This window comes from Carcharodon carcharias, chromosome 8 (genome assembly GCF_017639515.1).
Source record: "Carcharodon carcharias isolate sCarCar2 chromosome 8, sCarCar2.pri, whole genome shotgun sequence".
Lineage (NCBI taxonomy): Eukaryota > Metazoa > Chordata > Chondrichthyes > Lamniformes > Lamnidae > Carcharodon > Carcharodon carcharias.
In genome coordinates, this window is record NC_054474.1 from 89,093,258 (window position 1) to 90,229,723 (window position 1,136,466).

Genomic DNA, 1,136,466 nt, shown 5'->3' on the forward strand with positions numbered 1-1,136,466 from the left:
TATCCCTAATTTCCCAGGTTACTGACTCCATTCCTCTCCACGGCAACTGGCTGAGAGTGAACCAGTCTGTCAGCAATCTTGGTCTGGAGTTGAGCTTCTGAGCACATATCCACACCATCACTAAGTCCGCCAATGTCCAGCTCTGCAACATTGCCCAATTTCACCTCTACCTCAGCTCACCTGCTGTTAAACTATGATCCATACCTTTCACAGAATCACAGAATCACACAGTGCAGAAGAGGCCCTTCGGCCCATCGAGTCTGCACCAACACGTGAGAAACACCTGACCTACCTACCTAATCCCATTTACCAGCACTTGGCCCATAGCCTTGAATGTTATGATGTGCCAAGTGCTCATCCAGGTACTTTTTAAAGGATGTGAGGCAACCTGCCTCCATTACCCTCCCAGGCAGTGCATTCCAGACCGTCACAACCCTCTGGGCAAAATTTTTTCCTCACATCCCCCTTAAACCTCCTGTCCCTCACCTTGAACTTATGTCCCCTTGTGACTGACCCTTCAACTAAGGGGAACAGCTGCTCCCTATCCACCCTGTCCATGCCCCTCATAATCTTGTACACCTCAATCAGGTCGCCCCTCAGTCTTCTCTGCTCCAATGAAAACAACCCAAGTCTGTCCAACCTCTCTTCATAACTTAAATGTTTCATCTCAGGCAACATCCTGGTGAATCTCCTCTGCACCCCCTCCAGTGCAATCACATCCTTCCTATAATGTGGTGACCAGAACTGCACACAGTACTCCAGCTGTGGCTTCACCAAGATCTATACAACTCCAACATGACCTCCCTACTTTCGTAATCTATGCCTCGATTGACAAAGGCAAGTGTCCCATATGCCTTTTTCACCACCCCACTAACATGCCCCTCTGCCTTCAGAGATCTAAGGACACACACACCAAGGTCCCCTTGCTCCTCAAAACTTCCTAGTGTCATGCCATTCATTGAATACTTCCTTGTCAAATTATTTCTTCCAAATGGTACCTTTGCTATCTCTAAACTTCATTGTTCCAAGGCACTCCTGGCTGGTATCCCACATTTTACCCGCAATAAACTTGAGGTCATCCCAAATGCTCAGTATGGGTTCTGCCAGGGGCACTCAACTCCTGACCTCATTACAGCCTTGGTTCAAACATGGACAAAAGAGCTGAACTGCTGAGATGAGGTAAGAGTGACGGGTCTTGACATCAAGGCCACATTTGACCGAGTGTAGCATCAGAGAGACCTAGCAAAACTGGAGTCAATGGGAATTAGGGGGAAAACTCTCCAATGGCTGGAGTCATACCTAGCACAAAGGAAGATGGTTGTGGTTGTTGGAGGTCAGTCATCTCAGCTCCAGGACATCACTGCAAGAGTTACTCAGGGTTGTGTCCTAGGCCCAACCATCTTCAGCTGCTTCATCAATGACCTTCCCTCCGTCATAAGGTCAGAAGTGGGGATGTTTGCAGATGTTTGCACAATGTTCAGCACCATTTTCAATTCCTCAGATACTGAAGCAGTCTGTGTCCATATACAGCAAGATCTGGACAACATTCAGGCTTGGGGTGATGAGTGGCAAGTAACATTTGCACAACAATAGTGCCAAAAGTGCCAGGCAATGACCATCTCCAACAAGATAGAATCTAACCAACTCCCCTTGACATTCAATGGCATTACCATTGCTGAATCAGAAACGGAACTGGACCAGCTGTATAAATACTGTGGCTACAGGTCAGAGGCTGGGAATTCTGCAGGTGAGTAACTCACCTCCTGACTCCCCAAAGCTTGTCCACTATCTACAAGGCACAAGTCAAGATGCAATACTCCCCACTTACCTGGATGAATGCAGCTCCAAAAATACGCAAGAAGCTCGACACCATCCAGGACAAAGCAGCCTGCTTGATTGCACCCCATCCATCACCTTCAACATCCACTCCCTCCACCACCGATGCACAGTAGCAGCAGTGTGTACCATTTACAAAATGCACTGCAGGAACTCACAAGGGCTCCCTCGACAGCATCTTCCAAACCCACGACTGCTACCATTTAGAAAGACAAGGGCAGCAGCTGCATGAGAACACACCACTGCAAATTCCTATCCAACTCATTCACCATCCTGACTTGGAAATTTTTTGGCTGTTCGTTCCCTGTTGCTGGGTCAAAATCCTGGAACTCCCTACGTAACAGCACAGTGGGTGTACCTACACCACATAGACTGCAGTGGCTCAAGAAGGCAGCTCACCACCAACTCCTCAAGGGCAATTAGGGATGGACAATAAATGCTGGCCCAGCCAGCGATGCCCACATCCCATGAATGAATAAAAGGATATGTTGATGGGGTTAGATGAAGAGGGATGGAATGAGGTGTGTGTTGACCATAAAGACCAGCATAGGTCAGTAGGGCTGAATGGCTTGATCCTGTCCTGTAAGTATTCTTAAGCATATTTTAAAACCCTACCTTGTTGTTTACAGGCCCTAAATTTCACCTGCACGTTGGCTTGGCTTTCTTGGGTGCAACATGGTAAAGCAATTGAGAGGCTCAGGATTAAGGCTCCTTATTTGCAAATGTGTACTGCCTGCCAATGTTGTTGGCTACTCTGAGATGGCAGGCAGCACTCTTATGACTTGTACTGAGAATGTTCTTTCTCCCACCACCTTGCAGAGTTAAAACTCAAGGTGCTAAAGTTGCCAAACGAATGAATTTCTGGGCCATGTCTTGTGATGGAACATAATTCTGTCATTGCAGAGGAAGGCCACTAGAGGGCGGCATATTACACAGAATTTGGTTGGACTCTGGTTCACTATTTTGAAAAAGATTTTCGGCCGAGACATTCAACCAAGGCCTGATGTGTCCTCTCAGGTGGACATAACATATTCCATGCCACTATTTCGAAGTTCACCTCAGTATCCTGATGAATACTTAATCAACATCAATCAACATCACTAAAGCATTATTATCTGCTCATTATCACACCACTGTTTGTGGGAGCCTGCTGTGCATAAATTTGCTGCCATTTTCCAACATTGCAACACTTCAGAAAAGCACTTAATTTGCTATCAGGTGCTTTTGGTGGCTTGAGGTTGTGAAAGACGCTCTAGAAATGCAAGTCTTTTCTTTGGTTATGCTGACAGGCTGTGGACAGTAACAGGACTGACCACAAAAGCCTTCAGTGATTGAATGGTCTGTGGATATGGAACAATGGCCGCGTGGGGCAAGAGTGTGTGGACATGTAGGGAGAGACAGAGTCTTGAGAGAACAAAGCTAAGTGAAACGGAGGGACGTCAGGGAATTGAGAAAGACTTCAGCAATGTCTTAACCGTTCCGGCAGGAGTGGGGCGAAACTTTCACCTTTTGGCAAGTCTTCCCTTTAATTCTAATTATCTATTTTACTGCCAGGAGCAGAGTTAATGAGGCTAAACATTGTCTTCAACAGCTCCCATACTGTGATGGGGGCAGGCAGCTGTCTGAATGTTGAGGTAAAATTGTCAATGAAAATTAATTATGTCAATCCAGACATTAATAATCTTCAACTGCCATCTGGTCATGTGACACTCATCACCTATGGGTTGGGGGGATGGGGATGATGTATGACAAAAAATCCTATTCCTAATAATTTTATTTCCTTACCATTACAAACAGTGTTTGAATTTCTGCCTATTTTTTGAAGTGAAAGACATTTCCTGAGCCAGGGAGGTGAATAATCAGATATTAATTCCAAATACTAATCACTGCTTAGGGATCCCAACTGTGTCTGTATGGGAAGGGACCAAGCTAAGACGTGATGACTATGCCATTCCCCCCCATCCCCAGGGTCAAATAAGCCATCAATTGCTGCCTGGGCTCACCAGTGTCAAACAGCTGCTTGGGCAAAGATAGCAGGAAAGTAGATGAGCTAGTGCCACTGAGGTCAAGCAAGAATCAGTGCCCATGGGAGAGGGGTAGGGAGAACAGGTAAATGAAAAGCAACATGAGTCAAAGGAAAGGTTTGGGGTAGGATTAGCATTATAAAGTCTGTAGTGGGTGCTAATAAATTGCGATAACTATCATTAGTATCAGGATTATTGTGAGGGTTATAAAGTCTGTAATGAGTGTTAATGTGCTGCTTTAACTAACGTTAGGGTTATAAAGTCTGTAGTGAGGGCTAATCTGTTGCATTAACTAGTGTTAGGGTTGGGGTTATATAGCCTGCAATAATTACTGGTACCTTCTTTTGTTAGGGTTAGAGTTATTTCGTCTGTTGCGGGTGCTTGCTTTATTTCTCCCTCATTCCCCCTGTTAAAGTCCTGTCCTATATTACACTGCGCTATCTATTGTCATTTAGCCCAGGGTAAAACACTTTGCTAATCATGGAGAAAAAAATGAAGAGAAAATTTGTTCAGGTAAACAATTTGAATTCCATCCTAAGGCTACGGGGAGAGAATTTTATCCAATCTTGAGTTTGCTGAGTCGCACTGAGATATTTCTATATAATATATAATATATAATATATAGTATATAATATATAATATATAATATAAGTACAATCAGGTAAAGCAAATTCATTTCAAGCGGAGCTCTTTTCTCTCCTTTTTGATTTTTGTTTGGAATGGGTTCAACTGGGTCTTGCGCAATAGTTTGCTGAGCAATTCTTGATTATAGAATGCTTCAGGCACTGTGTCCATGTTGACAGTGTAAATAAATCACTATGCTTTTCTTTCCCCACTCCCACTCTAAGTAACATATCAGCTTGGTTACTGACCAAACGCAGAGAGAAACTAAACCGTCAACATTTTGACTAGGTGATGTCAGCACCAATCAGTATGGGCCAGGGGCGGAGCTTGTAATAGAACCCTGAGAACCCAGGCGTATAAGTATGAGGTGCAAGGTGTAAGTGCTTTGACAGTTGCTTTGTCAGAGAGTCTACAGGTGATTCAGCCCCTGGTTGACCTGAGCAGATTATGAGTTCGTTTGATCTCCAGACACAATCGCCCCCTCGATGCAGTCCTCAGTTCCCCAGCATCGGTCAAGAACCGCCTGAGATGAACATCTTCTGTGAGAACTTCTTCCACCAGCAGAACGTACAGAGGCCGTCCAACTATGACATTGAGGACTACAGTGCATCCGGCAACCCTTACCTCTGGTTAAACGGGCCTTCCATGAACTCTTCGTCATACCTGTCAGGATCCAATGGCAGCCCCTTTATCCCGCAGTCCTACGGGATGCCGAGACAGTTCCTCCCCAACAGCAGCAGTTTGGGAGGCTCAGACTTAGGCTGGCTTTCCATTCCAAACCAGGAAGAACTGCTGAAACTAGTGAGGCCGCCCTACTCCTACTCTGCTCTGATTGCAATGGCGATCCACGGGGCACCAGACAAGAGACTGACCCTCAGTCAAATCTATCAGTACGTGGCTGACAACTTCCCCTTTTACAACAAGAGCAAAGCTGGGTGGCAGAATTCCATCAGGCACAACCTTTCCCTCAATGACTGTTTTAAGAAAGTCCCCAGAGATGAGGATGATCCAGGTAAATTGATTTTAAAATTGCCTTGTGTCTCTGTCTCTAAGCTACAATTGAAACACACATTCTTCATAGATTTATTAATGCAACATTGATCACACATTCTGAGTTCATGATTTAGAATATCTGACCGCCAGGCGTTGAAATGTTAATTTAACTTCTAGGGATAAAGCAACAACTGGGAGAGTGTAGGAGACGGAGTTTATTGAACCCATATGACTGAAATAGTCATCAGTAATTTAAAAAAGCCCCACGCCCATCAATGTCACACCAAATCCGGCGCTCTCAACTTAACTAGATTTCACCTCGTATTAATCAAGTGACCGAGGTGAAGGGCCAAGACCCACAGTGCAGAGCAAAGCCAAGGTTGGAGAGGGAGCAGGAGTAGCAGACCAGGTTAAATCAGGAGGTTAGGTAACATCAAGCTTTGAGTTTAGTAGATTGTTGGCTGTAAGAGGAAAGGAAAAGCTGAAGGAAGCAAAGAACTCTTCAGGTTTAAGGCCCTGGCAAAAACATGTCGAGAACTTTAGACAATCTGATGAACCTAGCGTGGTGAAGCCATGGGCAGAAAGAAGTTAAGAGAAGACATTTCTGAGGAACACTAGCCATAGTTGAATGGTTAAAATAGTGTGGAGCCACTCAATGAGGACAATGTTCAGGGATGTTCAAGTCTAGGAGACTTCTCCAAATTGTAAATAGATTACCACACTTCTTGATGAGCAGACTCAGCTCACTGCCTTGTGCTTTCTCACAAGTGTTTTTCTTTTTACCCTCCCGCCTCCAACTTATATATTCCAGGGAAAGGAAACTACTGGACGCTGGATCCCAATTGCGAAAAAATGTTCGACAATGGAAACTTCCGGCGCAAGAGGAAGAGGAAGTCAGATCCCAATTCCACCACTGGCAATATTGGCACTGAGAAGTCTGATGATGGCAACCACAAGGCACCCCAAAGTCCAGGAATCCTGGATAACTCCTCCATTAGGACAGGAACCTCTCCAGAAAAGAAATCTCCTCCCTCCATCTCAGCTCCTTGTCTCAGCAACTTCATTTCCAGTATGTCCACTTACAACAATCCAACAGGAGGGAGGCAAGCTTCTCTCGGACTGGTCAATGACACCCCCCAGAGAATGGGACAGAATATGATGGGGTTTAGCTCATACTCACCTTCCAGTAACATCTTGGGCCAGACTGGGTCGGAGTGGTCTGATCCAGGAGCATCAAATCGTTACGGATATTCTTCAGTGCTGAACCAGTTCAACAACCACTTCTACAACAGCATCAATGCAAACAGTCTGTTGTACTCCAGGGAAGGGACAGAGGTATGAAGGGAAGATTCACTGAATGAAGGATCAATGTAAAAATTAAATAATTACAACAAAAAAAATTCATTTGATGCAATGTAGTTTATTTATGAGAAAACTTTTCATGAGCAATCATATTCCAGTATTTTAACTCTGTAACTGGGATAAAAAGAGAATAGCACAACAAGGTCCTTGAAGTTTGGGAAAATATAAGTGTATATCGTGGAATCTCAGGACCCTGTATAAAGTTTGAACCCATTCATTTCCATTAATCCTAAATTTCTAACACTAATGAATCTTGACATTCTGATTCAATGAAGCAACAGACCCTTTTCCAAACCTTCAGGTCCCACAACATTCGAACAGAAAAAATCAGTATCAGAGAAATATGAGCACAGATTGAGTTTGAGTGCTAAATTGCTCAGGACTGAATTAAGGGCCTCCCATGGTCATTTGGATGGAGTTCAGATACCAATTTAATTAAATATTTGCTGAGCCAATCCCCACGAGGCTGTATCACATTGGGCCTCGAACAAGCAGGAGCTCTTGGAGATGTTGGGTTACTCTGCGATCAAACACATGCTACTACTGAGGGACAGCCAGGTAGAGTGCAAACTAGCAAAAAATAGACTCTTTCAAAAATCCTGTTCAACTGACCTCCGTCTCCAGAGCTAGGAAAGGGTAAAACTCAGCCTTCTACCTCCGATCGCTATCCAGTAACTACTGCATCTGTTGGAAAGTGTGTGGGTTTTGGCCGGGGACTAAGAACAGGCTTCACTGTGATGATCTTCACGGTTGATAGGCCCAACAATATTCACTCCCCATGTTTGCAATGAATGAGCAGGGTGGCAAACACCTGTTGTAATATAATACAGGTGCTCAGAGGAGGGGAGACGAAAATTGGTAAAGATCCAAAAACATGAATAATTTTATGTATACATTTCAATCCTGATGTTGTTAGTCTCAGTATAGTTACTTAGATGAGAGGGTTATGTACAGTGTAATATTGAATGTTTTAGGCTTTTTGGACTATGTTAAATATGCGTGACTGTTAAATGGCATCTGGTTGTTACAAATTTCAATTAACTGTCCACTATTTTCACTATTTTCAGCAAACTTGTTATTGCATCTGATTGTGGTTTATAATTTGTACATTTTTCTAACATTCATTTTTATGCTTTGTAAAATATTACCTCAAGGAGAAAGGGAAATCATTTACAATAAAATGTTTTATAAAGGGCTTGGTTTCTTCCCTCAGTCTTGTTACTTTAATTGAAGGAATGTATTTTATGAAATTTTAAAAAAGATTTTTCTCACTGTTTTTGTGCACATTGGACTATGGGGCGTTGGTGCTGTGAATGGAGCATCTTTTGTTTCAGGCACCCAGTGTCAGTACTTTCAAATCAGTTACTGTATGGTGAGATACAGGGTTCCACTCCATCTACACTACTCCATCAAACACTCCGAGGGAAAGTACAACATGGGTTAGATACAGAATAAAGCACCGTTTGAACTGGACTATCAAACACTCCCAGAGCAGGCACAGTGCATGTTAGTTACTGAGTAAGGCTGTCTCTGCAGTGTCATGGTAAACACTGCCAAGGCAGGTACAGCACTGGCTAGATACTGAGTCTGGCTACACTGTCCACACTGTCCCATTGATGAAAGAAAGCAGCACTTGCATTCCTATAGTGCCATCATGACAACTGGATGCCCGAAAGTGCTTGACAGCCTTTGAAGCACTTCTGTTGCTAGGCAGAAAATGTGGCAGCCACACAAGCTCCCACAAGCAGCAATGTGATGATAATGACCAGGTAATCTGATTCTGTGATTTTGATCGAGGCCACAACGCCGGGCATTGCTTCCCTGCTCTTTCTTGAAATAGTATCATGGGATCTCGAATGTATATGTGAGAGGGCAGACAGGGCCTCGGTTTAACATCTCATCTCAAAGACTGAACACTCCCAAATAGCCGTGCAATATAAAGCTCACTGGAATCTGCTCCCACATTCCTCAGCCCAGCATAAATTATTCCATTCCCCAGATCTTGTTTGTTATTTAAGTACTGCTGGGTTGAATTTTAGGCACTTCCGTGTTCTGAGACTATCTTCATGAGGAGCTCAACGGGACTCATTTAATATAAAATACTAAAAGCCAGATGAAAATCAATACTTTAATCTCATATATCAGGGGTATATTTAACCACAGGTCCTGGATATAAAAGAATGGCCTTTCCCTCACCTCATCACTGTGAAAACAAAAGCTAACGGTTGGAAATTTCAGTGGAAAATAAGTAGAGAGAACTGTTTTAAGTCAGAGCATTAAACTCAATTTTAATAATGGCTTGTATGAATCAACACTCTTTAAATTGCACCTTTACTATTACCCCCATCACAAGCACCAGCCCACACCTCCTCCACTCCCAGTGGCTCTGCTGAAGCCATCCTCCATTTCCAGCTCTTGTCATCTGAAGGAAAATGAGTACAATGATTAAGGTATAAAATTATTAAAGTCAACGATAAATCAGGATGCTGTGAAGTGCCGAGTAGAAAGATGAGCTGTTGTTCTTTGAGCTCCTTTGAAACAGTGCAGGTGGGCCATGGGCAGAGATCTCAGGCTGGGGTTGGGGTTGGGAATTAAAAAGGCAGCTCTAGTCATTAGGAAGAACCCGATTTGAGTTTCTCTTCCCGGGCACTGAGACAAAATAGACTGAACTAACATAAAAACAAAATACCAAGGATGCTCTATTTGCTGCCCAGGCTATGGCCTCCTCTGCCTCAGAGAGTCCAAATCCAGATTAGGCCATCATTTTGGTGAAAATCTCCATTCAATCCGCAAGTGTAAACCTGAGCTTCCGGGTGCTGTGATTTTAATTCTCCTCCCAACTCGAACTCTGACCCCTTAGTCCTTCGACTCCTGCACTGTTGCAGGTGAAGCTGAAGGGTAAGCTGGAGGAACAGCAAACCTCTCTTCCTGCGAGACACATTATAGACTTCTGGACTCCAGGTTGAGTTTAATGACTTTAGACCTTAACCATTGCTTTCATTTTGTCTGAGACAGCAGGTGCTAAGAGTGGAGGATGGCTGCACATGCGCTATTGAAAGTGAAGGTGGTATAGGGCTGATGTTTGTGCTGGGCATCCTCTATCAGGACACAGGTTTGCCTGCTCCACTGGGCTTTGCCATTCTTCAGCCACACCCCCATGCCACTTTAAGTTCTGTAATTGTTTAAAAGGTGTTCACCTCTAATGTCTTCCAACTCTGATCAAAGGTTACCGACCTCAAATGTTGGGCATAATTTTCCCACGGGCTTCAGGACCCTGACATCAGGATCAAATAGGAGTCCTGAGTTTGCACTTGCCAAGAGTGAGATCAGGAAAGGTTAAGATCATGGCAGGATTTGAAAACAAGGTGAGAATTTTAGAATGGAAGCCAGGAATCAATGTGCCTCAGCAAGCACAGGGGTAATGGCTGAACAGGACTTGGTGTGAGTAAGGACATGGGCAGCAGAATTTTGGATGAGCTCAAGCTTAAGGAGAGTAAAATGTGGAATGCCGGCCAGGAGCGCAAAGAATAGTCAAAACTGGAGGTAACAGAGAGATGATGAGGGTTTCTTTCAGAGCAGATGAGCTGAGGTGGAGTCGAGTGATGTTACGGTGATGGAAGCAGTTGGTTTTGCTGATGGCGCCATTATTTGATTGGAAGTTCATCTCAAGGTCAAATATGACACCATGGTTGGGAACAGTCTGGTTTAGCTTCAGACAGTTGCCAGGGAAAGGGATAGATTCAGTAGCTAGGGATTGGGATTTATGGCAGGAGCTGAAGACAATGGCTTTGAGTCTTCCCAATATTTAATAGGAGGAAATTTCTGCTGATTTAGCAGTCTGATAAGCAGTCCGATAATTTAATGACAGTAGAGGAGTCGAGAGAGGTTCTGGTGAAGTCGAACTGTGTGTCATCAGCATGTATGTGAAAGACTAACACTGTGCCTTCGGATGATGTTGCTGAGGGGTAGCTTGTAGGTGAGAAATAGGAGGGGCCAAGGATTGATCCATGGGGTCACCAGAGGGAACAGGAAAAGAAACCATTGCAAGTGATTCTCTGGCTCCGTTTAGATAGGTAAAGTATGGAACCAGGTGAGAGCAGTCCCACCCAGCTGAATGGCAGTGGAGAGGGGTTGGAGGAGGATGGTGGATTCATTCGTGTCAAAGGCTGCAGACAGGTCAGGAAGGATGAAGATAGTAAGTTTACCTTTGTCACAGTCACATAGGATGTCATTTGTGGCTTTAATAAGAACAGATTTGGTCCTGTTGCAGAGATGAAACCTAACTTGGGGATTCAAAAATGGAATTCCAGGAAGCATGCTCAAAGACTTTGGAGAAAAAAGGAAGGTTGGAGAGGGATGGTGCTTGCAGGGATGGTGATATCACCTGCTGAAAGGGATGATAATGGCAGATTTAAAGGAGGGAGGGACAGCACTTGAAGAGAGAGAACCATTAACAATATCAGCTAACATGGGAGCTAGGAGGGGAAGTTGAGTGATAAAGTGGGAATCAGACTGAGGGAACAGGAAGCGAGTGTTATGGACGAGTTAAGCTCAGAGAAGGCATGAGGGGAGGTAGGAGAGAAAATACTTCATTAGCTATGATCCTACTTCTACTCCCTTCCCCACATTAAAAAAACCTGCTGCAAAAGTGAAAGGGAAAAAATGCATCATTGAGTTAATGGTAGGTGCACCGTGCTGTCTGGGTGCGTGTACTTTAAAGCTATGTTAGGACTTTTTAACCATAAATATGTTCTGGTGTTACCGTAGCTCTGAGCTAAGTAAACAGAATAAATCTGCACGATACGAGCAGGTTCACGACTGCTTTTCCTGCTCCTCCTATTATATAAATCTCATTATGTTCCTTGCTATTCTTAAGAGTTTTCTCTTCCACTACAAAGTTGTCGATATGCCATCTCACACCTCCACTGCACCCTTACTTTTGTTGAAGTCAAGATTCATGGCACAGTCTCCCACTCCAGCTCATTTAACCCAGAAAGAAATAAAACAGTTATAATTCATAACCTTAAGGTGCTTCTCAGCCAATCATGTGCTTGAGAAGTGCAGTCACTGTTGTAATGTAGGAAACACAGCAACCTAAGTACAGATGGTGGTGTGGTGGTAACATCACTAGACTAGTAATCCCAATTAAGCTAATGCTCTGGGGTGAGGGGTTCAAATCCCACCACAAGCAGCTGGTAGGATTTCTATTAATAAGTCTGCAATTGAAAGCTAGTCTGAGTAGTTATGACCATGACAGCTATTATTGAATTATGACTGGGGGATAAATATTACTAGAACACTGTGAAGAACTCCTATGTCTCTCTTCAAATTAGTGCTCTGAGACCTTTTACTTCCACCTGAGAGGGCAGGCGGGGCTGTTGTAATATGCCTTTAAGGGATATCAGCATGACATCACTAGAAGAGGAACATGTCATGTGATCCAGCCTTAGTTTCAGTTTTGCTTTGAGCAGAACACACACACAGCTCTAATGTCTTTACATTTGCAGAAGAATGCAAGTCCGTCAATTGATCCACCACATAAGTGCTGCATCCACTTATAAGAGAAGCTGAATGTTGAACTAGACAAAATGGGCAAAAACAAAATCATTAGAAGAGTACAAGAGCACACAAATTGGTGCAGCTCAATCACATGTATCATAAAGAAGGTTGGATCATTGAGAGTATGCCTCAATCCATGATGTTTAAACGCAGCTTTTAAATGTTGTCCTTACAAAATGCCCCCATTAGAACAGTTAAATCCATGATTTGCAGGTGCAAAATTCTTCTCAAAGCTTGATGCCAAGTATGTTAATTGATCAGTACTACTCACGGGGAAGTACCAAAAGCTTACTACATTTCATACCCCATTTGGACATTCAATGACTTTGTTTTGGGTTATCTGTTAGTCAGGAGCTCATTCAAGCTCACATGGACCACATTACATTCACTGTACAGGATGCATCTGTATGATAGATGAAATAGCTATTGTGGGAAGAATGAAGCAAGAACATGGCCATAATCTGCATTTATTGATGCAAGCAGCATACAATGAAGGATACGTGTTCAACAGCCTGAAATGTGACATCAACGTGTAGCAGATCAAGATCTTCAGTTCTATTTATTCCAGTGCTGGTATCTGTCCCAATCCATGTAAAATATAGGATATCAAAGCCATGTCAACTCCGCAAGACGAGGACAATCTTCAAAGATGTCTAGGCCTCTTTAATCTCTTGTCTCCATACATTCCCAATTTCGCTCAAACTAAAAATTCATCGTTAAGGGAAATATTGAGAAAGGATGTGCATTTCCTATGCTACGAAGGCTGCCAATGCCTTTTCGAAGCACTGAAACTGTAATTATCAGAAGCACCAACATTGTAATTTAACAATCCTAGGGAGACAACTACCCTGGAGGTAGATGCCTCACGGAAAGGTCTGGCAACATGCATACTACAAAAAGTCAAACCGATTGCATTTGCTTCAAAATCTATTTCTGTAACACAATCCAAATACTCCAACATCGAGCGGGAAACATTAGCTTTAGTGATTTCATACCTATCTAATTGGCAATATTTTTGTAGTACAGACTGACCACAAGCCACAGGAGATGATTGGGTGAAAACCATTGACTAGTAAACCACCAAGATTGGAACGTCTCTTGATAAAGATTCACGGTTATAACTGTGAGATTAGGTACAAGCTAGGTAACTTGATGATCACATCAGATACACTAAGCAGATTGCCTAACCCAATGAAAAATGAAGATATACCCTTGAATCTACAGGTTGATTTCACTGACATCGAACTTGAAGATGTTCTCCAAATTGATCTGATTCATTCTGCGCAATTCAAGTGCCAACAGCTATGAGAAGAAACAACGAATGAGTCTACATTACAAAAACTGTGGAAACCATCATCAAAGGATGGCCTGATTCAATTCAGCATATCCACAAACACGAGACCATTTTGGCCGAGGATTCGAGTACAGGAGCAGGGATGTCTTGCTGCAATTATGCAGGGCCTTGGTGAGAGCACACATAGAATATTGTATACAGTTTTGGTCTCTTTATCTGAGGAAGGATGGTCTTGCTATAGAGAGATTGCAGCAAAAGTTTACCAGACTGATTCCTGGCATGGCGGGACTGACATATGAGGAGAGATTGAGTCGGTTAGGATTATATTCACTGGAGTTCAGAAGAATGAGGGGGGGATCTTATAGAAACCTATAAAATTCAAACAGGACTAGTTAGGGTAGATGCAGGAAGGGTGTTCCTGATGGTGGGGGAGTCCAGAACCAGGGGTCACAGTCTGAGAATATGGGGTGGACCATTTAGGACTGAGATGAGACATTTCTTCACCCAGAGAGTGGTGAACCTGTGGAATTCGCTACCACAGAAAGTAGTTGAGGCCAAAACATTGTATGTTTTCAAGATGGAATTAGATAGAGCTCTTGGGGCAAAAGGGACCAATGGATATGGGGAGAAAGTGGGAGAAGGCTATTGAGTTGGATGATCCGCCATGATCATGATGAATAGCAGAGCAGGCTCGAAGGGCCGAATGGCCTACTCCTGCTCCTATTTTCTGTTTCTATGTTACCTGGATGAGCTAGGCATCATTCAGGGAGTGATTTTAAAGACAGGCAGGTCATCATACCAGAATCTTTGTGGCCTGATATTCTTCAACAACCTCATCACACCCATGGGCATAGATCAGATGAGAAGGCTCACAAAACAGACTGTCTATTGGCCGGGTATGAACAATGACATTGAAGTCATCATCAAGAAGTGCAAGGCATGTCAGCCGCATATGCCAAGTCAGCACAAAGCACCATTGATTCCACATGAAGTTCCCAATTCACCTACGCTTACTCATTCTACTTTCTCAGAAACTAGACAGCAACTTTTAAACTACAAGGAAGGTGACCAACATGCATGATAAAAATTTGGGTACAGAATTACCAAGTTTACAGTTGGGACAACAAGTGCGCATCCAGGATCCCACAGAACGTACGTGGCAACCAGCCAAAGTGACAACAGTTTGTTCAGGACCAAGGTCCTATGAAGTTATTACACACATAGGCACAACAGTGATGCATAAATGATGACAAATCAGATCTTCCCAGCTCCTCAACCACTGTACATTCCTATTGCATTGAGGACAAGATCCGAAATGCAACCAGGAACAACATCCGAGAATGACAATTCTACAGGTCACTGTGAGTAATTAAAGAAACCTCCAGACATTGCAAGATCTGGACATACCAGCAAATTACCGTCATGCTTTACAGAGTCATGAATTCATCAGTTCTCTGCACTTGTGTAATGGTGATTAAACACAAACATGTATTGTAAATAACTATGCTTCTTTGTAAGGGGGACAGTATCTCTAAAATGAAATGTTGTTAAATGCCTTTAAGGGGTATCAGTCTGACATCACTAGAAGGGAAACATATCATGTGATCCATCCTCAGTTTCACTTTTTTTTGAGCAGAATGTACACATACAGCTCTGATGCTTTCAAGATTTATGTCTATGTATAATTGTTCTTATGTGCCTAGTCTAAATAAAGGAACCCACAACATGTTTACCTAATCCCTTAAGAGCGATTGGTGCCTTGTGTCTTGCACAGTAATTGAGCCCAAGGTATTATATCATTATAATACATGACAGGGGCCTCAGTTTAACTTCACATCCAAACAACAACACTTCCTTGGTATTACAGTGAAGTATCAGGATAGATTCTGTGCTCAAATCTCTGGAGCAGGGCTTGAGCACAAAAACCTTCTGAATCAGATGCAAGAGAGCTGTCAAAATTGTAGAGCTCCTCAATTCCTTCATTTAACACTCAAAGCCTGCTCTCACCAAACTGCTACTTTCCACCTTTGTCTTGGTTTCTCAATAAATGAATAAAATGTACAATGTATTGATGAAAATTGCTGCATCATTTAACAACAAAGCAATGTTCTTTTGCATCAAAGTTGCTCAATCATTGAAATCCTGAAGATATAGGGCAATGTTGCATTATCTAAGGGGAGATGGTGGCGTAGCAATACTATCAGTGGCAGCCCAGGTTTGAATCCCAGTATGGCAGCTGGTGGAGTTGAATTCAATTGTTTTTAGAAATCTGGTCTGTAAAGCTGGGCCTAGTAATTGTGACCATGAAGCTATCATCAATTGATCTGTTTTGTTAATATCCTTTAGGGAAGGAAATCTGCCATCCTTACCTGGTCTGGCCCACATGCAACTCCAGACCTACAGCAATGTGGCTGACTCTTAACTGCCCTCTGAAATGGTCAAGCAAGCCACTCAGTTCAAGGAGGAAATTAGGGATGGGCAACAAATGCTGGCCTTTCCAGTGATGTACACATCCTATGAAAGAATAAAAGAAAGTTAAAGGACAACAGTCTGTGGTTTCCTTTAAAGCAATGTTATTAGCAGCTGTGTGCAGTGATTACAATACAAACAATAGCAGGAGATGCTATAGAATGACAGAGGTGAGGGCAACAGTTTTGACTCCTTAAGCTAATTACATTTTTTGCAAACAAAGACTTATTATATTCACCCTTGTATTTTTTTTAAATCACATAAAATGGTACTGGACATAGCTTTTAGCAAAAGTGTCACTGAAAGTTCTCTCAATACAGGTGGTGAGGGTTTGGGTGTCATTAGGTTACAGCAGAACCAACGTCTACACAAAGCATGATGCAGAATATTTTAAATCAGTCTGACTGATAACGTTACAAAGAAGGTAAAGGATCATTAGAAATGACTGACAAAGTGGGTGATAATGCCCAGGGTCCAACGATCTATATTGTGTGCTCAACTTTATTTGTGGTAATTGGGAATGCAACACTCAGTGAGGATCCCCCAATTTTAACTTAGAACAGTAAAGAACTGAGGCAGATGTCAAACTGCTCTGAGCTCAACAGTGTGAAGCCTGGGAGATTTGCAATGTCAGACCTCATCTGCACAGCCACAGTCAACCTCCTGCCCAGAACTGGCAGGTACAGTGGCAGCTGGCAGAATGGTGAGTGGAAAGGCGAAATTGTGGGCAGGAGCTCACCTCCCAAGCACTCAGTTAAGTCAAGAGCAGTGACTGGAAAGGCCGTGTGACCAGGGGAGAGGAGAAGCCATCACTGGGCGGGGATCATTGATGGTCAGGAGGCAGAAGCAGCCTATACTTGCTTTGTTGGACCCAGGGCAGCAGTCCTACATATCTTGGCACCACAAAGAAATTCCAAAAATATAAAAGGACACTCTTTGTATTGGCCTTTTCTGAACAGGTCTTTTTCCTGTTAAGTTGACCTGAGAGGCAACTGCACCGCCCTTCCCATGAAGGCTTCAGGTTAGCATAACAGTCAGGGTCCCCAGTGATGCCATCAGAGCCTGACCCGTTGCTATAAAGAAAGATCCTGTCAGTTTCTGGTGGGTGACCCTCTTACCTGCTCAGACAGTGGGCTAAAATGGGAACTCATAGGATAAGTCTGGGATGTTGGCAGGTGAAGCCTGAAGAGTGACTAATTTATCTGCTCGCCCTGGCGAGTTTATAACACCTGCAGTGTCAGCATCAGGCACACAGCCTTACTATGACTTGCCATCTGTAAAAAAGAAACCTGCAACAACGTAAGCAGAGCATCCCCATTGAACCAGTGTGACAGAGGAGCTTATGACTTGCTGGAAAATATTATCAAGTAGGGAAAGATATTAAAATGGTGAGGGCGTCAAAGGTTAACAATGCACATTGATCTTTCCAGTGGCTCAGCATGTTTACTCAGCAAGTAATCAAGCCATACTCATCAGTTTGGTTAAAATAAACTAAGTCAGCACTGGGATATTGATCCCGACATCATCCAAATCTTTCCTTTTTTATTTGTTTTTGAGAAATGGACATTACTAACAAGGCCAGGATTTATTTTCAATCCTCAGTTTCCCATGAAAGGTGAGTCTTTTTTCTTGAGCCATTGCAGTTCATGTGGTGAAGGTGCTCCCATTGTGTTATTTGGTCAGGAGTGACAGGATTTTGACCCAGGGATGATGAGGGAGGGGTGATATGTCTAATTCAGGGTTGCGTGCATCTTGGAAGGGGAACTTGCGGCCGGTGGTTTTCCCACACACCTGCTGCCCATGTCCTAGTTAGAGGTTGCAGGTTTGTGAGGTGCTGTCAAAGAAGCCTTGGCGCGTTATGTTTGCAAGGTTCAGTGCTGGGCAAGGCATGAACTTTACAAACAGAGTGAATTTTGGAAAAGGGGTGAGGATTGTTCTGTCCAGTGTGAAATTGTTTGAATGATTTTCAATTGATCAGTGAGCTAGCTTGGAGAAGTGTATTTTTTTTTGAGTCGAATTAATACCTCCACTCACATAAGCTCCACTCACATTTGTTTCCAGGAGTTGGTCAACATTTGTTTGATAGTTAATGAAGGGCATCATTTCAAAACAATGTGGAATTGGCATACTTGATTTTCTAAACAGAAATATCTCCTCAGCATCTTCAAATTCTGTCAACTATCCACATATTATATTGCCTTCCTTGAATAAACCACCACTGATATTTCTTTGGCATGTTATTTAACCTTTATTTCAAAACAGAACATTGAGTAAATGCATAACGCATTCAGGTGGAGCAGCAGCAACAATAACCTGTATTTATATAGCACCTTTAATGTAGAAATACATTCCAAGACACTTCACAGGAACACAATCAGGAAAAAAATGGGCATCCAGCCAAATAAGCCACCATTAAGAGAGTTAGCCAAAAGCTTAGTCAAGGAAATTAGTTTTATGGTGGCAAAGAGGAGAAATGGAAAGGTGGGAACGTTCCGGGAGGTAAATCCAGAGTATGGGGGCATTTGCACTGATTGGGAAGAATTTAATGAAGGCGGTGGTGGGGGTCAGGGAAGGGGGGCCAACATCCACCATCAAATCTGGCAACATCCCCGTCAAGCTGATTTTCAGGAGTGCTGAGGGAATTGGTAGCGGGAATCCTGACACCAGGACTCCTGGCTCCACAGGAACACTTAGTCACTGCACTTTTCTCGCAGTAGCGGGTAAATCCTGCCCCTGAGAGCTGCCTGATAATTAGAGGCTGGCAGCTCTCCACTCCCAGCAATGTCAAAGGGAGCAGTGGCTGCTTCAGAGGAAAGGGTTAAGGGTGGCTCTCTGCAGGCCTCCTCTTTCTGATGTTGGGCTCCTCAATCAGTGTGTGCCTTTGAATGAGGGATCACTCCACCCCAAAAGGCAGAAAAAAACTGGGCTTGATTTTTTGTCTTCCCACATGACGAGTCCTCCCGCATGGTGAATACCAGCAGCAGCTGGATGAGGCCGATAAGTGGGCATTCATTTCTTTCCCACTTAAGGTCTCCAGTTGGCATCTGCGCAGTAAAGCAGCCCACTTCCTGCTCTGGACTTAATTGGGGTGGGGCTAGCAAGTTCTCCACATTGCAACCGCTTGTCTGATCGAACAGCCTCCCCCTGCCTCAGAACTTGCCTCCAGGTTGTGGGAGGAGGGGTATCCATTCAAGTCTGCCCTTTATGACCTCAAAAACATGTGTTACTTGTGTTTGAGGGAAATGGTGACATAGTGCTAATGTCACTGCAATAGTAATCCAGAGGCCCAGGCTAATGTTCTGCAGGCCATGGGTTCAAATGGCAGCTGATGGGATTTGAATTCAATTAATAAATTTAGAATATAAAGCTGGTCTCAGTGATGGTGACTGTGAAGCTATCATCGATTGTTGTTTAAAAAATAATACCCATCTGGTTCACTAATGTCCTTTAGGGAAGGAAATCTTCCCCCCTTACCCGATCTGGCCTACGTGTCTGGTCCACAGCAATGTGGTTGACTCTTAGCAAGCCACTCATTTCAAGGACAATCAGGGATGGACAACAAATGCTGGCCTTGTCAGGCCAAACCCCACCAAAGAATAAAGAAAAAAAAATACTACTTCTAATGATTTATGTAGCTGTATTCCCAGAACTCTTTGCTCCTTCATCTCATTTTAATGTCTTAACCTCCAAGAAATACGTGATCTCCTTATTCCTCTTACCAAAGTGAACCATCTCACATTTTTTTATATTGAATTTAATTTGCCATTTATCTGTCTCGTCTTCAAGCTGTGCGAAAGTACCTCAGGTGAAACGAGTTAATTTGAAGTGCACTGGCTATTGTTATGTAGATAAATTAATACAGCAGCTGTTTTGCGAACACCATGATGCCACAAACAACAATTAAATAAATAATGAATGAATGGCCAGTCAAGGATTTATTTTCAAGTTCTTACCCAATCTAACCAAGACGTTTAAATGATAAAGGGATTCGATGGGCTGGACACTGAAATAATTATTTACTCTGGTGGGTGTATCAAGAACAAGGAGACGCTAGGCCATTTAGAAGTGAAATCAGAGAGATCTTTTTCACACAAAGGGTAGTGGAAATCTGGAATTTGTTTCCCCAGAAGCCTGTGGATGCTCGGATAATTGGATCTTTCAAGATAGATGTTGTATAAGGGTATGAAGGGAAATGGAGGTGAGATGGATAAATGAGGTTGAGATGCAGATTAACCATGCTCTAATTGAACAGTAGGCTAGACTCGAGACATTGAATGGCCTACTTCTCTTCCTATGTTCTTTTGTAGCTGCAAAGTGCTGCTTCAGCAGTTGCTGTGCTACTGATCTTCCACTGTAGATGGCGCTGATGATGCCTTGCTGTTCTATTAGGTGATCACAAATTGGGAAAAGGGATTTGGGGGAATGGTGGTGAGGGTTGGAACAGAATATTTTGCAGTCAATTTTCAAATGTAACTGATTTACCGGAGTCTGTATTTCCAACTTATTAGAGCAAAACAAGAGCACTTTTTTTAGCTATGCTTGGAAGGCTGCTGAATCCTCCTCAGTTCGGTGGGAATTCTGTGACTGGGATTCTCTAATAGAGGTCGATTACATCCGTCCATGATTGGCAGCATCGAGCACCTCTTTCATCATGCTGGAAAAGAATGTGCCCCAAGTCCTGAGAAGGGCAAGTGACAATGGTAGGGAGGTGAACGGGAGGAAGTAGCAAAACAGGTGTTGGGAACTCACTCAGTTCCTGCTGCAAGGGATGGAGACCTAAGAAGGATTGGCCCTGCTGCAATTCTAAACAGAATCACAGAATTGTTACAGAGCAAAAGGAGGCCATGCGGCCCATCATGTCTGCACCAACCCTCTGAATGAGAAATTCACATAGTGCCATTCTCCTGCCTGCTCCTCATAACCCTGTATGTTGTTCCTTTTTGGAAAACAGTCTAATTCCTGTTTGAATGCCTCAATTGAATCTGCCTCCAACACAGTCTCAGGCAGAGCTTTCCAGATCTTAACCACTCACTGCACGAACATTTTTTTCTCATATGTCTTATGCTTTTTTTTGCAAAATACTTTAAATCTGTGCCCTCTTGTTCTGGATACTTTCACTAGTTGGAAAGTTTCGCCTTTTCTACTGTCTCCAGACTCTTCATGATTTTGAATACCTCTATCAAATCTCTTCTCAGTCTTCTTTTCTCCAAAGAAAACAGTTCAAACTTCTCCAACCTATCTTCATACCTGAAGTTCCTCATTGCTGGAACCATTTCTTATCTGCATTCTCTCCAATGCCTTAATCCTTGCTAAAGTGCAGCATCCAGAACTGGACGCAATTCTCCAGCTGAGGCTGAACCAGTGTTCTATATAAGTTCAACATAACCTCCTTGCTCTTGTACTTGGTGCCCCTATTCATAAAGCCTAGGATACTGTATGCTTTTTTAACCATCCTCTCAACTTGTCCTGTCACCTTCAATGAATTATGCACATATATACCCAGGTCTCCTGCATCCCATTTAGAGTTGTACCCTTCATTTTATATTGTAACTCTATTTTCTTTGTACCAGAATGGATCACTTCACATTTCTCTGCATTGCACTTCACCTGCCATCTGTCGACCCCTTCCACCAATTTGTCTATGTCATTTGAAGTTCTCTACTATACTCACAGTTCACAATGCTTCCAAGTTTTGTATCATCTGCAAATTTTGAAACTGAAGGTCTAAATCATGTATGTGAGGAAAAGCAAAGTTCTTAGCACCAACCCCTGGGAAACTCCACTACCAATCTTCCCCTAGCCTGATAAAAATTCATCAACCACTACTGCTTTACTACAGTTTGTTTTCAGTTATGAAAGCTTGAAAACTGCTGAAATGAGGATACAATAGAAGTTTGTCTAAATATAGGGGGAAATAGGCTACAGTGTCATTGATTGGCTGAGGATCGATGATGTTATGGTCATTCTAACATGAGGCATTAAACCTAGGCCCTGTTTGCCCTCTCAGGTGGATGTAAAAGATCCTTTGGCACATCTTTGAAGGAGAGCAGAGGAGCTCTTCCCATTTTCTTGGCCAATGTTTAATCCTCAACCAACAGCACTAAAACAGAATATCGCTATTTGTGAGAGCTTCCTGTGCATAAATTGACTATCACATTTGCTATAACAACACTTCAAAAGTAATTTAGTGGCTGTAAAATGCTTTGAACTCTTGTGTTCACCAATTTGTGTATTTTATATTTCAGAGCAATGCAGAGATGACACACCAGATTCTATGTCTGCAACAGGAATTTATTTACAGGGATTTTAAAATGCCTGCATTCACCCTGCAGATCTAGCTTCTAGTAACATCTACAGTTGTCTGAGTCACCAGGCTTAACTAATCATGGTGAATACTGATCAGTCAACAGATTCGCCTGATCAAGCATAGGTCTGAGGTTAAGAAAGCCAATATCAGAATGGAAGTCTTTTTGAATGTCTCTTCCTCTGGTTCCCTTTAGTAAGTGTATCACCTTATATCAACTCCTTGTGACCCTGACTGCACCTGTCTGGGCCGGTGATGGCGTTGTTCAGGGAGTTGGCGCAATGTCAGATGTTGAATGTTCTGGTTTCTCCTCCTGCCTGCAACGTTTTTCCAGCTTCTGTGGAGAACAGAAGAGTGAGCAATGATTTCCCTGCTGTCCATGTTCCCTTCCTGTTTTGTTCATATAAAAGGACCCCTCATGCTAACATGCTGTGGATACTTCCATCTCTTTGGTCCTGTTGTGAAACGCCCCATTAGAGTAGATCTTCACCCACCCTCTAATCCATATGGTGCTAGCATTCAGGAGGAGGGAGATGAGCAGAAGGAGGCTGCATTGTCTCAGTGAGAAGGCTGCTCTGAAGGAGCAGCCTTCTCTTAGTGCTGCACTGGGTTTTTTTTAGAAGTGGAGATATCAGTCTCCTATTTTCGAGTCTTTAGCCAATGACCTTGGAGTCTTGCCATGGAAAGGCAAATTATATCAGAACCACATATAATAGGAGTGACGTCTTCTGGCCTCACAAGTAAAGTCATGGCCTCCTCTGCCTCGGCCTCCAACTCCACTCCCCATCCCGTAAGGCCCTGCCGAAACAGCCCCCCTTGCCAATTAGCTGCATCCAGCAGTCAGACAAGGGATGCTCATTCTTCTCCTTCCCAGCAGCCTCTCTGTTCCCTCTTCCACACAATCTCACTGTGCAGACGAGTGGGCATCTCTAAATAAGGCTTGGGAGTTTTTTAATTCATTCTGTCATGGGATGTGGGTGTCGCTGGCAGGCCAGCATTTGTTGCCTATCCCTAATGCCCTTGAATTGAGTGGCTTGCTAGGCCATTTCAGAGGGCAGTTAAAAGTCAACCACATTGGAGTCACGTGTAGGCCAGACCAGGTAAGGATGGCAGATTTCCTTCCCTAAAGGACATTAGTGAACCAAATGGGTTTTCATAACAATCAATGATAGTTTTATGATCACCATTACTGAGGCTAGCTTTATGTTCCAGATTTATTAATTGAAATTAAATCCATTAGCTACTATAGTGGGATTTGAACCTGTGCCCCCACAGCATTACTAGCTTAACGATATTACCACTATGCCACAATTACCATTTAAGTTCATCAGGACCTGAAAGAACTGAGTTTTGTACTCGTCCCCTCCACACCCCCTCCAGCTCACCCTCAACTCACTCAAGTTAAAATCACTAATATTCCTTACCCTCCACCCCGATGTATCTGCTTTAATGGTAGATTTGAGCAACTGTTGGATTGGTGATATCTGTCGACACAGGAACTCACAGAGCCGCTCCCCATTATCAACTCTGGAGCTAATTATGTACCATTCATGTTGTTTTGATTTGATTCCCACAGGGTTTACAATGTAAACAGTGTTTAAGTGTTGAGCAATTTCCAGAAACATATCATGCTGTAAGATCGAGACAGGGTTCCCGCTTCTGATCACTATCTGATGAGCCCCAATGAAGGTATTAAAAGCTGTGGGTCCTTTGGGAGAAATGGGGCAAAAATGAATAAAAGCAATGGGCTTTCCAAATGTGGGGCAATATTGTCCTGCAGGCTTTGAGGACCCCAGCGTCAGGTTGGCATGTAGGCCAAAAGCCTGCCTCTGTGGAGAACAGTTAGCTGGCTGTGGTTTTCCCTGAATTGGCCAATTAGTGGGCAGAAGGCCGGCTAGGTCGCCAACCATTTAAGGATGATGGGCAGGCTCCTGAAGCCGGAGATGCTTCAGCATAGGAGAAGCAGCAAGTTGAATTTTACGTTAGTAAGAGAGAGGGAAGGCGTCATGATTTTGAGACGTCCTTTTGCTAACTTTTGAACGTTTTAAATAAAACAGAGAATCAGCAGCCAGGCCGCCATAATGAGGTGAACAGCTTGTGGCTGCAGCTGAACCCAATGAAGGTCTCAAATCCTGCCTGGATCGATAGCATCCCAGTCTTCTGCCGGGTCACTGCCCCAGGGGGATAGACTGTTTCCTGTCGTCTCTGGAGACCTGGGGGCAGGCTGAAAAATTCCAGTCGGCCTCTAAGAATAAGCCTCAACAGTCCTTTAAATAGGCTTAATTGGCTACTTGCTGCTTGGGGCCAGATAGCCCTGCAAGTCCCCCATACTGTCTCCAGGAAAATGGCTGAAAATGCATCTAATTGGCATGCTAGCCACTGGTACAAAATCACATATGGCCGCTTATGTACTCATCTCTACCAGGGCCTACGAATTCAGCCCATAGAATATTCCAGCACAAAAGGAGGCCACTCTGCCCATCGTGTCAGTGATGGCTTTTTGGAGGAGCTATTCAAGTAGCCCCGCTTTCCTGCTCTTTCCCTGCAAGTTTCCCCTCTTCACATATATGTCCAATTCCCTTTTGAAAGTTATTTCTGAATCAGCTTCCCCTATCCTTTTTCAGGCAGTGCATTCCAGGTCAGAACATCTCGCTGTGTAAAAAAAAAAGCCCTTCTCACCTGCTTTTGCAATTTGCACTAACAAATCTTCAATACTATTAGCACCAATAACAAATTTATGTTTGGAATGTGTTTGAGAGTGCTGGCTATTTTGGCCAGGAACAGGCATTAAGTGAGTAGTCCAGACTTTGATAAGATATGTCTTAATGTCAAATCAGAGCCTTGAGCACATAAACCAGGTTGACCTTCTTAAGGTGTGCCTCTGACAAAATTACATGACCGTAACCCAACCAAGTAGGTCAGGTACTTTTTGTAATAGATAATTTTTATCATTGATATTTGTTTGCACCTGCTGTCCCCGCCAAGCTTCAGTGCAATTCCAGCTTCACTGCTGCAGCCATTCTCTGCTCTTCTTATGCAGGCAATCATTGTGAAAGAAGCAAGGTTACAGCCAGCATGTAAGCAATATAGATTAAATCAGGGTGCACGTACTTTTCATACAAAGTACCAATAGCACCTTACACAGGCTTTCTTGGAAAGATTTTTTCAGCATCCGTTTCAAGGTTTAATTGGTTTCTCTTTGATTGGGTGCAGGACTATGGAGAAAGAGCAGGTGAATGCCTCTAATCGGATAGCTGGCACAGGTTAGGGGCTACCACTGAGGCACAATCACACTCTGTACAAATACATATAGAGGTAGGACTGTGATGCAATGCCCACAGTATAATCCTGCGACAGCAGCTCACATCACTGTGAGTGGAATTTAATTTCCACCCCACCGCCCCACCAGGGGTGAGTTCAGAGGCGGAGAGGGAGGATGCAGGGTGGAGATTCTGCTGCCTGCCTGCCTGGATTAAGTCCAGGGTGGGAAGACTTCCAGGCAGCCTTCCTGCCTGGAGACCAAATGCGTCCCTTAAGTGGACCCATTAGTGGGGCACCTAGGGGCCACTTAAGGGCCACATCCTGTCACCACTGGCATTCAATCTGCAGCTGGCAGACTTATCGGCAGGTGGGGGGGCATCTGTGCCTGATCAATGGACCCAGCATCAGGAAGTGGGAGAAAGGGGAGGTCCTGCAGGAAGCCAATGCCACCCCACACCCCCCCCCACATGACTTTTGCTGATGAACTCCGCCTGCCCCAGTTGATGACCACCCACCTCAGCCCTCCACATCCCCTCACCACCCTAACCCCCCCGGCCTCCATCCCCATCTCCAGGAATCCCATCCTGCCCCATGCCCCACTTAACTGACTCTGAAGGATCCACCACATGGGCCCTAGTGCAAGACCAGCAGAGGACACTGCTCCCACTGGCGCTGCCAGTACTGGAGCTGCCGACCTTTGATTGGCTGGCAGTTCTCGGGCACAGGATTTCTGCCCTAATGGGACCTTAATTCAGTGGGAGGTCCCACACTGTCCAGGTAAGTGCCTGATTGCATTGAAATACTGTTGTACCTCACGTGAATAAAGTGGCACGGGGCTCCGAGCTGTTCTCCAACTAGTGGGCGGGACCCACTTTGCTGCCCCTAAATGCATCTCAATGAGCCAGGTATTAGAGTCAAACTGTGACTAAAAAATAATTAATGTTCCAGCAAAAAATAGGCCATTCCCACCTTCTAACCTGTGCTGGTGTTTCCAATCATATGAACCACCCAGTTGAACTTGACTCCCTTACTTGCTCCTCATACCCTTTAATCTTTCATTCTTTAGGTAACTGTATCTCATATCCTTTGTGGATCAGTCAAATAACTGCATTATTCATCTACCAGGGATTGGCAGAGACAGTCATCTTGGATTTTTAAGAGTTTATTTTCACTTATGTTTGTGAGCCTAGCACCTGTTTAATGAGGCAGTATAAATTGCATGGCTAATGACAATCAGCCAGGCTCCCAATTTGTTACGGTTATTCCAATGTTTCCTGCAAAAGTCCATGTTGAGCAAGAGCAATATTGGGTATGACTGTTTTGCCTCCTACAGTTCGATACTCAGTTAATGGCTACAGTCCAGGCTGAGTTGTGAAAGATGTCAGTTGATTGAGGTGCAAGAAAGCACCCAGCCCTCATGAAAATGCACAGAGGAAGAAAGAAGAAAGAACAACCTCAAGACTTCCCAAATTGTTTCACAGCTGATTAAACGTTATTGAAGTGTACTTATTATTGTAATGTGGCGGTCAGTTTTCACATGGTAAAATGCAGCAGATGTAATAATGACCACATAATCTGATTTAGTGAAGTTGGTTGAAGGACATATATTGGCCAGGACACCAGGGAGAACTCCCCTGCTTATCTTTGAACAGTGCCATGTGATCATATATGATATATGTCCACCTAAGATGGCGGATGGCCATTAGTTTATTGTCTCATCTAAAAGATGGCACCTCTGACAGTGCCATGCTCCCTCAGTGTTGCACTGGAGTGTCAGTCACATGTGGTCAAGTCTTTGGAATGAGAATTAAACCTGTGACTCCAGATTCAGAGGGGAAAGTGCTACCCACTAAGCCACAGCAGACCCTCAAAAATCAACCATAACAGGAGAAATTATTTTTATAATGACACAAACCATGTGGAAATAATGACAAGCAGTGACTCAGAGGAGCAGTCAAACAAATGAACCTGTCAAACAGCAAATGCTGGTTCCCCACAGGTTCATGTAGATCCACAGTCAGTCTCATACTAGTTAACTATTCAGCCTCAGGAAGGGCTGTTGGCTTCAAGTTGTTACAACTTGGGAAGGGCAAAGGCGGGAATGCTGATGTGACCTAGGGAAACTTTGAGCTGAAAGCAAGGGACATAATATGCATATACAGGGAGAAAGCAACTAGAGCAGGTTAATTTACCTTCAAATGTTGCTGGTTAGAATTTAGTTATTTATTCAACTGCTTTCAGGCTGATGGGCTTGAATTCTAGGAGTCAAGGGGGAAATGCACCAAACAGAGCTCTCAGTTCTCAATCCCCATTCCACACAACAGACCTGGAATTATTAATATGAGGGCCAAGTGCCTATAAGGGTGCCTCAACCTGCCTGTTCCACTCTGTTGCAAGAACAATTGATGCTACTGCTACTTCAGGGATAGGAAGCAGATATGTGACTACTAAACTATTTCATTTGCAGAAAGATTGGAAATAAAATGTGACCATGAAAATGTCAGATCGCTGTGAAAGTGTAACTGGTTCAATAATAGAATATTAAGAACCCAGTTTTTATCTTCAGAGTGCTACCTCCCAGGTGAGTTAATGGGCTGAGTGTGGGGAGTGTAACCAAGCCAATCGGTACCTCCACTGTGCCAGGATTTGTGCTCTGATTTCTGGGGCTGTCTGAAATGGAGATCAAACGTAATCTTTTTGACTCAGAGATGGGGAAACCACCACTGAGCCAGTGGTTGCTGTGTCCAGTTGTAAATCCCTGCTGGATGTCAGCCTAGTTCTTCAGGACCATATGTTAGTTCCCACTTGCCGTGTATGTTCAAACCCTTCACCTTCTGTTCCAAGAGACAGCGTACCTATCACTAAACTTAAGGCCCAGTCTTTCAGGGTTACTGAAGCAGGATTTAAACAGACAAGATCAATCAAAGGATCTCTGTGTTATTTGGATCACCAGAAGAGATCCTAGTTTCCACAAGACTTCTTTCTCACTCTTCTCATCTTGTTGCCCTCAGTAAACACAAGAATACAAGAATAGGAGCAAGAGTAGGCCATTCAGCCCTTCCAGCCTGCTCAGCCATTCAATAAGATCATGATTGATCTGACTGTGGCCTCAACTTCACTTTCCCGTCTTCTTGTAATAACCCTGACTCCCTTGTAGATCAAAAGTCTTTCTAAGTCAGCCTTGTATGTAGTCAGTGTCCCAGACTCCAATGTTCTCTGGAGAAGAGAATTCCATAGACTAATGCCCTCTGAAAGAAAAAAAGGTTCTCATCTCATTCTTAAATGAAAGACCCCTACTTTTTAACATGTGTCCCATGGATCTATGCTACTAAACCTAAGGCTCACACCAATATCTTTTTTATTCATTTTGAAGAACTGAAAATCGCAGGAAGGCCAACATGTATTGCCCATTCCTAATTGGCCTTGAGACTTTCTTCCTGAACTGCTGCAGTCCATGTGATAAAGGCATACCCATATTTCTGTTGGGTAGGAAATTCTAGGCAACATATACCCAATGAAGAATGGCATGTGACTTAGGGAGGAACATGGAGATGAATGGTGTTCCTATGCACCTGTTGACCTTATTCTTCGAGGTGGTGGAGGTCGCAGGTTATGGGAGGTGCTTCCAAAGCAACCTCGATGAGTTGCTAAAGTGCATCCTGTGGATAATACACACGACAGCCAAGGTGTACTGATGCTGATAGTGGGAGAAGCCAGAGTAACAATTCAAAATCATGACCTTTCAATCAGGAAATCCTACTTTCAGGTTTGAGCAAGTGGCATACAGTTATATATCATGTCATGTCCCTGTGGCCAATGAGGTTGTGTTGGTATTTCTGAATGAAGTGTTTCAGGCATCTCTTCAAAGGTAAGATCACTCTGAAACTGAACTGCAAATCCTGGATCTCGTCAACTTTACCTGCAGGGTAATTCTTCCGCTGTATTCTGTTCATTATTTGGCTGTCAAAAGTCACAGATAATGAGCCCAACCCTTTCACTGGTATGAGAAACAACTCCTGAGCCCCCATTTTAACTCTTACTGCTCGAATGGGAAGGGACCATGTGAGTGGTTAAGATAGTGACTGACTATTTAGCGCAGCATTCCCACCGTGCTCCAGCTGGCCACCATTTTAACTATTAGAGCCAACCACGGCTCCCACCACAGACAGCTGGGGATCTTGTAAATATATTATAATCAGAGCACTCTTAGGGGAAGGCAATTAGGATCCTAACACTATCATAAATTGACTGACTAGTGCCCAAATCCGCCAGTGAAACTGAATGAAACTAGTCTTTCAGGGTTACTGAAGCAGAGTTTAAAGGACTGGATCACTCACAGGATCTCTGTGTTATTTGAACCACCAGAAGAGATCCTAGATTCCACATAATTTCTTTCTCATTCTTCATCTCGTCACCTTCAGTAAACACAAGAACACAAGAATACGAGCAAGAGTAGGCCATTCAGTCCTTCCAGCCTGCTCAGCCATTTGATAACATCATAGCTGATCTGATTGTTGTCTCAACTCCACTTTCCTGTTTGCTCCCCCCATAACGCTTGACTTCCTTGTCAATCAAGAATCCATCTAACTTGGTCTTGAATATATTCAATGATCCAGCCTCCGCTGTTCTCTGGAGAGGAGAATTCCACAGACTAATTGACGCACTGAGAGAATGAAGTTCTCCTCATCTTAAATGGAAAACCCCTCATTTTTAACATGTTATCCCCTAGTTCTAGACTCCCTTACCTAGGGGAAATATCTTTCCAGCATCCACCCTGTCAAACTCCCTCAGGATCCTATATGTTTCAGTAATGTCACCCTTCATTATTCTAAAGTCCAATGGGTATAGGCTTAACCAGTTCAATCTTTCTTCATAAGATTAGCCCGTCATCCCAGGATTCAGTTGAGTGACTTCCCTGAACTGCTTCTAAAGCAATTATATCCCTTCTAAAGTAAGGAGACCTAAACTATACACAGTATTCAGATGTGGTCTAACTAAGCCCTGTACAGCTGTAGCAACACTTTCCTACTATTGTATTTGATTCCCCTTGCAATAAACAACAACATCCCATTTGCCTTATTAATCACATGCTGTACTGCATACTAACTTTTCTGTTTTTTGTGTGCCCTGACACTCAGACACCTCAGCATTGCAGAGTTCTTCAATCTCTCTCCACTTAAATAAAATACTGCTTTTCTATTCTTCCTGCCAAAGTGAACAAGTTCATTACTTTCTTCTCGTGGTTGTAATTATTGCTTCTTTCATTTGGATGGATGAACACTTAAAGCAGAGCAGTAGCTTCAGCAAGAAGCACCAGGGACACCTGGATCCATTGGGAGACAACAGGTGAGAAAGCTGTTTGTAAGTGCGTGTACACATCACACAGGCTCTACAGGCCAAGAGTCACCAATGAGGAGCAATGTGAAAAGAGGTTGTGCAATTCCAGGCAGACTGTCCCAGACCGCTGCACCCTCTTGAAGTAGGACCTACTACCTTCTGGATCGGGGAGGGTTGGAGAGTGAGGGGGTCATGCTTTGCTTGTAGTTCTCAAAGTCGGAGGAGTCCTTAACTTCTTTGCCACCAGGCTACTGAGAATGACCAGCACATCTCTCAATCTGAACATTAAACAGGACACCAATGTCTTGTTTGCCAGGACTGAGCAATACATCATCTTTCTTGTTGATCTCAATAGTCAACAATTTGGGATTTTCAGCAGTGCTTGGCTCACCCCACATCATCATTGATCATACACATGCTGCATTCAGGGCACCCCAGCCAGCAGCATTTTGTTGATAGCCAGCTAGTGTCTAATCATCGGAACAAGGTTACACATGGAATGTCCCCAGGTGTATCACAGAATAGTTGCTGGGAGCCAATATTAACCCCCTCAAGACATAGCTCATGATAACCCTTCATGTAAATTCACGCACCTCCCACCATCTATTTAAGATAATTTTGAGAATTAAAGAGAAGATGAAAATATGGAATTGCTGCCAGAAACCATTGTACAGGCACAATTCAGCTGCTGGACAAAGGGGAATATTAGAAGGAGTGGGAAAGGATCAGGAGGTTGGAATTAGAATTAATGAGTTTTTTATATTCATTTATGGGATGTGGGCATCGCTGGCTAGGGCAGCATTTATTGCCCATTCCTAAAAGCCCTTGAGAATGTTGTAGTGAATGGGATAACCGCCAAAAACGAGCATGAGGATCTCTACTGTTTTCAACAGTTTACCATTTAGCTCTTGTTAACTATTTTGTCACCCTTTGCTGTTCTTTGTGTCTTTCTAATTCACTAAGAGCTGCTTTTTTTTTGTTTTTGTATGTTTTTTCTTTGTTATATGTTGTCTCTTAACTGGCACTTAGCACTCCATGGCAACAAGCAGTCAATAAAATCAACCGCAAAGACTTCCTCTCACTGGATGTTCAGCTGGTCTGCCATCACCACAAATGTATCCGACAGGTCTGCGTATGATTCCCAAGGTGCTTCCATGACTCCTACATCCTTAGCAGGTTTCAGATGATTGACATCTTTCATGGTCCACTGAGTCTGCAGGGTTGGCTACACAGGGACAAGGGCTACCCACAGAGGATGTGACTGATGATGCCCATATGGCAACCTCAGACTGCAGCAGAGAGACGGTATAACAAGGCTCATGCCACGACCCGGACTTTGGTGGAGCAAATGATAGACATTTTGAAAATGAGGTTCCAGTGCCTTGGCAGGTCCGGTGGAGAAATACATTTCTGCAGGTGACCGAGAACCAGCGTTACCGAAGACTGCACATGGCTAGGGAACTGGTTGGTTACATATGACACCTGCTGCAGGATTTGGCACCACAGTGACAAGGAGGGCATCCACTGCCAGTGGCCATGAAAGTGACTGTCCTCAGAGGGTGTTAGGCATCATCGTAGCTTGTTCGGGGCCCACAACCTGACACTGCAATGAGGGCAGGACTTGACTGAGGAGATGGAAGAGCTGCACGTATTCTTCGATTAGCAAGATGTGATGATGAGGTTGTCGACGATGAGGATGCTGGTGATGAGGCCCTCGCACTAGCCAGATCAGGCAAGCGTGCTCAGGAGCCCGTTGTAGCCGCAAGATTCGTGGAGGATGATGATGTGATGCAATGAGGACAGTCCTGACATCCTCAGCTTGCGCCTGTGAATATTTGACTCCTGTGTGGCTGATGGCAGCACACATACCCTCAGTGGAAGGCTTAAATCATGGAGATGCAGTGGAGGCCCTAATAGTCCCTAGACTGCAGGAGGATGATGACGATACACAGTGAGGACACTCCATAGATCTTCACATTGCGTCTGAGAATGTCTGACTCCTGTCTGCCTGAGGGCAGCTCGCTTGCGCTCCATGATCAGGATCATATCATAGATACCCAGCCGTGAAACATTAAATGAACCTGATCTTTTGTCAGCTTTCAGCACCTGTCCTCTTCAGGAGCACAGCGTCACCTGTCAAAAATGTTGACGAGTTCGGGCAGCCAGTCCCACCTTAAAGGTATGGAGAGAATGATGGAACTCTGTGGCACCTGCCCACTACATCCTGACAGCAATGACAAGCACCATTGAGGTGCAGGCATCACTAATGTGTCCAGTGAGCGTGAAGCTGGACCCTCACTTTGCTCTGAAGGTTACACACTGCACAGGAAAGAGGCCTGGACTGAGACACCTGACTTTATCTTGTGCAGGAATCAAGGTTTCACATCTGAGTGACATGAACACTGCTTATCAGAACAAGGAACTATCGGCAAGGAGATTATTTGCATTAGTGAAACCAAGCACAAGTGATTAACACCCATGCCCAGGCTGTGCAACTGCATCATCTTAAGGCTTGGTCTAAATAGCCAAGTGGTTATGGTACTGGGTTTGTAACCCCAAGATCAAGAGTGCAAATCTCACAATGGCAAACTATGAAACAATGTAATTTCATCTGAAACAGATGGAAATGGGTTTGTACTTGAAAGAGTTACATCTTCTTAAGGCTTGGCCTAAATAGCCAAGTGGTTATGGTACTGGGTTTGTAACCCAAAGATCAAGAGTTCAAATTTCACAATGGCAAACTATGAAACAATGTAATTTCATCTGAAAACAGATGGGAATGTGCTTGTAGTTGATAAGAGTTACACAGACATGAGAAACTGCAGTCATTGTTACCTGAATTACACTTGGCCTAAATAGCCAAGTGGTTATGGTGCTGGGTTTGTAACCCCAAGATCGAGTTCAAATCTCACAATGGCAAAACAATGTAACTTCATCTGAATAAACAGATGGAATCATGTTTGTACTCAAAAGAGTTACTTTTAGCTTGGCCTAAATAGCCAAGTGGTTATGGTACTGGGTTTGTAACCCAAAGATCAAGAGTTCAAGTCTCACAATGGCAAGCTATAAAACAATATAACTTCATCTGAAACAGATGGAAACTTGTTTGTACTCGAAAGAGTTACATCTTCTTAACCTTCCTACCCCTGCTGCTACATCTTGGTGCTCCCCCGGCATCCTCAGCGGAGGCGGAGGCAGCCTGCTGACTGCGATGTCCTGTCTGTGATGACCTTGACAGGTTTCCTCTGGAGGGCCGAGACCTGGGATCCTGCTATGTGTCAATGGCTGGATTTGCTGGGTTCACAAAAAGACGGGACTCGGATAGGCTGGAAACTCCCGGAGTCACCTGGGTGGATGGTCCCAGTGTGTGTACCTGCTGATCCACTTCCCTATGGGTGCCCGAGGGCCCCAGGCTGACTCCTTGAGGAGAACGGGAAGCTGGAGCGAGTTTGAGCTGTCCTGCACGCCTCTTACATTGACACTGTTGGAGGCCAACTACGGTGTCAGCGATGGAGTTCAGCCACACAGCAGTGCAGGACTGATGTCCTGGAACAAAGCCTCCATGGCAGCCACCATCCTACCAGTGTTGACCTCGGTGTGTTGGCATGCTGGCACTATCTCCTCAGCCTGAAGGCGGGTGGACTCCTCCATCATGTCCAGATATGCCTGTGAAAGCAAGGAGAGATAATTAGTGCATGGCAGGGGACTGTGGAACAGGGGATGTGACTCACAGCATGGTGTCTGATGGATGCTGCACTGCTGGATCCTCACTTGGTTGAGCACCGCTGACTTCACTGTCAGCACAGGAACATTCTAGATCACTGCTGGCCTGCTGGATGACTCTATTTTCAAAGTGTATGACGACCTTGATGTCAGGCATTCCTCCACCATTCTGCAACCTCCCTCTTTTGTTGTGTGCCAGCTTGTCCTGCATGAAGACAGAAGGAGAGAATGTAAGCAGGACCCCTGCCAGGCCAGGTGAAAGGATGCCTGGCATGTGTGGGTGGTGAATGGTGCCATGGACAGTATGAGGGCACAATCTGCAGGGCAGATGAAGGTGTATGTGAGAAAGTGAATGGTAATCTCTCTTGAACTGGTAGTGAGTGAGATCTCTGTGGATGTGTGATGGGTTTGTGAGTGTGTGAGTTGAAAAAGATGAGAAGAGTGACTTACCCTGGTGGAACGGAGGAAACCATTCATCCTCTTTCGGCACTGGGCTGCTGTCCTCTTTTACAGGGCATTGGTGCTGACCACTTCCACCACCGCCTCCCATGCTGGATTGGTGACCTTGCTTGCTGGCCTTTACCCGGAGCGGAGGCAGAGGACTTCATGGCTGGCCTCCACTGAGTCCATTAGGTGCCTGAGGAAGGTGTCACTAAATCTGGGGGCTCCATGTTTCCTCCTTTTGGCAGCCATGACTTTGTAGCAGCTTCCAATGTCTTAGAGGGAGCTAACTCTGTGCACAGGACCCCTTAACATATGGTGCCTGGATTACTGAATGCCTGAGAGGATAGTAGGGTGGGAGAATCTAAGGCTGCCCTGCCAGCAATCCAACGTGTTTCCTCGGAATGCATTATCAATGAGGTGTGACGTGCCAGGAATGGGAAGTTAGGGCATGAAAAGCCCCCATTGCAGCCGGAGGGTAAAACGTTCTTTAACCTGCCTGCTACCATGCTTTGTGCAAATCTGGGATGATCCCACACAATGTTTCTTTAACAACTCAGTATAGACCTGTCATTTCATGTCTCCTTGGAAACCGGACATTATGGTGCTGTCACTACCAGGGAAGAGGCCATTCATTTTGAGAGAGGGCATTAATTGAGCTAGACGACATACACACATATACACACATACACACCCACACACATACACATACACACACACACACCAACTGTTATAACGGGGCAAATTATATGTGTCAGGCAAATTAAATCCACGAGGGAAACTTTATCATGCAGTCACAACAATTCTGCAATTTGTATTTTATTTCGAGATGCATGCTTTAAATTCAGAAGTAATAAGACTACCACAGCTTCAAAGGTTTTTAGAAAATTAAATTAAACATTTATTAACAAAAGAAAAGATTTCAAGCACATACATAGGTCTACAAATTACTACTATAATAATTCCTAAAACCCCTAATTAATCTGGCTTCAGGTTACACCCCCGTTAAGGCAGCACTAAAAACAAATTTATTTAAACAGACCCAGGAAAAGCAACATTCACATTCAAACTTAATTTTCTCAGCTTCGGTTCCCATGGAAAGCAACTTGACAGAGGCTGGGGGCTTTTCATGCTTGTTTTATGTTTTAGAACTTAGAATGGCTTCTCCTTATGACACACAGCCTCATCTCCTTTATACATATTTTCCCCATTTTTAATGCAAATTCCATTGTTCCCATATGTCTTTGCAACTTTACTTTTCTCATAACATAAATCTTTCATAGCACTAATTTTTATCAGTAACCTTTGGGAAAAATAATCACACTGTTTGGCTTAGCTTCTTCTGGCTAGGTGTAACATCTTGCTTTTTCTTTGAAATTCAAACTAACCTAATTTATCTATAAATGCAAATTTTCTTTACACCTCACGTTCTAAAACTTCAGCCATGTTTACATATTTAGCATTTCAAACCTAGCTTCTTGGAGATAACTCAAAGTCTCCAGACGAGCTGTCTTCAATTCAATTAAATCCCACACGTATACACACAAACTATCCAAACTCCACTATTAGCCTACTTTTACAATAAATCACAATAGTATCATGAAAATTATTATATTTTCAACACAGGCCTACAGACCCCCCTCTCCACCCCCGCTCCTCCAATCCCACAACAGAAACACACTGTCTCCCCCTCCCAGGATCAAAAACACACACAGAGTACATTTTCATCGATAAGTCCTTATGTCATGACAGAGTGCTTTTTTTTGTTGCTGACCATTTAAATGGAAATGAAGATATTAAGTAATGACTTAAATGAGATATTAAAAGAAGCGTGAAAATGGCCAGCAATGCTGGAAAAGTGATACTTTTAAACAGATGCTAACTCAAGGAGCATGTGTTAGATTGGAATAAATGTTCCACTGCACCTACACATGGGTATTTAACTGCTGGTAGTACAGAATTATTACTACCCTGCTCTTCATGTTTTAAGTGTAGGTACCTGGTTGAACAAGTGTGGGCTGTTTTACATCATTCCCTGGTTTTAACCCATTGTGTGCCTGAAAACTTCAGTCTCAAAATAATACAAAGGTAGAGATTAGAATACTTAGGGTGCTATATAAATGCTAAATGTGCTTGTGGGTAAATAGTTCAATACTTCTGTTAAATAGAACATTTGTTCTTGAGATGAGGGCAGCAGTGTTGAGGCAGTACCTTTTGCCCATCCCTAGTTGCCCTGAGGGTTTTAGAAGCTGAGAACATTGTGTGGGGTCGAAGTTATGCGGAGGCCTAGGCCGGAGGCTCCCTTATCAAGAGACACCAGTGAACCACTTTTTAAAAAATTTCACAGTTTTATGACCAGGTTTATTGAATTCAATCTGATAACTTGCCATTGTGAATGCACAACCATGTGGATTATTGGCCCATTTCTCCCATGACTAGATTGCTGTTCTCATCTCTGAAGTATACAATTTGCCCAAGTCTATATACAGGCTAATGCATCTTGTGCCAAAACACGTTAGAACAGTATTCAGAGCGAGTGCATTTTGTTTACCTACACTGTTAGTCTGACCTCCCTGTACTATAAGGATCTTTGTAAACTGAAGCTATTCATGTGAAATTCTTTGATCCAGCAACATTCTGGCAGAGACATTAACCTATTTGTGCAAGACAGGGTTAACATCTTCTCACTGATTTCCCAGTTGGGTGCTCTAAGTGAGGAGTGGCACCACAGTGGGCTCAGGTCAGGAAATAATGGGTCAACTGTCCATTTGATTCTGTTCTGCTTCTAAATACTATAGCGTCTGGTCATTTTGTTCCTGCTTAAGGAAGACTTAATGATTAATTATTGTCAATTTTGGTTCAATAGCACCACTCTTACCTGAGATGGTTGTAGATTCAAGTCTCATGCCAGCGACTTGAGTACAAAATCTCAGCTGATGTTTGCCAAGCTGAGGGAAGGTTGCACTGTTTTATTGCATTGCTGATTGAGGGATCTTGCTGTGCACAAACTGGCTTCCCTGTATTGCAACAGTGACTGAACTTAAAACTTTGCCTGTGAAATGTTTTGGACATCTTGAGGTAGTGAATGGTGATATATAAATGCCATTTCTCTCTTCTATATACTCCTGACCCCCAGAGAGGTTTCCTTGCTTTAGAAAGTCATCTTTGCAGTTCAAAAAGGCTAAAATATCTTCTTTTCCAAAATACAGAACAAATTCAATCCTTCTAATTACCCAAGCCACCCATCAGTCTTCCCTCAATCTTTAGCAAAGTGACAAAAGATGTTGTCAACAGTACCATCAAGCAACATTTGCTCACTGATGCTCAGTTTGGGTTCAGCCAGGACCACTCAAAGCTAACCCTCATTACAGCCTTTGTCTGAATCGGGATAAAAGAGCTAAATTCCAGAGGTGAGGTGAGAGTAACATCCGACCTCAAGGCAACATTTGCCTGGATGAGTGCAGCTCCAACGCCACTCAAGAAGCTTGATGCCATCCAGGACAAAGCAGCTTACTTGATTGACACCCCATCTACAAACACTCACGCCCTGCACCAATGACGCACAGTAGCAGCAGTGAGTACCATCTACAAGGGGCACTGCAGAAACTCACCAAGGCTCCTTCGACAACACCTTCCAAACCCATGACTACTACCATCTAGAAAAACAAGGGCAGCAGATACATGGGGCAGAATTTTTCACTCGGCATGCAAGCGCGCACCAGACATGCTCGAGCGAGAAATAACACGTGATGACGTCAGGCGAACATCCCGAAATCATTGCGTATTCACGTGATATTTCAGTCCGCGGGCGCACTGCCAACTCTCATACACACCCACTGACAATTAGAGGTCTTTTAAGGCCATTAAAGTAGTAATTACTTTTTTTGTAGTCCGTCCAATGTTGCGGTTGGCAGGCTGGTGAATCAGCCAGGTGGCATTTGCATTTTTCAGAAAACCTCATCCATGGGCAGGATGCGCTCTCTGATATTAATTTTTTAAAAATAAAAATGTTTGGATAAAATTTTCATCATCCATATGTTCCGGTGGCTGATTATGATGTGTGGACATTTTTTCCGGTTTTTAAAATCTTTATTTTTGCATTTAAGTTCTTCGGCTCTCTGAGGCAGCTTTCTGCCTTTGGGAAGCTTTCATTCCGCGGTCTCCCGTGCCCACGCTCACTTCAGCACTTGCTCTCCTCCTGCCTCTTCCCTGGCAGCGCTGAGCCTTTCACGCTGGCTGGCTGTTAATTGGCCAACCTAAAAATCCTGCCCTAGGGAACACCACTACCTGGAAGTTCCAAGTTACTCACCATCCTAACTTGGAAATACATCGCTGTTCCTTTAGTGTCTCGCAGGCAAAATCCTGGGATTCCCTCACTAACAGCAATGTGGATGTACCTTCACCACATGGACTACAGTGGTTCAAGAAGGCTGCTCATCACTGCCTTCTCAATTCGGGATGGGCAATAAATGCTGGCCCAGCCAGCAATGCCCACATCCCGTAAATGAATATATTAAAAAATAAAAATTTGGCTGAGTGTGGAATCCATGAGCCCTAGTAAAATTGAAGTCAATGGGAAGTCAAATGCTAATTTGTTGGATCCTGTTCGCATGTTTGTTGTAAGGAGTGGCCGATTTGGTATTAATGATAAAATTGAGTAGCAGACACTTCATAGGTAGAAACTCTGTTTATTTACAAAGGTAATCAGCAACAACTAAACATGTGCTTACACTTCAGACTCTAACTCTATACTCTACCCGACTACTAACTACTGACTACAGACTACTAACTATTGAGATAGCCTGCGCTACTCTGCTATTGGATACAAAGATCATGTGATCTTCCGAAGTAACATTCTTCGTAAAGGTATATTACATATCAGATTACCAATCCCTACCTCTTTACTCAGAAATACATTTTATATTCACAATTACAATTTTCTCAAAATAGCAAAATATTTACTATTAAGTAATTTACAAATTCCGTCTTTCTAGGAGTTTCCCCATGCGTGTAGAGGGTCTCAGCTCTACAGCTTCAGATACCTTGTCAGGAACCTCCTTGCCCGAAGTTTCCTGAACATCATGTGCTTTGGTGAGCTCCTGCAGCTCTGTATCTTTCATTCTTGAAAGAACAACAGATGTGTCTGTGCTGGGTTGAGTTCTCTCAACAGGAAACATTGACCCAGTCATGAACACTGTTGGAATCATTTCTTAGATGATCCTTTCTTCATTAGATGATCCACATGTCTTCATATGATTCAGCCTTCCACCCCCACTTGTTATGTTAGAGGTCCAGTCACTGTACTTATTTCACCCGGTAACTATTTTGATCCTCCTCCAAAGTTCTTCATGTACACCATCTCTCCCAAGGTAAATTTCCTGTCACGACTATACCAGTTGTGTCTAGTTTCCTTACCTCCCTGACCCCTTTCCACTGCCCCCTTAAATTTGACAGTGTTAAGCTCAATCTTGGCCTGAGGCGGCATTTCATCAATAATTCCGCAGGTGTAACACCTGTTGTTGTGTGAGGGGTGGTCCTATACTGGAAAAGAAAGTGTGCTAGCTTGGTTGTTAAGGAATCTCTGGTCAACTTCTTCATGACAGCCTTGAGTGCTTGTCCTGCATGAATACAGATGGAGATAATGTAGGCAGGATGTCTGCCAAGCCAGATGATAATTATGCCTCTGTGCGTGATGAGTGGTCCCATGGACTGAATGAGGACAATGAAGGTGTGAGAGAATAAATGGTGATGTTCCTTGAACTGGCAGTGAGTGAGATCCTTATGGATGTGTGATGGGTTTGTGTGTGTGTGAGTTGAGAGTTTTGAGAAGAGTGATTTACCTTGGCGGAATGGAGGAGATCATTCATCCTCTTTCAGCACTGGGTGGCTCTCCTCTTTCGCAGGACGTTGGCACTGACCACCACTGCCACCACCTCTCAAGCTGGATTGGTGATGTTGTTGCCCTTCCTGTGGCCAGTGCGGGAGTAGAGGACATCACAGTGGGCTTCCAATGAGTCCAAAAGGTGCTCGAGGGACACGTCACTAAACCTGGGGATTGCAGTCTTCTTGCCTTTTGGGGCCATATCTTCTGTGCAGCAGTCCTGGGGTGGGAGCACAGAGAGGTGTGCGCGTGGCTGCACTTTACATATGGCGCTGGGTGTCAAGAAGCGGTGAGGTGATGGTATGGCAGGTGAATCGGAGGCTACCTGCCAGCAAAGCGGCGTGCTTTCCGGGAATGCGGTTAATGAGGCAGGATTGGGGCAATACGGCGTAAGAAGCCACCATTGTGGCCGGTGGGTTAAACGTTCTTTTTCCTGCCCGCTACCGCACTTAGTGCAAATCTAGAATGATTCTGCCCACAGATTCTACTGAAGTCTTCAGATTGACTGAGTGCATTTGCTGAGGTCCATTCTAAACTTTACTCTAGATTAACCTGAACAAAGAAAGAGATGTAGTTTAGCCAGCCAGCCCTCTTAAAGTAGGAGTGTGTTCAGTGTTTATTCATAAACAGAGACCTAATCCCACCTGAGGTGATACAATGCGACAGTAAACACAAATGAAGTGTGCTTTTACTTAGTGGGGAAACCAGTCATTAGCCTTTTGGGGCTTTAACCAATAGCAGCAGATGTGAGTTTTTTGATAGCAGATCAGCATATTGATAACAAGGGTGAGTTTACAAGGGCAAGCCTGCATTGTTATGAAATTCCTCAGGCTCATAGAAAAACTAGTAAGATTTTTGTTTTGACAAGGCAAATGCAGAGCAATCATACTTTGGAAATAGGAGGTAGAGGCCCAAGAAAACAATATGCCATTTATACAGCAGCTTTCACAACCCCTGAAAGTCTCAACACAGTTTATAATTGATTAGGTATTGTTTAAGTGTTGTCATTTCTGTATTATTGGAGCTGTCGGTCCGTGACTCAGCTTGTGTCTCTGAGTCAGAAACTTGGGGGTTCCAATCCAGAATCTTTAGCACGTAAGCCAGGCTAACACTCCAGAGCAGAACGAGAGAGTCCTACATTGTCAGAGGTACTGTCTTTCAGATGAGATGTTAAATCGAGGTCCTGCCAAGAGGGCATAAAAGATGTGATGGCACAATTTGGAGAAGGCAAGGTGGTACTCCTCAGTGCCCTGATGAACGTTTCTCCCTCAAACAACATTACTAAATAACAGCTTATCTGGACTGACCCACCTCCTGCTTCATTACACCCTACTTACAATGAAATACTGACCATCCAACTTTCCTCTGTGGCTCTCAGCTTAGCAGCTATTAGCGGTTCTCTCTCCCCCACAGGTGTCCCCTTCTCCTTCAAATCTTCTGTTTTCACCTCCCTCCTCAAGAAAACAACAATTGAGCCCCTCCATTCTTGCAACTAACCTCCTGATCTTCAAAGTCCTTGAACATGTCGTCACTTTCCAAGCCATGTGCTTTTTCCTGGCCCTACATGTTTGAATCCCTCCAACCACCACCCCTACCACGGTATTGAAATGGCTGGAATCAAAGTCACAAATGAAATCCTGTGTGACAGTGACTATGGTAAACTATCCCTTCTTGCCCTTCTTGATATGTTTTCAGCCTTGGCCATGGTTGGTAGGTCCTGAGATGAGCTTCTGACCATTCATTTGTGCCATCACTAAGGTCTATTTCCACCTCCATACTATCGCCCAACTCCACGACTGCCTCAGCTCACCTGCTGCGGAAGCCCCCATCATGCCTTTGTTAGTTCTAGGCTTGACTATTTTGACATACTCCCGCCCAGCCTCCCATGACTTACTTTAGGTCTTACAAAATGCTGCTGCCTGTGAGCTAACTAGAACCAAGTCCCTTTCTCACGTACCCCTGTTCTTGCTGACTTGCATTGGCTCCCGGTTTAGCAGTGCCCAATTTCAAAATCCTCTTTCTTTCTTTCAACTCCTTTCACGGCCTGGCTCCTCCCTCTGTAACCTACTCCAGCCCCACCACGTCTGCATTATCAGTGTTTATCTCATTCTGGCTTTGAGTATTCCTAATTTTAATTGACTCACAACTAAGGCGTTAAACCTCTCTGTCTATCTTTTCTCCTTAAAAATGCTCCTTAAAATCTATCTCCATGACCAGGCTTTTGGCCACTTGTCCCAATATCTCCTTTTATGGCTTGGTACCAAATCTTAATCTCAAATTTTCCTCAAGTATCTTGTGGTATTTTACTATGTTAAAGGCACTATATTGAAGCAAGTTGTTGGTATTTTTGTGATTATTGCATTGCTGTTTATGGGAGCTTGCTGTGAACAAATTGGCTGCCATGTTTCCTATATTACAAAAGTTAAAAAACTATTTCATTAGCGAAAGCACTTTGGGATGTTGTGAAATATGTGATGGAAAAGTTTTTCTTTCCCAATCTTTCTAGGAAGAGAGTTACATGGTGCATTTCATGACTTCGGGACATCCCAAAGTGTTTAACAACCAATAAAGTACTTTTGAAGTCCAATTGTAGAAATGAGGCAGCCAATTAGCAAACAGCAAGGCTTCACAAATAGCAATGTGATGAATGACCAGGTAACTTGGTTTTTGGTGATGTTGACTGAGTAAGAAATATTGACCGGAACACCGGGAGAATCCCCAATCTTCTTCAAAGAATGCCTAGGTCTCTTTAACAAATTCTCAAGAGGGTAAATGTTGCCTTGGCTTAATCCCTCATAGGAACACCGGAGCAGCAGCAGGCCACTCGGCCCTTTGAGCCTGCTTCGCCATTCAATAAAATCATTGTTGGCTTGGTTGTGGTCTCAACTCCACTTTCCTGTCTGTGCCACCAACCTCCCCTGTCCCCACCCCCCCACCCCCCCACACCACCAGCACCACCACCACCAACCCCCCACATAACCCTTGACTCTCTTGTCTACCAAAACTCTCTCTAACTCTGCCTTGGATAAATTTAGTGACCAGCCTCCACTACTTTCTGGGGAGAAGAATTCCACAGACTAAAGAGCTTCTGAGAGAAGGAAAATTCTCCTTATCTCCATCTTGAAAGGAAGACTTCATATTCTTAAGCTGTGTTCCCAAGATCTAGACTCCCCCACAAGTTGAAACATCCCCATGGTGTCCACCCTGTCAAGTCCTCTCAGGGTATGTTTCAATAAGATCACCTCTCATTCTTCTCAACTCCAATGGGTACAGGCCCAACCTGTTCAACCTTTCTTCATTAGATAAGCGTTGAAAAATGTTCATGTGCAAAACAGAGCCTCCAACAACATAGCCCTCTCTCAGTACAACACTGAAGGCTTCCATCATGCTGCTCAGCAGTGCTACTTTTCTATTTATGAAAGGCCAATATGATTTCAGAGAAAGCTGAGGTCTTCACACATCAACTGACCTGAAGAAGCAGATCCTACAACCTGTGTTTCTTGCTGCACCAGCGGAAAACAGAGCAGGAAGCTTCCATGATATCATTTTCACACTGCTTAAACCATTCCAGTTTCATCAGGCAAAGACTTCCCGCAGCTGCTCGCTAAAGCTCAAGTGACACAATATGGGTCACTCTGCTTCTCTCCCCTCCTGAGCAACCCACGAACTATTTCCTAGGGGATGCAAGTGGAAGCTTGCCTGTGCCAGCTAGGTATTATGTAACCGTGTAGGTTTGACACTTATAGGCTGGAATTTTGCGGCCCTGTCACGGTGGGAACAGGATGGTAAAATGTGGCGAGCCATTCCAAACTCCATTGACTTTGGCGGGACTGTAAAACCCCGCTGCCTTAAAATTCCACCTATAGGGTGCCAAGCTTGCAGCATGGCCGATAACTAAAGACCTGCCAACTGTGGTGAGAGGGCCGATAGCAGTCCAAGATGCAGGGCAAAGATCCTAAGGTCGGTCTCATTTCTTATTTATATTTAGGATCTCCTGATTGATTTTGGACCATGATCCAATGGGGATCACAACCAGGAGGGTCCGAGCACTGCTGGTGCAGACCACAGAGATAAGGAGGCCATGGAGAGAATGGAAATCAAGGAAGCAATTTTTTTCAATTGGAACATTGCTTAGCTGGGAGCCAATGTAGGTCAGTCAGCACAGAGGTGTCGGGTGAATGGGACTTGGTGTGAGAAAGGGCACAGACAGCAGAATTTTGGATATCCTCAATTTTACGGGTAGTAAATAGGAAGCCAGTTAGGAATGCAGTTGAATAGTCAAGTCTAGAGGTAACAAAGGCATAGAACAATAGTGAGGCATGTCATTGGCAGCAAGGCTCTGCAAAAATGTATCCTTTATGGCTAGGAGTTTCTTCTTATCCCACCAATTTTGAACAGCTTACCTAAATTTGACCCACTACCCTCATTGTGAGGGCCTTCAGTCAAAAAGATCGATGATAGGCTGGGAGCTCAATGATTGGTGCTCAGGAGTCAGCAGATTTTATATAAAAGTATATAAAAGCAGAACCACAGCTTAGCCTCCTTATTGTTTAATAATTTGCCCACTTGACAATCAGATGTACTCCTGGGATAAGGAACATTAAGTGTTTACAGGGCAGAAAGCATGCCAATTCTGCAAGCTGGCATGGGTCAGGTTAAACAAACAAACACTGTGCTAACTCACCCGTATTTGAACCAAGCCAAACTCGATTCCTTGATTGCTGTGCTTCATGTGCTTCAGACCCGTGTGAACAGTTTGTTGTTAAACTTCCGTGAGATCACAGTCAAAAGAGAAAGAATGACAATCCCCTTGCATTTGCAAAATGATTCAAAGGTGTCATCTTCTGTGTCAAAGGCAGGTTGTGGGGGGGGTGGTGGCAGTGAGGGGGCAGAGGGGAACAGGCAGGTGTCATGCTTGTCACAGTGGCGTCACATGCCAGCGACATGATGACAGTTTTGCATGCAGTGACGTGATTTGATGTCAACTTTGTCATGGTGTTATAGATGCTAGGCAAAATAAGCCTTGCAAACATAATTTTCAAAGAAAGCACTATCCTTTTAAGAGGCGCATCAAGTTCTTGGATGTAGGTGTGGCTGGAAAGGTGGCATTTATTTGTAGGTGGTGGACCTTCTTCTTTGTTGGTGTTTTGATACAACCGACTGAGTTGCTTGGCCAATGCAGAGGGTAGCTAAAAGTCAACTGCAGTGAAGTGGGACTGGAGTCACATGTCGGTCAGGCCAGTAAAAACAAAAGGTTTCTTTCATTTAAGGACATGAATGAACTAATTGGTATTTTACAGCAATACAAAAGCTCTATAGCTATTTTTTCTGATGTAAGGGTTTCTTTTTTAATTTTATTTTTTTTTTAAACTGAAATCAAGTTTTCAAACTGCTAACAGCATAATTCCAAATTAAATTAGCTAAATTATTTCCCAGGCCTCAGAATGGATCAGGGGGCTGGCTAATATTGTAATCATAGTATCATGGGTGAAACAGCACAGATGGAGGATACTTGGCCCATCAGAGTGAGTTTGGCACCTCAGTGAAAGAGGGCATTTGAATCAAATTAACCTGGAGGTGACCAAGAAATGTTTGTGGGTTTTGGGGTGCATGGGAATGAGGTTGGGATGGAAGTAACTGATGCTCTAGATGGGGCTAGTAGGACACTCCCTGCCCACTCAACCAAGTTCATTCCAGTCATGCCTGCTGTTGCACCATGTGTAGATCCACCTCTAACGTATCCTCTAGGTTATGTGCAAAGTGAGTGATGGTGGCAGGAGAGAGAGCAAGGAGGTGGGATCAATCGAGCTACTCTTTCAGAGAGCTGGCACAGGTGAATCCTGTGCAGTATCAATGCTATGAGTGTAGACGAGCAACTCTTTGTGACATACTATCTTCGGCCATTTAGACCATCTGGTACAAAACACTATCAGTCTTACTTTGCTGGATTCTTTAAATCTGGTACATCTATTCCTGGGTCCTGGAGAAGCATTGACCTTGGTCACATCCTATTGCCATGAATGGGACACTGATATTCTCAGGGGAGAATTCCCTGTAACACCAAATAAGGCAAATATCCCTTGAAGTGTATGGTCAGATGCTGCTCTGCTCATTCCCTTGCCCTCAGAATTTATCTCAGGCCTCCATTTTGGGTCCTATTTTACCTTACATTTCTTCTATCAGTGTTGACAAAGGCCAATTACATTCCCTAACATTTCATGCTTCCTAAAGGTGGAAATGATATACATTTTTATTGCCTTTTTGTTCCTTCATTTTTTCATATGTTCTCCGCCTAGTCCTTCCTCTAATTCCCTTCTAACGTTTAAACATCTATAATATACTTCCAATGGGGTAGCAGCTCCTTTCTTATTTCTTAATTCTAACCAAATAGATTCAACTTTTACATTGCTCCACTACCCACCATCCACTCCTCCCCAACCTCATCCCTCCCATCCATATCTTCCTAATGTCCTAGTGTTGTTATGGAATATTTGATTAACAGTGCTGTCATTCTCCCTTTTTGTTGTCCTCTACCTCTGTCAGGTCAGATGTGAAAATCTGTTAACATGACGACAGTAGGTTGTGCCACCCATGATTGGTCAATGCCACATTCCAAGTGGTGGTTAAGTGACCAGAACGAACCAATCAGGTGGATGCGTATGTGAAGTAATGGGACCTTAGATGGAGGAAACACCATTAAAAGGCCAATAAGCCACTACCTGAATTAGCCAAGGGCCTCCACAACCTGCAAATCATGATCCAGTCAGTGACTGAAGCCAGTTCCCAGTCCCTCTCTCTAAATAATGACAGCGACAGGACAATGCTTGACTGATAATGATGACTTCTAAGTATCTTAAAACCAGAAGTATTCAGCTCCTAAATCCTACCTCAGTCTACTCCTTGTGAGGTAATATATTAACTGCTCCTCAAATCAATTTGCATGTCTAACTGGCCATTATTATTCACAATACTGCATGCATTTGTGTACACACAAATCAGATCTACTGTTTGTTTGGTAATCTTAATCATTTTATTCTTCCATTCTCCGATCTGTTGTTCTCTTTCATCTTCTTGACAGGCCTGGTCCCTTTTGCTGTCCTTTCTGTTAGCTTATCTTGTTTGTTTCTATTCCCAGTGCCATATTAGTTTAAAAGTCAGGAATTGCATTTCTTCTTAGGTTCAAGGTATTGTGAAGTCTTTCATGACCTTACCTTCACTATCTCAATGGCCATTTATGATATACATCTCTCCAAGAACATTGCCTTGCTTCAACCCTGGCTTCTTGTGCATCCCTAGCATTTCATGCCACTATTGGTAGATGCACCTTCAGCTGCCTAGGTCCTAAACTCAGGAGTTCCCTTCCTCAGCCTCTCTGCCTCTCCTTAAGATTTTTCCTAAAACCTACCTCTTTGACCAAGGCCTTAGTCACCATCTGTAGCTCGGTGCCAATTTTTGCTGATTACACTCTTAGAGATGCTTTATTATGTTACAAGTGCTATTTAAATGCAAGTTGTTGTTGTTTGAATGGGGATTGATTCCTGTCATGAAATAAACATTCTCTAGTATCCTGTCCCTGACAGTTGGTTTATAGTCGTCTTCTGAACCATAACGTTAGATTGCGGCCTTGTTGTGGCTGAACCCTACCAAAGCAGTGGAGAGTATTCCCTCACAATTCTGACTTGTGCCTTATAGATGGCAGAAAGATTTTGGGGAGTCAGGAGATGAGTCACTCACTGCAGACCCACTCCAGTAGTTATGACATTTATGTGGCTAATAGAATATTTTATGAATTATATTATAGATGATTTCAATTTCATAATAGTGGATTAATTCTTGATCCTGGTTCATATTTATGCTTCCGCCAGCTGTCAGTTCAGACATTCACGGCCTGACTATTGGTTTATTATATATCCTCAAGGCATAAGAACATACATGTAAGAGGATTAAAGATTGTGAAATGATAACTGGAAGTTTATTAAGCATTATTGACAATTGAACATCAAGAAATTATGTATGTGCGCTTGATACTGTTAATCTTATACTAATGAGGAAAATGCCCAATTGAAGTCAGTAACAATTCTCCACTCAATGGTATGTTAATCAGAAAGAAATGTATCCCATTCTCAAAGTTTGTGTCAGCTTTTTGCACCCCATGATTAGATTGCTGCCGTTGTGACTTGTTCCCTGATTCATTCCCTAATTTAGCTCTAAGATGCTGCATTCCCTAGCTTGGAGCATACTGTCGATTAATGGTAGTATTAGAAATCCTGTCACAATGCTCTAAGGCAGAAATAGTAGCCAACAAAATCGGTCAAATGGATTAGATTGTAGCAACATAGAAAGAGGAGTAATCCATTTAAGCTTCAAATCTGCCATTCAATTAGATCTCCACCTCCACACAGTTTTCCCACTTTGGCTTCATGTCTATTGATGTCCTGAACCAACAAATACCTGTTGCTCTCAGACTTGAAAGCTTGAATTATCCCCCGCATCTATAGCCTTTTCGGGAACGGTGTTTCAGATTCTCACACACCTTTGTGTGAAAAATTGCTTCCTGATTGTACCCTTGAATGCCCTAACTCTATTTGTAAGATTATCCCTCCTTGCTCTTGACTCCATTACCTTTGGAAATAGCTCTGTTGATTCCTTTGGATATTTTAAAAACCGCAATTAGATCACCCCTCAATTCTTCATAGACAAGGAAATAGAAGCTATGTTCCACTTCTCATAATTTGCCCATCTACACTCCAGCAACATTGGAGTCTACCAAAAGCAATCAAGTAGACATCACAGCGGGAATTATATGTAAAGGCAGTGGCCGATAATTGGCTCTAGGCAAGACTTCAGTCCCCATCTGGGAAGACATTCTGAATCCGAGAGCTGCTAGCCAATCAGATGGCCGGCAGCTCTCCAAGCCCAACAGTGCCAATGGCTTTTGTGGCAACTGTTAAGACTACAGCCAGTGCCCAATGAAGAGCATCGCTGGAGCAGATAAAAAATGAGTGTGAGGGATTCACCAGGGCCAGTTTGGCAAGGGGGGAAGGGTTAAGGTCCGCCATCAAGAGGGCTGGAGATGGGGAACAAATGGGTTTGGATGTTACCATGGAGGGGGGCCTTTGTTAGGCCACAGGGTGCAGCGGTAGAAGGAAGCCCTGAAGTGGCCATTAATTGGCCCCAAAAAGGCCTCAATTGGGCCAAGGGCCGGCAGGCAGCCTGTCAACTCCACTGCCACTGGTAAAATACCAGCAGATGCTGGTAAGCAATGGGCACAGTGCCCCCTACAATGCCATTCAATTTTATATCCCTCCACCTGCTTGCCGTCTCGCTCCCAGGTGGGGAGATTGTAAAGTTCCAGCCTAACCTTCGGCAGACCTGATTTTGAGGTAGAGAAATTTTAAAATGGGTCGATGGCTTCTCCATGAGGGAGTCAGTGAAACATCGTCCTTAATTTATTTAGTTGTTGACTTCAAATTTATTCACTAAAGTATAAGTTGCTAGACTTTAGTTTTGAAACCCAAACCTAAAATTTTCTTCAAAGGAACTTTATGGGGCACTGTACTACTCTGATGTCAGAATAAAAACCATTGGGTCCATCTGTGGATGAACTGTAGCTCTCACTTATGTTATGTGACTTTATTTATGTGCTTTTACTGGAGGTCTTTGTACTACTTTGCAGTAAGAAAAGAAAGACTTACATTTAAATAGTGCCACTCTCTATCTCAGGGGGTCTCAAGTATTTAACAGCAAATTAAGTACTTTTGTGAAGTGTAGCCACTGTTGTAACAGTGGAAATGTGGCAGCCAATTTGTGCACAGCAAGATTTTACAAACAGCGATGTGATAATGACCAGACAACCCGTTTTCGTGGTGTAGATTGAAGGTAAGGACACCAGGGAGAACTCCCCATATCTTCCGGAAAACAGTACCATGGGATCTTTTGTACCTATTAGACAGTTTTAATGTCTCATCTGAAGGACAGCACCTCTAACAGTTCAGCGTTCCCTCATGTGCACTGTTAACCTGTTCCTTGTGCTCATACCACTTGAGTGAAATATGAATCCACAATCCTCTTACTATGAGACAAGGGGGCTGCTAACTGAACACTGACTGGCATCAGTAACTGGAGGAAGTGCATGGGGATCCCACCAGCCTTATTGGAGTGGCCAACACATGCTGAAAAATATGAGGTGTGTGTTTAATTAATATCATGCTATAGCTTGCAAAATTCAATATGAGGGAGTCAGTCAAACACTGTCCTTAATTTTTCCCCCATGTGTTTCTGCAAACACACTTTGTTCACTTTTGTTTTCCAATGCAAGAAAAATAAAACTTAATGAAAAATTCAGAAAAGCACCATGGGTTAGAGTTGGTGGTTAAAGTGGATAAATGCTTAACATTGACATGTAACATTCCTCTGTGGGCTGTTTGAACTGACAGAACTATCCATCTATCTTAAACAGAATAACAGCTTCATTAAAATGGCAGCCATGGGGGCCTCACACAAATATGCTACAGCATTCATCCAGCATTATCTCCAACAACAATTATATTTTTTGATTCCTTGACAGGATGTGGGAAAATTGTAGGGCCCCTATTTACTGCCCTTCCCTATTTTGCCCTTGATAAGGTGATGGTGACCTGCCATCTTGAACCGCTGCAGTCCATGGGGTGTAGGTATGCCCATAGGGCTGTTAGGGAGGGAGTTCCAGGATTTTAACCCAGCGACAGTGAAGGAACGGCGATATATTTCCAAGTCAGGATGGTGCAGTGGTTTAGAGGGGAACCTCCAGGTGGTGGTGTTCCCATCTAGCTGCTGTTAGAGGTCACGGGTTTGGAAGGTACTGGCAGTGGAACCTTGACAAATTTGCTGCATTGTATCTTGTAGATGGTAATACTGCTGCCACTGTGAACTGGTGGTGGAGGGGATGAATGCTTAAGGTGGTGGATGGGGTGTGAACCAAGCGGGCTGCTTTGCCCTAGATGGTGTCGAGCTTCTTGAGTGTTGTGGGAGCTGCACTCTTCCAGGCAAGTGGAGAGTATTTCATCACAATCCTAACTTGTGCCTTGTAGATGGTGGACAGGCATTAGGAGGTGAGTTACTCACTGCAGAATTCCCAGCCTCTGACATGACCTTGCAGTTATTTTGTCCACCACGGAGCAGACTGGCAGGTGGGGGGAAGGGTGTAAAATCAGGTGCTGGCACTGTGCCTGTCGCCTACCTTACTCTGCTGATATTTTACCAGTGGTGGAGGAGGTGTTGGGCAGCCCACCCCAATGTGGGCCACTTGAGGCCCTTAGGTTGCCAATTAATGGCCACTTAAGCCACTCCTACTGCTGCCACTGCTATTTTACCAGCATAGTGCCAATGCCACTTGTTGAGGGTTCATTTTGTGGGGTGGCGGGTGATTCCTGTTTGGGCATACTTACACAACAAAGACCAGAGAACCCTCTCCACTCCCCTCATTGCATAGGCACACACATCATGTTCCCCTCCTGCTTTCTCAAAACTTTTCAATGCCTGTGCCAAGGCTTGCCAGACAGGCCTCATCTTCTAATCTGGCTCCATTAATGACCATCATTGATCATTGAGGACACACTGCAGTTTCTTCCAATGGCGCTGCTGAGACTAGAGAGCTACCAGCCATCTGATTGGGACCTCCTCACAGATGGGGGTGGAAGTCTCGTCCTGAATCCATTAACAACCATAAAGCTTGCTTGGGGTGATCCAGCCAAGTGAAGGCGGGCTCGCCCTTGACTTGTAAGCCAGGAGTCGTGGCCAGTGCCGCTGCCTGAAATCCAGCCCAGTATTTATATGGGTTCGTCCTGTAAGGTTTCTGGTCAATAGTAATTTCCAGGGTGTTGATGGTGGAGAATTTAGTAATGGTGATGCAGGACAAAGCAGTTCCCTTGATTGGCATCTCTTCCACAAACATTCACACCCTCTGCCACCGACAAACAGTGACTGCAGTGTGTACCATCTACAAGATGCAGTGCATGAACTCACCAAGGCTCCTTAGGCAGCACCTTTCAAACCCACAACCGCTACCATCTAGAAGGACAAGGGCAGCAGACACCTGGGAAAACCACTACCTGCAAGTTCCCCTCCAAGCCACACACCATCCTGATTTGGAAATATATTGCCTTTCCTTCACTGTCATTGGGTCAAAATCCTAGAACTCCCTTCCTAACAGCACTGTGGGTGTACTTATACCACAGGGACGGCAGCAGTTCAAGAAGGCAACTCACCACCACCTTCTCAATGGCAATTAGGGATGGGCAATAAATTCTGGCCCAGCCAGCGAAGCCCACATTGCGTAAATGAATAAAAGAAGTTGAATGTCAGGCCCGCTCTGTTGAAGATGGTCATTACCTGGAACTTGTTCTTTGAAGTTCTTGTTTTTGTTTGACAATTCACACCTCATGTTTTAAGGTAGTAATAATGGAAAGGCTTATTAGTTCGGGTGTGCCATTTCTGGGTTGATGGCGATGGGGAGGCACAGGGAAACCTGTGCCTATATGGTGAGAGTGCAGGTTCCATTAATATTTGATCTGAGGTCTTATCGTAGTGAGACAGTGCATGAGGAGAGTCTGAAGTGAAGTAAAGTGTAAGATCACAGCAGCTAAACAACCCTCAGGTAAGTGGATCTAGGGGATCAGGGCCAGGGATTGGGGTCTGGACCAAGAAACCATGTGGCTGGACATCATGGGCTAGAGATAAAGGGAACTGGAGGAACACGATAAGCTCCACATTCAGGTAACTTACTTGGTTTGGCCTAGCAGTAATTCTCATTCACGGTTTCCCAGAGTGAACTCTAACACGAGTTAGGCTCGTGGTCTAACCCTTCTCCAGAACAATGCTCCTAAGGTATTTTCTCAATGAAATTGGCTTGTCCTCATCCATCTTCGACTCTTAAAAAATAAAATATGTTTATTTAAAATAAACGCAGCTTGCCATCATTCTGGACAGCTCCTCACCTGCTGTTCTTTAGCCAGGGGGCTCTGGGAAAGAGGCAGGTGCAAAACTGAGCCAGTTTTGTCTCGCGAAGATAAAATGCACAGCTGGTCGAGATACTGTTGGCATGTATTGTAAAGCTTGTTAGCTTGCAACTTAAGATGACATATCTAAGGTTAGATTCCTGATGATGGAGCTGAACACTATACAATTGTATTGAACACCAACAACAATCACATTTTCATATTTTTAAAATATCTGCATCCTTTCCAGGAGAATCTTTTTAAAAATTTGAACAGCAGAATTACATGGAAAAAGTACCGAAGACAGATTTTAAAATAGAACTTTTAGCAACAAAGGTAGAGGAGTAGGCCATTCAGCCCCTTGAGCCATTTCCATAATTCAATTGGTTAGTTAAATTAGGCTGGTCCACATCTTAACTCAATCTGAAATAAAAACAGAAAATGCTGGAAAAACTCAGCAGGTCTGACAGCATCTGTGGAGAGAGAGACAGAGTTAACGTTTCGAGTCCGTATGACTGCTTCAGCGCTGAAGAGTAGAAATGTGATGGATTTTATACTGTTTAAGTGGAGTGGAGCAGATGAAGATTGAAAGAAGGTCAGCAAGAGGTGGGGGCTAAGGAGAGACTGACAAAGATGTCATGGACACAAGGCAAAGGGAGTGTTTTTATTTTAATTTATTTTTTCATTCATTCATGGGCATGGCTTGGCTAGCAATTATTGCCCATCGCTAATTGCCCTTAAATCGAGTGGCTTGCTAAGCCATTTCAGAAGGCATTTAAGAGTCAACCACATTGCTGTGTGTCTGGCGTCACACATAGGCCAGACCAGCTACCGACAGCAGCTTTCCTTCCCTAAAGGACATTAGTGGTAAGGGCTTAAGAAGGTGCTGACAGTGGCATAAAGGTAAGAAAGCAGAATGTGATAATAGCTGGACCAGGGTCAGCACTCTGTGAAAGAACAACCCGGAACAAGTAACAGATGACCCTATAGGGGGTGGGGTGGGGGAAGGGGGCAGTGGTAAGGGAAAAGGATAGGAAAAGGGAAAGAAAGGGATAAAAAAAGTGCTAAAAAAAAGTATCCAGCTTCACCTGCACCACCCTACTTAAACAGTACAAATTTGATCACATTTCTACTCTTTAGCTCTGAAGAAGTCATACGAACTTGAAACGTTAACTCTGGTTCTCTCTCCACACGTACTGTCAGACCTGCTGAGTTTTTCCAGCATTTTCTGTTTTTATTTCAGATTTCCAGCATCTGCAGTATTTTGCTTTTATCTTAACTCAATTTGTCTGTTTTGGTTCTGTCACCCTCAGTGGGCTTACTGCTCAAAAACCTCTCAGTTTCAGTTTGGACATTCTTTTACATCTACGCTCAAGAAAAAAATTAATGTCTTCACCAATCACCTCTCCCTTCAGTAATTTCCCAAAATCCACCAGCCATGAACGGCTGAACTTCAGTGGGCTTCCCAGGATTCCTGCCACACTGCAGGACCTGAACCCATTGACAACCTGAGGTGTAAGGCTTCTTGCCCACCCTGAGTTACTCTGAGAAACTGGTAGTCGGCTTTATCCCTGATTTTTTTCACACAAAGTGTTATTAGAACATGAAATGCTCTAAGGTCAGAATATCACACTCTTCAGGCAAGTGGGTGCCTGACCCGAATGAGTGTAAAATGGCGCACAATGATGTCGGACGAGCGTACCGACGTCATTGCACACTCGAGCGATATTTTGGTTGGCGGGTGGGGTGACCGATGCTGTTCCCAGAAGGAAATTTTAAATAACTCATAACCTATAATTTGAAGTGTTAAGTTTGAGGTGCGACTCTAAATTCAGGAATCAGACCACCAGTTCTCGAGGTTTTACCTTAAACTAATTGAAACATTTTATTGATTTACACAGGTTAAAATATGTACACATGGCTACAAATTACTGCTTATACAACTTTTAACAAATTCGCAAACTAATCTCCATTAAGGCAACAGCAACCCATGGACTTGGCCAAACACCAGGCAAAACATTTTCACCTTACAAATTCAGAATGAAGTCCTTTTCACTGTGGACCCAGTTGGAGGCTTGCAGCTGCCTTTTGATCTCACATTGCCTCTTCTCTGCATACCCAAAAACTACTGAAGTTATACCCACCACTACTGCAGGTATGATTGAATTCAAATTCTCATTTTCTCACCAGCCTCTTTGAACTTCACTTTTTAATAATGAAACATAAGGACATAAGAACTAGGAACAGGAATAGGCAATTCAGCCCCTTGAGCCTGCCCCGCCTTTCATTACGATCATGGCTGATCTCATTTTGGCCTCAACTCCAATTTCCCGCCCTCTCCCCATAATCTTTCAACCCATTACTAATTATAAATCTCTCTATCTCCTCCTTAAATTTATTCAGCGTCCTGACATCTACTGCACTCTGAGATAGTGAATTCCATAGATTCACGACCCTTTGAGAAAAGTAATTCCTCCTCATCTCTGATTTAAATCTACCACTCCTTAGCCTAAAACTAAGTCCTCTTGTTCTAGAATGGCCCAGAAGGGGAAATATCCTCTCCACATCTACTTTGTCTATCTCCTTTAGCATTTTATATACCTCAAATAGATCTCCTCTCATCTAGCTCTGTTGAAGGGTCATGAGGACTTGAAACGTCAACTCTTTTCTTCTCCGTCGATGCTGCCAGACCTGTTGAGTTTTTTCAGGTAATTCTGTTTTTGTTTTGGATTTCCAGCATCCGCAGTTTTTTGTTTTTATCTCCTCTCATCCTTCTAAACTCGAGCAAGTATAGGCCTAAACTGCTCAATCTCTCCTCATAAGACAAGCCCCACATCTCTGGAATCAATCTAGTGAATCTCCTCTGAACTGCCTCCAGTGAAATTATATCCTTCCTCAAGTAAGGGGATCAGAACTGTGTACAGTACTCCAGGTGTAGTCTCACCAATGCCTTGTACAGTTGGAACAACATTTCCCTATTTTTATACCCTATTCCTTTAGTAATAAATGACAAAATTCCATTTGACTTCCTTATTACCTGCTGTACCTGTATACTAGCTTTCAGCGATTCATGCACGAGGACACCCAGATCCCTCTGCACTGAAGCATTCTGAAGTTTCTCTCCATTTAAATAATAAGTCACCTTTTTATTCTTCCAACCAAAATGGATAACCTCACACTTGTCCACGTTAAACTCCATCTGCCAAATTTTGGCCCATTCGACTAATCCCTTTCATAGTACCAATTTTATTAGTAATTTAAACATATGGCTTGGTATCTGCTAGGTGGGCATCAAGTTTTCACCCCACTTCTTGAATGTTCTAGTCAAAAAATGCAAATGCACGCTATCTCTCTTATATCTCAAAACTAGTACATCAAAGCACTCAGAGTGGCTGACTTTAATCCAATTAAGACATACCTGCAGACTAAATCTCTATGCTATAAGAAAAATATTTTCCAAAATATGTTAATAGCTTCATGAATTAACAGGCCTATTAAGTCCATTAAATTACCAAATAAGTGAAATTTTTCACTGCTCGTCCAGCCTTACGTTAGGTAGGCAAAAAGGCCAAGTGGCCTTTGCATTTTTTAGGAAACCTCATCCATGGGCAGGATAAGGTTTCCAACAGCAATTAAAAGTAAAATAAAAATGTTAAAATTTCATTAATAACATGTCCCTGTTCATGGGACATAGTCATGTGCCATTTGTGAAGAGCGCCTGATACCTGGGGCTGGATCACACAAACAAAAAGATGACTCAAGTTGCTGGATTGCTGTTAAAAGCCCAATGTTCTAATTAATTAATGCCACCCTTATCTGACCTGGCTTACATTTGAGTCCAGTTCATATTATTTTGTTCACCCTTAATACCCTCCCCAGTTATTGGTTGTAATATAATTCCTGCATGAAGAAGGCCCACCACCACTATCTATGGATGGTCAATAAATATTGGCCTTGGCAGTGATGCCCATATCCTGAGATTACATTAGAAGTAAATAAATTAAAAACAAATTCCCCCCCCCGGAGCCAAAGTTAAGGGGTTCTGTTGTATGCTAGGGATGCATGTGAATGCAATAGGTTACTTCTTTGGATCTATAATACCAAAAGAGTTAATATCTCTTGGGGTGAGGAAATTAGACAATGTAAGCATATTGTTTTTGCACAAACCTTGCTCCAGGCTTTAACTGATTTGTGTTAATGGACTCCACGTCTTGCTCTGGTAACTGTAAAAGTACTCCTTTTCCTTCAATCATATCTGGCCACAAAAGATTTCAAACTTTAATATCCATATTTGTTGCTATGTACATATTTAATACACAAAGGAAAGACTTTACCACAGACTGTCTGGTTAATCATTTAAAAGCCAAAAATAACCACTTATTGTCACCAACTCAATTTCAGAAGGCAATTAGGTGTTGGCATTATGAAACATGTTGACAACATGGCCTGAAGGGTGAACTGCAGAAAGGAGGTTGCAGGAGCCTGCAATCAAATTGCTCCTGCATGGGCTCATCTTAACTAGAAGGAAAGAAAGAATTGCATTTATGTACTACCGTTCATGACATCAGGACATTCCAAAGTGCTTTACAGACAATTAAGTACTTTTTGAAGTTTAGCCACTGCTGTAATTTAGGAAATGCAGCTGTACATTTGTGTAGAGCAAGGTCCCACACACTGCAATGCGATAATGACCAGCTAATTGGATTTTAATTAGTGAAGGGATAAAAATTGGCCAGGATACCAGCGAGAACTCTCAGCCTTTTCTCCAAAACAGGGATGTGGAATCTTTTACGTCCCCCTGACAGGGCAGACAGGGCCTCGGTTTAACATTATATCCAAAAGACAGCTCTTCTGACAGTTCAGCATCTTCTCAGTACAGCATTGGAGCGCCAGTATTGTCAGGCATTTATTTTCACATCACTAGCCATGGACTCAGGCTGGCAATGAAGGGAGAGAGCAATTGAATTTGCTCCTGAACCACAAGTTGGTCTTCGTATTTTTGGACCCTAATCTGTTAATGAATGGGCCCCATCATCCAGTTTCTGATTCCTGTGATTCAGCTGGCTATCCTGATGTGTCAAAATAGATGATGAAGGGTGGCTGCCTATTCTACTGCAAGAGGCTTTGTGACTGAGCCTGATCCTATTTTTGCCCATATACTTCCCAACAGAGATTGTTGGATAGTGAACACAGCAGATATTTGCCTCATGGGCAGGATCAAAAACTCTCAGACAAGAGAGCCTCCAGTTCCTAAATTCAAATGTAACCTAACATGCACAATATTTAACCAAAGAGTGTGTCTTCATGGGTCAGATAGAACATGTTACTGTAATTTTTCCACAAGAAAATGTTGCAAGTCAGCCTGTGTTCTTCTAGTTCTCTGGGTATCAGAAGAAAGACACTGTAACTTAAGCTGAGAGCTATGAATTATGATTATGTGAAAGTCAAATTTAAGCAATAACCAAAGATCAACACAGCAGATTCCACTTAGATTACAATATTTAAATTTACATCTCCTTGCTTCAGGTGGTAAGGAAAGTTCCAAATAACACAGAATTTGAGTCAGGTTCTATTTGAGCCTTCCCATGTTTAATTCAGTCAAACTGTAGGACAGTAGAACAGGAAAAGGTGATGACCAGAATACAATTGATCTCAGAAGACAATGATGTGCTTGGCAGACAGATATCAACGATAAAATGCTGCTATCCAATGAGAGCCATTATTTTCCAGCTCTCAACCTAGGATAGGTATAAATCAATACATATCTTTGTGTGTTTGACAGAAGAAGCAGTCTGCCTTCAAAGTGCTACAAAAAGGCTTCTCATTAATCTCCTTGGAACCCCAAACCAGACAACAGATCAAAAATGTTTTGTTCCTCCAAAAGGTTACTTGACTACATTCCAACCAGGGATGTGTGTATATTTGCTTTGCAGGGAACACATCAACATAATTCAAACACATTATTCATCTATAAGGCATTTATATAAAATGTATACAGTTCTATAACACTAAATAAGGCACAGTCCTAATTTCTCACAGCTCACTTTAATTTAATGCCCCATTACATCCCTTACAAATGACTCATAAGTACTTCATGGATTGCTTCTGAGTGTAGTGACTGTAGGTGGCAGCTGTGGCTCAGTGATAGCTGAGATGTGGATTCAAACCCAATTGAAGAACATTGAAACAACATCCAGGAGGTTTTACTGTGTTGCTGAGAGATTGCTGTACTGGCTTCAGGTAAGATTGAGGCCCTATCTGCCCTCTTATGTGGATGTAAAAGACTCATAGCACTATTCAAGAAAGAGCAGGCAAGTTCTCCCTGGTGTTCTGGGCAAAATCTATCCCTCAATGCACAGAACCAAAAGCAGATTATCCGTTTAACAAGACACCACATAAAAGCATGGTTAACAAGATTGAGGTTCATCAAATAGAAATTACCTGGGATTAAAAAAAATGGCTTAAGGTCAGAAAACAGATTTGTGGAAGATGGTTGATTTTCAGGCTGGAGGATAGTAGACAATGGTTTTCCCCAAGGGTCGATGCAAGGACCTAGTGCTTTTTGATATATATAAATGACTTGGATATTGGAATACAGAGTAAAATTTTTACATTTGCTGATGATATCCAATTCAGAATGTGGTGGACAGTAAGGAAGACACAAATTGACTGCAACAAGGCATGGATGGTCTAGCCAAATGAGCAGACAAGTGGCATATGGAATTGAACACAGAGGAGTGTGAAGTAATGCATTTTAGCAGAGAGATAGGGAGAGGCAATATGGAATTAATAGCACAATTGCAAAGAGTGTGCAGAAGCAGAGGGACCTTGGGACCTATGTGCACAGTGGGGGGAAGCAGTGGCGTAGTGGCATTATCACGGGACTAGTATTCCAGAGACCATTGTTGATAATTCTCTGGGCCACTTAAGGGCCTCCTCCTGTTGTTGCGCCTTACCAGCAGTGGCATGGGTGGAGGGAGGTGGTTGTTGCCCATGCCAAGTGCTGAGGCTGTCAGATGAATATTGGCAGCCTTGTTGGGGACTGGAAAGGGATCCCTCCTGTTCAGGTACCCTACGTCTAATGGAGGCCCAGCCCAACAATACTCATCATCCCTGCTTGTTTCCCTTCCTTGCATCTTGCCTTCCCGAAGGTGGCCCACTCAGGCCCCTCACCAGAGCCTGATAAGCTGCCCCTGACAAAGCCCTCCCACTCACCTTGTCTGGCTCCAGCTTCTAGTGCCAATGCTGGGACAGGAGAGCTGTTTACCATTTGATTGGAGGCAGGACATTGTTTCAGATTGGGACAGAAGTCTCACCCAGAGCCATATGAATGACCCAACAGCTGTAAAATCAAGTCAGGTCTTCATAGCCAAGCAGAGGTAGCCTCAGTCTGACTTATATGGTGCTGGGGGAGGCAAGGTTGGTGGGGGGCGGCTTGGGCCAGATCTCCACCTCCATGTAAAATTGCAGCCTATAACTCTATGACTAGCCATTATAACATTGCAGTTTCTGGTTACTGTATTTCCTACGTCACATCATTTAATGCACTTCAAAAGTAATCAACTGGCTTTAAAGTGAATTGAAACACGAAAATCCTTCATAGATGCAAGTTCTTTCTAACAGAATAGCTCCTGTGTTTCGAACCAATGCTGGGATTTGAATATCATGCCATTCAGGATTAGAAAGGAAATGCCAATCATATACAGACTAAACTGAACTGTCTCTGAGAAGGCTATGTTGTATAAAAATTGCAACGTTGCTTCAAAATAAGTGTGAAATGTTCTGCTATATAGGGTTGATTATTGCCGTTGGTGTGACATGGCCACAGGCCCGACATGCTGACGTGCGATGACGTCAGGGGTGTGTCCCAATACCATCACGCGTCATTTCAATATTTCGTTTGGCGGGCGTGGGCCGGAGGCGGCTATGCACCCATCGAGCTGTCAATGGCCTATAAAGATCATTGAAAAAGTCATTAAACTTGTTAACAATGCTGCTCGTCCAACCTTAAGGTTGGTGGGCTGGCGAAGAGCCCAAGTGGCCTTCACATTGTTCAGGAAATCGGGATGTGTTTTCCTGAAGCTTTCATAAAATAAATAAATGCATTTTCCTAACTTCACAAACATGCCCAAGTTCATGTGACACTGTCACATGAGGGGACTTGTTTAAATAAACTTTTACTTCATTTTATTAAAAAGCTTTGTATACCCATTCAACCTCCCTGAGGCAGCTCCGTGTGCAAAAGAGCACAGCCCGACTCTCCCTCCTCCCCCTGCCCGCACGGGTAGCGCTGAGCACTATTGGCCACGCGTTACGCTGGGTTGGCCTTAATTGGCCCACCTGCATAAAATGGCAGCGCACAGCCGATCGCGGGTGGTGATCAGCTCCGCACCCTTCCCAGCCCACTCCCACCCAGCCTGCCCGCCATAGGAAAAATTCTCCCCATAAGCTGCTTGTAAAATGTGATCAAATTTAACTGAACAGATACTAACTAAATCCAGACAAAAACACTTCATTTTTGTCATATTCAGATAATGTGGCCTGCATTTCAATTAGGGAAAATGAATATACGTAGATGATATCATGCTTCTTGAGTGTGGCTAAGGCTGCATCCATCCTGGTACATATTGAATATTCCATTACAATCAATGTTAGAGACTCTTTGAGGGATCATGAGATGAGCCATTTGTCACAGCCCACTCATCCTCTGCTACAGACTATATATATGTAACAGCGATACTGAGTCAGAAAAATCATCTAATGGAGTTATAGATATAAATTCCATGTCAGTCCGTTTCATTTTTTATGGCTTTGCATGTTTTACTTAAATGCAGTCAGCTGGGTGATTGAGCACAAAAAGAGATGAGAATGGGAATGATCTTGACTTATTTTGCAATACTGAAATAGAGGGGAGAGTGAATTGGCAGCCCATTTTACATCTCTGCTGGCGTGTCAAGTAAATGGGAATGAGAATTCAATTTTCACCTTTACGTACTGTTTGAAATGAGCAGTTAAGTTTCGGAGATTGGGGCATGATTATACCTGTGGGCTTCAGAATCCCGCCATCGGAGTCAAATAGGGGTCAGGCCTCCAAAAGAACGCCTGCGATTGCAGCTGAAACCAGGCAGGCACAGAGGGCCTCAAAGCCAGCCTTGAGTACTTGCTGCCCCCAGGTCTGCCTTTGGGCCTCCATCAGGCAGTTACACTGTCCCCCACTGACCCCCCGGACCAACAATAAACCTTAATAGGCCTTTAACATGCTAAATTGACTACCCGCTGCTTTCAGTTGGGTACCCTTTCTGTTCCCCATTCTACGTTTGGGGAAGTGCCTCAAGGGAAACTGGCACATCAGCCAATGGTGCAAGTTTATGCCCCCACTTGCCTCTGTTTTCACAGAAAATCCAGACCCATAACTTCAGTCCATGGTCCATTATGACTGCCTCTGAACTCCATTTTGTGCCTTTTTCCAAGATATCCACAGGGTGTAACGTTCATTACTGTACATTATGTCATGATCATAAGACCATAAGACCATAGGACGTAGGAGCAGAAGTAGGCCATTTGGCCAGTCGAGTCTGCTCTGCTATTCAATGAGATCATGGTGGATCTGATAATCCTCAACTCCACTTTCCTGCCTTTTCCCCATACCCCTTGATTCCCTGACTGATTAAAAATCTGTCTATCTCAGTCTTGAATATACTTAACGATCCAGCCTCTTCAGCCCTCTGCAGTAAAGAATTCCACAGATTGACTACCCCCTGAGAGAAGAAATTCCTCCTCATCTCTGTCATAAATGGGTGACTCCTTGCCCTGAGATTATGCTCTCTGGTCCTAGAATCTCCCACAAAGGGAAACAACCTCTCAGCATCTACCCTGTCAAGCCCCCTAAGAATCTTATGTTTCAATAAGGTCACCTCTCATTCTCCTAAACTCCAGTGAGTACAGTCATAACCTACTGAACCTCTCCTCATAAGAAAATCCCTCCATACCCGGGATCACCCTAGTGAACCTACTCTGGACTGCTTCCATTGCCAGTATATCTTTCCTTAGAAGAGGGGACCAAAATTGTTCACAGAATTCGAGCTGTGGTCTAAGTAGTACCTTGTATAGTTTTAGCAAGACTTTCCTATTTTTATACCATTATTATTTTATTTCCATTAGTAGGAGAGACTAAGACCTGAGGGCACAGCCTCAGAGTAAAGGGAAGACCTTTTAGAACACTGATGAGGTAAAACTTCTTTACCCAGAGAGTGGTGAAGCTATGGAATTCATTGCCACAGAAGGCTGTGGAGGCCAGGTCATTGAGTGTATTTAAGACTGAGATAGATAGGTTCTTGATTGGTAAGGGGTTCAAAGGTAACAGGGAGAAGGTGTGAGAATGGGGTTGAGAAACTTATTAGCCATGATTGAATGGTGGAGCAGACTCGATGGGCTGAATGGCCTAATTTCTGCTCCTATGTCTTATGGTCTATATTTCATTACCTTTGAAATAAAAGTCAACATTCCATTTGCCTTCCCTATTGCCTGCTGAACTTGTATGTTAGCTTTTTGTGATTCATGCACGAGGACCCCCAAATCCCTCTGTGCTGCAGCTTTCTGCAGTCATTCTCCATTTAAATAATATTCAGCTCATCTATTCATCCTGCCAAAGTGCAAAACCTCACATTTCCCACAATATATTCTATCTGCCAAGCTTTTGCTCACTCACTTAACTACATCCTTCTGTGGACACCTTGTGTCATCCTCACCATTTGACTTCCCACCTATTTTTGCGTCATCCACAAACTTAGTGATAGTACATTCACTTCCCTCATCCAAGCCGTTAATACATATTGTAAATAATTGTAGCCCCAGCACTGATCCCTGTGGCACTCCACCAGTTACAGGTTGCCATCCTGAAAATGCCCCCCATATCCCAACTCACTGGCCTGGATTTTGCCATCGGTGAGCAGGGGGCAGGACCCGCTCACCAACAGCAAAATGACATGGGATGACGTTGGGGGAATCCCCGACGCCATCCTGTCCCATTTAAATTTTCAGGAAGGCGGGGGCACAGTGAGATCAGCTGTCCGCCCACCAACCTGTCAATGGTCAATTGAGGCCATTGACAGGATAATTAAAACAATTAAAGGCCCTGCCCATCCAACCTTAAGGTTGGGCAGGCCAGGAACCCGGGCGGACTTCTGAAAATACATGAAAGCACATTCATTGGCAGGATGATGTTTCATGTAGGGTTTAAAAAAGTTTATTAAAGTTTCAGTGAAATTTATTAACATGTCCCATTTCGTGTGACATTGTCACATGAGGGGGACATATTAAGGCTTTTATTATTTTTCTATTTTTAAAATTTATACAGCTGTCAGCGATCTTCCTGAGGCAGCACTTAGCCTCAAGGAGATGTGCGCTCTTTCTTGCGCATGCGTGAAAGAGCACACTCTCGCATTTGGGGAATCCCCCCACCCGCACAGGAATCGCATAGCACTTCCCGGTGGACGTCACGCTGGGCGGGCCTTAATTGGCCTGCCCACTTAAAATGGCAGCTGGGCCCGCTTCTCTGGCAGGGATTGGCTTACTTCACCGCCAGAGATTGGGTCAGGCCCGCCCGCCTGTAAGGCAGAAAATTCTGTCCACTGTCATCTATTAGTTAGCCAATCCTCTATCCGTGCTAATATACTATCCCTAACACCATGGGCTCTTGTCTTATTAAGTAGCCGCATGTGTGGTACCTTGTCAAACACATTTTGGAAATCCAAATATATTACATCTACTGGTTCCCCTTTATCTATCCTGCTTGTTACCTCCTCAAAGAATTCTAATAAATTTGTCAGGCATGATTTTCCCTTCATGAAGCCACGCAGACTTTGCTTGCTTAGGTTATGTATTTCTAAATGCTCTGCTATTACATTCTTTATATTAGACCCTAACATTTTCCCAATGACATATGTTAAACTAACTGGCCTATAGTTACCTGTTTCTTTGTCTCGCTTCCTTTTTGAATAAGGGTGTTACATTGGCAGATTTCCAATTCTCTAGAACACTATCCGAACCCAAGTATTCTTGGAAGATTACTACCAATGCATCCATTATCTCAGTATTTACTTCCTTTAATATCCTAGGATGCAACTCATCAGGCCAAGGGGACATATTGGCCTTTAGCCCCATTAGTTTACCTTGTAATTTTTCTTTAGTATTTTCTCCCTCCCCCGCTTTTGCCCTTTGATTATTTAGTATTTTTAGAATGTTATTAGTGTCTTCTATTGTGAAGACTGATGCAAAGTATTTATTCAACTCCTCTGCTATTTCCTAGTTCCCCATTATTATTTCCCCAGCCTCATTCTGTAAGGGACCTATGTTCACTTTGGCCCATCTCTTCCTTTTTATGTATTTAACGAAGCTCTTACTTTCCGTTTTTATATTACTTGCTAGTTTACCCTCAAAGTTTATTTTCTCCCCCTTTTTTTTTTTTTGGTCATCTTTTGTTGGTTTTTAAAGCTATCCCAATCCTATGGCTTACCACTATTAGTTGCTTTTTTGTATGTTTTTTTTTTCCTTCAATTTGATACAATCCATAACTTCCTTGGTTAACCATAGTTGGTTTACCCCCTTCCTAGAGTGCTTCTTCCCCACTGGGATATACCTTTGTTGTGAGTCATGAACTATTTTCTTAAACATCTGACATTGTTTGTTAACCGTCTTCTGTGCTAAACTCCTTTCCCAATCCACTCCAGACAACTCTGCCCTCATTCCTTTGTAATTACCCTTATTTAAGTTTAGCACAGTTGTTTCTGACCCAAGTTTCTCACTCCCAAACTGAATGCTAAATTCTACCACATTATGGTCACTGTTTCCCAGGGGATCTTTTACTCTGAGATCATTTATTAAACCTGCCTCATGACACATTACCAGATCCAAAATAGCCTGATTCCTGGTTGGACCCACAATATATTGTTTTAGAAAACTGTCCTGGATACACTCTATGAATTTTTGCTCATGGCTACCTCTGCCAGTTTGATGTTCCCAATCTACATGAAGATTAAAGTCACTCATGATTAATGTATTGCCTTTTTAACATGCCCTCATTATCTCCTGATTTATTCTCTGTCCAACAGTATAGCTACTGTTAGGGGGCCTATGGACTACTCCCACCAGTGTCTTCTTCTCCTTGTTATTTCTTACCTCCACCCATATGGATTCTACATCTTCCGATCCAAGATCATTCCTTGCTATTGTATTCCAGCTCATACTAACAAAGCTACCCCACCACACTTTCTTTCCTGCCTGCCCCTTTGAAAAGTCACATACTCCCGAATATTTAGTTCCCAGCTTTGATCTCCTTGTAACCATGGACAAAATTTTTGGGTCGGCGAGCGGAGGCAGTGCCCGATCACCAACACGTAAAATGACATGCGGTGACGTCAGATTTCCAGTTTGGCTGGCGCGCAGATGACTTAAAATAGCTAAACCCTTAAGGTTGGCGGGCAGGTGAAGAGCCCAGGTGGCCTTTGCATTTTTCATGGAATCTTGTCTACGGGCGGGTTGAAGTTTCATGAAGTTTTTATAAATTAAATAAAGCTTTGCATTAATGTTCCTTGACATGTCCCAGCTCATGTGACAGTTTCACATGAGGGGGCATGTCTTAAAATATTTTCTTTTCTTTATTTAGCTTTTAAAATTTTTAACTAATCTCCATGCCTCAGGGAGATTTCTGTGCTCTTTCACACGCATACGTGAAAGAGCGTGGGGCCCGTGGGACTCAGGGAATACACTCCGCCCACACAGGAAGTTCTCAGCACTTCCAGGTGTGCATCACACTGGGAGGGCCTTAATTGGCCACCTACATAAAATGGTGGTGCGGACCTGATCGAGGGCACTGATTGGGTTCGTGCCCACTCCCATCCGTCCCAGCACAACCCCCCCAACTGAGGGAAAATTCTGCCCCATGTTCAAATAAAGGCTATAAGATAATACCCATTAATCTCTATTTGTGCCGTTAATTCATTTATTTTGTTCCAAATACTACATGCATTTAAGTAAAGAGCCATTAATTTTGCCTTTTTACCAATTTTTCCCCCTATTGATCCTATTTGCTGTTGTTTTTTTATGCTTGTGCACTCTGTCCCTTCCTGTCACACCCTGGCTATCATTACCTAAATGGCTGCCCTGCAATGCTGACATATCCTTTTGCTTTGTAGGCCTATGTATCCCCTCTCCAGAACCCTCCCCCCCACCCCCCAACTCTGTTTAGCTTAAAGCCGTCTACAGCACTAGTTATTCGATTCATCAGGACACTAGCCCCAGCATGGTTCAAGTGAAGCCCATCCCACTGAAACAGCTCCCTTCTACCCCAGTACTGGTGCCAGTGACCGATGAACTGAAATCCATTCCTCCCACACCAATCTCTGAGCCACGCATTTAACTCCTTGACTTTATTTACCGTACGCCAGTTAGCCCATGGTTCGTGTAGTAATCCCGAGATTATTACCTTCGAGGTTCTGCTTTTTAATTTAGCTCCTAACTGCTCATATTCTTTCAGCAGAACCTCCTTTCTAGTCCTATCAACATCGTTGGTACCAACGTGGATGAGACAACTAGATCCCTCCCCTCACACTCCAATTTCCTCTCCAGCCATAAGGAGGTGTCCTTAACCCTGGCACTGGGCAGAACACAGCCTCTGAGACTCACGCTCACGGATGCAGAGAACAGTATATCTATCTCCCTAATTATACCGTCCCCTCCCACTACTACATTCCTATTTCCTCCCCCGACTTGAATGGCTCCTTGTACCTCAGTGCTGCGGTCAGTTCACTCATCCTCTCTGCAGTCCCAGCTCTTGTTCACACAGCTTGCAAGAGCCTCGTACCTGTTGGATAATTGCAGAGGCCAAGAATCCTTGAACCCTATCCCCTGGGTCCCCATACCTGTCTCACCTGCAGTCACGCCCTCCTGTCCCTGATCACAGACCAAATTTGAATGACCTAATCTGAGGAGTGTGGCTGCCTCCTGGATCAAAGGTGTCCAGGTAACCTTCCACCTCCCTGATGTGGCACAATGTCTGCAGCTTGGACTCAAGCTCTTCAACTCAGATCTGAAGTTCCTCAAGCTGCAAATACTTAGTACAGATGTATTTGCTCTGGATCACCCTGGTATCCAGCAGACCTCACATGCTGCAGCAGCAACACATCACCCATCCTGCCATCACTATTGTATTTCATTTAAGTTATTAATTGATTACTCTACTATCCCTGCTCTTTACACTTGAAGAATCTTTCGCTCCTTACACTTTATTGCAATTAATTTTCTTATACTTAACAAGCTATTTTTAAAAAAAAGAGAGAAAAAAAGGCTAGAGACATAAACACATACTAAAGACCTTATTTTTACTTTAAAGACTAGAAATACTCACCAATCAACTGCTTTCCTTGCACTCATGTCACGTTATGGTTCGTGACATCACTCCACTGCTGGTCTTTGATAATAGTTGATTGTGGTGGTGGACTCTAGTATTAGATACTATACAGTACTCTGTACTAAATACAGGGTCACCTGACATGGGAGTTGAAGGTCAGATAGCACATGTTGAAGCCTGTCTTGATAGAATTCAGTTACTGCAGGTATATGTTCATCTTAGGAAAATGTGTTATTAATAAAGTTAGCTCAGCTACAATGTTGACGGCCTGTATACATCATTAAAACAAAAAGCAAGACGTCAGAAATAAACTGAATGCAACCATGGAGGTTCTGAAACACTGACAGAGCTCAGTTTGGAGGGCAACCTTGCCGAAAACTGGAGGAGGTACCAGGAGCAATTCAAGCTGTACCCCACAGTGACAAGCAATGATAAAGTAGCCCCTCAGATACAGTCTTCCATCTTTCTTCATGTAGCGGGGAAGAAGCCCTCAAAATCTATAACAAATTCACGTTTGTAAGTGAGGAGAAACGAAATGACTTGAAAGAAATAATGGAAAAATTCAAAGCCTACTGCAATCCTAAGAAAAAGATCACATATGAAAGATACCAATTTTTTACATGCACACAAGGCTGTGAAAACATTAATCAGTATGTAACTGAGCTGAGAAAATGAGCAAAATCATGTGAATTTGGAGAGCATGAAGAATCACACATCCAAATTGGAATAATTTGCAGGATGGCAAATGACATCTGAGAGAACGGCTTTTCAGAGAAGTTGATCTCATGAAAACAATAAGTATCTGCAGTGTGGCGGAGACAATGAAATACCAGATTAAACAGGCTGCAGAAGATGATAAGCCACACACAGTCAAGCAGTTAGAATCAGTTAAACAGAAACAGCCCCGGGAATGAACGAATAGACAGTCTGAACGCAAAAAGAACAAAACTGCTATTAAAACATATAAATGCAGCTGGATAAAAGCACTTACCACGTAGTTGTCCATCCTACAGAAAGCAGTGTAAGAACTGTGATAAACTAAATCACTTCACCAAGATGTGTAAATCAAAGAAATTGCACATGATTAAAACAGACACTGAAACTGAACTTTTCATTGGTGCAGTAACAACAAATTCCAAAGAAGATGAATAGAAGGTTGATTTAAAAATTTTCAACATGATGGTGAATTTCAAGCTTGACACAGGTGCACAAGCAAATGTCATTCTCATAAGCCTGTATCGTAAGATAAGCAAAGAAAAATGGTTAACTAGAACCAAAGTGAAGCTGTCTACTTATACAGGTGAAAAAATTGTAGTAGAAGTCAAGTGCACATTTAAAGTGAACTACAAAAATCAGTCTCAAGCACTTCCATTCATAGTGGTGAAAACTGGTGCAAAATCCACAATTGGAATCAAAGCTTGTGAAAATCTGAAACTAATCAATAAAACAATAACTGTCAACATTGATGACATCCTGAGCGGGTATAAAGATGTGTTCCAGAGGATTGGTTGCCTAACGGAGAACACACCATCAAGATTGACGAAACTGTGACACCCAAAATACACCCGCCCAGGAAAATATCAGTAATGCTGAGGGATTGACTGAAAGCAGATTGGACAGAATGGAGAAACTTCACATCATCAAGAAAACAAAGTGGCTTAATCCAAGTGTAATTGTAGAAAAATCAGATGGGGATCTGCGAGTCTGTCTGGACCCCAGAGACCTAAACTAAGTAGCACAAAGAGAACGTTATCAGCTGCCCACAGTAGAAGAGATCACGTGCAAGCTGTCTTGGATGTGAGTTCAGGTTTCTGGTAGGTCAAGCTGGACGAATGCAGCTCCTATCTCTGTACCTACAACACGCCATGCAGGCAATACAGGTTTTTATGCTCACCTTTTGGTATTAATTCAGCTCCAGAGGTGTTCCACAGAACAGTGAAGCAGCTGTTTGAAGTGTTAGAGGGCGTGAAAACCTATATCGGCCATGTGCTGGTCTGGGGAGCCTCACGAGAAGAACATGACCACAGACTGAAGCAGATGCTGGCCAGAGCTAGAGAAAGAAACCTCAAGTTGAAGAAGGAAAACTGCAAAATAGGTCTTCATGAAATCAAATATTGGGACATGTGCTAACAAGTGAGGGATTGAAGCCGGACCCAAGTAAAATCGAATCAGTCGTGTACATGCCACCCCTAGTGTGTAAGAAAGATTTGGAGATTTGGGAATGGTGACCTATCTTGGAAAATTCATTCCGAACATGTCAGACCTGACAGCACCTCTCAGAGAACTTCTACAAAATGATGTCGATGGCATTGGGAACAAAGTCACCAGGGAGCTTTGACCAGTATGAAGAGAACACTGACCCAGGCAGTAGTGTTAAAGTATTACGATGTCAGTCACTGGCCAAGATCTCAGTGGATGCTTCATAGACTGGCCTGGGAGCTGTCCTCATGCAAAATGAGACACCAGTGGTATATGTTTCAAAGGCGATGACTGAAACACAGCAGCGGTATGCCCAAATAGAGAAAGAAATGCTAGCAATTGCATTTGGCCTAGAACACTTCCACCAGTTTGTCTATGGCAAAGACGTGGACGTGGAGTTTGATTATAAGCCTTTGGAAGCTACATTTCAAAAGCCCCTGAGCTGTGCACCACCAAGAACATAAAGATTACTAATACGTCTGCAGAAATACCAGGTCAGAGTTAAATACAAACCGGACAAGGAAATGTACATTGCAGACACTCTGTCATGAGGAAGAGGATAAAGAAACAGAAGCGCAGGATCACATGCTGACAAAGAACTTACCTGTGGCTGTAACCAAACTGGATGAGATCAGGGAAACGACCAAGAGCGACGCAACCCTGAGAAAACTGTAGCAAATTGTGCAAACTGTCTGGCCCACACATCGGAGCAGAGCCCCTTCTGCGGTACAAGAATACAGGAACTTTTGTGAGGAACTTCAGGTAGCAGAAGGAATACTTTTCAGGGAGAAAAGGTCATAATTCCTGCAATACTGAGGAAAGAAATGCTGCAGCGCATACATGAAAGCCACCTCGGCATAGAAACATGCAGGAGAAGAGCTTGAGATTGTGCTTGAGCTTGTATTGTCCAGGATTGGGAGCACAAATCAGGGAAATGGTGAATGCGTGTGCAATGTGCCAAAAGTACAGTAAATCACAACAAAAAGAACCATTTCAACCACACAATGTTCCAGAGAGGCCCTGGCAGAAAATTGGAGAGGGCTTGTTCATATTTGACAACAGTGAGTATCTACTCGCAGTAGATTATTACTCAAAGTTTTTTGAGTTTATGCTGCTGAGAAATGATAGTAAGAGCATCTCTGTAATAAATTATTTAAAATCAATTTTTGCTCACCACGGTATACCTGAAGTGCTCATCTCAGATAACAGTCCACAATTCTCAAGCACTGAATTTCACAAATTTGCGCAGGACTGGGAGTTTTGCCACATTATGTCAAGTCCCAAATATCCATAATCCAATGGAATGGTGGAACGTACCTTGCAGATCTTAAAACACCTGTTGAAGAAGGCAAAGGAGAGACCCCTACCTGGCCCTGCTGGATCTCAGGAATACTCCATTAGAGGGCATTGGATCATCTCCAGCACAGTTCCTGATGGGGAGAAGACTAAGAGCTAAGCTTCCAACTGTGCCCCAACTGTTATTTCCACAGCCAGTGAGCTACAGCGTACAGGATATGCACAAATTGAGACAGCAGGAGGAGAAACAGTACTTTGATCGAGGCGCCCAACCTCTGCCTGACATGAACATGGGAAGGCCAGTGAGGATTCAGCATGAAGGGATCTGGAATTCTGCTGTTGTCACAGGAATCATAGGAGAACCAAGGTCTTACGTGTTGCAGACTCCAAATGGACAACAATACAGGAGAAACTGGAAATCCTATGGAAAACAAATGAAACACAACCCTGCTCTGAAGCAGAAAGTGTAGCTGAAGATCAAAAACCAGAATGCACCAGTGAAGCAACAGATAACCTGACTAAGCCTGAGAGTCCAGAAAACTATCCAAGGGGTGATAGTGACACAGAGCTGGAGAAGGCCCCTTGACCTGCAAAATCATTTTGAACATCCAGTGGAAGAATTGTGAAAAAAAAACAGAGATACCGAGATGAGAAAGACAAAACAGACTGATCAAAACAGAGAAAGAATAGGTGAGAGACTTCGGGCAGGATTTTTTACCTTGTTGGGTGGGCACGGGGGCAGTTACGAAGCCGACCGTCACCCGCAATCGGGCCCCGACCTCGAATTAATGTCCGGCCAGCCTGAATCACGTGCTGCAATGCTGAGTGCTGCCTGGGTGGGGGTGGGAGGTGGGCAAACAGAGCTGCCTCAGGGAGCTGAAGATTTTTACAAACACAAATAAAGAACTTAAAAATGTTAAAAACATGTCCCCTCATGTGACCCTGAAACATGAGCAGTGATATGTTATAAATGAGATTCGATCAATTTTATTGTATTTTTAGTTCCTGTTGGAAACTTTATCCCATCCGTGGATGCGGTTTATAAAAAATCCAAAGGCCATCTGGCTGATTCGCCTGCCCACCAACCATAAAGTTGGACAGGGAACAAAAATTTCCACTTAATTATTAATTTGATGGCCTTAATAGGCCTGCTAATTGTCGTTGGGCGCACTGCCAACTCTTGTGCGTGCCTGCTGACCGAAATATCACTCATCATTTTACATTCAAAAGGGTCGGGCACGTGCCCGCCCACTCATCTAAAATTTCTGCCCTTTGTGTACTTGAGTTGTATAAAAGTTTTTAAAAAGAAAGGGAAATGTCATGATAATAGTTGATTGTGGTGGTAGACTCCAGTATTATATACTATTCGGTACCCTTACTCAATATGGGGTCACCTGACCTGGGGGTTGAATGTCAGATTGCACATGCTGGAACCTGTCTTGATAGAATTCAGTTCCTGCAGATTTATGTTCATGTTAGGAAAATGCATTATTAATAAAGTTAGCTCAGCTGCAATGTCGACAGCCTGTGTGCATCATTGAAACAAAAAGCACGACACATTAGGATGTCTACAGTGCTCAGTTGGAGACAGTGTTTGTGTAGAATTATTATTGATTGGCGACCAAACTTCCTGCTAGTAATAAAAGCAAAGCTGCAATTTTTCAAGGTTTGTAGTTCCCAATTGTGAGAAATGAGAGCCGTATTAACATTTAGAAAGTCACCTCCATCGGGTAAAATTATTGGATTGAGGCCAACTGGTTAAGTGATAACTGATTAAGGTGTTTAATGGTGATGAGATCATTATCTTTCCTAGCATGGCATTAGCCTTCATGCAACATACCAATTTCCTCATTGAGCAAAGTCATGTTGAACAGTAGTTCTTTTCCCTTTGAACTTTATTTGAACTCTGCACTGAAACAGTCATGTCTTTCAGCTTCTGTATGCTGAGAGAATGTTTCTCGACAATGTCATCTAATACCAGTTAGCTAGTTGTTGGTTTATTCAAACACAAACCGCCAGGAACTCCAACAAACTGAAACTCTGCGGGTTTGAAGCAATCATATCTGTCTTTGCATTGTACTCACTCAGTTGACCTTGTCCTACAAAGGATAGGCTTTCTTTCAGAGTTGAGCCTGCTGCCTATAGAACTTGGATATCAATATACTGCACAAGCAGGGGCTGCGAAATTAGGCTCAGTCGGAAGGTCAACAAATGATGTGTGCAGCATTTTCTGCCACTACTGGAATGGCTTGCACAGCATCGGGTGCTGGGGAAGGTGCCAACGTGTGCATGCCATGCATGCAATTAAAGTGCCAGGGGCACTCAGTTCCATCAACGGTTGAGGCTGATTTGGCATAAACTTTTGAAACTTGGACCATGCAGGTCCACTGATCTTGTGTTCAGCTGCATGAGGGATACCCCCTCCACTCACCTCCACTAGTACTATTTAAAGGGCAAGTGTACAGGGAGGGCAGAGGAGCTGGTCACCTGTATAAACCAACTCTACAATGGGGGCTATAGTAGCAGTGATGCTGGATCTGCAACGTGACAAACAAATTGAGCAGGGGCTGCGAAGATGGGGAGCTCTGCGAAGAGGGAGAAGAGGAGGAGGGCTGTCCACAGAATGCCCTACCCAGCAGACGTTTTCAGGGAGTGTTTCTCTTGACTCCATCTCCCCCAGCAGCAAAGCCTGAGGTGCCTCAGATTCAACAAGGGTCAGAACTGCACCATTTCTTTCAATAGGACCTGCAGCCTCACACCAGGGCGAGGATGGCACTGCCTTTGGAGTCAAGGTCACTATTGCTATAAACTTCAATTGAATCATTCTGGAGCGATTAGGCACCACAGCGAATATCTCCTAGTATGCTATCCATCACTACGCTCAGGAGGTGGCAAGGCCATGTGTGTGAGGAAAGGCAATTTCATTGCATTCTTGCTATACAGAGAAGAGCAGGATAAGTTGGCACATGGCTTTGCCAGGATAGCGGGATTCTCGATGGTATAGGGGACCATTGGCTGCAGGCATGGGGCACTGTGGAGCCCCATGTAAATGGGGAGAGATACAGAAACTGAACATACCTCAGAAATATGTGACCACGCATTGGTCATTATGCCAGTGAATGCCTGCTATCCTTTCAGCAACCATGATGCCTTCATCTTGAGACAGTCTGCTGTTCCCGCTGTCTGTGGATCATCAAGAAGAACCAGATAGTCCCTGCTTAGGGACAAGGGCTATGCCCTCCACACACACGGCTGATGACCGACCACCCTTTGCCGTTCGCTCGCACGAGAATGGGCTCTCAGTTCTGCACAATGCCGACTATTACGTTAGAGTCGGACTCCTCCATGTTCCTTCACAGACAGGAGGCTATATAACAGGCCAGTCATTGCACCAAGCATCTCAGTGTGCATCCTCACCTGTATGCTACCCTAACAATGTCCTTACCTGAGTTCCTCTGAGCAGATTCTGTGCGTGACCTCACCCTTTGGTGAACTGACACTGGAACTGGCTGCAGCTCTCTGGCCTGGCTACGACCCACTCACTCCTAATGACTCACCACATATAGACCCTTATTATACACTACCCACTAAAGTCCGCACAGTGCCAGTATCTGAGCTGGTGGCTGTGAATGTCACATCAAGTGTTCCTGATGCTTCATTGGTTGCTCTCTTTCTTCATCCTGGGTGTGCTTTGGCTGGACAGATGGTAGTTCTGGATCTGAATTCAGAAAATCAGGAGAGGAGGGTGGCGGTGAGTGCTAGGGGTGGGGTCAGAAGCAGGAGATCTCACCTTCAGCAGCCTGCACTTCATGCCAGAAAGCATAACGAGGGGGAGATGGAAGTTGATAAGGGACCTAAGTCAGGAGCATATGTCATGCACAATGTTCTCAGCTGTTCCAGATGCAGCAGGCTCTGTTGTGGCTGACTCCATGATACAGAGCACCATCTCAGTGGGGCTTAGGCTGTGCAGGCAGCTTTGTCCTTCATCGGTTCTGCTTTCTTCCTTCTTGTTATGTATCACCGTGACCTGCAAAAGAGAGAGAAGTTGTGTTTGTGTCGCACTGTGTTTGTTTGGGTGATGTGCCTGCCACAGCTGAATAGTTGGAAGCTTGTGGAAGCAGTGAGAGGTGGATGTGAGGTTGGTGTCATGTGTGAGGGTGAGGTGGAATATCTAAATCTTAGTTATGAGTCCTGATTTCACAGGGTGAGTGATGGGGGAATGGTACATTGGGGAGATTGGTGATGTGGTGGGTATGGACATGCATTCAATGAACTTACTCACCCATATAACAATATTGAATTCTTTGCAACACTGCTGCCAAGTCATTGTAGCCAGACTCCGGGAATTGACCTCCCTTGCTCCAGTTCCCTTTGAAGGCTGTCCCTTGAGGGCCTCCTGATCCCTGTGGATACATGGCCTCCATGCTGTCAATTTCCATCATTAAGGCCTCCAGCGCCACCTGTGTGAATGGGGGAGACCTCTCTCTTCCCTGGTGCTCCATTTTTTTTGCCTTCACTTGGGACAAATCCACTTCAAACAGCCAACAGCAGCGTCCATGTAATGAGTGCAGCTCTCTTTGAAGAGGAGCAGGCTGCTTTAAAAGTTGTTAGCTAGCTGCAACACATGCTAGTCAAGCACACCGTTAAGTCTCTTGTTGAGATTCAGCTAACCAGCAGTACAGGCTTAGCTGAACGCTGCAGTCAGGCAAGTGAGGAGGCAGCGCAGCACAAAGCTTGATTGCTGCATGCTTCAGTGTGACCAGGAAGACTGAGAATCACAACTCCTGTACCCAGAAAATGGGCCCAGTCAAATTATTAACCAAGTGCCTCCAAACCTGTGAGCCAAGGGCATGTTTGCCCTCTGTCTACCCCTCGCCTCCACACCCCTCCAGATCTCCAGGTCTTCAAAGTAATGATAGCCCAATCCTATTTGCATTTTTATCTCTTATTGGTTGATTTGTTATTTTGCATTTTGTGGGCCTTGAGACTGATGGAAGGGCTACTTTTAGCAATCCATGGGCTAGATTTTCAACTTGTTGCCCAATCTAAAACAACCTATGCGGTTTGACTGTCCATTATAAAAACCGTCCAATGCTCTTCTTGAAATGAAATAATCTTGTCGCATATGACAATATGAATAAATCTGAAACAGGACAACCAGATCAGTTAGAATCAGCAGCTTGAGATATATGGGAATTAAAGAGAATAGCAATAATTTTAAATACTCGCCCTGGATGTTCTATGTTACATGCCTAGAAACAAGGAACCAAGAAACCAAAAGTCGATGCTGCATTGTTCTTTTCTTCTCAATCATCTGACTGCAGAGCGATTTCATAAAACCTGGAGCCTTCGGTCGCTCATCAATATAAGCTTTGTCACTATTGCTAAACTGCTGACCACCTGACTTCCATTCCTGCTTCCATGTTAGCTGAAATAAAAACAGAAAATGCTGGAAAAACTCAGCAGGTCTGGCAGCACCTGTGAAGAGAGAAATGGGGTAACGTTTCAAGTCCGTATGACTCTCCTTCAGAGCTAAAGATAATTAGGAATGTGATGGAATTTATACTGTTTAAGGGGGGCGGTGATGGTGGTGGTGGTTGGAGCAGGTAAAGCAGGAAAGAAGATCAATGATAGGTGGGAGCTAAGGTGAGATTGACAAAGATGCCATGGACACAAGGCGAAGGGAGTGTTAATTATAGTGGTAAGGGCTAAAGAAGGTGCTGATCGTGACGTAAAAGTAAGAAAATAGAATGTGTGAATAGCAAAACAAGGGTCAGCTCTCTGTGAAAGAACAATATTGAACAAGTGAGAGGTGGCCCTTTTGGGGGGGCCATGGTGGAAGGGAATGGTGGTTGGGGAAAAAGGATTTAAAAAAGGGATAAAAAAGTGGAGGATAAAAAAGGGATAAAACAATGGATAAATGAAGAAAAATGAAAATAAGTAAATAAAAGATAAAAATAAATTTCCAAAAAGAAATTCAAAAAGGGGTGAGGATGGAAGAGAGAGTTCATGGTCTGAAGTTGCTGAACTCAATGTTAAGTCCGGAAGGCTGTACAGTGCCTAATCGGAAGATGAGTTGCTGTTCCTCCAGTTTGCACTGGGCTTCACTGGAACATTGCAGCAGACCAAGGGTGAACATGTGGGCATGAGAGCATGGTGGGGTGTTAAGATGGCAAGCGACAGGAAGGTCTGGGTCATGCTTGTGGACACACGAAATGTGTTCCGCAAAGCAGTCGCCCAGTCTGCGTTTGGTCTTTCCAATGTAAAGGAGGCCACATTGGGAGCAGCAAATGCAGTAGACTAAATTGAAGGAGGTGCAAGTGGAGCGCTGCTTCACCTGAAAGGAGTATTTGGGCCCTTGGATGGTGAGGAGGGAGGAAGTAAAGGGATAGGTGTTGTGCCTTCTGCGATTGCATAGGAAGGTGTTGTGGGAAAGGGATGAGATGTTGGGGCTGATGGAGGAGTGGACCAGGGTGTCCAGGAGGGAATGGTCCCTATGGAATGCCGATGGAGGGGGGTGAAGGAAAGATGTGTTTGGTGGTGGCATCATGCTGGAGTTTGCGGAAATGGCGGAGGATGATCCTTTGAATGCAGAGGCTGGTGGGGTGATAAGTGAGGACAAGGTGGGCCCTATCATGGTTCTGGGAGTTAGAAGCAGGTGTAAGGTCAGAGGCGTGGGAAATGGTTCAGACACGGTTGAGGGCCCTGTAAACCACCGTGGGTGGGAAACCTCGGAAAGGAAGAAGGAAGACATGTCAGAAGTGCCCTATTGGAAAGTAGCATCATCAGAACAGATGTGACGGAGGTGAAGGAGCTGACAGAATGGGATGGAGTCCTTACAGGAAGTACAGTATGAGGAACTGCAGTCAAGGTAGCTGTGGGAGTCGGTAGGCTTGTAATGAATATTGGTGGATAGTCTATCACTAGAAATTGAGACAGAGAGGTTAAGGAAGGGAAGGGAAGTATCAGAGATGGACCATGTGAAGTTGTTGGAGGGGTGGAAATTGGAAGCAAAATTGATAAACTTTTCCAGGTCCAGACGAGAGCATGAAGCGGCGCTGAAACAGTCATCGCTGTACTGAAAAAAGAGTTGTGGGAGGGGGCCTGAATGTTCCACATACCCGATAAAGAGACTGGCATAACTGGGGCCCATGTGGGTACCCATAGCTACGCCTTTTATTTGGAGGAATTGAGACAAGTTAAAGGAGAAATTGTTCAGTGAGAGAACTAGTTCAGACAGACTGATGAGTGTGGTCGTGGATGGGGTTTATTTGGTCCTCTGTTCAAGGAAGAAGGGGAGAGCCCTCAAGCCATCCTGGTGAGGAATGGAGGTGTAGAAGAATTGGACATCCATGGTAAAGAGGAGACAGTTGGGGCCAGGGAACTGGAACTTGTTGATATGACATAGGGCATCAGAGGAATCATGGATGTAGGTGGGAAGAGACTGCACACTGGGAGAGAGAACAGAGTCAAGATAGGCAGAAATGCGTTCCATGGGGCAGGAACAGACTGACACAATCGATTTACTGGGACAGTCCTGTTTGTGGATTTTGGGGAGGAGGTAGAAGTGAGCTGTCCGGGGTCGGGAGACTATGAGGTTGGAAACTGTGGAGGGAAGATCTCCAGAGGAGACGAGGTCAGTGACAGTCCTGGAAACAATGACTTGATGTTCAATGGTGGGTTCATGGTCCAGGAGGAGGTAGGAAGAAGTATCTGAGAGTTGGTGCTCAGCCTCTGCGAGGTAGATGTCAGAACACCAGACAACAGCAGCACCACCCTTGTCAGCAAGCTTGATAACAAAGTCAGTATTGGATCTAAGAGAGCGGAGTGAGGCAAGTTCAGAAGGAGACAGGTTAGAGTGGGTGCGAGGAGCAGAGAAATTGAGACGGCTGATGTCACGCCGACAGTTCTCAATGAAAAGATCAAGAGCAGATATGAGGCCAGAGGGAGGGGTCCAGGTTGGGGGAGAATGCTGGAGGCGGGTGAAAGGATCTGTAGAACGGCGGGAGGACTCCTGCCTTTTATCTTGTGCAGAAAGGTTTCACAACTGAGTGACAAGAACACTGCTCATCAGGACAAGGAGCCACAGGCAGGGTGACATTCTTAGGAATTTATTAACAATAGTAAACAGCATGCACAAGTGATCAACATCCATGCCCAGGCTGTGCAACTACTTTTATCTAACTTCCCTAATCCTGCCGCTTTGTCTTGGTGCTCCCCGGACTTCCACAGCGGAGGTGGAGGCAGCCTGCTGACTGTTACGCCCTGTCTCTGATGATCTGGGCGGGTGTCCTCTGGAGGGCCGAGACTTGGAGGGCCATGGCCTGCTTTCGGGGTCCTGCTGTGTGTCAGTGCACCCTCCTTGGCCTGTGAAGCTGGATCTGTGGAGGTCACAGGAAGAGGGGTTTCAGATGGGCTGATCACTCCCAGAGGTGGTTTGCCCCGGAGCGTGCACCTGCTGATCCTCCTCCCTATGGGTGCCCAAGGGCCCCTGGCTGTCTACGTGAGCAGAAGGGGTAGCTGGAGTGAGATTGAGCTGCCCCACATCCCTCTCACATACACACTGCTGGAGGCCAACAATGGCATCAGTGATGGAGTTGATCCTGTGCAGCAGTGACATCCTGGACCAAGGCCTCCATAGCAGCCGCTTCCTACCAGTGTTGACCTCTGCGCATTGCAATACCGGCACTGTCACCTCAGCATAAAGACAGATGGACTTCTCCATCATGCCTTGCAATTTGAAGAGAGCAGCGCACATCCCTTCCTATTGTTCCCTAGCTTGCCTTTGCAGCTTCAACAAGTATGACATGACTGAATCCAGATTCTCGTCATCTGACTCAGACTCAGCAATGTCTGGCCTCCAGCAGTCCTCCAAGTCCCTGCTGCCGCCTGCTATGGATCAGACAGTGCAATGTGCTCGCCAGATTGTGGTCCCGAGGCTGCTCTAAAGCTAGGTCCCACCGAAATGTGTGTCTCTGCGCTGGTGGAGGATGTGGGTGGGTGCTGTGACGGTACTTCAGGGAGGTTACCTCCAGATTCCTCTCCAGAGGTTTCTCCAGAGCTTGATGTCGACTGTTTGACTGATGTGCCTGTGAAAGCAAGGGGAGATAATTAATGCATGACAATGGCCTGTGAAACAGGACACATCACTCACAGCATGGTTGTCTGATGGATGTTGCACTGCTGGATCCTCACTTGGTAGAGCAGCGCCGACCTCACCGTCAGCACTGGAATGGTCCTGGTCATCACCGGCCAGCTGGATGGCTCTGTTTTCGAATTCTGTCAGAACTTTGATCTCTGGCATCCTTCCACCTTTTTGCGACCTTTCCCTCCTGTTGTGAGCCAGTTTACCCTGCATGAGTAGAGATGGGGAGAGTGTATCAGGATGCCTGCCAGGCCAGATGATAAGTATGCCTGGCCTGTGTGGGTGGTGCTTGGTCCCAGGGATGGGATGAGGACAATGACGGTGTGTGTGAAAGAATGAATGGTGATGACCCTTGCACTGGCAGTGAGTGAGGGCCCTGTGGATGTGTGATGGGTTTATGAGTTTGTGAGTTGGGAGTGATGAAAAGGATGACTTACCCTGGCGGATCTTTCATTCTTTTGTGGCTCTGGGTGGCTGTTTGTGCTGACCACCACTGCCACCACTTCCCAAGCTGGGTTGGTGACATTGCTACCCATCCTGCAGCCATAGCAGGGGTAGGTCAAATCCCTTCAGGCCTCCATGGCATCCAACAGTTGCTCGAGGAGGGATTGCGGTCTTTTTTTCTTTGCTGGCCATGTCTCCCGGGCGGCGGTGGTGAGTTGGTGGCGATGAGCGATTTGCTGGCGGCTGCCTTTTAAAGATGGCGGCCAGCGTGATGCAACAGTGGTGTGATGGCAAGAAGGCGAATGAGAGCCCGCCTGCCACGGAAACAGCGTGTTTCCCGGGAATGCATAAGTAATAAGGCAGGCTTGGGAAGATACGGTGTGAAAACCCACTATTTTCATTGGCGGGCAGGACTCCATTTTACCCGCCTTCTACAGCACTCAGTGCACTTCTAGTTGAAAATTCCACCCCAAGTGTGATGTCGGCTGGGTGAGGACTGAAAATCTCCATGGTCACAATGCAGTGGCTCTCTTGGAGAATGGACACTAGAATAATACACTTCAGGGCAAAGGAGGTAAAGGAATCACTGACTTTGCCTTTATGAAAAAATATTGGACAAATCTATATTTGTTTTTATTTGAAAGGAACATTTGAAAGAACTATATATCACCACTGTCAATAAATGTATCTCAAGTAATAGTTCACTTCAGTCTGATTTATATAACTCTATTCGCCATTTGGTTGCCAGATGTTATTTTATGAAAACAGCATTTTTTAAAAAAGAAGTGTGAATATGAAAAATAGTAGTGTGAGGGATTTCTCTCAGTTCAATATCTAGCCTAATCAAATCAGAATTTGAAGTTATATCACCTAGTTTTATATGGGACATGGACGTCACTGGCTAGGCTAGCATTTTTATTGCCCATGTGAGAGTAACCACGCTACAGGACATTCAAAATCTGGTGCGAACAATCCTTGCAGTCACTGAACCAATTTCTCTCTGTATCCACACAGGTAATGTGACTGATGCAGTCCTAGGCCCATGGAATTTCAATACCATGTTCATGAGAAGGGTCAAGCAAATGTCTGAATAGATGTTTAAAAGACCGGTCAAATCAGACAACAACTCCACCAATGGCAGCCATGTCTTCAGCGGCCTGGGCCCTAAACTCTGGAATTCCCACTGTAAACCTTTCCTTACCTCTCACCCCTCCTTTAAAATGTTCCTTACAACCTTTCCTACTTGACCAAGCTTTTGGTCACCATTGCTATAAGCTTCTTTATGTGGCTCCATCTAAATGTTTCTCTAATGACACTCTTGTGCAGTGCCTTGGGATGTTTTCCAACATAAAGGCTCTATATAAATGCAAGTTGTTGATGGTGCTCAAATGCTGTAGCGCACTAGGCCTGCTCCTAAGAGAGCTTCATCCTAACAGTTGGCCATTGTCCTCACGCTCTTCTTCCTCATGAATTCAAGTGCTTCCTGCATGAGCAGGAAGAAGTGAGCTTTTGCTCACCTAAGGTTTTGGCATGAAATGAAGCACTCCCCTGACTCCACATGCAGATTAGTGCACTGAGACTAATCCTGGAATAAAGCAGTATCGAGCAGTGGAATAGCACTGAGGAGAACATCAAGCAGGATTTGATTAACAAGTGGAACAGGCTTGGGGTAGGAGGGTGGGATACTATGTGTGGGCTATGGGAAGGGACTCCTATGTGAATGGGTGATGCGTTAATGTAGCTTTTGAAGATGTAATGGCCTGACCAATGATTAAATATACCAATATATATAGTTTTTTCATTTGTTCATGGGATGTGAGTGTCACTGGCTAGGTCAGAATTTATTGCCCATCCCTAATTGCCCTTGAGAAGGTGGTGCTGAGCTGCCTTCTTTAACTGCTGCAGTCCATGTGGCGTGGGTACACCCACAGTGCTGTTAGGGAGGGAGTTCCAGGATTTTAACTCAACAACAGAAGGAACGGTGATATATTTCCAAGTCAGGATTTTTAAAACTGCTTTCATGGGACTTGGGCATTGCTGGCTAAGCCAGCATTTTTTATTCTCATCCATATCTGCCCTTGAGAAGGTAGTGATGAGCTGCCTTCTTCAACCGCTGCAGTCCATGGTGTGGCAGGAAACTTGCAGGTACTCGTGTTCCCATGCATTTGCTGCACTTGTCCTTCTAGGTGGTAGAGGTTATGAGTTTGGAAGATGCTATCGAAGGAGTTTTGGTGAGTTGTTGCAGTGCATCTTGTAAATGGTACACACTGCTGCTACTGTATGTCGGTGGTGGAGGGGTGGGTGTTGAAAGTAATGCATGGGGTGCCAAATGAGCAGGCTGCTTTGACTGGGATGGTGTCAAGTTTCTTGAATGTTGGTGGAGCCGAACTCATCCAGGCAAGTAGGGGATATTCCATCACACTCCTGACTTGTGCCTTGTAGATGGTGGACAGGCTTTGGGGAGTCAGGAGGTGAGTTACTCACCACAGGATTCCTAGCCTCTAACCTGCTTCTGTAGCCACAGTATTAATATGGCTAGTCCAGTTCAGTTTCTGTTCAATGGTAACACCCAGGATGTTGATAGTGGGGGATTCAGTGATGGTAATGTCAAGGGGCAATGGTTAGATTCTCTCTTCAGAAGATGGTCATTACCTGGCACTTGTGTGGCACAAATGTTACTTTCCACTTATCAGCCTAAGCCTGAATGTTGTCCAGGTCTTGCTGCATTTGCACATGGATTGTTTCAGTATCTGAGCAGTCACGAATGGTGCTGAACATTGTGCAATGATCTGTGAATATCCCCACTTCTGACCTTACGATGGATGGAAGGTCATTGATGAAGCAGCTGAACATGGTTGGGCCTAGGACACTACCCTGAGGAACTCCTGCAGTGATGTCCTGGAGCTGAGATGACTGACCTCCAAAAACCACAACCATCTTCCTTTGTGCCAGGTATGATTCCAACCAATGGAGACTTTTCCCCCGATTCCCATTGACTCCAGTTTTGCTAGGGCTCCTTGATGCCACACTCGGTGAAATGCTGCCTTAAAGTCAAGGACAATCACTCTCACCTCACCTCTGGAGTTCAGCTCTTTTATCCATGTTTGGACCAAGGATATAATGAAGTCAGGAGCTGAGTGGCCATGGCAGAACACAAATTGAGCGTCAGTGAGCTGTTTATTGCTGAGTAAGTGCCCTTGATAGCACTGTCAATGGCACTTTCCATCACTTTGCTGATGATCAAGGGTAGATTGATAAGACAGTAATAGGACAGATTGGATTTGTCCTGCTTTTTTTGTACAGGACATACCTTTGCAGTTTTCCACATAGCAGGGTAGATGCCAGTGTTGTAGCTGCACTGGAACAACTTGGCTAGGGGCACGCAAGTTTTGGAGCACAAGTCTTCACTACTATTGCCAGAATATTGTCAAGGCTCACAGCCTTTGCAGTGTCCAGTGCCTTCAGCCGTTTCTGGTATCATGTGGGGTGTAGCGAATTGGCTGAAGGCTAAATATGGTGATAAGATTTCTATATGTATGGATGCCAATTGCCTTCCCTCTCATATGTTTGATTAAAAATCTGCTCCTTATACCATTCTTTTGAGCTGACAGATGGAGTCAGGCAATCTGTTCCTCAACCTCTGTCATATTGTGACCAAATACAACAAGGTACACACGTGTGACCATCTTGGCTTGTTACCTGATTTCAATTGCCCTGTATGGGAGCATTAATTGTCCCCATGCTGTTTCCTTTTGGTGACAGAACTTCACCGGGAGCTAGTCAAGAAGGAATTGTGGAATTGAACTTGCATCCTAGAGCACAATGACATAACGTGAATAAGAGAGGAGAACACTAGATAAATGCACAAGCGAGAAAGGAATTGAAAGGTATGTTGATAGGGCTAGATAAAGTAACATGGGAGAATAGTAACTTGGAACAAAGGCACTGGTCTGACTCGTCCCAGATTCACAATAAGTGCGGTACCGGGCGGGTAAAATTATGTTTTACCTGTCGGTCATGATGGCGGGTTTTCACGCCAAATCATTCCAAGTCCGCCTCATTAGTTATGCATTCCCGGGAAACACATTGTTTCCATGGTGGGCCAGCTCTCATTTGCCAACCAGCCATCACCTTGCCGGTTCATCACATCGGGCGTCATATTTAAAGCCAGCCACGCGTACACATCCCAGTGCTTCCAGCCCATGACTGCTGCAGGGAAGATCCACAAAAGGCAAAAAGACTGCAGCCCTCAAGTTCAGCAACACATCATTGGAATGCCTTTTGGGTGTTGTGAGGCCTGCTGTGATGTCCTCCACCCCTACTCTGGTGGCAGGGTGGGCAGCGGTGTGACCAACCAGGCTTGGGAGGTGATGGTAGCAGTGGTCAGCGCCAATACTCTTCAAAAAGAAGACAAAGACCCGGTGCTGAAAGAGGATGAATGATCTCTTCTGTTCTTCCAGGGTAAGTCATTGTTCTTATCACCCTCAACTCACACACTCACAAATCCATTATACATCCACAAGGCCCTCATTCACTACCAGTTAAAGGGACATCACCATTCACTGTCTCACACACACCTTCATTGTCCTCATTCCATCCAAGCAACAATCACTGCCCACACAGGACAGGCATACTTATCATTTGGCCCAGCTGTTGTCCTGCTTACACTTTCTCCATCTCTATTCAAGCAAGACAAGCTGACACACAACAAGAAAGAGAGGTCGCAGGCCGGTGGAGGAATGCCTGAAATCAAGGTCTTCACGGACTTTGAAAACAGAGCCCCCCAGCTGGTTGGCGTGATCTGGACCGGTCCTGGGCTGATGGTGAAGTTGGTACAGCTCTAAAATTGAGGATCCAGCAGTGCAACATCCATCAAACAACCATACTGTGAGTGATGTGTCCTCTTTCACAGGCCACTGCCATGCACTAATTGTCTCCCCTTGCTTCCGCAGGTGGATCTGGGAAACAGCCAACGGAGTCCACGACCCAGGGCTTCCCAGGCCCCGAAGAAACCTCTGAAGAGGAATCTGGAGGCACCCTCCTTGAAGTCCCATCACAGCGTTCACCCACACTCTCCACCAGCGCAGAGACACACACCTCATTGGGACATAGCTTTAGAATAGACACAGGATCACAATCTGATGAGCACATCGCAACTGTCTGATCCACAGCAGGCCGTGGCAGGGACTTGCCAGGTGTCCAGCACTTGGAGGACTGCTGGAGGCCAGATTGTTGCTGAGTCTGAGTCAGGTGATGAACCTCTGGACTCGGTAATGGCACAGTTGCTGGAGCTGCAAAGGCAAGCTTGGGGACATCAGAAACAGAAGCCTGTTGCACTCCTCAGATTGCAAGGCATGTTGGAGGATTTTGTCAACCCTCACTCTGAGGTGATAGCGCCAATATGCCAACACACCGAGGTCAACACTCCACATGGAGACCTTGGTCCAGGGCATTGGTCCTGCACTGCTGCACGGACCCAACTTCATTGCTGATGCCATAGCTGGCCTCCAAAAATGCGTATGCGAGAGGGATGCAGGGCAGCTCAATCTCATTCCAGCTTCACCTTCTCCTCAAGGAGTCAGCCAGGGATCCTCAGGCACCCATAAGGAGGAGGATCAGCAGGTGCACACCCCAGAGCCATCCACCCAGGTGACTCCAGGAGCATCCGACCCATGCAAATTCCCTCTTCCTGTGACCCCAGCAGCCCCAGCTCCATAGGCTGAGGAGGGTGCCACTGTCACACAGCAGGACCCTGAAACAGGTGGGTCCCTCCAAGTCTCGGCCCTGCAGAGGACACCCACCAAGGTCATCGCAGACAGTGTGTAGCAGTCAGCAGGCTGCCTCCACCTTCACTGTGGATGTCAGGGGAGCAACAAGCTGTAGCGGCAGGGTTAGGAAGGGTAAGAAGAATTAGTTTCACAGCCTGGGCACAGATATTAATCATTTGTATATAATGTTCATTCTTGTCAATAAACTCCCAAGAATGTCTCCCTGCCTATGGCTCCTTGTTCTGATGAGCAGTGTTTGTGTCACTCAGGGGTGAAATCTTTCTGCACAAGATAAAGGCAGGTGTCTCCATCCAGGACCTCTTCCCTGTGCAGTGTGTAACCTTCAGACCAAAGTGATGATCCGGTCTCACAATACCTGGAAACATTACCGATGCCTGCACCTCCATGGTGCTTGTCATTGCTGCCAGAATGTAGTGGGCAGGCATCACAGAGTCCCGTCATTCTCTCTATGTGCTCTCAGCATCTTTAAGGTGGGGTTGGCCCCCATCTCTTCAGCATCTGTGACTGGTGACTCTGTGCTTCTGAAGGGGTCAGGTGCTGAAGGCTGACAAAGAATCAGATGCTTTTAAAGTTTCATGGCTGCATCTCCATGATATGACCCTGATCACGGAGTGCTAGCGAGCTGCCCTCAGCCAGACAGGAGTCATCATACTGAGAGGCTATGTGAAGATCTTTGGAGTGTCTCACTGCATGTCGTCATCAGACCCCTGAAATCGAGCAACTATTAGGGCCTCTGCTGCATCTCCATGACAGAAGCCTTAACACAAAGCGTATGTGCGCTGCCATCAGCCAGACTGGAGTCAAACATTCATAAATGCAATGTGAGGATCTATGGTGTCTCCTCACTGCATGTCATCATCATCCTCCACAAATTTAGCAGCTATGAGGGCCTCCTGAGTACTCCTGCCTTGTCTGGCCAGTGCGATGGCCTCATAACTGGCATAGTCACCTCCGAGAACCTCCTCACCCTCATCCCCATTGGCATCCTTCTGATTGGAGGAGACCTCCAGCTCCTTCATCTCCTGCTCAGCCAGCTCCTCTCCCCATTGCAGCACCAGGTTGTAAAAAGTGCAGCAGATGGTGATGATGCATGATAGCCTCTCCGAACTGCATTGCAGGGCTCCACCAGACTGGTCCAGGCACCGGAACCTCATTTTCAGCATCCAGATGTTTGCTCCACCAAGTTGCAAGTTGCAGCATGAGCCTCATTACACTGTTACTCTGCTGCAGTCTGAGGCCGCTGCCCAGGTGTCGTCAGCTGCATCCTGAGGAGCCAACCCTGCAGCTTCTGTGGACCCTGGAAGCCTTTAGGGATCTGTGACTGACTGAGGATGTAGGAGCCGTGGACACTCCCTGGAAACTGTGTGCACATCTGCAGGAAGCGTTTGTGGTGGTCACACACGAGCTGCACATTCAGCGAGTGGAAACCCTTGTGGTTGATGTAATTCATCAATTGTTGCGATGGAGATCTGAGCACCACATGAGTATAATCAATGGCACCCTGCACCTGGGGGAAACCCGAGGTCTGGGCGAATCCAATCGGTTTTGCACCCTGGCTCTCCTGATCCCAGGCGAAATGCACAAAGTTGCGTGCCCTTGCAAAGATGCATTTGTGACTCCATGGATACTCTTGTGGGTGGAGGCTTGTGATATCCCACAGAGGTCACCTGTGGAGCCCTGAAAGGAGCCACTGGTGTAGAAATTGAGTGCCACTGTAAGTTTCATAGCCACTGGCAGTGGATGCCCTCCATGTCCCCGTGGATACAAATCCTGCAGCAGCTGGCAGGTGTGAGTGACCAGTTCCCTAGATATGCGCAGTCTTTGGCGACACTGATTCTCGGTTAACTGCAGGAATGAAAGGCCTTTAGACCCTGGGTGTCGCTAGGCTCCGATCAGCGACGGCTCACTGTGGCTTTCAGCAGCATGTGCGGCAGCCCCAGCCGCCCCTTCTTCCGGAGGGTGCTGCTCCTCCCTCTGCACAGCCGGGAGTCTCAATCACTCTCTCCTCCGTTGTCTTCATTCTCTGTAGGCCATCAGGCATACAGCTAGTTCACCAGGCTCCATGATCCTGATGTACTCTTCCAGAAGGATGAAAGGGAGAGAGACGCATGGTTTACCATGGGTGTACTAATAACCTCTTTTGGTTAAGTCTGAAGGCCACTTAATGCATCCCAGAGAGTGCTGGCCACCACTTGGATGGCCAGAGTTTAATGCGCTGCACGGCTGCCCGAAACCCCACCCACCTCCACCCCACTCCACCTGACTGATTGGCAGCAGCAGCTTTGCCCATTGGAATGCATGCTGTGCTCTCAGCTCAAGCGCAGGCATTCTCCTAACCCACAGTGCAAAGCTGCACTATTAGCTTGAACCATGGGGGAGACCGGTACAAACCGGGATGATGACATTACAAGGGGCTGTGAGCACCTCCACCAGTGACTGATCCATGACCAGCTTTAGCAAGGAGATTATGCAACATGTGCAGTCACCCAGGTGTTCAGCAGTCCACTAAAATGCACATGACTTTGCAGTCTGTGCCAGGGGGTGAAAAGTTTTGAAGCCTTTGGTGGCACTTTGATGCCCCTGCATTGCTGGAGTGGGCAGATAAGATGGAACCCCAACTCAATCATATCTATGGCTATGCCTGAACTGCTCCAGCTGCAGAAAAATGGTCACTTTATACGGCGTTCCCTAATGCGTGGCCGCTTGCCTTGCCCTCCCTACCCCTCAACCCGAATGCTTGGGTGTTATATTCAATCACAAGGCAGCCCTTGTCCCCCCACCCACCCCAACAAGTCACCTCAATGGCATGGTTGCCCCTGACCACACCCCCAACAAATCACCTCAACTGCAAGGCAGCCCTTGTCCTCCCACCACCCCCCCCACAAGTCACCACAACAGCAGGGCTGCCCTTGACCGCACCCCCCCCCCCCCCACCCCCCACCCCAAACAACGCTCCTCAAGCTTGAAGTTTAACATGCAGCCCTGTTCAGTGCTGCACAGTGTTACTGTGTACTCACCTCCGAGTTTCCCTCAAAGCCTTGCCCGCCAAGTGCACGCCTTTTATGTGCTGTTTTGAAACACGTCAACGTGCTTTCCCGCCGATGTGGATGAACGATCCAGCAGGAAGGGACAATTCCAGCAGGCTGACCTGATAATGATATGCAGACACATTACAATGACAATCCCAACATTTAATGGCAGGAAACATGGCCTGCCATCGGCGGGCTGAGTGGACGATCACGAACTGGTTTCATACCATCATGAAACCGATTGTGCCGTATTATCCGTTCACGCCAGCAGGCAAGGGAACAGGTGGGCCTGTTAGTGAAACATTTATGATTCTGAGGGGCCTCAATGGGGTAGATGCTGAGAGGATGTTTCTCTTCATGGGGGAATCTAGGACTAGGGGGCACAGTTTCAAAGTATCCCATTTAAGATGGAGATGAAGAGGTATTTCTTCTCTGAGAGAGTCGTTAGTGCTTGGAAATTTCTCCCCTAGCAAGACGTGGGGACTGGGTCATTGAATATATTCAAGGCTGAGTTAGACACATTTTTGACTGACAAAGGGGTCAAAGGTTATGGTGGGCAGACTGAAAAGTGGAGTTAAGGCCACATCAGACCATGAACTTATTGACTGGTGAAACAGGCCAAATGGCCTACTCCTGCTCCTATTTCTTATGTTCTTAAGATCTTATGTTCTTATGTTCTGTTGGGCCAAATGATTTGTTGTTGTGCTGTAAATTCCATGAATTCTACCTTCATTATATCTTCTATCTTCCCGATACTTTACATTATACAACAACCACTTCTACCATTAGGAGTGAATAATTCCATGATTAAAATAACTTGTTCAACTTGCATATTTTCTTCAAGGTATGGTGAATCCTACTCTGCTATACTTTCACACACAAAAATTAGTTGTCACCTTGGATCTGTGTTTTGACAATACCTTGGTCGATTAATCCATGACCAATGATGAAAGTTGAAGGAAGTTCAAGGAAGTGGATAAGCCTGGATGGAGAATGATTGGGATAAATGATTTGTTGCATCAACCATGATATCACTCAGAATTAGGATTAATTCCGGATTATTTCTCATTCTCTAATTCTCAGGATTATTTATGCAAAATAGTGGTCCTCAGGCTAACAAATCAAGATCTATGTGGAAACTGTAGACATTCCACATATTGAGTGCTATATGAGAAAAAACTTTTCCATACAGTGAGTGGTTAGGGTCTGGAATGCACTGCCTGAGGCTGTCGCAGAGGTATGTTCAATCGAGGCTTTCAAGTGGGAATTAGATGATTAATTGAAAATAGACAATGCGCAGGGTTACGGGGAGAAGACAGGAGATTGGCACTAGATGAATTGCTCATTTAGAGTGTGAGTGGAGACACGATGGGCCAGATGGCCTCCTTCTGCACGGTAACAATTCTGTGATCCTGTGTTTCTATGATTCCAAATCAAAATGTCAGCCCTAAAGAGCAGCTTCTGGGAAAGATGGTTCACCTGTGGGGAGTTCAGCTAGAGCCAAGTCCATGACACCAAGGGCATTTCATCTGTGTAGGGAGGTATAAGGAAGGCTGGAAGAGCAATAGTGATAGGTGATTCGATAGTTAGGGGAATAATCAAGTGTTTCTGTGGCTGCAGTTGTTCTCTCTATATTGAACTTGTATAAGATACTAGTTTGGCATCAGTGGGAGTACTGCATCCAGTCCTGGGTGTCGCACTTTAGGAAAGATGTGAAGGCTTTGGAGAGGATGCAGAAAAGATTCATAAGAATGGTTCCAAGGATGAGGAACTTCAGTTATGAAGACAGGTTGGAGAAGCTGGGACTGTTCTCCTTGGAGAAGAGAAGGTTGAATGGAGATTCGCTAGAAGTATTCAGAATCATGAGAGGTCAGGGCAGAGTAGATAGGGAGAGAATGTTCCCACAAATGAAACGATCAAGAACGAGAGATTTAAAGTAATTGGTAAAAGAAGCAAAAGTGACATGAGGAAAAACTCTTTCATGCTGGGAGAGGCTAAGGTCTGGAAAACACTGCTGGAGAGTGTGGTGGAGGCAAATTGAATCAACGCATTCAAAAGGGAATTAAAGGAAAAGTAAGTGTGTGCAGGATTACGGGAAGAAGGCAGGGGAATGGCCCTAGGCGTATTGCTCATTCGGAGAGCTGGTGCAGAAATGATGGGCCGAATCACCTCCTTCTGTGCTGTGACGATTCTGTGATTCTGATTACTTGCTCATTTGAAAACACTAATGGAATGTTGGCCTTTATCCCACTGGACTAAGAATACAAAGGGATAGAAGTTTTGTCATAGTTGTATTAAACTCTGGTTAAACCCCATCTGGAGATCTGGAGTATTATGTTCAGTACTGCAGGGCACTGCACCTTAGGAAGGACATATTGGCCTTGGAGACAGCACAGTACAGGGTCAACAGATGGATATTGGGCTACAAGGTTAGATTATAAAAAAGGTTTCTTACACTGGGCTTTTATTTCCTTAAGTACATAAGATTCATGGATGATCTAATTGCGGTGTTCAAGATTATTAAAGGATTTAGTGGTGTATATAGGAAGAAATTAGTTCTCCTGATGGGTACAAAAGCAAAATACTGCAGGTGCTGGAAATCTGAAATAAAAACAAAAAGTGCTGTAAATACACAGTAGGTCAGGCAGCCTCTCTGAAGAGTAATGTTTCGAGTTGATGACCTTTCATCAGTTTTGGTTAGTGCCCAGTGAATCCAATTGGAATATATACATATGATGGAATCAAATGAGGACAGGCTCAAACTCGATTGTGATAACCCCCTAATAGCCCCATGACACACACACTCTAGGACAACATATGAAGGTAGCCAGTCGGCTGATGCACTGGAAAGCTGGTGGGACTTTACTTCAGTAAAAAGTCAACATCTTCTGGAGAGGAGGGGGAGTGAAAAATGACTGTTTGACCCTTGGAGCTTTCAATGTGTCTCCAAGGTGATCATGTACTGATCCATTTATAAACCTCTTTCATTAAGAACTTAGAATCAAAGCTTTAAAATCTGTAACTGCGGAAGGATTATGCAATTCGAAATATTTGCTTGCTTATAGATTCGTATTATGGTCAGAGGGGAGCTAAGAAACTCAAAATCACTTTGATATATTGTGGGGAAACAATATCAAGATCAGTTTTAAATAGACTTTAAATGCATTTGCCTGTCCTGAACCTGCCAGTAGCTTCAATGTGTGGAAAGAGACCTGAAATTGACAGTGTTCATTGAGAAGAGGGTGTGTTGTGTTAATTATTTCCTTTGAAAAAGATAATCTTCTTTTCCTGTGGTAACTGTATAAATATCTATTTGCATTTATTTGACTGTTGATTCTCTTTTTGTGTCTCAGAGTTCAGCGGGAATAGTCTGCTGTTTAACACATTGCAGCACTATGTGAGACCTTAATTATAGTCATAATGGTCAGTGGCGGCAGTCCCTCGGAATCGACGATGACGTCCGTCAGGCTTGGTGAGACTTCAGATGACTGAGGAGCCCAGTTCTGGATCCATATGTTCTTCTGCAGTTTGGGGCATATTGTTGCATAGGGGAGTGGAAATTGCAACCCCAGATTGGCTTCCTTCTCCTTCCTCTGGTTCTGTCGTTCTGCCTCGCTGTCGAGTTGCTGAGCCTCGAAGTGGCTTGTGTCTTGAAGGACCAGATGTTGCCATGCCAAGCGATTGGCAGCATTCTCCTCCCAGTCAGTGGTGTTAATGCCTCTGTGCTTTGGGGTGACCTTGAGTGTATCCTCATACCTTTTCCTTTCGCTGCCCTTTGAGTGTTGGCCAACAGGAGAGCTGTAAGAAGAGAAACTGCTGAGGAAGGCGGTTTTTGGGCATCCGGACGCAATGGCCTGTCCATCGGAGTTGGTTCTGCAGAAGCAGGGCTTCAATGCTGGTAGATGCAGCTTTATGGAGGACGCTTGCATTAGTCCGGCGGTCCTCCCATTTGACCTCCAGGATTCGATCCAAGCACCGCTGATGGAAGCTCTCAAGGATCTTCATGTGGCATCAGCGGACAGTCCATCTTTCGCTGCAGTAAAGGAGGATGGTCAATACAATGGCCTTATAAACCAGAACCTTTGTTGACTTCCAAAGGTCCCAGTTGTCTCAGACACGTTGGCACAGCTTGAAGAAGTCAGCGCTGGCACAGTTGACTTGGTGTTGGACTTTCTCATTGATCATATCCCTTGGGAGAGGTGGCTGCTGAGATCAGGAAAGTGCTGCACATATTCCAGTGCCACCCCATCTACGTGGATGGTGCGGGGGATCTCAACTGGCCCGGGGAAGGTTGATGAAGGACCTTCATCTTGGCAATGTTTAAGGACAGGCCAATCCTCTTATACAAGATGTTGTAGAGGTCAAGCGTCCTTTGCACGTCCCGTACTGAATGAGCCATCACGCAGCAATCATTCGCAAACTGAAGGTCGTGGATGTCCATAGTGGCGAATTTTGATTTTTCCTGGAAGCGACGAAGGTTGAAGAGCTTCCCATCCAGATGATACTGAATGCTGATACTAGGTGGTAGCTCATCTCAGATGAGGTGAATGACGACAGTCAGGTAAATGGTAAACAAAGTGGGGGTGGTCACATAACCTTGTTTGATCCCGGTCTGGATGTGAAAGGTGCCAGTTTCAGATCCCCCCCTCAGGATGATGGCCGGCATGTTGTAATGCAGGAGTCTCAGGACGATGACAAACTTCAACAGGCATAGTGCAAACCAATGGTACAAACATTGCACAAGATATGCTGTGAATACCACAGTCCAAAGAATGTTCCAGGATCAGCTTGCTCCATGTCCGAATGTTAGATCAACATTCTATGTGAGTTGTTCATAAAAACAGAGAATACAGGTCAAAACAGGAAATGTAGGAAAATAGTGAATCAGACACCTGACTCCATCATGTTTTGCAACTCCATATGTTTTGTTTGGGTGTAAGGGACATGTGCACACACATACAGCGATGTTACATTTGGCAATTTCAGCTGGATATTGGGAACATGTCTCCTGCCGTAAGCATCTCTCAGTATTTTAAAACTTCTCCAAATTTGGATACCTTTTCTTTTTCTCTCTCCTTTTTATATTTATCATCCTTGGTGTCCTTTCCTTTGTTCTCTTTCTCTCCCTTTCCACTCCTATCTTGTCTTTGCCTTTTTTTCCCCTCATGAGTCATGACAGGGTAAATGAGGTTAGATTCATGATCAAGTGTAATAAATTTGGAGAGCACAGGGAAGGTTTCTTGTAAGAAATGGTGGACTTTATTAACAGGCTCCAGGTGAGGCTACATGCTTGTTCCAAGACCAAGGCTAAAAAATCCGGTCCGGTTGCAAAATTTCATACAAAAACTATCTCTCCCACAGTAAATCCTTGACCTTTACTGTGAACATCATGATTCACTTTCTGACTACTCTGGTTTCTCTCCACCTTCCCCTCTAAGTTAGAGAATACTAGCCTCAATTTCATACAAATTCATTAACAATTCTGAAGGTGTTAAGTCATTGGTCGCGTGAGGAGTTGTGCGAGAGCTGAACAGGAATCTTGAAATTGGTGTTTCCAACATTCCCTCTGTTAGTTTCTTCATGCCGGTTTAAAGTTTTGTATTGCTCTTTTTGCTAACCCATTGGATGAGGTTTGATACAGTGCTGTTCTGACGTGTTTAATCTCATTTAAGTTCACAAATTTGGAATTCAGTGCGAGTGAAAGCAGCGCCATTGTCTGACACAATAACTTCAGGTAAACCATAAACACTGAAACTCTGGCGCAGTTTTTCAATGGTTGCTGATGAAGTAGGTGATCTCACTTCAAACACGTCCATCCATTTTGAATGTGTCTCAATAATCATGAGAAACATGGTACCTAAAAATGGACCTACATAGTCTATATATGTTTTAACCCAGGGTCAACCAGGCCGCTCCCACGGATGCAGTGGAGCTGAAACGGGCAATTTCAGCTGTTGCTGACACCAGAGACAGTGTTTAACCATGCTTTCTATATCACTGTCTATTCCTGGCCACCAGATACAATATCGTGTGAGCATCTTCATTTTTCAAATTCCAGGATGCGCAATATGAAGTTCTTCCAAAAATGATTCTCTTCCTTGCAAAGGGATAATGATTCTTGCTCTCCATAATTAGATGCTATCTTGACAAATCAGTTCTGATCTACACACAAAGAATAGTTTTAATTCTTCAGGGACTTGTGCATTTGATCACCCTTATAATACTTGTTCGCAAACTCTTGCTAAAATTGGACCGCGATTCGTCCAATTCTTTATCTGCCTTGCACAGACTGGTGAGGAGTCTAGGAAATTCAATGCAAGTACCACCTGGGGTATTGAATTGTGTGTAATACTGCTGTAAGGGGTCCGAGTTGTACTATGAATGATAGAGTTGATCTGCAGACAATTCTTGGGTGGAAGCATTAAGTTTATTTACGTTATACTCAGCAGCAACTACACGTGTGCTTTCAACTCCAACTCTATCTCTGCACTGACTCTGTGGTAGCCCACGCTACTCTCCTATAGGTTACTACAGATTATGTGATCTTCCTTAATAAGTATTATTCTTAAAGACACACTACACATTAAATGAAACCATAGTTACTGCATTCCTCCCCCTTTAACTTGACTATACATATTATATTTACAAGTACAAATTTTTCAAGACAGAGTAATATTTACACTGGGTAATGGATTTACCTGGTTTCCTGGTATGTGTGGAACGTTGCAGCTCCACAACTTCAGATTCTTTGTCAGGAACCTCCTTTTCTGTAGTTGCCTGAACATCAGGTGCTTCGGTGGGCACTTGCAGTTCTGTATCCTAGACTCTTACAAGAACATCAGACATGTCTGTCCTGGGTTGAGTATCCTAAATAGGAAATGCAGATCTGGTCATGGTTGTTGGTGGAACCATATCTTGGTGATTTGTCTCTCTCTTCCTTAAATGGTCCACATGTTTATGGATGATCCAGCCTTCCACCTCCACGTAGTAAGATAGAGGTCTATTCACTGCACTTATTTCACTCGGTAACCACTTTGGTCATTCCCCAAAGTTTTTCATGTATACTGGCTCTCCCATGGTAAATTTCCTCTCGCGACTATACCTTGTGACTCTCATGACCATGTGTTTAGTTTTCTGGCTTCTCTGACTTCTTTCCACCTTCCCCTCTAACTTCGGTATTATTAAGCTCAAAATTGTCCTGAGATGGCATTTTAGCAATAACTCTGCAGGTGTGGCACCTGCTGCTGTGTGAGGGGTGGTCCTGTAATGAAAAAGAAATCGTACTAGCTTGGTTGCCAAGGAATCCCCAGTTAGCTTTCTCATGCCTACCTTGAACGTTTGAACCACCCTTTTGGCCAATCCATTTGAGGACAGGTCCTAAATGCTGCAAATGGTGAATCTTGCAGAAGACTCTAGATCTATCCAAACCTGGGGAAGCAACCGCTGCGTCCTCTCCTTTAATTCTGCAGTGTCATAGATGCTGTTTAAATGAAAGTCTGCAATGACAGATTGGAATGGCTATCATCAACATTGGACTGAAAATGTTGCAGTTTTCACATGAGTGATACCGTTGAGGCTGATAAATCGTTGAAACTTAGCACTCGTAAATGCCATGCTGTTATCGAAAATGGCTACTTCAGTTAGTCCGTGAATGGCAAAACTCTGACGTAGTTTCCCAATTGTAGCGGCTGAGATTGGTGACTTCACCTCACATATATCCAACCATTTTGAATGGGCATCAACCATGAGCAGAAACATTGTTCCCAGGAAAGGTCCAACATAGTCAATATGTAACCGCACCCAGGGTCTACCTGGCCACTCCCATGGGTGTAACGGAGCTGTCGCTGGTAACTTTTGCAATTGCTGACATTGCACACAGAGCTTTATAAAATTCTCCATTTTGCCATCTATCCCAGGCCACCATAGATAGCTGCAGGCTATGGTGTTCATTCAGGAAATTCCTGTGCAGTTCAATTAAAAGTGGCTTCCTTCCCTTTGGAGGAACTATCACTCGTGTACCCCACAATTTATGATGCAATCCTGGCTGGTTATTTCATGTCTTCTGTTGAAGTTTGGTTTCATTTTGTCAGATACGGGCTCCTGAGACCAACCATGTAGCACTTGTTCTCGTACCTGAGATAGGACTGGTTCTCAACTTGTCTAGTCTTTGATCTGTTGAGCATATTCTGGCGAGGAATCTAAGAAATTTAACAGTAAGACAAGTTCCTGTGGAATTAGAACGTGCTCATCATTTTCTCATAAAAGCAAATGACAAAGGGCATCGGTGTTTGCAATTTGATTGTCAGGCCTATGTACAAAAGTATATTCAGATGGTGCCAGAATTAAAGCCCTATTAGTATTTCTGTAACTTCTTTCTATGTGCCTTCTTCTTTCTAGCACAGACTTTAATCTCGGCCTTCTTTTTGACTTTGCTATTGGCCAGACATCTCTCAGATGCACGTTCAACTTGTCTGAGCTCAGTGGCTGAATCTCCAAACTTTCGTTATCTGTCTGCTGCTTGGAAAATTCTGTGACTTTTGCTTCCAAAGCCTCTTTGGCTCCATTTAGCTGATTCTTCATCTCTTCCGGTTTTTTTTTGTATTTGTTTTCTGCCTCCTGGAAAATTGAACATTGTTGTGTCTTCTCTGCCAACTCATTCTTCAGTTTGCTCAGAGAAGCGCTGAATTCTTTCTGTTTCTCTTCATACCTTTCCAGTTGTACAAACTTTGGCTTGAGGGAATCTTGCCGTATGTGAAGGTCTTTTAACAAGGTTTCTTTTTCCCTGCGAAGGGTGCTCACCTCATCTTGAATTCTGTCATCAAGCAGGGTCTCTGCGAGTTTCTTTTGCTGTTGTTCCAGTTTTTGGATTAGGACAGCCCGCATTTCTTCAGGTTGTTGAGTCCTTACTCACTCCTTTTTCAGAACAGGAACACTTCCAGTTTCTATTTGAAATCTCACTGGCCAATCAAGGTTGATTTCCCTTAGTCAATTTTGCCCTAGGTCCTCTGCCTCTTAATAGCAACATTGGTAGCTTTGTCAACTGGCTTCCATAATGGACAGTTAGTCTCTTTATACATTTTACTTGAATGTCTTCCCCTGTATACGTTTTGAGCGTGGCAGCTGTTTCTTCTAAACTTAATTGATGTTCATCATTATTCTGATATTGGAAGGTATGGTCCCCATTTACTGTAGTGGAAGCTCCCGTGTCCACTTCCATTCTAACAGGTTGGCCATTTACTTTCATTGTTACAAATATTGGTTCTGTCTTTCCAACTCTCAGATCAAACAATGAATAAATGATTGAATTTGTTGCTGCAGGGTCTTCTATATTGTAGATTTCATTGGGCCTCTTCTTTTGTCCACAAGTCTGTTTGAAGCTTTCCTTGCACTGCCTCATCATGGGCAGGATTTTCTGCTTGACGTGCTGGGGTGGGTCCCGCACACCTGCGTGTAAAATGACACACGGTGACGTCAGGCGAGTGTCCCGAAGTCACCGCGCGCCATTGCGATATTTCGCTGGGCGGTTGAGTGATGAAGTTCATTATCAGGCCATTAATTAATGGGCTAGTTAAGGCTATTACATTGGCAATCGGCAGCAATATTCAGGCGCTCATGCGCAAGGGCAGGCGGGTAAGAGACTTTTCTATGAACCTCATCCACGGGCGGGATAAGAGGGCTCAGTGGGGTCATCAGTCTGCTTTGTGGAGTTTTTATTGGAGAAAGTTTTTTAAACTTGCCTGTGTGATCTGTAGCAGTTCAGAATGCATTCCAGCACCTTTCTGTGTACTTTGAACCTTCAGTTCGGCACTCTGCAGTCAAGAATCTTTAGCTGCAGGGTCTGCAGCTTTCTAGAGGCCTCCCTTTGTCCTGGGTATGGGATCTGACATGTCCACTGGAGACAGCTCCTCTGAGGAGGAAGGGAGGGCTAGAAGGAGGAGGAGACCAGGAGTGCACATTCAGCCTCCAGGGGAGCCACCATTGGGAGGTCAGGCGAAGGTACAAGGGTCGCAGAGCCAAGAGGTAGTCCAAGGTGGAAGGGGCCACAGAAGACGCCACTGCTGCCAAGGTATACAGGCAGCGAAACAGTTACCTCAATATGACTCAGGTGCAGTGCCGAAGGAGGCTCCGACTCTCAAAGGAGACAGTCAACTACATCTGTCAGATGATTGGCCATGAGATCTCTGCTAACTGTGTGGGCAGATACCCTATGCCAGTGGCTCTGAAGGTCACAGTTGCCCTCAACTTCTATGCCACTGTCTCCTTCCAGGGCTCGGTGGGTGATCTTTGCGGTGTCTCCCAATCAGCTGTCCACACTTGTGTTGAGCAAGTCACAGACGCTCTGTTCAGACGTGCATTGACCTTCATCCACTTCCGCTGTGACGAGGCCAGCCAGATACAGTGAACAAGAGGATTTGCGGCCATTGCTGACTTCCCCTGTGTCTAGGATGCAATAGACTGCACACATGTGGCCATCAAGGCACCAGCAGGTGAGCCCGGTGCCTTCTTCAAAAGGAAGGGCTTCCACTCCATGAACGTGCAGATAGTGTGTGATCACAGGATGCTGATTCTACAAGTCTGTCTGATTGCTCACAGTCCCCTCAGCACTGTCTGTGCAAGGTACCTAGGCAGCTCCCACGACACCTATATCCTCAGACACTCCCGGGTGCCTGGTCTCTTCAGTGTTCCAGCTTGGATTGATAGATGGCTGTTGGGTGAAAAGTGCTATCCCCTCAGGAGGTGGCTCATGACGCCTCTCCACCATTCAATATCAGAAGCTCAGCAATCGCCCAATAGGAGCCACGCCTCCACATGGGCTGTGGTGGAGAGAACCATCGGCCTTCTCAAGATGCTCCTCTGATGCCTGGACCGCTCAGGAGGAGCATTCCAGTATCCCCCAGATCATGTCTCGGTGACAAAAACAGAGATTGTATGCTACGTTCTAAACAATCTTGCACTGGAAAGGCGGGGGGATGCAATGGATGATTAAGATGTTGACGCAGTGTCTATGGCTGCACACGATGAGTCCAGAACTGATTCTGAGGATGAGGAAGCACAAGGGAACGCTGAGGGGGTAGACGCTGACCCAGGACTACACCAAAGAGACAGGGACACCCAAGAGCCTTTAATCCAAAGAACTTTCAGCTAACACAACACAAATGGATCAGCAGGACCATCCTTGCCTGGCGCATCCATACTCGGCACCTAAATGCAAAGTCTGCCAGGTCATCACCAGGAACTAAGGGCTTTGGACATAAATTTGAATGTCCAAACAAACACTCATGACATTTCCCTTAAACATACACATGCAGAACAAACGAGCCACCCTTAGCCACGGTCACATATCTGATTTTTATTTTAAACATCAGATGTTCTCTCATTCCAAAACAATGCTGTAAGCAAGCAAATATAAATTATAAGGACCTAATCGGGGGCCAACACAAAAGCACCAGTGAGAAACCTGTGGTATGCCTAAGGTGCCTTATGTTTTCATTTACGGGCACTATGTCTTGGTGCTGCCCCATCGCTCGGAGTGGCATTTGAGACAGCCTGCTGAATCTGCTGTCCTGTTGACCTCGATGACCTTGCCAGTTGCTCTCTGGCACTTGGAGCCTGTGCTGGCCCCACCTGTGAGGGATCTGCCAGTTCCACAGATAGCATCTCCCCAGTCATCGCAGCCTCATCCGATGAAGCGGTCACTGGGAGAGGGGCAGAGCAGCTGGTGCCCTCATTTGGAGCGCCGTGAGAGGAGCCCACAGATATGACAGGCAGCTGCTCCGCCGACGTGAGGTCGCCCCGGACCTCCTTGCTCACCGGCAATGGATGGGCAATGAGCTGGAGAGCTTGAAGCCCACACCATCTCCCACATTGGCACTGACCAGCTGTGGCCAATGGCAGTGTGAGGACTTGCAGGTCTGAGCATAAGCCCAGGAGGACCTGATTGTTCTCCTGGAGGTGCCTCTCCACGAGAGTCACCACTCTCTCCATGGAGGAAGCATGACGCTCTGACATGAGGCTCACGGACTCCATCACGGACACCAAGCGAAGCATTGTCTCATGTTTCACTCCCAGATTCTCCCGTACATCCGGCCGCATTTCCTGCAGCTGCTGCATTGCGGACAACTCCAAAGGCACATCATCAGGCACTGACTGAGCATGTGCCCGGTCCCCTGCAGTCCTCCGACTGCTGGCGCAATCGGCACTCTGTCTCTGCCAGCTCCTCCAGCAATTGTGAAGTGCCCTCTCCACTGTGGCCCGGGACATAGCTGATGTTCCAATGCCCACCAAAGTGCTAGTATCCGCGCTGGTGCCTGCCTCACAGAAATGGTGTGACGCAGCTGGCACTTGAGGGCCCTCAGGTATGAGAGGGGCATCTGCAGCTCCTCCTGCTGACCATGGTCTGATGATGCTGAAATGAACAACAAGGACAGTGGATCAGTTAGTGTGCACATAGTGACAAAATTCATCCCTTTCTCCCGATTCATTATGCGCTCAACCTTCCAGAACCTATGGACACGGACATTGGAGGGATGGTAAATAGTGAGGAGGATAGCCTTACATTGCAGGCAGATATAGACAGGCTGGTCAGATGGGCTGATGAATGCCAAATTGAATTTAATGCGGATGAGTGTGAGGTGATGCACTTGGGCAGGACAAACAGGGCATGGAAATACACAATGAATGGTAGGACCAAGCGAATTAACGAGGTTCAGAGGGACCTTGCTGTGCGTGTTGACTGGTCCCTTAAGCTAGCGGGACACATACATAATATGTTTAAGGAAGCATATGCCATACTTGCCTTTATTAGCCAAGGCATAGAATATAGGAGCAGGAAGGTAATGTTCCAAGTGTAGAAAACGTTGCTTAGGCCACAGCTATAGTTCTGCATGCAGTTCTGAAATGTGCTTTATGGGAGGGATATGATTAGAGTGCAGAGGACGTTTACCAGGATGTTGCCTGGCCTGGAGAGTTTGATTTATGAGGAGACATAGTATAGATTGGGGTTATTTCCCCCAGAACAGAGGAGATTGAATGGTGACATGGCTGATGTGTATAAACTTATGAGGGGCATAGATAGGATTGACAGAAAGGAACTTTCCCCCTTGGCTGAGGGATCAGTAACCAGGTGGAATAGATTTAAGGTAAGGGGCATGAGGTTGACAGGGGATGTGATGAGCAACTTTTGCACATAGCAGGTGTTGGGAATATGGAACGCACTGCCTGAAAGGGTGGTGGACGCAGAAACCCTCCTAACACATAATGATTATTTGGATGCGCACTTGCGATGCCATGGCATACAAGGCCATGGGCATAGTGCTGGGAAATGGGATTAGAATATTTAGGAACGTGTTTGATTTGCACATCTTCGAAGGGCCAGAGGACCTTTTTCTATGATCCACACTTCTGACTCTATCACTCTGGACCAAGCAATGTTGCTACAATAACAAATTAAACAATCACCAATGCTATGGATAGTGGGAGAACATTGCGGATTTGACTGTTGGCCTCAATTACCTGGCCGTTCTACCCCAGCCTCATTGACACCAGTTGACCTGGGTGCATGGCACCTCTCAAGCTCAAGGGCCTCCTGCTTGAAGCGGTTTAACATGAGGAAGTGAGCCTGGCTGCCTCCAGTCCTCGCACGTGCTGACGCATTATGAGCATTCTTCTTCTGAGAAAGAGAGAACACCATTCAATGCGACAATTTGCACATGGACTCTGCATGCGCACACCGCACCCTAACCACAGTGGCCCATATCAGACCCCCAGTGCCTCCTCTCCCCACCACTGTGATTAGTCATACAAAGATAGTCCGTCTGCTCCCAACACCCCAACGACCACCTTGGACACATTGTGCATCCATCACTTTAGGAAACACACAGTCTCTGTTCCCATAGCAAGGAGGTGCAACTAGGTGTGGTGTCGAGGGCAGCAGATGGCTCTTGGCCATGAGACCTTGAGCCTCCCCTTCCACAATCTCATCACCATGAATAGGACATGTGTTGGAGTCCTGAGTATGTGCCTAGCTGCATCTCCTGCAGGTTGCCCCCAGACTAGTCATGTGCAACTAAGTGCAACACATGGTGCAGGGGAGAACTCATCTCCTGATGAACCATTCAGGCTGATGTAAGCATGGGCACTAGCTGTTTGCCCAGCCAGCATACAAGAAATGGCCAACATGATTCAAGGCAATCACGACAGTAAGACTTGCGGTGGGGCCTCAAAGGCTAAGGCTAACTGCTGGGTTAAATGCCCAATGCCAAGATGGTACTCACCCTTCCAGAGCACAACAAATCGTTGAAGTGCTTACAGCAATGGAACCTCTGTGCCTCTGCCCTTCCCTCTAGCTTGGCCAGCTCAGCTGACCCCCTGTGGTGCACCCTTGAATTGGCCATTGTCACCAGCCTCCAGGAGGCTGCCAGGCCTTCCTTTAAACAGACTGCTGGGTCACCATTGGACCAAGTGGTCTGTGCACACCCACCACCACCCGCACACTCCCGCTATCCATGGGAGTCGGCAAATACGCTGAGCGGGCCTTATTTGGCCCGCCCGCGTAAAATGGTGGCACAGATGCCGATTGGGTATGCACCTGCCCGTGCCCACAATTGCAGTCCACACCCACCCCCGCCAAAAATGGAAATTTCTGCCCTATATGTCCATTTCTGTGACAATAGTAGCATTTGATTTTTTTAAATTGCCAATCACTAAAAGTTTGTCTTTTTCCACCTCTATTAATATTATTGTTTGATTTTGCTGCTAAGTTATTATTCTTTATTCTTCAGTTAGCGGGGGCTGTTCCCCCCTTCTCGGCAGAGTCTTGCATTTTCACCTCCTTTTCGGCTGGGGTTTCCCACCCGATATAGAGGACGGTACCATTTTGCACACCCTGTATACCTTTTGAATCTCTCACTGCTCCTTCCATGGCTGGTCTAGTGCCTTCTTGAAATCCGGATTCACTTCGGACAAAAGTCTTTTCTGAATAGTGTCCTCTTTCACCCGACACAGTAAATGATCTCTGAGTGTGTCGTTGAATCATACCGAACTGACAATGTTCCATTAGTTCCTTCAGGTTTGCCTGAATATGCAATTATCTCACCTGGAGCTCTATCTCGCAAATTAAACTGAACCTCTGCACCATGACTTAATTGAAGATGACCCTTCACGAGCTCCACTAATTAATCAAAATTTTTCAAATCTGGGGCACTGGGTGCCATCAAACTTCAAATCAAATCACAGGTTTTGCTCCTACAAGTGCTCAAGGGGATCACTTACCCCTTCTCTTCCCTGTAATCTAATTTGCTTGAAAAAAGAAAGTGAGGCATTCTATGGGGACAATTTTATGTGGGTGGGCAATTAAGGCCCGCCCAGCATGACACGCACCCAGAAATGCTCAGCGCTCCCTGTGAAGATGGGGGGATTAGGCTGAGTCGGGGTCTGCGCTCTTTTGCACTTGCGCGAAAGAGCGCTGAAATTTCCCTGAGGCACAGAGATGCCTCAGGGAGATTAGTTGAGTATCAAAAATTTTAATAAAAAAAAAATTAGGATATGAGCCCTCATGTGAAAGTGTCTCATGAGCTGGGACATGCCTATGAATTTTAATGAAAATCTTTATTTCACTTATAAATCATTCATGAAAACTCATGGATGAGGCTTCATGAAAAATGCAAAGGCCGCCTGGGCTCTTCGCCCATCTGCTAACCTTAAGGTTGGACAGGCAGCTATGTTAAGTGGTTTAATTAGTTTTTAAATGGCCTTAATAGGCCTTTGACAGATCGGCAGGCGCACAGCTGACTCCAGTGTGCGCCCGCTGAACTGAAAATCAAAATGACGCACAGTGATGTCGGGACGCACACCTGATATCACCGCGCATCATTTTACATGTCGGCGAGCTGGCCCAGCCCCCGCTCACCGAGCCAAAAGTTCTGGCCTATGTATTGAGACCAATCGTCTGTGGTTGGAAAAAGGAAGAATTCTCCCAAACTGCGGCATTTTGAGAGGGGTTACTCCTTTGATTCTAATGGAGCTTGCTACTTACAATTGCTGGGCAAGGTACAGTGCTGATTTCTTTTTAACATGATTTTTTCTGTTCAACCCTGTTTTATCCTCATCGCCAGTTTGTTGTAAGGATGGCTGAGTTGCTGCTATTAGTGATAGAGTTGCTCTGCAAGCATTACTTTGGTGGAAACATTGGGGAGAACATTCCCCCTGTTGGGGGGATCGTGCAGGGGGCGGGTGGGCGGGGGGGGGGTGGGGGGGGGGGGGGGGGGATTCCCTGAGTTAGGTCCTGTGCTCTTTCGCGCATGCATGTGAGAGAGCACAGAACTCTCCCGAAGGCACCTCTGTGCACAGGGAGATTAGTTTAAGATTTAAAAATTTAAATAAGGAAAAGAAAACATTTTAAGACATGTCCCCTCATGTGACCTCTAATGGAAGCAACCCTTGGGCATCCACTTGATGACCCAGATATGCAACTTCCTTTACTTGGAAGATGCACTTTTCTTTTTTAAAATGAATGCCAGCCTCTAAAAATCTCTTCAGTACCTCTACCAGGTTTGCCATGTGTTCTGCTTCTGTGGATCCTGTGATCAGGACATCATCCAAGTACACTAGAAATCGGGGGAGTCCTTGTAGTAAGCCTTCCATGGTTCTTAGGAAAACCGCACAGGCAGAGGACACACCGAGGGGTAGGCGTGTATATTGGTACAGGCCCTTGTGTGTGTTTATGGTGATATAACTTCTTGATGTGTTGTCCAGCTCGAGCTGTTGATACACATGACTCATGCCCAGTTTAGTGTAGGAGCTTCCTCCTGTGAGCTTAGCATACAGATCTTCAATCGTTGGGACTGGGTATTTGTTTAATTTCACTGCCTTGTTTACCATTAATTTATAATCCCTGCAGGTGTGAATGGTTTGGTCTGGTTTTATCACAGGGGGTAAGGGTGTTTCCCATTCTGAAAAGTGGACTGGCTGCATTGTTTCTAATTTCTAATGACATAATTCCACATCTACCTTTTCATTTGGAGCGTAAGGCACAGGTCTTACCTTAAAAACTGGGGTATTGCTTCAGGGTCTACATCTATTTTAGCTTGTAGACCTTTAATTTTCCCCAACACATCTTGGAACACTCTGCCATATTTTTTCAGCAACTCTGGAATACCTCCACTCCTGAGCTGAAAATTTTCTGACCAATTTAGTTTGATTTCGTTCAACCAATCATGGCCCAAAAAGCTAGGTCCTCCTTCTGATACAACAATTACTGGCAGCTGGGCTGTCTGTTGTCTATAGGATACAGGTACAGAGGTGATGCCTTTCACCTGTATTGCTTCTCCTGCATATGTTTTTAATTGAGCAGTGGTTTTCTCCAAATTCAATGGCTGGGTAACGTCTCTGAGGTATTTAAAGAAGTATTCTCCCACCACTGCGGCTAATGCTCCTGTGTCCACCTCCATGAGCAAAGGCTTCCCATTTACTTGAATAGTAACAGTGATTGGTTCAGTTTTCCTGCCCTTCATTTGTGTGGGGAATAAACGTCAGCCTCTGTAATGTCTGGCTCATCTATATTGTGCATTTCATTTAACTTGACCTGCTGTCTGAATGGCTGCTTTGATCTAGTCCTGCACTGTTTAACAACATGCCCATTTTTGTGGCAGTAGTGGCATTCTGCCTGTTTAAATCTACAGACTTCGGGTGCATGATTTCTCCAACAATGGTAACACTAACTTCTGGGTTACTGGTGATGCTTTGAGTGACTCTTTTTGTTTTTCTAGCTATAGGGACCATGTCAGGCTTCATGGTAGTCTCCCTGATCTATGCACCACGCCTGGCAACAGGTTCCCGCCCTAGCTGTGAAATGGCACCATGTTGCACACCCTGCGAATCCCTCTCAGCACTCTCCATTGCCAACGCCATCTCCATGGCGCGCTTCAGACCTATCTCAGCTTCTGCAAGCAAACTGCGCTGAATGGTGTCATTTATGCCGCAAGCTAAACTGTCTTGCAACACATGGTGTTTGGGGTAGTATATTAGCTTGGAAAGAGGATTGGCTAACCAATAAAAGACAGAGAGTTGGGAAAAGAGATGCATATTTAGGATGGCAACCTGTAACTAGTGGAGTGCTGTGGCCACAATTATTTACAATATATAAATGACTTGGATGGAGGAAGTGAATGTACTATTGCCAAGTTTGCAGATGACACAAAAATAGGTGGGAAGGTAAATGGTGAGGCTGACACAAAGAGTCTACAGAGGGATAAAGACAGGCTAGGTGAGTGGGCAAAAAGTTAGCAGATAGCATATAATGTGGGAAAATGTGAGGTTATGCACTTTGGCAGGAAGAATAGAGAAGCTGAATATTATTTAAATGGAGAAAGATTGCAGAAAGCTGCAGCACAGAGGGAATTGGGGATCCTCGTGCATGAATCATAAAAAGCTAACATACAAGTTCAGCAGGTTATGGGGAAGGCAAGTGAAATGTTCACCTTTATTTCAAAGTGAATGGAACATAAAAATAGGGAAGCCTTGCTAAAACTATACAAGGCACTGGTAAGACCACACCTAGAATACTGTGAACAGTTTTGGTCCCCGTATCTAAGGAAAGATATACTGGCATTGGAGGCAGTCCAGAGAAGGTTCACTAGGTTAATCCTAGGTATGGACGGATTTTCTAATGAAGAGAGGTTGAGTAGGTTGGGCCTGCACTTATTGAAGTTTAGAAGAATGAGAGGTGACCTTATTAAAACATATAAGATTCTTAGGGGGCTTGACCGGGTAGATGCTGAGAGGTTGCTACTCTTGTGGGAGAGTCTATGACCAGAGGGCATAATCTCAGAGTAAGGGGACGCCCATTTAAAACAGAGATGAGGAGGAATTTCTTCTTTCAGCGGGTGGTGAATCTGTGGAATTCTTTACTGCAGAGGGCTGTAAAGGCTGGATCATTAAGTATATTCAAGGCTGAGATAGACAGATTTTTAATTGGTGAGGGAATCAAGGATTATGGGGAAAAGGCAGGAAAGTGGAGTTGAGGATTATCAAATCAGCCACAAATCTCATTGAATGGCGGAGCAGACTCAGTGAGCCAATTGGCCTACTTGTGCTCCTACATCTTAAGGTCTTATGTCATTTAAAGTATCACTGGAGTTACAGTGCTCTGTTAACTGTTTTAACTTTGCGATGTACATCGTGATTGACTCGCTGGGGGCCCTTATTCAAGAATTAAACTTGAATCTTTGCATGATCACTGAGGGTTTCAGCTGAAAATGTCCTTTCACGAAGTCTACTAGCTTGGTGAAGTTTATAGAATTTGCCACATTTGGAGCCATCAAGCAATGGAATAGGTTATAGGTTTTCTTCCCATAGACACTTAGGAGAATTGCCTTCTTTCCCTCCTCCACTGCTATTTCATTAGCTACAAAGTAGAAACCTAATTGCTCAATGTAATGATTCCAGGCCTCAATGGATGAGCTGTATGGGTCAATCCTACCGAAGCATTGCTGGTGAGTATACTTCTTTTCTTCGCTTAAAATATCGGAATATTCACAGTCGCGAGCCAAGCTGCTGCATCGGCGCTATTTATCCTCGTCGCCAATTGTAATAAACTTGGAGAGTGTAGGACAAGTTTCTTGTAAGAAATAGTAAACTTTATTAACAGGGCTCTTGATGAGACTACATGCTTGTTCTAAGACCAAGGCCAAAAAATCCACCTCTAAGATTCCCTACACATAGGGCTGATTGGTTCATACAGTCATGTGATCCCCATAGCAGTAAGAAATGGTTTAACTTACAATCATTACAACAAGGTTCCAGTAAACTATTTCCATATTGTATTGTTTAATTTGCATGATTTTCAGCCAAGATGTCATTAGATTACCCCAAGAAACCTGAAACATGTATTGTTTATATTATGGGAACAAGCCAATGGAATTAATTGCTTGCCAAAAAAAACATTTTTAATAGCTGCTAGGTAGGAAACCTAATATCTTGTCACTTACTCTAGGTTGTTAGATTCAACTATAGTTATTAATTCAGCAATTTCAAACTCATAGCAGAGAGACAAGCCTGATTTGAACTGAAAGCATGAATTAGGTGATGGGTTGGGGTAAGCGGACAGCCCCATGATGATTCAGGCTTCCATACTGATTGCATGACAGATCAGCCTAGTCATCCACATAAATCACACAATTTCGAACCTGAGTATGGAGGCCTGCTTTAGGTAAAGGTTTTCTTTCTGTCCTTGATTAATGGCGTACCTATAAGTTGCCAACTGTGGCTCAGTGAGTAACTGTTATCTCTGAGTTAGGAAGCTCAGGGTTAAAGTTCCACTTTTTGAGAGCCAAGCATATAATCTAGGTCAACACTTCAGTGCAATGTCTTTTGAATGAGTCATCAAATTAACTTATTGAATAAAAAGGGGTAGAAGTGAAACTTCAGTTGCACAGTCATGGCCAGATCGCACCTGGAGTACTGGTGTAATTTTAGGCACTGCACCTCAGGAAGGATACTGGCCTCATTTGGGGTGCAGTGCAAATTTACCAGAATTATGCTGGCAATTAGAGAGTTAAATTTTGAGGACAGTTTGCATAAACTTGGATTATATTCTCATGGGCAGAGCCTGGATAACATGTTGAAGTCTCTGGAGTGGGATTTGAACCCATAACCATCTACCTGAAAAGTGAGAATGCTACCACTGAGCCAAGACCAACACTTACAGTGCTTTGCTACATGTTCAAGGCAAATGAGATTTGCTGTTGTAGAAAACCAGGTATTAACCTTGCACTCATTCATTCTGTGATCAGATTTCAGTTCCAACATGATGGCAGAAAGTAGTTGTAAATTTGTTAATTGAAAGTTCCCAAGTGATATCCGTTTCTTTTTTCTGATACATTTCCATATCTTTTATTTCACAAGAAAATGAATAAACGATTAAACAGAAAGGAAGATTGTTTTTTGTCATCATTCTTTGGCGGTTGGAATTCATTGTAAATATTAATTGTAACAGTTTCAAGAACTTTTGCTTTTGGGCTGAGCCTTGACATTACCTGATATGTGGAAACATAAACAGACAAGACATTAGCATCAAGTTCCAAATGACATGATCTTGCTGATACAGCCACCATCACCCACCCTTCCCCACCTCAGTCAATTTGCTTCTTGCTTCACAAAGGGATTACACCTGGAGACAAGATTAGTGAAAGTGCTTCAGCCAACTGGAAACTGCTTAAAGAAAACGGTGGGAAAGGGGAACAAGAAACCCTGCAGATAAAAGCAAAAAACTGCGGATGCTAGAAATCCAAAACAAAAACAAAAATACCTGGAAAAACTCAACAGGTCTGACAGCATCTGCGGAGAGGAATACAGTTAACGTTTTGAGTCCGAATGACTCTTCATCAGAACTGTTCTGTTGAAGAGTCATACGGACTCAAAACATTAACTGTGTTCCTCTCAGCAGATGCTGTCAGACCTGCTGAGTTTTTCCAAGTATTTTTGTTTTTGTTTAAGAAACCCTGCAGACTCATTCACTCAATCACGCACTCAGACACTCACACAGTTTACAGCAGAACATTCACAATGATTGAGCTCATCACTCCTGTGCTCTTTGTTCAGTTTGCAAGGGATTGTTCATGCTGCATAGTTTTTACATGATGCATAAACCACAGGATTTTACTAATGTATATTTGAAGTGAGTGCTGACAAACTTAAGTGCCAAGAAGGAGCAAATGCCGGTGTTATTTTTTGAGGGTGGATATCTGGGGGAACTCTACTGAGAAATCCAATGGATAGATTGTTCACTATTACAGGATGTTATTGAAGAGTTTCAAGCTCACGAATGCTTTTGTTATGCATAGGCTTGAATATTCTCATGCTTGCCTGGCTGGTCTGCCATCTTCCATCATCCAATCTGAGCTACCCCAAAACTCTGCTGCCTGAATCCAAGCTCTCACCATGTCCTGATCGTCCATCACCCATGTGTTCACTGACCTCCTGTAATGTCCGATCTGGCAATGCCTCAGATTTAAAATTCTCACCCTTGTATTCAATTCCCTTCATAATCTCACCCCTCCCCTTATCTTCAGTTCTACAACCCCCAACAAACTCTGTGTTCCACAACTCTGGCCTCTTGTACATACCTCACTGACTTTGCCCCAACATTAGTGGCTGTGCCTTCAATTGTCTAGATTCTAAGCTCTAGAATTACCTCCTTACTCGTTCCTCCTTTAAGATTCTCCTAAAAAAACAACCTCCTTGATGAAGATGCCCTGTCCTTATCTCTCCCTTCACTTGCGTCACTTTTTGGCCGATTGTGCTATGAAATGCCTTAGGGCATTTAGGTGCTATGTAAATCTGAAACATTGACAGTATAATTCATTTATAAAAGTGAATGACAAAGGTAATTGGACTTTTTCATTGCCATTCTCCAGCCATTACCCCCAGTGAGAATATTATTAAAATCATTTAGGGAGCTCACCACAATGTCAATGAAGTCTGGATATGGTAGTCAAGTATCTATAGAACCTGGCCATCAACCTGAAGATTATGAGGTCAAATCTCATCATGGTAAGCTGTGAAATTTAAATCAATAGCTTTCGTAACTCAGACGGAGATCATGCAGTGTCTGTGGTACTCTTGAAAGCCCCCTGCGGTTGATGGGCATCACTGGTTACAGGTTGTATCATTGCCTCTAACAGTCAGTTTCTAACCAAGCATCACAACTGCAAGTTTTTTCTGCTTGCTCAAATCGTAACCCCCCTTCCAGTGGTTGCTTGTTAGGTGCTTTTAGCTGTGGGTACTTAATCCTTTCAAAGTACAGGTTGACTATCCTTTATCCATAAATCTGGAAAAGGAACACATCCAAAAACCGCACTTTTTTTCAACCTCATAGACCTTTAGAACAGGAAGTCTAGTTGTTTGTCTGCACTGTTTACCTTGCGATTTTTGTGGTGAACATGTCAAAAAGCAACTTTTTCAGGTGCCCTGTATTTATTATTCAGTGACACATCTTACTTTTCTAGCCATCTTATTTGCTTTAGGCTATAGCTAGCCAAGGCTATTGTAAGTTTACATGTGGTATCCGAAAACCAAAATTATCTGAAATCCAAAATGCAATTGGCCCTGAGGGTTTTGAATAATGGATACTCGACCTGCATTCCCAAATCAGTGCCTCAACTCAATGGGATCCTGGGGCTTCGGTAACTGAGCCATTCAATGTGGCTGTACAGAACGAAAGGATTGATGTTACGGTAAATAGGTGACATAAAAAAGTGATAGATTTGTTTGACCTAAACGACATTTCTTGTCCTTTAAGTTCTGTATTCTCAACAAATCTAGTAACAGTTTTTTTATATTCATTCCTGGGTGTGTGCCTTGGAGGGGTACTTGTAGATGGTGGTATTCCCACGTGCCTGTTGCTCTTGTCCTCCTAGACCGTGGAGGCCATGGTCAAAATTCTATGCCCCACAGTCAGACGCATACCCGACCCAGTCAGACGTGAAATAGCACAAGATGATGTTGGGTGAGAGTCCTGACATCATCCCGTAGGCTAGCAATCTTCAGGTCGGTGGGCACATGAGGGTGTCAGCCCCAGCCCGCCAACAATTAAAGTGCCACTTAAGGCCATTAAAGAGCCAACTGTACTCAATTTTACGATGCCTGTGAGATTTTGTGCTTGTCAGGCACAGGCAAAACGGATAGGCGGGCAGCCCACTTTTAACGAAACCTCATCCAAGAGTGGGATAAAATGGGTCAGTAGCATTGCCATAGTGAGTAGTGAAGAGTTTAGGAGATAGTTAGCTGCTGTTTGCTTATTTGAACTTGATAGCTTCATCTCTGTTCTGAGCATCAGTCTTAGCATTTCTAGGCTTCATTTCAGGACTCATTGGTGTCTCCAAGGCCCCCGGAGAATTCAGATCATGTGGACCTTTCCAGGTATCAGGCAGCCTTCTGTTCCCCTGGTAATGGGGATTGTGGTCTCCGCTGGTGGCACCTCATCTGAGGAGGAAGAGAGGGGCAGAAGGGAGAGGAGAGGAGGCCAGGTGTCCCAAAGCAACTTCCAGTGGAGTGACCTGCGGGAGGAGAGGAATAGATGCAAGGGGTACAGGGCCAGCAGGTAATCCAAGATTGAAGGGGTTGCAGAAGTCGCCACTATCCTGCTGCCAGGGTATACAGGTGGCAATGCAACTACCTCAGTATGTCCAAGGTGCAATGCCGAAGGATGCTCAACTTCTCCAGGGAGACCATGACCTCCATTTGTCAGATGATTGAGCCTGAGATCACCTCCGACTGTGTGGGTGGACACCCCATGCCAGTGGCCCTGAAGGTCACAGTAGCCTTCAACTTCTAAGTCTCTGGCTTATTCCGGGAGTCAGTGTTGGGTATTTGTGGAGTCTCCCAGTCAGCCGTCCACAGTTGCGTCAAGCTGGTAACTGATGCTCTGTTCAGGTGGGTAATGACATTTATTCATTTCCATATGGACAAGGCCAGCCAGACTGAGCGAGCCAAAGGGTTTGTAGTGATTGCTGGGCTCCCCTGCATCCAGGGTGCAATAGACTGTACACATGTGGCCATGAAGGTGCCAGCGGGTCAGCCGGGTGCCTTTGTCAACAGGAAGGGATTCCACTTGATTGACGTCCAGATAGTGTGTGACCACAGGATGCAGATTCTGCAAATCTGTGCAAGGTACCCTGGGAGCTCCCATGATGCTTACATCCTCCAACACTCACCAGGTGCCAAAGCTGTTCACTGCTCCAACTTGAATGGATGGATGGTTATTGGGTGACAAGAGCTATCCCTTGAAAATGTGGCTTCTGATGCCTCTCCGCTACCCAAGAACAGAGGCAGAGCAGCATTATAATAGGAGTCATGCCTTCACAAGGGCAGTGATAGAGAGGACCATAGGTCTTCTGAAAATGTGCTTCTGATGCCTGGACCATTCAAGGGGAGCACTACAATATTTTCCAGAGCGGGTGTCACTGATAGTGGCTGCATGCTGCGCTCTCCATGATCTGGCAAGGGGAACCCACTGGAGGAAGGGGATCTTGAGGTAGCTCCACAGGCCACAGAGGATGAATCCAATGGTGAGTTAGAAGAGGAGCATGGTGAGTAGCACACTGAGGGCGTGGAGGCAGATCTCTTTCTCCTTCATTGATGGAGGGACACCAGGGATGCCTTGATCTAATGCTCCTTCAGCTAGGCTGCCAAAGTTCTGCTTCCACTTCATGCCAGGTCTGCCGCCTCCATCCTGGATATTTGAAATGACCCTTTCCTTTCAACCCGAAGTCCACTCAGTGCCTGTGCAACAAAGTTTAGAGTCACTCACATCCAGCATTAAATACTGGTGTGCCCTGCACCCACAAAATGAGTAAAGCATAATCAGGCCATTAAGACAAAAGCAAAATTTCTATCATGTTGGCACTCACATCAACTGAACCTAACAATATCTGGTGTTAATGGTCACACCAGTAAAGAGATTAACAAAACATGGCAGAACAGAAGCCTCCATACCTAACAAACAGATGGAACCAACCTCAACATTTAATTCATCCTTAAGCTTCATGGGAAAAATTATCTTGAGAGTAAAGGCATTTTCATTAGCTTTGCTTCATTAACCAATGGTTGAATGATTAGACCAAAGATTTAATTTCACCAGAGTTTAACATACTACAATAAGTCAACTGAGAAATTATTCAAATTTTCTGTTCTAACAAATAGAAGCTAGTCTGTACAAAAATGACTTGTAATGTTTTGGTAGTAAAATGGAGAATATGACAGAAAGAATATGAAAGAAAATGCATGATGGAGGAATTATTCAAAGAGAAGAAATAGAATTTCTGCCACACTTCAGCAAGAGGCATGGCAGCAGAGTGAGAGCCACACCGAGAAAATCCTTCATCTTTGCAATTCACCAAGGCATTTTAGGAAGTTACTGGAGTAGTTATCCAGAGAAGATGTTTCCAGCCACCGGTAAGGCTATTGTTCCAGTCTCCTGGACAGACTCTGAAGATTTTCCCTTGGCAGTCTTCAGGGAGCTGCCTCTGCCAGTTTTAAAGTGCCCACCAGATCTCCATTGAACCCGGTGCCCAACAGGCTCCAGGCCCTGCCCGGCCCTTCCATACCATTGAGAGGGCATGTTTCACGCTGGGTGGACCTTAATTAGCCATCCACCGTGAAATCATGTTTACAACACGACCTCAGCTGGGAGTGGATTCCACATCTCCACAAGACCATAAGACCATAAGACATAGGAGCAGAAATTAGGCCATTTGGCCCATCGGGTCTGCTCTGCCATGCAATCATGGCTGATAGGTTTCTCAACCCCATTCTTCCACCTTCTCTCCATAACCTTTGATCCCCTTACCAATCAAGAACCTATCTATCTCGGTCTTAAGTACACTCAATGACCTGGCCTCCACAGCCTTTTGTTGCAATGAATTCCATTGATTCACCACTCTCTGGCTAAAGAAGTTTCTCCTCATCTCTGTTCTAAAAGGTCTTCACTTTACTCTGAGGCTGTGCCCTCAGGTCCTAGTCTCTCCTACTAATGGAAACATCTTCCCCATGTCCACTCTACCCAGGCCTTTCAGTATTCTGTAAGTTTCAATCAGATCCCTCCTCATTCTTCTAAACTTCATCGAGTATAGACCCGGAGTCCTCATACGTTCCTCATATGTTAAGCCTTTCATTCCTGGGATAATTCTCGTGAATCTCCTCTGGACCATCTCCAGGGCCAGAGCATCCTTCCTGAGATACAGGGCCCAAAATTGCTCACAATATTCTAAATGTGATCTGACCAAAGCCTTATAAAGCCTCAGCAGCACATCCCTGCTTTTATGTTCTAGTCTTGAAGTAAATGCCCCCTTCTGCTCCCACCGACTTGGTGCGCACGCCAATCATGAAGTTCAGGCCCATGAGTTTGGAAGGTATCGCTGAAGGAGCCTTATGAGTTTCTGCAGTGCACCTTCTAGATGGTACACACTGTTGCCACTGTGCAGTGGTGGTGGTGGAGGGAGTTAACGTTTAAGGTGGTGGATGGAATACCGATTAAATTTGGATAGTGTCAAGCTTCTTGAGTGTTGTTGGAACTTTACCTACCCAGGCAAGTGGACAGTATTCCATAACACTCCTGATTTGATCCTGTGGATGATGGACAGGGTTTTGGCTGTCAGGGGGTGAGTTACTTGCCCTGGAATACCCAGCTTCTGACCTGCTCTTCCAACTATAGTATTTATGTGGCTGGTCCAGGCCAGTTTCTGGTCAATTGTGATCAACCCCCACTCCACCCTCCCACCCCTACCACCAGGATATTGATGGTGGAGGATTAAAGAAAGGTAATCCCATTGAATATCAAGAGACAGTGGTTAGACTCTCTCTTGTTGAAGATGGTCATTGTCTGGTACTTCTGTGGTGTGAAAGTTACATGCTGCTTATCAGCCCAAGCCTGAATGTTGACCAAGTCTTGTTGCATTTGAATATGGACTGCTTCATTATCTGAGGAATTGCAAATGGAACTCGACACTGCGTAGTCATCAGCAACAATCCCAACCTCTGACTTTATAGTAAAGCAAAGGCCATTGAGAAAACAGTTGAATAATATTGGGCCTAAGATACTGGAACTCCTTCAGAAATGCCCAGGGACTGAGATGATTGGCCTCCAACAACCACAGCTATCTTCCTTGTGCTAGGTCTGACTCCAGCCTGTGAAAAAATTTTCTCCCTGGTTCCCATTGACTTCAATTTTGCTCGGGCTCTTTGATACCACACTTTGATACCACACAGCACATCAAATGCTGCTTTGATGTTAAGGGCAGTCACTCTCACCTTACCTCTGGAGTTCAGCTTTTTCGTCTATGTTTAGACGAAGGCTCAGTTGAGGTAGGGAGCTGAGTGGTCCTGACAGAACCTATACAAAGCAACAGTTAGCAGGTTATTGGTCAGTTAATGCACCTTAATAGCACAGTTGATGGTCCCTTCTATCATTTTGCTTATGAGTAAATCTGATCTGAATGGGCAGGACATTGAACTCATTAAAAAAGACATTGGTTTCGAAGGTATAGTAAAGTTCGTGTTCTATAAGGATAAGAGCATAAGGCTATTCTCCCTGTTGAACCCTCCCTTTGAGCTGCAATAATCAGAGGGAAAAGTGGATAGGAAATAATGGGCTGCAGTCCTTGATTTTTCCACGCATTCAAATCAATGGACAGAAAAATCAGACAATGTCAGATGAGTCTTCTTCATCCAGATATATCCTATGACTACAACTGATTAATTTACCACTGTATTGTGGTGGCAACAAGCAAAGTACAAGTTACGTAGCTAATTATTTGGAGTATGTGTCTGGATCATGCAGACACAACTAAGTTTTGTTTATAGAGATCGAACAATCCATTAAAAAAAGATCAAGTGCTGGGAACATCAGTTCATTTTCTAAAATTTACAAAATACAGCTCCTAACAATACCACAAGATGCAAATCAGATACATTTCTTTCAGAATATATTTGGACACAGTATGTAAGTAATTTTGATCAGGCATAGGATGAGTATTGCTTGCTTGGGAATGGCATGTGACTTTTGACCTATAGGCATGAATTTTCAGCTCAGCGGGCAGGCCTGAGGGCGGTCAGGAAATGGACCACCGACCGTGATCAGCCCCCGACCTCAATTTCACGCTGTCTGGCCAATTAACAGCCAGCCAACATCAAGCGCACGCTGATATGATCAGCACTGCCTGGGTTGGGGGCGGGAGGAGGGTGAGCACTGAAGTCGGCATGGGTATGGGAGAGCGCGGAATGAAAGCTCCCTGAAGACAGAGAGTTGCCTCAGGGAGCTGAAAATTTTAAATACACAAAATAAAGATTTTTTAAAAACAGGCCAAAATGCCCACCCATCGAAAAGTCACCTGAACATATACAACATGAAAATCCCGTCTAAACATTTTTTCTTCCATTTATCACAGAAACCTCATCCCACCTTGGATGAGGTTTCCTGAAAAATTCAAAGGCTGCCTTGCCAATTCACCCACCCGCCAATCATAAGGTTCGATGGGCAGCTAAAAATCCCATGTAATTGCATGTCAATGGGCTTAGTAACCCTCTTAATTGTTAGCAGGCGGGCTTCCAAATTTAGTGTGTGCCCGCCGACCGAAATTTCTCGCGAGTGCGTTTTGACGTTGGAAGGCCCACACGCCAAATGAAAAATTCTGCCATAGTTTCCAATCCTATCCACACTGATTATCTTGGCAGGACATTTAACATGCACCCTTAATTCTCTTAGTGCATTGCAAGCCCATTTTGTAGGCTTGGTATGTGTATAAGCCAGGATGAAATGCATTAACAACCCAGTTGGGTTATTAGGGCAAACCAGCAGTTGTCATGGTTGTTTTTCTGGTTCTAACACACAGATTATCAAATTTAGTGAGTATCTATCATACAATTACCACAACTTCAAATTGGGCACCCTGCCAGGGTTGGGTTAAAAGGTGGATGTAGGAGTGTAAAATTGGGTGTGATGGCATGGGCGCCTTTCGCGGTGCCTACCTACCCACCCTGACCCCACCATGATTTTACACATGGCAGGAGAGGTGCTTGCCCACCCATTCTTGGGTCAATTGAGGCCCTTGAGTGGAGGGTGGAGGGAGGGATAGAGCCCAATTTGAAGCCCTCCAGGTTCCACTCCTCGGGCTATTGGTGAGAAAGAGGAGGGAGTTTCTCCTTTAGAGGCCCTAGCATCTATCAGAGGACCTCCCTCCAAGTTCTGCCCCATCCCATGTTTCCCCTCCCTTCTGTGCACCCCAGCCCCCAACCCTCTCAACAAGGCCTCCTAGCCTTGCCAAGAATGCCCCAACTTACCTTCCCATCCGGTTCCAGCTATGATCTTCATTGCAGTACCTCCCTCTCCTTCTTTAAGACCTCCCTTAAAACCCAAATTTTAGACCAAGCTTTTTTTTAACTGTTTCTGTGAAGCACGTTGGGATGTTTTTGGTAATGTTAAAGGCGCTATACAAATGAAATGTTTGATTTTATGAAATTGATTGAGTTACACTGAAATATATAAACTGTTCGTATTTTGGGCAAGATAAACTAGTTTTTTTGGTTTGTCGTTGGCCTACTCTCATGACTATGTTTACAAGCCCACCTTCTAGAGGATAGAATAAACAAATGTGTGAGATTACAATAGCTAATACCCACAACAAATGGCTTCATTGTTATAGCTGCTGTGTTATATTATTATAACATAAAAATTGGGCAGTAGAGGTCAGTTTCAGCCATGGAGCACTTAGAGTCTACTTAGAGGAGAGACCAGTGATGTTGAACCAGACATAAAGGTGGCAGCTGAACTGGAATTTGCAAAAACCTCCTTTGACATTTAACTTTAGAATCTTCTACAGTATGATTAAGTAATAAATTGGTCAATTCTCCCCAAAGCTTGTTGCCACTAAGTTTAGTTACTGTTTTGAGCTGGTGACCCACTCGGTAAGTATACGAGTAGTATGCAGAGAATGAAAGACGCTGGTTCAGTCCATCAGTCCATGACTTGTTGGTAAAGACCTCAGTGTCTTTGTCCAGAGAAATCAGCCATGATCCCTACTCATGATTGTTTTGCAATGATTATATTGTAAGGAATTTATAAGTATGGGTGAAGGGGCTTCATCAGTTCTCCTCTTCCTTTCCCTGACCCCGCCCATCAGAATCAATTACCCCATTGGCACTTTCTCACTAATCTTAGATGTGAAGCTTGGTCACTTAGCAAGGTGCTTTGCAGTCACTTAAATGCTTTTGAAGAGTACTCACTGCTGTAATGTAAGAAACTCAGCAGCCAATTTGCAGACCAATAATGATCAGACAACCTGTCTTATTGAAGGATAAATGTTGGCCAGGACACAATAAAGAACTCCCACAAAGTTCACAATAACACCACGGGATCTTTCACATCCACCCAAGATGGGACCTCAGTTTAACATCTCATCCAAAAGATGCTGACACAGCAGCTGTCCTTCAGTTCTGGCATAATTCCCCAAGATTATGGTGCTAAAGAATCTGCGATGTGACATGAACACACAATCTTCTGACTCAGGCAAGAATGCTGGTACTGAAAGACATACCTTCCTTTTTTGGTGGGCTTGGGGTGGGTGAAGAGGGTGGCAACCTCTAATTAGCTAATATTCTGCGACATTGAAACGATAATTGTATTTGTTTCAAATGAAAGTTTTGCAACTTTTAATGTTCTTTAATTTCCTTCAGGGTTGTTGATATGTTCTATGTATAATTTTAAGATCCACAAGGAACACAGAGCTTTCATTAAAGCCAGCAGGTTATTGCTAGCATTTCACCCCATGACACTTGTTTGCTGTAAACAGGCAAAGCATGCCAGCCTGATGTACCCTGATTAACACTTCACAAAGCAACAAATTTCTGGCCTCTTATCTCAGTCTTGTGCGGTTCTGTTTGTTTTTTCTCTTACAAAGATGGTGTAACAGCCATGGAAGCTACATGCAATATGAGACTGCCTGAGGTTTTAGTCGCATGATGTTCCCACAACGCCTTCAAGTAGTAATTATAGTTTTGGGAAAAGTAGGACTGTAGCTTTAAGAATAACCCTCTGTTGTAAAATCACATTATCTGTGTAAACCAATTTGTTAATAGTGTGGGGAACCTCATAGACTCATAGACATTTACAGCACAGAAGGAGCTATTCGGCCCATCGCATCCGCGCTGATCAACAAAGATCTGATTGCACTAGTCCCATTTTCCAGCGATTAGCCCATAGCCCTGGAGACTATGGCAATGCAATGAATATCTAAACACTTCTTAAATGTTACAAGAATTCCTGATTCAACAACCCTTTCAGGCAGTGAGTTCCAGACTCCCACCACCCTCTGGGTGAAAACATTTCTCCTCAACTCTCCTCTTAACCTTCTACCTCTTACGTTAAATCTATGCCCCTGGTTATTGACCCCTCTTCTAATGGAAAAAGTGCCTTTCTATCCACCCTATCTATGTCCCTTATAATCTTAAACACCTCTATCAGGTCCCCTCTTAATCTTCGCTGGTCTAAGAAAACAACCCAGCCCATCCAATATTTCCTCATAGCTCAGACCCTGCAACCGAGGCAGCATCTTGGTAAATCTCCTCTGCACCCTCTCCAGTGCAATCACATCCTTCCTATAATGTGGTGACCAGAACTGCACACGGTACTCCAGTTGTAGCCTAATCAGAGCCTTATACAGTTCCAGCATAACCTCCCTGCTCCTGTATTCTATGCCTCACCTTATAAAGGCAAGAATCCTATATGCCTTTTTAACCATCTTATCTACCTGCCCTGCTACCTTCAGGGATCTGTGGAAATGCACACTAAGGTCCCTCTGATCTTCAGTACTTTCCAGGGTCCTACCATTCATAGTATAATCCCTTGCCTTGTTAGCCCTCCCCCAGTGCATTACGTCACACTTTTCTGTGTTGAATTCCATTTGCCACTGCTCTGCCCACCTGACCAGCCCATTGATATGTGGATATATATGATATTCAGATAAATCTATAGCGGAGTTATTTTTAGTTATGGAGTTTGATTTTCAAGTGTAGTTGCTGATGCTTTCTTATAAATAAAGCTCAATGTTTCCACTAAGAAAATTTGTCTGAAGATGAACTCTATAACAAACTGGCGATGATGATAAAACAGATTTGGTGCTGTACCTCTCCCAGTGATTGTTAGTATCTAAGTTTGTTAAAAATAAAAGAAGATAAACTCATCCAAAATGCCATTGTTTGGCAGAACCAATCCCTTTGAGCTAGTCACAGATGATTGGTCTCAATATATAGAATACCTTGCGTTCTTCTTTCAAGCAAACAAAATCACAGGGGAGGGAAAGAGGAGAGCAATTCTCCTGAGTATTTGTAGGAGTAAGACCTATTGTTTAATTCAAAGCTTGATGGCCCCCAGTACCCCAGATTCAAAAACTTTCAGTGAATCAGTGGACCTCATTTAGGGACATGTTCAACCCAAGCCCTCAGTCACAGTGCAGAGGTTTCGGTTCAATTCATGGAATAGAGCCCCAGAGGAGATAATTACTACCTAGATGGCAAAATTAAAACAACTAATGGAATATTGTGATTTTGGTGAAACCCTGAATGACATGCTCAGAGATTGTTTAGTTTGTGGAATGCAGGAAGACACTATTCAGCAAAGATTGCTGGCTGAAGTGAACCTTGATTTTAAGAAAGTATTAGAAATAGCGCTGGTGATGGAAAGCACTGTAAGAGATTCACAAGCAATTTAAGGGGTGCAAAGTGGCACCGTTCTCCTAGTTGGGTGGGAACAGTCTGCTGAAAGTGACGTGAAAAGCTGGGACTCTGCCAAGAAGCGGGAAACAGTCCCTGCTAACCAAAAAATGAGGGGAAACAGCTTAGCAACTAAATCAAAAAATAATTTTTATCAACATGGAAACAATCAGTCTTCTCGTAATTGGCAATTTAAAAATGTAGAGTGTTATTTTTGTCACAGAAGTGGACACATAATGAGACAGTGCAAAATGAGATTTAAACAGGCCTCCAAACCAAGTCCAATGACGTCTATAGTGCCAAAGAGCCAAAAACAATCAATTCTGACATTTATTCATTTTCAACATGAAAGTTGGGAAAACGGAGCCAATATTTGTTGCTCTGCAAGTAAATGGTAAGCCATTAAAAATTGAAGTAGGCATGGGTGCTTCTACCACTGAAAAGGGAGAAAATACTTTCAGATATTTAAATAAAGGTGATCAACAATTAAATTTGGAACAAACAACTGCCAGGTTAGAAACGTACACAGGCAAAGAAATCCAAGTAAAAGGCATCACCAGAGCAACTGTTCTTCATAGACACCAATCGGCACAGCTACCAGTGATGGTGGTGGAAGGTGAAGGGACAAGTCTTCTATGGCAAGATTGGTTGAAGGAGATTAAATTAAACTGGTCTGAAATCTTCCAGTTGTGACCTGGTGAGCTGCTAAAAAAAAAATGACACCGTCTTCAAGGATTAACATGGAAACATCCAAGGCCAACAAGGCAAGATTTACATTGACCTAGAAGCAACCCCTCGCTTCTTGAAAGCAAGACCGGTGCCATATGCCCTGAGGGAGAAGGTCGACACTGAGCTGAAATGGTTAGAGATGCTGGGTGTCATAAAAGCAGTTCAGTTCTCAGAGTGTGCAGCAACCATAGACCCTGTCCCAAAACCAGATCAGACTGCCCAGATCAGTGGGGACTATAAACTAACGGTCAATTGAGCAGCCAAACTGGACAAGCACCCTGTTCCTAAGATTGAAGACCGAAATGCCAAACTAGCAGGAGGAACAATGTATACAAATCTTGACATGAGTCACACATATCAGCAACTGGAGCTAAATGATGTCTCGCAGGAATTCATAACTATAAATACCCACAAAGGGTTATGCCAATAGCCACGCCTGCCCTTCAGTGTTTCTTTTTTTTTGCTATTTTTTAGAGGACAATGGGGAGCTTACTACAGAGGCTACCTAAGGTTGTGGTCTACCTGGACGATGTACTGATAACTGGGTTTACAGAAAAGGAACACTTGGCTAACCTAGAGGAAGTCTGAAATGATTTTTGGAAGCAGGAGCGCACCTGAAGAAGTCAAAAATGCACTTTTCAAGCAATTGAAGTCACTTATTTGGGCCACCAGGTAGATGCCCAAGGGTTACACCCGATTGAAGAGAAGGTTAAAGCAATAAGAGAAGCACCTGCACCCAAGAACACCTCTGAACTTAAAATATTTTTAATGATGATAAATTATTATAAGCGATTTCTACCAGATTTATCCATAGTTCTAGCCCCTCTACATTCACTGCTAAGATAAAACCAGCGCTGGTTTTGAGAAGCACCCCAAGAAGAAGCCTTCATGAAAGTAAAACAGCTCTTACACTCTTCAAATTTGTTAGTGCATGATGATCAGATGAAGGAATGGGTGCTAACCTGTGATGCATCCCCCTATGGAGTGGGTGCGGTACTATCTCACAAAACGGAAAATGGTACAGAGATGTCGATAGGCTACGTATCCAGGACACTTACCATAGCTCAAAAAAGATACTCAGATCAAAAAGGAAGATCTGTCGATTATTTTTGGTGTAAAAAAATTCCACCAATATATGCACGGGTGACATTTCAAGATAGTATCATACTGCAAACAACTTTTGGGTCTGTTTAGTGAGGGAAAGGTTATACCTCCCATAGTCTCTGCAAGAATACAAAGATGGGTCCTATTTTTGGCAGCATGTGCATATGCCTTTGTACATAGACCAGGGATTCATATAGCAAATGCCGATGCACTAAGTCACCTTCCTTTGCAAGAGAATGATGAACATGTCCCAATCCCAAAGGAGCTCATGTTAGTGATGAATTTTCTAGATTCCTCACCAGTCTGTACCAGGCAGATAAGAAACTGGATGAATCATGATCCAGTCCTGTCTCGAGTGAGAGATCAAGTGTTACATGATTGGTCCAAGGAACCAGTCTCTGATGAATTGAAGGCCTTTTTCAACTGAGGGCACGAGATGAGCAGTCAAGATAGTATTATGGGGTGCATGGGTAGTAGTGTCTGAACAAGGAAAGGAGGCACTTTTAGTAGACCTACACAGAGCTCATCTGGGGATCTCCCAAATGAAGACAATAGCACAGACTTATCTTTGGTAGCCGGTGATGTGCAACAATATTGAAAATGTGGTAAAACACTGTGTGCAATGCCAACAGTTGCAAAAGTCATCAGTGGCAGCCCCATTACAACTATGGGAGTGGCCTGGTAGGCCCTGGGTGAGATTGCACATAGGTTACATCAGTCCTTTCCTTGGAACCATGTTTCTACTGATTATAGATGCTCATTCCAACTGGTTAGACATATATGAGGTAAAGTTACCAGCATCTGGCACTACTATAGAAAAACTACACTAGAGCTTTGCCACCCACAGATTGCCAGATGTATTCATCTCAAATAATGGCACTGCATTTAGAGCCCTGAGTTCCAAAGGTTTGTCAGCCTCAACGGTATCAACCACAGTAAGACTGCATCATACCATCTGTCATCTAATGGATTGGTGGAAAGAGCAGTACAAACTTTTAAGGCAGGAATGAAAAAGTTAACAGGTGATTCATTGGAGAACAAACTTGCTCATTTTCTATTTCTACGACAGGAGCAACACCTGCAGAATTACTGATGAGGCACTGTCCTCAGACAAGACTAAGCCTAATACTTCCCAGTTTGGAGGGGAAGGTGGAGAAAAATCAAGGGAACCAAAAAGCGACTCACGATTTGCATAGCCATGAGTGACAATTTACTGTTGTAAGGAATTCCGGTGGAGGACTGAAGTGGTTACTTGATAAATTGAGTTCTGTGACCAGTCCATTGTCATACCAAATAGAAGTGGAGGGCTGAGTCATCCGTAAGCATGTGGATCATTTAAGAAAAAAGGAGATACCCCAGCAAAATGGTGTTCCACCTGTAACCATTACTGAACTAGTGGTTCTTGTTGAAGTTGCTCAGCCAAGGGCAGACATGCCCGATGTCTCTGACACCGTTGAAGACACCGAACTGCCTAATGAAGTCCCTGATCTTAATGCGATTTCAGGGCATGTGTTTTCTGTAAAAGAATCTGAAGCCATGGAGCAGCGACATTCCACATGGATCAGGAAACCACTCGAAAGACTGAATTTGTAATTTCATGACCTGTGTAAATATTGTAATGTCATGAAATAAATATCCTTGTAAATACAAAATGTACAGAAAAGTTAAAAGAGGACGAATGTAGTAATTATAATTTTGGGAAATGTAGGTCTGTAGCTTTAAGAATAATCCTGTGTTGTAAGATCACATGATCTGTGTAAACCTATGTGTTAGTAGCGCGGGGAACTTCTACAGGGGAGTTGTTCTTTAGTTATGGAGTTTGCTGCACACGTATAGTTGCTGCTGCTGTCTTGTAATTAAAGTTAAATGTCTCCACTCAGAAAAGTTGTCTGAAGATCAACTCTATGATGCTTCACAACAGCAAAAACCCCACAAAATTTAGATGGGCTTTAGTTGCTGCTGTCCCTCTTGTGACTCTTGTTGAATGTGACTGGTTCAGGCATATCGCATGAAGGAGTGGCGTAGGATGTGATGGAAGGGAGGAGAATGTAATTCAAAGAGGATAAGGAAGGGAGGTATTTATTTTGTGATAAACATTCAAAAGCTAAATTTAAATTGGCTGGACAGTAAAAGATTTTTTATCATATTATATATCACACATGGGTGGCCCCAAGCACAGAAAATTCTGTGAATCAAACCTGTTACCGTAAATAGTCATTCTGCTAAGTGATTTCCAGGTCCTATGTTTCTCCGCATGGGCCTAAGCAGAAAGCATCATGTTTGCGAGCCTTATGTTTGTTTCAGGAGAAAATTGAGCTGAGGTCTCCACCTGTCCAATAAATATCAAGTTTAAAAGGTTTGCCTCCACCTGTGCTCCGCAGACCTGCCATCAATATATCTTCAGAATCACTTGATTGAGCATGATCTCCTTTGTCAATTTCATCCGTCTCTTGTCAGTTTGCAAGTCTTAGCTAACTCTGTGAACTTGCCTGAACTGCAATAAATTCTGTAGCCTGTGTGCTGCTTTATTTCTCTTTTCAGGAATAAGCACCTACAACACCTTCAGTGAACAAATTTGCATGATGTATTGTCTGTGTGTCTTTCTCCCTTTTTGTTTATATCATTCCCCTTTTTCTTCTGTTTCGCTGTTGTTCTCTCTCCCTGTGTGTTTTTGATTCTTTGTTTAAATGTTTGGGCAGGATATTATGGTCCCGTCATGGCAGGGACGGGGCTGTAAAATGTGGCGAGCCATTCAAAACTCCATTGACTTCGGCGGGAATGGGAGATCCCGCCGACGGGTGGGGCTGTAAAATTCTGCCCTTTGTCTTTCTTCGCTCCATCTCTATTTCCTTCTTGCACTCTAAACCTGTGTCTCTCTATGCCTACCTCTCTTTTTTTGTCTTTTTTTTCCCTGTCTTACTTTCTGTTTTCCTCTATGTTTCGATTTCTCCTCTGCCTTACTTTCTGTTTCTCTCATGCTCTGCATGGCTGTGTCTCTTTTTCTTGGTCTCTGTCCATGTTTCTCTTTTCTCTCTTCTCTCTTCACGTGTGTCTGCCCTTCCATTTGTCTGTTCCTCTCTCTTTTCTCCTCCATCTCTGTTTCTTTCTTTTCCTCTGTGGCTGTCTCCCTGCCGCTGGTTGTAGTGACAACAGAAGTCCATCTTCCCATCTGTTACTGCCTTCATTTTCACTTCAAGAGGGTCTTGCACTCCTCACCTCCAACATTACAAGTTACAGAATTGACACAATATCATCTTGTTTCCTTGTCACAGAAGACAAGAGAAATCAAGGGCCAGGATTTCCCGGTCGGCGAGTGGGGAGGGGGGTGTGTGTTTAGGGGCGGGGGGGGCGGGGGGGGGGGGGGCGGTGGTGGGGGGGGGGGGCCCGTTCACTGACACGTAAAATGACGCGGATGACGTGGGGAACTCCTGACGTCACCGCACACCATATAAATTTTCAGAGAGGCAGGGCTCAGCAGAATCAGCCAATTGAGGCCATTGACAGAATCGTTAAAGTAATTGATGGACCTGCTCGTCCAATCTGGTGGGCATTAGCAAAAGTGTGAAACCTCATCCACAGGCGGGATGAGGTTTCATGCAGGTTTAAAAAATGTAAATAAACTGTATTTAAAAGTGATGGACATGTCCCAACTCATGTGACAGTGTCACATGAGGGGACATGTCAGGGAATATTTTTCTTTCTATGTTTCACATTTTTAAATTTGGCGCCGATCCTCCCTGAGGCAGCACTTAGCCTCTAGGAGATAAGTAAGCAAAGCGCAATCTCAGCTCAGGGAATCCCCCCCCACCCCCCTCCCCATCCGCACAGGGACCGCATAGTGTGTTTTTGCAGACGTCACGCTGGGCAGGCCTTAATTGGCCCGCCCACGTAAAATGGCGGCCCTCCCCCAATCAGGGGTACCAATCGGAGGTGCGCCTTCGCACGCCCGCTCCTAAACTTCCCCCACAATGGGGGGAAAATTCTGCCCAGGGAGTTTCTAGCTCCCCCCAGTGTGAATGAGTTCCAGAGATTCTTGGGTATGGGAAACCAAGATGGATAGTTCTTGCCCAACCCAGCTGTTGTCAATGATCCAGTATGTTAGCTGTTATGACAAGATGTTACATGGTGCTGGGAGGAAGCACAACAGAGGTTTTTTCAAGAAAATCAAAGAGATGTTGATATCACCTGATATTTTAGCTCACAATGACCCAGAGCTACCACCATCATTTTTGCAGATGCATCTTTTACAGGATTGGAAGCTGCACACTTTCAGATATAGATGGATGGAAGGGAAGACCAGTTTACTCCACATCCCATTCACTGACTGATACTGAACAGAGATATGCAGTGATAGGGAAGGAAGCATTAGCTTGGACATGGGTTTGATCATAGTAGAGTACAACTCAAATGGGCAGAAGTCAAGCAATTGTGAGGTCACACTTCTGAAGCAGTGGTTACATCCTTGAAGGCAATTTTTGAAACACCTGGGCCAAAATTTTCCATTTGGTGGGTGGGTGGAGCAGGAGCGGACATGGGCGCGGGTGGACACGATCGGCACCAGCAATCGGCGCTGCACAGCCATTTTGCATGGGTGGGCCAATTAAGGCCCGCTCAGCGCATTTCCGACTCCCGTGGATAGAGGGAGTGTGTGGGCTGCGGCGGGCGTGCACAGACCTCTGAGTCCAATGGCGACCCGGCAGTCTGTTTAAAAGAAGGCCTGGCAACCTCCTGTAGGCTGCTCACAATGGCCACCTAGAGATGCAACCGCAGGGGTCTGCTCAGCAGGGCAATCCAGAGGGAAGGGCAGAGGAGCAGGGCCGGCTGCATGGTCTGCCACAGGAGCAGGGCAGGCCAGTGGGGGGCCAATGTGCCCCTCGCTTTTCTGATGATTGCCCTGCTGCCCTCCTCAAGGATGTGGCAGCACGACAGGAAGTGCTGGTTCCCTAGGATGGGAGGAGGAGGAGGTCCCTTCACATGAGGAAGCATGCCTGGGAGGAGGTGGCGGAGGTGATGAGCTCCTGTGATATTGTGCGGCGCAACTGAATCCAGTGCCGTAAATGCTTCAATGATTTGTTGTGTTCTGGAGTGGTGAGTAGCATGTCGGCATTGGGTGTTTAACCCAACAGGTTCCTTAGCCTTTGAGGGCTTCCCCACCAAGTCTTACTGTCGTGACTGCATTGAATCATGTTGGCCATTTCTCGTACGCTGGGTGGGGAAGCAGATAGTGCCCATGCTTACATCAGCCTCAGTGGTTCATGAGGAGATGGGTTCTCCCCAGTACCATGGGCAGGATTTTACCCCTGTCAGGCGGGGGGGAGGGATGTTGAAATGCGGGCGTGCTGCCAATTAAGGCCCGCCCAGCATGACGTCCGCAGGGTAGCGCTATGCACTCCCTGTGCAGGGTGGGGGTGCATCCCTCAACTCGAGAGTGTGCTCTTTCACGCATGCGCACAAAAGAGCGCACTCATCTCCCTGATACTAAGTGCAACCTCAAGGAGATCGGCTCTGCAATAAAAAATATTAAAAATAGGGGAAAAAAAATCCCTGACCTGTCCCCTCATGTGACATTGCCACATGAGTTGGGACATGTCCATAACTTTTTAAAAAACTTTTATTAAATTTTTAAAAACCCCCATGAAACCTCATCCGGCCCGTGGATGAGGTTTCATGTTTTTTTTGAAACCCGCCAGGGCTCCTGGCCTGCCCACCAACCTTAAGGTTGGACAGGCAGGTCCATTAATTAGCTCAATGACTCTGTCAATGGCCTCAATTGCCATTGACAGGTCAGTGGGCGCACAGCTGATTTTGCTGCCCCTCCGCCTACCGCAAAATTTAAATGGGGCGCAGTGATGTCAGGAGCTCCACCCAATGTCACCGTGTGTCATTTTACATGTCAGCGAGTGGGGTCGTGGCCCGCTCGCCGACAGGAAAATCCTGCCCCATGTATTGCTCTTAGTTGTACATGACTATTCTGGGGACAACCTGCAGGAGATGCAGCTAGACACATACTCAGGACTCCAACACATGTCCTATTCATGGTGATGAGATTGTGGAAGGGGAGGCTTAAGGTCTCGTGGCCCAGAGCCACCTGCTGCCCTCGGCGCCGCACCTAGTTGCGCCTCCTTGCTATGGGACCTAAGACCGTGGGCAGGAATTTTGCCCTTGATGGGCGGGCAGGCCCGACTGACTCGGTGGCAGGCGGGCAGCCGATGGCCGCTGCTGAATCGGGCTGCACCGCCATTTTGCGTGGGCGGGCCAATTAAGGCCAATTAGTGACTACCGTGTAGAACGGAAAAATCGTTGCAGAGGCGGGCGCACTCAGACTGCCGGTTCCAACGGGGAACTGGCAGTCTACATAAAGAGTGGCCAGGCAGCCTTGTTGAGGCAGTGCACCATGGCCACTTGCAGAGAGAGAAAGGCTGCTCTTAGAGGGCAGGAGCAGGAGCAGGAGCAGGAACAGGAGCAGGAACAGGAGGAGGGGAGCAGGGGGAGGGGGGCAGGCTGCAGGATAGGCCAATGGGGGGCCAGTGTGCCCCTTGCTTCTCAGATGCATGCCAACATCCAAGAGGTGTCCGGCCATCAGGATATTTTGTATCCAGAGGTTGGGAGGAGGAGGGCCCCCCATGTCACCAGGCAAGCATGGGAGGAGGTGGGTGACGCAGTGAGCACCCATGATGATGTGCGGCGCACAGGAACGCAGTGTCGCAAATGATTCAATGATTTGCTGCGTTCTGGAAGGGTGAGTACTATGTCAGCCTTGGCCATTTGACCCAACAGGTAGCCCTAGCCTTTGAGACCCCACCCTCCCCACCCCCCCAACTTTTTAGTGCTGTTACTTCATTGGACATTTGGTGCACGGTGAGTGGGCAAACAGATAGTGACCATGCTTACATCAGCCTTGGTGGTTGAGGAGAAGATGGGTTCACCCCGCAGCACATGTTGGTGTTTGTTGCATTTGAGTAGTCTGAGGGCAACCTGCAGGGGAGGCAGCTAGACACGTACTCAGAACTCCAACACATGTCTTATTGATGGTCATGAGATGGTGGAAGGGGAGCCTCAAGGTGTCATGGCCAAGAGCCACCTGCTGGCCCCAGCACCGTACTTAGTTGCTTCTGCTTTCCATGGGCGCTAATACTCCTGTGTTATTCAAATTGATGGACGCCGAATGTGTCCAACATGGTCATTGGAAGAGGGGATTGGGACCAGCCATATCTTCTGGGGACTGATCACCAGTAGTGTGGACAGGAGCTGCTGGAGGCCTCAGATGGGCCACTGTGGTTGGGGTGTGGTGTGCGCATGCAGAGTACATGAGCGATCAGCCCCAATAAGTCCTCTTCTCTGTTCTGCAGGCAAAAACTGAGCACAATCTCAGGGAGCGCCAGAGGACTGGTGGTGGGCACGCCCTCCTCCGGCGCCTCACCACCTTCGCGAAGCAGGCCATGGAGCTGGGGAGGAGGCAGGCGACCAGGGTGGCAGGTGGCAGCGAGGCTGGGGTCCGGCGGGCAGGTATTTGAGATCCACAGTCCCATCCACTCTGTCTGCCCACCATCCAAAGCACTGATGGTTGCTGCAATCATTAATGCTGAAACAATGCTCATTCACAGACTGAGACACTCTGACGTGTGGGTCATACATAAAGGTCCCTCGTCCCCTTGAAGATGCACATCTCCAGCACCTTCCAAAGTCACCTTATCCCATTTGTAACCATTATCCCCATGGCCTAACATGCCATGGTATCACAACTGCACAGCCAAAGACGTTTTGCACCTTAGGGGGTTTGGAACCTCCACCACCCTTTCAGCCAGTGCGTCCCACATTACTCTGTCCAAAAGGTCCTCAGTACCTCACCTGTCAACCTCATGGCACTCAAGTTAAATAAATGCCACCACGTTACTCATCCCTGCGCCAAAGGGAAATGTTGCCTTCTGTCCACCCTTTCTATGCCTCTCATAATGGTATGAAGGTCAATAATGTGACCTGTCAATCTCCTGTGCTCCACGGCAAATGTCGCAAGTGTTTGCAATGTTTCCTCATCACTTCAACTTTCCAACCCACATTCATCCAGGTCAGTAACCTCTGCACTCTCCCCACTCCAATGGCACATAACATTCCATGTGGCATTCCTTAGGCCATCTGACCAGCCTGTCGGTATGCGTGTCTAACGTTTGGGCCTCCTCTTGACTTGTTTCCACTCCACCAATGTTCGTCTCCTAAGGGTCTTAAAGGGTGAACGACTTATGAGACTGAGGGGGAAAGGGATGAAAGGTTTAACTGACTGTACGCTAACTGATGCACTGTCTTGTTAATTTCAGCATCACCACCACATGGCGGTGCCCAACGACACCGCAGCACCCCCTCCACAGCTGAGGCCCAAGACGTGCAACTTGCGGCACATCATTTCAGCCAGTCAGGCACCAGCACAGACACAAGCACCTCGGTGGGGAATTTACCATCGGCTAGTGTCCTGGGTCACAGTGGAGAGGGCACTTCACAATCGCAGGAGGAGATGGCAGGGACAGAGAGTGCCGATGGCGCCAGCAGCTGGAGGTTTGCAGGGGACCAGGCACATGCTGAGTCCGGCACTGGAGTGCCTCTGGAGTTGTCACTAATCCAGCAGCTGCAGGACAAGCGGCAGGAAGTGTGTTTGCATCTGGCAGGGTTGCATGAGGGTATGCCTCAGTTGGTATCTGTGATAGTGGAGTCCAAGCAGAGTGTAAGTGAAGCCTCAATGAACCTTAGGACAGATCTTCACACTTCTTCCACTGAGAGATTGGCGACTCTCAAAGAGAGGGGCTTCGATCGAATGGAAGCTGTTCTGATTGAGTTATGCTCTGACCTACAAGCCCTCACGGCGGTAATGACCACACGTGGTCATTCCCAATGTGGGAGACGTTCTGGGCACCAAGTGTCGGCACTCGGTGCCCATGCATCTGCGGTGAGCAGGGAGGTCGAATGGGACCTCATGTCGGCGCAGCAGCTGCCTGTCATCGCTGCGAGCTCCTCTCAGGGCGCTCTGGATGAGGGCAGCAGCCCCTCTGCTCCTCTGCCAATCACTGTTGCACCCATTGAGGCTGCAACAACTGGGGAGGTGCCAGTTCTGGAACTGGCCACTCCCTCCCAGGTGGGGCCATCACAGGCTCCACGGGCCAGAGAACACCCGCTAAGGTCATCAACGCCAACAGGACAGCAGGGTCAGCAGGCTGTCTCACAAGCCACTCCGAGCGATGGGGCTGCACCTAGACGTATCACCTGCAAACGTAAGCATAAGGCACGTTAGGCACTCCATGGGTTTGTCACTGGTGATTTTGTGTTGGCCTTAGATTCGGGAACAAATAGTTATGTTTGTCATAGAGATGTTTCTGTTTGATGTTGGACGGAATAAAGTCCTCTTTTCTGACCATGGCTGAGGGCGTTTCCTTTGTGCTGCATTTGTATGTTTCACAGATTTATCATGAGTGTTTGTGTGGACATTGATGCTAATGTACTAAGCCCTTAGTTGTAACTGATGAGGTGGAAGATGTAGCACCTAAGTGCCACGTGTGGGAGCAGCAGGCAATGCTGGTCCTGCTGATCGATGTGCGTGCAGCTAGCTGATGGTTCGCTGGATTAAATTGTCTCGGGTGTCCCTGCCTCCTTGGTGTAGTAGTGGGTCGGCGCGCTGCCCCTCATTATCGCCCAGTGCTTCTTCATCCTCTGAGCCACTGCTGGATTCATCATGTGCAGCCTCTTCCACTGTGTCAACATCATCGTCAACAGCATCCCACCTTTCCAGCGCAAGATTGTGCAGGGCGAAGCAGACTACCACTATCACAGTGATGCGGTTTGGGGGGTACTGGAGTGCGCCCCCTGAGCGGTCCAGGCAACGGAAGTGCATCTTGAGAAGACCGATGGCTTTCTCCACCACAGCCCCTGTGGTGCCCTGGCTCCTATTGTAGCGCTCCTCAGTTTCTGTTCTTGGATGGTGGAGAGGCTTCATGAGCCACCTTCAGAGGGGATAGCCCTTGTCACCCACCAGCCATCCATCCAGCTGGGCTGGAGCACTTTAGAGCCCTGGCACCTGGGAGTGTCTGAGGGTGTAAACGTCTTGGGAACTGCCTGGGTACCTTGCACAGACTTGTAGAATCAGCATCCTGTGATCACACACTATCTGCACGTTCATGGAGCGGAAGCCCTTCCTGTTGACGAAGGCACCGGGCTCATCTGTTGGCGCCTTGATGGCCACTTGTGTGCAATCTATTGCACCCTGGACACGGGGAAACCAGCAATGGCTGCGAAGCCTCTGGCTCGCTGTGCCTGACTTGCCTAGTCGCAGCAGAAGTAGATGAAGGTCAATGCCTGCCTGAACAGAGCTTCTGTAATCTGCTTGACACAAGTGTTGACAGCTGATTGGGAGACACCACAAAGATCACCCACCGACCCCTGGAAGGAGCCAGATGCATAGAAGTGGAGGGCAACTGTGAGCTTCAGTGCCGCTGGTATGCGGTGTCCACCCACACATTTAGGAGATATCTCAGGGCCAATCATCTGACAGATATAGTTGATTGTCTCCCTTGAGAGACGGAGCCTCTTTCGGCACTGCACCTCAGTCATATTGAGGTAGCTGCTTCATCGCCTGTGTACCCTGGCAGCAGGAGAGTGGCGTCTTCTGCGGCCCTTTCCACTTGGGCAACCTCTTGGCCCTGCGCCCTTTGGGCCTGCACCTGGCCTCCCAAAGGTGACTCTCCTGGAGGCTGTCTTTCCCATCCTGGCCTCCTCCTTATTCTATCCCTCCCCTCCTCCTCAGACGAGCTGCCTCCATTGGAGATGTCAGAACCCATACCCCCAGACTAAAGGGAAGCCTCTGGAAAGCTGCAGGCCCGATAAAGATAACTGTCTGCAGACTGGTTTTAAAGTACACAAAAAGCTCTTGGAAATCAATGTGAACTGCTAACAATCACACAGAAAGGCTTTAAACATTTTCTGCATTAAATACTTCATGAAAAACATGAACAATGCCTCTGAGTCCACATATCCTGCCAGTGCATGAGTTTTAATAAAAAATCACCTACCTGTCTGCCTGTTGGGCACATGCACCGAGCCAAAGCTCGCACGGGCCCCTCAAAATTGTCAACGATTGGCAAGTTATGGGCCTTAACAAGGCCATTAATTAATGGTGAGCCCGTGTCCCGCTGCATAGCGCGCCCGCCAACCTAAATATAGTGATGCTGCGCGCAGACATCGGGATGCTCGCGCGATATCAGCACGCAACATTTTAAGCATTGACCTGTGGGCTCTGCCACCCACACATCAGCCAGAATATTCTGTCCCAAGTGTTTCCTAAAGTGATGGATGCAGAATGTGTCCAAGGTGGCTGTTGGGGGGTGTTGGGAGCTGGTGTACTATCTTTGTGTGACAGATCAGCATAGTGTGGACAGGAGGCACTGGAGGCCTAATATGGGCCACTGTGGTTGAGATGCGTTGTGTGCGTGCAGAGTCCATGTGCGATTAGCCGGAATAAATGGTTCTCTGTTTCTCAGGAGAAGAATGCTCACAAAGCCTGTGAGTGTTCATGGACTGGAGGCGGCCAGGCCCAGCTGATGATTTTGAGACATTTCGATCAGGAGGCCCTGGAGCTTGAGAGACGCCACAAGGCCAGGTCCACAGGTGTCACTGAAGCTGGGGTGGAATGGCCAGGTATTTGAGGTTAACAGTGACATCTGCCCTGTCTTCCCACCATCCATAGCACTGATGATTGTTTGAATCGTTATTGTTGCAATATTGCTCACTCACAGACTGATAGAGTCAGAGGTGTGGGTCACAGACAAAGGTCCCTCGGCCCTTCAATGATGCACCTTCCAAAGTCACCTTATCCCATTTCCGACCACTATCCCCATTGCTTTGTATGCCATGGCATCGCAACTGCACGTTCAAATACTGATTACATGTTAGGAGGGTTTCTGAGTCCACCGCCCTTTCAGGCAGTATGTCCCACTTTACTGTGTGCAAAAGTTGCTCGTCACCTCACCTGTCAACCTCATGCCCCTTACCTTAAATCAATGCCACCAGGTTACTCATCCCTCCGCCAAGGGGAATAGTTCCTTTCTGTCGACCCTATCCAGGCCCCTCATAATGTTATAAAGCTCAAACATGTCACCCCTCAATCTCCTCTGCTCCAGGGGAAATAACCTCAGTCTATGCTATGTCTCCTCAACTCCAACTCTCCAGCCCAGCCAGCATTCTGGCCAATGACCTCTGCACTCTCTCCACTCCAATCACACCGCTCCCGTGAAGCGGATATCACAACTGCACCCAGGATATAGCTGTGGCCTAGGTAGCGTTTTCTGCACTTGCAACATAACCTCCCTGTTCTATTATTCAGCTAATAAAGACAAGTATGGCATTTACCTTCTTAAACAGCTTATGTACCTGCCCCACTACCTTAACAGGCCTGTCGACATGCACAGCAAGGTCCCTCTGATCCTCCTTACTTTCCATGGTCCTACCATTCCTTGTGTATTCCCGTATCTTGTTTCTCCTGTCCAGGTGCATCACCTCACACTTATCCACATAAACATTCCATGTGGCATTCCTTAGGCCATCTGACCAGCCAGTCTGTATCCACCTGTAATGTTTGGGGCTCCTCCTGACTATTTACCACCCCACTAATATTCATCTCCATAGGTTCTGGAAGGTTGAGTGCATAATGAGCCGGGGGAAAGGGATGAAGTGTGTCACTGTGTGCACGCTAACTGATCCACTGTCCCTGTTGTTCCTTTCAGCATCATCAGAGCCTATCAAGCAGGACCAATTCCAGATGCCCCCTTTCACACCTGAGGGCCCTCAACTGTCACCCGCGTCACACCATCTCTGCCAGGCAGGCACCAGCGGAGATACTAACACCTCAGTGGGAATTGCAACATCGGCTAATGTCCCAGGGCACAGTGGAGAGGGCAATTCACAATCGTTGCAGGAGCTGGCAGAGGCAGAAAGTGCTCATTGTGCCAGCAGTCGAAGGACTGCAGGGGACCCGGCACATGTTCAGTCGGTGCCTGATGATGTGCCTCTGGAGTCGTCCGCGATGCAGCAGCTGCAGGAAATGCAGCCGGGTGTGTGGGAGCATCTGGGAGTGTTGCATGAGATGATGCTTCGTTTGGTGTCCATGGTAGAGAGTCCACACGGAGCATCAGTGATGCAATGATTCTCATGGCAGAACATCATGCTTCCTCCATGGTGAGAGCAGCTTCTCCTGGGGTTACGCTTGGACCTGCAAGCCCTCACTGCACCAGTGTCCACAACTGGCCCTTGCCAATGTGAGAGATGGCGTGGGCTTCCCAGTTTGTTGCCCATCCATCGATGGTGAGCATGGAGGTCCGGGGCAACCTCACGTCGGTGGAGTAGCTGCCTGTCGTATTTGCGGGCTCCTCTCACGGTGCTCCGGATGAGCTCCTCTGCCCCTCTCCCAGTGACCGCTTCATCATTGAGGATGCAACGACTGGGGAAATGCCAGCTGTGGACCTGGCAGATCCCTCCCAGGCAGGCCTAGCACAGGCTCCACAGGCCAGAGGACGGTTGCCAAGGTCTTTGAGGCCAACAGGACAGCAGAGTCAGCAGGCTGGCTCAGATGCCACTCCGAGAGATGGGACAGCACCAAGACGTAGCATCAGGAAATGTAAGCATAAGGCACCTTAGGCACACTATGGGTTTCTCACTGGTGCTTTTGTGTTGGCCCTAGATTAGGGAATTATTATTTGTTTACGGTTGAAAAACATTTTGCTTTCATTTGGTGTGACCTTATGATGGAGAAAATTAAAACCAGATGTGTTACCATGGTTGAGGGTGGCTATTTTGTTCTGCAATTGTATGCTTTACAGACATGTCATGAGTTTTTGAGAGGACATTGAGGTTTATGTCCAAAGCCCCTAATTGTAGCTGATGAAGTAGCGGATTTAACACTTAAGTGCCGAATATTGAAGCGCCAGGCAAGGCTGGTCCTCCTGATCCATTTGTGTGGAACTAGCTGATGGTTCATTGAATTAAAGTGTCCCAGGTGTCCCTGTCTCCTTGGTGTAGTCCTGGGTCAGTGTTTAGCCCCTCATCATTCCCCTGTGCTTCCTCATCCTCAGAATCAATCCTGGACTCATCGTGTGCAGCCGCATCCATTGCATCAACATCTTCATCATCCACAGCATCCCCCCCTTTCCAGCACAAGATTGTGGGCTCTGCAGCATGCAACCACTATCTTCGAGGCACGACCTGCGAGGTACTGGAGTGCACCCCCGAGCGGTCTAGGCAACGGAAGCACATCTTGAAAAGACCGATGGTTCACTCCACCACAGCCCTTGTGGCGCCGTGACTCCTATTGTACCGCTGCTCTGCTTCTGTTCTTGGATGATGGAGAGGTGTCATGAGCCATCTTCGGAGGGGAAAATCCTTGTCACCCAGCAGCCAACCATCTAGCCAAGCTGGAGCGCTTTAGAGCCCCGGCACCTGGAAGTGTCTGAGGGTGTAGGTGTCTTGGGAGCTGCCTGGGTACCTTGCATAGACTTGTAGAATCTGCATCCTGTGATCACACACTATCTGCACGTTCATGGAGTGGAAGCCCTTCCTGTTGACGAAGCTACCGGGTTCACCTGCTGGCGCCTTGATAGCCACATATGTACAGTCTATTGCACCCTGGACGCGGGGAAGCCAGCAATGGCCATGAAGCCTCTGGCTTACTGTATCTGACTTGCCTGGTCCCAGCGGAAGTGGATGAAGGTCAATGCACGTCTCAACAGAGCGTCTGTAACCTGCTTAACACAAGTGTGGACAGCTGATTGGGAGACACCGCAAAGATCATCCACCGAGCCCTGGAAGGAGTCAGAGGCATAGGAGTTGAGGGCAACTGTGACCTTCAGAGCCACTGGCATGGGGTGTCTGCCCACACAGTTAGGAGGGATCTCAGGGCCAATCACCTGACAGATGTTGACAATCGGAGCCTCCTTCGGCACTGCACCTCAGTCACATTGAGGTAGCTGCTTCGCCACCTATATACCTTGGCATCTTCCACAGCCCCTTCCACCTTGGACAACTTCTTGGCCCTGCATCCCTTGTGCCTGCGCCTGGCCTCCAAAGGTGTTTCCCCTGGAGGCTGAATGTGCACTCCTGACCTCCTCCTTATTCTATCCCTCCCTTCCTCCTCAGAGGGGTTGCCTCCAGTGGACATGTCAAAACCCATACCTAGGCTAAAGGGAGGCCTCTAGAAAGCTGCAGGCCCGATAAAGATTCCTGACCGCAGAGTGCTGACATGTAGGTTCAAAGTACACAGAAAGCTGCTGGAATTCATTCTGAACTGCTACAGATCACACAGGCAAGTTTAAAAAACTTTCTGCAATAAATACTCACAGACCAGATTGACAAACCTAATGAGCCCTCTTATCCCTCCCGTGGATGATTTTTATTAAAAAGTTACTTACCTGCCTGCCTGTTGTGCCCGTGTGTTGAGCCGAAGATTGCATGGGCGCCTCAAAATTGGTGTCGATTGCCGAGTTAAGGGCCTTAACTAGCCCATTACTTAATGACAGGCGTGCATCCAACTTCATCGCGCGCCGGCCCAATGAAATATCGAGTTGGCGCACGGTGATGTCTGGACACTCGCCTGACATCACCGCGTGTCATTTTACATGCTGAAGTGTGGAGCCCGCCCCCCCTCACGTCAAGCAGAAAATTCTGCCCATGGAATCCCAGACCTTGTAAAATTGAACAATGAACTGCAGTTCACCAATGAATACTTTAAAGAGTTCACGAATTGATATGAGCTTGACCATACTACCAGCTCACCAAGATCCCTCAAGCCAGTGGTAAAGCTGAAAGAGAGGTGAAGAGTGAAAGCATTGCTGAAGAAGAACGATGACATCCAACCAGCATTTCTGAGCTATTGTTCTACTCCACTCCAAAATGGTCTAGCACCATGTGAACTCCTCATGGGAAGAAGACTGAGAACTCAACTCCCTGCTCTCCACACACACTCATGCCATGTACACAAAATGTTGACTCAAAGTGAGGGAGAATGAGGATGAGTATCTGTCCAGTGATTTTTTTAAAAAGCCAGATGTGGAACTATGACAAATGACCCAAAGCACACAACCTCTCAGGTCTCCAGCTAGGAGAGCCTGTTTGGATTGAGGCCAAGCTCGTTATGGACAAGTGGTTGAACAGACACCACATCCACAGTCCTACCTCATCCAAATAGAAGATGGTAAGGTGAGATGGAGCAGATGTGTACTGGTTGCCACACAGAAGCAACCTCCTTCATAGTCAAAGACGTCATCTACCCAAGAACAGAACAGAGATGCTGCATTCATCACAAGTTCCAAATGGCAACCAGACTGGTGGACCTGAGTCACTGACAAATTCTCCAACTGCCCAGCAGAGTCTAAGGTCATGATTTTTACCTTGTCTGGCAGGCACAGTGGGTGGGCCGGGGAGCGGTTGTGAAGCCTACCACCACCCGCCATCAGGCCCCAACATTCATTTCACCCTGGCTTGGCAGTTAACGGCCAGCACTGCAACGCTCAGTGTTGCCAAGATGGGGATGGGAGGAGGGCGAGCATGGAAATTCACGCATGTGCGCGAGTGTGTGTAATGAAAGCTCATTGAGGCACAGAGCTGCCTCAGGGAGTTCAAGATTTTAAAAAATCAGAAATAAAAAACTTAACAATGTTAAAAATATGTCCCCTCATGTGATGACCCGGGACATGTTATAAATGAAATTTAAAAATTTTATTCAATTTTTAATTGCGCTTGGAAATCTCATCCTGCCGGCTGATGAAGTTTCCTAAAAAATCCAAAAGACGGTTGGCCTTTTTGCCTGCCATCCAACGTTGTTTTGCAAGAAAGAAGAATCAGAACAGGCCATTCAGCCCATCATATCTATTCTCTCCTCACAATCCGTTCAATCTACAGAAGAAGACAACTGAGTCCAAAGTAAAAGCTTAAAGGGACTGAAATTGTGTCAAATTCCTTCTTGACCGTGAATGTTAATAGTGTGAAACTGTAGGACAACAATCTGAGAGTGTAGCCCACATTATCCAAGTGTTCAGATGCAGTTATACTAATTACATTTCTTTGTGCTGAGCAGTACAGGAGGTCATTAATACTGGGCCAATGTGCATCTCACCAGCATAACTTAAATATTATTGCACTACTGTTTGTTGGACCTTGCTGTGCACAATGCCATGTCTCCCTACAGTACAATAGTGGCTATGCTTCATAAGTACTTCAGCGGCTATATAGTGCCTGAGGTTGTGAAAAGCACAAATTGTTTCATCCTTCTTCCTTTTGCTTATCCTTACAAATTTCAGTCTCACTTTTACACACACGCTTCCCCAGGACCTTATTCTAATTGTAGTTATTCAGTGCTTTGGTTGGAGATCTAATCCACACATTTATTACTTTGTCCAATATCTAATTTCACTGGTAGCTTTTTGACTTTGTCCTCTGGCTCTGTGATCACAGTTCAAGGACACTTAAAACACCCTTATGTTTATTAAAATGTGAAGCAATCCATTTCAAAAGGGACCTTTCCTTAAACCATTTGAAAAGGTAAGGTAAGGATTTTTAAAAAAGTTTTACATGAACAGTTTGTTTTTTTTAAATAAATTGTGAGGAGTTGAAAATCATCAATCACATTGTCAGCTCGCAAAGGTCACTTGCTTTCTCGCCTATGAGGAGATTACTCGTTCCTCCCATTATCTCTTGTACAAGGTTGATGACAAATATAGATAACATGCCAGGTGCTTTCATTTTTATTTTTGTTTCTTAAACTATTTGGCATTCATAGTTAATGGAAGGATTGCTGTAAAGTAAGGGAGATGGGTGATTGATGCCAGTGACCATTGGTATTGCTGTCTTATCACTGACACGGGATGCTTGGCATCAGGGGCTGTTGGCATTGTGGAATTGGTTGGCCATGGGTGGGCTGCACTCCTGTGAGTGAATAGCAAGAGGGGGAAGGGAAAAAAGAGGATCAAGGGAGGAGAGGAGAGGAACAAGAATGAGGCACTAGGTGGACGAGAGAGATTGAGGGAAGCTAATAGGGGAGAAGGAAAAGGACATGGGAATTGGGATGGAGAATACTCTCAGTTGGCTGGGGCTGGGAGTGGTATTTGATTCAGACTCTCACACTGGAGTAAATACTTATCTTGGTTGATCAGGAGAAAGATATTCTTTGTTTTCTTGCCATTTCTCAACTGTAATCTCCCCCTCCACCATTCAGATCTTCCCACGTTTCTCTGCTGTAACCCCCAGGTGTTCTCACATTCAGTCTAATGTCCTATGGCCTTCATTGAGAGAGGACTTGAGTACAGGAGCAAGGATGTCTTACTGCAGCTGTACAGGGCCTTGGTGAGACCACACCTGGAGTATTGTGAGCAGTTTTGGTCTCCTTACCTAAGAAAGGATACACTTGCCATAGAGGGAATGCAGCGAAGACTGACTCCTAGGATAGCAGGATTGCCATATGAGGAGAGATTGAGTCAACTAGGCCTGTATTGACTGGAGTTTAGAAGAATGAGAGGGGATCTCATTGAAACATATAAAATTCTGACAGGAATGGACAGACTGGATGCAGGGATGATGTTTCCTCTGGCTGGGGGGGACTAGAACAAAGGGTTACAGACTCAGGATATGGAGTAGACCATTTAGGATTGAGATGAGGAGAAGCTTCTTCACTCAGAGGGTGGTGAACCTGTGGAATTCTCTACCTCAGAAGGCTGTAGAGGCCAAGTCACTGAATATATTTAAGAAGGAATTAGATTTCTGGACTCTAAAGGTGTCAAGGATTATGGGGAGAGAGCAGGACTATGGTGTTGAGATAGAGGATCAACCATCATCATATTGAATGGTGGAGCAGGCTCGAAGGGGCAAGTGACCTACTCCTGCACCTATTTTTTCTATATTTCTATAGGAAATACCTGGGCCAGGATTTTGCCCTCGTTGGGTGGGCTCGGCGGGGGTGAGCGGGAGTGGTCGGAAACCAACCGCCGCCTGCACCCGGGCAGTGGCCACAATTTCACACTGGCGGGCCAATGAAGGCCCACCCAATGTGAAATGCGTGCTTTAGCGATCAGCACTGCCTGTGTGTGGGGTGGGGGGGGGGGTGTGGGGTTGGAGGTCGAGTGCGGAGGTTCATGCACGCGCACAGGTGCATGCAGAGAACACTCCCTGAGGCACAGAGCTGCCTCAAGGAGATGAAAATTCTTCATCAATAAAAAGGAAAGAATCTAAAAATATTAAAAACATGTCCCCTCATGTGACTCTGTCACACAAGCAGAGGCATGTTATGAATGAAATGTAAACATTTTTATTGAATTTTTATTTGCTGTTGAAAACCTCATCCTACCCATGGATGAGGTTTCCTAAAACGTCCAAAGGCCACTTGGCCTTTTCGCCTGCCTGCCAACCAAACAGTTGGATGGGAAGTGAAAAATTGAACTTAATTATTACTTTAATGGCCTTAATAAGCCTTTTAATTGTCGGCGGGCAAACTGCTGACTCCCGCGCGTGCTCACTGACTGAAATAGTGCGCTGGGACACGCATCATTTTACGTTCATTCAGGTCGTGCACGTGCCCGCACAACAAGCAGAAAATTCTGCCCCTGGGGTTAATTTTCCTTTGTTAAATCCAGTTCTTTTTTAAAGTGGTTGGGCCTTATTTCTTGGTCATGGCTCATAGAAGTCTCTCAGTGTATAAAATATAACTTTATTTCCAGCTGTCTTGGGGTCTTATAGTTATAAATCCAGTGTGATGACCCAGTTGCTGGGAAAAGCCTGTATTTACTTTTATGCAATGTTCCATTAAGGCCAAAGTGGGCTGTGGATTATTCTGAAAGAGGGTTAATTGGTTTTCTGATTATGACAACATTAGGGTCCAAGAAATATCCTTGTGGCCTTTATAGAGATGGACAGCTAAGAAGGAATGGATAAATAGAAAGCAATGGGGTTGGATCAGCCTGTGATTTTTGGAAGTTCGGAAAACACAGAATTTGTGTGAGAGAAAAACAAGCAAAGTTCTCTCCGAATGGAAAAGTTTTCTGTTTGGCAGGCTTCAAACAGATCCTGGTGTTGAAGCAGGTCTCTAAGAATTTTACTGTGTGTGTTTTACTGTTGAAAAGAGCAGAGAGCTGAAGATGGGAAGGGCATATCTTCAGCACTGCTAGCTGTTTGTCAACCCAGATTATGTGTTCAAGTTTCTGTGGGACTTAGGTCCACAATCTTCTAATTTAAAGGTGAGAACATAACTATTGAGGGACAGCTTGCACCAACAAGTGTACTGTCAGAAAAAATTAAAATTGTACAATAGTGCTCATGTAAAAGCCTCTTAGTGGCTGATTCTGAGGAACAATGTTTTGACAGGGTAGAGAGAGATTCACTCTGCAGTCTAATTTTGTTTTTATCATGCCTGGCTGTCCTGAAATGCAATACTTGATGTGGAAAATGATTCACTTCTCCAGCGTTAACACTAAAGAACACAAACATTAATTAAGGCATAATAAAACAGTCTTTACAGAGATAACCGAATCCAATTAAACAGCAGATACTTCCCAAACTGACATATAATTAACTACCAGTTCTGTTTGTGTATTGAAGTATAAGGTAGTGGAGCATGAATTAACTGAATAGTAGGAATGTGTCACATATAGGTTTTTAAATCAATTTTTCTTGAAAAATATTTCAAAAAGATCTACATTAAAAATAGGTTTTTAAAGCAATATGTGTTCATACAACTTGTTTTTAAAAAAGGACTGAGACAAATGGTGAGTAAAATTATGAACAGTTAGGCATTGAAGTTATTGCCCCAAACAATAAGCAACTTATTAGCCTGCCTTGGTCATCACGAAAAACCATTGTGTTGGGAAGTTCCAGATCCCAAGTGCATGGCACAGGTTGTCTAGCTTAGGCCCTCTTCTACAGTTGTGACCCCAGAAAGATAAAATAAAAACAACAACACCAACCATCAGTTTTTGAAGCAAAAATCTGCTTGAATCAGAAGTGGAAAATGCAAGAGGAAAGGTACAAATTATTAAGTCAAGTAAGAAAACCCAGTGACATAGGAAAGCATAGTGCATTTATTATTTTCTAGTATTACAGGAATACAAGTTGTATCACTAAAGTGTATTGAGCCAGTCCTAATAGTTGCTCAGTTCACTTGTTGTCTGAGAAGTAAAGCAGTTTAACAATTTGTATTGGACTTTGTCTTCGCAAGTTTCCCTGCACATCCAAAACTATTGGAGAGGAGTATGTATGAGCAGATGTGTATGCATGAATATGCTGTTCAGAGCATAATGGAGCCCTTTGGTTACATCCTTTGGTTACACAATCACATAGTTAGACAATGGACAGCAGAGGCACAGTCCTATGTGCAAGACACTCAACAGCAACAACTTGTATTCCGATAGCGCCTTCAACATAGTAAAAATGAAACTTCACAGTTTGTTTTTAAAGAAAGTTTGATACCTAGCCACATAAGGTGATGTTAGGGCTGTTAGGAAATAGAGTTAGTTTAAGTAAGTTATATTTGTATTTGTCAGTGTTAGGAATGAGTTTTAGCTTTAATGTTTAAGTATTTCTGTATTTGTGTGTTAAGAAAAGGTCAAGATGAGTTTTTGTTTCACTTTAAAAAGTGCCTGCATTTCTAATGAGTTTTACAACTCTAAGAGAAGTTAAGCAAACACAAGAGAAGAAAAACTGTGCTGTTGCCAAGCAACAGGGGCCCAGAGAGGCAGGCCCCTCCCACACACAGAGGAAAGTTTTGAGTTCAGTTTGAAGACAGCTGCCAGGCATAAGCAACCTAGAAGGGGCAGATAGCCCAGTCCAAACCAAAGTTGGTTGAAAGTAGCTGCCAGAGACAGACTGGAGCAAAGGGACAAAAAGCCAGTGCCAAGTTAAAGAAGAAAGTCCCCAAATCCAGTGGAGTGGAACAGGAGAAAGCCTGAAGCAGACCTTCTAGTCATAGGAAGGACAGGAACCTGGAAAAGGGCCTGTTAAGTGAAGTTAAGAGTGAGGAGCAGAGAAAAGCTCCAAGCTTCAAGCTTAAAGAGATGAACGCTGTAGGAAGCAGATTTAAAGAAGCCGGAAGGTCTAAAGAGACAACTCAAGGTCTGTGAAGCAGTGGTGTACTGTTGATGGCTAAGTCGATGAGAGAGAGTGTGTGGAAGAAAGCTTGAATGCATGTGGTGACCCAGTGGAAAGGAACATCAGAAGGAGAGTTCAAAACCCTGGAGATGGACCCTTGAGGAAGGTGTCTGAGAGAAAGCATCAGTTTGGGAGAAGATTCCAAAGCAAGTTCTTGGAGAGTGGAGGTTGGAAACCCTCATGTGAAAGACGGAGTTCAGTGAGACTGGTTAACTCATGGTGTAACAAGAGTCTTGGGCAGGGTGTGGGATTGAGGAGAAACCCATAGCATCTCTTTGAAGTGGCAGCTGTCACTGGGTTTCAGAGTGTAGTGTGTCTGACCACAGGCTGCCTATTGGTTTGCATGGACTGTGTACTTACTGTGGACATTAGAATATAAGATAGCTTTTGTAACTTGTGTTACCCTTACAAATCTGTATATCTCTGTAAAGGCATAGTTTTGTGTGAAGGAGTATTGTAATATAGTTATTTTTTTCTTGTTTAATAAATGTTTTATTCTTTTGTTAGAAGTTCATCAGCAGACTTCTGTGATTCAGTTCAATAGCCACTCTCCATGTATCGAAACAAAAAATAAAAGTTAGGATCTATCAAGCCGGGTTCCACCTTGGGATCAGACTTGCCCAGTTGCAACATCTGCTGGGATCGTAACAAAGCAGATGAAAAAGCTTGATCAGACAGGTAGATTTTAAGGAATATCTTAAAAGAGAAACAGAGTTAGAGAGGTGGAGAAGTTTAGGTTGAGAATTCCACAGCTTAGGCCTCAAGCAGCTGAAGTCATGGCTACCTTCAGGGAGGGTAACAACCGGGGATGTTCAGGAAGCCAGAGTTAGATGAGTGCAGATACCTTGGAGGGTTGTTGGGCTGGAGGAGATTACAGAGCTAGGGAGGGTTGAAGAATTTGAAAACAAAGGTATGAATTTGAAAATAGAGGATTTGCTCAGCCAGGAGGCAATATAGGTTAGAGAGCATAGGGATGATATATCAAAGGGACTTGATGCGAGTTAGGATGTGGGTAACAGAGTGTTGGATGGACTTAAGTTTATGGAAGCCATGCAGACTAAATTACACTGGAATACTCCATTCTGGAGGTAACAAACTAATGAATAAGGCTTTTGGCAGCAGATGAGCTAAGGTAGGCAGAGGCAAGCAACGTTATAGATGTGGAAATAGGCCGTCGAATATGTGATCGGAATCTCAGTTAGGCACAACCTCATATGACAGCAAGGCTCCAAACAGTCTGGTTCAGCCTCAGACAGTTGCCAGGGAGGCCGAGCTGATGGCTAAGGAACAAAGCTGTGTCGGGGACTGGAACGTTTTGGTTTCCCCAATATCTAATCTGGGGGAAATTTTTCCTTGTTCAATAGAGGGCTTTGGAGGAGCAGTGTGACTCAGACCACTTTTTGAAGTGGCTGCATCAATCTACCCAAGGAGCTACCTAAGGCAAGAGCTAAATTGGTAACAAAAATAACCAACAACGATATTTCCTGTTCAGTAAGTCTATTCAATAAGCAGTTTATCTTATTATTATAATGATATGATAACTTGGGCTTATTTACTGCGCAAGATGCAAGGCACCAATCACTCATAAGGGATTAGGTAGACATGTTGTGGGTTCATTTATTCAGACAAGGCACATGAGAACAATTATACATAGATATAAAGCTTGAAGACATCAGAGCTGCGTGTGTGTGCTCTGCTCAATGCTAAAGTGAAACTGAGACTGGATCACATGGCACATTTCCCTTCCAGTGATGTCATGCTGAAATCCCTTAAAGGTATTTTACAACACAATTGAACCAAACAAACCCAGCAAGTTTGAAACTTTGTCTATGTTGAATTAACTGATCTTAGCTGGAGGAGCAGTAGGGTAGTTATAGTAAGACCTTCTAGACTAGGAAGAGGGAAAATTAACCAGGGTTCTTAGTTCTAATTAGTATCTAGCAGAATGATAGAAAAATGGATAAAGGATGAGGGCCCCTGGATAATGTTTAAGCTGGTTTGCAAGGCTGTCAGAACTTAATTCAGCAAGGAATTAATGTCTTAAAGAGAAGAAAATCACATGGGGTTGGGGAGGGGGGTGTGGTAGTAATCCAAGGAAGAGGATTGGTGGTGCTGAGGGTGGTAGGGAAAATAGCCAAGAATGTCTTTTATGCAGCCCCACCCCACTTGCCTTAAGCTGCAAGGTGTACACATCCACATTCACTACCCAAGTTCACACCGGAGAATTGCCAAGTGGGAGATGGCCATGATTCTGAAATTAATCAGATCTCCAGGAGAGGACAGGGAATGAAGGGATGAACAATGCATGAGCAAGAAGAATTCCGTCTTCCCCTCCCCCCAAAAAGTAAACATTAAGGGCGGGATTTTCCACACCCGCCTGCTGCCGGGATCTTCCCGTCCCACCGCAAGTCAACAGACTTCTTGCTGGGGCGCAGCCTCGCCCACGGCGGGTCCCACCCACGATGGGCCCAGAAAATCCTGACCTAAACGTTGTGAGTTGAAAAATAATTTGCAGTGTAAATACTGGTAAATTGGAATAGGAACTTTGCCAGGTATAGTTTGTTTAGCCACTCAAGGCTGTTCAGCTATTCAATTAGGCCATGGATAGATCTCAACTTCATTTTCCCACCTTTATTCCATATGCTCTGATTGTCTTACCCAACTAACTTACCCAATCTATCAATCTCAGTTTTTAAGGCTCCAACTATTCCAGCATCAACAACCTTCTGGGGATTGGTGGTGGGACAGGGAACAGTGGAGAAGGCTTCTACCCTTTGTGGGAATGACCTTTTGATTCTGACCCCCTCTCCCTGCATCCCCCCACCTCTGCGTCCCCTCTGCTATCCACCAATAGCCCAACCATCTACACCTTCATTGCTGGCGTTACAGCCTATCAGGAGGGTTCATTGTTGAATCCGCAAACAAGTAGCTGAACATGAAAGGGCTGCTTTCTGCTTTAAACAAAAACAGTTCCCATGTGACACTGAGGATGTGGAAGCAGGTTTGTATTGTCCTCTGTTTGATTTGTCAACCTGAGCTGTGGAAGCTGAAGATGTGGGGTAATCCACTGCTCAGTGGGAAAAATGCCAAAGGGAATGTCACACCTGGGCAGTCTATGTACCTCCGGCTGGTTACAGGGAATGTGGGCAGCAGCTTGGAATATATCACCAACAGGGCAGAAAGTAAGACAGGAAATGGCAAGAGAAAAAGGAACTTGCTTGACTAGATCCTATAAGTAAATTTTAAGGCCAGCTTCTTATGGGATTCCTCAGACATTTTCTTCTATTGGCTTCTCCCATTTTACTCGGAGTCGTCACAATGCTGGTTGATCATCCTTTTCCATCTCTTCCTGTAAGCCATCCACTCCTCTTCCAGTCCCGCCATGTTTAAGTCTCTCATCACTGCATCATTCCATCTGGTCTTAGGTCTTCCGCTTCTCCTTCCTCCTGACAGTCCCATTTCCTCTCTCTCTCTCTCCACAATATGTGACCACACCATTTCAGTCTCTTCTTGGCTACTCTCTTTGATGCTCCCACAATCTTCACTAGCCTCCTGATGTGCTGGTTCCTAATTTTGTCCTTTCTCATTACTCCACACAACCATTTCAGCACCCATATCTCATCAGTGTCTAGTCATTATTCCTATCTTCTTGATATTGCCCAAGTTTCTGCATTATATAACAAGGCCGGTCTCACAACTGTTTTATAGATTCTTCCTTTCAGTTTCAATGACACTATTCTATCACATAACACTCCACTGCACTTCTTCCATTTACTCCAACCAGAGGTAATCAGTTGCTTGATTTTCATCCCCATACTTCTACCTCTACTAATCACTGACTCCAGGTATTGAAACTAATCACTTCCTCCAAATCTTCACCCATGATCTTTACATATTCACTCTGATCCTCTTCCCTAGGCTTAATTGACAACCCTTAAATTAGGTCTTTGGTCTACTGATCTTCATAACCCTGTCTTCCAGTGCTTATCTCCTGTTCTTCAGATACTCAGTCATGTTCTTATCATCCCACCACATGGCTTAATGTCATCTGTAAACATCATTGACCATGGCACTTCCTGTCCCACTTGCCCAATTAGAATATCCAGGACAACCAGGAAAAGGAAGGGTCCAAAGCCAATCCTTGATGCAATCCAACTTTGGTTTTGAAACTCTCACTCTCCCCAACACCGCTCCTTAATCATGTCTGGCACTTCTTGTCCATGTCCTGTAATAGTTGGATGTACTTCTCAGGGACTTCACAAGTTGTAGCACATCTCCAGATTTTTTGTCTTGGCACCTGATCATAAGGCGGTTTCTGCATTTCTGGTACCAGTGTTTAGTATCAGTTGGTAGTGAGACGGCAAACTCGAGGATCTTGGCTCCTTCTTCATTTTGCCTGCTTGATTTGCACCCTATCCACCACCTTAAACATTCACTCCTTCCACCACGGATGCATAGCAACAATTCGCCAAGGAACTTCAACATCACCTTCCAGCACCTCTACCACCTAGGAGGACAAGAGCAGTAGATGCATGAAAACACCATGAACTGCAAGCTCCCATCACACACTATCCTGACATGGGACTAGACTGCCATTCCTTCAATGTTGCTGGGTCAAAATCCTGGAACACCCTTCTTAATGGCACTGTGGGTGTACCTGCAGCTGTTCAAGAAGGTTGCACACCATTCCCTTTTCAAGGGCAATTAGGATAAGGCAATAAATGCTGGCATAGCCAGCGATGCTTACAAAAATAAATTTGCTTCCCCTAAACCTTGTCCACTATTGATAACCTCTTTCTCTCCCCACATGCCCATTTAGGTCACCTGCCACCAGTAGCCTGTCACTGTTTGGCATTTTTTGAATTGCATTTCGGGCTACCTGAATAAATTGGAACAATATAGTACCAGAAGAATTGTTTAGAATGGGCCTAGTTCCTGTTCTAAGGTGATCCTCCTTATCTGTTGATGCTAGACATGGGGCTTGGTTACTGGACAGACTGTAGTCATACACTGGTGCTTGCTTAACACTTGTTTTTTTTAGTACTACAACTAAACAGGTTACAGAGTAGACATAGTTCTGTTACTTAGTTCTGTTGAAAAGTCATACGGACTCGAAACGTTAACTGTGTTCCTCTCCGCAGAAGCTGCCAGACCTTCTGAGTTTTTCCAGGTATTTTTATTTTTGTTTTACAGAGTAGACATGTTGCTCCTGAGCATGGTCTTCCAACTTTTCTCTCAAGAATCTAACACATGACTGACTCATGTCAGTGATACATCCTTGTCTACATCACACATTAGCATATCCCTTCTGTTAACCCTTTATGTTACAGTTTCAATTGGGGAAACTCTGTCATTAGCTATCTGTTATGTGTTAAAGACAAAGGCCAAGATTTTCTGGTCCCATTCGCGAGGATGCCTGCTGTTGGCAGGACTGGAAAATCCCACCCAAGGCGTCTGTGCATGGCTCCTGCTGTGTAACACTAACTTCTTGTAATTGTTCTGTCACAGTCATGTATCACATTATCTGTTACACCATGTCCATCATGCTTTTCTGTCAGATTATTCTATTGTTTTTTTACTTACCACTGGTTGAATCTGACATTCCTTGGTCTCTAAGGTAGGTGGTGCTGTTGTGAAGTTCCTTTTGAGGCTTCTGCCTCCCTCAGTTGCCATGGCAAACAACTTCAGGCCACACCAGCCTTCTGGTGTCTTTTTTGTTAAAATAAATGCTAATTAAGTATGTTTTTCACAGAGTAACTGCGTTGTCTCAGCACCATCAGTTCCTGACTTCCCAATTAGTCTTACAACCTTTTCTCTCGGCTGCTGTTAGGTGAACCCCTGGTTTTGCCATTTCCAGCTTGTTAGGGGACTGGCCTGTCCTGCACCATTTGCTAATTTACCCCCGCCATATGCTGGATTTTGAGATTGGGTAATCGAATCTGCCTTAAAACACAACAAACACTTATCAATGCAAAATACCAGTTTACCTCACAGATTTACCTCACAAAATTATTCAATTTTAAAGCACTCAGAACAGGTAACAAACTAGAGTTACCAATATTCCAGGATTGTCCGACAGTCACCAGGGATTGAAGGCTAATTCCAAGGACACTCTTGTAAGCAATGAGGGAGAAAGTCACAGGGATATTCCTTTTTTAAAAAAGTATTTTTATAACTTACTTTAAATGCTTTAATGTATCAGTTGTAAAAGACTTGGCAGTGGGAATAAAAGGTTGTTTGGCCAACAGTCACATTTAATCGAATTGGTTAAAACAGAATCTGTTCACTTTCTCATTGGAAGGATAGTGCCTGGATGATGAACCAATGGTGGAATGTTGCAAATGTGCAAGTGGGGTGGTTCAAGGGTAGAAGGTCACGTGACAGTATCTCCAGGATTACACACCCTTTACATCAAACATAAAACCATTTCTACTCATAGCAAGAACCAAGGCTTCGTATTGTGGAATAACGTTCAGGAAACTCCTTCATAACACAAGAATTTTGAACTGATGGAATTGAAAGTGGCAAGGAAGGTAAACAATAGGAGGTACAACCAAGTGGGGGTTAAGTGGGGTGGAGGAGAGCACTGTAGCCAGTTGCGGCTCTTGATTGGCTGAGAGCCCTGGCTGGGCCCCTCACCTGACTGGCTCTCAAAATCTCTCAGTGTAAAATGTGGCCTTTTACCCTTGGACGTTTCCTTCTCTATTGCTCAGCCAGTCATCTCCCAGGTGAAAGGTGAACAAAAGCATGGAAAAAGCGAGAGAGCAAGAGAGTGAGAGAGAGAGAGAGTTCGAATCCCACCATGCCAGATGAATTTGAATTCAACATTAATCTGGAATTAAAAGTCTAATGATGACCATTGTCAATTGTACCATGAAACCATTGTCGATTGTATAAAAACCCATCTGGTTCACAAATGTCCTTTAGGGAAGGAAATCTGCTGTCCTTACCTGCTCTGGTCTACATGTGACTCTGAAATGGCCTAGCAAGCCATTCAATTGTATTAAACTGCTACAAAGCCTCAAATAGGAATCTCCCAGCCTCTTAGGTCCAGGACATCACTGCAGGAGTTCCTCAGGGTAGTGTTCCTGACCCTACCATCTTCAGCTGCTTCATCAATGACCTTCCTCCCAACATAGGATGATTGTATAGTGCTCAGCACCATGTGCAACTCCTCAGATACTGAAGCAGTCCATGTCCAAATGTAGAAAGAGCTGGACAATATCCAGGTTTGGGCTGACCAGTGACAAGTAACATTCATGCCACACATGCACCAAGCAATGACTATCTCCAATAAGAGAGAATCTAACCATTGTCCCTTGACATTCAATGGCATTACCACCACTGAATCATCCAAAATCAACATCCTGGGGGTTAGAATTGATCAGAAACTGAACTGGACTAGCCATATAAAGATTGTGGCTACAAGAGCAGGTCAGAAGCTAGGGATCCTGTGACTAGTAACTCACCTCCTGACTCCCCAAAGCCTGTCCATCATCTACAAGGCACAAGTCAGGAGTGTGATGGAACACTCCCCACTTGCCTGGATGAGTGCAGCTCACACAACACTCAAGGAGCTTGACAGCATCCAAGACAAAGCAGCCGCTTGATTGGCACTGCATCCAAAAACATTCACTCCGCCTATCACCGACATACAGTGGCAGCAGTGTGTACCATCTACAAGATGCATTGCAGAAACTCACCAAGACTCCTTAGGCAGCACCTTCCAAACCCACGGCCACTACCATCTAGGACAAGGGCAGCAGATAGATGGGAACATCACCACCTGGAAGTTCCCCTCCAAGTCACTCACCATCCTGACTTGGAAATATATCGCCGTTCCTTCACCGTCGCTGGGTCAAAATCCTGGAACTCTCTCCCTAACAACACTGTGGATGTACCTACGCCACATGGATTGCAATGCTTCAAGAAGGCAGCTCTCCACCACCTTCTCAAGGGTAATTAGGGATGGCAAATAAATGCTGGCCCAACCAGTGAAACCCACATCCCGTGAATAAATTTTTAAAAAATGAGCGACACGCAGACAAGGGAAACGGAAAAGAGGGAAGTCATATGTTCCAACTGGCCATAAACAAAGGCACTTTAGATTGACTAGTCAGATTTTTAACATGAATGAACTGTTCCTGATGGTCTGATAGATCAAAGTACTGCACAGGATATTACCGAACCAAAAAAAACCCAAAAGCATGATTTTCTGGCACCGCCACTGGTGGGATCTTCCGTCCCACTGAAGTCAATGGACCTTTAGCTGGCTCGCCTCATCCGTCGCTGCGGGACAGTGTGATTCACAGTCTGGGCTAAGGTCGGTGATCTGAACGAGAATGTTAAATTGAAGGTGTTGGAGATCGGGGGGCCGGGGGGTGGTGTGGGGTAAAGTAACACAGCAAATCCAGCAGTGACAAAAGAGCTGGACATGCTGCAACAGAAGCAGTGGGCAGCAGTGTTTTGGAGGAGCTGATGTTTATTGAGGATGGGCATGCTAGCTAATGAAGTACTTTTTGAAGTGTAGTCGCAGTTGTAATGTAGGAAGTGTGCCAACCAGTTTGCTCTCGGCAAGGCCCCACAAACAGCAATGTGATAATGACCACATAATGATGGTTGAGAGATAAATATTGGCCAGGATCCCTAAAGAGCCTCCCCTGATCTTCAAATGGTGCCATGTGATATTTTCCATCCACCTGATAGAGGAGGTGGAGTCTTGGTTTAACGCCTCATACATAAAACGGGACAGCCGATAGTGAAACACTCCTTTGGAGTTACACTGGAGTTTAGCCCAGATTGTGTGCTTAAGGGGACAAAATGTATACGCATAGACAAGTCATGGTGACATAGAGCAGAGTGTCATCAACATGCATGTGAAAGTTGGTCACGTGCCTCTGGGTGACGTCACCAAAGTTAACACATGGATCAAAGCTGTTCAACAGAAATCATTGAGGAGCCACGGGTGTTGCCATGCAAACACTGTTTTACTAACATGCACTAAATTTAATAGAAACACCTTTCGTACACTCACATAACACTGGTAAATATATTTTACATTTGCATGTTTATTTAGGGTGGTCTTGTGGTACAGTGGGTAGTGTCTCTACCTCTGAGCCAGAAGCTCTGGGTTCAAGTTCCACTCCAGGTCTTGATGGCTGAGGAAGGTGTGTTCATAGCCAAACAAGTTGAGTATTAACCTGAAAATCTTCCCAACACGTGCCAATGGCAGGTGATAAGAGTGGGAGAGATTGCTTGTCAGCCATGTGATGGAAAGAATGTTGGAGCCTTTACCAGAGCTCCAGACTACAACATGCATGTACAAAGTGCATGTTGCCACAGCAACTCAGCCTCTCTGAGATCTGCAACACACTGCCACCATAATTACTTAACAAATGTTTACTGCCATTCAATCACCAAGGAATTAAGACACTCACACACCCTTTCTGTTCAATGAAAAGGTTAACTTTCACATGCCCATGGCAGTGTCTGTACTCATTTTTTATTTATTAATTATCTGGATTCCTAATTAGACCCTTGTGGCTACGGTGAATGTATTGAATATATCTGATGCAGGTGGAGAAGTGGAGGGGTTAACAGATGGGGGTAATGGTACTGGGGTGAGAATGGAAATCATTACTGTCCTTTTTAAGATCGGATAAATAAGTGGAACCAAGCGAGGTTAGTCGCATCAAGCTAGATAATGGAGTTGGGGCATTGGAGGACGCAGTGTGGTTGACGGTATGAAGGGCTTCAGAGGCTGAGATGGTATAATGTTTGTTTAATGGGGTGAGTGGTGGTAAATACTACAGTGAAGGAAGTGCCTCTGTTACATGCTCTTTTGAAAGCAACAGATTATGGCAGTACAAGATACAGCAGAAAACACTGCTGAAGGTGGATTCTTTGTATGCTGCAAATTACTCAGTCATATGCTGTTTGAAAACACTGTAACTATTTTGACATGAGTTCCTCACAAATGCCCTGAGCTACCAAACACAAAACAGATTCACTGAATGTGTCAAGAAATAAGCAGAGGAGAGGAAGGTTTCTTAGTCACTGATTGCATCCACCTCTCTGGACACTGTCACACATTGAACCGGACAATTCGCAACTTTGGCATCTTATTTAACCTTGAGTAAAGCTCCTGCCCCCATACCTTTTCCATCATCTAGACTGCTTGTTTCCATGTCAGGACTATCATCCATCACTGTCCCAGCCCCTGCACCTACCCACTGACTGCTGAAACCCTCCTTCATGCTTTTGTTACCTCCAGACTTGATTATCCCAATGCTCCCCTGACCATTCTCCCATCGTCCATTTTGCATGGGCTCATCCAGATCTCTGCTGCCTGTATCTTAAATTGCACAAACTCGCATTTTTCCACAACCCCCATGCTCACTGATCTACAAACACTCCTGATCTGCCAGCGCCTTGAATTTAACATTCTCATCCTCTGCTCAATCACTCCATGACCTTGCAACTTCCAAGCTATGTAACCTCCTCCTGCCCTTACAAGCCCCTGAGAAATCTGCGCTCCTCTAATTCTGGCCCCTTGCCCACCCTTCCGTTCCTTCATTCCATCATTGGTGATATGCATAACACTGTCTAGGCCCTCACCTCTGGAATCCCTTCCTTAAGCCTCTCCATCTCCCCTCCTTTAAAATGCTGCTTAAAACCAACCTGTTTGACTGATCTTTGGTCACCTGCCCAAGTGTCTGTTCCTTTGGTTCAATGTCAATTATTTCCTGACTATCTTATGGTGAACTTCCTTGAGATTATTTAAATATATAAGGGCTTATATCCTACCTGTTAATAATGAAATCTTTATGTGCTGACTTCTTTATTCATGATTACCAATGACTGGAGGCATTTTACTCCTCGAAAGGAAATTTAACATCATTGAGACCAGCCTTAAATTGAATTCTTCAGCTCATGTGTTCCCAACCAGCTCCATCTGCCTCTTACCACCACCCCTCCAGCTGGCTCTACTTGTTGCTCCCCACCACACTGCACCCCACAGCCACCTCCACCTGTCCCCTTCCACTCCTCCAGCCAGCAACACCTGTTTCCCACCCCACTCCACCACATGCCCCCCTCCATCCCCCAGTCAGCAAAACCTGTTCCCCCCCTCCCACTCCCATCATAGCCAGCTCGATGTAGTTGGCCTATAAAACTGCCTCTTCCCCTCCTCTTTAAGCTTGAGCTGTGCTTAACTGTGGGCAGACATAGAGAAACTTGGGTTGGGAAGTTACCTTGGGAACCCTTCCCGTGAATGCTGCCACATCTGGAATTTCTACTGGAGCTGACAGTGACCATTGAATACATTGATTCACAAAAGGCTTAGCATGTTCAAAATCGCAGGGTAGTAACAGTGATGTTCGACTATATATCCTTCACCATAGCAAGGAATACTTGCAGCTTCATGAGGTAATTGTTACTATGGTTTGAGTGAGGGAATTCAAAGGTTAAAAAGTCTGAGTTAATGGGTGCAATAAAGCTGTACACAGCCAGCTATGGTTGGACTGGAATTGGTGCCACTTCCCATCACTCTCCCAACAAAAGCTGGGATGGGGGAGGCAACCCCAATCTGCACTGCACAAGTGAAATGGGGGGTACTATCACTAGACTAGTAATCCAGAGGTCCTGGCTAATGCTCTGGGGACATGGGTTCAAACCCCCACCACAGCTGCTGGTGGGCTTTAAATTCAATTAATAAAATCTGGAATTGAGAGCTAATCTCAGTAATGGTCACCATGAAACAATTGTTGATTTTTATAAAAAGGTTCATTAATGCCCTCAAGGGAAGGAAATCTGCTATTCTTATCTGGTCTGGCCTACATGTGACTCCAGACCAACAGCAATGTGGTTGGCTCTTAACTGCCCTCTTTAATGGCCTAAAAGCCAATCAGTTTAAGGGAAATTAAGGAAGGGTAACAAATGCTGGCCTTACCAGCTATGCCCACATCCCAAGAAAGAATTAAAAAAAAACACATTCTCATTTTGCTTACTAATCTGATTGCTAAAAAAATATGAGACATATCAGATATCAACCCAGCTGATCATGCTTTGAAGACCTGTGGCAGATCCAACCTCTAGAAAGCACTACAAAGGGAGGTCTCAACAACAGGCCTTCTCCAAATAACTGCACCACCAGTATAAAATGCCAAACATTACAGCGAACTGAAAACAACCTCTTCCTGCAATCAGAGCTGAGGCAAGAAGAAAAGCATAGTGGTTGTAGGTATAATCTTTCCTACTGCCTTTAGGGGGTCGGTCACGTGATTGGACTGACAAATGAGCCCTAAGCACAGGTAGCCTTAGGGGCGGAGCTTTCTAGTTGGGGATCTGGTTGAGTATGTAGCTTCTAAACGAGCTCTATAATAAAGTTATCTGTTTCAAGTAAGAAATGTGTCCGGTACATCAAGTTCATTACATTTGGTGATGTAAAATAGCTCCAATACCGCACCTCACCTCACGAATGTGAATCCATCAGTTCTTAAGGGAAAAGAAAAAGTATACTCACCAGTCATGCTGCTGTTCGGCAGAATCAACCCCTATGATGTCTTCATGGAACACTGGAGCCAGTACATCGAGCGCCTAGATTTTTATTTTGTGGCAAATGAAATAACAGCGGAGGGGAAGCAGGAAGCAATTCTTTTGAGTGTCTGTGATAGCAAGACTTATAACCTCATCGCCATGAATGTGCTAAATTCGAAATATTTTAATGAGCTGGTAGACCTCTTGAAGACAAATTTTTAGCCAAAGCCATCGGTAATAATGCAGAGATTTAAGTTTAACACCAGTTTAAGGGCCCCGGGAAAGTCTATCACAACATATATAGCAAAGTTAAAGCAATTGATTGAGCACTTCGGAGATACACTGAATGCCATGTTGCGGAGCTGGTTGGTTTGTGGCGATCACGACAATGCCATTCAGCATCGTTCACTCAGAGAGAGAAATTAACATTGATTTGAAACTTGCCAGGAAATAGTGCTAGCAATGGAGAGTGCTGAGAGGGACTCACAGGCTTTACAGAGTGTGCAACATGGAGCCATTCTTCAGCTGGGATGGGAACCTATGGCCAGGTCTGGTGCAAAAACCAGAGAGATATCCACAAAGGAGGGTACAGTCTTTCCTGCTCGAAAAACAAAAAGGCATAGTGGAAGCATCTCAGCAGCGATTCAGATGTTAAGCTGTTATCGATGTGGAGAGTAACTACATACCAGAAACCTGCAGACTTAAAGAGCCAGGTTGCCACTACTGATACAAAAAAACTGCATGTAATAAAGCAATGCAGGGTGAAATTGAGACAAGCCCTCAGACAGCAGACCAAGGTGACTGAAGTGCACAACATAACAGAACCAGAAGCTGCTGATATTGAAATTTGTTCCCTATACAACGTCAAAGCAGTAAAAGCTGAACCAATAACTGTCACCCTTCAAGTGAATGGGAAGCCTCGGGTCATGGAGGTAGAGACAGGAGCCTTGACCACAGTGGTGGGACAACACACATTTAAATACCTAAATGAAGGTATCCACCCACTGATCTGGAGCAAACTAAGGCTCAACTGAAGACATACTGGAGAGTGAAAACAGGTAAAGGGCATTGCCACATTACCTGTGTCCTATAGACAACAGGCAGCCCAGCTTCCAGTGATCAAAGTGAGAGATGAAGGACCGAGTCTTCTGGGCTGCAATTGGTTATAAAATGTTAAGCTCAACTGGTCAGAAATATTTCAAGTAAGAACAGGAGGAATTCCTGAGCTGTTCAGGAAATACGACAAATATTTTGTGATGAATTGGGAAAGATAAAAGGCTTACAAGCAAAAATATATGTAGATTCAAAGGTGACACCCCAGCCCTTTAAGGCCAGACCTGTGCCTTATGCCCTAAAGGAGAAGGTGGATGTAGAATTGTGCCACTTAGAGAAGCTAGGTATCATCCAGCTAGTCCAATTTTCAGAATGGGCAGCACCCATAGTCCGTGTGATGAAACCAAATCAAACTATTCATATTTGCAGAGATTACAATTTAACTGTGAATAAGGCTGCTAAATTAGATAAATATCCTATTCAGAGGATTGAAGATCTGTACACTAAGCTATCTGGAGAAAAATCCTACACTAAATTGGACATGAGCCATGTTTTCCAACAGCTCGAGCTGGACAGCACATCTAGAGGGTATATAACATCAACATGCACAAGGGCCTGTACCAATATACTCGCCTATGCTTTGGTGTGGCATCTTCATGTGCAGTCTTCCAAAGGACCATGAGAAGCCTATTGCAAGGACTTCCCCGAAAGTAGTATAGCTGGGTGATGAAGAAGGGTCATACGGACTCGAAATCTTAACTCTGTTTCTCTCTCCACAGATGCTGCTAGACTTTCTGAATTTCTCCACCATTTTCTATTTTTGTTTCAGATTTCCAGCATTCGCTGTATTTTGCTTTTTGCTTTTTCCTGGATGATGTCCTGATCACAGGATCAATGGAAGCCAAACATTTAGCCAACAGTGAAATTGAAAGCATGATCAAGCACTGTCTCCATTGTCAGCAAGAACAGAAGTTGCTTGTTTCAGCTCCACTGCATCCATGGGTACGGCCTGGTCGATCCTGGGCTAGACTACATATAGACTATGTATCCATTTTTAGGTACCATGTTTTTATTCATCATCGATGTGCATTCTAAGTGGATGGATGTGTATGAAGTTAGATCACCGGCATCGTGTGCAACTATTGAAAAGCTGCACCAGTGTCTTATTATAAATGGCCCACCAGAAGCCATTGTTTTGGATAATAGTACTGTCTTCACTAGTACGGAATATCAGAGATTCATGTGTTTAAATGTAATTAAACATATTAAAACACCATATCATCCCTCATCCAATGGGTTAGCAGAGAGAGCAGTGCAAATTTTCAAATCAGGAATGAAAAAGTTATCCAAAGGCACTTTAGTAACTCAACTTTCACGTTTTCTTCTCAAATATTGTGTGACTCCTCATGCAACTACAGGCTCAACACTGTCTGAATTACTGATGAAACATTGCCTTCATACAAAGTTAAGTCTGGTGTTTCCAAACTTAGAGGGGAAGGCAGAGAAGACCCAAAGTTGTCAGATATTGAATCATGGTATTCATAGCCAAGCTCAAATATTTACTGTGGGAGATACAGTTTTCATGAGGAATCTTAGAAATGGACCTAGTTCCTGGTATAATTGTCTCTGAAACTGGACCCTTGTCATTCCAAGTGGAAGTGGAAGACCAGATTGTTCGAAAACATATGGATCATCCAAGGAGTAGAGAGACATCCTAACAACCAGCTGTTCCACCTGTAATTGATATTGAACCTTTAATCCCTGAGGTGACGGATCAACCTAGAATAGATATACCTGATGTCTCTGTTGAATTACCTAATTCTGAATGGCCACTGTCTCAGGATGATCCTGATGCTGCAGTTCCTGATCATGTCGATCCAGTGGGAGAATCCCAAGTGGTGGCACTACGCCGCTCTAACCGAATTAGGAAGCCACCTCAGAGATGTAATCTTTAATCACATGACCTGTGCATATCTGTACATGTTGTGGATTAAAATATTCTCTATAAATAGGAAATGTAAAAAAAAAACTAGGGGAGAAGGAAATGTAGTGATTGTAGGTATAGCCTTTCTTACTGCCTTTAGGGGTCATGTGATTGTACTGATGAATGAGCCCTAAGTGTGATTAATCTTAGGGGCGGAGTTTTCTAGCCGTGAACCTAGTTCAAGCATATAGCTTCTAAAAGAACTCTGTAATAAAGTTATCTGTTTCAAGTAAGAAATTTGTCCAAACATCAAGTTCGTTACAAAAAGCATCACTTGATTTCAATCCAGATGATCATGCTTGAAGGACTGTGCAGCATGTAGGCCTGCTGGCAGCCAAAATGTTTAAGAGCTAGGAGTTAATTCATTGGGAGGAATTTTGACATCAAAAGCAATAGTGTTGAGTCATAAATTAAGCTGAGAAAAACGAAAGGGCACCGGTAACACCTCCTAGACCCTCAGGGCCTCTCAGCACTTTACAGCCAATTAAATACTTTTGAGATGTAGTCACTCATATGCTGTAGGGACACAAAGCTGAAGTGTGCTCAGCAAGTTCCCACAAATAGGAGCAAGTGAAATATCTTTTATAAAAGCTCACAGGATCATTGAGGGTGATTTTATTCTTTCTGGGCAGGCAGGACACCCACAGGATTGGGTTGAACTCTGATTTTATATCCTGCTCAAAATTACTCCCATGGGGACTAAATTAGTTTCTCTGAAGTCAGGTTAAGTTATACAAAAGCAAAATACTGAGGATGCTGGAAATCTCAGATAAAAACTAATAACGCTGGAAATACTCAGTAGTTATAGCAAAGTGAAACAGACTTAATGTTTCAGGTCAATCACCTTTCATCCCAGTTTCTCACAGAAGTGATTGCGTCAAAGACACATCGATGGCGAGCATCAGTCACCCCCAACCCCACCCACTGCAGACCCTCACATCCCACCATATCCCACACTCCTAAATCCCACACCTAACCCCAACTTGCTCATTTGCACCCAGATCCCTCACCTCCCCTCCAAACCCTTCACCTCTCCCCAAATTTCTCACCTCCTCCAAACCCCTCACCTCCCTCCAAATCATTTAACTCCCCCAAACCCCTCATCACCTCCTCCAAATCCCTCACTTTCCCCTCCAAATCCCCCACCTCTCCCTCCAAATCCCTCATGTCCTCCTCCAAATTCCTCAACACCCTCCAAATTCCTCAGCTCCCCCTTCAAATCTCTCACATCCCTCCAAACCCCTCATCTCTCCCAAATCCCTCACCTCACCTGTGAGTCCATCATCTCCACCTCCAAAATCCTCAATTTCCCCTCCAAATCCTGCACCTCTGTTCCAAATCCCTCACCAAATAAGGAAAAGGAATACACAAAGAATGCGAAGATACTGAGAGGTGCAGAGGAAGAGTGGGAATTGGGAGTGAATGTCCACAGGTCCCTGAAGGTAGCAGGAGAGGACGATAACATGGTTAAGAAGGCATACAGAATCCTTTCATTTATTAGCCAAGGCATAGAGTATAAGAGCACAGAGGTTATGCTGGAACTAAATAATACATTAGTTAGGCCACAGCTTGAATACTAGGTGCATTTCTGGTCACCACCTTACAGAAAGCGTGTAATTGCAGTAGAGGGAGTACAGAGGAGACTTACAAGGATGTTCCAGGATTGGGAAATTGCAGCTATGAGGAAAGATTGGAAAGGCTGGGATTGTTCTTCTTGGAATGGAGGAGGCTGAGGGGAGATTTGATTGAGATGCACAAAATTGTGAGGGGCCTGGATAGAGTGGATGGAAGTTGGGCTGTTTACTTTAGCAGGGAAGTTAATGACCCGGGGGGCATAGAGTTAAGGTGATTCCAGAAGGATTAAAGGGAAGATGATGAAATTTTCTTTCACCCAGAGGGTTGTAGGGATCTGCAGCTCACTGAAAGGGTAATAGAGGCAGAAACCCTCAACTCATTTAAAAGGTGTCTGGATATGTACCTGAAATGCTGTAACCTGTAGGTCTACGGGCCAAGTACTGGAAAGTGGGATTAGACTGGGCATCACAACACAGACTCGATGGGCCAAATTCCCCCTTTCTGTGCCATAAACTTTCTATGATTCGATGAAATTCCTCCCTCCACAGCTCTCCCCGCCCTTCAAATCCTTCATCTCCTTCCCAAATCACTCATCTCCCTCAAAATCCCCCACTTACCCTTCCAATCCACAAATGTAAAGGAAACTAACATCACACAAAATACATGTGCTTTGGAGAAGTTACTGTATTGGTTTTGAGAGAGTTGAATCAGAAAGACAGTTGTAAGCACAATATGGCCCCTGCTAATTAACACAGACAGGGAAGGCTCTGCAGAAGAAGTCATTAGCAACAGAGCCTGGAAGATTTCAGCGTATGAAGTTTCTCCGGTCAGTGTTGGCTTTTAAAATAAATATGTGGTAATGACAGTTATACAATTACTTTGGATGCCCTTTCTTTTGGCTCACAACCAACTGAATGTTCCTGAGATTTTATCAATGCTGGTGTAGGACGCTCGAAGTGAACTGACAGTAATTCATGTTTACCTGTTTATTGCCTCAGGTATCTTCCAACGGCTGGTTGTTAAGGTTTAAATGCACACATTTTGGATATGTGACACCATTAAAGGATGAAGGTATCCAGTCACTTTCTCTGTAACATAATCCATCTGTTTTTAAATCAATACGACAGTGCTCATTGCCCTTTCGAAGTTTTTTTTTATATATCTCTTGTTTCTCTTGCTAAAATCTGGAATTCCGTCGCAAAACCTCTCTATCTCACTCTCTCTTTTTCCCTTTGTCCTTCTTTAAGCCACTCCATAAAACCGGCCTCCCTCTGCCCATAAATGCTATTATGTGGCTCAGTGGCAAATGTTCTTTGACAGTGCTCCGGTGAAGTGTCTCGAGATGTTTGACTATGATAAAAGTGCCACACAGATGCACATTTTGTTTTGCTGTTAATCTCTAAACATGGAGTTCTCCCCACTCTTCCTGCTTCCTGTCTCATCACTGTATTTAACCCCTTGTCCTTCCTAGTTTCTATGATCCCCTCTGATACAAACCCCTTTTGCCCGACTCTATTCCTCTGTCTCCAGACTTCTTGCATGCCCTTCTCCTTCCCCCATGCATTCACTAGCCTTGTCTTCAACTGCCTACAGCCCACTGCTGAAATTCCCTCCCTAAATCCTTCCTTCTCTCCATCTCCCCATGCTAAATATAATAAGCTGATTAAAGGGATTCAGTGTGGATTTGTGCAAGGTAGCTGAAATTTAGGTAAAGGAAATGAGTGATTTGGAGAAAAGGTGGATTAATGGAGTTGAGGTATAGATCAGCTGTGATCTAATAGATTGATAGAGTGGGTTCAAGAAGCTGAATGACTTACCCTTATTTCTTTATTCATTCTTAGCTGGCTACGCCAGCATTTACTGCCCATCATTAATTACCTGAACTGGAATAGCTATATAAATACTGTGGCTGCAAGGGCAGATCAGAGCTAAGAATCATGCAACGAGTAACATGCCTCCTGACTCCCCAAAGTCTGTCCACCAACTACAAGACACAAGTCAGGAGTGTGATGGAATACTCCCCACTTGCCTGGATGAGTGCAGCTCCAACAATACTCAAGAAGCTTGACACTGTCCAGGACAAAGCAGCCTGCTTGATTGGCACCACATCCACAAACTTTCACTCCCTCCATCACCGATGCACAGTAGCAGCAGTGTGTACCATCTACAATACGCACTGCAGGAATTCACCAAGGCTCCTTAGGCAGCACCTTTCAACCCCACGATCACCACCATCTAGAAGGCCAAAGGCAGCAGATAGATGGGAACACAACCACCCGGAAGTTCCCCTCCAAGTCACTCACCATCCTGACTTGGAAATATATCCCCGTTCCTTAACTATCGTTGGGTCAAAATGCTGGAACTCCCTTCCTAACAGCATTGTGGGTGTACCTACACAACATGGGCTGCAGCAGTTCAAGAAGGCTGTTCACCACCTTCTCAAGGGCAACTGGGGATGGGCAATAAATGCTGGCCCAGCCAGCGAAGCCCACATCCCATAAATGTATAAAAAAAAGGTGGCAGTGAGCTGCCTTCTTAAGTGCTGCAGGCCCCTTGGTGAAGGTAATCAAACAGGGCTGTTCGAGAGGCAGTTCCAGAATTTATGACCACTTCCAAAACTATGCTTAAAGCTGTTGGGATACACCTTTTATTATCTCCTCTTTGGTCCTATTTTCCTTGCACTCCCGTGAAGTGCCTTCCTATGTTTTGTTTAAGATTAGCACTCCTCTTCATATCTTCACTTCGGTCCTCAAAAATGTGACATCATAGTAAAATACAGTTGGGTGGAAGTGACCTTATGAGTCCTCAACACTGATTCCAGACTCATGGCTTCAGGTCAAACCATGTTAAATTAACCACCCACTGATTGCCACTTAACCATTTTGCTCTCCTTTTAGTTAATGAATCAGTACTCTTCCATGAACACCCCTTGAATGAAATTTGGAAGGAATATAGGGTACAGAATATACTCTAATATGAGCACTTAAATGTTCCACCATCAGGAGTGGCTTTGTAGAAATAGGCTGAAAAGTTTCAGAAAAAAGGTGCCACTCATTTAAGAAGGAGATGAGAAGGAATCTCTTCTCTCTGACAGCCTTGAGCCTTTTGAATTCTCATCCCCGGAGAGCTGTGGAGACTTAGTCATTGAATATACTAAAAGCTGAGATAGAAAGATCCTTGAAATATAGGAGTCAAGGGTCTGGGAACAGGCAGGAAAGTGGACTTAACCCAAGATCAAGTCAATTGTGACCTTATTGAATGGCGGAGCAGGCTGGAAGGATCATATGACTTACTCCTGCTCCTGTTTCTTGTGTTTTTATGTACCACTGACCTGGCTGGCCAAGTTTTGGAAATGGCTGCCAGACTAGGTCTACGTCAGGTGGCAAGAGATCCAAAAGTAACCTATTTGACATTGCTCTCACCAACATGCCTGTTCCATACATGAATGTCCACAAAAGCATTGGCAGGAGTGATGAAGTTATATCTTCTCCCCCACAGTGTGTATTGTGGTGTTACTGTTATGCAAAGTAGGAGAGATCTAGCAATCAAAAACTGGGCATTTGTGAGGCACTGTGGCCCAGCAGTAGCAGCAACAGAATTGTATAGCACCACAATACATAACCACATGGCTCAAGGCATCAATCACTTTTCTATCACCTGCAAGCTTGGAGGCCAATCTTGGTTTAATGCAGGGTTGGAAAGGATGTAACAGGAGCAGTACCATAGGCATACTTAGAATAAGGCATCCCTTGTTTAATCTACAATACAAGACATGCTAAAGGCCAAAGCCAACAGGCTATATGGATCTAACTGATCTGAGCAAAGCCCTATAGCTCTGCAATAAAGGGTTTTGGTGGACAGAAGCAACTAAGACCAGGGGGAAACTCCAGGGGGATAGTCCTATCTTCAACTATGGCAGAGCCCAGTACATGGGTCCAAGAGTGGTGTTTTCAAACACCTTCAGCAAAAGGTACTAAGCGGGTCACTTTCATCAACTTCCTTCCAAAGACCCTGCCAGGGTGCCAGTATCCAGTAAATTCAGTTCAATCTAAATGACATTAAGAAACAATTTAGTGCCCTAGACACAACAAGGTCTATGGGTATTGACAATATTCTGTCTGTAGTGCTTTTGATCTACACGCCAAAAACTAGCAGTCCCCGAGCCAAATTAATCAGCTCTCTGAGTGTGTCCAAACTTCCTCAGGTATGCCCTACCCATGAAAAGCAAGACATATCTAAACTGTAAATTTTCTGCCTCAGCAGTCTCTTCACAGTTATCAGCAAAATGATGAAAGTAGTCATTGAATGACACCTATACTTACCAGTAACCTGTTTATTGATACTCAGTTTGCCTCAATCGCTCATCTCCATTTCTCATCATAGCCTTGATCCAGACCTACATTCCAGAGCTGAAAGTTGGAGGAAGAGTGGCTTCCCGTAACATCTGAGCATGGCAGCAAAGTTTCTGAGCAAAGCAGAGGAGAGTGAGGAGTCTAGGGGAAAACCCTTCGGTGTCTGAACTATACTGTGCATACATGGTTCCTAGAGACCGGTGACCACTGCTGCAGAGATTGCTCAAGTAGTTTCTGTGGGTAATGTCCTCAGCCCAAACATCCTCAACTACATCGACAGTGACCATCCCTCTATCATAAGGGCAGGAGTGGAGCTGTTTAGCTAACCATTCACACTGTCCTCATTCATGCATAACCCCACCAATAATAGAACTGGCCAGACACATGGAATGCAGCGGTTCAAGAAAAACAGTTTACCACCACCTTCTCAGGGGAAATTAGATGTCGGCAATAAATGCTGGCCTTGAAGGAATAAAAAATCTACAGCAGATCCCAAACTGGATCCCTTCAGGGTTTGGAAAGTGATAAATAATATTAGTATTGCAGATTAGACAATGACCAGCACCAGCAAGAAAATGGCCAAACACCTCTCCCTGACCTTCAATAGCATCACCATTGCCAATTCTGGAGTATTGCATTCAGGTCTGGAAGTCATACCTCCGAAAGGATATATTGACCTTGGAGTGGGTACAGTGTAGATTAATCACGGTTATACCAGGGTTAAAAGGGTTAAGTTATGAGGTTACATAGACTAGGTCTTGAGTATGAAGGGTTGAAGGGATTGATGTACTGAAAAATGATGAAGAGGATTGACAGGGTAGATCCTGGCATAAATAAGAAGTTGTTGAAGGAGTTACATTTATATAGTACCTTTCAGAACCTCAGGATGTCCTAAAGCTCTCACAGCTAATGAATTGTGGTCACTATGTTGCAACATTGGAAAATCGGTAGCTAATGGCCAGCTCCCACAAGCAGCATCGAGTCTGAGAGCATCGTGGATAGCACATTTAGAGAGGTGGTCACACTGCAGCTGAAGGGACTTGAGGAAGGAAGGGAATGGGTGACAACCAGGCAGTCCAAGAGAAACAGGCAGGTAGTTCAGGAGTCCCCTGGGGTCCCGCTCGCAAATTGGTATTCCATTTTGGAGGCTGATGTGGGCACTGGTTCCTCCAGGGATTGCAGACAGAGCCAAGATTCTGGCACCACAAGCAGCCTGTCTGTACAGGAAAGGAGGAAGAGAGGAAGATCAATAGTAATAGGGGATTCTTTAGTCAGGGGAACAGATAGGCACTACTGTGGCTGTCAACATGACTCCAGGATGGTGTGTTGCCTCCCTGGTGCCAGGGTCCGAGATGTCACTGAACAGCTGCAGGGCATCTTGAAGGGGGAGAGTGATAAAGCAGATGTCATGGTACATGTTGGTAAGAATGACATAGGTAGAAAGAGGGGTAAGGTCTTGCATCAAGAATTCAGGGAATTAGGCAGTAGACTAAAAAGCAAGACCACTCGGGTCGTAATCTCTGGATTACTCACAGTGCCACCTGCTAGCGAGCTCAGAAATAGGAGAAGAGCACAGATGAATACATGGCTTAAGAGTTGGTGCAGGAGGGAGGGTTTTAGATTCCTGGATGACTGGGACTGCTTCTGGGGAAGGTGGGACCTGTACAAGCAGGACGGTCTACGTCTGAACCAGAGCAGGACTAACATCCTTGTGGGTGGGTTTGCTGTTGGGAGGAGTTTAAACTAATTCAGCAGGGGGAGGGGAGACAGAATGTTAGCAGAATAGGGACACATCATAATACAGTAAAACAATCAAGTCAGCGGGAGTACAGCTACATTAAGTTTCAAGGGAGAAAGGCAAGGCTGGATGGCCTCTACTTTAATGCCAGGAGTATTACAGGTAAAACAGATGAGTTAAGGGCGAGGATTGACACTGGAATTGTGATATAGTAGTCATCACTGAGATGTGGATGAGGGAGCGGCAGGATTGGCAGCTCAACATTCCGGGATATAGAATCTTCAGGCGAGACAGGGGAGGGGGTAAAAGAGGAGGTGGCATTGCATTATTAGTTAAGAAGTCAGTTACTGCAGTAAGGAGAGATGATGTCTTGGAGGGGGCATTGAATGAAGTGGGTAGAGCTTAGGAATAAAAAAGGGACAGCCACATCATTAGGTGTTTATTATAGAGCCCCAGATAGTCAGTGGGAAATTGAGGACTAAATATGTGCACCATTTGTGGAGGTGTGTAAAAACAATAACAATAGGGTAATTATATTAGGTGATTTCAACTTTCCCAACATTAATTGGTATAGACATAGGGCTTGGATGGAGTGGATTTCTTGAAATGTGTACAGGAGAACTTCTTAGGTCAATATGTAAGGGTCCAACAAGGGACGGAACAGTGCTGGACCTTATTTCTGGGGAATGAAGCCGGAGAGGTGGCTGAGGTGGTGGTGGGGGAGCATTTTAGTGATAGCGACCACAACATGGTACAATTTAAGCTTGTTATGGACAAAGAAATAGACAAGTTGCAAAAAAATGTTTTGGATTGGGGGAGAGCGGATTTTAGTAAAATAAGGCAGGATCTGGCCAAGGTAGACTGGGAACAACTACTTGTGGTGAAATCTATAGAGGAGCAGTGGGGGGGGGGCGATCAAAAATGAAATGGGGAGGGTACAGGCTCAACTTGTTCCCTCTAGGGTGATAGGAAGGAGTAACAAGCCCGGAGAACCATGGATGACCAGAGACATTCAGGATACGATGAGAAGGAAAAGAGAGGCTTTTAATAGGTACAAGGGAGGCAAATCAGCGGAGGCATTGGTGGAGCACAGAAAGTGCAGGGTGGAACTTAAGAATACAATTAGGAGAGCAAAGAGGGGATATGAGAAAGCTCTGGCTTGTAAAAGTAGTGAAAATCCCAAGATATCCAAAAGTATATCAATGGGAAGAGGATAGCCAGGGAAAGAGTAGGGCCCATTAGGGACCAAGTGGGCAATCTATGGGTGGAGCCAGAGGACATCGGTAGAGTGTTGAACGAATACTTCACATCCATCTTCACCTAAGAGAATGAGGATGAAGGTATGGAACTCGGGGAGAGAGACTGAGAGATTCTTGAGCAAATTGATATAGGAAGTGACAAGGTATTGGAGGTGTTGGCAGGCATGAAAGTGGACAAATCTCCAGGTCTGGACGATTTGTGTCCCAGATTGCTGAGAGAGGCAAGAGAGGAGATTGCACGGGTTCTGACCCAAATTTTCAATTCCTCTCTGGCCATGAGGGAGGTGCCAGAGGACTGGAGAACAGCTAATGTGGCTCTGCTATTTAAGAAGGGTTGTAGAGATAAGCCAAGGAACATCAGACCAGTGAGTCTCACATCAGTGGTAGGGAAACTATCGGATAAAATTCTGAAGGAGAGAATCTATCTCTACTTGGAGAGGCAAGGTTTGATCAGGGATAGTCAGCATAGCTTTATCAAAGGGAGGTCATGCCTAACAAATTTGATTGAATTTTTGAGGATGTGACCAGGTGTGTGGATGAGGATAGTGCAGTTGATGTAGTTTATATAGATTCCAGCAAAGCGTTTGACTTATAAAGAAGGCAAATACACATAGGATACAGGGTAATTTGATATGTTGGATTCAAAATTGTCTTAGTTGTAGGAGATAGAGGGTGATGACAGAAGGATGCTTTAGTGACTGAAAGCCAGTGTCCAGTGGTGTACCACAGGGATCTGTACTGGGTCCCCTATTATTTGTAATTTATATAAATGACATAGATGACTAGATGGGAGGTAAGATTAGTAAGTTTGCGAATGACACAAAAATTGCCGGGTGGTTAACAGTGAGGTTGAGTGTCTTGGGCTACAGGAAGATATAGACGGGATGGTCAAATGGACAGATAAGTGGCAGATGGAATTTAACCCTGAAAAGTGTGAGATGATACACTTTGGAAGGAGTAATTTGTCAAGGAAGTATTCAATGAACGGCATGGCACCAGTAAGTTCTGAGCAACAAAGGGACCTTGGCACGTGTGCCCATTGGTCTCTGAAGGCAGAGGGGCATGTTAGTCGGGTGGTGAAAAAGGCATATGGGACACTTGCCTTTGTCAATCGAGGCATAGATTACAAAAATAGGGAGGTCATGTTGGAGTTGTATAGAACCTTGGTGAGGCCACAGCTGGAGTACCGTGTGCAGTTCTGGTCACCACTTTATAGGAAGGATGTGATTGCACTGGAAGGGGGGCAGAGGAGATTCACCAGGATGTTGCATGGGATGAAACATTTAAGTTATGAAGAGACGTTGGATAGACTTGGGTTGTTTTCGTTGGAGCAGAGAAATCTGAGGAGCGACATGATCGAAGTGTACAAGATTATGAGGGGCATGGACAGGGTGGATGGGGAGCAGTTGTTCCCCTTATTTGAAGGGTCAGTCATGAGGGGACATAAGTTCAAGGTGAGGGGCAGGGGGTTTAGGGGGGATGTGAGGAAAAACTTTTTTACCCAGAGGGTGGTGACGGTCTGGAATGCACTGCCTGGGAGGGTGGTGGAGGTGGGTTGCCTCACATCCTTTAAAAAATACCTGGATGAGCACTTGGCATGTCATAACATTCAAAGCTATGGGCCAAGTGCTGGTAAATGGGATTAGGTAGGTAGGTCAGGTGTTTCTCACGTGTCGGTACAGACTTGATGGGCTGAAGGGCCTCTTCTGCACTGTGATTCTGTGATTCTGTGAAAATGACCAGATCAGGGATAAATATTGGCCAAGATATGGAGAGAATGCCGTTGCACTTCACCAAAACAGTGCTGTAGGTTATGTTATGCCCGCCTGAGGCAGCAGGTGAAACTTTGGTTTTACATCTCATTTGAAAGACAGCACCTTCAACAGTGCAGCATTGCCTCAGTTATCCAGTGAAATGCCCAAGCATTTGGAGTGGGACTTGAAGTTTCTGACCCTGAGTTGACCCACAGATACTGACGCACAGATACTATTCACTTCTTTCCGAGGAATTCTATCCTGGGCCAAAAATCCTGATGAAGTGTTGGAATCTGACTTGAAGAATTTAATTTACAACATGAAAGGGAAACACATAATTTACATTATTTGCATAATTCATTTGTTGATATAAGTTCTTTGAACATATAATTCACTCTCCCCGGGGGCAATTAGGGATGGGCAATAAATACTGGCCTTGTCAGCGATACCACCATCCCATGAACGACTAAGAACAGATTCACTCAGATCTAGCCTGCTGTCAGCTTTACAAAAAATAACCGCTTGTTGATTTCAAAGAAGTCAAAACAGTTGAGAAATACAAAGCTGAAGAGAGCAATTGGGAAGACCGATGGCATTTAACAGTCAGAAACAAATTTAAAAGGATTTTGAAGTGTTTAAGAGGAACAGGACAAGGTGTAGAGGATGGAGGTGAAAAACAAATAAATTATTGGAAATAATTATCCTGACAAATTAGAATGTTTTACATCAATCTTAGGGGTGAAAGACCAGGGATAGGTCATTCGCTCCTTCCTACTCTCTTCATCCCTATAGCCAACAAAAAGCTATCAATTTTAGTGTTTAAAATTCCAATTAACCCCTTGCATAATCTCCTTGCTTTTATGCTCTATAAAACTCAGGATCCTATGTGAATTGTTTTAACAGTCTTATCAACTTGTCCTGCCAATCCCTGCTCTTGATCCCTATTGGAAAGTGTGCACCTGCAGATGCGGATTGGTTGTGATGCTCCTACAGTTGAATAGCACCCTAACATCCCCTGGGTTGACACATGACATGTGAAATATGACAGTTCTTTTGATTATGGAGGGACTGTCCACTGATGGGAATGGGAATAGGCGTTTCAAGCTGTTGAGTTCTGGATATGATACAAGACGACTTGTGCTGCAGTCAGAGAATGGACTAATGCTAATATCATCCAAGCGCATCCAAGGTTTAGATCGTAGGTGGATGGAAAGATAGAAAGAGAAATCAAGATAAGTGTGAATGAGAGGCAGATAGAGATATACCCTCTCTCAATTCTACAAACCTCCAATTCTGCCCACTTGTGCAATGTTGATATCCTTTGTACCACGTTGGCAGCCATTCCTTAAGCTGTCTATGACCTACACCCTGAAATAGTCTCTCTAAATCTCTCCGCCTCTCCACTTCCTTTAAGGCACACATTAAAACCTACCTGTCACCCATCCAAATGCCTCTTCCTTTGGCTTGTTGTCAATTTTTTTTCCTCGTCTGATAGCGCTTCTGTGAAGCGTCTTGGTGTGTTTTACTTCATTTGCAGCACTATTTCAGTACGAGTGATCGCTATGGATGAGAGCGAACGCAAGCTCTGGAAAAGATCATCAAAAGACAAGAATCAATAATCATGGAACAGCATGATGAAAAAGTAAGTAAACTGGGGGAGGGGAGTAGGGATGGAGCGAGGGCCAGAACAGAGAGAGAGAGTTAAAGGGACGATATGCAGAGACTGGTAGAAATTTCTAACATGAGACGTAGGTTAAAACATGAGGCAAGAAGGGGCACAATGAGATGGGAAAACAAATGTATTGGAAAAGGAAAATCTAAGTGGATTACAGCATTATAACTTCAGATATGACAGCTTTTCAAACTCTCCTGTACCAACATCAGCCATTTCTGCCCCCTCCTTTCCTCTAAGAAAGTATTAACCTTAAAAGTGTCCCAGCCCCCACTCCACCCCCAACACCGCTGCCCAAACCAGTGAAAGAGCTTGTGAAGGAGTTCGGACAAATACAGGTGAGCGTGCCTGTGACATACTTTGAAACTAAGTGGTTCCCCTTTTAATGTTTCAGGTCTGTTACTTGGTACTAGCCTTAGCTTGTGATTGCCTGGCATCACTCTTTTTTGCATAACAGAACTGATTTCGTTACCTATTGACAGCAGCAGCTGGTGGCATTCATTAATCCTTTTTTGCATACTGTTAAATTGCTAACTATCTGTTTCTGCTACTATGCCACAGGCTGCCAACAATTAATCTTTCTTTTGCATGAAGACAATGGGATTGCTTCAGGCCCGGCTGTGGTTTCCAAGTCTGTCTGAGTACAGAAACCTATCCAGCACACGCTGCCTTGGAATCTCTCTCCTTTAATTAGTTGTCTGAGGTGGCTTTATGGGATAAAACTTATCTCAAAGGCAATCGAGCAAAGCTCAACAATATTCCTCTAACATTACAATTTGCATCACTTAACCTGGTGAATTGTACACCTGAAAGGATGTGGAATGTAAGCTGAAGAAAATTAACAGCCACATTGGAGAAAACTGCATGTGAAGCAATTATTGCACTACATATGGCCAGTCCCTCTGTGAGTCTTCTTAGGCAGAGGCAAAACACCATCAAACAGCTCACTGCTATTTTTAATCTGCTTTTTAAAAAATGGATTAACACCTAGGCCAGGATTTTACATTCGTTGAGTGGGCTCAGCGGGAGCGGGCGGGGTTTCGACTGCCATTTTACGCAGACAGGCCAATTAAGGCGCGCCTAGCGTAATGCGCAACAGCGGCATCAGTGAGAAGGGGTGGGTGGGGGCGGGAGCTCAATGTCCGTCGGGCCCAATGGTGACCCGGCGGCCAATTCAAAAGTGGCTGCGGCAGCCATGCGAAGGCTGTGAGTGACTCGGAGGAACCTCGTTATGGAGCACCTCAGGGCTGAACACAGCAGGCGGGTCGGCAGGTCAGTCGGCCCTGTGTTTTTCTGATGAATGTCTCACTGCTCTCCTGGAGGAGGTGGCAGCACACCGGGATATACTTGTCCCCAGGGACGGGAGGAGGAGACCCCCCCAACTTCACCAAAAATACCTGGGGGGAGGTGGCATCAGGGTCAGAAGCCACGACGTGGTGAGGCGCACATGGGTGCAGTGCCGTAAGCGCTTCAATGATCTCCTGCGATCGGGAAGGGTTAGTACCGTGTTGGCATGGATCACTTAGCACAGCAGTTAGGAGCACCACCGCCCCCCCATCCCCACGCAGACCTCAGAGCTCTTAGGGTGTGAGTGGTAAATGTCAATGAGGCAGCACTTGGGCAAGGGGGTGAGCCATGGCTGATTGCAATGGGTATCTTGTGGCTCCAGGATCACGAATCGGCTGAGCCCTGCAAGGTTTTCCTCAGGTGGGGTTGGCCAGGATGCAATGGCGCTGCAGGTAGAGAGTGGGCTAATCAATGCTCCTCTATCCTTTCAGGAGAAGACATCCTACAAAATACCAAGAGGTTGTGGACTGGTGGAGGACCGCCCCACCTTCTAACCTTGACCAGATATGAGCAGGAAGCTGCAAAGGTGCCATGTGTCTAGGTCAACCGGCAGCGGTGAGATTGGGGTACCACAGGGAGGTAAGAGTGCAGTGCACTGAGGTCAGAATGTCTGTAATACCAACTATTCTACTATAGTCTCTATATTGATGTGAGCCTCGAATGTGGAATCCCCATTGATAATAGAGAGACGAGGGCACCCTGATCTGGGGGCCAGGCATGCACAGTAACCGTGTAACAACTTCAACTGATGACATGTCTTTTTCCTTCCTTTCAGGCTCACCAGAAGCCCGTTGAGGTCAGGAGCCTGAAGGGCCACGCTCACCCCAGAGGACAGCGACCATAGAAACGCACCATCGTCACATCCTCTCAGCCAGGCAGGCACCAGCACAGATACCAGCACATTGATGGGCATTAGATCATCAGATAGTATCTCGGTGCACAATGGTGAGGGCACTTCATACTTGCTTGAGGTGCGGGTGGAGGCAGAGTGTGCCCAGGATGCTAGCAGCCAAAGGACTGCTGGGGACCAGGAACATGCTCAGTTGGTGATGGGCCTCTGGAGTCGTCCCTGAGGCAGCAGATGCTAGAAGTCCAGCAGGGTGTGCAGGAGGATCTGGCAGAGATACATGAGGGAATGCATGCCATGGTCTCCATTGTGGAGCAATCCATGTGGAGCATGAGCAATGCAATGATCCTCATGGCCAAGCACACTGCCTCCCCCATGGAAGGAGTGGGGACTTTCATGGAGAGGATCCTCCAGGAGATCAACTGGGGGATCCTGGGGATGCGCTTGGACCTGCAAGCCCTCACACCGGCAATGACCTCAGGTGTTCGCTGTCAGTGTGAGAGATGGATTGGGCACCTGGTATCCCAGCTAGATGCCCATCCATCAACAGTGAGCAGGGAGGTCCATAGCAACCTGATGTTGGTGTACGAGCTGCCTGTCATCTCTGCGGGCAACAGTTCCTCCATCCCTCAGCTAGTGACCATGGCACCTGATGAGGCTGCAGTGACTGGCGTGACGCCAGCTGTGGCACTGGCCACTCCCTCCCAGATGGGGCCAGCACAAGCTCCACGGGCCAGAGGATGCCCGCCAAGGTCATCAAGGCCAACAGGACAGCAGGGTGAGCAGGCTGCTTCCAATGCCAGTGCCAGCGATGGGCAGCATCTAGATGCAGCACCCGCAAACAAAAACTTAAAGCACCTTAAGCACAACATGGGCTTATTACTGGCGATAATTTTCCCCCCACTTTTACGTTAAATGTTCATTGTTGTGATGGATAACACCTTTCCATTTAATTTGTTTTATGTATGCCAGGCACCACAGCATTAAATGTGTTTGCGTTCAACAAGCCTCTGGGTGCTTCATTAGCTCTGCAGGTGCAGGGTAACCCATGATGTTATGAGTGAGTTGCTTGTCATTGAACTTTATTGAAATGGCACATAGTGCATGTTGTTCACTAAGCAAATGTTCCTGTCAGGTATCGAGTATGGAGCCTGCAGCCCTGGCATGTGGTGGTGGCTCATCTTTGGTAGGCTAGCTGAAGGAGCATTGGATCGAAGCCTCCCGGGTGTCCCTGCTTCCCTGGAGGTTACCCAGGTCAGTGTCTATCCCCTCAGTGTTCCCCTGACCATGCTCATCCTCGGACTCACTACTGGACTCATTTTCTGCTGCCAGAGCAGTTGTGTCAACATTTTGTTCCTCCACTTCGTTGTCACTTTCCAGTGCCAGATTGTGAAGAGCGCAGCATACGACCGCTATCAGTGATACACGGTCTGGGGTTATTGCAATGCACCCCCTGAATGGCCCAGGCATCGGAAGTGCATCTTGAGAAGACCGATGGTTCTCTTTACCACAGCCCTTGTGGTGCCCTGCCTCCTATTGTACTGCTGCTCGGCCTCTGTTCTTGGATGGCGGAGAAGTGTCATGAGCCACCTTCTGAGGGGATAGCCTTTGTCGTCCAGCATCTGGGCTTGAACATTGAAGAGCCTCAGCACTTGGGAGTGTCTCAGGATGTAAGCGTCATGGGAGCTGCCTGGGTACCTTACACTGACTAGCTGACTCTGCATCCTGTGAGCACACACTATCTGCACGTTCATGGAGTGGAATCCCTTGCTGTTGTCGAAGGCACCGGGCTCACTCGATGGTGCCTTGATGGCTACATGTGTGCAGTCTATTGCAACCTTAATGCGGGGGGAGACCAGCAATCATGGCAAAGCCTCTGTCTCGCTCTGCCTGGCTGGCCTTGTCCATGCAGTAGTGAATGAAAGTCAATGCATGTCTGAACAGAGTGTCTGTCACCAGCTTGACACAACTGTGGACAGCTGACTGGGAGACTCCACAAAGATCACCCACTGACCCCTGGAAAATCTGGAGACATAGAAGTTGAGGGCCACTGTGACCTTCAGTGCCACTGGCATGGGGTGTCCGCCCACACTGTTGGAGCTGATCATCTGACAGATGGAGGTCACTGTCTCCCTTGAGAGGCGGAGCCTCCTTGGGCACTGTACATCAGACATATTGAGGTAGCTGCATTGCCACCTGTAAACTCTGGCAGCAGGATAGTGGCATCTCCTGTGGCCCCTTCCACCTTGCATTTCCTGTTGGCCCTGTGCCCCTTGTGCCTGCGCCTGTCCTCCCACAGGTCGGTCCCCTGGAGGCTGAATAGGGACACCTGCCCTCTCCCCCTTCTGGCCCTCTCTCCCTCCTCAGAGGAGGTGCTTCCAGCGGAGACCACAATCCCCATTCCCAGTGTAAGCTGTCAGGCTGTCTGATACCTGAAAGGCCCCAAGTGATATGACTCCACTGGAGTCTTGAACTGAAGCCTGTTATTTCTATCAAAGCAGCTCTGAAGCAAAATGAAGTTGTCCTGTTCACACAAGCAAGTAGCAGCAACTTATAAGCTAAAGTACTAACAACTCGCATGAGCTCACTCACTCACCCCTCTCATCCTGCCCGTGGATTAGCTTTTTGAAAATGTGGTCTACCCACCTGCCTGTTGTGCCCATACAATGCCCTAAAATTCGCACGGGCTGTATAAAATCACAGAGAATTGGTACCTCAAGTGCCTTAACTGGCCCATTAATTAATGGCAGGTGCACCTCCTTCCTCATCACGTGCCCGCCCAGTGAAACATCATGACAGTGTGCAGTGACATCGGGTCACACGCCCGATGTCACCGTGCATCAATTTATGTTCCGGCGTGTCGGATGTACGCTCACACGCCGAATATAAAATCCTGCCTCTGGAAACATAGGAAGAGGAACAGGCTATTCAGCCACAACAAAGTGGAGGGAAGTTTAGGGTCAGATGTCCCCGTCCCCTCATGGCCTTGGACCTTCTTATCCCTAAAGCTCCACAACATCTAAGGTGTTTATGTTCCTCAATTCTGACCCCTTGTGCACCCCAATTTCTTTCACTCCATTTTTGATGTCCCTGCCTTCAGCTGTCTATGCCCTAGTCTCTTGAATTCCCTCAATAAATCTCTTTGCCTCACTCTCCTACCATACAATATTCCTTAAAACCTATATCTTTGGCCAAACCTTTGGTCACCTTGTCCTAATATCTCCTTTTGTGGCTCAGTATCAAATGTCGTCTGGTAACATTGCTGTTAAATACATTGGGACATTTCATTATGTTAAAGGCACTGTATAAATGTGAGTTGTTCTTGTTGACTGCAGGGCCCACAGATTTGTATTCAATGAAGCTATTCATTAAGAATAGGTGGGCATCTTGAACTCCTTTAGAAATCTTCAGATTTCTGCATTGCAAATATTAGGCTGGTTTTAATGAGGCTATGGTGTGCTCGTCATAAGGCCCTCAAAAAACTGACCATTTTGGTATGATAGTCTTTAGCATCCCACAGAATCAGGCATTTGTCTCCTTCATCTAATTTATCGAGATGCGTGTTGCACGTGGGCACCTTCTCCAAGTGTGTCCTTATGGGTTCAGGGGTTTCCATTGAGTCCTGAGTCTCTGTTGTTTCATGGGTTGATTCAAATATTCTATTCACTATGCAAATAATTATTATGTTGCAACCCTAAAGGTTATCTTGCAGATCAGTCACTGCAATTCTATATATCCAGTCATGCAGACCTTTCTCATTCTCTTGCCATCTACTAGCACTTCACATGCACAGACAGGATCATCGTTCAGATCTGCTAAACAGCTCTTTTTGTAAAGGAGATTTGCAAACCAAAGGCAGAACTCTGCCTACCAAAAGAACAGCAGTCATTTCAAACCTAGCCCCTGTGGCAGATACCTGAGGGAGAAAACAGTTACAGTTAATGTTTTGTCAAAAAGAGTTTGCTGTTATTAACTACAAAATGAATTGCTGCAGCAACAGAACATTGGAAACTGCAGGCAAGGAGTGGTAAATGAGACGGACAGTGAGAGAGTGAGAGAGAGAGAGAAATAAAGTGGGAGAGAGAGAGATACACAAAGTGGGGAGAAGGAGAGAGAGAAGGTCTAGGTGGGGGAGAGAGACAAGTGGACAAACTGAGGGAGAGAGAAGGAGAAAGCAAAGAGCAGAAGAGAATGAGAAAGGGACAAAGTCAAAAGGAGAGAGAGAAGGGATGGCTGTGGAAGAATGTGTGAGAGAGAACAATGGCCAGAGAGGACAAGGTGGGCAGGAGAGAGAGAAGGGCAAGACAGGGCGAGAGAGAGAGAGAGAAAAAGATAGTGATATAGAAAGGGGATAGAGAGAGGGAGGGGAGAGAGAGAGAGACAGAGAACAAAATACTACCTGACCTGCTGAGAATCTCCAGAATTTTCAGCTTTTATATTGCAGCATTACGTTGTGCCATGAATTCCTTTGATAGCCCAACATCCTGCTGCCTGGACTGTTGAGCTTCCAATAGGGTAGGGGGTGAAACAGTAGCTTTACTGTGAGCTGAGAAATAATGAGAGCCAGTGTAATAAGAATCACTGGAAATCTGCATCTCATATAAACAGAGTATGGGCTGTCTGAGCCAGCAACCCTACTGATGTTATGTTTATGCTATTTGAGTAAATTAAATTAAAATCGCTTTTATTCGGATTTACAGTTTTGAGTGTGTCATCTTTTACAGCAATTAGGGAGTGACTCATAGTAGGCACACAGGGAATGCAAAAGCCTTGCAGAAAGGGGGACTTTAAGGGATGAAATGCAGGAAACTTAGGGAACCATGCATTAGAGTATTTTCCTCATGAATTCCTGGGATGAGAACATTGCTGGCAAGGATGGCTTTTATTCCCAGCCCTACTGGTGCTTGAGAAGCTAATGGTAGGTCTTCAATCCTGAACGGCTCTAGCCTGTGTGGTGTAGGTGTTGCCACTATGATATTAGGGAGTTCCAGGCTTTTGACTCAGTACAATGGAGGAACAGTGATATATATTTCCATTTCAGAATGGCTTTTCAGATTTAGACTGTCGCTGGCCAGAAAATCATGATCAGCCTGGGCTGAAGAATAAACCTCTGCTGCTGCTGGATTTGTCCTCCAACATCACTATCATCTTCCTTATCTTTGCAACTGACTCTCTACACCTCCTGCATCCTCATTCCCATGAAAGTATCTCAAGTATCTCCAACAGTGTACCCTCCAATACTGTAGCCTCGAATAGCTTCCGGACTTCATTCATTACATCTGTCTCCAAACACAGACAACAGCTTATCAGTCCTCCATGCCAATTGTACCCTGCCTACTCTGTCATTATTATCCCACCAAGGCGATCAACTTTTCCCTTTCCTTATTTAACTTCTTTTCTTCTCGTCGAGTACTCTCTCCAGTCATCATGCCTCCTTTCAACTTCCCCCTCTCAGATACTCTACCCTCCTGATTCATAGGGCGGAGCAAATCCTTGTCGCCTCGACTGGTTGCCACGTACCTTCTGTGGGATCCTGGATGTGAACTTGTTGAGTGGAATTTTCAGTCCCTGTTGGCATCGGACATCATCGCGGGCGACAGCGGACAATATGGCGGGAAGGCCAAAAATCAGTTTCACGACGTCGTGAAACCAGTTTTGCTTCATTTTAATGTCATTTTAATATATCTGAATATCATTACAAGCCCTGCTTGCCGGAATCATCTCCTGCACTGGATCATCTGTGCACATCGGAACAATCTCACGCTGACGTGTTTCACAGCTGTACATAAGCAACTTGTACAAAGTGAGCTGCACTTCGCTCGGTTTGTTTGTCTACTTTGCTTCAAGCAGCACTTGCAGTCATCAGCACCAGGCTTTGCAGGCAGCACCATATCACCTTTAGGGGCCTCACAGACCCGTTGTAAGGAGGCGGTGGCTTTCCAATGGTTGCAGCACCAGGGCTTGCTTGGGGGAGGGGGAGAAGTGGCCTCAGGCAAGGAAAGAGGCTGCAGGGTGAGGGCTGCACTGGGGAAGGAGGGTATCCCAGGGTGTATGTGGGGGGCGCATGTTGATCTATGCAAGTGGCCTCAAAATGGTGAGGGCTGAGGAGGCAGTTCCAGAGGAGATGAGGCCAGATGGTGATGTGAGGGTGTGTGTGAGAGAGTGAGTGGTGATGTCCCTTGAGCTGGCAGTGAGTGAGATGGCTGTGAATGTGTGATGTCCTTGTGAGTGTGTGAGTTTAGAGTGATGAGATGGTTGCCTTATCCTGGTGGCATGGATGCGATCATTCATTCTCTTTCTGAACTGGATGACCGACCTCTTGTGTGCAGCATTGGCTCCGACCACTTCTGCCATCACTTCCCAAGCCGGAGTGGTGAGACTGATGTGCCTCCTGCAGCCAGCACGGCGGGGTTGGGGGGGGGGCGGGGGGGAGGTGGTGGTGTAGAGGACATTGCGGTGGGCTCCACGGTATCCAGAAGGCATCCCAGGAATGTTCCACTGAATTGGGGAGCTGCACTCTTCTTGGCTTTTGGGGCCATGGCTTTATGTACTTTTCTGAAGTTCTGCCCAATATAATCACAACCTTCTCCCTGGCCTGTTTTGATAACATTTGAATTTGTTTTTTTTTGTTTGACTCTCCCTCACTTCCTATCGATCTGACTCATGCCCTGGTCACTTGAATTTCCCGTCCAAGCTAATCCAGTGCTGGTCATCGCAACGCACTGTCCCACTCACTGACCGACAGGTTATGTGCTGCAATCTCACCACAAGAGATCCATCTGCTTACCAGCTCATTACTTAGGCACTGTCCCTGCACTGTGTCTTCAAAGTTTTTCTGTGCAGTCCCAATGCTGCAGTCACAACACTGTCCAATGCTGCAAGTCCATTGCTGTCTGACCAGAATGTCAAGGGTCATCTTGCGTCATGTAGGATGATCTAAGGCTGTTTGCCATATTGTACCTGTACTTAATCTTGCTGCCAGGCTGTTTGGCCACTGCTGGGCACCATTTTGTGTTGTTATGATGATATAAAGGCACCAATCACTCATAAGGGATTGGATAAACATGTTGTGGGTTCAGTTATTTAGACTAGGCACAAAAGAACATATACATCAGTAGAAAGCTTGAAGACATCAGTAGCAGAGCTGTGTGTGTGCTCTGCTGAAAATCAAAAGTAAAACTAAGACTGGACCACATGACACACTTCCCTTCCAATGCTGTCATGCTGATGACACTTAAAAGTATATTACAGCAGTTCAGCCTCTTACTGTTCTGCAGTCATGTCCTCCAGATGACCCCAATGTTGCCAGCTCCTCTGCCACCTAGCTGGTTTGGAATGTCAGGGAGGTGTCCTTTTTTTGCCCTGCAGCATTAGAACATCCCACTGCTCTGTGACAGCCTAGAAGAGGGCATACTGGGAGTCATCCTCGAACCATCATGCCATCTAGCTTAGGGTCTCCTCCATTGTCCCTGGGAGCCTTTACAGTGAGTGGCCCCGTTTGCTTGGCATTTTCTCTTGCACTGCTTTCATGTCTCTTTGGATTGCCAAATATTCCCAGGCGTTGGACATACCCTGGACAAGCTGTATTTTTCCCAATGCTATTTTCTGCTGGCAGCAAATGTAGCTTCCACAGGTAAGTGACCCTGATGCTTGATGCTATTCCCTTATCTGTCAGTCACCTCCTCATCTCATGAGCTTCAGTTTTTTTCTCCACAGTGTACTGATGGCCAGATAATTGCAACTCTTTGTCCACGAGAAGCATCTTTTCAATGCTGCCACTCTTTGAAATATAAGGTCAGGCGCTCCTTCTGGGCCATGGCTTGACCCCACAGCTGCAGGAATACCTTGGAATACAATTCATTGCATTTGTTGCTTCTCCTTCAGTAATTGGCCAGCAGTTCCATTGGGCAGCCTTTAATTGGCCAGTTGGTGCTTAATCTGGCCGGAAATAGAGCAGTGAGCAGAAAGGTGGGGGCTACACACTTCAACTTGCACAATCAAGATCCCACCACCCACTGCTAAATCCAGGCCTAAACTGCACTCATCTAATTATTGCCTCTTAAGTATCTCTGATTTTGATTGCTAAGTGTCTCCAACTGCCCAGGCCCTAAGCTCTGAAATTCCCTCTCTGAACTTCTCTGACATCCACTTCTCTTTCTTCTTTGAACACATTCCTTAAAACCTATTCCCTTGTCCAAGCTTTTGGCAATCTACCCTAATATCATCTAATGTTATTCAGCGTCTACTTTTACCTTATAATGCTTCTGTGAAGCACCTTGGGATATTTTATAATGTTAAGGTTACTATGTTGTTGTTCATGTTTGGACCTTTAGCGGTTTGGCCTAATTTCTGGAAATCTTATTGTTGACATGATTTGGCACCTCTCATATTTTGAACTCTATTCCTCCACTGTACATGATACAGAGGACAGAATCAAGACGATGATGTCTTATGACTGGTAAATGGCTATGTTGAGGGCTGCTCACTTTGTAATGTTCCTTCTCCCTGCTACAACTACCTGATACTGAGAGGTCAAAGTCTATTGATTTTTTTTGTTTTTTTCTAAATTACTTTTGTTTATTTATATATGGAGGGTGTTGGCAAATTAATGGTCTGGTTTGACATATGCCCCTTTGCTTTGGCACCAATCCCGCTTGCTGATACCACTGAACATCCCTTCGGATTATTGCATAGCCCTTTTGATTAATGTGTGCTCCTCCACATTGATACCCACCCCCCTGGTTTGCATAAACCCCATTTGCTTGGCATTTTCTCTTACACTGCTTTCATGTCTCTTTGGATTGCCAAATGCTTCCTTGGAATGGCACTTGACCAGTCATGGTGGCATATCCATTCTGATAGGTTTGGTTTGGGTTTGGATTCCTCAACTTTCATTTCATTGAAAATCACTTTCATTTTTTCATTCCCTTATTTTACATTTAGTGCTGCACTGCAATTCATATCAATTCTGGTTAACATAATGCAGGAGAAAAGTTTATAACAAACCCATTTATATATTAACACATATTATGTGAGAGCCAGATTGTCTAGTTGAATGTTGATTTATTAGATGGGTGGTTTAGATATTTAAATTCCACAGAAATATGATAGGAACCTGCAGGTAGTTGTCAACAAGCTGTCATTGTGATGGAAAACCTACTCAAGTGGCTCTGCTGTGTTATTAACCCAACAATATCAGTGCACAAATCCAAAACACAAGCATCAGGAGGAACATCATTGCAACAATAAGGACCTGGGTAATGAAACACAACTAGAATTAACACAACTTCTGTTCTCAACTTTAACATAGCATTTTAATCCCAATGCACAGTTACACATAATTACCACAAATAAGCAAAATATTTATCATAAACACACAAATGAATCATAAACACACACACACATTCATCACAAAAACATACAGAGACATTTACCACAATCTCACACACACATGTTTACCACAATCACAAAACACATTCATCACACACACATACATTCATCACAAACATATACACACACACATTCATCAGAAACACACACACTAATCACAAATACATTCGCAGATATTCATCACAAACATACACACATTCATCACAAATACACAGACACATTCATCAAACACACACACACACAATCATCATAAATATACACACCCATTCTGTTGTAATATGGGTTCTTTAGATGCCTCAATGATGAGATGTTGAGACTTGTATATTTAAACATGAATCCTTTATCATTAATAGTTAACTATTTACAGGTCACAGTTTACTGTCATGCATGTTGCTGCTTTTCCCATGCAGGTAGGCTGCTTCTAAAATGTTCTCTCTAGACTGTTCTCTCAGTCTATTACCATGTAACTTTACACATTATACCGTGGGCAGTGCTATTCTCCAGTCCCACATTAACTCTTGCTTTCCGGAGTACCTTTGCATTATAATGGCATGCAGGCACATACAACAACATAGAACATCTATTTTGTTCACCAATTAAAACTTTCCTCCCTTCTAATGGAGTGTCACAATGCAATCTTTACTTGCTATCCCTTCTCCCCCCACCTCAAGTCTCTACCTTTACAAATTCAGATGGTCTTGAGGCTTGACAGTTCTTCCACATCTTGGTCTGTCATATTTGGAGGAATGATAGTAGCACTCTATGTTTCTGGTACTTGGCTCTCTCCATTTAAATTGCTTTTTGTGCCCTTTTGAGTTGTGTTTCTCTTTATTAACAACTCGTCTGTTTTTTTTGGACTCTGGGGGTATGTCTCATTTCTTCCAAAGGGAGTCTGCACTCCATTCATTCCTAGAGTGGATTCGAATTTTCTTTTTCCATGGTGCCTGCCAAGTTCTTGCTGGACATATACATTTCATGAATGGAGCCTTCATTTCCATTTGCTCTGCGATCTCAGCTAAACATTTATTTGCTGTTTTATTTTCAAACCCTAGTTTATGAATCTTGTCTTTCAGCTCAGTGTTTCTCAGTATGAGACATCCAGTGCTCTTTCTTCTTCTAGTTCATTGCACTTCAGTGTCGGATTTACATTTTCCAAGCTTATTTCTGTCTTATCATTCTTTGGCTGCAGCATAGCTTTGCCCCTGTGCTTCATTTTGCTTTCACTATTGGCTAGGTCTGTCTCCAGCAAAGTCTTAATTTGTTTCTGTTCTGTAATTGTGCAATTCATAGCTTCATTATCCTCTCGCAGTTTGGAAAGTTCTATGGCTTATCCCTTCAACGTCTCCTCTTTTTCATTCCACTGCCTCGTCAGCTCGTCAGTCTGTTTCTTGTAACTTTCAGCTTCCCCATGGAATATGGAACATTGCTGAGTCTTCTCTGCCAACTGGTCCTTCAGTTTGTTCAGATTGATGTTAAATTCAGTTTGCTTCTCTTTGTAATTTTCCAGAAGCATAAACTTTGACCTAAGGGACTCTTATAGCATGTGCAGGTCTTTAATAGATTTTCCTTTGCTCTGCGAAGCTCACTTACATATCTTGAGTTTCCCTGTAATTCAGTGGTGCCTGTTTGAGTTTTATCTGCTCTGCTTCCATTCTGGTGTTGAAGACAGTCTTCTTTTCTTCATGTTGCTGAATGATTAGACATTACTTTTGAACTTGATCTTGAAGGACAATCAGGTGCCAGAGACAGTGGCACCTGATGAAGCTGCGGCAGATGGGGAGATGCCAGCTGTGGCATTAGCTGCTGCCTCCCAGGCAGGGCCAGCACAGGCTCCATGAGCCAGAGGACACCCGCCAAGGTCACCAAGGCTAACATGAGAACAGAGTGAGCAGGCTGTCTCCAATGCTGGTGCCAGTGATGGGGGAGCTCCTAGATGTAGCACCCGCAAGTGAAAACTTAAAGCACCTTAATCACAACATGGTCTGATTACGGGTGATATTTCTTTCCCCCATTTTTCCGTTCAGTGTTTATTGGTGTGATGGAAAACACCTGTCAATGTCAATTTGTAGAACTTTTGCCAAGCACCAGTTAAATAAATGGGTTTTTTTACAACTGGCCTCTGGATGCTTCATTTATTCTGTAGGTGCAGGGTGGGCCATGATGTAATAATTGATGTATTTCTCCTTAGACTTTATTGCAATGGCACATAGTGTATGTTGTTGATCAAGGGTCTGGTCCTGTCAAGGATAGAGTATGGAGCCTGCAGCCCTGGCATGTGGCGGTGGTTCTTATTTGGTAGGCTAGCTGAGGGAGTGTTTGATCAAAGCATCCTGTGTGTCCCTGCCTCCCTGGAGGTTACCCATGTCAGTGTCTATCCCATCAGTGTTGTCCTGACCATGCTCATCCTCGGACTCACTGCTGGACTCACCATCTGTTGCCTATGCAGATGCGACAAGACCTTCTTCCTCCACTGCATCCCCCCTTTCCAGCAACAGATTGTGCAACCACTATCAGTGACACACAATCTGGGGGCTACTGGAGTGCGGTCCTGAGTGGTCCAGGCATTGGAATTGCATCCTGAGAAGACCTATGGTTCTCTCTACCACCGCCCTTGTGGAGGCGTGACTCCTGTTGTACCACTGCTCGGCCTCTGTTACTGGGTGGTGGAGAGGTCTCATGAGCCACCTTTTAAGGGAATAGCCCTTGTCACCCAGCAGCCAGCCATCCATTTGGCCTGGAGCTTTGAAGAGTCCCGGTACCTGGGAGGTCTCAGGATGTAAGCGTCATGGGAGCTGCCTGGGTACCTTGCACAGACTTGCAGAATCAGCATCCTGTGGTCACACACTATCTGAACGTTCATGGAGTGGAAACCCTTCCTGTTGACGAAGGCTCCCGGCTCACCCACTGGTGCCTTGATGGCCACATGTGTGCAGTCGATTGCACCCTGGATGCTGGGGAACCCAGAAATCACTGCAAAGCCTCTGGCTTACTCAGCCTGACTGGCCTCATCCAAACGGTAGTGAATGAAAGTCAATGCATGTCTGAACAGAGTGTCTGTCACCAGTTTGATGCAACTGTGGACAGCTGACTGGGAGACTCCACTAAGATCCCCCACCGAGCCCTGGAAAGAGCCGGAGTCAGAGAAGTTGGGGGCCACTGTGACCTTCAGAGCCACTGGCATGGGGTGTCCATCCACAGTTCGAGCTAATCTCAGGGCCAATCCTCTGAGAAATGGAGGTCACTGTCTCCCTTGAGAGGCAGAGCCTCATTTGGCATTGCACCTCAGACATATTGAGGCAGCTTCATTACCACCTGTAAACTCTGGCAGCAGGATAGTGGCATCTTCTGCGACCCCTTCTGCCTTGCACTTCCTGTTGGCCCTGTGCCCCTTGTGCCTGCGCCTCTCCTCCCATAGGTCACTCCAATGGAGGTTGAATGGGGATACTTGGCCTCCTGCCCCTTCTGGCTCTCTCTTCCTCCTCAGGGGAGGTGCCTCCAGCGGAGGCTAGAATCCCCATTCCCAGGGTAAGAGAAGGCTGTCTGATACCTGGAAGGTCCCATGTGGTATGAATTCTCCAGGGGCCTGGAAGACAACACTGAGTCCTGAACTGAAGCCTCTTATATGTAGCTCTGAAGTGAAATGAAGATGTCCTGTTCACACAAGCGACCAACAGCAAGTTATATCCTAAAAAAACAAACTACTCACATTTACAAGCTCACTGACCCATCTTACCCCACCAGTGGATGTGGTTTTTGTAATTGTGGTCTGCTCACTTGCCTGTTTTGCTCATGCGACGGCCTGAAAATCACACGGACTACATAAAGTCTGAGACAATTGGTTCCTCAAGGGCTTTATCTGCCCACTTAATTAATGGTAGGCACACATCCATCTTCATCACGTGCCTGCCTCCCGAGATATCGCGAGAGTTCGCATTGACGTCAGCACGCTTGGCTGATGTCTACGCGCTTTACTTCATGCTCGGGCATGTCGGGCGTGCGCCCACACACCGAGCTAAAAATTCTGGCCCTCATGTTTTTCCACGGCTACACATTTATTCCTCAAGGAATCCTTTAGGATCAGAACTTCTTTGCCTCCCTTTTCTGCCTGATGTTTTGCCTGGCTACACATCTGGTTGAGGTTTCACAACTCCTGCTTTGATTTTTCAACTGTGGAATTCAGGGATGTTATCTCCTCCTGGTAACTTTGTGTCACCTCTGAAATTTGTTTGTTCAGATCTCGAATAGCTTGGTTTGTTGAAGACTTCTGTTTATTAAACATTTTCAGTGGTATATACTCAGCTTGACACTTGTGCTTCAAATCTTCTAGTTCAGCTCTGATGTGAGCATTTTCTTGTAGAACAGCTTCATTTACTTTTTGAATTTTTTGTGTCTTTTGATTTAGCTCAAATAGCTTTCTTTCATTCACAGCCACCTGCTCACTCTGCACTGCCATCTGTCTCCCTGGCTCTAGGGTCTTTTGGCTCCCTCTGGGGTTTTCTGTCACCCTCTTTCAGGGTCCATTTGTTGTATTCTCCATGGGGTCTCTTGTTGTTGCTCTCAGTGTTTTATTAGCGGTTTCCCTCTCTCTGGGGCCTCTTGTTGCTGTTGCCCTCTCTCTGGGCCTCTTGTTCATGTTGCCGTCTGTATGCCTTCTGTTGCCTTCGGTGCTTCAATGAGAGTGTGCTAGACCTTTTTTTATGGTCTGCATTCTCCACAACTTGGGAGTTTAAAATATCTGTCAAAGCCTTTTGATATGTTACCAGTATTATCGAATATTGATCTATACATTGCCTGTGGTGTACATCACCAGCAAATAAACCAAAGGCAAGTAAAAACTTATCAATTGTAATTCTTCTGATTCCTTATTTAACCTTGAATTTCTCCTGTACAGTAAAAATTGTCTTCTTCAAGAATCACTCTCTTGGGTTTGGTTTAGCCCTTTACATAGCAAACATGCACCTGGCTCTTCTGATTTGCAGTCCATGGCCTTGTTTTATATTGTAGTTACCACCTTAAATGTTGTTATCTCTTTAGACTGTCAGTGAGGAAACATTTTTCATTTGGGCTGTCTGTAGCTGTTGGCTTTCTTAGCTGTGAACTTACTGCGCTTTTTTGGATTTTGGCATGCTCTCCGGCAATTGTGGCTGCTTTTGTTTTTGAATTTCTAAACTTTCAAGGTAGGAGCACTGCTTTTCTCTGCAATTCTTTCCTCTTTTGCTGCAGGTCCTCTTCTTTGGAGTTTTGGCAGGCTCGTGATCCGATCAGGGGCCCCTTTTTTTTAACTTAAAGCAATAGCATTGCCTGCCTTTTGTTTTTACTTTCAGGTAACTTTCTTTTTTTCTCTCAGCAGCTTCTTCTTTACTCTGCAGTTTTTCTTATTAAATTTTTGACTCTTCCAGCTGATTTTTATTGAACTTCTTTTGTTTTTAACTTCAGTGCAGCATGGCCATCACTGCTGCAATTTCCTGAGCCTCGCAACCATCACCTATTCTAGAATGTAAGTACAGTTCCTTTTTTGCATCTTTGCTTACCATCTTGTAAACTGTCCAGGTTCTTTGACTCTGCATTGCTCAGCATCTTGCAAGTTGTGTATTTTTGCTCACCCATCTTTGTGACATGATAGTTTTCTTTTCTTTTATTCTATATCACTTGGGGTTCTTGCAATAAACTTCTACTCACTTTATTGGATTTCTCAACTTCTAAGACTATAGCAAAGCTTCTTCAATTTTACTTCTTAGGTGTACATCTCTCCAGTTTGGCTTCAGCTGTTTATGGTTTTTCATATCTTGGGATACTGTTCTCAGTTCATCGATTAAAATGCTGCCACCTTTCATTTCACCTCTCTTTGAGAAGCTCCCACCACTGCCAACCATGTTGTATTAGGGGTTCTGTAGATGTATCAATGGTAAGATCTTAAGTCTTGTATATTTAAACATGAACACTTTATTGTTAACCTTTAACTATTAACTATCCTAGGTTACTGTCAGGCATGGTGTTTCTTCTCCTATGCAGGTAGGTTGCTTCTAGAATGTTCTCTTTAGACTGTTATCTCAGGCGCATACAGCGTTGCAGGCACATACTTCATCATACAACACATTCATCACTAACACACACACATACAGACATTCATCACAAACACACACATTCATTGCAAATACATGCACACATTCATTACAAACACAGATACGTTCACCACAAATACATACATACATTCATCATTAACACACACACATACACACACACTCACCATAAATACACAACATTATGATCCCAGCTGATGGTATTACTTGTCAAGTCAGATCCCAGAATGGAACCTGGATAATAAATTTTTAAAAACTTTTTAAACCATGGATGGTACTTACTGAAATAGATTCAAAGGATAAAACATTTATTAAACAATAAGCATCAACTATATTGCACTAGACAACAAAATAGTTGGAAAGATTTCAATGCACACACCAAGGAGAAAGGATTCAGACTCATTCTATGACTTTTATCCTGGCTATTCCCTTACAGACCCAACACCCCAGTGAAGAGGAACACTATTTCTGCACCAAGGCAAGAGCTGGTTCAGTTGCAAAGGGTTCCTTTTCTGGTAGATTTCTGAACATTCACTAGAAATCCTTCCTCAATTGTTAGCTCCCTTGAGATATCCAGAAAACTTACTTTAAATTCACTATTACCTTAACTTTAGAGCAATACATATGAGCTCCCTAAACTCATTTCCTCAGCAATCTGGCATCATTTCCAGCTAGAGAGAGTCATAGACCTTTTCTGTCTTCACTCTGTGACATACTCATACCAACTGAAACTAAAAGCTACTTTTCTTGTCTTTCTTGTATCTCTGTGGATCTCTCAACTGATCCCTTGTTTGCTAGGCAACAGCACAGTTTTTCAACTTTTTTTTGTTTTAACTTACGTAAACTACTAACTTTCCCTAAACATCTAACCCCTTGGTAAAACATCTCTTCACTTTAATAGTCATAAAACCTCATTAAAAATGCATATATGCAAACAGGCTCTCAGACTTGCCAGCTCTATCTCACAAAAACTCCAAACTGAAACCAAACCCAAGGTTCACCTTTCTTAACACGCAAATAAAAAAGAATGTAAATTAAACCTAAAGCTATATCTTGTTCCTAACACCCAGAAATATAACTTACTTAAAGCTGTCTCTGGTTTCTAACGCCTCCCCACAGAGAAAAAAAATGAAAAGATATCTTTAAGGGGTATTTTCATTTTCTATTGCCATCTCCTCTTATCACTATCTATTTTTTACTAAAACAGGTTTTACTCTGGCAGTAACAATTTATTTATATCAAATATACAAAGATTTTTTCCATAACAATCATTTTACACAAGTCCATTTTGATTATGACATTCCTCTTCCCCCTTATTTGCTCTTGATAAAGCATCTGCTATTATATTGTTCCTTCCCGCTATATGAATGATTTTCAAATTGTAAGGTTGCAGCATTAAACTCCGCCAAAATAGTCTCAGATTCTTGTTACGAAATTTTGCTAAAAATGTTAAAGGATTATGCTTGCTATAAATAACAGCCTGCAGAGTTGTTGGATATGTAGACTTCAAAACGTTGTAAGGCCAACACTAAACTCAAAGGGCAGAATTTTACGGCAACGGGACTTTACGTTCCCGCTGAAGTCAATGGGGTTTATAATGGCTCGCCGCATTTTATGGCCACGCCCCCGCCGAAATGGGACCATAAAGTTCTGCCCAAAGTCTCCTTTTCCACAGTTGGGTATTTCTTCTGACACAAATTTAACTTTTGAGAGAAGTAACCAACCGGCGATTTGGTCCTGATCTCGTCCTCCTGTAGCAAAACTGCACCAACACCCACAGCCAGTTTAAGTGGCTAAGCAAAATTCGGTGCTGCTACAACCGGTACAGGAGTCAGTACAACTTCCAAGCTGTCAAAGGCACTCTGACACTCCTATGCCCATTCAAATCTTTTGCCTTTCTTTAAGAAGCTTGTTGGGGAGCCACTGCAGTGCTGAAATTTGGAAGGAGCTTCCAATAAATTCCACACGTGCCCATATATAGGCACTGGAAATTTCAAGATAGCCCTTATTTTTGCTTCTCTAAGTGCTACTTGGCCTTGTCCTGCAGTGTAGCGCAAATAAGTCACTTTTGCCTTGGAAAATTCACCCTTTGCCAAGTTTATGGCCAAATTGGCTCTCTGTAATCGATCAATTAATTCAAGTTTTGTAAATATTCTTCCCACGTTTGGCTGAACACAACCAAATCACCCACATATAGAACACAGTTGTATAATCCTTCAATTACCTTTTTGGTTAATCTTTGAAAAGTTGCTGGTGCATTCTTCATTCCGAAAGGCATAACTTTACATTGATAAAGTCCATCCACGGTTACAAAAGCTGATATTTCTTTGGCCATATCAATTAATGGAACTTGCCAATATCCCTTCAGTAAATCAATTTTTGTAATGAACCTTGTTTGTCCAGTCTTTTCAATACAGTCTTCTAATCATGCACTGGGATATGAATATGCCTTTGTGACCATATTAACTTTACTATAGTCTATACACAATCATTGAGATCTATCTGGTTTTTGGTACCATTACAATAGGTGATCTCCAGCTGCTGTGACTCGGTTCAATAATTTCATTCCCCATCATGAACTTGATCACTTCCCTCACTTGGGCTAACTTCTTTGAGTTGAGTCTGTGAAGATGTTGCTTTATGGTTGACACATCTCCCACATTACCAACTTGTATGACCAAATATGTTTTCCCTGGCCTATTTACATAAATTAATTTATGAGTTTGTAATAGCTTTCATAAGTCACCTCGACAGTTTTCTGGAAGACAGCACAATATTGCATCTAAATTTTTAAATACGTCTGTATTGTCCAATCTAATTACTGGAGGGTTGACTTTAAGATTTCGATTCCTGATTCATTCTTGAATCACTCTGATATTTTAAGTTCACTCCCTACTTCTTTTACCACCAAAAACACGCTCCTCTCCTGTCTTACCTTTCCAGTCATAATATTGTTTTCACATATTAATGTGACACACTTGCTGGCTTTTCCTTCTGTCTGGTGTACTCACTATATAATTTACATCATTCAGCTTCTTTTTGATTTGGTAAGGTCCACTGAACCTTGCTTTTGATGGTTCACAACAGACAGGTCACAACACTCACACCTTGTCTCCAGCAACAAAATTTTGAGCTTTGGCATTTTTATCTGCTTTAACTTTCATTGTTTGTTGAGTGAGTTTCAAATGCTCTTTGGCCAACTAACACTCTTTGGTTAATCTTTCCCAGAAATTTGACGCATAAGTCAAAAGCCTCATCTCTGAACTTTGGTTTATAAATTTTTCTTTAACTAATTTAAGTGGTCCTCTCACCTCGTGCCCATATATCAGTTTAAGGGGCTGAATCCAGTGGACACATCAGGGGCATCCCTAATAGCAAGAAATAAAACTGAAATCCTTTTATCCCAATCATTAGGACATTCCTGACAATAAGCTTTAACCATGGTCTTTAGATGTCGATGCCATCTTTCTAATGCTTCTTGCAATTCTGAATGATTGTTTTATTAAACTATTCATTGGCCCGTAACTTTCCTAGCATTGGATTTGGGCGGGTACTCCAAAGATGCTCTGCGGAATCCCTCAGGGAAGTTCCCAGGTAGGGGTTTGCATGACAATTGCTCAGGAGTGCACACTTCCTCTGGACAATTACTGTGAACCATCTGAAAATGTGGTTTAAATTGCAAACTTCGGATGGTTCCGCAAGGGTTATACCAATAGAAAAGTTAGAAAAATTAATACCTAATTTCTGAGTAACTAATGTAAAAACCCAGGCCGATCTCATGCGACTCCCCCCACACCATGACAACCCAACCCCAACACCCCCACCACCCGGCAGACAACCCAACCCCCGACCTCCAACACCACCAACCCTCGACCTTTGACACCCGCAACCTCTGACCTCTGTCACCCCCCAACCCCCCCACCCTCCAACACTCCCCAACTCCCACTTGACCTCAGACACATCCCCTCTCAATGGACTTCCGATGCCCCCGTCACCCCACCCCTCCAGCATCTTCAACTGACCTCTGACCCGACCTCGGAACATCCTCCCACTCTCAATGGACTTCTGACCCCACCCCCACTGACCCCAGACCACCCCCCACGAACCTCCTCGGATCTCAGAGCCCCCACGACCTCACCTTCCTTGGACCCCACCACAAACCTCCTGGACCTTGGATCCCCCCCATAAACCCACTGGAGGTTGGACCCCAGCTCCCGACTCCGCCAAACCTTAGACCCCTCCCCAAAATCTCTCCCCAGACCTTAGAACCCTCCCATAGACATCTGACACCACCCCACCACCCCCCACCAGACTTCTGACCGACCCCCCACCCCCATTCCCAGACCACCCCCAGACATCCACAAATCCTATCCACTTACCTTAGACCCTTACATTGCCCCGGCCTGTCAATTTTCCTAGCCTTTTAAATGTAGCAATTGCCATAAAAAGAGGCATGGCCTCTTTGAATATGCTGGAGCTGGACTTTGCTGGGGTCTGCGAGGAGTCGTTCAATGCAGCCCCTAAGCAGCTCTGGTGAACGTAAATGTCAACGTAATTTTCAAGATCGGTTAAGTGGGTATTTATTTCTTCTAATTCCTGCAGGCCAGCAGTTTCCGATGCTAGGCAGAAGTTACAACCCATAATTTCTTTGAATATTTGTGACATAAAACTTGTGCCTTGATCTGATTGTATCTTCTAGGGCAATCCATACATTGTAAACAATTTACTCAACTTTTCCTCTACCATTTTTGCTGTAATCTTCCCCAAAGGCACTGCTGCAGGAAATGTTGTTGAAATATTCATAATTGTTAAAAAGATACTGATTCCCACTTCTGGTTTTAGGTAGGGGTCCTGCACAATCTATTAAGACCTTGCAGAATGGTTATTTTTTTTTTTTTATTCATTCATTCACGGGATGTGGGCTTCACTGACTGGGTCAGCATTAATTGCTTAACCCTAGTTGCCCTTGGGGAGGTGGTGGTGAGCTGCCTTTTTGAACCGCTGTGTTCCATGTGGTGTAGGTACACCCACACTGTTGTTAGGAAGGGAGTTCCTGCATTTTGACACAGCGACAGTGAAGGAATGCTGATATAGTTCCAAGTCAGGATGGTTAGTGACTTGGAGGGGAACTTCCAGGTGGTGTTGTTCCCATTTTTCTGCTACCCTAGTCCTTTTAGATGGTAGCGGTCGTGGGTTTGGAAGGTGCTGTTGAAGGAGCCTTAGTGAATTCCTACAGTGCATCTTGTAGATGGCACACACTGCTGGCACCATGAGTCACTGGTGGAGGGAGTGAATGTTTGTAAATGTGGTGCCAATCAAGTGGGCTGCTTTGTCCTGGATGGTGTCAAGCTTCTTGAGTGTTACGGGAGCTGCACTCATCCAGGCAAGTGGGGAGTGTTCCATCACACTCCTGACTTGTGCCTTGTAGATGGTGGACAGGCTTTGGGGAGTCAGGAGGTGAGTTACTCATTGCAGAATTCCTAGCCTCTGACCTGATCTTATAGCCACAGTATTTATATGGCTAATCCAGTTCAGTTTTTGGTCAATGGTAACCATTATGTTGATAGTGGGGGAGTCAGTGATGATAATACCATTGAACATCAAGGGACGATGGTTGGATTCTCTCTTGTTGGAAATGGTCATTGTCTGACACTTGTGTGATGCAAATGTTACTTCCCATTTCTCAGCCCAAGCCTGGATATTGTTCAGGTCTTTCTGCATTAGGACATGGGCTGCTTCAGTATCTGCAAAGTCATGAATGGTACTGAACATTGTGCAATCATCAGGGAACATCCCCACTTCTGACCTTATGATGGAAGGAAGTTCATTGATGAAGCAGCTGAAGATAGTTGGGCCAAGTACACTACCCTGAGGAACTCAAAGCAGGTATTGTATTTAGTTGTGCAGGTTTAATCGACAATTGGTTTTTCCCCATGACCTGACATGTCTGACAGAACTTAACCATATCTTTATGCAATCCTGGACAAAAGAAATGTGTCAGCATTTTGGCCTGTGTTTTCCTAATATCTAATAACCTGCCATTGGAATTTCATGAGCCACTCGTAAAGTTTCATCACGATACCCAGATGAACCTACCACCTGATGAACTACTGCCCATTCCTCATTGGCTGGTATTTGAGGCAGTCTCCATTTCCTCATAAGCACATTGTCTTTTAAATAATAACACTCAAGTATGTGTTCTGATTCAGTCTCTGAGTAAGCTGCTTGATTCAGCTCTCTCAACTCAGGATCAGTCTGTTGCATTTCTATTAAAGAAGTTGGGCTAAACATGTCAGCCTCATTCTCTTTGTATTTCCTCCTTTTAGCTTACATTTTTCAAAAAATAGTGTCAGATAACTTAATTTCTATGCTGTCTCCCTTTTGTAAAGCTTCTTTTACTTCCTGTCTAATTTTATGGGCCTGAGACTTTGCCACAACACAGTCAGGAAATGACCCAGGATGTTTCTTCTGTACCATCTCAGTTTCTTTCACTTCCATCAGTTGTTCCAACACCTTCATGAGGCTAATATTTTTGAACCAGCCAAGTAAATTCCCAAGCTAAAGTCAATTCCTTTTATCGGGATTTGATTCACTACTCCAACTGCAACTTCTCCACTTATTAAGTGTAATGATTTGACGTGCCATACAGGTTTCAACAAGAAACAGGTAAACCTTATCATGGAGAGCCTTTCAGATATACATACTTGAACAGGATTCTTGACAGGAAACCCCACCCTTCACCCCCCACTCCTGGATTACCCATGTTTAGGGCTCATTGGTCGGAGCTTCCAAAAACATCACGTGACACCTGATAGACAGTTACATTTCCTCCCCTTTTAGTTTTGTGCAGGTTCTATTCACAGAGAATATTTGAATATTCAACAACATATGCATATATGCAACTTAGGTGATTAAAGATTAAATGTCTGAGGTGTTTTCCTTATTCGGCTAGAGGGGCGTAGCTTTACCACATCAGGTTCTTCCACAGGATAGACATGATCAGGAGCTGCAGCACCAGATACATCATTGGAATGTGACAGCTCAGGGTTTGGCAACTCTACAGGGATATCGGGCATATCTCTTCTAGGTCGATCTGTCACCTCAGGGATTAATGGTTTGACATTAATCACAGGCCGAATAGTAGGTTGTTAGAATGCCTCTCTATCCCAAAGATGATCCACACGTTTTTGAACAATTATGTATTCCACTTCCACCTGGAAGGATAAGGGACCAGTCTCTGGGCAAATGGTTCCAGGAACCCAATAAGGTCCACTTAGGAAAAATGCCGCATGAAAACTTTGTCTCCTACAGTGACTCTGTGAGCTTTGCTATGAATATCATGGTTCAATTTTTGATTATTCCGATTCTTCCCAACTTTTCCTTCTAAGTTTGGAAACACCAGATTTAACCTTGTAAGTAGCTGGTGTTTCATCAGTATTGAACCCATAGTCGAATAAAGCATTGTACGATAATTGATAAGAGAATGGAAAAGTCGAGTTTCTAGAGTGCCTTCTGATAACATCTTCATTCCAGATTTGAAAGTTTGCACAACTTCCTCAGCTAAACCATTTGAGAGGGTTGGCATGGGGCTGTTTTAACATGTCTGATTCCATTTAAATTCACGAATCTCTGAAATTCTATACTAGTAAAGACTGTACCTTTATCAGAAATTATGATTTCAGGTAGGCCATATATGCTAAAGCAGTGACGCAGCTTCATAATGGTTGTGCTCGATGTCAGTGATTTGACTTCATACACATCCATCCATTTAGAATGTGCATCTACAATCAATAAAAACATGGTGCCTAAGAATGGTCCTACATAATCAATATGTAGTCTAACCCAGGGTCGACCAGGCCACTCCCACGGATGCAGCGGAGCTGAAGCAGGCAACTTCTGTTGTTGCTGACAATGGAGACAGTGCTTGACCATGCTTTCAATGTCACTGTCTATGACTGGCCACCAAACATAGCTTTGCGCAAGCATTTACATCTTTGATATGCCTGGATGCGCATTGTGAAGCTCTGTCAAGGATGGCTCTCTTCCTGTGAAAGGACAATGACTCTTGATCCCCACAACAAGATTCCTTCTTGACAACTTAGCTCTGTTTTTTGGGCATGGATTGGTCTCACCTCATCAGATACAGGTGAATTTGAAAACCCTTGCAATACAAGGTCTCTGACTTTCAACAAAATTGGATCTCTGTTCATCTAATTTCTAATTTGCTTTGCACACACAGGCAAAGAATCCAAAAAATTCAGCACAAGCATAACTTCTTGTGGCACTGGACCATGTTCAATGCTGTCTGGTAATGGGAGACAACTGAGTGTGTCCGCATCTGCGATATGTAAGCCAGGACAGTGCAAAAAGATATACTCATACACATACAATATCAAAGCCCAACATTGTATTCTTGCTGATGCTATTGGTGGAATGACCTTATCCTCACTGAATAAACCCATTAATGGTACATAGTCCGACACAATGGTGAAATGTCGTCCATGTAGGTACTGGTGGAATTTCTTCACTCCGAATAACACCGATAAACGCTTTTCTAGCCGGGAATAGCCCTTCTCAGCTGTGGAGAGGGTTCTCGAGACATAGCCTTTCTGATCCATCTTCCATTCTATGTGATAACACAGCTCCTACACCATAAGAAGAATCATCACATGATAGTTCCAACTCTTTCAATGGGTCGTAGTGTACCAATAAACAAAAAGTATGCAACAGTTTTTTTACTTTCACAACGACTTCTTCCTGTTGTGGTTTCCACGACCAATGGTGATTCTTTTTTAACAAGTGTAATGGTGCTAACACAGTTGATAAGTTTGGCAAGAAGTGGATTTAGTAGTGGATCATACCCAAGAAAGATCTAAGTTCAGTTGCACTGGACAGAGAGGGTGCATCTTTTATTGCTCTTATTTTCTCTTCTACCGGATGCAAGCCCATGGTATCCACCCTATGACTCAGGTAAGTAATTCTGGCATTTGGAATGTATATTTTTCTTTCTTTAACTGTACACCAGCTCCATGAATCTTCTTAGCATCTCTTCCAGGTTGGCCAAGTGTTCGGTCTCGGTTGATCCTGTGATCAGAACATCATCTAGGTATACTACCACTCGGGGAAGCCCTTGCCAAAGACGTTCCATTGTCCTTTGGAAGATTGCACATGCAGACGATACTCCAAAGGGTAGGCGAGTATACTGATAAAGACCCTTGTGTGTGTTGATAGTCACGTATCCACTAGGCGAGTTATCCAGCTCTAATTGTTGGTGGGCGTGGCTCATATCCAATTTTGTATAGGATTTGCCACCATTTAGCTTTGCATATAAGTTGTCTATACTTAAAATGGGGTAATTATCTAGTTTGGCTGCCTTGTTTACAGTCAATTTATAGTCCCCACAAATGTGTATGGTTTGGTCAGGCTTAACCACTGGAACTATGGGTGTTGCCCATTCTGAGAATTGGACAGGTTGGATGATGCCCAGCTTTTCTCACCAGCATAACTCTGCATCCACCTTCTCCTTCATCGCATATGGCACAGGCCTGGCCTTAAAGAAATGTCATGTCACCTGAGGATCCACATATATTTTTGCTTTACACTGTCGTATTTCCTTAGTAGTTCAGGAACTCCTACTGTTTTCAGGTGAAATATTTCAGACCAGTTAAGCTTGATTTTCTGTAATCAGTCTCGGCCCAGAAGACTGGGTCCTTCCCCTGTCACTATTATCACTGGAAGCTGAGCTGTCTGTTGCCTATAAGACACTGGTACTGTGATGATTCCCTTTACCTCTATAGATTCTTCAATTTAGCAGTTGTCTACTCCAGATTCAGTAGCTGGGTACCTAAGTTTAGGTATTTAAATGTGTGCTATGCCACCACTGTAGCTGAGAGTCCCATATCCATCTCCATCATTAATGGCTTCCCATTTACTTGGATTGTAACAGTGATAGGTTCGGTTTTGACTCAGGAATTAAACTTAAATCTCTGCATGAGTTGGCATAGAGGGGCCATGGAAAATGGTGTGTGGGAGCATGGATTGGCATGAGTTGGAGCTAAGTTGGCCTAGGGGTATGGGGCAATGGGGCATGGGTAGAGAGGCACAAACTTGGCATAGAGGTATAAGGGGACATGATGGTTGGATAGGGGGCTTGAGTTGGTAAAAGTTGGCATGGGTAGGGAATAGGGAGTTTGTGTGGGTGTGAGGGGCGAGGGTTGGAAGGATGTTTTTTGTTTTATTATTAGTGTTTATTTATTTAACCATAGCACTGGAGCACAGAGGCAGGTCTTGCACCAAGTCCCCACTGCACCCAGCAGCTTGTGCTTTCATTCCAAGGTTGCCCGCCCTGACTCAGTTTTTAACCTGCCTCCACCAGACAAAAATTTGACCTGCAGGCGGATATTTTTAAAGGGTGTGGTTGCCAAGCAGGGAAATCTCTGGACTCGGCAAACCCAACTTGGGGGTGAAAATCTGGGCCACAGATTCATCACCAATACACACACACACACACACACACACACACACACAATCACACACATTCTTCACAAACACATACACATTCTTCACAAACACATGCACCTTCATCACAAAAACACACATACACATTCATCACAAACACACAGACACATCCATCATAAACACACACACACACATTCTTCACAAACACATACACATTCTTCACAAACACACACACATTCTTCACAAACACACAGACACATCCATCATAAACACACACACAGACACACACATTCTTCACAAACACACACACATTCTTCACAAACACACACACATTCATCACAAGCACACACACACATCCATCATAAACACACACACACACACACGCATTCTTCACAAACACACACACATTCATCACAAACACACAGACACATCCATCATAAACACACACACACATCCATCACAAACACACGCACACATTCACCACAGAGACACAAATTCATCACAAACATACACACACATCCATCACAAACACACACACATTCATCACAAACAGAGACACATATTTATCACAAATACACACACATATTCTTCACAAACAGAGACACATATTCATCACAAATACACACACACATTCATCACAAACAGAGACACATATTTATCACAAATACACACACATATTCTTCACAAACAGAGACACATATTCATCACAAATACACACACACATTCATCACAAACAGAGACACACATTCATCACAAAAACACACACAATCACCACAAACACACACACAGATTCACTACAAGTACACATATGCACACATATTCATTTTAATTACCAGCACACAGGCATTTATTGCAAATCCACACAGACACATTCATTGCAAATACACAGCATTCATCAACAGTACAAGCACAATGACCACAAATATTCAAACATGATAACAAATGTATGAACTTCAGTCCAACTGTGCATTAATTTTCACTGTTACTCTCCACAAACACACACATATTCATGACAAATACATACACATTCACCACAATGCACACCCAAAAATTCATCACAAATACACATACCTTTAATACAAATACATACACATTAAAAGGGGTAAGGTCTTGCATCAAGAATTCAGGGAGTTAGTCAGTAGACTAAAAAGCAAGACCTCTCGGGTTGTAATCTCTGGATTACTCTCAGTGCCACGTGCTAGCGAGATCAGAAATAGGAGAATAGCGCAGGTGAATAGGTGGCTTAAGAGTTGATGCAGGAGATAGGGTATTAAATTTCTGGATCACTGGGACCATTTCTGGGAAGGGTGGGGCCTCTACAAGGGGGATGGTCTACATCTGAACCAGAGCAGGACTAACATCCTTGCGGGGGTGGGGTTTGCTAGTGCTGTTGGGGGGGAGTCTAAACTAACTGGGCAGGGGGAGGGGAGACAGAATGTTAGCAGAATAGGGACACGTCATAATACAGTAAAACATCAAGTCAGAGTGGGTATAGCTACATTAAGCTTCAAGGGAGTAAAGCAAGGCTGGAAGGCCTCTACTTCAATGCCAGGAGTATTACAGGTAAAATGGATGAGTTAAGGGTGAGGATTGACACCCGGAATTGTGATATGGTAGCCATCACTGAGACATGGTTGAGGGAGGGGCAGGATTGGCTGCTCAACATTCCGGGATATAGAATCTTCAGGCGAGACAGGGGAGGGGGTGAAAGAGGAGAAGGCATTGCATTATTAGTTAAGTAGCCATTTACTGCAGTAAGGAGAGATGATATCTTGGAGGGGGCATCAAATGAAGCTTTGTGGTAGAGCTTAAGAATAAAAAAGGGGCAGCCATATTGTTAGGTGTTTATTATAGAGCCCCAGATAGTCAGCGGAAAATTCAGGAGTAAATATGTGCTCAATTTGCAGAGGCATGTAAAAACAATAACAACAGGGCAATTATATTAGGTGATTTCAACTTTCCCAACATTAATTGGTATAGACATTGTGCTAAGGGCTTGGATGGAGTGGATTTCTTGAAATGTGTACAGGAGAACTTTTTAGATCAATATGTAGAGGGTCCAAAAAGGGACGGCACAGTGCTGGACCTAATTCTGGGGAATAAAGCTGGAGAGGTGGCTGAGGTGGTGGTGGGGAAGCATTTTAGTGATAGCGACTACAACATGGTACAGTTTAAGTTTGTTATGGACAAAGTAATAGACAAGTTGCAAAAAAATATTTTGGATTGAGGGAGAGCAGATTTTAGTAAAATAAGGTAGGATCTGGCCAAGGTAGACTGGGAACAGCTACTTGTGGGGAAATCCACAGAGGAGCAGTGGGGGGCATTCAAAAAGGAAATGGGGAGTGTACAGGCTCAACAAGTTCCCTCTAGGATGATAGAAAGGAATAACAAGCCCAGAGAACCATGGACGACCAGAGATATTCAGGTTACAATGAGAAGGAAAAGAGAGGCTTTTAGCAGGTACAAGGGAAGCAAATCAGCGGAGGCATTAGTGGAGTACAGACAGTGCAGGGTGGAGCTTAAGAAAGCAATTAGGGGAGCAAAGATGAGATATGAGAAAGGTCTGGCTGATAAGAGTAGGGAAAACCCCAAGATATTCTATAAGTATATCAATGGGAAGAGGATAACAAAGGAAAGAGTAGGGCCCATTTGGGACCAAGTGGGTCATCCAAGGGTGGAGCCAGAGGACATCACTAGAGTGTTTAACAAATACTTCACACCTGCCTTCACCCAAGAGAATGAGGATGAAGGTATTGAACTCGGGCAGAGAGACTGTGTGGTTCTTGAGCAAATTGATATAGGGAGTGATAAGGTATTGGAGATGTTGGCAGGCTTAAAAGTGGGAAAATCTCCAGGTAATTTGTGTCCCAGACTGCTGAGGGAGGCAAGGAAGGAGATCGCAGAGGCTCTGACCCAAATTTTTAATTCCTCTCTGGCCATGGGGGAGGTGCCAGAGGACTGGAGAACAGCTAATGTGGTTCCGCTATTTAAGAAGGGTTGTAGAGATAAGCCAGGGAACTACAGGCCTGTGAGTCTCACGTCAGTGGTAGGGAAACTATTGGATAAAATTCTGAAGGAGAGAATCTACCTCCACTTGGAGAGGCAAGGTTTGATCGGGGATAGTCAGCATGGCTTTGTCAGAGGGAAGTCATGCCTAACAAATTTGATTGAAATTTTTGAGGAGGTGACCAGATGTGTAGATGAGGGTAGTGTAGTTGATGTAGTTTATATGGATTTCAGCAAAGCCTTTGACAAGGTCCCACATGGGAGACTTATAAAGAAGGCAAATGCACATGGGATACAGGGTAATTTGAAAATGTGGATTCAAAATTGGCTTAGCTGTAGGAGACAGAGTGTGGTGATAGAAGGATGCTTTAGTGACTGGAAGCCAGTATCCAGTGGCGTACCACAGGGATCAGTACTGGGTCCCCTATTATTTGTAATTTATATAAATGACATAGATGACAATGTGGGGGGTAGGATTAGTAAGTTTGCAGATGACACAAAGATTGGCCGGGTGGTTAATAGTGAGGTTGAGTGTCTTGGGCTAGAGGAAGATGTAGACGGGATGGTCAAAATGGCAGATAGGTGGCAGATGGAGTTTAACCCTGAAAAGTGTGAGGTGATACACTTTGAAAGGAGTAATTTGACGAGCAAGTATTCAATGAATGCATTGGCATTAGGAAGTTCTGAGGAACAAAGGGACCTTGGCGTGTGTGTCCATAGACCTCTGAAGGCAGAGGGGCATTTCAGTGGAGTGGTGAAAAAGGCATATGGGACATTTGCCTTCATAAATTGAGGCATAGATTACAAAAGTAGTAAGGTCATGTTGGAGTTGTATAGAACCTTGGTGAGGCCACAGCTGGAGTACTGTGTGCAGTTCTGGTCTTCACGTTATAGGAAAGATGTGATTGCAGTGGAGGGGGTGCAGAGGAGATTCACCATGATGTTGGCTGGGATGAAACATTTAACTTATGAAGAGACGTTGGATAGACTTGTTTTTTTTTTGTCGGAGCAGAGAAGACTGAGGGGCGACCTGATCAAGGTGTACAAGATTATGAGGGGCATGGACAGGGTGGATAGGGAGCAGCTGTTCCCCTTAGTTGAAGGGTCAGCCACAAGGGGACATAAGTTCAAGGTGAGGGGCAGGAGGTTTGGGGGGGATGTGAGGAAAAATCTTTTTACCCAGATGGTGGTGACGGTCTGGAATGTGCTGCCTGGGAGGTTGGTGCATGCGGGTTGCCTCACATCCTTTAAATAGTATCTAGATGAGCACTTGGCACATTATAACATTCAAGGCTATGGGCCAAGTGCTGGTAAATGGGATTAGGTAGGTAGGTCAGGTGTTTCTCACGTGTCAGTGCAGACTCGATGGGCTGAAGGGCCTCTTCTGCATTGTGTGATTCTGTGATTCTGTGAAGACCAAAAGACTGTTCACAGATTGGGATATTAGCTTGGACACATGGGTTTCATAAATTTGCCAGCTTCATTTAGACTGGTGTCACTGAAGTGGAAATACCTAAATCTGGGCTTAAACTCCTGGCTCACTGGGTAACTTCCCTGACCAGGAAATCCCAATTCAAATCCCTGGTCTGTGTTGCATTGGGTTATTCACTGCAACAGCACTAGAACAGCTGCTAGCTAGGCATGCATGGGACTGGGAGGATGGGAAAAAATTATCCAGGGCTCCCAATCCTAACCATGCATCGCAAGTACTGGGTGCAATGATGTCATCTCTTTGGGGAATCAACCTGAAATCCCGACTGTAACCTTGTTTGGCCAGCTGGAGCAGTGTAAGCAGGGAAAGAACAGAGTTAAAATGACAGCCAGTCAGGACCCACTCATTTCAACCCCTACAATTTTAATCCCTCAATTTTGCAGAGACCACAGGGTATCTCAAAGCACTTTACTGTCAAAAAAGTACCTTTTTTGGAACGTAGTCCCTGTTATAATGTAGGGATACATGGCAGTCAATGTGCAGATGGCAAGCCCCCACAAACTGTAGTGTAATAATGACCAGATAATCTCTTTCTCATGATGTCGGGTGAGGGATAAATATTGTCAATACACAGGACCTCTGACCTTCTTAGAATAATGCCATTGGATCTTTAAGGTTCATCTGAGAGGGCAGATAATGCCTCTCATCAAACATCTAAACTGAAGGGTGAAGAAGGTGACTTTTGACATGGACCTGTGCAAGGAATTCGCTTCAGTTAGGGGGAATAAAGTGGACAAAAATGCGTTTACATCCAGGAGCCAGCTTCATCAACTCAATTACCGAGTTTACCTCAGGCACCTTCAACAGTTTGCCTCCAGCGAGGCGGATTACCAACTCAAATACGTTAATCATTCAACTGTTGCAATCATTTGAGTTTAGCAGCACTTCCCTGGGTTTCCGAGACTTCCTGAAAAAGGCCTTTGAAACCAAGGCGATAACACAGCAGCAATTCATGGGGTTTATTAAAATTCAGACAGATACGGCAATAAATAGGCAGTGCTTATGGCTGCTTTGGTAGCGACCAGTGGAAAAGCTTGTTTAAAGTACAGTACTGGTGGTGAGAGGTTAGTCTGTATACTTCGGAGGTTTTGAGATTTATATCAGGAGGGATGGTAACTTGGCTCCTGCAGTGTACTCTGCACCGTGAGAAAAATGGTGATCACCATCACCATCACCATCATCATCACCATCACCATCACCATCATCACGTCTGGGAGCAGGTCATGAATGGTTGATCAGGCGGATCTAAATCCGAGGAGATGAAGCCCTATTTTGATCACAAGTATGAAATGTCCTGCCAGGACAGCATATTATTCAGTGGAGCAAAGGTTATTGTGCGAAGGCCATTATTAGCTGAGCTACATATTGCTGACCCGGTGATGCTTGCACGCAGCTATTTATGGTGGCTAGGCATGGTCACCCTGGTCAAAAGCTGCCCTCAATGCCAGCAGGTACAAAAACTTCCCCCCTTAGCTCCATTGCACCCCTGGGAATGGCCGGGGTGGCCATGGGTGCCCCCCCACGTCGATTACGTCAGGCCCTTCTTGGGCACAATGTTCATTTTACTGATTGACCCCCCACTCCAAATGGATGGATGTCTATGAAGTCCGGTCGCCCATATCGGCTGCCACCATTGGCTGTTTGCAGCAGAGTTTTGCAATGCATGCGTTGCCGGAGGTCCTCGTGTCTGACAACAGGACCACTTTTAACAGTGGGGAGTTCCACATGTTCACAACCCTTAACGGCATTACCCATATCACAACTTCACCCTATCACCCAGCATCGAATGGCAAGGCTGAGTGGGTAGTCCAAACCTTTAAATCCAGGATGAAAAAGATAGAAGGGGATTCCATCAGCACAAGATTGTCCCGGTTCTTGTTGGCATACCGGACCACGCCACACATGACGACTGGTATTGCCCCTGCGGAACTACTAATGAAGAGGCGTCTCCGCACATGCCTGACCCTTATCTGGCCGAATTTAGAGGGGAGGGTGGAGAAAAACCAAGAGGCCCAGAAGACCAGGCACCATGGTCATGGTCGCGAAAGAACTTTCACGGTGGGAGATGCGGCCCTCGCGAAGAATTTTGGAGATGGGCCCAATTGGCTGTTAGGTGAGGTGAGTGCAGTAACTGGACCCCTCTCCTATAACGTATCTATAAACAGCCAAATAATTAGATGACACGTGGATCATCTCCGCAAAAGAGCATCAGTCCCACAAGAAGAAAAGCAATCTTCATCTACCCTTGAGTTTGTGCTGCATGTAAAGGACAGGTCACGTGATTTGGAAGCATCAATGGGGCCTGTGGGACCCGGGGATGGTGGGGTGGTCAGGGAGACAAACCTACCAATTTCCACTGAGGAACCCGGTGGACAACTGTCCCCTGATAAGGAGGCCCCGGAAAAATCAGCTGAGGTTGTTGAACTGAGACACTCAACATGTCCCAAAAAGCCTCCTGAAGACTTGACATGTAAATAGCTATTGTGTAATAGTTAATATGTTTTAAGTTGTTAGCCGTAATTTTAAGTAAAGAAGGAGGGCTGTGCTAAAGTGAGGTACCCTGTCCCTTTAAGAGGATGCAAGTGTACTGATCATGTGACAGTACTGATGACTCACTGTACAGGCAACTGGGAATTGTAAGGTTAGTTCTGGAGGTTTCTGAGTGAGCACTAATGATCTTGTGCTCTGCCCTTTGCCTCAATAAACCATCACTGTTTATTCTTATACTATTCTCTCCCTTTTATTAATTGTGAGCAGCAACTGAAGAGAACATAGGAAGGTGTGCAGTTAGAGTTCGATTGGCCAATTAACTCATTTACCCAAGACATAAAAGTGGGGCAGAAAGGGGCAGGGCACAGAGGGGAGTGCAGAGAAGGATGGGGCAGAGAGTGAGGGGCAGAGAGAAAAGAGGCAGGGTGGGGAGGGGCAGAGAGGGGAGTGTCAGTGAGGGGACTGGCAATGAGAGGAGGGGCAGCATGTAGGATGGCAGAGATGGGAGGGGCAAAGAGGTGAGGGGCAGAGAGTGGGCGGCAGAAAGGGGAGTGGCAGGAGGGGTGGGAAAAAGAAGAGTGAGGCAGAGTGGGCTGGGCAATAGTGGCCAGCAGAGAGGGAAGGGGAAGAGAGGGGAAGGGCAGAGAGTGCCCAGCAGAGAGAGAGGAGGGGCAGGAAGGGAAGTGGCAAAGACAAGAGAGGCATAGGTGATGGGGCAGTGTGGTGAGGGACAAAGAGGGGAGTCGCAAAGAAGGGTGGAGCAGAGAGAGGAGGGTTAGCTTGGGATTGGCAGAGAGAGGAGTGGCAGAGGGGGCGGAGCAGAGAGGGGTTGGGCAGAGAGTGGAGGGACGGAGGGGCAGATAGAGGAGAGGCAGGGAGGGAAGGGGCAGAGAGGGTGTGTTCGGAGTGGAGAGCGGCAGGGAGGGGAGTGGCAGAGGGTGTGGTACAGAGAGGGAATGGTTTTGTTTTTGGTTATCAGGTTCACTTTGTCCAGCGAACACTAGCTGCGCCCTTGATATTAACACATTACTTGGTGTTTGAAACAATACAGGCAGAGAGACTGATTAACTAAACAAACACTGGTAGTTTATTGGAACTAAGAACAGAGCACTAACACCATTTGTGCTTCTTCAATCACCTCCAGCTCTGGACTTCCAGTTACCAAACAAGCCCCTGCTATGTGTCGATTGGTCAATACAGTCACATGGTCAACTAACTACATTCTCTTAAAGGTACATAGCACTCCACTTTACCACAGAGAGGCAGGGAGGGGAGGGGCAGAGATGGGAGAAGCAAAGACGTGAGGGGCAGAGAGTGGGCAGCAGAGAAGGGAGCGGCAGAAGGGGTGGGACAGAAAGGGAAGTGGCAGAGTGGGTGTGGCAGACAGAGGAGGGACAGACAGAGGAGGGGCAGAAATTGGAATGACAGAGATGGGAGGGGCCATTAGGGGAGAGGCAGTGAGGGGAGTAGCAGAAATGTGAGGGGCAAAGGGGGGAGGGACAGAGAGGAGAGGAGCATAAAAGGGAGGGGCAGAGAGTGCCCAGCAGAGAGGGGAGGGGTAGCGAGGAGGGCAGAGGGTTGGCAGTAGAGCAGGGAGGGGCAGAGAGGGAAGTGGCAGAGATGGGATGGACAAAGAGGGGAGGGACAGCAAGTGGAGGGCAGAGAGGGGAAGGGTAGATAGGGGAGTAGAAGAGAGGAGATGGGCAGAGAGAGGAGAGTGCAAGAGAGGGGTGGGGCAGAGGGGAGAGTTGCAGAGTGGGTTGGGGCAAAGAGTGGCCAGCAGAGAGACAAGGGGAAGAGAAGGGAGTGACAGAGGTGGCATAGAGGGATGGGGCAGTTAGATCCGGGGCAGAGGGGATTGGCAGAGAGGATGGGGCAGAAAGAGCTGGATCAGAGAGGGGTGGGGCAGAGAGGGGAAGGGCAGAGAGGGATGGGGCAGATAGTGGAGGGGCAGAGAGGGGAGGGGCAGAGAGAGAAGAGGCAGAGGGGTGGGGCAGAGAAGGATGGGACAGAGAGTGGAGGGGCAAATAGGGAGGGCCAGAGCAGGGAGTGGCAGGGTGGGGAGGGGCAGAGAGAGGTGTGGCGGGGAGGTGAGTAGCAGAGAGGGAGCGACAGCATGGAGAGGAGCAGAAGAGGCATTACCTTGTTCCGGCAGAGATTCAGTTTCCCAGACACTGCTTCTAGAGTCGCAGCTTGTTGTGTCATTTGGTGACAGACATCTGCAGTCTCCTAGAGGAAGACTGCTCACTGCTGGACCTTGTGGCCACTGGCCTCAACTTTTTTTGTCCAAAGTCTGTCAGAGATATATTTAGGGTCCCCCATTCAGCTGTTGGCAAAGCTAATGGGTTGTATGTCAGGGTTGGTAATTAAATCAATGTCACATGTGATGATGCCGGTTGTAATGAGTGGGCACTCAGCCCTACCTCACTGGCTGGCTTGCCACTGTTGCCGGGTTTTATTGGTTGTGCACATATTATAACCTGGATAGTCCAGACCAACTTGGGGTATTTGTAAACCACAAAGTGTTCCATTTCATCAGTGTTCAGCTGGTGTACAACCACAGGGTAAGGTTTATGTAATATGCATCAGATTCCTGGGGAGCAGCTATGATGCTTACATCCTGCAGCAGGGGTGACTGAATATAGTCAAAGCTGAGCTAGAGAGATTTTTGATCAACAAGGATGTCAAAGATTAAGGGGGACATGCAGGAAAGTGGAGTTAAGGCCACAATGAGATGGACCGTGATCTTATTGAATGGAGGAGCAGGCTAGCTAGGCCAAATGATCTACTCCTGCTCCTATTTCTTATGATATTATGAGGTGAGAGTATTAGCCATTGAGCCAAAATGAATGAGCTCCATGGTGAGTGTGAAGAACATCTGCAGCAGGCAAGCATGGCCCTCATCAGTTTTGGATTATGAGGGCTCTGGTGTTCTGTGCAATCTCCAAACTGACAGTGGTAGCAGAACTGAGCCAAGTCATGATTTCTTACAATAATGTACAGTTCATTGTTGGTCCATGATTATCAGGAGCGTCAGGGCCTCCCCTGACCTAGAGTTATTCCCTGCGTCCAGTCCCGGCTTCCAATGACTGCGATCAGTTGCCGTACCCCACAATCACACCCCAGCCCCACCAGCTTGAATTCCCAGGCCCTGTGGAACACTTGCCGTCGCAATTCCCATTCCCGCATGCCCGGCCAGCCTGGACGTCACTCATGGCTGGAGACAGACCTGAATGATTTAAATAGGGCCTCTCCTTCTGGTTCTTTTCTCAATGATCTTATGTCTGTGTCCTCTGCATGGTTACTGACCCTGCCTAGGTGTTAGAATGACCTGGGTTTCACTCTGAGGGGTGTGTAGGCCTTTTGTTCACAATCACCAGGCATCATTGAAGCCAATGCTTTAAACAGAATCTTCCTCCCTGCATGTGTCCTGCTCAAAAGAGCAGCTTAATATGGGGACACAGCGAGAACGAACCATTGACAGGGTATCTTGCCCATTGTTTTAAGTCCCACCAACCCCCACATCCAGTATCCTCCGGGAGGAGCAGTTAAAATTGGACCCAGGACTGCCGGCTCTTAAGTCAATTGTTGAGCTAAATTGCAATAAAGAGCAGAGAGTTTATTTTCACTTGCCAGAAATCCCTATCTCCCCTTTAGGGTCAGTAGGCAATACATCAAAATTGAAGATCTCCCCAATCCATCTCTCCTGGTTTTTCGTGAGGTTTCTCACAACAAAAGAACAGGTGTGCTGTGACTGTATGGATACATATACAGCAGGTGCTCCCTAACCAGTTTGGCTGGGTTGGAAACTTTATGTCATACACTCCGCTTGCAAGAACTGAATAAACTAAATAATCAAAAGTCTCCTTCAAGAATCCGACCCACTTGGAATGTGCAAATGTGACTGGTGTGGCTTGTTTGTCTGCAGTTCGAAGCAGGGTCACTGACCCTCCAGGATTGCCCTTGAATTTCCAAGAATAAAATTCATCATGCTGCTGCAAGAAACCCAGGAGAAAAATCACTGGCTGATAAAATAGTGAAATAATTGTGCCCGTTCTTAACCTAAATCTTTAAACACTTTGGCTATTGGTAATAAAAATATCTGAGATGGTAAGAAAAGATTCATATTAAAAAAGCTTTTCACAACCATTGGACATCTCAAACCTCTCTACAGCCAATGATATACTTTTTCTAAGTGTAAGTCACTGTGGTATTGTAGGAAAGGCAGCAGTGAATTTTTGCACAGCAAGATCCCACAAACAACAATATGATAATGACTAGATGACCTGATTTCTGTGATTTTGATTGATTGAGGGATAAACATTGACCAGGACATCAGGGCTTACTACCTCCAATACCACTCCCACACCCAAAACCCCACCCTGGCCTTCCTCAAAATAATGCCAAGGGATCTATCCCCTCTTGGAAGTTACTATTGAATCAGTTTCCAACATCCTTTCAGACCGTGCCTTCTGGGTCATAACCTACTGCATAAAACAATTCTCCTCATGTCTCCCTTTGGTTCTTTTGTCAATGATTTTGCATCTGTGTCCTCTGCATGGTTACTGACCCTCTGCCATTGATTGGAAAGTTAGCCTGACATCTGGAGTAGGGAAAATGAAACAATCTAATTTTAGGGATATAGTAACAGGGCACTTAGAAAAATCATAAAAGTAGAGCCAAAGCGGTTTTATGAAAAAGCAATCATTTTTGACAAACCTATTAAGAGTTTTTGATGGTATAACCAAGAAGGTGATAATGGGGAATCAGGGAATCTAGTACAGTTAGGTGTTCAGATAAGCTGCCATTACACAAGATTAGGGTGCATTGAATTGGGGGTAACATATTATTGAGAATTTATTAATGGACTGGGAACAGTGAGTCAGAATAAATTAGACATTTTTCAGTTCTACATAGTGAGGTGCTGCAGGGATCAGGCCTTGGGCCTCAGCTGTTTACCAACTGTATTAATGGTTCAATGATGGACAAAATGTAAGGTATCAAAGTTATTGATGAAACAAAGGTGGATGAGAAAGTAAGCTGCAAGGAGGACACAAAGAGGCTGTAATGGGTTGTAGAAAGGTTGAGTGGGTTGTCAAAAACATGGCAGTTGAAAAAGAGGCCGGAATTTTCCGTGCCCACTGGCGTGAGGTATGTTCGGCGGTGTGACCAAATAATATGTCAAGAAGGCCAAAAGTCAGTTTCACGACATCATGAAACTGCTTTGCAATCATCCGCTCCACTCATCAAATGTGGGCCACGATTCTTGACATCGGGAACCTAATTGTAATACATCTGCATACCATATAAGGCCAACCTGCCATTTTCATCCCACCCACTCTGGATCGTCTGAGAACACTCCGACATGTTGCACAACAGCATATAAAAGGCGTGAGCATGGTGAGCTGCACTTTGAGGGGAACTCGGAGGTGGGTGCATCGTAATATTGCACAGCATTCGCAAAAGTCACCTGTTGGACTTCAAGATTGAGGCGGGTTGTTGGGGGGTGGGGGGAAGAAGGCCCTGCAGTTGAGGCGAGTTGTGGGGGTGCAAGTGTTGCACTGCGGTGGAGGCAAGTTCATTGGGGAAAGGGCTGTCCTGCAGTTGAGGAGAGGTGGAGGGGGCAAGGGCTGTCCTGTGGTTGATGGTGGTGCAGATGCATGTGCGGGGTGGGAGGAGGGAAGTGGCCACGCATTAGAGAAACCTTGTATAAAGTGACCATTCCTCTGCAGCTGAGACAGTTCAGGCACAGCCACATTGACATGTTTGGAGTCAGGCCTCTAGCTTATTTGCCCACTCAAGCAATGCAGAGGCATGAAAGTGCCACCAAGTGCTCCAGTGCTTTTCACCCCTCAAGCACAGACTGCAATGGAGGATAAAAATAGGGAAGTCTTGCAAAAACTATACAAGGCATTAGTTAGATCACACTTAGAATACTGTGAATAGTTTTGGTCCCCTTATCTAAGGAAATATATACTGGCATTGGAGGCAGTCCAGAGAAGATTCTTGGAGAGGTTGAGTAGGTTGGGCCTGTACTCATTGGAGTTTAGAAGAATGAGAGGTGACCTTATTGAAACATATAAGATTCTTAGGGGGCTTAACATGGTTGATGCTACGTTGTTTCCCCTTGCGGGAGAGTCTAGGGCCAGAGGGCATAATTTCAGAGTAAAGGGCCACCCATTGAAAACAGAGATGAAGAGAAATTTCTTCTCTCAGAGGGTAATGAATCTGTGGAATTCTTTACTGCAGAGGGCTGTAGAGGCTGGGTTGTTAAATATATTCAAGGCTGAGATAGACAGATTTTCTATCAGTAAGAAAATCAAGGGTTATGGGAAAAAGGCAGGAAAGTGGAGTCGAGGATTATCAGATCAGCCATGATCTCATTGAATGGCAGAGCAGACTCGATGGGCCGAGTGGCCTACTTCTGCTCCTACTTCTTATGGTCTTTATGCAAATTAATGAGCGTTATAGTGGACTGCAGAACAGTTGGATGACTGGGCACTGGGCTAAAGTTGGCTGTGGTGCAGTCACTGGTGGAGGCACTCACAGCCCCTTGCAATGTCTTTATTAAGGTTTGGACCAGCCTCCCCCATGGTTCAAGCTAACAGTGCTTGCAGTGTGAGTTAGGTGAATGCCTGTGCCTGAGCTGAGAGCACAGCATGCAGTCCACTGGGCAACGCTGATGCCCATCAGTCAGGTGGAGTGGGACAGAGTTTGGTGGGGTTTCGGACAGCCACGCAATGCACTAAACTCTGGCCATCCAAGTGGTGGCCAGCACTCTATGGGACGCACTAAGGGGCATTCAGACTTAACCAAGAGAGTTTCTTAGTACACCCATCCTAAACCACGCATCTCTTTCTTTCATCTTGCAAGAGGGGTATATCAGGAGAATGGAGCCTGGTGACCTAGCTGTATGCCTCATGGCACACAGACGGCGGAGATGAAGGAGAAGAGAGCGATTCAGACACCTGGCTGTGCAGAGGGAGAAGCAGCACCTTTCAGAAGAAGGGGTGGTTGAGTCTCCAGCACATGCTGCCAAAGAGCCATAGCATGCTGTTGCTGGTCAGCGCCTAGCTAAACCCAGGGTCTATAGATGTCGCCTTTCATTCCTGCAGATGACCAAGAACCAGTGCCGCCGAAGATTGTGCATGTCTAGGGAACTGGTTGGTCACATCTGCCACCTGCTGCAGGATAGGGTGCCACAGGGACATGGAGGGCATCCACTGCCAATGGTCATGAAAGTGACAGTGGCACTCAATTTCTATGCCAGTGGCTCCTTTCAGGGCTCCACAGGTGGACTCAGTGTGATATCACAAACCTCCACCCACAAATGCATCCCTGAGATCATGGATGCTATCTTTGCGAAGGCACACAACTTTGATGCCTGGGACCAGGACAGCCAAGATGGAAGGGCCATTGGATTTGCCCAGGTCTTGGGTTTCCCACAGGTTCAGGGTGCCATCGGCTGCACTCATGTGCTACTCAGGTCTCTGTCACAACAAGCGGTCAACTATGTCAACTGCAAGGGCTTCCATTCGCTGAATGTGCAGCTGGTGTGTGGCCATCACAAACATATTCTGCAGGCTGTGCACAGCTTCCAGGGAGTGTCTACAATTCTGACATTCTCATTGGTCATGGATCCCTGTCATCTTCCAGGGTCCACAGAGGCTGCAGGGATGGCTCCTCGGGGGCAAGGGCCACCTGCAGAGGATGTGGCCGATGACACCTGTGCCATAGCCTCAGACTGCAGCAGAGCGACGCTATAATGAAGCTCATGCTGCAATTTGTACCTTGGTGGAGCAAACCATCAGGATGCTGAAAATGAGGTTCCGGTGCCTGGACCGGTCTGGTGGAGCCCTGCAATATAGTCCACAGAGGGTGTCACACGTCGTCGTCTGCTGCGCTCTTTACAACCTGGTGCTGCAACAGGGAGAGGAGCCGGCTGAGGAGGAGAGCTGCAGGAGCTAGCTGTCTGCTCCAATGAGGAGGACATCAATGGGGATGAGGGTGAATAGATCCTCAAAGGCGGTGATGACGGCAATGAGGCCATCGCACTGAGCGAATGAGGCAGGCGCACTCGGGAGGCCCTCTTAGCTGCTAGATTTGTGGAAGATGATGACATGCAGTGAGGAGATACCATTGATCCTCACATTGCATTTATGAACATTTGACTCCAGTTTGGCTTATGGCAGCGCACATACCCTCTGTGATAATGCTTCTGTCATGGAGATGCGGAGGGGGTCCTAATAGTCGTACTTCCAGGAGGATGATGACGACACACAGTGAGGACACTCCAAAGATCTTCACATAGCCTCTGAGAATGTCTGACTCCTGTCTGGCTGAGGGCAGATCGCTTGCACCCTGTGATCAGGGTCATATCATGGAGATGCATCCGTGAAACTTTAAATGCACCTGATCCTTTATCAGCCTTCACCACCGGAGCCCTTCAGCAGCACAGTGTCACTGGTCACAGATGCTGATGAGATGGGCTCCAGCCCCACCTTAAGTGCTGAGAGCACACAGAGAGAACGATGGAACTCTGTGACTCATGCCCACACATTCTGGCAGCAATGACAAGCACCATCAAGGTGCAGGCATCAGTAATGTGTCCAGTGAGTTTGGGGCCAGATCATCACTTTGGTCTGAAGGCTGCGCAAAGCACAGGGAAGAGGCCCTGGATTGAGACACCTGCCTTTATCTTGTGCAGAAACCATGGTTTCACATCTGAGTGACACGAATGCTGCTCATCAAATCTAGAAGCCATAGGCAGGGAGGCATTCTTGGGAGTTTATTGACGATAGTGCACATATGTACAAGTGACTAACACTCATGCGCAAGCTGTGTAACTAATTCTTCTTAACTCTCCTAACCGTGCCGCTAAGTCTTGGTGCTCCCCAGACATCCAGTGGAGTTGGAGGCAGCCTGCTGACTGCTATGCTCTGTCTGTGAGTACCTTAACAGGCATCCTCTGGAGGTCCAAGACTTGGAGGGACCTGACCTGCTGTGTGGCAGCTGTCACCCTCCACAGCCTGTGGAACCGGAGCTGCTGGGGCCATAGGAAGAGAGGATTCGGATGGGCCGGACACTCCCAGAGTGACATGGCTCTGGGATGTGCACCTGTTGATCCTCCTCCCTATGAGTGCCTGAGGGCCCCTGACTGACTCCATGTGGAGAAAGGGTAGCTGGAGTGAGAGCGAGCTGCCTTACACCCCTCTCGTGTACACACAGCTGGAGGCTAACCATGGCGTTAGCAATGGAGTTCAGCCCACGCAGCAGTGCAAGACCGATGTCCTGGACCAAGGTCTCCATGGCAGTCATCATCCTACCAGAGTTGACTACAGTATGTTGGCATGCTGACGCTATCACCTCAGCCTGAAGGTGGACGGACTCCTCCATCGTGCTTTGCAATCTGAGGAGTGCAGTGGACATCCTTTCCTTATGTTCCCGAGCTTGCCTTTGCAGCTCCAACAACTGAGGTGTGACCGAGTCCAGAGGCTCATCATCTGACTCGAATTCAGCAGACTTATGGCTTCCAGCAGTCCTCCGGTTGCTGGAGATCTGGGAAGTCCCTGCTGTGGCTATGCAAGTGCAGTATGGGCACCAGATTGTGATCCCAAGGCTACTCTAAAGCTAGGTTGCACTGAGATGTGTGTCTCTGCACTGGTGGAGAGTGTGGGTGAGCGCTATGGCAGGTCTTCAATGAGGGTGTCATCAGATTCCTCTTCAGAGGTTTCTTCAGGGCTTTATTGGAGGCCCTGGGTCATAGTCTCTCTCGGCTGATTCCCAGACTTGCCTGCGGAAGCAATGAGAGATAATTAGTGAATGGCAGTGGCCTGTGAAAAAGGACACATCACTCACAGCATGGTTGCCTGATGGATGTTGCACTTCTGGATCCTCACTTGGTTGGGGACCACTGACCTCACTGTCAGCACAGGAACGGTCCAGACCCTCGCTGGCCAGCTGGGTGGCTCTGTTTTCAAACTTCATGAGGACCTTGATTTCAGGCATTCTTCCACCAGTCTATGACCTCTCCCTCTTGTTGTGTGCCAACTTGTCATGCATGAATAGAGGAGAGAGTGTAAGCAGGATGCCTGCCAGGCCAGGTAATAAGTATGCCTGACATGTGTGGGTGGTGAGTGGGCCCATGGATGTGATGAGGATAATGTAGGTGTGTGTGAGAGAGTGAATGGTGATGTCCCTTGAACTGGCAGTGAATGAAGGCCCTGTAGATGTGTGATGGGTTTGTGAGTGTGTGAGTTGAGAGTGATGAGAACAGTGACTTACCCTGGCAGAATGGAAGAGATTATTGATCCTCTTTCAGCACTGGGTCGCTGTCCTCTTTTGCAGGATGTTGGCACTGACCGCTGCTGCCACAGCCTCCCAAGTCTGGTTGGTGATGTTGTTGTCCATCGTGCAGCCAGAACGGGAGTAGAGGACATCATGGCAGGTGTCCACTACGCCCAAAAGGCACTCAATGACCTGTCATTAAACCTGGGGGCTGCAGTCTTCTTGCCTTTCAGGTCCATGTCTTCTGTGCAGCAGTCCTGGGCTGGAAGCACTGAGAGGTGTGCATATGGCTGCCATCAAAGTGGCGTGCTTCTGCGAATGCGTAATTAATGTGGGGGCACTGTGACGATATGGCGTAAGAAGCTGCCATTGCGACCGGCAGGTAAAACGTCCTTTCTCCCGCCCGCTACCACACTTAGCACAAAACCGGGCTGATTCTGCCCATAATACGGAGAAGCATGAGGCTTTCCACTTTGATTGGAAAAATAGAAAAGCAGAATATTTCATAAAGGCAAGGGACTAGTAAATGTTGGCATTCACAGGGATTTGTGGGCTCTTGTACACAAAACACAATAAGTTAACTTCCAAATGTAGCAAGCAGTTAATAAAGGGAAATGGATTTTTGCCTTCATAACAAAGGGTTTAGAGTATAAAGTCTTGCTGGAATTATATAGGACTTCAGGAAGATCACATCTGGAGTGGTGAGTAGAGCCGTGGAGTTGAATTTTGTCAGGGCAGCTGTGGCCCCAACAGTGGGCTAGAAAGCTGGGGGCAAACCCCCCTCGGCAATTTTGGAGAGTCCCAAATAGATTCTATGGTAATCAAACTGGCATCTGGACTGCTGTCCCTTTAAGGCACAACATCCCTCCTTGAAGGGTTGGCAGTCAGTCGGAAGACATGCAGTCCCTTCACTGCCACCGGGAGCAGTGGCCACTTCTGGGACAGCACCTAACTATGAAAGGCAGCATGGAATCATTTAAGGGCTCCAATTGGTGGGAGATTCATTCTCCCTATTCCCCACAGCTGATAGAATCCCATAGCATTAGGAAGGCAATGGGCACTCCACTCCCTGCTTCTCAACCCAGTCCAAAAGGCCCCATTAAATTTGTCCCTTGGTTCCCCTTACCTATGGAAGGATATACTTGCCTTCGAGCTGGTACAATGAAAATCTACTAGATTGATTCCTGGGATGAGAGTTTTCTTATGAGTTTGAGTAGAATGGGTCTATGTTCTCTGGATTTGAAGAGAAAGAGGTGATCTCATTGAAATCGATACATTCTTAGAAGACTTGTTGACAGGATAGATGATGAGAGACTGTTTTCCTCCTCACTGTAGAGCCTAGAACTAGGGGGATTTCGGACTGAGATTAGAAGAAATTTCTTCACTCTACGTGTTGTAAATCTTTGGAATTCTACACCCAAAGGGCTGTGTTGGGTATCTTCAGAGCTGAGATCAATAGGTTTTTAGACACTGAAGGAATAAAGGGATTTTAGGATTGAACAGAAAAGTGGAGTTGAGGCAGAAGATCAGCTGTGACCTTATAGGATGGCAGAGCAGGCTTGAGGACTGTATGGCCCATTCCTTCTCTAACCATTTGTGTTGAAGGTCTTGTGGTGCTGTGCTAGCTTCCCCACCTCTGGGTTAAAAACTCAAGGTTCAAGTCTGACATCAAGATTTGCTGACCATAGAATGAATGATCATGATGTGCTTCAATGGCCACTAATTAACCTGGTAATCTTCCCACTATTCCTCAAAGGGGAAACAAAGTGTTTATGCAGATAGGCTTAAAAGTAAAGTTACTTAAGTCTTTAACGTTGAATCCTTGCTTATATTTCTTATTCACTGCTTTTGTTGCTAAATTTTTTTTAATTCATTCATGGGATGTGGGCTTCGTTGGCTGGGTCAGCATTTATTGCCCATCCCTAATCGCCCTTGAGAAGGTGGTGGTGAGTTGCCTTCTTGAACTACTGCAGGCCATGTGGTGTAGGTGCACCCACAGTGCTGTTAGGGAGGGAGTTCCAGGATTTTGACCCAACGACAGTGAAGGAACGACGATATATTTCCAAGTCAGGATGGTGAGTGACTTGGAGGGGAACTTCCAGGTGGTGGTTTTTCCATCTATCTGCTATTCTTGTTGTTCTAGATTGTAGTGGGTTTCAAAGGTGCTGTCTACGGAGGCTTGGTGAATTCCTGCAGTGCATCTTGTAGATGGTACACACAAGTGCCACTGTGTGTCGGTGGTGGAGGGAGTGAATGTTTGTGGATATGATGCCAATCAAGCAAGCTGCTTTGTCCTAGATGGCATCAAGCTTCTTGAGTGTTGTGGGGGCTGCACTCATCCAGGCAAGTGGGGAGTATTCCATCACACTCCTGACTTGTGCCTTGTAGATGGTGGGCAGGGGGTGAGTTACTTGTCGCATGATTCCCAGCCTCTGACCTGCTCTTGAAGCCACAGAATTCATATGGCTAGTCCAATTCAGTTTCTGGTCAATGGTAATGCCCAGGATGTTGATAATGGTGGATTCAGTGATGGCAATGCCATTGAAGGTCAAGGGGTGATTGTTCGATTCTCACTTGTTGGAGGTGGTCACTGCCTGGCACTTGTGTGACGCAAATGTAACTTGCCACTTGTCAGCCCGAGCCTGGATGTTGTGCAGGTCTTGCTGCATTTGGACATGGACTGCTTCAGTATCTGCAAAGTCATGAATGGTGCTGGACATCCCCACTTCTGATCTTATGATGGGCGGAAGGTCATTGATGAAGCAGCTAAAGATGGCTGGGCTGAGGACACTACCCTGAGGAACTCCTGCAGTGATGTCCTGGAGCAGAGATGATTGACCTCCAACAACCACAACCATCTTCTTTGTGCTAGATATGATTCCAACCAGTGGAGAGTTTTCCCCTGATTCCCATTGACTCCAGTTTTGCTAGGGCTCCTTGATGCCACACTCAGTCAAATGTAGCCTCGATGTCAAGGACAGTCACTCACAGCTCTCCTCGGGAGTTCAGCTATTTTGTCCATGTTTGAACCAAGGTTTTAATGAGGTTAGAAGCTGAGTGAACCTGGCAGAACCCAAACTGAGTGTCAGTGAGCAGGTTATTGCTAAGCAAGTGCTGCTTGATAGCACTGTTGATGACGCCTTCCTTTGCTTTACTGATGATGGAGAGTACACTAATGGGGTGGTGATTGGCTGGGTTGGATATGTCCTGCTTTTTGTGTACCGGGCATACCTGGGCAATTTCCCACATAGCCAGGTAGATGTCAGTGTTGTAGCTGCACTGGAACAGCTTGGCTAGGGACGCAGCAAGTCCTGAAGCAAGTTCTAGAGCAACTACTGAAATCTTTAGTACAATTGCCAGAATATTATCAGGGCTCATAGCCTTTGCAGTAGCCAGTGCTTTCAGCTGTTTCTTGCTATCATGTGGAGTGAATCGAATTGGCTGAAGTCTGGCATCTGTGATGCTGGGGACCTCCGGAGGAGGCTGAGATGGGTCATCCACTCGACACTTCTGGCTGAAGATTGTAGCAAATACTGCATCCTTATCTTTTGCGCTGATGTGCTGAGCTCCTCCACCATTGAGGATGGGGATATTTGTGGAACAAAAACAGAATTACCTGGAAAAACTCAGCAGGTCTGGCAGCATCGGCGGAGAAGAAAAGAGTTGACGTTTCGAGTCCTCATGACCCTTCGACAGAACTTGAGTTCGAGTCCAAGAAAGAGTTGAAATATAAGCTGGTTTAAAGTGTGTGTGTGGGGGCGGAGAGATAGAGAGAGAGAGAGGTGGAGGGGGGTGGTGTGGTTGTAGGGACAAACAAGCAGTGATAGAAGCAGATCATCAAAAGATGTCAACGACAATAGTACAATAGAACACATAGGTGTTAAAGTTAAAAGTTGGTGATATTATCTAAACGAATGTGCTAATTAAGAATGGATGGTAGGGCACTCAAGGTATGGCTCTAGTGGGGGTTTTTCTTTTAATTTTTTTAAAAATGTTTTTAAATTTTTTTTTTAAATAATGGAAATAGGTGGGAAAAGGAAAATCTTTATAATTTATTGGAAAAAAAAGGAAGGGGGAAACAGAAAGGGGGTGGGGATGGGGTCGGAGCTCAAGACCTAAAGTTGTTGAATTCAATATTCAGTCCAGAAGGTTGTAAAGTGCCTAGTCGGAAGATGAGGTGTTGTTCCTCCAGTTTGCGTTGGGCTTCACTGGAACAATGCAGCAATCCAAGGACAGACATGTGGGCAAGAGAGCAGGGTGGAGCGTTAAAATGGCAAGCGACAGGGAGGTTTGGGTCATTCTTGCGGACAGACCGCAGGTGTTCTGCAAAGCGGTCGCCCAGTTTACGTTTGGTCTCTCCAATGTAGAGGAGACCACATTGGGAGCAATGAATGTAGTAGACTAAGTTGGGGGAAATGCAAGTGAAATGCTGCTTCACTTGAAAGGAATGTTTGGGTCCTTGGACGGTGAGGAGAGAGGAAGTGAAGGGGCAGGCGTTGCATCTTTTGCATGGGCATGGGGTGGTGCCACAAGAGGGGGTTGAGGAGTAGGGGGTGATGGAGGAGTGGACCAGGGTGTCCCGGAGGTAGCGATCCCTATGGAATGCCGATAGGGGGGGTGAAGGGAAGATGTGTTTGGTGGTGGCATCATGCTGGAGTTGGCGGAAATGGCGGAGGATGATCCTTTGAATGCGGAGGCTGGTGGGGTGATAAGTGAGGACAAGGGGGACCCTATCATGTTTCTGGGAGGGAGGAGAAGGCATGAGGGCGGATGCGCAGGAGATGGGCCGGACATGGTTGAGGGCCCTGTCAACAACCGTGGGTGGAAAACCTCGGTTAAGGAAGAAGGAGGACACGTCAGAGGAACTGTTTTTGAAGGTAGCATCATCGGAACAGATGCGACGGAGGCGAAGGAACTGAGAGAATGGGATGGAGTCCTTACAGGAAGCGGGGTGTGAGGAGCTGTAGTCGAGATAGCTGTGGGAGTCGGTGGGTTTGTAATGGATATTGGTGGACAGTCTATCACCAGAGATTGAGACAGAGAGGTCAAGGAAGGGAAGGGAAGTGTCAGAGATGGACCATGTGAAAATGATGGAGGGGTGGAGATTGGAAGCAAAATTAATAAATTTTTCCAAGTCCCGACGAGAGCATGAAGCGGCACCGAAGTAATCATTGATGTATCGGAGAAAGAGTGGTGGAAGGGGGCCGGAATAGGACTGGAACAAGGAATGTTCCACATACCCCATAAAGAGACAGGCATAGCTGGGGCCCATGCAGGTACCCATAGCCACACCTTTTATTTGGAGGAAGTGAGAGGAGTTGAAGGAGAAATTGTTCAGCGTGAGAACAAGTTCAGCCAGACGGAGGAGAGTAGTGGTGGATGGGGATTGTTTGGGCCTCTGTTCAAGGAAGAAGCTAAGGGCCCTCAGACCATCCTGGTGGGGGATGGAGGTATAGAGGGATTGGACGTCCATGGTGAAGAGGAAGTGGTTGGGGCCAGGGAAGTGGAAATTGTTGATTTGACGTAAGGTGTCAGAGGAATCATGGATGTAGGTGGGAAGGGACTGGACAAGGGGAGAGAGAAGAGAGTCAAGATAACGAGAAATGAGTTCTGTGGGGCAGGAGCAAGCTGAGACGATCGGTCTACCGGGGCAGTTCTGTTTGTGGATTTTGGGTAGGAGATAGAAGCGGGCCGTCCGAGGTTGGGCGACTATCAGGTTGGAAGCTGTGGGAGGGAGATCTCCAGAGGAGATGAGGTCAGTGACAGTCCTGGAAACAATGGCTTGATGTTCAGTGGTGGGGTCATGGTCCAGGGAGAGGTAGGAGGAAGTGTCTGCGAGTTGACGCTCAGCCTCCGCAAGGTAGAGGTCAGTGCGCCAGACAACAACAGCACCACCCTTGTCAGCGGGTTTGATGACAATGTCAGGGTTGGACCTGAGAGAATGGAGTGCAGTAAGTTCAGAGAGAGACAGGTTAGAATGGGTGAGAGGAGCAGAGAAATTGAGACGACTAATGTCGCGCCGACAGTTCTCAATGAAAAGATCGAGAGTAGGTAAGAATCCAGAGGGAGGGGTCCAGGTGGAGGGACAATATTGGAGATGGGTAAAAGGATCTGTTGAACTGGGAGAGGACTCCTGCCCAAAGAAGTGAGCCCGGAGACGAAGACGGCGGAAGAAGAGTTCAGCATCATGCCGAGCCCGAAATTCATTGAGGTGAGGGCGTAAGGGTATGAAACTAAGTCCTTTGCTGAGCACTGAACATTCAGCATCGGAGAGGGGAAGGTCAGGGGGTATAGTGAATACACGGCTGAGGTTGGGATTGGAAGAAAGGGTGGGGACGGAGGGACAGGCAGGGGTGGAGGATCCTAGATGGGTGTTGGTGTCGATGAGTTGTTGGAGCTTGCGTTCCTTAGCACTTGAGAGAAAGAGAAAAAGTTTCTTGTTGAGGCGTCGGATGAGCCGAAGGATAAAATGAAACTGGGGGCACGTGCAGCTTTGAAAAAGGGTACGGCGGTGCTGCTGGAGGGAGAGGTCGAGTGTGTTCATATGGCGGCGCATGGCACTGAGTGTCGATTTCAGAACACCTGCGGTCTGTCCGCAAGAATGACCCAAACCTCCCTGTCGCTTGCCATTTTAAAACTCCACCCTGCTCTCTTGCCCACATGTCTGTCCTTGGATTGCTGCATTGTTCCAGTGAAGCCCAACGCAAACTGGAGGAACAACACCTCATCTTCCGACGAGGCACTTTACAGCCTTCCGGACTGAATATTGAATTCAACAACTTTAGGTCGTGAGCTCCCTCCCCCATCCCCACCCCCTTTCTGTTTCCCCCTTCCTTTTTTTTCCAATAAATTATAAAGATTTTCTTTTTCCCACCTATTTCCATTATTTAAAAAAAAATTTTAAAAAAAATTTAAAAAAACCCCCACTAGAGCTATACCTTGAGTGCCCTACCATCCATTCTTAATTAGCACATTCGTTTAGATAATATCACCAACTTTTAACTTTAACACCTATGTGTTCTATTGTACTATTGTCGTTGACATCTTTTGATGATCTGCTTCTATCACTGCTTGTTTGTCCCTACAACAACACCACCCCCCCGACCTCTCTCTCTCTCTATCTCTCCGCCCCCCACACACACACTTTAAACCAGCTTATATTTCAACTCTTTCTTGGACTCGAACTCAAGTTCTGTCGAAGAGTCATGAGGACTCGAAACGTCAACTCTTTTCTTCTCCGCCGATGCTGCCAGACCTGCTGAGTTTTTCCAGGTAATTCTGCTTTTGTTTTGGATTTCCAGCATCCGCAGTTTTTTTGTTTTTATTTCTGGGATATTTGTGGAGCCTCCTCCTACAGTGAGTTGTTTAATTGTCCACCGCCTTCATGGCTGGCAGGACTGCAGAGCTTAGATCTGATCTGTTGGCTGTGGGATTGCTTAGCTCTTCTTAACACTTGCTGCTTATGCTATTTGGTACACAAGTAGTCCTGTGTTATAGCTTCACCAGGTTGACACCTCATTTTTAGGTATGCCTGGTCCTGCTCCTGGCATGGCCTCCTGCACTCTTCATTGATCCAGTGTTGATTCCCTGGCTTGATGGTAATGGAGAGTGAGGGATATGAGGCTACAGATTGTGTTTGAGTACAATTCTGCTGCTGCTGATGTCTCACAGCGCCTCATGGCTGCCCAGTCTTAAGCTGCTAGACCTATTTGAAATCTATCCCATTTAGCACGGTGGTAGTGCCACACAACACTGTGATATTATTGACTTTTGGAAATGGGTTCTTGGCAATGTTGCCTCAATTGTTCACAAGCACAGCACCATGTACGAACTGCAGCTGAGCTTTTGACCACTTGGCCCAACTATCTTCAGCTGATAAAAACAAAAAAACTGCGGATGCTGGAAATCCAAAACAAAAACAGAATTACCTGGGAAAACTCAGCAGGTCTGGCAGCATCGGCGGAGAAGAAAAGAGTTGACGTTTCGAGTCCTCATGACCCTTCGACAGAACTTGAGTTAGAGTCCAAGAAAGAGTTGAAATATAAGCTGGTTTAAGGTGTGTGGGGGGGGGGGGGGGCGCAGAGGGAGAGAGAGAGAGAGAGAGAGAAGTGGTGGAGGGGGGGGGTGTGGTTGTAGGGAAAAACAAGCATTGATAGAAGCAGATCATCAAAATATGTCAACAACAATAGAACAAAAGTACACATAGGTGTTAAAGTTGGTGATATTATCTAAACGAATGTGCTAATTAAGAATGGATGGTAGGGCACTCAAGGTATAGCTCTAGTGGGGGTTGAGGGAGCATAAAAGATTTTAAAATATTTAAAAATAATGGAAATAGATGGGAAAAGAAAAATCTATATAATTTATTGGAAAAAAAAGGAAGGGGGAAACAGAAAGGGGGTGGGGATGGAGGAGGGAGCTCAAGACCTAAAGTTGTTGAATTCAATATTCAGTCCGGAAGGTTGTAAAGTGCCTAGTCGGAAGATGAGGTGTTGTTCTTCCAGTTTGCGTTGGGCTTCACTGGAACAATGCAGCAATCCAAGGACAGACATGTGGGCAAGAGAGCAGGGTGGAGTGTTAAAATGGCAAGTGACAGGGAGGTTTGGGTCATTCTTGCGGACAGACCGCAGGTGTTCTGCAAAGCGGTCGCCCAGTTTACGTTTGGTCTCTCCAATGTAGAGGAGACCACATTGGGAGCAACGAATGCAGTAGACTAAGTTGGGGGAAATGCAAGTGAAATGCTGCTTCACTTGAAAGGAGTGTTTGGGCCCTTGGACGGTGAGGAGAGAGGAAGTGAAGGGGCAGGTGTTGCATCTTTTGCATGGGCATGGGGTGGTGCCACAAGAGGGGGTTGAGGAGTAGGGGGTGATGGAGGAATGGACCGGGGTGTCCGGGAGGGAGCGATCCCTACGGAATGCCGATAGGGGGGGTGAAGGGAAGATGTGTTTGGTGGTGGCATCTTGCTGGAGTTGGCGGAAATGGCGGAGGATGATCCTTTGAATGCGGAGGCTGGTGGGGTGATAAGTGAGGACAAGGGCTTCATCAATGACCTTCCTTCCATCATAAGGTCAGAAATGGGGATGTTCACTGATGTAAAAAACAAAAAAACTGCGGATGCTGGAAATCCAAAACAAAAACAGAATTACCTGGAAAAACTCAGCAGGTCTGGCAGCATCTGCCAGACCTGCTGAGTTTTTCCATGTTCACTGATGATTGCTCAATGTTCATCACCATTCATGACTCCTCAGATACTGAAGCAGTCCATGTCCAAATTCAGCAAGACCTGGACAACATCCAAGATTGGGCTGACAAGTGGCAGTAACATTCAAGCCACAAAAGTGCCAGGCAATGACCATCTCCAACAAGAGAGAGTCTAACCATTAGTCTTTGACATTCCATGGCATTACCATCACTGAATCCCCCACTGTAACATCCTGGGGGTTACCATTGAACTAGACTAACCACATAAATACTGTGGCTACAAGAGCAGGTCAGAGGCTAGGAATACTGTGGCAAGTAACTCATCCCTTGACTTCCCATATCCTGCCCACCATCTACAAGGCACAAGTCAGGAGTGTGATGGAATACCGTCCACTTGCCTGAATGAGTGCAGCTCTAACAACACTCAAGAAGCTTGACACCATCCAGGACAAAGCAGCCCACTTGATTCGCACTCCATCCACAAACATTCTCTCCCTCCACCGCCGACACACAGTGGCAGCACTGTGTATCATCTACAAGATAACACTGCAGGAACTCACCAAGGCTCACCTAATGCAGAGTCAATTGACGTTTGGCCGCTCTCCAAATGTTTCTGTCCCGCCCACAACGATGCCCGCTGCTGGCAGTGTGGGAAATCCCAGCCAATATAACTGAAGTCACTTTCGTTGATGAACAATAAGAACAAATGAAGAGGAATTAGTAAAAGGAAATGCATTTCACTGTGAGAAAGTTGAGTGCAGCACAGGTGACTTTTAACAATCACAATGACTAGAGATGATTGATGTGACATTGAGAGCCCACACTCCAAGGGAGCAGCCTTGTTATCTTACCAAACAAATCTTGGACTTCAGAGATGGGATTTTTATTCTGTCATGTGCAGCCGTGACTGGTTTTCATCTGGTTACAGCAGCCTCCGGAGAGCTAAATAGAAAACTGCTCTTGTGCTGTGCCTGCTGTCAGACGCTGGTTCAGGAAAATGTATTCCACCTGCCGACTCCAAGCTTAGTGCTGGCACTGAGCAGCAACTTCCTTTTCCGCACCCAAAACAAATATAACCAAGACACCTGTTAACTACAGCAGGAATGCCCGATGGCTAATATACACAGAGGGAAAGCCTGAACAAAGCACTGCCACAAGCTCCCAAGAGACACTGGTCTCTTTGTGCACATGCAGTAGTATTTAATAACTGTTTTGTCTTTGTAATGGTTTCAACAAGATGTGGGCGAAACAATTTGACTTCTTTTAGAACACTCCATTTTCAATGGGATATAGGTGCACTGTTGACACATTTACTGCTAGCATAGCAAAAATATCCCAAAGTGCTTCACAAATGCACAATTGGGCAAAAATATTGACATGCAGCCAGAGAGTGAGGTATCAGGGCAGGTGAACTTGGTCAAAAAGACAGGTTTTAGATAGCATCTTAAGAGAGGAGAGGGGCAGCGAAGATGTCCAGGGAGGGATTTCCACAGCGGCTTGAGGCATGGTGACGAATTGTAGGATAAAAAAGAGGAGGATTCCCAGAGTTCTCAGAGGGTGGTAGGGCTGGAGGAGGTGATAGAGGTAAGGAGGGGTGAGACCATATAGGGATTTGAACACAAGAATAAGTTTAAAAATCAAGCGGTTGGTTATCAGAACCGACGAGTATAGGGCTGATGGGTGAATAAAGCTTGGTTCAAATTAAAATACGGGCAGCAGAGACAACTGAGGTTTTCAGGTTGGTGTGGAGAAACCATAGGATGCGTGTTTCATGGAAGGCTGCCTCAGAGCCAGAACGAATGCAGCAGATAGTCTGAACTGTCTGGGACAGGCTGATTCTTTGAACACTGTCCTTTGACAGAACTGGTTCTGTCCAGCTGAGCCTGTCTGGCATTTTGATTGTGTAGATAGAGAGGAACTAATTCCACAAGCAGGAGGGTCAGTAACCAGGGGACATAGGTTTAACATAATTGATCAAAGCAGATGAGGGACAGGGAGAATATATCTTTTTTTCTGAAGCAATTAGTCATGACCTGGAATTTATGACCTGAAGGGATGGTGAAAAAAAAAATCAATAGTAACTTTCAAAATGGAATTGGTTAAACATTTGAAAAGAGAAAAACAATGCATAGCTACTCAGAAAGAGCAAGAGTCTACTGAGATTTTCTTTCACAGGATGTGGGTGTTCCTGGCTAGGCCAGCATTTATTGCCCATTCCTAATTACCCTTGGGAAGGTGGTGGTGAGCTGCCTTCTTGAGCCACTGCAATCCATGTAGTGTAGATGCACCCACAGGGTTGTTAGGAAGGGGGTTCCAGAATATTAACCTAGTGACAGCAAAAGAACGGTAATATAGTTTCAAATCAGGATGGTGTGTGGCTTGGAGTGGGACTTGCAGGCGGTGGTGCTCCCATGCATCTGCTGCCCTTGACCTTCTAGGTGATAGATGTCATGGGTTTAGAAGTTGCTTCTGATGCAGCCTTGACAGTGCACCTTGTAGATGGTACACACTGCTGCCACTGTGCATCGGCGGTGGAGGGAGTGAACCTTGAAGGTTGTGAATGTGGTGCCAATTAAGTAGGCTGCTTTGTCCTGGATAGTGTCGATCTTCTTGAGTGTTGTTGGAGCTGCACTCATCCAGGCAAGTGGGGAGTATTGCATCACACTCCTGATTTGAGCCTTGTAGTTGGTAGACAGGCTTTGGGGAGTCAGGTGTGTTACTCTCTGCAGAATTCCCAACCTTTGACCTACCCTTGTAGCCACAGTATTTTTATGGCTAGTCCAGTTCAGTTTCTGATCAATGGTAACCCCCAGGATATTAGTAGTGAGGTATTCAGTGATGGTAATGCAATTGGATATCAAGGGGCAATGGTTAGATTCTTGCTTGTTGGAGATGGTCATCGCCTGGCATCTGTGTGGTGCAAATATTACTTACCACTTGCCAGCCTGTAGTGATTGTGAGTATAAGCTTTCCTATTGCTATTAAAAGTCATGAGATGGTTCTGATGAATGACCCCTAAGCGTGGGTAATCTTAGGAGCAGAGCTTTCTAGTTGTGGACCTGATCCAGGCAGGTAGCTTCTAAATGACCTCGGTAATAAAGTTATCAATAAGAAACGTGTCTGGTACATCAAGTTCATTACATTTGGTGATGAGGGTAAGTAGCTCCACCACTGCACCTCACCTCGTGAATGTGAGTACATCAGTTCATAAGGAAAGAAAGAAAAGTATACTCACCAGTCATGTGACTTTTTGCAGCATCGACCCTTATGACTCGTCCATGGAAGACTGGAACCAGTACATAGAGTGCCAAAATAACAGCGGAGAGGCAGAAATTCTTTTAAATGTCTGGGGTAGCAAGACTCACCTGCAGTCTGATGGCCCCGAACGTGCCCAATTCTAAATCTTTTAACAAGCTGGTAGAACTCATGAAGATATAGTTTCAGCTGAAGTCATCAGTAATTATGCAGAGATTTAATTTTAACTCCAGAGTAAAGGCCCCCGGAAGAATCCATCGCAACTTACATAGTGAAATTAAAGCAGTTGACTGAGCACTGCCACTTCAGTGATACACTCAGTGCCATGTTGTGGGACCGGTTGGTTTGTGGCGTTCACGACAACCCCATTCAGCGCTGGTCACATGCTGAAGTTAACATTGATTTGAAGAGCGCCATGGAAATAGAGCTAACAATGGAGAGTGCTGAGAGGGACTTGCAGGCTTTACAGAGTGTGCAACATGGAACCGTTCCTCAGCTGGGATGGGGACTACCGGGCGTGGCGCAAAAACCAGAGAGACAGCCACAAAGCAAGACACAGTCTCTGCTGCTCGAAAAACAAAAAGGCATAGTGGAAGCATCATAGCAGAGATTCAGAAATCAATCTGTTACTGATGGGGAGGTAACCATGTACCCGAAACCTACAAATTTAGGAGGCAGAATGCCACAAAAAAGGACATGTAATAAAGCAATGTAGGGCGAAATTGAGACAGCCAATTAGACAGCAGACCAAGATGATTGAAGTGCACAGTATAACAGAACCAGAAGTTGCTAATATTGAAATCCCTATACAATGTCAAAGCAGTAAAAACTGAACCAATATCCATCACCCTTCTAGTGGATAGGAAGCCTCTAGTCATGGAGATAGACATGGGGGCCTTGGCCACAGTGGTGGGAGAACATACATTTAAATACCTAAATGAAGATACCCAGCCACTGAATCTGGAGCAAACCACAGCTCAACTGAAGACATATACTGGAGAATCAATACAGGTAAAGGGCATCGCCACAGTACCTGTGACTTATAGGCCACAGACAACCCAGCTTCCAGTGATCATAGTGACAGGTGAAAGACCTAGTTTTCTGGGCTGTGATTGGCTGCAGAAAATTAAGCTCAACTGGTCAAAAATATTTCAAGTGAGAACAGGAGGAATTCCGGAGCTGTTAAGGAAGTGCAACAACTATTGTGTAACAAATTTGGAAAGATAAAAGGCTTACAAGCAAAAATATATGTGGATTTGGAGACGACGCCCAGTTTCTTCAAGGCCAGATCTGTGCCTTATGCCCTAAAGGAGAAGGTGGTTGCAGAATTGTGCCGCCTAGAGAAGCTAGGCATCATCCAGCCAGTCCAATTTCCAGAATGGGCAGCGCCCAAAGTCCCTGTGATGAAAACAGATCAAAATATTCGCTTTTGCAGAGACTACAAATTAACTGTGAACAAGGTTGCTAAATTAGATAAATACCCTCCCCCTAGGATTGAAGATCCGTATGCTAAGCTCGCTGGAGGGAAATCCTACACCAAACTGAACATGAGCCATATATACCAACAGCTTGAGCTGGACAGTACATCTAGAGGGTATGTAACCATCAACACTCATAGGGCCTGCACCAATATACATGCCTTTGAGGACCATGGAAAGCCTATTGCAAGGACTCCCTTGAGATATAGTATACCTGGATGAAGTCCTGATCACAGAGTCAACAGAAGCCAAACATCTGGTCAAACTAAAAAAGGTTTGAAGAAGATTTTTGGAAGCTGGTGTATGATTGAAAACAGAGAATTCCAAGTGCCAGTATTCACTTATTTGGGTCACCGAATGGAAACCAAAGGGTTGCATCCAGCAGAGATAAACATCAGAGCAATCAAAGAGGTGCTCTCTCCTGCCAGTGTCACTGAACTCAATTCTTTTTTGGGCATGATAAATTATTATAGTCGCTTCTTGCCAAACTTGTCAACAGTGTTAGTATCTTTACACTCATTGAAAAAGAACCATTGTCGGTCATGGAAGTTGCAACAAGAAGAAGTCTTTGTAAAAATCAAGAAGCTATTACAGTCATCATGTCTACTACTACATTATGACCCAACAAAAGAATTAATATTAACCTGTGATGCATCTCCTTATGTTCTGCGAACTGTGTTATCACACAGGATGGAAGATAGTTCCGAAAGGACAATCGACTGTCTCCAGAACCCTCTCTGCAGCTGAGAAGGGTTATTCATAACTTGACGAGGAAGGTTTATCAGTTATATTTGGAATGAAGAAATTCCATCAGTATCTGCATGGATGAAATTTCACCATAGTGTCAGACCATAAACCGTTAATGGGTTTATTAAGTGAGGATAAAGCCATTCCACCAATAGCCTGAGCAAGAATTCAACATTGGGCTTTGATTTTATTGGCGTATGAGCATACCTTTATGCACCGTCCTGGTGTGCCTATTGCAAATGCAGACACACTCCGTCATCTCTGTTACCAGATAGCAATGTACATGTTCCAGTGCCATAAGGTGTTGTGCTTGTGCTGAATTTCTTGGATCCTGCACCAGCCTCTGTGAAGCAAATAAGGAATTGGACAAACTGAGATCCACTTTTGTTTAAAGCCCGAGAATTGGTATTACAAGGATGGTCGAGTTCACCAGTGTCTGAAGAGATAAGACAATTCCATACCCGCAAAACTGAATTAAGTTGTCAAGATGGGATCTTGTTGTGGGGATCGAGAGTCATCATCCCTTCGCAAAAAAGAGAACCACTCTTGACAGAGTTTCATAGCGCGCATCCAGGCATATCAAAGATGAAGTCACTTGCGCAAAGATATGCCTGGTGGCCAGGCATATACTGTAACATTGAAAGCATGGTCAAGCACTGTCTCCATTGTCAGCAACTACAGAAGTTGCCTGTTTCAACTCCACTGCACCTGTGGGAGTGGCCTGATCGACCATGGATTAGACTGCATACAGACTATGCAGGGTCCATTTTAGGTACCACGTTTTTATTGATCATCGATGTGCATTCTAAGTGGATGAATGTGTATGAGATGAGATCACCTACATCATGTGCAACTACTGAAAAGCTGCGCCAATGTTTTAGCGTACATGCCCAACCGGAAGTCATTGTTTCAGATAATGGTACTGTCTTCACCAGTATGAAATTTCAGAGATTCATGAGTTTAAACGGAATTAAACATATTAAAACAGTACCATATCATCCCTCATCCAATGGGCTGGCAGAGAGAGCAGTGCAAACTTTCAAATCAGGAATGAAGGAGTTATACGAAGGTACTTTAGAAACTCGACTTTCATGTTTTCTTCTCAATTATTGTATGATTCCTCAGGCACCTATGGGTTCAACACCGTCTGAATTACTGATGAAACTACCTTTGTACAAGGTTAAGTCTGGTGTTTCCAAACTTAGAGGGGAAGGTAGAGAAGAATCAGAATAGTCAGAAATTGAATCACGATAATCATAACAAAGCTCGAATATTTACTGTGGGCGATACAGTTTTTGTGCAGAATTTTGGAAATGAACCTAGTTGGGTTCCTGGTATAATTATCTCAGAAGCTTGACCTTTGTCATACCAAGTGGAAGTGGAACACCAGATTGTTCGAAAATATATGGATCATCAAAGGAGTAGAGAGACATTCCAAGAAGCAGTTATTCCACGTGAAATTGATGTTGAACCTTTAATCTCTGTTGTGACAGATCGACCAAGAAAATATCTGATGTTTCTGTTGAATTGCTTAATTCTGAACTGCCACTGTCTAAGGATGTACCTGATGCTGCAGTTCCTGATCATGTCGATCCAGTAGGAGTATCTCAAGTGGTAGAGCTACACCACTCTAACCAAATTAGAAAGCCACCTCAGAGACTTAATCTTTAATCACTTGACCTATGTATACATGTGTATGTTGTGGATTAAAATATTCTTTGTAAATAGGAATTATAAAAAAAAACTACAGGAGAGGAAATGTAGTGATTGTAGGAATAGCCTTTCCTACTGCCTTTAGGGGTCACATGATTGTTCTGATGAATGAGCCCGAAGTGTGCATAACCTTATGGATGGGGCTTTCTAGTTGTGGATTTTGTTCAAGCGTGTAGCATCTAAATGAGCTCTGCAATAAAGTTATCTGTTTCAAGTAAGAAACCTGTCTGGTACATCAAGTTCATTACACAACTCAAGCCTGAAAGTTGTCCAAGTCTTGCTGCATATGCTTCAGTATCTGCAACTAGTACTGAACGTTGTGCAATCATCAGTGAACATCCCCATTTCTGACCTTATGATAGAAGGAAGGTCATTGATGAAGCAGGTGAAGATGGATGGGCCTAGGACACTATCCTGAGGAACTCCTGCAGTGATATCCTGGAACTGAGATGATTGACCTCCAACAACAACAACCGCCTTCCTATGTGCTAGTTCTGACTCCAACCAGCGGAGAGTTTCCTCCTGATTCCCATTGACTTCAGTTTTGCTAGGGGTCATTGATGCCACACTCGGTCAAATGCTGCCTTGATGTCTCTTACCTCACGTCTTGAGTTCAGCTCTTTTGTCTATGTTTGAACCAAGGCTGTAATGAGGTCAGTAGCTGAGTGGCCCTGGTAAAATCCAAACTGAGTGTCAGTGAGCAGGTTATATTTGAGTAAACGCCATTTGATAGCACTGTCGATGGCACTTTCCATCGCTTTGCTGATGATCAAGAGTAGACAGATGGGGCGGTAATTGGCTGGGTTGGGCTTGTCCTGCTTTTGTGTATAGGACATACCTGGGCAGTTTTCTGCTTTGCCGTGTAGATTTCAGTGTTATAACTGCACTGGAACAGCTTGACTAAGGGCACAGCTAGCTCTTGAGCACAAGTCTTCAGTACTATTGCCAGAATGTTGTCAGCGTCCAAAGCCTTTGCAGTATCCAGTGCCTTCAGCTGTTTCTTGATATCACATCAAGTGAATCAAATTGGCTGAAGACTAGCATCTGTGATGCTGGGGGCCTCCAGAGGAGACCAAGATGAATCATCCACTTAGCAGCTCTAGCTGAAGATTGTAGAAAATGCTGAGGCCTTATCTTTTGCACTGATGTGCTGGGTTCCCCCATCTTTGAGGATGGGATATTTGTGGAGCCTCGTCCTCCTCCAGTTAATCGTTTAATTATTCACCACCATTCACGACTGGATGTGGCAGGACTGCAGAGCTTAGATCTGATCAGTTGGATATGGGGTCACATAGGTCTGTCTGTTAGCATGCTGCTTGGCACTCAAGTAGTCTTATGTTGTAATTTCACCAGGGCTGACACCCTATTTTAAGGTATGCCTGGTGCTACTGCTGGCATGTCCTCCTGCATTCTTCATTGAACCATGGCTGATCCCACAGCTTGATAGTAATGGTAGAGTGGGGGATATGCTGGACCATGAGGTTGTAGTTTGTGGTTGAGTACAATTCTGCTGCTGTCCAATAGCACTTCATGTATGCTCAGGCTTGAGATTGATCTGTTTGAAATCTATCCCATCTAGCATGGTGGGAGTGCCACACAACATGATGGACAGTATCCTCAGTGTGTAGATGGGATATCATCTCCACAAAGGACTGTGTGGTGGTCACTCCTACCAACCCTGTCATGGCCAAATTCACCTACGGCAGGCTTTTGGTGAAGATAAGTATGTTTTTCCCTCACCACCTGCCACAGACCTAGCCTAGTAGCTTTGTCCTATATGACTCAGCCAGCAGTGATGCTAGTGACCCACTCTTGGTGATGGACATTGAAATCACCCATCAGTGTACATCCTGTGCCCTCACCACCCATAGTGCTTCTTCCAAGTGGTGTTAATATGGTGGAGCACTGATTCATCAGTTGAAAGGAAGGGCAGTGTGGTGGTGGCAGCAGGAAGTTTCCTTGCCCATGCTTGGTCTGATGCCATGTGAATTCATGGGCTTCAGAATCAATTTTAAGAACTCCCAGGGCTGCTCCCTCACAACTGTAAACCACTATGCTGTCAACTCTAGTGGGTCTGTCCTGTTGTTGGGGCAGGACCCAGAGATGGTGACGTGGTGTCTGGGGCATTGCCTGTAAGTTGTGATTCCATGAGCATGGCTATGTCAGGCTGTTGCTTGACTCAACTGTGGGACAGCTCTCCCACTTTTGGCACAAGTCCCTAGGTGCCCATTGTCACTTCCAGTGCTTAGATTGATGGCAGGTGTTTTGTTGAGTTTCATTCCCTTTTTTAAGGCTTTGTAGCAGTTTGATACAACTAAGTGGCTTGCTAGGCCATTTAGAGCCAAAGGCCTATAGCTGTGGGTCTGAAATCACATGTCAGCTAGACAAGGTAAGGACAACAGATTTCCTTTCCTTAAGGTCATTAGTGAACCAGATGGGTGTTCACAACTATCAACAATTACTGAGACTTAGCTTTCAATTCCAGATTCCACTAGCTGCCATGATGGGATTTGAACCCATGCCCCCAGAGCTTCTGGATTATTACTAGCTCAGTGACATTACCACTACACTGAGCCTTCCCCTCAGCACCACACTGGGTTAAATGGCCTCCTTCTGAGGCTGTGCTTTTGGACAACATTTCCATTTTTACTTCAAGGTTTCAGCATTCGTAGTTTATCAATTTTGTATCATTCCTGGGTAATTTACTTCAAGGAGAAAAAAATTTTGCTACAGTGATTTATTGAAACAATGGTTTGGGGTTTCCTTTTACCCTGAGAGTTTAACATTAGGAAAGTGGTGTTGATGGTGTAGTCGATATGTTACCAAGTAACATGAGTTCCAAATCCAATCAGTGACAGCTCAGGGATTTGAAAAAGCTGAAGATTAACAGTGAAAGTAACCTGAGGGGATGCAGTAGCATAGTGGCATAGTCACTGGACCAGTGCTCCAGAGACCCGGGATACTGCTCTGGGCTCCTGGATTTCAATACCACCACAGCAGATGGTGGAACCTGGAATTACCACAAAACTATTACTGATTGTCATAAACACCTCTGGACAAGGGTAATTAGAGATGGCCTAGCCAGCAGCGCCCACATCCCATGAGCAAATACATTTTTAAAAATCCTTGAAGCTGTTGGGTTGCTGTAAAGCTGATCTGGTTCACTAGTGCATAACTCTAAACCCACATCACCAAGTTTGACTCAAGCCCTCCTCCGTTGCATCAAACTCAGGATAACAAGGACATGGGAAAGAAATAGTCTGTGATGCCCACACCCCAAAAACTGTGGAACACATCCTAGGAAATGTGCCAGAACAGTGGCACAGGGTGGAACTGGGCAGAGAGCCATTGGAAGAGAATGTAATGATCGACCATGCAGACTGACCTAGAGGAGGTTTAATGCCCCACATTCATGGACATGGACTTGTGAAACTCCATTTTGGTGCTGTGAATGGCCATGAACTGGACGAGATGGGGTTGACCAGGAGCATTCGGGAAACATGGGCATGGAAATGGGTGCTGCCAAAATGGCCAGATCACTGGGTCTTGACAACAGGCCAAAAGTACAGCTCAGTGCTAGTTTCTTATTACTGAAATATGCAAAGGCATGATAGAATCATTTGATAGCCCCAGGAGGCAGCAGAGCTGCCTGACAACATGTCACTTTAAAAATCCAGTCAAGCAGCATTTTGTAAACCTACCATTTTTTTTCTAATCAGGATTATAATGAATGAAATAAATTACCTAACTGTAAAGACTGCTCAAAGAAATGGAAGGAAGTGTTGAGTTTGGTGATTAACAGTTATGTAGGATGTGTGTAGTGAGCAGAATTTTTAGGTCGGCGGTCAGGTGCGATCGGTGGGTCTGGGATCGACCAGGGAACTGACCGCCGATCACAATCAGCCCCCAACCGTGATTGCACACTGGCTGGCCAATTAACGGAAGCGTGTACTGAAATGCTCAGCGCTGCCTAGGTGAGGGTGGGGGGAGGGCGGGCATTGACAAAAGCGCGGACAGGGGCAAGTGCTGAATGAAAGCCCCCTGAAGGCAGAGAGCTATCTCAGGGAGCTGAAGAGTTTAAAACCAATAACTAAGGTTTTTAAAATCAGGAGAAAAATGTCCAAGCATCACAATCAGTCACCTGAAGATATACATGATAAAAATACTGTCCATAGATTTTTTAAAAATTTAATAACGGAAACCTCACCCCCACCTTGGATGAGGTTTCATGAAAAATGCAAAGTCCGCCTGGTCAATTTGCTCATCTGCCAACTGTGAGGTTGGACAGACCATGAAAATCGGAGACAATTGCAACTTTATTTACATTAATTGGCTTCTTAATTGTCGGCGGGCACGTTTCTGACTATTGCACACGCCCATCGGCCGAAATATCACGTGAGCATGGAATGGCATCGGGATGCTCGCCCGACGTCATCTCGCGCGATTTTGCGTCCCATCGAGTTGGGTGCTTGCCCGCCTGCCAACCTAAAAATTCTGCCCATTATCTTTATACATATTTCGAAGAAATTTTCAGCTAAACAAGGTAAAGGGCTCTGATGCTGCAGATTGGGAAATTTTTTTACACATTTATCACTGAGCATCAACATCAAGTCCTCCCAGATCAAGTTCAAAGAGCAAATCTCCCTCTACACTGCGCCATCAGTCAGGTACAACATAGCTGGTTACAGAGTGAAGCTTCCTTTACTGCATCATCACAGTCCCTGGATAGGCACAGCATGAGTTAGACACAGCATGAGTTAGACACTGTCCCATCAAACATTCCCAGTCAGGGGCAACACAACACTTACATTTATATAGCATCTTTAACTTAAAAAGCTAAAAGTTGATTATGGCCTGTTTTCAGGAATGGGGATCACAGGGTTGCTGTTGAGGCAGGCAGCATGCAAAATTAGTAACTGCATGATTGTAGTATTGGTAAGTCCCATTCCTCTGTCTGCTTGAGTGTTCAGCAGGAGATTGAATAGTATGAACTGACAGCATGTGGTGCACATAGACTGCTCCTCTTAAAGGCAATCTGTCCCTCTTGAAGGGAAATGTACTCAATGGAAGGGATTTGTCGTTGGCTGCCTGTATTAACACTGGTTGGATGTAAGACCTGCACCAATGGAGCACTAGGGAAGAGAGACAGCTCATAGATTTATGGGCATGATGCTGGAGCCGTAGTCATAGAGATGGACAGGAGGAGAGAGGTCATGTTTCTGCCAGGGGCAGGAGGATCTCAAAAGCAAATGGGAGCAGGTGGCCAAGGAGGTCAATTCACAGAATCTGGCCCCTGGCAACAGGGCCACAAGAAATTTAACATTCTCACTTGGGTGGTCAAGGTCAGTGAATACATCTTCACATGACATCGCCTACCCACCGCCTCACCCACCTCTCACACTGCTCAATAAAACCACGACCCATCACTCACCCATCAACACTGCCTGGCAATCAGGACTTAAGCATAATGGACAGATACTCCACCTCACCCTTAAACACGTTCTAATAATGCCAGTCTCGCACCCAGCTCCCATTGCCTCAACATACCTGCAACTGTTCAGCTATATGCCACATGCATCACCAAAACATAGTGAAACACAATCACTGACATTCTGCCCTTTCTCTCACAGGACAAGGTGGCACACAAAGGAGAGCAGAGCAGAACTTCTCTCTCTCTTTTTCTCTCTGTTCTTTCTTATTGCCTTTCTTTGCTTTCAGACAGCTATTCAGGATTCTGCCATCCAAACCTCCTTTAGACACATCTTTTACTTCTTCACTGGTCCCATTACCACACCCTTGGAATTGCAACATGAGGCCTTTTGCCATTTAATCACTCCTGTCTTCCAGCCTATTACAGACCTTCCCTTTTGTTCTTTCTGCTCTTTCCCCATTTCGCTTGCTCAAAACCGATTACATTTCAGACCTGCTGAGTATTTCTAGCATTTTCTGTTTTTATTTCAGATTTTCAGCTTCCACAGTATTTTGTTTTTATATTGGTACAGAACCAGTGGGAGACAAGGATGGCCCCATGTCCTAAGCCCTATGTAGCAGATGGTTCTCTAACCATGGGCTGGCTGACAGAGCTCCCATGCCATCAGATGTCACTGAGAACATGGAGGATAACGACATAATACTGCCTTATCCTCATTCTCAACTCTCACAGAATCACAATGCAGAAGAGGCCCTTTGGCTCATCGAATCTGCACCGACACATGAGAAACACATGACCTACCTATCTAATCCTATTTACCAGCACTTGGCCCATAGCCTTGAATGTTATGATGTGCCAAGTGCTCATCTGTACTTTTTAAAGGATGTGAGGCAACCCGCCTCCACCACCCTCCCAGGCAGTGCATTCCAGACCGTCACCACCCTCTGGGTAAAAAAAAGTTTTTCCTCACATCCCCCCTAAATCTCCTGCCCCTCAACTTGAACTTATGTCCCCTCATGACTGACCCTTCAACTAAGGGGAACAGCTGCTCCCTATCCACCCTGTCCATGCCCCTCATAATCTTGTACACCTCGATCAGGTCACCCCTCAGTCTTCTCTGCTCTAACATAAACAACCCAAGTCTATCCAACCTCTCTTCATAACTTAAATGTTTCACCCCAGGCAACATCCTGGTGAATCTCCTCTGCACCTCCTCCAGTGCAATCACATCCTTCCTATAATGTGGCAACTAGAACTGCACACGGTACTCCAGCTGTGGCCTCGCCAAGGTTCTATACAGCTCCAACATGACCTCACCTCACCCTTATCCTGTGATATGGAATGATGTGCAAGATGCAAATTGTGAACTTGTACCCTACACCTATCACTCAGCACAAGCTTCTCTTTTCTGATCGACTGCTTTCAGCCATCCAAGAACTGCTGCCTGCCCAGTTACAGGCGGAAGGGAGAGCAACATCAAGCACTGATGAACGTCACTTTATCTGATACTCATAGCTGCCAGATGCTGGGATTGCAGGCACGAGGATGATTGTCCTCCATGATTCCGAAGGTGGCTAATGAGGCCGATTCAGGATCTGCAGACTTAATGGTGGAGTATTTTTTTGTCATGCGGGAAGCCCGGTTGTGTATTATCAGTTTGGGTCATGGCTATTGGGATAATCAGGGGTTGAGTCACCAGGCATGAGCGGGCTGCAGCCAAGTGTAATGGTGTCCGGCAGGCTGACTGCACCATTTCGTGCAGGATCGGTAGTTGCGGCTGTTGGAGTGGGGACGGTGCGTAAGTTTCTCTCCTTCTGTTGCGATGGCATTGTGGGCCGACGTGGGGCTCTGCAATGCCCTTGGGTTGGCTCTGGAGTCATGGACTACATGCTCGAGAGGGCAGGTTGGATTGGAATATCATCCAGATGGAGGTCCAAACACTGGAGACAAGTTTAGAGAGATAAGCTTTACATATGAGGTTTTGACAAATTCAGAAAATGGTATGAAATGGGCCCATGTGGTACATAGTGCAGCACTAAAACTGGCCCATGTGACCAGGCTTGGCTGAAGGGAGAAGAGGCTGTGGTGCAGTTAAAAAAATGCAAACATGAAGGCTAGACCTGGGAGTGGAATAAGAAAAAAATAAGATTACTGCCACTGCTTCAGTTATTTTTAAAGGAACTGATTGACCAGAACCAGCCATACAGGCACAGGCTTGTTGTTGAGGGTTCAGATAAGAGTGATTCTGGTGAATCCACACCATCAAGACTGTTGTGAGCAGAACTGAGGAAGTTCTGCAGAAGTGAGTCATTTTGATGAAGACTGGGTCTGTGGAACTCAAGTTGTTTGGGAGCTGCAGTCGCGTAAGAATCAGTGACGAGATCCTCAAAGAAAAGGAGCTAGAATTCACCTGAGGAAGTTCAGAACTTTGAAGCATTTTGTGATGGAATTAGAAGTTATACACATGTAATTGGGTCTGGAGGGCAGTGGAAACATAGGCTAGATAAGAAAGAAGTGAGTTTAGCAAGGCTAAATTGGAATATATTTTAGTTCAAAGAGCCTGAGGAATAAGACAGATGAGCTGAGGGCACAGAAAGGCACGGGGGAGTATGATAGCATAGCTATGACCGAGACTTGGCTAAGGGAAGGATTGGCAGCTCAATATTCCTGGTTGCAGGGTATTCAGGCGAGATAGAGGGATAGAAAATGGGTGGGGGGGGGGAGGGGGGTCACAATATAGATCAAGGAATCAATTATAGCAGTGAGGAGCAATGATATCTTGGAAGGATCATCAAATGAGGCCACATGGGTAGAAGTAAAAATCACAAAAGGGGCAAACACACTGTTGGATGTGTACTATAGGCCTCAAAACAGTCAGGGAGAGTTAGAGGATCAAATATGTAATCAAATTTCAGAGAAGTATAAGAATAATAAGGCAGTAAAAGTAGAGGATTTTAACCACCCAAATATTAACTGAGATAGTGTGCAAGGTAGGGAGGGAGCGAAATTCTTAAGTTTCATTCAGGGGAACTTTTAAGTCAGTACATAGAAAGCCTAACAAGGGAGGGAGCAGTTCTGCACCTAATATTCAGAAATGAGCCCGGGCAGGTGGACGGAGTATCAGTGGGGGAGCATTTTGACCATAACTCAGTTAGATTTAGGATAGTTATGGAAAAGGATAAAGTTGAGCTGGGGATAAAAGGTCTAAACTGAGGGAAGGCTAAGCTGAGATACGATTTGGTCCAAGTGGGACTGGGAACTTGTAGATAAAACTGTGTCAGAGTAGTGGAAGGCACTCAAGGAGATAATAGCGTGGGTACAGGGCCCATAAAGACAAAGAGGGGGACCAATTCCAGAGAACCCTGGATGTCAAGGGACATAAAAACTAAGGAAAAAAGAGAAGCTATTGGCAGATACCGAGGGCTCAATACGGCAGAGTCCCTAAAGGAGTTTTAAAAGGGCACAGGGGAACTTATAAAGGAAATTAGGAAAGCTAAGGGAATGTGTGAGAAAGAATTGTTGGGTAGAATAAAGGAAAACCCAAAGGATATTTTTTTTTTAGATATATAAAGAACAAGAGGATTACTAGGGAAAGAATAGGGCACATTAGGGACTATAGAGGTAATGTGTGTGTGGACCCGGAAGAAAGTCCTCAATGAATACTTTATGTCAGTCTTCACAATGGAAAGGGACGACACACGTATAGACATCAGGGTGGAGGACTGTGAAATATTAAAGGAAATTAACATAGTGAGAGAGGAGGTACTAGCGGGTTTAGTGGCCTTAAAAGTCAATAAATCTGCAGGCCCAGATGAAATGTATCCCAGGCTGTTGAGGGAGGCAAGAGAAGAGATATCAGGGGCCCTGGCAGTAATTTTCAAACCCTCTCTGGTCACAGGCGAGGTTCCAGAGGACTGGAGGACTGCTAACATTGTCTCATTATTGAAAAAGGGAGGAAGGGGTAGACCAGGAAATTACAGGCCAGTCAGTCTAATCTCAGTGGTGGGGAAGTTAATAGAAAGAATTCTGAGGGATAGAATATATCTGTACTTGTAGAGATTAACCAAGGATAGTCAGCATGGATTTGTTAAGGGAAGATTTGACATATCTGATCAAATTTTTTTGAGGAGATAACCAGGGATGTTGATGAGGATAATGCATTTGATGTGGTCCACTTGGACTTTAGCAAGGCTTTTGATAAGGTCCCTCATGGCAGACTTGTCAAGAAAGTAACAGCCCATGGGATCCAAGGCAAAGTGGCACATTGGATCCAAAATTAGCTGAGAGGCAGAAAGCGGAGTATGATGGTAGAGGGATGTTTCTCTGACTGGAAGTCTGTTTCCAGTGGGGTTTTGCAGGGCTCAGTGCTGGGACTCTTGCTGTTTGTGGTGTACATAAATGATTTGGACTTGAGTGTAGGGGATATGATCAAGAGGTTCGCGGATGACAAGGAAATTGGTAGGGCGGTAAATAATGAGGAGGATAGCCGTAAACTGCTGGAGTATATCAATGGACTGGTCAGGTGGGCAGAGCAGTGGCAAATGGAATTCAACACGGAAAAGTATGAGGTTAATGCACTTGGGGAGGGCTAACAAGGCAAGGGATTACACTATGAAGGGTAGGACCCTGGAAAGTATTGAAGATCAGAAGGACCTCAGTGTGAATATCCAAAGATCTCTGAAAGTAGCGGGGCAGGTAGATAAGGTGGGTAAGAAAGCATATGGGAAATTTGGCCTTTATTAGCTGAGGCAAAGAATATATGAGCAGGGAGGTTATGCTGGAACAGTATAAAATGCTGGTTTGGCCACAACTAGAGTACTGCATGCAGTTCTGGACATCGCATTATGGGAAGGATGTGATTGCACTGGAGAGGGTGCACAGGAGATTTACCAGAGTGCTGCCTGGGCTGAAGTGTCTGAGCTATGAGGAAAAATTGGATAGGTTGGGGTCATTTTCCTTAAAGCAGCGAAGGTTAAGAGGGGACCTGATAGATGTGCATAAGATTATGAGGGGCATAGATAGAGTGGATAGGAAGGCATGTTTTCCATTAGTAGAGGGGTCAATAACCAAGGGGCATAGATTTAAAGTAAGAGCTAGAAAGCTAAAGTGGGAGTTGAGGAGCAATTTTTTCACCCAGGGGCTGATGGGAGTCTGGAACTCACTGCCTGAAAGGATGGCTGAATCAGAAACTCTTGTAACATTTAAGAAGTATTAAGATATTCACTTGCATTGCCAAAGCTTCCAAGGTTATGGGCCAAGCGATGGGAAGTGGGATTAGTGTTGTCAGACCTTTGTTGACTGTTGCAGACACTATGGGCTGAATGGCCTCCTTCTGTGCTGTAGACATCTATGAGTCTATGAGGTCACCACATCCTCTGCCCACCCTGTGAGAGTGCACCAATATTCCCTGCCAAATCCTGGCATTCACCACAACACCATCAATAATACTCCAAAGCACTTTCAGAGACTTTATAGCATAATTATCTTGTAAGTTCGGTGCCGGGCCCTTTAAATAGTGCTAGTGGTGGGTTCCCCTTGCAGCTGAACACATGTTCCTTTGGACAAGTGAATATGTTGAATGGATCTGTGTAGTCCAAGTTTGTAAACCGCATCCAACTTTTTATTTTTGTTTTGGATTTCCAGCATTCACAGTTTTTTGCTTTTATCTTAGTGTTTAATTGACTACCACTTCTCTTCAAGGAAAGCCTACCTTGAAGAAGTATTGCTCTTCTCTCCGACAGGATTTTCATATCTCCCTTTTGCCTTGTTCACCTTCCATGCTTCCCATTTTTCTCCTGGTGTTTGACAAGGTGTTTACTAAAACCCGCTTTCAAAGCCATATTTCCTTCCTCATTGACAGTCTCCATCTCCGACTTACCCCACGTGGATTTCAACTGAAGTTCTATCCCTCATGTTTTGAACTCACCCAGGATTATAGGTATCTCCGGGACATACACCGCTCCTTGGACTGCTGTTCTCGTTGCATCCTGAGATCCACGCTCAGTGCCATGTGCCGCCAAAAGAACACACTCGACCTCTCCCTCCAGCAGCTCTGCCGCACCCCTTTTCTAAGCTGTGCATGCCCCCAGTTTCACTTTATCCTTCACCTCATCCGACGCCTCAACAAGAAATATTGTCTCTTTCTTTCAGGTGCAAAGGAACGCAAGCTCCAACAACTCATCGACACCAACACCCATTCAGGGCACTCCACTCCTACCTGTCTCTCTGTCCCCATCCCGTCTTCCAATCCCAGCCCCAGCCGTGTATTCACCATACCCCCTGACCTTCCCCTCTCTGATGCTGAACGTTCAGTGCTCATCAAAGGACTCAGTTTCATACCCTTATGCCCTCACCTCAATGAAATTCGGGCTTGGCACGATGCTGAACTCTTCTTCCGCCGTCTTCGTCTCCGGGCTCACTTCTTTGGGCAGGGGTCTTCTCCCAGTTCAACAGATCCTTTTACCCGCCTGCAATATTCTCCCTCCACCTGGACCCCTCCCTCTGGATTCTTATCTTCTCTTGATCTTTTCATTGAGAACTGTTGGCGTGACATTCGTCATCTCAATTTCTCTGCTCCTCTCACCCACTCTAACCTGTCTCTCTCTGAACTTGCTGCACTCCGTTCTCTCAGGTCCAACCCTGACATTGACATCAAACCTGCTGACAAGTGTGGTGCTGTTGTTGTCTGGCGCACTGACCTCTACCTCGCAGAGGCTGAGCGTCAACTCGCAGACACTTCCTCCTACCTCTCCCTGGACCATGACCCCACCACTGAACATCAGTGTTTCCAGGACTGTTACTGACCTCATCTCCTCTGGAGATCTTCCTTCCACAGCTTCCAACCTCATAGTCTCCCAACCTCCAAATGCCCGCTTCTACCTCCTACCCAAAATCCACAAACAGAACTGTCCCGGCAGACCGATCATGTCAGCCTCCTTCTGCCCCACGGAATCATTTCTTGCTATCTTAACTCCATTCTGTCTCCCCTTGTCCAGTCCCTTCCCACCTACATCCGTGATTCCTCTGACTCCCTACATCATATCAACAATTTCCAGTTCCCTGGCCCTAACCGCCTCCTCTTCATCATGGACATCCAATCCCTCTACACCTCCATCCCCCACCGGGACGGTCTAATGGCTCTCCACTTCTTCCTCAAACAGAGGCCCAAACAATCCCCATCCACTACTACTCTCCTCCCTCCAGCTGAACTTGTTCTCACACTGAACATTTTCTCCTTAAACTCCTCTCACTTCCTCCAAATAAAAGGTGTGGCTATGGGTACCTGCATGGGCCCCAGTTATGCCTGTATCTTTACGGGGTATGTGGAACATTCCTTGTTCCAGTCCTACTCCAGCTCCCTCCCACAACTCTTTCTCCAGTACATTGATGATTGCTTCGGTGCTGCCTCATCTGGACCTGGATAAATTTATTAATGTTGCTTCCAATTTCCACACCTCCATCATTTTCACATGGTCCATCACAGACACTTCCCTTCCCTTCCTTGACCTCTCTGTCTCAATTCTTGGTGCTAGACTGTCCACCAATATCCATCACAAGCCTACCGACTCCCACAGCTACCTCGACTACAGCTCCACACACCCCGCCTCCTGTAAGGACTTCATCCCATTCTCTCAGTTCTTTTGCCTCCATCGCATCTGTTCTGATGATGCCACTTTCAAAAACAGTTCCTCTGACATGTCTTCCTTCTTCCTTAACCAAGGTTTTCCATCCATGGTGGTTGACAGGGGCCTCAATCATGTCTGGTCCATCTCCTGCGCATCCGCCCTCACATCTTCCTCTCCCTCCCAGAAACATGATAGGGTCCCCCTTGTCCTCACTTATCACCCCACCAGCCTCCGCATTAAAAGGATCATCCTCTGCCATTTCCACCAACTCCAGCATGATGCCACCACCAAACACATCTTCCCTTCACCCTCCCTGGTGGCATTCCACAGAGATCCTTCCCTCCGGGACACCCTGGTCCACTCCTCCATCACCCCCTATACCTCAACCCCCTCCCACAACACCTTCCCTTGCAACCACAGAAGGTGCAACACCTGCCCCTTTACTTCCCCTCTCCTCACCGTCCAAGGGCCCAAACACTCCTTTCAAGTGAAGCAGCATTTCACTTGCACTTCCCTCAATTTAGTCTATTGCATTCGCTGCTCCCAATGTGGTCTCCTCTACATTGGAGAGACCAAACGCAGACTGGGTGACCGATTTGCAGAACACCTTCAGTCTGTCCGCAAGCATGACCCAGACCTCCCTGTCGCTTGCCATTTCAACATATCACCCTGCTGTCAAGCCCACATTCTGCCCTTGGCCTGCTGCATTGTTCCAGTGAAGCTCAATGCAAACTGGAGGAACAGCACCTCATCTTCCGACAAGGCACTTTACAGCCTTCTGGACTGAATATCGAGTTCAACAATTTTAGATCATGAACTCACTCCTCTATTCCCACCCCCTTTCCGATCCCCCCTTTCTTTCTCCAATAATTTATATAGATTTTTCTTTTCCCAGCTATTTCCATTATTTTTAAAATTATTTCCATCCATTGTTTTATCTCTACCTTTTAGCCTATTTCAATCCTTTCCCTTCACCCCACCCCCCCTAGGGCTAGCTGTACCTTGCTTGTCCTGCTTTCTACCCTTAATTAGCACATTCCTTAGATAATATCACCACCTTCAACACCTCTTTGTCCTTTTGTCTATGACATCTTTTAGCTATCTCCACCTATCACTGGCCCTCTATCCAGCTCTACACCCCCCTCCACCCCCTTAAACCAGCTTATATTTCACCTCTTTTCTATTTTTACTTAGTTCTGTTGAAGAGTCATAGTGGACTCGAAATGTTAACTGTGTTCCTCTCCGTAGATGCTGCCAGACCTGCTGAGTTTTTCCAGGTATTTTTATTTTTGTTTTGGATTTCCAGCATCTGCAGTTTTTTGCATTTATCAGCCATTAAGTCTGTTTGACATTATGATCTAGCCTGTTAGGAAGCTTCCAGCACACACATGACATGCTCTCCTGCACACGAGTGCTCTTCCCTGCACAGGATCCCACACGGGGTCTGTGGGAAATGACCAGAGATCTTGTGCAGCCCACTTAGAGGTCATTCGGCTTCTGTGGCACTGCCTCCAGTGTAATTGGTCAAAAATGGACCTGCTCTAAAGTGGAAGACAATAGTTGGAGTGAACAGAATCTTGTTCAGGTAGTTGGGTATCAAGGAGGGTCTTAAAGGAGGTCAGAGATGGATAGATGAAAGGATTTATGAAGGGATTTCCAGAGCGTGAGAGTAATGACTTGACAGAGCAGACAGATTTCAACAAGAAACAGCTAAACTTTATGACAGAGAGTTTTCAGGTGCTACATGCTCAATAAGGACTCTCGTCAGGAAGCCCCAGCCCCAGCCCCAGATTGCCTATGCTTAGGGCCCACTGGTCAATGTTTTAACGGAACATCACGTGACCCCTCCTGATAGGCATCAGGAGGGGCTATACCCTCAGTTACCACACTTTCTCCCCCTTAGAATTTTACAATTGCTATTTAGAAGGAAACATTTGAACATCCAGCAACATATACATAGATACAATTTCAGGTGATTACAGATCAAATCTCTAAGGTGCTATCCTTTTACAGCTAGAGTGTCGTAGCTCTACAACTTGAGGTTCCTCAACAGGATCAACAGGATCTGGAACTACAATCTGAGACACGTCATCAGAATGTGGCAGTTTGTGGTTTGGCAACTCTCCAGAGACATTGGACACGTCTATTCTAGACCAATCAGTCACCTCATGAATTGGCTGTTTGACGTTATCAGAGGCAGAATAGTTGGTTGTTGGAATGTCTCTCTAGCATGATTATGGTCTCCTTGCTAACAGACAGTTCTATCTCCCACTTGTACTTGGAAAGATAATGGACCATTCTCTGAGACAATGGTTCCAGGAGCCCAACAGGGTCCACTGCCGAAATTTTGCATGAATGCTGTGTCACCTATAGTGAATGTGTGAGCTTTGCTGTGTATGTCATGAATCAATTTTTGATTACTCTGATTATGCTCTACCTTCCTCTCCAAATTTGGAAACACCAGGTGTAACCATGTCGAACCTGTAGTCAAATGTTGTGTGGTATGATAACTGAAAAGAAGGCAGGAAAGTCAAGGTTCCAGTTTACCTTCCGATAGCTTTTCATACCAGACTTAAAAGTGTGTACTGCCCTCTCGGCTAGGCCATTCAATAAGGGATGCCAAGGGGCTCTTTTAATATATCGGATTCCATTCAGACCCATAAACTTCTGAAATTCTGTGTTGGTAAAAATGGTGCCATTATTTGTAATGATAATTTCAGGTAGGCCATGTATACTGAAGCAGTGACATAGCTTATCTATAGTTGCATTTCACGTTGGTGACTTGACTTCATATACATCCATCTGTTTGGAATGTTCATCTACAATTAACAATAAGATGGAATCCAAGAATGGTCCTAAGTATTCGATATGTGATTGAACCCAGGGTCAACCAGGCCATGGATGCAGGGAGCCGAAACAGGAAACTTCTGTTGTTGCTGACAGCGGAGACAGTGCTTGACCAAGTTTTCAATATCTCCATCAATGCCTGGCCACCATAAATAGCTCTGCGCAAGCATTTTCATTTGTGACATGCCTGGATAGTCACTATAGAGTTCTGTCAAGAGCGGATCTCGGCCATGTGGTGGGACCCCACTCTTGACCCCCACAACAAAATCCCACATTGGCAGCTCAATTCTGTTTGTCTGGCATGAAAAAGTTTCAGTTCTTCAAACAAAGATAGGTTTGGGCACCCTTATGATGAAGTCTCTGACTTTTGATAATATTGGATCTCTGTTTGTCCAATAACTAATTTGCTTTGCACACACAGGTGAAGAACCTAAGAAGTTCAATAATATCATTAATTCCTGTGGAACAGGAGTGTGCACAACATTGTCTGGCAACGGGAGACAATTGAGTGCATCTGCATTTGCAATGTGTAGACCAGGGTGGCACATAAAAGTATACTCGTGTGCAGATAATGTCAGAGCCCAGCGTTGGTGGGATGGTCTTGTCCTCGCTGAATAAACCCATTAATGGTTTATGGTCTGACACAATGGTGAAATGGTGGCCATGCAGGTACTGGTGGAAGTTTGTCACCCTGAATACCACCAATAAACCTTCCTTTTCTAGTTGAGAGTAGCCCTACTCGGCTGTGGAGAGGGTCCTTGAGATAACTAGTGGGACTTTCAGACCCATTTTCCATTTTATGGGATAACACAACTCCCACTCCGTAGGGAGAGGTATCACGTGTTAATACCAGCCCTTTCAATGGGTCATTGTGTACCAATAGACACGGCGAATGCAACAATTCCTTTGCTTTCATGAAGGCTCATTCTTGTTGTGGCCCCAAAGCCAACAGTGGTTCTTTTTCTAGTAACGAGTGTAACGGTGCCAAAACAGTTGATAGACTTCATGAGAAGCGGCTATAGTGATTGATCATGCCCAGGAAGGAGTTCTGTGTAATTGGATGGTGATGGCACATCTTTTATTGCCTGAACTTTGTTTTCTACCGGGTGCAGTCCCATGGCATCTACCCTGTGACCTAGATAAAGCACATCTGATGCCTGAAATGTGCACTTTTCCTTCTTTAACCATATGCTGGCTTCCATGAACCCCCTTAGCACCTCCTACAGGTTGGCCAAGTGTTCTGTTTTGGTTATCCCCATGATGACGATATCATCTAGTTATACAATTACTCATGGGAGTCCTTACTAAAGGCTCTCCATTGTTCTCTGGAAGATAGTACGCGCTGATGAGACCCCAAGGGGTAGATGAGTGCACTGATGGAGACCCTTGTGTGTGTTAATGGTTATGTATTCCTTTGATGTGCTGTCGAGCTTCAGTTACTGGTAAGCTTGGCTCATACCCAAGTGACTCCAGCTAGTTTCGCATATAAGTCATCTATCCTTGGAATCGGGCATTTGTCTAATTTGGCTGTCTTATTGATGGTCAATTTATAGTCTCCACAGATACGTATGTTGTGGTTGGGCTTAACCACTAGAACTATGAGCGCAGTTCACTCCGAGAATTGAACGGGTTAGATAATGCCCAGCTTTTCTAACTGGCACAGCTCCTCATCAACCTTTTCTTTTAATGTATAAGGCACAGGTCATGCCTTGAAGAAGTGAGATGTTATCTGTGGCTCCACATGTATCTTGGCCTAGCATGCCTCTTAACTTAGCACATTAGCATATTTCTTAGCTAATATCACCACCATCAACACCTCTTTGTCCTTTTGTCTATGACATCTTTTGGCAATCTCCACCTATCACTGGCCCTCTATCCAGCTCTACTTGTCCCACAGAAACCCCCACCCCCCCGCCCCCACAAACCAGCTTATATTTCACCTCTCACCTCTCTTCTATTTTTCCTTAGTTCTGTTGAAGAGTCATACGGACTCGAAATGTTATCTGTGTTCCTCTCCGCAAATGCTGTCAGACCTGCTGAGATTTTCCAGGTATTTTTATTTTTGCTTTTGTTTTGGATTTCCAGCATCCACAGTTTTTTGCTTTTATGCCTTTTAACTTCCCTCATTCATCCCGAAAAGCCATGTCTTTTCTTAGAAATCCTGGAACTCCATCAGATTTGAGGTGAAGTATCTCAGACCAGTTGCATTTGATCTTCTGTAGCTAGTCTTGCCCTAATAGAATAGGTCCTTCTCCTTTCACAACAATTACAGACAGCTGGGCTGTCTGTTGCTTATAAGAAACTGGTGCTTTGATACTCTTTTTGATACTCTTTTTGACTGGTGCTTTGATGATGCCCTTTACCTGAATGGATTCTCCCGTGTATGTCTTTAATTTAGCAGCTGTCTGCTCCAGGTTTATTGGCTGTCTACCCTCATTAAGGTGCCCGACAGTGTGCTCTCCCACCACTATAGTTGAGGCACCCGTAGCCACCTCCATTATTAGTGGCTTCTCATTAACTTGGATTGTGACAGTGAGAAGCTCAGTTTTCATAGCAGTTATGTTATACAAGGAATAAATGTTGGTGTTGGCAGCTGCTGTTTCTGCCGTATTTTTTAATTCGATCCTGTTGGTTTGCTGTTTTGCGGCTGCTTCAGCTTTGCCTGGCACTGTCTTACTACATGACCTTTCTTATGGCAGTAATGACATTTTGCCTCCTTGAATTTATAGCTGTTTGCTCTGTGGTCACCTCCACATCTACAACTTAATCTTGGGGTTGCTGCTGAAGTGTTTCTACTTGGCTTTTTCATGTTTCTAACAATGGACATTGCATCTCGCTTCGATGCTGTGGGTCTGGTTTTCGCGCCACGCCTGGCGGTAGTTTCCCGCTCAACATGAAGTATGGCACCATGTTGTATGCGTTGCAAAGCCTGTGAGTCTCTCATAGTACTTTCCAAGGCGAGGGAGATTTCCAGGGCACACTTAAGGTCGATGTCGATCTCAGCAACTTAACAGCGCTGTCTGGTGTTGTCCTTAACGCACAAACTAATCAGTCCTGCAGCATTTTATTTAATGTGTCCCTGAAGTTGCATTGTTCTGTTAACTGCTTGAGGTTCGCTACATAGGTTGCGATGGACTCTCCCGGGACCCTAACTCTGGAATTAAACTTAAACCGCTGCATTATTAGGGATGGCTGTGGCTGGAAGTGTGTTTATTACAAGGTCCACTAATTCATTATAGGACGCAAAATTGGGCGTGCTCGGGGCCGTCAGGTTGCAAATATGTTTTACTGCCATATATACTCAAAAGGATAGCTTTCTGCTTTTCCTCTGCAGTAATTTTGTTGGCTATGAAATAAAATCCGGGGCGTTCTACATACTGGTTCCAGTTTTCCATAGTCGCATCATAAAGATTCTACCGAAAAGTGATATGACTGGTGAGTAGTCTTTTTTTAAATTCACTGTACTCACAGTGACAGGTTGAGACACAGTGTTGGAGCTAATTTTACCCTGGTTGCCAAATGTAATGACTCGATGGAGCAGACAGGTTTCAACTAAAAATAGCAAAACTTCATTACAGAGAGCTTTTCAGGCACTACACGCTCAATCAGCACTCTTGTCAGGAAGCCCCACACACTAGATTGCCCGCGCTTAGGGCTCGCTTGTCAGAGCCTTAACAGAACATCACATGACCCCTGATAGGCATCAGGACGAGCTATACCCTCAGTTACTACAGTGAGACTTTGGTGTCTGAAGCCATGGTTGCCAACGGTAGGCAAAGGAAGTGCAGTAAGTTAGAGTTCCAGGAATGGAGAATGGTAGTGCTACCGCAAAATAAAAAATTAGGGAATGGTGAGGGATTTATACATAAGGATGCCAATTTTAGATTGGAGATATTCCACGCCGCTGTAGGCCAGCAAGGACCAGGGTCATGACTGAGTTGAACTTGGTGCTAAATAGGATACAGACAGCAGAGTTTAATGATTTGATGTTTCCAGAGGGTGAAGAACAGAACACTTTTCAGCAGAACACTACAATGCTTGAGTCTGGAGGTAACAAAGGCAAGGATGAGGGTTTCAGCAGCAGATGAGCTGAGACGGCACAGTGCTAAAGTGGTGGAAATAGGCATTTTTTTGATGAATTGGATGAGGAGTTGGGAGCTCAATTAATAAATAAGCACTTAGGTTGTAATTCAACCCAAGGCAGTGACTGGGGAGGGGAATAGAATCAGTGTCAAGGGTGTGGCGAGAGCTGAAGGCAATGGCTTCGGTCTTCCCAATGTTTAGTGGAGGTAATTGCTGCTCATTCAGGACTGTGCGTCAGAGCAATAGCCTGGTGGCACAGAGGAAGTGAAAGGGTAATAGAGATATAGCAGAGGGGTAGATTTGGGTGTCACCAATATATATGTGAAGGATGACCCGGTGTTTGTTGATAATGTTGGAAAGAAATTATGAGGAAGCAGACTAAGTAAACAATAGATCTTTCAGGGGTCCTGAAATAGCAGTGTGGTGCAGTAAGGTACAGGGCTGGGAAAGGAAACTTGATAGAATAGGAATGAATGGAAACAACTGTGGGATGTAGGGGGTGAGGGGGGGTTGGGTGGGGTGCTGCAACTGAGCTGAAAGGAGAGGCATTAGAGGTGGATGATGTGATCAAGTGTAGCAAACACTGCAGAGAAGTCAAGAAGGATGAAAAGGGATGGTGCACCACAGTCCCACTCATTGATGATGCTATTTTGATGAGCACTTTGGAAAGGATTGAAGATATTGAAAAATGGAATTGATAGAAGGATGGCCACAACTTTGGAAGCTTATTACATGTTCAAGACAGGAAAGGAGAGGAAATGTAGAAAACTGGAATTGGCAAAAACAGTCGGGTTCTGGGTAGTTCTTTGGAAGGTGGGATTGGTGATGGCAGTTTCTAAGGGATGGGGAAATAATATCCGAGGAGAGAGAAGTAGAGACCATGCCAGCTAGTATGAAGATCAGGAAAAGAAGCTGAGTGGTTAACAGTTTAGTGGGAATTGGGTGGAGAGTGCAAGAGTTGTGTCTCAGGACAAGAGAAACTCAGAGCAAAATAAGGAAGAAACTAGAGAAAGGACTGTAATGAACTTTATGTATAGGTTTCTTACTTGAAACAAATAACTTTATTAAAGAGCTCTTTTAGAAGCTACACACTTGAACCAGGTCCATGACTATAATCTCTGTCCTGGATTATCCCTGCTTAGGACTGATTTGTCAGTAAAATTGCATGACACCTAAAGGCAATAGGGAAGGTTACGCCTACAATCACTACATTTCCTCCTCCTTTAGTTTATTTACATTTCCTATTTACAAAGAATATTCCAATCCAAATATAGACATATACACAGAGGTTAGGTGATTAAAAATTAAGTCTCTGAGGTGGTTTTCTAATTCAGTTAGAGCGGTGTAGCTCTACCACTTGAGATTCCCCCACTGGACTGACATGATCAGGAACTGCAGCATCAGGTACATCATTAGAAAGTGGCAGCTCAAGATTAGGCAAGTCAACAGAAACATCAGGTATGTCAATTCTAGGTCAGTCTGTCACCTCAGGGATTAAAGGTTCGTCATTAATTACATGTGGAATAACTGGTTATTGGGATGTCTCTCTACTCCTTAGATGGTCCACATGTTTCCAAACAATCCGGTCTTCCACTTCTACTTGGAATGACAGGGGTCCAGTTTCAGAGACAATTGTGCCAATTAGGTCCATTTCCAAAATTCTGCATGAGAACTGTATCTCCTACAGTAAATCTTCAAGCTTTGCTATGAATATTGTGATTCAATTTTTGATTATTCTTATTCTTCTCTAACTTCCCCTCTAAGTTTGGAAACACCAGACTTAATTTTGTACGAAGGCGGCTTTTCATCAGTAATTCAGATGGTGTTGAACCCATAGTTGCATGAGGAGTCGTATTCAGAAGAAAACATGAAAATTGAGTTTCTAGAGTACTTGGATAATTTCCTCTTTCCTGATTTGAAAGTTTGCTGCTCTTTCAGCCATTCCATTTGGAAGATTGCACATGCAGATAATACACCAAACGGTAGGCATGCCTTTTCAGGACCTTGTGCGTGTTGATGGTTATAGACCCTCTAGCTATGCTGTCCAGCTCTAGCTGTTGGTATGCATGGCTCCTGTCCAGTTTGGTGTAGGTCCAGCTACAAACATTCAATCTTCAGGATAGGATATTTATTTAGTTTAGCAACCTTGTTCACAGTTAATTTGTAGCCTCCACAAATGCAGGGAGGTGATGATGTGGTAGTATTGTCACTGGACTAGTAATCCAGAGGCCCAGGATAATGCTCTGGGGACCCAGGTTCGAATACTGCTATGGCAAATGGTTGAATTTAAATTCAATAAAAATCTGGAATTAAAAGTCTGATGATGACCACAAAACCATTGCTGATTGTTGTAAAGACCCATCTGGTTCACTGATCTCCTTTAGAGATGGAAATCTGCTGTCTTTACCTGATCTGGCCTACATGTGACTCCAGACACACAACAATGTGGTTGATTCTTAAATGCCTTATGAACAAGGGCAATTAGCAATGTGCAATAAATGCTGGCCTAGCCAGCAAACCCCGCGCCCAATAAATAAATAAAAAGTTTGATCTGTTTCATCACAGGGACTATGGGTGCTGCCCATTCTGAAAATTGGACTGGCTGGATGATGCCTAGCTTCTCTAAGCGGCACAATTCTACATCCACCTTTTTTAGGGCATACGGCAGAGGTCTGGCCTTAAAGGAGCAGGGTGTTGCCTCCAAATCTACATATATTTTTGCTTGTAAGCCTTTTATCTTTCCCAATTCATCACAAAGTATTTGTTGTATTTCCTTAGCAGCTCAGGAATTCCTCCTGTTCTCACTTGAAATATTTCTGACCAGTTGAGCTTAACTTTTTGTAACCAATCGTGGCCCAGAAGACTCGGTCCTTCACCTGTCACTATGATCACTGGAAGCTGGGCTGCCTGTTGCCTTTAGGACACAGATACTGTGGCGATGCACTTTACCTGTATGGACCAGTGTGTGTCTTCAGTTGAGCTGTGGTTTGCTCCAGATTCAGTGGCTGGGTACCTTCATTTAGGTATTTAAATGTATGTCGTCCCATCACTGTGGCCAAGGCCCCCATGTCTACCTGCATGATTAGAGGCTTTCCAATCACTTGAAGGGTGACAATTATTGGTTCAGTTTTTACTGCTTTGAATAGATATCAGTATCGTCTGCTTCTGGCTCTGTTATATTGTGCACTTCAATCACCTTGGTCTGCTGTCTGATTGGCTGTCTCGATTTCACCCTGCATTGCTTTATTACATGCCCTTTCCTGTGGCAGTAATGGAATCTGTCTCCTCAAATCTGCAGGTTTCCAATACATGGTTACCCCCACATCACGAACAGATTAACTTTGGATTCGCTGCTGAGATGCTTCCACTGTGCCTTTTTGTTTTTCGAGCAGCAGAGACTGTGTCCTGCTTCACAGCTGTCTCCCTGGTTATCGCACCACGCCCAGTAATCCCTATCCCAGCTGAGGAACGACTCCATGTTGCACACTCTGTAAAACCTGCGAGACCCTCTCAGCACTCTCCATTGCTATCACTATTTCCTGGCAATGTTCAAATCAATGTTAACTTCTCTCTGTGAGTGAATGGTGCATCATCATGATCGCCACAAACCAACTAGTCCCTCAACATTTCAGTGTGTTTATCTCCAAAGTTGCAGTGCTCAGTTAACTGCTTCAACTTCACTACATAAGTTGCAATGGACTATCCCAGGGCCCTTTGGAGTTAAACTTAAATCTCTGCACAATTACCATTGCTTCGGCTGAAAATGCATCTTCACGATTTAGAATTGGGTGTGTTTGGGGCTGTCAGGCTGCGGATGAGGTTATATGTCTCGTTATCACATACACTCAAAAGAATCGCTTTCTGTTTCCCCTCCGCTGTTATTTCATTTGCTACGAAATAAAAACCAAGGCACTCTATGTACAGGCTCTAGTCTTCCACGGACAAGTCATAAGGGTCGATTCTGCTGAAGAGCAGCATGATTGGTGAGTATACTTTTCTTTTTTCCTAAGAACTGATGTACTCACATTCACGAGGTGAGGTGCAATGTCGAAGCTATTTTAGCCTCGTCACCAAATGTAATGAACTCGTTGTACTGGACACATTTGTTACTTGAAATAGCTAACTCTATTACGGAGCTTGTTTAGAAGCTACATACTCAAACCAGGTCCACAACTAGAAAGCTCCACCCCTAAGGTTACCCATGCTTAGGGCTCAGTCGTCAGTACAATCACGTGACCCCTATTAGGCAGTAGGAATGTTTATACCTACAATTACTGAGGACAAATTAGATGCAGGGCAAAGCACTCGCTGAAAAAAGCCATGTTACATTTTTAACTGCCTCCATTAGGCCTTGTAACATTAAATACCTGCAAAATGCTATTGCCTGGTATTGTTGAGGCCATAATCATAGTAAATGTAATATAGAACATGACTCCCTCATTGCAGCCTTATTTGAGGACCCCGTCCACACTTGGGTTGGCACTTCTGATGTCATGATGACTGAAAATCGACACAGGAGCAGAGAAAGTTAGAAAACAACAAGGAAGTCCTCCCTCTAGTGTGGCCCAGTAAACCACTCAGCTATAACAAATTGCTCAAAAAGAAACCAAGGATAAACCAGATGGTTATTCAGCTGCAATGAATTAGGATATAACAAAGTTATATCCAGTTCACTGGGCCCTATAAATTCCAGCTCATGAACAGCTGGGGACTGATGCCACTATTGGGAGAGCTGCCAGGCAGGCTAGTCAAGGAGCAATCTGACATAGTTATGGAACCATATCTTTCAAGCAATATTTCAGACTCCTCCTGATTATGACCTGTTCCACTGGAAGGACACGCCCACCAGAGGTAACTGCACTCTGATATATGGTCAGGAGAGAGTGACTCTGGGAGTCTGCAACAATGACACTGGGCCCCCATGAAGTCTCATGGTATCAATTCAAACATGACAAGGAAACCTCCTGCTGATTACCACCTAGTTCCCTTTGCAGCTGTTGAATCAGTACTCTGCCATTTTGAGTACTATGGGCGAGATTTTCCAGCCCCAACACCAGCGGGCATTGTCACAGATGGGATGGGAAAATTTGGAGGGCCATTGACTTCTAATGGCTCTCCAAATTTTCCCACCCCGCCCTCAATGATGCCTACTGGTATCAAGGCCAGAGAATTCCACACTATGTGGAGGCAGTGGTGAGAGTATCAAACACCCAGAATCTACTCTGATTCTGGCACTTGGATGCCTATCGCCAAGAGTAGCTTGATAGTACCATTAGTGCCCAAACTGGCGAAGGCCTGTAGGGCATAGCTGACAAAATGGGCTTTAGGCGGGTGGTAAATTCAAGAAAATTGCAAGGAGCAGCACTTAGCATTGTACTTGGCTTTTTTCAACCTTTTTCAACCAGTTGATTCTTGTCAACTGTGAAGGCTTATGGTGTATCCTCCTCAAAATTGGCTGCCCTCTGAAATTTGTCACCATCTAGCACCTACTCCACGATAACATGTAAGCTGTGATCCTCACCAATGGAGCCACCAGTAACCCGATCTCAGTGAAAACTGGGGTCAAACAAGGTTGTGTCATTGCACCAACTCTCTTCTCCATTTCCCTCGCTGCAATATCACACCTCCCCTAAATTACCACCAGGCGTGGTGATAAACTACAGGGCAGATGGAAACTGCTTAACCTATGCTGTCTTCAATCCAAAGTCAAAACCACTCCAGCCTCATTGATCTTCAGTATGCAGATGGTACTTGTGTGTGTGCTCACTCAGAAACTGATCTCTCGGTCATTGTCGACTCCTACTCCAAAGTGTAAGAGAAAATGGACCTTTCATTAGACGTCCAGAAGCCTAAAGTTCTCTTCCAGCCAGCTGCCACAGAAAAATCCCCCATTGATTAAAATCAATGGTGAAATCCTAGAAAATGTAGACCATTTTCCTCAACTTGGGAGCCTCTTCTTGACGAAGACAGGTATAAATGACAAATGTAATCGCCTCCAATGTGCCAGCTCAGCCTTTGAGCAACTGAGGAAAAGGGTATTCGAGGGCCAGCATCTCAAACCCCAAACAAAGGTCATGATTTACAGAGCTGCAGTGATCCCTCTGCTCCTATATAAGAACATAAGAAACAGGGCTTCAGCAGCAAGGACAACCTCCAGAAAGCACCTCAAAACATTGGAGAAGTACCATCAGCGAGGTCCCGCAAATCAGGTCAAGAAAGGTGGTCCAATGGCAATGTCCTCTCCCAAACCAACTTGCCCAGCATCGAAGTGCTATTCACTCAAAACCAGCCCCGCTGGATAAGATATGTAGATTGTATGCCTGACACTAAGCTTCCAAAGCAGCTACTCTATTTGGAATTTGGTTGCAGCAGGAAACTCCCGGGGGACAGCAGAAACAACTTAGAGATGTCCTCAAAGCATCTATGAAGAGATCAAACATTCCCACTGTTGTAGAGTGGCTGAGTTGTACTATTAATGATAGGTTTGATCTGCAGACACTTCTTGAGTGGAAACATTAATTTTATTTACAATATACTCAGCTTTCAACTCCAACTCTATCTCTACACTGACTGCTGAGGTAGCCCGTGATACTCTCCTAATGTTTACTACAGATCATGTGATCTTTCCTAACATGTATTATTCTTAAATAAATAAAGCCATAATTACTACATTCTTCCCCCTTTAACTCGGCTAAACGTTTTATATTTACAAGTACACATTTTTCAAGACAACATAATATTTATACTGGGTAAGGAATTTACAAGTTCAGTCTTTCAGGTGGTTTCCTGGTACGTGTGGAACGTCGCAGCTCCACAGCTTCAGATTCTTTGTCAGGAACCCCTTTTTCCGGAGTTGTCTAAACATCAGGTGCCTCATTGGGCACTTGCAGTTTGTATCCTCAACTCATACAGGAAAATCAGACATGTCCAGCCTGGGCTGAGTATCCTCAAAAGGTAATACAGACACGGTCATGATCCCTGGTGGAAGCAAATCTTGGTGACTTGTCTCTCTCTTCCTTAAATGGTCCACATGTTTATGGATGATCCAGCCTTCCACCTTCACATGGTAAGATAGAGGTTCAGTCGCTGCACTTATTTCACCCGGTAACCACTTTGGTCCTTCCCCAAAGTTTTTCACACATACCGGTTCTCCCACAGTAAATTTCCTCTCGTGACTATGCCAGTTGTGTCTAGTTTTCTGGCTTCCCTGACTCATTTCCACCTCCCCCTCTAAATTCGGCATTATCAAGCTCAATCTTGTCCTGAAATAGTGTTTCAACAATAACTCCGCAGGTGTGACACCTGTTGTTGTGTGAGGGGTAATCCTGTAATGAAAAAGAAAATGTGTTAGCTTGGTTGCCAAGGAATCACCAGTTAGCTTTCTCATACCTGTCTTCAATGTTTGAACTGCCCTTTTGGCCAGTCCATTTGAGGAAGGGTTGTATGATGCAGTTTTCACATGAGTGATGCTGTTGAGGCTGATGAACCATTGAAACTCAGCAAGCATAAATGCTGTGCCGTTATCAGAACCAACTACTTCTGGTAGTCCATGAATGGCAAAACTCTGATGTAGTTTCTTGATCGTAGCACCCAATATTGGTGACTTCACCTCATATACGTCCAAGCATTTTGAATGGGTACTGACAATGAGCAGAAACATTATTCCCAGGAAAGGTCCAACATTGTCAATGTTTAACCACACCCAGGGCCTATCTTGCCACTCCCATGGATGTAACAGAGCTGTCACTGGCAACTTTTGAAGTTGCTGACATTACACACCGTGCTTTACTAAACTCTCTATTTTGCCATGCTATGGTCTTCATTCAGGGAATTCCTGGTTGGGCACTGTGTAGTTCAATTAAAAGTGGCTCACTTCCCTTTGGAGGAACTATCACTCGTGCCCCCCATAATATGATGCCATCCTGGCTGGTTATTTCATGTCTTCTGTTGAAGTATGGTTTCATTTCATCGATATGGGCTCCTGTGACCAACCTTGTAGCATTTGTTCTTGTACTTGAGATAGGACTGGATCCCAACTTGTCCAGTCTCTGGTCTGTCAAGCACATACCAGTGAGGAGTCTAAGAAATTTAACGGTAAAACAAGTTCCTGTGGAACTGGAACATGCACACCATTTTCTTGTAAAGGCAAATGGCTAAGGGCATCGGCATTTGCAATTTGATAGCCAGGCCTATGTACAAAAGTGTATTCGTAAAGTGCATGAAGGATCTGATGGGGAGTGCCCTTCTCACCATCAGTCAAGCTATGTCTTGGTGTTTGTTTGAAAGTTCTGGTAATGAGGCATTCTGCCAAATGACTTTACCAGTCTGCACAGGGAAGTACCCGACTGGATTCCCGCAGACCCTTGAGGAAATTTTGTGCAGAGCACTGATGGACATGTACAAACTTTTCCATGAGGGACAGATGATACAGCACTGTCCAGCTACTAGGACAGCAGATGATCCAGGAGGCATTTGGAAGAAATAGAGGCAGAGTTTTTTTTTAATGGGATGTTGGTGCCAGCATTTATTGCCCACCCTTAATTGCCCTTGAGAAGGGGGTGGTGAGGTGCCTTCTTGAACCGCTGTAGTCCATGTGGTGTAGGTAGACCCACAGTGCTGTTAGGGAGGGAGTTCCAGGATTTTGACCTTGCAACAGTGAAGGAACGGCGATATATTTTCAAGTTAGGGTGAAGTGCGTGCTTGGAGGGGTACCTGAAGGTGATGGTGTCCCTATGCAGCTGCTGACCTTGTCCTTCTATGTGGTAGAGGTCATGGATTGGGAAGGTGCTGTTGAAGGAACTTGGGTGAGCTACTGCAGTGCATTTTGTAGATGTTACGCATTGCTGCCATTATGCATTGGTGCTGGAGGGATTCAATGGTTATGTTGGTAGATGAGGTGCCAATCAAGTGGGCTGCTTTGTCCTGGGCGGTGTTGAGCTTCATGAATATTGTGAGAGCTGCACTAGTCCAGGCAAGTGGAGAGTATTCCATCACACTCTTGTGCCTTGTAGATGGTGAACAGGCTTTTGGGAGTTTGGAAGTGAGTTACTCAATGTAGAATTCGCACTCACAACAAAAACAGAATTACCTGGAAAAACTCAGCAGGTGTGGCAGCATCGGCGTAGAAGAAAAGAGTTGACGTTTCAAGTCCTCATGACCCTTCAACAGAACTGAGTGAATATTAGGAGAGGGGTGAAATATAAGCTGGTTTAAGGTGGGGGGGCGGTGGTGGGGGCAAGAAGTGGGGGCGGGATGGTGTAGTTGTAGGGACAAATAAACAGTGATAGGAGCAGATAATCAAAAGATGTCAGAGACAAAAGAACAAAAGAACAAAGAGGTGTTGAAGGTGGTGATATTATCTAAGTGAATGTGTTAATTTAGAATGGATGGTAGGACACTCAAGGTACAGCTCTAGTGGGGGTGGGGTGGAAAGACTAGCAGGGCATAAAAGATTTAAAAATAACGGAAATAGGTAGGAAGAGAAAAATCTATATAAATTATTGGAAAAAACAAAAGGAAGGGGGAAGAAACAGAAAGGGGGTGGGGAAGGAGGAGGGAGTACAAGATCTAAAGTTGTTGAATTCAATATTCAGTCCGGAAGGCTGTAAAGTGCCTAGTCGGAAGATGAGGTGCTGTTTCTCCAGTTTGCGTTGGGCTTCACTGGAACAATGCAGCAAGCCAAGGACAGACATGTGGGCAAAAGAGCAGGGTGGAGTGTTAAAACGGCAAGCGATAGGAAGGTTTGGGTCATTCTTGCGGAGAGACCGCAGATGTTCTGCAAAGCGGTCGCCCAGTTTATGTTTGGTCTCTCCAATGTAGAGCAGACCGCATTGGGAGCAACGAATGCAGTAGACTAAGTTGGGGGAAATGCAAGTGAAATGCTGCTTCACTTGAAAGGAGTGTTTGGGCCCTTGGATGGTGAGGAGAGAGGAAGTGAAGGGGCAGGTGTTGCATCTTTTGCGTGGGCATGGGGCGGTGCCATAGGTGAGGGTTGAGGAGTAGGGGGTGATGGAGGAGTGGACCAGGGTGTCCCGGAGGGAACGATCCCTACGGAATGCCGCCAGGGGGGTGAAGGGAAGACATGTTTGGTGATGGCATCATGCTGGAGTTGGCGGAAATGGCAGAGGATGATCCTTTGAATCCGGAGGCTGGTGAGGTGATAAGTGAGGACAAGGGAGACCCTATCATGTTTCTGGGAGGGAGGAGAAGGCGTGAGGGCGGATGCGCGGGAGATGGGCCAGACACGGTTGAGGGCCCTGTCAACGACCGTGGGTAGAAAACCTCGGTTAAGGAAGAAGGAGGACATGTCAGAGGAACTATTTTTGAAGGTAGCATCATCAGAAAAGATGCAACGGAGGCGAAGGAACTGAGAGAATGGGATGGAGTCCTTACAGGAAGCGGGGTGTGAGGAGCTGTATTCGAGGTAACTGTGAGAGTCGGTAGGCTTGTAATGGATATTGGTGGACAGTCTATCACCAGAGATTGAGACAGAGAGGTCAAGGAAGGGAAGGGAAGTGTCAGAGATGCACCATGTGAAAATGATGGAGGGGTGGAGATTGGAAGCAAAATTAATAAATTTTTCCAAGTCCCGACGAGAGCATGAAGCGACACCGAAGTAATCATTGATGTACCGGAGAAAGAGTTGTGGAAGGGGGTCAGAGTAGGACTGGAACAAGGAATGTTCCACATACCCCATAAAGAGACAGGCATAGCTGGGGCCCATGCAGGTACCCATAGCCACACCTTTTATTTGGAGGAAGTGAGACGAGTTAAAGGAGAAATTGTTCAGTGTGAGAACAAGTTCAGCCAGACGGAGGAGAGTAGTGGTGGATGGGGATTGTTCAGGCCTCTATTCAAGGAAGAAGCTAAGGGCCCTCAGACCTTCCTGGTGGGGGATGGAGGTGTAGAGGGATTGGACGTCCATGGTGAAGAGGAGGCGTTTGGGGCCAGGGAACTGGAAATTGTTGATGTGACGTAAGGTGTCAGAGGAATCACAGATGTAGGTGGGAAGGGACTGGACAAGGGGAGAGAGAAGGGAGTCAAGATAACGAGAAATGAGTTCTGTGGGGCAAGAACAGGCTGACACGATCGGTCTACCAGGACACTTCTGTTTGTGGATTTTGGGTAGGTGGTTGAAGCAGGCCGTCCGAGGTTGGGTGACTATCAGGTTGGAAGCTGTGGGAGGAAGATCTCCAGAGGAGATGAGGTCAGTGACAGTCCTGGAAACAATGGCTTGATGTTCAGTGGTGGGGTCATAGTCCAGGGAGAGTTAGGAGGAAGTGTCTGAGAGTTGACGCTCAGCCTCCGCAAGGTAGACGTCAGTGCGCCAGACAACAACAGCACCACCCTTGTCAGTGGGTTTGATGACAATGTCAGGGTTGGACCTGAGAGAATGGAGTGCAGTAAGTTCAGAGAGAGACAGATTAGAATGGGTGACCTGCTCTTGTAGCTACATTAATTATATGTCTGGTCAAGTTCAGTTTCTGTTGAAGAGTAACCCCCAGGACCTTGATAGTGGGGGATTCAGCGATGGTAATGTTATTAAATGAGAAGGGAAGATGCAGGAAGAAGGTAAATTATGTCAAATGAGTTGTTAGGGTGAGTTTAACTTCAAATGGAATGTCCTGCCAACTGTACGACAAGCTTCATCCACTGCTCAATTCATTACACCTTATTACACCTACCAATAATCTCTAACAATCAGCGCTTAAACTTTCAATTCCGTTTCTTTGCCTCAGTCGCATGCACATAGATGCCTCACATGTACAACCCACAATTCACACACACTGGCAACTAGTCGTGCATGACAGCCACAGCAGTCAAACACTTGCTGACATACTTCCTTCTCTGATATTGCTGAAACAAAGAGGCATGCTTTCATTTTACACTCATCAGGACAGGTTCATAAAAATACCAATTGTAAAGAGAACAACATTTTATACTACATGAAAATACACTGCTGATTGGTTGGCAAGTGGACTCTGATAGGTAGAGGCATTGCCATGGAGATTGACCACTCAGAGTCAACCTGGCTGATTTGAATTGAAACAGAATATTGGCAGTTTACTATTCCCTGGTGCATGTTCCATGGCAACACCTCTGCCAATCATAGTCTACTTACCAACCAATCAGAACTCTCTTCTCATGTGGTATAAATTGTTGTTCCCTTTGCAGTTAGTATTCTTGCAAATTTGTCTGATGAATGCAAGATGAAAAGCTTTGACAGCAGTCTCTTTTTCCAACAATACTCAAGTTCTGTACAACCTAAATGACTATTTGTATATTTCCTTCTCTCTTGTTACAGAAGGTGGCACTTAAGGGATGAGATAAGGAGAGATATCTTCACTCAGTGGGTATTGTGAATCTTTGAAATTCTCTACCCAAAGGGTTGTGGGTGCTCCATCATTGAAGGCTGAGATTGTTAGAGTTTTAGTCTCTCAGAGAATTATGGGACGTGGGGAGCAGTGGAAATGTGAAGTGGAAAGTCATTCACGATGGTATTGAGTGATGGAGCATGCTTGAGGGGCCTTATGGTCCACTCTTGCTCTTATTTCTTATGTTCTTATGTAACAGCAGGCAGCAGCAAAGAACTGGAGAAGGACAAGACCACTTGTATGTTTTGACTCCATGGAAGAAACAGTACTGGGCATCATGGGAAGGGGCATCACTGGGGCTGTGGCCTCTGGTGGGGCTGAAGCAATTAATGGTGAGAGTATACCTAATCCTTCTCTCTTCCCATGTCTCCATCACCCCATAATCTCCTCCAATTTAAAAGCTACAGATGGTGTAAGTACCCTCTTCTTACTTTCTGCTCTCCCCTCACCACAACCCAACACTTGTCCCTTTTTCATTCAGATACCCAAGAACTGGACCCTTCCCAAGCACTGGAGGAGGAAGGAGAAGACAGTGAAGTTGTAGAGACACTGTTAAACAATCTTGCAGCCACCAGCTCAGGCAATGACACTACATGTATTTTAGATGATAACACAGAAGCAACAGTTGCACCTGGTGAGATACTGAACATTTTGGGACATCCTGCAAGTGTTGATAATTTAAGTTTACCAAATGCAAGTTCCCTTTTTCTTTCCTTGTGTTCATTTGAGGGGCCACTCTGATCTTCTTTGAATAATGTCAAACATCCACCTGAGACAGACAGGATTTTATTTTAATGCCTTCTCCAAAGAGAGTGGGGATTTTTTTGGTGACAGGGTGTAAACAGGCATGAAATGGGTGCTGTGTTAATAAGAAAGTCTGAGATTTAGCATGCAATTTGTTCTAATTGCTGATTATCAAAATAAGATCTTGCCTGGAGATGCTGAAACAGACCAATGCAGATTTAGCACTCAAATGCTGCTTGGACCCAATTTCTGGGTAGCAGTATCTGGCCACCCACTCCCAGTGAAGTTAGCCCTCTTCCAATTTAGAAGCTCTACTTGTGATAGATGCAAAGATAGACTAACCACACTTGTACATGTTTGTTGTACAGCAAATGAAGCACATTTTGAAATATAGAGCATCCCAGGTTTGCACTGAGTGCGGTAGCAGGCGGGATAAAGAATGTTTTACCTGCCGGCCGCACTGGCGGTATCATCCCAATTCCACCTCATTAATCATACGTTCCCGGGAAACACACCGTTTTGATGGCAGGCAGGCTCTGATCACCTATCATGCTGTCACCTCACCACTTCCTCACACCAGGCGCCATATTTAAATTGCAGCCACATGCACACCTCTCAGTGCTTCCAGCCCAGGACTGCTGCAAAGGAGACATGGCCCTGAAAGATAAGAAGACTGCAGCCCACAGCTTTAGTGACACATCCCTTGCACGTCTTTCAAGGCCTGTCGTGATGTCCTCTGCTCTCACCACAGGAGGAACAGCAACATCACCAATCCATCTTGGGAGGCAATGGCAGCGGCGGTCAGTGCCAACACCCTACAAAAGAGGACAGCCACCCAGTGCTGAAAGACGATGAATGATCTCCTCCATTCTGCCAGGGTAAGTCTCTCTTCAAATCACTCTCATCTCATATGCTCACAAACCCATCACACACCCACAGGGATCTCACTCACTGCCAGTTCAAGGGACATCACCATTCATTCACTCACACACGCCTTCACTGTCCTCATCCCGGCCATGAGACCACTCACCACTAACACATGCCAGGCATACCTAACATCTGGGCTGGCAGGCGTCCTGCTTACACTTTCTCCATCTCTATTAATGCAGGATAAGCTGGCACACAACAAGAGGGAGAGGTCACAGACTGGTGGAGGAATGCCTGAAATCAAGGTGTTCACGGACTTTGAAAATTGAGTCATACAGTTGGTCGGCGAGGATCTGAACCGGTCCTCTGCTGATGGTGGTGCCCTACCAACTGAGGATCCAGCAGTGCAACACCCATCAGACAAACAAGCTGTGCATGAGTTCCCCTGTTCCACAGGCCACTGCCATGCACTAATTATCTCTCCTTGCTTTCGCAGGCACATCTGGGAAACAGCAAAGGGTGTCCATGACTCAGGGGCCTCCAATCAAGCCCCGAAGACACATCGGAAGAAGAATCTGATGACACCCTCATTGAAGTCCCATCACAGCGTTCCCTCACACCCTTCACCAGCGCAGCAACACACACCTCAGTGGGGCCTAGCTTTAGAGTAGCCTCGGGATCACAATCTGGTGAGCACATCACTGCATCTGATCTATAGCAGACAGCAGCAGGGACTTCCATGGTTTCTGGCACTCGGAGGACTGCTGGAGACCAGACTTCTGCTGAGTCTGAGCCAGATGATGAGCTTCTGGACTCTGTCATGGCAAGCTCGGGAACGTCAGGAATCAATGTCCGTTGCACACCTCAGATTTCAAGGCATGATGCAGAAGTTCATCCGCCTTCAGGCTGAGATGATAGGGTAATGCATTGAGGTCAACACTGGTAGGATGGCAGTTGCCCGAGAGACGTTGGCCGAGGACATCGCTCCTGCACTGTTGTGTGGGCTGAACTCCATCACTAACACCATAGTTGGCCTCCAGTAGTGTGTACATGAGAGGGGTGCAAGACAGTTTGACCTCACTCCAGCTTCCCTTTCTCCTCAAGGATTCAGCCAGGGGTCATTGGGCACCCATAGGGAGAAGGATCAGCAGGTGCACACCCCAGGCTATCCACCCATGTGACTCAGAAATTGCCCAGCCCTTCTGAATCCCCTCTTCCTGTGACCCCAGCAACACCAGCTCCACAGACCTAGGAGGGAGCCATTGCCACACTGTAGCACCCCAAAAGCAGGTCGGGGCCCTCCAGGTGTCAGCCCCCAAGAGGGCACCCATCAAGGTCATCACAGACAGGACCTGTCTCCAGCAGTCACCAAGCTGCCTCCACCTCCATTGTGGATGTCAGGGGAGCAGCAAAATGTAGCGGCAGGGTTAGGAAAGTTAAAAAGATGTAATTACACAGCCTGGGCATGGGTGTTAATAACTTGTACATAATGTCCACTCTTGTAAATAAAATCCCAAGAATGTCTCCCTGCCTATAGCTCCTTGTTATGGTAAGCAGTTTTTGTGTCACTCAGATGTGAAACCTCGGTTTCTGCACAAGATAAAGGCAGGTATCTCAGTCCAGGGCCTCTTCCCTGTGCAGTGTGTAACCTTCAGACAATTGTGATGGCCTGGCTTCACACTCACAGGATACCTGCACTTCAATGGTGCTTGTCATTGCTGCCAGAATGTAGTGGGCAGATGACACAGAGTTCCATCATTCTCTCTGTGTGCTCTCAGCACCTTTAAAGTGGGGCTGGACTTCATCTCTTCAGCATCTGTGACTGGTGACGTTGTGCTGCTGAAGGGCTCAGGTGCTGAAGGTTGACAAAGGATCAGGTGCTTTTATAGTTTCACGGCTGCATCTCCATGATATGGCCCTGATCATAGAGCGCAAGTGAGCTGCCCTTGGCCAGGCAGGAGTCAGATATCCTCAGAGGCTATGTGAAGATCTATGGAGTGTCCTCACTGCGTGTCGTCATCATCCTCCTGCAATCGAGTGATTATTAGGGCCTCCACTGTGTCTCCATGACTGGAGCACTATCACAGAGGGTATGTGCGCCTCTATCAGCCAGACTGCAGTTAAATGTTCATAGATGCAATGTGAGGGACCGTGGTATTTCCTCACTGCATGTCATCGTCATCATCCTCCACAAATCTAGCAGCTATGAGGATCTCCCAAGCATACCTGTCTTGTCCGGCCTCTGCGATAGCCTCAGCGCCATCATCCTCGACTTCGAGGACCTCTTCATGCTCATTCCACTTGACATTCTTCTCATCTGAGGAGAAATCCAACTCCTCTATTTCCTCCTCAGGCAGCTCCTCTCCCATGTTGCAGCGCCAGGTTGTAAAGGGCACAGCAGATGATGACGATGCGTGACCCCCTCTGTGGACTGTATTGCAGGATTCCACCAGACCGCCCCAGGCACCGGGACCTCATTTTTAACATCCTGATGGTTTGCTCCACCAAGTTGCGAGCTGCAGCATGAGCCTTATTTTACCGTCGTTCTGCTGCAGTCTGAGGCTGCCGCACATGTGTCATCAGCCACATCCTCTGCAGGTAGTCCTTGTCCCCGAGGAGCCAACCCTACAGCTTCTGTGGACCCTGGAAGATTTCAGGGATCTGAGACTGACTGAGAGTGCAGGAACCTCCCTGAGAACCGTGTACAGACCTGTAGGATGTGTTTCTGGTGGTCGCACACCAGCTGCACATTCAGCAAGCGGTATCCCTTGCAGTTGACATAGTTGATGGCTTGTTGCCACAGAGATCTGAACGCCATGTGAGTGCAGTCGATGGCACCCTGCTCCTGGGATCTGGGTGAATCCAATTTTTCTTGTACCCTGGCTTTCCTGGTCTCGGGCGAAATGCACAAAATTGTGTGCCCTCACAAAGATGGCATCCGTGACCTCATGGATGCATTTGTGTGTGGAGGCTCATGATTTCCCACAGAGATCACCTGTGGAGGCTTGAAAGGAGCCACTGTCATAAGAATTGAGCGCCGCTGTCACTTTCACGGCCACGGGCAGTGGATGCTCTTCATGTCCCCATGGCGCCAAATCCTGCAGCAACTGGCAGATGTGAGCAAACAGTTCCCTAGACATCTGCAGTCTTCAGCAACACTGGTTCTTGGTCATCTGCAGGAATGAAAGGCGGTGCCCATATATCCTGTGTCTAGTTTGGCACCAAACAGCGATGGCTCACTGTGACTGTTCAGCAGCTTTTGTGGGAGTCCCAGCTGCTACTTCTTCCTGAAGGTGCTGCTGCTCCCTCTGCCCAACCAGGGGCCTCAGTCGCTCTCTTCTCCGTCGTCTTTGCTCTCTGTAGGCCATGGGGCACACAGCTAGGTCACTAGGCTCCATGCTCCTGATGTACTCCTCCTGCAGGATGAAAGAGAGAGATGCATGGTTTAGCTTAGGTGTTCTAAGAACCTCTCTTGATTAATTCTGAAGGCCCCTTAATGCATATTGGAGAGTGCTGGCCACCACTTGGATGGCCAGAGTTTAATGCGCTGTATGGCTGCCCGAGACCCCACCCACCTCCACCCCACTCCACCTGACCGATTGACAGCAGCTTTGCCCATTGGACTGCATGCTGTGCTCTCAGCTCAAGCGCAGGCATTCTCCTAAACTGCACTGCAAGGCTGAACCGTTAGCTTGAACCATGGGGGAGACTGGTCCAAACCGGGATGATGACATTGCAAGGGGCTGTGAGCGACTCCACCAGTGACTGCTCCAGGCCAGCTTTAGCAAGGAGGTTGTACAATGTACCCAGTCGTCCAACTGTTCTGCAGTCCACTAAAACATTCATTAATTTGCAGTCTGTGCCCAAGGCATGAAAAACTTTGGAGCTTGGTGGCCCTTTCATGCCTCTGCGTTGCTTGAGTGGGCACATAAACTAGAGGCCTAACTCCAAACATATCAATGTGGCTGTGCCTGAACTGTCTCAGCTGCGGAGGAATGGTCACTTTATATAAGGTTTCCCTAATGTGTGGCCGCTTCCCTACCCCCACAACCCGCACATTCTTGTGCACTACCATCAACCGCAGTGTAGTCCTTGCCAACCTCCCCACTCACTCACTCAATCACTCACTCGCTCACTCGCTCACTCACTCACCTCAACTGCAGTACAGCCCTTGTCCCAGTAACGCACTGTCAGCCAGCCAGGAAAAAGCGACTTGCCTGTGCCCTCGACTGAATGCACAGTGCCTCAACCTTGTGGTTCAAGGGGCAATGCTTGTGAGTGCTGTGCAACGTTGCTGTGCACTCACCTCCGAGTTCCCCTTGAAGTGCAGCCCACCAGGTGCATGCCTTATACAAGCTGTTGTGAAACATGTTGGCATGCGATCACGCCCAAGTCCTCGGATGATCCAGAGTGGGGGAATGATTCTGGTGAGCTGGGCTTATAATGAAATACAGATGCATTGAAATGAAGTTCCCAGTGTCCGATGGAAGGAAATGCAGCCCGCCATTGATGGGTGGAGTGGGCAATTGCAAACTGGTTCCATAAAGCCGTGAAACCATTTTTGGCCTTCTCGCCATATGTTCCGTTCACACCACCAAACACGTCCACCACCGACATTCCACCCATTGTTTTAATTTAAGAGACACAGTAGCCAATTTTTGCAAGCAAGGTCCCACAAACAGTAATGTGATAGCTGACCAAATAATCTGTTATTTTAGTTATGCTAGTTGAAGCTGGACACCAGAAGAATGCTTCCCTGAGCAGAACTGTGGGATTTGTTACATTGATCTGAGAGGCCAGTTGTGGCCTCAACTGAAACAAATTATCTGGGCATTTATTTGGTTGGTACTTCAAAGACCATAACAACAATGACTACACTTCAGAAGAAGTAATCCATTAGTTATAAACTGTTTTATAACACATTCAGTGATGTGTAAGTGCTATATAAATGAGAATTCTTTCTCATATTCTTAAAGTTTACTAAACATTTTTGTTTAATTCATTGGCAGCTTGTTCTTACGTTTTCTTATTTCTACCTCATGGCCATTTTGGACTTGCTCTTTCCAGTTAGGGGCAGACTACTCGTACTTAATGAATAATTTTAGAACTTGCTCAGGTTTCCAGTGTTTTATATAAACATGCATTAGTAAACAGTACTATGGATATAATGTAAAGGACATAGCAAGGTGATTCAATCAGATGACTATTCAAAGCAGAGGGAACCCAGTTCAGAACAGTCTCACATATTACCGATGTTTCTCATGTGACACTGTTCAATAGGTTACAGTTTCTAATGTTTTCTGCAGTCCTGTTAAACTTAAATATGACAACATTAGGGCAACTAGGGATGAGTAATAAATGCTGGCCTGGCCAGCAATGCCCACACCCCATGAACAAATATTTTTTTTAACAAGTTGCTGCAATACAACAAGCTTACATGAATAAATCTTCAAAATATTCTTCACTGGTTATGAATTGTTCAGTGATATTCTGAGGTCATGAAAGGAACTACATAAATATCAGTCCTCTCTTTTACTTGCTCTACATTGATGTGTGGGGGTGTGAGAGCTCTGAGGTGTGACATCTGAGGCCAGGGTGTCAGGCTTGGCACCTTCGAAAGGTGTAAACATCAGCTGCGTATTGAGTGCCACCTTTTAATTACACAGTTAACACTGGAGAATTAATCTATTCACAGCGACAGAAGCAGGAAGCTCCTGGTTCCCTTCTGTGGCCTTTGTCGGGCTTGATAATCTCAGTTGGGAGAGTAGTGGAGGCACTGAGGGGGCAATTTTTTCTGAATACTTTAGGTGCTATGGAGCTTCTGAGCTGGACAGGATGGGGCCTTAAGCTGACAGCCTGGCCGGAGTTTTCCATTTTTGAAACTAAGTGCAGCAGCAGGCAGGCTCTGTGGCACGTGTCCTGCTGGCCACAACAACTGGAAATTGTGCCCAATTCCGCGTTTGGAAGCTCACTAATTGTGCACAGGTGAATAGCTCTCTGAATCACCTGGCAGGTCAGGAACAGATTTGTCTGCCCTACCATTACCTGACAGGGTCAATGGTCCGGGTGCCATATTTAAATGCCACCCGGAAGAGAATGAATGATCTCATCTGCTCTGTTAGGGTAAGTCACCCTTCAACTCCCTCTAATATCAAACTCTCATCGTGGCATCATGCACTCAAAGGGCTCCTCTCTTCAGGGATCTCACACAACCATTAGCCGAAGGACACATATCACCACTCATTCTCTCACGGAAACTTTCATATCGCTGCCTATTTATCATGTTGTTCAAATTCCATCCTCAGTTCCTTCTGGACTGGGCTCACCACACACAGGGGACATGCATGTTTCCCAACCTCAGCTCCATCCCTTCTCATCCCATTCCTTCCATTTGTCTTCATCCAGGGCCATCTAGTCCACAACAGACAGGAAAGATCCCAGGCCAGGGGAAAGGATGGCCAACGTTGTTCCTCTCAACTAGTTCAAGAAGGATGCCACTGAGCTGTCTGGAGAGCGCAGGGATCGCTCCTGTGGGGAAGGGGAGGTCAGCCTCTCTCAGCAACCTAGTATGGATAGTACCTCCATGAATTCACCATATCCTGATATTCACAGTGAGTGAAATGAAATCGTGTGTTCTGCCTGCCCATGAACCAAACTCTATTCTTTCTAGCACAGGCACCAGCAGATCTAGGGAGACAAGGATGGTCAACATAAGCCCCTAGCTCCAGCCCACCTCGGATGTGGAAGCTGAAGAAATGACTGAAGAAGAACCATCACAGCACTCAGTTGCACCCTCCACCAGCCCAGAGACACATGGCTCAGTGGGGCACAGCTCTAGATTAGGCTCAGGCTCTCCTATTGGGAAACGTCTCACAGACCTGCCATCAGCCCATCATTGAGAGAATTGCAAACTGTTTTTATGTTGGCAGGATTCCGATTTTTTGGCTCCCACTAGATGGGGAGACAGTGGCGTAGTGGTATTGCCACTGGATTAATACTCCAGATACCCAGGGTAATGCTCTGGGGCCCTGGATTTGAATCCCACTATGGAGGTTGGTAGAATTTGAATTCAATAAAAAATCTGGAATTAAAAGTCTAATGATGACCGTGAAACCATAGTTGATGGTTGTTAAAACCCACCTGGTTCACTAATGTCCTTTAGAAAAGAAACCTGCCATTCTTACCTGGCCTGGCCTATATGTGACTCCAGACCCACTGCTACATGGCCTAGCAAACCATTCAGTTCTCAAGGGCAATTAGGGATGGGCAATAAATGCTGGCTCAGCCAGTGACACCCACATCCCATGAACGAATAAAAAACAAATTCTCCGCAACCACCCACCATGAATCTCACTGCGGGCAGGATGGGAGAATTCTGCCTGCTGTTTTCGCTCATGTTTAGTACAAGACACTTGTTTCAGTAAAGGCATTGAAGCTTGTGGTGGAAATGGCTGCCAGAAGATCGTAAAGCAGCTGACTGCCACTTAAACTGCCTGCTGGCACTCAATAAGGAGAGTGCATATCATTTTGATAGCTAACATGTGACCAATTTCACTCTAGGACCAGCTGATTGGGAGTAAACTGTATAAATGTATAACACTTTTTGCTGTTCACTTGCTGCTCAAGGTTTGAAGAGGACTTTTGAAACACATTGGGAAACTTTCTTGGACAGTTTGTCAGCTCTTTGCCAATACTCTAACAACTTTTATTCCAGAAATTATCTGAGGCCTTTGCCTAAAATGTCTAAATGCTATACATCCCTGCCTTATCGGACACCTACAGGAGTTACCAGGAGATAAAGAGTTCTTGGCCATGGGCATCTTGTCAGGGGATTGTTTTAGTTTGGAGGGTGTGGTAAAGTAGAGTGTTATGTACCTTAAAGAGAATGTAATTAGTTGACCATGTGACTGTATTGCCCATTCGCTACACAGCGGGGGCATCTTGGGTAACTGTGAGTCTAGAGCTAGAGGTGATTGAAGAAGCACATGTAGTGTTAGTGCTCTGCTCTTAGTTCCAATAAACTACCATTGTTTGTTCAGTTAGTCGGTCTCTCTGCCTGTATTGTTTCAAGCACCAACTAATGTGTTAATATCAAGGGCGCAGCTAGTGTTCACAGACAAAGCGAACCTGATAACCAAAAACATAAAACTGGCGACGAGGATAAACCAGATCAATTGAGGACAATCAAGAAAGACACGGTAAGCTATGCTACTTTGCCACTACCTTGAAAGCTGTTTGAAGGCGCAGAATCCTTAGACATCTAGTATGCTGTGGTTTGGGCATCTTGAACCATTCGACCCTGTTTCCAATGACTGGTCTCATTACGTCAAACGTCTAACGTGCTTCTTTGTTGCTAACAGCATCACAGGAGAGGACAAGAAGAGGATGATTTTTTTGTCCTCATGCAGGAGAAAAATGTATGGGCTGATCCGCAGCATCATATCACTTAACAACCCTGATACGGAGGCTTTTGAGGAGTTAGTAAATATTGTAAAAAAAGCCAAAGCCATCAGTCACCATGCAACATTTTAAATTCAATTCGAGGAATAGGCTTCCAGGAGAGACAGTCACTGGCTATGTAGCTGCTTTAAAGGAATTAACAGAATATTGTAAGTTTGGAACTTCAATTAATGACATGTTGAGAGACCAACTGATATACGGAATCAGGTACGATGCTATTCAAAAGCAATTGCTATCTGAAACTAGACTTCAGTTAGGCATTAAAATTGGCAGCGGCCACGGAGAGCGCTGTTAGAGACTCGGGGGCAATAAAAGGTACACAAAATGGGGCCGCCCATCTTGTAGGGTGGGAAGAGACAGTAATAAAAGGCATGAAAACGTCAGACTCCGCAGAAAGGCCCACTATGTACAGAACATTGAAGAACAACAGCACTACAGTGAAAACCCAAGACATTAATGAGAGAAATGCAACCAGGCAACCTGCAGGTGATTGACAGTTCAGAAATATCGAATGATTTTTCTGCCACCACAATGGTCACACAACACGGCACTGTTAAGATAGGCTGAGTCAGCATTTTAAAAACACAGTAGAAATCATGAAACCTTGCTGAAGAACCAGAGGAAGCAGAATTTGACATCTATTCATTATACAACCTGAAAGTGGGTAGAGCTGAGCCAATCCAGGTAGTCATTAGAGTCAATGAACAACCCATCAAGATGGAGGTCGCTACTGGGGCATCAACGTCTGTCATAGGAGAATATATATTCAGACACTTGAATAAAGGAGTCCATCCTTTAAGTTTGGATCAATCAGACACTAAATTGAAAACATATACAGGTGAAGAAATAACAGTGAAAAGGATGTGTCAAATCCTGGTGCAGTACGGGGATCAATCTGCAAATTTACCCCTTACATAGTAGTTGGGGCAGGCCCAGGCTTAATTGGTCGCAACTGGTTTAAAAAGATTAAATTGTAATGGGCCAAGATTTTTCAAATCAGAACGAGAAACTTACAGGAATTGTTATAAAAGTATGTTTCCATTTTCAGTGATGAGCTAGAAAGGATTCATGGGCTACAAGACAAAATCCACATAGACCCTAACGCAACCCCCAGATTTACCAGAGCCAAACCAGTCCATTATTCTCTACAGGAGAAGGTCAAAACCAAGATAAACAGGCTGGAAATGTTGGGTATCTTACAACCAGTGCAATTTTCCAAGTGGACGGTACCCATAGTACCCGTGCTGAAGCCGGACCAAAGTGCTCACTTATGCGGTGACTATAAGTTAACTGTAAACAGAGTGTCCAAACTTGATAGACAATTGATACTGAAGATTGACGAATTATATTTGAAATTAGCAGGGGGCACCACATATTCAAAACTCAACATGAGCCACACCTACCAGCAGGTAGAGTTGGAAGAAAGCTGTAGGAAATTCGTGACCATCGATACACATCGAGAACTGTATCAGTATACTCGACTACTCTTTAGGGTCTCATGGACGTGTGCTATTTTCCAGCACACCGTGGAAAATCTGCTTCAGGGATTGTCCCATGTCATTGTTTATCTGGATGATGTCTTAGTCACTGGACGAACTGACAAGGAACACTTAGCTAATTTGGAGGAGGTGCTGAAATGCTTCTCAAAAGCGGGGCTGCACTTGGAGTGAGAAAAATTTATTTTTCAAGCCAAAGAGGTTGTTTACTTGGGCCATAAGGTCAATACGCAGGGCCTGCATCCCATGAAAGAAAGGATCAAGGCTATTCACGAGGCAGCTGCACCGAGAAACACTACAGAACTAAAGGCCTTCTTAGGCATGATAAACTACTTTGGGCGATTTCTCCCAAATCTATCAACTGTACTGACTCCATTATACGCATTGCTTAAGAAAAACCACAAATGGGTTTGGTAAGCTTCACACCAGGATGTGTTTCTGAAGGTGAAGCAGTTGTTAAGTTCATCGGCCCTACTAGTCCACTTTCACCTAAAAAAAAAATTGATTTTAACTTGTGAAGCAACCCCTTATGGAGTAGGGGCTGTACTTTCACATCGGTGGTGGATGGCTCTGAATGACCCATTGGTTATACATCTTGCACACTCAGTTCTGCAGAGGGATGGTGTTCTCAAATTGAAAAGGAGGGCTTGTGTCTTGTGTTTGGTGTTCGGAAATTCCACCAATATCTCCACGGTCACCATTTTCACGTTATATCCAACCACAAGCCTCTGCTGGGATTATTTGGAGAGGATAACACGATACCCTCATCACATATACTCGCATCCAGAGGTGGGCACTGATATTGACTGCTTATGAACACACTTTTATTCACTGATCGGGAAGCCAAATCGCACATGCTGACAAGCTGAGCCGCCTCCCCCTGCCAGATAACAACGTGAAGGTTGCAATTCTCCAGAAACTTGTCTTATAACTAAAGTTTTTGGATTCCTTCCCTGTCCAGGCCAAACAAATCTGTGAGTGCACAAGCTGAGATCCACTTTTATCTCACGTCCGGGAGCAGGTCTTGAATGGATGGTCAGGCAGGCCAAAGTCTGATGACCTGAGGCCCTATTTCAATCACAGATATGGGTTCTGGGGAGCAAAGGTTATTGTGCCCTCGAGAGGGCGAAGGCCATTACTGGTCAAATTACATAGCGCTCACCCTGGTATTAGTAGGATGGAGATGCTCATGCGCAGCTACTTGTGGTGGTCAGGGATGGATGCAGACATTGAAACCCTGATCAAAAGTTATCTTCAATGCCAGCAGGTACAAAAGCTACGCACCACCCCCCCCATCTCCATTGCACTCCTGGGAATGACCGGAGCGGCCATGGGTGCGCCTCCATATCAACTACGTGGAGCCCTTCTTGGGCTTGTTCTTTGTACTAGTAGATGCCCACTCCAAGTGGATGGATATCTATGAAGTCCGGTCACTCACATCTGCAGCCACCATAGACCGTTTACGACAGAGTTTTGCAGTGCACAGATTACCAGAAGTGCTCGTGTCAGACAACAGGTCTGCATTTACCAGCAGGGAGTTCACAGGTTTACAACCCTCAACGGAATAACTCACATCAAAACTTTGCCTTACCACCCTGCCTCTAATGGTTTGACTGAGCAGGCAGTCCAAACTTTTAAGTCCGGGATGAAAAAGCTGGACTGGGATTCCGTTCCAGTTCCTATTCGCGTAACGGATGATGCCACACTCGATCACCGGTATTGCCCCTGCTGAATTACTACTGAAGAGACGTCTCTGCATCCGTCTATTATGATAACCGAATTTAGGGGGAAGGGTGGAGAGAAGCCAAGAGGCCCAGAAGACCAGACGTGATGGCCATAATCATGAAAGAAGTTTAACGGTGGGAAACACAGTTCTTGTGAAGAACTTTGGTGATGGGCCCAATTGTCTTGGGGGATTTCCTCCCCCAAGACTTTGAGTGCCGCGTCCAAGACCCTGTGAACACTCCCACTCAGCCCCTGAGCCAGTACGAAACACGTCACAGCCTGCCAGTCAGATCGCTGCACACCTTCAGTAACAGTGGGTGAATGGAATCCACTTGCGATATGATAGGACCTCTCTCCTATAGTGTGTCAGTAAGTGACCGAATAATTAGACAACATGTGGATCATCTCCAAGGAATAGAGACAGTCCCACAAGATCATCATTTGCGTTTGAGCCTGCACTGCACATGGAATAAATGTCACATGACTTGGAAGTACCAGTGGGGCCTGTTGGACCTGAGATGGCTGAAGACACAAACTTGCCCACTTCCACTGAAGAACCTGGTGGACCGTTGATCCCTGAGTAGGGGTGTCTCAGAAAAACCAGCCAAGGCAGTTGAGTTATGATGCTTCACACGTCCGAGGAAGCCTCCTGAGGGACTTGACTTGTAAATAGTTATTCATGTAAATAATTGGGGTGTTGTGAAACTTGTCAATTGTACTTTCAAGTGGGGGAGGGATGTGGTAAAGTGGAGTGCTATGTACTTTTAAAAGAATGTAGTTAGTTGACCATGTGACTGGATTGACCAATCGTTATACAGCGTGGGCTATTTTGGCAACTGTAAGTCTCGAGCTGGAGGCGATTAAAGAAGCGCACATGGTGTTAGTGCTCTGTTCTTAGTTCTAATAAACTAGCAGTATTTGTTCAGTTAATCGGTCTCTCTGCCTGTATTGTTTCAAACACCAACTAATATGTTAATATCAAGGACACAGCTAGCATTCGGCGGACAAAGTGAACCTGATAACCAAAAATATAAAAGGGGAGGACATGAGGGTAGGCAGAGCAGTGCCAGCTACTGCAGGAGAGGGGGACAGGAGGGTGAGTGGGCTCCTTCCCTTCAGCAGGTACAGGCCACCTGTCCTCTTTTGGATTTCCTCCCCCAAGACTTGGAGTGCTGCATCCAAGACCCTGTGAACACTCCCACTCAGCCCCTGAGCCAGTATGAAACACGTCACAGCCTGCCAGTCAGATCGCTGCACACCTTCAGTAACAGTGGGTGAATGGAATCCACATATGATATTCCAAGAAAGCATCCAACCCGGGTTTGGGTGTTAAATCTGTAGGTCTCTGTTTGAGCACCTCTGGGCAGATTCAATATGATAATCAGCAATAAGGATCAAAATTGTGTACGAAAGCCAGAATTTCAAACAGACCAGTCTTAATAGCACAGCGCCCATTTAATGCCAGTTTTGGTCTTTTCACCAAAATAACTCCATAATATTTGTGTGTGAACATGTTATACATCGCAATAAAAGGGAAAATAGGGGAAAAGAGAGAAGGTGCTAGTCCGCTATAAAATTTGAGCCTGCTGCTGTCATGTCAGGTCTCACCCATGAAAGGTTCCCAGGGCTGGCACCTTTTTCCCATGACAACAGGGTAAGGGGTTATGTGGAAGACCTGTCAATGCATGCTCATGCCACACAACACTCAAACAAAACTGAACTAATGAGAATCTGCGTAGAAGGGCCATCATATTACATATTTTTGGTTTTTGACCATCTCTCCACTTACAGTGTCTTGTTTTTATAGCAAAAAGTATCCATGCATATTCAAAAATAAAACAATGGAAATGAAAAGCGCTTGAAATGCCCAACAACTACCTCAAGCAAATGGGAAGGTGAAAAACACCTATGAGAATTAAAAAAATGCTGCAAAAGTTCTATTTCAAAGGTCAATAAGGTGTCTTTGAGTGTGTTTTCTTTGTTATGGTAACAAACATGCCGTATTATTTTCCAATTCAAAGGCAGACATGTTCCCAACATTACATCAGATGTTTCCTGGGTGCAGCCTGTTTACTAAACTTTGCAGCTGTGTTGACCATTAACTCAGCCCCTTGTGATTGCTCAACTCTGCCATTCTCACTAGGATTGCACATTGATGTATTTCATAAGGAGTTACTGCAGTGGTGAAAAATCTCTTGTCCTGTAAATATCAGCTGACTCTACTTTCCATTTGGATAGCATGTTATTTTGCAGGCCCCTGACAAAGGCAAGGTCATTTGTTTTCCATTCCTTCCTGTGGCTAAAGAGCAAATTTACATCTTGAACTTTATCAATATCTCTCTTCACCCGACTGCACTGAAGCCAACAATTCCTCCACCCCTCAGAAGTGGTCTGATCCCACAGCATAACTTCACCCATCCTCCTCCCGCCCCACTGAATAGTTACAATGCCAAGACTTAAATTGGAGGCTTGAATGTAAAGACTGAATTTAATTTGCTAATACTAGAGCAGGACCAGCAAAATCCTTGATTGACATATTAGGAGATTCGGACCCCACATCTTAGACCAAGACCGCCTACTTCTACTTTGTAAGATCATCTGCTTCCACCCGTACCTCAACTACCACTGCAGTCAAGACCCCTATCTTGGCTTTTGTCATCCCCACTCTCAAATTCTCCAATGTCCTCTTTTCTGGTCTGACATCCTCCACTCTCCACAAACTATAATTTACACAAAACCTAGATGCCATCAACATGTCCCACACTGTCCCACTGCCTACGCTGACCTACACAGGCTCTTTGCCTCTTTGTCCTTGTTAATCAATTCCAGCCACAGCCTTGTTCTATCCTGTCTCTGTAACTTTCTCCCACCTCACACTCCATCTCTGACTTTTTGTGTAACCGCCTCTCTTTGCCCATCACTGATGTTACATCCATCAGCTGCCTTGGCCCTACACTCTACACCTCCTTTCCTAAGCCCCTCCACTTCTCAAAGCTTCTCAAAACCCACCTTTTCAACCAATTATTTTGAGCACCTCGCACAGAATGCTTCATTTATCCATTCATTTATTCCTTTCTTCTGCCAGAATGTTTTCAACATTGAACAGTCTATATCGATGTATGTTGTCCTTGCTGCTGTTATTGTTCATGTTGTACCCCTTAAACATGTTCCTTAGTGTCGTGCACTTGAGAAAGTGGAAAAAAGAGTGCAAGAGCAAGGAGGTATGATGTACCTTTCTAAGACACAGAATCAGCCTCAGCTGGAGTAATTGTCCAATTGTGGGTACCACACTAAGGAAGGATGTGAAGGAAAAGGTTTACATGAATGGTTCCAGGAATGAGGGACATCAGTTACCTGGATTGATTAAATAAGTTCAAATTGTTCTCCTAATAGAGCAGAAAGTTGAGAAGAGATTGTTCGAGGTGTTCAAAGTTATGAGAGCTCTGGACAGAGTAGATAGGGAGAAATTTTTTCTATTGGCAAAAGTGTCAAGAGCTAGTGAACACCGATGAAGGTGATTGGTAAAAGTGCAAAGTTTACATGAGGGAAAAGCTTTTTTTGGTTAGTGGTTAGATTCTGGAATGCATTAGGTGCGTGTCTGGTGGGGCAGATTCAATTAAGGGTTTCAAAAGAGAATTTGATAATATCTGAGGAGAAAAAAAATACAGGGCTACAGGGAAGAGGCAGCAGAGTGGAACCAGCTGAGCTGCTCTTGCAAAGACCTGGCACAGACACAATGAACCAAATTTTTAAAAAATTCCTTTATGGGATATGGGCTTTGCTGGCCAGACCAGTGTTTATTGTCCATCTCTGGTTGCCCTTTAGAAGTTAGTGATGAACTACCTTCTTGAACTGCTCCAGTCCCTGTGGTGTAGGTACACCCACAGTGCTGTTAGGAAGGGATTCCAGGATTTTGACCCAGCAACAGTGAAGGAACGGTGATATATTTCAAAGTCAGGATGGTGAGTAACTTGGAGGGAAACTTCCAGGTGGTGCTGTTCCCATCTATATGTTGCCCTTGTCCTTCTAGATGCTAGTGAACGTGGGTTTGGAAGTTGCTATCTAAGGAACCTTAGTGAAATCCTGCATTGCATCTTGTAGATGGTACGTAATGCTGCTACTGTGGTAGAGAGAGTGAATGTTTGTGGATGGGGTACCAATCAAGCGGGCTGCTTTATCTTGGATGGTGTCAAGCTTCTTGAGTGTTTTTGGAACCACACTCATCCAGGCAAGCAAAGAGTATTCCATCACACTCCTGAATTGTGCCTTGTAGGTGGTGGACAGGAGTCAAGAGGTGAGTTATTCGCTGCAGGATTCCTAGCCTCTCACCTGCTCTTGTAGCCACAGTATTTCTATGGCTAGCCCAGTTCAGTTTCTGGTCAATGGTAAACTCCAGGATATTGATAGTGGGGGATTCAGTGATGGTAATGCCATTGAATGTCAAGGGGCAATGGTTAGATTCTCTCTTGCTGGAGATGGTCATTGCCTAGCACTTGTATGGTATGAATGTTGCTGACACTTGTCAGCCCACTCCTGGATATTGTACATGTCTTGCTGCAATTGAACTGCTTCAGTATCTGAGGAGTCACAAGTGGTACTGAACTTTGTGCAATCATCAGTGAACATTCCCACTTTTGACCTTATGTTGGAAGGAAGGTCATTGATGAAGCAGCTGAAGATGGTTGGGCCTAGGACACTAGCCTGAGGAACTCCTACAGTGATGTCCTGGAACTGAGATGATTGACCTCCAACAACCACAACCATCTACCTTTGTGCCAAGTATGCCTCCAACCAACGGAGAGTTTTCCCCCTGATTCCCATTGACTCTAGTTTTTCTAGGACTCATTGGTGCTTCATTGATGGTCTCCTTCTGTGCTGTAACCATTCTAGGACTCTGTACATGTTCTATTCCCAAACACAGGCTTCTCTCACCTTGATTAGCATAGATAAGCTTTAGAGTAGAACAGTGAAATGATTGTGGGTGACTGGTGCTTGACTTCTTATTTTGACAATTCATTCAATGAAAGCCTCAATTTATCACTGCACTTTCAATGTAACTCATGTAATGAAGGGACTTGACTAAGTGTTACTTGTGTGATAAAGTCACAATGATGAACTAGAGAGGTTTCATGTTGCATAGCTCTATATTGCTGATACTTTAAAAGTGCAGCAATAAATAAAGACTTTCATTGTCTGAATTGTCAAAATAACAATCTCATCCCAGAATTAAACAGGACACTGGTAGTCTCATTTAAATCACACCATGGCTGTCTAAGAATTTAAAGCTGGGAACCTGAGTGGCCAGCTGCTCCACAGGACGTGACATTGGAGCACAATACACATGTCCAGGAGATGCATTATGCTTGCTGGGAGATTGAGGGAGATACACTAACCAATATATATCTGATCACCTGAGCACTAATGAAAACTTTGTACCTGGTGTCCAGCTTTGTTATGTCCTACAGGGGTGGTTTAAACTTTAAATGTCCAGTCTTGGCAATGCAATCAGTCTCAGAAATGGCAAAACTGGAAACCAACAGGAAGGAAAACCAAATCTTTTCTTCTAACCCTCGTGCAAACTTTTCCCATCTGTTGGGTGCAGATTCCCAAATCTAGCTGAGGACAGTTATCCATAGGGACCTGCACTGGGAACAGTTTCACAAATCCTACAATCCCCGGTTCTGACTCTTGCTGAGGTCCAGTTCCATAGGTTCTGGCACTGAGCTCACAGCGCGGCCTTTCTCTATGGCAAAGTTCACTACTTGCTAATCTCAGCACTGAACCTTGGTGACATTCAGATCCAGGGATGCTGACCTCTCAGTGCAGACTCTACCTGGTGTACAGTTCCATGCTGACCTTTCATTGCAGACTCTACATGGGGCACAGTTTTACGCTGACCCCTCAGTACAGATTCTAGCTGGGGTACAGTTCCACACTGACTCTCATTGCAGAGTCTATCTGGGGTACAGTTCCATGCTGTCCTCCCTGTACAGACTCTACCTGGGGTACAGTTCTGTGCTGACCAAGGTACAGTGTCTGGATTGTCTGTACAATTCTCCCATTTCTCCTGCTACCTGTACCAGATCCACTATCTGTTAATCTGTGAGCCTAAACCAGCAAGTTTGACAGGGACTTTTGGCCGGCAGAGGGTTTTACAGCCATGTCCAATCCTCACCCAACATCCACTTGCCTATGTTGTTCAACGGAGCCGACAGAATAGCGAATAAAAGAGGGGCTCGAGGCTGACCGTGCTCCTAGTGTATTCAGGCTGCCGTCAACTGATGGTCCAAGATTGTGAGCTTGGCCGTGATGAGTGGCAGGAACGGAGCAGAGATCGATTAGGTTTGGGACGGTGTGTAACAACACTGACCGATGTATTTAACAGCAGAGCTATTAGCTGATCAGGCTCAATTTAATCTTTAGGCAGCAGCTTAAACAAAGGCCGTTGAGGGGTGAAGATTCTGTTTCTGAGATTGTCAGTGAAGATTCACGATTCATCTCCACATTTACACAGCGGCAGCTGAATCTGTCAATTGGACTCTGGGATATTACATTACTTTATAACCACCGATGTGTGCTAGTCATTAATTTATTTAAGAAATACTGAGAAATAACGCATTTTATATCATTTGAGGGTCTTATATATTGCAATAAAATACAGGGAAAAGTGTATTTTGGAATAAAATATTATCATTGTCAACAGTGGTGGCTTATTATTTACCTGCTTATAGAGATATTACTGATAGTAATGGTGACTGTTACAGGAAGAGCTGAACCTTATGTTCAGGCAACAAGCAAATGTTTTCCCACCATGGACTATAACCAGCTGCTAAAATGTGGAATTGTCTGTGCCCATTCCGTTCACCCAGAAAGCTGGCAGAGCTGCTGGGAGCTGAGCTGAAAGTGCCAGTGGATCAGGGCACTTCGCCCCCTGTGTTTGCCTAGTCTCGCGGAAATCCACGGCAAGGCGTGTTTGCCTTTCAGTCGAGGTGGGTAGAAAAGCCGAAATAGACGGAAAGCCATGCTCGCGATTTCAAAGGGGGAATGTGAACAGTTTAGGCAAAACTGCAGATATACAGAGGGCGATGAATTTGTGGAGCAGTTTTGTGGAGTTTTAACCTTCCACCATCTCAGGGTGTCCAAGACAGCATGACAATGTTGTACTGCTGAAGTGTAGGCGCTGTTATGTAGCAAACACAGCTGCCAATTTGCGCACGGCAAGATCCACTAAAAATGTCATAATAACTAGATAATCTGTTTTAGTAATGTTGGCTGCAGGATAAAAAACAGGTGCCCGTGAGGCTGGGGATAGATCCCCTGCTCTTCTTCGAAATAGTTGCCACGGGATCTTTAACGTCCACTTGAACCGAAGGATGGGCCTTGGTTTAATGTTTCATCCAAAGGATAGCGCCTCCGACAATGCAACACTCTCCTAGTACTACACTGGGGCTGCCAACCTAGATTATGTGCTCAAGTCCTTGGCACTTAGGGCTTGAGCCCACAACCTTCTGCCTCAGAGGTGAAAGTGAAAAAAAAGGCTTACATTACTACATTGCCTTTCAAGATCGTTGCAACTAATGACGTACTTTGGAAGTGCCGCCATGTAATGCTATGCACCAAGCCAGGACATTGTCAGTATATTGAAGAGGAGACTGGACAGATGTCTGTAAGGAAAAGCAATTAAAGCTTTATGAGAAATTGCTATTGGTTTCTTAAAATGTTGGGATCCAGATATGGACCCTGCTGATCTCTTCTGTCCATCCACATGCCTGTGCACTTGTGTCCCGGCAGAATTGCTTGTTTTCATGATACTGCTTGAAATTCAAGGCTGACAGATCATTTGGCCATGACCTCTTATGGATGCTCATAATAATCCCAGAACAGATACTTTAAGCAGCAGGACTGTAAAAGGAACATAGTTCGGGTTTGACATCAAGAAGGAACTGGTCAGTAGGTTGCAGAAGGGAGGTGGCAAATAGTGGCATTCGGCAAAGAGAAACAACAGCAGAAAAATAAAACATCCAAACACGCAGAGAGGTTTAAAATAATTGGCAAAAGGAGTAAAAGCTATGTGAGGAAATTTTTTTTCACCCAGAGGGTGGTTTGAGTCTGGCATGAACTTCCTGAGAGACTGCTGGAGGCAGGTTCGATGGAGGTATTCAAAAAGGATTTGGATAGCTGTCTAAAAAGAGAGAATGTGCAAGGTTATGGGGATAGGACAGGGAGTGAGATAGGTAAAAGGCTCTTCTAGAGAGCCAGTGCAGACTCGATGGGCTGAATGGCCTCTTCTGCATTGTAAAGATTTTGTGGTCCCGTAACTCAGATGGAGAGGTAAACACTGAGATAATAAACTGGTTGCCATATTTTTGATGATGCTTTTTCTTCCCTTTCTTCTAAATGGGCTGCAGCTGGTTGTCCTCTTTCTTTCTGCGTGAAACTGGATAGTATTAAAAAGGCTATTTTATCTTGGGAGGTATGTCGCAATCAAACAGTCCTGATCTGCCATCCACCAATGACCTGCCTTAGTGGAGGATCTTTGACTGATGATCAGAAAGAGGAACCATAATTGAGTTTCCACTTCTCCACTTGAAGACATGAAGGGATTCAAGGGCAGGATTTTCCCCCCGTCGGGGGCGAAGTTGAAGTGCGGGTGCATTGAAACACGCCTCCGATCGGCACCCCCGACTGGGGGCACGCTGCCATTTTACGTGGGCAGGCCAATTAAGGCACGGAAGTGCTGTGCGCTCCCTGTGCGGGCGGGGGGAATCCCTAAACCTGAGAGTGCGCTCTTTCGCGCATGCGCATGAAAAAGCGCACTCATCTCCAGCTAAGTGCTGCCTCAGGGAGATTGATTCTACTGTAAAAAATATTAAAAATAGAGAAAAAATAAACCCTGACATGTCCCCTCATGTGACACTGTCACATGAGTTGGGACATGTCCATAATTTTTTTTAAAAACTTTAATTAAATTTTTTGAAGCCTACATGAAACCTCATCCCACCCATGGATGAAGTTTCATGCTTTTTCTCATTCCTGCCGGGGCTCCTGGCCTGAACGCCAACCTTAAGGTTGGACAGGCAGGTCCATTAATTAGTTTAATGACTCTGTCAATGACCTCAATTGGCCATTGACAGGTCGGCAGGTGCGCAGCTGATTTTGCTGCGCCCCCACCTATCTGAAAATTTAAATGGACGGGGTGACATCAGGAGTTCCGTCCAACGTCATCACACGCCATTTTACATGTCGGCGAGCAGGGAATCCTGCCCCAAAAGTTTTGCTGTGACGTTGGTTGATGGATAAGTATTGAACAAGATACCAAGCAGAAATCACCTATACCCCTACAAAATAGTGCCATGGAATCATTTACTTCCACCTGAGAGGGTAGACAGGGTCTCAGTTTAATGTCTCATCCAAAAGATGGTACCTCACACGACTGCTGCAGATCTTCCACTGGAGTGAATATGCTCTTGAGTGCAGTGAATTGGGGAAGAATGTTTAGTCGAAGCCGATCCATCATGCCCCTGCCCTTCCCTACCCCACTTCCTCATGACCCACCTCCTGAAACCTGAAAGTACACTGGCCAACACTAGCTTGGAAAGATAGGCCGACACTTCAGGTGGAGCCGTTTTCCAAAACTGAAGGATAAGGGTATGGTAGTGTAATGGTTTTATTACTGGATTAGCAGTCCAGAGAATGTGAACTTAAATCCCACCTTGGTGGCTTCTGAAATTGAATTCTATTCCAAAAAAAAAACTGAAATATAAAAAGCTAGAATCAGTAAAAGTGATGATGAAGCTATCAGATTGTCATAAAATCCATTTAATCAATGCTCTTTATGGAAGGAAACCTGTTGTTGGGCAGAATTTAGTTGTGAAGACTTCCATGACTGAGTACTCCGCATGGTATGTGCCCAGCAGTGAACCTGTTAAAATGGCTGCCATGATCAGATAATGGAAGTCAACAAGTATCCACGGAACACACTGAGCAGTGGAGGAGGGTTGCAGAGGTTCTCATATTAGAAGACACAATTGGCCCTTGGTCACTTCCTTCAAACTCTCCCCCCTCGATAATCTCTGTAAAGCAGCTTGGAACACATTTTTAGGTGACAGACATTGTACATGCTCTTGCTATTCGTGTTGAACTTAGTTACTCATTGTAGTGATTGAAGGTATAGCCTTTGCTACTGCCTATCAGGGATCACGTTATTGTTCTTGGAGACTCTGACCAATGAGCCCTAAGCTCATTGTGGGTAATCTGGGGAGTGTGGCATCCTAGTCGAGGACCTGGATCAATCATGTAACTTTTGAAAAGCTCTCTGTAATAAAGTTACCTGTTTCAAGTAGAAACCTGTCTGGTACGCCAAGTCATTACTTTTGGCGACGAGGATAAATAGCTCCAACACTGCACCTCGCCTTGTGAATGTGAGTACATCAGATCTTAAGAAAAAAAGGGAAATATATTCACCAGTCATGCCAGCGTTTGGCAGAATCAATCCTTATGATGCGACTATGGAAGACTGGAGCCAGTATATAGAGCACCTTGGTTTTTATTTTGTGGTAAACAAAATCACTGCAGAGAAAAATCAAAAGGCAATCCTTTTGAGTGTATGTGGTAGCAAGACATTCAATCTCATTCACAGCCTGATGGCCCCGAACACACTCAATTCTAAATCTTTTCATGAATTAATAGACCTGGTGAGGATGCATTTTCAGCCAAAGCCATCTGTAATAATGCAGAGGTTTAAGTTTAACTCAAGAGTAAGGGCTCCAGGAGAGCCCATGCAACCTATATAGCGCAGTTGAAGCAGTTGCCTGAGCACTGTGACTTTGGAGACACACTCAGTGAAATGCTGTTGAACTGATTAGTTTGCGGAGTTCACAATGACGCCATCCAGTGCCGTTTATTCACAGAACTCAACATCAAATTGAAGCGCATCATGGAAATATCGAATATCGCTAGCCATGGAAAGTGCTGTGAGAGATTCAGAGGCTTTACAGAATGTGCAACATGGTGCTGGTCTTCATGTGGGGCAGGAACCTACCACTGGGCATGGCGTGAATACTAGAGATACAGCAGCGAAGCGAGAGACAATCTCTGCTGCTAGAAAAATGAAAAGGCCTAGTGGAAGCATTTCAGCAGCAACTTTGAAGTTAATCTGTTAAAGATGTGGGGGTGACCGCATACTGGGCACCTGCAGATTCAAGGAGGCAGAATGTTATTACTTTCTTATTACATAAGAAAGGTCACGTAATAAAGCAAGGCAGGGGGAAAATATAACAGCCCATAAGGCAGCAGACCAAAATGAGTAAAGTGATCATGTTATGATCCCCAGCTGAGGCTACCCCTGGACAAGCCTGATCCCAGGGTAGAACCCAGCTTGATATGTCATAACTTTGATTTGTTTGTCTAGATGCGTGGAGAGTAGCTACTGAACAGAGTCATTGGAGTCAGCTGAGGAACTTTTAACAAAAGCGTAAAACATTTATTAAACAAGAAATGGTGAACTATATTACAATATTCCTTCAACCACAACTATGCCTTTACATATATATACTGATTTGTAAGGATAACACAAGTTACAAAAGCTATCTTATACTCTAATGTTCACAGTAAGTACACAGTCCATGTAAACCAATAGGCACCCTGTGGTCAGGCACACTACACTCTGAAATCAAGTGACAGACGCCATCTCAACCAGATGCAATGGAACTTTCCTCAACTCCCCCCAGACGTTTGTCACACTGTGAGCCAATTAGTCTCAATGAATTTCGTCTTTCACACAAGGGTTTCCGATCTCCACTCTCCAAGACCTCACCTTGGAATCTTCTCCCAAACTAACAGTTTCTCTCAGACATGTTCCACAAGCGTTCATCTCCAGGGTTTCAGGCTCTCCTTCCAATGTTCCTCTCCCCTGGGTCACCACAAACATCCAAGCTTTCTTCCACACACTCTCTCTCACCAACGCAGCCATCCACAGTAAACCACTGCTTCATATGCCCATAGCAAAGAGTTACAGACATTCAGTTGTCTCTTTGGACCCTCTGGCCTCTTGCAAGCGGTTCTCACTTTAAATCTGAGTTCTGCAGCTTTTATCACTTTAAATTTGAAGCTTGGAGCCATTCTCTCTGTCCCTCATTCTTAACTTCGCTTAACAGGATCTTTGCCAGGTTCCTGTCTTTCCTTTGACTAGAAGACCTTTTTTGGGACTTTCTCCTTTACCACTCCCCTAGATTTAGGAGCTTGCTTGTTTGGCTTAGGACTTGCTATCTGCCCCTTTTGCTCCAGTCTCTGGCAGCTACTTTCAACCAATTTTAGCTTGGGACTGGCTATCTGTCTCTTCTAGGTGGCTTCTGTTTGGCAGCTGTCATCAAAGTGAACTCAAAATTGCTGTTTCTTTAATTTTTCTGTTGTGTCTGTGGGAGGGTCCTGCCTCTTTGGACCCCTGTTGCTAGGCAACAGCCCAGTTTCTCTACCGTTGTTTGTTTAATTTAGCTGCAAAGTGGTAAACCTTACATTAGAAATGCAGGTCCCTTTTAAAGTGAAACAAAAACTCAATTTGACCTTTCTTAACACACAAAGACAAATCACACTTGAATGTTAAAGCTAAAACTCATTCCTAATACCCACAAATACAAATATAACTTACTTAAACTATTTTATTTCCCAACAAATAATGGCCCGTAACTTCCATGCATGCCAGCAATGGATTTGGGGGGTACTCGAAAGATGTTCTGGGGTATCCCTTTGGCAGGTTTCCAGGCAAGGGTCTGCATGACAATTGCCCAAAGTTGTTCACTTCCTCTGGACAATTGCACTGTGCTGGGAATCATACGAAAATGCGGTTTAAATCGCAAACTTCAGATGGATCTGCCAGGGTTGTACCAATATTTGCCCAGAAAATGATAGTAGAATTAAAGCCTCTTCTAACTTCTGGGTAACTATTGTAAAGGCCCAGACTGACCCCACGGGACTCCCCCCATTCCCCCTGACCTCCGACAACTCCACCTCACCCCCACACCAACCTCACCCTCCTCGACATCGGATCCCCGTCCCTGACCACGGATCTCCCCCTCGACCTTGGACCCCTGCCCAACCCCACTCCTCCGGGTCCCCCCACCACATCCCTGACCTCCAGAGCCCCCCTACCTCCTGAAATCCTCCCACCCCGAACCCTGGACGCCTCAACCTCCATTCCCCTCCACCCTCCCCACCAACCCCCCCTGACTTCCGGACTGACCCCACCCTCACCCTGCACACCCAACCCCAACCAACCGCTGGCCCCCCCGCTCACCCCACCCCTCCCCAGAACTCCAGACCCCCACCTCCCACCAACCCCCCCGACCTCCGGACAGCCCCTGGACCCCCAGTGACCACTGTACCCCCGGCCCCTCCCATTTCCATCTTCCCCCCAACCTCCGGACTTCCCCCATGAATTCCCCAACCCCCACAACCACCGGAGCCCCACCTCTCCCGACCCCCACCCCCCCCACCTCCAGACAACCCCGACCCCTACCCCGATCTCCAGACACCCCTGACCCCCAAGGCCCTCGACCTCCTGACACCCCCAATACCCTCCCTCCAGACCTCCCCAGCCCCCCAACTTCCAGACACCCCCCGACCCCCATCCACTTGACCTCTGGACACTCCCAACCCCACACCGACCTCTGGACACCCCGAACTCAACCCCCTGCGGACACCCCCAACCTCCCTCTCTCCTCCGGACAACCCCAACCTCCCTCAACAAAAACAGAATTACCTGGAAAAACTCAGCAGGTCTGGCAGCATCGGCGGAGAAGAAAAGAGTTGACGTTTCGAGTCCTCATGACCCTTCGACAGAACTTGAGTTCGAGTCCAGGAAAGAGCTGAAATATAAGCTGGTTTAAGGTGTGTGTGTGGGGGGCGGAGAGATAGAGAGACAGAGAGGTGGAGGGGGTTGGTGTGGTTGTAGGGACAAACAAGCAGTGATAGAAGCAGATCATCAAAAGATGTCAACGACAATAGTACAATAGAACACATAGGTGTTAAAGTTAAAGTTGGTGATATTATCTAAACGAATGTGCTAATTAAGAATGGATGGTAGGGCACTCAAGGTATAGCTCTAGTGGGTTTTGTTTTTATTTTTTTATTTATTTATTGTTTTTATATAATGGAAATAGGTGGGAAAAGGAAAATCTTTATAATTTATTGGGAAAAAAAAAGAAGGGGGAAACAGAAAGGGGGTGGGGATGGGGGAGGGAGCTCACGACCTAAAGTTGTTGAATTCAATATTCAGTCCGGAAGGCTGTAAAGTCCCTAGTCGGAAGATGAGGTGTTGTTCCTCCAGTTTGCGTTGGGCTTCACTGGAACAATGCAGCAAGCCAAGGACAGACATGTGGGCAAGAGAGCAGGGTGGAGTGTTAAAATGGCAAGCGACAGGGAGGTTTGGGTCATTCTTGCGGACAGACCGCAGGTGTTCTGCAAAGCGGTCGCCCAGTTTACGTTTGGTCTCTCCAATGTAGAGGAGACCACATTGGGAGCAACGAATGCAGTAGACTAAGTTGGGGGAAATGCAAGTGAAATGCTGCTTCACTTGAAAGGAGTGTTTGGGTCCTTGGACGGTGAGGAGAGAGGAAGTGAAGGGGCAGGTGTTGCATCTTTTGCGTGGGCATGGGGTTGTGCCATAGGAGGGGGTTGAGGAGTAGGGGGTGATGGAGGAGTGGACCAGGGTGTCCCGGAGGGAGCGATCCCTACGGAATGCCGATAAGGGGGGTGAAGGGAAGATGTGTTTGGTAGTGGCATCATGCTGGAGTTGGCGGAAATGGCGGAGGATGATCCTTTGAATGCGGAGGCTGGTGGGGTGATAAGTGAGGACAAGGGGGACCCTATCATGTTTCTGGGAGGGAGGAGAAGGAGTGAGGGCGGATGCGCGGGAGATGGGCCGGACACGGTTGAGGGCCCTGTCAACGACCGTGGGTGGAAAACCTCGGTTAAGGAAGAAGGAGGACATGTCAGAGGAACTGTTTTCGAATGTAGCATCATCGGAACAGATGCAACGGAGGCGAAGGAACTGAGAGAATGGGATGGAGTCCTTACAGGAAGTGGGGTGTGAGGAGCTGTAGTCGAGATAGCTGTGGGAGTCGGTGGGTTTGTAATGGATATTGGTGGACAGTCTATCACCAGAGATTGAGACAGAGAGGTCAAGGAAGGGAAGGGAAGTGTCAGAGATGGACCACGTGAAAATGATGGAGGGGTGGAGATTGGAAGCAAAATTAATAAATTTTTCCAAGTCCTGACGAGAGCATGAAGCAGCACCAAAGTAATCATCGATGTACCGGAGAAAGAGTTGTGGAAGGGGGCCGGAGTAGGACTGCAACAAGGAATGTTCCACATACCCCATAAAGAGACAGGCATAGCTGGGGCCCATGCGGGTACCCATAGCCACACCTTTTATTTGGAGGAAGTGAGAGGAGTTGAAGGAGAAATTGTTCAGCGTGAGAACAAGTTCAGCCAGACGGAGGAGAGTAGTGGTGGATGGGGATTGTTCGGGCCTCTGTTCGAGGAAGAAGCTAAGGGCCCTCAGACCATCCTGGTGGGGGATGGAGGTGTAGAGGGATTGGACGTCCATGGTGAAGAGGAAGCGGTAGGGGCCAGGGAACTGGAAATTGTTGATGTGACGTAAGGTGTCAGAGGAATCACGGATGTAGGTGGGAAGGGAGTCCCTCCCCCATCTGAATGGCCTCAACCCCCAACCGCTCCCGCACCCAAACTCCAAACACCCCCAACTCCGCCCCTCCACAAATGCTCCAACCCCACCCCCCCCAGGTCACCCCCAACCCCAAAGCCTATCTACTTACCTTCCCCTGGCCGGTCAATTTCCCTGGCCCTTTACGCTTACCTGCTTTATGGCAGCTATCGCTGTAAAAAAGAGGGCATGGCCTCTTGAATTCATTGGATTTAGACTGCGCTGGGGCTGGCCAGGAATCTTTTGATGCAGACCCCAGGCAGCTTCAGTGAATGGAAATGGCCCTGCAATTTTCAAGACCAGGTCAATGTGCATTTATTTCCTCTAATTTCTGTCAGCCAGCTCTTTCCAATGGTCTTCGGGAGTTATGGCTCAATATAACAGAACCAGAAGCTGCTGATACCGACATCTATTGGCTGTACAATGTCACAGCAAATATACCGTCACAATCCAAGTGAATGGGAATCCACTAGTAATGGAGGTAGATATGGGAGCCTCAACCACAGTGGTGGGAGAGAACACATTTAAATACCTAAATGAAGGTACCCAGCCACTGAATCTGGAGTGAATAATGGCCCAACAGAAGACATAGACTGGAGAGTCCACACAGGTAAAGGGCATCACCACAGTCCCAGTGTCCTATAGGCAACAGACAACCCAGCTTCCAGTGACAATAGTGACAGGAGAAGGACCTAGTCTTCTGGGCCGAGACTAGTTACAAAAGATTAAGCTCAACTGGACTGAAATATTTCACTTGAGAACAGGAGAAGTTCCTGAACTGCTAAGGAAATACAACAGTATATTTTGGGATGAGTTAGGGAAGTTAAAAGACTTGCGAGCAAAAATATATGTGGATTTTCAGGTGACACAACATTTCTTTAAGGCCAGACCTGTGTCTTATGCCCTAAAGGAGAAGGTGGTTATAAATTGTGCCGCTTAGAGAAGCCAGGCATTATCCAGCCAGTCTGATTTTCAGAACGGGCAATGCCCATAGTCTCAGTGGTGAAACCTGACCAAACTTGTGTGGAATATAAATTGACCATGAACAAGACAGCTAAATTAGGTAAGTATCCTATCCCAAGGATAGATGACTTGTACGCAAAGCTAGCTGAAGGCAAATTCTATACCAAACTGAGCATGAGCCATGCTTATCAACAGTTAGAGCTGGATAGCATGTCTAGAGGGTATGTAACCATCAACGCACACAAGGCTCTTTATCTGTATACTCACCTACCCTTTGGAATATCATCTGCATGTACAATCTTACAAAGGACAATGGAGCGTCTTTTGCAAGGACTTCCTGAGTGGTAGTATACCTAGATGATGTTCTGATCACAGGATCAATTGAAGCCAAACATTTGGCCAACATGGAAGTGGTGCTAAGAAGATTCTTGGTAGCCAGTGTACAATTAAAGAAAGAGAAATGTACATTCCAAGTGCCTGAAGTTACTTACCTGGGTCACAGAGTGGATACAATGGGTTTGCATCCGGTAGAAGAGAAAGTTAGGGCAATAAAAGATGCACCCTCACCGTCTAATGTAACCGAACTTAAGTCTTTCCTGGGTATGATCCACTACTAAATCCACTTCTTGCCAAACTTATCAACTATGTTAGCACCATTACACTTGTTAAAAAAGAATCATCGCTTGTAATGAAATTCACAACAAGAAGAGGCCTTTGTGAAAGTTAAGAAGCTATTATAGTCATTATGTCTACTGGTACATTATGACCCATCAAAATAATTAATATTATCATGTGATGAGTCACCTTATGGTGTGGCAGCTGTGAGCTGTGTTTTCACGTAGAATGGAAGATGGATCAGGCAGGCCCATTGCCTATGTATCCAGAACCCTCTCTGCTGCTGAGAAAGATTATTCCAAACTAGAAAAGGAAGGTTTATCGTAATATTTGGAGAGTAGAAATTCCACCAGTACCTGCAAGGATGACATTTCACCATAGTGTCGGACCATAAACCATGAATGGGTTTAATCATTGAGGGTAAGGCCATTCCGCCAATAGCATCAGCAAGACTACAAAGTTTGGCTTTGATATTATCTGCGCATGAATATATTTTTATGCATATCCTGGCTTGCATAGTGCAAATGCAGACCCACTCGGTCATCTTCCATTACCAGGTAGCATTTTACATGCTCCAGTGCCACAAGATGTTGGGCTGTTGCTGAATTTCTTGGATTCCTGTGTGTGCAAAACAAATTAGGAATTGGATGAACAGAGATCCAATTTTGTCAAAATTCCAAGACCTTGTATTTCAGAGATGATCGAATTCACCAGCATCTGTGAGACCATTCCATGCTCGAGAAACAGAATTAAGTTGTCAAGATGGAATCTTGTTGCAAGGATCAAGAGTCATCATCCCTTCACAAGAAAGAGAACAACTCTTGACAGAGCTTCACAGTGCGCATCCAGGCATATCAAAGATGTAAATGCTTGCGCGAAGCTATGTCTGGTAGCCAGGCATAGACAGTGACATTGAAAGCATGGTCAAGCACTGTCTCCATTGCCAGCAACAACAGAAGTTGCCTGTTTCAGCTCCACTGCATCCGTGGGAGTGGCCTGGTCGACCCTGGGTTAGACTACATATCGATTATGTAGGACCATCCTTAGGTACCATGATTTTAGTGATCGTGGATACACATTCTAAGTGGATGGACGTGTATGAAGCCAGATCACCGACATCGAGCACAACTATTGAAAAACTGAGTCATTGTTTTAGCATACATGGCCTACCAGAAGTCATTGTTTCTGATAACAGTACAGTCTTTACCAGTACAGAGTTTCAGATATTCATGAATGTAGATGAAATCAGACATATTAAAACAGCACCATATCATCCCTCATCAAATGGAAAGAGCTGTGCAAACTTTCAAACCTGGAATGAAGATGTTATCAGAAGGTACTCTAGAAACTCGACTTTCCCGCTTTCTTATCAATTATTTTATGATGCCTCATTCGACTATGGGTTCAACACCATCTGAATTATTGATAAAACGCCACCTATGCGCACGGTTAAGTCTGATGTTTCCAAACTTAGAAGGGAAGATAGAGAATAATCACAGTAATCAAAAGTTGAATCACGATATTCATAGCAAAGTTCAAAGATCTACTGTTGGAGACACAGTTTTCATGCAGAATTTTTGAAGTGGACCTTTTGTGTTCCTGCTACAATTGTCTCAGAAATTTGTCCCTTGTCCTTCCAGGTGGAAGTGGAAGACAGAAATGTTCGAAAACATGTGGATCATCTTAGGAGTAGAGGGACATGCCAACAATCAGCTATTCCGCCTGTGATTAACCTCAAACCATTAATCCCTAGAATAGACATACCCGATGTCTCTGTAGAGTTGCCCTGAAATGCCACTCTCTAATGATTTACTGATGCTGCAATTCCTGATCATGATCCAGTGGAAGAACCTCAAGTGGTATAGCTACGCCGCTCTAACTGAATAAGGAAACACCTCAGAGACTTAGGCCAGAATCTTTGCGTCGGCATGTAGGGGTGGTCCCTGCTTGCTGACGCGTAAAATGACACATGGTGACATTGGGCGTGTAGTCCCAATGTCACAGCGCGCCATTCAGATCATCAGTTTGGCAGGCACGCACTGGAGTTGGCTGCGTGCCCGTCGAACTGTCAAAGGCCTATTAAGGCCATTTAAATCTCAGTTTAAATAATTAACATAGCTGCATGTCCAAACTTAAGGTTAGCGGGCAGGTGAAGAGCCCAGGCGGCCCTTGCATTAATCATGAAACCTCATCCACAGGTGGGATGAGTTTTCATGAAGGTTTTTAAACTTCAATAAAAATTTTAAATTAAATTCATAGACATGCCCCAGCTCATGTGACACTGTCACATGAGGGGACATGGCTTAACATTTTTTTCTTTCTTTATTCAAATTTTAAAACATCAAACTAATCTCCCTGACACATCTCTGTGCCTCAGGGAGATTTCTGCGCTCTTTCGTATGCATGCGCAAAAGAGCGCAAGTCCCAACTCAGCCTACTCCCCCCGCCCGCACAGGGAGCACTCATCGCTTCTGGGTGCACATCATGCTGGGCAGGCCTTAATGGCCCGCCCATGTAAAATGGCAGTACACAGCCGATCACGGGTGGCAATCAGCTATGTGCATGCCCGCGCCCACTCCCGCCCAGCACCTCCAACGGAGAGAAAATTCTCCCCTTAATCTTTAATCACCTGACTTGTATATATGTCTATGTTGTGGGTTATTCTATTTTCTGTAATTAGGAAGAGTAAAAAAAACTAAAGCAGGAGGAAATGTAGTGATTGACGGTATAGCCTTTCTTACTGCTTATCAGGGGTCACAATATTGTTCTTGGAGACTCCAACCAATGAACCCTAAGTGAGTGTAATCCAGGGAGTGTAGCTTCCTCGTCAAGGGCCTGGTTCAAGTATGTAGCTTCCAGAAAGCTTTCTGTAATAAAGTTATCTGATCAAGTCAACACCTGTCTGGTACATCAAGTCATTACACTCACCCCTCCTTACTGTACAACAAATATGGAATTCAAATGCTAGATTTTTATCAACGGGAGGAGATGTGGCCTGTTCTCCAGAGAATCGGGCTGACTTTCATTCCATTGATCTTAGCAGGACTCTGTGGACAATCTGTTTCATCGTGTTATATCCCTCCCAAGTGCTGAAAATGCAAATCCTGCCTGCAAGACACATCACATTATTTGGGGATAGTTTTGACTCTGTGAGATAGCCAATACTGGATCAGCCTCCATTTCCCCATTTCTATTGAAGATGGAAAATGATCTGACAAGTCACTATCACCCAATTCACACTGTTGCATAAAGTCAAAATTACCCCCATTCATTCCTAGGACTTCAAAAGAGTTAATCTCAATTGCATCTTCTTCCATCAACCTGTTTATTAAACACAATCTTGGCATCATCAAATCACCTCTTCTTGAACTATCTCATCTGACATGCCAATCCCGCCCCGATACCCTGCTGAGGTGTCTCAATTGAAAAAAAGAGTACAAGCCTGCACATTTCTGTCAAAGATATTATATCTCATCTAAGATCAATTCTCTAATGACAAAAAGTGACTCAAGTTATTGGATAAAATGTTTTTCCAGACTATCTACAAAGTGACTAGCAATTAGAAAGAGTTACTGTGAGCTGTTTTCATCACAGATACTGTTACAGCACTAAAAAGAGCTAATGTACTTGAGATTTCAAAGACATAATGTATTGGGGTAGAATTAAGGAATAATAGAGCAGTAGTTATGCTGATGGGTGTCTATTATAAGCCATCGAATAATGGGAAGGGGGTAGAGGATAAGTGATAATGGAAAACCTCAATTATCCTATTGTAGACTGTGAAAATAAATAAATGTAACAGGCAAACAGAAGAAATTCTAGAAATGTGTACCAGAATCTTCTTGACAGGAATGTTTCCATCCGAAAGAGAAAGGATACAGCACGGAATCTAGTTCAGGGTAAAGGTGTAGAGCATGTTTCACAGGGGGGAGTATTTGGGAAACAGTGATCATAATATTGATAGTTTCAGAGTATTTGTGAAAAAAAGTAAGAAAATATTCAACTGGAGGACGGCTAAATTCAATAAGTTGAAAAAGGATTTGGTTCTGATAGAATGGAATCAAGGATTAACAGAATGAATTAAAAGAACAATAGGAGAACTTCAAAAAAAGATAGTTGGGGTGCAGAGTAGGCACATTCCCATGAGGGGGAATGGTAGGGCATCCAAAAATAGAGCTCTTCGGATGACTAAAGAAATAACAATTAAAATTAAATAGTAGAAGGAGATTAATGTTAAATATGAAGTTATAACTCAGTAGAGAACCAAGGTGACTACTAAAGTAAACTGAAAGGAAAAGCAAAGAGGGTGTTTAAGAATAGATTAATGAGTAACTTAGAGGGGAACCCAAATGTCTTTTATCAAGATGTATATAGTAAAAAGATGAGGCCAATTAAGGACCAAAAAGATCTTCTTATGGAAACAGTGGAGATGGCTGAGATACTAAATAAGTATTTGTATCAGTCTTCACTAGAGAAGTGGATACTGCCAGTATCACAGTAAATGATGAAGTAGTAGAATAATTACATAGGTTAACATATATAAAAAGGAGGTGCTTAAAAACTTGGCAGTGCCCAAAATAGAAAAGTTGCCCAGTCATAGATTTCTGAGGGTAGAGTAATAATTGTGGAAGTCCTGACCATAATCTTCCAATTCCCCTCAGATAGGGTGTCAGAGGACTGGAGGATTGCAAATTTTACACCTCTGTTCACAGAGGGATGGACATGACATTGGCAGGCAAGTCAGCCTAATGCTCGTCCTGGGGAAACTTTTAGTGACTAATCCAAAGCAAAGTTTATTGGGACTTGGAAAAATATGGCTCAACAAATGAAAGCCCACACAGATTTGTCAAACACAGATCATGTTGACTAACTTGATTGAATTCTTTGATAAAGTATCACAGAGGGTTGATAAGGACAGTGTGGTTGGTGTTGAGTTTACTGATTTTCAAAAGGCATTCGGCAAAGTACCATATGATATGCCTGCTATTGAAGCCCAGAGGGTTAAGGGGTAAATGGAAATAAAATTGGCTTAGGGTCCAAAAGCAGAGAGTAGTGTTGCAATGAAATAGAAACAGAAAATTTTGGAAATATTCAGCAGGTCTGGCAACATCTGCATAGAGAGCGAAACAGAGTTAATGTTTCAGACCCTTTGTCAGTTCTGAGAGGCAATATAAGCAAATAGGTACAGTTTTAAAGGGGGGCCCAAGAGGAGCGAGAGACCTGAGCGTGTATGTTCACAAGTCTTTGAATGTGGCAGGGCAAATTAAGAAGAATGATTGAAAGACACACAAGATCGTTGGCTTTATCAATAAAGATATACAAGTTTCCAATTGGAATATAATGGCCAATTCTGGCCATCACACTTTAGGAAGGATGTCAAGGGCTTATGGATGAAGCAGAATGTTAACAGGCTGGAAGACCTCGGTTAAATGGAGAGACGAGAAGAACTGGGGTTATTCTCCGCAGAGTAGAGAATTTTAACAAGAGGTTTGATATAAATGTTCAAAATTATAAAGCGCTTTGGTAGAGTTAATAAGGAGAAGCTGTTTCCTGTGGCACTAAGGTTGTCAACCAGATTACTCACATTTAAGGAAATTGTCAAAAGACTCAAAAGTGATATGAGGAAAAAGGAATTTATGCGATGAGTTGTTGTGATCTTGAATGCACTACAGAAACGAGTATCTGAAGTAAACTTAATAGTGACTTTCGAAAGGAAATTGCATAAATAGTTCAGCCTAGAGTTTCTGCTAAGTTGCACAGGTTTGTTACAGCTCAGCCAAAATTGCCTAAACGATCAAGGAATTTCAAGCACAATTTATGTCCAGCACAGATTGAGTTTTCATGGTCTTTTGCACTGGTTTGAGTTTGAAGCAAGCCTTGCCTACAAAACTAGCCACGTCTAGCCACGTAGAATTAATCATGTTTGGGAGATTGCATTAATTGGGCTTATTTGCAGGCCTTTGACGAAAGATCCAAAAATTAAGCTTTCTTGTAGGTGCAAGGACACTAATAGGCATGCTATAAAAGCTCTTGAATATTTGTTAAGATACTGGCTACTGCCCAGCAGTGTAACTAACAAATGCTTTCATGCAGCTTTTTAAAAATTATTTTGAGTTATTTAAAATCAGGTTACTCACAGGTGATGAATTAGGGACTCGGATTAAAATTCCTATTTTTTTATAATGAATCCGTTTTCAGCTACAATAAAAACCAGGTTAGCACATATAACTATATCAAGTAACAGCTTTTAATGCAACTTTTGAAGTCGTAAGTTAGATGCTGCTGGTTCGGGGCAATTTTGCATTTGGCAAAACACAAATGCATTTGACAAAATATTGACTTTCTCAAAACAAGCGCAATTCTGAGTACAGTTTGCACCCAGGTCGCAAACTGCACCCAAAGCAGAAACTTTGGGCCTTGAAGTGGAAAGATTTGCAAGGCAATGGGGAAAGAGCAGGGGCAGTGGGACAATTTTCAAGGAAATAGTATAGGGGCAATGGGCCGAATGGGTGCCTTCTGTTCTAACCATTCTGTGATTCTCTGATACATTGAATGCAGAGGGCAGGAACAGGTCAGTTGGGTCAACGGATTCAATGACAGTGATTTGGCTCAACTGTTTTAACTTTCTGTTAATTTTATTTATTATGCAGTACAGGAAGGAGATCCCTGATGGTCACATTGCTAGAATTAGGATTTAACTGCAGGCATGGGAGTCAGGAGATACCAGGACAAGATATTCCCCTCATCAAGCAGGCACGTCAGGTAGGCCCGGGAACAGCCGTGAAACCAACCGCAGCCTGCGATTGGGCCCCGAATGTGATTTCATGCTGGCAAGCCAATTAAGGTCTGCCCAGTGTGAAATACTGCTCAGCACTGGCCAGGAAGGACCGAGCAAGGGCCTGTCGGCTGCCAGGTCCAATGGTGACCCAGCAGCCAGGTTAAAAGCAGTCCAGGCAGTCACTGGAAGGGGGGACATTTCCTGAGTCAGCACAATGGACCCTTGTCCCCAGGGATGGAAGGAGGAGACCACCACACCTCACAAAGAGGACATGGAGGGAGGTGGCAGCGCTGGTCAGCAGCCATAGCATGGTGCAGCACTCCTGGGTGCAGTGCCAGAAATGCTTCAATGCCCTACTGCGTTCAGGAAGGGTGAGCACCATGTTGGCATGGGTCAGTGTGCAGATGTGTTGAGATCTGGCCATCCCCCCAATGGATCTCAGAGGTGCTAGAGTCTGTGAATGACACCAGAGCTGGCCAAGGGGGTGAGCCCTGGCTGCTTTGACTGAGTGCCTTGCAGCAAGGTGTTCCTCAGGCGGGGTTGGCCAGGCTAATCAGTGCTTCTCTGTTGTTTCAGGAAAAGACGGCTCACAACAATATGGAAAGGTCACAGACTAGCAGAGGCCCTGCTTGCCTCCTAACTCTCTCGCGGTATGAACAAGACACCCTAGAGCTCGAGAGCCAGCATGCCCCTTGTGCAGCTGGGCATGGAGAGGCAGGGGTGTCAGACACAGGTAAGCATTCAGTGCACAGAGGTGAGAATTTTGGCTTGTGCAACCATTCTAGTGTTGTCTCTTCATTGATGTGAACCTCGAACCCGGAGTCCCCATTGATCATTGGAGGATGAGGGCACCATGATGCAGATCTCCATTGTCTCACCAGGATGCCTGGCGTGCACAAAAACAGTGTGATGACTTTAACTAATGACATGTCCTCCTTCTCCCTTTTAGATTCGCCAGCAGATTTTTGCTCTCCAGACTCCAAAGCCACCCCTAATACCAGAGGAACACCAGTGTCATTTGCACATGTCACACCCGCTCTCTGAAGCAGGCATCAGCACAGATACCAGCACCTTGGTGGGCATTAGAGTGGCAGCTAGTATCTTGGTGCACATTGGTGAGGGCACTTCACAATTTCTTGAGGTGCAGGCAGAGGTAGACAGTGCCTAGGGTACTGGCAGTCAAAGTTTGCTGGAGATCAGGCCAATGCTCAGTCGAAGAAAGACAATGAGCCTTTGGAGTCGTCCATTAGGTGGCAGATGTTGGATGTCCAGAGATATGTGCAGGAGGATCTGGCAGAGATATATGAGGGAATACGTGCCATGGTCTCAGTGATGGAGGAATCCATGCGGAGCGTAAGCATTGCATTGACCTTCATGGCCGAGCGTACTGCCTCGTCCATGGAGAGAGTGGCGACTCTCATGCAGAGGCAGCTCCAGGGACTCAATGAGGTGTTCCTGGGGATGCACTTGGACCTGCAAGCCCTCATACAGGCAATGACCTCAGGTGGTCAGTGCCAATGTGGGAGATGGATGAGGCACCCAGTATCGCAGCTAGGTGCCCGTCCATCAATGGTGTTCAGGGAGGTCCACAGCGACCCCACATTGGTGCAAGAGCTGCCTGTCACCTCTGTGGGCTCCTCTCGGTTGCTCTGGATGACAGCAGCAGTTCCTTCACCCCTCCACCAGTGACTGTGACATCTGATGAGGTTGCGGCGACTGGAGGGATGCACTGGCCGCTCTCTCCCGGGGGTTGGTGGGGGGGCAGCACAGTCTCTCTGGCTAGAGGACAACCACCAAGGTCATCAAGGCCTACAGGACAGCAGAGTGAGCAGGCTGTCTCCAATGCCGATGCCAGCGAGGGGGGAGCACCTAGACGTAGCACTCACAAGCATAGTTAAAGGCACCATGAGCACAAGAAGGACAGGTCACTGGTGATTTGATGTTCATTATCTTTATTTTATCTATACTGGTCTGGGAATGAAGACCAGAGAAGTTTAGTAAATAGTTTTGATTTATCAAAATGAGATAAGTTTTGTTTTTGTAGTCATGGCCTGAGTATGCTTCACCTTTTTGCTTTATTGGTGCAGGAAATGTCAGTATGTATTGCACAGGCACTGAGCATTCTTTGTGTTCAAAGGGTCATTTCAGACATCGGAGATGGAGGCGGCAGCCCTGGCATACGGTTGAAGCTGATCTTTGGTAGTTTAACTGTTAGGTCAAATCGTCCCTGGTGTCCCTGCCTCCCTGGCGATTACTGAGGTCTGGCTCCATGCCCTCAGTGCTCTCCTCACCGTGCTCCTTTTCTGACTCATTACTGGATTCATCCTATGTGGCCTGTGCAGCTTCGTCAAGATCCTCTTCCTCCAGTGGGGCCCTCCCTGCCAGTGCCAGATAGTGGAGAGTGCAGCATGCAACCACAATTAGCAACACCCTACTGGGGGATATTGCAGTGCTTCCCCTGAACGGCCCAGGCTTCGGAAGCACATCTTCAGAAGACCAATGATCCTCTCTATCACTGCCCTTGGGGAGGCATGACTCGTATTGTAATGCTTCTCTACCTCTGTTCCTGGATTGTGGAGAGGTGTCATGAGCCACCTCTTCAATGGATAGCCCTTGTCAGCCAGCAGCCATCTATCCAGTCGGGCTGGAGAACTGAAGAGCCTCAGCACTTGGGAGTGTCTCAGGATGTAAGCATCATGGGAGCTGCTGGGTACCTTGCACAGACTTGCAGAAGCTGCATCCTGTGGTCACACACTATCTGCATGTTCATGGATTGGAATCCCTTCCTTCAGCATTGGACCTCAAACATGTTGAAGTAGCTGCATCGCCGCCTATAAACCCTGGCAGCAGGATAGCGTGTCACCTTGGACTACCTACAGGCCCTGCACCCCTTGTGCCTGCACCTCTTCTCCCACAGGTCGCTACCCTGGAAACTGCGCAGGGACACATGGCCTCCTCTCCCTTCTGCCGCTCTCTTCCTCATTAGAGGAGGTGCCTCCAGAGGAGACCACAATCCCCATTATCAGAATATGTCTGATATCTGGAAGGGCCCAAACGGTCAAAATCCTCCGTGGGCTTTGGAGTCATGAATAAGTTCTGAAATGAAGCCGAGAAATGCTAAGAATGAAGCTCAGAGCTGAGATGAAGCTGTCAAGTTCAAATAAGCAACCAGCAGCAAATTATCTCCTAAATTCCTCACTACTCACACTGGCAATGCTGCTGACTCATTTTATCTCACTCTTGGATGAGGTTTGTGCCCGTTTTGCCCCTGCGATGAGCAGAAAATTGCACGGGCAAGGTAAAATCACAGTCAATTGGACTGTTAAGGGCCTTAGGTTCCCTGTCAATTAATGGCAGACGCCGCTCTGGCACTCACGCGCACCCACTGGGCAAAATATTGCGCGAATGCACGATGATGTTGGGGCGCTCACCTGACATCATCATGCTACTCCCATTTAGATCAGGCCCGTGCCTGACCACAGGATGAAAAATTCTACCTTGGTTTTATCTCTGCTTTGAAGCAACACTAGCTATGTTAGCAGGTGAGGGACTATAATTGGCTTCTGTAGCTCTGAGGCTTTATGTCTTTCATTGGCATTGGGTCTCTCCTGCTAGAAAGTACATGGAATGATTGTCGCTTTGCAGGACAGAACAGGTAAACATGTGATGCACCACAGTGTCAAATAGCCGACGTGTGCATTTAGTAAGCAGCAGGATGTCTGCCATAACAAGTAAACATGTTACATAGTAAGGGTCAAAGCTCAGGAGAAAGAAAGAGAAGCTGCCTCTTTTATATTACCATAACCTTGCAAAAAAAAAATTATAGCTCACAGTACATATAAATAGTACTGGTTAGTGACAATTTTCTGATATCACTGGTGGGTAAATCCCTTCAACTAGGGAGGTATAATTGAAAAAACTTACTCCTTTCCTTTCTGAATGTGGTTTCTCTCAATGCAAATATTTTGAGAATTCAAGTTTCTTGGCCCTTGTTTTGTGATTTTTTTTTTGCTCTCTGTGTTTGAAGTAACTGAAACCTCAAAACATCTAAAATTACAGCGGAAAGTTTTTTGCAGGTGAGACAATCGCTGACCCCTGAGCTTTTCAAGGCACGCTGGGGTATTTTGGGAAGTGAGGTGTTATGGGGCCATGTTTGGCAAACTGTGCCCAACCCGAGCTGTGGAGTGAGCCAGTTGTCTAATGTTTAAAGTAATAACATATCCTTTGTTGGCTGTGCCTTGGACACCCAAGAAAAAGAACAGACAAGGCATTACTTTCCTTTTAAGTGCTAAGTTTATGTGTTGAATTCACATTCTGTCTCAGCATTAACCGGTGTCTGTCTAGTCAAAAACTGAGCAGTGGGCAGTGCCAGCAATGAAGTAGGCCCAAGCCTTGTGTTACAACCTTTGCTTGGCTGTTCCTGAAAACTCCTCAAGAGCTTTAAGAAGTGATTCCTCATCATCAGGAGGTGCAGAAGAATTAGGAAAATAGGCTCCTGCTTTTGCACTCTTAGCATATGAAACACTCTACTGCGAGTGGCACTTGAAGAAAATATTAAAAAGTATGGGGAAAAAGTGGGGAACTAGGCTTTGAGGAGACATCTCAGGTAGTTCAGCTTCCTCCTTTGTACAGAAATTTCTGCCAAAAAGAGAAAGGAAAGAAGGAAATTGAATTGAAATTGATTTGAATTCACGGGCCAGGATTTCCTGGTTGGTGAGCGGGAGGGCGGGGCCCGCTTGCTGACACATAAAATGACACGGGATGACGTTGGGCTGAATTCCCGGTGTCACCCCGCATCATTTAAATCTTCAGGTCGGCGGGGGCTCAGCCGAATCAGCCGTGCGCCCACCAGCCTGTCAACAGCCTATTGAGGCCATTGACAAAGCCATTAAAGTAATTAGTGGACCTGCCGTCCAACCTTAAGGCGGGCATTGGAAAAAGCATAAAACCTCATCCACAAGCGGGATGAGGTTTCATGTAGATTTATAAAAATGTAATAAAAGTCTATTTAAAAGTGATGGACATGTCCCAACTCACGTGACAGTGTCACATGAGGGGACATGCCAGGGAAATTTTTTTTTCTATTTTTAAGATTTTTTTATTGTGGAGCCAATCTCCCTGAGGCAGCACTTAGCCCACACATGGAGCACATAGTGCTTCCTGGCGGCCTGCCCACGTAAAATGGCGGTGCGCTCCCAAACAGGGGCGCTGATTGGAAGCACGCCTCCATGCACCCGCTCTTCAACTTCCCCCCCGACGGTGCCCCAACTCTGTTTCTTTAACTCAGAATATAGACTAGTCACACAGGCCTCTTATTGACTTTTCAGCAATGCTGGCCCCCATTTAGCATCTAGATAGATTAGGCCACATTTTAGATCAGTTACCTCATTGAAGGAGATTATTCATAAAGAGACATTTTGCTGAGCAAAGAAATTTGAAGCAGGTGCTCTGTCCTTGAAAACTCAAGGCCTAGACGCTAGCTGCACGTTACTCCAAGGCTGGGGTTTCAGAGCAGTTGGTAGTTCCCCACATGGTGAGTTGTGAACTTACTAAAGACAGAAAGATACCAAATTATTGACTTTGCTGTCTGGTAACCATGTCAGTCAATACCTCCAATGATGTCAATGGTAAGAAAACAAAGGATATTAAAGTTAATAGAGTCTTTATGGTACAGATGCATTACAGTTCACTTAGGAAGTCCAAGTGCTATGGCAACATGCACTTTTTCCATGCATGTTGTAGCCTGGAGCCAGGGATAGTGATGGTAGAAGCTCCAACTTTCTTTCCATCACATGGCTGACCAGGAATTTCTCCCACTCTTACCACCTGTTTGGCCAAATTATGAATGCATCTTCTTTGGTCATCATGTCCTGGGATGGGACTTGAACCCAAAGGCAGGGACAGCACCCCCTGCACCACAAGACCTCCCTTATAGTAGTGCAATTTTAAAAGAGGTGCTCGTTGAAGCTATATTATGCTTTGGTTAAAGTGCCGGTCAAGTAAACATATTAACCATTCTGTGGACTTCGTCACTAAGAAGCTAAGGTGCATGCAGGACCAATGCTTAAATAGAGGAGGAGAGAATAAGGCCCATCAAGAGGTAGTGGTTAGTTGGTGCTAGGCTTCAATTTGGAAAGCTGCTAGAGGAAAGGAAGGATCAAGTGAGATGAAGAGTTCTACAGTTTTGAGGTGCTGGGTCAGAATGAGTTTGATAAGAAAACAGTGAGATGTGAGCTTTGATTTTAATAATCCCATGAATGAATAAAAAAAAAATCAGGATTGTGCAAGAGACCAGAACTGAGTAATGAAGACATCTTGGGGGAGGGTTTTTAGAAGTGGACGATGTTACAGAAATATGGAAAGGGAGGTTGTGGAGAGATTTGAAAACAAGGATGAGAAATTTAAAATTGAGACATTGCTGGACTGGTAGCAATGTTAGTCAGCGAGCACAGAGGTGATACCAAGTACCACTAGGACCTGTATGTAAATGTGTTGAGGTTATGAACACATGATTGGGCTTAGCAATGATATCATTCCCAGCCTACACTCGGGCAGGAGGACTAATCCTTTGGGTGAATTATCCAACTTCAGTGAAGCAGTAATTCAGCACAAATTACTGTCTTTATGAGTGGAGAGGAGAAAAGAAGATTCTGCAATGGAAGTGGGGGCTTGGGGGGCTGGGGGGTGGGTGTGGGGTGTGTGAAAAATGAAAAAAACAATGCAATTGGAAAATGGACTGGTAAATTGAAGTGAATTGATTAGTGTTTCAAGGGCAAACACTACATCTGCTGTTTAGTTTTGATTTCTGAGAGGCTGATGTGTTGAGAAAGACGGTAAACATTAGCTCATGTTATTATTCTAAACACCACCAGAACTTGCATTCTCCACCAGTTCCAAGCTACTTAAAGACTTTTTTTTTGTGCCCATTTAGTTCTTGTTCTGGTTCAGCTCTGAATACGACTAGACTGTAGGGACTTGGACTCCAGTGAATATGGACAAAGGTTAAGTAAATGGACAAAACTATGGCAGGTGAAGTTTAATGTGGGGAAGTGTGATGTCTTCCATGTTGGACGTTAGAAAGATAGATCAGAGTATTTTCTGAATGTGAGAATTAAGCTAGGAACCATAGATGACCAAAAGAATTTGGGGGTATATTAGCAGAGGGCTGGATTTCATGGGACTGGGAGGTTGTATTGCTCACCCCACCCCACCCGACCCCCATTGCAACCCAACAGGAAAAAAGCAGCTCGGACCAATACTCTTATTTCCCAGTTTTTACTGGTGTTACATTTTAAGGTAGACAAGACCAGTTCAGACCAGTATTCTTATTTCCCAGCTTTTACTGTTTTATCGCTCTGGGAAGAGTCAGCCGGTAGCCGAAGCACCTAAAAGAAGCCCACCACACAGCCATAATACACCTATGGTATTCTAAACAGGCCGAGAGTGGGGCTTCCATCCTTCACTGCTCTTTGTATGAAGAAATGCTTCCTGACATCATCCCTGAATAGCCCAGCTCTAATTTTAAAGCAATGACCTCGATGTTCTAAGCTCCACCAAGGGGAATAGTTTCTATCTGCCCTAATGTTGGCCTTTATCCTAAAGGGGTTGCAACACAAAGTGGTAGAAGTTATGTTACAGTTATGTAAAGCTCTGGTTTGACCTTATCTGAGTTTCTGTGTTCAGTTCTGGGCACAATGCCTTAGGAACAATATATTGGCCCCACCAATTCTGCAGAATTACACTGGAGCTACATGAGGTAAATTATGAAGACACAGAATTGAAATTCTTTGTCCTTATTTGCAAACACCTCAATGTTCTCATCCTTTACTTGATTGTCAGACACAGTGCAGCCAAAGAAATGGAACTGTAAACATTGAAAGAGAGGTGGAGAGGTTGTCCTTAAAAACAACACACTGGCAAGAAGATAGTAATTAAATTTCTTTTTTACTGTTGAAATTACCTTGTTGGGTACCCTGAGCTTGTTTGCTTCTCCCTCCTCCCACTGATCAGTTAATTTTTGTAGCACATCTTTTTTTTTCTGTCACTCCATGGAAGAGGCAGTGAGACTTCATCATGAGGCCCTGTTAAGAAGGGCCTTGTACCTATTCAGAATTACCAGGAAGCATCTTCTTCAGACCTCAGTGTGAAGCACTATTTTATCCTATGTTCATATGTTCCTAGAAATAGATTTTAATTTTCTTTTATTTTTAGCTATCTTTTCCCAAATTTCTAATTTCCTCTCCTGAAAGTATTAATATTTTACACCAAGTTGACAGCACAAGGACAGATCATCCTGTCAAACGTTTATGCTCTGCATAAACCTCCTCCCTCCCATCTTCATGAACTATCTGCATATCCTTCTAAAATTTATACTCATGCTTTAACTCGACTGCATTCCACACCCAGTGCCTATTTCTGACCAAACCAAATGACATAGACCCTTAGGCCAGAATTTTCCAGCCCCTTCCGCTGGTGGATCTTCTGGTCCCGCCAAAGTCAACTGACTTTTGAATGGCTCGCCACATTTTCCAGTGGGGTGGAAAATTCCATTCCTAGTATCCTGTTTATCCATGAACTGTGTTCAAATTTTCATATCCATAAGATCATTATCTCTCCATCGTTAACTAATTCCCAGTGTTGATTCAACTTTCCTAATTTATTCCTTGCTGGACTCTTGCCAATACCCTACATAAGCTCCAATTCAAACGAAGTTCTGCTGTCTGCATCCTATTCTGCACAAAGTCCAGCTGGCCTGTCAGCCCAGTCCTGGCTGGCCTTCACTGGCTCCCCAAAACATTGAATTGAAAGCATCTGTCTTATTTTCAAATTCGCCAATGGCTTTGCCTTACCCTAGCTTTGTCAGTCTTGAATCCCAACTCATGCCCCCTTTCATCCAAATCTGAGATTCTGCATGCCCCTCGGTCGCCTTGGAGAACATCAATGGTGTAAGCTGTGACTCAGTGGTAGTATTCCTACCTCTGGGCCAAAAAAGTTGCGGATTCAATTAAGTCAAGACTTGAGCTCAAAATTCAGGCTGACATTCCAAGTTGTGCCATTTTTTAAAAATGAGATGCTAAACTGAAGTGTGGTTCCCCCTCTCAGGAACATAAAAGAACCCACAGCACTATTTTGAATATGAGCAGGGATTTCTCTCAGGTGTCCCTGCCGATGTTTATCCCTCTACCAATCATTAAAGCAGATTATCTGCTCATTATCACATTGATTGAGGAACCTTGCTGTGTTCAAATTGCCTGTCTCATTTGCTTATTCTACATTACAACAGTAATTGCACTTTACCACTACCTTACTGGTTATGAAGCATTTCAAGAAATCTCAAAGCCATGGTAGGCATAACAAGTCTTAATGCAAGTACTTTCTGTCCAATTCCATAACCATTTTGGCCCTGTGCTTCCATCCCTTTCCTTAAACCTCTCTGTCTTGCTACCTCTCTTCCCAGCTTCAAAGCCTTCTTGAAAGCTCTGTGCAATCACATCTGCAGTTATCTTCATTAAAACTTCTCCTTTATTGCTAATCGGTATCTATTTCTCCTCTGTGAAGCTGCTTGAATATGTTAAAGGTGCTATATAAATGCATGTTGTTGTTATATGGATTGCACATGGCCAGGAACCTCTCAAAACCTCATCAAGGTGACCATTATTTGAGTGTCAACTTCAATAGTGAGTGTCAGCAGGCCAGTCATCTGTGGAGGGCCTGATGACCAAGCTGGATTTTGATTCTGTCCACTGTGGGTCAATCTCTAATTATTTGCACAAGAAAATGTGTGAAAGTAACTATTTTGCAAAGAAATCACACCATGCAGTGAAAGTAAGCATCATTTGTGATCGAGGTATTTTTTAGTTCATGAAAAGCAGGAAACTCAGACCCTTACGCTTAGGGGGTTAAACCTATCCTGTGCTCAGCTTTAACTAGACACATCTTTACAATGCAGTGCTAAAAAGCCTTAATCCCACTAAAGATCCTTAGTAGCAAGGACTACTGAACAACCTTGATGGTCTTGGTCTGTCCTTTCATTTCAGAGACCTTAATTCAAATGCCAGCCACATAGAGGAAATGAGAATGTTCTCTCTCTCTCTTTCTTGCTCTCTGCTGGCTGTGAGAAACCTACTGAAATCATTATGTGGACAGTCTCAGCCCACTAGTATCCAATTGGAAATCTCACTTCGAGAAGCTATAAGGGAGACCAGTGCAGAAAATGCCAATGGTGATGGCAGCAGGTTTCCCCGCAAAGGACATTAGTGAACCAGTTGAGTTCCTAAGACAGTTTGGCAGCTTCACAGTCATTTTTAGCTTTTATTCTGAATTTATAGTGAATTAAAATTCTCAGACTGCTGTAGTGAGATTTGAACACTCATTCTCTAAATTACTACTATGTAACCACCATACTATCCTACCCACTAATCAAAACTTGATCCTGTATCTAATCTATAGTATAACTGACCCAGGACTTGATGCATGGGCTTTGAAGAATGCTCCATTTCTTCAAGATTGGCAGTCTTTGTTTTGATGAGGTCAGAAAGTTCTCAAGATAAACTAACAAATAAAGCCTTGAAATGACTGGTGGATAACTGCAATGCTAGAAGATGCAAAGGGGCAGGACTTATATGACCAGCCTGTGGGGATGCAGGTCCCAACCCCAATTCCAGCAATGTGCACCTCCTTTCTGCCACCAGAATGTCACCCTGGCAAGCAAGTGCACCACATGGCATCATACAGCCAAATCTGCAAGGGGCTGGGAGGGAAAGGAAGTCACACTGTCCAGCTTTCTGACAATCAATCTGCCACCCTAATCTCCTTTTTTCATGTGAGCATGGGAGAGAGGCTGATGCAAGAACATATGAACAGGAGTAGGCCATTTAGTCCTGTGAGCCTGATCCACCATTCAATGGCTGATCTTTAACCTCCATATGCCTGCTATTGCCCTCAGTACCTATGGATAACAAAATCTATCAGTCTGAGTTTTAAAATTAACAATTGTTTGAATATCACTTGTCCTTCGCTGCCATTGGAATTTCATTGACAGACAGGAGGCGCAGAATTTGTGTGTGAAAAAATCTCATCTCACATTGCTCCAATTTGCCTGCCAGGTAATAGCAATCAATGTTACATCCCTGAAATTGAAGTCAATTTTTAAAAAAATATTCATTCATGGGATGTGGGCTTCGCTGGCTGGGCCAGCATTTATTGCCCATCCTTAGTTGCTCTTGAGAAGGTGGTGGTGAGCTGCCTTCTTGAACCGCTGCAATCCATGTGGTGTAGATTGTCCCACAGTGCTGCTAGGGAGGGAGTTCCAGGATTTTGACCCAGCGACAGTGAAGGAACGGTGATATACTTCCAAGTCAGGATGGTGAGTGACTTGGAGGGGAACTGCCAGGTGGTGATGCTCCCATCTATCTGCTTAGGTGGTAATGGTCATGGGATTGGAAAGTGCTGTCGAAGGAGCCTTGATGAATTCCTGCAATGCATCTTGTAGATGATACACACTGCTGCTACTGTGCATCAGTGGTGGAGGGAGTGAATGTTTGTGGATGTGGTACCAATCAAGTGGACTGCTTTGTCCTGGACAGTGTCCAGTTTCTTGAGTGTTGCGGGAGCTGCACTCATCCAGGTAAGTGGGGACTAGTCCATCACACTCCTGACTTGTGCCTTGTAAATGGTGGACAGGATTTGGGGAGTCAGGAGGAGAATTACTCATTGCACAATTCCTAGCCTTTGCCCTGCTCTTGTAGCCACAGTAGTTATATAGCTAGTCCAGTTCAGTTTCTGATCAATGGTAACCTTCAGGATGTTGATAGTGGAGGATTCAGTGATGATAATGCCATTGAATGTCAAGGAGGCGATGGTTAGATTCTCTGTGTTGGAGATGGTCATTGCCTGACACTTGTGTGTTGTGAATGTTACTTACCACTTGTCAGCCCAAGCCTGGTTATTGCCCACGGGCTGAATTTTCTGGTTGGCGGAGAGGAGCGGAGTGGGAGTGGGAGCGGGAGTGGGTGTGGGCAGGCCTGCTCCCGATTGCTGCCCGCCATCGGGTCTGCGCCACCATTTTACACGGGCGGGCCAATTAAGGCCTGCCCAACATAATGCGCGACTCCTGAGGATAGTGGAAGTGGGCGAGCGGAGGCGGGAGTGCATTGTCCGCAGGGTCCAATGGTGACCCTGCTGCCTGGTTACCTGAAGCACTGGCAGCATTTGCAAGGCAGCTCACAATGGCAAGTGGAAGGGCTCACCAGAGGGAATCTGGTGAGCAGGCCAGTCTGGAGGGTAGGTCAGCAGAGCAGGCCAGCCTGGAGGGTAGGGCGGGGGACCAGCGTGCCCCTCGATTTTTGGATGAGTGCCTTGCTGCCCTGCTTGAGGAGGTGGCAGCACGGTGGGAGGTGCTGGTCCCCAGAATGGGAGGAGGAGGCCCCCCTCACATGATGAAATGTGCCTAGGGTGAGGTGGCGGAGGTGGTGAGCTCCCGTGATGTGATGCAGCGCACCTGGATCCAGTGTCTTCAATGACCTGTTGTACTCTGGCAGGGTGAGTACCATGTCAGCATTGGGCATTTAACCCAACAGGTCATGTTAGCCCCTGCTGCCCCCCTGGCCCCCCAAGTCTGAGTGTAATGACTGCATTGAATCATTGATGACATTTGTCCTTTGCTGGGAGGGCCAGCAGATACTGCCCATGCTGAGGTCAGCCTGAGAGGGTGATGAATAGATGTGTTTTGTCCCAGCAGCATGTGTCACACTAAGCCCCACATGATTGGTTTGGGGACAACCTGGAGGGGCCGCATCTAGGCGCTATGTTTGAACTCCAGGACAGTGTGATTTGGACACGCTGAGCGTGCAGGCTAATGCATGGCAGATGCAGTATAATGTGGATAAATGTGAGGTTATCCACTTTGGTAGCAAAAACAGGAAGGTAGATTATTTTCTGAATGACTATAAATTGAGAGAGGGGAATGTGCAACGAGACCTGGGTGTCCTTGTACACCAGTCGCTGAAGGTAAGCACGCAGGTGCAGCAGGCGATAAAGAATTCAAATGATATTTTGGCCTTCATAGCCAGAGAATTCGAGTACAGGAGCAGGGGTGTCTTGCTGCAATTATACAGGGCCATGGTGAGACCACAGCTGGAATACTGTGTGCGGTTTTGGTCTCCTTATCTGAGGAAAGATGTACTTGCTATAGAGGGAGTGCAGTGAAGGTTTACCAGACTGATTCCTGCAATGGCAGGACTGACATATACGGAGAGATTGAGTTGGTTGAGTTGGTTAGGATTATATTCGCTGGAGTTCAGAACAATGAGGAGGGATCTCATAGAAACCAATAAAATTCTAACAGGACTAGACAGGGTAGATGCAGGAAGGATGTTCCCAATGGTGGGGGAGTCCAGAGCCAAGGGTCACAGTTGGAGGATACGGGGTAGACCATTTAGGACTGAAATGAGGAGAAATTTCTTCACCCAGAGAGTGGTGAGCCTGTGAAATTTGCTACCACAGAAAGTAGTTGAGGCCAAAACATTGTATGTTTTTCAAGAAGGAGTTAGATGGGGTGAAAGGGATCAAAGGATATGGGGAGAAAGTAGGAGCAGGCTATTAAGTTGGACGATCAGCCATGATGAATGGCGGAGCAGGCTCAAAGGGCCAAATGGCCTATTCCTGCTCCTATTGTCTATGTTTCTATCTTTCTATGACATGTCCAAGTTAAGGTGATGACATGCTGGGAGGGGAGCTTCAAGGTGGCGTGGAAATGGACTATCTGCTGCCCTCTGCTTTTCATATGCTTGCGCCGCCTTGCTATGGAAGGATAAACCGTGTGGTGCTTAATGTGATGTAGGCAGCATTTGTCCAAAAGAGGGGTGGGGGGGTTGGGGAGCAGGCCTAGCATCTTTGTGTGAGTGTTCGGCAGCAGCTGGGTGAGGAGGCCCTGGAGCCCTGATATGTTGTACTTTGGTTGGGGTGGGCCATGCATGAAGAGAGTCCATGTGCAATTTGCACTAATCAATGCTCGTCTCTCATTTTCAGGAGAAGAATGCTCATAATGTGGCAGAGCGTGTGAGGACTGGCGGCAGCCAGGCACAGATTGACATTCTTAGCCATTTCGAGCAGGAGGTCCTGGATCTGGAGGGACGCCATGCGCCCAGGTCCACTGGTGTCGGTGAGGCTGGGGTGTCATTGCCAGGTATTTATGCCCAACAGCGAGGTCAGCATTGTTCTCCCAACAGCCATGGCAGTGCTGAATGGTAATTGATTTAATTTTGCAACATGGCTTGACTATTGGGTTTGGAAGGATGAGTACATAATGATCCAGGGGACAGGGATACACTTTGACATTGTCTCCACGTTAACTGATCCACAGTCCTTGTTCTTCCTTTCAGCATCATCAGAGCAGTGCCGGGAGGAGGAGCAGCAGAGGTCCTGATGTCTCACCAGTGCCACACCATCTCTGCCAGGCAGGCACCAGTGCAGATACTAGCACCTTGGTGAGAGTTTGAACATTGGCTAGTGTCCCGGGGCACAGCGGTGAGGGCATTTCACAGTTGCTGGAGGAGCTGGCAGAGACAGAGTGCCCATGGTGCCAACAGTTGGAGGACTGCAAATGACCAGGCACATGCTCAGTTGGTGCCTGATGATGTGCCTCTGGAGTTGTCTGCGATGCAGCAGGTGCAAGAAATGCGGCCAGGTGTGCGGGAGCATCTGGTGGTTATACATGAGGCTATGCTCGGCTTGGTCTCCGTGGTGGGGGAGTCTACGTGGATGATCACCGAAGCAACGAGCCACATGTCCGAGCGCCATTAGACCTCCATGGAGAGAGTGGCAACTCTCGTGGAGAGGCTACTCCAGGAGACCAATCAAGGCTTCCTGGGGATGTGCTTTGACCAGCAAGCCCTCACCTCAGCATTGACGTCAGCTGCTCAGTGCCATTGTGGGAGATGGCTTGGGCATCAACTTTCCCAGCTCAATGCCCATCCATCCACGGTGAGCAGGGAGGTCCGAAGCAACCTCACGTCGGTGCAACAGCTGCCTGTCATCTCTGCGGGCACCTCTCAGGGCGCTCCAGATGAGGGTGGCAGCTTCTCCACCCCTCTCTAAGTGACCGTAGTATCCGCTGAGGCAGCGACGACTGGGGAGATGCCAGCTGTGGAACTGGCAGCTCCCTCCCAGGCGAGGCCAGCACAGGCTCCACGGGCCAGAGGACAACTGCCAAGGCCATCGAGGCCAACAGGACAGCAGAGTCAGCAGGCTGGTTCAGATGCCACTCCGAGCGATGGGGCAACATCAAGTCGTAACATGCGGAAACAAAAACATAAGGCACCTTAGGCACACCACAGGTTTTTCACGGTGCTTTTGTGTTGGCCCGAGATGATGTCCTTATGATTTGTTTTGATTTGTAACACTATTCTCTTTTTTTTTTAAGTGGGTTTGCTTGACATGTTAAATTCAGCTCTGTCACCATGGCTGAGGGTGCCTCTATTCTTCTGCATGTGCATGATTTCCAAAAATGTTAGGAGTGCTTTGTGGGACGTTCAGCTTTATTAACAAGGCCCTTAGTGACTGTTCCTAACATGGCAGATTTTGCACTTAGGTATTGAGTATGGAGCCTGCAGCCCAGGCTTGTCCTGGAGGTCCATCTATGGTGTGCTAGCTGAAGGTTCGCTCGATTAAAGCCTCCTGGGTGTCCCTGCCTCCCTGCAGTATGCCTGGGTCAGCATTTCCCTGTGCGTGCTCATCCTCAGACTCACTGCTGGACTCATCGTGTGCAGCTGCAGCCACAGCCTCGACATCTTCATTGTCCACTGCGTCCCCCCTTTCCAGCACACAATTGTGCAGAGAGCAGCATGCAACCACCATCACCAAGACACAATCTGGGAGGTACTGGAGTGCGCCCCCTGAGCGGCCCAGGCAGTGGAAGCACATGTTGAGAAAACCGATGGTTCTCTCCACCACAGCCCTTGTGGAGGGGTGGCTCCTATTGCACCGCAGCTCAGCTTCTATTCTTGGATGGTGGAGAGGCATTATGAGCCACCTTCTGAGGGGATAGCCCTTGTCACTCAGCAGCCATCCATCCAGCCGAGCCAGAGCGCTGAAGAGCCCCGGCACCTGGGAGTGCCTGAGGATGTACTCGTCGTGGGAACTGCCTGGATACCTTGCACAGACTTGTGGAATCAGCATCCTGTGATCACACACTATCTGCACGTTCATGGAGTGGAAGTCTTTCCTGTTGACAAAGGCACCGGGCTCATCTGTTGGTGCCTTGGTGGCCACATGTGTGCAGTCTATTGCACCCTGGACTCGTGGAAAGCCAGTAATGGCCGCGAAGCCTCTGGCTCACTGTGTCTGGCTTGCCTGATCCCAACAGTAGTGGATGAAGGTCAATGCCCGCCTGAACAGAGCGTCTGTAACCTGCTTGACACAAGTGTGGACAGCTGATTGGGAGACACAGCAAAGATCACCCACCGACCCCTGGAAGGAGCCAGTAGCATAGAAGTTGAGAGCAGCTGTGGCCTGCAGAGCCACTGGCATGGGGTGTGCACCCACACAGTTAGGGGAGACCTCAGGCCCTATCATCTGACAGATATAGTTGACTGTCTCCCTTGAGAGACAGAGCCTCCTTCGGCACTGCACCTCAGACATATTGAGGTAGCTGCTTCACAGCCTGTAAACCCTGGCAGCAGGATAATGGCGTTGTCTGTAGCCCCTTCCACCTTGGTCTACCTCTTGGCCCTGCGCCCCTTGTGTCTGCGCCTGTCCTCCCAAAGGTGACTCCCCTGGAGGCTGAATGTGCACTCCTGACCTCCTCCCCCTTCTCGCCCTCCCTTCCTCCTCAGAGGAGCTGCCTCCATTTCCAGGCTAAAGGAAGGCTTCCAGAAACCTGCAGGCCTGGAAAAGATTACTCAGTGCAGGGTGCTGACCTGAAGGTTAAGAGTCCAGAAAAAGCAGCTGGAATGTGTTTTGAAGTATTGCAGATCACACAGGCAAGTTTCAAAAACTGTCAAAAATAAATACTTAACTGCCCACATTTGTGGCTCCAGTGAGCCCTCTTATCCCACCTGCGGACGAGGTTAATAAAAATGTGTTATATCCGCCTGCCCGTTGTGCCTGAAGGTTGTACGGGCGCCGAAAAATCAGTTGATTGGTGCCTCAAGAGCCTTAACTGGCCCATTAATTAATGGCGGGTGCGCGTTGGACATCATCGTGCACCCGCCCAGTGAAATATCGCGATGGCGCGCGGTGTCATCGGGATGCTCGCCTGATGTCACCGCACGTCATTTTACACACAGACGTGCGGGGCCCACCCCCACACGCCAACAGGAAAACTCTGCCCCAGATGTTACTGCATTTGGATATGGGCTGTTTCAGTATCTGAGGAGTCGTGAATGGTGCTGAACATTGTGCAATCATCAGCGAACATCCTCACTTCTGACCTTATTATGGAAGGAAGGTCATTGATGAAGCAGCTGAACATGGTTGGGCCGAGGACACTACCCTGAGGAACTCCTGCACTGATGTCCTGGAGCTGAGGTGACTGACCTCCAACAACCACAGCCACCTTCCTTTGTGCTAGGTATGACTCCAGCCAGTGGAGAGTTTCCCCCCTGATTTCCATTGACTCCAGTTTTGCTAGGGCTCCTTGATGCCACACTCGATCAAATACGGCCTTGCTATCAAGGGCAGTCACTCTCACCTCACCTCTGAAGTTCAGCTCTTTTGTCTATGTTTGATCCAAGACTGTAATGAGGTCAGGAGCCCTGGCAGAACCCAAATTGTGCATTAGTGAGCAGGTTATTGCTGAGCAAGTGTCGCTTGATAGCACTGTTGATGATCCCTTCCGCTACTTTACTAATGATCGAGAGTAGACTGATGGGGTGGTAATTGTTTGGGTTGCATTTGTCTTGTGTTTTGTGTACAGGACATACCTGGGCAATTTTCTACATAGCTGGGTAGATGCCAGTGCTGTAGCTGCACTGGAACAGCTTGGCTAGGGATGTGGCAAGTGCTGGAGCACAAGTCTCCAGTATTATTGCTGGAATATTGTCAGGGCCATAGCCTTTGCAGTATCCAGTGCCTTCAGACATTTCTTGATATCATGTGGAGTGAATCAAATTGGATTAAGACTAGCATCTGTGATGCTGGGGACCTCCAGAGGAAGCCAAGGTAGATCATTCACTTCTGGCTGAAGATCGTCACAAATGCTTCAGCCTTATCTTTTGCACTGATGTGCTGGGCTCCCCCATCATTGAGGATGGGGATATTTGTGGAGCCTTCTCCTTCAATGAGTTTTTAAATTGTTCACCAGCATTCACGACTGGATGTGGCAGGACTGCAAAGCTTAGATCTGATCCATTGGTTGTGGAGTCACTTAGCTCTGTCTATCACTTGCTGCTTGACACGCAAGTAGTCCTGTGTTATAGCTTCACCAGGTTTACACCTCATTTTTAGGTATGCCTGGTGCTGCTCCTGGCATGTCCTCCTGCACTCTTCATTGAACCAGGGTTGATCCCCTGCCATGATGGTATGGCAGAGTGGGGGACATGCTGGGCCATGAGGTTACAGATTGTGTTTGAGTACAATTCTGCTGCTGCTGATGGCCCACTGCACCTTATGGATGCCCAGTCTTGATTTGCTAGATCTGTTCAAAATCTATCCCATTTAGTACGGTGGTAGTGTCACAAAACACGATGGAGGGTAGCCTCAATGTGAAGGCAGGACTTTGTCTCCACAACGACTGTGCGGTGGTCACTCTTACCGATACAGTCATGGATAGATGCATGGACTGAGGCTGACAGTTTGGTGAGGATGAGGTCAAGTATGTCTTTCCCTCTTATTGGTTCCCTCACCACCTGCCGTAGACCCAGTCTAGCAGCTATGTTATTTAGGACTCAGCCAGCTCGGTCAGTAATGGTGCTACTGAGCCACTCTTGGTGATGGACATTTAAGCTCCCCGTCCAGAGTTCATTCTTTGCTCTTGCCACCCTCAGTGCTTCCTCCAAGTGATGTTCAGTATGGAGGAGCACTGATTCATTAGCTGAAGGAGGGCGGTACTTGGTAATCAGCAGGAGGTTTCCTTGCCCATGTTTGACCTGATGCCATGAGACTTCATGGGGTCTGGAGTTGCTGTTGAGGACTCCCAGGGCAACTCCCTCCCAACTGTATACCACTGTGCCGCCACCTCTGCTGGGACAGGACATACCCAAGGATGATGATGGTGGTGGCTGGGATTTCATCTGTAAGATATGATTCCGTGAGGATGACTATGTCAGGCTGTTGCTTGACTAGTCTGTGAGACAGCACTAGCCCCCAGATGTTGGGAAGAAGACTTTGCAGGGTCAACAGGGCTGAAATTGCCGTTATTGTTTCTGGTGCCTAGGTCACTTTTGGTGGTCTGTCTGGTTTCATTCTTTTTTTGTGAACTTGTAGCAGTTTGATACAACCGAGTGGCTTGCTGGGATATATCAGAGGGCATTTAAGAGGCAACCACATTGCTGTGGTTTTGATTAAAGATCATGAAGTTGCTCTATAAATTGAATTTAACTTATTTAAGACCAAGTGAAGATGACAGATTTTTATTGAATTCAAATTCGGGATTCAAACCCAGGTCCCCAGAGCATTACTAGTCCAGTGACAATATCACCACACCATCACCTCCCCACTGCATTTCCTGAGACCAGCACCATTGTATTGAAACATTAACAAATAAGGATCCTTGAAGAAAGAAGAAGTTCTGGATTAAATGAATTACACCTTAGTCCGTGCTATAATTCCCTAGGATTTCTGCACTCCTCCAATGTCTCCCTCACTGTTAGAAGGTGATAATCACAGCTCTACCCCCATTTAAAAAAAAAATTGCTCACAATTTTCCTGGATTAATGCCAATTTTCACTCTGCTGCTATTTCACTTCAGTATGATTTATTGCCTTTAAACACATTCCCTGAAAATATTTAAATTAGGTGCTAATGTGATTCCTGTTTGGAGCTTGCTGAAAGACGAGTTCTAAACTACTGGACAATAAAAATGTGTTATTCTTTATTCTTTTAAGTATGTTTATCTGCTTTTTAAGTATGGGTTGTTGCTATAAAGCATATAGTTGTTTTGAAACAGTGGCAGCAACACTTGAGCAAATAAATTGTGATGGAGTGCGCAGCGAAAGTCTGTTCCATTAGTTCCTAAAGTCAGAAAGTTGAAGGATTCTGATGACAATGCTGGTCAGCCCCAACTTTTGCCTCTTTTAAATAAAGTAACTTCAATTTATATGGCGCCTTTTATGATCTCTGGACATGCATATGAACAAATGAATTAGGAGGAGTAGGCCACTCAGCCCCTCAAGCCTGCTTCGCCATTCAATAAGATTGTGGCTGATCTGATTGTAACCTCAACCCCACATTCCTGCCTACTCCCAATAATCTTCCACCCCCTTGTTAATAAAGAATCTATCTAGCTCTGCCTGAAAAATATTCAAAGAGTCTGCTTCCACCGCCTTTTGAGGAAGAGAGTTCCAAAGGCTCTCAGGACTCTGAGAGAAAAAAATTCTCCTCATCTCTGCCTTAAATAAGTGACCCCTTATTTTTGAACGGTGACAACTAGTTCAAGATTCTCCAACAAGAGAAAACATCTTCTCCACATCCACCCTGTCAAGATCCCTCAAGATCTTAAAGGTTTCAATTAATTCGCCTCTTACTCTTCTAAATTCCAGTGGATACAAGCCTAGCCTGTTCAACATTTCCTCGTAAGACAAACTGCCCATTCCTGGTATTAATCTAGTAAACTTTCTCTGAGCTGTTTCTAATGCATTTACATCTTTCTTTAAATAAGGAGACCAATACTGTACACAGTACTCAAGATGTGGTCTCACCAGTGCCTTGTACAACTGAAACATAACGTCCCTACTTTTGTATTCAATTGCCCTCACAATAAACAATGATATTCTATTAGCTTTCCTAATTACTCGCTGCACCTGCAAATTAACCTTTTGTCATTCATGCACTAGGACATCCAGATCCCTCTGAATCTCAGAGTTCTGCAATCTCTCAGCATTTAGATAAAAAGCTTCTTTTTTATTCTTCCTGCCAAAATGAATGATTTCACATTTGCCCACATTATACTCCATTTGTCAGATCTTTGCCTAATCACTTAACCTATCTATGTCACTTTGTAGCCTCCTTACGTCCTCTTCACAATTTACTTTCCTACCTATCTTTGTGACATCAGCAAATTTAGCAACCATTCTTTTGGTCCTTCCAACCAAGTCATTTATATTATTTGTAAAATGTTGGCCCCAGTACTAATCTCTGTGGCACACCACTCGTCACATCCTGCCAATCAGAAAAGACCCATTTATGCCAACCCTCTGCTTCCTGTTAGCTAGCCAATCTTTTATCCATCCTAATATGTTACCCTTTACACCATGAGCTTTCATCTTCTTCAATAACCTTTGATGTGACACTTTATCAAATGCCTTCTGGAAATCTAAGTACAGTACATCTATCATTTCCCTTTTATTCACAGCAGATGTGACTCATTTAAAGAACTCCAATAAGTTGGTTAAACAATGATTTCCCTCTCACAAAACCATGTTGACTCTGTCTGATTGTCTTGAATTTTTCTAAGTGCCTGCTATAACATCTTTAAAAATAGCTTCTAACATTTTCCCTATGACAGATACTAGACTAACTGGCCTATAGTTCCCTGCTTTCTGTCTCCCTCCCTTTTTGAATAAAGGAGTTATATTTGCTATTTTCCAATCTAATGGAACCTTCCCCGAATCTAGGGAATTTTGGAAAATTAAAACCAGTGCATCAACTATCTTACTAGCCACTTCTTTCAAGACCTTAGGGTGAAGTCCATCCGAACCTGGGGATTTGTCAGCCCGTAGCCCCAACAATTTACTCTGTACCACTTCCCTGGTGAATGTAATTTTCCCGAGTTCCTCCCTCCTTTCCATCTCCTGATTTACATCTTCCCTGACATCTCAAATCGCTTTACAGCCAATGAAGTGTGTTTAAAGTATCGTCACTGCTGCAACTTAGAAAACATAAGAGGCAATATGCACTCAAATACTATCTGTAAAACTGTCGTGATTTAATGTTAATGAAACCAATGGTTCAGAAAGATTTTCAGCCTCAGTTGTTCCTTACCTCTTGGTATCCGAAACCGGTAAAGAAAAAGATATTAGAAAAAACTACACTGGATAGAGTTGGTTTGAACCTTGGGTAGGATATCTGGTCAGATTCTAGGTTCCAGTAGGCTGAAAATGAGACTGACCTCTACACCAAACTATACTTAAAAGTCCTTAACTTTTCTGCTGTTTAGAACTTGAGTGCAGCCTTGTGTTTATCAACACTTTAGCGATGTTCTGTAGGTATCAAATATTGGCCAGTTACAGATTCATTGGAATACAGCCTACAGCACAGGTCACAGAGGCATGAGATGGTAGCTGATCGCAGTGAAGTACAAGTCAGTAATTCAATATATTGGTTTTCTGAATCAACCATAAACTGCAGCATGAACAGGTGAGTTTGGAATGGCAGTACTGAGGCTGTTGCCACATGACAGTCAGCCTGCCTGGTATATAACTGGGCCAACAGACTAGGAGGCTCAAAGATTGGTCTGTCCTTTTGGCCTCACCATATTGTTAGCCCTTAGCTAAGGAGGTGGAAAATCAACCAGGATTTCCAGCTCCTGATTGTTCTCCAGTGACCCCTGCTGGAGAGTGAGTGTGGTGTTTTCCTCAGGAGAATGGCTGGTGACTCTTGGCTTCTTGGTTTGTACGTAGGGCAGGTGTAAGGTGTAAGGTGTATGTAGGGCCTTGGTGTAAGATTGAGGTACAACTTTCAAGGCAGCAGGAGAGGGAATAAGTATTCAGATTTCTTGCTTTTAAATCATACTGTGATAAAGGTACAGAGATAATAGATAATCATAAGAACCCAAAGGCTTACACTGTTGTCCCACTCCACTTTCCAAACCTTACATCTCCAGGAATTGAACATGAATCTACAGGGTACTGGAGGAATTCACAGGGATATTGAAAGAAAATATTCATTAAAAATATTTGTGAAGGGAACAAGAGGTCTCTTCACTTTCTGATTGCTGCCATGAGAATGGACAGGGTGGGCAACTAATATGGGGGGAGTGTTGGATGAGGTAGTTGGAAAGGGGAGGTCAAGTGGTGTAACCCCCAGGAATATGCCCAGCCAGTGTTGGCAACACTATCCAGCCAGAAACCTTGTCTGCTTTACTATTAGTAAATGGCTGGCATACAGGATTTCTCATTCGTTACAAACACAATTTTTAAAGAAGAGTCAAATGGACTCGACATGTTAACTCTGTCTCTCTCTCCATAGATGTTGCCTTATGTTCTCCACCATTTTCTGTTTGTATTTCAGATATCCAGCATCTGCGGTATTTTGCTTTCATCTTACAACTATACACTCTTAGTATACCACAAAGGACGTTCACCTGGAACATATACCCTTCGAATATTCTGCAGGGTTTAAAAATATTATTGAAGCAGGTTAATTTTGTTGATAGTCTCTGCTACAATGCTTTGTGCCTTATTGATGGGACAGTTGCTCTGTCTCTCTCCATTCATAAGTTCTTTCTTTATTTCCCTCGTGACATGAGAGCAATGAGGCTGCCAGCACTGGTGTTCCTGAATGATGATAAGTTGTTAGGGACTAACAAGCTGAATTACCAATACAAAAATAGAAAATGCGTGTGTAGAGTGGGAATGGGTGAGGGAGGGGGTCAGGTGCAGCAAGGAGATAGAGGGTAAATGATCATTCCCTTTGAAAGCATGGATCATTTTCTGTAGCATTGGTCCAGCAGGCTATTCTATCAATACTTTACCACAATGCTATACACCTAGCAGGATATTGTGGAATCTAAAGACAGATAGTAAATGAGGAGAAACTAGAAGGAGGGTTGGTAACCAGGAGACAAAAATGTTCAACTGATTAAAGAGGATGAGATAAGGAGAATTATTTTTAGGCAACAAGTTATGTTCTAGAATAAAAGAAAAATACAGATGCTGGACATTGGAAATGAAAACAAAAAATGCTGGAAATGCTCAGCAGGTTTGGCAGCATCCGTGGAGAGAGAAACAGAGTTAGCGTTTGAATCCAAAGTAACATTTCCAGATCAGAAGAAGTCATATTGGACTCAAAATATTAACTCTGCTGCCAGACCTGCTGAGTTTTTCCAGCACTTTCTGTTTTTATATTAATTATTTCTAGAATACACCAGCTGAAACAGCAGAATAGTAACTTTCAAAGTAGGAATTGGATAAATATTTGAAAGGGAGAAAACTGCAGCATTATGGGAAAAGCAGGGGAGTGGGATTAATTGAATGGCTCTTTCAAAGAGCCAGCACAGGCACGATGAGCTTCTTTTTGTAAGATTCAATGATTCCATGAATTGAAGGGATAACAGAGAATTCCTATTAGAAGGTTAATGCTGCAGGATGAACTGTGATACCACCAAACCACAGTAACAAGTGATTCATGTTGTGACCTTGTTTGATGTGGTAAATAAACAGGCCTCACCTTAGCTAGCCAGTGGACCACACAACTTGCCTTTAAAATGGCGACGCAATATTGGTTTCCAACTTTCAGAAAGGGGGAGGAATTGGTCATTTAGTGTGAAGGAAGACACAGGCAGCTTTAGTGTCTGATATTTGATCCCAGTCTTTATCCCCCGATTGAAACAAACACTAAGCACAGCTATGTTTAGGCTGACAGAGGATGACTTCCTGCTACATTACCAACTAATGTTTCATATCACTGATGTCATGAGATAGCTACTGTGTTGGAAAAGACTTTTGGCTTCCTGACAATTAGACGTTAGTCTCCATAGGTGTATCATCTGGGATTCTAACACCCCCAAGTTATATGTGCTCTTCCCTCAACCCTTTGCAGTGCGTCATACACACATCGACAGTTCAGCTCCACTCGGACCATGAGTATTACTTCTACAGTGCACATCAGCGGCAACAACTTTCTTCTAAGTAGCATGATTAATGTAGGAAAACATTTCCAAACATTTCACTGAAGTGTTATCTCAAAATGGATGCCAAGTTGAAAGAGAGGCAGTTATAGAACAGGGGACTGGTTCAAATAAGCGGGGTTTAAAGAAGGTTTGAAAGGAGGAGAGGAAGATGGAGAAGCAGAGAGGTTTTATGGGAGGCAATTCCAGAGAGTGGGCAATTGAAGGCAGGGCCAGCAAAGGCAAGACAGAGAAATGCAGCAGATGAGCTGAGGCAGGGGCATTGTTAGGCAATGTTAAGCAGATGGGCACAGGCAGTCTTAGTGATGACACACATGTGTGGCTGTAAGATTAACTCAGGTTCAAATATGACAACAATGTTGTGAACAATCTGCTTCAGCCTCAGACACCTGCCAAGGTAGCGGGATGGAGACGGGAGCTGTGGTGCAGACTGAAGATTTCGGTTTTCCTGATCTTTAGTTGGAGAAAATTTCTGCTCATCCAATCCTGGATGTCAAGCAAACAGCCTGACAATTCAGAGACTTTGGAAGTGTTGAGGGAGCTGGTGCTGAGGTGGTGGAAACTCAAGCAGTGTTTTCAGATGATATCCAGAGGTGGTGCATGTAGATGAGAATTAGATGGGTACATCAGAGATAATGGTGCAGGAATGGGAAGATAAGTTATCCTGGGTGGTACTCTGGCTATGACTGGAGAATTAAGAATGGAACCAGCCAAGTACTCCCACCCAGTTGGACAATGGCGGAGAGGCATTGAGGGAGGATAGTGTGGTTAGAAGTGTCAATGACTGAAAACAGATCAAAAAGGATGAGAAGAGATAGTTTACCTTCGTCACAGTTACATTGGGTGTCATATGTGACTTTGATAAGAGCCACTTTGATACTGAGGCAAAAATCTGTTTGGAGGGATTCAAGTACAGAGTCAGGGGAAAGATGGGAATGTGTATAAGAGGTGATAACATGTTCAAGGACTTTGGAGAGGAAAGGGAGGTTGAACATGGGGTGGTAGTTTGCAAGGATGGAGGGATCAAGGGTTGCTTTTCTGAGGTGAGAGATGATGATGGCAGGTTGGAAGGAGAGGGGAACAGAACCTGAGGAAAGCGAGCTGTTAATGATATTGGCTAACATGGGAGCCAGGAAGGGAAGTTGGATGGTCATCAGTTTAGTGAGAATAGGGTCAAGGAAGCAGGAAGTGGATCTTTTGACAAGGTGAACTCAGAGAGGACATGAGGGGAGATAGGAGAGAGACTAGAGAAAAATGCAAGTTTACAGCTAGGGCATGGGGCAGCTTTAGAGGAAGTTTGGCCCAGTGTGCTAGAGGGAGAGATGGGAGTGGCAGAAGCAGGTTATTGGATAGTCTCAATCTTAGTCCATGAGCAACTTGCACATGTTCTTGAACATGAGGGCAGAGGGGACAGAGGTTTAAGAATGCTATTTGAAGTAGAGAAAAGAGGTCAGATGTGATCTTTGCATTCCAGGATGATTCTGGAATAGTAAGCAGCATTGCCAGTTGAAAGGTCCAATAGGGCTTTATGTGGTCCAGCCAGTTTTGGCAATGAATGGCCAAACTAGTTGTCCTCTATATCCGCTCAAGTCTGGGTCCTTTGGACTTAAGAAAATGGAGATGGAGGCTCCACCATACCAGAAGGACAACCAGGGTGAGATTGAGTAATAGTTTTAATGGGGACTATGACAGATAGACAACACATTCAAGGAATTTGGAGAGAAAATGGAAGTTGGACATGAGGTGGTAGTTTGCAAGGATGGAGGGGGTCAAGGGTTGGTTTGTTGAAGACAGACAGAAAGGAGAGAGGAACAGAACCTGAGGAGAGGGAACTGTTAACAATATCAGCTGACACGGAAGTTAGAAGGGGAAGTTAAGTGTCATCAGTTTAGCAAGAATAGGATTGACAAAACAGCAAGTGAATCTTATTGACAAGATGATGCAGATGAGGGTGGGATTGAGCTGCAGAAATATCATGGTGAATGGAGGAATGGAGGGCAAAAGAGAGTTGAGATTTTGAAAGTGTGAGTGTAAATAACTTAGAATAGAATTTTTTTTACCGGGGCAGATATATAAAGAAGTAGGGTTAGAAGGGAGAAGGAGCTGTGGGTGGAGAATGCTAGCAGGAAGTGATCAGAGATGGCCTTATTTCTGATGAAACAATGTGAGGAGCAAGACCACATGAGATGGCAAGGTGTCCGTGAATATTATGGGTTGGGGGGTTTACATGGAAGGAGAGATTAAGGTGTGTAGATGAGGGTAGTGTAGTTGATGTAGTTTATATGGATTTCAGCAAAGCGTTTGACAAGGTCCCACATGGGAGACTTATAAAGAAGGCAAAAGCACATGGGATACAGCGTAATTTGAAAAGGTGGATTCAAAATTGGCTTAGTTGTAGGAGGCAGAGGGTGATGACAGAAGGATGCTTTAGTGACTGGAAGCTTGTGTCCAGTGGCATACCACAGGGATCTGTGCTCGGTCCCCTGTTATTTGTCATTTATATAAATGGCACAGATGACTATGTAGGGGGTAGGATTAGTAAGTTTGTGGATGACACAGAGATTGGCCGGGTGATTAACAGTGAGGTTGAGTGTCCTGGGCTACAGGAAGATATAGACGGATGGTCAAATGGGCAGATAAGTGGCAGATGGAATTTAACCCTGAAAAGTGTGAGGTGATACACTTTGGAAGGAGCAATTTGACAAGGAAGTATTCAATGAACGGCATGACACTAGGAAGTTCTGAGGAACAAAGGGACCTTGGCATGTGTGTCCATAGATCTCTGAAGGCAGAGGGCAATGTTAGTGGGGTTGTGAAAAAGCTATATGGGATACTTGCCTTTGTCAATCGAGGCATAGATTGCAAAAGTAGGGAGGTCATGTTGGAGTTGTATAGAACCTTGGTGAGGCCACTGCTGGAGTACTGTGTGCAGTTCTAGTCGCCACATTATAGGAGAGATGTGATTGCGCTGGAGGGGGTGCAGAGGAGATTCACCAGGATGTTGCCTGTGATGAAACATTTAAGTTATGAAAAGAGGTTGGATAGAATTGGGTTTTTTCATTGGAACAGAGAAGACTGAGGGGCTACCTGATCGAGGTGTACAAGATTATGAGGGACATGGATAGGGTGGATAGGGAGCAGCTGTTCCCCTTAGTTGAAGGGTCAGTCATGAAGGGACATAAGTTCAAGATGAGGGGCAGGAGGTTTAGGGGGATGTGAAGAAAAACTTATTTACCCAGAGGGTGGTGATGGTCTGAAATGCACTGCCTGGGAGGGTGGTGGAGGCGGGTTGCCTCACATCCTTTAAAAAGTACCTGGATGAGCACTTGGCACGTCATAACATTCAAGGCCATGGGCCAAGTGCTGGTAAATTTGATTCTGTAGGTAGGTCAGGTGTTTCTCATGTGTTGGTGCAGACTCGATGGGCCGAAGGGCCTCTGTGTGAAGGGAGGCATAAGAGGGTAGTGAACTCAGAGGAGAGAGGGTAGTGAACTCAGAGGAGAGAGAACATAATAAGTCAAGGTGGAGGTTGACATCACCGAGGATGAGAAGTTGCTTGGCGCAGAGGCTGAGGGAGGAAAGCAATAAAGATATCTCAGTGCAAAAATTTTTATGGTCCTTGAGTGGCTGGTAGAGAACCAGGATTTTAAATGAGAGGCAAGATGGGTGGAACAATGTGAGATGTTCAAAAGAAGAGAAAGTGCCTGGAGAACAAGGGGATAAACAGGTCAAGGTGAGATTGGGTGATAAAAACCACACCACACGAAGATCTGGACAGGCCATGTGGTGGAAGGTATAGCCAGGTGGGGAGGCTTCAGTTAGGGGGAAGGTGTCATCACCCCTCAACCAGGTTTCCATCAAGACCATTATGTCAAAGTACTTATCCACAATAATCTCATGGATGGCATGGGTCCAAGTGAATGGACATTCTAGATGGTAATGAGGAGAGAGGCAGGGAGAGCTGACCCACTGACAGAGTCCACCAGATCAGCGCTGGGAGCTGTGAGTTGGACAGGATGGTCATCAAAAGAATAGGATAGGGCGGTTGAGGCTACTGCTCAACCAACATCAATAAAACAGTTCATCCCATCATTATCCTGTTTGTGGGAGCTTGCTGTGCACATTCCTTGCATTATTATAGTGACAATGCTTCAAAACTACTTCATTGGCTGTGAAGTGCTTTGAGAATTCCTAAACTCATGAAAAGCTCTGTATAAAACCAAGCCTTTATCATTTCATTCCAATTTAAGCCCACAGTAATACCTTCAAGAAACCTACTTAACCTATTCCACTAGCTGCTTTCAATTGGCCACAAACAGCTTACAAGGTGCTGCAGCTCTGTCCAGGTGCTTCAACACTTTAGCAGATGCTGTGTTTAGATTTCCCCACATTGACTACATTCCCCTGTACAAACAGCCCTAGGTTCAGGAGCCAACAACAACACAGATCTGTCAAAATGTGTGTGCGTCTGTGATTCTACCATCTGGATAAGGGAACCAGTCTTACTTCCTGCTACTTGCTACCTGTGGTTGGTGTCCATCTTAAAGTGGTATTGCCAGGATAATACCAGTGTTTGGAGGGGTAAATTATGAAGCCAGGTTGCATAAACTAGGTTTGCATTCTGTTGAATATAGAAAATTGAGGGGTGATCTGATCAAGGTGTTTGATTTGAAAAAGTAGATATGGAGAGAGTATTTATTCTGCTGGGGCATCAAGAACATGGGTACATCCTCATAAATGTAGAGCTAAGGCCATTCAGGATGTTAAAGCACTGTTCCTGACAAAGGCTACTGGAAATCTAAACTCTCCTCCCCTAAAGGTTGTGGACGCTAGGCGACATTTACAGCTTGAAGACTGATACTGATCAAATTTTTGTTGGTAAGGGGATTTAGAAATATGCAAAGATGAACAAATTGAGATTAGGTATAGACCAGCCAAGACTTAACTGAATAGTGAAGCATGCCCAAGAAGCTAAATGGCCTAATCCTTTAAACATATACCAGTGTTCAGAAAGTGTCCAGCCACCTTGTCTGATTATTAAGTCAGCCAAATGGGGCACAGATATTGCTTTCCCAAAATCAGATGCAGTGTCGAATGTAAGTTTTAAAACCTCCCATCCATCTCCCCAAATTGTGGTCGGTGACCTCAAATAAACACTCTGAGGCCGGGATTTTATGGTTCCTCCCACCCGGCGGGATGTTATGGTCCTGCTGAACTAAATGGGGATTTAAATGGCTCACCGCACCAGTTGGGGGAGACACCCCACGGCAGGGCAGTAAAATCCTGGCCTGAGAGCTAGAGACTACAAAAAATGTCACCTTTCCCTCATTCTGATAGTATCACTTTAATTAGTGCATTGCAACAAATGAACATTAGCAATTTTTGGACTCAGCTTAGAAATGAAGGTTATGAAAAAGCACTGAGACTTCACGTTAGCTTCAAAGCCCAGGACCTGGAGGGTCATTCCTTGCAAGTGTGTAAATGAGCAGTTCCTTTTGCTCGGTTGCTACAGCAACACTTGCCACCTTTGAGGGATGAACGCTGTTTGAGAGGTCAAAGTGTGCCAGAACTGTTCATGATTTATTCTTTGAAGTTCCATTAGAGCAGGACCATTGTACTGAAAACAAGGGCTTTTAAAAACAAAAAAAGGATTCCATGAGTCACACGAATTGCGCACCAACAAGTTTTCAAAATGGTTACTGTTTGCAGTGCCGTGACCAAGGTGGATCTCCCACCACATCTTCAGCCCCTGGAGCTGTGCTCTCCGCCCCGACGAACCTCCATTCAGATTCACGAAGGAGAGCTTATCCCCAGCTTACTTGCTGTCTTCTGTGCTCTTTGAAGTCAGCTTAATGAGAGGGGAGAAAAAAATGTCTGCTGTCAGATTTCTGATGTGAAGATTAAGATGAAGTGAAGCATACAACAGTTTCGATTCTAGATTCTGTGATTTATACCATCTCCTCCACATTATGAGAGATCAAATAGAGCAGCCAAGGCTGTGGGTCAAGCAGTTATGTAGAATTTGCCACGCAGAAACAGGCTTGTACTCTACATGAGTATCCTCCCATTCTAAATATTTCTGGCTAACCTGCTTCCCGTACTCCTCAATTCTCTTTCCCTTCACATATCCATCACACCACTCCTTAAATGCGTCAACGCTATCTGCTTCAACTATCTTATTGTCAAGGCCTCTTCTGCATGGGTCTGGTCAGACTCCCGCCTGAACACAGTGGGAAGTGGCACTGATTTCAGGTGACAGGAAGCTGCCACTTTTAATGGGATGGCGGGGGGACCCAGGGACCTAACAGTATAACCCCCACGTCAATCAGGTAGTTAGCCGGAAGAGGAATTTGAAGGGCATCGGGGAGGGTGAGGGAAGCCCACAGCAAGGAGTACCAAGATTCCTTGTGGAGCACACTTGCTCCTACAAGCCCACAAGGAAATCAAAAAAAAGATAAATAAATGTATATACTTTTCTGGGTCTCTTCTGGCCATGTTCCAGTTTGCCGCCAGGTTGGCCTGTGAAGGAAACCATGATTTCCTGACACAAGTCTGGGGTTAAATTTGCAGTCAGACCTTGATGGTGCCTTTGGAGTTTGCTCTGCTTGCTTAAACCAGACCCCTGCTGCCTTTTAGGGAATCCCCACTACCCTGTTCAGGGCACCAGGTTAAAATTCCAACCCTCAGGAAGGTAATGGGTAAGTTGTGGTGGCCATTTTAACTGCCTGTTTCTGTCAGGGAGGCAGGGTTAGCATCAACCAGTGGGAAGACAAAGCCAGATTCCTGAAGTGCACAGGGTTTTGTGCCAGTTCACCTTGAGCTGGCCATGAAACGCCTGAGAGGCCACAATAGATGGTTCCTTCTGACATCCAGTCAGAGCAATTCCTGGAAGAGTGAGTTTAGAGCTGGGTGTGTGAGACCTCAGCTTTGGGTCCAGCCATGGCTGTGGGCCAGATGTGGTGTAAAAGCAGCACAAAAACAACAGGTAAAATGCATCAACTGACTTCAGTGCTGAGATCAAGGACTAAAAAAAGATATTGATTTTGCTGTTCAGACATGTTAAATTCTGCTTTGGAAATCATCAATTTTATTTTTAATCTTCTCATTTACTTATCTTTTGAATTGTGCTTGAAGTTACCTTCCTTACCTTGTTCTTGTTATCTATGCGGGGCCTTCGTTAGGGGCTCGGTGGAAGTGGGGACATCACACCTGAGCCCATTCTGACCCCTGTCTTTACACATTGGATAGGAACCAGGAGCTATAAAAACCAGGTCAGTTTTCTCAGTTCTCTGCTAGCTTAAAGGAGCTGAGGTCAATGATAACATCTCTGCCACCTCAGCTGGAATTAGCTAACTGAGTATAGACTAGTTTCAATTTTGGGTATCATACCTCAGGAAAGATATATTAACCTGGGAGGACTGCAGCACAGATTTATCACAATCTTAAAGGACAGAATCAACTGAACAAAGAAATTAATCAAGGCTTGGGACCATTTCTGGCTGCTGGCGTCACTAGTGTCTGAAACGTGTCCCAGGGTCACGACCTTATGGGTGGTGGGCAATTAACAAGCTATGTCTGCATTCATGGAGGATGGCAGGAGGCCCACGAAACAGCTGATAGTACTGGCTGGCTGAAGGCTCCACTGGGAGAGGTGGATGCTGCTGAGGCAGTGGGAGGTCATCTCAAAATGGAGACCCTCTTAAAACGCTGCAGTAGATTCCACAATACAGAAGCCCCGGTCACGTTTGAGATGTCAGGGTGGAGGGTCAGCCCCACCATGAAAAATATTTTGGCTGTTTCAGCCTTGCGACTCTGCTATGGGCAAATTGTTGCTGGGCTCTGGGCTCAGTGGTCCCGCCCGACACCACTGAAATTCCACTAGCGTGGAAAAATGGCTTTAACTGCCTGTAATGGGTGCCTGCCTTCGTGCATTCAAGTTGCTGAATCTCGTGGCAGACCCCACTCCTTCGCGCCCCCGCCCCTCACCATCGCCCCAGGATACTTACCTGGAGGTGGGATAGCATCAGGAATTGATCATGACGGGATTTTCTGCTACTTACTTGGCCAATGCCATCAAAGTTGCCTCCAGGGGTCTGGGGAGCTTTCAGCCAGAGAGTGAAATTATAAAGACAGGCTGCATAAAGTTGCTTTGTATTCCCTTGAGTGTAGAAGACTGATGGGTTATCTCATTGAGGGGTTTGGAATGAAAGAGGAATTCAGTAAGGTAGGTGGGGGAAACTATTTCCCCTGGTGAGGGAATCCACATTAAACAAGCACAGTCTTAAAGTCAGAGCTAAGTGATCAGGAATCTCTTCACACAAAGGGTAGTGGAAATCTGGAACTCTCTCCCAAAACGTTGTCAATGTTGGAGACAATTGCAATTGAAATCTACTGAGAGTTGTAGATTTTTGTTGGGCAAAGGTATCAAAGATTATGTATTAAAGACGGGAAAGTGGTACAGATCAGCCATAATTTAACTGAATGTTGGAACGGTCTCATTGTCCTGGCCTATTCCTATACAAGCTAGCGCCCTCTTGGTTGCCATGACTCAATACCACAGCATAGCATAACATTTAGCCACTAGAGAGACCCCCTTCTGCCACGATAATGAAGCCTGGCACTGCTTAACTTTGAGATTGTTCATATTCAGTGTGACATAGCAGCCGAAATCCTCAATTGCATGTAGTTTATAAAAGATTGAGAGTTCTACTGGCAGGATTTTTTGGTCCGCGTGTGGGTGTGATTGACAGGCCTGGGAGCAGCCAGGGTATGGACTGCTGCCCATGATCGGCCTCTGACCTCGATTTCATGCTGGCTGGCCATGAAACAGGCGCTGAAATGCTCAGCACTACCGGGGATAAGCACGGGCGAGGGGGAGCGCAGAATGAAAGCTCCCTGAAGGCAGAGAGCAGTCTCATGGGGCTAAAGAACTTAAAAGCAATAAATAAAGATTTTAAAATCCAAAAAAAATGCCCACGCATCAGAATCAGTCACCTGAACATATACATGATGAAAATTCTGTTCGTACACTTTTAATTTTTTAAATTTAATAACGGAAACCTCACCCCACCCTTGGATGAGGTTTCATCAAAAATGTCAAGTCCGCCTGGCAGATTCGCCCACCCGCCAACTGTAAGGTTGGGCGGACCTTGAAAAATCGGGGACAATTAGAAGTTTAATGGGCTTAATTGCCCTAATTGTTGGCGGGCACGCTTCCGACTTTTGCGCACGCCTGCCAGCTGAAATATCGTGCGAGCGTGGGATGGTGTCGGGACGCTTGCCCGGCTTCAGTCACGCACTATTTTATGTTCAGGTGGGTCTGGCGAGTGTCCACATGCTGAGCTAAAAATTCTGTCCCATGAATCTGTTCCAAAAGAACAAAAACTCACCCGGTTCTTAAAGAATGAAGGTTTTTTACTCTTGGGAGTGCTCTTCTTCTCTCCCTCATTCTCATCGGGGGGGAGAACAAACATCGGCTGACTCATCCTTTTCATCGCATTCTGGTCAAGGGTTTGTTCTTCACCCCCATTTGCCACAGCAAAGATCAGAGCTGGAAAAGATTTGAAAAATATTGAATCAGTCCTGATAAAGGGCAAGAACTCAGAGAAATGTCCTTGGTTCTAAGTAACTCAGCAATGTCTGGGGCAATTTAAAAACAGTGTTGTACTGGAATAAAAACAAAAAAGCTGCCAGGAATATTCAGCAGGTCAGGCAGCATCTTTGGCAAGAAACAGAGTTAATGTTTCAGGTCAAAATGACCTTTCATCAGAACAGAAACCTTTTTTTTTGTTTTTTATTTCAGGTTTCCAGTATCTGTAGTATTTTGCTTTTGTATTGGTGTGCGACAGGATTGAGTACTGGTTACTTGGAGTATGCAGTTGGATGCCAAATTAGATCTGGTGTCAGCTTTGGCTCAGTGGGCTGCATTCGTGCCTGAGTCAGAAAGCTGTGGGTTCAAAGAGCTGACACTCCAGCCCAGTATTTGAGGGTGTAGAGGTGATGTTGTTTGGATGAGATATGAAACTAAGACCAGGATTTTCTGCCCGGCCTTGGCAGGACCCGCCTAGGGGGGCGGATGTGGTGGGCCAGCCACGGTGGGGGGGGGATGTGGTGGGCCAGCCACGGTGGGGGGTGGGGGATGTGGCCGGCCAGCCACGGTGGGGGGGATGTGGCGGGCCAGCCAAGGTGGGGGATGTGGTGGGCCAGCCACAGGGGGGATGTGACGGGCCAGCCACAGGGGGGGATGTGGCCGGCCAGCCACGGTTGTTTGGGGGGGGTGGGGGGGTGCGGGGAGGAGGATATGACGGGCCAGCCACAGGGGTGGGGATGTGGTGGGCCAGCCACGGGGGGATGTGACGGGCCAGCCAAAAGTCCATTGGCTTTTTGCGGGACTGGAAGCTCCCAGTGGAGAGTGGGGCCAGAAAATCCTGGCCCCTCTCTAGGCGGATGTGAAAGAGCGAAGGTACTATTTTGAAGAAGACCAGGGGCAGTGACCTAGCCAATATTGATCCCTCAACCCTAGTATTAAACAGCAGATTGTTTGAGGGAATTTAAATCTGAACAAAGATAGGTGGAGAAGATAAGTGACTTAATCAACTCACTGCTTAAAACACAATTGGTGTGAGATCAGCTAGTGGAACTAACCGCACAGCACGTGAATAATTTGATAATGACAGTTAAGTGTAGCACACTTTAGGAGGAAAGTGGCGACTTTGGACCTACAGTTGCCAAAGCTCTCCAGCACTGGTGTTTTCCTCATCCTATATCTGGCTAATTAGCTGATATGATATAATGATAATGACTAATCTCCACCAATCAGTCTGCAGCAAAGCCATGGGAGAAGGCAAACTAGATGTAATTGAGGAGATGAGATGTTTTTGCAGTAATCTTGCGTGGATCCCACAGTTTGTCGCACAGTACCTGGGATTGTTGGCACTGATCTACTGGCAAAGCTCATCTGCTTCAGCACAGAAGCTGGGCGTTTCTCAGCTTGGTCCGACAGGTTGGTGTCACTCCTAAACTCCTGCTTTCTTGACAGCTAAAAAAGACAAAAAATAATCTCATGAACCAGTATTGGATCACAGAGTGGGGGCAGCATATATTTTTTTTTATTCATTCAAGGGATGTGGGCTTCATTGGCTAGGCCAGCATTTGTTGCCCATCCCTAATTGCCCTTGAGAGAGTGCTGGTGAACTGCCTTACTGAACAGCTGCATCCACATATATGGTCAACAGGCAAGGAATTTGGTCATAGTGAATGAAATTCTTTTTATTCAGGCAATCAGTATCAATATTAAATGCTCCATAATTCTAACAGTGGGGTTAGATACGGAGTGAAGCTCCATCCACACAGTCCTTTCAAATACTCCCAAGCTAGGGACAGCAGAGGTTAGATGGGGTAAAGCTCTTCTTACACTATCCTAACCATTCTTCACAGAGCAGGTAGAGCACGGGTTGGGTACAGAGTAAAGTTCCCTCTACATTCTCCTATGATATACCCCCAGGGCAGGTACATCACGGGTTGGATACAGAGTAAAGCTCAATCCCTCTACATTGCACTGATGTGTCCAAACTCCAATCTCAGAAAACTATCTCCTACACAGCAGTGCAAAATTTCTCCATTTCCCACAGCAACCAAACTGTGGCCTCAGAGCGAGATTTTTTTTCTGAACTGTGGTCAAACCAATTCCAAGGGGAACTGGCTGAGACCAAGCCAGACCCAGCTATGTTTTTGAGTATTACTAGTATTTTTCCTTTTATTTGGATGTCTGTACACACATTGTTAAAAGGGAAACCTGAAGATATCAAAAAGATCATGAGGCTGGGCAATTCGGTTCACAATGAGCTGAAGTCACATGGCCTTCAGTTGTAATCACTGTTCAATTCAATTAGTGATTAGATATAACACAGTCTCTTCAAGCCAACACTTCAAACTCAGGTGAGGAGAGATAATTCATCACTGAAACTTTAATTCATAAATTAAATGAGATATTGGAGTTGACTTGCCATATTTCTGTTATGGTGGCTGAGGAGTGAAGACTCTATGATATGGTTAGCACAGCCTTCCTTCATGGTGCTCTGTTACACTGTTTCTGCATCTGTTTTGACCTGTAGATATGTGGGATGTACGTGTTCTGATCCAGCATGTGGATGTGGGCTTTTGAAGGGGGAGGAGGAGTTGGGCTTGGGGGAAAAGAGGCTAGAGATAATCAACAGCCATTGTAGCGCGACATCCACTGGAGCTTGGTCTGTATGGCCAGTACTGCACATCCAACAAAGTCAGTTGGATACCATTTTTTTAAACAAGTTGGGAGATATTTCTGTATCTCCAAAAAGCGTAGAAATGTCAGTTATCAAGGATTTCAATAAATCCTATTCATTGCCTCTGGGGAGTGAGGTTAAAAATCACCAGTTGAACGATTACCACAAAGAGAGAGGAGACATTAAGAAAAACATTTTTACATGAAGAGTTGTGGAATAGGGAATGCTTTGCCATTGGGAATGTTTGAAGCAGAGAATCATTGCACCTTTCACGGGAAAAGTGTTGGATAACCATTTGAAGCATGCAGTGGGAGATACAAGGCTACAGGGAGAGTGTAGGGCACTGAGATTAGTCACTTCAATTTTTCTATATGATGCCAACAACCAGCTCAGAACCAGCTGCATGTCTGTTTATGGGTGAACTATTCTTTGCTGCACTGTGCTTCTTCAGTAACATTGGGCGCTGTTTAATGGAGACCATGTGGGTCTTGACCTCTGGCCGGAGAATCAGTGAGAGTCCTACATTGTCTCTTTTAGGGAAAGTCTGCTGAATTAAGTGCCAATTAGGCATTTGACAGGCCAGCAGTGGACCTTCCTCCAAAGACCCTGGGGGTGAAAGACCCTCCTGCCGAGAGCTGCTGGCAAATCAGAGTCAGCTGAACAGCAGCACCACAGGGATGGTGGTGGTAGCTGCTGGTATGACACCCACCCAAGGCTTAAGATGATGGTTGGACACGTGAGTGACGGTGGGAGAGGGTTCAGGAGTGGGGTTGCGAGGGAGGGGGTATTAAGGGGTCAACAGCAAGGGCAGGATGGTGGCTTTCAGTGGGCAGCCCTATCTGATGCGGGGTCCCCCAATCAGGCAGAGTGCTTTTGAATGTGGGAACCCTGGGAGTCAGCAAGCAACCTCATGCGGGTTTGTTTGTTGTGCTTCCTGTATGGTGAGCCTTCGTCTGCTGCTGAATTAAGCAGCACTGGGATGAGGGCCTTAACTGGGCATTAATTTGCCACTTATGGGCCTCAGTTGGTGATGGGGCAGGAAGACATTCACGGGCCTTATCACCATGGACTTAATCGGGATGGAGGCAGAAAGGTGGCAGAGTCCCTAACTGCCACCCTTGTGCCTGACTAAATGCCCCCTGCCCAACAAACTTGCCATAGGGCTGGGCATTAAATTCAGCTTATTAGCTTCACATGCTGCTTACCCTTTTGGTGTCTGAAGGCTCTGTCTTGCTATCTGCAAACACCACACTGCTCCTCTTTTGCCTCTTTTTCTCCTTCCTTAGTTTGACCTCCACTTCCTCTTTGATGGCCCGATCTGGAGCCTTTTCTTCAGGCCTGGCAATTGGTGTCCTTGGCCTAGGGCTGTCTGGAACCACATTGCTAGAAGCCACAGAGGGAACATTCATGTGAGGTAAATTATTCAAAAGATCTTAAAAGCTGTAAAATAATTTGATCAGTATCCTGGTGAACCAATTGGATTAAGTGTTCATGACCCATAATATAGTTGGACAAAGGGCAAAATCATCCTAGATTTGCACTAAGTGTGGCAGTAGACGTGAAAAAATACATTTTACCCGGCAGTCACAGTGGCGGGTTTTCACGCTATATCATCTGCTTCCTGCCTTATTAATTATGCAGCCACAGGAAACACGCCTCTCACTGGCTGGCAGCCTCCGAATCACCCACACACTGTTACCTCACCATTTCCTCACTCCGGTGCCATATCTAAACTGCAGCTGTGCACATAGTTCTCAATGCTGCTAGCCCAGGACTGCTCCAGTGAAGACATGGCCCTGAAGTCCAAGAAGAGTTCAGTGACCTGTCACTATAATGCCTTTTGGAGGCCCGCTGTGATGCCCTCCATCCCAGCTCTGGCTGCAGGAGGTCCAGCAATCTGAACACTCTGGCTTGGGAGGCAGTGGCGGTGGTGGTCAGTGCCAATGCTGCACAGAGGTTGGCCATCCAGTGCAGAAAGAGAATGAATGATCTCACCTATGCTGCCAGGGTAAGGCAACCATCTCATCACTCTAAGCTCACACACTCACAAGGCCATCACACATTCACTTTCATCTCACTCACTACCAACTCAAGGGACATCACCACTCATTCTCTCACACACACCCTCACATCTCCATCTGGCCTCATCCCCTCTGGAGACTGCCTCCTCAGCTCTCACCACCTTAAAACCACTTGCACAGATCAACATGCACCCCCACACACAAACCCTGGAATACCAATCCCCCACCCCACCCAGTACAGCCCTCGCTCTGCAGCTTCTTCTCCTGCCTGAAGCTGTTTCTCCCCTTTCCCCAAGCAAGCCCTAGCCCTACAGCCATTGAAAAGCCACCCCTGCCTCATGGCTGGTCTGATAGGTAGAGACCTAAAAGTGATGTGGTGCTCTCTGTGAAGCCTGGCGCTGATGGCTGTGAGTCTTGCCCGAAGCAAGGAAGGCAAACGAACCCTGAAGCCCTGAGTGCAGTGCAGCTCACCAGGCATACATCGCTTAGGTACAATTGTGAAACATATTGGCACAATCCCAGATGATCCAGCATAATCCCAGATGATCCATCATAATCCCAGATGATTCCAGTTAGCAGGACTTATAATGGGGTGCTAAAGTATTGAAATTAGGTTCCTGATGTGTGGTGGTGGGAAACGCGGCCCGCCATTGACAGGTGGAGCGGCGATTGCAAACTGGTTTCAAGATGACATAAAACCAGTTGTTGGCCTTCTCACCGTATTATCTGCTCGTGCCAACCATGACACCCAAAGCCAATGGGAGCGGAAAATTCGGGCCAAAGTCTTTTCCAGCCATACTTGAGGTGAACCCAAGCTGGTGAAGATGACTTGGAAGAATGTTTTTGCAGAAAGAGCAATTGAGGCCTGCAATAATTTTCTTCTCAGGGTAGTGGAGACACAAACATGTGTTATTTAAGTGGTGATGGGGGTGGGGGAGGAGGGATATCTAAATCTTTTGTTCAAAGTGTGTGGGCCAGGAAGCCTCTCACACCTGGTTCTGCCTTGTGAACAATAGATGGGCCTGTAACTTTACAACCAACCTTAACTTGTGCTCATTCGGAGTCTATTAAGCTATGGTTATTTCTGCACACCATTAATCCTCTGGAAGTTTAAAAACACTGTGATGTGAAATATCTGTCAGGCTTCTGCAGCACTTCACTGAGCAATTGTTGAGGGCAGTCCTGGGAAAAATGATATCCCTCAATTTTTTTTTGCCCTGTGGCCATTTGTGTGGCTGGATGATGAATATGTGCAGGCTATTTAACTTTGAGGGGCATCACCACAGGCTTGAATCCATCTTTAACCCAATAAATCCAACAGAGGAAGATACAAGGCTGTGGGAAATGCAGGGAAAAGGGGGAGAGGTGGGAGTGAAGGATTGGCAGGGTGGGGTAGGAGTGAGGGATAGAGTGAAAAAGGTGGGAGTGAGGGATAGGGTGAATAGGGTGCGAGTGAGGGATAGGGTGGTGTGAGAGTGAGAAATAGAGTGGATGGGGTGAGAGTGAGGGATAGAGTGGATGGGGTGAGAGTCAGGAATAGAGTGGGTAGGATGAGAGTAATGGATCGAATGATGGGGTGAAAGAAAGAGATAGAGTGGATGGGGTGAGAGCGAGGGATATGGTGGGTGAGAGCGAAGGATAGGGTGAATGGAGTGAGAGTGAGGGATAGGGTGGAAGTGAGAGATAGGGTGGGTGAGAGTGAGGGATATGGTGGGTGAGAGTGACGGATAGTGTAGATAGGGTGAGAGTGAGCATTAGCGTGCATGGGGTGAATGAGGGATAGGGTGGAGGTGATGGATAGGGTGGGTGAGAGTGAGGGATAGTGAGGATCGGGTGGGAGTGAGGGATAGAGTGGATGGGGTGAATGATGGTTAGCGTGGAGGTGAGGGATAGGGTGGGTGAGAGTGAGGGATAGGGTGGGTGAGAGTGAGGGATATACAGGCCTCCGAACAGTAGTCAGGATGTGGGGCACAAGATACACCAGGAGCTAGAAAAGGTGTGTAAGAAAGGAAAGGTTACAGTGATCATGGGGGATTTCAATATGCAGGTAGACTGGGAAAATCAGGTTGGTAGTGGATCCCAAGAAAAGGAATTTGTAGAATGTCTACGAGATGGCTTTTTGGAGCAGCTTGTGGTGGAGCCCACTAGGGAACAGGCAATTCTAGATTTAGTGATATGTAATGAGGCAGATTTGATAAGGGAGCTTAAGGTGAAGGAACCCTTAGGAGGAAGTACCATAATATGATAGAATATACCCTGCAATTTGAGAGAAAAAAGCTGGAATCAGATGTAACGGTATTACAGTTGAATAAAGGCAACTACAGAGGCATGAGGGAGGAGCTGGCCAGAATTGACTGGGAGATGAGCCTAGCAGGAAAGACAGTGGAACAGCAATGGCAGGAGTTCCTGGGAGTAATTTGGGAGACATACCAAAAATTCATTCCTAGGAAGAAGAAGCATATTAAAGGGAGAACGAGGCAACCATGGCTGACAAGGGAAGTCAGGGACAGCATAAAAGCTAAAGAGAAAGCATACAATGTGGCGAAGAGCAGTGAGAAACCAGGGGATTGGGAAGCCTACAAAGACCAACAGAGGACAACTAAAAAAGAAATAAGGAGGGAGAAGATTAAATATGAGGGTAAACTAGCCAGTAATAAAAAAGAAGATTGCAAGAGTTTTTTTTAGATATATAAAGGGTAAGAGAGAGGCAAGAGTGGACATTGGGCTGCTGGAAAATGACGCTGGAGAAGTAGTAGTGGGGAATAAAGAAATGGCGGAGGAACTGAATAGGTACTTTGCGTCAGTCTTCATGGTGGAAGACACGAATAACATCCCCAAAGTTCAAGAGAGTCGGGAAGCAGAGTATGGTGGCCATTACCAAGGAGAAGGTGCTAGGAAAACTGAAAGGTCTGAAGGTGGATAAATCCCCTGGACCAGATGGATTACACCACAAAGTTCTGAAGGAGATAGCTGAAGAGATATGGAGGTACTCGTGGTGATCTTTCAGGAATCACTCGACTCAGGGAGGGTCCCAGAGGACTGGAAAATCGCTAATGTAACCCCTCTGTTTAAGATGGGAGTGAGGCAAAAGACGGGAAATTACAGGCCGATTAGCCTGACCTTGGTTGTTGGTAAGATTTTAGAGTCCATTATTAAGGATGAGATTTCAGAATACTTGGAAGTGCATGGTAAAATAGGGCAAAGTCAGCATGGCTTCATCAAAGGGAGGTCAGGCCTGACATAGGTTAGAATTCTTTGAGGAGGTAACGAGTAGGTTAGACAAAGGAGAGCCAATGGATATTATCTACTTGGACTTCCAGAAGGCCTTTGACAAGGTGCCGCAAGGAGGCTGCTCAGTAAGATAAGAGCCCATGGTGTTAGAGGCAAGGTACTAGCATGGATAGAAGATTGGCTGGCTGGCAGGAGGCAGAGAGTGGGGATAAGGGGGTCCTTCTCAGGGTGGCAGCCGGTGACTAGTGGAGTTCCAGAGGGCTCAGTGTTGGGACCACAACTTTTCACTTTATACATTAATGATCTAGATGAAGGAACTGAGGGCATCCTGGCTACATTTGCAGATGATACAAAGATAGGTGGAGGGACAGGTAATATTGTGGAGACGGGGCGGCTGCAGAAGGATTTGGACAGGTTAGAAGAATGGGCAAAGAAGTGGCAGATGGAATACAACGTGGGGAAATGTGAGGTCATGCACTTGGTAGGAAGAATAGAGGCATAGACTATTTTCTAAATGGGGAGAGAATTCAAAAATCTGGAGTGCAAAGGGACTTGGGAGTCCTAGTCCAGGATTCTCTTAAGTTAACTTGCAGGTTGAGTCGGTAGTTAGGAAGGCAAATGCAATGTTGACATTTATTTCGAGAGGACTAGAATATAAAAACAGGGATGTGCTGCTGAGGCTTTGTAAGGCCCTGGTCAGACTACATTTAGAATATTGTGAGCAATTTTGGGCCCCATATCTCAGGAAGGATGTTCTGGCCCTGGAGAGGGTCTAGAGGAGGTTCACGAGAACGATCCCAGGAATGAAAGGCTTAACATATAAGGAACATTTGAGGACTCTGGGTCTATACTTGATGGAGTTGAGAAGGATGAGGGGGGATCTGATTGAAACTTATAGAATACTGAAAGGCCTGGGTAGAGTGGACATGGGGAAGACGTTTCCATTAGTAGGAGAGACTAGGACTCGAGGGCACAGCCTCAGAGTAAAGGGAAGCCTTTTAGAACAGAGATGAGAAACTTCTTCAGACAGGGAGTGATGAATCTATGGAATTCATTGCCACAGAAGGTTGTGGAGGCCAGGTTATTGAGGGTATTTAAGACCGAGATAGATAGGTTCTTGATTGGTAAGGGGATCAAAGGTTAAGGGGAGAAGGCGGGAGAATGGGGTTGAGAAACCTATCAGCCATGATTGAATGGTGGAGCAGATTCGATGGGCCGAATGGCCTAATTTCTGCTCCTATGTCTTATGGTCTTATGGGTGAGAGTGAGGGATGGGGTGAATGGGTTGAGAGTGAGGGATAGTGTAGATAGGGTGGGAGTGAGGGATAGAGTGGATGGGGTTAATGAGGGATAGAGTGGAGGTGAGGGATAGGATGGGTGAGAGTGAGTGATAGAGTGGGTGGGATGCAGGTGAGGGTTAGGGTGGGAGCGAGGGACTGGTTGGGTTGGTTGAGAGGGATGGGGTAAGGTAAACAGATATATAGATGGGGTTAATTACAAAAGAGATAATTTTTTCGATCACTGCCTCTTCTATACGTTTTTGTGTTCCTATTTCTCTGATCTTGTCAATATTTACATTAAACCCTCATTCCCAGAATTTGAGCACTTTAAACTGTATAGGCCCATTCAGTTAGGTCAATCTTTATACATTTGGTTCCCAGAATGTACGTTCCACACATGTTACAAAGGTTTTAAAGATGTTTGTGCCTCCAGTGATGATCAATAATGAGTATTGAACTGTCCACAGTGAAATCGGTGCTTATGCCTCACCTGTCAGCAGTCACTTTGGTTGGTGTGTTGCATTCAGCGTTCATGGAGGAGAGGGAGATCATGGACACTTGCCGGTAGGATCTCAGCATAGATCTTGGCCGGCTTGCCCGTTTTTCATCAACATCTGGCTGCAAGACAAATTCAGGAAAGAATGCAGGATTGAGAAGTCAAGGGATATGTTATAGGTCAGCCTTGGCTCAGTGGTAGCACTGTCACACCTGACGCAGAAGTTTACGGGTTAAAGCTCTAATCCAGGCTCACTCCCCTGGTACAGTAATGAGGGAGTGCTGCACTGCTGGAGTCGCTGTCTTTCAGACAAGACTTTAAAGCAATGACCCGTATGCCCTGTCAGATGGATGGAAAAGATCCCACAGCACTGTCCAAGGAAGAGGAGGGGATTTCCTCCAGTGTCCTGGCCAATTTTCATCTCTCAGCTAACACCTCTTCAAAACAGATTATCTGGTTATTTATCTCATTGTTGTTTATGGGGCTTTGCTGTGTGAAAACTGGCTGTTGCATTTATTAACAACACTTATTGTCAGGATTTTTATTGAGAGACAATCGTCAATCTCCTCAATGCTGTATTGATGATTGTGCTAACTTTTCAATGAGACTTAAAACAAGTCCCTATTGAGATGGATGATAAAAATCATACCATTTCAATGAAGAGCAGGAAGTTATGGTGTCTGACCAACATTCATCCCTTGACTAAAATCACAAAGGAAACATTAACTATTTATCCATCCTATGCTGATTTGTGCCAATTTATATGAATAGGCAATTGCTTTCCCTACTGTACTAATAAAGTCGGTAACACACTTGCCTCTGAGTAACAAGCTTCCATGTTCAAGCCCTAATCCAGGGATAGAATGCAAAATCAAAGCTGACACTCCAGTACAGTACAGAGGTAGTGCTGCACTGTTGGAGGTGCCATCTTTCAGATGAGATCTAAAACCAAGGCCCCATCTGCCTAGTCGGCTGGATGTAAAAAAATTCCATGTCGCTATTTTGAAGAGGAGCAGGGAGTTATCCCAATGTCCTGGCTAATATCCATTGATCAACATCACAAGGACAGATGATCATATTACTCTTTGTGGGAGTTTGCCATGGCTACTGTGTTATTACAATAGTAACTATTCTACAAAAAGGACTTCATTGGCTGTAAAGAGCTTTGAGACGTCTGGTGGTCGTGAGAAGTGCTATCTAAATGCAAGCCTTTTTTTTCTCTAAAATCTTTAGCCCATTAAAAGCTTGCTGAGTGATAAATGGGTCAAGGTTTTTGTCAAAATAATAGACAGAGATATTTCAGACAAATATTTTGACACACACATAGCTTAGGTCTAGAAATCTCTAAATAAACCTTCAAAAGCAGCAAAACCAAATAAGATGGTGGCAGCCTTGAGGCCTATCAACTTGTTGAACTGTTTCCTCATTTGAGCAATAACTGGACAGAATTTGAAGCTTGTTACTATGAATCTGCGGCCCAGTAATAGGTCACCCTTTTCAGAAGAGGGAGGTAGTAAACTTCCAGGTCAGAGAGGGGGTACAGCTCTCTCCTTGCCCAACCCACCTGCAGTGTGTGTTAAGAAACAGGAAGAGGAAAGGGTTATGGATTCCCTTCAGCAAAGGGAACCCAAGTACCTTGATCCCAGTCCACTTACCAGCTCCCTTAAGCCATACTCTTTCTGTACTTTAATTTTTAACTGTTTGAAACATTCTTCCATTCGGTCATGGAAAGGCCGTAGGTCATCCAACACTCTTTTTCTGTGAAGCTTTATTCCTTTTTCAAGCAGTGGGACCTTGTTAAGAGAAAGAGAAGAAAATTATTAGCACATTGCTGCTCAAAATACAGCAGAAGAAACAAGTGTAGTGCCGGCCCTCCTGCCCTGCCCTGCCCTGTTCCCTGGTGGTGGGGGGTTGAATGAGCTGGCTGTCTCTTCTATGAAAGATGAATGAAAGGCCAACTGAGGCAAATCTAACTGTGGGGTGTACGTGACACATGCAAGGCCATATTTATTGGCCATCCCTACCTGCCCTGGGCCAGTGGCTTTCATCATAGTGATCACTGGGTCAAAATCCTGGAACTTACTTTCTAACAGCACTGTGGATGTACCTACACCAGATGGACTGCAGTGGTTCAAGAAGACGGCTCTTAAAGGCAATTAAGGATGGGCAACAACTGCCACATCCCGTGAAAGAATTTAAAAATGCGATAGTTTGACATCCTGAGATGGTGGCCTTCATCGTAGAATGGGCCCATGGTGGGAAAGGGTGTTTACCATTAACATAAATGATTTGGACTCAGGAATCGGGAGTACAGTTTCAAAATGTGTGGGCAATGCCAAACTGGAAGTTAAAACAGGTGAAACTAGCATCAAAATATAGGAGGATATTAATAAACACACAGAATGACCACGTAATTGGCAAATGAACTTCAATAACTGAAAAGCAGGAAACTGCAGCTGCTGGAAATCTGATATAAAAACAGTAAATGCTGGGAATACTCAGCAGGTCAGGCAGCATCTGTGGAGAGAGAAGTGGAGTTGATGTTTCAGGTCAATGTCCCTTTGACAGAATACTTCATTCAATAATAGGTAACTGTCGGGTAGTATATTTTGGTGAAGAATATTGATGTATTTATGGGGAAGCCAAATAATTGCATGTGGGAGGAAGGAGTAGAAGGATTTGTGGGTTAGGTGAGATGAGGAAGGGTAGGAAACTCCTGTGGAGCATGAACTCCAGCATGGGCCTGTTGACATGACTGGCCTGTTTCTGTGTTGTATATTCTATGTAATACTCTGTTGCACTAATGGTTTTTAAAATTGGTTAGTTTGCAAGGCCACTTCAGAGGCCAATAAGTTAATCACATTGTGAGCAATTGGAATGAAGTGTTGGTCAGGCCAGGTAGGGCATTTGTGAACCAGATGGGTTTTTATTGTCAAATCTTGACAGTTTTGCTGGACATTTTATTTTTTCTGGTCTCAACCCACAAATCACCACAATTTCACAACGTTCCTCGGTGGGGGTTGAACTCAGCACCTCGGTGAGCCAGCCCAGCACCGGAACTACAGGTGCACGCTGCAGAAAAGCCTGGAAATGATTCTCAGTGCTGAAATTTGTGGCCTCATCACACTGTGTAAGGTGGGTCCCATGATTCCTTAATGCAGAATGTTGCCTTAGCACTGTAAACTTTGAGCAAGAAATCAGTTAGGGTTGTGACTGAATGGTACTGAATAACTTCTTTAAACCAATCAACAGATCTGCAAAAGCTGCTTTTTAATCCTGAAGCATGGAAGAGCAAACTACAGTCACTGACTGCCACCTACTGGCGTGTAGCTGTCCTGCAGCATATTGGAGGTTGGGGCGGGCGTGGGGGGGGGCGTGGGTGGGGAGGGAGATGGCAAAGTGATGAGCACAACACATTGGCAGAGAAATCTTTGTTCCCTTTTTTCTTGGAACATTTTTGTTTATTCATTATAAAAATACTGAAGATGAGGACAAAAGGCTATTTGAAGGGTTGGGCTGTTGGAGGCAGGCGGCTCTTTGATGTAATTTCCAAGAAGACATCCAAACAGTTGGCAAACCTTAGTTGCCCATTTATGCCCTGCTCATATCAGGTTGGTTGAGGATTCAATTCTTAATCTCTTCATTTCAGTTGGACACCAGATTTACACAATGATATTTGGAAGTAATCTAACCAGAAAATGTTTGTGGGTTTGGGGATTTGGGATTCTATACAAAGCGTGTGAAGTGATTTGGGGATTGTATACGGAGAGTGTAAATGGGTTTGGTGATTCTATATGAAGAGTATGAATGGGCTTGGGTGTTGAGATTCTGTATGGAGTTTGTGAATTACTTTGGGGATTCTATATTAAAAGTCTGATCGGTTTGTGGATTCCATTCGGAGTGTGAATGGGTTTGGGGATTCTATATGGAGACCTTGAGTGGGTTTGAGATTTTTGATTCTATACGTTGAGTGTGAGGGCTGTTATCAATGTTTCATTCTTACCTGCCAAGCTATGAGATCCTTGAGATGAGACAGTTTCTCCCAATCTTCTGGGTGCTCTTGTGAATAAGCATCCGTGAAGAAAGCCTGAAAACATGGAACAATTAAACACAGAGTCAACACCAAACATCCCTTTCCACTTAAATAATCACCAGCTCTCCCTGACTGACAGGCAGTGATACTGTGTCTGTATTTTTTTTATTCAGACATAGTGTATTTAAACTGCCAATTAACGTGTCAGCATTTAGGGAAAGTAAATTCGATCACCGTGACTGAGAGGAAAAAAATATTAAAAAGTAAAGAAGGAAAATTCATTCTCAAACTGCACAATAGAGGGTAGTGTTCAACTAAATTCACCAAATGCCCCTGAAGATTAGAAAGAAAGTCAAATCTATGGCCATTGTAGATTCCAACATATGCATAAAAGAATGCCAAGGAACAATGTTTTGGGTTTTTAAAATATGCTTCTTACTTCAAAACACTCTTGTGCCTTCAGCATTTGTATCTCTCATTCAAGCTTTCTGATATTTATGGATTATTTCTTCCAAAATTTGTGAATCAATTTTGGATATTATGATAGCTTAAGCTAAGCTGTGCTTGTCGCTTATTTTCTCATAACCTAAGTTTATAATCAGGGCTATTGATACATTGTGAGTTCATTTTTGGCTGTAAATGTGTTGACCTGCTTTCATTGGTCTCCTTGGTTAGTGTGTCTGATAGTTGTGTAGAGGGAACTGTCTAGTTTTAATTAGCTAGGTGACTCAGACTAGATGCATTGTGCCAGGTGCAGTATCCCCCTAATCCTACCTTCACGCCTAACTTCCTAAGCAATCCATGTCATATTCTTTCAGTCCCATTATAGTACGTGATCCCTGAACATTAATGGAACATTTGATGCACCCTATTGATTGTTTACATTCCTGCTAATTTATCAGCTACAACAGGATCTTATTCTCTGTTTAATATGAAAGAAATCATTACTGCACTGTCCTCATCTGTCACTTTCCGTGAATACCTGCCCAGTGTTATGCGCAACCTATGAAGCCCACATCAAGAAAAAGAACATGTGATCCCAGACTGTTAACATTATGCCTGTGTGTGCACTTTCAGATACATTCTGTGATAAAATAAAATTCTTGAAATGTTGGCAGGACCTTCGACATTTTACCAAGAATTTATTATTTCCACTTTTGCATGTGTTCACAAAATATTGTAAAGAATCACAAATTAAGGTAAATAAGCAAAATATCCATAAGAAATTTTGATTTTTCATCACTAGTTCAGCACTGATGTATAACTTAATTGTTGAGTCAGTACAGGTATATGATCTTATACTGCCATGGGAAGTGTATATACTCTTAATAAAGTCCAAGTATATAAATTCACACTAACACAGTACCGGTGTATGATCCCACACTAATACAGTTGAGATGTGGAGGTAGGCTAGGCTAATGTGAGTGTATATTGCCGAAAAGCCCTAATTATGTTCTCAGCCTGTCCTGATTTTCAATCCCCTCCAGTCAGCTTCCTTATCTGGAGTGAACCCTGTCAGAATTATCTCCCAATCTCCTGTTCTTGTTTTGTCCCTTAGTTGTTGAATGCATGAATAATAAATCATTGTCCTCTTTACCTTCTCATATTTAGCAAATCCACCCATAACCGCGGGATCCACAATACCATTCAGCAACATCGAGAGAGGATTGATGGGAAGATGGTCATCGCCCTTGTATTGGCTGATCAAGGTAAGGATCTTCTCATTGGTTTTCTGCATTGTCTCAATCGCATTTTCCAGGGGGCTGATGATGTTCTGTAATAACAAAAATAAATGATTGATGAGGTTTCACACTTTACATTAGGGAACCTGGACTCTATGGGATTAAGGTTGTTAGGGATCAGGTGGGAAAATGGAGCTGAGGTCTAAGATCAGCCAAGTGTCTTATTGAACAGCAGAACAGGCTTGAGGGGCCATATGCCTACTCCTGCTCTCATATCTAAAGTTCTTATGAATCAATAGGAAATAATTTTTATACCCTTTAGTTCTGGGAAACCATGCTGCAGTCGGTATAGCTTTCAAAGGGGCTATCACACTCCCTGACATCTCAACCTGTCAATGCACTGTGTAGAGTGGAGATCAGAGATAGAGATCAGGAAGGACTCCCTTTTTGAAGCTAAATTGAACTTTACTGCCCATCGCCAAGATGGTAGCCCCATTGCAGGCCACGCTAGTCAAATCCTGAAGGACATCTTTGCCAGAATGAACCTACGGCAGATGGTGAGGCAACCAATGAGAGATAAAACCTACTTGACCTTGCCCTCACCAATCTACCTATTGCAGAAGTATCCATGCATGATGGTATTGGTAGGAGTGACCACCACACAGTTCTTGTAGAGACAGAATCCTGTCTTTACACTAAGTCTGCCTTCCATTGTGTTGTGTGGCACTACCACTGTGCCAAGTGGGATAGATTCAAAACAGATCTAGCAACTCAAAACTGGGCATCCATGAGATGCTGTGGGCCATCAGCAGCAGCAGAATTGCATTCAACCACAATGTGCAACCTCATGGCCTGACATATTCCTCATGCCACCATCATTATCAAACCAGGGTAACAAACCTGGTTCAATGAGGAGAGCGGGCGAGCATGCCTAGAGCAGCAGCAGGCATATCTAAAAGTGAGGTGCCAACCAGGTGAAACTATAATACAGGACTACTTGCGTGACAAACAGTGGAAGCAGCATGCAGTAGACAGAGCTAAGCGATCCCGCAAGCAACGAATCAAATCTAAGCTCTGAAGTCCTGCCATGAATGTTGGTGGACAATTAAACAACTATCCAGAGGAGGAGGATCCACAAATATCCCCACCCTCAATGATGGGGAAGCCCAGCACATCAACGCAAAAGGTAAGGCTGAAGTATTTGGAACCATCTTCAGCCAGAAATGCCAAGTGGATGATGTACCTCAGCCTTCTCCCAAGGTCCCCAATGTCATAGGGGCCAGTCTTCAGCCAAATCGATTCACTCCACGAGTAACCCACGTGAACCCACCTCCTGACTCCCGAAAGCCTGTCCACCATCTACAAGGCACAAGTCAGGAGCTTGATGGAATACTCTCCATTTGCCTGGATGAGTGCAGCTCCCACAACACTCAAGAAGCTTGACACCATCCAGGACAAAGCACCTGCTTGATTGGCACCCCATCCATAAACATTCACTCCCTCTACCACCATAGCAGCAGTGTGTACCATCTACAAGATGCACTGCAAGAATTGACCAAGGCTCCTTCAACCGCACCTTCCAAACCCACGACCACTACCATCTAGAAGGACAAGTGCAGCAGATAGATGGAAGCATCACCACCTGGAGGTTCCCCTCCAAGTCACTCATCATGCTGACTTGGAAATATATCGCTGTTCCTTCACTGTCACTGGGTCAAAATTCTGGAATTCTCTTCCTAACAGCACTATGAGCGTACCTACACCACATAGACTGCAGCAGTTCAAGAAGGCAGCTCACCACCACCTTCTCAAGGGCAATTAGGAATGGGCAATAAATGCTGGCCCAGCCAGCGAAACCCACATCCTGTGAATGAATAAAACAAAATCAAGAACGAACTGAAGGCATTAGTTGCAGCAAAAAAAGGCTATGACAACATTATGGCAATATACTGAAGACTTGTGTTCCAGAACTAGTCATGACCCTAGCCAAGCTGTTCCAGTACAGCTACAACACAGACACCTATCTGACAATGGCACTGCAGGTACAGAGTGGACTAACCAATGCTCCTCTGTCTTTTCAGGAGAACAAGGCCCATAACAACACCAAAAGGTTGCAGACCAGCAGAGGCCCCCAAAACCTCCTAATCCTCATGAGGTACGAGCAGGATGCCTTGGAGATGGAGAGCCAGCATGCACCTCGGTCAATTAGTGTGGAGACTGGGGTGTCAATCGAAGCTAAGAGTGCAGTGCACAGAGGTGAGAGTTTTGGATGGTGCAAACATTCTCGTGTAGTCTCATCATTGGTGGGAGCCTCAAAACTCGATTTCCCATTGATCATTGGAAGACGATGGCACCATGATGCAGTTCTCTATGGTTGCACCAGGATGCCTGGCACGCATAGCGACAGTGTGATGACTTAAACTTAAACATGGAGTGGAATCCCTTCCTGTTGACGAAGGCACCTGGCTGACCCGCTGGCACCTTGATGGTCACATATGTGCTGTCTGTTGCATCCTGGATGTGGGGGAAACCCAGCAATTGCTGCAAACCCTCTGGCTCGCTCAGTCTGGCTGGCCTCATCCGTATGGAAATGAATTAAAGTCAATACCCGCCTGATCTCAGGCCTGATCCTCTGACAAATGGAAGCCACTGTCTCCCTTGAGAGACAAAGCCTCCTTCAGCATTGCACCACAGACATATTGAGGTAGCTGCATTGCCACCTGTAAACCATGGCAGCAGGTTAGTGGCGTCTTCTACAGCCCCTGATGCATAGGGTTACCTGCTGGCCGTGCACCCCTCATGCCTGCGCCTCTCCTCCCACAGGTCACTCCCCTGCAAGCTGCACTGGGCCACCTGGCCTCCTCACCCTTCTACCCCTCTCTTCCTCCTCAGAGGAGGTGCCTCCAGTGGACACCACAATCCCCATTACCAGGGTTACAGAAGGCTGTCTGATCTGGAAGGGTCCACATGGTCTGAATCCCCCAGAGCCCTTGAAGATACAAAGGAGACCTGAAATGAGGCCTGGAAATGCTAAGAATGAAGCCCTGAACAGAGATGAAGCTGCCAAGTACCAGTAAGTCACCAGCAGCAAACTATCTACCAAACTCTTCACTACTCACACTGGCAATGCTGCTGACCCTTTTTATGCCACTCGTGGATGAGGTTATGCAAGTTGTGGGCTTTCCGCCTGCCCATTTTGCCTCTGCGACGAGTGCAGAATCGCACAGGCAATGTTAAATTGGCGTCAATTGCCTTTTTAATGGCCTTAACTGGCCCCTTAATTAAGGATGGGCGCGGCTCTAACTCTAGCTCGCGCCCGCTGGCCGAAATATCGCGCAAGTGCACAATGACATTGGGATGCTCACCCAATGACATCAGGCGCTATTTTACGCTCGAGCAGGTTGGGCGCCCGCGCTCCCGCTCAGCAAAAAATTCGGCCCCAAGTGAAATGTTATCCATGTCTACATTGATGTTTTGGGAATCTTAGAGCACAAAGGAGGCCATTCAGCCCATCATATCAGTGCCGGACCTTTGACTGAGCAGCTGTGCTTTGTCACACATCGCCACTTTTTTCTGTACCCCTCTAAGCTCCTGATCCGCAAGTGGCCGTCCAACTCCCTTTTAAAATTATTTATGGAATTGGTTTCTGCCGCTTTTTCAGTTAGAATATTCCAGATTCTGACAACTCTCTGACTGAAAAATGTTCTCTTCATCTTTCTTCTAGATATTTTATCAATAATTTTAAATATATGGCCTCTGGTTATTGACCCACTCGCCACAGGGAATAGTTTTAATCTGTCTTTCTCACCAACTTGAAAATCTCTATTAGGTCACCAGTTAACTCTCTCTGTTCCAAGAAGAACAGTCCTAACATCTCCAATCTCGCCTCATAATTCAAGTCCCTCAGCCCAGGTAACATCATGGTAAACCTCCTCTGCACCCTTTCTAAGGCCTGGCATCTTTCCTAAAGTGTTGTGTTCAGAAATGTCCACAATACTCCAGCTGAGGCTTAACCAGTGACTTATAAAGTTCTGGCATGATCTATTTACTTTTATATCTATACATTTATTCATAAACCCAAGTTAGCCATATGATTTTTAACCCACCTTATTAACTTGCAGAGAGATGGTGGTATAGTGGTTATGTCACTGGGCTGGTAATCCAGAGACCCAGGCTAATGCTCTGTGGACATGAGTTTAAATCGCACCATGGCAGCTGGTAGAATTTAAATTCAATTAATAAATCTGTAATTATGAAGCTATTCTCAGCAATGGTTGGTTTTTGGTTTGGTTTTCACTTCAAATAGTATTTGATCTCTCTTTGGGCAACTTGTGGTCTGTGGATCAGGAAGATTTCCCTCTATTTAGGTCTAACTCCATAAGGTTTCTTCACAAACTCCTTTATTTACACGATAGTACATTCTAAGCTTCTAGGTAAGTACAACTCTTTCTTGTACAGACTATTCCATCTTCTCTTAGTCTCTTGCGTATGACAGCTGATGTCACTGCTGCATCATGATGCACATCACTGTCTCATTATCATAACTATTAACTCATTATTCTACAATGGTGACCATAACATCTATCATCAATTCCTATAAAAACCCAGCTAGTTCAGTAATGTCCTTTAGGGGAGGAAATTTTCCATCCACTTGGCCTACGTGTGACTCCAGATCCACAGCACTGTAGATGATTCTTAACTGCCCTCTGAAATGGCCCAGCAAACCAGTCAGTTTAAGGGCAATTAGAGAGGGGCAATAAATGCTGGACTTGCCAGTGACACTCACATCCCAAAAACAATTTTTTTTAAAACTTGCCCAGTCATCTTTAAGGATTTGTTCACATGCACACAAAGGTCTCTCTGATCATCTATACTTTTCAAAACCATGCCAATTATAGTAAACTGTCTTTCCATATTTGTCCTCCCAAAGTGCATCACTTCTCACTTCTCCATATTGAACCCCATCAGCCATGGTCCTGCCCATTTCACCATCCCATCTATGTCAATGTGAAGGCTACAACTATCCTCATCATTGTCAGGTTTCACAGCATTTCATTCCTCTTAGGTAGAGGTGCACAGTACTTCAGGTGAGTTAGATAACTGCAGCAAAGCTTCCCAACTCTAACACTCCAATCTCCTTCCAATGAAGGCAAACATACCATTTACCTTCATAATTTCTTGCTGTATCTGCATATTCACACACTAATACAATACTGTGTGTATGCTCATATTATTACAGTACTGGTGTGTGTTCTTTCAGAGGCATGGTAACAGTGTACATATTTGGATTCAAATGGGAGCTGATCTTGAATAATTTCTGCTTGATTTTGGGGGCTTCTGCAGTTACCAGTTGAGTGGGACTTCCTATCAAAGGACAAAGGGTTGAGTCCCAACAGCACACATTGGGAACAAGTTAGTGTCGCACTGGGGGATATTGTACTCACAGTGGAACTGGAACTGACTTCAAACCAACGCAGAATTCCAGGTAATTTATAAGCTGTGATAAATGTTGTCCTCTCAATCCACATTGACTGTAAGACATAAATAAATGGGTTTAACAGGATAAATTAATGCTATGTTCTCAAACTATGATATACGATTGTTGTGTGTGCATCATGCTGTTGAGACATGTTGTTTGTACCAGTGGTGGTCTAACAAAGGAGGATAAACAAAGCTTCTTTCACTGCAGGCCATGATATAGTAACATATAGAGAGGGCCAGTGATATAATTGAGGAGGGACATGGTACATTTAGGAGTGAGGCAGCTTTCCTTCCAATGCATATATAAACATTCTATTTTTATTGCACCCGATGACAGTATAACAGCCACAAAAATATTTTTGAAAAATTATAAATGACCTGCTGCCCCCAAAAGCGTGGAGGAGAGAATTTTTCTCTTTCCTCCTCCCTTTACAATGTTTTGTGCTCAGTATTTAGAAATCCCACTCATGCTGCAAATAAAGGCTTCTCTTCAGTCTGAATAGTTACACCAATCTTGCTGTTCCTAGTTCTGTCCACACTAGATTAGTAAAATAAGTATATGTCTTACAGCAAATTCATTGTCTGGGTCCACTGTTCCCTTTCGGACCGGTCGTGAGTACTGAAACTTCTGCACGTAATTTGTCTTGTAGAAGCTGGAAAAATCAAAGATATAAAGTGACTCGCACAATGACATACAGATCATGGAATGACATACAGCTAACCTTGTAATCCCCTGTCTCTTAACTGGACAGTTTATGTGGGCTATCAAGTCAATTTAACCACAACTGGACCCCTAATACAAGGATAAGTACAGTGAATTTTGGCTATTCATCCCGTTATCCCTTTCGCGTAGGGGTGGGTATCGTCAATGGTGGTATTTAACCAGTAGGGGTAACTACAGTGAATATAGGTAATTGTTCATTAGCTCATTAGTGTGGGGGTAAGTACAGTGAATGGGATATTCCTCTTTTACCTATTTAGTGTAGGTTAAGCACAGTAAATTAGGATATTTATTCATTTGCCCTTTATTGTGGGGTTAAATACAGTGAATGCGGGTATTTGCTGATTACTCCTTTAGTCTACAGGTAAATATAGTGAATACTGGAGATTCACCTATTAACCCTTCGAAGAGGAGTTGGTATTTTTATATTGAGCAGAAGGACTTGATTGGTGGGGGATGGATGAACATTGTGGAATCCTCTTTGAGAGGGGGGGGTGCTGTATTCGTGCAGAACTTTAACTGAGGAAATTAAACAGGAAGGGTAGAGTTCATAACAGGGTAGCTTTTTAAAGAGACTAAGTCAGGACTAGGTTTCACAGAGTGAGTAGCATCTCTTATTCATTGATGCCTTATCTTTTCACCCAATGGACTGGAGTATAAGGAGAGTCAGAGTACAGGGAGCAAGTGGCTTTGAATTCTATCAACAGGATTGGGTTAATTTTTCAACTTATCAGTTTCAAAGTCAGAAACCATGGCCTGTGTTGTTCCAGATTTGTACGAAGTGTGGTAGTGGACAGGATAAAAATTGTTTTACCCACCGGCTGCAATAGTGGGTTTTCGCATCATGTCGTCCCGTTCCCAGCGCGTCCCACCTCATTAATAATGTATTCATTAGAAAGACTCCAGATCACTGGCGGGCAGGCTCCGATTTCCCCGCCACGCTGTGACCTCAGTGCTTCCTCACTCCCAGTGCGATATTTAAAGCGTACCAGAGCTCAGACTACTTAATTCCTACAGAACAGGACTGCTCCAGGCAACAGAATGGCCCCGAAAGCAAAGAAGATGCAGCCCCAAAATTTAATGACGCCTCTCTGGGGCGCTTTCTGGACGCAGTGGAAGGTGGCTGTGATATACTCTACCCACGGTCTGGCCACAGGAGGTCCACCAGAGTCACCTAATCTGGTCTGGGCGGTGGTGGAAGCGGCAGTGGAAGCAGCGGTCAGGACCACCAGACCATAGAGTAGGTCAGCCAACCAGTGCAGGAAGAAGATGAATGGTCTCATCCGTTTTGCCAGAGTAAGTCAACCACCTCATCACCCTCAGCTCACATACAAACCCATCCCACATCCACAGGGATCTCACACCTCAAAGGACAACACCACTAACTCTCACACACACCCTCACATCTCCCTCAGGCTCATATCCTCTGGAGCTTGTGTCCTCATCCTGTCCATGGCTCCGCTCACCACACAAACATTCCACGCAGTGCAATGCGTCCTGCTCATGCTCTCTCCATCTGTTTTCATGCAGGAGAAGCTGGCTCACAGCAGGCCTCTAACTGACTTTGAGGAGTGTGCCTTTGCACTGACTGGTGAGGATGTGGACCGTGTCTGTGGCGATGGTGAGATAGGAGGCAAACACTCACATGAGGATCCTGCACCCCATCCTCCCTCTCTCAATGCAATGTGAGTGATCTCTCTCCTGCTTTTGACTCTGCTGCCATGCACTAATTATCTATACTTTGGTTCACAGGGAGCTCTGCCAAGTGACCAACGCCCTCAGCCAGCCAGCCCCTCAGCCCCATCCAGTTCTTCACCTCCAGCCAACAGGACAGCTCCTCCATTGAAGAGCTGGAAATAAGCAGCACGGAAGATCCATCACTGCACTTACCCACACCCTCCACCAGCGCACAGACACACACCTCGGTGGGACCTAGGTCTAGAGCAGCCTTAGATTCGCAATCTGGTGGTCACTGCATGGACACATGTCCGCAGCAGGATGAGGCAGGTTCAACAGAGCTCCCCAGCACTCGGAGGACTGCTGAGGAAGAGGCATTTGTGAGGTCCGAGTTAGATGACGAGCCTCTGGATTTGGCCTTCCAACTCGTCCTGGAGAGTCAGAAGGTGGGGGAAAATCACGCAGAGCTGTTGGAAGCCCACGACAGAGTGGCACTCGCATCAGAGGAGTGCGTCCGCCTGCTCTCTGATGAAGTGGTGCCCACATGTGCGCACATGAAGGTCTCCATAGAAAGATGGTGGACTCCAAGGAGACCCTGGTCCAGCAGAATGCAGAGATGTGTGCAGACCTGTACTCCATCTCGGTAGCCATAGATGAGTTTCTGTAGTGACAACACATGAGGGAAATGGGGCACCACGATGTCCCTCCAGGTTCTCCTTCCCCTCAAGGAATCAGGCTGGGGCCCTTGGGTACCCGAAGGGAGGAGGAGCAGCAGCTGGACACCCCTGGGTCATCCACTCAGGAAACTCAGAGGCTGTCTGCTGCCTCCAAGTCCCCTTTGCCTGTGACCCCCTCAACCTCATCCTCTGTCACTGCAGAAGGAGCAACTGGACCACAGGAGGACAGCCAAAGCAAGCCAGGCCCTCAAGGCCTCAGCTCTCCAGAGGACACACACCAAAATCAACAGAGGCAACAGGGCCAACCATTGCACAGGCTGTCTCCACCCCTGCTGCGGATGTCAGAGCAGCACCTGGAAGAAGTGGTAGGGCTAGAAAAGTTAAGAAATTCTGATCACAAGTGATTGCACAGGTGAACACATTTTGTCACTTTATAATCTGAAAATATATTCACTTTCACTGAGTAATGGGTAATGTTGTCTTTCAGCTTCATTTACAGTTCTCCCCCTGGATCACCCCCACCCCCACTATCAGTTCAGCTGCATGCAGCTGGCCCATGAGTGATTTTGGGGGGAGAAATGTATGTGTGGCAGGGCCTTTCAGAGTCTTGTACAAGCCCTCTCCCACTCACGCGGAGCCTTCATCCATCACATTCATGTCATTGTCCTGAGCATTTTCAATGCTGCCTGCTGGATTCTCTTCCAGTTGTCCATCTGAGCTGACCTGTATCTCCACCCACCCACTGACCACACTTCCATGCAGCACCTGAGCCCATCCAACATGAGGCTCTGCTCACTTGTGAATTCAACAACGATGGCCGTAGTCAAAGTTTATGGTCAGCTTCCCCATTTTCTCCCTCCTCCAGTCACCCATACCCTTTCCCCCATCACTTTTGAACCCCCAGCATCATCTTCCACCTCCCCACTGTTACCTACCAACCTGAACTCTTGTCTTTTCAGGATGTCTGGGTGAACATGCACATTCCCTACCTTCCTGAGAATCCTACCACATCCACCGACCTCCTCCTTCCCACCCCAGGGTCCGTGTCTGCCTCAGAGTCCCCAACAACTACATTCACCATCTCTTCTACTGCTACCAATGCACCCTCACCCTCCCACTCTTCCAGCTCCCTCTGGCCCCTTTCATACTCACCATTCCCTCCCACTGTGTCCACCCTCTGTTCGTTCCCCAGGAGGCAATCATTGACTCCACAGACCCTCCCTTGCACTTTCATCTGGACAGCCCCCACCCCTTACACCCTCTTCTACCCTTACTCTCTCCTCCACCCTTATTCCCTCCTCCCCCAGGACAGCTTCCTCCCAGGGACTCTTCCCCCCCTCCAAGCTCCTTCCCCCTTAGAACTTCCTCCCTGACACCTTCGTCCCTTCTTACGCCTACCTCTCTACTTGGCACATTCTCCCCCCATTACACCCTCCTCCACCTACCAATCTCACGCCTTCGACACCTTCATCCCCCCTCCTAACCTCATCCCCTCCGATACCTTTGTCTCCCCATTCCCAGCCTCATGTTCTGCCCCCCTCAGACACCTTTGTTTACCCCACTCTCAGCCTCACCCTTCCCCCTCACCACCCTCATATCCTTTCCTCTTCCAGTCACACCTAGACTTTCCTCACCCACCCCATCTGGTATACCTTCCTCTCCCACTCGCAGCTGGACCTTTCTTCCCACTCCCACCCCCACGCTGATCATTCGTAGTGGCCCATTGCCTAGACTGTGATGTTCCAAAGCAGACCCAAGACATCAACAGACACCCCTCACCTTCCGTAAGCTGCCTCACAGTGGAGCCATGTCAATGAGAATCCAGCCAGCATGTGATGCATGTGTTCCTCCAGGGTCCGGTAGGTGTAGGGCTTCAGCATCTTTTGCTGCTCAGATTCCGCGATCTGAGCAAGGGACTAACGGTAAGTCTCGACTTCTGCACGTTACACTTGGCGAGACATGTGGCTGGTGTGTTTTCCCGCCACGGTAAATTGGGCATGTAGGAACGATTCCGGCTGGGCCTTACTTTCCATCCCTTCACCAGGATGCAAATCGGGCTCATGCCTGCCTCCAGCGGGATTTGCATTCCGCCATGACGGACACGATCAGATGATCCTGTTGTGCTTTCACGCTAGGGTGAAAACAATATTTGGCCTTCTCGCCATATTGTTCCCCGCCTGCCATGACATCCAAGCAATTCCAGCCCATGACAAAATGCGATAGCAAGGGGAAATCATCATGATGAAAATCAATGAAAAATCATGATAGGTGCAAGTTTCTATTCCTCCTTGAATTTTAATCATTATTTAATACACTGCTCTAATTCTATATTCATACTGCAGCTGTGGAATTATTGTCTCCAATTCAGATGGTTTGTTGATGGTGTTGTTCAGCAACATCCAAACTAGCTCATTGCTGTGATAAATACAAGATTTAAATAACAAAGCATACACATCACCTATTTATCTGGAATCTCCACAACGTCTTTAACCTGATAACAGTGACTTCTACACAACAGCCTGTACAATTAATAAGACATCATCTTCTGGTGATTTTACCCGAAGTCAAACACCTACAATTCTGAAATATATTTTATAGCGTGGGCACAAGGTGGCAGTGCAGGTTTAGAAGTTCAAATGATTCCTGTTGCAAGTGTCTGAAAACTGTGATCAAACTTTCTGCACACAGTGCTCAGCTGGCCTTCGAGTATCTGGCACAGGCCCCACATGCAGAGAGTTGGAGATGTATGCAAAAGTATGCATTTAGCAAAGGTATTTTGACCCACCAACCCAATCCTCCTGACCCCAAAGCATCAATCCTCAGGAAAGACCTCAGCTTTATCCTAGGATTGCTGACTCTGGTTGCATATATTCTAGGAGAGTTCATCGCATGACCTCCCGCCTCCTACTGACCCGACTCCAACCTTGCCTACCCATACAAATTGGAAATCTGCCTTATCCAATTGGATGCTTGTTGGCTGTCAATAAAAATACAGCCTTCTTCCTGAGCATCAAAATCAAATTAAATGAAAAAAATGCACATTTCTTTTTTAATTCCTGGTTCTTCTCCTGGATTCCTTACTGCAGTGACCTGGAGATTATTGATCTTCATGGACTCTAGTACAATCCTGGAGGGTTCACAACCCTACTTCATGCTTCTCAAATTCCACATCAATGAGTTCTCAACTGTATCAATTCAAGATACAGGTTTCTTCTGCCGCCATGCCCGCTTCTTTGACTAGGAGGCCTTCCCCCCCACCCCATCTCCTATCCAGAATTCACGTTACACCTGAACCCCTCCTCCTGTTCTATTGCTCACCACACACCTGTCCCACACCCCCCACCTCAATCTGCTCATTGAGAATCGCTGGCATGATTGTCTCATTATCTCTATTTCCCCTCAGTTCTAATGAAAAGCCATTGACCTGAACTGTTAATGCTAGCTTACGTTGGCTCAAAATTTCACATCTTCCTGACTTAGGGAACCCGAGATTTTGACCGGTGTCTAAGGATCACATTCTCTGATTCTGGGGAACAAGAAAGGCACCAGCACGAGCCATGTGCAATTCAACCTATCAAATGCTCCATCCAACCCGTTTAAACTAAAGGAATTGTCTGCAAAAACTACTCCCAAAGGTCATCAGAACATTCACCCAGCCTCACATCATCAAGATTCAATCCTAACCTGCTGTTCTCAATAGGTCATTTCCCTAGAATCCAGAGAGTTTTGCTGTAATGTGGATAGTATTAGGTCATCTCAGTTTGTGTTGTGCTCGCCACAAGTTAAATCATTTGGGAACAGTTAATGATTAAACTAATTTGCTTGGTTCTTGTTGTTGTGGATCAACCATTTGAAGGTTTAATCAGCTAATGTAACAGCTTTAAGATTACTTGATTTTAAAGATAACATGAACAGATTTGACCCTGTAATCCAGTAACTCAGCTTTAACCAGAGTCATGAGAGATTTGTGTATTTCCCCTGTGCAGCATAACTTCAAATAATGGACAAAGCTAGAGTTGAGTACCTAAAGCACTACCGTTTTTGATCAATTTTCAAGGTGATTTTAGATTGTCAAGTGAAGAGTGCATTAAAAGGAAGAAAGACGTTCCCGTAAAACATTTCATGACCTCAGGTTGCCCCAAAACCCTTTACAGCCAATGAAGTACTTTGCAAGTGTAGTCACCATAGTAACACAGGAAACATGGCAGCCAATCTGCACACAGCAAGCTCCCATAAACAGTAAAGAAATAAATGACTAAATCATCTGATTTAAATGCTTTTTGAAAGATAATGGTTGGCCAGGACACTGGAGATAACTCCTCTGGTCTTCTTCCAAATGGTGCATGTGATCTTTTACATCCATATGAGAGGCCAGAGAGGGCCTTGCTTTAGAGTTTCATTTCCAACAATGCAGTACTCCCTCAGCTCTGTACTGGAGTGTCAACCTAGGTTATAGACCAAATGTCTGCAGTAGTGTTGTTATTCCTCTGCCCAAGAGCCCACAGAAATGCATTGATACTCCAGACCCCAATTCAAAGCTAGCTTATAAATTTTGAGCTTTTTCACCCACAAAGGTAAGGGATGATTATTGGAGAATTGAACATTTCAGGCAGTCTCTTCATCAGCAATTGGCTCAGATAAGAAAGAAAATAGGTCCATGCAGAACAGTTTCCTCTACATGGCAACAACAATGTTGTTTGGGATCTCAACCCAGTAACCAGCTGCCTCTATTAAATGAGTGGGGCCTTCAGTCGTTACCCCCCACTGCTAATGGATAACTACTGCCTCCTAATCACACTCCCTCAGTTCTTCTCTCAGTAAAAAGAGGTGAGTGTTCATCCCGTAATTAGAAAAGTCATTGGAGCTTCAGAGAGGTAAAGATTAGTGAGCCTGTCTAGACTGCGTCATAAGCATTGGGGCAATGGTCAGGACAGGTCAGGTGGTCAAAAATAATGAATCAATGTCACAAACCCATGAAAATAGCTGGATCCTTCGAGGACTGGCATTAACCAAAATGAGTGCTTCTCAATCCAATGAATGGCAGCTGAGAAGACTAACACTAGATAAAGGAGATACAGGTCAAATGCAACCCATGCACCATATTCGGAGTGCCACAGCACTGCTGTCATACTTACTTTATGACTTGGTCAGGCACTGGCTTGTCCTTGAAGCGGGATGGTTCCTCTAGGACTGGCTGAACAGTGAAACATTGAATGACTGTTTGAAAGTCAGGTTAAGGATATAGTGAGTAGTATAACTGTTGTAATTACAAGAGCAGGGTGGAGGCTGGGAATTTTGTGGCGTGTAACTCACCTCCTGACACCCCAAAGCCTGTCCACCATCTACAAGGCACAAATCAGGAGTGTGATTAAATACTCTCCACTTACTTGGATGAGAGCAGCTCCAACAACACTGAAGCAGATTGACAACCAGGGCAAGGCAGCCGCTTGATTGGCACCATCTTAAATATTTACTCCCTTCACTACCACCGCACAGTGGCAGTAGCATGTTCCAAATACAAGATGCATTGCAGCAACTCAGCAAGGCTCCTTCTACAGCATCTTCCAAACCCACAAGCTCTAGAAGGACAAGGGCAGCAGATACATGGGAACATCATCACCTGGAAGTTCCCCTGCAAACTACATACCATCCTGATGTGGAACTACATCGCTGTTTCTTCACTGTTGTTGGGTCAAAATCTTAGAACTCCCTTCCTAGCAGCACTTATGGGTATACCTACACGAGATGGAGTGTAACAGTTCAAGAAGGTGGCTCATCACCACCTTCTGAAGGGCAATTAAGGATGAACAACATCAATGCCAGCAACGCCCACATCCCATGAAAGAAATGTTTTTAAATGTTCCTCATCATTCCTGCCCTGGAGATTGGGGGCATCATTAGTGCACATGTAACTGTGTGTGTGATAGAACTGATCTCCAGCTGTAATTAAGGCTTCAATAGAAGGGACAGCCCTAATTTCAGAGCCTGATTACAGGTAATGAATTTGAAGCTTAAAAAATCTTCTGAAAAAGAGTCATATGGACTCAAAAAGTTAACTCTGCTTCTCTCTCCACAGATGCTGCCAGACCTGCTGAGTTTTTCCAGCATTTTCTGTTTTCATTACTTAAAAAGTCCTTTCAGATTAAATGCGTGTAACTGGAGGTTACTGTCTGCAATATTTTGATTTGCCAAGTGGTTTAAATCAGGAGACATTATTACAGCTGTAGAGTACAGTTAAGAAATTCACTTTTAAAATATTTAACATTCAAATTAATTTATTAAATAGAATAGAGATGGCTGGGCAGGAGATGTATTGCAGCTGTAGTATGTGGGAGCTGCTGGACACTGGTGTGATCCACTGTGACCAGCAAGTGTTGGCTGCTCGAGGAACTTTGGCTCAGAGTTGATGAGCTGGATTCCAAGCTGCGGACACTGCGACACATCAGGGAGGGGGAGGGTCACCTCCACACAGTGTTTCAGGAGGCAGTCACACCCCTTAGATTAATTACATCAAGGTTAGACCATGGTCAGGGACAGGAGGGTGTGGCTGCAGTTGAGGCAGGTATGGGGATCCAGAATTTAGCTTTGGAGGAGCCTCAGTGCACTTGTCCAATAGGTATGAGGTTCTTTCTCCCGGTGTGGGCAAGGGCACAGACTGTAGGGAGGATAAGCGAACAGACAACAGCACCATGGGGAGAGAAAAGAGAAATTTAGTAGCAATAGGGGATAGCATAGTTAGGGGTGTAGATACTGTTCTCTGCAGCAAAGGCAGAGAGTCCCGAAGGGTGTGTTGCCTACCTGATGCCAAAGTTAAGGACATCTCTTCTGGGCTGGAGAGGAAGTTGGAGTGGGAGGGGAAGGATCCCGTTGTCGTGATTCATGTAGGTACCAACAACATAGGCAGGAGTAGGAAAGAGGTTCTTTTGAGGGACTACGAGCAGCTTGGGCCTAAATTAAAAAGCAGAACCACAAAGCTAATAATCTCCAGGTTACTACCTGAGCCACATGCAAATTGGCCTAGGTCAATAAGATTAGAGGGGTAAATGTGTGGCTCAAAGATTGGTGTGGGTGAAATGCGTTCCGATTCAAGGGGCACTGGCGCCAGTACTGAGGAAGGAGAGAGCTGTTCCTTTAGGACAGGTTTCATTTGAACCATGCTGGGGCCAGTGTTCTGGCGAATTGTATAACTAGAGTTGTGGATAGGGCTTTAAACCAATTAATGGGGGAAGGGTTCAATTGAAGGGAAGTTTAGAAAATCAAAAATAAACAAAAGAGCAGAGGTGCAGGGTAGTGAAGAGGTGAATGATAATCAAAGTGTGACAGGAAAGGGCTGAAAATATAAGCAGAAGAGTGTAGCAGAAATTAGAAACAGAATGAGTAATAATGGTGAAAAATCAAAGATTAAGGCTCTTTATCTGAATGCACACAGCATGTGTAACAAGATACATGAGTTGACGGCACAAATAGAAATAAATGGATATGACTTGATGGCTATTACAGAGACATGGTTGCAGGATGATCAGGACTAGGAACTCAATATTCAAGGGTATTCAACATCCAGGAAAAATAGAGAAAAAGGAAAAGGAGTTGGGGTAGCTTTGTTAATAAAGGAAGATATCAGTACAGTGGTGAGTTGTGATATAGATGCAATAGATTGTGATGTGGAATCAGTCTGGGTGGAAATAAGGACTAGCAAGGGGAAGAAGTCACAGGTGGGAGTCGTCTATAGGTCCCCGAAGAGTTGCCTCACTGTAGGACAAAGTATAAATCGGGAAATAATGGAGGCGTGTAAGAAGGGTGCTACAATTGTCATGGGTGATTTTAATCGGCACATTGACTGGACAAATCAGATTGGCAGGGGTAACATGGAAGATGAATTTGTAGAGTGCATCAGGGATTGTTTCATAGAGCAATACATTGCAGAACCTACCCGGGAACAGGCTATTTTAAATCTAGTAATGTGTAATGAGGTAGGATTAATAAGAGATATCATGGTTAAGGATGCTCTAGGGGGTAGCAATCACAACATGGTAGAATTTAAAATTCAGTTTGAGTGCGAGCAACTGGGATCTTAAACCAGTGTTCTCAACTTAAATAAGGGCAATTATACAGAGGTATGAAGAAAGAGTTGTCTAAAGTGGGCTGGGAAAATAGACTAAGGGTAAGGTCAGTGGATGAGCAGTGGTAGGCATTTAAGCAGATATTTCATAGCACTCATAGCAAAAATCTATCCTGGTCAAGAAGAAGGACTCAATGAGAAGGATGAACCTCCTGTGGTTAACAAGGGTGGTCAGGGAGAGTATCCAATCAAAAACTAAGGCATACAAAGTGGCAAAAACTAATGGTAGGCCAGAGGATTGAGAATTTTTTTTAGGAACCAGTAGCGGATGACTAAAAAGTTAAGAAAGAAGGACAATATTGATTATGAAAGTGAGTTGGCAAGAAATATAAAAGCAAACAGCAAGAGCTTCTATGGGTATGTAAAAAGAGAGTGGCTAAAGTGAGCATGGACCCCTTGGAGGATGAGACTGGAGAATTGATAACGGGGAACAGGGAAATAGCAGATAATTTAATCCAATATTTTACATTGGTCTTCACAGTGGAGGGCACTATAAACATTCCAAAGATATCAGATAGGGAAGGAACTAACCGGAGGAAAGATCATGTACCAGTCTCTATCACGAGGGACAGTATTTTACAAACTGATGGGACTAAAGGCAGATAAGTCACCAGGACCTGATGGCCTGCATCCAAGAGTTTAAAAGGAAGTGGCTGCAGAGATAGTGGAGGCATTGGTCGAAATATTCCAGAACTCATTGGATTCTAGGAGGGTCCCAATGGATTGACGCCCCTGTTCAAGAAGGGAGGGAGATAAAAAGCAAGAAACTATAGGCCAGTCAGCCTAAAATCTGTCATTGGGAAAATGCTAGAGCCCATCATTAAGGAAGAAATAGCAGGGCATTTAGAAAATCTTAACACAATCAAACAGAGTCAACATGGTTTTGTGAAAGGGAAATCATTTTTGACAAATTTGCTAAAGTTCTTTGGGGATATAACAAGCAGAGTTGATAAAGGGGAACTGGTAGATGTAGTGTATTTGGATTTCCAGAAAGCATTTGATAAGGTGCTACATAAAAGGTTATTGCACAAGATAGGAGCTCACGGTATTGGGGGTAACGTATTAGCATGGATTGAGGATTGGTTAACACAGAAGACAGAGATTCGGGATTAATGGGTCTTTCAGGTTGGAAAGACATAACTAGTGGAGTGCCACAAGGATCAGTCCTAGGGCCTCTATTATTTACTATCTATATTAATGATTTAGAGGAAGGGGCAAAGTGTAGTGTATCCAACTATGCTGACGATACAAAAATAGGTGGAAGGGCATGTTGTGATGAGGACATAAAGAATCTGCAAGGGGATATAGATAGGTTGAGTGAGTGAGCAATAACTTGGCAGATGGAGTTTAATGTAAGAAAGTGTGAGGTCATGCAGTTTGGTAGGAAGAATCTAAAGGCAGACTATTATTTAAATGGAGAGAGACTCCAAAAAAGTGCAACACAGAGGGATCAGGGTGTTCTTGTACATGAAACACAAAAAGTTAGCATGCAGGTGCAGCAAGTAATTAAGAAGGTAAATGGAATTTTGGCCTGTATTGCTAGGGGGTTGGAGTTGAAAAATAGGGAAGTCTTGTTACAACTGGACAGGCTGTTGGTGAGGGTACACCTGGAGTACTGTGTACAGTTCTGGTCCCTGTATTTAAGAAAGGATATACTGGCATTGGAGACAGTTCAAAAGAGATTCATGAAGCTGATTCCTGGGATGAAGGGGTTGACTTATCAAGAACGGCTAAACAGGTTAGGCCTTTATTGATTAGAGTCTAGAAGAATGAGGGATGTTCTTATTGAAAGATACAAGATTCTGAGGGGCCTTGACGGGTTAGATGTTGAGAAGATGTTTTCACTGGTGGGGGAATCTCGAACTAGGGGACGTAGTTACAGAATAAGGGGGACACTCATTTAAAACTGAGATGCGAAGGAATTTCTTCTCTCAGAGGGTAGTGAATGTTTGGAATTCTCTACGTCAGAGAGTTGTGGAGGATAGATCATGAGAGTATTTAAAGAGGAGGTAGATAGGTTTTTGAAATATCGGGGAGTTGAGGGCTATGAGGAGCTGGCACAAAAGAGGACTTGAGGCCTGGGGCAGATCAGCTATGATCTTATTGAATAGCGGGGCAGGTTTATGGGGCCGAATAGTCTCCTTATGCTTCTATTTCTTATTATGTTCTTATTGTATTACAAAGCGCATTACACTCGAATGTTAAATATTTTCCCTACAAAATTGTACAAATTGTGTACAAGATTATGAGGGGCATGGACAGGGTGGATAGGGAGCAGCTGTTCCCCTTAGTTGAAGGGTCAGTCACAAGGGAGCATAAGTTCAAGGTGAGGGGCAGGGGGTTTAGGGGGGCATGTGAGGAAAAGCTTTTTTACCCAGAGGGAGGTGACGGTCTGGAATGCGCTGCCTGGGAGGGAGGTGGAGGCAGGTTGCCTCACATCCTTTAAAAAGTACCTGGGTGAGCACTTGGCACGTCATAACATTCAAAGCTATGGGCCAAGTGCTGGTAAATGGGATTAGGTAGGTAGGTCAGGTGTTTCTCATGTGTCAGTGCAGACTCGATGGGCCAAAGGGCCTCTTCTGCACTGTGATTCTGTGAAATGGTCTTGTAAGCGAATGACTAGTTGTTAAACCTTCTCAGGAGATAAAATGAGTGCATAAAGGATCAAATTGGCTGATGATAAAATATTGGAACTGAATCAACCCACTATATGCATACATGGTAGTGGCATACCTGTCCCAGGTGGTAGTGTTCAGGCCATCGTTGACAATTGGTCAGCCATTTGGGCTCACTTCTGGAATCCGGTGGAGTAGAGTTGTCACTAGGGGCTAGGAGCTTTCCACTCACAACTGCAATACCATAAACCAATGCCCTAAGGAGTAATTTGATCCTGGTTGCACAGGCAGCGAGATGCTTTTTCAAGCAATGGGCTATTAAACTGCAGCCTTCCGGACTGAATATTGAATTCAACAACTTTAGGTCGTAAGCTCCCTCCCCCATCCCCACCCCCTTTCTGTTTCCCCCTTCCCTTTTTTTTTTCCAATAAATTATAAAGATTTTCCTTTTCCCACCTATTTCCATTATATAAAAATAAAACCCCACTAGAGCTATACCTTGAGTGCCCTACCATCCATTCTTAATTAGCACATTCGTTTAGATAATATCACCAACTTTAATTTTAACACCTATGTGTTCTATTGTACTATTGTCGTTGACATCTTTTGATGATCTGCTTCTATCACTGCTTGTTTGTCCCTACAACCACACTGCCCCCCCTCCACCTCTTTGTCTCTCTATCTCTCCGCCCCCCACACACACACCTTAAACCAGCTTATATTTCAACTCTTTCTTGGACTCGAACGCAAGTTCTGTCGAAGGGTCATGAGGACTCGAAACGTCAACTCTTTTCTTCTCCGCCGATGCTGCCAGACCTGCTGAGTTTTTCCAGGTAATTCTGTTTTTGTTTTGTACTTAAGTGGGTTATGCTTAGGCAGAATCCCTGCATTCTGTTTGACCAGAGGGAGTTCCTTCATTTCAGCTCTGCTAACCCATTTCTGATCCCTTTGGACTTTGGTAAATGAGCTATGTCTCTTTGGTGGTGTGAGTGCACTCCATATTTTCCAGTCACTCTTTCTCTCTGGATTTCCCTGTTGTTTGGTTTAGAGTTGTGTACGTGTTGTAGAGGTGATCTTTTGGAGGTATGTATAAGCTTCTTCCATTCCAGGCTGGAAAACCTATTAACCTTTCCTTGTAACTCAGACATCTGAATTGCAGATCAGCCTTGTGGTTCTTCTCTGCTCTGCCTCCAGTACTCAAAGATCTCTCTTTTTTTGATCAGAAGTGGATGCGGTGGCCTGAATTGAACACTATAAAGTTGGATTTTTACCCCCTTTGATTTGTATTCCACTGTTTTGACCATGTAGTTCTATATCTTATTAGTTTTATTGATTGTTGCTCTTCATTGAGTCTAATAAGACTCTTCAACATCTTTCAGCACCACCCACAAATATTTAAACACAATGTATGGACTGTTAAGCTGTCCCTTTTTTCTTTAGAAACTTTACATTTATTTGCATTAAATTTTATCTTCTATTGTTTTGCCTGTTATCCTTTTCCAGCTCATTCTGTAACATTGGGCCTGTATCTTTCCATTCTATTCCTCCTCTTTGTTTGATATCATTTGCAAATCTGTACCTACTGCATTGAATTTCTGAATTCAGTTTGCTACTATTAGAAATAGTAGTGATTCCAACACCGAGGCCTGAGGTACTCTGATCATGCCCTACCCTTTGATTAGTTTCTAGTCCATTCTCAGACTTTACCCTGAATCTCCACAGCTTCAGGATTAGCTAATAGCTTAAATAAAAGTAAAATACTACGGATGCTGGAAATCTGAAAGAAAAACAGAAAGTGTGGGAAAAGATCAGCAGGTCTGGCAGTATCTGTGGAGAGAGAAACAGAGTTAATGTTTCAAGTCCAGTATAACTGTTCCTCAGATTAGGCCTTTGTTGGAACTTTGTGAAAAGACTTAGAAATTGTAAAACTTTCTAAGGTGTCCCACAGTCCACTTGGGTTGCACTTCCTCAAAGAAGTCGAGGAGGTGGATGAGTCAGGGCTTTCCTTTTCTGAATCAATGTTGACCACTGGGCAATTGTTGTACAGGTTACCTTGAGATAATCACCTGTTCTGAAATATAGACACATCAAACTCTGAAATCTTGTGGTACCTCCTCAGCATCCAATCACTCCCTAATGTTTGTCAATATTGTATAAATCTCCTCACAAGTGTATCTCAACACTATGGAATAAACATCATCTATCCTTGGTGATTTGTTTATTTTAAGTCCATTTAGCCTGTCCAGAACTTGTGTTTCATTGATTGTACTTAGGATGACTATGTTTGATGAGAGAATGCAGCTCATGTGTTTCCTTGAGTAAAGCTCACGGTCATCCTCTCCAATAGTACATTTCAGTCTCACAAAAGGACCATTCAACTGCAGAAGGATGAAATTTCCAGTTCCCACTCCCATGGCCTTTACAAATATGAGTCCAAATGAAGATGGTGGGATGACATTTAGAATTTCTTTGGATGGGAATAGCCTGCTTTGGACCTCTGACACTGCTCTTCGGTTAGTCATTAGCAAACTTTAAGCATGGGGTTCATTTTTGAGAGAGACAGAAATGAAAAGCAGAGAAGTTATGTTAAACTTACATAGAATCTTGGTTAGATCACACTTGGGAGTGCTGTGTACAGCACTGGTCTCCATATTATAAAAAGAATGTAGAGGCGCTGAAGAAGATGCAAAAAAGATTTACAATGATGATACCAGAACTGAGAATACCGATCAGGAAACATTACACAGGCCAGGGCTCTTTTTTTAAAAAAGAGAAAAGAAGGCTGAGGGGTGGCCTGGTAAATGTCTTTAAGGTGATAAAAGGATTCAACAGGTAGACATAAAGAAAATGGAGAATTCAGTAGAAACATATTTTTCCAGAGAGTGATTGAATGTGGAACTCACTACCACAAGGAATAGTTGAGGCGACTAGCTTGGATGTATTTAAGAAGAAGCTAGATAAACATGTGATGGAGAGAGGAATAGAAGATTATGTTGCTAAGGTTAGGTAAGGACTGATGGGAAGAGACTCAAGTGGAGCATAAACATGGACTTGGACCAGTTGGACCAAATGACCTGATTCCGTTAATATACTTCTTATGTAAATGGGAGGGAGGCAATCCTGGTAAAAGGTTACCACTGCTTGTATTCTCCATCTTATTGTTGCCTTGCCCTTGCCCATGCAGAGGGGAACCACAGCCTTTACTTGATGTCAAGCTACACAGGGTAGCTCCACTGGGGAGCTGAGCTAAATAGCAAACTGGACCTGCCACGTCAAACTGCACAGTCAATGCCAGCAAACCACTCACCACAGTCATTATTATTGCAGAATTCCCAAAATAGCACAGCTCTTCCGATTCATTAAGCAGCCTGGTTACTGCTCAGCTAGTTACAACTAACTGGAATTTAACAGGCACTAAATGGAAACCTTTGACCACCCTTTACACATAAATAGCACTCCGACAAGTCATTGAACAAATAATAAAAGCTAATACCAATTTTCTTCTGTCCAAATTGTTACTACCTCTCTCTGATTTTACCTCATGATGACCTGCTTCTCTTTAATTCTGTCAGGCCCACAATCTCAAACAATGCCTTGGAGCCTGACTACTTGCTGTAATACTGCGTGGAGTGATGACACACCGTTTTGTACCTGCAGTCCTCTTCATGGTTGAGGGGATCACTTCAATCATCCCCACTGTTGGGAAATGCCCAGTGGAAGGACAGGCACCTCCCCACTGCAAGTGAAAATAGATGGAGCGCCAAGAGGTCTATCTTAATAGGCTCTGAGTCTCTTCCCTTACTGTACAGCAACCGGAACATTCCTGTATCCCTTGTCATTCCCTTCCCCAACTTATCTTGAGTAGAAAGATTTTGAATCTTGCTTTGGTCACCACCTCAAAGTGACCAGGTGACAGACTACCACGAGTTACAACTAAAGGAGCAGGATGCTGGGAAAAGGCTTCACTTTTGATTTGGTCAGTTGCGTAGTCCTTCATTATTTCCTGTTCACAAGGTGGGAGAAGAGTCTTTGGCATCATGCTGGCACAGTTCAGTGGTATATCCATATGAACAATAGCTGCCACAATAAAGGTTATACAAAACCTGGAGCATAGAAACAGGCCATTCAGCACAACCAATCTATGGCAGTGAATATATTTCTCCTAAGCCTTCTCCCTACTCTAATTATCTCTTCCCACCTTGCAAAAACACCCCAGTCCCCTACCACCACCACCCCCCCCACCGTATTGCTCTACTACCTTCTTTCTCATGTATACATCAAACCTCCCCTTAAATGCATGAAAGGTATCTGTTTCAACCACTCCAAATTCTCTGTGTAAAATCTTTTTTGATCTGTTAGCAGTTATCTTACATTTATACTCCTTTGTTCCAGACATACAAGTGGAAATAATTTATTCATACCCACAATAAACTGCTGTTTATTGTGTGTACCAATAGTAGCCCTCCTACTCATGCACTAGCAGTAATCGGTTGAGTCAATATTACCCCAGGGATTGAATTGAGAGATTAAACCATTTGCGGTTGTTGTTACATACAGTAATGCATGTACCTGCAGCATTCCTGAATTTATTTGTTTAATGAGTACTTTGTAGGGCTGCACTCCCGCTAACAGGAGGGGAATTATATGGAGAAGGCCTAATTTGGCCTTCTCTGGAGTTCTGGATTTTCTATTTGTTAAAAGGGAATCACCAGATAACCATCAGTGTTGCATATCTAGCTAGCTGTCCTGCTCATCAGACTGCCTTTATCAGGTGCCCCCTTTGGGGGAGGCCCTTTCACCGTGTGCTTCAGTTCACAAAATCAACCACAACATGTCTGAGCAATTACATCACTAGCGTTGAGCCAACAGGTACAAAAATACCAGCCATAGAGTAAGTAGCAGATTGTAATCCACCTACTGATGCCACTTATGTTATCGTCAACACCAAAGGATACACTGCCCCGGTGAGTCTTTGATGTTCCTTGCAGGGGGTGACGTTGTGTTCATTCTCTCTGCATTTGGAAATTCAGTCATCAACTCTCCTTGAAAATCTTCTCTCCGCTCATACTCCTTCCCCCGGTAGATGAACACCTTGTTCTGTTATTAAAGACAAAAAGAGACAATTCCTTATCCTGTCTTTTTGCCGGTTAGTTGTGTGAAATGAGTTTGGTCAGTCTCCTAGTGAACAGCAATCCACAGCCACGAACAACTCCTAATTCAGCATTTACTATCAGTACATCGCAATCGCACCAGGATCGCTGAAGTGGAAAAATGTCCCATTAGCACAGCAAAATAAATCAACTTACATTTATATAACATCTTTCATAACCTCAGGATGTATCAAAGTGCTTCACAACCAGTGAAATGTAGCCACTGCAGAATTCAAACAAACGCAGAGGATGATGGTGGTGTGATGGAAATGTCACTGGACTAATATTCAGAGGCCCAGGTTCATGTTCTGGGTACATGGGTTCAAATGGCAGCTGGTGGAATTTAAATTCAACTAATAAAGGGAAACTGGAATTGAAAGGTATTTTCAATAATGGTGACCATGAAACTGTAATCAATTTTTGTGAAAAACCCATCTAGTTCACGAATGTCCTTCAGGGAAGGTAATCTGCCATCCTTCCCCAATCTGGTTTACATGTGACTCCAGATGCACAGCAATGTGGCTGACTCTAAGCTGCCCTCTGAAGTGGCCCAGCTAGCCACTCAGTTCAAGGGCAATTAGGGATGGACAACAAATGCTGGCAGTGCTCACATCCTATGAATAAAGAAAGAAAAAAATGCAGCATTCCATTTGCACCTGGCAAGGTCCCACAAAGAGTAATGAGACAAATGACCAATTAAACTATTTTTTAAACAAGGTTTTTAAAAGTGATAAGTTGGACAGTGAAAGTCTGTTTTCTTTGGCTGAGGAATCCTCTACTAAATCGCTTCTTAGCCGTTTCTGTTCCATGAAAACAGTTTTAGCATCTTAAGTCTACTCTGAATGAAAGTATTCTGTCTCTGGCACTGTTCTGGTGAATCCATGCTGTCTGCGCTCTATGGCTTTAATGGCATTTTACAAATGAGATACTAAAAACTACGTACTTATTCTAACTGCAGTTTAACCATTGCCTTGCACAAATGCATTCTTTCTCTGCTCCTGTGCTGCACGGAGACAATTAAATAAGTGGAGGAAACTAACAGTAAACATCCAATTTACATTAAGTAAGTACCTGCTGTGTGTAAATAATAAAACACAGTAATTCACTATTAATTTCAAATCAAACTCACTCATCAGCTAATTAATACTAGACCTCAAGTGATTTGATTAGTTCTAAATATAAATTACAGCTAATTTTGCATAAACAATTTGGACTCAGGAATTGGAAGCACAATTTCAAAATTTGTGGATGACACCAAACTGGCAGAATGTAGTTAATACAGAGGAGGACTGTAATAAAATACATGAAGATATTGACGGACTTGCAAACTAGACGTGTGTTTAGCAAATAGACTTCAGTAATGATAAGTGGAGATAAATACAGTTTTGGTAGGAAGAATAAGAAGTTCACATACTTCTTGAAAAATAAATGTCTGATTGGGATAGATGAACAGAAGAATCTCGGGTTACAGCTTCACAAATCATTAAATGTAGAGGTGCAGGTTAGTAATGTTGGAAGAGAAGCCAGCAAAGTACAGGTGTTTCTATCTCGATGGACAAAACAGGGTTAAACTTTTATAGAACCCTGGCTAGACAACACTTGGAGCACTGTGATCTGTTCTGATATTCACAAAATTTTAAAAAAAGAGAGGCACTGGGGAAGGTGCAAAAACGTTTTGCTGACTGATTCAAGAACTGAGAAGTCACACCTAGCAGGAAAGAACGAACAGGCTGGAGTTCAGAAGAATAAATGATGGGGTAATCTGATAGTGATCTTCAAGATTCTGGAAGGTTATAAAAAGGTAGATCTGGCAACATGGGCAGAATTTAATGTTTGCAACGGGAGTCTCATTCTCACCCTGGAGAACGTCCACTGTGGAAGGCTCGCTGTATTAAGTGCCCAGTCACTTAACTAGCCACTGTTGTGCCTTCCCCAAGATTAAGGAGCCAGGGGGTGAAAGTCCTAGCCCCCAAGAAGTGCCAGCAGCTCACCGGGAGTGTTGGCTGCTGCCGGTATTCCTCCCACCAGAGGCACAGGATCAATGAGGAACACCAGGTCACAGGTGAATGAAGGCGTGATGGCGGTCACAGGGTGGGGGTCATGAGAAGTTGAGGGGTTGGAGGTAAGGGCACGAGGGTGGCTTTCTGTGGCCCCTGCTCCCTTCCTGATGCTGGGTCAGTTGGTCAGGCACTGTGCCTTTGAACGAGATATTCTACTGGAAATCCCACCATTGATTGACTACAAGCATCAGTGGGATGAGGCCCTTAATCGAACATCAATTGCCCACTTAATGACATCAACTGGCCTCTTGGTGGGAAGGACGTCCTCGAGCCTGCCGCCCCTACATAATGGGGCAGAGACAGGAAGGTGGCAGGGTCTCCACACTGCACCCTCTCACCCCATTAACTGCCCCACTGCCTCAAAACTCACCCCCGGGGAGGGTTGGGGTGGGGGGAAATTAAATTCTACCCCACATTGCAGATGAGCCCAGAGGGGCAGGGGACATATATATAAGATAGTTCCTAATTGGGAATTCAGGGGAAACTTCATAACCTGGGGAGCGATTAGAAGAGAGGTCAGCAACCTGTGGCAAAGGTGGCATGTGAGATAAATGTGAGCAGCCAGTCACCGGCCTGACAGACTGGCTTAAAGAAATTGGAACCAGAGAATTCCGATCTCGGCCGAGGCGGCCTTGTCAGTGTCACTGTCAATTTCACTGAGTTGCTGTGCTGCTGCTTCCGAACTTCAGGAAGCAGTGTGGCTCCGATTTTTTGTTTGAAAAGCCTGCCAGAAAGTTGAAGCTGCAGCAGCAACAGTGTAGCAACTGTCAGGAGAGAGCTCTTAGCTGAAAAATGGTAGTCGGAATGCCTGCAAATTTAGAACCAACTGGATGCTGTGTTCACATGTGTGTGTGTGTTTGCGCGTGTGTGTGCTTGCGTAGGTAGGGCGGTTGAGGGGGAAGGTTGGAGGTAGGAGGGTTGGAGGTGGGGTGGTGGGGGATGGGGAGGGAGGTGGTGAGTGGGTGGGGTAAGGTGGGGAGGGGTCGGGGGAGTTTTGGGGAAGGTTGGAGGTAAGGTTAGACAGGGTTTGGGAGTTAATTATATCTACTTCATAAATGTTAAAATATAGCACTGGCATATGAAACCTTAGAGTGAATAAATGAAGACTCGGCACGCCACCTCCAGAAGGTTGCTGACCCCTGGATTAGAATGTGGAACTCACTACCACAGAGTCTTTGAGGTGAACAGCAGCAATGCTTTCAAGGGGAATCTGGATAAGCACATGAGAGAAAATGGAATAGAAGGATATGTTTACGGGTTAACTGAAGAGGTGTGGAGCAGCACAAATCTCATGAATCTACTGGGCTGAATGACCTGTTACTGTGCTGAAAATACTTTGTAATGTATGGTAATACTTTGTGTGCCCCGATAATAAAATCCAAAGTGCTGCTGTGAGTCATTCATCTCAAACTGGCAGCTGCATTTACCTACATAACAGTGACTGCTCTTCAAAAGCGACTTAAAATGTCACAAAGAGAGTAAGGAGTGAGATTAGGAAAAATGCCCTTACAAATGCATCTTTTGGCGCATGGAACATTTTACAATGGGAGAGATTGAGGCACAGCAATCCCTGCTTTGCATTGAAATGGCAGCTCTGGTTATGTGTTCAACGCTGTAGTGTTTCTTGATTTCATAGCTTCCTGACATAGAGGCAATGGAGCCAAGCTAACAGATAGTTTGAGCATATTTGGTGTGCGCAAAAAGGATAGAGGCATTGATGAAGGTAAAATTTACAATGACAATATCAGAATTAAGAAGTTAGGCAAAAGACTATGGTCTGAATTTTCATCCTTGAGGCGGGTAGCGGGAGTTGGGAAAATTCCAGTGGATGTGGGCTGGAGTCGGGCCAGTTGACCCAGCAGAAAGTTCAGCTACAGGGGCCATATGATGCTGAGATGAGTTGTTTAAAAGGCCCACCTTGGTGCTGTGGGATTTTGTTCCAGTTAAGAAAAAAGCAGAAAATCCCTCCAGCCCTCACCCATCACACTTCCTCACCCTCTACTCATTCTCTATGCCACCTCATGCCCCCACCCACCCTGATGGTCCCTCACGCTGCCATGCCAAGGTATGCCCCCCAAACAATCCCTTTGGCCGCCATGCCTCCATGCCAGACTATTTGCTTCCACCCACCCTCTCATGGCCCCTCATGCCATGTTATGCCCCTCCATCCTATTCTCCATGGCCCTTCATACCTCCAATGCCAAGCTGTGGCACTTGTGTGTCCATTGACTCACTATGTAGATCATGAAATCAATGAATCCTATAGTGACAATTAGATAGATAAAAAAAGCCTTTAAAAATTAAAAACTTTCCACTATGTTAAACAAAGTCCTTTTACTACAGGGCAATAAACATCCAGACCCTTTAAAGTTTCAATAGCTGAAACTGCAAGCACGTGAAACCTCTTAACCTCGTGTAAATAAACATTGTGAAATTGACAGCAGTGATCTGCTAGCCAGAGGTGTCAATCAAGTAATGTTTTCTCTGGGGCTCAGGTGTTTCAGTATTCTAATGGATGTCTGAGCTCTAAGGCAAGAATATATAACGAGGCTTGGCTAAGAGTCCAGAAATCCATTAGCCTGTTCAAACATCTGCCTACTACCACTCTATCTGAAATTCACCGATTTGTCACGGAACAGCAGTCAAGCTTACATTACTCAGTTCTATTCCTGGCATTGCCAATGCTAAATGATACATTTGGGAGCCCCCATCACTTGGGCTCTTGAGAGTTTCATTGTAAAAAATAAATTGTACCTGACACACAGAATGATGTGCAGTCTTGTTATACAAATAGACATCACCTCGACCCACTGTTGGAATGAACTCTCTCTGTTGAGCTAATTTTATGAAAGTATTGCAATTATATATTTACTTTTTCTGTTGAAGCTTGAATTATGTTTACATGTAATGCTTGATTCGGAGGCCAAAACTAATTAGTTTGAAGTTTTTACACAGGAAAGCCATTTAACATCATAATAAAATGGGATGTGTGTTAAAAGCAGGTTCTATTGCATTTCTTCTGTACTGTCAAATGTCAGCTCTCTGTCATGGATCCTTGGTGACATGGTGAAGCAAAAGATTCACCTTCAGTGCTTATGCTTTGCACCTATTTCTCAGCCACCTTGACAACAATGATGCTTTATTAGTGCTCTTATCCTGAAGGGGTTATTTTAAGTGTGAGCATCCAATTCTACCAACCTTCTGTCCAGCCTCTGGGGAACCAATGTTGATGCAAAGCCAGCATGATGTCTTTCGCTGTTGAATTAATCTTCTCTTATTTCTGGACTTCCCAATGGGCTGAGCTTGTATGTCAGTATGATAAGGTCATAATGCATATGACATGTATTTGTTGTCAGCCATGGCACACTGCACCCACCCCCTCCATGTCTGAATGTTGTCTGTTCAAGCCCTACTTCAGAAACTGGAGCACATAAACCTAAAGCCCCAGTGCAGTACTAGGGGGAATGCTACAGCATCCAGGCTGAGACATTAAACCAAGGTCCTGGCTACCCTCAGGCGAATGGAATATATCCCAAGGCATTATTTTGAATAAGAGGAGGGGAGTTCTCACTCATGTCCTGGCCAATACTCATCCCTCCAACAATAAAACACATCGGGCTGAATTTCTCGCTGAGCGGGTGGGTGCGCACCTGACCTGCTCAAGTGTAAAGTGATGCATGATGACGTTGGGTGAGCGTCCCGATGTCATCGCACACTCGTGCAATATTTCAGTCGGTGGGCGCATGCGGGAATCTGCAGCACAACTGCTGACAATTAACAGGCCTGTTAAGGCCATCAAAGGGTTAAACTAATGCAACTTTTCGCTGCCTGACAAACCTTACAGTTGCTTGGCAGGTAAAAAGGCCAAGTGGCCTTTGGATTTTTTATGAAATCTCACCCACCGGCGGGATGAGGTTTCTAACAGGAATTAAAAATAAAATGAAAAATTTGAAATATCATTTATGTCACATGAGGGTACATGTTTTTAACATTTGTAAATTCTTTACTTTTGATTTTAAAAATTTTCAGCTCCCTGAGGCAGCTCTGTGCCTCAGGGGGCTTTCGACACGTGCATCTGCGTACATGTACAAGCTTCCGCACCCGCCCTCATCCTGCCCTCACCCCAGCAGCGCTCAGTTTTTTTCAGGCTGGCTGGCCGGTAATTGGCCAGCCAGACTGAAACCGAGGTCGGGCCCCGAATGCAGGCAGCAGTCGGCTTCGTGGTTGCTCCCAGGCTCATCTCCCATGCCCGCCTAGCAAGGTAAAACTCCTGCCCATTATCTGTTCAGCATTACTTTGCTGTTTGTGGGAGCTTGCTGTGTGCAAATTGGCTGCCATGTTTCCTATATTACAAAAACTACAACTCATGTGCACTTCATTGGCTTGTGAAGTACTTTGTGATATCCTGAAGTCATAAAAGGTGCTATATAAACACAACTCTTTCTTTTTCATGTGGCCAATGTACCGACACACTGTGTAGAATTATATGGAACAAAAGTGGACTACTCCCCCGAATTGAGTCTGCACCTGTTTTCTTATCCACAAGAGGGCTGGTGTTCCCTACCTGGGCCTCAGTTGAGATGACACACGAAGGACTGTTCCAGAAATCATAGGCCTGCAGGCTCTGATATACCATAAATCCATTTAAATAAAGAAGTAAGGTATTTTCATATCATGGCTTTCACAATGTCTCAAAGAGCCTAATAATTACAGGCTTTGGAAGTGCAGTCGCTGTGGTAATGTAGGCAAAGTGGCAGCCAGAATTGCTCTAAGCAAGATCCCACAAGCAGCAATGAGATGTAATTGACAAGAGAATCTAGTTTTGGTGATGTTGTTTGAGAGATAAGTGTTTGGCTATGAAATCGGGAAGAATTTTGTTCATTTCTAAATGTTGGCATAGGATCTTTTATATCCACAAGAGGGCAGATAGATCTCAGTTCAATATCTCATCCAAAATACAGTGCCTCTGATGGTGCAGCACTCCTTTAGTACTGCACCAGAGTGTCAGCTTAGATCATGCTCAAGATTCTTGCATCAGTGCTTGAACCCATAGCCTTCTGATTTATGCAAGTGTGTTGCCAACTGAACCAAGGCTGTAGCCTAAGTCAATGTAAAGTCTAGGTGTGAGGACGAGTTTCCAAGGAGTGCCCTTACAAGTGTCACTTTTTAACCAGGAAAGTCCAGTTGGTGAATCAGCCATAAGATATCTCTTTTTTGCCTCAGCCAAGTTCTCCAATCCTGTCTAGAAAAGACTAACTGTAGCTGGCCATCTCCATGGCATGTCTGAAGGTTGGACTGTACATCTAATTGGAGCAATGAACATGCCTCACTGTAGAAAGTGCCATACTGAGGCAATGCTCCCCAAAGGCAGCACCTTCTGATGAGATCTTAAAACTAAAGCTCAGTTGCTCATTAAACAGCGAGGTGTCCTAGCCAATGTTCAGGCCTCAGCCAACATGGCACAAAATTGGAGATTCATTTCACTCACTGCTTTTGGGATCTTGTTGTGCTCTGATTGGCTGTCATTTTTTTTACAAAGCAACAACAACTACGCTTCAGAAGTAACCCTTTGCAATGAAATGTTTTGAAACACTCTGATGATGTAGTAAGGAGTTACAGAAATATAAGTTCTCTCTTTTGTTACCAATGTCATTCATGAGAGGAGTGACTGGGCCAGAATCTGTTGTAAAAATAATGGTGAAGCTAACGGGGTTCATTGCAATTTATTCAAAAATTGGACATCAAGTGCAAATGTACAGGTAAATCCAAAAATCTGGAAGTTGCATCCGTGCTGTGCCATTCTGTCTGCAACAAACTGAACAAACCTCGGACTATTGGTGCTCTTAGCTGAGTGTCTTGGGGATCCCAAGGTGGGACTAACTGAGTTGTTGTTGCAGAAAGCTGGCACAAACACGATGGGCCGAATGACCTCCTTCAGCAACGTAGCCATCCTATGATTCTATGAACATAAGATACAGCAGAAGGAGTAGACCATATGATCCATCGAGCCTGCTTCGCCATTCAATATGATCATGGCCATCTTGGGTTTCAACTGCACATTCCTGCCTGCTCCCGATACCCTTGATTCCCTGAGAGATCAAAAATCTGTCTATCCCAGCTTTAAAGGTATTCAACAATGGAGAATCCACAACCTTCTGGCGTATAGAATGCCAAAAGATTCACAATCCTCTGAGTGAAGTATCAGTACCACATCTCAGTCCTAAATGATCGGCCCCTTATCCTGAGACAGTGGAACAACTCTCAGCATCCACCCTATCAAGCCCCTTCAGAATCTTGTAGGTTTCAATGAGATTACTCTCATTCTTCTAAACTCCAGAGAATATACGCCCAGTTTACTCAGCCTCCCATTATAGGACAATCCCCTCATCCCAGGGACCAATTTAGTGAACCTTCACTGTGCCGTCTCCAATGAATATCCTTAAATGTGCAGACCAAAACTGCACTCTATATTCCAGGTGTGGTCTCGCTAAAACCCTGTACAATAGCAGCATTTTATTTATTTTATTTTATTTACTTTATTTTACTTTATTCCTGTACTCCAATCCCCTTACAATAAAGGCCAATGGACCATTTGCCTTCCTAATTGCTTGCAAGCTAACTTTGTGTTCCTTGTATGAGCACACGCAAGTCGTTTTGAACATTAACACTTACAAGTTTTGCACCTTTTAAAAAAAACAGTATGCTTTGCTATTCTTACAACCAAAGGGAATAACTTCACACTTCCCTGCATTAAATTCCATATGCCATTTTGTTGCCCACTCACTTAATCTGTCTCCATCTCTTTGCAGCCTTTCCATGTCCGCCTCACAACTTATCTTTCCATCTAGCTTTGTATTGTCAGAAAACTTAGCTCTGAGTCTTCATCTGAATCATGAATATAGATTGTAAATAGTGAAGTTCCAGAAAAGCAGCTTCTTGCTATCTGCCTCCCCATTCAAATGTACAGAACAATGTGATGTTCCTATACTGTTGAACACCATTTTGGAAGATGTGCTGAGGATAGCAAAGAAAACAGAACATACACAAGTGGGTAACTTCAATGACTGAGCTGGGCCCTGTAGCTATATCTTGACCTTGTCTTGTGATCTCCAACATAATAGAAGCAACCATCTCACTGTAAAATTAATCAAATTAAAATTAGGCCTTTAAAAATTATGAAGCAGTTGGATAGGATATAGGGCAGATATAAAGAAGATGTTTCCATTTGTGGGGGTGATCAATAGGGAATTCAGGAAAAATGTCTTTTACAAAAAAGGTGTAAGAATGTTAAACTCTCTCCCACAGGGAGTAGTGAGGTGAATAGCATAGATGCATTTAAGAGGAATACAGATATAGATGTGAAGGAGAAACAAATAGAAGAATATACTGACATGGTGAGATGAAAAGTGCTTATGTTTCACTCATGTGGAACATAAAGACTGGCATAAACTAGTTGGGTAGAATAGTCTGTTCCTGTGCTGGAGATTCCAGGCAATTCTCTGTACCACCATCCAAAAAGTTTCTGAAACACTTTCCTGGTCTTTCTCTGCTACTTGAGGAAATCAATCATCTGACTTCATAAAACAAAGCTGCTGATTGGTCACTTTCTTTCTCTTTCCACAAACCATACACAATAATCAGCTGGAAGCAGTATCAGATGAAAAGCTCCCAATCTTGCGCCAGTACTGCTCTCCTTTACAGAAAGGAGGGACTCCATGGTGAATTTACAATAGTGGTGATTGTATGCCAAAGATTATGTTACAAACTTCTATAAATTATGCTTCTTGGTGATATGGAGGTCAGTAAAAATCAAGCTGGCTAAACAAGGGGTCATGGACTGTACTTGTGATTTTGTAACATGACATCAACTAGAACTGAGGCAAGCATTCACACTTCCATTGTCATATGCAGGGATTGGCTCTTAATAGGGAAACAGACTATGGACTTTGTTCACGGGAGATTGACTCAAAAGAAAATGCGGAGACACTGTTCTTTGCCTCATGCCTTATATAAGTGTCACCCTGCTTCTCAATCTCTGAAACAGAAGACTGTGGGTTCAAGCCCTATCCAGAGGCCTCAGCTGATGATGCAGACCGACCTATCAGTGCAGCACTGAGAGAGCACTGCACCATCACAGGTGTGTCTTTTGTGGAAAAGGCAGCTGCGCTCTCAGGTGGATGTAAAAGCTCCCATGGCACTTTTCAAAGAAATACAGGGAAATTCTCCCAGTGTACCAACCAACACTGATCCCTCAACACTAAAAATAATTTTCTGGTCATTATTGAATTGCTGTTTGTGGGAGTTTGCTGTGTATAAATTGGCTGCCACATTTATTACATCACTATAGTGACTACATCGCAATGTTACCTTACTGGAGGTAAAACACTTAGAGACATCCCTAGGTCTTGAAAGGTACTATGGAAATGCAAGCTCTTTCTTAAATGAAAGAGAAAGGAAACATTGACCAGAATTTTCCAGCCCCCCTTCACCACCCACTGTGGGTTCCCCCATGACAGGGCCAGCAAGTTCACATCGGAGGGACTGGAAATTCCTGCTGCTGTGAGCAGCTGGAAAATTCCAGCCATTGGTTCCTGCTATTAGGAGCTACTGTCCCCTTTTCTCTCCTTAAAACTAGTTTGGCAATCCAAGCTGGAACTGATAAAAGCTGAGGAAAGAACATTTCAACAGTCGGATTAGGTACAATGAAGCAAATCCTCAATCAACACAGGGATTCAGTTTAGAAAAACAGCAAGGAATTAAACTCTGCAACCATTCACAGCATAAACAAAAAGCTTCTATTAGATGCAGCAGTAGCAAAGTACAGCTAACAAAGGATTAAGATTCAGGACAAATGAAATGTGACTGAGAGCTGTTTAGGATACTTGTCTCTTTGAATAATGTATTTCTACCAGAATTCTCAATTCCAAGTAAAGCCCATGTAAAGTACAATTTTCTTCCCACTCCAGTTATCTCTCTTTCTCTGTTCTCCTGTTCTCTGATGATAAGTGATGCTTGTGATGGTGAACGAAACTGCTTTCTGCATCTTTTTTTCCATTCATTCACCACCACATGTACAACTAGATTGGGTACAGCATAGGATAAATTTAGAGTACTAAACTCTCCCTATGGCCTGAACCTTATATTCATTTGGCGCACATGGTCGGCAGGTCGGGAAACGGATGTGAAATGCGCTTCCGCCTGCGATCAGCCCCTACGGTCACTTTTTAACGCTGGCTGGCCAATTAACAGCCAGTGTGAAATGTGCCTGGAGAAAGGCTGAGCACTGCTGGTGGTGCAGGAGGAGGGCAGACGCCGACATCACCGCGGGTGCTGGTGACCACTTCCACTGAGCTCCCTGAAGGTAGACTTGCTCCCTCAGGGAGCTGCAGACCTCCCAATAATAAAAGAAAGCCCAAAGATTCCATGCAGCACAATCAAGCACCTGAAAGCATACTTCATTAAAAAAAGTCCCAAGATATTTAATTTTATTTAAAATCCTAACAGAGATTTTATCCCGCCCTTGGATGGGGTTTCATCAAAAACGTAAAGTCCGCCTGGCTGATTGGCCAGTCCACCAACCTTAAGGTTGGACGGGCCACAAGAAAAATCACTGACAATTAGGCCGTTAATGGGCTTAATTGTCAGCGGGGGGGCTCTTCTGACTTTTGTGCGGCCCTGCCGAGTGAAATATCACATAAGTGCGCAATGACATCGAGACGCTCACCCGATGTCATCTCGTGCGATTTTACGCCCACTCACATAAAATTCTGGCCTATGTTACTGAAGGAAAATCACTTCCATTTTCCCATTCAGTCCTCTTCTCAGACTGTGCCAAATTTGTAGAATCTTACAGCACAGAAGGCGGCCATTCATGGTTGTGCTGGCTTTTAAAGAGCTCTTCCATTAGTCTCACTCCTCCTGCTCTTTCCTCACAGCCCTGCAATTTTTTTCCTTTTGAAGTTTATAACTAATTCCCTTTTGAAAATTACTCTTGAATCTGTGTAGTAACTGTAGCTTTAAGGCTTTTTGTACTGTGTAGTGTCATGTGACAGCGTGGACGACTCAGCTCTAAATGTGGGGAAACTTAGGGGTGGAGTGTGTACCTGGTTGTGGATCTTGATGGAAGCATGTAACTGCTGCTGAAGCCCTGTAAATTAAGTTCATTGTTTTTTTATGAGAAACCTGTCTGGAAAATCAAGTCCACAACAACTGGTGACAAGGATGGGATTGGTTCCGGTGCTGTCCCTCGCCTAGTGAATGAGAGAATCTTGTTTTAAACAGAGGAAAGGGAAAATATACTCATCAGGTATGCCGCTTTTTGGCAGGATCAACCCCTTCGACTCATCCGCAAAGGATTGGAGTCAATATATAGAACATCTCAGTTTCTTTTTCCAAGCAAAGAAAATAACAATGGAGGAATAAAAGAAAACAATTCTACTGAGCGTCTGTGGGAGTAAAACTTATAATTTAATCCATAACTTCCCCGAACACCCCCGATTTGAAGACCTTCAGCAAATTGGTAGACCTCATAAAGGGTAATTTTCAACCCAGACCTTCCATAATCATGCAGAGGTTCAAATTTAATTCGAGAGCAAGAGCCCTGAGGGAGACCATAACAACATACATAGCAAAGCTGAAACAGCTAACTGAACATTGTGACTTCGGGGAGACCCTAAACGACATGTTAAGGGATCGTTTGGTCTGTGGTGTGCACGATGATGCCAATCGACTGTTATTAGCTGAAGTAAATATAGACTTTAAAAGCGCCTTGGAAATAGTGCTTGTGATGGAAAGTTCCAAATGGGATTCGCAGGCCTTACAGGGTGTACAAAATGACGCAATTTTCCAGTTGAGGAGGGAACAGTCCGCCGGGCGTGTTGCGAAAACTAGGAAGTCAGCCGCGAAGCAGGACAATCCCTGCTATCCGAAAATTTAAAATATATACAGGAGACCGCTCAGCAGCAAATGTGAAAATGAACTATTGCCAATGTAGAAGTAACCATATCGCTGAAACTTGACTTTTTAAAAAGGTGGAGTGTCATTATTGTCATAAAAGAGGACACATACTGAAGCAATGTAAAGCAAGATGGAGACAGACTCCCAGGCAGCAAACTAAACTGATTGAAGTACATAATGTGGAAGAACCAGAAACCACTAATTCCCCTGTTTATTCGCTATTTGATGTGTAAGTAAGGAAAACAGAGCCAATCACTGTTACTCTACAGGTCAATGGAAAACCTTTGATTATGGAAGTGGATACTGGTGCATCAACCACACATTCAAATATTTAAACAAGAACACTCAACAACTGAATATGAAGCAAACTTCTGCCCAGTTGAAAACGTATACTGGTGAAGTCATACAAGTGAAAGGTATTTCCACTGTACCTGTTTATTACAGGCACCTGATAGCACAGCTCCCTGTAACTGTATTGGAAGGTGAAGGACTAAGCCTTCTAGGTCATAATTGGTTGAGGGAAATTAACCTTGATTGGCAAGTGAGATTTCAAAAGGAAGCCAGAAGAGTTCCTGAGTTGGAAAAGGAACACGACAAGGTACTTCAGAATGAGCCTGAAGAGTTGAAGGACCTTAACAGGATGCCAAAGTAACACCCTTATTCAAAATGGGATGGAGACAAAAAATAGGTAACTATAGGCCTGTTAGCTTAACATCTGTCATGGGAAAATGTTAGTCTATTATAAAGGATGTCATAGCAGAGCACTTAGAAATGCATAATCTACTCAAGCAGAGTCAGCATGGCTTCATGAAGGGGAAATGATGCCTGACAAATTTATTAGAATTCTTTGAGGAGGTAACAAGCAGGATAGATAAAGGGGAACCAGTAGACGTAATATATCTGGATTTCCAAAAGGTGTTCGATAAGGTACAACACATAAAGCTACTTCATAAGGTAAGAGCCCATGGCATTGGGGGTAGTATATTAGCATGGATAGAAGACTGGCTAACCAATAGAAGACAGAGTGTTGGGATGTGGAGGGCATTTTCAGGATGGCAGCCTGTAATTAGTGGGGTGCCACAGGGATCAGTGCTGGGGTCTCAATTATTTTCAATATATATTAATGACTTGGATGAAGGAAATGAATGTACTATCGCCAAGTTTGCAGATGACACACAAATAGGCGGGAAGGCAAGTAGTGATGATGACCCAAAGAGTCTACAGAGGGATATAGACAGGTTAAGTGAGTGTGCAGATAGAATATAGTGTGGGAAAGTGTGATAACATGGCAGATAGAATATAGTGTGGGAAAGTGTGAGGTTATGCACTTTGGCAAGAAGAGTAGAGGAGCTGAATATTATTTAAATGGAGAAAGACTGAAGAAAACTGCAGCATGGAGGGATTTGGGAGTCCTTGTGCATGAATCCCAAAAAGCTAACATACAAGTTCAACAGGTAATAGGGAAGACAAATAGAATGTTGGCCATTATTTTAAAGGGAATGAAGTATAAAAATAGGGAAGTCTTGCTAAAACTATACAAGGCACTAACTAGACCACACCTAGAATACTGTGAACAGTTTTGGTCCCCTTAATGAAGGAAAGATATACTGGCATTGGAGATAGTCCAGAGAAGGTTCACTAGGTTGATCCCGGGGCTGGAGGGATTTTCTTATGCGGAGAGGTTGAGTAGGTTGGGCCTGTACTCATTGGAGTTTAAAAGAATGAGAGGCAACCTTATTGAAACACTTAAGATTCTTAGGAGGCTTGACAGGGTAGATGCTGAGTGGTTATTTCCCCTTGTAGGAGAGTCTAGGACCAGAGGGCAAAATCTCAGAGTAAGGAATCCCCATTTAAGACAGGATGAGAAGGTATTTCTTCTCTCAGAGGATAGTCAATCTGTGGAATTCTTTACTGCAGAGGGCTGTAGAGGCTGGGCCATTAAGTATATTCAAGGCTGGGATAGACACATTTTTAATCAGTAAGGAAATCAAGGGATATGGGGAAAAGGCAGGAAAGTGGAGTTGAGGATTATCAGATCAGCCATGATCTCACTGAATGGCGGAGCAGACTCAAAGGGCCGAAAGGCCTACTTCTGCTCCTTATCCTTATTAACATCTTATGATAAAATGAGTGTGTAGCTATTCAGCAACTAGAGGAAATGAAGACTGTCTTAAGCAATGACACAGTGGAACAGCAGAAAAAACTCAAGGAGACTCTGCTGAATGACAGAATCCAAGATGAAGCAAAGAAAAGGAAAACCCATTGAAGACCTTCACACGCTACAAAGATCCCTCAGGTCAAAGTTTGTACCTCTAGAAAATTATGAAGAGAAGCAGAATGAATTTAATGTCACCAGTTAACAGAGAACATGCAGCAGTTCAAGGTTCCAGGAGGAAACCAAAAGATACAAGAAGGAGACAGAGTAGCTGAAAAATCAGTAGAGTGAAACGATATAGACATTAGAAGGAAATATTGTGGAACTCTCCAAAATGCAAGAGGGTGCTGAAGACATGGGTAGCTCAACCTCTGAACTGAACCAATTTGAGATTTCATCTGAGAGAAGTCTGGCCAACTGTGAAGTTAAAATGAATGATGAGACTAAACTCTATGGCAGACAGAAGACGACAAGATGGAAGATGGTTTAGAAAAGGCAATAAGCAACCCCCCCATGCTACTATAGGATCAACACCTTCAGAATTACTTATGAAGCGCCACGTTCATACGAGATTAAGCCTGGTACTTCCTAATTTGGAGGGGAAGGTGGAGAACAGTCAAGGGAATCAAAAAGTGACTCATGATTTATATAGTTGAGAGTGAAAATTTACTGTCAGTGAAACAGCATTTGTACGAAACTTGGGTGATCGATCGGGTTGGTTACCTGATGTAATAGTTTGTGACAGGATCATTGCCCTACACAAGCGGAAAAAATGTCCAGCAAGGGGAGCTAAGTGAGAGATTTGTGGACAGTTGGGATACTTTAAAATAGTCTGCAGATCCAAAGTTCCTATAGCTCATAGGAAAAAAGATAACAATGAAACCACATAAAATTCAAGTTGTGGAAGTGCCACATAAAAAAACAAATAACCTTCATAGGAGAATTTAATGAAACACAAAATAATTATTAAAGCATCAAATTAGAAGTTGATGGTCGCCCCACAGAATTCAAGCTAGATACTTGTGCAAGTGTTTTAGTATTATCTGATTAAGTAAAATGGCTTAAAACATCACGTTACTGCCATCTTCCATCCAGTTGCAAGGACCAAGAGAAACTATACAAAAAGTAATAGGCCAACACTTGGCAAGATTAAGATACAAGGATAAAGAAACTATTGAATCCCTGTACGTTATACAGAACCAGGAGTCATCATTATTGAACAAAAAAACATGCTTGCATTTCAGGCTGATTTCCAAGGTTGATGAAATTGCTAATGAGCAGTCCAGTAATATATTCAGAAACAATTTCCCATCCCTATTTTCAGGCTTAGGGAAGCTGAAAACAGAATATCACATAGCCCTAAGGGCAGATAGTAAGCCGATATGTCTCTTCACAGTGAGGTAGGTCCCTCACCCACGCTTGGACAAAGTCAAGAGTGAGACTGAACACATGGTATAACAAAGGATCATCTCTCCAGTAACCACAGCGGCAAAGTGATGTTTTGGAATGGTCACAACACCAAAGCCTAATGGTTCAATGAGAAGCTGCATGGACTTGACTCAATTAAATAAGTCAGTAGAGTGCGTGATCCATCAGCGGACGAAAGTTTCACCAAATTAGCAAAAAGCAGCCTCTTCACAAAATTGGATGCTAACAGCTGCTTTTAGCAATTGCCTCTGAACAAAGAATCCAGACTGTTAACTACTTTTATCACCCATTTGGTAGTCATTGTTTTAACAGGTTACCATTCAGAATTGCTCCTGCTGCTGAGATATTCCAAAGAATGATGTCTGAGGCCCTGGAAAGCATGGAAGGAGTAAATGCCATAGGGACAACAATCTGATGCATGGTTCATTGAGGGAAGAACATGACCGTGGAGTGAGAACACTCCTTAAAATCCAATAAGACAGGTTGACATTAAATGACAAACGAGAATTTGCAAAACCTATGATAACATTTTTAAAGCACATTGTGCAAGCTTCAGGAGTTATGGCCGACCTGAAAAAAACAAGGTCATTAGAAAGTTCCCAAAACCTAATAACGTCGCAGAATTACAAAGATTCCTTGTGACGGTCAATCAAATAGGCAAGTTCCTTCCAAGCTTGGCGGAAATCAATGAGCCATTATGACAGCTATTGAGACAAGGTCAACAGTGGTGCTGAAATGTGGGCCAGCAAAATGCTTTTGACAAGATCAAAAATCTCCTAATTTCACCAGAAATCCCAGCACACTATGATCCAGACTGACCAACAACTGTAGCAGCAGATGATCATGTACAGGCTTGGGTGTTTCAAGTTAAAAAAGATGGACAAAGGAGACCAGTTTATTACGTCTCAATATCTCTCACAGACACAGAGAAGAGGCATGCAACCATTGAGAAAGAAGCATTTGCAGCCACATGGGCCTGCAAGAAGTTCTCTGAATATGTAATGTGATTAAGGTTTAAAATTGATACCAATCACAAACATTTATTTACTCTTTTTAACCTAAAAGAAATTTGCAAAAATGCCACCTAGAATTTAATGTTTTGGTTGGAGATTCATGAGTACGTTCAAGAAGTACCTGATGACAGCAGATGCATTATCAAGAATTCCAGTGGAAGGAGTCAAACTGGAAGATTTAAATTTTATTGAAGAAGAGGAAGCATATACTTTGATCATTACTTACTAGCCGCTGAGAAGCGATTACAAGAAATTAAGCAAACACAACAACAGGATGACAAATGCATGCAAGTAAAAGAATATTGCCAGAATAAATGGCCAGATCATACTCCTAACAACTGAGTACTTTACCAATACTCCAAATAGAGAAAACACCTCACAATGATTGATGACTTCTTAGTTTTTAATGACAGATAGTCATCCCTAAAATACTTTGACTCAACGTTCAACTCAAGAACACAAGAGTCAACCTGGTAATCAAGCATCAGTCACTCCATTGAAGAGTTAATCACAAATTGCCTGACATGTACAGTAAATAGCCAACAGCAGAGCAAACCACTGGCATCCTCCGCTTTTCCTTCGAGACCATGGCAGTGCCTGGGAATGGATTTATTTGAGTTCAAATGCAAAGTTTACACCATCGTCCTTGATTACTACTCCAGATGGTTTGAAGTGAGTAGACTGCACAGCACCACAGTGGAGGCAGTCAGTACGTCACTGAGAAGAATCTTTATGACACATGGCATCCCAAAAATTGTGGTGTCAGACAGCAGGCCCTCAGTTTGCTCATGAGCTGTTCTATAACTTTGCGCAGGAATATGGTTTCATGCATGTGATTGTTCACCTAGATCTCTTCAGTCAAATGGAGAATCAGAAAGAGGAGTTCAAACAATCATGGGATTAATGAAAAGAATGAACATATTAATTTAGCCCTTCTTAACTCCAGGACCTCACTGCTAAAAAGACAGCTTCTCACCATCAGAACTACTGATGTGAACACAGCTGTGAACACAACTTCCAGCTCTACAACAAACACTACAACCTAACATTACCTCACATGATCATGAGAAAGTTAGGAATTGTGAGGAAAACAAAGAAGCAATCAAGCTTGTAATTTCAACTTCAGGCACAGAGCACGAGACTTGAAAGCGTTATTGCTGAGGGAGAGGGTGTGGATTTGAGATCAACAGACAGAAGGTATTGTAATAGAAAGAGGTCCACAACAGAGATCTTACAAAATTGAGATGGACTAGGGAAATATCAGAAGGAATCGAAGAGCCTTGATATCGTTGGGAAGGAAACCAATGGAACCTTGGACATACTATTTAGATCCAGATGGAGACAAGGAACCAAAAACAAGTAGAAACTCTACAACCACCCAGGTGGAAGACACTCCTGTTCAATGAAGAGAGAGTGCAGTTCGTCCTTAACCTTGAAACTAAATCAGGGCCAGATCAGGGAGATTGGTCAAGGCTCCAAAGAGGCTAACCCTGTGAAGTCTAAGGCTTTGGGAGCAGATGTAGGTGTATATATATAGTTGGGATAAAGACTTAGGGGAGATGTAGAGTAGTGGTTAATATCAGGAGCACCTGGGACTGATGTAACTACTGATGTAACTATGATGCAATGTTACATGCCTAAGATCTGGGCAGAAGCAGAAGTACAATCACATGTAGAGTACTGAGATATATGTGGATCTGTAAATAAACAAGAATAGCTGTTATGAATAACAGTCTAGAGCATTCTTAGGATAACAGGTAAACCTGAAAGGAACCTCACCTAGACCCCAAACTGTCGGTGGATCATAATTCTGGAACTCCCTCCCTAAAAGCATTGCAGGTGTACCTACACCACACAGACTGCAATGGCTCAGGAAGGTAGCTCATCACCACCTTTTCAAGGGAAATTAGTGATGGACAACAAATGCTGACCTTGCCAATAATGCCCACATCCCAAGAATGAATAATTAAAAAAAGATTCTGTAACCCTTGATACCCTTGCCTTCCCAGTTGAACTCACCTCCTGCATCCACATGTACCAGCCCAGTTTGTCTTTTTTTAAATTCATTCTTGGCATATGGGCAAGACTGGCATTTTTGGACCATCCCTAGTTGCCTTTGACAAGATGGTGGTGACAGGCCTCATTCTTGTACCACTGTAATACCCTGTGGCAAAGATGCTTCCCCAATACCATGAGGTTAGGGAAAGTTTGGTAAACAACTGGAATGGACTTCTAGGTAGAGTCAGAATTATTGAAGACGCAGTTGGGTGTTGTGTTGAAAAGATCAATTTGGGTGTTTCTGGATGGTTGAGTGAAAACGAATTGAATGGCCTTCCTCATCTGTATGCATGTAATGTTATGCGATGCGATGATTCATCATTCAACAGAAAATTGATTCAGTAAGTGAAGAGTGAATATTCATGTGGCACAAAGCACTGTTTGTGTGGGATGCACTCACTGGTCTGTCAACATTCCACAATCAAGAACTTCCCACTTTGTATTTTATTTTCAATTTAAAGTGATGTCAAATCATCTTTCGCTTTCATTATTAAACTAATTATGTTCTACTTAGGACTTATAAATTCAGAAGGTGGTTTAAAATCTTCTACAATATTTTGTTGCCAACTTTCTCCCTGTTTGTTTTAAAAGTGAAGTTCCTTGAATAGTAACAGATCATGGTGAAAAGAGGGGGTGGTGTTGGGGGGGTGGGGGGGGGAAGAGTGAGAATCATGAACGACCATGGTTCTGTTTTTTCTCAAGCTCCAGGCACAATTTTCAGTGCTGGACAGTAAGCAGGAACAGGAGCCATAAATGATCGACCCTTTTAATGAGGCCAATCAGAGAACCGCCATTATTGCCTGAGCTGAAATCAGCTAATTCATGGCAGAATGGGGACTGACCCTAGGATGATATAATTTACATTGCTCAACTAAGTACTGGAGCAGGGCTTCCCTCATCACATCTTGGGGTAGCTGTTGTTTGTGGGGTGGGGGGTGGTGGTGTGGAGGTGGGGTTGGAAATTGAGATCTTGGATGATCATCACCTTAAGTGGAAGATTTTTATCTGCCATTTTGAAAGCTTTATTGGAGGAAATTCAGTATAGAGAAACTGCAAGGCATCTCAGTGACACCAAGGAGAGAGTGATTGTGCATTTGAATAATTGTGTGCTGATCACGGGAGTCAACATTGGTTTGTAAGGGTAGATCATGTCCAACTAATCTTTCAGGAAGTCACTAACAAGGTGGATAAGTGAGTGAGACTGTGGATGTTGTCTATATGGACCAAAATAATCCATTTGGTAAGGTTCCACGCTAGAGATTATTGAAACAATGAATGGTGTTCCCAAATATCTGTACTGGGTCTCAACTTTTCACCATATATGGCAATGACTTGGATGAAGGAAGAGAGAGCTGGAAGTCTACTTTTTCAAATGACTCTAACTTCAGAGGCACAGTAAGTTCTGCAGAAAGGGGCAAGCTGTTACAAAGGGGAATTGGCAAATTAAGCGAGTGTGTAAAACTGTAGCAGACGGAGTTCAATTTGGGGGAAATATGAAGCCATCTACTTTGGGTCCAAGAACAACAATTCAAAATATTTTCTTAATGGTGAGAGGGGAGAAACTGTGAAGGGACAAAGGGAAGTAGAAGTTCAAGTGTGCCTATCACTCAAAGCTGACACAGAGATATCGTAAGGAAGAAGGGTGAAGAGTAGAACTTCATCTTAGAAATCAGCTAGGAGGGGATAATAAATTTCATAGGCAGAAATTAGTCCTTGTTGGGTGGGCTTGGCTGGGGCAGTCGGAAAGCCAACTGCCACTCGTGATTGGGTCCGGAAGGTGATTTCACACTGGCGGGCTAATTAAGGCCCGCCCAGCGTGAAATGCGAGCGGCAGCGCTGCCTGTGCAAGCGGGGAGGGAGTGCGAGAGCGAACTTCGCGTACGCGCACAAGTGTACGCTTGATAATCTCCCTGATGCACAGAGCTGCCTCAGGGAGATGAAGAGTTTTTAAAAAAAATAAAGAAATGAAAAATGTAATGAAACATGTCCCCTCATGTGACTCTGTCGCATGAGCAGGGACATATTATTAATTAAATTTTAAAATTATTTTATTTTTATGTGCTTTAGGTTTCCTAAAAGTGCAAAGATTGCTTAGCCTTTTTGCCTGCCCACCAACCATAAGGTTTGACTGGCAGAGAAAAATTTCTTTCAATAACCTGGTTAACAGCCCTAATTGGCATTTTAATTGTTGGCAGGCCTGCTGCTGTCTCTGGCATCATGTACGCTGATCGAAATATCGCGCGACTGCGCGTTGACCTCTGGACGTTCACCCAACGTCAACACGCGTTATTTTACACTCGAGCGGGTCAGGCGTGTGCCTGCCCACCGAGATAAAAATATTGCATCATATGATACAACATTATGTTAAAATAAGTTTCAGGTAATGCAAGAGGAAACTGAAATCTATTTGATCATGCAAAAGAACAAGATGCTGGAAACACTCAGCAGGTCAAGCAGCACCTGTGAAGACAGAAACAGATATTTCAGGCTGATGGCCTAAAAGGTTGTCGATCTGAAATATTAACCCTCTTTGTGTATATTGTGTAATGTAATGATGATTTGATCCCATTATTTGGGCTGTTGACCATTTAATCATGGCATAAGGATTATTAATCAAGGTAAGTAACAGCAGGTAGTGAGATTATGATTTTTACACAGTCCAAAGGTGAGTTTGCATATTATTTAAATGGATGTGCATGCAAAGTAATGTGGAATCAGGAAAGGCATTACTGTGGAGTTGTTAAACCTGGGCTACTGGCTGAACAAAGGACTGAGCAGGAAGATCAATATGATAGAATGCAGAGAAAGATGGAATTTATTGTAGAGAATAGAACACCAGGGAGAACCAGAGATTGAAATTCCACCTAGAGAGTGGACAATGCCTTTTTCTTTGGAAATAAAAACAGAAAATGCTGGAAATACTCAGCAGCTCAAAGCATTTTTGGAGAGAGAAACAGTGTTGATGTTCCTATGGTAATATGCCTTTAAGGGATTGCAGTATGACATCCTTAGAAGGAAGGATGACTGTCCTGAGTTCTGATCTCATTCCGTCAGCGCTAGCCTTGCAAAAGTCAATGTAATAATACCTGAAGGTCCTTTCAGTAAGATTACTGGCACTAGGATTTTAGTTTCACTTTTGCTTTCAGCAAAGTACACGCACAGCTATGTAGCTCAGATGTCTTTGAGATTTATGCCTCTGTATAAATGTTCCCATGTGCCTAGACTCAATAAGTGAACTCACAACATGCTTGCACAATCCTTTCTGAGCAATTGGTGCCTTTCTATCATTATAACACACCTAACAGTTCCAAGTCAATGATTTTTCATCAGAACAGGGAAAAGTTAGAAATGTGATGGATTTTGAGAAAGTAAAAGTGGTGGGATGATGGGGAAAAGAACAAAAGGGAAGGACTTTATGATATTGTCCCCTTTTATCATTTAAGCAGTGTCTCTCTTTTAAAATTCTCATCCTTGTTTTCAAAACCTTCCATAGTCTCACCTCTTCCTATCTCCATAATCTTCTTCTGCCCCACAACCCTAGATATCTATGCTCCTCAAACACTGGTCCCTTGAACATCTCCAATTTTAATCACTCCACCATTGGTAGCTGTACCTTTAGTTGGCTAGGCCCTAACATCTGTATTCCCTCCTGACACCTCTCTGCCTCTCTACCTCCCTTCCCTCTGGTAAGATACTCCTTAAAACCTGCCGTTTTGAGCAAGCTTTTGGTCATCTGTCTTAATGTCTCGATATCAAATGTTGCTTCATTAATGTGCTTGTAAAAAGCCTTTGGATGTTTTGTAATTATATAGCACCTTTAACATAATAAGTTGGTTTTATTTTCTTTAAAAGGCTGCAGATGCTGGGTAAATTAGAATTTCCAAGATTGAGATTGCTAGAATTTTGTTGGGCAAAGATAGCAAAGGATATGGAGCTAAGGTGACTAAATGGGGTTGAGTTCCAGATTATATATGATCTAATTAAATAGTAGAATAGATGCTCAGGGTCAAAAATCACCTCCTCCTGTTTCTCTGTTCCTATTCATCCCTATATATTTTAATAAGTTGTCATGGAGATAGTTTAAATTTGCTGTTACTTGACTATTTACCTCTTTCCCCATTAAAAAGATATAAATAAATATATTTCCTCACCAGCATCATTGCCCTGACACCAACAGCCAACTCATTGTAATTCAGTTCACACCCTGCACTATTAATTTGAAGATATCCATATTTGCACTGTTAAAATGTGGAAGAAATATAAATCTAAAACAGGCCTGAAAACAAATTATTATGCTTTTTTTCCTATGGAACATTTACTGGTGGATGAGAAGAATTGGGAATTAACTTCTTCTTCAGTGAAAACACAAATTCACACCTCAGTTCTTCCTACAGTTCCCATTGGTCTATACCCCAAGTAGAGTCAGTGATGATTGGGTAGCCCTCAGAAACAGCTTTGGAGATTGCAATTGGTGATTAACCTGCACCCTTTCAATGTCATGCAGGCAGCATGCCAACTTCTACTCATTTGATGTTTGCTGTGTGCAGCCAGTACTAATTGTGCTGTTTCTTGTCTGCACAAATCAGCATTGGGCCCAAAATCGTAACTTGCTAACACCAGTGCGTAAGGTAGCCTGCATCTCTTAAAGGGAACTGTGGCTGGATGCTGGCAAACTTTTAGGAAACAAGTCTGACCTGGGAAACCTTGGAGAACATGCGAGATTGCAGGCTCCAAGGCTTTCAGATGTGCACTGGAGGCCTTGGCAGAGATGGAAAGGAGGAGAGACATCCAGTATCTGCGGGGACCAGAGGCCTCCAGAAATATGGTGCTAAGGCAAGATAGCCATGGAGATCAATGCCAGGAATGTAACACAAAAGACCTGGTTGCAATGCTGTTAGAGGTTCAAGAGAGAAAATGAATAAGATTGGATCAGAAATGTACAAAATTAGCAGTGGCACTCTCACAAATACTGCAATGGCATACTCATACAAATACTGCAGTCAAGGTCAGTGAATGCATCTTCAAATGCTGCATCCTACCAAGTGCACCACAAACCTCAGACACTACTCAATTCAAAACAGCCAGCCACTCACTTGCCAACTATCTCTCTCAATAAGGACCCTTACCTGACATTCATGTCACTGGGGATAGTGCGCTGTAATACCAAGCCCCACTGTTCTCCGAGCCACAACAAATGTGAAAAGTCTGACCAACCCACCAGATTGCCCAATTCTACCTTTTAATTTAAGTGAACAGAGCACCAGGTTTGTAAACTTAATAAGTAAATAACTGTTATTGAACAAACTGTCTTTAACTAGTGGCAAAAGAAAGAAATATGAACTGCTAACTTCTAACTCAATAACTTAAATTCTACCCCTTCTTAAACTCCTGTACCAAGCACGCACACACACACACAAAATATGGATTTTAAGGGTAAGATAAAACAGCTCAATAGCACCAATCCGGTGTACAGGATTAGATGGGTTGATTTTGATTGACATCTTCATAATTCCTTGCAGTTTGTTTTTGATGACATGAGGTGGTCTCCCAGCACTTTCAGTTTGTGGTCCACTGGTTAAAAATTTTCCTTTTCAATGTTTCTACTGGTGATTGTTCCCCTTTTCCTCTTGACAGGGGTTTTCAGAGAAAGCAGATAACAGAGATGTGAGGAATAGCCAGCTAGCTATAATGGCAGAATTGCTGGAATCTTATAAACACAGGAGAGAGAGGTTTTAGGTTTGCAGGCTAGGAGCTCTACTGCCTGCACTGTTATCACACAAAACCCTGGTCACCTGGTCAGGAGCCAATTAAAATGTTGTCGTCAGGCAGTTCCCCTTAGTCCAGGGCTCCTTTCTGGTGCCATCCTGTTCTTTTATGGCACACTCTGTTTCAGGATAGTAGCACTCCTCATCCTGCTCCAGTGAACATGCCTTTCAACTGCAATCATAGGAGTTTTTAAAGCCACAGTCAAATTTTAAAGCCACAGTCCAAGAAAAATAAAAATAGGTTATTTACAATATGCTTCACCTCACCCTCACACATGTAGCACTCCTGCAAGCTTCCCACTCAATCTCACACTCGTTGCCAGGTATTCAACCATGACAGCCACATTACCAAAATATACTGCACCACACTCACTGACACACCTCCCTCTTTCTTGCAGGACATGGTGGCACATAACCAGAGGCAGCAGGAGCTAATTGGGGGCAGGCATATTCTAACTCCCAAGGAGGAGACAATGCTGGGAAGCTCATTGGGAAGCTCATTGCTCAGGCTGTGAACAGCAGGGCTGAAACTATGAAGATGAAAGTATCCTCGGGCAAGATCCTTATTCTGACATCCTACCTCACCCTCTTCCCATGCTCTCTTTTGATCTTAAGCTGCAGATGAAGTAAGCTTGCACTCCTTGCTTTCTGCCTGATGTCCGTACTACAATCCTACCCTTGTGCCCTTTTTTATTTCAGATACCTAAGAACTGAAGCATGGTCAGTCAGTGGAGTAAGACCAAGAGGGGAGTAATGATGAACATACAGCACTGGCATGTGATTTCACACTCTCAGTCAACAGTTTACATAACTGACACTACATGTAGCTTAGGGAATAGATTACAGATGCAATCTGCAGATGGTAAGACACCAGGCATGAGTGGGCTTCAGTCAGAGCAGGGGAAAAAGGTAGCACAGGTGTCAGCTTGCCAGAGGATGAGGTGGCACATGGGTTCTGATGCAGAAGACCCAGTTGAGCTTCTCAATGGAATGGCCCACAGAAGAAGTTTGATCAACATGCAGACAGAAGTGTTTGGCATATTCACAGGATCACAGAATTATTACGGTGCAGAAGGAGGCCATTCAGCCCATCATGTCTGCACTGGCCATCCGAATGAGCATTATGACTTAGTGCCATTCTCCTACCTTTTCCCTGTACCTTTGCACATTGTTTCTGTTCAAATAATCATCTAATACCCTCTTGAATGCCTCAATTGAACCCGCCTCCACTACATTTCCAGGCAGTGCGTTCCAGACCTGAACCACTCGCTGTGTGAAAAAGTTTTTACTCACAGCACATTTGCTTCTCGTGCAAATCATTAAATTTGTGCCCTCTCACTTTTGATCCTTCTGCGAGCAGGCACAGTTTCTCCCTATCCACTCTAGCCAGCCCCCTCATTATTTTGAACACATCTACCAAATCTCCTCTTAGCCTTCTCCTCTCCAAGGAGAGCAGTTCCAACTTCTCCTTGGAAAGTCTGCCAGAAAGTCTACGGTCAACGTCAAGGAGTATGGAAGAGTCTAGCACGAACCTAGCAGAGGGTTTTGCACAGACTTTGGAGCCCATCTTTCCAGCATGGGGATGGTGGCAAACTCCGTTCTCACACTGTGGACTCTTAAGTGTGGCCTTGCAAGCTCAGGCTGCAGCCATCATGACTGTCAATTACGGTGTTCAATGGGGCTTGTACGGTGTCACAGTAGTTGAGCAATCTGTCCTGCAGATTTCTAGGATTGCTCCCAGGGGAATGTCAATGGCTCCAAGGTTCCAAGCCTACTGTCCTCTATCAAGAAAAGACCGTTTGTCTTTCTTCCACAGCAATGCTGCCAATGTCATTGCTGTTGCCTGTCAAATTGCCAGCCCAGACTGCTGGTGCCCAGGCACAGATAGTTCTGTCTGCAGCCTGGTCTTCTAGGTCCTGAACTGCTCAAAGTCACCGTCCAAGGCCATCTGCTGCTTCTCCCCATTGAAAGTCAGCAGCCTTCCACCAGCCACATTGCAGCCATCAGGGTAGTGTATAGCACCAGGCAGGCAAAGGTGCACAAAAGACAAGCACTAAGTGAGTGGACACAGGAGATTGGTTGATTTTTGTATGTAATGTGACACAATAGCATTTATAAATGCAGTTTGGCATGTTTATTTTCTGATTACTTTTATTTTTCCTTTATGGCCAAGCAGACGCATTGACAGAAGGAAAATAAGGTGTTGGATTATTGATGGATGAAGAGTTGGGTTATGGTTACTAGTACCGCACAGGGATAACTTCCTCAGTCATAAATTAGGCAGGTATGTACTGTCTAGGTTGCCTCCTTTTGTCCTCTTTCTCCTCATCCTCCTGCTCCTGTGCTGTTTTCCATATACCAGGTGCAAGAGCTGTGCTGTTATTATGGCAAGGTTGTGCAGCATGCAACAAATCATGCAACAAACAGCAGTCTAGGCAATGTTGTTTCAGCATGCTAATGGCCTGCTCTATCACATTTTGTGTGACAGCATGACTTCTATTGTATATATACAGTGCACGTAAACATGTGATGCACTCCAGATTCATCAGCCTTGATGTCAGCAGACAGCTCTTGTGGTCCAGTAGTTACTCTTTGCTTTGCCTTGTGCCTCAGATGAAGTTGGCACAGCAGATCGCCATGGAATGAAGGTATCATGTTTGCTCCAGGATAGTGGGCATATGCTGCCTATGGTCACATGCCATCTGGGCTGTGAGGGAGTTGACTCTCTTCCGGTTCTGGTATTGGGCAGAGTTGACATGCAGTGCCCGCTAAGTGATGTGCCTGGAATCAACCCTAGTGGAGCCACAGACACACATACTGCTTCTCTGTGACAAAGGAGAATGAAGTGTATTTAGCTCTTTTTAAATAGAGAACATCAAAGACTTCCCTTAAACAGCAGTGGACAACAAACTGCAATGGTTACCAACATTCCCAGTTTCACCCTGGATGGAGCCAGTTACTTAAAAGTTCATCACCATGGTCACGTTAACACCCATGGGCAATGTGGTCTTTGCCCTACTCTGAGAATGTAGCTGTGGCTGCAGCAGATAGCAGATTTTCAGCAAGGGCCTACTTAGTAAAGCAAAGCTGTCAGATACACTGTTCCTTACTGAGGATTCTGATGATAACTTTTCACCCCCTTTTTAATCAAGGGTCTATCTAGCTCCTCCTTAAAAATATTCAAAGACTCTGCTCCCACAAGAGGAAATATCCTTTCAAGATCCATCCTGTCAAGACCCCTCAGGATCTTCCAATAGCTTGTCCTGCTTTGCGTGACCTCTGTTCGCTTTCCAAGTCATGCTCTATTCCAAGAGAAACGCCTACAAATGACACATCTAGGTGTAGTAGGTTTGAGCAGAACCATTAAAGTCAGTAATAAGACCTTTAGCCTCTGTCATATCACTTCCCGGAGACTTTCTACAAACACTTGTAGAATGGTAGCAGCAACCAACCTGCAAATAGTTGATAATCCATTTAAATAGAGCTGGTAAATGGGTGGAGTCCTTCTTACTTCTGAACATGTGCTCAGCTACAGGTGGCTAAGAGAGGGCACTGGCTGCCATGTTGGCATCATATCAGGGTCGCATGCTGATTCATGTCATGATCTGCCTGCTCTGCAGGATTCTGATGGGAATTCACTGTTTGCCCTGTATCACCCTCACCAAATGCCATCAGCATGAATCACCCCACAAATGTACACGAGCATCATGGGTGTTTTTGTGGAGCTCTAAGGGCACTTGTGGCACCAAAGAACCGATGCTAGTGAGCCCAGTTTTTCGCCCAATGCGTTCAAGAGAGAAAAAGAATAAGATTAGATCAGAAATGTACAAAATTAGCAGTGGCACACTGCCAAATTGGCAAAACAAAAGTTAATCTTGCAGTGAAATATTTACCCCAGTGAGTTTGATCACAAATTTGATGGATCACCTCATTGAGGTGCAATTAACTCTTAAAGCTGTTGTATTCATGGTACATAAATTGCACAACTTAATTAACCAAGGGTGTAAGTGATACTTTCTGCTGAACAAGGTTGAAAAATACATTATATTCAGAATAGTAGAATGGTTACAGCACAGGAAGAGGTCTTTCAGCCCATCATGTCTGTGTCGGCTTTCTATGAGCAACTCAATTGTCCCACTCACCCGCTCTTTCCCCATAGACCTGCAAATTTCTCTCTGTTCAGGTGCTTATCCAATTCTCTTTTGAAAGCCCCAATTACGTCTGCCAAGAGGATGTGCATCGTCTTGGTGACAAAACTCGATCCGCTGTTTCTGCATTTTTTCTTGTCTGTTTAATTTTGATTCACCAGTATATTTCATGAGCACAAAGCGACATCAGGTGCACATGGCCATTCTGTAACATGGGAGGCAGCTCAGCAGTTTAGCTGTGGACTGTACCGAAACCAAGAGATGGGAGACAGCATCAAGGAATTTGCCTCACACTGCTTGTGTATAACATCAGAAGTATTATAACAGCAATCTAGTGCAAATTCAAGGTTAGATTTTTAACATTAGGAGAGATTAGATTTTTCTGCTCGAGTTAGGCTGCCACAATTAGTCAGCTCAATTAGAGCTATTAACAAATAGAACTACAGGTGAATAGTGGGGGTGTTCAAAGTTGTACCTGGTAGAATACAACACATTGACAAATCACTAAGGGACAAGAGTTCTCCTTGCATTATTAAAACACTCGGGTCAGTAAGAGAAGTGAGAGAGATGTTGTACAACTAAAAGAAAGGGTTTATGCAAATGCAAAAAAACAAAGAATCCAGATGTGGAAAAACACTAAAAATAAATAAATAAAGCTCTAGAGTGGATACGCCTGATGACAGCAGAAGACGTGATGATGTAACCCGAATATCCTAGAACTTATTTGCACTTCACTCATTCCCTTATGGTGTTATAGCTGATCTCTGATAGTTAACTGTCTTTCACAAGCTTCAAACTCTTTCATAGTGTGCACTCAGGGTTGTGATTTGTATTGTGAACATGGAGCGTTTATATAAATAATGCAATATTCTGTGGTCTCTGTCTGTCTGAAGAAAACTGCTCAGGGCTAATGTACTGCTGTGTATTTACTTAGTAACATTGTTGAGTTTGATCTTGACCTGTCCTGTACTACAAGCCTCAAACACACCAGTGATTCAGGTGGACAAGCAGGCAGCATCTGAAATGTAGTTCAGAAATAATTTCAAATAAAATTGAGGACAGCGTCATGGAAAAATCTTTTGTCTAAAAGGTAGTTGCAATTAATGTCAACATCCTTTCTCTTATTTTGATTTTTTGATTCATGGGGCTAGATTTTATGCCCTTCAATCACCAGCAGTGAGTGTGTTTTAGCATGGAAGCACTTCAAATATGTCAGGTAGCTAGCCCGCCGGCTTCCTGCTCGCTCTTGACCTGGTTCTCTAATACAGAAGGGTGGGGTGGGTAAAGCACCCACTAGCCCACCCACCCACCCATAGGCATATTGAGAGCTTAAAATGGCCAATTATTGCCTGATTGAGGTCCTTCATGAGCCCCCACTGCAATAATCCCCGCTGGGCAGCGGCAGGTGAGTGAGACTGGGAAGGTCGTTTCTTTTTAACAACTTTGGTGAAAAGGCGGAAAGTAAGGGGTGCCCTGTGCATATCGGGTGCACCCTCCCCCTAAGATTTAACCTGCACCCCCCCGCCTCCCCCACCCCCCCACCCATCATGCCTCTCCGGCTGGTCTCCAAAACCCACCACCACCCCCCCCCCCCACCCTTGGATGCCCGATCCCTCCCCATCCTAAATGCCCGAGAGTTACCTGAGTCCGGTGTCCATCTTTGACCTCCATGGGCCTCCTTGCAGTCCCAGCAGCACCCACTGATGAGTTGAGTTCTGGTGTTGCTGGGATGAGTTAGTTTACAGCAGCTCTCAAGGATGGGACTTCCTCTCACTGAGGGGTGGAAGTTGGACCCCCAGTTTGTTTAGGAAGTCCAGAGTGTATTATTGCTGTGGAGCAGCCTTTTTTAAAGTGGGTCAGTTTGGAACCGACTTTTCTTACAATGGGCTGAGCAGCACACCACTTTGTTAAACCAGCCCTTGAATATTTTTGTTGCTGAAGGTGATGTCTGGAATCTAATGGGCTACTGATCTTGGTGGTGATAGGCTTCCATCCTCTTTCCATCCATCCTTCTATTCCTCTTCCTCCCCTTCCAATAAATTGGATAATCCATCAATACTGCAGCTGAGATTTCTAACCCTTTGGTGCAGTCCAAGACTTTCCAGTTTTCTATTGCTCAGTGCATCAGCACAAGGTGTATTTATTTATTAAGCTACTGGCAGAAAGGAGGGGAAAAATGGATTGTGGAGAAAGGGAGACGAGAAGTATCATATTTAGCACTGCATAATACATATATGCAATAGGCTGTGCACACAGTAACCGCACTCTTTAAAATGATCTGTTCATTGTATACCCATGGAGTTTCTAAACTTGAGTCAAATATGCTGTTTCACACCAACAGAGTTGTCAATAAAAAGGTGGACAGGACATAAGTGTTAATGTTGCAAGTGATGTGTGCAAAGCTTCAAGGCTTGACTTTTTCTGAAGCAGAGTGGGACAGGATTTCTGCCCATCTACCCTGTTGTCACCCATCTTCTGGATCGAGGTCTGCCACAGAAGTAGGATAGGCTCCTGTCAGTGTCTCAGCTCTCCATAGAGAGTGTAGCAGCAGAAAGGAGTGAGGTTGATGATAAAGGGGCAGAAGTCCCCCTAGATAATGCTGCATGAAATACAGAAGGGTCTTTGGATACAAATTCAGTACCAGTGCTTGAGCTCATTGAATGGTTCAGGAAAGAGAGAGATGGCCATTTCTTATCTGTTGGTTAGTCTTCCAGTTGCCACAGTTTCCCACCCCAATACTCGTCTCCCCCAACCCCCACCATCACCACTTCCCCTGCCCCAAACAACCCAATTGTTTCTTTCCTTCTGTTCTTGTGGGTTAGCAGCAGAGAAGCAGAAAGAATGGAAAATCAGCTGAAGATGCTAAGTTGCATTTCCCCCGCCACCACCCACTCCCCCTGCAACCTTCCTCTCACTGCTACAGGCAGGCAGTGGGTAAGTGACTGACATCTGTGCCAACAGGGGCAGGGGGAGTTAGTTTAGAGGCCAGATTTGGTGGTGAAAATTCTGCTGTAGGCCTAGCCATCCAAGTTACCTTGGATTATCACTCATGGATCGTGTCAAAATGAGAGGTTGCCGACAGGAAATTCTAGGACTCTTGGGGCTACATTTCCCCCCCGTTGGGGGTTTGTGCGGGGGCGGGGGCAGACGCGGACCAGATCGGCGCCCCTGATCGGGTGCACGCCACCATTTTACGTGGGTGGACCGATTAAGGCCCGCCCAGTGTGACGCACACCCGGAAGCGCTGAGTGTTCTTGTGCGGGTGAGGGGGGGGACATTCCCTGAGTCAGGGCCTGCGCTCTTTCATGTTGAGGCACGGAGGTTTAAATTCTGGAAAATTTAATAAAGGTGAAAAAAAATTTTAAGGACATGTCCCCTCATGTGAAACTGTCACATGAGTTGCAACATGTCCATTAATGTTTTCAAAAATGTTTATTTAATTAATTAACCCTTCATGAAACCTCATCCCGCCTGTGGATGAGGTTCCATGAAAAATGCAAAGGCCACCTGGGCTCTTCATCTGCCCACCAACATTAAGGTTGGACAGGCAGCTTTCTTAACAACTTTAATTACTTTCTTAATGGCCTTAATAGGCCTTTGACAGATCGGTGGGTGCTTAGCCGACTTGGCTGCGCACCCGCCAAACTGGAAATCTAAATGACACGCGGTGACGTCAGGACGCACACCTGACATCACTGCATGTCATTTTATGCCTCGGCGAGGGGGCCCCGCCCCTGCTCACCCACGGGAAAATTCTATCAAAAAAAAGTCTTGCCTGGTTTTTATCCTTCTAATTGCAGATAAAGCACTTCTAAATGCTGCACTTTGTTACAGATGCCAAAACAATACAAAATGCGAGAAAAAGAGATATTCATTGATCCCGACCCTGATTTTTACACATAGTTAAAAAATGCATTTTGAATGGCCTCAAGTTTAGAATGATTTATGATGCACTGCATTTACCCGTTTAGATCAGGTTGCTCTGAGGAATGAAGGACATGGAACAGTTAACCTCAACACAGAAACGGAATGAGCTAACAGATTCATGATTGATTTAGAGAGCAATAGAAACTGGACAATCACACAGGTTAACTGTAATTATGAATTGTAAGCATTTCCTGCTGAGAATGAAAGCAGCATTTCCACCTGAGCTGTAAGCTAAGCGCCCCTCACCACGGGAGGGAAATCATATTATCCTTCTGTTGTGTAAACAGTCAGAAAATTGTCTATGCCCTTGCAGTCCTGCGTAGCTCTGGACATTGAGAAAAGGATGCAAAGAGCCAGACAAACCAACGGAATGTTAACAGGATCTATGCCTGAGGCCCAGGTGAGTGATAGTGTGACTTGAATACTATAAAAAAAGAACAACATTAATGCACAGTTACTGCAGTCAGGAGAAGAAAGATGGGGACCGCTCATCTCTAGATCCAGGCTTACAATCAACACCAGTGACAAACAGCTGCACGGGTGATTGTAAGTTTCGGTCAAATTGTAAAGAGATTTGTGCTGTGGTTTTGTGGGTTCAATAAATGAACAAATCTAAGGTTGAGTCGAACCCTGTTTGCTGCGTGCATTTTGTTCTCATAATTCCGGGGTCCAAGAATCACTGGAAGGAGGAAGAGAACAGAATCTTGAAAAGGAGTATGGAAGTGCTGACCTTTTGGCAAGAGGCCATGTTAGCAGTTAAATCTTGAAACCCCAATGCTCCTGATTGTGCACAAAATGCACCAAAGTTGGGAACAGCTTAAAATGGATTGAGACCAGTTACCAGGAGACTGACATACCTATTTTAAGATAAAGAGCAGGGAGAGACTTAGCCATTTCTCAGCTTGTTGGTGAAATACCAAGGAAGGAGGTCGAAGGTGAAGCCATAACTACCAGTGAGGAACAACTAATTCACATTGACTGCCAATTTTATAGGTGAATATTGAAGCTGTGAGAATAATTGGTAGCAAATGCAAAGAAAAGCCTTGGTAATTGGCATTCTCAGCAGTCAGTTGCTTTGTTAAATATTTTGTTGTACAGGCTGCATCTGCTGCTAATCTGTGCAGCAGATGAACCGAGGGCATGGATGAATTCAAGGGCATTGCATTAAAGCATATCTATTTCATAACACCACAGCAAACATAACGGCTTTGGCAATGTGCCCAAGCATCTATTTTAAAATTTGGGTCTTTGTTTTCACATCCCTCCATGACCTCTGCCCTCTTCTTCTTGTAGCCACCTCTTCCTCTGAGAATTCTGCACTCCTCCAATTCTGGACTCTGGTGTGATCCTGATTTCCTATGCCCCACCATTAGTGGTCATGACTTCAGCTGTTGGGTTCCACAGCTCTGGATTTCCCTCCATAAAGCTCTCTGATCCTCTACCTTTCTCCTACTTTAAGATGCTCCTTAAAACCTCTTTGACCAAGCTTTTGGCTTTCTGTATCTCTTTATGTGGCTCAGTGGCAAATTACATTGGATGACACTCCTTTGAAGCATTTTGGAACATTTTACTCTGTTAAGGGTGCTATATAAAACAAGTTGTTGGTTGACAGCTCTTTCCTTCACTGGAACAAATGGATGGTATAGTCAGCATTGTCAGAAACAGGCATTCTCCATCAAGGTTCTCTTGGCCTTCTCTCTCCCAGGCAAAACTAATTTGCAGTTAACTTGGAAGATAAAAAATCTGTCACCTTATAGCAGGATTGTTGCCCATCTGGTTCTACAATGATTAGTAGCCCAATTCTGTGGCTGTGGCCTTTTGGATATATCAAACCTATATAATGGATGCCAACAATTAGATTTTGCCCAAGAAAGAAGCTTGCATTGGCCATGACTGATTGGGGTTCAGCTAAACTGGATCTCCAATCATTTAGCAAACCGCTTGACTCACCAGTCATGTAGGAGAAAAAAAGGAATTGCTATTTACATTGTGCCTTTCGCATCCTCAGGATGTGCCAAAGCATTCTACAGCCAATGAAGTACTGAAGTGTACTTACTGTTGTAATGCAGGAGACATGGCAACCAATTTAAAAAACTCCCACAAATAACAACCTGATAAACTGTTTTAGTGATGCTGATTGAGGGATAAATATTAGCCAGGATGCCAGGAAGAATTTCCCTGCTCTTCTTTGAATAGTACCAGGGGACCTTTAACATCCACCTGAGCGGCAGACAGTGCCTTGGTTTAGCGTCTCATCTGAAAGATGGCACCACTAAAGCACAGAGCTTCATCAGTAATGCACCAATTTCTGATTCTATAGATTATGGGAAACCTTTGAATAAATTCTTTCTAACTTTTCCAATTTATATTTATGGGACAATTCCTGAATTGTTGAATTGGTATTTTGCCTCTCAAAAATTTCCACAGTTTTTCAGTACTTGTATTAGACCTTCAACTTCTCTGCTCCAAAAAAAAATCAGTCTTAGTTTTCATGTTGGGTTATGCAGCATAAATTCTCAACTGGCTTAACTAGCCTTAGGACAAAAAATAAAAACAGAATTACCTGTAAAAACTCAGCAGGTCTGGCAGCATCGGCGGAGAAGAAAAGAGTTGACGTTTCGAGTCCTCATGACCCTTGAACAGAACTGTTGAAGGGTCATGAGGACTCGAAACGTGAACTCTTTTCTTCTCCGCCGATGCTGCCAGACCTGCTGAGTTTTTACAGGTAATTCTGTTTTTGTTTTGGATTTCCAGCATCTGCAGTTTTTTTGTTTTTAGGACAAAAAATGTCTGATTAAATGTTTTGAGTGTAGTAGAGTTTATGTAGGTGACAACAGAGGAAACTTGGTACTTCCTGTAAAGTCTTTAACCCCTTAATTGCTGTTTCCACAGCCCATGGGTTTAATAGTTTGGGTTCTGGGATATTGGCAATTCTAATTCCCAGGGTGACAGTGGGTAAAAAACTGTTTGTAAGCCCCTGTGAGGCGGTTCTCCTCCTGCAGTTTGACTTTCATGGGTGCATTTCTAGACATCCACCTCTGGAAATGTTTGCCCTTTTACACTTTTGATTCATTGAAACACTTCCATGCTTCAGAATTGGAGAAATGGCCAGGATTTTTTATATGCGGCAAGTTGGGTGGGAGTGGGCACGGAACCCATTACCACCTGCGATCGGCTCCACGCCGCCATTTTACGTGGCCGGGCCAATTAAGGCCCGCCCAAGGTAATACGCGGCCGGTGGCGCTCAGCGCTACCTGTGCAGGTGGGGGCGGGGGGGCGGCGGGTGGCGAGGGACAGTCGGGGCCAGCGCTCTTTCACACACAGCAATCTCCCTGAGGCACGGATCTCCTCAGGGAGATTGAATGAATATGAAAATAATTAAAGAATTGAGTTAAAAATTTACTTAAAGATGCCCCCTTTGGAGCATGTTTTTATATGTATGAAGATTAATTAATTAATTCAATAAAAGCTTCAGGAAACCTCATCCCACACTTGGATAAGGTTTCCTGAAAAACATGAAGGCCGCTTGGGCTCACTGCCTGCCTACCAACCTGCCCGCTCGCCGAATGAGATATCATGATGGTGCGCGATGATGTCAGGACACGCATCCAATGCCATCGCGCATCATTTTATGCGTTGGTGTGTTGGGCCCGCCCCCCATGCCGAAGGAAAAATCATGTCCTTGTTTTTTTTTAATTCGGCTAACCAAACCCAGGATCTCTGTTGTTGCTCCCTGTTTTCTTAGCCCTGAAGTGGGAAGTTCTTCTCTATCAAGTCAATAAGGAATAAAATTGGACAGACCACCCAGCATTAACCTAGGCACCAGAAACAACTTTTGCAAACTCAGCCCTGTCGATCCTGCAAAGTCTTCCTTACTAACATCTGGGGGCTTGTGGCAAACTTGGGAGAACTGCCTCGCAGACCAGACAAGCAACAGCCTGACATAGTCATACTCACGGAATCATATCTTACAGATACTGTCCCAGACACTACCATCACCATAAGATAAAAGCAAAATACTACGGATGCTGGAAATCTGAAACAAAAACAAGAATAGCTGGAAAAACTCAGCAGGTCTGACAGCATCTGTGGAGAGGGATACAGTTAACGTTTTGAGTCTGTATGACTCTTCATCAGATCTCGTTCTGATGAACAGTCATATGGACTGGAAATGTTAACCGTATTGCTCTCTGCAGATGCTGTCAGACCTGCTGAGTTTTTCCAGCTATTTTTGTTTTTGTACCACCATTACCATCCCTGGGCACATCCTGTCCCATCAGTGAGATAGATCCAGCAGAGGCAGGGGCACAGTGGTATGGAGTCAGGAGGGAATTGCCATGGGAGTCCTCAACATTGACTTTGGACCCATGAAGTCTCATGGTATCAGGTCAAACGTGGGCAAGGAAATCTCCTTCAGATTACCACATACCGCACCCCCTCAGCTGATGAATCAGTGCTCTTCCATGTTGAACACCAATTTGAGGAAGCACTGAGAGTGGCAAGGGCACAGAATGTACTCTGGGTTGAGACTTCAATGCCCATCACCAAGAGTGGCTCAGTAGCACTGCCACTGACCAAGCAGTTGAGTCCTATAGGAAATAACTGCTGGACTGGGTCTGCGGCTGGTGTGAGGGAAGCAACAAGACGGAAAACATACCTGACCTCATCCTCACCAACCTACCAGCTGCAGATACACCTCTCCGTGACAGTATCGGTAGGAATGACCACTGCACAGTCCTTGTGGAGGCCAAGTCCTGTCTTCACATTGAGGATATCCTCCATTGTGTCATGTGGACTACCACCATGCTAAATGGGATAGATTTCGAACAGATCTAACAGCTCAAGTTGGGCAACCATGAGGCGCTGTGGGTTATCAGCAGCAGCACTGTACTCAACCACAATCTGTAACCTCATGGCCCAGCATATCCTCCACTCTAGCATTACCACCAAGCCAGGGGATCAACCCTGATTCAATGAAGAGAGCAGGAGGGCTTGCCAGGAGCAGCACCAGGCTATCTAAAAATAAGGTGTCAACCTGGTGAGGCTACAACACAGGACTACATGTGTGCCAAACAGCACAAACAGCAAGTGATAGTCAGAGCTAAGCAATTCCACAACCAACGCTTCAAATCTAAGCTCTGCAGCTCTGCCATATCCAGTCGTGAATGGTGGTGGACAATTAAATAACTCACTGGAGCAGGAGGCTCCACAAACACACCCATCCTCAATGATGGGGGAGCCCAGCACATCAGTGCAAAAGATAAGGCTGAAACATTTCCAACAATCTTCAGGCAGAAGTGCCAAGTGGATGATCCATCTCAGCCTCCTCCAGAGGTCCACAGCATCACAGATGCAAGTCTTCAGCCAATTTTATTCACTCCACGTGATATCAAGAAATGGCTGAAGTCGCTGGGCACTGCAAAGGCTATGAGCCCTGACAATATTCGGCAATAGTACTGAGGAATTATGCTCCAGAACTTGCCACACACCTAACCAAGCTGTTCCAATACAGCTACAACACTGGCATCTACCCGGCTATGTGGAAAATTGCTCTAGTTATGTCCCAGACATAAAAAAAAACAGGACAAATCCAAACTGGCTAATTACCCCTCCATCAGTCTACAATCCATCATCAGTAAAGTGATGGAAGGGGTCATCAACAGTGTTATCAAGCAGCACTTGCTTAGCAATAAACTGCTCACTGATGCGCAGTTTGGGTTCCACCAGGGTCACCTTGGTTCAAACATGGAAAAAAAGAACTGAACTCCTGATGTGAGGTGAGAGTGACTGTCCTCAGCATCATGGCAGCATTTAACCGAGTGTGACATCAAGGAGCCCTAGCAAAACATGAGTCAAAGGGAATCGGTGGAAAACACTCCGCTGGTTGGAGTCATACCTAGCACAAAGGAAGATGGTTGAGGTCAGTCATCTCAGTTCCAGGACATTACAGCAGGAATTCCTCAGGATAGTGTCCTAGGCCCAACCATCCTCAGCTGCTTCATAAATGACCTTCTTTCCATCATAAGGTCAGAAGTGGGATTTTCGCTGACAATTGCATAATGTTCAGCACCATTCGCAAATCCTCAGATATGAAGCAGTCCATGTCTAAATACAGCAGGACCTGGACAATAACCAGGCTTGGGCTGACAAGTGGCAAGTAACATTCGTGCCACACAAGTACCAAGCAATGACTATCTCCAACAAGAGAAAACCTAACCATCACCCCTTGACATTCAATGGTATTAACATCATTGAATCCCCCACTGTCAACATCCTGGGGGTTACCATTGACAAGAAACTGAACTGGACTAGCCATATAAATATTGTGGCTACCAGAGCAGGTAGGAGGCTAGGATTCGTGTGACGAGTAACTCACATCCTGACTCCCCAAATCCTGTCCACCATCTACAAGGCACAGGTCAGGAGTGTGATGGATTACTCTCCACTTGCCTGGATGAGTGTAGGTCCAATAACACTCAAGAAGCTTGACATCATCCAGAACAATGCAGCCTGCTTGATTGGCACCACACTCACAAACATTCACTCCCTCCGCCATCAACGAACAGGAACTCACCAAGGCTCCTTAGGCAGCACCTTCCAAACCTACAACTGCTACATCTAAAAAGGGCTGCAGTCACATGAGAACACCACCACCCACAAGTTCCCCGCCTAGCCATTCACCAACCTAACTTGGAAATATCTCGCTGTTCCTTCACTGTTGCTGGGTCAAAATCCTACAACTCCTTCCCTAACAGCAGCGTGGGTGTACCTACACTACATGAGCTGCAGGAGTTCAAGATGGCAGCTCATCACAACCTTCTCAAGGGCAATTTTTGATGGGCAGTAAATGCTGGCCCAGCCCTCATCCCATGAATGAATCAAAAAAAATCCAACTGGATGATTCTTAGTCATGCAGCCTTTCTCCTATCTCAATTTCTTTTACAACTTATGGACAGGATGAGGGAGAACAAAATTCTGTTCTCATCCCTTACTGAACATAATCAAGGTGTTTTAAAAAAAAGTTATGGATAGGACATGCCTCTACTGGGCATGGCACACCTCATCCGCACGGGGAAAAGAAAATCTTGATTATATTTTTTTTATATTGCTTTCATGGTAAAACAAGAGGAAACATTCTGGACACACTCATTACACCAGCAGCACCATAATCTTACATATGTTAAGGCTTGCTTCTTTTGCCATGGCCATTTTCCTGCCTCAAGCTTATGTTTCTCATCATCCGTGTTGGATGAGGAACAACTATGATTGAATTTCTTCTTCTGTGGGAGAGTCTGGTCTTCGGAAGACTTTTATTCAGGAACTTAATACCTCCTATCTCTTTCCCACATTTAAATCCCAGTGAAATGTGTTGTCCAGTGGGTTAGAATTTTCATTAACATTCACTCATAGGGCTTTGGGAATATTAACACCAACAGACATATGATTTTTGGGAAGCTTTGGGTTTCGTGGAGATTCAAGTTCGACTCAGGAGTCCTGAAGTGAATCAAATTTCACAGGCTGCTGAAGGGATGTCAATTCTCCCAATGCTTATACTATGCAGATTTTGGTTGCTGCGTTGTTGCACTGCCTGTAAAGTCTTTAATCTCTTAACTGCTGTTTCCAAAACCCATGGGTCTAATGGTTTGTGTCTTGGCACATTGGTAATTCTTATTCCTGGGGTGACAATTTGTGATAAACTGTTTTTAAGTTCCTGGGTTCTCCCCATGCACTTTGTCTTTCGTAGGTTCTGAAACTAAATTGCTGGGTTTATTTAGATTTGAGTTTAGATCCTAAGCAGTCGACTCGCTAGTGGCTAATTCCACACTGCCTTCGCTTGTATCTCCCTTGTAGTTTTCACAAGTCGGTTCGACTTAGGGTGTATTAACTTCCCCTCTTCCTTTACCTCGGGGATGGGTTTTCCCCCAATCTGTCCCATGTCCTCTGGGACACCACTGCCCACAGGTGGTTGTCCACCTTCTGCTGTACTCCCATGGTGCTTCAACTAGGTGAGGCATCTCCCTCACTTTCTGTTTGCCTCTTGACAACTTTCCCGCTCCCTATTTAAAGCCTCGAGGGAGGTTTCTGCCAACATTACCTCTGCATTTCCTTCAACTGCTGAGGCTCTTCTCTGAGCTCGTTTGCTTTTCTCTGGCTCTATCCTTTCTCCTTAAATGCTACTGGCTTTATCTTGGCCTCTTTAGATTCCGTTAGCTTTCCTTTAGCCTCAGTAATCCTTACTAGCTTTTCCGCCACCTGTTGGGTTCTTGGGACTTCTTCAGCCCTCAACAGCTGTATAGAATTTTGCTGGTTCCCTTCAGTTTCCCCTCTGCTCTGGATCCTCTGGACACAAGACCTGACATGCTCTTAAGTCACTGCCCAGCAATAGGTCGAGCCCTGTACTGGTAAGCTTGGAATGACCCTGACCGTCACTACACCGGTGACCAACTTACTCTGCAGATACATTTTAACAAAGGAAACCTTCAAAGCATTTTTCAGTAAGCCCTTTTATCAATGCTATTGTATTTGTTCTGCTTTTGGATAGCATCCCTGCAACTTTCACTCCTCGTTGGATGTGGAGGCAACCAGTGTCCCTGAGGAGGCTTCTCTCTTTTATTGGTGCCTGGGATACAAAAGGAGTCTTCTTCCCTTTGTGCAAAAAGTTCTGGTAGGGATCCTAATCCTCCCTTGCTGCATTTGAGCACAGGTTCACAACCCTCATGGCTAAGGCACTGTCTTGACTGCAGCTCCCGCAGTTGGTCTTTTGGGATGCCAACAATTCTCCCTTATGCGTCCTGGCTTTCCAGACTGAAAACACACTGGACATGCCCCTGCTGGTTCACCAACCAGGTTTCTTCTTTTAAAAGTTGGGGACTGAAGAGGGTATTTCCTCCTATCCAGCAACTACCACATAGGCCAGTTGGAGAGGTGAAACTACAATCCCCGATCACACAACGACCACAGAGACTCAGGCTTCTTTTACCGGTTTTATTCAAGCATATGCAAGGGAGCTGCAATCATTCCTGAGCAGGAAGACCCAGCAACTCGCTGACTGATTACATTTCACTACTTTTGTACTTTTTCTTATCACAATACATTTGAGTACATTTGAATATATCTAATTGGTATCCGACACACAGGTACCATGTTAAAACTATACTATTGAGTACATAAACATGTAATTCTGCTAACCAGTTATTCTAAAGGGTGTATACATAATTATATTATCCAATCAAAATTAAAACACGTACGCAAAGACCTTGATTCTCATAACTCAGAACTGTTTGTGTTTCATCAAAGCCCTCTCTTGTCTTTGTATGTCTTCCCATATTTAAGCTAAACCATCTGCCCCATCCCTATCTCAGAGAGGAGTATACCTAGTCTAACTTTGTTATGTTTTATCTCCAGTCCAGCTCTCAAGGCTTCATCACATCGTTGCACCATTTGCCTGAGCCTGGACATTAGCTCATCTCTTGAAACTGTGTAAATCACACAAAACTCAAAGCTCCTTTTTGTGCAATGTCCATATGCTTACTCTCAGCTGTCAATAGGTTTAGCATCCATGGCTGCTTGGAGATTTTAAGTGTTCTTCAGTGAATTCTTATTGTTTTCTTTTAGCATTTATAATTTTCCCTTAACAGGGACTGATCTGCTTTTTCTTCCCTACTCCCCTTTTCTCACAAACCCACCTCCGTTCATCTACGCCCCTCTTACCTCTTCCTTTGTAAGAATTACCAGATCCCAGTTTACTTTGAGTTAGGGTCCATGTGTTAATTCATAGTTGTTTGTTATGATGGCTGCTCCTCTGGCTTTTGAAAGTCTTTGTTCCTCTACATGAGTTTTAAGGCTGTAGAGGAGGCAATTTTTGAACTCCTGCAACAGGGTTCCTTCTCTTAAACCTTCGTAAGCATAGTCAATGCTGAGTGCCCGCATCCACCGGTTGAATGCAAATTGTTAATTCTCTCAAATTTGAGGAAAGGTTTGAGTGGGCTTTTTGCGAGAGTTCCCAAATCTCTGGCAGTGTGCTTCTGGCACTATCTCTTAAGTACTCGGGATAGAATTTTCATTCGTTCATGGTTTGAAGGCTACACGGAATAAACCTCACAGGCTTTACCTGTTTTCTGACCCTGCATCAGGAGAGTCCAGGTCATTTTAATTGATTTGCAGGCTTCTCAAAGGATATCAAGATGGTTTTAATATATCTTCAAATCACAGTACTAACTGGAAATACTTTTTAAAAAATTCAATGCTTGTCTATGAACTAGGGTCACTTGAGTTACCCAACGGCTTCTCCACTATGTAAAGACAATTTTTCCCTCGCCAATTCAATCTGTCTCATTTCATTGTACTTTCATACTTAAAATGCCTTCTCAAGTTTTCCCCTTTGAGAGGCTCTCTCACTTTTTCTCTGTGGAGTTCTCTCGTCTTCCATCTTTCCTGCCTTTCTTGTTCCTCCTTTTCCTTTCTCTTCTGCCTTTCCTGTACTTGTTCCTTTCTACTTGCCTGAAATTCTAACTTTAGCCTCTGCTCTTCCAGATGAATTTTTGCTAAGGTAACCTGGTCTGTTTCAGGTTTTATATCTTCTGCCTGTTCCAGCAGTTCGAGGGCAAGGGAAAATTGCTCAGCCAGCATTTTTAGCACCTCCAGCCTTTTTGCCCTTATTCTCATAATAAGTTCCACATGCTCAGCTACGGCTTTAAGCTGCTCAAATCTTCAGATTGTTAACTTATGCTATGAATGATTTTACATTAAAGTCAGCAATTCTATTTTCTAGTGTTAATATATGCAAAGCCTGCTGCTGTCATCCCCTTTTTTGAAAGGAACAATTTCAGCTATTGAACTTTTCCCTTTTGCTTCCAATATGTTATTTTAATGTCAGATTTAGTGTGTTTACTCCAAATTATTGAGATCCTGGAGGCAGCTCCCAATTCTGTTATGGAGAGGAATGAGAGAGAATTGAAACTCCTGTTCCCTTCCCTTACTGTCTATAATCAGTGTGGTTTTTAAAAGTTATGGATAGGACATGCTTCTACTGGACATGACAATAAATAATCAGTGAACGTGTTTAAAGGAATAAAACACAATTGTTATTTAATGCTTCAATGATTTCTCTCCTGGGTTTCTCGTACCAACGTCTGGAGATTAATCTTCTATTCCTGGAGATACTAGGTCAATTCTGGAGGTTTAGCAACCCTTCCTCTCTCCACCCACTTACCACCCCCCATGCCCCCTCCCCAAAGAACTATTTTAAACCCTTCTCGTTGTCAGTCATTTCCAACTTTTCCCCAACACATTTCACCTCCATCCCCCTGCTTCTGGCAAGGTGAGTCACCATGTTCATTATTCTTGTAACATGAGACTAGGGGGATGGTAGAAGGTGACCTAAATGGACCTTGGTCCTTATCAGACCAGCAATTTCTCTGTTCCTAAGAGCTTACTTGTTTTTCTTGGAATAGTGCCAAGAGCACAACCTATCATGTCTACCTGAAAAGGGAAATATTGGTTTAACGTTTCATCTGAAAGCTGCATTAGATGTTAAACCAACATAAGAAAGAGTTGGGTGCTGTGGATGGGCCAAATAACCTTCCACATTCATGTCTCTTTCTTGTCTTGTCTGCTGTGGTAGCACTCTTGCCTCAGAAGATGGAGGCTTCAAGTTCAGGGGCTTGAGTACAAAGATCTAGGCTGATATTGCACTTGAGTACTCAGGAGCACTGTACTATCAGAGGTGCTGTCAGGAAACATTAAATTGAGGCCTTTTCTGCTCCCTTAAGTGTCAACTTTGAATTTTTTTTTGTGCTCAAGTCCTGGAGTGGAACTTGAACCCGGAACCTTCTGACTCAGCTACCAATTGAGTCATGGCTGAACACATTTAACCAAAGGATTTGCATGATATTTCACAAATCATTCATTTTGCTCCTTCTATTCCATGCCAAAAATGAAGTGTTTTTCCTAATACGGTGCATCCACAAAATCTGAATTTTCAGAATTTGTAGTCACTGCTGAAGAGTTGTCAAATCTCTCAATGTTTCAGTGGATAAAAGCACTACTCAAAGTAGCTCTTAGCTACATACACCAGGAAGAAGTCCAGGTCAGTCCGTGCTCTATGTTGAGTTTCTCAACTGGGCATTGTTGCTACAATTTGCCTCAGCATCCTTGAAGAAAGAACTCTGATTTATATAGCACCTTTCATAACCTCAAGATAACCCAAAATTCTAAGCAGACAATAGAACACTGTTATAATGTAGGAAGTGTGGCAGTCAATTCTGCACAGCAAGATCCATATATAGCAATTAGGGAATATTCAGAATCTGATTTAATGATGTTGCTTGAAGGATAAAAATAGACCAGGAAACTGGGGATAAAACCCCTGCTCTGCTTTAAAATAGTGTGATGGAATCTTTTATGTCCATCTGAAAGGAAAGACAAGGCCTTGATTTAACCACTCATTTGAAAGATGGCATTTTCTGCCAGTGCAGCACTCCCACAGCCTTTTAACTCAAAGAGTGCTACCACTGAGACACAGCTGACACTTCATTAAAAGGTGTGGGGGAGTGGGTGGTGGGAAGAAAATAAATCAGAATTCTCATTGCTGACCCAGATTTTACTTCAGGAGGTTGAAGACCATTCAGTGGAGATAGGGTCACGCATGGCTATGTGGTTCCTTACACAGTTCAACAGCCTGTTGCCATATGCTGTATTGGCTCGCACATGAAGAATGGTCAAGAGGGTTCACCAACACTTGTGGAACCATAACTTGGCAAATTGGTGCTTTTAGAAGAGATGGAGAGGGGTACAGGGTTGATCATGAGGAGAGAATGAGGGGGAAAAAAATAATAAAAAGGCACTTTAAAAATTAAAGTGAGTGAATAAGTAGTTGAGATTTAAATGTGGATTCCACTGGGCTCTGCATCCTCCGACTGGTTAAGCAGTTATCTGGGTTCTACTCACGTGTATTAAAGAACAGATATTGAAATTTAGGCTATTTTGTTGGCGGTGCGGGTGACTTTAATTATTGTTAGGCACCTTCATAATTACAAACTCAATGGAGTCTCAATGCTGGCACCGTGTGGTATTTACTTTTTTTCACAATTATTTCCTCTCTCCTTCAGAAGGTGCTGTCTCATGCTAGGCCTCAGACAATGTTGACCCTGCACAGTTGATTACAAACTAAAATGTTGTGACTTTTTTTACTGTCTCCTATTGGTAGAGAGGCGCTTTTGGACTTGTTAGCAAAAGAAAAATAAAATACTAACTAACATGGGTAAGGTTGGGTGCCTCAGCCAGGAAACATGGCTGCCTGGGATAATATCTCTGGGGGTTTGGAAACAAAGGCAGAAGCTGCAATATTTGGCAGTTCAGTGAGTCTACAGTTCCACCCTCTTTAATGATAATTCTTTTTCCTACCCCATTTGTCAATATGTACCTTCTAATAGACCAGAATAAAGGGACCAAGCAGACCACAGTTCATTACAGCAGTAAATAACCCATGATAGATAGTCACAGGAGGTTAGAGTGGTGGTTTTAATGACAACATCCATCATGTACGATGTTTATTGGGACAAATGTCAGTTTACATTGGAACAAAATTGGTAATCTCCAAAACACTTTACCGGTTGCAAGTAATTAGAAAAAGTAAGTGGCCTGCAGGAACAAGAGGTAAGGGCACTGTCTAGTATAGTACTGAGCTGAAAAGGAGGAGGAAAGCCCCAGGTGCAATCCTCATGCTTGCCCTAAGCTCCTGCATCCTGGGCTAGCAAAAGGAGAAAAGAGTGAAACCTTGGCTCCTGGTTTCCCTGTGCTGCAACTTGTGTATTTAGACATCAGATGAAGATAGCATTGGCTTGCCATGTTATGCCCCAAGCAGTCAAGCAGCCGACCATTGCTGACTGCCGGGGCTAGGATTAGCAGTCTAACAGTCAGAGACTCTGGAGATCTGTGCCCTCCAGCTCAGCAAAGCAGCAGGTTTAGAAGGGAGAGTATTAAAAGAACATTTGATAATTTTTCTTCTTCCCACAACAGATTCCTCTTTGTTTCTATCATGTTCAACAATATCCTTCAATTTAACTTTAACTACATGGAGGCCTCTTGAGTTTATATGTATTGGCATTAAAGTCAGGGGGTGTGTAAGAACTGGAGCACAATGCCAAGCAGTAATACTAGCATCACTAAATTATCAGCATCAGGGAACCTTGGAACACTGGGAAGGTTCACTGGGTGGAGTTCTCAGCATCTAACAGTACTTTGCAGAGCAGAAAAGGAACGATGGGCATTAAGATCTGTGAATATTAAGGGAGAGTTCTGAGAAGATTACAGAGCCTGAGATCATTAGAGTTGTTCCTTGGATTAGGGATTGGTTGGAATGCAGTTAAGGTGTTTGTGAGCATTGGGAAAGAGTCCAGGATCTGAGAGTAGGCGTGAAAATTCCTGCCCCTGGGCTATGGGTATAATGGGGTGGGCAGGTGCAGGGAGCCAAGTCTGACAGTGCATCATGGTGCTGTTAGAATCTTGCTATAATTTGACCAAGGTCTAACAGTCTTGTGGGAAAGGGAGCTCAGATGAATGAGATCCAAAGTGCCTATGACCTCTTATGCAACTTTGCCTTTCATGGGCCTACATGTTTGTGCCTGTTAAACTCCTCCCATGAACTGGTACACTGGGCACTTATTGCAAGGGGAATGGAATATAAAAGAAGGGAAGCTTTACTTCAGCTGTACAGGGCCTTGGTGAGACTACATCTGGAATATTATGTACAATTTTAGTCTCCTTATTTGTAAAAGGTTATAATGGTATTAGAAGCAGTTCAGAGAAGGTTCACCTAACTAATTCTTGGGATAAAGGCTTATCTTAAAAAGAAACATTGAGCAAGTTGGGCTTATACCCATTGGAGTTTAGAAGAATGACAGGTGATCTTATTGAAACAGGTAAGATCCTGAAGAGACTTGACAGGGTGGCTGCCAGGTAGGTTGTTTCCCCTTGTGGGGGAGACTAGAACTGGGGGACACAGTTTTACAAATGTGGGGATTCCCATTTAAAGTGGAGATGAGGAGAATGTTTTTCTCTCAGAGGGTCATTGGAATATGGAATTCTCTTCTGCAGAAAGCCCTGGAGGCTGGGCCATTGAACTTATTCAAGGCTGAGTTAGATAGGTTCTTGATATACAAGGAAGCCAGAGGTTAGGTTATGGGGGCAGGCAGGAAGGTGGAGCTGAGGCCACAATCAGATCAGCCATGACCTTATCGAATGATGGGCCAGGCCAGAACGGCTGAATAGCCTACTTCTGCTCCAAAGTCTTATGTTCATATATTGTCCTGGAACTCACTTCCTAACAGCACTGTGGGTGCACAGGCACCAGATGGATGTGCAAACATACAAATTAGGAGGAGGCATACGCCATTCGACCACTTGAGCCTGATCTGCCATTTGATAGGATCATGGCTGATCTGACTTTAACCTTAATTCCTGTCTACCTCCTATACCCTTGACTCCCTTGTAAATCAAGAATCTGCTCTTTGGGGAAGAGAATTCCAAAGAATAATGATGCTCTGAGAGAAAAAAAAATCTCGTCACCCTATCTTAAATAGGAGACCCCTTATTTTTAAACTGTAACCATAGATCTAGTCACCCATAAGTGCAAACATCCTTTCAGCATCCACCTGTCAGTCCCCTCAGGATCTGATATGTTTCAATCTGTGATCTCTGTGAGTGCAGTGGTTCAAGATGGAAGCTGGCCACCACCTTCTCAAGTACAATTAGGGATGGGCAACAGTTGCTGGCCTTGCCAGTCATGCCCACATCCAACAAAAGAAATGAAAAATCAATAATGGTTGACCACGGGAGAGTGGATGCAACAGGCTTTTCAGAAGCTGCATTGGAAGCCTTGGTGAGGGAGGTGAAAGAGAGGAGGGATGTCCTATATTCTCAGTGTGTTAGGACACCCTCCAAACACACAATGAGAGGGCAATGAGAACATAGTCACAGAGGTAAATGCCATGAGTTTAGCTCCAAGGACCTGGATACAACGTTGCAAAAAGTTCAATGAGCTTACATGAGTGCTTAAGGTAAGTGAATGTATCTTCAAATGTGAGACCATGGCCTGTAGCAAAAATCCATTGAAGATGATGATTATATACGTAACCAATCCTCATTCACATTCCACTTTTGACTTATTCCACAATCTTTTCCAACATACAAGCATGCACTTCTTACTTTCCCTTCTCTCTTCACCACAACCTTACACTGCTGCCTTTCTCCTTTCAAGAACTGCAACCTGGCAGGATGGTGGAGGAAGACCAAATGACAGTGCTGCTGAAGACACTGTGTCACTTGGTTTCACATTTACAGTCACTAGCTCAGATTTTGAGAATAGCTGAGGGGCACAGGTCCTGCATGTGGTAAGTTACTGCACACAATTGGGATGCAGTCAGGGCAGGGGGCAAGGATAATGCAAGTGCGAGTTCACTGGAAGGCGAGATGGCACACGAGCTCTGCTGCTGAGGACTCAGGTGAAGACTTTGATGGACCTGAATACTGAAGACTAATGGGTGTACCCTGAAAAAACCTGGTGCACTGGGAAGCCTGTCAGAAAGCCTGTGTTCAATGTCAAGCAACACTAGCTTGGAAAAGGGCTTTGTACAGAGCTTGGAGCCCATCATTTCCAGCATGCAACTGGTGGTCATCTACAGCAACACACTTGTAGGCCTAGCCAGGATGTCATGTCTGAAGGCCAGTTTCACAGTTTCCACTGTGGCACAAGCACCTTCCACCAAAGTCTGAGTACTACAGTGAAAGCTCAGACTGAAATCATGCAAAGTCATCTTACCATTATGCTAACACAGACTACTGTAATCCTGACTATGAATACAGTGTTCAAGGGGATTTGCAGGGATTCACAAGGTTGTCTCATTCCAACAGACCACTAGGATTGCTAAGGCACTATCCTCAGGCTGTCCCAGTGCCTTTGGTGTTGCCTGTCAACCAGCCAGACTGCTGGGATGGTGTAGTTCGAAGCTCAGCCTTCTAGGCCCAAAACTGCTCATTGTGTCGTCCAATACCACCTGCATCACTGAAAGTCAGCAGCTTTTTGTCAGCCATACTACAAATACTAAGGTAACATTACCTAGGAGCATTAGGACAGGCAAAGGCACACGGAAGACAAGCACGAATAGAATACAGAAGGGTGATTAGTTGAAGTTTGTATGCAACAAGGCATAAGTTAGTTCATAAATTTGCTTTGGAATGTGCATTTTTGTTGGCCTCAACTCAAAAGTAAAAGCTAAGAGAATGATGTGATGGTCAGTGATGGAGGGAACTTAAGGAATGTGGATCTGTTGATGAATGGGGAATTGGGTTGATGCTACTGGTATTGCACTTGAATTAGTTCTTCATGTACATCCTGGGCAGAAAGCAGCTGTCTAGGCCTCCCTTCCTCTTCTTCGTCGCCCATCTCCTTCTCTTCCTTCCTCTAGCAATCTGTTCTGTTTTCCGAGCAGCATCTGCTCTTTCTCCCAATCATGTATGACTCTAAGAGTAAGGCCCAATAATGTGCCCATGTCTGGGTTCAACTGGTTTGTGCAGAAACCTTAATGAAGCCAGTAAAATCTACTTCAGTACGTGACACCATTCCCTGCTGACTTATGAATTAACTATGGAAAGCACTGTAAACGTGATTGATGTCACTATTTGCCTGCTCTGCGTCCTTCTGAGGGACGTTAAATGTGTGCACACTGACCTCTATACCAACATAGCATCCAGTGAGTTTTGCATCAAGAATATGCATGCGCATGCCACTTTTGAATTTTAATGGCACTCATAACACCCAAAAAACAGGCGGTACTGAGCCTACTTTCATCCCTGCCCTGGGTTTATGCATACTGATGTTATAATGCTCGTAATTTTCTCATCTATTTGCCCCAAGTGGCTTATGTAATTGGGGTGCAAATCAAATAACTGACTTAAATGACCAAGGAAACCAAAGTCTGTAAAGTGATTTATGAATGTGAGGATGTAAATCTGTACATTCCTCAATTAATTATGCCTGCCTATCGATCCATGAGTCTGAACAGCTCTGCTTCCAAGTTCAAGAAAGGTGCACATAACTATCCTGCGATTGAGCTAGTTCAAAACAGATGTAAAATTTTGCCCAGACTTTCAAGCACAGCTTAGATAGGAACAGTCCATTCGAGTCCTCTAGCCTCTTACACCATTCAACAAGATCATGTCTGATCTGTTTCCCAACTCCATCCACCTGCCTTGGCTCTATCCTTCAATGCCCTTGGTTAGCAAAAGTCTATCAATCTCTGATCTAAAATTGTTAAGTGATTTAGTACCTATTGATTTAAGTGGGAGAGATTTCCACACACCATTTTGCATGATGAAGCATTCCTCAACTTCTATGCTGAATGGTTTGGCTTTAATTTTAAAGTTCGAGTCCTATACCTGAGTCAAATCACTCCTTAACTTTTTACGTCCTGGAGAATATGCGTCTGATGAATTTACACTGCTCACCTTTCAAGGCCAATATACCTTTTGTAAGGTGCAGTGTCCAGATGTGTGTGCAGTGCTGCAGATCTGGTCTAACCAGAGATTTGTGTAGCTATAGCCAATTGTTCCCTTTATACTCTAGCCTTCTTGATAAGGCTAACAATTGGTTAGCCTTTTTGATTTTTTTTTATTTCATCACTACATTTTAATAATCTGTGTACATGAATATCTAAATCATGATGAAACTCCACTGTTCCTAGCTTCTCACCATTTATAAATGCTTGGATCTGCTCTATTTTGGTCCAAAATGTATGGGCTCACACTTGCCTGTGTTGAAATCCACCTGTTGGCAATTTCATCCATTCACTTCATCCATTAATATCTCTGTAATTTTATGCTCTCAGCCACACCACTTCCTCTACCACCTATTTTTGTATCAATGGCAAACTTGGATATATGGCTCTCTATTGTGTTATCCAAGTCATTACTAAATATAGCGAATATTTGAGACCCCAGCATAGTTTCTTACAAGACACCACTTGTAACTTCTTACCAATTTGAGTATGTAAACCCATACTCTGTCTTCTACCATCTAACCAATCTCTTAACCAATTTGATCATTTCCTTTCAATTCCCAGAGCTTTAATATTAGTTAACAATCTCTTACATGGATCCTTCCCAAGTGACTGGAAGTCCATATAAACTACATCCATGCACATTTCCCTGTCTACCATTTTAATTACTTACTCAAAAGATTTCAGTTAGGTTTATTATATACAGCCTACATCTTATAAGTCCATGCTTGACTGGCTCTAATTAGCACAAATTTCTCTAAGTGCTCAGTCACTCTGTTCTTACTTATGTATGCCAATAATTTCCCCACAACAGCTGTTAGACTAATAGGGCTATAATTCCCTGGTTTCCCTCTCTCACACATCTTTTTAAATAATGGATTTACATTTGTAATTTCCCAACTGAAAGTGACAATTCCTATGTGGAGCAAGCTTTAGAAGATATTGCCTAAAGCATCTGCAGTTTCCTCACCTGCTTGCTTTAAAACCCCAGGGTACTGGAAACTATTAGGCCCTCCAAATTGTCAGTTTTTATACCATTATTTTTTTCAAACCATGTTTCTTCCTTACGTTAACTTTAGTGAGTTCTAGGCCTTTATTCGTTATTAGTGTCCCTGGAATAGCAGGTAAATTATCTTACTCCTTTACTGTGATGACTGACGCAAAGTAATTATTCAACAATAAGATTTAGGAGCAGAAGTAGGCCATTCGACAAATCGAGTCTGCTCCACCATTCAATGAGATCATGGCTGATCTGATAATCCTCAGCTCCACTTTCCTGCCTTTTCCCCATAACCCTTGATTCCCTTATTGATTAAAAATCTGTCTATCTCAGCCTTGAATATACTTAATGACCCAGCCTCTACAGCCCTCTGCGGTAAAGAATTTCACAGATTCACTACCCTCAGAGAAGAAACTCCTCCTCATCTCTGTTTTAAATGGGTGACCCCTTACTCTGAGATTATGCCCTCTGGTTCTAGATTCTCCCACAAGGGGAAACAACCTCTCAGCATCTACCCTGTCGAGCCCCCTAAGAACCTTATGTTTCAATAAGGGCGCCTCTCATTCTTCTAAACTCCAATGAGTACAGGCCAAACCTACGCAAGCTCTCCTCATCAGAAAATCCCTCCATACCTGGAATCAACCTTGTGAACATTAGTACTTTTTCTCTAGTGATAGATATTGTATTTATTTCCTTCCCCACCCCCTCTTTTGCCCCCTTGATTATTTAGTATTGGAATGCTATTAGTGTCTTCTACCGTGAAGACTGAAGCAAAATATTTGTTCAGCTCCTCTGCCATTTTCTGGTTCCCCATTATTATTTCCCAGCCTCGTTCTGTAAGGGGCCGAGGTTCACTTGCCTCTCTCTTCCTTTTTATATATTTAAAGAAGCTCTTACTGTCTTACTTGCTAGTTTACCTTCAAAGTTTATTTTGTCCCTCTATTATTCAAGTCAGCAATTTCTTTAATTTCATTTCAATGTCATTAGCTTGTATTTAAAAGGTGACATTACCCTTCACAACATTTCTTTTTCCAATATAATGGTAAAATCCCTTTCAAGTTTCTTCTCATATTCCTTTTTGCAGCATTTACTATCTCCTTTGTGGTCTTCATTTGCTCTTCTTTATACCTTTCCCATTCCCTAAGATCTACACTATTCTTTGTACTTCTTTATGCTTTTTTCTGTGGTTTAATCTTGTCTCTTACTTTTGCCAATGATAGCTGTTACATTTGTTAAATAAAGCTCTTGCTCAATAGAAGTATATAACAATCCCATATTAAGTTTTTTGAACACCTCCTACTGTTCATCTGTTTTTTTTTATTCATTCTTGGGACATGGGCGTTGCTGGCTAGGCCAGCATTTATTGCCCATCCCTAACTGCCCTTACTTAGAGGGCACTTAAGAGTCAACCACATTGCTGTGGGTCTGGAGGCACATGTAGGCCAGACCAGGTAAGGACAGCAGATTTCCTTCCCTAAATGGGATTAGTGAACCAGATGGGGTTTTATGACAATTGGCAATGGTTTCATGGTCATCATGGGACTTTTAATTCCAGAATTTACCTGGTAACTATTCTGACCAGAGATTGTTGTCAGTCTTTGCCTCATCCCTTTAAAGTTAACTGTACCAATATCTCGAATCTCAGCAACTGTGTTAAACTTCTCCTTTCTAAACCAATACTAAAATTGATCATATTGTAATAATTTTTTGATAAATGTTCCCTTACTATTAAATTATTAACTAGGTCTACCTCTCTTATTAGGGTTGGGGTTATTGCCCCAGAAAACTATCTTGAATGGATTCAAGAAATTCACTACTGTACCTTTCCAACTGGAGCTTTCTAATTTACATGAAAATTAAAGTTTCTCATTACAACAACTTTGCTATAAACCACTCTAATCTCTGAATTAGTACATTCTGCCATTACATTGCTGCTATCAGGAGGCCTGTAGATGACTCCAATTATAGTGTTAAATTCTCTATTTCTTAATTCTAACCAGAGAGTCCTTGTTGATTGCTTTCCTTTACCTATATCCTCCCTTACTAATGTCATACTAGTGTCTTTAATCACTAAATCTACTTCTCTTCTAGTTCCTCCATCCTCTCTAAAGATCTGATAACCTGGAATATTTAACTCCCAATCAGGAAGCAAAGTCATTTTTATGGTTGTGGTAATCTGAGGTGTAAAATACCTTTGAGCAGACTGACCATGTGACTGCAAGACCCAATAGCTATGTAGCACAGGCTACCATGTACATGTTAGTCTAGAGTAGGGTCTGGCTGGAGAAGTACATATCTTGTTAATGCTCTATTGTTTGTGTAAATAAATAGTATGTGCTTCATTTTATATTGGTTTCTGCATCTACAGTATATTGTAATCAACTCACCTGCTGACAGATAAGCCTGCAACCGGTTCGCGAGCAAAGTGACCCATAGTCAAAACACAACAATGGTATTTCATTGCAATGTTTTAAGTGATTTTTTTTTTAAATCCTCACTGAGAACTGGTCTGTATTTTCTGTTTATTGATGCATTTTTACAGCGGTTCGAATGACTCCTATTAAAAAGTGAAAAGCTTCTCCAGTTTCAGAGTTCTTAAAAGTGAAGTATCTGATGTGCATGAATGAGTTAGTAATTTTCACACTTAAGTAAAGATGATACAGCGAGAGGCTGCTGCTTTCCTTGGATCCTGATTACTTATTCTAATTTTTACTTTCTGTGCTAGTGAGATTGGCAGGAAATTTAGGCCACAAATTGACATTGGTGAAATGGGCTCAATTTCAAGTATAACTTGCTGATACGCCTTGACATGGAATTCCAGCCTCTCCCAATGGGTAATGACCAGATCCAGCAGGCTTTTAAACTAGCATGCCATGTGAAAAATGCTGGAGGGCATGTTTTCTTCAGTGATTATTTGATCCTCTTTAGTCTAAATGAATACTATTCTCGCGTTCTCACAGTGCAGCGAATGAATCAGACATTGTACAAGAAACTCATGGCCTTCTTTGTGTGGAATCAGACCTGCCGTAGCTTCTGCCATTTCCCTCTCTTCCCCCACTGGACTAACCTTCACCTAATGTTCCTTGAACCTCCACTTTTTCTAGCCTCTCCCCAAATCTCACTCACACGCAGTCCAAACAGATCTCATCAATGAGACTCACCTGAATTCTTGTACCTTAACCCTATTCTCACCAAACTGCTCCTGTCCAACTTTCCTTCCTGGTCCCAGTGTTGGCTTATTTTGTTAACAGTTCACTCTCCTCAAATACTGTCACTCTTTCCTTCAAATTTGCCATGATCACACTTCTCGTAAAAAAAAACACCCTTGACCCCTGTCTTTGCAAACTAACCCCCTCGATCTCCACCTTCCCTTTCCACCTCCCAATCCTTGAACATGTTGCTGTCTCCTAAATCAGTGCCCATCTTTTCTGTAACTCCATGTTTGAATCCCTCCAATCATGTATCCCATCCTCGTCACAATGGCAAAATAACTCTTTATCAAAGTGACAAGTGACATTTGTCACAAGTGTGACTATGGTAAATGATTCTTCCTCATCTTTCTCGACCTTTTTGAAGCCGTTGAGTCCATCATTCAGTTGAGTAGGACCATATGTGCCTGGTTCCATTCTTATCTATTTAATCATAGCCAGTGAATCACCTTCAATGGCTTCCCTTCCCATTCCTACACCATTGCCTCTGGAATCTCCCAGGATTTATCCTTGGCCCCTCCTATTTCTTACTGATGCTGCTCTCAGGTATCATTTTTTAAAAAATATCAGGGCCCACATGTGTGCTGACAACAACCAGCTCTACCTCTTTTGACTGTCTCTAAATTGTCACGCTGCTTTAAGTGCTGGATGAGCAGAAATTTGCTCACTAAGTATTTGGAAGACTGTAGCCACTGGTTTTGGTCCTTGCCACATAAACTCTACTCCCTACAGTCATTGATTCCATTCCTCTCCCTGGCAACTGTCTGAGACTGAACCATACCATTCACAAACTTGTCATTTTGAATCCGAGACATGTTTCCGAACCACATATCTGACCACATTATCAAGACTGCCTTATTATCATCAACCGACACCAATCCTGCTTCAGGTTATCTGCTGCTAAAACTCGCATTTTGTGTCTTTTTTTACCTCAATACTTGACTGTTCCAAAACACACTCGACCGCCTCCCACATTCTACCCTCCATAAACTTGAGGTCGACCAAAGCTCTGCAGCTGTGTGTCCCAAATTGCATCGAACCCCGTTCACCAGTCACCCACACTTGGTGACTTAAATTGACTCTCAGTTGAGCAATGCCACAATTTTAAAATTCTCATTCGTATTTTCAAATCCATCCATGGCCTTGCCCCTCCCCAGCTCTGTAACCGCCTGCGGCCTTACAATCCTCCAACATCTCTGCACTCTTCCAATTCTGGCCTCTTGCACATCCCCAATTTTAGTCGCTTCACCAATTGCCAGCCATGCCTGCAGCTGCCTAGGCTGTAAACTCTGGAAATCACTGCCTACATTCGTGCTCTCCTATCTCTGTTCTTTTTAGATGCTTCTTAAAACCTATCTTTCTGATCAAACTTTTGGTCATCTGTTCCAACATCTATTCTTTATGTGGCTCAGTGTATCAAATTTTGTTTGATAATCACTCCTGTGAAGGACCTTGGGATGTTTCATTATGTTAAAGACGCTATATAAATGAAAGTTTTTGTTGTACCTATAAAATTTCTTTATGGGCTGAATTTTCACCTCGGTATACTGGCACTCCCTGGACCATTGTGCGGGCCCACCCGCCGCGCCCGGCAGACAAAGGGAAAATCCTCCCCTACCAGTTTAAACATCTTGGATCAGATTATCCCTGAATCTCTTAATTTCCAGAGATTACAAAGTCAGGTTTATGCAACCTGTTGTCTTAACTTAACTCCCTAAGACTTGGTACCACTCTGATCAATCTGTGCCATACTCCTTCTGAGCCAAAGTTTCGGATACCAAACACTCACCCTGAGAAACAGTGGAAAGCCACGGCCATAATAACCGACAGCGAAATAATCTGGAGTCGGCCGCAGGATTTTCATGATGTTCTCGTAGAATGTGGCTTGCTGCTTCTGCAAATACACAAACAGGGTTGACACCCAATTCCAAACTCATTATACCATAAACAGAAGAAAACAAATGCTACAGAACTGCAATCAACTTTCTCGAATATTGTTAGAATGGTTAAGATGATTTAATGTTAGAATGCTTCAAGATGATTCACTAGTCATACCATTCCAGCATCCTTTTGCTCAGGTTTTCATTATTATGCATTAATATGAGAGAAAGAGCCAACAGAGTCTTGTTGCTGTTCCAAGACAACTCATATCAGCAAGAGACAAGCAATGCACTTACTGTACTATGTAAAAAATAGCTTGTAGCATAGAGACAAAAGTTGAATAGATTATAGAATGGGTAAATGCCTAACAATGCAGGATAAGTGCTTTTCTAAGCCAAGAGTAGATGTAGTTTAACATAGCACAATAGTATAAGGATAACACATATCCCTTCTATTAGTCAGGTTAAAATCTCATGGGCAGATAGACGCCCACAACCACACTGGCAGCCAAGAGAGCAAGTACTTCAGGTTCAGAAAACCAGGTTATATTATTTGCATGTCATCTTGTGATTTAATATAAAATCGGAGAACAGTTATATAAATTTTAATACTGTTATTAATCAATGCAATAAACCATGTCATGAGAGAAACTACTCGTGTGTAGAATCATAAGCGGAGTTATTGTGACCGAACTAACAAACATTTGTTGCAATGATAATCATTAAAAAATCTGCTCCATTTATACCATTCAACATGAAAACCTGCAGTCCTGGAGTTTCCCCTTGGGCACAACTCACACACCTCAAATCATCATTTTGCCAATGTCAATTTACACCCAAGGATCATCCCAGCTTCATGAGAACATGCTCAAACTTAGAATGGGCTTGAATTAGCATCAATCAGCAGATCTTATTTCTTTTTAATTTAGTTTCGGGATGTGGGCATCACCGGCAAGGCCTGTATTAATTGCTCTCGAGAAGGTGCTGGGTCATCTAATTCATCCTGAACTGCTGTAGACCCTGGAGTTAATATATTCCCAAATACCCATTGGGTAACAAGTTCCAGTGACCTAGTGACAATGAAGCAACAGCACTGTATATGTCCAAGTGGGGATTGTGCGCACAACTTGGAAGGGCATTTGAAGTTGAGGGTGTTCTCATATACCTGTAGCCCCTATCGTCCTCCTTGACGGTGGAGCTCATGAGTGTGGGAGGTGGACAATGCTGCTATAGAAACCTGGGCAAGTTGCTACACTGCAGTTCCTTGTGATTCACTTGAGAAATGACCAAGAACAAGAGCATCACCCATCAGAAAACTATTGGCCAGTTAGCTTGACATCTGTCGTGAGGAAGGTGTTCAAATCAGTTTTTAAGGAAATTATAGCTGGGAACATAGAGAAACTAAGGGGAATTGGGAAGAGTCAGCGTGGTTTTGTGAAGAGGAAATCATGTTTAACCAACTTACTGGGTTTACTCAAGGAGTAACATACGCTGTGGATAAAGGGGAGCAAAATAAAAGCTAATGGTGTAGTGGGTAACATATTAGCATGAATAGGATATTGGCTGGCTCGCAGAAAACAGAGTATACATAAATGGTCTTTTTCTGATTGGCAGCATGTGACGAATGGAGGCCCCACAGGGGTCTGTGCTGGGGCCCCAACTTCTTACAAATTTATGTCAATGACTTAGATGAGGGGAGTGAAGGCACGGTGGCTAAATTTGCTGACGACACAAAGAAAGGTAGGAGAGTACATTGTGAAGAGGACATAAGGAGGTTGCAGACGGATATAGATACGTTGAGTGAGTGGGCAAAAATCTGGCAGATGGAGTATAATGTAGGGATATGTGAAGTTGTCCATTTTGGCAGGAAGAACTTTTTGTACAGTATTACTTAAATGGAGAATGGCTGCAGTATTCCGAGGTGCAAGGGGATCTAGATGCATGAGTCACATAAAGTTAATATGCAGGTACAAGCAAGTAATTAAGGCGGCTAATGCAATGCTGTCCTTTATTACGAGAGCAATTGAACATAAAAGTAAGGATGTTATGCTTCAGTTATATAGGGCATTGGTGAAACCTCATCTCCAAAACTATGCGCTTTGGTTTCCTTATTTAAGAAAGGATGTAAATGCGTTGGAGGTGGTTCAGAGGAGGTTTACTAGATTAATACCTGGAATGAGTGGGTTGTCTTAGGAGGAAAGGTTAGACAGACTGGGCTTGTTTCCACTGGAGTTTAGAAGAGTGAGGAGTGACTTGATTGAGGTATATAAGATCCTGAATGGCATTGACAAGGTGGATGTGGAAAGGATATTTCCTCTTGCAAGTGAGTCCAGATCTAGGGGGCACTGTTTTAAAATTAGGGGTTGCCCTTTTAGGACAGAGATGAAGAGAAATTTTTTCTTTCAGAGGGTTGTGCGACTTTGGAACTCACTATCTCAGAAGACAGTGGAGGCGGGGTCACTGAATATTTTTAAGGTAGAGGTGGATTGATTCTTGTTAGGCAAGGGAATCAATGGTTATCGGAGGTTGATAGGAATGTGGAATTTGAAACATAAACAGATCAGCCACGATCTTATTGAGTGGTGGAGCAGACATGAGGGGCCGAATAGCCTACTTCTGTTCCTAATTCGTATGTTCGTATAAGGAACCAGTGAGGGTTAGCAGACAAGGTGAGAAAATATACGTTTCCCAATGTATAAATGGCATTGGGACTTCTGCAAACTAGTGATGAAGTTTTTAATTTTATTTACAAACCCGCTCCCCAACCCCAGGTTAAGGTGAAGCACTTGGGGAAAGGGTTCCATCTGGTAGTTGCTCTCTGGGTCAGCCAGCCTTGGATCAAACATTGGATCTTTTAAAGCTGTTTTCGGAACAGAGCGCTCAACCAGTGGCCCTTTGGAACACCTCGCCATGCCAGGCTGACAATGAATACTTACCAAGTTCTGGCTGAGAAGCTCGTAGTCAAAGATTTCCTTTTCGAACTGATCTGCCAGCTCTTTGCAGAGGTTCAGGGCTTCCTCCCACATCTAGAAGAGAAGCAGCATCCATCAGTAACAGCCACTGTACTATGCTAGCTGGAAGTACGGTTGTTTAGCGGGGTGGGAGGGTTGGAGGTGGTTGGTTGTAAAAGTGAATCTTTCTGTGTTCTCTTTGTGTTTGTGCTCAGTGAACCCCGCCAACACCCCGCCAACCGTCCCACCCCGCTTTCTGATTACGGATAGTCATCAGGGGTAGTATTTAACCCTGAACCTCATGATACATTTGACGTGCAGCATCCAGCTCTTCGCTTTGGGAAGGCTGGTTGCTGTTTTATCGGGAACTGTCCTTGGCAGTCAGTGCGGGGAGGGAGTGTGGGGCTCCAGGCCACTCTTGGGAGGTATGTGAAGCCCAGGAGGTTGAGGCTGCGATTGGGTGGAGCAGTGGGGAGCATTGAGAGTTCAGGGAATGGGGTTTTGGGATGGACCGAGTTCCTCCTGCAGCTCAAAAGGAAACCTTCTGCCCCAATCTCTCAGGCTCCCCAACCCTCCCACCTGCTGGTTCAATCATGAAAACTTGAGCCCATAACTTAGGTTAACACTCCAGCCCAGTGATAAGGGATAGATACACTGATGAACATACCATTGTTCAGATAAGATGTTAAAACAAGGTCTTGCCTGCTCCCTCAGGTAAATGTAAAAGGTTCCATGACACTATTCAGAGGTCGTCAAGAGAGCTCTACTCAGTGTCCTGCCCAATATCTATCACAACCAATATCAGGAACAACACTGTTTGGTCATTATCTTATTGTAGTTTATGAGACCTTTCTGTGTGCAATTTGGCTGCTGCGTTTGCTATATCCTAATAGTGATTACTCTAAGTGTAATAAATAGTTTTTAGAGTTACGGGATGGCAGGTCAGCTTGGCCAAGTGGAGTGTACATCCTGCGGTCTGTGTGAAGTCGTGGACTCACCATGTGTTCCTGACAAACACTCTGTAGGAAGCGTCACCAGCTGCACGAGCTCGAGTTCCAGGTTTCGGAGCTTGAGCGGCAGCTGGAGTCATTGTTGTGCATCTGCGAGGCAGAGGACTACGTGGATAGCACATTTAAGGAGGTGGTCACACCACAGGTCAGATGTGTCCAGCCAGAGAGGGAATGGGTGACCGCCAGGCAGTCCAAGAGAGCCAGGCAGGTAGTGCAGGATTTCCCTGACTCTATCCTGCTTGTTAATTGGTTTTCCATTTTGGATGGTGATGAAGGCGATGGTTCCTCAGGGGAGTGCAGCCACAGTCAAGCCTGTGGCACCACAGACGGCTCAGCTGTACAGGCAGGAGGGAGAAGAATGGAAGGGCAATAGTGATAGGGGATTCCATAGTCAGGTGATCAGACAGCGTTTCTGCGATAGTAAAGGTGACTCCAGGATGGTGTGCTGCCTCCCTCGTGCCAGGGTCAGGATGTCACGGGGTGGCTGCAGGAAGCCCTTTGGCAGGGGAGGGGGATCAGCCTGAAATTGTGGTCTGCATTGGTACCAACGAAGTAGGTAGGAGAAGGGGTGAGGTCCTGAAAGCAGATTTCAAGGAGTCAGGAAGGAAATTAAAAAGCAGGACCTCAAGAGCAGTAATCTCAGGATTACTCCCAGTGCCATGTGCTAGTGAGCAGAGGAATGGGAGGATTGATCGATTTAAATACATGGCTGGAGAACTGGTGTAGGAGGGAGGGCATCAGATTTCTGAGGCATTGGGACTGGCTCTGGGGCAGGTGGGACCTACACAAACTGGATGGGTTACATCTTAACAGGACTGGGATTGGTATACTCGCAGGGAGATTTGCTAGTGCTGTTGGGGTGGGTTTGAACTAGCTTGGCAGGGGGGTGGGAACCTGAGGGATGGCCCAAATTGGAAGGAAGTAAAGCTGGTTACAGGAAGTATTAGTGAGACTAGAAGGCAGCAGAAACAAAGCAGAGCATTGAGCATGCTTCAAATGCGGAATGATGTCAAAAAGACAAAGCTAACGACACTCTACCTGAATGCGTGCAGCTTTCACAATAAGGCACAAATGGAGGTGAAAGGGTGTGCTATAATTGCCATTATGGAAACATGGCATGGTGACCAAGACTGGGAACTGAATATTCAAGGATATTTGACGTTTGGGAAGGACAGACAAGAAGGGAAAGGAGGTGGAGTTGCGCTGAATATAGGGGATGGGATCAATGCATTAGTAAGGGATGATCTCAGGTCAGAAGAACAATGACCAGAATTGTACATTTGGCATGCGGAGGTGAAGCTGACATGCTGGAACGTAAAACGACCCGCGATAATGTCGGATGTACGTCCCGACGTCATCATGCGGTCTCACGATGTTTCGTTCAGCGGGCACGCTAAATTAAAAGGCCTATTAAGGCCATTAGCAACCTCATTAATCTGAAATTTATGCTGCCTGTCAACCTAAAGGTGGGCGGGCAGGCAAAAAGGCCAAGCAGCCTTTGCATTTTTTAGGAAAGCCCATCCACAAGCGAGATGAGGTTTCCTAAAACTTTTACAAAATGGATTAAAACATTTTCTGAAAAATAAAAACATGTCACATCTCATGTGGCACAGTCACATGAGGGGACATGTTTCATTAAGTGTTTATTGTTTTTATTTTTTTTTTTAAAAAAGCGCTTTAATCTCTGAGGCAGCTCCATGCAGAAGACCCGACTCTCCCTCCTTCCCCCGCCCGCACAGGTAGCGCTCAGCGGTACCACTCGTGTATTACACTGGGCGGTTTTTAATTGGCCTGCCCAAGTAAAATGGCAGTGTGGAGTCAATCGCAGGCACGGTTAGGCTCCTGACCACCCCTGCCCGTTCCCACCGAGTCTCCCTGACCAATGAAAAATCCAAACCAATGTGTGGAATCTGTTTGGGTGGAGCTAAGAAACAGCAAAGAGCAGCTGACATCGGTTGGAGTTATTTATAGGCCACCAAACAGTAGTGGGAATATGGGACATGGTATTAATCAAGAGATGAGAGAAGCATGTAACATGGGCAATACAGAAATCATGGGTGACTTCAATCTGCATATGGATTGGGTAAACCAATTGAGCATTAATGCTGTGGAAGACAAGTTTCTGGAGCGTGTTAGGGATGGTTTTCTAGAGCAGTATGTTGAGGAGCCAACTAGAGGACAGGCTATTTTAGACCGAGTATTATGTAATGAGAAAGGGCTAACTAATAAACTTGTTGTGAAAGAACCTTTAGGGATGAGTGACTACAATATGATAGAATTTTACATTATGTTTGAAAGTGAGGTATTTGACTCTGAAGCAAAGGTGTTAAAGTTGAAAAAAGGAAATTATGAAGGCATGAGGGACAAATTGGCTGAGGTGGATTAAAAGGCATGACTGTACATAGGCAAATGGATAGTCTTCAAAGAATTATTACATAGCTTATAGCACCTGTACATTCCTTCAAGGTGCAAAAACCCCCAAAAAAGTCAGTCAACCCTGGCTGACAAAAGAAGTTAAGGATTGTATAAGGATAAAAGAAAAGGCTTATAAAGTTGCCAGAAGTAATAGTAAACCCAAGGATTGAGAGGTTTTTAGTATTGCAAAGGAAGACAAAGGGCAGCAGATATTGGTTGAAGTTATTTATAGGCCACCAAACAGTAGTGGTAATGTGGGTAAAGAAACTAGTAAAGAAAGGGAGAATAGAATATGAATGCAAAACAAAACCACAAAGATGGACAGTAAGAGCTTGTATAGGTATGTAAAAAGGAGGTGTTTGGCTAAGACAAATGTGGGTCCATTACAGGCAGAGTCAGGAGAATTCATAATGAGGAATAGAGAAATGGCAGAGAAGCTAAATTATTACTTTGTGTCTGTTCTCACTGAAGAAGATACGGGAAATCTCCCAGATTTAGAGATCCAAGGGGGCTAGGGAGAATGAGAAGTTGAAGGAAGTTAGTATAAGTAAGAAGATTGAATTGGAGAAATTAAGGGGGCTGAGAGTTGATAAATTCCTGGGACCTGATATTCTACATCCCAGGGTGTTGAAAGAGGTTGCTACAGAAATAGTGGATGCATTGATGATCATTTTCTGAAATTCTATAGATTCTGGAATGGTTCCCGAAAATTGGAAAGTATCAAATGTCCAACCACTATGTAAGAAGGGAGGGAGAGAGAAAATAGGGAATTAGAGATCTGTTAGCCTTACATCAGTAGTAGGGAAAATGCTAGAATCTATTATAAAGGATGTGATAATTGGATACTTGGATAATCATGATCTGATTGGGCATAGTCAGCATGGATTTGTGAATGGGAAATCATGTTTGACAAACATGTTGAAGTTTTTGAGGATGTTACTAACAAAATTGATAAAGGAGACTCGATGGACATAATGTGCTTGAGTTTTCAGAAGGCTTTTGATAAAGTCCACAGGAGGTTGATTAGCAAAATACAAGCACATGGGAGAGGAGGCAATATCCTGGCATGGATTAAGGATTGGTTAACAGACAGAAAACAGAACATAGGAATAAACAGTTCATTCTCACGTTGGCAGGCTGTGACTAGTGGGGTACCATAAGGATCAATACTTGGGCCCCAGCTGTTCACAATATATATCAATGATCTGTATGTGGGGATCAAATGTAATATTTCCAAGTTTGTGGGTGATACAAAGCTAGGCAGGAATGTGTATTGTGAGGAAGATGTAAAGTGGCTACAGTGAAATTTGGACAGACTTAGTGAGTGGGCAGGAACATGGCAGATGGAAATAATGTGGAAAAATGTGAGGTTATCTACTTTGGTAGCAGGAACAGATGTGCAGAGTATTTCTTAAATGCTAAGAGATTGGAAAGTGTAGATGTACAAAGGGACCTGGGTGTCCTTGTCCATAAGTCACTGAAGGCTAACATGCAGGTGCAGCAAGCAATTAGGAAGGCTAATAGAATGTTAGCCTTTATCGCAAAAGGATTTGAGTACAGGAATAGTGAATTCTTGCTTCAATTGTATAGAAGCTTGGTTAGATCACACCTGGAGTAGTGTGTGCAGTTTTGGTCCCCTTACCTCATAAAGGATATCACTGCCAGTGAGAGAGTGCAATTAAGGTTCACCAGACTTGTTCTGGGGATGGCAGGGCTGTTATGAAAAGAGATTGGACAAATTGGGCCTGTATTCTCTAGAGTTTTGAAGAATGAGAAGTGATCTCATTGAAACCTACAAAATACTTAGAAGCAAGTAAGGTTGGGGATCAGGGGACACAATTTCAAAATAAGGGGGATGCCACTTAGAACCAAGATGAGGAGAAATTTCTCTACTCAGAGGGTTGTGAATCTTTGGAATTCTCCTGTGGAAGCTCAGTCATCGAGTTTGTTTAAGGTAGGGGTTGATAGATTTCTGAATAATAATAACGCAAAGGGTTATGGGGATAGTGTGGGTAAAAGGCACTAAGGTGTTCTATCAGCCATGGTCTTACTGAATGGAGGAGCAGGCTCAACGGGCTGAATAGGCTTCTCCTGTTCCTTTGTTCCTATTACACTTCAAAAACATTTCATTAACTGTATGGAATGTTGTGAGATTGTGAACAGTGCTGTGCAAATACAGATTCGCTCTCTATTTATTGTTTTCAATAAAACCTGATTTATACATTGTAACATCTAATATTTGGTCTGTTATTTGTCTAACCAATACAGCATAAGGCACCTCTTGCTTTTTTCAGTGGGTTTATCACCTGCAAGAAAGGATTTATTGCTCACCTGTGCGTGTTAGATTATCACATGCTTTACACTCAAGGTCATGCTTACTGGGGACAGAATTCCTTTGTACTTAGCACAAAGAAGAAATATCTGGTGGTAATTGGAACACCCTTGCTGGCTGGCACATTTTGGGTCCAAAATTATATCATCCATGCTGGAAGTTCAATCTCATCTATTTGGCACTTACCTTTCCCTTGTCAAAGTAATTAATAATGGTTTTGTACAGGTATTCTTTCAGCTGCCGCTGTGTTTGAGAATCGTGAAAGTCTCTTGGCATAACATGCGAGGTGCATTGCTCATCAGACCACTAAAGTAGAAAAAGAAAACTGTGTCAGTTCATACATGTATAATGGTTCCATAACCTGTAAAATGTTTCTTTTTTTTTGAGGGCGACATTACTTTTACCTTTCTCTCTTTTTTTCCATGTTCTTGAATTCCCCACGGCAGCACCAAGAAATGCGAGAGAGACCCAAAAATTCTCGAACCATTTTTCTCCCCCATTCCTTGCACTACACCTCCCTACTGCTGCCACATATAATGATTATAGTGAACCAGTGCTCCGGATGATTGGAGTGTTAAGCAATTGGCAGTGATAGCTGCCTTTGCCCTCACAGATCGCTTGTTAGGAAGGATTAGTTATGACTGCACAGGCAGGATGTTCCGGCCCTGCCCGCCACCGGGATCGTCCAGCCCCGCCGAAAGTCAATGACTTTTTGTCAGGGCCGCTGAAACTCCAGAGGCGAGTCCCTCCATGACGGGGCCAGAAAATCGCAACCACAAGTCTTTAGTCCTCTGTTCATACCCTGTCTGACTGTAGGTTGCTGACCGGGCTGGGATCACTGGATGTACTTTCTCTAGAAACAAGGCAAGTGAGAAGACCCTGCTATTTAACAAAACAATCGGGTTTTTTTGGGGCAGGGTTGGAGGGTGGTTATCGTCCCAAGGGACGGTCCACTTCCTCCACTTAGCAACTGATGACTGAAATTGGGAGGCTTCATTGGTAGAGAATCACAGTCACCTGCCAAAACTCTTCAGGCACGCTATGGTGGAGCTCGTCTGCAGAATGATCCCAAATGAAACATCATTGTTGATGATACATGAGATAGCTCAGTCAAGGATGGAGGTCAAATATTGATGAAGCTCACTGATTCTATGAGGCTGATCAAGATCAGGGAGTGGATTTTACAGGCGGGGAGAATGGATTAACACCCCTCCCCCCAAGCTAAGAGCGATAATACGCCATATTCACCTTAATTACTTAGGAGTGGGACGACTGCCCTGAGGGACAGGGAGTCCCACCCTTGAGAGCTGCTGGCCAATCTGACTGGCTGACAGCCCGGCAGTCCAGTACAAGGAAGGCAGGTTCTATCTTGGGGAGTTGCTTCCTATGGGCACAGGGGACACCCCCTCCCCCGCCAAAGGAGGCACCACTTCCCGCCCACCTTTAGTACAAGCTGCCAAAGCTGCATTCCTTTCACTTTTCCCAGTCCAACATAATATCGCAGCAGAGGCAGATTTAGGCCCTTAAGTGGCTGTTAATTGTCCACTTGAGAGCCTCAATTGGCCTAAGGGTGCATGGGCTGCCTGATGCCTTACCAGCCCCCTCCACTACCCGTAATATGGGGGCATGTCGCAGGAGTGGACAGGAAGGAAGTGAGCTGCCACCCACTTTATTTTGTGCTGCCCCATCTTCAGATACACCAGTGGGAGGGTTGTAAAATTCATCCCCAGGGCACTGGTTTCATTTAAGAATAGGTCAGTACTGAGATGGAAAGACAGCAGGGTTGGTATGTTGGAAGAATGAAACCAAATAAGCTGAATAGCCTCATTTAACTGGTCCTATCTTATAAGTGAGCTAGTAAATCAGTGGTGGTGTCTTGAAGCACATCAGTGATCTTCAGTAGTCTTTGATTCCTAGAACAGCCAGGAACAAGATATTCCAGAGACAAGTAAAATTTCCACAGGCCATTTGGTCTTTCTTTGCTCCTTCCATTATCCCGTTCTGCTTTCTCATTAATTTATGTTTGATATGGTCCTTTTCCCCAACAGACAAGATCATCACATCAATTCAAAGCTGCTGAAAATGGGGAAAATTCCCACACAAACAGTAAAGTGAAGCACCGAGAATAACTGATGGGTTAGGATCACAGGGGTGAAGCTTTCACACAGAATCCCTCCATTTGATACTCATTGAAAAAGCCAACCTATTTATTTTATAAATTTGTTCTTGACACTTGGGCAATTTAGGCCTGGATGTGGCCCACCCCTTGTTGCTTTGAGAAAGGGGTATTGTGCTATCTTCTTGAGGGTCAGATTGGGAAAGGTGGCTCCTTTGCCTGAAGGGCATCAGTGAGCCAGTACAGGTTTTCTTTCGGACAATCTGTCAGTTCTCCATAACATTACTGTACCTAGATAACACTTTCAGTGAACCACCACAACTATTTCACACAGGTGAATCGATGCACTTTTTAACCAATACCACAATATGTTTTCCAACTCAAAGTCATTTTTGATGCATGGATTTTACCTCCACCATCCATATAGATTCATGTGAACCCCAGAAACCCCACTTTCCCCCCAAAGTTAAGCTTTATCTAGAGAGTGGTTAGAACGTGGAACTCACTATCACATGGAGTAGTTAAGAAGAGCATAGACACATTATAGGTGAAGCTATGTATCTACATTAAAGAAAAAGGAATAGAAGGATATGTTCATATAGTGCAATGAAGTTGGGTGGGAGGAGGCTTGCATGGAGTATAAACACCAGAATGGAGCTGATGGGCTGAATGGCCAGTTTCTATGCTGTAAGATTCTAAGTAATTCTTTGACTTGGGTGTGTGAAATGTAAAGAACATTGAGACACAAATCTTTGAAAGCAAGTTAAAGGAAACAAAAGTATTTATCTTGGGGAAAATTCAAGGTTATAGAAAGGATATTATTATAGAGGTACTAGAGACGGAACAAAAAAGATTCACTAGAATAATATTAGGACTGAGATTTTACAAGTATCTGGAAAGATTGAGCAGGCTGGGGTTCTTTTCTGCAGAAAAGAAAATTCTGAGGGATATCCTATCAGGAGACTTTAAGTTTATGAGAAGGTTTGATAGGGTTGATGTGGGGAAGGTGTTTCTGCTTGTGGGAGAGACCGGAACTGGAGACACAAGTATTATAATAGATAGTCACTAATAAAATGAACAAGGAATTATTAAATAGTAAAAAATTTTAAAAAACTAATAAAATGACCAAAGAACAAGGAATTCTTCATTACCAGGGGATGGTTAGAATGTGGAACTTGCAACTAAAATAAGTAGTTTAGACAGGTCGCACAGATGCATTTAAGCGAAAGCTAGTTAAGCAGTTGAGGAAGAAAGGAATAGAAGAAGGTTATATTGATAGGGTTAAATGAAGAAGAGTGGGAGGAGGGTTATGTGGAGCATAAACACTGGCCTAGGCCTGTTGGGCCTAATGGCCTATCTCTGTGGCTGTAAATACTTTGTAAAATGGGAGGTTGTGAATGATTAGAATTAAATTGAGATTCAGGATAGATTCCCACTATATTTTAGAAAGAGTGACTTCAACCAGCAGGAAACTGGGAGGCAGAGTGGGTGGACAGTATGCAGGCCAACTTTACACCACTTATGTTGAAACATAAGTTTGGATTAAACTGTGGCAGCATTAGTCACAATTGGAAGGTAAATTCAAAACAATTATTGGGAAGGTCTACACAAAAAGAGTCTCCAAGGAGAACTTCTGGACTTGCTTAAAATTAGTGTAAGGGTGATATCAGGAAGGTCGTTTTCATAAACATGGTGGCAGAAATATGCAACTCAGCTCCCCAAAAGGCTGTGGATGTTGGATCAATTGGGGTTTTCAATACTGAGACTGATAGAATTTTCTTAGGCAAGATTATCAAAGCTTATGGGCACCAGTTTTCATATGGCGGATGGGCTGAGCGGGTGGGAGCGGGCGTGGAGCCAATCGCCTCCCACGATTGGCTCCACGCCGCCATTTTACGCAGTCGGGCCAATTAAGGCCCACCCAGCGTAATACGCTACCTGTGCGGGCAGAGGGAGGAGGGAGAGTCGGGACCAGAGCTCTTTCACGCATGCACATGAAAAAGCGCAACAATCTCCCGGGGGAACGGAGCTGCCTCAGGGAGATTGAATGGATATTTAAATGATTAAATAAATTATTTAAAAATGTATTTAAACATGTCCCCCCATGTGACTGTCACATGAGATGGGACATGTTATTATTTTTTATCAAAATTGTGTTATTTATTTAATAAAAGCTTTAGGAAACCTCATCCCGCTCGCGATTGAGGTTTCCTGAAAAAACGCTTTTCACCTGCCCGCCAACCTTAAGGTTGGACGGGCAGCGTTACTAATTATATGAATTGCTTTCTTAATGGCCTTAATAGGGGCCCTTCACGCTGACTGAAAAATTCTGCCCTATAGAACAAAGCCAGTTAACAAAATGGGGTTCTGTAGTTAGTTTTGCTTCCTGTTTTCCTTCTAGAAAAACTACTACCCAGCTGTTGCTGCTTGAAATGGGTGACAACTGGAATTGGATTTGATCTTCATGTCCACTTACGACCATGTGGCCTTCTAGCACTCACTGTCCATGAATTAATTCTCAGCACATAGGCACTGCTGACAAGGCAGGTATTCACTGTCCATCCCCATTGGCCCTTGAGCTTTCTGCTTGAACCATTGCAGTCCAAGTGGTGAAGATGCTCCCACAGTGCTGTTAGAGTGTTATAGGAGACTGACCCAGCTAAGATGAAGGGATGACAATACATGTCCAAATCTGGTGAATTGTAGGGGGCACTTGGAGGTGATGATGTTCCCATCCACATGCTGCCCTTGTCCTTCTAGGTGACAGAGTTCATGGGCTTGGAGGACTGCTACTTAAAAAGTCTTGGTAAGTTGTTGCATTACATCCTGTGTAGACTCCCAGGAGGAATGGCCAATCATTGGAGCACTAGTCAGTATTTAGGATGCCAGAAGAGTTAGCAGAGAAAGCAAGAAAAACATGTTATCTGAACTGGAAGTGGTTAATCTGTATAGGAATGAATGTAAGAGTAGGCCATACAGCCTAATTCACCATTCAATTAGATCATAGCTGATCTGTATTTTAACTCTTGTCTATCTGCCCTGGTTCCGTAACCCTTAATATCCTTGCCAAATAAAAATCTTACCAATCTCAGTTTTGAAATTTTCATTCAGCCCCCAGCCTCAACATTTTCTTGGGGGAGAGAGTTCCAGATTTCCACTACCCTAGCGTGAAGAAGAGCTTTCTGACGTGACCCCTGAATGGCCTCATTTTAAGGGGATGCCCATTTTGTTCAGGACCCCCCAGCAAGGAAACAGCAATTCCCTACCGATCCTATCAACTGCTCTGACCATCTTAAATAGCTGGTCCAGATCACCTCTTACTCCTCTTTATTCCAGGGAATACAGGCCTTAGTCTATGCCATCTCTTCTCTTAATTTAACCCTTTTTAGCCCTGATACTATTTTGAATAATTCACGCTGCGTCTATTCCGAGGGTATTATATCCTTCCTGAGATGCGCTGTCCAGAAATGAATGCAGTTACTCCATGTACATTCTAACCAGTGCTCTGTACAGCTGTAACATATCTTCCACCCCAAGTTATTCCATATACCCCTTGACATAAAAGCCAATGTTCCATTAGCCTTTTACTTGTCCATTGACTTTTAGTGATTTCTTTAACTGAACCCCAAATCTCTCTGCTCATTTGCAGTTTCCACCTTCTTACCATTTAGAAAATACTCCACTCTTATTTGGCTCCAAAGTGGATGGCCTCACACTTTCGCCACACCGACATCCATCTGCCACAGTTTTGCATGATAATTCATTAAATGGAGCATATGGATGTGAATAGTTAAAACATTGGCTCCTTTCCCACCTCTACACTCAGTGCTGTGCATTTTTATATTAAAAGGAAAGTTGCTAACCTTCAGCAGCTTAGCATGCAGGAGGAGTGTGTAGGCAGCCTCAGTATAGTTTTCACAGTCCAGGTGCAGATCTCGAAGCTTATATAGATATCTGCAGAGCACAAACAAAACAGTGAGAAACACTGAAGATTATTGTTATTGCCCTGTAATTACTGAGCTGTAATTAACTCGAGAAAAAAATTATTAAATTATATGATTTTGGATAGTTGCAGTGATAGCAATTGTCAAAATAACATCCATTAGTGCACACAATTGTTTTCAAGGGGTGCAATATGAGTATAAGACCAGAAGACATAGGAGCAAAAGTAGGCCATTCGGCCCATTGAGTCTGCTCCACTATTCATTGAGATCATGGCTGATCTGATAATCTTCAACTCCACTTTCCTGCCGTTCCCCCCATAATCCTTGATTCCCTTACTGATTAAAAACTCATCTATCTCAGCATTGAATATATTTAATGACCCAGCCTCTACAGCCCTCTGCAATAAAGAATTCCATGGATTCACTACCCTCAGAGAAGAAACTCCTCCTCATCTCTGTTTTAAATGGGTGACCCCTTACTCTGAGATTATGCCCTCCAGTCCTAGACTCTACCACAAGGGGAATCAACCTCTCAGCATCTACTCTGTCAAGCCCCCTAAGAACCTTATGTTTCAATAAGGACGCCTCTCATTCTTCTAAACTCCAATGACTGCAGGCCCAATCTACTCAACCTCTCCTCATAAGAAAATTCCTCCGTACCTGGGATCAACCTACTGAACCTTTTCTGGACTGCTTCCAATTCCAGTATATCTTTCCTTGGACAAGGACACCAAAACTGTTCACAGTATTCTAGGTGTGGTCTAACGAGTACTTATATAGTTTTAGCAAGACTTCCCTGTTTTTATACTCCATTCCCTTGAAATAAAGTCCAGCATTCCATTTGCCTTCCCTATTACCTGCTAAACTTGTATATTAGCTTTTTGGAATTCATGCACGAAGACTCCCAAATCCATCTGTGCTGCAGATTTCTGCAGTGTTTCTCCATTTAAACAATATTCAGCTCCTCTATTCTTCCTACCAATTTCACATTTTTCCACATTGTATTCCATCTGTCAAGTTTTTGCCCACTCACCTAACCTGTCTATACCCCTCTGTAAACTCTTTGTGTCATCCTCACCACTTGCCTTCCCACCTATTTTTGGGTCATCCACAAACTTGGCAATAGTACTTCCACTTCCCTCATCTAAGTCATTAATATATATAGTAAATAATTGAGGCCCCAGCACTGATCCCTGTGTAACTCCACTAGTTACAGGCTGCCATCCTGAAAATCCCCCCTTATCCCAACTCTCTGTCTTCTATTAGTTAGCCAATCCTCTATCCATGCTAATATACTACCCCCAACACCATGGGCTCTTATCTTATTAAGTAGATTGATAACAAGGAGCAAGCTGCTAAAGACTGAAAATTACTGTCAGTGGTTTTCTTGTGTGAAGGCATTACATGCTCACATCAAGGCCCCCCTCTCTTCATTTACTTTAAATGGGTTATTGCCTCTATTAAAATGACAGTGAGGGGAGTTTACTCTGAATGTACTCAGTGCTTCTCTGATAACATCAGTCAATGTAATTTTTATTAAATATCTTTGCTTAGTTCCTGAGGGGACTTGGGACAGGGTGGGTGTGGAGAGGATGGTTCCGCCTGTGGGATAATCTAGAACTCAGGCTCACTGTTTAAAAATAAAGGTTCCCCCATTTAAAGAGAGTAGAATAGGGTTGAGACACTTTGGAATTCTCTTCCTCAAAAGGTGGTTTAGGCAGTTTTTGAATATCTTTAAGGCAGAGATAGATAGATTGTTGATAAGCAAGGGGGTGAAAGGTTACCGGGTGTAGGCAGGAATGTGGATTTAAGGTTAAAATTAGATCAGTCATGATCTTATTGAATGGCGGAGCAGGCTCGAGTGGCTGAGTGGCTTGCTCCTGCTCTTACTTTGTATGTTTGTATGTATATATTCTGGCACCCTGGTGTGCTCTTACACACCGTGTAGCATATATTTCTGCAGCAAGTTCCTTTTCCCTTATATCTCCCTTCCTGGATCTCCTTATAAACTTATGTCAACATCTGCTCCTTTTAATTTCCCCCTCCTATCTCATCCTCTCCTTTATATTTCCTCTCAGTGCCCCTCCTTACATTTAGGCCCCCTTTACTTTAGCTCATTTAATTTCTTGGTTGGAAGGTAGCAGACAGAGAGTAGGGTTAAAGGGTTTGCTCTCTGATTAACAGGATGTGACAACTGGTGTTCACCAAGGACATGTGCTGGAGCAAAAGCAAAATATTGTGGAAGTCTGAAATGAAAACTGAAAATGCCAGAAATACTCAGAAGGGCAGGCCACATTGGTGGAGAGAGAAACAAGAGTTTACATTTCAAGTATTCCTGACATTCTGATAAAAGGTCATTGGCCTGAAATGTTAACTCTGTTTCACTCTCCACCAATGTTGCCTGATCTGATTGACTACTTCCAGCATTTTCTGTTTCACCGTAAATATCAATGACTTGGATGAAGGAATAGAGATTTGTATATCTAAGTTTGCAGATAACATTAAGTTAGGTGGCATAGTAAATTTATCTTTCCTCACCTAGCTCCTCTCTCTTTTTCCCCTTTCTGATTCCTCTTCTCTTTCATGCCCTTTAGCTGCCCTCCATTCTATTCCCTGTCCCTCCTCCCCTTCTCTTTTATAACCTCAAAGCCTTATATCCTCTCTTCTTGTTCTCCCTTCTTTTATGTTCCTCTCTTAGCTCCCCTCCTTTACATCACCTTTCCCAGCTCCCCAATCACCTCAATTCTCTCAGCTCCACTTCTCCTTGCTGTGCTCCAGGCCGAGCATCCATCTCCTCATTATTCTCACCATTAAGGTCCCTTGCTTAATTCACCCCCTTCCCCTAAATCCATTTACCCACTTTTCTATATTCCTTCATATCATTATTCACAAAAATCCATCAATCTCTGTCTTGAAAGCACCAATCATCCTTTGGAAGTGGTGGGGCAGAGAATTACACATTTCCACTACCCTTTGTGTGAGGAGGTGCTCCCTGATTTCACTCCCAAGTGGCTTGACCATTTAGGCTTGTGGGTCCTTATACTGGCTTCCCCACCAGAGGAAATAACTTCTCTGTATCTATCCTGCCAGTTGGATCACCCCCTCAACCATCTAAACTCAAGACAGTACAAACCAAGTATACAGCCTGTACTCAGAAATTAACTCCTTAAACCTTGGTAAAATTCTGGTTGCGATGTGGCCTCCCAAGGTCAACATATCTTTCCTGAGGTTGTGTGCCCAAAATGATGGTAAAAAGAAAAAATAAGCTGCAAAACTTGGGAATAAACAGTTTTTGGAAATCTACAGGTCAGTCAGAAACTGTGAAGAGAAGGAAAAATCAGTTCCTTCTCTTCGAAAAACTGGAAACCAGTGTATATCCAGCATTTTTGGATTATTAGTCAAACTTTGAGGTTCCTACCTATTTCCAATGACTTTTTATCAATTTTGTGAAGAATTGGGGATTCCAATTAATCATCAATCCTATTGGATGTTTAATTGTATGCATTATTGAACTCCTCCCATGGAGATTTCCATGCAAATTTGATATTCTCTGGAACACCATGACCTGTATTTCTATCGCATCTTTCCAAACCAACACACTTAACAGCCAATGAAGTGGAGCCCCTGTTGCAATGTAAGATATGTTGTAGCGCACAGCAAGTTTACACGATCAGCAATGTGATAATAACTGGAAAATCTATTTTTTGAGACATTGGTCGAGGGATAAATATTGCCCAGGACATCGGGGAGTTAGAACTCCCCTATTTTTCTTCAAATAGCATCACTGGATCTTTTATGTCCATTTGAAAATGTCCATCGGTTTAGTATCTCACCTGAAAAGGGGCACCATTGAATTAAATATTGCACTGCAGCATTGTCCTAGACTATGTGCTGAAATATCTGGAGTAGGACTAGAGCTCACAACCTTCTGATTTAGGCCAGAGTGCTATGGCTGCCATGCCAGAATCCTCTGATTCACACCGTTGTGATTGTCAGCTGAGGGTTCATAGTACAGAGTTAACTATTGAGCTGGGATTCTTAATACAGCTCAGTTGAGCTCAGCATGGGTCTCAACCTTATTACACATAATGTTGATGGAAGGCAAGGGAGGTGGTTGACAGGGCTGACAGAATTAATCTGCATTTTTTAAAAATGATTTTCTCATGGTTCCTTCCTCCCTTACGGAAGTTGTGGACTCTTACTGTGGTACTCTGTCTACTGCCCTCTGGCATTTCACCCAATTAACCTTCTTTGTGTGTATACCTGGACAAGGCTGTTAAGCCATGGAGTGCATAACAGTGCTTCCAGATCCAACACTCCTCTGCCGCATCATAGAAGAGATCATTGTGATCAAGATCAGAGACCATCCTAGACAGTTTTTCACCTCTGGAAACTTTCCTCCTGGCTTAACCAGATGCAGGCTGATAGGAGGGGTAGGATGGGGGCTTGAGCCTGGGGCCACCCGTGATTTACAGGCTTCGAGACCACTGCGGACACACAAGCAGTTGAGGTGACTGCAAGAGCTTTATGAAGCAAAATAAATGGAAGGAAACATGTCCAATAAAGCACACGGACCGACAGGAAGAGATGATGAATTAATGAGAGTTCACTTGCTCATATTTAATACCTAAGCATGATTACAAGACAGTAATCTAATTGAGAGGCTCCAATTACATTAAAAAGCATGGCAGCTGAACTCCAATATGTTTCACATGAGCACTGGGATTAGATTACTGTCTACACACAGCAATCTTTTGTTATATAATATACATGATTTCAGTTTTACGTTTGGAGTTTAAATTTAGTTTGGGACAGATCAGACTATGATTGTCGGTTTACCCCACCCCCACCCCCCCCCCCACCCCCCCCCGCCCCCATCCACCCCCGTCCCACTATAAGGTACAATCTTGGAGATAGGGGCACAAATACTGTAGGTCTGATCAAGAAATCATATACATATGAACACTGGTGAATAGGAAAAGACCCTCTGTTCCATCCAGCCTCTCCCTTTGGTAGCAAAATATGTACACCCTCTATGTTACTCCGAGTCCCAATGTAATCAAAACTAGGCCAGGATTGATGTCAGTTTACAGCACAGAGAAGGTTAACAACAGAGATTGCCAATTTTTCTCCCCCTCCTCATCGGGATATGTCATTGACACTCTCACCTCAGAATCTGAAGGTCATATGTTTGAACCCCACTCCGGAGAATTGAGTCCTTCATTCAGGCTGACAGTTCAGGGCGGTGCTGAGGAAGCATTGCTCTTTCAGAGGTGCTGTCTTTCACATGAGATTTTAAATCAAGACCCCGTCTGCCCTCTCAGGTAGATGGTAAATATCTCATGGCATATTTGGAGAAGAGCGGGGAGTCCTCCTTATGTATATCCTTTATCTAACATTATTAAAAGACTGAGGTTGTGAAAGGCGCTATATAAAAATGACTCCTTCCCCCTGCCCCCCACCCCCCCCCCCCATCCCCACAAGATGAATCTTGCAGGGTTTTGTGCTCACAGGAATGTCTGAGGCACATCTAAATTACCATTGTCCATATGGGCCTGGCATTAAAAGGGTTAATGTGGGACTGGGTACAGTACCACAAGCACAGTGATGTAAGTGACCTGCACATAAAGGTCAGTATAATGTTGGACAGAGCTGTGTGTAGAAACAAGCATGGAGACAGCTCCTAGCTTTGACCCTTTACTGTACCTATGTATACAGTTTCTAGTAGTTAATACTTACTGATGAATCAGCTAAGACTATGATTACCTTATTAAGGCTGACTGAACAACACCCAACACCTTACAACAGTGGCTCTAGAGAGTGTCAATAGATTGTTACTTCATGGTCCAACATCTGACATACATTGGTGTACAGTAAGGGTCCTTGGGTTACAGGAACATTGGATCAGTTTGAAAAATGTACATATGTTGTGCTGATTCAGGTGAATGAAACTTTCTCATTTTATAGTAACTAGGCCAAAACAAGCTCAGGTCACTCACAGCCAGATTATAGTAAAGCTGCCTCAGCTCTGCACCACCAGAGTGCCTCCACCATCCACCCTCAACCCAAAACTTATCCCAAACACTTCTCTGTACAGCACTAATGGGAATATCCCCCTATTTCTTACACCAGCCTCTCTCTAAATCCCCTGGGTGAGATTGCTAATGGCATTGGACGGTTTGATGCTGTAGTCCAGGAACCACTAGAAAAGGATCAAAAGTGACCAACCCATTTCATACAGGACCATTCCAGCCAGCAAACAAAGGACTATTTCATCCCAATCGACCAACTAGATTTCAACTCAGGCTCCAGAGGTCAATGAGCAGTGTCAAAGTGGTTATTCTCCTCCTCTATCCCTAAATAAAAGAGTTGAAAAGAAATCTTGATTCTTCGGTCTGTAAACTAAATATTAGACCAGGCAGTATAAGACTATACTCAAGTCTTTGAAGGGCTACTTATGTTGCAGTTGTCTGCATTACAGCAACACATACTGACGTTCAACTAGGGAGGAAACAAACAACTAACCCATGCATCAAACTAGTAACAGTGTCAAAACCCCTCAGAGAAGGCTGCAAAAGAACTTTATTCATTCTCGCTGTTGCTAGTCAGGCCAGAAGTAATTGTTCATTTCTAGTTGCCCTGGGAAGATGGCGATGGGCCATGTTATTGAACGACTGCTATTCTAGTGGAAGCCTCATTGCCATTTGATAGGCCTGAGTGGCTGGTTACCTTCAGAGGGCAGCTAAGAGTCAAACATGTTGGTGTGGGACTGGAGTCACATATAAGACCAGGCAAGTTAAGGACAGTAGGTTATCCTCTTTAATGGACTTTATTGAATCAGTTGGAGTTGTTACAACAATCAACAGCTTCATGGTCACTTCTACTGACCCAAGCTTTGTATGTCCAGCACTTTCTTTAAGTCAAATTCAAATTCTCAAACAGCCTAGGGATTTGAATTCACCTTCACTGGACTGTTAGTTCAAATTTCTGATTAGTAATCTCGTAACATCACTGTGACACAACTGTACCCATACTTGCACAAATTGTTGAGTGCTTGTTCGTCATCTTCCTTTTCATCATGGGCATTCCTTACCTTAGAGTGTATCTCCCACGTATGTCATGTCCCCTCATCAAACCCTAAATAAAACTAACATTCTGCTAAGCTGTTACAAGGGTTCTGTGTTGAGTTGGAATTACATAAACCTTCTCATGGTATCACGAGGGAGTTTGAGTTCGATTCCAATGCTATATTGCTACCCGATTGATCTTGGTCGTAGGGCACAGTGACTACACACTGACAGGTGAGCCAGAGCTTGGAATTATTTTTAATGCTCTCCTTATTGACCTCAATCCCATGAACTGAGAACACTGGACCCCACCAGCCTCTAGATGCTGTCTTCAGATGCTGAAGCTTGGTGGCTTCAGGGGAAGGCTAGAGATGAAAATGGACACTAATGAGCAAACCTATGTTCAGTCAAGATTCATCTTTGCCTTAGCTCCTGTGTGATCCCTTTTGATTGCTGTATTATTTATTGCATTCCAAATTTGAAATTCAAAACAACTCGCAGACTCCACAGGCAGAACTTTCCACTTGGCACATGGGCGTGCGCCCGACACACTCGAGCGTAAAATAGCACGTGATGATGTCGGGTGAGCGTCCTGATGTTCTTGCGCACTTGCGTGATATTTCGGTCAGCAAGCACGCACTAACTCGGAAGCGCGCCTGCCGACAATTAAGAGGGCTATTAAGCCCATTAATATCGCTGTTAACTGGGATTTTTCACTGCCTGTCCAGCGTTACAGTTGGCGAACGGGCAAAAGGGCCAGGGGGCCTTTGCATTTTTCAGGAAACCTCATCCAAGGGTGGGATGAGCTTTCCACCATTAAATTTAAAAAATAAAAAGTTTGGACAGAATTTTCATGTTACATATGTTCAGGTAACTGTTTCTGATCCGTGGGCATTTTTTCCGGATTTTAAAATCTTTATTTTTTGTATTTAAATTCCTCAGCTCTCTGAAGCAGCTCCCTGATTGCAGAGAGCTTTCATTCCACGCTCCCCCATGCCTGCGCTGACTTCAGTGCTCCCCCTCCTCCCGCCCCCAACCCAGGCAGCACTGACCATACCTTTAATTGGCCAGCTAGCGTGAAACCATGCTCAGGGGCCAATTATGGTCGGTGGTCCATTTCCGGACCGCTCCCGGAGCCATCGATCGCAGTTACCCGCCAAGCTGAAAACTCTGATCCATATTGCTGCTTATCAGCAAATGTAAACTCTCTCCTTTTTACTTCAGAAAACACCAATGAAGAGATTATGGGAGTCAAGTGTCATCACATTGCATCAAGTGAAATATGATTCTGCAATGCTGAGCTTGTAGAGAAGACAGATTGTATAGTCATGACTTAACATTGTTATTTACATACCTTATATACATCTCTTCCCGGTTTATATCCTTGTAGAAATTCTGTGACAGAAACAATAGCCTCTGGTTACTTAAACAATACACACAACTTTAAATAGCTTTAGAATATTGTGGGAGAGTTCAGTCACAAAACTGAAGCAGACAATAACACCCAAGACTAGAAATAGATCTGGAAGAGAGAAAGCAGGTTAATGGTTTGCATAAGGTCCTTCCCTCAGACAGTCACTTCTGGTTGTTCCTCACACATGGGAAAGATGTCTAAGCACTTTAGTGGAAAAGTTACAACACAGGAAGAGGCCATTCAGTCCATCATGTTAGCACTGGCCAAAAAAAGAGAAAAAAAACTAGCCAACCATTCTATTCTCACCTTTCAGCATGTGGTCCGTAGCATTGCAGGTTACAGCACTTTAGTTGTAGATCCAGGTCCCATTTAAAAGAGTTGAGGGTTTCTGCCTCCACCACCAAACCAGGCAGCAAATCCCAGACACCCATCGCCTTCTGGGTGAAGAAGTTCTTACTCGTGTCCCCTCAATCCTTCCGCCAATCATCTTAAATGCTAACTGAAAACTGCCTCCTCAGCTAGGGGAAACAAATCTTTCTAGGCCCCTCATAATCTTGTACACCTCAATTAGGTCACCCCTCAGCCTCCTCTGTTCTAAGGAAAAAAACCCCAGCCTATCCAATCTTTCCTCATAAATAGGAATAGAGGAACCTGAGCAGTGAGGGCTGAAGGGAAAATGGAAAGACTTTTAGAAGGAGGGATAAAGTCATGCATTAGAAAAAGGGTTTTTAAGGAGAATTGTGGAACGTGAAGACTTGTGTCAATGTAACTGAAAAACTGGAAGAATTTCCAAGGATCTGGGGTATAATCACTGAAATCACAAGTAGCCAGAGGAGAAAAGGCTGGATATGGAGCTGTGAGTTTGGTTTAGGTCACAGTGTTAGGGTGAGGTGAAGCCAAGTGGACATCCAAAAGCAAAGTCAAGGATTTTAAAATCTATTGGAAGAGCTGCTGAAATTTGGAAGGGAATGGGCTGGTGGGGAATATGTGAGTCAGTTGTAGTGAAGGCATGATACTTGACATTCTGACTGAGTTGTAATTTGTGGAGCCAAGAGAGCATTGGAGTTGCCAAGGGTGAAGGCAGCCAAGGTGTAAACTAGGATTTTGGCAGCACTGGGGAGGCAGAGATACAAGAGCAAACCAAATGAAGGGAAGGGAACAACAACAGGGAAAAGTTAGGAGTCAACTGTGTTGGCTCCATCACAAACAGGCAGCGAATGAGTTCAATGTTTCAGAGTCTGTAGAAAAATAGGTTTAATAAGTTAGAAAGAAGTGAGAGAGTCCTAGAATGGGATCAAAATTCTACCATGAATTCATTGCTCTATTTAGACTTTTTATGGGTTAAGAAATGTTCTGTTTTTGCACCACTTGGACGTGGAAGCAGAGATTACCTGGGAAATATGGAACTGCACCTTAAACTCCCTCAGATGTACACAGTCCCATTTCACCATTTGTAAAAGGGTAGGGGAGTTCTCCCCAATGTCCTGGCCAATATTTATCCCTTATCCGGCATCACTAAAAAACTGACTATCTGGTCATTATCTCATGCTGTTCATAGGAACTTGCAAATTAGGCTGCCAAATTACAATGCTTTATAATTTCACATGCTAATTTTGCTAAGAATCAAATCAAAGCAATAAAAAGTAATTGAAGTGCAGTGGAGCTGCAAGATATTTCTCCATGGGCTATCTGTGCGTGTTGAAACTACATCCATGGCAAGCGTGTTCAAACACAATCCACAAGATTATTCCTTACTTCTAAGTAAGGGGCTCTGAACTAATATTGATGAACTGAAGCATTGGGACCATCAGTGGGACATGGGAAATTGTTGGATAGAGGCAGGGAGAGAAGAAATAATACAGGATGTCAAGGCAGGATAGTGTCAAGCATGGGCCTTAAATTTGACAACTGCGGGAAGAAAGATTAAATTAAATGCTGGATGAGAACAGGAGCTGGGATGTGAAATAGATTCTGATTATAACATGCCCATTATGACAAAAGATTCAAGGAGAGTGATTTCACCTGCTGTTTTGCTATCAAAGGACAATAAAGGCAATTTTTATGCTTCAGATATTTTGTTGTCCTTCTGAACTAGGGTGGTAAGATTACACCTTTAACTCTAACATAGTGACTTTTCATCATGATTTAGGGGGCAGGCATGAGGGGGGGCAGAGTGAGATTTCCACATAGTGAAAGAGGGAGTCAACTCCTTTCGTGCTCCTTGTGCGGCAGTGTCACAACAGCTTTGGAGGAGGCCAGTGCCAGGAATATCTTGGGGCGGAGTGCAGGAGCCTCAGAGAAAATTTACCCCCTTAGGGAAGGATACGCATCTGCCAGCTGGGGTATGGGTAGTGAGGAAAAATAACTTGCATTTATACACTGCCTCTCAATTTCAGAGTGCCCAAAGCTCTTTGACAGCCAATTAATTAGTTACTGATGTAATGTAGGAAAAAACAAAAGTTCATTTGGCAAAGCAAGATCCCACAAACGGCAATAAGATAATGACCAGAAAATCAAGTTTGATGAACAAAGGCATAGGATATTTTATGTCCACTTAAGAGGGATGACTGTTTACTGTCTCATCCAAAAGACAAAACCTCCAAACGTGCAGTACTCTCTTGATGCTGCTCTGAAGTGCCTGCAATTGTGTGCTCAAGAGTCCCTGGAGTGGAGCTTGAGTCCATGGGGCAGGATTTTCCCTTCGTTGGGCGGGTGCGGCGGTGGGGTCCGGGAGCGGCTGCGCAACGATCCACTGCCCACGATCAGACCCCATCTGCGATTTCACGCTGGCTGGCCAATTAACGGTCAGTCAGCGTGAAACACTCACTGAAAGCCTCAGTGCTGCCGGGGTGTGGGTGGGAGGAGGGCGAGCGCTGAAGTTTGCGCATGCACGGGGGTGCGCTCAATGAAAGCTCCCTGAAGGCACAAAGCTGCCTCAGGGAGCTGAATATTTGTAAAATGAAAAAAGAATCTATAAATAATATAAACATGTCCCCACATACGACTATCACATGAAGAGGGACATGTTAAAAATTAATTTAAAATTTTTTAATATTTTTATTCACTATTGGAAACCTCATCCTGCCCATGGATGAGGTTTCACAAAAAATGCAAAGGCTGCCTGGCCTATTCGCCCACCCGTCAACTGTAAGGTTGGATGGACAGCAAAACGTTCTACTTAATTACCTGCTTAAGGGCTTTAATAGGCCTCTTAACTGTCGACGGGCATGCTGCTGACTCTCGCGCGTGCCTACTGATCGAAATATCGCGCAAGTGCACGATGGTGTCGGGACGCTCGCCCGACATCATCACGCACTATTTCATGCTCGGGCATGTCAGGCGTGCACCCGCCCGCTGAGCTGAAAATCCAGGCCATCACATTCTGCCTCCAGCGAGCATGTTGCAAACAGAACCAAGACAGAGAAAACCCAAGAAGAAAAGGGGGTTTCAGAGAGCGGTAAATAAATTCCCTTTACATGAAACATCTTATAATAATTCATATTTAAACACTGGCTAAACTGATTGAGCTAGCAATCCAGGAAAAGTGCCAGATTTGGCCCCAGATCTTGGCTAACCGAACTGATTTCACCCAGGGTGTCAGCAGGGGCAGAACAATTAGGTCTCAGCATGGCTGGGTTAAGTACAAGCTAATTAGTTAGGGATTCTGCTCCTAATTTCCACCTAGCAACTGCTGTTCGAAAGTATGAGAGTTTTCAGTGATGCTCCAACAGTTGAATAGTCTTCCACTCATTATGTAGGCTCACATGCATGGAGGCGAGGCCTCCAACTGGAAGGTGGCATGGGAACAGTGCATGGGGAACTGGTCCATGGCCAGAGTGAACAGCATCAGGAGAAAAGACAAGGGCAGGGGGAAATTGGTTTTTAAAACCTGTGCCAATCCTTCAGTGAGGCACTTGGCAGCTTTCCTGAATCAATTTTGAGTTTAAAAATTTCAGACTATAATCTTGCCTCCCATTTTGTTTCCTTTTCTTTGCAGTTTCCAATCTTATGCTTCTTGTTTTTGCCTTTGGACGACAGCTGTTCACCATTCTGCAATTCGCACCTCCTCTCGACACACCTTTTGTTTCTTTGGCCGGGATTTTCTGGCCCTGTTGCGGGTGAGGCGGTGCCCCAGCTAGAAGTCCATTGACTTGCAGTGGGACTGGAAGATCGAGGAAGCGGGTGGGTGTGGAAAATCCTGCTATTTGTTTCTTTTCTTTGGCCCGGCAAGCCTAGCTCTTTTATCATTTAATCTCTCCTGTCTTCCACCCTGTCACAAACCTTCCCTTTTGTTCTTTCTCCCACCCTCCCCATTTCACCTGCTAAAAACCCATTAAATTTCTAACTTCTTCCCCAGTTCTGATGAAAGGCATCATTGACCAGAAATGTTTCTCTCTCCACAGATGTTTTCTGGCCTGTTGAGCATTTCCAGCATTTTCTGTTTTAATTTCAGATTTCCAGCATCTGCAGTACTTTGCTCTTGTAACAAAGCTAGTTTAACTTTATTCAATAATGCAATTTCATAAAATATGGGGTCTCAGTGTCCATTCACCTCTGACAGGGGAGCTCTGGCTCAGGCCTGGATTTTCACTGAGTTGGGATGACTCTGTAACCCTTTAAAAACAGGGACCGGTACCTGGTTCCGGGATTCTGGACCCCATTCCCAGGATTTCCGATTTTCAGGAGTGCCCTTTAAGGGTGCGGGCTGGTTCACACCAAAGCTCTGCACCCCACACTCCTTACCTGGCCGGCTCCAGTGCGGGGATGGGCATGTTTTAGTCATCTGCAGTTTTCATGGAGTCGGACCAGGTTATCAATGAGTCGTGGTTCATGGTCCCTCCAAGGTGTTGTAAGCCATAGTCTACCTGAGGGAACCTTTTAAAAGGCAACTACAAGATATCCTCCCCATGCCAAAATATGCCCCCTCAAATAACCTCTATGGCCCATCATGCCCCCTCTGTCAAGCTACTCCAACCCCCCCCTCCCCACCAAAAAACCTCCATAGCTCCTCATGGCCCCTACACAAGGGGATGTCCCTCCACCCACCCATGCCGCTTATGCCCCCATGTCAAGCTGTGCCACTTCCATGCCCAGCATGGATCAGAGAACCAGAGCTGTCAATCAAGCAATATTTTCTCTGAGGTTTGGATGTTTTAGCACTCTAATGGATATCTGGGCTCTCAGCCAAAAATATATAATGAAGCTTGGCTGAGAGCCCAGATATCCATTATGCTTGTTGAAACACCTGAGCCCCAGGGAAAACTATGCTTGATTGACAGCTCTGGCTCTCTGATCTCTGTTGCCAACTGCAGAATGCTTATTTACCCAAGGTTAATAAGTTTCAATTGCTTTCAGTTTCAGCTACTGAAATTTTAAAGAATCCAGATGATTAACATTTTAATTGCTCTGTAGTCAAAAGGACATTTTTTTTAACATAGTGAAAGGCAATGAATAAATGATTGTTTATTAAAGCTTTTTTTTAACACAATCTACTGTCATTATAGGATCCATTGGTTCTATCTAGTATATTGTGGGTCAATGGACATGAAAGTGTCACATCGTGGCACATGGGTCATGAGGGGCCATAGGGTTGTTTGGGGGGCATAATCTGACATGGAGGGCATGAGGGGTCATAGAGGGTGGGTAGGAGGCATGAATGGGTAAGTGTGGTGAGGGGCTGGAGGGCCTTTCTGTTTTTCTTTCAACTGAGATGAAGTCCCACAGCACCTAGGCTGGTCTTTTAAACAGCTTGCCTCTGCACCAAGCAGCCCCTGTGGCTGTCTCCAAACATTTTCCCAGGTCGGCCCGCCTGACTCCAGCCTGCACCCTCCGCTCCTTATTGAAAGTGCCGTCCTTGCGGACACTTTCTCCCGAGGCAGGTGGGCTGAGCCAGGAATTTTCCTGAATCCTGCTACCTGCCTCAAGGCTGAAAATCCAGATGCCAGTGTCAGTTTAGCTTGCTCAGGTTGCTGGAGTGGTATCTGGAGTGAGTGATAACTTGGAACTGGTTTTTAATCATCTTACATGGTCAGGGAGGGATTTTTCAGGCTATTATCCCCCACTGAATTGGCCTTGGATCTTCTGTTTTAAATCAGTATTTTTCTGCCTCTCCCAGTGTTTCGCACGACAATGATGGGGAGGGTATGCTCGGCTGTCACAGTGATTCATTGTTTTGGGACTGGGACAGACTTGCTGGACCAGTTAGCCTTTTCTACCTGTCTTTTAACATGCCACTTCGACCTTCTGGCTCAAAGCTGACAATGCAAGGGCCAAAGATTAAATTCTCCTTTCTTGTTTTGTGAGCCTGGCGTTGGCAGTTAACTTGTCAGTAGGAATTCTTGGATAGCAATGGACACCAGGAAACTGGCCTGATTTTTCCCTTCCATAGCCCCTGATCTTTGAATCCAATTGTAGCTCCCCTTTAGAAGGATGTCAAGACTTTGGAGAGGTGAGACCTGGTAGGGGGAGCTGTGCTGGTGAGGCCTGAGAAGCAGGATGGGGAGGTGGTTGGTGTGATTCTGGTAAAATGAGGCGCGAGGGAGAAGTGGGGGGGTCTTGTTTCAAGACCAGTGAGGCAGTCTGCTTGGTTCACCCCCAACCCCATTCCCCTGGAGCCCAGAACCCCCAGCAACCTTCAGGTCTGCACGGAGCCCTCTCCTCCCTAGCGGTCCAGCTTGAAACCTCCCTGGGCCTGTGCCGGGCCTGACTCCCCAGATTCGGGTCTGAGAGGGCTGCCGTCGAACCTGGCTTCAGAGTGAACTCCCACCCATCCCACGTCAGGCCCGAGTGACTCTACCGACCTGGACACCAGCCCCATCCACCTCCTCCTCCCCAAGCCCCAACTGGACAGGGTCAGACTCTCCTAACCCAAAACATGCACCTGTCAAAGCCCGGGACCTTTGCCATGCTATGCTAGGCTGTGCCGGCCAGTGCTGCTTCCTCATGACTGTGTCTGCCCATGCTCATTGTGCCAGCTCTGAACTCCGCATGGGCAGCAGCATATTGCACATGGACAGACACCAACCTTAACCAGCAACAAGAGGAAAGAAATCCAAGGCAAATGACATCCTGGGAAGCCCACATGAGGGCAAATTCTGGGACGGTTGGACACCCTGACTCTATGGTGGTTTAATAGAGGCAACCAAAATGGTTTTATGCACCCCTTGTTTCCTCCCCCTCCCCTCACCACAACTTTTTATCTTTGTCCTTTCAGATACACAACATCATTAACCTGATCAGGCAGTGGTGGAAGAGAAAGAGTGGAAGAGCAAGAAGACAGTGATGAAGAAGGTATGGAATTCCTCGTTCTGACACTTGCAGCTACCAGCTCAGATACTAACACTGTGTCTACTTAAGAGGATAGCTCAGTGGAAGGATTTGTATGTGGTGAGACACCAGGCACAAGTAGGCCAAGGAGACAAACCCAGGTGCCAGCTCGCTGAAGACTGAGACTGCACATGAGTTCTGCTGCACAGGATTCAGATGAGGGCTTTAATAAGGTGAGCTACAGCAGAGGGCTAACTGGTGTGCAACTAACCTGAAAGTAATAAATAATCCTTTTAAATAGTGCTGGTCAGGCGGGTGGGGCTCCTTCCTGCTGTTCAGCATCTGCGTGTTTCAGACATGGCATTAGCTGGTGTGTTTTGCTTCAAAATGGCAGCGCTGGTGTCAGATCAGCAAACACAGTGATTGGCATTACAATCTTTCAACACTGCCCTCTTCCAGAAACTCAGTGTGCATGCTTACATCCTCATCAAAATGGCATCTCATGCTGCCCCACCAGAACTGTGTATGCGCTTTGTGAATGCCATTTTGGAGCCAAAACAGCACATTAAGGAGCCAAATTATTTATTGAATGACCAATTCTCAAGTTGTGCTGCAGCAGCAAACAGTGAGATGGAAAAATTAACTTCAGCAATCCAGAACTTTGCTCTGATCCATCCTAACTCGCACCAAATCCCATTCACCCATCACCCCTGTGCTTGCTGACCTACTTTACCTATTGGTTCAGCAATACCTTAATCTTAAAATTCTTCCATAGCCTCATCCCCTTATCTTAGTAATTTCTTCCAGTCCCATTATCCAGCAAGGTATTTGTGCTCCTCTCATACTGGCCTCCTGAGGCTCTCCAATTTGACTCACCCCTATTGGTGGTCATATCTTCAGCTGCCTAGCCCTAAGCCCTCCTTCCTAAAGCTCTCCACCTCGCATTCCTCCTTCAAGACATTTCTTAAAAGCTACCTCTTTGCAACAAGCTTTTGGTCATCTGTCCTCATATCTCCTTATATGGTTCGATATCAAATTTTGCTTTGTAATACCTGGTTATGTTGCTACATTAAAGGTGCTCCACAAGCACAAATTGAAACTGCTGTTAAATTGAAATTCTTAAACCGTGGGATCAATCAGGCCTTCAACTTGAGGGGTAGTAAAGGTCATGGAGAAAATTAAAGGCAAGGAAAGGCCTTTTAGCATTCCAGTCTTTTTTCAAGTCCTCGCTTTCAGCTCAAAGCACAATGTATTTTCTCTCCTCTGCCTGCATTCTTTCAGTAATTAAAGGCAGAGCAGAGGTGAAGGTAGAAAACATTATACTGTGACACATCTGCATTTATTACCTCCCAAGCTATTCCAAACTATCTGTCTATGATTTATTCAGCTTGTTGCCTCTTGAGATTAAATTAAGCAAAGCAGCTCCCTGATGTCAGGGTGTTATGTACAAACTCTCTAACATGCATCATTATTAAAATACGCAGCCAGCTAATTAAGATCAGGTAGTTCGTTGTGTTAATTCACTGATTGCCAGTTGGAATTTCAGCAAACCAATGAGATGTTAAGTTATGCAAATAGCTAGAATAAATACACTGTGCAATTTTGACTGGCTAAAGCTCCTGGAACATTATGTCAATTCACATGAAGTTTAGTTTGAGATGATTTGTCTCCAGTTAAACGCTGGTGACGTCTGTCATCCTCTGATTGGCTATTACAACAGGGAGCTGTACTTTGTCTCTAACATTTCTGATTCTCACTTGAGTAGACTTCCACAGGCACCAGCCACTTTCAAATGCCTCAACCAACCTACCCTTGAGCATGGCACCAGGTCACCAGGCAGGGAACTGCAGAGAGGCATCACTTCAAAGTCCCAGGCACTTGTACTCTGCACTAAGACCAAACATGAGTTGGCTAGTGATTAATCCCCTCTCGCATTCCACCCCAGTTTACTCAGTACAAGCTGTGGATAAAATCTGGCATCTTCCTTGTCTGTCTAGGTCAGCCCAACTCATATTCCTAATGGCGCTTACTGCTCAAACTCTGATCTCCGCCAGCGGTGGGTCAGGCTATTAATAAGAGGTCACTGCAAAACTCTGCTGACCTGTTCACAACAAGCCTGTGATCTTACCCCAAAACGGAAGCCTTCAGAAAACACTGTGAGGCGCAAGTGGGTGATCGCCGAACACTTTTGTTTCAGATTCCTCTCCCTGCTATAATAGAGAAAGTGATAACCTATTTATTTATAGCCCATTAGTGCCTCATCTGAAATAGCTGAGAGAGGGGAATTTCAGAGCATGGCATTATGCTGTTCATGTGTGGTGATTACAGTTGCCAACTCTGTTTGGGCATATTCCTGGAGGTTTTAAATGACCTCTTGCCTCCAACTGCCCCATCCCCACATTCTGCCCCATCTCCATTTTGGTTTTTTTTTGCTGGCTTAATTGGTCTCTCTTGTTTATCTGTTGTATTACTTATTTATGCTTTCAGGCAGCAGCTGTTCACCATTACAAGACTTTGTCTCTAGAGGGGATGTCCGGTAGAGGCTATGATGGTTAAGGTCCTGGTAAAGGTGGTGCTAAGCTGCACCGGAAAGTCCTCCAAGATAATATCAAGGGAATCACTAAACCCACCATTTGCCACCTCACTCGATGTAGAGGTATTAAATGCATCTCCGGCCTCATTTACGAGGATACCCGTGGGGTTCTGAAGGTCTTCTTGGAAAATATCACCCTGCCATTCACACCTCCACTGGAAAACTCTTTTGTTTCTTTACTTGTCCCATTATTACTCACTTTGGTCTTGCACAATGATTGCTTTTATCATTTAATCTCTCTTGTTGTCCCCCTAACACAGACCTTCCCTTTGTTCTTTTACCCAACCTCCCAACCTCCCCCCTTCCACTTGCTCAAAATCTATTACATTTCTAATTCTTCCTGGTTCTGGTGAAAGGTCAGTGACCTAAAATTTTAACTGTTTCTCTTCACAGATGCTGCCTGACTTGCTGAGCATGACCAGCATTTTCTGTTTTTATTTCAGGTTTCCAGCAACTGCAATATTTTGCTTTTGTGTTATTGTAGTTTGGACAGCGCTGAATTAGAGATGGTCCCTTAAGTCAACAGCTGCCAATGCTTCAGTTAGATAAAACCAGACTCGGTCAGTATGCAAGCTGGAGTTTGGAAGCTGCTGATGAGTTGCTTTGCACCTTGGTCATTCAGTCTGAGACTTAAATGAATGCAAAGATGAGCTTAACACAACACATTTGCCTGGATGGGTGCAGCTCCACAACACTCAAGAGGCTCGACACCATCTAGGACAACGCGGCTCACTTGGTCAGCACCCCTTCCCTCACCTTAAACATTCTCTTCCTCCACCACTGATGCACGGTGGCAACAGCATGTACCATCTACAAGATGCACTGCATCAACTCACCAAGGCTCCTTTGACACCACCTTCCAAACCCGTGACCTCTATCACCTAGAAGGACAAGGGCAGACAGTGCATGGAAGAGCACCACCTGCAAATTCTCCTTCAAGACACACACCAGCCTGACTTGGAACCATATCATTTTTCCTTCTCTGAGGCTGGGTCAAAATCACGGAACTCCCTTCCTGATAGCACAATGGGTGTACTTACACCAGATGGACTGCAGTGGTTCAAGAAGATGGCTCGCCACTACCTTCTCAATGGCAATGAAGGATAGGCCGAGCCAGCAGCACTCCCATCCAATGGAAGAGTTGAAGAAGTATCTTTTTTCTCTGTTGGGGATGGTACTTCAGCAATACCCTTGTCACTTTTTAGTGTCAAAAAATGTTGGCAAAATGTTATTTTTAAACAAGACACTGCTCCATTAAATACAAAAAGCACTGAGTTCATACCCTGTGCTAACATTTGTTGAGATAATTGCAATGGACATTTCTGCATTCCAGTAAACCTAGACTTCATCAATTCTTCCATTCGCTGCCCAAACAGGAATGTCAGGGAGTCTCTGTTTGGTCAAGGCATACACAGGGACCTGTCCACTGCAGGCAGAAGGAACATGTTCGGGCATTGCACCTCTTTTGAATCAAACAAAGGTGTGGTGGACCATAGTTCTCCAGTGCATTCTCCATGGCAACGCCTCGATCAGAGTTGACTTGCCAACCAATCAGCACCCTTTTCTCATGCCATATCAAGTGACATAAAAACATGAAATGTTGGAAAAACTCAACAGGTCTGGCAGCATCTATGGAGAGAAAAACAGAGTTAACGTTTCGAGTCTGTATGACTTTTCTTCAATCATACAGACTCAAAGTTAACTCTGTTTCTCTCTCCACAGATGCTGCCAGACCGGCTGAGTTTTTCCAGAATTTCCTGTTTTTATTTCAGATTTCCAGCATCCACATATTTTCTTTTATTACAGTATAACTTGTTGCTCCCTTTGAAATTTGACATTCTTAGATCTGTCCCGATGACTGCAAGATGAAAATCTTCGAGAACATGTCTCTTTTTTCATCAAAACTCAAGCTCTGTACAACTAAGCAACTATGGGTATCAGATATCCTCTACGGCTGAGCGCGAAGTATTACTCACCCTATAGAATAATTTACACTTCAATGTTGCATAACGGGACAAATGTTATGCATTGGCCTTTTGTTCCAATCTGAAGCAGAACAATCACCTCATTTATATAGCACCTTTAAAGTAAAATGCCCCAGCTGCTTCACAGGGGCGTAATTAGAAAAAAATGACACCACTCCAAAGGAGGAGATATCAAGACAGGTGGCCAAAAGATTGGTCAGAGAGGTAAGTTTTAGGGGACATCCTAAAAAGGAGGGGGAGAGGGAAGAGGCAGAGTATCTTGGGGAGAGAATTTCAGAGGTTAGAGGCCTAGACAGGATGGCATGGCAGCCAATGATGGCAAAGAGTATGGGGATTGGGGAAGGATTGACAAGAGTGAAGGTGTTAAGCGGAGTAGCTGAAAGAAAACTCTTTGTACATACCAGCAGGTTCACTGTGCAACTCATACGGTTCCCTTTGCTTTCATCACTCATCACCGACCTATAATCCAGCAGTTTCTCCAGGAGACCCTTGACCAGTTTGACGAAATGTTCCACTGACTTAGCAATGCTCGGGTGTTCCATAGCACATTCCAGGAGGCTGAAGGAAAGAGTTGCAAGATGTCACATGTAAAATGATGAACCGGTGACCAAGGGGGTAATTTTAAACTTGTCTCTCTGCCTCTCAGTTTTGTTGCAATATTCATTCTCTGGTTTTGGGCATCACTGGTTTTGGGCAGTGATGGGACTGACTCAAACTCATTCCAACTCATGAAACACCTCTGCATGTGATCCATGTGTGGTCAAAGCTGGCAGTGTGAGGAAATGGGCAAGAAGGGGAAGAATATAAGGGGCCTGCAGTCACTTTAGAGTTGTGCTTTTGAAGTACTAAGCCCTTGGAAGATGTTTACATTTTTATTCAAGTTATGCAAAGCGTCAAATTCAAAACACACAAGAGTGGAGAAGAGGCAAGGTGCTCTGGTAGCTCCCCTCCATTCCTCCTCCAGCAAGCGCTGTAGCCTAATTATGTTAACTACTCTAGCCCCAGGAATCAGGCAGAGTCAGGATGTAGACAAGGAACTGCCATAATTCCATTCTACCAAAGATCCACACTGCTGTAAGGAGGAGGGGAAAATTCAACCCCAAGTGTAATGTGTACAGACATCAGTTGAGAACCATGGATTTGGGGAGCCATGAGTACATCCAACCACAATCTGAAGGAGAGAAGCCATGTTAATGGTTGAGGGGAGGCTCCTCATTAGAACTCACGTGACCATAAAACATTGACATTTGTCTACATCTTGTTTTAAGATTTTGTTGAGCACCCACAACATTTTCCATCTCTAGTTATGGATTCCCAATGTTCATAGCTCTTCCTTTTATCAGTACTCTACTGCACTTGAACCTGTGAAAGGGTTTGCAGGTGGGGCAAGTAAAACCAAAACAATGGAATAAAATCCCTCGAGCGAACGATTCTTGTCATTACCCATAATGTTACACTTACTTTGAGAACCAGTGCTGTAACATGGCATTAGCTGGGTAACTTTTACGGTTCTGTGGAGCTTTGCTCAGTGGGAATGCATATAAGAGGATCTGGAGCCACAGAGTGAGATAGACTGTGAAACAGGTGGAGAGGGCAATATTCACTGCTTTGAGCAACTTCAGGAATCAAACCAGGGAATATTAAAGAAAATGCAGACATAGGGCTGGATTTAACACTCCCCCACTGGTGGATTTGAAAGTACTGCCTGCCTATCTCCTACCCACCGGACCCTGCTCCCAATGCAATTTTATCAGTGGCAGGAGTGGTACTGGGTGGCTGGCCCACCAATGGGCCAAATGAGGCTTATAAGTGGGAAATTACTTCCCACTTAAGGGCCTCATGCCATCACTGTCAGGGTTAAACCAGCGATGAGAGGGGTTCACTCAAAGTGACTAGCCCGACAGGTACCCCTCTGCAGGTTGGTGGTGGGCAGGGAGATGGGGGAGATTCCTCCTGGGCTCATCAGAAGGCCCCCACCCTCAAAGTGTAATCGCTCCCCAGATTCCCCTTCCCAATGGCCTCTCAAACCGCAGCCCCCACGTCCCTCACCAATTCCCAAACAATTAAAATGTTCTGACCAATTGCAGCTCACCTCCTCATTGCCCCAGTGCAGTAAAGGCAGTGTCCACTGCTCCAATTGGCGCTGTTGGGATTGGAGTGAGCTGCTGGCCTCTGATTGGCTGGCAGTTCTGAGGCAGGATTTCCTGTCCCTAAGGGATGGATATCCTATCTTCAGCCCATTAACAGCCAATTGGCATTGAGTGACTGCAGGGCAGTTGTTCTTCCCCTGGGGGGACTCACCCCTGACTTTTTAAACAGGGGCAGTGGGACCATGGTGCAACATATAATTTAGCCCGTAGAGCTATTTATGGTACAGAAGGAGGCCATTTTGCACATCAAGTCCATGCTGGCTCTCTGTGGAGCATTCCAGTCAGTCTCACTCCCTAGCTCAATCACTGTAACCCCCTGCATGTTTATTTCCTTCAAGCACTCAACCAATTTCCTTTTGAAATCATTTGATTGCTTTCACTTCCACCACCCTCGTGGGTAGTGAGTTCCAGGTCATTGCCACTCGCCGCATAATAAAGTTCTTTCACTACATTCCACAACCTCTCTTGCCCAAAATCTTAGATCTGTGTCTCCTAGACCTTGCACTACCAACTAATGGGAACAGTTTTTTTCCTTGTCTACCTTATCTAAGCCTATCATAACCTTGTACACCCTCCCCTCAACCTCCTTTGCTCCAATCTCAGCTTTTGGGATTAGGGAGGGGTATTGAGGGGCAAGGATCAGATGACAAGCTGTTTTCAAATTACAATGAATTTGCTCCAGTTTTGTCTTGTGGTCTGTAGTTCTGAATCCAATTCCATGGCCACCTCTGCAACCTCCTCCACTTGTCTAAACTCTGTCCATCCTCTCTTATTTCCACTCCACTCTAAACCCTTGCTACCTATCTCCAACCCTTTGAAAATCCTTTCCAAACTTAGTTTGTTGCCTACCCCTTCAGTTCCTCTACCCCGTTTCTTCTGCTACTGATTGCTGCCTGTTGAAGCAACTTTCTAGCAAGGATCTAAATAAATACATGTTGAGTTCTCTTCTACTTCCTTCTGGGCTTTCTCTGTGGTTCACTTTGACCTATGATTCTGATTCTATATTCACCTCCTCATTGTGATTTCTATTTTGTGTTTGTGTGTATCAGTTGAAAGTTGTAACCAAACGGAATCTTACATCTTCTGGAAGAGCTCCATATACTGCTCATCACCACATCCTCCCTCCACTGCATGATCCAACTTCAGGATTATTTCATCTTCGAACTGTTAAAAAGATCATTAGTTACTTGAGACAACCAAAATCACATTGAGTAAAAGTAGAGGAAGAACAAAATTTGCCAAACTATTATATGAAAGATATGAAATACTCCAAATAGTTAGATACATTTAGTTGGTGGAAATATTTGTTATCAATCAGTAATGTATTCAGTTGTTATGTTTCCAAATACCACTCCTTTATTTCACAGCTGTTCCTTTTAGATTGGTTTCTAGTGTTTGTACTTTCAAGGCCCTTACTATCATTCCCACAGTGCCTCATCAAGATATCCATATGCATCTAGCATGTTGATTGGCATGTAATGAAAACATGAGGTGGACAAAAAAGACCATTTTGTCCATCCTGACTTACTCAATAAGCACAAATCTACAGCTTCCCTGCTCCTTTTCCTGATCCCATCAAATGTTTTAGCTGTTTTCCAACAGGTTCCAGTATTCTTCACCTTGCCCTGACAACCACCACCCCGCACCGGCCCCTCCCCACCACCATATCCAGATATCCATACTGCGCAGATCACTCTTAGCATGAAGAACTTTGGGACATCAATCCTACCTTTATTTGTCATTGGTTTAACCTTGTGCACCCTTGTCCTACTATTTGAGCTTAATCTAACAGTCGTAGAAATTATAGGAAGGTATTCAGCCCATTATGCTGTGCCATCGTTCGTCAACTGGAGCTATCCACTTAAATGGCATTTTTCTGCTCATAACATTTTCTTTTCAAATTCTAAAGCTAATGTAGTTTCTACCTTAGTAGCCACTTATGATAGAGCATTCCTGTTGTAATAACCCTCTGTGAGCATTAAGTTTCTTCTAAGTCCCACTTTTGTCCTTTGAAACTTAACTCTTTGCCCCTTTGTTCCTGATTCAAGAATATATTTATTAGATCCCCTTAAGCTTCTCTCTTCCAGAAATTTAATAAAGGATTCTAGACCTTTCTCAATATGCTTATTGTTTGTATATACCTCCATCAGATTCCTTCTCAGTCACCTCCTTCAAGTTTCGCTAATCATTCCTCCTAATCTATGTTTTCTGATGCTTGTATCAGGGTATGTCCAAGGTCCATAATCTGACAAGGTGCAGTGTTAAAATAGCATCCTGCTGCGTGGTCTGGTGGGCAGGACTCCCAAAGGTAGGGCAGGAATTTTAATCGACCCTTGGCTCACCACTTGCTCGTCACTGAGCGACTATTGACCATCTTGGGAAGGAACATCTTGGGTAGGCCTTCTGCACCTCATTCAAGTCACTTCAAGCACCAAAAGTACTTTGCTCACACTACGTAGTTAGTGTCTATGTGCTGCTGTTTGTTATGCTCGGCTGTAGAAACGCTGGGTTCTAATTTGCATTATGAAGCAATCAAAAGTGTGGCTATTTGCATTAAATTGGATTAACCTGAATTTCTGAACCAGATAGCTAGACAGGCAATGGATAAATAGCAGCACACAGCTTGGGTTTGGGGAGAGGAGGTGGGAAGGGGGTTAGTGGACAAGGTTATTCCATTAGGATATATTCAACTGTTTGATACAAACTTCTGTATAGTGGCCTCAAACATTGGGAAGATGCCAAAAGCAGGATTTTCATGACTAGACTGACCTTTGTCTCTCAAATGCATTGGTTGAAAGGGAGGCAGAAGTGCTGATTCAACGGTAAATTTTAAAGGGGGATTGGATATATAGTTCAAATGGAAATAGTTACAAGATTATGAGGAAAAGACAGTGGGAATGGAACTATCTAGATATCTCTTTCAAAGAGCTGGCAGTGGCATGATGGGCCCAATGGCCTCTTTGTGCTGTAAGGTTCCATGCCTCTATGTTTTCCTGTGTTCCAACAATACAAATTTGATGTGTGTTCAGACAGATGTAGTCTCATCCATCGTTAAAAACTCACATCCACAAGCACAGCTATTTAATGCAAGAGATCTTGCTGAGCCAGCTGAAATTACTGATACTATCCTCATTATAAACTTCCAGTGGATAGGCATCACTCCATCCACCCCACTGCCTTCTTTGGTTCCATTTACGAAAGAAAGATTCTTGGAACCCATGCCCCTTTAACTATCTTATGACCTTTAAATATCTCCCAACATACGGCTTCCTACAGAATAGGAAATGGTGATTCATCTTCCTTCATACCTTCCTAAACTTATTGAACATAGCATACTCGCACAACATCATGTCAAAGAAGATTGGAATTGTGGCTTTGCGGAGCTCAATCTCTGGAATCAGGGTCATTTCAAGGATTGGGCCAACCATCTCTGGGATGAAGTGGATCTTGTTTTGCGCTGTCATTCAAAATATAAATAAAATCTGATTAGAAAACTACATGCCTGGAAATATTCCTCACTACAAGCTGATCTCAATCTTTAATGCTGGCTATATTGTTTATTAGAACTAACTTCCATGAGTTTTTGTTCCTGATTCTCTTCTATCCGCTTCTGAAACTGCTTACTCAGTCCCATGGGTGCTGGTCACCATTCCCTGATTAACCTGAGTAACTGTTCCCAATGTGTGTTCTTAGACAAAGGATCATGGTTATTGTGGAAGCATTACAGCCACATCCTGTTCCCCTGCCACCTTACTGGAGCGTGCTTTTCTGAAGGATAAACGGCTATTGAGGCAGAGAGTTTGTTCCCACTGGGAGATGATCAGGGGTGAGACCCTTAGTCCCAGTGGGCGATGATCAGGGATGAGACCCTTAGACCCAGTGGGTGATGATCAAGAATGGGACCCTTACTTCCAATGGGTGATGATCAGGAATGAGACTCTTACTTCCACTGGGTGATGACCAGGAGTGAGACCCTTACTTCCACTGGGTGATGACCAGGATTGAGACCCTTACTTCCACTGGGTGATGACCAGGGGTGAGACCCTTAGTCCCAGTGGGAGATGATCAGGAGTAAGACCTTTAGTCCCAATGGGAGTTCATCAGGCGTGAGACCCTTAGTCCCAGTGGGAGATGATTAGGGGCGAGACCTTTAGTCCCAGTGGGTGATGATCAGGGGTGAGAACCTTGGTCCCATTCAGTCATAACCCGAGCTTGGAACTCTGGCTGATTTTTTTTACCCTTCCCTAACCTAAAGATAGTCAGGCCCTTGTAATGTTGCCATCACTGTCCTAGCTGAGAGCAATGGCCACTCCACACAGACAGGGGAGCTGGATGGGGTCTTTGTAGCTCAATACCACAATGGGTGGAGCATGCAGTGACTAAGTCAGTGAGTTAATGTGCAGTAACTGTCAAAACAGTTGAAAAGTAACTTCATTCAAAACAATTATGAAACAACATTTCACTCACCAAGCTTGTACCACATGTCACGGATGTTGAATCCAATTAGGCGCCTCATATCTCCGTATCTGAAAGAAACAGTGTTTTCATTTACTTTATTGTACAACTACGAAAAACTATAATTAAACATTTTTCTGACAATTTAACCCATTGTAACCACCACTCCCTCTCCATGGTATCTGCCATCCTTTAGGATAGCAGGTTGTCTTGTGGTACTGATTTATTCACTGGTCATTATTTTTTACCAATAGGTCTCAGGATAAGGGTTATTCATTTAAGACTGAGATGAGAAAAAATTCCTTCACTCAGAACGTTATGAATTCTTGGAATTCTTTATCCTAGAGGACAGTAGATGCTCAGTTGTTGAGTAGATTTAAAACTGAGAACAATGGATTTTTTGGATACCAAGAGATGTGAGGATAGAATGAGAAAGTAGAGTTGATGTAGGAGTTTGCCCATAATCTTATTGAATGGCAGATTAGGTGCTGGTGGCCATATTACCTACTTCTGCTCCTATTCTGTATATTATCAACACCATGCTTATCTTCTCCTCAGCTGCAAGAGGCGTTCCAGCCAGAAGCCCAGTGAAAAAGCAGCAAAGGTAAGACAAGAGACCATCTATACAAGGACAATTGCAGAGATTTATTTCTCAGCCATTCACCCAAGAGATTCTGCAGTTTTAATTCTGAATCTCCAAGGGGGAATGGTTCTTTTTAAACTGAGAGGCAGATTTAAGAAGGCTGCTTAAGCAGGACTGTGAATATGCAATCGGGACTGGTATCAGCCTTTGCTACAGCTGTCAGCCTCTTGGCTATGGCAGCACCTTGCCTCAGATTCAGAAAGTCATGAGTTCAAGTCCCACTCCAGAGATTTCAGCCCACAGTCTGTTGCACTCTCAGAGGTACTGTCCTTCAGATGAGATGTCAAACTGAGGCCTCATCTGCTCTCTCAAGTGGCGGATGGCAGAAGATTCCATAGTACTATTTCAAAGTGGAACTCTTGCCAATATTATCCCTCAAACAGCATTACTGAAACAGATTATCTACTCATTATCACATCGCTGTGTATGGGACCTTGCTGCTTGCAAATTAGCTGCTGCATTTCCTGCACTATAACAGTGACAATAACTTTTTAAAAAAATTGCTGTAAGTCACATTAGGACAATCTGAGGTTGTGACAGATGCACTTTAGTGCAAATCTTTCTTTTTTTTTCTTTGGTTCAGTCATGAATAAACTATGAGATAGATTAGGGGTTGCAGCAGTCTATGTGATTTTCTGTCCATCCAATAAATGGGAGAAAAACCACACAGAACAGTCTGTCACCTGTTCTATGTATGCACTCCTATCATGTGAAACCCTGAGCTAGGAGCATTAATTCATTGCATCCATCCCGACTGACAATTGTCAATGTGCAGCAAGGAGATTGAACAGTAAATTGCTCCCTTTCTAGGCCAGAGAGGTTGATCGATAATTGCATTAATAGCTATCCCATTGTTAGAAAGGTACTTCTGCTGTTAAGTTCCAGCCTTAACTCGCTGCAGTGAATTTAATGGGCAATTAATGTGCAAATCCTATAGGTTTTTTAAAAATACCAAGACGGATAAGGGCAAAATATTAATTGTGTGAAATGAATGGTGGAACAATGTAAACTGACCAGAAAATTCACAACTCACAGTTTATCTTTTAACTCCCAAATTTGCTGGGAGTTTCCAGCAAGATCCAGCCTATGGCATTAATTAATGAAAATTGCTGTAGTCCCAGGGGACCATAAGCTGCTCCCTCATTAGAGAGAGGCAACTGGCTGTGAGTTTACCCTGAGGGTCACCACACCTCAGGCAAGAAGTGAGGTTGAGAATGTGGGGCCTTCATGGATGACCTCACAGGAATTGAACCTACATTTTGGCATCACTCTGCATCACAAACCAGCAATCCAGCCAACTGAGCTAACCAACCCTGCAGCATTAATTAATGGATTCCATCATTAGCCAGGTAATTACTATCTCAGTGACAGGATTGAGGATCATGGCAAAATTTCAACTAAGATTTTAAATACTCCATAGCCAAGATAGCTCATGCACTGACAAGGCCCAGCAGGAGTGTCAGGATAGAATAGTGTTAATGCAGGAATGGATGAATATTCTGCAGTTTGGTTTGATTAATTATTCAGGGAATATATATGCAAAACTATCCCAGTTGAAAATAAGTAGATGGAGTAGAGTCCATTGCTGAATAGAGCAGGTGGCCAAGTTTCTTGTTTATCAATATAATAGCATGATGGTTCATGGGCATGTACAAGGTATGGGCTAAAATCTTATGGGGCAGGGCGCAAGGGTGGATGCCTTGCCCCCTCAAAGGAAAGTCAACGAGAAGCTGACTCATTCTGTGCAAGCCATAACTTGCTGTGGGCAGGTTTACTTGGCTAACTATGAGGCTTCCACCACTCATTGGGGAGGAAGTCCCACCTTGGGAGCTGCTGACCAATCCAATTAGCCAGCAGCTCCATTACTCCTGGCAGTACCAAGAGCTCAGTAGTAGGCAACAAGCTCCGAGAAGAAGGGACAATGAATCCCAGAGTGAGATATGCCCAGGGTATTGGGCAGGGAGGGTTTGCCCAACTTAGGGAGGAGGGTGAGGGACTTGGGGGTGAGTTTTAGAGAACAAGCAGGTAGGAAGGAAAGAAGTACTATCTTGGAGGGGTTGACCCCGATGCGTAAAGGACACCCCTCAATGACAGTACCACCCCACCCTTGAAAAAACTTTTTTTTTTAAAAACAGGTTGCCCACTCCTGTCCACCTGCCCATGTCGACCACATTATGGCATGGGCAGCATATTATTAGGGTCAATTAACTTGTTAAAAAACTCAAATGACCCTTAATTTTTTAAACAGGCTGCTGATTTTGGTGCCTGCCCACCTACTGTGTTATGGGGGTGAGCTAGGTATCCACCCTATTTTAATGCCTTTCTGCTAAAAACACACTGGCAGGGGCACCTAAAATTCAGCTCCAATAAATCTATGTCCCACTAATTTGCCAACATGAAATTTCCATTCATTTATAACTAACCAATCTTGACATTCTGGTTTTGCATTTAACATCAAAAACTGGTGTTTTACCATATCATTAATACATTAAAAAAAACAAGCTATGTCAAAGAGGCGTAATCAGGCAAAACAATCCTATGCCGAGCCAAAATAAATTTAGTGAAGATTAGGTGACCAAAAGCTTGGTCCGAGTGGTGAGTTTTAAAGAGAATCTTTAAAGAAGAAGTAGAAGGTGAAGGAATGGCAGGGCTAAAGAGGGAATTCCATGGTGTGGGGCTGAGATGACCTTGGTCACAAATGGTGAGACAAAGAAAGGGAATAGGGAATAAGAGATATGGAGAATTTTTGGAGATGCTGGAGGGTTGAAGGTGATATGGAGAGATGAGACCATGAAAACATTTAAATGCAAGCATAAAAATGTTAAATGGGAGATTTCGAAGGACGAGAAACCAATATAGATCAAAAGTGAAGGAGTGCTGGGTGAAAGGAAAATAGGATACAGAGGTTGGAGGATAGGAGGCCAATTATGAGAACATTAAAATAATCCATTCCAGAGGTGACAAAAGTAATCAATCCACCAATGAGTCAACAAGTATAAGAAGATATAAAAACAAAAAACTGCGGATGCTGGAAATCCAAAACAAAAACAGAATTACCTGGAAAAATTCAGCAGGTCTGGCAGCATCGGCGGAGAAGAAAAGAGTTGATGTTCGAGTCCTCATGACCCTTCAACAGAACTGAGTGAATCTTAGGAAAGGGGTGCAATATAAGCTGGTTTAAGGTTGGGGGGAGTGGTGGGGGAGAGAAGTGGAGGGGGTGTGGTTATAGGGACAAGCAAGCAGTGATACGAGCAGATCATCAAAAGATGTCACAGACAAAAGAACAAAAGAACACAGAGGCGTTGATGGTGGTGATATTATCTAAATGAATGTGCTAATTAAGAATGGATGGTAGGACACTCAAAGTGCAGCTCTAGTGGGGGTGGGGTGGAAAGGCTAACAGGGCATAAAAGATTTAAAAATAATGGAAATAGGTGGGAAAAGAAAAATCTATTTACATTATTGGAAAAAACAAAAGGAAGGGGGAAGAAACAGATAGGGGGTAGGGATAAAGGAGGGAGTTGAATTCAATATTCAGTCCGGAAGGCTGTAAAGTGCCTAGTTGGGAGATGAGGTGCTGTTCCTCCAGTTTGCGTTGGGCTTCACTGGAACAATGCAGCAAGCCAAGGACAGACATGTGGGCAAGAGAGCAGGGTGGGGTGTTAAAATGGCAAGCGACAGGGAGGTTTGGGTCATTCTTGCGGACAGACCGCAGGTGTTCTGCAAAGCGGTCGCCCAGTTTCCGTTTGGTCTCTCCAATGTAGAGGAGACCACATTGGGAGCAACAAATGCAGTAGACTAAGTTGGGGGAAATGCAAGTGAAATACTGCTTCACTTGAAAGGAGTGTTTGGGCCCTTGAACGGTGAGGAGAGAGGAAGTGAAGGGGCAGGTGTTGCATCTTTTGTGTGGGCATGGGGAGGTGCCATAGGTGGGGGTTGAGGAGTAGCGGGTGATGGAGGAGTGGACCACAGTGTCCCGGAGGGAACGATCCCTATGGAATGCCACCAGAGGGGGTGCAGGGAAGATGTGTTTGGTGGTGGCATCATGCTGGAGTTGGCGGAAATGGCGGAGGATGATCCTTTGAATGTGGAGGCTGGTAGGGTGATAAGTGAGGACAAGGGGGACCCTATCATGTTTTTGGGAGGGAGGAGAAGGCATGAGGGTGGATGCGCGGGAGATGGGCCGGACACGGTTGAGGGCCCTGTCAACGACCGTGGGTGGAAAACCTTGGTTAACGAAGAAGGAGGACATGTCAGAGAAACTGTTTTTGAAGGTACCATCATCAGAACAGATGCGACAGAGGCGAAGGAACTGAGAGAATGGGATGGAGTCCTTACAGGAAGCGGGCTGTGAGGAGCTATAGTCAAGGTAACTGTGGGAGTCGGTAGGCTTGTAATAGATATTGTTGGACAGTCTATCACCAGAGATTGAGACAGAGAGGTCAAGGAAGGGAAGCCAAATGTCAGAGATGGACCATGTGAAAATGATGGAGGGGTGGAGATTGGAAGCAAAATTAATAAATTTTTACAAGTCCCGATGAGAGCATGAAGCAGCACCGAAGTAATCATCGATGTACCAGAGAAAGAGTTGTGGAGGGGGGCCGGAGTAGGACTGGAACAAGGAATGTTCCACATACCCCATAAAGAGACAGGCATAGCTGGGGCCCATGCGGGTACCCATAGCCACACCTTTTATTTGGAGGAAGTGAGAGGAGTTGAAAGAAAAATTGTTCAGTGTGAGAACAAGTTCAGCCAGACGGAGGAGAGTAGTGGTGGATGTGGATTGTTTGGGCCTCTGTTCGAAAAAGAAGCTAAGGGCCCTCAGACCATCCTGGTGGGGGATGGAGGTGTAGAGGGATTGGACGTCCATGGTGAAGAGGAAGCGGTTGGGGCCAGGTAACTGGAAATTGTTGATGTGACGTAAGGTGTCAGAGGAATCACGGATGTAGTGGGAAGGGACTGGACAAGGGGAGAGAGAAGGGAGTCAAGATAATGAGAAATGAGTTCCGTGGGGCAGGAGCAAGCTGACATGATCAGTCTACCAGGACAGTTCTGTTTGTGGATTTTGGTTAGGAGGTAGAAGTGGGCCATCCGAGGTTGGGCAACTATCAGGTTGGAAGCTGTGGGAGGAAGATCTCCAGAGGAGATGAGGTCAGTGACAGTCCTGGAAGCAATGGCTTGATGTTCAGTGGTGGGGTCATGGTCCAGGAAGAGGTAGGAGGAAGTGTCTGCGAGTTGACGCTCAGCCTCCGCGAGGTAGAGGTCAGTGCGCCAGACAACAACAGCACCACCCTTGTCAGCGGGTTTGATGACAATGTCAGGGTTGGACCTGAGGGAATGGAGTGCAGTAAGTTCAGAGAGAGAGAGATTAGAATGGGTGAGAGGAGCAGAGAAATTGAGACGACTAATGTCGCGCCGACAGTTCTCAATGAAAAGATCGAGAGAAGGTAAGAATCCAGAGGGAGGGGTCCAGGTGGAGGGAGAATATTGGAGGTGGGTAAAAGGATCCGTTGAACGGGGAGAGGACTCCTGCCCAAAGAAGTGAGCCCGGAGACGAAGACGGCGGAAGAAGAGTTCAGCATCATGCCGAGCCCGAAATTCATTGAGATGAGGGCGTAAGGGTATGAAACTAAGTCCTTTGCTGAGCACTGAACGTTCAGCGTCGGAGAGGGGAAAGTCAGGGGGTATAGTGAATACACGGCCGGGGTTGGGATTGGAAGATGGGGTGGGGACAGAGGGACAGGCTGGGGTGGAGGGTCCTAGATGGGTGTTGGTGTCAATGAGTTGTTGGAGCTTGCGTTCCTTAGCACTTGAGAGAAAGAGCAAAAGTTTCTTGTTGAGGCGTCGGATGAGACGAAGAATAAAATGAAACTGGGAGCACGCGCAGCTTTGAAAAAGGGTGCGCCGGTGCTGCTGGAGGGAGAGGTCGAGTATGTTCATATGGCGGTGCATGGCACTGAGTGTGGATCTCAGAATGTGAAGGGAACAGCAGTCTGAGAAACGTTTTATGTCCCGGAGATACCTGTAATTCTGGGTGGGTTCGAAACAAGAGGGATGGAATTTCAGTTGAAATCCACGTGGGGTAAGTCGGAGACGGAGACAGTCACTGAGAAAGGAGATATGGCTGTGAAAGCGGGTTTTAGTAAACACCTTGTCAAAAACTAGGAGAGAAATGGAAAGCAATAAAGGTGAACAAGGCAAAAGAGAGATACGGAAATCTTGTCGCAGAGAGGAACAGAACTTCTTCAAGGTAGGCATTCCTTGAAGAGGAGTGGCAGTCAATTAAACAAAGAGATAAAAACAAAAAACTGTGGATGCTGGAAATCCAAAACAAAAACAGAATTACCTGGAAATCCTCAGCAGGTCTGGCAGCATCGGCGGAGAAGAAAAGAGTTGATGTTTCGATTCCTCATGACCCTTCAACAGAACTGAGGAATCCTCCATCACCCCCTACTCCTCAACCCCCACCTATGGCACCTCCCCATGCCCACGCAAAAGATGCAACACCTGCCCCTTCACTTCCTCTCTCCTCACCATCCAAGGGCCCAAACACTCCTTTCAAGTGAAGCAGCATTTCATTTGCATTTCCCCCAACTTATTCTACTGCATTCGTTGCTCCCAATGTGGTCTCCTCTACATTGGAGAGACCAAACGGAAACTGGGCGACCGCTTTGCAGGACACCTGCGGTCTGTCCGCAAGAATGACCCAAACCTCCCTGTTGCTTGCCATTTTAACACTCCACCCTGCTCTCTTGCCCACATGTCTGTCCTTGGCTTGCTGCATTGTTCCAGTGAAGCCCAACGCAAACTGGAGGAACAGCACCTCATCTTCCAACTAGACACTTTACAGCCTTCCGGACTGAATATTGAATTCAACAACTTTGTTTCTTGAACTCCCTCCTCCATCCCCACCCCCTTTCTGTTTCTTCCCCCTTCCTTTTGTTTTTTCCAATTATGTAAATAGATTTTTCTTTTCCCACCTATTTCCATTATTTTTAAATCTTTTATGCCCTGTCAGCCTTTCCACCCCACCCCCACTACAGCTGTACCTTGAGTGCACTACCATCCATTCTTAATTAGCACATTCGTTTAGATAATATCACCACCATCAACGCCTCTGTGTTCTTTTGTTCTTTTGTCTGTGACATCTTTTGATGATCTGCTCATATCACTGCTTGCTTGTCCCTACAACCACACCACCACCTCCCCACTTCTCTCCCCCACCCCCCCCCCAACCTTAAACCAGCTTATATTGCACCCCTTTCCTAAGATTCACTCAGTTCTGTTGAAGGGTCATGAGGACTCAAAACCTCAACTCTAAGAAGAGCTTTTCAAACATCCAGACCCACAGCATAAATGTAGACAAACTAGCAAGTAAGAAGTGTGAGTGCAAATAGGGCTAGGCTATTAAGGCTTTAAGCCTGAATTGTCCAGGCCCTCTTGTATCCATTTTGGACTGCTGGCCTGGTCTGTCAGAAGAGCTGGAACTGAATATATTTTTCCTGTTTCATTGTTGCTTCTCCTCAGTGTAAGAGAGTCATAGCTGGGACTAAATAACAAAACATTAATGAACACAACTCACTTGTTCAAGATTTTGGTGCATTTTGCCTGAGAAAAATGTTCCAGCTGCAGTGAATCTTGGGTAATGAAGCTTACGGCCAGATGGAAGTAATTATTCCACAACTGCAGACAAACACACAGTTAAAATTACACAGAAACGTAATTAAATTTTATTGCATATCAAAACCATCACTATTTAAGTAACATCTCAATGTAATGTCCTAGCTTAGTATTTTGAATTATTCAGAAAAGTTGGCATTTTTTAAAACAATATAATAAAAATACGCTCCCATCAGCCTAATTGTCATAATATTTCAATTTCACATTTGTTATAGAAGATTGTTATATTTTAGTGTGTTCCCAGGTTAATTATTTTATAATGAGTTGGCATTAAACAGGGAACAACAGATGTCCGAAGAAATATAGTCATGGGTTTGCTGGAAACATGGGGATACAAGTAAGCCAGTCAACCCCTTGAGCTTTCTCTACAATTCAGTTAGATCCTGGCTGGTCTGTAACTTAACTTCATTTAGTTATCTTGGATCCATATCCTTTAATGCCTTTATCTAACAAAAGTCTACTAACGTTGGCTTTGAAATTATCAATTCATCTAACCCCAATAGCTTGCAGGGGGAGAACATTCTAGATTTCCACTATCCTTTATGTGAAGATAGTCTCCCTGACAACACCATTGGGCGGCCCAGCTCTAATTTTTAGGATAATCCCCCTTGTAATGAAGTCCCCCACTAGAGGAAAACATTTCCCTGTATCTATCCTATTGTATCATTCAATCACCATAAACCATACAATTGGATCACCCTTTAAATCTTCTATGGGAAAACGAGTCTAGTCTATGGAACCAGTATTCAGATTGAATCTTTTAAACCCATGTGTCATTCTGGTTTTTCTTTGTTGCATTTCCCAAGGAATCTTTCCTGAGGTGCAGTGCTAGAGCCGGACACAGTACTCTAAGAGGTGTGTAACCAGAATTCAAGACAACTGCAGCATAACCTCTATCCATTTGTATTCTGCCTCTCTTGAGATGAAGACTAACATCCATTGAACTTTTTAATAATTTTGTGCACCAGCCCACAAACTTTTAGTGATTTCTATATATGAACCCAGAAATCTCTCTGCTGCTCCACAATGACTAACTGTTCACCATTGAGAGGGGACCCTGATTCTTGGGTCCAAAGTAGATGGCCTCAAACTTCCCTATATTGGACTTCATCTGCCATAGTTTTACTAATCACTTAATCTATTAATACCCTATGCAACTTTCCACTGCCATCTACATTATTTACTGTGCAATCTAACTTGGTGTCATCAGCAAATCTTCATGCAATCATAGAATGGTTACAGCACAGGAGGTGGCCCTTTCCTCTTGGTCCTGCAAATATTTTCTCTTCGGATAATCATCCAATTCTCTTTTGAAAGAGTTGACTAAACCTGCCTCCTCTAAACACTCAGGCAGTGTATTCCAGGTCTTAACAACCCACTGCATAAAAATGTATTTCCTCGTACTGCTTTTTTTTTGCAATTCACCTTAAATCGGTGTCTTCTAGTATTCAACCCTTCCGCCAACAAGAAAAGTTTCTCCCTATCTACGCTGTTCAGACTCCTCATGATTCTGAATATCTCTATCAAGTTTCCTTTCAACCTGCTTCTCTCTAAGGAAAATATGCCCAACTTCTCAAATCTATCCATGCAACTAAATCCCTCATCAGTGGAACTGTTCTAAGATTGGGTACTTCTATCTTGGACTCTAGGTGTGGGACTTGGTTCTTAGACAAACTGTAGATGTACTCTGGTATCTGCTTAACACTTACTTATTAGTACTACATCTAAAAAGGATACAGAGTAGCACATAGCTCCTAGGCATGATTCCAATCACTCTCGAGTGTCTAACACATTGCTAACCGGTGTCACTGGTACATCATCATCTACGTCATAAATGACCATATCCCATCTCTTAACCCTTTATACTCTCTACACTCTCCTACCTTTTAACAATAACATGAAACTACAGGCAGAATCATCCCAGATTTGCACAAAGTGCGGTAGCAGATGGGAAAAAGGATGTTTTGCCCGCCGGCCGCAATGCTGGATATTCACACCTTACCGACCCATTCCCACCTCATTAATAATGCATTTCTGGGAAACAAGCCTTCGATCATTGACAGGGCAGCCTCTAATTCGCTCGCCCCGCCATCACCTCAGGCCTTCAGTAATCTGGGAACTATATTTAAAGGACACCCCTGCACAGAGCTAGCTCTCACTAAGGGATTGAAAGCTGCTACAAAGTCATGGTTGCCAAAGGGTTGCCATGCTGCCCCTAAATTTAGAGATGCCTCCCTCTGGAGCCTACTGGCCTGCCATGAAGTCCTCTACCCCCTCTCTGGGCAAAGACCAACAAGCAAGGTGACAAATCCAGTATGGGAGGCAGTGGCAGCGGTAGTCAGCACCAATGCCCTGCAAAAGAGGACAGCCACCCAGTGCCAAAAGAGGATAAGTCACTCTTTTCATCATTCTCAACTCACACATTCATAAATCCATCACACATCCAGAGATCTCACTTACTAACAATTCAAGGGACATCACTTTTCACTCTCTCTCACACTCACCTTCATTTGCACTGCAGACTGTGTCCTCATCCCATTGATGACATCACTCACCACCCATACAAGCCAGCCAGCCATCCTTCGCAACTGGCCTAGCAGGCGTCCTGCTTTCACTCTCTCCATCTGTCTTCATGCAGAACAAGCTGGCGCACAACAAAAGGGAGAGGTCGCAGGAGGAGCGCCTGACATCAAGGTCCTCACAGACTTTGAACATAGAGTCATCCAGCTGGCCGGCAAAGATCTGGATCATTCCTGTGTTGACAATGAGGCCAGTGGTGCTCAACAAAGTAAAGATCCAGCAGTGCAATATCCATCAGACAAAAATTCCGTGAGTCAGTTCCCCTGTTCCGCAGTCCCCTGCCATGCACTAATTATCTCTCCTTGCTTTTGCAGGCACATCCGGGAAGCAGCCAAGGGGGTCCACGACTCAGTCCCTCAACTCAAGCCCCAAAGAGACATCTGAAGAGGAATCTGATGACACTCTCATTGAAGACCAGTCACAGCACTGATGCACACCCTCAGTGGGACCTAGCTCTAGAGTAGGTTTGGAGTCACATTCTGGTGAGCACATCGCACTCCCTGATCTACAGCAGGCGGCGGCAGAGACTCCTCAGGTTTCTGGCACGAGGAGAACTGCTGGAGGCCAGAAATCTGCAGAGTCCGAGTCAGATGATGAGCCTCTGGACTCGGTCATACCTCAGTTGTGGGAGCTGCAAAGGCAAGCTCGGTAACATCACTCCTTAGGTTGCAAGGCAGGAGAGAGGAGTCCGTCATCTTCAAGCTGAGGTGATAGCACCAGTATCCCAATGCACCGAGATCAGTACTGGTAGGATGGCAGCCGCCATGAAGACCTTGGTCCAGGACATCGGCTAAACTCCGTTGCTGATGCTATAGTTGGCCTCCAGCAGTGTGAATGCAAGAGGGCGGTGCACTCGATCTCACTCCAGCTTCCCCTTCTCCTCAAGGAGTCAGCCAGGGGCCTTCGGGCACCCATAGGGAGGAGGATCAGCAGGTGCACAGCCCGGGATCATCCACCCAGGTGACTCCAGGCATGTCCGGCCCATCCAAATCCCCTCTTTTTGTGAACCCAGCAGCTCCAGCTCCGCAGGACGAGGCGGGTGTCACTGTCACACAGTAGGACCCCAAAAGCAGGCCGGGGCCCTCCAGGTCTCAGCTCTCCAGAGGACACCCACCAAGGTCATCACAGACAGGGTGTAGTAGTCAGCAGGCTGCCTTCTCCTCCACTGTGGATGCCCAAGGCGCACCAAGATGTAGTGGCAGTATTAGGAAGGTTAAGATGATGTAGTTTCACCATGTGGGCACCGGCATTAATCAGTTGTACATAATATTTGTTATTGTAAATAAACTCCCAAGAGTGTCTCCCTGCCTATGGCTCCTTGGTATGATTAGTAGTGTTCATGTCGCTCAGATGTGAAACCTTGGTTCCTGCACAAGATAAAGGCAGGTGTCTCAGTCCAGGGCCTCTTCCCTGTGTGGTGTGTAACCTTCAGACCAAAGTGATGGTCCGGCTTCACACTCACTGAACACATTAGTCATGCCTGCACCTCGATGGTGCTTGTCATTGCTGCCAGAATGTCGTGGGCAGGCATCACAGAATTCTGTCATTCTCTCTCTGTGCTCTCAGCACTTTTAAGGTGGGGCTGACCGCCCCCCCCCCCCCACCTCTTCAGCATCTGTGACTGGTGACGCTATGCTCCTGAAGGGGTCAGGTGCTGAAGGCTGACAAAGGACGATTGGCATTTCAAGTTTCATTGTTGCATCTCCATGATATGATGCTAATCACAGAGCGCAAGCGAGCTGCCCTCAGCCAGACAAGAGTCAGACATTCACAGAGTTTACGTGATGATTGATGGAGTTTCCTCACTTCATGTTGTCATCATCCTCCACTGTGTCTCCATGACACGAGCCTGAGTAATAAGGTTATGGGCGCTGCCATCAGCCAGACAGGAGTCAAGCATGTACAGGTGCAAGGTGAGGGTGTCAGGACTGTCCTCATTGCATCTCATCATCATTCTTCACGAATCTTGCAGCTATAAGGGACTCCTGAGCATACTGACCTCATCTGGCCAGCGCAATCGCCTCATTGCCTGCATTCTCACCTTCGAGGACCTCATGATTGCCAACCCCTTCAATGCTCCTCATCAGAGGATATGTGAAGCTCTTCCACCTTCTCCTCAGCTGGGTCCTCTCCCTGTTGCAGTGCCAGGTTGTGGAGCACGCAGCGAGCGACATGCGTGATACCATCCGGAGACTGTATTGCAGAGCTCCACTGGACCTGTCGAGGCACCGGAACCTCATTTTCAAAATGTCTATCATTTGCTCCACCAAAGTCCAGGTTATGGCATGAGCCTTGTTACACCTTCACTCCACTGCAGTCTGAGATCGACGCAAGGGTAACATCAGCCGTGTCCTCTGTTAGTAGTTTCACGACTCACTGGGGATAGTGCGCTGTAATATCAGCCCCACCGGTCCCTGAGCCATGACAAATGTGAAAAGTTTGACCAAACCACCAGATTGCCCCAATTCTACCTAACTGTTTAATTTAGATTAACAGAATACGAGCACCAGGTTTGAAAACTTAACAAGTAAATAACTGTTTATTGAACAAATTATCTTTAACTAATGGCAAAAGAAAGAAAGATGAATTGCTAAGTTCTAACTCAATAACTTAAACTCTACCCCTTCTTAAACCCCTATAAACAAACAAACACACACATACAAGACACACAAAATATGGATTTTAAGGGTGAGATAAAACAGCTCAATAGCACCAATCCGGAGTACAGGATCAGATGGGTTGATTTTGATCGATGTTTTCCAAATTCCTTGCAGATTGTTTTTGATGACACGAGGTGGTCTCCCAACACTTTCAGTCTGTGGTTCGCTGGTTGAAAAACTTGATTTTCAATGTCTCTACTGGTGATTTTTCTCCTTTTCCTCTTGACAGGGTTTTTCAGAGAAAGCAGATTACAGAGATGTGAGGGATAGCCAGCTAGCTATTATGGCAGAATTGCTGGAATCTTATAAACACAGGAGAGAGGGAGTTTAGGTCTTCCCTCTTTGCAGGCTAGGAGCTCTACTGCCTACACTGTTACCGCACAAAACCCTGGTCACCTGGTCAGGAGCCAATTAAAATGCTGTTGTGAGGCAGTTCCCCTTAGTACAGAACTCATTTCCGGCACCATCCTGTTCTCTTATGGCACCCTATGTTCCAGGATAGCAAACATGTCTTTCAACTGCAGCCATGGTAGTTTTTTATAGCCACGGTGCAGGAAAAATAAAAAATAGGTTACTTACAGTAGCCCTTGGCCCCGAGGACCTAACCCTGTAGCCTCTTTCGATCCTGGAAGATGTTAGGGATCTGCTAATGATGTAGGGATCTTTGACACTCCCTGGGAATGGTGCGCAGACCCATAGAATGTGGATGTGGTGGTCGCACATCAGCTGAACACTCAGCAAGTAGAAGCTCTTAGTGGTTGATATAGTTGATTGTTTGTTGCCATGGAGATTTAAATGCCACATCAGTGCAGTCGATGGCATCCTGCACCTGTGGAAAACCTGAGTTCTGAGCAAATCCCAGTTCTCTTGCTTCCTGGTTTTCCTGATCTCGGGCAAAATGCACAAGTTCTGTGCCTTCGCTACCATTGCATCCGTGACCTCCTGGATACACTTGTGTGTTGAGGCTTGCAAGATCTGCATAGGTCACTTGTGTAGCCCTGGAAGGAGCCAATAGCATAAAAATTGAGCACCATGGTCACTTTCATGGTCACTGGCAGTGGATGCCCTCAATATCCCCATAGTGCCAAATACTGCAGCAGGTGGCACACATGACCGACCAGTTCCTCGCATCTTCAGCAACACTGGTTCTCGGTCATCTGCAGGAGTGACAGGCGCCATCTATAGACCTTGGGTCTATGAGGCGCCTACGAGTGACGGCTCTCTGCAGATCTTCAGCTGTGTGCTCAGCAAGCCCTGCTACCCCTTCATTTTGAGGGAGGTGCTCTTCCCTTTGCCAAGCCAAATACCTCTGCCATTCTCTTCTTCTTCTCTGCTCTCTGTAAGCCATGAGGCATACCGCTAAATCACCAGGCTTCATGATCCTGATGTTCTCCTCCTGCAGTATCCAGGAGAGACACACGTGGGTTTGAATGGGTGTCCTAAAAACCTCTCTAGGTTAAGCCTGAAGGCCCCTTCAGGCATGCAGGAGATGCTGGCCTGCACTTGGATGGCCTGTGTGTAATACACCCATTGGCTGCCCAAAACCCCACCCACCTCCATCCCACTCCAATTGACAGCAGCTTTAGCCATTGGACTACATGCTGTGCGCTCAGCTCAAGTGCAGGCATTCTCCTAACCCGCACTGCAAGGCTGCACTGTTAGCTTGAACCACAATGAAGACTGGCCCACATCTTAATGAAGACATTGCAAGGGGCTCTGAGCACCTCCACCAGTGACTGTGGCATGGCTACCTTTCACAAGGGGATTGTACAACTTGCTCAGTCAAGCAATTGCTCTGCTGCCTCCTAAAATGCACAATAATTTGCAGTCTGCACCCGAGGGGTGAAATTTTCTGCGGCATTTGGTGGCTCTTTCATGTTTTTGTGTTGTTTGAAAGCGCAGAAAAGCTTCAGAGGCCCAACTCCAAGGATATCAATGGAGCTGCAACTGGATAGTCTCACTTTTGACAAGCTTTTCCAAGTGCGTGGCTGCTTCCCTCACCCCACCTCCCACCTCCTCAACCCCACCCCCGAACCCACCATGAGCTTGAGCATTTCCTTTAGTCTGTGCTGCCTTGACCCCACATTACCGTCCCACCACCGCTCTCACCCCCCAGTGGTGCCCTTGTCCTGGCACTGCATTGAAAGCCAGCTGGGAATATGCGACTTTTTTAAGCCTCCCTGTGAATGCATGGTGCCTCTTCCTTAAAGCCCGACAGGCGATGCTCGCGAGTGCTGCACAAGGTCACGTGCACTCACCTCCAAATTCCCCTCGAAGTTCAGGTCGTCAGGTGCACGCCTCTTAAAGGCAGTCATGAAGCATGCTGTTCTGTCACCCCAACGTGGGCAGTAAATATGATGTGGGGGGATGATTCTGGTGATTAGGTCTTATAATTAGGTGCAAATGTATTAAAATGATGTTCCTGACATCTGGTGGCGGGAAATGCAGCCCACCAATGACGGGTCAGGCAAACTGGTTTCACGATGGCGTAAAACTGATTTTTGGCCTTCTCACCATATTGTTCTCCCCTCGCCCAGGCCACCACGGCCTGACACCAATGGGGCCGGAAAATTCCAGCCTATGTTTTTATCTACTTACATTAAAATTTCTGTGACTCCCTATTTTACAACTACAGATTCTAGCCAACTCCAACTCCTACTCTTCCCCTCTCCAAATCACAGTGCAGGGGGAGATCAATCTCCCTCAGTGTTCTCTGCTCTTAGGGAAGAGGTCTTGGAAACATGAGAGCTTTCTTCTGCATCTGGGAGGACAACATTTTAGCATCATTGCTGTCAGCATAGCTGGAAAGCAGAGTATAGATTTCCAGATGTCTGAACTGCACAGACAATGAAGATCTTGAAATGAAAGATTGATCCAGAAGGAAAGACTGAAGATAATCAATCTTTGTACCTTCAGGGACTAGAAGAGAAGAACGCAGGACACTCAGAGGAACCTGTTGCTCCAAAGGACTCTGTAAAAAAACTTCAGGAGAGAAATGATCTTTATCTCCAAGGAACACTGTCACAGCTGTATCATCCACTACTATATCAAAGACTAAGAATGCATTGAAAATCTGAGATTTCAATGCAATTAGATTACAAAGGAAAAATGACCAACTTCCTGTAAGACTATCAGGACAAGAGGAGGAGGTGATTCCCCAATGATATTTCACCTACTTTCTGTAGGCAGTGGTAAGAAGCCACACTTCTTTCTGTGTGAGCTTGCTCCGCTTTGGGTATGGGAAGAATTGCTGAGAATATGGAGACAAGGCATCCTCATCTTCTGTAATGAGAGAAATTTCCTGTAGCCAATCAACTTGAGCTCAAGGCTACTGTGCAGGATTCTGTAGCTTCAGAAGTGCTGAAGATTCTGCCGTAGCTTCAGTGCTGACCTCCAGCTGTGAAGAGAAGACGACTTTCAACTGAGACTGAAGTATTGCTGACAATTGACTTTCACCCTGGAAAGATACCAGCTCTCTAGCAGTGTGATCCTTTATGGACTTTGACCTGGATTCAGACAAAGCATTCTCTGTGGAAGACTCTTCATGAACAACCAGAGGTAAAGCAGGCAATATATCAGTAGAATCAGTCAGATCTGAATGCTGCTCAGCCATTAAAAGCACAATTGATTCTCTTAAAAAGACAATAGGGGCTTCATATGGTGCATCTATCAACTAGAGAGATGAATCATTCTCTAGGATCTCAACCTCCGACAGACCATTCACTGCTGCAAGTGTTTCATCCTCATCACTTTCTAGGAAGAGCCAATTTAATTCGAGCAGGTCCTCATGGGGATGGCCATCATCTGCTGCAGTGTCTTCTGTATCTCCCACCTCTGGCCTTACTTCATGAAGAACTGAATGATTTGTAACTTCCATGTCTGCCCTGGGCCTAGTGGATGGGGTCTCTGTGAAAGAAAGGAACTTACTGCTGAGTGTATAAACTTCCTCAGCTCCTGGAGGCTGAATTTTCACTGCTTCTAAATAGAAGATTGAAGACCGTTGCATGTAAGACAGTGAGTCATTCAAATGATGAGCATCATCTGGTTTTTCTAAGATTCCTAGAAGGATGCCAACATCACCATTCAATAGAGATATACTTTGATTGTGAAGAACATTGAGGGAATCAACGATTTGTCACCCCTTGTAGCTAAGAGGAGCAATAATCCTGCCTTTAATGTCTGATGGATGAAGGGTCATTGGCTGAAGCCAGTCAAGGTTATTTGCTAACATGTTAACAGAAACTCCAGTGCCCATTTTAAAAGTAGTATCAAAGCCTTGAACTTGGACTGTTACTGAGCAGTAACCTGGGAAGACTATTTACTTTCCCTAGGAACTCTGTAGCGTTGTCGTTTTCTGGACTTTCCATTTCTTGAAAGGAATGTGTTTGGTAAATATTTGCTGGTTTGCGACTTTGTTTAAAATTACTGGATTTGCAGAAATTCTTGAAATGTCCAGTTTTGCCACACTGGAAGCATTCTGCACCCCCTGCTGGGCAGTCTTGCCATATATGATGAGTCTTCGTGTCACAACACAAGCATCTCAAAACAGCTGCAGGTGTGGAGTTTCCCGTCCTTGCGGTTTGTTTGGTGAGCTTTCATATGGGTGAGGCTGCTGCCCATGGGCCTACCCAATCTACATGTCATATGAGGCCTCAGAGTCACCACAAATTATAGCCTGATTAAATGCTCTAAGTTTGGTCTGCCTTGCATACTGGACCACTTGATCCAATGTCAGATAATCTTTAATCTGCAGAAAGTCAGAGAGTTTCTCATCCCGAACACCCATGACTGTAACCACAGATTAGTTTGTCCTTCAGTGCCCTGTATCCTCAGGAACTAGCGAGGCGATATAGGTTGGTTAGGAATTAATTCTCCAGGCATTATGAGCATTTGCTAAAACATGCTCATTTCATCACTAAGGTTTGCCTCTAGCTAAATTAGGTGTCAAAGGCTTTAATAATGGAATCAAAGTCCGCAATGGATTCCTGCACACCCTGCCTTTGGAGAACACCGTCTGCTACTGGACTGATTGCACAAAGAAAGGAACTATTGCTTGGTATCTACTAGGTAGGTAATAGTTTTCACCCCACTTCTTGAATGCTCTATTCAAAAAATACAAATGTACACTATCTCTCTTATATGTCAAAACTAGTACATGTCAAGGCACCCAGATTAGCTGTCTTTAATCCAATTAAGACACACCCCAGACTAAACCTCTATTTTAAAAGAAATATATTTTCCAATAATATTATATACATTAATAGCTTCATGACGGGAATTTTAAATAACTCAGCTTTACAAACTGCTGTCTCATAACAGTTACAGAGGAAGCATTTAGCTCCAAAGCATGACTCCAATCTCTCTCTTGAGAGTCTAACACATGACTGACTGGTGTCAGTGGTACATCATCATCTACGCCCCATCAGTTAATCCTTTATATTACAAGAACTATTCTTGTAAATCTTTTGTGCACCCTCTCTAATGACTTTAATGATTTTTAAAGTGAGGTACCCAGAAATGGACACGATATTTCAGTTGAGGCTGAGTCAGTCTTTCAGAAAGGTTCATCATAACTTCCTTGTTTTTGCTCTCTCTGCCTCTTTACATAAAATTCATGATCCCTTATATTTTTTTAACCGCTTTCTCAACTTGACCGGCCACCTTCAACAACTTTTGAACATATATCCTCAGGCGCCTCTGCTCTTGTGCCCTTTTAGAATTTTATCCATTATTTTATATTGCTTCTCCTTATTCTTCCTCCCAAAACTTCACACTGCTCTGCATTAAATTCCATCTGCCGCATGTCTGCTCATTCCACCGGCCTACCTTTGTCATCTTGAAGTCTATAACAATCGTCCTCACAGTGCCCAATGCTTCCAAGTTGTGTGTCATTTGCAAATTTTTAAAGTACACCCTGTACACTTACGTCAAGGTCATTAGTATAGATGAAGCAAAGATCAAAATAAATAGATAGAGTAATAAATAGATAAGTCAAGTAAAGCAGGGGTCCTAAAACTGACCCCTAAGGAACCTCTCTGTATACTTTCCTCAAGTCCAAAAAGCAACAATTTACCACTTATCTTTTTATACTCAGCCAACTTTGTATCCATGCAGCCACTATCCCATTTATTCCATGGGTTTTAACTTTCCTGACAAGATTCTCCCAGTCTGTGGGATCTCCACTATTCTTTGCATTTGTATAAGCTCTTTCTTTTGGTTTTATACCATCTCTCTCACTTCCCCTATTGACCAATAGTGTTTAATTGCACATGTAATGCTCTTGTCCTTCAGGTCTTCATTCTACCAAATATAACTTCAAACATCTCCCTCTGTGATTTTATCAGTTAACAACTCAGACCAGTCTACTGTGGCCAATTACAGCTTTGTCCATTCAGCTCCTTCCATTAAAGTCAACAGGAAATAAAATCAGGCGAAAAACAGGATTCAATTTGTTATCATCCACATGACAAATAAAACAAATGTCAAAAATCACCTCTTTACCTTATCTGTTGCAATCTATCTTGTCCTCATTCTATTACCATCAATGACATTTAATCTCATTTAATCTCCCATTGTGGGCAGGAGAGGGGATGTAAGTGTTGTAATATGCAGTATGACATCACTAGAAGGGAAGGGTGTCATGTGATCCAGTCTTTGTTTCACTTTAGCTTTGAGCAGAGCTCTGATGTTTTATACTTAGGTGTAACTGTTCTCACGTGTCTTAATAAATGAACCCAGAATATGTTTACCCAATCTCTTATGAGAGATTGGTGCCTTGTGTCTTGTACAATAAATAAGCCTAAGGCATTATATCATTACAATGACATGACAGATTTGGGGATTAAAAATTCCAAATGTGAAAACCAACACCAACCCATTTCCAATGCACCTATGTCCAGTTTAGGAAGGTTAGTGGGTGGCCAACTAACCTGCTGTCCAGAAGTAGGTTCGTTAATTAAGTATTTTCATGAGTCTGTATGCCTCAAATTTTAGCTGTGCTTTAAATTTAATGCCAGGCTTTCTGTGGTTTGGAAAACCAGACAAGTGAAAGAAGGTGAGATTTGCCAGATCCAAATGACGAAAGCTCTTTTCCCACACGGCATTTCCCAACCAATCCTCATCTCCTCCTGCCAATGTACCCAGATGCCGACCATCTTTCCCCTCCCTCCTCTCTGCTCTGCCACCCAGCTGAAAAGCCTTCTGCCCAACAGCTTCTTAATCCAGCTGGCTGCTGGCCCTGAAATGGAATGTAAAATTTAGATTCGGCAAAGCCTCCAGGAAACCCATACCTCTGGGTTTTCTAGCCAGTAACCCTCCGGCCTGCTCCCTTCCCATAAATATAGGGTTTTTGTGCTGTTTGCATTTTGTTCCAGAGGTGAAGTGTTAAAACAATTTTCTCCCTCTATAGATTCAACCTGATTTGCAATCAAGGTTTATCACAGCATTCCTTATTCAAACTCACTCTTTCCCAAGATTTCAAAACTGTGGAGCTCCTCACTTCCTTCAGTCATCTCCTGCTACAATCCAGAGATTGTGAAAAGTAAAACAAGTGCAGCATCACTAAAATCACTCCTCCTGATTTATGTATTTGACACTGTCGCTGTCTATTAACTTGGACGTCTAGCTATTTTTCATGTCAAGCAATCTTCTCACGATTTGCTCTGATCCAATTATATGCTGTGGCACGCTTAATTATTTAGAGTGGTTGAATTAAAAGATGTTGGGAGTTCCACAAGGAAATTCCCCAATGACTTAGTGCACTAAACTTGGCAAGGGCTCTGCCCCTCTTCTAGACTCTCGATGGCTGTCATACTCAATTCCTTTTTGTTAAGCAGAACTGGAAGGACTGAACATCCCTCAACCCCCTCCACCTCAAACAGGCAGAAAATGACTGTTTACATCAGGAGATTCATTATACTTTTAAAGCATTTTTATATATTTGTGAATAAATTATCTTTGAAGTCAAATAAATTTGTTTTTTTTTACTTTCTTCAAACACAGCTCTTTGTTGGTCCTATTTCATTCCGAGTGCTTTAAGCATAGGTGTAAGCGTCAGCGGTAACACAGAGTCAGATTGCAGATTCAAGGCCTGCTAGAGTCTTGAGCACATAATCTAGGTAGACTGTTCAGTTCAGCAATAAGAGAGGACCTCACTGTTCGAGGGGCCATCCTTCAGGCAAGATCCCCTCATATAGTTCAAAGGTGAGCAGAGTTCACAGAATCACAGAAAATTACAGTGCAGAAGAGGCCCTTTGGCCCATCAAATCTGCACCGACACATGGGAAACACCTGACCTACCTACCTAATCCCATTTACCAGCACTTGACCCATAGCCTTGAATGTTATGACGTGCCAAGTGCTCATCCAGGTGCTTTTTAAAGGACGTGAGGCAACCCGCCTCCACCACCCTCCCAGGCAGTGCATTCCAGACCGTCACCATCCTCTGGGTAAAAAAGTTTTTCCTCACATCCCCCCTAAACCTCCTGCCCCTCACCTTGAACTTATGTCCCCTTGTGACTGACCCTTCAACTAAGGGGAACAGCTGCTCCCTATCCACCCTGTCCATGCCCCTCGTAATCTTATACACCTCGATCAGGTCACCCCTCAATCTTCTCTGCTCCAACGAAAACAACCCAAGTCTATCCGACCTCTCTTCATAACTTAAATGTTTCATCCCAGGCAACATCCTGGTGAATTTCCTCTGCACCCCCTCCAGTGCAATCACATCCTTCCAATAATGTTGTGACCAGAACTGCACACAGTACTCCAGCTGTGGCCTCACCAAGGTTCTATACAATTCCAACATGACCTCCCTACTTTTGTAATCTATGCCTCCATTGATAAAAGCAAGTGTCCCATATGCCTTTTTCACCACCCCACTAACATGCCCCTCCGCCTTCTGAGATCTATGGACACACATGCCAAGGTCCCTTTGTTCCTCAGAACTTCCTAGTGTCATGCTGTTCATTGAACACTTCCTTGTCAAATTACTCCTTCCAAAGTGTATCACCTCACACTTTTCAGGGTTAAATTCCATCTGCCACTTATCTGCCCATTTGACCATCCTGTCTATACCTTACTGTAGCCCAAGACATGCAACCTCACTGTTAACTACCCGGCCAATCTTTGTGTCATCCGCAAACTTACTAATCCTACCCCCCACATAGTCATCTGTATCGTTTATATAAATGACAAATAATAGGGGACCCAGCACAGATCCCTGTGGTACGCCATTGGACACTGGCTTCCCCTTCCCTTCTTTTCTAATATTTATCCAATTCCCCTAACATTTGTGACAATAAAATCAATCAAAATCATTGTAAACAGATGATCTTGTCATTAGCTCATTGCTGTTTGTGGTTACTTGCTGAGAGCAAATTGGCTCCTGTGTTTCCTACATCGCAATAATGACTAAACTTGAAAAAAGTAGATCTTTGACTGTAAAGCACTTTGTGATGTCCTGAGATTGTAAAAGATGTTCTATAAATGCAACTTCTTTCTTTAACTGTGAACACATGGGACATTTTCACTTTGGATATTGCTTTGTTCCCATTACATCTCTGAGAAATGCAATGGCTCTACACTGAATTATAATAGAATCTTACAGCACAGAAGAAGGTCATTCAGACCATTGTGACTGTGCCAGCTCTATTAGTCTGCCTAATTCAATTAGGCACACTTCACTGCTCTTTCCCCATTGTCCTGTAATTTTTCTTTTCTTTTCTAGTATTTATCCAATTCCCTTTTGAAAGTTAAAGGCAAAATACCGCGGTTGTAGAAATCTGAAATGAAAACAAAAAATGCTGGAAAAACTCAGCAGGCTTGACAGCATCTGTGGAAAGAAAGACAGAGTTAACGTTTCGAGTCCATATGACTTTTCATCAGAGTTATCATTGGATCCATTTCTACAATTCTTTCAGACAGTACATTCAGATCATAACAAATGACTGTGTAATAAAGAAATTCTTATTTCCCTTCTGTGTCTTTCGCCAATTATCTTAAATTTGTAATGTCAGATCATTGAACATCCCATAGTTGGAAACAGTTTTGCTTTATTTATTGTAACAAAACCCCTCATAATTTTGAAGACTCATATTAAATCTTCCTCTTTCCTCGAAGGAGAATAATCCCAGATTCTCTAGTCATTCTACATTAGTGAACTTCAGATGTAGAAACAGTCCATGTCCATATGCCTCAAGACTTGGCTAATGTTTTTGCTTAGGCTGATAAATAACTAGTAATATTTGCACTGCACAAATGCCAGGCAATGACCCTCTCCAGCAAAATAGCATCAAAGAATCTCCCCTTGATGTTCAATTGCATTACTATTATTGAATTTCCCACCATCAACGTCTTAGGCGTTACCATTGACCAGAAACTTAACCAAACCAATCAGCTAAACAATGTGGCTACAAGAGCAGGTCAGAAGCCGGGACTGCTGTGGCAAGTAACTCATTTCCTGACTCCCTAAAGCCTATTCACCATCAACAAGGCGCATGTCAAGAGTGTGATGGAATACTTTCCACTAGCCTGGATGAGTGCAGCCTCAACAGCACTCAAGAAGCTCAACATCATCTAGGACAATGCGGCCCACTCGATTGGCAACCCATCCACCACCTCCAACATTCGCTCTCTCCTCCACTGACACACAGTGACAGCAGTGTGTACCATCTACAGAATGCGCTGCAGCAACTCACCAAGCTTCCTTCAACAGCACCTTCCAACTCCACGTTCTTTAGAAGGACAAGGGCAGCAGAGACATGGGAAAACCACCACCTGCAAGTTTTCCTCAAAGCCACACACCACCCAGACTTGGAACTACATAGCCATTCCTTCACTGTTGTTAGGGGCAAAATTTTATGACCCTGTCATAGTAGGGGGAAGGGGGCTCATAAAATGCAGTGAGCCATTCAAAAATCTATTGACTTCAGTGGGACTGGAAAATCCTGCTGGTGGGAGGGGCCATAAAGTTACACATCCCAGGTCAAAACCCTGGAACTCCCTTCCTATCAAGCGCTGTGGGTGTATCCACATCACATGGACTTGCAGCAGTTCAAGAAGGTGGCTCATCAGCATATTCTTAAGGGCAGTTAGTGTTGGAAATAAATGCTGGACTAGCCAGTGACTTCCACGAAAGAATGAAAAGTAAAATACCTTCATCTCTCAAAACGGCCTACAGACAAATGAACTTCATCCCATATCCTCTACCATCCTTAAAGCTCACCTCTCAGACTAAGCTTATAGACATCCCAATGAATCTTCTCCTTTACCTGAACCTTCAATTTCCACAAACCACTGTTCATGTTTTAGTTAGGCCCGAACTTACTAAGGCACCAGACTGATACTAATACTGATGCATCTGATGTTGGCTGCCACAGTCTCCTCCTACCTGTTGCTCGAAGTTCATGTTCTCCAGGAATTTTTGGTTCATGGTTTCCGCAAACTTGTTAATCGCTCGGAGAAAGACTCTTTAAAAAAAAATCAGAACGATCAATTAATACACATTTATTAAAATGCCTGTTTGCAAAGGATGGGTGAGGAGGCACACTGGAGCAAAGCCCTCTTTAAACTTTGGGAGCTGGGATAAAACTTGGCCCAGACACATAGAATGAAGGTCTTCTTTCTCTGCAGAATTTAAACGCCTAGATGAAAGGAGTATGGGTGGTCTCAATCTAATGGGAGGGGGTGATTTCTATTTTGCATTTCCAATACACATCGGGAGCATATATACAACATGGCTAAAACATTATCTGCCCATTATTACATTTTTTTTAGGATCTCAGTGGGCATAAATTGGCTGCTACTTTTCCCTGTAGTAAGCTTCAGAAGTACTTTAATGGCTGTGAAGTACTTTAGAACTCTCTGAGGGTGTGAAAGGTGCTGTAGAATTGCAAGTCTGTTTACACCATCTGTAAATTTGTTGACAGTTCTTGGGTTATAGTGCTCTGACATGTGACTGGTTAAGATGGCTGTCAGCTGTGTTGGGCCAATTTTAAATAATTACTTCAGCACTTAAGTAAACAAAGAAAAAGGAAAATGTTGCAAGAATCGCCTTCTCAGAGTGACGAGACATGTCTGGTACTGAACCCCCCTGCTCTCGACATTCATATAAATTTATAAGGGAGTTTGTTAATAATCGTTTTACTTTATCAGCATTTACAAAAAAGGCCCAAGAGAGAATAGGAGGTGAAGTTAAGCAGGTCCTTTTAGTGATTTACGATTTATAGAAGTCTAGCTTCCAGCACTAAGAACATGTTTGAGCAGGCCAAAAAGAATTTTTCATCCATTAAAATTAATGTGGAGGCTCAAAGTCAATAGCATTGTTTTAATTCATTTACAGGCCAACATCTATTGCCCATCCTGAATAGCCATTGAAAAGGTGGTGATGAGCTGCCTTCTTGAACCACTGCAGGTATACCCACAGTGCTGTTCGGAAGGGAATTCCAGGATTTTGACCCAGCGACAGTGAAGGAACAGTGATATATTTCCAAGTCAGGATGGTATGTGGCTTGGAGGGGAACTCCCAGGTGGTGGTGTTCCCATCTATCTGCTGCCCTTGTCCTTCTTGATGGTAGTGGGCCTGAGTTTGGAAGATGCTGTCTAAGGAGCCTTGGTGAGTTACTGCAGTACATTTTAAAGATGGTACACACTACTGCCACTGTTCATCGGTAGTGGACCAAGTGAATGTTTGTGGATGGGGTGCCAATCAAGCGGGTTGCTTTGTCCTGGACGGTGTCAGGCTTCTTGACTGTTGTTGGAGCTGCACTCATCCAGGCAAAGCGAGAGTATTCCTTCTCACTCCTGACTGTGCCTTGTAGATGGTGGGCAGACTTTGGGGAGACAGGAGGTGAATTACTTGCTGCAGGATTCCCAGCCTCTGACCTGCTCTTGTAGCCACAGTATTTATATGGCTAGTCCAATTCAGTTTCTTTTTTTAGCTGATCATGGGAGGTGGGTGTCGCTGGCTAGGCCAGCATTTATTGCCCATCCCTAATTGCCCTTGTTCAGAGGGAATTTTAAATGTCAACCACATTGCTGTGGGTCTGGAGTCACATATAAGGAGAGATTACTTCCCTAAAGGATATTAGTGAATCAGATGGGTGTTTACAATAATTGACAATCCCAGAAACTTGATCCCCCGAGCTCTACCCTGGGTCTCTAGATTAACAGTCCAATGACAACACCACTACGCCATCACCTCCCCATGGGCAATGGTAATCCCCAGGATTGATAATGGGGATCTCAGCAATGGTTATGCCATTGAACATCAAGGGGCGATAGTTAGATTCTCTCTTGTTGGAGATCGTTATTGCCTGACACTAGGAGTGTGTGTTGCGAATGTTACTTGCCACAATCAGCCCCAACCCTGGATACTGTCCAGGTCTTGCTGCATTTGGACATGAACTGTTTCAGCATCTGAGGAGCTGCAAATGGTGCTGAACATTGTGCAACATCAGCGAACATCCCCATTTCTAACCTCATGATGGAAGGAAGGTCATTGATGAAGCAGCTGAACATGGTTGGGCCTAGGACACTGCCCTGAGGAACTCCTAGTATTGTAACACTAAAGGCCAATTTATACTGCAATTTGCAGATCCCTCATACTACCTGCTACTAACTCACAGACCTTAAGCAGCTGTGGGCAAAACCAAGCTCCTTGCTGGATTCACAAAGGACAGAGACCAAGAAGACCAAATATCAATCCGGTTCGCTGCTTCCATTGAATCTGCAGAACCTCTTTGATGTTGCCAGCAAATTATGTGAAATATATGCCTTGGGGAACCAGTGACACTGGTGAAGCGGAACAGCATTACCAGAGCAATTTTAGCCTATAAGTATATGGTTGGAGATGGATAACCAAGTCCCTTCCTTCATTGGGTGCGCCCCACAACATCAACAGCTATGGCTCTATGGAGGAAGCTGCATCAAGGACCCAAGAAATTTTGGGTCTTATAAGGGGATTCATTCCTGGTAACTGTCTGATTTTCATGAGGGCATTCAGCTCACTCTCTCCACCCTGAAAAGGAGCTGATGTTGGGTTTCAAAGCACAAAGTGTCAGTGAGTTCCCAGAAAAGGTGACCCAGGATGTGTTAAGGGGTGACTTCAAGCAGCCTCGGATTAGTTGCTTTCCAGCTGCCAATGCAAGCAATATGACTAAATGCCAAAATCACAGTACACTAGAGGTAATGCTCTTGGACTAACAATTTAGAGGCTATGGCCTGGATATTTGCTCCCAAAGCGGGCGTGCAGAGTTGGGAAACTTTCTGGCTCACACAGCCGCGTTGGGAAAAATGCCTTGAATTGTGGGGTCTTCGTTCCGATGGAGGAGTGCGGGGGGGATTGGTGCGTGCTGGACTCAGGCCCGCTGCCCCTGGAGACAGTTCAGAGGGAGCTAGAAGAGCTGCCAAGAGCCAAGGTGGGCTTGTTAAAAGGCTTCATCCCAGTTGTTTTATTCAATGCTAGGCCCTCTAGCCCTCATCCCCTCACCCTCACTCCCACGCACTCCCCATGACCAATCTATGCCAACTTAAGGCAAACACATGACCCCACATACTTCCAATGGCCCTTCATTCTCTCCAAGCCAACCCATGCCTTTCCACTCATCCTCATGGCCCCTTATGTCCCCTATTTTTTTTATTCATTCAGGGGACGTGGGCTTCGCCATCTGGGCCAGCATTTATTGCCCATCCCTAACTGCCCTTGAGAAAGTGGTGGTGAGGTGCCTTCTTTAACTGCTGCAGTCTATGTGGTGTAGGTAAACCCACGGTGCTGTTAGGTAGGGAGTTCCAGGGTTTTGACACAGTGACAGTGAAAGAACGGCGATATATTTCCAAGTCAGGGTGGTGTGTGACTTGGGGGGCGGGGGGGGGGGGGAACTTCCAGGTGGTGGTGTTCCCATCTATCTGCTGCCCTTGTCCTTCTAAGTGGTAGTGGTCGGAGGTTTGGAAGGTGCTGTCTAAGGAGCCTTGGTGAAATCCTGCAGTACATTTTGTAGATGGTGCACACTACTGCTTTTTACATCGGGTAGTGGAGGAAATGAATGTTTCTGAATGGTGTGCCAATCAAGCGGGCTGCTTTGTTCTGGATGGTGTCCAGCTTCTTCAGTGTTGTAGGAGCTGCACTCATTCAGGCAAGTGGAGTGTATTGCATCACACTCCTGACTTGTGCCTTGTAGATGGTGGACAGGCTTTGGGGAGTCAGGAGGTGAGTTACTTGCCACAGGAGTCCCAGCCTCTGACCAGCTCTTATAGCCACAATATTTATATGGTTGCTCCAGTTCAGTTTCTTGTCAATGGTAACCTCCAGGATGTTGGTAGTGGAGGATTCGGTGATGGTAATGCCATTGAACATCAAAGGGCGATGGTTGGATTCTCTTTTGTTGGAGCTGGTTCCTGCCTGACACTTGTGTGGCGTGAATGTTACTTGTTACTTGTCAGCCCAAGCCTGGATATTGTCCAGGTCTTGCTGCATTTGGACCTGGACGGCTTCAGTATCTGCGGAGTCAAAAATGGTGCTGAACATTGTGCAATCATCAGAAAACATCCCCACTTCTGACCTTATGATAGAAGGTAGGTCATTGATGAAGCAGCTGAAAATGGTTGGGCCTAGGACACAACTCTGAGGAACTCCTTCAGTGATGTCCTGGAGCTGAGATGACTGACCTCCAACAACCACAACCATCTTCCTTTGTGCTAGGTATGACTCCAACCAGTGGAGAGTTTTCCCCCTGATTCCCAATGACACAAGTTTTGTTAGGGCTCCTTGTTGCCATATTCAGTCAAATAATGCCTTGATGCCAAGGGCAGTCACTCACACCTCACCGTGGGAGCTCAGATCTTTTGTCCATGTTTGAACCAAGGCTGTAATGAGGTCAGGAGCTGAGTGGTCCTGGCGGAACCCAAACTGGGCATCAGTGAGCAGGTTATTGCTAAGCAAGTGCCACTTGATTGCACTGTTGATGATCCCTTCCATTACTTTACTGATGATTGAGAGTAGACTGATGGGGCGGTAATTGGCCGGGTTGGACTTGTCCTGCTTTTTGTGTACAGGACATACCTGGGCAATTTTCCACATAGCCGGGTAGATGCTAGTGTTGTAGCTGCACTGGAATAGCTTGGCTAGGGGAACAGCAAGTTCTGGAGCACAAGTCTTCACTACTATTGTCAGAATATTGTCAGGGCCCATAGTCTTTGCAGTATCCAGTGCCTTCAGCCATTTCTTGATATCACGTGTAGTGAATCGAGTTGGCTGAAGGCTGGCATCTGTGATGCTGGGGACCTCCGAAGGAGGCTGAGATGGACCATTTGGCACTTCAGGCTGAAGATTGTTGTTAATGCTGCAGCCTTATCTTTTGCACTGCTGTGCTGGGCTCTTCCACCATTGAGGATGGGGATATTTGTAGAGCCTCCTCCTCCACTGAGTTGTTTAATTGTCCACCACCATTCACGACTGGATGTGGCAGGACTGCAGAGCATAGGTCTGATCCATTGGTTGTTGGATCGCTTAGCTCTCTCTATCACTTGCTGATTATGCTGTTTGGCACGCATGTAGTCCTGTTTTATAGCTTCACCAGGTTGACACCTCATTATTAGGAATGCCTGGTGCTGCTCCTAGCATGCCATCCTGCACTCTTCATTGAACCAAGGTTGAACTCCTGGCTTGATGGTAATGGTGGGGGAGATGCCAGGGCATGAGGTTACAGTTGTGTTCGAGTACAATTCTGCTGCTGCTGATAGCCCACAGCACCTCATGGATACCCAATCTTGAGTTGCTAGATCTGTTCGAAATCTATCCCATTTAGCACAGTGGTAATGCCACACAACATGATGGAGGGTATCCTCAATGTAAAGGCAGGACTTTGTCTACGCAATGACTGTGCAGTGGTCATTCCTACTGATACTGTCATGGGATGTGGCGTAACTGGGAAGGCCAGCATTTATTGCCCATCCCTAATTGCCCTTGAACTGAGTGGGTTGCTATTTCAGAGGGCAGTTAAGACTCAACCACATTGCTGTGGGTCTGGAGTCACATGTAGACCATACCAGATAAGGACAACAGATTTCCTTCCCTAAAGGACATTAGTGAACCAGATGGTTTTTACAACAATTGACAATGGTTTCATTAGATTTTTATTACACTTTTAATTCCAGATTTTTATTGAATTCAAATTCCACCATGTGCCGTGGCAGGATGCGAACCCTGGTCTCCAGACCGTTACCCTGGGTCTCTGGATTACTAGTCCAGCGACAATACCACTACACCATTGCTTCCCCTAATGCCAACTTAGTGCCAACATGTGCCAACCCATGCCTCACCTACCACTCTTGGCCCTCACATCCTGTACACCAAGTCACCCAGTGTCCACCGATGGGCAGACCTCAGGAGCCATGCTAAGATTAAACAAAATAATGTTCTATATATCTATTACAGAGCCGCCACATAAAAAAACTCATTACTAAAAGCCCATTCCATAATTTTAAATCCCCCTCAAGTACTTAATCCCCATACAAACAAACATTTGTATTAATTTGTGTTCATATCCCCAAATCAAAGACAGCCAATCCCTTAATAATTTCTTGGAGCTTTCAATCAAATTGTTAATTTAATGCACCCTCCCCACTGTGATAATGACAGGTTCTGGAAACAGACAAACAGTAATAAGGCTATTATAATGGCCCTTAGGGTTATGTCAACGGACGACCATTGAAACTGAAAGCATCTATTTTTTTCAACTCAGAGGCAAATAAGGCTGCTTCTTCAGAATTAGAAGGACAGGGGATTTAAATAAATTTGCAGCTTGACAATTCTACAAATCTTATCTGCCTATTACACGTGTTTACATCTATTATAAAAAAAAATAAGTCACACACTGGAGTATAAGGCCCTCGCTCCAGCAGAAATGGAGTCTTTTTGAATTCAGGACCGAGTTCAATGGCCATGCTAGGTTCAGGTTTCCCCATTTGCGAATCACATCCAGCCCCCTTTCCACTACCGGTGAAATTAGGATCTATCGGAAATGAGGGCGGGAATTCCAGATCTGGGGTCCCAGAGCTAATTTGGATCATTGTGGAGTCTCCACGACACTGTGAAACTCTCGGCCTGAGAGTTCAAATTCAGACCTGGCAAGAAAGGAAAATTAAATTGATTTAAACCTGATGATGTGTGGTTTGGTGCTAAATAAAATAACATTCACAGGATTGTTGTAAAAACCCAACTGGTTCATCCTTCAGGCAAAAGAACCAATCATCACTACCTGGGCTAAATGTGACTCCAGTACCACTCAACATGATTGGCTCACAATGCCCTCAGGGCAACTTAGGTTGGGCAATAAATGCAGTCCTTATCAGCAACGTGCACAAACCATGATGTAAAAAAAAGTCTCACTCTTTTCTAAAGCTGAATTAGAGGTTGCTTTCTACTGAGAATTGGTTGACATTGCCCTAAAATCAGTTCCAATGGGATGGCTAAAGCCAATGGAGAGAGGACATTTTTAGCCATGAACCAAAGGAGGAAAGGCCAGACAGCCAATCAACTTCAACCAGACAGTGGACTCCAGGGTCTTTTAAGTGTGACAAAGTAACTGAAAATGTGGTTTCGAAACTGAGCCTTCCAAACATCCGCTTTGAACCCTGTGGTTCACGTAATGACTAAAATTAGTTACTCTTTTATGAAAATTTACATAAACTTATTTTCATATAACAAAATGCTGCAGCAAGCAGAATTATGCTAATATGTTCCACATACATAATTTGATCTTCCCACGACAGTAATGGGGGGGATGGAAGCTTAAATTTTGTAATTATGTTGCAAATAAGTGGCAGTGCCTGTCAAATTGATAGCTCATTGAATGCAGGTAGCTGGGTTTACACTTAATTAGATAAATTCAGGTAGTTTTTTTAATAAGGCCTACATGCCATGCCCTTAGGCAAAAAGCAAACAACCTCACTCCCAGCTAATTCTTCCAAGTCAACAAGCTAGAGAACTTACATCACAGCTTCACTGACAATTCAAAATTTATACACTGATTTTATCACCAAGGTGAAGCTTATTTTAAAAAGGAGTAAAAGGGATGAAGCAAAGTCACTACAGGCCAATGAGTTTAGTGTCAGATGTGGCGAAAATTGCTAGAATCCATCATTGGGGCAGAGCAAGTGAGCACTTAGGGAAGTATAAGCTGATTAGCAAGAGTCAGCAGGGATTGCCGAATGGTTGATCATGACTAACTGAACTAATAAGAGTTTTTTTTGATGGAGTCACTGAGTTGTACTTAGTGGAGGATCGATGGGTGTGTTTTAATGGATCTTGCGAAGACATTTGTTAAAGTTCCGCATGATGAATATAGAGAAAACCCCGTTGCGTGAAAAGCAAATGGACGAGGAGGAGCTGTTTAAAAAGCGACATTCTCAGATTGGTAGTCAGTCGTAGTGTGATTGTCCTCAGGCATTGGTACTGGGATCCCAGCTTTTCACTCAATATATAAATGAGTTGGATTTGGGGCTATTGAAGCTATTTGAGTTTGCATGTGGCATGAAGCTAGGAGGTACAGTGAATTGTGAAAAAAAGAGAGCGGTAAATTGCAAATGGACAGATGTTAGGTGAGCAGAACAATAGCAGATGTAGTTTAACATAAAACGTAAGGTCATACACATTAGATGTTAGAGTGGCAAGTGGGAGAGGAAAACACGATGACAGGTGAGCAAAGAAATTAAGGATTCAGTGATCTAATTCATTAAACTTCAACTTACAGATGGAATAGGTTAATTGAATGCTGGGCTTCATCACAAGAGGCATGCAGAAATAAATGCAGGGAAGTGTTATTGTGATTTTGCAGCAGATTGGTCAGATCCCAATGGATGTATAGTGTTCAACTTTGGCTCACCCAACAAAGAACGGAGACACTGATCTTAGAATAGAGCCAGCCACAATTCACCAGGAATTTACCTAGGATAAAGGATCTGTTTGATGATAAGACACTGACCAATTTGGGTTGTGGTTTCTGGAGACGAGATTGAGGATGATCTAACTGAGGTGTTCAAAACAATTAGGCAACCCAAGGCCTTAATAAGGATTAATTCTTTCCTCTAATAGTCGAATCTGGAACAAATGGGCAGCATAGTTACCAGGCAGAAGGGTGGTCCAGCTGGCTACACATATCAGCAAGTAATGAGCTCACTATCCAAGATTTTCAGTCCATTATGGATGGCTGTCTCCCTAGTTATTGCACATTGTAAAATTGGAATCCAAGCTAATTCGCTTAAAAGTTAGTCCAAGGAAAACCTTCCTGACATGAGTCGCTGAAGGAAATGCAAAACCTATTTCACTGGAATACCATGTATGGAAGAACCTCCAGGCCTGTTAAAAGGGAGAGAAAGGCTTTGGAATTAAGAATATTCAGGGATATGGTGAAAGAGAAAGGGACTAGAGAAGCAGAAATAAAATAACTGCTTTGCGATAACAAAATGGTGGGCCAGGCTTAATGGCCTCTTCCTGTTTCAAGTCATGAAGGAAGTCAGGGCTGAGAAAAGGAACCCTTTTTCCTTCTACACCTAACAACAGCCTCAAACATTCCCACATCAGGTAAATCACTGCGAAATGTAGCATATAACTTATTCCATTCTGTCTCAAAAATGTTCCTCAGTTTCAATCTCAGAAAAGCATACCTTATGCATTAGTGTGATGTTTCTCCATTTCCTACATCAATCATTCTGAGTTACATCATCTGTGGAGATTCTTTGAGTAGGTTTGTGTTATGAATTAGGACTGGACTCATACTTCCCAATATCATTTCACGTTTGCCTTTTAAAACCAGGATGTGAACCCAGGGTCCAGTGATGCATAACAGTTGGCAATTTATCTTGGCTTTTGCACCTTTACAATTCTGAACTGTCACCTGTGTCAAACTTGTTGTGAGGTAGGCTGCAGGAGGAAAATGAGGTCCAGAGTCATAGCTCAAGACAACTCAAATCTCTTTCGTAGATTATGGCCGGGATTTTCCGGACCCGCTGTGGGCGAGGTGGCGCGCCAGCCAAAAGTCCATTGCTTTGTGGTGGGACCGGAAGATCGCAGCAGCGGGTGGGTGTGGAAAATCCAGCCGTAATTTTTTCTTTACTCTTTCATGGCATGTGGGCATTGCTAAGCCAACACTTGTTCCTCATCCCTAATTGTCCTTGAACTGAACATTTCAGAGGACAGATAAGAGTCAACTACATTGCTGTAATTATTGAATGTAATGATAGAGTATTTACATTTGCAGATGTCCCCTTACTTCAGTAACTGTCAGTTTCATACTTTCAAGGATGTAATTTAGAGATGTACCCTTAATAATCAATATCTGGCAATATTGCAGTTGGGCAACTAGTTTGATCCAGACCGGGCCAGCTAGCAACCTCTGTTGACTGAGTGTTATAGAGACATTTGTAAGGTCACAAATGCTGACCAAATGGCTGAGAGACATCTTGTTTAATTCATTCATATAACCCATTGATGTGGGGAAGCCTGACACGTTCTTTATTTTATATCATTATTTGCAGCTGAGTTGTACTGATTGAATTGAGTTAGATCAAACTGTTTGTCTCTATGTTCACCATACAATAAAGTGAATCATTTTGTCAATTCATATCAGGCCTCACCTCTTCAAATCTTTGCTCGGTCTACATTTGGAGAGATTGAAGAAGCACTCATGTGGAAGACACAAATCTCCAGCCCAGATCACAAAGTGAGATGAATACCACATCCCTGGTTTATGCTACCATGCAAGTAGACAGCACCAGTCCACTCCCATAAAATAAAAAAATACTCACACCAGTAATGGAACTGACTGATGCCACTGAAGCTGATACAGAAGAGAAAATCCAATCTTGTACTGGGGACTTATACCCTACCTCAAAACTTTCAGTTAACAAAGGAGTGTTAGAGGAATAGCCTGGGTCCAACTCACACCAGTTCTCCAATAGGAAGTGCTGAGTAGGAATTTACTCCAATGATAATGCCTTGTTTCCAAGGTCAGATGGCCCATTCAACCAGGTCTGCTATTGCAGTGCCTGATGGCACAAAATGTTGGCCTCCATAAAAACATAAAGGCAGTGCAAATTATTACATATAATTGTGTATAATTTTTTAACAGTGAACTGGGGAGGAAAGTGTTTTAAACTTAATGTTCTCCATCCAACTTTCCTTCAACTTTTTCTTTAGATTATTATTGAGAAAAGTTACTGAAGGACCAAGACAAACTGAGATCAAGAGGAGTAATGGATAAGGTGAGGAAAATCAAAGCCCACAATGAGATGGAAAATGGCGATTGAACGATGTAGGAAGTAAATCAAGGAGTAGTATTAGGATGTTCAGGGCTGAAAGGGTTAATGTAAAGGGACTGGAGAAACAGTACCACTCACATGTTGATATGAGAGTGTCACATGACTAAGAGCCGAGATGGAGAAAGCTTATGGCTTAGAGTAACACCTGTAGTCTTGTATATCTGTAAATAGTTTTGTTCATCCAATAAACCTGTTATTACTCAGGCATATCTATGTCTCTGCAACCATTCCTTAGCTAGTCACAACCAACATACAACAATTGGAGAGGAGTTTCACTGATATTTCCCCAAATTGGCTTGGGATTTTCACCTCTCCCAAGAGATTACAGGGTTTCGGGTGTTTTGGGAACATACATATTGTGATGCACATGGAATTGCAGTTGTGCAAGACAAACTGGATGGAACAGAGGTTCTGTTCTGGTCCTTCAATGGTCATATGTTTGTAAATATGTAGGAGAAAGGGAAGACAGGGGCAGGTGAGATGTTCTGCAGTCATAAGAACTTGGAAAGAGTACATGAAGAGGAGGATAATGTGTGGTGTATCTTGATTGTAGCTTAATGATGGTTCAGGGAAGAGGAAGAGCATTCAAAAAGAAAGCAGTTGAAATAAGGCTGTAGAAAAACTACATATCTAATACTAAGATGTATGGTGTTGTCTAGATTATTAGACTTGTGACTGCTCTTCAGGCACTTCTTCAATAACACTAAACACTCCAGGCCAGCAATAATGATTAAGAGAATGTAACCGCCCTATATATCTGACAGGCATGCATGTTATTAAGACTTTAATCATCACATACAACAACAGGAAGAGATAACTCTCCCTCTAGGCTGTGCCTTAGAGTAAGTAAATATAGCTTCTCTATGTGCCTCCATGTCATTGTAAACCAGAATAAATTAAATCTCCCGTGTGGGTTTTGTATGTGAAATAGCTATTAGATGATATTGCACAATGTATTTCATATGTATATATGGGATGATTGCCTTGTGGCCAGGCCTTTAGATAGTTACCATATTTTAATACTGAGAGATCATCGAACGGATGTCAATAAAATAGTGTCATGACAAAAAAAAATTTCACTTAATTGGCTCCTTCATATTTATTATAGCGATGGAAATTTCACAGTAAAAAAGTGATATGAAGTTATTCTAGCAGTTGAATCATGTATTCCACAGTACGCTGTAGGGACTTGCTAATTAAGTCACAGCAACTGTTTGAGCTTTGGACGGATCCTACTTGTCAGTCTGCACTGTTGTTAAAACAACATCATCATCATCTCATATTTCCTCACATTTCACTCGCAAAGCCACACCGGCCATCATATTTGAGCAAGGTCCACACTCTGGGCACAAAAATCATGAGGTTCGGCCAGATTTAAATAACAGTTCCACGCAAATGATGCTTGTGCATGTGCCATTTTCACAATGATATACAAGCAAAATACTGTAGATGCTGGAAATCGGAAATAAAAGCCGAAAATGCTGGGAAAGCTCAGATCTGGCAGCATCTGTAGAGAGAAAAACAGAGTTAATGTTCCGAATCCATATAACTCTTCTTCAGCTCTGAAGAAACGTCATAGGAACTTGAAACATTAATTCCGTTTCCCTGCCCATAGATGCTGCCAGACCTGCTGAGTATTTTAATCATTTTCTGTTTTTATAGCATTTTCACAACCCGCTGTTCCCTGCCACAAGACCCAGAATGGCACGAATCAGGCCTGTCATTGCCCTGCGCAAGCTTGTAAATCAGATCTGTGGGCTCCTCATCGTCAACTTGTTTTGAAAAAAAAAATTATTTCCAGATAAAAGTATTCTTGGTGATATAAGGGGCTGGATTTTCATGAAGGTGGTGGGAACTGAGAGGTTGGTTTGTGGCAAGGTAGCAAATACGTCCCAGCACAAATTGGGAACCAATCAGCATTTTCATTGAAGCGGGAGCCGAATTGGAGGGAGATGGGTGTGTCTGCCGATCAATTAGTGACTGGGGGAAGGCAAGAATGGAGTCAGGACAGCACCAGTAGCTACTGCTGTGACTGCCATCTGTGTATGATGAAAAAAAAAGGACCTGCATCCTCAAACTGGCCAGGGCAGATGGGGAGCTGGAACTGGGGTAAGATAGGGGCACAATGGTCTTAAAATTTAATTGATTTTCATCAAAACTTCCACTTTTTAAAATCACATAAAACTGTTTTCAATGCTGCCAACAATATTTTCCTTTTCATTAATTACATAGCCTCAGGGAACATGTCATCTCACTGGTGGCAGCCTCCGATTTGCCTGCCATGCCATTGCCTCGCCACTTCTTCATGCCAGGCGCCATATTTAAACCGCAATCACGTGCACACTTTTCAATGCTTGCAGCCCGGGACTGCTCCGGTGGAGACATGGTGCCAAAAGCCAAGAAGAGTGCAGCCCTTCCCCTCAACCCGATTCAGTGATGCATCCGTGGGATGCCTTCTGGACGGCATGGAGGCCTGTCGCAATGTCCTCTACCCCTGCTCTGGCCACAGGAGGCCCATGAGCCTCAATATTCCGGCTTAGGAGGTAGTGGCAGAGGTGGTCAGTGCCAATGTTGCACCCAAGAGGTTGGCCACCCAATGCAGAAATCGGATGAATGATCATCCATGCTGCCAGAGTAAGACAACCATCTCATTGCTGTAAACTCACACATTCAAGCCCATCACACATTCACTGGCATCTCACTATCTGCTGACTAGAGGGACATCGCACTCATTATCTCACACACACATCCTCACATCCCCATCTGGCCTCATTTCCTCTAGAGACTGCCTCCTTAGACCTCACCATCTTGAGGCCATACACAGATCAACATGTGCCCCCACACACACCCTGGGATACTCCCCTTCCCTAGTGCAGCCTTCACCCTGCAACCTCTTCCCTTGCCTGAGGCCACTTCTCCCCATTCCCTAAGCAAGCCCCTAGCCCTGCAGCCATTGAAAAGCCACCTTAGACCTGCCAGTGAGTCCCCACAAAAGTGCTGTGGTGCTGCCTGTGAAGCCTGGCACTGATGACTGCGAGTGCTGTCCGAAGCAAGGTAGGCAAACAAACCTCGAAGTGCCAAGCGGAGTGCAGCTCGCCACTGAATGTTGCTTATGTACAGTTGTGAAACACGTTGGCGTGATCCCAGGTGATCCAACATGGGGGGATGATTCCGGGAAGCAGGGCTTATAATGAGATGCTGAAGCATTGAAATTACGTTCCTGATATACGGCAGCGGGAAATGCTGCCCACCACTGATGGTGGAGTGGACGATTGCAAACTGGTTTCATGATGGCATAAAACCAATTTTTGACACCTTCTTGCCATGTTGTCTGCACCACCCACCCCCTCGCCACCCGTGATGCCCAACACTAGTGGAAGCGCAAAATTCTGGCCTTTATCTTCATGCTTGGCCTCTAATGGAGTAATTATATCTTTAGGTGTCTCTTTCCTTCGATGTGAGATGCTGCTTGCTTTAATTGATACTGTTCAACTTGGAACTTGGAGAAGCAGCTGGATGAAAGAATTTAATCAGGTGCTGTGGCAGTGTAATGGCTGCCCTGATAGAAACAAACTCCATTCTTGCAGCTGACTGTTGACTGAATTACACTTCAGTGATCAAATCATCCATAAATTCAAATTGTTGCTTTAACTTCACAATACAATCACTGTTAAATCAGAAGATAGTCCTATTTGATCCTATCCATCTAGAATACTAACTCCACAGTCTTCTCAATATAGATCAAGCTCCTTCTTAAATGAATCTTGTGTTCTTGATATCAACTCCACTTGTCATGTTTTGCCACCTCTGGAAAGGAATTCTTTCTGTTCTAAGCTCTTGTCTCAAGATCAATAATGACAACTACAGCTTACGTTTAAAGTGTTGCAAAACCCCAAGGTGATTGACAGTGGTATTATCAAACAAGTTGACACCAAGCCATGTGGAGGTATTCGGGGAGGTGGCAGAAAGCTTGATCAAAAAGATTTAAGGAGCATAGAGATGTTTTTGGAGGAAATTAGAGGTTAGGGCAGCTGAACCCCAGTGATGGAGCAATTACATTCACGTCATGTGGAGCCTCCTTCATTACCCTCAAGTCCTGCTTCCCAAGTATGTTTAACAAATTGTTAGATCCCACGGACGAACCTCAGTAACCATGAAAGAGATCTTAAGAGTATTGACCATGGAGAAGACTGCCCCAGCTACTAACTTGGAGGTTGATAGAACATCTGAGGCCGGATTTTCCTTTCTGGAAGCAGGGAAACAGAGGTCCGGACTGTCTCTGGGTCCGGCAGTGAAACAGTCATTCATTGGAATTTCCACAGGAGCGTGAGACAGGTTCCCTGTCCAACTGAAGACAGGGAAGGTGGGTTCTCAAAGTTAGAGCACCAACCAGAGGCTTTCCAACAGCAGGCTGCAGTGAAAGGCAAGTAAGAGAAAGGGTGCCACAAAACTGAGCTGAGATGGGGGTAGCCCCTCTATAAGGTGGCCTGTGGCTGCTCTTGCACCCAGGCAGTCAAAAAGGGCCTCGAGGTCTGCCTGGAATGCTGTCTCCTGGTTGGTCAGTTAGCCTCCTTTCATTGGCCTCAATTAGGCTCATAATGAATCTGATGCCTACCTGTTGCTTGCAGGCAGTTAGCCCTGCTGTCCCTAATCCACATGCACAAAAAATGGTAATGATGTGGGACGGAGCCAGGAAACCAGCACACCTGCTAGTGGGGCTAATCTTCAGCCCCACCCACCTTCGATCTTTGTCCCAATGGGGGAGAAAACCCAGCCCCTGGCCTCTATTTGTCATGAATAACTAATTAAAGACAGCTGAGGTGGGTCCTAGCCTGTGTTGTTTAGATTTAGGGCTGGAATTTCATGTCATTTGTGCAAAACATGAGACTGGCCCTTTCCTGACTTCTCAAACCCATACCTGATACGGCTGACTTTGCCCAGGGTTTTCATGTTTTCATGCATTGTTCAAGTTTGCAGTGAGCCACGATGGAGTGTAGATACAGAGGCAGGCTAGTTAGAAGGCCCTCATCAGTTCTTGGAGACAGCAGATTAGCTCCCAACATCTGTTAAAGGTGCTCTAGTCTTCATCTAGCACACCCCTCACCACCCCCACCCCCAGCCACTCCATGCCTCCTCATACCCCCATGCCCTTTCCATGCACCTTATGTAATAGCAATGGGAATTATTTTAAATGTAGGTGTAAAAAATTAATCCTGTGACCATCTAAATAACACTTCCATTCAGAAATCTGTCATTGATACTGCAAAAAAAAACTACGTTATAGAAAAATGTTTAATCCCTTAAATGGCCATTAAGTTGTGTAAGCAAACAACCATGTACTCAGAAACAACATCAAAGGTAGAACATATTTTTGCAACTTCTTTAAACTGGCAATTATTTCCTTGATTAGCTGTGTTAATCTGCTGAGCTCAGGCCATTCAAAGATTTTGGAATTCAACCAAGCATTCATAACAGCCACAGCTGTCAAAACAAACCATTACGTATATAAGACTCTGAAACTGAAAGAACAAATAGAGTTACATATTTCTATTTCAAAGCAGATTGCCTGTCAATCAATGGAGAGGGGTGGGTGCTTAAAATATTTTTTAAATGTTCAACAGCATCCCTCAACTCCCTCTCCACCACTTTGGGTGTTACCTACACCACATGGGCTATAGTGGTTCAAGAAGGCAGCCCACCACCACTTTCTCAAGGGTAATTAGAGTCCAGCAGTGAAATAAAATGCTGGCCTAGCCAGTGATACCCACAGTGATTACCTGAATAAAATTAAGGTGATTTTTTTTTCAACGTCAGAGCTGCCTGTGCATTTAAACCACAGAACCAAGCAAGACAGGAGATTTTACCAACACATTTTTCTACATTTTTGAATGCATTATAGCACTTTATCCAAAAGTATTGTAATGCATGTCAACACCTACACAATGCTGGTCGATGTAATGGTCAACTTAGCTTTGCTGGATGGAGACCTGTGATGATTCACTGCATTAAAAATACATCTACATTACTGCTGGTAGAATGTTCCTGATTCCTGGGCAGCAACATCTGAAGGTGTCAAAACATTTTACATTTAGCTGGCAGAATGTTCCTGATTCCTGGGCAGGCTTCCCCACTGATCACAAACTCTCCAAGGAGGGATGTTATTTCAGGGCTTCCAAAGCCTGCACCAGCACACACAAAAATAGTCCTCACAATGGGGACCCAGGCCTCGGAAGAGGGGTGTGTACATTTTTCCGACCCATGAGAAGGTCAGAGGAAAATGGCGGGTGGTTGGGAAGACACGGGAAAATTGTTTCTCTTGTAAAAAAAACTGCGCTCTGTGTTCTGCAAAATTCCCACCTCCACGAGAAGACAAAAATCCAACCTTTGATGTTCTGGTCATAAGACTGGCCTGATACATCTTGGACCAGTCCACCTTGTTGAGTGCTTGTTTCTTCATATGTTCGTGATGCAGAATCTTGCTGGTTTTCTGCCTTTCAATCAGGTTGCAGATCTTGTGTTGATTTTAATAGCTTTGGATTGGGAATTGCAGCTGTCACCACTACTCAGGGGCTGCTAATGTGCCTGTTTATGGTTCTGGTTTTCAAGGCCCCACAGCTAAATATCCCGATTTTCACCATTTTGTGGGCTGCATTAGTGAGGCACTGGAGCGATGTGGGCCATGGAAGCTGCCAGCGGTCTTGGAACACTACCATTAAAACATCATATCTTGAATTGTGTGCTAGTGGACAATGGTTTACAGTGAATCAGCAACCATTTTACGCCATTTCCCTTTTTTTATTTCTACTTAAGTCATGAGGGAAGATGTAAGAAATAGACTATCAGCTCACAACAACTCATGTTATACCATTGTACAAAGTGTCACATCTAACAGCCCACCCACCACCAAAACCCCCAGGAATCAGCAACTTCAAGAGAGGGAGGAATTTAGAAGGAAAAGTCCTAATCCCATTTTGGAAGTGAAATCCAGAAGTAAGCCCCCGCCAACTAAATATGAACAAAGCTGAGGTCATAGCGCTGATAGTATATTGGTCATCTCTGTCACTTCCCAAAAGGTTAGCATCAAATCATCTGCTCCTGGGTGGAGAAAGATGGAAAAAATATGCAATCTGAAAGTTCACACTACTGCTTATACATTTCCAAAGTGTTGAACCTCTAACCAATAGGGGATGTAATTTTTACATGGGACAATGAAAGTACCATTTAACTAAAATTTATTTTAATCTATATACTAAACGAAGCTATTAATTATAACACTGGGTTAAAAGGACCATGGTGTGCTGTTTCCTTTTCACCTTTAGGTCCTTCACTCACCAACTCCGACTCATCAAGTGGAATTCTGTGTTTTCTCATACTTTACAAACCCAAATGCTACATGGTCAGACATTCTTAATATATGGGTGCACAGCAATGAAATGGACAAGTATCAAAATTAAATTGACTGTGATAACTCTCTGAGATATTGCTGATTAGTGATAAATTAGGGGCAGGTTTCTGCTCTGTAACTAGGCCCAGTAGGAATCTAAGTCTTCTAAACTTACAGCCAGCAGTCTGAACTTGACTTGCAACAGGGACGAACGTGTACTCAATTCAACCTCAGATTTTAAAATAAAATCTAACTTTGCTCTCACGGAATTGCTTGGCAGTAGCAAGTAGTTAGCTGTGAGCCAAGTGTGATCCTTTAAGGACTTCACTTATGCATTCCTTGTTGGAATCTAGTTCTCCCTAAATTGGTGAGGTCAGTAAATTGTTTGAAAACATCAGGCTGCAACTCAGAAAATTCAGGATGAAATGGCTGCTTTTCTTCCACCTCTTTTTAATATTGCTTTGCACACAAAAAGTAGCATGATCTCTGGTGAGTAGTGAAAACAGAGTTTTTGATTTGGCAGGCAGATCTCTCCTAAATTTTACTGTTTTATAAGGCCCATTTCATATTATATAACACAGCATACGTTATTCCGATCCCTTTTTAGCTACAGAGTCTCATTACTATGAAGTAAGCACTATTTCCAAACGTTTTCATTATCGATCTGCACACTGTGAAGAAAGGAGAGGGAACATAGGGGAACATTTCTGAGCTTCGATTCTCTGGCACATCTTATTGATTTTTGCAGACAATCTTTCTTGATATTCATATTTTACCAACAAATTCAACAGCGCCATCAAGGTTAGTCAATTTGGCTCTGCCTGCTCATGCTCATTAGGAACATAATGGGGGCTGCCCAAACTCAGCTCACGTAAGATCCATCCAGACAGCAAACCACTACATGGGTCTGGACTGAATTTCAACCTGGCTCCCAAAGCTGAAAGATCAGTGGCCTACCCAACAGTGAAACAAAGGATAATTAAGACATTGGACAGAAGCTGCAAGGCAATGGAGTTATTCTCTAAGGTAGGCAATCGTTTTAGTTATAGATGCTCAAATCTTTTTGTTTGGAGTGTTCGGGTGTTACCAAGTTTCTCAGACGGTGTAATTAGAAATTGGCGCAGGTGGTCTCAGGTCGGACATGGCAAAGCAAGAGAAGCCGCAATTTGACAAGAGCAGATCAGCCACTTCCCAGTAGGATTAGCAACACACCTGCTACCCAACATTGAAAGATAAACGTCTGCCTAGGGATTGATCGTAATCTGAAATGCTCCCCACACAAATCATAAAAATTCAGTGATGGAGAGGGAAGAAGTGCTCATGATCTCAGAACTGAAAACAAAATGTGGTAAAGGGGGAAAAAAAAAATCTTCTCTAACTGCATTGTCTCTTGCACAAGAAAATGTCTCTTATGGTCACTGCAACAGTCATTAGTGGTTCAGTGACAGGGGAGTGGTGGGGACGTGGATTGGGATGGAGAAATAGAAATTTTAAAAATCTTAAACCAGAACCCAATCCCCACCCATTTCCTGTTTTGATGGAAGCAGGTCAGGGAAGTGACCAACATGATCCCAGAAGAGTAAAATCTTTGAAGGATGTTGTGTGTCACCATTTTATTTTTATTTTGTACCCATTTCAGCCAAGTTTCCCAGGATAACACAAAACCAGTGATAGGAGATGAGATGGGCCACGCTGCCTGTCAGGTGGGAAACTTGGTGCAAACATTTAAAATATTTCCTGCTCTTAAGTTTACTTCCCATTTCCTGTCCAGGCCTCCTCTACTCCACTCGCTCACCTCAGCATAGGGACCAAAGCCTCAATTTTAAAAAAGAATCAAGGTTCTATGAAAAGTGAGTTATTATGATCTGGAATGCACAATCTGAAAGGGGAATGGATCCATTAGTAGCTTTGAAAAATGGATTGGATATATACTTGAAAAGGAAAGTATTAGCAGGCTATGGAAGAAATGTAAGGGAGTGGGACTAATTGAATAGCACTTTCTGAGGGCCAGCACATGCATGATGGGCCAAGGAACCACTTTCCTTACTGCATGAATCTATGAATTAGATTGTTCTGGGCGTTAATGTCTTGTCAATTACATTGTTAAGGTTTGTTAATGTCAATGACTTTAAAGTTAAGAGAAACAGGTGATGCGTCTGAATTGTCTTTGAGCAGAGTGACACTGTGGAGGCATGCCGGGCCCATAACTCAGAGGTCGATGGATTGAAACCATCCTCTGCTATTTATATTCTTATAACCCCCAGAAAGAAATATTTGGCTGCTACCCAAAAGTACATCTGAATTTTGGGGTCGAGTGTTGGTCATAAACCAGCTGACTGCTGCCATGCTGTGGTGCCAGCTGCTCACCTTAAACCCTCCCCTGGACTTTGTCACAAAAATACAGAAGAGACTCAACGACTTCTCCTGGGACAAAAGGACACACTGCATCACCACTGAGGTTCTGTAACTCCTGCTTAGAGGGCGGTAAGGTGCTGTTGTGCCTTCGCACCCAAGCAGCAAATTTCTGTCTCCAGACCCTGCAACGATACCTCTGCACTGAGCCCCCTCCCCGAGGGTGTGCCCTGGCAATGTTTCTTCCACCAGGTGCATAGCCTCAACTATTAGCTGCAGCTGCTGTTTATAGACCTGGGGCACTCCATGCCTCCCTGCAGGAGTTGCCTGTCTCCTATAGGGAACTGATCAAAGTCTGGAACATGGTTGCCTCATGTCGGAGTGCTCTCCTGTCAGGAGTAGCGGCTCTCATCAGAGAGCCGCTGCTCAGGAATCCGCTCCTCCATCATTATGGGTTCTGATGGCTTGCGCAAAAGAGGGCTCGGTCCACTGGGTTGACCAGAATTGGGGACACGTTGGATGGCAGAGGAGCGGGCTGGATGATGCCACAAGTACTCACAAGGCGTGCATCTATTAGTGTCCAGCTCGTGGCCAAAGCCACCCGTAGCCTTAAAATGATGGTGCTTGGAACCAAAAGGCAGTTCAGCATGCGGTGGACTTCTATCCAAGTCTGAACTGACCCCCATTTGGACAGAACTTCACATTGGTCCTGCATGCTGACACCTCCCTTGGGTACGGTAACCCCACAAATTGAACCGTCATGCGGAAATTCCCTCCATACCTTCCCACTCAGCCCAGAGGGGTTTCCTGTATGGCCTGCTGCACACACTCCACCTCCTTACCTTCCTCCACCACCAGGACTTGCCATGGCATTCTGTCCTGTGTCTGGCTGTGGGGGAGGTCCCCAGTGGAGGGCTCTATATGTGGGAGTCCTCCCTTTTTCCTTTGGGAACCTGGCTTGGAGGATGCTGCATGCAGCAAAGCCATGCAACTGTAGGTTAAGGTGGTTCACGGACTCCTAGGCTGCACGTGTTTTCTGCAGCCAAGGGGAGTCCATGTTCCACGTTTATGTTGAGTGCGCAAGGTTGCAGCCCCTTTTTAGTTATTTGCAGGGGCTACTCCTCACTTTTTGGTTGCACTTCAGCTCCATACTCCTGATCTTTGGTCATCCGGTGCGGAGAGGGGCAAGGAGGGAGGAGGACCTCCTTGTAAACCTGCTCCTGGGCCTAGCCAAAGTGGCCATCAACAGGTACACTTTGGTTGGGTTTAATAGTGTAATTTTGCTTCTCACCTGTTTTCATACACACATGCTCTTGCATGTTAGCTGTGGCTCAGTTGGTAGCATTCTTACCTCTGAGTTACAAGGTTCTGGGTTCAAATCCCACCCCAGGGCTTGAGCACAAAAATCTTGGCTCTCACTGCAGTGGTGTGCTGCCAGAGGTGCTGTCTTTTGGATGAAATATTAAACCAAGTTCCTGTAAAAGATCCCATGGCACTATTTTGAAGAAGAGCCGAGGAGTTCTCCTGTGTCCTGGATAATATTTATCCCTCAATCAACATCACTGAACAGATTATCTGGTTATTATCACATTGCTGTTCGTGGGAGCTTTCTGTGCACAAATTAGCAGCTGTGTTTCCTATGTTACAACAGTTATTACATTTCAAACATACTTTATTGGTTGTAAATTGTCTTGTGGTTTGAAAAGCACTATAATTGCAAGCCTTTTTGCTTCTCTCTCTCTACTTCCATTTATTAACAGGAAACCAGAACCTGAGGCTTATAACAATGTCAAACACTTGTTTATTTTCTTAGCTGTCTCAGCCAAATGCACTTTCTGTAGAAAAGTAGTACAGGTATGTATAAAAAAGAAATCCCATCATGGCAGCTGATGAATTTAAATTCAATTAATAAAATCTGGAATATAAAGCTACATTGGTTCAATGGTGACCATGAAACTACCATTGATTGTCATAAAAACATATCTGGTTCACTAATGTCCTCTAGGGAAGGAAATCTGCTGTCCTTAACTGGTCTGGCCTACATGTGACTCCACGCCCACAGCAATGTGGTTGAATCTTAATTGCCCTCTGTTCAAGGGCACTCAGTTCAAGGGCAATTTGGGATGGGCAACAATTGCTGGCCTTTCCAGCTACGCCACATCCCATGAAAAAATAAACAAAATAAATAATAATAATTTGATTCCAATTGTTTAACATTGTGCAAGCTACCAAAGTCTGCAGAGATCTGACTGTGATCTGCTGTTTGAGGTAACTGGAGTGATGCACGTATTAAATGTGGCCTGGGCTAAACCAGGGCAAGTGACTACTGTGCAGACCATGATCATTACTGTGAATGGGCAGGGTTCAGCAGTACAGAGTGGAGACTCTGTGGACTGTCCTCAATCTAACATTGAGCAGTGTGGGAAAACTGAATCATGGATGAGAGAGCTGTTCTTCCAGGCAAGAACAAATGAGCCAGGGCCACAGTCTCTCGCAGGAAGTGACCCATTTAACTGACTGCTTATTCAAGGACATGGGGGAGGCAAAGGATGGGCAAGAAGAGACAGACCAGAATAAAGTTGAACACTGTTTATTGATTAAACAAACTAAATTGCATTTACTTGTTATCATATTTTCTTATAGTCTCAAACATGGAAGGAACATGAGACAAATATGTTGGTTAAAAATAAACTCAAATATATTGCAGCAGAAGCTTTAATTTGCAGTCTAATAAAATCAGTAGATGCAGTAGGATGACTATTGGAACCCGTACCATAAAGACCATAAGATGTAGGAGCAGAAGTAGGCCATTCGGCCCATCGAGTCTGCTCCGCCATTCAGTGAGGTAATGGCTGATCTGATAATCCTCAGCTCCACTTTCCTGCCTTTTCCCCATGGCCCTTGATTCCCTAAATTTTGAATTGGTTAAAAGGCAGAAATACTGGAAACGCTCAGCAGGTCATTCAGCACCTGGGGAGAGAAACACAGTTAACAGGGTGGATTTTTGAGGAGTCGTGGGCACTCCATTAAAAAGAGCGGACGAGACTGAATTCCAGGATTCCCATCCCCGTTTGCGGTGCCCCCAATTTTTGCTGGTGCAGGCAGCGAGCTAGCACCCTGTGCTCCCAACCTAGCTGATTCCTAGCCCACACAATTTTTGTGGAGTCAGGCCAGCTTCTCAAGGACTCACAGTCCACATCCCCACAGGAGAGTCATGAGCCATAGTCTGGATGTGGGAACCTTTTGAAAGGTAACTTTGAAAGGTCTTATCCATGCCACCATCCCCCACCATGCCCCCATGCCAACCATGCACCCCACCCACCTCCAATGGCCCCTAATACACTCCACGCCAACTCACTACATTTCCGTGTCCATGTACCCAGTATACGATCTATATAAAACCAATGAACCCGATCTGCATTCAGGAGCAGCAGGCCCTGTTCCATCCTGCACCCCCTAATTCCTCAAAGTGAAAATCAACCATTCAAGGCACTTTTCCTTGACCTGAGTGTGCCAAGCCCAGAAATTTCCCAACTCGAGCTACCTGCTCTGATGGTTAAGTTCTGGCCCATTCTCTCAGGTAGATGACCTACTGTGTAACCATCTGTTTCTCTCCACAGATGCGGTCTGGCCTGCTGAGTTTCTCCAGCATTTTCTGCTTTTATTTCAGATTTCCAGCATCTGCAGTATTTTACTTTTTGCAATCAAATTAGTTTGGCTGGATTATCCTGGTAGAATGAAGAAACGACTTGAGTGAGAAGATGATTTTTGCTCATCAGTCTTGCTATCCATGTAACCCCTACAGCGCTGAGATTATTAATACTTTGAAGTAACTTTAATCATGAGCCATTCATTTGTGGAACCTTGCTTCAAATGCAGTCCAGATTGAGGGATAAAGTTTTCACTGCTTGTTGATGTTAAGGGTTCCATACGTTATGAGTTTGGGGCAGGCTGAACCCAATCCCAAATGAAAACTGGCCCACAGCAAAAATGTTACAACTTTAATTGGCAATCTCATGCTGATTGGACAAGGCTGGAGTGGAAAATGGAAAACCTCTGGTGGAGTTGGAGTTGGCAAATTCCCATATTGAAGTTGAGCTCTTGAGAGTGTTAAACAATCAGTCGGTGTCTGATGGCCTCAAATCTCCCCTAATCTAGGCTGTTGGTGCTGTATTGGCAAGTGCTACATTTTCAGAGGTGCCCTGTTTTGACTGAGGTATGTGGACATTAAAGAACCCATGGTATTATTTGAAGAATGGTAAAGGAATTCTCCTCAAGCCCTGACTAACAGATATCCCTCAACAAAACCATCACAACAGTTTAACTCTTATTTAACATGTTGTTTGTGAGACCTTGCTGTGCACCAATTAGCTGCCTAGAAGACAACAGGGACTACGTTTGGGGGTGGGGGGATGAGGAGGCATGGAGAGGGGGGTGGGAATTGAGTATTTGCTCCTGAAGCACTTGGGCAAATGCTGAAGTGTGAGATAGCTGAAAGAGTTTTCATTTGTGGCACATTTCTGGGACAAAATCCTCAAAACTTTCCTCTGTGTCAAACATTATGCTCAGATTTTGCTAGAGTGGGGCACCTCACCTTCTGGCCAATGAGTTTTTTCACACCCTCCAGCTCAATATTTTTATGTTACAAGTTGTTAGAAGTGGGAGCAATTCACAATGCAGCGAGGTCAATGGTACATCTGGGACCTTGGTGAATGAATGGTCTATCTCCTTAACCAATGTGACTTAAGGATTGGAAAAGAAACAGAGGAATGTTAGAAAAGGAAATATTCTAAATTAGAGTAAAACCAAGTACGAGAGAAATAAAGAGAGGAAGAAAAAGAGAGACACAGGAGGGTGGATGATGGATTGATAAGTGAGAGGGACTAAGGTTGTACTTGTTCCCATGTTTGTCTTTGTTATAGATGATAATGACTTAAAGATGATAAAGTTTGACATCTTGCAGTTATTACACTCACAATATGTGGCCACTCATATAATCTGCCAAATGAGGGAGAAGAAACCTGTCAGTGACAAGAAGTTTGAAGAGCTAAGTTTTCAGTTCTTTGTCTCCTTTGGTCTTCCTAGTCACTCAGAGTTCCTGTGTCAATGCTGCTCACTCCTCACAGCCACAAAGGATGCAGTGTACACTCATCCTCCAAGTTTTTTTCTCTCTCTCTTGTCTTGATTGAGGGCTGGTTCAATGGTCAACTCTGGAGGAATTGGTAACTGGATCATGTGAACCAAAAATGATCCTGTATGCCTTTTATTCAACCACATTGAGATTGCAGTGAGGTACACTGTCTAATAATTGTAAACTCAACAGCTTACAGCTCTGTTACTCTGGGGTATTTGTGATAGTTCTTGGTTTCCACTCTGCAATCAGCTGCTAAATAGGACAAGGCGCTGAAGATGGGAGCATATTTAACTTTTGGCGATGGTGTAAACTTTTTTTTAAATAAACAAAATGTTAACTTGTGCAATATTGTATGTGAATATATATTAACCTTATTCACCCCAAAAGAGGCCTTAGAAAGTCATAAAAGCATGGGATTAGCATACTGCATCTGACCAGGAGGGCGCTGACTTCGATCCTCAGTCCACACTTTCACGTATCCTGGCTAGTAGGGTGCAGTCAAATTAGGCTCAGGGCTGTCAAAAGTTCACATCTGATGTTCTCTATCCAGCTGCCAACTGAACAGACTCAGCTTTGAAGCTTCTCCATGACTGATTGGTTTGCTGGAACTGTCCAGGCAGGCACTTGAAGAATGGGCACTTGGGTGCCAGAGGGCACCCTGCATCCATGTAAATTTAGAAAAAGATGCAAACACAGGGTGGGGAGGGTGCTGGGGAAATGGGAAGAGGGGAATAGAAGAACTGTAAGATTCTGATGAAGGAGTTACACTTACATTTACATAGTCTAAAAGAGCATTGATTCTGAAGTGAAGGGTATTGAATTTCACTGATTACATGTTACTTTGTCCTGCAATGATTGAGATGGATTGGATATCACTTGTTTGGTAATTACTTAATATTAGAAAGTTGTTGCTCTCCCCAGTTGCATTTTTGATTCATTTGGTTTCAGATGTGCAGCCTTAATAATATCCATGGGGCCAATGCCATCTGTCTTGACGATCTTGGGGTTACAAGCCCAGTACCATAACCACTTGGCTATCATACCAGGACTCCTGTTTCTATATGCATTGTTTCATAGTTTGCCATGGTGAGATTTGAACTCTTGATCTTGGGGTTACAAGCCCAGTACCATAACCACTTGGCTATCATACCAGGACTGCCATCTGTCTTGATAGACAGCTCAGCGGTCACCTCAAAAAGGATTGGTAATTGGATTAATTGATGTAAAATTTGTTCAATCAAATCAGAACTGCAGTGTGCTCATTTGGGACATTGTGCTTTGTCTGACGTCTGATAATTGTATACTCCCAGTTTACGGCCCTGCTGCACTGTGCTATCTGTGCCAAGGCGTGTGTAATTGCAGTATAACTAAGCTATGACACTCCCAAGTTGGTGGTGCATCACATTTTGGCAATGGTTTGGAATGCATACTTCACTTCTAACTGTGTCAAGTTTAATTTCCCCAGATGCTATGTTGATTGTCACGTTTATATAGAATCCCTTCAGTGTATCATTACAATGCAGTCAGCCTGCTTATTTGTTTTAATAACTATTAATGCAACACATCTAGGAAATAGATATAAACAAAGTAATCAGCATACTACCAGAAGAGATTCACCTCTGACCTTGCTGAGCACCTTTGTCCCATCATCAAGTGCAATCTTGAGTTTTTAGTCACCTGCAATTTTAATTCTCTATCCAGTTCTGACCAATTGGCCTCCTACACCATTCCAAAGAAGCTTAATGCCAGCTTGAGGAACATCACCTATACTGTCTAATTTGACTTTAGCAACTTCACAACTTGACCACATTGTACAATGGAATGTGTTATACAAGTCCCACAAAGGGTTAATTGTAATCGTCTGTGATGTCATAGAAGTGACATATACTCATGTGACCTGATTGTCTGGGAGAAAGGAGCATGGGAAGAAGCTAGTATAATGGAGTGTTCTCATAACTGATAATGTGTACAATGAAGTTAGAGTATTTGCGGCCAACAGTCTTTGGGAGTTATTGAAATTACTCCAATGCAACAGCACAATAATGTAGACCACAGCTCTCGTTTTCTGTTGAACAGCAAGCTTGAGTAATGGATAGGATAAGTGTACATGGATGATAGGGTGATTTACAGCCCAGATATCACCTGCCTTTTCCTTCCATCACACTGCCAGAACATTGGAGCCTCACATTTTCCATATTCCTCTCTCCTCCCTCTACTATGTTGCTGCACCATTCACACATCCTCTGGGCCTGGGTTACACCATTTATTTAACTAGTTTCTATCATTATTGCATCCTTTTTCAGACACTGTTATTACTTCTGTTATTTAATCATTAACCCTCTACCCAATTACAGACCACTCCTTTCTTTCTTTTCCCCTCATTGCTGCTTAGAAGTTGCGATTCATCTGTAACATCTCCCAGTCCAGGCACAAGGTCATCAACTTGAAACATTAATCTCATCCTCTATTCTCCATGGATGCTGGCTCAACTGCTGAGTGTTTCTGGCACTTTCTGTTTTTAGTTGAGATTACGCCACTGAAGATTTGACTGTGAATGAAGTGTTCGCCGAACAATCAACATCTAAGTGGCATTTGGATATCAGTGAGCACAGCTTGGGCTTCTGTTTAAATGTACAAACACTCAGCTCTGCTTGCTTGACCAGAGAACCATGTGGAGATAACACTGCAGCTCAACGCTACTGTTTCCACTTTGTTGCCAGAGTCTAGTGTCACGCTCCTTCATTAGACAATGAATCATTTTACATACAAGGCAAGACAGTTCATCAATAATGAATGAAACACTCATTTGTGATACATAATACATAACAAGATTACCATGAGTTTATAGTTTTAAGGAAGCATTGAACTAAAGTTCGAACATTACTGTGCAGAATTTGTCATATATAGATTTAAGCAGGGTCTTTCCATGACTAAACCAAGATTAAAACTCAGCATGAGGATTTCCTCTTAGGGTCAGTTAATATATATACTACTCATTATTAAAGTGAAGCATAGTACCTAGCTAACGTTCTTCCCCCAAGACATACCCACAAAAACTGTTTTTTGTTTCAACCATTCATTTATTTGATGTTTGTATGTAGAGCCTCGCTGTGTGAAAATTGCTGGTTGGGTTTGTTCATGTAACAATGAGGAAGAACTTAAAAAATACTTCATTGGTTATAAAGGAATTTGAAATATCATAAGGACATGAGGCAGCACTATTTAAATGCAATACAATGCGATTTGGAACATCAGAAGGACTTGAAGGGGTGCTATTCAAATGCAGATTATTTTTTTCAACACTATTCAAACTACTTCTTCAATATAGAGGCTAAGAAGATCCTCAGTTTGATGTATGCAGATTTAAATTAGAGCTGTTGTAGGGGGAGACCTCATATACAAATTCTCCCCACTTCTCCTCCTCCCCCAACCCCAAGTCAAACAATATCACCCAGGAGGGTGGCCAGCACCCAATATGAGTCAAGGAATATGGGGAAAATTGTTTATTTAAAAAAAAACAGAAATCAATGTTAGATATATTATAATTTTATGAAATTATATCTAGCATTAAGCTATTGAAGATGTAAAGATTTTAATAGATTTTATATAAAAACTCCTAAACCTGTACAAACTATGACACTTAAACTGAGGAAAAGATATAGGGTTTTATTTTAGAGCTGGACCAGTTAAAGGTTAATGTGTGAGGGTGGGGAGGTGGTTTGGCAGGGGGGGGGGGGGAGGGGTGCAGGGTGGGGGGGTGGGGGGTGGGATATTGTTGGTACGCCATTGTATCTTTCATGATGATTTGGGGGCATTTGCCAAACTGGAATGAAACTAGCAGCTTCATCTCTATCACATGTCCTCCCTAACTTTACTTGATCAATTTTCGCTTTTGCAGGTTGGGTCTCTCCCTTGCCTCACTTTCTTCATTTGCCTTTTCAAATTTGTCATAATTGTGTATTTCTGATGGCGTTAATGTTGTCCCTCAGAAGTAGAGCTGACCTGTTTGGTCTGGGGCATTTTCTCACTGTATGGATAAACATTTTGTTTCGAGCCAGATGTTTAACAGTTTAAGATAGCTGCCATGACAACCTGGTTCTCTAAGTTTCCACTGTTAGGGCTCACATTAGCACCAATGTAGGAATTGAAGGTAAAGCCTTCTATCTGTCTATCAAGGAGTCATGTGGTGTTCTTGGAGGCTCTGACCAATGAGTCCTAAGCACAGGCAATCCGGGGGGGGGGGGGGTGGAGCTTCCTGACGAGGGTCCTAATCATGCATGTAGCACCAGAAAAGCTTTTTGTAATAGACTCAATACACTTCCAGCATTTTCTGTTTTTGTTTCAGATTTCCCAGCATTTGCAGTATTTTGCTTTTATCTTTCTGTAATAAAGTTCATCAGTTTCTTGTTGAAACCTATCTGGTTCATCAAATCAGTATATTTGGTGACCAGGGTAAAATAGCTCCAGCTGCACCTTGCCTTGTTACCATGAGTACGTCGAAGCTTAAGAAAAAGAAAAGACTACTCACCAGTCATGCCACTCTTTGGCAGAATCGATCCTTAAGATGCAACTATGGAAGACTGGAGCCAGTATGTAGAGCGCCTCGGCTTTTATTTCATAGCGAGCAAAATTACCGTGCAGGAAAAGCAGAAAGAATCCTTTTGACTGTGTGTGGCAGTAAGATATACAATCTCATCTGCAGCCTAACGGCCCCGAACACGCCCAATTCTAAGTCCTCCAATGAATTAGTGGACCTCATGAAAATGCATTTCCAGCTGATTCCAAAGTAGGGCCCTGGGAGAGTCTATTGCAACCGATGTAGCGAACTTTAAGCAGTTGACAGAACACTGTGACTTCGGGGATACGTTAAATCTGGAGTTCACAATGACACCATTCAGCGCCGTTTACTCGCAGAGGTCGGCATCGATTTGAAACACGTCCTAGAAATCGCCCTTGTCGTGGGAAGTGCTGCCAGAGACTCGCAGGCTTTACAACACATACAACATGGTGCCATTCTTCATGTGGGGCAGGAACCTATTGCCAGGGGTGGTGCGAAAATTAGGCCCACAGCATCAAAGCAAGATGCAATGTCCACTGTTAGAAACATGAAAAGGCCTAATAGAAACACTTCATCAGCAACTCCAAAATTAAGTGGTTATAGATGACCACTATAGGAGGTGACCACGGACTGGGCACCTATAAATTCGAGGAGGCAGAATGCCATAACTGCCATAAGAAAGATCACATAGTAAGGCAATGCAGGGCGAAGTCAAAACAGTCCCTAAAGCTGCAAACCAACAGCATTGAATTAAAGAATACAGCAGAACCTGAAGCTGCTGACATCAACATCTATTCCCTGTATAATGTCAGTGCTGTAACAACCAAACCTATCACTGTCACAATCCAAGTTCATGAGAAGCCACTAATAATGGAGGTGGATACAGAACCTCAGCCACTTTGGTGGGAGACCACACATTTAAATACCTAAATGAAGGTACCTAGCCACTGAATCTGGAGCAGACAACCGCTAGATTGAAGACATTTATTGGAGAATCCATACAGGTCAAGGGCATCATCACAGTACCAATGTCTTATAGGTAACAGATAGCTCAGCTTCCAGTGATAATAATGACAGGGGAAGGGCCCAGTCTTCTTGGCCAAGACTGGTTGCCGAAAATCAAGCTCGACCAGTCTGAAATATTTCACCTGAAAACACAAGGAGTTCCTGAACTATTAAGGAAATATAGCACGGTTTTTCCGAGATTAATTAGAAGAGTTAAAAGGCATACAGGCCAAGATATATGTGGATCCTCAGGCAACACCACATTTCTTTCAGGCCAGACCTGTGCCTTGTGCGATGAAGGAGAAGGTGGATACAGTGAGTGTTAGAAAAGTTGGGCATCATCCAACCTGTTCAATTCTCAGAGTGGCCAACACCCATAGTTCCAGTGGTTAAGCCTGACTAAACCATACATTTTTGTGGGGACTATAAATTGATCGTAAATAAAGCAGCAAAACTAGACAAGTACCCCATTCCAAGGATAGACGGCTTATATGCAAAGCTGGCTGGAGGCAAGTCCTATACAAAATTGAATATGAGCCACTCCCACCAACAATTAGAGCTGGATAGCACATCTAGAGGGTACATGACTATCAACACACACAAGGGTCTTTATCAGTACACTCGCCTACCCTTTGGAGTATCGTCTGCAGGCGCTATCTTCCAAAGGACAATGGAGCATCTTTTGCAAGGACTTCCCCGAGTGATAGCATACATAATCAAGTGAGACCAAACACTTGGCCAAGCTGGTGGAGGTGCTAAGAAGGTTCATGGAAGCCGGTGTATGGTTAAAGGGGGAAAGATGCACATTTCAAGCACCAGAAGTTACTTACCTGGGTCACAGGTGGATGCCATGGATTTGCATCCATTAGAAGAGAAAGTTCAGGCAATAAAAGATGCACCCTCACCATCCAATGTAACCGAATTTAAGTCCTTCCTGGGTATGATCAACTAATATAGCTGCTTAACAAAAACAAAAACAGAATTACCTGGAAAAACTCAGCAGGTCTGGCAGCATCGGCGGAGAAGAAAAGAGTTGACGTTTCGAGTCCTCATGACCCTTCGACAGAACTGTCGAAGGGTCATGAGGACTCGAAATGTCAACTCTTTTCTTCTCCGCCGATGCTGCCAGACCTGCTGAGTTTTTCCAGGTAATTCTGTTTTTGTTTTTGTTTTGGATTTCCAGCATCCGCAGTTTTTTTGTTTTTATCTCTAATATAGCTGCTTCTTGCCTAACTTATCAACTGTGTTAGCACCATTATATTTGTTGACAAAAAGAATTGTCATTGGCCATGGAATTCAAAACAGGGAGAAACCTTTGTGAAAGTAACGAAACTGTTGCACTCGTGTTTATTGGTCCACCACCACCCTGAGAAAGAGTTGGTATTAAAAGTGATGCCTCTGCTTCGGTGTAGGAGTTGCGTTATCACATGGAATGAAAAATGGATCAGAAAGGCCCATTGGCTTTGTCTCGAGGACCCTCTCCACAGCCGAGAAGAGTTATTCCCAGCTAGAAAAGGAAGATTTATCGGTGGTATTCGGAATGAAGAAATTCCACCAGTACCTGCATGGACAACATTTCACCATTGTGTTGGGCCATAAACCATTATGGGTTTATTCAGGGAGGATAAGGCTATTCCGCGAATATTCTGCATATGAGTATACTTTTATGTACCGTCCTGGCCCACACATTGCAAATGTAGATGCACTAGGTCATTTCCCGTTACCAGATAGCATTGTACATGCTCCTGTGCCACAAGAAGTTGTGCTATTACTGAGTTTCTTGGATTCTTCACCTGTGTATGCAAAGCAAATTAGAAATTGGACGAACAGAGATCCAATCCTGTTGAAAGTCAGAGACTTTGTTTTGCAAGGATGGTCAAATTCACAATTCACCTGTATCTGAAGATTTGAGACATTCCATGTCTGAAAAAGAGCTAAGCTGTCAAGATGGAATTTTGTTGTGGGGATCACGAGTTGTCATCCCTTCACAAGGAAGAGAACCACTCTTGACAGAGCTTCACAGTGCGTATCTAGGTATACCAAAGATGAAAATGCTTGCACGAAGATATGTCTGGTGGCCAGGCATAGACAGTGACATTGAAAGCATGGTCAAGCACTGTCTCCATTGTCAGCAACAACAGAAGTTGCCTGTTTCAGCTCCACTGCATCCATGGGTGTGGCCTGGTTGACCCTGGTTTAGGCTACATATTGATTATGTGGGTACAATGTTTTTATGAGTATAGACGCATATTCTAAATGGATGGATATGCACAAAGTCAAATTGCCAACATCGAGTGTAACTATCGAGAAGCTGCTGTTTTATCATACATGGCGTACCTGAAATCATCGTTTCTGACAATGGTACAGCGATTTACCAGCATAGAGGGTTTCAGAAATTCATAAATCTAAATGGAATCAGACATATTAAAACAACCCCTTACCAGCCCTCATTGAATGGTTTAGGCGAGAGAGCTGTACTAACTTCCAAATCTGGAATGAAGAGGCTATCAGGAGGTACTCTAGAAACTCGACTTTCCCACTTTCTTCTCAGTATCGGACAACACCACGTTCAACTACGGGTTCAACACTGTCTGAATTATTGATGAAACGCCGCTCAGGTACATGGGGTTAAGCCTGGTGTTTACAAATTGAGGGGAACGTAGAGCAGAATCAGAGTAATTAAAAATTCAGTCACGATATACACAGCAAAGCTCAGACATTAGGTGACGAGGTGTTGGTGCAAAATTTTGGAAGTGGTCTGTATTGGGTTCCTGGAATCTTTCCAAGTACAAGCGTAAGATAGAATTGTTCATAAGCATGTAGGTCATATTTGTGCTAGAGAGACATTCCAATGACCAGCTATTCTGCCTGTGATTAATGTTGAACCGTCGATCTCTTAAGTGACTGATCAACCTAGAACAGACATGCCTGATGTCTCTGTAGAGTTGCCAAACCCTGAACTGCCACTTTCTAATAATGTGTCTCATGTTGTAGTTCCAGATCCTGCTGATCCTGTTGAGGAACCTCAAGTGGTAGAGCTACACTGCTCTAGCTGTATAAAGAAAGCGCCTCAGAGGCTTGATCTTTAATCACCTGAAGTTGTATATATGTATATGCTGTTGAATATTCAAATGTTCTCTGTAAATAGGAACTGTAAAAATTAAAGGGGGAGGAAATGTAGTGCCTGAAGGTATAGCCTCTCCTGCTGTCTAACAGGGGTCACATGATGTTCTAGGAGGCTCTGACCAATGAGCCCTAAGTACAGGCAATCCAGGGGGTGGTGGGGGCTTCCTGACAAGAATCCTGATCAAGCATGCAGCACCTAAAAAGCTCTGTAATAAAGTTCATCTGTTTCTTAGTGAAACCTGTCTGGTCCGGCAAGTCATTACAACCAGATAACGACATCTTCAATATCTTTTCAGGCAAAAACTGCAAACATAATTATAGGCTGTGTCTTATATACCCCACTTCTCCCCTTCAGATGGGAGAAGAGTCACAATTCCAGTTTCCCAGACCCAGACCTTCAAGATTGTTGAACCAGAACCAAACCAGCAGGAATCATCGGACAGTTGTCTGAAAGAAAGCCTGAAACTTTCTCGACCATATGATAAAAAAGTTGGGTCAAAGTAGCACACACAAACAAAGGAAAAACTTGGATTTATCTAGCACCTTCCTGGATCAGAACTTACCATAACAATTTACGGTCAGGCCGCAGGGAGTAACTCACTTGTTCTTCTTTGAATAATGTCATGTGACATTTTACATCTCTGGGAGGGCAGATGCAGCCTTGGTTTAACGTCTCTTCCACACAGTACTGAACTGGCATGTGAGCCTGGATTATGTGCTTCAGTACCTGAAGTGGGGTTTGAATCTGTGACCTTCTGGCTCAAAGGCAAAGTTGCTGCCAGCTGTGCCAAAGCTGACATAAAGGGGGTACGGGGTATGACAATGATCTGTAGCTCCTACCTGTTTTGCACCATACTCATTGCCATCCAGTCAGGAGGGTAGACATTCTTCCCAATCAGATCTTTGAATAAGATGAAGGTTTCCATAAAGAAATCCTGAGGGAAAAAGCATCGGTCAGGAAAGAGTGAGAAATCAATAAACAAGCAACAGAAAATTTAATCTAATATTCAGTGATTTACAATCAGCAAGTTTTGATTCTTAACCAATTTTTCATAGTTAAAAACCACAAAATGATTGCTACCCCACAATAAATAAAGGGACGTTACTATTCGTACCCGCTCTTTTAACCATGGGTTCAAAGTTTTAACCTTAAAAGCACAGCTGTAATCTCATGCTCTGTGGGACACCATTGAAGATGTTAGAATATGCATTTTGACAAGTATTACATTCATTCTAAATTAATGTGCAACATCTCCAAGGCACAAGTCATGAGTGTGATGGAATACTCTCCACTTACCTGGATAAGTGCAGCTCCAACAAAATTCAAAAAACTTGACACTATCCAGGACAAAGCAGTCCACTTGATTGGCACCCCATCCACCACTACAAACATTCACTCCCTCCAGCACCACTGCACAGTGGCAGCAGTATATACCATCTGCAAGATGCACTGCAGCAACTCACCAAGGCTCCTTCAACAATACCTTCCAAACCTGCGACCTCTACCATCTAGAAGGACAAGGGTGGTAGATGCATGGGAACACCACCAACTGGAAGATCCTCTCCAAGTCACACATCACCCTGACTTGGAACTATATCACCGTTCCTTCACTGTTGCTGGGTCAAAATCCTGGAAATCCCTCCCTAACAGCACTGTGGGTGTACCTGCACCACATAGACTGTAGCAACTCAAGAAGGCAGCTCACCACCACTTTCTCAAGGGCAATTAGGGAAGGGTAATAAATGCTGCTCTAGCCAGTCAAGCCCACCTCCTATGAAAGAATATAAAAAAGGGAGGGGGGCAACAGGTCCTGGTATAAATGAAGAGAGTCATTCAGCCCATCTTGTTCATACATCTAAAACTAATTTGAACACCAGCCTTGGCTCAGTAGCTGCACCTGCCCCTTTCCATTCGCAAGACCACACACACTCCCTTTTGCCTATTTTGATGAATTAAAACACCAACATCTGAAAAGGACATCATTATCATCTTTATGCTGCATTTTTTTACTGCAGCACCATCCTCTTGGATCATCTCCAAATACACGAACCCCCATATGACAAGCAGCCATCCTATTCCTCATTGTTCGCGAGATATCTTCCACCTCAGCCGCACTATTAGAACGCTGAGGGGGAAAATGGTGTAAATATATGAAAATTATGGACTGCCTGCTCCATCCAGATTGTTCCACACAAATATGATCCTTTATGCATCGTACCTACCCAATTCGTGATCTCCTGGAAGAGACGAAACCTCAGATAAAAACACACAGGATTGGTTAAGGAAAAAAATTCCAGAAAATTCCCCTCTGACCCTCTTGGGCAATCAAAACTAGAGGACCACCCTGACCCTGATTTGCAGGGTACCCACTAGGGATAATCTCTGCCCAAATTGGAAACAGGTACTCTCACTTGATGGACTAGGAGCAATGTTCCCTTTTTTCTTTTGGAGTGCATGAATGAATTAGGAGTGTGGCCTTTTAAATTCTTTTGCATGGCTGTGCATGTGCAGTAACTTAAAGATGGCACTTGTGTGGCCTGTGCAGGGAACTTTTTGGGGTTGCTGCACAATTGTGCTTGAGAGAAACATTGGCCAGAAGCATGTGGCTTTGTCAATTATATGCAGTTGGCTTGCACCCAAAGCACTGGAATAGGAAATCACACCCCCCCTCCAGTAACAGCCATACTATTCAACTGTGGAGGGCAACAAAGTAGCCTTTCAAGCACCAATCCTGTCATCCTCAGCATCCACTCAAGCAGGAATTTCCAGCAGGAATTATTGGATCACAACGTGGATTGGAAATCCATTTGGCTTTTCTGCTTCTCTCTCTGAATGCGCCTTAAGCCCCTAACCCAATTACATCATCCACACTGTCAGTCCATCTGAGGGAATCGTATTCCATTATATTTTGAATAGTGCACTCCTCAGCTGAGTAAAGCAGATTCATTTTGTTGATCACAGCCCCTACTGAAACCTTTTCCTTTCCCCTGGCTCACTGGATTCCTTCCAAAGTATTCTCAAGTCACAGAGGCAATGAGGCAAAGAACCAATAAACATGGGTTTTGGAAATTAAGAGGTCAGTTAGGATTAGCAGGGTGGACTCCCTCATTAACAGGAATGTATGAGGCTGCTCAGTCAGAATTTCACCGGTTAAACAGTTGGGAAATCAGGACAACTTAGGCTTGTACGTCACATTATCTAAAACAAAAACAGAATTACCTGGAAAAACTCAGCAGGTCTGGCAGCATCGGCGGAGAAGAAAAGAGTTGACGTTTCGAGTCCTCATGACCCTTCGACAGAACTTGAGTTCGAGTCCAGGAAAGAGCTGAAATATAAGCTGGTTTAAGGTGTGTGTGTGGGGGGCGGAGAGATAGAGAGACAGAGAGGTGGAGGGGGTTGGTGTGGTTGTAGCGACAAACAAGCAGTGATAGAAGCAGATCATCAAAAGATGTCAACAACAATAGTACAATAGAACACATAGGTGTTAAAGTTAAAGTTGGTGATATTATCTAAACGAATGTGCTAATTAAGAATGGATGGTAGGGCACTCAAGGTATAGCTCTAGTGGGTTTTTTTTTATTTTATATAATGGAAATAGGTGGGAAAAGGAAAATCTTTATAATTTATTGGGAAAAAAAAAGAAGGGGGAAACAGAAAGGGGGTGGGGATGGGGGAGGGGACTCACGACCTAAAGTTGTTGAATTCAATATTCAGTCCGGAAGGCTGTAAAGTCCCTAGTCGGAAGATGAGGTGTTGTTCCTCCAGTTTGCGTTGGGCTTCACTGGAACAATGCAGCAAGCCAAGGACAGACATGTGGGCAAGAGAGCAGGGTGGAGTGTTAAAATGGCAAACGACAGGGAGGTTTGGGTCATTCTTGCGGACAGACCGCAGGTGTTCTGCAAAGCGGTCGCCCAGTTTACGTTTGGTCTCTCCAATGTAGAGGAGACCACATTGGGAGCAACGAATGCAGTAGACTAAGTTGGGGGAAATGCAAGTGAAATGCTGCTTCACTTGAAAGGAGTGTTTGGGTCCTTGGACGGTGAGGAGAGAGGAAGTGAAGGGGCAGGTGTTGCATCTTTTGCGTGGGCAAGGGGTTGTGCCATAGGAGGGGGTTGAGGAGTAGGGGGTGATGGAGGAGTGGACCAGGGTGTCCCGGAGGGAGCGATCCCTACGGAATGCCGATAAGGGGGGTGAAGGGAAGATGTGTTTGGTAGTGGCATCATGCTGGAGTTGGCGGAAATGGCGGAGGATGATCCTTTGAATGCGGAGGCTGGTGGGGTGATAAGTGAGGACAAGGGGGACCCTATCATGTTTCTGGGAGGGAGGAGAAGGAGTGAGGGCGGATGCGCGGGAGATGGGCCGGACACGGTTGAGGGCCCTGTCAACGACCGTGGGTGGAAAACCTCGGTTAAGGAAGAAGGAGGACATGTCAGAGGAACTGTTTTTGAATGTAGCATCATCGGAACAGATGCGACGGAGGCGAAGGAACTGAGAGAATGGGATGGAGTCCTTACAGGAAGTGGGGTGTGAGGAGCTGTAGTCGAGATAGCTGTGGGTATCGGTGGGTTTGTAATGGATATTGGTGGACAGTCTATCACCAGAGATTGAGACAGAGAGGTCAAGGAAGGGAAGGGAAGTGTCAGAGATGGACCACGTGAAAATGATGGAGGGGTGGAGATTGGAAGCAAAATTAATAAATTTTTCCAAGTCCTGACGAGAGCATGAAGCCCCCCACACACACACCTTAAACCAGCTTATATTTCAGCTCTTTCCTGGACTCGAACTCAAGTTCTGTCGAAGGGTCATGAGGACTCGAAACGTCAACTCTTTTCTTCTCCGCCGATGCTGCCAGACCTGCTGAGTTTTTCCAGGTAATTCTGTTTTTGTTTTGGATTTCCAGCATCCGCAGTTTTTTTGTTTTTGTCACATTATCTATCTCTTTGACCAAATCTTACTATGCGACCCAGTGCCTTGAGGTGTTTCAGTGTGTACAAAGCACTTTATAAAGGCAAGTCATTGTTATTTCTGCCATTTCTGGGTCTTTTTTAAACTCCAATCGCCTGCTTTCTCTGCAGAGGGTAAATTTAGTGCTCTCACATTCCCATAGGGAGCCCTGCTCACAGGAAGTGCAGTCAGACATGGGGCTATACTGTAGTTCTGATTCTCCCTTCAAGCTTAGGTTCTCACTGGGGAACGTGGACGCACTGAATTTGCCCTGTTATTCCTTAATGGGCACACTCAGGTGCCTATCTCCCCTTTTAAAACTCTCAATTGACTTTGTATCTGTAACGTTGTTGAGGCCTGACATGCTGATCATTTTGCCTTGCTCCAATGTTTTATTTGTTCAAAGTAGCCTTTCATGCGCCAAAGGACTTTTGAAGAAATTAATCTTTTTTATTAAATATTCAGGGAAATATAAAAATATTGATGCGTACAAGCTGTAACAGTAAAACGTTTCCCCAAGGACTTCAAATGGAATTAGCTGCCAGAAGTCAAAGCTCAGTGAAGTTATTACATACTCTCTTTGCAAACAGGCAGAATAGAAAGAAAGAATGTGCATTTATATAGCACTTTCCTCGTCTCCAGGCTGTCTTACAACTAAATAAGTAATTTTGAAGTGTAGTCACTTAAACTTGGAAACCATGGGTGGGCTTTTCCAGCCCCAACACTAGTGGGCATTGTCGCGGGTGGGGCAGAAAAATGTGGAGAGCCATTGACTTTTAACGTTTCTCCATATTTTTCTGTCCTTCCCACAACAATGCCCACTGGTGTTGGTGCCAGAAAATCCCGCCCTGTATAGTGCATACATGATATTGATTGGGGATAAATGTTGGCTGGGCATCATGACAACTTCCTCCTCTTTTGAATAATATCACAAGATTTTTACATCCAGCTGATGAGACAAGCAGAGACTCATATTTAACACCGTATTAGCAGCTCTGGCAGCGCAACACTTGCTCAACAATTCCTCAGGTACTGAAGTGTCACCATCGTCAGGTCCAATTGGGTTCAAGTACAGGCATCTGAACCAAGTTGATGTGTTAAGGTATGCACATTTAAACATTCACACATCACAAGGTGGATGGCTCCCCTCACTAACAGACAATCAACATTAAGTGCTCTCTTACACAACTTGATCCTAAGATTAGATGGTTCAGGTGCTTCTATACACTGCATTACCTCTCTGCAGTGTTTTTGTCCTCTAGTCTCAAAGATTCCCTTGCTGACACACAATTCTAGGCACACTTAAGAACAGTTAAGTGCCTGTCCTTCAAGTGAAAGCCTTGATCAAATGTTGGGAAGGTATTTGAGCGGAGCCTGATCTCACCTTCACATAATTTACACACGGGAAATGAAAGAGACCTGGTGACCCTCCTGCTTGCCAATAAAGTGAAGCTATTGCGGCAATGCTTGGTGGCTGTGAGTAATGTAAATCAGATATTGGAATTTATTTAACTAGTCAATATTGAGCAGAGATAGTGAGGTAATTCTTCCACTTTATGAATCATTGGTGTGACACAATTAGCATACTGTGCACAGTTCTGGCTGCCTCAGTACACAATAGACATTGCAGCCACTGAGGAAAATAATCAGAATGATAGAGGGATTGGATTGTGAAGAGTGATTATGTAAATTGGACATGTTCTCAATGGAAAAGAGAGGTGAGAGGTGACATGATTGTTGTTTGTAGGATTCTAAAAGGATGAGATAATGAGGAGCATGACAAGCTATTTCATCTTGTTCAGAATAGTACAACCAGAAGACACAACCTGCATTTGAAGGAAGGGTAAATTCAAAACTAATTTGCAGAAACAATGGGCAGGATTTTCCCTGTGGGCTCCTTAAGCCTGCCATCAGGCTCAAGTAGAGGTGTCAGAACCTTGCAATGTGTTGGAATCAGTCACTCTTTGTGAATTTCCCCAGAACAGCCAATGACCTAAAGACTGGCTCAATATCCAATTAAGGATGGTGAGTGGGCTCTCAAAGCTGGTGGTGCAATCAGAGTCTTTCCAGCTTGAAAGCAGCTATAGCAGGTAAATAAAAGAGAGGACGCTTCAAAATGGAAGCACCCTCTCTCCAACTTTTATACATTTAAAATAAAAAAATGCCCTTTGCAACCAGGCCACTACAATGGATGGGAACTTACAGCTGATGCTTAACCTAGGCAAGCCAGGAGTGGCTGTAAGTCAACAAAGAGCACTGTCCTTACACCCTCCGCCCAGTTAACTGCCAGGAGGCTGTCTCCAGGCATCTAAAGTGGCCCCTGTTTCCTATGGGAACCTGTAAACTGGCTGGAAAATCCCTGTTGGCCTCCTTAAATGGCCGTTAATTATTTTAAGCAACTACCTGCCAGGTGCAGGCTGGTAGTTCTGCTGCATCCTGCATGCAACCCTCCACCCACTCGCCCACTCGCCCACTCACCCCCCACAACCCCCACCCCCCTCACACGGGATCAGGATGGAGCAACAGAGCTGACATGCTAGCCAGTGGCGCTATTTTTAGCACCCTCGCTTACCTCTGTTCCTAGTCGCAGTGAGGTTAAAAATTTGGCTCAATATTTTAGTGAATGAGTGACCAGTCTTTAAACAGGAAGCCCAGGTAGATGGTGGATTAAGTCATTCAAATGCAAATTGGACAGATTTCTCTCATACGTGACATGACATATGTCATACTGTTGGAAAGAACAGGTGACTTTTGACCAGTGGTTGTTAAAATTGACAGCTTTCCTTTTTCTCACATCCAGGTCTGTGGTAAACTAATTGATGGAAACTGATTCCCATGATTAGTCAACAACTCCATTATCAGTGCTTCATATGACCACCAGGATGGGAGAAGGTCACCTAGGTGAAACTTATTATTTTTACATCTCACAATTCCTTTCACACTTTCAGGCCATTACTGACAAAGGGCTGCAATGTCAGAGGCTCTGCCTTTCAACTGAGATGCAATGTTGATTCCTGAAGTGGAGGCTTTTCCCAGTGCCCTGGCCAAAATTCCCCATTCAGCCAAAAGCCCCTGAAAACAGATTGATTATGTGTAGATGCAGAATGGCTGATCTATTTGCTTACATACTGCAATTTTCAAGAAGTAAGTCATTAAGCGAATCGCTTTCAGACCTTTTGACAAGGTGCTATACATAAATAGAAATGTTATTATAGATTGTCAATAGATGAAGCCAGCTCATGTTAAGTAACATTCCAGGTCCAAGTAAACTAAGATTGCATCATTTGCTGCAAATATGGACCAGTTGAATGACGTTTACAGAGCTTGTTGTAGAGATTATTTTGGCATTAATTTTTAAGGCTTTCTATATTGTTAGTTCTGATTTTCTAGAGGGAAGAAATCTATATTCCTGGCAGCTTGGAAATGAACTCAATAAATTTTTTGCAAGAAATATTGAACAGTGTCTTATAAAAAAAATCCTGCAATTTCAACCATTTATCTCTTATCATCAGCTTAAGATTTCTCAGTATCTCTGTTTGTAGGAACTTGTCCCCTAGCTAATGGAAGTGACCTTCTGAACATTCCTAGCACAAGTGACGGTTCTGTACTGTATCATTTAAGTGAAGTGGTCAATGCGATTTGGGAAGTTCCAGGAGTTTAAGCTGATTGAAAAGTACAGCAATTGGGGGGGGGGGGGCGGGGGGGTAGAAATGTCAAAAGAGGGAATTTGTTGGGGTTCAGCTCTATTCGCTGCTCTCCTGAAGGTAAAGTGCAGTTCCAAAAGTAGCATTGGACGTTACCCAAGAGGCCATTCATCATATGAAAGCTGCAAAGATGTGGTTCGGAAACTCTCAGAAATATTTCCTTTTACATTCAGGGAAACTTCGGATCATTCAAATAGCTTTTTGCTTTTTCTTTTCCTTCTGAAAAGTGTTAGTAATTAATCATTTCATTTATTTTCTATTTTGTTTCATCTTTGCATCTTTTTTGTCAGTATCTTTTTTCTGGCTTTCCTTCTGTGTGACTCTTTCTCTCTTTCCCATTGGGCAGAATTTTGTCAGTAGCACACCATTCCTGATGGCAGAACCAAAGGTGTGCATCACTTCCGTTGCTTTGCTTTTTCCTAGTTGGCATGCTACTATAGTTAAAATTTAAAGTGTTGGTGGCGTGTCTGGGAGACAAGGGCGATTCAACGACAGGGGAAGCTTTTCACTGGTGAAATCCCTCATCAGGCAACAATGCAGGAGGCATGGGTGGGCTTAGCCTCTTGGTCAAACAAGGAGGCCCTGCTTCATAACCAAAGGTTTCCTGCCCAGCTCCATTGCCATCAACATAACACTTGAGAACAGAAAGTTGACACCTGTGTTTTTCAAATTTAAATTTCACTTGGTAACTATTTCACATTAGATTGGTTTCACTTTATTGATGTGTGCACCATCATTGTTTGTTAAGACTAGCTTAGTCAGAGGGCTAAATGTACTGGTATGCCTCACAGTTAGTATGCATTGATGGTTACAAAGGAGTCAGGGGCATTTCCTTTATTGCAAAAGAAACAATGTTGTGTTTTTTTGTTTGCTCTTTATTGAAGGTTAATGTGCTGTATTCGTCACTTTGTGGTACATGGCTGAACTTGCAGGCTCAGCTGGCTCTCCCTGCATTGCAAAGGACATTGTCCAAGGATGTTCTCAGCAGGGATAATTGAAGTGTTGTATGTGAACTCAAATTCCTGTAAGGACTCTCCCAACTAATACCCTAAGATGGACCCACATGTGGGCAATACTGACCAAACCCTTTAGGCTCCTCATTTTCTTACCTTGACTGAATGACCCCACCACCACAACCAGAATGCCAGGTCCTTCCCACTTCACTTCTCCAAGCCCTTAACCCAATCTTCTGTCCTCCCTTGGATACCTCTTCCACTCTTCCATGCACCCAAACCCCAAAGTTTTAACACTCACACCCACCATCACCTCACTCCTGACTTGCCCTTTCTGGTCATGAGTTTCCATGTAAGCTGCCATCCTCCTGCTCCCCTTTTTTGTGCTGCAGAGTTCAAGAAGGAAAACTGCTGGCCTCAGACACAACTGCACAAAGCCGGCTTGTGCATGTCACCTTTAAATGAACATGAACTAGTGCCACGGGATTCTCGCACACTTAATCTTGAAGATAGTAAATAATTTTTAAAAGTTTCAATAAAATGAGTATTCATGGCATGGAAACATATTACAGGTATGAACTTGCTAGAGGACGGAGGCACGACACACCAAAAACACACTTCTGACTGAATCTCTGCATTTCAACCAGCCATCAGAAAACCAAAATTTTGGCCCTTGCCCAATTGTCACCTCACGTGCCACATTTCCTCTTCTTGCAGGCTCCATTAAATTCCTCCCATTATGTCTCTCCCTCTCTATCTCTTTTTCATGATTCTGTGTAAGTGTCTCTATCCTGCTATCTCCCTTTCATGCTTTCTCAATACTCTTTTACTTCCATTTTGACTTTTCCATATTTCTCTCACTGTCTCTCATACTCATGCTCTCCCTTCACTGCTGTTTCTCAGTATGAGTTCAGTTTTTTGTGGGAGAGCTGCTAGCCGCTTTTTGTGCTCTCTCCTTGTTTTCCTTATTAGTTTCTTCACTTGCCCTCTGGTCCTTCTATGTTCAGCCTGATTCTCCATTGCATTTTCTACCTGACATCTGTCATACACGTACTTGTTCCTTTTCACCTTTACCTCTATCTCTCTTGTCATCCAGAGTACTCTGGATTTATTGGCCCTAACTTTCTTTTTCAAGGGAATATACCTTGACATTGTCTGCAATACTTCTTCTTTGAAGGTGGCCCATTGTTCAGCCACCATCTTTTCTGTCAAGGTTTGATTCCAACTCACTCAACTCAGCTGCATGCTCATCCCATTGAAGTTGGCTTTCCCCCAATTAATTATCCCTGCTCTGGATTGTTCCTTGTCCTTTTTCATGGCCAACCTAAACCTTATGATACAATGGTCACTGTCCCCGAAATGTTCTCCCACTGATATTTGATCCACTTAGGCCAACTCATTCCCCCGAACCAGGTCCAGCAGTGCCTGCCCTCTCCTTTACAGGAAATATACTGTGGTAGAAGAGAATTCAGGAATTCTCACCCCTCTTGTCCCTTTGCACTATTTCTATCCCAATCTATATTTGGATAATTGAAGTTCCCCAATATGATTACTCCATAATTATTGCACCTCTCTGTAATTTCTTTTAAATATGTTTCTCCACAACCCTTCCACTGATTGGTGGTCTATATACCACACCAATCAACGTTACTGCACCTTATCCATTCCTTACCTCTAGCCAGAGAGATTCCATCCTTGACCTCTCTGGAACATCCTCTCTCTCCAGTACTGTAATAGCAACTTTAACTAATACTGCCACCATCACCCCACCTCATGCTGCCTACCCACACCACCCCCCCACCCCGCCCCCCGCCGACCCTTTTCCTCCTTTCCTATCTCTCCTAAACACCTTGTACCCAGGAATATTTAATGCCCAGTTCTGTCCTACTTCGAGCCAGGTCTCTGTTATAGCAATAATACCATAGTTTAATTTGTCAATCTGTGCCTGTCGTGCACAAATCTTATTAACTACACTCCATGCATTCACATAGATACACATTAGCCCTGATTTACTTTCCTCTTTATTCTGACCCCATCTAATGACTTACTATTGCCTATTCTAATTCTATCAAATGCTCCCAGTATTTTATCTTGAGACTACTCTCTGATATATACTTGTTATCAGTTGATATTTCACTACTTCCCACTACCAGTTTTTTTCCTCTGCTCTCTGAATTTCCCCTCAGGTTCCCATCTCCCTGCCAATCCAGTTTAAACCCTCCCCAACAGTACTAGCAAACCTCCCAGTGACAACAGTCCTGTTAAGGTGTAACCCATCCTTCTTGTACAGCTCCCACCTGATCCAGAATCAGTCCCAATGCCACAGAAATCTAAAACCCTTCCTCTTAGTCCATTTCTCCAGCCATGTATTGGACTGCTCAACCTTCCTATTCTTATCCTCACTAGCATGTGACACCAGGAATAATCCTGAGATTACTGATCTTGAGGTCCTGCTTTTTAATTTCCTTCCTAACTCCCTAAAATCTGCTCTCAGGACTCGTCCCTTTTCCTACCTATGTCATTGGTCCCAATGTGGACCACAACCTCTGGCTGCTCACCCTCCCCCAAAAGAATGTCCTGCAGCCGCTCTGTGACATCCTTGACCCTGGCACCAGGGAGACAACATACCATCCTGGAGTCACATCTATGACCGCAGAAATGCCTGTCTGCTCCCCTAACTATGGAATCCCATACCTCTTTAGCACTTCCACTCTTCCTCCTCCCCTCCTGTGCAGCTGAGCCACCTGTGGTGCCACGACCTTGGCTCTTGCTACAGCCCTCCGAGGAACCATCTCACTCGCTAGTACCCAAAATGGAAAAGCAGTTAGAGAGCATGATAGCCTCAGTGAATTCCTGCACTACCTACCTGCTTCTCTTCAATACTCCAGTGGTCATCCATTCCCTCTCTGCCTGTGTACTTCTTAGCAGCGGTGTGACCACCTCTCTAAACATGCTACCCATGTAATCCTCAGCCTTAAGGATGCATCACAGTGGTGACTCCAGCCACCGCTCAAGTTTCTGCAGCTGGTGACACTTCCTGCAGATGTAGTCATTGAAGGCACTTTGTGCCTGCACTAGTTCCCACATCCCGCAAGATGCTCATTTCACATGGCTGAGCTACACTGACGTACCTTAAGCTTTATATAAAGCGTTTACTCACCTGTCACTAGTTAATTGTCTCCTCCTCTCTCTGTCGCACCTCTTTATGAAGCCCCGTTGCTCTCTTCCTCTTGTGTTCTTTTATCTCCTTGGCTCCTCTCTAGTTCCCTATGATTACACACTTGATTTTCTCCAAATCTGGTCAGTCCACTGAGACCCACCACCATTACTACAACTAGCTCCTTTTGAACTCCCAGCTCCTCTCACGCTCTTTTATTTTGTGTTAATTAATTTAATTATTTTTCTTAATTTACTTTATAATTAACAAATCCTACTACTCAGGATAAGCTCACTACTACTTATAAATCATGCTGATGCTAATAAAACCTTATAAATAATTGACCAATTTGAAAGTCAATCAAGCAAAGCCAATGAATACTCGCCAGGCAATCACCTCCCTGCTCCCCTGTTATGTTACATCTTAATTTTTGTTTTAGAATGCAGAAACTGGTTAGAGGCCAGCCCCGCTGTTCTTGGCAACTCTTGAAGTGAACTCCCGTTCTCTCTCTCTCTCCGCACTTTCAGCTCCCATTGTTCTCGCTGACTGGTATCAGATGACATCTCCTAGGCCTTCTCTGACCTGTATAACCGCTTGCCAGCATTGTTCAATTACACTTTGCATCTAGCAATTTCCATTTTAGTGAAAATTTCACCTGTACTATCTCTTAGAAAACTGTGTTAGAACCTGTTTCTCCTGCACAGAAAACTAGTTGAATCAGTTCACTCTCTTGTGTCAACCTTGACGTCCAAATACATTGCGCTAGACATTGCCGGTATGCTTCTCTCCTTCTTCCACTCTGAGCCGCTCCTCCACATTGCCTACACAGTAAGGCAAGTTGCCTTCATTTTGATTTACAAACACTGAGTGTAATGCCACAGAATACCAGGTGTTGGGCATAATGGGCAGCAGATCCGATACTGCCTGTTTTGTGCCATCGCCTGTGAGGAATTTCTACCCTGTAAAGCCTTGTGACTTTCCCATTGTAGTCTCACAGCTATCCTTGTTAATCTTACCTAACCGGTTGCACATGAGTATCTATTTGAGAGCAAGGATGCCCAACATAGCAAACAATACTGTACATTTAAACCTTACCAATGCAACACAATTAAAGACCACCTAGAGATACATAAATGCTGTAGTTTCAGGCCCATGTCCTAACCACCCCAAGATCTTGGATGCTGAACAAAACTGTGACTAGCTAGTTTTTAGATAGGAGGCTGCCTGCAGTTACAAGCTACAAGGAAAACAGTGCCTACTAATTCTGTACACATTTCAAAATTCCTGTTCCAACATGCTTTTTCTTATTTATATCCACTCCAGTAACCATCTGTTGTTCTCTTTGTCTTGTAATCCAGAAATTCATGATTAAAACATCATGAAGTTGCTGAGGAAACAAGTACACATACAGGCTCATGGATGGAGGGGTGTTTGGCACTGAGAATGGAACTATGCCCATTTCAGGCCCCCAGTGTTAGGAAGAGTTGGCAACCTATCCAGAGACTTCAGGAATTAAGAAAGTATCTCCCAGACACCAATATAAATAACCTGGGAGAAAAATCATTGGGGGTCTAAAAATATTGGAAATAAGAAAAAAGGTTGTTCATCTAATTGGGTAAGGAATTGGGTCTGTTTGCTTTCCAATTGACATAGGAAAGTGATGCACCAGGGTGACGGATGTGTGCCAAACAATGGAGGGAATGTGGGTGTGGGGTAGCTGGAAGCAGGAGGTCATCTAGTGAAATCTTCTCGAAAATGTTCAACCAGAGTTGGGAACACTAATTCCAACAGAACCATTTATCCTCCACAGGTCCAAACTCCATCAATGTGAATTTGGTCCCCTTTATCCCCACTTCCCACACCAGTCACAATACCATCATTTCTAAGCTATTAGTGCCACTTACTATACTGTAGGCCTAGCCTTCCCACTGCTCACCCCTAAAAAAACTGAGTGCTTCACATAGGAGCCTTGCATCTACCTGAGGGAGAAGACCTCCATGGGAACATAGGAATAAGGCTATTCAGCCCTTGAGCCTGTTCCACCACTCAAAAAGGTCATTGCTGATTTGTTTCTTAAGTATAAATCTACCTGTTTGGATCCATAAACTTTACACTTGGCTAAATAAAATCTACCAATCTCAGCTTTGAAATCTTCAGTTAAGCTTTTTGAGGGAGACACTCCCAGGTCTGCACTATCCTTAATTTATGTGAAATGCTTCCAAATGTCATGTCTGAATTGCCTAGCTCAAATTTTAATGTTATGTTCCCTTGCTCTCCGCTCCCATAGGAGTCCAGAGCAAGGGGGTGGAGAGGAAATAGATTAGGTAAAGAGAAACTATCAAATCCTTTAATCATCTTATAAACATCTCAATTATACCATGTCTTTTCTCATAAATCTTTTAGCCCAACTAATTTCTGATGAATCCACAATGCACCTTCTCCAGGGCCAAAATATCCTTCCTGAGGTGGGAAGGATGTCCGGAACTAAATGGATTCCTGCAGATGAGGGTCTAAACAGAGCTTTATCTAACTGCATCATACATTCTACCCAGTTGTACTGTTTATAAACATTGCAGTACCACACCCTTTCTCTGACCTACTCCTAAAAGGTACTGACTTGGGACAGTCCAAATGGTTTCACAGCTATCAGAGGAAGAAAGTTTTGATGTGAGGCTTTCATGATTAAAAACATTATGAAGTTGCTGTGGAAACAAATGTACCTTTTGGAATCATTCCCATTTCAGATAGAGTTGTCAAATTTTCTGCTTTGCCTATACAACCAAACATTTAGCTGTCCTTAGCTCTGGAATTCCCTCCCTGAACTTCTCCACCTCTCTTTCCTTCTTTAAGACGCTCCCTAAATCCTACCTCTTTGAATGTTTTTGGTTCCTTGTTCCCTAAAAGTTCCCTATCTAACTCAATGTCAAATTTTGTTTCAGAATGGTGCTGCGAAGTACATTGGGATGTTTTACTACATTGAAGGTACTATATAAATACAAGTTGTTGTTTGGTATTCCAGCCTCTTAAGATAAAAGCTAACATTAATTTCTTTAGTTACCTTTTGTATTCATCCACTGACATTTTAGTGATTTCTCTACCTGAACCTCTAAATCGCTTTGTTCCTCCACAGTTTCAAGCTGATCACCATTTAGAAAAGACTCTGATATATCTTTCTTAGTTCCAAGATGGTTGGACTCTCACTTCCCCACATTCAACTCCATCTTGCTGCAACTTTGTCCACTGACTTAATCTATCAACTTTGCCACTTTCATGAATTTAGGGGTTGACAGGGACTGAGGCCTGCATCATCCAAGCTTGTGCATCGTGAAAAGGTTAGAGCAGGCTTGATGGGCTAGGTTTTCAGGGAGTCGGGGAGACTCTGCAGACCTTTAAAAATGATGGCGGGATAGACAATAGTCCCCCGCAATTTTCATGGAGTTGGGCCAGCTTTTCAAGGTGCTGTGAACCATAGGCTGGATGAGGGGACTTTTTGAAATATAAGTTCAAAAGATCATACCCTGACCCTTGTGAACCTATGCCCTTCCACCACCCCCCACCACCACAACCCTGGCCCCTCGTATCCTCCATGCCAACCTATGGCACTTCTAGGCCTATTCACTCAGTATACACTTTGTACAGAATCAGTAAACCCTATAGCAATAATGGCATGTTTGGAGAAACTTTAAAAAACTAATCATTCATTCATAACTTTCAACTTTCTTTAAAAAACCTTATTTTATTACTGCCCTATAACAGTATCAATCATCCAGACCTTTAAAGTTTCAATAGCAGAAACTACAATCACTTGACCTATCCTTATCTTGTGTAAATGAACATTGTGCAAATGACATAACAGATCCAAGAGAAAGAGTAGTCAATCAAGCCTTGTTTTCCCATAAGCGTAGCTGTTTCAACAGACCAATGGATGCCTAGCTTAATATGAGGCTTATAATGAGGTTTGGCTGTGCCTAAGGGAAAATACTGCGCCTCCTCTGTAATTTATTCAGCCAATTAAACAATGTTTATTTACACAAGATAAAGAATATTAAGTGCTTGTAGTTTCTGCTATTGATACTTTAAAAGTCTAGATTACACTTTTATATGGCTGTAGTCAAAACTATTTTTTTAAATAAAGTAGAACGTTATGAATGAATTACTAGTCTTATAAAGCTTTTCCACACATGCTACTGTTACAATTATGTTCATTGATTCTGTAGAGTGCATGCTGAGTGAACGGGCATGAAGTGCCATAGCTTGGCATGGTGAGTATGAGCGGCCATGGGGGTGGATGGGTAGCATTAGGTGGCATGAGTTGGCCTGGATGTGTTAAGGGGAATGTGAGGGGAATGAGGGATGTAAGGGGTGAGAATTACAGCGCTTTTTAAAATACTACTATTACTATTACAATTTGGATAAAGTCCTAGGGCACCAAGGCGGGCCTTTTAAACAGGCCACCTCAGACCCGGCAGCCCCTGTGGCTGCCTCCGAGCTCTTTCCAGGGTCCCTGTTCCAGTTATCACCTGCCACCTCACCTCCCACCCACCACCCACCGCCACCCCCACCGCCCCCCCCCCACCCCCACCCCCCCCAACCACCCCACAACCCCCAGAATGAAAATCCCGCCTTTGCAGGCACTTTCTCCCGAAGTGGGCAGGCTGGGCCAGGAAATTTCCAAACCTCCGCTACCTGCCTTCAGGATGAAAATGCAGCCTGGCATGTCTGATCCCAGCCTTTAATGTTGGCAACTACTTGTACTAACAAATTCTCTCTGTGTGAAGTCCAACATTGGCTAACATGCCTGGGTTTTCAAAGGATTCATCTTGTGAGCCCATGCTTGCGTCAAGGTTACACGGATGTTGTACACAACTGGATCAAAGACCACACAGAATGCACACTTCATCAAAAAACCTGCACTAAACTCAATGGCTCCTTAGCAGCAACCCTGCCACACAATGACTTTAAAAAAAAATAGGCAACAAATACTGGCAGCTTCTGATAACAGAGGACCTTGAAAAGCCACATCCTTTGTTATGATGCCAGTGTTCAGTATGGAGCTAACACTGACTCCATGGTACTTTTTCTGTTTTCACCTCAGAGTGTCGTGAGTGAAAATGAGAAATCTAATAAAGATCCCCTTTCTTCTATTCCCCCTAAATAAACCACTGTTTTAAAACTAATACTTTAAAGCTGGGATGAATTTCCTTAATTTAAAGAAAAAATTATTTGAGTAGCACGGAATTTATGCACAAAGGGCACACGATAGTTCAAGTGCTGATTTCAGTAATAGAAAAGTATTACTCACCACCAAGTCTTGGTTTGTGCGGAAGGATTCCAGATAATGGGAGTAATGCTTGTTATCCATCTGCTTGAGTATTGCAGTCATGCATGCCACAAAGTTACTCTGCAATGGAGAAACACCAAGAGAATTAACCATAAAGGATGCTATATAAATGTAAGTTCTCTTTCTATCTCTTTTTTTTCATTTTGACAAATGCACCAGCAGCTCCAGAAGCCAACTCCTTTGATGTAACAATCATGATCACAGCCAGTACTGATTCCATGGTACTTTTTAAAATCTGTCTTCAATGCAGGATTACACAACTCCAAGTGAGAAAATGATAATGTTAGATAATGCTCTATACCCTCTCCCCTCCCCACATTCAGATGGGTTCAATAACTGTTCAGTGATCTGCTTTAAGGTTATGGTCCATTCACATCCCATCCCCAACTCAACCTGTGCCTCCTAGTCCTTGAACTTCTCCCTTTGAAAAAAACAGAATTGAGATGCAGACCTTTTTGAGTTGAGTTTAAAATTACTTTAGAAACATGGCTATGAAAAAAGAGGGGCATGGGGTAATGACCAAGATCAGGATCCCAGATAATTTTTTTCAATTCCTAGAGAAAATTTCCTTCGATTTTTACCAGCTGTTTTTGGACAGGTCGGGGGCATGGGATTAAGGAAAATAGGAAGGGGAAATATCCAGCTGTCTGTGTTTTCTCTGAACATTGCCCACTCTGCCACTTGCATAAAGGAGGTGGGGATTTGTCCACTGCATAATTTACTCTTCCCAGTCCGCCTCACAGCAACTGCACCAGAGCAGCAGAGCAGTGGGAGGGGCCATTCGAAGGCTCTTTGTAAAGGACATTCAAAATGGTCAGCAGTACAAGGCTAGAGTTGACCTAACCCATTCCCCAGATCTGAACACCCATTTGGCATTGAGGAAATCGAGCTGCCACCAGGTACCTTGAGGTTGAGGTTGTTGTTCACAAAGAAATTGCAGTCCCAATCGTTTCAGCTATTGCAGCAGTTTAGCATTGTCCCCCTCCAAAGTGGCACATTAGATGCAATGTGGTGCTGTGGAGCCATGCCTATTAACTGGGATGAGATCAGCAAACTCATTTCGCTCTGGAATCAGACCATTCTAGTCCAATCTATAGACCAGAGCACATAATCTAGGCTGACTGATACTCCAAATCAGTATTGATGGAGTTGGTACACTGCTCGAGGTGCCATCTTTCAGTTCAACTGTTAGACTGAGACCCTGTCTGCCCTCTCAGATGGACATAAGAGATCTCAAGGCACTATTTGAAGAAGGGCCGTGGAGCTCTCTTGACCATACTGAGCCTTCATCGAGCATTACTGCAACAAATTGTCAGGAAATTTATCTCAAGGAAATAAAAAAACAGGCTGTTTCTACAATGCACAGCTAATTTCACAATGTCAATTTACATTTGGGGCAAGTTGAAAAACTAGCCTTGTCCCTTTCACCACCACCTGCACCATCTCCAACCCAAGGGTGCTGAGTCCAACTGGGGGCACCCCACCCAATGTCCAAGCTGAGATCAGCTGAATCAATGCAGACAAGTGCACTAGTGCAGTTACGTGCCACACCGAATAGGGCACTTGCCCACTAAATCCATTTGGGAAGCTGAAAATTAATCCTTAACATGAATAGCAATTAATGTGAAAGACAATCAGCACCCATGTAAGTCGCACTTCTAAAGTTATAAATATTCTGGGAACACTGCATAAACTCATCAAGCTTTAAGCAACTGGTGCTGAAATATTCTCATCGTGTCTGAAATTCACATCCAAATGTTACATAGTTGGACAGCACTGTGCGTCAACCATGAGCATCTTTAGTTTTATTAAGTTGAAAGTTGCAGCTAGCATCACGATGTGTCGTGCAATGTCCCAGCCCCACAATTACCAAGTGAATCCCAGTGGGTGATTGAGAAACCATGCTGTCACATCCAGTTAGAAACTGAGAGGAACGTCTTGAGGTCAATGTTGTGCAGTTTAATCAGAAGGTACAAGACAGTTGATGCCAGGCTGGGAGACATGGAAGAGATTGCATTCAGAAGGGAAGTTGGGACAATAGAACAGAAATTTGAGGCATTAAAACAAAGATTAAGGATGGCACCGGGAATGCCAAGCAGTTTTTTTTCATTACAATTCATTTCTATTATTCAGAACAGGTGGGTATTCTAAATTGGTGACTGTGTTTACTCAGAGGTGCCTTGGGAGAGTGGGAGGTGTGAAACATCTTTCAATAAAGCTTCAAAGCCAAGAGAGAACTGAGCTGATGAATATGGCCAGTCCCTTAACTAGCAGCTGTCATTACTGCACCTGTTGTACACTTCACAGTTCTACATCTGTCCTATGGTACAAAGGACCCAGTCCTAGTGAACTTACTAATCGACATTTCACCAGTTCCTTCTTAAATACACGGTTGCTTCTGAGGATTTTTGCTCTCATAAGGTGTCAGTGCTATAGAATGGAACATCCTACATTTCAGGACACCTGGTACCTGCATCAATGTCTCAGGGTTAAGTGCAGAGCCAAGCCTCATCTCCGCTGCCCCAGTATTGTGCCCTAGCTCCAATCTGTTTTAGCTTACCAATTCATTTTAGTTCTGACCATTGGGACAACCCTGACCTCTCAGAAGGTTCACTCAGTCCAGCAATGGACTGCTACCTTGTATGGGCATTTCCAAGTTATCAGGGAAGATGTGGGACCAGTTTATTTCTGATGTGTTATTTCTGTTTTTGTGCCCAATGCTATAATGAATTACAGAATTTCTTATGATGAAGAAGGTCCAACCTTCAGCCCTGGATTTTCTTTTGTCAAGTGAATTATAATTGCATTATATTATTTTTGATCTCGATATCCCAGTTCACAGGTTAATCCTTGCTCCTGCTTCTGGTCTGCTAAGCAGGAACCTCGGCTGGAAAATGGCAGTGGTCTGGACAGACATCACATAAGCAGAAGATTGTGCTTGGCTGCGTTGCTTGTGCTGCTGAATAGACTGCTGAATAGACTGCTGGCATTCTGCTCAGATTGAATGTAAGAACTACCAACCAACAGCTTGACCCTTATTAGGTACCACAGCCAGCGAACATCAGCATCTTCTGGAGACAAAGGGTTAACACTGGTGGAGGATGCAGAAATTTGCAAACTAATTGATTTTTTAAAAATATTCATTCTTGGGATGTTAGCATTGCTGGCAATGCTGGCATCTACTGGCCATTTCTAAATGCCCTTGTGAAGTTGTTGATGAGCCTTCTTGTAACCTGTGTGGTGAGGGTGCTCCTACAATGCCATTAAGTAGGACATTTCAGGATTTTAACCCAGTGATGAAGAACTGGTTATTAAGCTTTAAATCTGGATGACGTATGACTTGGAGGCGATGGTGTTCCCATGAATCTGCTACCTTGTCCTACTATTTGGTGGAAAACAAGTGCTGCCGAAGAAGGCTGCAATGCGTTGCTGTAGATGGTACACAGTGATAGCCAATAGCATTGTCATGACAAGGAAGGAAAAATACTGAATTACAACTGGAAATATTGGCCTTTAAAAAATAAGACCTGAGTTTTTTTAAAAAGCACATAAGCCACTGGCTGGAATGCTGCAGGTGACTCCCTCAGAGGTAATGGAACCCCACCCTGTCACCAGACAAGGCACTTCTAAAGACATCCAGAAACTAATTGCTCCCTCCGCCAGAGACAATGGGACATAATGGGAATGAATATCATCTCATCAAGAAATCCTGTGAGCAATGCCCAGACAGATTTGTGAATTTGCTTCCCACTTGGAATATACAAAGAAGGGAATAAAAGTGAGCTGAAAAGCTGCCCCGGTGTCTGTCTGTTGGTAGGTATTCTAAGAAAGAGCAAGTGCTGGAAGTTTGACTCAGAAGTAACAGCCACACACAGTACCCCTGCAAATCACCATTTTGCAGGTATTCCGGTTTTTATATATATATTATATATAATATATATGTATATTCACTTACTTCAAGCTAAGTTCTTACTTTTAACCTATATGACCGTATATGTATGTGCTTTATCCTTTCTCACTTTTCGTAGTTAATAAACTTACTCTTACTTTTAACTCAAGAAAGTCTGATTAAATTGGCTCCTTCAAAACCAGTCAATTGGTTTGGGAGAAAGGTATCTGAGAAAGGGATCCTTTTTAGATGAAATCTTGTTTGTTGGGGGGCGGAGTTGGTGGGGTGGGGTGGGGTGGGTTGGGGGGTAGGGGGAGTGGGCGGGGTGGGGTGGGTGGTAGGGGGGGAGGGTGGGGTGGAGTGGAGTGGAGTTGAAAAAAGACAGGGGGAAAAGTTCATTCCTCCCACCTGGGGCATAACAATTTGGGGGTGTCCCAGCCAGATAGTGACAAATTGAGGGGTCTCACCTGGATCAACAACTTTGGGGAACCTCACCTGGGTCATAGCAGCATTAATTTATTAAACTACCCCAACTACATCATCATCATTAAATAGAAATGAAGTTATGGAGAATAAAATATATTCTTATCCTTCCTGTACCTTCTCGTAGAAGTCCTGTCAGTGTTGGTTCTGTGATTTACATGAAGGCCATCCAGCATAAAGACTGAAAATGTGCATTACTACATATATCTGATGTGACTCCTTTCAATAACTTCACTACTTTCTAAGCAGAGACAACGAGGCTGAGTCAGCCTCAGCAGAGAGCAGAATGGGAAAATAAATCGATCTTCTGAAGCTGCCTTCTTACTGAAGTCACAGCAGGAGAAATAAAGTGGGAAGCAGCAGGAAAGCTGAGGCTAAGTAAGGACATGGCTTGGGTCTGCAGTGAGAAAGCAAAAGCAAGATTTTACTAATGAGCCACAGCAAGTGAAGGCACAATAGATTAGCAGGTAGCAAGTGATGTAGTGATGTCCAAGGGGAGAAGATTGATGTGCAGTGATTAACCCAGTCAAAGGTCACTTAAATATTAATGGTGTACTTTTCAGTCATTGCAGTTGGCATGTTAGTATATTTCATGCAATTTGAGAGCAGCCATTGAAAGCTGGGAGACCTCTATGGTCTGGGAGGTCTTTGCCCTCCCACAAGGACTCCAAGAGCACATAAAGGGAAGTCACAATCTGAGCAGCAAGTCACCAGGATGGTTTCCTTTCTCTGGCCTAACAAGCTAATGCGAGAATTTGGACTCCAAACCCAGGGCCCGGGAGAATGATGATGGTGCTTGGAAGTCTGCAATGTGCAACCATTTACATTTGCCGGTACAGTAAAAGCTACCTGTGGACAAGGTCTAAGTGCTGAGTACTGGATCATCCATCAGTAGCACCATTACATAAAGACATAAAGCAGATCTGGTAAAGAGATACTGCCTAAACAAAAGACCACCAACAATAGTTAGCTTAATATAGGGACACAGCAAATATTCTTCAGTACAGTACAGAGGGGGTGCTGCACTGTCAGTGGTGTCACCCTTCTGCTGCTGAGGTAGTAAACTGAGGCTACAGTAACTTTCATGAGTGGACATAAAATGTCTCATCACTATTTCTCAAAAAACAGGAGAGTTCACCCTTGTGTCCTGGTCAATATTTATCCCTCAACCGATCACTAAAATAGATGCTGTGGTCATTATCTCATTGTTGGGAGGACCTTGATGTGAGTAAATTAGCTGCTGTGTTTCTTACATTACACAACTTTAGGCCTTACTGACCTTCCCTGATATCCAGGAAGGTCTTGACCAGCTGGCTATGCTTTTTTTACTGACTGTACACACACTTATTTTACACGTGAGTAATATAGATAAAGATGATCTATAGATATAGATAATATAGATAAATAAACATGCCCTCTGCAGAGTGTTGGAGACAAGAATGCTGGCAAGAGCCAAAATGACGTTGTGACTGAAGGCCACAGGGCCTGAAATGCTTCTAACCACAGTAGAGGAGACAAAGTGGGAAGCCTTAGAGACCACAGGTGATGTGGATAAAAGTCGAGCATCTAGCTGAAACGTTGACTGCACTCGGACAAGTACAAAACTGTCAAAACTCCAGCAAGATTAGAAATTGAAAGAAACGTTTGTCATGGAACTGTAGAATGATAGAATATTCCAACACAGAAGCAGTTCTTTCAGCCCACCAAACCTGTGCATGTGTTTTTTCTCCATTAACTCACTGATTCCACTCTCCTGTTTGCTCGCCAGTAGTTGCTTCAATAGTTCCCTTTTTTCAAGCTACTATTTAATTTGCTTTTCTAAGAGTTGGTGACCTCTGTTTCACTGGCAGCCAGTGGCAGAGAATTTCATACTGCACGTTCTGTATAAAGGAGTATTTTCCTGCCTGCCCTTAATACTTTTTGAGATAATCTTAAATTTGTACTGTCATTATCACCTCCCTAAGTTAAAGCAACAATCTATCACCATTCAGCTTATCATAATACTTGATAATGTTGAAGATCACTATCAGCTGGCTCTAAAGATTGATTCTTTCAACTTTTCGACTCCAGTGAGAAAAGGCTCAACTCCTTACATATTGCTTCGGATGTGTAATCCTTTTATTCCTATTTACGTCCTGGAGAATGTACACTGCATTGTTACCGTATTTATAGCCCACCTTGCTTTGTGGAATAAAATCCCATCAAAAGCAATCAATATGATGCTGATTATCTACTTTAAGAAGCTAGCAAATGAATATCTCATTATGACAGACACTGAATGAGGAATATAATAAGCCAGAAATGTTGCTAGATGATAATAGACCGAGGTCCTCTACCACCTTGATCATAACATGGTTGGATGTTGAAGTTGTCAACTAGCCATAGCAAACACTATCTGTGAGTCAGTCTGCAACAGACCCAGCCATGTTTTGAGGAAAATCCATTGGTGGAAAGCCTTAGGATCCACAGGTCCAAAGTCACCTGTTCCTCCCAAGCATGCTGACTTACTCCATCTCATTCCATAAATGCTCATTTACTGTACCTCAGAGAGTTATTTTCTGACTGAACGAAATGTACCTACTCTCCATTCGCAGCAACACTTTTCTGCTGTCTGCTGAGCCTGTTCCATAGATTAACCTCTTGTTCACTTCCACAGATTAGTTGGGAATTGATCCCATTTTTCCACCATTACTCAGCTTCCATTACAGTGAGGAATTTACAATAGTTCCTGCATAGAAGGCACTGCAGTTCACAACAGGCATCCCAAGAGTTTATCTCATTTAAAACGACTGAATATCTTTTCTACATCTTTGTTAGAGAAGCGATACGTCAAAGCCCCAAACTGTCTCATTTGTGCTGTTTGATAATATTCTCCACTTCCAATAGCTGGGTCTCCTGGGACTGTCCTGCTCAGAGGTAAAATAATGGTCTGTATTCAATTAACTAGGATTCTCTTAATTTTAAATAGTGTTTCTGTCAGGCTCTGATCCATCCTCTCCCCCCTCCCACCCTCCTCCACCGTGTCAATTTGACTCCTTTTTCTCATCATTCTCTCTGAACTATTAACTGAGTGGGTGGAGAGGGTAATTCTCAAGCTCCATCAAATCTCTCTTATCTTTTTTCACAGGTATAATTGCACTAACATTTTGTGCGAGTCCCCTTAATTACTGATCCGTGTTGTGGGTGGACAGGGTCTATATCTGATGGAGGAAAATGGAAATCATTTCAGAGACGGTTACCTTGGTCTGCTGAGTCAATGGATAAATTGCACTATTTGTAAATATGAAGAAGATTCCAAGGTCAATTATTGGTCTCTCTTCAGTTGTCTAGTCCCTAAGGTCTGGAATTTCCTCCCTAAACCCTTCTGCCTCACAATCTCGCTCTCCTCCTTTAAAATACTCCTTCAATCTCACCTCATTAATCCAGTTTTTTGGTCCCCTATTCTAATGTCTCCTCCTTTGGCTTATCTGATAATGTGCCTGCTATGCAGCTTGAAATATTGGACTGTGGTCGAGGTGCAACATATTTGCATGTAGCTGCTGTTCTGTGCTGAATTGGTTATTCTCACAGGGGTCTGTGTCATTTTCCAATGCAAGATGTGGACTTGGGAGAGGAAACATCAGCCAGGGTTCATTCAGAGACCCCTGCTGGAAAGTGCACACATGAAGACTATTAGGTGAGGGCAGAATCAGATACTCTGAATCAGGTACCCTGATTAAACAACATGCTGATAGTGGTATTGGAGTGCTACTAGCTCCAAGATGCAAGCTGTCAAGCTGGAGTCAGCAAGCTCCTTCTAGAGATTGGGAGAAAGTGAAAAAGCACCAAATCTATCTATAGAGAAAAACTCAGTTCAGAGAAAATCCCAAGAAGAGCAGCCTCTTGGTACAAAGGCCTTCACTCTTGAGCCTATTAGTATGCTGAAAATTTACTACATTTCCTTTCAGAGATACCACGATGACAAGAGGTCATGTGAGGGCTTCACAGGATTATAAAGACACAAAGTCACTACAAAGACTCACTGCTCATTAGAAAGCATCAAATGTCAGAGTAACTCCGTGAAGTGTCAATTGATAGAAGTACCAATTTTAATGTCACTCCTGAGAGGGATGAGTCGCAAACTCATTGAAATCAATGATGCATATAAATTTAGAGCTAGAGGTGTAAAATGGATGCCAAAACAAACCTGCTCCACTCCCAACAGTGGGTTTAGTTAAAATTGGGGCTTCAGTGTCCCAGAATCTAATACACTCATGATACATGATGTCTCTCTGCCCTGGCAAGTGTCAAATCCAATCTATGTTTACATTGCAGAAAAATCTCAAGTTGACAAATTGATTTAATGCAGGAGTGAAATAGACAACTTTCCAATGCATAGAATTCGTGATGCCCTTTTCTCACTCTGACCAAGATTGTCATTTCTAATACTTGTATACCAAATATTTCAGAATGAATGTTGCATGCGGTCCCAATGTGTTAATGGAGATATATTAGAAGTCCATCTGATATTGATGTATGTCAATTACTCTTAATTGGTCATATTCTCACAACTAGCTCAGGGGTTTGTGGTTACAAGCTCCTGATATTGGATGACAGTACTGAGAGAGTGCTGCACCATAGGTGGTGCTGTCATTCAGATGAGATGTTAAGCTGACACCAGTTTCATTGACTCAGCTAACAGTTAAGATTTCTCCTGGTATCCTGACAAACATTTCCCCTCTCAACCATCAGAAAAATCTAACTGGCCATTTATTTCGGCTGGGTAAAATGTGTGTGAAGTGACTATCATAGTGATCTAATCATTGCACTTCGGAAGTGACTTACAGTGTATGAAGTATTTTGAGATGTTTTGATAAGATAAGATGCAATATAAATATGTTTCTTACTTATTATTCCTCAGTAATGAAAAAAATTATGTCTTCCATCTACAAGCTGAACATTTGCATTGTTGAAATGATTTTTTTTCATATTTCTAGATTTTAAAATCTATTATTTCATATTTCATCTTATGTTCCTTTTTTAAAAAAATGCTATCCCTTTGTTTAAGTGGATCTTTATTCTTGACAATGTATTCTGAAGCGTGGGGTTTGGTTCCATGGTTACCAGGCTTCACCATGATATGTAATGTTTGTGACGGTGGTCTGGGGACAGAGGACAGAAAGGTGAAGTGAGTGTAGGAAGGGGAGGAATTTGTGAGACAAGCTTGACAACTGCGTGGAGCAAGAAGATGTAAAGAGAAGCCTCGTGGTAATGGCCAGTTGTGCAACGGACTCAAAATAAGCCAGAAAAGGTTAGTACATATTCCATCATTACATTGTGGAGAAATATACATGCTGGGTTACAAATTACTTATGCTTCAAGATGCATGATGTGCCTCAGGCAGTTGGGGCTCTGTTGAGTTTGTAATGATCCTAGTCATGAATTTCTATTCAGGACAATAGGTGCTAATTATTGCGATGGCGTGTTACAAAAGATGATCACTCTCTTTGAGAACACAAACAGTGCGTTTACAAGACTGCTGCAGGGATTGTTGTAGTTCACAACCTCATATTTACATGTTCCCATTACTTCATGAAACATTCTGATATATAAAAAACACACTGAACAGGGGGCTAATGTGACGCTGGCATCTTGCTTACTGCAATCGCCTGGAGGAACCAAAGATTTGTCTTTGAGAGGATAGTTGCAGAAGACAATATATCTTTTTTAAATTACTATTCTATATTTGCCATTTCCTACCGCTTCTCCCAACACAAGCTACATTTGGTCCCACTGTGCAGCATCTATTTATCTAGCTTTGAGGTGTCAATTGACCACGAGTCACTGGCATTAATGCCTTTGTGATGAATAATAAAAGCATAAGAACATAAGAGCAGGGGTAGGCCATTTGGTCCCTCAAACCTACTCTGCCATCCAACTAATTCATGGCTGATCATCTACCTCAACACCATTTTCCTGCACTATTCCAATATCCCTCGATATCTTCAATATCTAGAAATCTATCGGTCTCTGTCTTGAACATACTCAATGACTGAGCCTCCACAGACCTCTTGGGTAGAGAATTCCAAAGATTCACCACCCTTTGAGTGAAGAAATTCCTCCTCCTTTATGTCTTAAATGGGCTACCCTGTGTTCTGACACTATGCCCCCTGGATCTAGACCACCCTAGCCAGGGGAAATATCTTTCCTGCATTTATCCTCTTAAGCCCTGTTAAGAATTTTGCATATTTTAATGAGATCACCTCTCATGTTTCTATACCCTAGAGTTTACAGGCCCAATCTCCTCAATCTCTCCTCATAGGACAATCCCACCATCCCAGGAATCATTCTGGTGAACATTCATTGCACTCCCTCCAAGGCAAATATATCCTTCCTTAAATAAGGAGATTAAAACGATACACAAGACTCCAGGTGCAGTCTCAACAAGGGTCTATACAACTCCAGCATGATATTGGATTCAATGCTCTGCTTCAAGTCCGAGTCATAACAACTGCAGATGAGGGCCATTCAGCCCATTTAACAAGAAGAACTTACAGCAACTCCACACTGACCACTGCCTCCCACCCACCAACCCCACCTCCACTCCTTGCATCATGCTATCCAATTCTTTCTTAACTGATTCCAAAGTTTTCACCTCTATTACCCTACTGTTAATCAATCCCTGTGTTAAAGTTGTAGAATCTTAGGGCACAGGAAAAGGACATGTGGCCCATCGTGCCTGTGCTGGCTCTTGCAATAGCTATCCAATATGTTCCATACCCATCCAATATGTTCCATACCCTTGCTCTTTCTTCACTGCCCTGAAAAATGATATTTTTTCAAGTATATATCCAATTACTTTTTTGAAGTTACTCTTGAATCTCCTTCCACCAACTTTTCAGGCAACACATTTCAGGTCAGAGCAACTCACTGCACAATGAAATCTCTCATTTCCCTTCTGGTTCTTTTGTCAATTATCTTAAATCTGTGTCATCTAGTTACCAACCCTCATGGCCTTTGAGAACAGGTGCTCGCCACCTATTCTGGCAAAACCCCTCACAATTTTGAACACCTCCACTGAACCTCCCCTGAACTTTCTCAAAGGAGAACAATGATTAGGAATTCCAGAGCTGAGGGCTTAGACCATAAAACCATAAGACAAATAGCAGAAATTACACCATTCGGACCATCGAGTCTGCTGTACCATTCAATCATGGCTGATAAGTTTCTCCACCCCATTCTCCCACCTTCTCCCCATAGCCTTGGATCCCCTTACCAATCAAGAACCTATCTTAAATACTCTCAATGACTTGGCCTCCACAGCCTTTTGTGGCAATGAATTCCATAGATTCACCACTCTCTGGCTAAAGAAATTTCTCCTCATCTCTGTTCTAAAAGGTCTTCCCTTTACTCTGAGGCTGTGCCCTTGGGTCCTAGTCTCTCCTACTAATGGAAACATCTTCCCCACGTCCACTCTATCCAAGCCTTTCATTATTCTGTAAGTTTCAGTCAGATCCCCCTCATCCATCTAAACTCCATCGAGTATAGATCCAGAGTCCTCAAACGTTCCTCATATGTTAAGCCTTTCATTCTTGGGATCATTCTCATGAACCTCTTCTGGACCCTCTCCAGGGCCAGCACATCCTTCCTGAGATATGGGGCCCAAAATTGCTCACAATATTCTAAATATTGGTCTGACCAGAGCCTTATAAAACCTCAGCAGCACATCCCTGCTTTTATGTTCTAGTCCCCTTGAAACAAATGCCAACATTGCATTTGCCTTCCTAACTACGGACTCAACCTGCAAGTTAACCTTAAGAGAATCCTGGACTAGGACTCCCAAGTCCCTTTGCACTCCAGATTTCTGAATTCTCTCCCCATTTAGAAAATAGTTTATGCCTCTATTCTTCCTACCAAAGTGCATGATCTCACACTTCCCCACGTTGTATTCCATCTGCCATTTCTTTGCCCATTCTCCTAACCTATCTAAATCCTTCTGCAGCTTCCCCGCTTCCTCAATACTACCTGTATTAATGAAGGCTTAAGGCCTTCAATGCCGTTTTTCTAAAGAAAAGGCTGAAGGCAAAGAAAGACAAAATCAGTAGTACACAAGAGGCCAGAATTGGAGGACCTTAGAGATCTCGAAGGGTTGTTGGGCTGAAGGTAGTTACAGAGATGGGGAGGAGAGAGAACATGAAGGAAGTTGAAAACCAGGATAAGGAGTTTAAGTTCTAAACATAGTTGGATCAGGAGCCAATGTTGGTCAGCGAGCACAGGGGTGATGCACAAATGGGGCTAATAAGCCCACTAAGGAGAGAAACAGCTTGTGTTTTTTTCCATATGTGCTGTTGCGAATTAAAGATATCTCATGCTTAAGCAACAAAAAATGCCATTAAAAAGTAAAATCTATAAGAAACCCCTGTAAATTGTTCTCTTACTGTCCAAACCTTCAGATTCTACTTTCCAACTCATTAATCTTGCTGTTTAAGTGAAGCACCAATATTATTTATGGAGCACAAGTGCTCAGGGTTTATTGCTTCCATGTACCTGGAAATTCTTAGGTCATTAATTAATTTTCTAATTTATTTTTCTTCCGCATGTTTACTCCACCTTCTCTCCTACCCACTTTGCCTCCTTGCTAGGCTCTAAATGGGGTGTGGTTTCACAGATCATGATGTCTCTGTGCTGGGCAGCCCAGTGATATCACAGATTACTCGTCCATGGGTGGGTTCATTGCTGTGCCTCACACAATGCCTACCTTCCAGCAGGAGCATTGATTGGATACTGATTAAGGAGCAGGAATCCCTAAGGCTCTCTTTCGCCCTCCTTAGGAGTAGGGTCAATTGGAGTATTCAACAGCTCATCTGGATAGGGTCAGCTAAAGGGATGAGCCTTTAGTAACTGAGGTCCAATGAGCCAATTTAGCTCCCATTTGTTCACTGTAAACAAATTACATTTGGTGCATGGACGCAATGATACTAGTACTAAACTTTGAGGAACATCACCATATACCTCCCTCCAGGCTAAACAGACACTCACCACAACGCTATTTCTATCCCTTAGCCAGTTTTGTATCCAAGCTGCTACTTACCTTTTCATCCCTTGGTCTTCAATTCTACTAATTTTACAAGCCATGTGTTACTTTATCAACTGTCTTTTGCAAATCCATATACACAACAGCACTGCCCTTGTCCCTGCTCCATGTTACCATATAAAACTCAATCAAGTTAGTCATTGGATTGTGGTAAAAACCCATCTGGTTCACTAGTGTCCTTTAGAAAAAGAAATCTGTCATCCTTGCCTGGCCTGTGACTCGAGGCCCATACAAAGTGGTTGACTCTTAACTGCCTTCTGAAATGGCCTAAGAAGCCACTCAATTAAATTGCTACAGAAAAGTTGAAAAGGAATAAAACCAAATGGATTAACTGGCATTAACCTAGGCACCAGGAGGGACAATGGCACATCCTTTGTCTTAGGCCAAGTTCTCCTCCTTGCTAGACACTGATGCAATGCGCTCACTTAATACATCAGCCATGCCTTCTGCCTCCATCAATAAACCTCCAAATTGATGAACATCGACTTAACACTCCTCTGGTAATCATTTTATTGTTAAAATGCCCATAGAAAACCTTTGTATTTTATTTCATATTAGCTATCAATCTGTATCATACTTCTTCTTTGCACCTCTCATTTCCTTTTTCTTCCCTCTGTGTCTTTTATACTCAGCCTGATTTTCCCTTCATGTATTAATCTGGCTTCATACACGTCGCCTCCACTAACTCCTAACCAGGGAGCTCTGGTTTTGGTTACTCTCCCTTTCACCCTTGTGGGAATATACATGAACATTTGCTTCTTTAAAGGATGCCCATTGCTCTGTTACATTTCCACCTGACAGTCTTTGACTCCAAAATACATGGGCCAAATCTCTCCTCAATTTGCTGAAATTAGCCCTTCTCCAATTAAATATTTTTATTCTGGATTGTTCTTTCTCCCTCCCCATAACTAATCTAAACCTTATGATACTATGATCACTATTTCTGAAGTGCTCCCCCACTGTGACATTCTCCACTTGAGCCATTTTATTGCCCAGGACTAGATCCAGAAATACCCGCTTCCGCAATAGTCAGGAAACACATTAATGAAAAAAAAGTTCTCCTGAACACATTTCAGAATTCTCTCTCCTTCACTGCCGTTAACACAATCACTACCCTTTTCAATATTGGAGTATTTAAAGTCTCCCATTATCATTTCTTTATAGTTCTTGCAACTTATAGTAATTTCCAAGCAAATTTGCTCCTCAATCTCCTTCTCTCTATTTGACGGCCAATGAAATGCAGCAAGTAGCGTAGGTTCTCTATTGTTTCATAACACCAAGCAAAAAGATTCTGTCTTTAATCCCTCAAGGACATTGGCCCAGATTTTCTGAGGAGTGGTGATCACTGTTGGATTGCCAAACTGCTCCTACTGTTCTGCTGATACCGAAGGTCTGCATTTCTGGCTGAAACATCTGGTTTCAGCTTCTCCAGAAATGAGGAGCATCCCTGAAATGGAACTGGTATTCCGCAGGGATTGTTCCCTCCAGGACACCCTGGTCCACTCCTCCACCACCCCCTACACCTCAACCCCCTCCATGCAATTGCAGAAGGTGCAACCCCTTTACTTCCCCTCTCCTCACCATCCAAGGGCCCAAACATTCCTTTCAAGTGAAGCAGCATTTCACTTGCACTTCCCTCAATTTAGTCTACAGCATTCGCTGCTCCCAATGCGGTTTCCTCTACATTGGAGAGACCAAACGCAGACTGGGTGACCACTTTGCGGAACACCTTCGGTCTGTCTGCAAGCATGACCCAGACCTCCCTGTCGCTTGCCATTTCAACACTCCACCTTGCTCTCATGCCCACATGTCCGTCCTTGGCCTGCTGCAATGTTCCAGTGAAGCTCAACGCCTACTGGAGGAACAGCACCTCATCTTCCGACTAGGCACTTTACAGCCATCCGGACTCAACATTGAGTTCAACAATCTTAGATCATGAACTCTCTCCTCCACCCCCACCCTCTTTCCGACCCCCTTTTTTCCAATAATTTATATAGATTTTTCTTTTCCCACCTATTTCCATTATTTTTAAATTTATTTCCATCCATTGTTTTATCTCTACCTTTTAACCTATTTCGATCGCTTCACCCCACCCCATCCCCACTAGGACTATCTGTACCTTGCTCGTCCTGTTTTCTACCCTTAATGTCACCTATCAGCATATTCCTTAGATAATATCACCACCTTCAAGACCTCTCTGTCCTTTTGGCTATGACATCTTTTGGCTATCTCCACCTATAACTGGCCCCCTATCCAGCTCTACTTGTCCCACCCCCCCACCCCCCTTAAACCAGTTTATATTTCACCTCTTTTCTATTTTTCCTTAGTTCTGATGAAGAGTCATACGGACTCGAAATGTTAACTGTGTTCCTCTCCACAGATGCTGTCAGACCTGCTGAGTTTTTCCAGGTATTTTTATTTTTGTTTTCGCTTATTTGTAGTGCTGGATCATCAAGGGAAGACAAGTCACGGCCCTTTTTTACACTGGGTAAAGTAAATGGGTAAGGGGTAGGGTGGCAGGTGAGTAGGATGGCAAAGTGGGAGTTGGGTAGGGTGCAAGGAGGCAGCTGGGTAGGGTGCTAGGTGGGTAGGTGGCAGCTGCATAGGGTGGCAGAGAGCAGGTGGTTGGTGGGATATGCAGATAAGGTGGCAGGTGGGTAGTGTGGTAGGTGGGTAGGGTGGTAGGTGGATAGGATGGCATGATGGCAGGTGGGTCAGATGGTAGGATGGCAGGTGGGTTGAGTGGCAGGTGGATGGGGTTCAGGGTGGTGGGTTGATTAGGGGCCAGGTGGGTAAGGTGGGTAGGTGGATGAGATGGATAGAGTGGCTGGTGGGTGAGTGGGTCGGTGGTTAGTCAGGTATGGTTGGCGGGGGCGGGGGGAGAGTCAGGGCAGGGCGTCAGTGGGGAGGAGTCAGGTAGTGGGGTCAGGTCAGGTCAAATCAGGGGAGGGAATTGCATGGTGGAGGCTAGTCAGGTCATGTCGGGGGTGGGAGTGGCGGGGTTAGGGAGGGATAGTCAGGTCATGTTGGGGACTAGTCAGGTTGGGCCGGGAGAGTCGAGGGGCTAGGGTGAGTCAGATGGTGGGGTTGGGCCAGGTCAGTTGTACAGTTACCCAGGAATTACACTAGAATTTTTCTGTCTAACATTTCCTGGGTACTATCCAGGTAAGTAAGTCAAAACTTACCAAAATCTCCAACCTAACTCAGAATTGGAGACTTTTTTGGAGGGTACCAGGCAGCAGGGCAATTGTACACTGGGAGTTCAAACTTCCCAGGCAATTCCCACGGAGTCAGTATGTTGGGACTTCCGAGGGGTCCCATAATGCATTTTCCACCAGGTCACTCTGTCTTTCAAGCACTGTAATATTTTCCTTAACCCTTCTCCTTTTACTCATTCCCTGTCTCTCCTGAAAACTTTGTACCCAAGAATATTAAGAATCCAATTCTCTCTCATCTGGTTCTCTGTTATCACTAGTACATCGCATTTTTATGTGCCTATTTGCACTTGCAGTTAATCAACTTCATTAACCAACAATTTGTGCATTTGCACACAGGAACTCCAAACCTTACTGAGATGTCTTTGTATTTTCTATGACCCTACCTTATTCTGTTTTGTTCTTAACTTTCCAACTATTTCTCTAAGTCCTCAGTTCACCCTTTCTACTTTTTAAATTTTGGCATTCAATTCCACCTGCCAAATTACCACCCCCCCCACCCCCCACCCCATCCCACCCCCATTATTTTATGCAATTTAAATTAATCCCTAACACTAATTTGACACATTACTCATCATTATCGTCCATTTTTGGGTTCATGGCCTTTCTTTTGTCTTCCTTCTGTGCTTCTCTCGGATTTGGTTGAAAGACTGAGGCACAAAAGTGCATTGTTTCAAAATGAACTAATGCAGGCTCCATGGTCAATAACTGATTACTATGATCCTCACCACTCCCACCCTCCCCAATGCACCCCCTCCCCACTCATCCTCCAGAGATCAGTACACGGAAAATCACAAACCATGGAACCAAGGTTCACCGTCATCATTATCCCATTGGTTTAATTGGAATGAAAACTGGGCAGCTTCTATACTCGATTGGAAATCAGCTCTGGCAGATTACTGTTTGGGTGACAATTGACCCCCAGGAATTTTGGTTATAAAGAATAGAATCAGTTCTTTGATTCTCATTTACTTTTCACTCCCACATTCACTCGTAGAATTACATAGAAATTACAGCATGGAAGCAAGCCTGTCGGCCCAACCAGTCAACGTTGATGTTTACCCTCCTTTTGATCAATCATCCTCGCCCCATGTGCCTGCCCCATTCCCATATCCTTTTATCTCTCTTTTCTTTCAACTACCTATCTAAGCTATTCTTAAATGTTGATATGGGGCTGGATTTTACGTGCCCTGGCCAAGTGTGCTTTTGGTGCAAGGGAGGGGAGGGTGGGAATGTAAAATAGAGCAGATACCCACCCCACCTCTTTCCTGCCCACCACCAAGCCCACCCTCACAAAATAGCAGGTAGACAGGTGCCGAAAGCCCGTACATATTTAAATAAATAATCAAGGATCAATTGAGCTTGTTAATAAGCCAATTGACCCCAATAATATGCTCCTCATGCCATAGTACATTTGGTGTGAGCAGTTGGATGAGAGTGGGCACTTTTTAAAAGGTGGGAAGGAAGTGGGTGGTGGGGGGAGCTCTCTTCAGTGTGGTGTATGCCCATTGTGCACAGTGGGGCCAGCCCATCTAAGAGAGTACCCCTTTCTTCCCACCCACCTGTTTGCCAATACCCATCACCCGCAACCCCACCCCCTCCCTAAACCAGCGGAATCCTCCCCACCCAATGCCCCAGACTTACCTTGCTCCAGGATCCATTCGACCTTCTTAAGACTGGTTGCAATCCCGGCAGTGCCCACTAATACGCTCTTGGCACTGTTGGGACTGCTCCAATCGGGTTAGCCGGCAGCTTGCCTTCCTCACCAGTGAGGGGCTGAATTCCCACTGGCAGGCAATTCAGCCCATCCAAAACATGTTATGGCATGGCTTCCCACCCTGTAATATGCAGCCCATGGTCTGTGCTGTAATCAGTAGCTCTTGTAGTACATGCAACAGCCACATAACCCCAAGGTTATGAGGCTGTTTGATGTACTAACTGAGCTCGTGATCAGTGTTTGTCCCGTTTGATATATAATTTTATTTCATTTATCTTCTATCTATATCTCATTGTCTTATCCTCTACAAGTGGTTGATGGGTCTATGTTCAGAAGAGCTTTGAACAAGTGATGTTTACGGAGGGTTGAGGATGGAAGATTGACAATGAGAGCTTTGGACAGAGCTTAGATTTGCATAGCAACTTCTCGCATTCTCAAGACATCCCAAGGAATCTCACAATCAATAAATGCTTTTAAACTATAGTTCTTGGTGCTTTGTACGCTATTTTAGCTGTCATTTTGCAAAGTTCCATAAATCAACTAAGATGGACAACTACTTATTTTGTTTCCTGTAATGTTGGTTGAGATATGAATGGGGATCAGGACACTAGGAGAACTCTCCAATAGCAACAGAAAATGTTGGAAAAGCTCTGCAGGTCAGGCAGCTTCTGTGGGCAGCAAAACCATGTTTAAGATTCAGGTCTATGAGCTCGCGTGAGAACTCTCCTGCTGTTCTTCAAATGTAGGCATGGAATGCCACATGTTCACCTGAATAAGGAAATATTGGCTTGGTTTAATTTCTCCTTCTAAATACAGCATTTTCCTCAAAACAGGAAAGGCTGGATAGGATGAAGCAATGAAAAAGGAAGACTGAGAGATAAACTTGACTGAAGTCTTTACAATTATGAAGGGTTTGTTCTGGCAGCCATAAAGAAGATGGGCTTAATATTGTGGAAGAGGGGGAATGGTTGACTCGGGAAACTTCCTAACTTGGCAGACTCTTCTCCTTTCAAATGGCACCTGCCTGGTATATTTTCACCCCAAGGAGGATGGAGTCAGACCTGCCATTTCCAGAGGCAGGCCTGAAGTGGAAATGAAGGCCAGCAGGTTGGATCACCCATGTCCATTTACTGGGACATTGGTCCAGTTGTAATGGTGAATGTTAGACCTCAAATCCACACCATCACCCCATACCCATCCCACATACACCCTCATAGCTCCATGCCCCTCCATGATCCTTCATGTCCCCATATCCCCCCTCATAGTCCGCATTCTCCCGCCCTTCATACTCCGAAGTCCTGCTCATAACCCCACAGTCCCTCTATGCCCCATCATACCACCATGGCCCCTTATACCTCCATGCCCCCTTATACCCCATGCCTTCTCATACACATCCTCCCCACATGCCCCCATGTATCCTCAGTTACCGCTGACACAATATCCACTATGGGCAGGCCTCAGGAGCCATGTCTTTGAAATGGACATGACAAAATAATTAAACATCTGACAATCTAATAGATCTGTCAATCAAGCACACTTCATACTGAAAAAACTGTCCTTCAGAAAAGCCGTTCAAAAAGTTAAATTCCTTCAAGTAGTCAATTTGTTGTACAAAAACAAACACCTATTCAGTAACCACATCAAAGTCAGATAATCCTTTAGAATTGTCTTAAAACTGTCAATCAATTACCCCCACTGAGATAGATGATTCTGTAGCTTTTGAAACTCAGCCAATCTTTCATAATCACCCCAGTGATCAAAACAAACCCTTCTAAATGGAAACAATGAACCTATTGAAATGACAAAAACAGATGGCTATGTCTTTTCTAAGCTAAACCAGATGGCCTGCTAATCAATGGTTTCCATTTTTCTTCCCTAAGTGAAAGATATGGACTCTCCTTTTCAAACGTAAAGTACAGTGGACATTTAAATCACTTCAGATCATGACATTTTGCATTTGATGCAATGTTTTTTTCAACTTTGAATGCATAACCGCGCTCTTCCAAAGGGGAAAGGTACTCTAAAACATCTCAACACTTACACAATGTTGATCAATGTAATCATCAACTTACCTTTTCAGCACAGAGCCCTGTGATCAACCACTGCAGTAAAAACATGTCTACGTTATAAGACAGTACCTAAATATTGAAATCAAGAACAGATTTTTTTTGTTTACTTCAAAGCCTGTCAATGAAAGAATTCCAGGAGCAGGTGACTTTGTTTGTTTTCTCACTTGGCATTGGGAATGTGTTTCACAAGTCCCCTGAGAGGCCATGAACCATGTCTACTGAAAGTAGGGACTCTGACTCCAACAAACCTATAGGGGACTTTAAATTACCCACCCCTATAATGGAGTTGACAAGGGTGGGAATGCTACGTGTGGGCAGGCTATCTACACTCTTATCCCACACTGGCAAAAATTGGCAGAAACAGGAATGGGGGTGGGAATCCTGGAATCGGATCCCACCTGCCGTTTTTAGAGGGCTTCTAAGTCGGCCCAGCTTGGTGAAAAATTCTGACCAATGTTTCCACTTGTGGGGAGTCTGAAAGCTAGGGCCATAAACATAAGATAATAACCAATAAATCCATGAAGGAATTCAGGGGAACTCCTTCACCCAGAAAGTGGTTAGAATGTGGAACATGTTACTACCTTGAGTGACTGTGAAGAATAGCATTGGTGCACTTAAGGGGTAGCTACTTAAGTAAATGAAGGAGAAAGGAACAGAAGGTTATGCAGATAGAGTTAGCTGAAAGTGGGCAGGTGGAGGCTTCTACAGAGCATAGATACCAATGTCAACCAGTTAAGCTTTTCCTTTATTGTACATTTAATGCAATGCTATCCAATGGCCCCATTAGCTCAGAGCCTGCCAATTTCCCAGGCTTTCCAGGGCAGCTGACCAGGTTTTGGGCCAATCACAGCAGGTGGACTCCCAAATTCCTGGCTCCCTATCCCATACCATCCCATTGACCCTTGCAGTTATGCATAATCAGGTATAACTACTGGGATTGCAGCCTGTGAAATGCCAGGGCTGTACTCCGATATTCTGTTGTCACCTTAACTTTCATTGTCAATGATTAATTCAGATGGTAGTTCATAGAATCATAAAGCAGAAAAGAAAGCTATTAGGTCCATTTTGCCTATTGTACCTGTCAGTTCTTTGAAAAAAGCTGTCTAATTTCTCCCACACTCCTCCCTCCTTCTCTGTAGCTCTTTCAAGTGTATATTTTTATGCTACATCTCCCTCTTCCATCCACCTTCTTCCATCCCTTCTCTTCATCTTCCCTCATCTACATGCTCTCTTCCTCCTTCCATCCCTTCTTCCCCTCATCCACCCACCCTCTACCCTCTTCCACCCTCCCCTTCCTTCTTTCACCCTCCTCCTTCCTAGTCCACTCCTCCTCTTCCCTGTCCTTCATATGCTCCCCCTTCTGCGTTGAAGTTTTTTGCTTCTGGTGTATTTCCCAGCCAACATGCTCACTGTTAAGGCGACTGAACTCCTCCCATTGCGCAAACTTCTCTACTTTATGGAAAAGTTCAACAAAGCAGTGAGGATCAGTGATAATAAACTGGATAGAAAATAGAATGACACTAAAAAAAAGTGATAAAAATTCACCGTCTCAACCAGCCTTTGTTTATACTCCAGCTGGGATATTGGAATTAATTTTCTAACTTGTACAAAAACAAGTGGATTTGTGGCAAGGTGCCTAGCTGAGGGTGGTGAAGGGGGCTGTTTGAGTATGGCTTTGTTCTAGTGACAGCAGTCTGCTTACAGTGAGATCTTACACAGTGGCAACCAATCAATGGGCCGGATTAATATAATTCACTTCCAGACTAAATTCTGGTGATAGAATCTAAACCATGAAGGTAACTGTAACCTTGTTCAGGTGGCCACCTGAAGGATACAAAATAGGGCTGGTACACTTCCAAGTAGTGGCAGATATTGAGAAAGACTTGGATACTCATATTGTACCTTTCACAAGCTCAAGACACCCCAATGCGCTTTATAGCCAATGAAGTACTTTTGAACTGCAGTTACTGTAATAATGAGTAAATGCAGAAACGAATTTGTGCACAGTCAGCTTCCATGAACAGCAATGTGATCTGCTACAGGTCTCCCTCTGTGCCTGTTATAAGAGACACAGAAGAGGAACGAGAGAATTTCTGAGGCAAGGATACAAAGACAAGTGTTTAAAGTCTACAGAGGCCAGCCTTGCTTTGGGATTGGCCTGACCTCATGGGTTAAATTCATTATTGCATACACGCAAGCCGAGGCAGTCAGCTCATTGGGGGTAAGATTGCTTCAACATGCTCCCACAGCAAAAAGAGAAGCCTGTTCTTTTTAAATGAGCTTTCCTTTCATTCTCACCTTGATTGCTCCACAGGAGCACGTTGCTCCACAGGTTTTCAAACTTTATCATCCGCAAACCACTTAGGGGCGCATAAGACCCTGAGGACCACCTACCAGTCCTACCTTACCTGCTTTCACTTGCCACTACAAAGAAAAACTCATCGGAATGAATGATGAGAATTGCTACTGCTTTTCAGTTGATGGCTGGTTCCAAGCTGGAAAGCTTTAGTTCTATGTCAGGTTCTACATTAAGCTGATTTTTCTTCTTCATTTCCAGCCCCACTGGTGTTGAAATCCAATCTCGTACTTGTATTTTGTTAGGAGTGACTGCTTATGCTTCAGAACAGAGCTGCGTTGGTGAGTGCAGAATATTCACATTTTTCTGGAATAAAAGTGTTTCAAACTTTTCTCATCAAAGACCAGATTCAGTGGCTTAGATTTTGGATGGCACACTGAATGCACTTTGAGAACCACTGCTTTACAGAGAGCCAGCATGGACTTGATGAGCTGAATGGCCTCCTTCTGCTGATTCTATGATCTCCAACCCATCTCTACCACCCACAACTATCCAAGGAAGAGGACGATTGTCCCATTAGATTGAAGTGCAAGAGTGAGTAGTCTTTTTGTGTTATAGATTGTTTCATAAACTCGATGGAAGAAACAAGAGCTGAACAAAGATCAAAAGGGGGCCATTTCAAAGTATTGGGGTCAAACAAAAATTTGGTAGAACATACAGGATATTTGAAACTTTAAAATGACCTCCAGTCTTCGAGAGAATAATTTTTTCCAGTATAAAACATATCAGTTGCATTAATTTTCCAGATTGCCCAAGTTGCTTCAACCGAAAGGTTGGGGCACTGCCAAATGACAGAGAAAACCACAGCTTGGCATCTTAACTAAAACTCTTACAGCACTTACACTGCTGTCAAGAAATATTGAATGTAATTTCACTGTATTCTGACACCCTTGGCTCCTACTCAGTTTTGTCATTTTTTTTAAAGACAGACAAGTGCAAATAGGCCCAATTTTCTCTCTCCCTTAAAGATGTTTGTCAGTCAATGTGTTGACTGGGATGAGCTGGCCGAATGCAAAGCGTTTCTATTTAGAGGACATCTGTCTACTGATTATTGTGCTGGCTTCCGCACATACAGCACTACTTGGTGAAGTGAGTTAAAAAGCAAATCTGACACAGCGATAACAGCATATATGTACATATGTCACTTAAATTCCAATAAGGTGCTGACAAGCTGTAACCTTGAGCTATTCAGTATTTCTCCTAGGCATTAAAGCCTTCAACAAATTTAGAACTGAAGGCAATTGTAATTAACTTTACATTTTCTTTTGATGATTTTGGCGGGTGGATAATATAATCTTTCATGCCCAAAGCACTCCAGCGCTAACCAATGAAGCCCCATTTTACCGAGTTTTAAGGGCTGAGGCCTACTCAATTCAGGCTGCAGCCTTTGATTGCAACTATATATAAGACATATTAAAGCTCTGGAATTTATTCAAATTAGAGTAAAGCCCCCCGCTCTATGTGACAAGTGACCCTATTGCTCATCACCCATCTTAAAACAGAGATTCATGGGAGGTTATCAGGGTTTGTGAATGAGCTATGGTTGAACAATTTGCTCTTCGTGAACTTGAGCATGTTTGAAAATCTAATGACTGCAGCCAATGAGACCAGCGAATGGGCAGGATTTGAGATGATAATACACCAGATATCAAGGAAGTTTCCACAATTTTCAAGGATATTAACCATAGATAAAGGCAAAATACTGCGGATGCTGGAAATCTGAAACAAAAACAAAAAATGCTGGAAAAACTCAGCAGGTCTGACAGCATCTGTGGAGAGAAAGACATAGTTAACGTTTCGAGTCCATATAACTCTTCTTCAGATGACTACATGTGATTTCAGCTCTGAAAAAGAGTCATACGGACTCGAAATGTCTTTCTCACCACAGATGCTGTCAGACCTCCTGAGTTTTTCCAGGGATGCTAACCAATTCATTATTTCATCTCAGATGCACTAGCAACATTATTGTGGGAATGTTTCAATTCATGTTTTCAATGTGAGGCATCTACTGAAAATATACTCTTGGGAAAAGGAATTATTGATTTAATTCATATGAATGCAACTTTTATGTAAATGCCGGGAGAGAAAAAAAAATACATTTGAGTAAGAGGATTAGCTTGCTAAGCATGCGAAGAGAGTTTGGCCTAGAAGAGAGACTCACTCATCTCAAGGCAATCAATACTTTCTGCTAGTCAAGAAAAGATATGTAAGCCCACAAATAAGGGTAGTGTGGCGTATTTATTAATTTTCTTCTCAAGGGATATGTAGTTAGTCAAGTTAATATGAAATTTCATTCTAATAACAGGGGAGGTGGTGGCATAGAGGCATTGTCACCAGACTAGTAATCCAGGGACCCAGGGTAATGCTCTGGGGTCCTGTTTGAATCCCACCACAGCAGATGGTGGAATTTGAAATAAATTAAAAACAAATCTGGAATTAAATCTTCTAATGATGACCAAGAAACTATTATCAATTGTTTTAAAAACCCATCTGGTTCACTAATGTCCTTTAGTGAAGGAAATTTGCTGCCCTTAGCTAGTCTGGCCTACATGTGACTCCAGACCCAAAACAATGTGCTTGACTCTTGAATGCCCTCTGAAATGGCCATTAAAGCCGCTCTCTTCTCAAGAACAATTAGGGATGGGCAATAAATGGTGACCTAGCCAGCAACATCCCAATCCCATGAATGAATAAAAAAAAATATTCCCAGCATTCATTTGTCAGTGAAGTAAAGCAGGTTAAGAATTCACATCAGAGCTTATCTCACTAAAATGTGTGCAGACCACATTTAGAAAGAAAGAATGGGCAGAGGAGCATGTAAAAAAAAAAAAGTATCTAGTTCAGACAACAAAGAGGACCTATTGTCACACACCTCTTGTTCACAGTATTGTTTACTTTGATATTGGGGAGTGTAGGCTACTCATAAGAGCAACCAGCAGCAGTCTACCTCAGAATATCTAAGACAAAACTGAAACTTACAATGAAACCTATGAGTAAAGGGTAGCTTTGTCTCCTTGGTCACTCTTTGCTCTGAACAGAACCATTCATTCATGGGCCATTCATGTTCTCTGGTTCACTGTCACTGGTTTCTCCAGCAAGTGGACACTGCATTTCTTACGAGTAGGAGTTTACCTTGACTACCCAATATTTAGATACATGATAGCATGACTTGAGGATTAGTAGCAAATAAACCCTTATTAGGTAAACTGAATATTGTAATCTCATACGTGTCCCCATGTGCATTTCTATCTTCCAAAAGATGGACCGATGAATACTTCATGGACACATGGCCAATTATAAGTCAACTTAACTGACTTATTTTTTATATAGTATGTCAGTGAATAGAGTTCTGATTACAGTGAAATTTAATCTGTTTCTTAAAAATCTTCATATCACATAAAACAAAAAGTCTGCCACAGTATCCTTGTGAGCAGGCTAATTTAGGCATGCATTCTCCCAGAATGCAGTCAGCATTAGGATTAAAGCAGAGCAGGTTCTCTCCATCTCATGGTTTGGATTCCTTCCCAGCTCCCTGGTTTCACCAACTGTTTCTTAGCTGGACAGGAAGGCAAAGGTTTGATCTCTGACCCATCTCTATCTCTTCTTGTGAGGGATGACTACCCAGAGCTAGAAACCCCCTGAATATAGACATGACTTGTTGAGCAGTCCCTGCTCTATTGAATGAAGGAAAGCCTTTTTAAAAAGCTTAGCATCTGTCAGTACTGTTGGCCACATCATAGTCTCAAAATGATGTGGAAAACAATTCAGATGGTTGGGTATTTTCAGGAAGCTCACTAAGACCCCTTTCAACAACAACTTGTGTTTACATAGTGCCTTTATGTAGTAAAACATGCCCAGGCGATCCAAAAGGGTGCAATCGGACAAAAATTAACACCAAGCCAAAAAAGACAGGTGACCAAAAGCTTAGTCAAAGAGATAGTTTTGAGGATCTTAAAGAAGAAAAGGTGATGAGGCAGAAGTTTAGGGAGGGAATTCCAGCGCATAGGTATGTGGCTGAAGGTACAGCTCCCAATGGTGGGGTGAAGGAAGTGGGGATGGACAAAAGGCCAGAGTTAGAGGAACGCAGTGATCTTGAAGGGTTGTGGGCCTGAAGATAGGGAAGGGTGGGCCTTGGAGGGCTTTTAACACGAGCATGGGAATTATAAAGTGGAGACATTCGCAAACTGATAAGCCAAGGTAGGTTTGTGAGCCTGCAGGTGATAGGGACTTAGGCGGAATTTTACGGCGTCATTGCGGTGGGGGTAGGGCTGTAAAATGCAGCGAGCCATTCAAAAGTCCATTGACTTCAGTGGGACCTTAAAACCCTGCTGGTGTAAAAACCAGCCCTTAATGTGAGTTAACATACAGGCATTTTGGAAAATCTGCAGTTTATGGAGGTTGGAAAATGAGAGGCTCATCTCAAGAGCCCTGGATTAGTTGCATCTGAACATACCAAAAAATGGGCCCATTGTCCTAACAGCTACAGCCTTTGCGTTCTGTCAAGTAAAACAAGATTATTGGACATTTGAGAATTAGCTCATAGAATTGGATTTTACATCAAAGACATACTACAGTTTGAAATCAAACCTCCTTTCTGACCAATTCTCTCAAGTCACCACTGACCAAGGAAAACCTTCCTTTTTTTCTCTAGCCTAATTATAACATCATTACATCAGCTAACCACAGCTTCGAGGAAAACAAATTATCCCACAGTTCAGCAGGAATGTTCCTGCAGATCCTTAGATCAGTTGTCACATAGTATGTACTTGTCAAACACACTTCTATGTAATGAGTCGTGCTTGTCTCCAGCTAAAAGAACATCACAGTCTCCGGAATAACTGTGGCTCCAAACCTTGATATAAAAAGGTTCAATTCTGTAGCTGTGGACTATGAGGACACCACACGCTGTACAAACAGAAACCTCCCTATCTAATAACTGTGGCAGAATAGTAAATACGTTTTTCTTATAACATATGAAGGAGTTGTATTTACCTCAGCACGTCTTAGAGAAGCTTCACCACATCCATTGCATAACATTGCAGAGCAGAGGCATTCAATATCTGGACTAAGGTGGCAACCACTTTGTACACAGCTAGATTCCAGAGGTATGGGTAGGGCTTGGCTCTAACATCTCACCAGCATGGTTAGCACTCCCTCAGTACTGCACTGAGGAAAGTGTCAGCTCACTTTCTGCAATAGTGCTGTAATCTTCAGAATGAGGTTTGAACCCACAACCTTCTGACTCAGAGGCGACAGTGCTACCCACTGAGTCACAGTTCATGCATAGTATTACATTATTAACAGCCTTTAAGAATTTAAGGGATCCATATTTTGAATGCATTTGATGATTCATGAATCCCTCACTACAATTAGTAATGACATTACCCGCTGTATTTGCTCATTGAACACTTTTTTAACTATGTTACTATAAGTCTGTCATTAGCAAAACCACTGAAGATCAACTGATTAATCAATGCAATTAGCAAGGTGCTCACTGGATTTTATTTTTCCTGACTTTAAAATTTTAGGAAATTGTAATTTGCTTTTCATAAGGCATCTTAATCCTCTCTCAGAAATGACTTGAACTACTGCTACAGGTTGGATGTCCAAAATCCAGATGTCTACAAACCGGAATTGTCCAAAAAAAACAGACATGTTTGAAACGGCAGCTTAAAGAGAAATAAAATCCTTGGGCTGCATAGGCATAGGAAATGGAAATGTGGCAAATGTCTTGCTCCTGATCTCCATCCACTGAGCCCTGCTGGAGTCCCCGTGGGTTCAGCCGTGATGCTCACCAAAGTCAAACTGCCTGTCGACATTCGGTTCCTGAGGCTGAGCATGAGTGAGGTATAAGAGGGCTGCTAAAATGCCTCTGGAGACATAGCCCTGTGAATGTCAGAGCACTTAGGACAGGAGGGGACAGAACAATTAGCAAATGAAAGGAGTAAATTGAGTGGTGGGGGGCGGGGGGTGAAATCAATGTCTGCTTGTCCCGAGCACTAATGAAGCGTGAGCAGATACATTTAGTGTAAGAAAGGGAGATGTTAGTTAAAAGCAAAATACTGCAGATGCTGGAAATCTGAAACAAAAACAAAAATACCTGGAAAAAGTCAGCAGGTCTGACAGCATCTACGGAGAGGAATACAGTTGACGTTTCAAGTCCGAATGACTCTTCATCAGACTCTTCATGTTAGTTAAGTTTAATTGAAGTGTTTGTAATGAAACAGCGAAGATGTTTAAAGAAGTTGATTAAACAGGGGATTATGGCTATTTTCAAGTGATCACCAAGCAATTACTGAATCCCCGCACTTCAACAAAACACAAAAATGGTCTGCAATCCAAGATCACAGATCTAATTCTAGGAAATAACTTTATTTAGGGCTACACGTTTCCATGTCTGTGATCTGTGTGAGTTTGTGCATGTGTGTTTTTGTGCGTGCCTGTGTAGGGTGTGTACCTGTCTAAGTTTTGTATCTGTGTGTGGGAGTGTTTGTCCATCTGAATGTGTGGAGGTGCATGTGTGTGTGTCTGTGGGTGAGGGTGTTTAACTGTGTGGTGGGTATTTATATGCTTGTGTTTCTGTGCAGTGTGGGCATGTGTGTATCTGGGAGATTGTGCGCGTACATATGTGCCTGTGTGTGTGGTTGTGTATTCTGTGAAATTGTCTGTGTGCCTGTGTCTGTGCATGTGTGTGTTTGTGCGTCCCTGAGATTGTGTGGGTGTGCACATGCCTGTGAGATTGTGTTGATGTTTGTGTGTGTCTGTGAGATTGTATGTGTATGTGTGTGTCTGTCTGTGAGATTATGTGGGTATGTGTTCCTATGAGATTGAATGTGTGTGTGTGTGCCTGTGAGATTGTGTGGGTATGCATGTTCTTGTGAGATTGCATGTGTGTACGTATGGGGGGGTGTGTGTGTGTGTGTCTGTGAGATTGTGTGGGTATGCGTGTTCCTGTGAGGTTGCGCGTGTGTGTGTGTCTGTGAGATTGTGTGGGCATTTGTGTGTGTCAGTGAGATTGTTTCAGTATCTATTTGTGTCAATGCATGCGTATGTGTGCGCGCATGTGCGTCTATGTGATCGTGTGGGTATTTATGTGTTGCTATGCTGTATGTGTGTCTGTGAGATTGTGTGGGTGTCTTTGTGTCTGTGAGGTTGTGTGGGTGTAGATGAGTGTCTGTGTGCGCATGTATCTGTGTGCTTGAGAGATTTTGTAGGCGTGTGTCTTTGCGGATGTCAGCATGTATGTTTGGAGTGGGATAAATCATTTCCTGTGAATTTTATGCTCATTATGATAGTGCAGAGAACTGAAGCCCAGTTTAACAAAAGACCTCTCTGAAGTAAGGCCAAAGACAGATACCTTCTAATGCACCAGCGTGACATTTCTTCATCCCTCCTTAGCTATTCTGTTGCCTATCTGAATGAGATAGTCAATTTAATATCAATTAGTGCTGAAGAGATTTAGAACATGGAGCAGGAGAAAGTTCACAGAACCACAAATCTTAATGGCACAGAAAGAGGCCATTTAGCTCATCGTATCTGCACCGGCTCTCCAAATGAGCATTATGACCTGGTGCCATTGCCCTGCCTTTTCCCCATACTCTTGCACATTGTTTCTATTCAAATAATCATCTAATGCCCTCTTGAATGCCTCAATTGAACCTGCCTCCACCACACTTCCAGGCAGTGCATTCCAGACCCGAACCACTTGTGTGAAGAGGTTTTTTCTCACGTCACAGTTGCTTCTTTTGCAAATCACTTTAAATCTGTGTCCTCTCATTCTTGATCTTTTTACGAGCAGGAACAGCTCCTCCCTATCTACTCTGTCCAGCCCCTTCATGATTTTGAACATCTCTATCAAATCTCCACTTAGCTTTCTTCTCTCCAAGGAGAACAGTCCCAACCTCTCCAATCTATCTTTGTAACTGAAGTTTCTCATCCCTGGAACCATTCTTGTGAACCTCTTCTGCACTCTCTCCAATGTGTTCACATCCTTCCTATAATATGGCACCCAGAATTGTACACAATACAGTTCTTGCCAGTTTTCCAAACTGGAAAGGACATTGGATGACAGGTGTACTGGGCTTGGTTATTTTGCCTTCAGATTGGAAAGCTTGGCAACATTCACCCATGGTGAATCAGCTGGTGTCTATGGAACTCTACCCCAGTTACCTCAGCCATGAGCAAATTAAGTAGGAAGAAGGGAGGAGAGGTAAGGGGAGGTCTCCTTACTCAAGTTTCACGCAGCCTCGTTCACGATGTCAAATACCTCCACTGGTACCCCCAGAGCAATATGCTGATCTCCTCTCAGGTGTTGAGGGTGATCTGGGTTGGGACCAGAACTCAACCTGTCGGGCTCCGTGGTGGAAATACTAATACTGAGCGAGTGGTCACTCCGTCCAGACCTGAGCACACCACGGGATGTCAGCCCAGTTCTGAGAGGGCAGATTCTAGTCTCCACTTACCGGGATGTCTGAAGTGGTGTTCAAACCCTTCACTTTCCTGACTGCAAGAGGCAGGAATGCCAATACACCCTGGGTTCATTCTTATATAATTCTTATATTATAATGCAACATATTTCATGATAAATTATCCAAGGTGATTCATTTTAGAAAAATGAATGACATGACAGGTAAACCAGGATCTAGGAAATACTAATTGAATTAACAGAATCAAAAGCATAGTTCCATTGCCCTTTTAATGATGCACAAGAGAGAACAGATTGCACTGACAGGCAGACTATGGAGCAGCTCGAGACTTGTGGATGGAGGAACAGCAATTGCCAAAGCCTGGGTAATTTAGAGCCTTGCTCGGACGTGGGGAGCCTGAACTGATTGACACACTGATAATTATTTACCCAAATTCCACCTCTACTGCTAACTCAGAACACCTCTGATCCGAGTGTGGTATATAGCCAGTTCTCACATGGAATGTGCAGGAAACAGAGAGAGAGAGAGAGAGAGAGAAAGACAGCGGCAGCACTATCAGCTTTGCTTCTGCATTATTTGCTAGCAGTGCTGCAGCTCAGATTGTAAATATACTAAAGCTGATCCTTGGTTTGCATGGTACAGTATCTTTGAACAAAGCTCCACCAAGATTTCTCCTCCCAACACTTCACCAGGACGAGGAGTTATGAATTGACTGGATTATCTTGTGCGCAGAGAAAACAAGAGATGGAGAGGGGAGGAGGGGTGACTGAGGGATTAGTCTTGCTAAAGCTTTTAGCTGGTTTCATCGGGGTATTAACTTCAGGGGTCTCCTCATGAGAAGAGCTGAAAATGGAACACCGTGCTCACTTTCAGCGTATGTCACAGATATCGTACGGCACGGGGGAACTGGCAGGTAAGAAATCTTCCACTAACAATATTAACCCGCAGAACGTGCATCATAATCATAAAACATGTGGCTTTTAAAAGTGGGCAACTTGTTAAATGCTATTGAGCAGACCTGCAATGTACTTTAACCTCCATATCTATATGCTAAATCAGCATCCTAAATCAGTGTTAAGCCCATGCCTTTAACGATCTATGAAGTGGCAGGTATATTTTCAGAGAGGGTCTCCATAAAAATCACTTGATCTTTACATCTGTTTCCTACTCTGTATCTAGTGAGTTAGTCTATGGTGTTTGATGTAATGTTCCATATAAACATTGGCCTGTTCAAGGTTGTTCAAAGCTGTCTCCTTTGCCTAGCCCTCTCCCTCAGTTTCCCCAGCACCAATAATGGAATTAGATAGCCTCAAGGTACTGGCATCTCCCAGTCATGCACCCAGCTTCAGGAAGCTGGAAGAACGTGGTAGGGGAAAGAGAGAGAGAGAGAGAGGGTGAGGGTTGACGGGGGAGAAAGGGTTCGAAATTTTAATTAGCGATACAGTCACTGGAGAATTGGTCAATAGTGATCTGCAGCCACATTTGGACTAGAAGGACTGGTGTTAATAGTGAACAACAGATGAAGTATTCCTGCACCAACTTAACATAATGTACAACTTTTACATTTTATCTATTTTCTTCCTCTAAAAGGGGTTTGAAGTTAGAGAGTAGAGGCGTATTGACTGTAGCGATGTAAAATTTGCCCCAAGACTTCACTTGACCCATTCAGCTTCACTCCAAATTATTAGGGATTATTGGAGGTAGGGGAAAAACATCCTACATTTAGAAGAAGTGAAGCGGGTTTACATGCAAGCTTGACTTTTCCCTCTTGACTCTCAAATTCTTTTTCCAAAGGGAGGTAGGAGAGCGGGGATTGGAGGAGTGGTGATGTCCGAGACTGTAACCCTTAAGTCGTAAACTAAGACCGATCAGCACATGTAGCTGAACCCCCTCTTTCTCCACACCCACCCCCTCCACCCCCTGCACACCCCCAGGTAGAATTGTGGAGTTGAAAAGCCTGGAATTCTTTAAGAAACAATAGGATGTTATGAGGATGAATGGGGCTACGAGGTGGAGAGTACAGATGAGCTGAATCTCCTTATCCATGTATATCTGGTAATGTTCCTGCTCGGAGCTGACCCACTTCTAGCTGATCTCTGACTATGGGTTTTATTACTAGTTAACATTTTTTTTTGCTGAGAAAGATTTAGGATATGTTGCACCAGTTTACTTTAAACTGGCAATTTTCAGAGATTTTATAAAGATGGATTATGTTGGTTTTGTAAAGATACTGATAGGTTTTCATAGATTCCAAGCAACCTTGCTACTTCCTTTCTAACAATCTCGTCACTATTAAGGCTTTCTTCTCCTTTCTTATTCTTTCAACTCACTTCTCCTCTCTTCCTCTCGGTGTGCCAACCTTTGCTGGGACAGGGTTCTTGTGAGACCAGGTGTCTTCATTCACTATCCTTTCTTCACATCTAAGCCGAGACTATAAGCAGTAGTGACAGCCCAGTCCCACCCTGTTTTCCTGATGCACACACTCCAGCATGGATCACTGGACAGTGACCAGGAGCAGGAGTCCAAGTTAATATTCCCTTCCCTCCTCAATCTGAGGACAGTAAGGGGCAAGTTGTAGGAAGTCTCCTGACCTGAATGTTTGATCGGGAATTGTACATACAATCTAGGTTTTTAAATTCATGCTTGTGTGGAAAATATATTTTATAAATTAAGTGTACAACGTCTTTCGCAATGACCCAGTGATACACTGTGTAAATTCAGTACATTGTCATCAGCATTTTTTATAAATCCCCTTACAGCTGCTCCTTCTGCTAACCTAATTAGACAAAATGCTACAGCACTCTTTCAGTAAAAACAGCTCACTGGTTAACAGTATGTTCACAGCTGCATATCTTCTTCTGTAGAAAGTGTCTGTTGTACACTTGCTACAGCAGGACCACAAGCTTAGTGTTAGTGCTGGGTCATTTGTCAAGAGTTGTAGCCTTGGAAATAGGTGTACAGCTCCAATCCAAAATAGCATCACGTGAATAAATGCAAGTATGGAACGTGTACTCATGTCAGTTATTGCTTATTGTGTGTCAGGGTTGCCAACTCTGGCTGGATTTATTCCTGGATGTTTTTATCACATTGCCACCCACCTTCAACTGCCCAACCTGGTTGATAGCCCAGTTAGAATCAATAAATGAAGATGTTCTAAGAAAAGGAGATCGAAATGCAATTATATTTAACAGCCATTTGATTTTCCACTGGGTTGCCTGCATGATTCCAGAGCACCTCTGGAGGTTTGGCAATGCTACAGGTGCTGCACCTCCAGTGATTTGTGTAATACAACTCATTCTTAGAGCTTAGAAAACAGGCAATGATTTCTCTGCATTACAAGCATGACTCAACAAAAGTACTTCACTGAAGCGTTTTAGGATGTGCCCCAAAGTTGTAAAAGCTTCTGCGTTCATAGTTCATTCTTTACATTTCCATTCCAATTTATTGGTTAAATAAAAGTTAGTGATGGGTGAGACTTCAATTCTTTTCCATTTACTCTCCTTTAGTTCTTAAGCGAACTTTATCATTTTAAAGTTTTTCATCTTTTATTCTTCTCCCTTCACCTGGGAGGCCTGAAGTTAAACTCTTGCTGGAGTACACTCACACCAGCCCCACTCTTCCCTTCAGTATGGCCTCCAAATTGTCTCTCTTCGTGGACTGCCTGAGAGAGAGTGAGCATCCAGTAGCTTTTGCACCTTGGGAGGTGTCACAGCTGAACTCAATGCCATCCAGTGTCCATGCACACAGACACACCTGCACTATTTTTTTAAGCAGGTATCGCCAGATAATGATGAAGGAAAGGAACCCCTGGTAGATTGACCCACCTGAGAATCTTGGGCTCTCAGCTGAGACAGCCTAATTCAGCAAAGATCAGGAATCGAACCTAGAAGGTCATGGACTGTAAAACAAAACCTTTATCAATTGGGCCTTTAGAGGGTGCTGTGAACAAAAATTTATATCGTTGCCAAGGTTAACCCATTGCCAGCAGTTAAGTCTATTCAAGGTCCTTAAAGGAGCAGAGTTAGGAAGATCTAACTGACAGACTATAGGATCTGGAAATGCAGGTACGACTTTAGAAGCAGATAGGTCCACAGGCAGTTCAGATTTAGTGAGTTTACACAGAGGGCACGGAAGGGCAGTGGAGGCAGTGTACAGGAACATTTCACATTGTATCCGATGGATGTTCATGGGACTAGACAACTGAGAGGGATTCATTTCTCCAGGGGGTTTGACAGATAACCTATTCATGTTCTCTTTGTGACCTTGTTTCCATGTAAAATGAGGCATCAAATCAGATCACAGAGCTACCAGCACAGAAGCAGCTTCGAATTTTTTAAAAATCACATTATTTGCCTGAATTGAAATGTTCAGCCTAAGCAAGCCACTAAATCATTTTCTTTTTATATTCCTTCCACCAGAAGCAAGTGTGATTTTCCACTGCCAACTGTCCAATGCGTTCTCAAGTGTCCTGGTGGGTTTTTTTAGGGCACACATCCAAATTTGAGTCACTGAGAATTGTATCTGCAACCTCCTCCCGGTATACAACTGAAATCAAATATATTCCAATAAACGTCGCTTGACAACCAGGCTTCACTTTAATCGGACGGCAGTGATCTCTCTCTCCCTGATTTACAGCTGTTTGGGCTCTGCTCGCTGAATGAGAAAAGATTCTCCGTGATGGAAGCTGATCTCAGAGGAGCCAGTTCGAACTCATCACCACAGGAAAGGGGGTCCATCCAAGGCAGTTGTCACACGAGCTGTTGTGGCTTCTCTCATTGCGCTGACCAACCGCCTCCAGAATCCTAAGAAAGTCCCACTCTCATTTGCGGTTGAACATACAGAAGCCCCTTTGGCTGCTATATTTTCCCACTGTAGGTATGTGACGACATGCTGATAACCCTCTAAGTAGCTTCAGCATCATTTTACAATGGGGGGACGTCTGGAATCACAAAGCAAAAGCTTGTACTGTATGAAATGATTCCCAGATGTTAACGTCTTTGCACCTGCTTTCTGATGTGTACTTTCAATTTTGACCAAAAGCTTTTTCTCACCCCTCTTTCTGTCTGTCAATTCACTCAACTTCAACGTGAGCAGAACTAATGGTGTTGATAAAGCTAAAATCTGCATTCTGCAGTTGTCGTTCCTTCAGACTAATAAGTGTAATAGACAACTATATCAAGGGAAAAAGTAGTTGCCCATTGACCTTACGGTCCTGGATCAGTCTGAGTTACACTGACATTATCAGATTCGGCAGGGGAAATATTTCCACTCATCATTTTTTTCCCACATGTATGGTCACAACCTTTTGCCTTTTTGCTGAGCACTGCAATGGGTCGTAAGGAAAGCAATTATCTGGAGCCTTTGAGATGTAACAGTGCTCCACTGCAGAACCCAAAGGCACGTTCCCTTGCACTCAAGCAAGAAGGTCAAGATCCTGCTGATTTCATTGGGCAGGTCCAGCAACGCAAGAGTAAAGTTCAACAGGTGCACTTCAAAGAGGAATGCATGTCTAACATGAGAGAAAGGACTGAAGGGAAACCTGCACTTAAAGGGAAAGCACAAACCTCCAGGCCTCGAGGACTAGCCAACTGCTCATTGGCGATTACGAAGCCACAGGGGGTCCTCAAAAGCATTGCGATTCAGACATCACCGAGTCTGAGAAAGCATCTTCCAAATTTCAAGGGGAAACTGAAGACCACCACGAGATTGACCAAGGGGTCAGTGTCAATGGATTCAGTGAAAGCTACTGGGGTTAATCTCACAAGCAATGGCCTGGCTTTGGAAGCCAAGGACACTGCAACACAGTCTAAACTGACAGAGTCAGGCCAAGCCCAAGAGAAAGGAACTGAAAGATCCACAAGAGCATCACCCCAGTCGAGTGCATATAGTTCAGTCAAGAGGAAATCTTTGTCACAAGCATCAAATCGTGACCTACAAGACACACTGCAGGAAGTAGCAGCCTCATGCTACTGTCTGGATACATCCACGGGTGCGCACAATTCTGAGAACTCAATGGTCTCGGGAACCCCATCAGATCTCAGTCATCCCTGTTCCAAAGTTGGTGCCTCCCCACCTGAAAATATCCATAGCGGGAGTCGTGCACACCCAAACTGTTCTACTGTGCACACGTTTGAGCTGACATCCACACCATCTACTGCAACTGAGACCAGAGGCTCATGTCATTGCAAAAAGGAAGTTTGGCTAGACTGCTCAGAGCTTCCTCCCATCTGTGTTGGCAAAAATGATCAAGTGGGCACGGATGTTTCCAAATCCCTGTTGTGTTCACTAAGTGATGTCAAGGCAGGCCTCATGGGCACCGAAAGCTCTTCAAAACCCATTCGCAATCATACAGCTTCCTGTAACATGGAAATAAAACCTCAAACTAGCAAAAGGATTAAGGAAATTAATCAAATCCATCTGACACAGAGGGACCTATGTGATCTCCAAGGCAGAATGCAGTTTATAGAGGATACCTTACAGTCAAACGAACACAAGATTAAAGTCCTTTTGAATGTAATTCAGGACATGGAGAAAACCAAAGCACTCAATGAAGGGTACGATAGTTTTTTATTACATTTTTACTGCTTTGTCTCACACTCTCGTTTTCCAAGAATTCTGACATTTAGCAGATCAGTGGAATCCCAATACAAGTTAATTCCCCAACCTCCAATTTGATGAGATTTGGATCTCTGCCAGGGACCCAGCTGAGCCGCATCACCCTGTAAGAGAGAGCAGAACAAGGAGGAGGCCATTTAGCCCCTTATTCCACCATTCAGTTAGTACTGCACTCCCAATTACACAATTTTATTCCGCATCCCTAAATAATCCCACCTTGCCCTTAACAAAAAATCTACTAACAAAAATATTCAAATGGGGCCCACATCCACAGACTTTTAGGGTAGAAATTCCATATTTCTATTGCACTTTGTGTGAAAAAAAATATTTCCTGATTTTCTTCCTGAATACTCATACTCTAACCTTAATATTTTATGCTTCTACTCTTCATTTCCCGACCAGAGCAAACAGTTTATTGTATCAACCCTTTCAAATCTTTGTAACAGTTGAAAACGCTTTATCAGATTTCCCCTTAACCTTCTATAGTAAGGGAATACAAGCCAAGTTTATGCAATTGGCCATCATAATTTAACACTCTAAGCCTGGTTCTGATGAAGCTGTGCTGCAACCCCTCCAAAACCAATGTGTTCTTCCTGAGGTGCAGTGCCCAGAACTGATGCACAGTGCTCAAGATGGCGGGGGGTTGGAATTAATATTCCCCACGATGGTCCCACGCTGTGGTTAGCGAACCGGTGGGAAACACACCTCGCTTCTGTGGGGGAGGCCCAATCAAATTGGCACTTAACCTTTTTTTAAATTCATTTACGAGATGTGGACTTCGCTGGCTGGGCTAGCATTTATTTCCCATCCCTAGCTGCCCTTGAGAAGGTGTTGCTTAGCTGTCTTCTTGCATCACTGCAGTCCATATGGTGTAGGTACATCCACAGCGCTGTTACGAAGGGAGTTCCAGGATTTTGACCCAGCGACAGTGAAGGAACGGCGATATATTTCCAAGTCAGGATGGTGAATGACTTGGAGAGGAACTTCCAGGTGGTGGTGTTCCCATCTATCTGCTGCCCTTGTCCTTCTAGATGGTAGTAGTCGTGGGTTTGGAAGGTGCTGTCTAAGGAGCCTTGATGAATTCCTGCAGTGCATCTTGTAGATGGTACACACTGCTGCTACTGTGCATCGGTGGTAGAGGGAATGAATGTTCATGGATGTGGTGCCAATCATGCAGGCTGCTTTGTCCTGGATGGTGTCAAGCTTCTTGAATGTTGTGGAGGTGCACCTATCCAGGCAAGTGGGGAGTATTCCATCACACTCCTGAAGCGTGTCTTGTAGATGGTGGACAGGCTTTGGGGAGTCAGGAGGTGAGTTATTCGCTGCAGGGTTCCTACCATCTGACCTGCTCTTGTAGCCTGGATATTGTCCAGGTGTTGCTGTATTTGGACATGGACTGCTTCAGTATCTGAGGAGTCACGAATGGTAATGAATACTGTGCAATCATCAACAAACATCCCTACTTCTGACCTTATGATGGAAGGAAGGTCATTGATGAAGCAGCTGAAGATGGTTGGGCCTAGGACACTACCCTGAGGAACTCCTGCAGTGATTTCCTGGAGCTGAGATGATTGACCTCCAACAACCACAACCATCTTCCTTTATGCTAGGTAGGACTCCAACCAGTGGAGAGTTTTCTCCCCGGTTCCCATTGACTCCAGCTTTGCTAGGGCTCTGTGATGTTTTACTCGGTCAAATGCAGCCTTGATGTCCAGGACAGTCACTCTCACTTCACAGGTCAGCATTGGGCCTTCCCCAGATTTAGGATTCTGGTGGCAGAAATCTTGCCAGCTCAGAGCTGCTGGCTAATCAGAGGACAGCAGCTCTCCATCGCTGGCAGTGCCATTGGAAGTGGTGGCTGCTGCCGGTAGTGTCCCAGGGACTTCACCAGGGGATGTCGTTGGACCCTGGCCTCAGTGAGTGAGGGCAGGATTTGGCTCACAGGGAGAGAGCTGAAAAAGGGGGTCGTGGAGTTATTGGCAAGGATAGTGAGTGGCTTCCAGAAGCCCTGCCTCCTGATGTCCAGTCCGTTGATCAGATACTGCGTGTCTGACAATGAGGAACCCCCTTAGTAAGCTGCTGGGCAGCCTTTGGAAAGGGTAGAAAAATAGAGTGATTCGCAATTAAACTCTGAGCCACCATTAAATGCCAGTAGGTTCAGGGATAATGGGTGTCATTAGGCTCATTGATGAGACCAATTGACAACCCACTGCAGGCAGGCAACTTGCTCATATTGGCAAATACCCATGTCCGACTTAATCACAGAAGGTTTTCCCACCTCTTCTCTCCTATTAAGTAAGCCAGCTTGCCATGTTTCCCACTGCAACAGTCTGGATTAAATTCCACCCAAGGTCTTACCAAGGCTTCATGCGACTGAAGCATAACTTCCTCCCTTTGAGATAAAGTGAACCACCAAATGGCCAGGAAGAGAGATGTTGGTGGTCGATTTGAAATAGGTGCCTGTCCCAGCTATTGAACAAAGCTAAGTTGGAAATAGCAAGGAGTTGGATGGGTGTGTACCCTTAAAAGTTAAATGACATCAAAGTAAATTTCTACTTTAAATGAATGAGAAATCACCAATGTTGTTTTGGGATTTGCTACATCAGGTAAAACTCAGATTTTCAGAATTACACAAAATGTATAGAACAAAAACAGAACAAATAGCTCAACTGATTTAAGCCAGTGTTTCTGTTCCACACGAGCATTCTCCCACCTTACTTCATCTTATTTTCTCAATCTATTCTTCTATTCCTTTCTCTCTCATGTACTTATCTAGCTGTGCCTTTATCCTATTCACCTCAACCACTCTATGCAGTAAGGAGTTTTGCATTCTAAACACTCTAAAGACTTTTTTTCCTGAGTTCCTCATTGAATTTATTAGTGATTATCCTTATGTTCCTTAGTTTTGGATTCACAACAACTGCCTTCTCTACATCAACCCTGTCAAATACATTCCCAATTTTAAAGACCACCACAAGGTTTTCGAAGGAAAGCAGCTTCAACCTGTTCCTGATACTGTTATAACTTTTCATCTTTGGTATCTTCTTTGTAAATCTTCTTTTCACTTTTCCCAGTGCCTCTACATACTTTATTCTAATATGGAGCCTGGGTAAACAGAAGGGAAAGGGACAAAAAGAAATTCAGAAATGGCTTTAATTATGTGTAAGTCAGATGTAGTGAACACTTCCTCATATGTTCATCCGGGTATACTGACTGTGCCCAGTAACATTCCTCCATCATCTAAAAGTCTGGGCCCATTGCTGATATCCAGGCAGTAAATGAATTATTTGTGTAAATGTGCAGTGCAGGAATTTGTAAGTGAATTTCCAGATTTGCTTATGCAGCCAGCAGCAGGAATCCAGAGCTCCCCTTTGGGTGAAAGACAGAGTCAGAACTGACAGATGAATCCTTCTTGTTTGCTCACACGTGCATTATGCTGGCAGTTGATTGCAAGACCTTCAGTCAGCTAGAGAATGCCGTAGTACACTGGGGAAAATAGTGTACAGCTTGACTGAGTGTGAAGGTGCAAGATGAGCGATAGTGAGTCAACAACCCATTCGATGACTCCATAACTCATTTAATAAATCAGCCAAGATGTAAAACGAGCTGCTGACCCACTATTGCCCATTTGCCCTATTGCATAAAGTCAAGATCTACTTTATTGTCTATAGAGAAGCATTTGACAAAACCTGATCATATGCATAAAGACACAGTGCCAGAAATCATAGGGAGCAGTGTAATAATTGCATAGTAATTATGCAAATTAGACCTTTTTCTGTCTGCAAGCCAATTAGTCTCCCCACCAGGACTGTGTCTGTTCTATTGTTCCTGCTTCTTTTTAAATGTTCTAGAGATGTGTGTAACGCTGGTAAGACTGAAATTATTGCCCATCTCTTTATAATAATGAGTCTTCAAGAACCACTGCAATCTGTAGGGTGAAGGTGCTCCCACTTGCTGTTAGATAGGAAGTTCCTGGATTTTCACCCAGCCACAATGAAGAAATGGCGATCCGAGATGATGTGTGACCTGGAAATGATGGTATTCCCATGATATTGCTGCTCTTGTCCTTCTCAGCAAAAGAGATTGATGGGGTTGGGAGGGGTAGCTGAAGATTCCTTCACCCCATGTATTTCAGCGTTTGATACCTCATTCACCACAATCTTCAAGTCTAGCTCTTACATTAGTAGCAAACAGGATGATTTACCTTTGAGGTGGGAAAATAACCATACCAGATCTTGCTCTCACCCAATGTGCATTATGCAAATTTTCTGATAGGAGAGTTGAGCAAGATCTCTAACTTGATTGCTTTCTTTTTTCCCTTCCCTGGAGCAGGAGCACTGAAACTAATTGTACAGCCCCCTGTCTTAGCCCCTACTAAGATCAACAAAGAAGGAGGCTGTTCAGTCCATTGTATTCGTGCCAGCTCTTTGGATGATCCATCCAAATAGCTTCACTACCCAGCTCTTTCTCAATAGCTCTGCACATTAGCACAGATTGGGGCTTGATAGATCTCTATGTCTCAGTTCCATTCTGGGTAATGCATTGGTCAACTAAGATGTCTAGGCAGCACGCCCACTATTCATTCTTAATCTCTCACTGTCGCACACTGAACATGGGAATAGAAGATAAAGCACAACTGGTGTATTTTAAGCTGATGAACTACACCCCCAGGCTTGGCAGAGATAACACCTAAGCAAGAGTGAGAAAAATAAAAGACAAGAACCAAACAGCACAGGAAACCATTCGACCCATGATGTCTTTGCCAGGTCTTTACTGAAGCAATCCAAAACCATTGCCTGTTCTCTCCCCTTAGGCCCAGAGTTTTTGCTTGACTTGTTTATTGATTTTTTTTCTTGTGCTCACCTCCAAGTCATTTATATCCATGGAAAACACAAGCAACCCCAACAATTGCAACTACTTGCGTCCCCACAAATGTGAAAAACATCAAGTGATGCCCCTAGGCTTCATGATCTTAGCCACCCTCCTATCTAGGCAACTATAACAATAACAATTTGTATTTATATAAGCAGCCGTTAAAGTAGCAAAACATCCTAAAGAGCTTCCACAGAAGTTTTATCAAACAAAATTGGTCACAAGCCACATAAGGAAGTATTATTAGGTCAGGTAACCAAAACTTGGTTAATGAGGTTGATTTAAAATAGCATCTTAAAGGAGAAGGGCTAGGAAGAAAAGTGGAGAAATTTAGCGGGGGAATTCCTGAGCCTGCTTAGACAGCTGAAGTCACAGCCCCCAATGGTGCAGCGCTAAAAATCCACAATGCGCAAGAGGCCAGAATCAGAGGAGTGTAGATATCTCAGAGGGTTGTAGGGCTAAAAAAGCTTACAGAAATAAAGAGAGGCCAAGCCATGGAGGTATCTGAAAACAAGGACGAGAATATTAAATCCCAGTAAATTTTTGTACTACAAACTCTGATTTTAACCTAACATATCCAGAAGGACTGGAATGGGTTTGGGTCAGATGCGCCATTTTGCATTCAATCTCCCATTTCATGACAATAGGCTTCCAACCTGAAGTTACGGCACACCTGCTTGAGTGGGTTATATTAAAATGAAGGTTGTAGGATTGAGTGTAGGGCGTTGGTGTGGTTCATTGATTTCATGGCATTTATCAAACACCTTCTGACAAATCCACGTACACCACAGTTAACACAGTCCCTTTATCTGTGATATTCCACAAAAACTCATAATTCCACGTTGAGTACCCTCCCCCACCTTCATTAGTCCATACCATTCACTGATATCATCCTGTGGTTTACACTCTGGTTGATGAATTTTCAACTTTATGCCCTGGTGTGGGCCCGCCGTTTTGGATCAACCTCCTATTGTACAAAATATCCAATTTTCATTCATTTCAAATGAGTGGAGTCTACATCCAGCGGTTGATCCACAACAACTAGTGAATCGTCCACGACAAGGTTCCGCACAGCTGAGGAAAGGCAAACAGAGGTCCATATGTTCCTGTGGTTTCATTTGCCTTTTCTTTTGATCAAGGAAGTAACATTTGTGACTGCCATTATCTCCGCACCCGCACCCACGCCCCTGCCCCTACCCCCACAGACACACCTTGTTTAATATCACAATGATGTAAGTGTCTCTGCAATTTCCTCACTGCTCTGGGGTGAATAACATCTAAGACCTATTTTTACGCCAAGGTTTTAATCAGGCTGCCACTTCCCCAAGGTTTCTCAAACTCCAGCCAAAATGGCCAATTGACAGTAAAAGAGCTGCAGGCAGCCAGTGTTCCCCTCAGATGGCCTCCCTCATCCCAACACCACCCCCAGCTTCCTAGCAGCAGGGACAGGGAAATTCGGTACCACGTATAATTCAACCCCTGATGTGTGATTTACCTGGACTTCTTTTTATTTGTACTTGCGATGTGAACATCACCGGCTCAGCCAGCATTTAATATCCAGCTCTAATTACCCTTAAGAAGGAGGTGATGAGCTGCCTTCTTGAACTGCAGCAGTCCATATGATGTATGTACACTCTCGTGCTAGATGCAAGACACAGCAATTCTCCTGTGGTGTTGCTCATGGCAAGTAAGAAAGATTTGACAGAGAGAACTTCAGGAAGTAAATGGCTATTACAGAGAGTTCATGCTATATACAAGACTTTTAAAATATTGGCTGTGGATCTCCATATGTTTATAGTGAGTCACAGGATGTAATGTTTAACGAAATTGCCACTGTCGACAAATGCGACAGAAAAATTATTACAGGTAGTAAGTGCAACAAATAAAGGAGGTGTATATAACTTGTAGATTTCCTGTGACATGTAACATACAAAGTATTATCAAAGGTACTCTATACAGGAACTGAATAATTTAAGTACTTTTTTTATTATTTGCTATTTTGGTATTTTCATCATTGCTTTTGGGATCAAATTCTCTGATTTTGTCCTTTTCTTCCCTCAAGACTAACTTTCTCCAAGATTATTATGTCTCCTGCTCAGATTTTATTTCTCACCTTTTATTAAGACCCAGGAGGAATACAATAAAATTAAATAATGATGTGCCTGCTCCAATAAACACCGCAATATGAACAATCCCCCGTAAACACTCAAAACCCATTCACTTGCATAAAGTTAAAATCAGACCCATTATTTTTCATGTTTCATAAGACATACAAAGGTTTATGTTTTATCTTAGCTTGGTGTGAACACCATAGCTTGGAAGTGGAGGAGTCGTTCAAATCATCGGTAAAGGAATTTGAACATAAGTGACTTGACACTAGTTGATTGATTCTAGAAAAATGAATAGCTATTGTTTCCTTCACGCATTGTAACTCTATAAACTGAATTTCTATAAACGACAATTGTTTTGGAATTATCAATATAAATGAGAAGAATCATCAACTATCTCTATGTGTCTTATCCCTATCTGAACTATTTGCTTTCCAATTTTAAGAGCTGAAACAAAAGTTTAACTCAAACAAATTCCTAAATTCATCTTGCAGCTTTTTTTCAAAAGCAAAATAGTGGATAATACCAGTGGTCACCATCACTGTTACAAAGGCAATATTCCCCGTGCCTATCATTAGGCAGCCAGAGAGATCTCTGGAGTCAGGCAGTCGGATCATTTCAAATTCAAATCAGGAGCTTAGGACATATGTGGGAGCCTGGTTACCATTTCTGGACTGAACTGCCCAAAGAGGATCTTGAAGCATAGGCTCCTCATTGTTTTTGTGGGATTGGGAGGAGCAGCAGTGCCCTCATAAATCAACTAAAGCAACCAGGAATATTGCTGCACCTTTTTCACCCTGTCCCCACACCCCAGTTCCCCTTTCAGGTATCAGACCTTTCCATGGGTCTACATTCGCCCGGCATTTGCTCAGTTGGTGGGGAGACCCAGGGTGCTAAACCTCTGGCCATAGCCCACTGTCTCTATAATAATTTGGCCCGGCCATTGGTCCAATGCATTCTGCCAATCAGCTGCCCCAATCTGCTCAGGAGGAAGATCTACCCCATTGTGTGCAATATTGCCCATTATAAATCCCTGTGACCACATTCTCAAATTGGACCAGCACCTGCAGGCATAATGTAGAGCCCCTGGATATAGTCCCATCCTTATTTTATATATTTCCATTCTAATTTCTATTTATAAGGCAGACTGCCTGTCCAAAGCTGTCACACTGCATTTCTATCCAATCACCAATGAAGCAGTGACACCGCTGGCATGAAGGTGTGATTGCAGTGTGACAAGTTTACATAAGCAGTCGCCATTATAAATGTAATTTTATGATGCCGACATCAAGCTAAGGTCAAAAGGTATGTATTAAAACCAATGACTGAATTGCATCTGTGTGCCTTCGTTCAACCATGCCTGCCCACTACCCAACTTGACTTGAAGATCTGATTCCCCCTGTGCAGATGCAAGGTTTTGGTGGAAATGAATTATAATAACGATGGCAATGAGCATTGCATTTCTTGGAAGTAACAGATGGTTTTAGGATAGAGTTTACAGTCTGTACTGCTGCAAGGTGCAGTTGAGCTCCATCAGATACCTTAAACTGTATCATCAGTTACATGCTTGAAAATTCACTGAGACAGTTTCACATTACAGACCATTATGCCCAATAGTGCAAATAAGAAACCATTACCAAATCCTTTTAAAAATTCCAGTTCCTACTGTGAATTGAATATACCCTGATGAATTTATCATGGCATCGTACACAAAGCTAAGATTGTGGTTGTCAGTTAATATTGATAAGCTCACTGAACTAGGAGGTCAGATGTACACACAGACAGAATCAGAACTCAGAGCTGCAGTCATCTTCAGGCCCCTTTTCAAAACAAGGGGGCAGTGCTATACAAGGAGGGGTGGGTAAAAGAACGAAAGAACTAGCATTTTTATGGTGCCTTTCAACATTTCAGGAGGTCCCAAAGCACTTCATAGCCAGCGAGGTACTTTTGAAGTGCAGTCAGTATTGTAAAGTAGAGTCATAGTGTCACAGAGGCCTACAGCACAGAAAATGGCTCTTCAGCCCATTGAGTCTGCACCAGTCAAACAAGTACCTAACTATTCTAATCATATTTTCCACCACTAGGCCCATAGCCTTGTATGCCATGGCATCGCAAGTGCACATCCAAATACTTTTTAATTGTTATGAGGGTTTCTGCCTCTACCACCCTTTCAGGCAGTGAGTTCCAGATTCCCACCACCCTCTGGGTGAAATTTTTTTTTGTCACATCCCCTCTGATCCCCCTGCTCCTTACCTCAATCCTATGCCCCCTGGTTGTTGATCCCTCCACCAAGGGGAAAAGTTCCTTCCTGTCTATCCTATCTATGCGCCTCATAATTTTATACACCTCAATCATGTCCCCCCTCAATCTCCTCTGCTCCAGAGAAAATAACCCCAGTCTATCCAATCTCTCCTCATAACTATAATTCTCCAGCCCAGGTAATATCCTGGTAAATCTCCTCTGCACTCTCTAGTGCAATCACATCCTTTATATAATGCAGATTCCAGAACTGCAGGCAATGCTCTAGCTGTGGCCTAACCAGCGTTTTATACAGTTCCAGCATAACCTTCCAGCTCTTATACTCTGTGCCTCAGCTAATAAAAGCAAATATCCCATATCCCTTCTTAGCCACCTTATCTACCTGTCCCGCTACCTTAAGGGACTGATGGACGTGTACACCAAGGTCCCTCTGATCCTCGGTATTTCCCAGGGTCCTACCATTTGCTGTGTATTCCCGTGCCTTGTTTGTCCTGTTCAAGTGCATCACCTCACACTTATCTGGATTTAGTTCCATTTGCCACTAATCAGCCCATCTGATCAGCCCATCTATATCCTCCTGTAATCTAAGGCTATCCTCTTCACTATTTACCACCCCACCAATTTTCGTGTCATTCACAAACTTACTGATCAACCTTCCTATATTCAAGTCCAAATCATTTATATATACCACAAACAGCAAGGGTCCCAACACTGATCCCTGTGGAACCCAACTGGACACAGGCATCCAGTCACAAAAACACCCTTTGACCATCACCCTCTGCTTCTTGCCACTCAGCCAATTCTGGATCCAATTTGCCAAATTGCCTTGGATCCCATGGGCTCTTAACTTCATTATCCGTCTCCCATCCAGGACCTTATCAAAATCTTGATGAAGTCCAAGTAGACTACCTCAAATGCATTGACCTCATCTATACACCTGGTCACCTCTTCGAAAAATTCAATCAAATTGGTCAGACATGACCTCCTCTTAACAAAACTATGCTGACTCTCCTTGATTAATCCCTGCCTCTCCAAGTGTAGGTTAATTCTGTCTCTCAGAATTGCTTCCAATCATTTCCCCATGACTGAGGTTAGACTGACTGGCCTGTAGTACCCTGCTTTATCCCTTCCTCCCTTCTTGAATAATGGTACCACATTGGCTGTCCTCCAGTCCTCCCTTTTTCTCTTTATCGAATCCTGTATATCCCTCGACATCCAGGGTTCCCTGGATTTGTTGGTCCCACCCATTGTCTTTACTCGGATATGTTGGCCCTGTTCTCTCCCTATTTCCTTCTTGAATAAGTCGCACTGCTCTGACACAGATTTACCTACAAGTAGCTGTTCCCCGTCCACTCTGGCCAAATCATATCTAATCTTATTAAAATAAGTCTTCCCCCAATTTAGAACTCGATTTTTGGCCCATCCTTGTCCTTTTCCATAACAACCTTGAATCTAACAGAGTTATGATCACTATCTGCAAAATGCTCCATCATTGATACCTCTACCACTTCATTCCCTAAAATTAAGTCCTCTCTTGTAGGATCTTCTACGTATTGGCTTAAAAAGCTCTCCTGGATGCATTTTAAGAATTCTGCTCCCTCTAAACCTTTCACACTATGACTAACCCACTATTGCTACCCTATTATTTTTACACTTCTATGAAATTTGCCTGCATATCTGCTCTTCTATTTCTCTCTGACTGTTTGGGGGGCTATAGTACACTCCCAGCAATGTGCTTGTTTCTTTTTTGTTTTTCAGTTCTACCCATATGGCTTCATTTGAGGAGCCTTCTAAGATGTCATCCCTCCTTACTGCTGTAATTGTTTCCTTGGTCAAAATTGCAATACCCCCTCCTCTTTTACCTCCTTCCCTGTCTTGCCTAAAGACCCTATATCCTGGAATACTGAGCTGCCAATCCTGCCCCTCTCTCAACCATGTCTCTGTGACAGCAATCACATCATACTTCCATGTGTTAATTTGTGCCCTCATCTCATCTGCCTTATTTGGCAGGCTCCTTGCATTAAAATAGATACCATCCAACCTTGTCAAACTCCCTTGTGCCTTAACTGGCCCATAATTTCTATGTCTTCCTGACTCACTTGCCCTCTCTTCTAAATTTAGCTGTGCATCTCCCCCTGCTGAACCTCCTCTCAGGATCCCAGCCCCCTGCCAAGTTAGTTTAAACGCTCCCCAACAGCACTAGCAAACCTCCCAACAAGGATGTTGGTCCCATTCCGGTTCAGGTGCAACTCATCCGCCTTTCACAGGTCCCACCGCCCCCAGAAATGGTCCCAATGTCCCAGAAATCTAAAACTCTCCCTCCGGAGTCATCTCTCCAGCCATGCATTCATCTGGATTAACCTCCTATTTTTATACTCACTAGCGCTTGGCACCGGAAGTCATCCTGGGATTACTACCTTTGAGGTCCTGTTTTTTAATCTGTTTCCTAGCTCCCTAAATTCTGCTTGCAATACCTCATCCCTCTTTCTAACTATATCGTTGGTGCCAGTATGTACCACAATGTCTGTTTGCCCTCCCCCTTTAGAATGCCCTGCAACAGTTCAGTGACATCCTTGACCCTGACACCAGGGAGGCAACATACCATCCTGGAGTCACATCTACAGCTGCTGAAAGCCTGTCTGTTCTCCTTACTATAAAGTCTCAAACCACTATTGCTCTTACCCTCTTTTTCCTATAAAGCAACCAGTGAATTTGCACACAGTAAGATCTCAGAAACAACAATGTTAAAGGGCCAGATGATTTTTGTTGGGCTTCGGATGAGGGATTCAGGAAAATTTCCCCTGTTCTTCCTTGAATAGTGCCATGGGATCTTCCATAACCACCTGTGTGTGCAGACAGGGGATGAAGAGGTAAATGGAATGCTCGGAAGTGAGGTTTCATGGGGCTTCCTCCCCTTGGCCCACCGTGATTTTGCTCATATTGTTATTCCAGGGTTACCATGGCCCTACCACCATCGTCATTGTGGATGGGAGGAAGAGTCATCCCTTACCCAATTCCATAAATGGAAAAGATTGTAGATTGTAGAAGGAAGGCAGGGAAGATGGAGTAGCATGAGGGAGTTGGAATTTTTTAAATATTCATTCTTGGAGGCTTGGGCATCGGTGACAAGGGCAGCATGATGCCCACTGTGTATTGCCCTTGAGGAGGTGTTGGTGAGCCTTCTTCTTAAGCTGGGGCTTTTTTATCTTGAAAGGAGATTGCTGAGGGGTGACCTTATCAAGGTCTTCAAGATTATGAAGGGGTTCTATATGGTAAGCTTGGAGAATATGTTTCCACTGGTGAGGACTGAAAAACTAAGGTCTATAAATATAAGGCAGTCACCAATAAATCCAATAGGGCACTCAGAAAAAGTTAAGATAAGAGCAAAATACTGCAGGTGCTGGAAATCTGAAATAAGAACAGAAGATGCTGGAAAAACTTATATGGTCTGGCAGCATCAGTAGAAAGAAAAATAGAGTTAATGTTTTTAGTCCATTTGACTCTTCTCCAGAAAAAGTTAATCTACCCAGAGAGTGTTTAGTATGCGAGACCCACTACCACAGGGAGTAGATGTTAAGGTGAATAGCATGGATGCATTTAAGTGAATTGTAGATAATTATGTGAGGGGGAAAGGAATGGAGGGAAATGCTGACAGGGTTATAAATGAGAAAGCGTGGGAGGAAATGTCTGCAGAGCATAAACACAGGCATGGACTAGCTGGGTTGAATAGCCTGTTTCTGGGTAGTGTATTCAATGGAATTCTTGAAACACGGAAATCTGTGAAGGGGTTCACACAGTGCTGCCAGATAGGGACTTTCTAGATTTGCACTCAGTGATGACTGAAGCGTTCAATAGAGGGGAGGCAGAGTAAGAGCGGGAGATTTGTCAACACAGATTGAGTACAAACCGCCACTGACAAGAGATCTAATCAATTGTAAAACAGTTTCATCCAGTGAAGTTGCATGAATCCAGTGCAGCATGACAAAGGAGCAAAGAACTGGCATCATAGTCCTAATCTTATGATTCTTGCATGTTAAAGATAGTCACTCATTATTAACTAGTTCACCAAAAGGAGTGGGTAGTGGGTGATGGTCAGACATTATTAATTCAGTAAGTGCTAGATTGCTGTGATATTATACAGTTAATTATCTACAGCTCTGACCCTCCAATAACCCAAGTATGTGGAGATGGCTCCAGTGAAGTCTGACCAGATATTCAGGTATTAATGTAAGATGGGCCTTGAATATCATGTCAATCAGATTGGTAAGGTCTTCTGGACTGGAGAGACAATTAAAGATGTTGATTCACTAACGTAATATTGTCAACACATTGCAAATTTTACAACTGTCCCTTCTCACCCATCCCACTCTCATATTTTTTTCTTTTGTATAATGTTTCTGCACAAAGAGCTTCAATAATTTACTGACTCACATCAAAGTATCTAGGTCAGAACACAGTCGCAGTTCTTGAATTTGAAACAGCCTCGGCTCCCATTAGTTTCTGCCAGATCATTGACTCCATCGTTCTGCCTTAATACCATCTTGGCATGTCTCATGAAAAATACCATTTAATTGGCAGATGGAAAGGACTGGCCACACAAAAAAAAAAACAATCTTCATCCAAACTGATTGTGACACAAGCTCTTAATTCAGGACAATTCATTGGGTCAACCCTGCTTCATGCTAACATCACAAAACAGATGATTGAAATGGCATTGTGCAAGCTATGCAGCATACACACCCACCACCTGCCCAAACAGTGAACATGGAAGTGTCACACAAAATGGGTTAAATGTTCTCCACTAATGTTCTTCACTGGCAGTCACTTCCAGCTCAGGAGTTGCAGACATGAAGCCGACTTACAAACCCTTGGGGAAAGTTTCCGGAAACAGGCAGATTTTTTTTAAACCAAGGTTTCTTTTTATATTTTCTCCAAATAGTTGCCGGTGCAACGTCACAATTACCTGCTTAAAGAGGTAAATTGTGGGGCTAGGTTGCATAGACATGGCTTGTTTCCCACTGAATTATAGAAATTTAAGGGGTGATTTGATTGAGATGTTCAAAATGTTAACAGGACTCGATAAGAGACAGCTGATTATTCTTGCCAGTTGAGGGGGGTGGTGGGGATTAAGCATGAGGGAACATAATCTTAAAATTAGAGCTAGACAGTTCAGGAATGAAATCAGGGAGCAGTATTTCACACAAAGGAGAGTGGCAACCTGGAGCTCTCTCCCCCAAAATACTGGGAAAAACTGGAGATTTTAAGACTGAGATTAATAGATTTTTCTTACGTAAAGGTATCGAGGGATATGAACCAAAGTCACCTCTCTCTCCGTGCTCTTTAATGGTCTCTTGTCTCTCTCCCCGTGCTCTTTAATGAACTCTCGTCTCTCTCTCTCTCTGCATTCATTAAAGAGCACGGAAAGAGAGGCGAGAAACCATTAACGAGCGCAATGAGAGGTGAGAGACCATTATAGGGCATGAGAGAAAAAAGAGCATGGAGAGCAGTTGATTGGTGAGTGGGATTGGTGAGTATTTCTAGTCTTTAAAGTAAGAGTAAGGTCTTTAGTTTGTGTCTAGATCTCATCTTTTTTTTCTCTTTCTTAAAAATAGCTTGTTAAGTATAAGATTGATACTGGTGTGTAAAAAAAAATTACAATAAAGTGTAAAGAGCGGGGGATTCTTCAAGTGTAAACAGCAGGGATACTAGAGTAATTCATTAATAAATTAAATAAAATCCGATAGCAATGGCAGGGCAGGTGATGTGTTGCTGCTGTCGCATGTGGGAACTGCTGGACACCAAGGTGATCAACAGCGAACACATCTTTACTAAGTGTTTGCAGCTCGAGGAACTACTGATCCAAGTTAGAAGGCCGAGTCTGAGCTGCAGACATTGCGCCACATCGGGGAGGGGGAAAGTTACCTGGACACTTTGCTCCAGGAGATGGTCACATCCCTCAGATTAGGTAATTCCAATTTGGTCTGTGATCATGGACAGGAGGGTGTGACTGCAAATGATGCAGGAATGGGGACCCAGGAGGTAGCATTTGAGGGGCCTCAAATGAAGGGGTCCTGCAATTCTCCAAATTTACAAGGTTCTTGCAAGCAGTGTGGATGAGAGTAGGAACTGCAGAGGGGATGGGTGAACTGACCACAGCACTGTGGTAAGGGAGCCATTCAAGTGGGGGAAGGAAATAGGAATGTGGTAGCGGTAGGGGACAGTATAATTAGGGGGATAGATAATGTTCTCTGTAGCCATGAGTGGGAGTCCCGAAGGCTGTGTTGTCTGCCCGGTGCCAGGGCAGAGGACATCTCCTCAGGACTGGAGAGGAACTTGGAGTTGGAGAGGAGGGGGCCAGATGTCGTCCATTTTGGTGACAACGACATTTGATAGGACTCGAATGGAGGTTCTGCTGAAAGAATTTGAGTAGTTACGAGTTAAATTAAAAAAAGCAGAACCTCCAAGGTAATAATTTTGGGATTACTACCTGAGTCACGGACAAACTGGTATAGGGTAAATAAAGTCAAGGAGTTAATTGCGTAACTCAAAGATTGGTACGGGAGGAATGGTTTTCAGTTCATCGGGCATTGGCATCAGTACTGGGGTAGAAGGGAGCTGTTTCGGTGGGACGAGCTTCACTTGAACCAGGTTGGGACCAGTGTCCTTGTGAATCGAATAACTAGGGTTGTAGAGAGGGCTTTAAACTAAATGGGCAGGGGCTGGGTGGGGGTGAAGGGGGGGGGATGTGGGCATGGTTCTGGAGAGGGGATACATAAGCTTACAAAGCAAAAGGATATGGCAGCATTGCAGGGCAGCTATTTATGTAACAAAACCCATAGTGTGACAGGAAGGGACAAAAGTGTACAAACATTAAAAAAAATGCAGCAAATAGGGTCAAAGGGGGAACAAAATGGTAAAAAATGCAAAATCAATGGCTCTTTACTTAGATGCATGTAGTATTTGGAATGAAATAAATGAATTAATGGCACAACTAGAGGTTAATAGGTATGATCTTATTGCCATTACGGAGACATAGTTACAAGGAGATCAAAGCTGGGAACTAAATATTCAGGCATATGTGACATTTCGAAAAGACAGGCAGGAAGAAAAGGGTAGTGGGATAGCTTTGTTAGTATGCGATCAAATAATTATGATAGCAAGAAATGATCTTGGATCGGAAGATGTAGAATCCATATGGATGGAGGTTAAGAAATAACAAGGGGAAAACGACACTGGTGGAAGTAGACTATAGGCCCTCGACCAGTAGCTATAGCGTAGGACAAAGAATAAGTCAGGGGATAATGAGGGCATGTAAAAAAAAGGAGTATATTAATCATGGATGACTTTAATCTTCATGTAGATTGGGAAAATCAAATTAGTAGATTTAGCCACAAGCAAGAATTCCTGGAGTGTATTCAGGACAGTTTCCTAAAACAATATGTTGTGGATCCAATCAGGGATCAGGCTATTTTGGGTCTGGTAATGTGTAATATGACAGGTTTAATAAATGATCTCAGAGTAAAAGATCTCCTAGGAAATAGTGACCATAACATGGTAGAATTTAGCATTCAGTTTCAGAGAGTTGAAACTTGGGTCGGAAACAACTGTGCTAAATTTAAATAAGGGTAATTACAAAGGATTGAGGGCAGAGCTGGCTGGAGTGGACTTGGAAAGGAATTTAGCAGAAAAGGTGGTTGATGAACAATGGCAGATGTTTAAGAAGATAGTTCATGACTCACGACAAAGATATATCCCAGTGGGGAAGAAGGATTCTAGGAAGTGGATAAGCCAACCGTGGTTAACCAAAGAAGTTAAGGATAATATCAAATTGAAAGAAAAAAAGCATATAATATGGCAAAGATTAATGGTAAGCCAGAGGATTGGGAAGGTTTTAAAAACCAACAAAAGATGATCAAAAAAAAGGAGAAAATAAACTTTGAGGGTAAACTAGCAAGTAATATAAAAACAGGCAGTAAGAGCTTCTTTAAATATATAAAAAGGAAGAGAGAGGCCAAAGTGAACATAGGTCCCTTACAGAATGAGGCTGGGGAAATAATGGGGAACCAGGAAATGACAGAAGAGCTGAATTTGCATCAGTCTTCCCAGTAGAATACACTAATAGCATTCCAAAAGTACTAAATAATCAAGGGGCAAAAGAGGGTGGGGGGGGGCAATATATAAAATAACTATCACTAGAGAAAAAAATTATCAGAATTCCTTGAAGAGGTAACAAGCAAGTTAGATAAAGGGGAACCAGTAGATATAGTATATTTGGATTTCCAAAAGCATTTGATAAAATACCGCACATAAGGCTACTTAATAAGATAAGAGCCCATGGTGTTGGGGCTAGTATATTAGCATGGATAGAAGATTGGCTAACTAATAGAAGACAGAGATTTGGGATAAGGGGGGCATTTTCAGAATGTCAACCTGTAAATAGTGGAGTGCCACAGGGATCAGTGCTGAGGCCACAATTATTTACAATATATATGAATGACTTAGATGAGGGAAGTGAATGTACTATCACCAAGTTTGCAGATGACACAAAAATAGGTGGGAAGGCAAGTGGTGAGGGTGACACAAAGAATCTACAGAGGGATATAGACAGGTTAAGTGAGTGGACAAAAACTTGGCAGATGGAATATGAGGTGGGAAAGTATGAGGTTTTGCACTTTGGCAGGAATAGAGGAGCTGAATATTATTTAAATGGAGAAAGACTGCAGAAAGCTACAGCATAGGAGGATTTGGGAGCTGTCGTGCATGAATCCCAAAAAGTTAACATACAAGTTCAGCAGGAAACAGGGAAAGCAAATGGAATGTTGGCCTTTATTTCAAAGGGAATGGAGCACAAAAATAGGGAAGTCTTGCTAAAGCTATACAAGGTACTCGTTAGACCACACCTAGAATACTGTGAATAGTTTTGGTCCCTTTATCGAAGGAAAGATATCCTGGCACTGGAGGTAGTCCAGAGAAGGTTCACTAGGTTAATCCTGGGTATGGAAGGATTTTCTAATGAGGAGAGGTTAAGGAGGCTGTGCCTGTACTCATTGGAGTTTGGAAAAAAGAGGTGACCTTATTGAAACATATAAGATTCTTAGGGGGCTTGACAGGGTAGATGCTCTGAGTTTGTTTCCCCTTGTGGGACAGTCTAGGACCAGGGAACATAATCTCAGAGTAAGGGGGTTGCCCATTTAAGACTGAGATGAGGAGGAATTTTTTCTCTCAGAGGGTAGTGAATCCATGGAATTCTTTATTGCAGAGGACTATGGTCGTTAAGTATATTCAAGGCTGAGATAGACAGGTTTTTAATCAGTAAGAGAATCAAGGGTTATGGGGAAAAGGCAGGAAAGTGGAGTGGAGGATCTTCAGATCAGCCATGATCCCATTGAATGCTGGAACTGATTTGAAGGGCCGAACAGCATATTCTTGCTCCTATACTCCTCCCAGCTTTAATATTGAAGGTTCCTTATTCAATTGATAGCGCTATTTTACCTGGATGACAAACAACACCACTCTACCATCCTTCAGTTTTATTTTCCCTCACTGGTCCATTTCTTTTAATATCCTTAAATAAATTTCTGTGGGTGGTGTACATTGAAGGCACCAAGCAGAGTCTGGCTGGTAGCAGCATGAGGTGGTTGAATTAATGGATGAAGAGATGCAATCTTTAACCAAGGATCCCTTCAGCGAGTTAGTCAGTTCAGTGTTGCATGTGAATTAATTGTCAGTCACAATAGCTCTTCAAAGTTACTTCAACCAGTGATTTTTCAGAAGCTGTAAATTATGGGAGAAAGAAAGTACTTGCATATACATGTAGCGTCATTTACCAAGTCCCACAGCACTTCACAATCAATAAAATAATTTTGAAGTATAGTCACCGCTGTAATGTTAGAAACATAACAGCCAATATGTGCACAGCAAAATCCCACAAACAACGTGATACTGACCAGGCAATCTCTTTTAAGGATGAACTTTGGTCAGAACTTGAGGGCAAACGCCTCTGCTCTCCTTTAGGTTGTGTCATGGTTAGGAAGCATCCCCAACTGACCAGTTATTGACAACTCCAATGAGCAAGTGGCCCATATGACCACCAAAACCCCAGATTGTGCTGAGTTAGTTCAAGTCAGACACAGTTGGCAGGAGAAGGAGCATAATTTACCTCACCTCCAGTTAATCAGAGAATCTTGCAGCACAGTTTGTAGCATCTTGTCTGTGCCAGCTCTTTGAAAGAGCTGTCCAGTTACTCCCACTCTCCTGCTCTTTTCCCCAAAGCATACAAATGCTTTTCTTACAATTGAATCAGCTTCCATCACCCTTTCAGGCAGTGTGTTCCTGTTTAGAACAACTTGCTGCTTAAGAGAAACATCTTTACCTTCCCTCTGTTCTTTTGCCAATTATCTTAAATCCTTATCTTTTGCTTACCAAACCTCCTGGCAGCAGAAACAGTTTCTCCTTATTTACTCTATAATAAACCATAATAATCCACAATACTTTCAAGTAAATCTTCTCTTAATCTTCTCTGCTCTAAAGAAAACAATCCCAGCTTCCCTAATCTCTCCATGTAATTGAAGTCCCTCCTCATCTTTGATATCATTCTGGCAAATCTTATCAGCACCAAGCTCTTCACATCTTATTAAAGTGGGTTAAGTGTTTGAGGGGTAGCTCAGGTTATGCTCTGATCGTTTTCCAGTGACTACTGCTGCAAGACATCTTGGTGGATTTTCATCAGAGGCAGGAATAGTGAATCAGGCCATTTTCCAAGTTGCAATCCCGCTTCCTGCCCCTGACAGTGCCCATCCACTCCTTTTTCATCGCATGGTGGTGGTGCAGGCTGGAGTCGGGGCACCTGCCTCCCAAAGAAGGACAGGTGTGGAAATGGAGATGAGCGGATGCCAAGGCAGACAGGTTAGAAGGCCCACCTCAAGCAGTTCCCTGTGACATCAACCCAGTTCTATACGTGAATGCGAGGCACCCTAGGTCTCACCCCTCACCTGGTCACAGCCCACTCATTCCCCATGCCCCCTCCTTATCCCCTGCCCCTTCATACCCAGCATGTTCACTCACCCAATATCCACTATGGACAGAACTATGAGACCTATAATAACATTGAGGAATCTTTGAGATTCCCATGAAACTGTCAAAATAAAAAAAAAACAAAGCCACATTCCACTTGAAAAAGCCGTTATCCTCTTAGGAGCTCATAAAACTGCCAATTAAAAACACAGCCATTCAAACTCCACTTAAAAAGCTCAATAGGATTGTGGTCAAAAACTGTCAAAACAAACAAACAAAATAACGGCCATTCAAAAACCTCTTCAAAAACTTAATCCTCTTTGAAGCTCAAATGGAACTGTCAGTCAAAATAAATCTCAGTCCCTGTGACTGATCTAACAATCTGCTGTTGACCTGATCAATTTGGAGTTCAGCCAAGCATCCATAAAGAGATTCCAGTTGCACAAATGTGTCAACAAAGCTTCATGGTGGAATGTATTAAAGCCTTTGAAGTAATAGAACAAGTGGCCATCTGTTGCACTCATTCTAAGGCTGAACATCTGTTTGACTTGTCAATTAGTGAAAAAAATCAAAGCATAGTGTGCAATTGACACAGTAAAATCTAAATCTCAACACTGCTCAATGCAATAGAGCACTTTATCCAGTGAATAATGTGATCTAATGCATGTGAAGACTTCTCTACTTTCACAGTGCTAGTCAATCTAATGGTCTAAACAATCAAAAAAGCCACTGTATTAAGAATGTATATAACTTATCATACACCATTACCTTATGACATGTGAAGTTGGCAACACCTTTTGAACTTAACTGTTCTCCAGACTTAGGAATCCACCATGGTTCACAACTTCTCTGAGATGTTGCAAACAATGTTGGCTACCAAAACAAGTCCAACTCCATGAAAATGTGGGGGTCTGAAATGTCAAACCCCACAGTGCACCCAGCAAGGCAGGGAACGCTGCATGCAGGCTCGCTGCCCTTATCTCGTGCTGCTAAAAATAGCTCGTGACATAAATGGGGGAAGGGATCCTGGAATCACACGGAAAAATGTGGATTGATTTGGAAGAGTCAGCATGAATTTGTTAAAGTAAACTCGTGTCTAACTAACTTGCTGGAGATTTTTGAAGAGTTAACAGAAATGGTTGATGAGTACAAGGCCGTTGATGTGGTGTACATGGACTTCCAAAGGCATTCGGTATGGTGCCATACAACAGACTTGTGAAGCAAGTCATGGAATAAAAGGGACAGTAGCAACGTGGATACCAAATTGGCTGAGGGATAGGAAACAGAGAATAATGGTTAATGGGCATTTTTCGGGCTGGAAGAAAATTTGCTGTGGAGTTCCCCAGGGATTGGTATTGGGGCCTTTGCTTTTCCTAATATATGTAAATGATCTAGATCTTGGTGTGCAGGGGACAATTTCAAAGTTTGCGGATGACACTAAACTTGGGAGAATTGTAAACTGTGAGGAGGACAGTGTAGAACTTCAAAAGGATATTGACACATTGGTGGAGTGGGCAGATAGGTGGCAAATGAAGTTCAATGCAGAGAAGTGTGAGGTACAAAGAACATGGAGAGACAGCATACAATAAAGGAAACTATTCTAAAGGGTGTGCAGGAGCAGAGAGACATGGGTGTATATGTACATAAGTCATTAAAGGTGTCTAGACAGGTAGAGAGAGAGCTGTTTCTAAAGCATGCAGTATTTTATGCTTCATTAATAGGGGCATAGAATACATGAGCAGAGAGGTTATGGTGAACTTATATATGACACTGGTTAGACCTCAGCTGGAGTATTGTGTACAATTCTGGGCACCACATTATAGGAAGGATGTGAATGCATTGGAGAGGGTGCAGAAGAGGTTTACGAGAATGGTCCTAGGGATGAGACACTTCAGTTATGAGGAAAGATTGGAGAAGCTGGGACTGTTTTCCTTAGAGAGGAGAAGGCTAAGAGGAGACTTGATAGAAGTTTTCAAAATCATGAGGGTCTGGACAGAGTCGATAAGGAGAAACTGTTCCCGTACATAAACAGATCGAGAACCAGAGGGCACAGTTTTAAAGTGTTTTGCAAACGAAGCATATGCAAGATGAGAAAAAAAAGTTTTCACACAGTGAGTAGGGTTTGGAATGCACTGCCTGGAAGTGTGGTGGAGGCAGGTTCAATTGAGGCATTCAAGAGGGCATTGGATGATTATCTAAATAGAAACAATGTGCAGGGTTATGGGGAAAAGGCAGGAGGTTGGCGCTAAGTTAAAATGCTCAGAGAGCCGGTGCAGGCACCTTCTACACCATAACAATTCTATGATTTTGCGAATCAGTACCCGTCTGCCATTTTTAAACCCAGCCAGCCTCCATTCCAACACAGGTGGAGGCACATGGACATCAATGAGCCTCAGCAGTGGTATCCAATCAGTTAAGTCGCAGACACAATGTATTGAGGATAGCACACGAGCAGTGACTTCTTGGATGAGGTACGAGAGGACACTCACCACCTGTGGGACCCTTTCACCTAACTGCTCAGGTCTTCAGGAGAGAAAGGAGCCAGAAAGTAAGCCAACACATTATCTTGATTTACAGATTGGTCAACAAAAAAACAAGACAAGGTTATTCATGAATGTGATGGAGCTGAATTAATACACAGTTACAATGTCAGGGTCATTGAATGTTGTCTGGGTAATTACTGTATCTACTGTTGTCAGTTCAAATGTTTTCCACATGTTACATGGTAAAGTTTTACCTGATGTCTTACTGTCTCAGTGCCAGCTGTGGCTGACATTCCAGAGTGTGTCAATATTTTCAGGGGCTTCAGGTATGTGTCAGTATTTACAGGCAATCTCAGGAAGCGTCATTATTTTACATTGAGTCTCTGGGATGTGTCGGTATTTACCGGGGGGGGTGGGGTGGTGCTTAGAATGTGTCAGCATTTGCAGGAAACTCTGAAATGCTCTGGTATTTGCAAGGGATATATCAGCTTTTTTGGATGTGTTAATATTTGCAGGGGATCACCAAGATGTGGGAGAAGCAGGCTGAATTTAGGAAGTTTGGAGGAGAAGTGAAAAAATAACCAAGAGATGCAAAGAGAAAGTATGGGAAGAGACCGACAGCTAACATGAAGGGGATTCCAAAAGTCTTCTAGGCTTATAAAAGTCAAATTCGGGGTACTTCACTTGAGGAAGGATGCAAAAAATTTTGAGTTAATGAGGAAAGGATGTACAGCAATGGTTCTAGAATCGAGGAACTTCAGAAAGGTAGATAAATTGGAGAAATTGGGATTATTCTTCTTAGAGAACAGAAGGTTGAGAGAAGATTTGATAGATATGTTCAAAATCATGAGGAGTCTATACAAAGTAGATACGGACAAATCATTCCTATTTTCAAGAAACAAAAGACACTCATTTAAGATGAATGGCAAAAGAACCAAAGGTGATGTGAGAAAATAATTTTTTAAGCAGCAAATGGTTAGAATCGGCAAATGCATTGTGTGAGTGTGTGGTGGAGGTGGATTCAATTGTGGCTTTGAAAGAGTATTGGATGATTATCTGAAGATAAAAAATATGCAGGGTATTGGGAAAAGAGAGGGTAACGGGACTAGCTGAGTTGCTCTTACAGTGAGCCGGCACATACAAAATGGGCCAATTGGCTTCCTTCTGTGCTGTAACCATTTGTCTAATTGCAGTGGGTCCTTAGAGTGTGTCAATACTTGCTCAACCTCCATCAGGGAGAAACTTTGGAAACAACCACTGAAAGTAACAAATATACAGTGTACTCATTCCATCTTACCCAGCATTGGAGCAAGGTATATTTGTACTCAAGTACAACTGTGCATGCACAACTTAAAGTGATGATTGCCAGTTGTTACAAATGTATGTAATCTTGTACATGCATCAGCCTTGGCTCAATGGTAACACTGTTGTCTCAAAGCCAAATGAACATGGGTTTAAAACCCGGTCCAGAAACTTGGGCGCAAAATGCAGGCTGACCCCTCACTGCTGAGGGAGTGCTGCTCTGTTAGTAGTGCCATTTTCAGATGAGATGTTAAACTGAGGTCATATCTGCTTCTGGGTAGTTTAAGCAACAAGGTGGAGAGAAAGCTGTAGTGAACATCAAAATCATAAGGATTAAGGCAAGGGAGCAGGGGTATGATGAAAGACAGAGAAAATACCAAAACAAAATCTGTAGGCTTGTTGAGTCTTACTCATTGTGATTTAATAATTCAATGACTCTTTTCTGAAAGCACATGGAGATTCCTTTGTGTAAATAGATTTGCAGCTTGGATTGGCAGCCTATCTTGTTTCTTCTGATCATAGTACATATTCTAACCTTTCCCTCATATTGAGTGTTTTGATCCTTCATAGTTCTTGGATGTTGATTGGAGAACGGAAGAAAAGTGTAAATAAAATACACTTTTTTTCATTCTCAGAAAGGGACCCAGGGAGGGTCATTAAACAGACACCTGCAATCCCTCTCAGTTTATGGCTGCTGCACCCTCACTTAATCCCCTCATCCTGTACTCTATAATTGCCTTGATGTCTATTTGCATACACATATTGGCCAGTTATCAGCAATTCACAACCTGGTCATTCCAGTCCTTTCCTACTGCCTCCTTCACCTTGGAGCAGCTATTCTACACCATGACCCTCACCGCTCTCTTAGAACCCTTGTTTCCAACTGTCCCTCCACAGCCCACCCCCAGGGCTAGATTTTATGCTCCCCCATCAACAGGTTTGAAGGCAGGCGGCAAGTAAAATCCAGAAGATGCCCTTCAAGCTGCCTACCCACCTGCCCTGGCCTGCCTGAAATTTTACAGGCGTTGAGGCATCCCACCCACCCTGGAGCCTATCAGGGCTCTTAAGTGGCCAATTAATGGCCACTTAAGAGCCTCATCACACTCCTGTCAGTATTTTACCCCTAGCAGCTTTAGCTGCATGGGCTGGTGTCGGGCATGAGTGGAACACCTCATTTGGGCCCATCAGAGGCAAGACATCCTACCTGGAAAAGGGCAAAAGTCTCACTTTAAAGCAATTAACGCTGCTCCCAGCATTAAATGGTTGCAGGGCAGCCACTGGGATCATGGGTGGGCTCCCCCCTGATCTTTTAACTGTGGGTGAGCAGTTCATGGTACCCAATAAAATCCAGCCCCAAGTTTCTTGGAATTGTCCTCCCTCTTTCTTTCCCTCACCCTGTGCATTCAGAAGCTCCTCATCCTTGGCAACTTCAATCTCAGCTTCCTTGCTCCCTTCCCTAGGAACTTATTCCCCTCCTGTCCTGTCTAAAACTCTCCTTCCACACAAGCAAACAGTCTTACCGATATTTCAAGGCCACACCCTCAGCATCACCATCTCCTGTGGTTCCTCTCCTTCCTATTACTAAATAAAGGCACCTCAGGCTAGTTCCTTGTAATCCTCATCACCATTCTTCAGTCCTACGTCTTTCTGTATCCAACCCTGGAACAAAACTCTCCCACAAGTTGCACTGTCTGTCATTGATCAATTCATTATGATAATTGTGCTGTTATTGATATCCTCAAATCATTCCCTTACTGCCACCTTTATCCCGAGAAGTACTTGTACTCTCTGCCATTCTGGCCATTGCCCCAATACGAGTTGACTACACAAAATTCTAAAACCACCTGCTATGGTAGGATCATTCTAAAGAGCAAAGATAACCTCTAATCCAGAACCGACTGCCTTATTAACCTAGCATCATGCAACTTCCACTCTCACCTCTAACAACAAGTAAGAGGAACTTATAGATTCCTTCATCATCAAGGTAAAATCCATCCATTCAGCTGCTTCTCTGCTTTCCATCACCCACTAAGCTAGATCTTCCCACTCATCCTGCTCTCACTCTGGTCCTGAACTCCAATCTCTCTTGACTATCTCCTACATCTTGCCACCTTAGCCAAGGAAACTCACCTCCTCAATGAGACCCAACCTTTTTCCCATTAAGCTCCTGATAAATTATTGTAAATGGTTCCATCTCCTCAGGACTCACCTTCCTATTCAAAATCATTTTGAATATATATTTTTGAATATATATAACCTTATATATTAAGGTATATATTTATACCTTAATATAAATTAGGTATATTTAATATACCTAATAATGTAAGTATATTAAAACCTATAAACCTCTAACTACTATCCCACATCCAGTTTCCCTTTCCCCTTGGTCTTTGAATGTGTTATTACCTTGTAGACCATGCCCTTCTCTCCCTTGACTCCTTGTTTGAACATCTCCAACCTCCCACAACATCGAGGTAGCCCTAATCAAAATCTTGAGTGACATTCTCTGGACTTGTGCCATACTATACTATCCTTCTTGACCTCTTTGCAACATTTGACACAATCACCAAAGTGTCTATTCACCACAATGTGTCAGCCAATGAGTTGGTGGCAGGGCAGGACTACAAAAAATGGTCTATGGACTCAACCCATTTAAACTGAGGCACTACAAACTACAGCAAACAGAACTCATTGCCAAAACTGCAGCAATGTCTCCCAATAATGGCAGGGTGATTTCTCCAGCAAAATAGAGAGAGTGTAGGATGTATATGGGTAAATTCCAGTCATTTACGCCAGGAGTGGTTGATGGAGGAATTATTGAATCATCTCCATTCTCTCGTTTAATCCCAAGGAAAGATCGGGGGCCTTTTCTCTTGAAAAAAGGAGACTGAAGGGTCACCTGATGGAAGTCTTTAAGGTTGTGAAAGGATTTAATAATCCAATAGGGATTTAAAGAGAAATCTCTAGCAAGTGGTGAGAATGTGGAACTCACTGCCACAGGGAGTGGTTGAGGTGAACAGCACAAATACATTTAAGAGGAAGCTAGATACTTACATGAGGAAGAAAGCAATAAGAGGGGTGAAGGCTCATGTGGAAGCATAAATACTGGCACTATATGCAGTTGTCAATCACACCATCCTGCTCCAGTGCCTCCTCCTGCTCCTTCCTTGCCAGGGAAGGGTGGCAGTCATTCCAAACACTGCCATGATTCTAGTTCCTGAGAAACGCACACAAAGAGAATGGGAGACAGATTCTTCACTCTGATATAAAAACAAAAAACTGCGGATGCTGGAAATCCAAAACAAAAACAGAATTACCTGGAAAAACTCAGCAGGTCTGGCAGCATCTGTGGAAGGGTCATGAGGACTCGAAACGTCAACTCTTTTCTTCTCCGCCGATGCTGCCAGACCTGCTGAGTTTTTCCAGGTAATTCTTCTCTCTGATACTTTTTTAGCCCACTATCGAACTGCATCTATTCAGCTCAGTCCCTAAATTTTTAGATCACAGTGAATCTATGAAGTTTAAAAAAAACACAAGGCAATTGGGGAGCTATAAAATACTAACAATTCCTCAGATGATGACTCATTCAGACAGATGTTTCTGAGCAGTGTGTATTGCCTGAAGAACACACCTGTCTCCACACTACGTTACTGTCTAGTGCTAATACATTGGTGCTGTTGAATTTTACCTTGTTTTTCTTATATACAGTGTTAATTTTACATTGCAGGAGGAACTTCTATCGGACTGGCCAGGACCTCAGTAACTGCAGCATGTGTCAGAACACTGCCTGTATCATCTACAGGTACAGCAGTTTAGTCATATATTACTGTCTTTTCTTGTTTATTTACAACAGATTGCATTTATATTGCACCTTTAACCTCCCAATATGCTTCACAGGGGTGTCATCAAACAAAATTTGACACAAGCCACATAAGCAAGTGTTAGGACAGGTGACCAAAAGCTTGGTCAAAGAGGTAAGTTTTAAGGAACGTTTTAAAGGAAAGGATAGAAAGAGATAGAGTGGCAGAGGGAATTAGAGAGGGAACTCCAGAAGCTAAGCAAAAGATGATAGTACAACTCTGTACAATACAGGATGGATGCAACATTGTAGAATGCACATTACATGGCCAATACTTACCACAAAACGTGTTGTACTTAGCCTGTGCATTTGATTGATATTTGGAAAGATTTAGGTTTAAGGCCCACTCCAGAGACTTGAGCAGATAATCCAAGCTTACATTCCAACGCAGTGCTGAGGGAGTGCTGCACTGCTGGGAGTGCTGTCTTTCAAATGAGAGGTTAAACTGAGGTCCTAGTCTGCCGTCTTAGGCTGACAAAATAGATTCCATACCACTATTCAAAGAACAGGGGAGTTCTCATGGTACCCTGGCCAATACTTATCCAACAACCAACATCAATAAAGAGAGGAGATTATCTGATCATTATCATCTTGTTCTTTGTGGGATCTTGCCTTGAGAAAATTGGCTGCCATGTTTCCTACATTGCAGCAGTGGCAATTTTTCAAAAATATTTCATTGGCTTTAAACCACTTTGAAATATTCTGAGGTTATGAAAGCTGCTATATAAATGCAAGTTCCTTCTTTCTTTACATGTGTCAATGAGTAACAAAGTGTTAAAATGGGAACTGGAAGGATTCATCAGTGTGGCAAGTTTTAGATATATCTCCCAAGCTAAAACATGACTGAGACACACACACAACATTGAGGATGGAAACTTACATCACTCAGAACACCTCAATTCTGGATGGCTGCTCCTAATAGTTTTACACTGAGAAATTGAGATGCAACGTATTTACAGTATATGGTTTCTGATTCTGATAAAGGACTGTATTCAAGGCTTTATAATTAAGGCATGTTAAAGCATGAGTATTATTTTTCACTCCAGTTCTCTTTGTTTAAAATTCCTCGAAGGCCGTGAATATTCCAGGGCTTCTCCCGCATTCAGTAACTTAGTACCAGCTTGACCAAGTTTTTCTTTATTTATTCATGGGGTGTAGGAATCATTGGCAAGATCAGCATTTATTGCCCACCTCTAATTGTAAAGGTGGTGGTGAGCCACCATCTTGATTCACTGCAGTCCATGCAGTGTAGATACATCCACAGTGCTGTTCAGAAGGGAGTTTCAAGGGGTTAGTCTTCATCCAGGCTAGTGCCAGAAGGGGAAAGTGTTGTCTTTCAGAGGAGATGTTAAATTGTGGTCCCATCTGCCCTCTCAGGTGAATACAATAGATCACATGGACACTATTCAGAGAAAATCAGGGTAATTCTCCCTGGTGTCCTGCACAACATTTATCTTTCAATATCATGAAAACAGATTAGCTGGTCATTATCTTAGTGCGGACAATGAGATCTTGTAACACTGGCTGTTTCCTTTCTTTCTCACTCTCTGGTGACCCTGTACCAAGTCTTATCCATGGAGGTTTTGTCAGAGCTGTAGCTATACAGCTGACCTTTTAATGCCTCCTCACTGCTCTTTGGATGACCTGCCTGCTGACCCTCATGCTATTGGATCCCACCTGGAGAATTGCCAGTTGACCCACTGACCCAACAGGATAGAAAGGATGGGAAATTAGCATTAAAAATTAAACTGCATGGCACAGAATATTTAAATAACTTGTGCTACTTTTGTGCAAAGAAATGTGGATTAAGATACAATCTGTTGAAATGGGAGGACCTCAGTTTTTCTTCCAAGAGTTATTAGAGACCCATCATGAAAGGAGTTCAAACCATCTCAGTCTAGTTCCCAAAGGGTCTTGTACTACAGCACAAAAATGGCCTTCAGCTTCAATACTTATCTGATGGCAACAAATTCAATATCGTTTGCCACAGAAGAGGCACAAATAGGGAGACTGAGGGAAATGGTAATGTCAGGCTGGAGAAGTAGGCCAATGTTTTTGAGTTTCAGATTCACCTCCAAAAGGGCGCCTCCAATTAATTTATAGCAGAACAACAGGTCTTTAGCAGAAAATAAAGATTCTTCAGTTGTTCAGCACTCAGTTAATTTCTTGCTATAACTAAAAATAGCCAGTGTTGAGGTTACAGCAGTTTTGACAAGATGGATGAACCTAGATGTTGTGTCTGGTTTGCTGTTCTTTGGCAAGAAATTAGGTAAACAAAGCAATGAAAGTTATGGTGCCTCAGCTCATTGATTGCTGAATATGATACATTCCACGCTCTCAGATTAGTATTTCTGAAATTGTTTACAGAACTATTCAGCTGATTTTTTTTTCTTCCCTGTTTTGATCACTTTGTTCCATATAGGACATTGTTATATTCTGACCTTCGCCCTGCAGTTAAATTGTGATTCAGTGGAGAAACTTTCAGTTTAGGTTATGTGGCTAACAGAGATTCTGCGCTTTGAGCACTTGAAATGTCTTTGAAAAGGATATAAGATGCTCGAGTGGCTTAATACCATCCTCTGCCTCTGTTCCTTGTATTCAAATCCAGCCCAGCCGAATGGGGTGAGCGTTCCTTCTATCTGTTCGAATTAATGAGTTTGGGATCGAATTCCAAGTGGCCACAAGGCTTAATTCAGGCCTAACTGGCACTAAGATGGGAACCTCACTCAGCATAATGGAGTTGCACTTCTCTGGGGTTAGAGCTGAGTCATTTTTTTGGGGGGGTAGAATTTAGTTATTGCTGGGCCTTTCCCTTTTGTTCACAAGGTAGTGAAGAAGCAGGACTTCTACCTTCCACTTTGACACCACAGTAACTCGCAACACACTGTTGTTTCTGGACTCAACAACACAAAGATAGGGAAGATCTTAAAGGGGGTTAAAGATCTGAGTGTTTGGATACTTTAGTACTGAAAGCTTCTCGCTGGATTGATCTTCTGCAGGTAAAGTTCTGGCACCATTATTGGGGGAATGGAGGTCACTAGTGAACTACACTCACTCCATCCCAGGGGATTTTTCACATCTACCTCAGGACCCAACACCACCCCTTTCCCTGGGGAGATGAGGGTTCCTGGGAGATGTCAATGATAACAATTGAACTGAGGTGAAAGCCTGAACCTGGGCACCACTCCTCTCACCACCCCAGCATCTACATGCAGCAGGCAACCTTCTTAGATGAGTCATCAGGAGGGAACTTCAGCCAATGTGGAAAAACAACGGGTGGTCTTGCTGTCTAATTTTTGCCCCCATATTCTTCAGCAACTAAATCCAATTTAGGGTGGGACTGCAGAGCACAATCCAACACTTTTACTCTGAAGGTGCCCAGGAGAGCTGAAGATTTACACCGAATGCCCAGAGTGAAAACTGTCCCATTTACCAGAGCTAAGCCCTCACCCCAGATTAGTTCAAAATTCAAAGAGAAACAGCATGCGAAGATTGTAAACTAGCTGTGCACTATTAGACTGCCAATCCTTTGATCCTCCTAGTGTCACTTACAGATAAACATCAAGACTGCACACAGCATATCACACATTGTAACCAAAGTCTCCTAGGTACATTGGAAACCTTTGGAACAGAATAATCTCATTTAGTCCAACATGTTTTCTGGTTGCCCTCATGATATCTCTATTTCCTCTTCCTGATATCTTGTGGCCTCCTCATCCAATTCTATGATTTGCTTCAGCACCCCTAACCATTTATTCCATAACACTTTACCCTTTGTGTGAAATCATTGTGCCTGAATTCCTTATGAGTTCCTAAACTGGGAATGGGGTCCCTGAAATTTGAGCCCTTTGTCCAAGTCAGATCAACTCACTTCATTCACTGTGTGCATGGTCAATATTTTCACATAACAAACTCTAAATATGCAAAATAAGATATATTGAGTGCCTGAGAACAGACAAGAGTATAACTGCAAAACACTGCATGTGCATATGTAACGCCTTCTAAATTATTCAGTGGAAAGTGTCAGCACTTCATCCTCACTTACTAGGTTTAAGAGCAGTATTTTGTACTCTAAATGCAGTTGCCCCGAAACCCCCCGAGATTCTTCCTCGTCTCTGCCATCCACCTCTTAAAAAGCAAGTCGTCACAAAGAGATGGGGCTAGAAAGAGGTCTTCATATGCCAGAAGTTCCAGCTCAAGCAGCAAGTTAAGTCATAACTCAAATGGAAGAGTGCCGTCAAATAAGTACACTGGGCACCCTTAGGAGTACCTCAGGATTCAGGGAGAAATGTCAGTGTTTCTCTTTCTTTGGAGCATTTACAGGCATAGAGTTCAAAGACAAACATGTCATGCAAACCCTTTTCAAATCACTGGTCATGCTACAGCTAGAGCATTACATAAAATTGTGGGCACCACATCTTAGAAAGAATATCAAGAGGGCACAGAGGAGATTAGCCAGAATAATGCAAGGAATGAGAGACTTCAGTTATGCAGAAACACAAAGGACCTATCCTTACAGCTGAAAACATTAAGAGGAGTTTTGACAGAGTGATTCAAAACTAGGAATGGCTTTGATAGAACAGATAGGGAGAAATTGTGTCCATTGGCAGGTGAAACAGTAACCAGAGGGCACAGTTTTAAGGTAATTGGCAAACCGACCAGATGATGAGTATTTTAATGCAGCAAGCTGTTATGATCTGGAATGCATGGTCTGAAAAGAGCATGTTCAATACACATTTAAAAGGAAAATGGATATATATCTTGAAAAAGAAAAAAACTTGCAGTGCTGTAATGAAAAAATTGGAGAATGGGACTAATTAAATAGCTCTTCCTAATTGAATGGCCTCCTTCTGTGCTGTTTCATTCTACAACTGGTCCCAAAAAGGATTCAACCCTCATCACAGGTACTGCTGTCGTTTTCATTCCTGTTTACAAAGTAACTGGCTGTGTTCCAGTGATTGAGTACTGTAAACACTAACAACTGACTTGACTGTGACCTAATCAGTTGCTGGCGTGAACAGACTGTTCACAGTGAAAGTTGGGGTTTTTTTGAGAAAGAACAGATGGCTTGCTTGCGCATTATTGCACACTGCTGGTAAACCAAATGTGCTCACCACTGGAATAGTTTCCAATCCGATCTGGAATGCAGTTCATGCCAGTGGAAGTACTTGTTGCAGATAGCAAGCATCGTGACAGTGGTTCAACTCGCAGGGCTAACTGTGAGAGCGAGAGAAAGCATTCACATTTCTATAGCATCTTTCATTTCTGCAGGGCGTCCTAAAATGCTTCACAGCGAATTAATTACTTTTAAAGTGTGGACAATGTTGTACTTAGGCTGTTTGTGCACAGCAAGATCCCACAAATGTCAGTGAGATAAGCGACAAGTTATTTAATATCAAGGAGAATCCCCCTGCTCTTCCTTGTACGCTGCAATATAATGTTTTACAGGCACCTGCAAAAGCAGACTCATCTGAAAGCAACTTAGTACTGATCTGGACTGTCAGCCTAGACTTTATGCTCAAGCCTCTGGGATGGGATTTGAACCCATGACCTTCTGACTCAGAAGGTGAGCATGCTACCAACTTATCCACAACTGCCACATTATGTTGGACCTCACGCAATATAGATCCACTTCTGTTAGCCAGGTGCCTGTGTCTCAAATTGTCATTCGCCTGTCCCTAGACAAAGCACACCAATCTTCCCCAAATGCACGGGTGTCTTGAGGAATAGGGCTCGGATCTCCCGGAGCATTGCCATTTGCTACCAGGGAGAGCTCATGATTATTATTTCCCAACTCTGGCTTGGTGATGACACCCCCACCACAGTAGAGTGTCAAGACCGACTGGTGTGACAGGAGGAATTGAGGGAGGCTGCGGAGAATGGGTTGGATGTAGCATGGTGAGTGGGAATGCTGCCAAGAAACGGGCACCTACTAAAGGGGTGAGTGAAGCCTGGGAACATTACTATAGAGATTACTAATAGAGATGGGAAATGAGGATTCTGACTGGAAGAGTCAAAAGGGAAGGAAGAAGGAGGTTTCTTAGACCTGGGCTATCAGACCATGGGATGCCTCACTACAGTGGTTATTGAGGCAGATGAGATTGTAGTTTCAAAGGGAATAGGATAAGCATTCAATAAGGAGGGGTATGAAAAAAATCCACAGGAAAATGTCCTTTGCAATCTCTCAGTTTATTTCAGCTTGACCTTTAATTCCCTCCTTAAAATCCCACCTGTCATCCCACTTCTAACTCCTCCTTTAAGATGCTCTTTAAAACCTATCTGGCCAAACGTTTGGTCATCTCTCCGAATACCTCCACCTGTCTTGGTGTCGAATTTCATTCAGTGATATTCCTGTGATGCACCTCATGATGTTTTACCACATTAAAGGCAATATTAAAATGCAAGTGGTTGTTGTTGTACCTGCCGGTTTTGCTGTATGAAGTCCAAGCCTTCGACTGAGGCTCCCAGTTCCGAGCTGTTACCTTCATGCTGAACTCAAGTGCAGAGTCCGAGGGGATAGGTAGGGAGAGAGAGAGATGAGACCCAGTAAAAGTGGCATCAGCTGAGAAGCGTGACTCCACCTTGTGCAGTGCAAAGGTATTGTGGCTATAGTTTCACTGTAAATATCAGTAGGTTATACTTATTATTACCATTTGCACATAGACTATCAGCGAGTTTATGGATTACCTTTAGTTAGGACAGAAATTTGAGTGTTATCGGCATCGCTACAGTAAAATGTCTGTTATCCAGCACTCTGCCAACCGGAATTCTGGGGTTGGGTTTGTTTTTTGACTGGAAATTACTGGTAGTTGCTATCGGTGAGCTGTCTGCAGCACCATCTCCCCTCACTCGATTCACACAATCCCACATCTCTTGTGGGAACCTCAATATCCATGTGATCATTCTGGAGTTTTCTCACTGGATGAAATCGCAGAACTCACTCACCTCTCAGTTAACCAGCATATTTGATGAAGCGGCATCTCCCATTTGCGGAGTGCGCCGGATAACATGAAAATTTTCCTGCATTAGCTATTGGTGAAATTTCAATGAGCCACCAATAGTTACTGATAAATGAAAGTTTCTCCTATCAATGGTTTCCCCTCCAGCTTTTCCCCTTTACTTGCTCACGACAGGCTGCCTAGATCACGCACAACAACTGCTGGCACAAAACCGTGAATAAAGATACTCAACTTAGGGCCCAACTTCTGTAAGGTCACATTTGCAGAAGGTATGCGATGAAAGGTCATGTGATTGGGCATCACACAATGGTCAGATATCAGAACACCAGGTGATCAAGCCTCGAGGTACATCTCTGACGAGGGTTGGCGCCCAATTCTCTAGGTTAAACCTAAGGTCAGAGCCTCTTCTCATCCCAACATCCACACACCTTTCACTTTATAACAGGAGTCATTCAGATGCAAATGGCTGATTTTCCCTGCCCAGGCTCCAAAAGCCCAAAGATACTGAGGCCAATTAAAGCCCAACAACAGCTACCCTGGTAGGCTGTGGACAAGTATAAACATTTATAGATATATGTTCACTTGTGGAGCAGTTGATCTATTAACAGCAGGGTGATGCGTTACAGCAGAAAATTATATTGATGTAGATTCAAGAAAAGTTACCCATTTTTATTTAGTGATATATTAATATATATTCCATTCAGATTAATGCCAGTGCTAATATGTTCCAGCAGATCCCCAAGGCTAGGCATTTTGTTTTAATACGATACACTGTGTAGATAAGCAGAAAACACACAGGAATAACTGAACATTTACACATATAAAAAAATCAATCCTTTGAGGAGTCATTAAACTAAGACTAGAGCTAATTTTACTAATGAGGCCTTAGAGGATCTAGGCAAGCCCCCGCAGTCCTAAAGCTATAAATCCAGTAGCTTAGTCCTCTGATACCAGGGATCAGTCACATGGCTCTTCTCTGAAGTGTCTCTAGACCTTAATGATTCTCTTGTGCCCAGAAACGGCACAGTATTCAGCAGCTGTGTACACTTCAAGAGCAACTCACATTCTACTTGCCCCTGTTATTTGATCTCCCTCACTGGTCGCTGCAGTGTGGCACTTGTGCACATCAAGTGCCATGTCTATTGCAACCTCCAGATCAAAGGAGGTGAAAAGGGGCTCAACCACAATAGTTTGGTTCAGAGGTTGTTGGGAATGGTGATGAATATCTGACCATTGAGAAATCCACATTTGAGACTGCCTTGTCCAGTTGATGAAGGCAGTTGGCAAAAGTCTTGTGTAAAACACAAAACAGACCAACCACTTTAGATAAAAACAAAAACCTGCGGATGCTGGAAATCCAAAACAAAAACAGAATTACCTGGAAAAATTCAGCAGGTCTGGCAGCATCGGCGGAGAAGAAGAGTTGACGTTTCGAGTCCTCATGTTGAAGAGTCATGAGGACTCGAAATGTCAACTCTTTTCTTCTCTGCCGATGCTGCCAGACCTGCTGAGTTTTTCCAAGTAATTCTGTTTTTGTTTTCAACCACTTCAGCTTTGCTCTGCTCGAATTCATTAGGAAATTGGTGGAAAATTATTACGTCTTTGGCATGAGAATGCCAAGAGACAAACCTTGATGTTCACGACTTTGCACAATCATTCATCGTGAGATGCATTCCAACTGTTCAAAGATAATGCCTTTTTTATGGTACATGTACTGTGTAATAAAATAAGTACTGCAAGGTGGATAGTTTGAGATATTAAAGGGCTCAGTGCTGCAGTAAAACCCATTTGAGTTGGTAGGGTGGAGCCAGCATTTCATACAGAGTTCATCATGACTCCATCAGCCCAAATGGGAATGAGACAAGTCAGAAAGATGCTCTCTGTTAAAACTTGCTGCCTCATTAAAAATAATACATAGTCACTACGAAGGAGGATTCATTGAATGATACAGCACATAATGAGGCCATTCAGCCCATTGTGCCTGTTCTACACCCTCTCCCCTACTCTTTCACCATTTCCCTGAATTGTTTTCCTTTTTATGTATATGTCCAATTCCCTTTCGAGAATTATTATTGAATCTGTTTCGATCAATCGATCAACCTTCCAGAGCAATACATTCCAGATCAGAACAACTCACTGCCTAAACAAACAGTTAATCTCTCCTTTAGTTCTTTTGTTAATTATTTTAAATCTGTTAGCTCTGATTATCAAACATCCCGTGTAAATGATTTCTCCCTAGGTACTCTATCAAAACTCCTCAAAATTGTAAACACCTCGAATAAATCTCCATTTAACCTCTCTACCCTAAAGAGAACAATCCCAGCTTCTCTATGTCATGTTACTATACAAGACACAAGGCACTAATCACTCATAAAGAATTGGGTAAGCACGTTGTGAGTTCATTTATTAAGACTAGGCACATGAGAACAGTTATACATAGGTATAAAGCTTGAAGACATCTGCTTAAAACTAAAGTGAAACTAAGACTGGATCACATGACATTTTCCTTCTAGTGATCTCATGCTCCCTTGAAGGCATATTACAACATCCCCCTTCTTTTTAAAGGTACTTTCCCCCTTCCTAAGAAGTGTAACTATTAACATGTTCATGCTTAGTTAGAACTAAATCTATGAGTCTCTAAAGCGTAACGGTAATCTGCTGGTACGCCCATATCTTGCAGTGGTAATCTTGCCTGGAGATTTCTTTAATTGCTCACAGTGATCTGTGGAATTGTCATTCTTGGCTGTTGTTCCTGGTGCATTTGGAATTTTGTCCTAGATGCAACAGGACTGTACAGTGTTTGAGGAGCTGGAATGGATCTAATTTGTCCTCAGTTATACCTCACCATTGTGTCTCTGTGTGTTATGACTTCATAGGACCTTTGTTCCAGAAGCAAATCCTTGTCAACTCGGCTGGTTGCCATGTACCTTCTGTGGGATCTTGGACGCAAACTTGTTGTCCCAACTGTAAACTTGGTAATTCTGTACCTGCCTTATTATCGTACACATTGGTCATCTTCTCTTGTAGTTTAAAAGTTGCTCTCTAGTTTATGAGACAGTAGAATAGGTAAGAGTAGGTAATTTGATGCACACTGGGCTGCCAAACATGAGCTCTGGTGATGGAATGGCTGCACTTAAAGCTGTTGCTCTCAGGTGTAACATTGCAATGTGTAGATCTTGCTTGGTCTGTCTACATTTGAGAATTAGGGATTTCACCATTCAAATCATTCATTCAGCTAAGCCATTAAATCTAAGGGAATGAGGAGAAGAAATAGTGTGATCAATATTCCACTTCTCGCAATATACTGGAATGGCTTACCAATAAATTGTGTACTGTTCTCCATAATGATCTCTCTAGGCATACCAAATAAACTGAAAATAGCATTTAAAGTGTGTGTGACAGTTGTGCTTGACTTATTGTGCAATTGTTGAATAATGGGGTACTTAGTAAAATAGTTGACGATGATAATGAAGTCATTGCCATAGGCATGAAGGACATTGGATGCGATTGGACCAAAGATAGGTCGGAACTTCATATGGAATCAATGGTACTTTGTGCTGACTTGGCATATGCTCTTATCATGCCTCGCACTTCTTGACGACAACTTCAATGTCACTGTTCATACCTGGCCTATAGACAGTCTCTCTTGTGAGTCTTCTTGTCTTCTTGATCTATGCCCATGTGAGAGTGATAAAGTTGTTGAAGAATATCTGGTCACAAAGATTCCCCATATGATGACCGCCTGCCTTTAAAAATAACTCTCTGGGAGATGCCTAGCTCCACGATAAGGTCAAAATTGCCTCACATACTCATGGACATGCTGAATTGAATCAGGCTGTCCTTCAATGATGGCTTTCCACAGTTTCTATAATGGAGAATCTTTCCTGATTTCTTCTTGTAGCTGCTGGCATTTGCATTGTGTAAAATGAACCAGATCAATTGATAGACTTGCATTCTCCTACAAGTATAATGTTGCAGCTCTCTTGAAATTGCTAATTTTGTCGAAACATTCTGGATGTTATCAAACCTGCTGTTGGGTGGTGCTGTTGTTGACTGGTGTGCTGACCTCTACCTCACAGAAGCTGAGTGCCAACTCTCAGACATTTCTTCCTATCTCCTCCTGGATCATGACCCCACCACCGAACATCAAGCCATTGTTTCCAGGACTGTCACTGATGCCATTAGCTCTGGAGATCTTCCATCTACAGCTTCCAATCTCAGTCCCCCAACCACACCCAGCCCACTTCTACTTCCTTCCCAAAATTCACAAACAGGACAGTCTTGGTAGACCCATCATTTCAGCCTGTTCCTGCCCCACGGAACTTATTTCTTCCTATCTTGACTCTATTCTCTCTCTCCTGATCCAGTTTCTTCCCACCTACATATGTGATTCCTCTGACACCCTGTGTCTTATCAACAATTTCCAGTTTCCTGGCCCTAACCACCAACTCTTCACTAATCCCTCTACACCGCCGTCCTCCACCAGGACAGCCTGAGGACTCTCCGCTTCTTCCTTGAACAGAGGCCCAAACAATCCCCGTCCACCAGCACTCTCACCCACCTTGGCTGAACTTGTTCTCTCATTGAACAATTTCTCCTTTAACCACGAACCTTGCAGAAGTGATGGAAAGCTGGGCATTTCCTTGATGCATGCAGAATGCCACACCTTCCCCATGTCTCGCTAGGTTTGGATGTTCTAGTGAGTGCGTTAACAACTGGGGTTCTACTTATGACCTGTAAGCTTGTCAACCTGTGAGGATCACTTCGTACTTAAGTCCATTCTTGAGTAGCTCTTCGATGCTATACATTTTTGGCTTGTCTTGCAGATCTTGCTGGAATTCTTCCATGGGTGTGGAGGCAATCACCAATTCAACAATTCTGTCTGGTAGCTCTATATTTGAAAAATAACAGTACGTACTCTTTTCTCTGCATCTGCTGGCAACGTGGTCTACAAATTCCATAGGCTGTTGTCAAAATGATATGAACTCTAGTCGATGAATACAAAAGTTTACTGGATTCTGAACCGGTCTTCCAATGTAGTCCATACCTTTAGCTCTTCTTTTGTTAATCCTGATGTGTTCAGCCTGTGTGCACCTTCCTTCCCATTTGTTAGGTGAATTTTTTTGGTTTACTTCTCTGGTTCAGACACATCTCAATCAAGAAACCGTAGCTCTGTACACTGTTTAAACATCTTGGGATAGTAGGTCAGCTGCATCCCAATTCAAACTGGGGAATTTTGTGGACATTCTGACAATGTTCCTTTGCCCTTTCTTCTCCTGTAGTACCTGGAATGTGTTGCTGTAGCCGCTTTCATGTGCTTTTCCGAAGGTCCATTCAAAGACTAGTTGTGGTGGCAACACAACACAAAGTAATGGCATCTTTGTTTTTTACTCAATTTATTGTTCAGCAGCTCACAAAGCCACCTGTTGAAATCCCAACCTTCTCTGGCACAATTTTGATGCCTTTTTTTGTTTTTTTTTTGTTTGACTGTCCCTTGCCCACTACCAACCTGACCCACACCCTGGTCACTCACCTGTCTTGACTGAGCTAACCTGGTGCTGGTCCTCTCAATATGCTTCACCACTCATGGAACTGACAGGCTCTGCACTGCAGTTTCATCATGAAGGATCCCTCTGCTTACCAGTTCTTTATCTGAGCGCTAGCTCAACACTATCTTCAAAGCTTTTCTTTGCAGTCAGCACACTGCATTTTCAACACTTTCTGATGCTGTGACTTTGTTGCTGTCTGACCAAAACATTGAGGGTCTTCTCATGGCATGTGGTATGATCTAAGGCAGTTCACCACGTCGTAGCTATATTTAATCTTGCTGCCACCTGTCTTACCACCACTGATTAACATGTTGTTTTATTCTAATGATATAATACCTTAAGCTTATTTACTGTACAATACACAAGACACCAATCACTCAGAAGGGATTGGGTAACACATTGTGGGCTGCTTTATTAAGACCAGGCACATGAGAAAGTTATTTATAGAATAAAGCATGAAGACATCAGAGCTGTGTGTGTGCTCTGCTCAAAGCAAAAATGAAACTAAGATTGGATCAAATGATACATTTCCCTTTGAATAATATCATGCTGATATCCCTTAAAGGCATATGATAACACTCTAGTCTCTCCACATAACTGAAACCTTGCAGTCGTTGTAATGTTTCGAGTAACATAGTAAATTTTCTCTGAGTATTTTTTTTCTGGATGCCTTCTGCTATTCTGATCAAAAGTTGACTAAAAGGAATATTCCAGAAATATTCAGCATCATAGTGGAATCTACTAATTCTCACCCCAACACCACCACGCCCCCACCCCACTTCTGGAGTTGATTTTCATACTAGGTTCTAAAATGGACTGTTTATACAATTAGCACTAGTTGTTCTGCTGTGTGGATCTTCCCCAGAGGCTTTGGCCCTTCTCTCCTGTAGCCCCTACCCAAGGCCAAGTGCATTAATTGAGGTTCGAACTGGGCGTCTCATCCTCTGACCAAATTCTCATTCTTCATGTGTGAGCAACGACCTGAAGTTCCTGCTTTAGTGCTGCTGGTGTAGCTGTATGTAAATACCAGGGAATTCCACGCCCAACCATGGAAAATTATTGACCAGGACTGAGGGATTCCCCCGTATGTGCTCCCAGCATGCACCGTAATTGCTGAGCTGAATATTCCTGACCTGAGTGTTGGCGGATTGTTCCTCATGAGCGTTGGGCGTTGTTGGGGGGGGTGGGGCAGGGGGGTTAATGTAGGGGAAGAAACATACATCGCATCTGAGCACAATAATTTCCTTGTCTGATATGCAGTTTCCAGCAGGATAAGAATTTAGTATCCCACCCCACCGGCAGGGAGTTTGGAGGCATTTAATCAGGCTGGAGGGTGTGGAGTAAGGATCCTGCCACCTTCCCATCTCTGCTCGGTTAAGTCCAGGATGGGAAAGCTCATGGATGGCCTTCCCATCCAGATGCTAATGTGGCCCGTAAGTGGCTAGTGACCTAGGGTATTTTGCCACTGTTTCCAAAGCCCCCTGATTGGCATGTATGCCCATCCAGCATCCAATATGGACTGAAAGGGCCGAATTTTACTGCCAGCATTGGGAAGCTGATGTCAGAATCGTTTCTGGATCCTGACCTTGCTTGACCTTGTAGCCTGCCAGCTGAATTTTACAGGAGGCGGCCAAATAGCAAGCTGCACTGTTCAATTCTGGATGGAGGGTGGGGTCCAGAGGCAGGAGCTCAGAATGGCATGGACTTACTGTGTGACCAGCAGGAGAGCTGCTGAGTCCCAAGTAGCAGGAGCAGCAGGGAAGAACAGCAGTAATCATCAGCATCAGGGTAGCGACTAAGACCCCATGAAGTTCATGGTGATTGGAGACATCCATCTCCAGGAATCCTACACAGAATGGCAAGGGTGTGAGATGGCAAGACAGCAGCTTTGCCATTTTCCACTGATATCAGTTAAATCTCATTCATCTGTAGCACATCCTCCACTTCCCAGTGTGTAGCCGTCTCTTTTATTTGCTGGGGTGCAGATAAAGCAGGGGCCCCTTGTGATGCTGGCAAAATGGTGGTGCAGGGAGGGAAATCATCTTCTTCATTCACCTCTGTAAACCTCATGAGGAGGTGGCAACACATTGGGCATCGCGCCTCTGTCTTCTAGTCTGAATTTGCCAGCCCACCAGCCTCTAAAGCTGCCAATGGTTCTCCAGGAAAATTCCCTGCCAAAGAACCCACAAAGAAGGCTCTGGGTTCAAGCTCTGCTCAAGGGACATGAGCATATAATCTAGGCTGTCACTTCAGAGCAATCCTGAGGGATTTGCCTATTGTTGAAGTTTTGCTCTTCAGAAGAAACATTAAACAAGGTGGATTTGAAAGACTCCATGGCACTACTGGAAGGAGAGCAGGGGAGTTTTTCCAGTGTCCTGATCAGCACTTATCCTTCAACCAACATCGTAAAGAAATATTATCTGGCCATTATCAAAGTGCTGTATGAAATTGGCTGTTCCCTTTTCTATATTACAACAGTGACAGCACTTCAAAAGTTCTGCATTGGTTATAAAACAGGTTGCTATATAAATGCAAGTTCTATCACTCAACAAGTAGTGTTTTAAATTTTTCCTCCCCCTGGTGTTTACATGTCCTACATGGACTGGACTTTGCAAGAGGATTCTTCACGAAGCAGCAAGTTTACCTTTCTTCCCAGAGTAATGCTATACATTACTTCACAATTCCTTTATTAATATTGATTCATAGATTTTTACAGAAGATGTAACTTGTTCTTTAGCCATTTTCTTTCAGCACTGTAAAACACAAAGTAGTGTGTGCACACTTGAGAAATAAGAGGAAGGGTCATTTGTAAGCATTTAGTTCCTTACAGTGAACAATTGTCTTGTCAACCTCTCTGCTGAAATGAGCCTTTGGCTCAATGGTAATATTCGCTCCAGAGTTGGGAAGGTGCAGGGTTCGAATCCTGCTGAGAACAGTTCTGATGACTGAATTTAACATTTCATTCAGTGGGACACTTAGGTCTGGTGGATGTGGGTGGCCTCTCCCTTCATTTGCTGGGTTGATCCCAGCTGTATTTGATCAACCATCCTAATGGCCGGTATAAAGATGGAAAGTGCCATAGAAGGAGTGTTCATATTGCAGCCAGTCAGCCTGCAAATCCTGCTTTACTTCATACATCAAGGGAAGAGTGTGGAGAAACAAGAAATACTACAGCATTCATCTCAGATCAATTGCTGTAATACAGTTCAAATAAAATAAAATTAACATCTTTCTGACAGGGAAAAACAACTTGTTCTCTGCAGGAATTTACTGCCTCAGAAATAATAACAGTGATGAGGAACAATGCTGGCCGAGATTTGTGGAGCTACTTCAGGCTTTAGTCAACCAAAATACCTGAACGCAAAGATGATTGATGAGGATATTATCAATAACTGACATCCTGCCAGTTGAATCATTTGCATTGAGGACCATTTCCACTGCTGCAGGAAGGCAAAAAAGATAATTTGATAAAGTTTTTTTTTAAATTGTGAAGGGTTTTAATAGAAAGAGTAAGAAAAAACTGACTGGGGAGTAAATGATGAGAGTTATAGTCAGAAGATGGAAGGATAACCAAACCTTCTCAGCCAACAAAGCATATTTGAAGTACTTTAATGGCTGCTGTTACATAAGAAACACAACAACTGATTTATACACAGCAAGACCCCACAAATAACAATGTGATAACGGCCAGCTAATGAGTTTTCATTTGGTTGGTTGAGGGATACGTATTGACCAGGACACTGGGTAGGATTCTCCTGCTCTTCTTCGGTTAGTGCCAAGGGATCTTTACATTGACATGAGGAGGACAGGTGGAGGCTCAGTTTAATGTCTCATCGAAATGACGGCACCTCTAACAGTGCAACACTCCCTCAGTTCTGCACTGGATTGTCAGAAGGAGTTTTTAATGCCAAGATAAGTGCATCTTTTAAGGGCAGTTTGTAAAAAACATTTAAAGCTGGAGAAGAAAGAAGGCCATGGGAGAGAAAGCGTGGCACTGAGATTATTTATAGATTAGCATAGCAAAGGGCCAGCACAATCATCATGGGCTGAATGACCACTTTGTGTTTTATAAACTTAGATCTTTCAAAATATGAAACCTTTTGAATCTCAGCTTTGTTAACCATGATCAGATGCTATATAATTTACTGACCATTACCTACCCTACACAGAGTAGAAGCTAACACTAAGAATTAGAATGTCAAATTTACTACGTAGCCTTAAAGGTATGGTACAGTATAACACTATACTATGTAGGTCAGAAAGTATTAGACCCAATCCTTAGGCCTTGCTGAGTGCTACAGGTCTCTGTGCTCCTAAATTAACATCACATTATGTTCACCAATGAAGCCATCAGTGATCAAACAGCTGACTCCCCCTCATCACCTCACCTCGCACATGCACACACAAGCTACAAAAATGCAACAGGAGCACAGTTTCAGCAGAACATAAAGAGGAGAAAACTGAGAATAAAAAAAAAACATTGACCACAAACAAAATGAATTCTAACATTGCATAGTTTCACAAAACAACACTAATACATGCCAGGAAATTACTGTAAACTGAGACGTTAAACAGTGCCATGGTTTCCTGTTGACTTTGATCATGGATTGTGAATTTGCCCCTAGGGGATGAATGTGACGTTTGAGTTTGGCTGGTCATTATAGAAACTATCAGATATTCATTTTTATTGATTTAAGTTCTAATGAAAATTGAGTGCTTTCTATAGTGGTCAAACGATCCATAATGCCAGATTCATATCTGGATGACAAGTGCAGAAAACGTCCCTGTAACATGAGAGTTGTCACTCTTCGATAGCCTGATGCTTGGATGGTGTACATTACCTATTAAAACTATCCCTGTCACATAATAATTGAAGTCCTTACAATGATCTCTAATGTTAGGTGTTGCGTCTGTACCAAATTGACCATTTCACGAACAGAAGCCTTAAGAATCCAGAGCCTAAGTACATTGGGGTGAAGAGGGGAGGGGCAATGCTGAAAGTGTGTAGAAATATATATTGCCTTAATATCACACAAAGGCAACTGTTGGCTTTCCCTTGAGATTCTCACAAATCTCACTGGACAATGCAAGCCCCACCCCTAGTTTGCTTTGGAGCATCTCACTTAGTGACATACACCATAGTCGCACATTTGGAAAGTGAGACAGGAGTCTCAGAATGCCCCCTCCAGCCTCATTACTCTAGAGCAATACCAACCCCAGACACAGGTCGAGTCATGATAAATCAGCAGGGAAGGTGCAAAAATTCCAGGCAAACCTTTGGCAGAGCCCTGCAATAACAGGATTTCAACCCCTTTTTCTCTTCACTGCATCTGGGACTGAGCATTCCCTCGAGGCAACAAGGAGGAAAATGGATCATGCTATGTTATCAGCACTTTTCCACGTGTTACAGTTAAACAATGATTCAGCAGGTTATGCTCCCATCATTTGACATCAAAGTGCTGATCACAAAACTTTGTGGACTACAATGGTGGCAATCAGTCACAAATCAGCTGACTGGGCCCTGCATTTTACAGAAGTATTTGAAGCACAGCATTGCCATGAATTAATACATTTCCCATAACAAAGCCCAACTGTATGATACAGTTTCAATCTATCTTCTTCTTCTTCCTTCTAAGAACCCTCTGCCACATTAACCTGTAACATGAGAGTTGTCACTCTTCGATAGCCTGATGCTTGGATGGTGTATGTTACCTATTAAAACTATCCCTTTCACATAATAATGGAAGTCCTTACAATGATCTCTAATGTTAGGTGTTGCGTCTGTACCAAATTGACCATTTCACGAACAGAAGCCTGAAGAATCCAATCTTTCTCGGACTTAAAAACTGTGAAGTTCCTTACTGACCTCATTCAAACCTTCCTTATCCAACCTACACTCTTTTAAGCATCAAGTTTTGACAGCATCTAACCTATCCAGAACTCTCACCCCAGATGTTAGGACAATGGAGCTTTTGAGACTGAAATGGGTAGATCTTTGTAAGTAATACTACTAAAGGATATTGAGATAAGGTGGGTATATGGAGTCGAGGCACAGATCATCGATAATCTAATTGAATAACAGAGCAGGGGCTGAATGGCTGACTCCCGCACTTACTTCCCAGTTTACCTTCTCAAACTGGCTAATGACTTGCATGGCGGCCTATATTAATATCTTGCCAATTACATTGTTAAGGCTTGTCAATGTCAATTATGTCATTAAGGTTATGAGAAACTGGTGATGAGTATGAACTGTCTATGAACACATATAAACTGTGGTGTCCACAGGGGCTGGGGTGCATCGTCGCCCCCGGAAATTACATTTTGATTTGATTTTGTACATTTCCTTTCACGGTTTTGTTTTAGTTACAGTGCGCCATAAGGGGCTGTCACCCCCTCAGATTTATCGACTTTGTTTTATAATAGAGTCTATAAATAGCCGCATTGGTCAATGGGGGTCACCTGAACTGTCTGTCTGCCCCTCTACCGCAGCTATGTTTGCAGCCAGGTGGCCCTAGAGAGGGAGCAAGCGGCCTCCATCGGTACAATAGAGGCCTTCCACAGGCCAGTGGGTACCTCGGGGGCTGAGGTATATCATCACCGCCCGCACCCCCCCCAGGAATTATATTTTGGTTTAATTAGTCAAGTTTCCTTTCACGTTTTCGTTTTAGTTACAGTGCCCCACTAGGCTGTCACCCCTCACTGATTTTGAGTTTAATTTATTTATTTGTTTTCAAGAAGAGTCTATAAATAGTGGCGTCCACAGGGGCTGGGGTGCATCATCAACCCCGGAAATGATATCTTGATTTGATTTTATAAGTTTCCTTTCGAAAATGTTGATCTTTTGTTACGGTGCCCCACAAAGGACCGTCAGCCCCTCATTTCTTGATTTTTATTTAATTTATTGAGTTTTGTTTTTTTCTAAGAAAATTCTATAAATAGTGGTGTTCTACTGGTACGCTTGAGGTCTCCCGTGACCAGTAGACACCTTGGGGGCTGGAGTTCATTTTCAGTCCCAGGAACATTTTGATTTGATTTTGTTAAGTTTCCTTTGAAAGTTATATTTGTGTTACTGTGCCCCATCAGGGGCTGTCACCACCCTTTACTTAGTTTATTTTAATGATTTGTCCTTTATGAAAAGAGCACATAATTAGTGGCATTCCACTGGTACGCTTGAGGCCTTCCGTGACCCGATGGCACCATGGGTGTTGGAGTGCATCATCAGCCTCAGGAACACCATTTTGATTTGATTAGCTGAGTTTCCTTTTGAAGTTTGATTTTTGTTACAGTGCCCCAGCAGGGGCTCTCACCCCTTTTTATTAGTTTATTTCTATTGATTTACTTGTTTGCTAAAACAGAAGGGCATATAAATAGTGGCATTCTGTTCTGCCATCCGGCTGTGATGGGGGTCCCCATCGGAGGGTTCTCTACATGGGAGTCCTCCCCTTTACCATCGGGGATTTGGCTTGGAGGGTTTTGCATGCAGCAGTCCCATGCAATCGTAAGTTGGAATGGTTCACGGACTCCCAGGCCACCGGTGTTTTCTGCAGCCTTAAGGAGCCTGCATTCCATGTTTACATAGGCTGTCAGAGGCTGCAGCCCCTTTTTGATTACTAAAGGGGCCGCTCTTGCAATTTTGGTTGCATTTAGCCCCACACTCCTGATTTTTGGTCATCTGGTGCGGAGAGAGGCAGGGAGGGAGGAGGATCTCCTAGTAAGCCTGCTCCTGGGCCTGGCCAAAGTAACCATTTACAAGTCCAGGCAGGGGGCTGTTGAGAGGGTTGGCTGGTCCAACCGTCTGCCCATCTTTCGCGGCTGTGTTCATGGTAGAGTGGCCCTGGAGAGGGAGCATGTGGTGTCTACTTGTACACTTTAGGCTTTCTGTGACTAGTGGGCACCACGGGGGCTGGATTTTGATTTAATTTTTTCAGTTTCCTTTGAGTTTTATTTTTTTGTTACAGTGCCCAAAAAGGGGCTGTCACCCTTTTTATTTGTTTGGTTTTTTTTATATGTTTCTTCAAAAGATCATCTAACCAATGGCGCTTTGTCCTGCCATCCGACTGTGATGGGGGTCCCCATTGGAGGGTTCTCTACATGGGAGTCCTCCCCTTTACCACTGGGGATTTGGCATGGAAGTTGTTGTATGCAGCAGTCCCACACAATCGTAGGTTGACATGGTTCACGGACCCCCAAGCCGCCTGTGTTTTCTGCGGCCTTGGGGAGTCCGTGTTCCATGTTTACATAGGTTGCAGCCCCTTTACGATTACTGGAAGGCGCTGCTCCTAACACTTTGGTTGCATTTCAGCATCATCGCTCCTAATCTTTGGCCACCCAGTGTGGAGTCAGGCAGGGATAGAGGACCTCCTAGTAAGCCTGCTCCTGGCCATAGTCACCATTAACAAGTCCAGTTAGTGGGCAACTGAGGCATTAGGGGGAGGTGTCATCCAGCCTGAATGCCTGCCCTTCTTCTGTGTCTATGCCCACTGCTGGGTGTCCCTGGAGAGGGAGCACACAGTGTCCACTGGTATGCTTAAGGCCATCCATGACCGGTGGGCATTATAGGGACTGGAGTGCATCATCAGCCCCAAAAATGACAATTTGCTTTGATTAGCTAAGCTATCTTTTGTAAGTTTTACTTTTGTTATAGTGCCCTTTGGGGGGCTCTCACCCCCAATCATTTGTTATTTTATTGATTTATGGGTTTTTTTCAAAAGAGCATAAAAATAGGGGAGAGCTGGGGCACTAGGTGTATGGGAGGAGAGCTGTGAGACTGAACAAGTTAATCAACTCTCTCAATAGAGAAAAGCTGTGTTTTGGCTTCAGCTTCACCAATCAGCTTGGATCCTATTAACAGCCTATAGTCCTTCATTTGCTTTTCTCAGTACAAAACAAAAGACAGAAAATACTCCCAAGAGAGGCTGCTTTTCTACAATGTGCCCAGCAGAATCCTGTGACAGGTCATTGATTAAGAGGTGCTGGTCCAGCTACAATCAGTGCTGGATCTCAGTGATGAGTCACAGGGGAAATCTTGAGCCCACTTCTGACTGTTCATGAAAAGGTCATGGAGACAGTGACTTAGTGCATCATACTGATCACAGCAATAACCCTTCTTGATTAATGACCAATGTTACATTTTCAAGGAGAATGATTTAATACAGTTCCATGCTGTCACATAGCAACAATACAGCTGTAGCAGCAGATATAATCAGTTAGTGAATGCAGAAACCAAACCTCCCATTCTGAAGGTGATAGCCTCATTTCTGAATCCTCACATGAACCTCATAGCAGGAAATAACAACTATTTGCATTTACATAGCCCCTTGATCTCAGAAACATTTGCCCCCAGGGGCTTTGGAGAAGCATAATCTGAGCAAATTTGAAACAGAGCCAAAGAAGGAGATATGGGGAGGTTTGAACAAAATATCTGTCAAAGTGCTTGAGTTTTAATGAGGTCCTCATAAGGATGAGTGGTAGAGGAGATAAGGAATGAAATTCCAGAACACAGAGTAACTCACAATGAACCCAGAAAGTCACACACTTTCTATTCATTGGGCAGAATTTTACAGTCCCCTGAGGGCAGGTTTGCCTGTGGGTACCTTTCTTGCCACCTAATGACCCGCCCCTGACTGGTGGCAATTAAATAGATGGTCACTGAGGCCTCAGGTGGCTTACCTGCCCTCATACCAATTGATGCCCATAAATAACCAATTAATGGCCACATAAGGGCCACTTCCTGCCCAACCGTAATTGTTCAACCAACAGGAGAAGGTTGGCAATGGGTAGGAAGATCAGCAGGTGAACCTGTTTGGACTTTGGGCAGGAAAAGGGGAGGTGCCTCTTTCATGGGTTCTTTTTTCTGGTCATAACTCCCCCCCCCCCCCCCCCACACCACCCCCCCCCCCCCCCCCCCCCCCCCCGCCCCCACCCTAGGTGTTGCACCCCCTCCTTGCCTCTGAATCCCAGCCCCCATCCTTTCATCTGCCCTCCCCCCATCCTCCTTCCCGGTGCCTCCTATCCTGACCCCATTGGGAACTCCCCAATTTACTGCTCATTTGGCTCCTGTTCTTCTTCCCCAGGAACAGACGCAGTCCCGGAAGTGGCCACAGCTCCCAATTGTGCTCCTAGGATCGGAGAGCTGCCGGTCGAACAGATTGGCCAGCAGCACACAGAGGCAGGACTTTCTCCCTGGATGGGGGCTGATGGCCCATCTTATGCCATTGAACTCTCTTCAGGATGTTAAATGGCTAAGGGGCAGGCCATCGGAATGGGGCCGAATCTTACGGCGACTTTTTCAGCGGCGGAGAGGAAAACTCCGCCATCCATAAAATACTGCCCATTGAGTCCCATAGAGTAACTCACTCTATATCTATTGAATCTAGTAGAGTACATCTCTCCGTATTATGTGAGCGTTGTAAAATATGCCACTTTGTACTCATTGCGCCCCATTCTGTAACTCACATTTTACCGACCGAATCCTAGAGACCACTCATTGAGTCCCACAAAGTATCTCACTCTAAATCCATGAAGTTCCATTCAGCAAACATTTTTTTCACCAATAGAACCCATTGAGTATCTTACTCTATATCTAGTAACTCCTGTGGAATACCTCACTGAGTTCCTTTTGCTATAACCAGCAATTTACATCCTGGTTAGGGTTTCAGTGACAACGCTGGAAATGGCAAGGGTTCAGGGATCAAAGGGTAGGTGGGAATCAGAGGAGTGCCCCTTGCCACTTGGTCCTCCATATGCCATGCCCATGTGATGCCCTCTCAGAGTCCCTGCAAACACAGGTGGTGCAAGCAGTGGAGGGCATCAGCTGGTACCTGGCAGGATCGCAGCCCATGAAATTTATGAGACTTTTTTTTTAAGCTGAATATGCTTTTGATGCTTTGAATTTTGTGTGTTTTCTGATGCTTTTAAATTCCAAAATCACAGCAGGTCAGAGGCTGGGAATCCTGTGGCAAGTAACTTATCTCCTGACTCCCCAAAGCCTTTCCGTCATCTACAAGGCACAAGTCAGGAGTGAATGGAATACTCTCCGTTTGCCTGGATGAGTGTGGCTCCAACAGCACTAAAGAAGCTTGACACCATCCAGGACAAAGCAGCCCACTTGATTGGCACCACATCCACAAGCATTCACGCCCCTCCACCACTGTCGCACAGTGGCAGCAGTGAGTACCATCTACAAGATGCACTGCAGAAACTTACCAAGGCTCCTTTTGCAGCACCTTCCAAACCCATGACCACTACCGTCTAGAAGGGCAAGGGCAGCAGACAGGTGGGAACACCACCACTTGGAAGTTCCCCTCCCAAGCCATTCACAATCCTGGCTTGGAAATATATCACTGTTCCTTCATTGTCGCTGGGTCAAAATCCTGGAACTCCCTCCCATTACAGAACTGTGGGTGCACATACACCACATGGACTGCAATAGTTCAAGAAGGCAGATCACTACCAGCTTCTCAAGGCCATTTAGGCATTGGCAATAAATGCTGGCCCAGCCAGCGACACCTATATCCTGTAAATAAATAAAGAAACGCTAACTGTGCTGGTTTTACTGCGATTCCCTTTATCTTGTGATAAAAACAAAAAACTGCGGATGCTGGAAATCCAAAACAAAAACAAAAATACCTGGAAAAACTCAGCAGGTCTGGCAGCATCTGCGGAGAGGAGCACAGTTAACGTTTCGAGTCCGCATGACTCCTCAACAGATCTAAGGAAAAATATCCACAAGTGTGACCCAGACCTCCCTGTTGCTTGCCATTTTAACACACCAACCTGCTCTCTTGCCCACATGTCCATCCTTGGCCTGCTGCATTGTTCTAGTGAAGCTCAATGCAAACTGGAGGAACAGCACCTCATCTTCCAACTTGGCACTTTATAGCCTTCTGGACTGAATATCGAGTTCACCAATTTTAGATCATGAACTCTCTCCTCCATCCCTAACCCCTTTCCGATTTTGCCCCTCCTTTTTGTTTTTTCCAATCATTTATATAGATTTTTCTTTTCCCACTTATTTCCATTATTTTTTAAATGTATTTCCATCCATTGTTTTATCTCTGCCTTTTAGCCTTTTTCGATTTCTTCACCCCACCCCCAATAGAGCTATCTGTACCTTGCTCGTCCTGCTTTCTACCTTTAATTAGCACATTCCTTTAGATAATATCGCCACCTTCAACATCACTTTGTCCTTTTGTCTGTGACATCTTTTGGTTATCTCCACCTATCACTGGCCCTCTATCTAGCTCTTCTTGTCCCAAATCCCCACTCCCTTAAACCAGTTTATATTTCACCCCTTTTCTATTTTTTCTTAGTTCTGTTGAAGAGTCATGCGGACTTGAAACGTTAACTGTGTTCCTCTCCACAGATGCTGTCAGACCTGCTGAGTTTTTCCAGGTATTTTTGTTTTTGTTTCTCTTTATCTTGATCTCAACCTTTTTTAATCTTTCATGGGATTTTTTCTGTTTTATTGCCAAGAATGTACTTTCCTCACAGCACTTGAAACAGGTAAATGAGTGTGGTACAGCAAAGTAATCCCAGCCTTCACATTCAAATGAGAGACTGTTGAACCTCAGTCATATTCAATGGTCTGAAATCAGTGATGCATCGCAGGAATCGAGAAAAAAAGATATATTTTACAAGGATAGCTAGGAGGAATGTTTCACTTAAATCAGAGCCCTGGAAAATGGTTTTAACTATGGCAGATATTAATGGAGCAAAGTTACATAATCTAACTGCATTCACCTACTTTTCTTTTCTTGAAGTTTTCTCTCATCAAGTTGAGGGCTTTCAGTACTGCAGAAAGGAAAGTTTACCATTTGAATCTCAGCAATGAGTATTTCCAGCAGATTGGTGGCTAAGCTTAAGTGCAGAATAGTGGCTTCCAACAACCTGCCTCACACCCAGCATCAGAAGTACACTCCTGATTGCAGCACACATTTACCGCACCATCTTCCACCAACACCCCCCAACAACACACACATCAACCCACCCCCCCCCCACACACACACACACACAAACCCCCCACAACACACAACCAAACTCCCACACTCCTCCCCAAACACACCCACACACCCCCAACTCCCAACCCCCCCCTAACTCCCAACCCCCCCAACTCCCAACCCCCCCAACACATACACCCCAAACCCCCACATACACCCACACACAAACACCCCACACTCCCCCCCAAACACCCCCACACACCTCCAACCCCTCCCCACACACACCCAACCAAACCACCCCCACACTCCCCCCAAATCCCCCCACACACCCCCAACTCCTAAACCCCCCACACACACCCCAAACCCCTCCACACACACACACCCCAAAACTCCCCCCACACACCCCAAAACTCCCCGACACACACACACCCCAAAACCACCACCCCACACACATACATACACCAACCCCCCCGGCACGTACACCCCAAACCCCCCCACACACATATCCCAAACCCCACCACACACACACATCAACCCACCCCCACACACACACCAAACCCCCCCACAAACACACACACCAAATCCCCCCAACACACACACCCCAACACTCCCCCGCACGCACACCCCAAAACCCCCCAACACGCATATGCCCAAACCCCCCCCCCCACACACACCCAAACCCCCATACTCCCTCCCAACCACACCCTCAAACACCCCACACACACCCCCCCAAACCCCTCCACAAACACACACACCCAAACCCAGACCCCCACACACACCCAAACACCCCCAACACACCCACATCCCCAAAGCCCCAACCTCACACACACACCCTAAACCCCCCCACACACACCCAACTCCCCCCCACATGCACACCCTTAACACCACCCCACACACAACCCCAATCCCCCTCCACACACACACACCTCAACCCCCCCACACACACCCAACCCACCTCGCACATACCCCCAACCCCCCACATACAGCCCCCAAATCCTCCACAAAAACAGATCCACAACCCACTCCCATACACAGCCCCCCAACCCACCCCCCACACACAGCCCCCCAATCCCCTCCCCACACACAACCCCAAACCCCCACACTCCCCCCCAACCACACCCCCAAACGCCCTCCCACACACACACCCCAAACCCCCCCCGACACACACCCCAAACACCCTCACACACACACCCCAAACCCCCCACACACACACACCCCAAACCACCCCCCACACACACCCCAAACCCCACCCCACACACACACACCCCAAACCCCCCACATACACAACCCAAATGCCCCCCCACACACACACACCCCAAACACCCCCACACACATCCCCAAACCCCCCCCACACACACACCCCAATCCCCCCCACACACACCCCAAACCCCCCCACACACACCCCAAACCCCAAACCCCCCACATACACAACCTAAATGCCCACCCCCCAAACACACAACCCAAATGCCCACCCAACACATACACACCCCAAAACTTCCCCACAACACATACATCCCAAACCCACCCCCACACAAACCCCCAACCCCCCCTTCAGCCCCTAAATCCCCCCACATACACAGCTCACAAACCCACACCCACACACAGCCCCCAAACCCCCCCCAACACACAGCCCCCCAAACCCCCACACAAACACCCAACTACACCCTCAAACCACCCCCCACACATACACCCAAACTCTCCCCACACACACACACATCCCCAAACCACCCACACACACTCCCAAACCCCCCTACACACCCCAATGCCCCCAAATACCCCAACCCCCCCCCCAAAACACACACACACCCCCACACACACACACACCCAAAACTCCCACCCACCCCAACCATAACACCCAGCCCCCCAGCCACCTCCACAGCCACCCCCGCCACAACCCCCATCCCTCCCACACAACCCCAAACCCCTCCTACACAGACCCTCAACACCCACACATACACCCCCATCCCCCCCACCACAACCCCCACCCCATCACAATATCCCCACCACAACCCCCCACCACAACATCCACCCTCCCACAACCTCCACCCCGACCCACCACAACCCCCCACCACCACAACCCGCACGCCCCCAAACACAACCCTCCACCTCCCACACCGCAACCCTCCCTCTTCCCCCAAAACAACCTTCACCCTCCCCCCACCACAAACCTCACCCTCCTCGTACCACAACCCCTCCCTCTCCGCACCAACACCCCTCCCTCTCCGCACCACAACCCATCCCTCTCCCCCTACCACAACCCCTCCCCTCCCCCAACCACAACCCTCCCTTTCCCCTCCCCCACCACAACCCTTCCCCTTCCCCTCCCCCACCATAACCCTCACCCATCCCCCACCACAACACTCCCCTTCCCCCTCCCCCCACTACAACCCCTCCCTCTCCCCACCACAACCCCACCCTCTCACCCCACCACAAACCTTCCCCACCCTCCGCCACCCCCTCCCCCAACCACAACCCCTTCCTCTCCCCCCAGCACAAACCCGCCCCCTCCCCTTTCCCTCCCCCTTCCCCTCCCCCACCACAACCCTCCCCCTTCCCATCCCCCACCACAACCCTAACCCTTCCCCATCCCCTCCCCCATCACAACCATTACCCCACCCCCCAACACAACCCTCACCCCACTCCCCACCACAACTCTCACCCCACTCGCCCCCCCACCACCACAACCCTCACACCCCCAATCGCACACCCCACCAAACCCTCACCCTGCCCCCACCATAACAACCCTCACCACCCCCCAGTCGCTCCCCATAACCTCCACCCCCCGCAAAACCCCACAACCTCCACTCCAAGCACCTCCCCACTCCGTCCACCCCCCCCGCAGCCCCCCCACTCCCTCCAACCCCCCGCACCCCCCCACTCCCTCCACCCCACCCCCCCACTCCCTCCACCCCACCCCCCCCCACTCACCCCCACCCCCTCACCCCCCTCATCCCCTACTCCCCACTCAGCCTCTCACCCTTCCAATCATCCCCCACACCCCTCACCTCCTCACCCCCTCACTCTTCTACCCTTCCACATCCTCACCCCCCCTCGTCTCCCCCCACTTGCCCCCACACCCTCTCCTCACCACAACCCTCACCCCCCAACCCTCCCCCACCACAGCCCCGCTCCCCACACTCTCCCCACACCCGCCCCCCACACCCTCCCCAACCTGTCCCCCTACCCTCCCCCTACTCACGCCCCACAGCACAACCCTCACCCCCCACACCCCCAACTCCCCCACCCCACCCCTGCCCCACACCCCACCCTGCCCCACACCCCACCCACCACACCCCCAAAATCTCCACACACACACCCCCCCAACCCCCCCCCCCCACACACACACACACCCAACCCCCCCGCCACACACACACCCAAACCCCCCTACACACACACCCCCAACACCCCACACACAGACACACTCCCCCAACCCCCCAAACTCCCCCCAACCCCCCCCCCCCTACATAATCAGCCCCAACCCGCAATCACCCCTCCCGGCCTCCCGCCCCCAATCTCCTCCCCACACAACCCCCCCCCCCCCCCCCAACGTGCCCCTGCTCCGACACATGCCATGCCCCCCTGCCCAACCCCCCCCCACACACACACACACCCACACCCAACTCCCCCCCACACCCCCAACCCCCCCCACTGTACCCTCCCCCTACCCGCGCCCCACACCGCAACCCTCACCCCCCTGCCCCACCACTTGCTCCCCTGCACCCCCCATCACCTCATCAACGCCCACCCCCCACCCTGCACAAGTTTGTGCCGGCTTTTTGAAACAACCAATTAGTCCTATTTTCCCCACTCTTATCCCATTGCTGTGCTTTTTTCCCCTTTTCCAGTACATATCCTATTCCCTTTTGAGAGTTATAATTGAATCTGCTTCCACCACTATGTCAGGCAGTGCATTGCAAATCATGACCAACTCGCTGTGTAAACAAAAACTCTCCTCATCTCCCTTGTGGTTCTTATCTTAATTATCATATCAATGATCTTAATAGCCAATTATATAAATCTGTATCCTCTGGCTACTGACCTTCCTACCGATGGAAACAGCTTCTCCTCATTTACTCTAACCAAACCCTTCATAATTTTGAATACTTCTATTAAAGCTAATATCATTGAAGCATTGGAACCATTATTTGATCTAATTGCAACAGGAAACAAAATTTTTCCAAAAAATAGAGAAAACTTCTTACTTCTCTTTGTTATAACCCTACTCTGACAAAACAACCTAGAGTATCATAAATTGCAGAGAATGACAGGCATCTAAGCTGTTATTTTGTTAACTTCAGCCTATTCGCCTGCCCTAAAATTTATATTCAGATGTTTTGTGTCCTTGGCTAAATCTGATTACATTGATGGAAAGCAACCCCAACAGTAACCCTCTAGCTTGACCCACTGAAATGCCATCAGTTTATGAGCGAAAGGCATTGGCAAGAGGAATTTATTTTCTGTAACATAATTGGATAGTAAGTTTTCAGAATGGTGAAATAAATAATAATGTGTCATGTGTGGATTGTCTCCTGCTTTAAAGATTATCCATGCTTCCAATCACCCCCAAAATCTGAATATACTGTTTGTCAAATAACATGTGATGCAATGGATAATGGCTGGAGCATGGTATAAAGCAGTCGCATCTCCAAGATTCAGATACCTTAAAATATAAGAATGATCTTTCAGTGGCATATGTAGGTCATTGGAATTCCCTAATGTGTGTGTCTTTTTGTAAATTTCCTACCCATTGACCTAATGTTTCAAACTGGACAATTTAGCAGGTAAGGCACATAGCATGAACATCAAAGATTTTCAGCTCAGTAATATTATGGGTTATGAGAGTAAAGCTTCCTCTGTGCTGTCCCTTTAAACACTCCTCAGGCAGGTACAATCGGTTTCACATACAATACCCATCAAACATTCCCAGGTTAGGTATAGCATGGGTTAGTTGCAAAGTAAAGCTCTCTCCACAGTGTCCCCATCAAATATTCTCAGGTTAAGTACAGCATGGGTTAGTTATAGAATAACACTCCCTCTACAATCGCAGGTAAACCACTTCCTGGATTCCCTCTGCACAGTTTCATGAAACATTCCCAGGGCAGGTACAGCATGGGATGGATGTAGAATATATCTCCCTCTACACTGTCTCATTAAACAAGCCCAGGACAGGTGCAGCGCGGGTTAGATGTAGAGTCCTTTTGCACTGTCTCATCAAATAACCCCAGAGCAGGTACAGTACTTTTTTTAAAAAAAATTGTTCTTGGTAAATAAAAAGATTTATTAACAATGTCTAAGTGCCCTTGAGAAGGTGGAGGAGAGCTGCCTTTTTGAATTGCTGCAGTCCATAGTAAAATAAAAAGATTTATTGATAATGTCTAAGTGCCCCTGAGAAAACGGTGGTGAGCTGCTTCCTTGAACTGCTGCAGTCCATGTGCTGTAGGTACTTCCACAGTGCTGGTAGGGAAGGAGTTCCAGGATTTTGATCCAGCAATGATGAAGGAATGACAATATATTTCAAATCCAGGATGATGTTTGATTTAAACAGAAGCTTGGCAGCTTCTAGTCCTTTTAGGTGATAGAGGTCATGGTTTGGGAGGTGCTGTAGATGAAGCCTTGGCAGGTTGTTGCAGTGCATCTTGTAGATGGTAAACACTGCTGCCACTGTGCACTGGTGGTTGAGGGAGTGAATGTTTAAGGTCATGGATGGGGTGCCGATCAAACGGACTGCTTTGTCCTGGATGGTGTCGAATTCCTTGAGTGTTTTTGGAGCTGCACTCATCAGGAAAGTAGAGAATATTCCATCATGCTCCTGAATTGTGCCTTGTAGATGATGAACAGGCTTTGGAGAATCAGGAAGTGAGTTACTCGTTGCAGAATTCCCAGCCTCTAACCTACTGTTATAGCATATCACTGGTCCAATTAAGTTTCTGGACAATGGTGCATGACCACAGGATGTTGAAGGTGGGAGATTGAGCAATGGTAATGCCAGTGAATATCACGAGAAGATGGTTAGACTTTCTCTGGCTGGAGATGGTCATTACCTGTTACATGGTTATCATCCCAAGCCTGAATGTTGTCCAGCTTTTACAGCATGTAGGCAAGAACTGCTTCATTAACTGAAGAATTGCAAATGGTGCTGAACATTGCGCAATCATCAGCAAACATTCCCATTTCTGACTTTATGTTGAAAAGAAAGTAATTGATGATAAAAATAGTTGGGCCTACGACACTACCATGTGAGGAATTCCTGCACCAATGTTCTTGGACAGAGATGATTGGACTCCAACAACCACAGCCATCATCCTTTATGCTAGATATTACTCGGGCCAGTTGATGGATTTTCCTCTGACTCACATTGACCTCAATATTTAGGGTTGATGCTCCACTTGGCCAAATGCAGCCTTGATGTCAACGTGAGTTACTCTACCTCACCTCTGGAACTCACCTATTTTGCCAGTGTTTGGATTGAAGCTATAATGAGGTCTGGAGCTGAGTGTTCAAAATCATAAGAGGCCTGGAGAGAAGAGAGAGAAACAGTTCCCATTGGCCAAAGGATTGAGAACCAGAGGGCACTCATTTAAGGCTAATGGCAAAAGAAGCATCAACAACACAAGGAAAATCCTTTTTACACAATTAATGGATAGGATCTGATATGCTCTGTCTGAGAGCTTGGTGGAGGCAGATTTGATCAAGGCCTTCAAAAGACAATTGGACAATTATATGAGGAACAAAAAAATTGCAGGGCTGTAGGAAAAGGAAAAGTGCTAGAGGTGCCGGGGGGGTTGGGGGGTGGGTTGTGGTCAGTGGGGCTAGGTGAGTTGCCCTTGTAGGAAGCCAGCACAGACACAACTGGCCGAATGGCCTCCTTCTGTGCTCTGACCATTCTATAATTCTATACATGGCCAACTGAAGAGGTCACTAGTTATAAATCTCTATTTCTTGAACTATGACAATCTTCTGTTAATTGTACATAGTTTTAGTTCCTAGGCCCAACTTTATTTCTGAAAGCTTAACTATCAATACAGCACTCACCACAGCAATGCAAGAATTACTTTGTGTAAACTTGCATGAGGATTCCATACTTATTGCCATTAACAAATGGAACATTAATATTTGACGACTACTGTCCTTGATAATTGAAAATATTTCAGTCATAAATAATTGAAGTACTTTGATTACAAAGACTAAAAATCAGCTTTGTGTGATTTGTAAAGCTAGCACACAGCTTCAAAAGAACTCTCTCATTAAAACAACTTGTACTATGCCTTAAAACTCAGCATTCGTATGTATATATTTTCAGGGCAGTTATAAGAATCTTCCTTCTCTATTCACTCAGGGAACTAAATTTACTTGCTTTTTCTTTGTGCTGTGAATCCCATCAGCTTTTGGTGGATAGTTCTGTAACCATTAAGAAATCAATTGATGAAGAAAGGAAAGGTGGATGCAATTCCACCAGTGTTCTCATTCAGCCTTGCACTAATCTTCTTGACCATGGCACTTAGAAAAAAATTAATTTCATCCAATTTAATATGCATGAGCAGACCTAAGCAGTAGTTATGCACAGTCAGATAACTAGATTGAAGTACAAATAGTTTGAGTCACAAAAAGGCTCAGTGCTGTTGGCAATGTCATCGATATGGTACTGTCTCCAAAATTGGATTATAAGTAAGCGGCTAGTTTAAATATATGTTTCTGTGAGGCAAAAATAACCTACATAGGAAGATGGGACTTATGTGCAGGAGTAGGCCATTCGGCCTTCAAGCCTGCTCCGCCATTAAATAAGATCATGGTTGATCTGGTTGTGGTCTCAACATCACTTTCCTGTCTGCCCCCCATAACCCTTGGCTCCCTTGTCTATCAAAAATGTATCCAACTCTGCTTTGAATAAATTCAACGAACCAGCCTCTACTGCCTTGTGAGGAAGAGAATTCCATATACTAATGGCCCTCTAAGAGAAAAAAATGCTCCTCAACTTCATCTTAAAAGGGAGACATCTTATTTTGAACTGTGTCCCGTGGTTCTCTCTCAAGAGGAAACATTCCCCCGGTATCCACCTGTCAAGATCCCCCAGGACATTATATGTTTCAATGAGATCATCTCTCATTCTTCGGAACTCCAATAGGTATAGGTCCAACCTGTTCAATCTTTCTTCATAAGATAAGCCCTTCATCCCAAGAATGAGTCGATTGAACCTCCTCTGAATTGTTTCTGACATAATTTTATCTTATTCAAATAAGGAGACCAAAACTGTGCACAGCATTCCAGATGTGCTCTTCCCAAGGTCTTGTACAGCTGCAATAAAACTTCCCTATTTCGATATTCCAAAAATGTCACATTCAATTTGTCTTCCTAATCACTTGCTGTACTTGCATACTAACTTGTTGTGATTCATGTACCAATACATCCCTGACAGGATTGTCTGTAAAAGGGCTGCGGGGCATAACTCAGTGCAGTCTCATATCAGAATCTTATCCAGTGTGCAATAAGAAGAAGCCAAAATGGAGACCGGTCACTCATGGGCAAAGTACAATGTTCCAAATTGTGTTTCACTGAGATGTGCAGGAGAGAATCTCCTCTTTAAGTATCAAATACATTTTGTAAAAAAAAGTAAACCTAAAAAGTTAATTTACTCCAAGTTCTAGTTTTGTTTTCTTGTTCCTATTGACCTTAACTCCACTGAAACCAGTGGCCTGTGTTGGGATGGGTGGTGCAGTGGCTAGTTTTCCAGGCAGGCCTAGAGGCCAGGGTGATGGAGGGTGGGAGATGGGGATGCACAGGTGGGGGGGCTTCTTTTCCACCTGTGTGCTGCAACAGCAGCAGACCACCCTACAGAGGCTCCTCCCTTCCTCAACAGTGGTGGCCCAGGTGCAGAACCCATTTTTTCTTTAGTTAGTTAAAAGGAGAGAAGGCACCTTCATTTTGAAGCACCCTGGCCCTCATTTATCTGCCATGGCATCTTGCTGCTCCTTTCAGCCAGCTTCAGGAACCCACACACCTTGCTTAATTGGACAGCAAGCCTGCCCCTCAGGCTATTAATTGGCCAGTCTGGAGAAAATCACAACAAATTTCTGTTTCCCACGTGGTGCAAGCATTTGACCCACATTTCAGCCTGATGATAGGATTCAGAAGCCCACAGAGAGATCCTACCCCTGATGTTTGAAAGATTCAGCTCACAGTTCAGTTTTTGTATGACATCGGGATGGGGAGGGGAGGGTGGGGTTGGGGGGGGGGCTGTGGTGGTGGGGGGTGTTGGTGTGGGTGGGCAGGAGGCACTTACAGGAAAATTGAGTTGAGCCCACAATCAGATCAGCCATGAGCATATCAAATGGCAGTGCGGGCTTAAAGGGTTATGTTGACCTACTCCTGCTCCTAAATCCTATGTTCCTATAGTCTGGTGTAGGACTGAGGAATACAGCCCATCTAAGGTCCCCTTTGGCTTGAGCACTGGTATGCGTAGAAGCCACAGTTAGGTTCAGCATTCCAAAGCTGGAGTCGGGATGAGGGGGTGGGGTGCTGGGGGTGGATAGGTGGAAATTATCCTGGCTCCCTGCTCCTTCTTGCTATCCATTAACCCTAGCTGGAAAGTACATGTGTAAATGTTGAGTGGGAACCGGGTTAGTTCAGGTATCAGGATGCCCCCCCACAATCGAATCTAGACATCAATAAATGCTAACGTACAGGCATTAAAAGCACTCAAAAAGGAAAATAGGATGTTGAGCCTTATCTCAAATGATGTGGAATATAATAAGGAGGAAGTGTGCTTCTGTTGTATAGACCCTTGGTCAGACCCAATCTGGAGTATTGCATTCAGTTCTGGGGACCTCAGGAAGACTGCCAGTGTCAGCTGAGTTCCAGTGCAAATTCATCAGAATGATACTGGAGCTTCGAAGGTTATATTTGAGGACCAGCCATGTAAACTTGGTTCGTGTTCCTTTGAGTTTAGAAGATTGAAGGGTGATCTGGCTAAAGTGTTTAAATGATAAAAGGGATTCAGTATGATAGATACAGGAAAGTTACTTCTTCTGGTGGGGAGTCCAGAACTAGGGGGCAAAATCTTAAAATAAGAGCCAGGCCTTTTGAAGCCAATGGAATTGAAAGTTGGGAGAGGTATTTAAACAAGTGACTGAGTTGATAGTGTACACTTTATACTATGCTAAAAGTCTAAATGACCCAAAGTGTATTTTTCCAGTAATCAATCTCAAAATATTGAATTCAATGTTTGCAGTAACTTTTGGAAATTTACAAGTGGTGCTGCTAATCTTGGGACCCTCAATTCCCAATCATCATCTCCCTAGCAATTCTTGATCTAATCCCCTCACTTACTGTTTACCGACCTCAGGAACCCATCAATGAGACAGTTACAGCCTGACTCTTGCAATGAGCAGAACTTTCCTCCATGATAATCTGTGTGCCAGGGCAAGTCTGCCTGAAGCAAGGCAAATCAGTCATTAAGACTGCTCAAAGCTGCTCTTATGAATAAGATTCAATGCTGCTTTAAAAATTGAAACAAAACTAGCAATTAGCCGTCAAAAGCATGATTTAGATAAATCTTCACTTACAGAATCTCTGACTTGATGAAATTTGCCTGGTGAAATGATTTAATTGACAAGTCTAATTTATAATCCAGAGATACACTTGACTTTGCAATCACAGTGAACATAATCATGATTTAATGGCATAAAGAGAGGAAACAAAGATTGGAGGCGTAAGGAAAATGAAACCCATCCATAATTTAATCTGCAACATCATTGAACACTAGTTCTGCTGTTCTTGGCTTTTATCATATAAATGGCATTAAGGACAGCACTTCAGTGTTCCTGATAACATTTCTTCATGCTAAAATGAAAAGGACTTCACCACAGCATAATGAAGCTGATCCAGAATCCAAGAGAACTATTAAACTGAATCAGGTTACTAATTACCAAAATCAACAGCAAGTTTGGCCGCTTAAGGCCAAGCAAGGGAACCACATGGTTGAATCATTTGATGAGTTCTTCACATTAGCTTTCACAAGGCAGCCAAGGAGAGTGTGGAGGCCAGGCTGTGCTGGCTGAGACATCAGCGTAAACATTACTGAATATAGACAGCAACAACAACAAAAAGTATTGATAAAAAGTAATGCTGGGCCCTGACAGAGCTGATGGATTGGACTTCGATACAAATTATTTGTACTTCCACGTAAACTGCAGGGAACCCAAAAACTGGAAGGCTTCCAATTTTCCACCGGTTTTCAAGAAGAAATAGGGGTGAAACAGGAGAGACTGTCACTTAGAAAGGCACAAGTTGATCAGGGATAGTCAGCATGGTTTAGTTAGGGGAAGATCATGTCTTACTAACTTAATATAATTTTTTGAGGAAGTAACAAGGAGGATTGATGAGGCATCCATTGCAGTGGATGTTAGCTACATGGATTTCAGTAAGGCATTTGAAAAGGTCCCACATGGCAGACTGAGCAAGAAACTGAGATCCCATGGGATACAGTAAAAGGTGGCAAGTTGGACCCAAAATTGACTCAGTGACAGGAAACAAAGGTTAATGTCAATGGATGGTTTTGCAAATGGAAAAAGTTTTCCAGTGGTGTTCCACAGGGCTCAGAAGGTGGCAGGACAGGTGAATAAGGTGGTAGAGAAAGCATGTGGAATGTTTTCCTTTATTGAACGAGATATTGAATACAAAAGCAGGGACATAATGATGGAACTGTATAAAATGCTGGTTAACCCACAGCTTGAATTTTGTGTATAATTCTGGTCACCACATTACAGGAAGGACATAATCGCTCTGGAGAGAGTGCAGAGGAGATTTACAAGAATGCTGCCGGGGCTTGAAAATTGCAGCTATGAGGAAAATTTGGATAGGCTAGGACTGTTTTCCTTAAAACAGAGGAGACTATGGGGCGACTTAATTGAGGCGTACGAAATTATGAGAGGCCTAGAAAGGGTAGACAGTAAAGACTTGTTTCCCCTAGCTGAGGGCTCAGTTACCAGGGGACATAAATTTAAGATGATTGGTAGAAGGATTAGAGGGGACATGAGGAAAAACTTTTTCACCCAGAGGGTGGTGGGCATCTGAAATTCACTGTCTAAATCAGTGGTTGAGGCTGAATTGTTCAACTCATTTAAAAGGTAAAAACAAAAAAACTGCGAATGCTGGAAATCCAAAACAAAAACAGAATTACCTGGAAAAACTCAGCAGGTCTGGCAGCATTGGCGGAGAAGAAAAGAGTTGACGTTTCGAGTCCTCATGACCCTTCGACAGAACTTGAGTTCGAGTCCAAGAAAGAGTTGAAATATAAGCTGGTTTAAGGTGTGTGTGTGGGGGGCGGAGAGATAGAGAGAGCGAGAGAGGTGGGGGGGGCGGGGTGTGGTTGTAGGGACAAACAAGCAGTGATAGAAGCAGATCATCAAAAGATGTCAACGACAATAGTACAATAGAACACATAGGTGTTAAAGTTAAAGTTGGTGATATTATCTAAACGAATGTGCTAATTAAGAATGGATGGTAGGGCACTCAAGGTATAGCTCTAGTGGGTGTTTTTTTTTATATATAATGGAAGTAGGTGGGAAAAGGAAAATCTTTATAATTTATTGGAAAAAAAAGGAAGGGGGAAACAGAAAGGGGGTGGGGATGGGGGAGGGAGCTCACGACCTAAAGTTGTTGAATTCAATATTCAGTCCAGAAGGCTGTAAAGTCCCTAGTCGGAAGATGAGGTGTTGTTCCTCCAGTTTACGTTGGGCTTCACTGGAACAATGCAGCAAGCCAAGGACAGACATGTGGACAAGAGAGCAGGGTGGAGTGTTAAAATGGCAAGCGACAGGGAGGTTTGGGTCATTCTTGCGGACAGACCGCAGGTGTTCTGCAAAACGGTCGCCCAGTTTACGTTTGGTCTCTCCAATGTAGAGGAGACCACATTGGGAGCAACGAATGCAGCAGACTAAGTTGGGGGAAATGCAAGTGAAATGCTGCTTCACTTGAAAGGAGTGTTTGGGTCCTTGGACGGTGAGGAGAGAGGAAGTGAAGGGGCAGGTGTTGCATCTTTTGCGTGGGCATGGGCTGGTGCCATAGGAGGGGGTTGAGGAGTAGGGGGTGAAGGAGGAGTGGACCAGGGTGTCCCAGAGGGAGCGATCCCTACGGAATGCCGATAAGGGGGGGGTGAAGGGAAAATGTGTTTGGTGGTGGCATCATGCTGGAGTTGGCGGAAATGGCGGAGGATGATCCTTTGAATGCGGAGGCTGGTGGGGTGATAAGTGAGGACAAGGGGGACCCTATCATGTTTCTGGGAGGGAGGAGAAGGCGTGAGGGCGGATGCGCGGGAGATGGGCCGGACACGGTTGAGGACCCTGTCAACGACCGTGGGTGGAAAACCTCGGTTAAGGTACCATTTAAAAGGTACCTGGATCTGTATCTGAAGTGCTGTAATCTGCAAGTCTACAGACCAGGTGCTGGAAAGTGGGATTAAAATGAGTGGCTAGTTTCTTTTTCATCTTTTTCTGGCCAGCACATGCATGATGGGCTGAATGGGTTCTTCCTGTGTCATATCATTTCTATGGTTCTTTGGCTCTATGGGTGATATATTGACAGTTCAAGGCCTGGAAACCTGGCTTCATCCATTGTCAAGGCAGAAAGCTACCCAGTGATGATTATAGGTATTATGGCTCATAACTTTACTCAGCTTTCCAGAAAATGCTGGCTGAAGTTCTCATAATGGTGGCTACCTTTGGAGATTCTAAATGGGTAGAGTTTTTGCTTTGGCGGCAATGGATAATCTAGACACAAATTGCTCCCAAAATTATGTTAGTTTTGAAAAGTCGTTCTTTCTGTCAAGTTTCCACATAAACTTATTTGCACATTGCAAAGTCTGTCATGAGCCAGTGCAATCAACCAGCATCTTACAGCGTAACCCTTTTTTAAATTTTACTTTAAAAAATGTGCTGATGTATTTAAATTTGGTAATTTGGTTAGTACATTTGAAAATGAATTTATCACAAAAAATAAGCATTTTGTCAAACCAGATCTGAGAGTAACTGGATTTCAAATGACTGAAAATTACCTTTAAAAAATTTAGAGAGCCATTTGCTAGTTATAGTGGGGTACAGTAGCCTACTTCTCAGTGAATTAATAAAAACATTCAAAAGCTTTTAAATCATGCTTATTTGTGTTCTTACATCAAAACAACAGGCCTATGTTTTTTTAGAACCTTCTGGAAGGCCTGTAAATGAGGCCAAATAGTAGATGCTTCCAATGGTGATGAACTCTTTCCTGGGAATATGGCCAATTTTGTGAATTGGATCCTGCTTCTCACACAATGATTCTTAAACTAGTGCAAAGGATTTTGGAAACTCAAGTTGTTGAACGTAATTCAGACTAGAAAGTTCTGCAATCATGATGCCAATTTCAGGCAAATTGTACCAATAAACCAGCATGACCAAGTGAAAACGCTATCTGAGTATTTAACATTTGATACGGCCATTTTAAATGAAGTTAAGAATTCATGAAGGGGTAAGTTAGCTAGCTAATTGGTTGAGTAAATGGGTAGATATAACAACAGATGGTGATGAATGTACAGGAGTTATGGTGGAGAGCAATATCAAGTGGAACATAGAGGGATCTGAATTTGGACCTTTATCATTCATTACCTTGAGAAGAGGGAGGTATGGAACTAATGGGGTCAATTCTAATCCTATCTCAAATGGGCAGTAATCTAGTGCAGCGGACCATGTGCCTTCTGTAGTATTTGCCCAGTTTTCATTCCATGAAATAATAATCAGGTTGACTCAGTGATGGACAGGTGTTTCCCTCTGCCAGATTCCCACCTATGTGGTGGAGACGAGAACTTACCCTGACATCAATAGACTAACTGATGATAGTCAACTATATGAAGAGGCAACATGTGCAACTGAGACTGTTAATAGTCAAAAGGGTACAAGGAGGCTTGAGTCAAAGGCTGACAAACTAAACTTAATGCAAGGAAATCCTATGTAACTGATTTGATTGTCAAAAACATTAATGATAACAATATTGGAAATGGTCATAGGTTTCAAACTAAAATATTTGCTGGTGTTTACTAAGCACTGTGAAAATACCAATGTAACAAGTTGGCTGACAACAGTGTGAATTATTTGACACATTAGAACAGATGGTCATCTGAGACCTCATGAGATGTGCAGGGCTTTGCACTCTGCAGGCCTGGGTTGCAAATTCTGGTGCCTAGTTGACTTCAGGTGCCCCAATTTGCAGGGTGTCTGATTTCACCAATAAAGCTGCACTACAGACATGCATGGGCTCATTCCACAATTTAAATCTCATGGCTGGGTTGTGAGCCCTGTGCCTTCAAAGCAAGGCCCTAGGGCACCAGTAAATAGAAATTGGGCATTCACAGCAGCTTGGGAACTATTCCACAGCCTCTTAAAGGACAGTAATGATTTTAAGCCAGGTATCCTGGGCTGAATTTTGCTCCATGCATTGTTTTGTTTTCTTGCACAAATCTCGCCATTTTAAAAAGTTCTTTGGAACTTCGTGCTATTCATTACTTTTGGTTGTTACTCTCTCTTTACAAAGATGAAAGGATAAGTATTCTGTTAGCAATGCTGATATAAAGAGGGAAGGAAAATTGGGAATTCACTGTACTGATACCTGGGATGGAGGGGCTTATTTTACGAGGAAAGGTTGGACAGGGTGGGCCTGTGTTCGTTGGAGTTTAGAAGAATGAGAGGTGATCTTATAGAAACATATAAGATCCTGAGGGGACTTGATAGGGTGGATGCTGAGAGGATGTTTCCCCTTGTGGGAGAGACTTGAACTAATGGATACAGTTTAAAAACAAGGAGCCTTCCATTTAAGATGGAAATGAGAAGAATTTTTTTTTCTCTCAGAGAGTTATGAGTCTTTGGAACTCTCTTCCCCAGTGAGTGCTGGAAGTAGGGTCAATGGATAGTTTTAAGCCAGAGGAAGATAGATTCACGACTAACAAGAGAATCAAAAGTTATCAGGGGTAGGCAGAATGTGGAGTTGAGGCCACAATTAGATCAGCCTTGATCTTATCAAAAGGTGGTGTGGGCCTGAAGGGCCGAATGGCCTACTTATATAAACTCGGCCCCTCAAGCCAGCTCTGCTGTTCAGTAGAATCCTGGCTGATCTGAATGTAACCTCAACTTCACACTCTTCCTCCTGCTCCTAATCCGTATGTTTGTATTATTTGAATTCCAAGCAAGGTGCATGATTGAAAATCAGGAAGTCGAGGTTGTGAAGGGCGAATAACCCCTCAGACATTCTGTCTATAAACATCAGCTTCTCTTGGCTCCTGAACCTGAACATGTTAGAGGAGTCTTGACTGCACCCCTCCACTTCACTAGATAGGTTGCCTCCAAGCTGAGCCATTTACAGGTCAGCAATCTGCACCTGACATCTAGAGCAGGAATAGAGGTGAAGGTCACCACAACACGAGGCTTTCATGCTGGCTCATGCTTCCAAGCACCCTGAGAAGAGGCCTATTTCATCAAATAGCATGCAGTGCACTCTTGGCAAGGAAGTGACACGCACAATGCTTACAAAGTTAACACCTTCCTCAGCCTCCTGTGATGGGAAGCATCAGCTAGAAACACAGGTTTCTCTCCCCAAGTGCAAATAATTGGTACTGGTACCTTTGGCAATAAGAATCTTTAAATTAGTAGCATTGCTTTTGTGAGGAGAAATGCAATTGTGAGATTTCTAGCAGTGCCTGACTATAGAAACCATGCACCTCTGTGGACATTACCCAGGATACTGAAATGAGGTAGTCTTTATTTTTTCCAGCATTTACCACAATGTTAATAGTTTGCCATTGTGAGATTTGAACTCTTGTTAATCTTTTAATTGAAAACCAAATCAACAAAATTGGGATAAATCAGGCACAGCCCCTAATTCAGGTCAGCTGTAAAACCAAGAAAAAAGTTTAAAGGAAACTTACAAACTTTAAAACAAAATGTGATTAAAGGGGTCAACAAAACACCCCAGTCCCCGCGGTGCCCACCGAGCACGGAAGGCCTCGAGAGTGCCAGCAGACAACGCGTGCTCTCTCTCCAGGGACATCCGGCAGCGAACGTAGCCGCGGAAGAGGGACAAACAATCGGGCGGGACTCCCCCGTCGATCGTCCGCTGCCTGGACCTGTTAATGGCCAACTTGGCCAGGCCCAGGAGCAGGTTCACGAGGAGGTCCTCCTCCTTCCCGACCCCTTTCCGCACCGGGTGCCCATAGATCAGGAGCGTGGGGCTGAAGTGCAAACTAAACATCAATAAAAGGTTTTTCAAATAACTAAAAAGGGAGTGCAGCCTACAACACCCTATGTATACATGGTCCACGGACTCCACAAGACCGCAAAAAGGGCACGTGTCCTGAGAGTCCGTGAAGCTATGCATCCTCTTATTATAGGGGACTGCTGCATGCAACACCCTCCAACCCAGGTCCCCGATAGAAAGGGGAAGGACACCTCCGTAGAGGGCCTCCCATCGGGGGCCTCCACCGCCGGACGGCAACAAGGCACGCCAGGGCGTGTCCGGTCGACGGACAAGGGTGAGAAAATGGAAGGTGTGCAGCAGCAGTCCGTACAAAAAGCCCCTCTTTGCCGTGCCAAAAGGCACGGAGGGCATGTCCCCGAGGCGGCTCATATTGTGGGGCACCAGCATCCGAGGGAGGGTTCGGGGCTTGGGGCCAATGTGGAATTCTGTCCGAACAGGGGAACGTTCAGACGGAAGACCACCGCGCACTTGGGCCACCTCAAGACCCAAAATAACGTCGGGTCCGAGCACGACCGTTCTCAGGTCTTGGATGGCATCGGCTGCGACCTGGACACTCACAGACGTGCGTCGCGCCAACTCCTGTGGGAGCATCCAGCCCAGTCCTCCGCCACCCAGCACGTCCCCGATTCTGGTCACCCCTGCGGTCACAGCCCTCCTCTCCGCCAACCACTGAAAAGGACGGAGGGGCGGATTCCTGAGCAGCGGCTCTCTGATGATAGCCGCTACTCCTGACGGGGGAGAGCTGCGTCACGAGGCGACCACTTTCCAGACTTTGATCAGGTCCTGGTAAAAGACGGGCAACGCCTGCAAGGAGCCACCGAGGCCCAGCTGTTCTATAAACAGGAGCTGCACGTCATAATTCAGGCCGTGCACCTGACGGAAGAAATAAGTCGTCAGGGCACACCATCTAGGAGGAGGCTCGACGTAGAGGTATCGCTGCAGGGTCTGAAGGCGGAAAGTCGCCACCTGTGTGCGTAGGCACACTAGCGCCTGACCGCCCTCCCTAAGCGGGAGACTCAGAACCTCGGCAGTGACCCAGTGCAATCTTTTGTCCCAGAAGAAGTCGACTAACAATCTCTGGATTCTTGTGACAAAGTCCGGGGGAGGGGTCAAAGTGACCAGTCGATACCACAACATGGCGGCGATCAGCTGGTTTATGACCAGAACTCGACCTCGGTAAGATAGCACTCGGAGCAGTCCTGTCCAGCGCCATAGGCAAGCGGTGACTTTCGTCTCCAGTTCCTGCCAGTTTGCCGGCCAGGATTCCTCAGCGGGGCAGAGATGGACCCCCAGGTAGAGGAGGCTGGTCCTGCTCCAGGTGAAAGGCCTGAGCTCCTCGGGTAGGGGATCCATCTGCCACTGACCGACCAGGAGTCCAGAACATTTACCCCAGTTGATCCTGGCAGAAGAAGCAGCAGAGTAGACCTCCTGGCACTCGCGCATCCTCCACAGGTCAGCCGGGTCACTAAACATAAGGAGCATGTCATCGGCGTAAGCCGAAAGGACCACCCCGATGACGGCCAAAATTTGTTCAAGCAATTGCTGCAGCTGAAGACAAGACCAATCTGTAGTTTCAGTTGGCTACAGGTCACAGGTCTTATGTACCAAAGGCAGACAAATTGACTGAAGGCTATGTGTTCAACATTGTGAGATTTGAACTCTTGATCTTGGGGTTACAAACCCAGTACCATAACCACTTGGCTATTTAGGCCAAGCTGAGGCAGTCTTTATTTTTCTTCTTTTTTTTTTTAAACAGGCTGCTTGTCTGTAACTCTTTCGAGTACAAACCCGTTTCCATCTGTTTCAGATGAAGTTACATTGTTTCATAGTTTGCCATTGTGAGATTTGAACTCTTGATCTTGGGGTTACAAAACCAGTACCATAACCACGTGGCTATTTAGGCCAAGCTCAACACATTTCCAGCTGTTCCTATTCAGATGAAGTTACATTGTTTCATAGTTTGCCATTGTGAGATTTGAACTCTTGATAATCTTTTAAATGAAAACCAAATCAACAAAATTGGGATAAATCAGGCACAGCCCATAATTCAGGTCAGCTGTAAAACCAAGGACAAAGTTTAAAGGAACCTTACAAACTTTAAATCAAAATGTGATCAAAGGGGTCAACAAAACACCCCAGTCCCCGCTGTGCCCACCGAGCACGGAAGGCCTCGAAAGCGTCAGCAGACACCGCGTGCTCCCTCTCCAGGGACATCTGGCAGTGAACGTAGCCGCGGAAGAGGGACAAACAATCGGGCGGGACTCCCCCGTCGATCGCCCGCTGCCTGGACCTGTTAATGGCCAACTTGGCCAGGCCCAGGAGCAGGTTCACGAGGAGGTCCTCCTCCTTCCCGACCCCCTTCCGCACCGGGTGCCCATAGATCAGGAGCGTGGGGCTGAAGTGCAAACAAAACATCAATAAAAGGTTTTTCAAATAACTAAAAAGGGAGTGCAGCCTACAACACCCTATGTATACATGGTCCACGGACTCCACAAGACCGCAAAAAGGGCATGTGTCCTGAGAGTCCGTGAAGCTATGCATCCTCTTATTATAGGGGACTGTTGCATGCAACACCCTCCAACCCAGGTCCCCGATAGAAAGGGGGAGGACACCTCCGTAGAGGGCCTCCCATCGGGGGCCTCCGCCGCCGGACGGCAACAAGGCACGCCAGGGCTTGTCCGGGCGATGGACAAGGGCGAGAAAATGGAAGGTGTGCAGCAGCAGTCCGTACAAAAAGCCCCTCTTTGCCGTGCCAAAAGGCACGGAGGGCATGTCCCCGAGGCGGCTCATATTGCGGGGCACCAGCACCCGAGGGAGGGTTCGGGGCTTGGGGCCAATGTGGAATTCCGTCCGAACAGGGGAACGTTCAGACGGAAGACCACCGCGCACTTGGGCCACCTCAAGACCCAAAATAACGTCGGGTCCGAGCACGACTGTTCTCAGGTCTTGGATGGCATCGGCTGCGACCTGGACACTCACAGACGCGCGTCGCGCCAACTCCTGCGGGAGCATCCAGCCCAGTGCTCCGCCACCCAGCACGTCCCCGATCCTGGTCACCCCTGCGGCCACAGCCCTCCTCTCCGCCAACCACTGAAATGGACGGAGGGGCGGATTCCTGAGCAGCGGCTCTCTGACGATAGCCGCTACTCCTGACGGGGGAGCGCTGCGTCGCGAGGTGACCACTTTCCAGACTTTGATCAGGTCCTGGTAAAAGACGGGCAACGCCTGCAAGGAGCCACCGAGGCCCAGCTGTTCTATAAACAGGAGCTGCACGTCATAATTCAGGCCGTGCACCTGACGGAAGAAATACGTCATCAGGGCACACCATCTAGGAGGAGGCTCGACTTAGAGGTATCGCTGCAGGGTCTGAAGGTGGAAAGTCGCCACCTGTGTGCGTAGGCACACTAGCGCCTGACCACCCTCCCTAAGCGGGAGACTCAGAACCTTGGCAGCGACCCAGTGCAATCTTTTGTCCCAGAAGGAGTCGACTAACAATCTCTGGATTCTTGTGACAAAGTCCGGGGGTGGGGTCAAAGTGACCAGCCGATACCACAACATGGCGGCGATCAGCTGGTTTATGACCAGAACTCGACCTCGGTAAGGTAGCACTCGGAGCAGTCCTGTCCAGCGCCGCAGGCGAGCGGTGACTTTCGTCTCCAGTTCCTGCCAGTTTGCCGGCCAGGATTCCTCAGCGGGGCAGAGATGGACCCCCAGGTAGAGGAGGCTGGTCCTGCTCCAGGTGAAAGGCCTGAGCTCCTCGGGTAGGGGATCCATCTGCCACTGACCGACCAGGAGTCCAGAACATTTACCCCAGTTGATCCTGGCAGAAGAAGCGGCAGAGTAGACCTCCTGGCACTCGCGCATCCTCCGCAGGTCAGCCGGGTCACTAAACATAAGGAGCACGTCATCGGCGTAAGCCGAAAGGACCACCCCGATGACGGCCAAAATTTGTTCAAGCAATTGCTGCAGCTGAAGACAAGACCAATCTGTAGTTTCAGTTGGCTGCAGGTCACAGGTCTTATGTACCAAAGGCAGACAAATTGACTGAAGGTTATGTGTTCAACATTGTGAGATTTGAACTCTTGAGTAAAAACCTGTTTCCATCTGTTTCAGATGAAGTTACATTGTTTCATAGTTTTGCCATTGTGAGATTTGAACTCTTGATCTTGGGGTTACAAACCCAGTACCATAACCACTTGGCTATTTAGGCCAAGCAAAGGAGAAATTGGCACAGGCAGTAACTCTTTCCAGTACAAACCTGTTTCCATCTGTTTATACAGATGAAGTTACATGGTTTCATAGTTTGCCATTGTGAGATTTGAACTCTTGATCTTGGGGTTACAAACCCAGTACCATAACCACTTGGCTATTTAGGCCTAAACCTACTGCCCGCCAGTTGTGACTGAGCCGGGATCAGGCAGGGCAGACAACACTCTCCCAGTAACTCTTTTGAGTACCAACCCGTTTCCATCTGTTTCAGATGAAGTTACATTGTTTCATAGTTTACCATTGTGAGATTTGAACTCTTGATAATCTTTTAAATGAAAACCAAATCAACAAAATTGGGATAAATCAGGCACAGCCCCTAATTCAGGTCAGCTATAAAACCAAGAAAAAAGTTTAAAGGAAACTTACAAACTTTAAATCAAAATGTGATTAAAGGGGTCAACAAAACACCCCAGTCCCCGCGGTGCCCACCGAGCACGGAAGGCCTCGAGAGTGCCAGCAGACACCGCGTGCTCCTTCTCCAGGGACATCCGGCAGCGAACGTAGCCGCGGAAGAGGGACAAACAATCGGGCGGGACTCCCCCGTCGATCGCCCGCTGCCTGGACCTGTTAATGGCCAACTTGGCCAGGCCCAGGAGCAGGTTCACGAGGAGGTCCTCCTCCTTCCCGACCCCCTTCCGCACCGGGTGCCCATAGATCAGGAGCGTGGGGCTGAAGTGCAAACAAAACATCAATAAAAGGTTTTTCAAATAACTAAAAAGGGAGTGCGGCCTACAACACCCTATGTATACATGGTCCACGGACTCCACAAGACCGCAAAAAGGGCATGTGTCCTGAGAGTCCGTGAACCTATGCATCCTCTTATTATAAGGGACTGCTGCATGCAACACCCTCCAACCCAGGTCCCCGATAGAAAGGGGGAGGACACCTCCGTAGAGGGCCTCCCATCGGGGGCCTCCGCCGCCGGACGGCAAAAAGGCACGCCAGGGCGTGTCCGGTCGACGGACAAGGGCGAGAAAATGGAAGGTGTGCAGCAGCAGTCCATACAAAAAGCCCCTCTTTGCCGTGCCAAAAGGCACGGAGGGCATGTCCCCGAGGCGGCTCATATTGCGGGGCACCAGCACCCGAGGGAGGGTTCGGGGCTTGGGGCCAATGTGGAATTCCGTCCGAACAGGGGAACGCTCAGACGGAAGACCACCGCGCACCTGGGCCGCCTCAAGACCCAAAATAACGTCGGGTCCGAGCACGACCGTTCTCAGGTCTTGGATGGCATCGGCTGTGACCTGGACACTCACAGACGCGCGTCGTGCCAACTCCTGCGGGAGCATCCAGCCCAGTCCTCCGCCACCCAGCACGTCCCCGATCCTGGTCACCCCTGCGGCAAAATTATAGTTGTAACTCTTTCGAGTACAAACCCGTTTCCATCTGTTTCAGATGAAGTTACATTGTTTCATAGTTTTGCCACTGTGAGATTTGAACTCTTGATCTTGGGGTTACAAACCCAGTACCATAACCACTTGGCTATTTCGGCCAAGCTGAGGCAGTTTTTATGACTGTTGGCACTGCACGCTTGACCACTTGCAGTAACTCTTTCGAGTACAAACACGTTTCCATCTGTTTCAGATGAAGTTACATTATTTCATAGTTTGCCATTGTGAGATTTGAACTCTTGATCTTGGGGTTACAAACCCAGTACCATAACCACTTGGCTATTTAGGCCAAGCTGAGGCAGTTTTTATGATTTTACCATTGTGAGATTTGAACTCTTGATCTTAGGGTTACAAACCCTGTACCATAACCACTTGGCTATTTAGGCCAAGCTTGAATCATACCGCTAGACCAACGAGCCAGCTGCCTTTACCACTTTGTAACTCTTTCGAGTACAAACACATTTCCATCTGTTTCAGATGAAGTTACATTGTTTCACAGTTTACCATTGTGAGATTTGAACTCTTGATTGATATTTTGATGATGTAACAGATGTTGTGTAACTCTTTCGAGTACAAACACATTTCCATCTGTTTTTTAGATGAAGTTACATTGTTTCATAGTTTACCAGTGTGAGATTTGAACTCTTGATCTTAGGATTACAAACCCAGTACCATAACCACTTGGCTATTTAGGCCAAGCAAAACCCATTTCCATCTGTTTCAGATGAAGTTACATTGTTTCATAGTTTATGATTGTGAGATTTGAACTCTTGATACTCTTTTGAGTAAACCTGTTTCCATCTGTTTCAGATGAAGTTACATTGTTTCATAGTTTGCCATTGTGAGATTTGAACTCTTGATCTGCGGGTTACAAACCCAGTACCATAACCACTTGGCTATTTGGGCCAAGCTGAGGCAGTTTTTATAGTGCAGTCTGCAATGCATACATTAATTGAAGGCAGAACTGAGGCTTAATTGGGAAGGTGATATTATAACAACTCCAGTGTGCTCAGTTTTTATAAGCAAGATTCAGTAGAGCAAAATTCATGAAATTCAGCAAGGGACAAGACATTACTAATTTGCATATGCAATGAATGCCTATGATCACTTGTTTTGTGGTCTCCTTGAACGCTCTCTCAACCATGCCTCGTAAAATCGATGTGAGACCTCACAAAATTTACTCTCATGGGTAATGAGGCCTCAACAAGGTTCATCCAAAGTTTCTTGAAGGCATCTGATCAACAATTAGAACAAGTAATTTCAACCAATGCAGTTCCTTGGTAAGACCACATTTAGCATATATGTCTGCCATTTTGGGCACTGTAACATCAAAATTGTTATGCAACAGATTTCAGAGATCAGTGACAAGGCTAAATTCAAGATATAAACCCTTAAGAAGATCAAACTGAGCTTGTTCACGACAGCTAATTTGAAATGCAACCAACTTATTAAAGTTAACTCAATGTTGGTTGCACTGTTTAATTAATCCAATAAGTTAATTGCATTCAAATTATAGCTCATGAGGGCAATTGCCAAACCTCTTGCAATATTCAAGATTGTAGAATTTGTTAATGCTCACAGCTTAATAGTTAATTGAAGGGATTCCCACCAAAATTAATTGATGCTGCATTGCTTAACTTTTCATTTTAAAGAAGGAAAACTGGCGATATATCTTTTTAAGAGCCAAAGACAAGCTTACAAGTTGAGTGGCAATTAGACCATGGCTTATTTGTGTAGCAGCTCCATTTACCTGACTCCTTGCTCAGTTTTGAAATGTTCAATTGTACTCAGGTGGGATTTTCTGCCCCCATCCACCAATGGGATTGCCCAATGGACTTTCGGATGCACTGCAGGATCTCCCGTGCAGGTCCCATCACGATGGGATTGGTAGATCCTGGCCTACTCGTCTCAACAGCTTTTTGAGGGAAAGAGTTCCAGATTCCACTACCTAGTGCTTCCTGATAACACCCCCAATTTCAAATCACTTAATCATCTTAAACACCACAATTGGAACAACCTTATTCATCTTTATTCAAGGGAATACAAGCATAGTCTGTGCAACCTGTCCCTTTATTTCAAACTTTTTGCTCCGGTATCAATATAGTGATTCTACACTGCACCCCTTCCAAGGTTATTATATCCTTCCTGAGGTGCAGTGCTTAGAACTGAATGCAGTATTGTACTCTCTAACCAGAGCTTTATACAAAGATAGCATAAAACCCCTCCCCTTTTTATTCTAGCTCCCTTAAAGGCTAAAATTCATTAACCTATTTATTTTTCGTACTTGTTGACTCTTACTAATCCTTCCAAAATGCCCATGACAGGCAATGAGAGTGGGAGAGATTCCTGATCAGCCATATTGTTGCAGAGTGGTGTCCAAGCTATAGCCACTTGTCGCTTTCTGAAACAGAGACAGATTCCTATGGATCCTTGCAGGCAATGGTTAATTATGGATGGACTGACCTGTTCTCTAAATTTTAGTGGTTTCTATACATAGATTTTGAAACCTATCTCCTCCTCTATTATTGGGAGTTCAGACAAATGTTTCCATGAATATTTTGCCCATTATTTGGCTACAGATTATGAGAGCTTATTCCATGAATATTGCTACACTATTATCACAGGACCAGACTTAGCTAGAATAATTGCTTTCCCGCCCTTAATATTGGGAAAGCAATCATCTGGAAATAGTTTGTTCTCCATCATTTCGCTAAAGAATGGTCTTTTGCGCTTAACATTTTTAAACCCTTGCCAGATCAATGAATCTGTAGCAAAGAAGGAGGCTGTTTGACCAATCGTGCTTGTGCCAGCTCTTTGAAAGACTGATTCAATTAGTCCCATTCACCAGTTTTTCCACATAGCCCTATAAGTCAATCCATTTTAAGTATATGTCCCATTACCTTTAGAAGATTATAAGTACATGGGCCTCGGGGTTGATATCTTTTTGCATTATTTGGAATGATCAAACCAAATTTGAATTTTGGGCTCCATTTGGATTTCAGCAAGTGCAATATCTGACCAGCAGTCAGTATCGACAGCCATCGATCAATTATCTTATAACTCTGGCTCAATAACCTTTGATTAATATGAGAAAGTGTCAGAAATTTTTATTGGAAATTTGCTGGAGTTAGCAGATTTAAAGAAACAGCAACCTTTCACTCAATTTCTATGCATCAATATGGAGACAAAAATAAAACAACAAGGGCAATTCGAAGTAATTTGCAATTGAACTCCCACTGTGTACTATTTATAGTGTGGTTAAATTCCTGTTTAAGATTATTTAAGGGTAATCATCAACTCCTTTATTTCAAGTTAATGATTCTGTTAAAATAGTGCAGACAGAGCCTTAGTCCAAAAACAGCAACCATTAAGCTAAAACTAATGCACAGAAGGAATATTATTATTAAGATACTATTTATTCTTAAGATAGTCTTTTGGAGCTTAGCTTATGCATCCAGGAAGGAGATTGAGCAGTAAGGTGATTTGAATCTTCAAAACACTGAAGAAAGCTGATGAAGTCAAATTTAAGCCCTACAAACTGGACAAGGTCTGAAATCGCTTTGTGTATTGTCAAGATTACAAGATCAAATATAAAGGTAATGGAAAATTATCCAAGATGATTTATGAGATACACAGTGGGGTCAAGAAAGGAAACAATGGAATGATGCTTTGAAGAGATACGTGAAGAGAACAGGTCAAAAGGGCATGGTTCATGGCTGCAAATAGGACCAGTGTTGAACAGACATAGGAAAACATTTCTTGATGTAGAACATGTTCAACGCCTGGAATTAGATGCTTAAGGAAAGGTGGTTGAGACAACATTTGACTCATTCAAGAAAATGTTCCCTTTAATGAGGAATTGAGGAGAAATCTTTTTATGTGTTGTTCTGATCTGGCGTGCCTTGCCTGGTATGGTAATGGAAGTAGATTCAGTAATGATTTTCAGTAGGTGAACCAGATATATACTTGAAAGGGAAAAATTTGTGGGGCTATGGCGAAGCGAAGGGGAAGCACTTTCAAAGAGACAACACATACCCTATGGGCCAAGTAGCCTCCTTCTGTGAGGTATCATTCTATAACAGTAATCTGGAAAAATGAAATGAGATGAGAAATGAGAAAAAGCTTTATTGTGAGCACAGTGTTGATTGTTTAAGGGGCCATCCACTATTTGTGGTGAAAGGTATTTAGGTTTAGCTTTAGACTTTGGTCACAAACACATTCATAGTAATTTCCAAGTCCTCACTCACTCACTTTTCCAGAACCACTTCATCCAATTTCGGGACATGGGGAGTCGGAGCCTATCCCAACAGGCAATAAACACTAGGTGGGGTACACCCAGGACGGGATGCCAGTCCATCATAGATTTCCAAGTCCTATTAGTTGGTATTTCAATATGATCATAATGAATGGCGGAGCATGCTCGAAGGGCCAAATGGTCTACTCCTGCTCCTAGTTTCTACGTTTCTATAACTTTTATTATGTAGAGCCTTTAAAATAATAAAAATTCCCAAGGCACTTCACGGGAAACATTATAAATGTGAATATGACAGTAAGCCACACAAGGAGATATTAAGGTCAGATGACTAAAAGCTTAGTCAAAGAGGTAGGTTTTAAGGTGTGTCTTAAAAGAGGAAAGCGAGGTAGTGAGGCAGAGAGGTAGTGAATTCCAGAGCTTAGGGTCCAAATTACTGAAGGTGCAGTTACTAATGGGAGCAATTAAAATTGGGGGTGATCAAGAGGCCAGAATTAGTTGAGTGCAGATATCTCAGAGGGTTGTAGGGTTGGAGGAGATAACGGGGGAGTGACAAAGCCATGTAGGAATTTGAAAACAAAGATGAGAAGTTTACAATCAAGATGTTGCTTAATTGGGAGCCAATGTAGGTCAGCAAGTACAGAGGTGCTCGAAGGACAAGATTTTCTGTGAGTTAAGGCATGGAGCAGCTGTGTTTTGGGTGACTTTAAGTATACAGAGGATAAAATGTGGGAGGCCAGCCAAGTGTGCATTGTCAAAGTGAGAGGTAACAAAGGTATGAATCAAAGCTTCAGTAGCATATGAGCTGAGACAAGGTTGAAGCTGGGTAATGTTACAGAGGTGGAAATAGACAATCTTTAATGGCGCAAATATGTGGCTGGACTTTCACCTCAAATATGACACCAAGGTTGTAAACAAACTGGTTTAATCTCAAACTGCTGCCAGGGTGAGGAATGGAGTCCATAGCTATGGAAGGGAATTTGGAGCAGGAACCCAAAAATAAACAAAAATATTACAGCCCTAAAGTACAATCATCATTTGTATATAACTGTATCGATTGTAGAAATTCTGCGTGAGTCTTTATCGACCAAATTTTTGCCATGGAGATGGGAAGCTCCAGTTGGGAAATCTCCTGACTCAACATACCTGTCTCCATGGAAACTAGGCCTGCACACATGATGTTCGCTCTGGGGTGGGAGATGTAGGAACATGATTGGGTTGGATCTGCTGCCTCCAGCGGTCGTTTTGAGGTGGCAGATGAAACAGGCAAGTGTTCAAGGCGAGCTCGTTAGAAGGCCCACCTCAGTTCTCTGAGACTTTGGTCCTGTTTCATAAAAGGCTGCTAGGTATCTAGCCCTCACCTGCCTACACAGCCCCCGTGCCACCTCATACCCCCCCATGAACACCCATGCCACCTCCATGCCATGTCATATCTACATGCCACCTCCATAGCCACTATGGTCAGACCTCAGGAGCCATGTGGAGAGGAAAAAAAATAAAGTAACAATCTGAGAGTACCCTCACTCATACATACTTAATACAGAAAGAAAAACTCTCATTCATCAAACCCATTGAAATATTTTAAATTCCTCAAGTGGTTAATCTGTTATAAAAACAAACAAACTTCTATTTACTAACCATTCCAAAGACAGCTAATCCCTTAATATGCCCTTAAAACTGCCAATCAAAATGTGAACTCAGCACCCACCACCTCTTCCCCCCACCCCACCCCCCCCCCACCCCCCCCCCACCCCCACTGCGCCCCCCCCCCCCCCCCCAATGAAATTAGTAGCTTTGGAGATTTTGAAATGCAGCAAAGTATTCATAATGGGCTCAGCTATATTTAGGAAATGGCAACAATTAAGTCTATTGAAACTGCAGGAACAGAGGCTAATGTTTTTTTCTTAGCTACACTAGATGGGCCATCAATAAATGTACTCCAGCACCGTGTGTGTTTTTTTTTAACTCTAACTGACAGCTGCAGCATGGTTTTTATCATGTTATAAAGGGCTGAGGATTTTAATAACTTCAGATCATTACATTTTAACAGACCTTATCTCCCCTTCAAGAACATTTACATCTCCTTCATCAACTTGTGACTCCCACACTGTTGGTAAAGGCCATTGGAACAGTCCTAATTTCAAATGGCACGCTGAGTTTATGTTTCCTGCCCATGTGATTCACACTCTGCCCCATTCTCCCTGCTGTCAAAAAATGGATCTGCTGTATATGGGGGCAAGACGTCAGCATCTGGGTCCTGCCCACCATTCTTAAAGGTCTTGAGAATGATCAAGACTCCATGGACAATCCAAACCTATGTCTTTGATGGCTAATGGTCAAGAATCCTCTATGGGGAAAGTGCTCTAATTAGGAAAATCCAGGTAATTTGTTAAACTGATGAAGCCATTTGTAAGTGATTGTAAATTTCATGCTCTCCAGGTCGGGGTTTGGATTTCCTGTGGCTGCAATAAAGTCTACATAAAAGATTGTAATAGGGATCTATTGCAATAAGCCATGGGGTAGACAGTTAGCTAACATTCTGGACATTGGCCTATTCTTAGTATCAATGGAAAGGTAATTGCTTGGAGATACTTCTGCTCTTCAGCATTACTTCACTGGAATTGTAATGGAAAGACCTTTTACATTAGGAATGATGGAAGAAAAGGAGCAGGCCCAGCCAATGTATCTCATCCAATTCAGGAAGAAAGAGTTTGAATTTTTGTATGCCAGAAATCATGTTGTTTTGGATTCTTTTGATTTGCAAGATCATTCTGACAAAAACAAATGTAATGAGTAATATTACAGGCAAGTAAATGTTATCCCCCTGGGGGCAGGCTACAAAGATACTTTCAAGCATTCAGTAGCAGCATCAAGTTCTTTTGAACCAAATCTAACAATGTTAAATACAAAATAGGGTTCCCTCTGCAAAGCCCCAATCTCAGAAGGTCACCTTTACTGCAACAGTGTGACATTCTCCAATTCCCTACAGCCCTGCCTTTAAGTATTCTCTGCAAGTTTGTTTTTATTCTTTCATAGGGTGCCAGCATTGCTGGTAAGGCCAGCATTTGTTGCCAATCCCTAATTGCCCTTGAACTGAGTGGCTAGCTATGGGGCAGTTAAGAGTCAACCACATTGCTGTGGGTCAGGAATCATGTGTAGGCCAGACCAGGTAAGGATGTCAGATTTCCTTCCCTAAAGATCATTAGTGAACCGAATGGGTTTTTACGACAATCAACAATAGTTTAATGGTCATCATCACTAGCTGCATATTCTGTATTTATTAATTGAATTTAAATTCCACCAGCTTCCATGGTGGGGTTTGAACACATGTCTCCAGCGCATTAGATTGGGCCCCTGGAGTACTAGTCCAATGATATTACCACTCTGCCACCATCTCCCCTCCCCAGAGAACTGGCACCTTTGTTTTGTACATTGGGTATTTTTCCACTGCAAGCTGGAATGAGTCTATCCAAAGTTTTTAACATACAGAAGAGGTTTTCATCCTTGTCGACTGGGAATGGATTTGGGCATAGGTCCCAGAGGCAAAAAGCTAGTGTCTAAACTCAATACACCAACAATAGTCGAAGGAAATGAAGGGAAGTGTCACATATTGCTAGTGTTAACTTTTGGCACTAACAGTTATATTTTTAACTGGCAGCAGTTTTATTTGATCTATCTGTATTTTTCCCCAGTGTAGAATATGACTTTAGACAACAGGAAGGCAGATTCCATCAAGTGCTACGAGCCCTGGAAAGCGAAGATGAAAGTTCACACCAGCCGCATTTGCCCAGAGGGAACACAGATACACAGACTAGTCAGAAACAAGAGCTGAAGAGTAAAACACGCAAGCCTAAGAAAGCCTGCTTTTGGTGTTTGTGAGTGATTGCTGTCAAGATTGTTGCCGTGAAATGAGTTTTTATTTTGTCCCTTGCAACTTTTGTAAATTAACGTGCATTGAGGGGCACCTTGTACTTTTTGGGGCAAGCTGCGATCAGTTGCAGCATGTGAACCAAGTAACGCAGTTGCCATGGCTACGAGCGAAGAAAGAGGCAAGACGCGAAGAGTGGAGAGGTGAGAAAATTTGCAAAGAGACCAGTTCTACTGATGCACCATCATATAACTGTGCAGTGAAGTGACACCTCCCTAGTGTAGGTGACCTATAACGCCCAGCAGATTATGCCAATCAGTACAAGCTGATAGATCGCAGTAGAACTACATTTGGTAAATGCAGCACTCTGTCTAATAATTATTTTTGATTAACTAACAGAATAAAACATAGCAATAATGAATGTTGTGGAGCATTTAAGCTTCCAAGTCAGCTGGTGAAATCAATTCAGTCTAATAATAAGGACTGCAGCCTCATTCATTATTGACATTTGCGCAGAGGGTAATGTTTGTATTCCCATGTTTTCAAATGGTCATTCTCTTACTGCTTCTAAATGGCATATTTAACATTGCAATTTTCCACTCTCCATGTATAAGCGGCACCCCCTTTGTATATAAAAGAAAATCTCCTCTTGGGAAACTGTGAGATGAAACCCGAGAGTGCTGCAAAACTACAGAATTACTGGTTAATGTTCCACGGCAATCTGCTTGAGTCCACCCATAACCTTAAACGCTCTTTTTGTCCCAGGCATAATTTTCTCCAGCCTGTTCTATTTTAACCTAGAATTTACAGCACAGAAACAACCCATTTGGCCTAACAGGTTTTTTGTTTATGTTCCACATGGGCTTCCTCCCACCTCACTTCATGTTGCCATATTGTTCTATTCCTTTCTCCCTTAGTGTAGTTTTGTGGTAGTGAGTTCCATATTATATCAGTCATATTTGTTCATAAGTCAAAAACAGAATTTGATATAACCTAAATGCGCATGAAGGTGTGACAAATGCAGGGAAATACCAGGACTGGTTGATATGTTGTAAGCTAGAAACAGCTGCTAATGATAATTGTATATTTGTATAACAATCCGTGTAACAGAGGCACTGATCCATCTAAAATAAATGGCTTAATGGCTGCATTAAGATAGACAGAGAAATATGTCACAAGAACACCTTAAATGTTTGTCCCATACTATCACTAACAAGCATTCAGGGGCTAATGTGCGGCCCCACATAAATCCCAAGGTCACAGTTCTGCAAAATTACGAAGTGCACAACAAAAAATCCTCAAAGATTGATAAATGGAGAAGCACAATCCAAAATGCTCCTCTCGTCTCTCCACACATTGAAGTCCTACGTATGTGGTTTTATTCTGGTTAATCTGCTCCAGACATTGATATTTTCCCTAATGTGTGGACACAAACTCCAATTGTGGCCTAGCCAGTGGTTTATAAAGGTTTAAATTGTGATGAACAGTCTTAACTGAATATTTCTGTAGAACAAACTCTCAATTTGCAATTTACTAAAAAAAAAATTGGAATTGTGCCATTAATTTTATACTCTTCATGATAAGCAGTATCAGCACAGTAAAACATTCCAGAAATCCATGGCTTCTAATTCAGATGCTGGAAGAGCTACTGTGTGGTTCCTGCATTTTCTGTTCTTATTTTGGTTTCTCAGTGCTTGCAGTTTTTCCTTTTATCTCTTCTCATTTCAGTGCAGGTTCCAGGAAGTTCCAGCCATGTATAATAGTATTAAAGCTGTTTCTGATACCAGTCATATTTTGTGTAATATTAGTGTTAAGTTCAGCATTGTACTATGTGAATTGAAAATAATTGGAAGGTGACATGGGTTAATCCTGGAAGGCAGAGATTTACTTAAGCCTACTATTATCTACAATTACCATTGAGAACCACAGGTGAACAGTGAGGCCATAGTGTAAGACTATACCAACACTTAAGAAGGCAAGGAGGAAGATGGGGTAACTCAGGAAGTGGCATGAAGATGATGACTCTATGAGTTTTTGAAGTCCGGATATCATAGGAGGAAGTGGAGACTGAGGGAAATAAGTGAGATTGCGAGGAGGAGAAAGAGCTTGTTACCCATTATATTTGAGCTTAGGAAGTACAATGGAAGAGGCACACAGGCCATAATATTTATTGTAATGGGGGCAGTCAAGAAAGGTTGAGATAAAAGGGGAGAGAATTTTGCTGATAGGCATTTGGTTGTATCTAGCCCAAGAGTGTGAGATGAGGCTTAGAGGGGGCACTGTAGATAGGGAGTGGTCCTGGACTGCAGAGCTTTGTGAAGAGTCAGGAGTTACAAAGTTAAAAAATAAGTCTTTTAATATGAGTTCCTATTAGTTTCTTGACAAATCTACGGGAAGAAAGACAACAATTACCTGATGCTTCTCAAAATCTGGAATATAGACTCATGCCACAGAGAAGCTTGCACATTAATGCAGTTTATATGCCGCAAAATACATGCAGGTACAGAAGTGCTATTTATGCACAAGAGTGGCTTGTATATTGGATATTACAAGACAAGAAACATGATGATAAAGATAGTATGTAACTTAAAGGTTTCCTGTTTGATTCTCCATCAATGCCGAGTTAGATAATGTCCTCCACGGTGGCTGTAAATTAACACTGATTGACTTTAGAGTCCTTGGGATAGAGAGGGGCAAAAGCAGATTGAGTGCCGTTCCTGAGCACTTGCTACTCTCTCTTGCAGTGTTGGTGGGCATCAGCTGGGGAGAGCAGGATCGAGCTGGACTGTGATGCCTTCCCTCACTACCCAGCCCTCACAGTTCGACAACCTGCTGAGCCTCACTGCCCAGGCTCACAGATGAAAACTAGTCAGTTGGCTGAGATACCAGAGGAGAACAACGGTCCTTCAGTAGAGAAGGTGGCAAGATTGCCAAAGAAAGAGAAAATATATATATCTATCAGTTGTGAGAAAGAGATGAAAATATAGAGGTCTATTTTGAAATGTGCAAACAGGAGTAAAATAGTGAATAATTTTGTGTTACATATGATGCTGTATATGGGTGTGTCTTCCCTCAGTAAATGAGGTTAACACTTGTGTAATAGGCATATGGGGTACAGTTGAATTTGTATACTGTCTGTACAGGAATAAGACTTTTCTTTGTATGTTATTGAATATAATTGTAAAATACATTCAAGCAATGATATTTTTTGAAAATGTGTCACTTTGATGGCTTTTCATTGCACACAAATCAATCAGCCGTGCTTGCTGATCAACACATGGAAATAAAGAAATATTTGCTTATATAGAAATTTTATCGCATCAACATCTTAAAGCACTTCTCACCATGTATTTCCCTGGGGAGTGCAGGGATTTTCTATGTGTAAGCAAACAGAAGTTACACTGCAGCAGCAGTGTTCCAGGAACAGCACTGGGGTTAATAAGCAGAAGGCTTTTGGCTGCATTAGCTACGAAGCGAATGTTGTCCAGGACACCAGTAGAACTTTTGCGAAACACTATCAGTAATGTATGGCACCTTCAAAATAGCAAAATATCCCAATGAGTTTGATAATTCAGTGTCAAACCCAGAAGGAGAAGGAGGGAATTAAGAGGACTGGCAGAATGCACGGTCAAAGAGATGGATATCAAGGAGACTTTGAAGAAACACTTATCTAAAAAGCACCACAAGGCCTTTAATATCCATCTGGATAGCTTTAACATCTCATAGAAAGTAGAAACAGAGAATATTTATGCCACAGAAGGAGGTTATTCAGCCCATCTTTTGTGTACTGGTTGAAAAAGGGCTATCTGGCCTAATCCTCCTTTCCAGTTTTTGGTCCATAGCCTTATGGGTTCCGGCATTTCAAATGCACATCCAAGTATCTTTGAAATGTGATGGGGGTTTCTGCCTTCAGCCCCTTTCAGACAATGAGTTGCAGACCCCCACCACCCTCTGGATGAAGAAATGTATCCTCAACTCCCCTTTAGTTCCTTTCCGAATTATTTTAGATCTGTGGCCAGGATCTTCCGGTCCCACCAGCGGTGGGCCTCATCGTGCGTGGGACAGAAATTGACTTTTGGCTGCTCTCAAAATTTTTCTATCCTGCCTGTGACGGGGCCCTCCGCTGGTGGGACCGGAGAATCCATTCCTACGTCCCCACCCAGTTACTGACTTCTCTGCTAAGGGAATTAAGTCCTTCCTATCAACTCTATCTATAATTTTAAACATTTCAATTAAATCTCCCCTTAGATTCCTCTGTTCCAAAAAAAACCAACCCCAGTCTATCCAATCTTTCCTCACTATTAAAATTCTCCTCACAAATTTCCTCCACATTTCTCCAGTGTGATCAAATTCTCTCTTTCATGCAGTGACTCGAAATGTATGCTGAACTCTATCCGAGGCCAAACTAGTGTTTTATACTGTTCCATTGTAACCTCCCTCTTCTTATATTTTACGGCCTGAATTTTACCCTCGTGGTGCGCCTGAGGTCAATGTGGCTGATAGTTGACATAAAACCTGCTCACAGCCGAGATTGTGCTGTGAACACAATCTTACGCTGGCTGGCCGTTAATTGGCCAACCAGCATAAAACACTCCCAGAGGAAGGCTCAGCACCGCCTTTGGGGGCGGGAACAGGGCGGGCACTGCGGGTGCTGGTGAGCACTTCCACTGAGCTCCTTGGAGGCCGACAGCTGCCTCAGGGAGCTGCAGACTGCTAAATAATAAAATAAAAAAAACAAAGAAAATGTCCATGCAGCACAATCAAGCACCTGAAAGCATACCTCATATGCACCCAACCTCAGAATGCAAATTTCTGGCCTTGTATGCCTTCTTAACTATATTATCTACCTATCCCGCTAAGTTTAGCAGTTTGTAGACATACACCCCAAGCGCTGTTCATCTCATACTTCTCCAGATGGAATTCCATTTGCCCAACTACCCATTGCTATTTTCCTGCAGTCTTCAGCTATCAAACACAGGCCGGAACTTTACCGCCCCTCCCGCCAGCAGAATCTCATGGTCTTGCTAACGTCAATGGACGTTTGAATGGCTCACCGTATCTGCCACAGGGGAACCTGCTGTGGTGGGGCCGGAAAATTCCGGCCATAGTTATGTTTTGTAATCACCTGAAAACTTTAGAAAATCTTCCCCCTACACTCACGTCTAAATCATTGATATTTTCCACAAAAAGCAAGGGACCTAATGCTGAGCCCTGTGGAACCCCACAGGAAACAGTCATCCAATCACAAAACCACGTGTCAATCATCACCCTTTGCTTCCTGCCACTGAGTAAATTTTGGATCCAGCTTGCCACTTTTCCTTGGATTCCACAGGCTTTTATCTTTCTTGTGGTCTGTCTTTTGGGACCCAGAAGGGAAAAAATAGTTCAGACCAGTACTCTTATTTCCCAGTTTTTACTGCTGTCCCAGCTTAAGGTATACAAGACCAATTTGGACCAGTATTCTTAATTCCCAGTTTGTACTGTTTTTCCCTTTTGGGGACCTTGTCAAAAACCTTGAAAAAATCATGCACTACATCAAACCCACTACTCTCATTGACCCTCCATGTTTTCTCCTCAAAAAATTCAATCAAGTTAGCCAGACATGACCTTTCCTTAACAACTCTGTGCTGACTGTCCTTAATTAATCTGAGCTTCTAAATGACGATTTATACTGTCTTTCAAAATTTTTTCCAATAATTTTCCCATTACCGAGGTTAGGCTGATTGGCCTGTAATTACTCAGTCTGCCTCATCTGAAGGTCAGCAACTCCCAACAATACAGCGCTTACAATACTTCCTCACAACTCCATTTGAACATCAGGCTCCATTATAAATTCTGGGCCTCTTGACCCGGAGGTGACTGGCTAAGTGTAGTGTAGTAGCTTGGTTTTGTGTCTTCCAGCTCCTCCTATGTAGCCAAGAAACTTCCATAGTCCAACCAACCCGACTTCTCTACTGCCCAAATCACTATATATTTTGGGATTTAATTACAAATGGCAATACTTAGAGAGTGTGTGGACTTCACAGCCTCGTCTGATCCTGTTCTTACTGGCAGCTGCAATCTACAACACAGCTCATTGAACAGTAATTAGGAGCTGGAAATTGCATCCTCCCGACAAGCTATCCTAGTGGATGTTACCCAGTAAACCTTCAGGGGAATCCAAGGCAGCACACTTTAAAGAGTTGGCATTAATATGTCAGGTTTATAAATTAATTGCAGGAGCTTCAGCCTTCACTCAAGAGTGAGAGAGAGAGAATGAGAGGGATGAAGAGTGAGGGAGAGGGGGAGAGAGAGATAGAGTGAGAGGGGAGAGAGAAAGGGTGAGAGGGTAGAGAAAGAGAGAGGGAGGGAGAGAGGGAGGTGGAGGGGTGGAGAAAGTGAGAGGGAGGGAGAAAGTGGTAAGTCAGAGGAAGAGAGAAAGAGCAAGGGAGAAATATAGAGAGAGTGAGGGAGAGAGTGTGAGAGGGAGGGGAGAGAGAGAGAGACATTTGAATCCCCAAAAAGGGATAAGGAAAATTAGAGAAAGGGTCTTCGTTGGGATATTTGCGTGTAACTAGCTGCCAGATGACTGGAGGATGATTTGGTGAAAGATTCTCATTGGGGGGAGAGTTCTTGAAAGATCAAGATTTCTGCATTCAGCACTTAAGAAAACACAGACAAATTTCCACCTTCTACAAAAAAGAGATTATGCATGGAAAATGTAGCACTTCCACGCTTCCAGGTTTCCCTGCTAAAGTCACCTCGAGCACAGATGGGACCTATTCCAAATTAGGCCTACATTTTTGGCTTTCAAGTATTTCTCCAGCTAGTCTTGTTATATAAAAACAAACTAGAAGTCCCAATCCATGGAGGTACAAATCCATTTTCCATCACACCAAAGATCACTTGACCAACAATGTAAAAGATGCTATCAGCATCACCTTCAAGAGGTAGGTGATTTTTTTTTTGATTGCTTGGACTGTTTTTTATATGCTATCCAGAGAGATTACATTGTTTTCACCTTGTAAAGATTTTATCCACTCTTTTAAAAGTCACTTTCACCAACTCCTATTATCTGGAATTAGCCACATTCCTATCATGACTTACACACTAATTTCACAGTTGGCACCTTTTGACTTGGAGCCATATGTGTACAATAGTTAATCGCTGCATAACCCAAATCAGAAAATTGTCAGGTTTATTTGATTTACTAGCCTATGGAAATCAGCTAACTCCACAGAAAGAGCACATTCTGGACATTTCTGCTCTGTTTTTTATGGAGTACGTTTACCCACTGATTCATCAGGTGACTCATTCTCTTCACCCCGAATTGAACTCTAAAAACACAACTTTGACCCTCTGCCCTGCCTGCAACGAGAACAATGGGTTGTGGGGGGGATTAAAATAAGGCATGCCAGAGCCTCAATTTTGGATCAAAAATGAGAGCCTGGTGACACAATTCAGACTATTTGATTCTGACCGCGATCAGCATCTATTGCCAATGTCACTGGGAGCACAGGGCATCAAGGAGCATAAAGCTTCCTGAAGGGAGCCCCAAAGGTAAGTCAGCTGATGTTAGAAATAAAAACAAAAATTGCTGGAAATACTCAGCGGGTCAGGCAGCACCTACAGAGACAACAGGGTTAATGGGCTGAATATCTCTCTGAGCAGGTGAGCGCCGCCCAACCTACTCAAGCGTAAAATGATGCATGATGACGTTGGATGAGTGTCCCGACATCATCACGCACTCGCACAATATTTCGGTTGGCGGGTCTGAGTCGGCAGCACACCCGCAGGCAATTAATAGGCCTATTAAGGCCATTAAAGTATTAATTAACTGACATTTTTTGCTCCAACCTTATGATTGCCATGCAGGCAAAAAGGCCAAGTGGCCTTTGGATTTTTTATGAAACCTCATCCATTGGGCAGGATGAGGTTTCCAACAGGAATTAAAAATAATATAAAAATTTTTGAAATATCATTTATAATATGTCCCTGCTCATGTGACAGAGTCACATGCGAGGACATGTTTTTAACATCTGTAAACTCTTTATTTTTTATTTTAAAAATCTTCAGCCCCCTAAGGCAGCTCTGTGCCTCAGGGAGCTCTCAGTGAGTGCTCTCGTGTGCATGTGCTAGATTCCACACTCGCCCTCATCCCGTCCTCACCCCGGCAGCGCTCAGCGTTGCTGCGCATGTTTCACGCTGGCTGGCTGATAAGGTAGAAATCCTGCCCAATGTTTCAGGTCAATGACCTTTCACAAGATCAGTTTTGGATCTGTGTTCTTTCATCTGTTCTTGACCATTTCATCATGTCAAACCAGTTAAGGAGCTCAGAGTTCATAAAATTGAAGTATTTGTTAAAATTAATATAAAATCATCTAGATGCAGAATCAAGTGGGCAATGGCATTGTCAAGACTAAATACTTTCCTCCTCTAATAAATGCAACTTTAGTTCTGTTGTACCTAATGAATATAGCATAAAGGGTACTGTCAGAGAAAACCCAACTGAAAATCCTTTTTCGTCTTGTTTGAAATGGGAGATGATCATCGCCAGCATCCTTCCATCTATGGAAGATGATGGACACACAGTGAACAATCCCTTTCAGACGGGATGTCTTCATAAGGCGCGCCTTTGCTGAAGGCTGTAGAGGTCAATCCTTGAGAGGCAGGTTGTCACACATGAAGCTATCAGGACTCATTGTGGATTACACTCAATAATGTGACTTATTACATCATTGTGTAATGCATTTAAAAATATGAGGAAAACAGCAAGTTTGTGCAGCATTTTCCACAAGGTTGTTCTCTTAAACCAAAGGGTGAATTTTATGTGGGGATGGATTAGCCCTGCCCTCCCCATCCCTAACACAACCAAAAAGCACCATGCTGACCAGAAACTAGTGTGCCCTGCAGTGATAATACACTGGCATAGCCTAAATTGTTTCAAAGTGAGACTTCCGCCTCCATCTGGGAGCAAGTCCCACACTAGAGAGCTACTGACCAACCTGATTGGTTGGCAGCTCTGTGGTTCCAGCAGTGCCAGAATTGAGTAGTGGCCACTGCTGGGACTACAAGCCGTTCCCAAAGAAGAAGTGTCATGGATACTGGACTTCAGGTAACTCCAGGGATTTTGGATGGGCCTGCCTGGCAGACCCCAGCGAGGGGTGGAGGGGTTGGGTGGCTGTGTTCTAGAGCCCAAGAAAGGAGGCTTAAGGGGGGTGGGGGGGATGTGATCTTGGGGGTGGCTACCTCCAATGAGCATAGAGAGACCCCAAAATGAGGTGACCCTTTCCTATCCAAAAGCAGCCTGTGCAGTGAAAGCTGCCGTGTTACCCGCTTTGCCTCTGCCTTCACCTGCCACATGTATTATTGCAGCGGCAGCGGAATGAAGCTCTTAAATGGCCATTAATTGACCACTTAAGGCCCTCAATTGGCCCAAGGGTGGGCAAGCTGCCCAACGCCTTACCTGCCCACCATAATGTGGGAGACAGGTCGGGGGTGTGCGGGAAGGTGGCAGGCATACCACCTATTTATTTTATGAGGCTTCCCCCCAACTTCAAATATGTTGCTGGCACTGGGGGGCTGGGTGGTGTTGCTGTAAAATTCACCCCCAGATTCAGTATGAATTCCTGAGATGTGACGTCACTGGCATTTGGCCTTGAGTAAAAGATAGTGGTCGACCTTTATTGAACCACTGCAGTCCCACATGGTGAAGGTGCTTGAGCACCTTCAGTATGAATGATACACATTACATTAGCTCTATTGTATCCACTCACACATCCAGAAAATGCACACCCCTTCGGGCCACGCACATATGGTTGCTAAGGAGAAAATCAATGCTCTTGCTGAAAGTACTTAAGCGTGCCCATATGAGCCTTGATACAGCTGAGCTGTAAGTCAGTCTCCCTCATGCATAATTGCCATGACATTTCGCTTCAATGCCAACCTCAGAAAACCAACCTGATATGTCTCAACAACATCTATCCTTGTGATTCAACCTGACCAAGGATCACACTTAGGGGAAGCTTAATTCTGCAGAGCTTTAGACAATGGTTAAAATGGCTTCAATTTATTGGAGGAGAAAGGACAGATTGATCCAACTTTTCACAGCAATTTGGTTTATCGATGTAACACCACTCCACCCCAGGATGCATTGTGGAAACATGTTTCCTTTTTAAATTGCCTCTACATTTTCCTGTCAACACCAAGCAATTTGCAAATCCTGTCAGAAAAATCTATGAAATGAGCATAAATCAATCAGAGCACTAATTCTGAAAGAAGTCAACTGTTGGATGGAGACTGGAAATGACAGGGAAGAAATTCAACTCATAGTTGCCTGTTTTTCTGATGTTAAATCAAAATCATCCCACCAACTTTTACATCAAGTTCTAACTTGCTCAATCAGCACAGGAAGTATTGAAGACCATATTAACTCGTGCGACTTTCAGTCATCCAGGGTGCCTGCCTGCAGTTTTAGGGCTCCTTAAATTCATAGGTTTTAAACTCAGGAACTAAGAAAGCAGAGTGTATATCATGCAGACATGTACCAGGCATTGAGTGGCACTATAGGGACAGCATCCTTATAGGGACAACTAGAGGCCATTCAGGCAAAAAAAAGGGCCAAGCAGCTGCATTGCTTTTTTGCTTTTATCAACCCAGACGAGGCAGGATTTCTCCTCCTGGACCTACAAAAGAGACACAAGCCTGCCGCCAACCATAATTGACTCCCTCATTCCCAACTCATCAACCAGAATACTACAATTTTGTTTATTTAGCAATTTGTTGAGAAGGTGACTCCAGGATCATGTTTTTTTTCAGGGTCACAGAGTTTATCCAAGTAGAAAGGAAGAGAGAAATACTGGGCCAAAATTCCAAGGCGTGTTCACAGGTCTCACACTGTAACTGTGCCACACACGTGCTTGTTAAATAATTAATCTAATGGTTCTTTAATATTGATTTGGACCATTGGAACTAGCACATTACTCCCACCACCAAATGTCACATCTAGGATCAGACAATTCCCCAATCTTCATGGGTTGCACGAATTGGTATCTCCAACAAACTAACATAATTTAAGTTACCCAGTCTAATTCCTCCGCCAATGCATTAATTGGAGCATGTCACAGCGAGACGTTCCCAATCAGCACCAGTGCAATACATCAAGCTTGCTAGGTCTGCTCAGCCCTGCTGTGCTCTAACCTCAGTCTTGAGTCTGGAGTGTAGGTTGCTTAGGCCCAAGGTTAATGCAAAGATTGGGGGGGCCACAATGTTGCTGAGCAGCTGCCTTAAAGAGGCAGTCCACATTAAACACAGCTCCACCTTAACAACTAGATCAAAGCCATGCCCAGACCCGTGCCTACCCCATGAGCCACAACTGATCATCATCAGATCATGTTTGTGTGTGGAGATACTTAGATATAAATAATTATGCTGCCTTCAAGGCCCCAAAAGAACGTGAATAGTACATGAAAACTGAAATACTGGTGAGTCACACACAGCCCAGCAGCAAATTCCTGCAACACCCTGTCAAATACTGTGATTTCTGTATGTGAGAAACATTTTCTGGTTTTTACAAACCCCCAGCTGTCTCTCTGGAAAGAAGACCAGATAAATCAGAGCAGTTGTAGCACCCGCCCCCAAACTGAGGCTTAAGATAGAGAAAATACTAAGGAATATTTTTATGCTTGCTGTTTCTATGGAAACAGGTCCCATCCGCAACCAGAATGCTACGATTTTGTTTATTTAGCAATTTGTTGAGAAGTTGACTCCGGGATCATGTTTTTTTTCAGGGTCACAGAGTTTATTCAACTAGAAAGGAAGAGAGAAATACTGGCCAAAATTCCAAGGTTTGTTCACGGGTCTCACACTGTAACTGTTCCACACACGTGCTCATTAAATAATTACTCTAATGGTTCTTTAATATTGATTTGGACCATTGGAACTTGCACATTACTCCCATCATCAAATGTCACAGATAGCCTCCGGCAAACAGTGGGATATATGGATACCCCATACCGCTGGGTATAATACAAAAGAAGAGGGATATTTGTAGTTCATGGGCCCCCAGTTGAGCACTGTTCTCCCCATGCTTCACTGACAACTTTGAAGCCCTTTGCACAGATGGCAATCTGAGGTACCAAGTGAAGCAGAGTTCACCACATATTTGCACAAATGGATCCCAGAAGAAGGGTGATTTGCATGATTACTTACAACCAGGTTGTGGTCTCTTCCCATATTAATAACCGTCTGGTTCACAGTTCGGAGCAACTTTGTTATGATCCCCTGGAGATGATTATGAGTTAAACCCTAGGAGAAAGAAAAGAAGAATGGTGAGGCAGCCATTTTGTGTCAATTCCAGGACAGCCATTTTGAATCAGGTTGAGGCAATACATTCATCAGGTAACAAAGTCTTCAATTTCTGGATAAAGCCCTAAATACAGTTATATATCTAGAAACAGATGCATTTTAATAGTAATAGTAGTAAAAGTCAACAACTGTAATGCTTTTCCGTTCTGTTTGCTCTGCCTTCTCCACAGAGTCTTTAGCATCTTACATTATGGATCCAATTTCTTCCTCCCCTTCTCCGAGGTGGAAGGAGCCATAACCCCCTGCACCAGGCTTTGGTTTATAGGTAGTATTCTCACATTGGAGATAGTAAGAGACATTTTCGTGATTAAGGTGGGTAGTTTGTCAGGAGATTTTCTGATTTAATAGAACAGCCTCAATTTAAAGGACCCGGTTGATTCCAATTTTCACTCTGGGGAGGTTGTTGGGGGCTAGTTACAGAATAAAGTCAGGCCTGCCAACCCTGGAAACAGACTGTAGGCAGCCACAGGGACAGGTGAGCGTGGGGACAGTGAGTACTAGATGGGCTGGTTAGAAGGCTTTTCTCTGGGACTTTGACCCAGTTGTTTTGGAAGCTATTATTTGGAAACTCCTTCACCCCATGCACCCCTTACATCCCATACCCACTCCCCATGCACCTACCAACACATGTCCCCGTGCCCCTTGCATGCCACCTCATACACCCATGCCACCTCCATAGCCATTCACTCAGTATCCACTATAGGCACACATCTGGAGCCACGTGGAGATGAAAAAATAAAACTTCTAACAATCTAAAAGAGCCCTCACTTATACACACTTGATACAGAAAAAAAGCTCTCGATCCCTTGAGTTTTCAATCTGTTTTAAAAATGAACTTCTATTCAGTAACTACATAAAGGACAGCTAATCTTTTACTAGCTTATTTAAGCTGTCAATCAAAATGTGAGCTCCTCCTCACTCTCCTCCCCTCCTACCTCCCCACTGAGATAAGTGTTTTTGGAGCTCTTGAAACTCAGCTAAGCATTCATAATGACCTCGGCTGTAACAACAGCTCTTGGGAAATGTTAACAATGAACTCTATTGAAACCACAGGAACCAGATAGTTTTTTTTCTAACCTACAAAGATTGCCTGTTAATCAAAGCAGCCCAAAGGCCAGTGTATCTACTTAACTCTAATTGATAGCTTCAGCCTATTTTCTACTTTGCTTTTAAAGACTTGGGGATTTAAATAACTTCAGATCATAATACTTAAACAAACCTTATCTGCCCACCAAGAGCATTTATGTTACTGCATAAATTTGTGACTCCTACACAATGGGTTCAGACTCTCGGAACAGCCAAAATGGGGTCTGTTTGAACTCAGCAATAATTTCAAATGGCTGCTCCAAGTTCATGCTTCCTGCCTGTGTGATGTACGTCCATCCCCCTTCTCTGACAAGCAAAAATGAGATCTGTCAGAAATGGGGGTGGGACTTCTGCATCGGGGTCCCACCTGTCACTTCAAAAGGCCTCCAGGGTTGGTCCAACTCCGTGAAAATCTGGCCCAAAGTCAAGTGGGTTCAAGCCTCTGCTCCAAAAACTGGAGAACTCAGCCAAAACTGAGAGAGCACAGCATTGTTGGAGGTGTCGTTTTTTGGATGGGACGTTAAACCTGTCTGCCCTCTCTGGTGAATTTAAAGGATTCAACGGCACCATCTGAAGAAGAACAAATGAGTCAACTTTTGTGTCCTGGCCAATATTCATCCTTCAACTTAAATAACTGAATCAGATTATCTGATCATTTATCTCATGCTGTCTATGGGGGCTTACTGTGCAAATATGGCTGTCATGTAACCTAAATTATAACAGTGACTACACTTGAAAAGTACTTCATTGGCTGCAAAGTATTTTGGGATGTTCTGTAGTTGTGAAAGGTGCAATATAAAAGCAAATTCTCTCTTTTACCAACAGCCCACTTGTTCAGAATTGTACCACTCTTCATACACAAAATTTTCAGAATTTTTAGTGGCATTCCCTTAGCTATTGATGTAGTAATAGGATCTGGTACATACACAGTTAATGTGAGACTAAGTACAATGCCGCCCACACGCTGATATAAGAAGGCACATGACCCAGAGGCAGGGTCAATCTAGAGATGGATAGTAAAGATCTAAACTGGAGTCATTTCCATACCTGTACCCTCAGCTGTAAATATTTACATAGTTGTGAGTTGTTAATAAAGACTTGCTGTTAATATACTCAAGACTACAAAGCCTACTTCATGGTGTCTGAAGCAGGATTCTTCAATTAACACATATTAAACTGCTAATAAAGTCGATCAGCCTAACTCTTGCATTGTCTCCTTGCCTTTACAGAATTATAGGCCCTTGATATTAACTTGGAGGTCGGTTTAGAGTTGGCGGCTGGTGATTGGGGATGGGTGGGGGGGGGGTTGGGGTAGGGGTGGCTATTTTGCAGCTGGGAAACCCAAAACTTATAAAAAGAATGTTTCAGTGTCCCAGTTTTAGCAAGCCGGATTGAAATGTGACTGACTGTCAGGTGGCAAGACCTGAGACACCAGGCCACAGCAAGGGAGTGGAGAGGAAATCCAGCCAGCCAGGGGTGGGATTTTCTAGCCCCACCCGCTGCCGGGATCATTAGATCCCGCCGATGCCAAATCTCTCATGGTGGGTTCCGCCATGACAGGGCTGGAAAATCCCAGCCCAGTTCAAAACCCAGAAGGAGAAAACAGTTCAGACCAGTACTCTTATTTTCCAGTTTTACTGGTGTTCCATTTTAAAATATATAAGGCCAGTTCAGACCAGTACTCTTATTTTCCAGTTCCTACAGTTTTTTCCTTCTGGGAATTTAAAATGCAGATTATAAACCTGAGGCTGACGCCTGATTATAATATTTAAATAAGCAACCTGCCTCCTGGCAGCACATTGGTCAGCCATTCCCAGCCCCACTTCCTATTTTAATGGAGGCAGATTGAGAGTTTTTTTATTACATTTTTACATCTCCCCTGACTCAACCACTGGTTTTTGGGATTAAAATTCTCACAATACTGTAAAATGGTTCAGAAATTCAACAACCATTAAATGAATAGGGGGGAAAGTCTGCTATCATCCCATGTTGGAATAGCAGCTTCTGCTCTACAATTGGCCTGAAGGTTGGTGGCAGGATTAACTTCTCATAGCTATCCAGGATCTTACCTGTGGACTGGAAAATGGCCGATTTCCCCATCCCATCCCAAACCCCAGCCCAACCACAGCTTGAAAAGCCACTAATGATCAATCATACGTGAAGGATGGCTACCTTGCAGAGATACAGAAGTGGAGGCTGCATGGCACCGGCCAGCCTGTGCCCCAGCAAGAGTTAGTATCCATTGAGAGTGGAGCAGCTAACTGAAAATAAGGAGGTAAACATCATGATGTTCTCTGACTCTTGCTGGAAGCTGTACGTTTGTGAGTGTGAGAGAAGGATGTGGGATCAAACTCAACTCCCAAACTCCCTGCAGTCCAACAACCTAACCAATACTCACTGAGGCAGTGACAACAAGGCAGCACCTACACCTATCTCAGCTGGAATCAAGTCTTTCAGTAGGAGAAATGGGGAGAACATGCAGTGGTCTGCACTGGAGTGTTGTGTTTGGCTACAGTAGAGAGCTTCAGTTGGAGATTGGTGACTGAGGGAGTTTAAGCATTGAATTAAGGGTTAAATTCTATCTAAAGTCTCGTCTTTCTTTAATTTAGCAATTAACTAAAAGTTGCTGTTAGGGTTGGAAGAAGATGAGTTTTAGTCCAGCCTTCAAAAAGGGCTCATACAGGCTCAGCTTGCAACTGCAACTAGTTAATTAGATAACTGGCTTAATCAGTTTTACAGAGGCTAGGATTAGAGAGTATAAAAATAGTGCTGACTTTGTCTACCCTGGAGTGCTGTGTTTGGCTGCGGTAGAACTGTTTGGTAACAGGGAGTTTGCTGAGGAGGGAGGAGGTGCTCCTTTCCTTTTCTACCTTTCTTTACATAGAAGAGTGGTGGCCTTGGTAAGTAGGAACTGATGAGTAAACCAGAGAAGTGTAATATTTTTAAAGTTGCTATACTTAGATTTAACTGAGAAGCGCCAGGAATAATGGAAATTTAGGGCCAATTTAATAAAGTAATATAAATAATCCAAAGTAGAATAAAGTTAATGTAAGGGAAGTAGAGTTAACACAGAGCAGGGCAGCTCAGTCAAGCGGAATATGTGCCCTGTAATCTGTGCAAAGTCATGGATGCTACTAGTGTTCTCGATGACCACATGTTCAGGAAACGCTGCCAGCTGCAGAAACTTGAGCTCCAGGTTTTAGAGCTCGAGTGGTGGCTGGAGTCTCTGTGGCACATCCTCGAGGCTGAGAGCTATGTGGATAGCCTGTTCAGAGAGGTGGTCACACCACACCTTAAGGGCCTGGTGACAGAGAGGGAATGGGTGACCACCAGGCAGTCCAAGAGAAGTAGGTAGGTAATGCAGGAGCCCCCTGGGATCCCGCTCAGAAATCAGTTTTCCATTTTGGAAGCTAGTGAGGGTGCTTGCTCCTCAGTGGAGTGCAGTCAGAGCCACGTTTGTGACACCACAAAGGGAGGAAGAAGAAAGGAAGAGCTATTGTGATAGGGGATTCATTGGTTAGGGGAACAGACAGGTGTTTCTGTGGCTGTAAATGTGACTCAAGGATGGTATGTTGCCTCTCTGGTGCCAGGGTCAAGGATGACAGAGCGGCTGCAGGACATCCTTCTAGGGGAGGGTGATCAGCCAGAGGCTGTGGGTCCACATTGGGAGCAATGACTTAGGTAGGAAAGGGGATGTGGTCCTGCAATCAGAATTTAGGGAGCTAGGCAGAAAATTAGCACGCAGGACCTCAAAAGTAGTAATCTCTGGATTGCTTCCAGTGCCACGTGACAGTGAGTAAAGAAATAGGAAGATAAAGCAGATGAATGTGTGGCTGGAAAGATGGTGCCGGAAGGAGGCCTTTAGGTTCCTGGGACACTGGGTCTGGCTCTGGGGGATGGGCACCTGTACAAGCCGGATGGGTTGCACCTGAACAGAGCTGGGATTGAGATCCTTGCAGGGCGTTTTGCTCGTGCTGTTGGGAGAGCTTTAAACTAACTCAGCAGGGGTGTGGGAACCACGTAGAAATGCTAGAGAGGAATACCAGGGTGCGCAAGATACTGTGAGGGACAGATAGCACTAGTACAGAGAATTGTAAGTTAATAAGTAAACTCGGGGTGAGGGAGAAAGTAACAAAATCTAAATCAGGGTTACTATGCATGTATGTGAATGTACGAAGTATAGTAAATAAGATTGGGGAGTTACAGGTGCAGATTGTCATGTGGAAATATGATATTGTGGTGATAACAGAGACCTGGCTCAAGAAAGGGCAGAACTGGGTGTTAGATATTCCCGTGTACAAGGTGTTCAGAAAAGATAGGAAAGGAAGGAAAGGAGGAGGGGTGGGAGTATTGGTTAAGGAGAGCATTGCAGTGCTGGAGAAAGAGGGTTCAAGGACCGAATCAATTTGGCTAGAGCTAAGGAACAAAAAGGGTGCAATTACATTGCTCAGTGTAGTCTATAGACCAGCAACTAGTGAGAAGGATGTAGAAGCACAAATCTGCAGGGAAATTACAGAGATGCAAGCATTATAGAGTAGTTATCATGGGGGACTTTAATTACCCAAATGTAGACTGGGACAGTGGCACTGTAAAGGGCAGAGAGGGGCAGAAGTTCCTAGGCTGTGTTCAGGAGAATTTTCTACGACAGTATGTGTCCAATCTAACAAGAAAAGACGCACTGTTGGACCTGGTTCTTGGATATGAGGTAGCCAAGTAGATCAAGTGTCAGTGGTGGAACATTTAGGAGACAGTGATCATTATATTGTACATTTTAGGATGATGATAGAAAAGGACGACAGGCAGTCCAGAGTAAAAATAATTAACTGGACAAGAGCCAACTCTGATGGGGCAAGAATGGAGCTGGGCTACATAGACTGGAACGAAAGATTGTCAGGAAAAACTGTAGCTCAACAATGGGCTACCTTCAAAAAAGAATTGGTTCGGGCACAGTCAAGGTATATTCCATCAAAAGGGAAAGGTAGGACAAACGAATCCAGAGCTCCCTGGATAAAAAAGGAGATTGAAATTACAATAAAGAAGAAAAAGTGCGCTTCTGACAGGTGTCAGGTAGAAAATACAATTGAGAACCAAGAGGAATACAGAAGGTCCAGAGGGGAGGTGAAGAAGCATATTAGAAAAGCGAAGACGGGTTATGAGAAAAGACTAGCAGCCAACATAAAGGGGAATCCCAAGGTCTTCTATAGGCACATTAATAGTAAAAGTGTGGTAAAGGGAGGAGTAGGACCGATTAGGGACCTATAAGGGAATTTACACATGGATGAAGGGGCCATGGATGAGGTATTAAATGAATACTTTGCATCCATCTTTACCAAAGAAGTACATGCTACCCAAGCCATGGTGATAGATGAGGAAACTCTGTCACTTGAAGGGTTCAAAACTGATAAGGAGGAAGCGTTGAATAGATTGTCGATACTTAAAGTTGACAAGGCACCTGGACCGGATGAGATGCATCCAAGGATATTGAAGGCAGTGAGAGTAGAAATTGTAGGGGCACTGGCCATAATATTTAACCCATAGACTCAGGGGCGGTGCCAGAGGACTGGAGAATTGCAAACATTATGCCCTTATTCAAAAAAGGTTGTAAGGATAAGCTGAGCAATTAGACCAGTCAGTTTAACTTCAATGGTGGGCAAGATTCTAGAAACAATTATTTGGGATAGAATTAGTAGTCACATGGAAAAATATGGGTTGATAAGGAACAGCCAGCATGGATTTCTAAAGGGGAAATCATGTTTAGTAACTTGGTGGAGTTTTTTGAAAAGGTAATAAAAACGGTCGATGAGGATAATGCTGTTGATGTGACGTACATGGACTTTCAAAAGCCATTTGATACAGTGCCACACAGCCGACTTCTGAAAGAAGTTATTGCTCATGGAACAAAAGGGACAGTAGCAATGTAGATGCAAAATTAGCTGAAAAATAGGAAGCAGAGAGTAATGGTCAATGGATATTTTTCGGGCTGGAGGAAGGTTTGTAGTGGAGTTCCTAGGAGTCGGTATTGGGACCCTTGCTTTTCTAGCTATATTTTAATGATCTAGATCTTGGTGTGCAAGGGACAATTACAAAGTTTGCAGATGATACGAAGCTTGGGAGTGTTGTGAACTACAAGGAGAATAATGTGGAACTTCAAGAGGACATAGATAAGTTGGTGGAGTGGGCAGATAGGTGGCAGATGAAGTTCAATGTGGAGAAGTGTGAGGTGATGCATTTTGGTAGGGAGAACATGGACAGACAATATAAAATAAGGGGTGAAATTTTGAAGGTGGTGCAGGAGCAGAAAGACTTGGGTGTATATGTGCATAGATCATTGAAGATGGCAGGGCAGGTGGAGAGAGCAGTCAATAAAGCATATATTATCCTGGGCTTTATTAATTAGGGCACAGAGTGCAAGAGCAGGGAGGTTATGCTGTATTTATATAAGACCCTCATTACATTTCAGCTGGAATATTGTGTACAGTTCTGGGCACCATATTATAGGAAGGATGTGAACACATTGGGGAGAGTGCAGAAGAGGTTTACAAGAACGGTTCCAAGGATGAGAAACTTCAGCTATGAGGATAGATTAGAGAAGTTGGGACTGTTTTCCTTTGAGAGGGGACTTGATAGAAGTTTTCAAAATCATGAGGAGGCTGGACAGAGTATATAGAGAGAAGCTGTTCCCTCTCATAAAAGGATCAAGAAAGAGAGAGCACAGATTTAAAGTGATTTGCAAAAGAAGCAAATGTTACATGAGAAAAAACTTTTTCCACACAAGCGGTTCGGGTCTGGAATGCACTGCCTGGAAGTATGGTGGAGGCAGGTTCAACTGAGGCATTCAAGAGGACATTAGATGCTTGTTTGAATAGAAACAATGTACAGGGGTACCGGGAAAAGGCAGGGCCAATGACACTAGGACATAATGCTCATTTGGAGAACCGGTGTAGACACGATAGGCCAAATGGCCTCCTTCCTTGCCGTTAAAATTCTGTGAAGAGGAAATTCAAACAAATGAACCACTTCCTTTTGCTGTGATACTTTTTTCAATCAGTCTGCTGACTGCAGGATATAAATTTAACATTATACAGAGAACAGAAGCAAATTCAGGACACGCATCTATAGCTGTACGCATTCAATGTTGGTAATTATAAAAATAATGACACATTGCAATGTGTTCTCCATGTACCTAGGTTTTATCCCTGATACCTTGGTACTAAAGTAGTTCATGCTTCACCTACCCTACTTCATCAGTTCCTAAACACTAATGTTTTGAAACAGGTGGCCTGTGTGAAGCTGTGCACAGAGGCTGATTCTGTCTGTCACTTTCAGACCTGCTGTAGGCTGCAAAAAGCATCTGAGGCAGAGGCATAATCGTCCTCTGATGAGGCTCATTGGACTGACATAGAGACTGTGAGGGGTCATTTTAACCAAATGCAACAGACGGAGAAACGGGTGGCTTCAGATCCACTTCAACTCCTGGACACTGCACATCAAGTTCTAGGATGGTGCTTCACAGAGTGATAATTTGCTGTATAGCAAGATACTGAATGGCATGTGCAGTCAGTTACACTTGCCCTTGCATGTTTTGGTTTTGAATTGTGTGTGTGGCAAGTTATTGAAATGAGGGAGCTGATACTAGCAAAGTGAGGGACAGTGAGCATCTTGGACCTGAGTGAATAGGACAAACAAACTCACCAATCAAGACTGTGAAATTAACAGTGCAAGGAATGCGAAGAGAGGGTAAATTAAAGTGGATGAATTTAAAGTCAAATCAGGTACAGAAAGAGCAATAAAGTGAAGGAAAGAAAGACAAGATTAAGAAAGTAGAGAGAAAAAGAGACAGAAGGGAAAAGTAAAAAGTAATTTGCAATTTTAGATTATTAAAACCTCTTAACAATTAATACTTGGAGGAATGAGACTTGACGTTTGCAGTTGTTAATTTTCAGTGCCAGAAAGGTTGATTGGCAGTAAGTAACACTTATTACGCCTTTACCAAGGTACTTAGACATGAAAAGACAAGACTTAACTTCCTGTGGTGAGTTTAGCTCACATCAGCTGTACATATATAGCGATTTCACTGTTTTGTATATTGGCTGTGTGGCCTATCTTGAGTTACTTGGTCTGACTCAGGCAGTTATTTCAAACTGGCTTATTTACACTATATACGCTACATACATGTTGAACCGCTCAGAAGCTACATCTCTCTTGAGTACAGACTGTTCCATCTGCTGTACAGAGTCTCTAGTCCATGACTTCTGATGTCAGTATTACATCATGATCTACATCACTAACTCATTATCATAACTATTTTATTAATCATTACATGATAGCCACACCATTTCAATAGTGAGGGAGATAGCCACTTTCATGAAACAAATGCCAGAGCGGCACAACTCAGATGGCTACTGTTGTAAGGGTGGCCGAGTTGTACTATTAGTGACAGAGTTGAACTGCAGACACTTCTTAAGTGAAAACATTAGGTTTGTTTACAATATACTCAGCAGCAATATTCAACTCCAACTCTATCTCTGCACTGTCCGCTGAGGTAGCTTGCGCTAATCTCGTATTGGTTACTACAGATCATGTGATCTTTCCTAACAAGTATTATTCTTAAAGGTAATTACGCACTAAATAAAACCATAATTACTACAGCTACTTTTTGGATATTCATATTTCACCGTGCATTTGCTCCATTGCTTGAAGTTCTTGTAACATTTAGGTATAAATAAAAACAAGCACCTTTAGCTTCACTGCTTTTTTTATTCTGTCATGGGATGTGAGAATCTTTGGCAATGCCACCATTTGTTGCCCAACCCTAATTGCCCTTGAAATGGTGGTGGTGAGCTGCCTTCTTGAATTGCTGCAGTCCATGTGATGTGGGTACACCCACCATGCTGTTAGGGAGTTCCAGGGTTTTGGCCGAGTGACATGAAGGAACAGCAATATAGTTCCAAGTCAGGATGATGTGTGGTAGGGAACTTGCTGCAGGTGTTGTTCCCATGGATCTGCTGCCCTTCTGGTGGTAGAGGTCACAGATTTGGAAGGTGCTATTGAAGGAGCCTTTGTGAGTTGCTGCCGTGCATCTTGTACACAGTTCACACTTCTGCCACAGTGCATCGGTAATGGAGGGAATGAATGTTTTAAGGCTGCTTTGTCCTGGATGGTGTTGAGTTTCTTGAGTGCTGTTGCAGCTGCATTCATACAGGTAAATGGTGAGTATTCCATCACACTCCTGACTTGTGCCTTGTAGATGGCTTTGGGGAGTCAGGAGGTGAGTTACTCACTATAGAACTGGCAGCCTCAGATCAACTCTTGTAGCCACAGTATTTATAGGGCTAGTCGAGTTCAGTTTCTGGTCAATGTTAACCCCCAGGATGTTGACAGTGGGGGATTCAGTGATGGTAATATCAATGACTGTCAAGGGGAGATGGTTAGATTCTCCTTTGTTGGAGATTGTCATTGCCTGGCACTTATGCTGACAGCAAATTCTGGTCCAAAAGTAAAATTCTGTCCAGGCATATCCTGAATCATCTGTGCCAGCTCTTAAGCCCCAGGTGAGGTTCTGACTGCTTTCCCTTTCTGTCAGTTTTGCTTCCAACAATGCCAGTTCCGCTGATTGAGGGATGATTTGTAACATATAATTAATGTTGATTAAGGAATGAAACCATAAGCAGCATGTCACTTGTTTCCCCTGCTGAGAATCCTCTCAATGCACCATGGAAGAAGTTCTTGATTCCAGTAGTCCTGCCTCAGGCAATTGCTCAGCAGCAACATTTCATAGAATGTGCAGCACAGAAAGAGGCCATTCAGTCCAGCTGTTCGTGATGGTGTTTGTCCAACACACAAGCCTTCTGTTAGACCTGGCGGACGGTTTAAAAGCAGCCTAGGCAGCCTCCGGAAAGCTGCCACAGAGGACATTCCCTGAGCTGGTACTAAGGACCCGAGTACAGCTGGACATGGCAGGCGGGAGGGCAGGTCAGATGGGCACTTGGCTCGCTGCTAATCTGAGTGTCACGCCGTCCTCCTGGAGGAAGTGGCTGCCAGGAGGGACAACACTGTCCCCAGGGATGGGAGGAGGAGGCCACCGCATCTCACCAAGAGGGCATGGGGGGAGTGGCAGTGCTGATCAGCAGCCGTGACGTGGTGCAACACTCCTGGGTGCTGTGCTAGAAGCGCTTCAATGCCCTGCTGCACTAAGGAAGGGTGAGCACCATGTTGTCATGGGTCAGTGTGCAGAGGTGTTAAGGTCTGGCCATTCCCCTGTGGACCTCAGGGGTGCTAGAGTCTGAGTACCAACTGTCAATGATGTCGGAGCTGGCCAAGAGGTGAGCCCTGGCTGCTTGAAGTGAGTACCTTGTGACTTGAGGGCTTCGACTTGGAAGTGCCATGCCCAGTGTTCCTCAGCTGGGGTTGGCCATGGCTCTGCATGTAGAGAGTGGACTAATCAGTGCTCCTGTGTTGTTTCAGGAGAAGACGGCCCACAACAATATAGAAAGGTTGAGGACCGGTGGAGGCCCCGCTAGCCTCCTAATCCTCTCGAGGTATAAGCAAGATGCCCTAGAGCTCAAGAGCCGGGCACACCTCTCATGCAACCTGGCGTGGAGAAGCGGGGGTGCCAGATGCAGGTAAGAGCACAGTGTACAGAAGTGAGAATTCCAGCTTGTGCAACCATTCTAGTGTAGTCTCTTCATTGATGTGAGCCTCGAACACTGAGTCCCCATTGATCATGGGAAGTCAAGGGCACCATGATGCAGGTATCTATGGTCTCACCAGGGTATCTGGCATGCACAGTGACAGTGTGATGACTTTAACTAATGACATGTCCTTCTTCTCCCTTATAGGTTCATCAGCAGACGTTCGATCTCCAGACCCCGAAGGGCCACCCCTGACGCCAGACCACCACTGGTGTCATTTGCATGTGTCACACCCACTCTCTGAAGCAGGCACCAGTGCAGATACCAACACCTCGGTGGGCATTAGAGCAGCGGCTAGTATCTCAGTGCACATTGGTGAGGGCACTTCACAATCGCTTGAGGTGCAGGCAGAGAGTGCCCAGGGTGCCGGCAGTCGGAGGACCGCTGTGGACCAGGATGGTGCTCAGTCGAAGGCTGTTGATGAACCTCTGGAGTCATCCATCAGGCAGGAGATGCTGAATGTCCAGCAAGATGTGCAGGTGGATCTGGCGGAATTCTATGAGGGTGCATGTGCCATGGTCTCCATGATAGAGGAGTCTGAGCACTGCGTTGACCACCATGGCCGAGCACACTGCCTCCTCCATTGAGAGAGTGGCAACTCTCATGGAGAGGCTGCTCCAGGGACAGAATCAGGAGTTCCTGGGGTTGCACTTGGACCTGCAAGCCCTCACACAGACAATGACCTCACTGCCAGTGTGGGAGATAGATGAGGCACCCAGTATCCCAGTTAGGTGCCCGTCCATCAATGGTGTGAAGGAATGTCCAGAATGCCTCCCCATTAGCACATGAGCTGCCTGTTGTCTCTGTGGGCTCCTCTCAGGGCACTCTGGATGATGGCAGCAGCTCATCCGCCAGTGACCATGGCATCTGATGATGCTGCAGTGACTGGGGAGATGCCAGCCATAGCACTGGCCACTCCCTCACAGGTGGGACCAGCACAGGCTGCACTGGCCAGAGGACGACTGCCAAGGTCATCAAGGCCAACAAGACAGTACAGTCAGTGGGCTGTCTCCAATGCCGGTGCCATGAGGGGGGAGCACCTCACCGAGCACTCACAAACATAAGTTAAATGCACCATGAGCACAAGAGGGACAGGTCATTGGTGATTTTATGTTCATTTTTGTTTACTTTACGTATATTGGTCTGATGCTGAATAACAGAATCGTTTCTGTTAAAAGTATTAAACTGTCAGAATGACATAAATTGTGTTTTTGTCGCCATGGTCTGAGTATGCTTCACCTTTTTATTTCACTGGTGTGGGGAATGCCAGTATGTAATGCACTTTATTGCACAGGCACTGAGTATTCTTTGTGTTCAAATGAAAGGGTCCTTTCAGACATCAGGGTTAGAGACAGCAATCCTGGTATGCAGATGAAGCTGATCTTTGGTAGTCTAGCTGAAGGATCGTTGGATCAAGGTGTCCCTAGTGTCCCTGTCTCCATGCAGGTAACCAAGCTCTGGCTCCACGCCCTCAGGGTTGTCCTCACTGTGCTCCTCTTCGAACTCACTACTGGGCTTATCAGCTGTGGCCTGTGCAGCTGTATCAAGATCCTCTTTCTCCACTGCGTTCCCCCCTTGCCAGTGCCAGATTGAGGAGAGCGCAGCATGCAACCACTATCATTGACACCCTCTCTGGGGGGCATTGCAGTGCACCCTCTGAACGGTCTAGGCATTGGAAGTGCATCTTCAGAAGACCTATGGACCTCTCTATGAATGCCCTTGTGGAGGCGTGGCTCATATTATAACGCTGCTCTGCCTCTGTTCTTGGGTTGTGGAGAGGCGTCTTGAGCCACCTTTTCAAGGGATAGCCCTTGTCACTCAGCAGCCATCCATCCAGTTGGGCTGGAGCACTGAAGAGCCTCAGCACCTGGGAGTGTCTCAGAATATAAACGTCATGGGAGCTGCCTGGGTACCATGCATAGGTTTGCAGAATCTGCATCCTGTCATCACACACTGTCATGCACATTTATGGAGTCCCTTCCTATTGACAAAGGCACCCAGCTGACCCGCTGGCACTTTGATGGCCACATGTGTGCAGTCGATAGTGCCCAGGATGCAGGGGAACCCAGCAGTCGCTGCAAAGCCTCTGGCTCGCTCAGCCTGGCTGGCCTCATCTGTACAGCAAAGAATAGAGGTCAGTACCCACCTGAACAGGGCTTCTATCACCAGTTTGATGCAACTGTGGACAGCTGATTGGGAGAATCCACAAAGATCCCCCACTGACCCCTGGAAAGAGCCGGATGCATAGAAGTTTAGGGCCACTGTGACCTTCAGCGTCACTGGCATAGGGTGTCCACCCTCACAGTCGGAGCTGATCTCATGGCCCATCCTCTGACAAATGGAGGTCACGCTCTACCTTGAGAGACGGGGCCTCCTTTGGCTTTGCAACTCAGACATATTGAGGTAGCCGCATCGCCGCCTGCATACCCTGGCAACATTTTCTGCGGCCCCTTTCGCCTTGGACTACATGTTGGCCCTGCGCCCCTTGTGCCTGCGCTCTCCTCGCACAGGTCCCTCGCCTGGAGGTTGTGCGGGGTCACCTGGCCTGCTCCCCCTTCTGCCCCTCTCTTCCTCAGAGGAGGAAATGCCTCCAGCAGAGACCACAATCCCCATTTCCAGGTTAACAGAAGGCTGTCTGATACCTGGAAGGGTCCACACGGTCTGAATCTTCCAGGGGCCTGGCAGACAGCAATGTGTCCTGAAATTAAGTCTGGGAATGCTGAGAATGAAATCCCGAATGGAGTTGAAGCTGCCAAGTACCAATAAGCAACCAGCAAACGATCTCAAACTCCTTACTACTCACACTGGCAATGCTGTTGACCCTTTTTATCCTGCCCTTGGATGAGGTTTGTGAAAATTTCAGCTGGCCTGCCTGGTTTGCCTGTGTGACGAGCAGGAAATCACATGGGCAAGGTAAATCACAGTCATTTGGACCATTAAGGGCCTTAAGTGGCCATTTAATTAATGGCGGGCACCGCTCTGGCACCCCGCGTGCCCGCTGATCAAAATACCATGCGAGTGAGTGATGACGTTGGGAAGCTCACCCGATATCATTGTGCACTGCTTTACTCCCGTTCAGGTTAGCTACACGTCCGCCCGCGGGAAGAAAAATTCTGCCCCAAGTGTGGCCTACCCAAGGTTGCATACACATTTCACACAACTTTTCTGTTTTTCAATCCTACGTCTCCAGAAGAACCACAGTGCTTCAGTGCTTATTTTATGGCTTTAGTAATCTGTCTCACCAGTTTTGCTGATTTGTATAATCTATTTCTACATAGAGGTGGGCAAATAAATTGAAGTACCAATTAGTTTGATGAAAGTTACAAAGGGCAAGAGATGGAGAGAGAGACAATGGGTACATTTGCCAAAACTCCATGGTGGAAATCCAAAAATGTTCAAGCAGCTAGCTGTCATGCTCTGGAAGCACAAACAAAACTGCAGATAGGAACGCCCAGGCAGTGAGGGTGGGAGATTTGCTTAGAATGTGGTTGTCAGAGGCTATGGATGGAGGGTGCACTGCAGTGACTTTCCAAGTCTTCTTTAACAGCAGCGTCCAAACCTGTGACCTTTATCATTTGGAAGAACAAGGGCAGCAGACATTTGGGAGCACCAACACCTCTAAGTTCCCCTCCAAATCACACATAATCCCAACTTGGACATATATCAGCATTTCTTCACTACTGCTAGGTCAAAAACTTAGAACTCCCTACTTAACTGCATGGGATCATGGGAACACCTTTACCACATGAACAGCAATGGTTCAAACAGAAGGTTCACCACCACCTTCTCAAGGACACCTAAGGATGAGCAATAAATGCCAACCTTGTTAGTGACACCCATATCACAAGAAGGCGCTGTTCTTTAAGAAGGTGTGTTTACAAGTTGTCTTAGGCTACATTGTGAATGTCACTGGTTTTCAAGATTTGCAGATGGCTATTAACCCAGGATTGTAGTAACAATCTCTATCAATGAGATTTTTTTAAAATAATCACTCTCTGAACGTAAGCATTATCAGCACAGCCAGCATTTATTGACCCCCTGACTGCTGGCAGTGGTTTTGTTAGAAGCATCTGTGTTACAAAGCCACCTCAGTGATCAAAAGTGAGATATTTCTGCTGTGCATGGCTCGGTATGACACCTCACAGTGCAGTAACCAACTAAGCCACTGTGGCTACCCCATAATAATGTTTTGTTTCCAGTAGCACCTCATGCATTGACAGCCATTATTCATCAGGCCTGTTGCACATAGAGGATCAACTCCACAAGGTGCTAATGATGATAGTGTTCCCTACAGCAAGAATTGAAAGGCATTTTTTTTTCACATTCAGCAGTACATCTGCTCCATCCAGACAGTAAAAATGAGCTTTAACTCATTTATTATCCCTCTGATAATTTAGTGTCTATTGCAAAGTGCACCTTCCACACTGAAGTGAAAGGACAACGCAATGGCCAGAATTTCCTGGCCCTGTTGGCATTGGTCATCATGGTGGATGGGGTGAGGGAGAACAATATGGGGAGAAGACCAAAAATCCGTTTCATGCCATCGTGAAACCAGTTTGCAATCGTCCGCTCTACCCATCAATGGTGGGCCGCATTTCCCGCTGCTGCATGTCAAGAACCTAATTTCAATACTTTGGGATCTTATTATAAGCCTTGTTTGATGGTATCATCCCCCCATGCTGGATCAGAGCTGCACATAAGCAATGTGTACCTGGTGACCTGCACTTTGCTTGGGACTTTGAGGTTTGTTTGTCCACCTTGCTTCAGGTAGCACTCCCAGTCATCAGCACCAGGCTTTGCAGGCAGCATCACATCACTTTTAGGGAGGCTCATTGGCAGGTCCACACTTATCAGACCAGCAATAATAGCTGGAGCTTGCTTGGGAAAGGGGAAGAAGTGGCCTCAGGCAAGGGAAGGGGCTGCAGGGTGAGGGCTGCACTGGGGAAGGGGGGTATCCCTGGGTGTATGTGGGGGCACATGTTGATCTGTGCAAGGGGCCTCACGAAGGCTAGGGCTGAGGAGGCAGTCTCCAAAGGAGATGAGGCCAGATGGAGATGTGAGGGTGTGTGTGAGGGAGTGAGTGGTGATGTCCCTTGAGCTGGCAGTGAGTGAGCTGCCAGCGAATGTGTGATGGCCTTGTGAGTGAGTTAGGGTGATGAGATGGTTGCCTTTCCCTGGCGGCACAGATAAATTCATTCATCCATTTTCTGCACTGGATGGCCGACCTCTTGTGTGCAACATTGGCACTGACCACCCTGCCACCACTCCCCAAGCTGGAGCGGTGAGACTGTTGGGCCTCCTGTGGCCAGAGTGGGGATAGAGGACATCGCGGAGGGCCTCCACAGTGTCTGGAAGGCATCCCAGGAATACATCACTGATTCAGGGAGCTGCACTCTTCTTGGCTTTTGGGGCCATGTCTTCACTAGAGCAGTTCTGGTTTGCAAGCATTGAGGAGTCTTCGCGTGGATGTAGTTTAAATATGGTGCCCTGCATGAAGGAGGGCGAGGTAACAGCATGGCCACCTGCCAGCAAAACGGCATGTCTCCTGTGGCTGCATAATTAATGAGTTGGGAATAGGATGACACCGCATGAAAACCTGCCATTGTGGCTGGCAGGTAAAACAACTTTTTTCCCACATGCGTTTTGTGCAAATCCAATATCCTTGGACCAGGTAGCACCTGCAAGGATTTGCTACTTCCACTGTTTGAACACTGTACTTCAATAAAATGCACTCCCATTCTTGGTTGTGACTGTACAGTCAAGTTATATTCATAAGAATCTCCTGGCCCAGTAAGGAAATCCCTGCAGTAATTTTGAGACGTTCTGACCCCAGGTTTCCAGGTTTGATTCCTACCCTGTGCTGAATCAGCAGGGGCAGAAATTATGGTGATAAATTGGCCCTTAGGGCCCTAGACTTGGATGTAGAACACATTGGACAGGAGCTCTGAAGAAGGGTCATACGGACTCAAAACATTAACTCTGTTTCTCTCTCCACAGGTGCTGTCAGACCTGCTGAGTTTTTCCAGCTTTTTCTGTTTTTATTTCAGATTTACAGCATCCGCAGTATTTTGTTTTTATATTACATTGGACAGGAATGCTGCTTCTGGTTGCTTCCCAATGTAGAAGTTTGGTGGGGACAGAATCAACCTTGACTGTTAATGGCCACCTCCCTTGACCATAGTCAGTTATTCATTGTCTGAACTCATCTATGAAGTACTAACATTTGGACGTAGAAGGATAAAATATCCTAGCATTTGCAGAGCAACTCAGACACTTCCTTACAATATGTTTGAAGGCAGGGGATAAGCTTGGATATGTCTCGCATCGATAGGCTGAATGGCTTTTTTCTGTACTGTAGATTCTACAAGCTTATTATTGCATGTCTTAGAGACACCGCTGCTAAAATTCAATACAGTCAGATTGGGCCGCACGTCTGATAGAAGTTTGTAACAAAGAAAATGTTCCTCCCTTGGCTTCCTCGCAAGACAGCAAGGCCCTTCGAAGGACTAGGCAAGCAACTGAGAAGAGCAGGAATCAATAGAACCAAAAGCAGTTCAGTGGCATGGGAAGGTTGTGCCAAGATTAAGGATGGAGTCCAGCTGTATCTTGAGATGTTTTCATCCTGTAGTCTGTCAGTTATGCCTCAAGTTCTGTCTATGGCTAAAGGCAAATTGGATTACGCCATACAGTTAAAAATGGAGGGGACAGTTGACCAACTTGACACAGCAACTCTGCAGGAAACTTATCCAAAAATAGATGAGAAGGATTCTTTAGAATTCTCAATGATAATTGGAGAAGGATGTTGATAATTGTGCTGTGGGATCATTTCAGGGGTCACTTGAGTAACCTCCTGAATTCCAGCATAATCACTCAGTCTCCGTAGGGAGTGTGTTATCAGGTTCCCTTTAGTACTCCTATGTTTGAACTGAATGTTCCCTCTTGTTGTTTCTTTAGAGAAAAGTGAACAGCTGGCATTCTCCAATATAAGGAGCAATACGTCATCAATACAAACGAGCCAGTGCTCTTCTCAAACTGAGATAAGAACAAAAAAACTGCGGATGCTGGAAATCCAAAACAAAAGCAGAATTACCTGGAAAAACTCAGCAGGTCTGGCAGCATCGGCGGAGAAGAAAAGAGTTGACGTTTCGAGTCCTCATGACCCTTCGACAGAACTTGAGTTCGAGTCCAAGAAATAGTTGAAATATAAGCTGGTTTAAGGTGTGTGGCGGCGGGGGGGGGGGGGGGGGTGCGCGGAGAGAGAGCTCTCTCTCTCTCTCTCTCCGCCCCCCCCCACACACCTTAAACCAGCTTATATTTCAACTATTTCTTGGACTCGAACTCAAGTTCGGTCGAAGGGTCATGAGGACTCGAAACGTCAACTCTTTTCTTCTCCGCCGATGCTGCCAGACCTGCTGAGTTTTTCCAGGTAATTCTGTTTTTGTTTTTCTCTTCTAAAACTAACTGGATCAGCAAATCTTGATCTAACAATAGCTTGGGCAGCACAGTACGGATGACAGACCTAGTGAAACAAACATACTGTTGATCAGTATCCCTGTTACTTTATGATGATGACTGTAACATTCACCTCATTCTCCCATTGTCATGTTTCATGTTGCACTCCCAGCCAGACGTACACTGATTCATTCCTTTGTTTTATTTTTAGGTAACTTCAGCAATGCCACATTCCCTGGGGAAATTACCTCACCTGCAGCTCAGGTTGGAAAACTAGGTTACATTGTTGGCACCTCATTGGGAGCACTTCATTTATCCTGTAATCCCCTCCTAGGAGGATTTATAAGGAAGAAAGTGAAGACTTGCATTTATATAGCGCCCTTCACAACCTCAGGACATCCCAAAGGGCTTAAGAGCGAATTAAAAGCTTTTGAAGTGTAGTCACTCTTGTAATATAAGAAAAGTGACAACCAATTTGTATCCAGCAAGATCCCACAAACAGCAATGAAATGACCAGATAATCTTTTCTCAGGTGATAGTTGAGGGATTGGCCAGGGCGCTGGAGGAAACTGTCTCACTCTTCTATGAAAAAAGCGCTGTGGGATCTTTTACATCCTCCAGAGAGGGGAGATGGAGCCTCATTTTAACGACTCAGCCAGAAGACTCCAACAGTGCAGCACTCTCCTAGTACTACAATGGATTGTCAACCTGGATTATATGCTCAAATCTCAGGAATGAGACCTGAATGCACGCCCCACTGACTCAGAGGCAAGGGCACTTACCTGGAGGGGTCATTTTTTGTTGCTATTTGCAAGTCTGGTGCTTGAAGCAACTTGTATAAGATGGGCAGTACCAAATCAGTGCCTGTTACTTACACCGCTTCATTTTATTGATAGGGCCTATGCAGGTGTGCCAATTCTCACTACCACCTACTTTACACTTCTGCTACTGGTGAATTCAACCCATCACTGTCTCCATATTGATTCCTAGATACATGAAACCAAGAGACTTTCTCCTCTCTAACCGAGGAGCAATGAGATCAATTATAGCAACCTCACTGTTGCTCCTGCTGAGCTCAGCTCACCAGCGGTTAAATCTAGAGAAGGATCCTACTCCCTCTCCTTCAGTTCCTCCCTTGATAAACTCACTAAATCATCAGGAGTACACAGCCAGTCAAACCAATAACTCTGTAACCCATTGGAGTTCACTAGCATGTTTATTTCACAAACATAATTCACCTAAATAAATATGAATGGCAGAATGCTGCCCTTTAAGTTTTCACTGTGTTTTGATGCGTTCTTACAATATTTCCACGAGGTTAGCCACAAGAGAGAAGATTAAAGCATGATCACTTAGAATGCGACGGACTAATATATAAAACTTTGGTGTGTTTTTTTTTGTGATCAACCTGGATGCAAAAATATGCCTGTATTATGCAACCTGACTTTCAGAATCAATCTGCCAATTACAGGAAATATCTCCCCACCATACCGAGGTCACAATCACCTGACAGATGAATCAAACTAGCATATTCAATTTAATGACTGACTCTTTCCCAAAATGAGCAGGACTCAGTGCTGAGTAAAAGAAATTGGGAAGCGCAAATGATAATGAATAAAGCAACATCAAGCCTTGACTCCATTAAGTTTTGATAACACCAATGAAGGATATAAGGTCAGTACACAGGCATACTGCACCTAAAATAGTTTATATCTAATGGACCTGTTAATTGACGTTTTTACATCACAACGCTGCACTGAAAGTAGGCAATGAAGCTGCTGACTGTTTTGAATTTTGGCAGCGATGCCTCTAAGACATGTGATAATAAGCTCATTGGATCTACAGTACACAAATAGGCCATTCAGCCTATCATATCTGTGCTAGATATATCCAAACTCATCCCCCATCCCGCCCCCTCCTCAAATCCTTTTACAGCACACAAAAATCTTTATACCTTGCCCATCCTGTGCTAATCCTGATTCTCTGTCTCCTTGTTAGTGACTCACAAATCAAAGGAAAGAATCTTTCACTATTCATCAGTCATCTTAAAAACGTCCAATAGATGCCCAACTAACCTTCTTTATTCCACTAAAAGGGTCATTTTAAAGGCTTTCTTCATATTATACCCAGTGTGCTTCTTGTGAATCTTAGCTGTATCCTCTCCAGGACTATAATATCCTTCTTATAAAGGAGTAAATTGTGCACCATACTCCAACTGTAGTCTAATGCATGGCTTTGTACATACAGTAAGTAATATTACTTTCTTGTTGATAAAAAAAGACTTCTGTTTGCAATTGTTTGGCCTTTTCCATTTTTAAAGGTGTGCACCCTTAGCCCTTTCTGTTCCTTCATCCTATTAAAAACTCTTTATCAGGTAGGGTATGCTTCCTACCAATGTCTTTTTTAACCAGATATTATTATATGTTATTCTCTATTAAACTGCATCTGCCACCTGTCCACCCACTCTGTGGCCTTGTCTGTATCATATAGAGTGGACAGGTAGGCAAATCTCATAACCCTTTGTTTTACATGATTTTTTTTAGGAAAGTTAGAAACAGGAGTAGGCCATTCAGCCTCTCGAACATCTTTCCCAACATTCTATCAAATCATGGCTTATCTGTATCTCAACTCCATTTATTCTTTAATACCCATACCTAACACAGTAACAAGAGTAAAAACAGAATTACCTGGAAAAACTCAGCAGGTCTGGCAGCATCCGCGGAGAAGAGAAGAGTTGATGTTTCGAGTCCTCATGACCCTTCAACAGAACTGGGTGAATCCAAGGAAGGGGTGAAATATAAGCTGGTTTAAGGTGTGTGTGTGGGGGGGGGGGGGGGGGGGGGGGGGGGGGGGGGCGGTTGGGTCGGGGGAGAGATGTGCCCCCCCCCCCCGCTACACACACACACACCTTAAACCAGCTTATATTTCACCCCTTCCTTGGATTCACCCAGTTCTGTTGAAGGGTCATGAGGACTCGAAACATCAACTCTTTTATTCTCCGCCGATGCTGCCAGACCTGCTGAGTTTTTCCTGGTAATTCTGTTTTTGTTTTGGATTTCCAGCATCCGCAGTTTTTTGTTTTTATCACAGTAACGAGTATCAAGGCCAGATCGGGTATTGCAGGTATAAGAACATCGGTGAACTAGTTGGGTTTTTAGTGACAATCTAACAGCTTCAAGGTCACTTTTACTGATAGAGGTTTTATTTCTAAATTTAAAAAAACTGAATTCAAAATGCTCAAACTACCATGGGTAGGATTGGAACTCAGTTCCAGGCCTCTGGGTCAGTGGCCTAGCAACATGACCACAAATGGGCTGCCTGGAATGTCTTAAAATTCTCTTTGCGAGCAAGGAGCTCATTTAACTTTTGCTGACATTTAACTAAAGTTTTGACACTAGTGAGCAAATCCATACTGTTCCATAACAGCATACATCTCAGATCTTCATCTTACTGAATCAAAGGGTTAAAGACATCTTGTGAGTTTGAATCTGCTCACAAAACTCAACCTGCTTCAAATTGATACAAGAAACATAACAGGGTCATAGTCTTGAAGAAATAACAGGCAATTATTTGACACTTTTCGTAACTTCATGATGTCCCACAGTAATTTTTTAAAGTATAGTCACTGTTGTGAAGAAATAAACATGGGAGCAAATTACTGCACAGCACAGCAAGGTCCAGAAATGTGGTAAATGACCAGATAACCTTTTTGTACATTGGCCAAGGGATAAATATTCTTCAAGATATCAGAGAAAATTTTCTTCTCTTCCTATAATAGTACCTATGGGATCTTGTACACGGGAGATCAGACAGGCCCGTGCTTTAACACATCAACCAAATGACATCAGCTCTGACAATGCAGTGCTCCCATGGTACCGCACTGAAGGGCCAGCCTGGATTATGTGCTCAGATCTCTGGAGTGAGACTTGAAATGGAACTCTCTGACTTTGAGCTACACCAAATGAGACAAGGCTGATATTTAATGTAATATGGAACATTTGTGGGACATGACAACCACTCAACAGTGGAAGGACTAACATGCTGATCACTCTAATTCTGTGAAGAGCGTGGTGGAAGATGATAAATGGCCTTCCAGATTTGTTTCCACCCTGTGATTTCATCATAGGTTAACTACCCTCTACATTTTATTAAAACTTTCTCCTACACAATAGCATAGTAATTCATTTTGCGCAGAGCTAATCGATTCATCTAGTCTGCCCACCCAATCTCACTTTCTAGTCTTTTCAGAAATCTCAATATGTCACTGATAAAGTGTAATAACAATGCATTCTTTCAGTTGGCTGGATCTTTCCTATTCCCCCTTTCATATGCACTGGCAGTTCATAACATACATTGGATCATACTTCGGCTAAGAAATTTCACTTTGAAATGTTAATTTATTGCCCTTATTTTGAAATCAAAGCCTGTGGGACATTTTCAATGCCCGATAGATGTGTCACCCAGAACCAGTTATGGTTTACACAACAGTATTGGTCATTTTAAGCCATTGTGGCATATTTCTCTCTCCCTGGCAACAATCTGAGATAAAGTCAATTTGCTTGTCAGATTGGTGTTAAAATTAATCTTGAGATGAGTTTCTGATCTCATATTCATGTCATCACTAAGACTGCCTTTTTCCACCTCTGTAACATTGCCCAATTTCAAACACTCCTTTCAAGTGAAGCAGCATTTCACTTGCATTTCCCCCAACTTAGTCTACTGCATTCGTTGCTCCCAATGCGATCTCCTCTACATTGGAGAGACCAAACGGAAACTGGGCGAGTGCTTTGCAGAACACCTGCAGTCTGTCCGCAAGAATGACCCAAACCTCCCTGTCACTTGCCATTTTAACACTCCACCCTGCTCTCTTGCCCACATGTCTGTCCTTGGCTTGCTACATTGTTCCAGTGAAGCTCAACGCAAACTGGAGGAACAGCACCTCATCTTCCGACTAGGCACTTTACAGCCTTCTGGACTGAATATTGAATTCAACAACTTTAGATCTTGAACTCCCTCCTCCATCCCCACCTCCTTTCTGTTTCTTCCCCCTTCCTTTTGTTTTTTTCCAATAATTTATATAGATTTTTCTTTTCCCACCTATTTACATTATTTTTAAATCTTGTATGCCCTGCTAGTCTTTCCACCCCACCCCCACTAGAGCTGTACCTTGAGCGCCCTGCCATCCATTCTTAATTAGCACATTTGTTTAGATAATATCACCACCTTCAACACCTTTTTGTTCCTTTATCTGTGACCTCTTTTGATTATCTGCTCCTATCACTGCTTGCTTGTCCCTACAACCACACCAACTCCCCCCACTTCTCTCCCCCCACCCCCCCCCTCCACCTTAAACCAGATTATAATTTACCCCTCTTCTAATATTCAATCAGTTCTGTTGAAGGGTCATGAGGACTCGAAACGTCAACTCTTTTCTTCTTCACCGATGCTACCAGACCTGCTTAGTTTTTCCAGGTAATTCTGTTTTTGTTTTGCCCAATTTCAACCCTGTCTCCGCTCATCTGTTGCTAAAAGCCTCAATTCATATCTTTGTTACCTCTAGACTCGACTGTTCTAACACCCTCCCACATTATACCCCCTGTAAAGGTGAGGTCATCCAAAACTCTGCTGCCCATATCTTAACTTGCAGAAAGTCCTGTTCTCCTATCATCCCTGTACTTGTTGATCTACATTGGCACCTGGTCAAGCAACAGCTTAGTGTTAAAATTCTCATCCTTGTTTTCAAATTCCTCCATAGTCTCACCCCATCTCACTTCTGTAATCACTTCCAGCCCCCCAACCCACCAAGATATCTGTGTTCTTCTAATTTTAGCCTCTTGTGCATCCCTGACTTTAATTGCTCCACCATTGGTGCCTTCAGTTGCCTCAGCCTCAAGCTCTGAAATGCACTTCCTACACCTCGCCACTTCTCTACTTCGCTTTTCTCCTTTAAGACAATACTTAAAATCTACCTCTTTGACCAAGCTTTGGATCAGATCACCTAATGTCTCTTTATAGACCAGTGTCATGCTTTGTTGTATAATGCCCCTGTGAAGTACATTGGAATGTTTCATTATGTTAAATGTCCTATTTAAACATAAGTTTCTGTTGTTGTTTGAATAGTTATTAGGTTTTCAAGGAGTGCTAAAGACCCATATCAGTTATTACACTCTGAATGGAGGTAAGCCCAATGCAGTAGTGCAAAGGAATTTGGGGCCCAGGTTGAGAGGGCATTAAAGGTCGATAAGGCTGTAAAAAAGTTAATGGAATTCTACATTTTATTACAAGAGGTGTAGAATATAAAAGGCAATAAGCAATGATAAGTATATATAAAATCATAATAAGATCGTAATTAGAATACTGTGTGCAGTATTGGGGTCCATACTTTTGGAAGGACAGCTCTTTGAGAGGGTATAACACAAATTCACTAGGGTTCTGGTTGGTATGAGAAAATAAAAGTATGAGAAAGGTTTGAGAAGTTAGAAACAAAAACAGAATTACCTGGAAAAACTCAGCAGGTCTGGCAGCATCGGTGGAGAAGAAAAGAGTTGACGTTTCGAGTCCTCATGACTCTTCAACAGAACTTCGACAGAGAAGTTAGGTCTTTTATTGTTACAACAACATAAATTGTGTATCAATATGAACATAGGAATTAGGAACAGGAGCAGGCCATTCAGCATTTTGAGTCTGTTCTGTCATTGGTGAGGTCATGGCTGCTCTGATTGTGGTCTCAACTCCACTTTCCTGTCTGTCCCCAATAACCTTTGACTCCTTTGTCTATCCAAATTCTGATTAACTCAGTCTTGAATAAATTCAATGACCAGCCTCCACGGCTTTCTGGGGAAGAGAATTCCACAGACTAATGACCCTCAGAGGAAAAAATTCTCCTCATCTGTGTCTTAAAAGGAAGATTTCTTATTCTTAAATGGTGTCCCCTAGGTAGAATTACATACATTTTTGATAGGCAAGGGAGTCAAGGGTAATGGGGGCAGGGGGCAAAGTGGAGCTGAGATCACAACCAGATCAGCCATGATGTTATTGAATGGTGGAGCAGACTCGAAGGGCTGAATGGCCTACTCCTTCTAAGTCCTATGAATTCAATGGGACATTGAGTTCAGCCAATGGAGGGTAATGGGTTATTATTGTGTGCTTTGTAGGAGGCAGCACCTTCAAGATAAATAGCGAAAGGGAGAAATCAGCAAGTTTCTTTGCATCAGCAAAGGGAAGAGACGGCCAAGCTCATGATGGAGATGGAGCAAAAATTACTTCCTTGTTCTCTTGCATTTTTAATCCCTTCAATTTTTCTATTTCCCCTCAGACTTCCTGCAACAGTTCCCTATTCTCAGCCAGGTAACAGATATCTGTGTTTTCAATTTAAGTAATCAAAAAAAGTCTGCTCTTCGATGTTAAGCAAACAATATGGTCAGAAACCTCAGGGGAAATTAGTGAATGGAACTGGGTCGGAAGCTGAGTGAATATAACTTCTTGTAAAAAAAAGAACACCTGACCCAAGATTATTAGAAAATTGGGCAGCCAACATTAACCAATTTATTTGTTACTAAAATCCATGAGATTTTGGAGACATTAAATCACTCCTACACATTTGTTCATGAGTCAGCAAAACAACAACTTGCGCTGCCTGATCTGAGTCTACAGTATAATGATTTTTAACTTGTATTTTAACAGTGTATGGAAACCGTATTAATTGTAAAGAAAAAGAAAGAATTTCCATTTCAATCTCGCTTTTCACAATCTCAGCACATTTTTTTTTTATTCCTTCATCGCCAGAAAGGTCAACCTTTGTTGCCCATCCCAATTGCCCTTGAACTGAGTGACTTACTAAACTATTTCAGAGGGCAGTTAAGAGGCAACCACATTGTTGTGGGTTTGGAGTCACATGGAGGGCAGATTGGGTAATGATGGCAGATTTCCTTCTCTAAAGACCATTAGTGAACCAGATTTTTTTTTTTTACATCAATTAATAGATCTTACTACTGAGACTAGATTTATATTCCAGATTTATTAATTGAATTTAAATTCCACCAGCTGCAGTGGGATTTGAACCAATGTTCCCAGAGCATTAGGCTAAATCTCTAGATTATTAGTCCAGCAACATTACCACTGCACCACTCTCTCACAGCCAGTTAAGCCCGTTTTGAAGTGTAGTCACTGTTGTAGTGTAGGGAACTGCAGCAGCTAGTTTGCACACAGCAAGGTTGTTAAGCATGCAGGAACATAAGCAGCAGGGATACTAGTCTATTGGAGACATTATGGCTGAGCACAACTCTGTTCTTACCAACATCAAGAGAAATGAGAAGTGGGACCTTGATTTCCAACCCATCCCTGAGACCAATGGTAGCACTTCTACCATAATACCAGCACCAGGAGAGGATGGTACGCCTCTACTTTCTGGCCTGTTCAGGGATGTCCTGCTTTGGCTCCACTAACTAAACCATTTGAAGCAGGGATGCCAAATTTATTTAAACAGGTCAAGCAGATGGAAAATATTTCAGAGGCACATGTGTGGGGTTTTAAGTGATAATACAGCTTCTCTGGGCTGCTGACTATTCCTATTCTTATTTTGGTACATGAATGAGGTATCATTACACCATACATAGTCTGGTATAAACCTCGATACATGCAGACCTTGGGCTTGATTTATATTTTAACCGATGCATCGATAAGTACATTTTACACTTAGTTAAAATCATGTATTATACAAGCATATACATACACCTATATTACTAATACCTAACTAGTGAATTTCAATCAATTTTATTGTGAAAAATAACTGCATTTTTGTCACTGAACCTTCAGAGTATCAGCCCCTGTAGCAAGGCCTTATGTCTCAGTTCAATCTCTATCCTACTTTGTTTGAATTGTTGCCCCTTTTTTAGCCTCAGCTTCTAGCCAACATGCTTCATGCTGCCCATTCTGACACTTCTGTTTTAAAAGTTTTCATCAACCATTATTTTTCCACCTCGCTGCTTCAGCCCAGACTACTTTCCAGCTCAGAATGGGATTTTCACATCAAACTGTCGGCTTTTCCTGCACTTGATATTTCTCAGCATGTAGTTTCCACACTTCTTTGATGGAGCCATGCTGCTGATTGATATGGCCTCACATGCTAGAAAGTTCAACTGCACTTAAGGGGTTAAGATGTGTGCATCCATCCAAAGCAAACAGAGGAGAGATCATTTAAAACTGGAAGAGCTCACACTGAGTAACCTTTCACCTCTGGCAGTGGAATTTAATCTAGCCTAGGCCAATGGGATGAGAGTTGCACTCTTCCTTTTCCAGCACTTTACATTAATTCACATTAAATTTCTTTACCTGTTCACTTAGTTTACCTAGATTGTTTATTTATATTCATTCATGGGATGAAGGTGTCACTGACTAGACCAGCATTTATTGCCCATCCCTAGTTGCCCTTGAGAAGGTGGTGGTGAGCTGCCTTCTTGAACTGCTGCAGTCCACGTGGTGTAGGTGCACCCACAGTGCTGTTAGAAAGGGAGTTCCAGGATTTTGACCCAGCGACAGTGAAGGAACGACAATATATTTCCAAGTCAGGGTGGTGAGTGGCTTGGAGGGGAACCTGCAGGTGACAGTGTTCCCATGTGTCTGGTCCCTTTGTCCTAGCATTTGGGAGGTTTAGCATTATTTTTAGGATTATTATTCTTGTTTATACTTATATGGCCAAGTCTGGTACCATCAGCAATTTATAATTTTATAATTACATCTGTTGCTAAGTGATTTATTGTTAATATAGAATTTAGGTGATATGTAGTGTGCTTACATATTGGTAATTGAAGACTAGACTAGACCACTGGTGGAGACATCTTGTAATAATCACTGTCCAGGACCTCCTCAGAATTTGACTGCTCGATCCAGAGAGAATGGGATTAATTTTAAATGAAATAATGAGGCAGGAAACCCACAGGAATGGATGCCCAACATTGTTCTCCACTGACTTCACTGGAAAGTAAAACCAGGTTAGCTGTAGAACAATCACGGCACCTGATCCCATCAGAAAACCTTAAATCAAAGCAAACATCACATTACTGCACGAACATGAGCCCTTATGAGGGATAACACTGAGGAAGGACCATTAATAAGTGAAAGATGGGATGGAAAAAACGAGAGTCCTCCCTGCACCAAAAATATATTCAAATTAATTCTCGTCACAGTTGTGCTAACATGTTTGCACTTAACTCCATAACCTCCTGATATTAAAGATCTGTAACAGCAATTCCCAACCCTGTAAAATCTAGAATACCAAATCCCACCTCAATTTGGCCTGAATTGCATCATTCCGACACACCGCAGGTTGCAAGGTAGGAATATCTTTATCAAGTCATTATGACCTTCAGCAAAGACATAAAGAGAAGTTCAAAGCCCATATTGAGAAAGTATATTAATCAGGCTTAGAAGCAGCTTATTGATGGCCTAACAAGAGGTTTCTGAGATTAAAATTGAATCCTTGAAGCAAGGATTAATTACTTTCAGAGCCACACATCCAATGCTTTGGTTCGAATAAGAAGGAAAACATGATAAAGGTCAGAGAAAGAAAAAAAGCCTTTGGCCTATTAAAGCCTGTCTCTGTGACAATTCAACCCTTCCACTTTGTATGCTTGGCTCTAAATTCTGTGCCTGCCTAGCAGATTATCCCAGACAATTCTAATATCTGTCCACTTGCCTCTATTCATGACGTGCTGGGGGGGGGGCTGAAAGGAGGGCACAGATTGTTTCAATCCCCCCCTGCACTCCCGGACTCAATTATTGCCCAACTTGAAATGGACCCTAATGTAATGCAGTACTGTGGAAGTACATTTAAATGAATAGTGCTTCACCCAGAATCATTATATTTGCGTGCAATTCATATTATCTCTACCCCAGAAGGCTGTGGAGGCTAAGTCATTGAGTACGTTCAAAACAGAGGTTGACAGATTTCTAGATATCAATGACATTAAGGGGTACAGGGATAATGTGGGAAGATGGCTTTGAGGTAGAAGATCGGCCATGATCTAGTTAAATGGAAGAGCAGGCTCGAGGGGCCAAATGGCCTACTCCTGCTCCTATGTTCCTATTCAACATTTCAGAGACCTGGCTTCACCTTTACTCACACCATCAATTATTAAATGGCAGGGGAAAGAATAAAAGTACTTCAATCATGGTCAGGATCACCTACCACGTTAGGTTTGCTGAGGACTTCCAGAATGTTATTGAGTAACTCGATGCAGTACTTTAGCTCCGGGTTCTGCTGTTGTTCATTTTTCTGCTCCAGCTGGGCCTTCAGCTCATCAGTCATCATCGGAAGCAGTATGTCACGGCACTCTGTAAAAGAAGTGTGGAGACTACATGCTGAGAAATGTCAAGTGCAGGAAAAACCGACAGTTTGAGAATTAGAATACACTTCAAGGAATAAATATTGAGAATCAGTAAAAGTGACCAGGCAGCTATCGGATTATCGTAAATAATCCAACCATTGTCTTTTGGAGATGAGAGATGAGATTGCTGTCATTACTCAGCCTGTTCTACATTTGATTCCAGTCCCAAGCCAATGTGGTTGTCTCTAAACTGTCTCTGAATTACTTACTTCCTTGTATGAATTCACTACAGTGGTTTATGAAATAGGCTCACCATCATCTTCACAGGCTAGCTAGGGATAGGTGAATAAGTGGTGGAATTTACATATGAACATATGAATGGCAGTTGTAGGCCATTCGGCCCTTCAAACCTGCTCCACCATTAAATAAGCTCATGGCTGACCTGATTGTGGCCTCAACTCCACATTTCCTCCTACCCCCAATAACCTTTAACTCCCTTGTTAGTCAAGAATCTATCTACCTCTGCCTTAAAAATATTCATTGACCCTGCCTCCACCACTCTCTGAGGAACAAAGTTCCAAAGACTCATAAACCTGAGAAAAAACATTTCTTCTCATCTCTGTCTTAAATACAAGGCCATTTATTTTTAAACTGTATCTCCTAGTTCTAGTCAGTCCCACAAGGCGAAAAGGCTCTTCAGCATCCGCCCTGTCAAGACTCCTCAGGATTTTATATGTTTCAATAAAATCACCTCTCATTCATCTAAACTCCAATAGATACAGTCCCAGCCTATCCAACCTTTCCTCATAAGATAACCCTAACCCCCAATCCCTGGTATCATCGAGTGAACCTTCTCTGAACTGCTTCCAATGCATTTATATCCTTTCTTAAATAAGAAGACCAAAACTGTGCATAGTACTCCAGATACGGACTCAACAATGCCCTGTACAACTGTAGCAAAACATCCCTACTTTTATATTCCATTCCTCTTACAATAAACAATAACATCCACAAACATTCGCTTCCTCCACCACTGAGGCACAGTGACAGCAGTACGCACCATCTACAAGATGCACTACAGGAACTCACCAAGCATCCTTAGACAGCACCTACCAAACCCATGACCACTGCCACCTAGAAGGACAAAGGCAACAGACACATGGGAACACCGCCACCTGGAAGTTCCCCTCAAAGCCACTCATCATCCTGACTTGTAAATACATCACCATTCCTTCAGTGTCACTGGGTCAGAGTCCTGGAACTCCCTTCCTAACATCACTGTAGATGTACTTACACCTCATGGACTGCAGAGGTTCAAGAAGACAGCTCACCACCACCTTCTCAAGTGCAGGAAAAACCGACAGTTTGAGAATTAGAATACACTTCAAGGAATAAACATTGAGAATCAGTAAAAGTGACCAGGCAGCTATCGGATTATCGTAAATAATCCAACCATTGTCTTTTGGAGATGAGAGATGAGATTGCTGTCATTACTCAGCCTGTTCTACATTTGATTCCAGTCCCAAGCCAATGTGGTTGTCTCTAAACTGTCTCTGAAGTACTTACTTCCTTGTATGAATTCACTACAGTGGTTTATAAAATAGGCTCACCATCATCTTCACAGGCTAGCTAGGGATAGGTGAATAAGTGGTGGAATTTACATATGAACAGGCCCCAGCATTGTTCCCTGTGGCAATCCATTTGTCACATCGTGCCAACCCGAAAATGATCCATTTATCCCTACTTTCTGTTTCCTGTTAACTAACCAATTCTCTATCCATGCTATTATGTTACCCGCTACAGATGTCTTAGATCCACTCCTCTCTCTGTCAAACTAAATGTGAAATTCAATCATATTATGATCACTGCTACCTAGAAGTGGCCTCACTGTTAAGTTATTAATTAATCATGTCTCATTGCACATTACCAAATCTAGTTGGTGCTAGAACATGCTGCTATAAGAAATTGCCTCCAAAACATTCTATTAACTCATCATCCAAACCAAGCCAATCCGATTCGTTCAATCTATATGTAGATTAAAATCATCCATGATGATCACCATACCTTTCTCACAAGCTCCCATTATTTACTCCTGCATACCCTGTCCTACATTGTGGTTACTGTTAGAAGGCCTATAAACCACTCCCACAAATGATTTATTACCTTCACTATTTCTCATTCTACCCAAACTGATTCTACATCTTGATATCCAGAACTTAGGTCATCTCTTCCTATTATGTCAACGTCATCATTAATTAACAGAGCTACCCCTCCACATTTTCCTAGCTTTTTGTCTTTCCTAAATGACATAAATATTGAGGTCCCATTCTTTGTCATCCTGCAGCCATGACACTATAATGGCTATCAGATCATACAAATTTACTTCTGTTTACCCTGTCAATTCATTTGATTTGTTATGAATGCTACATACTTTCAGATACAGAACCATTAGTTTTGACTTTTCTTTTTGTAACCTCTAGCCTTACCTGTTGGTGCACTCTTAGGTTTGTACACTCTGTCCCCTCCTACCAACCTCTGATCATTATTTCCCTATTACTACCTTGCTCTCAGGCCTTGTCTTCTCTATTTAATTTATCACATCTTCCCAGATTTGATCCCTTTCTCCCATTATTTAGTTTAAAGCCCCTTCTGCCGTCCTAGTTAGACAACTAGTCAGAACACTGGTCCCAGCATGGTTCAGGTGAAGACCATCCCAATGGTACAGCCCCCACTTTCCCAGTATTGGTGCCAGTGCCCAATGAATTGAAATCCAATTTTCCAACAACAATCTTTGAGCCACACATTTAACACTCTAATCTGATTTATGCTATGCCAATTTGCTCATGGCTCAGGTAGTAATCGAGAGATTATTACCTTTGAGGTTCTGCCTTTTTAATTTAACCCCTAGCTGCTCATACTCCCTCAGCAGAACTTCTTTCCTAGTTCTACCTATGTCATTGCGTGGACCGCAACCACTGGATTGTCCCCCACCCACAGCAAGTTCCTCTCCAGCCCAAAGCAGATGTCGTGAACTCTGGCATCAGGCAAGAAACACAAGCATCTGGACTCCTGAACTGTGTCTATCACCCAAAATATACTGCCCCCTACACCACTACATTCCTCTGAACTCCCCTCGCTTGAATGGCTTCCTGTACCATGTTGCATGGTCAGTTTGCTCATCTAACCTGCAGCCTCTGCTTTCATCCTCTCTACCCATCATTCTAAGTGGAAGCAATCCGCATTGTCTGAATGCCATTCCCACTACACACAGCTCCTTAAGATAAAACTAACCATTTTCGGCATTCTCACAATGTGCTTGGTATGTGAATTGAAATGTGAAGTTGGGGACCTTGTTTTGAGATTAGGGTTATGGATCTTTGCTTGGACAGAGTAAAGGGAAGCTTTACACTAAGCCCGTGTGGTCTGGTTTGGCACATAATGTTTTATGCTGCCAATAAACAAGACCACTATTAGGTTGTTTAGATACTTGACAAAGTTGCGAACCCTCCCAGTGTGCCCTGAACTCTCCAGTAATTGAAAATTAATCTTCAGGACATTGTTGTACGCAACCCAGCATTAAATAAAATTGTTTTTTTTTTCATTTGCTTTGAACACTTTCATTTATTTGATGTAAAAAATATTGAAATTAGGGAAAGAAGGTTGTTTCACTAAGAATCAAGGTCAGTTCAATTGGATAACAGAGTCCAATTGGGACTGACAAGGCAGTGTGCCTAGTGAATGGGTGGCAAAATGGCAGCAAAGTGGTTTGAGTCGGTTGGGGGGGTCATGTGATAAAGCCTCCAGGAATGCAACTGACTAGAGTTGGCAAATTTATTCTACTGGCATCACATGAAAAAGCACTCAACTATTAACTGTGTCAGAAACATGATGAATGTTCATTGCATTGTAAATCTGATGATATGGAATATTCTTACAACTGAGCCACACTAACAAACTGGTGAGAGAGGATTTTTCTACAGCTAATCCCATTGTCTTAACTAAGATAGCTAACAGCTTATATCAAAGCAAAAACAGAAAATGCTGGAAAAACTCAGCATCTGTGGGGTGAGGGCCTAACATGACTCTTCATCAGAATTGGGGAGAGGTAGAAATGTGATGGATTCATCCCAATCCACCACCACTCTCCTCCACCTGGCTGAACTTGTTCTCTCAATAAACAATTTCTCCTTTAACTCGTCTCACTTCCTCCAAATAAATTATGTTGCTATGGATACCTGCATGGGCCCCAGTTATGCCTGTCTCTTTGTGGCTATGTGAAACATTCCTTGTTCCAGTTCTACTCAGGCCCCCTCCCACAACTCTTTTTCCAGTATATTGACAACTATATTGGTGCTGCTTCATGCATCCGTCTGGACCTGGAAAAATTTATCAATTTTGCATCCAATTTCCACTCCTTTCTCACCTTCACATGGTTCATCACTGACACTTCCCTTCCCCTCCTTGACTTCTCTGTTTCTAGTTTTTAAAATTCACTTTATGGGATTTGGGCGTCGGTGGCTAGGCCAGCATTTATTGCCCACTCCTAATTGCTCTTGAGAAGGTAGTGGTTAGCTGCCTTCTCGAACCACTGCAGTCCTTGTGGTGTAGGTATACCCACAGTGCTGTTAGGGAGGAAGTTGTAAGATTTTGACCCAGTGACACTGAAGGATCAGCAATATATTTCCAAATCAGGATGGTGAGTAGCTTGGAGGAAAACTTCCAGGTGCTGGTCTTGCCAGGCAACTGTGCCCTTGTCTTTCTAGACGGTAGCGGTTGTGAGTTTGGAAGGTGCTCTCCGAGGGGCCTTGGTGAGTTTCTGCAGTGCATCTTGTAGATGGTACACACTGCTGCCATTGTTCATTGGTGGTGGAGGAAGTGAATGTTTGTGGAAGGGGTGCCTATCAAGTGGGCTGCTTTGTCCTGGATGGTGTCAAGCTTCTTGTCTGTTGTTGGAGCCACACTCATCCAGGCAAGTGGAGAGTATTCCATCACACTCCTGACTTGTGCCTTGCAGATGGTGGACAGGCTTTGGGAAGTCAGGAGGTGAGTTATTTGCTGCAGGATTCCTAGCCTCCGACCTGCTCTTGTAGCCACAGTATCTATATGACTAGCCCAGTTCAGTTTCTGGTCAATGGTAACCCCCAAGATGTTGATAGTGGGGGATTCAGTGATGTTAATGCCATTGAATGTCAAGAGGCGATGGTTAGATTTTCTCCTATTGGAGATGGTCATTGCCTGGCACTTGAGTGGCCCGAACGTTTCTTGCCACTTTTCAGCCCAAGGCTGGATATAGTCCAGGTCTTGGTGCATTTGGACATGGACTGCTTCAGTATCTGAGGAGTTGCGGATGGTGCTGAACATTGCGCAATCATCAGCGAGCACTTCTACTTCTGACCTTATGATGGAAGGATGGTCATTGATGAAGCAGCTGAAGATGGTTGGGCCTAGGACACTACCATTAGGAACTCCTGCAGTGATGTCCTGAAACTAAGATAATTGAACTTCAATAGCTACAACCATCTTTCGTTCTGCTAGATATGACTCCAACCAATGGAGTGCTCTCCCCCTGATTGCCATTGACTCCAGTTTTGCTAGGACTCCTTGATGCCACGCTTGGTTAAATGGTGTCTTGATGTCAAGGGCAGTCACTCTCACTTCACCTCTTGAGTTCAGCTCTTATGTCCATATTTGAACCAAGGCTGCAATGAGGTCAGAAGCTGAGTGACCTTGGTGGAACTCAAACTGAGCATCAGTGAGCAGTGATATGTCTGGTGATACACTGTCCACCAATATTCATTACAGGCCCATCCACTCCCACAGCTACCTTGACTACAGCTCCTCACACCCTGCTCCCTATAAGGGCTCCAATCCATTCTCCTAGTTTCTCCATCCCTGTCGCATTTGTTCTGATGATGCTATCTCCCACAACAGCACTTATGACATGTCTTCCTTTTCCCTCAGCCAAGGATTTCCCTGGACTGTGGTTGACAGGGTCCTCAAATGTGTCCAACTCTCACTCATGCCCTCACCCATCCCCCCCGCTCCCAGAACCAGGATAGCATTCCACTTGTCCTCACTTTCCACCCCACTGGCCTCCGTGTTCAAAGGATCATCCTCCACCATTTCCACCAACTCTAGCATGATGCTACCACCAAATACATTTTACCCTCACCTCCCCTGTTGGCATTCCGAAGTGAGTGTTCCCCCTCTGACACGCTGGTCCACACCTCTATCACCCCGAACACCTCATCCTCTTCCCATGGCACCTTCCCACGCAATTTCCTGCCCATTTACCTCCTCCCTCCTCAGCGTCCAATGCCCGAAACACACCTTCCAGGTGAAGCAGTGATTCGCTTGCACTTCTTTCACAATGATGCTCCCAATGTGGTCTCTTCTACATTGGGGAGACTAAATGCAGACTGGGTGACCGCTTTGCAGAACATCTTCGCTCAGTCTGCAAGCATGACGTCGTCCTCCCTGTCATTTGCCATTTCAATTCACCATCTTGGTCTCATGCTTACATTTCTGTCCTTGGCCTGCTATAATATTCCAGTGAAGCACATCGGAGGAACAGCACCTGCTCTTCCAATTAGGCACTTTACAGCCTTCTGAATTCAACATTGAGTTCAACAGCTTCAGAATGAACTTCTGTCCACCGTTTTCACTTTTTTTCCAACCCCCAACCTCCAAGTGCCAGTCTGTATCTTGTCCTCATGTTTTTGCTTTCTGATACTGCTGACCCCTTTTCTACTATTAATACATCCTATTTTGCTTTCAGACAGTGCTGACATTCATTCCATGATTAACACCTACCTTAGCCTTTACTACTATGATTACCATTCCCTTTTCATTGCGTTCCATGACATCTTTGTCATTTTTAAAAATTAATTCACGGGATGTGGGCTTCGCTGGCTGGGCCAGCATTTATTGCCCATCCCAAGTTGCCCTTGAGAAGGTGGTGGTGAGCTGCCTTCTTGAACCGCTGCAATCTATGTGGTGTAGGCACACCCACAGTACTGTTAGGGAGGGAGTCCCAGGGTTTTGACCCAGCGGCAGTGAAAAAATGGCGATATATTTCCAAATCAGGATGACTTGAAGGGGAACCTCCAGTGGTGGTGCTGCCCTTATCCTTCTAAATGGTAGTGCTCATGGGTTTGGAAGGTGCTGTTGAAGGAGCCTTGGTGAATTCCTGCAGTGCATCTTGTAGGTGGTACACACTGCTACTACTGTACGCCGGTGGTTGAGGGATGATTGTTTGTGGATGTGCTACTAATCAAAAGAGGGCTGCTTTGTCCTAGACGCTGTCAAGCTTCTTGAGTGTTGCAGGAGCTGCACTCATCCAGGAAAGTGGGGAGTATTCCATCATACTCCTGACTTGTGCATTGTAGATGGTGGACAGGCTTTGGAGAGTCAGGAGGTGCGTTACTTGTCGCACGATTCCTAGCCTCTGACCTACTCCTGTAGTCACAGTACTTACATGGCTAGCCCAGTTCAGTTTCTGGTCAATGGTAACCCCCAGGATGTTGACAGTGGGCGATTCAGTGATGGTAATGGCATTGAACATCAAGGGGTGATGGTTATAGAGTTTCTCCTGTTGGAGATGGCCATTGACTGGCACTTCTGTGGCACGAATGTTACTTGCCACTTGTCAGCCCAAGCCTGGGTATTGTCCAAGCCTTGCTGCATTTGGACATGGAATTAATCTATCCTGACCTTTAACCTATCCCTGACCTTCCATTTTGCTCCATCTGTCCTTACCCCCGCCCCATCGTTTACAACAGCATAAAACACATCATATTTCTACCTCTCTCCAGTTTCAAAGAAGTCATATTGCGCTCAGAACGTTAACTCTGTTTCTCTATCCACAGATGCTGCCAGACCTGCAGAGTTTTTCCAGTATTTTCTGCTTATATTTTTTATTTTCAGCATCTTCAGCATTTTTCTTTTATTAACATAAACCCAAAGCACATTTGTACTGCAATTACATGACCATGTTCAGAAGAGAAAAGGTTTAGTCGGCACTTAAATGGCTTTCAGAAGATTCCAACTCAGCATTGTTAAAGTGATTTAAAGCTTCATCAGTGGGTTGGCAGCTACCTTCTCCTGATTGCTGCCCATACAGGTACAGTAAGTGCTTATTTTCTTGGACTATTAATCGAGTGAAGGTGATTTCAAATCCCACCATGGCTGTTTGAGGGTTTGAATTCAGTTTTAAAAAATCTAGAAAAACAAACTGGTGCCAGTAAAAGTGTTGCATTCCCCTATTGGGTTAAGCAAGCTGAAATAATGAGTAGCTAAGGCATACAGACCAGGTTTGATTTCTGGTCTTGGCTCAGTCAGTTCTCAGTTAGACTAGCTGTTAGGTAGGCTCAAGAATTGGCTGCAGTACCATTTGATGAGAGAGGGAAAGTCAACCATGGTTCCTGTTCCTGATTACTATCCAGAACTCACAACCAGGAAGGTGAATGCGGAGGACTAACCGGTTTAGTAATGCATTTTAGGACAGTAACTTGTCATCCTTATCTGGTCTGTCCTTAATGTGGTTCCCAGTCTCACAGCTCTTGGTTACCAACCAAGGTGGTCTAACAAGCTACCCAGTTGTATTAAATTGCTATCCGCAACAGTTGAAAAATAAGACCTACTACCAACTTCTCATGGGCAATGACGGACAAGCAATGATGCTTGTCAGTCATGCCAGCAATATCCATGTTGCAGCAATGGAGAATAAAACGATAAGTTTTGGTGTGGGCAGGAGTGGGTTCACCTGAGATACCCCACACCCCTCTATGACTGAACCGACAGATGACGAGGCTCACACATGAATCCCGGCCTTTTGGGTATGATGCCTGAAGGTTCTAGGGGAACCACAGCCCGAGCGTCAACACTTCAGATGCGGGCTGGAAAAGAATGGTTTTAAAAACCTGTCAGCTATGAGAGCTGATTCCCATTTGATTTTTTTCAGCCTTGTGAAGAAACTGGAGATAAATCATCCACTAACTCATTTATATTTTATATTGCAAGGATTTTACATTTACAACCAGGTACTTCAGGAACTTGCATTGCAGGTCAACTTCACAAAAGTTTTAAACTGTAAAAAATGCTGTTAAATCTAGAAATTAATTAGTGTCACACTCTGTGTTACTACACAGTCTCTCATTTCCCTGATCCGTAAAGCAAGTTAAAATAATGAATGACTAAGGCATACAGACCAGGTTTGATTTCTGGTCTTGGCTCAGTCAGTTCTCAGTTAGGCTAGCTGTTAGGTAGGCTCAAGAATTAGCTGCAGCACCATTTGAAGAGAGAGGGAAAGTCAATCATGGTTCCTGTTCCTGATTACTATCCAGAACTCACAACTGGGAAGATGAATGTGGCGGACTTAAACCCAACTGGTTTAGTAATGCATTTTAGGACAGTAACCTGTCATCCTTATTTGATCTGTCCTTAATTTGGTTCCCAGTCTCACAGCACCCAGTCTACATATGGTGTTGAGTCATTTAACAATATTTGTTCTCAATTGAGTTGTACCAGAGGATGCGTAATGCCTGTACATGGAATCATCCTCCACCATGGGGTCAACATCTTCAGGGAAGAATGGTCAAAAACTTCAACAGTGGGTGGTCAACACTTCCAGGAGTGGGTGGTCAACACCTCAAGGGGTGGGCGGTCAACACCTGCGGGGTGGGTGGTCAACACCTGCAGGGGTAGGCAATTAACAGCTGCGGGGTGGGCGGTCAACACCTGCAGGGGTGGGCAATCAACACCTCCAAGGGTGGACTATCAACATCTCCAGGGATGGATGGTCAACAACTTCAGGGGTAGGTGGTCAACACCTCCAAGGGTAGGTGGTCAACACCTCCAGTGGTGGGCGGCCAACGCCTCCAGGGAAGAGTGGTCAACACCTTGAGAAGAGAATGGTCAATGCCTTAAGGGAAGAGTGGGCAACACCTTAAGAAGAGAATGGTCAATGCCTTAAGGGAAGAGTGGGCAACACCTTAAGAAGAGAATGGTCAATGCCTTAAGGGAAGAGTGGGCAACACCTTCAGGAGAGTGGTCAACAGCTTCAGGGGAGATGGGTCAGCACCTTCAGAATAGGTGACCAAGACTTTCAGAGGTATGCAGTCAAGGGGATAGTGGTCAACACCTTCAGGGGAGGAGGAGGGCAGGAAATGGATGCAAGACAAAGTGTAATAACAAATAAACAGATTCACAAATGTCAACGATGCATTCCAAGCCTTGGAATAATGATGTATTATTAATTTCACACAGTAGCAAAGTATTCAACAATGTATCGGGCTTTCAAAGTCATTTAATGTGGACTGAGTAATAGAGCAGAAATAACACATAAATCATATACCAGCACCTCAATCACAACATGCGAATAAATAAACTGTGTGAGGTAAATAATTTCATTTGCCTAGATCCAAGCTCAGTGGGATTTAGCAGTCTGGCACACGTTGTCCATTCTTCATGTGTAATCCTAGGCAGTGAGTGTTGGCAGACTGTTCCAGCAAAGATGGGCAACACAGTTAGGTCTAGTTGTATTCCTGCTATACACCAATACAGTTATTTTTGAACAGCAGTCCTGGCCCATGGAGTGGGAACCTGATTTTTTCCTCCTCCCTATTCCAGTGTTACCGATGACAAGTCCAGCAATCCTGATACTGGGCCAATTAACTTCCAAGAAGGGCAAGGATAAAATCTGGGGCCTCCTGGTTCATGTGACCCATTAAAACACTGAGTGTGTGTGTAAAATCTCAGCCATCTATACTCTTGTCTGCAAGCTGAAAACTCGACAAGGTGGTTCAATAGGTTCTGTGAAACTTTTGTTTTGTTAATTGAATAATTGCAGGCTATACGATCATGATTTTTACATGGGTAGTAAGTGCTGAAAATTGTTTTGTGTTTTTACTAGCTAGCTAGTTGCTATAATAAATACCAAGCCATTTAATATCTCTGTGACTGCCTATGCATCAGCACTGTGGTACTGAGTGGCTACCAGACTTACAGGGTTTTTCTTCCTTTATTCTTTCGTGAGATGTGGGCAATGCTGGCATTTGATGCCCATCCCTGATTGCCCTTGAATTGTGGACAGTTAAGAGTCAACCACATTGCTGTGGATCTGGAGGGTTTTTACATCAATCAATGATAATTGCCATGAGTCACCTTACTTTATATTCCAGATTTATTAACTGAATTTAAATTCCACCAGCTGCCGTGGTGGGATGTGAACCCATGTCCCTAGACCATCAGCCTAGGCCTCTGGATTACTAACCTGCTATGCCACTGCCTCCCTTGGGAGTACACAAAAAAATATTGAGGTTGAAATTGGTACACTTTGTGGTTGTTTTCTGGGCACAAGCAGGAACAACACATAGCAGTGGAAAGACCTGTGCATAACTGATACCCAGGACACTGGAATGGATTGTTAAATCCTCAACACCCCCATCCGCACACCTCACCCCCACCCTCAATACTCACCCCCCACCCAACTCAGCTACCTCAGGTCTGATAACATTTCAGTTGATGGAAGGTTGTGGCTTTACAAAAGCAGTGGTATTAGTTTGAGGTTCCTATTTTTCCCATGTTGCAACTGTCTGCAATTCTGTATAGACAAAAGCATATAGAATAGTAGAATTTGGCTTGCTGTTCTCCTGAGCATAAAGCAGACAACTGCCTTCACAACAAGAAGAGACAATTGAACTCAACTGGATTGCTCTGGTACAGTCCTTCACATCAACTTACTTGTCTATCCTTCCAATCACTGAATGTGGGAAGGATAGAATCAGGCTAAGATATGATAACCCCTCAGTGGACTAAATAGGCTACAAGCAATCACCATCCAGGCTTGAATGTGAAGACTGATTAGTCTGCTGGGGTGAAGTCCAGGACTGAACTGGAACTGCCTCATAACAAGACTGGTTGCCTTAAGTGAAGCAGGGATGTTCATGCCTTAAGTGAAGCAGGGATGTTCAAAATTTTCTATTCTAAGATGTCATGGGAGGTTTCAAAATGTTAGCACAACATAATTATTCAGCTTCAACAAATAAGCCCAGAGTGGCGTGCAATCTGGACACAAACAGGTAATGTGGCTTAACATATTGCGAAATTTGTGTGTGTAAATGAGTTACGCACACAATCTCGACACGTTCCAAGGGCGGCATTTTCCACTCCCATCAACAGTGCGAATCGTGGCAGGCGGGGGCACTAAATTTGGCATAGTTGAAAAAGTCAGTTTCCCGCTGATGGGAAATTAGTTTGGAATTTTGTTCTCCCAACTTTGCTGGTGGGTTGAGATTCCCACCAATCTATGTCAGGAACTACATTCACATTCATTTGCATCTCATGAATGGTCATTAAAAGGTCAACTTGCCAGAATTACATTCCCTCTCTGAATTAAGTGCCTCACTAGTGGATAATTAGAACGGTCTGTTTCCTGAATGTATATATGTGGTGCGCACCTGGAGAGCTTCAGTTCATCCATGACTTGGAGGTCAATAGACGCAGCTTTCGCCTACCTGTAAGACTGTGACTGAGAAATATCAGGTGCCTGTAGTACAACCTACACCAAGGCTGGGCACAGGAGGCAAGGCAAGAGGGGTGGGGTGAGACAGAGGCAGGTCGGGGGATGGGGTGTTGTGCAACATGAGAGGGGAGGGCGAAGACAGAGTGGTTTAGTGGGGGGAGAACACGAGTGGGGGAGATGGAGGCAGGACTGGGGGAGTGAAACACAAGGTGCAGAGGGGAATTGGGACAGGACTGGGGGGATCCTGAGAGGGGAGGGAGAGATGGAGACAGCATTGGGTGGGAGCATGAGAGGGGCAGGGGGGAGGCAGAGACAGGGCTGGAGGGAGGTGATAGAGGCAAGACAGGTGGGGGAATCACAAGAGGGGATGGTGAAAGGGAGACAGGACTAGGGGGTGGCCAGGGAACAGAGTGGAGTAGTGAAAGACTGTCCGTGGACGAGTTATAAGACTGATCATGGAAGAGTCAGAAACTGTCCTGGGGCTAAGGCCATGCTGTTGGGGACATATTGAACAAACTGTCCTGGGATTGTATGGGCCCATGTTAGAGGGCACACATGTCTTGGTCCTGGTCTTGGGCTGGGGAAGGCTTCTTTAGGCAGTGATGGTTGTGCACAGTATGGTGTGCAGGGTCAGTCACCTAAGGCATTTGGTCTTGGAGGTTTGAATCCTGGTACTGTGCTGCAGAGGGCATGGTAACATTAGGGGAGGCATTTGGATCCTGTGAGTTGGTGGCTGAAAAGTCACAGGGGGGTATTGCATGGTCTCATGGGGGTGGGGGGCAGTCCCAAGGGTGCATGTGGCCTTGAGAAGGGGAGGGGTTAGGTTGAAAAGCAGTATGGAGACTTCAACATTGAAGCGTTCGGGGAGAGAACAGTAATATCAATGTGAACAATGATGGGGTCAAGGGTAATGGGGGAGTCTGGATAGTGACAGGAGGAATGGGAATTAGGAGGTGATAAGTATGGAGGAGGATGGGGGGAACTTGGTGGGTGATTGAGGGAGATTGGAAGCTCCCAATCTCATTCACAAAAGTCAACAGCACCATTTTCGGATTCACTGAAGAATAACGCAATTTGAAAAACAAACTAGAAAAAAATTGATCATGGTGGGGGTCTCAGGACACGTGGAAGGAGTTCAGCCAAACAGTTTTGGGGCAGATTGAAGGGGCAGCCTATAAATTTCCTGCTCAAAGCATGGAGAGCATGGTTCAGCTGAGCGCTGGAATCGATGGTCTATTGCACAATGAATGAGTTTTGCTCCTTTACTAATGGTGTGCATTCAAGTGAGAATCCATTAAGTCTCGGTGCTGCAGTGCATCTGATCTTTACAGTGCATGTGAGATTGGATGTAGGGTCAAACAATCAAGGTCCACGGCCGTTGGGCAGAAGCAAAATGGACCCTACAAGCCTCAAAGTTTCCAGTGTAATAGTCATGGCATTCAAAGCATCATGTTTGTAGTCATGGATTGGGTAACAATAGCTATTCTCACGGCCACTGGAGGACAACCAACAGAAGCCTTACTGAGGGTTAAAGGACATGGCTTGTTTGAGCCTAATTAAGACCCTCGTTATGAATGCGTGGTTACCTGTCATCCTCCAGGATGATATGAGCCTGCTAGGGGTGGCCTTGGGATGCTACGTATGACTGAGTGCAGGTCAAGGGCTGAAGACTGGATTCCTAACTTGGATATGGAGGGAGAACACGAAAGGGGAGCTGCCATTAAATGCTCAATGATAACAGATACAAGGAGAGTGGAGAACACAGGCTGCAGGCAACACAGCCTTGTTGATAGCTATGATTACAGTGAGGAGAAGAGGGGCCTGTCGCTGATTAGCACAGCCCTGGGAAGACCGTTGTCTTGACGAACAAGAGCCAGTGGGGCACAAGGAAGTCCTAGATTCTGCCAAGGAGGAGCCAAATCCATGTATGGGATGGCCATGGATCTACGGAAGTTGGAGCTCATACATGGAGATGAGCAAAAGACAATGCCATAGGTGCCTTCGCTTGTCTAGGGATGTGCTAGCTGTGATGAAGATATAATAATTTTGATAATATTTTTATGGCTCAGTGTAAAGTAGGTTTGTGGGAGGTTGTGTTGTTCTGTCTGTGTGCATGATTTAATAGCATCTTGTAGCCAAGCAGATTGCATGTGGAAGTTATCAAAAGAAGTAAGGTGTAGAAGTGTCTTTAATATGTTAATGAGTAAACATGGTTGGGGGTCTTAGCATATAAGGTGTAAAGGGAATTTGCATTTGTAGATAGGTGAAGGGGGATTTGGCTTTCAAAGGGATCTTAAGTCTGTTTACAAACAGCCAGACAAGCAAGTTAAAGATTATGTTTATTTCTCTCAAGGGTTATTGGCAATATATAGTGGCAACATGAAAAGGTTTATATTATGAGAAAGGTAAAGTTCCAAAGACATATGAGAAAAATAGAATTTACGTTAAAAGGGGAGAAACATGTAAAAAGGAGAATGAGACTATGTATCAGGGAAGTCATTGTAAGATCTAACAGAAGTGTGAGCAGCCACCGGTATTTGTGCATTAAGCCTGCTGTCTACAGAAACCGAAACTGGGAAAAGTCACTTTGAATTCTACTGTCCAAGGTATTGTGTTAACTTGCTGGAGCAGTTTAAAATCTATTTTTTTTAACCGTTGCTATAACGGAGATGTAACTGGAAGCCAGGTTAATTAGGGATTTTAGGAGTTATTAAAGTAGTATTTTGTAGACCTATGTATGTGCTTAAAATCTTTTCTTTTGTTAAATTTAGCTTCTTAAAAAATCTCTGAAGTCTTGGTGGGCTTATTACTTTTGAATTCAGGGCACACATCTCAAAATAAATACAAATTACAAAACCATTGTTATAGCGTGATCAAGTTTCCCTCATGGATTTGATCCGCCTGGCACAGATCATCTGCCCTGTCATAACATAGCTCATTTTGATCATATTCTCCATGAGATACACATGCAGCACGGACTTGGAAGGCATCCAATACCGATTGCTTTGAAAGTTATTACCACACTGAACTTTTTTGCCAGTAGTTCCTTCCAGGCTCTACTGGGGATCTTTGCAAAATCTCATAATCATTGATACACAAATGCCTAAGGGAGGTGACAGTAAGGCTCACCATTACATGCAGTTTTGCATGGATGAAGCAAGCCAGGCTGCCAGGGCTGCGGGATTCACTCCAATCTCAGGTTTCCCATAAGCATAGGGTGCAATCGGCTGCACACATGTGGCCTTGAGAGCTCCCTGGCAGGAGCCTGTGAGATTCATTAATAGAAAAGGGTTTCACTCTCTGAATGCCCAGCTCATTTGTGGTCACAGAAAGCAGAGATCATGCATGTTTGTGCTAGGTAACCAAGGAGCTCATGTGACTCTTACATTTTGATTAACTCTCAGATGCCACAGGTACATGAGAGACCTTACTGTTTAGACGGTTGGCTCCTTGGTGACAAGGGTATCTCCAGGAGACATGGCTAAGGATGCCTGTTTGTCACCCATAGAGTGTATCTGAGGAGAAGTACAATGCTGCACATTTTGCCACAAAGTCCTTAATAGAGAAAACTATTAGCCTCTTAGAGATACGTTTACGATGTTTGGACCACTCAGGTGGGGTTTTCCAATAATGACTGCAGAGAGTGCCGCATTATTGTTGTTTGCTATTTCCTGCATAACCTAATGATCCAAAGGGGGGATGTGTTGCCACAGGGAGACATGGAGGAGCTAAGTCTCTCATCAGATGAGGAGGACTTGGAAGGGTATGAATCTGAAGAGGATGAGGATTCAGACAAACCACATGAGGATGTCACTGCACAAGCATAATGTGGAGGACATGCTCATGACAACCTCCTAGCTACACAATTCTAGGAGGAATAAGGTGAAGACATGTTCACAATTGAAGCTTTCTTCAGACTTCGATGCAGGGGGCACAACAAAACCTTCATTCTCAGCATATAAACATATCAGGCAAGATCATCAACCTCACAATGATCATGGAAGCAGCACATGTCACCTTCATCCCTAACGATGGGGTCATCTTTGGAAGGTACAATAGCCTTGGGAACATGTAACTGCTGTGGAGTGTCATTAATGCTCCATTAGCACACCTCCTTAAACAACTATACATAGTGCAGCCCTTTCAACTAGGGTGGCAACAAGTCAGTGGGCATGGCAGATTTTAAGCAGGTGAACTGTCATTGAACATTTGGATACACACATGTCAGAATGACAGCAGCTTAGCAAGGTGGCACTAACAGGAAAAACATTTGTCAATGGTTACCACTTAACCATCTCAAGACAGAATAGCATCCGGATAGTACCATCTCCAGTCGCCAGCTCTCAGGTCTGAATAATGCACAGGCATCATCTTGCTGCTGAACCCCAATATGCCTTCGGACATCAGGATGCTGTGACCTGTTACTCAACATCATGCACCCAAAGCTGACAGTTTTATTTGGATTGTTCTCACAGAGTGTGCCTCACCAGGGAAATGGTTTGATTATTTACAAACACTCTGGACCCCGCATTTGTTGAAAGCCTGCCAAGTTTATGTCCTGGATGACCTTGGCGTTAGGGAGAAATGTGGCCCAGTCAGTATTGACACAGCAGTCAATGACAACTTCTTCCCTTCATAGACCTTGCTGAGGACTTCAGGGGATGGGCAAAAGCATCACTTCCAGAGCAAGACAATCCTCAGCATGGCCCATCTCACAAAGGCCAATCCTTTCTATATACCCTAAGTCAATGAATGCACTCTCATGCAATGAATTCCATAGCGAGTTGCACACTGTGCCTTTACTGAAGGATCACATAAAGCACTGCTAGGCAGCAGTTCAGGAGCAAAGTAAGGTCATCACAGATAAGGAGACAGCTTCATCAGGATGAGCGCATACCTCTGACATCAAAGACTTATGCCCCTCTTGCAGGTATTTGTAATATCAAATAATTAAACCAACTTACATAGTTTAGCAACATGCAATGGGAAGAGTGGGAACTAAGAATGGAATAACATTCAGCCTTAAATGCAGAAATGAAAACAAGCTGCAGGAGGCACGAAAGCCTATGGTACTCAATGGTGAATACTACTTGTCCCAAAAAGCTCACTGCCATAAAATAAATGCCACTGCAAAGTACACTTTGGAGAAATGATTCTAACGTTCATTGCTCTGAATACCTATACTACCCACAAACAACAGACATTGGTCTGACAGTATCAGGATAATCTGTAACTTTGATGAGCAATCCTCTTGAGGCCAAATAATATCGACCTTAGATCTAAGGGTCACAGGTGTATTGTCCAACCATTAATGTCACAAATGATGTGCCTATGTTGATGTTGCAGATGTGGAAATAATGACAAGTCACTGTGATAAGATTGTTTGAGACTTAAGAAAACTGAGGATGCAGATGGGAACTCATTAAAAAGGTATATTTTTGACCCTTGAATGATGGGACTTTGCATCGCATTTTTTTAGCCATTGAATACCTGAGACTTGAAGATGGTAAATGTGAAATACATTTACAGAAGTGAAAAGTATACATAGTGATTGAACACCTGTGCCACCACTGTGCATTCAAAATTTCTTAACTTTTCTAACCCTAATGCTATGTCTATGGTTCAGCCCCAACATCTGCAGCAGAGGTGGAGGCAGCCTGCTGACTGCCATGTCCTGTTATCTGAGATGACTTTGGTGGGTGTCCTGTGGCGGCCTGAGGCCTGAAGGGCCCCTGCCTGCTAAGGGTCTCCTGCTCTGGGCCAGGTACTTCTCTTCAGCCTGACACACTGGAGTCACTGGCAGAGGGGAGTTGGAGTGGCAGGACACTCTTGGAGTGTCCGGGCGGATGACCCCATGGTGTCTGACTGATGCTTCTCCTCCCTATGGGTGCCTGATGCCCTTCTCTGACTCCTTGAGGAGAAGGGGCAGCTGGAGGGAGTACGAGGTGCCCCATCCCTCTTTTGCCTAACCACTGCTGGAATGCACCCAAATCCAGCAGAAACTGCTGGACCTGGGTGTCCAAGGCAGCTGCCACCCTTCCCATGGCGACTTCGATGCACTCGCATGCCAGAGCCACATCATCAGACGGAACATGGATGGACTCCACCATCCTTTGTTCCAATCTGAGGACAGCTTCTGACAACTCTGCTGATGTTCCCCTGTCTGTCTTTGCATCTCCAACATTTCTCTTAGGGCAGGTTACAGATACTCATCATTGGACTTGGACTCAGACCCAGCAGGGGCCTGGTCTCCAGTAATCCTCCCAGTGTCATGGGCCTCGGCCATCACTGCCTCCGTGTGCTGCAGACCCGTGTCTGTGAGGTGATCAGCAGATTGTGAACTCGAGCCCACTCTAGATATAGGACCCCCAAAGGTGTGTGTTTCTGCAGTGAAAGGTGCAGGCAAATGCAATGATGGATCTCTATCTGATAGTGCCTCAATGTCCACATCTGAGCTGGTCGGGGGGCTGGAGCTGGGGCTGAGGCATTTGCTGGATGAGGTCCTTTGCCTCTCATGCTGGTACCTGAAAAAGAGGGAAGAAAGGATTAGTGATTGACTAGGAAGGCTCCCACTTTACGGATCACTCATAGTCATTGTCCATGTGTTGTCAATGTATACTGGATGCACCTTCACTGGCTGGTAGGGGGGAGGCTGATCCCACCTTCCATGTAGGAATGATCTCTCTCCTCACCTGCCAGTTCTGCGGTCTGTTCCTCATAGGAGGAGAGTCCCCTCAACTCTGGGGTTCCCCCTCTGGTCTTACTTGTGGGAAACCTTGCTCTGCATAAAGGCAGATGGAATGACTGTGAGCAATATGGATGAAAGAGCAGTTCAAACGCATGCATGTCTGCTGAGCCATCCCCAATAAGGGATTAAGATCTCCTATAACTATCTTATAGGAGATGGCGATCTTAAAGTGGCTGGCAGACATTCAGTGTTGATGTCCCATCTGTTGGTATTGTGTGACATCCCCGTGGACTCTAAACCTCAGACTACCTGATGTCTTTACAGGAGTATGTGTTTAAGTAAGTAGAAGTTTCACTCACCCTGGCGGAACAAAGCAGATCATTCATCCTCTTCCGACACAGGGTGTTTCTTTTTGTTTCCCACGGGCGCTGACCTCCCTGGCAACCTCCTCCCAGGTTGGTGTGGTCGTGTGGGAAGACCTCCTGCTCCCATCGCTCGATATAGGACTTCCCGCCTTTCCTGGACGGCCTGGAGGAGAATCCCCAGGGAGACCTCGCTGAACTGTCGGGCAGAGGGTTTGGATCTTTTAGACATCTTGGATCACCTGTCTGATAGAACACCTGACCTGCAGTGAGTGAATGTCTGTACAGGTGCCGTTTAAATATGGCTGCAGGACCTTTGACTCCATGAGAGAACAGTGGAGCGGTCGAATCCCTGCTCGCCCTGCCACGAGATTCGATGAGCTGCTCACGGATGCATAATTAATGAGCTGAAAAGTGGAAGATCACATGCGTTCATACAACCTGCCGCCCAGCGGGAATCACACCAACTTCCGTGTCGGCCAGCGCACTTAGTCTGCAGAATGTAAAATTCCATCCCTAGTATCTCTGATTTCATAAAGGTGTCCAATAAGCCTGTGTCTGAATAAGTTTTTGCCCACAAAGTGGCCATACCCCTGACTCTCAAATTCGAGTATTCTCCAATTGTGTTCGTTTGGTGAGTGACGGAGGCTGACGGGGTTAAAGGATGGTGACTCTCAATATTGTTTCTGGAATTTCAGACATGGAAGAAAAATGACATTTTCTTAGGCTTGTGATGACAATTCTTAAACGATTTTTTAAAATTATGACCTCACTGAGGCACAAAGCTGCAAATTATCGGGGTGCGAAGAGGGGGGCAGACGGCTCAGCTCCCCCGGAAGCAAAGTCGATGGGAAGACAACTCACTGCACGCTAGCCTGCCCTGCAGCCATAACTGGCCCAGGAGGGCTAAATTGCCTGCCAGTGGGACTTCTGCCCATCACTGGGGACGAAGTCCTGCCTTTGGGGGCTGCCAGCCAATCAGTTTAGTCGGCAGCTCCAGCATTCCCAGCAGCACCAAGAGCACATTAGTGGGCACTGCCAGTACTGTAAACAGTCCCAAGAAGGAGGCCTATTGGATCCTGGAGCAAGGTAAGTCTGGGGTATTGGGTAGGGAGGGTTCGATCAGTTTAGGGAGGGTGGGGGGGTGGAGGATGGTGGGTTTTGACGAGCAGGCAAGTAGGTAGAAAAGGAGGGGTACTATCTTAGGGAGGCTCCCACCCACCCAACCTGATGCACAAAGAGCATCCCCCAAAAGATAATAGCCCCCTTCCTTCCCACCAATTTAGTTTAAAAAAAGTTTAAAAAAAAACGGCCTGTCCACTCTCACTCAACTGCCCACGTGTTGTGCAGTAGCCAAGTTGTACTATTAATGATAGTTGATCTGCAGACACTTCTTGGGTGGAAATATTAAGTTTATATATAATATACTAAACAGTAACATGTGCTTTCAACTCCAACTCCATCTCTGCAATGCCTGCTGCGGTAGCCCGCACTACTCTCCTATTGGTAACTATAAATCATGTGATCTTCCTTACCAAGAATTATTCTTAAAGGTACATTACACACTAAACAAAATCATAATTATTACATTCCTCCCCCTTTAACTCAGCTATACAGATTATATTTACAAGTACATATTTTTCAAGACAACATAATATTTATACTGAGTAAGGAATTTACAAGTTCAGTCTTTCAGATGGTTTCCTGGTACATGTGGAACGTCTCAGCTCCACAGCTTCAGATTCTTTGTCAGGAACCTTCTTTGTCAGGAACCTCCTTTTCCAGAGTTGCCTGAACATCTGGTGCATCATTGGGCACTTGCAGTTCTGAATCCTCAGCTGTTACAACTACATCAGATATGTCAGTCTTGGGTTGAGTATCCTCAACAGGAAACACAGACCCGTTCATGGTCACTGGTGGAGCCAAATCTTGGTGATTTGTCACTCTCTTCCTTAAAGAGTCCACATGTTTACAGATGATCAGGCCTTCCACCTCCACGTGGTAAGATAGAGTTCTAGTCACCGTACTTATTTCACCCGGTGACCACTTTGGTCCTTCCCCAAAATTCGTCACGTATTCCGGCTCTCCCACAGTAAATTTCCTCTCACGGCTATGACAGTCATGTCTAGTTTTCTGGCTTCCCTGACCCCTTTCCACCTTCCCCTCTAAATTCAGCATTATTAAGCTTAATCTCATCCTGAATGGCGTTTCAACAATAACTCCACAGGTGTGACACCTGCTGCTGTGTGAGGGGCAGTCCCATAATAAAAAAGAAAGCATGCTAGCTTGGTTGCCAAGGAATCCCCAGTTAGCTTTTTCATGCCTGCCTAGAACTTTGAACTGCCCTTTTGGCCAATCCGTTTGAGGAAGGCAGAAGCCCTATTAGTATTTCTGTAACTTCTTTCTAGGTGGCTTCTTCTTTCTAGCACAGACTTTAAACTCGGCCTTCTTTTTGACTTTGCTATTGGCCAGACATCTCTCAGATGCAAGTTCAACTTGTCTGAGCTCAGTGGCTGAGTCTCCCAAAACTCCATTATCTGTCTGCTTCTTGGAAAATTCTGTGACTTTTGTTTCCAAAGCCTCTTTCATTTAACTGATTCTTCAGCTCTTGGCTAGACAGCCAGCTTCACTGAGCTGGCATTGCCTTGGATTTTATCCGAACTCCTGTCTCCTGGCTGTATCCAGCTATACATGATTCCCAGGGCTTCTCCTGAGCCCTCTCTGAGTACCAGGGCTTCTCCTGAGCCCTCTCCAATTTAAATGTATTGCCTTTTTAAGAGCAGTCATCGTTTTTTTTTTATTCGGGTTGTCTCTGCAGCTGTCAGTTTTTATGTATTGTGATTCCTGCATTTTGTGAGCAGGATTTTCCTGTCAGCAAGCAGAGGGCAGGGCCTACTCACCGACAAATAAATGACACATGGTGATGTTGGGCGGAACTCCCAATGTCATCGTGCTCCATTTAAATTTTCCAGTAGGCGGGGGCACAGCAAAATCAGCTGCGTGCCTGCCAACCTGTCAATGGCCAATTGAGGCCATTGACAGAATCATTTAACTAATCAATAGACCTGCCTGTCCAACCTTAAGGCTGGCGTTCGGACCAGGAGCCCGGGCGGGAATTAGAAAAAGCAGGAAATCTCATCCGCAGGCAGGATGAGGTTTCGTGTAGGGTTTTAAAAATTTCAATAAAGTTTTTGTAAAAATTATGGACATGTCCCAACTCATGTGACAGTGTCACATGAGGGGACATGTTAGGGAAATTTTATTTTACTATTCTTAGCTTTTTTACATTTAGAGCCAATCTCCCTGAGGTCGCACTTCGCCTCAGGGAGATGAGAGCGCACTTGATTTTGGGATTCCACCCCCTCCACCCCGCCCGCACAAGGAGTGCATAGTGCTTCCATATGGACGTCATGCTGGGTGGGCCTTAACTGGCCTGCCCACGTAAAATGGCGCTGCACCTCCAATCAGGGGCACCGATTGGAAGCACGCCTGTGCACGCCCACAATTTAACTTCGCCCCCGATGGGGGGATAATCCTGCCCTGTGAGTTTTGACAGGATCCCCACAATTGTGAGTCTTCTCTTTTAACTTTGCAAAACATTGTTCCCGTTCAGAAAAAAACACAGCAGCGATTTCTTTTTTTTTGGGCGATTCTGCAGGATTTTTTTTCTTTTTTTTTAAATTTAAAACTGCAGCACTACTTTCTGCTCTGACTGCTCCCCTTCCTTTAGCTTGCAAGTTTTGTGCCAGCCTCTTCAATCCACTGAGTCTGCAGGGCTGCTGCCTACCCCACAGTGTAAGTCAGATTCTCCCCCTTTTTTGCCTTACTCACCCATCCCGTGGATTCCCGCTCAGGGGCCTTGCAACTTCGGCACCATTCTTTCAATGTCGGGAGCACTTCAGGAGATTTTTCGGCCATTTTTAATCAGGGCACGTTTCTTATTTAACTTAAAGGGACAGGGTACCCAGTGAGTTTATTTTCCTTTCTTTTTAACTTGATTTCTTCTGTTCAACTCTGTTTTATTCTTGTTGCCAATTGGTTGTCGGGTGGCCAAGTTGTAATATTAATGATAGAGTTGATCAGCACTTCTTGGGTGGAAGCATTAAGTTTATTTACATTATACTTAGTAGCAACTACATGTGTGCTTTCAACTCCAACTCCAACTCCATCTCTACACTGCCTGCTGGGGTAGCCGGCGCTACTCCCCTATTGGTTACTACAGATCACATGATCTTCCTTAACAAGTATTATTCTTAAAGGTACATTACACACTAAACAAAACCATAATTACTACATCACGCCAACCATATTATGATGTGGGCAGCATATCGACAGGGTCAATGTGCTTGTCAACTAGCTTACTTGACCCTTGATTATTTATTTAAATACAGTGGGCGGGCTCCCAATTTTGGCTTCCACCTACCTATAACATTATGGGGTGAGCTCATTTTTCTGGCATCAGTATAAGTCACAGTAAAGATTGAAATGTTTCCCTGAGTGCAGGTTCTTAAGCATAGTGTACCTGATATGCATAAATGATGGTTCAATGAGTTGAAACTTTTATCTTAAGACACCAGGAACATACATAACAGTGTGAGCTTGGCCTTTCCTCAAGCCTCGATTGTTTACTTTGATTTGTGTCGTCCACATTCACCAATGGCTAAACATGGAAAACATGAGTATATAAAAAAAATAAAATATAAAAGCAAAGAGGTCATGCTGGAATTTTATAAATCACTGTTAAGATCTTAACAGAAGTATTTGAGAAATTCTGGGTGCCACGTTTCAGAAAAGATGTCTGGCTTTAGCAAACGTACAGAGAGAGCTTCCAGGGATATTATTGGGGATGAAGAGCTTCAGATAGGAGGAGAAATTGGAAAAATTAAGATTGTTCTCCTTGGAACAGCGAGTTAACAGGCGAACCCGATAGAGATTTTCAAAAAGTTGAGGGGCTTCGATAGAGTAGATAATGAAAACCTGTTCACTTTGGCAAGTGGATCAATAACCTGGAGTCAAAGATTTAAAATCATTGGCAAGAAATCTGGAGGGCAGATGAGAAAAAGATTTTTCACCAAGAGTGTTGTCAGGATCTGGAACGCTCTACCTGAAAAGGTGGTGGAAGATGATTCAATAAATAATTCGAAAAAAGAATGGACAGGTTCTTGAGGAGGAGGAATTTACAAATGGACATAAAGCGGGGATGCGGGATAAGCAGAACTGCTCTTTCAGAGGGTCCAGTGTAAATTACCTCCTTTTGTGCTGTAAGTTTCTACGATTCTATAAGTGGATATTTCATAACAGTATAGGTGCTATAGAGATGTAAATTATTGTTGTTAGTGTTGAATGACAAGTGAATAGATGTATTCAAAGTTTAAACAACTTATATTCAGCAACTCCTGTATCTTACTGATTCCATCTTGCACAGTGATAAACTTGTCCCTTTAGGATCTAAGCAGTTAGCTAATTGGATCATTGACTCACTGCTTATTATCATTAAAGAAATTACTTAGTATTTAGATTAAGGCTTCTCAGGTTCTAAAGTCATCCCAAAGTGCTATACAGGCAATGAATTACTTTAAAATGACAAAGCTCTGGTTTGTTAAGCAAACATGGCAGTTTATGCACAGTGGGGTCACACATTCAACAATGAGATGAATGACCTGTTCATTTGATTTTTGTTGGTGTTGGTTGAAGGAGGACTGCAGCCCGGACAAACTGCTTGCTCATCTCCAAATAGTGTCATGGGATTATTTATATCCACTTAAACCAGAATAGTGGCTCTTCTTGATTGACCCATTTCTCCCGAAATTAAAGTTTATTTTGTCTTTAGTAATGGTTTCCATTAACTTCCCTGCCACACAAATTTAAATCCAATTTGCATTCAGAGCAAATCATGTTTTCACGGTCTGCTCCATTACTTTTTAAAACATCAAACTAAAAGCGAGCTCTGTCCACAAAGTTGGGCAGGTCCCAGGGTAAATTAATCAACAATATGAGATTTCACTAATTGTGCTTGTTTAAAGGCTTTCAGGAAGACTCCATAACAAAGCTGCAACTTTCAGGAAAAAGGTATGTTTTTAAAACTCTTGAGTGCAATTTTTGTTTTAATTTACGAAGAAACAGACTGCTGCACCACAACAGAACTAAAAATTGGTTTAGATCTATTTTTGAAAGTGAATTTTAGTATTTAAATTTTGGGTTACTCAAAAGCATTGGTAGAAACCATCTGTTTTAATCTAACTTCACCATCACCACAACTAAATATATGAAGGAGAAGTTTTAAATCAGTTTTGTTCAGAAAAGAATAATGTTTTAAAATGTTGCAGGGCAGGTTTTGCATTTGGCAAGTGAGTTTCACTGAGACTGGGGGACAGGGGTAAGAGAACAATTTTCAAAGTGGATTCAATTTTCTTCTATTACATCCAAACGAGAACCTCTAACTCTATGGGCTGAATTTTGCCGTTGGCGTGCAGGGGGTGGAGCCCACTCCGCCAACACGCAAAATGACGCGGGGTGACTGACATCATTCCAAATCAGCTGTGCGCCCGCTAACCTGTCAATGGCCAATTGAGGCCATTGACAGGATCATTAAATTAATTAAAGACCCTGCCCGTCCAACCTTAAGGTTGGAAGGCAGGCCAGGAGCCCCAGGGGGCTTCTGAAAAAACATGAAACCTCATCCACCGGTGGGATGAGGTTTCATGTAGGGTTTAAAAAACCCTTTTGTGAAATTTATGAACGTGTCCCATCTCGTGTGACATTGTCACATGAGGGGGACATGTTAAGGATTTTTTTCCTCTATTTTAAATGTGTATACAGCTGTCAGCAATCTCCCTGAGGCAGCACTTAGACTCAGGGAGATGTGTGCTTTTTTGTGCGCATGCGCGAAAGAGTACACTATCGCATTTGGGGAATATCCCCCCGCCCGTACAGGAAGTGCAGAGCGCTTCCCACTGGGCATCACACTGGGCGGGCCTTAACTGGCCCACCCACTTAAAATGGCAGTGCAGGTCGCTTCTCCGGCGGGGATCGGCTCCCCGCCCGCCATAGATTGAGTCAGGCCTGCCTGCTCGGTAGGCAAAAAATTCTGCCCTATATGTTTATAAAATGACTTGAAGTTCAATTTAATGTTGCTTGCTAACCGTTTCTTGTAAACTCTCTTTCCATCCTGTCCCCATGTGAGCTTTCTCTGTTCATTCCTGTACCTTCCATAATCTTCCTGTGGTTACTAACTCAATCTTGCTCCTGACATTCGTCATAAGCTGCCTTTTCCTGTTTCATTCTAACTTTTATTTCCTTCGCTATGGAGGACACAAAAGAAAATTCTGGAAATAATGGGAAAGCCAAGGCTCTGGTAAGATGGAAGAACTTAAAGAAATCGGTATAAGTAATTAAATAATACTGGAGAAATCAATGCAACCAAGTAGCGACAAAACCACCAGACCTGCATCCTGGGGTTTTAAAAGAGAGAGAGCTGCAGAGATAGTGGATGCATTGGTTTTGATACACCAGAATTCCTTAGATTCTAGAATAGTTCCCAAGAACTGGAAGGTAGCAAACTTAATCCCACTATTGAAGAAAGGAGGGATTGAGAGAATGGGGAGCTGTAGGCCAACTAGCCTAACACCAGGAATAGGCAAAAAATGCTTAGATTTATTGTTAGGGACAAGATAACTGGGCATTTAGAAAATCATTATACAACTAAGTAGAGTCAACATGGATTTATGAAAGGGAAATTGTGTTTGATAAATCTTATAGAATTTTTTTGAGGATGTAACCAATGGATGTAGTGTATTTGGAATTTCAAAAAAACATTCACTAAGGTGCCAGGCAAGATTATTAGACAAAATTAGGACATATGGATTGGGGGTAGTATATTAACACAGATTGAGGTTGGTTAGTGTACAGAAAGCAGACAGTGTGAATAAATGGAACATTTTGGGCTGTCAGACTGTAACTAGCGGGATACCACAAAAATCAGTGCTTGGACTTCAGCAATTTATCATATATATTAATGACGTAGATGAGGGGAATCAGTGTAAAGTATCCAAGTTGCTGACAACATGAAGTTAAGTGGGAAAATAAGTAGTAAAGAAGGACGCAAAATAGCTGCAGCTTGAAATGGGCCAGGTTCCGAGACGGTGGGTGGTGGGGGGATGTGGGCGGTGGGGAGTGTGAAATTGCATGGATGGGATTCCCTCCTACCCGTCCTAACCTGGTAGCGATTTTACAGTGGGACGGCCAGGGCCTTGGAGGGAAGCCCTCCCATGCCCCAATAAAAGTCCTTAAGTGGTTGTTTAATGGCCATTTAAGGGCTTTTTCCCATCCAGCCTCAATTTTTAGGCTGGCGGGCAGGCAACAGCTCTCGCAGGGAAGTCCAGAAATAAACTGAGTTTGTTCTCAGGTGGGGTGGCAGGGAGGGGGGCACCACCATCAGAAGGCCCATTCTGATCGGGGGTGCCCTCCCCTTAGGCCTGATGTTATTCCCTCCCACCACCGCCCCCCATGGTCTATCCCCCCCGAGATACCGAATCCCCCCTCCTCATGACACCCCCTGGACACTGCCTACCCTCCTTATCCAGGGGTCCCGGGACTTCCGGCCACTGCAGCATTGTGACTGGAAAGCTGCTGGCCAATCTGATTGGCCAGCAGCTTTCCAAGGAGGGACTTCCTCTCGAGTGAAGGCAGATGTCTCGCCTTATGCCAAACAATGTTTGTTACAGTGTAACATAGCATCAGGGCAGCTGGAGTTAGCGGGGATATGTTCCTCACTGACTCCTCAGATGGTGGGACCAAGCCCCCACCATCCTAAAATTTCAGGCCATAGACAGTTTGGGTGAGTGGATCAGAGCATGACAGATGGAGCATAATGTGGTGAAATGTGAAAATATCCAATTTGCTAGGGAAAATGATAAAAGCAGGTTATTTTTTGAATGGTGAGAGACTGGGAACAGTTTGCTTTCGGAGGGACCTGGGTGTCCTTGTCCATGAGTCATATAATATTAGCATGCAATCAATTAGGAAGGCAAATTGATTGGTAATCTTTTTTAACAAAGGGATTGGACCACAAGAGTAAAGACGGCTTACTATAGTTATATAAGGCATTGGTGAGGCCAAGCCAAATGTAGTGTGTGCAGTTTTGGTCTCCTTACCAAAGGAAGGACCATATCTGTCCTGCAGGAAGTGCAACCGAGGTTCGCTAAACTGTTTTCTGGGATAAGGGGATTTTCCTATGAGGAGAGATTGTGTAGTCTAGGCCTATTATGTTCCCTGGATTTTAGAAGACTCAAAGGTGATCCAACTGAAACATATAAAATTCCAAGGAACTTGACAGGGTAGATGATTACAAAACGTTTCCTCTGGCTAGGGAATCAAGAACACGGGGTCACATTCGTAGGAAGAGAAGTTGGTCAGTTAGGACTGAGATGAGGAGAAATTTCTTCACTCAAAGGGTTATGAATCGTTAGAATTCTTCAACCTAGAGAGCTGTGGATGTTCAGTCATTGAGTCTTTTCAAGACAGAGGTCAACAGATTTTTGACTACAAAGGCAATTAATGGATATGTGCGGGGATAATGCAGTCAGGATGAGTTGAGGCAGAAGATCAACTGTAGTTTTGTCAAATGAAGGAGCAGATTCGATGAGCTAAATAAACATGCCTGCTCCTATTTCTTATATTTTTTGTCATATAGGATGTATTCGCTTCGTATGTTCTACCTTTTCCTTTCAAATCTTACACTATAATATTTAATCCCAGACTATCATAATTTGAAAAACAATTATAATTTAAAATAAGATCTTGTGTTGGTCATAACTGCTCGGAGGATTGACTGAGTCTGATGACTTGAAGGAAAATGGTTAAAAATATCTGGTTTAAATAACAAAAGCATTGAATTGCCTTTGTGAAATTATTATACTTTTACTGACAAAAAAAAAACAACCTGTTGCAGCTGAATAGTTACAGATCAGTGAAGACCGTTGGCTGGATTATAACAGCAATAAATAAAGCTCGTAAAAAAATATTCTCTTAAAACCTTAGTCTGCTATAAAATTGTGATTCAAATTCTGTTATTTTGGCCTTTAATTCTGATTTAACTTTCCTTCTATGCTTATCAGGAAAGAATGATCAAACTAACTGTGTGGAGACAAATAATTAATGGACAAGGTTTGGGTGAGATCAATGAAACTCTTGTGTCAATGATTATCTCTTCTACATGTTAATTCAGCTCTATCATAGTGTGCCTCAATACTTCTACCAAGCCAACATTCCGTGTATAAGCAGAGATAATGCACATTTTGTGTTCCGTGCGTCTTCCTGCATTTGAGCTGATGATCTGCTGCAGGACTGAGGGAGGGCTTCATATTTGGCGATCAAATCCACCTGAAGAGATGTGAAACTGCAATCTTCACTGCCTATTCAATTGAATGATGAAGATTTGATGGGGAGTTTGCCTGACATCCTGGCCAACTGACCTCCCTCAATGAACACCATCCAAAAGCTGGTTTAACTGGTTATCCGGTGGAATTGTACTGTTTGCAGATTGACTACGTCGTTGTCTCGGTAACTTATTATGTTCAAAATAACTGAAACATTTCTGAGGAGTGGAATACGGTGTTACATAAATGCAGGTCATTATTTTGAAATGTATGCTAATACTGCAAACCTTGTTTTACATCTTAAGGAACAAAGAAGGAATTTGCATTTGCATAATGCCTTTCACGACCTCAGCATATCTCAAAGTGCTTTACAGTCAATGAAGTATTTCGAGGTGTTACGTTCTTCTTCCCTTTGACCTAAATGTACCAATCCTGCACAAGGATTGGGAAAACAATAATGTGGGTTCTTTATTTGAAGATTGTGAGACACATGTCTGGCCTCAGACTGCTGATTGCCCAAAGTCTTGGGACTAATATACCACATCTTATCACGGTGGGTAATAATGATTGGCAGTAGTTTAAGATAAGGGTGCATGCAGATCATATCATAATAGTCACTGCCATAATGTAGAAAAAGTAGAAGCTAATTTCTGCACAGAAAGATTCCACCATCAGCAGTGTGCTAAATGAAGAAAAAACGTGTTTTATGGTTATGTTGGTTGAGAGATAAATATTGACCAGGAAATCAGTGTGAACTCTCCTGTTGTTCTTCGATCAACATTTAACAATAGTCTTTCAACACCTATATTTATTATGGAACTGATTTATTGCATGCACCAGGCTATTTCTCCTTGTTCAATTATCCCTTTCTTAGGAAATAAATCTGACTTTCTATATGAAGTTAAGACCTGATTCCCAGGCGCACATTAAAGCTTTCAAGTTCTATTCCCAGTCTACGCTGAGTTAGTTAACCTGTTTTAAGGCCACAGTTGGGGGCCTACAATTAGCCTCGTTACCCCACTGATACGGGGAAAAGATCAGCAAAGGTTCCCATTGCTGATCACTAACTACTGAAGAGATTTTCACTTCACCTGAGCTCACTGTTATAATGTAGCTGATCAGTTTAAGTGGATCAATCCCTTTAGAAATCTTGTTTTATTCGCTTTCTCAGCATTTTTTCAATGGGGGCATGTGTTTGTACTCAGGTGGGATGAGGCTTTTCTCACCACACAAGTCTCCTTACCTAAAATAGGAAACTTATCCATTTGAAAGTTTGTTGGACATGAGGCCCTTACTAATAAAGTAGCCTGCCAATATTCATCATAAACGTGCCAAATGGCAACTGGAGTGAGATACCAAAGCACAGTATAAGTTCAAAAGAGAAAAAGCACTTTCCAACACAAAACTGTGGCCATTGCAGCACTCCCCCTCATGAACCACTGACCTTGTCGTGCAGCACCTTGATTTGGACAGCCGTAAGCAAAACAGCTATGGTTTGTGCACAGAAATGAGCAAACAGATGCTGATTTTTCTTTCAAGTTCTCCAGTGTTCCCCTGGGGCATCAGAGCAAGTTAGATACAGCACGTTAAACTGTATGTTCCACCTGTTTTATATCTTTCTACTTGTTCCATGTCATTGTGTTTCAGTGAGATATTTATACGGGATGCTTGTAACTGTAACCGTTCCTGACATTTGTATTCAGGTGGCTTGAGGCTCCATTGTTGTCAACGGATGGTTGCCCCTTGCCTTTCAGATCCTTATCAAATCACAGCTCTTTTGTAAATGAAACTATTATTATGTGCTTTCTAGTTACACCCTGTCGATTATATTTTGAACAAAAGACATCTATGTGAAGCACAACTGTATATATCCCAATAGGTGAGAATTAGTTGTTGGATGATTCCAAAATTTGGATGTAAATGGCAGTATATTTTGGGAGAGCTAAGGGAAGGATGTATTACCAGAGATGAACCTATAGAAACTTTGACTCCCATTCAATACTAGTACAAAAAAATTGACCCTTCACCCAGTTCCTGGTAAAGGAAGCAATTGGAGACAAGCAATTTGGAGACTGTTGGAGGTGAGATGCTGTAACAGGGCACATAAACACAACTGCTCGTTAGTGTTTCAAATAAAGTCCCTTCAAACTAACTCATGCCTCAACAGCAAAATGATTCCTATTCCTTCACACTGGGCTGCCCTTGCAGCAATTGCTCCTGGGACAAGGTACTGAGTTTAAACAAAGAATATAATGAAGAAGTGGGATGTGAGGTGAAATGTATCCAAGAAGTAAGATTTAAAAAAAACAGACAGTAACTAAGATTTCCAGCTCCCTGATAAGTGGATTGCATTGGGAATTCTAAGCACTAATATGGGTGGAGGTGATCTGTGCTAAATCCCCACTCAATAATTTGCATTTCTAAACGTCATCATCAATGATCACCATCATCAAATAGTTGCAATCCACACACACTGTGCCATTCTGTATCCTGCTTCTCCCATCTTTTCTTCTCCATCACAAACTACAGCCTTCTAAAACAAAAAGCTGTCATTAGCCGAACGCTGATTTACCTCAACTTCTCTCTGTCTTGTTCAAAAGTAGCAGTATAGATATTGTCCCTTTTCCATTTTTTTTTAGTTGAAACTAAAATTATTCATGGATAAATGTTTAGAAAAAAAAACACTTGGACACCAGTATAATGTTCAATAATTGTCAAGCTTAAAGATGGTTCAAATGAATGAAAGCGTTTTTTTTCCCCATAATGATTATACAATTTTTTCCAATATGGTTAAAACACCAGAGAGTTTAATCCCTAGATCAAATAAATGGCTGCACTCTTTGGACTCAGTTAACCTGAACAAGACTTGAACACCTATGGGTGCTGGCTCCTGACTTCATCCTGAGGCACTGTTATCTAAGTATCATCACCATTGCGGAAAAATGCGGCATGTTGAAGCTTTTCGTCTTGCACTCATCAGGATGCTTTGCAAGAATGCCAATATAAGGGGAATACAACAATTTATACTGTATGAGAAGAGAGTGACTGGTTGGCAAGTGGACTCTGAGTTGTTTCATAGACTCATACTAAAGGGTATCCTTCAACATAAATTAGCAAGGTTTTACTAATATTATTGGCATACATGTTAGAAGACTTTGCAGGGAATGTATTACATGGTTTATGTCAGAATACAATGACTAGAACATGCCTTGGTAGCAGACCCCAAAGGTTCGTACCATTCTTTGCTCTTCAGCTCAGATTAACATATGTTTATTTTGTTAGGTCAATGCAATATTTTTTTAGCTTTTCCTGCTCAGTAACTTTGCAGTTTCAATTTTGTAACCTTTCTCAGGTCACTTATTCTTTTTCGAATGGTTTTCTGCAATCCTTAAATGTTCAATATTGTTAGTTACTTTCTCTGCTTCATGCAAAAATTCATTGCCTGCCAATCAATGCTGCTTTTGATCTTCCTTATTGCTTGTGAAAACTTCCATTGCTTAATAAGGACAACTTTCAGTTTTTCGTCTCAGCTCTTGCTTTCTGCTCTTTGCTTCAGTAAGCTATGTTATTAGGACAGGACAGGTCTGGTGTCCATTCTTCCAGATCGGTGTGCTAAAGCTGAGGATATTTGATTGTTATCTGATTAAGTGTCAACTTATTGATTGCCAAGCTATCTAAAAAGTGATGCATGTAGCCAAGGTAACAAATAACCTATATATCCATGAATCTGAAAATAACTCCATTGGCATCCAAATTTGACTGTTCTTAACAAACTGCTTCTTTCATTTAAAATAAAGGACGCAGAACTATTACATGGTCAGTATTGTAATGGTAGCCATTTTGGACTCCAACAAGCAGGGCTATCCCAGGCATGCAATTAGCATGGTGCCGTATAAGAGATGTAGACCAGGATAATTTGGATGGTGGGGTTTCACATCCTGCTATCCAAAGAGTTCCCTGCTGACACTGCCTGCCCCGCAGTGATTTCATGCTCGAATGAGTGTTAATTGGCTGCAGATGGGACTTCTGCCCCTCACTCGGAAGGAAGAGCTCAGAGAGCTGCCGGCCAATCTGATTGGCTGGGAGCTCTCTAGTCCTTGAAGCGACAGAGGCTGCAGTGGACAGAAGTGGAAGTTCATGAAGTCCATGGAGCCAAAGTCTCGGGAGTGCATGGAAAGGTGGGTTTTTGGGTTTGGGGCCTCAGGGCAGGTAGGGTAGAGGAGGCCTGAGGGTGGATAGTGGGGGATTAGGTTTCAGGGAAGAGGGAGGGAGATTCAGCAGCCAGGAGGGCTGGCGGGGGGGCGTCTGAAGTTAGAAGAGAGTTCCTGATGGATGTGCTACAGCCACCACCACCCACCTCATCCCCCCCACCGCTCTTAGCCATGACCACGGAGATCTAAATCCGATAATTTTGAGCTTCCTCCATGCCCGGGAAATCCTCCTGCCAGCAACAGCCCATAACTGGTCAACAGTTGGCCACTTAAGCGCCTCAAATGGGGCAAGAGCAGCAGCCTTTCCAAGGCCTTGCCTGCCCCAGCGTAAAATTGCTGAGAGGTCAGGGCGGGCAGGAACCCAGCGGGAAGCCCATCTGTGATATTTCATGCTCCCTATCCCCCACCTGCCTAAAAACCCACTGGCAGGGGAGCGTGAAACTCAGGCCATATTTTTGGGAGATTTACAAAGTGAATTTTGTTTTTGGGAAATGACGATGGGAGACCAGCTCATTCATGAGTATAGTTCATAGAGACTTTCAAAAAGAAAAGTTACTCTTGTCACCAAACTCATTTTACTTCATTTTGATAACTCTATTGAGCTGTAAAATTTTGCTTATAAAGGGACAGCTCCTTGGCAACAGAACCCCAATGCTTCATTGCACTGCTCCGCCTCATCATATCGCTTTCCCTCGTTGTACAGATTAAGAACTCTTCACTTTCAATGAGGAGACAGGACGTCAAGCTGAAACAGAATTTCCGCTAAAAATGAGCTTGCTCTCATGGTGATCCTGAACAGTGGCATTGAAATCCTACTGGGGCTAATTCCCAAATGGCTCCATGCTAAATTTAACTCTTCTTATTTATCACGTTGTCCCAATTGGCAAGCTGCAGGTCTCCTATGGGAAATCATGAATTCTGTATTGTTTAGTGTAAGGTCTGTTATTTCCTTGTGAACTCAACTATTGATGTCGGTCACTCACGGAAAAGCCAAGTGAGTCCTTGTTGAGAAGTTACCTCCTGATACCAAATTCGAACAGCACTTAATTTAATAAGAGCAGGACTTTTCTTCTGCTGGTGGAGTGAGAAGCTGCACTGTTAGCCTCAGTGCCAGTCATTTGCCTCTGGGATCTGAAATTCAAATCTAATCGAGGACACTAGAAGGAAATTGTTTTATGCGTGGAGAAGGTTTGGAATGGGAAGAAAAAACTTTATCAATCGATTCATTAATGAAGTGAATTCTGCCAGTCTCATTAATAAAAAAACGTTCCAATAAACTTGCAATCACATTTAAACAGCTGAGTTTCATATCAAATGGATTACTGAAATGAGGCAACTGCCAATATATGCTGGGCGAGAATGACTGATGAGTTAACTGCTTCTGGTTGGTGTTGATTTGAAGGAGGCTCATTGGCCAGGAGCCTGGGAGAATACTCTTCAAATAGAATGTTATAGTGACTTTGGCCGTTAATTCAAGAGTCTTAAATCTGCAAACCCTGATGGAGCATGGAATGTCACCCTGGTGCAGTGCCGTGAGATTAACTGGTCTGCAGGAGACCAAACTCTGTCCACCATCCACAAGGCACAAGTCAGGAGTTTGATAGAATTCTCTCCACTTGCCTGAATGAGCATCGCTCCAACAATACTCAAAACGTTCAACACCATCCAGGACAAAGAAACCCACCTGATTCGTGCGCCATCTACCACCTTAAACATTCGCTCCCTCCACCATCATCACAGCAGTGGTGTACCATCTACAAGATGCACTGTAGAAACACACCAAGGCTCTCTGGACAACACCTTCTAAACCCACATACAGAAGGACATGACAGTACCTACACCAGGTGGATTGTAGCAGTTCCGCAGGGGGTCACCACCACCTTCTCTATGGATAGACAATAAATGCTGGCCTTTCCCACCATGCCCACATTTTATGAATGTATTTTAAAACATGAAGCACCTCAGGACATATTGAGGATGTCAAAGATGCTATATAAATCCAAGCCATTTGTCTTTTTCCAAATTAATCTATTTCTCCATAGTCTTGGTACTGCCTGCTCATTACAAAGCCAACAGCTAAGATATGACAGCCCTGATCAAGCTTGTCATTATTAAAGACTGAATTCCCACCTAAATGGCTGGCTGCATTTTTATCTTGGCAGTGGCAGATGGCTCCGTAATATTGGGTCATATTGTGCAGTTAACCTCACGGTCAACAGAAACCTGTTCCTCCATAGCTGCAACACTTGTATGAAATACTTTCAACTGGTAGATAGCTGCACTCAACGGCAGGTCGACCCGATCCTGAGTCGACTCAAAATGTTCCAAGGGTTCATTACAAAACATAATGTGTTTCTGGGTGTATGGCTTGTTCTCTTGCCAGTCAGCACCCTGCTGGCTAAAGATAAATGATAAGTCCAGGATGATAGCCTAGAGCAGTGAAATGGATTGCTTTTTTTGGTGGCTTACACATGCAATCTTCTGTGCTGAGAGAAGAACCTTAGTAGATGTTGTATGTAAAAAGAGAGAGAAAACTTGATGCTGACCAGCTTGAATGCACTGACCTCTATGTCTCATTCTCCAACAGGGTTTCACCTGGCAAAATTGACCCTAGTAACTGAGAGTCTGCTCTGTCACAACAGAGTGAACAAAGGGAGAGGAGTAAAACTGGAAATTAAAAAAGCAGAAAGAAGCTTTGCTATTTAATTGGAACTGCACTTGACTGAAACAATTGATTCCATAACATTACATAGAATTAAAGTGTAGGAACAGGCCATTTGGCCCAATTAATCTCTGCTGGTGCTTAACCTCACGCCTGTCTCCCTCCATTCCGTCTAACTCATCTCTGCCTTTCAGTATATTTTTCTATTCCCTTTTGCCTCATGTGTGTCAGCTGTGGCTCAGTTCAGGAGGTTTTGGTTCACAGTCCCACCCCAGATAAAAATCTAAGCAGACATTCTCCTGCAATCGTAAGGGAATGCTGCACTGATGGAGGTGCTATCTCTCAGATGAGAGTTCTAATTGAGGCCACATCTGCCCTCTCTCAGGTGGACATAAAAGATCCCACAGCACAGAGCATGTGCTTATCCTCAGTATCTTAACTAATGTGCATCCCTCAACCAACATCACCAAAACAGATGTATTGGTCGGTATCAGATTATTGCTTGTGGACCTTGCTGTGCACCAACTGGCTGACAGATTTTCTACTTTACAACAGTGATTACGCTTCAAAAGTACCTTAATTGGGTGTAAAGTTCTTCGGAACAGTCTGAGGTTGTAAAAGGTGCTATATAAATGCAAATTTTTTTTCCTTTAATCTATTGTCATTTTGAAAGCTTCTAAGCTACTTGCTTCAATTACTTCCCATTGTAATGAGTTTCACATTCAAACCAGAGTCTGAGAAAATAAATATTTCCTTATCTCCCCAATGAATTTATTAGGAAATGTTACCTTGTATTCATAGGCCCAGTTTTGGATTCCCCCACAAGTGGAGACGTTTTCTCCAGATGTACCTTTTCCAAGCTATTCAAAATTATAAAGACCACAATCAAGTCTCATATAAATCTTCTCTTTTCTAAAGGAAAAAGCCCCAACCTGCTCAATTTTTCCCACAGCTAGAGTCTCTCATTTCAGGCACCATCCTTGTCAATCTTTTTTTTTGCATTTTCTCCAGCGCTTTTATGGTGGAGACAAGCATTGTGCACAGCATTCTAAATCCGTCCTGACCAACGTCAAATATAAGGTTGACCTAATGTCACAACTTTTCAATTCTATTGCCAAAGAAATCAATTCCAATGCTTAGTTAGCATGCTCAATTGCTTCACTGATCTGCGATGCTTAATGATTGGTTCACTTGCATCCCTGGAATCTTTCGTGCCTCTACATTACTCTGTTTCTTATTTTCCAGTAGTAAGTGGTGTTTCTGTTTTATCAACCAAAGTGTGTCTTCCCACATTTACCGTACCTATATTAAGATTAATTTGCCACTTAAGTGCCCAGTCTGCACGTTTTCAATTGTCCTCTCGGTTTCTGTTTTTCTCAATGCTAGCTACACACTACAGTCTGGTATCATCCCCAATTTTGATATTGATTTGCGTTTTCCTAAATCCAAATCATTAGGTTATGAATAACAGTGGTCCTGGTGCCGATCCTTGTGGAACATTACTTTCTACCTTCCTACAATCTGAATAATTTATAATAATAACAATAATTTCCCTTTCTCTCAGTTTTATATTTATTAGCCATTTTTCTATCCATTCATCTATTTGCCCTTGACTCCACAAACACTAACCTCTGTTATGTGTCAAAGGCCTTTTGAAAATCCCAGTTTGTGACAACTACTACATTACCCTTGGTTACTCTTTCTGTTGACCTCTTCAAAGAACTCTATCAGGTTGGTTAAGCATGACTTACACTTTCATAATCCATAATGATTACTTTTTATTATATTTTGTCGCTCATTTTTTTTTTAATTACTTATTTCAGAAGATTCCAGTATCTTTCCTGACATGGCCATTGATTTGACTGATCTATAGCTCTCAGGTTTTGGTCCACTTACCTTTTTGTATATAGAAACAACATTAGCTATGAGCCAATCCTTGGACGTTACCCCCTCGTCTATGAACATTTGTATATATAAACTAGTGCCTCTGCTGTCTCCCTGGTTTCCTTGAGAATGTATGGGTGTATACCATCTGGACCTGGGCTGTTATTGTCTTTCAGCTTTGTTAGCTTGTCAAATTTTTTTCTCCCTTTCTGTTCAAATTGTAGTAATATTCTTTTTGAACTGATCTTCTAGGGAAGTGTCTTTATTGTCTTTGGTAAAAACTGAGGTGATTGGTTATTCGATGTTTCTCTTGATTTATGTTCATGGTCCATGATAAGTTGAGCTTGTAATTTCTCGTTGCCTCCCTGATGTTTTTATTTAATTTCTCTCCTAACTTATTTATGTTCCCCTTTGTCCTCACATTTGGTATCTAAATATTTATTGGATTTATTTTTTTAGATTCAATTTAACTTTAGGTCTTTATTTATCCATGGTGACCCATAATTAGTTTGCCTGTTTTTAGCTTTTAATGAAATACACTTCACTTTAAAGATTTCTATCTAAAGATTTCCGAAAGACTTTAGAAAGAATATCTTTCTGTCTCTTTGTTTAACAAGATTTTCTCCCAGTTTATTTCCTTTAGTTTCACCTTAATTTCCTCATTGTTTGCTCTTTTCCAATCTACGACCTTAGTAAGGTTTAAGATCTGGATCAAGAGTGATACAAGTAGACTAAAGGCTATGTTGTAATCACGGACATTAAGATGCTTTTACTTCTCCTATCTGTTCTGATCTGTTAGCCATTACAAGATCCAGCAGTGATTCTTTTCTTTTTGGATTTTTTGACATACCAAGTGAGAATGAGATCTGGTATACACTACATACAAACATATGAATTAGGAGCAGGAGTAGGCCACTCAGCCCCTTGAGCCTACTCCGCCATTCAATAAGATCATGGCTGGTCTAATTTTAACCTTACATTCCTGCCTACAGTGGACACAAACCTAGGCTGTTCAACTTTGCCTCATAAGACAACCCACCCATTCCAAGTATTAGTCCAGTACACCTTCTCTGAACTGCTTCCAATGCATTTACATCTCTCCTTAAATAAGGAGACCAATGCGGTACACAGTACTCCAGATGTGATCTCACCAGTGCCCTTTATAACTGAAGCATAACCTCCCTATTCTTGTATTCTATTCCACTCACAATAAATGATAACATTCATTAGCTTTGTTAATTACTGCACCTACATACTAACATTTAGCGATTTATGCACTAGGACGCCCAGATCCCTCTGCATCTCAGAACTCTGCAATCTGTCACTATTTAGATAATATGTTTCTTTTTTTATTCATCCTGCCAAAATGGACAACCTCACATTTTCCTACATTATACTGCATTTGCCAGATCTTTGCCCACCCAACTAACCTATCTATATCCTTTTGTAGCCTCCTTATGTCCTGTTCACAACTTACTTTCCTACTTATCTTTGTGCCGTCAGCAAATTTAGCAACCATACCATCAGACCCTTCACTTAAATCATTTGTATAAATTGTAAAGAGTTGAGGCCCCAGAAGTGATCGCTCTAGCACACCACCTGTCACATCCTGCCAACCAGAAAATTTTCTATCCATGCTAATATGTCACTCACTACACCATGAGCTTTTATTTTCTGCAATAACCTTATCAAATGCCTTCTGAAAATCTAAGTACAGTACACACACCAGTTCCCCTTTATCCACAGCACCTGTTACATTTTCAAAGAGCACCAATAAATTGGTTAAACATGATTTCCCTTTCACAAAGCCATGTTGACACTGCCTGAATGCTTTGATTTTTTTTCTAAGTGCGCTGTTGTAACGTCTTTAATAATAGCTCCTAACATTTTCCCTATGACAGATATTAAGCTAACTGGCCTGTAGTTTCCTGCTTTCTGTCTCCCTCCCTTTTTGAATAAAGGAGTTACATTAGTTATTTTCCAATCTAATGGAACCTCCCCTAAATCTAGTGAATTTTGGAAAATTAAAACCAGCATATCAGCCATCTCACTAGCCACTTCCTTTAATCCCCTAGCCTTTAGTCTGTTTACATCACTCTTGATCCAAATTCAATTCCTTTTTCTCCTTTTGCTACTTCTTCCTTACTTTGTTTTATTGTAGACAGAGCGCAGCAGCATAATGGGCTGAACTAATCCAACGGGTTGGACTAATAATCCAGAGGACATGAATGCCATCTTGACAATCACGGATTGTGAATTTGAATTCAGTTCAAAAAAGCTGGGGGAACATAGTCCCCCCAATGGCGAGGTTGGTGGGGGTGGGGGAGCATGCACCGGTGGCCGGCCTTCCAATCTGCGCCCCCAGTCGGGGGACCATGCCATTATATGTGGGCAGGCAAATTAAGACCCACCCAGCATGACATCCACCAGGAAGCGCTATGAGATCCCTGTGCAGATGGGGGAGATTCTCTCAGCTAGGAGTGCGCTCTTTTATGCATACGTGCGAAAGAGTGCACAGATCTCCTTGAGGCAAAGGGCTGCCTCAGGGAGATCGGCTCCGATTCAAAAGTTGACAGAACGGTAATAAAAAAATTTCCCTGTTATGTCCCCTCATGTGACACTGTCTCATGAGTTGGGATATGTCCTTAACTTTTATTTAAACATTTCATAAACACTTAAAAGCCCTCATGAAACCTCATCCCGCCTGTTGGTGAGGTTTCTTGCTTTTCCGAGGTCCGCCTGGGCTCCTGGCCTGCCCGCCAACCCTAAGGTTGGACTGGCAGGTCCATCAATCAAGTTAATTTGTTTTTTAATGGCCTTAAAAGGTCATTGACAGTTTGGCAGGCTGTGCGCCCGCCGAACTGAAAGTCTAAATGATGTGGGGTGACATCGGGACACACCCCCAACGTATCCCGGCATCATTTAATGTGTTGGCGAGCAGGCCCCACCCCTGCTCACCAACCAGAAAAACCTGCCCCAGTGTTCGTAAAAGTGACCATGAAGCTGTTGGATTGTCATAAAATTGCAAATGGTTAACTGTGCCCTTTTGCAAAAGAAACTTGTTGTCATTAACTTGTCCATCCTGAATGTGGCTCCAGTTCCACATCAATATAATTGGCTTTTATTTGCCCACCGGTGACCTAGCAACTCACTGTGTTGTATCAAGCTTCCTCTTACCTTCGCAGGGCAGTGAGAGAGGGACAATAAATGTCAGCCTTGTCAATGACAACCACCTCTTGTGAATGAATTTCTCTAAAAATTGATCAAAACTCTTTTTATAAAATACTCCTGAGGAGAAAGGAAACTTTTATATATTGCTCCATTCAATATTGGTTGGGATCGATACATCGCATTATGTATTATAAGTATTAAATAATACATTATATTTGCTCTTTCATGGAGTCTGTCGGTGTGACTACTCTGTCATGACAAACTGAGGCTGAGGGAGTGTTGGAGTCTGCACAGAAAATGGCAAAGGTGCTGGAATAAACAGAGTGAAAGTTTGTGTAGAACTCCCCAATATAGAACAATAAATGGCTGGGGATTTGTATTGAGACTCCCCTGAGACAAATAGTGTTGTAAACCAATAAAGTTTGGACTATTTACCAAATGTTTAAGAACTCTGAGATGAAATGTTACAGATTAGCTTCAACCCATTATATTTTATAATCTGCTTTTCAGTCTATAAAAATGAAACTGTTAGTGTTGCAGCAACTAACGCCTTCAAGAAGTCTATAATAACTGACTTAACTGTCTGGTTAGAAAGAAAGCATTTGCATTTACACAGTGCTTTTGACATCACAAAACACTTTAAAGCCAATGAAGTACTTTGAAGTCACTGCCTCAAAGCAGGAAACACAGCAGACAATTTGTGCACAGCAAGCTCCCACAAGCAACAAGAGCTAACCACCAGATCACCTGCTTTACCAATGTTGGATAAATACCAGGGAGAACACTTCTGATGTTCTTCAAAATAGTGCCACAGGATCGTTAATATCCTCCTCAGAGGGAAATGGGGCCTCGATTTAGTGTCCCATCCAAAAGACAGCATCTTCAACAGTGCAATGCTCCCTGCAATGAATGAAGTGTCACCATGAAGTGCAGATTACATGCTGAAGTATCTAGGGTTGGACTTCAATGAACAACCTTCTGACTCAGAATGATTGAGGGTTATGACACATGTAGGCAGAAGTGGGAACATGGAAATATTACCTGTGCAAAACAACCTGCTACACAAACTACAAGTTACATTGCAAAGCTCCAAAATTGCATTAATGAGCCAAATTGACATCGTACCACTGGCAGACGAATCACCTGTCAGTCCCTTCCATGCTCCGACTTAACTGGGGGAGGTTTGCTGCTGCCACAGTTGTCATGTTTCCTGTCATAACAGACTGCATTAAATCCAGCCCGTTCATGAACCGGATGGGTTTTGGTGACAATCCAAGAGCTTCATGGTCACTTTTTGCAGATTTGTTAAGCAGTGTTCAAATTCTGAATCTGCCATGTTCCCTGGATTATCCATCCTGGCCACCGGATGATGGTCTCTCAAGGGATTCACATCATCAATACAAGCATGACAATAATTTGGCACTCAACAATGTTGCTTCTCCCTACAAAAAAATAGGTTCAAATTCCTCTGTAAAGCAGTTTGAAATAGACAGTAAAGTTTTATTCAGTTGCTGGGAACTAAGTGGGGGGATTCATCCAAGAGAGACCTATAAGGAAGTGTATTATCAATTGTGGATCAGTTAAATACAGTGGGATTATATTCAATCTTTCACTGATGTCATGACATGTCGCAAACTGAAGGGGAGGGAGAGAAAATCATGCAGCTTTTTGTCCTTTCTCCATTCTAACCACAATAATTCCAATGTTAGCAGTGGGGTGTTGGTTTTGCATCCTGGGTCCACACTGAGCACTGCTAAGTATGACGGGAGTTAAGCACTGTGCAGCATCCTATCAGAAAATATTAATGAGCAAAATGTTCCCATTTCTACTTGATGCACCGCTCCTCCATCTGCACTGTTGTTCAAAATAAATACATTGGTGGCAATTAGCTCTGATTTAGAGATGTTTTGGTGAGGTGGACTCCTATCCAAAGGAAATTGGGTTGATCCAAACTCATCACATTTTGAATAAGTATAGGAGTGGATTCAAACCAAGGGACCCGTTAACGTATGTCCCACATAGGCTCCATGATACCCTCCATTCTCTATAAGTATTAATTTTACTGAGAAGAAATATAACTGAAACCAATAATAGTCTCACAACAAAATGTTTTTAAAACTTATTTGTGGTGCTGGCATTTGGATTTGAAACCCTGTGCAGTAGGAGGAGAAAATCAATGATTGAATACGATTATATGATTATTGAACTGCTAATGAAACAAGATCATAATATCCTCACTGCTGTCACATTGATCAGTCTCTGCAGATGGATAAAAGCTAGCAGCCAAGTCAAATTTATGTACAGATGAAATGTGAGAACAGCAGCTATCAACTGCAAGTAAATATGAACAACGATTAAAGGAAAAACGTATTGCACTGAATCATCGCATAAATCAAAACATTATAAACATCTTGTCCTATACACTTCCTGATATCTCTAAGAGTCTGTCGTTACTGGACTTCAGTACTGCTGGTAGAGGTGGCCATTTTGTATCAAGCCTTTGATCTTTCAGATTAAACTCCTCAGATGTCTTGAAGGTGGGAAGCACTCATCCAAAATGTCAAATGAAGAGGTAGAAGTTGAAGCAAAATATTTGTTTGCAAATTGTCAGCTTAAAGCAAAGATAACCAAAAGACCCTGGCATTCTGTAGCTATCTCCCCATCATAGTTGGTGCCTTGATGTTAATACAGTTTGTCAGCAACACACAGTAGGCAGTAAAACCAAAAGAGCAAATTAACCAACATACCTTTCTGAAAAACAGGAAATCTCCACTTAACCATTGCCTCTCTTAATTGTTTGAAGTTATACTAAATCACTAAACACTTTGGTTGAAAACTGAGGAGCTTTTTGACTCAGTAATTATAGGTTTGGTACTAGCTGACCTGTCCAGCGTAGCCAGCCACTTGGTATGTTATAAGTAGCACTGTTGTAATCAATGCCTATAATATTGGCAAATGGTTAGTGCAATTTACCTGATTTAAGCAGCTGCCTATGATAAGTAAGCATGGTGTGAGTGGTGGAGCTGTGTCTCCTTTTTATAACATTGATGGTAAAATTATGTTGAATACAATTCCCCTTTACAAGTACAATTTCTCTTCCCCCCACACCTCCCACCCATAACAATATGCTAATTCATGGTCATTCTGATAGATGTACCTTTTTTCTTGAAGAGCTTACTGCGCACAATCTCTGTCATGGACTGGATCTTCTGTTTCTGTAGCTTATTGGCAGGAATGCTGGTGTAAAACTCCAACAGAAGCTGGCTACAGAGGAAAGAGAAAGGACTCTTTAGCAGACTAAAAAAGTAATAGGAAGAAATAAAACCTAACAGCATAAGATATCAAAACTTCTGTCCATTTGGCCTTGAGAGAGGATAGGAGTTCAGAGAGGCAAGAGGACACTAATCCCTCCAATGCTGCATCTGTCACCCTGGAAGCCTCTCTCTGCCCTGGTGCTGCATCTTCCATGTTGCAATTTTCTTCATTCCAGCTTCCATTGGAGCAGTACAGATGCCCTTAAGAACAGAAGTCTGATTGTGTTACATGCTCTCAGCTGTTTGACCTCTGGCTGAACACAGCGGCAGTTGACAGCGCAAAGAGGTAGCCAGCAGCAAAGAAACTAGGCACAATGATCCTGTCATGATAATGAAGTAAGGGCACAAAATTTATGGGCTAACACCTCCAACAGGAATTACAAAACTTGCACCCTAAAATTGGGAAAACACAATATTTAACGCAGAGTATCCAGCACACATAACAAGAGGTCTTTTGCTTTGACCCTTGGGTAACGCTGTCGTATGCAAAGATACTAGGCAATATAGGTACACCATAAATAATAGGGAAGGTTGTGTGGTCAGCGCTTTAATATGAATGAGTTCAAGGGAGTAGCATGTTGGTCTTATGAACAGGATGCGTTTGGAGAGTACATGAGCAGAAAGGAGACATAAACTGGAGATAAAGGTACAGATTTGGGACTAGAGTGGGAGAGCATGAGGGGAGGTTCAGCTTAGTGGGCAAGGGTATGGGGGAGAAGGAACAAAGATGGACTCTTGCCATTGCAGAGGATATGATGGTTACTAGTATCTAAGAGCAGTATTACATCATCGTATTTACAGCACAGAGATTGGCCACTCGGCCCATCTGGTCCTTGCCAGTGTATACTGCATATGAGCTTCCTCCCACCCCCTTCATCTAACTCTATCAGCATATCCTTCTATTCCTTTCTTCCTCATGTGCTTATATAATTTCCCTTTACATGCATCTAGGCCATTCACCTCAGCTACTCCATGCAGTAGTGCAATCCTAAACGGCCTTACTGTAGTTTGTTTTAAATTGGAAAACTGCTGAGAAGTGCCAAGTAGAAATAACCAAGTATGTAGTTGAGTCTGGCTGATCTTGGCTCTGCTGGGAGCACTCTCACGCTTGATTCAGAAGGTTACACATTCAAGTCTACATTACAGGACTCAAATACATAACCTAGACGAACACTTCAATGCACTATTGAAGAGTGCTGCACTGTCATGGAAGGAGGGGTGACAGGGTAGGGAGTGCTGTTCACCTAGAGCCCAGTCTATCATTACAAATGGATGTAGAAGATCCTATGCCCTCATGTGAAGAGATCAGGGGGGTTCTCCAAGCACCCTTGCCAATATTCATCCTTCACCGAACACCACCAAATACAGATTAAATCATCATTCATCTTGTTTGCTGCCTGGATACACTAGTTGGCTGCTACATTTAGTTGCATTAGAGCAATAACGACACTTCAAAAGTAATTCCTTGTCTAAAAAGGCATCCCCAGGACATGAAAAGATGCTGCATAAATATTTCTGTTTATTCCAAAGAGTCCGTTTTTGAATAGACTAATAACAAAAGAATGATGATCTGTGTAGACCACTTCCTGTCTCAGTAAATTCTGCTAGTATAACTGATGACCTCATCAACCCACAAGAAGTGAAAAGGATCATCTCGCCCTGATTTGGGTAAGATATCATCCTCTGCTAAGGTCATGCGATGAATAACTTTGGTCTGTTACTCATTGGGTATGCCGGTCAGGTCAAACTGCAGCATAAAATCATAAAGCACAGCAGGCAACTCTATCTGTTTATTAACTCTCCACACAAGCAAGGCACAGGGATCCATCAATTCAGCCAGTCAAAGTCATCAAAGCATACTGTTTCTCCTGAGAGAACATTTCTAAGGCATGAATCAGTTTGCAGTGTTTACTCTGGAGGTCATTCTCCATCATCCGATTCAATATTTCAATGTGTATTTCTAGCTTATTGTTAATAATATGAATGTTATTAAAGAATCCATAGAATGATACAGTACAAAAGTGTTTATCCAATTCCCTTTTGAACGTTATTATTGAATCTGCTTCCACCATGCTTTCAGGCAGTAAATTCCAGATCAGAACAACTCGCTGTGCAAAACTTTTTTAGAAAATGAGCATCTTCTTTTGAAATTGTATTCACTGGGCCTTCATCGCTCGGAGCTAGCTTCAATTTCAGCCGACACTGATGAGATGAAACTTTTCTCTGCCTGTTAGCTGAAAGGATCCTATGTGAAATCAGTTTTTGAGTGGGCAAGGACCATACAGCAAAAAAGCTGCCCCTAATTTAGCATCAACTGGCAACCTAACTGAAAGCTGGTGTGGGAAATGGAAAGGTCACAGTGGGCTAGGTGTTGGTGTTTCCAACATTGGCATTGAGTTCTGTTGTCTGGGAAAGAGAAGGGGGAGATTTACTCAGCACCTAACTGAACTTCATCTGAGGGTGGTTGATTCTTATGTTACATGGCTGCAATGGAAAGTATTGCATTTACATGCACTGACAACTCTCATCTCAATTATTCCAAAATTCATTTCAAAATCCTGCTTTGATAATTTAGTTCTAGGTCCACCATGGAGGCTCACTGGACAGGTTTGGACCTCAGCAGATGATCAGTGACACGATGGTATTACTCCTTCCTGTTTACAAACTAAATCTTTCAAATTATTCATGGTATTTGAACTGGAAAAGTCTAAAGTAGCATATTTGGTAATTGCCAATTCTTTTCTTTGGTGATGAGCATGTGAGATAATGATGTAAAAATTAAATTTAAATTCTTTGCATCACAAATGTGTGATGTTCCCAATGTCTTAAAAGAGGTGCGCGAGGAGATAGGTGACTACACCAGAGTGAGACAGAGACTGAGTAAGTCATGAATTACGTTCACGTGGTAAGTTCTGGTAAGTCCTTTTCATGTTTAACTGTAGATTAAGAATCAAGATCTGACATAGTATTAACCTTCAAGTAAGTTAGGTTAGCATGTTGAGCAGAGAACTGCCTGGAGTGGCAGTTATCTGTCAATCACCTGAAAGATGGAGACTGAGTGAGTAGCGAATTAGGTTCACATGGGAATTGGGTATGGGGGGGAAAGAGGTGAGCTATACATAGGAATTATTCTGAGTTAATTAACTGAGTAATTAAATTAAGTTAACTAAATAACTAAGTAAAAATGGCAGGACAGGTGTTATGTTGCAGATGTGCGATGTGCAATGTGGGAGTTTTTGGATGCCAAGGCGATCCATGAAAAACACATCTGCAAAAAGTTTAAGCAGCTGGAGGGATTCTGGATCAGGATTGTTGATCTGGAGCTTGAACTGCAGACACCATGCAACATAAGGGACGGGGAGAAATACCTGGGCACTTTGTTCCAGAAGACGGTCACGTCTCTTAGAATAGGGTCGACTGCTTTGGTCAGCAGTGAGGGACAGGAGGATGTGACCATCAGTGAGGCAGGTAATGGGATCAAGCAGACAGTAGTGGAGAAGCCTCAGACTTTTCGATTGGTCAAACAGGTTTGAGGTGCTCACAACCTGTGTGGACAAAAGTGAGGTCTGCAAGGTGGATGAGCAGGCTGGCCATCACACCGGCCACCACACCATGGTACAGGAAGCCATTCAAGCAAGGGGAGCAAACAGGAATGTAATGGTAGTAGGGGATAGTATAGTAATAGAGGAAATGAGGGTGATAGAATAGCAGGCAGGGACAGAGAGATAAAAGCTAGGAATACACCAATAGCCAAGACTAGATGTTACAAAGATAACAAAAAGACTCTGTATCTGAATACATGCAGCATTTATAACAAAGTTAATGAATTATTAGTGCACATTGAAGTAAATAAATATGATCTGATAGCCATTATGGATGCGTGGCTGCAGGATGCCAAGGATTGGGTCCTGAATATTGAAGGGTATATGATATTCAACAAGAATAGAAATCTAGGTAAAGGTGGAGGGGTAGCACTGTTAATCAAGGATGGCATTGGTGCAATAGTTAGAGATGACCTTGGTTCAGGGAGGTCAGAATATAGAATCAATTTGGGTGGAGATGAGGAATAATAGGGGAAATAAGTCACGAGTGGGAGTGGTCTACAGGCCCCCTAATAACTATAATGTAAGACAAGTTATACAGGAAGAAATATTGGGTGTTTGTGATAAAGGGACAGCAATAATTATGGGTGATTTTAATCTACATATAAACAGGAAAAATCAGACTAGCAGTAGTAGCCTGGATGAAGAATTCATAGAATGCTTTTGTTAGTTTCTTAGAGCATCATGCTTTGGAACCAAACAGAGAACAGGTTATAGTAGACTTGGTATTGTGTAATGAGACAAGATTAATTAATGACCTCAGAATGAATGCACCCCTAGGTGGCAGCGACAAAAATATGATTGAATCATACATCCAGTTTGAAAGGGAGAAGAGTGTGTCTAAGACTAGTATTTTAAATTTATATAAGGGCAACTACTGGCATGGTAGCTGAGCTAGCTGAAGTAAACTGGGATATCAGGCTAGGGGATAGATCAATAGAGAAGCAGTGGCAGACATTTAAGGGGATATTTCAGAATACTCAGACTAAGTATACTCCTACTATAAAGAAAAATTTCAAGGTGAGGACCCACCATCCATGGTTCACTAAAGAAGTTAAAGAAATCATCAAAATTAAGGAAAAAGCATACTGCTGCGCAAAGTTGGATGGCAGGTAAGATGATTGGTCAGAATATAAAGAAAGGCAGAGAATGACTAAAAGGTTAATCAAGAGAAAGAAATTAGAGTATGAGAGGAGGGTAGCTAGAGATATAAAAATGAATAGCAAGAGTTTCTACAGGTATTTACAAAGGAAAAAAATAAAGTGAGTGTGTGGTCCTCTAGAGAGTGACAGTGGGGAGTTAATAGTAGATAATAAGGAAATGATAGGTTCAATGAAAAAAATATTTTGCTTCTGTCTTCACTGTAGAAGTTATAAAAAAAATTCCAGTAAAAACTGTAAATCAGGAGTTGGAGGGGAAAGAGGAACTTGGTGAAATTACAATCGCTAGGTAATCGGTACTGAGCAAACTGATGGAGCTGTGGGCTGACAAGTCTCCGGGTCCTGATGGATTTCATCCTAAGGCTTTAAAAGAGGTGGCTAATGAGGTAGTAGATGCATTGGTGTTAATTTTCCAAGATTCCTTAAATTCTGGAAAGGTTTCATCAGACTGGAAAGTAGCAAATATAACCCCTCTATTCAAGAAGGGAGAGAGGCAGAAAATAGGAAACTATAGGCCCGTTAGCTTCACATCTGTTGTTCAGAAGGTGCTAGAATTAATCATTAAGGAGGTTATAGCTGGGCACTTCTTTTTCTGATTGGCAGGATACGATGAGTGGAGTCCTGCAGCGGTCTATGCTGGGGCCTCAACCTTTTACAATTTATATCAATGACTTAGATGAGGGTAGTTAAGGCTTGCTAGCTAAATTTGCAGATGACACAAAGATAGATAAGAAAGTATGTTGTGAAGAGGACATAAGGAGCTTGCAAATGGATATAGATAGGATGAGTGAGTGGGCAAAAGTATGGCAGGTGGAGTATAATGTAGGAAAATGTGAAGTTGTTCACTTTGGCAGGAAGAATAAAAAAACAGTGGTCTGAATTTTTCCATCGGTGAGTTGGGGGCGGGGCCTGCTCACCGACGCAAAAACGATGCAGAGTGATGGCGGGCGGAACTCCCAACGTCATCCTGCCCCATTTAAATATTCAGGAAGGCAGGGGGACAGTGCGATCAGCTGTCCGCCCGCCAACCTGTCAATGGTCAATTGAGGCCATTGACAGGATCATTAAAACAATTAAAGGACCTGCCCGTCCAACCTTAAAGTTGGTGGGCAGGCCAGGAGCCCCGGCGGGCTTCTGAAAAAACATGAAACCTTATCCACTGGCGGTTTTAAAAAAGTTTAATAAAGTTTTTGTCACATGGGGGGGACATGTTAATGATTTTTTTATTTTTCTATTTTTACACTTTGACAACCTTTCAGCGATCTCCCTGAGCCAGCACTTTGCCTCAGGGAAATGTGTGCTCTTTCATGTGCCTGCGCAAAAGAGCCCACTCTTGCATTTAGGGAATCCACCCCCCCACCACCCCCCCCTCCCCACCCCGCCCGCACAGGAAGCGCATAGCGCTTCCCGTCGGGCATCATGCTGGGCGGGCCTTAATCAGCCTGCCCACTTAAAATGGCGGCGGGGCCTGTTTCAGCAGCAGTGATCGGCTGCCCGCCTGCCGCCGAGTCGGTCAGGCCCGTCTGCTTGTTAAGGGCAAAATTCAGTCCAGAGTGTTGCTTAAACAGCAAATCGCTACAGAATTCTGAGGTGCAGAGGGATATAGGTGTTCTAGTGCAAGAGTCACAAAAAGTTAGCATGCAGGTACAGTGAGTAATTAAGGAGGTTAATGAAATGCTAGTTATTACAAGAGGAATTGAACATAAAAAGATTGTTATGCTTCAGTTATACAGGACATTGGTGAGACCACATCTCGAATAGTGTGTGCACTTTTGGCCTCCTTATTTAAGGAAGGATGTAAATGCGTTGGAGGTAGTTCAGAGGAGGCTTCCAAGATTGATACCTGGAATGAGTGGGTTGAGTGGTATGAGGAAAGGTTAGATAGACTGGGTTTTGTTTCCACTGGAGTTTAGAAGAGTAAGGGGTGATTTGATTGAAGTATATAAAATTCAGAACAGTGTTGACAAGATGGATATGGAAAGATAAGCCAGAACTAGGGGGCACTGTTTTAAAATTAGGGGTTGTCCTTTTAGGACAAAGATGAGGAGAAATTTTTTCTCTCAGAGGGTTGTACGACTTTGGAACTCTCTGCCTCAGAAGGCAGTGCAGGTGGAGTAATTGAATATTTTTAAGGCAGAGGTAGGTACATTCTTGTTAGGAAAGGGAATCCGAGGTTATCGGGGGTAGATGGGAATGTGGAATTCAAAACACAAACAGATCAGCCATGATGTTATTGAATGCTGGAGCAGGCTAGATGAGCCGAATGGCCTACTTCTGCTCCTTTTTCGTATGTTCTTCCAGTTTATCAGATTTTGCCTACATAACAGCAATTGCACTGTTGATAAGGGCTTTGAGATGATGTAATCAGTAGGTATATAAGTGAAGATCATGTGTTTCCTTCCTCTTTCCCACCCAGCAATAAAAATTGGAAAAGCTTCTTCAATAAAGTGTGTCTTACCTCAATAACTTGACATCAAAGACCATCACCACATCATGCAGTACTGATGGCAGGTATTTCAAAGAAGCAACCTAGAACCAGGAAATCATCAAAATGTATTAGTGAAGCTGTACAAACCTCTAGTCCACATTCATCAACCATCTACACACTTTGAGCATTGATGGGTTGATGATAATGTGTAGCACAAATAGAAATAAATAAGTACGATCTGATAGCCATTACAGAGACATGGCTACAGGATGCCATAGATTAGGACCTGAATTTTGAAGGGTACGTGACATTTAGGAAGGACAGGAAGTTAGGAAAAGGTGGAGGGGTGGTGCTGTTATTTAATGATGGTATTAGCACGTTAGAGAGGGGTGACCTAAGTTCAGGAAACCAGGATGTAGAAGGGGTTTGGGTTGAAATGAGAAATGATAAAGGCAAGAAGACACTTGTGGGAGTTGTGTGCTGGTCTCCTAATTGTAACTATGTGGTAGGACAGAGTATAAAGGAAGATAGAATGGGAGCTTGTCAGAAAAGTACAGCGATAATCATGGGGGATTTTACTCTACATATAGCCTGGAAAAGTCAGATGGGCAAAGGTTGCATAGATGAGGAGTTCATAGAATGTTTTTGGGATAGTTTTTTAGAACAGCACATTCAGGAGCCAACCAGAATGCAGGCTATACTAGACCTGGTGTTGTGCAATGAAATAGGATTCATTCATAACCTCATAGTGAAGGCATCCCTAGGTGGCAGCAATCATAATATGATTGAATTTTACATTCAGTTTGAGGGAGAGAAAAGTGGGTCCGAGGCCCATATTTTAAATTTAAATAAGATCAGTTAAGAGGGCATGAAAGCAGAGCAGCAGATAATTAGGAAAGCTAATAGAATGTTCTCATTTATTGTGAGGGGAACTTATTACAAGAGTAGGGAGGTTATGATTCAGTTATTCGGGGCACTGGTGAGACCACATCTGGAGTACTGTGTACAGTATCGGTCTCCTTTATTAACGAAGTATGCAAACACGTCAAAAGCAGTTCAGAGAAGGTGTATAATACCAAGAATGGGCAGGTTGTCTTATCAGAAAGGTTAGGCTTGCATCCACTGGTGTTTAGAAGGGTAACAGATGACTTGATTGAAACCTTTAAGATCCTGAGGGGTCTTGACAGGGTGGATATGAAGAGGATGTTTCCTCTTGTGGAAGATTCTAGAACTAGGGAGTCACGGTTTAAAAATAAAGGGTTGTTAATTTAAGACAGAGATGAGGGGATTTTTTTTTCTCTCAGAGGGTTGTGTGTCTTTGAAACTCTCTTCCTTAAAAGGCAGTGGAAGCAGAGTCTTTGAATATTTCTAAGGCAGAACTAGATAGATTCTTGATTAACAAGGGGGTTAAGAGGTTACAATCAGATCAGCCATGATCTTATTGAATGGCCGAGCAAGCTCAAGGGGCCAAGTGGCCTACTCCTGATTCTAGTTCATATGTTCATATGTATGCATTTTCGTATATGGAAGCAGGCACTGTTTTGGTGGATTCTCAAGCATCCTTTAAACTTCGGGAGGCTTGTTCCAATCCACATGCATGGTTACAGTTCAAACATGCTCACCATTCAATAGCTGGACTCAGCAGCTCAAGCAGAATTGTTGCTTTGATTCCCCTTGGATGCCAGTTTTCAGTAAACCAGTTTTACTTCAGAGGAAATGTTTGAGGAAGAGAGCTTGATGGATTCTCATGTCCATTTACCTATCATAAGCTGAAAGCTCTGTGCAGACTTTGCATTCACTGCACCCCTTGATTTGCTCTCAGCACTGATTAGAAAGCCTCCACCAATTTCTAAACGTAAAACTGTAATATGTGGGTGCCAAATGATGCTGTTTGGGATGTCTAGAGATTTAAGAGATATTACTGTGCACTACATTACAATTTTGTTCCACTTAAGTATGGTTCCATTTTTTCCAATTTCCAATTAAATCCACTTCTATCATCCTTTCAGTCAGTGCTTTCCAGAACAGAACAATTTGCTGTGCAAACTCACAACTCTTTTCACCTTTGTTTCTTATGCCATTTATTTTATAACATCTAGAGAGTATGATTATATTCTGCATTGAAAATACATTTATATTTAGATAGATCGCTAAAATATTAAAAGGAGATTTAATAGATGTGTTCAAAATTCTGAGGGTTTTGATCGAGTGAATAAGATGAAACTGTTTCCACCAGCTGGTTGATAACCAGGGGATACAGATTTAAGATGATTTACAAAAGCACCAGGGACGTAGATGAGGAGTTTTTGTTTATTCATGAGTAGTTTTGATCTAAAACACAGTGTCTGAAAAGGTGGTAGATGCAGATTGAATGCAAACTTTCAAAAGGGAATTTAATATCTATCTGAAAAGGAAATATCTGTAGCATTATGGACTACAATCAAGTAAGTGGGATTATTTGACCAGCTCTTTGAAAGAGTTGGCACAGAGATGATGGGCTGAGTGGCCTCCTACTGTGCTGTTTCTATGATTATTGGCATTGACATGAGGAGAGTGCGAGAGGAGGACCCTGGGACAGGCAGTCAGCAGCACCTAGAGGAGAGTGCAAGAGGAGGACCCTGGGACAGACAGTCAGCAGCACCTAGAGAGCCCAGTCTATCTAGAGGACCTAGCATCTAGTATATACTCAAGTAGGAGTAAATGTAAAATGAAAGCAAGTGTCCATATTCTATTTCATTAAAATATGTCTAGGGAGCTCAGTCCCATGATTTGCACATCCTGGGCAATGTGGGAAATCCTAGACGCTCCAGGCAGTCTGGATGACCATGTGTGCAGGAGGTGCCTATGACTGGAGCAGCTCGAGCTCTGGGTTTTTGAGCTTGAGTGGCAGCTGGGGACACTACAGTGCATTCACAAGGCTGAGAGGTTTGCGGATAGCGCGTTTCAGGATGTGGTCGCCCCGCAGCTTATGAAGTGCAAACAGAGAGGAAGTGGGTGACCTCCAGGCAAAAGGGGACCAGGCAGGTAGTGAGGGAACCCCCTCAAGTGCATCTCACCTGCAAACTGTTTCTCGGCCTTGGAAAATGGTGAGAGTGACGGTTCCTCTGTGGCGGCCAACCAGAGCCAAGGCCATGGCACTGTGGGTGGTCCAGCTGCTCGGTGAGGTGGCTGAGGAAGAAGTGTGGAAGGGCAATAGTGGTAGGGGATTTGTTAGTGAGGGGAGTATACAGATGCTTCTGCAGCAGTAGATTTGACTCCAGGATGGTATGTTGCCTCCCGGGTGCCAGGGTCAAGATGTCACGGAACGGCTATAGGGCATTCTGAGGGGGTGGGGTGGGGGGGGCGGGGTGCGGTGGTTAACAGCCAGAGGTCGTGGTCCATGCTGGGACCAATGACATAGGAAGAAAGAGAAATGAGGTCCTGCAAGCAGACTTTAGGGAGTTAGGTAGCAGATAGCGCGTTTAGAAGCCTTAAAAGTGGATAAATCCGCAGGCCTGGATGAGATGTATCCCAGGCTGTTGAGGGAGGCAAGGGAAGAGATATCAGAGGCCCTGGAAGTAATTTTCAAATCCTCGCTGGCCACAGGTGAGGTGCCAGAGGACTGGAGGACTGCCTATGTTGTTCTATTATTAAAAAAAGGAGGAAGAGAAAGGCCAGGAAATAACCAGTCAGTCTAACCTCAGTGGGGAAGTTATTCTGAGGGGAAAAATATATCTGTACTTGGAGAGACAGGGATTAATCAGGATTAGTCAGCATGGATTTGTTAAGGGAAGGTCGTGTTTGACAAATTTAATCAAATTTTCTGAGGAGGTAACTAGGAGTGTTCTTGAGTTTAATGCATTTGATGAGGGCTACATGAGCTTTAGCAAGGCTTTTGATAAGGTCCTTCATGACAGACTGGTCAAGAAAGTAAGAGCCCATTTAGATCCAAGGAAAAGTGCCACGTTGGATCCAAAATTAGCTGAGAGGCAGGAAGCAGAGGGTGATGGTAGAGGGATGTTTCTGTGACTATAAGTCTGTTTCCAATGGGGTTCTGCAGAGCTCGGTGCTGGGGCCCTTGCTGTTTGTGGTGTACATAAATGATTTGGACTTAAATGTAGAGGGCATGATCAAGAAGTTTGCGGATGACATGAAAAGCGGTAGGGCAGTAAGTAGTGAGGAGGAGAGCCATAAACTGCAGGAGGATATCAATGGACTGGTCAGGTGGGTAGAGCAGTGGTAAATGGGATTCAACCCAGAAAAGTGTGAAGTAAGGCACTTAGGGAGGGCTAACAAGGCAAGGGATTACACTCTAAAGGGTAGGACCCTGGAAAGCACTGACGATCAGAGAGACCTTGGTGTGCATATCCACAGATCCCTGAAGGTAGCAGGGCAGGTAGATAAGGTGATTAAGAAGGCATATAGGGTACCTGCTTTTATTAGCCAAGGCACAGAATACAAGAGCAAGGAGTTTATGCTGGAACTGTATAAAACGCTGGTTAGGCCACAACTGGAATACTGGAATCTTAGGGCGGGGGGGGGCGGGGACCGCTCACCGACGCATAAAATGACACGGGATGACATCGGGCGGAACTCCCGACGTAACCCCGGGTCATCTCCATTTTCAGGTCGGCGGGGGCGCAGCCGAATCAGCTGTGCACCTGCCAACCTGTCAACAGCCAATTGAGGCCACCTAAAAAGTCATTAGCCTAATTAACGGACCTGCCCTTCCAACCTTAGGGTTGGCAGGTAGGCCGGGAGCCCTGGTGGGCTTCAGAAAAAGCATGAAACCTCATCCACAGGTGGGATGAGGCTTCATAAGGGTTTTTAAATTTTTAATAAAGGTTTGAGTTTAAGTGATGGACATGTCCCAACTCATGTGACAGTGTCACATGAGGGGACATGTCAGGGAAATTTTTTAAACATTTATGTTAAAAGTTTTAATTCTGAGCCAGTCTCCCTGAGGCAGCACTTAGCCTCAGGGAGATCAGTGCACACCCCAGCTGAGGGGATCCCACACCCCACCCCCACACCGCCCCTGCCCCCAGCCCATACAGGGAGCACATAGGGTCTCAGCTATGAGGAAAGATTGGATAGGCTGGAGTTGTTTTTCTTGGAGCAGCAAAGTTTGAGAGGGGACCTGATAGAGGTGTATAAGATTATGAGGGACAAGATAGGGTGGATAGGAAGGCACTTTTTCCATTAGTAGAGGGGTCAATAACTAGGGGGCACAGCTTTAAGGTGAGAGGTAGAAGGCTAAGAGGGGAGCTGAGGAGAAATCTTTTCATCCAGAGGGTGGTGGGAGTCTGGAACTCACTGCCTAAAAGGGTGGTTGAGTCAGAAACTCTCATAACATTTAAGAAGTATTTAGATATTCGCTTGCGTTGCCATAACCTCCAGGGCTATGGGTCAAGCAGTGGAAAATGGGATTAAAGTAGTCAGATCTTTGTTGATCAGTGCGGACACTGTGCTGTAAAGAGTATCTTTTCTCAATATAGCAAATCATGAAGAGATTCCAACAATTGCTTCCATCATCTTATTCATAACTCCCTATATGGATAGCTCAATTCTAATTTCATTTGTACTTTGACCAACTGACCTGCAGCAGGATTGTGGTCACTTGCTGACTTTTCATCAAGTTGTTGATAGACTCAAATAGTTTTTTCAGCGATTCTTCAAACTCGGCCTGTTCTTTCTCCTCATAGAGCCTAGAAGAAAGAGAAAAGTTTCTGTAATTAAGGCGACAAATGTGGATTTTCAAAGAATTACTATTTAATAAGATATAATCTTCAATAATGTGAGAATTTGGGAATGTTTATAGAAAAGTAGAGAATTTCTGAGCAAGGTGCAAGGCCTGTGTAGGTTCAGTCTACATTAACACATTTTTTTCTATTAACTGTTGACTATTCATTCACTTCTCTTTTAGTATATTCTTCTGGCCTCTAGATAAAGGATCTGGTGTGCCAGTCAGGCTAAATCCACATCCTCTGCCAAAACCATTCTAAACCGAATCAGTTGAATGTTGTTGAAGTGTGGTTGGAATACATGGGCGCTTTTCCCTCTCCTATGTACCTTGCCTCAGTTGCAAGCGTAAAGACCCAACTCATTGACAACTCGACATCTAAGAAGAATCCAAATATGAGTTCCAACTGAGGCCAGCATACATAGGACTGTCTTCTTTCAATTTAGTACACTGTATTTGCTGCTCACACTATGGTCTGCTCTACATTGGGGAAACTAAACGCAGATTGGGGGGCCGCTTTGTGGAACTTCTCCTTTCAGTCTGCAAGTGTGACCCTGAGCTTCTGATCGTCCATCAATTTAATTCTCCATGTTGCTCTCATGGTGACCTCTCTGTCTTTGGCTACCTGCAGCATTTCAGTGAAGCTCAACATAAGATTGAGGAACAGCGCCTCATCTTTTGATTAGGCACTGCTTCCAGACTCAACACTGAGTTCAATGTTTTATAGGTGGATATCCATTTACTGAATCAGGCAGCAGAAGACATTCTTTGAATCACAAGTTTTTTATTGTTAAAATATAGTTCAGTACAAACACCAGTTTCCACTCTTCCCTTCTGGATTCTCTCCCTGTCCAGAAGCAAGCCCCCTTCTGGTGAAAAATTCACCCCCTTAACTACAGGCTTCAATCAGTATCACCTGCTCTCAATTCGCTCGAAAGCTTGTCCTGGTTCACTCTTAAAGGGTCCCACATTTCTAACATTGTCATTCAACATTTTCAGATAATAACTTCTGTCACCATTTTGTTTTCTTTCTCTTTGTAGGTTTTGGATTTATTTTTATTTTTCTCCTGTCTTTGATCCTGGATACCATCTGTTCATTATTCAGTCTCCTCTGGACCTTTTGTTACTTTATTTGTCCCATTAACAATCCCATTTGCCCTGCACAATACTTTTGACATTTAATCTCTCCTGCCCTCCACCCCATCTCAGACCTTACATTTTCTTTTATTTTTCCCACCCTCCCCCCACCTTGCTTAAAAGCCTAATTACATTTCTAACTTTTCCTAGTTCTGATGAAAGGTTATTGATCTGAAACACTAACACTGTTCGCTTCTACATATATGCTACCTGACCTGTTGAGTGCTTCCAGCATTTTCTATTTTTGTCCCTAGGACTATTTTTTTCCCCTTAAGTTGGAAATCAATGAGCAAGATCAAGGCCCATGGAGCAAGGTGCCAAAAGTTTGAAAAGAGGAGAGAAGGTTAAGATCTAAGAGAAGGAACAGTGAAGTGACCCAATAGGTTTTTGAAGCTTGAAAAGCGAGATTGAGAAGGGGTTCCACAGCTTCAAGATTTGGGTGGAAAAACTGAGCTTGTGGAGGAGATGGTACAATGAGTATTGAATTCAATCTAGTGGGGATTCAAAGAGGAGGCTTGGATTAATATTTTGAGTTTCAAAGAAACAAAGAGTAACATTCAGAGTTTCATTCGCCTTGGAGCAGTGACTGAAAACAAAGAAATGTGGCAGGAAGAGAAATGTTTGCTTGAATATAGTTCTGTGGAATTTAGCATTGAAGGCGTTCATTATGCCTTTGAAAGAGTTCCGCTTCTTCCATTTTCCCTGTTCTGTTGTAATGCCTTTTAAAATATTCCTTTTCAAACATTATCTACTTCCCTTTTAAAATCCATGATGAATTCCACATTGCTGAGGTAATCTATGCTCTAACCACCTTCTGTCTAAAATATTACTTTACCCTCTTTCTTACTTCTTTCTCTTTTTTTTCTCTCTCCTCAAAAGCAAAACTAATGCTACATTGATCAAAAAGTCTCCAATTCAGCACCTTGTCCAGGGACATTTGGAAGTCCATTTGCACGCCATCCATTGAGTTTCCTTATCAGGACATTGTTATTTCTTCAAAGAGCCTTTAACTTAATTCAACATAATTTGTCTTTTCCAAGTCTCTGATGACTGCCTTTAATTAATCTATGCTCCAGTATAATCTTTAACCTGTATCACAACCTTTAGCAATAAGCCCAGATTTTTGTCTGACTTGTGTACAATTATCTGGCTTCTTGCTCTTCGTTTTTTTGAACAGATGTATTTGCATTGGCCACCCTCTAACGTAACTTCTATATCCAAGAAGGGCCTTAATAAGCAGAATGACTTGCATTTACACCTCTCTTGACCTCAGAATATGCCAAAGTGCTTTATAGCTAATGAAGTACATTTGAAGTGCCATTGCGACCCAAGTTATGCACATCATGGTGTCAAAATCATCAGTGAAAAATTTAATCAATAATCTGACTTAATGACGTCAATTGAGGAATCAAGTGTTGTTGAAGTCACCGAGAAAACTCTCCTGCTCTTCGAAGTAGTGTCATGTGATCTTTCACACCCACCTGAGAGCATATGAGAACTCAATATAACCTCTCATCAGAAAGCTCTGACAATGCAGCCCTCCCTAGAGGGGGACTTGAAGCCATAACTTTCTGACTCCGAGACAAGAGTGCTATCCAGTGATAGGAAATCAAGGGATTTGACAGAGATAAAGGAGCCTAAATCAAAAAGGAAATGCACTTAGAAGCTTTTTGAAGACAGCAAAGGAAGCAATAATGCAGACCGGTTACAAAAGGGAGTTCCAGAGAAAGAAAACATTGAAATCAATCTCTCAAAATTGTAATAGTTAGCAGGTTCATCTTTTAATGCAAATTTGCGTTTTCAGTTCTCAGCCTCAATCCAAGGCAATTTCGTTAGTGCATTATTCAAACCACATTTGTTTTGTGGTCTTCAGAAGAGATGTTAAACCAAGGTCCTGCCTGTCTGATGCAATGGATCAGGTCGACATTAATGATACCACAGCACTATTCAAGTAAGAGCAGGGAGTTCTGCTGGTGTCCGAGCCAACATCCTGTCCTTGACCAACAACACCAAAGCAGATTAATTGGCCATTCATCCCGCTCACTGTCTATGTGTTTATCCACATGACAAGTGACAGCAGTTCCAAAAAAAAGACTTTGGGACATCATCAGAAATGAAGGAAGATTCTATGACAATATAAATTCTTTTTGTAGGTGTAGCTTTCGAAAAAAACACAGCAATTTGCATTTATATAGCACCTTTAACATGGTAAATCATCCAAAGGTGCTTAACAAGGGTATCATCAATGAATATTTCTAACACCGAATCACAGAAGTAGATGTCAGGGTAGGTGGCCAAAAGCTCAGTTAAAGGGGTAGTTTTCAGGGTAATGATGGCGAGGGAGAGGCACAGAGGGTTAGGAAGGGAATTCCAGAACCTAAGGCCAAAACAGTTGAGCTACCAATCGGGGATACAGAAGATGCCAGGATTAAAGGAACACAGAAATCTCAAAGGCTTGTGGAGCTAGAGGGAATTCCAGAGATAGATGGGGCAAGTGGGCGGAGTCATGACCAAGCCCTAACTCCAACCTTTTCCCAACTGTGGGAAAATATTGTGGGCCCAATTGTAAATTTAAATTTTCTGAGGGAAAAAACAAAGTTTTGGCAATTCCTGACCCCATTCCCGACTCCAGGTGGACAAGAATATCCAGCCGCTGGTCTTTATCTCCAAAGGGCTAGAAAGCAAGGGAGTGCACGTCATGCTTCAGCTTTACAAAACCCTGGTTAGACACCACCTGCAGTACTGTGAGCAGTTCTGAGCACCATATCTTAGGAAGAATATGTATTGGAGGGAGTTCTGGGAGGTTTACCAGTATGATACCTGGATCCCAAGGGTTAAATTACAAAGAGAGATTACACAAAACCACGATTATGTCCCCTCAAATTTAAGAGATTAAGGGGTGATTTGATCAAAGTTTTCAAGATATTAAGGGGAACAGATAGGGTAGATAGAGAGAAACTATTTTCACTGGTGGGGGAGTCTAGGACCAGGGGGCATAGTCTAAAAATTAGTGACAGGCCTCTCAGAAATTAAGTTAGGAAAATCTTTGACATGCAAATGGCAGTAGCAGCTTGGAACTCTCTTTCACAAACAACAATTGCTGCTAGGTCATTGGGTGATTTTAAATCTGAGATTGAGGGATAAAGTACAAGGAATATAGGACAGAGGCTGGAGTTAGATGGAGGTAGGGCACAATTCAGCCATGACCTCAATGAATAGCAAAGCAAACTCAAGGGGCTAAATGGCCTACTCCATTCCCTAATTTTCCACATTCCTCCATTGTGCAGTTGGGTGGGACTGCCCCTTCTTGCTTCCATTCTTAGCTATCAAATCATAGTCAGCGAATCTCCTGCAAAGCCTACTTTTCTCACTTGTACAATGATAGACCTAGAGTCCCCCATGGCTCTATCCCTGGCCCTCTTCTATTTCTCATTTACATGCCACCCATCGGTGATATCATTGAAAACATAACATCAGTTTCCACATGTACACTGCCACCATTGAGCTTCATCTTGACACCACCTCTCATGACCTCTCCACGCTCTGATATGTCGCACTGCTTGTCTGAAATCCAGTATTGGATGAGCAATAATATTGGGAAGACTGAAGCCAGCGTCTTTTGTTCCTGCTGTAAGTTTCATTCTCTGACCACTATTTCCATCTCTCTCCCTGGCAAACTCTCTGAAGTTGACCGAGACCGTTCGCAACCTTTGTGTTATATTTTACCTTTGCCTCAGCACCCACACTCCTCTGACACTGTCTCAGGAGTCAGGAAACCCCAAACACTGCCTGTCCATGTATTGGGAGATAGAAGTATGGTGGGTATGGGCAGAGGTAACAGGCTTGGGTTTCTGAAGTCAGGAAATGGCCTGATCTGTGTTTCCCAAGCCCAACACAAAAATCCAACCCCAGTATTCCCTTATCCTTTTTGATTGGTTCTGGCCCTGTCCATGACATTTTAATGATCCATGTACATGGATTTTCAAGCCTCCTTCGATTCAGCTGTTTCTAGCTTTTCACCATTTAGAAAGTACTCATTCTATCCATTTTTACCTCAGAGTGAATGGCCTCACATTTACCTACCTTGAAATCCATTCGCCACAGTTTATCCCATTCACTAAATTGATTAAAACTATTTGTACTTTTATGCTTCCATCTACACTGCTTACAATACCACCTGTCTATGTGTCATTGGCAAATTTAGATATCTGGTTTCCTATTCCATCATCAAAGTCGTTAATAAATAAAGTGAAAAGTTGATGCCTTAGCACAAATCTTTGTATGACTCTGGTGTCCAAATCCTGTCAAGTAGAGCACCTGCCCATTATCCCATCTCCTACCGCACAACCAATGTCATAATCAAGACAATTATTTGTATTAAGTTCCATGAACTTCAATTTTGGCTAATAGTCTCTTATGCAGACATTATTGAATGCCATCAGAGGGTTTGTATAAATAACTTCCAAAGATACTCCCCTGAACCCTCAGCATAGATTTGTAATGGTAGGTCATGACTGATGAAGATGATTGCTATTTCATTCACATCTTCAAAACAGTCAGACAGACTAAGCAAACAGTCTGTCTGTGATGTCAGTCACATCTCCAAAATATTCAATCAGCTTCATCAATCATGACTTACCCATTATAAACCCATGCTAGTTCGTTCTGATCAGCTGAAACTTTCAAGGTTCTCAGGCATCCTATCCTTAATTAGAGACTTCAGTAATTTCTCAACAACAGATGTTACACAACTTACCTTTAATTCCCTGGTTTCTCTCTCTCTCACTTTTCTTAAATAACAAGTGAAGTGCAATTTTCCAATCTAAGTGGAATAGGTCTGGAACTGAGAGAACTTTGGAAGATTATAAATAGGGCATCTGCAATTTTCTCACATATTTCCTTTAAAACCCTGAATGAAAACTATCTGGCCCTGGGAATTTATCACTCTTTAATGCATTTATTTTCTCCATTATATTCATTTATAATATCATTGGCCGGACATATATTACTTTCGAAGGTTATTGGCTTTTATTGAATTTTGTGAAAATAACACTTTTGCTAAGCAAAGGATACTGGCCTACACCAGAAATATGTCGCATTTGTGAAGAACACAAGCTGCTTCATGGACACACAGGCCAGCATTTTAAATTGGTCAGGCATGCTCACGAACATGGAGCTGCCTCAGGGAAATTGAAGCACTTTTTAAAAAATTATTAAAGACATAAAAAATGTAATGAAACTTGTCCCATCTGTCACATGGGATGGGGCATGTTTTTACTGTCAAAATAAAGTTTTATTTAATTTGTAATAGCTTTAGGAAACCTCATCCTGCCCGTGAATGAGGTTTTCAGAAAAAATGTAAAGGCCATTTGGCCTTTTTGCCTGCCTGCCAACTGTTAGATTGGACAGGCAGCATCAATTTGAAGTTAATGAGTTCATTAAAGACCTTAACCAGTCTTTCAATTATCGGCAGGCGCACAGCCGACTCTGGCGCGTGCCTGGCGAGACAGCGCGATGGCGTTGGGACGCACGCCCGACGTCATCGTGCATCATATTATGTTCCGGTGTGTTGAGCGCATGCCCGGACACCAAATGTAAAATTCTGCCCACAGAGTCTACGGAGGTCTGAGAGACAGTGGCTTAGAAAAGCCCAGGTTGAAACCAGAGTGAACCCAGCTCTTGGGTGCAAATTATATTGGAATTGAACCAACAGTCAGAGAGACTGCCACAGGACAAACAGCCTTATCCTTTTTCTCTGAAGTCTCTCTCATCAAAGCTGAGCTATTTGTGATTCCCAAATCCACCAGAAGACCTCATTGCTGCAAACCAAGAGTTCTCCGAATCAACACCACTGTCTCTAAGAGAAAGGAGAATCAACCAGCCATGACTGCAGAATGACTGTTGTAGTGCAAAACACCAGTATCAGCAGCTATTGTGGAAAGTGACCCTCCAGATGCAAACAAGCATCCAGGCAATCCGTGAATATTTTTTTCTCTGACTTTACTTTTTACTTGGCCATGTTTTAAGGTCCAATGCTCACAAGAATAGCAATGTAAGTGGGGAAAACAACAATTAATACTGTATATGAAGTGAGTGCTGCTTGGTTAGCAAGTGGCATTGCCATGGAGAATGCACTGGTGCTGACTGGCAGTTACCTGCCAAGCAGTGTTTCAAATTTAAACCAGGTAGCTTGACCCTGATTGGTCAAGGAGTGGGTCAAAGTTCACTCTTCTTAAACTGGACATAACATCTGTCATTTTGCTTCTATTAACTTTGATGAATCCCCATCCCTGTTCAATATTAGTTTTCTTGGGACGTCCAGCATGCAATTCTCTTCCATGATGGTAAATACTGATGCAAAGTAAATAATCAACATGTTCGCCATTATCTTCACAACATAATTGTTATCAGTTTTCAAGGGATCTACATTTTTCCTGACCACCTTTTTTATAATTGTAAAAATATTTCTTTCAATTTTCAAGTTATTTTTCCTGCTCCTTTGTATCTCTAATTATCTTTTGTTCATCGTTGTATCTCTCCTTGTGCTGCACTTTTTTTTGCATTTTTGTATGCATTTTCTTTTAGTTTAATGTTGTCCTTTACCTCCTTAGTCCACCAATATCTCTCCTTGTGCTACGTTCTTTTCTGGCAAAATGATCTCTTCCACCTTCAGGTATAAACTGGTTCTGTATGACATTAAATTCTTTCTGAACATCTCCCATTGACTGTCAGTTGTTTTACTCATTAACGGGTTTCCCAGCTTATTATAGGCAGTGTCCATCTCATCATATTGAAGTCAATCTTACCCATATCTGAAGTGGCTTAGTATGCATTTTGCCCATTCCAACATTATATTGAATGTGGTCAAAATATGATTGCTATTAGTTAAGTGCTAACCCATGGCTAGATTGTTAATTAAATCTGGCTCATTGCTCATCACTACATCTAAAATGACCCATCCTCTTTTTAGCCTGGGACATATTGTTGCAGAAAACCACCCTGACCATAATCAGGAAGTTCACTACTTTCTCATATCATCTCAATCTATATGAAAGTTAAAATACACCATTAAAACCACTCTGCCTTTGCTTGTCTGCATTTATACAATCTACCACTTCCCAGCCTGCCACAAGGGAGCCTATTCAAACTTCCACCATGGTCTTAATCCTTTTCTGATTCTTAGTTCAACCCATAAAGTCTCCACTTCCTGCTTACCTCTCATTATACATGAGAGGCATTGAAGAGGATAGTTCAATCAACTGTGTTGAAGGCTGCAGATAGGCTGAGGAGGGATAGTTTACTACAGTCAGAAAGAATGTCATTTGTGACTTTGATAAGGGCCATTTCAGCTCTGTGGCAGGGACCGACACCAGATTGGAGGTATTCACACATGGAGTCTAGGAAACGTAGGCCAGAATATTGCCTTTGGCGTGCAGGGGAGGGCCCCAAGGGCCGATGGTCAAAATGATGCGAGATAATATCGGACATGTGTCCCGACATCACCATGAGTCACTTTGGTCTTTCGTTCGGCGGGCAGCGCTGAAGGAGGCTTCGTGCCTGCCGAAATGTCAACGTCCTATTAAGGCAATTAAAAAAGTAAGTAAACTTGTTAAGAATGCTGCCCATCCAACCTTAAGGTTGACAGGCAGGCAAAGAGCCCAAGCAGCCTTTGCCTTTTTCAGGAAACCGTATCCACGGGCAGGATGAGGTTTCCTGAAGGTTTAGTAAAATAATTAAATAAATTTTGCTAAATGTACAAAGATGTCCCAGTTCATGTCACGTCAGTGGTAGGGAAACTATTGGATAAAATTCTGAAGGAGAGAATCTATCTCCACTTGGAGAGGCAAGGTTTGATCGGGGATAGTCAGCACGGCTTTGTCAGAGGGAAGTCATGCCTAACAAATTTAATTGAACTTTTTGAGGAGGTGACTAGGTGTGTAGATGAGGGTAGTGCAGTTGATGTAGTTTATATGGATCTCAGCAAAGCCTTTGATAAGGTCCCACATGGGAGACTTATAAAGAAGGCAAAGGCACATGGAATACAGGGTAATTTGATAAGGTGGATTCAAAACTGGCTTAGTTGTAGGAAGCAGAGGGTGATGACAGAAGGGTGCTTTAGTAACTGGAAGCTAGTGTCCAGTGGCATAACCACAGGGATCTGGGCTGGGTCCCCTATTATTTGTCATTTATATAAATGAAATAGATGACTATGTGGGGGGTAAGGTTAGTAAGTTTGTGGATGACACAAAGATTGGCCAGATGGTTAACAGTGAGGTTGAGTGTCTTGGGCTACAGGAAGATATAGACGGGATGGTCAAATGGGCAGATAAGTGGCAGATGGAATTTAACCCTGAAAAGTGTGAGGTGATACACTTTGGAAGGAGTAATTTGACAAGGAGGTATTCAATGAACAGCATGGCAGTAGGAAGCTCTGAGGAACAAAGGGACCTTGGCATGTGTGTCCATAGATCTCTGAAGGCAGAGGGACATGTTAGTGGGATGGTGAAAAAGGCATATGGGACACTTGCCTTTATCAATCGAGGCATAGATTGCAAAAGTAGGGAGGTCATGGTGGAGTTGTATAGAACCTTGGTGAGGCCACAGCTAGAGTACTGTGTGCAGTTCTGGTCGCCACATTATAGGAAGGATCTAATTGCACTGGAGGGGATGCAGAGGAGATTCACCAGGATGTTGTCTGGGATGAAACATTTAAGTTATGAAGAGAGGTTGGATAGACTTGGGTTGTTTTCGTTGGAGCAGAAAAGACTGAGGGGCGACCTGATCGAGGTGTACAAGATTATGAGGGGATGGACAGGGTGAATAGGAAGCAGCTGTTTCCCTTAGTTGAAGGGTCAGTCACAAGGGGGCATAAGTTCAAGGTGAGGGGCAGGAGGTTTGGGGGGGTGTGAAGAAAAACTTCTTTACCCAGAGGGTGGTGAAGGTCTGGAATGCACTGCCTGGGAAGATGATGGAGGTGGGCTGCCTCAAATCCTTTAAAAAGTACCTGGATGAGCATTTGGCACACCATAACATTCAAGGCTATGGGCCAAGTGCTAGTAAATGGGATTAGGTAGGTAGGTCAGGTGTTTCTCACGTGTTGGTGCAGACTCAATGGGCCGAAGGGCCTCTTCTGCACTGTGATTCTGTGATGTGACACTGTCACATGAGGGGACATGCTTAAATAATTTTTCCATTCATTTATTCAAAACTTTCATTATCAACTTAATCTCCTTGAGGCAGCTTCGTGCCTCGGGGGATTGCTGCGCTCTTTCACACGCATGTGCAAAAGAGCGCAGGCCCTGATTCTGCCTCCTCCCTCCGCCCGCAGGTAGTGCTGAGTGCTACAGGCTGCGCATTATGCTGGGTGGGCCTTAATTGGCATGTCTGTGTAAAATGGTGGCACGCAGCCGACTGCAGGTGGCCCAACATAGGTAAGATTCAGCCCACAAGCACAGATTTGGGAGGCAAGAACACATTCAAGGACATTCAACATGGTCACTTGGTGATAGTTATCATGTTTCATTAGTTGTTTTAATGCACTACTCTAATTAATTATGTTTCTTTATCATCCTCATTAATGAATGGTGTACGTTCATATAGGTTCTTCTACTGTGCCTCAGAAACATTTTAAAACAGTTCATGGTTGATTAATTATTTTTTAGTATAATCCCTTTAAACGATCAGTAGAATTGCCACCTAAAAGACAAGATTTCTTACAGTACAATGCTCTGTCAATAATGTGTTTAAGCATCACCCCTAGATCACATGCTTGAAGCCTGGAGTGGGGCTTGAACCCATAATTTTCTGACACAGAAGCAGGAAGTTGACCAGATGAACGAAGCTGGGAATCTTTGGAAGCTTGAATGACTCCTGTCCAGGACAGTAACTAGTACCCATTTCCTCTCTAATCTTTATCAATGAGTCTCTAAATAAACCAGGAGAAGCTATGACAGTGAAAAGGCACTTAGTTAAATATTCTTTTGTGTACCCTTTGTAATTATTTGCCTAATGGTTCTTCTTCATAATACATCAGTCCCACTTCAAGGAGAGACAGCCAGAGAAGCACTCTCAGCTACATGATTATCCATTATTTAAATGAGCTTTATTATCCATTACTGAGGGCAAGTCGGCACCTCCCTCGAGCCTTTGGCAGCTGCTTTCACTGAGATTCACTGGAGCCTTCTGTACAAATGTCAGGAACTCCTGTCCAAATCCGTAAGCCCACTGGTGATCAAGCAATATTTTTGGCAGATTGAGAACAAAAGTGCTTACTTTATCAAATTCTGACAGCTTATGGATCTCCTTCAAAACCCCACTTGTTCTTTTTAAATTAAACTAGAAATACTTTAACATATATTATACATATATATTCTTTTAAACAAATGGTCTGATTAAGATAATGAAAAGTAAAATTTCAATTAGTAAGGGAAGTAAATCAATATTTAGAACTTACTGTGCAAATAATGATCGAGACCTCACAATGAACTTAAAGATGTACTCTAGTGCTTTCAATGTCCGTAAGATTGGTTCACACTGCCTTCCTTCACAACAGATATCCAGATAGTTTTTCAACACAGTCATCAGTTTCCTAGAGCAAGATTCATGGAACAAAATGATGAGGAATGGCACATTAAAAAAAATGTACACTTAGCTTGATATACACGTGTGATTCTGGCTTTTTTAAAGCTGTAATATTTGATCTTAAAATAACTATAGAGGTATTGGAAGACATTTAAGAGAGCTTGAAGACTCAGCACTTATCATATCCAGCAGCTGAAAAAGCAACATCAACTGGAACCAATAAAATCCTGATTTATATAGAGAAAGACTTGCATTTATATAGCACTATTCATGACCATCCAGACATCGCAAAGCTCTTGACAGCCAATGAAGTACCTCTGATTTATTGTCACCTATGTAATGTAGGAAACCAATATGCACACAGCAAGCTTCCACAATTGCCAATGTGATAACAAACAGATAAACTGTTTTGGCCATTAGGCTAATTGAAAGATGAATACTGGCCAACACTGGGAAGAATTCCCCTGCTCTTCTTTGAAATAGTGCCATGGGATCTGTATGTCCACCCAAGAGGGCCTCAGTTTAACATTTCATCTGAAAGTCAGAACCTCTAACAGTGCTCTGCCTCAGTACCACAATGTAGTGTTAGCTAGATTATGTGCTCAAGTCTCTGGAATCGGACTTGAACCCACAGCTTTATGACTCATAACCTAGAGTGCTACAGCTGAACCATGGATGGACATCAAAACAATAGAGTGCAACTTGTCAAGAAGTCTTGCATCAACTTAATAGCATTAAGGTTAGCTCAAGCCTTGAGTGCTCATCGATTATCGTAACTGAGGAAAAGGAAGCTACTCTAGTCCTCAAGTGCTAAAGCAAGGAACAACACATCTAAGCTCTATGACGGAAGACTGGAGAAGCTTGGCCTTTCAAATCCTGAAAGTTAATGTGTGAGAGTGGCCTTGTGAATTAAATAATACATTGTATGTGAAAGGGTCAATCTAAAATTGATTGAAGAGGCAACAAAAGCTAGTTTTTTATAATTTATTCATTCACAGGCCGTGGGCCTCACTGTATAGGCCAAAATTCATTGCCTATCCATAATTGCCCTTGAGAAGGTGGTAGCTAGTCACCTTCTTGAAGTGCTGCATTCCATGTGGTGTCAGTACACCCACAGTGCTGTTAGGAAGGGAGTTCCAGGATTTTGACCCAGCAACAGTGAAGGAACCGTGATATATATGCAAATCAGGATTGTGTGTGGGTTGGAAGGAAACTTGCAAGTGGTGGTGTTCCCATGCACCTGCTTGCCCTTGTCCTTCCAGGTGGTCGTGGGTTTGGAAAGTGTTGTCGAAGGAGCCTTGGTGAGTTGCTACAGTGCATCTTGTAGATGGTGCACACTGCTGCTACTGCGTGTCGGAGATGGAGGAATTGAGTGTTAAAGATGGTGGATGGGGTGTCAGTCAAGCAGACTGCTTTGTCCTGGATGGTATCGAGCTTCTTGAGTGTTGTTGGAGCTGCACTCATTCAGGCAAGTGGAGAGTATTCCATCACACTCCTGACTTGTGTCATGTATTTGTTGAACAGGCTTTGGGGAATCTTATCAGCCCAAGGCTGAATGTTGTCCCAGTTTTACTGCATATGGACACAGACTGCTTCAGTATCTGAAGCATTGTGAATGGTGCTGAACATTAACTTATGATGGAGGGAAGGTCATTAATGAAGCAGCTGAAGATGCTTGGGCCTAGTGGACCACCCTGGGGAACTTCTGCAGCGATGTCCTGGAACTGAGATGATTAACCTCCAATAACCACTACCATCTTCCTTTGTGCTCGGTATGACTCCAACAAGTGGAGAGTTTCCCTCTGATTCCCATTGACAACAGTTTTGCTAGGATTCCTTGATGCCACACTCGGTCAAATGTTATGTTGATGTCAAGGGCGTTCATTCTCACCTCACCTCAGGAGTTCAGCTCTTTTGTCCAAGTTTGGACCAAGGCTGTAATGAGGTCAGAAGCTGAGTGACCCTGGCAGAACCCAAACCGAGCATCAGTGAACAGGTTATTGCTAAGCAAGTGCCGTTTGATAGCACTGTTGATGACTCCTTCCATCACTTTACTGATGATTGAGAGTAGACTGATGGGGCTGTAATTGGCTGGGTTGGATCTGTCCTGCTTTTTGTGTACAGGACATACCTGGGCAATTTTCCACATAGCTGGGTAGATGCCACTGTTGTAGCTGTACTGGAACAGCTTGGCTAGGGGTGCGGCAAGTTCTGGAGCACAAGTCTTCAGTACTATTGCCAGAACATTATCAGGGCCCATAGCCTTTGCAGTATCCAGTGCCTTCAGCCATTTCTTGATATCATGTGGAGTGAATAGAATTGGCTGAAGACTGGCATCTGTGATGCTGGGAACCTCAGGAGGAGGCTGAGATGGATCATCCACTCGACACTTCTAACTGAAGATTGTTGCAAATGCTTGAGCCTTATCTTTTGCACTGATGTGCTGGGCTCCCCCATCATTGAGGATGGGGATACTTGTGGAGCCTCCTCCTTCAGCAGGACTGCAGATCTGATCCGATAGTTGTAGGGTCTCTTAGTGCTGCTTCCGCTGTTTGTCATGCAAGTACTCCTGTGCTGGAGCTTCACCAGGTTGACAGCTCATATTTAGGTATGCCTGTTGCTTCTCCTGGCATGCCCTCCTGCACTCTTCACTGAACCAGGGTTGACCCCTTGGCTCAATGATAATGGTAGAGTGGGGGTTATGCTGGACCATGAGTTTATAGATTGTGATTGAATACAGTTCAGGTGCTGCTGATGGCCCACAGCACCTCATGGATGTCCAATTTGCAGCTGCTAGATATGTTCAAAGTCTATCCCATTTAGCACAATGGTAGGATATCCTCAGTGTGAAGATGGAACTTTATCTCCACAAGGACTGTCTGGTCACTCCTACCGATACTGTCATGGACAGATGCATCTGTGACAGGTGGATTGGTAAGGATGAGCTCAAGCAGGTTTTTCCATCTTCTTGGTTCCCTCAGGTTCCCTCACCACCTGCCGCAGACCCAATCTAGCATCTATGTCCTTTAGGACTTGGCCAGCTCGGTCAGTATTGGTGGACATTGAAGTCCCTCACCCAGAGAACATAATGTGCCTTAAATTAGGGCAATTCACAAAAGGCTAATGTTGGACTGATTTCATCCTGAAGACATCAAGATGTAGGATGTACTTCCAATAGGTGAAAACATTGCAATCATTTAAGAAAACTCTTGTGATTTGGGGGATTGGAGTTTTCCTGCTGAATGAAGTAACTGAATAGATTTCTCTATTTATCCTGTGATGTCTTTTATAAATTTGTCCTCTGCTTGTGTGACTTTTCTGGACTATATTTTGATCGTTTCCTCAAAAAGGATTTAGTTAAAGAGTTGCCTCTAATGTAGAGTGGTTTGAAAAGCAATATATATTCTTACAAATTTTTAAAAACCAGAGGTACCTAGATTCAAGGTGATAAATAAGCTTCCTAGGGAGTCATTTCTCCAAGAAATGAATAATAAGCGATTTGCTAACTAGTCTGGGTATTCAGAAAGATTCCTCTCATCAGGATGTTGGAAACCCCTTTCAGTTATTTTTTTTTTTGAAAGAGACTTTTAAGAATTTGAAAAGCCAATACCAACAGGGCTTCTGAAACAGAGTGAGCAGTCAGACAGTGAAGTGCTGTACAGCATTAAAAGCAGGTGGTAGACTATAAAGAGAGATATGCTCAACATTGAAGGGCAAGATGCAGAGAGAGAAAACTCTGTAAGCTAAGTAAGAAGGTCCACTGATGTAGGGTAGCATGGCATGTTCTTTATTTTGCTTCATTATGTAAACGTAAGTTGTACTGATCAAACTAAGTGACTCACTTCTATTGCTCTGCACATCTGCCTTAGTGTGTAATAAAGTAGTTGTTGATTCAAAACAAACTTTTCAACTAGTGTCAGTCTTACTGTGTGTCTCACTTACACATGCTAGAAGCCACATATATTCACAGACAAGGCACTGTCCTTTGCAAACAGAATGAACATGTGCACAATTTGCTCCTTTACAATTAAACAGAAGCTTAGAGAACAGTCATTCCCTGGTTCATTCCCCAGGGCAATGTCTTGACCAATTAGAGTCAAACTGCCTGGTTTGAATTTGAATAAAGCTGGGCAGCTCACTGTTCCGTGTTGCATTCTCCATGGCAACCACCTATCAGAGTCCTTTGCCAACCAATCAGCACTCTCTTCTCTGCAGTATAAATTGTTGTTCCCCATTACTGTTGGTAATTTCTTGTGAGCTATCCTGATGAGTGCAAGATGAAAAGCTTTGATAGTATGTCTCTTTTTTCAGCAATGCTGGTGTTAATTTCGTCTGCCTACAGACAGTTTGAAGAACTACCTGAAAGACCAGGCGATCTTGTCCAGATCACAAATGAGTTTCACCATTATGCTCCTGGGTCCCATTACCATCCAAATGGGAATCCAGAACTTTTTAAAGTTAGCCAATTAGATCTCTTAGAGGATTGACTGATTCCATTGAAATCAAGAACACATCTATGGCAGACCTAAATTTTGAACAGGGTACCAGAGGACAAACTCCTAATATGATCCAATTTCCCTAGATCAGTAAAGTGATACTAACGAAGTGATATTGAAGCATTAATTCTGTTTCTCTCTCCACAGATGCTGCCAAAACTGCTGAGTATTTCCAGCATTTTCTGTTATTATTAAAGTGATGATTAACTTTGCATTTGATCGTAACTCATTAAAAAAACAAGGCCTGAATTTGCAGGATGGCAGAGGTCCCCGCCTTCCAAAGAGTAGGTGGGGAACACATCCTGCTGACTCCAGCAGCCCCAATGCAATATTACCCTCTAACAAGCGTTGATTTTGTTTATGATAGTGTCAGGTAGAAGCTACAATTGAGAACCAAGCAGAATATAGAAGGTTCAGAAGAGAGGTGAAAAAGAAAATAAGAGAAGCAAAGAGGGATTATGAGAAAAGACTGGCAGCCAACATAAAGCAGAATCTCAAAGTCTCCAACAGCACATAAATAGTAAGAGGGTGGTAAAAGGAGGAGTAGTGCCAATTAGAGACCTAAAAGGGGATTTTCACATGGAGGCATGGGGCATGGCTGAGGTGTTAAATGAATACTTTGCATCTATTTTTATCAAGGCAGCAGATGCTACCGAGACCATGGTGACAGAGGAGGAAACTGTCACTAGAAGGGTTCAAAATTGATAAGGAGGAAGTGTTAGATAAACTGTTGGTACATAAAGTTGACAAGATACTGGCACCAGATGAAATGCATCCAAGGATATTGAAGGAAGTAAGAGTAGAAACTGCAGGGGCACAGGCCAGAATCTTTCAGTCTTTCCTAGATTCTGGGGAGGTGCCAGAACACTGGAGAATTGCAAACGTTATGCCCTTGTTCAAAAAACATTGTAAGGATAAGCCCAGCAATTACAGACCTGTCAGTTTAACATCAATGGTAAGGAAGCTTCTAGAAACAATTATTTGGGACAGAATTAGTAGTCACATGGAAAAACGTTGGTTGATTAGGAAGATCCAGTATGGATTTCTAAAGGGGGAATTGTGTTTAGCTAACTTGCAGGAGTTTTTTGAAGAAGTGACAGAAAGGACAGATGAGGGAAATGCTGCTGATATGGTGTACATGGACTTTCAAAAGGCATTCAATACAGTGGCACAAAACAGACTTCTGAGAAAAATCATAGCTCATGGAATAAAAGGGACACTAGCAACGTGGATGCGTAATTGGCTGAGTAATAGGAAACAGAGGGTATGGTCAATGGATATGTTTCGGGCTGGAGGAAGGTTTGTAGTGGAGTTCCCTAGGGGTCGGTATTGGGACCCTTGCTTTTCATGATTTATGTTAATGATACAGTTGCACGGTATCAGAGGTGAGCTGGCAAGATGGATACAGAATTGGCTTGGTCATAGAAGACAGAGGGTAGCAGTGGAAGAGTGCTTTTCTGAATGGAGAGCTGTGACTAGTGGTGTTCCGCAGTGATCAGTGCTGGGACCTTTACTGTTTGTAGTATACGTAAATGATTTGGAAGAAAATATAACTGGGCTAATTAGTAAGTTTGCAGACGACACTAAGATTGGAGGAGTTGCAGATAGTGAAGAGGATTGTCAAAGGATACAATGGGATATAGATTGGTTGGAGACTTGGGCAGAGAAATGGCAGATGGAGCTTAATCCAGACAAATGCGAGGTAATGCATTTTGGAAGGTCTAATACAGGTAGGAATTATACAGTAAATGGCAGAACCCTTAAGTGCATCGATGGGCAGAGGAATCTAGGTGTACAGGTCCACAGGTCGCTAAAAGTGACAACGCAGGTGGATAAGGTAGTCAGGAAGGCATATGGTATGCATGCCTTCATTGGCAGGGGTATTGAGTATAAAAGCTGGGACGTCATGCTTGGTTAGGCTACACTTGGAATATTGCATGCAATTCCAGTCGCCACATTATCAGAAGGATATGGAGGCATTGGAGAGGGTGCAGAGGAGGTTTACCAGGATGCTGCCTGGTCTGGAGGTTATTAGCTATGAGGAGATTTTGGAGAAACTCGGATTTTTCTCACTAGAGCGACGGAGATTGAGGGGCGACTTGATAGAAGTTTACAAAATTATAAGTGGCATGGACAGAGTAGATAGTCAGAAGCTTTTTCCCAGGGTGGAAGAGTCAATTACTAGGGGACATAGATTTAAGGTGAGAGGTGAACACTTTAGAGGAGATGTGCGGGGCAAGTTTTTTATGCAGAGGGTAGTGAGTGTCTGGAATTCGCTGCCAGAGGAGGTGGTCGAAGCAGTTACGATAGTGATGTTTAAGAGGCAGCTTGACAAATACATGAATATGATGGGAATAGAGGGATACGGACACCGGAAGTGCAAAATGTTTTAGTTTGACAGGAAATATGATCAGTGCAGGCTTGGAGGGCTGAAGGGCCTGTTCCTGTGTTGTACTTTTCTTTGTTCTTTGTTCTTTGATACAGATCTTGGTGTGCAGAGAAAAATTTCAAAGTTTGCGGATGATACAAAACTTGGTAGCATTGTAAACTGTGGGAAGGACAGTATAGACCTTCAAAAGGACAAGTTTGCGGAGTGGACTGATAGTTGGCAGATGAAGTTCAATGTAGAGAAATGTGAGGTAATGCATTTTGGTAGGAAGAACATGGAGAAACAATATAAAATAAGGAGTACAGTTCTTAAGGGGGTGCAGGAGCAGAGAGATCTGGGTATATATGTGCATGGATCATTGAAGGTGGCAGGGCAGGTGGAGAGAGCAGTTAATGAAGCATATAGTATCCTGGGTTTTATTAATAGGGGCATAGAGTACAAGAACAAGAAGCTTATGATGAATTTATATAAGACACTCATTAGACCTCAGCTGGAGTATTGTGTACAGTTCTGGGTGCCATACTTTAGGAAGGATGTGAATGCATTGGAGAGAGTGCAGAAGAGGTTTACAAGAATGGTTCCAGGGATGACAAACTTCAGTTATGAAGATAGATTGGTGAGTTTGGGACTGTTCTCCTTGGAGAGAAGAAAGCTAAGAGGGGATTTGATTGAGGTGTTCAAAACCATGAGGGGGCTGGACAGAGTAGTTAGGAAGAAGCTGTTCCGACTTGTAAAAGGATCAAGAATGAAAGGGCACAGATTTAAAGCGATTTGCAAAAGAAGCAAATGTGACGTGAGAAAAAACTTTTTCATACAGCGAGTGGTTCAGATCTGGAAAGCACTAACTGGAGATGTGGGGGAGGCAAGTTCAGTCAAGGCATTTAAGAAGATATTGGATGATTACTTAAATAGAAACAACGTACAAGGATATCGGGAAAAGGCAGAAGAATGGCACTAGGTCATAATGCTCCTTTGGACAGCTCGTGCAGACCCAATAAGGCGAATGACCTCCTTCTGCACAGTAACAATTCTGTGATTGGCATAAGGCAGGACTTCCACCCCTCACTTGGGAGGAATTTGCACCTTGAAGACTGCTGGCCAATCAGATTGGCCAGCAGCTCTCCAGTTCCTCCAGGCACAGTGCTGCAGTGACTGGAAGAGGCACTAAGTCCCAGGACTTGGAGGACAGGTAAGTGGCAGGGGTCCCAGGGCGGGGATTGTAGGCAACATCTGTGGAGTCATGAGGGGGGCGATCAGGACCTCGGGGGTAGCCTGGGGAGGGGGATGTGGGGTGTGGGGGGAGAGGTCCGGAGATCACTGGGCTTTAAGGGGAGGGTGCCCCCAATCAGAAGGGACTTCTGATGGAGGCACCCCTCTCCCTTGCCGCCCGAGATCCAACTTTCATTAATTCCGACTTCCCCCCCACCCCACTCTGAGTTGCCATCCACCTGTCAGCCTAAAAATTGAGGCTAGGTGGTTAAAGGCCCTTAAGTCGTCATTTAAGGGCCTTAATTGGAGCAAGAGGGGGGTTTCTCATCTGAGGCCCCACCTGCCCCATGGTAAAATTGCTCTGAGGTCAGGGCAGGCAGGAACCTGGAGGGAATCCCCATCCAGGCAATTTCACGCTCCGCCCCAACCCCTTCCCCCCCGCCTCAGAACCTGCTAGTGTAAAGTTCTGGCCCAAGTTCCAGATTAAGGAACTGTTTGGGATTGAGCCAAAAGACAGAAGCAGTTTTGGGTCCTTTTCCACTGGGATTCTGCACAGATGTTTACCAGACAGATGATTTATCAATTAATATAGAATGTTGACATACATCTCAACCTTAAAAAAAACTAGAAAAAACAGACTAACAATTTCAGAAAAAGCCTCAAAATGCTGACCATTCAAGGACAGCCTAAATACAAGAAAGCAAAAACTCCATCTTAAGTGTCAGAATGTCCAACACCCTTTGGTTGTATTGAAGGTATGAAAACTACATAGTGAAAGACTGAAGAGAAGATCAAATGATTTCCAAGTCTTTCACAGGGACCTCCTTTTCTCCTTTGACCTTCCCGATTCACATGTTGGCAATCAACACAACCTGGCACTCTGCTCGCCTCTCTCCTGAACTCACTTTCATTCACTCTGCCCACTCTCTCAATTAACACCACTCTCCAATCATACTCCCAGTACCCCCTCCATTTCCTTGAATATCCATCCATTTTGCCATCCATCCCTCGTTCCTTGCTATTTTCCCCTTTTCACCAACATCATTCCTAATGTGTTAATTGGCAAAAATTTCCCATCAGTTATTGGTGATGCTCCTAGCATAAAGCAACTTCCATTGCACCAGGCTTGGTCTCACTGTCTCTGCACACTGCTACTCATGCTAATAGTGGAGATTGTGGTAGCTGAGTGCCATAGGTGGATGGGTGGGTGGGTCAGAGGGGTTGGCTTTGTGGAGGAAGGGACTCCGATTTGTGCTTTTGTTAGTTAGCAAAAATCGATGGCACCTCAAAATGCTGACGTTCATTTGAAATGCTGACAGTTGATAGTGGGGCCCAGTGATCCTTGTGTTCCTGGTATAAAAATTTAGATTTATTGCCAGCAATACATGTGACACTGCTCTTTTTACCATCAGCAACATTCTTTCACCAGCCCCCTTTCCAAATCTGGTGTCTACCAAGATCCACCCCCCCCCCCCCCCCCCCCCCCCCCCCCCACTGCCCCCGACCCCCCGCCCCAGCACCCCTGGGTGCTCCTTCCCTCATTGCCCTCTCTATCAAGACCCCCCATCTTCCGTTCCCCACTCCCCACTAGCCCCCCCCCCACCCCCGGGCCTCCATCTACCTCCATCCTGACTCTGGAGCTTAGATTCTCGAGGCTGTTTGTAGTCGTAGCAGTGGTGACCAATCCTGGTCAAATTGGCTGTCTGGCTCTCTGAGACAGGGCTTTCTTCCAAGGGGAGGAAGTCTCGCCTCCAGCTGATTAACACTCCATGATGCATGAAATGGCTGCAGGGCAGCCACCATTTGTGGGTGGCATTTCCTGATGACTCTGGGTGGTGGGGAGTAGGGTGTTGGGGGGAAGCCCACCATCCATTAAATTCTGCCTCTTCTTCTGCCTTTTCTGTTTTCATCTTACATTTATGATTCCCAATTCTGGATTCCACACAAGTGTAAACATTTCCTCTACATCTACAGTTGATGAAGAGAATGGGATGTAGATAATCATTTGGTAATACAGAACTTGCAAATTGCTGAAAAATCTAAGAATTACTCTGACAACCAATTTAAGATTGTCAGTTGGACTCACAGTGTGGTGCACTTGTGTGTACTGGAAGCTACATATATTAATACACAGGGCCCTGTTCTTTGCAGACAGAAAGAACGTGTACACATATTGCGCCTGTTTCAACTAAACAAAATGAGTGACAGCCATTCGCTGACTCAGTCATCAGGGCACTGCCTTGACCAATCAGGGTCAAGCAGCCTGGGTTAAATTTCAAACAATTCTTGGCAGTTAACTGTCAGTCACCTTCACTGGTGCATTCTCCATGGCAAAGCCTCTATCGATCAGATCCCACTTGCCAACCAATCAGCACTCTCTTCACTTACAGTATAAATTGCTGCTCTCCCCTTATATTGGTATTCTTGCAAAGTGTCCTGATGTGTGCAAGGTGAAAAGCTTTGAGATGTCTCTGTTTTTAGCAATGCTCAAGAATGAGATGTACTTGTTCTCTCAGCTATTTTAATAGTGGTCATAAATATCTTCTCCATAGAGTTTACTTTTATTAACCGTGCTCACCTAACTGGAGGGAAATGTTCAACACTATTTTTAACATCTTGTTGGTCTAACTGTAGGCTGCAAATTGTCACATTTTGCTCCTGCAACAGTGAAGGATGACCCAATTAAAAGCAAGGCTACTGCACTGCTAGCTACAGCAATGGAACTTACTTATAAGCCAAGGTGGCACTGAAGTGCTGCTTGATGTAAGCTTCAAGGACAGCATTGAAGTGCTGGAATTTCCTGTCAGCGATCAGACCTATGATGTATATCTGTAAAACAAAACCGATTATGTTATAATCACTAAGAAAGGACTGGTTCAGTACTTGCAATGTTTTTTTTTAATATAGCTTCTCTCAAAAAAGACCCTGCATTGTCTCCTTTGACCAACATCTTTCGCAAACTCTTTATTGAACATTCAATGCACTGAGGGAATGCCGCACTGTCAGAGGTCCTATCTTTCAGGTGAGACCTTAAATCAAGGCCCTTAATTTCTGCCCTCTCACGTGTACATGAAGAATTATGAAACGACTTGAAGTTGAGCAGCGGAGTTTTCCCCAATGTCCTGGCCAACATTTATCCCTTTAAGCAACATCATGGAAAAAAGACATAACTGCTCATTTGTCTTATTTCTATTGTGGGATCTTGCTGTGTACAAATTGGCTGTTGCGTTTCCTATATTACAACAGTCCTTCATTGTGAAGTGCTTTGGGATGTCCTGAGGTTGTGAAAAAAGCTGAAGAAATTCAAGTTCTTTCTTCTTGAGAGATCCTAAAACCAAATAGTGGAGAGGGAAAGCAGGCACATCAGAGGACCTTCTCCTGAGCCACCCACAAGTCTAGGAGATGTGGGTCTCACAAGCAGGATCCCTCTGACTACCTGCTTCTCTTCTGTGGACTTGTTTGCACTGTATTCCCCTGGAAAAGTCTTTTTAGTGCCCATCATTATCCATGAGGCCATTTGTGAACTTTGGCGCTATTAGACATGATCAGTTGAATTGACCATAACTAGATTCCAGTTTAGTTATATTTCAAGTCCATTTTTGGTTGATTGGACCGTGCATATTGGACCATACTATATATCTTTTTAATTGGTTGCCTTCCCAAATCAAGGGGGCACTTGCCACACTGAATGAAGGACCATCCAGCGACACCTATTTTGGTCCGATAAAAATAACACTGACCTGTGCATTTCCAACTTTTTGAGTTTTATTCAGGCTTTTCATGGCGCTTATTGTTTGGCCTTCAAGATCTTAGGATTTGGTTCTTGAATTTGGTCTAAACTTTGGATGAAATCAACTTCAAGTAAAGCAATTCTTTATCAGAACCTAAAGAAAATTGGTGAACATTTGTTCACAGAAAGCTTTAACCAGCAAAATAATTTAGTACAGTGGAAATAAATTACTTCAATAAATGTTTTGAGTATCTTCACAAAGTAGGACATTGAAGAAAGCTGGAAGCTTTCAGTCATGGTCTCCTATGGAATTACGTTCGGCCATCTATTTATTTTTATATGTTCTTGAGATGATGATACTGGCAAGACTGCATAAATTTTTCCTCGCTGGGAAGATACAACTGTCTTCTCCTTGAGCTGCAGCTGCTCCTATGTTAATGGTGCTTCCATGATGGTCTCTGATAGGAAATTCCAGATTTTGCATCTGGAGAGAACCAGGTGTTTCTATGCTCTTTTTAACGTATTATTCATCCATGGAATGTGGGTGTCATTTGCCACACGATCATATATTCCCCATCCTTGAAAACCCTGAGAATATTTGATCCAACTATTGGCTTGCTAAGCTATTTAAAAGTCAACCACATTGGTAGGACTGCAGCCCCATATAGGCCAGTCTAAGTATAAGGATGGCAGGTTTCATTTCCTTCAGGACATTTGTGAACTAGTTGGGGTTTTGTCATTCACAACAGCTTCATTCAAATTCTCAAACTGCCATGATGTGATTGGAACTCAAATTCTCTGGATAATCAGTCCAGGCCTCTGGGTTATTAGTCCAGTCATGTAATCTCTGCGCATGCATACCCATTCATCTTGCTGTTCTTGATCATTGTGGGAAAGGTCGCATAGCTGGCAGGTACCATCATGTTAAAGTGAATTGCTGCAGTGAGCCCTGAGACACAGTTGGAAGTTACAGCATCAAAGCAGGGCTTTTCACAGCAATTTTCTTTTATGAAAAATCATATATATCTCCTTATAGAGCTTGCTGACTAATATTGTATCAATAAATTATGAAATTAATGACTACCTAAAGCACCTGTGATCCTCAGGCCTCTGAAGTTATATTACATTTAATGAAAAGGAATCCTGGCTGCTTGTAGCAACAAAATTGTCCAGGGGTTTCCTCCAGTCCAATTTTTTACACTTTGAAGAAGCTGCAATGTATTCCCTCGTGTTCCCATTACATGGTCAAGCTTGAGGCAGAGTCTGGGCTGGATCCAAATATCGCTCTGCACTGATCCACCTTGGAGTTCCCTAACAAAAAAATGACACTGCTGAGACATTCCAAACAGGAAGGTTGGGAATACCCTCAGAACTACTATCATCATACCTTCTTAAACTTGCCTAAATTGGGTGGAAAGAATGGTTACACATATAAAGTTATGGTAGATCATTTCTGTTTCTGCTTTGGTTGTGTTGGCATCACTGACTAATATCCTGTATTCTGCAAACATTTATGTAGATAGCGCTAGCTAAGCCAGGCATCAGCTGCTGAGATAGTAGTCCTGATAATGAAAACTTTTAAATAGAAATCATCTAAAGATGGGTCTTGAAGATTTCAAGTGATGGGGCTGTGACTATTTCCTCCGGCAGTTTGTTCCATTATGGGATTGTTCTTGGGAAGAGAGATTGTTGATACACTGTCTTGGAAACAAATGGTCTTTGTAGCTTGTGTGGATGGTTACCTCATGTTTTGTCATTGCCGGAGGGCATTAGATACTTGTTTCTGTCAATTCCCACTAGTCCTTTCCATATTTTATGGAACACGCTCAGTCTATTCTTCTCCCACCTTTTCTGTTGTGATTCCCATTCCAAATCTTTGATCAAGAATGTGACTCTGGTGTAGTTCCCATACTGATTCATGCAGCACGTCTTTAGGTCACTTCAATCTTATTTATATCCCTCGCCATGTAAGGATCTCACACAACTTGCATACTCCAGAAATGGATGAACAAATGTTTGGTGAGCTATAACTCTATTTTTGTTGTAATGCCAAAGGTTTCTCCTCAGAAATCTGAGAATTCTTTGCTTTGGAAGTTATCTGAATGCGGAATCCTCATTGAAGACTGTTTTTAAGATGAACATCAGGTTTGCTTGTGTATCTACCTGTTAGCAAATTTGATTACAGAACTTAAATCTATCTGTTGGTGGATCCTTCTTGTTGATAATGCACAGGACATAGCAGTTTTTTGGCATTGAATGCCATCTCCCATTGTCCTGCCATTTTTTCAATTCCATAAATTCATCTTGCAGTGAATTGATATGATCTTGAGTTTTCCCTGATGTGATTCTGAGCAATCATATGTATCTCGTTGCAGAGTTTGGTGATGTGCGTTTTGTCAAAAAATGTAAATATAGTTTTTGTGACTACCCAAATCAATCCAGGTCCTAAAGCAGACTCCAAATCCCCAACAATTGAGCTACATCTCATGCCTTCTCTGCTTAAGCGTTTGCTTAGCATCATAAAATGCTTCCTGGGTCAAAAGTGCCTCAATCTGTCTTGCTCAGAGTGAATGGGATCCTTTTTGGCCATGCAAAATGCACCCTCTATACTGTCCCATCAAACATTCTCAGGGAAAATACAGAATGGGTTAGAATAAAGATTCTTGTACACTGTTCCAAACATTCCAGGACGGGTGCAGGATGGTTCAGATAAAGCTCCATCTACACTACCCAGGATATACATCCAGGGCAGGCACAGCACAGTTAGATACAAATAAAGCTACCCCTAGATTGTCCCATCAAATGCTCTCAGCATTGGTAGAGCATAGGTTAGTTGCCCTGTAATACACACATTATGTAGTACCCACATTATCCCAACAGACATTCCCAGGCCAGGTACAACTAGATGCAATGAGGTATTGCTTCCACTTTGGGCGCATTCAACATTCTTGAGGCAAATTACACCAGTTTTCCAAGGTGAAGTAATGGTTCTGGTTTCTGATCAAGCTCATTTTTCAGATTGGTGACCTGCTTTGCTTTTATTAACGTATCTGAAAGTTGGTTTATCACAAAAGGAAGCATTTTTAATAAATTCATAAATTCAATAAATGCCTGTGAGTAACCTGATTTTATATCATTGAAAATGACTTTAACAGACTATATTGAACTATTTACCAGTGTTGTTGGCACACACTATTAAGCTTCTTAGAAATCTGTTTTACATTTTGAAACTTTTAAAATGGATGTACTTATGTCTTTGTGCCTAAAAAGGGAAGTTTAATTTGAAGAATTCCTCGAATGGACTCCTCAATGGAAATTCATCATTCCTAATATTTTGATTTGGGGGACAGAGTCAAAGTTTTTTCGGCCAGGCCAGCTTCCAGGGTAATGTATTTTAAGCCAATGTTAAGGATTGCAGAAACTCAATTTATGCTCAATGTACTTGGCACTTAAAACACTCAATCATTCACTCTGCTTTGGCTGATCATAAACCAACAGGCCATTGTGATCCAAACTGTAGACTGCACTCCCAGAGAGCAATGATCAGAAAATCAGAGCTAAGATTCTTTCATCCTACCCAGCTCTGTTCATTCTCAAAGACAGAAATAGCCTGATAGATTAAAGCTCTGCACTGCTGCATCAATGTTTTCCCACTCCTATGTTATTAAAAGCAGACCACTGCACCGGTGGGATTTTCAATTTTCCTGTAAGTGATAGGTTTTGTACTGTAAACTCTTAATAAATTCTATATTCAGCAAACTACAACATCTAATTCAATACAGAAGCATTACAAAATGGCATGGTCAACTTTCTCTCTTTTCCTCTCATGAAGACATCGTTGTTTTGTGACAAACAATTCCTAGAGTCCCAGGCCACCTCTAGAGGGTAAAAGATTTTGTATTTCAAAGAAGAGCAGAGGAGCTATCCCTGGTATCTTGGCCAATATTTATCCCTAAATCAACATCACAAATACATTATCACATTGCTGTTTGTGGGAGCGTACTGTGCACAAATTGGTTGCAGCATTTCCTATATTAAAACAATGACAACACTTCAAAAAATGCTTCATTGGCTGTAAAAGGCTGTAGGAAATTTGGTTGTCATAAAAAGCATTATATAAATGCAAGTCTTCCTTTTCTTTCTTATGATACTAATTGAATGAAATGAGTTGATTGTAACTGTCAGTCACAATCAACTGGCGCATTCCCCATAGCAACGCCTCTACCAATCAGAATCCACTTGCCAACCAATCAGCACTCTTTTCTCATACAGTATAAATATGCTGTTTCTCCTGACATTGGTATTTTCCTGCGAATTGTCCTGATGAGTGCAAGACAAAAAGCTTTGACAAAAATGTCTCTTTTATAATTATCTTTGATTGCAACTGGAAATCCATCATTATAGCAATTGATTGAACTATATAACTATACGGCCAAGCACCATTAGATTTACAGAACATCTCTTTTTTATATGAGCATTAATTATCTTTATTTTGCAGGAAGCTGGTCCTTTGCTGAGTCCAAAAGACATTCATTTCATTGATAAATGATAGAAGCTTCAAGCAGCAGAGTAATGACACTGGGGGGTCACTTATGTTCTGCACTGACAACTCTGCAGTTAAACTCCATTCCCTTCCCCCGCACCTCCTCCCTCCCCACCTCCCTGCCCCACCCTGACCCCCAAGACATGTTATGGAAAAGTCCGGAAACAACTAAGTATCTGGGTACAAGGAAGCCAATTAAAAAACTAACCAGAGCTTGTTAAAGAGTGAGTGCCTTCCATTTAAAATGCTTATCCGTACAATTTTCATTTACAGTATTCAACGTCTTTATCACTAATATTTTCAGCCAATCTAGTTTGTACAGACACATCCAATTCTCAGCAGTGGAACTAATGTGTAGGAAATAGGCATTTTCTACACAAAGGATAGACAATCTATCCATGTGCAGTCATTAGCTTTGAAATTCTCCTGTGTGTGCCTGTTATGTGAGATGAATTTGGTTAGTCTTAATGCAGTCCTTACAGGGCACAAATATGCAATGGAAAATTTCCAAGCTCAGCACCAATTGAATGAAAGAAGGGAAGAACTAGCATGTTGCAAACATCAATTCTGCCCTCGAGACACCAAAATAGAAAGTGAACCATCAGCATGTTACTGAAGCCTGGAAGTTGAATAGCCTGGGCCTGATGAGGCATTTCAGCTACATGGCAGATTGGAGAAGTTGGGGCTGTTTTCCTAGGGGATGAGAAGATTGAGAGGAGATTTGATAGAGGTATTCAAAATCATGAGGTGTCTGGACAATGTAGATAAGAAGTAACTGATCCCATTGGTTGTTCAGTCAAGTACCCAAAGACACCATTGTAAGTGATCAGCAAAAGAAACAACAGTGACATGAGGAAAACATTTTTTATGCAGCAGGTGGTTAGGAAATGGAATGCACTGCCTGAGATTGTGATGCAGGCAGAGTCAACTGTGGATTTTATAAGAGAATTGGATAATTTTCTGAAGAGAAAATATTTTCAGGGTTACAGGAGAAAGGCAGGGGAGTGGCACTAAGTGAATTGCTCTTACAGACAGCCAGTACTGACATGACATGCCGAATAGTTTACTTCTCTGCTGTCAACGTTCCATGATTCTCACCTGTTCAGGTGCAGTGACCCATAAGCAAATGGCTTTTCAACCTTCCATTGCTAGGTTCTCAGAGGTTAACAAGGTCCTAGGATTCTGTCTATCATAGGTCAAGTGTTCTACGTGACCCAATCACAATTTCTTGAGAGTTTTCTTTGTTAGCATTGACCAGAAACAGAACTGGACTAGCGATATAAATACTGTGGCTACAAAAGCAGGTCAGAGGCAGGAATCCTGCAGTGAGTTACTCACCTCCTGTCCATCATCTACAAGGCATGCGTCAGGAGTGCGATGGAATACTCTCCACTTGCCTGGATGAGTGCAGTTCCAACAACATTCAAGAAGCTTGACACCATCCATGACAATGCAGTCCCCTTGACTGGCACCCTTCCACAAACATTTACTCCTTGCACCGCTGACAAACAGTGACAGCAGTGTGTACCATCTACAAGATGCATTACAGAAACTCTCTAAGGTTCCTTAGATAGCACCCTCCAAACCTAGGACCACTACCATTTAGAAGGACAAGGGCAGCAGATACATAGAAACACCACCACCTGGAAGTTCCCCTCCAAGCCACTCAGCATCCTGACTTGGAAATATATTGCCGTTCCTTCACTGTCGCTGGGTCAAAATCCTGGAACTCCCTTCCTAACAGCACTGTGGATGTACCTACACCACATGGACTGCAGCAGTTTAAGAAAGCAGCTCACCACCACCTTCTCAAGGGCAATTAAGGATGGGCAATAAATGCTGACCTAGCCAGCGATGCCCACATCCCTTGAATGAATAAAAAAAATTCCGTTGCAGTAATTTTTAAAAATTCATTTTCTACAACAACAGTAATTTTTTTTCACAGCTGATGGTAGTTTTCCAAAGTTAGGACCAAACATCTCTGGGGATGGGGGTGCCAAATATCTGCAATGTCTCTAGGAGAGTTATCAGTATTTGCAGTATTGCTTGAAGAATGAATTACTTACAAGGGTTCCAGAGAATTCATCTTTATTTGCAGGCAGTCCCTATGAGATATGCCAGTATTTGCAGGAGTACCAGAGGTGTGTCATTATTTGTGGGGTTCCCAGAATTTGTCAATATTTTGGAGTGGGCGGGCTGGTTCCTGAGAATGGGTATTCTTTCAAGCGACTGGCTAGCTAAGCCACTTCAGAAGGCAGTTAATGGCCAACCAGGTTTAAAACCCTCATGATCTCCCTGTGGTAGGGAGATACATGCACATTTTCTAATTCTTTCTTTGTGTACAGACACAAGGGAAAATTCTGCAGCTTGTCACAGGATAAGAAATCACTTCGCTTCGTTATTAGAATCTGGAGCTAATAGTTAATTGAAACTATCTCCAGTATTGATACATCAACATCATTATTGGGACAATGGCCTTGTCCCAATTCACGGATTGGAAAAGTCTCACAAACTATTGTTATTTTAAAATTAAAACCAGATTTCTTTACTAACATTCACTTCCTTTATGATTTAACTAAAACCAATGCTTCTGGGAGAATTTTCTGGCTGTGCTCTCAAGATTGGCAGCATTGCCCACCACTGGTGCACAGTAGGGAATGTTACTGGGGATCAGGTTAATTAGGAATTTTAGGAGTTATTATAGTAGTAAGTCATTGTAGACTTAGGTATGTGCTTGAAATCTTTTATATTTTGTTAATAAATATTTTAATTTAATTTTTAAAATCTCTAAAGGTGTTGGTGGGTTTATACTTCTGAATTTGGTGCACACATCTTGTAATAAATACAAATTGCAAAATCATTGTGATAGCAGGATCAATTTACCCTTGTAGATTTGGTCTGCCTGGCACACATGAGCTGCCACGTCATGACAAACTGCTTAAATGAATGTTGGGAAAGGGCAAAGTTCCCTGTTACAGTCTAAACTTGATTTTTTTTTTGTGTTGATTATTCCACACTATTATTGGGTGAGCTGTTGTCACAGTGTTAGTATTCACACCTCTGAGCTAGAAGGTTCTGTCCCAGAAACTGGAGAGTTCTGACTCTGAGTTCTGGGCTGTCATCCCGTGGGATACTTGCAATCGGTTTGTCCAGATGCCACACCTCAATGCATGTTATAGGACGAATCACCCCATCCGCTGTTATACAGATGGGCATTGCAATGGAAGTCAAACTGTTAATCAGCCTCCCAATCCTTCTAGCATTTTGTTCTCTTGAGGGACGGGTGGAAAAATTTGAAGAGACACAAATAGTAGCGTTGTTAAAAGTAAAAGTGCCTTACCAAAGCATCAAAGACGAGGATGTCGTACTTCTCCGTGTCGGAATGCTCCATCATGATGTTGAAGAGTGCATCTAGGGTGTCCTGGAGGAACTGTAATTGTGCACAGCGACAGATGAGACATTAATTTATTTTGACATTGAAGACTCTTTACCCCTAGCGACCTCTAAGAAATGCACCATCACATTTCCAACAATTTCCAAAGATGGGAACCATGTCATTTGGAAATAATAAACTGAGCTTGCAAGCGCTTACCAATAATACATGCACACTCTGTATAGGTAATGTCCATCACCTAACATAATGAAATGTGTTACTTGTATATTTCCATGAGATATTCTTGCTTATCTATTCTACTAGTTAAAGGGCTCCTCCACCATTCAATCAGATCATGACTGAACTGTACCTCAACTCTATTTACCTGCCTTAGCTCCGTTTACCCTTATCAAACAAAAATCTACTAATCTCAGTTTTGAAAGCTCTACATGCCCTGGCATTCACAACCTCTTGAGTGAAAATTCCAGATTTCTATTGGCATGTGCAAAAAAAATGTTTCCTGATTCCATTTCTAAATGGCCCAGCTCTCATTTTAAGATTATATCCCTTTGCTCTCAATTGGCCCATAAGCTTCCAGTTTAGAGAAACCTGAGAATTAACTCATTGTGGACTAGACAGCATTAAATGCATTGTCAAACAGACCTCATCCTGTGTTTAATTTGAAGACTTAGCATTCCAGGTATAGGAGTTCCTGCCCAGGGAACACATATTGGGAATTTGAGCCTAAAAGGTCATTTATTTAGACAGTGAAGTACATAGGATGTGAACCATCAAATTTACCAAAGGGACTCTACCCAGTGTTGAAAATATAGTTCATCTGAGGCTGACAATAGTTTTTTCTTCATAGAATCATACTGCACAGCAGGAGGCCATTCAGCCCACCATGTCTGTGCTGGATCTTTGAAAGAGCTATCCAATTCTTTCCACTCCCCACTGCTTTTCCCCATAGCACTGTATTTGCCTTTTCAGGTATATACTTAATTCCAATCTGAAGGTTACTACTGAATCTGCTTCCACCACACTTTCAGGTAGCCAATAGCAACTTGCTGCACTGAAAATCATTTCACTTGTATATTTTGCCAATGAATAGGGCCTTAGATTTTGTACAGTAGGCAGCATCCCTACCTCTGGGTTCAAGTCCCACTTCAGGACTTGATGGCCAAGAAAGGTGTGGCAAAACAGATTGAATATTAGCCTGCAATTTCTTCCGATAAACCTGAAGGCAAATGGAAAGAGTGGGAGAGTTTCCTGGTCAGTTGTACTGCAGAAGGCAATGGCAAACCACTGCAGTACTTTGCCAAGCATAATCATGGACCAATCCAATGGACGTCCACAGTTGCCAATTCCTTCTTAGGGCATGGTACCTGCAGGAAGAATAGGGCGTTACTCTGATGCAGCTCCCAATGTTTTCACTAGTTCAGTAGCAGTGCCATCCCAGCTGAGAACAGTGGGTCCTAATGCATGATGACACAAGAATGGGCGTGTTAGACAAAGATTAATTAAGACACAAAACTTGGGTTTTAAAAAGCCTGCATCTTCAATGAAAAACTAAGTAGTTCCACAATTTTAAGAAAGATTCAGAAAAAATCAAATTGGCCTCTTTTTCTGAAAGCAGCTCAAAGTAATGTGATATTATCTAACAGACGTGAGGTTCCAAGTCTGTAACTAAGAAAATGATGTATTAATTAGTGTGTCTGAGGAGACAAGGAGAAAATGAAGTTGAGCATGATGTGCTTATTACTGCAAACATTTAAAATAGTGTAATTCCTCAGCCTTTAGTATTTTTTTTTGTTTTTGCTTCATTTAATTCTGGCAGTCGTAAATGGTCTGATCTTGAATGTGTTGACAATCTGTAAACATGTCATGTAACATTACGATACTCTTTTGATTCAAAGTTGTTTAGTTCAAATTATCTGTTCATTTTGATTTTTGCACTGAAATCCTACTTGTCACTTGCATGGCTTAATTTTAATTATTAGATGATTCAAACATTTTAGTGCAAAAAGATCGTATCAATTTATAAGGGTTCTAAGAAGTCACAGGGACCGAGGAACAGGAGAAGACTACGGGCGGGATTTTCTGGCGCCGCCCTCCGTCAGGATTGTCCGGTGCTGCCGAAAGATAACGCATTTTTGGCTGGGCCGTCAAATCCCCCACAGCAGGTCCTGCCATGATGGGGATGGAAAATCCCAGCCGATGTATTTTTATATTCTTTCACAGGATGTGGGCATCATTGGTTAGGCCAGCATCTATTGCCCATCCCTAATTACCCTTGAACCGTTGCCATCCATGTAGTGTAGGTACACCCACAGTGCTGTTTAGGAGGGAGTTCCAGGATTTTGACCCAGTGACAGTGAAGGAACAGCGATATATTTTCAAGTCAGCATGGTGTGTGACTTGGGGGGAAACTTGCAAGTGCTGGTGTTCCCATGCATCTGTTGCCCTTGTCCTTCTTGAGGTAGAGGTCGTGGGTTTGGAAGGTGCTGTTGAAGGAGCCTTAGTGAGTTGCTGCAGTGCACCTTGTAGATGGTACACACTGCTGCTACTGTGCGCCGGTGGTGGATGGGGTGCCAATCAAGTAGGCTGATTTGTCCCAGATGGTGTCAAGCTTCTTGGGTGTTGTTGGAGCTGCACTCATCCAGTGTATTCCATCACACTCCTGACTTGTGCCTTGTAAATGGTTGACAGGCATTGGGGAGGTGAGTTACTCACTAAAGAATTCCCAGTCTCTGACCTGCTCTTGTAGCCACAGTATTTATATGGCTGGTCCAGTTCAGTTTCTCATCAATGGTAACCGCTAGGATATTGATAGTAGGGGATTCAACAATGGTAATGCCACTGGAAGTCAAGGAGAGTTGGTTGGATTCTCTCTTGTTGGAGAAGGTTATTGTCTGGCACTTGTGTGGCGCAAATGTCACTTGCCATTTATCAGCCCAAGCCTGAATGTTGTCCAGCTCTTGCTGCTTATGGACATGGGTTGCTTCAGTATCTGAGGAGTGTCCTCTTAAGGATCTCAATTGACTTCCAGGCGAGAAGGCTGTCCTCGAACCGTCCCACCCGAGACTAAATCAGGTAGAGTTGTGACGGCAAAAGGGTCTCCATCCAGCATCTTTCCATCTGATTATATGACACACGCCCCACCTCCCAATCCACCTCCAGAGAGAGCATTATATTCTCTCAGGTCCCTGTCTGGTCTGGAATTCTGGTTCTGTTGTTTGGGAGTGCTGGATGGAAAGTTGCAACTTTCCCAGGAAGAGGACAAATGAATATGAAAATCCTTTCCACTCCCTGGCTTCCCAAATTATTTTCCAATGTGACACCATTTTAACACTTGAAAATTAACGTGACCCCAAATGCCAACAAAACAAAACAGCAATAAAGCAGCAAAGTAACTTTCAGTATATAATTATTAAAGTTTGCGTATTATACATAAATTCAAAAATCTGTGCTTTTAAAGTGCTTTGTAAAAATATTATTATTTTACATCTACCCATGTAGATTTCAGCCTAGCTCTCTATATTCCTAGGTGACAGGAGCCTCAGTGAATTTCCTGTCCACCCCCACCAATCACTGCAGACATTTGAATCAGCCCCTCATCCCTCACCACATACGTGCACATGCACGGACACACACAGACACACACGTGCACACACCCCTCTTCCCAAACCCTCCCCCCAAAGACTCTCACACCAGCCCCTCTTCCCAAACCCCATCCCCACCCACGCCAAAACCTCTACCCTCCCACTACACACACACACACACACACACACACACTCACTCACAAACACAAAAATACACACACCTCTCCCTTCTCCCCCTTTCAAATCTAATTGCTGGTGCCTCTGACACTATCCTGGGCTAAGGACAGGAGCAGAAGCCATCACTTGCCTTCCCAGCTCAGCAGAATGACCTGCCGTTTCTTCCCGCCCTCAGTAAGTCACTAAGTTACATTTGCTGCCTCCACCTGCATTAAGATGGTGCACAAAGGACCCAGGCCCACTCAAGCTCATCACTGAAAGTGGTTTCTGATGTTAATGGGCGCTTTGGGCTTACCGTCCACCCCTTGCTGTCTGACAGCATCAATTCAGTACGTGCAGGGCTATCCTGCCAGAACCTCCAGACTGGGCAGTCTCCTCCCCACAGTCACCATTGTGGCCCTGGAGGAGTGGGAGCACCTGACCCCAAAACTGACCAGGGGGACCCCATTGGGGGAGTCACAACCCACAGTTTGGTACCCCTGATCGATGATGATTGACTCCAAACCAGCTATTGTTTACGATCCTGCTGGATTTTGACTGAAGGTTAACCGGCATTAAGAAGCACATTGCAACAAGTCAGAGGGGAGCAGAAAGAAAATACATTTACAAACTTGCGTCACGCAACAGAGAAATTCTGGGATGGAGATGGCTGATTGATTGTTGCAGTTGACCATACCTTAACTACCTCTTCTCCATCCACTATCTTCAGTTTCTCTAAGTTTTCTTGCAAGAGCTCAGGCTTGGTTCTCCACTTCAGAAGGCCCAGCAAACCCACTGTCGAAAAGAAAACCTCAGTGATTATCTGAATATTTAGCTGAAGCCCAAAGCAAAATGCTGCAGATGCTGAGAAATCTGAAAAAAAAACAGAAATTGCCGGAAAACACTCAGCAGGTCAGGCAGCATCTGGGGAGGGAGAAACAGTTAAGTTAAACTGGAAAATGTTGGAAGCATTAGAGCATGAAATGTTAACTCTACACCTGCCTGACCAGGGAGATGAGGCTTCAATGTAATATCTCAGCTGAAGCATTTCTCCTCCGCCAAGGATGGACTCCTCCGGTAGTGCACCAAAACATGAAGTAAGATTAGCTGCTCAAATCCTACAATAGAGCTTGAACTCATGACTTTCTGGCCCAGAGACAAGAGTGATGCCAACTCGTGTTTTGCTAAACGCATTTGATTTCTTGACGCAGAATTTCTTTATTTTTGATGTTTTGGTATTACACAAAGAATTGGCAGAAACAGTGATGCAAATGTAAATGCATTGTATAGATGTTAAAATGCAGTATGCCTCTGACATGTACACCAATGTGCAAACTAATGACTATGTGGTCACTCCCCACCCTTGTATTCAGACTCAAAGCTGAGAATGATTCTGAGCAACAGTTCAGACTGACTCTGGAAAAGGAAATTGGAGGACTCCATCTCACTCTTCACAGTAGCATCAAGAAGAAGCTTAGTGCATCTGAAAATCTGTTTACATGGATATTATTAATGTGCTCTATGTAATGTGCCAGAGGAATGCTTGTTGAATGGCTTCCGCAATATTGAAAACCAACTATTTATGCCACCATCCAGTTGTCCCTCTCTGCTGTGGTCAGTATGTGGCAGGGCCAAATACTCGTCAATTACCTTCCTTCTTTTAGATGCCTTAATTCAAAACAAAAAAAATGTTGTCCAAGCTTTTTGCTCCATGGGCTGCATTACATTATGAGACCTTGAGGATGGCAAAGAGGGTCTGGGTAGTTCCCAACTACTCAAATTGCTGGTCTTAACAGATCTTTGTTGGGGGTGAGGTCTAGTTTAGGGCTTATCCACCAATTAGGCAACAGCACCAAGAATAGCCCTTCTCCAATTTTCCTGACAAGCAAAAGTAAATCAGGATAAACCAGCGACCAAGAAATGCAAATGTAATGTTCAATGGTTTGATTGATCTGTGTAACTATGTTGGTCTGTTCTCTGATCTATGTCACTGTACTTGAATGTTTAAGCCTGTGGGCAGAGGTAGAGAACTAAAAAAAGAAAAGCTTCCAGAGAAAGACCTGGGGATATGGCTGAGATCCCACGGCTGGGATTTTCCAGCCCTGCCAGCGGTGGGCATTCTCGTGGATGGGACAGGAAAATTTAGAGAACGGCCATTTTCTTGTTCTGCCTGCGATGATGCCCACTGCTTGCAGGACTAGAAAATCCCACCCCATGTGTGTATTGAAATCCCATAAGTTCGGAGATATTTGTAAGTATTATAAATAAATGTGTAGATTTGGACTCATGCCATCTTTGCATTGTTCTGAGATAGATCAGATATATATGATATGTAGCAAACTGGTGAAAAAATAACAGTAAGAGAAAATAAGGTTGAGTTTGATTTCATAGAATCACAACAGTAACCACACATCAGAGAGGACTTAATTAACTACAAAACTGTTTGAAACACCCTGAAGCCATGAAAGGCACTAGAAGAGTGCAAGGTTCTCTTTCCTGGGTTGCTTATGTGGTTCGATGAATATCTGAGCAATGTGTTAACTATGGTAAACTAGCCAGCCCTTGCTACCACTATTCTTTCATGGATCTCTCGGAGCACATTACATCTCTCTCACATCTAACTCCCCAATTGCAGTAACTGTACAGTATCAATGAAGAAGCGACTCGGGTATCTTCGTACCATTCTGTGTGAGTTTTGTGGAGCACACAAGGGTTGTAATGGCGAAGGTGTCTCTGGAACTGCTGGCAAGGCCTCCGCCTAAAGTAGTGTTGCTGCGGCTGAGCGTAGAGCCTTTGGACTCGTTCTGGCGCGTGGACGGCAGTTTCGAGTATAAATTGGCTTCTTCCATTTTCTTGCTATCGCCCTGTAAGCCGGCAACAAAAGAAAAACAGGTAAGATACAGTTCTGTGAAAACAGATGGTTTGGGTCAGTAAATGTACCGTGAGGTATTATATTGAGTCTGTACAGGCCATTGAACATTTTTCTGAATCAAATCCTTGCTCTGACTGAATTAATTGACCTTACCAAAGGAAATTGGTTCCAGGGTACTACAGCTGGTCTCAGGAAGTAGGTAATTCAGTCAGAGGGCTTCTGTGGAACCGCCCTCCCAACCCAAGTTACTACTTTCACAAGAGGAGGAAAAATTGTTCTCCGTTCAAATTTAAAGGACCACTCGGAGCTCTAAAAGAATACAGACTGGCCACCAGTTAAGTTAGGCCTGATCCTGCTCCTATTTCCTGGGTTAAACGCCAAGAGATGTTTTCTTCAATCACACACAAGAACCAATTCAACACATGCTGCACATGAAAGTAAAGCACTGCGGATGCTGAAAGTCTGAAATAAAAACAGACAATGCTGGATATTCACAGCAGGCCTGACAGCAACTGTGGACAGAGAGAAAACAAAGTTAACATTTCAGGCCAATGACATTTTGGTTAACCTGAAGTGTTATTTCTGTTTCCCCACAGGTGCTGCCTGGTATTGGGTATTTCCAGAATTTTCTCTTTTTATTTCATGATGTGTACAAATTGAGTCCAATGTACTAAATCAGTCCACCTGAACTGGCTCAGCATGCTCAAATGATCATCTGAAGATCTAACATCATTTATATTTACACGGAGATTTCAGACGCATGGAAGCAATAAAGTATTCACAGAAATATGCAAAAACTGGCCATTCAACTCAACCAGTCTAAGGGCAGAATTACTCCAGATTTACAACAAGTGCAGTAGTGGAAGGGAAAAAGAACATTTTACCTGCCGGCCCTGTAATCTGCAATGTTCTAGTTAAAAGAGCCTCAATTTTTCAAGTCTTTCAACCTCATCATAACAGGCAGCGTCCTAATGTACTCTAAAGTGTTATTGTCTTTTGACACCTAATTCCGCGCACAGTACTCTATTGGGATCTTTCTTAGGTTTTATATAGTGTCAGCATAGCCTCTTGGTTTGGACGATGCAGACTGAATTATTCTAAATACAACTGACAAAATTGGCATATCTTGTCAAATTAAAAACTCACTTTCACCAGTGAAAAGAAGAAACTGTACCACAGTTAAGGAAGAAAAGAAAATTTAGCAGTTCCCGTCCATGCAGTTATTGAAACAATAAAAGGTCATCAGCCACTGCCTGCTATCTTGTTAAAGTTAGGCAGTGTCATTGTAAATCTTTTTCAAGGAATTATTCTTTAGCTGACTCCTGGTAGTTTTCAGCAGTGCAGAGGAAGATCATTCAACATACACTTTATCTATGAAACACCTTCTTTATTAGTGAATTTTGTTGCCAGTCAAACAAGTGAACCTCTGAACAATATTTGAAACTCCTCTGCAGCATGTACTGCAAGAGTTTCAGTGTATCACAGAATCACAGAGTTGTTACGGTGTAGAAAGAGCCATTTGGTCCATTGTGCTTGCACCAGCTCTCTGAGCATTTTAATTTAGTGCCAATCTCCTGCCTTTTCCCCGTAACCCTGCACATTGTTTCTATTTAGGTAATCATCTAACGCCCTCTTGAATGCCTCAACTGAACCTGCCTCCACCACACTTCCAGGCAGTGCTCTCCAGACCTGAACCACTCATTGTGTGAAAAAGTTTTTTCCTCACCTCATATTTGCTTCTTTTGCAAAACACTTTAAAACGGTGCCCTCTGGTTCTCGATCTGCTTAAGAGCGAGAAGAGTTTATCCCTATCTACTCTGTCCAGACACCTCATGATTTTGAAAACTTCTATCAAGTCTCCTCATAGTCTTCTCCTCTCCAAGGAAAACAGTCCCAACTTCTCCAATTGTTCCTAATAACTGAAGTGTCTAAATCCTGGAGCCATTCTCATAAACCTCTTCTGCATTCTCCCCAATGCAGTCACATCCTCCCTACAGTGTGGCACTCAGAACTGTACACAATACTCTAGTTGAGGTCTAATCAGTGTCTTATATAAGTTCAACAAAGCCTCCCTGCTCTTGTACCCTATGCTCCTATTAATGAAGCCTAGGACACTGTATGCTTTGGAAACAGCTCTTTCTACCTGTCCTGTTACCTTTAATGACTTATGTACATGTACACCCAAGTCTCTCTGCTCCTGCACACCCTTGAGAATAGTATCCTTTATTTTATACTATCTCTCCATGTTCTTTGCACTAAAGTGTATCACCTCACACTTCTCTGCATTGAACTTCATTTGCCACCTATCTGCCCACTATACCAATGTGTCAATGTCCTTTTGAAGTTCTACACTGTCCTCCTCACAGTTTACAATTCTCCCAAGTTTTGTGTCATCCAAAAACTTTGAAATTGACTCCTGCACACAAAGATCTAAATCATTTGTATATATCAGGAAGATGAAGGGCCCCAATACCGACACCTGAGGAACTCCACTACAAACCTTCTTTCAACCTGAAATGTACCCATGAACTAATTACTCACTGTTTCCTATCCCTCAGCCAATTTTGTATCCACGTTGCTACTGCCTCTTTTATTCCATGACCTATAACTTTCCTCACAAATCTGTTGTGCGGCATTGTATCGAGCACCTTTTGGAAGTCCAAATACACCACATCAATGGCCTTGCCCTCATCAGCCATCTATGTTATCTCTTCAAAAATGTCAAGCAAGTTAGTTAGGCATGATTTTTAACAAATCCATGCAGACTCTTCTGAATCAATCCATATTTTTCAATGTGACTATTTATTCTACCCTGAATAATTGTTTCAAGAAGTTTCCCCACCACTGAAGTTAAGCTGACTGGTCTGTAATTGCAGGGCAGATCTTTACAAACTTTTTTGAACAAGGGCGTAATGTTTGCAATTCTCCAGTCCCCAGCATCTCCCCTGAATCCAGGGAACATTGGAAAGTTATTGCCAGTGCCTCTACAATTTCCACTCTTACTTCCTTGAATGCACCTCATTCAGTCCTGGTGCGCTTTCAGTTTTAAGGACCGACAGCTTATCCGATACCACCTCCTTATCAATTTTAAGCCCTTGTGGTGGCTGAGTTTCCTCCTCTGTTACCATGGCCTGGCAGCATCTGCCTCATAAATAAAGACAGATGCAAAGAATCCATTTAATACCTTAGCCATGCCTCTTGCCTCCATGTGTAAATCCCCTTTTTGGTCCCTAATCAGTCCAGCTCCTCCTTTTACCACCAATGTGCTTATAGAATACTTTGGGATTTCTTTTTATGTTAGCTGCCATTCTTTTTTCATAATCCCTCTTTGCTTCTTGCATTTGCTTTTTCATATCCCTTCTGAACGTTCTGTATTCAGCTTGGTTCTCAATTGTATTTTCTACCTGACATCTGTCGTAAGCACACTTGTTCTTATTTAGCTTAATTTCTATCTCCTTTGTCATCCAGGGAGTTCTGGACTTGTTTGTCCTACCCTTCCCTCTTGAGGGAACATACTTTGACTTCGCCCAAACCACCTCCTCCTAGAAGGTAGCACATTGTCATTGTTCAGATACTGTTTTTCCCACCAGCCTTTGGTTCCAGTCTATCCGGTCCAGCTCCGTTCTTGCCCCATTGAAATCCACTCTCTGCCAGTTGATTATTCTTACTCTCGATTGACCAATGTCATTTTCCACGGTCATCCTAAACCTTATGATACAATAATCACTGTCCCCTAAATGTTCCCCCACTATCACTTGATTTGTCACTTGGCCCATCTTAATACCAAGAACCAGGTCCAGCAGTGCCTCCTTTCTTATTGGACTGGACACATACTGCTGTTGGAAATTCTCTTGAACACAATCTAGGAATGCTTGTCCCACACTGCCCCATAAATACCACTAACCCAGTCTATATACAGGTAATTAAAGTCCCCCATTATAACTATTCTATGATGTTTTTGCCTCTCTGTAATTTCCTTGCAGGTTTGTTCCTCTATATCCTTCCCATTAGCTGGTGGTCTATATATTACACCAAGCAATGTAATTTCACTCTTCTTGTTCCTTAGCTTTAGCCAAATCGATTCTGTCCTTGAATCCTCTGACACATCCTCTTTCTCCAGTGCTGCAATACTTTCCTTAAAATGCCATGTCTCCTCCTTTTTACCCTTTTCTATCTTTTCTGCATCCATATAACCAGGATTATTTAACACCCAGATCTGCCCTTCCTTAAACCAGGTCTCTGTTATCGCCACAACATCATAATCCCACAAGGCAAATCTGTGCCTGTAACTCCCCAATTTTATTAACTATACTCTGTGCATTCACATACATGTAGTATAACCCTGCTTTAGACTTCATTACTTGCCCCCTTACTCCAACTCCACTTATTAATTTCCTATTCTCTATTTTAGTGCTCTTTGCCTCTCAGTCCCTGCTCTGTTCAGATGCAACCCGTCTGGCTTGTACAGGTGCCATCTCCCCCAGAGCCAGACCTACTTGCCTTGCCTGTGCTGCCCCCATCAGAAGAACTAATCTGTAAAAAGAAAATCTCCGAACAACTTCTTTCCTCTGTTTCTACTTACATTATTGTCCCATTACTCTATTTATGCACATCTAACCACTGGTCTCAATATGCTTTTCGACTAGTGGAAGTGTGATAGGGTGTTTAAGCACTTAGACATGGGAAATAACCTTACGATTGACGTCCATGTCTTGAGAGCAAAATTTTTTTTAAAAATCCTGAGCACTACCCATCACAGTAGGTAAAAGGAATATGGACTCAAAGTGTTGAATATAGGGCTGATGCTATATAAAATTCCTTTGAAAAAAGGCATGACTGACGCATTGGTGTAGAAACTGAAGGTGAAATCTGACATTTAAGATTCCTCTGGATGTTGTGATGGGTTTGGCTAGGGCAGTCATCACCAATCCATCATGGCTGGGTCTTGGAATCCCATACTTAACACCATTGAGGCAGTACCATCACTGTAAGACTTGCACTGCCGCCACTTCTCAGGCAACTAGCGTGGACCATAAACGTGGCCTTACCCACTTGTAAAAACTAATTCAAAAATGATATCTCAACCCTACTCCTCAGGGTTATATGCTCCTAATTTGGTACTAAAATTGGTAATTTATTTAGATGGTTCTTGTGGAGACTGGAGCATATTGCACATGTAGCATCCTTCCAAGGTTGGGGCTGAGGTGTATTTTCAGGACAGAGTAAAGGGAGCTTCACACTATGATGATTTGTGCTATTCCATAACCAGTATTGTTCAATACTGCTACTGGGTGCTAGGAATATATAAGGTTCCATTACCAGCATTAATATTCTTCACTTAGTTGAGCAGAAATATTTGGCAAAACAATACAATTTAACAATCGTATTGTTAAGTGGTGTGGGTAATAATCTAAAATCTATGCAACTGATAGACAATAAGCTGCTATCAGGAGATCAATTTGTGCCAAAACATTGTGAAAACAAGACCACATACTTTGTACACCAGCAGTTCATGAGGACCATCTTGCAGTGTTGTACCATCATCTTTCATCAGTCTTACGAAGGCCATTGCAAAATTCTTTTCACTCTTGTCTTTCGCTGCAAGGTACAAAGGCAGTAAAGGAAAGTTATGGAAGAACATAGAAGGAGTGAGGGGGAAAGTTGGTCTGAGGATAGGGTATGGAGTGCATAAAGTATGAAGCGAAAGAGTATGCAAGAAATGCGTGAAAAGACTAAGTGAAGAGCATGTAATTATCATTACTCTGTCTGATTATGCCTCTTTGAATTATTTCTGAATGAAAAAATGCACTATAAATGCAAGTTGTTGTACTTACACTCTTGCGATGATCTGTGTCTAAACATAAACCTCAGGTGTATTCTCTGCATTTCTTCCATTGGAATGGCCACCTAGTAACAGACAGGTATGTGAGGAAAGCAATCAGTGACTAAATAGCATATTTTACCATGATAATTAAGGCACAGTGTTGCACCTATGTTGTTCCATTTCTCAAATGATTCGTTTTTATTTAATGTTCTTAGTACACAGCGGTTCAAGCTTGAGTTGTGAAGAAACCTCTTCCTGTTAAAGCTTATGGGTTAAACATTGTAATGAAAAGCTCTTGTATCAAGTTTACTTTATTGGCTAGGAATTTCCAGGGGTCTGTTTCTGCTCCACCACTGAAAATGTAGCTGACGCCCAATTACTTGTAGAAGCGGGGATTCTGCCAGATATTCACAAAGCAGGGTGCAGCTGCAAAAATTATTTTGAGTTTGATTTTTGGCTCCATCATGCTGTGTGGCTCTCCCACTGTGCTAAATCAATTAGATGCAGAACAGATCTAGCAGCTCAAAAATGGGCATCCATGAGGTGCGTTGGTTCATCATAAGCTGCAGAATTGTATTCAACCACAATCTGTATTCATGGGCAAGCATAATCTATCACTACCATTAACAGGGGACCAATCCTAGTTCAATGAGGAATGTAGGAGTACCAGTAAGTAGCAGCATCAGGTGTACCTAAAAGTGAGGCCTAACCGGATGTAACTACAGCACATGCATAGGAAACAAAGGAATCAGCAAGTTTATAGATGGAGCAAAATTATCCTACATCCAATGGTTCAGATCAAAGTTCGGCAGTTCTGCACATCCAGTGGTTAATAGGGGTGGACAATTAAGCAATTAACTGAAGGAGGAGGTTTCATTAGAATTCCCCTCTGTAGTGAAGGCAAAGCATAGCATGTGGCTGCAAAGAACAATTCTGAAGCATTTGCAGCCACCCTCAGCAAGTATGTGCCAAGTGGATGATCCAACTCGGCTTACTCCTGATGATGGCAACCTTCAGACCATTTGATTCACTCCAAATAATAACAAGAAATAGCTATGAGTGCACTGGGTATAGCAAAGGCTTTGGACCCAACAACACCCCATTTGTAAAAATTTGTACTCCAGAGCTAACTGTGCCGTTAGCTAAGCTATTCCAGTACAGTTATAACTTCTTTGGTGTTCATCTGACAAAGTGGAAAATTGCCTGGATACATTCTGTCAACAAAAACAGGACTAATCCAATACAGCCAATTCCATGCCATCAGTCTATTCTCAATCATCAGTGATGGAAGATGTCATTGACAGTGCTATAGCAGCAGTTAGTCACCAATAACCTGTTCACCAATGCACAGTTTGGGTTCAGCCAGAGTAACTTGACTCCAGACCTCATCACAGTCTTGGTCCAAGCATGGACAAAAGATCTGAATATCAAGCATGAAGGTGAGAGTGACTGTCCTTGGCATCAAGACAGCATTTGACCGATTATAGCATCAAGGAACCTTAATAAAATTGATGTCAATGGAAATCAGGAGGAAAACTCTCCACTGGCTGGGGTGACACCTAGCATAAAAGGAGATGGTTGTGGTTGTTGGAGGCCAATTATAGCAGGGCCAGGACATCACTGCAGGAGTTCCTCAGGATAGTGTTCTGGGCCCAACAATCTTCAGCTACTTTACCAATGACCTTCTCTCCACTATAAAGTCAGAAGTTGGATATTCGCTGATGAATGCACAATGCTCAGCACCATTTGCGACTCCTCAGATAATGAAGCAGTCCATGCCCACAAACAGCAAGATCTGGACAATATTCGGACTTGGGCTGATAAATGCATATGAACATATGGATGTACGAATTAGGAGCAGGAGTAAGCCACTCGGCCCCTCGAGTCTGCTCTGCCATTCAATATGATTATGGGTAATCTTACTATAACCTCATCTCCATATTCCCACCTACCCCCAATAACCTTTCATCAAGAAGTTACCTCACTCTGCTTTAAAATATTCAAAGACTCTGCTTCCATCACCTTTTGAGGAAGAAAATTCCAAAGGCTCACAACCGTCTGAGAGAAAAAAATTCTCCTCATCTCTTGTCTTAAATGAGCAACCTCTTATTTTTAAACAGTGACCCCTGATGCTAGAATCTCCAAAAGGAGGAAATATCCTCTCTACATCCACCCTGATCAAAGCCCCTCAGGATCTTAAAGGTTTCAATGAAGTCACCTCTTACTCTTCTAATTTCCAGCAGATACAAGCCTAACCTGTTCAGTCTTCCCACATAAGACATCCTGCCCATTTCAGGTATTAGCCTGGTAAGCCTTCTCTGAACTGCTTCCAATACATTTACATCCTTCCATAAATAAAGGAGAACAGTACTGTACACAATACTCTATATGTGCTCTCACCAGTGCCCTGTACAGCTAAAGCATAACCTCCCTACATTTTTAGTCAATTCCATTCACAATAAATGATAACATTCTATTAGCTTTCCTAATTACTTGCTGTACCTGCATACTAGCCTTTTGTGATTCATCCACTAGGACACCCAGATCCCTCTGATTCTTAGAGTTCCGCAATCTCTCATATTTAGATAATAAGCTTCTTTTTCACTCTTCCTGCCAAACTGGACAATTTCACACTTTCCCACATTATTACTCCATTTGCCAGATCTTTGCCCACTCACTTAACATATCTATGTCACTTTGCAGCCTCCTTTTCACAATTTACTTTACTACCCATCTTTTGTGGTTTTGTGTCATCAGCAAATTTAGCAACCATTCCTTTGGTCCCTTCATCCAAGTCATTTATATAAATTGTAAAAAGTTGAGGCCCCAGCACTGATCTCTGTGGCACAGTACTCGTCACATCCTGCCAATCAGAAAAAGATCCATTTATGCCAAATCTCTGCTTCCTGCTAGCTAGCCAATCTTCTTTCCATGCCAATATGTTACCCCCTACACCATGAGCTTTTATTATCTGCAATAACCTTTGATGTGGCACTTTATCAAATCCCTTCTGGAAATCTAAGCACAGTATATCTACCAGTTCCCCTTTATCCACAGTGCATGTGACTCCTTCAAAGAACTCCAATAAATTGATTAAACATGATTTCCCTCTCACAAAACCATGTTGACTCTTGCCAATTGCCTTGAATTCTTCCAAGTGCCCTACTGTAATATCTTTAATAATTGCTTCTAACATTTTCCCTATGCAGATGTTAGGCTAACTGACCTCTAGTTTCTTGCTTTCTGTCTGTCTCCCTTTTTGAATAAAGGAGTTACATTTGCTATTTTCCAATCTAATGGAACCTTTCCTGAATCCAGGAAACTTTGGAAAATTAAAACAAGTGCGTCAACTATCTCACTCGCCACTTCTTTCAATACCTTAGGGTGAAGTCCATCCAGACCAGGGGATTTGTCAGCTCGCAGCCCCAACAATTTACTCTGTACCACTTCTCTGGTGATTGTAATTCCCTGAGTTCCTCCCTTCCTTCCATTTCCTGATTTACGGCTATTTCTGAAATGTTATTTATGCCCTCTATAGTGAAGACCGAAGCAAAATACCTGTTTAATTCATCTGCCATCTCCCTACTTTCCATTACCAATTCCCCAGACGTACTTTCTATAGACCAGCACTCACTTTGTTAACTTTTTTCTTCTTTAAATATCTATAGAAACTCTTACTATCTGTCCTTATATTAATAGTTAGCTTTCTCTCATACTCAAGTTTTCCTGTCCTTATTAATTTTTTTGTCATTATTTAGTAACATTCACTCCACACAAGAGCCAGGCAGTCTCCAACAAAATAGAATCAACTATTGCTCCTGACATGCAATGGCGTTATCCATGCCAAATCCCTCACAATCAGCATCCTAAGTGTCACCATTGACCAGAAACTGAATTTGAACAGACATATAAATATTGTGGCTACAAGAGCAGGTCAGAGGCTAGGAATCCTGCTGCAAGTAACTCATCTCCTGACCCCCTAAATCATGTCCACCATCTACAAGGCACAAGTCAGGAATGTAATGGAGTACTGTCCACTTACCTGAATGAGTGCTGCCCCAACAACATTCAAGAAGCTTGACACCATCCAGGATAAAGCAGCCCAGTTGATTGGCACCTCATCCACCACTTAAAACATTCACTCACTCCACCACTGGTGCACAACAGCAGCAGTGTCTATTCGCCAAGACTCCCTGAACAACACCTTCCAAACCCGTGACCTCTACCAGCTGGCAGAACAGGTGCAGCAGATGCACAGGAACACCACCATCTGCAAATTCCTCCAAGTCACACACTTCTCTGACTTGGAAATAGATTGCTGTTCAATTATTTGTGACTGGGTAAAAATCCTGGAAATGCTTACCTAACAGCTCTGTGGGAATACCTTTACCACATGAACTGCAGAAGTTCAATTAGACAGGCAATCACCATCTTCTCAAATGAAATTAGCAATGGTTAATAAATGCTGGTCTAGTCAGTGAAGCCTAAATCCCATGAATGATTTTTTTTTAAAAGCTAGTGGACTAGTGGATTGCTTGATGCTGACATTGGGTTTTGAAAGAAGGGATGTTGACTTGTATCTCAACAGGGCTAGATTACAAAGGAGTGGAAGCACAGAGATGTACAGGGTTCAGGCTAAGATGCCATTTACAGTATTGCATTCACCTCTGGTCACCGCACCTCATGAACAACATATTGATCTCCAAGAGAGTGCAGCACTGATTTATGAGAATGATACTAGAGCTAAAAGGGTTAAATTGTAAGGATGTTGCATAGGCAAGGTTTGTATGCCCTTGAATATTGAAGACTAAGAGGTGATCGAATTGAGGTATTTAAGATGCTTAAAGGATTTGATAGGGTAAATAGAGAGAAACAGTTACCCCTGGTGTGAGAATCCCAGAACAAGGAGAGCATAGCCTTAGATTTAAAGCAAAGCCGTTCAGGGATGGTAGAAAGCACTTCTTCATACAAGGGGTAGCTGAAACCCAGAACTCTCTCCTTAAAGAAGTTAGTGCTGGGGGTTTATTAAAAGTTGAAAACAAAGATTGATAGAGTTTTTTATTTGAAAAGCGTATTAAGGGGTATGGAACTAAAGTGGTCTCATTGTAGGGGAGAACAGGCTTAAATAACTGAATGGCCTAGTCCTAATCCTATATCATATGTGAATCTTTATTTCACTTGGAGGGGTTAGTGCTGGGAATGGATTATGTTTTATTTTGACAGCCAGTGCCAAAGGTCTCTCTACTCTGCCCCACAATGTGCATCAGCCCAACTCATAGCCTCAATGTCCATTTCCCATACCATGTGCCCTGTGCCCTTTTCAGTGCTAGTTCAGCTTTCTTTATGCAGGAATTGTGCAAGCTTGCACTACTGTTGGTCACCCACAGTGTTTAGCAAGATGACCATTGTTTAAATTGTCATAATCATTGTCATGGTAACTCAGGTGCTCTAGATTGGTGAGCAGTGTTCTAAAAATACACGCAATAAAATAAGGAGGAAAGAGTAATGGAAGGAAAGAAATGAGCTGATTATTGAAATGTATCAGCAGTTGTCATTTAAAGATTTCACTGGGAGACTGAGTAACCACCTTCACATTGACAGCTTTGAACCTGATGCAGCTCAGACAGAGTTTAGCATCCTCTGAGAATTTAGTGTCAATGTTAATTTTGCTCCTGGGATGACATTTTTAGGAACCAAGGCCTGTATGCAAGGCTCATCAAACCCATGTGACCTTGTCAGTTTGGAGTGGGACTGGTTCCCACACATGTTCCACACTAGTGGCATTTTGGGGGCCGTCACAGGCGAGCATTGAAAACTCTTGAACACAATTGTTCTACTTGCACTTTTTATGATTAATTATTGATTTTTTTCCTCAGATACACATTTAGCAATGGTGATTCTCCCCTTACAGAACTGCAGTCAGCATGAGAGTTCGAGCTTTGTTAATACCTGAAGAGTTTTACAGTCTAACAGTGACAAATAGCACAGAAATGGACCACAGATTGTCAGTTATTGTTTACCTTTGTGACCACATTTGAAAAGTGAAGTGTGGCCCTCTCCCTCCTGAACCTAATACTTGATGACTCTTCCTGGGCTACAATTCAATAGGCAAGCCCTCTGATGTTCCATTGAAGTCACTTTTTAAAAAGTGTTTGCGAGCTATTTGAGTCTGGTCAATTTGATCATGTCCTCAGCCAAGGTCCACAAATATAGAATCACAGAATTTTAACCACACTGGAGGCCATACGGACCATCGTTGGCTCTTTGAAAGAGATATCCAATTCGTCTCACTCCCTTGCTCTTTCCCCAAAGGCCTATAACTCTACAGCCCTTTGGTCCTTCTGTCCTTCAAGTATTTATGCAATTCCTTTCTGAAAGATACAATTGAATTTGTTTCCACCACATTTTCAGATGGTGCATTCCACATCATAACAGTTCACTACATTAAAAAAATCTCCTCATTTTATCTCTGGCTCTTTTTTCTGATTACCATAAATCTGTGTGCTCTGGGCTTCTGCCACAAAACAATTCCTCCTTTTTACTTTATCGACAAGCTTCATGATTTTAAACACTTCGATTAAATCTCCCCTTGACCTTCTCTGCTCCATGGAGAACAATCCCAGCATCTTCATCTAACTGGTGCCATTTAATAAATCTCCTCGGTAAGGCTTTGATATGCTTCCTAAAGCGTGTGCCCAGAATTGAACACAGGACTCCAGCTGAGGACTAACCAGTCATTTCTAGATATTTAACATTACCTCTTTGTTTTTTTTTACACAATGAGCAGAACTAAATGAGAAGATGCAGGGTAGAAAGCCCACTGCCTTCCCGGCTCCCACCAATTAAGCTAGGGCCGCGGAAGTCCAAAGTTCAGCCTTTTTACCCCTAGGACAATTGAGGCCCTCAAGTTGCTAAGTAAGGGCTTTTGCCTGCTGCCACTGGTATTCTGATACTGGGAGACCTGCCTACAATCTGGGGAGAGGGGCCCTCCTGCTCAGGCTTGTTCACGACAGAAGGCCCCATCCCCCCACCCCCACCGCAGCAGCAAGGGCTACCCCTGCAGGAAGACTTCCCACTGCTTTCACATCAACGTACCCCATCCCCGCCTCTTACCGGGGCCGGTATGACTGTTCCCGATAAGGCTGCCCCACTTATCCGGGTTCAGGGGCCTCCATGGCTGATCTTAGTCCTGGGTCCCCAGCAGTTGCCATCATTCCCAGTGGCACTGTTGAGTCTGAAGAGATCGGGTCACCCGATTGGAACCCTGACAGCAAGCAGGAAAGCGCCTGATTGGGATTTAATTGCACTGGGGCTCCCATTGGCTGTGGATGTCGCCACTGCCTCATCCATTAAATTCAGCCCAATGTAATAAAACTGAGGATGGATCCTATATGGCTTTTTTAAAAAAGACTATCAATTTATCCTGCCATCCTCAAAGTTTTGTGTACTCACACCCCCAGCTCTCTCTGTCCCTTGTGCCCCCTTTAAAATTGTATGATTTAGCTTATATTACCTCTCCTCACACTTCGTTCCAAAATGCATTACTTTACACATCTCTGAAAATACGATTACAATCTAGGATGCCACAAACTCTTGAACTGTGGCACCCAAGATCGAACCAGAAGAGGGATGGTTCAATGGACAGTTTGGTGTGACTTCTGGAAGTAAATATTTGAGGGAGTCAGCAATTGTGAGAAATTCATTTCAGAAATGGACCAGATCAACTACAATCATTCTCAGTACGACAGGTCCTACATGGGATGGAAATGAGGACAAGGAACCAATGCAAAATTTGTAAAATAATAATTTCCTAATAAACAATAATGCCAATTCTAGCACCAATAATAATGAACCAGCTAAAATAGCTAACTTAGCTATTTCCCCTGACTTAGCTAACTGCTGATCCCTACTGAGAAATTAACTCAGTAGTGATACCAAGCCAACTGGATTTTTACAACAATCTGGTCATTTTTCCCCCTGTTCTAGCTTATAAATCATCAGCTTTATCAGTTTCATAACTTAGAGTATGTTTTGAACTCTAGGTGGCCAAGCTAGATGTAAAACCATGACAATACCATGTCCACTTTGAATTAGTACTGTGAGGGAACCAGTCTGCAAGCGGTGAAGTTTGCAATCAGGTTTCACAACATTTTCAAGCAGTTAAAATTTAACCATTAATGGAGCACTGTCTTCATAGATAGGTTGTTGGGGAATCTTTGTATCACTGAAGATAAATTCACATGATCTAAAGACTAATGAACATCCAGTAGCATTGCTCCAGAAAGCAGTGTTATACTGTATAATCCACCATACATTATTCTACTGCTACTGTACAATTCTGGTTTCAAACATGGTTTGTTGTTTTAAGGTGGCAATGTTATGACCAATTAGCAGCAAATAATTTATTTATTAAAACTCTCATCTTCTCACCAAGCTCATCCAAAACTCTGCCATCCAGATCTTAATTTGAACCAAGTCCCATTCCTCCAACACTCTTCTGCTCACTGACTCTAGGTTAGCTCTAGGTTCACCTATACCTGACATTTAAAATTCTCATCCTTATGTTCAAATCCCTCCAAACCTTATACCTTCCTACCTCTATAATCTCCTTCATCTTACAACCCTCTGAGAAGTCAGTGTTCCTCCAATTCTAGTCTCTGGTCCATCCTCTCCCTCCTTCACACCACCATTGGTGGCCATACCTTTGGTTGCCCAGGAACTAAGTCCTGGAATTCCCTCCCTAAACCTCTCTGTCTCTTCGCTTCTCTCCTCTTTTAAGGTGATCCTCAAAACCTATCCCTTTGACCAGCTTTTTGAATACATTCCCTAATGTCTCCTTTCACTCTTGCTATTTATGTTCCCTGCGAAGTGCTTTTGGATGTTTTATGATGTTAAAAGGACTATATAAGTAAGTTGTTCATGCTTTACAACTACAATAAAAGTTTGCATGTGTGACCCAATGCTTGTCACTGAAAATTTTTATGGAGAGATATCATCACATTGTATGCTATGCCTTTGGAAAGTGATTCAATGGCTCTTGCTGACTTTGCTAGTGTTGGTCGTGGATGATTTACGTACACAAAGTTTTGCCAAAATTTAAAACTATGAAGCTTTTCTGTTTAACTTTCCAGGCAGCAGTGAAAGCACCTGTCTGGCTGATCTGCATCTCTTCTTTCTCATGTTCAAAAATCAGATTTCAATATGATCATGGTTTGATGTCATCTGTTCCTTAAACTGAAGCAATTGTTTCCTCTACACTGTCAAATATATAAAACAATTTGAAAATGCATTTTCCTTATGTTTGAGATCATCAAAATAATAGCCAGATTCATTGTTGATGATCTCATGTTCGATATGATAAAAACGTGACCTCCTCCAGGTACTAAGCAAGCGTTGATAATCATTGCAGAATGCGTGGACTTGCATTGGATTGTTCCATGATTACGCTTGACAAAGTACTGCAGTGGTTTACCAGTGCCTTCTACAGTGCGGCTGACTAGGAAACTCTTCTGTTCTTACCATCTGCCATCAGGCGTATTTAAAGGATTGAAAACAGGCTGATAATCAACCTGTTTGCTACATTAAGCACGCACCTTCCTTCACCCACTCTGGGAGCTTCTGGGTCAGAGGTAAGGATGCTACCACTGTGCCACAAAACCTCCTATCAAAAACGTGACCAGGTTTTCTAAATGGAAATGACCCACTGCTGGTTCATTTATTTCATTGCTGTATGCTTCATTGCAAATTGACTGTCTTGCTTCTTTACTTCACAACAGTAATTACACTTCAAAATTACTTAATTGGCTGTGAAGCACTTTGGGACATCCCCTGAGTCATGCAAGGTGCTATATAAATGTAAGTTTTTTAATCTTACAAATCCTGGCTGAAAAACAGCAGTGTAATATTTCACTGCTTCCTCTAACCTTGATTGTCTCTATCCAACGGGGCTGCTTGACCTGATAGTAGATGACGGATCGATATTCACTGACTGGCTTGTCTCCCGCACCCAGGCAAATGGCATTCTGCAACAAAACAGTTCAATTTTGTAAATACTGATGAAATAACCTTTGCATAGATGCGTAATATCAGAGCCTCATGTAACAGAACACCTGAACTACACCAAATGTTGACAATCATCACAGTGTGCCTCATTAACTCATTAAGAGCTATTGAATGTTCTGCAATTCATCCAATTCTGTTTCCCCCTCATCCTCCTACCCTCAGCAGTATTTCCTTCTGCTCCCAGAAGGCCTCATGGCTAGACTACGCTGCCAAGTTCAGCAATGCTCCAGCATCTCGTCCAGTGCTTATCCTTCGCGGGATAAGTTCTGTAAGATCCAGCACCCCTGATTTTGCCTTGAAGTGATGGCCTCCAAGGATGAACTCATCCACTTCCCAACTGATTTCACACTTTGATTTTCCAGGAGGCAGCACCGATAAATCAGGAGTGGGAATTCTGACTGACTTACAACCTGCCAAAGGTCCCAGCATTCACAACATTTTGGGGGAGAGAATTCTAGATTTCTACAACCTTTTGTGTGGTCAAAATGGTTCATGATTTTGTTCCTAACACTGTAGTTCTAACTTTAGTGCCCTCTTATTATTGAGACCCCCACCCCACCCCACCCACCACCCCCCACCACAACTAAAGGAAATAACTTTTCTGTAGCTATCTTTTTGTATTCTTTCATGGATGTGGGTGTTGCAGGCAAGGCCAGCATTTGTTGCCCATCCCAAATTGCCTTTGAACAGAAGGCAGTTAAAAGTCAACTACAACGTTGTGAGTCTGGAGTCACATGTAGGTCGTATCAGGTAAGGATGGCAGATTTCCTTCCCTAAAGGGGTATTGGTGGACCAGTTGGGTTTTTACAACAAGCGACAATGGTTTCATGGTCACCATTACTGAGACTAGCTTTCAATTCCAAGCTTATTAATTGAATTTAAATTCCACCAGCTGTCTCCAAAGCATTAACCTGGGTTTCTCAACTGCTAGTCCAGTGATATATACCAGTGCGCCACCATCTTCCCCAGAGAATGGAATCCTTTTAACATTTTAAACACCTCAATTGGATCACCCCTCAATCTTATATACTCGAGAAAAATGAGAGACAATGAAGAACAACAAGAAAACTGTACTTTAGTGGTCAGGTCACCAAAGAAAGTCAGACTAGGCTATCTGAAGTAACACTTTCAGCACAATCTCTGAGACTATAATGTTTCACACAGGTGAGCACATGTTAACAAATCTTTGTGCTTTCTCAAAAGTTAACCCCCAAAACGGCAAAGGAATCTTGGAGTCAAGTAATTTGTTTTTATATTGAATGTTCTGGGGGAAAAAATGATAATGATAAACAATGAAGCTAAATGTGAACATCGTACAGAACAGGAGAATCTATAAACAAGACCAATGAAAATCCTGTCCCAATTAATTGTTGGTGTGTATGTGTTGGTGACATGCTCCACTGAACCCATCAAATGAGGCTTGCTGAGGCAAGTGATTAACTGATCACTTGCAAGTACTTAAATCAATTACCTATTCCTCGTAATGAAGTAGGGTTGTCAACCCTCCAGGATTCTTCTAGAATCTACTGCAAATAAAGATTAATCTCCTGGAAATTGCTGCCTGGGAGAAAATACACAGGGACATTAAAAAATGGTGTGTTTTCATTTCCTTTGATCATTTTTTTTCCTTATATTTATAAAAATATTGGAGATGAGGGAAAAAAGGTCTCTTTGGCTGACAGCCAAGGATCCTCCAAACAAGTAATGAAGAATTTCCAATCAGTAAGTGAACGAGTTGCACTGTGAGGATTCATGATCAGCAACCTATGGCCAGAGTGGGGCAGATGGAAGCCATCTGATGAGGCCTCCTGAAATATGTCCAATCATAGGTGACAACCCTACTGTGAAGTGAATGACATTGAATCTACAGAACTGAAACAGGCCACTCAGCCCAACAGATCAATTTATACTCCTCATGAGATTCCCCCAAATCTATCTACTACATCTCACACTATCAATGTATTCTTCGGTACCCTTCTCTCTCTTGTACTTATCGAGATTCCCCTTATGCCTCAAATACATCCTTGTTGTAGAATGTTCTACATTCTCACCATCATTGAGAAGTTTTTCCTGAATTCCTTACTGTATTTATTACTGACTACCTTATACCTATGGCCCCTAATTTTAGATACCTCCAATCGGAAACATCGCTATGCGAACACTTCATAATTTTAAAGCCCTATGGAGTCACTCACCTTCACTTTTCAAGAGAAAATAATGCATTTATTGGTGCCCTCCGCCAATTTCCCCATTTATTGGTGTCCTCCATCAATGTCCCCAGATACTGGTGCCTCCTCCACTTTAACCCCTCTGTCCCCCACCCCCCTGCAATTAATGTACCCTTATCCAATTGCCTCATGTAATGGTGATTTTTCTCTATTTATTGTTGCCTTCCACCAATTCCCATATTTACTGGTGCCTCTTCCACTTAACATCACCCCTCTCCTCCATTAGTGGTATCCCTCCCCAATTTTACTGGTGCCATCCCCATATTTCTCCATTCATGGAGCCCTCCACCAATTCCCTCATTTAGTGCTGCCATGCCCCATTCTCCCAATTACTGGTGCCCTCTTTTAATCATCCCATTCATTGGTAGCATTCCATTGGTGCCCTCTCTCAGTTGCCCCATTTACTGTGGTCCTCCCCAATTCCTGCAGTACTACTGCCCTCTCCCCAATTCCATTTTTAATACCTTCCCCCATAATATTTTCACTGATTTATGTACATAATGTTTTTTAAAGAGTAATTCAGCGATAACTTAGTTGATAAATCCACATCACAGTATTGTACTGAACCATATTGGCCAAGGTGATGGTTCAGTCACTACTGCGTTATCAAATCACAGTTAAAGACAGCAGATGTCAGACAATCTTTGGCCTCAGCTTCCATGATTCAAGGACAGGAAAACTCAGATGGGGACATGCTCTTGATCTCATTGGCACCTTCTGAAAATGTCTAAAAGCTCCAATGTACATGTCACATTGTGGATAAGATTAGCCTCGAATCTGATTCCTAAAGACCCTGGATGAAGAGATTTCCTGAATGCACTGGATATGATTACACATGATCCACTTGAATGAAGCCACCAAGGATTAGCCCACAAATCATTTCACAGTGCACCTTCAGAAGAGCAGAGAATTTTGAACCATGTAATTCTCTCTACTAGCTGCCATTGGTCACCCATATTCAATCCTGAGAAGAAATTATTACCGGAATAATTTTACCATCTTCACTGCAGACACACATTATAACTTCCACATTCTTCTGTGTGGTCTTGTTGTACTTGTCAAAGTCTCCATACTGGATGGTGATGTAAATGTCATTTCTAACGTCGCCTGCAGAGGAATGAAACAGTGGAATGCCCTGTGATGAGCGGTTTTGCAATACTTCGGGATGTGAAAACAGACACGTGGTACAAAAAGTAACAAAATGCCCTCCAACATAACTCATCTTTCAGCTTTTCATTCTAGACAGTGGACAAATGTTAGAAACTATATCTCCCTGTGCAGAGCTTTGTGTGACGAGAGTCCATTATCATCAACTCAAGCACTGGAACCAGCCTGGCCCATGCTATTTTCAGGAGGGAGTATTACTTCATAACCCCATCCATTTTTATCAAGTGCACTTTTCTCTGAGTCCATTTTTATTTATTCTTTCATGGAACGTGGGAGTCACTGGCAAGGCCAGCATTAGATGCCCATCCCTAATTGCCCTCAAGAAAATGGTGGTGAGCTGCCTACTTGAACTGCTGTAGTCCATGTGGTGTAAGTACACCCACAGCACTGTTGGAAATGGAGTTCTAGGATTTTGACCCAGCAACAGTGAAGGGCGGGCAATATACTTCCAAGACAGGATGGTGCCTTAGAGGGGAACTTGCAGGTGGTCGTATTCTCATGTATCAACTGCCCTTGTCCATCTAGGTGGTAGGGGTCATGGGTTTAGAAGTGCTGCCGAAGGAGGCTTGATGAGTTGCTGCAGTGCATCTTGTAGATAGTACATACTGCTGCCACTATTTGTGGCTGGTGGAAGGAGTGAATATTTAAGGCGGTGGATGGAGTGCCAATCAAGAGGGCTGCTTTGCTTTGGATGGTGTAAAGTTTCTTGAATGTTGTTGGAGCTGCACTCATCCAGGCAAGTGGGGAGTATTCCACTACACTGCTACCTGTGCCTTGTAGATGGTGAACAGTCTTTGGGAAGTGAGTTACTCACCACAGAATTCCCAGTCTCTGACCTGCTTTTGTAACCATATCATTTATATGGCTGGTCCAGCTAGTTTCTGGTCAATGGTAACGAACCCTAGCATCTTGATAGCGGGGGATTCAGCAATGATAATGCCATTAGAAGTCATGGGGAGATGATTAGATTCTCTCCTGTTGGACATGGTCATTGCCTGGCACTTGTCGGGCGTGAATGCCACTTATCAGTTCAAGCCTGAAATTTGTCTAGGTCATGTTCATATGATCGTGGACTGCTTCAGTAGCTGTGGAGTCACAAATGGTGCTGAACATTGTACAATCATCAGCAAACATCCCATTTCTGACCTTATGATGAAAGGAGGGTCATTGATGAAGCAGCTGAAGATGGTTGGGCTGAGGACATTACCCTAAGGATCTTCTGCAGTGATGTCCTGGAACTGAGATCATTGACCTCCAACAACTACAACCATCTTCCATTGTGCTAGGTATGACTCCAACCAGTAAAGAGTTTTCCACCTGATTCCCATTCACTCCAGTTTTGCGAGGGCTCCTTGATGCCACATTCAGTCAAATGTGGCCTTGATGCCAAGGACAGTCACTCTCACCTCAGCTTGGGGATTCAGTTCTTTTGTCCATGTTTAGACTAAGGATGTAATGAAGTTAGGAGCCAAATGACCCTGGCAGAACCCAAACTGAGCATCAGTGAATAGGTTAATGTGCAGTGCAAGTGCACTTGATAGCACACCCTTCCATCGTTTTGCTAATAATCAGGAGTAGACTGATGGAGCAGTAACTGGCCAAGTTGGATTTGTCCTACTTTTTGTATACAGGACATAATTGGGCAATTTTCCACTTTGTCGGCTAGATACCAGTGTTGTAGCTGTACTGGAACAGCTTAGCTAGGGGAGAGGCTAGTTCTATAGCACAAGTCTTCAGTACTACTTCGGGAATGTGGTCAGGGCCCATAGCCTTTGCAGTATTCAGTGCCTTCAGCCATCTCTCAACATCTGTAGAGTGAATTGAATTGGCTGAAGACTGGGCTTGAAATGTGCTATTATTCTTTCATTTGTTCCCTCGCTCAAGATCGCCTTAACATATTAACCTCTCTGCTCAACAGATCACATAAAATCATCTCCTCATCTGTTTCCTTTGTCTCACTAACACATCCTGTCCTTTCATTTCTAATGTTGTCATGAAGTTCACTCATTGTGCCAGAAATGTTGTGAGCTGAGAGAATCCTAATGGAAAGGATCAGGAGTTGCAACAGACACCTATAAAAAATCAACAGAGATAAAAACAAAAAAACTGCGGATGCTGGAAATCCAAAACAAAAACAGAATTACCTGGAAAAACTCAGCAGGTCTGGCAGCATCGGCGGAGAAGAAAAGAGTTGACGTTTCGAGTCCTCATGACCCTTCGACAGAACTTGAGTTCGAGTCCAGGAAAGAGCTGAAATATAAGCTGGTTTAAGGTGTGTGTGTGGGGGGCGGAGAGATAGAGACAGAGAGGTGGAGGGGGTTGGTGTGGTTGTAGCGACAAACAAGCAGTGATAGAAGCAGAATATCAAAAGATGTCAACAACAATAGTACAATAGAACACATAGGTGTTAAAGATAAAGTTGGTGATATTATCTAAACGAATGTGCTAATTAAGAATGGATGGTAGGGCACTCAAGGTATAGCTCTAGTGGGTTTTTTTTTTTTATTTTATATAATGGAAATAGGTGGGAAAAGGAAAATCTTTATAATTTATTGGGAAAAAAAAAGAGAAGGGGGAAACAGAAAGGGGGTGGGGATGGGGGAGGGGACTCACGACCTAAAGTTGTTGAATTCAATATTCAGTCCGGAAGGCTGTAAAGTCCCTAGTCGGAAGATGAGGTGTTGTTCCTCCAGTTTGCGTTGGGCTTCACTGGAACAATGCAGCAAGCCAAGGACAGACATGTGGGCAAGAGAGCAGGGTGGAGTGTTAAAATGGCAAGCGACAGGGAGGTTTGGGTCATTCTTGCGGACAGACCGCAGGTGTTCTGCAAAGCGGTCGCCCAGTTTACGTTTGGTCTCTCCAATGTAGAGGGTCTCCTCTACATTGGAGAGACCAAACGTAAACTGGGCGACCGCTTTGCAGAACACCTGCGGTCTGTCCGCAAGAATGACCCAAACCTCCCTGTCGCTTGCCATTTTAACACTCCACCCTGCTCTCTTGCCCACATGTCTGTCCTTGGCTTGCTGCATTGTTCCAGTGAAGCCCAACGCAAACTGGAGGAACAACACCTCATCTTCCGACTAGGGACTTTACAGCCTTCCGGACTGAATATTGAATTCAACAACTTTAGGTCGTGAGTCCCCTCCCCCATCCCCACCCCCTTTCTGTTTCCCCCTTCTCTTTTTTTTTCCCAATAAATTATAAAGATTTTCCTTTTCCCACCTATTTCCATTATATAAAATAAAAAAAAAACCCACTAGAGCTATACCTTGAGTGCCCTACCATCCATTCTTAATTAGCACATTCGTTTAGATAATATCACCAACTTTATCTTTAACACCTATGTGTTCTATTGTACTATTGTTGTTGACATCTTTTGATATTCTGCTTCTATCACTGCTTGTTTGTCGCTACAACCACACCAACCCCCTCCACCTCTCTGTCTCTCTATCTCTCCGCCCCCCACACACACACCTTAAACCAGTTTATATTTCAGCTCTTTCCTGGACTCGAACTCAAGTTCTGTCGAAGGGTCATGAGGACTCGAAACGTCAACTCTTTTCTTCTCCGCCGATGCTGCCAGACCTGCTGAGTTTTTCCAGGTAATTCTGTTTTTGTTTTATAAAAAATCAACCCCTGATTCATAAAGGGCCCGAGTCTGAATTAGTCAGGTTTAAAAAAGAACAATAGCATCTGAATGCCGTTCTCTCAGCAGGATTATAACAATGCTTGACATCTTAGTCTAGTCCCCTGCAGATGAGAATAAATCCCCTTGTCAGATTTAGAAAGTGCATGCGAACATATAGTAGGCTTGAGAAGCCAGCCAAATGACGTCAAATTCACAGCTGCTCCGAACAATTTCACAACAGGCAGGGCTGTGGCCACCTGTAACCCCAGCCAGATCAAGCTACTAACTGCACCTTTGAAAGGTGACAGCTTTGACACACAAGAGCTTCCAAGCTGCATAAAATAGACAGTTTTCCTCAACTGTATCCCTGAGCTGTTTTTCATCATTGTTGGTTTAAGAGATAAAGGGATTTGTAAACTTATCACTGAAGGCCACTGAGAGCAGTAGTTTATTTTAATGTATCCCTGTTATATGCGCATGATACAAATCAGTCAATATTCTACAGTGTTACATACAGGGAAAGAAAACCAAGTGTAGTGTTCAGTGAAGCAGGTTTGAGGATGAGTAACAATTAGACATGATTCACTCTTCATTTTAAAGTCATATTTTGCTTTATTTAGTACCTTGTCTTATATAGAAAAAAGTTCAGGTAATCTGGGAACCAGCGATTCAGTTGGAGTGCTGGAGGTTTCAACCTTAGATTAGGGAGTATTATTTGAGTTATAAAATCATTGGTTCAAACTCGCGAGACATAATCACATATTCTAGGCTGACGCTTCAGTGCAGCACTGAGGGAGCACTGCACTGTTGAGGTGCCATCCTTCAGATACAAGTTTAAACTGAAATTCTGTCTGGGGTGAAAGATCCCATTGTATTATTCTAAGGAGTGCAAGGCAGTTCTCCCCATGTCATGGCCAAGAGTTAACCTTAAGCTAACTCAAGTAATACAGTTTATTTGGTCATTTATCTCAAAGCTGCTTTTGTGACTTTGTTGTGCATAAATTAGAGTGCCGTGTTGTTTTTTATTCATTCAAGGGATGTGGGCATTGCTGGTTGGGCCAGCATTTATTGCCCATCCCTAATTGCTCTTGAGAACGGAGTGGCTTCCTAGGCCACTTTGGAGGGCATTAAGAATCAATCACATTGCTGTGGATCTGGAGTCACATGTAGGCCAAACCAGGTAAGGACAGCAGATTTCCTTCCTTAAAGGACATTAGTGAACCAGATGGGCTTTTACAACAATTAGACTTTTAATTCCAGATTTTTTAACAAATTCCAATTCATTATCTGCTGTGGTGGGATTCAAACCCGGTCCCCTGAGTATTACCCTGGATATCTGGGGTACTAGCCCAGTGACAATGCCACTACATCACCGCTTCACCTTTCCTGCTACTTTCCTACATTACAATAGTGACTGCATCTTATTGGCTCTGAGGGACTTTGGGCGTCCTGAGCTCATGAAACGTGGTATATAAATAAATTTCTGTTCTTCCTTCTTATTGGCTGAGCAGCTGGCAGGTGTAAAACTGAGGAAAAAATAGGCCTCTTCAGGCAGGAGGAGGAAATTACAGTGTGTGGTTCTGAAAAAAAAGACTCTTACAGCCTATTATTAAAACAAATATTAACAGACAATATGTCGGGCAAGGCTCACTAACTGTAATGACCTAAATGGCCAAATCATGTGTTTTAATGGAGTTAATTGACGGATAACCGTTAAACTGTCAACTGTGACATACACGGAAGCATAAAAAGTTGCAGGTTATTTGACAGGACTAATCCATTTACCCTTCTGAGCTCTAATTAGTTAATTTGAATCACATTTACTCCCCCTTTCACCTGTAATATTAATCGCTATATTCTATACAGATGCCGACTGACCTGTTGTGGATTGTAAACAATTTCAATTGCCTTTCGTTTGAGAATTGCAGCAACTTCAAATTTTATTCACATTTTATTAATTAGACATTTGGTAATACAGAACTTGAGTGTTGCTGTAAAAAGAGCTATGTTGTTCAAACTTTTCACTTTGCATTCATCAGGACAGAATTGAAAGAATGCCAAATCTCAAAGGAAACAACAATTAATACCACATGGGAAAAGGGTGCTGATTGGTTGGCATGGACTCCAATTGGTCAAGGTGTTGCCATGGAGAATACACCAAGCAACAATTATTCCCAAGCTTTTCTTTAAATTCAAATCAGTCAAATCGAAGTGTTGCCATGGGAATTCGCCAAGCCAATCTGAAGTGTTCAAAGAATTACTCTAATAATCAATTCAAGATTATCCATTGGGCTCACAATGGGGCTTACTTATGCTTGCTGGAATCTGCATATATTCACACTCAGGCCCCTGTCCTACGTAAACAAAATGAATGTCCAGGCATTGCACCTTTTTCAACTAAACAAAAGCTTGGGGGACAATATTTCACTGGGGCATTCCCCATGGCATCACCTAGACCAATCAGAGACAATTTTCTTGGTTTGAAATTAAACAAAAGCTTGGGAATAATTGTCACCTGGTGCATTCTCCATGGTAACACCATGACCAGAGCCCACTTGCCAAATAATCAGCAGTCCTTTTCTTGTGCAGCATAAATTGTTATTCCCTTTGAAATTTGATATTCTTGTCATTCTTTCCTGATGAGTACAAGATGAAAAACTTTTACAACCTGTCTCATGTAATTCTTAAAGTGATCTGTTCTTTCATCAGGAATTATGTGGACAGAAGTGATAAAGGGTCTTTTTTTAAAATGTGTCTTTGACCATGGGTTAGCTTTCCCCATGAAAGCCTAGAGGATGTTAATTGTTGTCTTTCAGGGTGGAATCTTATTGCCTTCATTTTTAAACATGGGCCAGAGCCATTTCCGAGTCCCAATCAGTTTCTGAGGTCCAATTAATGGCCACCTCCAGAAGCTATGTCCAGTTGGGGATGGTGGGTGAGCTGGCAGCCCCACTGGGTGGGGTGGCATACCAAGAGGATGCCTCAGGATGGAGGCACCCTCTGAAGACTTTTAAAGGTTTAAAGTTAGACTGTGGCCACAGCTAACAGGATATCCTCGTGGAGGGGTAACTGTGGCCTGCTGGCACTTGCAGCTCTGGGGTGGCAAGTTAAAGAAGGCCTCACTGACACCCCTTCACCCCAGCCTGCTACCAGAAGGCTACCTCCTGGGATGTGCTGGACTTCAGCCTCACTGTGGGGGTTTGTGGTGGTGGGGGGTGGGGGGGAGGTGGTAGGGGGGGAGGGGGTGGTGGGGGGGGTGGGTGGAGGGGCACCAGTGGTAAGATCCCAGTGACTCACCAACTTGGCCCTAATTGGGCACTAGATTGCTGATAATTAGATACTCACCATTGCCAAGCAGCTGGCTGATGTCAGTCTCACCCCATCTCCAGCAGGATTGTTCAGCTGTTTTACCCAATAGGCACATTTTTAAGGTTCCCCACCCTCCTGCCTTCAAAGCTGCCGGTAATGACCACTATTAGAGTTGAGTTTTTGTGAAGAACCTATTGGGTCTCAAACTCTACACTTGAGTCAATAGCTTTTGTTTTATCCACTGGGAAAAGGCTGGTGAGAGGATTAAAATATTAGGTTTGAGCAATTGAACTCCAGCCCCATTCCCAGCCATGTAAGCTTTTAAAAATCCAAATCAGGCCAACAATGAAGGTCTGCAAAAGCCAAGAAGTGACATTCAAAAGTCACAGTACAATACAATCATTGACACCTTGACTTCGACTTGACTGCACATTATAGGGGAGTTGACTATTTAAGTTAAGTTCAAGGTCTGCTCATTTTGCACTCCTGTCAGCCAAGAGGAGCAGGAATGGACCTCCTGAGCCTCACAAGGAAGCCTTCAACACCCACCCACCTCGCCACCCCAGTTCTGATAGCAGAATATAAAACATCTTTTCTTGGGGCAGGAGAGACGACCCATGCAAACATACCTGGCATGATGATCTCTGGGAATCCCAACTTCCTAGCCACCACTGTGTTCCTGTCCACTAGATGTGGATAATTCTTTCTGATCTGGGAAACATCCCCCACCAACATTTTCATTGTAACCCATAGTCCTGTAAAAGGAAATGTGAAATAGTAGTTAGTATTTTTGTTAATATGTGCTGGCAGGAGACTGTGCAGATCCAAGTGGTTGTACCTGAAGGAGACTGTGTGACTATGTATTTAAATATTTAAAATTAACCCTTTATACTAAAGTAAATAAAGTTATGGGTCATTTCTAGTCAGTTTAATGTCCCTTACGTTGGTAATGTTACTTTAACAGTGATCTGGGATTGTCAGCATTGTTGAATGCTAATCTTCATGTATTGCTTAGATACAGAACAAGAGAGGATGGGCCAAAACCACTTGTTCAGCAAGTGCAGAGCATCAAGATTAAAGGAACAAACTTCTAAAACTAGTTCAAAAAAAGCAGAAAATGCTTGAAATACTCAGCAGGTCAATCAGCATCTGTGGAGTTAGAAACATTTCCAGTTGATGACCTTTCATCAGATGCAAGGTCTTTGACTTAAAACTTTAACTTTATCTCTCTCTCTCTGCAGATGCTGTCTTACCTGATGAGCATGGCTCACAATTTCTGTTTCTATTTAAGATTTTCAGCATCTGCAGTATTTTGCTATTGTTCTAAAACTTGATGGCCCTATGTAATTTATCAATACGTCGCCATAAAGGAGTAATGAACACACAGACGGTACCTTTGACACACTGTTTAAACATGACATTGTAATGTGATTCCCTATGCAGTCCTAATTACGCAATGAATATGTAATTTTAGTCGAAAATTGTTTTTACAATGAAACATTTGAAAAAATGAAACTTAACACTGATAGGCTTGACTGCAACTCATGAAGTGATCATTTTGATGTGTGGATTTTTTTAATCTATTTGCCTGTATTATGGTTCATTTAACAATTTCACTGCTAGCTTTGTCTTTTTCTAACCATTTGAGATATGTTAGTATGGAGCATTAGACAGTTGTAATTTGATCCTGGGTGAGATTGTGCAACTCAAGGTTGTTCACTTGTTCAAAGGTCATACTATAATCTAAAATTCTTAATGTTATATTCTCAGGTTCAGTTAAATCAGTTTGGCTCCATAGGATTGCATTTTTATCACCTGGGCAAGTAGCAGGAGTCAGGGAAATTCCCTGCTCGGCCCACCTGCCTCAGGAGAATGTGTCTGCAAAGACGAGATCATCATTGCTGGGGGAATGCAGTTGGGCCAGCCAACCCAGGAAAGAGTTTGGAGGCAGCCACAGGGGCTGCCAGGTTCTGAGGCAGGCTGGTTAAAAGGCCTATCCGAGTGCTGTAGGACTTCATCCCAGTTAAGATAAAACACAAAGGTCCTCCATTCCTGACTCCTTCTCAACCCCTACACACTCTTCATGGCCCTCATGCCTACTATGCCCCACCCCCACCCAACTCCCATAGCCCTTCATTCCCCTATACTAAGCAATGGCTTTTCCATGCCCATTCACCCACTATACACTGTATAGAACCAATGAGCCCTGTGGTGACAATGGGATACATAAAGAAAACTTTAAAAAAAACAGGTGGGTGGAGGGCCATAGCTTGGCATAGGGGAACATTCTTGGCTAAGGGTCCAGATATCCATTACTCTGATGAAACACCTGAGCCCCAGGGAAAACATTACTTGATGGTAGCTCTGGCTTGCTGATCTCTGCTGTCAATTTCACAATGTTCATTTATACTAGGTCAAATGTCTCCAGTTTTTGTTATTGATACTTTAGAGGGTTTGGATGACTGACACATTTACTGTACTATAGTGAACCTACTTTTTTAACATAATGGAAAGTAATGAATCAATGACAGGTTGGTGGCATGGTTTGGCATGGGGGCATGATGGGACATAAAGGTTGGTGGGGGGCAGAGCCTGGCATGGGGGGCATGAGAGGCCATGGGGTGGGTAGAGGACCATATTTTGGCATAGGAGAGATGAGGAGAACCTTTTGAACCCACTTTTTAAAAGTTGCCCTCATACAGACTTTGGTTCACAACTCCTCTGAGGTGCCATGAAACATAATTCATCAAAACCCTAGCCCGACTCCATGAAAATTGCAAAGGAGTAGAGCATGCCAATCCCCGCAATGGGGCCACCCAGGTCGGGAACGCAGGGTGCGGACTGATGACCTGAACTAATCCACACCCTTAAAAGACACTCCTGAAAATTGCACAGCCTGGGAATGGAGTCAGGATTCCTAGAATCGGGAACCATCCGCCAATTGTAAAGGGCTCCCAAGTCAACCAGCCTCGGCGAAAATCTAAGCCTAATGCTTGATCTTAGAATTTTTGACAAGTCATCCAGTCATTCCCACAATCCCTTTGCCCCACCATTGGTGGCCAAGCTTTCAATCACCTAGTTCCTAAACTCTGGAATTTCCTCCTGAAATGTGTTTGCTCTATCTCCTTTGAGAGGCTGCTAATGCACTTTCTCTTTGACCAAGCTTCTAGTCACCTGACCTAACATTTCCTTCTTTGGTTCACTGTAAATATATGTCTCATTGCACTCCTGTGAAGAACCTTGGGACACTTTATTGCACTAAAGGTGCCACATAAATGCAAGTTGTTGTTTTCAGCAGGCTTAAACTGATTTAGTGCCCACACAGGTCACTAAAAGTGGTGGATATTCTAAGCTTTCCGCTTTTCCTCCTCCAACCCCCCCTGCCTCCCCTGCCTCACTATCCCAACAGAGGGGATCTGAAGCCAACTGCCTCCTTACCTTCTTGGGAGGGTTCTTAGTGCAGAGTGGAGTTGATTACCTTTCTACTGGGCTTAGCCAGGGAGCACTCTGGCTGGTACCATTGCACTGAGCCAGCTAGGGAGCCTCTGGAAAGAACAGGAGCCTGCCACAAGCAGAGCACTGTCATAGTAAGAACAAATTGGTTTCATAGAGCAAGGAAAGCCAACCAGAAAGAATGTGCTTTCACCTTGAATGTCTGTGAAGGCGGACAGGACACGAGACATGAATGCTCTCAGAAGAAAGTTCATTTAAATGACAGATAGTTTTCTATGGGATGGCACAGGCACTGAAACAGACAGAGTCATACTGTCAACTCACACCAGAAAATCCAGATAATTGTTTTGACATTTCAGTTACTATATTGATGCATGCAGTCATGTCTTACAGTTTCAGCAAAGCAATCTCAGGGAAATCAGAAAGTGGTCCATTGTGTGCCTGTGTTTTGTTAACCCAACTGATGGGTCATTTTTCTCCCCCTTCTTCTTTCTCTCTCTCTTTCCACAGTCTGTTTCCTTCCTTTTAGTAAGAAAGACTTACATTTATATAGCACTTCTCAAAACACTTTAGAGTAAATGATGTACTTTTAAACTATAGTCACTGTTGTAATGTTGAAGAGGTGCTAGCCAATTCAGGCATAGCAACTCCCACCAATAGCAATGTGTTAATGACCAGAAATTTATTTGTGATGTTGACTGAAGGAAAAATATTGGCCAGATCCTTGTTCTTCTTCATATAGTGGCATGGAATCTTTAAAATCCACCTGAATGAGCAGTCCTTGGTTTAACATCTCTTCTGAAAGACATTACCTTCAACAGTGCAGCACTCCCTCAGCACTAGATTGTCAGCCTTAATTTTAATGTTCAAGTTCTGGAGTAGGACTTGAGCCCAGCTGTTGTGACTCAGAGGCAAGAGTGCTACTGAGCCAAAGCCGAGATTTTCTTCATTCATGTGAATCACCTCAGTCCAAGCTAGGATGTTTAGATAAGAATGATGGTTCGATGAGAATGATGGTTCAGACCTTCATTTCAAAGAAGAAGGTTTGTGGTGGAGTTCCCCAGAGGTCAGTGTTAGGACCCTTGCTTTTCCTGATAATGGCCTAGACTTTCGTATATATTGCACAATTTCAAAGTTTGCAGATGATATGAAACTTGGAGGCAATGTGAACCATGAAGAGGATAATGTAGAACTTCAAAAGAATATAGACAAGTTGGTGGAATGGGAAGACAGTTGGCAGATGATGTTCAATGCAGAGAAGTGTGAAGTGATTCATTTTGGCAGGAAGAACATGGAGAGACAGTATAAAGCAAAGGGTACAAGTCTAAAGAGGATGAAGGACTAGAGGGACCTGGGTGTACATATGCATAAATCTTTGAAGGTAGCAGGACAGGTTGATAGCACTGTTAATAAAGCATACAGTATCCTGGGTTGTATTAATAGGGGCATAGAGTACAAGAGCAAGAAGGTTATGTTGAATTTTTATGTCACTAGTGTGGCCTCAGCTGGAGAATTGTATCTAGTTCCGAGCACTGCACTTTAGGAAGAATGTGAAGGCATTAAAGAGGGTGAAGAAAAGGTTCACGAGGATGATTCCAGTGATGAGGAACTTCAGTTATGAAGATAGACAGGGGGAGGTGGTGGTGGAGTGGGGGAGGTGGTGGCTTAGTGGCATTGTCACTGGACTGGTAATCCAGGTACTCGGGGTAATGCTCTGGGAACCTGGGTTTGAATCCTACCATGGCAGATGGTGGAACTTGAATTCAATAAAAATTGGGAATTAAAAGTATAATGATGACCATAAAACCATTGTCGATTGTCATTAAAAACCCATCTGGTTCACTAATGTCCTTTAGGGAAGGAAATCTGCCATCCTCACCTGGCCTGGCCTACATGAGAATCCAGATCCAGAGTAATGTGGTTGACTGTTAAATGCCCTCTGAAATGGCCTAACTAGCCACTCAGTTGTACCAAACCCATAAAAAGTCAATAAGGAGGAATGAGGCTGGACAGACTACTCAGCATTGGCCCAGACACTGGAAACCACATTAGCAAACCCAGCCCTGACAACCCTGCAAATTCCTCCTTACTAACACCTTGAGGCTTGTGCCAAAATTGGGAGAGCTGTCTCACGGACTAGTCACGTAACAGCCTGACATAGTCCTCCTCACGGAATCATACCTTACAGATAATGTCCAAGACACCACCATCACCATCCCTGAGTATGTCCTGTCCCACTGGCAGGACAGACCCAGCAGACGTGGCGGCACAGTGGTATAGAATCGGGAGGGAGTTGCCCTGGGAGTCCTCAACATCGACTCCAGACCCCATGAAGTCTCATGGCACCAGGTCAAACATGGGCAAGGAAACCTCCTGCTGATTACCACATACCACCCTCCCTCAGCTGATGAATCAGTACTCCTCCATATTGAACACCACATTGAGGATGCACTGAGGGTGGCAAGGGCACAAGATGCACCCTGAGTGGAGGACTTGAATGTCCATCACCAAGAGTGGCTCGGTAGCACGACCACTGATCGAGCTGGCTAAGTCCTAAAGGACATAGCTGCTAGACTGGGTCTGCGGCAGATGGTGAGGGAGCCAACAAGAGGAAAATCATACTTAACCTCATCCTCACCAGCTTGCCTGCCGCAGTTGAATCTGTCCATGACAGTATCGGTAGGAGTGACCACCACACAGTCCTTGTGGAGACAAAGTCCCTTCTTCACATTGAGGATACCTCCATCAACCAAGCCTCGACCACCAGTAAAGTCATGGAAGGGGTCATCAACAGTGCTATCAAGCGGCACTTGCTTAGCAATAACCTGCTCACTGACAGTCAATTTGAGTTCCGCCAGGGTCACTTAGATTCTGACTTCTTACAGCCTTGGCTCAAACATGGACAAAAGATTTGAAGTCCCAACGTGAGGTGAGAGTGACTGCCCTTGACATCAAGGCAGCATTTGACTGAATGTGGCATCAAGGAGCCCAAGCAAAATTGGAGTCAATGGGAATCAGGGGGAAACTTTCCACTGGTTGGAGTCATACCTAGCACAAAGAAAGATGGTTGTGGTTGTTGGAGGTCAATCATCTCAGTTCCAAAATATAACCGCAGGAGTTCCTCAGGATAGTGTCCTAGGCCCAACCATCTTCAGCAGCTTCATCGGTGACCTTCCTTTCATCATAAAGCCAGGAATGGGGATGTTAGCTGATGATTGTACAATGTTCAGCACCATTTGCGACTCCTCAGATACTGAAGCAGTCCATGTCCAAATACAGCAAGTACTGGACAATATCCAGGCTTGGGCTGACAAGTGGCAAGTAACATTCACAGGTCAGGAGTGTGATGGAATACTCTCCACTTGCCAGGATGAATGCAGCTCCGACAACACTCAAGAAGCTTGACACCTTCCAGGACAAGGCAGCACACTTAATTGGCACCCTTTCCATAAATATTCACTCCCTCCACCACTGATGAACAGTGGATGCACTGCAAGAACTCACGAAGGCCCCTTAGACATCACCTTCCAAACCCATGAACACTACTATTTGGAAGGACAAGGGCAGCAGATACATGGGAACACCACCACCTGGAAGTTCCCCTGCAAGCTACTCACCATCCTGACTTGGAAATATATCGCACATCCTTCACTGCCGCTGGGTCAAAATCCTGGAATTCCCTCCCTAACAGCACTGTGAGTGTATCTACACCACAGGGACTGCAGTGGTTCAAGAAGGCAGCTCAACACCACCTTCTCAAGGGCAGTTCGGGATGGGCAATAACTGCTGGCCTAGCCAGCGATGCCCACATCCCGTAAATGATTGTTTTAAAAGTTAGGACTGTTTTCCTTAGAGAAAAGAAGGTTGAGAGGAAATTTGATAAAGGTATTCAAAATCATGAGGGCTCTGGACAGAATAGGCAGGGAGAAATTGTTCCCACTCATGAAAGGACAAAGAATGAGAGGGCACAGATTTAAAGCAATTAGTAAAAGAAGCAAAAGTGATACGAAGAGAAACTTTTTTATGCAGGGAGTGGTTAAGTTCTGTAGTGCCTGAGAGTATAGTGGAGGCAGATTGAACTGAAGCATTCAAAAGGGAATTAGGCTGTTAACTGAAGAGAATGATTGCGCAGGATTAGGTGGAGAAGTTGGGAGAATGGTACTAGGTGAATTGCTCATTCGGAGAGCCAGTGCAGACACGATGGGCCAAATGGTCTCCTTCTGCACCATAACAATTCTGTGATTCTGTGAATTACATATAATTCAAAAAGGATAGCGTTAGGATATCACAGCTTCTAACTATTTCATATAACAAACAATACACTGAGTAAAGGAATGACCAGGAAGCCTGCCTCTGTGTGGGTAATAGCAAAATAGAAAATTAAGTTTACAATCAATGTTTAAATAATGGCCCAGAGTGAAGGTAACTGTTATTTCCTCCATCATGCACAACACCTTGCCGTGGGACATGGATGTTATAAGAAATTGGGCCATCAAGGGAACTGTTGGACTATTTTAGATTCGGGATTAATAAGCAATAGTGTGGGTGGTTCACAAGAATGGATCTCAGAGATAGACAGGGTTGAGTTGATAAATCATTCAAAATATCATCTGTGGACTGGTAGCATCCCTTGCCAACTTTAAGATGAAGTAAAAGGAAAGATTTGAGAAATTGTGGCAACAACTGTGAGACGAAGGGCTGAGTCAGTTAAAATATTGAGAGAATGAAAGATGAAACAATAAACAAACTTAAACTGAAGAGCAGCTTATTTATTTTAATTACAGAGTGAGTTTGATAATTCCTCATTAGGAGAGCAGTGGAGTCCGCTAATAGAAAACTAAAAATTGCAAAGAAAAGAGATTTATCATCGCGCCTCTATGGTGGAATGAGCCACACTTTAATTGGCAAATTAAGTCCGAGACTGACTGAATGCAGCAAGTTCAACAACAATCACTTGCTTTTATCATATATACTCATATAAAAGGCGATCTCATGTAGAAGCTGACCCTATGATTTTTGACCTAAAAAACATAATTTTTCATATACCGCATGTAAAGGTCACCTCCAGTTTTTCGGGAATCAAAGCCCAAAGATTTCGGAACCAAGTATAATCCTGGAAATGTTAATGATTTGATTTCATTGTAACTGTATATATTTTCAAATGTTATATAAAATGAATAAATGTTAGATAATGAATTCTTTAGTGGTGGTTTTTACTTTATCCCATTGAAAGGACCATTTTTGGATTTCACGTGGGCCCAATACAAGTGCATGTGTCAACCTCTCGTAAAAATTACTCATGTAAAATTCAACTCCATGACTTTTGACCTAAAATATTTGCCTCAAGAATTTGACTTTTGTATAAAGACTACAATATTAACAGGGATGCAGGGAGGGAAGTGAGAGAAAGAGATGTGGGAATCAATGTTGCATTTGGGAAACTCAAAGAGGCAGTTTTCCTCCAGGTCCTGCCATTAAATTTGTTAGGAGCCGAATACCATTTCTGAAACCTGTTTCCTGGCCGCAGTCCATCTGATTAAGTGGCTGGCTGGCTGGCTGTTGAGTGGCTGCCTTCGACATCAGGTCATGGCCAGAAAGTGAAGAGGAGGAAGGGTGGGAGAGATCCGGGGATAAGAATGACATTAACGAGGGAGCCAGAGAGATCGGCAAGGGGTGGAGAGGGAATTGCAATGAGTGCAATCAGGGTTGGAGCAGGGGATAGCATTGATAGAGGGACCAGGGGAGAAGGAATAAGATTATGGAAGAGGTCAAAGTGATCAAGGAATGTGTGAAGCAGATGATACAGGGCCAGTGGAGGACATGAGGATAGGGGTGGGTTTGGGGTGGGGGACAGATTGCGGACCATGGAATAAATCAACAAAGAATTGGATTGGGGGGGAATGGTGTTAGGGTTCCAATCACAAAAGTCTGAGATATGCAGCCTCACTAAACTATTTAAATGAGTGATTCACCTCCTGGGACTGGGTTTGTTGCTTATCCCATCACCAAGCCTTCATTAAGATCTGCCTTCAAGTGTGATGTGTGGAACATTCTTCATTCTCTCAGTTCCTTCACCTCCGTTGCATCTGTTCCGATGATGCTACCTTCAAAAACAGTTCCTCTGACATGCCCTCCTTCTTCCTTAACCGAGGTTTTCCACCCACGGTCGTTGACAGGGCCCTCAACCGTGTCCGGCCCATCTCCCGCGCATCCGCCCTCACGCCTTCTCCTCCCTCCCAGAAACATGATAGGGTCCCCCTTGTCCTCACTTATCACCCCACCAGCCTCCGCATTCAAAGGATCATCCTCTGCCATTTCCGCCAACTCCAGCATGATGCCACCACCAAACATATCTTCCCTTCACCCCCCACTATCGGCATTCCATAGGGATCGCTCCCTCCGGGACACCCTGGTCCACTCCTCCATCACCCCCTACTCCTCAACCCCCTCCTATGGCACCATCCCATGCCCACACAAAAGATGCAACACCTGCCTCTTCACTTCCTCTCTCCTTACTGTCCAAGGGCCCAAACACTCCTTTCAAGTGAAGCAGCATTTCACTTGCATTTCCCCCAACTTAGTCTACTGCATTCGTTGCTCCCAATGTGGTCTCCTCTACATTGGAGAGACCAAACGTAAACTGGGCGACCACTTTGCAGAACACCTGCGGTCTGTCTGCAAGAATGACCCAAACCTCCCTGTCGCTTGCATTTTTAACACTCCACCCTGCTTTCTTGCCCACATGTCTGTCCTTGGCTTGCTGCATTGTTCCAGTGAAGCCCAACGCAAACTGGAGGAACAACACCTCATCTTCCAACTGGGCACTTTACAGCCTTCCGGACTGAATATTGAATTCAACAACTTTAGGTCTTGAGTTCCCCCCTCCATTCCCACCCCCTTTCTGTTTCCCCCTTCTTTTGTTTTTTATCAATAAATTATATAGATTTTTCTTTTCCCACCTATTTCCATTATTTTTAAATATTTTAAATCTTTTATGCTCTCCCCACCCCCACTAGAGCTATACCTTGAGTGCCCTACCATCCATTCTTAATTAGCACATTCGTTTAGATAATATCACCAACTTTAACACCTATGTGTTCTTTTTTCCTGTTGTTTGTGACATCTTTTGATGATCTGCTTCTATCACTGCTTGTTTGTCCCTACAACCACACCAACACCCTCCACTTCTCTCTCTCTCTCTCTCTCCCCCCCCCCACCCCACACCTTAAACCAGCTTATATTTCAACTCTTTCTTGGACTCGAACTCAAGTTCTGTTGAAGGGTCATGAGGACTCGAAACGTCAACTCTTTTCTTCTCCGCCAATGCTGCCAGACCTGCTGAGGTTTTCCAGGTAATTCTGTTTTTGTTTTGGATTTCCAGCATCCGCAGTTTTTTTGTTTTTATATTCTTCATTCTGGTCCTAATCAGGTTACCTCCCTCACATATTTCTCCTGTTCATCAATGACTGTATCAGTATTATTTTCTGCTCTTGCCCTGAACTGGAAAATTTCATCAAATTTGCTTCCAATTTGCACCATTCCTGCACTTTCACATTATCCACCTCTGATTCTTTCTTCCCTTCCTCAACTTTTCTATCTCCATTCATAGGGCAAACCGTTGACTTATATCTGCTATAAGCCTATCAACTCCCACAGCTCCCCGACTACACTTCCTCCCATCCCACATCCAGTTTCTCCATCGCAGGACCCTCAACTTTGTCTGTTCTATTTCATGTACTTCTCCTCTCACCCATTTCCCCACTCTCCCAGTGGTCGAATCTGGAGAGAACAAAAGCATGATTGAGGGTTTCAGCAGTGGAGTTGTGACAGGGACAGAGACGAGCAATATTACAAAAGCTGAAGTAGGGGGTTTTGGTGATGGAGGGATTTGTGGAAGCTCAGCTCAAGGTCAAATAGAATGCTGAGCAGTCTGATTCAGACTCAGACAGTGACCATGGAGAGTAACAGAATCAGTGGCTGGGGTCAGTTTGGGGCCAAAGGCAATGGATTCATTCTTCCAAACATTTAATGGGCATGATTCGTTGAAAAATTCCAAAGATTCTGTTGGAAATGTTCCAATTGGTCATGGGGCTTAATTTATTCTTTCATGGGATGTGGGTGTATATATAGCTTGGCTTAGTTTCACCTTGTCTCCCAAAAGTTATGAGTTCAATTTCCACTTCAGGATGTGAGCATATAATTCAGGCTGGCACCCAAGCAGAGGACTAAGAACCTTTGGATGAGACAATAAACCAAGATGCCAACTGCCTGCTCGGATTAATATGAATGATCCACAGCCCAAAAAATTCTCCTGGTGTCCTGGTTCATGTTTGTCCCTCAACCCAAAGCAGGCTGGCTGGTCAGTGATCTTGTGAGGTTTTGCTGTGAGAACCCTGTCATGATTGTCTACAACACAGCAGTCTCTGCATTTCACACTAATTCATGTCAAACACACTGAGATTTCTGTGAAATACAATGAAGTGCTATGCAATATTTTAAAACTAATGGCTAATTTTAATAATATATTAATCGATTTTAATATGATGGGCAAATAAGACAGAAAGAGAGATCCAGTAAGAATGATTAAAAGGATTACCTTGACCCTTTTCATCTCCTGTTTTGGTAGAAATGACTCTATTAAGCAGAGAGTGCAGAAAATCATTCTCTGCCACAAACCTGCAACAAATAATATAATTAAAATTAGTGAAATGTCAAGGCTGCAGCTTACAACAGTCAAAGTGATTTGTTGGCACAAAGGATTGAATGTGAAGATGTCTGTGAACATCATTGTGACATTTATCAGCAATTGAAAACAGTTTGCGTTACAAATTGTACAAAAGATGGTAAAGAGAAAGTAATGAGAGAGAGGAAAATATGACTGTTAATTATTGATAACCAAGGACATTTGAGAGTGTCCGGTCTGATATGTGACAGTTTGCTTGTGCTGGGGTTTGAATCACCAAATCCAGTTGGACCATATTCCGAAAGGGATCTCCCCACCCCCCAATCTCCAATTGCACCTTTTGACAATTGGCTGCATAGCATGTCTAATCCTTATGGTAATCGCTCAACAATGATGGCTACAGTACCCATAATCCTCTGCACAGTTGAAGATGCTCTATATATCGCTTGTTGTTAACCAGTTAGAGGGAATGTTGAGGCTCTGCTGCCTGCTGATAGTACTGCTTGAGCTAAACAAGTGAACAACAGGTCTTTATGATTTTTCTCCCAAATCATTCAGGTTACCCTTTAATTCAAGAGACTGGGACAATTCGGGAATATAGCATCTATATTCTATGGCAGGGAGGTTTGCATCCTTAAATGTTGTTCTGCTTCTTTACTTTCACTTTCTCTATGGCTCATAAATGTCTTTAGTTTCCATCATTATAACTCCAGGTGTCTCAGTTAGCATCACTTCAGCTAGTTAATCTTCATCTTCTATTTTCCGTTTACAGACTTTAAAAGTCATTTCTATTCTTTTTGAGTTGCATTGACACAGATTTTTGTTGTCACTATTGAAGGAGTAATTGGGTGGAGCCAATAGCCTGTACATTGTGGAAACCATCTGATTTTCATTCCATTGATTTTAGATTACCATCCAGCCAGTGAAGTCAGAAACCTAACAAACTGCACATATTTAGTGCTTGGGGAACTGGTTGAATTTCTGTTCTACAATCTGAATTTCTGCTCCTGAAAAAAAAACTCTAAATTAGTCAAATTGAAATATAATAAGGATTTATGTATATCTTTGTATATGTATGAGGATAAAATCATGCATATATTTTATAATAGTAAAGGTTTGAAATTCCTTTGTCCTCCTTCCCTCCAATTTTCTTCCCCCTTGTCTTGGAGTTGCTGATTTCTGGTGAATGACAGTTCCACAGGTAGCAGAGGAACCTACCAACAACTCCCCTGTATGACACTCTCCATGAGAGTATATGGATGGTCAGAGGTGACAGGCCAATGACCCTATGGAAGCCCAATTCCGTCTCGACCTGGCACATGCATGCACCTTTTAAGTGGTAGTGATTGGATGGTGGTCAATCAGAATTGAATTTGGTTCAATTTTCTTTTTCACTTTCAAGCACAGGGTTTCTGAAGCCAAGTATAAAGCATACCTCCCCCAAACACCACCACCACCTCTCCCCCCACCAACCCCCATGCCGCACTCCCACCCTCACCTCACACCTTGTGACAGCCTGAGCTGAGATCAGCTAACTCAGCACAGATCAAACCTGGGGTTTTCGTCAGCTCATGACTTTGAGTTAAACTGGGTAGTTCATTTGCTAAATGAGGCATCATAGAAGTAACACATTTAATTTTAAATACTGCAAAAACATCATTTTAATAAATCCCCTTGTGGTAGTTTGACTTGGTTGGTAGAGCTCCAAACTCAGGTTGGTGGTTCAAAGTTCACTCCAGGACGTGCATACTTAATTAAGGCTGACACTTTACCACAGTGCTGAGGGAGTGCTGCACTATCTTTTGGAGGTATTAGCTGTCTGTTTAAAAGGTGTAGAAGATCCCATAGTATTGCAGAAATCCCAGGAAACAGGGGGTTTTCTCTGTGGTCCAAAAACATTGGTCCCTCAACCAAAGTCACAAAATCAAATGAACAGATGCTTTGTATCATTTGCTTTTCATGGGATATTGCTGTGCTCAAGTTTGACTGCTGCATTTACCTACATAACAAAGTCACTTTGAAAGTAATTCATTGAGTATGGTACTTTTGAATGTACTGAAGATGATGTTATGTGTTATATAAATGCTAATTTGTTCTTGTTTTCTTTTCCTATTGCGAGTGGAGAGATGCTTGACTGCTCTTTCAACAGTGAAAAATGAGTTATTTCAGCAATGAGCCTTACTTAGCTAACTGGGGATACTCCACAAAATAATTTCTAATTAGAATTGAATAACTCACTATTTCATGATTACCCATAATGAACAATGTGTCGATGTGAAGGAGATTCAAAAACATTTCCAGAAAGCTGTTTTGCACTTCTTCATGTCGACAAAATTTCAGGAGACATTCAAATACATCTGTTTTTTTGTTGGTCACTTCAAAAGTTCGGTTTGTAACCTCATCAGCATAGCAGGAAGATTTCTTGTTTGTGCTATTCCAAGTGAAATCATAGAAAGGCTCTGACTGATTTCAGCAGAAATAAGGGGGCAAACAGAATGATCACAATGTGGTGGTTTTGTCGTTAACAAATATCGGCCAGAAGGAAACTTTACACCTGATTTCTTACTCTTAGGGGCATATTATCAAAAACTGTTGAATCAATCATGTTCATCCTATCCAAACAAAGGGGGAATTTATCCTCACTTTCTATGCAATGTGCTGTATAAACAGTTTGACTTACGGGTGGAAAGGAATAAAATGCTGCTTCTCTTCATCACTTTCTGTTTTGCATTTTACGATATCGGTGATGTCCATAACTAGGGAGAGAAACAGGATATATTATTTATACACCCCAATGTAGCAGAGACAAAGCATTTTTGTGATCTTTAACAGAAAGTTGTGAAACTAAATTCAATAAATGAAATTGTGGACTAGCACCAGAAAAAGGCCATGAGAGCTGATGAATTGTTAGAAGCTATCAACTGGTGGCCTTTGGGCAGACCTGCTGCCACCTCGGTGGGTCTGACTTACACATGACTCCATTGTCACACTAAAAAGTAGCCACTACCATTTTTTCAGGACAACTGGACAGAGGCAATAATTGTTGCTTTGGCAGCTCTGTCCATGTCATGAGAGCCAAACAATTTTTAAAACGAAATGTTTCTCAAATGAAATATATAACAAGCTTTATGTGGTTTTAACAGCAAGAAAATCTATTTCTTCCCTCTGTTTTCTCTTTAAACATGGGCCTTATGAGAACAGAACCTGCATTTATGTTTATTTCTTGAACACATAGTGAAATGTCCCAGTGTGACTCACAAGAAACATACCAGACAAAACCTGACACTGAGTCACATTAGGAGATGTTAATTGATGACCAACTTGATCGAAGAAGTATGGCATCTTAAAGAAGGAAATAGATGTGGAGAGGTTTTGGGAAAGAATTCCAAATTTAAGGGCCAAGGCAGCTGAAGGCATAGCTGCCAATGGTGGGACAATGAAAATCAAGGATGCTCAAGAGGCCAGATTTGGAGGAAGGTAGAGATTTTGGGGCATGGCAGGAGGTTACAGAAAAAGGAAGAGTGAGTTCATTGAGGGTTTGGTCCAGGAGTCAAGGTAAGTCAGCGAGCATAGGGCATGAATGCTTTAATAGCTGGTGAGTCTAAAACCAGGGGATATAATCTCGGGATAAGGGGTAGGCCATTTAAGACTGAGGTGAGAAGGAATTTCTCCACTCAGTGGGTAGTGAATCTTTGGAATTCACTACTCCATAGGGCTGTGGTGCTCAATCATTGAGCATGTTCAAGACAGAAATCAATAGATTTCCAGAGACTAATGACATCATGGGAAATGGAGATAATGTGGGAAAGTGGCATTGAATCAGGCTCGATAGGCTGAATGGCCTGTTCCTGTTTCAATGTTCCTTAACCCTTTGAGATAATGCTTGCTTAGTGTATAAAGTATAGACAGCCATTGGACTACTGTCTGTGAGTCACCTTGCCCCTCTGTCAACAATGCCTTTAATTTATGAGATAGTCTCTTTCTACCAAACTGCCAATCATAGTGATGACTCTGGAATGAGTGCCTACCCTTTGACATGAGGACACAATATGCATTTCCTGATTTAATTAATCCAGAACAGCTACTCACCGATACTGAATAGAAGCAAACTCTAATGATTGTCAAAGGCACTTGTCAGTGAATGTACCCAACCTAGTTAACTAACCCCTGGCATTTTCTATTGTTTACAGCAATGTTGGCAGGTCTAGGTCTAAGCTGATATATATCTTGCCACTTGAGAAGATTAACTAATTACCACTTGAAATCACTATTGTGCGAGCAGAGATGAATCACCTTGTGAAAAATTTAATGGACAAACAAACTGGTGGCTAACTTTTATAAAAGAATGAACTGTTTGGACTTGGAAATTAACCCTTTATAGGTTGACACAAGCAGAATAGAAACAAATGTTCGAAAATTCAACATGGGCAACCTAGGCAAAAATTAATTTCACTGAGATAAACATTGTGTGTCCCATTGTAGGGTAGCTATGTTTAATCAGTCCTAAAACAGTCCCCTCATTCACATACATAAGGGGCCTAAAGCCTGTTTGAGGAAGTTGCAAAAACAATCTGAAAGCAGCTCAGCCAAACATTGGGGTCGAAAATCTTTCAGGTGCTTTGTGTATGGGGGGCATTGTTGCCTGAAATTGGCCTCCATTACCTCTGTTTTATGTCAAAATTGGGCATAATGAGCTCCAAGTTCTACTTAGTGCCTCACCTTCTTAATGGTAAGTTCAAATGGAATAACCCCTCTTTCTCCCTCCTCATGCATGTTCTCATCATCTGCTCACGCACACATCCTCTTTCCTCACTCTAGCTTTCACATACACTCTCCATCTCTATTTCTTGGGCTCTGTCTTTCTTAGGATATAAAGTTACACCCTTCATACAAATACAAATATTCAGCAAAACAAGCAATTAAAGCTAAAACATGTTATAGAGTTATGTCAAAGAATTGCCTTAAATATCTTTTTGTCACCTTCTCCAAAATACTCCAACAGTTCTTTGTTACTAAGGTTTTATTCCCTAACCTACTTAGTTCTGTCTCTATGTAAAGAGCCTGTGATAATTTATTCCATGGATGGAAACCTAAATGCGAGATTCTAAAAATGGGTAAAATGGTTAGCTGCTCCAGGCAGTCCCATACTGGGTTACCCGAGAAGAATTTCCAAGCAATGACCCATTCATTAGCAATGTCTGGTCATTCAGGAGGCATCTAGCAATTGGGTACTCACAAATCTGAAAGGGAAGAACATTACAGGGATGTAGGGAGAAGGGTAGGGAAGTGAGGCTAATTGGATAACTCCAAAGGGCCAGCACAGGCAAGATAAGCCAAAATGTTCGCCTTCTGTGCTGTAAGGTTCTATCATTCTTATTAGTATTAGGGGGCAGCACTGTATCCTGAGAAGATCCTGAATGGTCTGGTGGATATGGAAAGGATGTTTCTTCTTGTGGGTGAGTCCAGAACTAGGGAGCACTATTTTGAAATTAGGAGTTGCCCTTTTAGGACAGAGATGAGAAGAATTTTTTTTTTCTCTCTCAAAGGGTTGTGCGACTTTGGAATTCTCTGCCTCAGAAGGTGGTGGAGGTGGGGGTCATTGAATATTTTTAAGGCGGAGGTAGATGGATTCTTGTTAGATGATGGAATCAAAGGTTATCGGAGGTAGATGGGGAATGTGGAATTCAAAACACAAATAGATCAGCCAAGATCTTATTGAGTGGCGGAGCAGCCTCAAGGGGCCAAACAGTGTACTTCTACTCCTAATTTGTATCTTTGTAAGATCAGAAGCCTGTGGTGATGAGGCAGAGAGAAACAATGCCAAAAGGGTGGGAACTGTGGCAGAGGCAGTGGGATGAATGGTGAACTAGGAGATGGATACTTGCTTTGTTTTAGCCCTGCCTTTCCACCTGCCTTAATGGTGGTGGCTGGGCATGCTTCATTTTCTGAGACTGAAAATGCCAGCATTATCATTTATTCATCCATATTAATTAATGTTGGGAGGGCGAGTATGGGAGAATCTGACCAATGCGATGCCAGAAATCATCTGCTGCACTGTTTAATGGCGTTAAGAGGGTATAAGGCTCCCATATTAAACTGCTTCATAAAAACAATCACTCATAAATAATTCTGACCTCACCTCTCCAAACTCTATCCTCCCTCTTTGCAATGAAAGATAAACAGAACAGTAAGGGTTTGTACATACACTGTGACTGAAGTAAAGCTCAGAACTGTAGGATGATGGCTCCTCCCGCTGGTGCCCTGTAGGGATCCATGTGAAATGAGTTTGGGCAGTCTGAAATTATTTCCATGGCAGGAATGTAATCACAAATTGGCACCTGGTAGTATTTATTCATCGATCACTGTCCGAGGCATTGAACGCAGAAATGGAAAAATCATGTTTGGTTTCAAGGAAGGAGACTTTACCTTATGAGGCTGTTTTTAAGTAAATTATTGCAGCTGATTCCAGTATCCAGATGGGATTCTGTTCGACTATGATGCCCTCAATGCAAAAATGGCCTGTTGAACAATCTCTTTCAAGGATTACACTTGAAAGCATGAGCGGCATAACAGGGCAGCTGCTGGCATGCGCCCTGAAATAAATTGGTGCTTTCAGGAGGAGTGGAAGGGGAGAAGGGCTTGGTGGGAGATTTTTAAAAACTGGCAAGGAACTTGAACAATTGTAGTGGATGCAAAACAGGAAAAACATTGCATTCCCCCATAAGTTCTCTGTTGCCTTGATCATAGAATTACATCAAATCAAATTTTAACATGGTGTGGATAGTTATCCTTTCACGGGATGAGATTCCAGGAAATGATTTTAATGTGAAGGGCATTCTGTAAAAACTTACATTTCACTAGCCTTCCATTTAATTTAAACTTCAATTTAATTTAGATTTAAATTTAATGAACTTAAATTACCCTGACTGGGTGCTGATAAGATCTAGATGTGAAGAGCCTGTGTTACAACAAGGAGCACAGAATGCAGAAGGATGCTCCATCAGATTAAACAATATTACACATTCATCTCAATGTACCGGCAGACAATTGACACTGCTCTAGTCAAAGGAAATCAATTCACTGTCAGTCTATTAGCTGGAATGCATAAAGCACCATCTTGTGGCAAATCTTTAAGATACCTGTTAAAAATCTTCAACAGTGTGGTGAAATTGCACTTATTAAACATTAAGCCTCCTTTCAGAACCTCTCTGATTCAATTAAATTACAGCCATGTAAAAAAAAAATCCCCAAATTAATGGGATGGAAGCTCCTCTCTGCTGGCTGTAAATGCCCTAGATTAAATAAACTTAGATAGACTGAAAGCACCGGATACAGAAAAGGCTGGGGGCCCTGACGCCAGCCCAGTTGTAATACTGAAGACTCGCATTCCAGAACTGGCTGTGCCCTTAGCCAAGCTGTTCCAGTACAGCTACCACACTGGCATCTACCCAACATATGGAAAATTGCTCAATATGTTTGGCCAACAAAAAACAGGACAAATCCAATTCGACCATTTACTGCCCCATCAATCTACTATCAATCATCAGCAAAGCAGTGAAAGGTAACATCGTCAGGACTATTAAGTGGCACTTTCCTATCAGTAACCTGCTTATTGTGCTCAGTTTGGGTTTTGCCAGGACAACTCACCTCCAGACATCATTACAGGCTTGGTCCAAACATAGACAAAGGACCTGAAATCCAAAGATGAGGTGAAAGTGACCGTCCTTAACATCAAGCAGCATTTGACTGACTGTAGCATCAAGGACCTCTAGCAAAACTGAATGGGAATCAGAGAGAAAAATCTCCATTAATTTGAGTCATGCCTGCCACAAAGGAAGATGGTTATGGTTGTTGAAGACCAAACACCTCAACCACAGGACATCACTGCAGGAATTCCTCAAGTAGTGGCCTAAGCCTATCCATCTTTGGCTGCTTCATCAATGATCTTACCTCTATCATAAGGTCACAAATGGGATGTTTGCTGATGATTGAACAATGTTCAGCACTACTTGCAGCTCCTTAGATTCTGAAGTAGTCCATATCCAAATGCAGCAAGACTGCAGGCTTGGACTGATTAGTGGCAAGCAGCACTCAAGTTACACAAGTGCCAAACAATGACCGTCTCCAACAAGAGAGAATCTTACCATCTCTGCTGATATTCTGTAGCATTACTGTCGCTGCATCACCACTATGAACATCCTAGCGGTTACCATTCACCAGAAACTGGACTGGACCAGCCATATAAATACTGTGGCTATAAGAGCAGGTCAGAGGCTGGGAATTCTGCAGTGAGTATCTAACCTCCCGACTCCCCAAATCCTGTCCACCAACTACAAAGTACAAGTCAGGAGTGTGATGGATACTCTCCACTTGCCTAGATGAACACAGTGCCACTAACACTTTAGAAGTACAACACCATCCAGAACAAAGCAGCCCACTAAATCAGCACTCCAAACACCACTGGCACGCAGTAGCTACAGTGTGTACAATCTAAAAGATGTACTGCAGCAGCTCGTCAAGGCTTCTTTGACAGTACCTTCCAAACCTGTGACCTCTACCACCTTGAAGGATAATGGTGGCAGACGCAGGGGAACACCACCACCTGCAGGTTCCCCTCCAAGTCACACACCTTCCTTAGTTGGAATTACATTGTTATTCATTCACTGTCACTCTCCCTAACAGCAATGTGGGTGTACCTACCCCACATGCACTGCAGTGGTTCAGGTGGGTGGCTCACCACCACCTCCTTGAGGGCAGTTAGGAATAGGCAATAAATGCTGCCCTGATCAGCAATGCCCTCATCCAATGAACAAATAGAAAAAAGTCTCAAGCCAGTTGTGATAGTGATAGCACAATACTGCCCTGTTGGGTGCTATTTGCTACTTATTTGGCATTCTCACAGAGCAGGCATATGAGTTAACCAGTGTGGGAAATGGAAAAAGTAGTGCAGTTGTGATTCTTTGAACTTAAGGTATTAGAAGGCTACTGATGTCCATACAAATATATCTGAGCAAATCAGGAAATTCAGGAGGAATGGAGAACACAGTTACATTTTCATGAAAGACCAGTTGCATAGCTGGAAAGATGAATGTAATACTGAACAATACAAAATATTCCACCTTGAAAGAAAAGTGAGCAACAAGAGCATGTCTTTAAGTTAGTGTATCAAGCACAGAGGCTTTGAAAGAGCAACAGTGAAGACAATGACACAGGCAATTAAATAGAATGTTGGCATATTTAGCCACAGTGCAAGTCAACATACAATCTCATTTAAATAAAAGCAAAATACTGTGGATGCTAGAATTCTGCAACAAAAACAGAAAATGCTGGAAAAAACTCAGCAGGTTTAACAGCATCTGTGGAGAGAAAAACAGAGTTAACGTTTCGAGCCCATATGACTCTTCTTCAGAGATCTGTTTCTCTCTCCACAGATGCTGTTAGACCTATTGGGTTTTTGCAGCATTTTCTGTTTTTGTTACAATCTCATTTAGGTATTTTATATTGCATGGAGGTTACATCCTATCAGTGAAGACATGTCATTGAGTAAAGATTACAGGAACCAATTCACAACTCATCAATGTCACGCTCATTTAAAATTAATTCACAAAATCCCAAGATAGATACTGATAAAGCCAATTGGCTATGGATCATCTATCCAGAAGGAACCACCAGTCTCCCACCATCACATCCAACTGTTTCTTTAATGATTCCAGAGTTTTCCTCTCCATGACCCCATACCAAAGCTTATCCCATGGGCTGGTCACTTTTTGTGTGAAGAAATTAATCTTGTCTTTCACTAGTACAGACCTGTGCCCTCTTGTTATCCTGTTAGTTTAATTTGAAGTAGTTATACTTTCTATGAAGTTATCACTTGCTTAACATGTTAGCACTGAATCTGTTGAAATATTGCTCATGGCAAATTGCAGGATACAATGTAAGTGCAGTTCATGTTATACATTGAAACAAATCAAAGGTAACAAGATAACTAGGTTTTAGGAAGCATTTTGTAAGAGATCTGTTCAGATTAGTAGAGAAAATTGTAGAGTTTTTTGATTGAATGAAACCATTAGAAAGCAAATCAATTTCTGTGCTATGGCTACACTCAAGTGTAACAATCCAGAATTGAATAATAGAAGTACATGGTGAGGGGCTGATGATATAATTGATGTTCCACTCATGCAGGTAGCTAAACTCATGAGACTCTTTCTTTCAGAGTTATGGAATAAAAATATAGGAACAGAAGAAAAAAATAGAGTGAGAAAATTCATTCAACCCAAGCTCATTTCTTCCATAAGCAAAGTACAACTTGCCCAATGAAGACTCAACCCAACCAACTCAACCTCCTCAATAAGGCCCAGTCACAGGCAAATGCCTAGAAAGATCTTTAATTTTAAATTATTCATTTATGGGATGTGGGCTTCGTTGGCCGGGCCAGAATTTATTGCCCATCCCTAGCTGCCCTTGAGAAGGCGGTGGTGAGCTGCCTTCTTAAACTGCTGCAGTCCATGTGGTGTTGGTACACCCACAGTACTCTTAGGAACGGTTCACTGCAATTTTTTTATTCTTTCATGGAATGTGGGCATCACTGGCAAGTCCAGCATTTGTTGCTCATCCCTAACTGCCCTTGAACTGAGTGTCTTGCTAGACCATTTCAGGGGGCAGTTAAGAGTCAACCACAGTGCTGTGGGTCTGGAGTCACATGTAAGCCAGGCCAGGTAAGGTCAGCAGATTTCCTTCCCTGAACTAGATGGGATTTTACATCAATCGATGATAGTTTCATGGTCACCATTACTGAGATTAGCTTTCAATTTCAGATTTATTAATTGAATTTGAATTTCACCAGCTGCTGTGGTGGGATTGTATCCATGCCCCCAGTGCATTAGCCTGGGCCTCTGGATTACTAGCCCAGTGACATAACTACTACACCATCATCGCCCCTACTCCAAAGATAATCTATCAACATCAATCCAATCCTAGACCAACTTTAGCGAGTTGCATCCCTTAAGTGGACCATTCATAGTTCCAATAGCATCTAAACAATTGCAACTTTGGAAGGCGGTGGAGGCGGTGTCATTGAATTTTTTAAAGCAGAGGTAGATAGATTCTTGGTAGGCAAGGAATCAAAGGTAATCGGGGTTAGATGGGATTGTGGAATCGAAATGCAAGTTGATCACCCATGATCTTATTAAATGGCAGAGCAGGCTCAAATGACCTCGAATGGTCTCCTTCTGCTCTTATTTTCATGTTCGTATGTTCGTATCCTGTGGAGTATTTTGCTTACTTGTATCTATCTGTATCTGTAGAAGCCACAGGCAGAATTTTATCACCCCTCCCACTAATGGGATCTTCCATTCCCGCTGAAGTCAATGAGTTTTGAATGGTTCCCCACATTTTCTGGCCCCGCCCCCCTGCGACAGGGTGTAAAATTTCATCCCATATTCCAATTCTTATTAACACTTTCCAGCCCAGGAAAATGGGATGACTTTTTCTGATTGTGTAAAGCTTTTACCTGAAGCAAATTTAGGCAGTATCCATCTATTTCCTAATAGGAATGTACTCACAGCATAAAATTGACCCTCGCACAATATTAATTGGCTGAAAGAAAGCCATTCAATGAAAGTTGCAGGAAATGGTGAAAAATATCACATGCAGAGGATGCACTTCAGAGATTTGGGTTGTGACATTGTTGGGCTGTTAGAGGGAAGCAACCTTCCTCACTTAAGGGCTTAATGCTGACTCTGGGTGCCTGAAATAGGAACATAGGACTTAGGAGCAGCAGTAGGCCATTCAGTCTTCCAGGCTGCTCTGCCATTCAATAAGATCATGGCTGACCTGGTTGTGATCTCAACTCCATTTTGCGACCTGGTCCCTACCTTCCCCCCTTCCCCATAACCCTCGACTCCTTTGTCTATCAAAAATCTTTCTAACTCTGCCTTGAATAAATTCAGTGACCCAGCCTCCACTGCTTTCTGGGGAAGAGAATTCTACATACAAACGACCCTTTGAGAGTAAAAATTTCTCCTCGTCTCCATCTTAACAGTTGTCCTCTTATTCTTAAACTGTGTCCCCTGGTTCTAGTCTCTCCACAATTGGAAACATTTCCCCTGTATCTATCCTATCAAGTCCCCTCAGGGTCTCATATGTTTGAATAGGATCACCTCTCATTCTTCTAAATTTCAATAGGTACAGACCCAACATGTTCAACCTTTCTCTATAAGATAAGCTCTTCATCACGGGAATGAGTTGAGCAAGCCTCCTCTGAGGTTTCAGAAACTTTTAGCGAAGGTTAGCGAACAACATAAGTTGCTTTTCCATTGGTCTGTGTGCCTTCGAATCTCTTTGTTCAAGGCAGTGTTCACAATTCCAAGTTAAATGACGTCTTTATAGCCACATTATCTATTCTTCTACATACTTCAAAACCTAAATCTTATCTCTTCTCACTCGCCTTATCTCTAATCAGGATTATTCCAGTCAGTACAAATCATACCCTTGAATCTCCATCATATTTCCCGTCAGCAGCACTGGAAAGCAATACATTGCGTCGCTGCTAATTACCTGCCACCCCAAAAGGTCGCCTTAACCCTTGAGTGCATTTCTTCTGGTTCGTGTCCTTCAGATCCATTCTTCCAACACGGACTATTTGGCAAATTAGATAAATTTTATCCCGATTCAAATCCTTGTTTCCCAGATCCTAAGCAAAATCAAAATCAGAGTTTGGTCTTCTCTTTAGTTTATTGACATCAAATCATTTGTGAAAAAAAAATGATTTCAATTCATATTTCCTCATTTTTACAGGCTGGAGGTAACATGACAAAAGGTGCAAGATTATTTTCAAGTAATAGTTAATACAGGGCAAACATTTCAATGCTACCACTTTGACCTGAAGTGTTTGCTGCTACCAGCTGGATACTTTTTCATTATCTTAACTATTGGAGCACAACTGGGATTTTGCCCCCTCTTTCTCCCACGCTACTATATGTTGTATTATCAACAAGCTCATTTGAAGTGTGAATCACTCTTTGGGCGTTTCTCTTCTAATTGAACTAACTTAATGTACTGTGTTCATAAAAACAAACATGGGTCCTGTGAGGGAAGAAGATCATTTCCAAGGCTAATCCTAACATATGACCCTTCTTTATATAAAATTTTATCTAGGTTCTAATGGACAAATTTAACAGCGTTTTCTGTGATTGTTTGTAGAGAGTGCATTCATTTGAGTTGAATGTGGTTGCGTGCACATTTTTACTTTTTAGGGAAATATGCAAAGCTATACGATATTTACAATATAATGCCAAATGACTGGGAGAATCCCCATGGAAATTTGACCTCAGTTTCGGCTTGAGGCCTGCTCTTTGTGACAAAACCAAATCTGTGGAACTGATAACCATGGTCGAATATTCCAAACTGCAGCATTGCTGGCTTTCTTTGAAAATAAATAATGAATTGAAATGTCACAGCTTTTAATCCAAAAGACCAAAATTAAGAAAGGTCTTTGGGCCTATGAGGGTCACTCTTCTTTTAGGCCTACTCTACCAGACAAATGAACCTTTCATGATAGGATGTGGAACATTTCCTCACTGCCTCAAAACCCAAAGGAACTAAATTCCCAGAAAATCTAGTCTTAAATTCTACAAGTTGTCTTCCTTGAGCTGGCATTTTCATGGTCCCAGCAGCTGAGGAACAAACACATTACACTGCATTCAGTTATCTCTCCCTGTATCTACTCTTGAACTATGCAGTGACCTCTGCCATCCAGAAGGATAAGAGCAGCAGATGTCTTCGCATCACACACCATCTGGGCTTGGAGATGCACTATCGTTCCTTCATCATCGCTGGGTCAAAAATCTTGGCAGTCCCTGCCTAACAGCACTGGACAAATGCCTTCCCCTTAAGAATTAGGCTCACCATCACCATCCCAAGAGCAACCAGGAATGGCCAATAAATGCTAGCCTTGTCTGTGAGACTCACATCCCAGGAATAAGCAATTAAGTAAATAAATAATGATCCGCATCCCTTCAAGAGAAAGCTTCATCAGGGAAAGTTTAATCCTTTGTCTTATTTTGTGAATGGTACTAACTAATAAACATGTCTTCCTTTGGACTGCTAGTTATTTCCTGCTTTAAAGCGACCTTACTCTTCTATCCTGCCATTTGCTATATTAATCACTTGCTTGCTAATGGCCCTTTCACAAAAGTTATTAAAGTGATTTCATATCAAATGGATATACTGTTAAACCTTCAGGGTTAGCTTAATGCAGTTTTATAATGGGTTATTATTGCTATTTACCATCTTCTTTCCTGAACTTTTGCTCGGTACAGTTCCAAGGCTGATGGCAGCCTTCCAATGATGCAGCAAGTGGTCAGTCTTCCTGTGTGAGCCAGGCAGTGAATGTCACAGGAGCATTTGACACAGAGGGCATCACAGCAATTTGAGCCATCTTGCACTGGCATCCATATCCCCTACATTTTGGCAGGGGACACTGGACTGTAATCGGAAGCAGGAACCCTATCTGAATTGTTCTGCTAGCTAGTCCAAGGTGACTGAAGGCAGACATAGTGCTCCAACTGTTATTTTGACTGAGCTCAGCCTACTCACCATAGACCAGTGATTAAGCCTTTGGCGTCCTGGTCTGGATGACTTACTATTACGCGTGAAGTACTGTTACTCAAAGCCATCAGGCAAAGCTCCTTGGGATGTTACTAAATTTCCATCAAATATCCATATAACTTCCTTCCCCTTGCTCGTTAGCCTGGAGATAATTACACCTACAGACATAAAGCCTTTAAATAAAAAGTGATCACATTTGTACAGGATGAATTTTAATACTTACAGTAAACACCACTTTCAGGTTGTTCAACATATCAATTTCTTTCGGGAGGCCTCCACTTCCCCATCGCACTAAATAATTTTCACTGGAAGAGAGAGAGAGAGGGGGGGAGGGAGAAATGAAACATGGATGATTTGGCAAAATCTAGGAATGGTTTTGTTGTGTACTCATAGTAAGATGGATGGTGCAGTGTTTTATTAGGGCTGTGATTTGCATATTTAAACAGTTACCCATTTACAGACCCATCTGAAAATTGCTCCAGCCAGGCCTTAGCTGCCAAAGGTGTCTCTCTCCATCACTTTCCAATTGTTGGCCACATGGTTTTCAGGCCAGAAACAGGCAGTAGGTAATCAAAAGTTTTCTCCTCACTTACTGAGCTTATAGGTTCCTATAATCCAACCTGGCCCTCACGCACTCTCACAGCCAACCACCACCCAACCCCCGAGCCCCCCAATCCCCCACACCGCCAAAATCTCTGAAGTAGGCTCCATCCTAACATTCTGGTCTTCTCCTCCAATCAGAGCCATCCTTCTTATCTCCACGGGTAATAAACAGCCCTGTATTCAAAGTGGCCCTCTAATACTATCGAGCCGATTCATTGAGGTGCAGTCTGAGAACAATATTCCTCATCAATCTATTACACTAGTTTCCTTCTTTAATTAAAGTAATTGTGTCCAGAAATGTACAGGAGGCTAATAGTTTATCCAGAAGTAGCTTGGACTAAGAAGAAGATGAGTGAATGGCCTTGGTGCAGGGTTGAAGTGCAGGCTCACCTGATGATTGATTGTTTTTGAGGGTCATATAAGGCCATGAAGAGTTCAGAATCCTCTCCTATCCGACACACAAAGTTTCGTACAAACACGTAGAGGCTGTGCGTTGGGGATGATGCCATACGGGCAAAGGTGCAGCTGTCAGTTTGAGTCTGAGACTGTGGGAAACAAGGAGAGTAAATGTGTTTAATTCCCCAGGCAAGATATGATTTGGGCTGAGGTTGCTCTTTCTCCCCTCACAACGTAGCTTGCCTCCCGTTTTCTCTTTCAACACATTGCTCATCCTCCATTATCCCCTTCCTTGTTGTCATCCTTTTTATTACCCTCTAAAGTGGCACATGCTCCATTTCACTGTCCCTTGAAGCTCTCCATTTCCCCTGCCCTCATGGGGTGGCCATTCTGCCATTTTCCTCCCTCCCTCCTACTCCCCCACTCCTGTAAATTTTCCACAGCAAATGTCAAGCTTGAAGTATGTAAGGGTCTAGATATCAGAACATGGTGTCCTAGAAGCAATTACAGGTGATTTAATTTATTTTTGGCAGATCATGAAGTAAATGGTGACTTTGAGAAGCTGAGAAGATGTGAACGATTGGTTGATCACCAGCTGTTCACTGGGGTTTTCTGCTTTGCTCGACTGAAGTTACTATTGATTCTTGCTATGGCACAGTTTCATACCCGAGTGCCATTTATCACACGTGGTCTTTGGCAGTGAGTTATTCAACCCCAAATGGCATAAGAACAGAGTCCCATCCTGATCCCAATTGGTGTCCTTGTCTGAACTTGTACCTTTCTCAATTCTACACAGAGAATGCTGAGAAAGGAATGGATGAGATTGAGAGATAGAATAGTATATGGTAGTTTATGAGCAGTTACATGGATCTGAATGCTATCTTCCATTCTTGCCTAAGACTACATTTGGAATGTATGGGATATAACGTAATAAAATGGAAGCATTTCCACATTGGGCAAATGATAGAAAGCAAGGAAATGTATTTTCTTCATGTCTAATTTCTTCAATTTTATCTTTTGAATATTTGACAGTGGAGGGTGGAAGGGAATCTCACTCTGAATTTCTGGTGCCTTGAGTGTTTCTCAAATTTATCTGAGTCAAAGAAACCTACCTCTCATGGATTGAGGGGAAAAACACATAGGAGCTACATTCACCACTTTTTTTCACCCACCAACCAAACTAATCTTGAACATTGACACGGTTTTGGGCTTAAATAATAAGGTTAGAAGTGACCACAGCCTCACCACTGTTAAGTTTCTCCTGTCTTCTGTTCTAGATCTCTAAAACACACAAAAAAAATCCCTGTTTCATCAGAGAGAAGGGTAATGTTCCATGTGTGAAATTGGAAACCCTTGCGCAGGGGAGATGGATTTTAGTGAATTTGTGTATTCACTTTTATTCCAGCTGGGGGTCTGGCAGGACCCCGAGGCAAAGTGCAAAGGTCAGCATATGAACCATGTGCTGCTCAGATCTCTACTGCAAAAGGTTTCATATCTGACATTTACACATTGCTTCGCTTTTCTGTCAGAATTGGAGTCAGCATGAGGAGCCAAAATGCCCTGCAGAAGATTACACAGGTTGCTCTTTTCAACTTCGTCCCCCATCCCTGCACTCCCTGCCCCCAACGTCCCGAAAAGAATGCTTCTTTGCCTCTTTGATAGCCATGGTGTAAGCTTCTCAGCAACTCATTTGTTTTCTTTCTTATACTCATGGGGGACAGCTTTGTTCAGTCAGTAGCACTCTTTACTCTGAGGCAGAAGGTTGTAGGTTCAATTCCTATTTTGGGATTTGGACATGTAATCTGGGCTAATACTTAAACACAGCACTGACGGCTGCCCTTCAAAACAATTCACAGTACTCTCCCGAGAGCTGTGGTAAGGCACAATATAAATGCAAGTGTTCTCTTTAGGTAGGTCAAGGAAAATAACTGCTTCCTTAGGTTGACTACTGTTTTTTAAAAATAATTTTATAGTTCCTCAAACTTAAAACTGAAGTATAGCTACTAAAATATCAAACACATCAACATATTTAAAATATAATTTTAAACAGATAAATTTTGAACTTTACATCAGTTCAATACGTTTTCCTTATCCTGTCATTTAACTTACTTCATCTATTTCTATCTAAACAAGCCTAATCTAAATAACATAGAAAGCAGAAATAAAGGCCTGCATTTATATAGTGCCTCTCACAGCTTCAGGATGTCCCAATGTATATTAAGTACTTTTTAAATTGTAGGCACTGTTGTGGTGGTCTTGAGACAGAGTTAGTAGTACCCCTGCCCCTGAGCCAGCAGCTCTGGGGCCAAGTCCCGCTCGAGGACTTGATGGCCAAGGAAGGCCTGTTCGTAACCTGGCCAAACAGATTGAGTACCAACTTGTAAATCCTTCCAATATGCCTATAGCAGATGGTAAAAGTTGGAGAGTTTCCTAGTCAGCCAGAACCTGCAGTAAGCAATGGCAAACCACTGCAGTACCTTGCCAAGCATAACTATGGATCAACACAGGGAAGTCCATGGTCGCCAATACCCTCTTAGGGCATGGTATCTGAAAAGAGAGGTTTATTGGTGTAAAGTAAGAAACTAAGCAGACAATTTTCATGTAGCAAGGGCTCACAGTTGAGATAATATTTTGGTGATGTTGATTGAGGGAAAAGTATTGGCAGGAGACTGGGGAAAATTCCCCTGCTCTTCTTCAAAGTAGTGCCATGAGAGCTTTTGTGTGCACTTACAGGGCCATAGTATAACATTTTATTGAAAAGGCCACATTTCTGACAGAGCAGCCCTCCTTCAGTACTGTGCTGAAGTGTCAACTTAGGTTTTGTGCTCATGGGCAGAATTTTCCCCTTGTCAGGGGGGAAGTTCAAGAGCGGGTGCGTGGAGCGTTCCTCCGATATGTGCCCCCCATTGAGGGCGTGCCACCATTTTATGTGGGTGGACCAATTAAGGCCCGCCCAGCATGACGTCTGCCAGGAAGCACTGTGCGCTCCCTGTGCGGGCAGGTGGGGAAATCCCTCAGCCAGGAGAGCGCGCTTTTTCTCACATGCACACGAAAGAGCACATTCACTTCCCTGAGGCTAAGTGCTGCCTCAGGGAGATTGGCTCCACATTAAAAAATGTTAAAAATAGAAAAACAAATTCCCTGACGTGTCCCCTCATGTGACACTGTCACATGAATTGGGACATATCCATCACTTTCAGTGTCACTTTTATTAAAAATGTATAAACATACATGAAACCTCATCCCACCTATGGATGAGGCTTTATGCTTTTTGCAATGCCCGTCAGGGCTCCCGGCCTGCCCACTAATCTTAAAGTTGGATGGGCAGATCTGCTAATTGCATTAATTACTTTGTCAATGGCCTCAATAGGCAATAGGTCGGCAGGCACACAGCTGATTCTGCTGAGCCCCCACCTACCTGGAAACTGAAATGGGGCGGGGTGACATCAGGAGTTCCACCCGACGTCATCCCACATCATTTTACCCATCGGTGAGCGGGCCCCGCCTCCCGCCTGCCAACCGGGAAATCCTGACCCATGTCTCTAGCGTGTGGAAACATTCATATTTAGAGGCAAGAGAGCTACCAACTGAGCCAAAGCAGAGACTTGAAACCCAACCTGTGTACTTTTGTCCCTTCCAAAATCCAAATGTTTATTTCTTCATACAGGGGTCATGTTTGAAGGCATTTTATCAGTCACAATGGAATTCGTGAGGAGCGTGGGTGTGCAGGCAAGACGGTTAGAAGGCCTGCCTCGGTTCTCCATCACAGTAACCCAATCCCCAACATTATTCAAAGGGCCTAAATCTCGCCCCTCATCCCTTTCAACTCCACCCAACAACCATGCCACCCCATACCATCCAATGTCACCTCAGATCACCCATGCTACATCCATGCTCCCTCACTTAAAAAAAACTACTTGAGTGCAAAAAAGTTGTGATCCTCTAAGTATCTAGTGTGTTTGTAAACAAACAAGAAAACACATAAAAGGCATATTCTGTTATTACAACCTCTTAAAGTTTCTATTGTTCTTGGATCAATGGACCACCTGCTGAGCTGAAGCCATCATCAGCTTTTGAAAACCAGCAAGCGTTCAAAATAGGTACAGCTGTCATAAAAAAACTTCCAGTTACATTGCCTAAAATTGACTGTCCCAATTGTGTTTCAAAGCAGAGTGCATGTCAATCAATAAAGGAAAGCAAGCGCAGGTATATTTTCAACTTTCAAAAGCAAGTATTTTTAAACAGTCAGAGCTTTCAGTTGATTTAAATCACAGCATAAAACATTACAGTAGAGGGTGACAGGGCATTTTTTTTTTACATTTTTAATGCATCATTGCACTTTCTCCCATGAATAAATGTAATGTAATGCATGGCAACACTAACACAATAGTGGTCAATTTAAGGACCAACTTACCTTTGCAGGCGAGATCCCTCTGATGAATCACTGAATTAAAAACACATTGAAGTTAAAATACAGCATCTAGTAGTGGCATTTGAAGGTTAAAACGATTTACACTTGCCTATCGGAATGTTTCCAATTCCTCAGCAGGCTCTCCAATGGCTTCAGTTTTTAGGGCTTTGAAAATCCACACCAGCACATGAAATTTGTGTGCACTAGGAAATACATTTTTTCTGTGGGACCCCAACATTGGAAGAGGTACATATGTATCATTCGTGTGCATTTTGTACCTAAGGACTTTCCAACTCATGAAAAAGTCACACGACAATGGTGTAGGGTCAGAAAGGCGGAGGAAAATTGTTTTTTTAGCAAAACAAAACTAATTTCAGATTTCACAACCCATTCGCACCTCGATTGGGAGATGAGGAACTACAGAATCAAAGTCCTAACATGTACAATTTGCAATTGTAGACGTCTGACATGTGCAAGAATGTCAGAATAGAAAATCTCTCTTTGCAGTCTCTTAATAAATTTGTTCAGCCTCCTCTATCAGTGATTTTTGTAGGCCGAGGCACAAATAGATGGTGTCTTCATTTGGAACATAGCAATCACTAGCAATTTTCCTCTGTGCTCTTCTTCCAGTGGCTAGTTTAAAGAAAACAAATCTCCTTCTCAGACTTCAGGGGGCCATTTGAATTTTTGTCTTCATCTGATGCCAAGGACATTGTCTGTCACAACTGTCGGTTGTTAGGACCACCCATGTATCTTTGAACCAGCACAAAAAGCATTTCTTTCTGAATAGAACATCTGAGGCAGCAGCTCCACAGCCAATGTTAGCAAAAATACAATGACCAAGCCAAGGCTAACACTTTAGGAAGCTCGAAGTGTGATAGTGAAAGTACAACAGCAGCAAGAAATCAGTGTCCCGACAGGAAGTTTGCACTAAAGACTGTGCAAGACTTTTATATTAAAAATATTTAAAAAACAAACAATACAATTGCCTAATTATTCTCATGTTGCTTGCTCTTTGGATCAATTTACTTCCAGACACTGACAGACTTGATGCAACAGCTGTATTGCAAGGTTCACTGAAAGCTTTGTCATTTAGTCATTATCCTGCTTTGCTCAGAGCTGCCACTCCCTCAAATCTTTAACACCAGTTTCAAATAGAAAAACTTGCCATGACGTGCAAATGAAGCAAACCTAGCAATTTTTGTGATGTGCCTTAATTGTTGCCTAACAAGTAAATGAAAAGTCTTTAACACTACAAGTTTACTGTGTTAACTTGAATTTGAGGTAATCACTCTCGTGTTTTGGGAACAGGAAAGGAAGTGTGTCACTGTACCAAATCATGGTGCAAAGGAGCACTATTACCACATACAAGTGGCCTAATACACAAAGTAAATTAGGATCCCTTTTGTTGTTGCTTGGTCCCTCTCTTATTGCTTTCCCATCCTCCAACGCACCATCACGTGATCATCCTCGATTAAGAAGATAGAAATTATGGTACAGAAATGGGCCATTTATCCCAACAACTTCCATTTTGGCTTTGACTCTCCACATAGAATCATACAATCATGGAATGGTTACAGAACAGAAGAACACCATTCGGCCTGTTGTGTCTGAGCTGGCTCTCTGCAAGAGCAACTCAACTAGTCCCACTCCCCGTAGCCCTGCAAATGTTTTCTCTTCAGAAAATTACCCAATTCTCTTTTAAAAGCTACAATTGAATGTACCTCCCCCACACTCTTAGGCAGTGCATTCCTGATCCTAACCACACACTGCATTAAAAAAAAAAGATTTTTCACAAGTAACTTCATGTTTCTTTTACCAATCACCTTAACTGGTGTCCTCTGGTTCTCAATCCTTCCACCAATGGCAACAGTTTATTCCTGTCTACTCTGTACAGATTCCTCATGATTTTGAACACCTCTATCAAATCTCCTCCCAACCTTCTCTTCTCCAAGGAGAACAGCCCCAGCTTCTTCATTCTAACCATGTTGAAATTCCTCATCCCGGAAGCACTCTTGTGAATTTTTTTTGCACTCACTCTAATGCCTTCACATCCTTCCTAAAGTGTGGTGCCCAGGAGTGGATACGATAAAATTCTCCAGTCCTCTGGCACTAACTCTGTATCTAAGCAGAATTGGAAATTTATGATCAATGCCTCCCCAGCTTCCACCCTTATTTGCCTTAGGATACATCTCATCCGATCCTGGTGTTTATCAACTTTAAGTGCTTCCAGTCTTTCTAATACCTCCTCTTTATCAATGTTTAACCCATAAGTATCTCAACTACCTCATCTTTCACTATGACTTGGACAGCATCTACTCCCTTGTTGAAGACAGACGCAAAGCAGTCATTTAGTGCCTCAGCATCTGCCCCCTGCCTCCATGTCTAAGTCTCCTTTTAGGCCCAACTGCTCATTTGACACCTCTTTTGTCAGTAGAAAAATTTGGATTCCCTTTTATGTTAGCTACCAGGTTCTTCTCATACTCTTTCTTTGCTTCTCTGATTTTTTTTCACTTCCCCTCTGAACTTTCTATATTCACCCTGGTTCTTAATTGTATAATCCACCTCACATGTATCATATGTAACCGAAATGATTCATTTTACTTTCTATCTCTTTAGTCATCCAGGGAGCTCTGGATTTGTGCAACCTACCTTTTCCCCTCATGGATATGTACCTTGACTGTACCCAAAAAATTTCCTCTTTAAAAGCAGCCCATTGTTCTGTTACAGTTTTGCTTGCTAATCTTGGATTCCAATTTATCTGGGCTAGATCTTTTCTCACCCCGTTGAAGTTGACCCTCCTCTAATTAGTTATTCTCAGTCGGGATTGCGCACTTTCCTTTTCCATAATCTAAACATTATGATACTGCTGAAAAAAGAGACATGTCAAAGCTTTTCGTCTTGCACACTTCAGGACATTTCGCACAGGACAAGATATATTGGTATTCATGTGATTGTCCTGATGCATGCAAGACGAAAAGCTCCGACACGTCTCTTTTTGCAGCAATACTCAAGTGCTGTGCTACCAAACAACTATTTCATTATGATATTATGATCACTGTCCACTCAATGTTCCCCTACTGAGAGGTGATCCACTTGACCCACCTCATTCCCCAGAACCAGATCCAGCAATGCCTCCTTCCTCATAAGCCAGGGACAAACTGATATAGAAAGTTCTCCTGAACACAGCTTGGAAATTTTTGCCCCTTCATGCTATAACTATCCCAAAATTGTCCTAACTCCTGGTCCTATATTTCTTCCTTGGACAATTCGACGAGTGATTGTTCGACAAGACCATTTTTATGGTTAAGTGACCGCCCGCCCCCGCCCCCCCCCCCCACCCCGCCAAGATCACCTGGTGATAGGCAAGTTATTATATTCTAAATATATGCTAACTTCTTAGTAAATAGAGAAAAATATACCATTTCTTCCTTTATCCACTCAGAGATTTGTTTCGAGGCCTCCTCATGAGCATGGAATAAGCTAATGACACTGGTTTCATCTGGGTCCATAATGTTGCCATTCTCATCCCTGACAACAAGGTCAAGTTCAAGAATCCTGCAGAGAAGGTAAATGGCTGTTAGAATCTCAGTAAGAACATAGAAAATGGATTTTCTTTCATTCCTTCTTTATTTTTCCTTTTAATTCTCTGCTTCATATTTGGCACCTCTTCTAGGTGCTACATGTAGTGATAACCACTTTGGCACTTCACCCAAGTGGTTGTTCACCATGGGTGAGCAAGACATTGAGGGAGCATCATTTTCATCCACATTGTTTGGGTGGTAGCCTGGCAGAATGGATCACACCCGATTCCTATTTCCATTGACCAAAGCAAATGCAAATTAGAAGATATCTACAACAGGCCTTAGATCCCACTCCACCAGTTTACCATTCAAGTGTTTGGTGAAGATTACCCCCTGTCATTGCCAAGCTATTCCTCTTGAGAGGGAATGATTGGGCTGAAGGGGTAATGGACTTGCTCAGCATCTGCTAATGTCCAGGAGGGTCGGGGACAGGGGTGGGTGCTCAATATGAATAAGAAAGAGAGAAGCTGGGTAATTTTTGTTTAATTTGCTTATCAAAGATTTGTGTATGTGCATTTCACAGAGCAGCTATCCACAGGAATCGACAGCTGCCTCCACTCATGTGAAACTTTGTGAGAGGTGTCTGAAACCCAATGTGCACAGATTAGACCTGGTCAGAGCAGGCCTGAACTTCATGGATTCATTTGTATAGCCAGGATACCCTTTAGGGGAGGCAAGCTATACCTTTGGATATGGGCCAGGTCACCCTTGGAAGCGGCCAGGTGCCCTTTAGGATTGTAAAAAGTCTGAATGTATGTAAAGAGTGCATAAACTCATCAGAACTGTCAAAAATAACATGATGTGTCAAAGGGAGCTATCAAGGCATTTAAAACTCCTGCGCTTTAGCTCTTTGAAAAGACTTCCTGCTGTTAAAAAAAAATGCTTGCCATTTCACTCTGTCTATTCACATAATCCTTAGGGCTACCATTACTGGATTAGTATTGCATGACCCCTCTTTCTTATTCATATCAAGTGCCCAATTTTATAACTGTCCATTATCATAGTAGGGTGTCTGCCAGTTCACAGCTTGATTGACAGCCCCAAGTGGTTATGGACTCTTTGAAGTGGGACTATAAATTCCAATGCTTGTTTTCATAAGGAATTATGCAATTCAGTGAAATGTTTGTTGTTATAAGGGATAATGTAGTTGAAGGATGGAAATGTAGTAAATGGGTTTTTTATGAACGAGAATGTTTTATTTTTTTCAAGTCTGCATTGGCACATGGAACTTTATTTTATTAATCTTAGCATGGGTCCTGAGGTCTGCTCATGATAAATACTAGGTGAGATGGTATGACAGGTGTAAGGGCAAAGGGTATATTTTGGGGGGAATGCTTTGGCACTAATTTGGCATAGGAGCTATAAAAAGCCACAGGGGGTGGATGGGGGCATAGGTTGGCACTGAGAGTATGAGGGTAATGGAGTTGGGTGGAGGGGCATTGGTTGGCATGGAGGGTATGAGAGGCTATTTAGAATGGTTGGGGATCATGGGTGCCATGGATAGGGCATGGGGAGTATGTGAGGGGATGAGGAAACATGAGGGGTGATGGCTGGAGGGTTTTTTAAATGTTTTCCTAGAAAACTTCAATGCGGTGCCAGTGCACTGAGGCAAGCTTCCGCACAGCCTGCATTCGCACCCAGCATCTCCATACTCATTCCAGGATCTCCCTGCCGGACTCCCATGGAACCACACCACCCTGGAACGAAAGTCCAACTTTACCGGCTGCTTTGTCCTGGGTCAGGTTTGCGGAACTGGAAAATGTTCCAACTCCGTGCTCCTGACCCAGGAGTGAAAACCCAGGCCATGGTCTTTGCATTGCATCATGTGAGCCTGTCATTGAAATACAAAAGCTGCTGCTTAAAATAATCAACAACAAATTTTACCAGTTAGTTGGCAAAATGGTTGCTGTAAAAGAAATGTACCAGAGCCCAGCTTCATTATACGGAAGGTGTAATACATTAGGCTGGAAAAATCAGGTAAATCAGCAAGTGGTCAGTAGGCTTCTTGCTACCTACCTGTTCCCATAATCTATTCTGGAGGTGACTTTCTGCTTTAGTTCCTTTAGTTCATCCTTGGGCAGCGTTCCTGAAAGCAGCTGGGATCGCCATTCCATCAAGTCGAACATCATGGAGCGAACCTGAAGGTATTTTTCCTTCTTGCTCGTCTGGATTAGGGAAAAGTAATGGGTAAATTCAGCATCATTCAAACATAAAGCCATGCAATGCATCATTCTCATCCAATAATGCTCCAAACTCAAAACAGCATCCAAGTTGCCGAATATAGGTAGTTTTCTGCAATTGGCCCATGTCCACTAGGAACTGGTGGCTGAGATTGGTAGCAACTGTGGTGAGTATGCTAATGTGATTGTTCGGTTACCAGACCAGTGATCCATTGGCATAACAATTCAACAACTGTTGTGTCCATCTCCAGCAGAATATAAATTCAAATCTCACTAAGGCAGTATGAAAATGTAAATGCTGTCTTCAGGAGTAAAAAAGCTGGTATTAGAAAATATGACCAAGAGATTGTCAGAGTTTTGTTAAAAACCCAGCGGGTTCAATAATCTCTATTAAGAAAAGAAAGTCTATTCTTAACTGGTCAGGTCTGGATGTGACTCCAGTCACACAGCAACTACCCTCAGAAGCAGCTAAACAAGCCACTCCGTTGCAAATCAACCTTCTCAAGGGCAACTAGGAATGGGCAATAACTGAGGGCCTTATCAGTGATGCCCACATCCTATGAATGATTTTTTTTAAATCTGCTCAATTCCAGTCACTTTATATTTTATGTGACCCATAAAATATATTAAGTGGCCTGTCACTGGGTGAATGGAACAGTCTGTAACTAGAGTTGTACATAGTGGTCACATGGTGTTGCTGCTGACCTCTTTATCTGCAAATTTGGAACTGTAAATCAGTGAACTTATTAAAAGAAAGATTGCATAAAATTCAAGCTACCTGGAGGAGGGTCATTGGAAATGAGGCTGGGTACTTTCAACTCAATTTCTAGCATGCCTGGGGCACAATACAATCCTGTCACCAAATAGCACCACTTTCCCTCTTTAGAAAAAAAAAATGAGAGAAGAATCCTTTCTCATTGTCATTAATGACCTGTTAATAAAATCATGGGAACAGACCATTTTGAAATGTAAGAACGCAATGAATTAGCCACTACAAACTAATAGCTTATAACAATGCATATTTGACTTCTCAAGCACCTTTAATTGCAGCCACTTGTTTTATAAAAATATTCCAGAATTTCCTAGTCTAGAGCACTATCTGTGGTTCATAGGAACAAGAGTTGGCCCTTTATTCCCTCAAGCCTGCCCCATCATTTAATGAGATCATAGCTGGTCTGCAGACTACCTCCATATACCCATCTTTGCCTCATATCTCTTCATTTTGATTAACAAAAACCTATTAATCTCAGATTTCAAATTACCAATTGCTGAAAAAAACAGACATGAATAAGCTTTTTGTCTTGCACTCCAATATAAGGGGGAAAACAACAACTTATACTGTATGTGAAGAGAGTGCTGATTGGCAAGCGGTGCTGCCACTGAGAATGCACCAGTGATGGTGACTGACAGTTGACTGCCAAGTATTGTTTGAACTGCTTGGTGCATTCTCCATGGCAACACCATTTACCGAACAATCAGCACTCTCTTCACATACAGTATAAATTGTTTTCTCCCTTATATTGGTATTCTTGCAAGGTGTCCTGATAAGTGCAAGACAAAAAGCTTAGACACCTCTTTCTTTTCAGCAATACTCAAGTTTTGTATTACCAAACAACTATTTAAATTACCAATTAACCAAACATCAATTAATTTCTACTTGCAAAAGTAGGTTCCAAACTTATACCATCCTCCTTCCAAGAGTGAGGATTTACTCAAGTTGCACAACCTACGACACATATCTGCCATGTTATCAAGGGGAGGTCTTTAAATATTTACAATTCATATGAACATATGAATTAGGAGCAAGAGTAGGCCACGTGACCCCTCGAACATGCTCCACCATTCAATAAGATCATGGCTGATCTAATGGTAAGCTTAATTCTACATTCCCACCTACCTCGATAACCTTTCACCCCCTTCCTCTTCAAAATCTATCTATCTCTGCCTTAAAGATATTCAAAGACTCTGCTGCCAATGCCTTTGAGGAGGAGAGTTCCAACGACTCAAGCTCCTTTAGGAGAATAATTTTTTCCTCATCTTTGTCTTAAATGGACAACCCCTTATTTTTAGACAGTGAGCCTGAACTCTAGATTCTCTCACAAGAGGAAACATTGTTTCCACATCGACCCTCTTATATGTTTTAATCAAGTCACCTCTTACTCTTCTAAACTCCATTTGATACAAGCCTAGCCTGTCTAACCTTTCCTCATAGGACAACCTGCCCATTCCAGGTATTAGTCTGGTAAACCTCTGAACTGCTTCCAATGCATTTCCATCCTTCCTTCAATTAGGAGACCAATACTGTACTCAGTACTTCAGACGTGGTTTGACTAGTGCCCGCACAACTGAAGCATAACCTCCCTACTTCTGTGTTCAACTCCCCTCACAATAAACAATAACATTCTACTAGTTTCCTAATTACTTGCTGTACTTGCATACTAACCTTTCGTGATTCATGCACTAGAACACCCAGATCCCTCTGCAGCTCAGAGCTCTGCAATCTCTCACCATTTAGATAATATGCTTCTTTTTTAATCTTCCTGCCAAAATGGACAATTTCATATTTTCCTATACTATATTCCATTTTCCAGATCTTTGCCCACTCACTTAACCTATCTATATCTTTTTTGTAGCTTATGTCTTCTTCACAACTAACTTTCCTACCTATCTTTGTGTCATCAGCAAATTTGGCAACCATACATTTGGTCCCTTCAACCAAGTCATTAATATAAATTGTAAAAAGCTGATGCTCCAGCATCTGTGCACACAACTCGTTACATCTTGCCAACCTGAAAATAACCCATTTGTGCCTAGCTCTGAAGAAGAGTCATACAGACTCAAAACATTAACTCTGTCTTTCTCTTCACAGATGCTGTCAGACCTGCTGAGTTTTTCCACCATTTTTGTTTTTGTTTCAGATTTCCAGCATCCACAGTATGTAGCCTTTATCCATTTGTGCCCACTCTCTGTTTCCTGTTAGCTAGTCAATCTTCTATTCATGCCAGTATGTCAATATTCCACATGGAATCAGCAGAATAAAGCAATCGTAGGTTGGGGGTGGGTGGTGGGGGGGAGACAGGTTCTGTGTAAAAATCTTGATATTTCTTATTTGCAGGGTTCTGGACTTGAGCAATTGTCAAACAGTGTCATGGCAACACAAAGTGAGAAATATTTCACTTTCAATCTCCAAGGAAGCCAAAGCTGAAACAGAAAACATTGGGCAGAATTTTTAGCTCGGAGGGCAGGCGGGCCCATGCCTGACCCACTCGAGCGTAAAATGATGCACGTTGATGACGGGCGAGCATCTCGATGTCAACACACATGCTCGCAATATTTCGGTCGGCGGGCGCATGCCGGAGGCAGCAGCCCACCAACAATTAGATGGTCTGTTAAGGCCATTAACAAGGTTATTAACTTAAATTTTTCGCTGCCCATCCAACCTTACGGTTGGGGGGCAGGCGAAGAAGCCAAGCGGCCTTTGCACCTTTTAGGAAACCTTATCCAGAGGCTGGATGAGGTTTCCTAAAGCTAATAAAAATAAACTAAAAATTATAAGATTGAATTAATAACATGTCCCTGCTCATGTTATAGAGTCACATGAGGGGACATGTTTTATTACATTTTCCAATTCTTTATTTCTTTTTGAAAATTCTTCATCTCTCTGAGGTAGCTCTGTGCCTCAGGGAGATTCTGAAGCGTGCATGCATGAAGTTCATGCTCGCCACGCTCGCCCTCCTCCGCCCCCGCCCGCACAGGCAGTGCTGAGCACTGCCGCTCACGTTTCACACTGGGCCCACCAGTGAGAGATCGCTTTCCGGTCTCAATCACGGGCAGCAGTGGGCTTCCCGGTCACCCCTGCCCGCCCCACCAAGCCTGCCCGACAAGGACTAAATTCTATGCATTAACTTGTTCCTTCTCATCCTTTTAGCTTGGCTTAAATTGTCTTTAATTACATCTGTGCCTTTTGTGCAGAGTGGGCACCTCACCATTATCAATTATTGATACCTATTTGAGCTGCTCTCTCTGACACCTCAGGCCCACACCACTGGAGTTTTGTGAGTGTATACTACAGGCTTGGAGATTGAGTTGAAGCCATCCCCATCCAGCGTTCTCCTTACCGCACAGTCCTGCTAGCCACCATTTTAACTATGCATGGCCAGCCATTGGCTGAGGGGCTAGATGAAAGCAGGTGTAAATCAGGTCCCGTTAGCTCAATGGCACCCCGATTAGATTTCAATCTTTGCCAAATGAGGAAAGCAGTTATGGCATTCCCACCAGTGAACAAAGGTCAGCAAGGACCCTCATATTAAGTGCAACACTTTCTGTTGCAGGAGCCAGGGGAGCACTCCTCCCAGCCCCGGGGGGTGGGGAGGGGGGCACTCCTCCCTGCCCCGGGGGGGGAGGGGGGCACTCCTCCCTGCCCCAGGGGGACACTCCTCCCGGACCCAGTGGGGCACACCTCCGGGCCACAGCATTCACTGCTCTAGACTTTCCCCTAATTTCTAAGGGGATACCATCCCTCCCTTGAGGACCTCCCAACCCCCACAAAACCCTTTGCTTTCCCAGGGCTTCTGGCCATCTCAGCCCTTTCTCCCAGCAGCCAGCTCCACCCATATCGGGCACCAGCTTATTGGCAGGAGGCAAATAAGGGCCAGAATTAAAGTACTCTGTCTTCAAACATAGATTTGAGAGTGTGTTTTGTACTCACTGGGTTGAGTTTTATGGGGCTTGCAGGAGCAGGAGAGTAGACGTAATGGGAGGAGGGGGAGGCAAAAAACCAGGAAGGACGGCCGGGAACGGAGACAGGAAAAGGGAGGTGGCCTATCCACCTGGAGGTCTATTGTGCCACTTAAATGGTCACTTAAGGGTCTCTTCCCTCATTTTACAGTGGAGGGAACTCTGCTGCATGGGGAGACTGCCTGATGGACCCTGCTGACCTCACTAAGGGTTCAAGAGGCCTTCCTAATTGGGCACTCTTTGGCCCATTGAGGGAACCCCTGGTGGGCCAATAAAATCCAGTCCAGTCTGCCCAAACTCTGCTGGGGGTGAAAGTTATCAGCATTTGTCAGTCATCCTTGAAAATTAAATTAATTTGGGCTGTTAAACATACTGGGGTTAAACAGAACTCTGAATGGTCCTTGATTGGACTTACTAGAGCCAACCTCTCACCCAGTCAACCCCTACCAACAATTCTCTTTGCTAGTTCTAACAATCTTAATTAGTCAGGAAAATCATCTATGCTGCCGAACCAGTGAACTCAGGCCAAGAGCTCACATTCTATGGTCTAAGGTGCAATTGCACCTACTAATAGGCAGGTATGGGCCAACCTCAGAGAATAGGGTTTGACCACACAGTCTCAGAACACTACAAATAAGAATTGGTTTTGACAGCATCACCTCTAACCAGAAGCCAGCGTGGTTAGTGTCTGCTGATTAAAGACCAAACAATGGACTGATCAAGGAATGCAAAGGACAATCTCTGCAAAGCAACCCTTCATGTAAGAGCTCTTTAGCACAGCAGATTACTGAGGGGTTACTGCATTTCAATTCCCCTAGCAAAGCAAATGTGATGAGCAAGCAAAGCCAACCCGTTAGTGATGATTAAAGTGGAATAACCTTCACAGATGAGAGAACTCAAGACGTAATGAAGAATAAAACACAAAAATAAAATCATTCAACAGATTGTGTGCGGGGTAGTTTGGAATAGAATTTCATCTGTCTTCACATTGTCAGCAACAGCTTTCATCCCTCCTTCTTGAAGGAGCTGATTCATGACACCACATAGTGACCATCCATAGCTCTCCTGTATACAGAATTACTTCAACGTACAACACAAGAACAGGCCATTCAACCCATCTGGTCTGCCGGTGTTTATGCCCCATATGAACCCCCTCTGACCCCTTGTCCTCTAATCCCATCCCTATGTCCTTCAGTTCCTTTTTCACTTGTGTTTATCCAGCTTCCCCTTAAATACATCCACATGATTTGCCTCAACTACTCCTTGTGGTAGTGAGTTCCACATTCTAACTACTCAATAGGTAATTTGTGCAAGATGTATAAATAATAGTCACACCTGGCCATAATCAGAACCCTAGCCAGGGCTGATTCAGTCCTTCCTCAATATCCATACACATAGACTGTCTCACGTGGGTCATTAGATTGTGTCCGGAGCAGAAATCTGGGATTTTCATGGAGATAGCACAGAAGATCATTCAGCCCATCATGTCCGTGTTGGCTCTCTGATGGAGCAATACACCTGGTGCCATTCCTCTGCCTTCTCCCTGTAGCCCTGCACATTCTTCCTTTGCAGGTCAAAATCCAATTTCCTCTGAATACCTCAATTAGACCTGCCTCCACCACACTCTCAGACAGTGTGTTCCTAACTCACTGTATGAAAAGGTTTTTCCTCATTTGCCATTGCTTCTTCTGCCAGTTACATTAAATCAGTGTCCCCTGGTTCTTGATTCTTCCACCAATGGAACAGTTTTTCCCTTTCTACTCTGACTAGACCCCTCACGATTTTGAATGACTCTAACAGATTTCCTCTTAGCCTTCTCCTCTCCTCTTAGGCCCAGGCCAAGGCCTACTGCATCTGCTCCGACTGGATGGCACTCTCCTCACACACCTCAGGTATCAAACTTGCATGGCTCAGTACTATAGTGGGTGATGCTCCTAAATTAAAGGTTGACATCTCAAACAAACAGCATCTGCTACGGAGGGAGCAACTAATACAGTGATGCAGACACTGAGTTGTGAGTGCATTTGTTGCCGTCTGACTAAAACTCCTTGGCAAGGCTAGAGTGGTGAGGAAGACAGACAAGAACTGGCACAATGATACCAGTGGACTGCAGCAGGATACAGGCAGGCTAGCAGAATGGGTAGACAAGTGGCAGATGGATTTTAAAATCAGAGATATGCACGGTGATGCATTTTGGCAAAAGGAATAGGGAAGGGCAATGTGGACTTAACGGCAATGATCCTAAAGAGTGTTCAAGGGCTGGGGAACCTGGGGGATCATAGGTATTGATCTCTGAAGATGGCAGGACACACCAAAAGAGTTGTTAGAAAAGCATATGAGATCTTGGCACTCATAAATAAATGCATTGAGCATAAAAGCAGGAAAGATATGCTGAACCTTTACAAAGCTTTGGTTAGGTCCCAACTAGAGTACTACATCTAGTTCTAATCACCAGACTTCAAGAAAGATGTGAGGGTCCTTGAGACGGTGTAAGGGGGATTTACCAGAACAGTTCCAGGGGTGGGGGATTTTAGCTACAGGGTTAGGTTGGAGAAGCTGGAGATTGGATAGAGGTGGACAAGATTATGACAGGTTTAGATAAAGTTAACAAAGAAAAGCTGCTCCAATGTTGCTAGGGGTAGGGGACCCAGATTTAAGGTTTTGGGCAAGAGATGCAGAGAGAATTTGAGAGAGAACTTTTTTTTTATTCATTACAGGATACAGGCTAGGCCAGCATTTAATGCCCATCACTAATTGCCCTTGAGAAGCTGGTGGTGAGCTGCTGTCTTGCACTGCCACAGTCCATGTGGTGTAGGCACACCCACAGTGCCGTTAGGGATGGAGTTCCAGGCTTTTGACCCAGCGACGGTGAAGGAACGGCTGATATATTTCCAAGTCAGGATGGTGAATGACTTGGAGGGGGACTTGCAGGTGGCGATGTTCCCATGTATCTGCTGCCCTTGTCCTTCTAAATGATAGTGGTTGTGGGTTTGGAAGGTGATGTCTAAGGAGAAGGAGTCTAAGGAGCCTTGGTAGGTTTCTGCAGTGCATCTTGTAGATGGTACACTCTGCTGCCACTGTTCATCAGTGGTGGAGGGAATGAATGTTTATGGATGTGGTGCCAATCAAGCAGGCTGCTTTGTCCTGGATGGTGTCAAGCTTCTTGAGTGTTGTTGGAATTGCACTCATCCAGGCAAGTGGGGAGTATTCCATCACACTCCTGACTTGTGCCTTGTGGATGGTGGACAGGCTTTGGGGACTCAGGAGGTGAGTTACTCGTCACAGGATATGGTAATGACTTGGAACAAGAGTGGTGGAAATAGAGGCATTGATTATAAAAGGTATTTGGAGGGTACTTGAGGGAAATAAACTTGCAGGACAATGGGGTTAGAGCGGGATAATGGGACTGATTGGATTGCTCTACAGAGAGCCAGCTTGACTTGCTGCACTGAACGGTCTCCTTCAGCGCCATAATGATTCTATGGACAGGATTTTATGACCCCGCCATGGCATGTCTCCCCACGGCAGATGTGGTGAGTCTTTAAGTCTCCATTCAGTTCGGCAGCGCCGTAATATCCTGCCAGGTGGGAGGGGCCAGAAAATCCTGGCCTATGACTAACTAATTCCAAACAGTGCAACAACCCCTGAGGATTCCCTGCTTCTAAAATATCAGTTTTAAAGTCATGAAGTTTGTGGAAAAGAAGCTGCTTGTTAATTACAATATTTTTGGCTTAATATTGAAGTTAACAATGATATTTTTTTATCCATTCGTGCCCAGTTATGCTTGATATTTCTGTTAGTTCACTCTGTCCACACTGAATGTTGTTCCATAGATGGGGAGGTTTGCAAGAAGGACCTAACATTTTCTTTAGTTTTCCCTATTGCATTGCCAGGAAATCATAAACATTAGGTGGTGGCGTGTTCACTCGGAGTCCGAGTTGGAAAGTGATGGCAGAGGCTCCAACATTCTTTCCACCACATGGCTGAACAGGAATCTCTCCCATAGCAGGAATCTCTCAATCTGTTTGGCCGCATTATGGATACACCTTCCTTGGCCATCAGGTCCTGGGTGGGGACTTGAACCCAGAGCTTCTGGCCCAGAGGCAGTGACACTACCCACTGCGCCATAAGACCTCGATGAACATTGTAGGGAGGAGCATTTTACCAGCCCCTTCAAAGTGGGTAGTGGATTTGAGGAAGGTGGGGTCAGTGAATATTAGAGAGCAATGAATCTAGCCAGTTTGCCAAAGGATTTCCCTCTCCGGTCACTTTTCCCAAGGATGGACCATTAGCGGCTGGAAGCCAGATGAGGTGGATAATTTTTCAATCCACATCGCAATTTTCCCAGTGCCCCACAGGCCAATGCATTCCACTTGTAGAGATTTGCTATCGCATGAGGAGACCCAGGGGACCAAAATCCCTGGCAGCTGCTCCCTTCAGGCGGATCATGCCTCCGTTGCATCCCTCCTGCTCCAGCCACATCCCCACAGCAGCATTCTCAATGCAGACACAGTAAAGACTGCCAGCCAAACTTGCAATGGGTTATGCTGTATCGAGCTCCCACCTTCTTAGTTGCCTGCCATTTCTAATTGGACAGCAATCCCAGAGGAGAATTCTTAATTAACCACCTTCTAGAAGATCCAGCCAGAAGACACAATACTACTGTGAACAAGCTAGGGACTCAAAAATGATCCCAACAGTTTAAAATTTTGCAATCCTGAAAATCCTATCCGTTGTATCAGAAGTGCCTCATACCTACTCTAGTAGAAGATGATTTGCAATACTCTGTGGAGAGGTGCCTCACAATGATATAAGAGGGAGGTGTTCCCCAATGAAGAAGCCCATGCTATTGTAGCACCACATAAATGCCAGGTGACGTTCATCTTACACAAGGGAAAGTCAGACTATCTCCCACTGATCTTCAATTACACTATCTTCACCAGGTCCCGCAAACAACATCTTGGGGCTCACCACTGACCGGAAGCCAAACAGAACCAGTTGTAGGAACACTGGTTTCAAGAGCAGGATGATGCCTGGGTACCCAACAACAACCTGTATTTATATAGCACCTTTAATGTAATGGGCATAATGAGTTTCGAAGAATGAGAGGTGATGTCTTTGAAATAGACAAGATTCTGAAGGAGCTTGGCAGGGTAGAAATTGAGAGGTTGTTTCTGCTGGCAGGAGAATCTAAAATACAGGGGCACAGTCTTAGGATAAAGGACTGATCACATAGGACTGAGGTGAGGACCAATTTCTTAATTTACAGGGTTGTGAACCTTTTGCTACCCCAGAGGGTTGTGAATACCCGATTGTTGAATATATTTAACGTACGAACATAAGAATTAGGAACAGGTGTAGGCCACTTGACCCATCGAGCCTGCTCCGCCATTCAGTAAGATCAAGGTTGATCTGATTGTAACCTCAACATCACATTCCTGTCATAGCTCACTGGGGATATTGTGCTGTAATACCAAGCCCCACTGTTCCACGAGCTGTGACAAATGTGAAAAGGTTGACCAAACCACCAGGTTGCCCTAATTCTACCTAACTGCTTAATTTAGCTTAACAGAATACGAGCACCAGGTTTGTAAACTTAATAAATGAATAACTGTTTATTGAACAAACTGTCTTTAACTTGTGGCAAAAGGAAGAAATATGCACTGCTACTAACTTCTAACTCAATACCTTAAACACTACCCCTCATTTAACTCCTACACACACACACACACACACACACACACACACACACACACACACACACACACACACACACACACACACACACACACACACACACACACACACGCACACACACACACACACACACACACACAACATGGATATTAAGGGTGAGATAAAACAGTTCAATAGCACCAATCTGGAGTACGGGATTAGATGGGTTGATTCTGATTGATGTTTCCCAAATTCCTTGCAGTTTGTTGTTGGTGACATGAGGTGATGCCACAGCAATTTAAGCCGGTGGTTCACTGGTTAGAAAAGCTTGCTTTTCAATGTCTCCACTGGTGATTTTTTCCTTTTTTCTCTTGGCAGGGGTTTTGAGAGAAAGCAGGTTACAGAGCTGTGAGGGATAGCCAGCTAGCTATTATGGCAGAATTGCTGGAATCTTACAAACACAAGAGAGAGGGGTTTCAGGTCTTCCCTCTTTGCAGGCTATGAGCTCCACTGCCTACGCTGTTACCGCAAAAAACCCTTGTCACCTGGTCAGGAGCCAATTAAAATGCTGTTGTCAGGCACTTCCTCTCAGTCCAGAACCCCTTTCTGGCACCATCTTGTTCTCTTATGGCACCCTATGTTCCAGGATAACAACATTGTAGATATTCCTTATCCTGCTCCAATGAACAAATCTTTCAACTGCAGCCATGGTAATTTATTAAAGTCATAGTCCAATTTTAAAGCCACAGTCCCAGAAAATAAAAAGATGTGTTCTTTATAACAGTCCACAGAAATAAAAAGATATGTTCCTTACACTACCCTGATAACCTTTCACACCCTTGTTAATCAGGAGTCTACCTAGCTCTACCTTAAAAATGTTCAAAGACTCTACTTACAACACTTTTTGAGGAAGAGCGTTTCAAAGACTCACAACCCTCTGAGAGAAAAAAATCCTCCTCATCTCTGCCTTAAATGAGCAACTCCTTATTTTTAGACAATGACCCCTTGTTCCAGAACATCTTCCCCCCCATCCATCCTGTCAAGACACCTCAGGATCTTAAAGGTTTCAATCAAGTCACTTCTTATTTTTCTAAACTCCAATGGATACAAGCCTAACCTATCCAACCTTTCCTCATAAGCCAACCTTTAACATTCCTGGTATTAGCAGAGTAAACTTTCTCTGAACTGCTTCTAATGCATTTACGCCCTTCCTTAAATAAGACGACCAATACTGTACACGATATCCAGATGTGGTCTGATCAGTGCCCTGTACAACTGAAGCATAACCTCCCTACTTTTGTAATCAATTTCTCTCACAATAAATGATAACATTCTATTAAGGTGAGGCTGAGATAGAGAGATTTTTGTTCTTTCAGGGAATCAAGGGATATGGGGAGTGGGCGGGAAAGTGGAATTGAAGCCAAAGATCAGCCATGATCATGTTGAATGATGAAGCAGGCTCAACAGGCCTTGCGGTCTATTCCTGCTCATATTTCTTATGTTCTTAAAAAATGTCACAAGGCATTCCATTGCAGCTTTATCAAACATAATTGGTACCAAGACACATCAGGAGATATTAGAACAAGTGACCGAAAGTTTGGTCAGAGAGGTAGGTTTTAAGGAAAGTCTTAAAGAAGGAGAGAGTTGAAGATGTAGTGAGGTTTGAGGAGGGAATTTCAAAGCTTAGGGCCTAGGCAGCTGAAGGGACTGCCAGCAATGGTGCAACATTAAAATCAAGATGCTCAAGAGGCCAGACTGAGAGGAACACAAAGATGTTGGAGGGTTGTAGGGTTGAAGGAGATTAGAGAGAAGGAAGGATATGAAAACTAGGTTGAGAATTTTTAGATCATGGTATTGCTTAACTGCAAGCCAATATAGTCAGTGAGGACACGGATGATGGGTGAATGGGACTTGGTATAAGTTAGGACAGGGGCAGCAGGGTTTAGGATGATCTCAAGTTTATGGAGGATGAAATGTGAGCGATTGACCAGGAGTGCAATGAAATAGTCAAGTCTAAAGAAATCAAAGGCATGGATGAGGGTTTCAGCACCAGGTTAGTTGAAGCAGGAGTGGAGCCAGAAAATGTTACTCTGAAAAGAGTGCCTCATCCTGACTCCTCAAAATCTTCCCACCAACCACAAGGTTCAAGTCAGGAGTATGAAGGAAGATTCAACTCTCACCTGAATGGTTGCAGTTACAACACTCAATAAGCATAATATCTTCTAACACAATGTGGTTTGCTTGATCGGTGTTTCTACCACTGGATGTAATATCTACCTTGTCTTGTTGAAATATTCTGTGAGGTCTTGGCAGGGTGGATGCTGGGGTGATGTTTACCCTTGTAGTGTAGTCTAGAACTAGGGGCACAGTTTAAAAATAAGGGGTCTCCCATTTAAGATGGAGATGGAGAGAATTTTTTTCCTCTCATTAGACTTTGAAATTCTCTTCCTCAGAATGCGATGGAGGTTGGGTCATTGAATATATTCAAAGCTGAGTTAGATTTTTGATCAGCATGGGAGTCAAGGGTTATGGGGACAGGCAGGAAAGTGAAGTTAAGGCCACCATGGGATAAACCATAACATATTGAATGGCAGAGCAGGCACAAGGGGCTGTACAGCCTGCTACTGCTCCTATTTTTTATGGTCTTACTATCCACCTCCTCCACCTTCAGCCAGCGAACTGTACAGAATGCATTGCAGCAACTCACAAAGACTGCCATCCTGTGATGTTTACCATAGAGAAGGACAAGCATAGCAATGTTGTGTGTACACCATCACCTCTATGTTCACCTTCCATGTCACACACCATCCTGACATTTCATTTGCTCCATTATCGTCACTGGGACAAAATTTTGGAATTCCCTATCTCATGCCATCACTTCAAGAGCTATAGTAGTTTATGGAAAAGATCCTCCTCATCTTTTCAGAGCAACTAAGGATGGGCTATAAATGCAACTTTACCAGCACTGTCCACATCTTGACAGCAAATTAGTAGATAAAACTCTGCATGTTGGCCATAGATCTTTCTTCCACTAGTTTTGAGTCTATGCCTTGTCCCATTGAATTTGAAGTTGCCTTTTAGATTTGCTATTTCAATATCATGTACTAGCTTGTAAATTTCTTTAGGATCATTTGTTGCTTTTTTTTTTCTCCTTTCAAAAATGAAAAACTCAAGATTTTCCACTTCTTGCCAAGGGCTGGGCAATGGCAAAAGTTTTCAAACCCAGTGACAGGAACTCCAAGATCAGCTCTAACGTGAACCAGCAGTGTAACTCAATACCAGAAACATGCCCACTGTGGGTATATTGTCCTTGGATGGGGTGCTGAATGATGCCAAGGATAAAAGAGTTAATATTCTGAAAACAGGTTGCACAAACTAGACTTAAGCATAGAAGATTAAGGAATCATCTAATTGAGGTATTTAGGATGATTGAAGCAATTGAAAGTATTTCCTATAGTGAAGAGGCTAAAACTAGGGGGAGCAGAATCTTAAAATTAAAGCTAGGTCATTTTGGGCTGATGTCTTCACACAAAGGGTGGTGGAAATCTGGAATTTTCTCCCCAAAATGCTGTTGCGGCTCAGAGTCAATTGAAAACCTCAAAACTGAATTTCATAGTGTTTTACTCAGGACGGAGCCATGGCAGGTAGATGAGTTGACACTGCTCAGCCATAATCTAATTGAATGGTGGAATAGGCTCTAGGGGCTGAATGGACTATTCCTGCTTCTATCTGCCTATATCAGTCTGAACTTTTCCCTTTCTAGAACAAAGGATGGACTATAAATACAACTTTGTTAGCACTGTCCACATGCTGAGGGCAAATTAATAAATAAAACACTGCATGTTGGCCATAGATCATTCTTCCACTAGTTTTGAATCAATGCATTGTTCTGTTGAATTTGAAGTTGTCTTCTAGATTTGCCATCTTGCTCTCTCTGTGTGAGATTCACTATGAATGGATGAGATACTAGCCTTTGGCTAAGCAGTGCCAATTGTTAGTCATGCCTATTAGGAACTAGTGTTTGAGCTATTCCGTCAGGCCCTTAATCACCAGTGAGGGGAACTTCATATTAGCAGTCTGGACTTCATCTAACCACAGTCCAGGGTGCAAGGACCTTACATTTCTGAAAACATAAAAATTGGCAGAAGAAATATAACAACAACTTGCATTTATATAGCCATTTTTAAGGTAATAAAACATCCCAAGGCACTTCACAGGAGCATTTTAAAAAAAAATATGATCCTGAGCCACATAAGGAAATATTAGGTCAGATGACCAGAAGCTTAGCAAAATGATAGGTTTTAAGGAGTATCTGAATAGAGGACTGAGAGGTAGTGAGGCACAGGGGTGTTGGAAAGAATTCCAGAGCTTAGGGCCTAGGTGGCTGAAGGTCCTAGCCGCCAATGGTTGAGTGATTAAAAATCGGAGATGCTCTAGTGGCCAGAATTAGATAAACAAAGATATTTTGGAGGGTTTATGAAGCTGGAGAAGATTACAGAGGAGAGGAGGGGCAAGGCCATGGAGGGGTTTGAAAACAATTTCACAATTTTAAAATCAAGATGTTGCTTGACCAGGAGACAATGTAAATCAGTTTGTGGAGAAGTGATAGGTAAGTGAGACTTGGTGTGAGTTAGGACATGGGTAACATGAGTTTTCGAGGGTATGAAGTGGGAGAGCAGCCAGGTGTGTGGTGGAATATTCAAGTCTAGAGGTAATAAAAGCATGAATGACAGCTTCAGTAGCAGATCTGACTTCGATAAATTGGATGATGTTACAAAGGTGGAATGAAGGCACAAATATGTGGTTGGAAAGGGTAAAATACAACAACAAGATTGTGAACAGTCTGGTTCAGCCTCAGACCATTGCTATGGAGTGCAATGGAGTCAGTAGCTAGGGAACAGAATTTGGAGTGGCGACTGAAAACATTATTTCAGTGTAGGAAATTTCTGCTCACGCAATACTAGATATCGAATAAACAGTCTGATAATTTAACAACAGTGGAGGGGAGAGCGACTGGTAATGAGGTAGAGCTGGGTGTTACCAGCGTACATGGGAAAACTCATGGCAACATATGCTAACTCCTTACCGTATACAGCTGCTTCCAGATGATGCCCCACTCCCTCAGCGTGGTGGTGACCTCCTGTACCAAAGGCATTTCACCAGAGAAAACATTCTCCCTATTCCTGAAAGTGAAACACATTATCTGCTAAGTATACAGGGACAGGTATTGTGTGGTTGCATGCTGCAGAGTTAACCATCTGTTATTGTCAATTTTCATTTTTCAAACCAATATACAAAATTAGCTGAATGAATTAAGCAGCCTGAGCACAGAGAAGTTTGTTTCTGCAGAGAATTTACACAGGGAATGTACGTAATTCAGAATATAGAAATAGGCCTTTTGGCTCAACAGATTTGTGTCAGATGAGCCTCATTCCAGTCCTCTTCATCTAAGCCTAGCAGATCCTTCTATTCCTTTATCCTGATGGGTTTCTCCCTGAATGCATGTATATTTTTTAAATTTAATACTACAGTGTCAAAATACATAGGAATACCACTGACCAATTAGTAAGTTCATCACTTAATTCTTTGGGACCAAGTCAATGTAGCAATAAGTTAAAATAGTACAGATGATGGTAATTCAAAACAAAAAGTTCTAAGGGAGAGTCCACCCCCTCCCCTGCCTGTTCTTTGCACAAATATCCCCTGATCTGCTCAGTGTTTCCAGTATATTCTGTTTTGGTATCAGCAATAAATCAACCATCTTGTTTGAGTTAAATGAGACTGAGAACCACTTGTGGATAAAGAAGGTTATTTTACTGGAAAGGTTGCAAATATTGATAGGAATGTGAATTCTCAGCATCTTATCATTGCTTCCTCAATCTTATCATTTTCTATTGTAATTTGTCAACTCTCTTCAATAGAGCAAATTACCCAATTGGTTTTAAATCGCTATTAATAAATTTTGACACCGGATGCTGTTTATGGAATGATCAGATGTGAGGGAGATTTAGCACCAAACACATGAAATCCTCTGGAACTGCCTGAGGTTCTCAACTCATTTCAGTGATTCTTCTCATTTGTTCTCCCCTCGACACCTACAAAAGCCTTTGGCAGGCCTTGTCTTGATACACTTCTAAACAAGTTACTGTCACGTAGTCTCATGGCTAAACCTGTCTTCAGCACTATTCACCTTCATCAGTCTTTCTGTGCTGTAGACAGTGGCTTATCTTCCAACTCTTTTACCAGTATTTTTCACCCTGTTCCTCCTGTATCTCAATGATCTTCCCCACACATTACCAACACAGCACGGCCTTAACTTCTCACCATGTCAATGCCCTGCAGCATGACCTTGATGTTTCACCTTGGCAATATCCTACAGCATGGCTTTGTCTTTCATTTAGGTGATGATCTGAAACATGATCTTTTAAGCAATTTTGGCTGCGTTATAAGAGGACAGTTGGCAGCTATATCCGAACAAGTCACCACACTAAAGGCTTCACCCATCATTTTCTGACTGTGGTGGTACAGTGAGAGTGCTACAACTGAGCCAAATCTGAAAAGTTCAAAGTTAACCTCTCAGCTACCAATAGTTGGCATATCATCAAAGCAAAATGCTAGACTAAGCTCAAGTTTATCGCTGCAATCGGCATTTTTGTTGTCCAGTGCTGAATAGTCAGTTTCTGCAGGTTCACATGTATTATGAATTGGATGGAGACTGCCAGGACTCATTTTAAACTGGAACTCTTAAGAGTTTGCAGGCAATGAGGATTTTCAGCCCATCAGTCTCAGCTACATACACACCTGGGTCCCTCAGTTTGATTGGCCATTGCACTTCCCAGAAACGGTCTGATACTTTCTAATCTCTTTATTGACGTGCATGCAATGCCTCAATACATAAACAGCACTCCAACATGCAAATGCAACCTATATGCAAGTTAACAGGCTGCATTGTTATGTAAGCACACTGTGCAATTGCAGCACTATTTACTGAGGGCTGTTTTGACACTCGCAACTCAAGAGACAGTTTAAAAAGGCTTTGCTAAACAGTGACATTAATAGGCTTCATTTTTACTCATACCCTCTTTTCTCGATGACAGCTTCTTTAACATGAACGAATGATGCTGGAAACACACCCTACAAAGCAAAGAGAATCTTGATTAGCAACTGTCATCACTCATTCCAACACTGCGTTCATGATTTTTCTTTTGATATTCATCTCACTGTGAGCAACAATCACCCGAACTCTCGGTAACATTTGAATTATGGATTAAAAACAGTATAAACTGACTAGATATGCCTGATTGGAAGTAGATTTATAAAAGTAACTTCAGTTCAAGGAGTTAGATTCCACTTGTTACCAATCATTACTGACATCCTCAGCACAGCAAGAAGACTCCTTCCGATCACTAGTTTAGCAAATTCTAAATGTGCTGTTTCTCAATGGTATTATATTTTGCTAGGCATAATCATACAGAACAGAAGCGTGACCATAAGACTTTAGCTGGTAACAAAGGGCATATGGCCTTGAATATGGCACAAGTGATGGGTCAATATAAATGAATTGAAGATGACACCATTATTTAAACCCAATGCAGCAGCTTCTCTGTTCTATGTGTCTGATACTATTAAGATAAGGGTGCCATCATTAACATTGCTGCAGTGCTCACTGCAGCTGTCAGAAGAACACAGTTGATTTTCTCAATATCACTCACCCAGTTTAGCTGCTGCAGGGCCAGGTTGCTGCTGCAGATTGCAAGGTGCATTACCACATGTTTTAATAGCATTGACTGGGAGGGTCAGGAGGCAGAACCTGTGGACTTCCAATGGCATCCACCTTAATGGGGCAGGACCTTCCTGAAACTAATTTTGCTCAAAGCTGAAAGATTTGTGTGTCATGTGTGGTGCAGTTTGCAATTGTCCTATGTAAATGAAGAGGAAAAGGTTATTACTTCCTTTACTAAAGGTTCGACTCCCTTAATCATTTCTATGTGTCTTGTGATCTCTACCAGCCCCTCTTCACATGGGGAAAGTGCAACCTGTTATTCTAACCTGCTCTATCGGGTGTCTCAGTCGATAGCTATTGAAACATTGCCCATCTACAGGAAGCAAATGAAAACTGCAGCCAGAACTGATATTGAATTCAGGGTCCTCTGAATTAGGATCTGTAATATCTTTCCTGAAATTAGATTAAATGTTGCACAGTAAGAGAAGAGAACAATGCTGGTCTGTCATCAGGCACTCCGAAGAATGTGCTAAAGTTTCTGATTGAAGCTCGATCTAGTCATGAATTGAATGAAGAGGCAGGATGGAGTAACACTCTGGGTGGAGGGATGGGGGTGTCAGCAGCAGCAGAGTTCAATCTGACCTTATTCATCATAATGGGCTGTAGACCTGAGCAAACTGAATTATTGGATTTAAAAATAGTAAAACATGTATGGCTGCAGTTAAAATACTGGGGGTTTAATTCTGTCAATGCCCTATTTTTGGCACACTGGCTAATACACTTACATAAAGATTCTCTGCCTTACTTTAATGTAATCATTAAGCCAGTTACTTTATAAACAACTAATTTAAAGTAAAGGATACACTAAGTTAAAATGGATGTGTTAACCAGTGCATTGAAATAGGAATAAAACTCCATTGAGTTTTAAATGAAATAATGTATAGAGCCATGTGTCCACCTAACAATGACTTACCCGTTGTGACTTGTTTTTCATCAAAGACCCTCTGTACCAACCTGAGGGGAAGAGAAATATGAATAAAACTGAAGGCAGTATTCTTCTTTACATAGAATTATATAGAACTTTACAGAACAGGAACAGGCCACTCAGCCCAGCAGGTCAGTGTCACTGTTTATGCTTCGCTCTGGCCTCATCCTATTCCAGTCTCTAACGAGTATCAAAGTGCTCGTCTTTTTTTTTCTGTCCCGTATACTTATCTATCCTCCACTTTAAGGCATCTGTGTATCTCCATAGTTCATTATCTTCCATTGCATAACAAATGCTAAATCATGCAGTATTGAGTTTATCTATGTTTTGTGGAGGGGGGAAGGAAACATATTGCAAGGAACTCTGGTAATGTAGCACATATAAAACTAATTTCTGAGGGCGACATTGCTCACCATCACGACTCCAATCCCAGCATGTGGGTGTAACCTGCTTGAACACTCCCCAGTCTAAAACTGTGCCTGTTGGTAGAAATAAGCCAGTGGGCAATATATTGATTAGCTTCTTGCCATCAATAAGAACAGGTCATAGTTGCAATCAAATGCACGGTTGTCAAACTGGTGTTGTAACCAAATGCAATGAGTGGCACAAGGCTTTACCGCAGAGGTTTTCTCACTGGGGTTGCTGGACTCTCAAAGGCATTTGTCAAGTCATCAGATTCTGTCTGTCATAGGAACATAAGAATTGCTAGATAATTAAAAAATACCAAGTTCCATCTAGATCACCTTCTACCGTTCTGGTAGTTGCATTGTACAATGATAATGGAGTTTGGGTACTATATTTTTCACTGTTTTAATGTTACTGGCTTGTTATTGCCCAATACAAATGATTAAAAAGTAAGCTTTATTTGGAATGAAGTGCCACCTATTGTTATAAATGTGAAATCCATACCCTTGAACACAATAAACAGGTCAGTTTTAAAGCAGAGTACCACGAACTATTTGACAAAAGTCATATCTAGTCAGTCGCACTTTCAAGAGGCAGTCTCTGTGACCTCTCCATAAAGCAACAGCTAACTATAACAATGTTCAATGCACTAATCCTACATTTGTGATTAATGGCAGTAAATGTTGAATTAATTTACAAATTGGTAAATGTCTGAATAAATTAGTTGTTTTCAAACATTCTAGCTTTTTTTTTAACCTTGCACTATGGAAAATTATTGGGAAAAATAAACCTCAGCGGGAATATGATGGAGTAACATTGTTCTGTGAATGTTAATTCATCATATCTTGGCTGCTGTGTTACTTCCTCTCCACAAAAATCTTTACTTCTATTATTAATGCAAGACAACTGATGCAGGCTTTGCATCCTGTCCTTATGCCAGATGCCACTGTCCATTAAGTTACATTTCTCATTGCCAGTAACGAGAAGCAGCTTACCTTCGCACTTCTCCAGGATTTGCACTGTATCCCCGACGCAGAGCGAGAGCTGAGGATCCCTCTGTGCCTCAAAATTGAAGATGGCTAGAAATAAAACAATATTTAAACAAAATAATCATCCCTCATAGTGAGAAAAAAATGACCACTTCCTGTTTTACACAAGTACCCTACGCGTAACTACTCAACCAAGTTTTTATCACAAATTTATAGCACAAGTAAAATTACGGAAAACTTGAGGATATTGCCCTCATTGCTCATCGTAATTTCATGATGCACAAGGCCAAGACTGTAATGTCTGAGCCTAGCACTATCTCATCAAAATTAGTAGCTTTCACTTATATTCTAAGATCTGTAGGATATTATTCAATTGTTCGCAGATTGGCGTACACGTGTTAATTCCAGGCTGGAGGTGGGCAGCGCAGATGAGAAATGCTAAAATTATTTGTCACAAGACATGAAACCTCGAGTATGATGTGTGGAATGCAGTGTCTCTACATCCCTGTCTGTAGTCTCCTCTGCACTCCAGTCCGACTCTGAATTATAGCCTGTATTCTACCCTGTTCTACTCTGTGTGCTCCTCTGTGCTCTAGCCTGTATGCTCCTCCGCGCTCTACTCTATGCTCCTCTGCACTCCAGTCTTCATTCTACTCTGTGCTCTAGCCTGTATTCTACCCTGTTCTACTCTGTGTGCTCCTCTGTGCTCTAGCCTGTACGCTCCTCCGCGCTCTACTCTATGCTCCTCTGCACTCCAGTCTTCATTCTACTCTGTGCTCTAGCGTGTATTCTACCCTGTGTTCTACTCTGTATGCTCCTCTGCACTCTAGTCTGTATTCTACTCTGCTCTCTAGCCTGCATTCTACTCTGCACTCTAGTCTGGATTGTACACTGTGTGCTGGACTGTATTCTATTCTGTGTTTGTGTATGATCTTTATAGTGTATTTTGCCCTCTTCTCCGTGTTAGTACCAACAGAGCCACTGGTTTCTTGAACCAATTTTACAATTATGAGATGAAGGGAGAAAGTGAATGTGATACTTTAAATGCTAATTCAAAAACAGCACAATAATATTTTTATTGAAAGTACAAATGAAAATAGATTGCCTTGATTGCATTCAAATGGCTGCTGACTTTTGCCTTAGAAGGCATGTATTGATGTGATGGATGGGTCATTGCTCTCAAAATTCTATTACCTGTTCTCTTGCTAAATAAATGTATGGGCAATAAAATAAAATGTATTACTGTGGAGCAGGATGGCAGAATATCAAGGCTGCCATGTTATTTGCAAGTGGCCAAAGTAAGCAGATGGCAGCTCCTGCCTCCTGTCCTCCGATCTCATTTCCCAGACTCTGTGGATTGCAACAGCTCACACAGGGCATTCAGTGCCACGCCTGGCACTGCAGCTAAAGGCTCCCTGCTCTGAGAACTGCTTCTCCAAGTGCCCTTGAACTAAAGTACAATACCTTTGGAAAGTAAAATCGGCATAAGCAACGGGAGCCCACAAAATGTAAATTCATCAAATGACGAGTAATTAAACCACGTCATCAGTGATGTTAATTAGCTTTCCGGCCCCTGTTATAAGATGAGATGTGCTGGATCACTGACTACAGGTTTAGCCCATGCAGCAAAGGAGCTGATCATATATTCTCCAAGAGGTTTAGTCAGTAAAAATAACAGATTGTGGAACTAGAAAAGGTCATCTCTATCAGTCCATTATTTCCAACAGACTGCATTCTCTTTTCTCTATCCACAGGACTGTACCCAACTCCTTTCAACTCCTTGTGGGGAGACATTTACCACAGCTGAAGCCTCCAAAATATATTATTTTTCTGATGGGTCGGTCACACATTGAAGTGTGAAAGGAAGCATGTTTCATTAGTGCAGCACCTAATGAATCTTGGCCATATCATTGAGAAGCAAAGGAAGGGAGGGAGGGAGGAATTTCATTTTTGTAGCACCTTTCACAACCTTATGAGATCCCAGAGTGCATTATAACTGATGTACTTTTGGAGTAAAGTCACTGTTGTAATATAGGAAATGTGGCAGCCATTTTGAGCATAGAAAGCTCCCTAAATAGCAATGTGATAATAACAGACAATCTACTTTTAGGTTTTGGCTATGGGATAAATATTCACCACAACAGCAGGGGAGGATATCATCTGAAGAATTCACATTTAAATCAGGAAATTTTGCAAGAAAGCATTAAGATAGTAATAATAAGAAATCATTTCCACAGCACTGAAGTAACTGTAAGTTAAATTTTTCATACTGTTATGGGGATCACGTGACTATACATGCGAATCAGCCCTGAGCATGGGTAATCTTAGGGCCGGTGATTTCTAGCATTGGTCTCGGCACAAGCATGTAGCTTCATCAGCAGCTCTGTAAATAAAGTTTACTGTTTCTTATAAGAAACCTGCCTGGTACTCCAAGTTTATTACAAGCACAGTGTTTTTTATTGAATGTTGGTAAGCATGTTTTCAGCACTGTAAGCCCGAAACTCTGAACTCCCTTCCCTAAATCATTCTGTTTTTCTAATTCTCTCCTCCTCAACCCACAATTTTGACAAAGCTTTTGATCATAGAGTCATTACAGCACAAATGGAGGCTATTCAGCCCATCAAAAACATCCTGGCTCTCTGTAGAGCAATTCAATCAGTCCCATTCCCTCACTCTATTCCTGTAGCTCCACAAGTTTATTTTGTTCAATTAACTGCCTATCCAATTTTCCTTTTTAAATCACCCTTATAGGCAGTGAGTTCCACGTCATTGTCATTCATTGCGTGCAAGTTCTTCCTTACATCTGGCCTGCATCTCTTGCTCAAAACCTTAAATCAGTGTCCCCTAGTCCTTGTACTATCAGCTAATGGGGCCTTGTCTACCTTTTCTAAACCTGTTGTAATCTTGTACACCTCTATGAAATCGTCCCTCAATCTTCTTTGCTCCAAGGAGAACAACCCAAGCTTCTCCAGCCTAGCCTTGTAGCTAAAATCCCTCATCCTTGGAACAATTCTAGTAATTCTCCTCTGCAACCTCTCAAGGACCCTCACATCCTTCCTAAAGTATGTTGATCAGAACTGGAAGCAATATTCTAGCTGTGGCCTTACCAGAGAGGTCACCAGTCCTAAAATCTCCTTATGTGGCTCAGTGTGAATGTTGTCCGATGTTGTTCCTGTGAAGTCAATTGCCATTGGCTGGAGTCAATGGGAATCAAGGGTAAAACTCTCCACTGGTTGGAGTCATACCTACCACAAAGGAAGATGGTTGTGGTTGCTGGAGGTCAATCATCTCAGTTTCGGGGCATCACTGCAGGAATTCCTCAGGGTAGTGTCGTAGGCCCAAACATCTTCAGCTGCTTCATCAATGACTTTCCTTCCATCATAAGGTCAGAAATGGGGATGTTTGCTGATGATTGCACAATGTTCAGAACCATTTGTGATTCCCCAGACACTGAAGCAACCCATGTCCAAATGCAGCAAGGCCTGGACAATATCCAGACTTGGTCTGACAAATGACAAATAACATTTGTGCCACACAAGTGCCAGGCAATGGCTATCTCCAACAAGAGAGAATCTAACCATTGCACTTGACATTTGATGGTTTTACCATCAATGAATCCCCACTATCAATATCCTGGGGCTTACCACTGACCAGAAACTGAACCGGACTAGCCATATAGATACTGTGGCTACAAGAGCAGGTCACAGGTTAGGAATCCTGTAACTCATCTCCTGACTCCCCAAAGATGTCCACCATCTACAAGGCAGAGGTCAGGAGTGTGATGGAATACCCCCCACTTGCCTGGATGAGTGCAGCTCCAACAACGCTCAAGAAGCTTGACACCATCCAGAATAAAGCAACCCACTTGATTGGCACCACATCCACAAACATTCCCTCCCTCCACCACTGACACACAGTGGCAGCAGTATGTACCATCCACAAGATGCAGGTGGACAAGCTTTGGGGAGTCAGGAGATGAGTTACTCGCTGCAGAAACTCACCAAGCCTCCTTAGACAGCACCTTCCAAATCTATGACCACTACCATCTAGAAGGACAAGGGCAGCAGATAGATGGGAACACCACCATCTGCAAGTTCCCCTCCAAGCCATTTACCATCCTGACTCAGAAATATATCGCCATTCCTTCATTGTCACTGGACCAAACTCCTGGAACTCACTCCCAGGTAGCACCGTGACTGTACCATAAGAACATAAGAAATAGGAGCAGAAGTAGACCATTTGGCCTCTCAAGCCTGTCCCGCCATTCAATAAGATCGTGGCTGGTCTGCCCCAGGCCTGAACTACTCTTTCGTGCCAGCTCCTCATAGCCCTCAACTCCCCGGTATTTCAAAAATCTATCTACCTGCTCTTTAAATACTTTCAGTGATCTAGCCTCCACGACTCTCTGGGGTAGAGAATTCCAGACACTCATTACCCTCAGAGAAGAAATTCCTTCCCATATCACTTTTAAATGGGTGTTCCCTTATTCTGTAACTATGCCCCCTAGTTTGAGATTCCCCCACTAGTGGAAATACATTCTCAACATCTACCCTGTCAAGCCCCCTCAGAATCCTGTACATTTCAATAAGATCATCTCTCATTCTTCTAAACTCTAATGGCTAAAGGCCTAACTTGTTTAGCTGATCTTGAGAAGTCAACCCCTTCATCCCAGGAATCAGCCTAGTGAATCTCTTCTGAACTGCTTCCAACGCTGGTATATCCTTTCTTAAATACAGGGACCAAAACTGTACACAATACTCCAGGTGCAGCCTCACCAGCACCCTGTACAGTTGTAACAAGACTTCCCTATTTTTAAACTCCAACCCACTAGCAATACAGGCCAAAATTCAATTTACCTTCTTAATTACTTCCTTCACCTGAATGCTAACTTTTGTGTTTCATGCACAAAAACACATAGATCCTTCTGTGCTGCGCTTGTTTGGAGTCTCTCTCCATTTAAATAATAGTCTGCCTTTTGATTCTTCCTACCAAAGTGCATGACCTCACACGTTCCTACATTAAACTCCATTTGCCAAGCTTTTTGCCCACTCACTCGACCTACCTATATCCCTTTGCAGACTCCTTCTGTCCTCATCACAAGATGCTCTCCCACCTATTTTTGAATCATCAGCAAATTTGGATACATTACACTCTGCCCCCTCCTCCAAGTCATTAATATAGATAGTAAATAATTGAGGCCCTAGGACTGATCCTTGTAACGCTTTACTAGTTACATCTTTCCAACCTGAAAAAGACCCATTAATCCCAACTCTCTATCTTCTGTGTGTTAACGGATTCTCAATCCATGCTAATACATTACCCCCAATACCGTGAGCTCCTATCTTGTGCAATGACCTTTTATATGGCACCATATCGAATGCCTTCTGGAAATTTAATATACTACATCACCTGTTCCCCTTTAACAACTCTGATTGTTATATCCTCAAAGAATTCTAGCAAACTTGTCAAACGTGATTTCCTTTTCACAAAACCATGTTGACTCTGTTTGATTGTGTTAAGCTTTTCTAAATGCCCTGCTACTTCTTCCTTAATAATGGATTCTAGCATTTTCCCAATAGCAGATGTTAGGCTAACTGGCCTATAGTTTCCTGCTTTTTGTCTCCCTCCCTTCTTGAACAGGGGCATCACATTAGCAGTTTTCCAATCCACTGGGGCCCTCCCAAAATCCAATGAGTTCTTGAATATTTCGACCAATGCCCCCACTATCTCTGCAGCCATTTCCTTCAAAACCTTTGGATGCAGGCCATCAGGTCCGGGCGACTCGTCTGTCTTTAGTCCCATTAGTTTGTCAAATACTTTGTCCCTCGTGATAGAGACTGTTACAAGATCTTTCCTCCCATTAGCTCCTTGCTTACCTGATATCTTTGGGATTTTTCTGGTGTCCTCCACTGTGAAGCCCGATGTAAAATATTGATTTAAGTTACCTGCCATTTCCCTGTTCCCCGTTATCGATTCTCCAGTCGCATCCTCAAAGGGTCCCACACTCCTTTTAGCCACTCTCTTTCTTTTTATATACCCATAGAAACTCTTGTTGTTTGTTTTTATATTTCTTGCCAATTTACTTTCATAAGAAATTTTCTCCTTCTTTATTAGGTTTTTAGTCATCCCCTGCTGGTTCCTAAAAAAATTACAATCTTCTGGCCTACCACAAGTTTTCACCACTTTGTATCCCTTAGTTTTTGATTGGATACTCTTCTAAACCACCTTTATTAAGCATGGGTGGCTCATCCTTCTCATTGAGTCCTTCTTTTTGATCAGGATAAATTTTTGCTGAGCATTATGAAATATCTGCTTAAATGTCTGCCACTGCTCATCCACTCACCTTCCCCTTAGTTTATTTACCAGCCCACTTTAGACAACTCTTCTTCATACCTCTGTAATTGCCCTTATTTAAGTTGAGGACACTGGTTTGAGACTCGAGTTGCTCGCCCTCAAACTGAATTTGAAATTCGACCATGCTGTGATCGCTACCCCCTAGAGGATCCTTAACTAAGATCTCTTTTATCAATCCCACTTCATTACACATTACCAGATCTAAAATAGCCTGTTCCGGGGTAGGTTCTGCAATGCATTGCTCTAAGAAGCAATCCCTGATGCACTCTATAAACTCATCTTCCATGTTACCCCTGACAATCTGATTTGTCCAGTCAATATGCAGATTAAAATCACCCATGACAGTTGTAGTGCCCTTCTTACACGCCTCCATTATTTCGTGATTTATACTTTGTCCCACAGTGAGGCTACTCTTGGGGATCTATAGACAATTCCCACCTGTGACTTCTCCTCCTTGCTATTCCTTATTTCCACCCAAACTGATTCCACATCACGATCTATTGTACCTATATCACTATTCACCATCGCACTGATACCTTCCTTTATTAACAAAGTTATCCCACATCCTTTACCTTTTTGCCTATTTTTCCGAAACATTGAATACCCTGGAATATTGAGTTCCCAGTCATGGTCACCCTGCAACCATGTCTCTGTAATAGCTATCAAGTCATATTCATTTACTTCTATTTGTGCTGTCAACTCATCTATCTTATTACAAATGCTGGGTGCATTCAAATAAAGAGCCTTAAGCTTTGACTTTCTACCATTATTGCTCATTATTGTACCTACAGCACATGGACTGCAGCAGTTCAAGGAGGCAGCTCGCCATCACCTTCTCAAGGGCATTTGGGATGGGGATTAAATGCTGGCACAGCCAGCAATGCCCGTATCCCATAAATGAATTTAAAAAGTGCTTTGTGGTATTTTACCACATTAAAAACCCTATTTAAAGGAAGTTGTTGCTAAATATTCAAGATTGTGTCTGTGCCCACATCAGAAAAACACAGGTTCATTTTGGAAAGAAACATCAGCAGTGTCATGAATGATGGCTGATACAATCCAGTCATCTTACTGGGTGGGGTAGGTTAAAATTCCACCACCCCCTCCCAGTGTTTGACCATGGAATAGCAGAAATCCTAAGGAAATCATTTCTCTTGAACTCATCCATCACATTGTCATGCTGGTATTTGTCAAAATGCTTCAGTCAGTGAATTAAGACTGCTTTGGAGGTAATTGGTGCAATCGCCCTGCATTGGCAAAATTCCACAAACAGTAGTAGAATGCGTTAAAGCTGATTTTTGAGTGAAATTATTGAGAGGGGAATCTGGGCATGTCACCAGGAATACTGTGTTCTGAATGTCCCCTTAACTGGACATGGTGTTGAAGTGGATAAATGAAGCTGAGCTACAGATGAGCTTTAAACCAGCTGAGTATCACAAAAGGCTCAAAAGGCTAAACACTCTCGTACCTATAGTCCTCAGTTAAAATAATAGTATCTCTAACGTCAGCTGGTTGGGTGGGGCCTTGTTGGTGAGGATGAATTGTAGTCTGTGGGAGGAATAAGATCAATAGTTTAATTGGCGTTTTCTCATTCCTTCGTCCCCTTTAGATGTACACTTTAATAGCATATGATTCGGAATTGGGGGTTCACAAAAAGCTGAAGTTAAAACCTTCCTGGACGCAGGACTGGAAAATGGTGACATTCAGTGTCCAAGGGTCCAAATGGCTTTCTTTAATTTGTGGCAGCATTGCCAGGCTATACTAATTCGAGTTAAAACAAAATGCCCAAGGTCGCGGACAACTAGCACCGTCACACAGATGATCAGCAGGGAATTGCCCTGTGTAATGAACAGTTCCCTTTCTGATTTATGAACCACTTGATTTGCAATGGCGGTTTGGTAGGTGAGGCCAGTGTTTAACTGTTTCAGGAAGAACCGTGATTCCTGAGAGCCAACTGTACCCTGCCATGGTCCTCAAAGAGCAATCCCAAACGAGTGGCAAGGGGGAGAAAAATGGGAGTTACCCTTTGCTTCCATTATGCTTCAGAAACTCAACCTTCCTCTTTAGTTTTGCAGCTGGCTATGCCTGAAGAGGGCAGTGCAATGTAACTGTAAATCAGTACCAAAGCTTCAACTTTCCCACATGGTGCATTGAAAGGGCAATCACCTCCCAATCAAATGAATGTTAGTGATTCTAGAGGTCCTGTAGAGGTGCTTTTATAATAAAAGGGACAGGCTGGTGTGGCTGAGAAAGAGCTTTTATCTTTTGGAAGAAATAATGGTTTCGTTACTGCTGCTATACTTGCAGAATGTTACTGTGCCCTAACAGTCAGTGGCAAGGCCACGTTCAGACTTTTTTCATATTCTTTCACAGTGTGTAGCCATTGCTGGCTAGGTCTGCATTTTCTGCCTATCCCTAATTGCCTGTGTGAAGGTGAGCCAGCTTCTTGAACTGCTATAGTCCAATTGATGTAGGTACACCCATAGTGCTGTTAAGAAAGGAGTTCAAGAATTTTGAGCCAGTTACAGTGAAGGAACATTGAAATATTTCCAAGTCAGGATATTATGTGGCTCTAGGAGAACTTGCAGGTGGTGGTGTTCCCATGTGCTTGCTGCTCTTGTCCTTCTAGGTGGTAGCGGTCACAGGTTTGGAAGGTGCCGTCATAAAAGCATTGGTGAATTCCTGCAGTGCATCTTGTAGATGGTACACACTGCTGCCACTGTACATTGGTGATGAAGGGGGTGAATATTTAAAGTGATGGATGGAATGTAAATCAATCAGGCTGCTTTGTCCTGTATGATGTTGAGCTTCTTGAGTGTTGTTGGAACTGCAGTCATCCAGGAAAGTGGGGATTATTCCATTACACTCCTGACTTGTGCCTTGTAGATGGTGGACAGGCTTTGGAGAGTCAGGAGGTGAGTTACTCACTGCAGGATTCCCAGCCTCTGAACTTTTCTTGTAGCCACGTTATTTATATGGCTAGTCCAGTTCAGTTTCTAGTCAATGATAACCCCAATAATATTGATAATGGGGGATTCAGTGATGGCAATGCCATTGAATGTTAGACAGAGAAGGTTAGATTCTTTCTTGTTGGAGATGGTCATTGTCTGACACTTGCATGTTACTTGCCACTTGTCAACCCAAGCCTGGATGTTGTCCAAGTCTTGATGCACATGGACACGGGCTGTTTCAGTATCTAAGGAGTCATGAGTGCTACTGAACAATGTGCAGTCATGAGCGAACAAATCTACTTCTGACCTTATGATGCAGGGGAGACCATTGATGAAGCAGTTGAGGATTGTTTGGCCAAGGACACTACCCTGTGGATCTCTAGCAGCAACGTTCTGAGGCTGAGATGATTGACATCCAACAACCACAACTATCTTCCTTTATGGGAGTGTATCAGAGCTCTCTTGCATCCACAAAAAATAATACACTTCACTCTTCATAAACTTTAGATTCCAAATTATGTCAACTGTTTTTTAACATAAGCTAATTGCACATTTATGCTGGTTTTTCATTTCTGAGTACTGGTTTTGATTGATAACTGTTTCTGACAGAGAATACAAACTATTGAGCATGATCCATAAACAATTGGAGGTTATTGTTCACAAAAACAATCACTTTGTTCAGTAATACATTCCTAATTAACTTTAATAACTAAATAGGGCCATAAATTATCCCAATACTCACAGACATTATCGATTACAAGATGGCTGACTCCATTCAGATATGTGCCAAGCCAAGGATATAAATCAAACATTATGGATATAACAAAACTATCAGAAATTGTGCAATGGGAACTTTCACATCTACCTGAGAGAGCAGACAGGGCTTTGCTTTAATATCTAATCTAAAGGACTGTATCTCCAACAGTGTAGTTCTTCGGCAGTATTTCATTGGAATGTTAGCCTAGACTATGTGTTCAAGTGCCTTGCTGATGATTCTGAATCTGTGATGGCACTCTCGCCTCCCAGTTACAAGGCTGTGGTTTCAATTCCCGCTCCAGGGGACCAGCATATAATCTTGGTGATGCTTCAATACTGAGGGTGTATAGCACTGTTAGAGGTGCAATTTTTTGGATAAAACATCAAACCAACAATCAGAACAGAGGGGCAGGTTTTCCGGCCCAGACACAAATATCTGTTGCTGTCGGCGGGAAGAGAAAATTTGGAATGCCAATAAAAGCCAACGGCTCTCCAAATTTCCCCATCCCGTTTGCAATGATGCCTGCCGGTGTCAGGGTTGGAATATCCCGGTCTGTCTGTTTGATCAAATGGATGATTTCATGACACTTATTTGAAGAAGTGTAGTGAGTTCTCCCAATGTCCTAGCCAACATTTGTCTCTCAGTCATCAGCTAAAACGGATTGATTGGTCATTTATTTTGTTTACTGTATATGGGATCTTGATGTACGTTCTGCTGACCTGTTGCATTAGGTGACCAAAGGGAGAAAGAGGAAAGAACTCACCGGGATGAAAATTAATACTTCAGAAACATGTTAAAATGGTGCCCGATGAAGTATTAAAAATTCACACCCTCATGTTCAAATCAGTTCATGGGCCTCTCTCCATAAGCTTGTCCAGCCTTCTAACACTCCAGGCAGTCTAGTTTCTATAATTCTGGTCATTTGTGCATCACCCTCTACCTTCACCCAGCAACAGAGGTTCTGCCTTTAGCTATCGTGGCTCTGGGCTCTTGAATTCCCTCCGTAAACCTCTCCTCCACTTGTCTCTCTCTTCATTTTTAAAATCCTCATTAAAATCTAAATCTTTGACCTAGCTTTGAATCACCTGCTCAAATGTCTGCTTTGATTCAGTGTCAATTTTGTCTATTATACTGCTATGAAATGCCTCAGGACATTTTCCTATGTTAAAGGCACTATATAAATGCAAGAGGCTCTTGTTGTTGATGAAAATTTTTTCTTACTGCAGCTTAAGTTATGGCATGTCCATGTCCCACTGCACTCCCATAATAACTGTTTCTTTACATACGTCACACGTGAGGCAATTGAGTATCTGTTTTTTCAGAAACATAACTGAATTGTGAACACGTTTCCAACTAAAACTCGTGCAATCCAGTGACTTAAAAAGCAATTTAACTTATTCAGACATCTTGAAGCCTTGGCCTTGGTACTAAGTGTTTGATGAGATTTCACTAACTCTATGAAAGGCTTAGGGACAGTCAGTATATCATTTTTCTTGAAACTATTTATTTAAACTATTTACAAAGGCCTCATAGTAAGTACATTGTCCTCTGGACACAAACTGTTCTGTGTCTTGCCCTCTTGGAGCCTCTTGGTAATATGACTCTGACCTCAGGCTTACATCATCATTGTCTCATTAACATAACCATGAACCCTTTACTCTACCGTAAGAATCGCTCAGAAGTGTTTGACATTATTATTATTTGATTTGGCAGATTTTCTTGGCGATCCTGTGTCAGTATTTTTCCAAGCTCTTATTGAGTTTTATAAGTTGCCATGTGTATGAATGATACTTTAAAATAAACAGGATTCTAAGAGTAGAAGCCATAAATATCAATGAGTAATAAAAATGTAAGCGTCTGAAAGCACTTCCCTTAACAAGAGCGGAGCAGGAGGATGGGAAAAATGATAAGAAGCTCATGTGGGGTAAAAAAAAAGCATGGACTTGATTGGCTGAATTATCTGCTGCCATGTTGAAACATTCGACAATTGTATCAATTTCAATGTTTCTCTTCAAATAGCAGAAGAATTCAAACCAAAATTTAGCGCAAAATAAGAACCTGATTATAAATACATTGAAATAATGAATTATGACAACATAAAGCATTGCCCTAATTGTTTTATTGGTAACTGTACTTCCCAAGACTGAACAGAATCACGCAACAGCACAGGAAGCCTCCACCCTGTTTGTTGGTCTCAAGTGGTGGTAGAGATGATTAATAGAAATAGAGGAGTTGCCGTCACTTAAGAGAATGATGAGGGTTTGATTAGTATGCATCTTGAGCAGGTCAGCTACATATAAGGAGCAACGAGGTGATCCTTTGTTCCACTGTGATAGACAGGCTGGCAGAGGAAGTGGCTTTAAAGCAGATCGGTTTCTTGCTGCTGATCTCAGTTAATCTGTCCAAGGCTAAAGGGAAATGGAAAGTCAGCCATTTTGGCATCTGTTTCTGCCGGTTTAGTACTAAATGCCCTCGTTCCATGTAATACAGATAGACATTACCTGATTCCACCCTGTCCCCATTCCCCCCACAACAATGAAATGAAAGCTGCATTTACTATTCAAAAAGTAAATTCCATCCTTTTCAGCCCGTGAATGATATCATCCATCTATCAGGACAGTGAAGTGACATGACAGCACTAGTAAAAGCAGATATTGGGCAAAATGGACTCCTACTATGCTATAATTTCTACAATCAGAAAATGTAGAAAGCAAATTTTAAACACAGATCAGGGTTGTCTGATTGGAAGGTTTTGTAAACAATGACATATACCTGTCATTTTAGCTATCTTGAGTTATACAGCCTATTCAGGATTTGAGCACAAATTCTAGGCTGATACTCCAATGCAGTACTGAGGGAGCACTGTACTCTCAGAGGTGCTGTCCTTCAGATGAAATATTAAACTAAGATCCTGTCTGCTCTCTCAGATCCTACCACATGGAGGAATTCCCCAGTGTTATGTTCAACCTTTATCCCTCAACAAACACCACAAAAATAAATTATCTGTTCATTATCCCGTTGCTGTTTTGGGAGCTTGCTGTGCACAAATTAGTTGTGTTTCCCGTCAGTACAGATTGTAAGAGAAGGTTGTTTGACAGAACAAAAGTTAAAGTGGGGCTGGAGAACAGTACTGCTCACAGTATGATGTCAAGAGTCACATGATAGTAGACTGTGTGCAGTAGAGTCTGAAAGGAGCCAGCATGGAGACAGCACCCATGCATGGCAGTACCTTGGATATGTACATAGTCATGGGTTAACAATAAACGGTTTACACAAGTCTCCAACCTCTTTGAAACATCAAATAAACTTACAACAGGTGACCACACATCAAAAATACTTCTGAGGTGTCTTGAGATTGTGACCGGATAGAGAGAAATGCAAGTCTTACTTTCTCTGTTCAAGTATCCAATCTTCATGCACGTTTGTTCACTATCCCCTCTTATTTCTCATCTACATGCTGCCCCTTGGCAACATCATCTGGAAACATAGCATTAATTTTCATACGCTAACGACGTCCAGTGACTAAAATTGTGTTAAAAAGACTTTAGAATTCCACTGTCGAGTGGGTGCGTGTAGTAACCTTGCCTATTTAAATTTAAAATCTACGTTGGGCTATTGCCTTAAAGGAGTTGTGTAGTTGGGAGTCAGGTTAATTAGGTGTGTATTTGGGAGTCAGGTTAATTAGCAATTTTGGAATTTGTTATAATATCAAGTAACTGTAATCTTATGTCTGTGTCTGAATTCTTTTCTTTTAATAAATGTTTTAATTTAATTTTTAAAATCTCTAAAGTTGTTAGTGGGCTCACTACTTCTGAATTCATAATAAATACAAATCGCAAAACCATTGTGACAGAGTGGTCAAGTTTCTCTTGTGGATTGGTCCACCTGGCACATATCACCTGCCACATCATAACATGAACTAAGGAAAAGCCAGACCAAATGCCGACCCTGGATTTCTATCCAATGAGTTCCTTAGGTAAGGCATCAATCCTGATGTTGACACAGAATATACAGGAGCAGGTTGGTATTGTGCTGAAGCAAATAGGCCAAGTAGCCAGTTAGGGCCTACTATCCAGGCTCACAACAAAGAATGGTCATGCATTGAGGTACTAGGAGGTACCTGATGCCAGGAAAACTATTCCTCAACACAAAAGGAGTATCACTAAGGAATTTTTTGAGATCTCTGTTTACCAAGTAGCCTGGATTATTATCTAATCCTTTGCCTTTCCCAGAAGATTATATGGATTTCACATGGAATGGGAGAATAATGTGATGCACAACACATTATAGTTTTTTAAATTAATTCTTTCACAGGATGTGGGCATCCCTGGCAAGGGCAGCATTTGTTGCCCATCCTTGATTGCCTAAAAACTGAGTGGCTCGCTAGGCTATTTCAGAGGGCAGTCAAGATTCAAGCACATTGCTGTGGGTCTTGAGTCACATGTAGGCTGATATGCTTCCCTTAAAGGTCATTAATGAACTAATGGGTTTTTATAGCAATTGATGATAGTTGCCATGGTCACCATCACCGAGCCTACTTTCAATTCTAGATTTTATTCATTCAGTTTAAATTTCACCAGCTGGAGTGGTAGGGTTTGAACCCATATCCCTAAAGCATCAACCGGGGCCTTTGGATTACAAATCCAGTGACATTACCACTACGTTACCATCTCCACATAGGTTGTGTAAGATAGGTTGGATGGTTAGTTCTTTTCTTTTTCCTCTCCATCATTGTTCATATGAGTTGGAGACTAGAGGATGAGAAATTTGGAATGCTAATCATCTTCTAAAAAGCCAATAATGAAGTAGAGAGCTGCCAAACTCTCCTTAGCATTGAGTCCCCACCTACAGGCGAAGAAGGGAACACATAGGCAAATAATATAACATCTACTGTAGCTCTTTTTTTAAAAATGATTTGTTAGACATGGGTAGTGGTATTCCACAGGGTTCTGTTCTTAGACTGTTTCTGAACACTGTGTACGTCAATTATTTGGATATAGAACCCAGAGGGAGTGGTGTCTAGATTTGCAGAGAATTCTATCATTGGCGACACAGAGTGGAACGTTCCCAATTCCTCAAGGCTGGGCTGCAAGGCGAGATTGTGAGAAATTTCAGCAGCCTGGCGTATTCCTGACTCCAGGCAATTTGAAAAGTATATGCCCACTTGTGGGCTAACTGCACATACTGCGGGGAACTTCCTGGGAATGGACGAGTCCCCCTCTGAGGACCAAGCTCCACAGGCATCTGGTGGTGGCTTGCCATTGGCGGCCCTAGGAAGGTGCCCTTCAGTTGTTCTGTTTTTGATTATGTAAGTCTGTTTACTATTAATGCTCAATTGATTAGTCAAGTCTGGGTTTAGACTTGGAGAAAAATAAACAGAGCTATAGAAAGAGCTGGAAGCCAGAGCTAGGAACATTTAGAAGACATTTTAAAGCACTGTAGATAAAACCTATTACACACATAGAAATTACTGTCATCTCCACATTGCTCTGAGGTATAAAATTTACAACACCCACAAGGCCTCCTGTTTTAACCCACCCACCAACACCAGAGCAGCAGCTATTAGCAGGCTGCACCCAGCCATCTTATGGAGGGGCTTCCCCTTCACAGTTATGGCCTTGGAGCTATGCCCATCATTTATTTAATTGTATTCTAACCTCTTCAGTGTGTGCCTGAAGATGGAGGTACCTTTATATTTCTTCCTCCTACAGTGGCAGCGCCCACCTCTGGTGTTGGGGCTTTCTACACCTTTGTTTACTTTTCTCTGAGTCCACATCCAGGCTTAACCAATCAAGCAAAGGGAGCATCAGGCTCACAGAATCAAACACAGAACAACTGAACACTAGAGGGAGCACCATCCGTCCTGCCACCCCGCACCCACCCCCAAGGTTGCAGGCCCTCTGATTGGAACTACAGACTCAGGAACACACCACAACCCTTAATTGGACGGCTGACCCAGATACGATCTCTTAATTGGTCACCTCCAAATGAATTTCTCCAGTGATTGTCAGGCAGAGCAGTATTGGGACTTGGAAATGGTTTCCACTCACCCACCTTGTCTCAGAGCAGAAGATTCTGCTCATTCTGAAATGAATCTGTTCGGGTATTTTAATAAAGTGGCAGATTAGAACACTGGATTCGGCCAGCTCCTCAGCCTTACCTGTGTTGTAAGGAATAATGGGGTAGAGTCTGCACTTGCTTTGAGGTACCTTTCCTGCTGCCAACTTGCAGGAAAGATCTGACACCCATTTGAAATCAGTGTATGAGAGATCAAAGCACATTTTTTCAAATTGACACATGATGGGCAAAGTTATGCAATGTCTGGCTGACTGGGTCTTCAGCCACCTGGTGCCCATAACAACCAACACATGCTACCATTCTTTTCTTTGCTAATTTGCTTTCCTGACAACGAATATTCACACATTCAGCTTTGTTGAGAAAAAAGCTTCTCTTTGCTGAAACAGACACCCTCTCTATGATTATCTTTCTTCTGTGGGCTACACCTGTCTGACTATCATTCCAAAATATAAAACCTAGCAGTTATGACAGAATCCCTTCAACCAATAATTTAAAAGCACTTTGCGGGGGATGGGGTGTTTTGGTTTTGAAATGCAATCATTACGACATGTCCTATCTGGCTTTCCATAGCCATATGGCCTCTGCCACGAGGGACTCCCTGCAGGCAGCCATGATACATTCAGTTCAATAAAGACCTTACACGAGAAAGATTAGTCTTTGAGCTCGTAACAAGGGTGAGTTGGTAAAGATTTTTAAAATTTTATTTGTTTTTTGTGTTAAGATTCCAGCTGAGGTTACCTCTGGACAAGCCTGATTGCAGAGTGGAATCCAGCTTGATAGACCCTGACTTTTATTCGTTTGTTTAGATATGTGGAGAGTAGCTACTGAACAGAGGCACAGGAGTCAGCTGATGGACTTTTAACAAAAGAATAAAACATTTCTTCAACAAGAAAAGATGAACTATATTACAATACTCCTTCATCCACACCTATACCTTTACAGATATATACAAATTTGTAGGGATAACACAAGTTACAAAAACTATCTTATACTCTAATGTCCACAGTAAGTACACAGTCCATGTAAATCTATGGCCCTGACCCTGTGGTCAGACACACCACACTCAGAAGCCAAGTGACAGATGCCGCCTCATCCAGGTGCTATGGATCTCTCCTCAACTCCCCCCCACAAGACGCTTGTCACACCGTGAGCTAATCAGCCTCACTGAACTGTGTCCTTCACTTGAGGGTTTCCAACCTCCACTCTCCAAGAACTCGCTTTGGAATCTTCTCCCAAACCGACCATTTCTCTCAGACGCCTTCCCCAAGGGTTCACCACCAGGATTTTAAACTCTCCTTCCAATGTTCCTCTTCCCTGGGTCACCACGTGTTCAAGCTTTCTTCCACACACTCTCTGAGCAGAATTTTGCCCTTGATGGGTGGGCGGGCAGTCAATCGCCGCTGCCGAAACAGGCCCCGCTGCCATTTTAAGTGGGCGGGCCAATTAAGGCCCGCGCGACGACAGTGCTCTTTTGCGCATGCTCACGAAAGAGCGCACATCTCCCTGAGACTAAGTGCTGCCTCAGGGACATCACTGACAGTGTTTCAAACTTCAAAAATAGAATTAAAAAATTATTAACATGTCCCCCTCATGACATGTTAATAAATATGCAAAAACTTTATTAAACTTTTTTAAAACAGACATGAAACCTCATCCCGCCAGTGGATGATGTTTCATGTTGTTTTCAAAGCCCGCTGGGGCTCCTGACCTGTCCGCCAGCCTTAAAGTTGGACGGGCAGGGCCTTTAATTGGCTTAATGATCCTGTCAGTGGCCTCAATTGGCCTTTGACAGGTCGGCGGGTGGACAGCTGATCACATTGTCCACCCCCGCCTTTCTGAATATTTAAATAGGGAGGGATGACGTCAGGAGATCCCCCCGACATCATACTGCGTCATTTTCGCATCAGTAAGCGGGCCCCACCCTTAGCTCGCCGACAGAAAAATTCTGCCCTCTCTCACTGAATCAGCTATTAACAGTGCACCATTGCTTCACATGCCAGTTGCAAAGAATTACAGACCTTCAGTTGTCTCTTTGGAACTTCTTGCCTCTTGCAAACTGTTCTCACTCTAAATCTGTTGTCTGCAGCTTTTGTCTCTTTAAATCTGAAGCTTAGAACTGTTCTTTCTGCCCCTCACTCTTAACTTAATTTAACAGGACCTTTTCCAGGTTCCTGTGCTTCCTTTGACTCGGGGGTCTGTTTGGGACTTTCCCCTCTTTCACTCCCCTGGATTTTTGGTGTTTTCTTTAGCTTGGGACTTCTATCTGTGCCCTTTGCTCCAATGTCTCCTGGCAGGAACTTTCAAATGCCAGCTGAACTCCAACAGCTTCCAAAACAAACTTCTGTTTCCCTTCTGTGTGTGTGTGGGAGGGACCTGTCTCCCTGGCCACCTGTTGCTAGGCAACAGTCCAATTCTTCTACTTTTGTTTGTTTAACTTAGCTTACAGTCATAAAAATCCTCATTAGGAATGCAAATACCTTTTTAAAGTGAAACTAAAACTCAATTTGTCCTTTCTTAACATACATACAGAAATACAAATCAAACAAACTTTAAACCTAAAACTCATTTTTAACACCCATAAATACCAATATAACTTACTTAACTATCCCCATTTCATAACGTTTGAAATATGTTTAACTTTTCTTCTTACAGTTATGTGCTGTCCTCTCCCAAGACTACCATTTCCTACTTAGAGGGAGTTCATTTTAAACAGAGCGCGGAGAGTGAGGGGAGTTCATTTTAAAAAGAGCACGGAGATTGAAAATAAAAGGAGCGGAAGCTGAAGAGGAGTGGCCAGTGTGTGAGCGGCCCAGTGAAGGAGTGGAGCTTTGAGGCTTTGGCTTGAGAGGCTTAGGCGAGCAGAGGCTGAGGACGAGCAGAGGCTGAGGACGAGCAGAGGCTGAGGACGAGCAGAGGCTGAGGACGAGCTTGCTCCCAGTGGGGTAGGGCCGAGTAAAGTCCTTTAAGTAAATCAGGAGTAGGTAATGGAGGCAGAAGTTGGGGCAGTCGAGTGCTCCGAATGCAGCATGTGGGAAGTCATGGACAGCACAATTGTCCCTGGTGACTACACCTGCAAAAGGTGCATCCAGCTGCAGCTCCTGAGAAGCCGAGTTAGGGAACTGGAGCTGGAGCTGGATGAACTTCGGATCATTCGGGAGGCAGAGGCAGTAATAGACAGGAGTTTCAGGGAGACAGTCACCTCTAAAAGTCAGGAGGCAGGCAGCTGGGCAAATGTCAGGAGAGGGAAGGGGAACAGACAGAAAGAGCAGAGAACCCCTGTGGCCGTTCCCATCAACAATAGGTATACCGTTTTGGATACTATTGGTGGGGACAACCTACCAGGAACAAGTTGTAGTGGTCGCATCTCTGGCACCGAGGCTGGACCCTCAGCTCAGAAAGGAGGGAGGGAAAAGAGGACAGCAGTAGTGTTAGGGGATTCAATAGTTAGGGGGACAGATAGTGGGAGAGATTGAGAATCCCGGATGGTCTGTTGCCTCCCTGGTGCCTGAGTCTGCGATATCTCGGATCGAGTTCTCAGTATTCTCAGGAGGGAGGGTGAGCAGCCAGATGTCGTGGTCCATGTAGGGACCAATATCATGGATAGGGAGGAGGAGGAGGTCCTGCAAAGAGAGTTTAGGGAGTTAGGTGCAAAGTTGAAGGACAGGACCTCCAGGGTTACGATCTCAGGAGTGCTACCCGTGCCACGTGCTAGTGAGGCTAGAAATAGGAGGATAATGCAGCTAAATACGTGGCTAAGGAGATGGTGCAGGAGGGCGGGCATCATGTTTCTGGATAATTGGGCTCTGTTTGAGGGAAGGAGGGACCTGTTCTGACGGGACGGTTTGCACCTGAGCTGGAGGGGGATTAACATCCTTGCGGGTAGGTTTGCTAGTGCTGCTCCGAGGAGTTTAAACTAGATTTGCAGGGGGAGGGGAACCAGAGTGTTAGAGCAGATAGTGAGGTGGAGGAGGATAAAGGTCAAGTGAGGAATGCATGTATAGACAGAAATCAAAGGTTTGTATGTGATAGAAATGTTCTCAGGTGCATCTATTTCAATGCAAGGAGTATTGTCGGAAAGGCAGACGAGCTTAGGGCATGCATTGGCACGTGGGATTATGACATTATTGCTATTAGTGAGACATGGTTGCAGGAGGGGCAGGACTGGCAGCTCAATGTTCCGGGGTTCCGTTGTTTCAGACGTGATAGAGGGGGAGGGATGAAAGGGGGAGGAGTGGCATTACTAGTCAGGGAAAATATCACAGCTGTGCATAAGCAGCACAGCCCAGAGAGCTCATCTACAGAGGCCATTTGGGTGGAGCTGAGGAACGGGAATGGTGTGACCACACTAATAGGGTTGTATTGTAGACCGCCCAGTAGTCAGAGAGAATTGGAGGAGCAAATCTGTAGAGAGAGATAGCAGATGGATGTAAGGAACAGAAAGTTGTGATAGTAGGAGATTTTAACTTTCCACATATTGACTGGGACTCCCATACTGTGAAAGGGCTGGATGGCTTGGAGTTTGTCAAATGTGTTCAGGAAAGTTTTCTAAATCAATATATAGAGGTACCAACGAGAGAGGATGCAATACTTGATCTCCTATTAGGGAACCAGACAGGTCAGGTGACAGAAGTATGTGTGGCGAACATTTTGGGTCCATTGACCACAATTTCATTAGTTTTAAGTTAATTATGGATAAGGGTAGGTCTGGACCTCGAGTTGAGATTATAAAGTGGAGAAAGGCCAATTTTGTGGAATTGAGAAAGGATCTAGGAAGAGTGGATTGGGATAAGTTGTTTTCTGGCAAGGATGTGTTCAGTAAGTGGAAGGCATTCAAAGGCAAAATTTTGAGAGTGCAGAGTTTGCATGTTCCTGTCAGGATTAAAGGCAAAGTTAACAGGCATAGGGAACCTTGGTTTTCAAGGGATATTGGCGATCTGGTTAAGAAGAAGAGAGATGTGTATAGCAGGTATAAGCAACAAGGAGCAAATGAGGTACTTGTAGAGTATAGAAAATGTAAGAAAATACTAAAGAAGGAAATCAGGAAGGCATAAGGAAGACATGAGGTTGCTTTGGCAGATAATGTGAAGGTAAACCCGAAGGGTTTCTACAAGTATATTAAAAGTAAAAGGATAGTAAAGGACACAATTGGTCCCCTTGGAGATCCGAGTGGTCCTCTACATGTGGAGCCTCACGAGATGGGGGAGATCTTAAACAGTTTTTTTGCATCAGTATTTACTCAGGAAACTGGCATAGTGTATAAGGAAGGAAGGGAAACAAGCAGTAGTGTCATGGAACATATAAAGATTAAAGAGGTGGAGGTGCTTGCTGCCTTACAACGAATAAAGGTAGATAAATCCCCTGGGCCTGACATGATATTCCCTCAGACCTTGAGGGATACTAGTGTAGAAATTGCAGGGGCCCTGGCAGAAATATTTAAAATGTCCTTAGCCATGGGTGAGGTGTCAGAGGATTGGAGGGTAGCTCATGTTGTTCTGTTGTTTAAAAAAGGCTCCAAAAATAAACCAGGTAATTACAGGCCAGTGAGCCTGACGTCAGTAGTAGGTAAATTATTGGAAGGTGTTCTGAGAGATCGGATATACAACTATTTGGACAGCCAAGGGCTGATTAAGGATAGTCAGCATGGCTTTATGCGTGGTAGGTCGTGTTTAACGAACCTTGTAGAGTTTTTCGAGGAGGTTACCAAGACAGTAGATGACGGAAAGGCTGTGGATGTTGTCTATGTGGACTTTAGTAAGGCCTTTGACAAGGTCCCACATGGGAGGTTAGTTCAGAAGGTTTAGACACTTGGCATCCATGGAGAGGTTGTAAACTGGATTCGAAATTGGCTGTGTGGGAGAAGACAGAGAGTGGTAGTGGATGATTGCTTCTCAGATTGGAGGTCTGTGGCTCGTGGTGTGCCTCAGGGATCTGTGCTGGGACCATTGTTGTTTGTTGTCTATATCAATGATTTGGATGATAATGTGGTAAATTAGATAATAGTTTGCTGATGACACTAAGATTGGAGGCGTTGTGGAAAGCGAGGAAGGCTTTCAAAGCTTGCAGAGGGATCTGGACCAACTGGAAAAAAGGGCCAGAAAATGGCAGATGGAATTTAATGCAGAAAAGTGTGAGGTGTTGCATTTTGGAAGAAAAAAACCAAGGTAGGACATACACAGTAAATGGTAGGGCACTGAGGAGTGCGGAGGAACAAAGGGATCTGGGAGTTCAGATACATAATTCCCGGTGGCGTCACAGGTAGACAGGGTTGTAAAGAAAGCTTTTGGCATACTGGCCTTCATAAATCAAAGTATTGAGTATAGGAGTTGGGATGTTATGGTGAGGTTGTATAAGACATTGGTGAGGCCAACTTTGGAGTATTGTGTGCTGTTCTGGTCGCCTAACTACAGGAAGGATATCAGTAAGATTGAAAGAGTGCAGAGAAGATTTACTAGGATGTAGCCGGGTTTTAAGGAGTTGAGTTACAGGGAAAGATTAAACAGGTTAGAACTTTATTCCTTGGAGCGTAGAAGGATGAGGGGAGATTTGATCGAAGTTTACAAAATTATGAGGGGTATAGACAGAGTAAATGCGAATAGGCTCTTTCCACTTAGAATAGGAGAGATAAACACAAGAGGACATGGCCTTAGGATAAAAGGAGAAAGGTTTAGGGGGAACATTAGGGGGAACTTCTTCACTCAGAGAGTGGTGAGAGTGTGGAACAAGCTGCCATCTGATGTGGTAAATGCGGGCTCACTCTTAAGTTTTAGGAATAAATTGGATAGATCCATGGATGGGAAAGGTCTGGAGGGTTATCGACTGGATGCAGGTCAATGGGATTAGCGGAATAATATTTTGGCACAGACTAGAAGGGCCGAATGGCCTGTTTTCTGTGCTGTAGTGTTCTATGGTTCTATGGTTCTACTGGGGTTCAGTTTGTTGCACAATGACAGGAGTTTTACAATGCTCTGAAGATGAATATCTCCATACAACAGATCGTGGCAACAATGCCACATTTTTGGTTTCAGACCTGCTAATTTGCATTGTCTCAAGGTCTGCCTTGAAAGGCGTGATGAACTCATTGAAGGAAGTGAATGAAAAGATCACTTCTGTGCTGGGATCCAGATACAATGTCACATTGTAGAAGGGGTTTTACTCTGTCTCTAGCCCGTACTGTACCTGCGCTGGGAATGTTTGACGCTGACACTTGTTGAATGAAATGAGAAAGTATTCCATATTTCAACATTAACATCCATGATGATCATAAAGTTGATTTTTTTAAAAAGCAGCAAAAGAAAGCGATCACTGTAACACTGCCCAATGCTTATCAGCAGGCACAGAGAGATGACTACCTGCCTTGAAGCATAATGGAGGTAATGAAGTGTGAAATGGAAGATGTGAGTTTGATGGGCTGAATGATTCTTGTTGCAAAGTTCAATTTCCCCTGCCTTTCAGTATCAGTAAATGTATTGATGAGAGATGGGCTGTCAACACCGTGGATCATGATTCAGTTTGATGGGGGATGGAACAAGCTGGCGATCAACTAAACACTGCCTCACATTTAAATGGATAATTGCCTCATGGAGAAGCACAGGATGAGTTAGAGGACAGCAGGAAAGGGGGAACACGGTGTGGATGTGAATGTGTGATGCCCTTTCCTTTTCAAATCTTCACTGTTCCTATGCCAGCTTGAAAAAGAGAAGGGGATCAAGTTTCTGTTTTGAAGCAAATATGCACTCATTCAAAATGTTGGGAGGAGGGACGGAGCAGGGAGGAGATCCAAAAATGATAAGAGACAGGAGGAAGAGTGCCAGTTATCAAAGTGAATCACAGTGAGAAGAATTATTGATTACTGCAATAATTTACTGAGACAGGAAGAGAAGAAAACTGGATGTTTCATTGACTGCTGAGATTTCAAGGAAAAGAACAAAGATACAATTCGAACAAGATTGTCTTCCAGCTCCTCCACATGGTTTCTTTTCCTCCCCAGATTTCCTTGGATCCTGCCCCCTCCCTCCTATTCAGGATTCTCCCCCTGTCCGGATTCTCCTCCCTCCACCCACCCTCCCCACCACCCACCATCCCCTGCTCCTGCATTCTCTCCTACTTTCCCGAAGGAAGCCCTCACTCAAGCTCCACAAATCCACTTTCCAGCTGATCTCAGTGAACAACAGCCAGGATTGAGAACCCTGACTGGTTTATGTTATTAGGTGTTTTGAAACCTCTCGTGGGGACTGTGCCATATTGCAGTATCCATTAATGCCATCCTTCCTAAGGTCAGTGAACTCAAGACAATGAGTGACCATACCAGCAAGGTGATCAATTCTTATGAAATGAAATAAAGGGACCATTGGACTGATTAGGTGACCATAAGAGCAAGGGCAGGTGGGGAGGGGGTTGTAGTGTTGTTGTTGATGCTGATCCCCCCAGCGCACATGCTCACAAAAAATAAACAAACAGGCAAAGACAAGAGGGGACTGCCAGGATCAGCCTCCCACAGGCTTTCCTAGAGATAAGGGACAAAAGGAATCCCCATGGGACATGTGACAAACAGTCAGAATAAGGGAAAATCCTTTAATATATGGGGTAGTTGGTAGCAACATTCTTCATGTTTATGGATCTCAGTTCCTCAATTTAACTGTGGCATCAGAGAGCTCTAAGAGGCTTTTTTAAATTAATGTTTTTTAATTAATCTGCATTTTTACTGAAAGAAGCCTTAATGAAATTGGGTTTGTCCAAAGGCTGCATTACTGGTCAGAGTTGAGTGCTCCCAAGTTGTTATCTTTTTAGGTTAGTGAGATGGAGATTCTGTGGTGTTTAACATGTTGATAATGTTTCTGTATGTTATCCATTAGATCAATAATCACATTCTTTGGATATAATACAGATAGAACTAATTGAAACCTATTCTAAAGGCTGTGCAGAATTAATACAATCTGTGCTCGCACACTATGTGGGGTTTCTTAATTTGCATTTTTGAATGTGTCATCACATTTCAGACATTGTTTAAAACACCCTTAAATCACAACTCAGTATCTTTAATGGATTGTTTTTTTGTAAATGACGTGTAGAAATTCATTTCCTGCTGGCATTTCTGACCTCTTACCTCCCCCAAAGAAGCAGCTGACAACATATCAAAAGTCCCGATAGCAACAATAGTTAGTGTCTATTTCTGCTCAGTATCTCAAATTACACCATGCCCTGATTTGTTGTTGATTTTGACCTGTAAAATTGGTGGGTGGGACCCGATTCCAGGATTCCTGCCTCCATGGCCGTTTCCGCCTACTTTTGCCAGTGCAGGATAAGGGTGTGGGTAGGCCTGCCAGCACGCAGAACTCTCGCCCTTGCTGGCTCCATTGTGGAGGTGGGCAGTCCAACCTCCTTCCCCCAGAGGTTTTGTGGGGTCAGGTCACTCCACTCGATAAGTGTACGTGGTTCACGGCCTTTGAGTAGGTGTGAAGCATAGTCTAGATTTGTTAACCTTTTCAAAGGGAAGTTTAAAAGGTCTTATCCATTCACCCTCCATTCCTTCATTCTCCCATGCTCCCTCCAGGCCTCGTCATTTACCCAATGCTGAATCCATAGCCTCCCTGCATCCTCCATGCCCACTCACCCAGTATGCACTTTGTACAGAACCAATGAATTCTTTAACAACAATGGCAAATCTTGAAATGCTCATGAAAGAAACACACATTCAGAAATTCCTTTGGGAAAAAGAAACTGTGGCTCTTACAACCTTATAAATGTGCCAATCAGACATCAACATTTATTGTTTCACTAACAGGAACTTAACCTCACTTCACATCTTCTAACCTTATCCAAATAAACATACACTGAAGTAACAAATCAAAGAAAGAATAACATATTATAACCTCACAAAAATAACAAACTATCAAAGGAAATGTGTCCTTTCTGCCTGTATAAACAGACCCTGCTGCTGATTCTATTGGTAAGTGTTGGAGCTCAGCCAGACAATCATAATGATGACATCAGAAGAAACAAATAGCTGGAGGGGGCAAGGAGAATACGAGGAGACATGGAGGGGGCATGGAAGAGTGAATGGGTAGGGGATGAAGGGGTGTGGGGACTAGAGGGCCTAATAGAATTGCATACAATTGGGCTGAGATCCCAGAGAACTGAGGTGGGCCTTCTAATCAGTCCATGACTCCATGGCCAACTGCAAATTGCCTACAGAGGATTTCCTGCAGATCCCATTTTTTCCAGCAGGGAGAAGAGGAATGAATCATCTAAGTGGGAAACCTGAATTCAGCAGGACCATTTGAAATTATTGCTGAGTTCAAACAGACCTCATTTTCACTGTTCCAGGGATCTTAATGTGCTGTGTGGGAACAATTATTTTATGGAGGAGGCATAAACACTTTGTGAAGGGCAAATTTAAGGACTGTGTAAGTATAAAGGTCTGAAGTGATTTAAATTCCCAGTCCTTTAAATTTCCCAAAGTTTGTTATTGTAGCTAAACCCATTATGAATGCTGGGCTTAAGGTCAGGAACCAGTTATTTAAGCATAGGGCTCTCAATCGACAATTTTAAGAGGTTATTAAAGGATTAGCTGTCTTTGATGTGGACTCTGAATAGATTTATGCTTGTTTTTGCAACAGATTTACTACAAAGGAGATTTACAATTTTTGATGGGTTTCATGAATGACAGATTTTCATTAACAAGTGTGTTTGAGTAAGACCTCTATCACATTATTAGAAGTCATTTTTTTTTTTGCCACGTGGCTCCTGAGTTCTGCCCACAGTGGATATGGGGTGAGTAGCTATGGAGGATACATGGAGGACATGAAGGGGTATGAAAGGACATAAGAAAAGGCATGGGGATTTGGGGGCATGAAAGGGCATGGGATATGAGAGGACATAGGAACATGAGAGGGCATTGGGATGGAATGGGCATATGGGAGGCATTGACGGGTATGGAGGCATGAGAGGTATGAGAGGTCAGGGGAGTGGCGGGGGGGGGGGTGGGGGGTGGTAGTGGGGCTGAGGGCTAGAATGCCTAACAGCCTTTAATACAACTGTGCTAAAGCCCCAGAGAAGTGAGCCAGGCCTTCTCACCAGTCCACCTTGGCACTTGCCCACCTCATTGGCCACCTCCAACATGCCTCACAGAGGCAGTGGATCTGATACCATCCCGTCCCCGCCTGTCTCCCAGAATGAAAATATGATGGGCGGAGACCCTCTTAAAAGAGATTTCCTAACTCAGCTTTCCCACCTCATTGCCAAAAATCTGGCCCTTAGTCTCTGTAAAGGGCGCGCACAAATATTCGAACATATTTAGACTTTGACCTTAACTTTAAGGAAATAAATCAGATTATGAATAGTAATTAAGCCTAAGACAGCTCATTCCAAATTCTGAAACATGTGCAGTTTGTCCCGTCCTGTACTCTCTCTTGATTTACTCATGTGCAAGAGGTGAATAACCTTTATTAAAACTTCCAAACTCTGTAATAGTTCTGAGGGGACTGGACAGGGTGGATACAGAGAGGATGTTTCCCCATGTGGGGCAGTCTAGAACTAGGGCACACAGTTTAAAAATTAGGGGGCTCCCATTTAATACAGAGATGAGGATTTTTTTTCTCTCTGAGGGTTGTCATTCCATGGAGTTCTCTTTCCCAGAGAGCAGTGGAGGCTCGATCATTAAATATATTTTTAAGGCTGAGTCAGATAAATTTTTGATAGACAAAGGAGTCAAGGGTTATGGAGGGCAGACAAGAAAGTGGAGTTGAGGCTACAGTCAGAGTGGCCTTGATTTTATCGAATGTCGGAACCTAGTCCTGCTCCTAATTCTCATATTCTTGTGTTCCCTGATCCTCTCTTTCCCACATATAGACTTGTATAACATCAATCTAACCTTACTTCCTCCATTACACAATCCTGATCTGTTCTGTAGCTGCTTCTCCTATTGCGGGCTTCATTTTCAGCTTTAGAAAGAAAAAGCTTGCGTTTGTACAGTGTCTTTCACAACCCATAAAGCACTTTACAGCCAATGAAGCACTTTTGAAATGCAGCCACTTTTGTGGAAATGTGGGCAGTCACTTTGCACGTAGCAAGGTCCCATTACGAGTAATGAAGCAAATGACCAGATCATTCTGGGGAAATTTGATAATAATATGATAGAATTTAATATTAAGTTTGAGAGTGATGTGGTTAAGTTGGAAACTAGGGTCTTAAATTTAAACAATGACATACCTTATGTTTTGGTAGGAAGAACAAGGAGAGGCAATATAAACTAAAGGTTACAATTCTAAAGGGGGTGCTAGAGTGGAGGGACCTGGGAGATTATGTGCACAAGATGTTGAAGATGGTGGGACAGATTGAGAAAGCAGTTTAAAAGGCATATGGGATCCTGGGTTTTATAGAGGCATAGAGTACAAAAACAAGAAAGTTTTAGAATACTGGTTCGGGCTCAACTGGAGTATTCCGACCAACTCAGGGCACTACACCTTAGGAAGGATGTAAAGGCCTTAGAGAGGGTGCAGAAAAATTCACAAGAATGGTTCCAGTGATGAGGGACTTCAGTTACATGGATAGATTGGGGAAGCTGGAGTTGTTCTCCTTAGTGAAGAGAGGGTAGAGAGGAGCTTTGGTTGAGGTGTTCAAAACCATGAAAGGCCTGGACAGAGTGCAGTGGAAGAAACTGTTCCCTTTGAAAGAGGGAACCAGAGGACACTGGTTTAAGGTGAATGGCAAAGGAACAAAAATAAACATGTGGAAGAACATTTTTATGCAACAAGTGGTAATGATCCGGAATGCACTGACTGAAAGTGTGATGAAAGTAGATTCAATCTTGGTTTTCAAAAGGGAATTAAATAAACACCTGAAGAGACAAGAATGTTCAGGAATAAGGGAAAAGGGCAGGTTGTAAGAGCTTTTACAACTAGATAAAAAATAGATTGGCATAATGTGTGTCCCTTCTGGCAGGTATTATAATGGGGAGTGAGAAAATGGCAGAAATATTCAACAGATACCTTGTGTCTGTCTTCACAGTAGAAGAAATTGTGGAGAACTAAGTGTCCAATGAGAGTTAAGAACTTAAAAGGATTAATACAAGTAAAGAAAAAATACTAGAGAAATTAATGGTATGAAAAGCTGACAAATCCCCAGGTTCTGATGACCTACATCCTAGGGCTTAAAAGAGATGGCTGCAGAGATAGTGGATAAATTTCTTTTGATCTTTCAGAATCCCCTAAATTCTGAAATGTTCCTCATTAACTGGAAGGTAGCAAATAGATGCCACTATTTAAGGAAGGAGGGAAAGAGAAAACACAAAATTTTAGCTAAGTTAGCCTGACATCAGAAGTAGGGAAAGTGATAAAATCTATTATTAAGGACATGGGTAACAGGTCACTCAGAAAATCACCATATGATTAGACAGAGACAACATGGTTTTTTTCAAAGGAAAATTATATTGGACAAATTTATTAGAGATTTTTGATGGTGCAACTAGTAGAGTCAATAAGGGGAACCTGTAGGTGTAGTATATTTGGATTTTCAGAAGGCATTAGGTAATGTGCCATAAAATAGGTGTTACACAGGATGAGGCTATTGGGATTGGGCTAATATATTTAGCATGGTTAAAGGATTGGTTAACAGACATAAATCAGAGAGTAAGAATAATCAGGTCATTTTCAGAATGGCAGGGTGTAACTAGTGAAGTGCCAGAAAGATCAGTGCTTGGACCTCAGCTATTTACAGGATACATCAATGACTTAGATAAGGGCGTATTATTTGGGTGCAAGTTTGCTGGTGATGCAAAGCTAGAAGAGAAAGTAAGCTATGAGGAGGACACAAAGAGGCACCAAAAGAATATAGACAGATAAAGCAAGAAAGCAAGAAGGCAGTAGATGGAGTATAATGCAATGGTGTGAACTTATCCACTTTGGTAGGAAGAATGGAAAAGAAGATTTTTTGAAAAGGTGGGACAATTTTGAGATTCAGAGGCTGACAATAATGATAGAAAGTTAACATGGAGATGCAGCATGCAATTGAGAAAGCAAATAATATGTTAACTTTAGCTGTTGAAGTAAAAGAGTAATGAACTCCAGCTGTAAGTATACAGGACTTTGGTGAGAGCACACCTGCAGTACAGTGTAGAGTTCTGCTCACCTTACCTAAGGAAGGATATACAGTACTTGCCTTAGAGAGGATGCAACGAAGGTTCACTAGATTAAATCCTGGGATGACAGGACTGTCCTATGAGGTGAGTTTGAGTAAAATGAGCCTACATACTCTGGAGTTTAGAAAAATGAAGAGGTAATTTCATTGAAAGGTATAGATATCTTAAAGGGCTTGACAGGGTAAATGCTAAGAAGATGATAAGAGTAAACTCGAGGTTCTAGTTTCAGCGTAAGGGCTCGATCATTTAGAACTGAAAGGAAGAGAAATTCATTCAATCAGAGAGTTAGAAATCTTTGGAATTATCTACCTTGGCTGGTTATGAATGTTCAGTCATTGAGTATATTCAAGATGGAAGCAGATAGGTTATTGGGCATTAATGGAATCAAAGAATCTGGAGATAGTGCAAGGTAGTGGAATTGATGTAAAAGTTCAGCCATGATCTTATTGAATGGTAGAGCAGATTCAAGAGGCTGTATGTATAGCCTCCAATTTCTTATGATCTTATCATTTTTCTAATGTTATATTATATTGAGGGATTAATGTTAGCCAGGTAACAGGGAGGGCTCCTCTGCTCTTTTTCAAAATAGTACCATGTAATCTTTTACACCCACCTGAGAGACAGACAGAGAGAGAGAGGGATGACGGGACCTCTATTAAATACCTCAACCCTCAGTGCTGCACAAGGTATTTGAATATTTATCATAAAGTTTGCATGAGAGCTCATAGTTGTAAAGGAATTGTTTGTTAACAGTAACAGGGATGTGAAAAATTATCAGGGATTGTGCAATGGTATTTTCTTCCATTTATTCTTGGACAACCCTTCATTAGTGGGGTGTTCCTAGGTCTAAGACACTGCTCTGTGCACACAAGGTTAATGCGTCCCATCAGAAGGAGCAGTACAGCAACTTCTACATAAGTGGCAGGCATGGGCTTTGATGTAGCAAACAATCAATCTGAAAGCAGTGAGCCCCTGGTGACTGCAACACGGGTTACTCCTGGCTCTCTCAACAGTCAATCAACACTACTGGTCTATGACTGAGCTTGGAGTAGCACTTAGGAAGAGAACAACATCAGAACTCCACCCACAACAAAATATTGTTTGCATTTGACCAATGGAGGAAAGTAAGACTCTTTGTTTTTGATAATCAGTCTAGGGTGATACGCATTTGAGTTTTTTCCTTTTACACCTTAGAGTTTTTATCTTGATGAGGCATAAGCCCAGTGGAACCTCAATAATCTTGACTACCCATAACTACACAGGAAAAAGCCTTACTCCTTTTTGCCTTTTCATCTTCTTTTAGGGTTTGTATATAGAATGAGTTAATGGGGATGGCCCCACCTTCCCTCTCCACATGATAGGTAGGGGTTAAGTGGAAAAAATGGGAAACTTAACCACAATCCACTGTGGACACATCTATTTCCAAACAGTTTACCATGGAAGATTTAGAGGTGTCCTAGTAACCCACTCTGGGAGGACAGGCCTGTCATTATGATATGTGGCTCCATTCCTCAGGATTTTGACTCAGACTTCAATTCAGCCTCTCTGGACAGAGTTCCCAGGGCTCAGGAAACCCAGCAGGTGAAGGGAGGCAGAAGCAGGTGGATCCAGCAAGGTAAGTGATTTTCCAGCACGGCCTATTAGCCAAGAGGAGCATGAATACTTCCCCAAGCAAACCTGCCATGATCCTGTGATCCCCCTGATCGCTCAATCCCACCCCTGTCAGGCATCTGACCCTCACGCCCTCCTTTCTTCCTGTCATCCTCCAGACCGACCCTCCCACCAAACCTCAATCTTTTTGATTGTTGGGAATGATCCCAAACATTCGCTGGCTGCACTTTCCCGACGGCGCTCAGCATCTCAATCAGGGCAGTTTCTGGAAAAAGGAGTACAAAAATGTCTCAAGAGGTCCTGCCATTAAATTTGCCAGGACTTCCATCTTCCTGGCATTTTTAGGTTACCATACATTGACATTCACTGCAGGTTTTTCCCCAACTCCCAGTAAATGTTGGGGGCCAACCTTCCTTGCGAAATTTGGACTGTACTTGATTTCAATCTTTTGGCTGGGGTTTTGCTGCATCCTCCACATAAAACCACAATGTGGGGCATTTTGATGATCCACTAACTCCCATTATCCACCATTCATTGGCGGTTTCATTATGCTCATTTAAAGGTGAGTTCCTGGCTCCTAGTTTAGCTTCCCTCTTAAACTGATTTGATTGGAAACTCCACACAATTCTCCCCTTACCCTCCCCAATAATCTCACAAGAAACCTGAATCATCTATGTCACAAAAGAGTAAATAACCAATGGCCTGCTTGAATTCTCCAGCACTGCATAGGATAATAATTGATGGTTTTACCCAGCCTCTTCCTCCTTTGGTGCAACCAATTGAGTTTCAGGTAGAATCCAACATGACCTCATTCCCAAGTCACTCTGGCGTGACTAAGACCATGCAAGCTACTTTGGTCAGTAATGTGTTTTAAAATTCAGGATTTCCTATCTGGTGAAATAAGTCAAATAATGTGTAGTCCAGTTCCACATCTCTGTTATTATTATAACAAATTAGTTCCACTGAATCTCACTACACTGTGTCTTACATTTAGCTTTGGCAGTTTCTGGCTGCTGCTCTGGAAACTTTTACAAAATTTGTTTCAAGACATTTCTCTCCAAGTGCAGTCATTCAAAATGGCTTCTTACGGAATTATGTCCAAGATTTTACTCTTCTGTCCCTTTCCTCTCACCTCTCCAAGGGGAAGCTTGAGGTGAGCTGAGTGGTGGGGGAGGGGGTGGGAGAGGGGGTGGGGGAGTGTGACCTCCAGCTCTATCACAGACCTCTCTAGACCCCTCCTCTGTTCCCAAGTTGTTAGACTGCTGGCCTGACATCCAATATTGGAAGTGCTGAAATTTCTTCCAATTAAATGCTGGGAAAGCCAAATTCTATGGTCCAAATCACAAACTCCATCCCTTAGCCATGGACTCCATCCCTCTGCCTGGCAAATGGCTGAGGCTGAACCAGGTGATGACTTTGGTGTCACTTTTGACCCTAAGATGAGCTTCTAATCACATATCTGTCTTCATTCTGCCTACTTCCGTCACCATAACATCTCCCAACTCCATCCCTCCCTCAACTCATCTGCTGCTGAAATCCTCATCCGTGTCCTTATTACCTTTAGACTTGACTTTCCCAAACATTTATGTTTGGCCTTGCATATTCTACTCTCCATAAACTTGAGGCCATCCAAAAATCTGCTGTCTGTATCTTAACTTATACAAAGTTCACTCATCACCCCTTTGCTCAATGATCTACACTGGCTCCCAATTAAGCAACACCTCGATCTTAAAATTCTCATCCGTGTTTTCAAAGCTCTCCATGATCCCACTTATCCTATTTCTGTAATCTCCTCCAACCCTCCAAGCTATCTGCATTCCCTCAATTCTGGCCTCTTGAGCATCACCAATTTTAATTTTTCGACCATTCACAGCCATGCCTTCAGCTGCCTGGGCCCTAAGGTCTGGAATTGCCTCTCTTAACCTCACCACCTCTCTACCTCTCTACCTCTCTTTCCTCTGTTAAGACGCTCTTTAAAATCTCTCTCTTTGACCAAGCTTTTGATTCCCTATCTTAAGGTCTCCTCATGTGGCTCGGTGTCAAGTTTTATTTGATAACACTCCTGTGAAGCGCCTTCGGACATTCTACTAGATATTTATTTAATAGTTCCTTCAAAGAGTTGGTACAGGCATGGTGGGCCAAATGGCTTCCATCTGTCCTATACCATTGTACGATTCAATCTAAATAGAAGCTATTGTTTGGTTAATTTGGAAGAAAGGAAGGAAGAATCTGTAGTTCTCTTGTCCTTTGCACTCCCAGTGTTTGCCACTTTTAACCTATTTTCTTCATCCCCTCCCCCCTCTCTTGTAGAATTCCCTTCTGCTGTTGGGCCCCACATTGTCCTGCCTTCCTCAAATAATCCTTCTGAGTCCAGACAATGAGCTGAAGAAGGGAGAGTCACAATCTAGTTACGTCATGTCCTCAATCATTACCCACAGATACTCAGAAATCACTGGATATCAGTTAGGAGATGGCAGGTTCACTCCCTAGTCCTGGTGCACCGAGGCTGTCGGGAGTACACTCTGCAACTGCTGAAAACAGCATACACCAGGGATTGAACTGGGGATGTTGCCATCGTACTGTTCTCAAGTTGACTTTGTTTATGTTCAGCTGCACTATTCCAAAGGAGAGTACAGCAATTCATAATTATTCAACTAAATAGGTGCACTGAAAGCTCATTTGTGGAAGCAGCAAGTTTTATTTTGCTTGTTGTCTCTGTCAAACGTCATCTCACAATGGCTGTTCAGAGTGAAGTCACTTGAGTGAATATGTGTTTAGTGAATCCTATTATTTGTGCATTTACAAGCTCTTCATCTTACTTCACAGGTGCCAGGCTTTGGAATTCAATTAGAAATAGACGGCCTTTTAAGAGTCCAATAATGCAGACAGGAAGCGCCATTCACTGCTATCTGGATGCCATTTACAATATTGAAAAAAATGTGTTACGGATGGGGACAGATGTGGGATAATTTCCCCCTCTTCTCACTTCCTGGCTGACCAAACCAAAATGCATGTGAGAGCAGTGTTTTAACCCCTTGAGTGCTGTGACTTTAAAGAATAGACACAAACAGGCTTTCTTGTAAATTTAAATCAAAAGAAAGGTTAAACATTATTTCTCACAACACTGGCATACTCCTGGCAATGTGGAAAATTCCCCAAGGATGTCCTGTGCACAAAAAGCAGGACAAATCCAACCGGGCCAATTACCGCACCATCAGTCCACCCTTAACAAAAGCAAAGTGATGGAAGGTGTCATCGACAGTACAAACAAGCGGTTCTTACTCAGAAACAACCTGCTCACTGACACTCAGTTTAGGTTCCGCCAGAGCCACACACCTCCTGACCTTAGTCCAAAATGGAAAATTAGCTGAACTCGAGAGGTGAGCTGAGAGTGACTGCCCTTGACAACAAGTGTAGCATCAAGGAGCCTGAACAAAACTGGAGTCAATGGGAATCAGGGGGAAAAAAATCTCTGCTGGTTTGAGTCATACCTAACACAAAGGAAGATGATTGTTGGAGGTCAATTAGCTCAGTCCCAGGTCACCACTGCAGGAGTTCCTCAGGGTAGTGTCCTCGGCCCAACAACCTTCAGCTACTTCAACATTGACCTTCCTTCCATCATAAGGCCAGAAGTAGGGATGTTCAGTGATGATTGCACAATGTTCAACACCATTCATGACTCCTCAGATACTGAAGCAGTCCATGTAAATGCAGTGACACCTGGACAATATCCAGGCTTGGGCTGACAAGTGGCAAGTAACATTCACAACACCAAGTGCCAGGCAATGAGCATTTCCAATAAGAGACAATCCAACCATTGTCCCTTTATATTTAATGGCATTACCATCACTGAACAACCTCACTATCAACACCCTGGGGGTTACCATTGACCAGAAACTGAACTGGACTAGCCATATAAATGCTGTGGCTACAAGAGCAGGTCAGAGGCTGGGAATTCTGCAGTGATTAACTCACCTCCTGATTCCCCAAAGCTTGTCCACCATCTACAAGGCACAAATCAGGATTGTGATGGAATGGTCTCCAATTGCCTGGATAAGCTCGGCTCTATCAACCCTCAAAAAGCTTGACACCATCCAGGACAAAGTGGGTGTTCCATGCTGCTTTTTAGAAATAAAGGGTATAGCTTCCCATAAGTTTTATGGGCATGACTTGACTGTGACAGGCTAAAAAAAATGCTGAGCGGCCCTTCACATATGCAAATAGGGGGATTATCATCTAACTGAGGCCCCAACTGCAAGAATGGTTGCCCCAAAGCAACAGCTTCCTGAGCAAATAGAAAAAAACGCTTGCCAAACAATTTTTGTGAAGGTGATGCCCATTTAAAAATAAAAATGAAACCTGCCAGGGTGGATTTTTGGTTTATCTCCTCATCCTTCCTGCACGCATTGAACTTTTGTAGAAGGCATTGGCTTTTCAGCCTTGCCCAGAATGTCTGCCCTTTATGTGTGAGCCTAGTCATTGGCCTGGAATTTCCTGGGATCCCACTCTGGAAGTGCAAGTGTGCCTGAATGGGATCTCCCTTACCTGCCCACCCTCACACAATCCCCATCCTAAATCCCAGAGACAGTATTGTAGTTTGCTAGCATGGGCAGCAGCACCTGCAAGGATCCATCAGCTGGCCTGCCTCATCCCAAGTTGCTCTGCCCTCCTAACGCAGAGTGAACAAATGGACAAAAAGAAATATTTTTTGCATAAAGTCTTCAGTTTGCAGCTGGAACCACTCCGCCATAAGAAAAATCAAAGTGACTCATATCAGGTCCTCACTGACAATGGTTCTGCTGTGGCCTATAAGGACCTTAAGGGATAAACTTTCTGGGAATATTTAGTTACTCCCCTGTATCCCAGCTTATTCGATGGAAGGAACGGGCAGAAGATTTTCCCATGCAGCAATGACCATTCTCTGCCCAACCAAAATTTACAGGTTATGGTTCAATTGAGGTTCAATCCTAGAGATGGTAAATGGGAATCTTTCCCTCTTCAGCCCCGGGGATTTTGAAGCCATTAAGTTGCAGTAAAATGTACAGTTAGAAAAGTAACAGGGACAGCCATTTCTAGGATAGAATGTCCTGTCAAACCTTCCAATCACCATTTTGCAATTACAAATGTAACTTCAATCAAAATGGGGTTCCAACATATTAGTTTCATAAAGCACCGGCAATCAATAACCCATTATGCATATAGCTGTCAATTTATCAGGAAATGATTATTATAGTGGGAATTCCATTTAATTATGATATACATACATATGAACATATGAATTAGGAGCAGGAGTAGGCCTACTCTGCCATTCAATAAGATCATGGCTGATCTTATTGTAACCTCAACACCACATTCCCGCCTACTCCAAAAACCTTTCACCCCCTTGCTTATGAAGAATCTATCTAGTTCTGCCTTAAAAATATTCAAAGACTCTATTCCACTACCTTTTGAGGAAGAGAATTCCAAAGGCTTACAGCCCTCTGAGAGAAAATATTTCTCCTCATCTCTGTCTTGAATGAGCAACCCCTTATTTTTGAACAGTGACCCCTGTTCTAGATTTTCTCACAAGAGGAAACATCCTCTCCACATCCACCCTGTCAAGACCCCTCAAGATCTGAAAGATTTCAATTAAGTCACCTCTTACTCTTCTAAACTCCAGTGGATACAAGCCTAGCCTGTCCAACCTTTCCTCATAAGACAACCTGCCCATTCCAGAAGGTTTAGTAAACCTTCTCTGAACTGCTTCTAATGCATTTACATCTTTCTTTAATTAAGAAGAGTACTGTACACAATTCTCTAGATGTGGTCTCACCAGTGTCCTGTACAGCTGATGCATAACCTCCCTACTTTTGTATTCAATTCCCCTTGCAATACACAATAACATTCTATTAGCTTTCCAAATTACTTACTATACCTGCATACTAGCCTCGTGTGTGTCTGAGTCACTTCAGTGTTGAGGTCCTGACTTAACTAAAATAAGGCAGCACGTTGCAGGCTGTAGAGAATCAGGAAATTGAATATAAATACACTGGACAAGTGTAGATTTTCTCTTGGAATGGAACATTAGAAAAAGGGGTAGGGTGCCTGAGGGTGATGGGCCACAGGGCTGAATGAGGGAACCATTTTGGGAACATTCGTATTTGAGGGTGTTGCTGAGAAGTTGGAGCCTCCTTGCTCAATCGATGGCCCAAGAACACATTTGGCTAACGAACTTCAGGAGGTGTGAGTTGTAGAGGGAGGGTCCATAGGGATCCATGATCCTGTCAATCCTTGACACCAATGTAAATAGAACATGTAAAGCCCTCACTGTATGCATCTGTAAGCATGTTAAAGTGCCAGAGCCCGAGAAAGTCCATAAACTTTGCTGACTGCAGTAACAATCTTAAAATAATTAGTTATCAATTAATAGGTGTTAGATGATGGTTTATTGGGAAGTTCAGTAGCTGCAGCTCAATGAAACTTTTAAATCTCAGTTCTTCTTCTTAAACCATAATGTTAACAGACACAGCTTCAGCATAAGTGTTTCAAGATTTCATAATACTCAGCTATACTTTTTTTTCCTCCCCCCGAAAGCACTGTGGGTGTACCTACACCTGCATGGACTGCAGCGGTTCAAGAAGGCGTGTCACCATCACTTTCTCAAGGGCAATTAGGGATGGGCGACAAATACATTGACGCCCAAATCCTGTGAAAGAATATTTTTAAAAATGATCGTTTTGCATTTTTTGGGTAGTGTTATTTGAGACAGTAATTCTGGCCAGGAGAACACCATGGTTTTCATAGGGTGCCAGCAGTTGTACTTTTTCTATATGCATTGGCAAATGTGAACTTAACGTCTCATCCAGAGCCTTACAAGGTTGTTGTAGTGTTCAATTGTTCAGTGTTTGATTATGTCTGCCTGTTGATGGTTCATTGCTCACCTTATATGATTAGCTTAGCCTGGGTGACTGAGAAAAGAAACCAAACTATAGGCAAGTAGATGTAAGCATGAAAACAGACATTTTAAAACATTGAATAAACTCCTCCTGCAGACATATAACCTGGAGGGTAATATCTCTGCATATCTCTGAGACATGAAACATAACAGATGTAATGGCTGGATTGCCAGGGCAGCCTGGCAATTCTTAGCCACAATGTTGAGGAGAGGGATGAGCAAAGGACGCCTCTGTTCTGTCCTTTTCCCTGACCTGGGTTTATTGGCGGATTGCAGGGGGCAGAATGGCTGCAGTGTGCACTAGCTACTGGATGCACTGTAATATTCACCAAGGCTTCTGCAGCAGTACCTCACAAAGCCACAACTTCCAGCAGTGATAAGGATTAGGGCAGAGAATACATGGGAATGCCATCCACTCTAGCTTTTCCTCCTTGTCACATGCCACATTAACATGAGCATTTATCTTTGCTCGTTCATAATCACTGGGTCCTGAAACCCCCTACCTAACCATAGTTTGGGAGAACCTACTACACAGACAGCAGTGGCTTCAGAAGAAGGCCCCACTGCTTTCTCAAGGAAGGGATGACCAATAATTGTTAGCTTTGTCAATGATGCCCAAATCCTGAGAGTATTAAACAAAATACCAGCAAAATCCAAACTCTATCCCTGACACCCCAACCTCCATCACCACACCAGCACGCCTACCCCCTCCGCCCATCCAAACCACCCTACTTAATCCCAGCCACTGACAGGCCTGTGTTCATTCCTCACCCTCTAGTTCCTAGTTTTTCATGTGCATCACTCCTTGAACTGCAGGGGGATGAGACAGTCAGTAATGATGAACAGCAACAGTTGATGTGTATCAATAAACTTACTTAACAGTGATCGCACTATTTAATTTTGGCAGCAGGTTCAACCACATGGCAGACACTTGAGTACATGAACCACACATGGTCTCAGTGGTTTAAATGGCCTCTTTCTGAACCATTATAACGCTATGAAATTGGCTGGCTGACACTTCAGTTAGTACTGAAAGAATGCTATTCCATTGGAGTAATCATCCTTCACATTCTGCCGCTGAACACCCACAGAAATTGTAAGTGTCTGTGTCAGAACACATATAGATTTATCACTGACCTATTTCCATTATCCACTGGGATGGCCCCTCTAATAAAGGGAATAATCATGGTTTGACCTTGAATAGGATTACACAAAGATTACACACTGAGATTACATATTGGCTCGTAATTAGTGAAGTGTTCCATCCTTCAAACACTTGACACTATTAACCAATAAAATGAAACCTCATTGGGTCATTATGTTTCGCTTCTGCCAATTGTCAAAATGGATGCCAGTGAGTAATTGTTGGCATGGATTTGATACTAGATTATGCTTGATTGCTTTTAAACAAAGAACTTACAGATATATAATACTTTTCTGGACCTCAGGGCATCCCAAGCTGAAATATTTTTGATGTGTACACATCATTTTGTGCACAGCAAGGTCCCACAAAGAGCAATGTGACAATGATCAGATCATCTGTTTTTAGGTTTTGGTAGAAGGGCAAATATCCAGGGACATTGAGGGGAATTCCTCTGGTCTTCAAAATAGTACCATGGGATAATTTACATCTAGCTGAGAGGGCAGACAATCCTTGGTTTAACATCTCATCCAAAAGGATCCCTCAGTACTGCATTGGAATATCAACTAGATTTTATGCTCAACTCTCTTGAGTGGGACTTGGATGTACAACCTTCTGACTCAGAAGGAAGAGTGCTACCCACTGACCCACTATTGACATTGATAAACAATGCACTTATTTATTGTGAAATTGTTACAGACCACTAGTGAGAAAACTGTCATGGACATGCAGTCCTGCAATATGTGGAATGTCCATCCTCTTGCATACCGTCTGCATATTAAAGAACAAAATGTTGAAATGTTAGCTCACACTCACTCACCCCAGACTGCAATTGAAAAGCGATTTATGTGAACCTCTAATTTAGTACCAAGGTATTACATTCTGTGCTGAGGCAAGGCAATCCCATTCCACACAGGTCCTATAGCTTGGTCTGACATTGAGTTGATATTAAGTTCAGGTTCCAGAGGGGAAAAGATGGTGAAATATATCTTCAACTTCACAAGATTAGGGGCGATGGTGGCGTAGTGGTAATGTCACTGGGCTAGAATTCCAGAGGCCCAGGCTAATGCTTTGAGCCAATGGGTTAAAATCCCACCATGGCAGTCTGCGAACTTTAAATTCACTGAATAAATCTGGAATTGAAAGCTAATAATGCTGACCATAAAACCACCAGTGATTGTTGTAAACACCCATCTGATTCACTAATGTCCCCTTAGGGAAGGAAATCTGCTGTCCTTACCTGGTCTGGCCTACACGTTACTCTTAATTACTCACTGAAATAGCCTAACAAGCCACTCAGTTTAAGGGGCAATTAGAGATGGGCAACAAATGCTGGCCTTTCCAGCAACACCCAGATCCTGTGAAAGAATAGGAAAAAAGTAGTGAGGTAGATTACTCCCTCGGTCTTCTCCTTTAAAATGCTCCTTAAAAACTTGCTTGTTGATCACCTATCCTAATGTCTTCTTACGTGACACAATGCCAAATTATGCTTGATAGTGCTCCTGTGAAGCATCTTGGGATGCTTTCCTACTTTGAAGGCACTGTAAAACTAAAAGCTGCTGTAGCTTTCAACTTGCCACCAAAGTATTAAACCTGCCATTGCAGATTACAACTGAAAATCTGGTACTTTATATAATGGCCGTTTAATGTACTACTTCAGTTACACTCCTGGGCAGCAATCTACCCTGACGAATCAATGTTCTGCACAACCCAGTACATAACAAACCTCAAGGAACAATTTCCTACTTTCTTAAATTTAACATACTTTGTTATGCAGTGTAAATCTAACCATCTCAGTTATACTGGGCAAGTAAAAAGACCTATGTGATTCGTCAATGACTGTCTCCTGCACAGCTTTGGATAGGAATCAATAGTTTCATCTTTTAGTCAAAGCTATGGCTCAACGGGCACAGAAACACTTTCACAATCAAACATGAGACTCGCAACAGAGAGTTATATAAAAATAGATACCAACAAAAACAGAAGTTATATCAGCTTCTCCAGTTCTGGCCTTACTAACCGTGAAGTGGCAGATTGCTGTCTTTGCTTGCCTTTCTTCCTGCTCATCGACACCTTCTGCTCCTTTTTACGCTTTTTTAAAAAAAGTTGTTTTTAATGCGAGTTTAGTATATTTTCAAATGTTGGTATTCAATTCTGGGAAACAGAATGCTTTCAATTTCAAATCGCCAATCTCAATATTGAACAATCCTAAATTGAGTGTGGCTGAGTTTGGATGCAGAGTAAAGCTCCCTCTATAATCTGTGGCAATAAAGACCCCACAATGCCAGTTTTCGGTGGGTGCTATTTTCCTGTTTTTTACATTAGCCAACCATCACATCTCAAATCAAATTTCAAATGGATGTTGAATTATTAGCGATTTTATGTTATTGTGTGCCGTTGCCCAATAAAAACCAGGAGGCAGAGGTGACTTTGATTCTCAGTCTGGGCTGACTTTCAGTTCTCCGGGGAAAGGGGCAAAAATGTTACCCACTCCACCACCCAACCCTGCCTCACATCTTCACATGATCAAAACCAGGGCACAATTCACTTCACATTGGCACTGCAGTCAAAGTGTAAACTCAGGCTCAGTGTGACACCAGATTGAAGTCAAATGAGACATTCTGGAAGAGGCTACAGAGCCAGTTCAAGTCTCTTAACATTGTATGCATGTGACAAAAGCATTGTACCGTGCAAAGCAGAAGCCACTTGATCCAACACAAAACTTGGGAGTCAATTTTCACTTTCAGGCCTGGCACGAAATGGGTGCCAGCTTGTTCTCACACTGAACAATTTCTACTTAAACTCTTCTCACTTCCTCCAAATAAAAGGTGTGGCTATGGGTACCCGCATGGGACCCAGCTACGCCTGCCTCTTTATGAGGTATGTGGAACATTCCTTGTTCCAATCCTACTCTGGCCCCATCCAACAATTCTTTCTCCGGTACATCAATGATTACTTCAGTGTTGCTTCATGCTCTCGTTTGGACCTGGAAAAATTTATTAATTTTACTTCCAAATTCCACCCCTCCATCATTTTCACATGGTCCATCTCTGACACTTCCCTTCCCTTCCTTGATCTCTCTGTCTCAATTTCTGGTGATAGACTGTCCACCAATATCCATTACAGGCCTACCGACTCCCAAAGCTACCTCGACTACAGCTCCTCACACCCCGCTTCCTGTAAGGATTCCATCCCATTCTCCCAGTTCCTTCGCCTCCGTCGCATCTGTTCTGATGATGCTACCTTCAAAAACAGTTCCTCTGACATGTCCTCCTTCTTCCTTAACCAAGGTTTTCCACCCACGGTGGTTGACACCGTGTTCGGCCCATCTCCTGCACATCTGCTGTCACACCTCCTCCCTCCCAGAAACATGATAGGGTCCCCCTTGTCCTCTCTTATCACCCCACCAGCCTCCACATTCAAAGAATCATCCTCCGCCATTTCCATCAACTCCAGCATGATGCCACCACCAAATACATCTTCCCTTCACCCCCCCATCGGCATTCCGTAGGGATCATTCCCTCCGTGACACCCTGGTCCACTCCTCCATCACCCCCTACACCTCAACCCCCTCCCACGGCACCTTCCCATGCAACCGCAGAAGGTGCAACACCTGCCCCTTTACTTCCCCTCTCCTCACCGTCCAAGGGCCCAAACACTCCTTTCAAGTGAAGTAGCACTTCACTTGCACTTCCCTCAACTTAGTCTACTACATTCATTGCTCCCAATGCGGTTTCCTCTACATGGGAGAGAGCAAACGCAGACTGGGTGACCGCTTTGCAGAACACCTTCAGTCTGTCCGCAAGCATTACCCGGACCTCCCTGTCGCTTCCTATTTCAACACTCCACCCTGTTCTCATGCCCACATGTCCACCCTTGGCCTGCTACTTGTTCCAGTGAAACTCAACGCAAACTGGAGGAACAGCACCTCATCTTCCGACTAGGCACTTTACAGACTTCCAGACTGAATATTGAGTTCAACAATTTTAGATCAGAACTCTCCTCCATCCCCACCCCCTTTCCAATTTTCCCTCTCTTTGTTTTTTTCCAACAAGTTATATAGATTTTTCTTTTCTCACCTATTTCCATTATTTTTAAATGTATTTCCATCCATTGTTTTATCTCTAACTTTTAGCCTTTTTCGATTCCTTCACCCTACCCCACCCCCACTAGGGCTATCTGTACCTTGCTCGTCCTGCTCTCCACCCTTAATTAGCACATTCCTTAGATAATATCACCACCTTCAACACCTCTTTGTCCTTTTGTCTGTGACAGTTTTTGGTTATCTCCACCTATCACTGGCCCTCTATCCAGCTCTCCTTGTCCCACCCTCCCTTAAACCAGCTTATATTTCACCTCTTTTCTATTTTTCCTTAGTTCTGTTGAAGAGTCATGCGGACTCGAAACGTTAACTGTGTTCCTCTCCGCAAATGCTGCCAGGCCTGCTGAGTTTTTCCAGATATTTTTGTTTTTGTTTTGGATTTCCAGCATCTGCAGTTTTTTGCTTTTATTTTTATTATGATGGGTGCCAGCAGATTGGATACCACTAAACACCTTACCCAATTTCCTTTCCCATTCATCTGTGGAAGAAAGCATCAAATGGTTGGATAACAGGCAGCCAAATATTTGATCTAGCAATCTCATTTCCAAATACACACCCTCTTTAAGAAAACATTACACAAGTAAATTTTTCCAATCAATGTTGTATGGATAATCAATCTTTCGCAAGAGCAAGGAAGGTTGTAAATAATAGCATCGACCATTTAGTTAACTCATGAAGCATGTTGCATGCCACCTGTCAGGTCTCTGGGCTGAAAGCTTTCTTTGGGAAATGCCTTGTGCGAGCTTGGGTGTAAAGCCCTTCCATTTGGTCTCTGACAATACAAACAAGTTGGAAATTCAGCATGGGTAAAATTATGCCACACCTACATCTTTACTTCTGAATTGAGACAGTTCAACATTGAATGACTCAATAAACTGTGACAGAAAAATATGATGATTGAAATGTGATGGCGAAAGAGTGATATTACAAGTGAGTGTTTACACTATAAGAAATTAATGTAGATACAAGATATGTATGTATATAGTCACCTGTGTCTTTGCCTAAAATCTTGCTTTGCCTGACATTAACAGGGCAGGAATGGTCACACAAAGGGGTCAGTCACCTCCTTGCCTTTTAAGCTGCTCCAAATTAGTGCACAATGTAAATAGGGCCCTGGTTGCAATTTTGTGTTAGAACTGTTTGGAGTGTGTGCTGTGCAGGTTCCATTCAATTTATGTTTGATGAAGCTGAGAAGGACCAGCCAAGAGAAGTTTGGGATTATTTTTATGGATCCCAGAAGCAGCAAGAGTGCACCTCCTTGTCCCACAAACCTGGGCCTCTGCCACCCTCGGACATAACTCTCTGCCATCATGCCCCATTCCTAAATTTGCTTTACTGACCTATCCAGTGCAGCCTGGTAATTCTGGACATCAATTTAGTGATTTGATATAAATGAGGCCAGACCTCTAAATCTCAGCTGCTTCTTTGGCTAGAGTTCTCTCTGTCCAGTTAGTCACCAAGAGGTCAAGAGCAAGGAGTCAAGAAATGCATGGTCCATGCACAAAATGCATTCCAAGACATAATTGGACCACAGTGTTCAGATACATTTCAGTCCCCATGTAAAGGCATACAGATCTGCCCTTATTTTCATATAATAGGTCACTAATACCTTATTACGTATTGTTAAATAGCACAGCTTGAGGGGAAATGAGGTAGAGTTTGTTGAAGCATGGAAGTTTATCTGTTTTGCCTTTTGGGAAACCAAGCAGCTACAGTGCCTCACTGGTGGGAGGATGGAATTGCAGCAAGATGAGTTTATGTGGAAGTTTCTAACATAAATATGGATGTAAGAATTTATAATTTATAAGACCTTATAATGAAAGAAACTAAGTGTATGCAGATGTCACATATCGAATACCAATCAGTTCATTGCAGAATCAGCTTATAGCTGATGTATGTGACATATTTTCCACATGCAACACAAACATGTACATACATGACTTAAGACTGTATTCCTCATTTTGAATTCTTTCCCAGTTTACTTTATCACCCCTGATGTGCAGATTCTGCTGGGGATGATTCTGTGAGCATCAGCAATCTTCCATTCTTCACAAGTGTGCCAACATGCACTGAGAGGGTTAGCAGCTTATATGGCCATAAAGGACATTGCAGATGACCCCAATCTTCAACTCACTGGGTATCCACACATATGGCTATTAGGGTAGTAGGAGATAAGCATTTCCAAATGAAATGTGAAAACTTATGCCTCTGAATTAGGGAAAATGTTGCAACTCTATCCCCTATCTCACCCTGTTCAGTTTGAAGATGCAAAGGCTGTGGGTTCAAGTCCTACTCCACAGACCCGAGCACATACAGGCTTATGTTCCAGTGCAATACTGAAGGAGTGTTGTGGTGTCAAAGGTTCTATCTTTCGGGTGGAACATTAACCTGTGGACCCTCCATGTGAGTCTAGATAGTAAGTGTTATTAGGCTACATGAGCATCACACCTGAACCTGATCCTGTTCCCATTTGATATTCAGATGCCAGCTGGAAACACTGGTCAGTAATCAGGATTGGAGACATGGTGAGTGCCATTGATATTTCAGAAACCATTGCACCTTCCCTTCTGCTGCCCCAATACTGACTGGACCTGGCCCGCCACCACACTGGACAGTGCAGTTATAGAATCTTAAAATCTTATAGCACAAAAGGAGGCCATTCAGCCCATCATGCATGCATTGGCACACTAAAAGGAGCTATCCAATTAGTCCCGCTCCCCTGCTTTTTGTCCATAACCTTCCAAATCCAGCAACAACTTCAACAACAACCTGTTTTTATGTAGCATCTTTAAATGTATTAAAACGTCTCCAAGCACTTCGCAGAGGCATTATGAAACAAAATATGATACAGAGCCACTTAAGAAGATTTTATATGTCCAATGAGATAGGTTTTAAGGAGTGTCTTAAAGGAGAAAAGTGAAATAAGACAGGCAGAGAATTGCAAGGAGGGTATACCAAAGCTTGGGGCATAGGCAGCTTAAGGCCCAGCTATCAATAGTGGAATGATTATAATCAGATGCCCAAGAGACCAGAATTGGATGAACACAGATATGTCGGAGGGCTGTGAGGGTAGAGGAGATTACAGAGAGAGGGAAAGGTGAGGCCGTGGAGAAGTTTGAAAACGAGGATGAAAATATTAAGATTGAGTCACTGCTTAACCAGGGGCCAATATACATCTGCGAGCCCCGGGATAATGGATAAATGGCATTTGATGGGAGTTAGACATGAGCAGCAGAGTTTTCGATGACCTCAAGATTACAAAGGGTAGAATATGGGATAGCAGCCAGGAGTGCATTGAATGGGCAAGTCTGGAGGTAACAAAGACATGAATATTTTTGAAAAAAGAGACATGCTATCAAAGCTTTTCATCTTGCACTCATCAGGACATCTTGCAAGAAATTACCAAACTGTAACAGGGGAACAACAATTTATACTGCATGAGAAGAGAATGCTGATTGGTTGGCAAGTGGGCTCTGATTGGTGGAGATGTTTCCATGGAGCATGCAGCATAAAATAATTAGCTGCCCAGCCTGAATGAGAGTTTCAGCATTAGATGCACAGAGACAGGGGTGAAGTTGGTAAATATTACAGAGGTGGAAATAAATGGTCTTAGTGATGGCACAGTTATGTAGCTAATGTAACTAGTATCAGATATGACACCAAGATTGCCAACGATCTGGTTCAGCCTCAGATAGTTGCCAGGGAGAGGTGGTTAGGGAGCTGAGGCTGGGATTTTCCGGTCCCACCAGCAATGATGGCCATAGCTGGCAGGACTGGAAAATCCTGCCCGGAGTTTTTGGCAGGGCCAAAAACATTGGCTTCAGTCTTCCCAATGTTTCATTGGAGGAAACCTCTGCTCATTCAGTACTGGATGTTGCACAAGCAATCTAACAACTTAAAGACAGTGATGAGGTAAAGCTGGGTGTCATCAGCGTACATGTGGATATGTGCGTGTTTTCAAATAATGCCATCGAGGGACAGCATGTAGATGGAAAATAGGAGAAGGCCAAGGATCAATCTTTGGGTCACACCAGAGGTAACTGTATGGGAGTAAGAAAGAAGCCATTGATGGTGATTCTCTGTGTATAATTAGATAGATAATTCCCCTTTGAAAGTTATTACTGAATCCAATTGCACAACTTTTTCAAGTACTCCATGATGTAACAAATCATGTTGTAACAAAAAGTAACTTCTCTTCATTTACCCTTGGTTCTTTTGCCTATTGTATTAAATTTGTGCCCTCTGGTAACATTTGAGTAAATCTCCCTATGCCTTATCCAAGCCCTGACATTCTTCCTATTGTATGGTGCCCAGAATTGAGCACAATATACTAGCTGGGGTCTAACCAATCACTTGACCAATAATTCATCAGAGTGGCTATCACTTGAGCCTGTTTAACCAGGTTACACTATACTACCAAAAGCCAACAAGTCAGTCCGACCAACTGGAAACAGTCAAACTAAGAGATATTTATATCTTGTGTATTTATATCTGTTAAAGTTGTGGTGAACAGCTCATTTGTGAATAAAGCTTGGGTGATTATGTATTAAAGATTAACAACTCTTTGTCTCCTTAGAGGCTAAGCTATTGGAGATCACTTCCAAACCCTGGTTGTTAGATTGGTATCTTTGTAATAGGATAAGGCGCTTTTGTTGCCTTGATGTTTAATGCAACAAAGCCCATGGGTGATGCTGCCTTCCTTTAAGGAATTTGGTGCACTTCAAAGCAGACAAATCCCTCTAATTCTTTTTATCGTGCAGGCACATTAAGATGGTAAAACATACCTTGTGTATATACCAGCAGGGACTAATTTGGGGTGAATTTCTGTGAAGGCTCACCAGCTCTTCCACCATAACTGTTAACACAGCTTTTTCAGGGTTTCTGTGGCATGTCTGCTGAAATGGCAGATGATTAAGAGATCACCACCTCACCCCTGCCCCCTCACACAGGTTCACTCACTATGCCTTGCTAAGGTTTCTTAATCCAGGCTCTTTATTTTCACACAGTTAGCCCAGCATATGTACAGCAAACATTTGATTGTGCTTCATGTTACCTAGTCTACCCATTTTGCTCCTAGGCATATATAAGGACAGATATTCCGGTCTGCTCCCACCCAGACAGCTGGACTCAGAAAGACAGGCGTTTCCTACCCTGGACCTTTTATATGGCTTAGAAGTACCATTGACACAAGGCTCTCCCTTGCTACCACCGGCCTGAAAAGGAAGGAAAGTATGGCAGAGTTGTAGGTGCTTGAGGTTAGGCCTCGGAGATTGGGATCTTTTGACTGCTCATGGAGACCTGGGTATCTTCAAAGTTGTGGAGGGGAGAGATTCAAACAGTAGAAAAAGGTTCACCTGGAAGTCTTCAGACAGCCCTCTAGAAGCCCAGGAGGCCTTTCAGGTCCTGTAGCAGTTGGGGGAAAACCCAAGCATCCAGTTTTTATGGACAATTTTATCTCCAGCATTTGAGCATCCAGCAAGCAATCGTTTGGAATTTGGGAATAGCCACTTCCATCTCTCTGGAATGATTGCAATGAGCCTGACACTGTTGTACAGACCCAGCTACACTCTGCAGTGTTCAATTGTTCTGTGTTTGATTATGTGAGTCTGTTTAGCATTGATGCTCACTGTGCTTGATTAGTTAATCCTGGGTATGTGAAAAGTAAACAAAGCTTAGGTAGAGCTCGAAGCATGCGAGAGTAGATATTTTAAAGCACTGCAAATAAAGTTCCTGCACACATAAAAACTGGTGTATCATCTCTGCATAGATCTGAGATATAAAATTTACAAACTCCTCCCCTCCTCTTCTGCCCACCCCACCCCAGAAAAGGACTGGGGTTAGGGATTAGGAAAATCAGGCCGAAATTCTCAGTTGTAAATAAATGTGCAACAGTAGATTAGCCTTGATAAAGTGGCCCTACAGAGTTCTATTTTGCACCTCTCAAAGTAATAGAAGGTGTGGCCGGGTTTCTAACATATTCTCTTCGCAGACAAATAATGGAGAATCAAATGATTTGTTATTGTTGAGCTAAGCTACCTCACGTACAACACAAAGATAACAATTTTGGCTCATGACAGATTCATCCTATTTGTGGAATCTGTTGACAAGCGGATTTAATTCATGCTTGGGATGTGGCATAGCAGGCAAACGTGGCATATATTCTCCATGTTTAGCTTCCTTTAGAAAGTGGTGATACAACTGAGGGAAGTTAAGAGTCAAACACCATAGTGTTGGGCTGAGTCATGTACAGACCAGACTTGTTACAATAGATTTTCTTTCCAAAAGAACTTTTGTGCATTAATTGAGTAAAGGATCTTCAAGAGTAGGCTGTACACCAAAAACCTGCTTCACCATTCAATTAGACCATGACTGATCTGCAAATTAACTCTGTTTATCCTCCTTTGCTCCAGATCCCTTGATATCCTTAACTAACAAAAATCTATCAAGTCCTGACATCCACAGCCTTTTGGGAGGAGAGAGTTCCAGGTTTTTACTGTACCCTTTGTGTGAAAAGTACTTCCTGATTGCATAGAATCATACAGTACTCTGCACTCCCAAATGGTTTAGCTCTAATTCTAAGGTCACACGCATTTGTTCTGAATTCCCCTACCAAATAAAATTGCTCCTCTGTATCTACACCATAAAATCTTCTTAACATTTTAAACGTCTCAGTCAGGTCACCTCCCAATCTTTTATGCACAATAGATTACAAACCTTGTTGAAGAAACATCTCTTCATAATTGAAGCCCCACTTGCATGACAATCTGGAAGACTCATGGTCACATTTACTGATACCAGTTTTTCTATTTCAGATTTTTTTTTTTTAGACTGAATTCAGGTTCTCAAACTGCCATATTTGAACTGATGACTCCTGCTGTATTGGTCCAATAAAATAATCACCAGGCTATTGGACCCTCAAATTGTTCAGGCAACAAAACTTTGAGGAAAAAGACTTAAACTGTTATTGAGAGTCTATTTGGTTTGTAAATGGGGCAGTCTGAACTGTGCATGGGAAACGAAAGATGGGAATAAAAGATGACGCCTATTTGCTGCAATCAATAATGACTGCAATTTTCCTGTGATCAAAGTTAGCAGCGCTTCTTCTAGGCTACAGTGCTTTCTAGGCAACTTAAAGTACTATTCAACTATTGCTCACAGTTTGGGCCAAACATTGTTGCTTCAAGTCTATAATCATTCCCTCTTGAGACTTTAAAGAATTGATTGTTCTTTAACTGATGCTCTTCCTGGCTCAGCGTTAATTATCTCTGATAGGCAAGTCTCTTACTGTCCGGCTTCAGATAAGGTACTGCTGCCACTATGTTTTTTGTAATTAGCCTACCTCTGATCAGCCCTTTCAGACACATGTCTGTGCCAAAAGACATCAGACCTCACCGTATCCCCTTCTCTGTCCTGACATTAATGATTCCTCAAAGTTGATGGGTACTATTAACAAAGGCGTCTTTCCAACATTTATCTGAACTACTAACTATTATCATCTCTTAGGACCTTACAGCACAGAAGGATGCCATTCTTCCCATCCTGCTGCTGCTAACTGTTTGAAAGAGCTATCCAATAAATCCTATTCCTTTCCCCAAAGTTATGCAAATTTTCCAAGTTTATATCTAATTCCCTTATGAAAGTTAACATTGGCTCTGCTTCTATCACCTTTCAGGCTGAACATTCTAGGTCATAGCAACTCACTGCATAAAAGAATTCCCATCCTCCTCTACATTCTTTTGTAAGTTACCAAATATCTTTTGATTATTGATCCTCCAGTCAATGGAAACAATTTCTCCCTAACTGTTCTTGCAAATGTCCTCAACATTTTGAGCATCTCTATTAAATCTCTTCTGAGCCTTCTCTGCTCTAAGGATAAGAATCCCAATTTCTCTAGATTCACCACATGATTGAAGTCCCACAATTTTTGGTACCATTTTAGTAAATCTCCTCTCCACTCTATTCAACACCATTATACCTTTCCTATGGTCTGGTAGATATATAGCAGCAGACATTTAAGGGAATATTTTGAATACACAGTATAGATACATTCCAACGAGGAAGAAAAAGTCCAAGGGGAGGACTCACCATCCATGGTTAACTAAAAAAATTAAAGATAGTATCAAACTTCAAGAAAATGAATATAATCACACAAAGATCAGAAGGCAGGTCAGAAGATTGGACAGAATATAGAAAACAGCAAAGGATGACTAAAAGATTAATAAGGAGGAAAACATTAGGGGCAAGATTTTCCCCCCATCTGGGAGAAGTTGAAATGCGGATGTACGGAGGTGCGCCTCTGATCGGCGCCCCCTAATGGGGACGCACCACCATTTTACATGGGCGGGCCAAATAAAGCCCGCCCAGCATGATGTCCGCCTGGAAGCGCTATGCACTCCCAATGCGGACCTGGGGGTGGGGGTGGGGAATCCCTAAACTCGAGAGTGCGATCTTTCACGCATGCATATGAAAGAGCGCACTCATCTCCCTGAGGCTAAGTGTGGCCTCAGGGAGTTCGGCTCTACTGTACAAATTATTAACAATAGAAAAAAAAAATCCCTGACATGTCCCCTCATGTGACACTGTTGCATGAGTTGGGACATGTCCATAACTTTTAAAAAACTTTAATTAAATTTTTTAAAACCTACATGAAACCTCATCCCGCCCAAAGACGAGGTTTCATGCTTTTTCTAATTTTCACCAGGGCTCCCGGCCTGCCTGCCAACCTTAATGTTGACGGGCAGGTCCTTTAATTACTTAAATGACTCTGTCAATGGCCTCAATTGGCCATTGACAGGTCGGTGAGTGCACAGCTGATTTTGCTGAGCCCCCACCTACCTGAAAATTTAAATGGGGTGTAGTGACCTCGGGATTCCGCCCCATGTCATCCCGCGTCATTTTACGTGTTGGCAAACAGGCCCCACCCCCCACTCGCCGACAGGGAATTCCTGCCCGAGGGTACGAAAAAATGCTAGCTAGAAATATAAAGACAGGTAGCAAGAGTCACTGTCGCTGGGCCAAAATCTTAGAACTCACTCCCTACCAGCACCTTGGGTGTACCTACACCACATAGACTGCGGCGGTTCAAGAAAACAGCTCACTACCATCTTCTCAAGGGCAATAAGGGATGGGCAATAAATGATGGCCTAGCCAGTGACGCCCACATACTCTGAATGCATTTTTTAAAAAGTTTCTATTAATATTTGAAAAAGAAAAGTGTTAACAAGGTGAGTGTTGGTGCTATTGAAAATGAGTCTGGGAAATAAATAATAGAAAATAAGGAGATGGCTGATCAATTGAACAGCTATTTTGCATCGGTCTTCACTATAGAGTATACAATTAACATTCCAGAAATAGCCGTAAATCAAGAAATGGAAGGGAAGGAACAGCTCAAGAAAATTACAATCACCAGGGAAGTGGTACTGAGCAAATTGGTTCAGCTGTTGGTTGACAAGTCCCCGGCTCCTGATGCACTTCATCCTAGCATCTTAAAAGAAGTGGCTAGTGAAATAGTTGATGCATCAATTTTAATTTTTCAAAATTACTTAGATTTGGGGAAGGTACCATTATATTGGAAAATAACAAATGTAACTATTTTATTCAAAAAGGGAAGGAGACAGAAAGTAGGAAACTACAGGCCAGTTAACTTAACATCTGTCATAAGGAAAATGTTAGAAGCTATTACTAAGACTTTATAGCAGGGCACTTAGAAAAATTCAAGGTAATGAGGCAGAGACAATATGGGTTTGTGAGAGGGAGATCATGTTTAACCAATTTACTGGAGTTCCTTGAAGAACTAACATATGCTGTAGATAAAGGGGAACCGGTGAATGTACTGTACTTAGATTTCTAGAAGGTATTTGAAAAGGTGCCACATTAAATGTTATTGAGAAAATAAGTGCTCATAGTTTAGGGGGTATCATATTGGCATGGATAGAAGATTGGCTAGCTAACAAGAAACAGAATAGGTATAAATAAAAATAACAATAATAAAAGAGTAGACTTATTTTCTGGATGGCAAGATGTAACAAGTGGTGTGCCACAGGAATCAAGGCTGGGGCCTCAACTTTTCACAATTTATAAAATGTCTAATGAAAGGACCAAAAAGTTTAGTTGTTAAATTTGCTGATGACAAAAAGATAGGTAGGAGAATAAGTTGTGAAAAGAGCATAAGGAGCCTACAAAGGAATTTAGATAGGTTAAGTGAATGGGCAAAATCTGGCAAATGGAATATAATGTGGGAAATATTAAATTGTCCATTTTGGCTGGAAAAATAAAAAGAAGCATATTATCCAGATGGTGAGAGATTGCAGAGCTCTGAGATGCAGAGGGATCTGTGTGTACTAGTCCATGAATCACAAAAGATTAGTGTGCAGGTACAGCAAGTAATTAGGAAAGCTAATAGAATGCTATTGTTTATTGTGAGGGGAATTGTGTACAAAAGTCAGGAGCTTGTGCTTCAGTTATACATGGCATTGGTGAGACCACATCTGGAGTACTGTGTACAGTATTGGTCTCCTTATTTAAAGAAGGATGTACGTATGTTAGAAGCAGTTCAGAGAAGGTTTATTAGATTAGTACCTAAAATGGGAGGTCGTGTTATGAGGAAAGGTTGGACAGGTTAGGTTTGTGTCCACTGGGGTTTAGAAGAGAAAGAGGTGACTTGATTGAAACATATAAGATCCTGAGGGGTCTTGATAGGGTGGATGTGAAGAGGATGTTTCTTCTTGTGGGAGAATCTAGAATTAGAGGTCGCTATTTAAAAATAAGAGGTCACCCATTAAGACAGAGATGAGGAGAAATGTTTTCTCTCAGAGGGCCTTTATCAATTGAGGCATAGATTACAAAAGTAGAGAGGTCATGTTGGAGTTGTATAGAACCTTGGCGAGGCGACAGCTGGAGTACTGTGTGCAGTTCTGGTTGCCACATTATAGGAAGGATCTGATTGCACTGGAGGGGGTGCAGAGGAGATTCATCAGGATGTTGCCTGGGATGAAACAATTAAGTTATGAAGAGAGGTTGGATAGACTTGGGTTGTTTTTGTTGGAGCAGAGAAGACTGAGGGCCGACCTGATCGAGATGTACAAGATTATGAGGGGCATGGACAGGGTGGATAGGGAGCAGCTGTTCCCCTTAGTTAAAGGGTCAGTCACAAGGGAGCATAAATTCAAGGTGAGGGGTAGGAGGTTTAGGGGGGATGTGAGGACAAACTTTTTTACCCAGAGGGTGGTGACGGTCTGGAATGCCCTGCCTAGGAAGGTGGAGGAGGCGGGTTGCCTCACATCCTTTAAAAAGTACCTGGATGAGCACATGGCATATCATAACATTCAAAGCTATGGGCCAAGTGCTGGTAAATGGGATTAGGTAGGTAGGGGTGTTTCTCACATGTCGGTGCAGACTCGATGAGCCGAAGGGCCTCTTCTGCACTGTAATTCTGTGAAGATGTCCGAGTAACCCTTAATCTAAGTTGCAGTCTACAATAAGTACTGATCATTTTTGTCGCACATTTTCAGTTGACAATGAAGAATTCACCTGACAATTGTTTCTCCTCCTTGGCCATTCCTGTCAGCATAAAGATATAATGATTGTTGGTCCACTCACAAAGCTGCCTAGAGCTTCCACGACAGAACTCCCATCCAGACCTTACGGTTCTATAGTGGCTCTCTTCTTCCATCTAATGTCTGGGTTCAGGATTTGTCATTTGGAAAGAAATATTGTTGCAATACGACGCCTGAAGCTTTTGCAAACAATTAAATTATAAAGTCTTTGGCAATAAATCACTGAGCAGGGAAAAAAAAAGATGACTGAATGCATAACCAAACAGCTAGGTGCTTAGAGGGCTCTTAAAGGTGGGTAGGAAAGCAACAGACTGCCAAGGTTTGATGATAAGCAAGGTGCGTGGTACAGGGCACTGGAATTGGAAGACTAAATAAAATGGACTGAAGTTGACACATGTATGATATAATAAAAAACAAAAACAGAATTACCTGGAAAAACTCAGCAGGTCTGGCAGCATCGGCGGAGAAGAAAAGAGTTACGTTTCGAGTCTTCATGACCCTTCGACAGAACTAAGTAGAAACAGGAAAGGGGTGAAATATAAGCTGGTTTAAGGTGTGTGTGTGTGTGGTGGGGTGGGGGGGGTGTGTGGGTTGGGTGGGGGGAGAGAAGTGGAGGGGGGTGTGGTTGTAGGGACAAGCAAGCAGTGATAGAAGCAGATCATCAAAAGATGTCACAGACAACAGAACAAAAGAACACATAGGTGTTGAAGTTGGTGATATATATCTAAACGAATGCGCTAATTAAGAATGGATGGTAGGGCACTCAAGGTATAGCTCTAGTGGGGGTGGGGGGAGCATAAAAGATTTAAAAATATTTAAAAATAATGGAAATAGGTGGGAAAAAGAAAAATCTATAAAATTTATTGGAAAAAAACAAAAGGAAGGGGGAAGAAACAGAAAGGGGGTGGGGATGGAGGAGGGAGTTCAGGACCTAAAGTTATTGAATTCAATATTCAGTCCGGAAGGCTGTAAAGTGCCTAGTCGGAAGATGAGGTGTTGTTCCTCCAGTTTGCGTTGGGCTTCACTGGAACAATGCAGCAAGCCGAGGACAGACATGTGGGCAAGAGAGCAGGGTGGAGTGTTGAAATGGCAAAAGACAGGGAGGTTTGGGTCATTCTTGCAGACAGACCACAGGTGTTCTGCAAAGCGGTCGCCCGGTTTACGTTTGGTCTCTCCAATGTAGAGGAGACCGCATTGGGAGCAGCAAATTCAGTAGACTAAGTTGGGGGAAATGCAAGTGAAATGTTACTTCACTTGAAAGGAGTGTTTGGGCCCTTGGACGGTGAGGAGAGAGGAAGTGAAGGGGCAGGTGTTACATCTTTTGCGTGGGCATGGGGTGGTGCCATAGGTGGGGGTTGAGGAGTAGGGGGTGATGGAGGAGTGGACCAGGGTGTCCCGGAGGGAACAATCCCTACGGAATGCCAACAGGGGGGGTGAAGGGAAGATGTGTTTGGTAGTGGCATCATGCTGGAGTTGGCGGAAATGGCAGAGGATGATCCTTTGAATGCAGAGGCTGGTGGGGTGATAAGTGAGGACAAGGGGGACCCTATCATGTTTCTGGGAGGGAGGAGAAGGTTTGAGGGCGGATGCGCTGGAGATGAGACGGACACGGTTGAGGGCCCTGTCAACAACCGTGGGTGGAAAACCTCGGTTAAGGAAGAAGGACGACATGTCAGAGGAACTATTTTTGAAGGTAGCATCATCGGAACAGATGCGACGGAGGCGAAGGAACTGAGAGAATGGGATGGAGTCCTTACAGGAAGAGGAGTGTGAGGAGCTGTAGTCAAGGTAGCTGTGGGAACAGCTATGATGCCACTACCCAAACACATCTTCCCTTCACCCCCCCCGTCGGCATTCCGTAGGGATCGTTCCCTCCCACTGCTGAATTCCCACTATCAACATCCTGGCGGTTACCATTGACCAGAAACTGAACTGGAGTAGCCATATAAATACTGTGGCTACAAGAGCAGGTCAGGGGCTGGGAATCTGGCAGTGAGTAACTCACCTCCTGACTCCCCAAAGCCTGCCCACCATCTACAAGGCACAAGACAGGAGTGTGATGGAATACTGTCCATTTGCCTGGATGAGTGCAGCTCCAACAATACTGGAGAAGCTTGACACCATCCAGGACAAAGCAGTCCACTTGATTGGCACCCCTTCCACAAACATCCTCACCCTCCACCACTGATGCACAGTGGCAACAGTGTGTACCATTTACTAAATACACTGCAGCAATTTACCAAGGCTCCTTAGACATCACCTTCCAAACCCACAACCACTACCATCTAGAAGGACAAGGGCAGCAGCTACATGGGAATATCACCACCTGCAAGTTCCCCTTCAAGCCACTCACCATCCTGACTTGGAAATATAACACCGTTCCTTCACTGTCACTGAGTCAGAATCCTGGAACTCCCTCCCTAACAACACTGTGGGTGTACCTACACCACATGGCCTGCAGCAGTTCAAGATGGCAGTTCGTCACTACCTTCTCAAGGGCAATTAGTAAATGGGCAATAAATGCTGGCCTAGCCAGTGACACACACATCCCAAAGATGAATAAAAAAGAATCAGGAGTTATTTCAAAATCTTTTACTTGATTGATTTTCATTTAGGGGATGTTGCCATTGAAGAGGTAAGACAACCTCACGTATAGAATCTCAGAATTAAGGAGAGGACTCAGTACAATGCAGCAGGGGTAAATACAATAGTCTTTTAGATGTATATTCTGGGTTTTTAGGCAACCCTTCTCACACTGTAAGGCAATTGGGTGTGGTTATATCAGATAACGTAGCCCTTTGTCGGTCCCCAAGTAGGTGTGAATCTAAGAGCCAAAGAGGATATGGCAGATCCAGGCTACTGTGCCCAGCCACCAACTGGGCCATGAATGTCTCGGGTCAGTGCCATAACTGCAGCCTGAACATCACGGTTCCCACACAATGTCTTCTCGAGGGGGGGTTTGAAAGACTGTGGCCTACATTTTTCATCCTGAAGTGATTCTAAAACTCAATCTGTGCTGACTTCCCATTTGGTTAGTGTGTCACAGTATTTAAGGTGGTTCCAGAGAAAATGTAAAGGGCGTTTGCCAAGGGCACATAGTCAAAGAACAAATTTCTTTTCATATTTTTGCCAATTAGACAGCTAACCACAATAAAACCACATGCTGACACATCTGCCATATTTCCTGAATTAACGACAAATCAGAAGTGTAACTGGGATAGGAGATTACTTTTTTAACACAGTATCATTGGCATAAACTCTATTAATAGATTTCCTAATATCTCTTGTGCAATGCACAAAGTTGTAACATTATATTTGAAATCCAGGATCTAAGCGTTAGGCTTGGCATAGGACTTAGAGGAAGCTAAATCTGGATTTGCAAGCTGCTCTGGTGTGACGAACAAGTTCCTCAACAACATTGTGGAAACAGACGCCATCAATTAGCCGCACATCTCACTTCCTCTATCATGTATCCGTGCCTGTCTAAAATGTTCAATAGGTGCCCGTTTTCAGGTGCCTGCTTTGCCAAGTATGTTGCTGGGCAGAAAACGACTCAGCAAAAATTTTAGACAAGCGAACCAGTGGAATTGACCCCAGACAGGGAAACTTGTTTCAAAGTTATTTAACTGTGAACTGTAACAACTATTGAGCAGAAAAAAAGGAGCTTCCTTACTTCTGCATTTGTTGAATTTTATTTTAGATTTGTACTCATGTCAACTTTTCATTTAGTCTCTTTGAGCAGCACCACTTTTGAAACAAGCTACCCACATCCTGTTGACAGATAGACTCACAGAAATGTGGTAGATTTGGACGACTTTTAACTCACTTTATGGTATATCGTTTGTGAAAGAATGAAAGCTGGTTTCCCTTACCCACTCCATATCTCTCCCTGACTGTCCTGCTCCAAGGAGGCATGGTTCAATTAACACTGTAGGTCGTTCCTCGCAACGCAGCTGATGACCAGCAAAGCTGAGGTCTTGCAAAGCTATGTCTGATGTGCTTTCGCTTTAGTGTATCCGGAAACTTCTCTACGAAGAAGTGCTGACGTCTCAACCACAAAGGCGGCAAGGTGCAAGCAATGGTGTTGGGGGATGATTTAAATGAGGCCTGATTAAGATACTTTCATAAAAGCAAAGATGGAAGATATACTGCTAGCCTGTATATGTTACAATCTATTGACCTGCATTGATATATTTTAATAAAGCACTGCACCTGAATGATCTTCAATGTTAAGACTGGCACACTTGCAAAGTGGAAGTGCACTGTTCCTTCTATTGCTCTGTCCTTTTGAGACAACGGCTTCAATTTTTTGTAATGCCCTGTTACAAACATGGTTGGTGGGTGCGTGTAATTAAGGGGACTTTCCTACTTCAGAATTTCTGAGAAAAGCCCTGCAGGAAAGGGACCTCTTCATTCATGTTTAGATGCAATCATTTTGCAATAGAATCTCTTCAGACATCTTGGGGTATGGACACAGGCCACATGGACATTTTCAACCAGTCACATAGTTAGTGTGACCTTTTTGCTCAAACTCTGATGTGAGTGCAGGTGATGGGAAGGTGTTATTGACCATGCCTGCGTGCTGTTCCAGGCAGTCAGCAAATTTGACCACATTGGTTAAAACCTTAACGAGCCAAAGCTTTCCTTTACTCTCAATATTATATGTTGAAGCTGAACACTTATTTGTGCCCATTAATCCTGGTTAATTTTGTCTTTCTCTCTCCACATCATATTTAAACACCCTCTGTCTGATCAAACCTAATTCTATGCACCAAACCTAACTGTATATGGTTATGGCTATTGATTACAATTGATTCAACTGTTAGCCTTCATTGGTAGCACACTCTTGTCAGAGGCAGAAGTTTGTGGGTTTGAGGCCCCCTTCAGAGGCTCAAGTGCAGTACTGAATCAGTACAGTCCCTGACAGAAATGCTGTCTTTCAGATAAGGGATGAAAGGATGAAACCGGCGCTAAATTTATGCTGTGCTATTAAGACATATTTGTTTGAAAGTCTGAGACTTAGCATGCAATTTTGGTCCTAATTGCTGATCGCCAAAAGTTGAACTTGCCTGGAGGTGCCAAAACAGACACCTGCAAGTATATTGCTCAAGCACTGATTGGTGACAATTCTCATGGAGCAGTATATGATGACTTCACTCCCCTACTTCCACTGAAGGTGTGGGGTAGGCTGGTTGACATACAGTGGCGGATTTCAGGATGGCTCGGGGCCTGCATAAGAGAGTGCACAGGACAAAGCAATGAAGGTCCCAGTGGTCCAGGGGTGGAACGATCTCATTTACTTGCAAGGAGGAAGGAGCCCATCCTCCTGTACCCCTCCTCTGTAGCAGCTGGTGCTGCTTCGCCTGGCCTCATGTCGTCCTCCCATCCCACTTGCAGACCAAGCACTCCTTTTCTCCTGGAGACTCATATAATATATGCAATAAGGCAGGGTGGCGCAGCACTCACTCCTTTTCGGTGAAGTCCTCAGCTAATTTCTAGAATAAATGTTAATGGAGTTTTGGTGAGATCTTGGCAAAGTCTCCCATATGTGTTTCAAAAGCTCTCTTCAAACTTCAAGCAGCATCGTAACAGTATAGAGTGATACACTTTTAAGTAGGCCTTAACATCTTCAACAATAACTTGTTTACTTCCAATCACCTCGTCACTGTTAGGAGAGACTGTTAGTTCATGCGCTAATCACAAAAGTGCTGTGCAATCTCCTCAATGAATGCTTTCAGACAATTCAAATGATAATCAACTGCTTCAGGATCCTGCAGGTCCAATGCAAGCATCAACTCCCTTGTACCAAAATGGTGCTTTGCACTAAACATGGAATAAACTAGTGTTTTAGCTTAAAGTCTCAGTTTGGCCACCTCGGAGGTTCTTTAGCGCTTAAAGTATCCCGTGAAAAGCTCCGCCATATTGTTAAAGCCTGGTCCATTTCCATTCCCTCGGTATGGATATAAAAGATTCCCTGGCACCTTTGAAGAAGGGCAGCGGAGTTGTCCTGATTAACATTAATTCCTCAAACAACCCTACTAAAACAGATTGATTATTTATCTCATTTCTGTTTATGGGATCTTGCTGTGTGAAAATTGGTAGGTGCCTCCCCAACATTACAGCAGTGACTGCACTCCAAAAGTGTTTTTTTGGCTGCAAGGCACTTTGGGAAGCCTGAGCATGTGAAAGGTGCTATTTAAGTGCAAAATCTTTCTATCTAGGTGTCTTGCTCAGACAGTGACTACTGTGGGTTCAGAAGCTAGGGGTGGAATTTTCCTCTCCTGCTGACAACAGGAATCGTGGCAGGCGGCGGATCAAGATTTGGCGGGAGACCAAAAATTGTTTCCTGACATTGAGAAATTAGTTTGGAATCTAGTTCTCCTAACTTTCATGGCAGGTTTAAGGTGGGTTCAGAGTCCTGCTGATCTATGTCGGGAGCCCTATTTGCTTCTCCTGAATGCTCATTTAAAGGCCAACATACCAGAATCTTGTGCCCCCTCCAAATTTAGCACCCCACCAGCAGGAATTTAGAGCATTCCCTTTCACAACTGTACATAAATGGCGTGCACCTGGCAAGATAGACTTCTTCCTGGACTGTCAGGTCAGATGACACTGCTTTCGCCTTTCTTTCACACCAGAGATATCAAACATGCTGCGCCAAAACTGGACATAGGGGAGGGGTGAAATTGAAGCAGGGCTTGGGGTTGGAGTGGGGGGGAGAGTAAATGAGCATAGTGGCAGAATGAGTGGCTGTCCAGCTGCTGTTCAAATATGGCAGCTAGACGCTGAAGCCTATGAGGTGATGGCAGCGCAGGCCACTTCCTGCCCGCCCACCATGAAATTCGATGAGATCCTCATGGCTGCATAATTAATGAGCTGAACAACACAAGATTGCGCCTGCTCAGCCAGCCTGCTCTCCAACTGAAGCTACTCTGACTTCAGGTCCTGCCACCAGACTTAGTCTCCAGAAAGGAAAATTCCACCCTATGTATCTGATCCATCTGTCAGGAACATATCTTTTCATGTATGTTGGACTATTACAAAGAACATATCTTTTTATTTTCTGTTGGACTGTGGATTAAAATTAAAATGGCTACAGGTTGAAAGACATGTCCACTGGAACAGAATGAGAAATATATACAATGTTGCAGTCCTGGAACAGAGTGTGCAATGAAAGACAAGATGATGCCAGAAAGGAGTCCTGGATCAAATGGGCAAAAATGTTTTAATTGGCTCCTGAACAGGTGACCAGGTTTTATGTGAGAGCAGTGCAGCAGAATAGCTCCTGGCTTGAAAGGAAAAAAGACCTAAAACCTCTCTCTCCTGTGTGTGTAAGATTCCAGAAATCCTACAATAATAGCTAGCTGGCTTTTTCTCCTCATATCTCTCTAATGTGCTCTCTCTCTGAAAACCTCTGTCAGGAGGCAAAGGGGGAAATCACTGTTGGAGACATTGAAAGGCAAGTGCTCAATCAGTGAACTAAATACTGAAAGTGCTGGAAGACCACCTTGTGTCATCAACAAGAAGTGAAAGGAATTTGGAATACATCGATCAAAATCAACCCATTGAATTCTGTACTCCGGAATTGGTGCTGTTGAATTGTTTTATCCCGCCCTTAAAATCCATGTTTTTGTGTGTCTCATATGTCTTGTATGTGTGTGTCTATGGGTTTAAGAAGGGGTACATTTTAGGTTAAAGAGTTAGAAATTTGTTCATATTTCTTTTTTTTCACTGGTTAATGATAATTTGTTCAATAAAGTTATTTATATATTAAGTCTACAAACCTCGTGTTTATATTCTGTTAACCTAAATTAAACAGTTAGGTAGAATTGGGGCAGTCAGGTGCATTGATCAAACTTCTTCAGATTTCTCACAGCTCAAAGAACATTGGGGCTTGATATTACTGCGCACTATCCCCAGTAAGTCGTGACAATCTAATATGATAAACAACTAATAGAGATATTTATTTGATCTAGCTTTTGCAAAGCAGCATCTTTTCATACAAAGCATTGTTCTCTCTGTCCTAATATCGACAGAATTCACTATACAGAAGTTTCCTACTTATCTGGTACAATGGCCATTTTGATGGGATATAGGAAAGAGTTTGCCACTGAGCAGGTCACCGCTCTCTTCCCTTTAAACTGTTGCTTGTCTCTTTCTATAAATCACAGCCTTGCTTGCCACTGTATTTTATCAATTCTGCTTTGGTCCAAGCTTCCCTTTTTCTTCCTCTGAAGTTCGAATTATCTCTTCCTATACCTACCACCTCTTCCTCACATTCTCACTCTATTGAAATCTAGATTCTTTGTGCTGTCACCTACTCAAGTGCGTTATTTCCCAGAATCCTAACACTGCTGAACTCCACTCAACACCTTTGAATATGTTGGCCTTTAAAGATTAAATCTAGCACTAACTGCACAATGTATTGTCACCCAGATTTCTCAAAACAACATTCAAAGGGTGAAAATTGATGCCAAATGGCTGCTATGCCAAAACGTTTGTTTGAAAGTCCAGATTTACCACATAATCTTGGTCCTAATTATTAATTCCATAATTTGAATTTGTCTGGAGGTGTGAAACCAGAAACCTGCAGGTTTAGCACTCAAGTGCTGATTTGACACAATTCTCATGGAACAATGTATGGGTCCTCACACCCACTTCCGTTAATGGTGTGGAGCGCTCTGGCTGGTACCAAATGGCACATATTAGGATGGTGCAGGCACCGAGGGAGAAGGTGCACAGGCCCTCGGAATGGAGGTCCTGTTGGGGGTTGGGGGTTGGTGGTGGTGTAGGATATCCTGTTCAGCAGCAGTGGGGAAGGAGGCCACCTCAGCCTCCTCGATCTCCTGCAACAGCTGGTGCTGCTGCTCAGCCTGGCCTCATGTCCTCTTCCCCGTTTCTTCATGTCCGGATCAAGCAGGATACCCATGGCCAAGCACTCCCTTTCTCCTGGTGATGCCTATAATATGTCCAATAAAGTGGAGTAACACTGTACTTACTCTCTTTAGGTCAAGGTCATATTTCCAGAAAGTCTCCTGATGTTTTTCAGAGGCCCTCTTCTCCACTCCAGCAGCATTGACTAGGAAATGGTGAGTATTTCTTTAGTGATAAGTAGCCCCTTAAGTAGTGCTTGAAATGGATATCAACACTGTGTTTACTCCCAGCTGATCACTGTTAGGAGAGGGCATTAATTGAGGGGGCTAGCTATCAAAATGCTGTACTTCTCCTTTAATGAGCATTTTAATTGTGAGTCAGCTCTTTAACTAACCTCTGAGTGGGCTTTCTGGTTTTAACTCCTTTGCAAAGATGGTATCTTGTTCTAAACACAGGGGAAACCAGCATTTAAGCTTAAGGCCCCATCTTGGCCACCTATTTACTTCTTTAGCGCCTAAAGTTTTCAATGAAAATCACTCCTTACAACTATTGTTTCTTCACTTGCCTTATACTTATGCCTGCACTTTTCATCAAGGGGAAGTCATGCCTGACAAATCTGTTAGAATTATTTGAGGAGGTAATGAGTAGATTAGACAAAGGAGAGCCAATGGATGTTATCTACTTGGACTTCCAGAAGGCCTTTGACAAGGTGCCGCACAGGAGGCTGCTCAGTAGGATAAGAGCCCATGGTGTTAGAGGCAAGGTACTAGCATGGATAGAAGATCGGCTGTCTGGCAGGAGGCAGAGAGTGGGGATAAGGGGGTCCTTCTCAGGATGGTGGCCAGTGACTAGTGGAGTTCCGCAGGGGTCAGTGTTGGGACCACAACTTTTCACTTTATACATTAATGATCTAGATAAAGGAACTGAGGGCATCCTGGCTACATTTGCAGATGATACAAACATTGGTGGAGGGACAGGTAGTATTGAGGAGGCGGGGCGGCTGCAGAAGGATTTGGACAGGTTAGGAGAATTGGCAAAGAAATGGCAGATGAAATACAACATGGGGAAGTGTGAGGTCTTGCACTTTGGTAGGAAGATTAGAAGCACAGACTATTTTCTAAATGGGGAGAGAATTCAGAAATCTGGAGTGCAAAGGGACTTGGGAGTCTTAGTCCAAGATTGTCTTAATGTTAACTTGCAGGTTGAGTCGGTAGTTAGGAAGGCAAATACAATGTTGGCATTTACTTCGAGAGGACTAGAATATAAAAGCAGGGATGTGCTGCTGAGGCTTTACAAGGCTCTGATCAGACCACATTTAGAATATTGTGAGCAGTTTTGGGCCCCATATCTCAGGAAGGATGTGCTGGCCCTGGAGAGGGTCCAGAGGAGGTTCATGAGAATGATCCCAGGAATGAAAGGCTTAACATATGAGGAATGTTTGAGGACTCTGGGTCTATACTCGATGGAGTTTAGAAGGATGAGAGGGGGATCTGATTGAAACTTACAGAATACTGTAAGGCCTGGTAGAGTGGACGTGGGGAAGATGTTTCCATTAGTAGGAGAGACTAGGACTCGAGGGCACAGCCTCAGAGTAAAGGGAAGACCTTTTAGAACAGAGATAAGGAGAAACTTCTTTAGCCAGAGAGTGGTGAATCTATGGAATTCATTGCCACAGAAGGCTGTGGAGGCCACGTCATTGAGCGTATTTAAGACCGAGATAGATAGTTTCTTGATTGGTAAGGGGATCAAAGGTTACGAGGAGAAGGCAGGAGAATGGGGTTGAGAAATTTATCAGCCATGATTGAATGGCGGAGCAGACTCGATGGGCTAAATGGCCTAATTTCTGCTCCTATGTCTTATGGTCTAAACTTGGTCTTATCCTGCACAATGGAACTTCACCCTTTGGGCTTATTTATTCTTTTATGGGATGTGGGCATCATTGGCAAGGCCATCATTTGTTGCCCATCCATAATTGCCCTTGAACTGAGTGGCTTGCCAGGCCATTTCAGAGGACAATTAAGAGTCAACTACATTGCTGTGGCCAGGTAAGGAAAGCAGATTTCCTTCCCTAAAGGGCGCTAGTGAACCAGATGGATTTTTACAACAATCAATGATAGTTTCCTGGTCACCATTGCTGATAGCTAACTTTATAATTTCATGTTTGTTAATTGAATTTAAATTCCATCAGCTGCTGTGGTGGGATTTGAACCCACGTCCCCATTAGTATTAGCCTGGGCCTCTAGTTTACTAGTCCAGTGACATTACCACTTTACCACCGTCCCCCTTTTTCTTACTGTTAGTGTCTTCTCATTGTTAAGAATCAAGATCCAGGCCTTTTGTTGCTACTTTTAGAGAAGAAAGAAAGCAAAGAACATGCATATATATTTCAATTCTTTAAGGTGACCAAAACAACTTCCCAGCCAATGAATTACTTGAAATGTGGTCACCATTTTGTAGCCAAACTGAGCTCTAGGTCACTGTTGACTCCATCTTCAAAGCATATGAAGAAATGGGCCTTTCACTGCCCAGGAAATTAAGTTCCTCTTCCAACCATCTTCCACAATGCAACAACTCCCCCCATAAATTAAAATCAATGGCAAAATCCTGGAAAATGTGGACCATTTTCTGTTTCTTGGGAGCCTCCTCTCTTGATGACAAAATTCATCATTGCCTCCAATGTACCAGCTCAGCCTTTGGCTGACTGAGCGAAAGAAGTATTTGAAGACCCGGATCTCAAACCTGATCTTGGTTTGCCGTATAGCAGTGATTTTGACTCTTATATGCTTCAGAGACTTCGACAACCCAGAACAGGCACCTAAAAGCACTGGAGAGATACCAGCAGTGGTGCCTTCACAAGATCCTACAAATCAAGTGGCAAGGAAGATGCTCCAACAGCATCCTCTCTTAAGCCAACTATCCCAGCATCAAGGCACTAATCATTCAAAACTAGCCCCACTGGGCAAGATATGTAGTTCGAATGCCTGATACCAGACTCCCAAAGCAACTGCTCTACTCAGGTCGGGGTCACAGTCGGAGACTCCCAGGAAAACAGCAGAAATGCTTCAGGGATGTCTCAAAGCATTCCGGAAGAGGTCAAACGTCCCTGTTGACTCACTCGGGAAGTTAGCGAACACAACGAGAGACTTCATCAGGAATATGCAGAGACATAGTCAAGGTGTGAAGGGAACGCATAAACGTCCACACAACCCATCTACCTAAACCCTCCGAAAACCACCTGCCCCTGGCAGACTCTGCTGATCATACATTGGACTTATCAGCCATCTCAGAGCCCATCAAACCAGAGTGAAAACAAGTCATCCTCAATCCCAAGGAACTGCCTCAGAAGAAGTCAAAGTCAGCAGACAATTGATGCAGCCCAATACCACAATTAACAATGAGATGAATGACTGGTTAATCTGATTTTGGTGGTGGTGTTAATAGATGCATGATAGCCAGGCAGGCACTGGGAAATCTGCTCTTTGCCTTTTCCAAAATTGCTATGAGGTAATACAATGAAAGAAAGAACTTGCATTTATATAGTGCCTTTCACAACCTCCGGATGCCCCAAGGTGTTTTTACAGCCAAAGATGTACTTCTCAAGTGTAGCCAATGTTGTAATATAGAGAAAATGGAAGCCAATTTGCACATAAATACAATGTGATAATGATGATATAATCTGTTTCATCGATGTTGGTTGAGAGATAAATGTTGGTGAGGACACTCAGTACATCTCCCTGCTATTATTCAGCTAAGAACAATACAACATTGATAGCATCTTCTGAGGTTTCAAGTCTCTGGAGTGGAATTTAAACCCACAACCTTGGACTCTGAGCGAAGATTGTGTGGTAATCTGATGTGTAATATATCTTTAAGAAGAATATTATAGTGGAAGATCATATAACCTTAGTATCCAATAGTCAATAGTCAGTAGTGTAGAGTTAAAGTCAGTAATGTAGAGACAGGGTTGGAGATGTAAGCACACAAGTGTAGCTGCTGAGTTTCTTTGTAAATAAATAGAATATTTTCTACATAAGAACTGTTTGCTGACTTACTATGTCTATGGTACCAACTCAGCCATCCTTAAACAAGCATGCAACCCAGATCCACTAGTCCAACTAAACTAGTGACTAAGATCCAACAGATTGCTTCCACTAAACCTTGACCAGTAACAATTGGTAAGAGTGTGATATCTAGTCTGTGAGATGATATTTCTGTAAATAAAGCACATTGTCAATGATACACAAAACCTTCGGCCTGGATCATGAGGAGGATTTTGAATTTGTCACTTGGCTGAGACCCTGAAAGTCATAACAGAATTAAATATAATTTCAAATTTCTTCTGTTTTTTAAAGTTGATTGCAGCTGGATATTGGGCAGGTGAATGATCAGTCCCCCAGGTCTCTTGAAATGGCTCTGAAGCAACAGCCAGGAGCTGCGCAGGGGATGGTGACCCACACTGCAGCATTTCCTTACCCTAATAGGGGAATTACTATTCCCTGTCCACTGCATGCATGGTGAAAGTAGTCATCACTGGAAGCACAAGTCAGACTAACTTTCGGGAAGAGCAGTTGGAGAGACGGACCTGTGGGGGATACACAGAGCAGGGAGAGAATAAACATAGCCCAGCAAGTGCGGCCTACATTGCTCACCTTTGGGGAGAGCGGTCAGAGAGGCAGACCTGCGGGACAAGCCGATCTGTCAGCTACTCAGAACCGGCTCGCACTCAGTTCGAGGGAGTGAAAAGAAACACATTGTGACATCACAGGAAAGAAACAATTTGATTGGTTGGAGAAGAAGCTAGCTGTTTAGCGAGTATCTGGTGAGTATCTAGTATGTGTTTAAGGTTTATTCTATTCCTAAGGTTTAGAATAAACTAGGAACTGTAGTTTTTGGTAAGGTTTATTAACTAAGGTCAGCTAAGATAATCTTCTATTTGGATAAAACAGCAAGAGTTCAGGGGATAAAACAGCAAGAGCTCAGGAGATAAGACAGCAAGAGCTTAGGAGATAAAACATCGAAAGTTCAGGAGATAAAACATCGAGAGTTCAGGGGATAAAACAGTAAGAGCTCAGGAGATAAAACATTGAGAGTTCAGGAGATAAAACATCGAGAGTTCAGGGGATAAAACAGCGAGAGTTCAGGAGATAAAACAGCAAGAGCTCAGGAGATAAAACAGCAAGTGCTCAAGAGATAAAACAGCGAGAGTTCAGGGGATAAAACAGTGAAAGTTCAGGAGATAAAACAGTGAGAGTTCAGGGGATAAAACAGCAAGAGTTCAGGGGATAAAACAGCGGGAGTTCAGGAGATAAAACAGTGAGAGTTAGGGAGATAAAACAGCGAGAGTCCAGGAGTTAAAACAGAGAGAGTTCAGGGGATAAAACAGCAAGAGCTCAGGTGATAAAATATCGAGGGTTCAGGAGATAAAACAGTGAGAGTTCAGGAGATAAAACAGCCAAGTAGTGAGACAGTTGGGTGATTGAAAACAGTGCGAATACAGAAACGTAAATTTCTAAACAAGCACACGGAAAGTAAGAATTTATAGGCACAGGAGAGGGAGCTGATTTGTGAGTAAGGGTGAAGAATTTCTACTTTCTACTAATCTTCAGTTTATAGTTAATAGTACAAGAGTAAGGTTAAAATAAGTAAAAGTAATTAAAGTTTAAGCAAAAATATGATTTAAAAGTTTAAGGTTAAGGCATGGCAGGACAGCTCAGCCAAGCAGAATGCCATCCTGTGCCATGTGGGGAGTTGTTGACACTTCCCTTGCCCAGTTGAGCCCAAGTGCAGGAAGTGTCACCAGCTGCACAAGCTTGAGCTTCATGTTTTAGAGCTTGAGCAGCAGCTGGAGTCACTGAGGTGCATCCGTGAGGCAGAGAACTACATGGGTAGCATGTTCAGAGAGGTGGTCACACCACAAATTAGGGGCAAGCAGGCAGATAGGGAATGAGTGACCGCTAGGCACTCCAGGAGAAACAGGCAGTTAGTGCAGGAATCCCCAGAGGTACCGCTCACTAACCAGTTTTCCATTCCAGATATCGGTGAGAGTGATGGATCCTTGGAGGAGTACAGCAAGAGCCAAGCCCGTGGCACCATGGGTAGCCCAGCTGTACAGGAGGGGAGGAAAAAGTGTGGAAGGACAGTACTGATAGAGGATTCTTTAGTTAGGGGACCAGACAGGAGTTTCTGTGGCTGTGGACGTGACTTCAGGATGGTTTGTTGCCTCCCTGGTGCCAGGGTCAAGGCTGCAGGACATTCTTGTTGGGGAGGGCAAACAGCCAGAGGTCATGGTCCATATTGGTATGAACGATATAGGTAGGAAGGGTGAAGTGGTCCTGCAATCCGAATTTAGGGAGCTAGGTAGAAAATTAGCAAGCAGGACCTCTAAAATAGTAATCTCCAGATTACTTCCAGTGCCACGTGCAAGCAAGTGCAGAAATAGGAAGATAAGAGAGATGAATGCTGGAAAGATGACTTTAGATTCCTGGGACAGGCTTTGGGGGAGATGGCACCTGTACAAGCTGGACGGGTTGCATCTGAACAGAGCTGGAACTGAGTTCCTTGCAGAGCGTGTTGCTAGTGCTGTTGGGGTGGGTTTGAACTAACTCAGCAGGGGTGTGGGAACCAGGAGAGAATGTTAGAAAGTAATACACAGAATGCTGGGAGAGGCAAATAGCACTAAAATAGAGAATAGTAAGTTAATAGGTGGAGTCACAGTAAGAGAGCAAGTAATGAAGTCTAAGTTAGGGTTACACTGCATGTATTTGAATGCATGCAGTATAGTTAATAAAACTGGGGAGTTACAGCCACAGATTGCCTTGTGGGATTATGATGCTGTGGTGATAATGGAGACCTGGCTGAAGGAAGGGCAGATCTGGGTGTTAAATATTCCTGATTACAAAACGTACAGAAAAGATAGGAAAGGGAAAAAAGGAGGAGGGGTGGTGTTTTTGGTTAAGGAGAAAGAGGATGTGTCAGAGGATTCAAGGACAGGATCAATTTGGCTAAAGCTAAGGAATAGGAAGAGCGAACTTACAATGCTCGGTGTGTAATATTGACCACCAGCTAGTGGGAAGGATATAGAGGAACAAATATGCAAGGAAGTTACAGAGAAGTGTAAACCTCATAGAGTAGTTATAATGGGGGACTTTAACTACCTGTATATAGACTGGGCTAGTGGTAGTGTAAGGGGCAGTGAGGGACAAGCGTTCCTAGATTTCATTCAGGAAATTACCTACAGCAGTATGTGTCCCGTCCAACAAGAAAGGAGGCACTGCTAGACCTGGTTCTTGGGAATGAGGTAGGCCAAGTAGGTCAAGTGACAGTGGGGGAACATTTAGGGGACAGTGGTCATTGTATCATACATTGGCATCTACCCGGCTATGTGGAAAATTGCCCAGCTATGTCCTGTACACAAAAAGCAGGACAAATCCAACCTGGCTAATTACTGCCCCGTCAGTCTACTTCCCATCATGTAATGGAAGGGGTCATCAACAGTGCTATCAAGAGGCACTTGCTTAACAATAACCTGCTCACTGACACCTATTTTGGGTTCTGCCAGGGCCACTCACCTCCTGACCTCATTACAGCCTTGGTTCAAACATGGACAAAAGAGCTGAACTCCCAAGTGAGGTGAGAGTGACTGCCCTTGACATCAAGGCAGCATTTGACCATGTGGCATCAAGGAGTCCTAGCAAAATTGGAATCAATGGGAATCGGGGGAAACTCTCTGCTGATTGGAGTCATACCTAGCACAAAGGAAGATGGTTGTGGTTGTTTGAGGTCAGCAATCTCAGCTCCAGGACATCATTTTAAGAGTACCTCAGGGTAGTGTCCTCGGCCCAACCATCTTCAGCTGCTTCATCAATGACCATCCTTCCATCATAAGGTTAGAAGTGGGGATATTCGCTGATGATTGCACAATGTTCAGCACCATTCACAACTCCTCAGATACTGAAGCAGTCCATGTCCAAACGCAGCAAGACCTGGACAATATCCAGGCTTGGGCTGACAAGTAGCAAGTAACATTCGCATCACACGATTGTCAGGCAATAACCATCTCCAACAAATGAGAATCCAACCATCGCCTCTTGATATTCAATAGTATTACCATCACTGAATCCTTCAATATCAACATCCTGAGGGTTACCATTTGACTAGAAACTGAACTGGAGCAGCCATATAAATACTCTGCCTATAAGAGCAGGTCAGACGCTGGGAATCCTGTGGCGAGTAACTCACCTCCCGAATCCCAAAAGCCTGACCACCATCTACAAGGCACAAGTCAGGAGTGTGATGGAATACTCTCCATTTGCCTGGATGAGTGCAGCTCCTACAACTCTCAAGAAGCTTGACACCATCCAGGACAAAGCAGTCTGATTGATTGGCACCTCTTCCACAAACATTCACTCCCTCCACCACTGATGCACAGTAGCAGCAGTGTGTACCATCTACAAGATGCACTGCAGGAAATCGCCAAGGTTCCTTCGACAGCACCTTCCAAACCCGCGACCACTACCATCTATAAGGACAAGGGCAGCAGATAGATGGGAACACCACCATCTAGAAGTTCCCCTCCAAGTCACTCACCATCCTGACTTGGAAATATATCACCGTTCCTTCACTGTCGGTGGGTCAAAATCCTGGAATTCCCTCCTTAAAAGCACTGTGGGTGCACCTACACCACATGGACTACAGTAGTTCAAGAAGGCAGCTCACCACCACCTTCTCAATAGCGACTAGGGATGGCCAATATATGCTGGCCCAGCCAGCGAAGCTCACATCTCATGAATGAATAAAAAAAATGGATTAGGATGACAGTGGAAAAGGATATTGGTCAATCTAGAGTAAGAATAATCAACTGGCACAGAACGAACATCAATGGGGCAAGAACGGATCTGGGCAGGGTAGACTAAAACCAAAGGTGAGCAGGAAAAACAGTAACTGAACAATGGGCTACCTTCAAAGAGGAGAAGTCTTGAGCACGGTCAAGGTACGTTCCCTCCAAGTGGAAGGGTAGGGCAGACAACTCCAATGCTCCCTGGATGTCAAAGGGTGTAGAAATTAAGTTAAAGAAGAAAAAGTGTGCTTACAACAGGTGTCAGGTAGCAAATACAATTGAGAACCAAGCTGAATAGAGAAGGTTCAGAAGGATTGTGAAAAAGCAAATACGAGAAGTAAAAACGGATTATGAAAAAAGACTGGCAGCTAACATTAAATGAAATCCCCAAGTATTCTATAAGCACATCAATAGTAAAATGGTGGTAAAAGGAGGAGTAGGGCCGCTTAGGAACTGAAAAGGGGGTTTACACATAGAGGCAAGAGGCATGGCTGAGGTGTTAAAAATGAATACTTTGCATCTGTCTAAGAGGTAGATGCTGCCCAGGCCATGGTGACAAGAGGAGGAAACTCAGCCACTAGAAGGGTTTAAAATTGATAAGGAAGAATTTTGGATAAGCTGTTGGTACTTAAATTTGATAAGGCACTGGGACTAGACAGGATGCATCCAAGAATATTGAAGGAAGCAAGAGTGGAAATTGCAGAGGCACTGGCAATAATCTTTCAATGTTCCCTAGATTCGGAGGGTCGGGGTGGGGGCAGTGCCAGGGACTGGAGAATTGCAAACATTATGCCCTTGTTCAAAAAAGGTTGTAAAGATCTGCCCTGCAATTACAGAGAGAGTGCAGAAGTGGTCTCCGAGAATGGTTCCATGGATGAGACACTTCAGTTTTGAGGAAAGATTGGAGAAGTTGGGACTGTTTTCCTTGGAGAGGAGAAGGCTAAGAGGAGACTTGATAGAAGTTTTCAAAATCATGAGGGGTCTGGACAGAGTAGATAGGGAGAAACTGTTCTTGCTCGTAAGCAGATCGAGAACCAGAGGGCACAGTTTTAAAGTGTTTGGCAAAAGAAGCAAATGTGAGGTGAGAAAAAACTTTTTCACACAGCAACTGGTTAGGGTTTGGAATGCACTACCTGGAAGCGTGATGGAGGCAGGTTCGATTGAGACATTCAAGATGACATTGGATGATTATTTAAAAAGAAACAATGTGCAGGGCTACGGGGAAAAGGCAGGAGATTGGTGCTTAGTTAAAATGCTCAGAGACAGTGCAGACACGATGGGCTGAATGACCTCCTTCTGCACCGTAACAATTCTGTGATTCTGTGATGTTAATGAACCGACAGCCTGCTTTACATCATGCTCAATATAGGCGTGGAGTAAAACAGATTCCAACTCACCATTGCACTTCCAACAAATGCCACCTGCAGTGCCATTGTGGAGACTCCACGGGGACTGCAAGAATGAAAATTCCCAGAATTCATTTTTCAATACCACAATTACTCAGGATTACTGGATGAATAACCAAGTCCATTTAGTTTTCATGGGCTCCTTTAATTTCTATCACTGGAACAGTCTCCATCAATTATAAATAGAGTCACTAGTTAAAAGTGACTGAATAAAACCAGTTCTATTTTTGTCACATGGGATTGTCAGTATTGGTTAGGATCGGTTTTTTTTTGGATTCTGTCCATATTTCTGTGAAAATTGCAACCAGGTGCCTTTCTGATACATTTTTCAACTGTTCCTGGATTCATGACCGTCTTTAAAAGATCCATCTCTTTCACTGCTTGTATTTTGATTCATTGGATCCCGTTTGAAGGAGAAATATATTCCCCTAAATAATCCCATAATTTTAAACACATTGACAGGAGGTATCTGTAAATCAGTTATCATTTTTGTCATCCAGGCTTATCTTCCCTCCCATTGCTTTCATTTTTGGTGGTGTTCCATATTTTAAACCTTGACCTTATGTCTGGATTTCTCAACCAAGAAAGAAGTATCTGCGCCCTTCTTTCACTTTTTGCTTTCATTTTCCAATTTTTGCTTAGTCACAGTCTGGGAGCAGAGGTTCTGTAAAGTGGCAAGAAGTGACTGAGAGAACATCATTTAAGTCTTGTGGAGCAACCGAGTCGATGGGACCTCCCTCGATAGCCAGAAGTGATTTGGCACCAATGGGATTGCCAATACCCTGGAAAGCATTGAGTAAAATTAAAACACAACCATTAAGTATACAAGAGAAGCAGGAATAGACCATATGACCCCTCAGGCTTGCTCCACCATTTAATACAATTGTGTCAGACCTTATACCAGAACCGCACTTTCCCATTTCTATATGATTTTTATCCCCTCAATATTTTCAAGCGTCCCTAACATGTTAGATATACAATAGAAATTTAACACAAATATATTAATTGTTTATATTCTTCAGAACAATTCATGGTAACAACGCTTTACATTTCTTTGTTATTTTGCAAAATAATCTTTTCTTTAAAGGAATGTGGCATGTATATGATTCTTCTTCAGTCTGCTATTGATTCCATTAAGTACAACAGTATCCAGAATAAAGGATTAACATAGTGTCCAACATTAGATGTGATTCCACGATTGGGCAACACTTGTTAAGCAATCCTGACTGTGCTAAGAATTACACTTAAATCCAATTTAGGATTATCAGTTGGGCTCATAGTGTGGTTCGCTTGCATGTGCTAGAAACTACATATATTCACATACAGGGCCCTATCCTTTGCAAACAGAAAGATCATGCACATGGATTGTGCTTTTTTCAATTAAACAAAAGTTTGGAGGACAGCCATTCCCTGGGTCATTCCCCAAGGCAATGCCTTGACCAACCAAAGTCCACCTACCTCGTTTCAATTTTAGCAAAAGCTTGACAGTTAACTATTTCCTGGTGCATTATCCATGGCAGCACTTCTACCAATCAGAGTCCATTTGCAACTGACCAGCACCCTCTCCTCATGCAGTATAAATTGTTATTCCCTTTAGAATTTGCAATTCTTGCGAATCTGTCCTAATGAGTGTGAAATGAAAAGCTTCGCCAGCATGTCTCTTTTCTCAGCAATACTCAAGTTCAAAGTCAAGTATAATCAAACATCTAATTGATTAATGTTAAATATGTATATTAACAATCTACATCCTCAGTGATGTAAGATTACATGACAACAGAGTACTCTGAAGGATGGTTCTGTGTGAAGCCTCATACTAAGCCTTATCCTGTATATAGTTAGAAGAGTGTCGCATAAAAGGTAAAGTTCATCAACTGCCTTGCTTCCAGCAGCCTTTATCCATCCTAACCAAGGACAAACCTAAGCTCAGACCCACAATGATGATAACAGAAGTGGGGCTTGCCAACAATGGTTAGATGCGTTCCCTGAGGCTTCACCAAATGTCCTTCACCATATGCGATTGCACTGGAGGGGGTGCAGAGGAGATTCACCAGGATGTTGTCTGGGATGAAACATTTAAGTTATGAAGAGAGGTTGGATAGACTTGGGTTATTTTCGTTGGAGCAGAAAAGACTGAGGGGCGACCTGATCGAGGTGTACAAGATTATGAGGGGATGGACAGGGTGAATAGGAAGCAGCTGTTTCCCTTAGTTGAAGGGTCAGTCACAAGGGGGCATAAGTTCAAGGTGAGGGGCAGGAGGTTTAGGGGGAATGTGAAGAAAATCTTTTTTACCCAGAGGGTGGTGACAGTCTGGAATGCACTGCCTGGGAGGGTGGTGGAGGCAGGTTGCCTCACATCCTTTAAAAGCTACCTGGATGAGCACTTGGCATGTCATAACATTCAAGGCTATGGGCCAAGTGCTGGTAAATGGGATTAGGTAGGTAGGGCAGGTGTTTCTCATGTGTCGGTGCAGGCTCGATGGGCTGAAGGGCCTCTTCTGCACTGTGATTCTGTGAACTGCCCTGCCCAGTCAAGCAGCCATCAGTATGATTGACCCTGCTGAGAATGAAGCATTTCTTTTTAGGTTTGTAACATTACTTGCCTCCTCCTGGGTTTGCGGTTCTGTTGAGAGTGGGATGGAGTGAGCAAAGGCAGCCAGCCAGCATAAGGGTGTTTCATGAGTCCCTTTGCAAACTTAAAACAAAACTTCCTCCTTGCACCAACTCATAGCTAGGAGTTTCAGTTACACCACAAACGGCCAGAGGAGGAAGTGTTTTCACCTTGTCACTCGGCTCACGAGCATTCCTCCTCCCTCTAATGAAAACACCGAGTCTTGCTGGGCTGCGGTTCCACAGGCCAGCAGCCTGCAAAGCTCTTAGTGAGTCGTGCTAACCTAGGCAAGTGCAAGGAAGATGGGCAGCCTCAGAGCTGATCTTTATGCTGCCCTTACAGCCAGTTACTGATTAATGACCAAGCACCAGCAAAACAATTGGGCACACCTAACAGTGGGGATCTCAGCACAGAGCAAGAATCAAACCTTGACCTTTATGGCTTAGCTGCTCACTCAGTTAGTTACACTGGGCCATCGAGGGGGTGAGGTGAGAAAGGTTCAATGCCATGTTTCGGCTCTCCTCGACTTGTGCCATAGAATCACATCCACAAAATTATCTTTGTGCATCATTAAAGTGGAGTTTCCAATAGAGAGCCCTTGGAATTAGTTTATCAGAAAGCTCCAGCATTCCACTGATGATTTTTGATAGAGGTATCCAGTTCAGAGCAAGCGGATCATAAAATATATTGTTCTCCATGGCCTCACACAGCAGGAGGACCTGGCAGTGTTGTTTTCTAAAGTCAACCTGCTCTTCCTACAGGCAGGCTGTCTCTTGAAGGGAAGCTTCACAAAAAGATTGCTGCAATGTAAAATCTTGCAAACTGAACACCGGGGCAGACAGAGGGACCCATAGTGATAGATGAGGCACTAGAGGCATTAGTGGTGTAGGTGGACAGGAGGAGATACACCATGGGTCCATGGGCGGTGGAGGCGGAGCGGGTGGGGGGGGTGTCGGCGCGGTGGTGGAGGGGTAGGGGGAGGGGGTGTGGAATGACTCTCAGAAGGGAGTGGGAGAAAGTGGCCCAGGAGGCCAAGTCCTGAAGTCTGGACTTGAATACCTGGCAACAGTACCACAAGAATCTACTGTGTCAGGAAATAGAGAGTCAAAATAAATGGATCATTGCTTGGTATTACAGAACTTAGGTTTTTGTGAAAAAAGAGACATACTGTCAAAGCTTTTCATCTGGCACTCATCAGAACAGATTCGCAAGAATGCCAAATTGCAAAGGGAGCAACAATTTATACTGTATGAGAAAAAGATGCTGATTGATTGGCAAGACAACTCTAATTAGTCAAGATGTTACAATGGAGGATCCAGGGAACTATTGTCCCCATTCTTTGTTTAGTTCAAAAAAGGTGCAATGCCTGGACATGTTCCTTTTCCCTGCAGAAGACAGGTCCCTGTAAATGAATATATGTAGCTTCTATCAAGCACAAGTGAGCTACATTGCAAGCCCAACTGATAATCTTAAATTGGTTGTTAGTGTCATTCTTAGTACACTTGGGATTGTTCAGCAAGGGTTGTCCCATTTCAGAATCACATCTAACATTAGATCTTGTTTTCTGAGCTTTGCAAGCACAGGCTGGTTGAGTATGGTTGAGTACTCTGCCTATTGTGATTGTGATACAATCCACCAGTATTGGGACATATGGCCTATGTACCTGGCATCACAGCAGCACTGAAATTCATATACCACATTATTCATTTGTGTGGTTGGCAGAACGTTTTTTGACTTGATGGCAGCATCATGTTAGTGGAAAGTGTTGCTACAGCATAGTAGCAGCAAGAAGTGGCTAGTTTCACCTGTTGCTCAAATTTTTGAGATACCTTACCCTTCCAGGGTAATTTGAGGTAGGCTGTGCACTTTTCAGGGCTGAAAGTCGCAGCTTCAGGCCCATTCATGAGCGCGTGCTATATGAAATGAGCAATGATCTGATCAGGGTAGCCATTATCCCATAGGATTGCTTTGATATGCCCTATTTCGGCATCAACCTTGCATGGTGAGCAAACGGCTCAGGCCAATTTACAAGATTGCCAATGAGGCCAATCTTATAACGTGTTGAGCTGTAGGAATCCCAACATGTGAAGGTAGCTGTGTGGTAGTCACCTCCACATACTACCTATGAGAAAGAAAATCACTGGGGCATTGAATAGATTTTTATTTCTTTTTCTTTGAACACTTGTTTATTAGTTCTAAAATCATTGGAGGGAGAAAAGGCCTACTTGATTGGGAAGACAGCTGGAGCTGAAAAGTCATGGGATGACACCTCCAGACATATATCCAATCAGAGTTGTCAAGTCTCTGTTTAGACCTGGGCATCCGCAGCATGCTATCAGGCCTATGCCCCATCTCAATGCTGACAGATCCCAGGAGCCGAGCACTCCATTTCAGCCCCCATCTCTCAATTGTACCAGATCCCTGGTACCCATACCCCATGTCTTCAAAACACTGTGTCCCCTCGCTACAGCCACCAAACTCCAGCACCCACCAGGGTTGAGTTAACATAAGCTCATTATTTAATTTGCATTCAAATAGTTTTCAAAAATACCCATTCCTTTACCAAGCATTCCCAACACTGGGACAATCCTACTGTACAAGAAGACAGGCAGGACAACTCTAAACCTCGCCATTCTTCCGGAATGTTGCTAAATAACAGGTATCTACCTCCACCTGGTATATCTTACACACCATCTTGCAGTATATATTCATCTTTACAATTGAGAACTAGGGTGGATCACATTTGGCGAGCAATGGAAATCTGATTAGTTATGATTTCAGCTGATGTTACTACTGGACAAGCCAGATCCCAGGGTGGAACCTGACTTAATAGATCCCAACTTTTATTTTTTCTTTAGAAATGTGAGGGGTGGCTACTGAACAGAGTCACAGGAGTCAGCTGATGAACTGTTAACAAACAAATAAAACATATTAAACAAGAAAAGATGAAATATATTACAATATTCCTTCACCCACAAGTATACCTTTACTGATATATACAGATTCATAAGGATAACACAAGTTATAAATGCTATCTTATAATACTCTATTGCTTACAATAAGTACACAGTCCATGTATCCAATAGGTGACCTGTGGTCAGGTACACCACACTCTGAAACCAAGTGACAGGTGACACCCCAAACAGATACTATGCATCCTTTATTAGCTCCCCGGATGCTTGTCACAATGTGAGCCAACCAGCCTCATGGGACTCCATGTTTCACACGAGTGTTTCCAATCTCCACACTCAAAGAATTCACTTTGGAGTCTTTTCCCAAATGACACTTTCTCTCAGATGCCTTTCCACAAGGGTCTACCATCAGAATTTTGAAATCTCCTTCCGATGTTCCTCTCTCCTGGATCGCCAGGTGCATTCAAGCTTTCCCTTCCATGCATTCTTTCTTAAATGGTCAGCTATACCAGAACATCACTGCTTTGTAGGCCCATAGTAAAGAGTTACAGACCTTAGCTGTCTCCTTGGATCTTCTGGCTTCTCATAAGTCTATTTTGCTTTAGGTCTGTATCCTGCAGCTTCCTCCCTCTAAGATTGTAGCCTTTCTTTGCTCCTCACTCTTAACTTCACTTTACAGGACCTTTTCCAGATTTCTGTTTTTCCAGATTCCTGTTTTTCCTCTTTGACTAGAAGGTCTCCTCGGGACTGCACTTCTTCCGTTCTTTAGGGAAACCTCCTTCCTGCAGCACCCTCAAGTTCAGCTCTCCTAGCTCCTATTTCCAACAGAACTAAAAAGCTGTAGTTCTGTTTCTCCCTGTCTCTATAGGGTCCCTCCCCCGGACCCCTGTTGCTAGACAACAGCACAGTTTTTCTACCTTGTGTTTGTTTTAACTTCCTTTCAAGAGCCGTAAAACCTAAGTAAAATACAGGCATCTTTTAAAGTGAAGCTGAAACTCAAGTTCACCCTTTCTTAACACACAAATTACAGAAAAGCAAATTAAACTTAAACTTAAAGCTAAAACTCATTCCTAACACCCACGAATACAAATATAACTTACTTAAACTATCTCCAGTTCCTAACAAATTACACCGCCACCTAGTGGCATGCCAGGTAAGTAAGAAAATGCTTGCATTTAAATTCCCATAGCAAATATTTATGTAGCAGCTTTTTAATGAAGCAAGCAGCCTAAACTGCAATTTTAATACATTATAGATGTGTGTAAGCTCAAGATTGAACTTTGTATCCATATCTTCTAGTGACGTCAAGCCTATACAGCTCTGTGTTGCTCGGAGATCCAGGCATAATTACAGACCCTTTTTGAAAGACAAATCGAGCTCACATGATATGCTCTCCTGCAACAATATGATCTCTTCCTTACAAAGGAAATATGAATATGCTACTTGTAAATATGTGAAAGTGAACCATTTTCAAAGCAGAGTTTAATGCTGACACATTTGGAGTATTTACAGGAAGTTAAACATTGCCTGCAGCCCAAGACTGGATTTGTAATGAGATGGAACTATAAAAATGAGTAACTTTTTTATTAGCAAACAAAACTAAGGAAAAAAGAAACCTGCTGTACTGCAACCTATATTTCTTACTCACCCGGTTTATCCCCTTTGAGTTTTATGGGCCTGGAAGTTTTGAAGGACAGTTCTTCATCCTATTGCTGCATTAGTAAATAATCCCTGAATCAGAATGTCAAGATCTGATAATGTTGGTTAACTGAGATATCTGCAAATTAACAGAAACATGGAGTCAAATTGAATGTGGAAGAAAAGAAATAAATAGCACTATTTATTTAGCACTGTTCACCATTATTGTTAAACGTTTTACTGCCAATGTACATGTGAAGTGTAGTCACTTTTGTAATGTAGGAAAAAGTGGCAGGCAATTTGTGCATAGCAAGCTCCCACAAACAGCAATGAATAACTGATCAGATAATCAGTTTTGCATGTTGTTGGGTAAGATGATTGCTCAGGACACCAAGGAGACCTCCCCTGTTCTTATTTGAAAGTGTCCGTGGGATCTTTTGCTTCCATCTGAGATCGGCCACAGTTTGACATCTCATTCAAAGGACAGCACCTCCAACAATGCAGCACTCCCCTGCAATAGAGTGTCAGTTCGGATCTTTGCCTATGGAGTGGAACTTGAACTCATGACCTTCTGAGATGAGAGTGCTACTAATGGAACCAAGGTTGAGTCATAAGCAAAGTTACCCCATGAAGAAAAAGGCTTTGATCTCCATGCTCTGGAACCTGAGTGAGCAGTTATAAAGTAAGATGTTTTAGTATTGAGCTTTGATTGTACCAGATCTGGAATCATGGGGGGTTGCTTTAACCTAACCTGGCCAATGGCAAACTGACACAGTCACACCCTCTGATGGTTTTGCATGTGGCCAGAAGTCGATAGAAACTCAGGAAGACATGTAAAAGAAGTCGGCCAATCTGATCCCACTGAGCTAGTTAGGTTAAAACGTCCTCCCATTGTGTTCTAGGATGTAGGACTCTGTTATAAAAACAAAATACTGCGGATGCTGGAGGTCTGAATTAAAAACAGAAAGAAGAAGAGTCATAAGGACTTGAAGTGTTAACTCTGGCTGGAATTATCCGACCCCATTGGCGTTGGGCGTCAAGGCGGGTGGGGAACAATATGGCGATAAAGCCAAAAATTGGTTTTGTGCAGGTGTGAAAGTACAGTGGGATCAGCCAATAGTGTCCGCCATGGCGGAACGTGAATCCCGCTGGAGGCCGGCATGAACCCGAATTGTATCCCGCTAATGGGATGCAAAGTAAAGCCTGACTGGGATCGTCCCTCCATGCCTGATTTACCATTGTGCCAGCGGGAAAACACGATGGCCCGTGATAAGTGTGACATGCAGAAGTCGGGACATACTGATAGGGCCTTGCTCAGATCGCAGACACCTGAGGAACAGTTGCTCGAGCTCAACAGCTACCGGACACTGGAGGAACACATGCATGGCATGCTGGGTGGATTCTCATGGACATGGCTCCGCCACAAAGCAGCTCACGGAAGGTGAGATGTGTCCGTTGATGTCTCGGGTCTGCTTTGTCATGGGCTGCTATGGATGATTGGTGGCGGGGGGGGAAGTGGAGATGGCGATCCAGATGTGAATAGCAGAGGAAGGTGTACGGCGGAGAGATAGGAGAGGAATGTCCAGGTTTGACTAGGAGAGGAATGTTGGGGGAGGCAAGGTTGGGAGGGGGGAGGAAAGAGCAAGGGGGTGAATGCGGCAAGTGGGGAGGTAAGTGTAAGGGGGGAAGAAGGTGTAAGGGAAGGAGTTCAGAGGAGGGAAGGAGTTTGGAGGGGGGAGGACATTTGGAAAGGACAAGGAGTTCATAGGAGGAAGGAGTCTTGAGGGGGTGGGAGAAGGTATCCGGGGGGAGGAAGGAGTTCAGAGGGGGGAAAGAGTTCAGAGGGTGGAAGGAGTTTAGAGGGTAGTGGAAGGAGTCTGGGGGTGGTGTGGGGGGTGCGAGGTAAGGTATCCAGGGGGAGGAAGGATTTTGGAGGGGGGGAAACAATCCAAGGGGAGGAAGGAGACTGGGAGGGAGGAAGGAGTTTGGAAGCGGGGAAGGATTAGGGGTGTAGGAGGGAGTAACGGTGGAGGAGGGAGTAAGTGGTGGGATGTCCATGGACGTGCAAGAGAGGGGTCAATAACTGCCTCTTGCAGAGCAAACTGAGGGTGGGAGTGATAAGAGGGAATGGTGAGTATGAAAGGGAGCAGAGAGAGCCAGAAGGGTGGGAGGGTGAGGATGCATTGGTAGCAGTAGAAAGGGTGGGAAGGGTGGTTGGTGGGGACACGGAAGCAAACACAGCCCCTGGGGGTGGGAAGGAGAAGGTCAGGGAGGTCAATGTGGATGAGGTGGGATTCTCAGGAAGGTAGAGAATGTGTATGTTCACCTGGACATCCTGGAAAGAAAAGGGTTCTGGCTGATAGGTGACAATGGGGAGGTGGAATGTGATGACAGATGGGTCAACAGTGATGGGGGAGAGGACATGGGTGACTAGGGGAGTAGAAAGGACAGGGGAGCTTACGAGAAACTTGACTATGACCATGTCTTTCAAATGAAGGTGAGCGGAGCCTTGTGTTGGGCGGGCACAGGCGTTGCATGGGGGACGCAGGGGGAGAACTCACGAAGCCTGTCAATGAAGCTGAAAGACAACATTACACATTATCCAGTGAAGTGAATATATTTTAAGATTATAAAGTGACAAAATGTGTTAACCCGTACAACACTTGTGATCAGAATTTCTTAACTTTTCTAGGTCTACCACTTCTTCTCAGTGCTGCCCTGACATCCGCAGCAGGAGTGGAGACAGCCTGTGCAATGGTTGGCCCTGTTGCCTCTGATGACTTCGACCTGAATCCTCTGGAGAGCCAAGGCCTTGAGCACCCCAGTTTGCGTTGGCTGTCCTCCTGTGGGCCAGCTGCTCCCTCTTTGGTGACAGAGGACAAGGTTGAGAGGGTCACAGGCAAAAGGGACTCAGATGGAGAGGACAGCCTCTGGGATTCCTGAGTGGATGACCCAGGCGTGTCCAGCTGTCGCTCCACCACCCTTCGGGTGCCCGAGGGCCCCAGCCTGACTCCTTGAGGAAAAGGAGCACCTGGAGGGAAGTTGAGGTGTCCCATTTCCCTCTTGCATTGGCTACTGCAGGAACTCACCCATGGCTCCTGCAAGTCTGTGCACATCTCCGTGTTCTGCTGGACCAATGTCTCCATGGCATCCACCATCCTCCTCTTGGAGACCTCCATACTTGTACATGTGGGCACCACTTCATCACAGAGCAGGCAGACGCACTCCTCCGACTCACATGCCACTCTGTTGAGGCCTTCCAACAGCTTTGTGTGATGTTCTCTGGCCTCCTGCTGACTCTCCATGATGAGTTGGAAGTTTAAATGCAGAGGCTTGTCACCTGACTCCTACCTCACAAATGCCTCTTCCCCAGCAGTCCTTGGCTGAACATGCTTCCTCCCACTGCGAACGCGTGTCAGTGTGGTGACCACCAGGTCGTGAACCTGAGCCTGCTCTAGATCTAGGTCCCATCTTGGTGTGTGTCTCTGGGCTGGTGCAGAGTGTGGGTAAGTGCTGTGATGGGTCTTCCAGGCTGCTTATTTCCAGCTCTTCAATGGAGGAGGTGTCCTCTTGGCTGGAGGTGAGGACCTGGATAGAGCTGAGGGACTGGCTGGCTGAGGGTGTTGGTCACTTGGCAGAGCTCCCTGTGAACCAAATTGGAGATAATTAGTGCATGGCGGCAGGGTCAAAAGCAGGAGAGAATGTTTGTGTGGTGAAAGGAGCCATGGATGGGATAAGGACACGAGTTCCAGAGGATATGAGCCTGATGGAGATGTGAGGATGTGTGTGAGAGATAGTGGTGTTGTCCCTTGAGGTGTGAGATCCCTGTGGATGTGTGATGGGTTTGTGAGTTGAGAATGATGAGGCGGTTGACACTAGTGTAATGGATAAGAGCATTCATCCTCTTCCTGCACCTCCTCTGTGCTCCAGTGGCGCTGACTTCCCCTGCTACTGCCACCGCCTCCCAGGCCAGATTGGTGACTCTGGTAGACCTCCTGCAGCCAGAGCGGGGGTAGAGGACATCACAGGGGCCTTCCGCTGCATCCAGCAGGTTCCCCAGAGAGGTGTCAGTAACTTTGGAGGCTGCCACGTTCTTTCCTTTCGGGGCAGTCTGTCATCTAGAGCATTTCTGGTCTGTAGACATGAAGTAGGTATGCACTTTAAATATGGCTCCGGGAGTGAGGAAGCACTGAGGTCACACCTAGCCCAACCCTAGCAATCCGGAGTGTTTCTCACGAATGCCTAATTAATGAGGCGAGACGTGCTGGAAATGGGACGAAATAGCACAAAAAGCCGGCAGGTAAAATGTTCTTTTTCCCCATGATTCTGCCTCTGTTTTCTCTCCACAGATGCTCCGGACCTGCTGAGATTTTCCAGCACTTTCTGTTTTTATTGCAGGGCTCTGTTCCTCCACCAGGTGGGGCAAAGAGCATTTACATAGGTTTATTGCAGAGGTTACCAACATTTTCAGCTATTTTAGGGAAGCACTTTGCTATGTCTTAAAAAAATCACATTTCCCATCAAGTTCTCCTCACAGTCCATGTTGATCAGGGACCCAGGGGAATTCAGTGACCCACTACGTGGCAAGCTTCTTATCGAGGGAGATGTAAGTCTGTGGGAGTCTCAACATGTGACCATCAACAAATTGTTGATGTCCAGCATTGCTTTCAAAATCCTCAGTGGAAATCTTTGGGACTTTACTGGCGAGATTGATCAGGGATCGCCTCCTCCATGCTGTCAGCTGTGATGTACCCGGAAAAGATCTACCCAGCCTAATGTAGGATTGTAGGCAATACCTTCACCACGCGGGTAGCATGTTAAAGTTACAGATCCGAAAGGCTGTGGAAAGCATCATATTGGGTAGGGAAAGCTCCTGTTAGGCTTTGTACAGTTTATTCACTCTGCCATTGCATCAGTAAAAAATATTGGATCGAACGGTTTGACGGCTCTCAAATTTCTGTTTTCTCCTGCATTTTCCATGTATACTTTACAAGGTGATGGCAAAGCATGAGTAACCAGCTTAGCAACTTGCTTTGTATTTCTTTAAACTCCCTTTCCTACTTTCCTCTTGTGAAGATGCTGGCTCTTCCTGGCCTACAATTTCAAGTGTAGCGGGAAGAAAGAACAAAAGAAAGAACTTGTCTTTGATCACCTCAGGATACAACAAATGCAACACTTTTGAAGTGCAGTCACTGTTGCAATGCAGGAAATGAATAGGAGCCAATGCGGTGAGTCTTCATTTCTTCACAATGAAGATGTAGAGAGGAGAAAGAATACTTAGGACAATTGGAAAAGGCCATAATGATGACATCTACATGGGCTGTTGGCCCATCATACATTGTGCTAACTTTTTGCTGGAGCAATTTAAAATCAATCCTACTGCACTGCCACCTACATTCATAAAATATGTATCTGGTTTTCCCTTTAAGGATGCAGCGCTGTCAGCCTCAGCCACTCCCTGCGACACAGCATTCCATATATCGCAAGCCTCTAAATAAAGAATTACATTTACAGTACAGTTCTCCATTCTGTAACCTGTTCATCATTTCACATCTACACACTCATCCTTTCTTGAACTGTGTAAAGTAGTAGAAGGATTTAATAGACTGACAGGCCACAAAGTGAGCACTCCTTCCATGGTCATAAGCATCAGTGTACCAGCCAATTGGGTAGTTAAGTCGCACACAACAGGAGGATGTGATGGGCTCCGACAATCAAGGAGGAGGGTATGGGGGAATGGTGACCAAACACGCCCACCAAACGACATTACCCCACTGGATGCCAACTCAGAAGACAGAGATCTGGCCTCCATTCATCAGGACTGTCTGGGCGGTGTTCAAACCCCGCACCCCTGACCCCCCCAAGTGAGGGTGTTATCAGTGAGTCAAAAGCTTGCTCCATTTCAACCTGTTAAACTGCTTCAAAAAAAATCCACTCTTCAAAACTCAAATGACTCGATAAAGCTCCCCAGTTGGCGAAGACATGGTGGGGCTGGACGTGAAGGCTTCAGGTTTGATTCCCAGACTCTGTTGAGTGTTGAGGCAATAATTGGGGAGCTGCCATTAGCCTCAGCATCCCTGGTCTACCAAAGAAGTTCCTGCTCCTGATTGCTACCAACGGACAGGACAAGCATTTGTGTATCCACAGGGTGAAGGCAGGATTGGATTTGGCTGTGCTGGCCTCTGAAATAATAGAAGGGATGGGATAATAGATGGAGAATGTTTCAAGTATCAGGGGAAACCAGTCAGAAAAGGTCAGAAGAGAAAGGGAGGGAATAGGAAGACAAACCAAAAAACTATTTACTGATGTTCAGGGTGGAGGTAGAGGGTGCAGGGGAGGGTAAAATACAATAATGCTGCAATGAGTCTCATAAAATCCCCTGGGTGTTGATTTCTATTGAATTCCCCATTGGTGAAAACAAAAAGCAGAGAGAGTACTCCAAGTATACAGGGCCTGAAAGTTACATAACCCAATAACACCACACAATCCAATATCAAGGCTCACCATGTATCTCCCTTCATTTAACACTCTGACAGAGATATTAAATGCCTATATGGAGTCATTTTCAACATTGTAAGTTCTCTTTAATCACAGTCTCTGAATGAATAATTTGTGCTCGATATTCTTCACCATTTGGCTTCAGATTTGAAGGTCTGGGTATTTCCAAAACTGAGTTTGGTACTGGTGTGTGAATCTCCCTAACAAGAAAGAGAATATTGACACATCTCCCCCTTCCACTAGATCACCAGGGCATACAAGGTGCAGTCATCCATTATCTTCCAATGATCAGATGCCAACTTTGTCTCTTCAACACTCGCCTGCTCCTCCTCCTGTCCTACCATCCCATGGAACCATGCAGGTTTACAGCACAGAAGTAAGCCAAAGGTTAAGGGCAAGTTGAGGGTAATTAAGGATGAACAATAAATGTTGGCCTTGCCAGCAATGCCCACATCCCATGAAGGAATCCAAAAGAACTGACACATTGGCAGGCTGGATTTTCACTAAGACAATACAATATTAGTGCTGTCATCTCTCTATGGCATTGTATCTTTCTCTGTTTTTCCCTTAAAAGATTCAATCATTTCTGCCTCAACCATTCCCTGTGGCAAAGTGTTCCATGTTCTAATAATACTCTATATAAAGACTTTCCTTAACATCATCAGCCTCAATCTCTTAGTGACCATTTTAAAAAGATGATGGTCACATTGTGGTTCTTTTACTGGACTTGTAACCCAGGAACCGGACAAATGATCCTAGACTTGAGCGCAACTCGGGAGCTTAAATTCAATTAATTAATAAATCTGGTAGCACTCTTTTATACTGGGTTATAGTTCAATGGGTACTGGTTACCATCATGTATCTGAACCAAATGGCCATTGTAAACAGTGAGCATAAACAGTGAGCATTGGGAGGTTATTCAACTGTGGGAAGTATCGTAGTTAACTGGTCTTGCCCTCATCTGAAATTCACATATGCCCTCTTTCCTGCTTGTATGAATAAAGAACAATCAGGAGTGGGAGCTTAGGCTGCATTATCCTCTTCCTAGCCCAAAGGCGCTAAACCTTACTATTGTAACCCTATATCGAGGCCAACTGAAATTGACAATTCAGCTAAAGAAAGAAGACTTGCATTTAGATAGTACCTCTCATGGCCTCAGGACATCTCAAAGTTGACACTTCACAGCCAATTAAAAACTGTTGTAGTGTAGTCAGTGTTGTGGGAAATGTGGCAACCCATTTTTGACCTGCCAGGTCCCACAAACAACTGTTGATAATGTTCAGAGATTTATTTTCTGTTGATGTTGTTTGAAGGGCCAAGGAAGGTGTGTTCATAACCCGCCCAAGCGGATTGCGTATCAACCTGTAAATCCTTCAAACGTGCACCAATGGCAGGTGGCAAGAGTGGGAGAGATTCCTGGTCAGCCATGTGATGGAAAGTAATCGGAGCCTCTACCATCACTATTCCTAGCTCAAACCTACAACATGCATGTAAAAAGTGTGTGCTAACACAACAATTCAGGCTCCTTTAGGGGGTTGGGGTTGAGGAGGGGGTGGTTGGATGGCTAATTGGCTGGATGGCCAGTGAGGATCACACTGGTGCCAAAAGCACAGGATTCAATCCCGATTCTGGCTGGGGTGGACTCGGGACCTGCCTCCTTATGACCTAACTGTGGTGGAGGCTATAGCGCTGTGGGTCAGACCTGCCCGATTAATTGGCACTCCATCCACAAACATTCACTCCCTCCACCAGCGATGCATAGTAGCAGCAGTGTGTACCGTCTACAAGATGCACTGCAGGAACCCACAAGCCCCCTTAAACAGCACAATCCAAACACATGACCACTACCATCTAGAAAGACAAGGGTCACAGATAGATGGGAACACCACCACCTGGAGGTTCCCCTCCAAGTCACTCACCATCCTGACTTGGAAACATATTGCCGTTCCTGTCGTTGGGTCAAAATCCTGGAACTCCTTTCCTAACAGCACAGTGGATGTACATACACCACATGGACTGCAGCAGTTCAAGAAGGCAGCTCACCACACCTTCTCAAGGGCAATTAGGGGTGGACATTAAGTGTTGGCCTAGCCAGCGACACCCACAAGCCATGAATGAATAAAAAGAGAGCAGAAGAAGCTGTTTGATGGATAAATGTTGGATAGGACATTGGGGCAAAATCCCATGCATTTCTTCAAAGTAGTGCTTATGGGATCAGTAGTGTCATTTCACTTTAGATGACAGACAGGGCTTTGGTTTAACATCCCATTTACCTCCCTCAGTACAATACTCCACTGTACTGGGAAAGCCACTTTAAAAACAATAGGCAGTATTTTTAAATATGTAAACCATTAAAGCGAGGTTAAAACATGAACTGTTCAATTGTTAGGGTAAATTCCCTTTAAAAATATAGGTTATTATATTCAAGGGCTCGTGTCCCATTTGGGAATTTTTTGCTATTTTGCATGGGAAAGATTTCAGGTTAATTTATGTTTGTAAATTAAATTCAGATCAGCAAAGATAAAAAGATCGAGATGAAACATGGAGAAATGTGACTTCTCGCAAAGTGCTTCAGTCTGAGACAATGGGGCTCATTAAAAGCTTCGAGGGGCATTCATCCCTATTATTACCTGAAAAGGAAGAATATGCAGGGTTGTGAGGTGAAAGTGGGGAATGGCATTCAGTGAATTGCTCATTCAGAAAGCCAGCACAGACATGATATTCTGAATGGCCTCCTTCTGTGCTGCAACAATTCTATTATACAGTGATAATGTGCTCAAAATGCTTCATTCATTTGAGAACTGTATGGAAAATTAGCTGACTAGGCCAAGTGGTTCTGTTGTGACTTGTGAGTCACACTTGCACACTTGTTGCGCGGCGACTGAGTTGGTACTTTAGATGGAGTAGTTCTGCAGACATTTCTTGGATGGAACACATTCTGTTTATTTGCAAGGTACTCAGCAGCTCCACATGTGTGCTTTTACACCAAACTCTATCTACATACTTCTGCTACTCACCTACAGACTATAGACTTCCAACTGACTATTAACTAACTACAGAGTTAACCCACGCTACTCTTCTATTGGCTATACAATATCATGTAATCTTCCTTTATAACATTTTTCTTAAAGGTATGCTACGCATTAGGTAAAACCATAGTTACCACATCCCTCCTCTTTACTCGGAAACATATTTTTACATTTACAATTACAATTTTGTTTTAAATAGCAAATTATTTACAAAGATAAGTAATTTACAAATTCAGTCTTTCAGGGGGTTTCCTTTGGTGTGTAGAATGTCTCAGTTCTACAACTTCAGATACTTTGTCAGGAACCTCATTTTCTGGAGTTGTCTGAACATCAGGTTCTTCAATGGGCACCTGCAGATCTGTTTCTCAACTCTTGCAGGTACAACAGGCACTTCACACACATTGGTACTAGATTGAGTTCTCTCAACAGGAAAGGTTGATTCAGTCGTGAACACTGGTGGAATCATTTCTTGATGATTTGTCTCTCTCTTCCTCAAATGATCCACATGTCTCCCTATGACTCGGCCTTCCACCTTAACGTGGTAAGATAAAGGTCCAGTCCCTGCACTTAATTCACCTGGTAACCACTTTAGTCCTTCTCCAAAGTTCTTCACATATGCTGTCTCTCCCATGATAAATTTCCTCTCACAACAATGCCAGTCATGTCCAGTCTTCTGACTTCCTTGACTCCTTTCCACCTTCTCCCCTAAATTCAGCATTACTAAGCTCAATCTCATCCTGTTACTGTGTTTCATTGATAATTCCGCAGGTGTGACACATATTGTTGTGTGAGGGGTGGTCCTGTAATTAAAAAGAAAGCATGCTAGCTTGTTTGCTAGGGAATCCCTAGTTAACATTTTCATGTCAGACTTGAATATTTGAACTGCTCTTTCAGCCAGTCCGTTTGAAGAAGAGCGGTACGACAAAGTTTTTACATGAGTGATACCGTTGAGGCTGATAAACCGTTGAAACTCAGCACATGTAAATGCTGTGCTGTTATCAGACACGACCACTTCTGGTAATCCATTGATGGCAAAACCTTGACGTAGCTTCTCAATTGTAGCAGAAGACGTTGGTGACTTCACCTCATATATGTCCATCCATTTTGAGTGCGCATCTGAAAAAGAACATTTGGTGAACTTAGGAGAAGTCTTTAAATGTTTCCTGCAAGCTGGAATGCATTTTTAAAAAAGGAAAGTGCACATTCCATGCGAGGGAGGTAATCTATTTGGTCACCGAGTAGATTTACAAGGCCTCCACCCGGTTGAGGAAATAGTAAGAGCCTTTAGTGCGCCAAATAACACCTCCGAGCTCAAATCTTTCCTAGGAATGATCAATTATGGACGGTTCTTACCCAACTTGGCCACAGAACTGGCTCCCCCTGCATTCTCTACTCAAGAATGAGCAGAAACATTGTTCCCATAAAAGATCCCACATAGTCAATATGTACCCGTACCTATGGCCTTCCTGGCCAATCCCATGGTATAACAGGGCTGTTGAAGGAAGCTTTTGCAATTGCTGACATTGCTCACAATTCTTCACTAAGTTCTCTATTTCTCCATCCATCCCAGGCCACCATTGATAGCTATGTGCTATGGTCTTCATTCAGGATATTCCTGGATGTGCACTGTGTAGTTCAATTAACAATGGCTTTCTTTCTTTTGGAGGAACTATTACTTGTGCTCCGCACAATAAAATACCATCCTGGCTGATTATTTCATGTCTTCTGTTAAAGTACAGCTTCATTTCATCAACTACATGCTCTTGTAACCAGCCATAAACACTTGTTCTTGTACTTGAGATAGGACTGGGTCGCAACTTGTCGAGTCCCTGATCTGTCCAGCACATATCAGTGATGAATCTAAAAAATTTAACAATAACATGAGTTCCTGTAGAACTGGGACATCTTCATCATTTTCTTGTAAAGGCAAACGACTAAGTGCATCGGCATTTGCAATTTGATTTCCAGGCCTATGTACAAAAGTATGCTGACAGAATCAGGGCCTATCATTGTATTTGTGCTGAGGTTATGGGTAGTATAGTCTTGTCCTTGATGAACAATCCCAGCAATGGTTTATGGTCAGAAACAATAGTAAAATGACAGTCATGTACGTACTGGTGAAATTTCATTACACCAAAGATGATTGACAGGCCTTTTCTTTCTATCTGTGAGTATCGCTTTTCTGCTGTATTGAGACATATCTTACAGGCCCTTCCATGCCAGCATCCATCCAATGGGAGAGCACTGCTCCCACTCTGTAGGGAAATGCATCACATATCAACACCAATTCTTTCCTATGGTCATAATGTACTAACAGGTTTGACAAGTGCAACATTGTTTCACATTAGTGAAAGCTTCCTTCTGGGTGCCTTCCAAGACCAACATTGGCTCCTCCTGAGTAGAGAATGCAGGGGGACCAGTTCTGTAGACAAATTGGGTAAAAACCACCCATAATAATTGATCATTCCTAGGAATGACTTGAGCTCAGAGGTGTTTTTTGGCACAGGTGCCTCTCTTATGGCTCTCACTTTTTCCTCAACCGGATGGAAGCCCTGTGAATTTACCCAGTGACCCAAATAGATTACCTCCCTCGCTTGGAATGTGCACTTGTATTTTTTTAAATGCACTCCGGCCTGCAAGAAACATTTTAAGACTTCTTCTAAGTTTGCCAAATGCTCCTCTTCAGTGAGTCCTGTCACCAATACATCGTCTAAATAGACTACAACCTGGGGCCTTCCCCTGCAGGAAAGTTTCCATTGTTCTCTGGAAGATGGCACAAGCTGAGGAGATGCCAAAAAGTAATCGAGCATATTGGTACAACCCCTTGTGGGTATTAATTGTGAAAAATTCCCAGGAGGCTTTCTCTAACTCTAATTGCTGATAAGCATGACTCATATCAATCTTTGTGTAAACGGTTCCACTTGCCGTTTTTTGGTGTGGGGTGTCTGTCCAGCTTAGCCACTTTATTAACTGTCAATTTGTAGTCTCCACAAATTTGGACACTTTGGTCAGGCTTAAGTACGGGGACTATTGGCCATTCTGAGAACTGCACAGGTCGTTTAACATCCAGTTTCTCTAATCTGTACAGTCCAGTGTTGACCTTTTTCCTCGGTACATAAGGTACTGGTCTGGCCTTCATGAATTGCGGGGTTGCCTCTGGATCCACATGAATTTTTGCTTGCAGCCCCTGAATCTTCCCAAATTTATTCTTGAAGACTGATACGTATTTTTGTGGTAGCTCTGGTATCCCACCTGGTCTTAGCAGGAAAATTTCAGCCCATTCTAATTTAACCTCCTTTAGCCAGTTTCTTCCCAGAAGACTTGGCCCTTCACCTGCTACCATCATCAAAGGTAGCTTTGCTGATTGGCTTTCATAATGGACAGTAACTCTACTTGTGCCTTTGGCTTGGATGTCTTCACCCGTATAAGTTTTTAATTTGGCATCAGTTTCTTCCAAGTTGAATTTATGTTCACCATAATTCAGTTATTTGAAGGTGTGTTCACCAATTACTGTAGTGGAAGCTCCTATATCCACTTCCACCTGAAAAGTCTGCCATTCACTTTTACTCTTACATAAATTGGTTCTGTTTTCCCTACCTTTGAATTAAATAATGAATAAATATCTGAAGGTGTTGCTTCAGGCTCTTCTACACTGTAAAACTCATAGGATTTTCTCTTTTGTTTGAATGTCTGCCTGATTCTTTCCTTGCACTGTCTCATTATGTGTCCATTTCGATGACAATAAAAACATTTGATTTTTTAAAACTGCCAATCGTTACTAGTCTGCTTATTTCCACCTCTGTTGCCAGCATTCATTATTTTTGATCCTGAGTCAACTATTTTTATTTTTCTGCTAGCGGTGGCCTTTACCCGCTTCTCGGCAGAGTCTTGTATTTTCGTGCCATTTTTGGCTGGGGCTTGCTGCCCAAAGTGGAGGACAGCACCATTTTGCACTCCCTATATGGCTTTTGAATCCCTTACTGCACTTTCCATGGCCAGCACTACCTTTAGCGCCTTCTTAAAATCCAAATTTGTTTCAGACAACAATCTCTTCTGAATCGTGTCCTCATTCACACTGCACACTAAACAATCTCTAAGCATGTTATTTAAAGATGTACCAAACTCACAATGTTCTGTTAATTGTTTCAAACTTGCCACATAACCAGCAATTGTCTCCTTTGGGACTCTATTCCTTGAATTAAACTTGAAACGTTGCATTACCGAGGGCTTTGGCTGGTAAGGTCCATCAATTCATCAACATTTTTTGAATCTGGGGCACTGGCTGCCATCACACTTTGAATTAAACTGTAAACTTTATTCCCACAAGTAGATAAGAGGATCACCCGCCCCTTCCCTTCCCCCCATAATGTTGTTCACTTAGAAATAGAACACGAGGCATTCAATATAACAAGACCAATCGTCCATGGCTGGATCAAAAGGATCAATTCTTCCAAATTGCAGCATTCTGTGAGGGGATTGCTTTGACAATTTTGGAATTCTACTTACAATTACCATGGGATGTACAGACCGATTGCGCTTCTCTTGATTTCCTCCGTGATTTTACTCTCGACGCTAGTTCGTTGTATCTTTCTTCTAACCTCACTTTTTCTTTCTGCCGGTTTGTTGTGTCCTCATCGCAAGTTTGTCGGGTCTCCACTTTATCCTCGTTTTATCCTCATTGTCAGTTTGTTGTGGCTTGTGAGTCACACTTGCACGTTGTTGCAGGGTAACCGAGTTGGCACTTTAGATAGAGTAGTTCTGCAGCCACTTTCAGGTGGAATACATTCTGTTTATTTACCAGGTACTCAGTAGCTACGCATGTGTGCTTCTACACCAAACTCTATCTACATACTTCAGCTGCTTACTTGCAGACTGCAGACTTCCAACTAACTACTAACTAACTACAGAGTTAGCCCACGTTACTCCACTATTGATTACACAAGATCATATGATCTTCCTTTATAACATTCTTCTAAAGGTATGCTACACATCAGATAAAACTATAATTACCACAGTTGCCCTATCAGAATTCTCTGATTCAAGGTGGGAGGCTTGATTTACAGTTCATATCTACTCACTGCCTGACACAGCAGAAGGTCAAAGGTCATGTCTTTAGCATCTAGTGTAGTAGTGAGTGAAATACAGCCCAAAAAAACTGAGAATGGAGTCCGTCACAGAAACGAGGCAACCTCCTCTTTCTAAGGTTAAAGCAAGTCAGTTTAATCAACTTGTAAAAGTGAAACCAGGTCTGCGCCAGGAGCTATATTTGCACAATTGGCTATTTTTGACATTACAAGGAAGAATAGAGATTAGCTAAAATTTCACTGTAAACCGTAGTCTTTTCATAAATTGCCTGTGAAATAAACCAGCTTACGATCAGCCAGGATCGTATTGAATGGGGGAGCTGGCTCAATGGGTTGAATGGACTACTCCTGCTCCTATGTTCCTATACAGGCTGTTAATTAGCCTGCTATCCAGAAAGGACATAGAGGTTGCAGTGTCCAGTACACACAGAAAAAAAAATGACTTGCATTTATATAGCATCTTTTACAACCACATGACATCTCAAAGCACTTTACAGATGTATGTTTTTGAAATGTAGTCACTGTTGTAATGTAGAAAATGCAGCATCCAATTTGTACACAACAAACTCCCACAAATAATAGCGTGATAATGACCAGATAATCTGTTTTTGTAGTGTTGTTTGAGACATAAATATTGGCCAGGACACCAGGGATACCCCCCTGTTCTTCCTTGAAATAGTGTCATGAGATCTTTCATGTCCACTTAAGTGGGCAGACAGGGCTTTGGTTTAATATATCATCCAAAAGACCACTGCCCTCAGTACTGCACTGGAGCATCAGTCCTGGTTTCTGTGCCCAAGCCCTGGAGTGGGAGAATGAGGGTTGGCAACTTTAATAAGAGGAAATGTCTTTTTTTTAAATTTAGTCAAAAACACAACATCTAAAGAGCTGCAACGCTGTTACTCAAATGCCAATAAAAATGAAAACAAGATCAAGACACATTTCACCAACATTATAAACATTTTACAAAAATGTTGTTAATTGAATGACACTTTCTCACGTGTACAATGGTAATAAAAGGAAACAAACCATCTAATTACCATCAAAATGGGATGGAGCATCGTGCGAGACCCACATGAGTCACATGCAGCCCTAGAGCCACAGGTTGCAGACTCCAGGGCTAGAACCTTGCGACAAGAGTGCTACCAAGTAAGCCACAACTGATATAACTTAAGTCAATTATGCCACAGAGAATGGTTTTGATCTATTGAAATCTAAGTTATGAGCCCAGCATTATTCTGCCACGCTACTCTGCTCCAAGGATGTGTTTCATTGTTATGTCTCATCTCATTCTGTTCATGTGGCTAGACACTGGGTCAAAAAGATTGCAGGGGACACAGGGTTTGCTTTGAGGAGAGATTATTATTGGTGAACCAGAGACTAAATTTAGTGTAGGCCCAAAATTTCGAACAATACTATGTAACTTATTATACTCATTGGGTTGACTGCAGAATATTTTATGTGCATCCTAATGAAACTTTAGACAATGTTGGACTTCAAAGTCAAAATTTTGTAAAGCGTGCTAAAGGATTTGTTTATTGATGCTGATGCAGAGCTGAAAACAATAATTCTCCTTATAAACAGGTAATAGATGACAGAAGCACCATTATTCAGAATGTTAGGCACTATTGTCAGCTGTAACTCAGTTGGTGGTACTCTTGCCTCTGAGCCATCAGTTGTCAATTCAAGTCCCACTCCAGAAGCTTGAGCACAAAAATTTAGGCTGACATTCTAGTGCAGTACTGAGGTTTGGATGAGAGGTTAAATTGAGGCCTCTTCTCCTCTCTTAGGTAGATATTAAAGATCCCATGACACCATTTTGAAGAAGAACAGGTAATTTATCCACAATACCCTGACCAATATTTATCACTCAATCAACATTATTAAGGCAAAGTATCTGGCTATTATCACCTTGCTGTTTGTGGAAATTTGCAGTGCACAAATTGGCTGCCATGTTTCCTATATAAAAGCAATGACTACTTCGGAAGTATTTTATTGGCTGTAAAGTGCATTGAGACATCCTGAGGTCATGAAATGAAATATAAATACAAGTTTTTCTATTCAAGTTTGGAGGGAGATTGTGAATTGGACATTTTTCCAAAGGTCCTATGCACTAAGGACCAATGCGTAAAAAAGAAAACTAAATTTGAAAAAAATAACTGAGTTTTGTATATTTTGCAGTCATCATTTTTAGGCAACATATTCTAAACAGATGATAATGTAATCTTGCTCTCCTTTGTTGCACGTAAAGATGTATTTACTTACTTACATGTGGTATGTGAGGACACTAAATTTACCAGCTACTTGTTGTTAGTGAAGGAAATACAATTTATTTTCCAAGAATCAATTAAAAAACATCTACATCATTGTCTCTTCAGAGATCTCTTGCAATGTTTTTTCCAAATCCTTTAACTACTGTTCCCCTTCCATTGCATGCATCTGACTCATCAAGACAATACCATGAAGTTCTATTAATCACCCCTCAGCCTTCTATTTTCTAGAAAAAAGAACAACAGCCAGTCCAATCTTTCCTTATCATTATAACCTCTTACTTCTGATATTATTGTAAACCCTTTTGTACCTTCCCCAGTGTCTCTATATCAAAGACTGAAAATGTGCAGAGTGCTCCAAGTATGGTTTAACCAAGTTTCCAAACAAGATTAACTTAACCTTTCTGCCTTTCAATTATTTTGCTATAGAAATGACCCCAGTGCTCTCTTTGCTTTTTATATGGCTCATGATTAACCTACCTTTAATGATTTGTGAACCTGTACCCATAGATCTCTTTGCTTTTCTACTCCACTTAGACTCTGATCTCTGGAGAACACTGTAGTATTTGGGTGTTCAGGACTGCAAGGGTTAATGTGTGACTGGGGAAACAGTACCACCCACATTACGATGTAGGGAGGATCACATGTGAGTAGTAGAGTGTAGTGGTCTGGTAGAAGTTGGCAAGAATATAGCACCTAGTTAGGGCTGTATCCTGTATATATATTTATAATTATGTGTTATTAATAACCAGTTATCGTTCAATCAATGCCCCTAGACCTCTTCGTGAGACAGCATAAAACCACACAACATGGTGGCAGCAGGCGAAGGACCCCAAAATCCTTAAGAATGAAGAAGTAAAGAAACTTAAGTAAAGATCACAAAAGGGTGAGCAAACTCCAAAAAGGGGCTGATGTAAGCTTTTAAATTCAGCACAATAATCAGGCAGACTGATTGTTCAAACAAGTGTGGCTTGAAGAATGCTGCAGCCCGGAACCAGAGTCAGCACCATAAACTATGGCGACCATACACGAATGAAAAAAATCAAAGAGAAGCCAGAGCAAAAAATCAGCTTCAATTCAAATCTCCAACCTCAGGAAAGCAACCAGCTAGCCAAAACTGATTAATTCAAAATATTTTCTACAAATGCTGAAGTTTAAAATGGCTCTGTGACTGCAATGGGAGCCCTCCAAATCCTGACAAGCGTGAGAAGAGAAAAAAAGTAAAAATGATTACTGTAGCACCATTTAAAGAAAAATAAAGCTGTTCCCCACTGCACTGAAAACTGCCAGGGATGGTAAAGCAACACTGTCAGGCCAATTAAGGTAGGTGGAAGCACCAGACCAGGCACAAAATTGGGTGTTATGGAGAAGAAGACTTTTAAGATATAAAGCTTGAATAAGAAAACAGAGGCTGCACAAGTGAATACACTATTATATTCAGAAGGTCCAATAGCCAATGACATAAATACCAGAGAAGGGGAGGAATTTTCCGGCCCCACGTACCACCAGGATTGTAAGTCCTGCCAAAAGTCAATGGATTTTTGTCTAGCCTGCCACATCCCCCACAGGGGGCCCCCGCCATGGCAGGGTCAGAAAATTCCAGCCAAGGAATAAATGAGTCTTCAGATAACTTTGAAGAGATAATAAAGTCCTTTGACACCTACTTTAACCTAAGAAGCCATAACATTCTGGAGTAAGAAAAATTTAACATGAGTCCAAAATTCAAGGGAATCCATAGGCTCTTTCATAAATAATTTATACAGATTGGCTGAAGGCTGTGACTATGGTGACCTTAAGTCAGAGCTCATAAGAGACCAAATAGTAGTGGGAGTGGCCAATAATAGCTTTCGGATGTATTCCAATCTAAAGAAGATCTGACTTTGGAAAAAGCCATCCAAATGATCAGACAATTGGAAGTTCACTAGCAAAGCCCATCCATTTTGCATGGTGAAGTTAAACCATGGTACAGAGTAACCCCAACAGTCCAGCTCATAAAACAACCAAAGGGCAAGGAGACACCAGAGCAAGGAAATCAATAGCCAAGAAAAACACAAGATGGTGGCTGACGGTGTCAGCGCTGTGGCACCAAAAGACTTCACAGGCATGAGACAGATCACAAACCATTGGTCTCCCTGCTGGGTGTGAAAGAACACACCAGGATTCCCCCCAGAATTCAGAGAATCTGGTTGTGTCTCATACACTTTGCATATGAGACAATGTATATCCAGGGGAAGCATCAAACGACTGTGGACACACTGTCCAAGGCCACAGTCAACCATCCTGTGACACACAATGTCAATCTGGTTGAGGAGATTATGACAAGGCAACTGCTGCCGAGCCTCAAAAATCTTCAACAGATACACCAGGGGCAGGTGCACAATGAAGAGTGCATCCCCATCCATCAGTACTGCCTACAATATTAGCCACTGCAGCATCCAGTTGGCAATGTTATGAAAATGTACTTAAAACAGCAGAAACACTTCACTGTAATTGATGATCAACTAGTGTATGATGAGCAGTTGGTCATTCCTGTCTCACTCTGCCCAGGGATTCTACAATAAATCCACTTTGGCATCACAAAGTGCGGAGCATGAGCCCAGTCTGCAGTGTGATGGCCTGGAGTATCAAGGGCAATTGAAGAGATGATTTTAAAATGCCAGGTGTGCGCACTGCACAAACTGGTCCAAAGGAATCCCCTTATCCCCACACAATTCCCTACTAAACTGTAGGAACATTTGGGAATAGGTATATTCATATGCAATAGCAAGTCCTTCCTCCTCATTGTTAACTTCTTCTCTCAGTGTATTGAAGTGAAGCGTTTACACACAACAGCCACAGAATTGGTCATTAGGTTGTTGAAACAAGTCTTTGCGATCCATGACACCCCAGACCAGGCGGTGTCCAATAACAGCCCACAATTCGCTAATGAATACTTCACTCATTTAGCCAGGAGTTATGGATTTAAGCACCTTACCAGCTCCTTAAGGTATCCACAATCTAACGGTGAGGTTGCAAGGGGCATCCACCCTATTAAAACCCTTGAAGAAAAATGACAAATTTCCAATGGCACTTTTGACATATAGATGCAACCCACTGCAATGTGGATTTGCCCATCAAAGCTGCTGATGGACAGGAAGCTTTGCACTCAACTTTGCACGCTGCTGAAGAAATTATTCCCATGGTTGACAGTTAGGGAATGTCAGAAGGTTCAGGACTGAGAACAGTCCTACTGACAGCGACAAGCTTCCACTTACAATAAGAGGTACCATACTAGAAACTTGCCCAGGCTAAACAAATGTCACAAGGTTTGGAACAGGGACCTTGATAGAGAAAGCATCATTGCCCTGAGGGATCAACCTCAATAACAGTCACACTTGATACATACCCCAGATGACACAATAAATGGAACAGAAGTTTTCTCCTCATTCCTCATGGTGAACCTCCAATCATAAATTTGAGCAAACCAGGTGTAGAAATCCAAATAATTGGAACACCAAGTGTTACAACTTCAACTCCAGACCAACAAAGTCAGCCCAAAGGAGACTACCACTCCTCCAAACTCGAAAAGAAGAAGATCTGGAAGAGGTATAAAGCCTCCAGTCCTTCTGAATCTGTAAAGTCAGAGAGTTGGGGGGAGAAAGGGTAGCATGTAAATATTATTATAAGTACATTTGGGTAAAGACTTGGGGGGGAGGTGTAATAACAGGGTCCTCAGAACTTTAAGGGTTAATGTGGGACTGCGGAAACAGTGCCGCCCATATTATGATGTAGAGAGTCACATGGAAGTAGTCGAGCGTAGTGGTCAGTCTGGTCCGCCTGAAGATAGCATCTAGTCAGGACTGTACTCTGTATATAGAAAATGCTTTATTAACAGATAGTTATTATTCAACCATACAAGCCTCTAGACCTCTTCATGAGGCAACACATAACCTTACAATAAACACCACTTTGCACCTTCCAATAAATATCCCAAAATCGGTGCACAAATAAAAATTAAGCAAAGCTTCAAAATAAGTGTGTTCAGCTCCTTAAATGTAACATGCCTGCTGGTGCCCATCAGCCCTGGAGGTCCATTATATAGGCGTGTGTGTCCTGCTAAGTGTAAATGAGACAATACAAATCGGTGATGGAATGTATGATGTTGTTACATCATTACCACCTCATTTAATTATGCCCTTCCATTTGAGGAGCTGCTGAGTCACTGATAAAGTGGCAAAGAATCTGGTTTAACAGATCTGAAAGTTGAGGCTTATGGAAGAATGTTCAATGTAAGGTGCTATTGAACTTTGCAAAGGAGAAGGCCACATGTTTAACCCCTGCTCTGTGCTGACCTCAGGGAAGGCAGGAGCTGGGATTGGCCTCAGTGCGTCTGGATTAATAAGAGGTAAAATCATTCAGGAAAGTTCCAGCTCATGGCCAACAGCCAGTGATTCCTGCTGGAAAGTGCATATGCCGAAGCTCCGGATTTTTGCATCTCTCTGGGCTATAAGATTAACTCATCCTAAGGGGTCTCTTTCCCATTTTTAAAAAATTGTTCAGTTTTGCTGCTACACGAAGTGTGACATCTGAATTGTGACTAACATACACATAGCCACTGATTGATTAGACAGGATGTCATGAGGTATTGCTTGCTAGGATGAGATATTCATTGCTATGATAACAAGTGGATGTTATTAACACTTTTCTCTAGTCACTTGTAGACTACCATTGATAGTCCAGAGAGATGCAAATGATTTGAACAAGGACAGGAGAGACTGCATTGTAGCAGTTAAGGGTCACATGAACCAGACTCACAGGTGATTTGTTAATTGTTTTATAATTGGAATATAGGAACATTCAGCCACTTTAGCCAGTTCCACCGCTCATCAGGTCACATCTTGACAGCTCCAATTGATCTGACATCCATCGCCTTTTGGGGGAGAGAGATTTAGAAATCTACCACCCTTTGTGTGAAAATGTGCTGCCTAAATTCATAGCTGAATGGCCAGGTTTTAAGCATAAGATACTGCCCCCTTGTCCTAGATTCCCCCCAGGAGAGTAAATAGTTTACCTACCCTATTGAATCCTTTATCATTTCAACTCTTTGATTTGATCACATGTCAACTTTTGAAACACAAGCCAAGTTTAAGCAACATGCCCCCATACTTAAATTATCTATCACTCTGGAGAATCTTTGCTCTGCCCACACCAAGGACAAAAAAATCCTTTGAATGTTTGATGCCCAAAACTCAATGCAGTCCTCCAGATATTGTCTGACCTTGACTCTGTACAACTGAAGCATCACCAAATGAGAAGCTCCCGATGAAGATAAGGATATATATTTATAATATTCTCAATTTTACACTGCCACATTTTTGGCATGGGTGACAAATTAAGTTTGCAATTTGCTTTGAATATAATTGTATATATATGAGTGCTGCATGATTCATTTATATTGCATTTTTTAATAGTCTGCTGTTACTGGGCAAGACATCTTTTTGAATTCTGTAGAATATCCTATTATTCACAAATTCATGCACTTATTCTGCAATCACTGGCTATAATAAAACTTTTTGGAGTGGAATGTGGTACTAGAAGCTGACTTCAAAATCAATAAATAATAAATGAACAACTTGCATTTATATAGCACTTTATCACACACCAAAGAGCTTTACAAGCAGTGATTTTGTTTTCATGTTAAGTAGGTTAATATTGCAGCTAATTTGCATACAGCAAAATCCCACAAGCAGATTGGTTAACTGGTCCATTTTTAATGATGTTAATCAAGGAATGAACCTTACCCTGGACACAAGAAAAATGTCCTCTACTATTTTGAATAGTGTAATGAGATCTAAAACATCCACCTGAACAGACAGATGGAGCCACTGTTTAACATTTCATCTGAAAGATGGTATGGGAATGTAGGTTCACATTGCCCATGTCCTTCGACGTATGTGGGATCAGCACACAACGAGTTAAAACAGTTTTCAGTTCTGCTGAATATGGATGCTATGTGAGTTAGCAGGAGTCAATTATTCATGTACTGGGGTCTGCAACATGATCACTGTTTGCAGTAATAAAGTGATTGAAGAGCTTATATAGGTAATGTAATTATAGAAACAGAATCATTGGGAGAGATTGAAGACAAGTGTATCTTCTTGGCTCCGTGTTATCTCAATTCTGCACTATGTGTTCTTTAATGTATTAACACATCGGGAATATAGAGACCAAAAGGTAGAATTGATATAAATGTTTTGAGTAAAACACTGTTTGCTACAGTCATCCTGGAATCGTGAAGCATGGTACTGAGTGCTTATAATGAATTGTGAACTCAACAATAAAGAATCATCTAATCAAACTGAGATCGTAATGTATGATTTGACTGAGTTGCCATGTCGGATTGTGTAACATGAGCTCATTAAAATCAAAGATCTGTTTCTGCATTTATGACAACTGATTTACATATGCTCCAGCATTTAAACTCTTTTACTCACATGTAGTATCCTTGTCTAAGGTGTTGCTTAATTATGGCTTATTCCATGATATCACCATGAGTCAAGGCAAGGAGACTGACCACAAGGACTACCCCAGCTGGTACAGGGACTGTTGGTGTTATTCTACAGCACATACTCTAGCCATCTAGCCAACTGAGCTAACCAACCCCTAGTATCTAAGCTAACAAAACAAAATAGAACAAGAACGTAGTCCAACAGACAGCACTTACAAAAATGTAGTGCTCCCTCAGTGCCACATGCCTGTAGTGATGTCCGGACATAACCTTCTGACCGCGAACTGGTACCTGTGTTTCTTACATCACAGCAGTGACTACAATTGAAAACTGCATTATTGGTTATGAAATGCTTCGGGATGTCCTGAGGTTGTGCTAGGTAAACACACATCTTTCTTTTCTTTTGGTAGGGGCTGCCTGAACAAGTTGTGCCATCTTAAAATTACTGCTAGCAATTTGGGAGTGAAACTTTTCCCACACACAGGGTAGTAGAAATCTGGAATTCTCTCTCTCAAAAGACTGTGAATGTTGTCACAATTGGACCTGTCGAGACTGAGATTGGAGAAGGCTGACACTTAAGAATTGTATTTGCATGTTATGCCTTTTAGAAAGACATGCTTACAATTGAAATATTAAAGCCATGTGAAAACAAATTGCAGAAGTAAATTTAACTTATAATCCAGCAGGAAATGGCTGATAATGAATTGGCACACTGGCAGCCAACTGGGTAACTGACAATAAAAATGAAAATGATCCCCATTGGGTAAAATGTTTTTGTGGGCACAGATGTATGAGCTCTTTCGAATTCTAATTCACCCACTGTTGCTGCAGGATATGGCACTGGTCCAAGACTTTAATATTCCCCATTCTATTCTAACACTATACCAGGAAACTGGGCTTGTGGTTTTTCATGGAGCAGCAGGTGCCAAACCACGACAGGCAAGTTGGTTCAAGCTACGTCCTCTTCAGTTTAGATCATTTCATCTGTATAGTGAGCAAAGTGCCCCAGTCTTACACTGATCCACCCCCCATCACTATCCTCCACCCCTGCCCAAAGAATTGTTGATTTTATTCTTGTACCTTGCTTGGTACCACTGTCCTCTCAAACTGGGAAGTCCAGGCTGACACAGCACTGTTGGATATGCTGTCTTTCAGATGACACTCCAACCTAAGGCATCCAACTGTTTGTATGTAAAAGACATCATGACACTCTCTAAGGAGGGGCACAAAGTTCTCATGGCCAACATTTTTCCCTAAGGCAATGTAGCAAACAAAAAATGATCTGATTATTTGCTTATTTCTATATGCAAATTGGCTTTTGTGTTTTGACAGCACAGCAATGTCTGTACCTTTAGGTAACTTATCAGTTGTAAAGTACTTGGGTATTTTGAAGGAGTGGTGCCCCAGAATTTCCTGGAAGCTTGAGCCATTGGTCGCAATTCACAATGCAAAAGTCCAGGAAATTATGGCACAGGAGATATATTGCATTGCTTACACCACGCCATAGCCTCCTGTACTTTAGGCCTGTCCAACATTTCCTTTACTAAAAACAGCTAGAAGGTAATTATCATAGCTCCCCCTTTACTAAGATCAATGGTGAAGGTCATTTCTTTGGATGAATGTTGGTTTTCAAGCCATTGCCACTGAAAATTAATGACAATGGTGGCCTAGCAGCAGAATTTACTGCTCCTCGATGAATTTGTTTAAACACATCTCCATATCTCACAAGATTGTCATGACAACAAGCAAACCATTGCATTAGCTAGTACAACTCTCAGCTTTCGCATCAGCAATTAGGTCCTTTGCATCTGGTGTTAGAAAAGGGCTCAACTTATCATACTCAAACAGCGCACAGAGCAACGTGGACCAAGCAGACAGAGGGATCTCATCCAGTGACCCTACCTGGGAGAAATTGGCCTGGTGAGTGTAGGGCTTTGAATGAATGCCATACGTTGGCTTCGCGTGAAAGCCAACTGTTTTATGTCTTGCAATTGTTACCATCTCCAGGTAACATCGAATTACTGGGAACAAAATGATGTCCACCTTTGATTCACCATGGTACACTCTGATTAGAGATACAAATATGGAGTTAGCTATCAGCAGCAAGCTCGGAATGCCATGAAATTTGCAATATATCTCATTGTTGTGGAAAATAGGAACATAGGAAAATTAGGATCAGAAATAAGCTGTTCAGCTCCTCAGGCCTGCTCTTCCATTCATTCAGATCATGGCAGATCTGCACCTCAACTCTATACACTCACCTTAACTCCAGATACTTTGAATTCCTTGTCCAACAAAAATCTACCAATCTCAGTCTCAACAGGTCCAATTGTCTCAACATTCACAATCTTTTGAGAGAGAGAATTCCAGATTTCTACTACCCTGTGTGTGGGAGAAGTTTCACTCCCAAATTGCTAGCTGTAATTTAAAGCTGGCGCAACTTGTTCAGGCAGCCCCTACCAAAAGAAAAGAAAGACATGTCTTTACCTAGCACAACTCAGGACATCCCAAAGCATTTTATCCAAAAGACTGCACCACAGACAATATAGTACTCCCTCAGTATTGAACTGGAATGACAGCCCAGGTTTTTGCCCTGGAGTGGGACTTGAACCCACAGCCTTCAGAATTAGTGGTAGGAGTGCTTCCAACTGAGTCACAGCTGACACTGCCTATGCTAAAAACTTCTTAATTTCTACACTGTCAGGTCCTTTTAACATTTTAAACACTTCAATCAAGTCACCCCTCAATCTCTTGGATTCATGACACTACAATCCGAACTTATACGGTATGACATCACATTTAAACTCTCTAAGTCCCAGCATCATTCTGGATTAATAAGTCACCACTAAGTGCAAGTTCCCTCTCTTATGAGAACTGAGCTTTGAAAAGATGTAAACAGAAGATATTTTTACATGGGCAGCCGAGATATACAGCTCATTGCTGACCTAGGGAGCGTTATGACACAAAGTATTCTGCTGTACTTCCCCCACTCCACGAGGTTTCTATTGGGAAGATAAAGTGTAGGCAGAGACCTTCCCGGCTAGGAGCAAAGGAATCTATACATTGCCAACAAAGGAGTACTGACAAGCAATATAATGGCAGTGTGTAAAGACAGTTCAAGAAAGAATGACAAAGGAAAAAGGAAAGAATTTACAGAATAAAGATATAAATGCAGATTTTCCTCTTCAGCTGCAGATATAGTTTCCTATCCCCATTAGGATAGAAATAGTGTTGCCAGCTGTGATTCAGTGTATTCCTGGAGGTTTCATCACATAACTTGTCCCCGCCCTCCAGCCATTAGTCAGCCAACACATCCATCCTTGTGACACACTGCCTTCCTACGCCAACTAGAAAGCAAAAAGACTCATTATCCGATTGGATGATGATTCACTGTCAGCCAAACAGCCTTTATTTTCCCATTTTCAATATTTTTATATCTGGTGAAGAAAAATGTTCAAAGAAGATGACCAAAAAAACGTTTTTAATGTCCCGATGATTTTTCTCCAGGGTTGCACACAGCAGTGTCCTGGAGATTGATCTTCAGTTCCTGGAGGCTCCAGGTCAATCCAGGAGGGTTGGCAACCCTAGATAGAAATCCAGATTCAGAGGTCAACTTTTTCTGAATGTAAATTTCCACTCCTGCCCCAGTTATCCACTCGTCTCCTCAAGAAACATGGGGCCTCATGCCATTCTACATGGCTCTGCACCAAGTAGCCACTTAACATCAGTGAGCCCGGACACTGAACACCCACAAGATACTTGACTGTGGATGTCAGAAGTGTGCAGCCTATTCTGCCCTCACGTGATATTCAGGCACTTTTCCACAGGAGTTATCAGAGTGGGATTTGGATTGGGATGCCTGACTGATTTCTTTCCCCAGGCCCTTGCTCAAAGGAGATTGTGACAATTTTAATTGTCCCCAGATTCTCCCTTGCCATTCTACTCCACTTCAATGCCATTGCATCTACCTCATGTTTGCCCACTTTATCAGTTCGCATGTCCTCCTGAAATCTGCCAAGTCCTCTGCACTGTTTTATGCCATTTGCAAACATCAAATTGATGTCATCTACACACAAGTCTAGACATATCTGTGCAAGCCCGTACACACAACCCCATGCACATCCATACAGACATATTCACGCATTCACAAATTCAAATGTGCACGCACAGATTTGTGGGCTCATACCTATAGATACACATGAATTTACATCAATCACAGCTTCCTTGCCCACACAGAAATACCACATACACAAAAAATATATGCACGTATAGAAACATACACACAAACACAAACTTAGATGCACATTGACATGTACACAAAGATATATCACAAGTTTCTGGTCAAAAATTTTCATTGAAACTTAGTGAGAGGTCATGACATAACTCGTCCAAGAATGAGTCACTAGGAATCATATGAACTGAAACCACAGTGTTATAAAATTGCTTGAGGTTACTGAAGTTCTCTATTGTGCTTTGACGTTTATGCATTATTCAAATTCAAAGCAAAGTATTCAATATTGCCATTAAGCAGTTTTGCATGTAGGAATTTAGATGGTCAGCCAAGAACAAGTGGACTTCATCTCAAAATTAGAATTTGACCATTCAGAAATGAAATCAGCTGACATTTTTTCCACTCAAAGGGTAGTGGAAATCTGGGATTCCTTCCCCAAAAGACTGTGGATACTGCTACAATTGGAGCTCTCAGGACAGAGATCAGTAGATTTTGTTGGGTAAGGATATCAAAGGATAAGTAGAATTGATGTCAGATCAGCCATGATCTAATTGAATCGTGGAGCTACATGAGGGTGTGAATGGCCTCCTCATGCTCCTATTCTGACTTGTTCCTGGCTGCCCTTCATATACCTCCATCCAAGGTCCAAGGATGTTTCTCCAAGCGTGGGTTGAAAAATGCCACAGGCCATTGGGTCAAGGGAGTGCCACACTGAACACAACCTCTTTTAATTCCTAAGGCTTGGCATGAGTGCATTCCAGCAGGACTTACATGGGCAGCAATCAAAAGAGGGGACATTGGCTGAATTTGAGGATCCCCAGTGCTGCTGTTCTTGAGACTGACATGAATTGAGAATTAAACCTATAAGACCATAACACATAGGAGCTGAAGTAGGCCATTCAGCCCATCGAGTCTACTCTGCCACTCCATGAGATTATGGCTGATCTGATAATCCTCAACTCCACTTTCCTGCCTTTTCCCCATAACCCTTGATTCCCTTATTGATTAAAAATCTATCTCAGTCTTGAATATACTTAAAGACCCAGCCTCTACAGCCCTCTGCAGTAAAGAATTCCACAGATTGACTACCCTCTGAGAGAAGAAATTCCTCCTCATCTCTCTTTTAAATGGGTGGCCCCTTACTCTGAGATTATGCCCTCTGGTCCTAAACTCTCCCACAAGAGGAAACAACCTCTCAGCATCTACCCTGTTAAGCCCCCTAAGAATCTTATATGTTTCAATAAGGTTACCTTTCATTCTTCTAAATTCCAATGAGTTCAGGCCCAACTTACTTAGCCTCTCCTCATAACCCCTCCATACCCATGATCAACCTAGCGAACCTTCCCTGGACTGCCTTCAATGCCAGTACATCTTTCCTTAGCTAAGGAGGCCAAAATTGTTCAGTCTCCTAGGTATGATCTAACTAGTGCCTTGTATAGTTCTAGCAAGACTTCCTTATTTTTATACTCCATTCCCTTTGAAATGAAGATCAACATTCCATTTGCCTTCCCTATTACCTGTTGAACTTGTATGTTAGCTTTTTGGGATTCATGAACAAGGACTCCCAAATCCCTCTGTGCTGCAGCCTTATGCTGTCTTTCTCCATTTAAATAATATTCAGCTCCTCTATTCTTCCTGCCAAAATGCATAACCCCACATTATATCCCATCTGCCAAGTTTTTACTCACTTCCTTAACCTGTCTATATCCCTCTGTAGACCCTTGTGTTATCCTCACCACTTGCCTTCCCACCTATTTGTGTGTCATTTGCAAACTTGGTGATAGTACATTCACTGCCCTCTTCTAAGTCACTAATATATATTGTATAGAATTAAGGCCCCAGCACTGATTGCTACGGCACTCCACTAGTTACAGGTTGCCATCCTGAAAATGCCCCCCTTATCCCAACTCTGTCTCTATTCATTAGTTAATCCTCTATCCATTCTAATATACTACCCCCAACACCATGGGCTGTTATCTTATTAAGTAGCCTTATGTGCGGAACCTTATCAAACACCTTTTGGAAATCCAAATATATTACATCCCTTTATCTAACCTGCTTGTTACCTCCTCGAAGATTTCTAATAAAGTTGTTAGGCATGATTTCCCCTTCATGAAGCCATGCTGACTCTGCTTGATAAGATTATGTATTTCTAAGTGCTCTGCTATTACATCCTTTATAATAGACTCTAACATTTTCCCAATGACAGATTTTAAGATAACAGTCACCTGTTTTTTGTCTCCCTCACTTTTTAAATAAGGGTGTTACATTGGCCATTCTCCAGTCCTCTGGGACTTTTTCTGAATCTAATGATTCTTGGATCCAGTGCATCCACAATCTGTGTAGCTACTTCCTTTAATATCCTAGGGTGCAATCCATCAGATCCAGGGGACTTAGCATCTTCAGCCCCATTAGTTTCCCTAGTACATTTTCTGTAGTGATAGTTTTTGTACTTATTTTCACCCCCACTTTTGACCCTTGATTATTTAGTATTTTTGGAATGCTATTAGTATCTTCTACTGTGAAGACTAAAGCAAAGTAATTATTCAACTCCTCTTCCATTTCCTGGTTTCCCTATTATTATTTCCCCAGCTTCATTCTCTAAGGGGCCTATATTCACTTTGGCCTCTCTTCATCTTTTATATATTTAAAGATGCTCTCACTGTCCATTTTTATATTGCTTACTAGTTTACCCTCAAAGTTTATTTTCTCCCTCTTTACTATTTTTTGGTCATCTTTTGTTGGTTTTTAAAACTTCCCCAATCCTCTGGCTTACCACTAATCATGACCTTTTCTACCCTATATGGCTTAATTCCACTCTTGCCCCTACATTTAGCACATGTAGTAGTGCAGCACATTTTCACAATTTAGAATAATAATTAGAAGTGAGGAAATAAGTTCCTGATGAAGCTCATTTTGCATGGCTGCACTCTTCATCTAGAACCTCGCCAGATGGGAAGGCCGGGAAGAATTAGTACTTCAGTGCTATGAACAATCTGGCAAAGATCCACACTTACTCATAAAATGATATTACAATCCACACCACCTACAGTGGATCTGGTTGTGTTAACACGATTTTCCAGCTATACACAATAGACAGTAAATTGTCTGAGTGAACCAAGAGAATGTTACAGAGGGGGAATCTGATCACAGGATAAAGATATCATACGGTTGAAACTTCTCAAAGGCTCCACTATCCAACCGAGACATCAAAATATAAAAAAGCAACTTTCAGGATATCGGTTGGTACTGAACTGCACGAAACAGTCAGCTCACTGAATACTGTTTAAATGATACTTTTGCAATTAACGTCCATGGGGATCCCAAATGGTTGGCTGCATTTGCTCAATATAGGCAGCTTCCTGTCATAAGTATGGATGGTGAAAGTGGCGGAGACTGGATTGCTCTTAAAGGTTAAAAGCGGATAATGAATGAAATCAATTCCAGGAAACAAATCCTTAAGTTATGAGAAATGTCAAGGTTTCTGCCCTTATTGTCTATGGATGTTTTTGCTGTGTCCTAAAATTCTTAAAAATCTCACTTTCTTAAATCTTCAATCACCAGAAACGGTAGCCCGGTGGTTATGTTGCTGGCCCTAGTAGTCCAAAGGCCTGGACCAATTCCCTGAAAACATGGGGCGGAATCGCCCCAGATTTGCACTGAGTGCGGTAATGGGCAAGATAAACAACATTTCACCAGCCGGCCACAATGATGGCTTCTCACGTCGTATCATTCCAAACCCACTGCATTAATTATGTTTTGATGGCAGGAGGGCTCTCATTTGCCTGCCGTGCCATCACCTTGCCGCTTCCTTATGTTAGGCGCCATATTTAAAGTGCTTCCACGCACAAACCTCTCAGTGCTTCCAGCCTACAACTGCTTCATGGAAGATATGGCCCCGAAAGACAAGAAGGTTGCAGCCCCTTGGTTTAATGACACGTCTCTCGAGCACCATTTGGATGCAGTGGAGGCCTGCTGTGATGTCCTCTACCTAACTCTGGCCGCAAGAGGGGCAACAACATCACAAATCCAACTTGGGAGGGGTGGCAGCGGTGGTAGGTGCCAATGTCCTTCAAAAGAGGACCGCCACCCAGTGCTGAGAAAATATGAATGATCTCTGTTTCACCAGGGTAAGTCACTCCTCTCATTCACCAAGGTTCTTTTGACAGCAACTTCCAAACCCAAGGCCACTACCATCTAGAAGGAGAAGGGCAGCAGACACATGAGAACACCACCACCTGGAAATTCTCCTCCAAGTCACTCATCATCCTGAATTGGAAATAATTCACCATTCCTTCACCGTCGCTGGGTCAAAATCCTGGAACTCCCTTCCCACCAGCATTATGGGTGTACCTACACCACTTGGACTGCAACAGCAGCTCACCACCACCTTCTCAAGGGCATCTAGGAATGAGCAATAAATGCTGGTGCAGCCAATGAAGCCCTCACTCCTCAGATTGCAGGACATGATGGAGGAGTCCGTGCACCTTCAGCCTGAGGTGATAGTGCTGACATGCCAACATACTGAGGCCAACACTGGTAGGATGGCAACTACCTGGAGACTTTGGTCCAGGGTTTCACTCCTGCACTGCTGTGTGGGCTCAACTCCATCGCTGACACCGTAGTTGATCTCCAACAGTATGTACATGAGAAGGCTTTGGGGCAGCTCAATCTCACCCCAGCTACCCCATCTCCTCAAGGAGTCAGCCAAGGGGCCCATGGGCACCCACAACGAGGAGGATCAGCAGGTGCACATCCAAGTGACTCCAGGTGTTTCTGACCCATCTGAATCCTCTCTTCTTGTGACCCAAGCATCTCTAGCTCCACAGGCCGAAGTGGGTGCCACTGCTACACAGCAAGACCCTGAAAGCAGGCCTGGGCTCTCCAAGTCTCTGCCCTCCAGAGGATGCCTGTCAAGGTCATCATAGGCAGGGCTTAGCAGTCAGCAAGCTGCCTCCAACTCCGCTGTGGATGTCGGGAGAGCACCAAGACATAGTGGCAGGTTTAGGAAGGTTGAGAAGATGTAATTGCTCAGCCTGGCCACGGGCGTTAATCACTTGCACATAATGTTCACTATTGTAAATAAACTCCCAAGAATGTCTCCCTGCTTATGGCTCCTTGTTCTGATAAGCAGTGCTTGTATCATTCAGATGTGAAACCATGGTTCCCGCATTTGATAACGGCAGGTGTCTCAGTCCAGGGCATCTTCCCTGTGCTTTGGGCAGCCTTCAGACCAAAGTGATGTTCCGGCCTCACATTCACTGAACACACCAGTGATTCCTGCAACTCGATGGTGCTTGTCATTACTGCCAGAATGTCATGGGCAGGCGGCACTGAGTTCCGTCATTCTCTCTGTATGCTCTTAGTACCTTAAGGTGGGGCTGACCCCTTCAGCATCTTGACCGGTAATGCTGTGCTTCTGAAGGGCTCCAGTGCTGAACGCTGACAAAGGATCAGGTGCATTTAAAGTTTCATGGCTGCGTCTCCATGACACGACCCTGATCACAGAGTGCAAGCGAGCTGCCGTCGGCCAGACAGGAGTCAGACATTCACAGAGGCTATCCGAAGATCTATGGAGTGTCCTCACTGTATGTTGTCATCATCCTCCTGGAATTGAGCATATATTAGGGCCTCCACTGTGACTCCATGAGAAGTGTCTTATCACAGAGGGTATGTGCGCTGCAGTCAGCCAGATTGGAGTCAAGCGCTCAGGATCTATGGTTCTCCTCACTGCATGTCGTCATCATCCTCCACAAATCTAGCACATTTAAGGGCCTCCTGAGTGCGCCTGCCTGATCTGGCCAGTGCGATGGCCTCACTGCCTTCATCTCACCTTAGAAGATCTCCTCACCCTCATCCCCATTGATGTCCTCTTCATGGAGGAGATGCGCAGCTCCTCTACCTCCTCCTCAGCCAGCTCCTCTCCCTGTTGCAGCGCCAGGTTGTAAAGACACAGACGATGACAATGCGTGACACCCACTGTGGACTGTATTGCAGGATTCCACCAGGCCGGTCCAGGCACCAGAACCTCATTTTCAGCATCCCAATGGATTGTTTCACCAAATTGCGAGTTGCAGCAGGAGCCTCGTTATACCGTCACTCTGCTGCAGTCTGAGGCCGCCTCATGGGTGTCATCAGCCATGTCCTCTGCGGGTAGCCCTTGTCCCTGAGGAGCCATCCCAGCAGCCTCTGCAGACCCTGAAGTTGTCAGGGATCTGTAACCAACTGAGAATGTCGGAGTCATGTTCGGACCCTGGAAACCATGCACAGACCTGCAGGATGCCTTTGTGATGGCCACACACCAGCTGCACATTCAGCAAATGGAAGCCTTTGTGGTTGACATAATTGACAACTTGTTGCAGTGGAGATCTGAGCACCACGCGAATGCAGTCGATGCCACCCTGCACCTGTGGGAAACCCAAGATCTGGGAAAATCCAATTGCTCTTGCCTCCTGGCTTTCCTGGTCATGGGCAAAAATGCACAAAGTTGTGTGCCTTCACGAAGATGGCATCCGTGACCTCATGGATGCATTTGTGGGTGGAGTCTTACAATATCCCACAGGGGTCACCTGTAGAGCCCTGAAAGGAGCCACTGGCATAAAAATTGAGTGCCACAGTTACTTTCATGGCAACTGGCAGTGGAAGCCCTCCATGTCCACGTGGCGCCAAATCCTGCAGTAGCTGGCAGTTGTGACCAATCAGTTCCCTAAACATGCATAATCTTAGGTGAAACTGATTCTCAGTCATCTACAGAATGAAAGGCAGTGTCTATAGACCCTGGGTGTTACTAAGCACCGACCACCGATGGCATGCAGTGCCTCTTCAGCAGTGTGTGCGGGGGCCCTAAGTGCCCCTTCTTCTTGAGAGTGCTGCTCCTCCCTCTACGCAGCCAGGTACCCCCATCACTCTCTTCTCTGTCATCTCCACTCTCTGTATGCCATGAGGCATACAGCTAGTTCACCAGTCTCCACGCTCCTGATGTACTCCTCCTGCAGGATTAAAGAGAGAGAGAAAAAAAGACAAGGCCTAAGCATTTGCAGCAAACTTGAGCCATAAGTGCCGAGTGGATGATCCATCTCAACCTCCTCTGGAGCTCCCAGCATCACAGATGCCAATTTTCAGCCAATTTGATTCACTCCACATGTTATCAAAAACCAGCCTAAGGCACTGGATACTGCAATGGCTATGGGCCCTGACAATATTCCGACAATAGTACTGAAGACTTGTGCTCCAGAGCTTGCTATGCCCCTAGCCAAGCTGTTCCATCACAGCTACAACATTGGCATCTACCCAGCTATGTGAAAAATTACCCAGGTATGTCCTGTATACAAAAGGCAGGGCAAATCCAAACTGGCCCCATCAGTCTACTCTCAATCATCAGTAAAGTAATGAAAAGGGTCATCAACAGTATTTTCGAGCGGCACTTACTTAGCAATGACCTGCTCACTGATGCCCAGTTTGGTTTCTGCCAGAGCCACTACAGCTCCTGATCTCATTACAGCCTCGGTTCAAACATGGACAAAAGAGCTGAACATCCAAGGTGAGGTGAGAGTCACTGCCCTTGACATCATGGCTGCATTTGACTGAGTGCGGCATCAAGGAACTGTTGGATCCAGTGCCCTGGTTTGTTGAGCTAAAGGATCTGGGTTGCAGACTTGCTTCGGGGTGACCAAGTTGGTACCAAAACAGAGAATATCTGTAGACCATTCTTAGAAGAAACACATTCTGTTCATTTACAAAAGGAACTCAGCAGCTACACTTGTGTGCTTACAACTCAAAACTCTGTTTTCACTCTTCAGACTCTAACTCAAGACTACTGACTACAGAGGTAGCCTGTGCTACTCTGCTATTGGGAATCAAGATCATGTGATCTTACATTACAACGTTTGTCTTAAAGGTATATTACACATCAGATTACTACATCCCTCCCCCTTTACTCAGAAATATACTTTGAGAAGTTTCTCAAAATATCAAATTATTCACCCCGATAAATAATTTCCAAAGTCAGTCTTTCTGGGGATTTCCTTATGCATGTAGAACGTCTCAGCTCTACAGCTTCTGATGTTTGATCCAGAACTCCCTTATTATAGTCGTCTGAGCATATGGCCTGTCGGTAGGTACCTGCACATCTGTTTCTTCAACTCTTTCAGGTACAATCTGTCCTTCAGACACATCTGTAGTCAGTTGAGTTCTTTTGACAGGGGACATTGATTCAGTCACGAACACTGGTGGAATCATTTCAGGGTATTTTGTTTCTCCTCTCCTTATATGATCCACATGTCTCCATATGACTCAATCTTACACTTTCATGTGGTAGGAAAGAGGTCCCATTATTGCTTTTATTTCACCAAACAATCGTGTTGGTCCTTTTCTAAAACCTTTCACAAATACTTTCTCTCCTATGTTAAGCATCCTGTCATGACTGTGACAGTCATGTCCAATTTTCTGACTTCCCTGACTCCTTTCCACCATCCCCTCCACCCCCAAGTTTGGCATAATTAGGCTCAGTCTTGATTGGAAACGGTGCTTCAACAACAATTCCACAGGTGTGACACCTGTTGTCATAAGAGGGGTAGTTCTATAATGGAAAAAAAAACATGCTAATTTAGTCGCTATAAAATCTCCACACACTTTCTTCGTACCAGATTTGAATGTCTGAACTGCTCTCTTGGCCAGTCCATTTGAAGAAGGGTGATATGGTGAAGTTTTCATATGAGTAATACTGTTGAGGCTGATAAATCAGTGAAATTCAGCACTCGTAGATACTGTTCCACTGTCTGATACCACCACTTCAGATAGTCCATTGATTGTGAAATTTTGTCGTAGCTTATCTACTAAAGCAGAAAATGTTTGCGACCTCACTTCATAGATGTCCATCCATTTTGAATGTGCATCAATAATAAACAGAAATATTTCTCCCATAAAACGTCCCACATAGTCGATGTGTACTCATACCCATGGCCTTCCTGGCCACTCCCAGGGGTATAATGGAGCTGTTGGAGGTAAACTTTGTACTTGCTGACACTGCATCCAACTTCTCACTAACTTTTCTATTTTTCCATCCATCCCAGACCACCATAAATAGTTACGTGCTATTGCCTTCATTTTTGGAAATTCCAGGATGTGCACTGTGAAATTCAGAGAACAATGGCTTCCGTCCTTTAGGAGGATCAATAACTCATGCTCCCCACAATAAGATACCTTCCTGGCTGGTTATTTCGTATCTTCTCTGGAAATACGGTTTCATTTCATCAGATTCTTGTTCTTGTGACCAACCATGAAGAACTTGATCTCACACTTTGGATAAGACTGGGTCTCCATTTGTCCAATCTTCAATCTGCCTGGCACATATTGGTGATGAGTCCAGGAAGTTCAATAATAAAACCAATTCTTGAGGAATTGGAACATCCTCATCTTTTACTTGCAAGGGCAAACAACTGAGTGCATCTGCGTTTGCAATTTGACTTCCAGGTCAATGAATGAAAGTATACTCATACACTGCCAAGATCAATGCCCATCTTTGTACTTTTGCTGAGGCTGTAGCGGGTATAGCCTTTTCTTCACTGAATAATCCTAATAATGTCTTGTGGTCCATTATGATAGTAAAATGACGACCGTGTACATATTGGTGAAACTTATTAATACCAAAAATGATTGACAGGCCTTCTTTTTCTATTTTGAGAGTAACCTTTTTCCAACAGTATTGAGTGTTCTCAATACATATCCTAAAGGTCGTTCTGATCCATCATCCATTTGATGGGAAAGCACTGCTCCCACTACATAGGGAGATGCGTCACACGTTAATGCCAACTTTTCTTTTGGGTCAAAATGTACTAGAAGTGTAGATGATTGTGACAACTGTTTCACTTGTGTGAAAGTTTCTTCCTGTGGTGTTTTCTAAGACCATCTCTGGTTTTTCTTGAGCAACAGGTAACACAGGGGTGCCAGTTCTGTTGACAAATTAGGCAAGAAGTGTCCATAGTAATTGATTATCCCCAAGAATGATTTCAGTTCAGATGTATCCTTTGGCACTGGTGTTTCTCTAATGGCTTCCATTTTTTTTTACCAACTGGATGTAGGCCTTGTGAATCTACCTTGTGACCCAGGTAAGTTACCTCTTTCACTTGGAATGTGCAATTTTCTTTTTCAACTGCACTCCAACTTGCAAAAAATGTTTCAAAATTCCTCCCAAGTTCATCAAATGTTCCTTTTCAGTGAGTCCAGTCACAGGATGTCACCCAAATAAACTACAACGTGGGGCAGTCCCTGCAGTAAACTTTCCATGGTTCTTTGGAATATGGCGCAAGCTGAAGATACGCCAAAAGGTAAGCGGGTGTATTGGTACAACCCTTTGTGTGTATTACTGGTGACAAACTTCTGAAATTCCAATTGTTGATAGGCATGACTAATGTCTAGCTTCATGTAGGCAGTTCCACCTGCCAGTTTAGTGTACAAGTCTTCAATTTTCGGTATGGGGTGTCTGTCCAACATAGCCACTTTATTAACTGTTGATTTGTACATATTCTAATGTTTTGGTCAGGTTTGCGAATTGGTGCTGCCCACTCTGAAAACTGCACTGATTGTATCACTCCCAGTTTTTCTAATCTTCCCAGTTTGCTGTCTACCTTTTCCTGCATTGTATAAGGTACTGGTCTTGCCTTCATGAATCTTGGTTTTGTCTCTGGATCTACATGAATTTTTGCTTGTAGCACCTCAATCTTTCTAAGGTTGTTCTTGAAAACTGAGGCATATTTTTATGGTAGCTCTGATAGCCTATTAGTTCTCAGTTGGCAGATTTCAGTCCATAACAATTCAATTTCTTTCAGCCAGTTTCATCTGAGGAGACTAGGTCCCTCACCTGCTACTACCGGTAAGGGTAATTTCACTGTTTGACCTCCATAGTGTACTGTGGCTTTACATACGCCCTTGACTTGTATGTCTTCTCCCATGTAATTTTCAATTTGGCATCAGTTTCTTCCAAATTTAGTTTATGTTCCCCATGATTCAGGTATTTAAAAATATGCTCATCTATCACCGTAGTGGCTCTTCCAGTATCCACATCTATTCTGATAGGCTCTCATGGTTACATAGATAGGTAGGAGGAACAGAACCTATAAATTACGAATAAATATCTGAATCTATTATTTCAGGCTATTCAACGCTGTTAATCCAATTGGGTTTTTGCTTTTGTCTGAAAATCTGTCCGATTCTTTCTTTACAATGTCTCATGAGGTGTCCATTTCGATGACAGAAAAAACATTCAATCTTTTTAAACTGGGATTCATTACAAGGTTGTCTGCTTCCATCTCTGTTACCATTATGCCATGTTTTTGCTGCTATATTATCTCTTTTAATTTGTCAGGCTGCTTCCTGCTTCTGAGTAAAGCTTCGCACTTTCACGCTCTTTTTGGCTGATGCTCCCTGAGGTCCAACTTGGAGGATGGCGCCATTTTGTGCTCCTTGTACAGCATTCAAGTCTCGCATTGTACCTTCCATTGCCAGTGCGATTTCCAATGCCTACTGAAAATCTAACTTTGTTTCAGACAGTAATCTCTTCTGAATCGCATCTTCATTTATATCACACACCAAACAATCTCTAAGCATATCATTGACAGATGTACCAAATTCGCAATATTCAGTTAATTTTTTCAGACTTGCCACATAACAAGCAACTGTCTCCCCTGTGGCTCAATTCCTTGAGTTAAATTTGAACCATTGCATCATCACCAATGGCTTGGGCTGGTAATGATTCTTTACAAGGTTGAATAAATCATCAAAGCTTTTCGATCTGGAGCATTGGGTACCAACAAATTTCAAATTAATCCATATGCCTTACTCCCACATGTGGATAAGAGGCTTCTTTTCCTCCCCCCACCGATGCCGTTTGAGGCTTTCTACATAACGAGACCAGTTATCTGAGGTTGGATTGAAAGGCTCCACTCGTCCAAACCGTGGCATAATGATCTGAGGGGATTGCTCCGACAATCAGAAAGGAAATTTTTCTTTACTCACAACTACCGTGCGAGGTTCGGCCTGATTTTGGTTCTTCTGATTTCCTTCATTCTTTCTTGCTTTTTACCTCACCCTTTAATGTCTTTTCTTGCTTTTTACTCTCATTGCCAGTTTGTTGGATCCAGTGCCCTGGTTTCTTGGGGCTAAAGGATCTGGGTTGCACGCTTGATTTGGGGTGACCAAGTTGGTACCGAGTTAGAGAAGATCAGTAGACCGTTTTTAGAAGAAACACATTCTGTCCATTTACAAAAGGAACTCAGCAGCTACACTTGTGTGCTTACAACTCAAAACTCTGTTTTCACTCTTCGGACTCTAACTCAAGACTACTGACTACAGAGGTAGCCCATGCAACTCTGCTATTGGCTACCAAGATCATGTGATCTTACAAGACAACATTTGTCTCAAAGGTATATTACACGTCTGATTACTAAAGGAACCCTAACAAAACTGGAGTCAATGGGAATCAGGAGGAAACCTCTCCTCTGGTTGGAGTCATACCTAGCACAAAGGAAGATGACTGTGGTTGTTGGAAGTCAGTCACCTCGGCTCCAGGACATCACTGAAGGAGTTCCTCAGGATAGCGTCCTCAGCACAAACATCTTCAGCTGCTTCATCAATGACCTTCCTTCCATCATAAGGTCAGAAGTCGGGATGTTTGCTCATGATTGCACAATGTTCAGTACCATTTGTGACTCCTCAGATAATGAAGTAGTCCATGTCCAAATGCAGCAAGACCTGGACAATATCCAGGCTTGGGCTGACAAGTGGCAAGTAACATTCACATCACACAAGTGCCAAGCAATGACCATCTCCAACAAGAGAGAATCATGACATTCAATTGTATTACCATCACTGAAACCCCTCACTATCAGCATCCTTGGGGTTACCATTGGCCAAAAACTGAACTGGACTAGCCATATAAATACTGTGGCTACAAGAGCAGGTCAGAGCCTAGGAATCCTGCAATGATTAACTCACCTCCTGACTCCCCTGTTTGCCATCTACAAGGTACGGTCAGGAGTATGATGGAATACTCTCCACTTGCCTGGATGAGTGCAGACCAGCTGTGATTTAATTGAATGGCAAAGCAGGCTTGACGGGCTCATCCTATTCCTTTTATCCCATGTTATAGAATTATATTGAATCAGGTCTTCTGTTCAAGTGTGGCTCCCTGCTAGGACCATGGCATTGCCAAGTCACTCTTCCAGCGTATAATGAATAGCTGGGAGTGTTTGTAAAGCAGCTGTCACATCAAGCTATCAGAAACCCCAAAAGTTTGCCTAGTGCAGGCCAAAACAAACCACTTTTACACACACAACAGCTTTTGAGCACATCATTAGTTGACCAAAGAAATAAGATTGATACAGGTAGATGGAAGTATAAATGACCAGGTGCTTCATTCTCACACCAGCTTTTTTTGATAATGCTAAAAGGTCTGATGTTTACCTCATATCCATTTGCATTGTAAAGGGCCCTGCACAATGAACTACATATGTGGACAATAATAAAAACAGAAAATGCTGAGAAAGCTCAGCAGGTCTTGCAACATCTGTGGAGAGAGAAACAGAGTAAATGTTTTGAGTCCGTATGACTCTTCTTTAGCTAGATCCTGGCTGCCAGTCTACACCATCATCATCAATGAGATGAATGTCCTAAAGAATGGAGAACACACAAAGCTCACAATGCAAAAGCCTGGGGGCTTGGGGGAGGGGCAGGGGGGGCAAGATTACCATGCAATAGGGTGGGATGTAAACACAGCTCCTTTCATTAGCTCCACTAATCACAAACCAATTCCTGTAAGGGAACCCGAAACAGATATTAGGACCCTTAATTTAAGGCCTAATGCCTATTTTAGAGCTAGCCAATAGTTTAGGATCCATCAATCAGAAGAATGAAAAGATCGAACTTCCATTTCTGTTGCCTTTCATGATATCCCAGGAAGTCTCAAAACACTTTACAACTAGTGAAGCACTTTGAAATGTAGTCATAATTATAATGTAGAAAATGCAACAGTCAACTTGTGCACAACAAGAGCTCACAGATGGCCAAGTGATAATAGCCAGATAATCTGTTTTGGCAATGTTAGCTGAGAGATAATATTGGCCAGGACACCAGGGAGAACAGTCCTACTTTTCTTCAAAATAGTCGTTATTTTGTCCACCTGAGAGGGTGTGCAAACCTTCTTTTAATATCTCATTCCAAAGACAATGGCCTGAACTTTCATAAAGACGGAGAGTATCGCCGTCATTATGAAATTGGCTGCGGAGGCCCGAATCTAGAAGTCCTGACCCCAAACACATACCTACCATTTCTGCAGGCAGGAGGAATGGTTGTGGGTTCTAAGTTGCACATCCGTGGTTCATGGAGGCAGCTGCCCACATAATACAGCAGCTGCCTCCAGTCATGTTGGATTTTCGTCAGCTAGGAATGGGAAACGTGTACAGATTAGATCAGATCAGAGCAGGTCTACCTTGTGGTGTTTCCTTGGATGGGTGGGGTAGCCTTTTGGAGAGGTATGATACCCTTTTGGATATGGTCCAGGGACACCTTTGGGGGAGGTCAGCTACCCTTTGGAAGAGGTGAGGTGCTATTTGGGGTTGTTAAAAATAGACATGAATATGCATAAAAAAATGCATAACTCATTGGAACTGTCAAGCTCATTGCAATGTCAAGCTGTCGAGGCATTTAAAACTTCTGCCATTTAAAGATTTGAAAAAACGATCAACACTGTGTAAAAAAATCAGGCTTGCCATTTCACTCTGTTGGTTCTCTTAACCCTGAGGGTCATCATTGCTGGATTAGTGCTGCATGATTCATTTCACAATCTTCCAATATCAAAGTGGGGTGTCTCTGTTCACAGTTTGATTGACAGATCCAAGAAGTTATAGCTTCTTTGAGGTGGGATTATGAATTCCAATGCTTGCTTTTATAAAGGGATTATAGGAAGTTAAATGTAGTGAATTGTTTTTCATTAATGAAGTTTTTTAATAGCAAATTCTTCAATAGACACTTAATAACTTTATTTTGTCTCATCTCAGCATGGGTCTTGATGTCTTCCCATGGGGATACCAGGTGAGTTGGCAAGGTAGGTATAAGCGAAAAGAATAATGGTTGAAGGGCATGGATTGGCATGATTTAGCATTAATTTGGCATAGGGGTTATAAAGGGTGATGGGAATGGGTAGAGGGGCATAAGTTGGCATGGAGGGTATGAAGGCCATAGGGAACTGTGTAGGGGACATGAGGTGCAATTGGTTGACATGGTTGGGGCTTGGGGAGTATATGGGGGTGAGAGGGTGTGAGGGGTAAGTGGCAGTTTTATATTTTATTTGTTTTTTTGAATAAAACTTCCAAACAGTGCTGGTGTACCAAGGCAGGCCTTCCACTCAGCCTGCCTCCGCATCCATTCTAAAGTCGCCTGCCACAATCCCCATTTTCACCAGTTCCTTCCCTCCTAACTGCCACAAACCAAACATCCAACCTTTCAGGGCAATTTCCACTAGATCAGGTTTACAGAGCCAGGAATTGACCCAGCTCTGCGCTCCTGACCTGGGAGCGAAAATTCAGGCCATCATCTCTGACAGTGTAACACTCCCTTAATACTACACTGGAGAGTCAATCCTGATTGTGTGTTGAATCCCTGGAATAGGACTTGAACACGCACTTGTTTGACTCTGGGCATACTGACAAAGGTGAGTGCCATGATTTTTTTCCCTATTCATATATAACAGGATGATTACAAGTCTGTAATCCAATTCAGGTGTTAAGAGCATATTTGCTTGTTGCCTAAATCTTGAAGTCAGAGACATGGAAAATTGCCAGACTAGTAAGCCAGAGGCCCAGGCTAATTCTCTGAGGATATGGGTGCAAATCTCACCATGACATCTGATGGAATGTGATTTCAAGTGATAAATCTAGAAGATAAAGCTAGTTTCAGTAATGGTGATCATGACAATTATCATCGATTGTTGAAAAAAAACCACCTAGTTCACAAAGGTCCTGTAAGGAAGAAAATCAGCCATCCTTACCTGGTCTGGCCTATATGTGATTCCAGATCCACACCAATGTGGCTGACTCTTAACTGCCCTCTGAAATGGCTGAGCAAGCCACTCAGTTCAAGGATGGTTAGGGATGGGCAACAAATACTGGACTTGCCAGCAACACCCACATCACATGAAAGAATAATAAAGAAAAATGAATTTTCACTCAGCCCCTATTGCCTATTATCATTTTTTCCAGATAATTACATAATGTTTATCTATATATTTTCAAAATCTTAAGTTAGGAATACTTCTCCGAACTACAAATCTTTCTTCCTGCTCGACACTTTTTTTATAATGGAAAACCTGCACATCAGGAGTTCATACTCACAAGACTAACATTAATTCTTTGCATTGGTCTCCATTGTAGAACTGATCAAATGAGTCCTGATGAGAAAGGCTCCTCTATGAAAGGATTCTGAATGATGAGAATTCCTCCTTAAAAGATATTCCAATGCTGGAATCCATTTATAAAAGCTGCTGAAACTCCCTCTTTTAATTGAGTCTTTGATGGGCGAGAAGCGGCAGGGGTATGATATGGGTTGATATTATATATTAGCACATTGTCCTTTCAATCCTACAACCTAGATTTGAGTCCAAAGCATTCCCCTTAGATAAAAGTCTTCTATCTCTGCTGGACACATAAGGGTCTTAAGTGAAAGCAACTTGGACAGTCTCAATCCAGTTCATAAGAGGCATGACCCCCACAGCACAGAACTGGCAATCATTCTGAGGAGTATGGGAGGATTATGAAGCAGAACCTGAACACTAGGTGGTGCACTTCTGTGACTGGGACCAGGGAAAGGAAGCTCTCTGCTTGCTGTGCTCCACGTTTCCTGGGAGTGTCTAAAATGGGTGGACGATGGCCGGACTTTTCCGGCCCCATTGGCATTGGGCATCATGGCAGGTGGGGGGCACAATACAGCGAGAGGGCCAAAAATCAGTTTCATGCTGACGTGAAAGCACAGCAGGATCATTCAATGGTGTCCGCCATGGCGGAACTCCAATCCCATTGGAGGCTGGCATTGCATCCTGCTAATGGAATTGGCCCCCTACGCCATATTAACCATTACTCTAGTGGGAAAACATGGCAGCGCAGAACACACCTGGACAAGTGTGACACGCAGAAGTCAGCACTTACCATTAGGGCCTTTCTCAGATCACGGATATCCAAGGAGCAGAAAACGCTGGAGCCCAACAGCTACCAGACCCTGGAGGAACACATGTATCACATGCTGAGTGGATTCTCATGGACACCGCTCCACCATGAAGCAGCTCAGGGGGGGTGGGAGGCCGCCGCTGATTTCACGGGTCTGCTTCCGAACATCACAGTCTTGGCTGTGGTCTACTATGGATGATCGGCGAGGTGGGGAAGGAAGGTCCGGCTGTGAATGTGAGAAGAAGGTATACCGGCGGGGTGGGGTTGCGGAGTTGGGGCATGGGAGAGGTGGGTCTAGGTTTGACCGGGAGAGAAAGGCGTACCCCTGTGGGGGGAGGGGGATGGGTGAGGCTGGGAGGGGGGGAACAAAGGTGTCAGGGGTGAGGTTGGGAGAAGGGAGGAGGATGGTGTAACGGGGAGAACGTGCCAAGTGGGGAGCTAGGTTTAAGGGAGAGGAAGGTGTAAGGGAAAAGGAAGGTATAATGGGAGGAGTTCAGACTTGGGGGAAGGACTTCAGGGGGAGGAAGGAGTTTGGATGGGGAGAAAGAGTCCATGGTTAGGAAGGTGTCCGGGGAGAGAGGAAAGAGTAAGGGTGGAGGAGGGAGTAAGGGGATGGGAATTCAAGGGAAGGGCCTGTGGAGTCAATGACTGCTTCCTGGGGAATGAACTGAGGGTGGGCATGGAAGGAGGCAATGATAAGTATGAGAAGGAAGCAAGGGAATCGGAAGCATGGGAGATTGAGGGTACATCGATAGTGGTAGAAAGGACAGTGAAGGTGGTTGGTGGGAAGTCAGAGGCAGACACAGACCCTGAGCGTGGGAAGGGGGGGTCGGGGAAGTCACTGTGGGTAGGGGTGGGATTCACAGGAAGGTAGGGAACCTGCATGTTCACCCAGACATCCTGGAAAGACAAGGGTTCGGGTTTGTAGGTGATGGTGGGGAGATGGAAGATGATGCCAGGCTATTGATAGTGATGGGGAAAGGACACAAGTGATGGGAGCAGGGGAAAGGACATGGAAGTTGAGCAAAACCCTGACTAAGGACATAATTGTTGAATCAAAAGAGAGCGGAGCGTTGTGTTGGGTGGGAACAAGTGCTGCATGGGAGTGTGATCAGTGGGTGGGCGGTGATGCAGGTCAGCTCAGATAGATGACTGGAAGAGAACCCAGCAGGCAGCATTGAAAATGCTCAGGACAGTGGGATGAGTGCGATGGATGAAGGCTCTGCATACTTGAGAAAGTGCTTGCACAAGGCTCCGAAAGGCCCTGCCACACACACATGTCCCCCTCCAGAATCACTCGTTGTTCAGCTGCGTGCAACTGAACAGGGTGGGGGAGGACTAGTGAAGCCTGTCAGTGAAGCTGAAAGATAACATTACACAGTATTCAGTGCAAGTGAAAATATTTTCAGATTATAAAGTGACAAAATGTGTTCACCGTGCAATCACTTGTGAGCAGAATTTCTTAACTTTTCTAGGTCTACCACTTCTTCTTGGTGCAGCCCTGACATCCACAGGAAGGATGGATACAGCTTGTGCAATGGTGGCCCTGTTGCCTCTGATGACTATGGCATGCGTCTTCTGGACAGTGAGGCCTCGAGGACCCCGGCTTGCTTTGGCTGTCCTCCTGTGGGCCACCTGCTCCCTCTGCGGGGACAAAGAACGAGGTTGAGGGGGTCACAGACAGAGGGGACCCGGAGGGAGAGGGCTGTTACTGAGATTTCTGAGTGGATGACCCAGGGGTGTCCAGCTGTTGCTCCCCCTCCCTTCGGGTGCCCAGGGCCCTCGGCCTGACTCCTTAATGGGGAGGAGAACCTGGAGTGATGTCGAGGTGCCCCGTTTCCCTCTCATGTTTGGATTGCAGGAACTCACCCATGGCTACTGCAATGGAATGCAGGTCTGCATGCACCTCCATGTCCTGCTGGGCCAGGGTCATCATGGTATCTGCCACTCTTCCCATGGAGACCTCCATACATGCACATGTGGGCACCGCTTCATCTGACAGCAGGCACATGCACTCCTCTGACTCACTTACCACTCTGCTGACGGCTCCCAACAGCTCTGTGTAATGTCCCCACTACTGCTGATTCTCCAGGATGAGTTGGAAGGCCGAATCCAGAGGCTAGTCATCTGACTCGAACCTCACAGCTGCCTCTTCCCCAGCATTCCTCTGAGCCTGAGCTCCCCATGAGCCTGCCTCCTCCTGCTGCAGAGATGAGTCCATGCGGTGACCATCAGATTATGAACCTGAGCCTGCTTCTAGATCTACGTCCCACTGAGTCTCTGTGCAGGTGGAAGGTGTGGGTACACCCACAGTGCTATTAGGGAGGGATTCCAGGATTTTGAACCAGCAATAGTGAAGGAACGGCGCTGTATTTCCAAATCAGGATGGTGAGTGACTTGGAGGGGAACTTCCAGGTGGTGGTGTTCTCATGTACCATCCTGTCCTTCTAGATGGTGGTGGCTGTGGCTTTAGAATGTGCTGTCTAAGGAGCCTTGGTGAATTCCTTCAGTGCATCTTGTAGATGGTACACACTGCTGCTATTGTGCGTCGGTGGTGGAGGGATTGAATGTTTGTGAACGTAGTGCCAATCAAGCAGGCTGTTTTGTCCTGGATTATGTCAAGCTTCTTGAGTGTGTTTGGAGCTGTACTCATCCAGGCAAGTGGGGAGCATTCCATCACACTCCTGACTTGTGCCTTGTAGATAGTGGACAGGACTTGGGGAGTCAGGAGGTGAGTTACTCACCACAGGGTTCCTAGCCTCTGACCTGTTCTTGTAGCCACGTTATTTTTATGGCTAGCCCAGTTCAGTTTCTGGCCAATGGTAACCCCCCCAGATGTTGACAGAGATTGTAATGGAAGACAAAGAAGGATAACACATCATGGGTATAGTCATTACCAATTTCTTTGGTCGCTTTGGCAGGAAAGAATCCGTACTGAAAGAGACTGAACACAGAATGAGAGGAAAGTGTGCACAGAGTTGAGTGGAGACAACATGTTCAAGGATATTACCAAGGGAAAAATGATTAGGGAAAGTACAGGAGAGGTTAGAGTGGCTAAAGACTGACAAGGCCACTTTTGAAGGATAGAATTCATAGAGATTGGATGAATGCTGAGACCTTTAACTCTGAAGTACAGTACAACACTGGAAGGTTACTCTATGTACCAGTCCATATGCATGTGTAGGTTCTGGGGGATGGGGGTGCAGATGTACAGAGAGAGATAGAGAGACTGGCCAAAGTTTTTCATTGTTCACTATAAGCTATTTCTACAAAAAAAACAAATTATAAAAATAAAACTTACCCAGGCAGATGTTGAAATATCTTACTTTGCAATTTCTTGTGAAAGTCCCAAGGTGTCCCGATGTCCAATCCAATCTAAACCAAAAGGTATCCCCTTTGTAGTTTGTACTACTGATGTGTTAAATTATTGGCAGGAATCCAAAGTATATCAAAGCTTGACTCATATCCTGGGGAAATTAATACTTGATCATAGATCTCACGAGACCCATTCAGTGGGAATGGGACAAGGATTTGGAAACAAATGACCTTCTGCTCCATTTAGGATGCTGAGAGTTTCTTCCTCAAGAACCTGGGTTCAAATCTAGGGGGTAGCTGATGCAAGTGAAATGGTTTTAATAATAAAATCAAAGTGAATTTCAGTGATAGGTTCCTGAGGCTATGCTTTTTACTTTTGCATTGAAACCTCCTCTGCTCACCTCAAAAATGTGGAACCATCTGTACCTCAGTATAATTCAGTTCCAGTCATAGCATAGAAGATTTAAACAGTGCACTGTATTCAAGGAAAGCAAGGCGTTTTTTTTTTGCATTGGGAATGAGACAGAAAACCCATGTTAATGAAATTGTTACACATAAACCATAAAATGATGCATCTCAAATCAAGTGGCTGTGTTTAAAGATGCAAAGTCAGGTATTTAGGGTGTTCAATGTAGCAAACTGCTCAACAATGTATCTTGACCATAAAATTGGAGGAGGGTCAATTATTACACCAATTTTTTTTTAAATTAATTTAAGGTGTGCTCCAAGGCGCGCTTTTAATTCCCATCCCAGGTTGACATGACGGAATGACTAGGCCATTTCAATGGGCTGGTGAGAATCAATCATGTTGGTATGGGACTGAAGTCACTTGTGGGGAAGATTGCCTTGTGGGATTTAAACTTTTGTTCTCTGGATTATTAATCCAGGTTTTCTGGATTGCTAGTCCAGCAACATAGCTACTATACAGTCATACCGAAGGCCAGTGTGACACCATTTCCTAAACCATCCATTCTTGTCCCCTGTTTGTGCAAAATTGCCAGTTTGCAGCCTAAATAGGAGTAAAGTTATGATCTGAGTCATTACAACTATAGACTGATCCCTAAACTAAATTTCATCAATCTCCTTCCAATCACAGAGGTGAGACCTACCCCATTGATTCAGGCTCTCACAGCAGAACCTACAAGCCCAACTAAAACCAAAACACTTGAGTTGGCAATCTAGATGAATTATCCGGAAAACAATTCCGGACAATATATATTGTATCACCAAGTCAACACTTGTCTAAAGAATCAGGTCAAATAAGTTTTAGTTTCCAAATCATCTCACCCAAGAACAGAAAATTCTTGAGCAGCACAATAGGTTAATTAATATTTGAAAGAGGGCCATTTCAGTGCGGAAAAAGAGCATTCCATCCTTCATTAAATATAGTTCTCCCTTTTTGATCTGTAAATCCCATTTTTTCAACTTGTCTTTAGAAGTTATTTTTCCCAGAATATAATCTTTCAGGTTATCATTATGGCCAGCGCATTTGGGAAAAATCAACATAATAACCTTGCTTTATTTATCTTGCCAGTTGTAAACGTTTTCCATGTCCTTTGAAAATCAAGCACCATTCCCATTTATCTAAAAATGCAAATTTCATTCACACCACCTCTGCTGAGACATCACCCCAGTTCACTCATCTCCATCTTAAATGTTTGTTTTATACCTCACTTCTTGGATAATTTAAACCTCACAATCTAATCGTCTTTAGTTTAATTAAATTAGCCACACACAGAACCACATACACACAGACACATAAGCCTGCTTTAAAGTATCCCACAATAATATTAGGAAAAACATGATAGTTCCTTGACACATGCGATAAACAGAGCTAAGCGATTCCACAAGCAATGGATCAGATCTAAGCACTACAGTCCTGCTACATCCAGTCATGGTGGACAATTAAACAACTAAATGGAGGAGGAAGCTCCACAAAAATGATGGGAGAGCCTAGCACATCAGTGCAAAGATAAGGCTGAAGAGTTCACAAAAACTTTCAGCCAGAAGTGCCAAGTAGATGATCCATCTTGGCAGAAGAAAAATAAAAGGAAAGAGACAGGGCATTCCAAAGGGAACTGGCAGAAAGGCAGGAGAGAGAAAAAGACAGGAATGAGAATTTAAAATGGCAGGGTTAGAAAAGGAAGAAAGAGAGAATTAAAGAAAAAGACAGTGTCAGCTTAAAAAGCTAGACTTTAAAAAATAGATCTCAGATGCTGTGGAAAGTTCTGATGATGAAAAATCTTTTAACCTAAAACCTAATGGGGAGATGTTTAAATTTGTGCAAGTTCTTCAAAACTTTGAGGAAAGAGATGTGGAGGCATTCTTCATTTCATTTGAAAAGATAGCTAAACAGATGAAATGGCCACAGGAAAACTGGACATTGGTGTTACAATATAGGCTGATGGGTAGAGCATGTAAGTTTTATGCTTCACTGTCAGAAGAAATGTCAGTGGACTATGATGTGGTAAAAAAAAACTATTTTGACTGCATATGAGTTGGTTCCTGAGGCATACATGCAGAAATTTAGGAATTTGAGAAAACAGCCTGGGCAAACTTATATGGAGTTTGCGAGAGTAAAACCAAATAATTTTGACCAATGGATATGGGCATTAAAGATAGAGGTGACATATGCAGCTCTTAGAGAAATAATTCTTTTGGAAGACTTTAAAGATTCAATTCCTTCGGTAGTGATAACTCATGTGGAGGAATAGAGAGTTGAAACGGTAAGACAAGAAGCAGAGATAGCTGATCACTATGAGTTAGTTCATAGATCTAAACCTTTTTTCATCACCCTTTTAAACAGAGAAGGATAGAAAGTGGGAAGCTGAAAGGAATGTGGGTAGTCAGGGAAAGGAAAGAGTAGGTGAAAATTCCCATTAAGTTTTTTCTCAGGCTAAGAAGGAAGATGCTGAGGGTAGAAGTGACATTCAAAAATTGAGGTGTTTCCATTGTAATAAAGTTGGCCACTCAAATGTCAGTGTGTTGGAAATTACAGGGAAAATCTGTTGGGATTACTGGGATGCAGAAAAGTTCTGGGAGTAAAAGTAATGTGAGGTTCTGGCACAGGAAAAACCAATGACATTTGTACAGGTAAAACAGGAAGACCAGTGATAGGTAAAGAAGTGGGAATGTGCTCACAATTTACTCATGGGAGTTCTGAGGAGCAGGTTGCAGAAATGTTTAAAGATTTTGTATGTGAAGGGTGGAATAGGTAAAGATATTAAAATTTTAAGAGATACAGGGGCCGTTAATCCTTAAAATTGTGAGACAGTGATATTTGTTGTCCACAGGGAGTACTGCAGAAAGAGGTGATAATAAGTGGGGCTCATGGAGATACTGAACCTATTCCATTGTGGAAGGTAAGTTTAAAGAGTAAGTGGACACCAGGTGAGGTGATTGTTGGAGTAGTCAAAAAATTGCCCATTGCAGTGGTTCAATTTATTTTAAGTAATGATATAGCTGGGTCACAGATGTGGGTGATGCCTATGGTAGTTGAGTAGCCTGTAGAGATGCTTTCAACAGAAGTGTTGCAGAAAGAGCCTCTGGGATTGTTTCCAGAATGTGTGATAACAAGATCACAGACTCACAGGTTTGAACAGGAAGAACAGGAAGTTAAAAGGCAGGGAGAAGGTGTTAAAGTTCAATTAGCTAACACTATTTTCGATAAGATTGTTCAGGAAGAAAGAATGGAAGATAATGCAGATGAGGCATTTAGCTCAAGGCAATTGGTAGAGTTAAAGAAAAAGGAGATGTCAATAAAACAGTTATATCAGACAGCTTACTCAGGAACAGAGGCAGAATGTATTGCAGAATGTTATCACCTTAAGAGAAATGTGTTAATGAGAAAGTGGCGGCCATATCATGTTTCACCAAATGAAAGCTGGGGGGAAGTGCATCAGATTTTTATACCATTTGTAAATAGAAATGAGATTCTGAGGATTGCTCATGAAATTCCAATGGGGGGACATTTAGGAATTAGAAAGGCACAGGTGAAAATACAAAAGCATTTTTATTGGCCTGGATTGCATAAAGATGTAGCCAAATTCTGTCGAGCATGTCACACATGTCAGGTGATAGGGAAGGCACCAGCAGTGAGTAAGCCACCACCTTTAAGTCCAGTTCAAGTATTTGAAGAACTTTTTACTAGGGTCATTATTGATTGTATAGGGCCCCTTCCCAAGACTAGAAGTGGAAATCAGTACTTACTGACAATAATGGGTGTGTCTACAAGGTTTCCTGAAGGGATACCTTTAAGAAATATTACAATAAAGAGAATTGTGGAAGAGTTGACTAAATTTTTTACAAGATATGGCTTACCAAAAGATCAGGATTCAACTTCCATGTCACAGCTTTTTAAGGAAGTAATGAACAGTTTGGGAATAAAACAGTTTAAGTCAACAACTTGGCATCCTGAATCGCAAGGGGCTTTGAAAATATGGAATCAAACTTTAAAAACTATGAAGAGGACTTATAATCAGGACTATCCACAGTTATTTGCTATTAGGGATGCTCCTAATGCATTGACTGGATTTAGTCCTTGCAAATGAGTCTATGGTCATGAGGTAAGGGGACCACTAAAATTGAACCATGAGAAATTGTTGGGTCAAAATTCAGAGAATACTCTCCTGGATTATGTATCAACCTTCAGAGAAATATTGGACAGACCATGTGAGTTAGCTAGGAAACATTTAAGGATATCATAGCAAGTGATAAAATTTTGTGAAGGCAGACAAGAAAGCTACAGCTCGTAGTTTTGTTGCTAAGGAAAAAGTGCTAGTTCTGTTACCAGTACTGGGTGACTCATTAAAGGCAAAATTTAGTGGGCCATACAGGATTGAGTGAAGTCAATTTTTCCATAAATACTCCAGATAGAAGAAAGAAGCAGAGGGTGTGTCATGTAAATGTACTTAAAAAGCACTTTGACAGGAAAGAGGACCAAAATGAGGTATTAGTGGTAGTAGCTAAGGAGAAAGAGATAAAAATGAAGGAATCTGAAATTGATTTTCCCCTAATCAAATTGAATAATGTGGGAGTACTTGAAAATTTAAATATAATATTGAGTTACTTTCTAGACAAGTGTCAAAATTATTTTGAGACAGTATTAAAGTCACACAAAGCTATTTGTGGGAATAAGCTGGGGAGGACAAATTTAGCTATACATAATGTGTGTGCAGAAGTTTCAACTTCGATAAGGCAACATCCTTATGGATTAAATCCAGTAAAGTTTTCACAAGTACAGAAAGAAATTGAAATCATGTCTAAAAAATGACATCATTGAGTCTAGCTGCAGTAACTGGACTTTAGCTATTGTGATGGCACCGAAACTGGATGGGACACAAAGACTGTGTGTGGACTTTCAAAAGGTGAATGCAGTGACAAAAGCAGATTCATATCCTATTGCATTGAAAAAGTAGGACAATCAAGGTTTATCATAAAGATTGACTTGCTGATAGGATATTGGCAAGTACCGTTATCAGAGAAAGCAAAGGAGATATCAGCTTTCGTGATGCTAGATGGACTATATCAGTTTAAAGTCATGCATTTGTATGAAAAATGCACCTGCAACATTTCAAATAATGGCAAGCAAAGTAATTGCAGGACTGAGCAATTGTACTGTTTATATTGACAACTTGATAGTTTTCAGTCAAATGTGGGAGGAGCATTTACAACATCTGGAAGAATTACTTTGGTTGGCTACAAGGAGCTAATTTAGTGATGAACTTGGCTAAAAGTGAATTTGCAAAAGTACAAGTTATATATCTAGACCATACCATAGGACATGAAAAGGCAGCTCCAAGAGATGTGAAAATCAAAGCTGTCATGAATTTCCCCACGCCATGAGAAGTTTTGAGATTTCCAGGCATGATTTTACTGGAAATTTGTACCAAATTTTAGTTGTGTGGTTGCTCCATTAACTGAATTATTAAAAAAGAACAAGAAGTTTCAATAGACACAGGAGTATCAGAAGGCATTTCACAGTTTGAAAACTGTATTAACTACAAAACCAGTATTGGCAGTACCCAATTAAGCCAAGCAATTTAAGTTGGCCATTGATGCAAGCAATATAGGCGTTGGGGCCATACGGTTACAAGAAGATGAAACTGGAATTGAGAAACCAATAGGGTATTTTTCACAGAAATTGAATGTACAACAGAGAAGATATTCAATGATTGAAAAGGAGAATCTGGGTCTGGTGCTAACGTAGCAGCATTTTGAGATTTGCGTTGCAAACAATTCGTCAGAAACAATTGTTAATACAGACTACAATCATTTAAATTTTCTGGACAAATTTCAGACAGAAGTACAAGGCTGTTCAAGTGGAGTCGATTACTGCAACAATTTAATCTACAGATTATACATGTGGCTGGATGAGAAAATCTAATTGCTGATCCATTGTCATGAGCTTGAAGCTCAAAGGGAAAATAGGACATTTAAAACCTGGACACTGGACTGAAATGATTTCTGGTGATACCAAGGATTTGTACTGTTAGGCTATATTGTTATGTTAATGCATGCATCTAGTAATGTAATATGAATTTATAGATAAGTAGGAGGTAGTGTAAGATGGGCTAAGAAAATGAAGCCATCCTTTTAAAATTATGATGGTTCATTTTCCCTTAAGAAGGGAAAATGTAATAATTCTCATAATATTATTGTGATTTATTGCAAAGGTAGGTTAATAGTGGAGTTTGGATAGTTTACCTGTGTGTGTGTGTGTACATGTATGTGTGTATGTGATATAATTGAATTGGAGACAGCTGGCCTGGAGGCTTTAAGTCATCAAAAAGGAAGCTAGGTTTAAAATGCTAAATATGTAAACATGGCTGAAGTTTTAGAATGTGAGGTGTAAGGAAAAGTTGAATTTTTAGATAAACCAGAGTAGTTTCAAAGAGATGGTAAGGTGTTACACCTAGCCAGAAGAAGCTAAGTCAAACAGTGTGTTTATTTTTCCCAAAGGTTATTGATAAAATTAGTACTATGAAAAGGTTTATATTATGAGAAAGGTAAAGTTCCAAAGACATAACGGAACAATGGAATTTGCATTAAAAAGGGAGGAACAAGTATAAAGGAGATGAAGCTGTGTATCAGAGGAGAAGGAATTCTAAGATATAACACAAGTGTAAAAAGCTTCCAGCCTCTGGGTATCGAGTTGCTGTCTACAGGAACCAAAGCTGAGAAAACTCACTTTGAATTTCACTATCCAGGGTATGGTGTTGTTTTGCCTGGGTCTGTTCAAATCTATTTGTTTTTACTGTTGCCTTAATGAAGGTGTAATTTGAAGTGAGATAAATTAGGGATTATAGGAGTTGTAGACCTATGTGTGTGCTTGAAATCTTTTCTTTTGTTAATAAATGTTTAATTTAGTTTTGTAAAATATCTTGAAGTCTTGGTGGACTTATTACTATTGAATTCAAGGCATGCATCTTGAAATAAAATACAAATTGCAGAATCATTGTGACAGTGTGATCAAGTTTCCCTCATGGATTTGATCCGCCTGGCACACATCATCTGCCGCTTCATAACGGAGGACATCAGGATCATGGAGCCTGGTGAACTAGCTGTATGCCTTACGGCATACAGAGACTGAAGACGACAGAGGAGAGAGTGACTGAGGCACCTGGATGGGTAAAGGGAGGAGCAGCAGTCTCAGGATGAAGGGACAGCTAGGGATCCCGCACATGCCACTGAAGGGCCTCAGCAAACCATCGCTGGTTAGCGCTTAGCGACACCCAGGGTCTATAGATGCTGCCTTTCATTTCTGCAGATGACCGAGAACCAGTGTCGCCAAAGACTGCACACGTCTAAGAAACCACTTGGTCACATCTGCCATCTGCTTCAGGATTTGGTGCCATAGAGACATTGGGGGAAGGCACCAAGCAGGGGAACTGGTCCCCTTCCTGCATGGAACAGTGTCTGTGGCAAGCAGAGGGGCGGAGTCAGATGCCATGAGGCAAGGGAGAGAGCAGCAGGGACAAGTTTAGGACTTGTAAGTTGTATTGTGACAAGAGACAAGGCCATGAATAGGGCAGCTTGAACCCTCATGGAGGGAGCAGAGCACCAAGGAGCTGAAGCAGCAGTTCAAGACTGCTGAGTGTTGAGGATCCAGGGGCTACGAATAGGGCACAGATCCAGAGCATCAGTCATGAATATTCACTGTAGATGGTTTGCTCCTAGAAGTTACAATTTCCCTTGAGAGCTTTGATGCTGATGGAATAAAGGAACCTTGTTTTTTTAACCTTCATGCAGTCCATCTGCTTAAATCCCATGTTACAGTAGTATTACTATAACAACACCAGCCTAAGTTAAATAGCATCTTTAACATAATCAGACATCCCAAGGTGCTTCACAGGCGCATTATAAAACGAAATATGATACCGAGCCACATAAGGAGATCTTATGTCTGATGACCAAAAGCTGGTCAAAGAGGTAGCTTTTACGAAGTGTCTTAAAGGAGGAAAATGAGTTAGAGAGGTGTAGAGGTGGAGTGAATTTCAGAGCTTGGGGCCTAAGCAACTGAAGGCAAGGCCATCAATGGTAGAGTGATTACTATTAGGCATGCACAAGAGGCCACAATTAGAGGAGAACAGATATCTTGGAGGGTTGTGGTGTTGGAGGAGATTAGAGAGATGGAGAGGCATGAGGCCATGGTGAGATTTGTAACAAGGATAAGAATTTTTAAATCAATACATTGCTAAACCAGGAGTCAATATAGGTCAGCAAGCACAGGGATGACAGGGGAATGGGGCTTAGTATGAGTTAAGATTTGGGCAGCAGAGTAGAACCATAGAACCATAGAACACTACAGCACAGAAAACAGGCCATTCGGCCCTTCTAGTCTGTGCCAAAATATTATTCCGCTAGTCCCACTGACCTGCACCCTCCAGACCTCACCCATCCATGTATCTATCCAATTTATTCTTAAAACTTAAGAGTGAGCCCACATTTACCATGTCAGATGGTAGCTCTTTCCACACTCTCACAACTCTCTGAGTGAAGAAGTTCCCCTTAATGTTCCCCCTAAACCTCTCCCCTTTCACCCTAAAGCCATGTCCTCTCGTGTTTATTTCTCCTAATCTAAGTGGAAAGAGCCTACTCACATTTACTCCGTCTATAACCCTCATAATTTTGTAAACTTCTATAAAATCTCCCCTCATTCTTCTACGCTCCAAGGAATAAAGTCCTAAACTATTTAATCTTTCCCTGTAACTCAACTCCTTAAGACCCGGCTACATCCTAGTAAATCTTCTCTGCACTCTCTCAATCTTACTGATATACTTCCTGCAGTTAGGCAACCAGAACTGCACACAATACTCCAAGGTTGGCCTCACCAATGTCCTGTACAACCTCACTATAACATCCCAACTTCTATACTCAATACTTTGATTTATGAAGGCCAGTATGCCAAAAGCTTTCTTTACAACCTTGTCTACGTGTGACGCCACTTTCAGGGAATTATGTATCTGAACTCCCAGATCCCTTTGTTCCTCTGCACTCCTCAGTGCCCTACCATTTACTGTGTATGGTTTGACCTTCCAAAATGTAACACCTCACACTTTTCTGCATTAAATTCCATCTGCCATTTTCTAGCCCATTTCTCCAATTGGTCCAGATCTCTCTGCAAGCTTTGAAAGCCTTCCTCGCTGACCACAATGCCTCCAATCTTAGTGTCATCAGCAAACTTGCTGCTCCAATTCACCACAAGTCATTGATATAGACAACAAACAACAATGGTCCCAGCACAGATCCCTGAGGCACACCACTAGTCACAGACCTCCAATCTGAGAAGCAATCATCCACTACCACACTCTGTCTTCTCCCACACAGCCAATTTCGAATCCAGTTTACAACCTCTCCATGGATACCAAGTGTCTGAACCTTCTGAACTAACCTCCCATGTGGGACCTTGTCAAAGGCCTTACTAAAGTCCATGTAGACAACGTCCACAGCCTTTCCTTCATCTACTTTCTTGGTAACCTCCTCGAAAAACTCTACAAGGTTCGTTAAACATGACCTACCACGCACAAATCCATGCTGACTATCCTTAATAAGCCCTTGGCTGTCCAAATAATTATATATCCGATCTCTCAGAACACCTTCCAATAAGTTACCTACTACTGACATCAGGCTCACTGGCCTGTAATTACCTGGTTTATTTTTGGAGCCTTTTTTAAACAACGGAACAACATGAGCTACCCTCCAATCCTCCCGCACCTCACCCATGGCTAAGGACATTTTAAATATTTCTGCCAGGGCCCCTGCAATTTCTACACTAGTATCACTCAAGGTCTGAGGGAATATAATGTCAGGCCCAGGGAATTTATCTACCTTTATTCGCTGTAAGGCAGCAAGCATCTCCTCCTCTTTAATCTCTATATGTTCCATGACACTATTGCTTGTTTCCCTTCCTTCCTTATGCACTATGCCAGTTTCCTGAGTAAATACTGATGCAAAAAAACTGTTGAGGCTCCACACGTAGATGACCACTCTGATCTTCAATGGGACCAATTGTGTTCTTTACTATCCTCTTACTCTTAATATACTTGTAGAAACCCTTCGGGTTTACCTTCACATTATCTGCCAAAGCAACCTTATGTCTTCTTTTTGCCTTCCTGATTTCCTTTTTTAGTATTTTCTTACATTTTCTATACTCTACAAGTATCTCATTTGCTCCTTGTTGCCTATACCTGCTATACACCTCTCTATTCTTCTTAACCAGATTGCTAATATCCCTTGAAAACCAAGGTTCCCTATGCCTGTTAACTTTGCCTTTAATCCTAACAGGAACATGCAAACTCTGCACTCTCAAAATTTTGCCTTTGAATGCCTTCCACTTGCTGAGCATATCCTTGCCAGAAAACAACTTATCCCAATCCATTCTTCCTAGATCCTTTCTCAATACCACAAAATTGGCCTTTCTCCAATACTTCTGTCATCTGACCTGTCTGGTTCCCTAATAGGAGATCAAGTATTGCATCCTCTCTCGTTGGTACCTCTATATATTGATTTAGAAAACTTTCCTGAACACATTTGACAAACTCCAAGCCATCCAATCCTTTTACAGTATGGGAGTCCCAGTCAATATGTGGAAAGTTAAAATCTCCTACTATCACAACTTTCTGTTTCTCACATCGGTCTGTTATCTCTCTACAGATTTGCTCCTCCAATTCTCTCTGACTACTGGGCGGTCTACAATACAACCCTATTAGTGTGGTCACACCTTTCCCATTCCTCAGCTCCACCCAAATGGCCTCTGTAGATGAGCTCTCTGGGCTGTGCTGCTTATGCACAGCTGTGATATTTTCCCTGACTAGTAATGCCACTCCTCCCCCTTTCATCCCTCCCCCTCTATCACGTCTGAAACAACGGAACCCCAGAACACTGAGCTGCCAGTCCTGCCCCTCCTGCAACCATGTCTCACTAATAGCAATAATGTCATAATCCCACGTGCCAATGCATGCCCTAAGCTCGTCTGCCTTTCTGACAATACTCCTTGCATTGAAATAGATGCACCTGAGAACATTTCTATCATGTACAGACCCTTGATTTCTGTCTATACATGCATTCCTCACTTGACCTTTATCCTCCTGCACCTCACTATCTGCTCTAACACTCTGGTTCCCCACCCTCTGCAAATTTAGTTTAAATGCCCCGGAACAGCACTAGCAAACCTACCCGCAAGGATATTAGTCCCCCTCCAGTTCAGGTGCAAACCATCCCGTCGGAACAGGTCCCACCTTCCCTCAAACAGAGCCCAATTATCCAGAAACATGATGCCCGCCCTCCTGCACCATCTCCTTAGCCACGTATTTAGCTGCATTATCCTCCTATTTCTAGCCTCACTAGCACGTGGCACGGGTAGCACTCCTGAGATCGTAACCCTGGAGGTCCTGTCCTTCAACTTTGCACCTAACTCCCTAAACTCTCTTTGCAGGACCTCCTCCTCCTCCCTATCCATGATATTGGTCCCTACATGGACCACGACATCTGGCTGCTCACCGTCCCTCCTGAGAATACTGAGAACTCGATCTGAGATATCGCGGACCCTGGCACCAGGGAGGCAGCAGACCATCCGGGATTCTCAATCTCTCCCACTTATCTGTCCCCCTAACTATTGATTCCCCTATCATTACTTCTGTCCTCTTTTCCCTCCCTCCTTTCTGAGCTGAGGGTCTAGCCTCGGTGCCAGAGACATGACCACTACAACTTGTCCCTGGTAGGTCGTCCCCACCAATAGTATCCAAAACGGTATACCTATTGTTGATGGGAACGGCCACAGGGGTGCTCTGCTCTTTCTGTCTGTTCCCCTTCCCTCTCCTGACAGTCACCCAGCTGCCTGCCTCCTGACTTTTAGAGGTGACTGTCTCCCTGAAACTCCTGTTTATTACTGCCTCTGCCTCCCGTATGATCCGAAGTTCATCCAGCTCCAGCTCCAGTTCCCTAACTCGGCTTCTCAGGAGCTGCAGCTGGATGCACCTTTTGCAGGTGTAGTCACCAGGGACAATTGTGTTGTCCCTGACTTCCCACATGTTGCATTCGGAGCAGTCGACTGCCCCAACTTCTGCCTCCATTACCTACTCCTGATTTACTTAAAGGACTTTACCCGGCCCTACCCCACTGGGAGCAAGCTCGTCCTCAGCCTCTGCTCGTCCTCAGCCTCTGCTCGTCCTCAGCCTCTGCTCGTCCTCAGCCTCTGCTCGTCCTCAGCCTCTGCTCGTCCTCAGCCTCTCGAGCCAAAGCCTCAAAGCTCCACTCCTTCACTGGGCCGCTCACAGGCTGGCCGCTCCTCTTCAGCTTCCGCTCCTTTTATTTTCAATCTCCGTGCTCTTTTTAAAATGACGTGCCTTCAAGATCCACGCTCTTTTTCAAATAACCTCCCCCACGCTCTCCGCGCTCTTTTTCAACTGAAGTGTTGGATGATCTCAAGTATACAGAGGGTAGAATGTGGGAAAACAGAAATCGAGTCTAGATAAATCAAAACATGAACAAGGTTTTCAACAGAAGATAAGCTGAGACAGGAGTGAAGTCGAGTGATGCTAAGAGGTGGAAATATGCAGTCTCGGAGATGGCAAAATTATGAAGTTGGAAGCTCATCTCAGGATCAAATGTGACACCAAAGGTGAAAACAGACTGGCTTAATAATGAACGCAATACAAACAAGGGCCTTTTAAAGGAGGATAGTGAGGTGGAAGGATTATGGGAGCAATTCTAGAGCGGAGGGTCTAGGTGGCTGAAGGCACAATTGCTAATGATACAGTGAAGGAATTTGTGGATGTATAAAATCCCAGAATTGAAGAAATACAGAATTATCAGAGGGTCATGGGCTGGAGGAGGTTACAGAGATAGTGGAGTGAATTGAACAAAAAATGAGAATGGACCAGGACCAGTGTAGGTCAGTGAGCACAGAGCAGATGGGGGAATGTTAAGAAATGACCATCAGAGCATTGGATGAGCTCAAGCTTGTGGAGGTTGGGAGATTAAAGACCAGGCAGGAGAGCATTGGAATAGTCATGTCTGGAATTAACAAAAACATGGATGAGGGAGGATTTCAGCAGCAGCTGAGCTGAGGCAGGGGTGGAGCAATAAGACAGAAAAGTTTAAAATCATTAAAGGATGGGACAGGGTAGATAGCAGCAAGCTGTTTCCGATAGTTTTGTAAGAGATTTAGAACAAAGAGCATGGGAAGACCGCTTCACAGTCGCGAGGCTATGAAACTAATTTCTAGAGTAGGCAGAAACAATGTCAAATAGCATTGGAACTACTTGCTCGGGTGGAGGGTAAATATCAATAGAGATTTGTTGGGGCAATTGTCATGTGTCTGTGTTTTAACTTCTATGCATTTCTCTGAAATTCGTCTATCTGCTATTTTAACACAGTTCATCCACTTATTCTCTACAGGTAAAAACTTCAGTTAAAATAATGCATAATGAATTGGCAAAAGGATACATTAAACCAAAGTTGACATTACTCTCAGCAGACTGAGGCAAACAGCCAGGGGAGTTCCGCATTGTCACAAGTACTGTGCTTTGGATGCAATGTCAAACCTATCTACCTATTCCTTTGGACGTTACAGCTCCCATCGCATTATTTGAAGGAGAGTAGGATATTGACTTGGCCAACATTCATCCCTCAACCAGCATTACCAAAAGCAGTTTCACTGCCATTCATCTTGTTGCTGTCCATGGGAGCTTGCTATCCATTAATGTCAGCCTTGACTCAGTTGGTAGCATTCTTGACTCTGAGTCAGAACATATTGGGTTCTAGTTTCAGCGCTGAAAATTGAGTACATAATCTAGCCTGACAGCTCACTGCAGTACGAAGGGAGTGCTATATTGTTGTATTTTTTTTAAAAATCATTTATGGCATGTGGCCAGTATTTATTGACCATCCGAAATTGCCCTTGAGAAGGTAATGGTGAGCTGCCTTCTTGAACCGCTACAGTCCATGTGGTGTAGGTACACCCACAGTGCTGTTAAGGAGGAAGCTCCAGAGTTTTGACCCAGCAACAGTGAAGGAATGGCGATATATTTCCAAGTCAAGATGGTGAGTGGCTTGGAGGGGGACTTGCAGGTGATGGTGTTCCCATGCACTTACTGTCCTTGTCCTTCCAGGTTATAGAAGTCATGGATTTGGAAGGTGCTTTGCTGCATTGTATCTTGAATATGATGCACTGTGCACCACTGGTGGAGGGAATGAATGTTTGAGATGATGGATGGAGTGCCAATCAAAGGGGTTGCTGGATGGTGTCGAGCTTCCTGAGTTGTTGCTGGAGCCATTCTCATCCAGACAAGTGGAGAGTATTCCATCACACTCCTGACTTGTGCCTTGCAAGTGGTGGACAGGCTTTTGAAAGTCAGGTGATGAGCAACTCGCCTCAGAATTCCCAGTTTCTGACCTGCTGTCATAGTCCCAGTATTTATGTGACTTGTCTAATGAAGCTAAAAACAAAAAAACTGCGGATGCTGGGAATCCAAAACAAAAACAAAAACAGAATTACCTGGAAAAACTCAGCAGGTCTGGCAGCATCGGCGGAGAAGAAAAGAGTTGACGTTTCGAGTCCTCATGACCCTTCGACAGAACTTGAGTTCGAGTCCAAGAAAGAGTTAAAATATAAGCTGGTTTAGGGGTGTGTGTGGGGGGTGGAGAGAGAGAGAGAGGTGGGGGGGGTGTGGTTGTAGGGACAAACAAGCAGTGATAGAAGCAGATCATCAAAAGATGTCAACAACAATAGTACAAAAGAACACACAGGTGTTAAAGTTAAAGTTGGTGATATTATCTAAGCGAATGTGCTAATTAAGAATGGATGGTAGGGCACTCAAGGTATAGCTCTCGTGGGGGTGGGGAGACCATAAAAGATGTAAAAAAAAATTTTTTTTTTTTATAATGGAAATAGGTGGGAAAAGGAAAATCTATATAATTTATTGGAAAAAAAAGAAAAGGAAGGGGGAAACAGAAAGGGGGTGGGGGTGGGGGAGGGAGCTCAAGACCTAAAGTTGTTGAATTCAATATTCAGTCCGGAAGGCTGTAAAGTCCCTAGTCGGAAGATGAGGTGTTGTTCCTCCAGTTTGCGTTGGGCTTCACTGGAACAATGCAGCAAGCCAAGGACAGACATGTGGGCAAGAGAGCAGGGTGGAGTGTTAAAATGGCAAGCGACAGGGAGGTTTGGGTCATTCTTGCGGACAGACCGCAGGTGTTCTGCAAAGCGGTCGCCCAGTTTACGTTTGGTCTCTCCAATGTAGAGGAGACCACATTGGGAGCAACGAATGCAGTAGACTAAGTTGGGGGAAATGCAAGTGAAATGCTGCTTCACTTGAAAGGAGTGTGTGGGTCCTTGGACGGTGAGGAGAGAGGAAGTGAAGGGGCAGGTGTTGCATCTTTTGCGTGGGCATGGGGTGGTGCCATAGGAGGGGGTTGAGGAGTAGGGGGTGATGGAGGAGTGGACCAGGGTGTCCCGGAGGGAGCGATCCCTACAGAATGCCGATAGGGGGGGTGAAGGGAAGATGTGTTTGGTGGTGGCATCATGCTGGAGTTGGCGGAAATGGCAGAGGATGATCCTTTGAATGCGGAGGCTGGTGGGGTGATAAGTGAGGGGGACCCTATCATGTTTCTGGGAGGGAGGAGAAGGCGTGAGGGTGGATGCGCGGGAGATGGGCCGGACACGGTTGAGGGCCCTGTCAACGACCGTGGGTGGAAAACCTCGGTTAAGGAAGAAGGAGGACTTGTCAGAGGAACTGTTTTTGAAGGTAACATCATCGGAACAGATGCGACGGAGGTGAAGGAACTGAGAGAATGGGTTGAAGTCCTTACAGGAAGCGGGGTGTGAGGAGCTGTAGTCGAGATAGCTGTGGGAGTCGGTGGGTTTGTAATGGATATTGGTGGACAGTCTATCACCAGAGATTGAGACAGAGAGGTCAAGGAAGGGAAGGGAAGTGTCAGAGATGGACCACGTGAAAATGATGGAGGGGGTGGAGATTGGAAGCAAAATTAATAAATTTTTCCAAGTCCCGACGAGAGCATGAAGCGGCACCGAAGTAATCATCGATGTACTGGAGAAAGAGTTGTGGAAGGGGGCCGGAGTAGGACTGGAACAAGGAATGTTCCACATACCCCATAAAGAGACAGGCATAGCTGGGGCCCATGTGGGTACCCATAGCCACACCTTTTATTTGGAGGAAGTGGGAGGAGTTGAAGGAGAAATTGTTCAGCGTGAGAACAAGTTCAGCCAGACGGAGGAGAGTAGTGGTGGATGGAGATTGTTCGGGCCTCTGTTCAAGGAAGAAGCTAAGGGCCCTCAGACCATCCTGGTGGGGAATGCAGGTGTAGAGGGATTGGACATCCATGGTGAAGAGGAAGCGGTTGGGGCCAGGGAACTGGAAATTGTTGATGTGACGTAAGGTGTCAGAGGAATTACGGATGTAGGTGGGAAGGGACTGGACAAGGGAGAGAGAGGGAGTCAAGATAACGAGAAATGAGTTCTGTGGGGCAGGAGCAAGCTGAGACGATCGGTCTACCGGGGCAATTCTGTTTGTGGATTTTGGGTAGGAGATAGAAGCGGGCCGTCCAAGGTTGGGTGACTATCAGGTTGGAAGCTGTGGGAGGAAGATCCCCAGAGGAGATGTGGTCAGTGACAGTCCTGGAAACAATGGCTTGATGTTCAGTGGTGGAGTCATGGTCCAGGGAGAGGTAGGAGGAAGTGTCTGCGAGTTAACACTCAGCCTCCGCGAGGTAGAGGTCAGTGCGCCAGACAACAACAGCACCACTCTTGTCAGCGGGTTTGATGACAATGTCAGGGTTGGACCTGAGAGAATGGAGTGCAGTAAGTTCAGAGAGAGACAGGTTAGAATGGGTGAGAGGAGCAGAGAAATTGAGACGACTAATGTCGCGCCGACAGTTCTCAATGAAAAGATCAAGAGAAGGTAAGAATCCAGAAGGAGGGGTCCAGGTGGAGGGAGAATATTGGAGATGGGTGAAAGGATCCGTTGAACTGGGAGAGGACTCCTGCCCAAAGAAGTGAGCCCGGAGACGAAGACGGTGGAAGAAGAGTTCAGCATCATGCCGAGCCTGAAATTCATTGAGGTGAGGGCGTAAGGGTATGAAACTAAGTCCTTTGCTGAGCACTGAATGTTCAGCATCGGAGAGGGGAAGGTCAGGGGGTATAGTGAATACACGGCTGGGGTTGGGATTGGAAGATGGGGTGGGGACGGAGGGACAGGCTGGGGTGGAGGGTCCTAGATGGGTGTTGGTGTCGATGAGTTGTCGGAGCTTGCGTTCCTTAGCACTTGAGAGAAAGAGAAAAAGTTTCTTGTTGAGGCGTCGGATGAGCCGAAGGATAAAATGAAACTGGGGGCATGCGCAGCTTTGAAAAAGGGTGTGCCGGTGCTGCTGGAGGGAGAGGTCGAGTGTGTTCATATGGCGGCGCATGGCACTGAGTGTGGATTTCAGAATGTGACGGGAACAGCAGTCCGAGAAATGTTTTATGTCCCGGAGATACCTGTAATCTTCATATATTTCAACTCTTTCTTGGACTCGAACTCAAGTTCTGTCGAAGGGTCATGAGGACTCGAAACGTCAACTCTTTTCTTCTCCGCCGATGCTGCCAGACCTGCTGAGTTTTTCCAGGTAATTCTGTTTTTGTTTTTGTCTAATGAAGCTCCTAGTTTAAAATGACCTCCAGGATGTTGATAGTTGGGGGGTGGGGGGATTCAGTGATGGTAATGCTGTTGAATGTCACAGAATCACAGAAACTTTACAGTGCAGAAGGCAGCCATTCAGCCCATCGAGTCTGCACTGGCTCTCTGAAAGAGCATTCTCCCCTGCCTTATCCCCGTAACCTTGCACATTCTCTCTTTTCAGGTAGCAATCCAATTCCCTTCTGAATTCCTCAATCAAATCTGCCTCCACCACCCTGTCAGGAACTTTGTTCCAGACTCCAACCACCTTCTGGGTGAAAAAATTTTTCCTCATCTCAATTTTACTCCTTTTGCCAATTATTTTGAATCTGTGTCCTTTAGTTCTTGAGTGGGAACAGTTTCTCACTATTTACACTGTCCATACATCTCAGGATCTTGAATACCTCTATCGAGTCTCATCTCAGCCTTCTTTTCCCCAGAAAAACAGTCCCAACCTCTCCAATCTGTCATCATAACTATAGTTCTTCATCCCTGGAACCATTCTTGTGAACCTCCTCTGTACTCTCTCCCATGCCTTCACGTCCTCCCTCAAGTATGATGTGCAGAACTGAATGCAGTACTCCAGATGGGACCTAACTAGTGTCTTATACAAGTTCAACATGACCTCCTTACTCTTGTACTCAATGCCCTTATTAATAAAGCCTAACATACTAAATGTTTTATTTACTGCTCTCTCAACGTGCCTTGCCACCTTCAATAACTTATGTGCATATACATTGAGGTCCCTCTGTTCCTGCACCTCCTTCAGAGATTCCCCCTTTATTTTATACTGTTTCTCCATATTCTTCCTGCCAACATGAATCACCTCACACTTCTCTGCATTGAACTTCATCTGCCACTTGTCTGCCTAACCCACCAACATGCCTATGTCATTTTGACTATCCTCATCACATTAATGGTTTGATTCTCTCTTGTTGGAGATGGTAATTTCCTGGCACTTGTGTGGCACATGTGCTATTTACCACTTATCAGTCCAAGCCTGATTGCTGTCCAGGGCTGAGATTTTCCACTCCTGTTTGCAAATGGCGTCATAGCAGGCAGGAGCAGAAAATATTAGCACATCGCAAAAATCAGTTTCACGTTGTTGTAAAACCTGCTTGTGATCATCCACTCATTATAAACCCTACTCACCAGAGTCATCCCCTCACACTGGATCATCCAGGCACGTCAGCGTGTTTCACAACTGTACATAAGCAACATACACTTGGCAAGCTGCACTTCACTTGGGACCTCAAGGATCGTTTGCCTACCTTGCTTCGGGCAGCACTCACAGTCATCAGTGCCAGGCTTCACAGGCTGCACCACATCACTTTTAGGGGGGTTCACGGACAGGTCTTTATCTACCAGGCCAGCCATAAGGCAGGTGTGACTTTTCAATGGCTGCAGGGCTAAGGCTTGTTTGGGGAAGGGGAATATCCCAGGTGTGTGTGGGGACACATGTTGAGGCAAGTGGCCTCAAGGTGGTGAGGATTGAGGGCGCAGTCTCCAGAGCAGATGAGGCCAGATGGAGATGTGAGTATGTGAGAGAGCAAGTGGTGATGCCCCTTGAGCTGGCAATGAGTGAGACACCAGCGAATGTATGATGGCCTTGTGAGCGTGTGAGTATAGAGTGATGAGATGGTTGCCTTACCCTGGCAGCATGTATCAGATCATTCATCCACTTTCTGCACTGGATGTCTGACCTTTTGTGCGCAGTGTTGGCACTGATCACCACTGCCAGCGCCTCCCAAGCCAGAGCGTTGAGATGGTTGGATCTTCTGCAGCCAGAGTTGGGGCAGAGGACATCACAGCGGTCCTCCAAAAGGCATTATAGTGACGGGTCACTGAACTCTTCTTGGCTTTCAGTGCCATGTCTTCACTGGAGCAGTCCCAGCTGCTAGCATTGAGAACTGTGTGCGTGGTTGCAGTTTAGATATGGCACCCGTAGTGAGGAAACGGTGCGGTAACGGTGTGGTGGGAAATTCAGAGGCCGCCTGCCAGCGAAAAGGCATGTTTCCTGTGGCTGCATAATTAATGAGATGGGAAGTGGACGATATGGCACAAAAATCTGCCCTTATTGCCAGCAGGGAAAACATCTTTTCTCACTCCTGCCATTGCACTTAGTGCAATTCAGGGAAAATTCTGTGTTAGGTCCTTCTGTATGCAGGAATTGACTGCTTAAGTATCTGAGGAACTGTGAATGAATCCCCACCACCACCAAACATCCCCACTTCTGACCTTATGATGGAGGGAAAGTCATTGATGAAGCAGCTGAAGATGGTTAGGCCTATGACACTGTTGTGGTATGTTTTTGAATGGGTATGTCCATAATCTATATACCTCATGAGACAAGATATGATGTCATCTGTCACATGACACAGTAGTTGGAATATTTGGTTGACCAAGCAAGCATTATTAGTCAGTGTCCTCCAGCAATGTGTGTATACTACTGTGATCCTTAAATAATGAACTCACATTTAGTTTACCAGTCCATTTGAGTGATTGGTGAGTTTGTGTTTGAAGATTGAAGGAAACACAACATGGAGAAGTTATTAGGAATTTGAAGATTTTGAGCTTTTAACGCACACCATAGGCAATGTGGTATCAACATTTAGGACTTTGAAGATTTCGAAGAATTGAAGCTTCACAGTTACAGCATTTGTTGCAACTTCAAAGACATTTCAAGAGTCAACACACGTGACGATCACCATGTGCAGCATAATAGCAGCGCATCAAGTTTAAAAATGAAAACTCACAGCTTTTCCAAGTTGAGGTTCCATGGAGATGCCAAACATAAGTGAATGTAGTGCACCTCCCAGGACACCAAAAATATATGCAACAATACTGATAGAAACCTGGAAGCAATACTTTCCTCGCTGTTAGGATGAGATTTCCCGCAATTCTTATTTTGACCGTTCAGTCAGGGGAGTTGGACCAGGTGGAGTGAAACATTGAGGGCACACACCACACAGCCCAGTGAATATGAGATCACAAGCCCAATGATAGTGTCTATTAATCATTTATTATTTACTAGCTATCCCCAATTACCCACAAATGGCTAGTAATTCATGGACTGCTACAATATTGTAGCATCACAGTTCAAACAGGATGATTCAGAGGCATGAGTAATCTTCACTGAGATGGTGAATCACTTGTGCCAGGTAGATCAGGTCTACAAGTGACGCTTGCTTTCTCCCCAAGTCCTGGCCGCCTTTGATTACTGAATGTGATGGACTGTTCAATTTGTACATCTCCCCTGCCCCATTCTTTCTTGATTTTGGCTCAATTCCCTTTGCTTCAGAACTTTGGCTCTCAGAGCTATTCTAATCTGCTCCTAAAGGTGCAAACTTTGGCTAAGGCACAGGCCAACCAGCACTTTTTGCTACCACCGACTTGTGGCCATTCTTTGCGTACAAGTCTGCGCATGCTGCCTGGCAATGGAAGCTGAATGCTGACATGGACACGCAGAAGTAGTTCCAAACCTGGATCTCCAAATCACAAATAAATCCTAATACAAATGCAAAATACTGTGGATGCTGGAAATCTTAAATAAAAACAAAAAATGTTGGAAATACTCAGCAAGTTTGGCAGCATCTGTGGAGAGAGAAACAGGGTTAATGTTTCAGGTCAATGACCTTTCATCAGAAGTCCTGATTAAGATCATTGACCTGAAATATTAAGTACATTGAGTTTGCTTCAAAATTATTTAATTGATTGTAATGCACTTTGGGATGTCATGAGATGGTGAAAGACCATATGGAAATGCAAGAGCCTGGACACGGAAGAAGAAAATTGGAGCTGGGTATATATAAATAGAGAATATGGTTTATACTTACTCAAATTAATCAATCAACTAACGACAAGAGTTCCTTTCTCCTTTAAGAAAACTTTCAAAATTCCACAAAGCACCTTGTGGGTAATAGATACTTCCTATGCAGGAATTAGGAGCTGGAGTAGGCCACTCAGCCCCTTGAGCTTGTTCTGCCATTCAATAAGATCATGGATGATCTACATTCTCCTCTACTCCCAATAACCTTTCACCCACAACCCACCCCTCCCCAAACCCCAACCAGTTTATCAGGCCTTCAGTTGGATAAGCCTGTGGCTTAATTCTCACACATGGCCCTAAATTCTGATTTAGAGTTTAGGAACTAAAGTTCTCTCCGGTTGCTAGTTGTAAGGGTTCTGTTTCTCTCCACGGATACCACCTTGTCAATATGACCCAAGTCAGTTGGTGAAGCTAACGCCAAAACATAGAGTTTTTCTTTATTGAGAGAGCTTATTGACATGTTCAGTCTCACAACTCTGCTCCCACACAACCCTGCAACCCAGCTGTTTATATTCTCTTTTAATAAAAAAAAAAACAAAAACAATAAATTAAACTAATAAAAGGGCTGACAGCCCCTGCTGGGGCGCTGCAGCAAAAATCAAAATGTCAAAGGAAACTTAACTAACTAAACCAAAATCTCATTTCCAGGGGTGATGATGCACCACAGCCCCTGCAGCACCCACCGGTCACAGAAACCCTCTAGTGTACCAGTGGACACCGCACGTTCCCTCCCAGGGCCACCCGGCCGCGAACATAGCCAAGGAAAAGGGCAGCTGTCGGACGGCCCCCTTGACCTGCCTGGATCCATTGATGGCCACCTTGACCAGGCCCAGGAGCAGGCTTATGAGGTGGTCCTCCTCCCTCCTGGCAAAACATCCCCCACCACCCCCAGCACCAGGTGATCACCTAGTTATAAATGCCCAAAGACAATTAATGCCTATGACCTGTTTCTCTTAACCTTAACAATGTAATTGACATGACATTAACAAATCTTAACAATAGGCAGAATATTGCCGTCGGCGTGCGAGGGCAGGCCCGACATGCCAAAGGGTAAAATGACATGAGATGACATCGAGCATGTAACTTGACATCATCGCACATCATTTCAATATTTTGTTCAGTGGGTGTGCACCGGAGGCGGCTGTGTGCCTGCCAAACTGTCAACAGCCTGTTAAGGCCATTTAGAAGTAATTTAACTTATTAATAATGCTGCCCATCCAACCTTAAGGTTGACAGGCAGGCAAAGATCCCAAGCGGCCTTCGTGTTTTTCAGGAAAACTTATCTACGGGTGGGGTAAGGTTTCCTAAAGGCTTTATAAAATAATTAAATAAATTTTGCAAACTTCATAAACATGTCCCAGCTCATGTGACACTGTCACGTAAGGGGGCATGTTTAAGTAATTTTTTACTTTTTTTTAAAAAAGTTTTTATTATCTACTTAATCTCCCTGAGGCAGTTCCGTGTCTCAGGGAGACTGCTGCGCTCTTTCATGCGCATGCGCACAAGAGCGTAGGCCTCGACTCTCCCTCCTCCCCCTGCCCACAAAGGTAGCGCTTAGCGGACCTTAATTGGCCTGCCCACATAAAATGACGGCGGGTGGCCGATCACAGCCTGCAACCAGCTCCACGCCCACCCTCGCCTGCTCCTGCCCAGCCTGCCCACCATAGGAAAAATTCTCCTCAGTATAACTGACAAGAGATTAACACACCTAACCTGAGTAATTCCAATGATAAATCCTGAATGATTCAATTCCCTCCTGCTGAGATCAAGGATGTTGAGCTCAATTGCAACTATTTTATAAAATAACTTGAGCATGGCCCAAAGTTCAGGCCTGCTATTGTCTGGATCCGTATGACTTGGTACCATACTGGGTAATGCTTTTACCCACTGAGATGCCAAGACAGCCATCCCAAAACCTCAATCAATAAGCTAGGCAGGGGCCTTATATATGAACATACGAACATACAAATTAGGAGCTGGAATAGGCCACTCAACCCCTCGAGCTTGCTCTGTCATTCACTAAGATCATGGCTGATCTGATTGTAACCTCAGCTCCACATCCCCATCTACCCCCAATAACATTTTACCGCCACCTCCCCCTCCCCCACCACCACCCAGTTTATCAGGCCATGAACTTTGAATTTAGGAAGGAAAATTCTCTCTGGTTGCTAGTTGTAAGGGTCCAATATGAAATTAATTTGAGCAGCTCATAGTGGGGAAAGGCTCACAACATAAAACTGCCCCAAATTTAGCAAATTGAAAACCACTCTCAGCCAGGTCACAGTAAGTTTGATGTGGGGAATGGAGAAATATCACAGTAGTGTAGGTATGATATTCATCCAAGGTTTGAATTGAGACACATTATTGGTAAAATCATAGAAGAACCTTTACTCAAAATCTAACTTGTGCCCTACCTGGCCTGGGAGTATTTGATGGGGCAATGCATAGGAAGATTTATTCTGTAGCTAACCTGTTCTGCACCTGACCTATAAGTGCTTGATGGGAAAATGTAGTGGGAGGTTTGAAATAAAAACAGAAAATGGTGGAAAAATTCAGCAGGTCTGGCAGCATCTGTAGAGAGAGAAACAGAGTTAATGTTTCAAGTCCATATGACTGATTTTCAGAGCTAAAGAGAAGTAGAAATGTGATAGATTTGGTACTGTTTAAGAGAGGGTGAAGCAGGTAAAGCAAGGTAGAAGGTCAGGGATAGATGGGAGCTAAGGAGAGATTGACAAAAATGTCATGGGCACCAGACAAAGGGAGTGTTAATGGTAGTTTTAAAGACTAGAGGTGCTGATAGTGGCATAAAGAAAAGATAGAATGCGTTAATAGCAGAACAAGGGTCAGCGCCCTGGGAAAATGAACATAAAAACAAGTGACAGATGGCCCTGTCGGTTGGGGGGTGCTGGTGTGGGTTAGGGAAATAGAGTTTAAAAAATGAATAAATAAAGATAAATAAATAATAAAAATAGCAATTATTATTTCTTTAAATTTAAAAATGGATTTAAAAAGGGGTAAAGATAGAGGAGAGAGTTCATGGTCTGAAATTATTGAACTCAAAGTTAAGTCTGGAGGGCTGTAAAGTGCCTAATTGGAAGATGATGTGCTGTTCCTCTTGTTTGTGTGGGACTTCACTGGAACATTGCAGCAGGCCAAAGATGAATGTGTGGACAGGAGAGCAGGATGGTGTGTTGAAGTGGCAAGCAACAGGATGGTCTGGGTCAAGCTTGCAGATTGAGCAAAGATGTTCCTCACATCGGTCACCGAGTCTGTGTTTAGTCTCCACCATGTAGAGGAGACCACATTGGGAGCAGCAAATACTGTAGACCAAATTGAAGGAGGTTTTAGTGAAGCACTGCTTCACCTGAAAGGAGTGGTTGCGATGTTGGACGGTGAGGAGGGAGGAGGTAAAGGAGCAGATGTTGCATCTTCTGCGATTGCATGGGAAGATACCATGTGGAGGGGATGAGGAGTTGGGTTTCATGGAGAAGTGAACCAGGGTGTCACGGAGGGAATGGTCCTTGCAGAATGTTGACAGGGGGGTGAGGGAAAGATGAGTTTGTTGGTGACATCATGCTGGAGTTGGGAGAGCGAGGTTTATTCAAACCCATGCTACACCTGCCCTCGGAGTGTTTAATAGGACGCTAACGAGGGAACTTTACTCTGTATTTAATCCATGTTGTACTTACCGTGGGGGTACTAAAGCTTACACTTTCTGGCCTGGAATTCCTTGATGCTGATACAGGGAATCCATTTGCCAATATTGACAAGTCACAGCTTGTTGAACAAAAGAAATTTACAAAATAATGTCATCAGGAAGCTTTTTAGAAATTAACAATCAGAAAGACATCCAATCACTTTTCACATTTTCTGTGTTTATTCCTCTTTAGTTTTTAATTGTTTCTTTTGGAACTCTGCATCTGAGCCCACAAGTTCCTCCCCGAGCCTCTTCTCTTTCTTATGAAACTAATCATTTAATCATCATTCCCCTGCCCCGTGAAATTCCTCCAAACTTATGTTGTCTCTGTACCTCCCTCTTTAATCTTAAAACCAGAGCTCATGAAACAAGGAAGCACTTTTTCACATAAAGGGTAATCTCTCTCTAAGCTGTTGATTGGGGTCTATTGACATTTGATATCAATGGATTTTTATTGGGTATCAAGGGATGTAAGTGGAGAAAAGGCAGCCAACTAGATTTGAAATACAGATCAGCCATTAACTATTTCATCTAGTGGGAAACACAAAGCATATTTAACCAGCCAACCAAGCATTCAACTGAGTGAAATAGACGGTAAAATAGTAGATGCCGACAACATTGTAAAAAGGCCTGTAGATCAATTAACTAACTGACTGGCGGAACAGGCTCATTGAGCAGATCTATCACTCTCATACAGTCAACTCCCTTCCAGTCAGAATCAGTTGGTTTGGGCCAAGACAGTATCTTCCACTTACCCTATGTGTTCAAATTTATTGCTTCAAAGAAAGGTTTACAAATTTGTGAATTTATAGTAAAATAAGATTTTGTTGATGGAATTATGCAAATTAAAAAGACAATACTGATAAAGAATTATCCTCATCTTGTTGTCTAGTGCATCTTAGAATTGTACCTGGAAGTGTATATTACCCAAAAGGTGCTTTGTGGAATTTTGAAAGTCTTCTTAAAGGAGAAAGGAACTCTTGCGGTTAGTTGATTGGAGTAAGTATTAACCATATTCTCTACCTATATATACCCAGCCCCAACTTTCTTCTTTCATGTCCTGGCTCTTGTATTTCCATAAGATCTTTTGCCACCTCAGGACATCCCAAAGTGCATTGCAATCAATTTAAATAATTTTGAAGTGTAACTTTTTCGAGTACAAACATATTTCCATCTGTTCCTATTCAGATGAAAATTACATTGTTTCATAATTTGCCAAGGTGAGATTTGAACTCTTGATAATCTATTAAATGAAAACCAAATCAACAAAATTGGGATAAATCAGGCACAGCCCCTAATTCAGGTCAGCTGTAAAACCAAGGACAAAAATTTAAAGGAAACTTACAAACTTTAAATCAAAATGTGATTAAAGGGGCCAACAAAACACCCCAGTCCCCGCGGTGCCCACCGAGCACGGAAGGCCTCAAGGGTGCCAGCAGACACCGCGTGCTCCCTCTCCAGGGGCATCCGGCAGCGAACGTAGCCGTGGAAGAGGGAAAAACAATCGGGCGGGACTCCCTCGTCGATTGCCCGCTGCCTGGACCTGTTAATGGCCAACTTGGCCAGGCCCAGGAGCAGGTTCAGGAGGAGGTCCTCCTCCTTCCCGACCCACTTCCGCACCGGGTGCCCATAGATCAGGAGCGTGGGGCTGAAGTGCAAAAACATCAATAAAAGGTTTTTCAAATAACTAAAAAGGGAGTGCAGCCTACAACACCCTATGTATACATGGTCCACGGACTCCACAAGACCGCAAAAAGGGCACGTGTCCTGAGAGCTCTTGAACCTATGCATCCTCTTATTATAGGGGACTGTTGCATGCAACACCCTCCAACCCAGGTCCCCGATAGAAAGGGGGAGGACACCTCCGTAGAGGGCCTCCCATCGGGGGCCTCCGCCGCCGGACGGCAACAAGGCACACCAGGGCGTGTCCGGTTGACGGACAAGGGCGAGAAAATGGAAGGTGTGCAGCAGCAGTCCGTACAAAAAGCCCCTCTTTGCCGTGCCAAAAGGCACGGAGGGCATGTCCCTGAGGCGGCTCATATTGCGGGGCACCAGAACCCGAGGGAGGGTTCGGGGCTTGGGTCCAATTTGGAATTCTGTCCGAACAGGGGAACGTTCAGACGGAAGACCACCGCGCACCTGGGCCACCTCAAGACCCAAAATAACGTCGGGTCCGAGCACGACCGTTCTCAGGTCTTGGATGGCATTGGCTGCGACCTGGACACACTCAGACGCGTGTCGCGCCAACTCCTGCGGGAGCATCCAGCCCAGTCCTCCGCCACCCAGCACGTCCCCGATCCTGGTCACCCCTGCGGCCACAGCCCTCCTCTCCGCCAACCACTGAAAAGGACGGAGGGGCGGATTCCTGAGCAGCGGCTCTCTGACGATAGCCGCAACTCCTGACGGGGGAGAGCTGCGTCGCAAGGCGACCACTTTCCAGACTTTGATCAGGTCCTGGTAAAAGACGGGCAACGCCTGCAAGGAGCCACCGAGGCCCAGCTGTTCTATAAACAGGAGCTGCACGTCATAATTCAGGCCGTGCACCTGACGGAAGAAATACGTCATCAGGGCACACCATCTAGGAGGAGGCTCGACGTAGAGGTATCGCTGCAGGGTCTGAAGGCGGAAAGTCGCCACCTGTGTGCGTAGGCACACTAGCGCCTGACCACCCTCCCTAAGCGGGAGACTCAGAACCTCGGCAGCGACCCAGTGCAATCTTTTGTCCCAGAAGAAGTCGACTAACAATCTCTGGATTCTTGTGACAAAGTCCGGGGGAGGGGTCAAAGTGACCAGCCGATACCACAACATGGCGGCGATCAGCTGGTTTATGACCAGAACTCGACCTCGGTAAGATAGCACTCGGAGCAGTCCTGTCCAGCGCCGCAGGCGAGCAGTGACTTTCGTCTCCAGTTCCTGCCAGTTTGCCGGCCAGGATTCCTCAGCGGGGCAGAGATGGACTCCCAGGTAGAGGAGGCTGGTCCTGCTCCAGGTGAAAGGCCTGAGCTCCTCGGGTAGGGGATCCATCTGCCACTGACAGACCAGGAGTCCAGAACATTTACCCTAGTTGATCCTGGCAGAAGCGGCAGAGTAGACCTCCTGGCACTCGCGCATCCTCCGCAGGTCAGCCGGGTCACTAAACATAAGGAGCACGTCATCGGCGTAAGCCGAAAGGACCACCCCGATGCCCGGCCCGCGCAAAACCAATCCCGACAACCTCCTCCGCAAGAGGCGCAGGAAAGGCTCCATGCAAATAGAATACAACTGGCCAGACAGGGGGCAGCCCTGACGTACCCCTCTCCCAAAGTGAAGGGGCGCCGTCAGGGACACGTTAAGCTTCACTAGACACTCCGCGGTGGTGTACAGAAGTCAGATCCGGGCGACAAAATGCGTCCCGAACGCTCGCAGAGTTCCGAGTAAGTATTCGTGATCCACCCTGTCGAACGCCTTCTCCTGATCGAGAGACAGGAAGGCGCTCGACAGACCAGCCCTCTGGGAATGGTGGATGATGTCCCGGACCAGATGGACGTTATCATAAATGGTTCGGTCCGGGACAGTGTAGGACTGGTCAGGGTGGATCATGTGGTCCAGCACGGTGCCGCGACGAGAAGACATGGCTCGGGCGAAGATTTTGTAGTCCGTGCTGAGGGAGACCGGGCGCCAGTTTTTAAGAAGGCGGAGATCCCCCTTCTTCGGCAGCAGGGCAATCACAGCCCAGCGCCACGAAAGGGGCATCTCCCCGGTAGAAATGCTCTCCCCCAGGACCCCCGCGAAGTCGTTCCCCAAGACGTCCCAGAACGCCCTGAAGAACTCCACGGTCAGCCCGTCTGGTCCTGGGGATTTGCCCCTAGAAAGACCGTCGAGTGCGCCGGTCAGCCCCCCCCAGACTTATAGGGAAGTCGAGCTTTCCGGCGCACTCCGGGCCGACCTGCGGCAGGTCCTCCCACAAAACTCTGCAAGCGTCCTCGCTGGACGGATCCGGAGAGAACAGGGCAGTGTAGTAATCTCGGGCAATGGCCCTGATGCCCTCCGGATCCGAGACAAGGGATCCGTCGTCGGCCAGCAGCGTAAAGAGCTGCTTACGGACCCCGTGCCTTTTTTCCAGCGAGTAGAAGGGGGAGCCGCGGTCCATCTCCTTGAGGAACCGGATCCGCGACCTCACGAACGCGCCCCGAGACCCGACCAGTTGCAGGTCCCGCAGCGCGCCCTTCTTCTCATCGTACACTGACTGCAGGGCCGGGTCCGCGTGGGGCTGACGGAGACGTGCCTCCAGGTCGAGCACCTCCTTCTCCAACTCCTCGACCCTGGATTTGCGTCTCTTTGTCGACCCCTTCACGTACTCTTGACAAAAAACTCGGACGTGAGTCTTGCCCACGTCCCACCATAGCCTCAAGGAGGGGAAGACTCCCCGCTTCCTTCTCCAGCCGGCCCAGAAGCGACGGAACGAGTCCAGGAACCGCTGGTCCTCCAACAAAAGGTTGTTAAAATGCCAGTACGCGGACCCCGTCCGAGCGCAGAACGAAGTGAGCTCCGCCCACACCAGACGGTGGTCCGTGCACGGAACCTGCTGTATAGAAGCAGCCAGAAAGCAGGACACGTACGCCTTTGAAACATAAAGGCGGTCGAGTCTGGACGCTCCGACTCCAGGTGACACAAAGGTGAACACGCTGGAGTCAGGCTGGAGATTTCGCCAGACGTCCACTAAGTCGAAGGACCTGACCAGGTCCCGCAACTTACTCACACCTCGCATGCAGTGCGGGGTACCGTGACGGTCCCGGACCCCGAGGGTGCAATTGAAATCCCTCCCGAGGACGATGCACTCGCCAGCGTCGATGGAGCCGAGATGAGTGGACACTTCTTCAAAGACGCTCACTTGCTGCTGCGTGCCCAGGGGAGCGTATACATTCACAAAGTGAAGCACCGCCCCCCCCAGACGCACAGTCAGGTGCAGCAACCGGCCTGGCACCGGCTCCTTGACCCCCAAGATCTCCGGCTGAAAATGCGGGGCCAACAAGATAGCCACCCCGCCAGAATTGGAGGCTAGGTGACTCATGTAGACCCCGCCTCGCTACTCCAGGAGCCACGTGGCTTCGTCTCCCGGAACGGTATGGGTTTCTTGCAGGAAGCACAACGCATACTTCCCGTCCCTGAGGACCGAGAAGTTCTGGAACCTGCGCTGTGCCCAAGGCCAACTGAACCCTGTCTCGGCGACCGCGGTGCCCCGACAAAAAGTCCCGGAGTTCCCTTGGGGGGATGAGGGGGGAGTCAGTGGAGGGCACCAGGGGATCCACCGCCTCGCTTGAGAGCGACTCAGCGGAAACCCCAACGCTCACCACCGACACCCCGTCCTCCTCCGGGTCATCGCCTCCAGCTTCCGACCCCTCCCCCGCATTGAGTACGGGGGCTGATTCGGAGCTGCCAGCTGGCCCCACCTGTACCTCGATCCCACCCCCAGGATCAAGGCCAGAGGGGTCCTCTCTGGTCTCCTCTAAACTTTTTGGGCCAGAGGGCAGCGGCAGTTCTGATGCCCGCTCTCCTCCCGGCACTGGGTCGTCCGGGGAGCACAGGACAAGCTCCTGACCTAAAACTAGGACGCCCGGTGTCAAGGTTTGGGAGGGAGCGGGAAGGCCCTCCTTTTCGCCGCCACCCAATGACCCATTAACATTTTTAAAAATTTCAAATCTGCAGTCCCCCAACGAGCCAGAAGGTACCTCGGGGGTATTAAGTGCCCTGGAGTCGGACACGACCTCAAGGGAGGTGTCCCCAGCGACCCCCGAGGGTCCCTGTTCAGCGGACTGCAGCAGACTGGTAGGGGGAACAGTGGTAGTGGTAGGGGTTTCGGGTTCCCCCAGAGGACAGGGTGAGGTTTTACTGGGTGGAGACGCCACCACCTCTTCATCAGGGGAAGGTACACGCCCAACTTCTTCAGTTTGGGCGTCGCCCTCTTGCTCCTCCGAAGCGTGACGTCTCTTCCGGGTCAGGCTGGGGGCTAGGGAGACCTCCATTTCCGAGGCCCCCTCCTCCTTGTCCAGCCCTCCCGGACACTCCACCCTCTGGGTTTTGGGTGTTAGATTCCCCGGCTCGGGGTCCGACGTCTTTTCCCCGCCGGCCCCGGGAGCACACGCAGGGACGACGCCGGGCCCAGCACGCGGCGCCTTAGCGCCCACGGACCAGGGAGCACACGCGGACACGACGCCGGGGCCGGATGATGTTATTTCCCCCGAGCCAGTTTTTCCAGGTGTTTGGGGGGTTTGGGGCGTTTCACAGGCCGCCTCCAAATTTCGGGTCTTCCTCCGCGCCTTCTTACGGCGCGGGGGCTCTCCCCCCGCCTCACCGGCAGCCGAGATGGCAGTGGCCGCCGGGGTCGCTTCCCCTTGCGGGGAGGGAGATGGAGTGGTGGCGGGGGGAGGAGGGTCGGTGCCAGCCGTGGCCGCTTGGATGGGGCTCGTGGCCTTGGAGGCGGGGCAGTTCTTCCTCACGTGCCCCGCCTCCTTACAAGCATGGCACCGCACGTCCTCCACGGTCCAGAAGACCCGATAGGCGGTCCCCTCAAAATTGATAGTAAAGGCCCCCTCCAGGCACTCCTCCTGGGTCAAGCGGACAAATACCTGGCGCCGGAAGGAGTACACGTGGCGGAGGGCCGAGTCTTTGAGGCCGAGCGGGATTGGTGCAACCCCCGACCTGACCTCCCCCAATTTATTAAGGTGGGGGAGGAGGAGCTCACTGGATAGAATAGGTGGGACGTTCGAAATAATAATTCTCTGGGCGGTGGCCTCAAGGGGATCCACCACCAGAAAAGTCCCGCCCACAGTGAGTCCTTTTTGCAGGGCGAGGTGCACCGCCCGCTCGGACCTCAAGAAGAATATGGCCTTCCCATACATTTTAGAGGCCGCGACAATGGCTGAGGGGCCGACGACCCCAGCCATAGCCTTTACGCAGGCCTCTATTGTCATTTCAGGGTGAGCATAGCTCTTTACCCCAAGGGCCCTGGTCAGGAGGCGGAATGGTGACAGGGCAGCGGGAGCAGCTGGAGCCGCAGAAGCAGCCACCCCCGCATAGGTTTTCTTTTTTTGAGGTCCTGCCACCGGTGACAAAACCGCCTCCACATTAGCCCTCGAGGGCCCGGCCACAGGCGATGGTGAATTGGCCTTAGGGCCAGAGCCACGCCCACCCTGGGAAGGATTGGCCATTTTGTTTGAGGAAAGGGGGTGGGGGAGAGAGGTAGAAACAACCTCCCCTCTTTTAGGCAGGAGAGGAGAGGAGGGAGAGGAGTAAAAGACAGGGAGGCACAGGAGGGAAAGAGGTAAATGTCCAGGTGGGTGTCCTCGATGGTGGATGGACAGTGGGTGGGGGCCTGATGTTCTTCAGGCAGGGGGAGGTGATGTCTTCACCAGTTACTGCTGGCCTTACCGGGGAAAAGGGCCTGGTTGGGGGAGGGGCCGCAGAAAGATGGTTTCAGCACACACACTCACCCTCCCTCTCTTCCTTCCCCAAACCCTCTGGCAGTCTTCTTGCCTCCCCCTACAAAACACAGTCCTTTATTGCCCCCACCTTACACAAACAATAACATTGGACACCCACCTAGGATGTTGTTTTTAGGCACAGTCCTGGCCTTCCTGTCTTGTAACAACAGAAGCTGTTCTTCTTCTCTCCCTCTCTCTCCTTTTGCTCCACACGGGCAGGTCCAGCAACAGCAGCAGCAAACACCCTCGAGTGCAGGTCCAGCAGCAGCAAACACCCTCGAGTGCAGGTCCAGCAGCAGCAAACACCCTCGAGTGCAGGTCCAGCAGCAGCAAACACCCTCGAGTGCAGGTCCAGCAGCAGCAAACACCCTCGAGTGCAGGTCCAGCAGCAGCAAACACCCTCGAGTGCAGGTCCAGCAGCAGCAAACACCCTCGAGTGCAGGTCCAGCAGCAGCAAACACCCTCGAGTGCAGGTCCAGCAGCAGCAAACACCCTCGAGTGCAGGTCCAGCAGCAGCAAACACCCTCGAGTGCAGGTCCAGCAGCAGCAAACACCCTCGAGTGCAGGTCCAGCAGCAGCAAACACCCTCGAGTGCAGGTCCAGCAGCAGCAAACACCCTCGAGTGCAGGTCCAGCAGCAGCAAACACCCTCGAGTGCAGGTCCAGCAGCAGCAAACACCCTCGAGTGCAGGTCCAGCAGCAGCAAACACCCTCGAGTGCAGGTCCAGCAGCAGCAAACACCCTCGAGTGCAGGTCCAGCAGCAGCAAACACCCTCGAGTGCAGGTCCAGCAGCAGCAAACACCCTCGAGTGCAGGTCCAGCAGCAGCAGACACCCTCGAGTGCAGGTCCAGCAGCAGCAGACACCCTCGAGTGCAGGTCCAGCAGCAGCAGACACCCTCGAGTGCAGGTCCAGCAGCAGCAGACACCCTCGAGTGCAGGTCCAGCAGCAGCAGACACCCTCGAGTGCAGGTCCAGCAGCAGCAGACACCCTCGAGTGCAGGTCCAGCAGCAGCAGACACCCTCGAGTGCAGGTCCAGCAGCACACAGCAGAAGCAACAACCCCAAAGGCAGCAGCAGAAACAGTTGAAACACTGAGGAGCAGCAACACCACACACCTTCTCTCCTCAGTATCAGGGAAACAACTGAATCCACAATTGCCTCCACAAGATCGTAAGGAAATGAACTCTTGATAATCTTTTAAATGAAAACCAAATCAACAAAATTGGGATAAATCAGGCACAGCCCCTAATTCAGGTCAGCTGTAAAACCAAGAACAAAGTTTAAAGGAAACTTACAAACTTTAAATCAAAATGTGATTAAAGGGGTCAACAAAACACCCCAGTCCCCGCGGTGCCCACCGAGCACGGAAGGCCTCGAGAGTGCCAGGAGACACCGCGTGCTCCTTCTCCAGGGACACGCTCCTTCTCGAGGGTGTTTGCTGCAGCTGGACCTGCACTCGAGGGTGTTTGCTGCAGCTGGACCTGCACTCGAGGGTGTTTGCTGCAGCTGGACCTGCACTCGAGGGTGTTTGCTGCAGCTGGACCTGCACTCGAGGGTGTTTGCTGCAGCTGGACCTGCACTCGAGGGTGTTTGCTGCAGCTGGACCTGCACTCGAGGGTGTTTGCTGCAGCTGGACCTGCACTCGAGGGTGTTTGCTGCAGCTGGACCTGCACTCGAGGGTGTTTGCTGCAGCTGGACCTGCACTCGAGGGTGTTTGCTGCAGCTGGACCTGCACTCGAGGGTGTTTGCTGCAGCTGGACCTGCACTCGAGGGTGTTTGCTGCAGCTGGACCTGCACTCGAGGGTGTTTGCTGCAGCTGGACCTGCACTCGAGGGTGTTTGCTGCTGCTGGACCTGCACTCGAGGGTGTTTGCTGCTGCTGGACCTGCACTCGAGGGTGTTTGCTGCTGCTGGACCTGCACTCGAGGGTGTTTGCTGCTGCTGGACCTGCACTCGAGGGTGTTTGCTGCTGCTGGACCTGCACTCGAGGGTGTTTGCTGCTGCTGGACCTGCACTCGAGGGTGTTTGCGGCAGCGAACGTAGCCACGGAAGAGGGACAAACAATCGGGCGGGACTCCCCCGTCGATATCCCGCTGCCTGGACCTGTTAATTGCCAACTTGGCCAGGCCCAGGAGCAGGTCACGAAGAGGTCCTCCTCCTTCCCGACCCCCTTCCGCACCGGGTGCCCATAGATCAGGAGCGTGGGGCTGAAGTGCAAACAAAACATCAATAAAAGGTTTTTCAAATAACTAAAAAGGGAGTGCAACCTACAACACCCTATGTATACATGGTCCACGGACTCCACAAGACCGCAAAAAGGGCACGTGTCCTGAGAGTCCGTGAACCTATGCATCCTCTTATTATAAGGGACTGCTGCATGCAACACCCTCCAACCCAGGTCCCCGATAGAAAGGGGGAGGACACCTCCGTAGAGGGCCTCCCATTGGGGGCCTCCGCCGCCGGACGGCAACAAGGCACGCCAGGGCGTGTCCGGTCGACGGACAAGGGCGAGAAAATGGAAGGTGTGCAGCAGCAGTCCGTACAAAAAGCCCCTCTTTGCCGTGCCAAAAGGCACAGAGGGCATGTCCCTGCGGCGGCTCATATTGCGGGGCACCAGCACCCGAGGGAGGGTTCGGGGCTTGGGGCCAATGTGGAATTCCATCCGAACAGGGGAACGCTCAGACGGAAGACCACCGCGCACCTGGGCCACCTCAAGACCCAAAATAACGTCGGGTCCGAGCACGACCGTTCTCAGGTCTTGGATGGCATCGGCTGCGACCTGGACACCCATAGACGCGCGTCGCGCCAACTCCTGCGGGAGCATCCAGCCCAGTCCTCCGCCACCCAGCACGTCCCCGATCCTGGTCACCCCTGCGGCCACAGCCCTCCTCTCCGCCAACCACTGAAAAGGACGGAGGGGCGGATTCCTGAGCAGCGGCTCTCTGACGATAGCCGCTACTCCTGACGGGGGAGAGCTGCGTCGCAAGGCGACCACTTTCCAGACTTTGATCAGGTCCTGGTAAAAGACGGGCAACGCCTGCAAGGAGCCACCGAGGCCCAGCTGTTCTATAAACAGGAGCTGCACGTCATAATTCAGGCCGTGCACCTGACGGAAGAAATACGTCATCAGGGCACACCATCTAGGAGGAGGCTCGACGTAGAGGTATCGCTGCAGGGTCTGAAGGCGGAAAGTCGCCACCTGTGTGCGTAGGCACACTAGCGCCTGACCACCCTCCCTAAGCGGGAGACTCAGAACCTCGGCAGCGACCCAGTGCAATCTTTTGTCCCAGAAGAAGTTGACTAACAATCTCTGGATTCTTGTGACAAAGTCCGGGGGAGGGGTCAAAGTGACCAGCCGATACCACAACATGGCGGCGATCAGCTGGTTTATGACCAGAACTCGACCTCGGTAAGATAGCACTCGGAGCAGTCCTGTCCAGTGCCGCAGGCAAGGGGTGACTTGTCTCCAGTTCCTGCCAGTTTGCCGGCCAGGATTCCTCAGCGGGGCAGAGATGGACACCCAGGTAGAGGAGGCTGGTCCTGCTCCAGGTGAAAGGCCTGAGCTCCTCGGGTAGGGGATCCATCTGCCACTGACCGACCAGGAGTCCAGAACACTTACCCCAGTTGATCCTGGCAGAAGAAGCGGCAGAGTAGACCTCCTGGCACTCGCGCATCCTCCGCAGGTCAGCCGGGTCACTAAACATAAGGAGCACGTCATCGGCGTAAGCCGAAAGGACCACCCCGTAGCCCGGCCGGGCAGAACCAATCCCGACAACCTCCTCCGCAAGAGGCGCAGGAAAGGCTCCACGCAAATAGAATACAGCTGGCCAGACAGGGGGCAGCCCTGACGTACCCCTCTCCCAAAGCGAAGGGGCGCCGTCAGGGACCCGTTAACCTTCACTAGACATTCCGCGGCGGTGTACAGAAGTCGGATCCGGGCGACAAAATGCGTCCCGAACCCGAAAACTCGCAGAGTTCCGAGTAAGTATTCGTGATCCACCCTGTCGAACGCCTTCTCCTGATCGAGAGACAGGAAGGCGCTCGACAGACCAGCCCTCTGGGAATGGTGGATGATGTCCCAGACCAGATGGATGTTATCATAAATGGTTCGGTCCGGGACGGTGTAGGACTGGTCAGGGTGGATCATGTGGTCCAGCACGGTGCCGAGCCGAGAAGACATGGCTCGGGCGAAGATTTTGTAGTCCGTGCTGAGGAGGGAGACCGGGCGCCAGTTTTTAAGAAGGCGGAGATCCCCCTTCTTCGGCAGCAGGGCAATCACGGCCCTGCGCCACGAAAGGGGCATCTCCCCGGTAGCTATGCTCTCCCCCAGGACCCCCACGAAGTCGCTCCCCAAGACGTCCCAGAACGCCCTGAAGAACTCCACCGTCAGCCCGTCTAGTCCCGGGGTTTTGCCCCTAGAAAGACCGTCGAGTGCGCCGGTCAGCTCCCCCAGACTTATAGGGGAGTCGAGCTTTCCGGCGCACTCCAGGCCGACCTGCGGCCGGTCCTCCCACAAAACTCTGCAAGCTTCCTCACTGGACGGATCCGGAGAGAAAAGGGCAGTGTAGTAATCTCGGGCAATGGCCCTGATGCCCTCCGGATCCGAGACAAGTGATCCGTCGTCGGCCAGCAGCGTAAAGAGCTGCTTACGGACCCCGTGCCTTTTTTCCAGTGAGTAGAAGAAGGGAGAGCCACGGTCCATCTCCTTAAGGAAACAGATCCGCGACCTCACGAACGCGCCCCGAGACCCGACCAGTTGCAGGTCCCGCAGCGCGCCCTTCTTCTCATCGTACACCGACCGCAGGGCCGGGTCCGCGTCGGGCTGACGGAGACGTGCCTCCAGGTCGAGCACCTCCTTCTCCAACTCCTCGACCCTGGATTTGCGTCTCTTTGTCGACCCCTTCGCGTACTCTTGACAGAAAACTCGGACGGGAGTCTTGCCCACGTCCCACCATAGCCTCAAGGAGGGGAAGCCTCCCCGCTTCCTTCTCCAGCCGGCCCAGAAGCGACGGAACGAGTCCAGGAACCGCTGGTCTTCCAACAACAGGTTATTAAAATGCCAGTACGCGGACCCCGTCCGAGCGCAGAACGAAGTGAGCTCCGCCCACACCAGACGGTGGTCCGTGCACGGAACCTGCTGTATAGAAGCAGCCGGAACGCAGGACACGACCGCCTTTACGTTTCGAAGGCGTACGAGTCTGGACGCTCCGACTCCAGGTGACACAAAGGTGAACACGCTGGAGTCAGGATGGAGATTTCGCCAGACGTCCACTAAGTCGAAGGACCTGACCAGGTCCCGCAACTTACTCACACCTCGCGTGCAGTGCGGGGTACCGTGACGGTCCCGGACCCCGAGGGTGCAATTGAAATCCCCCCCGAGGACGATGCACTCGCCAGCGTCGATGGAGCCAAGATGAGTGGACACTTCTTCAAAGAAGCTCGCTTGCTGCTGCGTGCCCAGGGGAGCGTACACATTCACAAAGTGAAGCACCGCCCCCCCCAGACGCACAGTCAGGTGCAGCAACCGGCCTGGCACTGGCTCCTTGACCCCCAAGAACTCCGGCTGAAAATGCGGGGCCAACAAGATAGCCACCCCGCCAGAATTGGAGGCTAGGTGACTCATGTAGACCCCCCCTCGCCACTCCAGGAGCCACGTGGCTTCGTCTCCCGGAACGGTATGCGTTTCTTGCAGGAAGCACAACGCATACTTCCCGTCCCTGAGGACCGAGAAGTTCTGGAACCTGCGCTGTGCGGCCCTGCTGCCGCGGATGTTGAGGCTGGCTATAGTCGTCTTCATTGTCAAAGGTACATCAAATCTTCACCTTAAGTTATTAAAAAGAAGAAGAGGACTTTTTAGTCCTTCCTCTCCTTCAGGAGCCCAGCGAGAAAAGTTTGGACCCTCCGCCGCGCGTTCCTATCCAACTCAGGAGACTTGAGAGCCTCGCGGGTGGACCAGAACACCAGCGGAAAAGAATGCCACCGGTCCAAGGCCAACTGAACCCTGTCTCGGCGACCGCGATGACTCGCCAAAAAGTCCCGGAGTTCCCTTGGGGGGATGAGGGGGGAGTCAGTGGAGGGCACCAGGGGATCCACCGCCTCGCTTGAGAGCGACTCAGCGTAATCTCCAGCGCTCACCACGGACACCCCGTCCTCCTCCAGGTCGTCGCCTCCAGCTTCCGACCCCTCCCCCGCATTGAGTACGGGGGCTGATTCGGAGCTGCCAGCTGGCCCCACCTGTACCTCGATCCCACCCCCAGGATCAAGGCCAGAGGGGTCCTCTCTGGTCTCCTCTAAACGTTTTGGGTCAGAGGGCAGCGGCAGTTCTGATGCCCGCTCTCCTCCCGGCACCGGGTCGTCCGGGGAGCTCAGGACAAGCTCCTGACCCAAAACTAGGACGCCCGGTGCTAAGGTTTGGGAGGGAGCGGGAAGGCCTTCCTTTTCGCTGCCACCCAATGACCCGTTGACATTTTTTAAATTTTGAAAGTTGCAGTCCCCCGATGAGCCAGAAGGTACCTCGGGGGTATCGAGGGTCTCTGAGTCGGGCACCACCTCAAGGGAGGTGCCTTCAGTGACCCCCGAGGGGCCCTGTTCAGGGGACTGCAGCAGGTTGACAGGGGTAACAGTGGTGGGAGTCGGTGCAGGGGTTTTGAGTTCCCCCAGAGGACAGGGTGAGATTTTACTTGGCGGAGACGCCACCACCTCTTCATCGGGGGAAGGGACACACCCAACTTCTTCAGTTTGGGCATCACCCACCTCCTCCTCCGAAGCGTGACGTCTCTTCCGGGTCAGGCTGGGGGCTAGGGAGACCTCCATTTCCGAGGCCCCCTCCTCCTTGTCCAGCCCTCCCGGACACTCCACCCTCTGGGTTTTGGGTGTCAGATACCCCGGCTCGGGGTCCCGCGTCTTTTCCCCGCCGGCCCCGGGAGCACGCGCAGAAACGACGCCGGGCCCAGCACTCGGCGCCTTAGCACCCACGGGCCCGGGAGCACACGCGGACACGACGCCAGGGCCGGATGATGTCTTTTCCCCCGAGCCGGTGCTTGCAGGTGTTTGGGGGTTTTGGGGCATTTCAGGGGCCGCCTCCAGGTTGCGGGTCTTCCTCCGCGCCTTCTTACAGCGCGGGGGCTCTCCGCCCGCCTCACCGGCAGCCGAGATGGCAGTGGCCGCCGGCGTCACCTCCCCTTGCGGGGAGGGAGATGGAGTGGTGGCGGGGGGAGGAGGGGCGGTGCCAGCCGTGGCCGCTTGGGTGGGGCTCGTGGCCTTGGAGGCGGGGCAGTTCTTCCTCACGTGCCCCGCCTCCTTACAAGCATGGCACCGCACGCCCTCCACGGTCCAGAAGACCCGATAGGCGGTCCCCTCAAAATTGATAACGAAGGCCCCCTCCAGGCACTCCTCCCGGGCCAAGCGGACAAATACCTGGCGCCGGAAGGAGTACACATGGCGGAGGGCCGAGTCTTTGAGGCCGAGCGGGATTGGTGCAACCCCCGACCTGACCTCCCCCAATTTATTAAGGTGGGGGAGGAGGAGCTCACTGGATAGAATAGGCGGGACGTTCGAAATAATAATTCTCTGGGCGGTGGCCTCAAGGGGGTCCACCGCCAGAAAAGTCCCGCCCACAGTGAGTCCTTTTTGCAGGGCGAGGTGCACCGCCCGCTCGGACCTCAAGAAGAATATGGCCTTCCCATACATTTTAGAGGCCGCGACAATGGCTGAGGGGCCGACGACCCCAGCCATAGCCTTTACGCAGGTCTCTATTGTCATTTCAGGGTGAGCATAGCTCTTTACCCCAAGGGCCCTGGTCAGGAGGCGGAATGGTGACAGGGCAGCGGGAGCAGCTGGAGCCGCAGAAGCAACCACCCCCGCATAAGTTTTCTTTTTTTGAGGCCCTGCCACCGGTGACAAAACCGCCTCCACATTAGCCCTCGAGGGCCCGGCCACAGGCGATGGTGAATTGGCCTTAGGGCCAGAGCCACGCCCACCCCGGGAAGGATTGGCCATTTTGTTTTTTTCTTTTTATATTTTTTTTTATATATATATAGGGAGGAAAGGGGGTGGGGGAGAGAGGTAGAAACAACCTCCCCTCTTTTAGGCAGGAGAGGAGAGGAGGGAGAGGAGTAAAAGACAGGGAGGCACAGGAGGGAAAGAGGTAAATGTCCAGGTGGGTGTCCTCGATGGTGGATGGACGGTGGGTGGGGGCCTGATGTTCTTCAGGCAGGGGGAGGCGATGTCTTCACCAGCTATTGCTGGCCTTACTGGGAAAAGGGCTGGGTTGGGGGGAGGGGAGGCAGAAAGATGGTTTCAGCACACACACACACCCTCCCTCTCTTCCTTCCCCAACTCCTCTGGCAGTCTTCTTGCCTCCCCCTACAAAAACACAGTCCTTAATTGCCCCCACCTTAAACAAAAATACACAGTTCAGACACCCACCTAGGATGTTTTTTAACTCAGTCCTGGCCTCCTGGCCTTCCTGTCCTGTATCAACAGCAGCAACTGTTCTCTTCTCTCCCTCTCTCTCCTTTGGCAGCACTGGAGGAGCGGCAGCAGCAGCACACAGCAGAAGCAACAACCCCAAAGGCAGCAGCAGAAACAGTTGAAACACTGAGGAGCAGCAACACCAACACCACACACCTTCTCTCCTCAGTATCAGGAAACAAACTGAATCCACAATTACCTCCACGAGATCGTTAAGAAAATGAACTCCTGATACTCTTTCGAGTACAAACCTGTTTCCATCTGTTTCAGATGAAGTCACATTGTTCCATAGTTTGCCATTGTGAGATTTGAACTCTTGATACTCTTTTGAGTAAACCTGTTTCCATCTGTTTCAGATGAAGTTACATTGTTTCATAGTTTGCCATTGTGAGATTTGAACTCTTGATAATCTTTTAAATGAAAACCAAATCAACAAAATTGGGAAAAATCAGGCACAGCCCCTAATTCAGGTCAGCTGTAAAACCAAGAACAAAGTTTAAAGGAAACTTACAAACTTTAAATCAAAATGTGATTAAAGGGGTCAACAAAACACCCCAGTCCCCGCGGCGCCCACCGAGCACGGAAGGCCTCGAGAGTGCCAGCAGACACCGCGTGCTCCTTCTCCAGGGACATCCGGCAGCGAACGTAGCCGCGGAAGAGGGACAAACAATCGGGCGGGACTCCCCCGTCGATCGCCCGCTGCCTGGACCAGTTAATGGCCAACTTGGCCAGGCCCAGGAGCAGGTTCACGAGGAGGTCCTCCTCCTTCCCGACCCCTTTCCGCACCGGGTGCCCATAGATCAGGATCGTGGGGCTGAAGTGCAAACAAAACATCAATAAAAGGTTTTTCAAATAACTAAAAAGGGAGTGCAGCCTACAACACCCTATGTATACATGGTCCACGGACTCCACAAGACCGCACAAAGGGCACGTGTCCTGAGAGTCCGCGAACCAATGCATCCTCTTATTATAAGGGACTGCTGCATGCAACACCCTCCAACCCAGGTCTCCGATAGAAAGGGGGAGGACACCTCCGTAGAGGGCCTCCCATCGGGGGCCTCCGCCGCCGGACGGCAACAAGTCACGCCAGGGCGTGTCCGGTCGACGGACAAGGGCGAGAAAATGGAAGGTGTGCAGCAGCAGTCCGTACAAAAAGCTCCTCTTTGCCGTGCCAAAAGGCACAGAGGGCATGTCCCCGAGGCGGCTCATATTGCGGGGCACCAGCACCCGAGGGAGGGTTCGGGGCTTGGGGCCAATGTGGAGTTCCGTTCGAACAGGGGAACGCTCAGACGGAAGACCACCGCGCACCTGGGCCGCCTCAAGACCCAAAATAACGTCGGGTCCGAGCACAACCGTTCTCAGGTCTTGGATGGCATCGGCTGCGACCTGGACACTCACAGACGCGCGTCGCGCCAACTCCTGCGGGAGCATCCAGCCCAGTCCTCCGCCACCCAGCACGTCCCCGATTCTGGTCACCCCTGCGGCCACAGCCCTCCTCTCCGCCAACCACTGAAAAGGACGGAGGGGCGGATTCCTGAGCAGCGGCTCTCTGACGATAGCCGCTACTCCTGACGGGGGAGAGCTGCGTCGCGAGGCGATCACTTTCCAGACTTTGATCAGGTCCTGGTAAAAGACGGGCAACGCCTGCAAGGAGCCACCGAGGCCCAGCTGTTCTATAAACAGGAGCTGCACGTCATAATTCAGGCCGTGCACCTGACGGAGGAAATACGTCATCAGGGCACACCATCTAGGAGGAGGCTCGACGTAGAGGTATCGCTGCAGGGTCTGAAGGCGGAAAGTCGCCACCTGTGTGCGTAGGCACACTAGCGCCTGACCACCCTCCCTAAGCGGGAGACTCAGAACCTCGGCAGCGACCCAGTGCAATCTTTTGTCCCAGAAGAAGTCGACTAACAATCTCTGGATTCTTGTGACAAAGTCCGGGGGAGGGGTCAAAGTGACCAGCCGATACCACAACATGGCGGCGATCAGCTGGTTTATGACCAGAACTCGACTTCGGTAAGATAGCACTCGGAGCAGTCCTGTCCAGTGCCGCAGGCGAGTGGTGACTTTCGTCTCCTGTTCCTGCCAGTTTGCCGGCCAGAATTCCTCAGCGGGGCAGAGATGGACCCCCAGGTAGAGGAGGCTGGTCCTGCTCCAGGTTAAAGGCTCCTCGGATAGGGGATCCATCTGCCACTGACCGACCAGGAGTCCAGAACATTTACCCCAGTTGATCCTGGCAGAAGAAGCGGCAGAGTAGACCTCCTGGCACTCGCGCATCCTCCGCAGGTCAGCCGGGTCACTAAACATAAGGAGCACGTCATCGGCGTAAGCCGAAAGGACCACCCCGATGCCCGGCCCGCGCAGAACCAATCCCGACAACCTCCTCCGCAAGAGGCGCAGGAAAGGCTCCATGCAGATAGAATACAACTGGCCAGACAGGGGGCAGCCCTGACGTACCCCTCTCCCAAAGCGAAGGGGCGCCGTCAGGGACCCGTTAACCTTCACTAGACACTCCGCGGCGGTGTACAGAAGTCGGATCCGGGCGACAAAATGTGTCCCGAACCCGAAAGCTTGCAGAGTTCCGAGTAAGTATTCGTGATCCACCCTGTCGAACGCCTTCTCCTGATCGAGAGACAGGAAGGCGCTCGACAGACCAGCCCTCTGGGAATGGTGGATGATGTCCCGGACCAGATGGATGTTATCATAAATGGTTCGGTCCGGGACGGTGTAGGACTGGTCAGGGTGGATCATGTGGTCCAGCACGGTGCCGAGCCGAGAAGACATGGCTCGGGCGAAGATTTTGTAGTCCGTGCTGAGGAGGGAGACCGGGCGCCAGTTTTTAAGAAGGCGGAGATCCCCCTTCTTCGGTAGCAGGGCAATCACGGCCCTGCGCCACGAAAGGGGCATCTCCCCGGTAGCAATGCTCTCCCCCAGGACCCCCGCGAAGTCGCTCCCCAAGACGTCCCAGAACGCCCTGAAGAACTCCACGGTCAGCCCGTCTAGTCCCGGGGTTTTGCCCCTAGAAAGACCGTCGAGTGCGCCGGTCAGCTCCCCCAGACTTATAGGGGAGTCGAGCTTTCCGGCGCACTCCGGGCCGACCTGCGGCAGGTCCTCCCACAAAACTCTGCAAGCTTCCTCACTGGACGGATCCGGAGAGAAAAGGGCAGTGTAGTAATCTCGGGCAATGGCCCTGATGCCCTCCGGATCCGAGACAAGTGATCCGTCGTCGGCCAGCAGCGTAAAGAGCTGCTTACAGACCCCGTGCCTTTTTTCCAGTGAGTAGAAGAAGGGAGAGCCACGGTCCATCTCCTTAAGGAAACAGATCCGCGACCTCACGAACGCGCCCCGAGACCCGACCAGTTGCAGGTCCCGCAGCGCGCCCTTCCTCTCATCGTACACCGACCGCAGGGCCGGGTCCGCGTCGGGCTGACGGAGACGTGCCTCCAGGTCGAGCACCTCCTTCTCCAACTCCTCGACCCTGGATTTGCGTCTCTTTGTCGACCCCTTCGCGTACTCTTGACAGAAAACTCGGACGTGAGTCTTGCCCACGTCCCACCATAGCCTCAAGGAGGGGAAGCCTCCCCGCTTCCTTCTCCAGCCGGCCCAGAAGCGACGGAACGAGTCCAGGAACCGCTGGTCTTCCAACAACAGGTTATTAAAATGCCAGTACGCGGACCCCGTCCGAGCGCAGAACGAAGTGAGCTCCGCCCACACCAGACGGTGGTCCGTGCACGGAACCTGCTGTATAGAAGCAGCCGGAACGCAGGACACGTACGCCTTCGAAACGTAAAGGCGGTCGAGTCTGGACGCTCCGACTCCAGGTGACACAAAGGTGAACACGCTGGAGTCAGGATGGAGATTTCGCCAGACGTCCACTAAGTCGAAGGACCTGACCAGGTCCCGCAACTTACTCACACCTCGCGTGCAGTGTGGGGTACCGTGACGGTCCCGGACCCCGAGGGTGCAATTGAAATCCCCCCCGAGGACGATGCACTCGCCAGCGTCGATGGAGCCAAGATGAGTGGACACTTCTTCAAAGAAGCTCGCTTGCTGCTGCGTGCCCAGGGGAGCGTACACATTCACGAAGTGAAGCACTGCCCCCCCCAGACGCACAGTCAGGTGCAGCAACCGGCCTGGCACCGGCTCCTTGACCCCCAAGATCTCCGGCTGAAAATGCGGGGCCAACAAGATAGCCACCCCGCCAGAATTGGAGGCTAGGTGACTCATGTAGACCCCCCCCTCGCCACTCCAGGAGCCACGTGGCTTCGTCTCCCGGAACGGTATGGGTTTCTTGCAGGAAGCACAACGCATACTTCCCGTCCCTGAGGACCGAGAAGTTCTGGAACCTGCGCTGTGCGGCCCTGCTGCCGCGGATGTTGAGGCTGGCTATAGTGGTCTTCATTGTCAAAGGTACATCAAACCTTCACCTTAAGTCATTAAAAAGAAGAAGAGGACTTTTTAGTCCTTCCTCTCCTTCAGGAGCCCAGCGAGAAACGTTTGGACCCTCCGCCGCGCGTTCCTATCCAACTCGGGAGACTTGAGAGCCTCGCGAGTGGACCAGAACACCAGCGGAAACGAATGCCACCGGTCCAAGGCCAACTGAACCCTGTCTCGGCGACCGCGGTGCCCCGACAAAAAGTCCCGGAGTTCCCTTGGGGGGATGAGGGGGGAGTCAGTAGAGGGCACCAGGGGATCCACCGCCTCGCTTGAGAGCGACTCCGCGTAATCCCCAACGCTCACCACCGACACCTCGTCCTCCTCCGGGTCGTCGCCTCCAGCTTCCGACCCCTCCCCCACATTGAGTACAGGGGCTGAGTCGGAGCTGCCAGCTGGCTCTATCTGTGCCTCGATCCCACCCCCAGGATCAAGGCCAGAGGAGTCCTCTCTGGTCTCCTCTAAACTTTTTGGGCCAGAGGGCAGCGGCAGTTCTGATGCCCGCTCTCCTCCCGGCACCGGGTCATCCGGGGAGCTCAGGACAAGCTCCTGACCTAAACATAGGACGCCCGGTGTCAAGGTTTGGGAGGGAGCGGGAAGGCCCTCCTTTTTGCCGCCACCCAATGACGCATTTATATTTTTTAAATTTTCAAAGTTGCAGTCCCCCGACGAGCCAGAAGGTACCTCAGGGGTGTTAAGTGCACTGGAGATGGACACCACCTCAAGGGAGGTGCCCTCAGTGACCCCCGAGGGGTCCTGTTCAGGGGACTGCAGCAGACTGGTAGGGGGAACAGTGGTAGGGGTAGGAGTTTTGGGTTCCCCCAGAGGGCAGGGCGAGGTTTTACTGGGTGGAGACGCCACCACCTCTTCATCAGGGGAAGGGACACGCCCAACTTCTTCAGTTTGGGCGTCGCCCACTTCCTCCTCCGAAGCGTGACGTCTCTTCCGGGTCAGGCTGGGGGCTAGGGAGACCTCCATTTCCGAGGCCCCCTCCTCCTTGTCCAGCCCTCCCGGACACTCCACCCTCTGGGTTTTTGATGTTTGTTTCCCCGGCTCGGGGTCCCGCGTCTTTTCCCCGCCGGCCCCGGGAGCACGCGCAGGGACGACGCCGGGCCCAGCACTTGGCGCCTTAGCGCCCACGGACCCGGGAGCACACGCGGACATGACGCCGGGGCCGGATGATGTTTTTTCCCCCGAGCCGGTTTTTCCATGTGTTTGGGGGGTTTGGGGCGTTTCAGGGACCGCCTCCAAATTTCGGGTCTTCCTCCGCGCCTTCTTACGGCGCGGGGGCTCTCCCCCCGCCTCACCGGCAGCCGAGATGGCAGCTGCTGCCGGGGTCGCTTCCCCTTGCGGGGAGGGAGATGGAGTGGTGGCGGGGGGAGGAGGGGCGGTGCCAGCTGCGGCCGCTTGGGTGGGGCTCGTGGCCTTGGAGGCGGGGCAGTTCTTTCTTACGTGCCCCACCTCCTTACAGGCATGGCACCGCACACCCTCCGCGGTCCAGAAGACCCGATAGGCGGTCCCCTCAAAATTAACTGAGAAGGCCCCCTCCAGGCACTCCTCCCGGGCCAAGCGGACGAAAACTTGGCGCCGGAAGGAGTACACGTGGCGGAGGGCCGAGTCCCTGAGGCCGAGCGGGACTGGTGCAACCCCCGACCTGACCTCCCCCAGCTTATTAAGGTGGGGGAGGAGGAGCCCACATGGTATAAAGGGCGGGACATTTGAAATGACAATCTTCTGGGCGGTGGCCTCAAGGGGATCCACCGCCAGAAAAGTCCCGCCCACAGTGAGCCCCTTCTGCAGGGCTAGTTGCACCGCCCGCTCGGACCTCAAGAAAAAGATGGCCCTCCCATACATCTTTGAGGCCGCGACAATGGCTGAGGGGCCGACAACCCCAGCCATAGCCTTAACGCAGGCCTCAATAGTCATCTCAGGGTGAGCGTAGCATTTTACCCCGAGGGCCCTGGTGAGGAGACGGAATGGCGACAGGGCAGCGGGAGCAGCAGGAGCTGCAGAAGCAACCACCCCCGCATAAGTCTTTTTTGTAGGCCCTGCCACCGGTGACAAAGCCGCCTCCACATTAGCCCTCGAGGGCCCGGCCACAGGAGATGTTGAACTGGCTTTAAGGCCAGAGCCACGCCCACCCTGGGAAGGATTGGCCATTTTTTTTTTAAATTATATATATTTTTTAATATATATATTTTTTTTAAATATACAATGTTCCTCCCTAGGGAGGGAGGTAGTAATAACCTCCCCCTTTTGTACAGGAGAGGAGAGGAGGGAGAGGAGTGAAGGACAGGGAGGCACAGGAGGGAAAAGGGAAGAGTCCAGGTGGGTGTCTCCAGGGAAAGGTGGATGTTGGGTGGGGTGTGATGATCTTCTTGCAAGGGGAGGCGATGTCTTCACCAGCCACCGCTGGCCTTACTGGGAAAGGGCTGGGTGGGGCGGGGGGGGTAGCAGAATGGTGGTTTTAACCACACACCCCCCTCTCTTCCTTCCCCAAACCTTCCTGCAGTCTTCTTTCCTCCCCCTACAAAACACAGTCCTTTATTGCCCCCACCTTACACAAACAATAATGTTGGACACCCACCTAGGATGTTGTTTTTAGACACAGTCCTGGCCTCCTGGCCTTCCTGTCCTGTAGCAACAGAAGCTGTTCTTCTTCTCTCCCTCTCTCTCCTTTTGCTCCACACGGGCAGGTCCAGCAGCAGCAGCAAACACCTTCAAGTGCAGGTCCAGCAGCAGCAGCAAACACCCTCAAGTGCAGGTCCAGCAGCAGCAGCAAACACCCTCAAGTGCAGGGGCAGCAGCAGCACACAGCAGAAGCAACAACCCCAAAGGCAGCAGCAGAAACAGTTGAAACACTGAGGAGCAGCAACACCAACACCACACACCTTCTCTCCTCAGTATCAGGAAACAAACTGAATCCACAATTACCTCCACGAGATCGTTAAGAAAATGAACTCTTGATACTCTTTCGAGTACAAACCTGTTTCCATCTGTTTCAGATGAAGTCACATTGTTCCATAGTTTGCCATTGTGAGATTTGAACTCTTGATACTCTTTTGAGTAAACCTGTTTCCATCTGTTTCAGATGAAGTTACATTGTTTCATAGTTTGCCATTGTGAGATTTGAACTCTTGATAATCTTTTAAATGAAAACCAAATCAACAAAATTGGGAAAAATCAGGCACAGCCCCTAATTCAGGTCAGCTGTAAAACCAAGAATCTTTGAACTCTTGATAATCTTTTAAATGAAAACCAAATCAACAAAATTGGGATAAATCAGGCACAGCCCCTAATTCAGGTCAGCTGTAAAACCAAGAACAAAGTTTAAAGGAAACTTACAAACTTTAAATCAAAATGTGATTAAAGGGGTCAACAAAACACCCCAGTTCCCGCGGTGCCCACCGAGCACGGAAGGCCTCGAGAGTGCCAGCAGACACCGCGTGCTCCTTCTCCAGGGACATCCGGCAGCGAACGTAGCCGCGGAAGAGGGACAAACAATCGGGCGGGACTCCCCCGTCGATCGCCCGCTGCCTGGACCTGTTAATGGCCAACTTGGCCAGGCCCAGGAGCAGGTTCACGAGGAGGTCCTCCTCCTTCCCGTAAAAGATTGCTTAACTCTTTTGAGTACAAACCCATTTCCATCTGTTTCAGATGAAGTTACATTGTTTCATAGTTTACCATTGTGAGATTTGAACTCTTGATCTTAGGGTTACAAACCCAGTACCATAACCACTTGGCTATTTAGGCCAAGCATTCCTCACTCAATGTAACCCAACAACTTGGATGGCACCTAAACAAGTTCTAGGCCTCTCATTACCATATGCAGCAGGCCCAAGGAAGTTAACACTGGAGCAAATGCACACTCAGATCAGGTGCAAGCCATCCTACTGCTAAATTTGTCCTACCAAGTTCTAACCCCATATTTTCAATCTCTGCTCCAGAATTGCACACAAAACCTAGATTGACACTTTAATGAGCAGAATTTGGCTGCTGTGTTTCCTAAATATCAAAAGCAGGTGCACCTTATTAGCTGTTATATGCTTAGAGCTTCTGATGAGCGTGCTCTATAAATGCAAGACTTTCTTTTTCCTTCTAGTTACCACCCTTCCAGCAGTTCTCATACAGCCTCAGTGGTGGAAATTTTTTATTGCTTACATCCTACACTTTGCCAAATAAAGAATGGATCAGGAATCTCCATAGAGCTGCTCCCTCTGCACTGCCATCATTTTCCTTGTGTGCTTCCCATATGATGGTATGGTGTTCAATTGCGAGCAGCTCCAAGGAAATTCCTGGCCAATGTGTCCACCATCCAGAACCACTTCCTGGATATGCCTCCAACAATAAAGTAGATGCTGTAACAGTGAAGAAATCAGATTAAATTTGGTTCAATGCAAATACCTTGCTGTAACTAAGTTTAAATGATGCATATTGGATATGTTTGTTTTCCGTTCCAGCAATAACAGTGCACGTTGTAACTAGGAGGACCAAGCCAGCCCAAAATTGGTCTTCAGGCCATGTTACAAAGTTCTCATCAACTACTATGCCTCGACAGGCAGCTTGTCCGTTTTATGAAGTTGAATGTCTGGATGCTTGCTCTTTAAATTAGAAATGCTTTGTGTTTGCACTTGACTAAATCAGTGCCATTTAGACTATTTGTACACTCAGCCATGCAATCCAAAGATCCAAGGTCCATTTCTCAGTTTGTGATGGCGCAGTAGTACAATTGGCCTCAGAGCCCCGAGGTAGGGAGGGGAAGATTGATAGAAATTGTTATCCAGCATACACTCTGAAATTATGGTGTTTGGCTGTGATGGCCCATGTTGTTAAATAGCTACCAATGTTCAAGTCTCATGCATGTAGAATGTTTCTAGAATAGGGTGTCCAGCAATGAGTCAACACATTACAATAGAGAGGGAAAAATTTGCAGAAAAAGAACGTTACTTTTGTGATCACACTGAGTTATCTATTCTGTGATGTGGAAAATTGTCCAGGTATAGCCTGGTCACAAAAAGCAGGACAAATCCAACCCAGCCAATTACTGCTCCCTCACTCTATTCCCAATCATCAGCACATTGATGGAAGAAGTCGTCAACAGTGCTATCAAATTACATTTACTCACCAATAACCTGCTCAAAATGCTCAGTTTGATTTCCACCAGGACCACCTAACTCATAACCTCATTGCGCCCTTGGCCTAAGCATGGACAAAAGAGCTGAATTCCAGAGATGAGATGAGAGTGACTGCCCTTGATATTTGACCAAGTGTGGCACCAAGGAGGCTGGGTAAAATTGAAGTCAGTGGGGGTTTGAGTGTTAACCATCTAGTGGCTAGAGTCATATCCAGCACATAGGAAGATCACTATAGTTGTAGGAGATCAGGAGATCAATGTCGCAGGACATCACTGCAAGAGATCCTCAAGGTAGCATCCTGGGCCCAACCATCTTCAGCCGCTTCATCAACGACCTCTACTGATCAAAAGCGGGGCTGATAATTGCACAGTGTTCAGTTACTTCACAATTTCTCAAATAATACAGCAGCCCATGCCTCATGCAGCAACACCCTGGATTACTCCATATACCTGTCCCATATCCATCAACACATTTGATTAAAAATATCTCTCAATCCCAAATTTAAAATTTACCTTTCATCTAACATCAATTGCCATTTGTAGAAAAGAGTTCCAAACTTCTACTACTCTTTATAGTGTTTTTTGAATTCACTTCTGAAAGGCCTGGCACTAACTTTCAGGCTTTGTCTTCTAGTCCTAGACTGCCCAACTTGCAGAAGTAAGTTCTCACTATCTATTCTATCAGTTCCCCTTAATATTTTGAAAAGATTGATCACCTGCCCCCCTTAACCTTCGAAATTCCAGTTGTATAATTTATCTTCGTAATCTAACCCTTGGAGTCCAGGCATCATTCTGATAAATTTACGTCCCACTCCCCCTAAAACCAATACATCCTTCCTCAGGTGTGATGCTCAGAACTGTTCACAATTCTGCAGGTGAAGTCTAACCAGAGCTTTGTTTAGCTGTAGCATAACATCTACTCCCTTGATACAAAGGCCAACATTCCATAAGCCTTTTTGTTTATTTTCTGTCTCTGTCATTTGACATTTTAATGATTTTAATGGGCCCTTACATTTCTTTGGACCCGCACAGATTCTAGTTTTTCACCATTCAGAAAGTACTCTGATTTATCCTTTTTATGTCCAAAGCTCATGTCTTCATAATGACCCATATTGAAATCCATTTGTCATAGTTTTTCCCATTCGCAATCTATCAATATCTCTGCTTCCATTTACACTCCCTACAATGCTGCTTATCTTTGTGTCATCAGCAAACCTTGGATATGTGGCTTTCCACCCCATCATTTATGTCATCAATAAATATGGTGGATGGTTGAGGCTGCAACCTAGATCCCTGTAGGACATCAGGGGTTGGATTTTCAATTGCTGCTGGGGGCTGGAGTGGATGCAAGCATGATTTGAAAGTGGCATTCCCAGCTGGATGTCATGGGATCTTGATTCCCCTGGAGCGTGATAAAATTTTCAAAGGAAGGCACGAGTGGGGAGGCAGAAACCACCAATTAAGTGCCTGTCGAGCTCATTGATGAGCTAATTTACAGGCCTCAGAGGAGCAGTTCCAAGTTTTCAACCAGCAGGCTTGCACCATCTGGGGCACGTCTGGGTAAAGCTGGCATTAGCTAACATCTAATGAATACACTGGTCAACTCATTTATAAGAGGGAGAATAATGCTAAGCTGCAGAATTGGTGGCACAGCTGCACCAGTGCTGAGAGGCTTGTATTTGGGAACAGTGAATGGTCGGTTGGATTCTTGTGAGGGGTGGCAGGCTGCTGGCATCACTTGGGTATCAGCGGTTGGCAAAGGAAGCACTCGTGAACAAACCAAGGCCAGCTGAAGAAGTGAAGGCTACTCTGACGTTAGATAGAGTAATGATGAGGAAATTCAGCAGATGTATCCTCCTGGTCAAGCGGAGGTCACAGGGGCAGAGCGAGGGGCTGCGAGGGGAAGAAGGTGCTACGCAAGAAACAAAGTGTACTATCCATAAGTCAGCTACATGTAAATGACAGAACACAATGCCAGAGGAGGCTACATTTATCCTACAGCTGGTCTTGGGCATCTGTGCTCTGGTCCACAATGAGTTGCTGCCTCATGGCACCCATGGCAGTCTCTACCTGTAGCTACCAAATTCACATTGCCCTGAATTTTTTTGCATCTGCACTGTTCCAGGTGTCAGCTGTGGTCCTGGATGGCATCTCGCAGGTGGCAGCTCATCATGCCATCAGGCAGGTCGCAGATGCCCTGTTCTAGAGGGTGGGGGACTACATCCATTTTGAAACAGCTGGGCCAGAGGAGGCACAGGGGACATTGTGCTTTGTCCATATCAATGGTTTCTCACAGGTCCAGGGGGCCAAGGATTGCATCAATGCACTGGCAGGCCAGATTGCTGAACAGAAAATGCTTCCATTCATTGAATGTCCAGCTGGCCTGTGACCACAGGAAATATATCTTGTGGGTCTGTGTTCAGTTCCCAGGCAGTTGTCATAACTCCTTCATCCTATACCTCTTCAGGCCAACATCTAGACTCTGTCAGTGGCTGCTGGGGATAAGGGTTAACCTCTGAAGAGGTGGCTCCTGACATCCGTCTGGTGCCCAGACAATGCTGCAGAGGCACTAAAGAACCATTTACTAGCACAAACTTGTATTGACAGACCATTAGCCTCTTGAAGATGTGTTTCCATTGCCTTGATGGGTCAGCTGGTGCCCTCCGGTATGGGCCAGCCAGGGTTTGTTGTTTAGTGGTCGTCTGTTGCACACTCCACAAAATGTCCAAACAAAGAGGTCTGGAACTGAATGAGGAGAATCCTGGAATGCCTCTCTTCCTTGGAGGAGAAAGAAGAGGATGATGAAAGTGGCACAGTACAGGAGCTCAGTGCCCAGGTATCGGAGGAAGACCGTCGAGGCCATCTCAGGGCTCACGGTGATTGGCAGGCTGACATGGTGGCAAGAGCCAAACTAATTCAGTAATGTTTCACTTCAGCAGCTCCCCGCCCTCATGGCAGACCACCCTCACCTTCTGTTAACAAGAGAAATAATCCAGCCAGTAACCAAATCTGAATAATCCCATTGCCACCCGATTAGATTGAGAATGGAGTTTAAACTACTTCCAATGCCCCACATCGAAGAGCATACATCCACACTGAGCCTAGGCCCAGCAGCCTCACCACACCCCAAAACCTTCTTTTCACCTTTCCCAACAGTTTTAGAGACATACAAATCTGATCAAAATCATATTAAGTTGTCATTATAACGAGATTAATCAATGACAAAACAAACAGAGAAAACTTCACCCAGGTGACTAGTTACACGTAGGTGCAACTAACTGCATGGTGTCTTTCATTCCCATCAACTTCTACACACTGTTCCTCCTGTGATTGAGTGTTGAGATGCCATTGGCTTCCATCTTCATCACGGAGTTGCCTGTGGGAGCTCCTCCACAGGCTGTTGCATTTGCGTCAGTGCAGGTGCAGCCTCTGTCACAGGGCCTTGTTTCATGGACGGTTCCTCAGTGGAGAGGCAGAGGAGGCAAAAGATGATGTCTGTGCCCCCTGAAGCATGGCCCTCTCATCAGCCTCTTCAACTGCCTCAGCGCTTTCATGGTGCCCTTGGATGCTGGGTGACGCCACCAGCTGGGACACAGCTGGCATTTGAACATCTCTGCACCATCAGCAACACTGAGTCAATGCTACAGAAAGTCTCACTCTGTGCCTGTCAACATGCTGCTCCTGCACCCACTCGGTGGTTCTGCATATGGTTCTCCAACATATTGGCCACTCTCTCAATAGAGGTGCTTGTGTTCAAAACCCTGAATCATAGCAGAGCACATGTGCTGCATGAATTCCCTCATTGTCTGCCCATTGCTCTGCAATGCCCCAGGGAGCTCCAGAATTCTGGAACTCTGTGTGTGTCTGCCCTGGTGGATGGTGCGAGAGGTGTGCTGTGATGGTGCAGGCTCCGTGGAACCTCTGCCCACCAAGGAGGCCTGCGACGCCTGTGCAGGGATCCTCAGAACCCTCCTTTGCGACAAGCCTCATGGGAAATCGAAGAAGGTGCTGCTGAGGATTCAGGCTATTCAGCAGATGCACCAGCACAACCAGCCCCATAGGTGACAGTGGTTGGAGACCCACATGTGAATTGGACAGGAGTTTCCTCCATGGCTTTCACCTGTAGATAGAGAAATCGAATGACCCTGCCCCTGACAACCTCCAGTCTCGCCAACGCCAACAGATTGCTGCAATGAAACTGGCGTAATATCAAGTGTCATCTCCTCCATTGACATCAGGATGTAAAGATCAGGCCAGCCACTACTTGTTTGAGCCATCCCGCACCTGTTGTACGTTTGCTTTTCCTGCAGGATGACATGTAACAGATTTATGAGAAGGCTGTCCTTTTTTAAATTTCTTCACGGGATGTGGGCTTCGCTGGCTGGGCCAGCATTTATTGCCCATCCCTGGTTGCCCTTGAGAAGGTGGTGGTGAGATGCCTTCTTGAACCACTGCAGTCCATGTGGTGTAGGTACACCCACAGTGCTGGTAGGAAGGGAGTCCCAGGATTTTGACCCAGCGACAGTGAAGAAATGGTGATATATTTCCAAGTCAGGATAGTGAGTGACTTGAAGGGGAACTTCCATGTGGTGGTGTTCCCATGTATCTGCTGCCCTTGTCCTTCATGTTTGAGTTTGGGAGTTGCTGTCACTGGAGCCTTGATGAGTTGCTGCAGTGCACCTTGCATATTGTACACACTGCTGTGACTGGGCATTGGTAGTGAGGGAGTGAGTGTTTAAATTGGTGGACAGGGTGCCAATAAAATGTGTTGCTTTGTCCTGGATGGTCTCGAGTTTCTTGAATGTTCCTCCTCAGTTCCAGCATCACATTAACATGATCTGTTGCACACTTTGCTGATGCCCCCTGATAAATTGCGCCCCATTTGTGTGGGTGAATGATGTAACTGGGCACTTAGTCTGACAATGTTAGGGAGAACTATAGGCAGCCTGCTCAGCACATGTGCGTGTTTCTCCATACAGATTTATAAGCCTGTCACCAGGTCCTGCTTGCCTTCCCAAATCTTAAAAGGTCATTCAGCCCCTTGCGACACTGGACTCATGTCCTCTGTGTAATGTTTCTACTGCTGACCCCCCGGCCGCTTCCATCCAGGTCCTTTTACTGCTGAACGTCGGGAACACAATTTCTCGCCTCTCAACGATTGTCTCCATCGACGCCTCAAGAGAGGTGTCAGAGAACCTTGGGGCCACCCATGGATGCCAGTCTGTGTCAACACTGACCCAATCAGCACCTTGCTGAGACACGTCCTCAGCAAACAGTCATGGCTGCTGCTCACCTTTTGAAAGGGCCTGCCAGATATATGTCCCATCTCCAAGCCACTCACGCGCTGTTAATTGGGTGCCAAACCCACCCCTGGGGCCAATTAGCCCCTTTCCATTTGAAAATCACACTGCATCACTGAGGTTGACACTGTTAAATGCCTGATAGTCAGCTGGTGACGAATGAAACCAGAGCCAATCTTTCCTCCATTTAAATTTATTCTCAGAGTGATGCCTTACAATTGTATACCTCCTAATTGAGCCCTCACCCCAGCGTCAGTAAGCATTCTCTCTATATGTGCTCAAGTAACATCCCAATCAATGCAGATGACTAACCACAATTGCTGTACAAGTAACAGATGCAACGTGAGATCAGGACCCAGAAATAATCCAGCGGGTACATTTCCTACGCTGGATTAAAAATTCAGCCCCGTTAGTCACATCCTGCCAATTAAAGTACTTGCCGAATATTGCTGCCTCCTGCCGCTCAGTCAATTTCCAACGCAGGTTATAATTTGCCTTCAATTTCATTAACTTCAGCATTCTTTTCTGAGGGACTTAATGAAATGCCTCCTGGAAGTCCATATAATTTACATCCATAGACTTTCCCCTGTCCACTCTTCAAAAGTCACCTCTTCAAGAAAATCAAGCAGATTCATCAGGCATGATCTGTCCTTTACAAATGCATGCTAGCTCTCGCTCAGCTGAGAAAATTCAATGTCATCCTATCCTTAGTTATAAATTGTAGTAATTTTCTGACTACAGATCTCACCTAACTGGTCAAGAATTCCCTAATTTTTCTTGTTTACTTTTCTTAAAAGCAGAGTAATCTGCAATTTTCCAACATAACGGGATGGTTTCTCAATCAAGAGAACTTTGAATGGTATTAGTTAGGGCAACTGCAATGTTCACACGTACTTCCTTTAAAACCTTGAGGTAAAGACCATCTGGCCCTGGGGACCTGTCACTCTTTAATGCCATTTAAGGCTGCTATTTATATGCTGATAAAAGAACTTGGGGTCCCTTTTGTATTACTGACTAATCTATTCTCATACATTTTCTTTGCCAGTCATTTTCTTTTGCAGTTTTCCTCTGTATTTTCTGTGTTCAGCATTGTTCTGTGCTGAATACCAGCCTTACATTTATCATATTTCATCCCTATATCTTTTGTTATCCAGGAGGCTCTTTCTTACTCCCTGGTGGAAATGTGTTGGGTTTGGACCCTGACTATCTCCTTTGAAGCCCACCTGTTCCTCATGATTTGTTTTATCTGATAACCTTTGATTTGAATTAACCCAGGCCAGATGCCCTTTCAACTCACTGAAATTAACTTTCAACTTGTTGGCTATTCTCACATCTGATTTTTTTATTCCTAAACCTAACAATATTATGATCACTATTTCCAAAATGCTCCCTTACTGAAACATGGTCCGTTTAGAATCATAGAATGGTACAGCACAGAAGGAGGCCACTTGGCCCATCATGGCTTCGGCAGATTCTTTGTAGAGATGTCCAGCTGCACCCATTCCCCTGCTCTTTCCCCTTAGCCCTGTAAATATTTCCTTTTCAAGTATTTATACAGCTAGCTTTTGGGGGAGATGGTGGTGTAATGGTAATATTACTAGGCTAATAATCTAGAGAGCCCAGCCTAATATTCTGGGCACATGGGTTCAAATCCCACCATAGTAGTGTTTAAATTCAATTAATATTATGTATCCTTTAGATTAGTACTTACTTCGCTCCTATTTCTTATTTAGGTGTACCAGATTATTATTTAATGCAGTTTGGATCCCTTTAATGTTAGCATCCTCTGTTTAGTTAAATCTATCTCCTTACATTTAAACAACAGTTAAATAATGACCAAATAACCTGTTTTAGTGATGTTGTTTGGGGGATAATATTGCCCAGGACACATGGAGAACTCTTCTGCATGTCTTCAAAACAGAATGAAAAATTCCATGGTATGGAATTTTTTTTATTTTCAGCTGAGAAGGCAAATAAGGTAAAAGCACAATACTGTAGTTGCTGGAAATGTGAAATAAAAACAGAAAATGCTGGAAAAACTCAGCAAGTCTGACAGCATCTGTGGAAAGAGAAACAGCGTTAACGTTTTGAGTCTGTATGACCCTTCTTCAGAGCCAATAAAGAGTTTGATGCCTCCTCTGAAATATGACACCTCTGACAGTGCAGCACTCCCTCAGTACTGCACTAGATTGTCGGTCTGGAGTATGTGCTCAGGTTTCTGGAGATGGGATCTTCAATCCATGACCATCTGGTTCAGGGGCAACCCACAGAATCAAGATGGACACCTGAACACTGTACAATTATTTTGCAACTTTATTGAAAAACGATATCCCAAGCTGTGTTATGAAGTAGTAATGGGCACAGAAGTGGGAAAACCAGAAAATTACGTCAAGTTAACAGGGAATGTAAGGCAAGAGGCATATGATCAAATTTGCAAAAGACAGATTTAAAACTGATTGGAAAAATTTCTTCACACAAAGACACGTGGAAAAGATACCCAGTAGGGTTGTGAAAGCAAAGTGGAGGAAAGGTTAGATACTCTAATGATGGGAATATTGAGGGTGTTAAGTGTTCTTGGAGCAATTATCACTCCAACGTGGTAACTTTACAATGACTAAATTCCCATTTACACTGTGCTGTTGGTGATAAGGTACACAGTAATGGAATGACAGCAGCCCTGAGGAAATTTCTTGGATGGGTAATCTAAGACAGGCTGAATGGCCCCGTTCACCCATATCTATCTTGTGATCTTGTGAGATAGCTTAAATATTTTTTTTTCTGTCTCCTTTATTGTGTCCCAGTGTGGGGGAGGCGGGGGAGAAGGAAGTGGTGGCCGCCGCATGGCTATATCATAGCAGAAAAAAAACTTTTATTACATACGAGTCAGTTGTGAGACATCTTCTGGGAACTGGATGAATTTTTACCCAGATTCATTTGGTGGTAAACCATTGCTGTTTCAAAATGCGTCGAAACTGCAGTTTTGTGGTAATTCCCAAAGTTCCTCATATTAAATGCAGTGTTAGGTTTTGTTTGGTTGCCAGTAGCCCTATTGAAGAGGAGTTGGTCCCAATTATTCATCAACTAAATTCTGACTGAATGAAATAGTCTATAAAAGTCAACCCAATTGCACATCTTGGTTTTCATTGCTCAGCGGTTTAACAGAAGCACTTTTAAAAATAACAATAAATTGCTTTAGTTGTTTTTCATCCTGGCTGTTTACAGGGAATGTCAAGTCTGAGAAGGTTGTTTTATAGTAACAATACTTCCCCCAATTTGTTAGATCTTGGTTTTGCACAATGTATAACACAATAGCCGATGGGTCGCCTTTTGCGTCTCTTGACAGACTTCAATGGAAACTAAAATGAATAGAGGTGTAAGGCTGCTTACTCAATCACCTATTCAGATGATCTCACAAAGTCAAGATACATTGTGCAGAAATCATCTATAATTTTGTTCTGTTCGACATTATAAAAAAAAGGCAAAGATCTGAGCTGGTGGATGTGCCTGACCTGCCGTTGACTATATCTTGTGCAGAATCATTCTATCATAATGTCAACTAGGAACAAACATTCCTAGGGGTTGCTGAGCAGCTTTCATTAAAATAAAGGATGTGGCATCAGGCTGAATGATTGTCAGCAGTCTTCAGGTTGGCACTCGAACCAGCCTGAAGTCGATAGGCTTTTATTTCCAATGAAAGCCCTCTGAGATGTTTGGTGATGTCCTCCCTGGGTAATGTGACAGTGCAACCTAGGAGGAACTGAGAATTGACCTCGCCAAAGGCCCTGGAGCTTTATTTTTTTTTTAATGGTGATCAGAAATTTCCCATTGAGAATGGTGAAGAACTTTAATAAAAATTACCTCCCTGAGGTTTACTGGGGCACCATCAATGACACTCATAATGCCACTGTGGGTAAACACACTAAGGTGGTATGACCAGGAATGTCTCAGATTTGATGTGTGCCCTGTGCTGAATTAGCTGAGTTCAGCAAGGGCAATGGTGCAACAGGAGGAAAAAGAGTGACCTCACTGTTCCTGGTGAAAGGGAGGGGAAGTATCTACCAGGCTCCTCACTCCAAACATGCTGACCTACATTGGCTCCCAGAACACCAATACCTCAATTTTGAATTTTTCATCCTCATCTTCAAATCCCTCCATGGGATATCCTCTTCCTCTCTCTGCAGCCTCCTCCAGCCCTACAACCCTTCGGAAATTCTGCCTTCCTCTAAATCTGGCCTCCTTATTTCCATTATCCACCATTAGCTGTTGGTCGTATGCTTGCCTCGGAACCAATAGCCACGGGTTCAATTCTGACCCCAGAGACAAAAATCTGGGCTGTCACTCTAGTGTAGTACTGAGAGTGTATTAGCTGCTGTATTTCAGATGAGATACTAAACTGAAGCCCTATTTGCCTTATCAGGTGATAGTTAAAGATTCCTTGGGACTATGTTGCACACTACCAGGGAGTTATTTTGGCCAGTATTGATCCCTCAGTCAGCATCATAAAAGCAAATTATCTGCTCATGATCACATTGCTGTGTAGGAGTATGCTGTGCATTTTTTTGTCCTTTCACAGCATCACTGGCAAGGCCAGCATTTATTGCCCATCCCTAGTTGCCCATTGAGAAGGTGCTGGTGAGCCGCCTTCTTGAACCGCTGCAGTCCATGTGGTGTAACTACACCCACAGTGCTGTTAGGGAGGGAGTTCCAGGATTTCAACCCAGTGACAATGAAGGAATGGCAATATATTTCCAAGTCAGGATGGTAAGTGGCTAGGAGGGGAACTTCCAGGTGCTCGTGTTCCCATCTATCTGCTGCCCTTCTAGGTGGTAGGGGTCGTGGGTTTGGAAGGTGTTGTGGAGGGAGCATGGATGAATTGTTGCAATGCATAATGCATATTCACCAGGGTTTAAAATACACAGGATAAGTGGGCAAATTTGCCCTCTAAACATCATAAACTAGCCCCCAGAAGAGCAAAGACGGGGTGGCATAGGTGAAAACTTTAAGAAAGGTTACTCCACTACAATATCACTTTACATTCCAGCGCCTCCATGGCCTGGGGCTGAATAATCATAGGTGCCGGTATCTCATCACGGGCAGGAAAACATACAGGTTTTAATTGGAGGAGCAGCAAGCTTAAGAGAGAAAGAGATAAAAACAAAAAACTGCAGATGCTGGAAATCCAAAACAAAAACAGAACTACCTGGAAAAACTCAGCAGATCTGGTCTCCGCCGATGCTGCCAGACCTGCTGAGTTTTTCCAGGTAATTCTGTTTTTGTTGTGGGAGAGACAGAACCTGAGAAGAACTGAGAATTCTATCTTCCCCTTGCTGGCTGCTCCAGCTCCTTCAATCACTGGTTGCCTCTCTCTCTTGATCTTGCTGCTCCAGAATCTATGATTGAAGGGCAGGATGTCTGGCCTCCAAGGTTGTTGACCATGCTCCAGAATGAGGTCACGGCCAGTAGTTTAAAGGGCCCCCTCCCACCAGAACAGTGTCATGGGACTCAGCAAATGCAGGATCGCTTCAAACTCCGTTGGATAATTTGTCATTGAGCAGTTTGTAGGCTTCTATGGTGAGTGCACTTTATTTTGAGCTCTGCTATCTCTAAACCTTAGCATTTATCAGAGCTGGCATTCCTTTTTAACTTGAATAAGTTAACCACTTGTTTGCAAGGAGGAGTTGTCTTGTTGTTGCATATTTCCCTCCAGAGATGTTTGTGCCATTGGATCTAGGGGAGATGCAGAGGAAAAGGGCCAAACCAACCCCTGAATTCATTGAGATCTCCCTCAGAGCCCGTCTACATGTAGCCTCCGACCGACGTGAGCAGCTGATGCCTACCCCTGATAGGAGAAGGAAGCCGAGCCAGACAAGTGCAGCCTGTGAGGAGGTGACCAAGTAGGTCAGCAGTGTTTGGGTTGGCCAGATGGAAATGGTCCCAATGCCAGAAAAGGCTCAATGACCTAATGAGGTTGGCCAGGGTGAATAATGCCTCTGTATGTGCAATCTTGTGCCAGTGTGCTACAGGGCGCAGTCGAGAAAGCAGGGGTTTGGCTGGACCTCAAAGCCAGCATGATTCAACAAGGACATAGCTTCTTCAACAATGTCATTTTGCATTTAAAGCTTTGGTCCAGTTATACGATGGGCGGCTGGCAGAATGAGCATATAACGGATAAGCACAGCATCTAGGCTGGCATGAACTTAGCTGATAATGAGTGGGCAGCATGAAATAAATAATCTGAAGCTGTTAATGAGTGCATTCTTACACATCTTTTCAGGAGAAGCGAGGCCATAATGACCATCTCTCTCAGATACTTTATAGCCCTGGGAGATGGCCAGGAACAAAATATAGCACTCAGCAGTGCCCGCAGCAACCGAGAAAAGGCTTCCAACTCATATGATTTTAAAATGGATAGTCTTCTCTATTAAATAAGCACTCCCAGCAGCAACAGATCTACTCACAGTTAAGCCGAGACTCAGGGCTCAGCTGTAGCTTTTAAACTCTAACAAGCTGCCCCTTAAAAAATGGAAACCACACATGGTGTGAATCTGACTCTAGAGGTGTATTATAGCACTTACACCATATTTTGGCAGTCAGTTGGGTTGCTAATGACTTTAAATACACTGTTACTTGACATTTACACAACGCGGGCAGGGTTCCGACTTTTAAGGCCTGCCATATTATACAAAACTGGTGTGATGACATCAGGAATGCCGCCTGACTTCATCATGCCCGATAATATGTCTCTGGATGCGGGCAATGCCCCTGATTTGGGAGCTTATCATTCTGCCCAATGTGTGTGTGTGCGTACGAGAGTGAGAGAGAGAGAGTGAGAAGAGAAAGAGGGAGCAAGAGATGCTAAGGAAGAAGAGGGGGAATTGGAGGAGAAGTAAGTCTGTCAGGGCACAAGTGAGAAATGGGTGTTGTGAGCAACAAGCAACATTGCCCACTTTCACACCTACAGCTTATTTTCTTTATTTATGTAAATTATTCTCTGACTTATTTTCTTTTAAACATCTAAAACTGTCCTCCTGGGTCTAGCTTTCAAGTTTACAAACTATTGCTGGAACAAGAGTAACCAAACAAAAAAATGTAAAAAGTTACATCCTTTCCAATGGATTTCTTCCTTTTTTATATTTCTCCAATAAATTATTTTGGGAGTAATGTTTAAAGAGATCTAGGGCAAAGGGAGAAAAAAATTGTGGGGGAAATCCAGTTATTTTCTGTTCCAATCAGAGTTTTCTTCAAATATTTCTGTCTGTATATAGCGTCTGTCTATCTGTATATAAGTTTTTTTTGGATGTCATTGTGTGTGAGTTTTCTTTTCTCAAAGAAGAGTTTTGATGTGTAGACAATGTTGGGAATCCAGTCAGTCCAGAAGAGCCAGACCTTCCAGGCCTTGGGTTTGCTTTAAAACTGCCCCTGGAGGAGGATGACAGGATGCAATGGGTTGGGGGGATGGGAAATGAACAAAAACTATTTAATTGTTGTTGGATTCTTGGTTGCCTGTCAGTTCAGCACTGACTCTCTCGTTTCTTTAGTATCCTTTAATGGAGGCGTGCAGCAAGTTTGCAAATTCCTGCTTTGCGAACTGTTTGGTTTCTAACTTATGTCTATAGATCTAAGGAGTCCCTGAAAACCAAAAGTAGCCCCCCAAAAATCAAAAATTAGCCCTCAAGAAATTCTCCAAACAGCCCTCAAAAAAAATTAACTTGAACTCTGTGGTACACAATGCTGCCACTGTGCATCAGGATTGGAGGGAGTGAATGTTAAAGATGATGGGTGGGGTATCAATCAAGTGGGCTGCAATACCCTGGATGGTGTCAAGCTTCTTGAGTGTTGTTGGAGCTGCACTCATCCAGGCAAGTGGGGAGCATTCTATCACACTCTTAACTTGTGCCTTGTAGATGACAGACAGGCTTTGGGGAGTCAGGAGGTGAGTTACTCGCTGCAGAATTCTTGGCTTTTGATTTGCTTTTATAGCCACAGTATTTATATGGCTAGTTTCTGGTCAATGGTAACCCCCCAGGATGTTGATAGTGGAGGATTCAGTGATGCTAATACCTTTAAATGTCAAGGAGAGATAGTTAGATATTCTATTGTTCAAGATAGTCATTCCCAGGTACTTGTGTGGTGTGAATCTTACTTGCCACTTATCAGCCCAAGCCTGGATAGTCCAGGTCTTACTGCGTAAGGGCACGGACTGCTTCAGTATCTGAGGAATTGCGAATGATACTGAACATTGTGTTGCTGTGTTTCCTACTTTACAGCAATGACTAAACTTCAAAAGTACTTCATTGACTGAAAGCACTTTGGAACATCCTGAGATCATGAAAGGTGCTAGATAAATGCAAATCCTTTTTTTCATATTTACTACTATGCCCTCAGCTGCCTAGACCCTAAAATCTAAAATTCCCTTCCCAAATGCCTCTCCTCCTTTAAGACCTTTTTGAACACACACCACTTTGACCATTCTTTTGGTCACCTGTATTAATGTCTCCTTCATTGGCAGAATGTCAACTTTTGACCTTCAATACCCTCCCCCTCACTCCATCCACCATGTATGTTGGGTGAAGAAAGATTGAAGTCAGATTGAAAATCTTCCCCAGTTATTTAGCTTGCCAGCATTAAGTACTCACAGGAAGAATAGTAATTGAACAAGGTACCATCTGTGAAATACTACCCCAACATCAATTGCTGAACCCGGAGATGATGGGACAAGAAAAGAGGTGGAAGAGAAAGTGCATTCATTGTCACTGATACTGTTCAACAGTTTAACTGTATGTCAATATTTACAGGATCAGTGAATACATATTTCACTTGCAAATGACATATTAACAGCATGAAGAGAGAGAGAGGCTTCAGAACCAAAGGCTGGGTCATCTCTACCTGGTGACATGACTGAGTTCAGCCAACATTTGAGCTGTACATTTTGATCCAACAGTACCAGAAAAGCTCCCAAAAGCACGGCAACAGACCTTTAACAGGAACGATCTTTGTTTTTTTTGGTTAAAAGCGGGCTGGGATGCCCAAGACATTTTGACAGTATTGAATTATAGGCCAACAATGTAGAAGATGATGAGATTTTTTCTAATCTTCCCTCTTCTTTTAGAAGCTACTAAGGTCTCCATTGATGAAGACAACGTGTTGATCCTTTGTCCAAATGAGTCTTTTGCGTATGTGTGTAATTTAAAAGAAACATGAATTCTGGGGAAATGAGCATCATTGGCATTCACTCTCCATTCCTAGTTGCCCTTGAGAAAGTGGTGGTGGACCTTCTTTCTGAACCACTGGAGTTCCTGTGGTGAAGTTACTCTCATGATGCTATTAGGTAGGGACTTCAAGGTTTTTGAGTAATCATGAAGGAATGATGAAGGGACAATCTGTGTGACTTGGGGAGCTGCTTAGAGGTGATGGTGTTCCCATGTATCTGCTGCATTGGTCTTTCAAGTTGATGGAGGGCATGAGTCTGGAGGTGCAATCAAAGCGACCTTGGTTTGTTGCTTCTTTTCACCTTGCAGAAAGCCATGGCACACCAATGGCGAAGGGAGTTGATTAGTAAAAGAGAAACAAACCATTGTAAATGGTAGAGGGGTGGGGTGGGGGTGGGGGGGGGGGGCGGTGGGGGGTGGTGGGGTGGGGGGGGGTGGTAGAATTGAAGTTCACCACAGTCAAGTCTCATCCAGGCCACGCCTAATATCTATACACATGAACACAAAAACACACACCATGGTCTACCTGGGCCTGGGCTACTTCACTTCCTCCACCCCACCCTTTCCCTAGCTAAGGGCTGATGAAACCATTGTCATCACTTACTGACTCCCAGGCTGAGATCAGCTAATTCTCACAGCCCTGGGACTGACCCTGGGATCTTTCTGGTCTGTAACTGTGCCACACCACAAGGTACAGATATTGATGGGTCACTGGGAAGCCCACATGAGTTGAATTTTTTTTAGTTTGTGGCTAAAACGTATTTGTCTTGCATGTACAAACCCTTCTCATTGTAATAAGAATGCGGCCACCAGTTCAAACCTCTTCCCTCATGATTCACAGCTTCACATGATTCGCACCTTCCAAACCCACAACTGCTACTATCTCGAAGGGCAAGGGCAGCAGACACATGGGAACACCACCACCTGGAAGTTCCCCTCCAAGCCACATGTCATCCTGACTTGGAAATATATTGCCATTCCTTCACTGTCGCAGGGTCAAAATCCTGGAACTCCTTCCCGCACAGCACTGTGAGTGTATCTACACCACAAGGACTGCAGCAGTACAAGAAGGCAGCTAAACCACCTTCTCAAGGGCAATTGCCTAGCCAGTGATGCCCACATCCCATGAATGAATAAAAAATAAATTTCCTTTCCTCTCTGTTACTTACAATTATTCAGTAGAAGTTGAAGGATTATGTAATGTGGAAAATAACCTACCTAAATAGCAACCAATGTTTACTTTCAAACAAGATGATCCTGCCTGACCGACATCAACTTTCAGAGGAACTGAAGTTAAAGTTGACTTGGGGATGTTCTAAGAAGTGTTGGATCTCATCCTCCAGAAGATATTTGTTCAAGTTACACATGAAAGACTTTGATGCATATTGAACACAATTGGTATTCTAAGGCTGAGGAATTGGCTGAAAGAGAAAAAAGTAGCTGACATTACTTAGAGAGGGTAATTGAGCAGTACCGAGTGCCCTAGTGATTGACGTTAGGTCTGCAATCAATGCCAATTTGTATAAATGTCCATGTTTAAAAATCTAAGGCAATCTTGTCAAATGTATAGTTGATACTAAACTGATAAACCATTTTATTCATCTATAAGACCTCAGTATCTCAGCATGTTTATAAGAATGACATCACAGTTGAAAGATTCTCCCTATTAAGAAAGACAGAATAGGTCGGGGCACTTGGCTCTAAAAAAGAGAAGACTGAGAAATAACCTGATAGAGGTCTTTAAAATAATGAAGGAGTTCAATACAGTGGATGTAAATCAGTCCAGTTTATAGAATTCACAACTTAAAGGTTGTAAATATAAGATACTCACCAATAAATCTAGGAGGGAATTTAGGAAAAACTTCTTTACCCAGAGAAAGGTGAGACTTTGGAACTTTCTACTAAATGGAGCTGGATTTTACAGCCTCCCATTGGTTGGTTTGAAAGCAGAGGGATCTACAAAATATCATGGGCACAATGCCTGCTACCCCGCCTGCCCATGTCCACACTGCAAAGTTACTGGTGGCAGGAGACAGCGTGGCAGCTTTCACTGCATGGGCTGGTGGCAGCAAATGGGCGAGTCCCTCCTGGGCCTATCAGAGGAACCCCACAGATCTTCCATCACCACCCCCTGGTTCCTCTCCCCTCAACAAACTGTCCATCCTGGCCCTCCACTGCCAACGCCCACCCCCCCCCGCCCCCCCAACCTGCCACTTGGCAAAGATTGCCAGCCTGGCCCTTTCCTGATGACCCCTTCACAAATTACCTTTCACTCTGGTTTCAGGGCTCCTCGGAGTCAGGGGGCTGAATATGGCCACTGCTCCTAGGTAGCACTGCTGGGACTGAAGAGCAAAGATCTCTCCTCAAGGCACCTAACACCCATCCAAGTATTAAATACCTATAGGCGAGCCACTGAAAGCAAGACTTTTTCCCTGGGTGGGCAAGCAGCAATGGGATCTTCAGCATCCCATTAAATCCAGCCCATGGTGTGGTTGAGGTGAAAAGCAGGGATGTATTTAAAGGGAAGTTAGGTAAATACATGAGTGAGAATGGAATAGAAAGATATGTTGACAAGGTTAGATGAAGTAGGTTGGATGGACGCTTGCATGGAGCACCACACACCAGCATGAAAAGCTGAGCTGAATGGCCTGTGTCTATACTGTAAATTCTATGTATATAAAATATTTTAAATCTTGCCTATAATTGTGATGCATAAGGTGAGAAAGTCGCCTCCTACAGTACCCTCTGTCAGGTTTGAATATACAGTAAGAATCCTTGTCCTCATGGTGGAGATCTGGCAGAGATCTGGCAAAGTGGGACTTCTGTCTGCTCTTTTGTATTGGTCATTACCCTGACTCATCTTGCTGGCAGATGCCCACTACCGACACTGAGCAAGAGCGACAATGTCTCTATGGGAATGCTCCTGCATTGGAGATGGCAAGGAAACCTAAAGGGACAGAAGCACTCACTGGAGCACACACTAGGCTCACACCGAATGGCTCAGTGTTGGAGGTGAGGAGGCTGCTATAAGACTCTCTCTATTTACTGGAAGACCTCAAAGCCTTTTCCACTATTTTTGAGTGCCTTCTGGCTTCGGAAAGTAGTGGTAAGTGGGGCAGTGGTGGTGTTGAAGTAGCAGTAGGCCTCACCACCTGGATTTTGCTTCATTCTCTCCAATGAAAGGAGAATTCTCCCTGCAGATTTGACGGCAGCGTCAGTTCACTGAGGCAGCACCTGCAAAGCCATGGAACTGGAAACATCTGTGAAACATAGTTCACTAGTTAGTTGCATGAAATTAAGAGAGGCAAAATCCAAAAATTTATAACATGGGAACAAAATTCAGTTTTGTGAGCAACTCTCACATGACATTGCTTCGGGTGTTTGTGGGAGGTCGGCCATGTTTACCTACCCTGCCTGGAGGGATTGCTGACAGAATCAGATACTCATACAGTGCCTCACCTGATCTCACTCTCCATTGACTCCAAAATCTCATGGGGTAAAAAAGGGCCAACCGATCAATTGTATCAGGTTCCTGCTAAAATGGGTTAGGTAAGATGATCTCCAGTCCTGGTGAGAGATTCTATTAGAACAACAACAATTTTCCTCTATATAACACCTTTAGCACAGTAAACTATTACAAGATGCTTCACAGAAGAATTAGGAACAGAATTTGACATTGAGGTACTGGAGGAGATATTTTACAGTTGAGTCAAAGCTTGGTCAAAAAGATAGATTTGAAGGGGAGTCTTAAAGGAGGAAAGTGGGGTAGAGAGGCTGAGAGGTTTAGGAAGGGAATTCCAGAGCTTAGGACCCAGGCAACTGAAGGCATGGCTGCCAATGATAAAGAGATGAGAAATAAGGATCACCAACAGGCCAGAATTGGATAAGTTCAGGTATCTCGGAAACTTGTAGGGCTAGAGGAAGTTACAGAGCTAGAGAGGCATGAGGCCTAGGAGGGATTTGAAAATGTGGATGAGAATTTTAATTTTAGGTCCTTGCTGAATTGTGTGCCAATGTAGGTTTCCGAGTACAGAGGGGATGGGTAAATGGGAATTGATGCAAGTTTGAAACGGGCAAAAAGGATGGAATTTAAAATTGATGGATGCACTCAATGTCAGTCTTGAAAGCTCCAGTTGTCCTCCAGTGCATCCACATCCATTTGGGGAGAAAATTTCAGATTTTCATACCTTTCTGGGAAGAAGAGCTTGCTGATTTCACTTCTGAATGGCCTGGGTCTAATTTGAAGTTTTCGTCCCCTCATTTGTGATTAATAGAGGACATAAGCTGCAATAATAACAGGAAGGTGGAAGATTGTGAGCATTTGGTGGTGGGAAAATAACCCAGCAAGATTGCGGACATTGAGACTTCATCAATCTTAATGGCAAGGCCTCATTTTTCGTTGTGACTTACAATCGACATTAGCTGGTACGATACAGCACTGTGGAAGGATTAGAGGTACGGAAGCACAATGGTTAATTTATGGACTAGGAGCCCAGAGATTGTGAGCTCAAATCCAACCATGGCATTTTGAGAATTGAAGCCAATTTAAAAATATAATCCAGAAATAAAAAGCTGGTACCAGTAAAAGTGACCATGAAGCTGTTGGATTGTCATAAAAACACTACTGCTTCACGACTGTCAGTTAAGAGAGAAAATCTGTTGTCCTTTTCCAGTCTGGTCTATACACCATTCCCACAGTAAAGTGGTTGATATTCATGTGCCCTGTGAAGCAAGCCATTCAATTCTATTAGGGCAACTAGGGATGGACAATAATTACTGGCCGTACTAGCAATGCCCACCTCCTGGGGACGAATTACCAAAAAGGATCCATGCCCAAATTGCAAAAAATCAAACCATTCAGAAACTAAGTTGAGGAAGTAAAAGAGACAGGCCCCCGAGTTTTCTTTTTGAGAGATAAAAATCTTATAAGACCTCATTCCATTACTTTTCTGAGAAAAGACAGAGAACTCTAAATTATTTTCTCTGGTACTGACCTTAGCAGCAAGAAAAATGATTTACCAAGTACTATTTCCTGAGGTTCGGTTGAGAACCACATATTCTAATACTGACATAACAAAATCTTCTTTTTAAATTCCAGTGAGGCTACTTCCAAAATCTGACCACTCCAATACAAAGGAAGCGAATGCCCAGCAAAGTAACGTACTCACTCAAATGGCAGGAGGCGAAACTATGGAAGGTTAAAGAGATTGTCTCAAGACAAGGGATTGTTAGGATGCTTTTGAAACTGAGGAGACTGATCTTGATGGAATGAGGTTTGGACAGAGACCAAATAGAAGGGTGCATTGTCAGGGTGGTGGGAGGCTGCACCCACTTTAGATCTGGAGAATATTGCAGAAGGTGAGCAAGGCTATGGAGGATTTGCAGGTGAAATTAAAAGTTTGTAAATTAAAATGCTGGGGTTGTGGGGGTGCAGGGAGAGATAGGGAGTGAGTGAGGAAGGAGTGATGTCTATGTGGGGCGGATCACACATTTTGGCAGGATGACCAACTGTCTCGTGTTTTAAGAGATTTCTAGGACAGCCCATGGGAGACTCATCCTGGGAGTCTCCAGTATGAGTTTGAGTGATTTGAGCAGGAATGCAAGTGAGTGAGTTGGCCAGCAGAAGGGTGATAATGTGGTGACTCAAGAAGATGAGCTGTAAGTTATAGTTCATTTTAAACCCTCTCCCTATTTTCATGGTCTCAACAAGCCAACCCCTGTCACGTTGAAAATCCCGTTCAAGCTTAGAAACACTCCCCACCTTTCACAGCCCCGGTTCTCACAGCTAGTTCCCTCTTCCCACAACGGTCACCAGCAACAACACCACCCCCTCACAGGCCCACACACAGTCCTATGGTTGAAGTGTCCCTTATTTGGCCACCCTGGAATTTCGAGCTTGTGAAGGTTGAAAATGACAAGAAGAGCATTGGATCCTAATCCTTGGGGTAATGAAGGAAAAAGGAAGAATGAATTTTCCTTTTCCTAGCACCTTTTATGGCCTCAAGCTGTTCCAAAGCACTTCACAGTCAATGGAACACTTTAGAAATGTATTCACCGCTGTAATGTAGGAAACCTGGCAGCTAATTTGCACATAGCATGCTCCCACAAGCAACAATGTGATCATGACCAGATAGCCTGTTTATTGTGAAGTTGGTTCAGGGTTAACTGTTAGCCTGAACAGCAGGGGGAACTCCCCTGCTCTTCTTCAAAATAGCTCCTGTAGAATCATTTACATGAGGTGGCAGGCTCAGGCTTTGTTTAATGTCTTAGTTGAAAGACAATGACATTAGCCCGGGTTCCAGGTCCCAATCACTGATTGGTGTTCCTGCACTAGGAAATGTGTGGATATTAGGGGACGATTGGTTTAGGACGCTCTCAGTTGTTGGAGGGATTGCAACACTGCCCCGTTCACAGAGGACAAATGAGAGCTTGAATAGACTACTAAAAAGCAGCCTGCACTTTGGAGATTGCATCTCAGTGAAGAGTACGGTTCCAGCGCTGAAGAGGTGAGAAAACATCAATGGACGGAGGGAGGAGGGGGCAGAAACTCTGAAGCAACTCTCTTGTTTAAGGCACAACTCCCTTGTATTATCTTGATGCCATTTTGAATTTATAACCCTACCTGTGGAATCTGTGCTGCAGTCACATAGGCGAAATTTTACAGTCCTGTCGTGACAGGGGGCCGGGCCATAAAATGCAGCAAGCCATTCAAAAGTCTACTGAGTGCGGTGGGAGTGTAAAATCCCACCAGCGTAAAATTCCTCCCATCATGTAAATTCCAACTCGCTGAATTCCACATACTTTGGGAACATGTTCTTCTTTTAATCATTTGGATTTCCCAAACTTCACTCATCCCCATTTGAATCTGAACACTCAAAGGTTGGGGGCTTTTACTTGGGCAACATTTAACTTTCTGTTTGAATGTGACTGAAGCATAGGAGACAATATGCATACAGTGCTGACCACTACACACAGGGCTAGAACTGAGCAAATTTTACTCATTTCCAGGCCACAGTCTTTAAGGACATATCAGAATCAGAGAACATTGCAGATCGGAAACAGGTCATTCAGCCCACCATGTCTGTCTTTCCTAGTGTTTTCTCTCCACACAAGCTAACTGGTACAAGCCCACCTCATGCCTGTAAGCTTCCACTTTGTCAATCCACTGTCTAGAGAATCCTAAGGAGGGCCATTCGGTTCATCAAGATGAAGGGATAGCATCATACTAAAGCAAGTCAGTGGTGGGGAGCTGAACAATGGTTAGCAACACCAGGCAGGACTTTTACCTCACCGTGCAGGCGCTGCAGGCCGGCCCTGAAGCGGCCGTGAAACCAACCGCCACCCTCAATCAAGCCCTGACCACAATTTCATGCTGGCTGGCCAATTAACTGCCAGTCAGCGTGAATCGCACGTTGAAACGCTCAGCACTACCTGGGTGAGTTGGGGGGGAGGAGAGCAAGCACGGAAGTCAGCGCATGTGCTTGGGTGTGCTCACTGAAAGCTCCTTGAAGGCACAGAGCTGACTCAGGGAGCTGAAGATTTTTAACATTAAATATAAAGACTGGAAAAATAAGAAAAACATGTCTCCTCATATGACTCTGCCACATGAGCAGGGACAAGTATAAAAATGAGTTTTCAAAGTTTTTATTTTTTTTAAATCAATGATCGAAACTTCATCCCACCCATGCATGAGGTTTCCCAAAAACTGCAAAGTCCGCTTGGCCTATTCGCCCAGTCGCCAACCATAAGGTTGGACGGGGAGGGAAAAATTCAATTCAATTAATTGGTTAAGGGCCTTAATAGGCCTCTGAATTGTTGGCAGGCATTCTGCTGCCTCTCGCCTGTGCCCACTGACCGAAATACCGCTCAAGTGGGCGATGATGTTGGGATGCTCACCCGACGTCGTCGCACAGTATTTTTCTCCCAAGGGAAAAATTCTACCCATCGTTACTCAGTGCCCACCCTGCTTGGTTACCAATTTTGTTGAACGACAGAGGTGTCCAATTTTTCCCCAAGACAAGGGTCATGAAGTTGACCTGGTTTCTCAACAATGGCACCAGCACCTACATGTGAACACCCTAAACTTGACTGGTTTAAGAAGAAACTGCCTTTTATAAATACACTGAACTTATCTGTCCTATTAACATAGGAACAGAGGTGTAATATTGGGGAAAACAAGGTGCTGGGGGAGGGCTGCTTGTAAGGCTAGGTCCCTGCCCCATCTTTGATCTTGAAACTAGAGCAAGATAATACTAACTGTGCCTTGTTGCCTGCAAAGCACCTTGGAATATCTTGAGCTCAACTCACTAAACTGTCTATTAAGCAGCAGGCAAGTAATGGCAAGCAGTTAAAGACACACCCACATGCATACAGACTGAGGGATTTCTCGTGTTGTCATCTGCCAGGCAAGGGTTAAGTGTTTCTGCAGGATGTTCTGTACCAAAATATTTTGGAGCTTTGTTTAGATGTCATGCATCAATTATCATTTTTTTCTCCTGTTGAGGAGCCCAGAGGGTTCTGCTGACACAGCAGGAAGTGAGCCGGTTCAGCGTGGCAGTATTACCGCCCTTGATCGGGTGCCTGCAAGATTTAACTTTTACGCACCATCCCCTGGTCCTGCCCTTGGCTGTCTGTAGCACTCTGGCTGTGGGTTTTAAACACCAAAGCAGAGACACATAACCTAGACCAACACTCTAATCCAGTCTTTAGATAATGCTACAGTCTCAGAGGTGCTATGTTTTGGATGAGATGTTAAGCCAAGACCCCGTCTGCACTGTCAAAAGCATGTAAAAGATCAGAAGTATACCAAATAAGCTCACCTGTTCTTCTGGCCAAAAGTTACTCCCCCACCAACATTGCGAAAAATAGTTTCTCAATTCCTCAGCAATCATCTCCGGCTCTAACACATTCCACAAGGGTTCCAACTGACGTTCCACCCTTCATGTTTTAGATCCATCTACGATTATGGATATCTCCAAGATATTCAGTGTTCCTTGAATCACTGCTCTTGCCACATACTGAGATCCATGGTCAACCCCATGCCATGTACCACATTCACGCTCTCGATCTCTCTCTTCAGCAGCACCGCTTCACTCTTTCACAAAGCTGGCCTGCTCCACTGTCTAATTTCATCCTTTGCCTCATCTGGCAAAAACTTTTCTTCTTCCTTTCAGGTATCAAGGATCACCAGCTTCAACAACTCATGGATTGCAACACCCCTTGAGATCCCTCTTCCCCTTCACTTTCCACTGACCACATTCATTCTTCCAATCTCACCCCTTGGCATTCCCTCTGACCTCCCTCCCTCTAACGCTGAACAATCATTCCTCAGCAAAGACCTTAGCTTCATCCTAAGAACCACCTCCTTCGCCTGGCTGAATTTGTTTTTGCATTGAACAACTGTCCTTTAACTCCACACACTTTCTCCAAGTCAATGGGAACATGTAGGGGTCCTAGCTATGTCTGGCTTTTTGTGGGAGAGGTGGAATATTCTTTGTTCCAATCCTACCTAGGGCCCCTCCCTCATTCATTTTTCCATTACATTGATGACTATATCAGACTCATTTCCTGCTCTTGGCCTGACTGGAAAATTTCATCAACTTTGCACAATTTCCACCCTTCCCTCACCTTCACCTGGTCCATCTCTGATGCCTCCCTTCCCTTACTCAAATTCTTTCTCTACTTCTGGAGATATAGGGCTGTCAAAATTCACAATAAGCCCACTGATGCCAACAGCTACCTCAACCGTACTTCCTTACACTGGGCTATTGGGCATAAAACCAGATAATAGAGAACCTTGTGGGTGAATTGCAATGAGGAAAATATGCCTACTATGGAATTTATATTTTAAATATCAAGAGTTTTACAATTGTTTTACACCTCAGAGTGGAACATGCTGGGTTGTGACAAATTGAATTTTATTGCACTTTATGTAATTTTCAAGTCAAAATGTTTTGTCATGTACTTTTATAAATTGTATGGATAAAGAATATGTTTGGGAGAAAATAAATACCAGGAAATATATCACAGATGAAGCTTGGAGGCATAGGATTAAAATTAGGTTGGTGAGTTAATCCATTCCTTTCTTTCAACAAAGATACTAATCTCACAGCTCCTGAGAGGTCACTATTGAATATTTGGGAGTGGGACCTGAAACACCATCGAGCAGCAACTCACTTGGAATGAGAAACTGAGGTCAGCTGTCAGTGAGAGATTTGAAATTCCAATTGTTGCTGCATTTCCTGTTGCCTTTGTGCTCCTTTGCAGTGACGCAGTTTTGTTATCTTTAGTTTCATCATTGTGGTAACCCCACTAGTTCTTACTAGGCTGTGAGCATTGCCAAGTGTTGCTAGGGAACTTTAGCACTGCATCCATTGTGTTTTTATCTGTGTTTGGCTATAGAAAGATTTTTTTATTTAATTGCACATATGATTATTTCAAATGAATGCAAAATAAGAAGAACATGTTACAAGCCAAGCAAGTTGGCACGGCAAATGGATAAGATGATTAAGAAAGCATATGAATAGGGTTTATAAATAAAGGCATTGAATACAAAAACAAACCTTATAAAATGTTGGTTGAATATTGCGTACAATTCTGAGCACCACGCTTTAGGTAGAAAGTCAAATGCTTAGAGAGGGTTCAGAAGAGATTTACTAAGATGGTTCCAGGGATGACCTGCTTCAGTTAGATGCAGAGACTGGAGGAACTGAAATTGTTCTGCTTAAAGCAGAGAAGGTTAAAGTTTCAGGTCAATGGCCTTGCATCAGAATTGAAGAAAGGAAGAAATGTAAGAGTTTTTGAAGCAGTGGAAGAGGGAAGGTGCCAGGAAGAACAAAAGTAAAGGTCTGTGATAGTCAGGACTGCCAACTGTGATTAAATGTATTCCTGGAAGTTTCATCACATGACTTGTCCCACACTCCAGCCATTGGTCATCCTTGTGACGTACTGTCTTCCTACACCAATTGGAAAGCAAAAAGAATCATTACCAAATTGGATGATGCTTGAATGTCAGCCAAACAGCACCTTTTTCCAATTTTCAATATTTTTATATCTGGCAAAGAGAAACATTCAAAGAAAATTAGACTTTTTTCAATGTCCCAATGATTTTTCTCCAGGATTGCATACTCAGCAGTGTCCTGGAGATTGATCTTCAATCTCTGGAGACTCCAGGCCAATCCTTGGAAACTCTAGTGATAGGATGAAGGGCAAGAGAGATTAGCTAACAAAAGATTTCATGATGTAAATGCCAAAGAGAGTGGTAATGGGTATAGTACAGAGAAAACAATGGTTGATTCTAGGGAAGTCATGAATGGCTATATAGCAACCACCTGAATGCAACATGAAGGGATAAACAAGCCAGCCAAAAACAAACAACCAAAAAAACACACAGAGCAAGATGGAGGCAGAGGCTCTGATTTAAAGTTGTTAAACTCAATATCGAGTCCAGAAGGCTGTAGAGTGCCAAGAAAAAAGATGAGGTGCTTTTCCCCAAATTTGAACTGAGCTTCATTGGAACACTGCAGCAGGTCAAGGACAGAAGTGTCAGAGTGGGAGCAAAGTAGAGAATTAAAAGGGCAAGTGACGGGAAGCTCAGTGTTTATGCTGTCAGCAATTATTCCCAGTGACAGGAATAGCAGCAATTTAGCTGCTGGCTGACTGGAGGTGGATGGCCAATTTACATAATTGAAAGGCCATTCGGTGGTCATTTTTCTGGGCCACCAGCATTTTGCCGGGTATGGGGAGAATGCCAGCTTCATGGAAGCAGGTTCTCATCAGCTTTCTGCGGGGGTGCGGGAAATGTTGTGGGTGGGGAGGCCTCAGTTTCCAGAGGCACCATGCTTTAAAGAGGTGACCCCAGTGGCAATGGCCGCTCTTGCAGCTCAGAACACCTGCTGGAGGGGGTTACTCACCATCCACCACCCTGGCCCCCAATCACCTGGACCTGCCTGCCTGACCCCAGCATATAAAAACATTTCTATTGCCTGTGAGGACATCCCAATATGGAGCTGTCCTCGCCTTCCCCTTGCAGCCTCATCAGAGGCCATATGTCTTGGTGACACTGCCAAGCTGCAGTGAGCCAGCCTGCCATCCTTAATTGGTCAATGTTCCTTGCGTTAGCCTTTTGATTGGTGGTCACTGGAAAGATTGCCGCTGTAGTCCCACTGTCCTCCCGCATAGGCTCAGGGCCAGACTGGGTTCGACATCGGGGCTTCCCTCATGGCATCAAAATCCCAGCCCATGAGTTTGGACTCTTGAAAAAATATAATAAAATATCATGCAATCTATATCAAGAAAATATACAGATAAGATAGCCCACCACGTTGGAGTAGCAATTTGCTGTGGCAGAGGGGAGTGGGGTTTATATTTAAGATTAGGCCACAGAACTTGGATCTCAGTTGCATTCCTATGAAGAAGATGCCCAGCTGGGTCTAGGAGCTTGCCCGCAGAAGAGATGGAGAAAAAAAAGTGGAATGAGAGTGATCTTCTCCGTTCCCTGCTAGTTCCAAGCCTCTTTGGTAGAGGCCTGGAAACAGGCCCGCTGCATGGACAACTCTGTAGGCACAGGGTCAGGGTGCAAATCCTCAAATAAAACATCCAAAAATGGCTTTCCAATGTCAGAAGTGATAGGAACCAATGCCAACCTGCCACTATTTGTAGCACAGTTAAATGGCCTGAACAACTTTGATTTCCTTGTTGAAAAATGTTTTATGATGTCTATGGAGGACAGAAGGACAAGGGCAGCAGGTACATGGGAACACCAGCATGTTCATGTTCCCCTCTAAGCCACATGCCTTCCTGACTTGGAACTAAATCATCATTCCTTCACTGTCGCTGGGTCAAAATCCTGGAACTCCCTTCCTAACAGCACTGTGGATGTACCTAACCACATGGACTGCAGCGGTTCAAGAACGAGGCTCACGACCACCTTCACAATGGAAAGGTGGCAACAAAAAGCCAGCATCCCATCCCATAAAAGAATTTTTTTTTAAATCCTCCGTTCTGCTTGACAGTTTCTGCGAAGAGTTTTGTCACTCTAAGTAGATGAACTGAACTCGATTGGTCAGTGACCTCTGTGGAACTGAATAAGGAAAATAGTTGGAATGTTCAGTTGGTCTCCACATGCCTGAGGAGAAAATCAGTCAGATCTTCCTGCTATAGGTTTATATCTAAAAGAAAGACCTTCATCTGAGGCACATTTCACAGCCCTAGGATGCTCCTAAGCACTTTGCAGCCAATGAAGTGCATTTTCAAGTGTAGTCCCCATTCCAGTGCAGGAAAAATGGCAGCCAATTTGCACACAGGAAGAGCCCACAGGCAGCAGTTAAGGAATGACCAGAACGTCAAGGGGAACTTCCCCGCTCATCTTCAAAATAGGCCCTTAGGATCTTTTGTGTCCCCCCCAAGAGGACAGAAGGAGCTTTGATTTAGCATCTCATCCACAGAACATCCAGTGATCCATGGTTAAAAGTGAGTGCATGCATGAGAAGATGTTGGGTGATATAGGATTCATCCTCGCCTGGATGTGCTCGCCACCATCAACTTCATGGGCAAATATTAACCAACAGGATTAAATCAAACATTCCATTAGAGTTTCTAGCCAATTTCAATTTTCTATTCCAACTTTCTGTCTCTGAATCAGGCTGAGAAAAGGGATCTGAGGGAAAATCCATCATTCAGAAGAGACATGCAGTTGCCCTACATGGCATCCTATTTGTGAGACGCTAATCTGTAGAGGAATCAATGATGATTACCAGACATGGTAATAGGGGCACTCAAGACTTCTAAGTAGATGTGGTTAGTGGGCCAGATGTGAAGCCTCCTGACATCCATGATCAGACAGTGCTATGTGACTTACCTCCTTTGAATTATGTGAGGGGGGTGGTGAAGTCTTGAGCACCTTTGAAACCAAGACTTCTGGAGAGGAGGAAAGAACAGAGGGGAAGGGGCCAAAGCACTAAAATGAGAACACCTGTCACTTATCTTTGGGGCTGAGGTCAGGCAGTTGCTGCAGACAGGCAGGTTGCAGAGGTCCTCAAGAAAGATTCAGGCTTGTCTGTGTCCTCAATTCTCCTCAGCTGCCTGTGTCCAGGAAAGCACTTGACCTTTTAAGATGAAATAAAACTGAGTGAATCATAGCATGTGGTCAAAGGGATATTTCTCCAGTTCCAGCCTCAATACCCACCGATGTCTAATCTTTCTCATTGATTGACCATTGTGGCTGTAACTGCCTCAGTGCAGGATTTGACACATTCATGAATAGATTAACGACTGCATTAAAATAGTACAGAGAAGTTGATATGATCTAGAATGCACAACCTGAAAGGGTGATGGAAGCAGATTCAAATTTCAAAAAGGATTTAAATATATACTTAGAAAGAAAGACAAATTTCAGGCTATGGAGAAAGAGCAGCAGAGAGACCAATTAAATAGTTCTTTCAGAGCCAGCAGATGAACAGTGAGCTGACTTTCCTCCTCCTTTGCTGAATGATTCTAAATAATTTAGCTTGAGCACCTTTAACAGTGCAATAAAACTCTACACTGGGAAAATTAAACCCTGACACATACATAGTTAATTAGCTATATTTATGTCAATGGGATCCTTCTATAGAGGTGACAGGTATTTACTTAGACAGGTGGGATGTTGTGTTCCACAGGGATTAACATTGGGATCACTGTTGTTCATTATTTACATAAACAATTTGGATTAGGGAATCAGAATTTCATAATGTGTAGGTGATATCAAATTGGGTATAGACTTAACACGAAAAAAGGTTGTGACAAAATACAAGGAGACATTAATACACTTGCAGAATGGGGGCTGGGCTTTACCAGCTCTCTAGAGACAGGCTGGTGGCCTGTAAAATGAGGAGGGATGGGGGTGATGGAGCGCCTTTGCCTTCCTGCCACCATGGCATTCGGCCAGAGAAGGGGGAGGTGGAAGATAGCCATTCTGCCCAGAGGCTAATTGTGCCACTTTAACGGCCAATTAAGAGACTCTCCCCACCACCGCCATTTGACCAGAGGTAGGTGGACCTTCCACCACATAGGGCGACCGCCAGTTAAACCCTGGTGGCCTCCCTGCAGGCTCGGAGGGCTGTCCTTATTTGACATTCTCTGGTTAAGGAGGAGCCCCCTGCACCAAAGGCCATCCCCATAGCAACAACCCCCACTGCCCTCACCAACCTCCCCTCCCTTGCTGGGCCTGCCTGACTGGTAACGGTGATCCCCGACCCCACTGACCTTGCTCTGAGAGTAACGTCCATCACTGCAACCTCTCAGCTGGGGCAATTCCAGTGGGGGGGTGGCCACCATGGGTGGTACTGCTGAGACTGAATATCTGACGGCCCTCTGATTGGCTAACAGCTCTTGGGGGTGGGCTCCCATCTTTTAAAAGAGATGGGAGCCCTGACAGCAGCTAATAAACTTTAGGGTGGGCCTAAAAATGGGGCTGAGGGGAGGGGTTTCCCCCAATTTTCAGGCCCATTGTCAGGGCTCCCCGTCAGTCTAACAAAATCCATCTCTTGGTCTGCAAATGGCAAGTAAATTTCAATATAGATAAATGTAAAAAGGTATGCATTGACAGGGGGAACAAGGAAGCCCCACATTCCTTGTGATGTATGACTTTAAGTGAGGAAATGGAACAAAGGGATCTGAGGGGACAGATTCACAAGTCATTAAAAGCAGCAACACAGGTTAGTAAGCCATAAAAATACAAAGCCCCGGGGATCATTTCTAGAGGAATAGGATTAAAAAGCAGAGAGGTTATGTTAAACTTGTATGGAACCTTGATTAGGCCACATTTGGAATGCAGTGCACAGTTCTAGTAACATGACTAAGTGGTTATAACCATCAGGAAAGACTAAACCATTTGGGGTTGTTTTCTCCAGAAGTGGTGACCTACAAATGTCTTTAAAGTTTTGAAGGATAGACGTAGTGAAGTTATTTCTACCCATGGGTGAATCCAAAAACAGACATCATAAATAAATCCAATAAAGAATTTAGGAAATGTCTTGACCCAGAGAATGGTTAGAATGTGGAGCCTGGAGTAGTTGTGGTAAATAGTATAGATGTGTTTGAGTGGAAACTAAATGAGTGTACAAGGGAGAAAGGATAGAAGGATATGCTGACAGGGTTAGGTGATGTAAAGTAACAGCCAGCTCGTGAGGAGATTGAACACTGGCATGACCAGTCAGGCCGAATGGCCAATTTTTGTGCTGTGAATTCTATATAATTCTATGTTCTCAGACCTACAAGCAATATTGCAGTGCATTCCCCCTGCTAGGTATAATCCCAATCTTGATTTATGTGTTAATATTCTGAATTCAAGTTATACAGCTGCAGAGAGCAGGTGCTTACTTATACACAGCTGCTGGATGATCCTGTTGTGTTGACAATGACCCTGTGGAGCAGACCTGACTTATAGAAACATAGAAAATAGGAGCAGGAGTAGGTCATTTGGCCCTTCGAGCCTGCTCCGCTATTCAATATGATCATGGCTGATCCTCCATCTCAATACCATACTCCCATTCTTTCCACATACCCCTTCATGCCTTTAGAGTCCAGAAATCTATCTATTTCCTTCTTAAATATATTCAGTGCTTTGGCCTCCACAGCCTCCGGTGGTAGAGAATTCCACAGGTTCACCATCCTGAGTGAAGAAGTTTCTCCTCATCTCAGTCCTAAATGGCCCATATCCTGAGACTGTGACCCCTTGTTCCAGACCCCCACCAGCCAGTGGAAACATCATCCCTGCACCCAATCTGTCCAGCCCTGTCAGAATTTTATACATTTCAATAAGGTCCCCTCTCATTCTTTTAAACTCCAGTGAATACAAGCCTAGTCAGTCCAATCTGTCCTCATGCGACAGTCCTGCCATCCCAGGAATCAGTCTGGTGAACCTTCGCTGCACTCCCTCTATGGCAACTATATCCTTTCTTAGGTAAGGAGACTAAAACTGCACACAATACTCCAGGTGTGATCTCACCAAGGCCCTGTACAGATGCAGTAAGACATCCTTGCTCCTGTACTCAAGTTCTCTCACAATGAAGGCCAACATATCATTGCATTCTTAACTGCTTGCTGCAACTGCATGCTTGCTTTCAGTGATTGGTGTACAGGGACACCTAGGTCAATTTGTACATCAACATTTCCCAATCTATCACCATTTAAATAATACCCTGCCTCTCTACTTTTCCTACCGAAGAGGATGACTTCACACTTATCTATATTATACTGCATCTGCATGTAGTTGCCCCCTGTCTAAATTGCTTTGAAACCTCTTGATACCCTCCTCACTGTTCACATTCCCACCAAGTTTTGTGTCATCATCAAACTTGCAAATAGTGCATTTGGTTCCCTCATCCAAATCATTGATATGTATTGTGAATAGCTGGGGCCCAAGTACTGATCCCTGTGGTACCCCTCTGGTCACTGCCTGCCACTCCAAAAAAGACCCATTTATTCCTACTCTCTGTTTCCTGACCATTAAACAATTCTTAATCGATGAATGTTTCATGATGATCCTTTGCCTAGTTTATGGAAATGGACGGAGTCAGTGCAGATGGAGGCAGCATTACCAGCACCATCATCATCAATGTGCTCTAATGCACCAATGTTTTATAATTCTATTCTACATTGCTACAATTCTAGTCATGCACTTTGGCTTACTATCTATCCAATTTTTAACTGATGATGTATTCTGGTTAAGTAGAGTTCAATTTATTTTCCTTTTTTTCCAAGTCAGCAAGGTAGTTAACATCTATTTCTTCCAGTGTTTTGTCCGGTTGTTACAAGATCCTCAGAAGTTGCGCGAGAAAGCATTGTAGCAAACGGACGCCAGAGTCCATTAGCACTACAATAGGACAGGCAGAATCATGCTTCAAGAATGGTCAGAGGGGCAAAGAGAAGCCTGGAGAAGAAAGTACAGTCACAGACACAAAAGATAACAGTGACAAATTCTTTGAATTCTTCAACAGTAAGACAGTAGACAGACCAGGTAAGAACCATTAAAGAGGTGAAACGAAGGATGAATAATATTCTGCTGATTTCTTCCTTTGAACATTCAAAATGAATGATACTCTTTCCCCAAGCAGAGATAAACAAAGAATGATTAATGACTTCAATATAATTATAAGAGGGTATTAGACCAGCTCAAAGGGTGTAAATCAAATAGATCCACAAGGTGTTAAGAAAAGGTAGGGATGAGGTCTGTGAGGCATTGACATTATTATCAAGCAGTTACTGAACACTGAGAAGCATTTATAGATTGGGAACATAATGCCTCTTTTCAAAAAGAGCAACAAGACAGACACAGATATGGGCAACTGCAGACTCATTAACCTTCTTCAATTTTATGTAAAAATCATGGACATAATTACCAAGAGTAAACTTGAGGAATATCTGCAGAATATTAAGTTAATAAGCAGCAGTCAGCATGGGTTTGGAAGGAAAATGTCGTGCCTAAACCAACTTTCTTAACTGTTTTGGGAAAGTGACATTCCCAGTGGAAAGCCCTATATAGTGTGGTGTACCTACTTCTAAAGGAACATTTGACAATGTTCCACACGAAAACATATCTGTTAAGGTCAAATTGGTGGGGATTCAGGGTAAACCTCCAGACTTATATTATGTTGGCTGAAGGATAGGAAATAGTGAGTGCTTATATATGGCATCTTTCATGACGTTAGGATGCCCCAAAGCACTTCATAGTCAATGGAGATCTTTTTGAATGTAAGCACTGTAGCAATGTAGGAAATGTGTGCTATTCAAGGTAGACAAGTGTAAAATGCTGTACTTGGGAGAGAACAATTGTGAGCCAGGCACTCCTGGTGAATGGTTTTCAAATAACAATGGATAAAGTTGAAAGACACCTAGTAATAGACCCAACGGTCAGTGGGAATGTGATTTTAACTTTGGGATATGGTGGTAAAGAAGCAATATCACATTGGTCACCCATTATACACTTCTCCTGACTTTCCTGTCCATTTACTGCAAATGAAAGGCTTGAATTTTCTTTAAATATTAGGGAAACTTAAACCTTTCAGCTTTGAACAAAAGCAAATGAGAGGGATCCTTATAGAAGTATGAAAACCAATCAATCAAATTTTCATGACATAGAGAGCATCATGATAGTGGTGGCATCAACAAGAAAGAATACACTTGCGTTCATGTACCACTCTTCAAGCCTTCAGCACAACCTAAGTTGTTTCACAGTTGCTGAATTACTTTTGAAGTGTAGTCACTGTTGTTTTCTAGATAATCCTGGCAGCCAAGTTGCACAGCAAGATCCCACAACAATAGGGGTAGCCCTGTGCAAGGGACAACCAGGGAGGAGTGCTCCTGCCCCTCCTGGCCCAGAAGGAAAGCAGAAAAATAAATATAAGCACCTGGCAGGAAGACAGCTTGAATTTGCAGATGACATCATTGGACCTAATCTGCATAATTAAAGTAAGACCCAGGTTCCATCCTGCAGGCATCCTGTTCAGGTACACAAAAGAGCAGGTTGACATGGGAACATGGATAGAAGGAAGCAGAATCCAAGGAAGTAACTACCCCCCTCCCCACTTCTGCCCACTTTTTAACCAGGTGACAGAAGTCAAAATTGGCACCGCACAGGGTGGCAGCTAAAGAGGGAAAGTAAATGGGGATAGTGGAGCATGGAGATCAAAGAGGCTCAGCTGTCCACAAGGCAGGTTTTTACTAGTAACAAAGTATGTCTGTGTTATCTTCCTCTTCTGTGCCGCACAGTTGCAACATTTTCTATTTTTAACACAAATAGAGATTCACCTGTTTAAGGGGGGCCTGTTGCTGAGGATGCCACTCAGGAAGAAACCTTGCCATAATCTCTGGAGCACTCTGAGTTAATTCACTTCCCCTTGCAGCCGTAAACTTCCTCTTTTATCTTTAACCTCCCGAGGTGGGTGAGAGGAGTTTTGACTTTCTTTGTAAAGGTCAGGAACGTCCATTATATTGACATTCATATTAATATATAGTCCCTACTTCTCCCCTGGACCATTAGAATACTTATGAGAATACCTAGCCAGTGACTTATTTGGACTCTCAGTAACTTTCCTACCAAGTTTCCACCAAACAGATAATTGTATTATAACACCAACAAAAATTGAACTAGTCATCCATTGTTTCTTATCTCCCTTTAACTACGTCTCTCAGTTTAAATGATTTTGTTAAATACCAGGTGCCCTCTGGAAGTTGGACATTCATTTCAAAGTCAACCTGTTAGCCAGTGTAGAAAATAGTTGTGTTTCCCTCATGAGCAAGCATGAAGGATTCCTGACCCCACCATGATCCTGTTATATTTATCCCATGCCGGGCATGATTAATGTCACAGGGTGGGCTCCAGTGTCATCCCCACTAACTGAGAGGCAGCCCACTGCTGTCAGAGAACAAAGAGGTGGTAACTGACACCTAAAATGTGATGGTCATTGTCTACTTTTTGCAGGACCTGACTCTGCACAGATACACTGCTACATTTCCCCACATGACAGCAGTGACAACACAGGTACTTAATTGATTGTTCAGTGCTTTGGGATATCTTGAGGTGGTGAAAGGCACTAGGTAGAAGCACCTCTTTCATTACCATGCCATTAGAAAGACAAGATAAAGTTAAATGGGACAGAAGAGACACAAAGCCTCGAGGCTCAAAAAAAAAGCAAGATTCCAAGGCTAGAGGAAATAGTGGAATAATTAGATAAAAGCAAAATACTGCGGATGCTGGAAATCTGAAACAAAAACAGAAAATGCTGGAAAATCTCAGCAGGTCTTACAGCATCTGTGGAGAGAAAATCAGAGTTAACATTTCGAGTCCATATGACTCTGAAGCGTTAACTCTGTTTAACTCGAAATGTTAACTCAGTTTTTCTCTCCAGAGATGCTGTTAGACCTGCTGAGTTTTTGCAGCATTTTCTGTTTTTATTTTGAGTGGAATAATTTCCTTCCAAAAGGTTGCAGGGGGAATTGGGGCAGATAGGATTTGTTAGGTTTTCCATCGTTGTTCCAGAATAAATTGCTCTTCCAGTCGTCCACATGGTCGAAGGCAGTGGCAGCTGGGTGCAAAGAAATTGGATGTATCCCTAGCTCCAGCTTCCACTTCATCATCTACAATAGTAAGTGATGAAGGGGGCAACTAGTTATCTTCCCTGTTTGGGCCAGGGGAGGAAAATAGGGGTCATGTCGGCACCAATTTATGGCAGCATATTAGAGGAAAATCTATCTCAAAATGTCTTCAGGGCCTTTTTGAAAGGACATGATGTCCTTAATAGAATTATAGAATCATAGAATGGTTACAGCATAGGAGGAGGCCATTTGTGTGGGGCTCAGGTATTTTTGTATCCTCATGGATGTCAGGGCTCTCATCCAAGAATACATAATGAGGCTTCTCTGAGAGCCCAGAAATCCATTAGCCTTTTGAAACACCTGAGCCCCAGAGAAAATATTGCTTGATTGACAGCTCTGACTCTCTGATCTCTGCTGTCAATTGATCAATACTTATTTACATAAGGTTAAGAGGTTTCAAGCACCTGCAGTATCAGCTATTGATACTTTAATGAGTCTGGATGGTTGACACGTTTATTGCCCTGTAGTTAAAAAGGAGGTTTAATTTAAGAAAGTGGAAAACTATTAATAAATGACTGTGTTTTAAAAGCTTTCTTTTAGACATCCTACTGTCACTATAGGGTCCTTGTGCCTATACAGTGTATATTTGGTGAATGGGCATGGAAGTGCCATAGCTTGGCATTGAGATGCATGAGGGGCCATAGGAGTTGTTTGGAGGGGCCTTACCTTTGCATGGGGAGCATGAGAGGCCATAGGGGGCATGTGGGGGGCATGAGGTGGCATGGGGAGTATGTGGGGATGAGGGGCTGTAAGTGGTGAGTGCTGGAGGGCATTTTTGTTTTTGAAGTCCCAAAGCACCAAGGCGAGCTTTTTAAACAGTCCACGTCAGAACCCAGCAGCCCCTGTGGCTGCCTCAAAACTTTTTACTGGGTTGGCTGTCCTGACTCCAGCCAACCCCCATATTGGAAATCCCAACCTTGTGGGCACTTTCCCATTAGGCAGGCAGGCCCATCCGGGAATTTTCCCAACTCACACTTCTCACCTCAAGGGTGAAACTCCAGGCCTATGCCTCTTTTTAGAAACCTCTGGACCCTGGATGCCTTTATAACCACTTTTTCAACCTGACCTAACACCTTCAATGATTTGTGCGCATAAATCCTTCTGTTCCTGCATCTCCTTGAAAACTGCATCCTTTATTTTGTATTGTCTCTCCTCATTCTTCTGACCAAAATGCATCACTTCACAATTCGCCGCATTCAATTCCATCTTTCATGTGTCCACCCATTCCACCAGACTATCTTGAAGTCTATCACTATCCTCCTTACGGTTCTCAATACATCCAAGTTTAGTGTCATCTGTAAATTTTGAAGCTGTATAAGTCATTTAGATCAAGTAAAGCAGTTGTCCTAGTACCAACCCCAGGGGGAGCAACATTGTACACCTTCCTCTAGTCCAAAAAAACAACTGCTCATCATTACTCTGTTTCCCGTTGCTCAGAAAACTTTGCTTTCATGCTTTATTTGCAAAATCCATTGACTAAATGTACCAAGCAGGAACAATCACACCTAAGGAGGCTATCCTCGTAGGTCATTGTTTAATAAAGCCTTGATCCTCATGTTCTCAGATTCTATTAATGGCCTTATAACACAGACGTTGTATATTCACAATTCATATCAAACACCCAAAGGTAGATATGAACTTATGTCTTCGCAGTAACAACAATGTGCAAACTGCAGGATCTCTCGATCAGCCAACTGTCCCTTTTGAGCCCAATGTTACAAACAGCCCTATAATATTGGAATGGCCTCATTCATTCCAGTCCAGTGGAAGAGGCCTTAGTTCCCAGGAGTGGAGGAGTGGTGGAGAAGGAGAGGGGATTCTAATTGGCAAGTCGACAAGTCAATCACCAACCCAGAAATCTGGAGAGGGTCAGAGGTCCAATCTGTGAAAAGAATGTGTTCTCTTTCCACCACACACCAAACATTCAATGATCAACTGCAGTTGCTCATTGTAGGGGGGAGGTGAAGTGAGTAGTGTCACTGCCTCAGGGCTGGAAGCTCTGGTTTCAAATCCCACTCCAGGACTTGATGGCCAAAGAAGGTGTGTTCACAATGTAGCCAAACACGCTGATTATCAGTCTGTAAATCCTTCCAATATGCCTGATGGCAGGTAACAAGGGTGGGACAGTTTCCTGATCAGCCACACTGCAGAAGGCACCACCAAACCACTGCAGTACTTCACCAAACATAATCATGGACCAATCAAATGGAGGTCTATGGTTGTCAATGCCCTCTTAGGACATGGTGCCTGAAGGAGGAGGGGTTGTAGAGGAGAGTTCCCACAACACTGCCTCTTAGCATGTCTAACCTAGAACCTCAATCCAGCACCCGCTATTGCATCAATGTAGAAAAACATTTCAACATTTCCTGCACCCAACAGCCTGCCCACCCAAGATTTCCAATGGTTGCAAACCCTTGGAAAGTTATGCTCTTTGGGCCCATGTCTGTCAGGGAATTAATTTTACATAGGGTCCTGACAGCCAGTGGAACATTGGATCCCATTGGGATAAACTTTTCAGAAAACAGGTCAGATAAATAATAGTATCATGTCCTACAGAACTTCCTGCTTGAGAAAACTGAAACTAAATCACCACTGAATTATTGACGTGTTCCTACACCAAAGTGTTTGGTCCGCCTTCTGTAACCCTGCATGAGAAAAAAAAACCTTGCTGCTTTTTAAGGCTAGAACTGTTTCAATTCATTCAAAGCTCATGTGCCCTAGTTGCCTCGCTGACCAGCTGTGGATTCCCATTAAAAATAATGGAAACTCCTTAGTTTCTAGCTGGGAAACTTTTATATGGTAACCTGATACCTGGGAACAAGCCAAATTCCAGGGGATCGCACATCAATGGAACTTAGGACAGTGGTGTGTGGGAGGGAATCTTAGTCAAGTTTTTTCCCCCAATCTTGTTAGCCAAGATGATGAATAGTGATTTTTCCTAAAACATTGAGAAATGTTACCCTGGGAGAATGGTGCCCTGAGCAAACCTGTATCTTGGCATAATAAAAACAAAAAACGCTGCAAAAACTCAGCAGGTCAGGCAGCATCTGTGGAGAAACAGAGATAATGTTTGAGTTGACTATGACTCTTCGTCAGATTCTCATTCGCCCTTGCTTTGAGTTTAAGTATGTATTGGTATTAGCCAAAGTTTCGGAAATAAAGTTATAATCTCGAAAGGTTCTCTTACAGTTTAAATAATAAATGATATGTCTAATATTACAACTGGTGACAGACAAACTATACATTAGATAAAATGCTAAACCAACATATATAATAACCAACAATAACAAATAAATGTTTTGTTCACCAAGATTCCAAGATGCAAAAGGAAACTCGGTATGCCTTTGCTGCAATGTAGTTTCCACTTATCATTGCACATTGCGCAAATCAATACACTGGCTTCTACAAAAGCAAAATACTGCAGATGCTGGAAATCTGAAATAAAAACAGAAAATGCTATAAGTACTCAACAGATCAGTCAGCATCTGTGGAGAGAAAAACAAAGTTGCTGGTCCGTTTATCAGAACTAAGAAAAGTTAGAAATGTAGTAGGTTGTGAGCAGAGTGAGAGGGTGAAGGAAGAACAAAAGGGAAAGTCTGGTAGGGTAGAGGGCAGGGCAGATAAAATGACAAAAGCCAAAGGGAGTGGTAATGAGTCAAATAAAGAAATAAAGATGTGTCTAGATGAGGTGTGAATGGCAGAATAGTAGCCATCCAAACACAAGGAGAGGGATTAAGAAAGAAAGAATAAAAAAAACATGAACCAGCAAAAAAGCGAAACAAAATGGGAGCAGTGGTTATGATCTAAAATTGTTGAATTCGGTATTGAGTCCAGAAGGTGGTAGAGCACCCAATCAAAAGATGAGGTGCTGTTCTTCTAGCTTACACCCAATACAAAGGCTTGCCATGTGAAACCCTGGCCAATGTGCACAAAGTTAAAGCACACATTCGATGGTCACACATTTTTACATTTGCACAAAGTGTGAGACTGAAAAGGCAGCTCCCTCACCATATCTAGAGGCAGCTGCCTGATCAGAGCAGTAAAGGCAAACTGCTGGCCATAAAATGGAGGCAGAGGGTTGCAGGAATAAAATACTGGTGTCACCTGTGAGATTAGCATGTAATCTTCATGTTTAGCCGCAAAATATGTTTGCTTGCTGAACTTTTTTCATCATAATTGTTATTTTTTATTTTTTTCATTTAACACAGTCTTGACAGCAGTGCCATCCTTCTGCAAATCCACCTGATGCCCAACCAACTGCGCCACCCTGGAAAGCAGTCCACTTTATCAGTTCATAAGTCTAGCCCCAGCAAAAAGATGCCATTGCCAGGGTTTCATGTCTGAATATTTAACTTCTGTTAACTTTGCCTTGACCTTTTGGGTTGGTTCACTTGCAAGTAGGTTGGAGCCTCATTCCAGAAACTTGAGTTCATAATGGAGGCCAGTGCTCCTGAAGAAACGATCAGGGGTGACATCCTCTGAATGAGATGTTAAACCATACAGGTGGATGTCCAAGATCAAATGGTACTATTTGAAGATAAAAAGGGAACTTTACCCAGTATCATGACCAACATGTATCCTTCAACCAGTGGAAAAGCCCAGGCAGCGCCATCATTAACAACAATTTGTATTTATGTAGCACCTTTAACATAATAAAATGTCTCAAGGTACTTCACAGGAGCATTATAAAACAAAATTTGACACCATGCCATATAAGGAGGTATTAAGTCAGATGACCAAAAGCTTGCTCAAAGAGGCAGGACCATCTTAAAGGAGGAAAGCAAGGTAGAGAGTTGAAGGCAGGGTATCCCAGAGTAAGGGCCTAGGCAACTGAAGGCACAGTCACAAATGTTGGAGTGATTAAAATTGAGGCTGAGGAGAGGCCAGAATTAAAGGACCAAAGATATCTTGGAGTGTTATGGAACTGGAGGAAATTACAGAGAGAGGGAGGAAAGGCTTGAAGACAAGGTTGATAATTTTAAAATCAAGACATTGCTTGACAAGGAGCTAATGTAGGTCAGCGAGTGAAGAGGGTAATCGAGGGACGGGTCTTGGTGCAAGTTAAGACATGGGCAACAGAGTTTTGGATGGCCCCATGTGTATGGTGGAGGTAGAATGTGGGGACCTGTCAGGAGTGCAGGAGCAGTCAAGAGATAAAAAAGACATGAGGGTTCCAACAGCAGATGAGCTGAGGGAGGGGTGAAGTCAAGCAATGTTGCAGAGGCGGTCTTGTGGTGGCACAAACGTGAGGTTGGAAGCTCATTTCAGGGTCAAATGTGACACCAAAGTTGTGAACTGACTAACTTAACCTCAGACTGTTGTCAGGAATAGGAATGGAGTTGGTAGCTAGGAAATGGAAATTAGAACAGGGACCAAAAACAATGGAATTTAATTGTAGGAAATTTTGATGAGCTATTCGACCACTGGGAGCATCACAATTTTGTTCTCCCCACCCCCCTCCCCCACCGCCCTTGTCTACACACATCTATGCTCCAGCATAGGTCACTGTGGGAGCCCTGATTGATACCATGCTAATGCTACCTTCTAAGATACAGGCAGTGCCAGTGTCTGAGCTGGTGGCTGCAAGAGTGAAATTATTTGATGCTGTTTCAACATCATCAGTCTCTTGTTCCTCTTGGACCTCATGTTCTTGCACCAGGTGGCAGTTCATGGGTATCTGAAAGGAGAAAGGCACAAGGGTTGGATTAGGGTGAGGTAAGAGGAAGAAAGCAGGGGCTGCATTTTACATGCCCCCGCCTGGCATGTCTTTGATGGGGGATGGAGGGTAAGGAAGGCACATAAAATAGGGTGGGTGCCCATCACTTCAGCCCACCCCTGAGCCCATCGTCACTCCGCTAGCCATATTTAAATAAATTATTAGGGGTCAATTGAGCTTGTTAACAAGCCAATTGACCCCAATAATACACTGCCTACTCCATAAAATGGCTGGGATGTTCTGTCAGGCAGCAGTGGGCAGAACGCTTTTTTGAAAAACAATTTCAAATGGCAGGACGGAAGTGGGGGTTACTATCTTCAGAGGGTGCCCTTGTACTTTGGTGGCAGCCCACTCCCCCTACGATATCATCCCCCTTTATTCTCATTCACCTGCTCCATAAAACACACCATCCGCACTCCTTGCCCCACTCCCTAAACTGCCCAAACCCTCTCTCCTCGAGACCACAGACTTAACTCACTCTGGGATCCATGGGCCTTCTTCTTGGGACTGATTGCAGCCCCAGCAGCTCCTACTGTTGCACCCCTGGCACTGCGGGAACTGATGGAGCTGTCGGCTACTCCCAAGGGCGGAACTTACTCCCCAGTGAAGCCCCACTGCCCCAATTTAGCCATCCACAGTATATTATGGCTATGGGACGGGTTGGCATGAAGCTGGCCAACTTTGCTTCCGGGTGAGGTGGGGTAGGTCAGCCATCCACCCCTCTGAAATATGCTGCCTCAGGATGTGCGTACTTATGTGAGTGATTGTAAATCAAAAGAAGTTGAGGAATGAGAGGAAAGTGGGATGTAAGAAGGTTCATTGAGTAGGAACATGGTGTTATCTTCGATGGTTTCAGCCCTGCTGCTGGCCACAGCCTCAGTCTTAGCCACTCCAATGATAGCCCGCACCATATCCTCTGTTGGGGTATGGACACGGAGCCGTGCCTGTCCCTTGCCAGCTAGGCACTGCTCCCACTGGTTGTGTGTCACCTTGCCCTGCAAGAGAGAGGAAATAGTGTCAGTGAGTGTTGTACAATGTGTTTTGATGATGTGGTTGTCATGGTTGAATAGCTGGCAGTGTGTGCACACTGTGAAATGCAGATGTGAGGCTTTCAGCAGTGCTAAATGTGGGAGGATGAAGTGATGCTATGAATGTAAAATATGAGCTTTGGTTGATAGAGAATGTTAGTAGGTGAGTAAAGGTAGTGAGTAAAGAGTGAAAAAACTGAGAATGAACCAATAATCAAAACTAGATGTCGCAAAGATAACAAAAAGACAAAACTAAAGGCTGCGTATCTGAGTGCACATAGCATTCATAACAAAGTAAACAACTTGATAGCACACATTAAAGTAAATAAATATGATTTGATAGCCATTACAGAGATGTGGCTGCAGGGTGATGAGGATTGGGTCCTGAATATTGAGGGGTATATGACCTTCAAGAAGAATAGGAAGCTAGTTAAGTTGGAGGGGTAGCACTGTTAATTAAGGATGGCATTAGTGCAATAGTTAGAGATGACTTTGGTTCAGGAGGTCAAGACATAAAATCGGTTTGGGTGGAGATGAGGAATTGTAGGGGAAAGAAGTCAGTAATGGGAGTGGTCTACAAGTCCCCTAAAAGTAACCACAATGTAGGACAACGTATACAAGAAGAAATATTGGGTGCTTGTGATAAAGGGACAGCAAAAATCATGGGTGACTTTAATCTACATATAAACTGGAAAAATCAGATTGGCAGTAGTCACCTGGATGAAGAGTTCATAGAATGCTTTTGAGATAGTTTCTTAAAGCAGCATGTTCTGGAACCACCCAGAGAGCAGGTTATATTAGATGTTGTATAGTGTAATGTGACAGGGTTAATTAATGACCTCAGGCTAAAGGCACCCCTGGATAGCAGCGACCACAGTATGATTGAATTTTACATCCAGTTTGAAAAGGAGAAGAATGCGTCTAAGACTGGTATCTTAAACTTAAGTAAGGGCAACTATATGGAGCCTGAAAGCTGAGCTAGCTGAAGTGAATGGGATACTAGGCTAGGGGATAAATCAACAGAGAAGCAGTGGCAGACATTTAAGGGGATATTTCAGAATACTCAGGCTAAGTATATTCCTACTAAAAAGAAAAATTCTAAAGGGAAGGTCTACCATCCCGTTGTTAACTAAGGACGTTAGAGAAAGCAACAAAATTAAGGAAAAAGCATATAGCTGCACAAAGATGCGTGGCAGGTCAGATGATTGGTCAGAATATAAATAACGGCAGAGAATAACTGAAAGGTTAATCAGGAGAAAGAAATTAGAGTATGAGAGGAAGCTAAGTGGAAAGGTAAAAACAGATAGCAAGAAAGGCATGGTTTTGTGAGAGGGAAATCATGTCTAACCAATTTATTAGAGTTCTTTGAAGGAGTAACATACGCTGTGGATATAGGGGAGCCTGTAGATGTACTGTACTTAGATTTCCAGAAGGCATTTGATAAGGTGCCACATCAAAGGTTATTGTGGAAAATAAAAGCTCATGGTGTAAGGGATAACATATTAGTCTGCAAAGAGGATTGACTGGCTGGCAGAAAACAGAGAGTATGCATAAATGGGTCTTTGCCTGATTGGCAGGATGTGACTAGTGGGTCCCACAGGGTTCTGTGCTGGGTCTCAATTTTTTATAATTTACATCAAGGACTTAGAAGAGGGGAGCAAAGGCATGGTAGCTAATTTTGCAGATGACACAAAGATAGATAGGAAAGTATGTTGTGAAGAAGACATGAGGAGTTTGCAGATGCATATAGATAAGTTGAGTGAGTGAGCAAAAATCTGGCAGATGCAGTATAACACGGGAAAATGTGAAGTTGTTCAGTTTGGCAGGAAGAACAAAAAAGCAGAGTATTTCTTAAATGGAGAATGACAGCAGAATTCCAAGGTGCAGAGGGATCTAGGTCTTTTCGTGCATGAGTGGCAAAAAGATAGTATGCAGGTACAGCAGGTAATCTTGGAGACTAATAGAATGCTATCCTTTATTGCAAGAGGAATTGAACATAAAAGGATGTTATGCTTCAGTTATACAGACCATTAGTGAGACCATATCTCAAATACTGTGTACAGTTTCGGTCTCCTTATTTCAGGAAAGATGTAAATGTGTTGGAAGTGGTTCAGAGGAGGTTTACTAGATTGATACCTGGAATGAGTGGGTTGTCTTATGAGGAAAGGTTGGACAGACTGGGCTTGTTTCCACTGAAGTTTAGAAGAGTGAGGGGTGATTTGATTGAAGTATATAAGATCCTGAATGGTATTGACAATGTGGACGTGGAAAGGATGTTCCCTCATGTGGGTGAGTCCAGAGCTAGGGGGCACTGTTTTAAAATTAGGGGTCACCCTTTTAGGACAGAGATGAGGAGAGTTTTTTTCTCTCAGAGGGTTGTGCAACTTTGGAACTCTCTGCCTCAGAAGGCAGTGGAGGTGGGGGTCACTGAGTATTTTTAAGGCAAAGGTAGATAGATTTTTGTTAGGCAAGGGGATCAAAGGTTATTGGGGGTAGATGGGAATGTGGAATTCAAAACACAAACAGATCAGCCAATATATTATTGAATGACGCAGCAGGCTTGAGGGACCGAATGGCCTACTTCTATTTTGTATGTTCGTGTGTTCGTATGGTTGTGAATTGAGAAGTATGTGAGGTTAGTGGTCCATTTTGTAAGCTTATGGCATCTGACTAACATTGATCACTTGAATGAGTTAATTGAACTTCTTGCAGCATTGCATGTATGTCCTTAGGGCTATATTGCTGGCATTGACCGCGATGGCTATCTGCTCCCACTGCCTTTATAGTGTCTGTCTGGAGGGTCTCCTGGACCCTGTAGATAGAGGATCTCTCTCACCCTGTCCAGCTCCTGCACCAAGGACTCCAGTGCTGTGCCAGAGAGCCCTGGAACCTGCACCATGCCCAGTTTAACTATGGTCATCTTCTTTCAGGTTAACCAATGTACTCCAGCTACTTCCAGTACCTGCTGCAGCAGTCTGTACCTTGCCTCTCAGAGGTGCAGAGGGGCTTTAAATAGTGCTAGCCTCGCAGAAACTTATGTTGCATTCCCTGCTGGGTTTGCAGCCATGCAGCAGTGTGTTTGGCACTGGCTTGTGCGCTATTATAACTTAAACTAGCAAGTAGCATGAACTTTACACACTGTCTGCATCATAACAAGACAGATTGGTTAATCCCACATCGTGGTCACTTTGCCTGTTTTCAGGCTTTCTCCAATTTTTGTCTCCTAGAGTACAAAAGCCAGGAAACAATATTAAACCGATATAAAGCACTGGTCTGACCTCAGCTTGAGCATTGTGTTCAATTCCGGGCACCGCACTTTAGGAAGGACGTGAATGTTTTGGATAGAGGGCGTAGTAGAGATTTACTCAACTGTTCCAGGGTTGGGGGATTGCAATAACTGGATAGACTGGAGAAGCTAGTGCTATTCCCCTATAAAGGAGACTTTATAGAGGTGTTTGAAATCATTAAGAATTAGGTAGAGTAAATAAAGGGAAACTGTTTCCAATGGCTGAAGGTTCAATAACCAGAAGATACAGATTTAAGGTGATTGGCAAAAGGACCAAAGAGAAAGCTTTTTTTTATGCAACAAGTATTAGGATTTGGAATGCACTGACTGGTAGGGTGGCATGTATGGATTCAATTGTATGGAGTTACTTAGTTTTTTCATCATTGGTCTCCAGTAAAGTTTATAAATTACTCATTTGACCTCAGCTAGGTTATTACGTCCAATTCTGAGCGCACAGAAAGGGCTTGGACAGGCTACAGAGAAAATTCATTAAAATGGTACCTCTGGAATGAGGGGTTTCAATCACCTGGAGAGACTAGACAAGCTGGGATTGTTCTCCTTAGAGTAGAGAAGATAAAGGGGGCTATTTAATGGCAGTGTCCAAAATTAGGAGGAGCTTTGCTCGAGTAGAAAAGGAGATATTGCTTCTATTGTCAGCAGAGTCGGTAATCAGAGATGCCAGGTTTAAAATAATTGACAAAAAGATCAGGGAGGAAATGAGGAGAGTTTTTTTTGAGTCAGCGAGCTGTGATGATCTGGGACGTGCTGCCTGAGAAGATGGTAGCGAGGTTTGATAGTAAAGGGAAATGGGTCTCTACTTAAAAAGACCAAAAGCTTGCAGTAGAACGCGGAAAGAACAGGGGAATGGGAATAATTGGTAGCACTACCAGAGATCCAGTGTAAGCATATTGGGCCAAATGACCTCTGGCAGCTCTCTCATTCTAAGTAATAAAAATTCTAACATCAATTGTCATTCAGGACATACAGTGGATATATGTCACAGCAGCTTGTTGTATCAAGTCAAAAATAATTCTGTTGCTACATAACAGTGCAGAATGATTAAACAGCAATGATCTCATCTGTATTTTGCTTCAAGCTAGCTCAGTGAACTGGTGCTAAGTAACAGAATGAATGAATGATATCATCACGTCAACATGAATATGACGAGGCAATGCAAAATACCCTCATTATTTCCTTCCAGGTATATGTTTGTCTACTTGGCTCATCTCACAACATTGTTAACATGTGTTAGAAAGTCATTGATGTTCAGCCCCAAACAGCTCAAGTGTATAACCCTTGCTGGGCATTCCAGTGCAGTGCTGAAAGAATGCTCTGTTCCCAGAAGTGGTGCCCCTAATTGGCTCAGAGGGTATATTAAAGTTCCATTTGTTTGTTCAGACAGATGTGAAAGGTTCAGGGGCACAACTTGAGGGCAAAAAGGAAGATTCCTGATATGGTGAACCACAATTCTTCCTTCAACAAGGGCTGGCTGTTCATTAATCTTAATACCACATTGAAATGTTCTTGGTCCAGTACATAGAGTGAACTATTGGAGTTACCATTACCCAAAGTCATTTATTTTCTAAAGCATTGTAATTCCTAGGGGAAAACATTGAATAAGGAGTGGTAATTGGTGTTTTGTGATAAACATGTGCCCCCACATTGTGATGCAGATAGCACACAAACTTTGTGCTGCCAGCAGGTTCAGGGGATATAGTGGAGTAGTTGTAATGTCACTAGATTAGTAATTCCAAGGCCCAGACTAACACTCTGGCAGCATGGGTTCTATTCCCACCATGGCAGCTGGTGAAATTTAATGAATAAATCTGGAATATAAAGCTAGTCTCAGGATTGTGACCATGACAACAATCATTGATTGTTATAAAAAAACCTATCTGGCTCATTAATGCCATTTTTACCTATGACTCCAGACCCAGCATGATTGACTCTGAAATGCATCCATTAAACCACTCAGTTTCAAGAGAAATTAGGGGTGGCAACAAATGCTACCTTACCAATGATGCCCATATCCCATGAATAAATAAAGGTAAATGATAGTGGCATGCAGCCCAGCACTAGGTGCATTGATGAATGGCTGCACACCTCAGTAGGGTCTTGGGTACACATGAGATTTGCATTGCTAAAAGCTAGTCTGCTCTACTTAAGTCACACTGCATCCCTTAAAGGCAAGGTGCATTCTAGCTGGTGCTGGAAGTGACTGGGAAGGTTTTTCAGCACAATGAGCACTGGAATGACACAACAAGGCCAGAGGATGTGCTCTAAGATTACAGTGCTGGAGGTCTTCATGCAGGAAGTGAACAGGAGGAGATCCTCTCCCTTCAGGGGATCAGGACAGCCAAGTAAGCGCAGGGGAAACAGGTAACCATTGCAGTCAATTCCAGCAGTACAGCCCTGAGGACCTGGATGCAGTGCCACAAAAAGTCCAATGACCTCATATAAGTGGCCAAGGTCACTGACGCGTCTTCACAAATGCATCCTTACAAATGATCCATTAGCCTCACACACTGCCCCATTCACCACTCCCCTTCACTCACCTACCAACAGTCTATCAAACATGATTCAGATCCCAACATCCATAGGCCCACTGACCCTCATACATTTAGTGATGCTGCAACCGTCTCACTTGCATCTCACAGCTTGCATGCACTGCCAGCTAATCAGCTCTGATAGACACATTGCCTAAACACATTGCACCACACTGACACATTTCCCTCTCTCTTGCAGATAAGGTGACACCTAAGCTGAGGGGACAGCACAAAACCAGAGGGGAGTCAGCAAAGCTGCATGCCCTCGCCCCAATGAAAGAGATGGTGTTTGCCATCACTGGTGCAGCCATGACTGAGGCCATGGTCAGCAACTGAAACCAGAACTCTGTAGCATTTCATATATTACAGCAGTGACACTTCAAAAATACTTTGCCTTAGATTTAATGACATTGTATTTTATGATCCTATTATACCCTATGGTATGAATATCTCAACCGATACTTGTCAGTACAGCCCTCAATCCTCTTTTGCCTCCGCCTATGACCACTTGACTCAGTTGCTAAATGTTCCACAAGTTTCGCCTTACCTTTAATTTAACCTTCTCTTGCTTATGCTTGTTGCCATCTCTTGGCAGCCCAAATGATTAAGCGCTCAAAGCTTGGTGAGCGCCAAGTCCTGCTGCATCTTGGCACAGGGTGGTAATGCAATCTGTCCAGTTCATCATGTATTGTTTTCATCTCCAGTGCAGACTAGCATTTGAGTGAATTAACTTTAACCTTTTGAATTTCTTGCAATTAGCCAATATCATCTGTATGAAACACCTCATATATCATGTAGATCATAAAATCTTGGGATAGGATCTCCTTTCTAAGCAGAGTGGCCCTTAGCCAGTGACAGAAATTGTACCAGCACCAGAGCCAGGGATGCCTTGGCACAATCCTAATTGATGGTCATATTCACCAAAGATGTTCCCCACTGAGACCACCACTTCCTTCCACATGGGCCATTATTTCCTTCCCCATATCGCCCTTGACAGCAACAACTGTAACCTCTAATAAACTGAACCTAAGCCTGCATTCAGACAGAACTTCAAGTGTCATGTGCAGCACTGAAAAATTGAGTGAAAAAACACTAAGACATCAAATATCCCAATCACCATCTGATGCTTGCCTAAAGATGATGATGATATGAAA

General features: G+C 44.1%; 3 protein-coding genes across 8 annotated transcripts; 2 read left to right on the top strand and 1 right to left on the bottom strand.

Moving 5' to 3' along the window:
• Nucleotides 1–4,889: 4,889 nt before the first annotated feature.
• Nucleotides 4,890–7,926, top strand: LOC121281214 (forkhead box protein I1-ema-like). Its single transcript, XM_041194003.1, has 2 exons — nt 4,890–5,496; nt 6,289–7,926. Exons 1-2 carry the CDS (start codon nt 4,932–4,934, stop codon nt 6,816–6,818), a joined length of 1,095 nt encoding a protein of 364 aa, XP_041049937.1. The 5' UTR covers nt 4,890–4,931; the 3' UTR covers nt 6,819–7,926.
• A 330,482-nt stretch (nt 7,927–338,408) lies between these two features.
• On the bottom strand, nt 338,409–965,503 carry LOC121280741 (dedicator of cytokinesis protein 2-like). 3 transcript variants are annotated; one of them, XM_041192879.1, is made up of 52 exons: nt 965,372–965,481; nt 905,889–905,972; nt 904,477–904,517; nt 902,859–902,914; nt 900,867–900,963; nt 885,204–885,352; nt 883,026–883,161; nt 875,187–875,341; nt 874,417–874,498; nt 872,142–872,277; nt 862,267–862,342; nt 859,500–859,579; nt 848,080–848,205; nt 840,329–840,453; nt 836,980–837,078; nt 827,067–827,139; nt 826,727–826,830; nt 821,041–821,224; nt 819,058–819,155; nt 814,570–814,659; nt 805,685–805,785; nt 794,735–794,869; nt 783,001–783,109; nt 777,453–777,523; nt 770,076–770,182; nt 724,903–725,048; nt 694,333–694,428; nt 559,872–559,970; nt 542,651–542,745; nt 507,327–507,405; nt 490,600–490,700; nt 482,387–482,445; nt 481,228–481,376; nt 478,998–479,083; nt 476,171–476,327; nt 463,866–463,906; nt 455,364–455,454; nt 449,571–449,690; nt 443,613–443,702; nt 440,586–440,690; nt 382,329–382,470; nt 371,775–371,856; nt 364,133–364,217; nt 363,528–363,614; nt 357,999–358,175; nt 356,372–356,455; nt 354,024–354,161; nt 352,363–352,490; nt 346,546–346,723; nt 344,001–344,118; nt 342,470–342,630; nt 338,409–338,928 (listed from the first exon to the last, which is right to left on the bottom strand). In XM_041192879.1, exons 1-52 carry the CDS (start codon nt 965,412–965,414, stop codon nt 338,896–338,898), a joined length of 5,484 nt encoding a protein of 1,827 aa, XP_041048813.1. In that variant the 5' UTR covers nt 965,415–965,481; the 3' UTR covers nt 338,409–338,895. The 3 variants fall into 3 exon arrangements, with proteins under 3 accessions (XP_041048813.1, XP_041048812.1, XP_041048814.1); XM_041192878.1 differs by lacking the exon at nt 338,409–338,928 and adding an exon at nt 340,231–340,338 and having other exon boundaries at nt 965,372–965,503; XM_041192880.1 differs by lacking the exons at nt 338,409–338,928; nt 883,026–883,161; nt 885,204–885,352; ... (3 more) ...; nt 905,889–905,972; nt 965,372–965,481 and adding exons at nt 340,231–340,338; nt 879,607–879,631.
• LOC121280742 (protein INSYN2B-like) lies at nt 591,449–715,900 on the top strand. 4 transcript variants are annotated; one of them, XM_041192885.1, is made up of 4 exons: nt 591,449–592,051; nt 595,557–597,692; nt 625,518–625,592; nt 713,929–715,900. In XM_041192885.1, the coding sequence occupies exons 2-4, from the start codon at nt 596,467–596,469 to the stop codon at nt 713,930–713,932; spliced, it is 1,305 nt and encodes a 434-aa protein (XP_041048819.1). In that variant the 5' UTR covers nt 591,449–592,051; nt 595,557–596,466; the 3' UTR covers nt 713,933–715,900. The 4 variants fall into 4 exon arrangements, with proteins under 4 accessions (XP_041048819.1, XP_041048815.1, XP_041048818.1 ...); XM_041192881.1 differs by lacking the exon at nt 713,929–715,900 and adding an exon at nt 681,968–685,444; XM_041192884.1 differs by lacking the exon at nt 713,929–715,900 and adding an exon at nt 681,973–682,064.
• Nucleotides 965,504–1,136,466: the final 170,963 nt, after the last annotated feature.

Excerpts from the sequence above, each read along its gene's own strand:
- LOC121281214 (XM_041194003.1), top strand. The coding sequence starts at position 4,932 with ATGAGTTCGTTTGATCTCCAGACACAATCGCCCCCTCGATGCAGTCCT. Across the intron at positions 5,497-6,288 it reads CAGAGATGAGGATGATCCAG|GGAAAGGAAACTACTGGACG; the intron begins GTAAATTGATTT and ends TATATATTCCAG.
- LOC121280742 (XM_041192881.1), top strand. The coding sequence starts at position 596,467 with ATGGGTCGTAAGGAAAGCAATTATCTGGAGCCTTTGAGATGTAACAGT. Across the intron at positions 597,693-625,517 it reads ACCAAAGCACTCAATGAAGG|GAGGAACTTCTATCGGACTG; the intron begins GTACGATAGTTT and ends TTTACATTGCAG. Across the intron at positions 625,593-681,967 it reads ACTGCCTGTATCATCTACAG|TGTAGAATATGACTTTAGAC; the intron begins GTACAGCAGTTT and ends ATTTTTCCCCAG.
- LOC121280741 (XM_041192878.1), bottom strand. The coding sequence starts at position 965,414 with ATGCCTCCTTGGAGCAGGACAGTCAGGGAGAGATATGGAGTGG. Across the intron at positions 443,703-449,570 it reads ATTACTTTGACAAGGGAAAG|ATGTGGGAGGAAGCCCTGAA; the intron begins GTAAGTGCCAAA and ends CTTCTCTTCTAG. Across the intron at positions 346,724-352,362 it reads ACCAAAGTGACTGCTGACAG|CAATGTGGTTCCAGACAGCC; the intron begins GTGAGGCATAAG and ends TGTGGCTTCTAG.